The 1,153,433-nt window shown below is 39.2% G+C and overlaps 1 protein-coding gene, 2 non-coding genes and 3 pseudogenes across 6 annotated transcripts; 1 reads left to right on the top strand and 5 right to left on the bottom strand.

Moving 5' to 3' along the window:
• Positions 1-484,519: 484,519 nt before the first annotated feature.
• UNC5D (unc-5 netrin receptor D) lies at positions 484,520-1,093,095 on the bottom strand. Of its 4 annotated transcripts, XM_059909243.1 has the most exons (17): positions 1,092,705-1,093,095; positions 741,709-741,927; positions 729,786-729,929; positions 697,077-697,180; positions 600,399-600,579; positions 599,393-599,560; positions 597,456-597,620; positions 579,723-579,755; positions 562,855-563,040; positions 558,637-559,014; positions 553,339-553,423; positions 530,872-531,040; positions 528,906-529,133; positions 519,227-519,376; positions 512,221-512,385; positions 498,949-499,127; positions 484,520-486,925 (listed from the first exon to the last, which is right to left on the bottom strand). In XM_059909243.1, exons 1-17 carry the CDS (start codon positions 1,092,805-1,092,807, stop codon positions 486,721-486,723), a joined length of 2,862 nt encoding a protein of 953 aa, XP_059765226.1. In that variant the 5' UTR covers positions 1,092,808-1,093,095; the 3' UTR covers positions 484,520-486,720. The 4 variants fall into 4 exon arrangements, with proteins under 4 accessions (XP_059765226.1, XP_059765227.1, XP_059765228.1 ...); XM_059909244.1 differs by lacking the exon at positions 579,723-579,755; XM_059909245.1 differs by lacking the exons at positions 597,456-597,620; positions 599,393-599,560.
• Positions 680,881-682,114, bottom strand: LOC132356721 (C-Jun-amino-terminal kinase-interacting protein 3-like; annotated as a pseudogene).
• Positions 687,395-687,467, top strand: TRNAE-CUC (transfer RNA glutamic acid (anticodon CUC)). The gene has a single exon. It is a non-coding gene; the product is annotated as a tRNA-Glu (tRNA).
• Positions 780,464-781,166, bottom strand: LOC132356720 (transcription factor BTF3-like; annotated as a pseudogene).
• LOC132356776 (small nucleolar RNA SNORA18) lies at positions 859,879-860,008 on the bottom strand. Its single transcript, XR_009500052.1, has one exon. It is a non-coding gene; the product is annotated as a small nucleolar RNA SNORA18 (small nucleolar RNA).
• On the bottom strand, positions 871,564-871,658 carry LOC132356768 (U6 spliceosomal RNA; annotated as a pseudogene).
• Positions 1,093,096-1,153,433: the final 60,338 nt, after the last annotated feature.

Genomic DNA, 1,153,433 nt, shown 5'->3' with positions numbered 1-1,153,433 from the left:
TGTCCTGTGCAGCATGATGACTATAGTTAGCCCTGCTCTGTGTTATGTATGCACGTTGATATGAGAGTAAATCCTAAGAGCTCTCATCACTGGGAAAAATTTTGTCTCTTTCTATGTCTTTAATTTTGTATTTATAGGAAATGATGGATGTTAACTTGGGGTAATCAGAAAACAAAAAAGAAACAAACAAAAAACAAAATGAAAAAGAAGCCCTGCCTACCTGTTTCTCCAGATTCCTCCACTAAAAGCTAACTTTAAGAAAATTTTCTTCTTTGCTGCCTCCTTAAAATACACACATTGACTTTTACTGAAAATTTTATCTCTAATCTTTAAGACTAAATGGAGGAAAGAAGACAGTAACAAATAAACAGTCTATACCTAGGATTTGAGATGTGTTTTATCTCACAAATGTCATGAGTCGTTTGTTCATAATCTACTGTTTCTGATTTTCCAGCTTAGATTCATCTGGAAGCCAGATGAATTTCTGTACTTCTGGAGCCAGGAGCTCATCAAATCTTTCCCTCCCTAGCCTCTGTCTCACACATCTTCAGAAGCCTTTAGTCCTCTAGGTTTTCAAACAGCTTCCTACACAAAGACCCCTTTTCCTGGTGGATAAGTATAAATATTGTGTCCCTTCAAAATTCTCCTTGTCTGTAGTGGGTTGTTAGTGCGTTTGAGAATGTCCTGATAAGTAGATCCTGACTTCAGTTAAGGTCCTCGCCCATAGAGAAATGATTGCTTTATTGTGCATGGCTCCTATGTACACATAACACTCAGCCCTTGACCTACACCTCCCAACCAAGGATTCATTTCCTCTCTGGGTCGTGTGGTACATTACTTTAATCACACTTTTTGTCTGCATGATCAAATTCATGTTTTCGTAACCTTTTATTGCATTTGCCCTGCCAGCCCCGATTTTGGACCAACCTATCCATCTACTTTCTCAGCTCCTACATATATGGGCAATGATATAGGAAGAAAGAAATAACACCACTGCACAGACTACAGTCCCTATATTTTATGGTGTAACCTTCTGGCTCCACCCTCAGCGAGGCTCTCGGTCATATTTGAAAACCCTATTATGTATCCTTGAAGAGATCTCTCTCCCATTTCTTACAGTGGTTACTCAAAACCTTTTTAAAATTTCACTTAGTTTATCTCCTTTTCCTTCAATCCTACCTTTCTTACAGTTTCAATGTTTTTGTAAGGAATCAAGAAATTGTATACAAAGAACTTAGCATGGTGCCTAACACAGAACAAAAATTTAATAAAAGTTAACTATTGCTATTATTAAATAATAAGAACATTCAGCAAGGAGGAAATAAAATTACACAGAAGCCTACCATCTAGAGATATTTACTATTCAGCAGTTTTTATTTTAACAGACACAATACTTTAGATTAATGTTATTTCCTCAAAAACATAAATATTAATTTCTCAATTATTTATCTAAAGTTAAACAGAGGAGGCACTTCAAGATGGCAGAGGAGTAAGACGTGGAAATCACCTTCCTCCCCACAAATACATCAAAAATACATCTACATGTGGAACAACTCCTACAGAACAACTACTGAACACTGGCAGAAGACCTCAGACTTCCCCAAAGGCAAGAAAATCCCCACGTACCTGGGTAGGGCAAAAGAAAAAAGGAAAAACAGAGACAAAAGAATAGGGACAGAACCTGCACCTCTGGAGGGAGCTGTGAAGGAGGAAAAGTTTCCACACACTAGGAAGCCCCTTTACTGGCAGGGACAGGGAGTGGCAGGGGGGAAGCTTTCGAGCCACGGAGGAAAGTGCAGCAACAGGGGTGAGGAGGGCAAAGCGGAGAGATTCCCACACAGAGGATCGGTGCCAACCAGCACTCACCAGCCCGAGAGGCTTGTCTGCTCTCCCGCCGGGGCAGGCGGGGGCTGGGAGCTGAGGCTCGGGCTTCTGAGGTCAGATCCCAGGGAGAGGACTGGGGTGGCTGCGTGAACACAGCCTGAAGGGAGCTAGTGCGCCACAGCTAGCTGGGAGGGAGTCCAGGAGAAAGTCTGGACCTACCTAAGAGGCAAGAGACCACTGTTTCAGGGTGCGCGAGGAGAGGGGATTCAGAGCGCCACCTAAACTAGCTCCAGAGACGGGCACGAACCACGGCTATCAGCTCGGACACCAGAGACGGGCATGAGACGCTAAGGCTGCTGCTGCAGCCACCAAGAAGCCTGTGTGCAAGCACAAGTCACTCTCCACACCGCCCCTCCCGGGAGCCTGTGCAGCCCGCCACTGCCAGGGTCTCGTGATCCAGGGACAACTTCCCCGGGAGAACACACAGCACACCTCAGGGTGTTGCAACGTCACGCTGGCCTCTGCGGCGCAGGCTCGCCCCGCATCCCGTACCCCTCCCTCCCCGCGGGCTGAGTGAGCCAGAGCCCCCAAATCAGCTGCTACTTTAACCCCGTCCTGACTGAGAAAAGAACAGATGCCCTCAGGTGACCTACACGCAGAGGCGGGTCCAAATTCAAAGCTGAACCCCAGGAGCTGTGCGAACAAAGAAGAGAAAGGGAAATCTCTCCATGCAGCCTCAGGAGCAGCAGATTAAATCTCCACAATCAATCTGATGTACCCTGCATCTCTGGAATACCTGAATAGAAAACGAATCATCCCAAAATTGAGGCACTGAACTTTGGGAGCAAATGTAGACTTGGGGTTTGCTTTCTGTGACTAATTTGTTTCTAGTTTTGTGTTTAACTTAGTTTAGTATTTAGAGCTTATTATCATTGGTAGATTTGTTTATTGATTTGGTTGGTCTCTTCCTTTTTTCATATACATATATATATATATTTTCCTATTTCTCTGTTTCTGAGTGTGTATGTGTATGCTTCTTTGTGTGATTTTGTCTGTATAGCTTTGTTTTTACCATTTGTCCTAGGGTGCTGTCTGTCCGGATTTTTTTTGTTTTTTTGTTTTTTTTAAATAGTTTTTAGCGCTTGTGGATTGGTGAATTTGTTTTTTGGTTTGGTTGCTCTCTTCTTTCTTTCTTTTTTTTAATTACTTTAAATTTTTTTATTTTTAATAATATTTTTAAATTTTTTTATTTTAATAACTTATTTTATTTTTTAAATTTATTTATTTTTCTTTCTTTCTTTCTTTTTCTCCCTTTTCTTCTGGGTCTTGTGACTGACAGGGTCTTGGTGCTCCGGCCGGGTGTCAGGCCTGAGCCTATGATGTGGGAGAGCCGAGTTCAGGACACTGGACCACCAGAGACCTCCTGGCTCAAGGTAATATCAAAGAGCAAAAGCTCTCCCAGAGATCTCCATCTCAACACTAAGACTCAGCTCCACTCAATGACCAGCAAGCTATAGTGCTGTACACCATATGCCAAACAACTAGTAAGACAGGAACACAAACCCACCCATTAGCAGAGAGGCTGCCTAAAATCATAATAAGGTCACAGACACCCCAAAACACACTACCAGATGCGGTCCTGCCCACCAGAAAGACAAGATCCAGCCTCACCCACCAGAACACAGGCACCAGTCCCCTCCACCAGGAAGCCTACACAACTCACTGTACCAACCTTACTCACTGGGGGCAGACACCAAAAACAACGGAAACTACGAACCTGCAGCCTGCAAAAAGGAGACCACAAACACAGTAAGTTAAGCAAAATGAGAAGACTAAACAAATGAAGAGGAAATAGGCAGTCTACTTGAAAAAGAATTCAGAGAAATAATAGTAAAGATGATCCAAAATCTTGGAAATAGAAGGAAGAAAATACAAGAAATGTTTAACAATGACCTAGAAGAACTAAAGAGCAAACAATGATGAATACCAAAATAAATTAAATTAAAAATTCTCTAGAAGGAATCAACAGCAGAATAACTGAGGCAGAAGAACGGATAAGTAACCTGGAAGAAAAAATAGTGGAAGTAACTACTGCAGAGCAGAATATAGAAAAAAGAATGAAAAGAATTGAAGACAGTCTCAGAGATCTTGGGGACAACATTAAACACACCAACATTCTAATTATGGGGGTCCCAGAAGAAGAAGAGAAAGAAAAAGGGACTGAGAAAGTACTTGAAAAGATTATAGTTGAAAACTTCCCTAATATGGGAAAGGAGGAAATGCAGAGTCCCATACAGAATAAAACCAAGGAGAAACACGCCAAGACACATATTAATCAAACTATCAAAAACTAAATACAAAGAAAAAATATTAAAAGCAGCAAGGGAAAAGCAACAAAAAACATACAAGGGAATCCCTATAAGGTTAACAGCTGATCATTCAGCAGAAACTCTGCAAGCCAAAAGGCAGTGGCAGGACATATTTAAAGTGATGAAAGGGAAAAACCTACAACCAAGATTACTCTACATAGCAAGGATCTCATTCAGATTCGACAGAGAAATTAAAACTTTTACAGACAAGCAAAAGCTAAGAAAATTCAGCACCACCAAAGCAGCTTTTAAAACAAATGCTAAAGGAACTTCTCTAGGCAGGAAACAGACAGAAGGAAAAGACACATGATAACAAACCCAAAATAATTAAGAAAATGGTAATAGGAACATACATATTGATAATTACCTTAAATGTAAATGGATTAAATGCTCCAACCAAAAGACATAGACTGGATGAATGGATACAAAAACAAGACCCATATATATGCTGTCTACAAGAGACCCACTTCAGACTTCGGGACACATACAGACTGAAAGTGAGGGGAAGGAAAAAGATATTCCATGCAAATGGAAATCAAAACAAAGCTGGAGTAGCAGTACTCATATCAGACAAAATAGATTTTAAAATAAAGATTATTCCAAGAGGGCTTCCCTGGTGGCACAGTGGTTGAGAATCTGCCTGCCAATGCAGAGGACACAAGTTCCAGCCCTGGTCCGGGAAGATCCCACATACAACGGAGCAACTAAGTCCATGAGCCACAACTACTGAAGCCAGTGCACCTAGAGTCGCAGGCTCCGCAACAAGAGAAGCCACCGCAATGAAAAGCCAGAGCAGTGCAATGAAGAGTAGCCTGCGCTTGACACAACTAGAGGAAAGCCCGCGCACAGCAATGAAGACCCAACGCAGCCAAAAATTAATAAAGAATTTTATTAAAAAAAAAAAAAGACTATTCCAAGAGACAAAGAAGGACACTACATAATGATCAAGTGATCAATCCAAGAAGAAGATAATTGTAAATATTTATGCACCCAACAAGGAGCACCTCAATATATAAGGCAAATGCTAACAGCCATAAAAGGGAAAATCAACAGTAACACAATAACAGTAGGGGATTTTAACATCCCACTTTCACCAATGGACAGATCAACCAAAATGAAAATAAAAAAGGAAACACAAGCCTTAAATGATACATTAAACAAGATGAACTTACTTGATATTTATAGGACATTCCATCCAGAAAAAACAGAATACACTTTCTTCTCAAGTGCTCATGGAACACTCTCCAGGATAAATCATATCTTGGGTCACAAATCAACCCTTGGTAAATTTAAGAAAATTGAAATCATATCAAGTATCTTTTGCGACCACAACGCTATGAGACTATATATCAATTACAGGAAAAAATCTGTAAAAAATACAAACACATGGAGGCTAAATAATACACTCCTAAATAACCAAGAGATCACTGAAGATATTAAAGAGGAAATGAAAAAATACCTAGAAACAAATGACAATGAAAAGATGATGAACCAAAACCTATGGGATGCAGCAAAAACAGTTCTAAGAGGGAAGTTTATAGCAATACAATCCTACCTCAAGAAACAAGAAACATCTCAAATAAACAACCTAATCTTACACCTAAAGCAATTAGAGAAAGAAGAACAAAAACCCCCCAAATTAGCAGAAGGAAAGAAACATAAACATCAGATCAGAAATAAATGAAAAAGAAATGAAGAAAATGATAGCAAAGATCAATAAAACTAAAAGCTGTTTTTTTAAGAAGATAAAACTGATAAGCCATTAGCCAGACTCATCAAGAAAAAAAGGGAGAAGACTCAGATCAATAGGATTAGAAATGAAAAAGGAGAAGTAACAACTGACACTGCAGAAATACAAAGGATCATGAGAGATTACTACAAGAAACTATATGCCAGTAAAATGGACACCTGTAAGAAATGGACAAATTCTTAGAAAAGCGCAACCTTCCGAGACTGAACCAGGAAGAAATAGAAAATATAAACAGACCAATCACAAGCACTGAAATTCAAACTGTGATTAAAAATCTTCCAACAAACAAAAGTCCAGGACCAGATGGCTTCACAGGCAAATTCTCTCAAACATTTAGAGAAGAGCTAACACCTATCCCTCTCAAACTCTTCCAAAATATAGCAGAGAGAGGAACACTCCCAAACTCATTCTACGAGGCCACCATCACCCTAATACAAAAACCAGACAAAGATTTCACAAAGAAATAAGACTACAGATCAATATCACTGATGAACGTAGATGCAAAAATCCTCAACAAAATACTAGCAAACAGAATCCAACAGCACATTAAAAGGATCATACGCCAAGATCAAGGGGGGTTTATCCCAGGAATGCAACGATTCTTCAGTATACGCAAATCAATGTGAGACACCATATTAACAAAGTTAAGGAGAAAAACCATATGATCATCTCAATTGATGCAGAAAAAGCTTTTGACAAAATTCAACACCCATTTATGATAAAAACTCTCCACAGTGTGGGCATAGAGGGAACCTACCTCAACATAATAAAGGCCATATATGACAAACCCACAGCCAACATCATTCTAAACAGTGAAAAACTGAAACCATTTCTACTAAGATCAGGAACAAGACAAGGTTGCCCATTCTCACCACTATTAATCAACATAGTTTTGGAAGGTTTAGTCACAGCAATCAGAGAATAAAAAGAAATAAAAGGAATCCAAATCGGAATAGAAATAAAACTGTCACTGTTTGCAGATGACATGATACTATACATAGAGAATCCTAAAGATGCTACCAGAAAACTACTAGAGGTAATCAACTAATTTGTAAAGTTTCAGGATACAAAATTAATGCACAAAAATCTCTTGCATTCCTATACACTAACAACGTAAGATCAGAAAGAGAAATTAAGGAAACACTCCCATTCACCACTGCCACAAAAAGAATAAAATACCTAGGAATAAACCTACCTAAGGAGACAAAAGACCTGTATGCAGAAAACTATAAGACACTGATGAAAGAAATTAAAGATGATAGAAACAGATGGAAAGCTATACCATGTTCTTGGATTGGAAGAATCAACATTGTGAAAATGACTATACTACCCAAAGCAATCTACAGATTCAGTGCAATCCCTCTCAAACTACCAATGGCATTTTTCACAGAACCAGAACAAAAAATTTCACAATTTGTATGGAAACAAAAAAGACCCTGAATAGCCAAAGCAATCCTTTTTTTAAAATTTAATTTATTTATTATTTTATTTATTTGGTTGCATTGGGTCTTTGTTGTTCTGTGTGGGCTTTCTCTAGTTGCGGCGAGCGGGGACAACTCTTTGTTGCGGTGTGCAGGCTTCTCATTGTGGTGGCTTCTCTTGTTGCAGAGCATGGGCTCTAGGTGTGTGGGCTTCAGTAATTGTAGTATGTGGGCTCAGTAGTTGTGGCTCGCGGGCTCTAGAGTGCAGGCTCAGTAGTTGTGGTGCACGGGCTTTGTTGCTCCATGGCATGTGGGATCTTCCTGGACCAGGGCTCAAGCCCATGTCCCCTGCATTGGCAGGCGAATTCTTAACCACTGTGCCACCAGGGAAGCCCCCAAAGCAATCTTGAGAAAGAAAAACGGAGCTGGAGGAATCAGGCTCCCAGTCTTCAGACTATACTACAAAGCTACAGTAATCAAGACAGTATGGTACTGGCACAAAAAGAGATATATAGATCATTGGAACAGGATAGAAAGCTGAGAGATAAACCCACGCACATATGGTCACCTTATTTTTGATAAACGAGGCAAGAATATACAGTGGAGAAAAGACAGCCTCTTCAATAAATGGTGCTGGGAAAACTGGACAGCTATATGTAAAAGAATGAAATTAGAACATTCCCTAACAACATACACAAAAATAAACTCAAAATGGATTAAAGACCTAAATGTAAGGCCAGACACTATAAAACTCTTAGAGGAAAACACAGGCAGAACATTCTATGACATAAATCAAAGCAAGATCCTTTTTGACCCATCTCCTAGAGAAATGGAAATAGAAACAAAAATAAACAAATGGGACCTAATGAAACTTAAAAGCTTTTGCACAGCAAAGGAAACCATAAACAGGATGAAAAGACAACCCTCAGAACGGGAGAAAATATTTGCAAATGATGCAACTGACAAAGGATTAATCTCCAAAATTTACAAGTAGCACATGCAGCTCAATACCAAAAAAACAAACAACCCAATCCAAAAATGGGCAGAAGGCCTAAATAGACATTTCTCCAAAGAAGATATACAGATTGCCAACAAACACATGAAAGGATACTCAACATCACTAATCATTAGAGAAATGCAAATCAAAACTACAGCGAGGTATCACCTCACACCAGTCAGAATGGCCATCATCAAAAAATCTACAAACAATAAATGCTGGAGAGGGTGTGGAGAAAAGGGAACCCTCTTGCACTGTTGGTGGGAAAGTAAATTGGTACAGCCACTATGGAGAACAGTATGAAGGTTCCTTAAAAATCTAAAAATAGAACTACCATACGAGCCAGCAATCTCAATACTGGGCATATATCCTGAGAAAACCATCATTCAAAAACAGTCTTATATCACAGTGTTCACTGCAGCTCTGTTTACAATAGCCAGGACATGGACACAACCTAAGTGTCCATCGACAGATGAATGGATAAAGAAAATGTGGCACATATATACAATGGAATATTAACCATAAAAAGAAATGAAATTGAGTTATCTGTAGTGAGGTGGATGGACCTAGAGACTGTCATACAGAGTAAGTCAGAAAGAGAAAAACACCACATGCTAGCACATATATATGGAATCTAAAAAAAAAAAAAAAAAGGTTCTGAAGAACCTAGGGGGAGGACAAGAAAGACGCAGACATAGAGAATGGACTTGAGGACACAGGGAGGGGGAATGGTAAGCTGGGACGAAGTGAGAGAGTGGCATGGACATATACACACTACCAAATATAAAATAGATAGTGGGAGGGCTTCCCTGGTGGCGCAGTGGTTGAGAATCTGCCTGCTAATGCAGGGGACACGGGTTCGAGCCCTGGTCTGGGAAGATCCCACATGCCGCGGAGCGGCTGGGCCCGTGAGCCACAACTGCTGAGCCTGCGCGTCTGGAGCCTGTGCCCCGCAACGGGAGGGGCCGCGATAGTGAAAGGCCCGCGCACCGCGATGAGGAGCGGTCCCCGCACCGCGATGAAGAGTGGCCCCCACTTGCCGTAACTAGAGAAAGCCCTCGCACGAACCGAAGACCCAACACAGCGAAGAATAAATAAATAAATAAATAAAGTAGCTATAAAAAAAAACTGTAAAAAAAAAAAAAAAAAAAAAAAATAGATAGTGGGAAGCAGCCGCATACCACAGGGAGATCAGCTCGGTGCTGTGTATTCACCTAGAGGGGTGGGATAGAGAGGGTGGTAGGGAGACGCAAGAGGGAGGAGATATGGGGATATATGTATACGTATAGCTGATTCACTTTGTTATAAAGCAGAAACTAACACACCACTGTAAAGCAATTATACTCCAATTCAGATGTTAAAAAAAAATAACCTCAATTAAAAAAAAAATAAAGTTAAACAGAAAGTTTACCAGAAACATTAAGCAGCAGCATTTAATGCATTTTAATTTCATGTTTCTTAATGAGGTTAAGTTCTATACCTGTTGGTAAAACTGAATAAAGTGTCATAAAAATCAAAGCCTGAAAAAGATGCTATTTTTCCACTTTTTTTATTATAAAAGAATGTAATCATGGACAAAAGTTGAAAGAATGGTCCTATAAACACCCACATACCCACAACATAGACTCAACAAATATTAATATTTTATCATTGCTTAGTTCTCTCTTTGTGTTTGTGCGTTTGGTGAAGGTTTGAAGTGATTTGCAGATATGACACTTCCGAATATTTCAGCACGAAACTCCTAAAAATAAGTATATTTTCTCACATAATCATTATTTCATTATCACACCAAAGAAAACTAACAATTCCATGATGTCAACTAATATATAGTCCTTATTCAGTTTTCCCCAAACCTGTCTTCTACAGCTGTTTTTGTTTCTTTGTTTGAACAAGATCCAGTCAATGTCTCTGTTAAAGTCCCCTACTATGATTGTGTCACTGTCGATTTCCCCTTTTATGGCTGTTAGTATTTGCCTTATGTATTGAGGTGCTCTATGTTGGGTGCATAAATATTTACAATTGTTATACCTTCTTCTTGGATCGATCCCTTGATCATTATATAGTGTCCTTCTTTGTCTCTTGTAATAGTCTTTATTTTAAAGTCTATTTTGTCTGATATGAGAATTGCTACTCCAGCTTTCTTTTGATTTCCATTTGCATGGAATATCTTTTTCCATCTCCTCACTTTCAGTCTGTATGTGTCCCTAGGTCTGAAGTGGGTCTCTTGTAGACAGCATATATACGGGTCTTGTTTTTGTATCCATTCAGCCAGTCTATGTCTTTTGGTTGGAGCATTTAATCCATTTACATTTAAGGTAATTATTGATATGTATGTTCCTATTACCATTTTCTTAATTATTTTGGGTTTGTTATCATGTGTCTTTTCCTTCTGTCTGTTTCCTGCCTAGAGAAGTTCCTTTAGCATTTGTTGTAAAGCTGGTTTGGTGGTGCTGAATTCTCTTAGCTTTTGCTTGTCTGTAAAGGTTTTAATTTCTCCGTCAAATCTGAATGAGATCCTTGCTTGGTAGAGTAATCTTGGTTGTAGTTTTTTCTCCTTCATCACTTTAAATATGTCCTGCCACTCCCTTCTGGCTTGCAGAGTTTCTGCTGAAAGATCAGCTTTTAACCTTATGGGGATTCCCTTGTGTGTTATTTGTTGTTTTTCCCTTGCTGCTTTTAATATGTTTTCTTTATATTTAATTTTTGATAGTTTGATTAATATGTGTCTTTGAGTGCTTCTCCTTGGATTTATCCTGTATGGGACACTCTGTGCTTCCTGGACTTGATTAACTATTTCCTTTCCCATATTAGGGAAGTTTTCAAGTATAATCTCTTCAAATATTTTCTCAGTCCCTTGTTTTTTCTCTTCTTCTTCTGGGACCCCTATAATTCGAATGTTGGTGCGTTTAATGTTGTCCTAGAGGTCTCTGAGACTGTCCTCAGTTCTTTTCATTCTTTCTTCTTTATTCTACTCTTCAGTAGTTATTTCCACTATTTTATCTTCCAGGTCACTTATCTGTTCTTCTGCCTCAGTTATTCTGCTATTGATCCCTTCTAGAGTATTTTTAATTTCATTTATTGTGTTGTTCATCGTTGCTTGTTTTCTCTTTAGTTCTTCTAGGTCCTTGTTAAATGTTTCTTGCATTTTGTCTATTCTATTTCCAAGATTTTGGATCATCTTTACTCTCATTATTTTGAATTCTTTTTCAGGTAGACTGCCTATTTCCTCTTCATTTGTTAGGTCTGGTGTGTTTTTACCTTGCTCCTTCATCTGCTGTGTGTTTTTCTGTCTTCCCATTTTGCTTATCTTACTGTGTTTGGGGTTGCATTTTGTTCCTGTATCTCTTCAGTTGGTTTTATTCTATAATAGTCCTCCCATTTTTTCCCCTCTCCTGACATTGACTTTTTGAAGAGAACAGGTCAGTTGACTTACAAACTACATCCCATTCTTTTTGGGTTTAATTGTTTACTTTTGATGGTACTTAACCTGTTTATCCAGCCCTTGAATCTATTATATGTTGAAAGTTAGATCTGAAAGCTTAGATTCAGGTCATTTTTTTTTTTTTTTGGCAAGAATCATTCATAGGTGATGCTGTGAACCTCATAAAGCATTACATTAGAAGGCACACAGTACCATGTTGCCTCACTATTTATAATGCTCAGCTTTGGTGATCAAAGCCAGATCTCTTCATTGTGGGGTCAATTTTTATTCATTTTAGTTTAGGAAATAATCTGTGGGGTAATTAATACACTTGCATCCAGGGTGCTATCCAACAATCTTTGAATAAAAAGTTTTGGCATTCTTGCTTGAATCAATTATTTCAATGGAGGTTGCAAAATAGTGATCTTTTAAAAAATATTTAAATCTTTCTACATTTGTGGTCTAACAATCTTCTGTAGAAAAGAGCTTTCCCCTATCAACTGGATATTTCCTAAATAGGCAGGCTAGATGCTTAATTCTTTTTCTTTTAGTCCTAAATTTAAAAGTAAGTTGATAATGTGATAATTATATCTGCTGGGAGCATATAAGTTTGTTTTATTTTTCTTCTCTCGCTCTCTCTTCTAATTCATTTGTTTCTTTTATAATTATAAAATTATTTATTATTACGTTAGTTTTATAATTAGTTATAGACTTGTTAAAACTGTCCCAGAACTGGCCAATGGCAGTTTGTCCAAGCCAGATCCTATGTTTTTTGAACATGCTCCTCTTAGTCTTTGAGAACTTACTTGCTTTCTTGGCCATAAGGTGTTCTTTGTAGTTTCTCTGCCCCAGACCTGAAATCAACCATCAGCTGATAAAATAGGAGAAAATATTTGAAAACTATATATCTGATAGGGGACTGGTATCCACAATATATAAAGAACACTTAAAACTCAATAATAAAAGAAAAAAATCACTCACTTAAAACTTGAAAAAGGATTTAAATAGTTATATTTACAAAGAAGATATACCAATTGAGGGAAAACATGCAATCCTTAAATAAGAAGTTCACTGGGTTATTTTGTTTTGTTTTATGCTTTTCGTTTTTGTTTTTAGTATATGACCTTTATCAGTAGAGGAACTTCACTTCTATACTTATTTGCTTGAGTATTTTTTTCATGCATGAGTGGTGGATTTTTGTCAAGTGCTTTTTATATTTCTATTGAGTTGACTATGTGGTTTTTGTCCTTTATTAATTTGGTGTATTATCTTGTTTGATTTTCAGAGCTTAAACCAAGCTTGCATTCCTGGGATAAATCCTATTTATTGTTGGTGAACCTTTTTCGTATGTTGCTAGGTTTGATTGGCCTTCTATAGCCAGTCTTAGCAGACCTCCATCACATTGAAATCCATCAGTGTTTCAAGTTCATGGGTAGCCTTCTTACCTAGTTTTCATAACTGATACAGAAATTTGCCTATATTAGTCATTTCAATGAGAGATTTCAAGGAAAAGCCTTAGTGCAATTTATTTGGAGGCCCAGCACATTTTTTGTATAGGTCTCTCCCATATAGAAAATATTAATCCCTTGAGCAACGACACTATGCTATATTCACCTCTGTTTCCCATATTTTATAGTGTGAATAGCTTGTACTAGATGCTAACAAAAAACAAACAAACAAACAAAAATAAAAAGAGCACAGAGAGAGAAGGAATAAAGGACAGAAAAAAAGAAGGAAGAAAAGGAGAGAAAGAAGGAAAGATGGAAAGATATTTTAAAAGGGGAATTGAAGTTGTAGCTCTTAAATTGAGGTTACCTATATTAAAGAAATTGGGTTTGAAATGAAACTCAAAGTTTTGGCAACCTATACCTATATCTATACCTAGAATTGATTAGACAGGAGAAAATTTTAAGAAGTGGGAGGTAAAAGGGAAATATAGTATTACATACCACTGCTAAAAGAATGAAAAACAGCAGTACTTGAAGAAAGTTGGTAGTTTGTGGTTATTACATCATGCCTAAAGACAGGTCAAAGCCAGAGAATGAGTCAGAACTAGAAATATATGTTGAGGGTTTCAAATGGATGGTCTTAATTAGACTCCAAAGCAAAAATTTTGATTGTTCTTATACAGCTATACCATGTCTATTTCCAAGTAAATATTATTTCCTCACAGAAAAAAAAAATCAACTCATAATCTGAGAGGAAAGAGAGGATAAGTATCATAACCTGATGAAGTAAAACAGAATGGATATAGTTTAAAGGAAAAATATCATCACTTTGCTGTGCATCTGAAACTATCATAACAATGTTAATCGGCTATACTCCAATATAAAATTAAAAGCTCAAAAAAAAGGAAAGAAAATTATCCAGGGTGTGGCTTGAATTGTTTCTCTCTATCTAGTATAAGTTTTACATGCTTTGGGGGCACTTGGATAATAGTTATAGAGCCAAATATAGGGGTTTCGTATTCTAGCACAAGCCACTTCCTTTTCTTCCCTTCCACTTCAGAAGGTTGAATACCACAGTGAAATGTAGGGACATTGGAAAAAGAGTCATCAAAAAAGATCAAGAGTATGGCCCGAAGCCATCCTGCAGACCCTGTAGCTGTATCTGTCCACTATAGACAGCAAAACCAAAGTGGATTAAATACTATCTGAACCCATGCCATGGGACAAAAGAAACACTTCAGTAACTTTAACATGGGAGTCACAAATCTAAAGTAGGCACAATCTAAAAAACAAATACCAGGTAGGGTATGGGCTGTTCATTAAAGCTTGGCTTAGGTAAACTAATAATAAAGGCAAGGAAAAGCCATCCTTCTATATCCAATCAATGAGAGGAAAACAGCCTGGAGGGAGTGAGCAAAAAAACTAATCAGAAGTCCAAGAGACCTGTGGTGTGATGCAATGGGTTGTTGGTATTGGTCCTAAAAAAATATGATATCATGATCTGCATCTGCAGACACTGCCCAGAGTCCAGGAAGTCAAATGTTTGCAAAAGAAGCCTGAGTGTGGACTTCTTGTGAACTCTGTCTCTTATCAGCTGAGCAACTGTAAACAAATTACTCAACTTCTCTATGCTGTAGGGCTAATGAAAGAGCCTATTTCATGGAAGTGTTAACAAGCTAAACTGAAATAATATATTCAGAGAATCTAGCACAATACTTAGCTTATTAAAAGTGTTTAATGAGTAAAAATATTATCAACACTATTACTGTTACAGTATTATTATAGTGCTATGTTCAGATTATTCAACAAAAATGCTACTCTGTTAGCACTGTTCTAAATGCTGGGGAATACTGTAGTAAATAAAACATACAAAAACATATGAACTTCCTGTCCTCAAGGGACTTACAATCTAGTGAGAGAAGGAAAAAAACAGTTAAGAATGATAATAAGTGTTATTGAGGAAACAAGGGCTGGAAAGATGACAAGGAAGATCTGAGTGGGGTCAGTAAGTGGGGGGATCCCTTCTTTCCCATATTTTAGCATCAAGAGATGAGAGATGATGTCAAAAGGGATAAAGGACATAATGATAATCATCCTGATGGTCTCAAGATAAGCAGTGGTGGTGAGAGTCGGGGTACTGGGAGACCAGGGACTTGTTAGCAGTACCCAGGATGCAGGGGTCCCCTCTTCACTGTTGTCGGTGGTACTGTGGAGGGCCAGGGAGGTTCTTGTTACAAGCCTTGATGCTGTTCACTCTTTGAACCATTTTTTGTTTTTGTCATTAATTTCTTTTCAGGCATTCATCCTAGCAAAATGGAGTATCAAATACAAGAAAGCAATTTTATTCCAGATCCAGGAAAAACATGGGGGTACAGATTACACTGAAAAAGTCTACCTGTTTTTTTCTACATAAAGCCATATAGGCCTATGAAAATTCATAATGTGTTTCAAATTGTGGCAAATTTTGGTCCCTCAAGTAACTGATGATGCTGCTGAGGCCACAGAACTGTGACTGGGGAGACAGTGTCTTATCAGAAGCAAAGGAGAAGGAAGGAAGAAGGTGGTGTCTCTGAGAACTAGTGCCGAGAGACCTGAAGTTCTGGGCTTAACAGGGGCCTACACCACCACGTAGCCATCCCAACCCACATGCCCATGTTCTATTTTAGCTCTTCCAGAATGTCACTCAGACTTCCATCTGGTGACTTATTTTCAGTGTCAACTTTCCACTGATATTCAATATAATCTTGATTTTCCTAGATACCAATATGGGCCACAAATCTGGTTTGGGTAAGAAATTTTTAAGGAGCTCCTCTCCTTACTGGAGTCTAGAATCTCCTTAGATGGAAGAAATGGTCTTAAGAAAAGTTAAGTCAGAGGTGAGTGGGAGAGATGAGGGTCTGACATATGAATATGCTGACCCGTGTAGGGTAAGCATAAATGGATCGAGGTTTAACATACTGGGAGGAAACATGTGTAGACACACAATTGCTCTCTTCAGAAGATCTGGTGATAGTTATGAGGTTCAGACGCTGGGCAGATATTGGCAATCCAGCAGATGAAGCTGTTCCTTAATCACGGAGGATCCCTTAAGAAGTCTTAGGCAAGAATATGCAGGTTCATTGAAAGGATCACCCCCAGCAGGGATCGGGGCCAGTCATGGAATCAAATGTGAGGTTGACTTTAGAATCGTGAAAACTGATTAAAGCAAGACTTTTTAAAGAGTCCTGGGTTTGTGGGACCTTGGTGACTGTGCCAGCAAAAAAGGCAAACATGGAAGCCAAGTGTACTTCAAAACTGAGATCTGGTCCCAAGGCAACACGCCAGTTACAAAAAAAGAGTGTACTACAGAAAAGTATTCCCAGACAGGAAGAGTTGGTGTTGAGTCACTTGACTTACTAGTGTTCCCCAAAGTCCTGCTAACTGTGGGCATTCTGAGTTTGGGGTGGAGCTGAACCCAAGTTTGGGGGTTGAGTCTAAGCAGAGGAGGGAGAGGATGCGTGGAACCAGAAAGCAAACAAATCATTCACACGGGACTCACCAAGGCCTACCAATCGTAACTAGTAGTCAAGAGTCTTTGTACTCCAGCATTATTCAAAACACCCAAGATATGGAAATAACCAAAGTATCTGTCTATGGATGAATGGATAAAGAAATTGCGGTGCATATGTAAAATGGAATATTACTCGGCTTGGAAAAAAGAGATCCTGCCGCTTTCAACAACATGAATGAACCTGCAGGACATTATGCTATGTGAAATAAGTCCATTGTTTGTTTTTATAATTATTATTATTTTCCATTCTCCAACTTTATTCACAAACATGGTGTCTGTGAGAAGCTGAGAGATAGGCCTAAGGGTCATCATGTCACCAAGATGCATCAGCCCCCGGGGAATCTCGCTTTCCCCGCAAAATTACAGAAATAAAACTGTATGATCTCACTTATATATGTAATCTAAAAATATCAAATATGTAGAAACAGAGAGTAGACCACTAGTTACCAGGGGTGGGGAGATGGAGGACATTGGAAGGTGTTGGTCAAAGGGTACAAAATGTCAGTCATGTAAGGTGAGTAAGTTCTAGAGATCTAATGTACAGCACGGTGAGTGTACTTAACAATATTGTACTGTACACTGAAAATTTGCTGAAAGAGTAGATCTCAGGTCCTCTCACCACAAAGATAAAGTGGTAACTGCGTGAGAAGATGGATATGGTAATTAGCTTGACTGTAGTAATCATTTCACTATGTATATTTGTATTAAAACACAATGTTGTACATCTTAAATATATGCACTTTTTATTTTTAAAAAGTCCTAAAAGAGTCTTTGCATTCCAAAATAAAAGGGCTCAGTGTCATTACAATAACAATCATAGTAATAATAAGGGTAACAAAAACAACAGCTATAATACATGATGTTCTCACCATGTGCCAATCTCATTGAACACTTGGTAATATTACTCTCTTATTCTTGATGAGGAACCTCAATACCAAAGAAAAATTTTTTAATTAACCAATGTCTTTGAGCTACTAAGAACCATATCAAGATGATAGCTTCAAATCCACTTCAACTTCATTCTAAACTCTGTTTTCTTTCCATAAAACCTCAGCGATCCACACATGTGTATGTTTGCCCTATTTACCATCTCTGAGGTGTGTCATCAACATATTTGCAGGAGTTCAAAGCCTCTGACTTTGTACTCTGACAGAGTACATCTCAATAAAATCTGTATCATTGAATCTGCATATTTGAGCATGAAGAAGATTGATGCAAAGATTACAAGGCTTTGGCTAACTTATTGGCAATGTTGCTAATTCAGAATGTGTCCTTGAACAAGTCTTTTTTACATTCCGCACCTCTGTTTCATTTCTTATGAGATGAATAATGACTATTCTTATCTCCCTGGAATACTATAAGAATAAACGAAGTGCTACGGCTTTGGAATGGCCACTGGCATCTGTAGCCAGAGACTATGGGGAAAATGCCAATTTAAATCATTTTATTTTTCCTTTTTCTCCATAGGGAGGTGTTGTGTGGATAAGTGTGTGGGCTTATATTTTAAGCATATTTAAAAATGACTACAGTAATATAAGTAAAGCAACTTAAGCATCTGGAAAGAAAAGTGCTATGTCCACCTGGGGGTGATAATGATGCTGGTAGTGATGAGGAAGAATTTTAATAACAGTAAATCTGAGTGAATCTCAATAACTTGCTCATGGAAAATAGCAGCTCAAGGACATAAAGTTCTCCCAAAGGTTAGTTTTAGTACCTAATTTTGCAAGTAGATTGTTCATGGCTTTCTTGATCCCGTATTCTAGACAAAACATAGATGTACCAATACCGTGTCTTGCTTCCTGACCTGGAAAAATATTCATGCCACTTGTGAAGATTAAGATGACTTTAACTAGTTCTCATGAAACATGTTCAGTTTCAGAAGAACTCTATCTTCCCATGCATATATGTGCACTTTCTTTTTCTGAGAAGAATGTGAATAGTGTAGCTTGAATACATAAAAAGAAAGTCACACAGTGTTGTTGTTTTTTTTATAGTCATGCTTGATGGCATTCTACCTAAGTAAGTGCAATCCAGGCAGATGCTATAAAACTGAAATCCTGCAGTGTAGTAGATTTTTATTCATGAACATACAAGTAGCTGTCAGAACTAGTCTTTGAGTATTTTGTAGTAGAGACATGTAGCAAAACTAAGGATGGTCCAGAGCAGGGTTATGGAAGCCTGACGTATGGAAACCTCAGGAAACGGCAATCAGTGCACTGACCCAAAGCTGTGGGCAGCAGAACAGAAAGAATGAGGCCTCACCTTCTGTAGTCTTGTCTTGGAGAATCATAGGAATTATTTGCTAATGAAACTTATCTGCTGATATGAAGTTTGCTAGCCTATCCAAGGGTACTGGCCCTCCTCAATGTCTATTAGTAGAAAACCCCATCATCACAAAGTTAACCATGAGTTGTGGAATGCACAGTGCACCAAAAAGCAAAGCGACCTCCTTCTTGAGAAGGACTTTCCTTATCTCTGAAGGAAGGAAGCCGTGAGTGGCATTCTCTCTCCTTGAATGGAGATTTGGTCTGATCTACTAATGAGGGGGTGTGACACACGTGGAGCTTTCTGCTTGTTTTTTGCTGGGGCCAGGGTGGGAAATGTGATGGAGGTAACGGATGTGAAAACATTTTTAGACCTTACCTAGGATATTTGTAATCCTAGGTATATTTGTAATATAGCCCTTATTGACCCAGATGAAATGTGCTAATCTTTGAAAAATTCAGATGCTCAAGTATGATCCCAAAACAACTCTGGGAAGAGCTTCACCTCCCCCTGAGCTCTTTTCTCCTCTTGCTTATCCAAATATGCATGACCCACAGCACATGGCACCAGTTTGTGTGCATGCAGAAGGCATGTGGTTTGCCCCAGTGATGACTAGCAAGGCCTTTCCTTGGCTCAAAACACAATGTTTTTCTTTCTCTGGTCAGAGAGAAGCGAATATCTCACCAGTGGTCTCTACACTGTTTTGATGATGTGCTCTACCAATAAATGTTTGACTGTTTGGATGATGTGCTCTACCAATAAATGTTTGAACATATAGCTCTAACAGTTGTATGATTTTTGTATGATGTATATTATATACATGTACTACTGTACTATTATGATGCACACTGTAAAATCTACTGAAAATAAAACATTTAAAAGGATAAAGTAAAATGAAATTTTAAATTTTTTAAATTTGTCTAATAATTAGTAGGACAAAATCCATAGTGTTCTCATGAATATATTATTGATGACTTTTTAAACTAGCAAAAATCTGATTGAATGCAGCAGACATGATTAAATCATTTTTGTCTTTAATTTTTAATATGGATGATAAAAAGCTCATTCTAAGTTTAAAAGTGCTAACTCCTCTATTTTCTTGACATTTTCTTGGGTTGCATTTTTGTTTCATATTTTCTCCTTCTACAATTTGCAGAAATTTTACTAAACCACCTGTGATGATTGGCTTAGTTAAATCTGGGTAAAGCAATCAATAAATTAAGATATCCACACATATATACACTGTGATAACACAACAGCTAAAAAACAAGTGCACTAGAAAGATTGCCACTTTCAATCCCACCACATTTCTCTCACTTGTCCCTCCAGACATCTGGTCTCCCTATTGGAAACACGATAGGAGGGCACAGATATCAACTCATAAATTAAATAGTCTGAAGATTAACTTTGTTCTTATATTTAGGTGAAAATAAATATAAATATAAGTTTTCCTATTTTATTTCAGCATCCCAAATGATCATCTTATGCACCTAGTCTTCCCATTCCCCACTTGGGAGATCTGTATATAGACTTATTCAACAGAGGACATCAGGTCAATTTGATTTCTCAATTTTTTGACTCTGCTGATAAAAACAGGTAAGATCAAGGAGTTTGGGTGAGAGCGGCTGAGGCAAAGTGAAGAAAACGAGGAAGCCTCAGCAACCACCTAGGGGAATAACAGACAGGGTATCATCTTGTGACCACCCTTGGCATAGTGACCTCTTCCCTCTCAGCCCCTGTGCTTAAAAGGAAACAACTAAGCCGTTTAATGTCTTTTATGTTTCCTCCTTTAAAAAAAAAAAAAAGAAACAAACTTTGAGTGACCTAGTCAGTAAAGACAGGTCAAGTGAAATGGTTATGGTACATTTTGCTCTGGGGAGTCTTTTTTTCCCCTCCACACTGAGCAGGATAAAGGACCCAGTTGAGACTGCCACACAGTGGTTTCTTAATTGAGTCTTCCATCTTCACAGAACCAGATGAGAGACTCACTTAAAAGAGAATAAATTCAAAACCACGTGCAGTTTCAGAACAAATTGTCCAAGCCACCTGAAAGCGAAGTTCTTTGAAATCCTGCTGCTGCTTCTGCCACATCAGGTCCTTTCTAATTCTAGCCAAAGAACTGTGTTTAAAGTGGAGATCCTGTAATGAAGTGACATTTGACTGTTCACAGTGAATTATAGAGCCTGTCACACGAGAGTAGTATTCGCAACTGCATTTTCTCCACACTGTTCAAGTGAGAAAATACCACATGAAGGGTCAGGAAGCCTTACTTCTATTTCTGGGAGTCACACGGTGAGACACAGCTGAGGCTGGTCCATTATAGGAGGTCAATGGAGGCCTGATCATGGAAGACAATTAGGGGCAAAGGTTAAAGTAGTGCCAGGTAACAAAGGAAGCGTGTTGAGAATTAGACCTGTTGTTAAGTTGGAAGGTGAATGAACAAGGGGCTTTACTGAGATAACCGAAGATCAGGGAGGCCTGGAGTTGCCAAGGTACCCACAATAAAGAGAGATGGTAATGCGATATTTGTGGAAAGGAGCTGAAAATTCAGAATAGAATGACCTATTACACTGTAAGGCTCTTTCTTTTAAAATAAAGTCATATTAAACTTATACCTGAAAACAGAAAATAATCAAGCTGAGGAACAATGAAACCTAAACATAATAACTTTACTAAGTTCTTCGTGTAACATACTCTAAGTGGTTATCATGTGACTCAAATAACCACAGTAGAAACTTACGTTAAGTAGTGAAATGGAAAGTTAAGATCTATATAGCCAATCACCATGTGAGGCAGAATGACTATTTGACAAGCATAAAAGATCACACATACAGCAGTTATAAAACTTGTACTTCTGGCTTTATCCGGAAATAACTGAGTAACCCCAGGTGAGTTTGGCCCTTGATTTACTCATCAGTAAAATGAGAGCATCTGTAAAGTTGATCTTTCTTTACTATTATAAAAGTAATACAGAAGTATGGCAAAATAAGCAAACAGTATAGAAAGATTTTAAAAGGCATTCCTACTCTTACTTTCCTCTGTCACCATGAACCCTCAGTCCCGTTTCTCAGAGAAACTGCTATTAACACTTTCTTTGAAGTCTTACACATTTATGCAAATACATATATGCAAATACCTTAAAAGCAAGTGAAATCTTATTACTTGTAATAAATTACTTATTACATATACTATTCATACCTTGCTTTATTTTCTTTATAATATATGGGATGGGCTGAATTGTGTTTTCTCAAAATTCGTATGATGGAGTCCTAACCCCCAGTACCTCAGAATGTGACTATATCTGGAGATGGATCTTTAAAGAGGTAATTACGGTAAAAAGAGGTCATATGGATGGGAGACCGTGGAATAGGATAGACATCTACAAGCCAAGGAGAAAAGCCCTCAGAAGAAACCAATATTACTGATACCTTGATCTTGAATTTATAGCCTTCAGAATGTGAGAAAATAAATTTTTGTAGTTTAGGCCACCCAGTCTGTGGTTCTTCATTATGGCAGCCCTAACAAACTAATACATTATGGATATCTTTACATATCAGCACATACAGATCTACTTTTTATTATAAAAGTTCTATAATATTCTATTTTATAGATATGATACAATTGATTTTGTCATAAGTGAAAATATAGTTTATAATTTGCCTCTACTTTAGTGACTGAGACATCAAGTAAATCCTCTCTACAGGAAGAAAACACCACAGAGCCTCAATTTTCTTAAGCACAATAACCAGTACTGAATAAAATGTTAGCAGGAATGGCAGGAGAGAGGACCAAATGCATGAAAACCAAGATGAAAAAATGTAGACAAAAGATTTCTATTTCTGCTCATGAAGGGGTAACTGCTATAGCACAGTTCTTCCTGTCTTAAACGACTTGAAAATTGGAGAAAAATGAGAAACAACTTTTCAGGCACTGAATAACAGCAGCAAAGGCCTACGATTTGAAAAATAATGGAAACAAATGAAACATGCCTTACAATTGCCCTGTCTTTTTTCCTGAAATCAGTCTTTGGTCTGTGATGAATGGAGGGGAACTCAGAGTTCAGAGATGTCATTGAATAGAAGAGACAGATAACGAATTCAGGGAGGCTGAAGAAGCTAGAATTTGCTGTTCGGAGTTTCACAGAGGAGGGAGCTAAGCAGAGAAAGAGCTCCAGAAGTCTATAAAGAGACACCTTGAGTCTTTTGTTGAATGCAATCTCTGTTTTTCTAGGGGAAAACTCCATGAATCCAGGCAAATAACAATATTAGGGAAAGCAAATTACTGGGAACTATATGCCAAACAATTTCCAGGGTCTACGGAGACCTGAGAATCTTCTGAGTTACCACCAGCCAGAGTGGAGAACCCCCTTTGGGAACATGAGACTTTCAGTAAAGACTTCAGAAAAGTAAAACATAGCTAACAGAACTAAAGTAACTCTCAAGGAAACATTACTCTAAAAGTTCTCTTTTAGAAATAAATAAAATTAAAAATATGCCAGATTCTTTCACATAAAACTAAAATTATCTATCTATCTATCTATATGATTGAAATAAACTTTAAGACTTAAATAAATGGAGGGGCACACCATGATTATGGATAAGATCTGAATTCTTTCCATTTTGACCTAAAGATTCAGTATGATTGCATCAACATCCTTAATGTGGTTTTTAGTAAAAATTAATAAGCTAATTCTAAAATGTATATGAAAATACAATGGTCCAAAAATATCCAAGAGAATTTTAAAGAAGACAGAAAGTTTGAAGACTTTCTTAATCTGATAAAAATATAAATTAAAAATGCATTTAATTATGAAATATTGAAACCTTTCTTTAGAGGTTAGGAATGAAACGAGAAGTCTTGCCATCACCATTTCTCTTCAATATTATACTGGAATTCCTAGCCAGAGCAATAAAACAAGAAAATTATAATGTGGTGTTGCTACAATTCTAATCAAACAAACTAAGGGAACAGAATGAAAGCCTAGAACAGACCTGCATATACATTGTCACTTAATTTGTGGCAATGTGACATGGCAGTGTGATGAACAAAGAATAAACTTAACCAATAAGAGATATTAGATCAACTGGATAATCTAATGTAAAAGGTAAAATGATAAAGATTCTACAAAATAATAAAGAATGTTACCCTCATAGCCTTACAGTAGGCGAAATTTTTTGAGTAGGATATAAAAGAACTGGATATAAAGCACAAATTTGAGAATTTAACTTGTTAAAATTAGGAACTCTTGTACATAAAAAAAAAAAAAGACCACAAAGAAAGTAAAAAGACAAGCCTTACATTATGGGAATATAACACACACACACACCAGAAATTTTATGCCATCAAGTGTATTAATTTTACTCTTCATAGTGCTTAAGTCCTAATTAAGAAGACCTTACTCCCTTGAACATTATCAAACACATGACCTACGTTTATGGAACTATCTTTTGTATAAAGAAGGAATTACATATGTAGCTTTATTTTCCCTTATAACTAAATTCTTGTTCCAACACTATTTTTTTCAACAATCTCACCTTTTTTTCTTTTTTTTTTTACTATTTTGAAATATCATTGTTATCATATACTCTCTTCCCATATGTATTAGAAGCCCTTTGTGGACTTAAAAAAAATAATTACATGTCTTTTTATTTACTACTCCATACCTTTATAAACCCAAGTGATACTGAAGTAATCCAGTTACATTTCAGGACTTATTTTTACATTCTAAAGTAGGATATGCCTCTATATTTGCTTTTAAATAGATTCTGTGATTCATGTAGAAAAATTTTTGTAAGTATGAAAATATTTAGGGGTTTTGTTCAAAACTTAGCTACCCTAAAAATGATGTTTAAGACTTTTCCAAACATATACCCTAATCTCTCCATTAATAATCTGATTTCAAGTACCCCTGGAAAGGTCATTTTGAGTTAGGTACATATATATAGATTGTAAATACGTTTTAGTCATAAAAATATGCAGCATCCACTCAATAAATGCTTAGCTCTTAACAGTGGAAATGCGAAGTGAGGTCAGGGGTACAGGATGCTTTTCACTGCACTCAGTAGAAAAATACATGACAAAATATTTCAGTAAAGCTCACCTGAACTTCCTATTGAATCACAGAATGAACAAACATAAATCAAGGCTGACAAGGTTGAGTATCTCTCCTCAGAGCTTTGAAAATAATAATATATCATTCCATAACAATATAACATCCATCCTCCCCCACACTGTTTCTCATTTTGTTGGCAAAAAGTCTCTCTCTTCAAAAACAAACCTTCATTATACCAGATGAATGTAAGTTTTATGCCAGAAAAAGAGTATCAGATTCCTATTAAAGGGAAGATTGTTTTATACAAGGACTTGCCAGAAAAAGAGTTAGAGATGAATTATGTTGAAGCTCCCTGTGCTCCTTTAATAAAAATTCTAGTATGTAGGCAGATGTTTTATTGGGGAAGGGAATCAAGAGAAACATAGATTGTCCTGCCACTCAACTGAATGCTGAAGCTGAAATTAGAATGATTCACAAATGCACATAATTGCCTGGAATATTTATCTTTTTCCAAAAAAATGAAAAAAAAAAAAGAGACATTTTCCTCCTCTCTCTGTAAAATAAAAATCAGACCTGTGTTGTGAGAATTTAGGAGATCTTGTCCCTGTGGCAGCAGCAACTAATGCTACTAGTTCTCCCAATATATGTTCTCCTCCTTTTCCTTGCTAAAAGAAATTTAATCTTATTTAGGATGGCAACGTGTCAGCTTAAAGGCAAAGAGCTAGTCTCCCTTGAAACAGGAAATGCTCATGTGACACAACCATGGTTCGTGAAGTGTAGGTAGAAGTCACTGGGAGGTACTTTTAGAAAAGCTCTTTACGGGGACAAACAGATGGCATGAACCTCTTCCTTCCTTCCTCCCTGACCCTCTCCCTCCCTCCTCCCTCTGTCATCCCTCTCTTCTTTCCTATTTATCTATCTATCTATCTATCTATCTATCTATCTATCTATCTATCTATCTCTCTCCTTCTACTTTCTTTCTTCTTCCCAGGAAGAGTGGACATGACATGATGCTGGAAGTATCTGTGATTCTACTCTCCTGATTTTTAGGCATCTTTCTTGAAAGTGAGTTATCCTGGTAAGAGTCCTGGGAAATCCTTCTCTATTTCTGGCATGAACTTCTATTGCCTTTGTATTCTTTAGGCTGTTTTGACAAGTAGTTGTTCTCAGAGAAGGCTGACATACACTGAGTCTCCAGCTGCTATCAAAGTGATAACAATTTGTTCTGAAGCTTCTGATTTCTTGGGTTTGCAGATTATGAAGCTCCTAGTTGGAGCATGTGACAAGTGGAAAGGGAAGCATTCATATGAAAGCATCTCTAAATATATTCAAGTTGCTGCAATTTCTATAGTTCAGAATTGTACATGAAAAGTCTACAAGGAAAGGGTAATGGGTATAGTGGCCATGCTCTTTTAACTTGCTATTTGGAGATGGACAAGCCACTTAGCCTCCATTTCTCCTTCTGTCAAATGGAAACCTGTAGTAGTGGGTACACCTCATCATTTTCCAAGTAGTGGAAGTATATACTAGACAAAACTTAGCTACATCATGAGCAGTGCGAGATATATAATGAGTCTCTGGGCTGTGTTAACTTCTAGCCTAGCCCTTGGACTTTCAAAAGTTCCACCAATGTAAATTCTTCCAAGAAGAGTTTACATGAATCATTCAAAACTTATCACTGACATTTGTGTTCTCTTTCCTTTCCTGAAGTAAGCATGGGATAAATTAGATTCATGTGAAATGTTTATAATGCTTTTTGTCATGGGATAATATCCTAAATGTAAGTTTCAGAATGGGAACAACGATATCTATGCCACGATACTCAGTTCCCTCTGTCTCCAGCTGTGTCTTGCACGTCTCCCTGGTAGATTAAACTAGCCAAATGTGAAGTAGATGCTGGAGGTTTAGACATGCATATGTGCAATGCAAGTTGCTCATACACGCACACATGCACACACATACACACACACACACTCGCCCTTTTTTATCAAGAAGTATTAAAATAATCAAACTATCCGTAGATGCTCCTTTGAGAATGCCAAACATGGTTGGGTAGAGTTATGGATCTGATACTATGCATCAGGTTATTATTCTAAGCTCTGGAGATATAGCAGTAATCAAATCATAGTCCCTGCTGTTATACAGCTTACATTCTAGGTGATAGAGATAGAAGATAAGCAAATAAATCTTAATGTAAGGTGGTGATAACATCCCTAAAACAGAATAAGAAGGTCAAGAATGAGATGCTATTTTAGGTAGCATGGTCATGGAAACCTTTCCCATGAAGTGACATTTGAGCAGAGACCTCAGTGAAGTAAGGAAGTGAGTCGTGTGAATTTGGATAGCTGGGGACACAATGTCCCAGGAAAAGGGGACAGAAAGTGAAAAAGCAGGCATATTCAAAAATTTATAATAAGGCTTACAGGACAGAGTGAATGATGAAGAGTGGCAGGAAACAAAGGCAAAGAATAACAAGAGGCATATCTTAGAGGGCCATGTTGACCATGGTAAAAGCTGCATATGCTATGCTGAGTGAAATTGGAGCCATCAGAGAACATAAGACACCCATTTCTGTGCAATAAAATAATACATATTCTGAATTAGAAGTAAACAACATGTATTATATTCAATTATTTTTCTGATATTTAATCTATAGCACCTCTGCTAAGAGTCATAAAATGTCAAGGAAATCACCCCCTCCAAGGTATTCCATTCAATTCTTGTATGTTATTTTTTTGTCAAAATACTATTTCCCATTTGTAAACAAAATCTGTTTCCCTCAACTCTTCACCATTATGTTTTCATTGTATTCATAGCACAAGTTTTTTTCCCCCCTAATGAAAACCATTCATGTATTTTCCCCCTGGTAAATCTCTAAAATATCCACCAGGTCTTGACCTGACATAGGATTGAATCTTCTGATTATTCTCCTCAGGTCCATTTTTATCCTTGTATAAGTTTGGTGACCAGAACTAAATGCAATATTCATTTCTATCCATCTTAATTTATTGCTATTATTCACATTAGTTCAAGGCAGTTTATTTTCCAACTTCTGAAATAAAGTCATGCTTTCTCCTTGAGTAAACCTATTTTCCTTACATCATTTGGCTTCCACTTGATGGCTCATGAGAAGCTTGGCATGTTAGCAGTTGGTTCCTCTGCTCCAAGTCAGCAGCGTGCAATCTTTGAGCTGGAGTCAAACAGCACCTGCAGCAATTCGAGAGAAGGTCCTACTATTTTCCAACATATGACACTCTTTATTACTTTTCCTTTCTCCCTCCTCATTGTTTTCTTTTCCTTTTCTTTTTTTCTTATTATATCCTTCACTTTCATTTTATTCCTCTCTTTACTTTCTTCCATTTTCTTCTCGTATTAGAACTCTGAGTAATACTCAATAACACCCACAAATATTTCTTGGCCTTATTATAGACCAGAACTACATTCCAAGTATGCAGAAAAGATGACAGTCAATTGGATTACACACTTGCCATGGTTCTAAGAAGGAAACTTAATATCTGAAATTCCATTTGTAGAGATTCTTTCTTTGGCTTAAATATCCATGATAACACAATTGTCACATTGTTGAACTGAAAAGAATCAGAGGTCTTACCTAATGTCAAACTTTACTAATAATTCCAAGGATATATATAATCAAGAGATACAGGTAAAGCGAAGATAGGTCTGTGATCCTCAACACAGTTCCCCAGTCCTTCCACATTTGGACACACCCAATTTTTGTCAAGATCTAAGAGGTCTCTGGCCCAAATGTAACTCCTAAGGTCTTTAAGAAATGTGTGTGTATGTGTGTGTGTGTGTGTGTGTGTGTGTGTGTGTGTGGTTTATCATTACACAAAGGTAGCTGTTTCAAGCATGCAACCTTTCCATTTTTGTCTCATGTAACTGCAAAGTTGATAATGTTTTCCAGAGGGCATGCCTCCAAAATCCATAGATTTTTTAAATCATATTTTTGTTGTTTTTTCCCACATTTATTTAGAAATAATTGACAATTCTTTTTTACTCATCTGATTGTTGGGTTTGGAAAAAGAAACTATACAAACCTGCACATTTAATTTTATGAGAAAACCGAAGTACCATACATAGCGTAAAATAAACTTTTAAAAAGTTAATTTAAAACAAAAGAACCCTGTCGATTTAATGGTGTGTTTTTCACCAATTTGGATCACAGCAATAGCAAATTCAAGTTACTGCTCAATGCATTTTGTTAAGAAACACTTTTTTATTGAAGTATCATTGACCTACAACACTATGTTAGTTACAGGTACACAACATAGTTATCTGATATTCCTATACAGAGCAAAATGATCACATCAGTAAGTCTAGTTACAATCTGTCAACATAAAAAATTATTACATTATTGTTGACTATATTCCCCATGCTGTACACTTCATCCCTTTGACTCATTTATTTTGTAACTTGAAGTTAATTCCCCTCACCTATTTCACTCACTACCACCCCCCAACCTACCCATCTTCCCCTCTGGCGATCACCTGTTTGTTCTCTGTATCTATGACTCTATTTCTGTTGTTATGTTTGTACATTTGTTTTGTTTTTTAGATTCTATTATACATATAAGTGAAATCATACAGTATTTGTCTTTGTCTGATTTATTTCACTTAGCATAATACCCTCTAGGTCTATCCATGTTGTCACAAATGGCAAGATTTCATTAATTTTATGACTGAGTAATATCCCATTGTATATTTATAACACATCTTCTTTATTCTTTCATTTACTGATGGGCACTTAGGTTGCTTCTGTATCTTGGCTACTGTAAATATGCTGTTACAAACATAGGAGTGCCTGTATCTTTTCAAATTAGTGTCTTTGTTTTCTTCAGAAAAATACCCGGAAGTGGAATTGCTAGATCATATGGCGTTCCTATTTTTAATTGTTTGAGGAACCTTCATAGTGACTGCACCAATTTACAGTCCCAACTCCAGTGCATGAAGGTTCCCTCTTTTGTACATCCTCTCCAACACTTGTTCTTTGTTTTCTTTTTGATAATAGCCATTCTGAAAAGTGTGAGGTGACATCTCCTTGTGGTTTGGATTTGTATTTCCCTGATGATTAGTGATGTTGAGCATCTTTTCATGTGTCTGTTGGCCATCTGTATGTTTTCCTTGGGAAAATGTCTATTCAGGTTCTCTGCCCATTTTTTAACTGGGTTGTTTATTTACTTAATGTTGAGTTGTTTGAATTATTCGGATATTTTGGATATTAACCCTATGTCAGATATATCATTTGCAAATATCTGCTTCCATTCAGTAGGCAACGTTTTTAATTTTTTTGTACTTTTCTTCACTGTGCAAAAGCTTTTTAGTTTGACATAGTCCCACTTGTTTATATTTGCTTTTGTTTCCCTTGCCTGAGGAGACACACCCAAAACAATATCGCTAAGACCTACATCAAAGACTGTAGTGCCTATATTTTCTTCTTGAAGTTTTAGGGTTTCAGGTCCTACATTTAAGATTTTAATCCATTTTGAGTTTATTTTTGTATCTGGTATGAGAAAGTAGTCCAGTTTGATTCTTTTGCATGTAGCTGTCCAGTTTTCCCAACACCATTTATTGAAAAGGCCATCTTTCCACCATTGTATATTCTTGCCTCCTTTGCCATAGATTAATTGGCCATAAAGGCATGGGTTTATTTCTGGGCCCTCTATTCTGTTCCATCGAGCTATGTGTCTGTTTTTGCGCCAGTACCATACTGTTTTGATTACTGTAGCTTTGTAGTATAGTTTGAAATGAGGGAGTGTGATACCTCCAGCTTTGTTCTGCTTTCTCAAGAATGTTTTGGCTATTCAGGGTCTATTGTGTTTTTATACCTATTTTAGAATTATTTGTTCTAGTTCTGTGAAAAACGTCATTGATACTTTAATAGGGATTGCATTGAATCTGTGGATTGCCTTGGGTAGTATGGTCATTTTAATATTAATTCTTCCAATTCATGATCATGGTATAACTTTCCATTTTTTATGTCATCTTCAATTTCTTTCATCAATGTCTTTTAGTATTTTCAATACATATATTTTACCTCCTTGGTTAGGTTTATTCCTAGATATCTTATTCTTATTGATGTGGTTATAAATGGGTTTGTTTTCTTAATTTCTCTTTCTGCTACTTTATTATTAATGTACAGAGATATGGCAGATTTCTATGTATTAATTTTATATCCTACAACTTTACTGAATTCATTTATTAGTTCTAATAGTTTTTTCATGACATCTTTAGGATGCTCTATATATAGCATCATGCCATCTGCAGTGACAGTCTTACTTCTTCCTTTCTAATTTGGATGTCTTTTATTTCTTTTTTCGTATCTAAATTCTCTTGTTAAAACAGCCAATGCTATGTTGAATAAAAGTGGAAGGTGTGGGCAACCTTGTCTTTTTCCTGAACTTAGAGGAAATGCTTTCAGCTTTTCACCATTGAGAATAATGTTAGTTGTAGGTTTGTCTTATATGTCCTTTATTATTTTGCAGTATGTTCCCTCTAAACCCACTTTACTGAGACTTTTTATCATACATGAATGTTGAATTTTGTCAAAAGCTTTTTCTGCATCTATTGAGATGTTCCTCTGATTTTTATTCTACAATTTGTTAATGTGGTGTATCACATTGATTGATTTGCAGATATTGAACCATCCTTGCATCCCTAGGATAAATCCCACTTGATCATGGTTATGATCCTTTTAATGTATTGTTGAATTAAGTCTGCTAATATGTTGATTTTTGCATCTGTGCTCCTCAGGGATACTGGCTTGTAATTTTCTCTTTTGCTGTCCTTTTCTATTTTTGGTATTTGGGTGATGCTGGCCTCATAGAATGCATTTGGAAGCGTTTGTTCCTCTTCAGGTTTTTGGAATAGTTTGAGAAGGATAGCTGTTAACTCTTCTTTAAATTTTTGGTAGAATTCACCTGTGAATCCATCTGGCCCAGGACTTTTGTTCATTAGAAGTTTTTGATTACCAATTCCATTTCATTACTAGTAACTGATCTGTTCATATTTCCTGTATCTTCCTGACTCAGTCATGGGACATTGTACATTTCTAGGAATTTGTCCATTTCCCCTAGGTTGCCCATTTTACTGACGTATAATTGTCTGTAGTAAACTCTTTTGATCCATTATTTCTTCAAATAAGTTCTCTGCTCCTTTCTCTCTCTCTCTCTCTCTCTCTCTCTCTTCTTCTAGGACCCTATCATGTGAATGTTAGTATGCCTGATATTGTCCTAGAGGTCTTTTAAAGTGTCCTCATTTTTCTAAATTCTTTATTTTTCTCTTTTCTGTTCAGTTTGAGTGATTTTCACTAGTCTTTCAGTTGCTGACTCATTCTTATCATCTAATGTATTATTGATCCCTTCTAGTGTATTTTTTATTTGTCGTTGTATTCTTCAATACAATTGTATTTTCTAACACTTTGTTAAACTTCTCACTGTGTTCATCCATTCTTCTCCCAAGTTCATGAGCTTCTTAGGATCATTACTTTGAAATGTTTATCAGGTAGATTGCTTACTTGATAAACATGATTGCTTAATTGTGTTCTTCATTTGGAACATTTTCTTTTGTCACCTCATTTTGCCTAAATTTCTGTTTTTATTTCTATGTATTACGCAGGTTGTTTACATTTCACAGTCTTGGAGAAGTGGCCTCATATAGGAGTTTTCCTATGGGCCCAGCAGCACATTCCCCTCTGTTCACCAGAGCTATATGCTCTAGGGCTTCCCTCATGTGGGCCGCATGGATCTTTCTGTTGTGGCAGCACTGACTACTATGGGCACACTGGTATGTGGGGCTGGTCCTCAGCCTGGTTGGCTGCCAGGCCCTGCCTTGTGCAGAAGCTGCTTGCCACTGGTGAGTGGGCTGGGTCATAGTTGACTCTTTGGCCTGGGAAATCCCAGGACTGGTACTTTCCATGGGTGGGCGAGGTGGTGTTGGGGTGGCTGGCAGCAGGGCTTATGGCATCCCAGGGTTGGTGCCAGTCCATTAGTGGGCAGAGCCTGGTTCTGGCAGCACAGGTTGCATAGCCTGGGGTGTCCCAGGGCAGCTGGCTTTGGAGCCCAGGGGGTCCTGCAGCTGGTGTAGGCCCAGTTGTGGGCAGGGCCTAGTCCTAGGCCAGCTGGTTACAGGGACCAGAGGGTCTTGTGACTGGTGTCGGCCTGCTGGTGAGCAGAGCCAGGTCCTGGGCCCACTGGGGGGCAGTGCTGGGTCCCAGTGAAGCTGGCTGACAGGTTTAGGAGGGGCTGCAGCTAAAGCTGGCCCACTGGTGGGCATGGCTGGATCCCCATGTGGCTGGATGCTTGGCCTGTGGGTTCCCAGGACTGGTGTCCATTGACTAGATGATGAGTAAGCCCCCAGCACTAACAGGCTAGAGGGAGGACTCCAAAATGATGCTTATCAGCCATCATGTTGTGGTCCAATCAGCTCCCAACATCTCAATTCAAACACCATCAGTATTAGCAAAACAACATAAAAGGTATTATTTTATTGCAAAAGAGACATAACCTCCATTTCAAAGATGACTGCCACTTGGTAAACCTTCCAGTTCTTAGAAAAATGAATTGTACACTCACTCTGCAATTAATACCTCTAGCTTTCTAACACTCTCATCTGTTTCATTCAGTGTAAATTGACTTTATCATTTATCTGTTCCAAACAGACTTATCAGATTTAAGTTCTCAGAATTTGGTAATTTCTCAGCCAAGTGTCTTTATACATATTTCTCATTTAAAGTGTAGCTAATTTTGTTAGGTGTAAATTGGAATTTATTGCTTCAAGTAATATTTGGGGAAAACATTGAATCCTTCAGTCTACTGGAAGCGTCCTCTTCCACTTCCTCTTCCTTCTGGATTGACTTTAGTTGAAACAGTATTAGTGGGGTTATAATTGCAAGACACTTAACTTTGAATAAAGACAGTAATAAACAATGGTCACAAGCTGAAAAAAACTGACTTCAGAAAGAATTTGCATATATAAGATAAGGTGATAAACATATGTTGTTCTGTCACCTCAGTCTTTTCGATGAAACATGTTTTCTATTTTCTAAGGTCTACTGATTAACTAATTAGGACAAATGAACTAGAAGCCAAATCCTAAACAGCAAATATGGATTGACTATTCCACAGCATGGATACTATTTGATAGAGATATGGTGAGCACAGTAATCCCAGATGGTGAGAGACCTTTAATACTAGTTAATTTTATTCAACTGCATAGCTTGTCAGACACTTGAAAGTTATTTTGTAATCATTTTACTTTCAATCTTTTGAAGTTTTGAAAACCTTGATTTAGAGGGTTTTTCCCTCCCCAGTGGCAGCTACTGCCTCCTCTTCCTCCTCAACACTCATGAGGACAGAATGTAGAGTCATTCAAATATCTGACTTTCAAAGAGTCTATAATTCAGAATTGTGGGTTTAAAATTTTTCTTGAAAGTAGGATCAATTAAGAGGATGCCAATAATGTTTTTTCATAAATAATTGTTTTCAGCAAATGGCTAAGAACAACTGTGAACTAAAATCTCACAGTACTTAATTACCTGTGAATACAAAATTGGGTAGAAAAACGTTATCCAAATTGGTGTGTGTAGTGTGTCTTATAGGAAAAAAATGTGGGGAACAAAAGAGCTGTATTTTCTTAAGAATATAACTTGCCACAAAAGGAATATTAGTAATGTAACTGGGAAAAGCTCAAAGTTCATATTCTACCCAACACAATTCGATCTAAAGTCAATGTGTACAGTGTGGCAAATTAAGCAAATGGCAAAGAGTAATTTTCTCTGCAAAAGGGGACTATTAACAAACAGAATATGCCATCAGCATTAAGGTTCCAGAAACACTACTGAAAGTAATTTACAGGTTGGCCAATGATTACATTTTTCATCCTCATTTGTACTCAAGAGAATTATTTTTAATTAAAATAATTCACAGATCCCAATGCAGTTTGACATATAGTGGATGAAAATAAAAGTTGGCTAGGTTGTTTATATTTGTTTAGCTTGTTTGGGTTGTTTGCCCCTTCTTTCTCACTTTTTTATGAAATCTCAGCTACAGAAGATTTACTGCGTTAACAGTGTGAAGTGTAAAGGAGAAAAATGGAAAAGTGTTGTTTCTGTTTATCTGGGTTTTCATACCTCTGAGGAATTTTATTATATTCACATAAATTGACATAAGAGTTCCAGACCTACTGCCTGTGCCTAACACCAGCTTGGCTATTTTATTTATCTGGAAAACAAAGCCAAATGCTCCCTGGTCTCACATTCTGTGAAGTTCTGTTCCTATAAGATGGTGTTTTACTCATCAAATGTTGAATCCTGCCAAATATCAGCCAATCTTCTAGGCACTGGGGATAAATTAATGGAAAAATAGACAAAGATACCTGCCCTTGTGTAGCTTACTTTCCAGTTGGGGAAAATAAACAATAAACAAATTGAATTAGTGAAATTGTATATGTTAGAAAGTGGTGAGCATGTGGAAAAAACTAAAAAGGAAGGGGAAAAAAACTAAAATGCAATTTTACATAACAGGTTAATAGCAGGTTGATAACTTCTCAGAAGATAAAATCACATCTTCTGGCTCCTCTTGTTGCTGTTTAAAAGATTCTTTCAGTCTAACTGTTGTCATAATTGATCCAAATTTGTTTACAGCTGCTGTAGAGGGTATGAGTTATACTCCACAACAACATGCAGGGCTGTAAAAAGCTACAATAATTTTCAAAAACAAAATTTCCACATGGCCAGGAATCTACTATTCAGTTTCTGTGGTTGGGATTTTCTTGACTCCCAAGGACTGTACACAAACTCATAATCTTATTTTGGGTTCCCCTGGCCTCTTTTTCTCATTGGTCACCACAAATACACTCAGTCTCTAACCCAAACGTTGCTTGAAGATATTCAGCATAAGGACTATTGTCAGCTCTTACCCCTACACCATCTATACAGCTTTTCACTCTGAAGGGTTTTTTAGTGCTATGAGGATGAGCAGTACCAATCTTTTTATTCTTTGGACCTGCCTCAAACCCTGTCCATTTCCCCATGGACAGCTTTTCTTAGCCTCTAATTTTCTGCCACTTCTCCAAAATCCCTCACTTCCCAGTGATTCCTACCCAACATACACTCATGGAAGCTCAAGATTGCCTCTTCTAGAAGAAATGGCATGGAAGGAGTCATTGACACCAGCCAGCTATATTCCTTCTCCCCTCCCCCAGCTTTCTCTTTTACACTTTTATGTAAAAGGGCATGGGTGTTTCCTGTTGAATTAGCCCTGTGTGGATTAATTCAAATTAAGAATGCTGGATAGCCCTGGGGTGGGGCAATGTGATTATCATATGCCTCTTTTGATTATCACAGAACCTGAGAGGTGGACTGGGCAGGGAAGTATCAGCTTCTGTTATGGATGTGGAAATGAGGCAGGTAGACAGAGGGTAAAGTGAGAGACGGAGCCAGGACGGAAAACCAGGTCTTCTAGATCCACAGTCTAAGCTGTTAATCACTGCAGAAAGACAGAAGGAAATACTTGACCATGCAAAACAAGTTCATCAGTCTGAATTTCTTTGACAATTCTTTTCTTCATTTGCATGTTTGCCTTTCTTCCCCTCTGGACTTACGCTATTTCTTAACTTTTCAATGTGAGCCCCTAGGTCCTCATAGCAGCACCTATAAACAGCTCTACATTTTTAGACAGTACACCACGGTTTTGCCTTGCTCCACAGAACTTCTGCACATACCTTAGCACGTCTTCTCCCATGACCTTTATTTTCCCACACATGATATGCCCCTTCATGTGAAGAAACTATATTTTGTTTCCTCAAAGAAGAGACGGATTAATGATTATATTCCCTTTCACCAGTATTTCCCAAACTATGTTCTATGGATACCAGTGCTCTTCAGCAAAAAAATAGGTTCTTTGATAAAATGTGGTTGAAAATATTTGTTTTAACAAATTTCATTGGGATAGGATCCTTAGAATGTTCCTGGTGTTAACATGCATAAGTCTCTCCAAGAGGGGGAAAAATGCATAAAGCTGGGAGAGCAAAGAGCTCTTTGCTCAACTTAAGCATAAAAAATAAATAAACCCCTCATGCAGAAAGAGACAGAAAAGTAAGTTGCCTATTTGGACTCTCTGGTGCTGGATAGAGAGATTAAAAATAAGCCCTGAGAAGTCATATTTATATGCTAGGCCTCATGCAGGATTGCAGTCTGGATTTATCATTACCATTATGGTTTGAAAAACTTCAACTACAAAAGTTAGGTTAAAGTGGTCTCAGGTTGGTAGTGATCATAGATATTTGGCAGAAACAAATGCAAATTCTCTTTGGAGGAACTCAAAGTTAATTCAGGCTTCAAAGAATTCCACAAATGGAGTTCCAAGTAAAAGGGCATTTTACAGTCAAAAATAATAAAATAGGTCAGGATAAAAGACATCATGAATAGAATCCAGCAGAAATAAGGGGTGCAGTATGTACAGAACGACAAATGCTTCAGATGGTAGATTTGGACACAGAATTCAAAATCACTGTATTTAATATCTTTAAACATAATAAAGGAGCATGAAATTATGATTAGAGAACAAACATACATGAAAAAATAGAACTGCTGTAATGAAAAATATAACTGAATTTTAAACCTTAGTGTATAGTTTAAACAGCAGAGTTCATGTAGCTGAAGACAAATGTCCTGGAAAAGAGATCTGAAAAAATCCAGAGCACAGCCAATAGATTGAAAATACAAAGGGAGGGTAAGAGACAAGAAGAAAAGCAACGCGAGATCTGAAATACTTTTAATCATAGTTTACAGGAAGATAAAATGGAGAAGGAATATCTAAAGATAAAATGGCTGAAAATTTCCAGACTGTTTGAAAAACACCAGAATTCAGATCTAAATGCTGCTGTCTTTTAAAAAGTCTGGCATATTCCAAGCCAGATGAATAAAAAGAAATTTAAACCTTGACACATTAAAGTGAAACTGAAAAGTACCAAAGAAAACCAGAAAATCCTAAAAAACTTCTTAAAAAACAAAAGACCAATTATCTAACAACTTGAAGATATGCTTCAACTGTCTTCCAGCTTCATTTTAGCCTTCAGACAATTTGAAAGAAAGTCAATCGATAATCTTATACCAAGTAAAACATCTTTCAAGGGGAAATATGAAATAACAATTAGGAAAAAAAATACCAAAGAAAAGCTAAAGGATGTGCTTTAAAAAGATGAACCCAAATGGAAGGTCTGTATTTAATAAATAAATGGTGAGCAAAGGTAATGATAAATATTTAGATACAACTAAACAAATATGAACTGTACCATAATAATAATGCCTACTTTGTGTGTAGGGAGGAAGAGGCTCTAAACAAAAGACCATAAAATAATGTCTTATATATTAAATATGAACATAAAAATAGGGTAAACACTAAAGAATTGACATAGAGTGCCTAAAAGTAGAGGAAAATTGAATGAGATGAAGAAAAGAAATCCAAAAGGTAAGAAAAAAGGGAAATAAACATTAAAAGAAAAAAAAAAAAAAAGAAACTGCTTTTAATAAGATCAGTGGAAAGAAATCCAAATATATCAGTGGCTTGTAGTGTTGATGCCCATCTGTTAAAGACCATCAGAGATATACCTATAGTCAAAGATGGTTGGGTTTATTGCCTCACTGTCACAAGGAAGAGAGCCTACCATGGGGCACCACAGGACATCTCAAGAGGTTTTAGAAGGAATTTATAATAAGATTTGGTCACGTTGAGTGATTGGGAGGAGGATTTAAGGATTTGACTTGTTCAGGACTGAATATTATTAGGAAGCAGGAAAAAGTCTATGAATAGGTATCTCAATGAATTTTATCTAAGAGGTAGGAGAAATGAAGAGGGGCTAAATATGTAATTAGTACAGAAGCAGTAGTTACTAGTGTTAATCAGACAAGGGAATTATTTAGTTATTTTTTGGTTTGGATAATGCTTTTGTTTGTGCTGCAACATGATTAATGGAGAGCTCTTGTTTGCGCCTTTCTCCATCACGGTCACAGTGAGACCTTATCTGATGTTCATGTTCTCTGGAATTGTTTGTGTTTCACAGGAGAACACCATAACTCGGCCATGAGTGCCAGCCCAGCTCCTAGAAACACCAAGACCTAACTCTTATCTCCAGGTCTGCTTGTGGATATAAGGGAATGCTTTTCTCTACTTTTCAACAATAACTGTAAATTGACTAAATTTACCAGAGAAAAGACAAAGATTATTAAACTTACCTCAAATTTTATGTTGTTTATAAGAGAACTAAAGCAGATAATTAAAAGTCAAATGATGGAAAATAAATACTAAGTAAATACTAGCCAGAAAGAAAAAATGTGAAATTATATTAATATTTGACAAAATAGACTTCAAGTCCAAAACCATTATTAGAGAAAAGCAATTCATAATATAATAATAAAAAGTTCAATTTATCATAAGGGCATCACAGTTCTAAATATTTATTTATTTAATTCCATAGCATCAAATATGTAAAACAAAAATTGACAGATAAAGGAAAAAATGTAAAAATCCACAATCATGGTGGGAAATTTTTAAATAGTATTGTTGGAAATGTTCAAATATTTACCAAACTGAACAAAATAGTATTATAAACTACTATGTGCCCATCACCCAGCTTTCTGTTGAAGTATACTGCCTATTTGTATCTCTTTTGGGGGAATTACCTGTTTATATGCTTTGTAAATTATCCAATGTGTTTTTATGGTCTCCATAATACTCATTTCACTCTTCCCCCACTGCATAACAGTAAAGCAGTTTAGATAGAATAAACTATCCAAGGGGATTGGCAGAAGCCAGTTAAAGCAATTCCATCCCTCTTGTGACAATAATTGATTCAGGTGACACAGATTTAAACCAATCAGTACTTGGCAGTCTCCTGTGTAGAGCTGATTGAGTCATAGATATTTTAGTCAGTACAAAGCTCAGGACTTTTGTGTAATGACAGGTGAATAAGGAGTCAGGTAGCCCCAGATACTCCTGGCAATCATTTGAACCCATGATGAAAGCCAACCCAAGGGTTGGGATCATGAAAAATGAGAAGGAAAGTAGCCAGAGCCTAGTAAAATTGTATTAGAGGAGAATTTATGTTGAACTTCTCATTGTTTAAACCAGTTTGGGTCAGTTCTTTGGCTTGCAATGTCAAAAATGATAAAAGAGTTATTATTTTTCTTCCTGTTATGAAAATTTTTTTAAATTTGTTTTGTCTTTGTAAATTAGTCTGGATACCTTGATGCTAATCCTGTTATATATGTGATAATGTGTTTTTAAAGTTTGTCATTTATCTTTTAACTTAGTTTATGGAATTTTTCTTTTCACACATGAGAGTTAGTTCCAGGATTTTGGGGGCAAAAAGTTATACAATTTCCAAAGTCCTCATTAAAAAGAAGTACAATTATAAAAACAAGTTAAATTATGAAAGTAAATATTTTAGATGAGAAAAAAATTACAACGAACTACAAATATAAAAGAGATGGTAAATACTATAAGTATCACAAACTTTTGATGATTTTTTCATGTATCAAAGATTGGATAACATTTCTATAGAGAGGATAAAAGTTAATTTAGTTTTTTCTACAGTTTGATTAACATTTATGTTTTATTGTTAAAATTGAGACACATAAAACCTGAGACTTTACCCACAAATATACTCAACTATTTGGAGTACTGTTAAAAATTTGGGCTCTACAAGCACAGGAATTCTGATAAATTTTACTTCACTGAATTCCCAAGGGAAAATTTTTTTTTAATGTGTGTTGTATTTATAATTGTAATGCTGCATTAATCAGTACATTTCCAACAGGAAAGAACTTCCATTTTTAACTAGTCATTGGAAAAAAGTAAATCCTCTGTAAATTTTATGTATCTGCTATGTGGAAGAATTTTCCACAGGCCAGATGCTTACTCCTTAATTTCAATCATGTTTTGTTTCCATGCACAAAAGTTATTGTAAATCACCTAAATATATGCAACTAAATCTAAATTGGATATATTCCTCACTCAACACTTCTTCCAAAAATTATCCCTGGACAATCCACTGCCTCCTGACATGGAAGCAAATGTAACAGAGGGAAAGTTTGAGCAGAGGGAGATGGTGATATAAATGAAGATTAGCAAACTTTTTCTGTAAAGGGTCAGATAGTAAGTGTTTTAGGGTTTGAGGACCATAAGGTCTCTGTCACAGCTATTCAACTCTGTCATTGTAGCACCAAAACATCCATAAATAATAGGAAAAGGAATGAATACGGTGGTTTTCTATTAAACTTTATTTATAAAGACAGATGGTGGGCTGGATTTGCCTACCTCTGATCTAAACCAGTTGAAGTGAAAATATCATTCCAGTGTACATTTCACATAAATATATGACCATTTGAGCATATTTAAGACCCCCTGTGACCCTTGAAGGAGTGCAAGTTAGCATAGTATTAAAGTTTAATAATCATTAGTGTCAAAAGAAATCTGCCTCTAATCACAAATATTTACATTTCATATCCTAAGTAATTTTTACTTCCTATGACTTGTTTTAGGTATTCCCTATACAGAGGCATAAAAATAGTTTTCTATCTTCCAAAACTTTAGAATTGTTTCCTTTTTGTGTTTATGTCCTTAATCTCTATGAAATTTACTGTTTTGAATGGTGTAATTTAGGGATCTATTTTTTTATAACACTTTAAATTTTCCCAGGAACATTTATTGAAAAATTTTTCTCCCCACTGATCTGAAGTGTCACTTCTATCATAATATTAAACACTGAACTATGATTCTTTTTCTTCTTTTTATTAAGATCTCTTAATTCCTTCAGTAAATTTAATATTTTCTCCATAAGGAATAAAGACATAATACATTTCTGTTAAGTTAATTTCAACATACTGTGCCATTTTTGTAGCTTCAGTGAGTATAATTTTTTTTCTTTTTTCTACAGTTTTGAATTAGTTTTTGCAGGGATATACAAAGCTATTGGCTTTTGTGTGTTCATTATGTATCAGGTCACTTCTTATCTAATATTTGTCAGTTCTTTTGAAGTTTCAAGGTAAATGATTATGTTGTCTGTAATAAAATTTAACCCACTGGGGCCTACATTTAATTTTCTTTTTTTGTTTTAGTATCAGGGTTATGCTAGCTTATAAAATGAGTTGGGTAGTAATCCATCCTTTTGTATTTTCTGGAACAATTGTAAAACTTGGAATTATCTGTTCCTGTGTTCTTTGAAGTTATTATAGAGAATTCGTCTGTAAATTATGAATGTTTGGTGCCTTTTGAAGGGTAGATCTTTCATTACCACTTAAATTTATTTTAAAGACATGATCCAAGAAGAATAAAAAGATTATACCAATTAGTAATAGTAGAGTCTCATATTCTTATATATTTGCCACCTCTGCATGTGGCCGTGTTTCTATTCTTGCTGTTGTTTTCTTTTGTGAAAACTTGTGAATACTTGTGAATACTTGTCAAGAATTTATTATCTTTTTTAAAAAAATAGCTGTTTCATTGATATACTCTCATCTCTATTTGCTTAACTTTTGCTTTTAAACTTACAATTTTCTTCTTTCTTTGAGTTTATTTCAGTATGCTTTTTCAAACTAAAGGTTATTACATATTTACTCTCCCCTTTCGTTAAAAAATTATTTAATTGTATGCATTTTCTTTAGAGTACTGCTTGCTTATTCTACAATTTTATATTCCTTGTCCATTTCAAAGTGTTTGTTAATTTCCATTTTCTATTCACTGTTCAACACTTGAATTACGTAAAATAGTGTTTTAAATATTTTAAATAATGAAATTTTAAGATATCTTTTGTGGGTGATTTTTAATCATATTTCATTAGACATCTCTGATGTGTGGTCTATGTGATACCAATATTTTCAAATTTGTTGAGACTCTCTTTCTACCTAATAGGAGCTCAAGTTTTTCTGGTATTCCATATGTGTTTGAAACTATGTGTTCTGCACTTGTTGAGTTTGGTAGACAACGTATCAGTATTGGTACTATACCCACCAATATTTCTAAGTCTCCACTCCTCCTCGGGAAATAAAACCTGCTCCTCAGGCAGGTTTTATTTCCCTGCCCCCTTAGACTCAGCTATGGCCATGTTACTTGTTTGAGAGAATAATATGAGTGGAAGTGACATGTGTTACTCTTAATGGAAGCAAGAAAGAGCTAGTGGCACAATTTCCTGTGCAATCCTCCCTTGTAGCTGTAATTTCTGGAGCTTCATTTTGAGATGGTAGCATGAGAAGATGGTGGAGCCTCTCCCAGCCTGATCCCTGAATATTGACTCTGTAGAACAGGGCCCCCCTGCTGAGTCACTAGTGCACGTAGCATGAGTGAAAAATAGCCTTTCTTCTTTAAGCCCTGAGATCTGAGGATTATTTGTTAGTATAATGTTCCATCAGTCAACTTAAGCCAATTTATGCTGTCAAAACAACCCCAAAACTGTGATGGCTTATAGCAACAATGACTTTTTGCTCATGTGATATAGCCCAAGGGGGGGCTCTGGATTTTGCTCTAGGACCTAGGATGAAGGAGCAGTGCCTCTCACACACTCTTGATGCTATGGCAGAGCGAACAACAGAGATGGTGGTACACATGATGCCTCTTAAAGCTTGTGCCTAGAAGTGGATCATGTCACTTGCACTCACATGGCGCTAGCCAAAGGTGCATCGTATAGCCAAGCTTGGTATCAATGGTGGAGAAAGAATTACGCTTTCATTAGGGTGGTCCTAATAGGGAAGAGCTAGAAGGGAAGGCAGTGCATATTTTGACAATAATAAACTCTAACATATAAAGCATAACTTAGTCCAATATACATCACTTTCTGTTTGTTTGATATGTCCGTTTTTGAGAGAAGTGTATTAAAGTCTTTCAGTTTGATTGTGGGACTATATCTTTTTGTCACTGCATTAGTTTCCCTTTGTACATTTCAAAGAAATGCTGCAAAATGCATACTGTTTCATAACCATTACATCCTCTTGGTGAGTTATTATGTTATAATTGGGAAATATCTTAATTTGTCCTTTTTTTAAGGTTTTCACCTTAAATTTGTTTTCTCTGATAACATTACCGCACATGATTAATTTTTATTATTTTCACCAGTACACATTGTAAAGAAATTGAGGGCAAGATTCTGAAGCCAGAATTTGTCTTTGTCTTGGTTCAAAACCTGGCTCTGCTACTTACTACCTATGTGAGCTTGAGTAAGGTGACTAACTGAAACTGAGCAAGACCCTGGTCTTTGCCCCCAATGTCCTCAGCCTGCCTTTTGTCTGTAGAAAAACTTTAGCCAAAGAATAAGTTTAATCAGAGAAGTGAGAAAATGAAGAAGCAAAGAAAAGCAGTCAAACAGGACAAAATAATAATAGTTTATACAGTAACCAAAGTCAAGGATCTTTAGTTCCTTCTCAAGGGCTATAGAAAATATTCTGAACCATAGCCTGTGAGCTGTCTTATAGATATTGAAACCCCACCAGGTGGAAGAAGTTAACTACATGATGACCAGACTGTAGCCATGACATAAGCTGCCACAACTCCGAGAACTGGCCTCAAAGAAATGGGATCAAACTGACCCTGGAACTGAAGACTAACTGTACTTAAAACAATCAAGATGACACTGATCATACCACCAAGGACCAATTTCAAGATGACTATCAGAGTTGACTGTGCTGTTTCTACATAGCCCCTCCCTCTGTCTATAAAAGCTCTTGCCCACTGGTTGTCAGCTGGTGGGGGGAGTCGGCCTTTGGACCACCCCGCCATTGCCAGCATCCAAAATAAAGTATACTTTCCTTTCCACCAACCTTGCCTCTTTATTGGCTTTTGAGCGGCGAGCAGCCAGACCCCACTTTCAGTTACATAACCTCTCTGTGCCTCAATTTCCTTGTCTGTAAAATAAAACTAATAATAGGTCTACCTCCTAGCATTGTTGTGAGGATTGGAATTATGTCTGGCACGAGTCTAAATGAGTATTTACATGTTTTTAAAAAATTATTTATCTAGTGTCTTTTGTAAAGTAAATAACGGCAGGATTTGGATTGCTTCGTTTTTATTACATACTGAGAATTTTAGTAGATTAGCTTAAACTAGTCACAGCTATTGTGATTACTAATATTTTTGGACTAATTATTTTTTCTTTTCTTAAGACTTTACTTATCATGCTTTCTCTTTATTTTTCTCTTCTTTTGTTGGGTATGTTAGATTTCTTTTATTCCATTATTTTTCTAAACTGGTTTAAAACTTATTTTATTTCTATTCTTCTAAAAACTTTTAATATAGCACAACTACTTACACTGACATTTTCCTAGTAAAATGTGTTTTAATTAACGTCTCTATACTTCCACCTCTAGTCTCTACCTCGCTTCCAGTGTTGATCCAGTTTATAATCTTTGCCCTAGATTGTAAAAGTAATCATTTCTTTAAACAAGGAATACAATTAAGACTGTAAAGTTTATGTATCTATTTTCTTGCCATCACTTTTGCATGCCATCCTATTCACTTGGAATTATTTTTCTTGTTATTAGAGCATACTACTCTCAACTTTATGAATGAAGCTCTCCTAAAGACACCCCCATGCTGCAGAGGGATAAATTGGAATATTGGGATTGACGTACACACACTACTATATATAAAATAGGTAACTAATAAGGACCTACAGGGAACTCTACTCAATACTCTGTAATGGCCTATATGGGGAAAGAATCTAAAAAAGAGTGGATATATGTATATGTATAACTGATTCACTTTGCTGTACACCTGAAACTAACACAGCATTGTAAACCAGCTATACTCCAATAAAAATTTTTTTTAAAAAGACACCCCCGGGGCTTCCCTGGTGGTGCAGTGGTTGGGAGTCTGCCTGCCAATGCAGGGGACACGGGTCCGAGCCCTGGTCTGGGAAGATCCCCCATGCGGCGGAGCAACTAAGCCCGTGAGCCACAACTACTGAGCCTGCGCGTCTGGAGCCTGTGCTCCGCAACGGGAGAGGCCGTGACAGTGAGAGGCCCGCGCACCGCGATGAAGAGTGGCCCCCGCTTGCCGCAACTAGAGAAAGCCCTCGCACAGAAACGAAGACCCAACACAGCCAAAAATAAATAAATAAATAAATTTAAAAGACACCCCCATGCTTATAAGCTGTCAGTGCTTCTTCAATACAATTCCATCTCTAGTCAATCTCAGGGCTTCCTCACAATTTCTTTTGCTCTGAAATTTCCCCTTCTATTTCTGACCATGAATATGTATTCACTTAAAACTTTTTACCATCATTTTAAGAGTTTGATAAGAGGAGAAAACTCCCTTGTGTTTTCCCTACTCCATTTTGAAATCACAATTATATCGAAGACTATTTTAAGAGTATATGGTGACAGATGATGGATGGATTTAAAGGCTACTGATCACTGACTGAGAAACATTAATTATAAATATATTTACTTTAATTCATGAGCTACCAAATCTATTTCAAAATTTTCACAATTGTGCTTTCTGAATGTTAATAGTACTATCAGATTAGGTCCGTGAAACACCTAGATTTTATGAATCTTTAACAATTAACCAAGTCATAGAAATGTCCACAGTTAAGTTTAATTTCTTTGTAACAAATACCTTAATATTCATTTATTTTCCTTATCACGAGCAATCTTAGAAGATGTGGAGCCATTTAGAAACAAAAGAAACATTAGCTATGATAAATTCAAGTGCCAGTGGAGTGGTATGTGAACAAAACACTTCTCATCTAATTTCCTTGCCTTTTCCTAATCGAAAAGAAATTTACCCTGGCCAGAATCATCTTTCTTGGGTGCAGATCCTGTTGCATTCTGAAGTTACATCACATGACCTACTACGAAAATCTATATAATGGTCCCAACTTATCTTTACAGTTGATGTTCAAACTAATTAGTATGTACACTCCCCTGACTTTGTCCACACATCCCTGTGTTCACATCTTAGCTAATGCTATTAAGAATTCCAGGTATGGGATCTTCTAACATTTCTGATAGCTTAAATCCTACAAATTGTTTAAAATCCCATTACTATCCAAATGAAGCCATTTGGATTTCCTCAACAGTTTATACATTCTCTGGTTTTTCAATTCCAAGAGGACCTTGTTTCTTTGATGATCTTTATTCATCTTCATTTAATGATATAATTTTGTGCGATTATATTTTCTATGCTTTACACACACACATACCACCTGCACATTTGTACACTTCTGAGGAGCCTAAAGAATGTTTAACTCAACTTCAGTAGCCCCTGTAGGGATTAGTACAGCATCTTGCTTTTTTTTTTTTTTTAATAAAACTCTCAGTACATTTACAAATAGAATTGAATTGGATCACATTTCTTACTGGTACACCATTGAATAAGTGTACAAATTTGACTACTGAATTGGATATGACTGGCAGGCCATTGTTTCTTTGGATTTTAAATGAAAACCTGGATTTTATCAGTTCTAGCCTGTCCTAGTCTACCATTAGCCCAATTTCCTACAGATGCTTCTGCTGTGATTGGAGTCACCATCTTATAAATAACGACCTCAACATCAACCTCCTGAAATTAACCCTACATAACAAAGCATAATAAATGTAAAGCATCAGAGGAGTCTCATAGCAAGAATTTATCTTTGGCGAAAGGAGAAAAGATGCTAGGAGGAAGGTCCCACAGAAATGCTTTAATTTGTTGATGAGTGCTACTTACAGTTTGCAATCTCTGAACATTTGGTAAAACCCATTTATTTTGCTGATTAGCCATTCCAATGAGTGTTTAGGGAAAAGAAAGTCTCTGATCAATTCTAAAGTTCTATTCAAATACAAGCTTGATTTGTCAAGATGATCCTAAGCTAAACTGTCAAGTCTTGGTCTCTTCCTGTTTATGATGTCTTAGTCCCCCTGGGAGTGGCCCCAGTGAGAGGATAACTCATTTATACCTGGGCAGAACTGCATAGATAGAGAATGTTACATCCAGAAGAAATTTAGAGACAGACAAATCCAATCCTCTGAGCTTTGTTTTTGTCATTTCTAAAATGGGGAATTTAATCATGAAAAGCATGTATTAAGAAACTTCTGAGTTACAGAAAGATAGAGAAGATGAAAAGGCAGAGGGCTATGTACCAGATGAAGGAACAAGAAAAAACCCCAGAAAAACAACTAAATGAAGTGGAGATAGGCAACCTTCCAGAAAAAGAATTCAGAATAATGATAGTGAAGATGATCCAGGACCTTGGAATAAGAATGGAGGCAAAGATTGAGAAGATGCAAGAAATGATTAACAAAGACCTAGAAGAATTAAAGAACAAACAAACAGAGATGACCAATACAATAACTGAAATGAAAACTACACTAGAAGGAATCAATAGCAGAATAACTGAGGCAGAAGAACGGATAAGTGACCTGGAAGACAGAATGATGGAATTCACTGCTGCGGAACAGACTAAAGAAAAAAGAATGAAAAGAAATGAAGACAGCCTAAGAGACCTCTGGGACAACATTAAACGCAACAACATTCGCATTATAGGGGTCCCAGAAGGAGAAGAGAGAGAGAAAGGACCAGAGAAAATATTTGAAGAGATTATAGTCGAAAACTTCCCTAACATGGGAAAGGAAATAGCCACCCAAGTCCAGGAAGCGCAGAGAGTCCCATACAGGATAAACCCAAGGAGAAACACGCCGAGACACATAGTAATCAAAGTGGCAAAAATTAAAGACAAAGAAAAATTATTGAAAGCAGCAAGGGAAAAACGACAAATAACATACAAGGGAACTCCCATAAGGTTAACAGCTGATTTCTCAGCAGAAACTCTGCAAGCCAGAAGGGAGTGGCATGATATACTTAAAGTGATGAAAGGGAAGAACCTACAACCAAGATTACTCTACCCGGCAAGGATCTCATTTAGATTTGATGGAGAAATCAAAAGCTTTACAGACAAGCAAAAGCTAAGAGAATTCAGCACCACCAAACCAGCTCTACAACAAATGCTAAAGGAACTTCTCTAAGTGGGAAACACAAGAGAAGAAAAGGACCTACAAAAACAAACCCAAAACAATTAAGAAAATGGTCATAGGAACATACATATCGATAATTACCTTAAACGTGAATGGATTAAATGCCCCCAACCAAAAGACATAGACTGGCTGAATGGATACAAAAACAAGACCCATATATATGCTGTCTACAAGAGACCCACTTTAGACCTAGGGACACATACAGACTGAAAGTGATGGGATGGAAAAAGATATTCCATGCAAATGGAAATCAAAAGAAAGCTGGAGTAGCTATACTCATATCAGATAAAATAGACTTTAAATTAAAGAATGTTACAAGAGACAAGGAAGGACACTACATAATGATCCAGGGATCAATCCAAGAAGAAGATATAACAATTATAAATATATATGCACCCAACATAGGAGCACCTCAATACATAAGGCAACTGCTAACAGCTATAAAAGAGGAAATCGACAGTAACACAATAATAGTGGGGGACTTTAACACCTCACTTACACCAATGGACAGATCATCCAAAATGAAAATAAATAAGGAAACAGAAGCTTTAAATGACACAATAGACCAGATAGATTTAATTGATATATATCGGACATTCCATCCAAAAACAGCAGATTACACGTTCTTCTCAAGTGCGCACGGAACATTCTCCAAGATAGATCACATCTTGGGTCACAAATCAAGCCTCAGTAAATTTAAGAAAATTGAAATCATATCAAGCATCTTTTCTGACCACAACGCTATGAGATTAGAAATGAATTACAGGGAAAAAAACGTAAAAAGGACAAACACATGGAGGCTAAACAATACGTTACTAAATAACCAAGAGATCACTGAAGAAATCAAAGAGGAAATCAAAAAATACCTAGAGACAAATGACAATGAAAACACGACGACCCAAAACCTATGGGATGCAGCAAAAGCAGTTCTAAGAGGGAAGTTTATAGCTATACAAGCCTACCTAAAGAAACAAGAAAAAGCTCAAGTAAACAATCTAACCTTACACTTAAAGAAACTAGAGAAAGAAGAACAAACAAAACCCAAAGTTAGCAGAAGGAAAGAAATCATAAAGATCAGAGCAGAAATAAATGAAATAGAAACAAAGAAAACAATAGCAAAGATCAATAAAACTAAAAGTTGGTTCTTTGAGAAGATAAACAAAATTGATAAGCCATTAGCCAGACTCATCAAGAAAAAGAGGGAGAGGACTCAAATCAATAAAATCAGAAATGAAAAAGGAGAAGTTACAACAGACACTGCAGAAATACAAAGCATCCTAAGAGACTACTACAAGCAACTTTATGCCAATAAAATGGACAACCTGGAAGAAATGGACAAATTCTTAGAAAGGTATAACCTTCCAAGACTGAACCAGGAAGAAATAGAAAATATGAACAGACCAATCACAAGTAATGAAATTGAAACTGTGATTAAAAATCTTCCAACAAACAAAAGTCCAGGACCAGATGGCTTCACAGGTGAATTCTATCAAACACTTAGAGAAGAGCTAACACCCATCCTTCTCAAACTCTTCCAAAAAATTGCAGAGGAAGGAACACTCCCAAACTCATTCTATGAGGCCACCATCACCCTGATACCAAAACCAGACAAAGACACTACAAAAAAAGAAAATTACAGACCAATATCACTGATGAATATAGATGCAAAAATCCTCAACAAAATACTAGCAAACAGAATCCAACAACACATTAAAAGGATCATACACCACGATCAAGTGGGATTTATCCCAGGGATGCAAGGATTCTTCAATATACGCAAATCAATCAATGTGATACACCATATTAACAAATTGAAGAATAAAAACCATATGATCATCTCAATAGATGCAGAAAAAGCTTTTGACAAAATTCAACACCCATTTCTGATAAAAACTCTCCAGAAAGTGGGCATAGAGGGAACCTACCTCAACATAATAAAGGCCATATATGACAAACCCACAGCAAACATCATTCTCAATGGTGAAAAACGGAAAGCATTTCCTCTAAGATCAGGAACGAGACAAGGATGTCCACTCTCACCACTATTATTCAACATAGTTTTGGAAGTCCTAGCCACGGCAATCAGAGAAGAAAAAGAAATAAAAGGAATACAAATTGGAAAAGAAGAAGTAAAACTGTCACTGTTTGCGGATGACATGATACTATACATAGAGAATCCTAAAACTGCCACCAGAAAACTGCTAGAGCTAATTAATGAATATGGTAACGTTGCAGGATACAAAATTAATGCACAGAAATCTCTTGCATTCCTATACACTAATGATGAAAAATCTGAAAGAGAAATTATGGAAACACTCCCATTTACCATTGCAACAAAAAGAATAAAATACCTAGGAATAAACCTACCTAGGGAGACAAAAGACCTGTATGCAGAAAACTATAAGACACTGATGAAAGAAATTAAAGATGATACCAACAGATGGAGAGATATACCATGTTCTTGGATTGGAAGAATCAACATTGTGAAAATGAGTATACTACCCAAAGCAATCTACAGATTCAATGCAATCCCTATCAAATTACCAATGGCATTTTTTACAGAGCTAGAACAAATCATCTTAAAATTTGTATGGAGACACAAAAGACCCCGAATAGCCAAAGCAGTCTTGAGGCAAAAAAATGGAGCTGGAGGAATCAGACTCCCTGACTTCAGACTATACTACAAAGCTACAGTAATCAAGACAATATGGTACTGGCACAAAAACAGAAACATAGATCAATGGAACAAGATAGAAAGCCCAGAGATTAACCCACGCACCTATGGTCAACTAATCTACGACAAAGGAGGCAAAGATATACAATGGAGAAAAGACAGTCTCTTCAATAAGTGGTGCTGGGAAAACTGGACAGCTACATGTAAAAGAATGAAATTAGAATACTCCCTAACACCATACACAAAAATAAACTCAAAATGGATTAGAGACCTAAATATAAGACTGGACACTATAAAACTCTTAGAGGAAAACATAGGAAGAACACTCTTTGACATAAATCACAGCAAGATCTTTTTTGATCCACCTCCTAGAGTAATGGAAATAAAAACAAAAATAAACAAATGGGACCTAATGAAACTTCAAAGCTTTTGCACAGCAAAGGAAACCATAAACAAGACGAAAAGACAACCCTCAGAATGGGAGAAAATATTTGCAAATGAATCAACGGACAAAGGATTAATCTCCAAAATATATAAACAGCTCATTCAGCTCAATATCAAAGAAACAAACACCCCAATCCAAAAATGGGCAGAAGACCTAAATAGACATTTCTCCAAAGAAGACATACAGATGGCCACGAAGCACATGAAAAGATGCTCAACATCACTAATTATTAGAGAAATGCAAATCAAAACTACAATGAGGTATCACCTCACTCCTGTTAGAATGGGCATCATCAGAAAATCTACAAACAACAAATGCTGGAGAGGGTGTGGTGAAAAGGGAACCCTCTTGCACTGTTGGTGGGAATGTAAATTGATACAGCCACTATGGAGAACAATATGGAGGTTCCTTAAAAAACTAAAAATAGAATTACCATATGACCCAGCAATCCCACTACTGGGCATATACCCAGAGAAAACCGTAATTCAAAAAGACACATGCACCCGAATGTTCAGTGCAGCACTATTTACAATAGCCAGGTCATGGAAGCAACCTAAATGCCCATCAACAGACGAATGGATAAAGAAGTTGTGGTACATATATACAATGGAATATTACTCAGCCATAAAAAGGAACGAAATTGAGTCATTTGTTGAGACGTGGATGGATCTAGAGACTGTCATACAGAGTGAAGTAAGTCAGAAAGAGAAAAACAAATATCGTATATTAATGTATGTATGCGGAACCTAGAAAAATGGTACAGATGAGCCAGTTTGCAGGGCAGAAGTTGAGACACAGATGTAGAGAATGGACATATGGACACCAAGGGGGGAAAACTGTGGTGGGGTGGGGATGGTGGTGTGCTGAATTGGGCGATTGGGATTGACATGTATACACTGATGTGTATAAAACTGATGCCTAATAAGAACCTGCAGTATAAAAAAACAAACAACTAATAAAAAAAAAAAAAAAAAAAAAAAAAAAAAGAAACTTCTAAGGTCAAAGCAAAATTTCCAAATGACCTATCTTACATTTGGTTAATTCCAAAACAAGTAAATCACCAAAAAAATTGTACAACCTGGATTTCCCTAGGTCTTACAAGACAAGCCACATATTTCAATGGCTGTAGCTTTTGCTTGCCAATGCAGGACATCCAGCTCTCTTCTAAATTTCATTCAGTTATTTCTGGAAGTCCGTCAGAATATGCCACAGGAGTTCTTAAACTGCCCTTTCTGTAGTGCTGGTCCTGCCCTGCCCTGGGATCCCTTGTTGATGTCTCGTCCATTGAACTTCTTAAGGGCACCTCACACTCCCACCGCATGCACTGTCCACCAGAACTGAGCTACATCGGCCCTAAGTGTGCTGCCTCCCAAGATCATAAATCCAAAATCTTTCTAAGTGACACTCTATTCCAAAAGAAGTATGAAGCATCCTTCTTCTCCACTCTCTGTCAACACGTTTCATTAAGAACAAGGCAGTGCTGTTTATCAGCTGAAATAGCAGAATAATCAAAAAATAATAAATTGATAAATTCCTTAGGGGATGTCTTGCTCATTCCATCTTATAGCTCTTCTTCAGCCAGTAGGCAGTGTCTCCTCTTTCGGTCACAACATGGCTGCAGGAGGACCAAGCTTCACATTATCACATGATGTCGATCAGGAATAATCATGCATAACTTTAAAGTAAGCAAAAAGAGTACTGCATGCCCTGCCTAGTGCGCCCATCTTAATTATACCTTAATGTATCTCAAGAAGAAAGAAAGGTATACAGGGCTAGTCATTCCTCAGATACATTTCTTTTTTTATAAAAGAAATTTTGGCTAGAATTGGCTCAAAATGCTATCCCTAACTTTAAGAGTGCAAACATATCTGGCATCTTTAAATTCTATATTAGGAAGCTAGTAAGAAAGATGGCAGATGAGCATGGCTTGTGCTTGCCCAGCTCACTGAGTTCTTTAGAAGACTCATTGAACTTCTGCCTGGGACCCTTCTCTCCAGAAGTAGCAGACAATACCTTTGGAGCTCAATGCTGTACGGAAAATGTCTTAGACAGAACTTGTTCTATTCTCTAAAAACTGTTCCCTCTTAGATATGTGTGTATTCCCTGCTCTTGTTCCTGAATCCACACCCCCTGTAAACAAACTCCTGGTAAGTTGGCCAACTTAGTTTACCATAAGTGTCTCATCTTGCCTGAGAAGTGGTAGTGAATACAGCTTGAGCTCAAGGCTGAGGTCCTGATACCCCAGTAAGAAGGAGAGCAACATCTACCTAGAGGCAGCTCAATCATTTGCCAAGAACAGTAGCTAAGAGGAAGTGAATAACCTGGAATTTGCTCCTAACCCTAATATTGTAGACTAGTAAGGACTAGCATGAAAAGAAAACTCCTGAAAAATGATCGAAAACATCTGGTTTCTAGTGCCAAATTTGCCCAACTAGAATTTAGCCTTTGAGTCTCATTTTCCTCATCTGAAAAATAAGTGTCAAGTTACATAAAAATTGTGACATTACAGTTCAACATGGCATGATTCTATAAAATTTAATTCATCCCTGGACCATACATCCTTCAAAAGAGAGTGGAAATAAGTTGACCGTTAAGCTAAACAAGAAGTGTGGAGAAACTGCCAAATGTAAGGCTATTATATTTTTCTTGGCAAATGTTCCACAATCTACCCAAACTAAAACTGTGATATATCAAGGCATAATACAGAGAATACTGGGCAAGGCCTTTGCCAATAACTAGCTATATGACATGACATCAGTAAGTTATTTACTTGTCTGAGCCTCAAGTCCAGAGAGGTTAGACTTAATGCCTAAGTTCTCTTCTGGCTCTAAAATATTATGATATAGGATGTAGTTCTTTATTACTCTCATGTCTCCACTCAACTCTCAACAAGGACTTAAATGCTAAAAATAACTCTTCTCTCCACTGTAATTTAAAAAGATAAACAGAGTTTGTGACAATAAAACCAAAGCAAAGAAGACCAAAAACCACAAAGTTCAGTGTATTACATTTGCCTTTATCAGGGAAGGGCATCTTTGAAGAGCTAGATAATTGATCACTAATCTCTAAATTAACAGCTCACTGTTTCTTATGGATCAGCTCAAGCAATTCCAAAATTATTTTTAAAAAAATAAATGAGTTTAAAACATTAATAATATTGGAACTAAAGTTATGTATAATATCTTTATACACAAAAAATACATATAGAAGAAAGCAATGGACATCTTATAACTATAATGCTGATGGAATAAAGCCAGACTCCAAAGAAGACACATGTATGATTTCATTTATATAATGTCCCAAAACAAACAAAAGTAATTTCTGATATTAGAAGTCAGAATAGTGGGAGAGGGTAGTGACTGGAGAAGGATAAGAGCTGAGGTATCTGTATGCTGGGGGTCTTCTAGTTCTTGATCAGGATATACAATTATGCTCATTTCATGGAAATACATAAAGCTGTACACCTATGATTATTGCTTTTTTCTGGGTGTTTATTATACTTCAATAAAAATATTTTATGTGGGTAAGTACTTATATTGATCTCTTTAAGATTCATAGAATGAACGAGTGTTCATTTTTATCATTTTAATCATTTAATCATAAATGAATTAATCATAAATGATGTTATCATCATTTATCATTAATCCAGAGGGCATAGATAATTAATATTTCCCAATAATTTTTTTTCTTAAAAAATACTGGGGTATATTACATAAAAGTTTTTAAATTGGTTGTATGAGTGATGGGATTATGGGTAGTGTTCATTTTCTTGTTTATAATTTTCAAAATTTTCTACCTCAAATATGTATTAAATCTACATTCATAAAAAATAATTTGATGCAAAAGAAAATAAGTTAAAGAATAATTGTGAGAGGAGAGATTTTCTTTTATTAGAAAGTCTCCACATATGGTAGACAGATGGTAGGGAGCTATTGAGACCAATTTATTTTTCAAGGTGAAAATTACATATTGTTGACGCTGTTTTTTCTTTCTGTAGCTATGAAACATTAACAAAAAATGTGAAGATGTAAGTAAGACCATGGCATTTTTCGATACTATTTTTGTCCAACCTCAGAGGATCACACAAGGAACTTTTGCAGATTCATGGCAACTAATTACCACTCTGATGCACTGGTGAGGAATTCACACTCTTGGTCTAGTTGGTACAACTCATGCACTGTGATGGCACCTAATATGTGCAGTACTTCTTAACAGAGAAGTAGTGATACCTTATTCTCCTATCAGTTTAGAGGAGTACAAGATGTTAACAACACTCAAAATTACATTGGGCCACCCGTGGTTGATGCTAAACATTTGACTATTCAGACATCTAAATGTAGATGGAGAAGGTAAGTTATTTCTGAAAAACTCCTATGAATTATCAGTATTAGCCTTTTGGCATTCCTTCTCACTTCCCTCCAACTTTTCTCCTCTTTCTTCTATTCTTCTTCCCTTCCTTCCTCCATACCTCCTTTCCTCCTTCCCTCTTCTATTCTTTTTTTCTTTCCTTCAAGCTCTCCATGTAGCTTGTAGATCACAAGTCTGTGATAAATCAGCCCCTTGGTCAAGATGAACAAAAGTCAAGGGTAGTAACTAATGTTATCCCATGGAAAGTTTGCGCTAGAAACAAATCACAAATAAAAGTACTAATTAGAATAATTATGGCCATTATGATTATAATGACACAGCACGGTCTTGCATTGTGCTAAGTATCCAGAACTGTCACATTTGCAAACAGCATAATTGCACATATTAAGATTTAGAATTCTTTTACTCACTATGGAAAATAGGCCATTTCTTTATATTATGCAAATAAGCACATCCATACATATCCAGAATATTATGGTGTCTAAGAAGCCTAATACACAAAGTGAAAAAATGTGGGCAAGGAAAGAGAGTGAAATTTTTTTTATTTTTTAAATTTTTTAAATTGAGATACCATTGACATATAACACTATGTTAGTTACAGGTGTGCAACATATAGATTCAATATTTGTATATAGTGTAAAAAGCCACAGGTCTTTGCTAGAGCAGACTCCTAATAGATTTTAGCATCTCCTTGAAACTCTTTGGGCAATCCTACTCGTATTACAAAGTGTGGCTGAGATTTTAGAGTGAGGCAGAGGTGAAGTCCAGGTTCAAAGTCAAGTCAGAAGACAGGTGAAGGGGAGAGAGTGATCCATTTCTATATATTGAAAATTGCAAAGGGAACGAGGCACCAGGTGGTGCTGATGAAGTTCGTATTTTATTGGAATGTGTGTGTGTGTGTGTGTGTATGCACAGGAATTTCAGAGCTTTCTAGAAATCATACTATACATTAATCTATGTGAGGTGTGCAACCCTAAATTCCGTCTTGATAGCAGCTTTAATTCTCTGGCCTTTTGACTTCCTCTGTATAATCATATCAAATAGAAACCAAACAATTATACAGATGTGTTATGCCTGGAAGCTGATAACTCTGATTTGACATTTAGAGGATATTCTCATAAAAACTTAGACACTAAAATTATGACTGTAGCAGGAGAGATGGATGGATTTAGGAAAAGGAGCTCTTCCTCTTAGAAGAGTTTCTGACACGCAGAGTATATTCAATAAATGCCTGCTGATGTTATTGTACCACTGCCCCCTCACACACCTTCTCTTAATCCTGACCCTGTGGGTGCACACTGAATTCTGCCTGAACTTTGAGAAACTGCATTTTTAATGACATTAATGGCCATTTATTGGTCTTAGAGAATCCCTAACTACTGGTTTGAATCCTGACTGTTGGGAGTGTTGTCAGCTCTGAGCGGGAATGCAAACAGGACCTTGGAGGCTGGACCCTGACTTTAGCTACTTAGTGAGTCTTCAGTGAGTGTGTAACAACTGCTCCCTCTTGCCTCAAATTCTCATTAAAGTGGATGCATCAGAATACTAGTGGAAAGTGTAGCTGAATCCCCCTGTCTAATTGGCTTGGGTGATCTGTGACTCGATAATATCACTGCATTCAAGAAAAGTAAGGATGCTTCAGTAGTCCCTTTTGTGGAGAAATAGAACCTTGTTCAGGAAAAGTGCCCAGTGTGAAATTCATTAGTGAGCATGTGTGTCTGGGGAGCAGAGATGAGGAAATGTGTTCAGGATGAAGGGCTCACTAGTTCCCATGGAAACAAACAGAACAACCTGCCCAGCTTATTTGGTTCTATAATTCTAAGGAATTTCTTTCTTAACTGGGCTCCACAATTTCCTGGGAGGGAGGTCTAGAGCGGATTTATGTACATTATGGGCTTTTCTATTTCTCTAAAGAACAAAGCTAGCTGAGCAGAGCAGAAGTAAAGATTAAGTGTTTGGTGAAGCATTGGGGGTAAAGTATAAATCTATTATTCCATTGGGAGCAATAATTTCTTAGGTTCAAGAGGGAGGGGATACGCATGCATAGGCTGATTCACTTTGTTGTGCAACAGAAACTAACACAGTATTGTGAAGCAATTATACTCCAATAAAGATCTATTTAAAAAAAAAAAAAAAGCCAGAGTGAAGAGTGGAATGAGATACTGAACTTTAAAAATCCTATATCTGCCTACTTTTTCACTTTCCCTCTGGTCACCCTCACTCCACTTCTCTTCCAATCTGACAGTTAACTAGCATCACAGCCCTTGATAGCATATGACAGAGCTGAAAACTGACACTGGTTACTATCTCCCATCATTTTCCTCCAATTGAGAAAATCTTTTGCCATCCTTCTTCTACTATTTCAAAATTTTACCTTATTATCATCGTATTTTTAATACATGAACCTTGTAAAAATATCCAAATACCACAGAAGTATAATAAGTATATGTATCAATTCCCCCTGTTTTTGTCAGAATCCCTCTCCTTAGAGTTGGCCATTTGCAGCAGCTTACTGTGTATCCTTCCAACACCTTTTACCTATTTAACCACATGCACATATGCATACAGATATTTACACTTGTGTGCTCAAGCACACACACTCACACACACATATGTATATTGGCATACTTTTAAAAACACAATTGGGACCCTCTGCAGTTTACTTATTTCAGTCAACAATGAATTGGGGATATATTCCCAGGCCCACACAAACAGATCTACCGCATTCTTTTCCAGTATTGCCAGCATCCCACATTGTACTTTAAATTTAGTTTTCTTTTAAATTTTATAAAGATTGCATGCACATTGTAAAATAACTGAAAAAAGTTATTAAAGGCATAAAATGAAAAGTAAATGTATCCATTCATACCTCCTACACTTAATTCCAATTCCACTCTCCAAAAGTTACTAATATTAATCATTATATATTAGAAATACACACTATATACATATACATACTACATATACACTCTCTCTATATACACTATATGTATGTGTTTACAGTGTATAATATATAGAGTACACTCTACATATACACTATATATACTATAGTGTATATATATAGTGTGTACACTATATATTCACTGTATGTATGTATACTATACATACTCTTGCTATCTGGTCTACCAATTTCTGCTAGTTTTATGGTTTGTTCATTTTTAAGTTTTTTAAAATTTACGATCTGTTTTGTGAGTATAATTACAAGTATAAAATATATACCATTAACCAAGTAGTGTGATTGGACTAACAGAAAATTATGGGTAATTTTTTGTCATTAAACTTTACCATTCAAAAATAACCTTTCAGATGTTGAAGACCAAATGGATCCTCTTTAAATTTCACCTGAAGTCCATTCATTTACACTGGAAGAGGCAGGACAGAAGAGTGGTTAAGAGAATAGCTCTGGAACTGGACAGCCCCTGGCTCTGGCACTTACAAGCTCTGAGAACCTGATGGAGTTTCTTAAGCTCTCTGGGCCTTAAATGGCAATAATATCAGTGCCCATCTTGCTGATTTACTTTGAGATTAAATAAATTTATATATTCAAAGCACTGAGCATCTATCGGGGCTTGCTATCATGACTAATCGCTGCTTCTGGGTTACAGTTACTTGCCACTGCTTCCTATAGCCTATGTTATATTCTTTCTTGAATTCCTTGGACTTTAGTTTGTTTTGAATATTTTTGCTGTTATATATAAAGCATTTTTGAGAAGGTTTTGGGAAAAAGCAATTTTGCTTTCAGAGTAGATTAATATTTTGGTTGAGTAGAAAATTCTAGAATCAAATTTTTTTTCCTAAAAACTTTAAGCGTTTATTCTTTTTTTTCTGATACTAGGTGCTTTGATGAAAAGTGTAATGCAGTCTAATTCTCTTTCCTTTATAAGTAATTTCTTTTTAAAGAAATGTTTCCCCTGGAGAATCAATATTTTCAAATAGCTTTAATTCAAATGTTTATGTTTTTAATCAGTTTTGTGATGTAAATTCACAAGTAAATCAGGGGAGTCTTTCTTTTCCATTTTGGAAAATTTTATATTGGATGGTGAAAATTGAGGGAATATTTTATGAGTTCAATATTCAGAAAATTTCATAGTTTCGTATTAATAACGCGGTTATAATTTTTCTGAAACAATTTCATGATTATAAAAATTGTCACAAATATAGTATTATAAAAATGCTTCCCTTTAACTTTCTTTTTTTTTTTTTTTTTTTTTTTTTTAAAGCACTTTTCTTTTTTTATAGCTACTTTATTTATTTATTTTTATTTTATTTTTGGCTGTGTTGGGTCTTCGGTTCATGCGAGGGCTTTCTCTAGTTGAGGCAAGTGGGGGCCACTCTTCATCGCGGTGCGGGGACCGCTTCTTCATCGCGGTGCGCGGGCCTTTCACTATCGCGGCCCCTCCTGTCGCGGGGCACAGGCTCCAGACGCGCAGGCTCAGTAGTTGTGGCTCACGGGCCCAGCTGCTCCGTGGCATGTGGGATCTTCCCAGACCAGGGCTCGAACCCGTGTCCCCTGCACTGGCAGGCAGATTCTCAACCACTGCGCCACCAGGGAAGCCCCCCTTTAACTTTCTTAATCAATTTCATTTATTCCTATATAATTCATTGCTGTTTGACCAGATCTTAGATCAAAGTTCTCATTCTGTGAAGTCATCTGCTTCATGAAACCCTGGAACCCTAGCTCAGTTTCCTGGTACAGTCTGAGAAGTGTTTGCTCATAGTGATGACACCAGCTTATACTGGGGAGCCTGAACCCATAAGTCTTTTTCATGCAATGTCATTGGTCAGGATATTCTGCTCTTTATAAAACTTCCAATTTTTTCCTTTTAAAAAAATTATGAATTCATTGTTTTCTATTTTAATCAGTGTGTTACCTATGACAATCATCATTTATTTTGATGCTTAAACTGTCCTCATTTGACCAGTGAGAGCCTCTTCAGGCTGATTCCTATGTCCTATTGACATGCCCCAATTATTTTTTGAGTACTGCTGTACTTTCTGGCACAAGAGGGTGTTCCAAGCTCATTTTGCACATTGCCTGTTCAAGCCCTGGAATCAGCCAACTATCCAAGGAGCAATAATTCTATTTTTATTGGAAAAATGCTATTTAAATAATACCAAATTTAGGTGCTAGGTGCGTTCATTGCTATGTACAGATGTATGTATGTGCATATATATACATGTGCATGTATTTTGTATATACACACATTTTCATCAATATATATTTCTACACCTATATATGCATTGAATACCACAATTTCATACCAATACTGCTAATTCCTACCTAATATCATAGGTCCTTTCTAACTTTCTTCCTTTCCAGATTTGTAACTCCCTTCTTCCAATCTAAGAAACTTAGCTCTCACTATCCTTAACGCATTTGATATACCTCCCTATATGGAAACAATTTCCAGGGACTACAGCAACCTTCCCTATTTCCCAAGACACCCTCTTCACATCTTCTGAGCTCTGACACTTCCTTCAGGGCCACTGTCATGGCCCCCTCATCCATGGATCCTTCTCATCCTGTTTGAGCTCCAACACCCTCCTAGTTTGGTACCTCCCTCTCCCTGTGTGAACTTCCCCCTCCTTCTCTCAGGCTGATATGCTGCCCCTCCAGGTCACCCCCACCCAATTCCCCTTCACTCCATTCAGGCTGCCATCCCTCTTGCTGGCCCACCCTCCCCCTTGGCAGTCACCCTCCTCACCTCTTCATGATTCTTGGGCTCCAGACATCCCATACTCTGCCCTTTCCGTGACAGTATTCCTACCCTGCTCAGGTTCCTACACCTTGTGCTGGGCTATCTTTTAAAACAGATGCTCTCCTCACTCCATGCAGGCTCTGATACCTGCTGTGGTCCATCACGGCTGCCCTCGTGGTGATAACCTCCCTGACTGAGAGTAAATGGCTTTGAGACTGAATTGTTCACCTTCATGGTAGGAGGAATAATGGCCTCACAAAGATGTCCACATTCTAATCCCTGAAATCTGTGAGCATGTTTCCATATAAGGCAAAAGAGACTTTGCAGATGTGATTAAGATTACAGATCTTGACGTGGGGAGAGTAGCCTGGATAATTCTGTGGGTCCAACCTAATCATATGAGTCCTCAAAAGCAGAAAACTTTTCTCAGCTGAGATCAGAGCCAGCATGAGATGTAACTACAGAATGGGTAGAGAGAGATGCAACATTGCTAGTTTAGAAGATGGAGGAAGGGATCACAAGCCAAGGAATGTGGATGGCCTCTAGGAGCTGGAAAAGCTAAGGAAAGGGATTCTTTAGAGTCTTCGGAATGGAAGGGTGACAAGACTTTGATTTTAGCCCTGTGACACCTGTGTTGGTACAATTCATGGCATTAAGTATATTCACATTGTTGTGCAACCATCACTACCATCTATCTCCAGAATTTTCTCATCATCCCAAGCTGAAACTCTGTACCCATTAAACAACAACTCCTTATTCTCCCCACTTTGAGATGAAGTTTCAGCATTATCTTACCATCTCTGTCAGTTACCACTTCTCTCTGCTTCTAGTACTTTTTCTTTGGCCTCTTCTCCCTGTGTTTTTAACTCTTTACTATCATTTTAGAGGGATTTAAGAAGAAAGTGGAAATAAGAACAAACCTTCAATTAACCACTTTTAACTTGAAGACAGAAACCACAGTACCTTGAAATTTTATTCGACTCTCTATCCATCTTACGGTTGTAACATTTCACCTATATGTGTCTACTCATAAGTTTCATTACACTTTGGGGGAGGTGGGCAGGAAGGGACTTTTAATCTGAATTTCTTTCCTTTCTTCAGTTTAAGAGAAAAGTTCCTGCATTTTCATAATTTTTTGTTCTTTCAATTATGTCTATCCTCTCCTGTAGCTCTCATTAGATGTATGTTTAACATCTTGGTTATATTTTGCATATTTGTTTACATTTCTCTCATATTTTCTATCTTTTCCCCCCAACACTGAAATATTTCTTCAAATTTATCTTTCATATCAATAATTATAATTGATTGATCTTTAATTATGTCCATTTTATAATGGGTAGATATTTGTACTTCCCATTAAACTTTGGACTTACTAAATTTTCTGATAATAAAAGAAATATATTATTCTCATTGTGAAGAAATTGGAGAACATACTAAAAAGACTAAACAAAATGTGATCTTTAACTCACATTTTAGAGTTAACTTTTTGATAAGAATTTTTATTAATGTAAGCACTCATGCATTTTATTGATTTTATTTTTTTACAAAATAGAATTGTGCAAGCTAGTTTTTTTAATCTTATTTTTCACTTAGCTATGTAACATTGTCATTCTTTTTCATAAATAAACAAATTGTTATTTACATTGTAATATTTAATAGCTACATATCAAATTTTTGCTTAGATGCAATAATTTTTTATTTCCTATTAACAGACATTGTTTTCATTTTTCCTTATCATACACACATGATGATTAATTTACTCATAAACAATTTTTCAGGGCTTATTAAATGTTCTCCTTAAAACATTTTGACATATATTTCCAGATAGCCTTCCAGAAAGGTTAGACCAATTTACATTCTTATCTGCTGTGTCTTTTTTTCCATGCCCTTTTTTGATTTCTCCAATCAGTTGGGGGTGAGGGGATGCAATTCATTCTTATTTCAATGTGAATTTTTACAACTATGAGGATTAACATTCTTTTCCAATATTCATGTCATCTACATTGCTTCTACTGTGAATTACTTCTTCAAGTTACTTGCTCATTTTTCAAATTGTTGTCTTCATTAAATTCTTTAATTACTAAACCTAGGCATTTTCTTTGCAACTAGTGAAACAATGTATATGCAACTATATATGAATTATGAAATTTTTTCTTTCTCCTCTCATCTATACTCTTCTCTCCTAACCCAGGGTGTTAATGATGGGATGTGTGCCCTTCCACAGCCTCCTATGCACTACACATACATAAGGTTTGTGTAAAGGATGTTTATTCACCAACATGGGCTTCTGTTATACATGTGGCTCTTCAACTTGTTTCACTTTTAATTAGGAAGCTTTCAAGCACAGAGAGCAATATGAATTAGTAAAATAAACACTATCTAAACACTTCCTCCCATAATTTAAAAATATTAACTTTTGGCAGATTTATTTTCATGTTTCAAATAAACCATATGAAAGATATAGTTGGTATCTGAGCTACTCCTATTAGACACATGTACTATGAACTTCTTTAAATGCTTCAACATTTAACAAATACTCTACTTGCTTTCCTATTTTATTTTAAAAAAAAGACCGATTCTCAAAGGCATAAAAATACTTTGCACAGTTTTTATTAATACTGTGCCATGCTTTATGCCTTAGAGATTGTTAGTCCATTTAGCTGTCCATGTAAAATTAATTTATGATGATGTAGCGAAAAAAATGCTGATGCCGAAGGTAATAGTATATTTTCGACCATTTTACCAGTGCTGAGTTATAAAAGATATTTACTGTAATGCTGCAACATACTAAGTATATCTAAACATTGACCAATTAAAAATTACTAAGGTGAGACATGGGAGAAACCTATAAATTTCCTGATGATTGCACGGGAGGCAAAAAAGGTCATGTGGTATAATTTTCAGGAAACCAAAAAGGCATAAGATCCTCAAAATCAGGTCTTAGAAGATTTACCAAGTTTAGCCCTCAGAAATATCATCCAAAATATAGATTTGCAAACAAAGAAAGAATTGGGTGTTTATCATACTGACTTCCAAGGAATCTATCTTATGGTACTAACACCATCTTTTCTATAAGGATGATCACCTACCAGAGTTTGTCTGGAAGACTGCAAATGTTTTACATTAAAAGCATTAAATCTTTGGCGGTGTTGAGTGTTAGGAGACAGACATGGTTTCTGATGGCAAAGCCATCCTACAGGTAGGAAGAGTAGAAGTCTGTGAGAGGGATGAGTTTTAACACCATGAGCTTACTCAGTGCCTAAAATTCCCACCCCTGACATTGTCCACTTGGGGTTACATTAAGCCTTAGCAGATAAATAATGTCTCTTATTAAAATACAAATGTGTGATTTTGGAATTTCAACACATAGACATTTTAAGCCCCCAAAGAAGAATGCAACCCACAGCAGAAAACACTTTGATGGGAGCAGGGAAGAGGGAAAATCAAGAGGCTAAAGAACCAAGACAGTACTTTGAAGTTCATGTCTCCAGACAGAAATGGATATCGTGAAGGTGCTTAGTGGTTCAACACCCCACGTGGAACGTGGGCATCGGAGAGCAAAGGTGAACAATGCTCAATATCGTTTAGACATGAGGGCTATAGATCTCAGAAGCAGTTAGTGTGGGCTTACAACCTACCTATTTTACCTACCCAATTAATTATATCTCCATAAGCCTCAATACTTTGATCCTAACATGAGTGTATTTTCCTCAAGATATTTGCAAAACTTAAGTAAGATAATATACAAAATGCATCTCATAGTGTCATATTGCAAGCACTTACTATGCCATAATGAATAATTGACAGTTTTGTCTGAGAATGGTCCTCATCTACCCCTCCATGAACTTCCACTGGTTTTTCCTGCCAATGGTAATGGCTTTTTCACCCACGGAGGCAGACTCACCTCCATGTTCTAGGTTTCAGCTGAGCTCTCCAGGCTGGGCTGGAGAAGGAAATATGTCATATGTAAGTGATATAATGTCTGTCTGGACAGACCTGGGGATTAGGAATGGAAATTGCAAAAGACAATTTAAATATGAATTTCTTTCATCATAGGGAGAGTGGGGAAGACAAGATTACTTTTACGACATCTCACTATGGGCTCGGCATTACAGTAAGCACTTTACAGATGTGACTTCATTTGCTATGCATCACTACCTTGTACCATAGGTTCTGTTACCTTGATCTTACAGGTCAAAAATTAAGGTTCAGAGGTTATAAATTTTGTAAGTGGAGGTTCCAGAAAAACAACTACAAAACTGTACAAATGTACCAATGAAACAAATGTAGATATAAAGCCGACTTTTTAAAATAAAGCATTCAGAGATGCCCAGCAAATGTTCCTGAGACTTTCTTAGTATAAGCAATTCTTAGCCCTTCGGGGTTTTCAGAAGTAACATGGGGTTGTTGTCAGATTCCAGAGTTGCTAGAGTTCGAACACGGCAAGGTGATAAGTTCTCTACTGGAACAAATGGAGATCTGCGCTTGCCCAGAAAGTTGCAAATGTCACCCTTCCCCCTGGGGATTCTGATATGAGCAACTTCTTGAGGGGCATGCTTACCACGGATACCCTACTGAGCATCAGGGCTGGAGCTAGCAACTGCCAAGGACAACAGCAAGTTACATTTCTCATGACAGATAGGGGAAAAAAAGCTGAGCATCCGTAATCTAGGAAGTAGGATAAATTACCCTGGGGTAACAGCCTTGTCTTGGGCCAAAGCAAGAGAAACCATCGGGAAGGAACTCATTCTATATATTGAGGCTTGTTCCTTTAATCTTATCTTCAGAGTTATTGAATAAATTTCCCGAGAAAACTACACAGCACTCAAAGGTCTTATGAGCTCTGCTGTGAAAAAAGTCCTGTGGAAATGACATGGAGAGAATAAAACTGAACTTCCCAGCTGCTGAGGGGCCTGAGGATTTTGTCCTAGATATAAGGAGGCTGATACCTGAAAAATGAGGTGACCCCAGAGAACAGCCTATTGGAGTTTGGCAATGTTGGATGTCATGGCTTTGGGGAGAACTGTCACTACCGCTGACAGAAAAGGCTGATGCTTCTGCTGCCACTGGGATTTCTGTCCATCAGAAAACTCTCTGAGCAACCCACTCAAGAACACATGAAACATATTTCAAATTCATTTATTTATTCAATTAAAATGCATCCAACATTTGTTACATCACAGGCACTGTGCTACCTAAGAGCTGAAACTACCATGAAGAGAACAGTGATATTGCTCCTACCTTCAAAGAACTTATAGTTAAAAGAAGGTGAGATGACAAAGGTAAACTGTTATATAAACTGTTATAAATCTTATAATAAGGTAAGCAGGTGCTAGGAGAGTATATAGTAACAAATTGTTAAGACAAATTTTTTTAAAACTTGGAAATAAAACAAAAAGGTGAGTGGCATGTCTTTTCAATGTCCCACTGGGATGTTGTTTAACAAGGATTATATGATTAGCTCAGGGAACGTACCTATGTTTGACTTTGCTGTTTACTATTGAGGGCTCAGACTTCATGAAGTTACATGTTAACTTGTAGATTTCTGTCTGGAAGAGATGTTATCCATCAGATTTTATTGTTCCATAGGACTTTAACCAATTTACCTTAACCAATTTTATCTCTAGCTCAGCAAATTTATTTAAAAATGCCTTACCTAGTAGACCATGAGTACCCTGTTTCTCAAAATGTTCTTTGAACTAGCTTTACCAGCTTATCACTTTCTTCATTGATAAAGGAATTGGATAAAATCTTTGACGCATGTTCAGTCTACATTGGTATGAGAATTATGTTTCTAACTTTTTGAAAACTAATTATCTGACAACAATGGGAACCATTTCTGGGAGAATGGGTGTATTCCTCAGCTTCAGCTACTTTAAGAAAATACCACAGACTGGGGCATAAACAACAGACATTGGTTTATCACAGTTCCTGGAGGCTAGGAAGTCCAAGATCAAGGTGCTGGCATATTTGGTCCCTAGTGACTGCTCTCTCCCCGGCTTGCAAATGACCATCTTCTCACTGTATCCTTATGTGGTGAGAGAGTGAGAGCTCTGATCTCTCTTCCTCTTCTTATAAGGATGTTGATCCCATCACAGGGGCCCCACCTTCATGACCTCAAGAAAACTTAACTACCTCCCAAAAGCTGTACCTCCAAATACCATCACATTCAGGGTTGGGGCTTCAACATATGAATTTGGGGGTCCATAACATTCAGTCCCTAACAGTGGGGTTTAGGATTCATCAGACAAGGTTTGTAGGATACACCTATGGAGGATGCAGCAGCTGATGGAAAATGACCTGGTACGGAGATGGAGTAATGCAGTTGAAAGAGCTTTGGAGTCAGGCAGATTTAAATTCAAATCCTGCATTCAGGACTTACTAGCTGTCAATAGAACTGCTCAGACCCTCAATTTCCACATCAGTTAAATGGAGTTGATATAGTGACAATATCAGAGGGATGGTGTGATGATTACAACACCTAACACAGTACATGGTACACAATGCTTAATGTGTAGTTCCCTTCCTAGCTTTCCAGTGCCGTTACTTTGGGAATTTCCAAAGAAATCAAACTGGAAGCTTGGTTCCACACTCTCAGATTCTGGCTCTCTCATTGTTGGCCTTCTAGATGGTAAAAATTAATAATCTCTTCCATACAAATTATATAAAATTTTCTACCAAAACATGTAGATATGGCAGCCCAGAAACTTGAAGCTTAAGGCAGGTATAGAGACCCTGAATTTCATCTCAGGTTTCAAATGTTCAGGACATGGTAGAAGCTAAGAAAAATTACAAATAGATTTCATCCCATTAACTCAAGCTTGATTCAGTATTTGTGACAATTCTGCTAAAGATCAGCATTGTGTTTGCCTTTGCTCAGCAAAACCTACTTCAAAGATTAACAATGCAGTGGAAATTTGGGGAAGGATTTTTAATATGCTTAAGAAATTAAACACTGTTTATGCACCTACCTTAATTGCAGTTAAAACATACGCCAAATTATGTTAAAAATAAAATGTTCTTATCTAGTTGTTAAAGCTGGTCCCCAAGGGCTATTTACTAAGCTATACTTGATCACTTTCAAATATGTGAAGTCAGTTAAATAAACTTAATGTAAATGAATGTTGCTAAAAGTAGTCTATAGTTTAGATTTTTCGCTAATTTAAATCAACCTCCCCTATTAGTCTAAATTGGCTTTCAGAGTAAACACAGTTTTATGTCATCTTACAACACACAGAAACACCCACTCCATGGCACATTTCGACAATAAATAAGTAATGACATTTTAAGACTCTTTAAAGGAATGTGGTTGGGATGCAAGATTATCACAGGTGGTTTTTAATAAATTTGCTTTTAAAAACTTGGATCTCTTATGCTCCTTGTAGTGTCTCCCTCCTCTTCACATGTTTATATCTCCTTGTTGTCACCCTTATTGCCTAGCCTTATTCCCTCCTAAAATATGCTGCTAGATGTCAACAACATTTGTGTTTCTGGTTAAAAGGAAAAAATGTCTTCTTCCCTAGCTTTGGGCATAAATAATAGAAATAACTAAGATTGGGCTTCCCTGGTGGCGCAGTGGTTAAGAATCCGCCTACCTATGCAGAGGACACGGGTTCAAGCCCTGGTCCGGGAAGATCCCACATGCCGCGGAGCAACTAAGCCCGTGTGCCACAACTACTGAGCCCACACACCACAAGTACTGAAGCCCAAGTGCCTAGAGCCCGTGCTCTGCAACAAGAGAAGCCACTGCAATGAGAAGCCCACGCACCACAACGAAGAGTAGCTCCCTCTCACTGCAACTAGAGAAAGCCCACATGCAGCAATGAAGACCCAATACTGCCAAAAATAAATAAATAAAATAAATAAATTTATAAAAGAAAGAACTAAGATTTGTCAAGCATTTAGAACGTGGCAGGCACTATTTCAAGACTTTGATAAAAATTAACTAATTTAATTCATACAACCCCATGAAGCCATCCTTATTATTACATCAGCTTCACAGATAAAGCAACAGAGCATTTAGATAAGTCATTCAAGGTCACACGGATAGTAAAGATGGAGCCAGGCTTTAACCCAGGAAGTCTAGCTTAAGAATCTGCACAGTTGGACTTCCCTGGTGGCGCAGTGGTTGAGAATCTGCCTGCCAATGCAGGGGACGCGGGTTCGAGCCCTGGTCTGGGAGGATCTCACATGCCACGGAAAAACTAGGCCCGTGAGCCACAACTACTGAGCCTGCACGTCTGGAGCCTGTGCTCCGCAACAAGAGAGGCCACGATAGTGAGAGGCCTGCGCACCGCGATGAAGAGTGGCCCCCCGCTTGCCACAACTGGAGAAAGCCCTCGCACAGAAACGAAGACCCAACACAGCCAAAGATAAATAAATAAATAAATAAATAATTTTTTAAAAAAAAGAAAAGAATCTGCACAGTTATCTACTACCTTCACTTTTCTTCCACACATTAAACATCTGTGCTACCCAAGCTATGACACTTTTCTTTATAAAAAGGACTGTAATGGTTAATTTTATGTGTCAACTTGACTGGACCACGAGGTACCCAGATATTTGGTTAAACATTATTCTGGGTGTGTCTGTGAGGGTGATTCTGGATGAGATTGAAAATTGGATCAATAGGCTGAGTAAAGCAGATTGTCTTCCCCAGTGTGGGTGGGCCTCATCCTATCCATTGAAGGCCTGAATAGTACAAAAGGCTGAGCAAGAGAGAATTTGTTCTATTCGCGTGATAGTCTTTGAACTGGGACATCAGTGTTTTTCTGCCTTCAGACTCAAACTTGAACTTACACCTTAGCTCTACTGATTCTCAAGCATTTGAACTGTGGATATTGGGACAGTTCAGTCTCTGTAATCACAGGAGCCAGTTCCTTATCTATCTATCTACCTATCTATCATCTATCTCCTACCTTTATATCTATACCTTTACATATCTATATTGATCCTATTGGTTCTGCTTCTTGGAGAACCCTGTGCAATATAGGGACACAGGACACATGAGATTGCCCCTAATCAGTTTTACATTTCCTCCAATATTCTGTATTAAGATATGGAGTATCTTACCAAGATATTAGGCATATTCATACATATGAACAACTTGTGAGTTACACTTATTCATTTTCAAATAAATGAATACGGGATATGGTAAATCTCTTTATATAAGTGTCTATATACTGTACCAATTTTATACATTTAATCATTTTATTAAAGACATATTAGCAAAGAGAAAAAAACTGAGATTTCAGGAGAAACTTGTTTCTGTGAGAGACCTATCAGCTAGGAAAACAGACCAACTTAGTTAGGGGATATAAATACAGAATAAATATCCAGTATTTGTGACCCAACTATTAATGGCCACATTTCAGTTCCCCCAACTGCTGTGAGATAATTCTTCAAGTTTTGATATAAATTTATATCTATATAAAATCAACTTTTATATTTTTGTCTCCTGTCCCTAACTTCATGCATGCATATACATGTATGTATATGAATGAATGAGTGTATTGAATGTTTCTTATTCAATGCTTAATATCCTTTAAAAATATTTTTAGGCTTAATAATGTATTGTTATATACTGTATATCATCAAGATGAATAATAAATAATATAGTAAAGTAGAAAAAACATAAACATTAGAGCCAGCCAGACATGGATTTGAATCTCAGCTCTGCTACTTGTCAGCTAAAGGATCTTAGGATGGCTACTTAAACTTTGTTAGTAATCAGATAAATAAAAAATAAAATGTAACAACAAAAAATTTTTTTATTTACAAGACTGACAAGAATTTTTAAATTTGACAACATCAATTCTTGGCAAAGTTGTAAAACAAAAAATAAAAACTCCTGTACAGTGTTTGTAGGAAAACAATGTGAATACGCACATATTCCATGAGCCAAAAATTTAACTGCTAGCTGTACATCTGGGATAATATCTTGCAATTGTGCACCAGAAGACAGAGGCAAAAAGGTAGAAACAAACCAGATGTCCAAAAACAAGAAGATGAACAAATAAATTGTTAAATATCCATATAATAAGATATTATTTAGCACACACACATAAGGAGACAGAGACACACACATAAGCATGTATGAATCTCAACAGTTAAATCCTAAGAATATAAAGATGAAAGAAAAAAGCAAGTCCCAAAAGAATACATGCATCAAATATTATTTATATAAAGTTATAAAACTTGCAAAACTTTTATATTAACCATAATATAACTATTATATTAACTATATTATTTAAGGATGTGTTCATATACAGCTTATATATTTATATATGTAATAGATTTGATATATTTCTATATATTTATAGTAATTGTATATATTTTATGTATAATATCTATTTTCTCTATATAAATATATATGATATATGATAAAAAAATTTAGGATAGTAGTTACAGAGTGGGAAGTGAAGGTCTTCAATGTTGTTGGCAAGTTTCATTTTTTATCTGGGTGTTAGATTTGTTATATTATTCATTTCTTTTTTTATATTGAAGTACAGTTGCTATACAATATTATACAAGTCACCAGTGTACAATATAGTGATTCACAATTTTTAAAGATCATCCTCCATTTATAGTTATTATAAAATATTTGCTATATTCCCCGTGTTATACAATAGATCCTTGTAGCTTATTTTATACATAATAGTTTGTACCTCTTACTCCACTCCCTCATTATTCATTTCTTAAGATGTTTAAGTTCTTTTATGTACATGACAATTGTTATTTTTAGTAAAAAAAAAAAAAGGGGTATTAATAAAATACAAATTCTACTTTTAAGTCAATCAATTTATTTTTATAAGGTAGATATATCAGAAAATTCCATGAGCTCATGTTACAGAAAAAATCCTGGATCAAAGAAGTCAAGAGTTCTGAGTTCAGGCTCCAACAATGGCGCTAACTAGTACAGTGATATTTGACAAATGACATCCTGGTCTCTCTGGATGTAATCTCAAACGTAAGATTGGAGGAGGGCTGTGCCTCATTGAAAGGCGCTGCAGACTAGATGAGCTTTAAACTTACTTCCACCTCTAGGACCGCATAGTGCCATGAGTTCAGTCTTGAAGACTTTTTGGCGAATCTCCCACTTTGTTCTCAGTTCTCCACAATATACTTTTTGGGGAAAGAGTTTCAAATGTTGCAGTAGTTTATGAAAACAAATACCATCCAATACAGTAGGACAACCCAGCAACAAAACTTCTTTATGTTTCTTTCTGTTCTGTAATCTATGAAACGATAGGCTCAGTGATGATGAAAGATATTTTCTTAGCAAGGATAGAATTCTAGATGAATTCTCGTACATCACAGAGGTAGGAAACTATTTTATGTAGGGTCACTGACAAAGAATAAAAAGCAGTATGAGCTAACCACTGAATTTCTACCATTTTAATTGACATACATATTATGAAGTATTAGCAGATGTTTTAAAAATGGCTAAGTAAAGGTTTATTAAATAATGCTTTAAAATATAATTCTATTCTATACTGTGGCTGGTAAAGTATAAGAGACAAAAACAGAAAAAGAAAGGGTAATTGGGAAAACATGAATTGAGGAAAAGAAGCAAACAGTTTGCACAGGAAGATGTTAAATGTCAAAATAGTGTGGAAAAGACAAAGGGAAGAGAGGGGATGTGTATGTAGGACACATTCACAAACAAACAAATTTAAATATGTAATCACAAAATAATTAATCTGTCTCTTGGCTATTCAGGTCTATTTTGAATATTCTGAAAACCTGCTATAGTGCAACCTAAACAATGACTTGAAAACATCAAATCCACCCCAGCCAGCTCCTCTGGTCCCTTCACTCCTACCACAGTTGTGCAACTGACCTTCATTTTTTTTCTAAGCTTCAAGTCTGCTTATTCCCTTCTTTTGGTTCCCTTCAAAGATGATAGAAATAAACTTGGTTCACGTTCTTAAGCGTATTTACTCATGCCTGTGGAATGTTAATAAAAGTTTGTCTTTTTTCTCCGATATTAATAAATAAAAAGAGATTTTTCTCCCACTCCCACCCATGATCTGTAGGGTTTCCTGTATAATAATCTAAGATAGGGATTTGTTGTTGTATTAAGCCTTTTATAGACTTGTATAAAGAAAGAAAAATATAATTAATCTCTTTGTCAATCTCAAAATTTGAAACTGAGCAAGTAAAGGTTCTCTTTAAGGAGACTGCAAACTGTTTGGAAGAAAGCTTGGGATAGAGACTGGCTTCTGCTCTTCAGAACGCTTAGCGGGTGACAAATATGATAACTGTCTTTGAGTCCATCTGGAAATGGATCTGCAAATGAGTAAAATTGCAAAAGTCATAAAGATAGTCTATTTTTCAATAGAATCTGCAGCAGGTTAGTTAACAGTGTCAGACTCTTATTATTCCAGAGGCAGGGGAGAATGAGAGATTCTAGTGCACGGCTGTAGAGTACTATCAGGATATTCTCATCAAGCCCAGCATGAGGTATATCGTTTGGAGAAAGCACAGTGCTACACCATGCAACCTAATAAACCCAAGGGTCCAATTCAATGACTTTTATTCCCAGTGGCTCTTTGTTTAGCATAAAAACTCAGTCACTAGAATTTGGTTTTGCAGTTTGAGACTTTCTGGGCCTTTAAATTAAACACAGTTTGAAAACTACACACATGTAGCAAAGAATGTACATACAGACTGTCCACTCCTCTCCCCAGAAGGGAGCAGCAGTGGGTCTGGCAAGGTGGAGGGATAGTTCCTGGCTGGATTTATGGCAGAGCTGAAAGCAGACCCAGGTCAACTGGTTCAAAGGTCCACCCCAGCCCCACTAACCCCCATATAATATGATACTGTTGGAGGTCAGGGTGGGCTGCCCGAAATATGCCACAATGGCATATTGGTTATTTTGAATTAAAGTTATTTAAGAAATGGCCAACAAAAGAGGGACACTCTGGCCCTCCCTTCTGTCTCCCTGAAGACAGGAAAGATATCTCTCATGCACTCTGTATCTAGAGGTAGAAGGACACTCTGATCACCAAAGATATGGAATTCAGGCCAAGAAGCCTGTTTAGATAAAGCTAATTGAGCACCCAAAACCTAAATTTCTTTGTCCTATCAATTCCTCTCAAATGTATTTGGGGTCTTTTTGTTTACTTTTGGTTTGTTTTGGTCTAAAAAGTATATATAAAAGCTGCCTGCGTTGGCTACTTCTTAAGTCTTACTTCTATGAGACCACCATGTGAAAAAATTAAAATTTGGGGGTTGTTTTTCCTCCTGTTAATCTGTTTTGTGGCAGTTTTATTATTAATCTAGCCACAAGAATTCAAGAGGAGTCAAGGGGAAAATCCCCCCCTCCCTGACAATACCTTGGGAAATATTTCCTCCTGTTTGGTCTGTAAAGTGCCCTTCCTTCAAATTCAATAGCAGAAAAAGGCACAGTGGATTCAAACTGTGGCTGAGAGGGGAAAGCAGGGAAGCTGCGGTTTCAGCTCCATTAGAATAGATTCTGGACAGTGTCTCCAGCCTTCTCTAAAGGCAGAGACATTCAGCTGGAGCCCAGGGGCGCATCTTTACTAATTAGCATGCTGCTTCCCACTCAAAGTAAATGTTAAACGGTTGAACTTCATATATCACTTCTAAGCCAAACTCCATTATACTGCACTTCAGGGAAAGATGAGGTACACCCTCTGATTCAATAGGTGGAAAGTAAACAAACCATTTGACATTCAAAAATAAGTTAACGAGAGAACAATGTAAGGGGCCTTTCAGGGGGGCAGTCACCAGAATTTGGGACCTGTTGAACTGAATTTTACCCACACAGATAAACATGTATTGAGCCCACGTCCTATTCCAGGTCCTGTGCTACCTGTTGGGGACACAAAGGAAAAACAAAAGATACTACCTCTGCTTTGAAGGGACTTACAGTCTAATGGGAATAAAAATTGCATCGCTATAGAATAAGTTAAGTAAAATAACAGAGATGTGAAGAGTGTGTACAAGAGATGCACTTAGTGGCTTAGGATTTAGGAAAGTCCTCCTGAAGGAGATGTTGTCAGGCGAGTCTTGAAAGACCGTTGGGAGGTATCCAGGTAATGAAAGGCAGGAAGGACAGTTTATAAAGAAGGGAGAGCATAAGCAAAGGCAGGGGGAGTGAAATGATGGAGGGTAAGAATTTTGAGGAATTATGCAACTAAAAATTGCTGCAGGCCAACTAAAAATTGTTGCTTGCCATCTGGTTCTACAAGAATGAAGTCACTGGCCACTGAAGTTGCTGACCTTCAACACACCCTGAAAGCAGTTCAGGGCGGAGATCAGGAATGAGGCACTCTGTGCTCTGGGAAATACCGGCAGAACAGACCTTCAGATAGTTAGATATTTTCAGGAGAAGATTTTATGAGCCTAATTTCTTGCATCTTCTCGTATCTAGAAAGCACTAAAATCATGAATGGAGACATCTGCTCCTTGTGACTAGCAGCAACCTTCTGCCAAAATGTGGGCTTGATTGCATGAACCCCCTTCCCATAAATCACGTATATACTGACCTTCCCCCCAATCTCTTGAGCAGTTAGTTCCTCAGAGCTATCTGATGGGCTGTCTCCCGGGCTATAGTTCTCACTTTGCTTCAAATAAAACTTAACTCACAACTCTCATGGTGTGCATTTTTTTTTCAGTTGACACACATGTCAAGTGTGAAGCCTGAGGTCATTAAAATGAGGCTGAGAAATCTCCCTGGGACCATCTACTAATCGAAGGTCTTGCAGGCCAAGCAACAGGTCTAGATTTTATTTTGAAGGATACAGGACGGCATCACTGGGGGTCTAAATAGAAAAAGGACCAGCTTTATTTACAGTGCATGTAGATTATTCTGCAACCTAGTACAGAGATCTTATTAAAAAAAGGACAAAAATGTCGGGAGGAGCATTTGAAGACGATAGCAGTAGGCCATAGCACAGCTGATGCACACCTGCGTGCAGTAGTGGTCCAGATGGGGAAGAGAGGAGAGGGCACAAAAAGGGCGATTTGGGGATGAGTTGGAACCGAGGGGTAAAAGATTAAGTGGAAATTAAGATGGTTTTAATTAGTTCAGAGACAGAATTTCTGTTTCTTATTTTTGGAAAGAAGGTGAACAATTCCTCATTTTACAAAGAGTAGCGGCACCCCATTAGGCAAAAACAAAAACACACGATAGCTAGCGTATGGAAGCTCGTACCCTCACATCTCCAGGATAAACCTCCCAGCTTCTTCCTTCTGTTTTGTAATTAGACATGGTTTAAAATTCCTGTCTTGGGCCTTCCCTGGTGGTCTAGTGGCTAAGGCTCCGCACTCCCAATGCAGGGGGCCCGGGTTCGATCCCTGGTCAGGGAACTAGATCCTACATGCCCCAGCTAAGAGTTCGCATGCCGCAACTAAAGATCCCACATGCCACAACGAAGATCTCACGTGCTGCAACTAAGACCTGGCACAGCCAAATAAATAAATAAATACATATTTTAAAAAATAAAAAATAAATAAAATTCCCATCTTAGTCTCCAGATGACAGCCAAAGGGAGGAGCTCCTATGTACTGTTTGTCAGTCTTTTTCTTACAAGGCTCTCTTTGCTATCAATGCTGTGAGCATAGGAGTGGTCAGTAAAATCTTGCAAATAGTGCTGCTTGCAAGTGCCGTTCTGCTCCCCTAGAGAGAAAAGGGGGACAGTGCTAAGGGAGAAAGAAGGAGCCCCTTCTATATTTCATTTTCTTAGTGAACAGTCTCATTAAGAATGTCTATGTATATCAATTCATGGTTTACTTATTTTAAGCCATATTATCTTTTGAGAGGCAGTGTTAGTAGTGGCTACAGGTAGACTCTGGAGCCAGATTGCTGAAGTTCAAATTCCAGTTCTGCTCCTGACTTGACTTTGCCATAAGTCAGAATCTACATCTGGGAGAAGGAACCTTAATAGTATCACTTTTGTACAGTTACTCTGAAGATGAAACGTAATTTCCATGTAAATTCCTATGTAAAGATATAGAAGTGCTGCACCTCTGTCTTAACAAACTGTCAGAAAGGCAGAATAGTAGTTACTCCGTAAGTGTGTTCTATTTTTATTCCTACTTACTGGAAGAATTTTATACTTTATCTATGTCCATGTTCTATGTTGTTCTGAGAATCTTGATAGACTCTCAGATTCATTTTCTAAATTTAAGAATAAAAACTGTTTCTTTCTTCCTTGGCTGGTTTTCCCCTTTCCTTCTCAATAAAGTCCTACTAATACGTTAAGACTCAACTTAAGCATCACATATTTCTTGTTGAATGTCTCCTCCACTGACACAGCAAGCTCCCCAAGGGCAAGGACCACATTCTATTCATTAGACTCTAATATAATATCTCACACTCTATAAGTTATTACTACATGTTTGTTGAATGATAATGAATTATTGACATGAAAGTAATCGTTGTTAGCAAAATAGTTATTTTATATCTCCCCTGTCTTTGCTTTTTCAAGGACAAGACTTTATTTTTTTGAGCCTGTATATTTAATGTCAGACAGGTTAACTCTTTTTTCAAATTAACTCACATTTTTTTCCTATCATTTACTATGTACAAGACTCTGTCCCAAGTATTCTACTCATATTATTTCATTTAATATTCACAAACATGCCATAAAGGAGATACCATTAGCCTCATTGACAAAGGATGAAACTAAGGCTTTGGAAAATTTCAGTAACTTCTCTAAGTTTACATGACTCATATGTGGTGGTCTGAGTATTCAAACTCAGTTCTTTAATCTCATATTTGTACTTTAAAATCAGGATGCTATACAAGTGCTTTTTGAAATGCAATATGAATTAGACAAGTAACCTGGGGATTCTTCTTAAATGCAGGTTCTGATTCAGTGTTGCTGAGATGGGCTTGGAGATTCTGCACTTTGAACACCCTCTCAAGCAACTCTGATGCTGTACAGAGACCATGTGTTGAGTAGCATTGTTCTGCTGCTCTACTTTACAAGTTCTGCTTGGCTTAGTCAGTCTTTGGATTGACTTCTAGCTCAGCAGGAGGCACAGGAGAGATTTCCTTTTCTAAGTAGTAGTTCTCTTAGTTACAGTTTGTGTCACTCAATTCACATCTGATTCCTATCTCATCTCCTCCATCACCCTCTTTCTTTAATCTGCCTTATCTGTGTGATTCCTGACCCTTGACCCCACTGTCCAGTTTCTCACTCATCATCCTGACTTGACATCCAAGGCTTACCTTGCCTGTGATTCACAGCTTGCATTTGAACATTAGCTGACAGACCTTCTTTAGCTCTTGGCTTTTTGAATTTAGAGTGTCTAAGAAATATCCTCAGCAATTTGGAAGATTTAAACTAACATGGACCTCCCTTCTAGGTCCAAATGCATAGCTATCCTGGATTTTTTAAAAATCAGAAACATATATAGTCCGGTTTGAAAGATGATAAAAATCACTTTCTCAGAAGTAAAGAGAGAATTCATAACCAAGGCAGTTATTCTATAGGTTGACTCAGTGGTCGTCCAGAAGGTGATAGACCTAGATGTAGGCCTGAGCACTTTAGGGAGTTCTTATTTAACAACCATCTAGGAACAGTAGCTCTTTCCTTGGATAGTGCATGAGACAGAAAGCCAGACCTGAGAACAATGCACCAACTGAAGTCTCTTAAAGACTCATCTCCTCCAAGAAAAGGGGGTAGAAAAACTCCACTCACTGCCACAGACACAAGAAAACATATCATCTTCCAGGATCTTTCAGAAGGAAGAAAAATTTCTTGTGAAAATCAAAACCCCAAGACTTTACCATGAACAGATGTGAAAACTTAATTAATACCACTCATGCCACAGGTATCCCAACTTGACAAATTAAGATATAAACTGAATTCAGAATAGCAAATTGCTGCTCTGCAGTAGGAGCTCATGGCACAGCATTCCATTTGGAAATCTAAAAGTTACAGTGCACAGATCTCCCACAAAAAATCAACCTCCATTGAATATGAGCTCATAAAAAGACATTATAAATGACCTACCTTGTGTGTGACTTGACCCACTAAAATCACAAGGTATACTAGAACAACCTAGAAGAGACTATAAGTTTATTTAAAAATATTACAAGAGCAAGGAGAAAAAATTAAAAATTACAATGAAAAAAAAGGCACTATGAAAAAAAGTTAGGAAGACATTCAAAAGAAGAAAATAAAATAATGAAAAGTAAATCATTGAAAGTAATGACTTAAAAAAAAAAAGTAATGACTCAATGGATGGATTAAAAAGAAGATTTAACAGAGAATTAGTTAGCCAGAAGGAAAAAGAACTGAGGAAATTAGTGATAACTCAACCTAGAGGAAAAAATAAATTAAAAATATAAAGTCAGATTAAGGGACATAAAGATAGTATAAGGAGTTTAGCATATGCATCTTTAAGGTTTCAGAAATTTTAAAAAGATGATATGAGGGAAATGCAATATGTAAAGAGATAAAAACTGCAAATATTCAAGAATGGAAGATACACATGGATTCGCAGATTGAAGAAGCACACCAATTTCTGAGACAAAAATCCTGTAGAAGAGCAAAGTAAACAAAAAGGGCATAAAAGCAACCAAAAGGGAAAGCTGGTTACCGACAAAAGAAAAGCACATTTGACTGGCAGCAGATCTCTTTGCAGCATGGTAAAGATGAGAAGATAATGAAATGATATCCTCAATGTGTTAGAAGAAATAATTGTCTATGTAAAATTCTATATCCAGCTCAACTATCATTTAATAAAGGCAAATTTCAAACTGCTTTTTTTTCAATAAAACAAAGAGTAAGAGAATTTTCCTCTATAGATTTTCACTGAATTATCTTCTAAAGAATGCACTTGGTAAGAAGAAAATTCAACCCAAAAGCTTAGCTAGAACCAATAATAAGCAAATAAGTTGGTAAAATTGGTAAATGTGATGATGTAGGTAAATAACTATTAATTGTAAAGAAGAAATAAAATAATAATACTGTAATGCTAAGAATAAATTTGGAGAATAGACACAGTGGATAATAGTAGCATGGAATTTGAAATGGCATGTTTGAAATTAAAGTGTTCTTCTTTCCCTTTATGATTCCAATAGGAAATAGAGATGTTGGTTAAATTTATACACTGGTAGGTCAAATATGCATTTTAAAGGTAAGGGCTAAGTGAACAGAAAGAGGATAATTTCCAATCCAGAGAAAGGAAATTATTACTTTTCTATGGATGCTGTAATAAATTACCACAAATTGGATAGCTTAAAACAATGGAAGTTTATTCTCTCACAGTCCTGGAGGGCAGATCTTACTTAACATGTTTCCCTGGACTGAATCAGTTTCGCAGGGCTGCACTTTCTCTGGAGGATCAGGGAAATCTGTTCCTTGCCTCTTATAGTTCCCGGCATTCTGGGGCTTGGGGCCACATCACTCCAACTTCTGCCTCCATCTTCACATCACCATCTCTGATGTGCATATGTCTAATATCCCTCTGCTTCTCTTTTTTAAGGCTGCTTGTGATGAAACTTAGGGCCTATGCAGGTCTTCCAGGATGATATTCCCATCTCAGTATCCCAAACTTAATCACATCTGCAAAGGCCCTTTTTCCAAACAAGATAATTTGTATAGGTTCCACGGATTAGGAGGTGGACAGATCTTTGGGACTACTATTCATCCCACTACACAGGAATAATGAAAACGCGGTCTAGCTAAAAAACAAAACAAAACAAACAAATAAAAAACAGGAAAAGAAAGGTAATAAGAGCAATACAGCCAATAATTATGTTGTGTCCACTTCGAATACTTATTGCTCATTTCATTTCCTCAACTTAACCTTTTACTCTGAACATAGATTGGAGTAATGGAAAGCATTAGAAAAATAGTCAGTAAACAATGACCACTGGATCAAAGCCAGCCCCCTACCTGTTTTTGCAAGTAAAGTTTTATTGAAACAGTCACATCTATTCATTACATATTTTCTATGGTTGCTTTTATGCTACAACAGCAGAGTTGAGTAGTTGCAACAGAGACCATATGGCCTGCAAAGCCAAAAACATTTACTCTGTAGTCCTTTCTGGAAAAGTTTGCCACACCATGATTTAAATGATCTTTTTCAAGTGGAAATAGGAAAGAGGATTAATTGATTGAGTGCATGCGTGTGTGTGTGTGTGTGTGTGTGTGTGTGTGTGTGTGTGTGTATGCTATGCATATTTTGAATCGAGGTCATCATCAACAGTCTGATGTTGTCAATGGCACCAAAGTTCTGTGAGAATTGACAAATGAAGGAAAAAAGTTTTGCTTCCTTGGATTTGGAAATTTGGATTCAGGATTTCCTTCAACTCTGCAGAATGTGCTTAGAATAAAGATTCGCAATTAGATGCTGCACACATTGGACTGAAGGGATAAGGGGCAGTAAATAATGCCAACAATTTAATGAAAAGTGTATGCAGCCTGTATTTTACTCTGAATGGGATACACAGTTGGCCTGATTTTATTTTTTACTTCTATTATAAGCTGCCTCAAATCATGTTGGTAGAAGTAGAGGTGGTATAGATAAACAACCATCCATGGACAGCACAAAAGAGAAAGAAAATGTGGAGCAGAAAAAATAAATTTCATAAGTAGCTGTATTTTAAGGGGAAGGTCAGGCTTTGCATTAGGTAGTATTTATAAGATATTTGTGGAGTGCCTTTAAATGCCATGGAAATGTCAATGACAGTCACGGCGCTTGAAAACCATAGTGTCAGAATGAGCTAACTTAGTTATTTCAGTGCTTGGCTTTCACTTCTTTGTCAGAACAGGAATGCCTGTTGCTCAAGCCTGTGTCAGGCTCAGAGATCACAGTGCTCCCTGGGCCCAGGGTAGCACTGACAGCTTCCACTGACATGCTAGCCCAACAGGAAGGATGCACTTGGGTTCTCGGAATTTACAATAAGTATGGCTAAATATTTAGGAATCTAATGTTTTGGGTTTCTTTTGCTTTTTCTGCCAATTATTGAAAAAGGAAGATAGAAATTTCTATTTTATGTAATGTCACCATATTATTTATTTATTTATTTATTTTAATAGATCTTTATTGGAGTATAATTGCTTCATGATACTGTGTTAGTTTCTGTTGTACAACAAAGTGAATCAGCCATATGCATACACATGTCCCCATATCCCCTCCTGCTTGAGCCTCCCTTCCACCCTCCCTATCCCACCCCTCTAGGTCATCGCAAAGCACTGAGCTGATCTCCCTGTGCTGTGCTGCTGCTTCTCACTAGCTAACTATTTTACATTCGGTAGTGTACACATGTCAATGTTACTCTCACTTCGCCCCAGCTTCCCCCTCACACCCCGTGTCCTCAAGTCCATCCTCTATGTCTACACCTTTATTCCTGCCCTGTACCATTTTTTCATCAGTACCATTTTTTTTTTTTAGATTCCATATACATGTGTTAGCATACGGTATTTGTTTTTCTCTTTCTGACTCACTTCACTCTGTGTGACAGACTCTAGGTCCATCCACCTCACTACAAATAACTCAATTTCGTTTTTTGTTATGGCTGAGTAATATTCCATTGTATATATGTGCCACATCTTCTTTATCCATTCATCTGTCAATGGACATTTAGGTTGGTTCCATGTCCTGGCTACTGTAAATAGTGCTGCAATGAACATTGTGGTACATGTCTCTCTTTGAATTACGGTTTTCTCAGGGTATATGTCCAGTAGTGGGATTGCTGGGTCATATGGTAGTTTTTTGTTGTTGTTGTTTTTTGTTTTATTTTTTTGGCTGCATTGGGTCTTCGTTGCTGCATGCGGGCTTTCTCTAGTTGCAGGGAGTGGGGGCTACTCTTCATTGGGGTGCACGGGCTTCTCATTGAGGTGGCTTCTTTTGTTGAGGAACACATGCTCTAGGCGCACGCGGGCTTCAGTTGTTGTGGCTCCTGGGCTCTAGAGTGCAGGATCAATAGTTGTGGCACACGGGCTTTGTTGCTCCATGGCATGTGGGATCTTCCTGGACCAGGGATGGAACCTGTGTCCCCTGTATTGGCAGGGGAGTCTTAACCACTTTGCCACCAGGGAAGTCCCTATTTTTAGTTTTTTAAGGAAACTCCATACTGTTTTCCATAGTGTTTGTATCAGTTCACATTCCCACCAACAGTGCAGGAGGGTTCCCTTTTCACCATACTCTTTCCAGCATTTATTGTTTCTAGATTTTTTGATAATGGTCATTCTGACCTGTGTGAGGTGATACCTCATTGTAGTTTTGATTTACGTTTCTCTAATGATTAGTGATGTTGACCATCTTTTCATGTGCCTCTTGGCCATCTGTATGTCTTCCTTGGTGAAATGTCTATTTAGGTCTGCTGCCCACTTTTTAACTGGATTGTTTGTGTTTTTGATATTGAGTTCCATGAGCTGTTTGTATATTTTGGAGATTAATCCTTTTCCTGTTGTTTCATTTGTAAATTTTTTCTCCCATCCTGAGGGTTGTCGTTTTGTCTTGTTTATGGTTTCCTTTGCTGTGCAAAAAGCTTTTAAGTTCCATTTGTTTATTTTTGTTTTTATTTCCGTGACTCTAGGAGGTGGGTCAAAAAAGATCTTGCTGTGGATTATGCCATAGAGTGTTTTTCCTATGTTTTCCTCTAAGAGTTTTATAGTATCTGGTCTTACATAGAAGTCTTTAATCCATTTGGAGTTTGTTTTTGTGTATGGTGTTAGGTAGTGTTCTAATTTCATTCTTTTACATGTAGCTGTCCAGTTTTCCCAGCACCACTTATTGAAGAGGGTGTCTTTTCTTCATTATATATTCTTGCCTCCTTTGTCATAAATTAGGTGGCCATATGTGCATGGGTTTATCTCTGGGTATTCTATCCTGTACCATTGATCTATATTTCTGTTTTTGTACCACTACCATACTGTCTTCATTACTGTAGCTTTGTGGTATAGTTTGAAGTCAGGGAGCCTGATCCCTCCAACTCTGTTTTTCTTTCTCAAGATTGCTCTGGCTATTCGGGGTCTTCTGTGTTTCCATGCGAATTGTAAAATTTTTTGTTCTCACTCTGTGAAGAATGCCATTGGTAGTTTGATAGGGATTGCACTGAATCTGTAGATGGCTTTGGGTAGTATAGTCATTTTCACAATATTGATTCCTCCAATCCAAGAACATGGTATATTTCTCCGTCTGTTTATGTCATCCTTGATTTCTTTCATCAGTGTCTTGTAGTTTTCTGAGTACCAGTCTTTTGCCTCCTTAGGCAGGTTTATTCCTAGGTATTTTATTATTTTTGTTGCAGTGGTAAATGGGAGTGTTTCCTTAATTTCTCCTTCTGATTTTTCATTGTAGGTGTATAGGAATGCCAGAGATTTCTGTGCATTAATTTTGTATCCTGCAACCTTACCAAATTCACTGATTAGTTCTAGTAGTTTTCTGGTGTCATCTTTAGGATTTTGTAAGTATAGTATCATGTCATCTGCAAACAGTGACAGTTTTACAGCTTCTTTTCCCATTTGTATCCCTTTTATGTCTTTTTCTTCTCTGATTGCTGTGGCTAGGACTTCCAAAACTATGTTGAATAAAAGTGGTGAGAGTGGACATCCTTGTCTTGTTCCTGATCTTAGTGGAAATGCTCTCAGTTTTTCACTGTTGAGAATGATGTTGGCTGTGGGTTTGTCGTATATGGCCTTTATTATGTTGAGGTAGGTTCCCTCTATGCCCACATTCTGGGGAGTTATCATAAATGGGTGTTGAATTTTGTCAAAAGCTTTTTCTGCATCTGTTGAGATGATCATATGGCTTTTATTCCTTAATTTGTTAATGTAGTGTATCACATTGATTGATTTGCATATATTGAAGAATCCTTGCATCCCTGGGATAAATCCCACTTGATCATGGTGTATGATCCTTTTTATGTGCTGTTGGATTCTGTTTGCTAGTATTTTGTTGAAGACTTTTGCATCTATGTTCATCAGTGATATTGACCTGTAGTTTTCTTTTTCTGTGATATCTTTTTCTGGTTTTGGTATCAGGGTGATGGTGGCTTCGTAGAATGTATTTGGGAGTGTTTCTCCCTCTGCAATTTTTTGGAAGAGTTTGAAAAGGATCAGTGTTAGCTCTTCTCTAAACGTTTGATAGAATTCGCATGTAAAGCCATCTGGTCCTGGACTTTTGTTTGTTGGAAGATTTTAAATTATGGTTTCAATTTCATTACTTGTGATAGGTCTGTTTATATTTTCTAATTCTTCCTGGTTCAGTCTTGGAAAATTGTACCTTTCTGAGAATTTGTCCATTTCTTCATGGTTGCCCATTTTATTGGCATATAGTTGTTTTTAGTAGTCTCTTATCATCCTTTGCATTTCTGCAGTGTCACTCCTTTTTCATTTCGAATTTTATTGATTTGCGTCCTCTCCCTTTTTTTCTTGATGAGTCTGGCAAAGGGTTTATCAATTTTGTTTATCTTCTCAAAGAACCAGCTTTTAGTTTTATTGATCTTTGCTATTTTCTTCATTTCTATTTCATTTATTTTTGCTCTGATCTTTATGATTTCTTTCCTTCTACTGACTTTGGGTTTTTTTTGTTCTTCTTTCTCTAGTTGTTTTAAGTGTGGGTTAGATTGTTTATTTGAGATTTTTCTTGTTTCTTGAGGTGAGACTGAATTGCTAGAAACTTCCCTCTCAGAACTGCTTTTGTTGCGTCCCATAGGTTTTGGGTCATGATGTTTTTGTTGTCATTTGTTTCTATATATTTTTTAATTTCTTCTTTGATTTCTTCAGTGATCTTCGTTATTTAGTAGCACACTGTTTAGCCTCCATATATTTGTGTTTTTTACAGTTTTTTTCCTGTAATTGATTTCCGATCTCATAGTGTGATCAGAAAAGATGCTTGATACGATTTCAATATTCTTAAATTTTCTGAGGCTTCATTTGTGACCCTAGATGTGATCTATCCTGGAGAATGTTCCATGTGCACTTCAGAAGCAAGTGTATTCTGCCTTGTGTTTCCTTATTTATTTTTTGTTTGGATGATCTGTCCAATGGGGTAAGTGGAGTGTTAAAGCCCCCTACTATTATTGTGTTACTGTCGATTTCTCCTTTCATGGTTGTTAGCATTTGCCTTATGCATTGAGGTGCTCCTATGTTGAGTGCATAAACATTTATAATTGCTATATCTTCTTCCTGGATTTATCCTTTGATCATTATGAAATGTCCCTCCTTATTTCTTGTAACAGTCTTTATTTTAAAGTCTATTTTATCTGATACGAGTATTGCTGCTCCAGCTTTCTTTTGATTTCCATTTGTGTGGAATATCTTTTTCCATACTTTCACTTTCAGTCTGTATGTGTCCCTAGGTTTGAAGTGGGTCTCTTGTACACAGCATATATATGGGTCTTGTTTTAGTATCCATTCAGCCAGTCTGTGTCTTTTGGTTGGGGCATGTAATCCATTTACATGCAAGGTTGCTATTGATATGTATGTTCCTATTACCATTTTCTTAATTGTTTTAGGTTTGTTTTTGTGGGTCTTTTTCTTCTCTTGTGTTTCCCACTTAAAGAAGTTTCTTTAGCATTTGTTGTAAAGCTGGTTTGGTGATGCTGAATTCTCTTAGCTTTTGTTTGTCTGAAAATCTTTTGATTTCTCTGTCAAATCTGAATGAGATCCTTGCTAGGTAGAGTAATCGTCGTTGTAGGTTTTCCTCTTTCATCACTTTCAGTATATCCTGCCACTCCCTTCTAGCCTGCAGAGTTTCTGCTGAAAAATCAACTGATAACCTCATGGGGATTCCTTTGTATGTTATTTTTATTTCCCTTGCTGCTTTTAATATTTTTTCTTTGAATTTAATTTTTGTTAGTTTGATTAATATGTGTCTTGGTGTATTTTTCTTAGGGTTTATCCCGTATGGGACTCTCTGTGCTTCCTGGACTTGGGTGACTATTTCCTTTCCCATGTTAGGGAAGTTTTTGACTATAATCTCTTCAAATATTTTCTCAGACCCTTCTTTTTCTCTTCTTCTTCTGGAACCCCTGTAATTCGAATGTTGGTGTGTTTAGCATTGTCCCAGAGGTCTCTAAGATTGTCTTCAATTCTTTTCATTCTTTTTTCTTTATTCTGCTCCTCAGCAGTTATTTCCACTATTTTGTCTTCCAGCTCACTTATTCGTTTTTCTGCCTCCATTATTCTGTTATTGATTCCTTCTAGTGTATTTTTCATTTCAGTTATTGTGTTGTTCATCTCTGTTTTTTGTTCTTTACTTCCTCTAGATCTTTGTTAAACATTTCTTGTATTTTCTCAATCCGTGCCTCCATTCCATTTCCGAGATTCTGGATCATCCTTACTATCATTAGTCTGAATTCTTTTTCAGGTAGATTGCCTATTCCCTCTTCATTTATTTGGTATTGCAGGTTTTCACCTCACTCCTTCATCTGTGACATATTTTTTTGCTGTCTCATTTTTCTTTTTTTTCTTATGAGTGGGATTGTGTCCCTGTCTTACTGGTTGTTTGGCCTGAGGCTTCCAACACTGGAGTTTGTAGGCTGCTGGGTAGAGCTGGGTCTTGGTGCTGAGATGAGGATCTCCGTGAGACCTCACTCCAATGAATATTCCTTGGGGTCTGCGGTTCTCTGTTGATCCAGTGGTTCAGATTCAGAGCTCCCACAGCAGGAGCTTTGGCCCAACCCCTGGCTCATGAACCAAGATCCCGCAAGCCACGTGGGGTGGCCCCAAAAAACCCAAAAAAACAATAACAAAGTAAAAAAATAAAATTGGACAAGGAAACTAACAGATATGTTAGAAAGAATATAAAAATAAAAATATAGATGACTCAACGACCAGAAGGTACATCAGTACCACAACCGTAAAACAGAGGAGGAGGGAAAGAGAAAAGGTCTTGGCTGTGGAGGGCAGGGCCCAAGCAAGGACGAGGTTCGGGTGGTGTGTGGGGCCTATGCTCAGGACCCACAGGGCTAGAAAAGGCCCTGGGGGCTGTGGGGGGTGGGGCTTAGGCTCAAGGAACAGAAGGGGCCTAAGAGGGCAGGGCCCCCTGGTCTCAGAGGGCGGGGGAACTCACGAGGGAGCCCAGCAGGCTTCCTGGGCTCAAGTGGCATCTCCTGATCTCCCCGGCCTCCCTCCTATGCCCCAAAGGACCCACGTGGCTGGGAGGGGGCTTTGGAGTGGGGGTACTAGCCTGGGAGCTCAGCAGGCTCCCTGGCCCAAGTAGGCCAGGCGATCACCCTCTGCTCCTCTCCCACTCTTCCTGGAGGGTCCTGCTTGCCTATCCTGATCTCCCTGGCCTCAGTGGCGCCGATCCTGTCTGGCCGCCACTTCTCCTCTCCCCCTCAGTCCCCCTATGACCTACCAGTTCACTTGGGGGTTCCTCCCGTCTCCTTGGGTGTCAGGGTCCCCCACCAGCGGCCGGAACACCCTAGTTGTGGGGAAACGCTAACTCGGCATCTTCCCACACCACCATCTTCACTCCTCCCTCTCCATATTATTTAAATGGATTACTTGTCTGATTTGCCTTGCAAATAAATTGCAGGAATGATCACTCTCTCTGCTTTGAGACAGATTTCTTCATAAAGAGTGCTGACAAGAATAACAGGATCACGTCACCCCCCAGTCCATCCTCAGTTCATTATACTTGGTCTTTTATCTCTTCTACCTGTCTTGGAGATTCTCAGCAGAGGAGAGAAGTCTCCTAAGATGGTGTCAGTAAGCATCACATGGAGGAACAGGGGGTGAGTCAGCTCTGGACTCCCCAAAGAACACCAAAAAATATACTGATGAAGCAAAACTTAGTTGATTTGACCCACTGCAGTAAGGGAGGATACAGCCCTGACAGCACCTTAGCAGTGTCTTAGAAGAGGGAGTTCAGGGGAAGATATTTGAAGGGTGTTGTCATTTAAGGCAGATCTTTCAAGGCAAGGAGCTGATTGGATTCACATAAGTGTTTTTTCGCTTTTTTTTTTTCTTTATATGATGCTTCAAGATTGGTGAACAGACTCCTTGAGGCATTGGTCTTAAAGCCAATCTTGATAAGGAAATTCTTTGTTTGATAAGTGAGCTGTTTGCCCAAGGGAATAATTTATTTATCCTGATAGAAGAGCTATTTACCCAGATGAGCAAACTGTTTGTTCCCATAAATTGATCTGTGGAAATTCCCTGAAGCAAACAGTGAAATTTTTTAATGCTTTATAGCCTAATCTTTCTGAGCAAGAGTTAAGTCAGGTTGACATAGGTGGCCTCCGTTTAGTTCTATAGTTATGTGGATTCAGGAGAATCTCTATTCTTAAAGGTTTTATCCTAAAACATGATACAGATTTACAGGCTAAGGTCATTCCTGTTTCCCCACTCTTGGGAGTTCAAACTTATTCATTCCATCTCCAAATATCTTCTGAATGACAGTGTCTAAAGCTTACCATTGTTTGGGGAACTTTGTTGGCCCCTGCTCTTGTCTGGTCACATTCAAGTATATGCCTAAGTTTGTTTTATTGTCTGTACTTGCCCAACTTTCAATCATACTGAAAGTCTCTTAAAGAACTGAAAATTGAAGGAAAAATATTTTGTCTCCTTGGAATTGGAAATATGGACCCAGGATACTCTACATTCTGCTTTCCTAGATGAAAGGCTTTCAGTGAGATGCTAAACACAATTGATTAGAACAAGAAGGGGCAGTAAAAGTTGACAAAGACATGTCTACTGCACTGAATCCTTTACCTAATCCCTATACCAGGTGCCCAGTTTCAAGAAATCAGAGAACAAATCGGAAACTTGGATGTTTCTGTTTTTGGAACCTGATTCTGCTCATGGATACCTGATGATTTGTGTAGCTTTGTTTTGGCTCTCCCATAGGGGCTGGTCATCTCTGTAATGCAATTTAAGTGTTGACCCTTGAATAGTATCAAATCCATCTAGAAACAAAACCCTTTACTAGACCAGAATTTTCATGCCACCACTGTGCAGAGATTTCTGGTCTTAAGATTAGATTCCTTAATACCAATAACAGTCAAAATTAGGCCTGAGTTTGCCACGAGGATTTGTTCTGTGATTAGAAATGATGGTGTCCTCACCTGTTCTCCTGGAGACCACTGACATCTTTGTTCTCTACATGTTGCTATGGATTCTGAATTACTTTCCTTACTTCATCAGCCTACAATAACGTCCTAACGTGGCTCTTGAGCCTGGGTCCATACTATCCTTTGGCAGCCAGGTCATTGGAAAGACTACCATGTTCTGTGTGTATATGCTACTGAGACTGTCTTAATGTTCAAGACCAAATCATACCATTTGAACTGGATACAAAGTTGATCAGGGAGCTGCCCTTCTGCTTCCATTCCCCCAGTCTACTTTGAATATTATTTTCTATTTAATTAAGCTTCTTATCTTGACTCCCATTTTTGCTGAGTCCATCTTGGTTTTTTCTTCTTTTTTCTTTTTAGCTTTTTGTTTTTTTCAATTTCAGAATGCCAAACCAGGTTCTGACCCAGCCCATATACACAGGCCACTTGTAGCAGCTGTCACCAAGATCTGTGTCCTACAATCATGCAGAGAAGACTGCCTGTCTCTACACCATGGCAAAGTAACCAAGCCACCACCCTAAATGCTTAAAGCACCCAGCTTCTGCTTCTACATGGAGAGAAATCAGATACTACCATAGGGTCTAGACCAAGTCAACATGGGAGTCTTAAGGAAAGAAATTACAATCTGAATTTCTTTACTGGACTTTCCCCCTTTAATGGCATTTTGTTTATTTGTTTGTTTTGTTTTGTTGGTCACCAGCACCTCCTAATGACTCCTGGAGTGTTAAATCTGGTGCTTGCCCTTCCGCTATAGAAGTGAAGGTGGTTCTTCAAGATTTCTTGCCCAAATGCTCCCTCTCAAGGCTCCTTCACTCAAGATGTGGCTCATCAGACTTTCATTTGCGACTGATTTCTCAGGGGAAGGATGGAAGTCTCAGAGCTTATTCAAGCTACTGGGGAAATTATGTTCCTGCTAGTAGCACCACCTGAAGCCACCTTGTTCCTGTCTCTTTCAAGCTTGATTCTGGGGCCCCCTTTCAACCTCATGTACCCCGTCTATGGATTCCCCTTTTTTAGAAAATTAGCTAGAGTCTCTTTCTCTCACCTGCAAGTAAATCACCTTCTCAACTTCTGTTGCTTTCAAGAGGCTGTGTATTACAAAGTTATATTTTGGTGCAATCCAGTTGATCACAGCCAGGCTGGCCCATGTTCTGCCCTGGTTAATTGCAACAGAACACACAGTCACAGTTTCCTACACAAAGCTCTATAGGAAGGAGCACACTTAAAGAAAAATATTTTCTCTTAAACTGTATACTATCTCTGGCTTCCTTCTGAGCACAGGGACAAATGACTTCCTCTTCTCATATGATGAGCCAAGTTTGCAATGAGACCATTTCAAAAAGCAGTGACTCACTATCAATTTTGGCTTGAAGATAGCTGTTCAGAGACCAGGTCCTTTTTGAAGTTTATGTTCCTGACTCTGTGTGTGTGTGTTTGTGTGTGTGTGTGTGTGTGTGTGTGTGTGTGTGTGAGAGAGAGAGAGAGAGAGAGAGGACCTCGCCACATGGAAGCACAGACTACATCCTTCTCCCAAGGGAGTGCTGCTTTGTTGCACTTTCATTTACTTCCAAACTGGTTTTAAAATCTTCTGGCTTTCTTATCTAGTCATTCCTTTGCAGTAACAATCAAATGGCAATCTGAACAGTACTGAGGTGAAGATTTCCAAAGAGCCTTGCATTTGAGATTCCCCATGCGAAGGGCAATGGCCTTTGTGGCCAGGGCAAGTCTATTTGTGTCCACCGGCTCCTATTTACCACTCCCTTTCCTCCTGGATGTTTTAATCAGGTGGTATCCTATTAATGTGAATAGCAGAGGCTGTTTTACAGAGAAAAAGAAATCATAAAAGCTTAGCAGTGGGAAGGGTTCCCATTTATTCTTTGTCAAAATAATGGCAGTGATAAAGAATACATGTGGACTGGTGTTGAATCAATAATATACTTACATGAAGCATCACAATGTATGATCTATACACATACATACATATGTAAACTAAACATGTGGGCCTTACAACATCCTTATGAGATAATTATGCATGTTATTGATATTATTAACCCCAGTTGAGAAATAAATAAACTTGATGTCCCCAGAGTTTAAGTTACTTACCTCAGTCACAAGTGAGTAAATGATGGAGGGAGGTCTCTAGACCCTTGCTAACTAAAGGATGCCTGTGAACCGCAGACTCTCGGACCCCCACCCAACAGCTGCTGAATCAGTCTGTATTTTTACAAGACCCCCAGGTGATTCTCTTGCACAACAAAGTGTAAGGAGCACTGCTTCAGATCAAGTCTCTGTTACATGTCACGGAAGGTTTAGTGATTTTTACCAGAAGCCACCTCCTTCTTTCTTAATGCTTCTCAACAAGATCATTTTGTAAGAGGCTGGCCAACAGAGTGAAGAATCGCAAAGTTTGGGGCCTCGGTTTATCCCCAGCTTTATCCTCAGCTTATTCTCCAGTCCGAGAGATCATTTCTTCCCTTTTCCATCATTACCACTACTGGAAAACAAAAGTAAGCATAGCTGCAAAGGGGCAGAAAACAGGAAAGGAAAAGAAAGGATGCTCAGTCAATTGTTCCCTGTTCCTTCTAATTTGAAGAGCTGCTCCAAAAGCACAAACCATTAGGACTGAATTTTGAGGAGACCAAGGAGAGCTACAGATGGAGTTATTTTGCTGTCTGTTGCTAATGTCATCTACCAGGTACATAGACATGATTTTCCTTCATGTGTCTCAGGGCCCTAGTACATTCTGTTGTCAAATTTCCACAATGAAAAATAACATGGTTTAAGAATACAAAACTTATATCTCTCCCTGGGAGATCCAGGCTAGCAGTACCATATATTCACTCCAGGCCTCTACAAAGATATACTGGGCCAGGAGCCCGGAAGCTGAATTCTGTCCTGCCCAGCCCTTGCCCAGCCCACCTGCCTGCTCGCGTTGAGCTTCAGAAGGTTTACCTATCACCCCAAAACCAAAGAAAAGTAAACTGGGATGATGTGTCAGTTGCTCTTGTTCTGGTCACACTTACGGCTTGCTTGAAATTAACCAATGTCTGACCCATAATCTGATTGCTGAAGCTCAGAGTGCTGCAATGGTTTTAAAGTTTGGCAAACTACACATGCCCACCCACACCAAGCAACATCTACTTACTAAGTCTTCTGGCTTTCCCAAATTTTACCCTATTTCTAGATATTTCATTCTTCCAATAGATCTTCTTTGCCTGATACGTATTTTTCATTTTAAATCAAAATACTGTTGTTGTTGTTTTCTTTGTTTCTATTATATTCCAGGAAGTTAAAAGGCATAGTGCTCAAATTTTGTAGGATACAAAAGAGCTGAACGGCTGGAAATTGGGTCAAGGGAACATGTTTCTTTAGTATATATCTCAAAACCTTTTTCCCAAAAGGAAATAACGTCTAGGTAAAAAACACAGACATTTTCAAAATTCTTCCTGTAGCTTTTTCTATAAGCTCATGTCACCTTACTGAACATATGAAAATCAGTTTGGGAGGACACATATGATTCTGAGAATTATCTCCAGTGAAAATATGGATCTAACAGGCTAGAGACCAGAAGAAAAAGACTTTATCGTGGATGGGAGAATTTTAAAAAGTTAAACACTTTCAAATTGGAGGAAAGATCCTCTTTGCAGACTTGCACTCCTATTTATAGAGTGTCACATTGTTTACTATGGGGTACGCTTTCAGCCAACTGGTATTTACAAAGCACCACTAATGGGCCAGAGACTCTGCTGGCCACTAGGAAAAGAGAAAGCAAGGAAAGCAAGGTTCCTGCTCTCTTGGCTCTTACTTTCTAGTGGTCACTGGTTATTATGATGGCAGAGGAGGGGAGTGACCTGGGAGAAAAATAAGAATGATGTTTGCAAATGGAAAGGGATATGGGTGATACTAATTTTTGTAAATACATTCATGGGAGCTTGTTGAGCAGTCAGTTTCCCTGTTCTCAAGATGCCAGCACGCACCATGATGTCAAAAATCTTTAAGAGATGCTGCAAGCCAGAATTTCCGTCTTCCCTTTCCTGCTAGTGATCACACGGATGTCACAACTACTGAAAGAGTGCCAGTCCCAGAAAACAATTTCATCTAATTACTAAAACCTAGGTTCTTCAAAGCAAAATATCAGGGAGCACTGAACAACAAGCTTCTAGAGTTCATGTTTTGCCCACCAAATTCATTCTCCCCAGGTATCCTCTTTAAGTGGAATGGGTTCTCGCATTTATTCTGCCTTCCATGGAGTAAGCTGTACTAGCAGGCAACCACAATGGCTGTCATCTGTCAGCATTTATTACCTACCATTAAAGCTAAAGGGAATGTTAATGAAAAATATTACAGCACGTTTTGTAAAATTTAAAAGCTGTTTTAATATCACCTCCTGCCAAGCTGAATATAGAGATTTGCCTAATCATAAAATGTTACGTCTCACTTCTTCTCCCCAGCCTCGTTTCCAGATACTCAGCATCCATACAACTTGCAGTAAGAAAGCCTACATTCAGTTACTCAATACAGAAGTCAGTCACATTTTACCAGAGGTTATTCTGCAAGAGTCTTTTGTGTTTTGTCTTTCCATGTTCTAAAAAGAGCGTGGATTGAAGGTTGCAGATCATTCTCCTCGAGTCGATTGCTTTACGTGGACTCAGAGCCTCATTGCCCTGTCTGACGTGGCTTTAGAGAAGCTGAAACAATGCTCTTCAATAAATAGGCTTTGTCTGCCCAGGCTGGCAGCAACTGCTTCCGAAAGAGTACACAGGCAATATGCTACTGCGTATTCCCCATGGGCACTTAACACTCTTGCACACAGCTTCCAAATCTGTCATCTTTCTAATCTGCTCTTGCCAAATTCCTATTCTCCCTGGCCTGGGACATAGGACATACGCTTCTCCTCCAGTCTCTGGGGACCATGATCACTCAAGCCTTATGAATGTTCACTTTCAAGAGGGAGAATGCTGTGAGACTAATTCCCCATGGTTTAAAAAGTGAATCACATCTCAGCGCCCACAAAGGCATGTGGTTCCAGGGCAAAAAAAAAAAAAAGACGAAGTATCCTGGGTGAACTTATAATCAATAAATTGTAGATTCTGCAATCTTTCTGAGCTTTTGGACATCTTAGTATCTCTCCACTGTGACTGTCTTTGGAATGATCTGAACCATCATGATACTGAGGACAGAGACCCAGTGAGATTAGGTGGCCTGCCTGGGTACACACAGCTAGTGTCCACGCTGGGATCAGAGTGCGTGCTTCCTGCTCTCCACTGGACCAACTTGATCTGAGTTGTTAAGAAAAGATTTCAGAGAGGAGGAGACCTTTGAGCTAGGTCTTGAGGGTAAATATCTATGTATTATGACAAGGAAAATCTGAGGAAAAGTAAAACCACATACGTGAAAGCAGATGTGCTAAAAGGTGGCTTTCCAAGAACCTCAAGAAGCTCAGAAATGTAAAACATGTAGTGCATGAAAGAGGATGGCCATGAAAGGGACTGCAGAAGTCTTTGGGGTTAGAGATGGAAGGACAGCCAAGTGCCACTAAGGAGTTTCTATTTATTTCATGGGTTATAAGGACTTACTGACATCTGTATATGTCCCAAGATCCAGTCCCTCAGCACTCTTAAAGTGAAAGGTATAAACATTTACCAAAAATAATGAGCAAATACAGTGACTGTTTCTCACTGTTTTTAATTTGATGCCTTTACCAGATACCATAATGACTTAACTCAATAATTTGTTTGTGTCTTTGGAAGCTCCCTACATACACACAACACGTGTGCATGCATGCACAGGTTCTAATGAAGAAAATTTTTATCTGGAAATATTTTATCAATGACATTTTTTCAGGATAGGTTTCTGTCATATGCCTTGAGGCAACTACTCAATAATTAAGAAGAAACTGAACATTTTAAACTCTGCTCTTAAATATCACTCTGTTGCCAAGAGTGGCATTTTGGGTGAACTGAGAACATTTGGGTTGGCTCGGACCAAGTTTTGCTAGAGGGTAGAGTTAATCCCAGATCCACCCCATTACCTGAGCATAGCTTCAATTGCCTTATGTAGTAAACACCTGCTGTCTCCTCACTGGGGGCCGTGGTAGGTGTCCAGGAATGTAGGCATGTCAGGAATGACCCTCCTTATAAAGACTTTCATCCTACCCCTTTTTCAGGAGACAGTGGGTAAGCTCCCTGGCTAGGTTGAGCAAGGCCCTATGACTTCCAGCAGATTGAGGGCTAAATGGGTGAGGCCAGTTCTTGAACTAGACCCTGGCACCCTACAAGGGGCAGAAACAGGTAAATGCCCCCAATAGGTGAGCCTGATTTGAAAAACATACATTTAAGTTAAGTTCAGACAGCCATTCCAAAGGAAGGAATGTCTTTCAGATGAATCCAGAGACTGGAGGAAAAATAGTCTAAGGGGCAGGTGATTCTTACAGATAGGATTACTGTCAGCAAAGTCTGTGAACAGGCAGCAGGTACCAAGTCACTAGGCTGGGGTCTGGACTGGGCTCTAGTTGTACAGGGGTAACTGGGAAGAAGATGGCAGGTCCTCAGTCTGAAGGCAACTGAGGCAAGAGGACAATCAGAAGTGTGGACCATGGACAGAAATCTCTTGCATTCCTATATGCTAATGATGAAAAATCTGAAAGAGAAATCAAGGAAACACTCCCATTTACCATTGCAACAAAAAGAATAAAATACCTAGGAATAAACCTACCTAAGGAGACAAAAGACCTGTATGCAGAAAACTATAAGACACTGATGAAAGAAATTAAAGATGATACAAATAGATAGAGAGATATACCACGTTCTTGGATTGGAAGAATCAACATTGTGAAAATGACTCTACTACTCAAAGCAATCTACAGATTCAATGCAATCCCTATCAAACTACCACTGGCATTTTCCACAGAACTAGAACAAAAAATTTCACAATTTGTATGGAAACACAAAAGACCTCGAATAGCCAAAGCAATCTTGAGAAAGAAAAACGGAGCTGGAGGAATCAGGCTCCCTGACTTCAGACTATACTACAAAGCTACAGTAATCAAGGCAGTATGCTACTGGCATAGAAACAGAAATATAGATCAATGGAACACGATAGAAAGCCGAGATAAACCCACGCACATATGGTCACCTTATTTTTGATAAAGGAGGCAAGAATATACAATGGAGAAAAAAGACAGCCTCTTCAATAAGTGATGCTGGGAAAAGTGGACAGCAACATGTAAAAGAATGAAATCAGAACATTCCCTAACACAGAAATAAACTCAAAATGGATTAAAGACCTAAATGTAAGGCCAGACACTATAACACTCTTAGAGGAAAACACAGGCAGAACACTCTATGACATAAATTACAGCAAGATCCTTTTTGACCCACCTCCTAGAGAAATGGAAATAAAAACAAAAATAAACAAATGGGACCTAATGAAACTTAAAAGCTTTTGCACAGCAAAGGAAACCATAAACAAGATGAAAAGACAACACTCAGAATGGGAGAAAATATTTGTAAACGAAGCAACTGACAAAGGATTAATCTCCAAAATTTACAAGCAGCTCATGCAGCTCGATACCAAAAAAAAACAAACAACGCAATCCAAAAATGGGCAGAAGACCTAAATAGACATTTCTCCAAAGAAGATATACAGATTGCCAACAGACACATGAAAGGGTGCTCAAAATCACTAATCATTAGAAAAATGCAAATCAAAACTACAATGAGGTATCATCTCACACCAGTCAGAATGGCCATCATCAAAAAATCTACAAACAATAAATGCTGGAGAGGCTGTGGAGAAAGGGAACCCTCCTGCACTGTTGGTGGGAAGTAAATTGATACAGCCACTATGGAGAACAGTATGGAGGTTCCTTAAAAAAATGAAAATAGAACTACCATATGACCCAACAATCCCACTATTGGGCATATTATCCTGAGAAAACCATAATTCAAAAAGAGTCATGTACCCCAATGTTCATTGCAGCTCTATTTACAATAGCCAGGACATGGAAGCAACCTAAGTGTCCATAAACAAATGAATGGATAAAGAAGATGTGGCACAGATATACAATGGAATATTACTGCGCCATAAAAAGAAACGAAATTGAGTTATTTGTAGTGAGGTGAATGGACCTAGAGTCTGTCATACAGAGTGAAGTAAGTCAGAAAGAGCAAAACAAATACCGTATGCTAACACATATATATGGAATCTAAAAAAAAAAAAAAAATGTTTCCAAAGAACCTAGGGTCAGGACAGGAATAAAGACACAGACATAGAGAATGGACTTGAGGACACAGGGAGGGGGAAGGGTAAGCTGGGATGAAGTGAGAGAGTGGCATGGACATATATACACTACCAAATGTAAAATAGATAGCTAGTGGGAAGCAGCCACATAGCATAGGGAGATCAGCTCGGTGCTTTGTGACCATGTAGAGGGGTGGGATAGGGAAGGTGCGAGGGAGACACAAGAGGGAGGAGATATGGGGATATATGTATATGTATAGCTGATACACTTTGTTATACAGCAGAAACTAACACGCCACTGTAAAACAATTATACTCCAATAACGATGTTAAAAAATTTAAAAAAAAGAAGAAGAAGAAGTGTGTGCCATGGAGAAGAAATCTACTGTACAGAAATGTCCAAAATGCTCCATACAATTAAAGCCAAATAAATCAGAAAATATTTACTAAGCCTATAAAGTAAGAGAAATAGATAGACTACAGATAAAAGCAGCATCATATGGAGTCTTTTATCCCTTACATGATATTAGCCGATTTGGAAAGGCAAGATATAAATAGCAAAAAAATTAAATAACAACACAAAAATCTCATTTTATTAAGGCAAAGTGCTTAAGATATGCTACAAGTTAGGACAGGATTAAATGGTTTTGTTTTGAGTCAAAATGGAATTTTCAGGTTGAACCAGTAATCCATTTGTTAAAAATATTGCTTATATTAACTAGGAGAAATAATCGGATTCTGAAAGTGATTTTGGTTTATGTTACTGGGTAACTTGCCATCTATTTTGTAACTTTTTTTTATTTTTATTTTATTTTATTTTTTTTTAATGTCTGAAACATTTATATTAACATATTTCCATACATATTTCCATACAAGTACAAATATAAGATTTTTAGTAATTTCATGTAATGTCTGAAACATTTATATTAACATATTTCCATATATATTTCCATACAAATACAAATATAAGATTTTTAGAAATTTCATGTAATGTCTAAAACATTTATATTAACATATTTCCATACAAATAACCCAATGAAAGTTTAGTATTAGTTGTTTTGTTTGTTTTTTTATACTGCAGGTTCTTATTAGGCATCAGTTTTATACACATCAGTGTATACATGTCAATCCCAATCGCCCAATTCAGCACACCACCATCCCCACCCCACCGCAGTTTTCCCCCCTTGGTGTCCATATGTCCATTCTCTACATCTGTGTCTCAACTTCTGCCCTGCAAACTGGCTCATCTGTACCATTTTTCTAGGTTCCGCATACATGCATTAATATACGATATTTGTTTTTCTCTTTCTGACTTACTTCACTCTGTATGACAGTCTCTAGATCCATCCACGTCTCAACAAATGACTCAATTTCGTTCCTTTTTATGGCTGAGTAATATTCCATTGTATATATGTACCACAACTTCTTTATCCATTCGTCTGTTGATGGGCATTTAGGTTGCTTCCATGACCTGGCTATTGTAAATAGTGCTGCAATGAACATTCGGGTGCATGTGTCTTTTTGAATTACGGTTTTCTCTGGGTATATGCCCAGTAGTGGGATTGCTGGGTCATGTGGTAATTCTATTTTTAGTTTTTTAAAGAACCTCCATATTGTTCTCCATAGTGGCTGTATCAATTTACATTCCCACCAACAGTGCAAGAGGGTTCCCTTTTCACCACACCCTCTCCAGCATTTGTTGTTTGTAGATTTTCTGATGATGCCCATTCTAACAGGAGTGAGGTGATACCTCATTGTAGTTTTGATTTGCATTTCTCTAATAATTAGTGATGTTGAGCATCTTTTCATGTGCTTCGTGGCCATCTGTATGTCTTCTTTGGAGAAATGTCTATTTAGGTCTTCTGCCCATTTTTGGATTGGGGTGTTTGTTTCTTTGATATTGAGCTGAATGAGCTGTTTATATATTTTGGAGATTAATCCTTTGTCCGTTGATTCATTTGCAAATATTTTCTCCCATTCTGAGGGTTGTCTTTTCGTCTTGTTTATGGTTTCCTTTGCTGTGCAAAAGCTTTGAAGTTTCATTAGGTCCCACTTGTTTATTTTTGTTTTTATTTCCATTACTCTAGGAGGTGGATCAAAAAAGATCTTGCTGTGATTTATGTCAAAGAGTGTTCTTCCTATGTTTTCCTCTAAGAGTTTTATAGTGTCCAGTCTTATATTTAGGTCTCTAATCCATTTTGAGTTTATTTTTGTGTATGGTGTTAGGGAGTATTCTAATTTCATTCTTTTACATGTAGCTGTCCAGTTTTCCCAGCACCACTTATTGAAGAGACTGTCTTTTCTCCATTGTATATCTTTGCCTCCTTTGTCATAGATTAGTTGACCATAGGTGCGTGGGTTAATGTCTGGGCTTTCTATCTTGTTCCATTGATCTATGTTTCTGTTTTTGTGCCAGTACCATATTGTCTTGATTACTGTAGCTTTGTAGTATAGTCTGAAGTCAGGGAGTCTGATTCCTCCAGCTCCATTTTTTTGCCTCAAGACTGCTTTGCCTATTCGGGGTCTTTTGTGTCTCCATACAAATTTTAAGATGATTTGTTCTAGCTCAGTAAAAAATGCCATTGGTAATTTGATAGGGATTGCATTGAATCTGTAGATTGCTTTGGGTAGTATACTCATTTTCACAATGTTGATTCTTCCAATCCAAGAACATGGTATATCTCTCCATCTGTTGGTATCATCTTTAATTTCTTTCATCAGTGTCTTATAGTTTTCTGCATACAGGTCTTTTGTCTCCCTAGGTAGGTTTATTCCTAGGTATTTTATTCTTTTTGTTGCAATGGTAAATGGGAGTGTTTCCATAATTTCTCTTTCAGATTTTTCATCATTAGTGTATAGGAATGCAAGAGATTTCTGTGCATTAATTTTGTATCCTGCAACTTTACCATATTCATTAATTAGCTCTAGCAGTTTTCTGGTGGCAGTTTTAGGATTCTCTATGTATAGTATCATGTCATCCGCAAACAGTGACAGTTTTACTTCTTCTTTTCCAATTTGGATTCCTTTTATTTCTTTTTCTTCTCTGATTGCCGTGGCTAGGACTTCCAAAACTATGTTGAATAATAGTGGTGAGAGTGGACATCCTTGTCTCGTTCCTGATCTTAGAGGAAATGCTTTCAGTTTTTCACCATTGAGAATGATGTTTGCTGTGGGTTTGTCATATATGGCCTTTATTATGTTGAGGTAGGTTCCCTCTATGCCCACTTTCTGGAGAGTGTTTATCAGAAATGGGTGTTGAATTTTGTCAAAAGCTTTTTCTGCATCTATTGAGATGATCATATGGTTTTTATTCTTCAATTTGTTAATATGGTGTATCACATTGATTGATTTGCGTATATTGAAGAATCCTTGCATCCCTGGGATAAATCCCACTTGATCGTGGTGTATGATCCTTTTAATGTGTTGTTGGATTCTGTTTGCTAGTATTTTGTTGAGGATTTTTGCATCTATATTCATCAGTGATATTGGTCTGTAATTTTCTTTTTTTGTAGTGTCTTTGTCTGGTTTTGGTATCAGGGTGATGGTGGCCTCATAGAATGAGTTTGGGAGTGTTCCTTCCTCTGCAATTTTTTGGAAGAGTTTGAGAAGGATGGGTGTTAGCTCTTCTCTAAGTGTTTGATAGAATTCACCTGTGAAGCCATCTGGTCCTGGACTTTTGTTTGTTGGAAGATTTTTAATCACAGTTTCAATTTCATTACTTGTGATTGGTCTGTTCATATTTTCTATTTCTTCCTGGTTCAGTCTTGGAAGGTTATACCTTTCTAAGAATTTGTCCATTTCTTCCAGGTTGTCCATTTTATTGGCATAAAGTTGCTTGTAGTAGTCTCTTAGGATGCTTTGTATTTCTGCAGTGTCTGTTGTAACTTCTCCTTTTTCATTTCTGATTTTATTGATTTGAGTCCTCTCCCTCTTTTTCTTGATGAGTCTGGCTAATGGCTTATCAATTTTGTTTATCTTCTCAAAGAACCAACTTTTAGTTTTATTGATCTTTGCTATTGTTTTCTTTGTTTCTATTTCATTTATTTCTGCTCTGATCTTTATGATTTCTTTCCTTCTGCTAACTTTGGGTTTTGTTTGTTCTTCTTTCTCTAGTTTCTTTAAGTGTAAGGTTAGATTGTTTACTTGAGCTTTTTCTTGTTTCTTTAGGTAGGCTTGTATAGCTATAAACTTCCCTCTTAGAACTGCTTTTGCTGCATCCCATAGGTTTTGGGTCGTCGTGTTTTCATTGTCATTTGTCTCTAGGTATTTTTTGATTTCCTCTTTGATTTCTTCAGTGATCTCTTGGTTATTTAGTAACGTATTGTTTAGCCTCCATGTGTTTGTCCTTTTTACGTTTTTTTCCCTGTAATTCATTTCTAATCTCATAGCGTTGTGGTCAGAAAAGATGCTTGATATGATTTCAATTTTCTTAAATTTACTGAGGCTTGATTTGTGACCCAAGATGTGATCTATCTTGGAGAATGTTCCGTGCGCACTTGAGAAGAACGTGTAATCTGCTGTTTTTGGATGGAATGTCCGATATATATCAATTAAATCTATCTGGTCTATTGTGTCATTTAAAGCTTCTGTTTCCTTATTTATTTTCATTTTGGATGATCTGTCCATTGGTGTAAGTGAGGTGTTAAAGTCCCCCACTATTATTGTGTTACTGTCGATTTCCTCTTTTATAGCTGTTAGCAGTTGCCTTATGTATTGAGGTGCTCCTATGTTGGGTGCATATATATTTATAATTGTTATATCTTCTTCTTGGATTGATCCCTGGATCATTATGTAGTGTCCTTCCTTGTCTCTTGTAACATTCTTTATTTTAAAGTCTATTTTATCTGATATGAGTATAGCTACTCCAGCTTTCTTTTGATTTCCATTTGCATGGAATATCTTTTTCCATCCCCTCATTTTCAGTCTGTATGTGTCCCTAGGTCTGAAGTGGGTCTCTTGTAGACAGCATATATATGGGTCTTGTTTTTGTATCCATTCAGCCAGTCTATGTCTTTTGGTTGGGGCATTTAATCCATTCACGTTTAAGGTAATAATCGATATGTATGTTCCTATGACCATTTTCTTAATTGTTTTGGGTTTGTTTTTGTAGGTCCTTTTCTTCTCTTGTGTTTCCCACTTAGAGAAGTTCCTTTAGCATTTGTTGTAGAGCTGGTTTGGTGGTGCTGAATTCTCTTAGCTTTTGCTTGTCTGTAAAGCTTTTGATTTCTCCATCAAATCTAAATGAGATCCTTGCCGGGTAGAGTAATCTTGGTTGTAGGTTCTTCCCTTTCATCACTTTAAGTATATCATGCCACTCCCTTCTGGCTTGCAGAGTTTCTGCTGAGAAATCAGCTGTTAACCTTATGGGAGTTCCCTTGTATGTTATTTGTCGTTTTTCCCTTGCTGCTTTCAATAATTTTTCTTTGTCTTTAATTTTTGCCACTTTGATTACTATGTGTCTCGGCGTGTTTCTCCTTGGGTTTATCCTGTATGGGACTCGCTGCGCTTCCTGGACTTGGGTGGCTATTTCCTTTCCCATGTTAGGGAAGTTTTCGACTATAATCTCTTCAAATATTTTCTCTGGTCCTTTCTCTCTCTCTTCTCCTTCTGGGACCCCTATAATGCGAATGTTGTTGCGTTTAATGTTGTCCCAGAGGTCTCTTAGGCTGTCTTCATTTCTTTTCATTCTTTTTTCTTTAGTCTGTTCCGCAGCAGTGAATTCCATCATTCTGTCTTCCAGGTCACTTATCCGTTCTTCTGCCTCAGTTATTCTGCTATTGATTCCTTCTAGTGTAGTTTTCATTTCAGTTATTGTATTGGTCATCTCTGTTTGTTTGTTCTTTAATTCTTCTAGGTCTTTGTTAATCATTTCTTGCATCTTCTCAATCTTTGCCTCCATTCTTATTCCAAGGTCCTGGATCATCTTCACTATCATTATTCTGAATTCTTTTTCTGGAAGGTTTCCTATCTCCACTTCATTTAGTTGTTTTTCTGGGGTTTTATCTTGTTCCTTCATCTGGGACATAGCCCTCTGCCTTTTCATCTTCTCTATCTTTCTGTAACTGTGGTTTTTGGTCCACAGGCTGCAGGATTATAGTTTTTCTTGCTTCTGTTGTCTGCCCTCTGGTGGTTGAGGCTATCTCTGTAACTTTTTTTTAAAATCAGATATTTTGGAATGCCTGTAACAACTCTAATTCCTCCTTCCTCTCACAATTACCTTTGTCCAAAGTTTTTCTGAAATAGGTCACAAGTGAGAACTTCTTACCTGTCTGACCATCCCCCAGGGCTGGCTACAGACAGGTGGCACTTGGGCTCTGGCAGCCTGGCTTAGCAAGGGCTGTTTCCCACCAGGCTTACCACAAGGCTCACTTTGGTTGTGTATCCATGACAACACCACAGTCTGGGGGATGGTCCATTAATTACCCAGTTGCTATATTATTCCAGTTGCTATATTTCCATAGTGCCCAGTGAGTTATGTGAATGACTCCCCGACTTGTTTGATTACAATGACCTCTTCTAAGCTTAGATATCACCCTTCTTTCTGAGATAAATAGGTTTGTACCATATCATGCCAATGGACTAGTTTCGTTCACCAGTGAACTAGCTGTATTTGCCATGAACATACCACTTTCACGAGAATGAAACGGCTGCTGTTCTAGTGGACAGCTTAGCAAGTAGGAGTTTTCTTCCTTCTTACTTTCATTCTTCCCTCCTTTTCTCAAGCCTCTAAAGAGAGATTGAGCTAATAGCCCTACCTGTTAATAGCCCAACTTGTAACTACTTGTTAATGTGTCAAGTTCTCAGTTACACAATTAAACTGTAGTAAACACATGGGCAATGGATACGGAGGAAGCACCATTTTCCTTCCTATTTTCCTCTCCATATATAGTTATGATAAAATATCCTGTTTTGTGAATATTGCATTTTAATGAATTTTATTATGCAGAACCCCTTTTTGAGAGTTTTAAATCATTCTTTTAATTACAGAGATCAGCTTGAGGCAAAGGACTTGAAAAGCTTTGCTAAAGAGGAAAAAAAGATAGTATTCTAGAAAAAGCCGAAGTAAAGTGTTTTGACTTTATTTTCCTTCCATTAAACTCATGGCAGTATTATGCTAGCATTACTTGAAAGATGGTAATCTTTCAAGTCAAAATATCACTAAATATCAGCTAATCAACAGTATTGTGCAATTGACTAAGAAAGACTTAAAAGTCCCAAGTGAAGGGGAGAAAAAATTCAAGTGATTCTGATAAGCTCCCAAAGATCAGTCCTTATCTAAAAAATGTGATGGAATCAGCACAGAATGAAATGCCATAATTAACCAGGGCCATTACTTCATCCAAACTATTTTTCCAGAATTGAACTTGAATAAAACTAATTCAGTTTGGAGAGGTCACTTTCTGATCTCTCCATTAAGATATTTTACAGGTTTGCAGGGGACTATCTTTCCTAGAATAAAAAGTAGGAGAGTTTGAACTCCCAAATACTAAATTCGGGGTCAGAAAACATTTTTTTAACAACATCTGTCATCTAGTTAAAATGGTCAGGCCATGAGGCTCTCACTTCATTGACATTCATTTCTTTATGTAAGAACATTTCACTGGGACCCGCTAACTCACTGGGAAATTTTTGTCAACCACTCCTAATAGAGAACATTTCCCTGAAGATGTACTATTCACTTTGTCCTTGAAGCAAGAAAACAAATGAGAATCCAGAGATGCATAATTGATTGTTTTATTATTAAGTTTAAGGGAAAATACTTTGAGTCACATTCTCATAATGTTTATGTAGTTTTCTGACTTTATGACAATTTCCCTGAAAGGCAAATGCTCAAGATAATAGATCATCAACCTCTCTTGTTTTGTATCATTGTGACTAATATCTACCCCTCTCCTGCATGGTGCCAAGTTGTGAATCTGAAAGTTATTTTGAGTATTGCTTGAATCAAAGTAATCAGTATGTGCTGGATTTTAAGTGATTACTGTAATTTAATAATTGTCCTTTTATTTTGTATGAACAATTAGCATTAAGAGACAGACTCTGCCACTTGCTAGTCATGTGACCTTAGAAAATCACTTAATCTCCCTGGACTTCACCGTTCTCATTTATACAATAAGGTGGGTGACCATGATGATAATTTAAGATGTACGTGCCTCAAAGAAGTGACTCACTCCCCAAAAGATGATTTGGAACCACAAATGGTGGTACACTAGGGCAAAGTTGTGGGGAATTTGGGGATTAGGAGGAAAAAAATAAACACCTGAGTAAGTGAAAATTGAGATGCTTTTGGAATGGACCAAAGAGTGAGGACCTAACTGCCAATGCCTTTTGATGTGATTTCAAACCCTGTGTGTTCCAGGTAGGGAGCTCCATCCAAGTGCACAGCAGCTCCCTGAACAAAATCCTAAAGAAGCGATGAGGCAGGGTCCAAGCAGTTGTGAAAAGTCCAAGAAAAACCAGAGACTAAGAGGATTCAGGCAGCAAAGACTTCATTGCTTTTGATGTTGCTCTCTGGCCTTTGCTTACAGGCTGGAAAGGAGGGAGAATTTGGAAGGAGAATGGGAAGCAGCTGTGGCATCCTGACCAACCCGAGGTAGAGAACTCAGTTCTACGATTCATAGCACACAAAACACCACAGGAAAGGGGCAGTGGGTGAAAGCAGCAATGGGTACACTGTGCAGCCCAAAGAAGCACACAGCTGAGTCCTTGGGAGCCATGGTTACTGACTGAGTGGTTCCTGGGCTGAACAAAAAGTGTGATTCGGATGTCAATCCGACCCATCCTAGTTGTTTGCAATAAGCATCCAGCCCAATAGCTCTCTGTAACCAGTGAAGACTGTCCTCTCAGGGTACCAGGACTCTCACTTCTGAAACTCACTGGTGAAAGAAGTAGTTTGTTTCTTTGTTTTTGATAGCCTGTTCTGGAAAACTGAAATTTAAGGAAAATATCAGAAATCTTGACATTTCTGTGGTCACATTCTATCACAGTTTCTTCCATCTTTTGGCCCAAGTTTCCACCTCAAAATCCAATCTGCCCATTTTTCCTCCTTCAGATTGTTTCCTGTGGTTTATCCTCCACTGTGTATGGTCTCTGGTCCCTGGGGAGCCCAGTGTCTGGACCTGTTTTCTCAGTGGAACATGCAAGATCTGTGTCCCAACTAATCCCTTGCACTTGGTCAACCTTGCTTTTATTGAATTAACCCACCAATTTAATAACCCCATCTATTTCATTGAGCAAATATTTCAATGCTTTTCTAGAAGCCATCCCTAACACTGAGGATGGAATTTATTTTATTGTTTTATTTTTGGGGGATGTTTTTCATGTTTTATTTTACTTAATTTTGTTCATTTCCATGATAATTTTTTTTTAATATCTATATTGGAGTATAATTGCTTTACAATGGTGTGTTAGTTTCTGCTTTATAACAAAGTGAATCAGCTATACATATACATACATCTCCATATCTCTTCCCTCTTGCGTCTCCCTCCCTCCCACCCTCCCTATCCCACTCCTCTAGGTGGTCACACAAAGCACCGAGCTGATCTCCCTCTGCTATGCTGCTGCTTCCCACTAGCTATCTATTTTACGTTTGGTAGTGTATATATGTCCATGCCACTCTCTCATTTTGTCCCAGCTTACCCTTCCCCCTCCCCGTGTCCTCAAGTCCATTCTCTAGTAGGTCTGCGTCTTTATTCCTGTCCTGCCCCTAGGTTCTTCATGACCTTTTTTTTTTTTTTTAGATTCCATATATATGTGTTGGCATACGGTATTTGTTTTGCTCTTTCTAACTTACTTCACTCTGTATAACACACTCTAGGTCCATCCACCTCACTACAAATGACTCAATTTCATTTCTTTTTATGGCTGAGTAATATTCCATTGTATATATGTGCCACATCTTCTTTTTTTTATTTATTTTTATTTATTTATGGCTGTGTTGGGTCTTCGTTTCTGTGCGAGGGCTTTCTCTAGTTGTGGCAAGCGGGGGCCACTCTTCATCGCGGTGCACGGGCCTCTCACTATCGCGGCCTCTCTTGTTGCGGAGCACAGGTTCCAGATGCGCAGGCTCAGTAATTGTGGCTCACGGGCCCAGTTGCTCCGCGGCATGTGGGATCTTCCCAGACCAGGGCTCAAACCCGTGTCCCCTGCATTGGCAGGCAGATTCTCAACCACTGCGCCACCAGGGAAGTCCCACATCTTCTTTAAGAGGATGGAATTTAGAAGTTAGGTGAGAGAAATGTCCAGACCTAGACCATACAAGTTTTTATTTTATTTTATTATTATTATTTTTTTTTGGTCAGTGATTTCCAACTATAAGTCAAAAGATTCTTAATAAAACAAACATTTCTTCTTTCCCCAATCCTTCTTCAGAAATACATTTTCTCCACCCTCTGCATCACTTTCACTCCTAGATGAGCAGTCATATATAATGTTCATTGAGTAGCCCTGATATAGACAGCACTGGGGTTGGTGACAGTGGATGGAATCAGAATTAGGGAGACCAGGAAGCAGGAACCCGGCTCTCATGTGAGATTTGATAAATAGGAGAGTCTTGGCACAGAGTGACTCGGCAGAGCTTTAGTCATCCAGATGAGGATGATCTAGGAAACAGGAGAATTCAATGCAAACGTCAAAATCTGTGTGTCTAGCACAGCCAGGCAGTCATCTCCGTTTCGCAAACATTTGTTGAATGAAGGTCTATTTGGTGCCAAGCACTGTGAACACAGAGATGAAGACGGGGATAGTATTTCTAGACTCAAAATCCAGTCCATTGAGAATTAGCCAAAATGTACAGAGCTGATTTAGGGGTCAGAATCACTGGCTATGTTGCCTCTTTACCTTCTCCTACACCCAGTGTGGGAATAATATGCCATCTAATCCCAGACTCAGGGCAAACAGGGGAAAAAAGTATACAGTAGATGTTTTGATGGTCACCAACCCTTGCATGCCTGTAATTTAACTAGTTTATAAATTAACTGTACTAGGACAGGCAATTTCTTGCTGCTTCCTTGGCATCCATCCCCCTCCCAACTTCCCCAAAGCTCCTCCTTTTTTGTTGGTCCACATGGTCACAAGGAATCCAGTTCTCCCACCAGTTCATGGGTATGAGAAAAACACACAACCTAGGCTAAGCCATTCAAAGCCTCCACCCACTTGGTCCAGTGATTGGTTCAGAGGTGGGCATGTGATCTAAGCTGGTCTCGTTGGTATGAACCTTGAGGACTTTGCTGAGAATACTGAGATGAAAAGGCTCTCTTTTTCTCCCGAATGTAAGTGAGGAGGCATGTTAAGTCCAAAGTTGCTGGTAGCCATGGTGGGAGCACAAAAAGAAAGCCTGTGTGAAAAAGGAACTGATTCCAGAAGAGTCAAGGAAGATGTAATGGAACAAAAAGTCTCCAGATACACATCACCAGCTCTATTTAGACTTTTAGCCAATTTATGATCCCGGGGTGTGTCTTAGTACTCTGCTTGGGAAACCCTTCACAAGTGGAAAATATATCCACAGTGATGTAGAACTGATGATTTAAAGATATGAGCATAACAACCATTGAGATAATCTGACTGAAATATAAAACAAAGAGGAATTCTCTGGTGTAAGAATTAAAGCAAATTTGGAAATTAAGGGCATCAAAATAAAGCCAGTCCTCTTCAAAACCTAGTGTGGTTTCTTCTCCTTATCCATGCTGCCCCATGAAACTAATGCAGCATTTGTGTCAATTCATGTAACATCAGTTCCATGGGAATTACTCACAGAGAACATTGCAATTACTTTCTTACCTCCTTTTCCAAACCACCTCGTCCAGCAGCATTCCTGGAAATATCTAAAATCCAGGACTGATAATCTAATGGTATTGTAATAACAATGGCAATTTGTAATATGATAAAATAACATGTAAGTAAAATCACATTTGCATTTTACGTAATGCCAAAACGTGTCATTGTCTGAAATCAAATCTTTGGATGGTACCTCACCCACATGAGTAATGTTTTCATACCTGTTCTCGGGTCACGATCTCCCATAACCTGAATGGACACCAGTAACTGCAGCCCTTGCCAGAACTACAGGTAAGTGCAGCTGTGCCACCATCTCACCTGTCCCCAGAGTTATCTTTGTCTTCCATGTTTTCCTCATAGCCCTCCATTAAGGACACCAGGGAAACCATAATTGCTTCTTTCTTTGCACTGTCACCTCTCCTTTCCTCTGCCCATAGCCATCATGGTTTGCTCTTCTTACAGCTCTTCCTGGATTTGCCAGAGAATTACTCCTAATTTCCATTAGAGATCTTTTCCTCAGGGGTCCCCTAATCTCCACCAGACCTTGAACATTCTCCTATACATAGCTGTATGTAACCATAACCCTGGTATGGTTAAAATGAGACATTGTTATTCTTTGATGTCCATCAGAAGACACTTGTTATATAACCAGGAGAATTTTACCCCAAGAATTGACAATCTCAAAGTGTCTATCGGAGGCTATGTTTGGTTTAAAGTATTAATATGCTACGGTGGTAACTAAAATCGTAGTCATAAGTTGCTTTGTATTTAATTTTTATGTCAGATAAATTTGATTTAACTCATCATTGCCTTCGTTCCTTAATCTATTTTTGGAATACAAATTACTTGATAATATGGCAAGTATTTAGAAGCACAGCTTTATGAACTGTAATGCAAGCTTGCATCCAATTCCATTACGATGATGATTAAACTTCAACCATCATATAGCACTCATCATTCAGTTCTCTTGGGCACATATTTATTGAGCACCTGCTATGTGCTCAGCACAGGGCTGAATACTGTGAGAGCAACAATGATAATAAGCTCTGGTCCTTGTCTTCCAGAAGTTTACAGAACAGATCTGACAGTCTTCCAGCAGCTTACAAATATGAAAAAAATGAACAAGATTCTGGCTGAATAGAATAAAGACCATGACAGAGTTATAAGCAGTGCTCTTTGTGTACATGGAGAAAGGGGTGGTTAATTCTTTGAGAAGAAATTGGTACAGGCTTCCCAAGGGCATTAGAGAGTAATTAGTAAGGAAGAAAGGACAGAGCAGTCCAAGGAACCAAATGAACAAAAGCTGTCCACTAGAAATCCTTACTTCCCATTGTTTTTGCCTATACTAATGACAGTAACAACCTATCAGAGCAATAAACTATAAGTACACACAATTTTATTTCACCTTAGAACTTACCCCATTGCTGAGATGGCACAGATCATGGCAGGAGAGTGAAACTGCACATAAAAATTTATAGCATCTCATCAGTTTTAAAGTTTCAACATGCCAAGGAAATTGTTTTTGATGCTTATGAACGGGAATTCTTGGAGCCATGAACTGTACTGCACCCCCGGCCACCACCCTTAAGTAGAGCTGATAAAGTGCCTTAATAGAGCTTAGCGTGGTACACAGCCTGCCTATCTCAGCTATCCCACCTGCAGCCGCCTCCCCATACAGATCCTGCTGTCCAAAGTTACACGTCTCCATGCTCTTCACCTTCCTGCTGTGGTTTCTCATGGTGCTGTCTCGTCTGTGTTGGTTCTTCTTGTAAGGGATATATGCTTCTTTTCCTTCACCAGCCACATGACTAACTGCTCTTTGTCATTTCTCAAGAATCATCCCTTTAAGGAACTTTCAGTAACACCTTCTGGAATAACACTCTAAAAGCCATCTACCCAGATTATGAGGGCACTAGAGAGGAGAGTAGCTTTTCTAACACTTAGTTCATTGGTATTTATCTCCCACTAGGCTGTGTGATTCTTGAAGATGGGACATATATGTTGTCTTTATTTGTGTATTGGTGCTCACCCAGAAATAGTAAGTGCATGGCGTATTTGCCCCCATTCTCTCTTTCCTCACTCACAACAGACTACAAAAATCCATCACAACATAATATTTTATGAGTCCTTTCTCAAAATCATTCTCATCCCAATTCTTCAGTCAGATACTGCCAATCATTGAGTCGGCACACAAAGCCACGTGGCACTCTTGCCTTTAGTAGGCTCTAAATCCTCATGTGAATAATTAACAAAGCAAATTGCCTCTTGTTTTCCTCATATCATGCCTGGTGCTGGCATAATAAGTGCCTATTCTGTTCAAGCCATCTTGCTAGGTTATTTATATATATATTACCTCATGTAATTCTCACAAGAATATGTTCGTGCTATTTATTTCCCATATGTGAGAAGACAGACACAGAGTAGTTCAGACACTAGTCTAAGGCTGAGCTAGTAAGCCTGGATTATAAATCACAGCTACAAAGTTTCAAATATGCAAGGTGAACTAATCCTAGAGACTTACTACACAGCAAAGAGCCTACAGTTAATAGTACTATATTAAACACTTAGAGTTTGCTAAGAGGGTAGATCTTATAGTGTGTTCTTATCACACATGCACAAATAAGAAGAAGAAGAAGAAATAAAGAGGGTGGGAGGATACTTTTGAAGGTGATAGATATGATTATGGCATAGACCGTAATCATGATTTCACTGATGCAGACTTATCTCCAAACTCAACAAGTTGTATACATCAAATACATACAGCTTTTTGTATATCAAGTGTATCCCAAGAAAGTGATTAAAAAAAAATAAGCCACAGCTACTTGACTTCCAAGTCTAGGCTTTTTCCATTTCCTGCAAGAAACATAAATTTTAAAAAAAATTATTTTTTGCTGTTTGCAATAAAACCATAGCTTCCAGCCACTCATACTGGAAGAATTCCATGGCAGGCATCTTCTGTCATTACCTCCTCTCTCTTAGCTGGCTGATCCTCTGTCCCCACGCTACAGTAAAGAGTCAAGGAGATCTGCTCAGTGCCTAGGAGATGAGGAAGACAGCAGAGCTGGCCACAAAGAGCGAGTGGAAGCAAGTCAGCTGAAGACAAGCTCCAGGGTCTTTGTAACTCTAGGTGATACTGGCATTTGCCTAACCTTTTTCCAATCATGTTTTCTGCACTGATCCTTATAATTGCCCCTAGGAAGTCTGAAATGGTAGTTCCTTTTCTCACCACATACACTATCCTCTTCTGCCACACACACAGACTGATTTGTTATTTCTGGGTTGTTCTTGAGTGCTAGACTGTTGTTGATCATTGATTTTTTTTTTTTTCTATCTTGGAAAAAGGAGCTGCAAGGCACTGCTTTCAAAGAAAAAAAAAAAAAAAGGAACTTGGGAGAGAGAAAAACCACGCACACCTGAAGGATTCCGTGGACTTTGTAAATAGATTTGTTTCCAAAAGTTTGCATTCTAATCCAATCAAAACATTTGAGCAGCCTGAATAGTGTCTCTGCCTTTAAAGGAATTCAGCTCAATTTTACAGCAGACAAACACCATTTTGAAGCTTAACTTAATGTGGAAATGCCTTTAGATTTAGTCACTAGGAGTGGAAAAGAATCACGGAAAGTGACAAAATGTGTCTCTTTCTAGTTGCTGTTTCCTCTTTCATTCTCAGTGCCTGAACTTCTCCACATGGCTTGGGCTTTGAACAGACTTCAAATCTGAATAAGCTTGGTCACTTCTTTCATCTTTTAAATCTCAGATTATATTAATATCCATGGCTCCCCCGGTTTAAATCTCTGCCACAAAATCTCTCTGGAGAATTAGCTGTGAAGTTAGGAACTGGAGTTCATAGCACAGATATGTGAAACTCTGTTCCCTTCACCATTGTCCCCATTGGAATAGCCGATTATTATCTGGAAGAGTCCAACTTCCTTTTAAAGCCAACCTTGATTAAACTGAGCCATTTATGAACATATGCCTTGCTGCAGAAAATTAGGAGAACTCATTCTCTCCTCTTGTATTAATCCAGATGACTAAAAACCACTGACATCTCCTAACTTGCTTTCCTAAGAAGGATCTTTCATGCCCTGGAGTTGAAGCTGCTCAAATGTGAAAGTAACATATTATCTTATACCCTAAATAATGCTGAGTTCTCTACTCTTTGCCCTCAGGAGTCAATAAGTTTTGAATGAATTAATAACTCTGAACATGTACATGAATAACTCTGAACAACATTCTGAACATGTATGGGGGTTTAATTCACTTTAAACTAGAGCTTAATGCTAAAAAGAGGAACATTCAACATCAGTCCTAGTTAGTTTCTTTCCATTTGTCTACACCTGGAACCCAAGCCAGCTGTCCTACCCATTACTGCTTTGGGCATAAAGGAGAAGTAAACAAGGGTGTGTGGAGTGGGCAGTGTAAGAACACTGTCACTCCAGGGAGAGACGGGTTCAAGAGGACTTTTCTGATGTATAGCATATCTCCTGCATTGTCTGAACATTTAGGAAGAAAGCATCAGCAACTTACAAGAGTTTTGTTTTTTTCCAGTTATTCTTCTGGATACATCCAAGGTCACTGTAGAAACCTGCATCCTACATGTCTTCAGGAAGCACTTATTGGGAAGACATTCTATACAGAGCTCATGCTAGAGTAAGAGGATGGCATCGGAGGCTTGGTGGAAGGTGGACTTTAAAAGGATTTTATATTTTTGCTAAAGGGACAGAATAGAAGCACATGCAAAATAATTGTCCTTTACTTTTCATCATGCTTTACTGCTGAGTAAAAACTTATGCATACATGAATTATTATATTTATCCTCATAATTCTTGAGGTGAAGGGACAGACGTTGTTACTCTGCTTTAGAGATGAGGACGATATGGTGGGAATTTAAGGGAATTGCACTCCTCATCCTTCCCTGTATCAGTCCCCTTTGCCACATGACTTTAAGTTCCTCTAACAAAAGGAGTGAAGATTATTTTCATCCCTTGAGTCTGACTTTGTCTTTATCACTTGTATTGGCCAACTGAACAAGAGTGAAGCAATGGTACGCCAATGCTAAGTCTCAGCCTCAAAAGGTCTTGACTCCAAAACCACTGATATTCCGTTATGCCAGATTGCCTAGTGCACACAGCATCTGAGGCTAGACAGCTTTTCAGTTATGAGGCTAAGAAACGTTCTTCTCGTAAACTGTACCTTACCGAGCCAGTCCAACTTATCTCCCGTTATTCCCTAACACAGTCTCTGTTACAGACAGGCTGGGGTCCTTCCCACCCACCATTCATACATATTATCTTTCGAGAAACATACCCTCAGTCCTAATGGCCGCTTCTCCCTCTCTGCTCAACCAAATCTTCTAATTTTTAAAATTTTATTGAAGAATAGTTGATTTACAGTGTGTTAATTTCTGCTATACAGCAAAGCGATTCAGTTATATATATATATAATATATATATACACATATATATATTATATATATATATTCTTTTCCATTATGGTTTGTCACAGGATATTGAGTATAGTTTCTTGTGCTATATAGTAGGAACTTGTTGTCAAATCTTCTAATTATTTAACACCCCACTTCTACTCCATCCATTTATGAGTTCTCCCCTAGTCACCTATTCTCCGCTCACCTGACACTTAGCATTTATATGTGGTCTCAGTCCCATGCGACTACACTGCTCTCGATGACTATATGGCCTGCCGCCATAGCTCAGTATAAGAGCTTCTCACAGGGACCAAGACCTCTGCTTCCCTGATGCACCTATGAATAAGGAGATGAGTGAATAAATAAATAATAATTAAACTCATACCATCTAAGCTATACTATAAGGAGGTTAAATTAGCGCAGCATCTTTTTTACTGCTTGTATAATTGCTTCACAACTCTAGACTGCAAAGAAGCAAATACAAAGATTCGGTGACATTACCTTGAGCTCTTATCATCTGGAATATTATTGGAAAAGAAGAAATAAGTATACGATATGAGAGAAGAATGCTTCCCTTCTCCACCAGGTGTCCCCTCAGGTTCAGCCATTTTCCGCAGCATCCTTGCAAGAGATGAGGATGTAGCTAAGGCTAAGTGGGAACGATGCAGAGGAAGCCCGCCTACTGGAAAGGACTGCAGGACTTGCACAGCAGAGATACAACTTCAAAAGCTTGCTTCCCTCTGTGTGTACAACATGGGCACAACTACTTCAAAGAACATACCTTTTGAAAACATAGCTCATGGATCAATACTCATAAAGGATTACCAGTTCTTCTTTTAAAATGTAATTTCCACCTCAGGAAAAACTTAATTTCCATGCATATTACACTCATTACCTTTGGTACATAGGCGGCTTATTAGTACATATTTGGTATCCTTAAAGATTCCTCTAGTGGAACTTTTGCATTTGAAAGAAAACCAAATCAGCAATAATAACAGCATTTGCTCCACTGTTCTTCCCACCTTCCTAATCACTGCACTCAGAGCTGTAGGCATTTATAATCCTTGCCCCAAACTGTCAACCTGAAGAAGTGCTGTCATAACCATAAGTAATTACCTTGTGGGTCCAACAAACTGAAGGTTTTCCTAAGATGCTCCCTGGGCTAGATCATTAGGGCTGGACAGTCCGTGAAGGAGAAGGAGGTGAATCTACCAGCTTGTGTACAAAAAGACACAGGCTTTCAGCTATAAGCAGACCTTGGAGGTATCATGGGTTTGGTTCCAAGCCACTGCAATAAAGTGAGTATCGCAATAAATCAAGTCACACAAATGTTTTGGTTTCCCAGTGTATACAACAGTTATGTTTACACTGTACTGTAGTCTACTAAGTGTGCAATGACATTACATCTAAAAAACATTGTGCATACCTTAATTTAAAAATAATTTATTACTAAACTGTGCTAACCATCATTTGAGCCTTCAGGGAGTTGTCATAATAAATCAAAGATCACTGATCACAGGTCCCCATGACAAATATAATAATAATGAAAAAGTTGGAAATATTGCGAGAATTACCAAAATGTGACACACAGACACTAAATGAGCAAATGCTTTTGGAAAAATGGGGCCGATAGACTTCCTTGATGCAGGGTTGCCACAAACCTTGAATTTGTAAAAAAAACCCCAATATCTGTGAAGTGCAATAAAATGCAGTCTGCCTGTATACATAGAACTTGTATAATAACTAGGCTCTCCTGGCAAGGAATTTTGTCTTTTCATACAGTAGTCCTCACTTATCCATGATTTCCCTTTCCACTGTTTTAGTTAACCCCATCAACTGTGATCCAAAGATATTAAATGGAGAGTTCCAGAAATAAAAAATCCATAAGCTTTAAATCACATGCCATTCTGAGTAGCGTAAGGAAATCTCATTCCATCTTGCTTTGTCCCACCCAGGACTTGACTCATCCCTTTGTCCAGCCCATTCGTCACTTAGTAGCCATCTTGGTTATCAGATCGACTGCCACAGTATCACAGTGCTGTTTTCAACGAACCCTTATTTTACTTCATAATGGCCCCAAAATGCAAGAATAGTGATTTGGCTGGCAATTCAGATCTGCCAAAGAGAAGTCGTAAAGTTCCTGACCTGATAAGGAAAGAAAAAGATCATACGCTGAAGTTACCAAGCTCTAAGCTAAGAACAAATTGTTCATCCATGAAATTGTGAGGAGGGAAAAAGAAAGTCCTGCTAGTTTTGCTATTGCATCTCAGACTGCAAAAGTTACGGCCACGGTGCTTGATAAGTGCTTACTTAAGATGGAAAACACATTAAATTTGTACCATAAGATATTCTGAGAGAGAGAGAGAGACCACGTTCACATAACTTTTATTACAGTATATTGTTATAATTGCTCTATGTTATTCTTAGTTATTGTTGTTAATCTCCTACTGTGCTTGATTTATAAATTAAACTTTATCACAGGTATGCATGTATAGGAGTAAACATAGAATTTATAGGGTTTAGTACTGTGCACAGTTTCAGAAACCCACTAGGGGTCTTGGAACGTATACCCTGTTGATAAGGGGGACTACTGTATAGTATGTGTGGCGTGTCACTGTTTCTTGCTATTTCTTTTTAGGGTTTGCCCTCGATATTTATTTTTACACAGATTCCTTAGATGTGTGTGTGTGTGTGTGTGTGTGTGTAGGGAGTTGTACATGTCCATATGTACAAGCATGATCTCTGAATGAGATCAAGTACTGCTTTGTCCCGGGCACCACATCTTCTAGGGATGGTCTAACCTGATGAGAGGGAAGGAGAAAGCATTGTTTACCCACCAATTAGCTAATCCCTGTTCCCCCAGAAACCCATGGGATCTAATGATTTACATTAATATTCTGCCTATGACCTAACATCAGGTAGGTCAGATCAGAGACTAAGTATGCTTGGATAGATGGTGTTATGAGTTGAATTTTGTTCCAACCAGTAAGATGTGTTTAAGTCCTAAGCCCAGTATCTCAGAATGTGACCTTATTAAGAAATAGGGCTTTTACAGATATAATAAAGTTGAAATTAGGCCATTAGTGTGGTCCTAACCCAATATGACTGGCACCCTTAATAAAAAGGATCAATGTGGGCACAGAGACAGACACAGGGAGAAGCCCATGTGAACATAAGGCAGAGGAGGTCAGGGTAACGAATCTGCAAGGTAAGGAACTCCTAAGATTGCTAGTAAGCCACCGGAAGCTGTGAGGGAGGCGTGGAACAGATTCCTGTCATGGCCCTCAGAAGAAAACAACCCTACTGATAACTTGATCTCAGACTTCTGGCCTCCAGAACTGAGGGAGAATAAATTTCTGTTGTTTAAGCACCCAGTTTGTGGCATTTTGTTACAACAACCCTAGAAAACTAAAACAGATGGGGAGGAAACAAGAGATTTGGTGCTTCTGAGCTGCTTGATAAAAAGTAGTTTAAACCTTGCTAAGAACTGTTATTTAACTTCTGATGGAGCAGAATGGTAAAAAGAAGTGAGGCAGTAAAGGCATTCCTGGTTAAGAGCTGTATTGCCCTATTAATATGGATTAATTAATTAGGTATTCCGACTCCACCAAAATCAGGATAGCCCCCATCCTGCTCGAGTTTTCAGTAACGTACTAGCTAATGTGTTGAATCAGCTTGCTGTGAGACATATAGTTCTGAACATAAAGGCTTGATATTTCCTAATTTTATAGGATAATATTTAATCCACCACGATCCTGGTGTATTTGTCACAAGCTGGTCTACCCATCCTCAACTGACCCCATCTAGTCATTAAATCCCAAGGAAATGCTTTGGTTTAGAGTTATCATTGTTATGTTAAGCACAAAAAACTTCCAAAAAAATTGAAGGTAAAATAAAACCTCTAGGGTTATTTTTTCCTGCCTTTTACTGTACAATGTTCAGAATTGAGGGCATTATTACGTAGCTGTGGAAAATTAGAATCAAACAGACACCACTGCAAAGTCTATTTCACTCATCACATTTCCCGCAGCTCTGAGGACAGCCTGGTGTGTGATCTTGGGTTATAATAAGAGCCTGGACACCAGCATTCCTATATTTTATTACGAATTTCTAGCTCTACTGCCAAGATCTACCTTGGACGCATCCACATTCCGGTAAGACACAGAGTGAAATATTGGTATGAACATACAGTAATGATACTGACCACTCATGGGTCTGGTATTACAACTATGTAATCTGGCTAGAGAGATTTAAGTGTTGAGTGTGAGTAAACAGCTCAATATGATCAATAACATCTAGAAGGAAATACTTAATTATCAAATAATTAATTATCAATTAATCAGCTCTACTTACTAGGCAGGAGCCCTTCACAGTGCACACAGCACCCCTCAGATGTTTATCTCAACATCTATTACATACCCACCATACACAGCATTAGGGTTTATACAATGTTTCTCATATTTTCTTTATTTTCTTTGCTTGCTTTCAAGAAAAAGAGTACTGCCAAATTGCCTTCCTAGTCAGATTTCTTTCTTGTTAAAAAAAAATGGCTTTGAAAGTAATAGAGGAAACCCAATTTCCCTTGCATGAATGCATTGGTAAGTGTCTTTTTTTCTGGGACCTAGGACCCAGGAATTTGGAGCTAGTAACCATGTTTAACATATGGGACTTTTAGGTTCCAGGGAGCTGCACCAGGGCCAAGTGATAGATACCCTTAATAATGATACTCTCCAAAGAAGAGAGTTTTACATGACCACCCCAGAAGGCACACCGCTGCAAAGTGAGCTCTGATCAAAGTAGAGTGTGGACCCCTGAAGGAGACTCCCTGGGTGCAGGGAGAGCATTGTGGTCACCTTTAATTCCCAGCAACTGGCCCAAAATGAAACGTCATCAACATTTCCTGGATGAATAACAGTGGGCGTGCTCGTGACTGGACTTTTAAACATCGGGCTGCACAGCCACATCTGGATACTGAGGTTCTCCATCTTCAGCATCTATTGTCTGTGCTGCTGTTTCTCACTCAGAGTCAGAGTGAAATTGTTACATCAACAAATCTCAAGTCCTGAACTGCCTAAGACTTGATTCTGTTGGGTTTGTTGTGTGCTGGGGTGGAGGAGCATGGCTGGTGGGATTATATTTGACAGTGCTATACTGTGGACAGGAGGAGCGCCTTTCTGAAAAAATCCAACAGACTGGCAGCTTCCAATCCTCTCCCCATCCCTGGCCCACACATCTCCCACAGTGATGTGAGAAGTAAAAAGTTTCTCACACCACTGTAGTCCAGCCCAGGGCAGGATGGAATGGGGTGACTGATGGACCCAGCCCTGAGACATATAGCACACTCTGGGGAGAAAGAAGTCATCCCCAGGACAACAGACTGTAAACAACTATCAGCATTGCCTGGGTCTGTGTAAAAGCCATTAGAAACAGCAGTAGCTGTAGATTCGGAAATAGTTGATGTTGTGTGAATTAGGAGTAACTGCAGAGAAAGAACTCCCTGAAAATGGTCCAGAAGCCTCCATACAAGAAAACAATTATTTCAGGGCAGGCAAGTTTAGGGAACAGAGAAGAATCGGCAGAGAGGCCAAGAAGATAAGAATGATTTAAAACAAATAGTTTTAATCGGGAACTATATTCAATATCCTGAGACAAACCATAATGGAAAAGAATATAAAAAAGAATGTATATATGTATGTATAACTGAATCACGCTGCTGTACAGCAGAAATTAACACAACACTGTAAACCAACTATATTTCAATTTTTAAAAATTAGAAAAAAAAATTAAAGGAGGGTCCAAATAGTCCCAGAGCATAAATTCCATTTCTCTCCCTCAAACTGAGGCAGGATTGGATACTAACACTGAAAACGCAAGCATACCATTTGCAGCTGTAAATATGTATTTATTCTTCAGTTTACTTTATAGTTAACTTCATAGTTCACTCCACAGGATGGCCCTGGTCATTCTTAAGCAATCCTTGTGTGCCTATTATGATATCCTCAATAAAAGATCCTCCTTAATCAGCAGAAAATTTTCTCTCTTCTTGGTGGCCTCCAATTGACAATGGCAGCCAGAACTCCAGTTTCTAGGTAAGCAAAACAAGTTAAAAACACCTCTTGGAGAAAGCTGGCTTACTAAAGGAACGATTCTCACTATCTTGCTTCACAAATCCTGAAGCTGGATGGGCCTTAATTGCTGTTTGGATGGCCAGCAATGCAAAATGCTGAGAAAAACAGCATCTGCTTATAAAAACAAACTCTGGTTTTGAAGCTCTAGGTAACAGAACTAGCGTAGTCAGTGGTGAAAGCTAGTTATTTTCTTTGAAGTTGTGACCAATACTAAATGTATACTTTTTAGCCACTTTTCCCGCAGGAAAATGACTGCCACAGGCTCCCTGCTGACAAAGCTTTTCACTAATTCATTTGCCTCCTTTAACAGTAAAAACATATTTTCCATAGACAGAAGTGAATTTGTGACATTATAACTCAATCACCAACGAGAATTTGCCTTCTGCATCAGTTGAAACACATTTAAAATTTTCTCCGTTCTTTACAGTGTAAAATCTGTGTGCTTTTATATTCCCATTTTTAACCTTGAAAATGTAGTCCTTTCATTCTTGAAGTCCAGTTTGTTCTAGACACTTCATTTAATCAAATAAATCTCCCCTTATCTTTATAAAGTTGGCATAGGTAACATGCAGCTGGAAAGGCACTAACTCTGAAGTTATTAAGTTTGTATAAGTGAATAAATCAGAGACATAACCGAGAACCAACTGGAAATCCAGCTAACCCTCAGGCTTTCTTGAATTCTTCCCTTTCTTTTCTTTAGTTTTTCTTATTTGTAAGGACTCACAACCTAGATTGGGTGCAGTTGGGCTTAGGATATATTAGAAAAGAATATCCTTTGTTGGTAAGTAGCCAGGACACTAATGGGGCAACATTTTAAAAAATGTGCTGCTTTCATAATGATCATTTAATTTTAAGGACAAAAATCAGTTGTTATGTAATTAAATATCAGTTGATTGTCAGAAGATTATTTTGGAGGTTATGTGTAGCTAACTCTAGCTATCATACTACTTCTTTCAAATGGCAAAAGTATCCAATGTATAATGAGGTTGGAAAATTGTGGGTCTTTGTGCTGCAGTGATATAAAATGGTGACATTGTGACTCTAGTAGCAAAGAAAGCCCCACACAAAAGAACAAAAACAAAACGCATCACATAGCAAAACATCTTGTGGTGCTCTAACAGGAGTGGCATCTACGCAGTACAATTTAACTCAAGTGTCATGAAGCATCTTAGGATGTCCAGGCTCAGCTCCACTGACATTCACGTCCCCAGAAATAACTGCACTAGGTTAGAACAGTAGTTGCCAAGCTTCCCTCTGCACTAGAATCACCTGAGCAGTCTTTAATGCTGACACCCAGGTCATACCCCACCTTAAATCAGAATGTCTGGGGGTAGGAGACAGACTTCAGTAGTTTTTAAAGATCTCCAGGTGATTCCAACGTGCACTAAAGTTTGCAAATCACTGAGTTATAGAAAATAAAGGTGAAAAGATCATCAAAATGTCACTAAATGTGCAGGCAAATAGCAGTCACATTTTGACAAGATAGACTTAAGTACAGCCTCGCAACTCCTGATCTGAAATCCTAGGGGATAAAAGTGTTTTACTATACAGAATTTTTCAGATTTCATAAGTTATATATAATAGTACATATAATATGGAACTTCCTGATCAGGGTATGGGGATAGAGCACCCTGTAACCACAAAACTAATATTTCTGCAGGAAAACACTCACATTAAGTGAGAAAATCGAAACTTGATAAAATCACATCTACTGAAGTCAAGTTTTGCCACCAAATGAATTTGCCCATATTTATAAAACCACTTTTGATTTTCAGAGCACTTGGGATTTCATAACCGTTAATAATGGCATGTGAATCTATACCGAGTCAAACTTTCAGCAAACCAACTCAGGACCTAGAGCAACATAGTCCATTCATGGTCATCAACAGCAGTGGCCCCTGTGAGGCTGACAGTGATGACACTGGTTAGACCACCCTCTCATCTCAGCTTAAATCTGGTTCCCTTTCCTCTGAGAGCAATTTGCATACATGAGCTAGTAAGTTTTCCAAAATCTGAATTATTTATTGTATGTATTTATACACACATACACACATGCATGTTTATGTGCGGGTCTGTGTGGGTGTATAATTAAAATGTCAAGCCATTGGGACCTATACCTTAAAGAATCAACCAGCCATATTCCATAAGAGTAACAAGTCATCATAGATTCCCTGGTGTGCACTTCTCAAGTCTGTCAAACACAAACCTTATAGTCACTGGTACTACCCTGCCATTTGGGATCTGTAAACCCCAGCTGTGGTGCGACAGCTTATGGAGTCAAGCAGGCTATCTCATCACATCCGAAACAGATCATGCTGAGTCAGTTATTAGAAATAGCCTACTGGCTTTCTGCCCTGGGGTAGAATTGCTCACTGTTGTAATATTAATCAGTTTAGGAGGAAACTCATGGATTTTTACTGGGGAAAGATGTGTGTGGTCAATGAGAACAAGACCAACCTGAAGACTGAAGCTTTTAGTCTTGAGGCACCTAGAAAAAATATAGCTTCATAGAATGAGGTAGAAAGTCCAAGCTGGTTATACAGATTTGATGCTATTTACCCCATGGAGAACACCTCCTAATTAGGCTCTACAGGAATCTGGTAGGATAATTAGATGGGCTCTAAGAATTATGTAAAGCTGGAAGAACCATCATCATGGACTAAGTTCCCAAGACTTGCTTCAGGGATTCATTGAGAAATAATCACCTGATGCCCTGGGTAGCATTCCTCCCCCATCCCTGTAGAAGCAACAAACCCAAGAACCAGGAGGTAAAGCAGACTTCTCTTTCTAGCATTGTTCCAAACAGCCAGGTACAGGTTTTTATCATACTAAGAGAACTGCCAAGGAAGAACTTCATTTGAACAACACAGTTCAGTTTCAGAAATTCTCAAATCATCTTTTACTTGTTGCTAGTCACTTGCCCTAATTTACTATAACATTCAGCACAAGTATCATTATTCTTCTGAAGTCCTCTACACCATCTCTGCCTCACGAAATGAACCTAGTTGACCAAATAAAATGAATCTATGAATTTGAATTCCCTCAGTTTCCCCCCCAACACCTACAAATGAATCTGTATCCACACCTACTTTACTGTTTCCTTCTTCTGTCAACTGAAAAAGAAATGTACAACCTAAAAGTTGAGAATTGTGTTTTATTCAGTGGGCTTGATGAGAACTTAAGCCCAGGAGGCTACCTCTCAGACAACCCCGAGGGACTGCTCCGAAGAAGCAAGGGAGGAATCAGGATATACAGAAGTTTTGCAACAAAAACCAGGTAGTCAGAACATCAAAAAATTACTGTTAATTAAAGAAAAACCAGACATGTCAAGTTAATGAATTTAGCACTTTTCTATATATGGGAAGATGCAAGAGTCTGGGCTCATTGAAATCATTCCTTTGATATGCATGTTAACTATCTAGGGCCAGCATCCTTTTTTTCTCCCTCCTGAATCTTCCCAGGGTACAGAGTAGAGGGCAGGTGGCTATAGTGACTGATGGCTTGATGGCCACAACATCCTTTGTTTACTGATATGACAGGCAACATTTTTCATCCACATTCCCGTTTCCAAGATTTTCTCACTCCTCTCGGAGTTCAGGCACCTTCCTCCTTCTATGTCCCCCCTCCCACATATGTCTCTCCTTTATAAACATGCTCAAACCTCTTCTACCTCAAAAACACTGCAAAAAGGGGATATGACCTTAAGTTTGCTGTGGCTTCACTTTCCATGCTTTTATAGCTCAGCTTCTTGAAAAGGGTGAATGGGAGGTGAGGAAATAAAAACACTTAACGCGGCTTCCCCTCCGACTTGTACACTGAAACTGTTCTTTCCAACATCAATCATCCTAGCAGCTAAATTCAATGGACAACTTTTAGCCATCCCCTACCTCTCCTCTCTGCAAGGTGTTTTTTTATTCTTCCTGAACTGGACTTGGCCTTTGGGGACACCACTGTCTCTCTGTTTTTCTTAGGCCTCTAGATACGACCCTCATTCTCAGTTTTCTTAATGAGCTCTTCTTCTTCCACCTGCCAATGAAATGATTGTGCTTCCATGGTTCTGTCAATGATTTCAATTACATCCTTATTGTCACCCAAATCCATCCTCGTCTCTCCAGCACTACTGACATGAACTTAATTTAGAACCTCTTCATTTCCATTTTGGATTTCAGCAACAGACTCCTAACTGCTTCTCCCATTGTTCTCCTGGTCATGCTTCACTTGCCAGCTCTTTGATGGCAAATATAGGGCATATTATCTGCATTTCTCCTCTACTGTGCCCTTGACAGCCACAGTCATTTTTAACAATGGAGAAAAATCTTATTTCTCTTGGAAGCTGAACCTTCCCTGAGTTCTATTTCCATTAAATCCTCCATACACCTCATATTTCGTAGATATTGAATGGAGAAGTCAGATATATATTTTTGGAAGTGACACAGTGACAGGAGACATGTTTTTTGGAAGTTGTCCCTGGAATAACAGCCATACCTGGGTACATAATTATGGCCTTTTTCCACCTTAGCCTGAACGTAGCCTCAGAATCCTCCTCAACACAGTGCCAATTAACAGCTAGTCGAAAACTATTTGTTTTCAAATAGTTGAAAATTATTTGTCATTCTTGCTTTGAATATTCTCCACTATGCTACAGTATGGTCCTTCTAAAACAAACAAACAAACAAATGTAATGCTATCATCACCCCGTTGAAAAGTTTTAATTGTCCTCCTTTGCCTACAGGATACAGTCTATGCTTTTACTCTGACCGAAGTTCTCCCAGGGTCTGGTCTTGCCTATTTTATCAATTTTCCCTTTCACACTCAATCTTTCACAAACTACTTAACTATTGCCAAGAGTTCTGAGTGCTCCTTTGTTTCTGTAAGATGTTTAACAGTTGAATCTGGTGACTATAGTTAACAATACTGTATTGTATACCTGGAAGATGCTAAGAGATTAGGTCTTAAATGTTCTCACTACAAAAACAGCAACCAAAACATGGTAATTATGTGCACTGATAGATTTGTTAACTAACCTTCTTGTAGTAATAATTTTACAACATATTCATGTATCAAATCATCACATTATACACCTTAAACTTACACGTTATATGACAATTATATCTTAATAGAGCTGGGGGTAAAAAAAAAAGAGTTCACCTGTAAGGGTAGATGAAGTCAACAAAGAAATGACCACTTAAAAGGGGACAAGAGGACTCAGGGAAAAAAAATCTAGCAGTAACCTATACTAAAAGTATTAAAGATAGGAGGAAGGTCAGAGAAAGAATGGGAAAGGAAAATTGTCAGAAAAACTAGTAAAGTGCCACAGAGATCAATGGGAGAGCAAAAGAAAAGAAATAAGTGTGTATTTGTTTTGTGTCTGTTTTTACTTAAAATGCTGGAAGAAGGGTGATGAGTCCAGGAGGAAGATCTGAGGCCAGGAAGGTGATCAGTAATTTCAAATACCACAGATTAGAGGGAAGTCAATGAGAATCCAGTAGAAACTACTCAATGCGGTGACTATATTGACATAACTGAAAATAGGTGTTTCAGCTAAAGAGTGGGGACAAAAATCAGATTGCAAAGGATTACGGACTGATAAAGTAGTGAGGAAGTAAAATAAAGTGAAGGAGATGAAGGAGAGATGGTCTCTTTCCCCGTTGGTCAATGAGTTTCTTGGAGGCGGAGACTCTCATCTAGTACAAGACTTGTGCATAGAGTTCTTGGATAAATATGATTTATAAAATATCCAGCTCTGTAAAGCCTGCAGGCCAACACTGATCACTGCTGTGAGGCTGAAAACACAAGTGCCTTTGATTGACCTTTTTCAAAGCTTGCCCTGGGGACCAGGTGGACATCTCTTGCTCCAGTGGATGGTCAGTTTTCATATTGAAGCAATCAGACTTCGGAGTCAATGGCCTTTCACTTGAAAGCAATTTAATACATTTGAATGATCTAAGAACAGACCTCTATTGGAAGATTATGTGAACGAGAGAGCATTTAAACTAATTTTCCTCGACATTTTTCTGTTTTTCCTCTGTGCCACTCTGGAAACAATATGAAGCTTGTCTCGTTTTTGAACCTCATCCTTCTGAAAGCTGGTCTACGTCATCTTTACAATTTTAATTATACCCTGTCTTAATTTGTTCCTTCCTTTTTGTTTCTACTGTGCTATCGCATTCAGAACCTCTTTACTTTTCACCTCAATTGACTTAATAGCCTTTTTGAGGCTAAGAGAGTCTTGATTTTTTTGATCCCAATATACATTATTTTCTTGCTAAAAAGCAAATAAAACAAATAATTTCAAAAATTCTTTTAAATTGTTCTCTATTACCATCTAAAGAACACTTAACCTGATTTTTAAGACTCATTAATCTAGTGCTCATTTTTTATTTTATCACCAATCACTTCTCTCTATACTGTTCCCCAACCAAACCAGTGGGCCCCATTTGTACCAGAGTCTTCTGCTCTCTGACTTACTCACATAGTCTTCTCTCCTTTTCCTTCCTTTTGGGTATGCCTGAATTTTTTTTTCTTTATATTATGAACAAGGCAATCCATTCCATGGAGTCATTCTTGGTCAACTAGGATTTCCTTTTATCATATATGGATGTTCACAGTCCTCTATGCCTTTCTGGTGAGATGGCTCATATTCTGTCTGTGTTATAGTTGTTTGCATATGTCTCAATCTAGTGGGAACACTAGATCTTCACAAAATTCTTAACCTAGTGCCATCCACATTGCAATTACTCAGTAAATAATGAATGAATGAATAGGTGAGTATAAAGACGCAAGAGTAAACTGGAATTAAAACCCAATCTTTGGAAATTTGTTAAGCAGTCAATTTCTTTCTTTTCTTTTCTTTTCTTTTTGCCACACCACGTGGCTTGTGGGATTTGAGTTCCCCGACCAGGGATCAAACCCAAGGTGTTGGCAGTGAGAGCGTGAAGTCCTAACCACTGGATCTCCAGGGAATTCCCAATTTCTTTTTTCTCAATTGAGGTATAGGTGACTTACAATATTATATAAGTTTCAGGTGTACAACACAGTGATTCTCAATTTTTAAAGGTTATACTCCATTTACAGTTATAAAATTTTGGCTATAGTCCCTGTGCTGTATAGTACATTCTTGCAGCTTATTTTATACATAGTATTTGTACCTCTTAATCCCCTACCCCTATCTTGTCCCTCTCCTCTTCTTTCTCCCCACTGGTAATCACTAGTTTGTTCTTTAGATCTGTGAGTCTGTTTCTTTTTTTTGTTATATTCACCAGTCTGTTTTATTTTTTAGATTCCACATATAAGTGATATTATACAGTATTTGTCTTTGTCTGACTTTTTTTTTTTTTTGCTAAGCAGTGAAATTCTTTAAAATATACTTACTTCTAAAGTTAGTTAAATTAGGCAAACAAAATAACACAGCACGTCTTAAATTTTGCATTTAGTATTAGATCCATCTAGATAGCCGAAGTCCCCACCTCATATTTGATGGAATTGATACAGCAAGCAACTGTACCAACTAACAAGGATAAAGGGTTGGAAAGTCTGAGGTCAAGCTAATCTTTACCACACAGATTTACGTTTTAAATGTTTGCTTCTATGTTCAGATTAAAAAATGAGCAACCTTAGGTTAGCAGTGTTTCAACAAGCATTCTTTTTTAAAAATTTATTTATTTTATTTATTTATTTTTTGGCTCCGTTGGATCTTTGTTGTTGCACACAGGCTTTCTCTAGTTGCGGCGAGCAGGGGCTACTCTTCGTTGTGGTGCACGGGCTTCTCATTGCGGTGGCTTCTCTTGTTGTGGAGCACAGGCTCTAGGTGCGCGGGCCTCAGTAGTTGTGGCACACGGGCTCAGTAGTTGTGGCTCATGAGCTTAGTTGCTCTGCAGCATGTGGGATCTTCCCGGACCAGGGCTCAAACCTGTGTCCCCTGCATTGGCAGGTGGATTCTTAGCCACTGCGCCGCCAGGGAAGCCCTTGACAAGCATTCCTAAAGCACATCTTTATAAGTCCACAGTGGGAAGCAGCCGCATAGCACAGGGAGATCAGCTCGGTGCTTTGTGACCACCTAGAGGGGTGGGATAGGGAGGGTGGGAGGGAGACTCAAGAGGGAGGAGATATGGGGATATATGTATATGTAGAGCTGATTCACTTTGTTATAAAGCAGAAACTAACACACCACTGTAAAGCAAAAAAAAGTTTCAACAAATACCTGCATTTCTTCTTAATATATTTTTTCTGTAAAATACCTAAATATATTCACCCACTAAGCCCTTAAAAATATGTTAGAAACGGGACTTGGAGTAGAATGCAGAATGGAGCCAGCCTGGATTAGGACCAGGTCAATCAATTAGTTGAAACATGATGTTAATGAGGTCAGGGTTATATATTCAATCCCCACATTGACCGGTTAGCTGGACTGCATTTAAGTTCCAAAGTCTAAACTTCAGTCCCCAATCAAAGGAGAGGATGAAGCTGCATCAGCACAAATGTATCCTCTTTCTTGGAAAATAAAGCAAAATACTTCTCTTATATAAAGAGATTCAGAATAGCCATCCAGTTATAAAAACACAGTTCATTAAACTTGGAGCAGGTTTGAAGATGGAAGATTGGAGGAATCTTGGAGAGAAAAAAAAAAAGAATTTTCTACAGGGGAACAGTGAGCAAGATAGCTGTGTCCCAAAAGGAAGCTTGGAAGTTGACGAATTGGGTTGGGATGGCTCAAAGTAGTTTAAAAGAAATAGAAAAATATTTTAAGGGAGATGTAGTATGACAAGCTAGAGGAGAATTTTGTAAATCTTGTTCTGACCCCTTTCTCAATTTAAGGTATCATTGCATGCTTGTCATAGTAACTTACTGCATTTTTTGAGGGGGTAACAAGAATGGGAACATTATCAAAGGGTTTACTCTCAAGATAGTTATGCTACTGAAAAACAATTGAGTGCAAAACACCATTACTTGCAGGATGCATTGAAGCACACATTTCATTTTTTTCCCCTTTTTTAATTTACCAAGGGTTTTCTCCCCAAGGCAAATGACGTGGGTTGCAGTTAAAAGTAAACAATTAGAGGTTGGGAGCTAGACAAGCAGTCAGAAAATGTTACTGGAATTTGAACTTTTCCCAAGCAAGTAACCACACCTGTCTATAAAACTGCTATAAGTGAGGGGGGAAAAAAGGACATTGATTGAGGCAAAGAAATCCACTGTGAAATGTTCAAGTCTCCTTGGTGTGCAGCACATTTCAAAGTAACTAATGCTTCCAAATAATGTTATCCTGGGTGTGTATCCACTTCCTGTCTCTCCCTGCACCGTACACATTTCTCATGACACACTGCTTTCTAGTCCAGCGTGAATGGAATAGAAGGCGCCCTGCCACTGAAGAGGGGCACATGCTCCCGGGTCAGCTCACCCCGTGCACATTCTCAATGCGCCACCTGTCCCCTGCGTGACTGGTCCTTGGACCACATGGAGGAATGAGGTTGAGGAAGAGGGGCTGGGGGTGGGACCAGAAAGAAGGAGGACCTTTCTCATTTCAGAGGTGAATTGAATTCCAGGCCTGGGTTAGTAGTTGTCTATCAAATTCTGTCCAAATCCTTTCCAAAGTCACACACTTAAAATCTAACAGCCTTAACAACTCAGGATACACATTTCAAACCACAGAGCTCAGCTCAGCGGTCTGTCTCTGCATTGCCAGCCACTGCCAGAATGATTATCCTGTCGGTATTCAAGCAGTAGCTCAAGAATAAGATACTGCCCAAACAGAAGACCTCAGAGAGTTTCCATTCTAATTTCAGAAAACCTCCTCAATTCTGAAGAATTGGTGGTGAGTAAATTACACAGTAAAATATGGTAGCAACAAATCACATGAAATTTCACAGAAAATATTAGGCATACAGAGGTCAAAATAAAATGCATACAAAAAGCCAAAATTATGGATATTTTAAAAGCAAATACAGTTTTATTACTTTCAGCTGCATACAGTAACTTTGCTACGAGAGTGTTTTCAATTAGAAGGATGACTGGGTCTGCTATAATAAACAGATGAGATGAATTTGTTCTAATAACCTTCAGTTTTCACAGAAATAAAATGACATGTCTTTAAAAATGCATTTTGATATGAAGTAAAGTAAGGAGCTAAGATTCATGTAGTTATTGCTAAATGTTGTGACCTGTATTTGATGTTTTACATATATTACCTCCTTTAATTTAACTTAATTCCAAAGAGTATTTAATATCTCCTTTTTACAGATGAGAAAAATGAGATTTGGGAAGGGTAAGTAAGATGTCCAAGTTTCTGCAACTAGTAAGTGATAGAAATCAAATCTGAATTCAGTTTTGAGCTGCTAAGTCCCAAGAAGCAGATTAAATGTGCCAAAGAATGTATTTGTTTCTGTTATTAAAATACATCAAAGAAGATGTGACCAAAAATAAAGACTGGCTTAGCAGATAAGTGAAATTACACAGTTCATTTTACATGTACAGATAATGTACATAAATGTTTTATAGAAGTAATTTGGAAAGTCTTAAACTTATTCCACTAATGCCACCAATCCTTAAAAATCTTAAAAATATACTTAGAATTCCTCTTTGGAATTTCCTTTAGAGCCAGTATGAAATTAATATATGACATATATACTGAGCATCTTCTAAGTCTCAGTCACTAAGTTGGGGGGAAACAAAAATATATGAAAAATACCATAATGCAATTCATGCTCCCTAGTAATTTCAAATCTAATTGGGTCAACGGAATATTTATCCGGTTTTATCTACTGCATCCTGGCTAAAACAATGGATCTTATTACCTCACGGTAAGCCCGGGCCAAAAGTGGATTGAACTCCTACCTTAGTTATCAAATTTAGATTTCATCCTTTGAGGATAACTTTATTTAGAAACGAGCAAAATCATTCAGAACTATCATACCTGAGAATTTTCAAAACACCTTGTCATAAGCTCTGCTGAAAATTTAAAAATAGGAGTCAGAAATATGTGTCTATCCAATAACATATTTTGAATAAATGACCAGAGTTCCTAGGTGACATCTGGGAAAGAGATGCAGGCCTTGGCCAGACCTCACAGGAGGTATAGCCCTTACTCTGAAATATAAAATCTTCCAATCACTGGAGAGTAAACTAGTGCGAGTTTATTGTTGATAATTTATTAAGTAAAATTATTTTTCCTCAGGGCCAGCCTCACTTTTCTTATAAGCATAGGGAGAGGAAATTTCTTTAGTCCAGAGACCTTTCACATCGGCCTTTAGGCACGGTATTATCCACAGTGCCTTTTAAGCAATTGTCTGCTAAATATTTCCTCTTGCTTTAGTTAATCCAATTCAGTAAATGCATGTATGCTTATGGGTTAAAAAAAAAAAAAAAAAAGGAACATTTAGTAATTATCTGGTTGCTTGTTGAGGCAGAAATCCATGGCGAATAATTCAATAATTCAGGCACACGGGTGGAGTTTGGGGCCTGACTATTCAATTGGCCTATCAGAAGCTATGTATAAGCACAAGATTATCTCTTTGTTGAGTGCTGTAAATCAGTGGCAAAATGAAAAGAGTTCCTAGGTATAGTGTAGATAAAAAGAAGGACACAAAAAGCAATTTTGCTTCTGCGTTTTTCCTCTCAAGGCTTTAAAATTTCTGATTGTTAATCTGTTGTGGGACGTTTCTATCTGTGCTTCTTGCCAGTTATCTTGTGAGCAGGTATTTTGGGAGAATTGCTCTTTCTAAATCTAACCTTTCAGTAGATAAATAAATATTCTAGAGTCTGAGAAATCAACAAAAACAAAAAAACACTTTGTTTCCCACTAGTCACCAGAAAACAAATATCAATAGTATATTATAGGATGGAAATGGTTCAGGCAGCCACTGTGTGACTTCCAACCACCCACAAACACTAAGCCCAGGGCAAGGAGAGAAAGTAACATTTTACTGCTGATTTCAACGGTGCATTGCTGTAAAGATTTGCAGATAAGAGTTCAAAAGAGCCAAGCTCATTCCTGGGCCTAGAGTTGAAGGAAAAAAAGTCTGAGGTGGGGCAGGAAGAAGAGTTGGAAAAATAATGTAGTAAATGCTTCTACCTGTCAGGTGGATTAACTCAGACAAGAACTAAACCAAACATAAATGAAATCGTACTGGTGTCTTTCCTCATCTTCTACACCCATCCCTCCTTCATTATTGAGTTCTAAGCAGCAGGCTCCCCCCGCTTCTTCCTTCTCTCCTTTACCCAAATCCTTCACCCTCACAGCCTCCTTACGGATTTAGAAGCCACAGCTGTGGGCACTAAGCAGGCTGCGTAAGGGCTCACCGTTGCTCTCTCTCGGCAGCCTGCTGGCAGGGAGAAGGGATGCTGTTCTCAGAGGCCTGACTGGTGAGGAGCAGGAGCATCCCCGGAGGAGAGGACGGACAATGAGAGATGTGATGTGCGCTTTACTGTGCCCCAAATTAAGACACCTCCTTGTTTTTGCAGAGCCATGGATTTGTAGTAATTTGACCATTTTTATAAGACCGCTATAGTAATTCTAATAATTTTTTTAAAAATTAATCATGATTCCAAACTGGTTAATTACCCCTGATGAGTTTAATTCACTCACACACACACACACACACGCCAGAATAAGGCATAGAATCAGTCTCTTCATGATTGTTAATGAATCTGAATATCGTTCAAGTAGCACCTGCTATTCAGGTGAATCAAAAATAGTAGGGCATTTTTTGAGGGTAAAGTCTTCTTGAAAGTTTGAAATTTGTACTTGTGATATTGTGTGATGTTCGTGTTATCTTCCAACGTCATATAACCATCATCTGAACAACCATGCAGCCAATGCACTTATTTTCCTTTACAGTATCTTCCAGCTTCTGGTTGAAGTATCCAAAGGGATTGGTAACTTATTGCCTCCGATTGCATCTTGAGTGTCTCCAAACATCAGAATCTTCTTCCTTCTACTGACATGAAATCTCTCTCCTGTAAGTCCCATCCTTTGGTCCCATATTACCCTTTGTCACCACGTAGTTTAATTCCTTCCCTGGGGAAAATTCTGGTAAATGTTACAAATTTTAAAAAATTACCACTTATTTATATCATTCAGAAGGAGAAGATAGGAAAAAGCTGCCCACTTGCTGCTTGATGTGTACTTTTTGTGCTTTTATGTTCTGAAGTAAGTTTCTGTTAAGGACACAGAGTGAGGCCACATGCATGGATAGAGTGTAGGGTTTCCCCAGAAGGGAGTGCATATTCAGACTGTCAACTTTCCTGAAATGAATCAGAGCCTGGGAAAAAAGATTTATGACACAAAAGCTAGGGAGAAAACTATTTTCTCTGGCCTTACCCCACTGAGACTAGTCTGCCAGAAATAGAGAAAAGCTTAAATATACTTCTGGGTGGTGAGGAGCCCCATGCAAAAACAATCTTCAAGTTGGGCAAGGAGGTTGCACTATGGCCACCTAGAGAGGCTTGCTTTAGAGACTCAAAGGGGTGGCCTTCTGGGTCCTGAGAACAGATCCATCTAGTAGTCAGCTGAATTTTTTCTGCATTAGAAACTTCTTTCTTCTTCAAATGTCCTTTACTGTCTTGGTAAGTATACAATCCAGGCTGAGAGCTGAATTCCCAAGGCCAGTGTATTAAAGGTAGACACCTTTAAAGCTGAGGTTCTCAGACAAGGTAAGCCATTCTTGTCCCTCCAGGGCACATGGGGAAATGTGGGAAGACATTTTTATTGTCATAATTGGAGATGCTACTGGGATTTAGTGGGTAGAGGCCAGTGAGGATGGTAGACAATGCACAGGACAGCCCCCGTTCAAAACAAAGAATTATCGGGCCCCAAATGTCAATAGTGCTGAGACTAAGAAAGCCTCCTCTAAGGTTATGACTGCCACCTCAGACCTGTAGGCGGTGCAGACTGTGGCCATGGGTGAAGGCCAGACTGGCTACCTGGAGCCAAGTACAGTGAGTGGCAGAGATGGGGCTGGAGCCATAGCAGAAGCACACGTGTGGCCTTCCCTGTGGACGCAGTGGAGCCTCCTGGAGTGCAGAGGAAAACCTGAAAGGGAGCTCCAGGTCCTTCTATCATTCTAGTGACCCTGAGAGATATTAGGTTCCACCACTTAAGCCTCTCCAGGGAGAAAAAACTATTCCCAGATCCCACTGAGTCCCACATTACTCCAAAGCAGGCAGCCTTGACTTGAACGTCACTGCCTTAGGCCTTGATCTGCTGCAGTTTTTTTTTTTTAATTTATTTGTTTATTCTTCTTTTTAAAACTTCTTTATTGGAGTATAATTGCTTTACAATGGTGTTTTACATTCTGCTTTATAACAAAGTGAATCAGCTATACATACACATATATCCCCATATCTCTTCCCTCTTGTGTCTCCCTCCCACCCTCCCTATCCCACCCCTCTAGGTGGTCACAAAGCACTGAGCTGATCTCCCTGTGCTATGTGGCTGCTTCCCACTAGCTTTCTATTTTACATTTGGTAGTGTATATATGTCCATGCCACTCTCTCACTTCGTCCCAGCTTACCCTTCCCCCTCCCCGTGTCCTCAAGTCCATTCTCTACGGCTGCGTCTTTATTCCTGTCCTGCCCCTAGGTTCTTCAAAACCATTGTTTTTTTTTAGATTCCATATATATGTGTTAGCATATGGTATTTGTTTTTCTCTTTCTGACTCACTTCACTCTGTATGACAGTCTCTAGGCCCATCCACTTCACTACAAATAGCTCAATTTCATTTCTTTTTATGGCTGAGTAATATTCCATTGTATATATGTGCCACATCTTCTTTATCCATTCATCTGTCGATGCACATTTAGGTTGCTTCCATGTCCTGGCTATTAAATAAATAGATAATAGTAAATAGACCTGCAATGAACATTGTGGTACATGACTCTTCTTGAATTATGGTTTTCTCAGGGTATATGCCCACTAGTGGGATTGCTGGGTTGTATGGTAGTTCTATTTTTAATTTTGTAAGGAACCTCCATACTGTTCTCCATAGTGGCTGTATCAATTTACATTCCCACCAACAGTGCAAGAGGGTTCCCTTTTCTCCACACCCTCTCCAGCATTTATTGTTTGTAGATTTTTTGATGATGGCCATTCTGACTGGTGTGAGATAATACTTCATTGTAGTTTTGATTTGCATTTCTCTAATGATTAGTGATGTTGAGCATCCTTTCATGTGTTTGTTGGCAATCTGTATACCTTCTCTGGAGAAATGTCTATTTAGATCTTCTGCCCATTTTTGGATTGGCTTTTTGGTTTTTTTGATATTAAGCTGCCTGTATATCTTGGAGATTAATCCTTTCTCAGTTGATTTGTTTGCAAATATTTTCTCCAATTCTGAGGGTTGTCTTTTTGTCTTGTTTATGGTTTCCTTTGCTGTGTAAAAGCTTTGAAGTTTCATTAGGTCCCATTTGTTTATTTTTGCTTTTATTTCCATTTCTCTAGGAGGTGGGTCAAAAAGGATCTTGCTGTGATGTATGTCATAGAGTGTTCTGCCTGTGTTTTCTTCTAAGAGTTTTATAGTGTCTGACCTTACATTTAGGTCTTTAATCCATTTGGAGTTTATTTTTGTGTATGGTGTTAGGGAGTGTACTAATTTCATTCTTTTACATATAGCTGTCCAGTTTTCCCAGCTCCACTTATTGAAGAGGCTGTCTTTTTTCTCCATTGTATATTCTTGCCTCCTTTATCAAAGATAAGGTGACCATGTATGTGTGGGTTTATCTCTGGGCTTTCTATCCTGTTCCATTGATCTAGATTTCTGTTTTTGTGCCAGTACCATACTGTCTTGATTACTGTAGCTTTGTAGTATAGTCTGAAGTCAGGGAGCCTGATTCCTCCAGCTCCGTTTTTCTTTCTCAAGATCGCTTTGGCTATTCGGGGTCTTTTGTGTTTCCATACAAATTGTGAAATTTTTTGTTCTAGGTCTGTGAAAAATGCCATTGGTAGTTTGATAGGGATTGCACTGAATCTGTAGATTGCTTTGGGTAGGACAGTCATTTTCACAATGTTGATTCTTCCAGTCCAAGAACATGGTATAGGGCTTCCCTGGTGGTGCAGTGGTTGAGAATCTGCCTGCCAATGCAGGGGACACGGGTTCGAGCCCTGGTCTGGGAAGATCCCACATGCCACGGAGCAGCTGGGCCCATGAGCCACAATTACTGAGCCTGCGCGTCTGGAGCCTGTGCTCCGCAACAAGAGAGGCCGCGATAGTGAGAGGCCCGCGCACGGGGATGAAGAGTGGCCCCCGCTCGCCGCAATTAAAGGAAGCCCTCGCACAGAAACGAAGACCCAACACAGCCAAAAATAAATAAATTTATAAAAAAAAAAAAAAAAAAGAACATAGTATATCTCTCCATCTGTTTGTATCATCTTTAATTTTTTCCATCACTGTCTTATAGTTTTCTGCATACATGTCTTTTATCTCCTTAGGTAGGTTTATTCCTAGGTATTTTATTATTTTCGTTGCAATGGTAAATGGGAGTGTTTCCTTAATTTCTCTTTCATATTTTTCACGATAAGTGTATAGGAATACAAGAGAATTCCGGGCATTAATTTATATCCTGCTACTTTACCAAATTCACTGACTACCTCTAGTAGTTTTCTGGTAGCATCTTTGGGATTCTCTATGTATAGTATAATGTCATCTGCAAACAGTGACAGTTTTACTTCTTCTTTTCCGATTTGGATTCCTTTTATTTCTTTTTCTTCTCTGATTGCTGTGGCTAAAACTTCCAAAACTATGTTGAATAACAGTGGTGAGAGTGGGCAACCTTGTCTTGTTCCTGATCTTAGTGGAAATGGTTTCAGTTTTTCACCATTGAGAACAATGTTGGCTGTGGGTTTGTCATATATGGCCTTTATTATGTTGAGGTAATTTCCCTCTATGCCTACTTTCTGGAGAGTTTTTATCATAAATGGGTGTTGAATTTTGTCAAAAGCTTTTTCTGCATCTATTGAGATGATCATATGGTTTTTCTCCTTCAATTTGTCAATATGGTTTATAACATTGATTGATTTGCATATATTGAAGAATCCTTGCATTCCTGGGATAAACCCCACTTGATCATGGTGTATGGTCCTTTTAAGGTGCTGTTGGATTCTGTTTGCTAGTATTTTGTTGAGGATTTTTGCATCTATATTCATCAGTGATATTGGTCTATAGTTTTCCTTCTTTGTGACATCTTTGTCTGGTTTTGGTATCAGGTTGATGGTGGCCTCGTAGAATGAGTTTGGGAGTGTTCCTCCCTCAGCTACATTTTGAAGAGTTTGAGAAGGATAGGTGTTTGCTCTTCTCTAAATGTTTGATAGAATTCGCCTGTGAAGCCATCTGGTCCTGGGCTTTTGTTTGTTGGAAGATTTTTAATCACAGTTTCAATTTCAGTGCTTGTGATTGGTCTGTTTATATTTCCTATTTCTTCCTGGTTCAGTCTCGGAAGGTTGTGCTTTTCTAAGAATCTGTCCATTTCTTTCAGGTTGTCCATTTTATTGGCATTTAGTTGCTTGTAGTAATCTCTCATGATCGTTTGTATTTCTGCAGTGTCAGTTGCTACGTCTCCTGTTTTCATTTCTAATTCTATTGATATGAGTCTTCTCCCTTTTTTTCTTGATGAGTCTGACTAAAGGTTTATCAATTTTGTTTATCTTCTCAAAGAACCAGCTTTTAGTTTTACTGATCTTTGCTATCATTTCCTTCATTTTTCTTTTCATTTATTTCTGATCTGATCTTTATGATTTCTTTCCTTCTGCTAACTTTGGGGTTTTTGTGTTCTTCTTTCTCTAATTGGTTTAGGTGTAAGGTTAGGTTATTTATTTGAGATGTTTCTTGTTTCTTGAGGTAGGATTGTATTGCTATAAACTTCCCTCATAGAACTGCCTTTGCTGCATCCCATAGGTTTTGGGTCATCATGTTTTCATTGTCATTTGTTTCTAGGTATTTTTTGATTTCCTCTTTGATTTCTTCAGTGATCTCTTAGTTATTTAGTATTGTGCTGTTTAGCCTCCATGTGTTTGTATTTTTTACAGATTTTTTCCTGTAATTGATATCTAGTCTCATAGCACTGTGGTCGGAAAAGATACTTGATACAATTTCAATTTTCTTAAATTTACCAAGTCTTGATTTGTGACCCAAGATATCATCCATCCTGGAGAATGTTCCATGAGCACTTGAGAAGAAAGTGTATTCTGTTGTTTTTGGATAGAATGTCCTATAAATATCAATTAAGTCCACCTTGTTTAATGTATCATTTAAAGCTTGTGTTTCCTTTTTTATTTTCATTTTGGATGATCTGTCCATTGGTGAAAGTGGGATGTTAAAGTCCCCTACTATGATTGTGTTACTGTCGATTTCCCCTTTTATGGCTGTTAGCGCTTGCCTTATGTATTGAGGTGCTCCTATGTTGCGTGCATAAATATTTACAATTGTTATATCTTCTTCTTGGATTGATCTCTTGATCATTATGTAGTATCCTTCTTTGTCTCTTGTAATAGTCTTTATTTTAAAGTCTATTTTATCTGACATGAGAATTGCTACTCCACCTTTCTTTTGATTTCCATTTGCATGGAATATCTTTTTCTATCCCCTCACTTTCCGTTTGTATGTGTCCCTAGGTCTGAAGTGGGTCTCTTGGAGACAGCATATATACGGCTCTTGTTTTTGTATCCATTCAGAAAGTCTATGTCTTTTGGTTGGAGCATTTAATCCATTTATATTTAAGGTAGTTATCGATATGTATGTTCCTAATACCATTTTCTTAATTGTTTTGGGTTTGTTATTATAGGTCTTTTTCTTCTCTTGTATTTCCTGCCTAGGGAAGTTCCTTTAGCATTTGTTGTAAAGCTGGTTTGGTGGTGCTGAATTCTCTTAGCTTTTCAAGCTTTTTTTTGCTTGTCTGTAAAGGTTTTAATTTCTCCGTTGAATCTGAATGAGATCCTTGCTGGGTACAGTAATCTTGGTTGTAGGTTTTTTCCTTTCATCACTTTAAATATGTCCTGCCACTCCCTTCTGGCTTGCAGAGTTTCTGCTGAAAGATCTGCTGTTAACCTTATGGGTATTCCCTTATATGTTATTTCTTGCTCTTCCCTTGCTGCTTTTAACATTTTTTCTTTGTTTTAATTTTTGATAGTTTGATTAATATGTGTCTTGGTGTTTCTCCTTGGATTTATTTTGGAGTCCCTGTACGGGACTCTCTGCACTTCCTGGTCTTGAATGACTATTTCCTTTCCCATATTAGGGAAGTTTTCAACTATAATCTCTTCAAATATTTTCTCAGTCCCTTTTTTTTTTCTCTTATTCTTCTGGGACCTCTATAATTTGAATGTTGGTGCATTTAATACTGTCCCAGAGGTCTCTGAGACCGTCCTCAATGCTTTTCATTCTTTTTTTTTTATTCTGCTCTGCGGTAGTTATTTCCACTATTTTATCTTCCAGGTCACTTATCCGTTCTTCTGCCTCAGTTATTCTGCTATTGATTCCTTCTAGAGAATTTTTAATTTCATTTATTGTGTTGTTCATCATTGTTTGTTTGCTCTTTAGTTCTTCTAGGTCCTTGTTAAAAGTTTCTTGTATTTTCTCCATTCTATTTCCAAGATTTTGGATCATCTTTACTATCATTACTCTGAATTCTTTTTCAGGTAGGCTGCCTATTTCTTCTTCATTTGTTTGGTCTGGTGGGTTTTTACCTTGCTCCTTCATCTGCTGTGTTTCTCTGTCTCCTCATTTTGCTTAACTTACTATGTTTGGGGTTCCTTTTTGCAGGCTACAAGTTCGTAGTTTGCATTGTTTCTGGTGTCTGCCCCCAGTGGGTGAGGTTGTTTCAGTGGGTTGTGTAGGCTTCCTGGTGGAGGGGACTGGTGCCTGTGTTCTGGTGGATGAGGCTGGATCTTGTCTTTCTGGTGGGCAGGACCATTTCTGGTGGTGTGCTTTGGGTGTCTGTGAACTTTCAATAACTTTAGGCAGCCTCTCTGTTAATGGGTGGGGTTGTGTTCCTGTCTTTCTAGTTGTTTGGCATAGGGTGTCCAGCAATGTAGCTTGCTGGTCGTTGAGTGGAGCTGGGTCTTAGCATTGAGATGGAGATCTCTGGGAGAGCTTTCACCATTTGACATTATGTGGGGCCAGTAGGTCTCTTGTGGACCAATGTCCTGAACTCAGCTCTCCCACCTAAGAGGCTCAGGCCTGACACCCGGCCAGAGTACCAAGACCCTGTCAGCCACATGGCTCAGAAGAAAAGGGAGAAATAAATAAATAAATAAATAAATAAATAATAAAATAGAAGAGAATAGAATAGAATAAAATGTTTTTAAAATAAAAAATTTTTTAAATTATTAAAAATAAAAAATAAAAAAAAGAAAGAAAGAAGAGAGCAATGAAACCAAAAAACAGAATGCTCTAATTTTTATGCATCCCTTGTACTATTACACTCTTATTTTGCCTTCACTTTTGTGAAATATAACACAGATATATTACGCCACACAAATCTTAATTGTGCCACACAATGAATTTTTACGTATAATATATATTTTGTCATAACTACCACCTAGATTAAAATTTAGAACATTTTTGATTCTTTTCTTTTTGGAAGGCCCTTGATTCCTGGTTGATTATTTATTGGTATTTTCAAATTTTAGATAGAAGGCAATGCTGTCACTCTATGAAAAAACTATAGAAGAAGAACAAAATTGGCATTGTTACTTATAGTAACTGTTCAGGATGATCAATTTTGACTGTCAGCTTCATCATGAAGATAGCTAATTTAGGTAATATTTGTAAAGCACTCCCAGAGTGAAGCATGTCTTTTTAAGAGAGGTAAATATCAATATTCTGTCCTTGGGAAAGGTATTGGAATTTTACAATTATTTCACTGCAGGTAGAATATTATAATTTTCAGTGGGAGCCCTGAATAGGATGGGTGCCTAATAGTGAGTCTTCTCTGTGCTTTTGTGTAAGAAAAAATACCTTTATGAACTGACCTTACATTGCACTTTAATCTATGGCAATAATCCATGATTATCCACTTGAAATAATAATGAATACTAATGAAATTGATAATTAGGAGCCGTTCTCATTTTTAATTAGACATACAAGTATTCTAATTAACCACTTTTGGACTCTGTCTTGAAGTTGAAGGTCTTTTCTTCCTTGAGAGAGGATGAGGACGGCTCAGGAAAAGAACAACTGCATCCTTTCTGAATTAGACTCCAAATCTCATTGTCCTATTATTGTTTTCTGTCTGTGTGGTAGTTATATAGAAAAGTCCCTCCCAAGAAAAATGGGATCCATTTTTGGAAAGAGGGATACAGGGCTCTAGGCTCATCCACACCGTTTCATTTGGCATCACTTCTCTTATCAGTTCCAACATTCCACCTTCAGACTTTTTGCAGGAATTTTCTGCTTCTAGATCTTACCTGGAACTATTTCTATCCTCAATCCCAAGCTCACAGTGGATGAGAGCTGGGTATGTCCTAAGGTGTGAGGGAGTGAAGAAGTAGGACACGAGAAAGATAGATGAGGAATGAGTCATAAATGCCCTTAGCTTCAGGTTTTTCCCTTTCCTAATCCCCCCTGCATGCAAAGTGGTTTGAGATTCTCAGTCTTTTCTTCATCTTGCTCTATTAATGGGACATTGACAGTTTGTTGACATATTATTTCATTGAAGCATTTTTTTTTAAGTGTTATTGATTGACTGATTGATTGATTGATTGCTATGTTGGGTCTTCGTTTCTGTGCTAGGGCTTTCTCTAGTTGCGGTAAGCGGGGGCCACTCTTCATCGCGGTGCGCGGGCCTCTCACTATCATGGTCTCTCTTGTTGCGGAGCACAGGCTCCAGACGCGCAGGCTCAGTAGTTGTGGCTCACGGGTCTAGTTGCTCCACGGCATGTGGGGTCTTCCCAGACCAGGGCGCGAACCCGTGTCCTCTGCATTAGCAGACAGATTCTCAACCACTGCGCCACGAGGAAAGCCCTGAAGCAGCATTTTAAAAGATGCTTTCTAGAATCTACCCTAACTAAAAGAAGAGTAACAAGAATTGCAAGCCCTTTTCAGTTTTAGAGGACAGTGTTTCTGGACCACCTGGCCCTTTGCCTTCCCCCAGATCACCTTGTGTGGGTAATCTTCCGTTCTGTCTCCAGACAGTGCAGGACTTGCTCTGGAGACTGAACTGTCTCAGAATCTGGATGGCAGGCAGATCCAGGTATACCCTCACCCCAGTTCAGTGTCCTCTGATGTTCTCTTCTTACATCCCTGTGGTACATTTGCCAAAACTGAGCACCAGGGGAGGGATGGATTTGGAGTTTGGGATTAGCAGATGCAAGCTATTATACATAGAATGGATAAACAACAAAGTCCTACTGCAGAACCCAGAGGACTATACTCAGTATCCTGTGATAAACTATAATGGAAAAGAATATGAAAAAGAGTGTGTGTGTGTGTGTGTGTGTGTGTATAAATATATATATAACCGAATCACTTTGCTATACAGCAGAAATTAACACAACATTGTAAATCAACTATACTTCAATAAAATAAATTTTTAAAAAACTGAGGACCTAACATTGATCCATTAAATAAACCCCTGGTTTCATTTTAATTTCGCTGGTTTTTCCACTAATGTTATTTTTTTTCTGTTCCAGGATCTAATTCTGAAAGCTTTTTAAATCAGTCCTCTTCCCAACTAATGTGAGGTCCGATCTAGAATTTATCTTCAGATATCAGTCATTCTTCTGGTGTGCCTTGGATCTTAATAGGAACAGTAATTACGCCCTATGTTCCATGTTGCTTGTTGCTTTGTTCCTCTTAGCACCTAACACACCTCTTAACACTTACTGCTCTGAATTAAACCAAAAGAGCATAGAAGGGTGATAGAGTTTTAAAACGTTCTTCGTTCAGTTTTACCAAGGACACAATGGACATTAAGCCATTGTTCTTGCCTTCTGTCTTCCTTTCTCTATTCCTTCTGAGTGAAACTATTTAGGTCAAATTTATCCAAACTAAAAAGCAGCTGAATTTCCCCTAGAATCGATAGAATGTTTCTACAGTATCCACATTGAGACAGAAAAAAATCCTTGATGATCAACGCCCTTGAAAAGCCAATGAGTCTCTCCTTTCTGTACCTGAAGGGTCACCCTTAGGCTTCAGCCTAATAACAAAGTCCTTCAGACATCAAAGAATAACAGTCAGGGGCCTATGTCCTCAGTCTGGGAAGTTACAGTGCATCATAATAGATTCAGTTTGCAAAGCCATACTTGCTAAGACTAGCTCACCAATTATGCAGCTCAGGTGATGTCTCCTTAAAACTTATATGAGCAGCGACATTTCATTGCGCTTTTTTTTTTAAACCTCTGAAACTGAAGTTTTCCTCCTCTCTCACCCATGTCACTTAACAGAAGCTCAGTTTATTGGTGCATGTAAAAAGAAGGAAGGCAATTATTTCTGCGAGTAGCCAAACCTGTGTTCATGCGGCAGGGAGGGAATTGTGATGAGGATTTTTGTATACTTAATTCACTTATTCATTGAGCAAAGGAAAGGGTGAGAGGCAAGAGGAAATTAAATTACAGAGGGTTTTTTTTTTTCCTTTATTATGTCCACTGTCTAGAGAATTATTACAGGTCTATACAAAGTTACATGGACAAAACACCCAGTTGAAACTATCACTTAGAATTTGGTATTGAACTATTTTATTCTGGTTTGAGTTTGGGTTTTGTGTGGCTTCCCAGGAAACCTTCATAATTTCAGGTCCCACTAACAGGAATCTAAAATTTGAAGTATGATTTGGGTTGAAGCTTAATGGACAGTCCTGTGAAAGCATGCTTTTTCTTAGTAAATTAACACGGAACAAAGACTCACGGGCAAAGGTTTAAGCCTGTGCGTAAGAACAGCTACTTTCAAACAGGGAGGGGGGCTGAACTCATCATAAAGACATGAAAATGTGTTGTTTTTCCACTAACTGCTCCCTATTCTGCTCAGCTGACCTCTCACCCCTCTTTCTTGAAGAATAAAAGGTCTTCTTCATGAAAATAAAGTCTGATTTCATAATCTCCAATTATGTTTGGTTATAAAAACCGTAGTTCTGGGCTTCCCTGGTGGTGCAGTGGTTGAGAGTCTGCCTGCCAGTGCAGGTGAGACGGGTTCGAGCCCTGGTCTGGGAAGATCCCACGTGCCGCGGAGCAACTGGGCCCGTGAGCCACAACTGCTGGGCCTGCGCGTCTGGAGCCTGTGCTCCGCAACAAGAGAGGCCGCGATAGTGAGAGGCCCGCGCACCGCGATGAAGAGTGGCCCCCACTTGCCGCAACTAGAGAAAGCCCTCTCACAGAAACGAAGACCCAACACAGCCAAAAATAAATTAAAAAAAAAAAAAAAATCAAAAAAAGAAAACCGTAGTTCTCTTCATTTAAAAAACCATTATTGTCATAACTGATTCAAAAAAGTACCCCTCCCCACCCCTGTAGCAGGAGGGTGAACTGATGGGGCTAGTGACCCGCTGGAGGAGACCTGTGCTCTCCTACCCTCTCCCACTTGTGAGTGCCTGCCCCCCACACACCCAGCAGAGCCCCCATGTCTCCCCAAGCCCCCCTCAGCTCCTGGCTCTTCCCTCTCCGGTGAAGGAGAGTGCCAAGCTAGCCAGTGGATGAGCAGGATTCAAAGCCGAAACAAAATGTCAGCCTCCCTTTGGGCAGAGCCTCAGGCTCTAAAGAGATTTCCCTGTGGATTCCCGCCTTTGGCTGCTCTCCATAAGAGGTATATTCATTTAAAAGTACTTATATGTATACTTAGCTTTCAATTCCTATGTTCGTTAGAACTTTGAAAAATGGCAAGCACTTCACAAATGCTTCAATAAAAAAAAACAAAAAACAAAAGATCATATCATCAAGTTAAAAATTTCAGTTGTGTTATTTATTTATTTGCCGTATCTCCTTCATTTGTAAAATACATAAATAGTTTCTGAGAAGGAAAGTGGAATATATATTTTTAAACTGTCCATGAAATAAACCTAAAGAGTCATTGTTAATATTCAAATGAGGCGTTAGCCTAAAACCATTAGCTATTTTTTTTCTTTATCTTATTAATTGTATCAATAGGAAGGTAGCACGATTGAAATGAATGCACTTAAATTCACATAAATATATGAATGTAAATAAATGATGATGATAAAGTTTTCTTTATCCTATATGATTGATTTAATCCTGCTCTCTCTTCCCACATACACTGAGAAGAGAGAAGGACAATCATCCACTGGGACTCTCTCAGGGACAATCTAGATGTTTCTATTCCCTTTATTCCAAAGGAATTTTGATCTCAAAGGGAAATCAGAGAACTCGTCTGACCTCTTGCTGCTTGTGCTGTCTTTCCGCATTTCCCCCTCACCAAAAAGTTCTCTTTTCAGCTTCCTGTGCCCAGACCTCTAGTTCTATCATATTTTCATTTTCCCTAATTGTAGCCCTTTAAAAAATACTGTTATTTATTTCCCCGGGACCACAGTTTTCATGATATAACTTTAATGGTGGGGAAATACAACAGAAGAAAGAAAAACATGAATTGCTAACCAATAAAATATTTCCAAAATATTATCCTCACTACAGGAATATTTGGGCATAAATTTATATTCATAGTGATGTTCCAGATTTAATTTTTCTTTAATCCTGTGCTATTACCATCAACGTCTGCAACAATGCTTTTACTAAGTTGGAGAAAGGGGCTGACGTTCATGGCCTATAAGCTCAATATTCATACCAGTGATGGGTGTATTTTGCTGCTTTATATGGGAGCCACCCTGCTATGTAAATCAATGTTTTCTAATCTTTATTTCACTTAAAAGGTAATAAAGATGCCCATTCAGTAAGTACATAGGACCACAGGGTACACTCTCAGAATTACTATAAAACACTGTATTGCTAAACAGTTGGGAATGTAGTTGGTAGCCTGGGCATACACTTGCATGATGTTTGAGGAGAATTTACTTGGCAGTATTACAATAACCCCAAGCAATGCTGCCTGTGGGAAAGAAAAACAAAAGTGATAGGTAGTTTAAAGTATGCTGTTACAAAATTAGAGAGTGTATGTTTCTAATAGAATTATCTTCCATTGCTTCTCAAAGTTTATAGGTTTACCACATATAAACAAGAATTGAATATATTACTATAGATCTCAAAAGTTCTCAGCTATAATTTGCTTCCTAAGAACTTCAATAAATGGCATTTTGCTGCTGATGGGCAGGCTTTAGAAGGGAATTGAAACTGCATTTATATTCCTAACTACATATAGTTCTCCTCCATAAAGAAAACCCCATGATCTTTGATCAAGCTCTCTGCTATGGCAGGGCAACACATGGAGAATGAGTGGAGAAGACAGAGGTTCTCTGGGTGATTTGAGCAAATACTACATCTGGGGACACAGCCATAATAGAATACTCTACCCCTGAATCCACAGAGTCTTTATTTTTAAAACCCAGATTTTAATGATCAGTGTAGTCTAAATTAGAGCAGTTTGACGATATCCTTTAAAAATACGTTTCTCTAAGGAACCAATATTTCTCATAATCTAATCTCAGAGATTCAAAGTTCATCTTTTTAAAGTGAGGTAAAGAGATACTTTCCTGACAACCGCAGAGATGTATAAAAGTGACCTAAACTCTCTGGACCTTAGTCTCCTTAGAGTTAAAATGGTGCAAAGAGAGAAGTCTCAATCTTTAGCGTGTCTCATAAAGTAGCAGAGACGGATTTTAGACTCCATATTTTCTGACCTGTTTCTTTCAACAGGCAAAGTGAGGATAGGGTTTAATTGAAAACAACAGTCTGATATGCTAATCTGATAAGATTAGTAATAGGAGTTTCAAAAGCATGTGCTTTGATGATTTCTCTCTCATTTCTGCTCCTCCCTTGAGGATGAAAGGGTTTTGGCAAAGGTTGGAGCAGCCCCAGGAAAGCAGCTCCATACAAATGCCCAGGGGCAGAAATAACAGCATGACTGTGCATGTGTTCAGTCCAGGTGGGAGATCAACTTAAATTTCAATGAATTTGAGTTTCCTCATATTAAACAACAGAACTTCTCACTCTATTAAAAGACTCCAGAGAAAGGGGAGGGACCTTCTAAACAGTGACACCATGTGACTGGCCTGAATGGTAAGGAAGAACTTGGGGATGACCCCACAAACAGGGTTCCCGAGAAGCACCAACAGCACACGGGGTGTGTTTTGGGGAAACCTGGGTTCAGACTGACCTGACTGCTTCCTGTAGGCTTGGAGAAATCCTTTTTTTTTGCTTTTTGAGCCTCACTTTTCTCATCAGTAAAATGAAGAGACAGGTGACCACTAAGACCCACCTCTATTGTTACAAGCCCATAGGGACTCATCATTAGAGACCCAATTGTTGCTTTAACCCTTTCTTTGAATAACAAAAACAATTCCATGGAAATCAAGGGAGCACATCACGAAGATTGGATTCTCAAGCAGGAAAAGGGATGAGAATTCCATCCATAAAGTCTCAGTTGAAGTAAAACTTTTTGGCTACTATCAGCCCTATCATTACAGCACAAAACTCTTAAGAATTCAAACGGGGCAAAACATACCCGTGAGTCCAACACCCTAGAATTTAACACGCACGCGCGCGCACGCACACACACAAGCAAGCAAATACAAATACTTTGGGACAAGGTGAATTTGAAGTATTAAAAGGGCTGAATTTTAGGGTATTTTCAAATTGATACAATTTTATTATGCGTTAGAATGTATAACAATTTGGATTAGAGGGGCAAAGTGAAAATCTTTGAGGTTTAAACAATTCACAGTAACAAGCCAAATTAAGATTAGTAATAGGAGTTTCAAAAGCATGTTATGCTTCTTAACAAAAGTTTATTCTCTTAAACAGTTGGGAGCTTTTGATACCATTTAATAAAGATATATAGATTTTTTAAAGCAAATAAAAAAGATTGATAATATGAAGTAAATTAGAGCTAGGCTTATTCCATTTGTCAGCAATTCTGAGTCAGCATAGTATGATTTAACAAATTTGCCAAAGAAAATTATTAACTCAAAACAAAACAAAAAAACTTGATTACAAGAGATCTCAGGAAGAGTAATCAAATAATCAGATATGTACCTTAAACATCCTTTTTATCTTTCCAACATAATATAGTATTGTTTTCAAAATCATTTGGGAAATGCTTCCTTTTTTCCTACTTCTTTTATTGCTCTCATCTCTTAGTTAAATCAAGTGTCCTGCTTCACTGGGCATGATATTTCAATTTCTCTGACCGGTCTGCCAAATATGGCTGCTGCTCTGAGATTTTGCCTTTTGCCAACCCGGTGGTGACAAATTCAATAATATCCTCACATTTAAATAGATAGTATCTCCCAAGTCCCCTGAGGGTTCCTCACTTACTCATCCTTGCAACACTTCAGAGGAGAAGATGGAGTTTGGCTAATCATGCCCTGGAGTAGACAGATTAGAGATCCATGTGGATAAAGATGGCAGGGAAAGACAGCACAATGGAACGCCACAAAGCAAAGCCACCATAAAGGTAAAAATGCTGAAATATTTCCAAGGTCATAATTATACATCTAGGGAAATCCCTGGTGGTCCAGTGGTTAGGACTCAGCGCTTTCACTGCCAGGGCCGGGTTCGATCCCTAGTCTGGGAACTAAGATCCCACAAGCCATATGGAGCAGCCAAAAAAAGAAAAAAGGAAAAGAAAAGAAAAAAGAAAAATGTGAAAAAAAAAGTTATTCTTCTAAACATATTGCCTCTACAATCCTCTTTCCATTCATAATCATTTAGGAATGGAAAGGGAGATTCACATTATATGGTTTTTAATTTGGTGGATGGGTTTGCTTGAAGGTATCTGAGAAGCCCTATGCCCTTCTTGAATTCCCGCCTCTAAGGAAACAGGCTGACCCCTTTCTGCAACCACAGACCTAGCCTGGTTTAACTCTTGAAGTAACCCCGGCACCAGGACTTGCAAAAATTTACATCTTACAAACTACTGTTTGCTGGGCTGAGCTACTCAAGTGCCAAATTATGGGCAATGACTATGAATGAATTTGCTTACTTTTTGACACTGTAAGTTAGTTATTGAAAGTCTTGATAAGCAAGTACTGTCATGAAAAGATTTTAATAGACACATATGTGGGTTTATGCAATATCCATTCAAAATTTTTGCACTTTGATTTTCGGATTTATTAAGAATCAAAAGACTGTACTTAAAAAAAGAAAAAAGAAAAAACCAAGACTGGATTTCATTCCTGAACGAGGATTTGTTTCTACTTATTTATCAGGGAAGAGGTAGTCATGATCTTTTTTTCATGTAATCAACATGTACTGAGAATTCTGTGTTGGGAGCTAGGAAGGCTGGTGTTGGTGGAAAGGGACACAAGGATGGCTCAGTATCCTCTATAATGAACTAGGCTATAACAAGCAGATTTCTTCTGGTCCAAATTCACAAAAGGAATAATACTTCAACCCGCAGGTATTAAAGTCATGGAACATAAAAAACTGTTACATAGCATCTAATACAACCATGTCATTTTTCTCTATTTAAATAAGCGTTTTATTTTAGATAGAGTTACATTTACAGAAAAAAATTCAATAATAGTATATGGAGTTCCCATATACCCCACACTTAACTTCCCCTATTGTTAACATCTTACTACAGTCCATTTTCACAAATAATGAACCAATACTCATATATCATTATTCACTAACTTTCATTTTTTATTTGAATTGCATTAATGTTTCTCTAACCTCCTTTTTCTGTTCCAAGATCCAATCTAATATATCACATTATATTTAGTTATGTTGCCTTATGCTCCTCTTGATTACGACAGTTTCTCAGACTTTCCTTGTTTTTTAAAGACCCTGACAGTTTTGAGGAATACTGGCTAAGGTATTTTGTAGTATGTCTCTCAATTTGGGTTTATCTGATGTTTTTCTCAACATCAAGCTGAGGTTGAGTTTTTGGAAGATGACAAGGTAAAGTACTCTCTCATTGCATCATTTCAAGGGTACATGCTATCAACATGACTCATCAATGATGATCTTAACCTTGATCATAATTAGTAGTGTCTGCCAGGTTTCTCCACTCTAAAGTTACTTTCATGTTCCACTTTCCATGCTATAATCTTCTTTGACATATCATATTTTCTTTTGAGCTCTTTCTGACTTTCCAGCACTATTCCCTGCCTCAGCCCTGATATCTGACAGGTTTTCTAAGATGCCCTGATTAACATTTTATTGGAGATTGGTATTAGAAACCAAGATCTGAGCACTAGCAACCATTTCATTTTCCAGATTACACAACTGAAGCTACGAGAAATTAAGGGATTTTCTCAAGGTCCAAAGGTGACTAGTTGCAAAACTAACACTGGAACACCAGTATCTTGATGCCTGGGTCACTAATCTTGCCATTGACACAACTCTGCCTTTCCTCTCACATTCCAGGACATGCAGCCTTCATAGGGATATAAATGAAAAACTGTGACCTTGTTTCCTGCAGTCTAGACTTTCCAAGTGTCCTGCAGTTACATGCATTTTTATTTATGTGGGCCTTTGAATCCTTCCATGAAAGAGAAAATGAAAGCAAGGGAAATAGTTACCTTAATAATGACAATGGGAAAAATGAAGGACCATTTCCCCAAGAAGAGTAAGGTTTAGGTTACACAAAGAATATCAGCTGTGTCTTTTATACTCAGAAAATCTGCTGTGTGATATATCTGTGTACATGGCTTATCACTTCCAAGACCTTCATCAGTTTGTCACACCCCTTTTAGAAACATGCCCTTGCCATGCAGACCCAGAGCATGTATACTTGCGTACACATCTATGAAAAAACAAAATGACTCTTTCAGCTGGAAATTTGAAATCTTTATACAATTATAAACAGTAATGCATATTGCTCCTTTCGGGGGAGGCATGTAGCACATTTTCCTATGGTCTTTGAGATGAACAGGATTTAGTGATCAGTTAGTACATAAAACATTACCAAAAACTTTGACAATGTTCTTTGGTGCCAGAGGGCAAGCATAGTACACATCTCGTATCATCTTATTATATACATTATATAGCCCAGCTCTATATTTTAGAGGTCAGTAGATCATTTTAATATTAGTGCCTTAGGTTTATTTCTTTTTTATCCATAATGATGTGTTCCCAGTAGATTCCATGCATTTAATAAATAGTGAGTAATGCTGATGACTACTGCTAGTCATTACTAAGACTGATCCAGCCATTATGGGTGATGCAAAAATGAATAAGCCCCAGATCCTTTTGATAAAATAGTACCCTATCATATATTTTACTGCTGACCTCTAGAGCTCCCAGTACTATACAGCATACACAATATGCATTAAGCAAACAATCATTGTTTAGCAAATCAATAGTCAATCCCTAAACTAGTGGGCTTTTGCAATTTTCACTGGTAATAATTTAAATTAAAGTGTTTACATTGAAATGGGTCAACAATGCAAATTCTATGTTAGAAAAGCTTTTTAATAATTATTAGATATTTGTAATAAACCCTGTAAACTAACAACTCAGCCCATGACTCCATGAAGACTTCCTTTCTTATTTAGCTCATAAGTGAAGAAGTAGTGAGATAGCTCTGAGGTACCATTTTCTTGAATTTTACGCTTGTCGATCATCTTGATTGTTCCCAATAGTGAAGAAGGCCTAAACCACTCGTTAATTGTTTTTCCTAAAATGAAGACTATATTTTAAATACACAATTTTAGGGCTTCCCTGATGGCACAGTGGTTAAGAATCCACCTGCCAATGCAGGGGACACAGGTTCAAGCCCTGGTCTGGGAAGATCCCACATACCGTGAAGCAACTAAGCCCGAGCGCCACAACTACTGAGCCTGTGCTCTAGAGCCTGCGAGCCAAAACTACTGAGCCCACGTGCCACAACTACTGAAGCCCACATACCTAGAGCCCATGCTCCGCAACAAGAGAAGCCACCGCAATGAGAAGCCCGCGCAACGCAATGAAGAGTAGCCCCCACTCGCCGCAACTAGAGAAAGCCCGCACGCAGCAACAAAGACCCAACGCAGACAAAATTAAATAAATAAATAAATAAATAAGAGGAAAATTTTAAAAAATAAAAAATAAATACACAATTTTAAAAGCAGTTTCTATTAATTATCCTAATTTATTATATGAAAGAAAGTATTTGATACACTTTTGAAATTCACATTCATTGTTCACATTCCAAAATGTCAGGGTTTTACACCATTTTATTATTTTTAATATTATTATAAACTGATAGTTTTATATGTGATTGCAACTGATACAAATGTATGATGTTTATGTCAATTATCGGTCCTGTAGCAATCAACCAATTGCTTGTACCAAATGCTGAATGCCAGAAAAGCCTCTCACTCAGCAGTAAAAATACACATGTTTTTACTTATATTTATATTAACTCATCAATATCTATGTATGTAATTTATTAGAATACTATCTGAAAGAAAATAGAGGTATAGCTAAGACTTTTTAATAATGAGTCATTTTATATAAGTTTGTACTAAATAAAGCTAATTGATATTAAAAGGCAATATCTTCAAAGAGCCTATTAAGATATTTTTAGACTCCAAAATACACATATTTCTTCTTTTTTCCTGATTCATATAAATTGAATAAATGTATATCCTATCTAAAGCAATTTATCTCCAATTCCAAATGGACAAGGATTGTTGTTACTTTTATAACCCTGTTTAGTCTCTCCACAACCTTTATAATGAGTTTTGAAAGTAGCTGAGTTTGGGAAGTAGCAGATGTACATTATCATATGAAAAGAGCTCTTCCAGCTTGCATAAACCTTCAACTATATACCTGAAAAATCTGGTTGGAGTTGATGTACATACTGGCTGGTGTTCATGTAATGGACATTGCATCTTACCAAAAGTCTTTCAAGTTCCCTGCTTTCTGCCTTCAGAGGAAGAGAAAGTTTCTCAGAACTAATTTCCCACTGGGGAAAAAAAAAAAACCCCACATACTAAAAGTGAACCATACTTAACTTTATTCTTGAATTTTAGCAAATTTTAACACTTTTCTTAATTCTTTCCCATACTTTTAAAAATTCATGTAAACATCTTTGGTTTTAGTTTAATTTCCTTATGAAAGTTCCAGTTGGTCCTGTTTTCCTATTTTAGGAACTTCTTTGGTAGAACAAACACAGAAGAAGAGAATAAGATGCCCTAAACTTATCAACTAGAAATGAACTTATTAACAAGAAAAGGTAAAGGCATTTGTGAAACAGACCTCAAGTTCGATCCCCCACATTTTAAATCCTGGTGAGGGCTCAACACACTGAAGCTAAGCGCTGGTCTTTGGTTCAACACATTACCATTCTCTAAACTGATGTTTGGAATAACATCACCGATCTGTAAAGATTTCATTTTCCTTTTTGAGGATTAGGTAAAATTCTTCCCATCTAACAAAGGAGGATATTAACACAGCCTGCGATTGCTTGTTTTCCTTTTGGTAAATGATGAGATTTGAAAATAGTAGCAATCCATGGTTAATTCTGAGATTGCCATGACGTTCTTAATAACTGAATGCTCAGCTCTAGAGAATTCTAACATCACCCAATTTTATACCTTCAGGGCATATCAAACAAAATTGGATAATCCTAAAGAAAGGTTGGTCTGCCTTGGAAGATATAAGCTTTAGGAAAGGGAGTGGGGCACCCCACTGCCTAGAGAACCATGCATTTTGGTATAGGACTCTTTCCTCTTCTTTCTCACTCTCCTCTCCTTTCTCACTCTCCTCTCCCATCTCAAACCTCTACTCCATGACCTATTTATCCAGGGGCAAGCTTTTAGTGAAATGCCAATGAAAGCAGTAGGTGGCAAACTACGGCCCATGAGCCAAATCTGGCCCACATCCTGTTTTTGTAAATAAAGTTTTATTGGAACACAGCCATGCTCATTCATTTGCACATTGCCCGTGGCTGCTTTGGAGTTACGGGATGAGTTTAGGAGATACAACAGAGATCACGTGACACACAAAGCCTAAAACGTTTCCCATCTGATGCTTTCCTGAAGAAGTTTGCTAACTCTGAACTGAAGGATCAACTGAAGACTTTGGATTTACAAACATTAAGGTATTTGCAGGCTCAAAAAGCCAGCAATGATCATATACATCACATATTTCTTCACTGGGTCATACAGCAGTTCATTTTCACTCTGCAAAGAAAATTATATGCAGCATGTTAGGGAAGAAAATCAATAGCCCAGCAGGAAGGACCCTGAATACTTCATCTGACTCCATTACTTTTCTCCACTTCAGTGTCTTGAAAGCCCTGAGACTACCCTGGACAACAGCATCCCAGGTTTCCTTACAGCTCATCATTATTGGTGTTGCAAGGAGGCACAGACTTCTCAAAACTTCACAGTAGGGTTGGGTTCTTTTGTATACACACACACACACACACACACACACAGCTAGCCTGCAAGGACACCCAGCTCCCTCCTTCATTTATCTTATGGGTTTAACACACTTTTATTACCAGTAGTCAGTGAAAAAAACTCTCTCCCCCCTAGCTCTCCCCTTTTGTAACCATAGGTTTGTTTTCTACATCCGTGAATCAATTTCTGTTTTGTAAATAAGTTCATTTGTATCATTTTTTTAGATTCCACATATAAGTGATATCGTATGATATTTGTCATTTTCTGTCTGACTTACTTCACTTAGTATGATAATCTCTAGGTCCATCCATGTTGCTTCAAATGGCATTATTTCACCCTTTTTTATGGCTGAGTAGTAGTCCATTGTATATAGGTACCACATCTTCTTTATCCATTCCTCTGTCAATGGACACTTAGGTTGCTTCCCTGTCTTGGCTATTGTAAGTAGTGCTGCTATGAACATTGGGGTGCATATATCTTTTCAAATTAGAGTTCTCTTCGGATATACACCCAGGAGTGGACTGCAGGATCATAGGGTAACTTATTTTTGTTTTTTTAAGGAACCTCCATTCTGTTCTTCATAGTGGCTGCACCAATTTCCTTCCCTCATTTTTTACGTCCACTCAGGTGCTGACCACCAGCTGGCATAGATGACAGATGATGCTAACTTCCAACAGATGTCTTTCTGACCCCAAAGATAATGGAAATGACAAATAATAACTTTGTAATTACCTTAGCTTCAACCAAAAGCATAAGCTGAAAAATCACCAGATGAGAACTACAGGGAACATGTGAGACCGACTTCCCCATTAAGCATGTTTAAGGGTCGCCCCTGCTGTGAAGCTCAGGAGCTGTGCCAAGACAGCAGGGAAGGCAGCCCAACAGGCACCCAACCATAAATCCTCTCGGCCCCATGATACACAAACACGATTTCAGCATCTGCACACGCAGCAGACGGGAAACGGAGAAATGAAGATTAAATAGGAACTAGGGCACTGTCAGTGCTTGGAGTTTTACAGTGCTTTGGATCAGATAAAAGTCTTCTAATTAAAAACACATTTTAAGTGCTCTCATTCTCTTTTCTGGTTGCTGGGTCTGGTCCTTGAGAAGAAACAATAGGGAAGACAAGAAAGGCAATGAGAGTTTTGAACTGATGAGAGAAAGGTTTGCCTTTTGCTGATGTTCTTGCTTTGGGAAGTGAGTTAGACAATGACTATGAAATGCAGTGAGCCATTGCTAACCTTGACCCATGGCATGGCTGTCTCAGCTTTGTGCTTTGAGGAGAACAGAGGGACTTCTGAGCATGGTGAAATTTTTCTTTATTTTCAAGAATCTGGAGCTTGTTTGAACTAAGTCTTTGATTAAACACCCAGAAGTGAACTTGTTTAGTTGGACTAAAAATCCTGACCATGTTGTTTGTTCCTAGATGGAGGTTAGTCAATCCCCAGGTAGAAACAATTCTCACTTATGATGGTTAATTTTACACATCAACTTGCCTGGGCCACAAAGTGCCCAGTTATTTGGTCTACAACTATTCTGGGTATTTCTGTTACGTTTGTTGGATGGGACCAACATTTAAATAGGTAGACTGAGTAAAGTAGATGGCCCCTCCTATTATAGGTAGACTGCATCCAATCAATTGAAGTCCTGAATAGAACAAAAAGGCTGATCCTCCCCTAAGTAAGAGAAAATCCTTTCTGTCTGATGGCCTTCAGACTAGGACATCAGCATTTTTCCTGCCTCTGGACTTAAACTGAAAGATCAGCTCTTCCTGGGTTTTGAGCCTGCTGGCCTCCAGACTGCAGCTACACTATCAGTTCTTCTGGGTCTCCAGCTTGCTGACTCACCCTGAAGATCTTGGGATTTGCCAGCTCATAATTGCATAAGCCATGTTTATAAAAACAAATATCTTTTTATGTATGTATGTACACATACACACACATATCCTATTTGTTCTGTTTCTCTGGACAACCCTACCTAATACATCACTGAATCTGAAGCTAAGTATCTAAGGACATGCATGAGATGGCAAAAATCTTATTATTGATTTTCTCCCTAGAACTCCCTCCCACTGAAACTATTTATCCCCATTGGAGCTCTAACAGAATTAACTGTATGAAGACAATTGTTATGATCACCTTCTCCAGGCTAACCATCTCCAATTGATATAACCATTCGTCATTAGACATCATTTGAGTTTTTTCACCCTCACCGTCACTCTTCTCTAAATGCCCTACAGTCTGTCTATATCCCACATGAAGTGTGGGATAGCCTTCTTTAGGTGCAGAGTTACATTATCACCTCCTGTATTCTAATGCATTATATCCATTCATGCAGCATATTTTGGCATTAGCTTTTTTGATGATTATATCTCTGATCTACATTGGCCTAAATTCTTCGGCTGAACTATATCTTTTTCTTTATGCACTAAGACTATTTTAAAGTATAGAAACTTATTAAGTGATAGCTTCAACTCTTACCTATAAGCTGCTTTCCCTTGGATCAACATTTCTAGACCAAATCTTTCATCTAAGCTCCAGCACCAATTCAACCACCTCCTGGGATGTTCATAGTTACCCTACTTGATGTAAGCTCCACGAGGGCAGGATTTTATGTTTGTTTTATTCACTGCTGTATGCCCAGTGCCTAGAGTAGCCTCTGGCACCTAGGAGGTAGGTTGTCTGCAAACACTGTTAAACATATAAATAATTGAATCTTAAAGTGCACATGTTCAAATATAGTCTTACCCCCTTACCTCACTTCCTATAGAACCTCTCAGGAGAGTGGTACCACCATCCACACAGGTACCAAAGCCAAAAATCTGAGTCATCCTGTATCCATATTCTACCTCACTTCACATATCCAGTTAGATCTCAAGGAACACTGATTTCTCCCTGAGTGTCTTTCGAATTGATCTCTTTTCTCTTTCTCACCACCACTGATTTAGTGTAGGCCTTCATCTTCTCCTTATTTACGATTTTCAATAGTCCTCTAAATAAATGAATGACTCCATTCTTGCCCCCACTTTTTAAAATTCATCCATTCTTCATACTTCCTTCAATGCTCTCTTTCAGAAATGCAAACCTGATTAAAGTATTATACTACTTAAAGGCCTTTATTGGCTCCCCATGATGGTCACAGTAAAATCCAAGTCCTTAGCAAGGCACTCATCATTCCAAGCTCCTTCTTGGTCTGAGCCTTATCTACCTTCCCAGCTTCACTTCTCTTCACTCTACCACCAAGCGCCCTATTCTTCAGTCATAAGGAGCACACCTCTGACCTGTGCACGCGTTTCTTGCTTTTGTTTCTTCTCTGTATCTACAGAGTTGACTACAACTCACTAAACGATTCAGGAGGTAGCTGCTGATCATCCCCAGACTGGGTAAGATACCTTGTCTGCACTCACAGAACACCTGTGCCGATCTTGACTGTAGACAAACATAACAAAGTGTGATAAGGGCCCTCTCTCACGCTTGATTCTAAAATTGTGTGAATTTGTATCCTCGGTGCTCATCCTAGTGTTCAGGACATAATCAGTTCTCAGTTGAATGAATTTCACCCTACGAAGCAGGCGGCAAAAGACGAGAAAGGAAAAGGACCAAGTGGGTGGGAGATATTCCAGAACAAGTGACCCACATGAACAAAGGCACAGGGCAAGAGAATAATGCTTGTGTTCAGGGTGCAGAGAGGCACACAGAGTTCAGGAAGGGAAGTGGGGAGCAGAGGGCTAGAAAAGAAAGCTGTTCTTTACAAAGAGAATTTCTCAGGTCAGTGAGTTGCCATCTGGCCATCCTGCAGACCCAGTGTTCCATTTCCAGCCTTCCAGCAAGCAACAAATTATATGCATGATATAGACTTTCCTCTGAGGGTCCCACATCTCACATTTTGCACTGTATCCCCTTCATCAGCAATAACAGACAAACCTGCTGAGTTCAGCACATATTATCTTGTTAGCAAGGCTTTCCCTTCACCGCTGCCTCTTTGCAACTCAATCTCTCTAATGCTGACTGCTAAAATGACTTGAGGTCCAGGTGTAGATTCAACATCTGAGTCAGAAGCTCTAAAATCTGTGCCAGCATTGTGGAAATGTGTTGGGAGATGTGATAATGATTTATCTCTAGCACATTTATTGGAACACGCCAAAGCCCCGAATAAAAATAACTCACATTTATAGAGTACTTTCCTTGTACCAGGTATTGACCTAAATATTCTGCACGTATTAACTCTCAAAATTCCTATGAGATATATGCCCTTATTATCCCATTTTACAGATGAAGTCACTGAGGCACAGAGAAGTTGAGAACACTCTACAGGGTCACACAGCAGACAAAGGTTGCAGTTAGAATTTTTTAAATGAAGCTCCAAATTCTATGAACTTAATGATTATCCTATGGTGCCTCTTTAAAACAGGCAAGAAATGCAGGACCAAAAAAGAGAGTACAGCTTTTAATATTGACTTTGCTGTAAAGTATATGATTTTGGTTAAGTCAGAACTCCATGAAACTTATTTTCTGTACCATGACAGAATTTGTGTAGAAGAGCAGGCTTCAAACACTTTTACTTCCACAGCCCCTAACATAATTTTTTAAAAATATATTGTGTCCCCTTGCACATTTTAAAAGGACATCTAGATTTTCAATAATATGTTTAAATGTTTGCAAAAATAAATACTTTCTAGCATTTTATAAATATAGATTTTAAAATAAAATGTTTCTATTGTTCTTTAAATATAGGCACTTCAGCTCTCTTCTGGTTACTGTTTGCATGGTACATCTTTTTCCTTCCTTGAAAGTTCAACCTGTCTGTGTCTTTGAATCTAAACTACGTCTTTTGTATAGAGCATATCATTAAATCTTTTTTTATTGAAGTATAGTTGATTTACAATGTTGTCAGTTTCAGGTATACAGCAAGTATCATTAAATCTTGCTTTTTTTTAGCTAGACTGATCATTTGTATGTTTGAAGTCTTTAGTGCATTCATAGTTAATATAATTATTGATATTGTTGGATTTACATCTGTCATTTTGCTATTTGTTTTCTGCTTGTCTCATGTATTTTTTCCTCCTTTACCACTTCTTTTTGTGCTAAACCAATGTTTTTTTAAGTAAACCATTTTAATTACTCTCTTGAGATTTTACTCTGATTTTTTAAATTTAACTTTCAAAATGGCTTACACTAGACATTACAACATGCAGCTTTAAAAATAAAAATTGTATACATTTAAGGTGTATACTATGATGTTTTGCTATATATGTGTGTGTGTGTGTGTGTGTATATATATATATATATATATATATATATATTGCAATGATTACTGTAGTCAAGCTAATAAGTAATATATCCACCTCCTTACACAGTTATCATTTGTGTGTGTGTGGTGAGAGCACCTGAGATCTACTCACTTAGCAAATTTCCAGTATGCAATACAATATTATACTCTTTTGAACATTCCTGTATGTTAGATCTCTAGACTTATCCTACATAACTGCAAATTTGCATCCTTTGACCAACATCTCCCCATTTCCCCCACCTCCTCATCACAATCTGTTTCAGATTTTAGTGACCTAATTCTAGTAAAATATACCTCCATCCCCCCTTTGTGCTGTTGATGTCATATGTATTGTATCTACATATGCTCTGAACACCATAATAGTGTTATAATCATTGCTTTAGACAATCGTATGTGTATTTTTAAGAAATTAAGAGTAAACAAAAATATATAGTGAGAGTAATTTTTATTTACCCACATATTACATTTCCCTATTCTTCACTCCTTCTTGTGTATTTGATTTCACATCTGGTGTCATTTCCTTTCAGCCTAAAGGACATTTTTATAGGAGAGATGTGCTAGCAAAGACTTCTCTTGGTTGTTTATCTAGGAATGTCTTTAATTTTCATTCATTTTTGAAGAATAGTTTTGGTAGATAAAGTATCGCTGATTGACAATTTATGAACTTACTACCACTAAGTGTGAGGCAATTATAACTTGGAGCAGCATTTCCCAAAGAAGTATACCCTCTGGAAGTTCAGTTGGTATGAAATATCCATGGTCTATTATAGTTGGAAAAAAATGCTTTCTTTAGAATAGGGATTCTCAGAGTTTTTCAAGCGCTAATATGGGTCTTGACTCTTGATGAAGAAGAGAGAGTCTGAAATGCTTCCAGAAGTTTTTTTACTACAGGGGACTTTTTCTACTGAGCATCTCACTAGTGTTCTACAAACAATACATTGAAAAATGTAAACCCAGTTTGGATAAGTAAACTGAGGCACAGAAAGGGATTGAGTGTGGCCCAATGGATGAAGTAATGGCGCAGTAAAAACAACTGTAGGATGATACATTTCCATCCTATGTACTCCCAGCAGCCTCACAAGGAGGATCATTTTACTGGAGAAGCAAGGGTTATGACATTTATTGACAGTCAAGGAAATACACTGTGATTTGTTTATTATTGGATTTTTTTTGTTGTTGACTATTGCTCTATGTTTGTCCACACAGCTTGATAAGTGATCTGGAACTTAATTTGTTATCTTCACCTTAATGCAACTACATGCTTGACTGTTACAGTTCACACTGAATAGAAAAAAAAAAATTCTGCAGTTGAAACATCCTTATTTTATAATTACATTTTGATTGCTGAGGCATTATCTGGGCATCCTGCAAAGCTCAACTAATGCAAACCTAATTCTCCTTTAATACCAATCCCAGGAGGAGTTTAACTTGAAAACAGTAAGATTTATTTTTGAGTCTGTAGATTGTTTTTAAAGACTTAGTTGCTAAATTTTATGTACTGTATAAGGAAGAAAACAGATAATCAGAAAGTTCTGTTATTTCTTCTCTTCTGAAGGAGGCAGGAAAGGCACAAAGCTCACAGTTGTCAGCTATATAGTCTGGACGATGATTACAGCGCAAATAGGTGTACCATTACACAATCATACAACAACTCCTCAGGTAAAATATATGAGGATAGGACTATATCTCTTCTAGAATTATAATCATTAACATGACTATGTTAATGATTGGTTAACATTTATTGAACTCTCGCTATATATCATTTCATCCACACAACAATCCAATGAGGTAGCTACTATTAATTATCTTCAATATAAAAATCAGGAAACCAAGCTAGAAAGATTAGGTAACATATTTAAGATTCAAAGCTGTGTCTTGTCTATGACTCGACATCTATGCTTTTAACCTTCTGTGTGTGGATAACCATACAGCAGTGATTCTCAAAGTGTGATCCACTTAAAAGCACCATCAACATGACCTGGGAACTTGATCGAAACACCTACTGAATCAGAAACTCTGGGGATGGGACCCAGCATTGGGTTTTTACCAGCCCTCCAGGTGATGCTGAGGTTCTCTAAAATTTGAGAACCACTGCCATGTAGCATGATACTTAGTCAATGTGTTTTTGGTTGAGAGACAATATAAAGGATTTTTTTTACTACACATTACAAACCCATCTCTCAAATATTCAAAGTCAATCTGCAGAGCACATTATAGCATACATCTTAAATCTTATTTATAAAATCACAGTCCAATATTTTGTTTTGCTCCTCCTTGTCTTCTTTCCTACCTCAGCAAGTGTTCCCAGGGCCACTGCATTGTATGAGCACCTGATTCTGCTGCTTTTGGAGAAGCCAATCCTACTTCCAATCAAGCCTTCTGAGCTTCAATGTCCTCACATGTCTACCCCACCCATCCAGAAGTCATCAGTATCTGGCACAGTCTCTGGCGCATAGCAGATAGTTAATAATCATTAATAAATAATTTGTTAAACTGCTATAAGCAGTTTAACAAATGATGCAGATTTTCAATGATTATTCTAGGTACTCTTCTGAAAGTGGATTTATAATACTTGTTGACTGGTCTGATTACTTTGGGTATAACAAGAGTCTACCAAAGTCAGGCATCATCATATTTCAATAAGGTATACATGACCAATGTGGTCATTTATCTTCAAAGACAGATTTCCCAGTGAACCACACTTCCCAGTAATCATGTCCTGTGTATGGTGATTTTGTGTTAATTTTGAAACTACATCATTAAAAATGCAGTTTCCACCTTGGTCTCTTGAAATATGTGTTCAAGGGAAAACCAGCCACCATGTTAAGGAGTCTATACTGAGACCTCCATGCTATAAGGGAATCCAAATGTAGCTAGCCAAGTGGAGAGGCTCTATGGATAGAGAGACATGCCCAGTCAACCCCCAACTGCACTGGGCTTCCCAGGTGAGGCAAAAGATTTGTGAGTTAAAAGCTATCATGGACATCCAGCCCAATGGGCCTTCAGTTGGGTTCCATCTGCCGTCGGACTACAGCTATATGAAAGACCTCAGACAAGAATAGCCCACGTGAGCTCAGTCACTCACAAAACAGTAAGCAACAATAATACATTGTTATTTTAAGTCACTGTATTTTGGGGTAGTTTGTTATATAACAATAGCTAATTATAGCGATAGGTCAGGGTTTAAAAGTATCGCATATGTTGAACATATATCATGGTGCCTAAATGTAACACAATCAGCTAAGGGAGAAGGGTGAGGTCTATGTATAATTCATTTCCTTTTCCTAGCTTTAGTAACACATTAGCGTTGCTTCAATGTGGACTCTAAGCATTCTTATTGTGAGTATAAAAACTAAATTTGCATAGCAGGCAGTGTTGCATATTGCATAGTTCAGTGGAGTTAGAAATTTCATTAACAGCACAGGGAATATTTTTTATGAGTGCCCATGAAAGAAAAAAGGATAAAATTTGTATCCTGTTTAAAATGTTATAACTTGAGTTACACTGTACATTAAGTAGATCAGCTCCTACTACAACCTAAGAAAAGTGACTAAATGTTGAAAGCTTCCAGAAAGCTGTGAAGACTTGTATCATGTAAAGCAGCCTGTTCAAGGAGCCAGATACACACACATTACACTTTCCACACTGGGGCTTTCCCCGTGGTACTTTGTAAGCCCATCTAGTTAGCATTATCAAGCTTAATATTTATCAAATTCCTGACCCTGAACAATTTTTATATTAAAATTATTTTTTTCTTCTCCACCTCCATCCAATATAGAGTGGACTAAATGCATACCATTTATCACATAGTATACATGCTAGCTTTATTCTATATACAAGTAAATCATAATGTATTTATAGGCAAAGATCATCTCTTATTTTAAAGCATTACAGAGATATCATTAACATGTAACATTGTGTAAGGTTAAGGCATACAATGTGTTGATATGATACACTTATATATAGAAAAATGATTACCACCATAGCATTAGCTAATGCCTCTATCATGTCATATAATTACTGTGTGTGTCTGTGTCTGTGTGTGTATGTGTGTGTGTGTGTGTGTGTGTGGTGAGAGCATTAAGATCTACTCTCTTAGCAACTTTTTTTTTTTTTTAATAAATTTATTTTTTTTTTATTTTTGGCTACGTTGGGTCTTCGTTGCTGCACACAGGCTTTTCTCTAGTTGCGGTGAGTGGGGGCTACTCTTCCTTGCGGTGCACGGGCTTCAACTGCGGTGGCTTCTCTTGTTGCGGAGCACGGGCTCTAGGCGTGCGGGCTCAGTAGTTGTGGCTCGCGGGCTCTAGAGCGCAGGCTCAGTAGTCATGGCGCACGGGCTTAGCTGCTCCGTGGCATGTGGGATCTTCCCAGACCAGGGATTGATCCCGTGTCCCCTGCATTGGCAGGCAGATTCTTAACCACTGTGCCACCAGGGAAGTCCCCAGCAACTTCTAAGTATATAATAAAGTATTATAAGATATAATCATCATGCTGTACATTAGATTCCCAGAACTTATTCATTTTATAATTGGAACTTTGTACCCTTTGATTAACATCTTCCTATTTCTCCCGACACCCAGCCCTTGGTAATCACCACTCTACTCCCTGTTTCTATGACTTCAGCTATTTCAGATTCCAATACAGCATAGATGATACAGCATATGTCTTCCTCTGTCTGACTTATTTCACTTAGCATAATGCTCTCGAGGTCCCCTGGTGTTATTGTAAATGGCAGGATTTCCTTCTTTTCTCATGGATGAATAATATTCCATGAAAGATAGACAGACAGACAGATAGGTTTATACATCTATAGCTATATCTCTGTATCTCTATCTCAATATAACATTTTCTTTATCCATTCATCAGTTGATAAGACACTTAGGAGGTTTTCCGATCTTGGCTATTGTGAATAATGCTTTAATGAACATGGGAGTGCAGATATCTCATCAAGATCCTGATTTCAATTGCTTTGAATATATACCTAGAAGTGGAATTGCTGGATCATATGGTGGATCTATTTTTAATACTTTGAGGAACCTCCACACTCTTTTCCATACTGGCTGCAAAAATTTGCATTCCCACCAACAGTGCACCAATTGCACAGGTTCTGACTGCACAGGTTCCCTTTTCTCCAGTTTTGCTAACACTTGATAGCTCTTGCCTTGTTGATAATAGCCATTATTACAGATAGGAGGTGATATCTTGTGTTTCTGACTTGCACTTCCTGATGATTAGTGATTTCCAGCACTTTTTCGTGTACCTGTTGGCTATTTGTATGTCTTCTTTAGACAAATGTCTATTCAGTGCCTCTGACCATTTTTCAGATTGTTTATTTTTTTTGCTGTTGAATTGTATTAATCCTTTATATATTTTGAATATTAAACTCTTATCAGATAAACGATTTGAAAATATTTTCTCTCATTCCATAGGTTGCCTTTTTATTTTGTGGATATTTTTTTTCCTGTGCAGAAGTTTTTTAGTTTGATATAGTCCCAGTTATTAATTTTAACTTTTGTTGCCTGTACTTTTGGTGTAGTATCCAAAAAAAATTGTTGCCAAGACTAATATTAAGGAGATTTATCCCTATGTTTTCATCTTGAAATTTTACAGTTTCAGTTCTTATGTTTAATTCTTTAATCCATTTTGAGTTAATTTTTGTGAGTGGTGAGATGGGTCAAATTTCATTGCTCTTTGAGTCCTTATTCAGTTTTCTCAACACTATTTATGGAAAGGACCATCCTTTCCTCATTGAGTATTCTAGGCTTCACTGTCAAATATTAGTTAACTGTATATATTAGGGTTTATTTCTGAACTCTCAAGTGTTTTCCATTGGTCTATGTGTTTGTTTTTATGCCAGGACCATACTATTTTGATTACTATAGCTTTTACTATTTTCCGTTATGCTTTCATTTCCTTTCTATATCATTTGTGAATCTGTTGTAAGGTTTTTTGCTTTATGGTTACCGTGAGGCTTACATAAAACACTAAATATGGCACTCTATTTACACTGATAGCAATTTAACTTTGCATGCAAAAAGTACCCTTTTACTCCTTTTATGTTTTTGATGTCACAATTTACGTATTTTTATACTGTGTATACATTAACAAATTATTGTAGTAGAGCTGTTTTTAGTATTTTTGTCTTTAACCTATATACTAGAGTTAAGTAGTTAACACACCACCATATTTCAGTATTATGTATACAGAATACAGAGTATTCTGAATCTGACTATATGATTAACTTTACTAGTGTGTTGTATATTTTCATATGTTTTCCTGTTACTAATTGCATCTTTTTATTTCAGCTTAAAGAACTATTTTCAGCATTTCTTGTAAGGCAGATTTAGTGGTGATGAATCCCTCAGCTTTCGTTTATTAGGAAAAGTCTTTATTTTACCTTTATTTCTGAAAGACAGCCTTGCTGGGTAGAGTATTCTTGGTTGGCATTTTCTTCCTTTCAACACTTTGAACTTATCATCCCATTCTTTGCTGGTCTGCAAGGTCTCTGCTGAAAAGTCCACTGATAGCCTTATGGGGGTTCCCTTGTACAAGAAATTTTCTTTTGCTCTTGCTGCTTTTAAAATTCTCTCTTTGTCTTTGTTTTAGAAAGTTTCATTTAGTGAATCCTGGAGAAGTTAGTTTTGAATTGAAATTTTTTGGTACCTATTAATAGGGTTTTATGAACATGGATATTCAAATATATCCCATGTTTGGGAAGTTCTCAGCCGTTGTTTCTATAAATAAGCTTTCTATCTCCTTTTCCCTTTATACTCTTTCTGGGACTCCAGTGATGCACACATTGTTTCTCTTGATGTCGGCCCATAAGTCCCGTGGGCTTTCTTCATTCCTTTTCATTCTTTTTCCTCCTCTGATTAATTTCAATTGATCTGTCTTCCCGCTTACTACTCTTCTGTTTAGACAAATCTGCTATTAAAACTCTCTATTGAATTTTTTAGTCCAGTTGCTGTATTCTTCAGCTCCAAAATTCATTTTGGTTCCTTTTTATGTTTTCTATATCTTTGTTAAACTTCTCATTTTGTCTTGTATGTTTTTCCTATTACTGTTTAAATGTTTATCTGTGTTCTCTTGTAGCTCTCTTGAGCATCTTTAGAACAATTTTTTTGAATTCTCTGTCAAGAAATTCTTGGATCTCCATTTCCTTGGGGCCAGTTACTGGAGGTTTACTATATTCCTTTGATGGAGTCATGTTTCTCTGATTCTTCATGATTCCTTTAGCCTTGAATAGGTATTTGTGCATTTGAAGAAGCAGTCACCTCGTCCAGATTTTATGGATTAACTTCAGTAAGGGAAGACTTTCACCCGAGCTTGGGGCACACTGGAGCTTACTGTGACCCTGAGTCTAGTGGTGTGGGCACTTAGTGTAGGGTCATGTAGTGGCTCTGGGCTGGGGCAGGGGGGCATGATATCTCTTCTGCTCAGCCTGTTGAGGTTCATAGCATCAACAACTGTGTGGTCCTTGGTTAGTACTGAGAGGGGGAGGGAGGGTAGCAGTGGCTGCAAGGGCTGCTGGGATCCTCAGTGGCACCCTCAGGTAAAGCTGCTAGGCTCCAGGGCAGGAAGCAGTGGTAGCTGGAGCCAATGTTGCAAGCACATTCAGCTGCAGTGGCCAGTTGCAGGTGCCTATGTAGTGGCAGGGGCTGGCTGCAGACATGTACGTAGTGGCAAGGGCTGCAACCAACTATGGGCTCATTAGCAGCTCTGGGGGCCCTGGCTGTCAGCATGCTCTCCTGTAGCTGCACCATCTCCCCTTTGTCATGCACACTGCAGTGTGAGAGCTGGTGACAGGGGTCAGACTGGTGGCACGCACAAGTACAGCTGGAGAGGCTAGCTGCAGGTAAGCACGGTGGTGCAGGCCAGTGACAGAACACAGGGTCTGATCCAGGCTGCAAGCAGCTGCAGCGGCTCTGGCTGTGGGTTTGCTCTCCCATGGCTACATGGTCTCCCCCTGGCATGTGTGCTGCAGTAGAGGCTGGTCCCATGCCTGTGCAGTTAGAGGCCAGCCCCGAGCATGTGTATGGCAGCGGGGGCAGCTGTAGGGGGTCTAGGATAGTATCTCATATTCATGGAGCCATGGAGGCCTGAAATGGCTGTGGTTCCTGGGTTCTGGCAGGGGTGGGGAGTGACTGGGGAGAGGCTCAGGCAGCTGGCATTAGTGACCATGAATACTTGTGGAGTGAAAGCTGGTGAAATCTGCAGAAGTGGCTGTACCAGCCTTTTAGTTCCTTTGGTGGCAAAATCTGCTGGGTCTGTCTGCAGAACAGATCACTGTGGATGCAATCACTCTCGCTGCATGGCTGCTATTGGTAGCCCAGGCTTTTTCTTCCTTGTTCCTGCATCTCTGTACATCTCAGCTTTGCCAGCCTGGTTGAGGTGAAACCAAAGCAGGACCTTAGCTTGGTGCCTCGAAAAGCTGGGAAAGCTGGCAGCTTGTCTCAAGTTTCCTTTCCTGGAAAGAGGAACTCTTCGTAGCTGAGAAGTTCCGTCTTTGTGCTGAGCAATGCTGGCTTGGGGGATGGGCTGATGCAGGAGAAATGAAGCTGCCATCCTTCTCTCCTTGTATGGTTATTCTCAGGTTTTTATTACTCTGTGTTGGCAAAAATTCTTAGGGGGACTCTAGAGGGCTCCCAGAGCTGTTTTCGTTCATAGCCAGCTGTCTAATTGTTGATCTTTGTTGGAGGTGGGAGAAAGTTGGGATCTCCTATATTGCTATTTTGGTGACCTCCAGCAAAGGTTATTTCTTAACTTCCTTTTGTATCCCCCATAGCGCCTGGCTTTATATATTAGAAATGATTTACTAAATATTTATCAAAATGAGGGAATGGGATGAATGCATGGCATACTTGAAAGATACAGCATTTTGTTTTCCAGAATGAGATACATAAAAGATTGTTGATACATTTTAGCCACTTTATCCTCAATCTCTGATTTGTCCTCTGAGTCCCACACTCTATTCTCAAATTCTATTCAATCTATACAATGGGCTGACCTCTTTGCAGACAAGCTCTGATTTTAATCCCGTGATAAAACTATGATCACCACCAGACTCACTACTCTCAGCTAACCTTTTGGCTTGACTTAAGTAACAAATACTCAACACCCCAGTGTTTTATCTGTGGTGAAGTCCTCCCTTAGAGGAAAATATTGGGGAAATAATTAACAAAGTCATATGCAAGTATCAAACCTTCATAAAATATTGAATCGGCATAATAGGTGACCAGTGAGTCAAGCAATTGACATTTATTTACATACTTTAAAAGAATCTTAGCATAATATTTAACCTTGAGCTAATGGGGAAGGTGTTTTGCAACATCTTCTCAATTATTCCCAGAACTTTGTTTCTCAGTTTATAACACCAGAATGTTTATCTGTCCATAATTTGGAGAGTTTGGTGCATATGGTGAGAGCAAGCCCATCAGCTAAAAAGGATACAGCACATATTCGTGCTCTGCAACACCTCAGGCATCAGACACCCACACCCTGAGATTCACCACAACTAAATACTTTAACACTTAAAGCTGTGAAACAGGAAATCTCTCAGGAGGTCTCCAACTATTTGAGAAAGTTCTACTAGTAGAGCTCATATTATATGTGAATAACACACAAAACACACACACACACACACACACACACACACTGCTTTCCACAGTGTGCTGGAAGATACAGTGAAGAAGAGAGTCCAGCTCACAGTGAAGCCTCCTTCCTCGCTCTCTTCAAATACTTTAAGCTTCTTCCACTCCCTTTTGCTTAAGCACCTCATTACTAATCCCTCTTTCCTCTCCTGTAGCCTTATTCTCACTAACATTCTCAAGAACTCAGAAAAAAAGAAATTAAGAACAAAAGCCCTCTTCATTATAAGGTAGGAGACCCCCAATATATTGATAATTGTGGACCATTTTCCATTGAGCCTACAGATGGGAAAAGAGAGGGAGACACCAGGGATGCAATGAAATGTAGCATATTTGAGGAGGAACTGAAGCTTCAGGGGTTGGTGGCTGCCTTAGTCTGCTTGAACTGCTATAGCAAAATACCATAGACTGAGTGGCTTAAACAAAGACATTTATTTCTCACAGTCTTGGACACTGAGAAGTCCCAGAGCAAGGTGCCAGTAGATTTGGTGTAGGGTGAGAACCCTCTTCCTGATTTGCTGTCATCACCTTCTTATTCTATCCACACATGACACAGAGATATCATCTCTCTCATGTCTCTTCCTACAAGGGCACTAATCCCATTTATGAGGACTCCACCCTCATGACCCAACTACCTCTCAAAGACCCCACTTCCAAATACCTTCACACTGAATCTTAGAGCTTCAATATATGAAAGGGGGTGGGGGGCATAAATATTCAGTCCGTAGCAGTGGCTTTAGAGGAGATGGACACCAAGGAAATCTGTGAAATAGGTTAGCAGAGCAAGGGATGTATTTTGCTGTGAGAAATGGGATCCCAGTTAAAAAATCCTCAAAAACATGGAATTCTACTATATTCATTCTATTCAACTTATTTCCTCTCACCACTCCACCCTCCTCCCCAGAACTGATTTTTTAACGTATATGTACAAAATTCTCACAGTAAATATTGACAGCTCTGCCTAATACTATCAAAGTTATGTCATAATGGTAACAATGCTACTGAAAAAATTAAGTCAGCATTTTCTCATTTCCATATGAGTCCCAGGAAAGCAGCACATCTGTGCAGCAGTTTGAAATATCTTTTTATGATTTTTTCAAACCAGTAAGCCTTAATTCTTTCCCAGAAAATCAATAGTGAGGCTGTTGGAGATGTGAAATGGCAAAGAAATACTAACCTTTAGCATCCTTGCATTTCACATTTGTTAGCCCATGGACGTTACTTCCATTTGGTAAATGAACACGTGTAGCTCAGACATCCAGATACAAGAGGCACTTGAATTCCAGTGATGATGAGGCAGCTAATACAGTGACCTGAGTCCTTCTCCACAGTTTAGTCACCCCTCTTGTTTCATCTCAGCCAGCCCAGGAGCCTACCTCTCCCATCTCAGGTGCCACTGATTCATGAATGTCTTTCTTCCTCTTCAAATCAGATACGCTCTCTCCCTCCTACACTTACATCACTTGTGGTATTTATTGCATTCCACCTTAGATTCTACTTATGAGTCTGCATCCTAGCTCTCTTTGGAAACGCTCTATTCTCTGAGGGCAGGAATTACAGCTTGTTAATCTGTGTACAATCCTTAGATTTGAATATATAATGGGTTTTGTGATAGACACTGCATTATGCCCTTTAGTGCATTATCTCAATCCTTCAGACACCACAATGTAATAGCTGTTGGTGCCCCATCCATGGGTCCTTGGGTCTAGAAATTGTAATGTTCCCGGGACTTCCAGCTGCCGGGGCCAACATCTCTTTGCCAAGAGTTTACTCTGGAATCCATTCCGCCCAAGGGCAACACAAGAGAAAGTGCTGGAGAATTATGGTTTATTTCCATCACCCTCTCCCCAGAAGCCCTTAATAATGACTGATGGGAGTTGGTGTATCAATATCCCAGCTACCTTCCATCCCCGCCATGGAATAACTCCGAGACAGGTGTTCTGCACATGCTCCCTAATTCATCAGTTTTCAAACTTGAGTGAGTAACAAAATTCCCTATTAGACCAGGTTGCTGGACCCTCATGCACAGTTTCTAATTCAGTAGGTCTGGAGTGGGACCTGAGAATTTGCATTTCTAACTAGTGTCCAAGTGATGCTGATGCTGGTCAACCTTGAACCATACTTTGAGACTCAGTCCTTGCTCCAGGTATCACAGTGATAACTTGTTTTATAGCCTATCCTTCATTGGTTGCCTTCTTTCTCTTCCCTCCCTTGTTCCCTTACCAGTGTTTCTGGGATCATTTTGCAAGTAAACTATTTGTTCTCAGTCCATATTTGGGGGCCTGCTTCCAGGGAAACACAAAACAAAACAAGCAATATCTAGATAGTTATTCTTGCCATGATACACATGAGAACCTTCTTACCTAGAGAAATTAGGCTACTTGTCCCAGGTTACACAAATGGAAAAGTCTAGCTGTTGACCACCACATGATACTGTCTCCTTGGCATAAGGCTTTTCCCATAATAAAGTGCTCTATAAATGTTACTAGAATTAAATTTTGTTGATCAACTATCTCACAAATATTAGAATCAGAACCCGCTTACTGTTTGGGAGTCTCAAAGGTATCACTACAAGTATTTCAAGTTTTATAGCAGAGCCACACATCTGGAAAGCTGACCAGATTTGTTTAAGCAAGTCCTCCGGCATCTGAAGAGTTAGGATTGCCTTGGCTCTGCGCTGACCCTGTCGTCTCTTGGTGCACCTGAGGTCTGCTGCTTTACTGTGAAAACTCAAACACTAGCCTGGAGAAGTTTACAGCTGCTGGACAGCTGGAGTCTGAAAATCCTAATGCCCCCCTCTGGAGATAATTAGACACTGTCTGCTGTCACTGCTGCACTTTGATTCTTCTTTTTATTTTAGCCAAGAGCCCAGATCTATCTGGGCCCTCCAATATGTATCATCTTTGGCTCGACTCACCACTCTTAAAGAATTTGTTATATTTTTTCCCTTCTTCTCTTTATGAATGATGGGAATTTTCTCCCACACAGAACAAAGCGTATGTTGTAGTTTTTGAGTGGTCTTATGATTCAATCACATCTGTCTTTAAACAGCCTTGTCAAAAATTTAGAGGTGGTTGAATACTCAAAGCTCAAAATCAGACAGGACTCTGGCTTCATAGATTAGTCAAAAACTGAGCATCGGGCACCCGAGAGACTTGGACATAACAGGAAAATAATATGTAATTGTGTGAACAATTCACTTTATTAGTTTCCCTGGGATTAAGCTTTTACCATCTATAGTAGCTCTGACAGCAAAAGAAGAAAAAAAAAGGCAAAATGGTGTGAAGTTTTCATAACTTATTCTGTTATTCTATAACAGAATGGAATTTGAATTGAATTGTGTGATAAGCTAAAAAAGAAAAAAGAAAAAAAGGAAATGCTTAAAGTGAATGTTCAAGTTGATTTATTTTTAATTAATTTCAGTGATGGTAAAACAAGCCAGATTTCCAGCTTTGGCATTAAGGCAATACCCAGAACAACAGAAAAAGTTTAAAAAAAAAGAAGGGAGTTGTGCATATTCCCTGTAAAATGTCAATATCACCTCTGTCATGAGAAGAAATACTTTAAGTCAATGGTTTGGAACCCTTATAGACAGCCCTTTGGAACAGCCTCATTGAAAACAAGATGCCTCTGTATCAGGCCTGATTTCTTAAGTCCATTTGTACAAACTAAGAATAAGACAGGTATTTTGAAGCAACTGAGCACTTTGTCTACTAAGTGTCTAATGTCCACAAAATAACTATCAGTAAAAACATAAGAGCAAACACTAATATAGTGTCTGTTTCCAGGGCCAGCTTCACAAGTATGTGATCAGCCCAGTCTCACAGGCTCTTACACTCAGAAGAGAGGTCCCCAAATGAGGTTTAATATTCTCCAGTCGCCATCTTAAATTCTTCATAATCTCATCCTTGAATCTGTGTTTTGTAAGTGAAGTCCGATGGGACAATGGAGCATGTTCTGGAGGCTTGGAGTCCCAGCCCATGTTTAATGTCCCCTCCCACTGCCCCCCCGTGTCTCCAGGATATTTACTCAGCCACCTGCTCTCCCATCTCCTGGCTCTTGGTCACCCTGATGCCCTCCCTCTCCTGCTCCTGCCCAGTGACACTACTACCCTCTGCCCCCAGCAGGGGCCTAGGTTGTGGATGAAGGGAGGGTTGAGCCCTAATCCCTAAAACTATAAATATGGTGAGATACGGTGCCTGGAATTATATTACGCTATGTGACAAAAGGGATTCTGAGAGATAATCAAGGTTACTAATCAGTTCGCTCTGAGTTAATCTGAAGAGGGCTTATTCAAGTGGGCCCATCTAATCACATGGGACTTGTAAAAGCAACGAGACTTCTCCAGCTGGGAGCAGAAGGAGAAGTCAAAGACATTCAAAGCCTAAGAAGGACTTGTTGTATCATTTCTGCATTGAAGATAAAGGGGGGGCGTGCATGAATGAATGTGGGGGGCCTTTGGGAACAGAGAGCAGCCCTCACCTAACAGCCAAGAAGGGAATTAGGAACCCAGACCTATAACCACAAGCAACTGGATTATGAAAACAACCTAGATGGTCTTAGAAAAGGATTCCTTCCCACAGTCTCCAAACAAAAGCTCAGGCTGACCTTGATTTTGACCTCCTGAGAGCCCAGCCAAGTCCTACCCTGACCTGTAGAACTATGAGCTAATAAATGGATATTGTTTTAAGATGCTTTGTGGTAATTTGTTACACAGCAATAGAAAACAAATACACCTCTATTCTTCCTAAGTGGTCCTTTGGCATTATTTTTTTAAGAGGAAGCCAGTTATTACATGAAATTAATGGTTGGTCAAAGTAGCCTCTTAAAAGACAGCTTTTCTGTATTTACATCCATCTAAAAACAGTATTGCTCTATGAAATAATTTATGACAAGGCTGAACAGCTTTATGAGCGATAACATTTATAGTCATGTTAAATATAGATAATCAAATATGCATTAAAAGATAAGAACCCTGAAGTGTTCTAAAAAAATTTCCTGACCTCATTCATGCCAAACCCATATTTTGTGTAAGATGTTATAAAACTTAAGAGGAATATTACAATTTTCTACCTCTCTGAGGGTCATACTTATTCAATAAAAGTGTCAGAGAAAGAAAGCAAAACTGGTGGAGAGGGTATATCATATTCCTTTGTCTCTGCTTCTTATCTTATTCTGTACATTTGACTTAATCTGCCTTTTTGATGAAAATTATTTTACTCTGAAGTCAAACGGGGGGTCCTTAACTTTTAACTCCTATGAGATACATGTTGGTGAATAAATGGGGCAGGGAAGAGGAAAGGGGAATTGTGCTGGACCCATTTGATGTGCAGCCAGGACTCAGGCTTGGACCAATCAGAGTTAGCCCGCCACCAGCTCATCTTTGTGCCCCTTATAACTCAGCTTCCCAGCCCTCTTTGCACATCAGCCATCCCTCCCTGGACCTCCTTAATGTGAGACCCTCCAAAGACTGACTTTTGAAATGTTCAAGGAAAACCTTTCAACTATTCCTCTGTACCCTCTCTTAGCCACTCACCATCCCAAGAGCAGATGTTCATCTCTGTGTGGTAGAGTATAACCATCACACCATTAGAATTAAACTTTCAAACTCCTCTCCTGAAGCATCTGAGTCATCCAGAAAGAATAATTACATCAACAATCCACTCTGAATAAATGAAATTTAAATCAAGACCCATATTATTATTTTACAATCAATCTTCAATGGAGGAACATTGCTTTTACTTTTTTTTTTTTTTTTTTTGGTGTCGCTCAGCCAGGAGACTTTTAAACACAGCTTGCTACCAACCATTATTTATGCTCCTCTTCTGAGCAGCACCTAATAACTGCTAATTAAGTCTTTTGTAGCCTGACTCTGAACTAATTAGGGTTAATTGAGCCTGCTTGTGCATTAGGTATTCTAGCTCTTTTCCTGATAATCAGGATTTTGGAGCACATTGAATATTTAGTTAATTTGTGAGCTTAGATTTCCTTCCACTGGACATTCTGCTGCAGGCCTTTGTCCTCTCTTAACGGGCACAGTGAGCCACTCTTTGCTTGATTTGCACCTTGCTTTATGTCGTGTGTGTGTGTGTGTGTGTGTGTGTGTGTGTGTGTGTGTGTATAAACAGCCAAGGGGTGTGATAGAGGAATGACGAGCAACGAGGTTGGTGTCATGTTATTTCAGCTTTGATTTTTAATCATTAAACAGAATCACTAAGGGATATATCTTCTCAGAGAAGAAGAATGGAGTTTTTGAGGTTCTGTGTTTGTGGTCCATAAGTATGACTTTTTTTTAGTTTTCCTTCCTAGTCCTATTCATTGGTTAGATGGCTATGTCTTTGAACTGATTCTGGAGTGTCATGTACCTGTCATTGAGGGACCAGGTTACATACTATTATTGTTATCATCACTATTATTATTTTAAGCATGAATATTTGATTTGTATTAATAGCCTCTATGAGAGTCATTTCACATTCTTTCAGGCCATTGAAAATCCAATCTGTTTTTGAAACTTCAATAAAAGATTTGATCATTTAGCTTGGAATCCCATCCAATTGTTCAGCCATCTTTATCATAAAAACAATTCTACAGAAAAACAAGTTTTAAATCATGTTTACTCTTTAGTTTTTCATAGCTGTTCTTCCAAAGAAATTAAGTTGAACAACAAGAACTGAAAGATAATTTTAACATCAATTAACAACTTTTCTAATATCACCAAGGTGACTGGTTATTCGACAATTTCTTTATATACGTTAGCTGATAAGCCGGAATTTAAAGCAAATAATCTGGCCACAACAAAGACTAAACTAGTATTTCTTTGATGAACCTCAGACGGTAAGGTAAAGAGAGGTCATTCTTGAAGCAAGGAACCCATCTTATGTGTCTTTCACATCTAATATATACTAAGAAGTGTCTGTTGAATAATGGGTAACTGAATGAATGAGTTAGTGAATGAATGTGTCTGAATAAGGCAGTAAATGATAGTTACCTTCTCTATTTATGTGCACAATCGAGATGTTTATGTTATGCAATTCCTTAATTCCATACTTTTGTTAGGTTAGCAGTTGAAAAGACCTTAGCGATTATTCATTTTAACCTCTGCCTTTACAGATGATAAAGCTAAGGATGATAGAGGTCAAGTAATGGACCCAAGTTTGCTCACAATTAAATAATGGTAAAGCTGAAATCTGAACTCAGGGGCAAGGTCAGCCTCCTGCAGGTGGGTTTCATTGTGAACGGAAATTCTGAGAACTGATATTGTCTGTGTCTGGTCATCAGCTGGGAGCTCCTTTACCTTCAGAAATATGACCAAGCCAGTTACAAAGGCCTGAATTCCAACCTTCCATCTCTGCAGTGAAGTCCACAGAGCATCATGTAGCAGCAGCCCATTTAACAGCAGGGCTGTTTTAATTTATGAAATTTGCATAAATGTAAATTTACATAAATTAAAATGTATACATTTACATAAATGTCCAAAGAAAAGTGTTTATTACAAACCTTTTAATTTACAATTGAAAGCTCCCTTTAAAAACATACCCAAATAAAATAACTAATTATCTATATACAGATGTGCCCATACACGTAAAAGCTCAAAGAATTCTTATATATAAATGGGAATATATAACTCTACAAGCAAAGACTACGCATAATTTTGGTTCCATTTTAATTAGATCCAAAATTAATCAATAAAAGTAATACTTAATATACATTTCCATTAAGCTCTCAAAAACCTTGTTTCAATGATTTCAAACCAATGATTATTTTACATGCATTAAAAAAGTACTGCCAACAACTAGCTGTGCATTGAAATAATATCTAATTACTGCAGTAGGTAGGGGAAATAACAGAATCTGTAATTGTGGCCTAAAAATCTGCAGTTTAAAGCATGCATGCTGCTGTTAAGATTTATGATCATACTAATCAAGTTCATGTCAGGGTTTATTTCATAATGGGAATTTTATGATTCAGGAAAACAACTCTGATGGCTGAAAACAAGTTAAATGGATTGTCCAAAGTGTTGTTCCAGAGAACGATGTGATAGTGTATTGCAGTGTTTCCTAGGGAATTCCTCCATTTCTTTTCCTCATAGTTCCTTGTGTTCTAATGTGATTAATATTGCAGGCAATTCTTGATTTTTCTGGTATGATTACTATAACAGGCAATTCTTAGAGGAAAGGGGAATGCAGAGTACTGATAATTAGAATTAATCAAACTATAAAAGGATTCATTATTTGTTTCATCTACATCGAACCATTGTCTCCATTGTGCCCAGAATTTAATTTACAGAGACTGACTTTAATTTCTAGAGGTGATGGCACAGAGAGGTCAATGCCATTTAAAGAACCGTTATTACTCACAGTTCCCAAGGAACGGGGGCATGCCACACCATGCAAGTCTACATGGGGAAGCCCCCGGGTTGGTCAGGAGGCAGAAGGAATGAAGGACAAAGTGTGGCCTGAGCCTTACTGTGGTTTCCTTGGGAAGGAATGGACGAGATAGGCAAATTTGAGCAAGTTCAGGATTGAACAGTTTAAATAATTTCAGCAGGTTCTGGGCTACAGGGGTGGTCTCTAGTTATCCAGTACCCGATCCTAGGGTGATTTAGGGGAGGGGAAATATTGACTTGGTACATGAGAGTTAGATAAAGGAGGTGGTACGGCTGCATGGGCTTTGGATCTGTTGGTTTGCATTTGAAAGCTGTGCTCACCGGAGAATCATTTTCTCTCTTGGAATTAGGTATCCCTGGGAGGGACAATCTCTCCCTAGCTAGCAAGGTACCAAGATATCAAAGCATTATAAAATACATAAAACAAAAAACATGATTAAAACAACCATCTCTTAAGTTTTCTCTCTATTCTTCTTGGTCTGTACAATTTCAAGAGGAAAGATTGGTCAAGGGAGGAACTTTTAAACTGAAATGAATGAAAAAATTAGGGGTTTTATCGGGTGTCATACATAAAAAGATTATGTTCACATTTGACTATGTTGTGAATGTGTTTCCAACCATTTACAAAAACATTAGGGAATTGGTTATATGTATAATGAACATCACGCAGATGTGTTACCATTTGCTAGTATTTAAAGCTGCTGTGGGTTTATATGCAAACCACTACTTAATATATCTTCTGTACAACCTTCTTTCCCTTCAAGAACAAAGTCTCACACAAACACACACACACACACACATGCACACCCCTCAGAAGGAAGAATAATTTGGAAATCCTATATGTAAATAAGTCCTAGATTTAATAACTGAGAATAGGCATGAATTAACTCTTAGATTATTTTGCTGAGTCCTTGGACTCTGCATTTGAGGGACTGAAATCATATCTTCACGTTTCATGATCTAAATATCTATTTTGTTTTCCTTCTTCCTCTCTTCTTACCTACCTCTTCCCTCTTTCCTGTTTTGTTTTCTGTTATCTTCTTTTAACAAACCCAGTTACTGAGTTCAAATTACAGTAAGCTAAGTGCTGGTGATACAAAGATGAAAAGACATGTCAGTATCCTCAAAGAACTCAAGTATTGGTAGAAAAACACTGCTAAAATATGAATGTACACTGGACATTCTAGGAGCTATTTTAACAAGAGTGTTTGAAAGAGAAAGCATGCAGCAGGGAGATCTACATGTGTTGGGGAGTCAGGGGGATACTCAGAGGAAGAAACTCAAGTTGAGAAGGAACTGTCAACTGAAAAAAAAATGCACAACCTAAAAGCTGAGAATTATGTTTTACTCAGTGGACATTCTGAGAACTTCAAACCCGGGAGACAGCCTCTCAGCTCTGGGGGCTGCTCCGAAGAGGTAAGAAAGGAATCAGGATATACAGGAGTTTTTGCAACAAACACCAGCTAGTCAGGACATCAAGAGATTACTGTTAATTAAACAAAGCCAGACATCTCAAGCTACGGAATTTAGTGCTTTTCTAAGTACAAGAAGATGCAAGAGTCTGGGCTCATTGAAATCATTCCTTTGATATGCACCTTAGCTATCTAGGGCCAGTATCCTGTGCTTTCTCATCCTGAGTCTTTTCAGGGTGCACCATCTGGGTGGCTGTAATGTGATGGCTTGATGGCTGCAACATCTTTTGTTAACTGATATGGCAGGCAACATTTTTCATTCACAGGACAAACATCTGAAAGGTAGACAAAGGAAGCAGACATTCCAAGAACATTGAGAATATGTACTCAGTGATGAAAGGAAAACTGGTTTCTTTAGGAAACTGGAAGTAGTTGAAACTGGCTGAAGTTTAGGGCTTATGGGAAGTGGAAAATATAAGTGAAAAATAAAGCAAAGGCCAGATCATGAAAGACCTTTTATGTCAAGCTACAGAGTTTAGATTTCATCCCCTTCCATTCACAAATATTAATTAAGAACCTATTCTCAGACAACATTTAAAATATTGGGAATATGGCAGTAAACAAGACATCCGAAGTCCTTACATTCCAGTGCAAACAGACAAATGTATAAAATTGTGTCAGATGGTGATACCTGTAAGGGAAAGGATGGAGATGTGAGTGCCATTTTAATAGGGTGATCAAGAGATCTCCCCAAAGCACAAATCTTTTAGCAAGGGTTTAATGAGCTCTGAGGAAGTGGCCTTTGAACAGACCTGAAGTGAGGGGAAAGCTATGGGAATGCTCTAGGCAAAGGCAGGGATAAGGCTGGGATACTTGGGACAACTAGGAAAGATCACAAGGCATGAGCTGTGTGAGGGAAGGGGTGGGTGGTAGGAGGAAAGGTTGGAGAAGTGGGCAGGGTCCCACCTATGTAATCACATAGTTGAGAGGTGAAATTCAATTTCATTCTGTGCTGGGAAGTTTTTGAGAGTTATGACAATAAGTAGCATAATAAGATTTATGTTTTAAAAAGATACGCTAGATGTTTTATATCTTGGATGGTGGTTTCACAAATACATATATTTATCAAAACTCATCAAAACAGACACAATATCTGTGTGTTTGATCATATGTAAATTATGTCTCAAAAATATTTTAAAAGATAACTTGTCCTGCTGTATGGAGATTCATGTAGAGCCAGGTAGTGGAGGCAGAAGCTGGATGGCCAGACTTTTTTCTTAGCATCAACTGAGAGTCATTGAAAACTGGCGAGAGGCAGCATCAGATTTATACCTTTGAAACATAACTTGGACACTTGTCTGCAGAATGGATTGGAGAACCTGAGAACAGGAAACGTGATTAGGAACACACTAACGCAGTAGTCCAGGTAGGACATGATGAGGGCCAGCATTAGCACAGACAACAAAAAGAGAAATCATTGATTTCGCAAAAATGTTCCTATAAAAGGGTTTCTTTCATCTTCAAGGAATTCATGGAAAAGACTGACAAGTACAGGTTTCTGGTAACTGACTATACTGCTGAACTGAATGAATAAGCATTTTCAGAACTCTAATGGAAAACTGATGAACTCATAAAAGTGCTAACAAACGATCAAGATGAAAAAAAAAATTAATTACATGGGACTGAGTGAACTGATAAGGATGATTATAATTTTTGTGACTTTCTGTTTGAATAAAAAAAAAAAATCCCACAAGGACTCAGAGGCAAAAAATATACAAATCAATTTTCACTGCAAAGTAAAGGAGCTGCTACAGTGGAGGATTACTGGACTGAATGTCAATATTATGACATAGTATGAGTGTGTTTCCTGTTTGGTAATGCAATCACTGTTGCTTTTGTTGTGGTCATCCATTTACAATGCTTGGTGTCAGTTTATTTATCTGTTTTAAAAATAAAATACAGTGTGTGTGTGTGAGTTGTGGAAAAAAAAAAACAACTACATAGCTAAGTTGCTCTGAAAATGCAGAAGCCCGTGGAATCCAACAGTAGACATGGTGGCGGGCAGGAGCCTTCCCATGGGCCAAGCACGTCAGAAGGAAGGAGAAACAGCAGAAGCAGCAGGTGAGAAAGAGGAAAGAAAGAAGGGGGCTTGTTTGTTTTTACTGAAGAGCTCAAAGTTTAGCTCAGGAATCCTCCATGGAGGCCGACACGAGGTAAAGTGAGGGAGAGAGCGGTGACATCCCAGCCCAAGTCACCCCTGACCCACTCATATTTTCATACTCTTCCTCTTTCTGCACACTCCCCCAGAAGCTTTCTTTTATACAGCAAAGTAGCGAATGCATTTTAGGCATTCAGTAAATATTTGTTTAATGTATTTTTTGACTAAGGCGAACCATTTTGGGGGAAGGAAAATATGTTCTATCTTTCAGGTGTGTTGGAGAGGGAAAATAGTTGAGACTCGTTCGGTCCATCACACAGGATTTAACAGTCCTATACCAGTCACTCAATAAATATTTGAATACCTAATTAGAATTCAGAATTAATTCCTTTATCATCATATGAAATGTGGGTTGATTTTTCTCATACAAATGTGCAGTTGAGTTGTGCCCATCTGTAAACAAGTACCAATTCCAAACTTATCCAACTACATTGCTAGTGATATTATGTAATACCTGTATCTATTAATAACTGAGTATTATTATTAACATTATACAAGTTGGAATGCCAATGATAATTACTGCAACTACTGGAATAACTTTATTCAATGTAGAAGGAAATGACATTTGATAACTGTTTAAGACTTTTCCTTAATTAAGTAAAAATTCCACTTTTTTATTTCCACAAACAAAATCCAAGATCTTGGCCATTAGACTGTCAGTCCAACTCTCACTTTCTACATACACACTCTGTCACATACGTTGGTTCTATTTGTGCCTCTATCCCATGTGTGTGTGTGTGTGTACATAATATGCAAAAATTTGCATTAAGGGTAACATATCATGCACAAGTAACAAAATAAATCTTGCATTCAGGAACTCCTTAGAAAATGCAGATAAATACTCATTAATTAATAAAACTATTTAACAAGAGCTTTTAGGTTAAATAATAAGAATAAAAAAAATAACTTGATTGAGATGCTTCCTTCTTGAATTAGCGATCACAAATGGTACAACTTTAAACTTAAGACTTTCACCAACTCTGCTTTTGACAGCACTCATTTTCAACGCAAGGTTTAATTATAGTATTGTTACGAAATCTCAAATAAAGCTCTTCTACACTGGTTGTGCCAAAAAAAAAAAAAAAGAGAGAGAAATCATTAAGTTTATCACTAATGATTAATCATTAATCAGGGGATAGAATCACCATGATTTGGCCAGTTGGATGAAGGAGGTAAGAGGGAACAGACTCCAAGATGAATGATTTTCAGGTTTCTGGCTTTGAAGTTTGAGGAGAATATGATACATTCATTGAGATAGAAATTATGAAAGAAGGAAATTATTTTGGCCCGGGTGGGGGGTGCCATTCGATTGGAACGTGTTTAATTTGAGATATTTAGGTAACACACAAGTTGAAATGACCAGTATGCAGTTGTAAATAGAGGTCCAAGAGCTGACAGTGGTCTGGTTTATAAATAAAAATGTGTGAGTTGTTAATGAATGGTTAAAACTCTGAGGATGAATATGAGTGCCCTGAGAGAATCCTGAATCACAGACTATAGTCTCCAAAATGTCAAGGTGATTTCTTAGTGTGAAAGGATGATCTACTTCTCCATAGCCCGTATCATTTACACAAGTCTTTACCAAACACTTATTATGTGCTTGGTGGTAAGCTAGGCCATATGGTTGATAAAAAGAACTGGAATTTAAATTGATTTTTCTCTTAATGGGAGACAAATGCATAAAAGTTACTGGAATTGTCATATCCTTTAAAATCTATCAAATCTTTACCCCATTTTATAAAGGAATTACCATTTACTGTATGCCAAGTATTTGCCTAGAGCTAGGTGAATTTCAGTTATCCAAGTGGGCGTGACCTAAGCACAAGGACCAATTTAAGAGCAGAGACTTTTCTCTGGCTAGTGGCAGAGGAGGAAAGCAGAGAGATGTGCTCTATCTGGCCCGGAAACATACAAACATCCCTCTTGTGAACTGCCCACGGGGACCACATGGCAAAGAACTGCAGACTGCTTCTAGTTGCTGAGAACAGTTCCTGGCCAAAAGCTAGCAGGAAAATGAGGACCTCAGTGCTACAACTGTAAGGAAATGAATTCTTCCCATAGCCTGTGAGCTTGGAAGAAGATCCTGAGTGCCAGATGAAAACTGCAGTCCTGGCCAACACAGTCCTGTGAAACCCTGAGCAGAGAAACCAACCACTCAGTGCCTGGATTTCTGATCTGCAGAAACTGTAGGATGATAAATGGGTGTTAAATTGGTGGCAATGTGTTATACAGCAGTAGAACATTAGTACAAGCTTATACCAAATAATTCTCCATGCTAAGGCCCGGAGAGTTGAAGCAACACACCCAGCCTCTTAATGCTGGTCAGTGGAGCAGCAAGAATTGCAACCCAAGTGTGCCTGACTCCACCCCCGCCCTTCCCACAGTGCAGGCAGGGAAACCCTGTGTCAGCGGTAAGTTAAGGTAAGGTGGTACCCGGGGCCGAACTGAGGCTCAGCATCCTCATCATAAGCCTTTGTTTTCACCTGAGCTGTGCTACCTCTACTCCAAGCTACAACACAGAGCCAGCATCCTCTTCAGCATCCATCTGATTCCAGGGAGAGGGGTGAACACTCTTCTCTTGTACTAATTAATCTTTGACCACAAAGACTGCCTAACAAAGGTAGGAAGGGTGAAACTGACTCTTGTTTTTTAGGAACTGAGCTGAGACCCCTGATTAATTTCTCCTTGTTTGTGAAACAGCAGCTAATGACTTTGGTTCACTACCCCCCTGGACTAGACTCAGGGGAAGTTGCGTGGGTGGAATCACAGGAGAACACAGTTAGGGCCTGAGCCAACACACTTCTGTCTTGGCTGTAATTCATCTTCCCTCAGGTTCAAAAGGCTTGGGGAGCCAGAGAAACATTTACTGTGGTCTTATTAAAAGGCGTCAATATCTTAATGACTGTGCAAGAACAGGTATATATTTCAGTACTTCCTATTCTCCAGATAAACCCAATAAATATTCCCTTTGTGTCAATAACAATACAGTACTAAAAATCTCTGGTCCTTAGATTCCTTATCTTTAGAATGAATATAGAAATGGAAATACTGTAAAGATCAAATGTGATAATGGACATGAAAGTGCATTAAAAACTAGGATGAGATTAGGCTCAAGGCAGTTGTCTATAAAAAGCAAGAAATTTTAAGTGTTTGAAACTTTAAGGCGGTAGAAACTGCTAAAGATGAATGGTCAGAAGCTGATTCTATTTTCTACGTGTTAAGTCTCTTTCTCTCTTTTTTCCACTGAAATAGGATGTTCCATTTTAACATCTTAAATCCATTCTTACATCACCTTGAGAAACCCTAGGTTATATGTTAAGTATTCTCAGTTACACCCAACCCCATGCTCCCAATCTCTTAGAGACAAAGGTGGTATTAATTACAGCTGAGTCTATACCTTTCTTACTGTTGAATTGTCCTGCCTGGTATAAAAGGGGTTGTACTGGTACCAGCTCTATCAGAACCATATACTAGGCTACAGAAAACTGCCAAATAAGATGCTGATATCGGTAGGGAAAAGAAATGGAATTTTTCAGCTCCTGAAAGGGAATTACCCTCAATGGTTAGTGAGAAAGAAAGAAGAAAAATTACAGAGGGAGTGTTAGAGTTACTTACAACACATTTTTATGCATTGGACAACAGCAAGAAATTTGTCAGTATTGAGCAGCATTATGGTTTGCCAGAGCTATAAAAAGGTTATGCAAACAGTAACCCAAAAGGAACAGAAACATATTAGAATTTATAGGCCTAAATTGCTTACTATGTAAATGAAGCTTTCAAATATATATGGTTTATGGAAATTAATGTCTTATATTTATTACTCAGCTCCAATATTAAAATTGGAACCACACTGATTAGGTAACATTACAAATCAATTCCCATAGAGAGAAATAATAATAATACATCAAAGTACAAATGCTCTGATTAAACAAGTTGATATATAAGAAGAAAAAAGATGTGTTTTTCTTGACTGCTGTTTCTGAATGCTAGTCAGTTTTCTCCTCATTCTTCCCAGAACAATGGGTTGAAAGTAAACAGACAAGTTGGTTATGACACTTCCTATTTCAGTAAACACACAGGGAGGAAAGGTGGAAGAGAAAGAGCTGGGCTCCTTTCCTGAAAGTTAAATATCAAATCATGTGAAGCTTGTATTGCTAAATATGGTGACCCTTCAAGTGCTACAATCAATGTAGCATTTAGCCAAAGACAAGACTGGAAAACAATATTACTGGGCCATCCTTTAATTCAAGTCTCTCAGTTTCCTTTAGTTCTTCCAGACAGGGCAGGAGAGTTATAAAGCAGAAGGATAATATAAAAGGATTGACACATTCAATATTTAATTCAGTCAGATGTGCTAACAACCTATGAAAACTGTTAGAATCCTGGGTGTCCAAAAGCATTTGAACAGTTTATTCCTCTGTGGGGAGAAAAGATTTTTACTAAAAAATGATAGAATGAAAGTAAATTTAAATCTCAGTGCATTTCAATGTGCCATGGGAGGAAGGAGAAATTTCTAGAAATGTGTCTTCCAGGCTTTCCATAAGAGGATCCTAGAGCATAAACAATGCTTGTAGAAATACTATTTGCCTAAATGATTTGGGACTAGGTTTCCTTTTATGAATAGGTAAAGTGTCCCTGTTAGAGAAAGGACCAATAGATAAAACACATTTTAAAACAGACAAATATTTCAATTGACAAAAGTGATTTCCTTTATCATTTTCCTTCCAGATCTACCCCAAGTATCTCATTTATAAAGCAAATCATAGTTGCTCACAGGCTAGCTGATGGGGAAGTTTTTTCCACTTCATTAAAGAAGGATGTGGAGACTTCATTAAAAGAGACTCTTAAAGTAGCTTCAGTATTTCATAGCAAAGTTACTTTTTTTTCATCATATTATTTTTTTACTGAGGTCAGTATAATGACCGTATTCATCCCTAGTGTTGGGATGAATTAGTTTTCATGGAGAAATCTGGTCTCGTGGCAATTACAACTCCAAACATTGGTTGATATGTCAAGGGTTGGACCCCTCAGATTTCACTTAAACACTGCAGTGTTAAGGTACAGTCAGACCTGTAAAAAGAAATACTGGAAACTGCTGTCTAATTAGCATGTGCTGTACTGATAAATAAGATCTGATAGCTTCAGAACATCACCATTTCATCTAGAGATGGCCAAGTAAGGCAAGCATGTGTATGGCACCAGTCTCATCAGTCTTTGAATTTACTGTGGTGTCAGTGTGTTAATGGCTCTGACATCATCCTGTATATCAATGACTCGAGGTCTCCATTTTTAGAATGGGCAGTCTGGGAATTACGTGCAGGGTCTTGTGCCAGATGCTTCAGAGGACACCAAGGTGAAGGAGACGTGAGGCCTGCCTTTGAGGAGGCATGTAGTGAAGATAGGACAGATAAATAATGACCTTGTTATATTCTCATTAATTTTAGTGTCATAAAAGAGATACAGTGAGAGTTCAGATAAGTCACCAAGAGACATTGCCACTGGGTTGAACAGCATTGCCTAAGGTTGGAGTTAGAAAGAGCCCTGATGCTTGCCAGCACCAGAGAATGGACTGTGCCTGGACCCACTGCTGAGTATCCCCACTCCAGGCCCAAAAGGCTCAGTCACCACTCAGTCTTGGGTAACCTCTCACTCAGGTCCCTGATATCTGTTATGAGAATATGACTTAACCTCACATGTTTGCCTTTATTCCCAGACGAACTTTCCATTCTGCTCTTTGGTACCAGCCATAAACTCATTTCACTTTTTGGTGTTATTATTCCTTTCCCCACAGCTAGTGTTTTCTGAGTAAGGGGAAGGCTTCAGGATGAAACCAGCATGGCATCTCACCCTTGAAGGACAGATAGATTTTGGTCATGTAGAAATCAGTATGAAGGGATGCACCACGATGTTCATAGCAGCACTATTCACAACAGCCAAGACATGGAAGCAACCCAAGTGTCCATCAACAGATGAATGGATAAAGATGATGTGGCATATGTATACAACGAAATATTACTCAGCCATAAAAAAGAATAAAATATTACCATTTGCATCAGCATGGATGGACCTAGAGATTATCATACTACAGTGAAGTAAATCAGAGAGAGAAAGACAAATATTGTATCACTTATTTGTGAAATCTAAAAAATAACACAAATGAAATCATTTACAAAACAGAAACAGACTCATAGACATAGAAAATAAACTTATGGTTACCAAAGGTGAAAAGAGGGGGAGGGATAAATTAGGAGTATGGGATTAACAGATACAAACTATTATATATAACATAGGTAAGCAACAAGGATTTACTGTATAGCACAGGGAACAATATTCAATATCTTGTAATAGCTTATAATGGAAAAGAATCTGAAAAAAAAAAAAAATATATATATATATATATCTGACTCACTTTGCTATACACCTGAAACTAACACAATATTGTAAACCAACTATAGTTCAATTTTTTTAAATTAATTTTAAAAAAAAGGAAATCAGTATGAAGGGAAGAGGGCCTTTCTTGCAGAAGGAACATCAAGAACCAAGACAGAAAAGGGGAAGGCATATATGTTAAGTTGTTTTCCAGTTTGGCTGGAGCACAAGGGACATAAAGGAGACAGGTGGGAGGGAACATTTTAATTTTAACTGTCATGTAAGGGTTAACATGGGAGATTTCAAACATCTGAGGTGTAAGGACTTAATTTTATTGTTAATGGGAAAATAGGAAAGATATCTGAACCAGCTGCTCTTTGGGAAGAGTTATCTGGTAGCTACGTATGAAATGCCTTAAAGGACAAGGAGAGAGAAAAACAAATAGAATTGAAGAGCAAGTGATTACAGCAGTTCCTGAAATACTATGCTGATCTAAACCAGGACCACAGGTGGATGAAGAAGGGACTCATTATCATTGCCTCAAGGGAGGTGAGGCTGGGCACAGGCGGCAGAGGCAGCCTACATCTTGGCTTTTGTTTCCAATAGCCTAACCCTATAGACTACCTGATAATTTGTAGGAAGTAAATGGGATGGGAAAGCAGGGTAAGAAGAAGCAAAAGGGAGAGAGATACTTCTCCAGACTGTGAAAGGTATTCCCCTGGAAGAGAGACAGAGGCCTGTGGTCATGGAGTTGTGGGACCAGGGCCCCAGAGAGGGCTGGCAGCAAAGTCCAAGACGAATGAGCATTCAGGTACCGGCGTCTCCAGCCTCATAAGACTCTTTCCTCCCATGCATGGTGGAAAGGACCTAAAGGCACCATGCAAACAGGGAAGAGATATATTTCATCACCACAGATATCTAATAAGTGAAGGCTCCCTCCAGCATCCCTTCATCATGGATGCCTTGGAATTACGTATGGCATGACCACCGGAGCAGGATAGGGGGAAATCCCAGGCATACTAACCTGAATTTCTTGTCAACACATGAGGAACAGGACTCAAGACAGAAATTAAATGGATTCAAAGGAAATAAAAAGTGCTCTATTTCTTATCCACCTAGATTTGTACACTGAAATTCATATGCTCTAAACATCTATATATTGATATTTAGTATTCTGGGCATATAGCACAGCACATGCTAAGCAGGCTATACCCAATAAACAGGGGTACATAAATGTAAGTGGATGAGATTTAAATCAAATTTACAAATATATTTGCCCTATAGTACATAATAATACAACTTTTTGTATGTATTTTTACTACTGATAATTGCCTCCATTTTTCTCCAAATACTTGATTTCTTTGTCTTGAAAATCAAATTACCAGACCACATACAAATAAAATCCTCTTTGCTCATCTGAAAGTTCCAGAATTTCTTGTTTGTTTTTCTTTTCTTTTTTTAACTCAAGGTAAGCCTAATACTGTTTATAGATTTTAAATCCCAAGAGATAACAATTGGTTGTATTTACTTATGACATTAACTGTGATAAAAATGGAACGATTCTGCAAAAATGAAATTTAATTATGGCTTTAACAGCAATAAATAGCTAGTTTTAAAAATCACGTAATCACTTGCTTTCCTTGCCATACTTTACATTTTTTATTAGTGGTTTGCATCAGTTTACATCAGAATTGAGTACATCTGCTGGCAGAACCTGACCCCAGATTTGTGTGTTTTTTTTTTTAATTTTACTATATTTACTTTTTATACAGCAGGTTCTTATTAGTCATCCACTTTATACAAATTAGTGTATACATGTCAATCCCAATCTCCCAGTTCATCCCACCACCACCACACCCCCCCCACCACTTTCACCCCTTGGTGTCCATACGTTTGCTCTCTACATCTGTATCTCTATTTCTGCCCTGCAAACCGGTTCATCTGTACCATTTTTCTAAGTTCCACATATATGCGTTAATATACGGTATTTGTTTTTCTCTATCTGACCTACTTCACTATGTATGACAGTCTCTAGATCCATCCACGTCTCAACAAATGACCCAATTTCGTTCCTTTTTATGGCTGAGTAATACTCCATTCAGATTTGTATTTATTTATTGACCCATCAACGTCATACAAAGCCAACCTATATATTAATTCCTATGCACTGGAAAGGTACGGAAACAACCCAAGTGTCTATTGATAAATGAATGTATAAAGAAGATGTGAGATATGTATATAAGTGGAATATTATTCAGTCATGAGAAAGAAGGAAATGGTGCCATTTGTGACAACATAGTTGAACCTGGAAGACATTATGCTAAGTGAAATAAGCCAGACAGAGAAAGACAAATACTGTATTATTATCTGACTTATATGTGGAATCTAACTGTATAATAATACTGGAAATATGCTAGGAGAGCAGATTTCAGCTATCCTAATCACCAAAATATGGTAATTATGTGAGGAGATGAAATATTAATTAACTATATAATATTCACGTATATGTATGTCAAATTATCATGTGGTACACCTTAAATATATATATATATTTAAGAAACAGAATTACTCAAAAGTTTCCATTCCTATACAACAATGGTAACAAGTGGGAGGGGGAGAGAATGGAGGGAGAGAGGGGAAAGAAAGTTAAAAAAATTAAAATAATAATAATAAAGCACACACACAAAACAGCCAGTTCACAAAAAAGGGGCTTCTAAATGGTTCATAAAGACATGAAATGAGCTTTAGCATTATCAGTAAGCAGGAGAATTAAAAATAAAACAACAATGAGATATCACTTTTCTCCCAGCAAATAAGCAGGATAGTGTAATGCTACATGCAGAGACATCAGAGTGATTCTGCCTGAGTCTGAGTCCCAGATTCATAGTTGATTAGCTACCAAATCCTGTGCAAATTACTTAGCCTCTCCTGGTCTATTTTCTTATTTGTATAATGGAGATGGTAACTACCTTACAGGGTTGTCATGACCATTAAATTAGTTAATATGTGTAAACTGCTTGAAACAGTACCTAGTCAATAGTAAATGTTCTTAACATGTTTAGAAAGAAATAAAATGAGTGTTAGGAAGGGGATGGAGAAACTAGTCATCCGTTAGCTATTTTCCGAGCACCTCTTATCTGCCAGCCGCTATTCTAGCTGCTGAGGATACAGGGCAGAATCCTTCTCTCAGGAAGTATGTCTTCTAATGAAGAGAAAGAGAGGGAAAAACATATGCATAAAAATAGGTAACCTAATTAGATCATTTCAAGTATTAATATTGCTGTGGAGAAAGCAAGGCATGTTAAACTGAGGTAGCGTTGGTGAGGAGAAGTAGGAGTCAGGGATGCCCCTTAAGGAGGTCACATTTTAGCTGAGATCCACAGGTTAAGAAGGAAACAGTTTAACAACATATGGTGTGCCACAAGTGATGGTACAGCAAGTGCTCTCCAGATTCTTCTAAGAGTTTCTTTGGCAGCAGTACTGCTACAGCCTTTTAGGAAGACCATTTAGCAGTATCTGTCAAACTATTCATACCTTATGACCCAAAGTTTAATCTCCAGGTGTGTATCCTACTGAAACAGTGCACAAAAATACATGTATAAAGAGATTCATAATAGAATAAAATCAGAAACAACATATTATCAATGGAAAGACAAATAAGTTATGATATGTCTATAATATGCAATACTAATACAGCAGTAGAAAAAGTGCAAGAACACTAATTTAAATTAGAAACCACGCAGCTTCAGAAAGAAAAAAGATTAGGAGAAGCTAATCCTGTAGGAAGCAGGCTGGCAGAATTCCAGGACTCTAGTTGCCTGCAGTTTGGGGAACTGAAATGCTAGTCGTTGTATCATTTCAACAATCATGGCAGAAATTAAGAGAAAACATACTGAACGAGCACTTAAGTGCTCAGAATCTATCACAATAACATGAACTCCAAATCTCACCTGTCCACATTAGTCACTTTCAACAAATTGTCACAGATAGCCCACTTGGGAGGTTAGTTCAGGGTCTGAGGTCAGTTTGGGGTTCCACGAGTAAAAGCTGGCACGAGATACTCATGAGAGATACCTGAGGCACCAAGGCTAGAAGAATAACCAAGTCCCTTTCAATGGGAAAAGCCAAGATTCAAATACTAACAAGCCCAATTCAAATACCACAATGAGGGTAAGGCCAAAATTGTGGTAAGTGTGATAAAGCCAGCCGATTAGAGCTGCAATGACCAACTAGTGCACGAAGGTGGCCCAGGCCAGTTTGAAACGCCATGAACTGAACAAATCCCACCAGACAGCAAACTTAAGCCTAATGAGGTTGCCTTGAAAACAAATGGGGTGGTTGAGCCTACAGTTGAAGTTTCCCTTCATTAGGAGAGAAACCAAGGAAGGGAAGGCCTCCCAAGAATGGTGGAATTCACTTCCCTTATTCTGTCTTCAGTCCAGCATGTGACTATATTACTACAGCCCCTCCCAGGTGAACTGAAGGTCATGAGGTACTCGAGTAAAACTTCCTCTTCCCTGCCAAAGCCCCTACTCCATCTTCCCCTGACAGCACAAAGCTCAAGCAGTGATCACACAGGGTGTCTTATAGGAGGCACCCTGGCTAAAACTCCAAGCACAGCTTTCTACTATAACCCAATCAAGAAGTCGTAGTCAGGGCCTGACTTGCCAAAAAGGAAGTCTTCAATGAGTATGGACATGTGTCCAGGTCTCCCGTGGGTGAAGGTTAGGAGACAAGTGCTTCAACAACTTTATTAAGCAGGCACACGCCAGCGACAGAGCTCTGGGAGGTGGAAGAGGGAAAAGTGCATCCATCAAGTCCTTGACAGCATGATGGAAAGAAGTCAAGGTCTTGTCAGCCAAATTCCACACTGACTTTGTTGGCCGAAGACCAACGTGCTTTTGGAAGCATCAGCTAAGAATGTCCCTTCAGAGCCTTATAGGAGGGGCATATGTGTGCTTTGTACTGTGTGGAGAACCACAAGGGGGAAATTGTCTACCCACTGCCAAAACTTGAGCAGAGTTTCCTGCTAGCTTTTTGTCACAAAGTTAAGTTGACTGACTACTGCAGTCTTTATTTCCTGTGACTTATGTTGTGTAGGGTCTTAGAAGCCCACACTCTCCTCCCCCAATGGTGTGGATTTATAAGTCTTAAACCAGCTCTCCGAAACATCTTCCAGCCAATCAATATGCTGAGAGGCTCAGTAAAACAGGCAATCGCCATCACAGCATGTCCAATTTCTCTCTGTTTTCACTTGTACATCTGTTAAAGGTCAGAGACTATATTTATCACAACCAAATATACTTGGATATTGAAAAGATATCTTCACCAGCATATTGTTTTGAAATGGGATGCGGTGTGGAAAGGCTTCCTTCTGGTTTCTGAAAAGTTCACATTAAATGAAAGCACATTACACTTTTATATGCTTACTTCTGTCAAAAGATTCCAAAGTACTTAAACAGCTTTAATTAAGTTGCTCCAGCATCTCTCAGGAGCAAATCAATATTTTTCATACCCCTTGTTACAGGCTAGGGAAATAAAACCCAGCACCACCATCACCTTCCTCAAGCCCAGATTTAACATTTTCCTTGAAATATGGAAAATTCCTCTGGAATATATTTAATGACAAGGGAGTAAAATTTTCCTCCTAATGTGCCTTACTGTGTTTCCTCTGTTGGGGATGAGAAGAAAATAAAAGCAAGCCCCAAATAAGAATCTGAGAATATATGATTTTTTTGGAGGCCTGGATATTAAAAGCAAAAACAAAATATATGTTTCATCTCTCAGGCAATATGGAAGGATATCTGATTTTTTTTCAGCCTGTAAACAAAAGAAATACAGCCATATTTTCAGAGCCCTAAAAAGTAAAAATATTCTAGATTTGCAAAAGCAGCCAAACCAACTCTTCACCGCAGAAGTGTCACCAGCATGAATCATAAATTGTTCTCTAAACAGACTTGTGGTTGCCAAGGGGAAGGGGGAGTGGGGGAGGGATGGATTGGGAGTTTGGGGTTAGCAGATGCAAAGTATTAAATATAGAATGGATAAACAACAAGGTCCTACTGTATAGCACAGGGAACTCTATTCAATGTCCTGTGATAAACCATAATGGAAAAGAATTTGAAAAAGAACATGTGTGTGTGTGTATGTGTGTGTGTGTGTATATATATTTATATATATATATATTTATATATTTATATATATAACTGAATCACTTTGCTGTTCAGCAGAAATTAACACAACATTGTAAATCAACTATACTTGAATAAAATAAATTTTAAAAAAATTTGTTCTCTATAAACCTGTGGAAGAGTAGGGTGGGTGCCGACTTTTTCTTCTGTTCTCTTTGTAGGATAATTAAGTATCTCTGTGTCTTTTGATTAAAGATTGACATTCTCTGCTATCAAATTGTCTAACTGTCCATTGGGGAGAGACTGGGCTCTGCAGTAACCAACAGATGTTGGGCTGTACTCAATATGACAGGAGGACAGGAAAAGGCTGCTCTGCCCTTCCCCAGCCAGCACCAAGGGGACTCAGGAAAAAAATAATCTAGGAGAAAAAAAGGCAAGTTAACTACTCACATTTCTCCACCTGGGGGCTGCTGTTTGGAGGGGACAAATTGCTATAATAATAGCTACACTTCTGCCACCTTCCTAGGTTCACCTTGGAGACAAATTTAAGCTCTTGAGATGGAGGCTTTTCGCTGTTAAAGTGAAAGCTTTGAGTGCCTGCAACTCTCTCCCAATGGCTTTTGGAAATAGAGGCCTTCTGCATTTCCTGCCTCGGGAAGTTCACAATCAGAGAGCATCTCAGCTGAGCTGCATCTAGACTTGTACTTCCACAACAGCTTCACTGCCCAATGCAAGGAGCTCTAGTTCTCTATCCATAGCATAAAGCAAAGGGAAGTGGCAGCCACTAGGCATGATAAACTGGCATTTCAGGTTTATAGCCATTTGCTCCTTGGTAATCTGTTCTCAGACCCTTTATCCCAATATCCTCTAAAGTCATTTTGGTGGATCTTGGTGATCAAGAGAGTGTTGCCATTCTCCCTCTCCATTCACACATGCACTGCCAGGGAGAATAACCTTCCTGGAAAGAGGATTAGTTTTTGATCCAGGGTACACATATGTAATAGGATGAGTTGATGGGAAAGGTGAACCAATGGCAGCATCTTCTTTCCCTATTGTCACCTCTAGGGAAAAGAAATCCACATTGTGTTTCTAAAGACTCATTTAGGAAGGCCTCACATAGGACAATCATACACCCTGGTTTATGCCTCTTTTCCTGGTATACTTTATTTTTTAAATTTATTTATTTATGTATTTATTCTTGGCTGTGTTGGGTCTTCGTTTCTGTGCGAGGGCTTTCTCTAGTTGCGGCAAGCGGGGGCCACTCTTCATCGCGGTGCACAGGCCTCTCACTATCGCGGCCTCTCCTGTTGCAGAGCATAGGCTCCAGACGCAAAGGCTCAGTAGTTGTGGCTCACGGGCCCAGTTGCTCTGCGGCATGTGGGATCTTCCCAGACCAGGGCTCGAACCCGTGTCCCCTGCATTGGCAGGCGGATTCTCAACCACTGCACCACCAGGGAAGTCCCCTGGCATACTTTTTATTAATGCTCCCTTTTACCCTTAGAAGTGTCCTGATTTAGATGATATATGCTCACACTACCTGTCAAGAACTTCCCCAAAAGGAAGGAATAGAGAGAAGTACTTGGAGAGTTTAAGACGGAACAGCTGGTCCTAGAGAAAGACGAGATTTATAAAGACTGGAAAGGAAACAGAGTTTGGGCCAATTCACTCACAGCACCCTGGACCTGCCTGGTGTGTCTTCTCAGGTTGGACACCAGGTGTTAAAGACCTAAACTACATCAAGACCCCTGCACCCAAGCTGGGGTCATAACAGGTCTGCATATGGTGCATGGATCATGTGGCCTTGAGACATGTACATATCAGAGCCGACCTCAGTAGACTGAAGGTAGTGAGCATTTCTTCAGTTTCCGGACATTCACATAAGCCACCTGGCTACAAAACTATTACTGAGTTTGAATTTCTCCCAAGCATGACTAGTGTGGGCACAAACTCAGAACCAATTTGATTTAGAAAAATTAAACAATGTGGTATTTCTTACAGCCAGGTGCAGAGAGAGAAATTTAGGTGTACAATGCAAGCAGCAAAGAACTTCTGTTTACATCGCTAAAGTAATTGGTAGACAGGTGGCAGTTGAGTCTAGGACCAGGTGATTGAATCAGGAGGTTTTATCCCCTTCAGGAAGCACGTGAGGTCAGAGTTCTCAGTGGCCTGGGACTCTCTCAGGACCCAGTGTGCCAAATGGGAAGGAGTGGAGGGAATTGCTCACAGAGGCGCTGCTAGATCATTCATTTATTCAATGGATTCCATGTGTATTTATTAAGCACCGTTGACTCCTCCATGGCTGTGATATTATACTTCCTCCCTCCCATGGACTCCATCGGCTATGCCCAGGTCCGTTCTACAAGTACACATTGTCTCAGACTACAGAGTCACCTGTGGGAGAAATACTTAAGCAGGAGAGGTTTTTCAGTTCAGGTAAAACCCAGGATATCACTACAGACATGGGTCCAGGGATTCATATCTGAGACAAAAAGGTTGAAACACAGGAACTGAAGTCATAATAATTAAAAGAAAACATGTATTCAGGATTAAAAGATTAAAAGAAAGCCATGATGGAAAAGCGTTCAGGAGATTACAGATTTAAATATTAAGCAAATTAGCTAATTAATTAATGTTCCACCTGTTTCTTTTTTTTTTTTTTTTTTTTTTTTTTATAGCTACTTTATTTATTTATTTATTTATTTTTCGCTGTGTTGGGTCTTCGGTTCGTGCGAGGGCTTTCTCTAGTTACAGCAAGCGGGGGCCACTCTTCATCGCGGTGCGGGGACCGCTCCTCATCGCGGTGCGCGGGCCTTTCACTATCGCGGCCCCTCCCGTTGGGGGGCACAGGCTCCAGACGCGCAGGCTCAGTAGTTGTGGCTCACGGGCCCAGCTGCTCCGCGGCATGTGGGATCTTCCCAGACCAGGGCTCGAACCCGTGTCCCCTGCACTAGCAGGCAGACTCTCAACCACTGCGCCACCAGGGAAGCCCTCCACCTGTTTCTTAAAGAATCATAAGAATTCTAAGGTGTAAGCAGAGTAAAATAATTAAGGAGGCAGACTGAGAGAATGCATGCCCACCTCGTATATGGTGTTTCAGATATACTAAGAGTAAGGATGCAGGTGGGGTGTGGTTGCTGTATGTGACTTAGAGACTTGGTACATTAAAAAGGGTTTCGGGGAAGGACTCCTTAGAGGAAACCACAGTGATTCAAATTAGGACACTGGAAGACTTATATTAAGCCAAGGTTCATGAGTCAGCGAACCTACGAAAGATTTTAATGTCCTGCTATTTTCCACTTGAGCATCCAAAATGAGAGTGCATAATAATGCGAAGTCATGAATGATAATGAGCTGTAAGATATCCACAGGCAGCAGAGACAACTGGAATTCATGGGGCATCATGGGCTGCTGGTCCTGAACAGCTTTGTGATGGGATGGGGCCTGAGATGGACTTTTGAAGTGTGGTTAGGAGATGGGTGGATAGGAGTAATGAACCTCTTACTTGTTCCTGTGCTCACCTCCAGCCATCACGACCAACAGGAACTGAAGCTAACGTGCTTGTTTTCTCCAAATTGGTATTCTGCTGGTGCCTCTGAGTGAATACATAATAATAACAATAATAATAGCCATCAGGATTAGCCATGGCCTAGACCTTGAAAGGACACAATGATAAGCGTCTAAGCCAGGACTGGTCCTCCCATTTGGAGTAAGAGCCTTCAGAATTAGTCCTGGGTGGCTGCCCAGGAGGAAATTGGGTAAGTCCACTATCTCATCTACAGAGGCCACCAAGGAGCAGTCAAGTGAAGGTGACCTTCAGCCTTGACCAACTTTGACTAGACTCAAACCAATGACCTTGCAGTAGGAGGCACAGCTACAGACTATCTCCCCTCAGACAGGCACAGGGTGATTTAAGCCCTGCAGCTGTTGCCTTAAAAAACTGTTAGTGCTGCCACTGAAATCCTCTTGCTGCCCCCTTCCCAAAATAATGATCAGTTACAGCACAGATATTAAAATGGTGCTTTAAAAAATTAAAATACAGTTCTAAAGAAAAGACCATATAAATGTAGAATTAATTGCCGTATATGCTTTGAATTACCGAGGGACTTTATTTTATTTCTGTCACAGCAGGAAGTGCTTCATCAGGAGGAATTCATGTGGAAAGCCAACCATGTCCTAGTTATTTTGTATTTAATATGCTTGAGATGTTTAATTATTTTTGATTAATTCATTTATCATTAAACTGCCCAAAGACTTGGATGTGTTCTGCACTGAGGCTTGTCAGCGTGTGAGCTATACAGACCCAGCCCTTAAAGGAGTCAACGGAAAAGCCCAGCATTGGCGGTCAAAACAGATGCAGATTCAAATCCTGGCTCTCTTGAGTTGCCAGTTGTGTGAATTTTAGCAGCAAACATTCCTGAACTATGGTTTCGCCATTTGTAAAATGCATCTGACTTCACAGGGTATCATGAGAACCAAATGAGAAAATGAATGTAAAGCATTTTGGACGTACGACTAATTTGGTGTAAAACAATTAATAAACAGAAACCTCAGTTAAACCAAGTTGGAGGACCAGAAGGGGGAGCTAGCACGCCCTGCAATGTTAGCCTAGCCCGACAGGAAGACGAAAGACACCTCTTCTTTCCAAGCAAGGACTCAGCCACTGACAAGCCATGGACTCAGTGTCCACTGTGGCCTCCCCACCACAACTTCCTTTTCCGCTCTACTGAAACGTTTTCCTTCCCTTGCTGTGCAGGGGTTTGCATATGGCTCCTAATGGTTGCAGACATCGAACTGGAATTCTCTACTGATCCCAAATAAAACCATTTTTACAGGCAGTCTATTTATTTTAGGTCAACACTAGGCTAGCACTCAATAAATGGTCATTATTACCATCCTGTAGAAATGTTAACCATCTACTATGCACAAAAGTTAAACACACATCATCATTGCTTGCTTTGCCCGACAGTGGTAGGCAGAATTCTTAGGGTGAGCCCCAGTCCCAACTCAGTCAGATAAATCTGAAAGAAACAAAGATGAGGAGAGGTTTCACCATTGCACCTCAGCCCACATTTTGTCTCGTCTCTTCCTAGTACCCCAAAGAACACCCAATTTCAGTCAAACAGGTGTCCTTAGTACCCACTGAGCACTCCTGCGTCCCACGTTTCCCATGCAGTCTGAGAAGCCTCCTGGGACCGCTACTACCGTCACTGTAATTCCTTCTGACACTTATTGAGGGACCCCTAACAGAATGAGAGAATTTAAGAAGGTGGAGGAACTCACAGAATGTCAGAGAGAGAAGGGTGCTTGTGAATCATGTAGCCCTCTTTTACAAACGGGAAAACTGAGTCCTGAAAGATTAAATAACTTGCTTGAGCCCATACAATTAGGTAGTGACAGAAGCAGAATAAAGACTCAAGACTCCCAACTCCCCTTTACTGTTCTTACCAGCCTTCCTCAGTTGCGTGGCTGCTGATGTGTTTCAATTTGGCAACTTCTTAAACAAGAGGAACTACTTAAAATTTCTTGAAGGGAGGTCTTGGGGGGTAGCTCAAGCAGTAGAACAGGAATTAGAGGAGCAAGTCTTTGCCTCTGTCTCTGCTACCAGTGTATAAGTGTGTGTCTCCAGGAAGAAGAGAAGAGAGAGCAGTTCTTGAGTCCTTCTACGCAGCCAGCACCAGGCTGCCATCTCCTTCCATGGCCTCACATTCTCCAGGCTTCGCCAACCTAGATCTAAAAACTGGGGAAAATAAGTGCCCTTCTGCGCCATAATGGTAAACCCAGATGCCCTCAAAATCCCTCACCCTAAATCAATTCTGGACATCCTGTGGGGATATCTCACTCTACTATGAACATCTTCCCAGCTGCTGGGTGATGCCCACCATTTTCCTCTTCTCTTCCTTAGGTATTGAAAATGATCTTTCATGACCACTAACTTAGCTGATACGATGCAGACTGTGAAGCCAGCACAGTATGACATCTTTTTGGTGTTTCCATATAAGGATTGGTGTGCCTTACGAATCAAGTGACTATGTTTTTCTATATCACGTCATGCTCCAGTAGAAATCCAGAAGGAGGAAATACTGTTCATTGGCACAAGGACAACATTTAGTTACAACAAAGCAGGTCTTTTCCTCTCAGAATTTATCTACTGAAACTCGGCTTTTCTGTGTTCATTGCAGTCCATCTCCTAAGGCTCAGAAACAGGCCCACATGAGCTCTGATTGGCAATAGATGGTCCTGAAATCACATCTATACTCCAACACTTCCATCATGTCCTTAAACAAAATTAGTCATCTAAGCATCTCCCTTGCCTTAGAATGTGTTATCATTCTTGCCCACACCCCCCCGTCCTGCCTCCGAGGTTCCACCTTCAACCAAAAAGTCCTGCAGCAGGACTGCCCCACCAGCCACATCTGAACACTAATCTGAATTTTTAGGCCTGTGTTTACACAAACTTTAACTCATGTGATTTTTTTTTTTAAACTGTGCTTCTACCATTTCTTAAAATTGAAGTATAGTTGATTTACCATGTTGTGTTAGCTTCAGGCGTACAAAGTGATTCAGTTATACATATACATATATATCTATTTTTTTCAGATTCTTTTCCCTTATTGGTTATTACAAAATATTGAGTATAGTTCCCTAATTCATTTGTTTTTTTACAAAACTGTTAAAAGTAGGAAGTATTGTTTCTCTGTGCCAGATGCCAGCCCAAGGTACCAGAACCAGTAACTCAGAAATTAGAGCCAGGAATTGACCCTCTGTCTGAGCTCATGCTCTTGGCACTGTGTCTCCCACAAGACTTGGAAAAGACGCCATTTTCCACCTCCCAACCAGTCCTCTACTCTGTACCAGTCGGTTCTGCCCAGCCTACATTCCCAGCTTTCTTGTTCAAGAACTCCTTGTGATTGTTTCATGTTCCTTCTGTTAATGAACTCACTGCAGTGTTTTATCCTACCCCCATTACCTTTGTGACCTACTTGGGTCACTCTAGAATATCTAATGTGCCCTTACAATCCATTAACTGATGTCTATAGGCTGGCTTATTATATGTTAAAGATAAATAACTTTTCAAAGGAAAACATGAGCACACCAAATTTCTGATTAAAACTGATGGTGGACTAGGTACAAGCAAGCAAAGCTGTTAGATATCCTGACAGTGACTAATAGAAGTTTGTGTGTTTATGTATCTTTCAGTGAATTATATATGCTGCACTGTAGATACAGACGGCAAACAATGCAATTTATCTCCTATTTTCTTTAATGGTCTGGCCCATAAAAATAGGTCAGTGGTGAAAAGGTCTTCTTAGAATGATAACCTGGAAATAAAACTTCCATACAGACACTCAAATGTAATTCAGCATCCAAAGGGAAAAACAAACCCCTTGACTCTGATTTCACCTGAAGTTACTACAGACACATACATAGTACTGGGGAGACCTCTGTACATCTTCCACATGCACAGGTCATCAATTATCATGAGAATTGCACACAAGAAAGGGTCCCTGACATGCTGGTCTCTCAATACTTGAGCTTCAGGAATAGGGCTTCCAAGAATTGATGCTATTATGGATGATCACCCTGGTAAACAGACACTTGTGGAAGGCAAGATCAATGGTAGCTACCCCTTGTCTTCTATGCTCCATATTGGGAAAATGCCAGGTTTCTCAACAACCTGGAAGAGGTGCTAGCTTTGACCAATTTAACTATTACCTCCTTATAAAACTTAGGACACAGTGCAAGCGTTATAAACTGTCCTCTTTGGGATTAGAAATCCCTAGGAGTGCTAAATGGCAGGGAAAGCTGTAATTGAGAGAGATGTCCCTACTCATGTGTGATACCTGTTATACAATTGCTCACCTTGACCTCAGATCACTAGGGAAATAATATTAGCAGCAATGACTAGTGCACTAGTCCAAAGAATTTTTTGAAACAGTTAATTTAACCGTCACTGTATTGTGTCATTACGTCTTCTCTGATTTTCCTGTCTTCTTCTTCAGCACAAGCCTTAAGCACACATTACCCAGCTCTGTTTGACCTAAAAAGATAAACATCCATCCCTTGTCTTCAGTCTAGCTTTGTTCTCCTTTACTGACATTCTTTCTGTTCCAGTCTTGCTAACATTTTTCTAAAGGTTCTAGATATGAGCTGTCCAATAAAGTAGCCACTAGCCACATGTTACCATTACATTTTCTTTTTTTTTAAATTTATTTATTTTATTTATTTATTTTTGACTGCATTGGGTCTTCGGTGCTGCGCCTAGGCTTTCTCCAGTTGCAGCAAGCGGCGGCTACTCTTCGTTGCAGTGCGTGGCTTCTCATTGCAGTGGCTTCTCTTGTTGCAGAGCACGGGCTGTAGGCACGTGGGCTTCAGTAGTTGTGGAAGGCAGGCTCAGTAGTTGTGGCTCGCGGGCTCTAGAGCGCAGGCTCAGTAGCTGTAGCGCACGGGCTTAGGTGCTCCGCGGCATGTGGGATCTTCCCGGACCAGGGCTCGAACCCGTGTCCCCTGCATTGGCAGGCGGATTCTTAACCACTGTGCCACCAGGGAAGTCCCACTATTACATTTTCTAAAATTAGATATAATTAAAAATTCTGTTCCTCTGACACACTAGCCACATTCAAGTACTCAGTCTTGAAATAGCCACATGTCTACTGATGGCTATTGTAGAGAAAAGTGCAGATACAGAACACTTCCATCAACTCAGAAAGTTCTATTGAACAATGTTGCTCTATGGTGAAGGCCCAGTTATTGCTGATGTGGTTGCTGTGTTATTTTTCCAATCTATCACAGATTCTTTTTGATCTATACTCTATTCAGAAATTTCTCTCCAGGCTACCATGGGGCGACAAGAAAGATATTTATTCTTTGGTCTTAAACAACTAGAAAACTGGAAAAAATACATGAATATATATTTTGAGTTTTTAGGCATTGGAAAAGAGACAGGACAGAACTTGACCTCTGGAAAAAGTGAAACAAAGAGAAGTGAGTTTTATGATTGACCCAACTTATGCCCAGTGACAGTTTCCAAGCCTACACTAAAAGGAATGATACAGAAATTTCTTCAGGTGAAAGGAAAATAATATCAGATATAAATTTGGATCTACTCAAAGAAATAGAGTTCCAGAAAAGTGGGTAAATATAAAAATAAAAGTCTCAAAACTTTAAATCTGTATGAAAGGTAACTGACAGCTTAAATGAAAATAAGAATATATCATGAGATTTATACATATGTATATTAAAACATAGCGCATATGGAAGCTCACCATTTTAAGGTTTTTGATTATATATGAAATGGCATAATTTTCCTTGAAAGTAGACTGTGATAAGTTCAAGATATATATTGTAAACACTAGAGCAACCACTAAAAAATATATATATAGGTACAGCAAGTAAGACAGCAGAGAAAGGAAATAATAAAGATAATAGCAGAAATCAGTGAAATAGGAAGCACAGAGACAATAATGAATATCAATTAAACCATATGTTGGCTTTTGAAAAAATTAGCAAAATTGAAAACACTAGCCAGACTAACCAAGAAAATAGGGATAACGCAAATAATCAAAATTAAGTATGTAAGAGAGGCCATCACTACAGATCCTAAAAATATTCACAATATAATAAGGGACTCTTATGATAACTTTCTGACATCACTGATGATGTGTAAAATTCTGTAAAAACACAAACTGCCAAAACTCAGTTTGAAGAGATAAATGAATAGTCTTATATTTAGTTTTAAAAATTGAAATCATAGGCTGAAAAATTCCACAAAAAAAACTCCAGGGTCTGAATTTTATTTAACATTTAATGAAAAAAATAATACCAAGTACACACAAGCTCTTCAAGAAAACAGAAGAAAATAAACACTCCCCAGCTGATTTTATGAGGCTAGAATTACCCTGATTCCAAAACCAGGCAAAGATACTACAATAAGAGAAACTACAAACCAATATCCCTCATGAACATAGATGCAAAAATCCCTGACATACTTTTAGAAAATCAAATCCAGCAATATATCACCATTCAGGTGATCATCATCACCATTCAGGGCTCATCCCATGAATGCAAAGTTGTTTCAACATTTGAAAATAAGTCAGGCAATTCACTATGTTGACAGTCAGAAAAGAACAACCATATGACTTCAAGGAAAAGTACTGGACAAAATTCAATACCCATTCACAATAATATTTCTCAGGAAACTTGGGATGGAGGGAAATTTCCTCAATCTGATAAAGGACACCTATGATAAAATCTACAGTTAACATCATAATTACTGGTGAAAGGTTGAATGCTTTCTCTCTGGATGGAGAATGAGGCAAGAATATCCCATCTTATCAGCTCTATTCAACATTATCCTGGAGGTCTTAATGAAAAGAGAAAGAAATACAAATAAAAGGCACACAGATTAGAAAGGAAGAAATAAAACTTTCTTTGCCAATGACGTGACTTCGTTGAATCCCAATGAATCTACCAAAAAGAAACTAGAGAAGATAAGTGATTTTAGCAACTTTGTAGGATAAAAGCTCAATATACAAAATATATTATGTGCCCTATTCAGTGAAATAAGTGTATTGATCACATATTTTGATGGTGCAGCAATGTCAAATTGTTACAACAGGTTGTATCACTTATTCTCAATTTGTGTACTTCTCTCATCATAGACTGGTAACAAAAAGTTCACGGACTAGGATCACAGACCACTATCCACATGACACTCAGACTTTTATTAATTAAGGGAATCTTCCATGTATTCAGTAAGTAACTCATATATGTTAGGCACAGTGCTGAACACAGGGTCCCCCAAAAAGAGCAAGGCTCAATTCCTAGGATAGGATCCCCAGTATAATAAGGGGCATAAGACCAGTACACATATAATGAATATTTTCAAGAATATGTTTACAGCCATAAGTGATGAGAAATGGTTTGCATCTGAAGAATGGGAGAAAGGAAATAGAAGAGTTGTCCTGATCACAAAAATCTTAATGGTTGAGGATGTATTTGAATTTGCCATAGAGAAGCAACAACAGAGCAAACCAAACCCACTCACATAACAATGAGCTTATGGTGACAACTTGAGGTCTCCTATTGTTTGTTTATTTGTCTGTTTCTGGGAAATGGACTTCTACAAAAGCTTCTGGGATTTGGAGGGGTAAAGAACGGTTGTTAAATCTCCCCTTCTAACATCTTCCTAATACTCCAAATCCACTTCCAATTCCCAAATAACTATGATATTCATGGCTGAAAGCCCAAGAATAATATTTCTCTACAGATTGTGACCTGTGTACCTAGAATCACAGGGAAGGGAAGAAAGGGAAGATCCTCAGAAATAAGATGATAACAAAGTTTTGCAAATATGGCAATGAGAGATGGATATTTTTTTCCTAGGCCATGTGGATTTGCTGGAATTGGGAGACATCAGTTGCAGCTCTGACACTAAATCCAGCGCTCTTTGCCTTATGCCATCTTGCCTCCCCAGACACAAGAGGAATGAACAACATCAACTGTAGCTGCTGTAACTGCACGCAATCAACAAACCCAAATGAGTGATCCGTGTAACAGAGTGGCAGCTTTAACCTAAACACAGAGGCATATCTGGACATGAATGAAGGACTGAGGACAAGTCCCCCAGATGTCTATTTACACGAACATAGAAGAAGACTTCTGGGGAAAAAAAACGTTACCAAAAGGAAGAGAACAGTGGAGGTATAGGGAAATCAATTCATCATATTAAGCCACCACTGAAAGGAGTAAAATACTAGGTTATCACTAAGACAATCCAGTGCTTATTAATTAACCCTCACATCCCCAGAAAAGTAAAAGCTACAAGATGAATGTCAACAAAATATCAGGGTGACACTGAGAGCAGTATTGGCCGTGACCATATTAGCAAAACTAACAGTGATGGGACAACTTTCGCAGCTGATCCCTTGGTTCCGTCAACATCAGGGTTGCCTACAGTTTTAACATAAACACCGTAAAATAAGGATCTTAATTCCCATCTCCAACCAGAAAATGAGTTCCAAAGCACATAAAATGAACTAAAAAATAATCCCAGAAATCTTCAATAAGACACACAGCACACGTCTTTGTTTTTAAAAAATTAAGTCTGAGGATAGGACAGATTTTTTTTTTAATGGATTTCTGGAATTTCCATTATCTCCAAGCTCTTTTTCTGCATCTCCTCTCCCCTTTTTGCAGACCCAGAATATGACACAGCTTTATTTTCCGGTTCACAGAAACTGACCTTTTTTTAATTAAAGCTTTTTTTCTTTTTTAGAACAGTGGTTCTCACACGTTAGTGTGCACTGAAATCACCTGAAGGGCTGTTTAAACCAGGCTGCTGGGTTCAACCCCACAATTTCGGATTCAGGGCCTGAGTACTGGCATTTCTAACAAATTTCCGGGGGTAGCTGATGCTCCCTGGTCAGGATACCAGACTTGGAGGAGAACCACTCTTCAAGGCTACCCCCATCCTCCAATCTCTTGACACAGCTCTTCACATTATAAAACAGAATAACAAGAAGTACACAGCTATGATGTCTGCCTCCTTCCCTGTAGTTTAGGCAGGGCATTGAGGAGAGGGTTAATAAATATTTGTTGTAGAAGTAAATTAACAGACAAATGAATGATTGAGTTGCGAATAAAAATAAAAACATTTGCTTTTTGTTTGCTTCAAAACCGTTTAGAACAACCCTAAACACAACAAAATGAAACACTAGATGAACGAGAACCACAACCAAAATGATTCTATCCCAGAACAAAGAAAGAGACTATTCTAAAGATAAATTTCCATTATGCCTTTCAAACCATAGAAAGCACATTCCCAGTACATTTCAGATGATCATATTTTCCCTGCCTACAGGCTTTAAAAGTTTAAACACTGAATGCCAGTTTCATAGTATCTTTCAAATAATCAACAAATTATTTTATGATTTTAAATCCAAATATTTATACATCTTTAGGACAGTCACACCCTTCTACTTTAGAAAGGTAAACTGCACAAGTGCATGTATGTCTTCTCCCTCCTGGAATCCACAAAGCCAGAAACCCACAAAGGGAAAACAGTGACTGAGGGGTACCTGCCTTCACACAGCAGGGAAAGCTGGACCCTGGGTGACTGTGGGAAATAAAGCAACAAAGAGCACGCACCGCGACACAGGGAGCAGAGGGACGGCTCAGGAACTGGAAGACACTGCTGACGGCCATGGTGCGGAGTGAGGTTAAAACGGGAGGATTAATTGGTAATTGAATAATGTGAAGTTTGACGTGCTGACATCCTTTCCGACACCCTGCTGTCAATTCATTTTTAAGATCTCACCATTATCACGAAAGATAGAGACCAAGTCAAACAGGAAAAGGAACCAAGTGGAAAGCAGGATCATTTTTTAAGGTATATACGATCTTTAGAGAGATGACAGAAAATTTTGCATGAAACAAACCAGAGAAGTGTAATAATAATAGTTTAAAAGTTCTTTTAGAACTGACTTACTTTTGGATTAAATGACAAGGGAATCTGTTCCACTGCAGAGATGATGGTTTTGAAGAATCGAGTCAGGAGCAGCTGTTGCTCGTCCCTCTGGGGCCTGAGCGCATGTCTGCTCCCAGGCAGAGGCCCTGTGGAAACATCCACACATTCAGTCATGGGATGTACCGCTGGCCCACCTACATTGATCTCCAGCGTGCAAGACTCCTAGACATGTCAAACCATGTGCTTGATTTTGAGTTTAAGAGATACTGCCATCAAATCTATATCCAGGGCTAGGCAAGATGTCAAAAAGACATGCTCACTGTAACATATAAAAGCATCAAAGACCCTACAGGCAAATACGGACCATCTTTATATGACATGAGCACATGGATCATCCCTATTGCCAAAAAGAACAAAAAAGTACCTACAGATAGAAGACCATGTGATTGTAAACAATTTAAAGAAGGTAATATACTGGGACTTAGGCAAAACTACAATGAGATATCATCTCACACCGGTCAGAATGGCCATCATCAAAAAATCTAGAAACAATAAATGCTGGAGAGGGTGTGGAGAAAAGGGAACACTCTTGCACTGTTGGTAGGAATGTAAATTGATACAGCCACTATGGAGAATAGTATGGAGGTTCCTTAAAAAACTAAAAATAAACTACCATACGACCCAGCAATCCCACTACTGGGCATATACCCTGAGAAAACCATAATTCAAAAAGAGTCTTGTACCAATATGCCAGCCACACTCTTAGTTGCTCTAACCTTAAACCCCTTCTGGAATCATCAGTTAAGACAATGGCTGCCTAAGACTGCTCCAAGAGAAAGCACCTGGCAGCTGATTGGGTCCTGTAAGTGTTGAGCTCACTTCTACCTCTGAGCTCTGTATTCCTGCTTCTCTCCTTCCTCCGTCCCAGGCCTTTGTCTCTACCAGTCTAAATCCTACCCATGAATCAATGTTTAGTTCAAGCACCTTTTCCTTCGAGAAATGTTCCTACAATTACTATCCAACGATTTCTCATTGTCTTCAGTATAAAAATCCATTCTTCTTACTAAGACATCCTAGGCCATCATGGTCAAGCCTCAGCTTTCCTGTTCAACTTAATTCTTCACCACTAACTTTCCCCACCCCTGGCACTCTACCCTCCAGGCCTAGGAGAACATCCTGCTTCCTCAGACTTCTGTGCTTTTGCACACACTACTTCTCCTCTCCTTAATTCCTCTCCTGCTTCAAGTGCACCTCAGGTCATCTGTACCCCTCGTCTGGCTTGATTGCCCTACCTACATACTACCATCACTTGCCTTTAAAAAATCCCCAGTTATATCCATAAATAACCACTATTTACTGAGCATCTATGATATAGCAGACACTGCAATAGGTGTTGTATTTATATTCCTTCTGTTAATCACTAAAAAATTTATGTGCTACATACTATTATCCCTATTTTCCAGAAGATGAAAGCAAGGCTTAGAGGGGTTTAGAAACCCCTAGATTTATCAGTAGTACATTGAAAAACTAAGATTTGAACACAGTTGATTTTACTCCAAAGCCCATCTACAGTTTTGTACTTAGCACTGTGAACCGTTCTTACAAATAAGTGTATGATTACAAACTCCATAAAGGCAAGATCCATAACGAGTGTCTTAGCCTTACATCTCCATCATATAGCATAGGGCCTTATAATAAGTACTTAGTAAACATTAGTAAAAAAAAATGAATGATTTGTTGGTTCAATGTTTTCTCCATTGTCTGTGTGCTCCTTGAGGACAGTATATTACTCATCGTTACATTCTGAGATTCCAGTATAGTGGGTTTTTTTGTTTGTTTGTGGTGGGTTTCTTTTGTATTGAAATATAGTTGATTTACAATGTTGTGTTAGTTTCAGGTGTACAGCAAAGTGATTCAGTTATACCTACATATATATATCTCCATTCTTTTTCAGATTCTTTTCCCTTATAGGTTATTACAAAATATTGCATAGAGTTCCCTGTACTATACAGTAGATCCTTGTTGGTTATCTATTTTATATATAGTAGTGTGTATAGGTGAGTCCCAAACTCCTAATTTATCCTTCTCCCCTTTCCCCTTTGATACCAGCATAGTGTTTGTTGAAATAATAAATGAATACACTATATATTCTCTATCTATCTATCTATATATATCTCATACACACACACTATTTTGATAGCTCATGTAGGACCTTGGAATCATATTCTGCTGGTTTCGAACATGTATTATTACCCAAACAGGTCTCAGACCTTTAAAAGTCAAGAATTGTGCCTCCCACTTCGAGACCTTTCCTCATTGGTTAGCATAACACTTGGCGCAGACTTGATGCTTAAAAATACTGCTTTTGTTGCTCCTCAAGAAGAAAAAGAGATGAATCTTTTCCATGAATTGTACAGAAAGATTAGGTATCATTTGCTTGAGTAACTCTGGTTTAGCCCTTCAAGTGAAACACGAGTTTGGCTGTGGAAATTTGAAAGCCATCCGACAGGGACTGGCCTAAGTGATACACTGGTACCAAGGGAAATTCTGCCAGATTGTAAGCTTTGTGGTTTCCCGTGATGAGAGCGATCCAGAAAAAGTCATACCTCCTCCTCAAAGCCAGTGGGGACCGGGATATGGGTGAGCGAAGGGCATTAACATTTTAAGTATGGAAATTAGAGGTTCTGGCATCCCTGGGAAAAAAAAACGACATGGCCTTTTAGAGCCTGCAGGATCTGCTGCCAACGTCTTTCCCCTTGAGACAAAAACTATGTTCAACTCTCGATAATTACCCCTGAGCTGTGCCAACCCCAGAAATCCTTTCCAGCCAAGGAGCCCCACAGGGAGTTGAAATTTACATTTATAATCATTTACCTTCCAAAAAAGGATAGTTTTCAGGACCAAGCTTCACACACATAACCTTGGGGTGAGATCTGCTTTAGACCTGAGTCTGGACCTACCCATGTCAACCAAGGAAACCCATATATAGAGAGAAAGACAGCTTTTTTTTTCCCCCTTTTAAGGGGATATTCGAAAGGGAAATATTGAAAGAATTGAACACCTGAAATATCAGAAGCAAGACTGCCTTTATAGTACCATGTCATCTGTTTTTCTGGAACTCTGCAATCCCAGAAATGAGCAGACTGCTTTTCATCTGCTCTCCAGAGGCCTCTCCAGACTCAAGAGAGACAGACAGGGTTCTCAAACCCATCTGATCCCCTTTGCTTATCTGAGCAGAATCAAAATGCACAGAGGCCCAAATATTTGGCCAAACAACAGAAGTAGCCAGGCAACATATGCTTAAAAGAAAAAAAAAAAACTTAAAAACACAGATTAAATCACATGCCTTTTCTTCTGATAAAGACACAGTCCTTATTGTCACTGAAAATATTCATCAATATTATTCATGTCTGATTAAATCAGAATAAGTCCCAGTTTCCTGTTTTCGATCCCCTTGGTTTATGAATTCAGCATCATTAACAAATTGTACATCAGGGCCTTATGCTTTTATTTCCCTTTGTCCCTGGAAAAATTAATGTTAGTCCCCATTGATTCCTCCATCTTTCCCCCAGAAAAGATACCAAAAAAGCAGTAAGATTCACAGTGGAGATATTTGATTGTAGTGTGAATAGTGGCAGGGGCAGGCAGTGGAAGGTGATCGGAGGTTATTCAGCTCTCAGCCCTCTCTTCCTATTGGGATTCACGACACTGGCAAAAGAATTTAATTGGCCCTCCCTCCTTCTTCAAGTGTGACAAGGGTAATATATTACTGCCAAACCTTGTGAGAATGTTAAGAAACATCATTCCAGCTGTTCAAGCCAATGAGAAAAGCCATGAGTCTTGTCAAGTCCTCTTGCTACCTCACAGCATAAAGCAGTCACTTCATTAATTAGATGAGAGTGTTGCCAGGCGACTCCAGTAGGCTCTCTCTCCATCACTGATCTTTGTCAATTTGGGTAATAAAACAGCAATTGAATCATCCCCCCCTCACACATTAGTAACTGTTTTATGATGGAATTTCAGTTTCCTGGTGCACTTGATTAATCAGTCTGGGGAGGTCTTACACAGATATAGTAGGAGTTTAATTAAAAGGCAGACTGCAAAGAAACCAACAGAAAGGAAGGCACAGTTCAAAGAAAACAAGTTCCAGTGACTATGTGATAAAACTAAATATTCTAGGTAATCAGGTTCTTAGCTGAGTCTAGGGCTAAAGGTGGAGGAATAGACTCATGGTGGGGAGGTGGTGACACTAGAGGTGGAGGAGTGCTTGGGAGGAGGTAGCACAGTGTTAGTTAACAGCTGTGGATTCTTGGGGGAGTGGCTTCCTGACTGTGACCAGGAACCCACAGTGGGGTGAGAACAGGAACCCACAACGGGGTAGAACAGGAACCCACGGGTGGGGTAGAACAGGAACCCACAAGGGGGGTAGAACAAGAACCCACGGGGGGTAGAACAGGAACCCACGGGGGGTAGAACAGGAACCCACGGGGGGTGAGAACAAGAACCCACGGGGGGGTGAGAACAGGAACCCATGGGGGGGGGTAGAACAGGAACCCACGGGGGGGGCGGGGAGAGAACAGGAACCCACGGGGGGGTAGAACAGGAACCCACGGGGGGGTGAGAACAGGAACCCACGGGGGGTAGAACAGGAACCCATGGGGGGTAGAACAGGAACCCACGGGGGGTAGAACAGGAACCCACGGGGGGTAGAACAGGAACCCACGGGGGGTAGAACAGGAACCCACGGGGCGGTGAGAACAGGAACCCACGGGGGGTAGAACAGGAACCCATGGGGGGTAGAACAGGAACCCACGGGGGGTAGAACAGGAACCCACGGGGGGTAGAACAGGAACCCATGGGGGGATGAGAACAGGAACCCACAGCGGGTAGAACAGGAACCCATGGCGGGGTGAGAACAGGAACCCACGGGGGGTAGAACAGGAACCCACGGGGGGTGAGAACAGGAACCCACGGGGGGTAGAACAGGAACCCACGGGGGGGGGGTGAGAACAAGAACCCACGGGGGGGTAGAACAGGAACCCATGGCGGGGTGAGAACAGGAACCCACGGGGGGATGAGAACAGGAACCCACGGGGGGTAGAACAGGAACCCACGGGGGGGTGAGAACAGGAACCCACGGGGGGTAGAACAGGAACCCACGGGGGGGGGTGAGAACAAGAACCCACGGGGGGGTAGAACAGGAACCCATGGCGGGGTGAGAACAGGAACCCACGAGGGGGGTAGAACAGGAACCCACGGGGGGTGAGAACAGGAACCCACGGGGGGGTGAGAACAGGAACCCACGGGGGGTGAGAACAGGAACCCACGGGGGGTGTGACCAGGAACCCACAGGAGGCTGTGACCAGGAACCCACGGGGGTGGGTGGGCAGCCTGGGAAGAGGAAGAGCCATCACCATCAACTCATGGTGGGAGGGGAGGGGACTCTTGTGCCCAGAGCCCTCTCCTGACTTTACCTGGTGCTGTTAGCAGAGGCTCTTTTCTGCTCAGCCTTTGGGCTCTTTCAGTCTTCTGGAATTTTCTTAAAGCGCTGTATTTATTTTTCTGGCTACATTATATCCGATAAACTGTATACACTTCAGAAAATATTGCTGGTGGCAGGAATTCTGGACCTCACTGTTTTCTCCTGGCATCCGTCCTAGAGAATGATTTTGTCACAAATGTGGGGCACTGGGGTTTGCTGTGGACAAAATTGCTTTTTCGGAACAATAAAAAGCCTTGGGGAGGGTAAAAAGATAACTGTGTTCTGTCTACACAATTCCACAACACGTGGAACGGTGGTCCCCGCCCCCTCCCCTTCCTGTGTATAAAAGGAGCCTGAATTCCGACTGGGGGAAGGTGGCTCTTTGAGACACTAGTCTCCCATCTCGGTCTGCTGGCTTTCAGATTAAAGTCACTATGCCTCGTCCCAACAGCTTGTCTCCTGATGTACTGGCCTGTCATGAGGTGAGCAGAGCAAGTCTGGACTCAGTGTCAACTCCAGAAGAGATTTAGAAGTGACCTCTCACCTCTCCCGTGGAGTGGAATCTCAGGTATAGAGAAGGTATATACGTTTGAAGCTTCTAGGTATAAATAAAACAGGAAAAAAAATTGGCTCCCTCTCTGGGCACAAGTGGCTGGTGAAGAGCAGCAGGATGAAATAAGAAGTGCATTAGTCCAAAGCCGAGAGAAATGGGCTCGGGTTCTAGCTCTGCCAGCAGCCACAACAAATATCCCTTTGAATTAATTAATCAACGGAGTGATTTTAGGCACCTGTTTCTCTCTCTCTCTCTCTGCTTCTCTTTTCTCATTTATATCCTTTCCACTTCAAACACCCCTTGATGCTTTATGTAATGCCGTATCCCCCTCCCCTGCCCCTCCCCTCATCCCTCCCCCCACGAATGTGGTTTTTTAAAAATATTGATTGGTTGATTGATTGATTTGGCTGCACTGGGTCTTAGTTGAAGCATGTGGGATCTAGTTCTCTGACCAGGGATCACACCCGGGCCCCCTGCGTTGGGAGCATGGAGTCTTAGCCACTGGACCCCCAGGGAAGTCCCACCAATGTGGTTTTGACAAATGCTTTAGGGCCCTGACAGATGCTTCAGAGGAAAAGGGGACGGGGCTTATACTTTACCTAGGAAAATATACACAGTACAGCCTTACTAATAAAATTAATCACGGAAGCCATAAGGTAGTACCATCATATTCCTAAGTGGAAATATAAATTATATATCACCACAAGATGAAAGCTCTGAAAAAAAAAAGAGAGAAAATGAATTTAAGAAAAAAGTATTATAATAGGTAGGCTAAAAGAAAAGGTCACATAATTCAGGCAGCTATAAAAAAAAATCAGAGAATCTTTTTAATCATTGGAATAGGATGAAGTCTAGGGTCCATATTAATATCAAATTCTGTGAGCCCCTGAATAAGAAATAGGTAAGTTTGGCTAATCTTAGCCTAACAATGACCAAGAAAGAAATTACCCACAGCTTGCTTGGGAGGAAGTGTATTTATCCAGGCCTCAGTGCATTTCCATGGTACCTGTCACTAAAGTACATGTCTTTTTGTCCTTACACTCTACTCCCTGAGAGGTTGTGCATAGTAATTAATTCCAGCTCGTAAGTGTTCTTGTTATATATGATTTTAAAGAACCTCATGTGTACAGAATTGGATTAATTATAATCCTCAGGTCATGGTAATCTTCAGTGATCCACACATGACATTAATTTATTTCATTTATGAATTTTAATAATAAAATCAACACTCAAGAATGCACCATGCAACCCAATAATTAAAACTCTGACAATAACTTTTATCTATCTATATGCTCCCACCAATCCTGCTCTCCTGCCTCCCCTTCCACCTCAAAATAAATACAATCCCAAATTTTGTACTAATTATTCCCTCTAATAGTTTTAGAAATATATATATATGTATGCTTAAACAATATATTATTTAGTTTTACTTGTTTTTGAGTCTTGAAAAGAATATTATGCTGTTTATAATCTTCTGGGATTTGATTTTTTTCATTTCCATTAAATTAGTAAGATTCATTCATATCTTAGTGAATACATGGGGTTGATTTAGTTCACTGCTATGTAATTCATTGCTTGAATATGATATAATTTAATTACTATAGCTCTTAAGGCTGCTTTCAGATTTTTACTATTATGAACTGTGATGATGTGAAAGTTTTTGTTTATGTCTTCTGCTGTTCCTGTGCAACTATTTCTCTTAGGTATACAACAAAAGGTTAAATTACTGGTTTGTAAGACATGTAACTGTTCAACTTTCCAAGACAATACCTTATTTTCCAAATATGTTATACCAATTTACACTCCTATCAGCAACTTATAGGCAATCCTATTGATCTACATACTCTTTAATACTTGGTATCATTAGACATTTAAAATTTTAATTAATTAAATGAGTAAAAGGTGTTATGTCTTGGGTTTATTTTGCATTTCCCTCATCACTAATGAAGTTGGTTATCTCTAAATATGGTTAGTGGTCTTTTCTACTGTGAAATGATAGTTTTCCCATTTTAATATTGTACTGTAGAAGCTCTTTATCCACTAAGGAGATAGTGACTATCTTTTGTCAATTGTATGTGTGACACATATACTCTTTACTATTTATAGCTATTTTTTCACTTTCATTAAGCTATCTTTTGATTATCAGAGATTCTCATTTTAAAATACACAAATTTATCTGTCTTTTCCTTTATGGTTAATAGTTTTGATATCCTGTGGAATAAAATGTTTCCTACCCCTGTATCACCACTATTATCTAAGAAAATTTTACACTTAATATTTGAGTCTTCAGTGCATCTGAAGTTGTTTGTTTTGTATGGTGAGAAATAGATATTCAATTTCCTAGCCAGTGGAATAAGATAAAAAAAAGAAGTAAGGTATAAGACTTGGAAAGGAAGGAAAAAACTGTCCTTTTTTGCAGATGATATGATTGTTCACATAGAAAACCCTTGAGAATCAGCAGAGAATTATTATAAAAATATATTATAAAATATATAAAATAGAATTATTATAAATAATTAGAGAATTGAACAGTTTTAAGAGGGCAAAATATAAAATTCTATTGTATTTCTATACATCAGAAGCAAATAATAAGAAAATGTAAGTTTTTAAATAAACATATTAACATAGCAAGTAACACTGTAAAATATTTGGGAATAAATCTAACCAAAGATGTATAAGGCCTAAGAGCAAAAAAATCATAAAATTCCACTGAGAAACATTCAAGAAGACTTAAATAATTGGAGACATGTTTGTGATAGAAACATATCATAGAGAGGTCAGTTCACCCCAGATTGCTTATAGACTCAATGTAACATCAGTCAAAGATTTAACCAGACTTGGAATGAGGCTGATTCTTAAATTGCTATGGAAGTATAAAAAGTCAACAATAACCAGGACATGTCTAAAGACAGATAAGAGAGAAGATATCTCATCATATATCAGGATTTATGATGAAACTTCAGCAATTAAGACACATATATATTAATGCAAAAACAGACAAACTCACAAATGTTATAGAGTAGAATAGAAAACCCATAAAAAGGCCAACACACATATGGAGTTTTGAAATATAATACAAGTAGCATAGCAGATCACTGTGAAAAGGGGGCTTATTATAAAAATGGAACTGGAAAAAATGTTATAATGCCTGTAGGTAGAAAGTGGTTTAATTTACATAAACAACTGGTGTTTATTAAAGTGGTATTTCAAAGCTCTCAGGCTTGTCTTCATCAATAACAAACTCCTAGAAGTCTTTCTTTTTGAGAAGAGTCTGAATGTCATAAGGGGGCTGGATTAAGATCTCTAAGGGACACGCCCAGATAACAACAGAGAGTCCTTAATTCCCTTTCAAGAAGGCTGGGGCTGGTTAACTGGAAGCTTTTGGATTGGTGAGTGGGAGATGCAATTTGAGACCAAAGTTGAACTTCATGAGGCAAAAAGAAGAAGCTGAGTACTAACTCCCGCCGTCATTGTTCTAGGCCCCTCCCCCTCATAGCATTCACCTTTTCTTCAAAAAAAAAAAAAAGCCAAATAACTTTTAAAGGATTCAAAGCTATTAGCTCACTCAATTTATTCATATGTTTTGGTCTGCTTTTGCTTCACAGTGTTTAAATAAAGTCATGACTCATTTGCTTGATTCCACATTTCAGTGCATTTCCAAAAAAAAACCACTTATCACTGACACATGTGTTCCCCTCTTTACTCCTGAACCTTAACCCTCTGTAGTCTCAGTGTCTGGGAGCCTGAGCATATTAATTCATTTCAGCCCAAAAATGTTCTCTTGTAGAAATTTACGTGTTGTCTATGGAAGCATTCACTTAACCATTCCTTCACCTACTCCACTGATAATTTATTAAAGGGTCACTTCAAGGCCTCCTGGACAGTACTCAGTAATAATAAGTACTCAAAAGCGTTTCTTTTCTCACAATATACTACCTGAATTCTTTTGATTAATGCCACCCTCTACTTTCCAGTATATTACTGATCTTCTCTGCTGTTGGCTAAATGCTGGGTCTCTTGTCTGTTGACTCAAATCCTCCTCTTAAATATAAGGCTTATATCACTGCTCAGCTACCTGACTCTGTATCAGCTGTAATTGTAATTTCTCTTTGTTCCCATCCAACTTTTCAGGATAATTTTGATCTCATTCCCTAGAAGTAGGGCCAAAACATCTTACCCTAGCACTAATTCAAGTGGCTGGCTTTCCCAATAGGTTTATTCATTATCTGATGGAAGAAATAAGTCACACAGTGCTATTGTAAGTCTTTTCAGAAAATGTATAGGTGTGGAGAAACAAAGCATGTATATTAAATAATTAAAGAACAATCCTAGTTTAGCATATGACTTCATGCCACATCTCTGCCTATTCAAATACACTTCATGTTTCAACTGTGTGGCTGAATTCCACCTCTTATGGGAAATTTTATTTCTTAGTTCACATTCTGGATTAGAGCTTTGTTTGCTTAGGAAATATGGAAAAGTATTCCAAACTCAGACAGGAACTTAGAATGGATCTGTTATTTAGAATTCTTTTTCCCATGATGGAATGCCTATAGCCATTAATATCTGTTTCACTCCTTTGACACTTATGGATCCATTAAAGACAATTCACAATAGATTGTAAACTATATGGCTTTTTTCTCCTATTAGCTCCTTGAGAACAGCTCTTCTACCCTTGAAAATATTCTCTGTTGTCAGTCCAGGTCCTGGAGGAATAGATGGCACATTCAAACTGGGATAATTTGAGTAAATTTAGTCAAGGGGCTATATACAACCCCTAAGACAGTGGTCCCCAAATTTTTGGCACCAGGGACTGGTTTCGTGGAAGACAATTTTTCCACGGAGTGGGGTGGGAGGGGGGGATGTTTCAGGCAGTAATGTGAGCAATGGTTCAGGCAGTAATGCGACCGATAGGGAGCGGCAGATGAAGCTTTGCTTGGTCACCTGCCACTCACCACCTGCTGTGTGGCCCGGTTCCTAACAGGCCACAGACCGGTACCAGTCCGTGGCCCAGGGGTTGGGGACCTGTGCCCTAAGGGACAGTGCAGTATTCAGAGACTAGTAACTATAGGGTTTATTCTTTGACTAATCCTAAAAGGTAAGAATGGAGAGCAGTCACTGTAAGTCAGAAGCAGAGAAAGCTGTGTGGTACGTTCTGGCTGATCTTTGTTTAAGGGGAGCATCGGAATCAGGGTCCCTGTAAGGGGAGCAGTAGGGGAGTCAGCACCCTGGCCACATATGCCTCACCTCCTTCCCTCCGGATTCCTGACACAGCTTCCCATGGTAAAACCAGAAGTAAAGCAAAGGCAAAGGCAAAAGACAGCCCGTACAGATGGGGCTCCTAAGAAAAAAATCGAAGTGGTGAGTAGAGAACAGATCTGCAAGGACAAAAGGAAGACACAGAGCACATTCTCAGGGACTTGGGTTACTTACAAAGTGGACCAAACTGAAATGGAATTAAATTAGAAATAAATAACAGAAAGATATCTAAAAACTCTGCAAATATCTGGAAAATGCATAGTCAAAGAAGGAATCAATAGGGAAATGAGAAGTCATTTGTCCCTGATTGAAAATGAAAGCGCAACATACCAAAATCTGTGGGATGCATACAAAACAGTACTTACGGGGAAACTGATAGCTTTACAGCTATTTTAGAAAGGAAGAGAGGCTTCAACCTAAGGTCTCAGCTTCCACAATTAAAAAAAAAAAAAAACCTTTGAAAAAGAGCAACTTAAACCAACAGGAAGCAGCAGAAAGGAAATAATAAAGGTCTGAGCAAAAACCAATGTAATAGAAAACAGCGAAACATTAGAGAAAATGTATGAAACTAAAAGTTGGTTATTTGAGAAGATCAATAAAAATGATTAACCTCAAGCCAAACTGATCAGGAAAAAGAGAAAAGATACAAGTTAATATTGGTAATGAGAAAGGTGATATTACTACAGATTCTTCAGATATTTAGAACAGCGGTCCCCAACCTTTTTGGCACCAGGGACCAGTTTCATGGAAGACAATTTTTCCATGGACTGAGGGGGGGGGGATGGTTTCAGATGATTCAAGCACATTACATTTATTGTGCACTTTATTTCTATTATTATTACATTGTAATATATAATGAAATAATTATACAACTCACCATAATGCAGAATCAGTGGGAGCCCTGAGCTTGTTTTCCTGCAACTAGATGGTCCCATCTGGGGCTGATGGGAGACAGTGACACCCGAAGTGTGTTACTTAGGTACAGTCTACTCCGTAAGATGCAGCTTAATTGTCACTTGTCACTCACTGATAGGGTTTTGATATGAGTCTGCAAGCAATTGATTTATCATGGTCTCTGTGCAGTCAAACCTCTCTGCTAATGATAATCTGTATTTGCAGCCACTCCCCAGCACTAGCATCACCGCCTCAGCTCCACCTCAGATCATCAGGCATCAGATTCTCATAAGGAGCACGCAACCTAGATCCCTTGCATGCGCAGTTCACAGTAGGGTTCGCGCTCCTATGAGAATCTAATGCCGCCACTGATCTGACAGTTGGTGGAGCTCAGGCAGTAACGCGAGTGATGGGGAGCGGCTGTAAATACAGATGGAGCTTCGCTCACTCGCCTGCCACTCACCTCCTGCTGTGCGGCCCAGTTCCTAACAGGCCACAGACTGGTACTGGTCCATGGGCCAGGGGTTGGGCACCCCTGATTTAGAGGATACTAAGAGAATATGATGAAAAAACAATATGCCAATAAATTTGGCAGTTTAGGTGAAATAGCAAATGCCTAGAAAGATACAAACTAGAAAAGTTGGCCGAAGAAGAAATGAATAACTTGAATAGCTCTATAGCTGTCAAACGAATTTATAGTTAAAAATTTTCTCACAAAGAAAACTCCAGACACAGATAACTTCACTGGGGAATTCTATCAAATATTTTAAGAATAAATAATACCAATGCTACATAACATCTTCGAGAACAAATTTGAAAGGAAAAATAATTTCTAATTTAATCTATGAAGCCATCCCCCTCAATCAAAAGTAATACATGGAAAAAAAAACACAAAACTGACTACCAATAACTTTTATAAATGTAAGTGAAAAAAAATACTTAACAAAATTTAAGCAAATCAAATTCAACAAGACATAAAAAAGATAACACATTATGTCCCAATGGGGTTTATCTCAGGAATACAAGGTTGCTTTAACAATTGAAAAATCAACCTATGTATTCACCATGTTAAAATTTAAAGAGTAGAATTAAACAACATACAATTATCACAATAGGCAAATGAAAAGCATTTAACAAAATCCAACACATTTTCAAGATAAAAATCTATGAGCAAGCTAGTTATAGAACCTGAAAGAGGCCATCTACAAAAAATCTACAGGTAACATCATGCTTAGTGGTGAAGGGCTGGATCCTCTCCCTCTAAATTCAGCAACAAGGAAGGACTTAGCGAAACCTCAGATAACTGTGGTTCTCATGCAGACCCCTTGACCATGGAGGAAGCACTCAAATGTTCCATTTGGGTTTAAAGTAGGATAGATCACCTTTGCTTGTAAACATAGATTCAAAAGCCCTTTTAGTTTCGTGAAAATGTGACTCGTGCTCTGAAATTTCTGTCACAATTCTTGCTCATCAATTTCATCATATCCTTGATTTAGTCTCCTGTCTTAGCTCCCTTACTCACTCTCTGTATTCACATAAATAGAAACTAACCACGGACCCCACTTAACCTCTCGAGGACTGCCTATTTCTCTGCTTGTATTAAAAAAACAAAACAAAAACTGCCGACAAGAGTGTAGAGTCACTGTCACCATCTTTCTCCCCACCTATTCTCTCTCTGTCCTACTCTAATCAGGACTTTGCCCAGCACTTAATGAAAACCCCCCTTTGAAGGGCTCTAACCACCTCCACTTTGCCAAAGTACTGTTAATTCTCTGGATTTATCTTACTTCACCTGTGAGAAGCATTAGATGCATTTGATTGCTCCTTACTTTTCTTTTTGCTTCTAAGGCAGCCTACTTTTTAAAAAAAGTTTCACCTACCACCCGGCTGCTCCTCTCCTGTCTCCTTTACTGGGTGTTCTGCCTCTCCCTGACCACTTCATGTTGCAGTGCTCAAGGGTTTTTGTCTCTTTTCTCTACTCTGAGAACATTCCCTATATAATTCCTTCCAGTCCTGTCACTTTAAATGTCATCTACATCACCAGCCCCAGCTTTACTCCTCAGCTCCAGATACAAGCATCCAGCTTCCTACTTGATACCGCCCCACCTGGATGATTCCTAGGAATCTCACATTTAATACGCCACATGTCTGAAACAGACCTTTGTATTTTCCTCCCTCATCTCCATCCTACCTGCTTTTTCTCTAATCATTGCCGTCTCATTAAATGGCAATAATGAGTAAGTCAGGCTCAAATCTGGAAATCATCCAGGAAATTTCTCCTTTCTTCACACTCACACATAACCCACCAGCAAGTCCTCTTGGTCCCCTCTTCACTTTATGCTCTGAATCTCACCATCTCACTCTGCCTCCACTGCTGTAGCTCTAGTTATACCCAGCATCACATCCCTCCTAGACTACGTTCCCTTCTTCCACTCCTGTCCCCTTAAAATCAATTCTCCTTCACTTAGCAGCTAAAGTGATCTCACTCCAGTTCAAACCTAATACTGTTTAGAACAAAATCTACACATGTGACCGTTACCCATACTGGGATCCATAGGGCTCTGCATGATCCACCCTTCCCAATTCATACTTTATCTCCTACCTACTTCTCTTCACTCACTTTGTTCTAGTAACAGTGGTATTTCTTCTGTTCGTTTACTATACCAGGGTTATTCCTGCCTTCAGTGATTTGAATTTGTCACTTCCTTTGCCTGGAATACTTGCCCCCCTGACAACCACAGGGCTCATCCTGCAGTTCAGTCACATCTCTGTTCAATTATCACTTGCTCTGAGAGGCTTTCCCTGACCATGCTATTTAAAAGAACTCCTAGGGACTTCCCTGGTGGCACAGTGGTTAAGAATCCGCCTGCCAATGCAGGGGACACAGGTTCGAGCCCTGGTCCAGGAAGATCCCACATGCCACGGAGCAACTAAGCCCGTGCACCACAACTACTGAGCCTGCGCTCTAGAGCCCATGAGCCACAACTACTGAGCCCCGTGAACCACAACTACTAAGCCTGCATGCAACAACAACTGAAGCCCACACGCCTAGAGCCCATGCTCCGCAACAAGAGAAGCCACTGCATGAGAAGCCTGCGCACCGCAACGAAGAGTAGCCCCCCTCTCGCCACAACTAGAGAAAGCCCGCGTGCAGCAACAAAGACCCAATGCAGCCAAAAATAAAAAATAAATAAATTTTTAAAAAATAAAAGAACTCCTCTTTCTCCCATTGTCACTTTCTATTTCCATATCCTGCTTTATCTTACCCTAAAGCACTTAAACCACATTAAACTATGTATTTATTTACTTAAGTGCTCATAATCTGTCTCCCTAATTAGAAATTGAAGTTCCAAAGGGCAGGTCCTTTCTTGTATTGTTCATCCTTATACACCCAGTGCCTAGAACAATGTGTGGCCTATGGCAGGCACTCAATAAATAGCTGTTCTAAGAATGAAATATTGAGGACAGTATTGTATCAGATAAATATATTCCACTAAAACCAGACCTTGCTTTGAGCTAAGTTATTCCCTTTTTGTAGAGCCTTGTGTTAATGCCATTCCATAAGATAAAAAAGAAAAATAAGCAATTTCAATAAAACAAAAGATATGCAAGGCAAGTTTAGATTTAAATATTAAAAGCGTCAACCATAATAAGGCCCTATGTTTCAATAAACTTAATGGTTTTCTTGGTACTTTCTTATAAACTATCCTGTTTAATCCTATAACACTCCTTTATTAGTATCTCCATTTTGCATATGAGAAAATGAAAACTTGACAGAGCTGTGGGACTTGAGTAAGTTCACACTGCTAAGAAATGACAGACAGGATTAGAAGTATGTTTATCAGACTGTTCGTCAAGATTCGCTCACTAAATCATGGAACTCACAAAACTAACCTGAATTCTTCCTACTCTGACGGTGCCAGGTCCGACGTTAAAGAAACAAATCTGAAAATGACTTTACATGGCTCACATTATGAAAATGTATATACTCTTTGAAAGTCAAACTTTAATTTGAAAAAAGACTCTTCCTTAAAAAAAACAAAAAACAAAAAAACTCTGAGAATGAGCCAGAAAGGGAGCTTGGCTCTGAGAAGACAATTCATGGTAATGGGCAGGGGGGCGGGGCAAGCATTATAACATGGGTGTCAGACAGAGAAGGCCTTCTGGGAAGGGGCATGCTTGGATCCCATCTGGTACAAAGAAGAGTGCGTGGGTCAACAGTCAAATGATTTAATCCAGAGGAACAGCTGTAAATGTGTAGCTTATAGGCCATATACAGTCTAAGTATTTTAGCTTGTGGCTTCATTTTATTTTGGTCTTGTTTTATACTAGCATGGTGTAAATTGTTTTTTTATTTTAAATTAGTTTTAAATATCTCACATTCAAAAGACTTCACATAAAAGTCTGAGTTTCTCAGCTTCCTTTTAAAAACTGCAAGATAGGAAGACAGCTAGTTTACCATGTAAAATCGTAACAAAGTCTAACGAGGGGCAGCAGCTGCATGTTTACATGGGGCTAGTACCTTCTATTTGCCACACTACCCATTATTTTCTCATAAATTACACCTTTCTGCTCTGCTCATTTACATTGTTTACTTGGTCTCTGTAGATATTTGAGTGTGTGACCTCTGATTTAGGGATTTCGAGCTATATGAAGCAAGTATGAGGAAACAGGCAATCATCGATGAGATGAGGTTGTATGAATGGGCTGTAGGAACCCCAATTCCCAAACGAGATATCTTTTGTTTGGGGAGAAAAAAGCCTCTTTGAAAAAAAGTATGTTCATAATAAATGCATCACAGCTAAGCTAGACCAGTGGCTAAAAGAGCAACTCGCCTGGTAAGGTTGATTCCTCAGTGTACACATCATTGCCTTGATGTGTGAGCTGAGGGCACTTATTATGAATCGCTTCCCCCTAAGTGTCTCACCCAACAGTCTTTTGTAAAGTCTTGGAAGAAGATCTTCAGAGGTACAATACAATACCTTATTTAGGAAGGATGAAACACACTACCCAAAATACAGATCAACCATTTCTGTTGGTGGCATGTAGAGCAGAGCCATGAGGAAACGGGGAACAAGAGAGGGAAAAGGGAAAATCATCAGGAAGTTTTTGGCAAAGACGGTGTTCTTGTGAACGCCCCTGTGTTACTTAGGACAATATTGGACATTGGGTGTTGTGAAGGGAGAGAATGGTACTTGCAGACGGAGGAGATTTCTACTCTACTCCCCACAAGAGAAAATATGGCAAAAAGCTTTTCGTGCCTTCTTCCCCAAAGAGGAAGAGTCACTTATGTAACAGGTGTATTTAGAAGAAGACCTAGGACATGCTCAGCTTCAGCCTTCCTGGAGAGAAATGCATCTTGGTGTGCTCCCCACCATGGGATGAGTTTACAAGTTCAGACTCTGCCTTCAACAGGCAAAGCCTGGAGGAAGAAGTTCAATTCAGGGGTGAGTAACAGGATGTCCATTATCACCACACATCTAAAACTGTTCTCCCCAGTGAGCAATATTACCATTTTTATCTCCATTTGTTTATTGCTTATGTTTCAATGCCTTACAAACATAGGAGGGGATAAAAAGGGTTATTTGTGAGAACCATAGATAATACTGAAAAAGAAGTAAGAGAATTAAAAAGTCATTTTCTTTCTTTGTCTTGTGTCTAGATTTTCTCTTGGATAACCAGAAGGTTTTCAAACAGATGGGTTCTTGGATGAGTTGATATTTAATTTCCCTTTGAACTCTGAGGTTCTATAATTGTGTAATAAGATGTACTATTGGTAATTGATATGTTTTCCAGCTCTGTCATGTACAGTGAAAAGAGATGGGATCCATGCCATATTAACACATGAAGAGAAACAAACAACTAGTTGTTACCGACTCATAGAATCTATAAGCTTGGAAGGAGCATATAGAACCATTTAATTCTCAACCTGTTGTCAGTGTGCCCTTTCCATCCCCAACTAATAAGCCCTCCACTTATGCATAAAAATATTCCATGATTGGAAATGTAAGACCATTCTTTTTGAATGGCTGACTCTCAGGTTGCTAGCTACAGGTATATAGATTTTTAGCATCATGTCAGGAAAAAAAACACAACATTCATATAAGAGAACGTATTGAGCTACTATAATGTACCAAATACTGTGCAATATAAAAATGAAGTCTTTGAAGTCAAGGATTTCACAATCTGTTTAAGAGATAAATAAATATATTTCACTTATGATATGTACAAAAATGCAGTTGCTAGGGAAGCATGGAAGTGAGTGACTAAGGCTGACTAAGGGTATAAATGAAATTTCTGAAGTGGAATTTTCACATCTTCTTTGTTATGCACCTAGGGTTTTCTTTTAGAAACACTTTCTCAGCTTTATTTTATTTATTTATTTTTTTAAATCAGTCATCAATTTTCTACACATCAGTGTATACATGTCAATCCCAATCGCCCAATTCAGCACACCACCATCCCCACCCCACCGCGGTTTTCCCCCCTTGGTGTCCATACGTTTGTTCTCTACATCTGTGTCTCAACTTCTGCCCTGCAAACCAGTTCATCTGTACCATTTTTCTAGGTTCCACATACATGCGTTAATATACGATATTTGTTTTTTTCTTTCTGACTTACTTCACTCTGTATGACAGTCTCTAGATCCATCCACGTCTCAAAAAATGACTCAGTTTCGTTCCTTTTTATGGCTGAGTAATATTCCATTGTATATAAGTACCACAACTTTATTCATTCGTCTGTCGATGGGCATTTAGGTTGCTTCCATGACCTGGCTATTGTAAATAGTGCTGCAATGAACATTCGGGTGCATGTGTCTTTTTGAATTATGGTTTTCTCTGGGTATATGCCCAGTAGTGGGATTGCTGCGTCATAGGGTAATTCTATTTTTAGTTTTTTAAGGAACCTCCATATTGTTCTCCATAGTGGCTATATCAATTTACATTCCCACCAACAGTGCAAGAGGGTTCCCTTTTCTCCACACCCTCTCCAGCATTTGTTGTTTGTAGATTTTCTGATGGTGCCCATTCTAACTGGTGTGAGGTGATACCTCATTGTAGTTTTGATTTGCATTTCTCTAATAATTAGTGATGTTGAGCATCTTTTCATGTGCTTCTTGGCCATCTGTATGTCTTCTTTGAAGAAATGTCTATTTAGGTCTTCTGCCCATTTTTGGATTGGGGTGTTTGTTTCTTTAATATTGAGCTGAATGAGCTGTTTATATAGTTTGGAGATTAATCCTTTGTCCGTTGATTCGTTTGCAAATATTTTCTCCCATTCTGAGGGTTGTCTTTTCGTCTTGTTTATGGTTTCCTTTGCTGTGCAAAAGCTTTGAAGTTTCATTAGGTCCCATTTGTTTATTTTTGTTTTTATTTCCATTACCCTAGGAGGTGGATCAAAAAATATCTTGCTGTGATTTATGTCAAAGAGTGTTCTTCCTATGTTTTCCTCTAAGAGTTTTATAGTATCCGGTCTTACATTTAGGTCTCGAATCCATTTTGAGTTTATTTTTGTGTATGGTGTTAGGGAGTTTTCTAATTTCATTCTTTTACATGTAGCTGTCCAGTTTTCCCAGCACCACTTATTGAAGAGACTGTCTTTTCTCCATTGTATATCTTTGCCTCCTTTGTCATAGATTAGTTGACCATAGGTGCGTGGGTTTATCTCTGGGCTTTCTATCTTGTTCCATTGATCTATGTTTCTGTTTTTGTGCCAGTATCATATTGTCTTGATTACTGTAGCTTTGTAGTATAGTCTGAAGACAAGGAGTCTGATTCCTCCAGCTCCGTTTTTTTCCCTCAAGACTGCTTTGGCTATTCGGGGTCTTTTGTGTCTTCATACAAATTCTAAGATGATTTGTTCTAGTTCCGTAAAAAATGCCATTGGTAATTTGATAGGGATTGCATTGAATCTGTAGGTTGCTTTGGGTAGTACAGTCATTTTCACAATATGGATTTTTCCAATCCAAGAACATGGTATATCTCTCCATCTGTTGGTATCATCTTTAATTTCTTTCATCAGTGTCTTGTAGTTTTCTGCATACAGGTCTTTTGTCTCCCTAGGTAGGTTTATTCCTAGGTATTTTATTCTTTTTGTTGCAATGGTGAATGGGATTGTTTCCTTAATTTCTCTTTCACATTTTTCGTCATTAGTGTATAGGAATGCAAGAGATTTCTGTGCATTAATTTTGTGTCCTGCAACTTTACCAAATTCATTGATTAGCTCTAGTAGTTTTCTGGTGGCATTTTTAGGATTCTCTATGTATAGTATCATGTCATCTGCAAACAGTGACAGTTTTACTTCTTCTTTTCCAATTTGTATTCCTTTTATTTCTTCTCTGATTGCCGTGGCTAGGACTTCCAGAACTATGTTGAATAATAGTGGTGAGAGTGGACATCCTTGTCTCGTTCCTGATCTTAGAGGAAATGCTTTCAGTTTTTCGCCATTGAGAATGATGTTTGCTGTGGGTTTGTCATATATGGCCTTTATTATGTTGAGGTAGGTTCCCTCTACGCCCACTTTCTGGAGAGTTTTTATCATAAATGGGTGTTGAATTTTGTCAAAAGCTTTTTCTGCATCTATTGAGATGATCATATGGTTTTTATTCTTCAGTTTGTTAATATGGTGTATCACATTGATTGATTTGCGTATATTGAAGAATCCTTGCATCCCTGGGATAAATCCCACTTGATCGTGGTGTATGATCCTTTTAATGTGTTGTTGGATTCTGTTTGCTAGTATTTTGTTGAGGATTTTTGCATCTATATTCATCAGTGATATTGGTCTGTAATTTTCTTTTTTTGTAGTATCTTTGTCTGGTTTTGGTATCAGGGTGATGGTGGCCTCATAGAATGAGTTTGGGAGTGTTCCTTCGTCTGCAATTTTTTGGAAGAGTTTGAGAAGGATGGGTGTTAGCTCTTCTCTAAATGTTTGATAGAATTCACCTGTGAAGCCATCTGGTCCTGGACTTTTGTTTGTTGGAAGATTTTTAATCACAGTTTCAATTTCATTACTTGTGATTGGTCTGTTCATATTTTCTCTCAGCTTTATTTTTTAAAGACTTTTCATAATTGCAGGTTCTCTTTCCATTCCAATCAATAATTTAATTTGAAGAAATTAAATCAATTTAAATTTAATATAAAGAATTAAACGTACAATTTTTTTTTTATAATTACACCTTAAAGAAATGGTAAGCCTCACTGAAACATTATGACTAACTATTGAGTTAATGAACTTCACAGATCTCCACTGACCTGAACACAGCACTCCACTGCAGTAGCCCAGTCCAAGGTCACAACTGCAAAGTGTAATCACCAGAACTTGTACACCTTTAAAATCTTAAATTTGAATACCTACTCTCTTATCATGACAACCCTTTCAGCTCTTGCTTTCTTCACCCACATTATAGCTGACCTTGGCCTCAGAGGGGCTAGAGTCCCGAAGAAGTCAATCAGTCTACCTGCTTCCCTTCCCTCTTTTCCTGATAAATCCCAAAGGTCCATCCTTTCATTCACAACTTCCTCATCCCTCTCCCCTTCCACCACCCCCTTCCTGAAAAGCCATGGGCCTCGGCATTCCAGCCTCTCGATTTCTCTGTTCCTACACCAGGGTTGCAGAATGATACTTGAGGTAATGCTACCATATGTAGGTTGGTGGCAGTAAACATTCATGCCTCAATTGTCAGTCTCAGCCCCAGAAAATCTTTATTTTTTATTAGAAATCTTTATTATTTCTTAATTAGAAAATCTTTATTTTTGGTCTTTGTCAATGTTCTCTCTCCCAATGCCTTCAATGGCTATTCCATTTTAAATAAAAATAATTGTGTCAAATAAAGTCTGGTATAAAATACTACAAAGAAAATAAACACCATAAATAGTCCCTTTCTTCATAAACCACCATTTTTTAATTAATTAATTAATTAATTAATTAATTAATTATGGCTGTGTTGGGTCTTTGTTTCTGCGCGAGGGCTTTCTCTAGTTGTGGCAAGCGGGGGCCACTCTTCATCGCGGTGCGCAGGCCTCTCACTATCGCGGCCTCTCTTGTTGCGGAGCACAGGCTCCAGACGCGCAGGCTCAGTAGTTGTGGCTCACGGGTCTAGTTGCTCCGCGGCATGTGGGATCCTCCCAGACCAGGGCTCGAACCCGTGTCCCCTGCATTGGCAGGCAGATTCTCAACCACTGCGCCACCAGGGAAGCCCAAACCACCATTTTTAATGGGTTGATGTATTCTTTTAGGTCTCCCTCCCACACACCAGTGAATAGGGTAATTTCATGTTGTTGTATTCATGTAATATATGCCATTTTGTATCCTGCTTTTCCAAAAATGCTTTATCATAAGCAATTTTCCTTGTTATTTTACTACTTAAGCATGATTTTAAATGACTTCACAATGTAAAGAAGCCATACCATGGTTTTACCATCGAGTTTCTTGAAAGAGTAGATGTCACTTACTACATTACTTACTCATATACCACTCACTGCATAATACAGAGTGATAGGGCTAATGCCTGTTATTTCATGAAGTGTACTCCAACAAAATCCACCAATGATCTCACATCAGTAAGGATTAGGTTCAACAAGTAGCATCAAAACATAAAAAGGCATAAATGATATAGAAATGTATTTCTTACGCAAGATATAGTCTTAACATGGGAAGTCCAGGGACAGTATGGCAGAGCTGCTCCATGAAGTCTTTGGGGACACAGGCTCCCTGGATCTAGGCTCTGCTAGCAGGGCCCCCATTCATAGGACCGACCTGTAGTTCAGGATGGTGGCTCCATCTCCCGTAATCAGGTACCCATTTCAAATATCTCAAACTTCCCAAGTCTATATCTAAGTTTATTTTTTTCCTACAAATCTGTTTCTCCTCAAGTAGCTTCTATCTTTGTTATTTCCACCATAATGCTAATGAAGTCTGAACACAGGGCCAGTCTCAGCTGTTCACTTCCACACTATTCCTCAGCAAATCAGTGACCAAGTTTTATAAATTATGTCTTCACTATGTCTCTACAAATCCATCACCTCCTCTACACACTCAGAATTGTGGTCTTGGAAAGTAATTGTGATTATTACTCTGATTTAAGGATCTCGCCTTCCTAAACCATATCGCCCACGGCCTGAATGATCTGAAAACAGAGTTGTTCCTGCCACTTTTTTGTTTAAAATCTTTCAGTGACTGTAATTCATCCTCAGAATAAAGTCCAAAATTATTAGCCTTGTTTAAACTGTCACTTGAAGTCAAATATCTCTTGAACTCTCCAACCTCATTCCCCATCTGTACTTTAATACCCAATATGTCCAGTGGCCATCAAGCTTCTTCAGAGCACATGCCATTGTTATACGGGACCATTTTCTACTCCATGTTTATCTCCTGTGCCAAAGCCCCTTAGGCACATTTACCCGCCTATGTTACTCATGCTTAACCTTGAAAATACATTAAAGATCATCTTCCTGCTGGAGCTTCCTTGGCTCAACTTCCTCCAACCAACAAAATGGGGCACTCACTCTTCTGTACTCAGTATCTTAGGTATACATTCACAGTCACACTTGTGACATTGTATCAAGTATGCTTGTTGTCATCCTGAGCCCTTTGAATGAGTGACTGCATATCTGATGTGTGACCTAATGTATGGAACATATAGATAGGCTTCATTTAGAGAGCATTTGGTCAAGACTGCCTTGGCTTACTTCTTTTTCCATTTCTCAGTGCCAAATTCTTGATTTCAGTAGGTAGGGTGCATCACCAAGTAAAAGTGTGCTTTTTATAATAAAACTTTTAAAAGATTTGCCACTATAAAGACAATACAATGATTTATTGAAAATAACCAAACCTATGAAGATCTCATACAAACAGATTTCTATTATATAATTACTTATAAAAAACAGTTAAGGTTTTAACATCAAATTCTAGTTCCTTTTCACTAAAATACTGGTTATAATCATATCCAATAGTGGGACTACAAGAGCAGTTTTGGTCCGGGGTGAGCACTTCTGTGTGATGTGCATTGTTCTTGTGTCACATAATCTGGTCTGCTCAGAATTGGTTGCTTCTTATTTCAGGATCCTTATTAACTAATCACCCAGAGTTCTTGGTCTTTTCTAAATAATCCTAGAAATAGCTTTTCAGCCTCCAGGACAACTTACTGCAGCCTCAGGTGAGAGACACTGCTCTACCCACAGGATCAGAATTTTTAGTTTTGGCCTTTGCAGTCTTTCATCATCTCTACTTTCTTTTATGTACTGTGATGTTGGGAAGTGGTTTTACTCTTCTTCTAGAGATCTATATTTCCATACCTACTAGGAGTGGGAACTGAAAATTGATCTCCCCCCTATTTACAGTCCATGCAATTTCCTACATTCCATCATAAAAATAGTGACTCAGAACATTACTTTTTAATCACTTCCTGCCCAGTTCAGTGATTTCCAAATGGCTTTGTGTGGATTAACTGCATCAGAATTGCCTGGGAAGTATATTAAAATTACAGATTCCTAGGCTCCGACCCAATCGTTCAAGAGAATTTCCAGGGCTGAGGCCCTTTAATATGTGTTTTAAACAGGAACAAAGGCAATTCTTATTCCAGCCCAGTTTGGGAATTTGTAAGACCACAATGACTATCATATACCTAAAGTCAGCAGGTACTATTTTCTGAATAAAAACAAACAAACAGACAAACCATGAATGGGTGACATTCATAAACATTAAAAAGACATAAAGAACTCTTTGAGCTTTCCAGAACCTTTTCTCCAGACAAGTGAAAAACTACCATCTGTCTGAGCAAGGAAGGCAGCCTACACTTCTGCATGTAGGTTGACTGCTGTACATCCTGGCAGGCCAGCGCTTCTGCAGTGATAACCAGAAAAAGTCATACACATTACCAAACTTCACATTTTAAGGCATAAGAGAGCTATGAAAGCAGTGAGGATCTAAAACTCCGAGGGATGGACTATTTCCAAGGTGACCTGATCATATCTCTTCATCTAGGAGCATTTACCAATTCTGGGCATGGGCTGGCAATAGCACTTGCTGAGACCCTCTTTTGGGGAATGAAAAATCAGTACAATTTTGGAGAGATTATGTGGTGGGCTAAATTTGGAAATTTGAAGGAACAAAAATGCCTGACCAGTTTTCCCTATGAGACGCTTGCTGAATCCTGGTGTTGTGAGGATGGCTTCCCTGGTGAATTCTTCTGAATATTTAAGGAATAAATTATACCAATCTTGTACAAACTCTTCCAGAAAAATTTTAAAAAGAGTGAATACTCTGCCTCTATTTATAAGGCTAACATAATGTTGATTCTAAAATTTTTAAAAGAACATTACAAGAAAGGAAAATTACAAATCAGTATCTCACATAATTATGGATGCAAAAATCTTTAACAAATACTAGCAAATTAAACCCAATGATATATAAATATATTTTTAAAAGATAATACACCATTACCAACTTGTGTATTCTAAGAGTGCAAGGTTGTCTTAAAGTTCAAAAATTAATCGGTTTAATTTACTGCATTAACAGAACAAATGAGATAATTATAGGATCATCCAGATAAATGAAGGAAGAAAAACTAACAAAATTCAAAATCTACCATAATTAAAAAAAAACAACTGAATACACATAATGTGGGCTCTTCTCTGCATGTATATTTCAATAAAAAGTTAAATAAGTAAAACAATCTAAGGCAGCCTAAAAGACTCAAGAACTCTAAGCTAAAAGTCATGCCAAAGCTCCATGTATGAATATGAGTGTTGAGAGCATTGGTAAATGTTTAAGTACCTATGAAATGAATGAACAATTTTGTAGTCAATTAGACAGTCAAACAAAAATTTATGGAAAACATACTGTACAAATGCTATGATGGATGTCAAAATGAATTGACTAAAACCCCTTTACTCCAGTGGTTTGCAATGTACAAAATAATAGAATTATAAAAGGTCCAATATAATAAATGTCATACGATATATACAAATAAATTGCTAAAGAATAATATCCAGTTGAGGGTGGGAAGAAAGAAAGCCCATAGGAGAATGGTATTGAAACAAACCCTGAAAGTTAAGTAAAATTTCATCTGCTGAAGATGAAGCCAAGGTAAAGCAGTATTCCAAGGCTATTTGTTTAAATTCTCATTTTCACTTTATATTCAAAGAGATGATAGTTCATAAAATAACACATCGTTTTTGCTTCAATTCCCTTCTAGGTTAGGTGAATGCAACTCCCCTCCCCCATCACAATAACACTTTTTGCTGTTGTTAGAATGCTTCTCATTCTGGCCTCATATTTTTGTGCACATTTCAGCATTGTATTTTTTGCCATTGACCTCCATCCTAGTATTTTCAAGGTTATTTTGAATTTTTTTTCTTATCTTTCATATTGTTAGCACTAGTAGCAATTTATACCCAGGCAGTATGATGGTATAAACTGACTATACAAGATCAATTTCATATTTTTAACCCTCTTAGTGATTGGCCATGTAGGAATTGATTGAGTTGAAAGCGTAAGGATTCAGCAATATTGATCACTGTAAGAGTCAAAATGGATCATGTATAAAGGCTTATATATTTTGAGTATTTAGCTTTGTTGTTAAATATAATCACAAACATACTTTGCTCTATTTGAGACAAAGTCCATTCTCTATGAATTTCCCACATGCTGGGATGTTTCTTTATCGATAATGAATGAGAAATATTTATGCCTAACCCAGAGCTATTTGCCCTCAAATCCATTGTTTGTGCCTCCTCTGCTTTACTCTGTATTGCAAAAAAAAAAAAAAAAAAAATGCAGAAAGCCTATTTCCAGCTATTCTTAGTCAGTGGGAGGCCCTGGTAAAAGATTGAAATGCGGTAAGTAGAGAATACCAGGTCCCCCCCCCCAACCCCTGCAATGCTTTCTCCTTCAAGCAGCATCTTTAGAAGCAGCTGCAAGTGACATCAGCAAGACGACTGAATAAGACGTCCTTCACTGTAGTCCCCTCTCAACAACTGTCCTCCATCCATGGACAAAAGTGCCTTTGTGGGAGCTGTGAGACCCAACACCTTATGCCAAGGGACCCAGGAGGAGTCTCACCCACTCATGGGTCAGATAATAGGCATATAGACCTCAGTTCCAGCTGAGGACCCTGAAGTGGCCCATGAATTGGCTCTAGCCCCTCACAGCCACAGTGTGGGAGCCCCTCAAGAACACTGATTTAAATAGTCACCCATGGATAAGAACCTTAAATGGAAGTCCAGGAGTCTAGGGGAAATATTCCAGCATGCCCTTGGAGCAAAAATAAAATCCAAACTTGGACTCAATGAAGAGGGTAGAAGGAACAGTTAACTGTATAACTGCTCCCTCAAGGTAGCACACTTCAGTAGCAAGACAGCCCTTCTAGGACAGTGATTTCTCCTAGAAAAGTGAGAGCATATAGTGAGAGCATATAGTGAGTGTCTAGCTTCCCCAGCTGTGTGTGGCTCTGCCAAAGAATCCCATTTATCTCTGACCCTATCCAGAGTCACTGAGTCAAAAGCTGCATGACTAGGGGGTGGTGATTCAGATGGGAGGACAGCAGCCAGGGCCCAGAACATATCAATGGGATGCACACCCCACTAATGGCATGACAGACTCCATTGGGAAGCCTGCTCACAAGCTGCCGAGGTACCTCATGCTAGATTCCCTTAACTGGCTCACAGGCATCCCCAGCACTCTGTGAGCCTCACCCACACACCTCTCTACCTCATGGCTGGCCCCCTTTGCATGCTCCCAATAATGGCAAAGGAAAGCTTTGGCAGAAGACTAGTAAGTGCATGTAGAAAGATGGCCCAAATCAGCATGACAGGGAGACATCTCAAATTTCAGTATTTAGCACCACTTTGGGGAGAGCATGAGAGAGGCTATCAGCACCTGGCCTGATGCACTGTAGAGCGTACAAGCTTAAGAAATCTTCCACAGAGGGAGCAAGAAGTGGGGAGCAGGCATAACCAAAGAAGGTCTGAGAAAGCCTAAGAATCCCCAGCAGGGCTGAAAGTATTCTCTCCCAAAATCACTCAGTAATGACTGGAGGAGGTGACTGTTACTTCAAATGTGAAGACAGCAATGCAAGACTTTGAAAAAAATCAAGGAAAAAGGACACCACCAAAAGATCACAATAACGTTTCAGTAACCAATCTCAAAAACATGGATATCTGATTTACCCAATAAAGAATTCAAAATAGCCATTTTTTAAAAAGATGAATGACCTACAAAATAACACAAAAAGGCAATTCAATAAAATCAAGAAAACAATGCATAAACAAAATGAGAAATTTAACAAAGAGATCATAGTCATAAATAAGACCCAAACAAAAATTCTAGAGCTGAAGAATACAATGGATAAAATAAAAAATGCAAAAAAGAGCATCAATAATAGAATGAATCAAGGAGAATAAAGAATCTATGAATTAGAAGACAGGATCTTTGAAATAACCCAGTCAGAGGAAAACAAAACAAGCAGACAAAAAAAAAAAAGAGTGAAGAAAGCCTACATGAACTATGGGATAGTATCAAGAGAAGCAATCAGCAAATTACTGGAATCTCAGAAGGAGAGGAGAGAGAGAAAGGAAAAAAAAGTTTATTTAAAGAACTAATGGCTGAAAATTTCCTAAATTTGGGGAGATTGGGCCATCCACATTCATGAAGCTTATAGGTTCTCCCCACCGAATTCAATTTAAAAAGATCTCCAAAAACATTACAATGAAACTGCCAAAAATCAAAGACAAAGAGAGAATATTAAGGGCAACAAGAGAAAAGAAGCTTATCACTTACAAGAAAGCCTCCAAAGGTTGTCAGCACATTTTCTCAGCAGAAAATTTACCAGCCAGAAGAGAGTAGGATGATATATTCAAATCACTGAAAGAAAAAAAAAAAAACTGCTGACCAAGAAAACTTTTTCAGGCAAAGTTCTCCTTCAGATATTAAGGAGATATAAAGACATTCCCAGACAAACACAAGCTGAGGGAGTTCATCACAACTGTACCTAGCTTACAAGAAATGCTGCAATTATTAATATAAAAGTATATAAAAACATACAGTATACTGAAAGGTAAGTAGGTAGTCAAGTTCGGAATACTCTAATACTGTCACATGGTAGAGTGTTAACCATGTAACTCTAGCAGAAAGATCAGAGGACCAAAATATTAAAAATATAGCTACAGTAATTTGTTAATGGATACACAATATAAAAAGAAGTAAATTGTGATATCAAAAACATAACAGGGTGGAATAGAAGGGCAGAGATTTTGTATTTGATTGAAGTTAAGTTGTTGGCATAAAATAGACTCATATCTATAAAATGTTTTATGTAAGCCTCATGGTAACAACAAAGCAAGAAACTACAGTAGATACACAAAAGATAAAAAAAAAGGAATCAAAGCATGCCACTCTGGAAAATCATGAAGTCAGAAAGGAAGGCAGCAAGAGAGGAAAAATGAAGTGAGGGAACCACAAAACAGCCAGAAAATAATAAGATGGCATTAGTAAGTCCTTACCTATCAATAATTACAATAATTATGTAAATAGATTAAATTCTCCAATCAAAAGGTATACTGTGGGCAAATGAATAAAAAGAACAAGACTCAACTATGTACTGCCTACAAGAGATTCATCTCAGGTTTAGGGATACACACAGGCTCACACAGGCTCAGAGTGAAGGGATGGAAAAGATATTCCATGCAAGTAGAAACCAAAGGAATGAGGGGTAACTATACTTATATCACACAAAATAGTCTTTAACTGAAAATCTGTAAAAGAGACAAAGAGGCTCATTATACAGTAATAAAGGGGTCAATTCATCAAGGGGATAAAGCAGTCATAAATATGTTTGTACCCAACATTGGACCACCTAAATATATCAAACAAATACTAACAGATATGAAGGAAGAAACACACAAAAATATAACAAGGGAATTCAATACCCCACTTTCAACAATGGACAGATCATCCAGATAGAAAATCAATAAGAAAACCTTGGACTTCAACTATACTTTAGATCAAATGGATCTAACAGACATCTGTAGAACAGTCCATCCAATAGCAGCAGAATACACATTCTTTTCAAGTGTACATGGAACATTCTCCCAGTTAAATCATGTTAGGCAAGTCACAGCAAATTTAGGAAGACTGAAATCATACAAAGCATTTTTTCCAACCAAAATGGAGTGAACTAGTAATTGATAAAGGAGGAAAAGTGGAAAATTCACAAATATGTAAAATTAAACAACACACTTTTTTTTTAAAGTATTTTATCTGGTTTCTTTTTTTTAGTTAATTTATTTTTATAGTTTTTTATTATTTTTGGCTGTGTTGGGTCTTCATTTCTGTGCAAGGGCTTTCTCTAGTTGCGGCAAGCGGGGGCCACTCTTCATGGCAGTGCATGGGCCTCTCACTGTCGCAGCCTTTCTTGTAACGGAGCACAGGCTCCAGATGCACAGGCTCAGTAGTTGTGGCTCACGGTCCCAGTTGCTCCGCGGCATGTGGGATCTTCCCAGACCAGGGCCCAAACCCATGTCCCCTGCATTGGCAGGCAGATTCTCAACCACTGCGCCACCAGGGGAGCCCCAACAACACACTTTTGAACAACTAATGGGTCACAGAAGAAATCAAAAAGTAAATAAAATATTCTGAAACAAATGAAAATGGAAACACAACATTCCAAATTTCTACAATGCAGCAAAATCAGTTCTAAGAAGGAAGTTCATAATAATAAACATCTTCATTAAGAAAAAAGAAAGATCTCAAGTAAACAACCTAACTTTATACCTCAAAGAACTAGAAAAAGAAGACAAACTAAGCCCAAAATTAGTAGAAGGAAGGGAACAACAAAGACATGAGTGGAAATAAACAAAATAGATACTAGAAAGACAATAGAATCAATGAAACTGAATTATGTTTTTTGAAAACATAAAATAGGCAAAACTTTTCCCAGACTTAACACAAGAAAAGAGATAGAACTCAAATAAATAATAAAACTAGAAATGAAAGAGGAGACATTACAACTGATACCATATAAATACAAAGGATCATAAGAGACTACTATGAACATTTATATGCCAACAAATTGTACAACCTAGAAAAATTGGATAAATTTCTAAGACTGAATCATGAAGAATTAGAAATTCTGAACAGCCCAATTAGTAGGAAGAAGATTTAATCAGTAATCAAAAATCTCCCAACAAATAAGTGTCCAGAACCAGATGGCCTTATTGGTAAATTCTACCAGACATTTACAAAATAATTAATGCCTATCCTTATCAAACTCTTCCATAAAAGAGAAGATTAGGCAACACTCCCAAACTCACTTTACAAGGCCAGCATTACCATGAAATGAAAACCAGACGAGGACACCACAGGAAAAGAAAATTACAGGCCAATATCCCTAAAGAACATAGGTGAAAAAAAATCCTCAAGAAAAAAACTAACAAACCAATACAGCAATACCTTAGAAGGATCATATATCATGATTAAGAGGAATTTCTTCCAGGGATGAAATGGTTCAACATCCACAAATCAATTAATGTGATATACCATACTAACAAAATAAAGAATAAAAATCATATGATAATCTCAATAGATGCAGAAAAAGCATTTGACAAAATTCAACATATTTCATGATAAAAACTCTCAACAAGCTGGTTATAGAGGATAGGTATGTCAACATAATAAGGCCATATATGATGAGCCCAGAAATAACATCATACTCAACAGTGAAAAGCAGAAAGCTTTTTCTCTAAGATCAGGAGCAAGACAAGGATGCCCACTCTTGCCACTTTTTTTTTTTTAACACAGTACTGGAATTCTTAGCTAATGAAATTAGGCAGGAAAAAGAAATAAAAGGCATCCAAATTGGAAATAAAGAATTAAATCTGTCTTTATTTGCAGATGATATATATATATATATATATATATATATATATATATATATATCCCTAAAGACTCCTCCAAAAAACTATTTAATAACATTTTTCAGTAAATAAAACAATTCAGTAAAGTTTCAGGATACAAAATCAATATACAAAACTCAGCTGCATTTCTATACACTAATAATAAGCTATCAGAAAGATAAATTAAGATAACAGTATCAAAAAGAATAAAATACCTAGGAATAAATTGAACCAAGCAGGTGAAAAATCTGTACACTGAAAACTATAAGACTTGATAAAAGAAACTGAAGAAAACACAAATATGTGGAAATATACTCTGTGATCATGGACTGGAAGAATTAAATTGTTAAAGTGCCCACACTAACAAAAGCCATATATAGATTCAACGCAATCCTTACCAAAATTCCTATGTCATTTTTTACAGAAATAGAAAAAAAATCCTAAAATTTGTATGGAACCACAGAAGACCCTGAATAGCCAAAACAATCCTGAGGCAGAAGAACAAAGCTGTGGAACAAATCACACTTCCTGATTTCAAGCTATATTACAAAGCTACAGTAATCAAAACAGTATGGTACTGGCACAAAAACAGACACATAGACCAATGGAACAGAATCCAGAGTCCAGAAATAAACCCTCACATATATGGTCATGTAATATATGACAAGGAAGCCAAGAATACCAAATGTGGAAAAGACAGTCTCTTTAATAAATGGTGTTGGGAAAATTGGATAATCATATGCAGAAGAATTAAAATGGACTCTTCTCTTATACCACTCACAAAAACTAACTAGAAATGTATTGAAAACTTAAACATAAGATCTGAAACCATAAAACTCCTAGAAGAAAACATAGAGAAAATCCTTTTCCTCACCAAAAAAAAAAGAGAGAGAGAAAAAGAGATAAGAGGTGTTGGTGAGGATGTGGAGAAAAGACAACCCTGTGCACTGTTGGTGGGAATGTAAACTGGTGCAGCCACTGTGGAAAAAAGTATGGAGGTTCCTCAAAAAATTAAAATAGAGCTACCACATGATCTAGCAATCCCACTTCTGGGTATTTATCCAAAGGAAATGAAATCAGAATCTCAAAAAGATTTCTACACTCCCAGGTCCACTGCAGCATTATTCACTGTAGCCAACATATGGAAATAACCTAAGTGTCCATCAACAGAAGAATGGATAAAGAAGATGTGATATATATCTATATCTTTATCTATATCTATATTTATATAGATATATAGAGAGATACTATATACAATGGAATATTATTCAGCCATAAGAAATAAGGAAATTTTGCCATTTGTGAAAATATTGATGGAATTTGAGGGCATTATGCTAACTGAAAGAAGTCAGACACTGAAAAACAAATACCGTATAATCTCACTTATATGTGGAATCTATAAAAGCTGAACTCATAGAAACATAGAGTAGAATGGTGGCTTCCAGGGGCTGGAGGTTGGGAGATATGAGGAGATATCTGTCAAAGGGTACAAACTTCCAGTTATAAGATGAATAAGTTTTACAGATCTAATGTACAGCATGGTGCCTATAGTTAACAACACTGTATTATATACTTGAAAGTTTCTAAGAGAGTAGATCTTAAATGTTCTTACCATTTTAAAAAATGGTAATTATGTGAAGCGATGGAGGTGTTAACTAACCCTATTGTGGTAATCATTTCACAATATGTAAGTATCAAATCGTCACATTGTACGCCTATCCTTACACAATGTTATATGTAAATTATATCTCAGTAGAATTGGGAAAATAAAAGGAACTTCATCTCCTTCGTTGTTCTAACTCTACCTAGCATAATCATCATGGTCGTGGCTTCTGCTGGGACCTCCTGATGCTTAGCTCCAATAATGATGCCTCCTACCTCTGTTCCCCTTGACTTCCTTCTGAGTGGCCTTCCTAACAGTTTCTGTCTTTTCAGTTCTTCTATCCTATCATCTACATAACCAATTCCCTGCATTTAAGTTTTTCTCTTCTAAATACTTGAATTACTGTTTGATAAATAGATCCTGACTAGTGTAACTCTCCATGTTTCAAATTACAAATTTACAAGCTTCTTTTACTCACACAAGCCTAAGTTGATTATTTCATTAATATCACAAGGAGTAGGAGGCCAATACTCTTATTTGACACAATCAACAGATCGTGACTCTGGAAATTACTCTGTTAGTTAAATTAGCCAGAGAAACTCAAAATCACTTAGCATGCACTAGTGTGTCATCACATACATCTACCAAACTCATAACGACATAGAGAAAAACATGTGGTATTACTTCCCTTTAATAGATACAAAAACTAAGTCACAACAAGGCATCATATTCATAGGCTCTTATGGTCTAGGGAAGCTCAAAGTGATAATCTTGAACAAGGTTCTCAACTCAGGGTAATGTATGGATGCTGTTTTGGCACTTAATCTAAAACACGCTGAGAATTCTCATCCTAATATTTTATAAATGCATAAACTGAGACTCAAAAAGGTGAGAAGGCTTGTCTATGGCCAAAAGGTTGGCTCAAAACACTTGTGACTCTTGACTTGCAAAATCATACTCCCATCAAAGCAAGGCTTCAAAACTACTTTTACTTACCTCCAATATCCTTATTCTTATCCTAAAACCAAAGAGAATTAAGTTATTGTTGTGATCATTCACATTAGATTTTAATTTTATAATGGCAAGATCCATGTTTTATATGATTCATAATCCTTGCAGGTCCTAGAACAAGGCTTTCAATTTCAGCCAATGCATAGTTATTAATTTTCTACCACATTCAAGACAACATTCTACGTACTTCTATAGCCAACCAAGATTTAAATCAGATTCCATACTATATACTGCATTCAGCTATGTGAATAGACAAGTTGGGCTAATAGATTAAATAGATATAAGCATTTATCTAATCATGTGTTCATTTAACAAATATATTTTGAGCACCAACAATAAAATCGGCACTGTTTTGTGTACTGATGATATAGCAGTGAGTAAGATAGGCATGGTCCCTGCCTTCCCAGAGCTTTTAAATTAGTGGAGGAATAAGACATAAATAAACAACAAATAATTTCAGGGTGTAATATGTACTGTGAATTACACAAATGTAATTGATGTTGTTATAAAGGATAGAGGGTTGTGGGAATGTTGTGTACAGTTTTACACAACACAACCCTAGGAGGCACCATTCATGTCATGGCAGAGTAGATTTGTATATTTATTGCAAAAATGTTCTGGCAGAGAGCAGTAAAATGTCTTGTTCAAGTAAATTGGTATATTAAGATCATTTTCTCACAATGTAAGTAAAAAGTCTTAAGGAAGGACTGCTTTTTGCCAGTTTGCCCAAAGACACCGTGTGGATGAGCAGAGGCCCTTGAAAGGGGAGGTGACTGTGAAAAGAAAGTCAGATAAGACCACTTTGATGAAGTGACATTTAAGTTGAGGATAAATAAGAGCCAGTCATTTGGAGAATAAGAACACTCCGGGAAGGAGGAAAAGCCTATGCTTGACATTATCCATTCTTATTTTTGGCTTGTTTGTTTTGACACTTCACGCTTGCAATTAAAACTCATGAAGCTATGTGGCTGGAAAAAAAAAACAACTCATGAAGCTCTTTGTAGGTGAACATCATTTTCATTGGCAGGGTCTGTGTTTTGCATGGTTTGTTTTTCCACTGGTGATGACCTTGCCTCCTTGCTTTCTCCCTTAAGCATGCTTTTCCAGAGCTTTTGGCTGAGGTTAGGAATGTAATCTTTGGTCACATAACCTAGCTGGCTGACCTCATATGAACCAAGGACATAGGAAAATAACAGTAGCCAAAAATTAAGTCATTTTCATGACAATTACTACCATTCGTTGAGCATTTACTAAAAACAAGGCAATATATTAAACTGAGCAATTAATCTGATGTAATCAGTCACCACCAAGGAAACTACCACTGCTCTGTATTCATTCCTTCCATCCTCCTTCCTTCTATGTACCAGGTACTTTGCCTTTTAACTCTAAAACAGAGTTAAAATACCTACAATTTAACATTATGGTAATAATAACTGCTAACCTTTGTAGAGTGTTTATTAAATGGCAAGTACTATGCTTAGAGCTTTACTAACTTTAGCTCATTTAAACCTCAAAACACAGACTAGACATTATTTTACCCAATTTACAGAGGAATCTGAGGCTTAGCCTGTCTCAGATCTGTTGAGTTGGAATTTTCCCCAAGTAGCCTGACTCCAGAATTCATGCTGTAAATTCTTAATATGGCGCATGGTCTATAGAAAGACTTTAATAAGGTTTGGTATGACTGGAGGCAGAAGAGCAAGTGTAAAGAGGACACACTCCGTAGGTGGAGGAGATTCCTACCTCCCATGCGGCTCTAATAAGTAACCCTGTCTGAGAGAAGCTATTCCAAGTCAACAAGTTCTCCTTAGAGAAAAAGGCCATCCTACATCAGCCATCATGGGAATTTATTTTGCTGCATGCTTCATAGGTTTTCTGACCTCCATTGTTTCAAAAAGAAGTCATCACCTTCCTCAGTGTACTTCTCAGGCACAATTCATTCTCCCAAAAATATGCGATTTCAAGGAGAAGGAGTTACAGATCTTGCCTAAAATTGTCTTCATTCATCCAGGTCCTCCCTCCCAAGAGGCTCCTACTGGCATCCCCTAGCTTACGGAGCAAACGGCAAAGAACACCAACTAACAAGAAAATACTTTCTCCCCCTCTCTTGTATATTGCAACAATACTGTCAGAGTATTTGAAGCGTCATGTGGCATACTTTTGCAGAAGTGTGCAATTCTGAAGTCCAAAGAAAACCCACATCATGATACTAATTTGATAAAAAGACAATCAAAAGCCAAGAGACTATTTAGACTTGTCATCTTATTAAACATCAGAAACTCTGCTGTGTTATAGGCACAGTGGAACCAATAAACCATTCATACAGCATCATGCAAAAGCCAAGAGCAGGATAGGAACCAGCTTTGATCAAAAGCAGGTGTGAGCACAAAGCAGAAAGTAAATTGTCCAGTCAATGAACAGGAACAGAGTTAAACAGTCTTGTCTGTCAGTAGGTTATAAATCATTGCACCCCAGTGGGAAAGGTTATAATAATTCCATAACAAAGCTCAGTGATTCTAAACACTCTGCAGTAAATCTTTTATCAGACTCAGCCTGGCGTCTCTGTCCCAAGAGTCAATTTTGACTTTGTGTATTCAGCCCAAATCAGTGCCCAGAAAACAAGATCTCAGTGAAAGGGACTTGTGAGCAAACCTCCACATGTTCACGTACCAGATCTGGATAAATACCCACAAGTTCAGTGGCTTATGTTAACTGTTGAAACATGAAAAGCCAAGCTGGAATATGTGAGACTAAGCATTTGGGGTAGAACTAAGTAAGCACTTCAGAGAAGCCAGGGAAAATTAAGAGTCACTCAAGGAAATAGGCATCCAGGTATTTTCTATTTTTAAAAGTAATACTGAAAGATATTTTTCCTTTTTTTTCCTAGACAAACGTGCCCTCCAGTCTTCGAAGATAGCTCCCTAAAGCTGAAAATTCCCTTCCTTCCCTGTAGCAGCTAAACTCCAAAACAAGCGCTCTGAAAAGGTAAAGCTCACACTTGGAAATTTGGAAATTAAAAAATCACAAACCAAACCACAACCTACTTAGATCACCTGAGAAGGGGCTCCTCTTTTTTCTCTGGACTTTGTGATTTCCATCCAGCCCTCTGCTTCTACAATAATAACCTCAGTGTGCTACCTGAAATCCTGCCAAGACAGCCATCTTCTACCCAGACTCTGGACTAATCTTCACCCCAAATGAAGGACATACATGAATTGCTTACGTGTGGCGGTAACTCACTAGCTCAACCTCAAGGTCAGTTTTACTATTGAGTCTTTCTGACCTTGGTAATAAGGTTCCCAATAACTGAATTCTTGCCATGTTCGTTAATGATTAAGTTGGTGCCTTGGACTCCTGAATATCAGTGACTGGATTTTGTCCCTGAACCTTAATTTCCGCAATCTTTGTTCTAAATCTCTACATATGCCACCAGCTTATTTCCTTATATCTGTTTATTGCTCTGCATTATCTTGACTTGCATAGATTTTCCTTTCTCACACTAACAAATCTCTCAGCTTTAGAGTTAAGTCCCTATTCCTTCTTTCCTTCCAAATATTAATTGAGTGTCTGTTTGGGCTAAAAAGAGAAAATACCCAAGTCCCTGACCATAAGAGTAACTGTGGATATCCACATCAAAATTCTGAATTTGAATAAAGCCAAGAGTCAGTCCTCCCTAACCCTTGGATTTGCCTGATCTCTGGGTCCTATTCCACCCCATAGAATCTAAGGAACTAAGGATAAGACCCTAAAAGAACACTAAATATATTACTTAAAGTTGGTAAGCCTATAGGCTTAAGTGATAGCCTCTCCCAATGATGTCCATATTGCTAACTGACTGTCTTGCACTGGCTTCCTTTTTAGCCTGTTTTGGCTAGTCAGGTTGGACAATACCAGAATTAGAGTTTATATACAAGTTAAAGTCTGCATTAAAGAAATGTACTTAGTAATCTTGAGAACAGATATATAAACCTGATTCCTAACAAGACAGTTCTTTATTTCAACTAGAAAAGTTTGCCTTAGATTGTGTTGTGTTGTGTCCTTTGTTAAATGAGGTTTTCCACACAGGTATCTGAAAGGTAGAGACTTGCCCAGTAACCCAACCAACACCTTCTAGCTCTGGTTTTGATTAACAACCCAAAATTTACATTTAAAATCAGAAATTATATTCCTTCATAACTGAAGTATTAACATAACCTGGTTTTTTTCAGATTTTCTTTCTTGCTGTGAACTTGCTTGTCAGTGTTTCTCAAACTACATGCGATATAAAGCTTATGTTTTTGTAAGGAAACTCTCAAATCAAAACTGATCCAATTACTCACTCTTCCTCTTTTTTTCTTTCCTTCTCTCTCTCCACACCCACCCACCCACACCCACACACACACAAACGTATATATTTATCAAATCCCATCCACTGTTTTAAGCAGAAAATAACGTTGAAATGCAGCAAAAAACAACAAGAAATTCCTCTATGTTTCTATACTTTTGGCAGTGATGGATGAGACATCCAGAATTGCAGATCTCAACCCTGAGAACAAACTCTCAAGATCATACCAGAAAACTAACAACACAGTTTAATGAGAACCAAATACTATGCACCAGATCATTAATAGTTACCTTGGAGAATTATGGATTTTACCAGTTAGGAAGTTCTTGACAAACACATTATTTATTCATAGAAATGGATTTGATTTCCTTCGCCAAACCATCAGTTGCCTTATTCAGTGACCTTAGAAATGATAAACCTGGGATTAGTCTGGACCCTGGAGTGGGTTTGTAAAATGTTCTGTATTTCTAGAAAAGAAACTAGATTTTTGACCATAAGACTTGGGAGTTGAAGCTGAGTTCCTATATTCATTAACTGTATAAAATTGTCCAAGATATTTAACCTCTCTGTGTCTTGGCATTTCCATATATTTAGAAGTTATTAACAATATTAACTGCTCTATAAATCTGACTAGACTTTTGTGATTTTTTTAAGTATATTGTATTGTAAAAAATAACAAAATTTACCATTTTGCCTTTTTTAATTGTACAGATCTGAGGCATTAAGTACATTCACATTGTTGTGAAACCATCAGCACCGTCTGTCTCCAGAGCTTTTTCACCTTCCCAAACTGAAACTCTGTCCCCATTAAACAGTAACTCCCCATTGTCTCCCAGCCCAGCCCCTAGAAACCACCATTCTACTCTCTATTTCTATAAATTGGACTACTTTAGGGACCTCATATAAGAGGCACCATATAATATTTTTCTTTTGTGACTGGCTTGTTTCACTTAGCTAGTGTCTTCAAGGTTCAGCCATGTTGTAGCATGTGTCAAAATTTCCTTCCTTTTAAAAACTGAATAATATTCCATTGTATATTATATACTATGTTTTATTTATCCATTCATCTGTTCATGAACACTTGGATTGATTACACCTTTTGGCTATTGTGAATTATGTTGCTGAGAACATGGGTGTACAAATATCTATTTGAGTCCCTGCTTTCACTTTCTGGATATATATCCAGAAGTGGAGTAGTTGGATTATATGGTAATTCTATCCTTAATTTTTTGAGACATTACCATACCATTTTCTTTTTTGTGTGAGTTTTAAGTAGGATAATACTTGGAAAAGAGCTCTGAAACTTCTATTCTTTATAAACAAAATTAAGTTAGGTAACAGCATAGACAGTATTTTTAGATAATGTTTGAGAATTCCTTCTTTGGAACTTTCCTCTTATCTCAAACTCAACTTCTCTGAGCCTCAGTTTTGTCACTATATGGTAAGGATCATAATACAGACTTTGAAAATTTGTTGTGAAGTTTAAAATAATAGTAGGTTAAACCATATAAATTGTTGTTATAGGTTAAACATGGTGAAATGTTGGCAATTTCGTATACTTCAACCTAATATATTTGTTGATATTCATTTGCCCTTCCAGACCCACTCTACAAATTTTGACATAGACCCATTCTGTGTCCTAAAAGACAGAGCTACATGAACAGCTCTTTTGCTATCCAGCCTCCAATTAATTCAGATGGGACAGGCAGTAGGTCGCAGGGCAGGAGAAGGGTGTGGTCGGGATATTTATTCCCGAGCATCCTCACTGCCAGATGACAGTTTGGCCAGCAGCTGCATCCCTACAATGAATTCCTTAGCTCTTCTCAAGTAGCCTTCTCCTACAGAAACAGCTATAGTTTCAGCTCCACCCACACTTTAAGCCCCTTCAAGTCTAGGTGTGCTAACAGCTCTCCGAGATTGATAGTCCCAGGGTACTCCACCATTTTTCATTGGTTTCTCTTAAATATGTCCTCACCTAAATCATTCCTTTATTAAACTCCCCTGAGTTACGCTGTTTGAGTGTGCCATGTCTTTCCTACAGGGACTTAAACTGATATAATACATAGCTTTGTTAATATATTGCCTTTCTTTTAATAAATGCTTAACAAATGGTAGTAATTGTCATGAAAATCATTTCTATTATTTTCTGCTCTGAATTCTCTCTGTCTTTGGTTAATCATACTTCTTATCTGAAGTCAAAATTGCTCATATGCTAGTGGCATGATCAGTGAATCATCTTTGTCAAGACCATATGTAAGGTAAGATCTTCCTTCAAGGATGCCTGTTGGGTTCTCCAAGTAACCACAAGCTAGAAAACAAAAGAAAGGTAGTTTAATCTAGCTCTTTACATTCTTAATCCTATCTTTGTTCCAAGTTGAATATGTTGAAGTAGCTTGAAAAGAATTGATTTGAGAAGCTAAACAGGCCAAAGGTTACTTTGGGTTTCTATTCAAGAAAAACATTTGACCTCTTGTTGAAGATGAACTGTCCCTTACCCAACAGGTGTCAAGATGTAGAGGACCCTTACCACAATGCTAGTTCAGACAGAAGAAAGGTGGCAAAGATGGATTTACTATGAACTCATGAATCTCAAACTTCAGGGAACCTCACTTGTATAAGCTCCTTTCAAGGCCCTGGCAGGAACCCAAGAAATGTGTGCACAAGGTCATATGTGTTTGTAAATTTGCAAAAGTAAGACAAATGTCTCTTTCCACTGTGACTTCCCCTCTATCATATTTTCTCTTATGGTAGGTAGAAATGAAGTGACTGCGGGCATTTTGTGAGATATGACAAAGAATCAGCTGAATTGGGCCATCATTGGGTTTCGTGGGATTTATTTAGGCTGTTTATAAGTATTTCTCAGTAAAGTTAATTTACTGTTATTTACTCCATAGGAAGTGGCTTTGGGGATTCTATTTCTGGCCAGTGTGCTGACTCAACCATCACTGTGGCATTAAGATGCAAAAATAGAGACTGTATCACAATATGAAAGTGTCCTACAACACCTGGCACAGAAATCTGTGAGCAGTGAAGGAAAAACAAGATTTGCAAATATGTAGCTAGAAGCTTAGCTATATAAAAATTCTTTCAATCATCTGACATGCAAAATTATAAGCAGAGAATTTAGTTCCCATCAATTTCTAGTCAAAACAGGAATATAATCAATAATGCAACATATAAAAGTATAAAAGCTCCATACATTTTAAGTTTTGCATGGTAATCATGCAACATAAAATTTACCTGAATTCCTTTTACTGTAGAACACAAAACTATTTTATTTGGAATACCAAATAAAAATGAGTATGTCTCTAATAGCTCATAAATGAAAGAAATTTGATAGAGGTTTTTAAATTTTGGCTACACTACTAGAAATTTTATATGACATTACTATAGTGAATTGTGAAGCAAAAAAAGAAATTTTCTAAACGCTTATTCATAGAAAACTGATATTGACCAATCATAGTAGATGAGAAACTGAATTATTGACAAAAACCAATAATTATTACTGTGATTAAACGTGTTGTGATATCTTTCCTAAATCTAAATAAATATTAACTCTCATACCTATTTTTATATTTGTTTCCTGACAAAGGTTTCCTCAAATTGTATGGGCTTCAATTTCCTTAATAATAGAAAAGAAGTTATATAAAGTCTATATGTCTAACTATCAGAGACCCTCAAGATAGTATCAGGCATTTGCTCACAAATTTGGAAGGTTACATAGCTGTTTCTTCACCTTTGTCAAAGTAGAGTTTTAAATATTTGGAGAAAATGAGATATTTCTACTCAGAAGCACAGAGAATGCAAAAATTCAAAAAATAATTGAAAGTTTATATTCCTGGCTTAAAGATCTATGAGGGCCTCTACATTGGAGGTTCCAGACACACAGGTTCTCTGGTCTACTGAACTGGAGAGAGAGAGAGAGAGAGAGAGAGAGAGATTTTCAGGCATCCTCTGCAATTTTTTTTCCCCAGTCAGAATTATAGTATCTCAGAAAACAATCTGGCATTCGTGAGAAACCCTGTGAAGGCACCAATATTTTCAACATTATCAAGGAAATGTGAAATGTTTGGGGGGGAAGAGAGAAGGGAGAGAGAGAAAAAGAAGATGCTAGTGTGCTTTTAATAAACGCTCTACACGTGGTAGTCCTTGTTTTCCAGCTTGTTGGCATATTTTCAGAAAAGTCTGTCACAATTCTATGTTCCTTCATTTTTTTTCCTTTCCCACTACCTTTTTGTAAAATTATAATTTTTTTATTGAAGTATAATTGATTTACAATGTTTCAGGTATACAGCAAAGTGATTCAGTTATATGTTCATATATAAATATCTATTCTTTTTCATATTCTTTTTCATTATAGGTTATTACAAGATATCGAATATAGTTCCCTGTGCTATATAGTAGGTCCTTGTTGTTTATCTATTTTATATATAGTAGTTTGTATCTGTTAATCCCAAATTCCGAATTTATCCCTCCCCCACCTTTCCTCTTTGGTAACCATGAGTTTGTTTTCTATGTCTGTGAGTCTATTTCTGCTTTTTAAATAAGTTCATTTGTATCATTTTTTTAGATTCCACATATAAGTGATATCATATGATATTTGTCTTTCTTTGTCTGACTTACTTCACTTACTATGATAATCTCTAGGTCCATCCATGTTGCCGCAAATGGCATATAGTCTTTATCAGTTTGAGAAAGTTCCCCTCTATTATTAATTTTCTGAGAGCTTTAATCATTAATAGGTGTTGGATTTTGTCAAATGCCTTTTCTGAATCTATTGATATGGTCATGTAATTTTTCTTTTTTAGTCCATTGATATGATGGATAACATTATTTGATTTTTGAATGTTGAACCAGCCTTGCATACCAAGGATAAGTCCCACTTCATCATGGCATATAACTCTTTTTATACCATTTTGGATTTGACTTGCTAATATTTTATTGAGGATATCTGCACCTCTGTTCATGAGAGATATAGTTCTGCATCTTTCTTTTCTTGTAATGTCTTTGTCTGATTTTGGTATTAGGGTAATGCTGGCCTCATACAATGAGTTAGGAAGTATTCCCTCTGTTTCTGTCCTCTGAAAGAGATTGTAGAAAATTGGTATAATTTCCTCTTAAATGTTTGGTAGAATTTACCAGTGAACCCAGCATGGCCTGGTGCTTTCTGTTTTGGAAGATTATTGATTATTGATTCATTTCTTTAATATATATGGGCCATTCAGATGGTCTATTTCTTGTGTGAGTGTTGGCAGATTGTGTCTTTCAAGAAATTAGTCCATTTTATCTAGATTGTCAGATTTGTGGGCATAGAGTAGGTCAAGTTGGTTTATAGTGTTGATCGTTGGTTCACTGAAGCTCTGCTTCTATTTTTTCAGCCTTTTTTCTTATCGATGTTTCATTTTGGATCATTTACATTACTCTGCCTTCAAGGTCCCTAATTGTTTCTTCTGCAATGTCTAATCTGCTATTAATCTCATCTAGTGTATTTAAATTTTTTTTTTTTTTTTTTTTTTTTTTTAGTTTTCAGAGTAGTGTTAAGTTAGGTTCACAGCAAAATTGAGTAGAAAGTATAGAGGGTTCCTACATGCCCTCTCCCATCCCCACCATCACTCTTACCAGAGTGGTACATTGGTTACAATCAATGAACCAACACTGACACATTATTACCACCCAAAGTCCATAGCTTATATTATGGTTCATTCTTTGCGTTGTACCTTCTATGGTTTTTGGCAAATGTATAAAGACATGTATCCAACTTAGAGTATCATACATACTAGTTTCACTTCTCTAGAAATCCCCTATTCTTTCTATTTACCCCCCTCCTCAAGTCCTTGGCAACCAATGATCTTTTTTCCTTCTCCATAGTTTGTTTTTGTTTGTTTGTTTGTTATTTGCCTTTTTTTGCCTTTTCCACAATGTCATATAGTTGGAATCAGATAATATTTAGTCATTGCAGATTGGCTGATTTCACTGAGTAATACATACATTTAAGTTTCCTCCATATCATTCATGGCTTGATAACTCATTTCCTTTTTTTTTTTAATTGGGGTATAATTGCTTTACAATGTTGTGTTAGTTTCTGCTGTACAATGAAGTAAATCAGCTATATGTATACATGTATCCCCTCCCTCTTGGACCTCCCTCCCCGCCATCTGCTGAATAATATTCCATTGTATGGATGCACCAGAATTTATCTATTCACCTATTGAAGGATATCTTTGTTGCTTTCAAGTTTGAGCTATTATGAAAAAGAGCTTCCATAAATATACATGTGCAGGTTTTTGTGTAAACGTAAGTTTTCAAACTCCTTTGGGTAAATACCGAGGAGCATTATTGCTGGTAAGAGTACGTTGAGTTTTGTAAGAAACTGTCAAACTGTCTTCCAAAGTGGCTGTGCTATTTTGCATTCCCAGAAACACTGAATGAGAGTTTCTATTGTTCCACAACCTCACCAGCATATTGTGTTGTCAGTGTTTTGGATTTTGACTCTTCTAATAGGTGTGTAATATTATCTCATTGCTGTTTAAATTGGCAATTCACTAATGATGCATAATGTATATCTTCTTTGGTGAGGTATCTGCTAAGATCTTTGGTCCATTTTTTAATCAGGTTATTTGTTTTCTTATTGTGGAGTTTTAAGAGGTTTTTGTACATTTTGGATAACAATCCTTTATCAGATATGCCTTTAGCAAACATTTTCTCCCAGTGTGTGGCTTGTCTTCTGATTCTCTTCATTGAGTATATTTTTAATCTCATATATTACCATTTTCACCTCTAGAAGTGTGATTTGGTTTTTGTATTTTTTAAACATATTTCAATCAGTGACTTGAAAGTAGAGCTTCTTAAACATACAGAAGATAATTACAATAATTGGTTTGATGTCCCCTTGTATTAATTCTATCATCAATGTGATTTCTGGATCTGTTTTGATGGAACAATTTTTACTCTAATTATGTGTCATATTTTTCTATTTGTTTTCATGCCCAGTAATTTCTTATTTAATACCAAACTATAAGTCTTGCCTTATTGAGCGCTAGATATATTTATATTCCTATAAATATTTTAAGCTTTATTTTGAGATGTATTTAAATTAAAACAGTTTGATTTGGGGCATTCTAGAACTAAATTTGCACCACTGCTTAGGAAAGACCCTCTGAGTACTCTACCTATTACCCATGAATTATGAAGTTTTCCACTTTGGTGCAAATGAAACTATTCCTGACCCTGACTGAGTTGTGGGGAATGTTTCCTCTAAATTTGGGGGTATTTGTTTTGCTGGTCTTAAACAACTTCCTCACATGCATGAGTTGATCAGATCTCAGCTGAAGACTAGAAGGGTCTAGATCCTCTACAGACCTCCAAAGCTTGTTCTCTCTGAGTCACCTCTTCTCTGGTCCTTTGCCCTGTGAACTCTGCCTCCTTGTGCTCTCTGGGGTCCCAGTTCTGTCTTATTTAGTCAGAGAAACTGACAGCTTCCTTCTGGGCTTTCCCCACCTGCAGCATGGCCTGTAAGATCTCCAGGCAGTAGGCAGGGACAATTAAAAGGCTCACTTCATTTGTTTCCTCAACTCTCAGGAATCGTTGTCCTTTATTACATGATATTTCATGCTTTAAAAACTATTATTTTATTTATTTTGTCTGTTTTTTGTTGCTTCAGGGGAGAAGGTATATTGAGGCACTGTACTTCATCTTGGCCAGGAACTGTTTGGGACCAGCAGCAAGTCATTAGACCTTCACTTAACTATGACAAGGTAAAAGAAAGGAGAAAATGTTGACTTGCAGAGTAAAGTACAGATTCTTTCAATGGGTTCCCCAATTGGCTTACAGGTACTACACACCCTTGCCCCCTGCTGTCAGTGAAAGTTCAGCTTACTTTCCTTGTAGCCTCTCTCTTCTCTCTGTGCAGTAAGTTTTTACCCTCCTGTTACTAATTTTTAAACTGTCATAGGTGTGAGCCATTATTCTTGAATCCCTCAAATTCCAGGGGACAGATGTTGATTTCTCTGAGAGCTTTTCATGAACTCCCCTCCCCCCACCTTAAGAACTCTGACAACTCTCTAAGGATATATTCTTTGCCTCTCTCCAATCTTCCAATGAATTAATAGCCTTATTTTATAAAAGCTGGAGATAATTAATAAGCTAGGATTCACAAAACGGTCTTCCAAACTTTCAGCATATCTTGCATAGGTTATCTGACAACTATAGTTCTCAGCTTTTTGAGGCCATACAACTAGAAAGCAGGAAAAGTCTCTTTGGCTAACCCGTTTTATATACAGTATTTTATGCATAAGGCATTTGTTAGTGTGTAACCAAAGTGCATAGCAATACTGCCTGGCAAGTAATGGGCTTTCAGTAAATATGTGTTGAACAAATAAATAAGCAGTTGGAGGGTCACCCAGGTTTGCTAGCATATTATAAAATCTGCAGGGTTTACAGATGTTAGAACACTCATAGAAAGGAAAAAGAAATTATCAAAGATAAAAAAAATTCTTAAAAGCAACCAAATGACATGATTTTTCTGCACAGCAGACTTTACATCAGCACTAATAGATTCTCAAAAACAATAGAACACTATCTCCAAGAAATATTTTTGCTGAGAAAATAAAGCTGCTTTCAACCTGAAATTCTATACCCAGCTAAGTTATCATACAAGAGTGGAGAGCAAAGTAAAAGTATTTTCTGACAAACAAACCAAAAAAAGAAAACTGAGATAATCTATACATCACAAACTACAGTAAAAGAACTTCTTTAAAAACCTATTTCATTTAATAGGAAAGAAAATGGAATCAGAAGAAAGCAGAGGGATACAAAAAGTAAATGTGAAAAAGAATTTTTTTTAATACATTGGTAGAATTTAAATGAGGATTGCCTACTCACAATATTACTGACGATGCAATTTGTTGTGTTTTAAAATGAGATGAAACTAAAATGGAAGCAACAACATAGGAAATGTAAGTAAGTCAGAGTTAAAAAATTCCAAAGCTCATGTTCCATTCTACCAAAGGATAGAGATACTGGCTAACTAGATTTTTAGGGAAAAGATGTTTAAAGTGTTAAGGGTAACCACAAAGAGTGGAAGCAAGTTATATAACTTCAAATAGAAGTCCTAAAAAAGAGAAAAGAAAAACAAGACATTCTTTAAAAATAGTATAAAAAAAATAGGAAAAATAAGATGTTTGACTTAAGTCCAAATAAGATAGTGAGAAAGGAAAAAAGCAGCCTCTGAGATCCAGGAACTGGCCTATTACAAGGAGACCTGAGAGTTATTAGAAATAGTCCAGTCACTCAAAGCTGGGCTGTGCTGTTCTCCTGTTGGACATAAATAATCTTACAGAACACCAACTTCAGATGAAGTCGCTGTGAGACCATGATAAAGTGAGACGAAACAAGACCACTTTATAATATGGTCTAAACAGAGTCACTGTCATTGTTCCATCCACGAAATACCAAGCATCCCCCTCTCCTGGCTAATATGAGTGAATGCTGCTTTTGTCTCTTAACAATCACAGCTTTTGTGTCTCACTAGCCTGCCCTACTTATAGCTAAGATTTGTTAAGATACTCAGTTATAAAATTATCCCCATTTTCTGACAGCATTCAATCCACAATAAACCTCCTTTTTTCTTAGACCCTCCCACAAATCACCCAGTCGAAGCCCCAATCTGATAACAGGTCCTTTATGACACCTTCTTTCTGAGCCCCTCCCTTGTCCCCCATGGTGTTCAGTCTCCTGTGATTCGATGAATTATGAACCCATTGTTGACTGATGTGTGCATTGCTGGGGTCTTTGGCTGGAGAACACTGACACCTACAACCACAGTAAAATTAAAGTGGTATTTTAGTTCACTCTTCTCACCAGTTTGTTCCTAGATAAATTTTAAAATAACTGCCAATAGTTCCTGAACACCCCCCACCGCAGCCAAAAAACAAAATTCATGTTGGAACTTTTCATTTTCTTAAAAGTACAGAATAATGTGGTAAGAGCTGCTATATTTCCAGTTTCGACTTTCCCTTTCAGAAACATGATATATATATCTCCATTTATATACATCAGGGTTTATGGCTTCTTTGTAGTTTTAGTCATATAGATATTGTATATGACTTGTCAAATTTATTTCTAAGTAATATATAAAAAGCTATTCCTTGACATTTGTGTAACAATATTTTACGTAGATATTTATGTATATTTCTTTATATAGTTTTGGCACATACCTTAAGTTTATTCCTGTATGTTTATATATTTTGTGCTATTATATATCACTATTATACTTTCTGTTTTCTAATCCACTAATATCTTTTGGAGGGGGCAAAGACAGCCTTTCCTGTATTTAATTTTTTTAAATTTTTACTGGAGTATAGTAGTTGACTTACAATGTTGTGTTAATTTCAGGTGTACAGCAAAGTGAATCAGTTATATATACATATATATGTATATATATCCATTCTTTTTCAGATTCTTTTCCCATATAGGTTATTACAGAATACTGAGCAGAGTTCCTTGTGCTATACAGTAGGTCCTTATTAGTAATATTTTATATATATTAGTGTGTATATGTTAATCCCAATCTCCTAATATATCACTTCCCCCAGTGTTTCCCCTTTGGTAACCATAAATTTGATTTCGAGATCTGTGAGTCGGTTTTTGTTTTGTAAATAAGTTGATTTGTATTTTTTTTTATTAGATTCCAAATAGAAGTGATATCATATGATATCTGTCTTTCTCTGTCTGACTTACTTCTCTTAGTATGATTATCTCTAGGTCCATCCATGTTGCGGTAAATGGCATTATTTTGCTCTATTTTATAGCTGAGTCATATTCCATTGTATATATGTACCACATCTTCTCCCTAACACCATATGCAAAAATAAACTCAAAATGCATTAAAGACCTAAATGTAAGACTGGATACTATAAAACTCTTGGAGGAAAACATAGACAGAACACTATCTGACATAAATCGCAGCAATATTTTTTTGGATATACCTCCTAGAGTAATGAAAATACAAACAAAAATAAACATATGGGACCCAGTTAAATTTAAAAGCTTTTGCACAGCAAAGGAAACCATAACGAAACAAAAAGACAGCACACAGAATGGAAGAAAATATTTGCAAACAGTGCGACCAATAAGGGATTAATCTCCAAAATATATAAACAGCTCATGCAGCTCAATATCAAAAAACAAACAACGCAATCAAAAAATGGGCAGAAGGGACCCTGGTTGTGCAGTGGTTAAGAACCTACCTGCCAATGCAGGGGACATGGGTTAGACCCCTGGTCCAGCAACTAAGCAACATGCCACGGAGCAACTAAGCCCATGCACCACAATTACTGAGCCCATGCTCTAAAGCCCACGAGCCACAACTACTGAAGCCTGTGCACGCCTAGAGCATGAGCCCCACAACAAGAGAAGCCACAGCAATGAGAAGCCCGTGCACCGCAATGAAGAGTAGCCCCCACTCACCCCAACTAGAGAAAGCCCCCATGCAGCAATGAAGACCCAACACAGCCAAAAATAAATAAATAAATAAATAAATGTATGAAAAAAATGGACAGAAGATCTAAATAGACATTTCTCCAAAGAAGACATACAGATGGCCAAAAAGCACATGAAAAGATGCTCAACAGTGCTAATTATCAGAGAAATGCAAATCAAAACTACAATGAGGTATCACCTCACACAGTCAGAATGGCCATCAAAAAATCTACAAACAAGAAATGCTGGAGAGGGTGTGGAGAAAAGTGAATGCTCCTACACTGTTGGTGGGAACATAAATTGGTACAACCATTATGGAGAACAGTATGGAGGTTCCTTTAAAAACTAAATAGGGAACTACCATATGATCCAGCAATCCCACTCCTGGGCATATATCCAGAGAAAACCAAAATTTGAAAAGATACATGCACCCCAATGTTCAATGCAGCACTAGTTACAATAGCCAAGACAGAAGCAACCTAAAAATCCATCAACAGATGAATGGATAAAGAAGATGTGGTACACTAATATATATTTTTAACTTTAAATTCTCCAGTATATTTTCTTGATCTCTTTCTATATTGATAATACAATGACTAATTCATTTTTAATAAATGTTTCAGAATATGGATTTTTCTCTGAATGTAGATTTGACCACATATTCTACATGATCATACAAATATAGAGCTCTTCTTGACCTTAATTCCTAAATAATCTGAGGTTGCAACTAGCACATTTCAGTTATTTAGGAGATTTGATATTTTTCCAGTTAATAAAGCTTTGTCTCCTCAATTTTTTGCAATCAATTTCTTCTTAGAACATGATAGTGATAGAATGTTACTATATAATAAAGGAAAAGTTGTTATTTTTCTCATTTATCTTCATTTTAAATAATTTTCCATGAATATTTATAAGGTAATATATTCTCCAGAGGATACAAATATATGCATGTATATTCTTAATACACATTCTCAATATATATGCATGTTTATGAGTAAGCTTTTCCGTATACACTAAGCTCCAAAGTACAAGGACTGTATTTGTCCTTTTCACTATTGCATCATTAAAGCCTGGCAGAATGCCAAGCATATTTAAGAAATATTTGTAATTCTATGAATTAATAATTATTCTCATTTATTCTTTTTCCCTAAATGATCTCTCAAAAACTAAAAGATATGTTAAAAAGCCCTCTCTACCATAGTTATGTCAACTGTTCCATGAATATTTAAAGGCATTCATTGGATATATTTACGTTCTACATTATTTGCTGTATCAAGGTTCATAACTGTTATATCTTCATTGTGGAATTTTCCATCAAAATAAAATCAGCATCTTTGTCCACTTATTGCTTTTGGAATTGACTTCTTTCAGCAGCTTTGGTGTTCTTTTCCTTGATATTGCCTGATATATCTTTATCCCAATTTTTAACTGATTGAAATTCTTAGAATTGTACTTGTAAAAACTATATAAACGCTGTGTTTTGGTTGTTTTAATTAATGTGAGCCTTTGGCCTCTAAAAGGCAATGTGTCATAAATATTTCTTATGCTTTTAGTTTTTATGCTTCCTTTTGTTTACTATATTGTGTTTAATAAATATCTTTTGAATGAAACTGGGTCATTTGCAGAGACATGGATGAACCTAAAGAGTGTCATACAGAGTGAAGTAAGTCAGAAAGAGAAAAACAAATATCGTATATTAACGCATATATGTGGAATCTAGAAAAATGGTATAGATGACCTTATTTGCAAAGCAGAAATAGAGACACAGACATAGAGAACAAATGTATGGATACCAAGGGGGAAAGGGGTGGGATGGGAGGAACTGGGAGATTGGAACTGACACATATACACTATTAATCCTATGTATAAAATAGACAACTGATGGGAACATACTGTATAGCATGGAGAACTCTACTTAATGCACTGTGGTGTCCTAAATGAGAGGGAAGTCCAAAAGGGAGGGGATATATATATATATGTATGGCTGATTCATTTTGCTGTGCAAAAGAAGCTAACACAACATTGTAAAGCAACTATACTCCAATAAAAATTAATTAAAAAATAAAATAAAATAGAACATCAAAAAATAAATATCTTTTATTTGCTTTTTTCTATTTTCCTAATAAGTTAGAAAATATATATCGTATTTTAATAGTATGTACTCTCAAATATCAAGAATCATATACTTTCAATTCATCAGTGTAACAAAGGACATAATTTACTGCTTCTTGTCTATAAATATTAGGAAAATAGCACGTTTTACTACTCCTCCTGCACCCTCTCCACCAATTCTCTGCCTCTCAATCAACATCTTTTAAATTTCAGTGTTCAGTTATTATTTTTTGTTAACTCTCTTCTCTTATTTTGCAATCTTTTTTATGAATATCCTTGAGCATATAAACCACATACTTAATTAAATGTATTTCTATATCCAATTATGAATAATTTTTGGAAGTACTTTTTTCTTCTGCACCTTAAATTCTCATTTATATCGCAAATGATTTTCATGGACTTCATCTTGATTGCTTTTCCTTCTTTCATTTCTTCATTGCTTCCTTCCTTCTTGAGGAAAGGCAGATCCATTCACCTGAGCAAGGGGTACATTTTGGTTGGTTCTCATTATTGATGGCTTTCTGACTCCTCTCAAACCGCAAGCAGGAAAGCTAAATAAGACCCAAATTCCAATGTGTTATTTAGCCTCTTATTGAGAGTGGCTGGCCTGAATGGTCTTTTCTATTTGGCTTCATTACCTTTCTACTATAAACAGAGTTTAGTCTGTATAGTCTGAAGCAATCTGTGGTTCTTCACTTATCAAAAATGATAAGTGAAAAAACATAGCTCTCTAAATGTAATTCTGCAACTTTCAGTCTTGAAACCTTGAGATCTAACATGTAAAGCATCATGCCCTTCCCATCACAGACATCAGTTATGTCTCATGTTGGAAGAATTGGTGTTTGGTAGAATCATGCCAAAAGAGGGGGAGCAGCCCTGCTCTACAGAAGTTGGCTTTCTTCTCTCTGAAAATGAAAGACCACTCCTCCCTGAGGATTTGATGGATTGAATTCTCTATCAACTTTTTTCCATGTGGTTTGTCATTCTGCCTTAGGACTTCATCTGAGCTATGGTACACAGAAATCCCCCATTAAATATGGCATATCCTACAGTCCAGGACCTAGACCTTGATTCCATACTGTTGAAAATGTGCACTTTTTCTCAAAGATAAGATGAGAGGCAAATACTTAACTTTGCCACACATGGTGGTCTAAGAGGCTTTGTCAAGGAAATGCATATATTTGTACAGACTCTCTTCTCTTCTTCAAAGAGAAAGGAACCTGTGTCCACAATCATAAGTGATCACTGCCTCAGCAGAGGATATCTAAGAGAGGCTCACTATTCAACTAAAATTCTTCTTCCCAGGCTGATTCATGTCGTTTCATGTCCCTTTCACCTCCCTAGTGTTTCCCATGTCTGTCTGTAACAGCAATCCTTCATCCATTCATTTGTTCAACAAACGTTATTTCCCAGGCTCTGAGTTAAGCACTAGAGATACGGCGGTGAATAATACAAGCATAGTCCTTGCTCTCACAGAACATATAGTCTAATGAGAAGAAAGCCAATACACAAGTAAATTAACAGATAAAGGAATATTTATTAAAAAGTTATGTTACTCACTATGAAGAGGGTAAAGTGAGCTGCGGCAGAGAATGCAGAAGGGGGTACTCTATATAAGGTGGCTACAGACTCCTTTTCTGAGTTGAGAACAGTGAGAAGAAGCCAGTTTTGTGAAGTGGCATGAGGATGACGATCTGTGTTCTGGGCAGAATTGCAAGTTCGAAGCAGAAATCAGGAGAGTGACTGGAGGATGATATGAATGGATTCATAACATGCGATTTGGAGAGATTTTGGCATAAACCGAAACATACAGATTTTGAAGGTAAAGAATATAGGATAAATTCTAAATACTGTGGGAGCCATTGAAGGATTTTAAATAGAGAGTTACCTGACATGTTAAATGGGGAATAATGTGATACATTTTAAAAACATGATTCTGGAATGCAGAATGGAAAGGATGTAGAATAAGAGTAGAAGCAATAAGACCAGTTACTTGATTACATCTCCACCCAGAAGGGAACACATTTGGAATATATTTCAGAGGTACAATCAATAGGACTTGCCACTAGCTTGGATGGAGGATATAAAGTACAGACACAATAAGGGATGTCTTTAAGGATCTTGCATCAGCAACGGAGCAGATGACAATTCCTTTTATTAATGTACGGATGGTTGAGAAAGGAACAAATTCAGAGGTGGAGGAGAAATCAGGAGTTCACATTTGGTTGTGATACTTGGGGGAAGTCTTTGAGTCATAAGCATATACGTAGAATCCAAAGTCAAATGAATGAAACACATCACCCGAGAAGAGAGTGCAGATAAGTAAAGTCCTTGGCAACTCCAACATTTACATGTTGAATAGAAGAGGAGTCAGCAAAAAAACTAGTGTAGTGTGGTTATGTGAAAGCCAGCAGAAGACAGTTTTCAGGAAGGGGGGGCAGTCACTTGTGTTGGAGAGGCTGAGGAAGATGATGTGTCTCCAAGTTCTGTAATCACGAAGGTCACTGGCCATCTTGACAAGTGCAGTTTCCTTTGAATGGTGGGATTTGGAGGAGGAGAAAAGGGAGTTGGAAAAAAGTGTGGAGTTAAAAAATAATTTAAAATGAAGGGGAATAAACAGTGAATTGCAATTGGGCAAGCAGGGATAGCAAGTGTAGATGGTTGTTCCAAGATCTCTGTCTCTGAAGGAGGCAAAGGAAGGTGACAATATCTCAAGGAGGACAGGAGATCAAGGAAGGGTTTTAAAAGATGGGAGATTCTAAAGCATGTTTATCTACTGCCCAATAAAGGTGAAATTGACTAACGATGCAGTCCAAAGCGAGACTGTCTGTAAGAGTAATCACCCTGGGAAGTTCGGAAGGAATGGGATCTAGAACACAGACAAGGGATTGGATTTTGATTAACAGGAGGGAGCCTTTAGCTAGTTGTAGCAGGAAGACTGAGGAAGGAGAATGGGGGCAGGTAAGTTTCTAGTTTTATAAGACAATTCCAGACTTCACCTACCTCTCCTTGGTCAGAAGAGCAACCAAGTCCTAATTCTCCACTGCAAAACTGATATAACAAAGTCAAAGACTAAACTGATCAGATTTTCTCCTTGCTACCTGATCGGCAGAGTCTGAGATTCTAACTTTTCTAGCCACTCTCTGGAGATCAGATATCCGTTTCAGGTAACGATGGAGCAGTGGTCGTAAAAGGTGAATTTTGTTCAGCGTCTGGAATAGCTTTGCCTGCATTTACTCACTTATTTTATGTACCTGTTGCTATGAATCCTTTCTTATCAGTGTTATAAAAACTCACATTGTTTTAGTGATAAGGATTTTTTAAAAATATTTATTTATCTTTTGGATGCGTCGGGTCTTAGTTGCAGTGCACGGGATCTTTTGGGCGCGCGGGCTTCCCTCTAGTTGTGGCGCACGGGCTCCGGAGCACCCGGGCTCATTAGTTGCAGTGCGGGTTGCCCTGTGGCACGTGGGGATCTTAGTTCCCGGACCAGGGATCTAACCAGCATCCCCCGCATTGCAAGACGGATTCTCAACCACTGGACCACCAGGGAAGTCCCAGCGATAAGGATTTTAAGTTGTCACTTTTGCTTAAAAACTCTAAAAACCAAGAAGTACACACACAGACTGAGAGAGAAATGCATTATATCTTGACTACAGAGTCTCTGAACCAAAATGCTGAGGAACAGGACAAGAGCATGGCTTGGAAGCCATTTTTGGTATGCTTTTTTAAAAAACATTTTTTACGTTGAACTACATTACATTATCATTAATGCAATGCCCTGGGATTTTGAGCCACCACTGGTCTAGCTAGCTGACGCTGACATATCTTCTTATAACTACACGTGACAACCCACAGCCCACTAGTCAGCCAGCTTGCAGTAATATTTATGCACACCTTTGAACTCAATCACACAACAAGTAAGATATACAGAAGAAGGAAAAGCTATGGCACTTCTTAAATAACACTTATTTTTCCGTTTTCTTAGGCATGAAGTTAAGGGTTAAATGCACATTAAAAGGGAAAAAATGTGTGCTATTAGGGAAGAGTGAACTGGGTGGTACGGCTAAAGAAAAATCTCAAGAAACATCACACAGTAGAGAATTTTCTCTCCCCACAATGAAGCATCATTTCAGGCTTCCACCTACATATGTCAATTTAATTATAAAACAGGTTTTATAAATAAGAAGCAATAATGGGGTGCTGGGTGAGTGGGTAGGTGTGTGTGTGCATGCGTGTGTAATTTTTAAATATTCAGTGTGCAGATTTTGCACTCCAGAGAATTAATCAAACTGTCAGGCCCAAGACCAAAAACTGAAAAGCACACACAGTGGTATGCCATGGTAACTTAGCAACCAGAGCTGAAGAGGTTAAGACAGAAATTGCTGTCATTTTCTTATATTTAAGAATTTCTACCTGATGCTCTCCCTGCTCGCGCCCACCTCCCAAACACACATTCTGATTCCTCCAGGTGGTTGTTCACTGAATCAGATCTTTTGTATATTTTAATGATTTTGTGTTTGACAATTTCTATTTGTAGAGGAGATGAGGAATCACTTACCGAGTACAGAATTTCAGAGCACCTGTGGATACTTCAGTGATCAAAAGTATGTCTTTTGTGCATAACACAGGTGTTACCAACCATCATTTCCCATGAGATCACGAAACACACATACATTATGGGCAATTCCTATATATAAGTAAAGCACTCGAGGGACATAGCCAGTTCCATGCCAGGTCTGTTCTGGTTCTAAACAGTAATCACCTCTGCCAGGATGACAGTTTTGCAGCAGCCCCTGAATGGACACCATTATAGAGCATTCATATAGTAGGGCCTCTATGTCAAGGAAATTCTGTCTTAAAATATATAAAGGAGTTCTTTATCTTGAGGCTTGAGCAAAGAGCAAAAATTAAATATTTGTAAACAAAAGAGGGAAAAAAAGCATTACTAGGGTACTTCAAATGCTGATCTATTTAACAGTTTACGTCATGCCCCAATGGCCTTGAATTAGTGAGAAGACAGAGGGAATGACTTATTTCATCCCTCCAACCTCATCAACATTGGCCTGTCTACTGAGTAGATAGTTCTCACATGAAGGAAAGGGGGCTTATTTGAGGGTGGCGATGGCAAAGGTGAAGTACCACCAACTGCATGATTCTCCTTTTCTAGTACTGCCCTAGGACAAGCTGTTGATGAAATCATACGGTTTTTTTTACGACAGATGTGGCTGGTGACAGAGTGAAGATTAGTAATCCCTCTTGACTGTAGCAAGATTGTGCTGGATTTTTGGTGAGCCTTCTAAAAAAAAAGGTCAGAATCTCAAAGTACTGTGTAAATAAGAAGAATGCCAATAATAGCAGTTCCATTTTACGACTTGATAAATACTCAGTTCTCTTGGTTTTTCTGGCCCTGCCCCTGTCCACCCAAAAAAGTGCGCCTGCTGCACTGGCCCATCTTTCCCAAGAGCGTTAAACTCAGACGCAGGATTTGAATGTTCATTGGTTTATTTACTCTTAAGATGAACAAGAACTTAATTATTGGTTCATTGTTATATCTTAATTAAGAAGACAGTTAAATATTTTAACTGTTTAAATATTTTATTTCGTTCTAGAAATAAAAATATCCTGGGGCCAGGATTTACTCGAAATAACAAGGTTATTTAACATATAATTTTTTGTTTGCTGTTATTGTGTTATATCATAGTTCTCTCAGTTCATAAAGACATTAATAATATTGACACTTTTTAGATTTTTTTCCCCATTTCCTATGTGAGATGGTCTGTTAGATTTATGGAAGCCATATATATGGGCAGAGATAGGTAGTTGTAAATATAACAAAGCAAAAGAAAAGCTATGGGGCTTCTTCTTTGTCTCTTCCTACAGTGATCCGTACTTTTCTTTTTTTGGGGGGGGGGAAGTATGTACTTCCTGAGCCTCAAAAGTCACTGGCTACAGATAACTGTGCTTGTGTATGACACCCAGTGATCATCATACTAGGTTTTACTACCCTCATGTGAGATAGTTTTCTTTTCCTCTCATTGGTGAGGCTATTTCACAACGCATTTTCTCTCTGTGTAGTCATTTATGTTTTCATTCATATAAGGAGTATTAATTGAGCTCCTTTGGAACCAGTTTCCAGTCTCAGAAAGAAATAGATCACCTTCCTCACCCAGGGCTGAAAGTAGATGGGATAAGGCATTCCACATGAACCCAGGGCTGTGCTCTCTCTGGGGTCTGCTCCACACTTGGTCAAAGGACACAGTGGTCATCTTTCTTGTCCTCTAAGTAAATGACACCCAAAGAGAGGCATGTACGCCTCGTCCATTGTGTAAGATGATCCCCTGGAATACGGGAAAAAATATTAGAACTTTCCTTAATATTTTTTTATTCAGGGAAAGGAAAGAAATTATGTATAGAATCACATTAGCTCATTCTCACTTTTTTCCTGCTTCCGTGGGATCACATGGTGTATGAAGTGCCCGGGAGAAAAAGGAGCCTGCCACGCAGATGGTTCGGCAGCGGCGTCCCCTTTGTTTTTAGAGTGTCGCAATACTGTGCAGTTTACATTTGCCCACTTAATTTATGCACAGGGCTTTATGCGATGTATTGTGTAGTTTTAACTAAACTAACCCTTAAAAATATACAACTGGCTTAATATACTCCCAAATAAAAACACTGCTGACTAAAGACCATAATGCAAGTACAAGGGAACAACAAAAATTGGTGGAGTTGACGATCTACCTTTCCTGCATATTTTCTTTGTAAATTTTACAAGGGGAAAAAAATGGCAATGTAATGAGGCCTCCCGATAAGTTACCAGAATTTTTAGAAATTATTAAGAAAAGCCTTTAAAATATGGATTTATATCCACTATCAATGGATGTCATTAGCTGTGCTTCCTAATGAATTCTAGCCTAAGTGAATTAGGTTCCTTATGATGTACGCTAACGCCAGTATTATATGCATATGCATATAATTTATTAATAAATATGTATACGTTTACCAGGGTGCATATTCCCCAAACAATGCTACAACTGCAAGCAATCACGCTGTAGTTCCTTTCTTGGCTTTAGTGATCACTCCAGGTACTCTGGTGCCAGGGGCTGAGCCACCTTGACTAATTTATCCCTTGAACCAGCATTGATCTGCTTTTTTGTTCATAGGTCTTCTCCTGACCCAGAACAGATTACGTATCAAATCCTGAAGAAACCTCTTGATTTTACTGAGAAGAATCGTTTCACTAATGCCGCATACAATACTGTCTCCCGCTAAATTTACAATGTATCTTTTCTCTATGGCCTTTTCCTATTTTTGCCTAGAAAGGCTGTCAGCCATTGTACTTAAATGTGGCTGGGTTATATTTTCCTGCATCAAATACTTATTAACCACCTGCCATGTCCCCCTCTGTGTCACAGTGCACTACGCACCGTTCCTCAACCAAGCGCATCCAAGCAGCCGACATTCTCAGGGCGTCCCTGAAGTCACATGTTGGACCACAAACATCTCACAAACGGGCCACCCCTGCCCACACAGAGGTCACGGCCAACCCGGGATTTCCCGCCATGGATGCTTCTTTCCCAAAGCCCATTTCTTCGGTCTCCTGGCTGGCTCGCAAACTGTTGCTCCCCAACCTCCTACGGAGCTTCCCCAGTGAAATCTGAAATTGGTTCCCGTAACCAGAGGGCAGGGAGAGACCGAAGAAAGAGGCAGCCACTCACACTGGTGGGCAGCAGGTTTAATAAGCAAGGGAACTTACATACGAGGCTTGTCTTGGTACCGCCAGACAGCAGATCTCAGCACCCTCCGGCCAGAATCTTAAGTTTTTGTAGAGGCTTTAACAGGGTTCAGTCATGTACACCATCCACATGGGCTCTACAGCACGCTGCTCTCTCAGGGCTGCCTCCTTAAAAATGGCTCTCACTGTGGAAACAGTGGGCAGATGGTACATTTCAAGGATGGGGAGGGGCCGAGGAACCTCCGATTGCCCGGATCCAGCTCGCAGGTCAACCCGCGGTCACGTCCTGTCAATGACCTCCTCCACAGCCAGGGTTTCTCATCACTGGCGCTCCTGATACTGATGTTGATGCTTTGCTGCGGGGCTTTTCTGTGCATCGCAGGATGTTTAGCGGCATCCCTGGCCTCTCTGCACTAGATGCCGGTAGCAAGCCCTCCCCTCCCAACCACAAATGTCTCCAGGTAAGTGTGTTCTGGAGGGCAAGATCACTCCCACTGGAGAACCAACTGTCTTAGGGCTAAATGGTAGAATAACAGATTGCTATGGTAGAAATACTAGGCAGGGAAGATTTAGATTGGGCTGTCTGAGAAAGCCACTCTGAGGAGGAGATTTACAAGCCGACACCTGAAGAATGAGAAGAAGCCAGTCTCCTAACACAGGTGGGGAAGAGCTTTCTAGGTTGCAGGAATGGCAAGTGCAAAGGCCTTGAGTCTTGAGCTTGCTGGACCCCAGAAACTGAAATAAGACCGGAGGTGCTGAGTTCCTGGCGTAGAGTAAGGCTGGAGATGCTGGCAAAGACAAGATCACACAGTATCTTGCAGACCACTGGGAGGATCAGTTCTGGAAAAAATCCTAATCAGCAGCCATTCTGTGCTCATTCTGTGGGCTTAGAAGAAAACCGTCATGCCTAGCTTTGTGTAGCTTTGAAGGAAATGATAATGTTGGAAGTCATAGATGAGTTAATCTCTCTAATAACTGAAGAATTTCGATTTTGGAGCCTGAGGGCAGTGACTACTGAGACACACGTACACACACAGGTAGAATTTACTTTATGCGTTGAAGGGTTGGTTTCTGCAGTAACTAGATCATCAGTTAATTTAGAATTAGATATTGAATATTCAGAATATTCAGGTGTTGTTGCTAGAAATGAAAAGTTGGTGAGGGCAGAAAATTGAGATGCTGTTTCTACAACTCAGAAATTGCATTTGCCAATTTCTCTAAGAAAATACTTGAGAAACTAATATGCCGTGTTCCAGTTTACACGATTAACTTTGTACAACCCCAGATCTCTAAACTGACCTGCTTTTCTGGGGAAAGTACTTGCTAGGCAGCTTCAAGTATTTGAACCTCAGTTTCTTAATCTGTAAAATGCTGGGCTCTTTAAGGCATACTGAATATCTAAGATGCTTTAATTCTCTGATCTTTTATATTTTGCCCCCTCAAAGTAAATATAATTTAATTTTTTCGTGAAATCTTCATGACTATGTAGAATAGTTGGGCGGAAACTGTTCTCTTTGATCTCCCTATGTGGATTACTTGGATTTGCGTTTGAGATGATCTGCAATCCCAAACTCTCTTTCGTAACTCAATTTTTTAATCAAAACCTCAGGTGAAACTGGTAGGTGCCTTTGGTCCAGGATTCAGCCGAAGTTATATCCAAGAAGAATTTGCTGAAAAGAAATAAGAAACTTTCTCGTCTGCCAAACTTTCTCATGCCTGCTGCTCTTGAAAGCTATTTCTACAGGGAAAAAAATCTATAAACACAGATTTAAAAAAGCAACAGTTACTTCTGTTCAAGTTCTCATCACATGTGACCTGATTTTTCAATCCTCTGTGATGTCTGGACTCTGGTTTCCCAGCAAGAGCCAAAGCAAACTGCTTTCAAGAGTCTCCATCTCTGTTTGCAAACCAGACCCCGTTTGCCCATTAGGCAGACATCTGGCATGGGGGCCCAGCACAGCTTGCTTCTAGAGCCTCAGTCTGAGGCAGGGGCCAAGCTGTACTCTGTCAGATCTCATCTGAAGATGCAGAGGTCAATGTCAGGTAGGATAAATGGACTTGTTTCTGACACTAGGACTAAACAGAAAACATTTGGGGACAATGGGTGGCCTGAGGTTGATACTGTTTTCTGGAGAAGCGTAAAGAGGATTGTAATCTACCAACTGCCCTTGGAAAAGCTGTGACAGGGGGAGTGATTCTGTGTGTGGGGTGTGGGTGGTGTGTGTTTTCAGTGTGTGTGGGGGGTGTGGGTGGGGTGTGTTTTCAGTGGGTGGGGGGGGTGTGTGTGTTAGAGTGAATATGAGTAATTAATATCTGCAAAGTATCATCAAATCATTCTCCAGTGATTCCTCTGCTCTTTCAAATCCTTGTTAACATTTTTTTAAAAGACTTTGCAAGAAATAGCCATGTATTACCAATCTATTTTGCTATCATTTATACCTGCTCTCTGCTGTAGTTGTTTATTGGTGCTACCTCCTGACATTTTGGACAAAAATAATACTTTCAGAAACAAATTGAAATTTTGTGTAAGGATGCTTCTATACTCTGAAAAAGAAAATTCTGCTGATCTCCTTTTTGTGCATGAGAAAATTACAATATCTGGAGTTGTTTTAACTTAAGGTAATGTCTGTCCTTGATCATTTAAACACTCTAATAAAAATACTACTTTGTATTAGTTCATTATTGCTGCCTGATAGATCATCCCAAAACACAGTGGATTAAAACAGCACGCATTTATTTGGTTCGCAATCCTGTGGGTTGAAAATGTAAGCCGTTTCATCTCCTGTTTTTTCTGGCCTTGGCTGGCCTCCCTCTGCCGTCAAATGCATGTTAGCTAAGCTGTGCTGCTGCTAGGGGTGTCTGGCTTTTGACAGCACCACAGCAAAGTTACCTCCCAAATGCTGTGGATACAAAGAGGGGCATTTTTTCAATCTACCTCACTGCTCAGTACTACATACGACACGCAAGGTAACTTACATACATTTTCACCAATTATTACGAGAACTCAGTAAGTTAAATATCATTTTTGCATTTTAGAGTTGAAAAAAACAAGATTTAGAGAGACTAAGTAGCTTGTCCAAGATCATAAATAATAAGCAGACCAGCTCAGTCTTGGACCAGGATTTGGGTAACCTCAAATCTTTAATTTTTGTATTCCTATGTGATCTATTTTTCTATTTTCACAGTTAACAAATTCTGTTACCAAATTCTAGCATCTTTGTTCCTTCATCTCTTTTCAAAAGTTCATTTAACTGTATTACTGCAACTATACAATTTATTCCAGTGTTCTCTTATTAAAAGAAAATTTGAGAGTTGCTGGATTTGGTAAAGACTGAAACGAAACATTTTAGTCTTCTTAAGTAAAACCTAGATAGTCATCTATACCAGGGGTCCCCAACCTGTGGGCTGCTTAGATGGTTTGCCCACCCCTCTGGTGGTGGTGTGTGCAGGGGCCATGTGTATTACCTACTTTTGCTCCTGACACCCTGTTTTTGTTCCCAGCTCTTCAGAAGTGGCAGTTGAGGTTTTTATGGTCGTTTTTTATCTTGTTGTCCAGAATTTGCCCCAACTGTGCGTGCACGCAATTATTTTTAGTCCTCCTAGTTTCTTTGTATTTTGTTGCTCGTGGAGACGTTTGTCCAGGTTCAAGCACTGCAGCAAAGGGTCTGAATGGCACCAGGACACCTGGAGGAGGGGACTTCTAGGACTGAAATTCAGCCAGCCTGCCATATTGGGCTCTGCCTGTCAGAATCAAATGCAATCTTTTCCAAACTTTTCAGAGGCAGGTTTTTTATAAGAATATGAGTGTTCCACATGCCTACCAAAAGGGATGCCTTTTTAAATTCTCGTATATTGCCGTACTGTTAGCCTTTGTACTGCCCTAAATGATCTCTACTCACTGTCTCTAGTAAAATGGAAGTGAGACTGGTCCATGTTTTATGTTCTCCTCTTGAACTGTGCATTCACATAATTACCACTTCCTTCTAATTGAGTACAAGCACATGGTGACAGCAGCCATGCTTCATCCTCATAAAAACATCACCTAATGTTCACTAATTGTTAGTGACATCCTCCCCCCTTCTGCCTGATGTCTGAGATCAACTTCCCTTTGGAAGGAACAAGTCAAGAGAAGGCCTGAAGGGCATGTTTAGGGAAACATGGGTTGGGCAACTTCTGCTCTAGTCTTCAGGAGAAACACTCTAGCCTCCGTTCCTTTTCTGGCTTTTTATCATCAGAGCAGTAAGAACTTAGCATTCCAAATGAAGGTGTGAGCTGGGGGACAAGATCATGAAGAGCATAGCAAGGCACCAAGAATACTCATGCCCAGCAGATGCCCAGATTTGGATCAGGATTGGGGTTCCACATAGCGCTTGGGACCAGAAAATCAGCTTTTCATGAGAATATTCATTTGCTGGCTCTGTGCCCTGTGCAGAACTCACTCAGGAGTCTGTGACAGCAGCAGACACCTATGAGGTTCATGGCATCAGATCCTGGTCAGTTTGGGCTCAAAAAATATAAATAAAAGTACTCAAAGAGCATTATCTGTGTAAACTCTGTTTGGGTAAAGTCTTACTGCTGTGATTCCTGCTAATACTGCACTTTGCCACATCTGTAAGCTAAGCATTTCCATTTTTTAATTTGCTTTAACCATCTCAAGTTACTGTTTTTCTAAAGGAGCTACAAGCTATTAAAATAGCAATACAGAGTTGGTAGTCTAGTTCTGAGTTTTGTGGTAATTTTTTTCCAAATCAAATGCTTACTTTTTAATAATAAGGATAATAATAGCTGTTACTGTATTAGCCTGCTAGGGCTACCATAACAAAATATCACAGATCGTGTGGCTTAAACAACAGAAATTTATTTTTCCACAGTTCTGGAGGCTAGAAGTCCAAGATCAAGGTGTCAGCAGGTTTGGTTCTTCTGAGGCCCCTCTCCACGGCTTGCAGATGGTCACCTTCTCACTGTGTCTTCACGTGATCTTTGTGAGCAAGTGCCCCTGGTGTCTGTCTGTGTCCTAATCTCCAGTCGTATTGTATTAAGGTTCACTCTAAAGACCTCCTTTTAACTTAATCACCACTTTAAACACCTTCTCTCCAAATACAGTTATATCTGAGATACTGGGGCCTCGGGCTTCAACATACACATTTGAGGGGACAAATTCAGGCTATTACAGTTACCAGTCTTCATTTCTGCTGGGTATGATTCTAGTTGCTTTACATAAATTAAGTCCACAGTTTCTCCAACTCAGCACTAGTGACATTTTGGTCTAGATAATTCTTTGCGGGTGTTGGATGGGAGGCTCCCCTGAGCATTGTTGGATGTTTAGTATCATCCCTGGCTGATGCCAGTGTCAACCCGTTAGATGCCAGTAGCATCTACCTACCTCATCCCCCGTAGTGACCGCAAAAAACGTGTCCAAACATCATCAAATCCTCCCTGAGGGACAAAACGGTCCCCACTGAGAACCATGCATTAAACCTATTCTTTACACAACAGTCCAAGTTAATGTTTAACACCCCCACTTCATAAAGAAAGATGCTGAGATCAAAATAGGAATCATTGGCCAAAGACACACGGAGACTAAGTGGCAAAGCCAGGATTTGAAAGCTAGTTATTTTTTCCATGACATGAATCTACTCACTAATGGCTACCCTACTCCTCTTTAGCCTTCAACTTTCAACCATTTCTAATCCAGTTAACTCAAGCTGTGAAACACTGGGCTCAAAATAACCAGTAATTAACCATGTGATGAGACCTTTTTATGTCTTTGTGAAAATCCAAACTATAAATTGCTTGTGCCTTCCCCAAATACTGAATTATCAGTGTGGCTAATTGTCAACATGACATGGTACCAACACTACCCTCTAAAATGGTCATGAATCATTGAGCACTGGATTGGAGGATATACTTCAAGAACAACAGATTATAAACCTTAGCCTAATCCAACCGCCCATCCACCCCTAAAATGTATGACACCTCATTTTTAAAGAAGAAAAAAAGGAGCGAGAGAATTTGAGATATTGGCCGTTGACTATGCAAAGATGTAGGTACAGAATTAAAGTTTAAGTTCTGCCTTGAGAGAAATTGTTTAAAGATGAAAAATGCTTGGACAATGCACCCCAGAAAATGTGACAGCTTCAGAGTGACGCTCACCTTTTCTTTAAAGCCCATAGGTTCATCGAATACTCTCTGAACTTCTAATAACTCCCAGTGAGGAGTGAAAACTAAGTGGCTGTGCAAGTGTGTATGCTGAGGGGTTCTGGGAAAGACGCCTCCCGAACTCTCAAGAGGTAATCTTTGCTTCCCCACCATGAAGCGCAGACTTGATTAACTTTACCTTAGCATACCAATAAATGTTGTACTGGCCATAAAAACAGTCAGCTCTAATATAAATCCAACTCCAGTATTTAATTCCTTGACCTTCCGTGTCAGCGATTCCTACAAGCAAGATACATGCCCTGTGAAGTGTCTCCTTTTTATTGGCTCTAAATTTACTGTCTGATCACTTTGTAGCTCCTACACTCATCACGCCATGAGACAACATAAAAAGGCCTGTTCCAGAGACCTTCATATTTTGGAACATCTTTATCTATCCTACTCTGACTATTCCCTCTGCCCCAACGCAGAATCTGCCCCAATGGTAATGAATCACCTGCGGAAGGCGTGATTTTTTTCAATACAGAGTTGAAGCAAATAAGAGAAAATCTTCATTTCAGTTGAGACTGAATCCTCTGGAAATTAGGAAATAATAACTTACCTTAAAATATTTCTAATTCCCATTTTTTATGCTACAATTTTTAAGGGTGCTCTCCCTTAAAAAGTGTTGTTGTTTCTAATAATAATAAAAAAGAAGAATGTTATCATTTAAGTCAGTCAAAACTGAAACAGCCTGACAGACCCCATAAAAAGCAGAGTCTGAGGAGCTTATGGAGACCCCCCTTGCTTCGCACCGTATGACGGGGGCGGGAACGTTCTCTCCTCCTTTACCTTTATAACAGGCTATTAATGCCAGAGCAGGACTCAGGGCTCTGCAGCCAATAAAAGAAAAGGCCAAATTCCTTAAATCTTTTTTTTTTTTTTAACAGCTTTATTGGAGTATAATTGCTTTACAATCGTGTGTTAGTATCTGCTTTATAACAAAATGAATCAGTTATACATATACATATGTTCCCATATCTCTTCCCTCTTGCATCTCCCTCCCTCCCACCCTCCCCATCCCACCCCTCTAGGTGGTCACAAAGCACCGAGCTGATCTCCCTGTGCTATGCGGCTGCTTCCCACTAGCTATCTATTTTACATTTGGTAGTGTATATATGTCCATGCCACTCTCTCACCCTGTCACATCTTACCCCTCCCCCTCCCCATATCCTCAAGTCCATTCTCTAGTAGGTCTGTGTCTTTATTCCCGTCTTGCCACTAGGTTCTTCATGACCTTTTTTTTTTTTTTCCTTAGATTCCATATATATGTGTTAGCATACTGTATTTGTTTTTCTCTTTCTGACTTACTTCACTCTGTATGACAGACTCTAACTCCATCCACCTCACTACAAATACCTCCATTTCGTTTCCTTTTATGGCTGAGTAATATTCCATTGTATATATGTGCCACATCTTCTTTATCCATTCATCCGATGATGGACACTTAGGTTGCTTCCATGTCCTGGCTATTGTAAATAGAGCTGCAATGAACATTTTGGTACATGACTCTTTTTGAATTATGGTTTTCTCAGGATATATGCCCAGTAGTGGGATTGCTGGGTCATATGATAGTTCTATTTTTAGTTTTTTAAGGAACCTCCATACTGTTCTCCATAGTGGCTGTATCAATTTATATTCCCACCAACAGAGCAAGAGTGTTCCCTTTTCTCCACACCCTCTCCAGCATTTATTGTTTCTAGATTTTTTGATGATGGCCATTCTGACTGGTGTGAGATGATATCTCATTGTACTTTTGATTTGCATTTCTCTAATGATTAATGATGTTGAGCATTCTTTCATATGTCTGTTGGCAATCTGTATATCTTCCTTGGAGAAATGTCTATTTAGGTCTTCTGCCCATTTTTGGATTGGGTTGTTTGGTTTTTTGTTATTGAACTGCATGGGCTCTTTGTAAATCTTGGAGATTAATCCTTTGTCAGTTGCTTCATTTGCAAATATTTTCTCCCATTCTGAGGGATGTCTTTTGGTCTTGTTTATGGTTTCCTTTGCTGTGCAAAAGCTTTTAAGTTTCATTAGGTCCCATTTGTTTATTTGTGTTTTTATTTCCATTTCTCTAGGAGTTGAGTCAAAAAGGATCTTGCTGTGATTTATGACATAGAGTGTTCTGCCTATGTTTTCCTCTAAGAGTTTGATAGTGTCTGGCCTTACATTTAGGTCTTTAATCCATTTTGAGTTTATTTTTGTGTATGGTGTTAGGGAGTGTTCTAATTTCATAATTTTACATGTACCTGTCCAGTTTTCCCAGCACCACTTATTGAAGAGGCTGTCTTTTCTCCACTGTATATGCTTGCCTCCTTTATCAAAGATAAGGTGACCATATGTGCGTGGGTTTATCTCTGGGCTTTCTATCCTGTTCCATTGATCTATGTTTCTGTTTTTGTGCCAGTACCAAACTGTCTTGATTACTGTAGCTTTGTAATATAGTCTGAAGTCAGGGAGCCTGATTCCTCCAGCTCCATTTTTCGTTCTCAAGATTGCTTTGGCCATTTGGGGTCTTTTGTGTTTCCATACAAATTGTGAAATTTTTTGTTCTAGTTCTGTGAAAAATGCCAGTGGTAGTTTGATACGGATTGCATTGAATCTGTAGATTGCTTTGGGTAGTAGAGTCATTTTCACAATGTTGATCCTTCCAATCCAAGAACATGGTATATCTCTCCATCTATTTGTATCATCTTTAATTTCTTTCATCAGTGTCTTATAATTTTCTGCACACAGGTCTTTTGTCTCCTTAGGTAGGTTTATTCCTAGATATTTTATTCTTTTTGTTGCAATGGTAAACGGGAGTGTTTTCTTAATTTCACTTTCAGATTTTTCATCATTAGTGTATAGGAATGCAAGAGATTTCTGTGCATTAATTTTGTATCCTGCTACTTTACCAAATTCATTGATTAGTTCTAGTAGTTTTCTGGTAGCATTTTTAGGATTCTCTATGTATAGTATCATATCATCTGCAAACAGTGACAGCTTTACTTCTTCTTTTCCAATTTGGATTCCTTTTATTTCTTTTTCTTCTCTGATTGCTGTGGCTAACACTTCCAAAATTATGTTGAATAATAGTGGTGAGAGTGGGCAACCTTGTCTTGTTCCTGATCTTAGTGGAAATGGTTTCAGTTTTTCACCATTGAGGACAATGTTGGCTGTGGGTTTGTCATATATGGCCTTTATTATGTTGTGGAAAGTTCCCTCTATGCCTACTTTCTGCAGGGCCTTTATCATAAAAGGGTGTTGAATTTTGTCGAAAGCTTTCTCTGCGTCTATTGAGATGATCATATGGTTTTTCTCCTTCAATTTGTTAATATGATGTATCATGCTGATTGATTTGCGTATATTGAAGAATCCTTGCATTCCTGGAATAAACCCCACTTGATCATGGTGTATGATCCTTTTAATATGCTGTTGGATTCTGTTAGCTAGTATTTTGTTGAGGATTTTTGCATCTATGTTCATCAGCGATATTGGCCTGTAGTTTTCTTTCTTTGTGACATCTTTGTCTGATTTTGGTATCAGGGTGATGGTGGCCTCGTAGAATGAGTTTGGGAGTGTTCCTCCCTCTGCAATATTTTGAAAGAGTTTGAGAAGGATAGGTGTTTGCTCTTCTCTAAATGTTTGATAGAATTCGCCTGTGAATCCATCTGGTCCTGGGCTTTTGTTTGTTGGAAGATTTTTAATCACAGTTTCAATTTCAGTGCTTGTGATTGGTCTGCTCATATTTTCTATTTCTTCCTGGTTCAGTCTCGGCAGGTTGTGCATTTCTAAGAATTTGTCCATTTCTTCCAGGTTGTCCATTTTATTGGCATAGAGTTGCTTGTAGTAATCTCTCATGATCGTTTGTATTTCTGCAGTGTCAGTGATTACTTCTCCTTTTTCATTTCTAATTCTATTGATTTGAGTCTTCTCCCTTTTCCTCTTGATGAGTCTGGCTAATGGTTTATCAATTTTGTTTATCTTCCAAAGAACCAGCTTTTAGTTTTATTGATCTTTGCTATTGTCTCCTTCATTTCTTTTTCATTTATTTCTGATCTGATCTTTATGATTTCTTTCCTTCTGCTAGCTTTGGGGATTTTTTGTTCTTCTTTCTCTAATTGCTTTAGGTGCAAGGTTAGGTTGTTTATTCGAAATGTTTCCTGTTTCTTGAAGTAGGCTTGTATTGCTATAAACTTCCCTCTTAGAACTGCTTTTGCTGCATCCCATAGGTTTTGGGTCGTTGTGTCTCCATTGTCATTTGTTTCTAGGTATTTTTTGATTTCCCCTTTGATTTCTTCAGTGATCACTTCGTTATTAAGTAGTGTATTGTGTAGCCTCCATGTGTTTGTATTTTTTACAGATCTTTTCCTGTAATTGATATCTAGTCTCATAGCATTGTGGTCGCAAAAGATACTTGATACGATTTCAATTTTCTTAAATTTACCAAGGCTTGATTTGTGACCCAAGATATGATCTATCCTGGAGAATGTTCCATGAGCACTTGAGAAAAATGTGTATTCTGTTGTTTTTGAGTGGAATGTCCTATAAATATCAATTAAATCCATCTTGTTTAATGTATCATTTAAAGCTTGTGTTTCCTTATTTATTTTCATTTGGATGATCTGTCCTTTGGTGAAAGTGGGGTGTTAAAGTCCCATACTATGATTGTGTTACTGTCAATTTCCCCTTTTATGGCTGTTAGCATTTGCCTTATGTACTGAGGTGCTCCTACGTTGGGTGCATAAATATTTACAATTGTTATACCTTCCTCTTGGATCGATCCCTTGATCATTATATAGTGTCCTTCTTTGTCTCTTGTAATAGTCTTTATTTTAAAGTCTATTTTGTCTGATATGAGAATTGCTACTCCAGCTTTCTTTTGATTTCCCTTTGCATGGAATATCTTTTTCCATCCCCTCACTTTCAGTCTGTATGTGTCCCAAGGTCTGAAGTGGGTCTCTTGTAGACAGCATATATATGGGTCTTGTTTTTGTATCCATTCAGCCAGTCTGTGTCTTTTGGTGGGAGCATTTAATCCATTTACATTTAAGGTAATTATCGATATGTATGTTCCTATTCCCATTTTCTTAAATGTTTTGGGTTTGTTATTGTAGTTGTTTTCCTTCTCTTGTGTTTCTTGTCTAAAGAAGTTCCTTTAGCATTTTTTGTAAAGCTGGATTGGTGGCGCTGAACTCTCTCAGCTTTTGCTTGTCTGTAAAGGTTTTAATTTCTCCATCACATCTGAATGAGATCCTTGCTGGGTAGAGTAATCTTGGTTGTAAGTTTTTCTCCTTCATCACTTTAAGTATATCCTGCCACTCCCTTCTGGCTTGCAGGGTTTCCGCTGAGAGATCAGCTGTTAACCTTATGGAGATTCCCTTATGTGTTATTTGTTGTTTTTCCCTTGCTGCCTTTAATATGTTTTCTTTATATTTAATTTTTGATAATTTGATTAATATGTGTCTTGGTGTGTTTCTCCTTGGATTTATCCTGTATGGGACTCTCTGTGCTTCCAGGACTTGATTAACTATTTCCTTTCCCATATTAGGGAAGTTTTCAACTATAATCTCTTCAAATATTTTCTCAGTCCCTTTCTTTTTCTCTTCTTCTTCTGGGACCCCTATAATTCGAATGTTGGTGCGTTTAATGTTGTCCCAGAGGTCTCTGAGACTGTCCTCAGTTCTTTTCATTCTTTTTTCTTTATTCTGCTCTGCAGTAGTTATTTCCACTATTTTATCTTCCAGGCCACTTACCCGTTCTTCTGCCTCAGTTATTCTGCTATTGATCCCTTCTAGAGAATTTTTAATTTCATTTATTGTGTTTTTCATTGTTGCTTGGTTCCTCTTTAGTTCTTCTAGGTCCTTGTTAAATGTTTCTTGCATTTCGTCTATTCTATTTCCAAGATTTTGGATCATCTTTACTGTCATTATTCTGAATTCTTTTTCAGGTAGACTGCCTATTTCCTCTTCATTTGTTAGGTCTGGTGTGTTTTGACCCTGCTCCTTCATCTGCTGTGTGTTTTTCTGTCTTCTCATTTTGTTTATCTTACTGTGTTTGGGGTCTCCTTTTCACAGGCTGCAGGTTCGTAGTTCCCATTGTTTTTGGTATCTGTCCCCAGTGGCTAAAGTTGGTTCAGTGGGTTGTGTAGGCTTCCTGGTGGAGGGGACTAGTGCCTGTGTTCTGGTGGATGAGGCTGGATCTTGTCTTTCTGGTGGGCACGTCCACGTCTGGTGGTGTATTTTGGGGTGTCTGTGGCCTTATTATGATTTTAGGCAGCCTCTCTGCTAATGGATGGGGCTTTGTTAGTGTCTTGCTAGTTGTTTGGCATAGGGTGTCCAGCACTGTAACTTGCTGGTCGTTGAGTGAAGCTGGGTCTTGATGTTGAGATGGAGATCTCTGAGAGATTTTCACTGTTTGGTATTACGTGGAGCTGGGAGGTCTCTTGTGGACAAGTGTCCTGAAGTTGGCTCTCCCACCTCAGAGGCACAGCCCTGATGCCTGGCTGGAGCACCAAGAGCCTTTCATCCACACGGCTCAGAATAAAAGGGAGAAAAAATAGAAAGAGAGAAAGAAAGAGGATAAAATAAAATAAAATAAAATAAAGCTAATAAAATTTAAAAAATTATTGAGAAAAAATTTATTAAGAAAAATTTTTTAAATTTTTTAAAATAAATTTGTTAATTTTTTATAATAAAAAATAAGAAAAAATTAAGAAAAAATTTATTAAGAAAAAATTTTTTTAATCTTTTAAAATAAAAATTAAGAAAAAAATTATTAAGAAAATAATTTTTAATTTTTTAAAATAAAAAATAAGGAAAAAATTATAAAGAAAAAATTTATTAAGAAAAAAAATTTTTTAAGTAAAAAAAAAAAAACGGACAGACCGAACCCTAGGACAAATGGTGAAAGCAAAGCTATACAGACAAAATCTCACCCAGAAGCATACACATATACACTCACAAAAAAAGGAAAAGGGGAAAAAGTAATATATCCTGCTCCCAAAGTCCACCTCCTGAATTTGGGATGATTCATTGTCTATTCAGGTATTCAACAGATGCAGGTACATCAAGTTGTTTGTGGAGCTTTAATCCGCTGCTTCTGAGGCTGCTGGGAGAGATTTCCCCTCCTCGTCTCTGTTCGCACAGCTCCTGGGGATCAGCTTTGGATTTGGACCCGCCTCTGCGTGTAGGTCGCCTGAGGGCGTCTGTTCCCCGCCCAGACAGGACGGGGTTAAAGGAGCAGCTGCTTCGGGGGCTCTGGCTCACTCAGGCCGGGGGGGAGGGAGCGGTACGGAGGAGGCGGGGCGAGCCTGCGGAGGCAGAGGCCAGTGTGACGTTGCAGCAGCCTGAGGCGCGCCGTGCATTCTCCTGGGGAAGTTGTCCCTGGATCGCGGGACCCTGGCAGTGGCGGGCTGCACAGGATCCCAGGAGGTGAGGTGTGGAGAGTGACCTGTGCTCGCACACAGGATTTTTTGAGGCGGCAGCAGCAGCCTTAGCGTCTCATGCCCGTCTCTGGGGTCCGCGCTGATCGCCGCGGCTCGCGCCCATCTCTGGGGCTCGTTTAGGCGGCGCTCTGAATCCCCTCTCCTCACGCACCGCGCAACAAAGAGGCAAGAAAAAGTCTCTTGCCTCTTCGGCAGTTCCAGACTTTTTCCCGGACTCCCTCCTGGCTAGCTGTGGTGCACCAACCCCTTCAGGCTGTGTTCACGCCGCCAACCCCAGTCCTCTCCCTGCGATCCGACCGAAGCCCAAGCCTCAGCTCCCAGCCCCCGCCCGCCCCAGCGGCTGAGCAGACAAGCCTCTCGGGCTGGTGAGTGCTGCTCGGCGCCGAGCCTCCGTGCGGGAATCTCACCGCTTTGCCCTCTGCACCCCTGTGGCTGCGCTCTCCTCCGTGGCTCCGAAGCTTCCCCCCTCTGCCACCTGCAGTCTGTGCCCACGAAGGGGCTTCCTAGTGTGTGGAAACCTTTCCTCCTTCACAGCTCCCTCCCACTGGTGCAGGTCCCGTCCCTATTCTTTTGTCTCTGTTATTTCTTTTTTCTTTTGCCCTACCCAAGTACGTAGGGAGTTTGCCTTTTGGGAGGTCTGACGTCTTCTGCCAGCATTCAGTGGGTGTTCTGTAGGAGCAGTTCCACGTGTAGATGTATTTCTAATGTATCTGTGGGAAGGAAGGTGATCTCCACGTCTTACTCTTCCGCCATCTTGCCCAGACCCCCCCCCCCCCGCCCTTAAATCTTATCTGACTTTGCAGATAATCACTTGCCCAGCTGCCCAAGGTGAGTGAAAGTTGAAAGGGTCCTCACCTATGGTAAAGACAAGTTGGTTCCTCCTGAAAAATGCCTACAATATATATGTGAACTTTACCCCTGTGTCTTGCTACCCTGCTTCTCATCTGAATACCCTACTTTCATTCTTTGAGTCCCAGTGCTCTTAAAAGTCAGTGAAAAGGAAAGACAAAGTTGGCCAAGTCACAAATTAGGAGAAAGTTCTGTTTAGAGAAAGGCTTGGGTAAAATTAGACACACCTGCATGAGACCTGAAATTGGAAAGCAGATGAGCGACCATAGGGAGCAAACACTCCAGTTTGGGAGGAGCTCAGGGAACACAGAAACCCAGGGAAAGTGAGAAATGCAGTGACCCAGCTGCTCTGGGGCTCCCTTTGTGGGTTCCCTGCACTTTCCTGGCAGCAAGTGGGTACTGGGACTAAAATGGCAAAGAGGGGGAGCACTTTTTTCCCTTTCACCTACTAGAGCTCCTATCTACAAAATCACAGAACTGGGCAAAGCACCTTGCTAGAATGTGTATTAAATTATGATCACAAAACTTAATAGAGCAATGACAACTTATGGCATTGAGGTGTCCCCATCGGAACTCAAATTCCCAGATATTGTCAAAGCTAATTTTGCTTCTCTGTTATCTGGCTGCTTCTGAAATCCTCTTGAGAGAAGCTGTGACTTTTAGAATGACTTGGTGGATGGTGAAATAAATGGAATTTATGAATATGCCCTCTCTTCTAGGGTTGTTCCCTATGCTGAGGAATTGAACAAACTAAATCTAAAATTGGGGCAAGGAGTGACTGCTGTCAAGAGTGACTAGTCCAACGTAAAGAGCACCCTGTGGTGGCACATACTGTGTTCTGTTACTGATTGTGGCAGTGACTGCCATGTGCTTGCCAAAACTGGTCTCATTTCCCTCCTGGCCACAAGCTAGGCTACATTTGCCAGCCTCCTTTGCTGTTAAAAGTGGCCATACTACTGAGTGCTGGCCCATGGAATCATGGAATGTGAGTGGAAGTGGTATTTGCCATTTGTATGCTTGGCTCATACAAATGAACTTTCTCTTTCCCTATCTACAGAATGAAGAAGACACTGTGAAGGTCATCTGGAGAAGGGTCAGATGGAAGGATGCTGGGTCCCTGAATGGCCACGTGGAATGCCTCTCCCTGATTGCAAACATATACTTTGAACTCTGTGTGAATGTGAAAGTTTTATATATTAAGCTACTTGGATTTAAGGGTCTATTAGCACAGATTTCCTCATATACCCTAATGAAATTGAGTACTCATAGGTTGAACTTCATGGCTTCAGTTTCTTCATCTCCGAAAGAGGGCTACTATCCTTCCCTTTAGCACAGTTTTGGGGGCTATTAAGTGAAAGAATATAAATATCAAAGTTTTGAAACATACAAAGTATGACATAAGGCATTATTGTTTTGTAAATTGAGGCAACATAGTACGGTCTCCTAAAATAAATTTTTACTATCCCATTTGCCATCCCAGTGTGCCTCAGCCGCAGCCCAGACCTAGTCTCTGCAATGGGGGCAGTTGACTTCCAAATGCAACCAGGAGGTAGTCATGGCTTTTTTGGTTCTTATCCCTGCTTAGTTTTGTTTGTTTGTTTGGTGACCGCAGTGACACTTAGTGGTGAATGCATTCATCAAATTCCTTCCTGAAAACAGGATTTGGTTTTGTTTGTTTGACTTTGGGTTTTGAGAAGAAGTAAGCAAGGAGATTACTGCAGACAGGTAACAAGGGCACTATTGTGGACCAAGAAACATCTCTGAGACAGTTTTCCGGGATGAGAGTAGGCAGAGTCAACTCCTCAGGAAAGTCTCTGGCTGCTGCCAGGACCTGGCTGCTTGCCAGGACGACCACTTCGTCTTGACCAAGAACAAGCATCCAAGAGAAACATAAGGCCAACCAGTCACAGCAGTAAGTGAATTAAGGGCAAACTTCTGTGATTTAATCCAAGGAAAGCAAAAAAGGATACCTAGTTTCTAAAGTGTTTCCTATGTTGGCAACAAAATTGTCCAATGCTTTCTCCAACATACATGGTGGTTTTGAGCCCCATGAGTCCCTTATTGAAATGCATAGGTTACCTTTAGGAGTAGTCAAACTCTAGCCTATTCTCATACTCTTCAGACTGAAGAATCTTAGAAGTCATCTAGCTCTTTTTTTTTTTCCTCCACTTTTGCACATGTGGCCCAATGAGAAATACTTTGTGCAATATCAGACAGGCAGCACCAGAATCCAGATCTCTAGACATCTTGTCCAGGATGCTTTTCACTTCAGCACACTCTCTGCCTGCAGAGAGCAGTAATATTCTGAAAAGCAAAAATTAAAATAGCATTATTTATCCTTAACCTTGCTGATGTTGTTTCTGTGCCTGCAACTACCAAAGCATCATCTATGTCCTTGAATGTAGCATATGTCATCTAATATAGTTGCTCACTTTTTGTGTATGTGGGGGGTGGAGATTTGGGGTAGATGTAGCAACAAAAGCTACCATGCATTGCCTTCTATGTGCAGTACATATGAACATTATAGAGAACAAAATTACCTTATGCATAGGGGAAAAGTAAGCATGTTGTAGGTTCTTACTTAATAAGAAACACATTCTAAAAACATATCAGATCTGCTTGACAACAGTTAGCCTTTCCATCAGCCATGGAGAAGCAGTTGGAATAGAGTGAACTTTAAGTTATTCCACTGATGGGTAGATGCCTGGGTCCTTTGATGACGTAAGACACAGGGAATGACATTGTCTCTTGGCTTTTGGCTGCTACCAGCTGGCTAAAGTTCCAAGTACAGACGCATCCATAACAGAGGGCTGAGTGTATGCTCAAACTTAAATTGCACTAAACTGTACACCTTATCTGCCTTCCTTCCCAAATTTGCTCCTTCTAGATCGTCCCCATTTTGGTTAGTGCCAAACAGCAAAACTGCTCAAATAAAATTAGACTTGCCCTTACTCCACTCCTTTTCTTACACTCCACATCCAGTCTATTAGTAAATCTCATCAGCTGTAGCCTTAATATATGTCCCAAATCTGACTAGTTCCTATATCACCTGTACCACAATCCAAACCACCATCATCTCTTTCTTGGATTATTTTAATAGCTTCTTCATTGGTCTCTCTGCTACTAATTTGGTCCCCATCCGTCTATTATCTATTATCCACAATCAGAATCATCCTGTTAAAACATAGGTCAGATCTCTTCATCTCTTTCGGCTCAAAACCCTTCATCAGCTTCCTGATTCTCTTTGCTCACAAGCCAAGGTACTTGCAATAATCCAGGAAGCCACACCTGAGCTGGTGCCCCCCACCTCTCTAACTTTATCTCCTAGCCCTCCTTCCCTCACTCACTCAGCTTTCATCACACTGGCCTTCTTCCTGCTGCTCAGACATGCCCCTCACTCTTCCATCTTCAAACGCTGTACCCTTGCCGTTTCTTCAGCCGCATACCCTTTCTCCTGCAGACTCTCATAGCTTGCCCCCTCGCCTCTGGCCTTTTCTCTCTGTCACCTTCTCAGTGAGGTCTTCTCCAGAAATTCTATTTAAGATGGAAACCTCTTCCTGTCTTACCTCCCCTGCAATCCCCGTCTATCTTTCTGTGCTGTATTTTCCTCCATTCTTCTTATCTAATGTTCATTATCATCCATCATCTTCTCATCTCATATTATTTATTTTGTTAATTGTCTGTCTCACCTCTCTAGAATGTAACCTCTGTGAAGGCACCAATTTTCGTCTGTTCTGTGTGGTGGTATCTCCGGCACTTAGAATAATACAAGGTAGACATTCAAAAAATAGCTATTGAATGAATAAATGAGCGAATGAATGAGAAATTAATGAGTAGAGGAAAAGCTTAGGATACCTTGGGATTTCAGCAAGTCTTTATTTTTCTGCTGATCTTAGAGATTAACTTTTAGGGTAATGAGTTCTACAATGGCAGCCTCCAGACTGAAAAGGTAAGCAGAATGGTCTTCTGTTCACATAGTATTGTTTCTGGTGTTGTTTTCATTGAATTTAAATGCCTTTTAGGCAGGTGATAGATGCTACTGTTCACCACTCTACCTGCGTTCCCATGTCTTATACTTGGCTGACTTACACATACCTTACCTGCCTGCCTGGTTCTTGAAGACATTGGAGTTTGTGACCCTGTTAATTTCACTTTAAAGACCACTCTGTGGAGAAATATTACAGAGGCCAAAGCCATCCTCAGTATTACAGAGGCCAAAGTCATAATTCATTGCTTCTTCTCTTGTGAATTGAGCATTTGTCATGAACTGGGCTCACGCCAGGGAACCAAAGATGAAGAAGTCCCTTCCTCGGAAGCTGGACATTTAATGGAACTGTCACAGAAAGTCTGAGTCCCATATCCAGAGGACCCTTGGGCTTAACACAAACAGCTTTCTTTTCTCCCCCAGAAGGGTACATTTCAGAGATGCCATCATACAAACTTATCATTAAATATTTCCTTCCTTGTTTCTTGCTCTCATATCTCAGATTTGTTTTTCCATCTTAACTGAAAAATACATTTCTCTCTGAGGAGTGAGGCTCCAGGCCGAAATCTTTTGTGTGATCTTTTAGGCCCAATGAGGCTTTGTCTGTCAGGCCTCACAGGGAGAAACTGCCCTCCCCAATCCAGACTTGGTGCACAGTCAATGCACTGTAGTTTCCTGGAGAGATTTGCAGTCAAGGACTCAAATATCTGGCCCTGGCCCAGCCCTGCCCGTATGCATATCTGCCTGCCTAACCCAGGTACCTCCACTCAGAGGCCAACTTCCCAGGGGCCTGGGCTGAGGCACTTTTTTCCACTTTGACTCTGTACCTTTCTACTCCTGGCCTCCCCCCGGCTCATGGGTCCATACAGAGACAAGAGCCTTCTGTTTGGGGCTTCTCAACAATGAGATGATTTCCCTTATCTTCCACCTCACCCTTGCCCCTTGCTGTTCTGGGGAGAAAAATGGAAAACAAGAGGGCCAACACCTCTTTTTGGCTCTTGCTTGCACTTTGAGGTACATGAATAAAGGCTTGATTGTTGCTGATTTTTTGACACTCTACATCCAAGAAGGTTATGGGAAACAGATACTGAGTCCTAATTTTCCCGTGTCTCCCCACTTCTCTCCCTTTACCCTCCCTCAATATCTTGTGACCAGTAGAAGGTGCAGCATTTTCTTGGCTATTACCTATCATTTTGAGAATATGACTTTTCACTTCTATTTAATAATCTCTCCTACTTTGGAATCAATCCCATCCACTGAAAGCCATTAATGACTTCCAGTTGAATCTAGAATGACATTTAAATTATTTATTATGGATAATCATGCCCCCAAACGTCTGACCCTTGCTTCTTCTTGAGCCTTACGTACTATCAGTTTCTGCCTCATTCATTACATTTCAGCCATGCTGGCTGTCTTTGTTCTTAAACACAACGAATTCTTTCCTGTCTCGGGGATTTTATACACATTTTTACCTCCTCCAAAAATACTTTTCCCCAGCTTTTAGCATGGCTGTCTTCTCGTGTCTCAGCTCACATGCCACCTCCTTAGGGAGACGTTCCTTTTCTGGTGTGTCCCTCATTCAGTCCTTCTAAATTCCGTTACCTTGCTTCATTTTGATAACAGTTGTCACTACCTTAAAGTATGTTATTTATTTGTTGACTTGTTTACTACTAGAATGTAGCTTTCATGCACCTCATATTCTAGGGCCCAGGACAGCGCCTAGTGCATCAATAAATGCACTTCCTTCCCATCCTCATAGTCAACATCCACCAACTTCCAGATCACTCACTGTGATCTTAATGTTCTGAGTGCATGTCCAGGTCACATTAATGGCCTATCCAGTGCCCTGTTGTACGGTTCTGTAAATTCCTCTCCTTAAATGTATTTCACCATTACTCTATCTCAATGAGCCATTCTCAGAACCATAATTTTCCATCATCTCAAACTTCTAAAACCTTCCTCTCTTAGACAACAGTTATCTATCTTTCTACCACACCCCTTTCTCAATTCCTAATGTTTTTTTTCCTTGAAGCTTTTACTGAGTTTAGATCTTGAATCCTGTTTCTTCTACTTCCTATGAAATCCCTTAAATTCCATTTCCTCTCACACTTGCTTGGAACTCATGACTAAACATTTCAGCGCATTCTCTCAGGCTTTTAAAAGATTCCTTTGTTACCTGACTATACATTGGGCTTACTTTGGCAATGTACTTGGACTTATGCTATCAATGTACTAGACCTTACAAAGACAATATTCTTTTCCTCTTCTCCTGTTCCAGGGTAGAGAGCACAGCTAGAATCTCAGCTCTGCTTAGTAATCTTTTAATTCTCCCCTAATGTGTTCTTTCTTACCTTCCAAAACAGATTCTCCTCTTTCCTCAAGCCTCCAATTATATCCTAGTGTTTAGCATAAGGCTACATATTTTCTATTGAAAATTTTAAAAAATATATAGATTCCATCAGACATGGATTATTTCAATTCCTTATCCACTTAACTACAAACTTATCAAAAGCATTTCTTGCCCTATTTATTTATTTATTTTCAGTACCTAGTACACTTTCTGGTAGACATTTGTTATATATTGATTGAATAATGAACAACAGCAAATGGGCAGTTCAAACTTTATTAGCAGAAACGGGAAAGACTAATGTAAATGTACTCAACAGATCTGTGGTCTAAAATAGAACAAAGCTTGAGAAAGAAGAACAGAGCTGGGGGTATCATGCTTCCCGATTTCAGACTATACTACAAAGCTACAGTAATCAAAACAGTACAGCACTGGCACAAAAACAGACACACAGATCAATGGAACTAATAGACCAGAAATGAACTCACACTTACATGGGCAATTAATCTACAAAAAAGGAGGAAAGAATGAGGAAAAGGCAACTTCTTCAATAAATGGTTTTGGGAAAACTGGTTAGCTACATGCAAAAAAGAATCAAACTGGACTATTTTCTCACACTATAGAGAGAAATAAATTTAAAATTGATTAAAGGTTTAAAGGTAAGACCTGAAACCATAAACCTTTTAGAAGAAAACTTAGGCAATGCACTCTTAGACATTGGTCTTAGCAATAATTCATTGGACCTGTCTCCTCAGACAAGGTAAACAGAATCAAAGATAAACAAATGGGACTACATCAAACTAAAAAGTTTTTCACAGGGAAGGAAACTATCAACAAAACGAAAAGGCTGTCTACTGAATGGGAGAAGATATTTGCAAATGATATATTCACTAAGGGGTTGATATCCAAAATATACAAGAACTCATGCAACTTAACATCAAAAAACAAACAAACAACCCAACTGAAAAATGGGCAGAGGATCTGAATAGACATTTATCCAAAGAAGACATACAGATGGCCAGCAGGCACATGAGAAGATGCTCAACGTCACTCAACTCACATCACCAGGAAAATGCAAATCAAAACCACAATGAGATGTCATCTCACACCTGTCAGAATGGCTATTATCCAAAAAACAACAAATAAGTGTTGGTGAGGTTGTGGAGAAAAGAGAATTATTGGTAGGAGTGTAAATTTGTGCAGCCACTATGAAAAACAGTATGAAGGCTCCTCAAAAAATTAAAAATAGAACGACCGTATGATCCAGCAATTCCATACCTGAGCATTTACCCAAAGAAAACAAAAATACTAAATAGAAAAGATACATGCTATGTTAATGTAATTGTTGCATTATTCACAATAACCAAGATATGGAAGCAACCTAAATGCCCATTGAAAGATGAATGGATAAAGAAGATGTACTTAGAATAAAAATAAAATAAAATCTTGTGATTTCTGACAACATGGATGGACTTAGATGGATGATGCTACGTGAAATAAATCAGAGAAAGACAAATACTGTATGATTTCACTTATATGTGGAATCTAAAAAACAAAACAAATGAACAAACATAACTAGGCAAAAACAGAGTTATTGATACAGAGAACAAGAGGGTGGTTGCCAGGGGGGAGTGTGAGAGAAGGAAAGAAATAGGTGAGGGAGATTAAGAGGTAGAAATTTTCAGCTACAAAATAAGTGAGTCACAGGTATAAAATATACTGTGTGGAGAATATAGTCAGTAATTATGTAATATCTTTGTATGGTGACAAATGGTAATGAATTACGGTGGTGATCATTTTGAAATGTATAGAAATATTGAATCACTATGTGGTATAAGAGGAACCAATATAGTGTTGTAGGTCAGCTATACTTCAAAAACAAACAACAGTCTAATAGATAAGGAGATCAAACTTGTGGTTATGAGAAGTAGAGGGGGGGGGAGTTGGATGAAGGCAGCCAAAAGGTACAAACTTCCAGTTATAAGATAAGTACGTACTAGGGGTGTAATATACATGGTAAATAAAGTTAACATGGCTGTATGTTACAATATATATGAAAGTTGTTAAGAGACTAAATCCTAAAAGTTCTCATCACAAGGAAAAATATTTTTTCTAAAAAATAATAATAATATAAAATAAAATAGAACAAAGCTAAATACAAAATCTTTTTGACTTAGTAAAATTAGTAAGAGCACATAACCCCATTGTTGCGCTGGGTCATACGTGACTGCATCATTTAACAGATGCCACATTTGTCCTGGAGTTGGGACACATAAGTTCTAATCTTGACTCTGGTACTAGCTGTCATTAGCTCTCTAGACTTTGACAGCCTCATCAGAAAATGAGGGGCCTGATAGTCTCTAATTCTTCTTCTGGCTCTAAAAGTCTATGACTCTTTTACTCCATTGCCACTGTATCAAACTGACAGCTGAAAGTGGGGACTTCATTATGGAATGGGTGAACCTAGGTGATAGGGAAATATCTCAAGTAAGATTCTGGAAGGAAAGAAAACACCAAGGACAGACTGAGTTTATCTTGTTTCATCTGGGCCTGCACATAGAGGAGACATGAAAACTCGAGGCCTGAACCTCAGTCTCTGTACTTATTTTATAAAGCAGCAAAGTCAACAAGAGGTGGATTCGGGGAGGAACATATATTAGAAAGACTTTGTACACCATGCAAGTGATCTTGTACTTTTAGTTTTGATAAAAAAGGAAAACATTGAAGGCTTTTACACAATGACATAGATTTTCATTATAGATATCATAGATATAGTCTGCCTATGGTGAATACAGGGAAACCAATTAATTTTCCAATGATTTCAAATGGACTATATAACAGAGCTAATTGTTCATTTCGAGTGTGAAAGCTCTTAATTTGCTATTTACTCACTCTTTAGTATGGCTAAGAAACATGAAGGAAAGGAATAAGGATGGGTGAAGTCATTGTCCCCTATTTTTCTAAGAGTATTAATTAATGTTCTCACCCATCACAGACTCAAAAAAACTTGATTTTAATTATTACTTGTAAAACTTGTTACATTTGACATTCTTTTCTGTCACTTAATTCTAACCTAATGCTTCATACCAAGACCGAGAGAAATCTATTTACAGCTCCACATACTATTACTGATAAGCTCTGTTAGGACCAAGAAGATACAAATAAGCAGAATTGTATTTCACCCTTCTCAAGCATGTTGTTTCTGTGTAGTTCTGAAGGCTGAGAGTAAACTCAATAACAAAGCTAGTGAGAAAGCAACTTTTTCTAAGTTATTATTTCCGTGTGTGTATGTGTGTGTTTATTCAGGGATACAAGTTAATAGATTTTTTTGTATAATCAGATACAAAATGTTAGGCACCTTGGTTGGGAAAGGAAAGGAATATGTGAGGATTCTAACTGGATTTGTTCGTGCAAATGGTCAAATTTGGACAGATAAGCAGCCAGGTAGTTTCATATACCTGTGAAATACACTTAACTAAATACTACCTGGATTGAGCACAACTCAGGTCAACTCTAGATGAATAAAAGTGGTAAAAAGCAAACCAGACTTTGGTTTAAAAAAGGCGATTCAATCACCCTTTAATTTTCTCCTTAAGAGCACTAAAAATGTTGTAACATGGATTTACTCATTGTTCACGTGAAAGAACATTTGCATCATTATCCCAAGGTATTCCTCTCAAATATCCAGGAGCCACGTATTTTAAAACACCTGTAAAATGACCCAATCCAGCGCCCTCCGGCCCACAGTACCTGAAATGCCAAATAAAAACAAAAACAATTTAAAGTTTCTTCCTTTCCCTAACAAGCAGGGAAGCTATTCTAATAACTAGTTCTAATTCAGTTGTAATGTGTGTAATTTTGTAGTCCTGCCGTAAAGAATATTTTTCCTCCTTGTACAAAGACATAACAGACGCAATTAGAGGATATTATATTGTCATATGCATCAGAGGAATAGAGTTGGTATTAAATCTTCCACATGGCACTCAGGTAAGAAGGCATCAGAAAAGGAAATGGCATTACTCAGAACCCCTTTCACCTTTCAACCCCAGGGGGCCTCATTATATCTGGGGGAAGGTATTTGCAAAAGTCAAATGCAGAATGGGCTGTAAGTTGTCATGGGGAGTGGTGGGGAAGGGAAGAATGCTCACTTCGGAAGTAGCATCCTCTCAAGGACTGAGTGAAGTGCTGATTTTACATGCTTTGTTGATCTCAGATACTGTGAGGATAGGACGGAAGGTTTGATAGATGAGACAGCCCATTTAAGATCTCAGACAATGGCAGGTGATGGCATTGAATAACAATGACCAGAGAACAGTTCACACACCATCACTCGCAAATCCTGATTGCAGACAAGACACCTACAAATGACTCTGAGATTGGAAGGTACCACATTCCATGTTTCATCAGCAACTTGGAGCAGCCTCTGTAGGGTCATCAACTGCCAATCTTCATTGTATGAATAGTCTAGGTTTCATATTCATTCACATGAAAAAGTAATGAAACTTCAAAACAATGTAATCATATTATGGTATGTCTAAACCTACCTTCTGAGACACCCCCTGTGCTTTGGATAATGCTTTGTGTCTTTCAACGAGATGTTTTTTCATGCGGCATTAGATTTTGTAAAAAGCCAGAGAAATAGCAATGTCTGTGCAACTTTTCTGATGGATGTTTCTCAAGTCCTGAAATATATTCTTCTTGCATAGAACTTTCTTCTCTATAAAAGGGAAGAAAAGCTGCTTTGAAAGGAAACTGACTAAATTTTCTCTCACTTTGAACTTGCCTGTATCCCAAAATATATATATATATATATTTAAAGAATTTCACTTTTATTTATTTATTTATTTATTTTTGGCTGTGTTGGGTCTTCGTTTCTGTGCGAGGGCTTTCTCTAGTTGCGGCAAGCGGGAGCCACTCTTCATCGCGGTGCGCGGGCCTCTCACTATCGCGGCCTCTCTTGTTGCGGAGCACAGGCTCCAGACGCGCAGGCTCAGTAGTTGTGGCGCACGGGCTTAGTTGCTCCGCGCCATGTGGGATCTTCCCAGACCAGGGCTCGAACCCGTGTCCCCTGCATGGGCAGGCAGATTCTCAACCACTGCGCCACCAGGGAAGCCCCCAAAATATATTTTTTAATTTAATGAGCACCTACTAAATGCCAGATATTTTTACATATGCTATTTATTCATTTAACAAATATCTGTTAAGTGCCAGACACTGTTGAAAGAACTAATGGTATACCTATAAACAAGGCAGACAAGCTTCCTTCCTTCATGGAGCTTGCCTTTTATTTGTGGGAGGCAACAAATGAACAAGTAAGCAAATAAAGACAAACAGAGACTGTGAAATATACTACACTGGAAATAAACTGAGTATGCCAAACATTTATTGAATATCTATCAATAAATCATGTGCAAAAAAATGTACTGGGTGCTTTCAGAACACAGTAATGAATAACAAAATCACATTCCTGCCCTCAAGAAGCATACAGAAGTGTAGGAAAATACAAATCACCAATCCCTTTGTTCATGTTAAAGTATTTTGCATATGATCATTTATGTGGTTTTATCTCTAAGCTCAGTTCCGTAAAATCTCTTCCACAAAAAGTTCATATATGATAATGTCATAATAAACAATAGCTAAATTTTAAAGGAGTTGCATGCAAATCTGAATTTAAATCCAAGAGAGGAATTAACTGAATTTAAATCTAAGAATCCAATCAGTTATCTGAATTTCAGTCCAGGAGAGGTGATTCATAGAAAATTTCATAAAGAATAATTTTGCAATGTCAATGTGTGTTGGGGGACAGTACTGTAAATTTCTCACTTGTTTCAAATTTTGATATGTTGCCTATCTAACAATCAAAAGTGGTGATTTGTCTGATTTTGTAAGAAAGGATAGAAGTTAAGTTGGTTGTGGCAGGGGTGGAGATGCATTATAGGTGGTTGAAATAGCTGGCATGTATAATGGCCCTGGGTTGATTGGTTTGGGGAGAGTGAAACTTTCAAAGAACTGAAAAAAAGGGGAAAGTCAAACAAAATAGAGCTGCAGATGGAAAGTTGCATAAGAGCAGCACACATACGACTTTGTTATATGTGTTAAGGATTTTGATCTCTCTTTTAAGACCAATAGGAAGGCATTATAGTGTTTTAAGTGGGATGTCAGTATGATCATAGATGTGTTTAGAAAACATCACTATATTACAAAATAGAGAACTAATTGATGACTAGCACAATATGTACAAATAGAAGAATTAGGTGGCTCTTGAGGTCATCCATTCAAGGAATAACAGTAGCTTAGGCCAAGCTATTGGTAGTATACATGGAGAATGGTGAATATTTGAGTGATAATTAAGAGGTAGGGTTGATAGGATTTAGCGATGGATTGCACATGGAGGATAGAGGAAAAGGAGATGCCAAAAAAGACATCTTTTTTTTTTCTTTCATTTTATTGCAATGAAGTTTAACAGTACAGAAAAGTCACATGACCTTGGTGGGTCAACATCTGGTTTTTAAGTTGTATAATAGGATAAATGGTATTGCCATTCACTGAGATGACTAAGTTTGGGTGAACAATAAAAATTTCCAGGCCATGATGAGTTTGAATTGCCTTTTAAACATTCAAGTAAAATTAACAAATTAGCTCTGTTCCAGGAGCTCTATCACTCAGGGTTTAACCAGAAAATCAGAATCAGTAGAAGATATATCTAGATATCTAGATAACGTCTGTGTGTGTTAGAAAAATCTGGCTAATGAAATTTAGGGAGCTGGTTAAGCAGTCAAGTGTGTATAAGAATGTTGTCTCTGTATCTGATGCTGGAACTTGAAATTCAGAGGACAGTCAGGAAGGGAAGATCACAGGTAGACTGGAATCCACAAGCATGAAGAGCTGGAACCCCATAAGAACAGACTGATTCCCGTGTCTGTCTTATTCCTCTGTCCTTGTTTATAAGAAGATCTTATAGAAGTCAGTACCCTTCATCACAGAGCTACACACACACACACACTGTCACACTCACACCTGGCCCAGGAGTCTACTGAGCAGCTGTAGGAGGATCCAGGGGAAGGTAGAGCAATCACAGGCCCAGCTGCTGCTTCCTGCCAACAAGGTGGGTCAGCAGGTCGACAATGTGTGTAAGCTGCAAAATGGGTGCTGCTGCTCTTCTGCCTTCCGAACGTCCCAAGAATCTCCCCCGTGACCCACCCTAATGGGAAATACACTAGAAAGAAAATTCTGGAAAATGTAGTTCAGCCTAGCCATGTTGACACATCACAAAGCCATCAGAGGCATGGGGCTATTTGGGGGGAGTACTATGAAGATTAAGACCATCTTTCCTATCTTGGCATAACTGATGATTTTTATATCACGTGGTGGGTTTAACAGTAAAGGTATACACTTGTCTCTACGAGGCCTATAAAGGCTTTTCTCTCAGCCTGGGAGTCCAAAGAAAACTTTCTAGACTAAGTTAGGTCTTAAATAATATGTATGAAATAAGAACACAAAGAATGACAAGAATGGAGTCTCAGACAAAGAAAGCATCAAACACACAGGGGGTATATATGTCAGGTTTCATTAGCTGATGCTATGACAAATTGCAAAATCTCAATGTAGGTTGTGTTTTGCTCACATTAATGTTCAATGCATTTGGCTGCCATCTCTCTTAGTCTTCTTCATTCCAAACCCCAGGCTGAAAAAGCAGCCCTCACATAAAACATACCTGTCTTAAGGGAGAAGAAAAAGAACGAATAGCCAAATGACACAATGGCTCTTAAAGCTACTTGTGAAAATTACAGAATTCATTTTCTCTCATATTTCCTTGGCCAAAGAAAGTCACATGGGCAAGCTTGACTTCAATGAAGGAATATATAATCATCTAAAGGAGGGGTAGCAAATATTTCAAACAAGTAAAACATCAGTGTCTTGATCACAAATATTTACTTTTTTCACTTTTGTACACTAATTTCACTCACTCTCCCTCTTTCCAAGGGAGACAACCCAAAAGTCTCAATTAGACTCAAAATCTAGGATTTTTTTGGTAGCCTTTTTGTTAAATCTAGATGTGCCTCTTCTTCATTCAATGACCTGTAAACTACAAAGATAAGTGATGTTTCCTCATATATCCAATGTGTAATAGTGGAACAGGAAGATGTAACTAAAATAGACCCTCCCATTTGGAAAGAGGCAGAAAGGAGACATCCATTGGCTGCTGTTCAATAGCAATCCAAAAATTCCATGGAGTAGATGTTGTAAGGGGTCCCTACCCTGGAGTTCTGAAACTTTTCTTGATTTTGCCCAAGTTCTATAACCTAAGAATAGCTCTTCAGTTTATCATCCTCTATAACCTTTGGATCCACTCTTCAGAAGATCCTTTTTCTTCCTTTTATCGTCATTGGCTACATCTGAAGATCACACTGGAGAATGCGCCCATCTTAAAGGCTCAAGAGCATTTTAAGCCTGCTTCCTACCTGTAAAATCTTTGGGGCCTAAAATTAACTATGTTCTCCCTATCAATTCAGAAATGTTAAGAGAAAGTTTGTTGGCAGTACCCTAAATTTGGACTGTGCCATTAGTCTGTATTTACTGGTCCTTGGTGTTCACAGACTTAGATTTTATATTTTACTAGTTGGAAATGACAGTTACGTCTTCAAATTCTGCAAGTCTCGTAAGTTCTGAATTTTTTATATTTTTTTAAAATTCTGTGTAAATCAATTGGTTCTTTTCTGAGCTCATTTTTTCCCTACTGTACTTTGTCAGATACAGCCAATAGCAAACATGTTACCAACATTCTTTTTTTCTCTTTATTTCCCTAAAGCCACAAATTCATTAGGTATATTATTTGCCTCTGGAGTTCATACAGGCGATGGTTTTACAAAATGGAGGCTGGAAGAATAATGACAAAACACTTTTCCTTCATTTCACCAAACGCCACTATGTAGCCCAGAAGCCAAAGCTATATATTTTAGTGCTCTTTTTATTTATTTTATTTATTTTTTTTGAAGCATGGTTGATTTACAATGTTGTGTTAGTTTCAGGTATACAAAAAAGTGATTCAGATTCTTTTCCCTTACAGGTTATTACAAAACATTGTATATAGTTCCCTGTGCTATACATTAGGTCCTTGTTGTTTATCTATTTTATATATAGTAGTGTGTATCTGTTAATCCCAAACTCCTAATTTATCCCTCCCCACCCCCACTTTCCCCTTTAGTAACCGTAAGTTTGTTTTCTAAGTCTGTGCGTCAACTTCTGTTTGTATATAAGTTCATTTGTATCATTTTTTTTTTTTTTAGATTCCACGTATAAGTGATGTCATACACTATTTCTCTGGCTTAGTTTTTCTTTCTCTTTTTTTTTTTTAGTTTTTCTTCTTTAAATGGAGGCACCAATTTTCATATTAGTCTGATTTCTGTAGATTATGCTACATAACAAACAACACCTGCACTTTAATAGCTTACAACAATAAAGGTTTCTTACTCACACTAATACTCATTGTTAATTAGCTAGGGCTGTGCTCCACATCCTCTTTATTTTGGCACAAAAGCTGTAGGAGCAGCCCCCATGTGGGACATGCCAACCTAATGGCAGAGGGTAAAAGAGTGAATGGTCACACGAATCAGTGACTCAAAGATTCTAGCTTGAAGTGGCAATTGTCACTTTCACCCACATTCTACTGGCTAAAGAAAATCATACGATTAAGCCCAACATAATGAAGTAGGGGAGTACTAGCCTCTCACAAGGAAGGGCGACAAACATTTTAAACAAATACTGCCATCTCCCATGAAATTTAAGTGGAAGAGTGATATTCAGCAGCAGTAAATCATAAAAAGAGAGGACAGGAATGGTGAAGATAATACATTAGATGACATTAGATGAGACGTATTTGGAAGGTGCTATACGCAATGCTAGAGATGGATTTTTGTGTTGGAAGCAAAGGGGAATTATTGAAGGTCTTTAAGCAGTGACATAGTGATATGTTTTAGTTTATATGCAGTATTCTAGCAATGGTAAATACAGTGAGACAAGTTGGGACATTATTCCACAGACTCAGTGAATGATGATAAGAGCATGATCTAGAGCTAGGGAAAGATGGGGTTATGTTGTAATAAGAAAAGATGGGGAGGTGTTGTATTCTCATTCGGTAGATAAAAGATTCGTATACAGAAGGTAAGGATAAGGAAGGGAAGAACGTTGACTATATTGAAAAGAGGATAATTGATCATCTTAGAGGACATGGCAGGCAGTAAGTGCAGTTAAGGATACATTTCATAGGTGGTAGAAGGATCAGGCTGTTTGCTCCTGAAGGCTTCAACTTTCTATGTGAAATGTGGGATGTTCACGTCAATGAAAGGGTATAGGAGCTGGGTAGGGGGCTTGAATAGAATGCCAAAGACACAGAGTCTCTGAGAGAAGTGGGAGAGAGAATAAATATGTTAAAACTGTGAGTAATTAAGAGCCTTGCTCACTATGAGTTTGTAATGACTTGAAAAGCACATGTGGCGCCAATGCTAAGCAGCAAGGGGGTTGGGAGGGAATATAACGTCGGGATTATGAAGGAGGGGCACAGTGGAAGTACTGGGTTTCAAGGTAATTGAGGATGTTAGTGAGAAAGTGATTGAATAAGGTAAGTAGTTTAGACTAGTTACTTAGAGAAATGAGTGAGCCAGGAGGCTGCTGGTAATCTGGAAGGCAAGGAGCAGTCCCGGGGCCCTTACCTATCTGCAGTGGAAGAGTAGACATGGAGTGAGGACACAAGTATGATTGATCAGAGTCTGAGGTTAGAGCATGGAATATTTGCATTAACGTTTTCTGATTTGGTCCAGTTATGCTTTCTGGCTGGTAATGAAGATTAGGTCAAGCAAAGCATATGGCTTAAATGGTGCTTAGGAAAAAATTTTTAGAATTGGGTAAATGAAAGATATGTGAGGATAGTTTGTTGCCTCCAATGACCCACACTCTGGTAGAAACTCCCCTCTCTTGAGTGTGGATGAGACCTATTTCTTCCGACCAAAAAACATGCAAAGGTATTGGGATATCATTCCCATGATTCTGTTAAATTATATGGCATAGATGAGGGATTTTACAGATGTAATTAATATATCTAATCAGTTGACTTTAAGTTAATTAAGAAGGAGATAATCCCGAGTGAGCCTGACTTTTCAGGTGAGCAATTAAAAGAGGCTCTAAAGGTCAGGCATGGAGAAGTCAGGGAAACAGTTTCTTGCTGGCCATTGAGAAGCCAAGAGCCTCCTGATGACTTTCCAATGAACCAATGAGCGGGGCAAGGGTGGGGCAATAGCCTAATTTAGGAGATAAGGACTGCCTTCCTACAAACACAAGGAAATAAATTCTGCCAACCACCATATAAGCTTAGAAGAATACTCAAGCTGCAGGTAAAACGCCAGCTCTGGCTCATGCCTTGTTTGTAGCCTTGCAAGATTCTGAGTAGAGGCCTCAGCTAAGCAAGGCCCAGACTCCTCACCCATGGAAACAGATAAATGTAAGTTGTTACACAACAATAGAAAATATTGTTGTTGTGAATAGTGCTACAATGAACATTGGGTTGCATGTATCTTTTTGAATTAACGGTTTTCTCTGGGTATATGCCGAGGAGTGGGATTGCTGGGTCATATGGTAGTTCTGTTTTTAGTTTTTTAAGGAACTTAGAGATTGTCATACTGAGTGAAATAAGTCAGACACAGAAAGACAAATATCATATGGTGTTGCTTATATGTGGAATCTAAAAAGAAATGGTACAAATGAACTTATTTACAAAACAGAAGTAGAGTTACGGCTGTAGAAAACAAACTTATAGTTACCAGGGGGTAAGGCGGGGAGGGATAAATTGGGAGAGTGGAACTGATATATACACACTACTATATATAAAATAGATAACTAGTAAGAATGTGCTGTATAGCACAGGGAACTCAATACTCTGTAATGGTGTATATGGGAAAAGAATCTAAGAAAAAAGAGTGGATATATGTATATGTATAACTGATTCACTTTGCTGTACACCTGAAACTAACATTAACATTGTAAATCAACTATACACCAATTTAAAAAAGAAAATATTGCTAATATACCATGTTCAATATAATATGTTAAGAGACTAAAGTGTTTTCCTAAACCTTGTGTAAGTTTCTATTTTTAAAAGTTTTCAAATATTTCTTTTCACCTTAAACTTGTACTCACAGAGACAAACGAGATGGTTTCTAAATTAAGACTATAGATGAGAGCAAGGGAAGCAAGCCGTGCAGTATATGGCTGTAGAACAATGGGACAGATCTCAGTCGTAATTCTCATCACTCCTACTCCTCTTTAGCCAGCTTGTCTGCATGGAGCAGAAACAAAAGAAACAGGTGTGTCCAGTCAGAGGGGCTGGATCTGCTGACAATCAACGCCTCAGGAAAGGAAGCTGGGTGAGGAGGCGGGTAAAAGACTAAGTGAATTTGGTTGGGGACACTGAGGCTGAGAATGAGAAGAAAGAGGCAGAAAGGGAAACAGAGACAAAGGAAGGAGAGGAGAGCATCAGCTCCGTGGCTACTCGATAGACACATGAGTTCATGATGGCTTTGCCGTCTACTCTCTTCCAACCAGCCTGGGAGACCTTGCCTCGCCAGCAAGTGGTGACCATGCAATTTCCTTCACATGCTGAGTTCTGCCCCTGCAAGGTTATTCAGCCATTTCAGGACACCAAATAGGTCTGTCTAAAACCTTCTTCTATTTTCTTTTATCCTATCATGTCTTATGGGCTCCATTATAAGTGAGCAGGAAGGGGCTTAATATCTGTTGGTTACAACAAAAATTAATGGCCCTGCAGGAAGAAAGCATTAAAGGTTAAATGGAAAGAAGTATAAAAACGTTTAGTAATGTATGAATTCACATCACTTCTACTTACATAAAACACATTTAACGTTTCAGTTCTGTTCTAAAGGCTCGCTGTAGAGCCAGAATGCAAAACTTTATGAAATTGCTAAATGTTTCAGACTAAATTATGAGTAATACTTTGGGACATGGTGAAAGATTTGTTAAACACACCAGAGAGCAGTTTAAAGTGTGTGATGATTCAATAAGGTACGGGAGATACGGTGGGAGTCTTGGATTTATTATTTATAGAAATCACTCTTGAGCTATGGCTATAGAGTGATTTTTCAATGGTAGGTATATATTCTTGACTGCTATGGCTCATTGTTATGGATAGAGGGAAGGTGGAGTTAATTACCAATTCAACATGGAAAAAAATGTCTTCATTGAACTCAAAATAATCTGGTGACCTACTGAGAAAAGGTAGAAATCAGGACATTAGCCGGTATGAACTTTTCACCAGTAGGTGATTTGAGAATAATTTGCATATTTAAGATACTACCTTTAAAACAGTCTATTCATTCATTCAACAAATGTTTTATAAATATATATATATCCTTTATTCAGAGTGATCTTGACACACCTTTCATTCAGTCAAAGAGATACATTAATCTCTTCTCCGTTTATAAAGCTATTTGACTAATTACATTATATAATGGTTTTGTCAAAAGACCTATACCTAGGTGAGAATTCAATTAGGTGAAATAGGCAGAATTAATCACTAATACTTTTTTACAGTCTGTAGCTATCTCCTTGGCAAGAATAGTGAGGGAATGCAGTTGGCCAGTAAATTAAAGATACTTTTGTTGCTTGTCTGCAGTATATAATATAAAATGAAGGACATTGGTGTTTATAAGTGTATGGTTTGGACTGAGCAAGAATTCAGAGTCCCATACTTTATAAAGCTCCATCAGATGTTTTAAATCTAATTTGTTAAGTAGATGTAAAATTAGTAAAAAAAAAAAAAAAAAAAAAAAGTCCCTCACGCAGGACTAGAAAAAAATTTTAATCAGTAAGAGTCTGGTAGAGACCATGAATAAGTATCTGGAGGAAATTACACCAAGACTGACAAAAGGCCAAAAGTTAATTGTTGAGATGACCCAGAGTGCCAGTCCTGCCTCTGAGACCAGTGATTTTCAAACACTAGGGGAAAAATGGCATCCTTATCACCCTCAGTGATAAGGCGTTTGAAAAACTTTCACACCAGAGAACACATTTTCCTTACCCTATATCTAAACTCAGATATTATATACTGTCTCCATGTACAACTTCTCAATCTACCTTTATAATATTTTGTCATAAAAAGGAAGATGATTTTTAAAAAAAAAATTTCCAGCTCCCCTCTCCCTCAGAATAAAAAAAAAAAAAATCCCAATCTTTTTAGGCTTTTCTAAGAACTAGTATTTTCCCTACCATCTAATCATCGCTCTTGTTTTCGCCTCTGGACTCTATCCAATCTCCAGACATCTTTTTAACATACTGAAATTAAAATTGGTGCAGTGTTCTGTTAAGGTCTTGGCCAACTTTGAATAGCATCTCTGTTCTGTGTCTTATTAAAACTTCAGAGTCATTGACAATGAGTCCTTTTCACGCTCAAGGTCAGTATAGCCTGGCCGAGCCCTCTTCAGACATGAATAGTGGAAGTGAGAACTCTGTATCTATGTTCACTGACCAAGGAAGTTGCTGTGGGTTCTTAGAGAAACTCTGGCTCTCTCCAGATATCACTGACATTGTTAGCACATTGGCAAAGGACCTTAAGCAGTGTTTATTTATAGGCTCTTCTTCAATGGAGTGACATGAGGCTCCCAAATGCTGCTCAAATCGCTGCATGATGAACTGTACATTAGATGATCTTATGGCACTTTTGATATTAACTCCCAAGGATCACTTTAGACATGTGTATCTTCTTTCGATAGACTGTGGATAAATCAAATTAAAGGTTGTTTGACTTCACAGGATTTAGAGCTGATCCACAGTATGATTTCGTGCCTTGTCGATATACTCATCAGCTGGAATTTTCTCTGGCAAAATAAGCTGCACGGGAATATGCATTCACAGCCTAAAGGGGAAAAGAGATCCCAATTATAGGGCCTTTTACATTTGTTTTTACTTCTCTCTAATGGTCATCTGCATGCATTGCATATTGCTGTATTTTTTTTTTTTTAATCACAAGATGTTTACATTCCTTTTAAGATGTTCTGACAATGGATTTGGAAAGAATCCTTGACTCAAATATTGCACAAGTATTAAATGTTTTAAAGGGGTGATTACAGATGGGATTTGCATTCAAGCCATTATCCTCCAAACAAGTTCTCAGCTGCAGAGGCCACTTAAGTGCAGTTAATTCATTAGAACAAGAACTTGAGTTAAATACATTAGCGATGAACTGTTCATCTGTGATAAGACTGACTCACGCTGGTAATTTCTTGCATAGTTATTATTCAACATGTGCTCTAGACTCCAGGCAGAAGGAGAGGGAAACAATGAGAAATACAGCTTGTCTTTTAGTATCTGGGTTTGAGAATAGCCTCTCCATGACGCTAACCTAATTTGAGCATGGCGGTGTTACACCTCATAGGCAGGCCACAGTTAGAACAGGCTAAGCACATTTCCATAATACCAGGCCACTCAGGGAAGGCTGGAGACCCAGGAAATTTAAAGAACAATATTAGAGGATGGGTGAAGTCATTTTTAAAGGCTCATGCCTTCAACTCTGGGTTTTGGAATTATCTCTTTACAACAAAGTGAGCCCTTCGTAGGGCTGGTGACTCACCAGCAGTCCCTCGTTCCCTGAGCAAATGAATTAATTGGGCAGTTGCTATTCCTCTCTCCAGACCAGACATGCGCTCTAATTGCCTATTTCCTCCTTCCCGGTTTGGAATGAAATATCTCCCCATCACTTCCCATATGAAATCGAAGCATGCGTCAGCATCTGCTGGCCTGTAACAAATGTTCCCACTTGTCCTACTCCTGCCCCTCCCCCTCCCACATGCCTTCCACACTAGTCAATGGATTCAAGCCCCTCTCTCCTCATTTCATGCCCTTTCTAGAGGCTTGGAATTTCCAGGGTCAGGTCTCCCAATCTCGTTATTTCTTCTTTAGGTACTGTGCCTACAAAACTCAAACTTCTAAAGTAGTCATCAATAGAGATACTTTTGTTTAAAAAAACAACAACAAAAAAAACATGATTGCAACTTTAAAATCAGTGCTTTCCTTGCTAGGGGGTTAATAAGGCTCTCTAAATCTCTCTCCAGTCCTAATCAGATATTTAGACATGTGTGCATTACAGGAGCCCTATTATCAATAGGCAAACCTTGCACTACCCAGGGTTAATCTCAAATTTGGGGAGAAATAAGATTTTCTTAAAATTAAACTTTAAGAAAACACTATGTAAGAAGTATTCAAGAATACTTCTTAATATTCTTGAATATTAAGGACTTAAACAGCATAACCAAGCAGGACTTAAACAGCATAACCAAAATGAATTAAAACATGTTTAGAAGGAGTCAGCATTCTCTAGTACAGTGGAGTCAAGTCAACACCAAGTACCAAAATGCTATCTGGGATCCTTGTTTAAAAATATAGATACCGAAGCTCCACCCCATAACCTACAAAAGCATGATCTTTGGGGCTAATATCTGGGAATCGTTGCTTTTACGCCCTTCGGTTAACCATTTTGTCTGTCTCCATCTTTTAGGATATAGACTTTTTGTCTGTTTTGTTCACTGCTAAATCTGCAGTGTCCAGACCAGTGACTGACACATATTGGTTGTTCAATATTTACTCGTCAAATGAATGAACTCTTTTCTGGAGCCAGGTTTGGAAACTATCGGATCGGTGGATGAAACTTTGAAGTCAGATAGTCCTTGGTTTGAATCCCAACTCTGACAATGATTACCTGTGTGACCTTGGGCTAGTCTTTAATCTTTTGAGGTTCAATTTCCTCACTTTAAAATGGTGATCATAAATCCTAAAATAAATATTTTTTGACTCAGTGAATGGAGCTCTCAGGTCAGTGTAGGGTTGGGAATGGTATGTGTTACAAACAATGCCACGCTCAGTAAAGGGCAACCATTGCTGTTATTTGGATATGAAGGTGGAGAGGATTGGACAGTCAGAGGTCATTTTTATAAAGACATGAGTAAGCTCGTGGGAAGGCAAACTGGACATAATGAGGTAAATAGCTGGCCCTAAAAACTGAGACTGCCGTGTCTGGTAAAAGTCATCTAAAGAACCAAATAATCTGGTTCTCTCTAGTGGTAGGAGTGTAGTGTAAAGCCACATAGGAAGTAGGAAAGGAGGGTAATCAGTCTCATTGGTAGTGCAATAGAGTCTCATAGAGACCCGGGACTTTCAGACACCCCTGCGGCCCCAGGATCCCCACAGAGTTTAACAGTCCATCTTTGCCCAACTCCGTACTCTCTGCTCTGCTTTCACTCTGCAGTGGCCACGTGCTGGTCTACAGAGTCCAATATTCCCCTTGCCATTCCCTTTCCCTTCCTGAATCTGGGCCTTTCTTTAAGCATGTTATCATCTCTCTTTGTGTCTCAGGTGTAACTGATAAAATTAGATCCTCTCTTAGAAAGTTCAGTCACTGTCTAGATAGACCTTCCCTACTGAGTAGACTTTTCAGGTCCGACTGCTTCAGACTGCTGGGCGGCCGCAAGAGGTGATGGCTTGTGACAGAATTTCAACCCATGGCATAATCTTCGGTGGGCAGCGTGGCAGAGTCAAGCGGCTCAAAGTTTGATAACATGTGTGGAAGGAGTTAACTTTGGTCATTTTGCCAAGGAGACCTGAGGTTGTCAATTTGCTCTCACGGCTTGGAGATGGTATTTAACATGTATCTATGCCATTCTGAGTGCTTATCAGCTTACTGGTCCCTTCAGGACAGTTTCTACTGAGGAAAGACATTTTATATCCTTATAAATAACCATTTATGGCAATCCTAAACTTTATGTACCTTTCAAAGAAGTCATCTGGTAAGATATTTTAGATCATATCACACTGTGCATTTATTAAGTTCTTAAATGTAAAAAATCTCTTTCCCCTCGTAGTCATATTGTTGTACATGTGTTAAGCTTGTAGATAACACACACTTAATTGGATTATTCAGAGAGAGGTGATATACAGGCACCTGACCCAGTCAGTGGTTGTAAGCAGAGGGTAGAGCGGATGTGAATGCCTTAGGCTGTGTTGTCTCTCGGACTGTCTTCCAGCCTCACCCTTCAGGAACAAACTGTTAGCTTCCTAGTAAAGAAGGGGCTGAAACCAAAAACAGGTAAGTAAGAGTGACATTCTTAGAGGCCAGGATATAAATTAAATACATTTTAAAAAGTGTCTTTCATGGCTTTAGGGATAGACTGTAACACAGGTGAGAAGGAAGAAACTTTCTCCAGCTCAACGTGACGAGTATTGACACAAATAAAAGAATATCACTATGACAGCAGCATATGGGGCGTGGCAGAGGACACGGCCTCCCGCAATCATAAGAGGAAAGCCAGATGGAAAAATGAGAAATAGCACCATTCATGAGCCGTGGAATTCTGCCCTATCCCCGTCCCGCACATGCACATACCCCTAAAGGAGAATTTAGAGGCCAAGTTTCCAGGGATCCTGCTAGAGGGTGATGAGTCTTCTTTTAGTTATCTATGACTGTATATTTGCTCTAAAGCTTTGTGACATAAAACAGCAAACATTTATTATCCCACAGTTTCTGTGGATCATGAATTTGAGTGGTTCTGGCTCAGGGTCTCTCATGAGGTGGAAATAGAAATGTCAGTTGTCTTCAGCCATCTGAAGTCTTGACTAGAGCTGGGTGACCTGCTTCCAAGCTCACTCAGTGGTATTTGCCTGGAGGCCTCAGTTCTCACTTCATAAAGCTGCTTGAGTGTCCTTATGATATGGCAGTTGCCTTTCCCCAGGCAAGCAATCCAAGAGAGAGAAAAAGGAGAAAGCTACAATGCCTTTTATATCCTCATCACAGAGTCACACTGTCACTTTCACCTAGCTCAATTCATTAGAAACAAATCACTAAAGTCCAGCCACACTCAAGGGGAAGAGTATTAAGCTCTACGTGTTAGAGAGAGACATATTAAGAATCCATAGACATGTTTTAAAACCACCACAATTTATACTCTGGCTATAATTTATTTACATTTGTCCCACATTTACTGCCCCCTCCCAAGAACCCCAATGCAATGTTAGCTTGAAATCCAAGATGATGTCATATAAATGAGATCGAGGCACAAATGCAGGTTCGCAGATATCGTCCTGTAAGATCCTTGAGTACAGTTCCTCTTGACTGAAGACCTGAAAACTAAAGAGACAAATTGTAGCTCTCTCCCCTTGCCCTACACTCAGTGGTGGGATAGACACGTGATAACCGCTATAGACATGGAAGATACCCAGGAGTCACTGGTCCCTACCAATTCTGAAATCCAATCTAACAGAGGTTGGCAATTTCTTGATTGGGACTCAAAGCCTGGGAATAATTCTCCATGGCTCTTGGTCCTATTCTTGTTTTTGCCTTCTTAGCCATCTTTCCTTTTTCATGAAAGGCAACATGTGTTTGTAGCTGAGTAGTTTTCTGAGCCTGATTCCTGTCAGAATTTGGGGGTGGGGAGGGGCTCAAAGACCTCTTTTTATTTAGCGCTATCTCTGTCTGTTTCAGTCCAAGCTGACAGTGTTTCTGCTGACATAATTCTTTAAACTTTGTGGGTCTCCTGTGAATGTTATTGGACTCCAAATCATTAGATAAATCTACACTTATAAATCAAAATAAGCTCCTCTCTATCTAGGGCTTCTGCTGAGGGACAAAGTCCTTAAGCTTCTTAGAAGCCATATTGTTTGAGGAGAGTTATGAGACATACAGGTCTTCAGGGACCCTTTTTTCTGAGGTAGCACCATTGATCCTTCTGAAATCTTAAGAGGTTTTATAGCCACATCCTCAGCTTCAACATCAGACCCGGCAGAGCCCTTGGTTTCATATTTATACAGAAGCTATTTCTTCATTTTAACATCTTTCACCATCTGGAGAGGCTGGGAATTTTTAAAGCCAGAACGCTAGCTTCCTTTGGTTTGGCAGACCTTGCATAAATGTATGTCTCTCCTCTCACATTGTACTCTAAGTAGAAATAAAGCAAGAAGCACCTTCAACATTCCCTCTAGAAATTACTTTAGCTTATTCACTCAGTTCATTAAGTCATTTTCTACTTCCATGTTATTGTAGGTGACAGTGTCTCTAACCTCCCTGACAATACTTAACAAGGATCCCTTCCTTTCAGTTTCCAATAAGATAGTTCTCACTTTCCTTTGAGCCTCTTTGACAGCCCCAACTTCTACAACAGTCTGTTTAAGGTATGTAAGCATTCACGAACACTCTCTTCAAGGTCTTTCTAGCTTCTGGACTTAGTTGCAAAGTCACTTCACATTTTTGGGCATTTATGACAGCAGCTCACTCCCAGGTCCTAAAATCTGTATTTGTTATCTATTGCCACATAACATGTTATCCCAAATCTTAATAAACACTTATTATCTCACAGTTTCTGTGAGTGATAAATTCAGGAATGGCATTAGCTGAGTGGTTCTCACTGATAGTATCTCATGAGGTTGCAGTCAAGTCCAGGAAGAAGCCACAATATTTAATGTCCTAACTGACATCACTTGCTTTCATTTCTGTCACATACACAGGAAACAAGTCATTAAGTCCAGCCCCCTACTCAAGAGGAAGGGTATTAAGCCCCATTTTTTTTAAGTCCCATATTTTGAAGGAGAGTATATCAAAGAATTGCTAGTCATATATTTAAACCACCAGAAGCTGGGAACTATTTTATAATTGATATTGAAACCATATTGTACCCCTAGGGAGACATGGCATAGGAAAATGATGACTACATTAACATAATCAGAATTTGCCAAGGATTTCAGCTACCAATACACTCTACATAGCTAAATCTAATGAACAAATCTCAGTCCTCATCTTACTGAACCTTTCAGTGACCTTGGGCATAGTGGATCCCTCTCCTTACTCCTTGAAACAATTTCTTCTTTTGGCTTCCAAGACATCATTCCCTCCTGGTTTTTTTCCTGCCTGTATCTAGCTCCTTGCTTTCAGTCTCATGTACCACTTCTTCTTCATCTCTCCAACCTCATAACATTGGAGCCCTACAGTTCATGCCTTGCACCTCTTTTTTTATCTACTCAGTCCTCTGGAGACATCATGCAACTCCAAGTCTTTAAATACCATGTGCACTTACAACAGTGCAGATCCCTCATGTAATTCCTCCTCAACTCTAGACTCATACCCAACCCATCTGCATTCAGTGTCTAACAGGAATCATCCACTTAACTCGCCCTAAACTGAGCATTGGACCTTTACCTTCAACACACTCTTCTAACAACCGTCGCCATTTCCAGTCATGGCAACACCATCCTTCTGGCTGCTCAGAACTCATTCATATTCTCTCTCCCTCTCCCTCCCTCATTTCCTTCCTCCTTCTTCCCACATTCTTAATCTATTGGCAAAATGTTTGTTCCACCTACAAAATGTGACCACTTTTCACAAGCTCCACAACTATTACTGTGGTCCAAGCCACCCCTTGTCTCCTGGGTCCTTGCAGCAGCAGCTCACTTCCCAGCTGTGGTTTCCTTCCACTCCTGCCCCCTGGAGTCTATTCTCAGCACATCGTCCAGAGTAATCCTGTCAAACATAAACCAGTTCATACCATTCTTCTATTTTAACCCTCCAATGACTCCTCCTTATCTCACTCAGGGTAAAAGCCAAACTCCTTAAAATGACCCCCATGAGCCTACACTCACCTGATCTCATCTCTACAGAGATCTCATCTCATCTCCGGCCACATTCCCCTGCCCAATCTTGCTCCAGCATACCACGTGTGTGATTGCACCTCAGGGCCTGACGCTCCTGCCTCAATACTCTGTTCTTAGATTTCCATACGATTTGCTCCCTCACCTCCTTCAGATCTTACTGAAATATCATTCTAGGTGAGACCTACCCTAACTACCTTATTTAAAGTTGCCTTCACGATAGTCCCAAATCATCTTTTCTGCTTTATTTCATCCATAGCACTTATCATCTAACAAACCATTCATTTTACTTCTTTTTATGGAATGTAAACTATAAGGGAAGTGATTTTTTTTTTATTGCTTTATTCACTGTATTGTTAGCACCTAGGACTACTTTTGCCATGTAGGCATCATTCAGCGTTTTGTTGAACGAATAAATGAACTGTCAGTTGGTTAGTTTCTTCATTCTTACCTGCATGGACTTCTTTCTTGCCTCAGGCCATCTAAATCCTGAATTAACTCCACACTTAGCCAATCAAGACTAGTTCCCCCCAGGAGCCTTTCCTCACTAATTGAGACTCACACTGACCTTCTTCATTTTGACTTTCCTCGGCACTCCTGGTCACAGCCCACATCACAGTATTGTATAGTTGTTTGTGTGCTCCATTTTTCTCCATCTTGCTCATATATTTGTGTCATATTTGTCTAATTAGATCCTTGAGAAGACATATTCCCTCTTTTTGAACCATTCTTTTGCCCCTTTGTAATTATGCAACATGCACTTTATAAATCCCTGCTTCGTAAACAACTGCTAACGCATATGACTTTCCTATCCCCACACATCTGATGGAAGATGCTACTTCAGGACAACACAATGTTTTTGTAAAATGCATACAATCGTTTTCAATTTATACAGTAATAAGTTCCAGGTAAAACCAGCTGAGCTACACAAGCAACTCTGTTCTAATACTCACATACTTATTATATTCTCTTTAGGAAATAGAATCCACTTTTCTACATGGACTGGAAATCCTTAGATGTTAAAAAAAAAAAATTTAAAAAACTCCACTGAGATTTAAATTCTTGCCATAATGCTCTAAATCATTTCAGCATTGTGTAAGGCATTATAAAACACTGTATCTTATATGCTCCTGAGCATGTGCCTCTTAAAAATGTTCACCAATTAGTTCATTTCAGAACCTGCTTCTGATATCCCCGAAGGTAAGTGAGAAAAATCCCTTCATATGCAACCTGAGTATAAGACAATATCAAAATTAGTTGTATCAGCTAAATATTGTCTTCAGAGCAGCTCTGAATTTTCTGATATTTTGAAACGTTAGGTCCATTAAATGATTATATGAAGAATTATGCACATAGATTTTTCCCTCTGTAAATTTTACATAATCCTGTGTTTTTTTTCTTATAATAGCATGACTCAGATTTTGCTTAGGAGTGAGATAGATTGAAACTGTCTTAATCAGCTCATCTTCATCTCTCTCACCTTACCTTTGATACCATGTATGTCTGTTTTGGTTGCAATCAGTCTTCTTAGATTAATATACTCATGCACACAATACGTCTGAATCAGGAATCTTATAACTTGTAACTAACTCTTTAAAGAAAAAATGTATTTTAAAAGGAAAAAAGTATTTTAAAAGGAAAACAAAAAGTTTCTCTACTATATTCACATATTGAATTAGGACTGTCATTTAATAGCATCTGACTCTAACTCAGAGTTCATTAAACTCTTTTATTGAGTTTATTTATAAATAAACTCAACTAGGTATTTCTTTTTTCCCATAAAGAAAACTCATTAATCTATTCCTTTATGTTGAAACATTTGCTAATTTAGTGTTTTAAATAATTTGGTGGAATATATGAAGCAACATGAAAAATATTGAACCTATATATCACTTTAATTTTACTGTAAGTTCCTGGCATTGTCTCATACATAGAATTGGAATCTGTTACTCCTGTTTTTATCAAAGTCATTTCTAAAGCATCATCTTAGAGGCTGTTTTGGGGGGGGGGGGTTTGGTTTGTTTCTTACTGACGTATAGTTGATTTACAATGCTGTGTTAATTTCTGCTGTACAGAAAAGTCATTCAGTTATACATATATATACATTCTCTTTTTTTATATTCTTTTCCATTCTGGTTTATCATAGGATATTGAATATAGTTCAATATATTCTCTGTGCTATACAGTAGGACCTTGTTGTTTATCCATTCTATATATATATAAAATAACTTACATCTGCTAACCCCAACCTCCCACACCATTCCTCCCCCACCCCCTCCCCCTTGGCAACCACAAGTCTGTTCTCTATGTCCATGAGTCTGTTTCGTAGATAGGTTCATTTGTGTCATATTTTAGATTCCACATATAAGTGATATCATATGGTATTTGTCTTTATCTTTCTGACCTACTTCACTTAGTATGATAATCTCTAGCTGCATCCATGTTGCTGCAAATGGCATTATTTTGTTCTTTTTTATGGCTGAGTAGTATTCCATTGTGTATATATACCACATCTTCTTTATCCATTCATTTGTCGATGGACATTTAGGTCGTTTCCATGTCTTGGCTATTGTGAATAGTGCTGCTATGAACATAGGAGTGCATGTATCTTTTTGAATTATAGTTTTGTCTGGATATATGCCCAGGAGTGGGATTGCTGGATCATATGGTAACTCTAATTTTAGTTTTCTGAGGAAGCTCCATACTTTTTTCCACAGTGGCTGCACCAACTTACATTCCCACCAACAGTGTAGGAGTGTTCCCTTTTCTCCACACCTTCTCCACCATTTGTTATTTGTAGACTTTTTAATGATCGTCATTCTGACCAGTGTGAGGTGGTACCTCATTGTAGTTTTGATCTGCATTTCTCTAATAATTAGCAGTGTTGAGCATCTTTTCATGTGACTGTTGGCCATCTGTATTTCTTCTTCGGAGAAATGTCTATTTAGGTCTTCTGCCCATTTTTTGATTGGGTTTTTTTTGTTGTTGTTGAGTTGTATGAGCTGTTTGTATATTTTGGAAAGTAAGCCCTTGTCAGTCGCATCATTTGCAAATATTTTCTCCCATTATGTAGTTTTTTTCATTTTGTTTATGGTTCCCTTTAATGTGCAAAAGCTTGTAAGTCTGATTAGGTCCCATTTGTTTATTTTTGTTTTTATTTCTATTGCATTGGGAGAATGACCTAAGAAAACATTGGTACAATTTATGTCAGAGAATGTTTTGCCCATGCTCTCTTCTAGGAGTTTTATGTTGTTATGTCTTATGTTTAAGTCTTTAAGCCATTTTTAGTTTATTTTTATATATGATGTGAGGGTGTGTTCTAACTTCATTGATTTACATGTGGCTGTCTAACTTTCCCAATACCACTTACTGAAGAGACTGCCTTTTTCCCATTGTACATTCTTGTAAGGCTATCTGTTAAGATGGGGATTTACCACATGTTGCTACAAAATACATATCATACCTATGTATATGATCATAGAGCTAAGCAGACCTTAGAGATTGTCTAATCCATGGGTTTATGATGTTTATTTCACTCAGCATACCTGAGAAACACACTGACCATCAACAGAAACTCACCATGGTAGTGTATTAGTTTCCTATTGCTGCTATAACAAATTACCACAAATTTAGTGTCTTAAAATAGCACAAACCTATTATTTTACAGTTCATATGTCAGAGTCTGAAATGAGTCTCATGGAGCTAAAAATCAACGTGTTGACAGTGCTGCATTCCTCCTGGAGACTCCAGGGGGACAATCTGTTCCTTGCTTTTGCCGGCTTCTAGAGGCTGCCCAGACAGCATTCCTGGGCTCCTAGTAATGACATCCCTTGGACCTCCCCTTCTCTGACTTTGACACTCTTGCCTCCCTCTTATAAGGACCCTGTGTTTACATTGGCTCACCCAGATAATCCAGGATAATCTACCCATTTAAAAATCCTTACCTTAATCATATCTGTAAAGTCCCTTTTTCAACATTTTCACTAGTTTCAGGGATTAGGATTTAGACACCTTTTAAGGGAGGAAGAGCGTTATTCTGCCCACTACAGATAATGTTCTCAAGAGAGGGGAGAGCATAGTAGCACATGTTATTTGAAAAGCAAGCAGTATTGCATCATGGTTAAGACCATGGAATATGGTGCCAGATGCCTGACTTCAGATCCCAGCCTTGCCACTCAGTAGCTGTCAAATCTTAAGCAAGTTATTGAAACTCTCTGTTTTGTACTCTATAAAACCAGAATTGACAATATTAACTACCTCATACTGTTGTTTTTAAAAACTAGATGAATTTACACATGTAAATGCACTTAGAAAAATTCCTGACACATAGTTAATGTCCAATAAACATTTGCTTTTATTATGTGCCCTCGTGGGTCTGAAAGGATTCATCCAATCCAAGCTCCTTTTACAGATGAAAAAATTAAGTCCCAAAGAACTTAACTGATTAACACAATATAGTGGCATTAGATTTTAAATCTTGTCACATTAAGATTATTTTGTATTGTTGAACCAGCATCTGATATATCTACGTTTTCAGTCGTGTCAGAATTTTAAAAGTACCTATTTTCTTATCACTAATAATTCTTAATTAACCTGGTGATGTTATCAATAACACACTACACTTTGCTTTAATAATGGGAATCCTATGAACATACTTCTTTCTCAATTTTCTGTAGCTTAATAGGATTATATAACATCCTGTAATGGATAAGATATTTTGACAAACTCTCAAGGATTTGAGAGACCCCAAGGCCTAGCAATTCACATGATGAACTTGTCTTTGACTTTTTGTATCTAAATAATAGTACATATTGCCATTAAAATGTTTAGATGATTTTAAACCTCTACTTGAAATGTTTGTGAAATGTTCTTATAGATTTGATGTTATCAATCTATTAATTCTGCAACACAATCAATTAGCTGTTCCACACATCAAACTGACCATTAGAGTATCCGATTAAACAACCATGCAAGATGATGAATTTTGATTATTTTCATTATGTAGAAATTCTCATTGTTTCTTAATTTTAAAATATCTTTGAGAATCCTTCCAATCTACGATTAAAATTCTGAGAGTAGATGTTTTATCTTATATACTTATGATCCTTCCACCTCTATCAGGCTTGAAATGAATTTTTTTTAAATCTCTTTTTACTGATGTGTCAAGGATAAAGTACAAAAAGAAAACTATTTTATATGAAGAATTACTAAGTCAAGGGCATGTTGTTTTATCTTTCGGATGAAATAGAATTTTCCTACTAAAAGTTAAAGTCTCTCTTTTTCCCCCTTAACTAACAAATTGAATAGAGTCATGAAATTTAAGAGCTGGAAAGAAACATAGAGATTATTTCGTCAAAAGCCCTCATTTTGTAGATGACGAAGGGTACAGGGGGCGGAAAGAAAATTGAGCAAGTTAGTTTTAGGCATCTGAAAAAAATTCAATGATAGAATTTTTTTTTTGGCTCTAAGCCCAAAACATTTGATTTGATTGTGAACAAAATATATTTTCATTCACTCTAAGCTCTCTCCTCTCATTGCTCTATTCTTCCAAAGGAGGCAAATAAGTGTTAAATGTCAGACAGGCCTTGATGGTACTGTACCCTTTTTCTAAATGATTTTTGCTGTGGTTTTGCTGCCAGCTAAAGATAGCCTTGTACTCTTGAGATATTTTCAATGACTGTTCTACAAGAAATGTTTATATATGCCTAAACTACTGTGCTTGTTCAGTTGTCAGGCATCAACTTTGCATTTTTCTCCTTTCAATATCATTCTTTTTTAAAAATCAGCTCTGAAAGAAAAAGTGTAAGCCCTTCCTAGATTCTATAACCAGCTCTTTTTTTTCTCCCCTGAGTGACCTTGACTGGTTACTTAAACACTATGTTCGACTTTCCTCCTCTGTAAGATGAGGGCAATACCACAAACAAAATGGGGTAATTGTAAGATGAAAGTCGGCTGCATATGTAACTGTGAGTAGTCATTCCTATTAGTTCTAATTGCCAATTCGATATATTTACTGTGGGATGGTCTCTCCCCTAAAACCCACTGCCCAGTCCCCCATCCAGTTTTCCTCCCTTACTGAGTACCTGTGCTGTGTGCTCTACTGACCCTCCAGGAAGTGACTGGCTGTGGAATTACAGAATTAAATATTCCCTTAACTCTTTCTGTTCCTCTCTTTTTAATTTTTTTTAATTTTACTTTTTATTGAATTATAGTTGATTGTTATGTCCCTCTCTGTTAGATCTTTGCACCCTTGTCAACTTCAGGGAGGCCTTCCTGGACATCCTTTATAAATGTGTAATTCCCATCCCCAGAAAATGTGTCCACCTCCCTGATTTATTTTTCTCCATAGTACTTATCGCCATCTAGTATGTCATGTATGCTTACTAATTCTGCACATTGAGGTATCCCCCATGAGAATATGTAAGCTCCAATGGGGATGGGGATTTTTGTTGTTGGTTTGTTCACTCTTATGTTCCAGAAATTAACACAGTGCTTGGCATATAATTGCTAATCAATTATACTGTTGAAAGGTGATTATGGGACATCTTTTTTTTTAACCATGATCTGCCAGAAACTATAAATTTTACATATCCTGTTCTGTTTCTTCCTGAACCATGATTTTATTCATTTAGCATTCATTCAACACATGCTTTTACGTGCCTTCTATGTGCTATGAATACTCTCTGACAGATAACCCCACACAAATTACTGTATAATTATGAATTGAGCTAAGTGTTTTGTAGGAAAGACGATAGATTTAGAGGACATTTAACAAAGAAACCTGACATAACTTGAGGTAGAGAAAACTTAATTAAAGACATGTCATTTGAGCTGAGATCAGAAGGGTGAGTAGGGAGAAGGATTTTCAGATGCAGGAAACAGTAAGTGCAAAGGTCCTATGATGGGAAGAGCACAGAATTAAAAGGAGACCTGGGTAGCTCAAATGTAACACAGATGCTGAGAGGGAGAATAGTGTAAGAAGAGCCCAGAGAGGTTTGTAGGCACCCTAAGGACCATTTTAAGGATTTGGGTTTTATCCCAAGAGCAATGGGGAAGCCATTAAAGACATTTCAACATGGGAAAGCCCACACCAGGTTTGTGTTTTTAGAAAATAATTCTGAATATGATAAAGGATGAAAGGAGAGCTGGAAAGATACATGGAGACTATTGTAAGAGTTAGGATCTCCACATGGGAATTTCTCAGGACATTTGTTTTTTCTGAATCCCAAGAATAATCAGTCAAGAGTTCAGCAAAACAGGAAAAAGTCACAAAACCCTACTGATAGAATTAAAGCTCCACGATCCACATAGAGACCGCTGGGTTGAAAGAATCCATTGACATCAAGTGACAAAGCTGGAGCAGGAAACGCTGACAGGGACACACAGAGTGGAAGGCAAAGGGCAACATTTCTAGGAACTGAGACAGGAGCCCATGGGAGAGAAGTGGTCACAGTCTGATCAGTCAGTCTTGCTTGTAGCTCTTGTCACATTGCAAGGGTGTATCTGTTGCCCTGTATGCTGATAAGGGGGGAGTTGTTCTTACAAATAAAAACAATTAATAAATTTATTCACATAGTATCCTTTATACAAATCCTATGTTTGATGTTCCAAAAAATAACAAGTTTTTGATGCAAAGTCCTTAACTTGGCAATTTTGACACATGATTCTGAGTAGTATTATTAAGCTTGCTAGGAGATCTGTAGTCATGTTATTTTAATACTCTGCAATAAATTATTCACTAGTGTTTTCTAGTGTTTGAATATTTACTATGGGTTACATTTCAATGTAAATACTTTAACAGAGGCTGTGTAAAGAGAAGAGGATGTTGAAGACACTTCAACACAAAATTAGAAACTGATCTAAAAGTCTGAACTAGCAAAAGCAATATGAATTTCATGGCAAAACCAGAATTGGGGCAAGCAACAGAATACTTTTATTGATAAAAAAGGAAATGAGTTTATAGGAAGCAACATGTACCTTAATGCCCACCTTAAAATTCTTCTGGGCAAACTCTTAAAAATTTGACTGCCAGTGAACAATGTAAGAAAATTTTCTACATCTGTAATATTTGTCATGAGTCAAAGATCTAGGCTAACAGCAATTAATGCTTTGTTTATTTTTAAATTTCACTTGAAGAATAACTTATTTAATATTTAAGATTTCATATTTCAATTTTTAAATGATTTTTATTTGGCATTTAATTTGTAATAATCATCCCTTTATTTAATGTTTTCTGTTACTAAATGTCTTTATCAGGCAGAGATCAATTTTATATATTATTGAAATGTAGAATCCTGTTACAATATGTTGGCTCATAAAAATGATAAAGCATTCATTTATTATTATATTTTTATAGAAAATCTCTGAAACTTTTAGTATAATCCTATCACAGAAAAATGATGCATGCTTTATTATTATTACCATTCATTATTTTTAAGTACATGCCAATGTTGTTAAAAAGTATTATTACAACTCCCTTACCAAAAAACACATAAATTGTTATGAAAAATAAAGAATAATTTATGATTTCAGGATTTCCAAAGAATTCCAGAATTCTGATTTCTTATTCCTAAATCCTGATGTTTAATATCTGTCAGGAATTTAAAGCACTAGCAAAAGTGCAAGAAAGAGATGGTAGTATCTTGAACTATAGTGGTAGCAATGGAGAGGGATAAAAATAGACAAATTCAAGAAATATCCAGGAAGTAAATTTAATAGGAGCTATAGATTAGCTGGATGTGGGGAATGAGGTAGAGTAGTGTCACGAATAACTTCTACATTTCTGATTTTTGTCATGGTGGGTGTTATTTATAAAGATAAATAGCACTAGAAGACCAGTGAATGCATCAGCTCAGTTATGCTTCAAAAACAAGCATCCAATTATTACTTATGTAGATAATGGAGGTTCTGAGATAGAAAGCAGATTAGTGATCCCCTGGAACTGGGGGTGGGGATTGGGGTAAGTGGGGACAGAAAATAACGGCTGATGAATATGGAGTTTGTTTGGAGGTATTGAAAATGTCCTAAAATTACATTGTGCTGATGGCTGCACAACCCTGAATATGCTAAAAACCACTGAATTAATTTTATGGTACGTGAAATGTACCTCAAAAAAGTTGTTAAAAAACTGGTTCATTTCTCATTCACACCACATGGCCATTTCAGGTTAGACAGGAGTTCTGTTCCATGACATACTCATGTAGGAAACTAAGTTGGTGACATCTCCACCATCTGAAATAGTGATTTCTTTGGCAGGATGGAAGGGAATATGACAAATTTTATAGCAGCTCTTAAAAGACTTGTACTTGGAAGTGATTCATGTCACTTCTGCTCTTATCCCATTGAACAAAGCAATGTCATATGACCACACCAAACTTCAAGGGCACAAAGAAGTACAATCTATGCTTATCTGGACCAGGGATCAGAGGACTATGGCCCATGGGCTAAATCCAGCCCACCTCCTATTTTTGTAAATACAGTTTTATTGAACACAGATACACTCTTTTGTTTATGTACTCTTCACATACTGTCTTTGGCTGTTTTCATGTCACATACATGCATCCTCTACAAGTGGTTGTGCTTTTGTATACTTTACAGTACTGTATAGAGTACAGTAGTACAGTATCTTTATTTCAAGCCCAGGATGTCCGGAAGCAAGTGTAAAAGGAGCAGTATATAGCCGATTGTGTTAGTTGAGTACCTAGGATAACTTTGTTGGACTCACAAACAAATTGGACGTACGAACACACTTTCGGAACGGAATTCATTCATATGTAGGGGACTTATTGTATTTAAATTTCACAGACACGGAAGAGATTGCAAAAGTAGATGTCATCTGTCAGTATCCTGTAAGGTCCCATTTCTCCATGTCACACACACACACACACACACACACACACACACATACACACACACACACAAGTATATCACATTCTATCATGACTTCTCTCCTGAGCCATCTGGAATTATAACTATTCAGAGAGATAGAGAGGCTGTCAAAAATCTCCTAGGTGTCTTAGAAACATTGAAGGTAACTAGAAAGCAATTGGTATTTTATGTCTGTCAAACTTTATTTGAAAGGCTACCTGCTCAATGAAACCATTATTACATATGCACACTTTGGTTTTCAAATTCCATAACACTTTATTTAGACCTTTTTTATAATAAATTTCATACTCCATCACTAAATGTGTTTATACGCTTGCTTTATCCCTTCTACTAGACCATAAGCCTCTTGAGTTAAGGTCAGTGGGGGTTTTTTTGGGTTTTTTTTCTCAACAAATGTTCATTTTTATTATTCACTTGTCCTCTTGATCAAACAGAAGTCTGTCTCAAAACAGTTCAAAAGTTCATCCTGCATTAGATTTATTGAAAAGTGATATGATACAGCAATTTATGGGAAATTTTATTTGATAGTAGACATTAAATAAACATTTATTGAATAAATGGTATCCTCCAAGGGAAAAAGTTACCTTTCCTTTGGACAACATTTTCAGAAAATACCTCTTTATTTTAAACTTGAGTAATTCAGCCTATATATTCCATAATTTCTATTCCTATTCACGTCCAAAATAATCAGAATTCTTATCAATGAGGTCCTGTGTTCCTAAGACTTCTGTCCTTCAGGCTAAACACCTACTGTCCTTTCAAATATTCTTTACACTACACAGGATTTAGCTTCAACCTGATTATTACCCTTCTGAATGGCCTCAGCTTATCTATCCACCAACAGGTTCCATATGCCATGGGCATAAGGTCTGTGTTTTAATCTTTTTTATAGCCATCAAAACATTCTACATGGTAGTGCAAAACAAAACAAAACAAAAAAGTACATTGCATGAACTTTTTTCCTCACATGAGCTCTTAACTCTGTAAGGACAGATAATGTGCTGTTTATTTTGTGTGTTTTCCTTTCTGCTTACCATAATGAATTCTACATAGTTGGTATTGATAAATGTATTGATGGATGAATTAATTCAGAGAAAAATCAAAAGCCTTTAGTACATTTTTTGAGATTATTTGTGTTGCTCCCAGGTGAAAATATATGTACAGAAACACCTATACTTTCCTCTCACTTTTCAACAATTCAAACTTAAAGGGTCAAAGCTATTAGCTACTATCAGCACAGAATCAAAAATGAATTAGCCTTCTCTATCTCTGAAGTCTCAGGCAAATAAGTTATCGTTTTGTCAGATACTTTACTTTTTGGAAGGTATTCCATGTCCCTGAAATCCCATATTCAAAATTTTATAACAATGCTCATGTCATTAGTTCTCATAGATTAAATTTTTTAAAGTAAGTATCGAATATATTTATGTATTACATACACTTGTGCAAATATATGATGTATAATATTATTTAAGGCATCACGAGTGACTTAATTTGTAACTGCTTTAAAATATAACAAAATACTAGAGTCACGTAGACTCAACATAATTATAGTGTAATGTAATTTTTTTATTGGGGTATAATTGCTTTACAATGTTGTGTTAGTTTCTGCTGTACAATGAAGTGAATCAGCTGTATGTATACATATATCCCGTCCCTCTTGAGCTGCCCTTCCACCCCCCGCATCCCACCCCTCTAGGTCATCACAGAGCACCGAGCTGAGCTCCCTGTGCTATACAACAAGTGTAATTTAATTATATAGCACATAATAATTATAATTGATAGTAACAATCAGTTCAAGAATATAAAAATATGAGAAGATAAATGCTCAAGTAAAACAACTCACCTTGTAAAAATTATTGTTGAAAAGTATCAATTTAACTGTGATACCAAAATGTTACGAAAAATGGCATAAAATATAAGAATAAAAAAGTAAGCAAAGTAATAGATAAGGTATACAAAATCTAAACCATATAGTTAAGGCTAGAAGACTAAATTTTATTTGTATGTTTCATAGAATTTTGAAATAAAGCCAAAGTCTAGAGACCCAGTGGTATGGTCTTAAAGATTTAAAACTAATCAGCTAACTTGTAATTGTTGCATAATCTGCCAAGCTTCTTGAGAAATTGGAAATTATTTCCTCTATAACATCCTCCTAAGACAGGCTTCCTTTTTGATTTGCACTGCTTCACTCATTGATTTATAAATGCAATATTCAAATAGCTGATTCACTTTGCTGTGCAGCAGAAACTAACTCAACATTGTAAAGCAACTATACTCCAATAAAAATTTTTTTTAATAAATGCAATATAAATAAATATTTATGAATTAATAATAAATTTACATTTATATAAATAAAATATTTTCAATATACAGATATGTAAAATATATAAATAAAATATAATACAAATAAATGTATATAAGTAAAGATAGCCACCCAGAACAAGCTTTCCATTGTAAATTCATCCCTGTGGGTATTGAAGCACAGGGAGGTGGGATTGAATTGGACAGTACTGAAACAAGTTCATGGAACAAAATTCTTACAACTCTGAATTGTGATTTGGCTTTCTTTTCGAAATCATGCTTCAGTAAAATACCGCAAATCTTTACTGAGTACCTACTATGTACCAGTTACTCTTCTGTGATACAAAAATGTAAAAAAGAATACAGTTCTTGCCCTCAAGGAATTTGGACCCTAATTCCATTGTAAAGGACAATTACTTTGAGAGTTGATTTCCTTTCACTAAAGACTTTGACATTCTAGTTCTCACTTCCTTACAAAATACCAGCCCCTCACCTCCCTTGGATGGTGGGTTGATTGTAGATCTGTGCACTGCATTCTATTAAGCAAGATAGGTAAATGCTGACTCTTCCATTTGGGAAGAAGGCAGTCTGAGGTGAGGCTGTCATCCTTAAATATGCAGAAATAACCAACTGTCATACTGATCCCAACAACAGATTAGCTCTGTCAAGTTTAATTACTTTAGCTTTAGCCCAATGGAAAAAAAATTGCCTCACTCCTCCCTTTTTACATATAAGCCATCCGGGCTGATATATCCTGAATGCCTTAGCAGGGCCCTCCAGGCCCCCCGAGACATCCAGTCACATATAATGAACTGTAATGGAGCTAGCTGCTAAACTAAGCCTGATAATCCCAGCCCTTGAGATTTATCCAGCTGTGAAGCATGGACTAACTCTCAGTCAGATCCCAGCTCAGCATTTGATCCTGAAGTCAAATCATTTCCAGTTACCAACCATGTCTAAAGAGAATCACCAGCAGTCACCTAGTCATCTCCATTTGCATACAGGGGACAGATGGAGCGCACACGTGCACACACGTTATTCTCGAGTCAAAACCTAGACCTGCAGAGTTTGAACAAGTCAACAAATGCCATGAAGCTGAATCTTGGCGATGGATGCTTTTGCTATCAGAAAGGCAGGGTTTAGGCTGACAATTTAAGGCTTAAATGCCTTTATTGCATTAGGCAGGTGCCTTGTAAGAAATGTTTCCTCTCTGTTCCACCTCCATTACCCAATCATCAGCCCCCAGGGCCTTCTCCCAGCACCTACAGAGAGCCTGCGGGTATCACAAAGTTAAATCTCTGGACGGTGACCACATTTTATTAGCAGGAAGCAACAAAGGGAGTTTGCACTCAAGGTCAGAAGTCCTGAGTATGATTTTAAGCTTCTTCCTTTACCAGTTGGGTGAACTTGAGGAAGAAACATAACATCACAGAGCCTCAGTTTTTTCATCTATGAAATGCCTATAACAATACCTAATTGGAGAAATTCTAAAATGGGAATATAGCCAAAGAAAGTTTTCATAGAAAATATTTAGACTGCTGCAGCCAGGTCCCCATGAAGTTGCATTGTTATGATGAGAGTTACAAAGTCTCATTCTCCATCTCCATCTTGCAGGCTCAGAGACAAAGAGAAAGACAGTTTTCCCAGTGAAGCTTCACATTAGCCATTCACACAGTGATGAAGGTGTAACTCCTGAAAGCCTGTGTTTCATTTAAATTGAAACTATAACAGCCAAGGGGCCCTGGGGTTCTCTGACCAGCGCACTATCTCCCTGAAGGCAGGGTCTATCAGAAGCTGGATTATTATTAGAAGGGTGCTTTCTGAAGATGCAGAACTTTTAATTATCTGAGTCTAGATACTTTAGTGCAATACACTCAGATCCATGAACCCAACCTCATAACAAGGATATAGTTGCCACAAAAATTGGAGGGGTCAAGTTCTTGGGGTCTCTCTCTCCTGGATAGCACTTAGTGGTCACTGACAAAGAAGGCCTCAGAAATGCTCCTTTGCCTAGGCTTCTATCGTTGGTGGCAAATCCCTTCACAATTGGCAGATTCTGTCCTTAAGAAATTCAGTAAAGTTGATATTTAAAGTGCAATCAAGTGTTTCTACCTGGAAACATTCTTGACGCTGAGTGGGGATTTTGCATACCTTTGCTTTGATTATATGCTGATTTTAAAGACATGCCTCAGAGGAATCTCTTATTTCCAAGTTTTATATACATTTGTGAGATTTAAGATGGGGGAGGATGTTAGAAACTAGATATACAGAATCTCATTGATCTATTTTGAAGATTTAATGAAATATATGAAACAGTTGTGAGCTTCTATATGCTTTCTATATTGAAAGCTGTAGAAATACAACTTGATAATGCTGTTGTAGTGTTTAGGCATTTATTCTTTGGGATAAAGAAGCATGTGTGTTTAGTGGGTTGTTTTTGGTTTTGTTTTTTGAATTGACAATTACCTGCATACACTTAAAGTATAAAACTTGATAGATTTGAACTATGTATATATCAGTGAAATAATTACCACATCAAGATAATGAACATATACCCACAGTCACCCAAAGTTTCCTTCCCCTTTTACCCCTTCTTGTCTTGCCCTCCCCCAGGCAAACACTGATCTTTCAATCACTATAGATTGGTTTGCATTTTCTCAAATTTTATATAAATAGAATCATACTGTATATGTTCTTTTATTTTCTGGCTTCTTTCAGCACAATTATTTTGAGATTCACCCATGTTTTTGTGGTTATCAGTAGTTCATTTCTTTTTATTGTTGAGAAGCATCCGTTGTAGGCAGATACATTGTATGCATCGTATGCAGATACAGTTTATCTAGTTACAAGTTGATGAGCATCTGAGTGGTTTCCGATTTTTGTCTATTAGGAAAAAAGCTGCTATGGACATATGCTTTCATTGCTCTTAGAGAAATACGTAGGAGTGAAATGGCTGGATTAATGATAGTTATATGCCTACCTTTGTAAGGAAAATACCTAACTTTTCCAAAGTGGTTATCCCGTTTTACATTACCACCAGCAGTGTTTAGGAATTCTAATCCTTCCACATTATTGCCAACATTTGATATGATCAATCTATAATTTTAGCCATTCTAACAAACATGTAGTGAAATATCATTGGGTTTTAATTCGCAATTCCCAAAACACTAATGATGTTTCATGTGATTATTTGCCAGCTCTATGTCTTCTTTGATGAAGTATTTGTTCCTATCTTTTGCCTATTCTATAATGGGGTTTTTGTTATTAAGTTTTGACAGTTCTTTATGTATTTTGGATACAGGTCATTCATCAAATATGATTTGCAAATGTTTTTCCCAGTTTGTGTCTTGTCTTTTCATTCCCTTAACAATGTCTTTCACAGAGCAGAAGTTTTTAATTTTGATGCAATTCACTATATAAACTTACTCTTTTATGGATCAGGCTTTGGTATCATATCTGAAAAATATTTGCCTAGCTCTAGGCCATAAAAATTTTCCTCTATGCTTTCTTCTAAAAGTTTTGTCATTTTAAGTCTTGTATCTAGATTTATGATTCATTTTTAGTTACTTTTTTGTATATGGTGTGAAGTGTGTTTCAATGTTTTTTGTTCGTTCCTTGTTCCTTTCCTCATTTCTTTCATATAGATATTCAGTAGTTTCAGCATTATGTGTTGAAAAGACTTTAGTTTCTCTACTGAATTATTTTTGTGACTTTGTTGAAAATTAGTTATCCATATATGTGTGAGTCTGCTTTTCAAATTTCTATTCTGTTCTGTTCATATGTGTCTATATTTTCACCAATATCACTCTTTTATGATTATTGTAGGTTTATAATAATTCCTAAAATCAGGGAGGATTAGTTTTCCACCTTTGTTCTTTCTCAAAGTTGTTTTGGCAATTCTAAATCTTTTGCAGTTCCATATGTTTTTTAGAATCTAGAAATTACTTCTGTGACTGACTTGTGATTTAATTCCATTTTGGTCAGAGGGCAGATCTGTATGATTTGAATTATTTAAAATTTTTGAGGTTTGTTTTATGGCCCAGATTGTGGCCTACTTTGATAAATGTTTTCTGGCCACTGGAAAAATATGTGTATTCTCCTGAGTGGAGTGTTCTATACACTTTCATGAGATGAAGTTGTGGATGAAGTTGTTCAAATCTATATCTCTAGTGATTTTTCTGGTCTAATTGGTTGATAAATTATCAAGAGAGGGATTAAAATCTCTCTTGATAATTGACACTTTTATTATGAAATTCTGGAGTTTTCTTGGCTTGATATAAATGTGGCCACTCCAGGTTTTTTTTATTAGTGTTAAGACAGTAGATATTTTTCTATCCTTTACTCTTAAGCTCTTTGTGTCTTCATATTTGAAATGCATTTCTTCTAGACAGCATATAATTGGATCTTACATTTTTTTTAATCCTACATGATAATCTCTGCATTTTAATTTGACCATTTATGTCTAATCTGATTAACTATATGCATGAGTTTAAAACTAATATCTTGCTATTTGTTTTCTATTTATTTTTTTTTGAATTTTTGAATTTTATTTTATTTTATTTTTATACAGCAGGTTCTTATTAGTTATCTATTTTATACATATTAGTCTCTACATGTCAATCCCAATCTCCCACTTCATCCCACCACCACTTCCCCCCACCCCCGCCACTTTCCTCCCTTGGTGTCCATACGTTTTTTCTCTATATCTGTGTCCCTATTTCTGTCCTGCAAACCAGTTCATCTGTACCATTTTTCTAGGTTCCACATATATGCATTAATACACGATATTTGTTTTTCTCTTTCTGACTTACTTCACTCTGTATGACATCTCTAGATCCATCCACGTCTCTACAAATGACCCAATTTCATTCCTTTATATGGCTGAGTAATATTCCATTGTATATATGTACCACATCTTCTTTATCCATTCGTCTGTTGATGGGCATTTATGTTGCTTCCTTGTCCTGGCTATTGTAAATAGTGCTGCAATGAACATTGGGGTGCAAGTGTCCTTTTGAATTATGGTTTTCTCTGGGTATATGCCCAGTAGTGGGATTGCTGGGTCATATGGTAATTCTATTTTTAGTTTTTTAAGGAACCTCCATACTGTTCTCCATAGTGGCTGTATCAATTTACATTCCCACCAACAGTGCAAGAGGGTTCCCTTTTCTCCACACCCTCTCCAGCATTTGCTGTTTGTAGATTTTCTGATGATGCCCATTCTAACTGGTATGAGGTGATACCTCATTGTAGTTTTGATTTGCATTTCTCTAATAATTAGTGATGTTGAGCAACTTTTCATGTGCTTGTTGGCCACCTGTATGTCTTCTTTGGAGAAATGTCTGTTTAGGTATTCTGCCCATTTTTGGATTGAGTTGTTTGTTTTTTTAATACTGAGCTGCATGAGCTGTTTATATATTTTGGAGATTAATCCTTTGTCTGTTGATTCGTTTGCAAATATTTTCTCCCATTCTGAGGGTTGTCTTTTCATCTTGTTTGTAGTTTCCTTTGCTGTGCAAAAGCTTTGAAGTTTCATTAGGTCCCATTTGTTTATTTTTGTTTTTATTTCCATACTCTAGGAGGTGGATCAAAAAAGATCTTGCTGTGATTTATGTCAAAGAGTGTTCTTCCTATGTTTTCCTCTAAGAGTTTTATAGTGTCCGGTATTACCTTTAGGTCTCTAATCCATTTTGAGTTTATTTTTGTGTATGGTGTTAGGGAGTGTTCTAATTTCATTCTTTGACATGTAGCTGTCCAGTTTTCCCAGCACCACTTATTGAAGAGACTGTCTTCATTGTATATCCTTGCCTCCTTTGTCATAGATTAGTTGACCATAGGTGCGTAGGTTTATCTCTGGGCTTTCTATCCTGTTCCATTGATCTATATTTCTGTTTTTGTGCCAGTACCATATTGTCTTGATTACTGTAGCTTTGTAGTATAGTCTGAAGTCAGGGAGTCTGATTCCTCCAGCTCCATTTTTTTCCCTCAAGACCGCTTTGGCTATTCGGGGTCTTTTGTGTCTCCATACAAATTTTAAAAGATTTTTTGTTCTAGTTCTGTAAAAAACACCACTGGTAACTTGATAGGGATTGCACTGAATCTGTAGATTGCTTTGGGTAGTATAGTAATTTTCACAGTATTGATTCTTCCAATCTAAGAGCATGGTATATCTCTCCATCTGTTTGTTATCCCGCTGTTTTTATTCCCTTTTTTCCTTTCATTCCCATCTCCTTCTGGACTTTTTTTTTTTTTCATTTTATCTCCATTTTTGGCTTGTTAGTTAAATATCATTTTTAGTTTTTTTTTAGGGTTTATAGTATATATATTTTTATTTCAGCTTTACTGAAGTTTAACTGACATATAAAATTGTAAGATATTTAAAATGTACATCGTGGTGACTTGACATACATATACATTGACATACTTGACATACATTCCTCCCATCTGATTAATTAGCACGTCCAGCACCTCACATATTTATCTTTTTTTTTTTTTTGATGAAAACATTTAAATTCTACTCTCTTAGCAATTTCATTTATACAATACAGTGTTATCATTTATAGTCACCATGTTTTGCGCTAGATCCTCAGACCTTATTCATGTTACAGCTTAACATTTGCACCCTTTTACCAACTTCTCCTAATCCCCCAACCCCCGGTCCCTGGCAACTACTTGTCTACTCTGTTTCCATGAGTTTGACTCTTTTTTAACTTTTAAATTCCATATATAAATGATACCATACAGTATTTATCATCCTCTGTCTGGATTATTTCACTTAGCATACTGCCCTTGAGATCCATCCATGTTGCTGAATATAGCAGAATTTCCTTATTTCTCATGGCTGAATAATAGTCCATTGTATGTATATACCACATTCCTTTGTCCATTCATCTGTTGACAGTTACATTGCTTTCATATCTTGGCTGTTGTGAATAATGCTGTGATGAACATGGGAGTGCAGACATCTCTTCAATATACTGTTTTCATTTCCTTTGGATATATACCCGGAAGTGGGAATCCTAGATCATGTAGTAGCTCTATTTTTAATTTTTTTAGGAACTTCCATATTGTTTTTCATAGTTGCTGCACCAATTTACGTTCCCACTAAAAGTGCACAACAGTTGCCTTTCTTCCACATCCTCACCAACACTTATTATCTCTTGTCTTTTCAATGATAGTCATCTGTCTTTCTATGTGAGGTGATATCTCCTTGTGGCTTTGGTTTGCATTTCCCTGATGATTAGTGATGTTGAGCACCTTTTCATGTGCCTGTTGGCCATTTTTATGTCTTCTTTGGAAAAATGTTTATTCAGGTCCTTGCCCATTTTTAAAATCTGATTGTTTGGGGTTTTTTGCTATTGAGTTGTATGAATTCTTTATATATTGTGGATTTTAACCCCTTACCAGATATATGATTTGCAAATATTTTCTCCCATTCATTAGGTTGCCTTTTAGCATAAAACTTGAATGCATCATAGTCTACCTACAAGTGATACTATAACACTTCACCTGTATTATAAGAACCTTACAAATGCAGACTTTCATTTCTCCCGTCCTGACTTTTGCACTATTGTAGTCATATATTTTAATTTTATGTAAATTATAAAGCACACACTATATTGTTATTTTGTTTAAACAGTTTAAAATTATCTTTTAAAGATATTTAAATAATAATAAAATATGTTATATTTATCCATGTAGTCACCATTTTAAGTGTATTTTCATTCCTTTGTGTGAATATCATAGTTCCATTCTATCCTTTTCTTTCAGCCTAAAGGACTTCCTTTAAAATATCTATAGTAGTAGTCTGCTGGTGGTGAATTCTTTTAACTACTGTACGTCTAAACTTTTTGGTTTTGCCATTGTTTTTGAAAGAAAGTTGTGCTGGGTATAGAAGTCTTTCCTTTAAAAATGTTGGTTCACTGTTGTCTCACTTGCATTGTTTGCAAATAAATATCTTTGTTAATCCATATATAACATCTTTTTTTGCTGATTTGTTTTACAATTTTCTCTTTATCACTGGTTTCTGCTACTTGATTATAATCTGTCTTGGTATAGTTTTATTCATGTTTTTTTTTTAATTTTTATTTATTTATTTATTTTATGGCTGTGTTGGGTCTTCGTTTCTGTGTGAGGGCTTTCTCTAGTTGCGGCAAGTGGGGGCCACTCTTCATTGAGGTGCGCGGGCCTGTCACTATCGCGGCCTCTCTTGTTGCAGAGCACAGGCTCCAGATGCACAGGCTCAGTAATTGTGGCTCACGGGACTAGTTGCTCCACGGCATGTGGGATCTTCCCAGACCAGGGCTTGAACCCATGTCCCCTGCATTGGCAGGCAGATTCTCAACCACTGCGCCCCCAGGGAAGCCCCTATTCATGTTTCTTGTCTTGGCATTCATTAAGCTTCTTGGATCTGTACTATAGCTTTTATAAAATTTTGAAAATTTTGTTCATATTTCTTCAATTATTTCTTTTTTTGCTTACCCACCCATCCACCTGTCTCTCTTTGGGGGATTTTAATTACATGTATATTAGGCTGCTTGAAGTTGTCTCACAGCTCACTGATGCTCTGTTATTATTTTTTCTTAATATTCTCTTTTCTTTCTGTGTTTCAATGTTAATATATTCTATCACTGTGTCTTTACTAATACTTTCTTTTGTATTGTCTAATTGGCCATTAATCCTATCCTGTGTATTTTTTAATCTTACACATTGAAGTTTTCAGTCTTTACAAATTCATTATGGGACTTGGATGTATCTTCCATGACTCTGCTGAACTGTTGAACATATGGAATAAAATTATGATGATTGTTTTAATGTTCTTTTCTGTAATTCTAACATTTGTGCTTGCATGGAGTTAATTTTGATTTTTATCTCTTTATATTTTCCTGCTTCTTTGCATGCCTTGAATTTTTATTAGAAGCCAGACATTGCATATTTTACATGCTGGTTGTTTTTGTATTCCTACAAATATTTTAAAGCTTTGTTCTAAAATGCATTTAATTTCCTTGGAATCAGTGTGATTCTTTCAGTCTTCGTTTTAAGACGTAAGACTGGATAAGAGCAATGCTTAGTATGGGGCAATTTATGCTCCATGACTGAGGCTAGACTCTTTTGTGTATTTTCCTCAGTGCCTCATGGATTATGAAGTTTTCCAATCTGGCTATTGAAAACAGGCGCTATTTCTGGTTCTGTTTGAAGTTCTATTATTTCTAATCATTTCGGGTGGTCTTTCTCCAAACTTGAGTAGTTTTTTCAAACACATTTTTATTAGTACTCCACTGAATACTGGAACCCTCTACAGCTCTCTGAAATTATTATCCTATGCAGTTTTTACCTTTCTGGAACTCTGTCGAGTTGCTTTGGTCTTTCCAGACTTGCAGCTCTCTCTCCTCAACTCAGGGATTCTCCTAGGCTCTGCCTGGATTCCTCCTCTAGCACCGTGGCCTGAAAACATTTTCTAGGCAATGATTTGGGACAATTGTAGAGTTCAACTCATCCCTGGACTTTGTTACCTGTTGTTTCATATATTTTGTTCATTTTTGGTTGATTCAGGCAGGAGGGTAAATCTGGTTCTTGTCACTATATCTTGACCAGAAACAGAAATCGTTGGCATGTGGCCTTTTTAGTAATATTCTTCATAATGAAAAAAAAAAATAGGTCAGATAAGGAAGATGAGGATTTCCTCTACTGTGTATAGTGACTATAATTTTTGTCCATGGCTTGAACTTTCCTAGAGTCCTGACTCTCTTCACCAGCATAGATGGCTCTAGGGCCAATGTCTATCTTCTTATATACTAAGCCAACACTTAGGGAATTCAGATATTCTCTCTCGGTGCATTTTCAAATTACTTAAGTAACTCCATCATAAGCAGTTAGTGAATACATTGGTTGAGTTAGGTGTCACTGTGAAAACGTCATTAATTCTTAAGATGCTTTCTTTTCTACTTTCTGAAATGTAAAATATATTTTCAGTCAGCCTAGTTTCATGGAAAGAGAACTAAGTTTTGGAAAGCACTAGCTACTTCTTTCCCTGCCTTTTCTCAGTCATAGAAGCTTGTTCTGTCAGTATGCCTATGTGTGACATAAGATGGACATGTACAAAAAATAAGTAGGTTGCAACTAAAACAACTCGTTCTTTGAACTTTTGAATGGACAACAAAAAACCACTGTTTTGCTGAACAAATTACTTCTTGGGCCTGATGAATATAATAAGACATTCATGGAACCTGCATAGAATCTTATCAGAATCTGTTTCCTGGAAGTTGGTCATAGTCAATATGAATCTATCAAGTCTCTCTGGGGAAACGTTGAGTGAATTCTTCATGCATAGTATTTTTTGTATATTCTTTTAACTTTAAATATAACCCTGGTATTATTATTCTCAGTTAGCAGATGAAGAAAGTGAATCTTGGAAAAGTCAAGCAACTATTCCAATGTCATATAGCTGGAAAGTGGCAGCATGCAGGTTGGATTCCTGAAGTCCAATCTGGCTTCGAATTTCTTAGTCTTTCTACTGGATCGTGCTGCCTTCAAGATAAACATAACTTTGGCTCAAAGCAGATGTTTCACTGTTTCACTTCTATTATATCATTTGGAAGAGGCATGGAAATTTCATCCAGCATATGTGTTTTGTACTGTATAATTACAACTTTTCTTATTATGATTGATTAAAGCTCAGATGTCATTTTTTAAAATTAATTAATTTATTTTTTGGCTACATTAGGTCTTCATTGCTGCACGCAGGCTTTCTCTAGTTGCGGCCAGTGGGGGCTACCCTTTGTTGCGGTGCGCGGGCTTCTCATTGCGGTGGCTTCTCTTGTTGAAGAGCAAGGGCTCTAGGCACGCGGGCTTCAGTAGTTGTGGCACGAGGGCTCAGTAGTTGTGGCTCACAGGCTCTAGAGTGCAGGCTCAGTCGTTGTGGCACACGGGCTTAGTTCCTCCACAGCATGTGGGACCTTCCCGGACCAGGGCTCGAACCTGTGTCCCCTGCATTGGCGGGCAGATTCATAACCACTGTGTCATCAGGGAGGCCCTAGATATCATCTTGACAGTGATTTTTTTAAAGTTGTTTGACTGTTTATTCTGTCTGTGAACCTTACGAAAAAAAAGACTGTCGTGGCTTTAGTTACAACCTGTGATTCCAAAACATGCCATTCAAGAAACCACTACAATTTTGGTACTGATAGAAGCCCCAGCAGTAGAAGAAACAAAGTCTTTTCCATGTGAGTGATTTCCTTTGTATAATATAAATTTTCATGCTGAGGATGAGGAAATTTTCAGTAATTTCAAAAGTTGATCAAATGTCAAATCTAAGGAAAGTAGGAAAATATAGATATCTCAATATGGCATTGTAAGAGATTTCATAAACTAAACAGAGCATTATATGCCTCCTTTTAAGGTCTGTTCTCTTTTCTAAAAGCAAACCAAATAATGTAGATGGAAAAATATTTATATAAAAATGCAGATTTAACTCTGACAGTGCTTTTAAGGAGGTATATGACCTTGAAAAGTCACTTACCTAGTTGAATTCCTTCATTTTAATCAGGAAAATGAGGATAAGTGAGGTTAAATGGTGTCTTCCAACATTATTATTCTGCTCTTTTAAGGTAAAATAAAAATCTCTCAACACATAAATCCAGGAAGTCAAGCTTGATGACATTACGTTCTTCAATAGATACCAAAGCAAGCCCTTTATATAGAAAACTTATTTGGTTCCAACATGAGGGCAATTTTCAACTGATTGTCAGAAATACGTAGAATTTTCTTTCCTCCACATTTTGTGGTCAGGTTATCCAAGAGCATCTAAGCATAATAATCAGATGTTTGGGTCAGTAATAACAAAATAGAGAAAGCAAGCAGGGCATCAACTATGTATGACTCCATTACTGAAAAAATTTTACTCTGGACTTCCCCGATTCTAAGTCACTGTAGCATTCTGATACATTCCTGTAGCATTTCTTACTTTCCTATATGCCTTCAAATACCCTGATATTCACAATTTCCATGGCCAAGAAGGATTCACAGCAAGGACATAATCTTAATTCTTACATAGAATATCCACTATATAAACACCAGACATGCATATGACAAACACATGGTGAAATTCTCTATCTTCAAAATAGCTCTGCCAAATACTGGCTAGTTTCTTTTCTCTCCCCATCAATTTAGCAAGAGGCTGGGGGCACAAGCTAACAAACAAGAAACAAAACAAAACAAAAAACTCTAATAGAAAGCCATCTAAAAAACCACCAAAGAAATTCCAAAAGGAGTGTATTGTCACTAAAATCAAAATAAAAACAGTACAGCATCAGTGACCTCTTCCAAGAACAGGCAAATCGCTTCCAGTATTTGTTTGTAAACATCATTCTTTAATTCTATTTAAGCCTCTATTGAGTAGCTACTGCATGGAAGGTACTGTACTCTTTGTAACGGGGAACAAACTATGGTCTGAGATCCTAAGTAATTTACCATGTAAGAAGAGAGGCAGAGATTTACATACATTATAAATAAAAACAAAATGTGATGGAGGAAAAATCACAAAAAGTATACTTAACATATGATAACTTTATAGACATGTTAAAAGAATTTGAGTCATAGTCACACAATAATTATTCGATAAATCAGTGGTTTGGAACTATAAGAATACATTATAACTACCTGAGGACCTTTTTAAAATTATCAGTACCTGGGCCTAACACTTAAAAGAATCTGATTCAGTTGGACTAGGGTGAGGCACAGGTATTTTTTAAAGGCTACACAGGCTGTGTTAATAGACTGGCAGGGTGGAAGACCAGTGCATTAAACATTCTGTTGGTTCCTACTGAGAACCAGATGCTCTGCTTTCCCAACATCTGGCAAAGATGAATACGTTCTGGTCCCTGCTTTAAAGGTAATCACAGTCTAAAAGGGATATTTGGGCAGCTATTTACATTTGTAACCAATTGGATAATCAAGCCGTTATGGACTTGAAGGGGACTTCTCATGGCATCGGACAAGGCTCTGTCTTCTACAATGACTTGATTTAAAAAAAAAAAGTTAACATTCATCACATCTGTGGATTATCTGAGACTGGCTTCTCTGATGGTGCAGTGGTTGAGAATCTGCCTGCCATTGCGGGGGACACGGATTCGAACCCTGGTCCAAGAAGATCCCACATGCCGCGGAGCAACTAAGCCTGTGTGCCACAACTACTGAGCCTGTGCCCTAGAGCCCACAAGCCACAACTACTGAAGCCCGCACACCAAGAGCCGGTGCTCTGCAATGGGAGAGGCCACCACAGTGAGAGGCCCGCGCACCGCAGCAAAGAGTGGCCCCCACGTGCTGCAACTGGAGAGGGCCTGCGCAGCAATAAAGACCCAATGCAGCCAAAAAATTAATTAATTAATTAATTAATTTTTAAAAATTTTGTATATTTGGAATAATTTAAATCAAAATTCAAGAATATTAGAACACAATTAAAAATAAGATAAATCTTCAAAAGATCCAATAGGCCTAAAATCAACAGGACTAACATCATATACCTGGGTCCCAAAAACCAACTGCATAATTACATCACAGATGAGACATAGCTTAGCAAATGCTAGAGAATCAATGGTGAACTCATTTGGAGTCAACAAAAGACTGTGGCTACTGAAAAAATTGTGAAATCATAATCTGAATTAATAGAACTATAAAATCTAACGTTACTGATAACATAATCTCACCATCTGTCTCGTCAGACTAAACCTGGACCAAGGCCTCTACTCATGCCCTCACTCTTAAAAAGAGATATAGATCAATGTAAGAAAAACAAGTGGACATTAACCAAGGCTGTGAAAAGTTTTGCACCCAATTTAAATAGAGAATATTGAAGGAACTGGAGTAGAAGTGTAAGAGTTAGGATTCCTTTGGCTGAAAGTAACAGAATGCTCAACTAAAAGTGGCTTCAAGAATTGTTGGGCTTCCCTGGTGGCGCAGTGGTTGAGAATCTGCCTGCCAGTGCAGGGGACACGGGTTCGAGCCCTGGTCTGGGAAGATCCCACATGCCGCGGAGCAACTGGGCCCGTGAGCCACAATTACTGAGCCTGCGCGTCTGGAGCCTGTGCTCCGCAACAAGAGAGGCCGCGATAGTGAGAGGCCCGCGCACCGCGATGAAGAGTGGCCCCCGCTTGCCGCAACTAGAGAAAGCCCTCGCACAGAAACAAAGACCCAACACAGCCATAAAAATAAATAAAAAATAAATAAATTTTAAAAAAAGAATTGTCATGACTGAATGTTTGTATCCCCCAAATTTATATGTTGAAGCCCTATCCCCTTTTCCCCAGTGTGATGGTACTTGGGGTTGGGCCTTTGGGAAGTAATTAGGTTTGGATGAGGTCATGAGGATGGAGCCTCCATGATGGGATTAGTGTCCTTATAAGAAAAGAGAACAGACCTCACTCTCTCTTCACCATGTAAGGACACAGCAAGAGGGTGGCCGTCTGCAAACCAGGAAGAGGACCCACACCAGAGCCTGACCATGCTGGCTCCCTGATTTCATACTTCCAGCCTCCAGAACTATGTGACAATAAGTTCCTATTGTTAAGCCATACTGTCTGTGGTATAATGTCATAGCAGTCCAGGCTGACTACAAAAATGGTATTTTATTATCTCCAAAAACAAGAAGTCTAGAAGTTGGTACTTCATGCATTGGTTCAGTTCTTAAATGATGTTATCAGGGATCTAAATTCATTCTATAATTCTGCTCCATTATCCTCAACTTTTTGCCTTTTATCCTGTGGTTTGGCCCCTCATGGTTACAAGGTGGCTGCGACTTTATCTCTTCACATACTCACGTCCAAATCAGAAAAATGACTTTCTCTTCGTATGCCTTTTTTGTTTTTTAATTGGGAAAAAATAGCAGAATACCCTGTATGTGCCACTGTTGGAACATGTGTAGATACCCACCCTAGAATCCAGAGCATAAAGCAACCATGACGAGCTTGGAACAATCATGATTTGTTTCCAGAGACCAGGAAATTCTTGAATATGATGAAATCCAGTATCTAAATAAAACGGGGGAAAATGAGGAATGATTGTTGAGCCAGAATATCAAGTATTTTTTGTGATGTTACAGAGAGGAAGGGCCCAATAGCTGTCTTCAAACATTTTAGTGAAATATACATTGGCCTTATTCTCAAAGGTAGAACTAAGATCAATGGGAGAAACCCACAGGGGGAAAGATTTTCTTCATACATCTGTGCAAATTTCCCTAAGTATTTTGGATTTGCTATCATCAGCGATGTATAAGGATGAAGAAATTCAAGCATTGAAAGGTTTGTTGATTCAAAAGGCCTCTGAGATAACTTTAAACTTATACTTCCAGAAATGAGCTTAACAAAAATATAAATAGATTTTTCAGCATGTGTATATGCCACTGAGCTCATGAGCACTAAATAGGTAAAGGAAATTGGTAATAGAAATTCTTCCTTTTTAAAAATACTTTGCATTAGTTTCCTCTTACTGCTGTAAAAAATTACCACATATTTAGTGGTTTAAAACTGCACAAATTTATTTTCTTACAGTTTTGGAGGCCAGAAATCTAAAATGGGTCAGCAGGAATGTGTTCCTTCTGGAGGCTCTAGAAGAGAATCTATTTCCGTGCCTTGTCCAGCTTCTAGAGACTCTTCTTAGTCCTGGGCCTCACAGCTCCACACCATTCTGACCACTGCTTTCCTCATCACATCTACTTTCTCCCTCTGCTTCCATCCACAAAATCATCTCTGACTCTGACCCTCCCACTTCCCTCTTCTTATAAAAGCCCTTGTGATTACCCTGGATCCACCCAGATAATCCAGATAACTTCCCCATCTCAAGATCCTTAATCACATCTGCAGATTCCGTCTTGCCACATAAGGTAACGTGTTCACAGGTTCTGGAAATTAAGACCTTTAGAAACCCATTATTCAATTTATCATGCACTTCAAATAATTTTAATTTGATCTGTTTAGAATAGCCTAAAAATCCCTAATTTCACCCTAGAAAGCAGTCATATTATAACCACCCTTAATGTTTTACATTGATATTAAGGAACTGAATCAACATATTTTGAGATTTTCTATAATACGGATGCACTAGATATTACTGGTTACAAAATAAATACTGACACCAGAGAAACTGTATTTCTGAAATAATAATCTATTACCTTGTAAACATGTTTTCCTTCTTTGGGCCACACTAACTAAAATATTAAATATCAGGAAAAATGTGTTCCATGAGTGGTCACAGGAAGAAGCTATTTCAAATGTCTGTGTTATTACCTTGAACCATAGGAAATAGCTATTTTTCATGGGACAAACACAATTGAAGACAATGAATTCCATATAATTCAACTTTAATATTATGATTCTTTCCATAAGCATCTTCTATAATATTTTATTATGAAATATTACAAAGATACAAAAAAGGGAAGATTATAATGAAAATCCATGTAGCTACCACTAATCTTATCAAATATATCAATAATGTAATATATTTCCTTTTGATAGTTTTTAAATAACCAGAACAATACAGTTGTACACTTTTCCCAATCCCAGCCTCTCCTGGAGAGCTACAGAAAATATTCTTTAGGATTTTAGAGCTTCCTAACTGGACACAAGTTTATCTTTCTTCCATGAAAGCAAGACCAATATGTAGTTTCTTTTTGTCCATTGTGCATCAGTTTTTTCATGAAAAATATATTTTATATGCTGGTTTAATTAGATTCGACTCAAAAAATGGAATAGCCTTAGAACAACCTATCATATGTGGTGGAGGGAAGGGGCAAAGGTAATACTGAAGGCTGCTGTAAAGTTATCTGATTGAATATTCACACTGATCCAAACCACTCAACCATCTTTTGTCAGGTAGTCTCAAAAACTTGTGAAACAAGGATTAAGATTAGAATGAAAAAAAAAAAAGAGTAGAATGAGAACAGCGTCTTCAGATAAGTAGGTGATAAAATAGATCTAATACCATTAATTTGTTCTATTTTCTTCTCATTATTGGCTTTGTGTTTATATAAAGTTTTTCTCTTTTTATCCCTCTTGTCTACTTGGTATTTAACACACATTTGTGAGATTATCTGCTTTTCCTGGTCATGCCATTTGGGACTCTGGTTTTGAGATACACAATACTTCCTCAAAACAAATGGAAAAATCAGTCATGAATATTAAGGGAAAGCATTCACAGGGCTCTGAAAAAAGTCAAACAGTTGGGGTTTACCTGATTTTATCCAGAATACAGTTGTTCATATACAAATGTATGTCTGCATCTATAAGTACAGCTACAGAATTAGAGGTAGAATATTTTTTTAATAAAAGTTTATTGGACTGTAGGAAATATCTACCCCTTGGGCAGAAATAGTTCAAATATCCTTTTCAATCTCTAATTTTGATTAAAGTTCACATCTTTGCCTTAGGTCTGTGTGCAAGTAGCCATTTCATCCTGAATTATTCTGGCAGCCTTCAAAATTTAGTGAAGGATAGTGAGTTTCTGCTGGAAATGAATGAAAAATTGAAGTTCCTAATGAAGCATATTCTCATTGGAGTTTAAAAGTCTGCAAACTTTTCTTTGGTATTTGAAGTCTACAAACTTCTGTTTCTTTTTCAAAGCTTTCCTTGCCATAAACCTAGAGACTATCATACTAAGTAAAGTAAGCCAGAAAGAGAAAGACAAAATATCATATGATATTACCTATATGTGGAATCTAAAAATAAAAAATGATACAAATGAACTTATATACAAAACAGAAATAAACCCACAGACATAGAAAACAAGCTTATGGTTACCAAAGAAAAAAGGGGAGGAGGATAAATTAGGAGTTTGGGATTAACATATACACACTACTATATATAAAAAAGATAACATATACACATTACTATATATAAAAAAGATAACCAACCAAAAAAGATAACCAACAAGGACCTACTGTATAGCACAGGGAACTATATTCAATGTTTTGTAATAACCTAAAAGGGAAAAGAATCTGAAAAATTGTAATATACATACATACATACATACATAAATATATATATCTGAATCACTTTGCTGTACACCTGAAACTAACACAACATTGTAAATCAACTCTACTTCAATTTTTTTTTTTTTAATAAAGCTTTCCTTGCCAAGGAACCCCTGTATTTCAATTGTGATAAAAAGACTTTCAGAGGTTGGGAAGTAAGAGAATTGGCTTTTGTAGCATAAGACAGACAAAGAAGAATATTTGGTTACTCATGTTTTAATATCTATTTTTTAACTAGATTTGAGGGGAAAATGGTGATAGCTGCTTCTGATGCAAAAACACCATTTATTTCCTCTGAGATAATTTGAAAACTGCTGAACTAGTTATCACCAAACTTTTCAATGTAATTTGTCACCAGCACTGGAGCAAAAATGACTGTAGCCTTCACGCTCTTAAGACTGTATATGTGGGTGTGTTTAAATGCATACAATTTTCATAGAATTGTACACTGATATATGTAGAAAAGCTTTCATTTGGCAAGTAATTTGATATATGATGAGACTTTCTGATTGAGTGATTGAATCTTTAGAATAAATGGACATGTAAGGATCTGAGGATGAAGCTTTTCAAAATCTCAATTACAAACATCCCACACTTCAAATGCCATCTTCTGTTATTCTAGTTTGCTACCTCTGATTTTCTGACTCCAACAATCCATGGACCTCCTTAGGACCTACGATCCACTGAACTACCACCTCTTCACCTCTTATGTCCTCTTTTTCTCATTACCTGTCTAAATTCCATGGTCTCTCTGAGCTACCTCACCCTCTCTAGCCTCACCTTTTCTTGCTGTAGAGCCACGTCCAGATCCCTGCTTCAGGACACATGCATCCAGTCACCCAACTGCTAAGACTGCTGGCTGTTCTTGGTCCAGAGTTGAGTTGCTTCCCGCAGGAATCGCCCTCTACGAAAGGGAGCTGACTTGCCCAAGATTACACCTTGTCCCCAGGGTCTTATGTCCAATGACTGATGGATGTAGGGGTACAAAGACCCAGATGTCTCTTTTGCCTCAGAGACATCTCTGAATGGCCATCCCAACTCTGTTGTCCCAGTGAGATCAGCTAAGGACTCTGCTCTGTTGCAAACACTTTGCATTTCAACTTCACCCTCTGCCTAATCCTACTCCCTTTACCCCCATGCAGTTTTATTCCCCAGATCGCTGCCCCAGAAAACACCTGCACACACATCTTCATCTCAGAGTCTGTTTAGCAGGGAAGGAGACTTAAACAGTTAGTGTGAAGAGTGGTGCTAGAGGGCAGATTCTAAAGTCAGATCTTGGAATTGGAGCGTCGGTCTCCAAGTTGGCACGAAGGACAGCATCACAGGTAGAAAGTGCAGTTATTATGGGTCCTGATCATGTTGCCATGGTGCAATTGTTAAACTACCTTTGATAGGGTATACCCATGGAAGAGAATACCATGAAAGACACAATGTCTCAAGCACTTGAGAGCTATAGGAAATACTAATTATAAGAATATAGAATTGGAGAGCTGCTACTTGGGGTTGTTACAGCATTGTAGAAAGATAATGTAAGGCCGAGGGTAATAAACCACCAATTTAAGGGAAACAGTGAAAGCTTCCTTGGCAACATGCAAAGAATCTCTCATCTGCTGCAGCTGGAGTAAAAAGAAAGCAAAAGATCAAGTCCAGGACTTAACTGGTAGTGGAGTATCATATAAGGTTTAATTCTGAAACCTGGCAAGTCTGCTACACCAAGGTTAAGGCCTTGATTGGGAAATAATGTGACTCTGAGATGAGATGGGAACATATGGGCATTTGAAATTTTTGAATGTCCAGATTTCCCTGAACATTCTGGGATTGCAAACATGACCCATTCCTTTCTTTTAAAGGCTAGCACTCTCCCCTGGCTTGACCAGAGAAGAATCAGCTTCCAGACTGCACTGAGGTTGTTGGCAGGATTTATTTCCTTGAAACTGTAGGACTGAGAGCTTCAGCTTTGTTCTGTTATCAGCCAGAGGCTGCCCTCAGCTACTGGAGACCATCCATAGTTCCCTGCCACAGTCTTGGATTGCCAAGATGAGCAGAAAAGCAAGAGTCTCTACTGGAAATACAGAGTTTCATATATTGTAATGAGTCTTTTTTTTTTTTAAATTGGGGTATAGTTGCTTTACATTGTTGTGTTAGTTTCTGCTGTACAACGAAGTGAATCAGCTATATGTATACATATATCCCCTCCTTCTTGGCCTCCCTCCTCCCCCCCACCCCCATCCCATCCATCTAGGTCACCAGAGCACCGAGCTGAGCTCCCTGCGCTATACAGCAGGTTCCCACTAGCTAGCGGTTTTATACACGGCAGTGCACGTATGTCCATCCCAAACTCCCAATTCATCCCACCCTCACCCCCAGTGTCCACACGTCCATTCCCTAGGTCTGCATCTTTATTCCCGCCCTGCAAATAGGTTCATCTGTACCATTTTTCTAGATTCCACATACATGCGTTAATATACGATATTTGTTTTTCTCTTTCTGACTTAACTTCGCTCTGTATGACAGACTCTAGGTCCATCCACATTTAGTCTTGAGCCCGTTCCAGTAAGGCTTTACCTTCTCCACTCCTGAGAAACTACTCTTTTCAAGGTCACCAAGGGCTACCATGTTACTAAATCCGGTAGACAATTCTCATTCTTCATCTTGTAATACAAGAAAAGTGGATGGACCTAGAGTCTGTCATACAGAGTGAAGTAAGTCAGAAAGAGAAAAGCAAACACCGTATGCTAACGCATATATATGGAATCTAAAAAAAAAAAAAAAAAATGGTACTGATGAACCTAGTTGCAGGGCAGGAATAAAGAGGTAGACATAGAGAATGGACATGAGGACACGGGGTAGGAGGGCGAAGCTGGGGCGAAGTGAGAGTAGCATCGACATATACACACTACCGAATGTAAAATAGTTGGCTGCTGGGAAGCAGCAGCATAGCACAAGGAGATCGGCTCGGTGCTTTGCCATGACCTAGAGGGGTGGGATAAGGAGGGTGGGAGGGAGGCTCAAGAGGGAGGGGATATGGGGACTGGGGACATATGTATGCATATGGCTGATTCACTTTGTTGTGCAACAGAAACTAACACGGTATTGGGAAGCAATTATACTCCAAAAAAGATCTATTTTAAAATTTTAAAAATTAAAAATTAAAAAAAAAGAAACATTTGACACAGTTAATCACTCTTTCTTGAAACACTGAATTCACTTCGCTTCTAAGACTCCATAGGAGCCCGGATTTCCTTCTACTTCATTGAACACTTTCTCAGTCTCTTCTACCAGTTCCCCCTCATCTTGATAATGCCTTATTGTTGGAGTACCCAATGATTCATTCTTTTGACTTCTTCTCTTTTATCGAGCCTTCCTCCTTTGATAAATTCACTTGTATGGCCCCCAAAACAATATAAAAGCTAATGACAACCATATCTATACTTTTTACCCAGCACTTTCCTCTGGATTCCACACTCATATATCTAATAACCTTTGTAAATTTACACATGAATGTCTAACAGACATCTCAAACTTATTATATCTAAACCTAAAATCCAGCTCTTCATTCTCCAATCTTCTCCTTCTACAGTCTCTCCCATCTCAGTTAATGACTATTCTCTCTTTCCATTTTCTTAGTCTAAAACCCCTGGAGTTATTCTGGAATGCACTCATTCAGGCACTGTCTTAGTCCATTTGGGCTGCTATAGCAAACTACCATAGATTGAATGGCTTATAAAAAACAGAATTTTATTTCTTACAGTTCTGGTAGCTGAGAATTCCGAGGTCATGATAGATTTGGTGTCTGGTGAGAGCATGCTTCCTGGTTCACAGACGACCATCTTCTAGCTATGTCCTCATATAGTGGAAGGGGCCAGGGAGCTCTCAGGGGTATCTTCGGTAAGGGCACTAATCCCATTCATGAAGCCTCCACCCTCCACACTTAATCACCTACCAAAGGCCCCACCTCCTAACACCATTACATTGGGGGCTGGTATTTCAAAATATGAATTTTGGGGAGACACAAATGTTTGGTCTATATAACACACTATATCCAATCTATCAGTAAATCTATCAATTGCTTTCTTTCAGAGTATTCAGAGGATGACCACTTCTCTCCTCTGCCACCTCCCTGCTCCAAGCCACAAAATCTCTGCACTTGATTATGGCAACAACGATCTCCTAATTGGTCTCCCTGATCCCACACTCACTCCTTTATAGCCTATTCTCAATACAACTTCTGGAGTAATCCTCTTAAAACAGAAGTTTCATATATTATTCTTCTGCTCAGTACTTTCCAAAGGCTCCCTGACTTACTCCAGTGAAGGTCAGTCCTTCTAAGGGTTTATCTGCCCTGTGTATTCTGGCGAACCCCTTAGCTCTCTGAAATCATCTCCCAGAACTCTCCCCCTCTCTCATTTTATTCTAGCCACACCGTCCTCAAACATCCATGCATTCTCTGCCTTTAGGCCTTTGCAGCTTCTATTTAATCAGCCTAGAATGCTCCCCCCACGTATCTACCTTGGTTTTTTTCTCTTCTCCTAAATCTTTACCCAAATGCCACCTTCTCAGGGAGACCTTCCCTAAGCACATTATCTAAAATCACATCATGTCCCTTCCTACACACATGCTTCCTACCCTTTTCCCTCCTTTATCTTCATAACACTTTCCACTTTCTAACATTTCATAATTCAGCTACTTCTTTTTGGTATTGTCTGTCTCTCCTGACTAGACCTAAGCTCCGTAAGGGCAGAGATTTCTTGCTGGGGTTTTTTGCACAGTGTTTATATTCCTAAGGCACAGAATAACATAGAACACATAGCACATAGTAGACATTCAATACGTGTTGAATAAATAAATCAGTAAAGGATTAGATTAATGAGTAAATGAATGAATGAATATAACTAAACTCTCTGTATCAGTCAGGGCACCAGCAGGAAGAATATGGAAAATTCAAATGGGGAAATTTAGGTAAGTTTAAAGAAGGGAGTATTTACAACATGGAAGGGACTAATAAGGATGGTGAAATACCCAAGAGCCAGGAACCGTGGGGTGGTGTTGTTATCTCTGTACCTAAAGGAGCAAGGGCAGGAATCACATGCTAGAATAAGAAGAGAGTAGCTGTAAGAAAAGTCTGCCCAGCAGGAGTTGTGGACTTCAGTTGAGGGATGCAGCCGATCAGAGGTGACCCATTAGAAATGGAGCCTGGAAGATAGACACCCAGACCTCTGCTTCCTCTTGCCTCATGTATCCTGCTGATGCCGTCCATTGGCCAAACCCAACTGCAGGTCATGGCCAGGAAGGCTGTTGATATAGCACCAAACAGTCAGTGCCCAAGCACAGAGCAGGGTAGGCAAGGTTGGAAAATGAACTGGAAAGGAAAATGGAAACTGTCCTGGACATCTGCTTTTACCCTCTGTCACAATATTTTATAGGATGGATAGAACAAAAGTATTCTTTTGAAATTAGCATACATTTACTCTACAAGGTAAATTTCATTTATGCGAGAAACTTCATCTCAGACTTTCATTTCCCATTGCCTGTTGGTCATTTGTTTCCTTTTGAAATAAAAATACTCAGTCCTTGGGTGATTTGAATTATTTTACTTTAAATCACTACTGTTGAGACTGTTTTCCCCAAATCAAATACTAACCTTTAAGAGAATGTCTAGAGGCTACATTCTTTGGCCTATTCTATTTAGGTGACTAGGAAAAAATAGCATTGAAATTTGCTGAAAGCTTCTTTGGAAATTTTTTGAAATAAGTCTTTAAAAAAAAATGGAAGCAAAGTAAAATAAAAGCAACTGAAGCAACAGCCCTGCTTGGAAAGATAAAACTCAGCCCTGGTTAAAAATAGAATCCATAACTGCTGATGAGCAAGAGAAACATCTGGTAGAAAGAATGTGTTTATCAGGTGACACTTTTGAGAAAGTGCTTAAAACATTTAGGACATCATAACCACACCAGTATACAATGCCCCTAAGAAGGTGGAACAGAAAAAGAACAAAGGTTTGGCATCACTCATGATATTGAGGGTATGATGTAAATGGTCTTAGCTTTCTATCCTGTTGTATTGGGACTTTCTACCTGTGAAAGGCTTCCTCTGTCTTCATTGTGCCTTTAATTTAAGGAACTTAAAGGAGAGAGAGGCGAGAAACATACAGAAACACATACAAAGAAAGGGTAATTACTGACTCAACAAGGAGGTTAGGAGGTGAGGTAAGAGTAATAGTCCCTGGAATGACTGTGACCCAGTTCTGGAGGCTGCAGTGTGAGTTCTCTAGACCTGAAGGGCACTGGCGTAACACAGAATTGAGTAATAAGTCTAGAGATCTCTAGGGATTTTCTTTAGGGCTATTGAATGTGGTGGTGCTACCTGGGGGTGCAGATAAGCATGCATTTGCCATGGAAATGCTCAAGAGGACTCTTTTGTTTTCCTTCTGAATTTCGTTACTCTGCAGTGTAGCTCACTCTTCTTTATGTCCTGAGCTCTGGGGATGTGTGATCTATTTCTCCTTTCTCTCATTTCTTTCTCACAACTCGAGCATGCTACTTTTTGCCCCCTCTTTTTGGATCTGTGATTTTCTCTCTACCATCTTTTATCAGCAAAGAACGTGTGCTCAGTGTGATGGCTACTACCCATTAATAAATGTTGGCTAATTTCCAGTAAACCCACTGCCAAACCACCAGGTCACTTTCTACCCTTTCAGTGAATTCTTGGCCTCTCTGAATCAGTGACCCTACTGTACTGTCCTTCCCCATCCAAGTAAATCTTAACTGTAAATGACAAAGAAATTGATCTTTCTTACTTCTCTTTATCCTTTCTCACTTTTTTGAGCCTCAGAACTCCCTTTTCTCCCTGCAGCCCAGACCCCTGCTTCTAGCTATCCAGGTCTTTAATCGGTTTGTATCTAACTTACTTCAAACCCTGTTCCATCTGTTCTCTTTAGATCTTAGCCAGATTATTTTCTCCATTGTTATCTACAAAATTGGGTAATAATAGAAGACTAATTTAGGACAACTTTGTTTGGGGAGCTATTGAATTGGATGCCACTGCTTGTGTGCCCATGTAGACATGCATTTGCCTATGGAAACAGCAAGTTTTTTATGTCTAGGACCTGTTCCATTAAGGATCATGTCTGAGCTTTATCACTCTGCAAAGTAAAGTATTGTTCTCCCCATACCAGAGATAAAAATCCCGAGATTCAAATTAAGATCATAGTGGTGGTAAGTGGAAGAAACATATAATGAAACTACTTATCTAATTTAGTACTTCTCTACCCTCATTGCTCATTGGAAACATCCATATCAGTCTTTTCCAATATTTACTGCACACACATCACCTGGGGATCTTAGTAAAATGCAGATTATGGTTTAGTAGAACTAGCGTAAGTCCCAAGTTTCCAAATTTCTAATAAGGTTTCAGGTGATGCCAATGCTGCTGGTAGTCAGGGGACATATCTTGAGTAACTTAGAGTGCTTGTAAGAAACTATTTTTGCCAGACCCCAACAAACTAATTAAATCTTTGAAGACAGGGGGCCAAGCAACTCAATTAGAAGTGCATCAGAAATACGATAGATTAGCAACTGTACTCCAATAAAAAAAAAATAAGACAGACTGATAGATGGCTACATAAATATGTGATAAAGCAAGACTATAGCAAAATATAAATTTTAAGAGCTAGGTGGATATATGGCTATTCACTCTAAAGTTCTATACGTTTAAATTTTTTACAATAAAATATTGGAAAAATGGGTTAGGAAGAAAACCTTTTGGGGAATCTGAAACACTTTCTCCCCTATGGTATATATTAATTATCCCTCCCTCCCCTCAAAAATAATCCTACCTGTTACACCTTTAAACAATTTTTATTTTATTCATTTTTGCTGTAAAGTTATTTATTCCTGTTTCACTGATAGAGACAGTTCCAGTCTTTGAGATGGTTTACTATATTGCAGAGCATGAAATTTGGGGCCGGCAAAACATACCAATGTTTAAAATTTAAATCTACTCTGCCCTTTACTTATTAGTGTGCAATTTTAGCCAAATTAACTTACTGTTCTTAGTTTTATAATCTGAAGTTTGATATACTGATAATAGTAATAATAATACTTTCTTCATAAAACCGATGTGGCAAATTGACATATTTTAAGGCATCTCTTCTTCCTATCTACTTTTTAAGACACAGAACCCAACCACATAGTCTTTGCTGTGCCAAACAACTATGTTTTGTAGCACATGGCTTGTTACTGAACTACCACCACCCTCCCCAGCACACTCACACAGAGACACGACTGAGGGACAAGTTTTAGACTAAGAGCCAGTAACCCTGACCAGCCAGTGACATCTGGCTTGTAACCTGGTTCAAAAAGATTCACTAAAATCATAAATATCTCTCTCAGTAATATAAACCAAGAGACTCAGAGAGAGGTGGCAGTTGGTAGTGGGTTCCAAGCTAGAAGATCATATGGACACAAAGGCTTGAGATCATCTTCATTTGGGTCAAATTTATGATTGCAACGTATATAAAGTCTATTGAGGGAGGAAGAAAGAAGTAGCATGTAAGCACTGAGAAGCAGAAATGTGAGGCAGCTTCTAAGATGTGAATAAAATAGCACCAGTCTCTGACATTTTAGTTTCTTGTTCCAGTGAAACCTAAGTGGTCTTGGTTCTAATCTAGGTTGTGCCTAAGATTCCATGTTGAATCCTTTCACTGAACTCCCCTTTGTGTGAACTAGGCTGAATGGATCTCCAGCAATCAGGATAGACTACAGTATGCTCATCTCAGTGGTTTAAAATAACAAACATTTCTATTCCTCACTCTGTTCAAGTTAGCTGGGGCTTGTTCCACGGTATCTAAGGTTTCAGTTAAAAGAAACTTCTTTTTGAAACATATCAATGATCAATTACACAATGGCAAGCCACTGTGCATTGCTTTGTAGCTACTGCATCAAAGTCATACTTGTCATTTCTGTTCTCATTTCACATGACCATACGTGAATTCACTAGGGCAATACCCTCAAAGGGGGCACTGAATATTAGCCAATAAAACAATCTATCTATCACAAGATAATTGTTTTTTTTAATTTTTTTCCATAAAAAGATCATTAAATGAGAGATAATGTACAGAAAATGGTTGTACATAATGGATAATAAATCAGTGTGATATTTGTCCTTGTGCAAGTCTTTGCCCACCGAAGGCCTTTCTCAAAGTGTCAGAATGATTTTTATTCATTCATTCTTCAGATATATGGAGTGTCTGCTATATAATAGGCAGGATGCTAAATGCCAGAAATAAAATGAAGAGCAAGACAGACATGGATCCTACACACACGGTGCATAGAGAATAATGGATAATAAAGAATAACAAATAGGCAATTCCAATGCCTATTATGATGCCTTAGATAAGACAAATACTGGGTGCTTGAAAATATAGGAGGTGAATCTCATTTAGATCTGGGACACACAAAATGTTTCTTAGAGGAAGTGGCAACTGCTTCAAACCAGAAGAATGGAAGGAATTAGTCAGGCAAAGGGCAGGAGACAAGGAGAGTTTTCTAGATAAAGGGGCCAGCAAATTTGCAAACCCAGATGTGAAGAGAGCATGACCAATCAAGGAACTGCAGGAAGGGAGAAGAGAGGGGACAGGCAGGTGTAAGCTGTGCTGTGGAAATTGGACTCTATCCTAGACAATGAGGAGCCATTCAAGGGCTTTAATGGCTTAAAGGTATTTAAGGTTTAAGGAAAGGAACTGCAAATTTGTGTTTTTCAACACTGAGAACATAGTAAGTTTCTAGGGCCTAAGGCCCACTGTGAAAGCCATGCATTTTTAGCCAATGCTTATCTCCAACACACACACACCTGTGCTTATTAAAGGAAAAAGAATGGACTCATGTTTCAACAGAACTATGTGTTCTCTCCGTTTCTCATTGTAACTATTTTGTAGGTGGGATACAGTGGGTGGAAGTGGGAGCAAAAGCAGTGAAATGGAAATCAGACAGACAGGTTCCAGCCCCAATTACTTCCTCAAAATGTGCTTTGGAGCAAGTCACTTAACTGCTCTGGAAAATGGTGATAGAAAGCTAGCTTAAGGTCTTTGAAAAATATAAATCTATTTAATATGGGTGCTATTATTGGGATGTTTTGAATACCATTAGGTTTTTTTTTAAAAATCTGTGTAATAATCTAGTTGTGAAACAAACTATATTAGCGTGGCATAATATTGACTTGTATCATATGGATACATTTTGCTACTAATCTTTGTGAAATAAGATACTCAGGTGGTACTCTTCAGGTATTATTATTAATACCTGCAGTAATAGAGTAAAACAAGAACCCTGGGGAGACTTGACTAGCCTAACCCAGGAGCCATTTCAGAATCCTGAACTTAGTCCATTTACATGCATTGTCCTTTCCTAGTTTGGGTTGGATTTTCCAATTTGCATTTGAAATTCAAAATGTCAGGCCTAATACTCCCGCTTCATCTCTGAGGGCATGACATGGCCTTTATAACTAAATGTTAAAACATAACTCGATGCCTGATAGTTGCAATTCCATTTTCCAGTCCTTGGTGCTGTCAGAGGCACTGTGTGATGTGCTGTCAAGCCAGATTGGTCAAGCTGCACAGAATAAAATCTCTCTGGATACTATTCTTGAAATAAGGAGCATCTCATAGGGACTCCACTTGTCTCACAGCATACCAGCAATGTCTAGGATTCATTTTTATCTCTCTTCCTTTAGAATAATTCACCAGAGAAACCCTTCTGGAGGATGCAGAAAATCGAGCTCCACAGAGGTTGCTAAAACTCATTTTTAAAAAAATTTTCCCTATTGAGCAAATAATTTGTTTTTCAGGTGAAGAATCTGCACAATAGAAAACTGTCCTGCAACTAGGTAGATTCATGCATTTGTCAAGAATGGCCTTCCATAGTCTGCAGTGATTTGCTTGGGTGGGAGCAGAAATATAGTTAACATGTTCCAGTATAAAGGCAGCTAAAAGATTCAAGAGAAACATAAATAATTATCAAATGACTTGAATAAGAGATGTTCATGTAAAAGCTAGAATCAAAATTATTTTTCAGTTCAATGACCTAGTTCACTATGGAGATTATCAAAAAGCTACCTTAGTAGGTGCTGAATAAAGACAAAAATATTTTTTTAACTTTTATTTTTCTTATTCTTTTTTTAAAAATAAATTTAGGGGCTTCCCTGGTGGCGCAGTGGTTGAGAATCTGCCTGCCAATGCAGGGGACACAGGTTCGAGCCCTGGTCTGGGAAGATCCCACATGCCACGGAGCAACTAGGCCCGTGAGCCACAACTACTGAGCCTGCGCGTCTGGAGCCTGTGCTCCGCAACAAGAGAGGCCGCGATAGTGAGAGGCCCGCGCACCGCGATGAAGAGTGGCCCCCACTTGCCACAACTAGAGAAAGCCCTCGCACAGAAACGAAGACCCAACACAGCCATAAATAAATAAATAAAATTTAAAAATAAATAAATAAATAAATTTATTTATTTATTTTTGGCTGTGTTGGGTCTTCATTGCTGCTCACGGGCTTTCTCTAGTTGTGGCGAGCAGGGGCTACTCTTCGTTGCGGTGCACGGGCTTCTCATTGCGGTGGCTTCTCTTGTTGCGGAGCACGGGCTCTAGGCGCGCGGGCTTCAGCAGTTGTGGCTCACGGGCTCAGTAGCTGTGGCTCACGGGCTCTAGAGTGCAGACTCAGCAGTTGTGGCACACACGCTTAGTTGCTCCGCAGCATGTGGGATCTTTCCGGACCAGGGATAGAGCCCGTGTACCCTGCATTGGCAGGTGGATTCTTAACCACTGCACCACCAGGCAAGTCCATATTTTTCTTATTCTTTTTTTTTTTTTTTTTAATAAGGATGAATTAGAAATGCAACAGGAGGAAGAGAATTTGCCATATGAAGAAGAGATTTACAAAGATTCTACTACTTTTTTTAAGGGAACACAGAGTTTTATTTATTTATTTATTTATTTTTGGCTGTGTTGGGTCTTCGTTTCTGTGCGAGGGCTTTCTCTAGTTGTGGCAAGCGGGGGCCACTCTTCATCGCGGTGCGCGGGCCTCTCACTATCGTGGCCTCTCTTGTTGCGGAGCACAGGCTCCAGACGCGCAGGCTCAGTAGGTGTGGCTCACGGGCCTAGTTGCTCCGTGGCATGTGGGATCTTCCCAGACCAGGGCTCGAACCCGTGTCCCCTGCATTAGTAGGCAGATTCTCAACCACTGCACCACCAGGGAAGCCCTTCTTATTCTAAATAAGATTCTTCCTCTTCTTTTTTTTTAATATGAGTGATCTATGATGATCTTTTATTTATTTATTTATTTATTTTTTGCCACGTGGCCTGTGGGATCTTAGTTGCCCAACCAGGGATTGAACCCACGCCCCTTGCCTTGGAAGCATGGTGTCTTAGCTACTGGACCACCAGGGAGGTCCCATAAGACAAAAATATTTTTGCCAACATATTAATGAATGATGAATCTTGAGGAAACCAAAAACATAGTAGAAGTTATGGCTTCTCTTGAAGTAAAGAACACAAAGTGGGGACGGGGGAAGTTAGAAAAAAAAATGCATATGGTCCTGACCTGTCAGTGAAACTTAAATAAATGTGGAAAATTAGGAAAATGGAAATAATGTAATGAAGAATTTTCCCTTCTGGTAGTAGTGGAGTTTGTTGCAGACCAAATGTCTGTCTAATAAAAACTAGAAAAACCGGGCAATTTTTAAAAATTGTGTTTGAAGGCCTTATGGCATTACCATGACAGCCAGGACCTGAAGGCATGGGCTTCCAGAGAAAAGGCATTTTCTTTTCATTTCTTTCTTCTCCCTTCAGGCATTTATCAGGGATCCAGGACAAAAAGACAAAGAGGCTAAGGAAATATCAGTGGATAAGAGGTTAGGAAACTTAGCAGAACTTTTGGAAGTCTCATGGAAACAGAGTAACAGAGATATATTTCAGAGCCTACCAATTAGTGGAAGGGCTGGTAAATATCACAGACTGCTAGCTAAGACCCAGAAGGACCACATCCTAGGAGTAAGAACACCTGAACAGACCAAGGATCACAAATTCTAAAACATTAACTTGAAAAAGCACAGTCCTAAACTCAAACTGCCTGTCCCAAAACAAAAGTAAGTCTTCTCTGGAGAAGGACAACCTGAGCCACAGTCTCAAGACATCCACACAATTTTTCATAATGATGTCTGGCATTCAGTCAAAAATTATTAGATACGCCAGGATTAAGTGCCAAATGACTGAAAGCAGGGTAAAAAAATATTCAATACAAGCAGGTTCTTAGGTGATCCAGATATTATAGTTACCAGGTGTGAGATGTAAAATAGCTGTTATTAATATGTTCAAGATAATAGAAAACAAGTTGGAGAATTTCACCAGAAAACTAGAATCTATAAGAGGAGTCACATAGAAATTCTAGATCTGAAAAACAAATAACATTTAGAACTTAATAAATGTGTTTAAAATAGATTAGACCCAGCAGAAGAAGAGTGAACTCAAGATAGAACAAGAAAAGGACCTAGAAAAAAAAAGAATGTAAAAGATACTTGTGACACAATGAAAAGCTGTGGTATATGTGTAATCAGAGAGGAAAGCAGGGAGAAAGCAATTTATCAACCAAGATTTTTTCAAAAGTGATTTTTAAAAAATCACGCCACTAAAGCAGAAAGCTCTTTACTCTCCCCAAGTGGGTTAATTTTAAAAAGCCACACCTAGCCATAGTGTAGTAAAACTCCTGAAGGGCAAAGACAAAGGGGGAAATTTTTTAAGCAGCCACGGAAAAAAGATATATATCCTTTGCAGAAGCAAAGCAATGGAAAGGAGTATTTTTATAAGGATGGAGGAAAAAATAACTATCAACATAGACTTCTATATCCAGTAAAAGTATAAAAATATACTTAAAGAATGAATACCCAAAAAAATGTTTTCAAATAACCAGAAATCAAAACCAGGTGATGTTTTTCACCAGTAGACTTGCATGAAAAGAACCTATTACAGTGACTACTTCAGGCCAGAGGAAAACAGTCCCAAATGAAAATGTGAAATTGCAGGAACAATGAAGAGCAGCTGGAAGAGTAAATACGTGAATAAATATACATAAATACTGATTTTATGAGATCAGTCTTTGGGGGTAGACTATAGGTGAAATACAAAACATGACAAAATTGCACAAAAGTTAAGAAGAGCAAAGAATTGAGGGTTCCTAGGTTCCTGCCTCTTCTGGAAAATGGTAAATATTGCAACTTATACCAGATTTAATAAGCCATGCATTCATTCTGTCATCTCTAAAATAACACAAAATGAAGAATTAAAAATATAACTTGCAAACTAATAGAGTGGGAAAATTGAATAATAAAAAGAATACTAATTGATCCAAAAAAAAAGATGAAAAGGAGAGGAAAGGAATAGGATGGGTGAGATAAAAGAAAACAGATAAAATGGTAGATTTAAAACCAAATTCATCAGTAATTAAATTTAAGTAGAATGAGTATTCCAATTTAAAAACTACGATTACCAAGCTAGATTCTAAAATACATTCAAGCATATGTTACCTATCAGAGACACACCTTAAATTAAAAAAAAAAAATGTATATATACACACACACAGAGAAAGATTATAACAGTAACCAAAAGATAACTAGAGCAGATCAATAGTATAAAAAAGTAGACTTTAAAGCAAGGGGTGTTACTAGAGATAATGAATGAAATTAATGATGAAAGTGGCAATTCACCCAGAGGCTGGATTTTTTAATGAAGATAGAATAGTTGATTGAGCTTTGAGTTCCTGTCAAGGTTTTTCAAGAGTTCACAAAGTTATAATTTATTAAACATTTGTTTCTGTAATTATCAGTTCATAATTTGTCTCACTAAGGATAGAAATTCTATTCATTATTGTATACTGAAGATCTAGCATAGAGCTGAGCACAGAGTAGGAACTCGATAAGTAATTTTTAATTGAATAAATGGATGGATGGGATTGATGGGTGGATGGTCAGGTTGGGCCTCGGAAAAGCATTATATATTGTCTACATGATAAGAGTATACTGTTCCTGGACAATGAATACATAATTGCAGATTTTTAAACTCTAATTATAGATTTTAATAATGTAGTGAGGAAATACCAGGGGCATCTGAGTTATAAAAATAAAACAATAGATTTAAGTAATTTTAACAACTTGACTTAATGAGTACAGCATGTTAGAAACTTTCTCAAACCTGATTAAACTTCCCCCCTCACCTTCTATTTATTTCATTTGCCACTAGTTCTTTGTATACATCTTTTCAGCATCTTCATGGGAAAACAGGTTGTTAGTAGGAAAAATGCAGGAAATCCTGGGTCCTCTAGCCAAGTGCCATCAATTTCCCACAATTTCCTCTAACAGTTACTTAGTTAAATTTATTGGTTCTATGGGATATTTAAAATTATTTTCTCATTGCCAGCTGCTTCCTTCTTATTTCTTACATTGTTTAGACCTCGGTTATTTAACTAATGAGGTAGTCAAACACAAATGGTATATAGAATTAAGATTCTCTTTCAGTAGGAATCACAGCTTCCTATTTCAATCATTACCTAGGTTTTACTGTTGATTGTGTTCCTAATTCTTCTTGATCCATCTTGGTCCATGTCACCAAATCAAGTTGTTATAAAGAAAGAAAATGAAGACATTCTTTAAGGAAATCCATCCTGATAATGCTGTGTTCTCTAGAACATTTGAAATCTTTAAGCATCTGCTCAGTTTTAGTTTTTGCACAGAAAAGTACCTGCTTCATAGTCATAAATACACTGCACATTCCTGCAGACCTATAATTGAGTTAGTTTGGTTTCCCTGGCAACCACCACGATTAATTAGAATACTTGAGCATGGTAAGTTTATAGATGCAGAAAATATTTCATGTATAAATAGTGCAATCTGTTTATGCTCAAAGGAATTTTCCCCTTCAGTTGAGAAATGGGTTCTTTAAATTCTTTTTGTGTGGATTAATCACATTTTCTTCCTCATAAACTCTGTAAGTAATATTCAGAGATTAATGTTGATTGAACTTCTTCAGCCAGTGCTGGCACTTGTTGGGTGTTTTTTGGCCTGCGTCCTGGGCCCCTGCTGAGTGAGGCACGATTGTGTCCACAGTGCATTTAGTGACAAAGCTGATGAAAGCATCCTCTGGGTCCCATCGACATTCCTGTTCTTTTCATAAATTAGTTTGTGGTACAAACAGTTGTGTGTAAGAATGCATGTGTTAAAATTGGTTTCTCCCTATGGTAAACCTTGCACAAAACCAAAAGAAGTTCATCAATCTGTTAAAAAAAAAATCCTCCAGGCAATTAATATTTGTTTCCCATTAGAAAGTAAGATACAGAAGCTTTCATTTATTAAATATTTCCCTAATGAGTCATTCATTTATCCCAGTGTACCATACAGGCTATTTTATTTAATCTTTGCAGTAATCCTATGAGACTGAGACTGTGAACTTCATTTAGAGATATGCAAGCAGAGGCCTTAGTAAGTTAAGCAAATCACTCAGAGTCACTTACACATTAACAATAAGTTTGGAGTTTGAACCTACGGAGGTTCATCTAAATCAAAAGCCTAGGCATTCGTACCTCTGTGCTGACTATCACCACTTTTCCTCTGGAGTGGCCATGGAAGAAGGAATAAGAGAGATTCTGACTTTACATCAAAATAGGACACCCTGGCTCTTGGTTTACACAGAATCCATCTCCACCCTTCTTCTGAAAGGATGTGGAGTACATGTGTGATGTGTCAACATTTCGTTTTCCTGAGACATACCTGACCCCAAACTGACTTTTCTTAACCAGCTAACTTAAAATCCAGTTTAACTGGATTTTAAGTTGGCTCTCAAGAAATATTTTTCAGCATGTGTGAGTAAATCTTGTCCATCCGCATGGCAGTGAGTAGAGTGGAAAACGCACTGAGCTGGTGGTAAGGAGTTCTTTCCCCAGCCAGCTGTTTATTTTAGGAAAGTACATTTTTTCAATGTTAAAAAAAAAAAAAGATAACATCAGCTATTACCGCTTGGAATTTTAGAGCTGGTAGAGGCTCTAGGAATTTCTCTTAGAGGTAACAGTATAAACTCCCCTCCATTCAGTCTGCCTAGAAAATACTCCCTAGGGTTCTCCGATTTCCTTCCAAGCTTATAGGCACAGTGCTACCTGCGGAAATTCTCCCTTTTCCTGCCTTGGCTAAGTTCAGTGCAACCCTAAGAAACAATGGGGATTCTGAGCTATTGTTTCAATAATTTACATATTGGAACTAGCACAAAGACACTAGGAATGGTTAATCAACAGTCCTGTCTCTGATCACTTTTCCATTTCACCATTTTCCTCTTGTGTTAATAATAATTTTACTATTTATCGTATAATATCTAGTTTAAAAATCTAGTTCATTTTATTAAATTCCAATATATGTTATTCTGAGACCTCCTGGATATTTTTTTAAATTAATTTTTATTGGAGTATAGTTGATTTACAATGTTGTGTTAGTTTCTGCTGTACAGCAAAGTGAATCAGCTATACATATACACATATCCCCTCTTTTTTGGATTTCCTTCCCATTTAGGCCACCTCAGTTCCCTGTGCTATAGAGTAGGTTCTCATTAGTTATCTATTTTATACGTAGTAGTGTATATGTGTCAATCCCAATCTCCCAATTCATCCCACCCCTCCTTCCCCCCTTGGTAGCTATGTGTTTGTTCTCTGTGTCTGTACTGAGACCTCCTTAATCTTAAATGGGATTCAGGATAACTAGTTTTTACCAGAAACTTGACAGAACTTCCTTTTATGTAAGCTAGTCTCGGTTGTAAATATACATTTCCTACTATCGTATTTTAAACTAGGAAATGCATTCACAACATTTTATTTTATTTTTTATTGACACTAAGTTTATGTTTTTAATTGAGGCATAATTGACTTACAACATTATGTTAGTTTCAGGTGTACAACATAATAATTTGATATTTGTATACAGTGTGAAATGACCACCATAAGTCTAGTTAACATTTGTCACCATACATAGTTTGAAAAAAATGTTTTTCTTGTGATGAGATCTTTTAAAATCTATTCTTAGTAACTTTCAAATATTCAATAATACCGTATTATTAACTATAGCCAAATATGCTGTACTATATGTCCACATGACTTTTTATTTTATAATTGGAAGTTTGTACCTTTTGACCCCCTTCATCCATTTTGCCCACCCGAAACCCCCTGTCCCTGGCAACCACCAATCTGTTCTCTGTATCTATGAGCTTGGTTTTGGGTTTTTTGTTTTTAGAGATTCCATATGTAAATGAGATCATACAGTATTTATTACAACATTTTAGACACTAACTTAACTGCTCCAACATTGTTGGTATTTCTTGTCTTGACATTAGATTATGTTTCTAGTATAGACAGATGCTCACTTTTAAGGTTATCATCTAAATTGAGTTTTGCTAAAAACATAGAAATTTCTGAAGGTTGTTCTCATTAAATATTGCCAGCACCCAGAATCTGTACAGTGCGCAGAATACCTAGTTTGTTTGTCCCCTCCCTTCCTCCCTTCTTTCCTTCTTTCCTTCCCTCCTTCCTTCCTTCCTTCAACAGACATTTGTTGGATTGAAATACCAACATTTAAAAAAATACACTAAAAGTGTTTATTTCTAGGAAATTTAGAAGCATGTTTGAGGAATTAACCAGATGAATTAATGTAACCAATGTGGTTTTGCTCAGCAAGATGGGGCTTTAGTTTGTTTCAACAAATTATATTCATAAAAAATTTAATCCTTTGGACATTTGAAAGATTATGGGTTATTAAGAAAAAAAAGTTTGAAAAATTGTAAAGACCAACCCTGATTCTTTCTGTGATTCATCCAACTAAGATTACGTCTATGACAATTGCATCAGGCACAATGGAGAGAGAAAATGGTCATCTTCCATGGAATCAACCTTAGCCATTAAGGACATCCTCAGATCATAAACATCTACACTCACTCATTACCTAAAAAAATTTTAACTATATTTTCAAAAATGACAAAAAATAATACTGGCTAAAAGCTCTATAAAGACTTTGGCATATTATTTATCACTTCTTATGTCAAATGCTAATGAAACAAATGATTATGTATAAAATAAATAAGCCACAAGGATATATTGTACAGCACAGGGAAAATAACCAATATTTCATAACCTTAAATAGAGTATAATCTTTAAAAATATTGAATCACTATGTTGTACACCTGAAACTAATATAATATTGTGAATCAACTATACTTCAATAAAAATAGAAACATTGATTGACTATTCTCTCTTATTTGTCTTTTTGTAACTTTTAAATGATACCCCTTAATTCTTTTAGCCTATGCTTTGGTAGACATATGTCCATTTCATCCATGCACTTTGCTTTTATATAGATATGTTATTATATCACCTTGTGCCCTGTCTTTCTATACCTAAGACTCTTCACCATCTATCTCCCTTCACATGGCAACCCCCAAACCTACGAACTCTTGTCAAATTTCATCAAATTTCTTCATATCATGAATCTATAGTTTTTGACCCCAGAAAAAGGACTAATTTCGCTCATGGTTCAAGGAATTAATCCCGTAGAAGTGCTTATCAGCAGGTCCAAGGCAGGCTCCAGGTAGATAAAAACCGGTCCTGACAATCTAGAAGTGCTACTTAATGAGAAGCAGGATTTAGCAAAGAGTAGCAATCCTTCTTCATTAAGTAGGTGGCAGAACTGTGGCTCTAGGGCAACACAAGTTCTCTTGGGCTCAATAGCCTCCAAATATATAACAGAATGACACTTGTCCCCTCTGGTGTCATTAGTTTTGTTTTGTTTTGTTTTCCGATAGTTTCCAAAACAGTACCTCGAATGTACCCAAAGATCATTCATTTGGTTATAAGCATCACACGACATATGCCCTTATGTACCCTGGCTCCCCGCTGTCACATCCATGAAGTGTCCCTGCCACAAGTGCTCAGACTGACTGTGATGAGAACCCCGATACACGAGACAGGCGTACAGCCTCCAGTGGTCCCAAAGCTGCCATTTCTCAGGGAGCCAAAACAGAGCTGGGTTCTGTGCAGAAAGCAGAGGGAGCATCTTCCTTTCTAGCTCTGAGCTACATTTTGTCACCTGGTACCTAAAGCAGCTTTGCTTAAGAATAGAGACCCAACATGTTCTCATAAATAGTGTTACAATTAACAGACCTTGTCTCTTAATCATGGAGCTCCCAACCCAGTCCAATGGACCAGAAAGAGAACTGGAGTTAAGTGTAAGTTTTTCTCCTTATCCTTCAGCTTACATTAATAAGTGTCTCCCCAAAAGCATGATCTCCCCCAGATACCAATTTTCTGTCTCTCCTTTTGGATCAGAATTCTTAGACATCACTATTGTAGCATATCTTTTTTTAAAATTGAAGTATAGTTGATTAACAATGTTGTGTTAATTACTGCGGTACAGGAAAGTGATTCAGTTATATATATATATATATATATATATATATATATATATATATATATATATATATATATATACACGTTCTTTTTTAAATATTCTTTTCCATTATGGTTTATCATAGGATATCGAATATAGTTCCCTGTGCTATACAGTAGGACCTTGTTGTTTATCCATCCTATATATAAAAGCTTATATCTGCTAACCCCAGCCTCCCACTCCATCCCTCCCCCAATCCCCAACCCCTCCCCCTTGGCAACCACCAGTCTGTTCTCTATGTCCATGATTCTGTTTCTGTTTCATAGATAGGTTCATTTGCATCATATTTTAAATTCCACATATAAGTGATATTATGTGACATTTGTCTTTCTCTTTCTGACTTACTTCACTTAGTATGAGAATCTCTAGTTGCATCCATGTTGCTGCAAATGGCATTATTTTGTTCTTTTTTATGGCTGAGTTATATTCCGTTGTACATATGTACCACATCTTCCTTATCCATTCTGTCAATGGACTTTTAGGTTGTTTCCATGTCTTGGCTATTGTAAATAGTGCTGCTATGAACATAGGGGTGCATGTATTTTTTTTAATTCTAGTTTTGTCTGGATATATGCCCAAGAGTGAGATTGCTGGATTCCATTTTTTGTTTTCTGAGGAAACTCCATACTGTTTTCCACAGTGGCTGCACCAACTTACATTCCCACCAGCAGTGTAAGGGGTTCCCTTTTCTCCACACCCTCTCCAGCATTTATTTGTAGACTTTTTAATGATGGCCATTCTGACCAGTGTGAGGTGGTATCCCATTGTAGTTTTGATTTGCATTTCTCTAATAATTAGCTATTAAATACCACTATTTTAGCAGAGTCTTTGCGGGAAATCTGTAATAACTGAGCCTCTTAGTTATACAGAAAAGAAAACTAAACTTCCATATTTGAAAAAGCAGGACATTTTCATGGAGCTTTTTTTTTTTTTTTTTTAAGAATTTACAAGGACAAGTTTTCTTTTTTTTTTTTTTTTTAATTTATAGATTGATTGCTATGTTGGGTCTTCGTTTCTGTGCAAGGGCTTTCTCTAGTTGCGGCGAGCGGGGGCCACTCTTCATCGCGGTGCGCGGGCCTCTCACTATCGCGGCCTCTCTTGTTGCGGAGCACAGGCTCCAGACGCGCAGGCTCAGTAGTTGTGGCTCACGGGCCTAGTTGCTCCGCGGCACGTGGGATCTTCCCAGACCAGGGCTCGAACCCGTGTCCCCTGCATTGGCAGGCAGATTCTCAACCACTGCGCCACCAGGGAAGCCCTCATGGAGCTTTTAAGCAACACATTTTTCAGTGTCTACTAATCTAGAATTCAAGAAAAAAATCAGCATCCAGAACAGGGTCACCCTGCAGAACAGGATCACCATGGAGAATTCTTTGAATCCTGAAGGTTCCATTTTTTGAACTGAGCTTAAGATACTATGAGCAGGATCTACTCCCTGGAGAGAGGAGGAGAGAGGGGAGCCAAGTCACAAAACTGGGCTGGGCTCCAGCCACTGAGGGGAGCCAGCATACAAGCCAGGAGCCAGGAGAGAAACCCAGGCACAGAGACTGGACTCCTCCCCTGGGGAAGAGTGGGAGGGGCCATCCCTGGAAAGGGTCTACCCAGGCTCAGCGTTCATTGACTCACACTTAAGACTGCAGATTTCTGATCCTCCTCTGTGACCATCGGTCCTTAAGCAAGGACTGACCCTCCAGCTGTGTCACACCCTCTTTGACGTGTAGCAATCAGAATTGAACTTGTTATCACAGGTGAGGAAAAGCCCTCGCCAATACCCAGATGGTATTGTATAAAGACAGCAGTATTTGCGTTTTGGTTTTCAGCATCCTTCATGGTTGGATTGTGCCTCTACTAGCCTGTAAATTAATACTTTCATTCCAAAGTCATTGGTTCTGTAACACCTCAGAGCGACCCTCAGCTGGAGGTCTGATACTGCTTTTGACGGGTTCCAAGGTATTTACTGGATATTAAGTATTAAAATAGTAATAAAATAATACTAATATAATCTTAAAATTAGTAATAATAAAATAACGGTAAAGTTAAAATAGTAATAGATGTTACCTTTTATTGGGTCCCTGCTTTGTGCAGGTGCTTTGGAGAGTAGGGAGAGCACTGGGCAAAGGGCGTCAAGACCAAGTAGCTCCCAAGCCATGCTCACAGGAAGGAGATTGTCCTCTTTAGTACACTCTCTGTGAGCAGCACTTACACCTGAGTCAACCTCCCACCTGTCATTTGAGTTGGCATTGCTCATGCCTAACGATTCATGACTAACTTGGGAAGCATACAGTTTACAAAGCCCTTGCACGCACAGCATCTTCCTTAATACAGCAACACTGAGAAGTACACAGTATAACCATCTCTTATCCTTTCCCACTCCAGCTCTCAACACACACACACACACCCTTTTTTTTCCAGAAGAGGGACCTAAGACTTAATGAGTAAGGTCACACAACACGATGAGTGTGGCAGCTGTGTGATGACTGGAATCTGTGTCCTTCCTCACATACATCCTCTCCTTAACGTTGCTTCCTCCTTCCCCAGTATCTGCCTTTTCTTTTAATTTAAGGGTAGTTGATTTACAACATAGTGATTCAATACTTTTATAGGTTATAGTTCATTTAAAGTCATTACAAAATAAAGGCTATATATCCCTGTGCTGCACAATATATCCTGTTGCTTATTTATTTTATAAATAGTAGTTTGTATCTTTTAATCTTGTATCCATATTTAGCCCCTCCCCCTCCCCACTGGTAACCACTAGTTGGGTCTCTATATTTGTGAGTCTGTTTCTGTTTCGTTATATACATTTGTTTGTCTTATTTCTTAGATTCCACATACAAGTGATAACAGAGAATTTTTCTTTCTCCATCTGACTTATTTCACTAAGCAAAACACCCTCTAGGTCCATGCATGTTGTTGCTAAGGGCTGAATTTCATTCTTTTTTATGGCTGAGTAATATTCCATTGTATATACATACCACAGTCTTTATCTATTCACCTGTTGATGGACACTGGGGTTGCCTCTATATCTTGGTTACGGTAAATAATGCTGCCGTGAACATTGAGATGCATGTATTTTTTCAAATTAGTGTTTTCCTTTTCTTTGGATATATACCCAGCAGTGCAATTGCTCAATTATATGGTAGGTCTATTTTTAGTTTTTTTTAGGAACCTCCATACTGTTTTCCACAGTGGATGCACCAATTTATCTACATTCCCACCAATGGTGTGCAAAGGTTCCCTTTTCTTTACATCCTTGCCAACATTTGTTGCCTGTGGTATTTTTTTATGATAGCCTTTCTGACAGGTTTGAGGTAATACCTCACTGTGGTCCTTATTTGCATTTCTCTAATGATTAGCAATGTTGAGCATTTTTTCATGTGCCAATTGGCCATCTGCGTCTCTTCTTTGGAAAAATGTCTATTCATGTGTTCTGCCCTTTTTTTCCCTTTATCTTTTTCTTAATTGAAATAGAGTTGAAGTACAATATTATATAAGTTACAGGTGTACAATGTAGTGGCTCATGATTTTTACAGATTATACTCCATTTATAGTTATTATAGAATATTGGCTATATTCTCTGTGTTGTACAATATATCCTTGTAGCTCATTTTTTACATAATAGTTTGTACCTCTTAGTCCTCTACCCTTATATTGCCCCTCCACCCTTCCCTTTCCCAACTGGTAACCACTAATTTGTTCTCTATATCTGTGAGTCACTTTCTTTTTTTGTTATATTCACTAGTTTGTTGTATTTTTAGATTCCACATAGAAGTGGTATTGTATAGTATTTGTCTTTCTCTGTCTGACTTATTTCACTTAGCATAATACCCTCCAAATCCATCCATGTTGTTGCAAGTGGCAAAATTCTCCCATTTTTTATGGCTGTGTAGTATTCCATTGTATATATATGCCACATCTTTATCCATTCTTCTGCTGATGGACATTTAGTTTGCTTCTGTATCTTGGCTATTGTAAATAACGCTGCTATGAACATTGGGGGGCATATATCTTTTCAATTAGTGGTTTTGTTTCTTTCAGATATATACCCAGGAGTGGAATTGATGGGTGATATGGTAGTTCTATTTTAGTTTTTTGAGAACACTCCATACTGTTTTCCAAAGTGGCTGTACTGACTTACATTCCCACCAACAGTGTAGGAGGGTTCCATTTTCTCTGTATCCTTGCCATCATTGTTATGTGTTCTTTTCGATGATAGCCATTCTGACATGTGGGTGAGAAATCTCATTGTGGTTTTGATTTGCATTTCCCTGATGATTAACTGTGTTGAACATCTTTTCATGTGCCTGTTGGCCATCTGCATGTCCTCTTTGCAAAAAATGTCTATTTAGTTCTGCCTGTTTTTTAATTGTTTTTTTTTTATGTTGCATTACATGAGTTGTTTATATATGTTGGATATTAACCACTTATAGGTCACATCATTTGGAAATATTTTCTCCCATTCAGTAGGTTTTCTTTTCATTTTGTTGATGGTTTCCTTTGCTGTGCAAAAGCTTTTAAGTTTAATCAGGTCCCATTTGTTTATTTTTGCTTTCATTTCCTTTACTTTAGGAGATGGATCCAAAAAAATATTGTTGCAATTTATGTCAAAGAGTGTTCTTCCTGTGTTTTCCTTGAGGAGTTTTATTGTATCCGGCTTTACGTTTAGGTATTTAAGCCATTTTGAGTTTATTTTTGTATGTGGCATTAGAGAATGATATTAGGAGTGAGTTTGTAATAAATGGCCTTTATTATGTTGAGATATGTTCCCTCTATATCCACTATGATTAACATTTTTATCATGTGTAGATTTGAATTTTATCAAACGCTTTTTCTGTGTCTATTAAAATGATCATGTGATTTTAATCCTTCCTTTCATCAATGTACTATATCATATTGATTGGTTTGCAAATATTGAACCATCCTTGCATCCCTGGAATAAATCCCACTTGATCATAGTGTATGATTCTTTTTTATATATTGTTAAATTTATTTTACTAATATTTTGTTGAGGATTTCTGCATTTATATTTATCAGAGCTGTCAGCCTATGATTTTCTTTTTCTGTAGTGACTTTGTCTGGTTTTTGGTATCAGGGTAACGGTGGACTCAGAAGAATTTGGGAGTGTTCCATCCTCTTCAGTTTTTCTGAATAGTTTGAGAAAGATAGGTATTAGCTATACTTTATATGTTTGGTAGAATTCCCCTGTGAAGCTGTCTGGTCCTGCACTTTTGTTTGGTGGGAGTTTTTTAATTATAAATTCAATTTCACTACTAGTGATCAGTCTGTTCAGATTGTCTATTTATCCATGATTCCGTCTTGGAAAATTTTATTTCTAGAAATTTGTCCACTTCTTCTAGGTTGTCCAATTTGTTGGCATATAACTGTTCATAGTATTTCATCTGCCCTTTTAAGAAGGCATTCTTTGTTGAGTTGTAATGGGAATGGGAGGGATGCTTCTGACCATCTCAACACTAACAGACCATTCCTTTGCTTTCCTTTTTAAAATCACATCTTTGAAGTCAAAAATAAACTCTTTGGCAGGTTTTTGTGTTTTATGATTTGTGTTTTTGATCCTCTATCCTGGGTAGGACAAGAAGTAGGCACTCTATGTGCATTTGCTTAATATACGATTGACCAGCTGCAGAGATGCAGAAAGTTTGTGCAATGGATCAGATTTAAAGGGCATATCATTCAGCCATAAAAAGAAACAAAACTGAGTTACTTATAGTGAGGTGGGATGGACCTAGAGTCTGTCATACAGAGTGAATTAAGTCAGAAAGAGAAAAACAAATACCGTATGCTAACATATATATATGGAATCTAAAAAAATAAAATAAAATGGTTTTGAAGAACCTAGGGACAGGACAGGAATAAAGATGCAGACGTAGAGAATGGACTTGAGGACACAGAGAGGGGGAAGGGTAAGTTGGGACGAAGTGAGGGAGTGGCACGGACATATATACACTACCAAATGTAAAATAGATAGCTAGTGGGAAGCAGCCACATAGCACAAGGAGATCAGCTCGGTGCTTTGTGACCACCTAGAGGGGTGGGATAGGGAGGGTGGGAGGGAGACTCAAGAGGGAGGAGATATGGGGATATATGTGTATGTATAGCTGATTCACTTTGTTATAGAGCAGAAACTAGCACACCATTGTGAAGCAATTATACTCCAATAAAGATGTTTAAAAAAATAAAATAAAGGGCATATCTGTGGAGGAGCTGTCTGCTTCCTGTTTGCTAGCTTTCTGTGTTATCTGATTGTATTATTTAATTTAAATTACCCAAGTACCCCTGCATCAGGTCCCATTTCCAGTAACTGTTGCTATGTGTTTATGTGCCATAGTTGTTATCAAAGCACAGAGCACAAACAAATTGCTTAGTAAATACTTTCTGAAACTAACACAATAAATTGTTCAGCGGTGTGGAATCAGATGCTCATTTACTCCCTGAGAGCTTCTGAACACAAGGTTTAGTGCCCCATGATAGAAGGATGAGGAGAGGAGTAGCTATTTGGTAGAGGGATGGGAAGTGGAGTTACAAGTCTAATTGTCCCAAGTGTCCATCAACAGGGAATCAGGTCATGCCCACCACCTGGCCACAGGGCAGGTGATGCTGAGTTCATCTTCTCACTGCAAATGCTGGGATGATGCAGGACTGAATTACCACACTCACCCATGACACAGCCAGAAGTGGCTCAGTAGCACCGCAGAGGGAAGAAGCAGCTTGAGAGCTTCCAGCACCCTGGAGAACACACATTTCCTCCAGGCCACTCTGGGTCACCTGCACAGGGACAAACACAGCCCCGGTGCCACATGTCTGTCTGGGTGATCACACACACACAGAGAGGCATAAACCTACTCTTGACAGATATCAGCCAATGTGTGGCTAAGGCAGTCCTAAAACAACAGATTAGAGAGATATATTTCATGCCTGAAATGGGACAGATCTTCCTCCAGCTTACACCTTGAAACGATACCTTTAAGAGATTTTATAGGCCACACAGTGATGATTGGTGCAGAACAGGTTGTAGAAACACATTGTGCCCAATGTCCCCTGTCCACCAACGACACTCCACAAGCATCAGGCCTTTGAGCATCTGTCAGGAGGGAAAAAAATTGAAACAGCAACCATCAAGACTCTCCAGCCCAAACCAGCAAAAAAAAAAAAAAAAAAAAAAAAAAAATAGTCCTCTTCCTGTAGCCACTTATGAAGGGAAAATCTTTTATTACCGTTCTTTCGTGATGCTTAATGCTATTGTGTGTGAGATGTTCTACAATTTGCTTTCACTATTTAATACCACCTCAGTATAAAATTGAGCTGAATTCTTGACATTCGTTAGCACACACAGGTCAATTTATCTCTGTCCCCTTTTTTGCTTGAGGAACCAACCTTGCATTGCAAAAAAAAAAAAAAAATGTACATAGATCCCATAAAGACCCACTGATAGAGTGATAGATCTTTTTTAAACAGTGAGGCATTACAGGATTTTATGAAGCAGTAAAACTTTCTCCAGGCATGAGAAGTACAGGCTGACAAAGACTATTTTATCTATAAGGCATTAAAGTGTAAGTGCCACATCGGACAAGCACAATAGAAGAGAAGAAAATAATAATTTCAGGAAAGGTGGCCAAGTCCTCAAGCAAAAAGAATCAGACCAGGAGGTACCTAATGATCTTCAAGAAACCCGAGAAAGAGCTAGTCTGTACAGTGCCTGAGTTTTCAATCAGAGGAACATTCGTTGCCACTCTGCCCTCCAAATCATTGCAAAAAGCAGCAGAAAACTGAAGTAATTCCAGAAAGCCTTTTCTGAAGTGAATAGTTTAGACACTAAGAGAGAGGATACTATTTTCTCATCCCATCCTGCCTCATTCTCCCCATCACTTTAGCAACTATATATGTAGTTCTATTTTTCCACAAATATCTATTGAGCACCTACTATATACAAAACAAGGCATTATATGCTGGGTAGGTAATAGCCAGGTCTTTGCCCTCACAGATTGTACATTCTTATGGGGCAAGAGGCACAATACTAACTAAACAAAATAAACTAGATGATTTCAGATTAGCCTAAGGACTGTGAAAGAAATGAAGGGGGATATTACGGGTTATTGAGGAATGGTGGGGGAGAAAACTTTAGATAGTGTGATTGGAAAAGAAATGTAGGAAGTAACTATATCATGGGCTTACCTGGATGCCTTCATTCCTTTGTCTCATAAGAATCTCATTTCTGGAAGGAATCTCCAGTGTTTAATTCATTCTAATTCTCTCTCTTCAGATAGCTTGGCTCATAAGTCTTTTCTATTACAGGGATGTCTGTCCTATTTTAAAGGAAACAGATTCCAAATACTATTTTTTTCTATCCTAGGTTCTAAGTGTCTTTAGTCGTGACCTTGAGTTTACCTTGAGTTTCCTCATTGCTTAATTTAAGCATCTATCTGGGTTTTTCAGTTTTAGTAGGGGACCTAAAAACTGTTATTATCTCCGTAGCAGGACTTCTGTTCTTCAAGTGTTTACTTTCTTTATTTAAACTTTAGATATCATTACTATTTTCCAAGCTTTGGTTTTGCTGAAGTGACCTCTTCTGAGACATCTCAAGTACTCCCTCTTGCCGTACGAGTGCTCCATTTGGACAAAACAGTAGAGTTCTTGATCTAAACTCAACATGTAAAGCTCAGCCACTTGGAGATGGCCTCAAATCACTGCTTCAGCCAAGGATACAGATCATATCCAGGACCGCCTACAACAAAACTGTTCCCTATGCTTCATTTAATCTGTGTTTCCCTTGATATGACACTAACAGATGGAAGTTTGAGTTGGGGAAGTGATTCCTTAAGACTTGCTTCGTCATTTCACTTCACTGTTCAAAATGTCCAATGACCTCTTCTTGCCTGAGATATTATGTCCCCCTGACCTCCAAACAGCCATGAGGCTATTCTTAATTACAGAGTTTTCTTCACATACAGAGCTGTGTCTCCACATAGCCTACTCATTCCTCTCACCCTCTTTAATCCTGTATCCCTCTACCTGTCCTCTACCATGAAGCCACGTTTATTTGTTTCGCCATATTTTTCTCCATTTTTCTGAAATCCTACTGTGATTATTATCTGAATTTCTCTTTCAGAGTACTTCATATGTAGCAACATAGATTCTGTTATATAACTGGGGATTGAAGATCCAGACAACATACAAACACCATGCATATAACTATATAGGAACATAAGTAACTATATATGAAATGCACCGAAGTAGCTATATATGAAATGCACCAAAATACAAGTTTAGATAATAATACATAACTATATTGTATATACTATATTATGCATTATATATTAGATGTTGCACATTATATATAACTCTTATTCTCCTGAATACATTCTGTGGCATACGGTAAGTATTCACCGAATACTTACTGAATAATAAAGATTTTCAATGTTATTTTTTAAAAAAACGACTTATAAATACAGAGAACAAACAGGTGGCTGGCAGAGCAGAGGAAGGTGGGGAGGGGGGAATAATAGATGAAGGAAATTAAGCGGTGCAAACTCCCAGTTATAAAATAAATAAGCCATGGGGATAAAATGCAGCGTGAGGAATATGGTCAATAATATTGTAAGAACTTAGTACGGGGACAGCTGGTTACTAGACTTGTGGTGATCATTTCATAATGCATGTAAATGTCAAATCACTATGTAGTACACCTCAAGCTAACATAATATTGTATGTCAGCTATATTTCAATAAAACAATGTTTCCACTGTTACGCCTTATTTTGAAACTCTTGTTGGTTTGGCTTTAAACAAATGGGTACAAATCTTTTCACAGAAGACTTTTTCCCGCTTGGAAATTGTTTTCACATAAATTCATTTGTAAAGGTTATACAAGAAAAAAAGCCTATTTTAATGCATGTTGATTGGAAAAATATATTACATAATATCTGTATCTTACACAATATCTTCTGAAAAATATTCAGGAAATATGGTACCAGAAGCACAGCCTAGTCTGACTATAAAACTTGTTTGATAAATGTCGCAGAAGGAAACCAGAGGTCACCAAATTAATTACGTAACTACATGACGCTCACCTGTCCTGGATTCTGGCTAGACACAAAAAAGTGACTTGTCCGCTGCAGAGACCCGGGTATTAGCCACAGTGTTGGTGGTGGTTTGAGTGGGACCTCCACTCCTAGACTAGCCGTCTCCGTCCCAGCAGGGCGCTTTAGTTCCACCAGTGCCAGTTGGTGGGGAACAAGGTGGCCAGCCTCTGGCATAAACTTTTGTTTTCCTAACACTCCTGTCGGTCCTCATATCATTTAGCCATTGCGGTCATCATCCTGTAGTCAAACACACCAGAGAATTCTAAATGGTGTGTAAAGAGAGCATCTGTCCACCGCAGGATGGGCACATCTGCACCCATTAATTTTTCATCATTTCCTCAAATCAGAGGTCAGATGTTCACAATGTGCTAATGTCCTGGCATCTCTTCATGTCTCTGAAGCAGATCTTGCAATTATAAGAAAATGATGTAGCTCCAGCAGGGAACAGGGAGAGTTGTAGAGAAACTACCTCCCACTTTCAATGGGGAAAAAAACAAAAACAAAAAACATTTTAAAAGATTATATCTTCAAGGAGGATGGAAACAAGGAATCAGCTCGCTGCTTATTAAACATGGGATAATCATCTTTGTTATTTCCTATATGCTTGTTTAGAATAAAATAGGCACGATTTTCTTGCTTGAGAGCTCCTTCTTTGGTATTGTTCTTAGATGTAATGGCCCATAACATTATCTTATTTTTCTTTTACCTGCTAATAGAACTGTCTTACCAACTATTATCTTTTTTCCTCTAGGTGTTTCTTAGTTTTTTACATTTACATCATCTTTCATTTTATTCCAAAAGAGGAAGGCAATGATTAGGTGCCTTTGGACACCTAACCTTAGCCACTCTATTTGCTGAAGATTTCTGATTCCTTCCCTTTCATTCTGCCACTTGGGGTCGGGTACAAGGAAGGGAAACAATTTACAGAAAGACAGATAATCATGACCTTTGTACGTGGCTGGCAGGGATTAAAGTCTTCAGTGAGCTAACAAACATTTGCTGTAGGGGAGAAAAACCCTTATGCAAATATTACCTTCATATATAGAAACAAACTATTCTCAGAAACATCACCTTGGTTAATTACCAATCTCACGGGCGTGTTAAATATCTAAAAGTAACTGTTGATTGTCCTTCTTTGCAGAGAGTTGAAATCACAGCAGGAGGACCACGAAGAGGAAAGATGCTTTTAAAACTTGGATGACTTCCCAGGACTTTTCTTTTCTTTTTTTTTTTTTTTGGCTTCTCACTTTCCAAAAATACAAGGTAACTTCAGAGATTTCCCAAGCTGTCAAAAGGTTTGGAGAGCGTGTGTCGGCTTGCTCATCGCCCCTCAGGAAACAGGCTCTCTGGTTTTCTTCCCAGCCTTGCAGTCCGTGTAAGCATTTTGCTAACAGTAGGTCAGCTGTTCCAACTTCGCAGTGGCTATCAACACAGACCTCGTTATCAAGGGTAAGAAAATGCTTTATTTCAAGCCTGGTTTTCTTGAAGTCTCCCCTTTGTTAGAAACCCTAGCCATCACTGCTCTTGTGAATATATGTCATCCAACAACCTTCCTTCCTTAAATAAAATTGCCTGGCTCTATTCCAGAATTTTCACAGCGACTCTAAACCACTGCCAACAGCCGGCCCTGGCACCCTCAAGGTAATTATCCAGTGGACATAGTTGGTACAGCACTTTTCTTTGTTATTAAAAAAAAAAAAAAAAAAGTAGTTTGGCATCCTGGCATCCATTGAACTGTTTGAGTACTTGCTCTCTTTGCTCTTTATCGATCAATGACTACAGACTTTCTGTTTGTTTCTGGGGAGCTAATGTTGAACCAGGTGTTACAGGATGCAAAAGGACACATAAGGATGGCATTTTAGATACGCACAGCACTCTAGTTTGTGAAGCATTTTTATAGATGTCGTGTTTTCCTTCCAGCCACAGATTAGAGAGTATTAGAGACAGTAACAGTCTATTTTGGGTGATAGGACTTATACACATTCACATTTTTTTAATAGGGAAGGAAGCTAATATTTACCTAACATTGTCCTAGATATTGTGGTAAATTTATATATACATATATATTATATATATATTAATACATATAAAATTAGATATACATATATAAATATATAGTATAGTAATTATATATTTATATATACATATCTGTTTATTATATATACATATAATCTGTATTATATGTATATATGCACATATATTTATTACATGTATAAATTTATATATATATATATTCTAATTTCTCCTCCCAACAGCCTTTCAAGATAAATTTTACTGCCCAAATCAGCCTCAGAGAAATGAAGTAACTTGTCCCTAGTCCAAGCCAACTCCAACATCTGTGTTCCCTCTACTAAATCATACAATTTATAACAAATATTTTCTGTAGGAATTTTTTAAAAAGGACTACTGCCACAGGGTAGTGGTATTTCAGTGTTCCTCGTATGTAGTGATGTCTCTAAGGTCAGCTATGGGGAGGGACAGATGGGGTTTCACCGAACATGGGGATCTGCTGGGTCCTTAGCCCAGGTTCTGATTCTCCCCTTCACTATATGACCAAGTGCAAATGAAATTCCTGTCCCGATTTCCATGCCAGCTTCCTGCGTTAGTGGATGGGTTCAAGTTCCTGACCTACCCATGAGACTAGGCAATTTGTGTTAAGTACCAATTTAGATAACTCAAAGAAGATTCTAATTGGTAGGTTTTGACCAATGATGAATAATATAGATAGTCCTGCATATGAATCCTTTCTTTTATCTTCAGTCCCATAAGCACTAATTCCCAGAATCAGACACTGTCCAATTTGGGAATTAATTGGTTCTGCTCTATCTACTAATTTACCCAGAAAAGAATTGTACAGGTAAAGTGAGTTTAACTCATACTGGTATAAAAGGATGTCCAGATGAAAGTAGCTTCCCAGTTGTCAGAAAACAAGCATACATGTATACTGCTAGTGGGACTCTAAATAGCAAGGGCAGTTATACAATATGTGCTCAACTCCCTAAAAAGTTCATACCATTTTCCCCCCAAGAAAATAGCCTCTAGGAATATGTTAAAGGAAACAGAGTTTTGCAAAAATCAATTTATGAATACAGTTGGTCATCCTGTATTAACACATATTCATACCTAATTGTGGAGTTTTAAAATTACTGTGGTATTATATATGTACACTAAACAATACATAATTAAAGTGTACAACTCAATGAATTTTAGTTTATGTTTCCACCCATGAAACAGTGAGAAAAATCAAGATACTGAATATTTCTATCACCTCCCACTGTAGGGTACTTTGTAGTCTGTAGAATTTAACGTAAATGAAATCATACAGCACATGTTATTTGGTATCTGGATTCTTTCAGTCTGCACAATGATTTTGAGATTCTCCCATGTTGTTTTATGTTTCAGTAGTTCTTTCCTTTTTATTGCTAAGTAGTATCGCAGTATATGTATATATACCACATTTTGTTTATTCATTCTCCTGTTGATGGGCATTTGGGTTATGTTCAGTTAGGGATATTACATATAAAGCTGCTATGAATATTTGTATACATATAAGTCTTTGTATGGACAGATGCTTCATTTATCTTGGGTAAATATCTAAGGAGTAGAATGGCTGTATTATATAAGTGTATGTTTAACTCATTAAGAGAAAATTTTCACACTACCTAAACAAAAAACAATTAAGTAAATTAATGCTATCTCCAAATGGATCACTATGTGATAATTTATAATTAAAAATGATTCTGAGGAATATTATGAACATGATATAATGTTTACAATATATTGTTAAGTGAAAAAAAATTTAGACTCTCAAACAATATATATGATTTTTAGAAAAAGGATTTGAAATATGTACAGTAATGTCAACAATGATTATCTGTAAGGATAATTTTCAGTTTTTTCCGATTGCCTTTCTTTTCTAAATATTCTAAGACAGAAATGGATTATCAGAGACATACATAAATATATTTATAAATGTGTCTACCATTTTACTGTTTACCAAGCATTTTTCACATATATTAACTCTGGTTAATCCTTACAACCGCCCTGTAAGTGGTCCCAAAGGAGTTTATTGCTGGAGTAAAACTATAAATTGTGAGTTTAAAATTTGCTAGCAGGTAAAGCTCCCTCTTCAAGTGTTTTATTCAAAAGTATAAAATTTAAAAAAACTCACTCTATCCTAGGCTTACTTGGCACAATCTATGTGTAGAGGTGCTTGAGGAGAAAAAACATCACGGTGTGTGCCAGTGAAAGAATTGTTCTGAGATGCCTTTGTGTTGCTATGAGTAATCGTAGAGATGGAAGCAGGGATGTAGGTTTTAGTCTCTCCACGTCTATAAATAGGCACAGGACATCTGTACATAGAAGATGAAGGATGCTTCTTCTTTGTATACCTCCTCTTTTCCTTCATCCACCATCTCCTGCTCTCTCCCCATCTCTTATAGTGTTTTTCTCAATGAACGATGAGTGATCCCAACTCTAAGACCTAAGTTAGGTCAATCCAGGCCGGTGCCACGAAGGCCTGGTGGTGTTTAGATACTGTAATGAATGCTCTCTCAAGGTCCCTGCTCTGGCCTTCCTTCAGAGAGAGGCTTCTTCATGAACTTTTCGTTGGAAACATGCAGACTAACCAGAGATGTGGAACTCACACAGATGGAGCCACGGTAAAACGCTGCACACACCTAACTTCCTTCCTCCAAAATGTCTAATCCCTCTTTATTTTTACAGCATTTATACAATTTATTTAACTTACTGTATCCAAACTTGCAATATGATTTGATACAAAATGTTTCCCACCCAAAGTATAAGCTGCCTCTTATTTCTCTTCTTAGTCATCTCTGCGTCATTTGTAGAGCTCAGCCTAGTGGCTTTGCGCCTAGTAGTTGTTCAATATATTTGTCGAACTGAATTTGTTTCACTGATTCACAGTCCATTTTACAAAATGCTAACGGATGAATGTACCTTAACAAACTGTTTTCATCATACTTTTTCTGGCATTATGATCTTCACAAGCACACCCGCCCCCGCACTGTCACCTAACGTCAGTCTTCTTAGTGCCAGCCCAACGCGGACAGTGGACTTCCTGTTTGCTCTGTAGGTTCACTCTATGTTGACCCCCAAAACTCCTGTTCCACCCCAGCAAGAGAAATACCTGCCAAGGCCTCAGCATCTTTAGTATCATAAGTCTTGGGTGTGATCTAGTTCTGGCATGGAACTCCTCCGAACAGTATCAAGAACTGAGAAATCGTACTCTACTTGCAAGCTAACAAGTTAGCCTGCCACATTTTCGTGGATTTGCTGATAGAAAACATAAGTGTCTTGTGTCAGAGACAAAGGACATTTATTACCCACAGCAACAGCAAGTGCCAGAATATTAGCATTTTAGCATTTGTGCTGGTTCTCTGACATGGGGACAGGAAGAAGGCCAGATGAACCCATCACATGCAGTAGGTTCCATTCCAAAAGAGGAACCCTGAGCTTAGGACACTGGAGTCTTTTATAATGATCAGAAAGCATGCATACATACCCTTTGCTTTGAAGACTATCACTGTCTTCCAAGACTGTAAGTCAATCTGTCCTTTGCTGTGGAGGGGAATACAACCTCTCCCTTCCAAGAATGTTTGTTGTGCAGATCTAGAATTAAGGGCTTGCTTCCTAAGTTGTGCAGAAATGCAAGAGACCCATGGAGAATTGTCTCCCAACAATATCCACCCCTCATTTCTATGCCATCCCTGCTTCTCATTTCTTTGCCATGAGTATCTCATGCCAATGCTACTCTGATTACTCTGACCAACAGAGTCTGGAGCAAAGTCCATTCAATTTGTATCATATAGCATTTAATAACAGCTACTATGAACAGGACTCCAGGCAGCAGGATAAGGCCAACCTGCAATAGTAACCTCAACTATTCCTCCCAGGATCCCAGATCCAGCCAGCTGAACCCACCATATAAGCCACCAGGGTCTACTTTAGAAAGTCAAGTAGCTTTCTCTCTACGTTTCTATATTGACTTTTCCACTTGACCTGAGACATCCAGGCACAGCAGGATGTATGAACCTTTGCCCAGACTCTGTGCCTTGGCCCATAAGGAGGAAGACTAGAGCAACTGCAGCATCCATAACAACTCTGGCCAGTGAACTGGGGCTAAAATGTATACTTTCTAGGCTAAAGTTTTCATCGTTGATGACATCAGCCCATGTCAGAGACAAATTTCTTACCAACTTTTCTAATTGCATGGTGCTTATCATATGAATAACTCTACATCATATGCATAAATGTCTACAGAGTGAGCATAAATAATGAATTGGTTATGCCTCCAAGAAGTCTCCCCCACCAATATCTAAGGGTAGCTTTATTTTAGAGACATCTTGCTGTCATCTGGGGCTACATGATTTATTGTTGGTGTTTCCTTAAATACTTGAAGGTCTGTTATGAACACCTGTAAAGTACAAGTCACTATGTTTTTAGAGAGAAACAAGTCAATGAATGTCAGGCTTTCTCACAATACAGTCCTGAGGTCACCCATGGTACCACTTGGAAGAATTTATAATTGCTAGGGCCTGCCAAGTGGAACCCACATCAGTCTGATGACAGAGGTTGACAGTCCCTTCAGCATGACCTCCTAGTCAGATGGCAGGTCTTAGGTTTTCCAGCTCAGTTGGAATAATTGTCTTGGAGGGCTTCCAAAGAGCAATCCATCCAATCTGTCATGTTTATCCACACCACACACTGGGTAGCATTTGCCTGCCCCATGGAATGATGGAGAACAGGGTAGGGAAGACATCAGAAGGTGATGACAGGTGGACCCTGGGACCATCCCCTGTTGTTTCTAGTAGACTTGGCAGCAAGGTTAAGAGGAAATGTGATCAAATCATGGTCAGGACTCTCTGGTTGGGAATGGCAGACCCAACACTGTGTTAAATATATGGTACTTGCAATAGCGTGGGAGAGATGCAACAGGGTGGTGTTGTGTTTTTTTGTTTTTTTTTTTTTTTTGAGAAAGTCTCCAATGGTAACTCTGGAAGACAGAGATCATAATATCTGCCCGCCGTCACATCTCCCAGGGTCTAATGTTTTCCCTCCCCACCTCTACCCCCGAGATTGTTGTTCTCATTCCACTGCCACAAATGTGGCCTGGTCCCCACCTGCACTCAGAACTTTTGTCTAAGAGAGTCAGGTGCAAGAGGGAAAAGTGAATTTTTATAAATCTCACAGAGACTCGTTATGCCCCCAGTTTTGGCCCATGTGGGCCTCCATCAGGGATTCTGTGAGCAGTACACACAACCAAGAAGTAATTTTTTATCTTTAAAGATCTTAGACCCTCTCAGTCAAACGAGTCTCCAAAACCTGAATCAGAATTAAGTTTCAATCTCCTAGGTCCCCTTCAGGCTGGCCTGTCATTCAGCGTATGGGCCAACCGGGCTGACCTGGGGCTGTCATTAGGGAAAAGGAAAAACGTCATGCCCAAGAATAGTCAGGGAGATTTACAAAATAGGTCTATGTTATTTTCTAGTCCTTTTATCCTAATCATAGGAAGCAGCTAAGAGAAGATGAACTCCCTCTGGGGAGAAGTCATTCGGGGAACAAATGCCTTACTAAGGTGCAAAGCAGGTAAGGGAGTGGAGTCAGAACTCTTTTTCTGGCAAGTTTTGAGGAGCCATTCCAAGCTTGGTAATAGCAGGTGCGTGTGTATAACAAGCAATGTGGGAAGCCCATCAAATATCCTTACTATACCGCTGTTGAATGGTTGTTGCAATGCAATGTGTAACAATGCACCTCATTTTCAGTCTAAAAATGATCTGGAAAGCTGAAAAGATGGCACAATTAGTTTCAGAGTCCACATAGTATGGCCAGAGTCAGCTGATTGGACTGGTACACAACGTGGTTACCTGCATCAGCAATGTAAAGTCCTTTGTGCCCAGTCTACGGAGACTGGTGCGTCACTGCATATGGTATGATGACGGACCCAGGCAGATGTGTGGATTTGTGTAGTTCAGGCTCCATGAGCAGCTAGATTACAGTTGGTCTCATCAGAGAATAGCCCTTACCATGGGCATCTTTGTGAGTGACATAGATGGTTTAATCAGAAGTCCCCAAAGTACCTTTAATCTGCTCCAAAGGGTGCCTTTAATTTGCCCAAAGTTTGTCTTTAATCTGCCTGCCTTTGGTTTTCTAAGTGACAGACCAAACAGCCAGACTATTGGCTGTAGCTCAAGAATGAGTAAAAATATAACACAGTTTATGAAGGCAGGTTTTGGCCAGAGGTATGAGAACAAGGCTGTGTTCTGTCCACTGACTGGCACAACTGCATCCATTTTCACGGCTGTGTAGCTGAGTGGACACCATCAAATATCAGCTTGGCCAAACCATCTGATAACCACTTCCCAGTATCCAGGAGACGCTCTGGAAATCGACGGTTCCACTGAGCCAGTGACTCTGCTACAGGTTGAAGTTGGGAATGAAATTCCCGCCAAATGAAATAGCTGTCACTTTTTCGCAGACACTGCTGGAGACAGGTTCTCTTCATTGTTGAATATGCCATTTTCCATTGAAAAGAGTCTTGTTGGGCCCTCCTACCTTGTCACTGGTAAGTAGGAAATGATCCACCCCAAAATAGAAATATCAGGCAACAGAGTATCAAATCCTCCATGAGTTCAGGGTTCAGTGTTGACAAAAGCCCAACAGCAAGCCAATAGCTGCTTTTCAAAAGGGAGACAAGGAAAAAATCCCAAGGAGGGACTTCCCTGGTGGTCCAGTGGGTAAGACTCCCTGCTCCCAATGCAGGGGGCCCAGGTTCAATCACTGGTCAGGGAACTAGATCCCGCATGTATGCCGCAACTAAGAATCCTCATGCAGCAACTAAAAAAAAAAGATTCCCGCGTGCCACAACGAAGATCCTGCGTGCCACAACTTAAGACCTGGCACAGCCAAAAATATATAATAGATAGATAGATATGTAAATAGATAGATAATAAAATCCCAAGGAACATTTCCAGGTAGAGGCTGGCTCCCTTTGCCAAAGGCTCCAACTGGTAAAATCCTAAATCATAGAGAATTGTAGTTCAAAGTGGTCTTCAGAATTAAGGACCCCAAAGGCATGATTACCTCTTGACATGCAACAATTTCTGATCAGAATAATCCTGTCTGGCATTTATGGGACAGAGAATTAAAAGCATATGACACATTAATTCTTCCTTTACATCAGATGTAGAAACAACATCAGTACATTGAATGTGCCCAAGGCCCTACCCACAAGGTCATGCTGGCTTTTCTTTCCCACTGAGACCCGTGGTTGGAGTTCAGGTGCCCCCTCCCTTCGCAAGATTGAGTAGGATGGAGACCTGGATGCCTGTATCCAACAGAACCGTAGGAGTTTAAGTCCATTCCCTCCCAGAAGTTCCCTAGCATGTTTATTCTGGTATATATGGCTTTTGGTAGTCTTTGGGGACAGGGAGACCTCAGCCCTACCTCTGGTCATCTTCTTAAAGCAGCTGAGGTTGGGGTAGAAGAGGAGGAAGGAATCAGGTGGCACCAATCACAAGGTATGTTTACTTTCAGTTTTGAGCAATATGGCGTCTTCTTGTGGCTCAACTAAATAAAATTGGTTTTGGGAACCCATTGACTCAGCAACCGTAGGCACATTATTGTCTGCCTAGGACCACAGGGTTTACATTTTTTCTGGACTTGGGCTTGACTTTCATAATAGCACCTTTTTTTTTTTTTTCTTTTTTACTAGATAATAGGTATAAAGATTTATCAAACACTTTTATGATTTATGGGTACTGCATAACTTTCTACTTCTTAAATAGGTAAAATTGTTGTCCTTTTCGTAGTACTTTTATTGAGATATAATTCACATGCCATAAAATTTACCTTTTTAAAGTATACAATTCAGTGGTTTTTCTTATTTTCATACAGTTGTGCAACCATTGCCACAATCAATTTTAAACCATTTTCTTCACCCCCAGAAGGATCCTCATAACCATTAGCAGTAACTACCCATTTACCACCACCAACACCACAACTCCCAGCACTGCCAACCACTCACCTACTTTTTGTCTTTACAGATTTGACAGTTCTGGACATTTCATATAAACAGAGTTATGCAATATGTGGCCTTTTGTGTCTGGCTTCTTTCACTTAGCATAATGATTTCAAGGTTCAGCCATGTATTTTTTTTTGCAGTTTTTTATTATTGAGATATAATTCACACAACATAAAATTCACCGTTATAAAGTGTATGATTCAGTGTTTTTTAGGATAATTGCAGTGTTGTACATCCATCACTACTATCTAATTCCAGATCATTTCCATCACCCCAAAGAGAAACTGTACACTTGTTAGCAGGACTCCCAATTCCTCACTCCCTCCATGCCTTGACAGGATTCATCTATGTTATACCTTGTTTCAGTACTTCATTCCTTTTTATGGACAAAGGTTCCATTATATGAATACCATAATTTGTTTATCCATTCATTAGCTAGTGGACATTTCAGTTCTTTTTACTTTGTAGCTATCATAAACAAGGCTGCTATTAACATTCATGTACTAGTTTTTGTGTGGACATATGTTTTCAATATTCTTGGGTAATATTGGGTAGCGAGGTGTGGAATTGTTGAGTCATATGGTAGCTTAATGTTTAACTCTTAAAGGAGCTACCAAATAGTTTTCCAAATCAGCTGCACCATTCTACCATTCCATCAACAACGTATGAGGGTCCTCATTTCTCTATATCTTTACCAAATCCTTGTTGTTATCTGCCTTTTTGATTATAGCCATCCTAGTGTGTATGAAATCATATCTCATTGTGGTTCTAATTTGCATTTTTCAAATGACCTATGATATTGAGCATTATTTCATGTGCTTATTTATGTGCTTATGTATCTTCTCTGGAGAAATGTCCATTTACATCCTTTGCCCATTTTTTAATTGGAGTGTTTATGCTTTTATTATTGAGGTTCAGACATTCTTTATATATTCGATGTGCAAATCCTTTATCAAGCATATGATTTACAAATATTTTACCTCGTCCTGTGGGTTGTCTTTTCATTTTCTGGATGGAGTCCATTGAGGTACAAAAGATTTTAATTTTGACAAAGTCCAATTAATCCTTTTTTCTTCCTTGTTCTTGTGATGTTATATCAAAGAAGTCTTTGCCTAACCTAAAGTCATGAAGATTTACTACTTTGATTCCTTCTAAAAGTTTCAAAATTCTAGTACTTACATTTAGTTCTGTGATCTATTTTGAATTAAGTTTTGTTTGTGTATAAGGAAAGGATCCAACTCTATTCTTTTACACGTGGATATCAGTTGTCCCAGCACTTTTTAAAAAGACTATACTTCCCTTCATTGAACTGTCTCGATATCCCTGTTGAAAAGCAGTTGACCATAAATGAAAGGTTTATTTCTGGCATTTTGATTCTATTCCATTGATCCGTTCTTACACCACAGTAGCACATTTTGTTAAGGAGTTCACCTTAATCCAGAGCATTTTCTGCCCCACTGTCATGGTGACACCTCGTAAATTCTTAACTGATTTCAACACAAGGATTAAAGGAGTTTTCTAGGACAATGAGCCTAATTACAGTAATGTATCTGAATTTTGGGGGGACAGTTGCTCATTCTCCAATGGGTCACTTTCATCACCATTGAAACTCAATCTGGGGCAGCAAGAGCCTGCTGCCTTATCTATGGTTTTCCACGTGATTTTGTCCTTCTCAGGGAAATCTTCCCAAGGAGGCTAAACACCCTTATGCCTGCCAAGTCCTCCTGTTAAAAAAAACTCCAAGACCTTTTACTGTCATCTTCAAGTTGATCTAAGGTTTGCATAACAGGCTGCAAGAAGGGATGAGCCCTAAGTTGGGCCTGCTGTTACCTTTCTTCCTTCACAAGTGTTACATGCCTGGCCCTCCTTCTCCCAAGTGAATCAGCCTATATGGTAACAGATTGCCTAGATTCTGACCACGGTGGCTCTAAGTTTCATGATTTTATAAATGTACCTGTCTGTAAGTATGAAGAGTCTGAAATTTTACTTTACTTACGAGCTAAAAAGTTAGCCTGTTGCCTTTTCATGGTTGTCGGCAGAAGAAAAGAGCTCACTAAATCAGAGACAAAGGACAGTTTGTCACTCCAGGTAATAGCACTAGGCAGAGTAACAGAATTTGTTCTAGTTACCCAAGGCTTTATTCCCACGAGGTGCTACTAAGAGGAACATGGGGTATCATCACATGCCGTGAATTGCAGAGCTCTGGGAAGCCAGTCTTCTATAATGGGCATAATTATGTTCACCCTTTGTTCTGGAGGGAAACCCTCTCTTTACCATCCAAGGCTTTAATCAAATCTGCCTTTACTCCAGAGGGAGATACTCTATCTTCTAAGACTGTTTGCTATATACAGTCTTAAACATCAGTAAGAAGATAATTTGTTCCTTTTAATTTTATTGAAGTATAGTTGATTTACAATGTTGTGTTAATTTCTGCTGTGCAGCAAAGTGATTCAGTTATACATATATATACATTCTTTTTTTAAATATTATTTCCCAGTATGGTTTATTATAGGATATTGAATATAGTTCTCTGTGCTATACAGTAGGACCTTGTTATTTATCCATTCTATATACAAAAGCTGACATCTGCTCACCCCAGCTTCCCACCCCATCCCTCCCCCAACCCCAAACCCCCAGCCCCTCCCCCTTGGCAACCACCAGTCTGTTCTCTATGTCCATGATTCTGTTTCTGTTTCATAGATAGGCTCATTTGTGTCATATTTTAGATTCCACATATAGGTGATATCATATGGTATTTGTCTTTCTCTTTCTGACTTCACTTAGTATGATAATCTCTAGGTCCATCCATGTTGCTGCAAGTGGCATTATTTCATTCTTTTTTATGGCTAAGTAATATTCCATTGTATATATAAACCACATCTTCTTTATCCAGTCATCTGTTGATGGACTTTTAGGTTGTTTCCATGTCTTGGCTATTGTAAATAGTACTGCTATGAATGTAGGGGTGCATGCATCTTTTAAAAGATAATTTGAACAAAGTCAAATGTGTCACTGGTCAATGTGTCACTTTGCAAGATGTACAGAAATATGAGGGACCTATAAAGAATTGTCTTTCAATGAACAGTGAGTACCAAAGTTCAGAATGTTTTTCTCCTGCTTGTGGGATTTTTCTTAAGCTCTTACTGTAAAAACATCAAAAACATGCATTCTCAGAAGGGCAATAAACTATGGGGCCATAGATCCTATTTAGTTGATTTTTTCTTTTAAGTTTCTCTAATAGAGCCTATTTAGTGCCTAAACCAAGAGATTTTTTTATAGTATTGGACATTTTGTAAGTGTCCTGGTTTAACTACCCCTCTCCTGTTAGATATTTTAGTGGATTTTTGTTTGTTTGGTGATAAAGGAGGGATTGTGAAAGGTGTGTGTATGTGTGTGTGTGTGTGTGTGTGTGTGTGTGTGTGTGTTTACTGTTCTTTGACTTTATTTTTTAGAGTAGTTTTAGGTTTACAATGAAATGGAGAGAAAATTACAGAGAATTCTCATATACACTTCACCCCCAAACATACATAGCCTCCTCCATTATCAACCTCACTCAACACAATCGTACATTTTTAAAAGGATGAACCTACATTGACATATTATAACCACCCAAAGTTCACAGTTCATCTTAGGGTTTATTCTTGGTGTTGTACATTCTATGGGTTTGGAAAAATGTATAATGACGTGCATCTATCATTATCATATCATATAAGTATTTTCACTACCTTAAAAATCCTCTGTGCTCCACTGCTTTTTATTGTCTCCATAGTTTGTTTTGTTTTGTTTTGTTTTGGCTGCGTTGGGTCTTCGTTCTGTGCACAGGCTTTCTCTGGTTGTGGCAAGCAGGGGCTACTCTTCATTGCGGTGCGTGGGCTTCTCATTGCACTGGTTTCTCTTGTTGTGGAGCATGGGCTTCAGTAGTTGTAGCATGCAGGCTCAGTAGTTCTGGCGCACGGGCTTTGTTGCTCCGCAGCATGTGGGATCCTCCTGGACCAGGACTCGAACCCGTGTCCCCTGCATTGGCAGGCAGATTCTTAACCACTGCACCACCAGGGAAGCCCTGTCTCCATAGTTTTGCCTTCTCCAGAATGTCACATAGTTTGTATTATACAGTGTGTAGTCTTTTCAGACTGGCTTCTTTCACTGAGTAATATGCATTTAAAGTTCCCCCATGTCTTTTCATGCCTTAGTATTTCATTTCTATTTAGCACTGAATAATATCCCATTGTCTGGACGTGCCACAGTTTATTTATCCATTTGCCTACTGAAGGACATCTTGGTGGCTTCCAAGTTTAGGCAATTATGAATAAAGTTTCTGTAAACATCTGTATGCAGGTTTTTATGTGGACATAAGTTCTGCATCTATTTTCAAACTTAATCAGATCTGTTTGCATTCCTCATGATTTTGCAATCTTTGAGCTAAAATTGCAGCTATCTTTAATACTGTCCACTTACAAGGTATGGAAAAAGTAGGACCATGACATTAAAAACTGCAGTATAGAAAAGTGGAACATGGGAAATAATATCTAGTCCCATATCCTGCCTTCTAGGAAAAGCACAAACTTCTTGTTGAAATAACCTGGTGACCCTGAGTTTTATTCTTTGGAAGAATTTCTCTTGGCCACTATCTTTCGTGGCTTAGAAGGGCACTGAGCAGGGCTTTCTGTTAGGGGCCATTCCCCTTAGCAGACTCTTTACTGTTGGCACAAAAGTTGCCTGAAAGAAAGGGAACGTTATAAACCTTAAAATGTGGTGCTAAGTGAGCCAGTGGTAAACATAAGAAGTGAGAGACAGTGTCAGGTATATTTCATTTACTTCTTTTTAAAAAAATAATAAATTTATTTATTTTATTTATTTACTTCTGGCTGAGTTGGGTCTTCGTTGCTGCATGGGGGCTACTCTTCGTTGCGGTGCGTGGGCTTCTCATTGCAGTGGCTTCTCTTGTTGTGGAGCAAGGGCTCTAGGCACACGGGCTTCAGTAGTTGTAACACGTGGGCTCAGTAGTTGTGGCTCGCGTGCTCTAGAGCGCAGGCTCAGTAGTTGTGGCGCACAGGCTTAGTTGCTCCACGGTATGTGGGATCTTTCCGGACCAGGGCTCGAACGCGTGTCCCCTGAATTGGCAGGCAGATTCTTAACCACTGCGCCACCAGGGAAGTCCCTATTTCATTTAAATCTGACATGGGACTCAGTCCTATTAAAACACACCTTGGTTCATCCAGGCAATGGCTAGTTCTCTTCATAGTCTGTGGGAGATCATAGCCATTGAAATCTGTGATACAATAAATAAGAGAGCAGAAACATTTCTTAAATATTCATAAATTTGCCATGATGGATTAACTGTTCATGAACATATTCCTACTTTCAGTCCTTGGATATAGATTACACATGGTGAAGAAAAGAAACTTTGTAAAGGGATCATTTTCTAAGTTCAATGGATCCTTTATTTATAGGCCACTCTAGGGAGGAAAAAATTATCACCAACTCAGGATCCTATAAAAAGGAAAAGAGAAAATGATCTGCAGAATTTGATTCTAATAGAAAGCCTGGATAATTTTGTAAAATCCATGGTGCACACACACACACACACACACCCATACAGACACATACACAAACATACACATACATTTATGGTAAAGTTCATCTAATAATCCATCCAAATAAATTAGTGGATGTCCTTATGCCTCAACACCTAAAAAAAATTTTCTTTCCAAGTGGCTATTTATTTAGATGGTGGCCAGTAGCTCTGATACTTCTTAAGCCCCCCTATTTATCTTTTTCTAGTCCAGTGATTCTCAAAATTTGTAGACATATAATCATATCTTGTAATAAAATACACAAAAACTCCCAATAAATAAATAAAAGCGTATTTATTAGTACATTTTACACTTGCAAGTATTAAATTCAAATTTATAATATATACTTGTAAAGCTTATCAATAGGTAGTCAAGTTAATGCATGGTTTATCTGCAATGAGTTAATGTTCACATAACACATTTGAATGCGCATTTTTTTCTTTTTAATTCAAGTTTTTAAATAGTTTGAAATAAGGAAGAAAAGGAGATTTGAAGCATTTGTGGAACCTAAAAACACCTCTGAGGAATAAGCATAGTTTGAATGGCACAGTCTATCTCACTTAAAGTTTCTGCGAAGCAGTGTCTGTAATGGTTTAACTTGATTGCAGTTACAACGTCTTCCTATAACTCCCTTTAGAGCAAAGTAACTTCAGAGCTATTAATTCACTTTAAAAAAATTATCCTGAAAAAAAAAAAAAAAATTATCCTAGCTAATTAAGTGACTCCAAAAGTCATCAGTGAGTTGTGTCTAGTAGATGCTAAGGACCCACTGATCATAGGTCTGTCATATTTCCCTTTGAGACACACTTCTTTGAAATTTGTCAACATGGGGATTGCTATTTTCAATTTTCCATTGTTATAATCCTATTAAATGTTAGCTTATAAGGGAGTGTATTTGATGTCCTAAATGAACAAGCCAGCATACCCATGTTTATATAGGAAACTGGAACGCTGGGTGGTGTGTGTGTGTAAGAAGATATATGGATAACCATTGATAAAATGAAAAACAAAATATCAATAACCTCCTAATATAGAAAAATTTGGACATTCTTTGGGCAAACATATTAGACAGTTAAATATTTGGAATATTTTTGCTCTGTTGCACTCCCAAAGAGAAGTGATTGTAAAACCTAATTAATAAAATACAAAAAAATAAACATGATTTAGGACTGGCTTAAGAAGAGGGTTGGAGTTCAAATTAGCTCTGTGACCTTGGGAAGCAATTTAATTTCTCAGGGCGGCCCCTTTTTCAGTTGCATAATAAAATGGTTTAGCACCCTGTGGGTCTCAGTAGGAATCACCTGGGGTTTCTTAAAGATCCTGATTCCTGGGGCTCATCCCACATCAAACAAATCAGAATTTCTGGAGCTGAAGCCTAATTTTGGTATTTGATATTTTTTTCCTCAGTAGTTCTGATGTACAGACTGGGTTGAGAACCATTGCTCTAGCATGGTTCTAGAATCTAGTTGGCCACTAAGATCCTCTTCCATGCTAAGTCTCTTCTATTATTTTAGCTCAGTGTCCCTCAAACTTTAATTTGCCTCAGAATCCAATTACCAAAATCAAGAAACTAGAAAAAAATATACAATAAAATAAAAGAAATAACAAGAGAAGAAACAAAGATAAAAGCAGAAATTAGTGAGGTAGAGAAAACTAAAACCATAGACCTAATTAACAAATCAAAATCCTTTTTAAAAAAATAATAGTCAAACTACCAGCCAACTTGGAAGGAAAAAAAAGGGGAGAAATCACAGTATGCAAAATACAAAATGAACTGGAGATAGAATCACAGAAATTTTAAAACAAACTCAAGATACATACCAAATGAACTGGAGATAGAATCACAGAAATTTTAAAACAAACTCATAAGATACATACAAAATGAACTGGAGATACAATCACAGAAATTTTAAAACAAACTCATAAGATACTTACTACTCATAAGGTGCAGACACCTATGCAAGTAAATTTGAAAACCTAGATGAAATAGATCATTTCTTAGGAAAATACAGATTACCAAATTTGAACCCATTGGAATTAGAAAGATTAGCCAGACTAATTTCCATGGAAAAAATAGAGAAAGATATTAAGGAACTATGCTACCAAAAAAACACCATATTCAGATGAATTCATATAGAAATTTACCAAATCTTTAAAGAACAGATAGTTCCAGTGTTCCATATACAGTTCAAGTGTATTCAAAGTGAAGAAAAACTCCCTAGTTATTCTTATGAAGCAACTATAATATTGATACCTAAACCTGACAAAAACAGTATAAAAGAAAAAAGAAAAGAAAAAGAAAGACCAATATCATTTATGAATATTAATGCAAAACTGCTAGGTAAAATATTAACAAACAGAATTCAATACCACAATAAGAATTAATAGACTATTACCAAGTGGAATGTATTCCAGGAATGCAATTTAGGTTTAATATTAGGAAATCCATTGATATCATATATTAGTATATCTAAGGAAACAATTATATGATATTTCCACATACGCTAAAACCTTCTTTTACAGAATTTGACACCCATCCATGGTAAAAACATTCAAGAAAATAGGGATTGAAGGCTACTTTCAAAAAATCATGAAATATGTGTACCTCATCCTAAAGCCAGTATCTTACTTAATGGGCAAACATTAGAGGCATTTCCACTAGAGTCAGAAACAAGTCAAGGAGGCTACCCTTGCTGTTATTCAACGTTGTATTTGAGATATTAGCCAATTCAACTGGACAAGGGAAACCAGTCAGAGGCATAAAGGAAGGGGGTTAACAAGTAAAGCTATCTGTATTTGCAGAGTGAAGGACATTCTACAAAATATCTGAACCGTATCCATCAAAAGTGTCAAGGTTATAAAAATTAGGGAAAGAATGAAGAACTCTCACAGAGTTGGGGGTACTAAGGAGAATATCAACTAAATCCAATGTGAGACATTGAATTATATCCTGGGAATGGAAAATAAAAAGGACTATAATTGGGGAAATTGGTGAGATTTGAATAAGGTCTGTATATTAGCAATATTACTATGTCAGTGTTAGTTTCTGGGTGTTGATCATTGTGCTATGATCAGGGATAACTCGGAGAGTATATGGGAACTATTTTTTCAACTTTTCTCTATGGGAACTATTTTTTCAACTTTTCTCTAAGTCTAAAATTATTTCAAAATAAAAATAAATAGCGGTAGCAGCCCCTCCAGTTGATTCTAATGCACGCTAAAATTTGAAAATCAGTGCACTAGAGTTACAGCCCTGTTCTCTTCCCTCTTGTTATTTTTCCCCATGGAGGTGATGTTCAATTGTTTCTATTTCTCAAGTGGGACTTTAAGAACCAGATGACTCTCCCTTTTGCTTCTCTCTCCACCATGGATCTGTGAGATGTCTTGCTCTATAGAACCAATCTTTCCCTCAGGTTGGCTTCCCCAAAGTCTAGACTTTGGACAAGGGTGAGAGGGAATGTTACAAAACTATTTTGACCAATGTTCTAGAGTCACATTTTCTAATCACCTTATCAATAATAAAGCTAACATCTGCCTTTGCCTGCTTCTGTCTTTCCAGTGATTCTGAACTTGTGGAGAGGAGACCTCCCTATAAACCCAACACCTCAGTCAATCAGATGTGATCAAGGGATATGAAGTCACATGGTCAGGATAGAACATCTGGTTCAGTGCAGGCAGTAGGAAGGGCCATTTCCTAAATTCATTCCTAAGCGCAGGTAGGAAGATACATTTACCAAGGGATAATAACTTGTCATTTAAAATAGATTAGGGAATATATCTAAAGCAATAGAGACATGTCCTGAAAAATTCCACATATATAAATGCATGGTAGAAAATTATATACAAGTCAATGGGGAAAAGAACAGTTTTTTAATGTGTGCTGGGCCAACTGGATATCCACATACAAAAGAATGAAGTTGGACCCTTTTCTTACATTATAAGCAAAAACTAACTCAAAATGGATCATAGACCAAAATGTAAGAGCTAAAACCTTGAAACTTTTAGAAGAACACACAAGAGTCAGTTTTCATGATCTTAGGTTAGGCAAAGACTTCTTAGATGTGACACCAAAAGCACAAGTGAATAAAGAAGAAAATAAATTATTTGAACGTCATCAAAATAAAAAAACATTTGTGCTTTAAAGAAAGTGGAGACAATGTTCAAGAAAGTAAAAAGTTAGCCCATAAAATGGGAGAACATATTTGCAAATCATTTATCTGATATGGGAATTGTCTCTAGAATATATAAAGAACTTCTACAATTTATTCACAAAATGATACACGAACAAATTTTAAAAGAGGCAAAGGATCTGAATGGGCATTTCTGCAAAGAAGCTATATAAATAATCAAGTATATGAATTGATGCTTAACATCATTAATTATTAGGGAAATAGAAATCAAAACCACCATGAGATACCACTTCACATCCACTAGGATGTCTACAATCAAAAAGTTGGATAACAAGCGTTGACAAGGATGTGGAGAAATTAAAACCCTCATACCTGGCTTGTAGGGATGTAAAGTGGTACAGCTTTTGGAAAGTTGTTTGACAGCTCCCTGGAAAGTTAAAAATAGAGTAACTATATGCTACAGGAATGCTACTTCTAGGTATATATATATATATATATATCTCCAAGAGAATAGAAAACACATCCACACAAAAACTTGTACACAAGTGTTGAAGGCATTATTCACAGTATTCAAGAGGTGAAAACCACCCAAATGTTCTGCTGATGGATGGGTAGATAAACATGGTATATCCATACAATGGAATATTATTCAACAGTGAGAAGTAGTGAAGTACTAATATATGCTACAACATGGACAAACCTTGAAAAAATATAGGTTAAGTAAAAGAAGGCAGTCACAAAAGAACATGTATCGTATGATTCCATTTCTATAAAACATCCAGAGTAGGCAAATCTGTGGAGACAGAAATTATATTAGTAGTTTTCCATGGCTGGAGGATTGGGTGGGAGAGGGGAGGGGACGGGAGTGACTGCTAAAGAGAAGCTTCTTTTGGGGTGAAGAAAATGTTCCCAAATTGATTGTGGTGATGTTTCCACAGCTCTGTGAATACATGAAAAGCCATTGAATTGTACACTTTAAATGGGTGAATTAAATGGTATGTGAATTATATACTCATATGAATATATGAATCAATAAAACTGCTTTTAAAAAGAGACTTGAGGAAAGAAAAAAAATTTACACAACTCTATTAAACAAAAACTTAACCTCAAAATCTTTAAAATATTGACCATGATTATTTCTGGGTGATAAAACTAAAAGTTGTTATTTTCTTCTTTACATGGCTACTATTTTTTCAACATGCACAAATACTAGTTTTAAAATGTAAAAAATTAAACCTTTATTTTAAATGATTAAAATGTAAGAAAAAACTGGCTAATATAACAAGTTTCTCACCACGCCAAAGAGAGCCATTTGTGGTGAAAAACATCAATATGAAAGATCTATTCATCAGATCCCGGGATGATGATGTCTCTGGACTGGAATACATTTGACCCAAGTTCTGGTTAGCTGTAAATGATTGACAGGCCTACTAGGGCCAATCTTGAGAAAGATCTCCTTTCTAAACACCACTTTGATTTGCATCATGTAGCCTGGAACTGGAATCACAGCTCCTGGAGCTGCTTATTGTACAGAGGCTTCTGTTTCCTCATCTATAAAAAGTGGAGAGAAAATAAATACATACAGTGTAATGCTGCACTTGGATTAGATCAGCCTGCAGAATCAGCATACCCTGTGAACTTGATGGAAATGTAAACTCCCGGCTTCACCTCAGGCCTCCTGAATCAGAAGCTCCGGGAACCTGGGGAAAAGTCCAGCGACCTGTGTTTAAGCAAGCCCGCCCCACGATTCTGATGGCTGCTGGGTTTGAGAACTGCTGATCATTACAGATCTTCCTCGGTTTACGATGGCGTTATGATCCGATAAACTCATCGCAAGTTGAAAATATTGTTACGTCCAAAATGCGTTTGATACACATTAACTTACCGGACATCATAGCTTGGCCTCACCTACCTTCAATGTGGACCATCTGCATTGCTAAGGGGTTGAGAAGGAAAATCATCAATTGGTACCCAGGGAATATTTTCACATCATGCATCTCCAAACCGCAGGCATTCTGCAATGTCCTTTTAAGCCCTTTTATTCTCTCTCTCTCTCTCTGTCACACCCACACACTTGAATTGCTGTCATAACGCGTCACCATTACTTATGAGCTTGTCTCTCCCTCAGATGTCCAGAGATATAGTCAAAACAGTTCAGAACCTTCATACAGATTTCCTCTAATTTCTTTCTGGCAAAAGCCAGTAGGCATCTTTTCAGTTGGGAAGGCACTTGAGTGCCCCTGAATTCATACCCCTTTCTTTTTGGATACGCCCCTGTTGGAAATACCTACTCCTACCTTTTATTTTGGCTATTTCTTTTCGCACAACATTTTTCATTTCTTACACTTAACTCTAGATTTTTTTTCAAAAACTTCCTGCTGGCAGATTAAAATGTTCCTACCTCCTGCCTTCTTTCCCATCCAGCTCTCCTTTCCTTCATGTCTGTTGTAGGGTTTGGGGGCCTGAAGCTAGCTGTGATTTTGAGGGAAGTGGTATGTCATTTCAAATTGACTGCAAGTCTGAGCAGGGGGTCAGGGAGGAGTTAAGTTTTTTATTGTAACATTTGATTAAATACACACACACACATAGCCTCTCTCTCTCTCTCTCTCTCTCTCTCTCTCTCTCTCTCTCTCTCTCTCTCACGCACACACACACGCCCCATGTGCACACACACACTTAAAGGGAAAGGTGATATAAAGAAAGAAATTCCAAAACAAATTGCTTTGCCCATCTGAAGGAATCTAAGTTCATATTTTGTTTGCTTGTGTGTTTGTTTTCCACCAATTCTCTCTTCTGAGAGACCTGATTTCTCTGCCCAGCACATTTGGTGATGTTCAAGACCTTCTATGAGTACCTTGATCTGAGAACTACAGAAAAGGTTTGCAGGCTGAGCAAAAAAGTGAGAATGGATCTCAAGTGAAATCTTTTCTCCCACCTTTAGAAAACAACAAAAATAAGCAGATGCACTTTGTTACACTCACCATGTTGACAAGATTACTATGAGTGCTACAGGCAAAGACGGCAGCAAAGAGCTTCCTTCATTTGCCAGCTGTTCTGTGTCTTAAGGGAATGGGTTGACTCTGAATGGCTGAACTAAGTCATTTTGCAGAATATATAAATCTTGCCTCTGATCCTAGCGCTTAATGGCTGCATTCCAGGACCGCGTTCTCCACGCGAGACATGATCTGTAACATGATAGCAGTACTATCTCCTTTGCTCTCCTTATTTTCCTAAGGCTAACAAGAAAGATTCTGTCACCTACCACTAAATTTGGATCTTTCACCAAGTTTTCTCAATTCAGCCTAGAAGAGGTTGATGGACCTTACCGTTTTGTAGGTTTTGGCAATAATTTCTCATGCTCAGAGAATTTTATCATCATAATAAAATGGTGTTTGTTTATTTGTTCACTCCTGCCAGACCAGAGATCTGAAAAAGTATGCCCATAACATGTACGAAATCAACTGGGAAAGGCAATCACATTCAAACACATTAATTTTGTTCTCTAAAATAATCTGGTAGCCCATTTTAACAAGGAACACTATGTGATATTGGTTTGTATCTGAAATCCCTTTACTTCCACTTCCTTAGATCTTTCTGGTCTGTCCACTGTCCCCAGTGGAAATACTCAGGGGCCTCAACTCTATCCAAGTTCCTTGCTTTCTTCTGAACACATTTAACATACTCCAGGGCTATTTTTTTAAATTTCTTTCTGACCCAGAGCCTTCTAGAACCAAAGGACTAAAACAGCCATTTGGGGGAAGTGGAACCACATTGGGAGGGTTTGATGTCCTATCCTGTGCCCACAACTGAACTCAACAGCAATCTGTTGACCTGGAAGACTGGCCTAATCATCCACCTGGTTATTTAACCATCTGCTTGTCTGTCTTGGAGAATCCTGGATAGAAGTCCTGTATCTTTAATAGTTTCACAGGTTGCCAAGGAATGTCTGCCTTCTGGATCTGTTCTCTCTTTCCCCGCATTTGCTATAGAGCATATCCTCATTTTTTCCCTGTCAGCACAATCACAAGAGCAATGAAGCTATGCAGATGGATCTCCCCTCAGGGACCCTGGATGGTCAGGTAGCTCTCTCCCTGCAGTGAAATGGAATGACATCAGGGCTTCACATCTTAGCTCCGCCACATAGAAGCTTTCTGAGCCTTTCTGAGCCTTAGTTTCTCCCTATCTGTAAGATCCTGATGGTAATACCAATTCTAAGGTATTGCTGTTAGAATTCATTTGTTATTTTTAAAGTTCCAGGCAGCACATTCAGTAAATATTATCTCCCTTTCTGTTCCCCCCAAAATATACCATTAATAAATATATTTATGGCATGGTATTAAACATCATAACAGAATTCCAGACCTCAAGGAAACTAACAATGGCATAAAATGAAACTTCTTTTAGTGGTAGAATAATTTTTAACAATATAGCTCTTAGGAAAATAATTCATTTCCCCTTTCTTGCCTCTCTAAGCTTCCCAGAAAAAACAGCTAGCTGCAGGAGATGTGATCTGTACTCATAAACAATCCCTGTTACCTGGTTCAAGCTTTTCATTATAGCTAAACTTGTGTTTCTTCTATCTAAGAAATTACTGACTCTCCAGGATATCTTTATAAACCTTATTTTGCCTTTTCCACCATTAGTGTGGAAATTAAATACTTGTGCTACAGGTGTGAGTGCTATTAAAACTGCAGGTAATTTTTTAAGCCTCATAATCCGAAGATTGAACTCTCCATCAGCATATATATTCTCTGACTTTTGACCAATTATGGGCTGAAATGTGCTTCATTATTGAATCTCAAGGCCAGAACTTTTCTCTGAGTATCTGCAAGGCTGCATTTATATACTGTGTCCAGCTCATCAGGGTAAATGTAATCATCAGGACATGGTTTGCAATTCTCAGAGCTAATGTTCCTCAACATTACCGACTAACACACTTTTGACAATTATTTAGTTGGAGTAAGTATAATACTGAAGAGCAAGAATCTACTTCTCTGGGTCCAAGAACAGCAACTATGCACTAAGATTTAAAAAAAGAAAAAGAGAAAGAAACTGAAGCTCTCAGATGTTATAAAACCTACTGACTTAGTTTTTCAGAAATTAGTCTCATATTCTACTATATTTTGCCCTATATTTAAATTAGTGAGATCATTCATATGAAACTTAAAACTCTGGCAATTCTGTGGGAAGCGCCTGATTGGAGAAACTTCCACTTCTGAATTACCAGCTTCTGTAAAATGGCAGAGAATAGTGTGAAAAGGAGCCCGGGGTTATCATGTCTAGCTTGCACTAATTGGCCCTCTCTGCAACCAAAGCCACCACAGGCAGAACTTGCTGATTTTCAGGGATGCTGAAATACACACAAAGCAATAAACACGGTTTGCCTGATTCAACTCTCATTAGTCAAACTTGGGGAATATCACCTCCTGTCCTAAGAGTCAAGGTTTATTTTTTTTCCAGTCAAATCTGCGGGCCCAGCAGATAGATTTTTCTCTGTGAATTTTTTTTTCTGGAACGAGATTTTTTTTAAAAGATAACATTAAAACTATGTCAAGTTAGGTACAATACTTACATATGTGACTGAATTCAAAAGAGAATAGTCAGTTCTTCTAAGCAGTCATTTCTGACTATCACGCAAGTCCTCTGTCCGCCATCTTCCTTCAGAAAGAAGTCGTATGTATGAGGAAGCAGAAAACATCATTTAACTGAAAGGAAAGTTTGTCATAAAAATGTACAACTTGTCATTGAAAGGAAGGGAGGGAGGGAGGAAGAGAAGAAGAGAGGAAGGAAAGATGGAAGGAAGGAAGGGAAGAGAGAAGAGAGGGAGGGAAGGAGGGGGGGGTGGGAGGAAGGGAGAAAAAGGAAGCAAGAAGACAGAGAGACAGAGTAGAAAAGAAAGGGAGAGTCACCCCTTCTGTTTGTATTCCATTAGGTCGTCAAGTGTCAGAAGTGACAAGCCCTGTGCGACATTTAATTCAACCTTCTTTTTAAACTATTGGGCTTATATTGATGCAATGAATGCTCTGCCATCAGTCCTTTGAATGTAGATGGTGGATTTCCAGCGCTGAGTTCAACAGAACTATTAAGAAGAAAGTTAGGATGTTACAGGGTACACCTGTCACCTTTTCTTTATTGGGTGGCTGAAAGAGGACAAATTTTCTTTTATTTCCCGAATTGACAGGATTATTCAAATTCTAAAGGCAGAAATATAACTTTAATTTGGACTAAATGCTAATGTTTTGTCTACAAGGTAATTCCAAAGTGGTAATGTTAATGGGCATCCTATTTCCTAATCTGATCAAGAAATGGCTCTTTGAATTTCTCCAGAGACCCTGTAACATTTTATACCTGCTTCATCATTCTTCATCAATATTCGTAGACCTGTTTATAATTTTCAAGACACCGAACAGAGCCCTGCTGGCGATGCAGAATCGTCCCTGTAAAGGTAGTATCATGCAGGAAGTAAAGTGTGCCCTTAGGGACCTTCTCCTCCTGCCCACCCCTACCTCATCAACCAGGTGAAAGGCAACCTCCCCCTCACTGCCCACTACTACTCAGAGCTGGCTATAACGTGCCATGCCTTCTGCTTCCCTTCCTCTCTCTTCCCCAAACATCTTGCTGCAATGCTCACATGATTGTAATAATCTCATTTGCATGCACTGCACATGTTAACAGTTCATCAGAGTTTCATGGGTTCCCCTCCCAGGCAACATGCTTACATACTTGGATGTTTGCTTGAGCTTCCAGGGCTTTCATGTCAAGGAGAAACCGAACATCCTCTAGATGCTATTTGCTGATTTTAATAGAGTTCAGGGCTGACTCACAGAAACCATTTTATATCCAACCACTTGCAGGAAGAGCAACTTCATTCTACCTCCTTTTTCCTGAAATATGAAAAAATCAATAAGCAGCTCTTCAAAATTATTCTGCAATGGTGAGTCCAACTGGAGAAGCAGAAGCGTACTGTTCAGGCGACAGCCTCTGGACAAACACAGCATCCAGGATAGCACATCTGGCGGAAGTCTGCATGTATGTGAGCTCTGACAGCTCTGCCAAGTGAGTGCCCCTCAGTCACTATGTCTGATGAAAGGTGCAGGTGTCCCAACCCAAAAGAGGAGAAGCACCTTTAGTAGGTATTAATTCCAAGGCAGGAGGATTCAGAAGAGCGTGCACTCTCTGAGTGCCCTAAACCAAAATTTGCTAGGGCTGAGAACAGAAATATCTCCAGGGGTTCATTTGCCATTACTCTGACCCTCCCCCACTTTGCAAACTCCCTGGCACCACCCCTTTACCCCTCATTCTCCAGGATCTTAACAGCGGCGGCATGATAATAGGACCCGCAGTTTTAAAGGTGTCCAAGAAATCTATCCTTCTTTGTTATGCAGAGCTTTGGGGGCTAAAGAATAAGGTATTTGCAGCCCTGATTATTTTTCAAAGAAAGAAAGAATCTGCAACTACTTAAGAAGCTTGTCTTTTCTCCAAGTCCCCCAGCTTCAGATGCCCATTATATAGAACTATTTGGTGGCGTCATTTTGTACCAAAGACTCTGTTTTGTCGATATCCGTCCATCCCCAAGTAACTGGGGCCATCTGGCACGCAGCAAACAGGCTTGTGCATTAACTGACTGTGCTCAGGAAACCTAGCAGTTAGCAGTTAACTTTATCCCTGAATAATGCAGTGGAAATGATAATCAGTGGGACAAAAATGGACAGCATTGGAAAACAGCTCGGAAAACACTGAGTGTGTCCAGATATAGAGGTTCCTATGCATTCACTCAGATGAGAAATCAGATCCACGTCAGATTATCTTGTAGTTTATGGATCCTAGTTCGTTGCATAAATGGCAGCTGACTGATCATAAATTCCACACCGTCTTCCCTTAATGACCTTAGCGGGTTGCCATTATTTTACTGTGTTATCATTCAAAAAAAGCCCATCTGGTATTCATAAATACATGCAGAGGAGGGTGGACTTTGACATTTATAAATGCAACTGAAAATATCTTCAGGTGGAATCAGGAGCTTCTCTGATAAAACAATTTTTTTTTCCCTCAGTGTGTTTCCATGATTCCTTCAATAGATGCGTGAACCCAAATGCCCAACATGAGGGACTAGTTAAGTAAATTGTCATTCTTTTACATCATGGACTATTATTTTACAATATGTTTACTTAAATTCAAGTGTTATGAAAATAGGAAAGCATGATACAAACTGCATTTGTACCATAATCTCTACTGTCTAACAAAACTTCATAGACCTACAGGCAAGTGACTTTTACTCTCTTGGTCTCAGTTTCCTCTTTTTTTTTTTAGTTTTAATATTTTTTATTGAAGTATAGTTGATTTACAATGTGTTAATTTCTGCTATACAGCAAACTGATTCAGTTATACATATATGTATATATATACATTCTTTTTTAATATTCTTTTCCATTATGGTTTATCATAGGATATTGAACATAGTTCCCTGTGCTGTACAGTAGGGCCTTGTTGTTTATCCATTCTATATATAAAAGCTGACATCTGCTAACCCTAACCTCCCACTCCATCCCTCTCCCAACCTGCTCCCCCTTGGCAACCACAAGTCTGTTCTCTATGTCTGTGAGTCTGTATCTGTTTTATAGATAAGTTCATTTGTGCCATATTTTAGATTCCACATATAAGTGCTATCATATGGCATTTGTCTTTCTCTTTCCAACTTACTCCACTTAGTATGATAATCTCTAGTTGCAACCATGTTGCTGCGAATGGCATTATTTCCTTCTTTTTTATGGCTGAGTAGTATTCCATTGTATATATGTACCACATCTTCTTTATCCACTCATCTGTCCATGGACATTTAGGTCATTTCCATGTCTTGGTCATTGTGAATAGTGCTGCTGCGAACATAGGGGTGCATGTATCCTTTTGAATTAGTGTTTTGTCTGGATATATGCCCAGGCGTAGGATTGCTGGATCATATGGCAACTCTATTTTTAGATTTTTGAGGAAACTCCATACTGTTTTCCATAGTGGCTGCACCAACTTACATTCCTACCCACCGTGCGGTAGGGTTCCCTTTTCTCCACACCCTCTCCAGCATTTGTTATTTGTAGGCTTTTAATAATGGCCATTCTGACTGGTGTGAGGTGGTACCTCACTGTAGTTTTGATTTGCATTTCTCTGATAATTGGTGATGTTGAGCATCTTTTCATGTGCCTGTTGGCCATCTGTATGTCTTCTTTGGAGAGACGTCTATTTAGGTCTTCTGCCCATTTTTCAATGGGATTGTTTGTCGTTGTTGTTGAGTTGTATGATCAGTTTCCTCTTTTCTATAATGAGAGGTGGCCAGGTTTGAGTGCCTCCAGAGCACACCCCGATCAAGGACTTAAATACAAGTAGCTTATTAGTGCTGTGGCTCCAGGAAGCACAGTGAAGGGTGAAAAAGTGAGATTCAGAAAAGAAAAAGGGTGTTAACCAATGAGTTGTAATTAACTCTGTGGAAAACTGGAGACAAGTCCTGCTGGAGACCCTCTGAGATGATCACTTCTCAGAATTATTCACCAGGGTATTTATTCATCAACACCCATCCCTTATTGCTTGCCAGTTACTCCTGGGACACTTCATCTTATTCCATATGGACCAAGCATACTTCCACCACCAGAGAGTAGCAAGAAATCATCTGAGCATAAGAGAACTGCCTCTAGGGCGGACCAAGGAGATGCAGGCAGGGTACCAATGGCATCTGCTCGAAGGTAATTGGATTCAGTGACCTCTAACATGCTTTCAATCCCTGAAGGCTTACTTAACAGACAGGGATATTACTGAATGATCTTGCACTGCATCTTTAGAATTTTCTACAGTAAGCTTTAGAAGGCAAAAAAAAGAGTAGTTGGTAGGAAGTTGGTAAAATTATTGTCTTTGTTTGGGTTCCCCAGAGCAGACCCGTAGTCAGAGACTCAAGTAGAATTTGTTCAGCTGGGAGGTTATTCCAGGAAAAATTATAAAGTTACAAGGAGATGAGAGAGGAGAAAGACACATCCAATAAACAGGGTGCTATTAATTAGTGTTTAGTTATCACCGTTATAAACTAACCCTCAGAAGTCAGCCAGCCTGTATGGAAATGTTGAGGTCAAGCGGATGAATGGGAACACCGAGAGCATCTGCTGTAGAGGAAGTCATTTCTCTTATGGTAGCACTTGAGGGCCTTGTGATGTGTTATGTACACATCCTGCAGCTTGCTGCATTAACCTAGGGAGCCACTGGGTGGAAGGGGACCTACCGCTTCCATCAGGGGTCTCCTCACCACCACAGCCAAGCATCTTCATCTTCTTCAAACTCTTCCCATGACAGTACTGTCTCTACCTCCCATTCAGAATTTATGGCACCCTTTTTGCTTCTATAAGGCAATGAATGACTTGTCTTCTTAACTATACTGTAAGTTTCTGTGGAACAGAGCCTCTGTCTTACTAGCATATTTTATTCTCAGGGCATAGCACACAGTAATGTTCCTCAAATACTTGTTGTCTTGCATATACTGTAAAAATTAAGTACAGAAAAAACTAAAAGGAAATATGCTCTTTAAAATGGAAACTATGGCTGGTGGAATTGTTTTGTGTTTTTGCTTTTGCTTTCTTTTATTTTTAACTTTTTCATAAAAGTAGTATGTGCTTTTTTAGAGAATTTGAAAAGTCTAAAAAGAGTCATGTTTTTAATCTACTTGTCTTACAATGATGAAAGCAAGAAAACAGGCTCCTTCTTAAAATCTAATTTAACCCTATATCCATGACTGGATCTGTCTAATACCAGAATGTTTCAACTCTCAGGGCACATAGTGTTTGGTTATTTAAGTGATAATTACTTTGTATGCCCACCTAAAATAATAATGCCATATTTCAACAAAGAAAAGAAATGGTAAGATTGAACAGATGACACAAATAACCCACCCATGTTAATTTCCAGCCTCTAAAGTGTATCTTTACCTTGTTGCTTCTGGATCCCTCCAGATAATATAGAATACTTCCAGGTGCAAAGTTTGCCTGATTTAATTTAGAAATCAGAGTACACTATAGCTCAGCTTGAGAACGAGCTTTGAACTGTAATGACCTTCCTTAATTTCAATACATCATTATAACTACCTATTTAATTTCTCGAACCTAGAGAAACCTAGGTTTCAGTCAGCCCATTATTAACACTTAATGGTCAGATTTAGGATAGGTTATTCTAATATTCATAAAAGGCTTCATAGGAAAGGTCAGTGAACTCTACAGAATCAATCATTTATGAGCAGTCTTTGGTTTTCACTGAAATATTTATGAATGATAAAATTATTTTGACAAGGCAAAGTTCGATAGGGAGGCCATTTCTGACAACATGACATGGTTTCATAGAAATTCCTGGGTACAATTAAAATAAGGCACAAGCTAAGCCAGAGGAAATGGATAATTCCATTTTTACCTCTGCAAGGGACAGAAGGACTGAATGTGAACATTCACATGCTCCTATGTGCCACATGTTGTCAGGATCAGACCAAAAGAGGCAGCCAAAAATAAAGCTTAAAATAAATATATGAGAAAATAAAGCTATTCTCCAATGTGTTAGCAAGCAGGTGTTTGGATATTTCTACCATATAAGAATGACATTTGTTATTACTCAGCCATAAAAGGAAACGAAATTGAGTTATTTATAGTGAGGTGGATGGACCTAGAGTCTGTCATACAGAGTAAAGTAAGTCAGAAAGAGAAAAACAAATATCGTATGCTAACACATATATATGGAATCTAAAAAAAAAATTAAAAAAAAAGGTTCTGAAGAACCTAGGGGCAGGACAGGAATAAAGATACAGACATAGAGAATGGACTTGAGGACACAGGGAGGGGGAAGGGTAAGCTGGGATGAAGTAAGAGAGTGGCATGGACACATATACACTACCAAATGTAAAATAGATAGCTAGTGGGAAGCAACCGCATAACACAGGGAGATCAGCTCGGTGCTTTGTGACCACCTAGAGGGGTGGGATAGGGAGGGTGGGAGGGAGACGCAAGAGGGAGGAGATATGGGGATATATGTATATGTATAGCTGATTCACTTTGTTATAAAGCAGAAACTAACACACCATTGTAAAGCAATTACACTCCAATAAAGATGTTAAAAAAAAATGACATTCCATCAAAAAGCTGGTTATGCACGTGAAGAATCAAGTGACTTGATTATTTTTTAACATAGAATGGCCCACCCCTCCCGCGACCAAATTGCTATAACAGAAACCAACTGCATTGTGTATTCAATACAACAGTAGCAGAGATCACGGACGGTTCAATTAAGAATGTGTCCGTGATAGGCATAGTGAATTAGGGCCACCCCATCGGGGATCCAAGCTCCTTTCTATAACATATGTATAAAATTAGTCCCTATACCCTGGAAGCATCGCCAAACAAAAAGGTGGTTGACGTTTGTTTCAATCTAATTTCACAAGTGTACAAACAGAAATCCAGGAGAAAGTCATTCATAAATGAGTGAGTTCATGACCCTCCCCCCAACCCCAGGTCCCATGGTAGATCAAATCACAAGGCCTTAGAGTTCAACAAGAGCTGCCTTTTATTTGGGGAGCAGAATTAGCTATGCTTAAGTGAATTCAACAACCTTGAAAATCAACGGCTTGCTTTACTTTCTTTCTGTATCATCCCATAATAGAAAACATATCCAGACAAATTGAAATCAGTGAAAACTTTCCACAGTTAGTCTGAACTTGTTTAAACTTGTTTAACTTTGCTTAAACACAAGACTGCTTGAGTACGTGGAATGTTAGGAAAAATAAAAATATTTTATGGATTTGATCTATAGATTTGCAGGGTCAGTAAACTCTAAACATTATGAACATTAATTTAGAATAATTAGGCAGACGTGAAATATCCAGACTACAGAAATGTTCACGTTATTCAAGCACATATATCTAATGTATTATATAATTAAACTATTTCCAACGGGAGGCTGTGAAATACTCTAGTTGTAATATTAATGAAACTTCTGTATTTTTTAATATTAACCATATGCCAGTGACTGTTGTTCTAGTGGCTTCAGAATACATGAAAACAATTTCCTTGAGATATTTTTTAAGGACAATGCTGGCCTGCCTTTATTAGTAATCTGCCTAAGGAGTAATTATTTTCTACAGATGGTACAGAAATTCCTAACTAATAGAGATGGTACAGAAATTCCTAACTAATAGAGATGGTACAGAAATTCCTAACTAATAGACCCTCTTCAAGTGATCACAGATTTCAAATTAGTAAAAATAGAGTTTATCAGAGTATTTATTCCGTTGCCAGGATGATTTGTTTCTGGAGGAATAGAGTTCAGATTCCATCATGACAATTACTCATGTAAGATTTAATTTTCTGAACTTACGGAAAATGAGTTTGAAAAAATGGAGGTGCCTCTAAAATTAAACAACCTGTTTCTGCCAACCTAGAGGGAGCTCCCCCTACGTTTCCCAGTGCCAAGCCCTCCCTCATCCCAAGCAGGTTCTTCTCCAGCGCATCTGCGCTTTCTCATTTGAAGTCAAAATCAACCATCCTTTTCTCTTCATGCAAAATCCCACTAGTTCAGCCTCCTGCCCTCCCAGGGACCACCCCCATCTCCTCCATTAGATCCACTGGGGATATTTCCCTAAGCCCAAATTCTCACCTTGCTATTTCGCTACTCAGAAACCTTCAGCGGTCACATTGCCTGAGGCGTAAACTTCAAATTCATGAACATTAAGTGAACACAGGTTGAGTAAGACAGTTACCCATTTGTGTTAGTAAAGTGGACAAAAATTGCCCTTGTTTTGGTGATTTTGCTGTGTGTTAGTATTCTCTTCTTTTAAAATGGGATACCAGCATCACCTGCTTTTCAAAATAATTGGGAACATTAATTTAAAATATGGAAGTGAAAGTACTCTGAAAAGTGTAACACTCTGAACACATTAGGTGGTCACTGTAAGTATTTCCGTAAAGCCTGTTGACTTCTTTCCTCACTGGTAGTAGCAGGTTTCTTGGGTTATCAAATACAACCTGAGGTGACATGCTTCCTTCGCTGGTCCTTAATTTCCGTTCTGCCTCAGAGGTAAATAAGCTAAAGTCAGACACACTTAGCCCCTTGCTGTGAAAACCATTACTACTTTTTGCATAATTATTGTGCTTACAGATTTTATAGTTCTTCCTTTGCGTTTGACATTTTACTTGGTACTCTGTATCCAATTGTCGTGTAAATCAATTCAATTTAATCTCACCATCAGCCTCTTGAAACAATGGTTTCCAAACACCAGGCTTCAAAGTCTCTCTCATTTTCTCCTTTCTCTGATTCTTTACTTGGTATTTCCAACATTCGTATGATCTCTTTGGAGATCACCGCATAAAAAGAAGGATGCAAAAAGGCCAACAGGAAACATTCCAAGATGCTTATAAACCTAATTTTCTGGGTCCTTACTAAGAGTCACATTTATAAAATGTGCACTAACAAAATCTCAGTTACCTGTTATAGTGCATTAAACTTAATCCTCTGTGGACTTTTCTATTAGACCGAACTCCAATTTGATTAGGCAGAGGAGATCCCGAGACATTAAAGCTGTCTAAAATGGATCCACACACACACACACACACACACACACACACACAAAATCGAGCTGTTTGAAAACCTTGCAAAGCATTCTCAAGGTTTGAACTTGGCAGTTTTGACCTTCTGCATTTATGCGGATTCTCATGTGGCAGATAATTTTGTTGTATTTTATTTTTCCCCACCCAAGAAGAAAAGATGCAAGGAAGAAAGGAGGGAGGGAGAGAGGAAGGAAGACAAGGCAAGAGAAGAAATAAGGAAGAAAAGAAAATGGCCAATGAGTAAATGATAGAATTTTTTAAAATTCAAGAATGAGATAAGAGCAAAGGAAATATCTCTTTGAAGGGTCGACTTTAATGCATCCCGTTAAAAAGGACAACTTAAGCAGTCATTCATTTTCTGAGTTCAATTCAATTCTGATTTTCATTTCTATTAATGAGAAAGAGGTTCTCTCTCTCTGCAGCTGAGAAATATAAGAAAATAATAAGAAAATAGTGCTGTTAACATGCATATTTGTGAATTAGCACAAGCCAACCCTGCTTTTGCATTAAGGCTCAGAGTAGTTCCCCAGGTTTAAAATTTATTGAAACGCAAACACTTAACCTTTGCTCCCTTCCGTTCCTCAAGTAGAGTTATTTGGTAATTAGGCTAGAAGCATCAATATAATATATGTCTCTATTCCCTGATGTTCACCTTCTCTGGTTGCTGCTGGCACTTTCCATTGCATTACAGCGTAACGACAAAATATGAGTTGTGTTCAAAGTCTTGCCAGAGAACATGAAATAAAAATTTCAAAGGAAGGGAAGGGTTAGGACCATCTGTACTACTTCAAAAGGACCTTAGTAGGTGCATTTTAAAATACCTATTATTAATTTGTTTGGTCTTTGCATTTGGATGATATATTAAAAGGGAGATGCAGTGATAAACAATTATCATTAAGATAAAGTATGTTTCTTCCCTAAAAAGAGTATTGAAAGTTATTCTAGTTTATTATGCACCTGAATGACACCATGAACAAAGAAACTGAAATCAACAAACAAAGGGAGGAAAGTGAAAACCTACTGAGTTGCATTATAAAATATAATCTACATTACAGCAGGAGTACATTCATTTAGGAGAAAATTAGCAAGGTTCTGTTATCAGAATAATGAAGAGTTTCAAAGGTGTACCATATCAAAAAAAGCCCTAATTGTGTTCATTAATTCCCAGCCCAACGTTACTGTGGGAAAACTAAATGTGAACAAAGCAATAAGATGCCTCATATTCTCAGAAACCTGCACAAATGCTTGCCATCCATTAAATTTACTTTGGAATGTCCCATCTTAATTATTATAGCAGTATAATGAAAGCAACAGTCTCTAAAGATGAAGACAGGCATTGATTTGAAATATGACTTTCAAGAGTTGTATGGGGAGCGGTAGGAGGGATATATGTGACCTTAGAGGTCAAGATAGAGTCACTGAGGAAAAAAAACAGGTAGTATAAATGAAGAATTTATACCAAATAGTATATATAGATTTCAATACACTATTGAAATACCTAAAAATGCTATTGTACCCTAAATAGTAACAAGAATCTAGGCTCTCAGAGAAGAACTGAATTTATACAATTAAGTAGGAAAATAAAATCAGTCAAATTGGTAATTTAAAGACGTGGATGAAACGTCCAGATGAGTGACTGGCTTTTTCCCTTCTCAAACTGGTTGTCTGGGCAATAGTAGATGCAATATTTATGTCTGTGTTCTGGGGGAAATCAGTTTCTCTGTTGCAATTTTTCATTTTTAATAATATTAGTCTGAATTTCTCCAGTGCCTTTCATTCCATTAGCTCAAAGCACTTTTCAAACCACTAATGAATTACACTTCCTGAGATTCCAGCAAGGCAGAAAGCATCCCATCCATTTTCGAAGCAAAATGCTTCACTTCCAGCAGCATCAGCCATTAGAGAATAGCCACAATTTAAAAAAAAATATTTTTATCACTTTCTCACTTCCCATTTTATCTCATGCTTAATAGGCAAATCTGAGGCATTAAGAAATTTAACGAGATCACCCAAAAAGGGAGAGGTCAAGCCCTTGATTCTCACTAATGTTGTCTGTCCTACACCTGAAAGTATCCACAGGAAATGGATCCACTCAAGTTTCCAGAACTCTCCACAGGAGGACAAAGAGCAAAGAGGGATGCCCTCAAATCCAGTGTCTTATAACTAGGCATCTCCATTATCTTTTCAGTATTCATCAGCCTGAACCAGAAAGCACTGAGAAGAACAGGTTAGGTGACAAAAGTTTTTTCCCAAAACTGAGTGACTCATTGACAACATCGTTCATTACACCCCCGAGAGAGAAGGAAATTGCTAAAGAGAACGTTAATTTCAGGTCCATTTAAATTCCAAGTCACTTCTTTTTAGGAATCTATCCTGAGTGAGTCCTTTTGGGTGTCTAAGCAAACAAATGAGATGATGAGAGAAACTGAATGAGTCCATTTGTTCCCACTTTAAAAAATAAATTATGATAAGTTCTACCATTACCATTTCTGAATTTTTTTATTTTTAAAACTTTTCATCAAGGGTAAAGGGTGACTTTTATCTGTTCTGTGCCTACCATATTGACCATATTAAAATATGAAAAATAACCATGATATTGGTGCCTGCGACTTACCTCCCACAATTACTGCATTAGAATACTTAATTGTATGTTTCCATCACTCGAAAAGCAGACACCTTGTTCTTTGTAAAACACATAGGCCTTACATTTTTCCAAAAGGAGTTGGGAGAGGTCAAGATATTCCTGATCTGCACAAAGGAGCAGAAGAGAAGAGCAGAGCAAGAAGACTCAGTGGGAAAATGGAACGACCTGCTAGAGCCTTCTGAGGCAGAACCTTATGTAACGTGGTCGAAATATACGATAAGATCTCAAATTATCAGTTATATCCATAGCGAAATGGTCCTTCAAACATATTCTGAAGTCAAATCTAAATCCTATGAAAATTATACCATAACATAATGAAAGCAACACCAGAAAGGTACTATAACTGCCCCCAGTTTGCAGGGATAAGAAAAGGCAGGCTGTACAGACTTGTCTGGATGTGCAGAGCCCTTTTCAAAAAAACACACACCCGAAAGCAGAATGAGGTAGGAAACACATTTCCTAAGCTTCCACATAAGCCCATAGTTACTCCCTATCGACACCAGATGGCCTTCCATAGCCAAGTGTTCACTTAGTTTATCCCCACCGTTAAAAAAAAAAAAAAAAAAAAAAAAAGGACAGATAGGATGCTGCAATAAATACTAAATATAAATGTGTTGTAAGCATTCTTAGATAAGCACATCAGCCAAATTTAAAACTGTAGTAAAGCAAAGACTGTATAAAGTTGTTTCCTTTTTCATAAAGATCTCAGCGTATTAGTTTATTGATTTAATTCTAGTCCATCATTGATAGTTATAATTCCTTTGGAAATAAAAAAATGGCTATAACTCTTTCTATATGACTAACATAGATCACTGAGATACATAGAAATCAAATTTAGAGCTAGAAGTCAGTAAAAGGAAAAAGAAAGAATTCGGGGGAATAAAAATTACTGGAACCTTGGAGATCTTAAAAAATGGATTAAAATAAAATAATAAAGTCACCAATATGTCATTTTCTATCTTCTTTGTGAAATCACCATTCAAAGAAAGATCAGTCTCAGGCCTCAAGAAAAATAGGTTAAGATCCCAAAACAAAGCAGACTTTTTTTTTTTTTAATACAGCAGGTTCTTATTAGTTATCCATTTTATACATATCAGTGTATATATGCCAATCCCAATCTCCCAATTAATCCCACCACCACCTGCCGCCCCCCCATCCCCACTTTCCCGCCTTGGTGTCCATACGTTTATTCTCTACATCTGTGTCTCTATTTCTGCCTGGCAAACCAGTTCCTCTGTACCATTTTTCTAGATTCCACACATATACGTTAATATACAATATTTGTTTCTCTTTCTGACTTACTTCACTCTGTATGACAGCCTCTAGGTCCATCCACGTCTCTACAGATGACCCAATTTCGTTCCTTTTTATGGCTGAGTAATATTCCATTGTATATATGTACCACATCTTCTTTATCCATTCATCTGTCAATGGACACTTAGGTTGCTTCCATGACCTGGCTATTGTAAATAGTGCTGCGATGAACATTGGGGTGCATGTGTCTTTTTGAATTATGATTTTCTCTGGGTATATGACCAGTAGTGGGATTGCTGGGTCATATGGTAATTCTCTTTTTAGTTTTTTAAGGAACCTCCATACTGTTCTCCATAGTGGCTGTATCAATTTACATTCCCACCAACAGTGCAAGTGGGTTCCATTTTCTCCACACCCTCTCCAGCATTTGTTGTTTATAGATTTTTCTGATGATGCCCATTCTAACTGGTGTGAGGTGATACCTCATTGTGGTTTTGATTTGCATTTCTCTAATAATTAGTGATGTTGAGCAGCTTTTCATGTGCTTGTTGGCCATCTGTATGTCTTCTTTGGAGAAACGTCTATTTAGGTCTTCCGCCAATTTTGGATTGAGTTGTTTGTTTTCTTAATATTGAGCTGCATGAGCTGATTATATATTTTGGAGATTAATCCTTTGTCCACTGATTCATTTGCAAATATTTTCTCCCATTCTGAGGGTGGTCTTTTTATCTTGTTTATAGTTTCCTTTGCTGTACAAAAGCTTTTAAGTTTCATTAGGTCCCATTTGATTATTTTTGTTTTTATTTCCATTACTCTAGAAGGTGGATCAAAAAAGTTCTTGCTGTGATTTATGTCAAAGAGTGTTCTTCCTATGTTTTCCTCTAAGAGTTTTATAGTGTCCAGTCTTACATTCAGGTCTTTAATCCATTTTGATATTATGTTTGTCTATGCTGTTAGGGAGTGTTCTAACTTCTTTCTTTTATATGTAGCTGTCCAGTTTTCCCAGCACCACTTATTGAAGAGACTGTCTTTTCTCCATTGCATATCCTTACCTCCTTTGTCATAGATTAGTTGACCATAAGTGCATGGGTTTATCTCTTGGCTTTCTATCCTGTTCCATTGAGCTATGTTTCTGTTTTTGTGCCAGTACCATATTGTCTTAATTACTGTAGCTTTGTAGTATAATCTGAAGTCAGGGAGTCTGATTCCTCCTGCTCTGTTTTTTTCCCTCAAGGTTTCTTTGGCTATTTGGGGTCTTTTGTGTCTCCAGACAAATTTTAAGATTTTTTGTTCTAGTTCTGTAAAAAATGCCATTGGTAATTTGATAGGGATTGCATTGAATCTGTGGATTGCTTTTGGTACTATACTCATTTTCACAATGTTGATTCTTCCAGTCCTGGAACATGGTATATCTCTCCATCTGTTTGTGTCATCTTTGATTTCTTTCATCAGTGTCTTACAGTTTTCTGAGTACAGGTCTTTTGTCTCCTTAGGTAGGTTTATTCCTAGGTATTTTATTGTTTTTGTTGCAATGGTCAATGGGATTGTTTCCTTAATTTCTCTTTCAGATTTTTCGTCATTAGTGTATAGGAATGCAAGAGATTTCTGTGCATTAATTTTGTGTCCTGCAACTTTACCAAATTCATTGATTAGCTCTAGTAGTTTTCTGGTAGCATCTTCAGGTTTCTCTCTCTATAGTATCATGTCATCTGCAAACAGTGACAGTTTTACTTCTTTTCCAAATTTGTATTCCTTTTATTTCTTTCTTGTCTGATTGCTGTGTCTAGGACTTCCAAAACTACGTTGGAACTCACCAGAGAAGATGCACCACATCCAAGAACAGGGGAGAAGCCACAATGAGATGGTAGGAGGGGCGCAATCACAATAATATCAAATCCCCTTCCAAAACAGTGGCAAGAGTGGACATCCTTGCCTTGTTCCTGATCTTAGAGGAAATGCTTTCACTTTTTCACCATTGAGAATGATGTTTGCTGTGGGTTTGTTGTATATGGCCTTTATTATGTTGAGGTAGGTTCCCTCTATGAACACATTCTGGAGAGTTTTTATCATAAATCAGTGCTGAATTTTGTCAAAAGCTTTTTCTGCATCTATTGAGATGATCATATGGTTTTTATTCTTCAGTTTGTTAATATGGTGTATCACATTGATTGATTTGCATATATTGAAGAACCCTTGTGTCCCTGGGGTAAATCCCACTTGATCATGGTGTATGATCCTTAATGTGTTGTTGGATTCTGTTTGCTAGTATTTTGTTGAGGATTTTTGCATCTATATTCATCAGTGATATTGGTCTGTAATTTTCTTTTTTAGTAATTTTCTTATCTTTGTCTGGTTTTGGCATCAGGGTGATGGTGGTCTTGTAGAATGAGTTTGGGAGTGTTCCTTCCTCTGCAACTTTTTGGAACAGTTTAAGAAGGATGTGTGTTAGCTTTTCTCTAAATATTTGATAGAATTCACCTGTGAAGCCATCTGGTCCTGGACTTTTGTTTGTTGGAAGATTTTTAATCACAGTTTCAGTTTCATTACTTATGATTGGTCTGTTCGTATTTTCTATTTCTTCCTGGTTCAGTCTTGGAAGGTTATACCTTTCCAAGAATTTGTCCATTTCTTCCAGGTTGTCCATTTTATTGGCATAGAATTGCTTGTAGTAGTCTCTTAGGATGCTTTGTATTTCTGTGGTGTCCATTGTAACTTCTCCTTTTTCATTTCTAGTTTTATTGATTTGAGTCCTCTCCCTCTTTTTTATGTTGAGTCTGGCTAAAGGTTTATCAATTTTGTTTATTTTCTCAAAGAACTAGGCTTTAGTTTTATTGATCTTTGCTATTGCCTTCTTTGTTGCTATTTCATTTATTTCTGCTCTGCTCTTTGTGATTTCTTTCCTTCTACTAACTTTGGGTTTTGTTTCTCCTTCTTTCTCTAGTTCCTTTAGGTGTAAGGTTAGATTGTTTATTTGAGATTTTTCTTGTTTCTTGAGGTAAGATTGTATTGCTATAAACTTCCCTCTTAGAACTGCTTTTGCTGCATCCAATAGGTTTTGGATCGTCGTGTTTTCATTGTCATTTGTCTCCAGGTATTTTTTTATTTCCTCTTTTATTTCTTCAGTGATCTCTTGGTTATTTAGTAACGTATTGTTTAGCCTCCATGTGCTTGTGTGTTTTACGTTTTTTTCCCTGTAATTGATTTCTAATCTCATAGCGCTGTGGTCAGAAAAGATGTTTGTTATATTTCAATTTTCTTAAATTTACTGAGGCTTGATTTCTGACCCAAGATGTGGTCTATCCTGGAGAATGTTCCATGTGCACTTCAGAAGAAAGTGTAATCTGCTGTTTTTGGATGGAATGTCCTATAAATATCAATTAAATCTATCTGGTCTATTGTGTCATTTAAAGCTTGTGTTTCCTTATTAATTTTCTGTTTGAATGATCTGTCCATTGATGTAAGTGAGGTCTTAATGTCCCCCACTATTACTATGTTACTGTCGATTTCCTCTTTTATAGCTGTTAGCAGCTGCCTTATGTATTGATGTGCTCCTATGTTGGGTGCATATATATTTATAATTGTTATATCTTCTTCTTGGATTGATCCCTTGATCATTATGTAGTGTCCTTCCTTGTCTCTTGTAACATTCTTTATTTTAAAGTCTATTTTATCTGAAACAAGTATTGGTACCCCAGCTTTCTTTTGATTTCCATTTGCATGGAATAGCTTTTTCCATCCCTTCACTTTCGGTCTGTATGTGTCCCTAGGTCTGAAGTGGATCTTTTGTAGACAGCATATAAATTGTTTTTGTATTCATTCAGCGAGTCTGTGTCTTTTGTTTGGAGCATTTAGTCCTTTCACATTTAAGATAATTATTGATACGTATGTTCCTATTACCATTTTCTTAATTGTTTTGGGTTTGTTTTTGTAGATCTTTTCCTCCTCTTGTGTTTCCTGCCTAGAGAAGTTCCTTGAGCATTTGTTGTAGAGCTGGTTTGGTGGTGCTGAGTTCTCTTAGCTTTTGCTTGTCTGTAAAGCTTTTGATTTCTCTGTTGATACTGCATGAGATCCTTGCTGGGTAGAGTAATCTTGGTTGTAGGTTTTTCCCTTTCATCACCTTAAATTTATTGTGCCACTCCCTTCTGACTTGTAGAGTTTCTGCTGAGAAATCAGCTGTTAACCTTATGGGAGTTCCCTTGTATGTTATTTGTCATTTTTCCCTTGTTGCTTTCAATAATTTTTCTTTGTCTTTAATTTTTGCCAATTTGATTACTATGTGTCTCGGCGTGTTTCTCCTTGGGTTTATCCTGTATGGGACTCTCTGCGCTTCCTGAATTTGGATGACTATTTCCTTTCCCATGTTAGGGAAGTATTTGACTATAATATCTTCAAATATTTTCTCAGGTCCTTCCTCTCTCTCTTCTCCTTCTGGGACCCCTATAATGTGAATGTTGGTGTGTTTAATGTTGTCCTAGAGGTCTCTTAGGCTGTCTTCATTTCTTTTCATTCTTTTTTCTTTATTCTGTTCCATGGCAGTGAATTCCACCATTCTGTCTTCCAGGTCACTTATCCATTCTTCTGTCTCAGTTATTCTGCTATTTATTCCTTCTACTGTATTTTTCATTTCAGTATTGTATTGTTCATCTCTGTTTGTTTGTTATTTAATTCTTCTAGGTCTTTGTTAAACATTTCTTCCATCTTCTCGATCTTTGCCTCCCTTCTTTTTCCAAGGCCCTGGATCATCTTCACTATAATTATTCTGAATTCTTTTTCTGGAAGGTTGCCTATCTCCACTTCACTTAATTGTTTCTCTGGAGTTTTATCTTGTTCCTTCATCTGGTACATAGTCCTCTGCCTTTTCATTTTGTCTATCTTTCTGTGAATGTGGTTTTTGTTCCACTGGCTGCAGGATTGTAGTTCTTCTTGCTTCTGCTGTCTGCCCTCTGGTGGATGAGGCTATCTAAGAGGCTATCACCAGAGCCTCCAGATTGGAGGGACTGGTGGTGGGTAGAGCTGGGTGTTGCTCTAGTGGGCAGAGCTCAGTAAAACTTTAATCTACTTGTCTGCTGATGGGTGGGGTTGAGTTTCCTCCCTGTTGGTTGTTTGGGCTGAGGCAACCCAGTACTGGAGACTGCCCAGCTCTTTGGTGGAGCTAATGGTGGACTCTGGGAGGGCTCAAGCCAAGGAGTACTTCCCAGAACTTCTGCTGCCAGTGTCCTTGTCTTCACGGTAAGACACAGCCACCGCCCCCCCATCCCCACCGCAGGAGACCCTCCAACACTAGCAGGTAGGTCTGGTTCAGTCTCCTATGGGGTCACTGCTCCTTCCCCTGGGTCCCAATGTGCACATTACTTTGTGTGTGTCCTCCAAGAGTGGAGTCTCCGCTTCCTCCAGTCCTGTCGAAGTCCTGCAGTCAAATCCCACAGCCTTCAAAGTCTTATTCTCTAGGAATTCCTCCTCCCATTGCCATATTCCCAGTTGGGAAGCCTGACGTGGGGCTCAGAACCTTCACTCCAGTGTGTGGACCTTTGTGGTATAAGTGTTCTCCAGTTTGTGAGTCACCCACCCCGTGGCCAGGGGATTTGATATTATTGTGATTGCGCCCCTCCTACCATCTCATTGTGGCTGTTCCTCTGTTCTTGGATGTGGTGCATCTTCTCTAGTGAGTTCCAGTGTCCAGTGTCCTGTTGATGAGTGTTCAGCAGTTAGTTGTGATTCTGGTGCTCTCGCAAGATGGAGTGAGCACATGTCCTTCTACTCTGCCATCTTGAACTAATCTCACAAAGCAGACTTTATCCTCTTTATTCTTATACTCCTATGCTCTTCTTTGCCTTTTGTTCTGTATATGTTACTGACTCTGGGCTACATGCACTTGTGATACTTTGCCCACGATTGGTGAGTGCAAGTAACTGAGATATTTCTCCTGCTGAGTAGGAGGAAAATTGGAGCTTTTTAAGACAGAGGGGCTAGATGAATTATCCTCAAAAGTTTCCATTCATGCTACCGAGGAAGTAAGATGCATCTTCAAATAACCCATGCTGCAGACATTCCTTTATAAAGGGTATGCATTAGCTTTCCCTCGTACGTTTTCCATGGTTGTATCAGGCACTTAAAATGATGTTGCTGACAACTTTCTGTCACTGACAACAGTTACGGCCTTTAGTTTGAGTGACATGTGTTACTTTAAAGATAGATGAACTGCCCAAAAGAAAAAGAAGAAGAAGAAAAAAACTTGGAGGCAATTAAATTGGTGCTCAATGTGTAAATTTTGCATCTTCACCAAAGGTGGCTTTCAGCGTTCAAAGATCTTCACTTCCTGTGTTCATCTGCTTAATATAGTGTCAAAACTGCCTTAGTTGCTTTCTTGTTTGATCACTTCCAAAGGACAGAGACTATATCTTTCCTGTATCTCTATCTTGGTAAGACCTAGCTCAGGGTTTTGACCAGTTTGGGATCAGAGAATGTGAGTAAATGAGCAAATTTTGTGTGTCCAATGAACTTGTTGACTTTTCACATTAAAGCAAGAAAAAAATCATTTTTCTTCTGGATGTTTGGTACAGGTGAGGATAAGATTACATCAACTGATAGAGACAGAAGTCATCCCCACCAGGGGCTATGGGTTCCAGCCTGGCATCACAGAACCATGGCCAAATATAGGGTTTGCTGTGGCAACACAGCACCTAAAGCACATGTAGGACCAAGAAGAAACTAACAAAATAATAAAAGCCAACCCAGAAGACACAGGCATAAGTGAAGAAGATTCTGGAGCTCCAACAGATATATAGATACATATATACAAACAAAAATATGTATATGATAAGGATATATCTGTCTAACTAGGATATATATATATATCTTTATATACATTTAGGAGATGTAGATATATCTTTATATATATCTAGGAGGTATAGATATACATATAGATCTTTATATACACTCATCTTTAAAAGCTCAGGAACTTTATATTTTTTTAATATCTTTATTGGAGTATAATTGCTTTACATTTTTGTGTTAGTTTCTGCTGGATAACAAAGTGGATCAGCTGTACATATACTTATATCCGAATATACCTTACCTCTTTCATCTCCCTCCCACCCTCCCTATCCCACCCCTCTAGGTGGTCACAAAGCACCGAACTGATCTCCCTGTGCTATGTGGCTACTTCCCACTAGCTATGTATTTTACATTTGGTAGTGTATATATGTTCATGCCAATCTGTCACTTCGTCCCAGCTTACCCTTTCCCCTCTCTGTGTCCTTAAGTCCACTCTTTATGTCTGCATCTTTATTCCTGTCCTGTCCCTAGGTTCTTCAGACTATATATATATATATATATATATATATATATATATATTTTTTTTTTTTTTTTTTTAGTTTCCATATATATGTGTTAGCATATGTTATTTGTTTTTCTCTTTCTGACTTACTTCACTCTGTATGACAGACTGTAAGTCCATCCACCTCACTACAAATAACTCAGTTTCGTTTCTTTTTATGGCTGAGTAATATTCCATTGTATATATGTGCCACATCTTCTTTATCCATTCATCTCTCGATGGACACTTTGGTTTCTTCCATTTCCTGGCTATTGTAAATAGTGCTGCAATGAACATTGTGGTACATGACTCTTTTTGAGTCATGGTTTACTCAGGGTATATGCCCAGTAGTGGGATTGCTGGGTCACATGGTAGTTCTATTCTTAGTTTTTTAAGGAACCTCCATACTGTTCTCCATAGTGGCTGTATCAATTTACATTCCCACCAACAGTGTAGGAGGGTACCCTTTTCTCCACACCCTCTCCAGCATTTATTGTTTGTAGATTTTTTGATGACGGCCATTCCGACTTGTGTGAGGTGATACCTCATTGCAGTTTTGATTTGCATTTCTCTATTGATTAGTGATGTTGAGCACCTTTTCATGTGTTTGTTGGCAATCTGTATATCTTCTTTGGAGAAATCTCTATTTAGGTCTTCTGCCCATTTTTGGATTGGGCTGTTTGCTTTCTTGATATTGAGCTGCATGAGCTGCTTGTATATTTTGGAGATTAAGCCATTGTCTGTTGCTTCGTTTGCAAATATTTTCTCCCATTCTGAGAGTTGTCTTTTCATCTTGTTTATGGTTTCCTTTGCTGTGCAAAAGCTTTTAAGTGTCATTAGATCCCATTTGTTTATTTTTGGTTTTATTTCCATTTCTCTAGGAGGTGGGTCAAAAAGGATCTTGCTGTGATTTATGTCATAGAGTGTTCTGCCTATGTTTTCCTCTAAGAGTTTGATAGTGTCTGGCCTTACATTTAGGTCTTTATTCCATTTTGAGTTTATTTTTGTGTATGGTGTTAGGAAGTGTTCTAATTTCATTCTTTTACATGTAGCTGTCCATTTTTCCCAGCATCACTTATTGAAGAGGCTGTCTTCTCTCCGTTGTATATTCTTGCCTCCTTTATCAAAGAGAAGGTGACCATATGTGCGTAAGCTTATCTCTGGGCTTTCTATCCTGTTCCATTGATCCGTATTTCTGTTTTTGTGCCAGTACCATGCTGTCTTCATTACTGTAGCTTTGTAGTATAATCTGAAGTCACAGAGCCTGATTCCTCCAGCTCCATTTTTGTTTCTCAAGATTGCTTTGGCTATTCGGGGTCTTTTGTGTTTCCATACAAATTGTGACATTTTTTTATTCTAGTTCTGTGAAAATTGTCATTGGTAGTTTGCTAGGGATTGCACTGAATCTGTAGATTGCTTTGGGTAGTATAGTCATTTTCACAATGTTGATTCTTCCAATCCAAGAACATGGTATATCTCTCCATCTGTTTGAACCATCTTTAATTTCTTTCATCAGTGTCTTATAGATTTCTACTTACAGGTCTTTTGTCTCCTTAGGTAGGTTTATCCCTCAGTATTTTATTCTTTTTGTTGCCATGGTAAATGGGAGTGTTTGCTTAATTTCCCTTTCAGATTTTTCATGATTAGTGTATAGGTATACAAGAGATTTCTGTGCATTAATTTTGTATCCTGCTACTTTACCAAATTCATTGTTTAGCTCTAGTAGTTTCTGGTAGCATCTTTGGGATTCTCTATGTATAGTATCATGTCATCTGCAAACAGTGACAGTTTTACTTCTTCTTTACTAATTTGGATTCCTTTTATTTCTTTTTTGTCTCTGATTGTGGTGGTTAAAACTACTAAAACTGTGTTGAATAATTTCAGTGAGAGTGAACATCCTTGTCTTGTTCCTGATCTTAAAGGAAATGCTTTCAGTTTTTCACTATTGAGAATGATGTTTGCTGTGGGTTTGTCGTATATGGCCCCTATTATGTTGAGGTAGGTTCCCTCTATGACCACTTTCTAGAGAGTTTTTATCATAAATCGGTGCTGAATTTTGTCAAAAGCTGTTTCTGCATCTATTGAGATGATCATATGGTTTTTATTCTTCAGTTTGTTAATATGGTGTATCACATTGATTGATTTGCGCATATTGAAGAATCTTTGCATTCCTGGGAGAAACCCCACTTGATCTTGTTTTATGATCCTTTTTATGTGCTGTTGGATTCTGTTTGCCAGTAGTTTGTTGAGGATTTTTGCATCTATGTTCATCAGTGATATTGACCTGTAGTTTTCTTTTTCTGTGACAGCTTTGTCTGCTTTTGGTATCAGGGTGATGGTGGCCTCATAGAATGAGTTTGGGAGTGTTCCTTCCTCTGCTATATTTTGGAAGAGTTTGAGAAGGATAGGTGTTAGCTCTTCTCTAAATGTTTGATAGAATTCGCCTGTGAATCCATCTGGTCTAGGGCTTTTGTTTGTTGGAAGATTTTTAATCACAGTTTCAATTTCAGTGTTTGTGATTGGTCTGTTTATATTTTCTATTTCTTCCTGGTTCAGTCTCAGAAGGTTGTGCTTTTCTAAGAATTTGTCCATTTCTTCCAGGTTGTCCATTTTATTGGCATATAGTTGCTTGTAGAAATCTCTCAGGATCCTTTGTATTTCTGCAGTGTCAGTTGTTACCTCTCCTTTTTCATTTCTAATTCTATTGATTTGAGTCTTCTCCCTTTTTTTCTTGATGAGTCTGGCTAATGGTTTATCAATTTTGTTTATCTTCCAAAGAACCAGCTTTTAGTTTTATTGATCTTTGCTATTGTTTCCTTCATTTCCTTTTTAATTTATTTCTGATCTGATCTTTATGATTTCTTTCCTTCTGCAAATTTTGGGGGGTTTTTGTTCTTCTTTCTCTAATTGGTTTAGGTGTAAGGTTAGGTTGTTTATTTGAGATTTTTTTTTGGTTTTTGAGTTAGGATTGTGTTGCTATAAACTTCCCACTTACAACTGCTTTTGCTGCAACCCATAGGTTTTGGGTCATCATGTTTTCATTGTTGTTTTTTTCTAGGTATTCTTTAATTTCCTCTTTGATTTCTTCAGTGATCTGTTGGTTATTTAGTAGCGTATTGTTTAGCCTCCATATATTTGTATTTTTTACTTTTTTTCCCCTGTAATTGATATCTAGTCTCATAGCATTGTGGTCAGAAAAGATACTTGATACAGTTTCAGTTTTCTTAAATTTACCAAGGCTTGATTTGTGACCCAAGATATGATCTATCCTAGAGAATGTTCCATGAGCACTTGAGAAGAAAATGTACTCTGTTGTTTTTGGATGGAATGTCCTATAAATATCAATTAAGTCCATCTTGTTTAATGTATCATTTAAAGCTTGTGTTTCCTTATTTATTTTCATCCTGGTTGATCTGTCCATTGGTGAAAGTGGGATGTTAAAGTCCCCTACTATGATTGTGTTACTGTTGATTTCCCCTTTGATGGCTGTTAGCAATTGCCTTATATATTGAGGTGCTCCTATGTTTGGTGCATAAATATTTACAAATGTTATATCTTCTTCTTAGATTGATCCCTTGATCATTATGCAGTGTCCTTCTTTGTGTCTTGGAATAGTCTTTATTTTAAAGTCTATTGTGTCTGATATGAGAATTGCTACTCCAGCTTTCTTTTGATTTCCATTTTGATGGAATACCTTTTTCCATCACCTAACTGTCAGTGTGTATGTGTCCCTAGGTCTGAAGTGGGTCTCTTGTAGACAGCATATATATGGGTCTTGTTTTTGTATCTATTCATCCAGTGTATGTCTTTTGGTTGGAGCATTTAATCCATTTACATTTAAGGTAATTATCGATATGTATGTTCCTATTACCAGTTTCTTAATTGTTATGGGTTTGTTTTTATATGTCTTTTACTTCTCTTGTGTTTCCTGCCTAGGGAAGTTCCTTTAGTATTTGTTGTAAAGCTGGTTTGGTGGTGCTGAATTCTCTTAGGTTTTGCTTGTCTATAAAGGTTTTAATTTCTCTGTTGAATCTGAATGAGATCCTTGCTGGGTAGAATAATTTTCGTTGTAGGTTTTCACCTTTCATCACTTTAAATATGTCCTGCCACTCCCTTCTGGCTTGCAGAGTTTCTGCTGACAGATCTGCTGTTAACCTTATGGGGATTCCCTTGTATGTTATTTGTTGTTTTTCCCTTGCTGCTTTTAATATTTTTCTTTTTATTTAATTTTTGATAGTTTGATTAGTTTGTGTCTTGGCGTGTTTCTCCTTGGATTTATCCTGTATGGGACTCTCTGTGCTTCTTGGACTTGACTGACTATTTCCTTTCCCATATTAGGAAAGTTTTCAACTAAAATCTCTTCAAATATTTTCTCAGTCCCTTTCTTTTTCTCTTCTTCTTCTGGGACCCCTATAATTCAAATGTTGGTGCGTTTAATATTTTCCCAGAGGTCTCTGAGACTGTACTCAATTCTTTTCATTCTTTTTTCTTTATTCTTCTCTTTGATAGTTATTTCCAATATTTTATCTTCCAGATCACTTATCTGTTCCTCTATCTCAGTTATTCTGCTATTGATTTCTTTTAGAGAATTTTTAATTTCATTTATTGTGTTGTTTATCATTGTTTGTTTGCTCTTTAGTTCTTCTAGGTCCTTGTTAAACGTTTCTTGTATTTTCTCCATTCTATTTCTGAGATTTTGGATCATCTTTACTATCATTACTCTGAATTCTTTTTCAGGTAGACTGCCTATTTCCTCTTCATTTGTTTGGTCTGGTGGGTTTTTTGCCTTGCTCCTTCATCTGCTGCGTATTTCTCTGTCTCTCTGTCCCTGGAGCTGCTGCCTTCTTGCTGCCTCTGGAGGTGTGGGGACCTCCCCTAGGATTCCAATCGTCATTCAGCAGCTTTGCTTCAGGAGCTTTCAGACTCTGAGCATTTTTTTTTCAAACTGGGTTCCGAAACTAGCTGGAGTTGGCCTAGGTCCAACTTAGAAACCGGACTGTCAGAACTTGTATATTGACCTGCCTTGTACCCTTCAGTAAGTAATCCAGTTCTCGAAGGTAATCTTCTCACCTTGACAATGATGAATTCCTCCTGTGTTTCTGCCCCACCTGGAGAACCACCTGGAGAGGTGACAGAATGAAAGCAAGACTCATAGAGAAGAGATGTGGCCAAGCCAGGTGCTCCTTCATTTTCCTTATTCTGCATGGCAAAAAGACTGCATTTCCCTTAAAGTCACTAAACAGAAGAGAGGGTAGGAGAGGTAATGCCTAACAGATATAACTTTTGCAAGAAACAAACAAACAAAAAAGACATTTTTCTGACTTTTTTTTTTTTGGTGGTGGGCATGGTGCTGGGTTTTAAAGTGTTCCAGCTAAGTTTCTATGGTTTTGGCCTCTAGTTCAAAGGCAGAAAGGCTGTGCACACCTGTATGTTTTATTTAGGAGACATAAACTTGGATTTGAATTCCAGCTCTACCTCCTACAAGTTTTGTAATCGTGGACAACTTTCTTTCGTAAGTGTCTGTTTGTGTAAAATAAGGATACTTTACAGAGTTTCGGTTTAGAGATAAATTTTGAGTTGTGTTGAGAATTTATACAATATGGTGATTAAATGAGATTTTTACATGCAGAGGGTTTTGTACCATTGAGAGAACCTAGGTGTTAAATAAATATTGGATTTTCTTTTGTTATAATCCAAGATGGATGAGGGCTCCATCTATTCTTTCCCAGATTTGGGGACAACATCAGCCTATATTGCCACAGCATCTTATATGCGGAATCTAAAAAAGTGGTACTTATTCACAAAACAGAAATAGACTCACAGACATAAAAAACAATGTTATGGTTACCAAAGGGAAAAGGGTGGGGGGGAGGGATAAACTGGGAACCTGGGATTAAAGGATATACACTACTGTATATAAAGTAGATAAACAAGGTCCTACTGTATAATAGCACAGGGAATTATATTCAATGTCTTGTAATAACCTATAATGGAAAAGAATCTAAAAAATGATAGATATATACATGTATAACTGAATCATTTTCCTGCATACCTGAAACATTGTAAATCAACTATACTTTAATATTTTTTAAAAAGACACACCATCTAATTCAAGAAATAGTTTCTTTCCAGTTAGTATCTCATAAAAATGAAAGAAAATCATGTGGTTTGCAGAGCATCAAAATCAAAAACTTTTTCAGTTTCTTCGGGGAGAGTTCGTTTTGCAAAGCATGTCACCAACGTCTTCCCTTCCTCCCTCCCCCCCTTCTCTCCTGCCTCCTTCCCTCCATCCTTCCTCCCTTTGTTCTTTCCATCTTTCTTTTCTTCTTCCCTTCTCCCTCTCCTTCCTTCTTCCTTCCTTCCTTTCTTTCTATCTTTTTGTGCAAAACTCCCTTTATTCCCTCCCTAATTCTCCACGACCCTACATTTGCTCCAGATTCTCTCACATCCAAACAAAACAAAACACAACTCTCTTCCGGACTTTTTAAGTGAAACAACATGTGAGCAAATATATGTGCATGGCTTTCTCACTTTGTAGTGGAAATCCTGAGTCACAGGCTACACGTATCTTCAGCTTTTCTAGGTGATGCCAAATTGTTTTTCAACGTGGTTTTAACAGTTTTAGTCCTACCAGCAGGATGTGAGAGTTCCTGTTTCTCTTGATTCAGGCCAAACATGATGGCATTGTTTAATCTCTTAATTTCTGCAAAACTGGTAGGCATATAATGACGTCTAATTGTTTAATTTGCATCACCTTGATGGCTAAGGGATTTGAGCTCTTATTCAAATATTTTTTGACCACTGGATTTTTCTCTTTCCCAAAATGCTTATTCAAGCCTTTGGCCATTTTTCTACAAGATTGTAGGAGTTCTGTTCTTATTCTTGACACAAGATCTTTGGTAGTCGTGTGTGGAGCCAATATTCTTTTTATCCCCATTGTGGGGTTTGTCTTTTTGCTCTATTTCTGATATGTTTTATGTGACTAGGAGTTCATAATTTTAATGTAGTCATTTTATTAATCATTTCCATTATGGTTAGTGATTTTTACCTCTTTTAAAAGAAATTCTATCCCATCCTGATATTATCAGTTCAATCCTCCTTCCCCTCAGTTTTCTAAGAAGATTGAGTTTATCAGGGGATTGAAAGCTGCTGATTCAGCCTTGGTTCGACAGTGCTAAACCACACTTAGAACAATACTTTCCCATTAAATGGAAACTGCTTCAGTGGCAGAAATAATATTTTCTCCTTTTATTGGTATGATGGCATTGTCAAATGTTCTCATTGATTATAGACCTGAAGATTTGCTGGTTTAAGGCAAAACCCTTCATACAAAAATCATCAGTAAAAGACACATTCCTACTGATAGCTTGATCTTAGAGAAAATGCTACAGAAATATTGGCTCTTTGATAGACAGTGGTAAAAGACAGAAGAAATGGCAGGGTCATTATAGTATCATTCAGTGTGCTTCAGTTTTATTCAGGAAGTGAGATTTTCCTTTATTCTAATGAATTAAAAAACAATTGGTACCATCCCAGCTCTATAGAGGTTAAAAATTTTTTCTTAAGATAGAGTAGCAAAATCTCTAGGACATGTTTAAAATTTCATACTATCATTCAGCATTTGTCTACCTGTTCTTTATCACCAGAGAAGTACAGTGGATTCAACCAAACCTGGGATCAAAAACATTTGCAGGGGAAAAAAAGTAACTCCAGAAATTTCCAAAAAGCAACACTTGAATTTGCCACATGCTGACAACTATTTACATAGCATTTACATTGTATTAGGTATTATAAATAATCGACAGATGATTTAAAGTATAAGAGAGAATGTGCATGTTATATGCAAATACTATGCCATTTTATAATATATAAGAGACGAGCATCCATGGATTTTGGTATCCACAGGGGTCCAGGAACCAATCCCCTGAGGATACCCAGAGAGTATTCTTTATTCTATGGCTTTCTATTTTAATAAACACAGTCAAAACCTTCCTGTTAAAAGACAGCCTCCACTCACTTACTGAAGTGAATGTTCTATGCTCTGCTTGAAAATACACCATCCTTGTACCATGATTAATGTTTACCCCTGGGCTCAGAGCGCTCATGCAGACTGCCAGGGCTTATAGACACAAATCAGGAAAATACAGCCACAAATCATTCTCCCTAAATAAAAAGGTCAACTGGTATTAAATTAGTTCATTTACAGAACTCATTGAAATTAGCAGCATGTTCTTAAATTGCTTCTTGTTTGAGGACATTTGCCTCATTAATTCTAAACAACCTGAGAAGACTATTAAAGTCTCATAGAAAAAGCTGACCAAAGGACAAGATTCACAGTATACTTTACCTAGGGGACAAATGGTAAATCCCAGAAAATGTATACACAGAGGGAGAAATGCAAGGTGAGGGAGTTTAACTTCCACATTCTACATGGAAATCCTCATTTTTTTTTTTTTTTCATTTATTTGTGCTTTCATTTTTCCAGCCAGGGAGAACTTTCTTTTTTTTTTTAATGGTCTCATTGACTTTACTTTTTTTTTACGTGTCTATTCTTTTTCAAGTTCTTGTTACAGAATAATGATCAGCGTTCCCTGTGCTATACAGTAGGTCCTTGTTGGTTATATATTTTAAATATAGTAGTGTGTACATGTCAGTCCCAAACTCCCAGTTTATCCCTCCCCCCACCTTTCCCCTTTGGTAACCCTTAAGTTTTTTTTCTAAGTCTGTGAGTCTATTCCTGTTTGCAGCAACATGGATGGACCTGGAGATTATCATACTAAGTGAAGTAAGTCAGACAGGAGAAATAAATATTACATGATATCACTTACATCTGGAATCTAAAAAAAAAAATGGTGCAAATGAACTTATTTACAAAACAGAGAGAACTTTCTAAAATACAAACCCAGTTATGTAATTCTCCAATTCAGTGGTTCCTTTTTGCCTTTAAATTGAAGATCTATCTCTGGTTTCCCCTCCAGCTGCCCACTTACTCTTCACCACACCAGACCCTTTCTGTTCCTTGAGTTTGCTATTCTCTGGCTCAACTTTGAGCATTTTTACAAGCTTTTCCTTCTGCTTCCTTAGCCTAGGCTAATTTCTACTCATCTTTTAGGACTCAGCTTAAGTACCCCTTTCTCTAAGAAGCCCTCCCTGAATCCATAAGCCTGCCGTAGGTGCCCCTTTGCTGCACCTTACTGTAACCTGTCACCCTAACACGATTGCCGGCTAATTCTTCTGTGTCACTTACTATAGGTTTTGTAAAGAGAGAGACTGTGTCTTATACACCATTTTATTCCCAGAAGAGTTGCCTGGGCCTTATTGGGAGCTCAATAAATAGTTAAGTGAATGAACAAATGAATGATTTGATTAGCTTGGCACTTCTTGAGCCCTTTCCCTGTACAAAGCTATGTTCTTGTGGAGGACTCGTGTATCACTCTCCTGGAACATACCCTCAATAAGCACTCAGCATTTTCCTGGAGAAGAGTCATGCACTCAAGTTACTAGAGTGTAAGACACCAAAAGTTTCTAATAATGAGAGTTCTGAGGAGGAAGCAGTTATTTTCACTTGGAGACACCAAGGAATCCTCTGGTGTGGGAGAAGGTGGGCAGTTTGATACAGTTCATTTGAATATCAACTGATGCTATGTAAGATTTGGATAAGAAAAGGAGGGGGCTGGGAAGGGCATTCTGATTACAGAGAAGGAACAATAAGAGCAAAGACTCAAAGGAAGAGCATTATTCATACATTCCTTCATTCATTCATAATATGCAAATATTATTCATTCTTAATAATCAATCATCAACAAATTATTAAAGGTTCTTGTTTTTTAATCCAGTCTGCCAATCTATGTCTTTTGAGAGGAGCATTTAATCCATTGACATTTAAGGTTATTATGGATAGATATGTACTTATTTCCAGTTTTTTAAACCTTGTTTTCCAGTTAATATATACAATGGAATACTACTCAGCCATAAAAAGGAATGAGATAATGTCATTTGCAGCAACATGGATGAGCCTAGAGATTATCATACTAAGTGAAGTAAGTCAGAAGGAGAAAGACAAATATCATATGATATCACTGATATGTGGAATCTAAAATATGACACAAATGAAATTATCTATAAAACAGAAACAGACTCACAGACATAGAGCACAGACTTATGGTTGCCAAGGGTTGGGGAGGGGGGTGGGGAAGAGGGAGTGGGAGTCTGGGGTTAGCAGATGCAAACTATTATATGTAGAATGGATAAACAACAAGGTCCTACTGTACAGCACAGGGAACTATGTTCAACATCCTGTGATTAAACCATCATGGAAAAGAATATGAAAAAGAATGTATATACATGTGTAACTGAATCACTTCGCTATACAGCAGAAATTGACAGCATTATAAATCAACTGTACTTCAATTAAAAAATTATTGAATACCTCCTTGCAATGGGTAAGACACTGTGCTAGGCACTGGATATTCAGTATTGAGTTAAACAAACTCAGTCCTTGGTCCATAAGACTTTTACTACGAGAAAAGAAAAACATTATATGACTAATTTTATAATTATTATCTACCTATAATCATAAAGATACTCTATACTATAGGTAAGAGGAATGTCAGGCTTATCAGGAGAGTGAGATTGAGGGAGGGGATTTTTTATAATGGATGAAATCTAAGTGTGTTCTAATCCTGATAGCAGGGATCTAGAAGATAAAGTTAAGATACAAATGAAAGAGTAAGTAACCATAGGTTACTATCACATAAAATGCAGAAGAGAATGGTGTCTGGAGCATGTGGATGACTTTAGATTAAAAAGCCAAAAAACCAAAAAAAAAAAAAACCAGAAAAGCTAAAGAAGATGAACCTGAGCATAGCGTTGGAGGTTTCACCAGCGGGAGGTGACACCTGTGGGTTTTTTCTCTGTGAAATTGGAGACCAGATTGTTTCCTGATGGTAAAAAAAGAAAGTTAGAGAAAGGGAATGCCGTAAGAGGTTTGAAGAGCATGACACTGGGCATTTGTGGCAAGAAAAATGCAGTTCATTTTGGTTCAGGGTTTGAGCTGTGGGAAATTAAATTGGGAGGAGAAATCAGGGCAAAACTGTACGGGCATTGGCTATAAGGCTCAGCATCCCTGCCCTTCAGCTTCTGACTGCCTTACTGGAGAAGAAGTAGGAAAGGAAATGTAACCAAAAGCTACTTTTTTTTAACTTAAATAAAGGAGATCCTTTTTTTTTTTTTTAACGCCTTTATGCGTCTTGGTTGTGCTAAGGGAGAGGAAAAGCTCTTGTCTTTCACTGTGCTATTTCTGGACTTGAGCGAAATCCTTGGAAGAAAGGAAATCACAGAGCACCTCTTGTTGCAAAAGTACATAGACCACCTCACATCTCTGCATCATCAGTGGATGGAGATGGTCCTTATCAATGTCCGTCACAGATGATCAGATGGTACCATCACAACAGCTGGAACAGAACTTAGAGACCATTTCATTCATTGACTGCATATCCCAGCTCCCAAGGCACTGCTGGGAAGTGAAAACCCACTGCAGCCTGCATCACCGGATCAGGGTTCTGGAGCACTTTCTGTAGGGTGTGAAAAAAGATCACTTAAATCCTGTCTTCCTCATTTGTACAAAGGAATCTTTTGATTCGTCCAATTTTGAGTACTTTAAATTGCAAATGTTGTTAAATCGCTGCTTTTATTCCCAGTGCAGCCTCCAGTCAGTCATGTTTTAGCCATGACTTTCTACAATATACAGTTCAAAGAATTTTCGTTGGCCATCTTATAGCAACCTCTTAATTCTTCCAATCAATTTAGTGCCCTTCTCTTCATCCTATTAAGAGGTTATATCTATTTTGAAACATAATCAACCACATCATCCAATCCAGGAAAGGCAAACATGGTTTGGGAGAAATGTAGGATTCTGTTTTCTATTTTCAGGCTAACCTATCTCCATGTCTTTCAGTCTACAGAACAGCTGTAAGCTAGTGTCTTCAAGGGGACTATCTATTATGTCTCCAAGGTATCATTTTTACTGTCGTTCTTTGACATTCCCCCCACCCCCCGGGAGCCTTCCTTTAACATATGTACACTGAAAAATACAGGTAAATAGTCAACCATATCTTTAACCTGACTTTGGGAAATTATCTCAATATTCCTGGTCCTGAAATGCAAAGAAATAAAGTAAAAGAAAACACAATCATAAGTCCAATTAGTATCTTGCTCTGCTCCTGAGCTTTACCTAGCTGACACTGACTTTGCAGGGAATCATGAAGAGAGTAACTATAGAACAGATGCCTGTTTGTTTGCACGTATAAATATGTGCAAGATCATTATTAATTTTTTAAGACAACACACGGGCACACACATTCTATGGACTGAAATATGCAAGTACATTCTGGGCAAAATTTGAATAGTGGTTGTCTCACCAACCCCTTATTTTTTGCCCCCCAACAAAAGGTGATACTTGCAATGGAATAGTCTCAAACATTTTTTTCTGTCATATCTAGAGATCCTTTTATGTGAAACTACATAGTTTCAACCCTAGAGGAGACAGACTTACTGTAAAACGGCATATGCTCAGTTTGAGTTATTAATTTAGCCCCAAATTTCAATTTCAGGCAGCCTGAGGCTAGCCTCCCTAGTTTCCAATGCTCTAATCATCCAAAAGCCCTTTGCGCCCCCTATAACCTTTGGCTACCTCATTACCCTCTTTTGCATAAATATGAGCATCAAGTAAATGAGTTGGAGAGAAAATGGAGCAAAGCAATGCACGAGACAGCCTGGAAGGGGTTCTCTACACCACCCGCAACTTGGTGACAAACCGGTCAGCATAACGTGAGTGCCAAGATAATAAGTGGGAACGCTCTTTGTGGCTGCATAATTTCTAGCACATCTTAAAAAAAAAAATCTCCACCTGACACTGTGTTCCAAGGTTACTTTTTTTAATGAGCTGGTATGTGTGAAATATTAATCCTGACACATAAAAATGGAACCACCGCTGACAAGGAAGCCCAGTGTGGTTTTTCAAATCTTTATTATTTTTAATTCTTAGTTTTTATATGCGTATCATGTGATCTGGAGACATAAAAGATGCCAAAATCCAAAACTACAAATTCAAAATGTTCAGACCAATTGAGTGAGTTACATTTCATGGTTTAATCACAGCAGGATTTTATGCATGCACTGACTGAGAGTCTGAAAATCCCTTCCTTTTGGAGAACAACATACTTTTGCTGCCCCATAATTTCCACATTTATTCTTGCAAATAAGTAGAAATACATAAAGATACGAGTCCCATCTACAGCTGATATTTTTTCTTCTTCACATGACCCAAGCATGATATTTAGTCAAACTACTAATCACAAAAGACAGTTGAAAGAAAACACTGAAAAAAAGAAACTCTAAAATAGTCTTTGGATTCATTGATCTAATTCCACCTTATGGAGATGTGTCACTTGGGAATGCTTCTGGTTGTATGTCTAAGAGTGGAACAAACAGTACATATACTATATGATCTCCTTTAAGTGATCTAGTGGTAGACACTCCTGGGCTGATTGTTACTTCACTAGGGGCAATGGGATTGTTTTCACCATTCTAGCTACTCAGCCTCATGTGTGTGGTCTCTTGACTGCATGACAGCTACCAAACTCCTTCTACAGTAAAGTCAAGGCAGGACATAGGAACTGGGAAAGGCATATTCCAAGAAAGGGTCTGTCTTTTTATCCTGGAAGTGAAGTTCCCGCATCTTCCACACCACACTCTATGTCTCGTTGGCCAGAATTGGACCTTGAGCCCATACCTAGGATGATCACTGGACCGGGGGATGGGATCGCCACGCCTGAGTTAGACCAAGCATGGTTCATCCCCAGAACTAGGAACAGGGCTGACTTCCACTGGGATAGAGGGCCTCTTTCTATCTTAAAAATCAGGAGTCTGTTGACAGAAAATAAGAGAAGGTGGCTCTTGGGTAAACAATTGTGTCAGCCACACAGGGTAGGTATTGTGTCTCCAATCACTTGGATTGTTAGGCAGTTCTTTCCTCCGTTGCATACTGGGTGTATGCCTTCACCCAGTAACTTGAGCTTGCAGTTCGCTCCTGGCGGACCTTGGAGCTTCACAACCAGGACCCTCATTCTCAAGACTTCCATTACTTAGATTATAACATCAAACGCCTTTTCACAACGTGTAGCAATCCTCTCCCAAACAGCACTCACCGATAAGAGCATCCAGGGGATGACGCTTGAGGTTTCTATCAACTTATCCTCTGTAAAGTTTTTCATAAGCGTTATTTCATCTTACAATTAAAAGAAAGAAATTGCAATTTAGGCAAGACCTAAACTCAGGGGAGGAAATTGGCTTGCTTGTCCAAGGTTAAAGAGCTGTTTTGTTACAGAGGTAAAGCTGTGGTTATTGGAGAGTTCACAGCAAATAGAATGACCTTATAACTTATTATCCTGATTAGGACATTTTAAAATTTATTTTATTCAAGTACAATTGATTTACAATGTCATGTTAATTTTGATTGGAATATTTTTTTATATTTTATTAAAGTATAGTTGACTTACGATGTTGTGTTAATTTCTGCTGTACAGCAGTGATTCATTTATACATATATATATATATATACATATATTCTTTTTCATATTCTTTTCTATTGTGGTTTATCACAGGATATTGAATATAGTTCCCTGTGCTATACAATAGGACCTTGTTGTTTATCCACCCTATATATACTAGTTTGCGTCTGCTAATCCCAAACTCCTGATCTAACCCTCCCCCTCACGGCCCCTTGGCAACCACAAGTCTGTTCTCTACGTCTGTGAGTCTGTTTCTGTTTTGTAGATAGGTTCATTTGTGCCATATTTTAGATTCCACATATAAGTGCTATCATATGGCATTTGTCTTTCTCTTTCTGACTTACTTCACTTAGTATGATCTGATTGGAATACGTTTGAAAATAGAAGAAAGTGCTTTACTGAATTATATCAGGATAACACGTGTAAACAAGAATTGTCCTAGGAAAATAAGGACATATGGTTGCCTGAACTACAAACTATAAAAAATAAAAGCTTACAGAAAACAAAACCTAAGAGGGACAAAATCAAGAAATAGCCAATTGAAGATTCTGGCATCGATGTTCACTTTCTGTGCTCCAATTCTAACTCTAAGAAACTATTTCCACTACTGCTGCATGTACAAAGTGCATCTGAATTGCTTTTACAGAGTGTAACTCTCCATGTAAGATTTAAGTCAGGGATGTTCTGGCTTTTTTGTTCTAGCAAATCTTGTTTATCTGCCTCTCCCATCTCCCCAGCCTCATTCTGCAGGACAAGCTTTTAGGGAGGGGAGGTTTCAACCATAGGTTGAAAAGAGCTTTAACCACTGAAACTGTGGGAAGCTTGCACCATGAATCTGAAAGAGATTTTAAGAGTTGTGTTTGTGCTGGTTCAGTGCGCTCTGGGGAAAACTCTCTGAGCAAAAAATTGGCACTTGAGCCTGACAGGATAGTGGGAAGATCTTTGTTCAACTTTATAGAGTGTGTTGAACTATTTGGGGGTCTTTAAGGAAATCCAACTGGAAGGGAGCTAGCGAAGAGCCCCTATCAGGTGTGATTCAAGAAAGATCTAAAACTTGGGGGGTTTTTTGTTTGTTCGTTTTTTGTTTTTCATTTCTCACTGACTGTGTAAGTGAAGTGAAAGCTTTTGGTCTTCTGGTTGCTGGGAAAATGGGGAGGGGATGAAAACATCTAGTAGTCTGACTTCCTGGAAATGCTGGAGAAAATCAAAGGTACCGGTGCCAAAGGCAGCTCTGAATCAGACTGTCCAGGATGGAAGTTGCTGGCTGAGGAGAGGCACGTGCTCCAAAGACAGAGGGATGATTGAGCTCTCTGGTCACGTTCACTCTTCTTACGACTGTGGTGGCATCTCATATTCACGCCAGCCCTGACGGCAGAAACGGGATGCATTGATTGGAATGGTCCAAGCCCTCCGTGGTCCTGCAGGGATGGACAAACACACTTAGGGCTCTGAACAAGCCTGCCGGATGCTTCACATGCTGCTTCCCTGCTCCTCAGCCCCTGATTGATGACAGAAGGTGGTCGGAGGGGAGAGGGAGGTGGTGGGGAGGGCCTCCGGTGCTCCAAAATGGGCCTAATTCAGCATATTAGCCTAATGAAGTCAAAAAGTTAATTTGTAGCTGCCAGCTGTTGAAAAGAAGGTTATAAAGCTCCACAGTCCTGCACAGCCCAGTGGGGGGAACACTGAGGGAGAGCGAGACACACAGACTTTGAATAAACACAATCGACACAGTCAGCTGAGAAAAGCCAGCAGTGGCCAGGTGGCTTCATGGAAGAAGAGATAATGGAAATAATGACAGTGGGTGGCCAGAGCTCCAATGGGGAGAGAAAGGAATATTTCTCTGCCCTGGCGCTGGATCTAATCCCTGGCTTACAGCACGCTGTTGGCAGTTGGTGCCAGGCTTAGAGGCCCTGTTACTACACACGGATAACAGTCAGTGTCAGTTCTTGGTTTCCAGCCTCCTCTGGCAATTTATATTCAGCTCTCTTATTCTCCTTTTTTTTTTTTTTTTTTTAAATCCACCAACTCGACGCTTTTTTAAAGCTGGCTCATTCCCTGCACTGACTCAGGAAATATGCATTCTAAGACAAAAGCAAATTTGCAGGTGTCTTGTAGGAAAAGAGAGCGGGTGCTTTCCTAGCTCCTTGTTATGTCCAAGGCACTATGGCTCTTGGACTTATCATTCCCTGTCTCCATGGAAATCCTACTGGGCATCTAGGTGGAGTCCTACACAAAGCAATTATCCACCTTATTTTTGACCCTAGAGAAAACACAAGTGGTCTAGGAAGGTAGTAAGTGCACTGTGCTTCACAAAGTCTACAGGGGAAGAAATTAAAAGAAAGCCTGCTTCATCTGTAAGGATGTATTTTAAGTCTCAACCCCTTCACAGCATTTGGTAAATATCAGTAAGAAAGCACATCTCCTATTGTATTGAGTTTATGTGTCTATGCATGTTTCCCTCTAGTATATTACCATTTCCTCCAGGGAGTTCCAAGTGCCTGGAATTAAAAAAGAGGTCTGAATAAATATCTACTGAATGATTTAAAAGAATCTCTTTAGATGTCTCTGTGTGTATAAGCCATCCCAATCAACCCTAGTCCTTACTTTTTACTACCTTCGGATATGGAAAGCTGTTCACAGCATATGTTTGAACACGTAATCATCCACAGAAGTTGTTTAATTGCCTTGTATCCTCCTCTGCCCTGAATACTGCTCCTTAAGAGAGTTGCAACACATTTGAATGCCTATTTAACTGTCCTGCTGTCTCTGGACTGAGCTTGGGTCTTAACCTTAGATAAGGAAAATGCTTTTCTTAAATCAGGGACTGGTCCTATGCAAAAAGATTACCCCCTTGCTTGTTGGAAAGTTATGTAATGTTGTGGTTGTAAAAGTGGGTCTTAATATCTGGCTGGTGATTAAGTCTATAATTGCCCACTCAGTGCAGTGATTTAGGAACTTGGTGTTGAGGCTTTTTCGCTGGGGTGAGAGGCTCCACCAGCTGCACTGCTTGTAATGGCAACTGAGAGTTTCATAATGCTTAGATCTGGCCGGGACTTGGTCTGTTTCAATTCATTAAGTCCTTACCACACTCCACAGTGTTGATGTTCTCATGTGAACAGTGAGAACGGTCATCATTTTACAAGAAAGAAAAATGGGGTTCAGAAAGGTTGAGTAAATTAGCCATGTGTGCATAGCCTGTAAGTTGTTTAAGCTATCGTTTAAGCCCAGAACTATGTAGGTTCTAAAACCCCATTATATCTATGTTTTCTAATCTGGGGCACAGGACTCCTATTCCCTCAGGCCAGTGAGATCTTTAATAAAATTTGTTAAGTTGGGGTTTAGTTATAGTGATCGTCTACATGAAAAAACATAGGCCCTTTTATCATCACTTTGTCCATCTACATAACCATGTGACTTCAAAGTCCGAGTTTCTGAGCATATTCCTGCCAAGTGATAATCAAATAATGTCAGGAAACACCTTACAAATGAGTATTTTACTTTGATTTAAATAGGGAAAAGGAGTAAACAAAGGGAGCCATCCCAAGCCTTGCAACTTCATACACCTGAAGCTGTACCAAAGCTGTCAGGACCACAGGCAGATGGCTGGCCAACATCCTGCAAAGATGCCCATCTCTGTGTATCAGCACAGTAACGTAAGGTAGTAGTAAAAATGAAATGGTGATTATTTCTGCCTAGCAAAAATTGATTATTTGAAAGTAGATTTCAATAATGCAGCAATGCTACGATTACCGGGATCTGTAATTGAATAAGACAACTCTACAAAATGAAATTTCATTAAAATTTGCAATCCTGAATTGATTGGTGGCAGTTTTAAGTATGTGGTCTGATTAACTTGAGCTAGCCAACAATACCTTAAAGGTATTAATACTCATTTGTAAAACACAATTACAAATTAACATTTTTTGTACTACTGAAGTAAAAATGCTGAGAGAAATTAAATTTAGGCTGAAATTTGAGGCTATATCATTCAATCATTAAACCAAATGTTAGTAATTTAGTTTCATCAAAATAGCACCATGCATCATATTAAATTAATGTTATTAATTTGAATTTTATTGATTTTACAGTGTTGCTTCTATATTTAATTTATAAACTTGCTTTGGTTTTACATGGGGGTGATAAACATAAGAAACCTATTAAGTTATACATTAGTATATATCAAGTTACATTTTAACAAAATCACTAAAGTCAGTACTCAGGTTTTACAGTAATTGTATTTTTACTTTAAAATAGATTCATAATACTCGAGTTTGAGAGAGATTGCACTGCTTCCCTTAGGAAAAAAACAAATAAGCACTGGAATCTCAACTTGAAAATGAAGCAAACTGAAGAATGTTATGGATAAACTATTATATTATATACCAGATTAATACCCTGGTTAGAGAAGTCACGTTTTAATTTATTGTTAAAGAGATCCAATGATAAAGATAGCATTTATCATGCTATCCTCTTTCTGTAAAAAAATTATAATATATGTATATACACACATATGCATACACACACACATATACAAATGCATAAAGAGATACATATAAGGCTGATCACCAAAATGCTGATATGGTACCTTAGGTGGTGAGATTTTAATATCTCTTATTTTTCTTTCTTTTTTTTTTTTTAAAGTAGAGGGAAGGATTATTTATTTATTTATTTATTTTTGGCTGTGTTGGGTCTTCGTTTCGTGTGAGGGCTTTCTCTAGCTGCGGCAAGCGGGGGCCACTCTTCATCGCGGCGCGCAGGCCTTTCACTATCGCGGCCTCTCTTGTTGCGGAGCACAGGCTCCAGACGTGCAGGCTCAGTAGTTGTGGCTCACGGGCCCAGTTGCTCCGCGGCATGTGGGATCTTCCCAGACCAGGGCTCGAACCCGTGTCCCCTGCATTGGCAGGCAGATTCTCAACCACTGCGCCACCAGGGAAACCCTTATTTTTCTTTTCATATTATATATGCCGTTCATTTATTTTTCAAGAAGCATAATGGTTGGGGTGGGGGAGAGGGGAGCCAGTTTCATTGTGGAAAAACTAAGCCAAAAAGTGAAACATAAACATCATATCTATGTTATGTTCATGATTTTAAGATCGTATCTGCATATGAATAATGGTTGGGAAGGAACCTCGGATGTTGAAATCAATATGGAAAGGTTGAGCAGGTGAGAATAGTGTTTGTTTTGTTACATGTAGATTTCTATTAATTTTTCTGTGCCATTATAAAAACAAACACTTATTTCAAGGGCTATCGCATAGAGAAAGGAAGTAAGGGCGGGAGGGAGGAAAGGAATGATTAAAAAAATGAAGCAGAAATTGGATTCCAGAACAGGTTCCCCAACTGTAAGTCCAGAGTACTTTTCATAAATAACTGTTATTTGTTCAATAAGCGTGTATTGAATGTCTGTGCTGTTGTAGGTATCCAGAGACCAAAATCCCTGCCCTCATGGGGCTTAATTGTAGTGGGGAGAGGGATGATAGGCAATAGTAAGTTATATAGTACATTAGAATCCAGTGTTCTACAGATGTAGAGAGCAAACCTATGGGCACAGTGGGGGAAGTGGCGGGGGGCGGGTGGTGGTGGGATGAACTGGGAGATTGGGATTGACATGTATACACTAATATGTATAAAATGGATAACTAATAAGAACCTGCTGTATAAAAAAATAAATAAAATTCAAAAAATAGATTCTTCTGCTAAAAAAAAAGAAAAGGAAACCAGTGTTCTATGAAATAAAATAGCTGGGAAAGCAGGCTTGGGAATGAAGGAGGAAGGGGGATATAAAGTCTTAAGCGGGGAGCTCATCGGTTTTTGTGTAAAGGTGAGACAGTAAGCCAAGTGGCAAGGGAGGGAGCCCTGTAGATATTTGGGAGAGCGTCTGGCAGGAGGCATCGCCAGAGCAAGGGCCCTATGACAGGAGAAAGCCTGATGGGTGGCAGTGCCCATGCGGAAGCTCAGGGGCCTGGGGTGGAGTGAGGGGAGGACGGCAGGAGGTGAGGTGAGACCGATGGTAGCAGAGGGCAGGTGTCACAGACCACTGCAGGGCCTTTGGTGTTCACTCTGAGGGACACGGGAGCCACTGGAGGTTGGAGCAGATGAGTGACATGAGCGGATGCCGCCTATCTTAGCAGGATCATTGTAGCTGCTGTGCTAAAATTAGACTGGGTGACAGAGGCAGGGTGGGCACAGGGCTACTGCGATAATCTACACGTAGCAGTCAGGATCCCAGAGGACGCTGTGGCACACTGAAGTGGGTTATTTGAAGAACAGTTTAGTAAAGGGACCATTACGGAACAATGGACTGCATGTTGGGAAACCGCAAGGAATAGAATATTTGCTGTTACCACCCTCAGCTTGAAGGGATGAGGGAGAAAGTTGTCACAAGGACTCAGAGATGGAGAGCCATGCCTAGAGTGAGACGCTTGATGTCAGCTGAACCTTTGCTTGAGGGATAGAGCCAGGCTGCACGGACCCTGCAGGTGCCTGCGGAATACAGATGCCAACCTTCTCTCCACTCTCCCTCTCATTCCTTGCCAATGTTTCCCCATTGACCAAACCCAATGGAATCCATTAGGCAAGCGGAATCCTTGATACAGTCCAACCATTGGCCCAATCTGGTCCACCACTGGTTTTCATCAAGAAAGTTTTATTGAAACATAGCCATGCTCATTCATTTTCTTATTATCTACAGCTGCTTTCAGAGCACAATAGCAGCACTGAGTAGTTGCAACAGAGACCATTCGGCCTGCAAAGCCTTAAACATTTACCATCCAGGCCTTTACAGAAAAGGTTTGTCGACCCCTGATCACCCCCACCAATTTGCCTCCAGGGTAACAAGACAGAAAGGGTGGTAGATAGTGGACCATGAGTGAAGGGAAGCTAGCTAGTGCCTCAGGCACAAGGTAATGATGGCTGAGATGTGTTCTATGTTCCAGTATATGGTCTATTTTGGTAAATGCTTCAGGAGCAATGGAAAAGCATCTTCTATAGTTTGGGGAAGTATCCTATAAATGTCAACTATGACAAATTGATGGTTAGCAGAGGAGATAGTGAGAAATAACGGGATTCTGGAATTATTTTGAAGTTGGACCCCACGTGATTACCAATGAGTTGGATCTGGAGTTTGACGGAAAGTGAGGAGGCCAGGACGCCTCCAAGGATGTTGGCCTGAGGTACGGGAAGGCAGGCTTGCCCCAGATGAGGCTGACCACAAGAGGAAAGCGGTTGATGAAGGGGTAAAGACAAAGAACTCAGTTTGGGATATGTTAAATTTTACGTGCCTGCTAAACATCCAAGAGGCAGTGTCTATTGTTCAATATACAGGTCTGAAGTTCAGAGGCAAGCCCTGTATTAAAGAGGGAAATTGGGAGTCATCAGCATACAGATGATATTTGAAGCCCTGAGCCTACCCAAGACCACTATGAGACTTAGTGTAGACAGAGGAGACAAGAGGTCTAAATCCCGCTCCCGGCCATTTTAAGAGCTTTATACATAATTCATGCTCACAATAATCCCATGATGTCACTAAGTTATTATCCCTACTTTATAGATAAGTCAACTATTGTTCAGAGGTCAGGCTAGTCAAGAGTCACGCTACTATGAGTATTCCAATTAGAATTTGAACTTGACTCCGAACTCCAGAGCCCATTTGTTGCCCTGTAAGGCTTTCCATTTCACAACCCCAGGCAGGACCCTCAGGGTCTGCTACTCCCCAGCCTCATTTCTTAGGTTCTCCCTGAGTCTCTTGGTGTTTTTTCTGCTCCAATACACACCTTCTGTGAGTTCTTTAGGCTGTCGACTGAAGAACTGAGTGTGAAAGGAAGCAGAATTAATGAAAAGAAACAAGGAAAGGAGGAGAAAGATAGAAAACAAATATTTGGTTACAATAGCATGCTCTCTAACTTACAGTAATAATGCTAATTTTTATAACATGACTATTAAAACATCTGTGAAGAGTGGTTCCAAAATGTGTTTGCATGGTCACTGGATGAGTGGGTAGTTTCTCAATTAAGCTATACTACAGGTGAAATCAATTTGCATGTAAATGCAATACACACATATACACAAATATATATATACTGATACCTCACCCCAAAAGGCACTGAAGGATGATAATAATACCCCATTATACATCAATACGTAGAGTCTCTATAGTTGAATTGGTAAGTTTTTAAAGTTATGACATCAGAATCGATTTCAGCACTGAACACTTTGGAGATTTTTTACTATTTAAGCTAGAAGTATGAGATCCTTCCATGACACCAGAGTGTGAGGCCAAGTATCTAACATAAATGAGATGATAAAGTCAGAAAACCAAAGGGCATTCTGTTCAAAAGCAGTAGAATCAACACAATGTCCAATACCTAGTTTTACTGCAGGATTCAGTAAAGTACGAAGACAGTAAGGTTTCAAAACAGAACTTTGTCAGGCAGTTACTCATAAAGACATGATGTGGCTCTGAATATAATGTCAAACTTCCTCAAAAACACCTGTGGAAATATCTAAGGAAGCCATTCTCCATTCATCAGTTCCGATAAACTTCTTCATTCACCTTCTTATTAACAAACAGTTTAAATTGAAAATAATTTTTGGGGGACTTCCCTGGCGATCCAGTGGATAAGACTACGTGCCTGCACTGCAGGGGGCATGGGTTCGATCCCTGGTCGGAGAATTAAGATCCCACATGCCATGCTGCTCAGCCAAAAAAAAAAAATATATTTAATAGACTATCAACTAAAAAGAAAGCACAAACAAACAATAAGAATTGTATAGTGGTTCAGATGACCCTGTGTCTCACTGAATATAAAATTCTACAATTGCTTATGATACTGTCTTTTCTCACCAATTTATATACAATGTAACCCATACAATATAATATAAATTATATATATTATATTTTTATATTATAATTGTAATATAAATGTGGTTTGATGACAGTTCTGGAAAAGTTGCTCCTTGGCCCCTTAGCCAGAGTAATTAAATTAAAGGCTAGTCTCACACTTTATTAGAGTTTCTACAGGAAAAGCATATTGATAGAGAGCATGCTATGTGTTAGGGACTCCTCTCTCTTTGCACATAGGGCTCCCTCAATCAGCATCGGCCTGTTGCAATAAAGGAAAGTCAGCCAGCCAAACTGCCACCTCCACTACAAAGATATATGAAGACTTCTTCCTCCCGATCACCAATTTATACTCACCAGGCACATAAGACTCCCTGCTAGGCTCTCACACCCGGGGTCTGGGTGGGACAAAATGATGGCTGTGCATTCACCTGTGCCCCGCCAGCCAGATTGCGTGAGGAGAAGTCAGCGGAACTGCTCCAGGTCCAGCTGCTTGGGGTGGTGTTGAAAAATGTTGAATAATCAAATTGCCCATTTCTGCTCAATTGCTCTAATTTATTATCCCAGGCATTCTGAATGCTAATGAAATCTGCCTATCCTGCCAGCCCATGTCACTCTACTTTATGATCTTATTAAAATCTCAGCGTTCCTTAGCCCAGTGGCATCAGGTAGAGAGTGGGACAGTTGCCCTCCTGACTCTGGTGTGGTTCAGACACCCGCCCAGATACCACTAACGGCTGAATGATTTAGACCCAATGAGCAGCCTTCGAGTGATATTTTTATACCCTGTGACAGGATTATATAACTTAGAGAAAGGCCATTAGTGAACACAAAGGAATAAGCAGGAGGGGGGAAGCAGGTGAAAAATGGGCAAGTAAATCTTTGGATTTGCCTCTTCATAATAAAATGCCCTTCACATGTAGATTTAATGAGCTGGTTATCTCACCAAAAGGGAAGGGGGAAGCTCTCGCCTGGGCTTTCCAGCTTTCCTCAAGATATACCCAATTACAAAGGGGAGATGCAGTAGACAACGGATGCCTAGCTCTTCCTAGTTCTGGGTGGCATTGTAGCCAGAACACAGCCCCGTGGGAACGATTAGCAGTCCTTGGATCTCAAGACGGTGACTGGGAGGGGAGCCCGGAGTTCATGTGTGTGACCCAAATATGATATAAAACTAATGAACTGTAGGCCGTTTAGGCTTTCACTGTGGTTGCCAGTTCTTTGTATCGCTTCATTGAAATGGAAATAACACCATTTCCCTAGCAGCATATGGTGGGAGCTATTTGACAGAGAGGCCTAAAGCCATCTGACCCCAGGGGTGTTGCAAGGGTTCGGGGCCCCCCCCCCGACAAACCAAGATTCTCCGTTTCAGTATTAGCTATGAAAACCATATGATATGAAAGCTTCCAGAGAAAAAGTATCACTGCCATTCAAGTGTCACTTGAATGGAAAGTATCACTTTCCATTCAGCAAGTACATGCATTTTGTTTCCTCCTGGACGTGATTTGTTTGTCAAAGAAAGATAATATATTTGACATTTATGTGCACATATTACCATTTCTCAAATTTCTATGTTTTTTAGTTTTAGAGCAAACATTCGCCTTTGTTTTAGATGAGGCTCAAATATAAAGCTGTGTAGTTTTTATTGTAAATGATATCTAAGTAATATATTTATTTGTGTGTGTGTATGTATAAGTAATAGATAAAACTCTTTAATGCCCCCTAAGCTCACCGGCTTATGGATCCTAAGTCAGATTCCTGTAGTCATCAGACCCTACGTCCATAATATCAATAATCTCCTCTTGCTGAATAGCTGTTCATTGTATTTCTCCAGGTGTTCAAAGACAGTTGTAAATAGGACATGGAATTTGTTTGACCTTTATTTGGGCCCTGGACTATACCTTGGCTCTTCTTGCCAGCCCACTATGCTTTCGTGCTTGCCCCAGGTGATACCACCTACACCTGCTCAAAACGGGCAGTGCCGGTCTTCTGGCTTTCCATCCCCCCAGCCCTCCTCACACTCCCTATTCACAGACCTCTGGCCTTCTGTGCTCACCTCTCTACTGTTTGGAATTTTTATCTCTTTTCTCCACATGTCTGATGTTCATCTCCTTCTGGCTTACAGGCAACTTCCTTCTTTTCTAGCATCGTCATTTTTATTGAGGACGTGGGTGATGGTTAAGCAGTAGGGCATCTCCCAGCACAGGTGCTTGCCACCGCCTGCAAAGGATACAGTCAGAAGTTTAACACAGAGACCTCTCCTCCCAAGGGAGCTGAGTCACCTTCAAGGCGCTGAATTGAGATGCTTTCCAACGTAGTGTACTCAGAAATACTCTTCCGTCTAAGTTGTGCCCCTATTATTGGGCCAGGCTACTTCCTTCTTTATGCTGATGGTTTTTTCCTCAAAGGCGTGTAGTACCTCCCTGCAATCTGGTTTCTATCAGGCTCTATTTAATTTCTCATAAATATCTGTACTACACTGAATCCCAGTTGTGGTCAGGGTTTACATCCTTACCCATTGGCTCCTTGATCCCAGGCAAATCATGGGTTGTGGCTATTCTTAGGGGTGTGGCTTAAGAGAATGTTTCGTTAACTCCACACTCTTGCACATCCTAGATTGAGCTGTATCCAGCTGGAAGCATTACTAGATAGAGAGAGGGCATAGAGGAAAAGCAAATAGAGCGAGTGAGTCTAGAAGTAGCTAGCCCTGAAATTAAATGTTTTATCTGGACAGTCACTAAGTGATATATTAAGATCCAAGATAAACGAGGGGAAATGTGATCACGTTAGCTGTGTGATGTTAAACCTTAACCTAGTGATCATGTCAATATTGACTTTGGGGATGTCGCATTCTCAAATTTGTCAAATTTAACCAAAAAAAAAGTGACCAAGGGAAAAACAGGTTGTTTGTTTTCACCTGAAGATCCAACTTTGTTTAATATGTCTGAAGGTACCTAGGTGGATGCCAGGAAAGCGAAACTATTTTAATGTTAGACTTTCAGCTTTTTCATTCTACTAACTCACTACTGGAAACAACACTGCCGTAGAAGGAGAAAGACAGGATACAGCATGAGTTCTTATTCAGTGGGCCACAATCAAGGCCCCATGTCCATTTCACCTCTTCTTGAGTGGCTCTCTGTGTGTAGAGGTATGTTTGTGTGTGCATGCATGAGTGTATTTGTGTGTATGTGTGTGCACGTGTGCATGAATCATCATTGACATTCACCCATGAAGACAAATCTTCAGAGAGATGAGACTAATAATTGTGGCCTTTAAAGTCAAAATCCATTTTATTGTGCCTTCCAGAGGATGAGGTGCCATAAATGTTACTGTCTTAAACCTGACTAATACTCACTCCTTTGCTTGGTGCTTCAACAACCATATAGAATCTTATGGTAGAGCTGGGCAGGATGAGTCTGGAATAGGAGGAGCTACCTTCTTTTTTTTTCTTTAACATCTTTATTGGAGTATAGTTGCTTTACAATGGTGTGTTAGTTTCTGCTGTATAACAAAGTGAATCAGCTATACATAAACATATATTCCCATATTTCCTCCCTCTTGCATCTCCCTCCTACTCTCACTATCCCACCCCTCTAGGTGGACACGAAACACCGAGCTGATCTCCCTGTGCTATGTGGCTGCTTCCCACTAGCTATCTATCTTACATTTGGTAGTGTATATATGTCCATGTCACTCTCTCATTTCGTCCCAGCTTACCCTTCCCCCTCCTACTGTCCTCAAGTCCATTCTCTATGTCTGCATCTTTATTCCTGTCCTGCCCCTAGGTTCTTCAGAACTACTTTTTTTTTTTTTTTTTTTTTTTTTTTAGATTCCATATATATGTGTTAGCATACGGTATTTGTTTTTCTCTTTCTGACTTACTTCACTCTGTATGAGAGACTCTAGGTCCATCCACCTCACTACAAATAACTCAATTTCGTTTCTTTTTATGGCTGAGTAATATTCCATTGTATATATGTGCCACATCTTCTTTATCCATTCATCTGTCGATGGACACTTATGTTGCTTCCATGTCCTGGCTATTGTAAATAGAGCTGCAATGAACATGGTGGTACATGACTCTTTGAATTATGGTTTTCTCAGGGTATATGCCCAGTAGTGAGATTGCTGCATCGTATGGTAGTTCTATTTTTAGTTTTTTAAGGAACCTCCATACTGTTCTCCATAATGGCTGTGTCAATTTACATTCCCACCAACAGTGCAAGAGGGTTCCCTTTTCTCCACACCCTCTCCAGCATTTGTTTGTAGATTTTTTGATGATGGCCATTCTGAACAGTGTGAGGTGATACTTCATTGTAGTTTTGATTTACATTTCTCTAATGATTAGTGATGTTGAGCATCCTTTCATGTGTTTGTTGGCAATCTGTATATCTTCTTTGGAGAAATGTCTATTTAGGTCTTCTGCCATTTTTGGATTGGGTTGTTTGTTTTTTTTTGATATTGAGCTGCATGAGCTGCCTGTATATTTTGGAGATTAATCCTTTGTCAGTTGCTTCATTTGCAAATCTTTTCTCCAATTCTGAGGGTTGTCTTTTTGTCTTATTTATGGTTTCCTTTGCTGTGCAAAAGCTTTTAAGCTTCCTTAGGTCCCATTTGTTTATTTTTCTTTTTATTTCCATTTCTCTAGGAGGTGAGTCAAAAAGGATCTTGCTGTGATGTATGTCATAGAATGTTCTGCCTGTGTTTTCCTCTAAGAGTTTTATAGTGCCTGACCTTACATTTAGGTCTTTAATCCATTTTGAGTTTATTTTTGTGTATGGTGTTAGGGAGTGTTCTAACTTCATTCTTTTACATGTAGCTGTCCAGTTCTCCCAGCACCACTTATTGAAGAGGCTATCTTTTCTCCATTGTATATTCTTGTCTCCTTTATCAAAGACAAGGTAACCATATAGGTATGGCTTTATCTCTGGGCCTTCTATCCTGTTCCATTGATCTATATTTTTGTTTTTATGCCAATACCATACTGTCTTGATTACTGTAGCTTTGTAGTATAGTCTGAAGTCAGGGAGCCTGATTCTTCCAGCTCCGTTTTTTTTCTCAAGATTGCTTTGGCTATTTGGAGTCTTTTTTGTTTCCATACAAATCATGAAATTTTCTGTTCTAGTTCTGTGAAAATGCCATTGGTAGTTTGATAGGGATTGCATTGAATCTGTAGATTGCTTTGGGTAGTATAGTCATTTTCACAATGTTGATTCTTCCAATCCAAGAACATGGTATATCTCTCCATCTGTTTGTATCATCTTTAATTTCTTTCATCAGTGTCTTATAGTTTTCTGCATACAGGTCTTTTGTCTCCTTAGGTAGGTTTATTCCTAGGTATTTTATTCTTTTTGTTGCAATGGTAAAGGAGAGTGTTTCCTTAATTTCACTTTCAGATTTTTCATCATTAGTGTATAGGAATGCAAGAGATTTCTGTGCCTTAATTTTATATCCTGCTACTTTACCAAATTCATTGATTAGCTCTAGTAGTTTCTGGTAGCATCTTTGGGATTCTCTATGTATAGTATAATGTCATCTGCAAAGAGGACAGTTTTACTTCTTTTCCAATTTGTATTCCTTCTATTTCTTTGTCTTCTCTGATTGCTGTAGCTAAAACTTCCAAAACTATGTTGAATAATAGTGGTGAGAGTGGGCAACCTTGTCTTGTTCCTGATCTTAGTGGAAATGGTTTCAGTTTTTCACTACTGAGAACAGTGTTGGCTGTGGGTTTGTCATATATGGCCTTTATTATGTTAAATTCCCTCTGTGCCTACTTTCTGGAGAGTTTTTATCATAAATGGGTGTTGAATTTTGTCAAAAGCTTTTTCTGCATCTATTGAGATGACCATATGGTTTTTCTCCTTCAATTTGTTAATATGGTTTATCACATTCATTGATTTGCATATATTGAAGAATCCTTGCATTCCTGGAATAAACCCCACTTGATCATGGTGTATGATCCTTTTAATGTGCTGTTGGATTCTGTTTGTTACTATTTTGTTGAGGATTTCTGCATCTATGTTCATCCGTGATATTGGCCTGTAGTTTTCTTTCTTTGTGACATCTTTGTCTGGTTTTGCTATCAGGGTGATGGTGGCCTCATAGAATGAGTTTGGCAGTGTTCCTTCCTCTGCTATATTTTGGAAGAATTTGAGAAGGATAGGTGTTAGCTCTTCTCTAAACGTTTGATAGAATTCACCTGTGAATCCATCTGTTCCTGGGCTTTTGTTTGTTGGAAGATTTTTAATCACAGTTCAATTTCAGTGCTTGTGATTGGTCTGTTTATATTTTCTCTTTCTTCCTGGTTCAGTCACGGGAGGTTGTGCTTTTCCAAGAATTTGTCCATTTTTTCCAGGCTGTCTATTTTATTGGCATATAGTTGCTTGTAGTAATCTCACATGATCCTTTGTATTTCTGCAGTGTTAGTTGTTACCTCTTCTTTTTCATTTCTAATTCTATTGATTTGAGTCTTCTCCCTTTTTTTCTTGATGAGTCTGGCTGATGGTTTATCAATTTTGTTTATCTTCTCAAAGAACCAGCTTTTAGTTTTATTGATCTTAGCCATTGTTTCCTTCATTTCTTTTTCATTTATTTGTGATCTGATCTTTATGATTTCTTTCCTTCTGCTAACTTTGGGATTTGTTTGTTCTTCTTTCTCTAATTGCTTTAGGTGTAAGGTTAGGTTGTTTATTTGAGATGTTTCTTGTTTCTTGAGGTAGGATTGTATTGCTATAAACTTCCCTCTTAGAACTGCTTTTGTATTTTTTGATTTCCTCTTTGATTTCTTCAGTGATCTCTTGGTTATTTAGTAGTGTGTTGTTTAGCCTCCATGTGTTTTTATTTTTTACAGATTTTTTCTTGTAATTGATATCTAGTCTCATAGCGTTATGGTCAGAAAAATATACTTGATATGATTTCAATTTTCTTAAATTTTCCAAGGCTTGATTTGTGACCCAAGATATGATCTATCCTGGAGAATGTTCCATGACCACTTGAGAAGAAAGAGTATTCTGTTGTTTTTGGATCGAATGTTCTATAAATATCAATTAAGTCCATCTCGTTTAATGTATCATTTAAAGCTTGTGTTTCCTTATTTATTTTCATTTTGGATGATCTGTCCATTGGTGAAAGTGGGACGTTAAAGTCCCCTACTATGATTGTGTTACTGTCGATTTCCCCTTTGATGGCTGTTAGCATTTGCCTTAAGTATTGAAGTGAGGAGCTACCTTCTTTACCATTGCTGCTGGCCCCTTTCTTAGCCTATCCATTCCTCCCTGCTTCCTCTGCCATAGAGGAAAATGTATGCATAATCCAGTCATGCTACAATGTGGGTTATTCAAATTGTTCCTTCTATTAAACGTGCACATATTTTCAAAGAAGGTCATCAGGAGAACTTAACAGCTAATAGGAGGAAAGGAAGTGTTGAAAGTAAAATCCAAAATATCAATAAAGATAGTAAGGTAGGCATTTAAAGGGGTGCAAAGAGGGACATGCTGCCATTCCTCCAAATTCCACTATGGAGGCTATCAGTTCCTTTGCCAACATTGATATGCTGGATGGAAAAAAAAAAATGGAGTTGATAGATTGTGAGTCTGACTCTATTGAGAGGTTTTCCAGTTTTGGCAGAGAGCTTAGAGATAAAGCAGTGACATATATCTTAAAACAAAACTACACAAAGGAAAAAACTAAGGTGATTGTCAACTCCAGGTAAAACAAGTGGTATAAAAAGACAATGCAATATATTGTCTTACTCAGCTCAGCTGTAAACACCAAATACTTATTTAATTAATAAATATATTGGGAAGATAGAGGTGGTGGTAAAAGTTGTGTGGAAGTTTGGTGTAAGAGTTAAATCCTCATCTTTCATCAATGGAATTTTAAAATGTCTAAAACTGAAAATTGAAGAAATAGCAATAATATTTAGAAACATGGAAGTAAAGAAAAGAAAATTAAATGAGTTTAAAGAAGCTGCCTCCACTGAATGAATGATTGGGAATGAGTGTGTAGGGAGCTTCTGTTTATCATTAGAATAATTGTTGCAGATCTTTTTCAGGTACCTGCATGTATTTTGATAAAAACTAGGTTAAAATGTTTTCGAAAGGCGTCAAGGCAGGGAAGGCAAGGGTTTCCATTTACAAAATATGCTATAGTTCCAGAAATCCAGACCAATGGAAGAAAAAGGATTGTGTTTCCCTTGTGTCTCTTTTTAGGAGTGAGGAACGAGAAAGCCCCTTGCAGTTCTCTTCTCATATCATAGTGTCTAGAACTGGTCAGCTACCCATCTTTAAACCAGTTGCTGGCAGAGAAATGAGATACCATGATTAACTTGGACTAATCAGATATTAGCCTTGGGTTATACGGGGGAAGGAGGAGGAGCACCCAGATGCAACAGATGCCCTGCAGGTAAGGAAGAACAGAGCAGAGTCAGTTGGGTTGTCAACTAAAACCATCTGTTGTCAATCAAAAAAGTTTTTATAAGACCCATCCTTCATTGCCTTTTCCTTTTTGTTTTTGTTTTAAATCAATGGAGAAATGCTGGAAGGAGTAGGATATATTTGGAATCTTACAATTGTGAGCATATAAGTATCTGATGTTATGGGCCTTGGACCTATACTCATAATGAAGGAAAAGTGTCACATACCTAATGCCAATAGGCCTACATCTGGAACTGTGTGTTATTCAGTTTTCTCTAGTTTGACAAAGGGCATCTGCGTTTTTTTTTTTTTTTTTTCCTGGTTATATATTGGTTCTCAGTGTTTATAGAGTTAAACAGTCCTATGATTTTCACAACTAATACTAGTTCACCAACTGCTTGAGGTGTTTAAAGGATGTGTGAACCACTCAACTGTGATATGTAACTCGAGAGGATCTTGACTTTTAAAACCACATGCTTCCAGGTAATGCTTTGCCAGAAATGATGCTGAAAACTGGGCCTCTGTGCATTGGTGCCGAATCGAATCTCAGAGGCAGAGTTTTGGGTGAAGTAGAAAAGAATAGCTTTATTGCTTTGCCAGGCAAATGGGAACACAGCAGGCTCCTGCCCTTGAAAACTGTGTGTCCCAACCCGGGAGGATTTGGTGAGGAGTTTTATAGCAATGGTTCCAGGGCAGAATTGCTGATAAGATTAGGGTGTGTGCAGGGCCTGCACTCCTTTAATTTGGTCTCAGGTAATCTCTTGATGAGCCTCTCTCTTTCCTTTAATCTGGCCTCAGGTGGGCTTCTCTGGAATGAAGAATGCTGACATCTTCCACTTGTTGGGTTTTCATTCTATAAAGAGCTCAAAGATGTTGTTATGTGTATCCCTTGAGGTGGAACCAGGACCCTGTCCCAAGGCTGCACTATTCTTTCTTGGCTACTCCTCCCTTTTCTCTGCATTCCCTCCCTTCCCTGATTAGCAACTGTTCAAATCTGCCCTTTAGAACTCAGGGAAGGTCATGGAGGCTTGAGCCTGTTCCCTACAAACAAGGAATGGGGGACACAGAAGGGCTTCCATGCCCTGGAGCCCCACAGGGTCCTGCTCGGTTTCAGAAACCGCACTTCCTAAAAGACCAGGCCTGCCCAGGATAGTTGTGTATGCAGTTGCATGGCTTTGGGGCATCGTTCACTGCCTAGGCTACACAGCACACAACCTGTGTAGCTATGCTCAGTGGCCCATGTGAAGGCCATCTTTTAGAGACTCATTGTAACCAGTGAGTGCTAACTTGAAGGCATGCTTGACAGTTACTTGATGCAACATAGAATTTTGATAACAGGCTCAAGGTTGGGTAATAATGCACATTTATTGTAAATATTTTGGAAAATATTGAAGAATATCAGAAAGTATATAAAAATCAGTAGGATCCCACCACCCAGAGATGACACCATTAATGGTATTAGCATGTTGAGGAATTTCCCTCCTGGTCTTTTAACTGTGTGTGTACTGCAACACTGGAATTTGTAACCTGCTTTTGTTTTTTCCAGAACTACATGAATAGTTTTCAAGTCGTTAAAATCTCTGACAACATAGCTTTAAAAAAATAGAGCAGAGAGGAAGACAGCCTGATAGACTGAAATTATCCAAATATAAAATAAAACTTGAAATTGAGGACACCCAAGAAATTCACCTCGTAAATCAACTCATTACGTATCAGTATTAATTGTAAAAATAATGGGGTAATGCCTCACTTAGGAAATCAGATTTCAGGCGTCATCGACCATCTGGAACAGAAGAATGACATTTTTCTGAAGAGAGAGAAATCCAAACACAATATACTGACTGTGTAAATGATTCTGTTTCATGAGGTCTGTAGAGATGCTTTTTTTTTTTATTATCATGTGCTATATGTATACTGCATTTCTTTTAGTAAACAGAAATTAACTTCTGTGTATATTATATGGTTGTCTCAGATCCTCTTGGTGTTCTCTTACACAGATGATGGTGGGGATATCAATGATGTCTCTAAGTGTTTTTCATAGTATCTGATATATGCTAGGCATTCCATAAAGAGTATTTATTTATTTTTGTATATACCATCCCAGTACTCGCAGCTGTGCTCAGTCGCCCACGTGTTTTCAGGTGTTTTAAAAAATATATTATTAATACCAAGTCCTTACAACAGTCCAATAAGCAAGGTGGATCTCCTGACACTTCCATTTTGCTGATGGAGAAGTTGAGGTGCTAGGAGGCTAAGTAGAATTTATAAGATTATGTTGTTGGCAGGGCACATGGGTGTGACAGTATTCCAGGTTCCGCGACCTCTAGCTGCAAGACGTGCTTGCAACTATAATGATCTCTACACGCAATACAAGACTTAGGACAAAAATTGTCCTTAGCCCTAATTTCACCCCAATATGATGCTCAACTTTATGTTATTAAAAATATAACTGTGTTAGAAAGCTCCGCCTCTACGTCATAGAGGTAATAATATCTTTAAATTATACCTTGGAGCCACCAAACAGGAGAAAGACAACCATGGTGAAATTCCTGGGTATTCTGTGGGCCTCATGATAATAATAACAACTAACATTTATTGAGTACTTGCTGGATGCCTATCACTATGCGGGGCACGCTACACAAGGCGAGATACATCCTCTTAGCAGGTCCTTAAATAAAACAAAACCTCATGGAGGCATGCACTATTATTTCCCCCAAATTGTAGAAGAGAAATAGGACTTTTAGAAAGGTTAAATAGCTTCCCCCAGGTGAGACATTTAGTAAGTGGAAGGGGATGGGAACTCAGATGGAGGTTTTTTCAATTACAAAACCCAGGGTCTTGAAACAACTAATTTCTACTTCTTCCTGCCTACTCTATTTCTGTAAGCAACATCCCCACTAAAAATGCTATTTAGGTTCAAATTTCTCTGCTAGATTTCCTGAACCTTGTCTTCATTTTCCACTTTTTTTGAGACACAGTCATCTAATCTTCATGGATTTGCTCTACAAAAGCTAACGAAAACACAGTTCAGGTGTTTTTAGGTGACCATCCACCTCCAAACCCACTCTCTAAAAACTCAATACTTCTTCATTTACACTGACTTTACCCTGCTCTGATCTAGTCCTGTTAAGCTGTTACCAAGGTGAACTGAGGATCTGCTTACTGTATTCCTTGTGATATTGTGATTTATAACAAAAATAGTATATATCAATATTCGGTCTTCGTCCTGGTTTCTGGCACAGAGCTGCTAAAACCTTTGAAATTTCCTATGATGAATGTGATAAGGTGCCTTTTGTTACGTTAACGAGGCTACCTCTGGAAAGCACCTAAGGCTGGGGGCTGGTTATCAGTCGAACCTACCAGGTGATTAGAGCATTGGAATTATCAGCGCCATCCCTGACCTCCTGGGGGCAGGGATGAGGGGCGGGGAGGGGTGGGAGGGACTGGAGGTGGAGTTCAATCACTATTGGCCAATGACTTCATGAATCGTGACTACGTAATGAAGCGTCCATAAAAACCCAAAAGGAGCATCTGTGTTGATGAAGACTTGGAGGCTGGGGGAGAGTGGCTTGCTCAGAGAGAATACAGAAGTTCTGCGCCCTTTCCCCAGACCTTGCCCTGTGCATCGCTTTCATTGGGCTGTTCCTCTTCGTAACAGAAATAAGGTACGAAAAATGTTTCTCTAAGTTCTGTGAGATGCTCTGGCAACTTAATAAACCTCAAGGAGGGGGTCATGGGAACCTCTAACCTATGGCCAGTTGGTCAGAAGCCCAGGTGACAATTTGGGCTTGCGATTGGCATCTGAAGTGTGTATCCGGTTGCAAGGGTGGAGGTGGGGCGTCTTGTAAGACTGAGCCCTTAACCTGTGGGTTCGGCCTTGAGGTAAACTGTTGGACACCCAGCTGGTGTCAGAGGATTCCATGGTGGTGTGAAGAAAAACCCACCTACTGGAATTGGTGTCAGAATTGAATATCCCTCCGTGTTGGATATTCCTTGTTGGGCGTTGCAGCATTTTGTGTATTGTGTATTTTGTGTATTATCGTCCTTGGCTTAATATTGGGCTTCTTCTCTGACGGTCACTCTTGCTCAGATAGCTTGTACTGCTGGATTTTGTCTACCATGCAGCAGACAGTGTTAAATTCTTTGGAAAATCTACTGTTCCCCTGCTACCCCAGGTTTTCTTTACCACTACTAAATTTAGTAATTAAAACAATCATCATTATCCTATCATAAGAATTTCCAGGTTCGCATTGAAAGAAACCCTATGTATACAACTTCCCCTTTTAGGTAGGAGTTCTTGCCTGAAACTTTTAAATTTTATTGAAGTATAGTTGATTTACGATGTTGTATTAATTCCTTCTGTACAGCAAAGTGATTCAGTTATACATATATATATGTTCTTTTTCATATTCTTTTCCATTATGGTTTGTCACAGAATACTGAATATAGTTCCCTGTACTATACAGTAGGACCTCGTTGTTTATCCGTCCTATATATAATAGTTTGCATCTGCTAATCCCAAACTCCCATTCCTTTCCTCCCTTACCCCCTCCCCCTTCTTGCCTGAAACTTATTAACACTTAACGTCTCTGGCTGTACCTTAAGCAGATCTGAGAACCTAAATAGGCCCCTAAGGCTCATACCTAAATTAGATTATCAACCTTACCTGGGCAAAGACAGGAATGAAAGTACCTGAGATACCCTGAGAGGCAGTTTGAGGGACTCTGTAGTTGAGAGAAGTCAAAAGAAAAGTTACAATGACCACAAACTCCAGGCAAGTGTTTCATAGGGTCAAGATATACTCACCCAGTTAATAAGAAAGGGATAGTGTGGGACGCCTCTCTCCAGAGCCCCTTATTTCCAGCCATCAGGATAGTTCCATGAAGCCATTTTATTTTTATCACTTGACTAATCTTTGCAAATATCTTAAAATCTCTTTTTTCAAATATCATAAAATTGGGTGTGACAGAGGACAGAACTCTGAATCTGCGTTATTTATAGACTAGCAGCAAATCAGTAGAAGTGTATCATTTTTTTTCCTATTTAGCTGCCACCCATTCTTAACTAATATATAGATGGTTTAAATAACAGCACATAGAATCAAAGAACAAGTGGATTGAAATGGTTCAGAGAAAGCTCTATCTTTCCTCTCTTTACTCAGCTTGTCTGATTAATCTGAAAATAGAACTACCCATGATTTACTTCTATAGGACTCCATGATTTCTTCCAGTTGTCTGCAAATGTGAGAAGTGATTGGATTCTGGGAGATGTCATGATGGCCCATTCTCACCTACTAGGGTCTCAAAGTTCTAACTTCTACAGAATAATCCCGCAAAAGCCCCAGGGGAGGTAGTACCCATGTTGCTAATGGAAATAGCTGGACCTTGGAGAAGTGACATTCCCAAATTGTGGTTAGTTTCCATCTATTTTGTTTAAAATTAATGGCTGAACACTCTCAATGCATTCTTGACTTTCTGACCCCCAACTTTCTCCTAGATGAACCATTCAGTGGTGTGTTTAAGCCTGTACAGTTGACCCTTGAACCACACAGGTTTTAACTGTGTGGTTCCACTCATACTTGGATTTTTTTTCAATAAATATACAGTTGGCCCTCTATATTTGCGGGCTTTGAATTCATGGATTCAACCGACCGTGGATGGAAATTTTCATCCGCGGTCGGTTGAATTCACAGGTGCAGAATTCGTGGATACAGCAGGCCAACTATGGGACTTGAGCGTTCGTGGACTTTGGTATACCTGGGGGCTCCTGTAACCAATCCCTTGTGGATACAGAGAAACAAACATATTTGCAATGAGCAATGATTTTTACTGGGGAGATGATTTTAATAATAAAAAGTCACTGTTGCACTAAAGGAAAGTTAAAACTAAAACAACACTGACAAATGCAATGTCAAACTTGTGGCAGCTGGTGGGTATTAGGTAATTAACGTGGTCATTGTCTCCCAAATTAAAAGTTAGAGAAAGGGAAGGGAAATACATCCAAAATCTAGAGTAAACTGATAGAAGTAAACATGATACACTTGATTCTGACCACATCACTGTTTTCCCCACTCTCTCCCCCGCCTCCCCCCACAAACAATGTGGTTGCTTCTAATTTCTGAACTACAAATTCCAGTTTCTAAACTACAAATAATTCACACCTCTTCCAGTTACCAGCCCAAATCCCTACCCCCTCCTCAAAGTCTCACCCAAAGCCACTTTTTCTATGAATCTTCTTGCTCCGAATTTCCTTTCTCTGAGTCCTGTGTCATACACATTTGCCTTTGAATTTGGTTACCTCTTATTCATTAGAATTTCCAAATCCTTTCCTTACATTTCACACATTCTAGTCATATCTCCCCCGATAGACTGCATGCTTCTTGAGGGCAAGCACCGTATCTTATATTTCCTCTGTATTTCACAAAGAACCTAGCACAGGTGGAAAGAATATAGGTGATTTTTGGTGCATGATCCAATTTCTTGCATAGCTGATGTCTCTTGATTAAGACTACCCAGACTACCTTCTGGGGCTTGAAATACCTTTTTCAAATAATTCAGAACAGAGAGATGTTTGATGTATGATGGGATACTCGCTTGTTTTTGTTTCTGGTTTATAGCTCCATGTGATTTTAGGCAATTTATTTTCCTTGCTGCTATTCCAGCTCTTACCTGTCTCTGCTCCTACAGCCAGAAGTAATGTTACATCATTGATCTGACTTGGATTGAATCTTCTGTGTGTCAGAAAAAGCTATCTACCCCTAGAATATTTTTAATCAGGTTTAATACATGTAACAAATCCTAAGAACATCATGTAGATTGGGGATAATTATAATTTTAATTGCATCTGTAAAAGTGGGCTTGGCATTGAGTGTGGTGGGAGAAGCATGTAAAATCTCAGCGTAAAGATGATCACACAGTTAATCTTTGGTCTCTTGCTGGTTTCTGCTTCGCTCAATCAAGATTAAGTGTATTGACATGATTGGAAAGCTCCTTTTCCCCGCATTTTTTAAAGAGAACAAACACACATTGCGGGCATTCTACTTCAATTAGGCACTCAGTCTTTCCTGCTACCATGAATTGCCTTTGCCATGGAAATCTTTTTCTTTCTATGAAAATGTCTCATGGTCTAGTCGCGTATTAGTTGTTTTTCTTTTTTTTTCCCTCTTTCTTTACACAGTAAAAATATAAATATAAATTTAAAAATGTTAAATAGTACTTCCAAACGTATACTGAAAAATAAGTTTTCTTTTCCATTCTATTCACTCCTATTTCTCGCTACCCTGAGGAAACCCCTTTCAACTTTTTTTTTTTTTTTTTTTTTTTTTATGGCCGTGTTGGGTCTTCGTTTCTATGCGAGGGCTTTCTCTAGTTGCAGCAAGCAGGGGCCACTCTTCATCGCGGTGCGCAGGCCTCTCACTATTGCGGCCTCTCTTGTTGCGGAGCACAGGCTCCAGACGCGCAGGCTCAGTAGTTGTGGCTCACGGGCCCAGTTGCTCCGTGGCATGTGGGATCTTCCCAGACCAGGGCTGGAACCCGTGTCCCCTGCATTGGCAGGCAGATTCTCAACCACTGCGCCACCAGGGAAGCCCCTCAACTTTTTAAGCTATTCTTTTTTTTAAATTTTTAAAATAAATTTATTTATTTTTATTTTAGGCTGCATTGGGTCTTTGTTGCTACGTGTGGGCTTTCCCTAGTTGAGGCGAGCAGGGGTTACTCTTCCTTGCGGTGTGTGGGCTCCTCATTGCGGTGGCTTCTCTTGTTGAGGGGCACAGGCTCTAGGCTCGTGGGCTCAGTAGTTGTGGCTCACGGGCTCTAGAGCGCAGGCTCAGTACTTATGGTGCACAGGCTTAGTTGCTCTGCGGCATATGGGATCTTCCCAGACCAGGGCTCGAACCCGTGTCCTCTGCATTAGCAGGCGGATTCTTAACCACTGCACCACCAGGGAAGCTGCCTATTCTTTTATATTTGCTTCTGTATTTGCAAATACTGTTTCTATACTATTCTTTCTTGAATTTTTTAAAGCTGTATATATTCTCCGTTGAATGCCTAGTAGGAAGCATGAGAAACTAGCTCTCTTAAATATTTAACACAACCACTCACACACATACAGAATGACATGCACATACAATGCAATCACATTCACTCATAAACTATTCTCTCTATATAGTTATTCTCTTCTTCCAATGTACGTACATCACATTTTTCTTGTGAGATCAGTATTATGTTTATATTACTAAGACTATGAAACATTCACAGCTGAACAGTGTCGTACATCCCAGTCACATTTTCTTTCTTGGAGAGTAAGTCCTTCTTGAGATCCCCTCATTATCACAATTTAATTTTGCTTAGTTCTCTCTGTATCAATTACAAATTTATCTCTACAGTCTCTAACAGATTTGACGATGTCCCCTGAATATATTCAAATCTGTAAGGTATTTTATCTGTTTTGTTTTCTTACTGGAGTTATTGCTTCTGGAACCCACAGATATTCTGCTCCATTTTTTAAAAAATTGAGATATAGTTGATTTACAATATGATACTAGTTTTAGGTGTACAACATAGTGATTCAAAAGAGATGATACTCCATTTAAAGTTATGTATAAAATAGTGACTATATTCCCTGTATTGAACAATAGATCCTTATAATTTATTTTATACCTGCTAGTTTGTACCTCTTAATCCTGTACCCCTACCTTGCCCCTCCCCTCTTCCCTCTCCCCACTGCTAACCACAGGTTTGTTCTCTGTATCTCTAAGTCCGTTTCTATTTTGCTATATTCATTCATTTTACTTTTTAGATTCCACGTGTAAGTGATAATATACAGTATTTCTCTCTCTCTGTCTGACTTACTTCACTTAGCATAATACCCTCCAGGTCCATTCATGTTGTTGCAAATGGCAAAATTTCATTAGTTTTTATGGCTGAGTCACATTCTATTGTGTGTGTGTGTGTGTATAAATGCACACATATATATTACATCTTCTTTATCCATTCATCTGCAGATGGACACTTAGGTTGCTTCCGTGTCTTGGCTATTGTAAATAATGTTGCTGTGAACATTGGGGTGCATATATCTTTTCCAGTTAGTGTTTTTGTTTTATTTGGATATATACGCAGTGGTGGAATTGCTCAATCATATGGTAGTTCTATTTTTAGTTTCTTGAGGAACCTCCATACTGGTTCCCATAGTGGTTTCACCAATTTACATTCCCACCAATGGAGTACAAAGGTTCCCTTTTCTCCACATTCTCACCAACATTCGTTATTTGTGTTCTTTTTGATGATAATCATTCTGACAGGTATGAGGTGATATCTCACTGTGGTCTTGATTTGCATTTCTCTGATGATTAGCAGTGTTGAGCATCTTTTCATGTATCTTCTATGGAAGAATGTCCATTCAGGTCTTCTGCCCATGTTTTAATCAGGTTGTTGTTGTTGTTGTTTTTAATTGAATTGTAGGAGTTGTTTATATATTTTGATATTAACCCCTTGTCAATCATAACATTTGTAAATATTTTCTCTCATTCAGTGGGAGGTCTTTTTGTTTTGTTGATGATTTCCTTTGCTGTGCAAAAGCTCTTAAGTTTAATTAGGTCCCATTTGCTTGTTTTTGCTTTTGTTTCCTTTGCCTTAGAGACAGATCCTAAAAAATATTGCTAATGGTTTATGTCAAAGAGTGTTCTGCCTATTTTTCTTCTAGGAGTTTTATGGTTTCCTTGTCTTGCATTTAGGGCTTTAATCCACTTTGAATTTATTTTTGTATATGGTGTTAGAGAATGTTTAATTTCACTTTTTTCCATGTAGCTGTCCAGTTTTCCCAGTACCACTTACTGAAGAGACTCTTTTCTCCATTGTATATTCATGCCTCTGTTGTTGTAGATTAATTGACCATAAGTACATGGGTTTATTTCTGGGCTCTCTAGTCTGTTCCATTGATCTATGTGTCTGTTTTTGTGCCACTACCATACTGTTTTGATTACTGTAGATTTTTAGTATAGTCTGAAGTCAGGGAGCATGATACCTCCAGCTCTGTTCTTCTTTGTCAAGATTGCTTTGGCAATTCAGGGTCTTTTGTGCTTCCATTACAAATTTTAGAATTATTTGTTCTAGTTCTGTGGAAAATGCCATTGGTATTTTGATAGAGGTTGCAGTGAATCTGTAGACTGCCTTGGGTAGTATGGTCATTTTAACAATATTGATTCTTCCAATCCAAGAACACAGTGTATCTTTCCATCTGTTTGTATCATCTTCAATTTCTTTCATCAGTGTCTTATAGTTTTCTGAGTTCAGGTCTTTGCCTCCTTAGGTAGGTTTATTCCTAGGTATTTTATTCTTTGTGATGTGTCTGAAGCACAGCAGTCATCCTAGAAGTTTCATCATCCTGGGAATCTCTTTCACTTCTCTTGTTTTCTAGATTCCAGATTTTTCTCTTTCTAGTTTTCTCTCTTGTTTTCAATGTGCATATCTCCCTGGATTTCCCTAAGAATGGAAAATTTTGAGACATTTTCTGTCTGAAAATGTCTTTTTCTATCCTCTAATTTATTTAAAATTTTTTATTGAATATCCTCTAATTTGTTGATAGCTTGGCTAGGTATAAAATGCCAGGTTAGAAATCATTTCCCTTATGATAGAGAAGTCCAGTGAATTCCTTTCTGATGTCCTTTTGTCTTTTTTTACTCTGGGAACATCTAAGAACTTCTGTTTCAGGTGTTGTGAAATTTCAAAGTAATATGTCTAATTGTGGATCTTTTCTTTTATACAGTATTTCACAAGTCTTCTCAATTTATTTCACGGTCTGCAATTTGAGTTGTGTTTTTTCTCTTTTGTTCCGTTGGCAGTTCTTTTTAATGTTTTATCTGCTTTCTCTGTAATTGCTATTCTTTGAATACTAATTTCCAAGTTTAATTCCTTAATGTATCTCTAATTTCTTGTCTAATTTCATATGTTTTGTTTGAGATTTGATGTTTTCTTAACCATTAGGTTGAAACTACAATTATTTCTATGGGATTATTTTAATTTTGGTGTCATATTTTTCATTCTCAGAACTCTTTTGTTCTCTGATTTTTTTAATAGAATCTTTCATGTTTCATAGTTTCATTTCTTATTCCTCTATAAAGATTAATCATAATTTTTAAAGTTTTCTTTTTCTTTTTAGTCTTGATTTTCTTCTCCATAGATTGTCTTTTCTTATTGTTATTCTATACTCTCTTTCACTTTTGGTGTTCCTCTTTTGGTATCTTGAGGCTTTCATCAAATGTCTGGTCATCAATGATTTTCTGTTCATATTTTTAAATGAGGCAGGTGCGTGGGCGCGCACACACACACACACACACACACACACACACACAGAAAACCCTACTCAAAAGCTCTCTGAATGGGCAGGGCTTGTCAACTGATAAGCTTCATGATTGGGTAATCAGGTTGCCCCTGCCTGTCTTGTTTGAGGGCCTCCAAATGTCAGTATCCAGTGTTCCTTTCTCTCAGCCTTGTCCAGTTCCCCATCGAGGAATCCACCAATTTCCTCCCTGGGTGATATAAGTATTGTAGGAGGGGAGTGGGAGGGGTATATGGCCGTCCCACTATTCAATATAGTCACTGTCACTCTCACTGTTCTAAGCATGGTGCACACTCCTTTCAGTAGCTGTACATGAACTCTTTTCTTTAATGCTTGTTTGTTTCAGCTTCTTCAAAGTAAAAGCAACCTCTGTGTGGTGGGCACAAGGCAGCCAACTGGTGTGATGGGGAAGGTATCCAGGAGTCAACCTGCAACTGTTAAATCCTGTTTTAGGGGTTGTTTAAAGCCAATCCTGCTTGCTGATTACTCTGCATCCCCACTTTTACTCTTCGTTCACTGTGTATCACTACTCTTAGAACAGTACTCGACACATATTAAGCACTCACTAAATATTTGTTGAATTAATGAAATAAATGACTTTAAAAATGCTCAGCAATCAGAGGCAACAGTTATAATGTATTATTGTAGACTCCTACTTGATAGGTCCAGAGTTCAGCTTCTCAGATAGACTACTTCAATTACCACTCCTCTACCCAGAGTAATTTCTCCTTACTGCTCTTTGATCTTTTCTTGTTCTTCCTGTCTTTGGGGATTTATAGCCTATTTATTCCTTTGCTGTCATTTTTGTAGGCACTGGAGATAGGAGAGATGGAGAGTAATATGTATTTAATCTGCCACATAGATACATAGATTTTCTGCTTTAATTTTGTCATAATTATGTATATATTTAAATATTTCAAGCATCGATAAAATATAGAAAATAACATACGTATCCACATCTTTGAAAAGTCTTATCATAGTCATCTTTGCTTTGGATTTCTCTCTCTTTCTCTCCCTCTTTTATTTATAAAGAACCAAAAATCACACAGATGTATAGTTAAAGTCTCTTAACATTCTTCAATTTCAGTCTTTTCCATCACTCCTCAGAGGCAGATACTCTAAACTCACTTGGTATAACTTATTCCCATCCATGTTTATATCTTAATGTCCATGTATATACCCCTAAGTAATTTGTGATTTTATCTTGCTTGTTTGAAAGTCTGTGTAAGTAGTGTCATGCTATATTTATTGTTCCATAAAATTTTTTTCACTGAACATATTTTAGTGATGTATACATGTTGATGCACTCATTTTAACAGCTGTAAGGCATTCTGTGGGTATATTCTATATCCTTTATTTTTTAGATTTTTTTTGATGTGGACCATTTTTTTTTTGTTGGAGTATAATTGTTTTACAATGTTGCGCTAGTTTCTGCTGTACAATGAAGCGAATCAGCTATACGTATACATACATACCCTCCCTCTTGAACCTCCCTCCCATGCTCCCCATCCCACCCATCTAGGTCATCACAGAGCACCGAGCTGAGCTCCCTGTGCTATACCACAGGTTCCCATTAGATATCTGTTTTACATATTGTAGTGTATTTATGTCAAACCTAATTCATACCACCCTCCCCTTCCTGCCCTGTGTCCACATGTCTGTTCTCTACATCTGTGTCTCTATTCCTGCCCTGGAAATAGGTTCATCTGTATTATTTTCCTAGATTCGACATATATGTGTTAATACACGATATTTGTTTTCCTGACTTACTTCACTCTGTATGACAGACTCTACATGCATCCACATCTCTACAAATGACCCAATTTCTTTTTTATGGCTGAGTAATATTTCAGTGTATATATGTACCACATCTTCTTTATCCATTCATCTGTTGATGATCATTTAGGTTGTTTCCATGAATTGGTTATTGTAAATAGTGCTGCAATGAACATTGGGGTAATGTGTCTTTTTGCATTATGGTTTTCTCTGGGTATATGCCCAGTAGTGGTATTGCTGGGTCATATGGTAGTTCTATTTTTAGTTTTTTAAGGAACGTCCATACTGTTCTCCATAGTGGCTGCATCAATTTACATTCCTACCAACAGTGCAAGAGGGTTCCCTTTTCTCCACACCCTCTCCAGCATTTATTTTTTGTAGATTTTTTGATGATGGCTATTCTGACCAGTGTGAGGTGATAGCTCATTGTAGTTTTGATTTGCATTTCTCTAATGATTAGTGATGTTGAGCATCTTTTCATGTGCTGTTGGCCATCTGTATATCTTCTTTGGAGAAATGTCTATTTAGGTCTTCCACCCATTTTTTGATTGGGTTGTTTGTTTTTTTGATATTGAGCTTCATGAGCTGTTTGTATATTTTGGAGATTAATCCTTTGTCCATTGCTTTGTTTGCAAATATTTTCTCCCATTCAGAAAGTTGTCTTTTTGTTTTGTTTATGGTTTCCTTTGCTGTGCAAAAGCCTTTAAGTTTAATTAGGTCTCATTTGTTTTTCTGGTCTTTTAATTTATTAATTTATTTATTTTTGGTTGCATTGGTTCTTCATTGCAGTGCGCAGGCTTCTCAATGTGGTGGCCTCTCTTTGTTGTGGAGCATGGGCTCTAGACGTTTGGGCTTCAGTAGTTGTGGCACACAGGCTCAGTAGTTGTCGTTTGTGGGCTCTAGAGCGCAGGCTCAGTAGTTGTGGCTCAGGGGCTTATTTGCTCCATGGCATGTGGGATCTTCCCAGACCAGGGCTCAAACCTATGTCCCCTGCATTGGCAGGCAGATTCTTAACCACTGAGGCACCAGGCAAGTCTCAGGTCTCATTTGTTTATTTTTGTTTTTATTTTCATTTCTCTAGGAGCTGGGTCAAAAAAGATCTTGCTGTGATTTATGTCAAAGAGTATTCTTGCTATGTCTTATAGTGTCCGGTCTTACATTTAGGTCCTCAATCCATTTTGAGTTTATTTTTGTGTATGGTGTTAGGTGTTCTAATTTCATTCTTCTATATGTAGCTGTCCAGTTTTCCCAGCACCACTTATTGAAGGGGCTGTCTTTTTTCCATTGTACATTCTTGCCTCCTTTGTCATAGATTAGGTGACCATAGGTGTGTGGGTTTATCTCTGAGCTTTCTATCCTTTCCATTGATCTATATTTCTGTTTTTGTGCCAGTACCATATTGTCTTGATTACTGTAGCTTTGTAGTGTAATCTGAAGTCAGGGAGTCTGATTCCTCCAGGTCCGTTTTCTTTCCCTGAAGACTGCTTTGGCTATTCAGGGTCTTTTGTGTCTCCATACAAATTTTAAGATTTTTTGTTCTAGTTCTGTAAAAAAAAAAAAAAAAGAAAGAAAAAAGAAAATGCCACTGGTAATCTGATAGGGATTGCATTGAATCTGTAGCTTGCTTTGGGTAGTATAGTCATTTTCACAGTATTGATTCTTCCAATCCAAGAACATGGTATATTTCTCCATCTGTTTGTGTCATCTTTGATTTCCTTCATCACTGTTTTATAGTTTTCTGTGTACAGTTCTTTTGCCTCTTTAGGTAGGTTTATTCCTAGGTATTTTATTTTTGTTTCAATGGTGAATGGGATTGTTTCCTTAATATCTCTTTCTGATCTTAGTTATTAGTGTATAGTAATGCAAGTGATTTCTCTGTATTCATTTTGAATCCTGCAACTTTACCAAATTCATTGATTAGCTCTAGTAGCTTTCTGGTGGCATCTTTAGGATTTTCTATGTATAGTATCATGTCATCTGCAAACAGTGACAGTTTTACTTTTTCTTTTCCAATTTGTGTTCCTTTTATTTCTTTCTTGTCTGATTACCATGGCTAGGACTTGCAAAACTATTTTGAATAATAGTGGTGGGAGTGGACATCCTTGTCTAGTTCCTGATCTTAGAGGAAATGCTTTCAGTTTTTCACCATTGAGGATGATGCTTGCTGTGGGTTTGTCATATATGGCCTTTATTATGTTGAGGTAGGTACCCTCTATGCCCACTTTCTGGAGAGTTTTTTATCATAAATGGGTGTTGAATTTTGTCAAAAGCTTTTTCTGCATCTATTGAGATGATCGTGGTTTTTATTCTTCAATTTGTTAATATAGTGTTTCACATTGTTTTGATTTGCATATATTGAAGAATCCTTGCATCCCTGGGATAAATCCCACTTGATGATGGTGTATCATGCTTTTAATGTGTTGTTGTATTCTGTTTGCTAGTATTTTGTTGAGGATTTTTGCATCTGTATTCATCAGTGTTATTGATCTGTAATTTTCCTTTTTTATGATATGTCTTGTCTGGTTTTGGTATCAGGGTGATGGTGGGTGGCCTCATAGAATGAGTTTGGGAGTGTTCCTCCCTCTGCTATATTTTGGAAGAGTTTGAGGAGGATGGATGTTAGCTCGTCTCTAAATGTTTGATAGAATTCACCTGTGAAGCCATTTGGTCCTGGGCTTTTGTTTGTTGGCAGATTTTTAAGCACAGTTTCAGTTTCATTACTTATGATTGGTCTGTTCATATTTTCTATTTCTTCCTGATTCAGTCTGGAATGTTTTACCTTTCCACGAATTTGTTCATTTATTCCAGGTTGTCCATTTTGTTGGCATAGAGTTGCTTGTAGTAGTCTCTTATGATCCTTTGTATTTCTGAGGTGTCAGTTGTAATTTCTCCTTTTTCATTTCTGATTTTATTGATTTGAGTCCTCTCCTTTTTCTTGATGAATCTGGTAAAAGGTTTATCAATTTTGTTTAACTTCTCAAGAACCAACTTCTAGTTTTATTGCTCTTTGCTGTTGTTTTCTTTGTTTCTATTTCATTTATTTCTGCTCTGATCTTTATGATTTCTTTTCTTCTACTAACTTTGGTTTTTCTTTGTTCTTCTCTCTCTAGTTGCTTTAGGTGTAATGTTAGGTTGTTTGTTTGAGGTTTTTCTTGTTTCTTGAGGTGAGATTGAATTGCTATAAACTTTCCTCTTAGAACTGCTTTTGCTGTGTCCCACAGGTTTTGGGTCATCGTGCCTTTGGTGTCATCTGTTTCTATGTTTTTTTTAATTTCCTCTTTGATATATTCAGTGATCTCTTGGTTATTTAGTAATGTATTGTTTAGCCTCCGTGTGTTTGTGTTTTTTAGTTTTTTTCCTGTAATCGATTTCTAATCTCATAGTGTTGTGGTGGGAAAAGATGCTTGATATGATTTCAATTTTCTTAAATTTACCAAGGATTGCTTTGTGACCCAAGATGTGATCTATCTTGATGAATGTTCCATGTGTGCTTGAGAAAGTGTATTCTGCTGCTTTTGGGTAGAATGTCTTATAAATATCAATTAAATCTATCTTGTCTATAGTGTCATTTAAAGCTTGTGCTTCCTTATTTTCTGTCTGGATGATCTGCCCATTGGTGTAAGTGGGGTGTTAATGTCCCCCACTCTTATGTTACTGTTGATTTCCCCTTTTATGGCTGTTAGCATTTGCCTTATGTATTGACATGCTCCTATGTTGGGTACATAAGTATTTATAGTTATTATATCTTCTTGGATTGATCCCTTGATCATTATGTAGTGTCCTTCCTTATCTCTTGTAACAGTCTTGATTTTAAAGTCTATTTTATCTGATATGGGTATTGCTACTCCTGCTTTCTTTTGATTTACATTTGCATGGAATATCTTTTTTGATTTCCATTTGCATGGAATATCTTTTTCCATCCCCTCACTTTCAGTCTGTATGTGTCCCTAGGTCTGAAGTGGGTCTCTTGTAGACAGCATATATATGGGTCTTATTTTTGTATCCATTCAGCCAGTTTGTGTCTTTTGGTTGGAGCATTTAATCCATTCACGTTTAAGGTAATTATTGATATGTGTATTCCTATGACCATTTTCTTAATTGTTTTGGGTTTGTTTTTGTGGGTCTTTTTCTTCTCTTGTGTTTCCTGCCTAGAGCAGTTTCTTTAGCATTTGTTGTAAAGCTGGTTTGGTGGTGCTGAATTCTCTTAGCTTTTGCTTGTCTGTAAAGCTTTTGATTTCTCTGTTGATACTGAATGAAATCCTTGCTGGGTAGAGTAATCTTTGTTGTAGGTTCTTCCCTTTCATCACTTTAAATATATCCTGCCATTCCCTTCTGGCCTGCAGAGTTTTTGCTGAAAAAGTAGCTGATAGCCTTATGGGGATTCCCTTGTATGTTATTTGTTTCTTTTTCCTTGCTGCTTTTAATATTTTTTCTTTGAATTTAATTTTTGTTAGTTTGATTAATATGTGTCTTGGTGTGTTTCTCCTAGGGTTTATCCTGTTTGGGACTCTCTGTGCTTCTTGCACTTGGGTAGCTATGTCCTTTCCCATGTTAGGGAAGTTTTCGACTATAATCTCTTCAAATATTTTTTTCAGTTCCTTTCTCTTTCTTCTCTTCTTCTGGGACCCATATAATTCGAATGTTGGTGCATTTAGTTGTTGTCCCTGAGGTCTCTGAGACTGACCTCACTTCTTTTCATTCTTTTTTCTTTATTCTGCTCCTTGGCTATTATTGCCACCATTCTATCTTCCAGGTCACTTATTCGTTCTTCTGCCTCAGTTATTCTGCTATTGATTCCTTCTAGAGTATTTTTCATTTCAGTTATTGTGTTGTTCATCACTGTTTCTTTGTTCTTTAGTTCTTCTACATCTTTGTTAAACATTCCTTGTATTTTCTCGATACATACCTCCATTCTATTTCCGAGATTTTGGATCATCTTTACTATCATTACTCTGAATTCTTTTTCAGGTGAGTTTCCTATTTTGTCTTCATTTGTTTGGTCTTGTAGGTTTTTGCCTTGCTCCATTATCTGTAACATAATTTTCTGTTGTCTTTTTTTTTTTTGATCAGTGGGGCTGTGTTCCTATCTTACTGGTTGTTTAGGCTGAAGCATCGAATCCTGGAGTTTGCAGGCAGTTGGGTTGAGCTGGGTTTTGCTGCCACGATGAGGACCTCCAGGGGACCTCACTCCAATTAATATTCCCTGGGGTCTGAGGTTCTCTGTTAGTCCAGCGGTTTGGACTCGGCACTCCCACCACAGGCGCTCAGGCCCAACCCCTGGCCTAGTCGCTTGGGGGTTCCTCTCATCCCCTTAGGTGTCCAAGGTCCCCCACCAGCACTTGGTAGGTGCCCTAGTTGTCTGATGTGGACTATTTCTAAAGTCTTTTATGAATTTGTTACAATATATATATATATATTTTTTAATGTTTTGGTTTTTTGGCCATGAGGCATGTGGGAACTTATCTCCCCAACCAGGGATCGAACCCACACCCCCTGCATTGGAAAGCAAAGTCTTAACCACTGGACCACCAGGGAAGTCGCCTGTATCCTTTATTTTTGTCTTAGATTAAAAGCTATCATGCAGCACAAATCAAGTCCTTAAAGCTCATTGCATTCCACCACTACAAAGAAGCAGCATAGTTTTAAGAGCCTGGACCTTGGTGTCAAGTAGATCTGGATTCAAATCTAGAATCTTTTGTTTACTAGCTCTGTAATTTAGGGCAAGTTACTTAACCTCTTGGGTTTTGGTATCATCATTTATAAAGTTCAAATACTAAGTAGTGCAGATCCTGTCATTGTGAGTATTAACTAAATATGTAGATTTCAGTACAGTATTTTACAATATTATGTAGTCAAATAATGGAGCTGCTATTATTATCATATTATATGGCCAACAATTCATTGACTCAAAATCTTAGAATTATTTTAGTTGAGTTCTCTTTACAAAATCCCCTCCAAGTAGTAGTCTGGCCTCTGTATGAACACCTTCAGTGACTTGAAATTCTGAGAGTTCATCCTAGTTCTAAACAGCTCTGTAAAAATTATGCTCACTATAGGGAATTAAAAAACAAAACAAACAAACAAACAAAACCTCTCCCTGGAGTTTCTGCAGAATTGGTCCTATTTCTACCACTTGGGACCAAGCAGAACAAATCTAATCCCTATTCCATATGACAGACTTTGAAATATTTGAAGACAAATATCAAGTCCCCTTGAGTCTAATTATATTGAAAATGGAAAAAAAAAAAAGAATAGAAAGAAAAGGAGGAGAATTTGTTCATGTCAGTGATAGATGAAGCCTCACACATTGAAACAGGTAGAAGAAGAGATAAGTACCTTAGAACTTCCCCTCTACTAGTTGCTCCAAAATGAAAAGCTGTCTCCAGAACCTCCCTTTGAGGAAATCTTGTAAGCATTATTGAAATGCTTTGTTACTACCTTTTGGAGACTTACCTTGACGGTAATAACACAAGTGCTACCAAATGGACTGGGAAATAATCTTTAAACATATCTTATTACCGGAATGTTTATTGTCATCTATTATACTTTAAGCCTGAAATGGATAATAATAGGAGATGCTCTGTTTTTACAAGGCAATAATGTGGTGTCTGAGCAGTCAAACTTTATTGTGAGGGAGATAGCAGAGTAGGTTAGCCCAAAGCCTGCCTCTCTGACAAATGTAGACATGCTAACCCTCTAGAGGTGTGATCAGTCTCAGAAAGTTTTGTTAACAGATTTAGTTCTTCTTCCTACTTCCCTACTTGAGTTTCTGACTTTTATTCCAGGTATTGTGTTCGAAACATGCACACCTATCGTCATATATTCAACTGAAACCACTTTTAAAACTACCCACTTAGATAAAAATGTGGAGATATGAAGACTTCTGACTGAACCCTAGGACTGCTCCTGTCCCCCAGCTCTCAGCAGATTCTCAGCCTGTAGTTTCTCCTTTCAGATTTCAATGCATCTGATTGTGTCTTTTCGACAGGTTGTCCCTCCTTAGGGTCTATAATGAGAAGCTAAGGCGGGAGGTGTAAACTATAGCCCTTGGGCCAAATCCAGCTGGTTACCTGCTTATGCACAACTTGAGCTAAGAATAGTTTCTTTACTTTTTATTTATTTTTTTAAGGTTTAAACATTTTACTTACATATTTATTTATTTATTGAAGTATAGTTGGCTTACAATGGTGTGTTAATTTCTGCTGTACAGCAAAGTGATTCAGTTATATATATATGTACATATATATATACATTGTTTTTCATGTTCTTTTCCATTATGTTTTATCACAGGTATTGAATATAGTTCCCTGTTCTGTATAGTAGGACCTTGTTATTTATCCATCCTATATATAATAGTTTATATCTGCTAATCCCAAACTCCCAGTCCATTCCTCCCCTACTTCCCCTCCCCTTTGGCAACTAGAAGTCTCTTCTCTATGTCTGTGAGTCTGTTTCCGTTTTGTAAATAAATTCATTTGTATCATATTTTAGATTCCACATATAAGTGATATCATATGGTATTTGTCTTTCTCTGTTTGACTTAGTTCACTTAGTATGATAATCTCTAGGTCCATCCATGTTGCTGCAAATGGCATTATTTCATTCTTTTTTAACTTTAAAACATTTTATTTATCTGTTTTTATTTTCAGCTGCATCGGGTCTTCGTTGCAGCATGCGGGATATTTTGCTGCAGCGTGTGGGCTCTTCATTGTGGCACGCGGGCTTCTCTCTAGTTGTGGCGTGTGGGTTTTCTCTCTCTAGTTGTGGTGCATGGGCTCCAGAGCACATGGGCTCTGTAGTTTGGGGTGTGCAGGCTCAGTAGTTGTGGCACATGGGCTTAGTTACCCCGCAGCATGTGGGATCTTAGTTCCCCCACCAGGGATAGAACCTGAATTGGAAGGTGGATTCTTTACCACTGGACCACCAGGGAAGTCCCAATTTGTTCTTTTTTATGGCTGAGTAGTACTCCATTGTATATATATGTACCACATCTTCTTTATCCATTCATCTGTCATCGGACATTTAGGTTGTTTCCATGTCTCAGCTATTGTGAATAGTGCTGGACATAAGTGGTATGGACATAAGGGTGCATGTATCATTTTGAATGAGTGTTTTGTCCAGATAATATGCCCAGGAGTGGGACTGCTGGCTCATGTGGAAACTCTATTTTTAGATCTTTGAGGAACCTCCATACTGTTTTCCACAGTGGCTACACCAACTTATATTCCCACCAACCGTGTGGGAGGGTTCCCTTTTCTCCACACCCTCTCCAGCATTTGTTATTTGTAGACTTTGTAATGATGGCCATTCTGACTGGTGTGAGGTGGTACCTCACTGTAGTTCTGATTTGCACTTTTCTAATAATTAGTGATGTTGAGCATAAGAATAGTTTTTAAATTTTTAAATGGTTGCAAAATTTTTTTAAATCATTCTTATGTGATTCATAAAAATTATATGGAAATCAAGTTTCAGTGTCCATAAATAAAGTTTTATTGCAACACAGCCACACTCACTTGTTTAAACATGGTCTGTGACTGCTTTCTTGTTACATGGCAGAGTTGAGTAGTTTTAGCAGAGAACTTGTAGCCTACAAAACCTGATGTTTACCCTCTGATTTACCAAAATGGTTTGCTCATCCCTGGACTAGGGAATGAAGATCTGGTTAGTGAGAGGAGTCAAAAATCTCGATCTAAAGGAAAAGAGAAAAAAAAATCTGAGTGGTGCCTTGGGAGGGAGGGACTTACCCAAAACAAAAAAAGTGTCAACAAAGAGAGCATGACACTATTTGCATGTTTCAATGAAAGTCATGAATAAACAATGACCAGAATCTTTAAAGATTCCTTAAAAGCTTATCCCAAGCTTAAGCAGCTCTATGAAAATTATGGTCCCTAAAAGGAATAATAATTTTAAAAAGTCTCCCTGTATTTTCTGCAGAATTTATCCTATTTCTACCTCTTGGGACCAAGTAGAACAAGTCTAATCCCTCTTCCATATAACAGAGTTTCAAATATTTGAAGACAAATCTCAAGTCCCCCTGAGTCTAATTATATTGAAAATGGGGGGAAAACAGGAAAGAAAGAAAAGGAGGGGAATTGTACATGTCAGTGATGGATGAAGCCTCACACATTGAAACAGACCCCCTCCCCCGCCACGGCTCACCACTTTATATTAACTATGAAAAACAATCCTCAAATTCAGGATTGGCAACTGCTTAGATTTAGACAAGGATGGAGATAGGAGACTTCTATTTTTCCCTAGTGGCTTCAGATGTTGAGTTATTGATGTTGGTGACAAAGAAGGGATACAGGCCTGCCAATCATCTTCTGTCCTTCAGTGCAGAAATAGCTGATCCTTTCTTCACGGTGAAATGTGGAGTAAGTCTTTCCAGGAGCACACATACTATTTGTTTTAATGCAGTGGCTCTTAGATTTTATTGCTCCTAAAGATCTCAGGGTAAGGTTGTGGAAATGCAAGATCAGTATGATTATTAATCTCTAGTATTCATTCTAAAGTGATTGTGAGATTCAATCTGAGGTGTAAGACCCAGAAACCTACATTTTTAATAAACACTCTAAGTGATTCTACTTCAGAGGCCTCATACTTTGAAAACTACTGCTAAATTGCCTAGATGAAGAAAACAAATTTAAGTTGCACCCTGCTTCCAAACTCACTGTCTATAAACTTTTGTATTAAAATGTCCCTAGGTACATTTTAACATGGTTACTCAGACCAAAACCTTGGGGTCATCACTGATTTCTTCCTTTTCTTTCCCAACATCCATCCATTGTATAAGCATGTTCTGCCAGCTGTACCTTCAGAATATATCCATAATTCAAACTCTTCTCATCACACGTAAGCAACCACTTTGAACCAACCCACAATCATCTCCACTCCCCATCCTGCAACTAAGTGGTAATTGTCTTGCATCTACCTTTTTGTCCCTACAACATATTCTCAAGCCACGCCAACACTGCTCAGATCCCTCAAGTGTCTTCTCACTTCACATGATTACAAGCCCAAACCTTGTGAGATCATATCTGATCCATCCCCTGACTTCTCTGAGCTCATCTCCTCCTACTCCCTTACTCAGACTGCTCCAAGCCACACGGACTTCCTTGCTGTTCTTTGAATAGGCCAGCATACTTCCACCTCAAGACTTTGGAACTGACGTTTCCCCTGTCTTCAGTCCTCTTCTCTCAGGGATGATCTTGATTCACTTGTCACCTCCTTCAGCTCTTTAGTCAAAAGTTGCCTTCTCAGTGAGACCCTGCCTGACAACCATATTTAAAAATACAACTCGAATCTCACCCCCAGAAATCCCATTCCTCTTTCCTGTGTGTAACTTACTCTATATTTAGTTTGTATTCTTTGTCTCCCCCTCCAGAAGAATGAAACCTCTGTGAGAGTGGGGTACTTAGCTTTTATTTATCATTGTAGTCCACTGCCTAATATAGTGTTTCCCTGATAGTAGGCAATAATAAATATCTTAAATGTTTTTAAAATATATCTTTTTAAATAAATAAACCCAACATTTGGGTAAAGCAGTGAGCCAGTAAAAGGCACAATTAAATGGTAAGTTGTGTTTCCTTTTTTTGCCAAGATTGTAAAGGATGATAAAAAGAAATGATAGTTTGAGCCCATAAAAGACAGAAGAGAAGTATTAACCTCTTTCAGGGATGATAGTAAATGTAGAGTTGACCTTCACATTTTATATAATTTTTCACTTATGATGTTGTCAAAATACATTCATGTTGATAATCCTTCCCAAAGTATTTGGATTTTGAGAGCAGTGATGCTAGGAGAAGAGATCATCTCTGTTTTTCTGGGCATTTTAACCAAATTATTTAACCCTAGGTATCAGCAAAGGTGAAGGAACAAGTATGGGTCACTTAGAATTTTTTACCTGCATGTCTAACAATAATTTGGTCTAAAAATATTCATTTCAGATCTTTTATCATTGACAGTAAGTGTGCAGTTCTCATTCTGTTAAAATACCTGCATAGCATTTACTAGAATATAAAGTTATTTTTCACATGCAATATTTCTTTTGATCCCTGCTGTAGACATATATGGGAAGTGGGACAGGATATTCATGATGCTGATTTTACAGATGTGAAAATTGAGACTCAAAACGTAAAATGAATTGTCTGATACTCCACTGGTAGGCCTGAGAGCTAGGAGTAGAATTTTCTTCAGATAGTGCCTTTTTTTTAATTGAAGTATAGTTGATTTACAATGTTGTGTAGTTAGTGCCTTCTTAATCTACTCTGGGCTCTGTCCATTTAACTTCACAGCATCTCATCCATGGCTGGACACCAAACACTCACCTTTTTTGAAAGAAAACATAGATTGAATTTTTCTCTGAGCTTAAAGAAACCAAGGTTATTTGATACAAATCATTTAATTGTTTGTAAAGGTGCCTCCAGGTTTTAAAAGTGGTCTTTATAAGATTGAACAAAATAGAACTCATCCCCATCAGTTTTAAGGATGCATTTTTAATTAGTTATAGAGGAACTTAGTTAAATCAAGCATTCAGAGGCAAGAATGAAAATGTTAAAAAGGTTGCCATGGGTTTATCATATGTTTGGAGATAAGAAGTTTTGCAAAATGCAAAGAAATGGTTTGATAGATGAGAAAAAATAAAAGATAATCTGGACTAAATTAATTTAAGATGGAGGACCCAATTTATTTCTTATATTTCTTTAGAAAAGTGAATCCCAAAATGTGAACTGTGAGATGTTACTACATGCTCATTAAATGGGAGTTAGTAGTGATATATATTTGGAAAATGTTGTAGACAATAGCCTTGGCTGAGTGATTAAAAATGCACATTAACATAACTTCTTTCTTCAAGTTCCCTACTTACAAAATGTGAACAAAACTTCATTGGTTGCTAGGGGATTAAATGCGTGAATCCATGTAAAGTGCCTAGCACATTGAAAGTATTCAGAAAGTGTTGATTACTATTATTATGCAAAAACCTTTGAGAGGTCTCACAATAAAGAAACGTCTAAATGTGATGAACTCAGCTTTTCCCAAACATGGCTAACCATAGGGTCAGTACCTAATAACAGCATAGAAGTTTGGAAAGTGCTATTGTAGAAAATCCAGTGGGTCCTAAGGACTAGAGGCATGAAAAACAGTATGACAGCCTCTCCTGAATAACATGCTTATTATATATTTATCAATGCTAATCTTCCTGTTTGAAAGCTCTCCCTCCTTTATGTTTTTAATTATTTTTTTATTGAAGTATGGTTGATTTACAATATCATGTTAGTTTCAGATGTACAACACAGTGATTCAGATATACAGTTTTTTTCAGATTCTTTTACCTTATAGGTTATTACAAAATATTGAGTATAGTTTCCTGTGCTATACAGTAGGTCCTTGTTGATTATCTATTTTATATGTAGTAATGTGTATATGTTAGTCCCCACCTCCTAATTTACCCCCCACCCCCCATGCCTTCCCCATTTGGTAACCATAAGTTTGGTTTCTATGTCTGTGAGTCTCTTTCTGTTTTGTGTATAAGTTCATTTGTATTTTTTTATTCCACATATTGATATAAGTGCTATCATATGATATTTGTCTTTCTCTGTCTGGCTTACTTCACTTAGTATGATAATCTCTAGGTCTATCCATGTTGCTGCAAATGGCATTATTTCATTCTTTTTAACGACTAACATTCCATTGTGTATATGTACCACATCTTCTTTATCCAATCATCTGTCAGTGGACATCTAGGTTGCTTCCATGTCTCCCCTCCTTTATTATTTTTTTTCCTCTTTTATTTTTTGTCTCACAAATTCTTACTCATCTCTGATGGAGAAATTGAAACCATGACCCAAATTCTCCACCCCTTTCTGTATCCACACTCTTTGCACTGTGATTTTGCAGCAATTCTCATCAAGAGGTGGATTCTATTTCCCTGTCTCTTGAATGGGCTGGTCTTGTGAGTTACATTGGCCATGAGAATATTGTAGAAATGGTGGTGTTTCAAGACTGGGTCTCCAAAGACTTGACATGCTTCTCTTCCTCTGCCTTTACTGTGAGACATAGCCAGCCTCACCTATTGGATCATGAGACACATGGAGCAGAGTTTAGTTGGTTCTATTCTAGCCAAGGCCCAGACATGTCAGGAGTCCAGTCTGGAAGAGCCAGCCCAGGTAACCTCCCTGCTAACTGCACATACATGAATGAGTCCAGCTGAGATCAGCCAAGCCAGGGTCAGGTCAGTAGGACCCCCCAGCTGACCCATAAACTTGGAAGAATAAGAAATGTTTATTTTAAGCCACAAATTGTAGGGATTTTACCAAGTATTATTGAAAGAGCTATATTAATACACCATCTTTAAATCTTAGGCCAGTGGCAACTTGACCATGTAATGTTCCCTCACACAACATACCCTGGTCTCCTCCCCCCCATTCTCCCTTAACAATCTACACTCACCTCTTTCATTTGATGGTATGATAATCTTCTGGATTATCAGAGTGTGAGCTTCTTGAAGGTCGAGTCAATGTCTTTCATGTATGAATGCCCAACTTGTAGAAGAGGGGTTGGCACATACAGGTGATAGTGCCCAGGTAACTCTTTGATGTTGAAATTGTGAACACTGTCATGTTTTTAAGGCCCTTGTGTTGTTTGAAAACCAGAAAATGGGTCATCTCACTGATGGAGCATCTATTCTATGCCATATTACTATCATTTTAAACAAAATGTTATTTGTCTTCATGATAGCTATCCTTTTAATATGGATTTGCCTCATTCTTTCTCTCCTCAAACCATTCTATATGGGTGGAAAATGGGACCTTAGTAGAGTGTTTTTTTTTAAGCTCATTGTATTAAGCCTTAACGTTTATATGTGAAAACAAATTTCATTTCACTTATTTCAGGGATAGTTTAAGACATGGTTTTTTTTTTCCTTAAATAGCTTTCAGGTATCAGAACGACACTAAAGTTGAGTACATCTTTGGCCCTTGTTGTTACTTTACTATGTTTATGCAGTTGGTCCTCTGTATCTGTGGGTTCCCCAACTGTGGATTCACTCAATCAAGGATTGAAAAAGCTCCAAAAACCAAAACTTGAATTTGCTGCACACCAGCAACTATTTACATAGTATTTACATTGTGCAGTTGACCCTTGCATAACGAGAGGCTCAGGGGCTCAGTTGAAAATGTTTAATTTATAGCCGGCCCTCTGCATCCATGGTTCTTCTGCATTCACGGGTTCAACCAATCATGGATCATCTAGTACTGTAGCATTTACTACTGAACAAAAACCATGAATTAAGTGGGAGCCGCACAGTACAAACCATATTGTCCAAGGGTCAACTGTATAGATATTATAAGTAAGCTAGAGATGATTTAAAGAATACAGGAGAGTGCTCGTAGGTTATATGCAAGTACTACGCCATCTTATATATGGGACTTGAGCATCCACAAATTTTGGTATCTCCGGAGGTCCTAGAACCAAGCCCCGTGGATACCGAGGGACAACTTTAAAATGAACACTCTAGGACATCTCTGTTCAGAACCTGAACTCGCCAGTGACAGATGGAGATGCTTTTATCACTACACTATTTCTTGAACATTTACTTTGTGTCCAATGAGCTTGATATGATCATCTCCTTTTAATGATAGTTTCTTGGCCAAGGTCGTGTATCCAGAGAATGGCAGAATCCGGATTATTCCCCCAGACTGTGCTGATCTCAAACACATCTTGTTAACTACTATGCATACTGCCTCTCTAAAATAAGACAAAACCTAACACTCATTGGTTGCTTACCAAGTATTATGTAGTGCGCTAAGGGCTTTACATGTATTTTTTTTTCCCCGTTTAATCTTCAGACTTTGGAAAGAATCTAAACTTCTATTATCATCGCTGTATTATAGATAAAGTAGAAATGCCAAGTGTCTTGCTTGATATCAAATGCTAACTGGTAGAGTGAGAATTTGATCACGGACTCTGTTATCTATAGAAAATGCTAAATAAATATTTTTTAAATGAATGAGTAACCCCTATCAGAGTAAGTTTGATCAAATTCTAACAAATGAATGTTGGCTACATCAAACAAACCTAGATTAGCCCAAAGTAGCTTTAATCCACTCAGAATTAGTTCTTAACTAGATAAAACATTTTTATAATTTTTAAAAATTATTTGGAACAGTTTATTACAGGTTGAAGCTGATCTGTTAAATTTTCATCAGGATGAGCTAGTTATATCTGGATCTTTATGCCAGTCCACAGCCTTCACCTAGTTAAAACTTGTTCTGACCAACTCAGATTGGATTTATTTGCTCTAATGATACAAGTAATTCTGAAATTTTTGGTGTGGTTCTGCCTAATCATCCTAATTTACCTAGGTTAAGTTAATTAGAATCACTTATCATTCTATCAGTAACTTAAATACATTTTAATCAGCTTGAAAGTGCTGCCTACCTTAAAATGTCAGAAAGAACAGTTGAAACCACTCAGAGCCACTTTGTGATATTCATACCCATTCCTGCTAAGTCCCATCAGATGATCCCCCAAAAGTTGAGGAAATGTTGCCTGTACTCCTCCCCTCTTAGAGCTCCATCATATACACTAGCTCCATCATACACATAAAGGTTTTCAGAAATCTAGAGTAGAGAATGATATTTCATTTTATTCTGTAGATTTCCAACTTGGGGGAAAAAAACCTGTTACCTTTCTGTGAAAATGGTTTAAAAAACCAAATTTGGAAAACACTTGGTTTAAGCCAACTTTTGACCTTTTCATTGATAACCAACTAGTTGAAGCAGATCAGAAACCATCTTCTAGTAAATCATACTGTTTAAAATGGCTCCAACGAGTTGTAAGTAGTTATGATCGAATGCTTGGGAACTTTTGGCATTTTAAAAACCATTCAAAACAGATTCAGTCTGTGAAGATGTATTTGAAATGTGCAGCAATGTACTTATTTTCTTAACGTTTTCCCATGGAGAGGCAGAACACTTTCTAGAGTGTCTGTAAAAATAATGCAGGCATTTTGAGGAAAAAGATGAATGGTATCCCACTCATGGTATGGCGGGTATCTCAGAGTATACTAAACTATATCCCAAGGATAGTGGTATGTGTGTGTGTCGGAGTGGAGTAGGAATATTTAGAAGATCATCTCAAAAAAAAAAAAAAATCATCTCATCTTTGCTTCCATTTGCCTCATTTTAAACTCCTTCTTGAGGACAGAAGGAGAAATTAGGTTCAATATGTAGCAGGTATTAGGAAATTGACCTTGATGTGAAGGGCATTCCAGCCCCTGGCTGACTGTGGCAGGAGGTGTGTAGAGGGGATCCTCATTGGCAGTTCAAAGTTCCACTCGTGGAGTATCCTAAAATGTCAATAAAAGACTCTTTATTCATAAATAACTGATATGCAGTAATTTATGTCTGTACATTTATCTTGAAAAGTCTGTAATCATCCAGTTTTTTTGCAAACTCTACATAAAACATCCAAACCGTCCATTTTTGTTCAATACAATATAACACAGCTGTTTGGCATTACCAAATATATATGTATATATATTTATAGATATGTACATGTGCTGAAAAAGAAGCCAGTGCAGCCTTTTCTAAGAAGTCCATCCAAGTATTTACTGTACAACATTCAGAATTTACATTGATAATACAAGGCACAAAAAGTGTGGTATGAAGCCAAGGCCATGCTTTATTCAAACTCTCTCCTCTGGCTTGTTCACTCCTTCAGCTTCATGTCAAATTAAGTATTCAGTTCTGCTTTTTTTTTCGGCTTTGAACACATCAAATGAAAGTTGAGGGTGGAATGGGTTTGAGATATGAGTCACTTGAAAGAACCACCCTCCCCATCCCCGACACACACACACACACACACACACACACACACACACACACACACACCTTTCCCAAAATAAACAGGACAAAATGAAGTCTGTTTTTAAAATTCTTCCATACAGAAATGGAGGTAAACCATTACTCATATATATATATATGTATATTTTTTGGAGTTTGGGTCAGGAGAATCAGCCAGTTTTCCTCTAACTGCTTATATTTGCAATATTTCTAGGTCGAGACTTACTGGATTGCATGCACCAATTAGATACAATTCTGAAGAATGGGAAATGTTAAGTCAGTCTTTATTCCAATTTAGAAAGGGAGAATACTGTTTTCCTTACTGGAAAATTCCCACAGATGGAATGTTTCCCACCTTCTTATAGAGAAGTTTTGAATGGGAGCGGCCAGCATCATCTAGGGAAGGCCTTGGAAGGTGTTTCTGATTGAAATATTTTAGTCACCCTCTGTTAAGGCTTAAATGGAAGCCTCCTGCTAAGGGGTGAATCTCCCTTCAGTATCATCAGAGCTGCTAATGGAGGGGTATTAGAATTATTAGATCTATTTCTGATTGCAATATCTGTTCCAGTAATGGGACAGCAGGCATGATATTCTGCTTACAAACTCCCCTCAAATATCATGATTCAATAGAATCACAGTCAAGTTTCTATCCTATATATCCAATTTTAATGGAATTGTATAATTTGTCCATTTTGGATGTAAGTAATGCTTGAGATAGGGAAATACTTTTGGGGTGAGTACAATTTGAAGCAAAAGGACATTTTCACTGTAATCATGCCTTTTGTAAAATTATTTGTCACGCATTTCCATTCATGCAAAGAACTACATTACCAAATTTAGTTATATATTTTCTAATTCAACTTTTTTTTGGGGAAAAAAAAGTACCCCTTGCCGAACTCAATAATAGGGATGGGGGGAGGAAATTTTTAAGCTTAGGCCTAAACATGAAGCTTACTGCCTTTTTCATCTTTGGATTCAGATGGAGGGTGGGTTCTAAGACTTAGAGTTTAGTGTTACTGTCTTAAATCCACCTCGTGAAGACATTCCAAATCCATGATCTTCACAGAAAAAGGAAAAATCAAAGTAGCTGCTTCAAAAACCACAATTATTCTATGTGAGTTAAATTTCCTACTTCAGATCACAGTACTACACACTAGTGACTAACGGCCAGGTCTGATTTCCATCCCCTTTTCTCTTTTGAAAAAATCACAGCATACAAATTGCCATCTCGATTTTGTTGATGAGACCGGAGCTGGGGATGTGAGGAGTCCATGATAGACACTGGCTCTCCTAGAATTACTTTTGCAAAAAACACCACATGCTGTCAACACAGCCAAACAGCTTTATAACTGCAGCTTTTGAAAGAGTTTGGAAAGTAAAAACACAAAATATGCAACACATCTAAGATTAGTAACATTTTCACTTTGTGACATTTGACAAAATACATTTTTGCTTGTAGTTCAGGAAAATTCTATGCAGACGAAACAGTGGAAACGGCGGAAACGGTGGCCATTCAGCGTTTGGCTAAAGCATCGATTTTGCAAATACAGTGCTATGGTAGCTAACACCAGAGGGATAAGAAAATCTGTCACTACCTGTAGGACAGTATATTTTGTTCTCCCATTTGCTGTGGATGTCACCCCTAGTCCAGTCAATGGGAGTTACCAAGGATTCAGAACTCTGCAATGTTTCATGAGGAAACTTAATGAAAATGAGCCACACAATGGGCCAGAAAAGCACGTTTCTCAGCTCCTTCACGGTTCCTGTGACCTTCAGGTTCTGGAACAAAGACCCTCGAGAGAACTTCACCTTCAACACATCTGACTCAACACCTTTACAGAGGAATTAAGAAATTGAAGAGAAAATGGCAAAAAAGGAAAACCAAAAGCACATCAAAAGATTCTGTAATGTTTTGAAATTCACAGGTAGATTGGCCAGACGTTTGACAAGTGGAGAATACCATCTTCAACCAACTATCTTTTTAATAGTCTACCTTTGCTTATCAATTCTGATGTTGAGAATGTCTATCAAGGGAAACAGCTGCAATAAATCCAGAACTTTTAATCCAAAGAGAACCCTGTTTTAGTGATTGGATTTCATATCCTCTCTCAAAGTCAACTGAAAGGAAAATGACAAGGGGTGTGGCAAAGGAGAACACCTGCAGCTGAAGATAAAAATAACAAACAAAAGAGAGAAGTTCCCCCTCGTTAAGGAGAACTGTGTCAATTCCTATTCATCTCTTACAAAAAGGCCTGGTAAAATTTTTGTGGGAGTACATCTGAATTTTATGAGACTTCCTGCACCAGTAAGGGAAGTTTGCCTTTAAATCCAGAGAGAGAGCTTCCTTTTGGCTTAAAGGATTTTTAATGTAAACTAGGAGGACTGCACAAGCGACATTGTAAAAACTGTAAATTAACTTTATGAGACTGCAGTCTGGTTAAGCTGGGAAGGACACCATTTTGGTGGCATCCTTTTAAGTCATGTTTAAAGCAGGACTATTAGACTTAAATGCTTCTGAGGACTGAAAGATTTGGCATTAAGTGGGCTATTCTGTAAAAATTTTAAGTAACCTACCAAGTATGAAAGACCACCTTTAATTTCTTTTTTCATTTTGCACTAGGACAATAAGACTTCGAAAGTAAGCACTTAGGCTGATGAGTAAATCTCTTTCAAGAGAGGCATTTGTGTTGTGATATGAAAATATTAAAATTGAACCAGGGTTTAGGTTACAGTGAGTAGCACAAGTTCAAATGCCAGCTAAGTCTATCTGATCTGCAGTTTCATACTCCCTGCCACACACACACACACACACACACACACACACACACACACACACATCTTGGTCTGTAAATCTCAAAAACATGGGTTCTCTTTGGAATTCTTTTGTAAAATACTGCACGATCCTGACATGCAATAGCCATAGAATCTCAAGCTGTAGAAAACCTGTAGAAATCCTACGTGGAGTCCTAGCAGAAATAAGTAGGAGAAATGTAAAGAGGAAACAAAATGGACTGAAAGATGGATTTGAACCTTGGGCTGAAATCCGAGATGAATCATGTTCCTTTGCTTCCTTTATCACTCCAAGTGATATGGTGATCAAGTGCATTTATTTATAAAACCCAGGCCAAAGAAAAAAAAAAAAGAATAAACACACGGGAGGAAATTCTAGACAGTCAGGGATTGATAATAAATTCTTATCTTAAAATAATCTAGATAGATTCTAGGGGAAACATTAACATTTTTCATCTGTTTTAAAATATAAAAAATATATCAAAAATCTAAAAAAGATCTGTGTGGATTCACAGAATAGATAAAAACAATTATAAGGCCAATTAGAAGGGAAGAGGAAAAAAGGATAGGATGTTTAAAACAAAAATCCTCCAAGATGGATAACAACATATGCTCTCCACTGTACTTTCTGTAAGTTCCTATTCAACAGTTTAATGCAGATTCTTTCTGCATACCACTCATGCCAATCAACCCTCTGGTTTATTCTGGGTGGACGACCATCTACTTCCACTTCTATCTCAGAAATTATATCCCATCATTATGTTAAATGATTAACACTTTGATGCTTTCTGTCTTTTGCTCCCTAGAAGGAATAAACAAGTAGAGTATACTAGCGAAAAGGGTATTTTCCTGATCTAGTTATGGTATTTTGAAAATACGCTCAACAGTTCTAAGAGGACTTGTTTGTTCTGTATAATATGCCTTTGGTTCCTGAGAAAAGCAAGATGCTTTTTGAATTTCATGTAGCAAAGCCTTCCATCAATTACAGGTGACCTTATATACCACACATTCATTAGAGAGAATGGCCAACACATTCAAGAGTTACTTCTTCAATGCCTTACCCAGGATATAAATTCAACCTATTTTAAGTATTTTTCACTTAGGTGGAGATTCACATTTTTTTAAACATGGGATCTACAAAAACGTTGTTTAAAAAGTTGATCACATACCTACTGCCAAGTACTCCCTACCTCCCCCATTCCCTGACTATTTTTATTCTAATGGAGCCAACCTCTAAGTAGCTAATCAACTTTGTGGTTAATCTAGGTCCTTGACTTTGGTTGTCCTGATTCTGGACAGCTAATTAAAACATCCACCAAAAGATAATCAGGAGCAAATCTGTTCATCTGTAATCTACCAGGACATCTTGTCAAAAATGATTAAATAGGATAAAAGATGGAGTGAAGTGTTAAGATGGGGGTCATGTACTATCCGTGGATTTCAATTCTCCACAGTATCACTGCCTCTCATTTAAAATGTAAAATAATATATTAATGGTCCTGGAAAGAAAGCATACTTGGTGAGGTTGAATTATCGGAGCTTGAAGGCTCCTTGAACAATGCATATGGTTTCTGAGACATTGTGGTAGAGATATTCCTCAGGTCTATGTATTCGGATATCATTTAGAGCAAAGACCATCTGCTAATTTCCCAAGAGGCAAAACGAGGATGACCTATAGCCCCATGGAGAGATTCTGTGATAACATAGTACCAAAAGGCTAGAAAATTCAAGAACTGGATTGTGAAGGACAGTAAACCCCCTCATCCCTTCATAACAACTGTACTGGGGAACTAAATCAACACCTGCATCCTAGAATAACAGCTTATTTGAGGCCTATGGCATCTGCAGTTCATGTTTCCTTGGACCTGATTTGACCTCCCTGGTCTCTAAATCTGTATGATAAGCTGTGTTCTGATAGCTTTTGCAATTTGCGTGGCTTAGCTGGGAATAGAGATGGTCCTGCTTTGAGTTAGAAAAAAATAAATTTCCATATTGAAAAGTCTATGCTCCTTGAAACCTTCCCCCTAGTGTAATGGGTAAGGAAGGGGAAGAAAGAATGTGGATAGATTTGGTCCTTGGAGAAAATGAAGGAGGGGTAGGTACGCTGCTAGAGCTAGCTTGTGATCTCTCTACCTCTTGATCTTGTTTCCATTAAGTGGCTAGGATAGATAGGGAATTGGTGCTGGTGTGGTGTACTCAGATTCGAAATTCTAAATGCCCTCCTTGATGCTGTTGAAGTCCTACAGATGGGTTGGCAACCGTGTTTCACTTCTAAAAGCCAGTTGACAATGATTGCCGGCAGCCCAGATGCCAGTTGGTAGAAAACTCAGGCAATCTGGTGCCAGAATCAGCTGGTCCTTTGGGGCACATCATTAAAAATCTGTTGCAAAACATGCACTTATTCAACCTCTGCCTTCCCAGCTTTGCTGTAGCTCATCTTGTCCCACAGTTACTTCTATCTAGATACGCCCTCGCTTTTATCCTTGCCACTCCAAATCTGAGAAGTTCCTCTACTGTGAACCGGAGTGTGGCTTCAGAGGAGACACATATATTTAAGAGAGCTTGTACTTTTCCCTATTAACATATTTTACCTATATAAAATGCAGTTTCTTCAATCAGGGATGCTCACTGATTGTATTTGAAGGCTGAATTCCCCAAATGCCACTGGGCAGAAAGCCGCCTCTTTCTTTCCCCTGTAAAGCAAATGTCCCGAAGTTGGCCATCACTCTCTCATGAGAGGAAATGGACTAGAGTCCATTTTGCCTGCTGTAGCTGAAGTCGGCTTCATCGAGCTGGGATTCCTTAATGTTCGAGAGTTTCGTGTGTGTCCTCCCAATCTCTTCAAGGGCACAGGCCAGGGAGTCAAGGTCACCATCATGCTGATGACGAGCTTCCCACAGGTTCAAAATGACAGCAGATGGGCTACTTTGTGTAGCAAAATAAGATAAATTCCTAGACAGAGAGTTAAATAAACAAAATGACAAAATAAAAATAGAAATAAAGGAACAAATACAAATCACTATAAGGGAATTAAAAATGAATTGGAACACATATTATTAAAATAGGAATAAAGAGCTCCACTAAGGCAGGTCTGGGGACAGTCCAGTTTGTATCCCAAAACTAAACTGAAACTGTACTTTGGAGGGTTACCAATGACCTTCTTAATCCTCCATGTCTTTTTTTAGTCCTCACTTTCCTTGAGTTGTGTGTGTATACATGTACGTGTGTTTCTCTCTTGAACACCCTCTTGAAAAGCTCTACTGCATTAGCTTATGTGATGATATAACTCATTCCTATTTTTTTTTGTCCCCAAAATATCTGACCCCTCTTTATGTCTCTCATGGTAAACCTAAGGGCTGTCAAGATTTTATCTGTGTCTTCTTGGGCTCATATACTAAATGGAGTAGTTATCAACTCCAAGTGGACAGTGTCTAAGTCGGCATCTCCTGTCTTATAGGTTAATAATGAGCTAGTCACAGATCTTTAAATGACCTTGGGACTACTCCAGTTAGATATAGCTTTCCACTTCCTCAGACTCGGTGCATCAGGAATCAATATACTCTCCAGGCCTCCATTGGCCCCCATTCTAACTATAACAAATATCCCAGTAATTACAACCATCCTTCTAATCTCTCACACTAGGACATTTATTTCTGAGTCTTCTCTTTGTTTCTTTCTTTTTGACAAACTCATCAGCTTCACTCTTCCTCTCCATTCATACTATTTGTATTTAATTTATGCTCTATCATTTTACGACTAAATTCCAGCAGAAGCCTTATAGCTCTTTATTTCTCCAAACTCTCTAATATACCTTGCGTTCTATTTCATAAATCATCATGTATCTACTCCAATTGTTTTCAGTGCCTGCCTTGGTCTGGCCTCAAACCAGCTCTGGTAATATATACATATTTTTTTCCCTCAATATTCTTTTCTCCTTTGAGACATCAACACTGACTTAGGTTAATACTTTGTTCTTGCTTTCATCCAGGGTATTCTGTTCACTAGGAAATGCCCTCTTTCCCCTCTGTTTATCAAGATCCTATACTCCTACAATGCCTGGATTGTAGATAATTCTCATGTCCTCTTCTCTCAAAGTAATTTATTTCTTTTCTCAACTCTTTTTATGCTTCTGCTTAAATTTTCACGTGAGTAAAACGGTTAAATATTCCATGTGTGTGACCTCGGCCTTCTCAGTGTGATTGCAGACACCTGAAAGAGAAGGGTCATAGCTAATCATTTTCTGATTCTACAACAACACTTAATACTGTGACAGATATTTATTCCATATCCATCAACTGAGTAGTTGATTGCTAGGAGCTTGTTCCAGATGGTATAGGATCTTCAGGGAAAACAAATGATAACCTTTTGGACAATGACTTTGCTCTGATGAAGACTGAGACAACACAGAGGATTGAAAGGTCACAGTTTTTCACAGGTACTTTTGCAGCAGGGATAGAAATGTCACCTCTGATAAAATTCTGATGAGTTGAAAAGATTTTCCAGAGTCAACCAAGAATTGCCTATTTTGAGGATGGTACAACTTTCCATCACCAGACTCAGCATATAATCACAAAGCAGACTCATGTAGCCAAGAGCAAGTGGAAGAGAAGACAAGCTTTTAAGGGCATGTTATCATTTACAAACAACATACACACATAGTAATTCTGAGTGAATAAAGTGCTATTTTATTCAAAGGTCTTATGACACTACTTAAAGCTAGTTGGTTGCCAAATAGCACAAATATCAGGGTACGATATACGCTTTCCACTACATCTGAATCTTTCATTGAGAGAGGGAGAAGGCCAGCTTAAAAATATTCTCTCCAGTTTCTTTTCCTTTTATTTTTCCTTCCTTCTCCCCATCGCCGCCCCCTCCATAGCTGGCCTTGGAATCAAATATAGTTATTTCTTTCTACACTAATAGAAATGGCAAAGCAAATGTTGCTTCTGTAGTTGAAGGGATCCTAGTTCCTTTTATTCAAAACGTTGTTTTGAATACTGCCACTTTCTTTTAGTTGTAGGGAGCTGTTTGTGGGGAAAGTTGCTGTATCTCCAGGTCTATAAATAGATTGGTACACCCCAACCAATGTGCAGGCAGAATACAAACTGGAGGAATAGCTGAGAAAAGAGGCAAAAACTGAGAGACTGTGTGAGTGGATTCTGGGTGGGCTGTGTGATAATCTCTTTCCATGTAATTTATGAGAATAATGACCATTGACACACATTGTTTCCTGGAGTGGGGAAATAATTCTTTATGCTCTCCATTGTTATTTCAAAAGAAAAATAATGCTGGCAAGCACAACAAAAAGAAGCACAGATTTCTCATATTATTGAAGGTTTATATTTTGTATTTCCTACTGAACCACAATGGACTAGTGTCTTTTGGAGTGACTGGATCCTTGTGATCCTATTAACCCCAAAGCTACCCTTTATTCTATACCAGGGGTTGACAAACTATTTCTTTAAAGGCCCAGACAGCAAGTATTTTTGACCGTAGGGGCCACATCTGGTCTCTGTAGCAGCTACTCAACTTCGCCATGGTAGTGGGAAATGGCCATAGACAATACATAAGTGAATGTGCATGTCTGTGTTCCAGTAAAACTTTATTTAGAGACACTGAAATTTGAATGTCATACACTTTTCACATGTCACACCATATCTATCACTCTTGTTTTGTTTATCCTCCTGAAACCATTCTAGCTCTGGGGCTATAGAAAAGCAGGTGTTGGGCCGGATTTAGCCCCTAGGTCATGGTACTGACCACGTTCCATGTTGTCTTACAACCCAAACTAGATTTCCAGACATAGTAGCCATTTCAGAGAAGATGAGATTGAACTTTCATTTTGTGCTGCATCTGAAAATAAGCACCTAGAGGGTGAAAGTTGCTGGGTCCTCAAGCTACATGTCCTGCCCCAAGCACTCTGAGACCTTTATCCTTGGTAACGTTTGGGGAGCTTTGACATTTCAGGACATGAGAAGAAGATCTGGGCATGAAAACGCAAAAACAAAACTTTAGGAGAGGCATACAGACTATGTTTTGGAGGTTGTGATGAATCTTTGTCCCAACATGCTATTCAAAATATTCATGAATCCAGTTGCAGTGTGAAGGTGTTTTAAGTGCACCTGCCTAGAGGAAGAAGAGCAGAGTGGAGATGACTCTTGCCAGCCACTTGGTTCTGAGAAGTCCTGCAAATGCCCTGATTTGTTGTAGACTAGGCACCCAGGGCTACAGGAAGCTAAATGATCAAAGAGGCAGAAGTAGAACTCTCCCTTGGCATGGATCTCTGAACATACTGTAGCAAGTGAAATGTGCTCCCCAAAGCATGTTCCAGATTGATGCTCTGAATTTATACAAGTACACTCGGCAACACACACAAATCTCAAATTCCACTTAATTTTAGTAAATACATGTAGGAGCATATCAGCCTTATTAAAAATGATTCAGTCAGCTTTGTCATAAACAGACATCCTATTAAACTACACTTACTTGTCTACACCAGAAGAATTAATAGACAAAAGACACTAAAGTGCTAATGCTATAGGCTATTTCTCAAACTTAGTTGGATTGTTTTACTGCTTACATGTGTGCAAATGCATTATGATTTTTTTGAAAATTGGTATACCCTATACCCATTTGGTTATCTCCATACCTCCCTTTTGAAATTATTTTGATCCCAATCTGTGTGACCCATTTCTCTTCATAATAACGCTGGTGCATTTGGACACCAGCAGGTAAATGCACACACAATTCAGGGAACATTGTTAATACTAGAAAACAGAATTCATAGCAATAGTTGATTTCCTGAGTCTTTGATTTTTTTTTTTTTTTTGAAATGAATAAAGAACATTTGGCAAAAACAGTCATCTTGAAATTCAGGTGGATGGCTCAAAACAAAACAATGTTCTCCTTTCTCTTTGAAAAATGTTTAAAGAAGTAAATGTTTATTATGCTTGCCTTAGATGCTTCATATTGTTACTTCTTTATGCACTGAATCTTTTGTCATAGCCTTTTCAAATTCTGATCGACTGAGGTAATTCTGAAAAATAAGATTTATTTTTTTGTGGTTCATAAAGATGCTGCATACTGTGTACATAAGATTATTTACTCTCTAAATTTTAAGAATTTACTTTAGAATCATCCTATGTCTTCAATTTATTTGTCCTAAGTCCTGTAGACTCAGTGACCCCATCTTTTTCTTTGGAACTCTCACTGAAAGAGTCCAGATAAACTAAAAAACCACATGCTAAGACAGCTGAATAGATTTATCCATGTAAATTCATTGAGTAGTAATAGTTTATTAAGTTTAATTTTGCTTTGTTGAGCCTACATGCTTTCTATTCACCTGAGCCCCTGAGTTGTTTTATTACTATGATTAATTTCTTCTTTCTGAGACTTCCTCATCTGTGCTGTTCCCCAGCCCAATTAAAATTCCATTCTTTATGTGGGAGCCAGGGCAGAATTGGGAACATGAATCTTTAGCAATTTCACTAGCTATCAGAGGCCAACTTATAATGGTGTATATGGGTCAACCACCAAATTTTTATATAGAATCTCAGTTTTCAAAATACATCTTCAAATGAATGACCGCGTTAAACTAATAACGAAAATTAGGTTATTTCGAGAATTTCTGGAAATAGTTATTGTGCCATCTGTTTTCTTTTTTGGGTACAAAGAGGAAGAGAGAATTGAGGACCATGATAAAATTCTGCCATATAAGTCTTTATATACTGTTGCAATGCAGGGCTCATTTTATGAAAATGAAAAGTGTCTAGGTGTCCAGTGTGAATTGAAAGATACCACCCTTTCTTTAGTACTTGAAAGTAGTATTCAAATACAAATGTCTTAGGGAATAGTAACATCTAAATCCTCAATCAGTTAACAAAAAGATTAGATAACAGTAATGGGGCACAGGTCTGAGACTCTACCTGAGCCCTGGGGACATGCACGCAGGAAGAGCTACCAAGGGCACGTGCACGTGCACTTAAAGCTGGAGTCTGCCTGCTTAGGGTCTTAGTTCTATCTGACTATGTGTGGCCTATAAGGGACTCCCTTTCGTTCTGAATTCCAGATAACAAAGCTTTTATCTTAGTTACTCAGGGCCATGCTACCAGGGGGCTGACATGCCTATTTGAAAGCTGTAAGCTCTTTGTAACTAATGGTGAGAATGAATTTCCTCTGTAATAAAACCTAGCAGGGGACCACATCTGCATTGCAGCCTAACATCCTTAGCACAAGAAGACGCCTCATCCCAGGTACATGCCATACTTTCATTCAGAATTTAGGATGTCACCCAGCACTTCCAAGTACAAGGGAGCACTTGCACCTGTAACATTAAGGCAGCAAGTATGTTTATATTCTATAAGCTGTTGCCATTTATATCTAAGTCAACTTTTTTTTTTTTAAAAAAAAGCATATTTGAGAAATATCTTCCTGGTAGGTTGGCAGCAGAGAAAGTGAAAACTAAGTTAAGCTGCCTATAATAAATTGGGAGACATCATTATAAGAACGGTGCATAGTCCTACTGTATAGTACCAAATAGGGAATTGAAACATAGTCATAATGAAAAAAAATATTAATATCCCCGCTATCATCGTAATTGTCTCATGTAATGAAAGCCTCTTATGTGACCAAAACCAACCCTCCTTATGGTTCTTTAAATGCAAATAGAAGAGAAAAGCCACTTATACTGGATAGCGGTGACTGGACCACAGCATAAGCATTTGGTCCATTCCTCAAGCTTTCCTCCCCAAACTTCATCCTCACTGGGTACTCAACAAACAGCAGAGCAGCTTTCAGGATAAAGCAAGTCTGTTTCATTTCCTAAAGAATAAGCAAAAGATGCTTGCCATTATGTCACCTCTGCCTATTGCCTCCCTGTGCCTTCAAATGAAAGGAAGCTGGTATGGGGAACCCAAAAGGAAAAGATACAGGCAGTTGAAAACATGCTGAGTTCCACTCTGCCGTGCCCTAAAGGTGGTACATTAATTCTTTTGGACCAATTAATTTGGCAGTAAAATTCCCCTCATAGTTCTTCCTTTTGCCTATTTCATTATCTGGCTCCTGAAAGCGACTAGCAAGGATTCTTCCTTCTTTGGAAAATGTATGTTAGCCCTGGAGCCTTCAGGACCCTCTGTGAGTTGCCAAACAGGAATAAAACCAGTTGTAGACTCTTGTTTTCAATTCTCCAGTTTCATTCCTGATAAGGCTCTGACAATTTCTCATATTTGGCAATGAAAGGCAATGAAAACTGCAAAATCAGATCTCAACTTTTCTTTGAATTGGGATATAGCATAGAAAAATACGTCTCATTTAATGTTCCTCTTCAATAATGTTGAGACATTTTCAAGAATCCTGAGGGTAAAGGAGAATGGCCACTATTTGTTCCAAGAGAAAAGACCACAGTGCTAATCCTGAAGGGGGAAAGGGAGAAATATTGATACCTTTCCTTTTGCAAAATACTCAGTGTGTTTCAATAAAACCTCACAAATAATCGCAAAGAAATAGTTAAGCACTTTATTAAAGGACTCTCTAATGAATTGGGCAAAATCCTTTCCATAATTTCATTTTCTCAAATTATGAAAACATCACATCCAGGGATTGTGACTTTGTCAGCTTTTCCAGGTCTCTTTGAGACAGACCCGTGAAGGGGATTATTTCGGCTATAAAGGGGCTTGGGCATGTCCATCTTTTCTGAAAACTACATTAGCTTAAAGGAGGGAAACCTAGTCCTTCAAAGACCAATGCAAACTCGCCCCTTGTCATCACCCCTGCAGCTTAGAGTGGGAGTGCGACTTTGGTTCTCTTGGAGGGATAGAAACAGCTTCTCTCCCTTATTGCCTTTAGGAGAAACACCTGCCACTTATAAACCATATACAGTTTGTTTATGGCTAAACTGGCCCTAGGCTGTTTTCAGATTCGTATTAGTAGGCAGTTTCATGAGTCCCGAACTTAAGCGGAATGAAGCCTAACACCCACCACTTGGCTGTGCTGGGTCCCTCTGGCTTCACACTGAGGGCTCTTCAAATCCAGACTCTGCACAAGTCCATCGGGCCAGAACCAGAAAATCTGATTGGAGCTGTATCATATTTTGCCTCCAAGGATCTGTGTAATGAATGCTATCTTCCTGTGCATTAATTCTCCTTAGAAGAGTCATGGATATTGTTTTTTGGAAATGGCAGCCTCACATCCATTTTTATTATTTAAAGGTTAGGATGTGTTTTCTAGCCTCTAGTCTGCAGAGCCCAGACAGCTTCATTTGGTGTAATCCTAGCAAATCCCAAAACACAAGAGTGAAAATATCTAGTCTCACAGGTCCCTGAGTGACCACCCTTGGTGGTCTGCCTGTGAAGCAGGCATTCTGTATATATTTTGTAATCACTTTCTCTCTCTTTTTTCCTCCTCCTTCCTTCACCCCAAAAGAAAGCTGGCCCCGGGACTTCCACTTTTAGTGAATTCTCAAGAGTTACTCAGAGACAGATTAATAAACTGTCCTGCGACCTTCCTCTGTCCTTTCCCACTGCCCTCTGGCCATTTCACTGTTCCTGTGTATCCAATTAAGAGGGGGGACAGAGGGAATAAAAGGATTTGACCTCAACGTGAGAAGATTCTGCTTCTCATTAGAGGTCCTGTTAAAAGATTTGGTGGAAAAACAAGTTACTGTAGCACCGCTGATCAGCCATGAAGTTTGAGAAGTTTCATTTGCTCATGATTTCTATACCATCACCCAAAAACATTAACATCCAAAATACATTTGAACTATTTTACCCAGCTGACCAATAATAAATATGTTTCTCTGGCAGTGCTGACGCAGTTTCAAACAAGTGTACTATTATAAGAAACTGTTAATAAGGTGTGGTTTATCTACTCCTTTCCATCTTGGAATCCTTTCTTCCATTTTGGTGACTTCCCTTCTCCTCATCCTCTTGTATCTCATGCACTTTATCCAGCATCTGTTCCCACGGCAACTTGGTCAAGCTGGCTATGTTTTCACAAGGGCTTCTGGAATATGAAAATCATGAGGTCTTAAAGAAGAATGATCCAATAGTAGAATTTCAGGTACTGAAAGACAGGAATCCTCCACAGTGTCAGCCATGTAACCTGCTCTCTTTTGAGACCAACTTTCAAAATCCTTTGACACTTATTCATTTCCATTCTATTAGGAGGCAAGTTTTTAAGGTCAAGTATACTATCCAGAGAAAAAGTTCATGTCATTCATTCAAGACAAATTTCTTGAATTTCCCCGAACTAGATAGTACTATCTAGGTACGTCTAACTGTAATTAAAAAATAAAGAAGTATCATAAAAATACAAAGTGCTATGGAAGTTTAGATATGGAAGATTACTTCCAGCTGAAGCAGTTAGTTGCTGATATCATTTAATTTGTTTAGTTCTCAGCAAAGCTCCCCACCATCTACTCCTATGCGATCAACTCTTTATTAGTCCCACCTACCTACCAATCACCTTGTGACCAAGACCATTGAAGAGGAGAGTTATTGCAGCTGGATTTATAGAATAAATGTGCAATCTCAGCTCTAAAATGCAGCAAGTATGGGCTCTGAGTAATCGTCAGTTTGCCCAAAGAATCTGTAATTGCAACCGTTAACTATGACATTCTTTGCTAGGCCATGTGGTTTATTTATCATAATCCATATGCCAAGCAAGTTACAAGGCCACCTGCGTTGCTGCCTTAAGCGCACCCACTGACATGTCTCACATTCTAAGCCTTTAACTTCCTATTTCATGTATCTTCTCTCCTATTCAGATCTAAGTAGAAACTTGTTAGGCAAAAAGGCAAATTATCATCAGTGACATTTGCATTTACCGAAAGGAGGAGAACATTTTCACTGGCAACACGGTAACAGTGAATGTCTCCTTCCACTCCCTTTGAAAATGCTTCCTTCATGGTTGGAGGGCTGTTGCTTTACTAGCTTTTCACTTTCGGAAATTGAAAGGAAGGGGAGAGTCAGGTAAAGGTGCTGTCACAAGATCAAGGTAGGTGAATTCCCTAATAGAAGACTGACTCTGTGCTTTGTGATCATCTTTCTCTCGTGATCCCAGGGTTGATGAAATCTCAAGCTATCCAACAGCTTTCTTACCCAATAATACCGGCATATTGACAACGTCAGATTTCTGTGTTTTAACACACATTAATGATCACATTAGCGATTGATGATTATGTAGTATAATAAGTACTATATTATTTGTAGCCCTAAGAGAGCAAGACCAGTGATTTGGGATCACACAATAAGAAGTTGTGACAAATTACATCTGAAAATCTCCTTCATCTCTGTCATGTAGGTTTCTTCCCATGTAGGAGAAGATACATTTTTGCTACAGTAGTGAAAACGTATAATGAACTTGACAATTTCTGCAAAATGAGAATAAGGATTAGCTAACATGGTGCGAGGTGATTTTCCATCATCTTTCTCTTTTGGCTTCTCTGAATATCTTCGTGGCCATCTCTGCCGGAACAGCACCAGCTTGCAGAAAGGGACCTTATCCTGTGCCTTAGCTTAGCTTCAGGTGTAACTCTGACTGCAGCAACCGGTCCTATGAAAGTTTTACTAAATGAGAGCAGACTCATTTAAATGAGGGGTCAGCAGACCACGTACTGTAGGCCAAATACATTGCCTCCTTTCGTAAATAATGTTTATTGGGACACAGCCCCGCCTGTTTGTTTAGATATTTCCTGTGGCTGTTCTCACACCGCAGAAGCAGAGTTGAATAATTGCTGAGTAGTTGCAATAGATCATACATGGCCTAACCTATTTACTGTCTCTGGGTCTTTAACAGAAAAAAGCCTGCTAACCCCTAGTTTGAATCGTTCTTACTCCATAATGAGACTACTGTTGGAGAGTTAAGCTAGAGAATAAAGAGGAAGGAAATGCCATTCACTGAAGTTGAATATGGTAGCTAAATAAGGTTTAAAGATCAAACCTTATTTAAATACAAAGATTCCGTGCATTCTAACTTGCTATTAATTGTGAACACTTCAAAGGGACTAACATTTATTTAAAATGGACATTTTCTTAGAACCATGTTAGAAACTTTCCATAAAGTAGGTTGTTTGAATTTTGTATACTAAGGACGTTTAGGCTTTCCTGGAGAGAGGGGTCTTAGGGAGAAACAAAAGCAAGCAAAAACAAGCAGGCACATCAAATGGTTGCCTTTTTTGACCCCGACATTGGAGGGGACAAGCGTGCTCCTGTGTAGCTATTTACTGCTCATTAGAGCCCAGACACAAAAGGATGCTAGCCTTAGTCTCCCAGTTTGAAATGCATTTTCCCTACTGTGCAAGGTCAGAAACTGATGGCTTTGGAGGCGGCCTGTGTAGTTCTCGTATGTTCACTGTAAGTGCAGAATAAAGTGAACAAGGCAGGAACATGCACGTGCTTCTTTAGCAAATTAATGCCAGCATCCATGGGTAGGTAGATATTTTGTGGCAATTATTTTCTTGTGAATTAAAAATCATCAACTCTTATTGCCAGAATGGATTAGAGAGTTAATGTAGTTTGAATTCTATGAATTGCATCTGCAGAGAAAGTAACATAGGGATGGTAAGTGATGTGTTTGGGCAGACTTGTATTAGCTGTAGAACCAGGGCTGCTGTACAGAGCTTCTGAGTCCCTGCCCAATGTTCATTTTTCTTTCTTTAGACCAAATTCTGTCCTCTGGCTGAGTTTTTCATTCTTGTCCCCAGGTTGATCAGAAAGTGAACCTGACATAGTCATGGTGTTCATAGGTTATACGCGACACGTCTCATCCTTTATCAAAGTTGCTGGGAAAAATTCAACCTAATTTTTTTTCCCCTATACACTCAGACATTTTTGTATTCTCTCATTTTCACTATCTGCCTTTTTCAAGAATGTGTTCTTTTTGGGCCTGCCTGTCTGTAAATGCCATTTTCTCTTACAGCCATGCCTTCTCTCTTGATTTTCCTCTCTGAGTCTGACTGCTTTCTAGTTGGGCCCTTCGTTCTTGGATTCTGGATCCCTTTTGAAACGGGGAGCAGCCCTCTATCCTTTCTTGGCAGACATCTACCTTCCTTTCAGAGAAGAAAGAGTCAGGTAGGATGTCTGTGAAAACAAAGAACAAAAAAAATGGAAATGACAGAGTAAGCCAAACAGTAAGAAAAATAAGGCTTTGTCTCAAAAGAAAAAAAAAAAAGTACCAAAGGAAAGGGAAGGAAAAGGGTGCTGGGAAAACTTGTTCTCTTTTCATTCTGGGGTTTGCAGCGTGGGTTAGGGAGAGAGGAGATCCTGTTTGTCAATGCCTTTTCCCCACCAGTCATCCCTCAAGCTGAGCCCTAACTGGCCTCCCCATCACTGCTGCTCTGAATAGCATTAGCCCTGCTTTTTCTCATCAAAGTACAAGCGCCCACTATGAATCTCTCTATTCCCCTTTCAACTCAACCACAACAGTAGCCCAGTAATGAATAGTGTCGGTTTAAGCAGCAGACCTTTGCTTTTGCTTGTTTAATGCCCTCTGCCTTCAGACCTGAGAGGTATCTCAAACTTCCTTTTTTATATTCACACACCCACTTCTTCAGGCTGAGCATATCCTTATTAGGGGTTAAATAACACTTAAGTTTACCCGATGGGAGGGATGAGGTGTGAGAAACTTGCTTCTTTGTTTCTCCATCACTGTCTCAAGACTCTGGGATCCCTCACCAGCACCAAGATGACAAAGTCTAAACCTCCATTATGGGGGCCCAATTAGCAAACCTGGAGATGGGACCAGGACTAAAGTAGGACTTTTCCGTAACGTCCCCAAAGGCAGAGGGGGGTGGCAGGAAGGGCCACACACTGTGTCATATTTTTGTTCTTTTCCCACTTCCTTGTCCAGATTTCACATGAAATACAGCCAGAGAAATCCATACAGATATCAGGGCCTGGAAACCACGTGGATACACCCGCCCCATTTTCTTTTTCAAGCTCTTTTAGTAAAACCCTCTTTTTGAAGTTGCCCCCAATTACCTGTTGATGCTGTTTTTCTGTGCTAACATCTGCCAGTCTTTGCCTTTGGCATTGGGTGTGTCAAATGTAGCACAAATCCGCTGTCTGATGGAGTAGGGAATTTTGAAGGCTTTGGGGCCAGTCTGTGCAGGGAAAGTGCTGTCCTCTTGTGCGAAGAAAGTGATAGTCTCTCTTTCATTCTGTAAACAAAATAAGGAAAGCAGGATCAGATCTAAGTAGAAGCCTTTCTGATCAACACTTTTATTTTTTTAAGAAAAGTTGTGTTAACACACATGCAAAAAATGCTTGCCTGTTGTGGTGGAGTCTATAAAATACACTGACAAGTTCCCCTCTCTTCCAAAATAGTAAATAATGTCTCTAGTAGCCTAGGAAACCGTGTACTGGAGCTTTACAAAAGCCTCTTCCACTCAGGGGAGTCACAATCTTCAGCTTCCTACATCCAAGGAGGTGTCAGGTGAGAGCAGAATTAGATTTTTTTTTACTTCTCAAAAAAAAAAAAAAAAAAAAAATCTAGAATCAGTAGGAAGAAGCTACCAGATGACAGATTTCAGTTCACTGTAAGGAGACCTTCTGAGAGTCAGAGTTGATCAGAGAAGAACGTGCTGATCAAAGGAGCTGGCTGGGAAGCCACGTGTCAGGAAAGCTACAAAGGGGACCTGATTGTATGTTGATCATTTTCAAGTGTGTGTTTCTCCCAGGCCTCAAGTGTGATTCTCTAGTAAATATTTTGGCTTTGTTTCAGAATTAAATTGCTTTTGTAAAATGGGAGGCAGCCACGAGTCAGCGATGAGACCTGGACTAGCCAGCGGAGTGCTGCAGGCTGGAGAGCTTCTGCCTGCTGTCTGCCCACTCTTCTGACTTAAGAGCCGTCCAGTGAGGATTAGTTATACATCATAACAATTAGATCATCATATCCAATGTGAAATCACACATCCCTCCATCATATCAGAATAGTTGCTGAAAGTTTATATGGACTAACAGAATTTTAAGGCTTGAAAGGTAGTTGAATCACTCCTGTGATTATGATGGGATACAAGGCAAAAGGGATTCTGCAAGTCCCTCATCAGTTGACTATGTATTGACGAAGAGAGATTTTTCCGGGGTGGACCTGACCTAATCAAGTGGCTCTTAAAAGAGAGAAGATGCAGCTCCTAACTGGAGGTATCTCTCCTGCTGGCCTGGAAGGAAGCAAATAGCCACGCTGTGAACTGCTTATGGTTGGGGGCGGGAGGGGGTGAAGCTAGGAACTGAGGGTGTCCCCTAGGAGCTGAGAGTGAGCCCTGTCCAACAGCCAGCAAGAAATTGGGGGCTTCAGTCCTACAGCCACAAGGACCTGAATTTGTCAACAACCCTAATAAATTTGGGGACAAACCTCTGAGCTCCAGATGAGAATGTACTACTGCCACCACCACCTTGACCTCAGCCTTGTGAGATCCTGATCAGAGAACCCAGTTAGGCCATGCTTAGACTTCTGCCCTCAAAAAATGTGGGACAATAAGCGGGTGTTGTTTTTTTCTGATAGATTTGTGGTAATTTGTTATGCAAGAGAAGAAAACTAATGCAAAGGGAAATTAAAACACAAATCTGAGGTCGGGTTAAGGGACTAGTTAGCACTGTTTAGACCCCAAGAAACTATCCTTTGCATTAGGAACTTGTCGACTTGGGCTGTCCTTTAAGTCAACACATGCCCTTCCTGAACTGCCCCTGTGAGCTTCCCCTGATGTTTTCCTGACATTTACACATCTCCTTCTGTGGACACCACAGCCATGGAAGCCCTTCTTGGCTAGTGTCCAGGCTCACGGAGCTATAAGCCTTCAGACTTGGTATGTCTTACATCTCCAAAAATCTGTTAATTGAGGAAACTAGTTCATGCAAAGATCTTATTAATTAATGATAATGTGTTTTGTCTTTCTGTAACCATTTAACACAGTTACATATGGGGGGATGTTTTGGAAACATAATGCCTTAACCCAGTATTCCCACAGGGTATCTCAGAAGATGTTCCAAGAAAAAGCAGTCACATGGTCAAATACTTTTTGAGAAATGCTGCATGTTATATCTTACTCTTGGAACTTCAAAGTACATGTTATCAGATTAAACAGATTCTACTTACTGGTTTTAGTTCTATTCCCTTGACTATTATAGAACAACGCTCATCAAAATTCTTCCAGTTTTGGAGGTTAGGATGGACTAACAGAAAAAGTGTGGCTTTCAGAGTCAGAAAGATCTTGCTTTGAAGTTCACATTTCGTAGCTCAGTGACCTTGGATGCTACAGGACTTCCCTCAGCCTCAATTTCCTAATCAGTCTTTGACATTTTTTATAGACTCCACAGGGATTATAAACTTTGGTAGAAGTCACCCAGGTAATTGGTGCTATAGCTAAAACTAGAATTCCGATACCCTAATACCTTTACCAGGACTCACTTCACTACATCACCCTGCATCAAGACAAGTACCAAAATTCCACAGAGCAGGGTGGTCCAGAAAAATGCTCTCTGAGTGATATTAGCATTGTGTTTCAAGAATTAAGAGTAGTAGAGCTTCATGGAGGAGGCATTTGAGTTGACTTTGGAGGATGGGTAGCTATTGAGTGAACAGAAATTGATTAGATAAGCGGTCATTTTTGGCAGAGTAGTCAATTCTTTTCTTTTTTTTGCCTTTATATATTATTTTATACAGCAAGTTCTTATTATCTATTTTATACATATTAGCGTATATATGTCAATCCCAGTCTCCCAATTCATCCCCCCCACTTTCCCCCCTTGGTGTCCATACGTTCTCTACATCTTTGTCTCTATTTATACCTTGCAAGCCAGTTCATCTGTACCATTTTTCTAGATTCCACATATATGTGTTAGCATATGGTATTTGTTTTTCTCTTTCTGACTTACTTCACTCTGTATGACAGTCTCTAGGTCCATCCACCTCACTACAAATAACTCAATTTTGTTCCTTTTTATGGCTGAGTAATATTCCATTGTATATTTGTACCACATCTTCTTTATCCATTCGTCTGTCGATGGGCATTTAGGTTGCTCCCATGACCTGGCTATTGTAAATAGTGCTGCAATGAACACTGGGGTGCATGTGTCTTTTTGAATTATGGTTTTCACTGAGTATATGCCCAGTAGTGGGATTGCTGAGTCATATGGTAATTCTCTTTTTAGTTTTTTAAGGAACCTCCATACTGTTCTCCATAGTGGCTGTCTCAATTTACATTCCCACCAACAGTGCAAGAAGGTTCCCTTTTCTCCACACCCTCTCCAGCATTTGTTGTTTGTAGATTTTCTGATGATGCCCATTCTAACTGGTGTGAGATGATACCTCATTGTAGTTTTGATATGCATTTCTCTAATGATTAGTGATGTTGAGCAGCTTTTCATGTGCCTCTTGGTCATCTCTATGTCTTCTTTGGAGAAATGTCTATTTAGGTCTTCTGCCCATTTTTAGATTGGGTTGTTTGTTTTTTTAATATTGAGCTGCATGAGCTGTTTATATATTTTGGAGATTAATCCTTTGATTCATTTGCAAATATTTTCTCCCATTCTGAGGGTTGTCTTCTCATTTTGTTTATAGTTTCCTTGGCTGTGCAAAAGCTTTTAAGTTTCATTAGGTCCCATTTGGTTATTTTTGTTTTTATTTCCATTACTCTAGGAGGTGGGTCAAAAAAGATCTTGCTGTGATTTATGTCAAAGAGTTTTCTTCCTATGTTTTCCTCTAAGGGTTTTATAGTGTCTGGTCTTACATATAGGTCTTTAATCCATTTTGAGTTTACTTTTGTGTATGGTGTTAGAGAGTGTTCTAATTTCTTTCTCTTACATGTAGCTGTCCAGTTTTCCCAGCACCACTTATTGAAGAGACTGTCTTTTCTCCACTGTATATCCTTGCCTCCTTTGTCATAAATTAGTTAACCATAGGTGCGTGGGTTTATCTCTGGACTTTCTATCCTGTTCCATTGATCTATGTCTCTGTTTTTGTGCCAGTACCATATTGTCTTGATTACTGTAGCTTTGTCATATAATCTGAAGTCAGGGAGTCTGATTCCTCCAGCTCCATTTATTTCCCTCAAGACTGCTTTGGCTATTCAGGGTCTTTTGTGTCTCCATACAAATTTTAAGATTTTTTGTTCTAGTTCTGTAAAAAATGCCACTGGTAATTTGATAGGGATTGCATTGAATCTGTAGATTGCTTTTGGGAGTATAGTCATTTCACAATATTGATTCTTCCAATCCAAGAACATGGTATATCTCTCCATCTATTTGTGCCATCTTTGATTTCTTTCATCAGTGTCTTATAGTTTTCTGAGTACAGTCTTTTACCTCCTTAGGTAGGTTTATTCCTAGGTATTTTACTTTTTTGTTGCAGTGGTGAATGGGATCGTTTCCTTAATTTCTCTTTCTGATCTTTCGTTGTTAGTGTATAGAAATGCAAGAGATATCTGTGCATTAATTTTGTATCCTGCAACTTTATCAAATTCATTGATTAGCTATAGTAGTTTTCTGATGGCATCTTTAGGATTCTCTATGTATAGTATCATGTCATCTGCAAACAGTGACAGTTTTACTTCTTCTTTTCCGATTTGTATTCCTTTTATTTCTTTTTCTCCTCTGATTGCCACGGCTAGGACTTCAAAAGCTACGTTGAATAATAGTGGTGAGAGTGGACATCCTTGTCTTGTTCCTGATCTTAAAGGAAATGCTTTCAGTTTTTCACCATTGAGAATGATGTTTGCTGTGGGTTTGTTGTATATGGCCTCTATTATGTTGAGGTAGGTTCCCTCTATGCTCACTTTCTGGAGCGTTTTTATCATAAATGGGTGCTGAATTTTGTCAAAAGCTTTTTCTGCATCTATTGAGATGATCATATGGTTTTTATTCTTCAGTTTGTTAATATGGTGTATCACATTGATTGATTTGCATATATTGAAGAATCTTTGCATCCCTGGGGTAAATCCCACTTGATCGTGATGTATGATCCTTTTAATGTGTGATTGGATTCTGTTTGCTAGTATTTTCTCGAGGATTTTTGAATCTATACGCATCAGTGATATTGGCCTGTAATTTTCTTTTATTGTAGTATCTCTGTCTGGCTTTGGTATCTGGGTTATGGTGGCATCATAGAATGAGTTTGGGAGTGTTCCTTCCTCTGCAATTTTTTGGAAGAGTTTGAGAAGGATGGGTGTTAGCGCTTCTCTAAACGTTTGATAGAATTCACCTGTGAAGCCATCTGGTCTTGGACTTTTGTTTGTTGGAAGATTTTTAATCACAGTTTCAATTTCATTACTTGTGATTGGTCTGTTCATATTTTCTATTTCTTCCTGGTTCAGTCTTGGAAGGTTATACCTTTCTAAGAATTTGTCCATTTCTTCCAGGTTGTCCATTTTATTGGCATAGAGTTGCTTATAGTAGTGTCTTATGATTCTTTGTATTTCTGAGGTGTCTGTTGTAACTTCTCCTTTTTCATTTTTAATATTATTGATTTGAGTCCTCTCCCTCTTTTTCTTGATGAGTCTGGCTAATCGTTTGCCAATTTTGTTTATCTTCTCAAGGAACAAGGCTCTAGTTTTATTGACCTTTGCTATTGCTTTCTTTGTTTCTATTTCATTTATTTCTGCTCTGATCTTTATGATTTCTTTCCTCCTACTAACTTTGGGTTTTGCTTGTTCTTCTTTCTCTAGTTCCTTTAGGTGTAAGGTTAGATTGTTTGAGATTTTTCTTGTTTCTTGAGGTAGGATTGTAGTGCTATAAAGTTCCCTGTTAGAACTGCTTTTGCTGCATCCCAATGAAAACGTGTTTTCATTGTCATTTGTCTCTAGGTGTTTTTTTATTTCCTCTTTGATTTCTTCAGTGATCTCTTGGTTATTTAGTAACGTATTGTTTAACCTCCATGTGTTTGTGTTTTTTATAGTTTTTTGCTGTAATTGATTTCTAATCTCATAGCATTGTGGTCAGAAAAATGCCTGATATGATTTCAATTTTCTTAAATTTACTGAGGCTTGCTTTGTGAGCCAAGATGTGATCTACCCTGGAGAATGTTCTGTGTTCACTAGAGAAGAAAGTGTAATCTGCTGTTTTTGGATGGAATGTCCTATAAATATCAATTAAATCTATCTGATTTATTGTGTCATTTAAAGCTTGTGGTTCCTTATGAATTTTCTGTCTGCATGATCTGTCCATTGGTGTAAGTGAGGTCTTAATGTCCCCCACTATTACTGTGTTACTGTCAATTTCCTCTTTTATAGCTGTTAGCAGCTGCCTTATGTATTGATGTGCTCCTATGTTGGGTGCATATATATTTATAATTGTTATATCTTCTTCTTGGATTGACCTCTTGATCATTATGTAGTGTCCTTCCTTGTCTCTTGTAACATTCTTTATTTTAAAGTCTATTTTATCTGAGTATTGCTACTCCAGCTTTCTTTTGATTTCCATTTGCATGGAATATCTTTTTTCCATCCCCTCACTTTCAGTCTGTATGTGTCCCTAGGTCTGAAGTGGGTCTCTTGTAGACAGCATATATATGGGTCTTGTTCTTGTATCCATTCAGTGAGCCTGTGTGCTTTGGTTGGAGCATTTAATCCATTTACATTTAAGGTAATTATCGATATGTATGTTCCTATTACCATATTCTGAATTGTTTTGCGTTTGTTTTTGTAGGTGCTTTTCTTCTCTTGTGTTTCCCACTTAGAGAAGTTCCTTTAGCATTTGTTGTAGAGCTGGTTTGGTGGTGCTGAATTCTCTTAGCTTTTGGTTGTCTGTAAAGCTTTTGATTTCTCCATCGAATCTGAATGAGATCCTTTCTGGGTAGAGTAATCTTGGTTGTAGGTTCTTCCCTTTCATCACTTTAAATATATCATGCCACTCCCTTCTGGCTTGTAGAGTTTCTGCTGAGAAATCAGCTGTTAATCTTACTGGAGTTCCCTTGTATGTTGTCATTTTTCCCTTGTTTCAATAATTTTTCTTTGTCTTTAATTTTTGCCACTTTGATTACTGTGTGTCTCGGCGTGTTTCTCCTTGGGTTTATCCTGCCTGGGACTCTCTGCGCTTCCTGGACTTGGGTGGCTATTTCCTTTCCCATGTTAGGGAAATTTTTGACTATAATCTCTTTAAGTATTTTCTCGGGTCCTTTCTCTCTCTCTCCTCATTCTGGGACCCCTATAATGCGAATGTTGGCAGGTTTAATGTTGTCTCAGAGGTCTCTTAGGCTGTCTTCATTTCTTTTCATTCTTTTTTCTTTATTTTGTTCCATGGCAGTGAATTCCACCATTCTGTCTTCTAGGTCATTTATCCATTCTTCTGCCTCAGTTATTCTCCTATTGATTCCTTCTAGTGTATTTTCCATTTCAGTTATTGTATTGTTCATCTGTTTGTTTGTTCTTTAATTCTTCTAGATCTTTGTTAAACATTTCTTGCATCTTCTTGATCTTTGCCTCCTTTCTTTTTCCGAGGTCCTGGATCATCTTCACTATCATTATTCTGAATTCTTTTTCTGGAAGGTTGCCTAGTCTTTTTCTGGAAGGTTGCCTATCTCCACTTCATTTAATTGTTTTTCTGGGGTTTTACTTTGTTCCTTCATCTGGTACATAGTCCTCTGTTTTCATTTTGTCTGTCTTTCTGTGAATGTGGTTTTTGTTCCATAGGCTGCAGGATTGTAGTTCTTCTTGCTTCTGCTGTCTGCCCTCTGGTGGATGAGGCTATCTAAGAGGCTTGTGCAAGCTTCCTGATGGGAGGGACTGGTGGTGGGTAGAGCTGGGTGTTGTTCTGGTGGCCAGAGCTCAGTAAAAGTTTAATCCGTTTGTCTGCTGTTGGGTGGGGCTGGGTTCCCTCCCTGTTGGTTGTTTGGCCTGAGGCAACCCAGCACTGGAGACTACAGGCTCTTTGGTGGGGCTAATGGCAGGCTCTGGGAGGGCTCATGCTAAGGAGTACTTCCCACAACTTGTGCTGCCAGTGTCCTTGTCCCCGTGGTGAGCCACAGCCACCCCCCACCTCTGCAGGAGACCCTCCAACACTAGCAGGTAGGTCTGGTTCAGTGTCCTATGGGGTCACTGCTCCTTCCCCTGGGTCCTGATGTGCACACTACTTTGTGTGTGCCCTCCAAGAGTGCAGTCTGTGTTTCCCCCAGTCCTGTCGAAGTCCTACAATCAAATCCCTCTAGACTTCCAAGTCTGATTCTCTAGGAATTCCTCCTTCTGTTACCAGACCCCCAGGTTGGGAAGCCTGACATGGGGCTCAGAACCTTCACTCCAGTGGGTGGACCTCTGTGGTATAAGTGTTCTCCAGTTTGTGAGTCACCCACCCAGTGGTTATGGGATTTGATTTTATTGTGATTACGCCCCTCCTACCATCTCATTGCAGCTTCTCCTTTGTCTTTGGATGTGAGGTATTTTTTTTGGTGAGTTCCAGTGTCTTCCTGTTGATGATTGTTCAGCAGTTAGTTGTGAATCCAGTGCTCTCACAAGAGGGAGTGAGCGCCTGTCTGTCTACCCCGCCATCTTGAACCAATGAGCCCAGTGCTTTTCTGATATATAAGATGTTCATAAAATAAACCACCTCAGGCTTCTCACTGCATAAAATAGGTTACAAGATACATCATTTTTTATCATGGTATGTAAAATTTCTTCTAGCCTTTAAAAATACAAATCAAGTAGGAATCATTTCTTTAAAAATTTCCTGATTTAAGGCATGGTAATGTCCTTAAAAAGAATAGTAAAAAACCATTGAGAGAGAGAATAAAAGGAATTCTGTACAGGATAACATGGTAATGGTCATTGTAAAATGGCACTAAAGGGTGTTAACATGTGAAAAGGTGGCTTGCCAGTGAAACTGAAAACACAGTGTATCCACGTGAAAAGACGGCAATAGACACAGACAGATGCCCTCATGGCATCTATGATTTGACCAACTCGACCAAGCTCTGTCTTTCCTGTTAAATGGACAGAGTGGTACGATTTAAAGGTGAATAAAGTATTACATGAGACTGACTTGTAAAAATATGTATTTTTTCTACTTACTACACTTTAATAAATGGGCTCCCATGTCCCTTGTAAAGTTTCCAAATTTAAATATTTCCCCATGTGTAAGGATGACACTTCATATAAAATTTATGATACGTTCTAAAAGACATCTGGGCCGAGTAATAAGAATCCAGCGGATGCATCACATCTTCTGTTTAAATTAAATATGCAGAGGAACAGTAGATTTTCATGCTCTGAACATAGGAGATAAGGTGCTGCTACCTGGTTAATGTGGGAGCTGTAAATCAGTGAGGAATTCCAAGTATTCTGTCTACTTTGTAACAGACACATCATCCCCCAACTTCTACCACTTTTAGAAGAAAGATAAGAGAATTTCTTGAATGGAAAATTTTAACATGCAAGATTCCCATTATAAGTTGTTTCTACCAAAAGATAGATTCTTTAATAATATTACATTAATAAGGAAGGAGGAAATAAATGACTTGGGGATTCTTCCCTTCTGCTCAATATTAGCAAACTTACTTTGCTTTAGTCCACAATACTGTTGCTTTATAGAGTATCAATTGGCTATCATCATTAGGAGACCAACCTGCTTCCAAAGATTGACACAATAATGGCTACTCTAAAGAACAGAAAAGATATATTACCTTGACCACTGAAATAATTTTTAAATTTGAGAATGATATGAATGGTTATTTGGAAAACCATTTAGATATGAGGCATGAAGGAATATGATGGATGTGGAGCTGAACATAAAGAACCAAATGCCTTCAATGAGGATGCTCACTGCATTAATTAATTTAAAATCAATGTTTTGTATTTTATATATATATATATATATATATATATACACACACACATACACACACACACACACACACACACACACACACACATATATTTTACCTCTCATGGTTCCATTGCTAAAATCTCGAAATATAGTGAGACTAAGGCAATCCATTTTAAAGTAAGGTAGGAAGGGGGAGCTGTGAGCCCAGATATGTGAGGATTTTTTTTTTTTGGTGGGTGAGATATTAAAATACATATTTCAAAGATATCTATTGAAAGTTTCAAAAATTTTAGTTCTTATTATTAAACAATGACACTTTATTACTAACTTATTAAAACCACCTAAAGCAGAATCTTTCAGCGTAGTGGCCATGAAGTATGATGATCTTTAATAACTGATCTGTTATTCTTGACTCAGTGATTGATATAGACCCATGTCTTGAATATATCCTGCCTCCTCTCTCCAGGTATTCCCACTTTCTCAGAGCTTTATGTATCTTCAGTTTTCTCGAACTGTCCACCATAAAAACCAAGTCAGTTTTAGGGAGAAGAAGATGGTTTTTATCACCAGATATAGGCTTTTCCCAGGAATGAAACAATCCCAGGGTTGGAAGGGCCTTGAGTGATCATTCAATCAAGACATCCTTTTGCAGGCAGATCTACATGTAGGAAATAGATTCTATTTGTGAAGATGTATAGAATGAACACTTATTCTAGCCCAACACACAAAAGGTACATCTCATCCTTCTGCAGTCTTGAGGAAAGAACTTCCCAATTTTCATCTACTTTTAGACTCAAAGGCAAAATTGCTGATGCTGTGATGTTTGTCACTTGTGCCTAAGCCCCCAAAGAGAGGGCTTATATTATGGACAAGGCCCATGGTTAGGACGAATAAATTAAACCTCCTCGGTTGAGTTCCTGGAGTGGTACTGAATATTAATCCAGACTTTGGTCTTAAAGTTTAGTATCTCAGCTGGGAACTCTGGCTACCCATCTTATTAGCTGTATGATCTTGGATAAGACGGTTGACTTCCTGGAGACTGTTACATCATGTAAAATTGTGATGATATAATACTAATCCACAGAGCTGTGATGGTTATATGTGAAAGCACATGAAGTGGTACCTGAAACATAGTGGCTTTCGAAAGTTATTAATTTTCCTCTGACGTAGAAAATGATGGCCAATGAGATTTGCCTAAGAAATAGAGTTTGGTACAAAGAAATGGGGATGCACTGGGCCAAATTTCAGCAGGGACACTTAAAACAATTAATTAAATGATCCTTACAGGATCAAACAAGTTAATAAAGCTTCCAAAATGCAGCAGCCTACAACTTAGATTACTGTAGTCCACCACTGAATGTCTAAATATTATTCTGCCTCCATCTACCAAGAGGTACTGTGATGTCATGTTCTTTAAGGCTTTCCAAAGTGATCGTAAACTTTGTTAAGCATTAGAAAAGGAACTGGAGAGTAAAGAAGGTTATGTTTATTAGCCCATTTTCTTTTCTTTTAATTAATTAATTAATTTATTTTTGGCTGTGTTGGGTCTTCATTGCTGCGCGCAGGCTTTCTCTAGTTGTGGTGAGCAGACTTCTCGTTTTGGTGGCTTCTTGTTGCGGAGCACGGGCTCTAGGTGCGCGGGCTTCAGTAGTTGTGGCTTGTGGGCTCTAGAGCACAGGCTTAGTAGTTGTGGCGCACGGGCTTAGTTGCTCCGCAGCATGTGGGATCTTCCCAGACCAGGGCTCGAACCCATGTCCCCTGCATTGGCAGGCAGATTCTTAACCACTGTGCCACCAGGGCAGCCCCTATTAGCTCATTTTCTTTCCATGCACTTCAAGGGTTTATTAAGCAAGGAGCAAAGGTGCCAGGATGTGTCAACCTTATCACATTCCTTTCACACAAATATCCTGTAATAGCTGAAATTGATCCTCAATATCTGGGTGCCTTAGAAAGTAAAAACCTTTTAAACCTGGAATTCTTTTGTCGACCTGTTGACAGGTATTTAGGGCAATTTTCAACAGAGGCATCTTATGTCCTGCCTTTTCACTCTTTCTTCTGAAGTGCAGCTCTTCTTAGATTTTCTTTTTTGTTTTAATTTTAAAACTCCCATACGATTTGTATTTTACTTTGAAATAAATTGTCTTAAATATGCCATGACTGTTCAAGAAAGAGACTCTAAAAATATCTTGCCTGAGGTTTCTGGATCTACCTTTCCTATCAGAACTATGTTAGCACATAATGCTAATTGGCAATAACAAATGCAAATATGCTAGAAACATGTCAGTTAAGACAGCTATCAATTTTGAGGCACACTTCTTTGGAAAGCCATCCGCACTTTAGAGAAAACTATTTGGGGAATTAGCCGCACTCATTTTGCATAAACAGTGAACCGCAATGAGAAAGGAGGGAAGTGATAATGCTTGTAGGCTACAAGTTTTGAGAAAAAACCGCACCTGAAATTGAGTTGTACAGATACAAAATGCATTAAACCTTCTGCTGAGCTTATATATTACTTATATATGTATACGTGAATATGTATGTGTGCGTATGTATGTATATGTATATATACACATACATGTTCTAAGGTGAACAATCCAGTATGTGTGTTTTTCTAAACTAGCCAGGGATTACATTGGAATTGCTAAACAACGCGTTACCAGCTCCCCTGATTCTCGCCTCCCCTACTCTCTCCCTCTACCCTCAAATAACCATTCAGGAGGGAATGCCATTGTCTACTTGATAAGCTCAAGTCCAGAGCCATGGAGTCATTCAGTGGTTTAGGGCCAATCCAAAGCCATGGCATTTCAGGTGTCTTTTTGCAAAAGTTCCCAAGTGAATTCTCCTCTGACTCCCATTCTAACTCTGCCCTTCAGTTATATGACCTTGGAGGAAGTCCTATCTCTTTTTGCTCTGCTATGTCCTTACTGTGTAGAACGAGATTATTATCTACTCTATCTTATATTATTGTATTGATGAAATCTAGGCTTAATGGAAATAAGGATGTGTAGAAACCCTGATCCTGGGGGGTAAGAGAAATTGTAAGACAATCAGGAACCAAGGCCTTGAAAATGAAATAACACAGATTGGGCAACTGACTTCTGAACAACTAGTCAGAACCGGCAGAAAAGCAGCCCACTGGTGACCTTGTGTCTTCTTAGGGTATGTGTCTCAGTTCAATAATGAATCTCAGCTGATATTCCATGTCTGCCATGAACTGTTAGATTGATTGTGGTTTTGTGTGTAAAAAGCCCTGGACAAATTCCTTCCCCAAAGGTCCCTCCACAGAGCCTATGCTCTGACGGGTTGCGTTTCCCTGCCCCAGTGGGCAGCTCAGTTCCATCCTCAGCCTGAGGGGAAGTTAATTTTCCCTTATCAGTAATGAGGATTCAAAGAGTGAGTGCCTTTCGAAGCTCTTTCATGCTATATGTGTAGCACAACTGAGACAGGTATACAGTCCTTAACGTCCTTTAGAAACGGGGTCAGATGACCTGTAGACCAAGGACTCACCTCGAGGATTGACGTCTGCACTTGGAGGATCTGTTCATGGCCTTTGAGCTGCCGGATGCAGATTTTGCAGGACAGCTGGGTGGTGGTGGGCGTGTAGCGTTCCAGGGAGAAGGCACAGTGCAGGGGCTGCCGGTTACCGCACCACACGCGGGAGAATGGGACTTCCTGTGGGGGAGACGGGGGGGCGGGGGGAGAAGAGGGCTATGGTGTGCAGAGCCCGGCTGAGGTGAGCAGAGAGCAGGAGGGACCTAATCACAATAATTAGGGTGATGATGATGACGGTGATGGCAGGAGAGGTAATTGCCTAAGCGACTCTGGCGGAACTGTTGTAGAAATAATGTTCCAGCATATGCCAAGCAGCACAAAAGTAATTAACGTCAATTCCAATTGATAACATTTGAATTCCAAAACCACACTGCAAGAGCTCAGCTTTCACTTGGTGACTCACACAGTTAGAAAGAATACCATCAAAAGTTAATCGTCGTGTCTTTCCATGACAGAAATATTCTAAAAGACTCCTATGGGTAGACTCCTAGGATTAGATGCCTACTCCATCCTTCTACCTAAGCCCGGGGTAGGATGATATCTTCTCACTTAAATGAAAATTATGCTGAAGAACTGACTGGCCAGAACTTATGCCCATACCACAAACTCATGCCAAATTGTATAAACATAATGTTGCTAAATGTATCCAGCATAAAAATTATACCTACTGCAGAATCATACACACACGCCCCAGAGAGAGACACACAAACACAACAGGCTACCCCAGAACAGTCTAGTTTGCCAACTCCTCATTCATTCAATTCATCCATTCTCAGTTACGTGTACAATGCCTACTAATAACCAGACACTGTACTAGATAAACAAGAAAAGAACAGTAAGAATTGAGGTCTGGTCCCCACTTTCAAGGGCCTTATAGACAATTGAGTGGCAAAAGCAATTTTCACTAAATGAGGGGGGAAATTATAAAATCTATACACATTCCCCTTTCCCCCATGACCAGCTGGTGCTTGCCACCAATTGGCTCAGGCACGTGGCTTTACACTAATGTGAAGTAGAGGTCAGTCACTGGTAATCTTCCATCTACTAAAATGTCTTTCATTCCTACTCAGATCAGGCTGTGGTCCTTGGCAATGACCTCCTATTTCCAGCCTATAGTAATCTTCATTCTCCCTTCTTTCTCTTTTCTGCATCCCATTCATTTGCTCTTTCACCTGTTGCTACAAATACAATTTCCCCCAATACTGATGCTGAAAGGCAGCAAAAGACGTATCAAGTCTGGAAGTCTGAGTCTCTGAAGTGTGACTGGTGATGGACTCAGCAGGTGTTTTAAGACCAAAGGCCATGATGAGAATTCAATCTACCTACTTTGAGGAACTATGAGTTACCTCGTTCTCCCTGAGCTCCAATCTGTACACTTGTTGGTTTCCTCATTTTCTCTATAGGAAGTCTCACAGACCCTGATTTTGGATACTTGCTGGGGTGGGGGGGACCAGCAGGGAGGGATGGAGTTTAGATTGTTGCAGACTTGAGTACAAGAGAGCCAGCTTTAGGGATTACGAAGGAACGAACTCACGCGTTAACCCCTACCACACATCCCAGCAAGGGATGTAAGGGTGTCGTGTTTTTGTTTTGCTTGTTCTGAAACCTGAACCAAGGGAAAGGCAGTGGATCTTTGTCTCAAGAAGTAGAGACAAGGACTCAGAGAAGGTCTGTATGTTGACACTGCAGACTTTCATTGACTTTATCCCTGTGCAGAATGTGGGCTGTTCGGAGGCAACTCTCTCTCCACCATCCTCAGTTCTCCCCTACGTGGCAGGGGCTGGAAGCCTGAAAACTACATTTCACAGCTCTCTCCAGCAGGGAGTTCACATGTCCATTCTGCCAGTGAGAAGTACTTGTTTTAAACTTGGAAGGAAGAGAAGGAGCGGAAGCCTCGTCCTCGCTGCTCCTCTGACAGCAGCGAGCAAACCCAGAGGCTTCAGCTGACAGCACGTGTGAGGTTTGCAGGGGCTTCTGAGAACCATCTGCTTCAGGGCTGTTGTGTTTTCCTGAACTCACCAAACTTGCCGGTTTCCTTATATCGCTAGTGGCTTTCTCTGACTTTGGCTCTCCTAGGCTTTCCAAAGGCGTTATAAACACATAAATCCTTTGATTACATTTCCCCTGGATTGAAATATCTTTTCTTGACCCAAACCATTCTCTAATGAAACATCAGTGACTTAGAAGAAGTTCTCTTAGAAACTAAGATGAGCTGGGCGGCGCTGGAAGGTTCACTATAGTGGGTTCCACAGAGAGGCTCTCATCCAGGGGAAACTCAGGGAGAAGCATGAAGCTAATGGTCACTAAGGAAGCATGTGGCTGCAGCACCGCTTGCTTATGTCACCAGCAGGACAGCACAGGTCCAACCCACGTTCTTCCTAAACTGAGAGTTTTTCTTATGAGCTCTTCCCTTTCCCTCCTAGCAGCAGAAGGCACTTCAGATCGGTGTGGCCTCCCAGCAACCTTTAGAGGAAGTCATTCCCTAAAACACTCAAAAATGACTTTTCACCTGCACCAAATCCTATACCAGATAAAACAGTAATAATACGTATTTACAAGGTCTGCCGTTTCTCCTTATTGTGTAACCCGACTCTTTTCACGCTGCTCCGTGGTTTAGTAAACCACGGGTAACTCTCACTTCATATCTCAGCCTCCAGCTCTTGTGTCTCTGTCTCCTGAACTCTTCAAAACCCCATCTGCTCACATACGCCCAATTGTCATTTCTCTGTGGAGAACCCCAACAGCTGCATCTCTGGGTTTTATTTCATTACCATCCATCACTGACATTATACCCCTAATCAGTAGAAACAATTTTAGTTGGCCTTTCCTTTCTCAGACAGGTCTACCTTTTGAAAACGGATTATCACCATCTCTCTCTCATCGTCATTCTCCTCCAATTTTTCTATCTCCACACATAATCTTCTCTGACGTCATCACAGCTAACTGGGAGTAAACTGCTCGGCAACCTTCCTATCTTCAGTCTCTACTACACGAGTTATTGAGGGGGTTGAGGCTTGACTGGGGAGGAAACAGAAAGCAGTTGATTGGTATTCTTTAGGGAAGAGCTTATGGTCTCTCTTTTACCTGTAATCATGAGTTGGGGGGGGCACTGATGTGACCACATCACCTGGGAACTCTGCTTTCATTACATGATTCCTCTGCTTGGGGGACCAGAATGGCCCCAGGATGCCTGCGTGATAAACACAGCCCCCTGGGACTTCCCTGGTGGTCCAGTGGTTAGCGCTCCGCGGTTCTGCTGCAGGGGGGACTAAGATTCCACATGCTGTGTGGCCAACAAAACAAAACAAAACAAACACAGTCCCCTGCCTGGCCTTCAAGGGCTTCTTCCATCCTCTGTCACCTCATCCTCACTCTCTCCAGTCTCAACGTACAAGCCCTCAAACTCACTTTCTTCCCCAAGCCAGTACGTTCTGATAGAGTTACTCTGCACCATCCCCTTCAACAAAAGTAACTATAACAGAGGGCTCCACAGTTCATGGGTGTTTTTGCCTAAATAAGCTAACTAAGGAGGTTTTCGTTTGAAATTTGAGTCATTACAGGGTAATATAAATGTTTGGACTTCAGGGCTCTAGACAGAGCTGAATTCAAGGTCCAGATCTTAAACAAACCTACATTTTTTCTGCAGTAGCTTTGAATCCTTGGTAATGCTTACCTTCCTTAAATTAAAAAAAAAAAAAAGGCACTGACCACTTATTGAAAAGTATCTTCTGTGGTGTCACTTGCTAAATTTTGTATATTTTCTCCTGAGAACACTGGAAAAACCCGCCACAGAGATAATGTTTTCTTGCAGAAAGACGCGAGAATCGGCACACAAAAAAATTCTTCTCTTTTCTCTTTCCATTCTACTGCACACAGTCAAAACATTTAAAAAATCTGATATTAAGACAGTGTCAAAAGAATATTTTTTAATTGTTGACTTGAGTAGCAGCTGCCGGTAGTGCTCAACAAAACATTTAAAAATAATAGAATTAGAAGCACTGTGATTAGTGTGTTTTCAGGGCAATCATTTTTGCTTTCATTTATTCAAAAAAAAAAAAAAAGGCAAAACAAAACACCAAGATGCTCACTGAGCGGAGAGGAATTATGTGGGAAGTAATACAGGAGGACGAAGTGTAGCAAAGTTATGGGGGTTTCAAGAATTCCGGAAATGTTTCCATTTTGAGTCCCATTATAATTAGTTTCCTAGCAGATGGGGACCATGTAAATCATATCCTAGCAGGAGACAGACACTGGGTTCTCCAAGATACATAGCATGCTGTAAGACAGCTGCTTTTATCCTACAGAGGTGACAGCCTGGCTTGGTGTTTTGTAGGATTTAGAAAATAAATTAATATTTTATCGCATACTGTTTATTGCAGCTTCTTCACCCCACAGGCAGCAAGGAATAAAGGCAACGATGATTAAGTAGCTCTCAGGTCCCAGTAACCTACTGAGAGCAGAGTTATTTCCCTCTAAAGGAGGGTTGCTAAGTCTTCCAAGGGGACAATAGCATATCACTAATTGTGGTAGAGTCTTAAGAAAAGGGGGCATAATTAATTGTTTATTTTGGAAGGACTAGTGTTGTGGGCTTCATTTTTTTCTTTGAATCAAGGTTAGTGGGGGCTATGGTAACCAGATCTCCTGAGAACCCACATACCCTCACATACCCTTCCCTTTCACCCATCATACCTGGTTTCATAAGCAATAACGGTTGTAGCCTAGCGTTTTATAAATTGTCATCCTCCACAATCGAAACCAACAAGATTTAAAATCTAGTTGGTCCTAATATGTAGGCTCTCATCACATAGCTCTGGACCCAATCTTGAACTCACATCATTCTAAAAACATCTCTTGGTTGGTGTCTGATAGGGCAACTATTCTATGCACTGGATACCTCCCTGAGAAATTCCACCTTTCCCAGAAGAAAAAAGAAAGGTTTTTTAGGAGAGTAAGCTTTGGGTACCAACTGGAATATATCACTTCCCAGATTCCTGATTTGAAGTTAGAGAAAGGGAGAGAGGAATAAGAAGACGAGAATACCAGAGGTCTTCTACCCACTGACTTGGAAGATGACAGAAGATGACAGGAACATTTACCAGCTGAAGGAGAGACCTATAAATGATGTCAGGAGGAGTGAGGTTTTCTGTCTCCACAATAGTGCTCTGTGAGTTCTCATCCACTAAGCCTTAACAAAAAGCCATTCTCTATTATCCACACCGAGTTTGTCAGCGCACATGATGTTCTCCATGAAGTTCAAGCAGGCTGAACACAAACCCTCCCCAGAGTGTGAGAATCTGATGCCTGGAGCAAACACAGCATGGCCATTAAGACAAGCACAACATGTAGGCATATTGCTAGGGGTTCAGTGATCACAGGAGCAAAGAAATTGGTTCTAAGGGTGGTGAAGAGAAAGGAAGAATAGAGCAGAAAGCCATTTGTGGGGAAGAAAAATGAAGTGGAAATGAAAACTCAGTGGCAAGCCTCCTGGTGCAGAGAAAATTAAATTGTTTCTCAGCCTTCCAAGACTCTTTCAAATTATGCTCAATTACAGAAGGCAAATGCTTATACATGTTCACAACCTCTACGTAATCCAACCCACCCTGGCAGTAAAGCTGGTTGGGTTTTCTTGCTAGCCAGTGCCCTTTGCCTTTGGCTGGCCCTGTTGCATCCTTTGGGGTGGGCAGGCATTAACCCCCACCAAGCCTTTTGTACCTGAGGCTCTCTTTGGAATCCCTGGTGTTGGAATTGTTGTTTAAGTGCCACTGAGAGGTTATGGTTCTTTCATCTGATTTTTTTTTTTTAATCTCCAAGCATTAAACTTAATAGTTACTTTGGACTGAGTCACTTGTACCAGATCCAGTGAAATGATGCCCTTAAATCAATAAAGATTAATACACAGAGGAATTTGCATGACTATCAGGATTTGTTTTAATAATACCCTGAAGTTCAATTTGGACTAGAAACTTTGGATACTGCTTTCTGGGAAACAGAGACACCTAGGTCTAGAACATCATAAATAACACATTTATTCATAGAAAACCTCTCTCCATAAAAAAAAAAAAAAATGGTAAAGTTTTCACAAAAAAAAAAATTGTACAGGGCCCTGAGAGAGATTCTTGTTGCTTTGAATGCGCTAAAATTATACATAGAGGGGGCAATTCCCAAGGTAATGAGAAATCTGAAAAGTAAATATAAAAATATGGCCTTAACCAATTTGAAAATTCTGAATTTTAGAAGTGTAAGGTGTTGGTGGTACAACTTTTTTCTAACTCTCATGGCATGGGCAAGGTTTTTCTCTTTGAGATTTGGCTTATTTCCATTCTGACAAGCCGGTATATCTTGTGCATGGTTTTTAAAAAATGAATGCTGTAAAGATGGAAAGGTTAAAAAACCCAAAGAGGCATTGACATTTCTTTGTTTTTCAATTTGTGATTTCTTCTTCCCATCTTGCTCAATTCATCTGGCAGCAAGCACTTTATATATTCAGGACAAACTCTCTTGTTCCCATCTGGTTGGCCAGAGCGCTCTACAACTCAAAATTATCACCCTTAAAAGGTTTCTCCCTGACATCCAGTTCATTCGTACTTGAACAGGATTAAAACTGTGTCTCATAATGAACTGATCTGAATCAAAACAAACCCACAAACACATCCTGCTCTAAGTTGTTAAATGACCACCTTCAACCTATCCCGAGTGGCGATTTAAGCAGGAGAGAGGAGAAATGTCACATTACCTGACACACAAGCCCCTTTTTCCCCCACGTGTTAGAAACCCATGGATTTATGACAATAGGTTTCATTCCCTGGGTGTAGTGCAAACTGTTACATGTCTGTGACAGTTTTGAAATTAAATCCACAGTTTCAAAGGAGGAGGAAAGTCAAGAGTACCCTCACCAGGGCTTGTGATATGCGTGCTTGGTTAAAGCAAAGCTATTTCTGTCAGAAACCCATTGGGCCAGTACCTGGCATGCAGTGAATGGTTTAATTCTCCAGAGGAATGGGGGGATATCAAGGACAGAGATCTGCAGACTAAAGGTATTCCCTTTGAAATGCAGCAACTTTGGTTCTTCAAGGAGTTGTCCGCCTTGATGCCTTTCATCTGAAACCACTTCCTATAGGGCAAGAAAAAGAAAGAAGCACAACAATGAAGTACCCAATTTCCTCCACGTTTTCCTTCCATAGATACGTATACTCCCTCTCATGTGTCTCCCAGGAATAGCCGAACAGCATGATAAGCGCACTCTACTTTTACTCCCCGCCCCCATCCTTGCAAGGTCAGGGCTAAGGGGCTACAGGCTGCTGAGAACTAAGGATCTGGACACAAAGAAACAATTGTTCTTCATTACTGTATTGTTGAGGCTTTTACACACACTGTGCCTGTCTTTAAAACTGGAAGACCTCCTTTGCCCCAAGCAAACTGTAATACTGTTGAGTTTCCAGAACTGTGTGAATTTCATCCTGGTATCGCCATAATCAAGGGATGTATTTGTACTTAACCTAACACATCATCATATTTCATGAGAAGGGGAGACACAGCCCCTCCTCCACTCCACTCCTCGTCTGGTTCCCTTGTTTGTCACTAACACAGGCATCATCCAATATTTATCCTTTAGCTCAAAATAAATCTTGCAAAGTGCATGTATCATGTTTATTTGTAGTAATGTTCACAGAAGTTATGCCAAAAGGCCAAGAAAAAATAAGTTGTCAAGTCAGTTTCAGCTCAGAAAAAAAATCAGATTCCTGAGATAAATACTCCTTTATCTTTCACTGACAAATCTTTGTAATTATATCTCATACAAACACAATTCACATACATTCTACTAAGCAAACCATTTAACTGGTTCCAAATTTGTGGCGTTTAGAATCATCTCCATAAGACAAGTGAAATAACAGAACAGATATGAACGCTATAAAATGTCAAACTACTGTAGGGGGTGAGGTTTTCAGTGTTAGTGGAGATGAAAGATTTCCCTAAATCCCCATTTAAAAAAATCACCGTTAATTGACTTATAATTTCCTTGCAGAGCTAGGATAAATAGGAAAACTGAAATCCTTTAATGATGTCCTATAATCTTCCCAGAGTCTAAAAAAGGTTGTTAAGAAGCCAGGCAAATAGGTTTATAAATACAATAAAACTTACATTTCAATTATCAGGGAGTGAAAGCAGCTTCAGAAGTTATCTTTCCCATCTCTTGTTTATGTATAGATTAACATTAATGAAAGTGTTTCTAAGAAGCAGCTTTCCAGCTTTTATCCTTCATGTACACACAAACTGTTAAAGGTTGCTAATGTCTCTTCTCAGGACTAAACGATTCCATTCCAGTGTCATTTTCTCCAGCTCTTGGGGTGTGGAAGGGGTGTGTCTTGGGGCTCTGAGTCAGCACTGAACTTGCTGTGATGATGGAAGTGGTCCATACCTGTGCTTTCCAATATGGTATCCACTAGCCAAAGTGGTTAGAGTGAGTAAGGAACTAAGATTTTCATTTTAGTTAATTCAAATGTAGATACGCACACATGGTTGGCAATTACTGTACTGGACAGGGCAGTGCTAGATAATTCATTACCTTGTGGGTCTAAGCGTTGGACATAATAACACAGTGGCCAGTGTCTAGTGAGGGCTGCAAGCAGTGGAAGGAAAGAGGCAGGGTGGGAGGAAAGGGAGTTAATGCCAGACGCTGACTTTAGGTCTTTACAGATGCTGGTCTGTTCCCTCTTTTGAGATTTAATGAATGTCCAGTGGAGCAATGCTTGAGCTGGGCACTGGGTAGACAGAAATGAAACACCAAGGAGCTCACAGTCTAGACAGAGGGTCAGAACAGCAAGCATATGAGTATAATATAGCATCTAACTATTACAAATATGTATATTCCCAAAGGTTAAGGCAAGACAGAGGGTGCCTAACCCAGATGGGCAGAGAGGCCAGGAAATGAATTGGGAAATTAATAGAGGAAGTGATATTTGAACTGAGCCTGGAAGTAAATATAGGGGCTACTCATGGGAAAGGGGAGGGAGAGTGCATTCCAGACACCGAATGGGCTCTGCACAAAGGCACGGAGGCCAGACAGAGCTGGGATAGAAGGTTAGGGTGGAAAGTGTATGGCTGGAGGTGATGAATATTATAGGGCAGGGGCCAATCACGAATTCTGCCTTACCATGCTAGGCACTTGTATTTTTGTTTAGAGTAATGTTGTTCGGGTTTAAAGGGGTATGAGAATTTTCTGAGGGTTATATATACTCAAGAGGGCACTCATCTTGTAAACCAAAAATGGAAGCACAGCCTTCTAATCACATTTCTGCATGGTCTTGGGCAAGTCACTTAATCTTTAGGCTTCAGTTCTTTACTTGGGTTTATTCACAGCCAAGCAAAATCATTAGCATGGTAATATACTAACTTCTTTTTGCCATTCAAGGTTAGAAACAGGGACAAATAAGAAATTTGCTTATTCAAACCATATTAAAGCCATGGAATAACAACAGTTGACTTGTCAAAGTATATTTGACTGTGGGCTTCCCTGGTGGCGCAGTGGTTGGGAGTCTGCCTGCCAAGGCAGGGGACATGGGTTCGAGCCCTGGTCCGGGAAGATCCCACATGCCGCGGAGCAATTAAGCCCGTGAGCCACAACTACCGAGCCTGCGCTCTAGAGCCCGCGAGCCACAACTACTGAAGCTTGCGTGCCTAGAGCCCGTGCTCGGCAACAAGAGAGGCCACCGCAATGAGAGGCCCATGCACTGCAACGCAGAGTAGCCCCCGCTCACTGCAACTAGAGAAAGCCCGTGTGCAGCGACGAAGACCCAATGCAGCCAAAAATAAATAAATAAAATAAATAAATTTATATTTAAAAAAAAAAAAAGTATATTTGACTGGGTAGGCTCTCTAAAGTGTATCCCTGTTCTTTAAATCTGACTTGCCTGAAAGTACAGCGAAATAAACCGAGGTCAGGCGATGAAGTGACTTGTTCAAGGCCATGAATTACTTGGCGTAGAGCTAGTCTATTTTAATATTTAGAAACTACATAGCATCATCACACTTGAAGGGAACTTAAGGTACTTAGTGATTTAAAACTTGATTATTTACAGAGGAAAACATGGAGACCCTCCCCCTTACCCCCAAGAAAGTGATTTGCCTGAAGTCACATGGCTAGTGACAGAGCTACTATATCAGTACTTGTTCATGGTCTAGTATTTTTTCTACTAGATTTCCCTGCATTTTCCTATACTATGCTTGATTTTTTTTTTTTAATTTTATTTATTTATTTATTTATTTATTTAATTTTTTTGGCTGTGCTGGGTCTTCGTTTCTGTGCGTGGGCTTTCTCCAGTTGTGGCAAGTGGGGGCCACTCTTCATTGCGGTGCGCGGGCCTCTCACTGTCGCGGCCTCTCTTGTTGTGGAGCACAGGCTCCAGACGCGCAGGCTCAGTAGTTGTGGCTCACGGGCCCAGTTGCTCCGTGGCATGTGGGATCTTCCCAGACCAGGGCTCGAACCCGTGTCCCCTGCATTGGCAGGCAGACTCTCAACCACTGCGCCACCAGGGAAGCCCCTATGCTTGATGTTTTTAAGAGTCATGTGAAGGTCAGACTGCTATTAACATTGTCCCATAAGTAATTTTTCATTGGTGCAAGATATATGTAAAGATGACATAAGTCAGTCTGTTTTTCAATAAATGCTGGAGAGGGTGTGGAGAGAAGGGAACCCTCTTACACTGTTGGTGGGAATGTAAATTGGTGCAGCCACTATGGAGGACAGTATGGGAGGTTCCTTAAAAAACTAAAAACTGAGCTACCATATGACCCAGCAATCCCAGTCCTGGGCATATATCTGGAGAAAAACATGGTCCGGAAGGATACATGCACCCCAGTGTTCATTGCAGCACTGTTTACAATAGCCAGGACATGGAAGCACCCTAAATGTCCATTGACAGAGGAATGGATAAAGATGTGGTACATATATACAATGGAATATTACTCAGCCATAAAAAAGAATGAAATAATGCCATTTGCAGCAACATGGGTGGACTCAGAGATTGTCATACTGAGTGAAGTAAGTCAGACAGAGAAAGAGAAATATCGTACGATATCACTTATATGCGGAATCTAAAAACAAATGATACAAATGAATGTATTTACAAAACAGCAACGGACTCACAGACTTCGAGAATGAACTTACGGTTACTGGGGGTGCGGGGGGAAGGGTGGAGGGAAGGGATAGTTAGGGAGTTTGGGACTGACATGTACACACCACTATATTTAACAAAGGATAACCAACAAGGACCTACTGTATAGTACAGGGAACTCTGCTCAATGTTATGTGGCAGCCTGGATGGGAGGGGAGTCTGGGGGAGAATGGATACGTGTATAGTATGGCTGAGTCGCTTTGCTGTGCACCTGAAACTATCACAGCATTGTTAATCGGCTCTACTCCAATATAAAATAAAAAGTTAACAAAAAAAAGTCAGTTTTTGCCCTGTGGTTATATATACTATCTAAGCCATCCCTGAGATACAGAATGGAGGATATTAGGAATTTTTAAAATGGATATCCACTTACAATTATCACCGAGGAAAACTGGCACCTCTTAAAGATTTCTGCTTTAGGGCCCCCAATTTAAATACAACCATAATTTATTTTTACTGTTTTTTTCTTATTTTGCTTACTTTAATCTCCATATACTGAACCAACTACATACAATTAACAGTGTCTTGTAACCTTGTACAAAATATTAAGCAATTATAGCTATTTTGTAACAAAACAATTACTTATTAAAATGAAGAAGCCCAATAATGAACTAATCACTGTATTTATATATTTGTAAAGGCACAACTGGTTTCAGGGTGCAAGCTTAAAACCCTCTCCAAATAGGATAAATTGTACTTAACACAGAATTCCCAGTTACGCCCCTTCAACCTATTGTATTCCGCTCAGGGGCTGGGCCTAGACACTGTGTTTTTAAATACTTCTCAGATGATGCTGATGTCCAGCCGGGTTTGGGAATCAGTGGTACAAGCAACTCTGCTGAGCTCCTTCGGAGTCATTCACACGGATGCATCACCCCGAGAGTGGAATCTGACATCCATCTGATTTTTTCCTATCTGCCTCCTATGTGATAAGGGCCCTTGGCTAAACCTCTGAGTCTACTGTTAAATTGATATCTGTGTTAATTAAAGTAGAAGGTAGGGTCTGGCTGGTTTCTCGTATATAAGATGTACCTAAAGGCTATGGTTGGTGGTTTTTCTGTCTCTCCTATTTCATCATTTCACATTGGCAGTTGCTAGTCATCCAGGGCTGGGAGTTGTAGCCAGGAGAAACTTGTGCTTTGTGCCTCACTGAGCCATTTATGTTGATTTAATGAGACAGGCAGCGATATTCAGGTGTGCTTCAGGGATACTAAAACAAGCAGGCTGAATTTACATATTTATGAGCCAAAACTGTTGAACTTAAGTGTGCACGCACACACACACACACAGAAGTTATGTCGCTGTGGTGTTTTCCTTTAAATGTTTTGCGTGAACGATACTTTCCAAGGTTGTATTATTGATAAACACAAGAGCTACATCTGGAGGAAATCCTCTGAAATTAGATTCTAAATCTCCATTAATGCCAAGTAAGTAATGAGGACCCAGAGGTACTGAATAGGAGTGCTGGGAGCAATGGAGAAAAAAATTAGTTGTGTTTTTTTTTCCCTCTAAGATAGGGCAAGTGCTTAAGTCCTTCCTTTCCCTATGTTAAGGTTTGTTTGAACTATGTGTGTGTGTGTGTGTGTGTGTGTGTGTGTGTGTGTGTGAGAGAGAGAGAGAGAGAGAGAGAGAGAGAGAGAACGAGAGAGAGAATGTAATAAAATACAATAACAAAAACCTAGGTCTTAACATGTTACAACTTTGAAAATATATCACCATTCCTCAACCTTTGGTTTGAATTCATCAAAAGCGCCAATGTCAAACACAAACATAAAATTGCAGCTCTAATTACTACAGAAATACAGGAGCAGGAAGGACAAGTCATTGGTCCCTTTCTCACCTTCAGGCAGATGGCATTTGTATTTTTTTCAAAAAGCCTATCTGAGCGGATTTAATTTTCCATAGAGATGGTTTTAGATGTATTTATTAGAACATAGCTTCAAAAATCTGAAACCAAATTAATTATGTCTTACCAAGGCGCATGAGGCATTTTGTTTTTGTCATTCAAAGAAATTGCTACTAGGATTCAGATGAAATATCCCCAGAGCGAATGGGAAGCAGCCCTGCAGGAGGCAAAGGAGGGCACAGCAAAAAATGAAGGAATGTTTGTTCGATTACTAAAATCCTATAAAGGAATATTTTTTGGTGAGGCTACTATCTTGCCAGTTCCCCACCTAGTTCTAAGAGGACAGGAGAGTTGGGTCTAGAAGCTGCCCTTCTTCCAAGGATTTCCAGTGAGAGGGAGGGTGGGCTTTTAAATAGTTGCGGGGACATAGTTTCCCAGGGAGATGGAAACGGGGTGAAAATGCAACCATGTCCTTTAACCAGGCTTCCTTCTTGGTTACAAGCCCCGTTCTAGCTGGGCTCATATGTATCATTACTTTGAGCTATGAAAGATGTACTACAATAAATACAGCGACTGTCACAGCCACGCTTGGTCTCTATTTCCAAATCACAACAAACATTTTCATTACAGTGATAACAGAGGCAAATTCCAGGGTAGGCAATTTCTGCAGAAATGCTTCACGAAAAAAAAAAAAAACTACCTATGAATTTTGATTAAGAAGTTAGGGTTCTATTCGAGTTATAGAAGGTGAGTCATCACTGCATACGAGATGTTTGGCTCACACCACACAAGTTGGGGGGAGCGAATATTAATGTGTGAAGTCTTTTAGAGGTTCCGAAAGTGTCCTGTTGCTACGGCTTTCTTCAAGTGGAACTGTTTTAGTGGGTTAGTAACTATATATTTCCCTCTAATTAAATACCATATATGAAGCCATGAAAAATATGACATAGATGATTTGGGATATGAAGGACATTTAAATGAACCTGGGGACAAGGTCCTGAACACATTCACTTAGCAAGGTAAAAATCCAGAAAGCAAGATTCCTTTCTTGCACAAAACTCAGAGACTAAGACCGCGGAGTAAGCGGTTGTGTTCAGAAAAGCTACAAGTTATGTTCTAATCTTTCTGTGGGCCAGAAAAGTTATTCAACCAAGGCTGATGGTCTCTCGGAAGCCCAGGGGAGAAGCATGCCCTTTGCTGTTCACGACAGCTGTCACATACATCCTGTCAATAACAAGTACAACCCAACTCAACTTTAAAATCAGCTTTATTTGACATAATAGGAGAGGGAAAGAATCACTGGAGGTAATCAGATTCCGACCAATGGGGCCAAAGGTATCTCCACTGGAAAAACATTTCTCTACAGCAAAATTAAAGAATTTTAAGAAATCTCTCTCAGTGATGAAATAAAGATATTTATATTCAATTCGAGGGAGAATATCAGTTTCTCCAGCATGGATTAAGAAGGGTCTACTACCCAGAGGGATGGATAGTGGTTTGAAAAGCTGTGGTTTGAGCCTCACTTTCATGATTCCCACTGCAATTCAGCTGTTAACAGTTGAGCTCTTCTAGAATCTGAGAGCAATGAATGGGAATGAAAATACATTATCTGCAAGTCCCTTAGAAGAAACTCCTTGGGCAAATGTCTAACTCACTGGTATATACATCAGCAGTGAGACTGTTATTCAAAGAAAATTCCAAACTGGTTATGATCGCTGACTTCCAAGGCAGTTGTGATGAACAGATCGTCAACAGTAACCCTAGTTAGCAGTGGGTTACTCATATGAGCCCAGGAGATTGGAAATCCTCCCCGCCCTCCATGTTTACTCAGCTTTCAAAATCTGTCTGAGTTACTAAACATCCAACTTGTGTGATGGTGCATTTTACAACTATTCAGTGGTGGCAGTAACCTCAATTTTCTTTTTGAAGTACAGTTGATTTACAATGTTGTGTTAATTTCTGCTGTACCGCAAACTTTTTTTTCTTATTAGTTATCTATTTTATACCTATTAGTGTCTACATGTCAATCCCCATCTCCCACTTCATCCCACCACCACCACCACCACCCCCTGCTCTCCCCGCCTGGTGTCCGTACATTTGTTCTCTACATCTGCGTCTCTATTTCTGCTGCCTTGCAAACCGTGTACTGAAAAGTGATTGTTTATACATACATATATATATATATATATATATATATATATATATACACACACACATTGTTGTTTATATTCTTTTCCATTATGGTTTATCACAGGATATTGAATATAGTTCCCTGTGCTATACAGTAGGACCTTGTTGTTTATCTATTCTATGTATAATAGTTTGCATCTGCTAATTCCAAACTCCCAATCCCTCCCTCCCCCCATCCTCTTGGCAACCACAAGTCTGTGAGTCTGTTTCTGTTTCATAGATAGGTTCATTTGTGTCATATTTTTAGATTCCACATACAAGTGATATCATATGTCAATTTATTATTTTTGATTACTGAATGTCAGGTATTTTATCTTGGAGAAATCCTCTTATTAGGGTGTCTCAGAAGCAGATGAAGAGTTTAAAATGCCATTCCTAGGATGAGGCTTAACTGCTTACACTGAAGTTCTTTACAGAATGGCACCCCTTATGAAAAAGGTCCCTTTTGTGAACAGCCAAATATGAAGCGTGCCCTTTATAATGACCTGTGCTACTGAAGAGGTAGTCAGGGAAGATCTGGGCACATAGGTTGGCACTGTGTCACCTTTATTGGTTTATATTCAGGATTCAGGTCACTGTATCTCTTCTGTTGGTAAATATGAGTTTTCCAGCTCAGTGTCTTAAAAGCTAGTTCCTGAGAAAAAGCTCTGCATCATGGACTTAATGATCCAGAACTGGAATAGCTGGCATCTGGGATGTCTCAGGAGAGCTATGTATATAGGGGCAGAGCTTACACAGGCACTTCTGTATTATCTTTGCTGCTATTAATAAACTTGCACTCTTTGTGAGTAGCTAATTTAAAAGGAATCATGCATGATTAAAAGGACCAAAAATGGAAAGCAACCATCTCTGCCCTAGTAACCCTAAAAATTAATAGACTGTGTGTCCAGGATGTCACATGACAGCCTGCTGAGAGGTATGCTTTATAATTGTTGTTCCCCAACTACAACCTTCAGGTGATCAAGCACTTTTCTTACTGATTGCTGTACATCAAATAATTCTTGTTCCTGTGGTTCACGCCATTCTCTTTTTCTGGACATGGTATCCCTTCCTCTTTCGCTCTTAAATCTCATTCATGCAAGAAAGTACCCTGAGGGTCCTCCAAAACTCTTCTCCAATTCCTCTCTTGCCATTGGGTCTCTGTTTTCTGAATCTCAACTATACTTCGAGTCAGTTTTCTCGTTTAGCACACAGTGTTCCTTATGTGTTCATTTAACTCTTCTCTCCTCTTGACTGCCAAGTACCTTGTACCCTCAGCACATTGTTGGACACATAGTAACACAGCTCTTGTTTCGAGAGAGGTTTCCCCATCGAGCCAGTGATGTGGGTTCATTTTCCAGACCCTCTGCAATCAGATTCTCTATTGATACCGATCTTCAGGAAACCCCATGCTTTCATGACACCCCAAGAAGAATTACAGAGAAAAGGCTGACCTGAAATGCACAAGGGGTATTGTCCACACAGTAGACCCTCAAGTTGTAGTCCAGAGAGTTACAGGACATGCAGCCAAAAACCGCAACCTTGAGCTGCTTCACGGCACAGTCTGTGATTGGTTCTCCAGTGAGGGCGTATGTCCCGAAGCTGTCTAAGAGCACGTGGCACGCAAAGGGGTCCAAAAGGCAGTAACAGGATGTGGATTCATCCTCTACCGACATCACTTCCTGTTGGGAAAAGGTCTGTTGAATTCTCTCAGCTTGGGAAATCAAATGTGATTTAACAGTCACTTTGCAAGGACCTGACATTTTTTTCAGAATATTTTTATTGAACTCATTTTCTCAAAATAACTGCCGACATCAGGAACCGAAGGAATGGCTATATTCAGGGTGTTGGGATTCGATTTAGTAGATTATAACAAACGTCACTTTCAAAGTTCTCCAATTTTCAGTTAATTTGTTCAAGGCCAAATTAAAAACAACAACAACAACAAAACAGCCTTGAACATTAATATCAATGAGCAAACTTTTATGTTTTTATAAAGGTCTATTTCTGAAAACCTCTTTCCCTATCCTTAAGGTAATATTTATTTTCTTTCAAATTATTTTTTCCTCTTTCATTCCATCAAAATCATTCACGAGGGACCATTCAATAAATGGTTTGGATAAGACGTATCAGAATATTTCACCCTCCCTGATAAGGTATGTGTGACATGTGATAGAGCATGAATCTAACACCATCTGGATGTAAATGACCGTGAGGAAGTGCTGGGAAGAAAAACGAAGATGGTAAAAATCAAGGCAAAGCAAGACGTAATGGAAAAGAGAACAAAACCCGGACCCCTTTATGAAACCCATGGAACTTGACACCCCAGGAAATTTGCCTGTGGTTGTACCACAACTGAATAAATAGCAGAATGCATTTTCAATAAAGAATAGCGGCGAGTTTCAAGACATAGCTGGGCAGGGTAAATGTCATCCACTGAAGCAACTGGGAATTTTCTTCTCCTCAAGAAACATCATTTTCCTTTTACTTCTTTTGCCTGAAGCACCGACTGGGGAGGTAAGATCCCAGGGCTGGAACAGGTCATTGTGTTCCAGCAAGATAGTTCACCTGCTTTCATGCAAACTGACCTCAGACACCAAAGGAATCCCTATCAGACAGATAAATCAGAGGTTTCACTAAGAATAGTCATTCCACTGCCATCTTTCTTTGCTGTGGCGGTCTCCCTTGTCTTTACTCTCCTCTTGTGGATTCTCATTTTGTCCCTTTTATCCTCTCCTTGTACTGTTTCTTACATGTACTCATACACACAGGGCAAGATAGAGTGATTTTCAATGCATTCATTAATTCATGAACATCTATTTAGCAGCTACTCTGTTTCTGAATACTTCAACCTGGATTTGTTACAATCCCTATGATGGCAAAAACAGATAGAGTGATTCCTTTTATGAATCCAGCTTGCTTGCCTTGGGCCTCTTCTCTAACCCCACAGAAGCCACAGAGGAAAGTCAGTTCAGACAGGGACATGGCCTGGGAACAAAGGCGGGAGTCACAGTCTTATGTACCAACGGCAGATACACAGGGTACATGTCTATGAGGGTAATTACAACTGTATTCTAAAACCCAAAGAAAAAGCTCTGTATCCTCTCTGGCCTCTCTTTTCCATATTCTCTCTCTCCCTCTCTCTCTCTCTCTCTCTCTCTCTCTCTCTCTCTCTCTCTCTCTCTCTCTCTCTCTCACACACACACACACACACACACACACACACACACACACACTCACACACCCTGCCCCCAAAACACTAGCCAATACCTCGAGGATGCTGTGAACACTTGCCACCAAAAACAAGTAAATGCTCACAAATTTCACAGCTGACTTGTGTGAAGAGAGGGTAAAAGTTAAATCCATTCCACGGGTGGAACCCAAACCCCGTTTTTTAAAAAAGAAAGACTCAGGTCTCACCTCCCACTTGCCCTGCTGGGTCCTCTTCTTTAAATGGATATTCCAGTGCTCAGAACTGACGTCTGCACAGTGGGGTATGGTCAGGGCAAAGGGAGTGGTGACAGTCATGTCGGGGGGACCACAGGTGACTTCCGGACTCAGGAGTACCTCAGATCCATCTGACTGGAGGCTGTACGGTTGGGAAAGGATAAAAGAGAGCAGCAGGTAAAGGAGCGGGGCATATGTGAATGAGAATTTAGTTGCAGGTTTAGCAAAATCCTTCCCTGGGACTCCCTCCTGAGTGACACCACCTCCTGGAGGATGCCTCTTCTGGACCACAGCCATCTATCCTGAACTGCTCAAGCACACAGACTGAGGTTGAGCCTAGATTTCAAATCTAGCTTTTGAAAAACAAAATGACAAATGCTTCTTCAGAAATACAGGGCAGAGCAGGAGAAAGCAAAGACCTGGCTGGCGGGTCACACACCAGCTGCTGAATCCTTATTCTCATTGATAACGTTATCAATGACCAAGGCCAAGGACCTCACAGAAATGACCGATCTGGTAATCTTACCATCATCACACTCCTTTCTCCCAACAACACATTCTATATATATGTTTAATGCTAGTCAGCAACAAAACAAATTATTTTTGTGAACAAAGCAACACTTCAAACGTACCAGGATTGAGTATGTCTCTTCTGGTTTTGAAAACATTTATTTTCTGCCAATGCACAGATACACAAGTTATATAGCAATAGCACAGTAGACAGTTATAAACGGCATAATCAAATACATAAATATATATGTTTCATCTCTTTCCTATTTTAGCTCTAAATTTAAAATCATTCTACCTAAACCTGGTGTTCAGATTTTTCTGTATTGTGAATAATTTACAATAGGAAGGCAGAGCCACGAAACAGATCAAAGAAATTTAACTAAAAGGAAATAAATACCACCTTACTGAATGCCTCCCTCTTCCATTTTTGTGTCTTTTGTTTTTAATCTCTGCCCCAAAGAGTAAATGGGGTAGTTCACAGGACAGCAATCAATGAGAACCCAGAAGTCTCCTCATTTACCCCAACTGCTTATATGTTTTTGAACAAGCCGGTTGATTTTTTTCCCCTTTATTTTCACTTGTAAGAAATATACTGATACAAAAAAAAAAAAAAAAAAAAGAAATATACTGATACAGAATATAGTCCATAAAGCAGTTTAGGACTCTCAGACGAACAATGCAACATGAGAGCTAGGACTGGTATTATTACCTAAGCTTTCTCTCATCTCGCCTAGGAAGGACATTTAAGAAATGTCATCCCTGGTCAAAAAAGCAACCCTTTGAGCAGGATGGAATCAGTACTGAAAGATACTACCTTGTCTGTGATCTTGTGTAAACAAACAGGTTTTCTGTGAGTACCCCTAACATGTCATTAATTTCTGAATTGCTTTTGTTGACACTGCTTGTTCCCTCTCCAGTTGGTCATGGCCGCACTTTACCTCATTATCTATAATTCACTGTTGCGATAAAAGGCACGGGGGCCTATAAGCTAGAAGGAGCATCTTGTATCTACTGTATCTAAAATAGACCTGAACACCATCACAGGGTCTTCTTCCCTCCCCAAGAAGCACTGGAGCTGCCTTCCGAAAATTCAGCCTTCCACGTAGGCAAACCAAAGTTATCAATTCTTCCCATACAGGCAAAGCACAGACTAAACTGAAAATGTCTTTTATGCATTTATATGTCGAAGCAGGGCAGGCAAGTCGGGGAGGTGGGGTGGGTTTGGAAAGTCCTGTATTAGCAATGACAAATGCTCTGTGAACAGCCTAGAACGCTATACTTGAGGTTTGAAAAAAATGTAAAATTGCAGCGTGAGCTGTACCCAGCACGAGGTGGCAGCTTGTGTGTGGTTGCCTGCCTGCCGCCACTGGAGAGGGTTAAGTGCTTTCTGTGTAATTGCCGCCAGCGTCCTTCACAGACAGGGATAGCAGGGGTGCTTCTGAGTGACCAACGACAAGCTCTCCTAAAAGAACTGTTTAATCGCTTTCAGAGAATGATCCCCCCTTGTTGAACATATTATTCAAACATATGGGAACTGGGGGAATTATTTAATGCCAAGTGAATGGAAAGCAGCTAATGAGGTGAACTCTCACACTCATTGTGAACAGCAGGGCTCCTTTCGGTAATAACGTTAAGCAGCATGAGGAGTCAGAGATGGTGCCCGGAGAAACTTAGGTGGGGACTGGGGTGGGCCCTTGCATTAGGCAGCCATTGGGCATTTCCGGAAGTGCAAAGGAAGTAAATTAAGACACATCTAATCCTCCTACTGTGAAAAGGGTGTCCGTGCATGTAGGTCTGTCTTTGGTGAAGGAACAAAACTTGATCTCTCCGTTTTTTTTCCCCGACAATTAATAATAATTTGCCCTTTTCTGCCACCTTCTATCTGTGGCAATCAGGGAGATTTACAGATATTAATTAAAGCTCTCCACACGCCTGTGTGGGCACAGGTGGTAACAACATAAGGTCACAGAGAAGTCAATCACAGAGATGGCAGCCAAATCACCACACATTTCTGACTTGCAGGCTCCTGATCCCTGTGAACAGAGGCACTTTGTTTCTCTGTTAGCACTAGGAGACTGCTGGTCAAACTGCTGGCTCTCGTGACATCCCAAGTACAGATGGAGGAAAAGATGTAGTGCAAGTGTAGCCATGAATACAGACCTAGGACATCTAGGGACAAGACAGCAGAGGAGAGAAGGCTTTAATTGGGCAAAACCAAAGATTTGTGAGGAAAGCACGGATGGCATTTAAGTTTGCCCACATTATACAGTATATGCCAAGGAAGTATTCGTGCTCTTGCTAGGTGTTAAAAAAAGAAAAAAGGCAACACATTTTTCTAAAATAGCTGTGAGCTAATAATAACTGGGAACTAATAAGAGCAGCGATTTCAGGACCGTGATATGAACGATGTCAGTGCATCACACACCCTCCCGTATGAAAAGTCTGGTGGCGTAAGACTTTTGCTATTTAATTTTTTCATTGTGTCCCCCACCCCCCTGCCTTTTTCTCCATATATATGCGGTGCATGTTTACGAATGCTTACGGATACAAAAAGATCAATAATTTAAGAGCCAGGTCTGTGTAAGCAGGTGGCTTGTTGAGTAACTCTATGGAAACATGGTTGTGAATTCAAATTTCTGCTCTCGCAGTGCAGCTGAGAATTCTGGAGAAAATTCTGCCAGCTTTGCAGCTTTGATGCCCCCAACCGCAAAATAAATATACATGGCAGGAAAAGGGTGCTGGTAAAGGGCCTGGGAGCATCTTGCTTGGGAATCTGGCAAGACAGAAAGCCCCACGTGACTAACCCTGTTTAGTTACCAGCAGGGGAAACTAAGAGGAGCCGCAGAGAACATAGAATGTGGATGAAAAGAACATTCTTGTGTCCTCACTTTGTGGCATCATCCCTGATATTACACCCCTCGTCTGACCTTTCCTGTGGCATGAAAACCAGACATGGTGGCAGAAGGGAAAGCCTTTCAGAGCCTCACTTGCCTCCCATGCAACATAATACCTACTCTAAGATTGTTCTAGAGTTAAAAGAAGTAAAGCCTAAAAAGCGTCTAGTATGTGCTCCATGCATAAAAGTTCTGCTTCTCAACTCTGAACTCCCACCTCTCCTACCTTTTTATGAGTCTTATTTCTATAGCAACTGTGTTTTTGAGATGGCTACTTTATTCGGTAGATGGTTCTTATCTCAGTACGTGCTTTAAGAGAGTCCCCAATGCCTTAGGGATGTGCACTCTAAGAAATGAAGGCACCTTGGCAGTGCTTTCAGGCTTCCCTTCCATGGTCTGTCCTCAACTCATGATACTGAGTTGAGGAATCCCACTAAAAATGCCAGCTTGTTCCCCCTCGAGGAACTGCATTTGTTTCTGCTGCTCTGGAATTTTCCTCCAGACATCCCCATGATTATCTCCCTCGTGCCCTTCAGACCTTTGCTGCAATGACACCTACTAACAAGGCGTTCCCCAGTTATGCCTGAGCCGTGGAACTGCAACATTCCTATATCAAAAGCTGATCTTTGTTTTTCTTTGACTTCACACTCATTGCCCTCCAATGCACTATACCATTTGTTTATTTTTCTCTTCCACAGACTGAAATGTAAGCTCTATAAGGCCAGGGATTTTTTTTTTTTTTTTCTGTTTTGGTCATTGTTGTACCCATTTCCCGCACCCCAGTGCCTCATATAGGCTGCAAGCACTCACAAATATTTGTTGAAGCAAGCTTAGGAGCCAGTGGTTTCCACTGATCAAATCTGGAACATCTTGAGCATCAAAGTGAATAATGGTAGTAAATGATGATAAGCCACTGAATAACATAAGAACCCACGAAAGATACAGATATAAATGAATGGATGAGTGGGATGGGAAAACTCTTCCATACAATAGGAAGCCAACTAATAAATGTAGGAAGTCATCATCTGACAACCAATCATATTAATAACTGACTCAGTTAAGAATTATGAACGGGATGCTAATATAATTGGTGAAATTTTTAAGAACAAAAAGGAACTATTTACTTGGTTTCAAAGTATCTTCCCACAAGGTACTTAATAATTACAAAGGGGAAACATGACTTTATACAGACACCACCTAACCCAACTTATCAAAGTTAATCTTGCCAGTAATGGGATGAATTTTCAGAACATACTTCCCGATAAGAAAAAGTGAAAAGAACTCAGCATCGCTTCTGTAACATTCCTGCCAATAATACATAACCTGAATCTAATCATGAGAATTATCAGACAACTAGCAGCCCAAATTGAGGGACATTTCTGCAAAATAGCTGATGTGCACTCTTAAAAGTAGTCAATATCATGAACCAGAGACAGACTCAGGAACTACCCCAGATCAAAGGAGACCAAAGGCATGTGACAACAAAACGAAGTGAATGGAACTGGATTTTCATTTGCCATAAAGGACATTATTCAGATAAGAGGTGATATAGGAACCAAGTCTGCAGAGTAGATAATAGTATTGTATCAATGTTAATTTCCTGATTTTGATAATTGTGCTGTGGTTATGTAAGACTTTGTGTTTAGAATATACACACTGAAGCATCTAGGGGGAAGAGGGACGTCTTGTTCACAATGGTTAAAAAAATATATGTGGATGTGTATTTATTAATTCCTCTCTCCATATGTGCATGTCTCTCTCCATGCACATGCGGAGAAAGAGTAGAACACAGTAAATGTAGTAAAACGTTAACATTTGTGAATCTGGGTGTGGGAGAACTGGGAACTCTTTATACAGTTGACCCTTGAACCACACGGGAGTTTAGGGGCGCCAATGCTCTGTGCAGTCAAAAACCGTATCCGTGGTTCCACATGCATGGATCCAACCAAGCACAGATAGCAGTGTTTACTATTAAAAAGTGAACCCACCCAGTTCGAACCTGTGTTGTTCAAGAGTCACCTGTACTATTCTTGACACTTTTCCTTAAGTTTGAAATTCCGTCAAAACAAACAAAAAAATATGAATGAATGAATGAAGAGAGGCCCAGGGAGAACCTGTCCGGAACTCTTACAATGAAGTCAGCAGGGTCGCTGACAGCTGCACACAATGTGTGGGGGAGGTGATGAACGTTCTGCACTTGGTGGTGGTGAGGTCATGGTCCAAACCTTGGCACACCGTGACTCACGTTCTGCAGCGCCCATCTGCACACCAAGGTCACAACAGAAGGTCACGGTGAAGGTCAGCTCCAAGGTGGCAAGTGCTAACCACGGCAGGTCTGGAGGTGCGTCCGGGCACATTTTGCTTTTGCTCTCAATATCTCTTGACCTGACCCTAGGCTTGTAGCACGTCACTCTCTTCAAGCAAAACAATCAGCTCCATACTTAAAGACGAGATTTTCACTGTTGTTGTCGTCTGCCATGCTGTGCTTGGTAATTATCGTTCCCTCCTTTCCTCCTTGTGGTCCGTATTATAGATGAATGTAGGTTTGATCACCTTTACCCAGAGCATCACTCAGGAACGCGGGCAGGAGAGTAATGATAGTTTTACTATGCCAGACCCTGGGTCGATCCATAATTAAAGCATATTTTAATGGAATAGACATAAAAGGCCGATGGATGGAAGCTGTACTTAGTTTTAAAATTAGAGCTCTGAAAGCAAGCTGGCTCCAGCCTCCTACAGTTTTGGACCTGAGATGACACATAGTTTCACTATTATTATTCTCTTTTCATTGAAACCCTCGTACACCGACCTAGAGTGCTAACATTGCTGTGGATAAAAATCCGTTTGCGGTTTATGATTTCTCGTTTTACTCGAGTCAGATACCTATCTCACTCTGCAGCTCGGACCAGATCTTTGAGATCAGTCCCAGGAAACGATAATCACAGAATCTCTCGGAGATATGGGCCCTTTAGAAAGCCAGCGTGGCTCATCCGTCCATCCCAATAGCATGGCTAGGTTTCCTGGGGGATTTAACTCTAGTAACTGCTATGTATGATTTAAGAAAATAGACTTCTGGAAAAGGAGAATAGGGCATCAGGAGCAGAACAGAGGAGAAAAGAGAGAAGTTGAGCAAAATCTCTTTATCACAATTGATTCCTCTTTCAGTCTTTTAAGTGGCCCTAAAACTGTAACGTGGTTTCAAACTCCTTGGGTAGCTTGTTTAAAATTATATTCCTGGATACCACCCATGACGATTCGGATTCAGTATTTCTGAGGTAGGAGCTGGGAACTCATGCTTTTCACTTGCGTTCCTTGCTTGCAAGTTAGCCCTGCGCTAACGTTTGAGAAAAGCTGTGTGGTTCTTGAGCAAATATCCGAAGCAAAGCCTCACGCAGCGGGGGCTCGGTGGTCTGTCAGATATACATCGGGTAGGCTTCTGAAATGGAATTCAGATGCCGGTCAAGTTGAAATGCTCACGATTATGGCTTTGGATGATGCTACTATAGTAGAAAATGCAAATGCACAGGGACTGTCCCTACATCCTCTTTCTCTAAGTAGCACGTGTGTTAATATGGAAGGCTCTCAGGTTGGGGGGTTGATTAGCAGTAACTGGAAATAACGTTACAGCTCTTCAAGCCATTCTATGCCATTAGTTGGGGCGGGAGAGGAGCCAGTTAGAAGAGTGGATTACAATAAGCAACAAGCCCAGTTAACTGAGGATGGAAGCATACATCTCTGCTATTAAAGGGTTTAAAGATCTGTGTCACCCACTTGGTATTATCTGCAGTAGGATCACGGGAAGGGAGTTGGCACAAGGGGCTTGGGGTGGGAGGGCAATTACATACGGGCTGGAATGAGGATTTGACTTTGCTGAAGTTTGAGAGACACCACACTGAGAGATTAAACTGTTTGCCTATGTTCAACGGCTTTAGTTTACACACACATTCATAGGGTGTTTACCAATTAATATACTAAAGGAATCGCAAATCCTGTGTAAATCACCAGTTCCTAGACACAACTTAAACCTCATCTTTCATGCAGTGTTGGCGTTTTAGCTTTGTTTACTATGAGAAGTGGAATAATGATGGCTCAGGGAGAGTGCTTTAAAGTGAAAGAAGGGGAGGGGAGAAGAGAGGATCTAGGCGGCATGCTGCTCTGACAGTTTTTATTATCTGTTAAGTGGTTTACTCATTGGCATTTTGAATGAGCCAAACAGCCTTCCCTGGAGGAACCCGAGTCCTATGTCATAGAATCATTTCATTTCGGGGCTGGGAAAGGACCTAAGAGTAATCAGGCCAACACCATCACCATTCAGATGAGGAAACAGAAGGGCGTGCTACGGGGTGGAGGAACATGGCCGAAGTTACACCCACTTGTGACAGAGCTGGGATTAGAATCTCCTGTCCTCTGGTGGTCCTGGGTTGTGTGTGTCTGTGTGGGGCGGGGGGGACAGGCAGTCGGAGAGACGGATGTTCCCTGGGACATGGTCTCCAAACCTGGAACTTCGAAGGTGTGTAACGTTGGCATGAGAGTTGCTAACATTGTTTTCATATACCCTGGAGAAAGCCTTAGGAAAACAGGGCTTTGACATGCGTAGAGTGGTCACAGAGGCCTGTGTTGGTTTTCTATTATTGCTGTTCCATAGACTTACTGGATGAAAACAACCCAAATTCATAATGTTACAGTACTGTAGGTGGAAGTCCCATAGAGCTAAAATGAAGGTGTCAGCGGGGCTGTGTTCTTTCTGGAGGTTCTAGGAAAGGATCCATTACCCTGCCTCTTCCAGCTTCTAGAGGCTGCCTGCATTCCTTGGTTGGAAACCCCTTCTTCCATCTGTGAGCGGTATGACATCAGTCTCCTTATCTGAGTCTGGTGTTCCCGCCTTCCTCTTATAAGGATCCTTCTGTGGGCTCACCTGCATAATCCAGGATAATCTCTCCTTCTCAAGGTCCTTAACCTTCATCACATCTGCAAAGTCCCTACTGCCATGTAAGGTTCCGGGGATTAGGATGTGGACATCCTTGGGGCGCCATTCTTCTGTCTACCACTCTTCTACCACCGGGACTTTCATGGCTTGTTCACTTTAAAGTTAGGACCTAAAGACCCCTCTGTCGCTGCCTCCTGACCCACAGCCATCTCCCAGACACCACACAATCTTGGGGGTGTCGGTTGACTTTTGGGTTATCTTCACACTTCAGCTGCACAAGTTTCTATGCAGAGTGAAGCTCCACATCTGCATATAACTTTATGGGGTCCTGGGAAGTTGTTAAAGACTGTAACCAAGGGAGTGAGGCGGTTGATTATCCAGGTTTTCAAAGGGCGTGTTTTAGTAAGCAAGGAGGGCAGCCTCAGTGTGGGCTGGCATCTTCTCTCGGCATTTTTATTAGGCTACAACTAAGTGAAGTGGAAAGGATGATATATTTTAAATATCTTAATAGGACAGGTTATTTCTACTTCCAGCATGGGCAATAAAAGAGATGGCACATACAAAATAAAAATAATTATAGTATGTGCTATTCCTTTACAATGTGCAATCAAACTCACGAACCAATGACTTTCCTCTTATTGAATTAAGGTGCCCCTTCCATTCAGACCTATTAGCCATGTTCACAAACCATTGTTATCTTGTCAATGGCATCTTTAATTAAAGACTCCTCTGGACCACTCTAATCACTTCGCATTGTGAGCTCACATGGGCTTCAGAAGCACTTTTATTAGAATGACGGCAATTTCTATTTATGCGTGTTTGTTTGTGGACCAAGGGGGTGTGCGGTAGAAGGATGGGTAAAGGCCTTGATATGAGGAAATTCTCCTTTCCAAAAAGAGCAGATCATAAAATGACAATGTGAGACTCTCCCCCCCGCCCCCCGCTTTTCTTTTCCCTCTTTCACTATTTTTCTCTTCCCCTCCTCATTCTGGGGGCTAATGGCATTACATTCTAACCTAAATGACTTTGTGAAGAAACCATTGTGATTTTACTGCAGAAAAGAGCACAATCTTCAGCTGAAGTTGCATTAACCCTTCTAGGCCATTAAGGTACCATTTGATAAATTGCCCTTTTTATTACACTGCATGACACTGGCAGTCTGAAAGAATTAATGTGTTTCCCAAATGGCAGCAATGTACTCCCCCTCACTAGCACAAGTAGTACCTTTGTTTGTTACTTCAGAGCCTCTCTCCTCCTCAGTGGTCCCCTATGCCTGTTACAGAGTTAATTAATGCCAAATCTCCTCAAAGGGATAGCTAGACACCATTAATTTGATTCTTCCAATAAAGGTTGCTAAAACTCAAAGCAACAAACCAAATTCAAATCCATGACTGACCACTAAACAGAAACAGTGACAGGGATAATTCGTTCATTTATATCCATCACTATCTAGCACGGAAAGCCTGGCAAAGTGGAGAGGGACAAAGCTTGTTTAAGGTGGCATAAGCACCCACCCCAGCTTGACTGGTCATTGATCTCTTAATCTAAATACCAGCCCGCCCAGAGGCCATTGTTCGGACCCATAGGATATACCTCTAAAGTACCAATCATAAGCCAGAATGTTACGAGAAACAGAGGTAGACAAAGGAATTGATGCAGGATGTCCTTTGTATCATCACAAGGCTCTTGATTTTACTCTTAATTTAGTTTTTTATTGAAGTATAGTTGATTTACAATGTTGTGCTAATTTCTGCTGTACAGCAAAGTGACTCACTTATACACATATGTACATTCATTTTTTTAATATTCTTTTCCATTATGGTTTATCCCAGGAGATTGGATATAGTTCCCTGGGCTATAGTAGGACCTTGTTGTTTATCCATTCTAAATATAATAGTTTGCATCTACTAACCCCAGACTCACAGTCCGTCCCTCTCCCTCCCCCTCTCCCCCTTGACAACCACAAGTCTGTTTTCTATGTCTGTGAGTCTGTTTGTTTTGTAGATAGGTTCATTTGTGCCATATTTTAGATTCCACATATAAGTGATATCATACGGTATTTGTCTTTCTCTTTCTGACTTACTTCACTTAGTATGATCATCTCTAGTTGCATCCATGTTGCTGCAAATGGCATTATTTCGTTCTTTTTTATGGCTGAGTAGTATTCCATTGTATATATGTACCACATCTTTATATCTGTCAATAGACATTTAGGTTGTTTCTATGTCTTGGCTATTGTAAATAGTGCTGCTATGGACATTAGAGTGCATGTATCTTTTCGAATTATAGTTTTGTCTAGGTATATGCCTAGGAGTGGGATTGCTGGGTCATATGGTAACTCTATTTTTAGTTTTCTGAGGAACCTCCATACTGTTTTCCATAGTGACTGCACCAACTTACACTCCCACCAACAGTGTAGGAGGGTTCCCTTTTCTCCACACCCTCTCTAGCATTTGTTATATGTAGACTTTTTAATGACAGCCATTCTGACCGGTGTGAGATGGTACCTCACTGTAGTTTTGATTTGCATTTCTTGAATAATTGTGATGTTGAGCATCTTTTCATGTGCCTACTGGCCATCTGTATGTTGTCTTTGGAGAAATGTCTATTAAGGTCATTTTTCAATTGGGTTTTTTTTGTTGTTGAGTTGTATGAGCTATTTGTATATTTTGGAGATTAAGCCCTTGTCAGTCGCATCATTTGCAAATATTTTCTCACATTCTGCAGGTTGTCTTTTCGTTTTTGTTTTTTTTTTTTAATTAAAAAAAATTTTTATGCTTTCCTTTGCTGTGCAAAAGCTTGTAAGTTTGATTAGGTACCATTTGTTTATTTTTGTTTTCATTTCTATTGCTTTGGGAGACTGACCTAAGAAAACATTGGTATGATTTATGTCAGAGAATGTTTTCCTACACTCTCTTCTAGGAGTTTTATGGTGTCATGTCTTATGTTTAAGTCTTCAAGACAAAGCTCTTGATTTTAGAGCGAACACTTATTATGTTTGCTATCACTGAATTAAACTTTCTGCTGAGTCTAGGCATGTGTTAGTAGTTAAATGGGAATGACTCAGTATCATTGAGTCAGAGCTCAAACAAATTCCATGGATTTTGTATCTTTGTAATTAAAAAAAGATAGACAAAATAATATCAAAATGTAGCATGTAGTTTGCACAGGACTTCTCATATTTAAAGTCACTTTACTGTCCTCACTCAAATCCTGGAATGCAGTTAATAATACACAAAATTTATAGATGATAAAATTGAGGCTTGGAGAAAGAAAATGACTAGCTCAAAGCCACCCAGGCTGGAGGTGGCAAAGGGGATTGGAACTCAAGCCTTCTGGATCCCTGTGTTGTCCTTACTCTGCTATACCATCTCGTTTCTGATAATTCTTTATTTCTCATGCAGTGTCAATGACTAAGTCTGTACTACTTTCCTGACAAGTTATGTATGCCATTAGTTTACTTCAGGATTGGCAGAGTCTTACCTAGCTAGGAAGGCAAAGAAAAGAAAAGGAAGGCAGAAGATCCCACTGTGCATGAGGCATACAAACATGGTCCATGCCCAATACTGGGACATTTTGCTGTAAGTAGCATTGTTGTCACATGCTCCGGCCAAATGTGGGATTTCAATTCAGCAGTTGTCTGTTTTCTTGAATATATTGCATATTATTTTCGTCTTTTATTTATTTATTCTTTAATCAATTTTCTTCCTATCCCTTTTCTTGTTAAGTCAAAGAGCTGTGTTTATTCCCTGGAAAGAAATCCAGAGCTGCTCCCAGAGCAGCTGTTATCACAAACTCTCAGGTGACTTCAGCTGGCAAGTCTCTCTCTACTAATTAATCATCAGTTCCCAAGCCAGAATTCTGGGAATTATCTCCAAGTCCTTCATGTCTCTCACCCCACATTAACACACACATGCGCACACCAGCGGACCTGGCCGAGTTTCTCCCCAAGTCTATCTCTCAAAGCTCCCCATTGGGCGAGAGCTCCGTGACCCCCAACTAGGTAGGGTCACAAGCCTCCTGGCAACCTGAAGAAGCTACAGAAGACAGACCTTTATCCTTCCTCCTCCCAATAAAGATTTCTTGGGGTTCGTGTTTCTCAGGGGGGATTTGAGGCAGGAGATAGATGGACCTCAGGCTGAATAGTTTCTCCCTTGTGGACAGAAACTCCATAATAGCAGAAACTCCATAAAAGCAGGATGATGGGGGAGGCTGGGCCCTGCCCAGATAGAAGATAAAAGACCACATATTCCTTATTCTTGAAGTCAAGGAGACCTCCCCAACTACACATGCGCAGAAAGGTTCCCTGGAGGTCAAAAAAGGGAAGGGGTGCCACCTCATAGTAAGTGATGAAAACTACCCATAGGCCTCTTCACTAGAATCCATCTTGGCTAAGAGATGCGGATGCACACAGGGGAGGACCCTGAGATAAACCGAATATGGACTCACAACGCGGCAAAGCAAGATGATTGGCCAAAGGAAATCCAGAAGAAATGCCCCAGAAAAGTGATTCAACTGACACGAGGGTGCGACTCTCTCTCTGAGTCTGCCCATGTGTCTATCCACACGTACTGTCCTTTTTCCTCCTAATAAACACTTTACTTGCTTCACTTAAAAAAAAAAAAATCCCCATTGACAGCAACGTGGGGATTAGAGAAAGGATTTAAAACGTTCGCAACTAGAGACAAGGACACTCAGAAGTAGAGTGAATATAATTTACTGTCCAAATTGAGATACTTTTGAGTGTGAAAAGGAGGGCTATTAATATCTGTGCTAGGCAAAATGAGGCATCTTTTCACTGTGCTCAGAAGGATACTAGTATGATGAAGACTTGAACGTGGCCAGTGGCAGTGGAGATGAAGCAGAAGATAATACATCTCAAGTGTAAATATGACTGGGTCTCCCGAATCTTCAGCCTCAGCAATCCCTACCCATCAAGTACATTTCCGTTTCCCCTAGGCAGCAAACAACACTCTACATGGTCAAATCTTTATTTTTTCAGCTGCATTCCTCATCACTCTTCCTTTCATATTTTGTTCTGGTTTGCTTAGTTACAAAATATGTGATGCTATTTATTTATTTTTTTATTAATTTATTTCTGGCTGCCTTGGGTGTTAGTTGCTGCACGCGGGATCTTCTGTTGCGGTGCGCGGGCGTCTCTCTCTAGTCGTTGTGTGCAGGCTCCAGAGTGCGTGGGGTCTGTAGTTGTGGCGCACGGGCTTAGTTGCCCTGCGGCACGTGGGATCTTAGTTCCCTGGCCAGGGGATTGAGCCCGCATACCCTGCATTGGAAGGCGGATTCTTATGGACCACCAGGGAAGTCCCTATGTGATGCTATTTATACCTCTGTGCCTTTGCACATTCTGTTCCCTTTGATTGGAATGCCCTTTACTCTCTGTCTTTCAGGTTTTAAGTCAATTGTCACTTCCTCTCTGAAACCTTCCCTGAGCCTTTACCCAGGGTTCATCCCTTCACTCCTGGTTAATATTTGGGTATCTTTGTCACCACATGTAGCACTCTGCAATATCATCATTCATTTAACTGGGTTTGCTTTTGGGGTTTCATCTATTATGGTATGAAGTGGTTCTAGTTTTCCTAGTAGTCACTCTAATAGTTGTGCTTCATGGAATTGTCCATGGTAGCAGGGTACCCTGAAGATATTTAATTTTGATTCCATAACTTTTCAGTAACATTGAATTATTAAAATAGTTTGTTTTTTGGACTGATTTTTGTTCATGTAAAAACTTTAATCTCACATCTGATTCAAAATTCCACTCCCACTCCCAGTAGCGATGCACACGGACACACCTGTGCCCACACACTCATGCATATTTGCATGAACACACACAAGGTTCTAGCTACTGGGTCTGAAGCAGACAACTTGTTCCCTCATGCATTCCCTCTTCCACGAGCTTATTTCTGTAGAGAAAAGGAAAATATACACCATCTCCTACTTAACTGTGGCGTATTTTTCTTGGATGGCTTAAGTTTCTTAAGATAATCCTTAATGAATTCAGTATAAATAGGTGATGACTCCAAAAGGCCTCACCAACAGAGGGTGCAGGTGACTGGATTGCAAACAGTTACCCCTAAGCATCTGTTGTTCCTTGTGTGTTTCAGGTACACCTGCCAACCAGCCCCCAGCTGGCAGCATCTTTACCTACTCTCTCTGAGCCCCTCTTCCTGGCACTGAAGTGGCCTCTGGCAAACCTGTTTTCCATCTCACTTAACCTCTCTGGCTCCCACTTCCTGGCCTAGGTTCGTCTTCTCTACCTCTTGGGAATATGGGGAACTGGAGATTACAGAAGAGCTCTTTGCCGCTCTCTCCTGGGCTTTGGCAGCATGCCCTCTCTTCTCAAAGCTTTTTATTTTTTCCCTCTTCCCTGGAAGCATTGAACAAGTCAACAAACTGATAAACAATGAGAAAATCAGGTATCGATATCCATTTCCTGCAGATGACCTGAATTTTATGAGTAGTTCTCCTGGGGTTACTCTCTTTGGCTTTGGCGAGCAGAGGGACAGCCATCTTGGATCCCCATACTTCTCCAAAATGTGACTTCTCTTTTTCTCACTTCACGTGCAATTCTTACATCAATAGGGAGGGATAAGGCATGATGTGTAGGTGGGCGGGGGAGTGGTGGTGCCCATTCTGATGAAATGATGTTTCTCTGCAGCTTCCGCAGGGAGGTGGGAAAATTAGACTTGACATTACCCTGGCGAAATCTCTGAAATTAGAGAGATCTTCCAGACATGATCTTCCTACATATACACAATCTGTCCTCCAACCAACGCCTCCACCAGAGTAACCTCCTTACATATAAGGGGTCCTGTTTTTCTTGGTTCACAGTACTGAGTACATTTGGCCCTTGTCACTGACTGAACTGAGCTCGTAACTCTTGCAGTGAGAAGGTGTAGAATTCTTTTGTTGTTGTTTTTTGCCTGAGCTGCTGTAGGATGGCTTGAGACATAACCTAGTGGGTAAGTCCTCCAAGCTGGAGAAGGCAAACAGAGATGCAAATCATCCCAGAGGTTTTGGCCAGGTTTCCTCCCTGCAGTAATGTCCTGATCTGTCACCTGGTGTCAGGGTAGAGCCAAAGGCAGGTGCTCTTATTTTATGCTCAAGAGGTAAGGTTTTGACTGGGACCACTACACTAATTGCAGTAGCCTGATGGCAGGGGTTTCTTAGCTTCTGTGAAATCAGAGCCCTTGGAGGCTCTGATTCATAAAATATGAACTCAGTTCATAAAATATGAACTCAGTTTCATATTTTACTGGGATGGGTGCTTTTAGAATGGCCTCAAATGTCTGCTTTGACATAAAGAGTAGTTTACTAGAAACAGATTCATTTCATTAAAACCATTTTTACAAGTAGAATGGCCATACATATCTGTTTTCTTTTTAGCCTTCTAGAAATGAGGTCCTCCCAAAAAGCCTAAGGACATTTCTGAGTGCTTGTATCCTCTATCAGGCATGGTAGGTGAGCAAGTGTGTGTTTATAATTTTGTGTGTCGTTCTTGCAGCCATGGAGGAAAGGCCACATGAAGCCATTCCCTAGAAGTAGCTACAGTGTGGTGCTGAATGGTGAACGTGTTACTAGAGAAGAAATTGTCTACTCTCTTCCATCTCAGGCCTACTTTTTCTGTCTTCCTAGTCTTGTATTTGGTCTTATTTCATGCTTTGCTATCAAAGCTATTGCACTATCAAGGCACCACTCCCCCCAAAAGTTAATGTTTCCTAACACCACCATGTCTGCCTTCCCAATCCTCCCCCCAAGAAATCCTCACCCCAAGATGTACCCAGTGGGAAGACCATACCATTTGAGAGAAAATAAAAGCACAGTAGAAAAACAGTGGTTGAAATACTCCATCTGGGTTGAGCCCAAATTCCAAATATATGTCCTTTTGTAAATTCTTCAGTAAGATTACATTTCCAGCTCTAGTCTAAGCATTTGGTCAGGAATATCCACATGACAGTGTAACTGGAAAAAGAAATGAATGGTTGCCTTTGGTTTCATTTTATTGCTTCTCAGAAGAAAGCTCCATATAGTAATGTGTTGGTCCATTTCTCTACTCACCAACCATGGGTGGGAAGGGGGTTACAAAACGAGAGCTGGGAGTGGGAAGTGGGATGATTGTGCTACATCCGTATCATTTTCTTATTGGGGTGTATGTGGGGGAAATCTCTGAAAGGAGACAATTGATTTTTTAATCCTCTTGTTTAATTAAAAAAAATTTTTTTTATTGGAGTATAGTTGATTTACAGTGTTGTTTCAGGTGTACAGTAAAGTGAAATCAGTTATACATATACATCTATCCACTCTTTTTAAGACTCTTTTCCCATATAGGTCATTACAGAGTACTGAGAAGAGTTCCCTGTGCTATACAGTAGTTTCTTATTAGTTAATCTATTTTATATATAGTAGTGTGTATATGTCAATCCCAGTCTCCCAATTTATTCCCCCCTTTCCCCTCTGGGTGACCTTAAGTTCATTTGTACTTTTTTTTTTTTAGATTCCACATATAAGTGATATCATAAGGTATTTGTCTTTCTCTGTCTGACTTAGTTCACTTGGTGTGATAATCTCTAGGTCCATCCATGTTGCTGCAAATGGCATTATTTCACTCTTTTTTATGGCTGAGTAATATTCCATTGTGTATGTATGACATCTTTATCCATTCCTCTGACACTTCGGTTGTTTCCATGTCTTGGATGTTGTAAATAGTGCTGCAATGAACACTGGGGTGCATGTATCTTTTCAAATTATGGTTTTCTCTGGATATATGCCCAGGAGTGGGATTGCTGGATCATAGGGCAGTTCTATTAAAAACCCTTGTTTAATAAAAGTTACCAAAACCTGTTTAGAGAGGATGAAAAAATCCACATCCCCCCAAAGCTCCTGAAGAAATGTTAGAAAGAAAAGACCCAAATTCTTTCAAATTAAAGTTTGGGAAAAGAGGCAGCCTTGTTGAGAGTGATCACTATGCTGGTTTCCTGCCCTCCAAAGCCATCTTCGATAAGGGTGGCCACATTTGGCATTGACTTAGCTTCTTAAATACACTTGATCCAGGAGAATCCTAAGGGCCTCTCACCAGCAAATACTTCTGGCAGCTCCAAGTTTATGCCATTGCCTGTCGGTGAGGCTACTCTAGCTTCTGTGACATCACGAAGCATCCTCTATTTTGTGAGTGGAGCAGTGCCTGAAACTTTACCCCAGGCCCAGCCACAGACAGACGGAAGGGTTGAGTTGGAAGGAAGCTGCTTGAGGCAATATTCGGGCATCAGAGTGACTTCAAAGCAGAGAATAAATGCTTGGATTTGATACCTACACCCCAATGTTCATAGCAGCACTATTTACAACATCCAAGACATGGAAGCAACCTAGTGTCTGTCAATAGACAGATGGATAAAGAGGGATGTGGTACATATGCACAATGGAATATTCCTCAGCTATAAAAAAGAATGAAATATTACCATTTGTAGCAATATGGATGCAACTAGAGATGATCATACTGAGTGAAGTCAAAGACAAATATTATATCACTTATATGTGGAATCTAAAATAATGGATTTATTTATGAAACAGACTCACAGACATAGAAAACAAACTTACGGTTACCAAAGGGGAAAGCTAGGGGTAGGGATTAATAGATAAACGACAAGGATTTACTGTATAGCAAAGGGAGCTGCATTCAGTATCCTGTAATAACCTATAATGGAAAAGAATCTGAAAAAATATATGTGTAACTGAATCACTTTGCTGTACACCTGAACCTAACATTTTAAGTCAAGTATACCTCACTTAAAAATAAAAAAGCCTGGATTTACCTACTGTTCTATACCCCCTTCCTACCTTACAAATACTGGAAAATGTATCCTGGAGCTGGAAATCACTGAGTTAATAACCCTTATACCTTTCTTTGTCTGGTGAATTTCTACTGATCTTTTAGCCACCTTCCTTCCCTACTATGCCTCTTTGAATCTATCCTTAGAATAGATTAAGGGCCTCCTCTATTTTTCCCATTGTTTTCTGCGAAATCCTCTATTGCAGTGTAATTCCACATTGAAGTATAAAGTTATTGTCTTTGCCAAATCTGGGCCCCATTCTGTATGTTTCACGGTGTATTTCCATTATTAGGCATAAGCCCCATCTCTCATCAAACATGTCTTACTGGACTCAAGAATAATACACTTAATTATTCCTTAAAGTGGGGAGTGTGACATAGTCTAAAAATACATTATTAGTCAGAAACTTTTGTTTTGGTACCCAGTCCTGCTACCACGTAGGCAAACCTACTAACTTTTTTTTTGGTCTTAATTTTCAAATCTACAAAATTAGGGTAATTATTATTACTTACCACAGCAGGAATGGATGAGAAGATTAAAGGAAATATTGGAGGTAGAATACTTTATCAAATATAAATGTATCAATTAGGTGTTCTTATTTTATCTTTCAAATTGTAGTATCACTGTAGATCATGCAATCCTACAACATCCCTAGGAGGTAGGTACCTACTATTGTTTTTCAGATGAGGACACAGGGTCAAGGAGCTTCATTAACTTACCTAAGGTCACATGAATAAAACCAGTGAGTCTTAAGTCTGAACCCAGAGCTCAGATGCCTGAGTGCACACTCTTAGCCCCTGAACTCAAATGTCTCCTAACATCAGGTCCACTAAGTTTCAGCACTGAGGTGACACCTGTTTCCAGACCTTTTTCTCTCAACTATGATGACGTAACGACAGCCAGTTACCTCTGTAAATGTCTAAGAAATGCTTGGCTTCATCCTGCCTCCTGGTCCTGCCTAATTCTCAGTGCTCTTACAGAGCGATTCCAGGGGATGCCTCTTTACAGGGGCCAAACCTTGGAATGCAATGTCAGAAAGCTGTTTCCCTAAAGTCTCCGACGTCAAGGAGAGGTGGCATCCTTTAGTCCGTGAGCACCGGAATTGGAGTCAGATATCCTGAAGTCAAACCCCAGCTCACCGGTAAGTAACAGGCCCTCGCAAAGCAGCCTCACTTCTTGGAACCTTCCCTTTTTACATCTTTTTCTCTCATCTCAAAAATTGGTACAAAACCCCCTTCTTTGGAACATAACTGGGGAGATTAAACGAGTTAAGCATGTGAGAGCACCTTTGCAAGTTATACTGAAACAGAGGTAAGTAATTACTTTCCCAAGGATGTGAAGTCCCCTTCTAGCGAAGCATTTAAGGTGTATATATGTACAAAAAGTCAACAGAGTTAATTCCCTCAGCATTATAACCAACCAAAAGTCCAGACTGCTGGAGGAGGTTAGAAAAGATTCATTAGGATGGTTGTTCAAGTCTGAGAGTGTAGACAAAGCAGGGACATTGAGGAAGGAAAGTGACATCATTCCACTTAATGGAAAGTACAGTGTCCTCTTACAGACTTCCCACGTATGCAAGTAGGACGTCCCAAGAGAGACAGGGCACATTCAATTCAAACAATGAACAACCTCCCTTGAAACTTACCAGAATATTAAATATATCCATCTGAGACTATTTGAATACAGGGGCTTGTTTTGAGTCTAACTCCACACACCCATACCCCTGGAAATCTGGTACAGAGCTTGGATCCTTGATATCCATTACGGTTCCACTAAATCATCACCCTGCTACACCAGGGGTGTAACTCAGAAAGGAGCAACAGAAATAAATCATCAACAGCAAAATGGAACAGCCTTTCAACACAGCATAAAGATGGTGTTCAGAGAATCCCGCTGTAATTCTCTGGGTGTGGAGATGATGGAGACTCAGAAAAGTCAGTTCTCACACCTGTGACCCAAGAGGGGGGGAACTGAGATGGCTCTAGAGGCAAAGGTGAAAGAGCCAGAGCAGTGCCGTTGCAGCTCCACGAACTTTGAGGAAATGGGCCTTAATCTGGACACAAGTTCAGAATGACAGACAGCATGAGATGAAAATGGGTTTACAAGTGACCTTACAAAGAAAAGATGACACTGAAGAGCTATATCAGTTGTCTTCCCCTGATTCATCACAGGACTAAAAGCAGGACTCAGATGCAAGCAGCCTCCTGGCAAGGATGGAAAAAAAAATGTACCTGAGCTTTTAGAAAAAGTAACTAAAAGGCATTTACTATTTTTAGTGTTTTTGGAAGTATGTAGTTTGGAGCTCGTCAAAAAGGAGTGAGACTAGCCAAGGAAGCTAAGTGGGCTGTAGTCTAGTGGTGTGAAGTAGGAACATCTGGGAAGGTTTCAGCAACGTGGAAAAAAATGTGTGCATTCTACAATTTTATTTCATCCTCTGTTAAACGGAGAAGAACACGCTTACTTCATAGATGTGAAGTCTTAGAGGAACTCTTCTTGTTTCCACCCACCTTCCTGAACAGCAGCAATGAACCTGTACCTCAGATACAGATGGATAAACCAAACTGATTAACGTGGAACTTACAAAGCTTAGCAGGGGGTGATCCCAGGAGGCCAAAGCCGTCTTTCAAAGTCTTTGAGCTCTGGTGACTTTTTATGTATTTCTCTTTCTTATTTTTCAACTGCAGGATGTCCCAAGTAATATTTCCCTCATTTTTGAGCCATTTTATTTAAGTCCCTGTATGTTTGATGCCTTTGGACACATTCTAGCTCTGACCTCCTAGAAAGAAAGTTCTAGTAAGAGATGGGGATTGAGGTGAGCTGTGCATTAGATGCCTTTGAAAATGTGGATGAGCCTTAGGCTGGTTCTTGCATAATGATGTGAAAGACCCTGGGGGTGGGTTTGAGAGGAAGGAGCTGAACACAGGCTCCGTGGACTCATTACCACTAAACCACTAAGGCAGCAGGATGCAGTGGGGAGGAGGGTTTGCAGGAGGCCATGATTTTCAGGCAAGGTTGACTGGATTCTGCCTCAAACTTGATTTTTGAAGGGTGATGCATTTAGAAGCATATGTATAATTGACCATGACCTCAATTTTGAACAGGTACAGTTGCTTAAATAAATCCACCAAAGAGAGAAAAACGAGGTGACTCTCATCCAGAGAACTCCATTTTTAGGGCTGCTTAGTTGAGATTTTGAATAAAACCTCTTGCCCTTTTTGCCAAGTGGAGATATTTAAACACTGGCATGTTTTCAGGTGCACAGGTAAAGGACCTAGGTCTACAGAACTGAAGAACTGAGGAAATAACATAAGAGCCCGACATAGCACAGCTTATGTGCAAATCCTCTGAAAGTCTCCCCAGCAACCAACTAGCAGAGCCTTTTCTTCTATTTTTTCTCAACTGCCGTAGAGCAGAAAGTTAAAACCACTGGTTACCAACAAATCCTCTTATGGAGATAGCTATCAAAGTCTGTTCAAACCATCTGTTTCTCTGACTGTTTTTCCTTCCACTGTTTTTCCTTCGTGTGTGTATTTTTTTTTTTTGCTAACAAACAATGACAAAATCTATTCTAAAATAACCAAGATGTTATGACTGAAAATGCCAGAGGTATACAGACCCAGTTTATAAGAGAAATTGCTTTCTCAAGAGGAGTTTGGTTTATCTTGTGTGGAGGCAGGCAACATTTCTACAAATATTATAGTTGCACTAGGAAAATAACCAACTACTTTCATTAAGGGTATGCGGCAAGATTTGTTCATGTAATTGAATTTAATGCTGCTGAAATTTGTCAGACCTGAAAGCTATTGAAGTATAGACTATTTTTTTCTTTAAGGAAAATTGCCTAAGAAATTGTCTCTCGGCTTTAGGGCAGGTCTTCTGTTGATATTAAAAGGTCACAGGTCAGTTATTCTCTGCATTTTCATAATGTGTAGCACCAAAGGGTACCTCCAGGGATGATATTTTCTTCTTTTGAGAGGAAGGCTCTGGGACGCAGTCACTGTTTGTGGAGAGACCCTGATTATTATGCCTTGCCTATTGATTTACTGTTTCAGTGTCTGCTGTCTAGATGTTGGTGACTTGGGTTAGCTGCCTACAAAATGGACAGCCAACAGTTTTGCAACTAGTTTTTCCCTCTATATAGTCAAGTAGCTCACTGTCTCACCCACACACCACCATGTCACATTATCTTAATAACTTCAGATTTTCTGCAGAAGTTCCATTTCATACTTAAGATCTCATTAATATACCATCCTTCTCTGTCTCTTACCTGGGTTCACCTTGGTTGATGGACATGTAAATCTCCCAAGAATTCTCCTCCGGGATGGCACCATGTGGTATCAGTAAACTCACCCCTGAAACAGAAAAAGCCAAGAAATCATTTGTAGCTTCTCCAATTATCCTGAAGCACCTCAGTTGAACAGCTTACAGCTGCCCTCAAAGAGGGACCACCTCACAGCACTTTATGAATATTCCAATCCTGGAAAAGTTTATAAAGTCCAAAATGATAATGAAGAAGACACTGTTTCCTAAAGTGACATAAAGAACTGCATATTAGTCAACTGTGTACTCAAATTAGATTTTTATTTAAAGTCTTCCTAATGTAAATTGGTGGAGCTATTGTGGAAAACAATATGGAGGTTCCTCAGAAAACTAAAAATAGAGTTGCCATATGATCCATATGATCCAGCAATCCCATTCCTGGGCAGATACAAAACTCTAATTTGAAAAGATATATGCACCCCAGTGTTCACAGCAGCACTATTTACAATAGCCAAGACATAGAAACAACCTAGATGTCCATCGACAGAGGAATGGATAAAGAAGATGTGGTACATATATACAGTGGAATATTACTCAGCCATATAAAAGGAAATAATGCCATTTGCAGCAACATGGATGGACCTAGAGATTATCATACTAAGGGAAGTAAGTCTGACAAACACAAATATATGCTATAACTTATATATGGAATCTAACACAAATGAACGTAGGAAAGAGATTCACAGACATAGAGAACAGACTTGGGGTTGGGAAGGATGGATTGGGAGTTTGGGGTTAGCAGATGTAAATTATTACATATGGAATGGATAAACAACAAGGTCCTACTGTATAGCACAGGGAACTATATTCAGTATCCTGTGATATACACATTTATATTCTTTTCCATTATGGTTTAACTGAATCACTTTGCTGTACAGCAGAAGTTAACACAACATTGTAAGTCAACTATACTTCAATAAAATAAGTTAAAAAAAACAGTCTTCCTAGCATTTAAAAAATTCTCTTAGAAGATTTGGTGTCCTGAGACCTGGCACTATCAAACATATCTGAGAATATATGAGTTTATCAGTTAATTGACTCTAAAATTTCAAAAGGTACTTCTCTGTCTCTATCCATTCATTTCCTAAAAAGGTATCTGGGATGATGGGTGAGCCATCTAACATTTTGCTAGAGCCTGGTGTGTAATTGTCTTCTAAATGGTGCATCTTGAAGTCAGTTTAGGGAGGTGACCCATGGAGTAGTGCATTTTGTCAAGAAAACTGGAGAAGGAAAAAGCATGGATAAGCTTAGGAACTTATAGGTTGTTGTGTAGCCACTTATTTGGCCCCATATTTGCAAACAGAAGCTAGAAAAGGTGACTTAACCATATTCATTCAAGGTCAAATTGAAAAAAAAACTCAGTAGCCTTACTTCAGTAAAATCATATAATGAAGGGAAGGGGGGCACATCACACTGCATTTGAAAATTCCCCTCTTTCCTCCTGAATGCTGTGAACTAAATATTTCACTTTGGCCAAGAGGGAAGAGTCTAGAGCAGGCAGGGATTCTCTTTAATGTACCTTCTTGTTTATAAAAAGAAATGGAGACACAGTAAGATCTTTACAAAATAAAATCTCAGGGTACTCTCCTATTCTTTGAATAATGCAGCACTCACCTTTTCTCCTTTTATTAGAGCTAATGTGATCACACAGGAAGCTTTCAGGTTGCTGATGATAATTTAAACCTAGAGATGGCAGGCTTTACCGATATCCTTCTATGTGCCTGTTAGCTGCTATAGAATCAAGAATGCAAGACTCAGGGCAAAACAAGTTACTTGTGATTCACATTTATGAACATTATTCAGTAAGACGTTAGTTACCGTCAGTATCCTTCACTAATACTAAGAATGAGGCCCATTTAAATCTTGCTTACAGCTTTTCAGCGAGGGTGTTCATTCATATTCTGGACCCTCATGTCAACATAGGAGAACTGTAACTGCCATACTTAGTGGCCTCCGATCTGGCTCCTCCCTTAATTGCCCATTCTTCCTTACATGTAGGTGCCGAATGAAGGGGTCTCCATTATGTCCTTCCCTGCTGGGGAGCAGAAGTTGTAATACAAGGTATTCAGTGTGTGTGGATGTCAACTTGAATACACACACCAGACATTGTGTATTCTTAGTTTGGCACCGCAGTTTCTCTCTGTTGCCTCTCTTTTAGACTATGATGACAGCAGAGACATTTGGACCCTATTCTTTAGACACAGAAAAGCATAGGAGGTTATCATCAAGAAATAATGCCATCTTAGGCAATTAACCCAAAATAGGAGTTTTGTTGTGCTCCCGTTTCCTATTTTTCTTTTCCTTTTTTCCCCTTGATTGAGGTATAATTCACATGGACCCATGTTAGGTATATGAATTGATGAGTTTTGGGGCAAATGTATACTCTCATGTAACCACCATCACGATCAAGATACAGAACATTTCCACTGCCTCAGAAAGTTCCCTCACGCCCTTTAGAAGTCAGTTTGATCGCCAGCCCAAATCATCATTTATTTGCCTTCTGACATGTTGATTAGCTGTCTTTTCTAAACTCTCAAATAAATGAAATAATACGGGGTTAAAAAAAAAAAAAAGCACTATGGCTTATTACCTCAGTAACATGTAGCACAATGCCTGGCAGAGAGTAGGCGCTCAAAAAATAAATCATGACTATATGAACAGGATTCAATATTTTGAGGGGAAAAAAAAAAGCCAGGCTTTGAGACATGCTGTCTTCTGCAGACCATCAGGGCCTGACAATCAACTCCCAGATCGAGTCAGAATAAATATGCGTGTGGACTTTTGAGAAAGGGCTGTTTTGTAGAGCAGATCCTATCACATTCCTTTGAAGTCGGCTTAATTCTTGTGTTTACAGTGAAACATTATTCATAATACTCCTAAATTCAACCTGAATGTATGGGATCATTGGAACTTTAAACAATTTTGCACGATTATCCTTTAAACATACTTCCCTCCCCCCACCCAAACATGTAAATTGTATGTGGCAACTGCAGATAGTCTAACTAACACAGAGGCAAAGGTCATGGGAGGTGGTACTGCTTGTGGCAAGTTACCCCTTACGAAGAACGAACGGCTCTGTGAATCTTTATGCCTGTGGTCCCCTAAAGACGTATCTACTTTCAACATGTCATTCACGAGTTATCTCTGATTAAAGAAAAATATACTCTCCCCCGAACTCCACCTGCTACCCTGACAGCCTTTTATTTGATAGGACAACAGAACCACCTGAGTTTTTTAGTTCATGTTTTGCATAACAAATGATTCTGAGAGTGTGGGGACCACTGCCAGGCACCCCACAATAATTTGGGATGGATGATGACATTACAACAATTTAATTTCTGTGCCTTGCTTCTTTATACTTTAGCTCCCCAGGGCATATTTTACATTTATGTTCTGCAAATAACAGAGCATATGTTTCAGTTCCCCACACTAATTTTTCCTCAAACTCATTCCCAGTGAACAGCTTCAGTCTTGTCTAGGGCTTCTTGTTCAGAGCTCTGAAAATGCGCCTTCACAGAGGAACCGTTTGGGAATCATAGAAGACGCTATCAGAACTTTGAGTTTTCAACCCAAGTGCCTCTCAAGTCAGAAGGGAAACAAGAAAAAAATCTGTTTCATCGTGATTTCATCTCACTTTCTTTGATGAACGTTAAACAGCCAATAAATGGGTGGATCTTGGCACTTCCTCCACGTGTGTGTAAATGTACACACACACAGAGACACAAGGATGGGAAGAGAGAAGAGTGGGCCAATCTATTCAACCAGTAACTACTGAGAGGCACCTAAGTGCCAAGCACTAGGTAAGAAAGTGGAAATCAAAGTATTCAAACTCAACATGCAACTTCATATAGTTCTGATGTGTATATATATATATATATATATATATATATATATATATATATACTCTTCTTTTTGAAAGGGCAGGGTTTGTATCTTTTCCAGATCCCACACTTCCAATTTACAGATTCTTACAAGAACAGTACCTGTTAATATGGCCGCCTGCTCATGTCCCATCAATCTCCTATCTGCCAAATCTCACCAGGCGGAAGGCATCACACATTGACACTCAGACATACTTAAACAAATTTTCTTACCACATCCGAGAACACTGACCGAGGAAGATTTAGAGAATTGGAAGTTTAGAAAACAAAATCATCATTGGGGCTGTACTGGAGGGCTATTTGCCTGAAATGAAGTTTTTAAGGAAGCGACTGATATAGGAAAACCAAACAATCATCAGCTTGAAACAAACTGCAGGCGCAAGTCACTAAGCTACTTAGATGGTCAGTTAGTGGAATAGTAGCATCAGACTAGTTCTACTACAGAATTCATTGTATTAGAGAAAATGTTTGATATTTTAGGTGGGTTAGTTCTACCCTACAGAGAAATCTGCCAAGGCCCTGCTGGTCCTGACTCAACGCTAGCCAGTTCTTTAACAACACTTGCAGATCTGATATATTCCCTTTCCTCTCAACCAACAGTGATGATTCAGAGCACTCCCTAAATCTCGTTGCTCAGAAATTGGAGGAGAGATGGCTCTCTTCCTCCATCCAGTTAGGTCTTAGATGGCAACTCTGAAGACTAATCTATAGGTAGGGTGTCATTTTCAAAGTGACCTGGGCTGTACACCTTGTCAAAACATCAAGAAAATCTTCCAACCCAAAGGAAGAAAACACTCTTGAGAACTATATGGCCACGGATCTGAAGTTTGAATTCAAAAGAGCAACCCCATAAGGAACCCTCATCACTGCGCATCATACAGCAACATTACAGTAAGGTTGACAGACACCGATGGTGTTTATTAGGTCAGTTACTGAGGACGTTTGAGTGTCACTGCAGTAAATTATCGACTAGTGCATAAACCATGCTTCGCTATAAAAATGGTATTTTTCAGTCACGTCAAAGAATGTTTTCAGTGCTTCCTGATCATGTTCTAGGAAATATATTTCAAGGGGGCTTAAACTCTGGGGACCACCCGAAGCTTTTGAGCCAATATGGCTGTCAACCCTAACAGAGCATCTGATGGAGTGTACGGTCCATGCTGAGATGAAGATGGCAAAATCTAATCTCAGTGCTGGTTCTGGTTTGCCACGTAAATCAAGCCAACTTATGGAGCCACGGTGTTTGTCACTCTGACATGGGAACAGTCAACATCTTATAAATGAATCTTACGGGACATCATTATGTAAATATAACACGTTCAAACAAACGTGAGAAAATACACAAACGCACACTTACCACCCACCTGTATTTGGCATGACTAAGCGTCCTCCTAAATGGCCAAAGACACCAGTGGTCCTCAGTTCTGTCCTTGTAGGAAGTGATGACAGATTTTGGATGTAGGATGTTTTATTTCTGGGATGCACTGTAGTGAAGCTGCGGTTGTTTCCATGGGGAAAAGTCCCGGAATGATTCTTGCCGTGGTACTCAGCTCTCTCAGACACTCCCAGGGAAACCATGAATGAGCTCTGCACTTTGACTTTGATGTCCGACAAAGGGTTAAAGAGTGAGGACTCCGTCATGAGTTCCTTGTCCAGGGGGTCCTGTAGACAGATGGGCCCACTGTATGTTCGGCTTACTGTTAGGTCTGGTTGCATGGAGGAATTCAAGAGCAGGGAGTTACCTGGTCAAAGAAGATTGATCTGTCACTCAGAAACCGGAAAGCATCACAGTCAGGCCTTTACATCTGCTTCTCCTAACTGCGCAACAAAGGCTCGCCAGCTGCTCCGGTCAAGGCTAGCCCTTCAGACCCACCCTGGGCATCTAAAGCACCTCTAATAGGCCGATCGTGAGTGCCCAGAGCCTTGGAATCAGGAGCTCTGGCTTTCACAGTCAGTTCCCTGAATGCCACTGACCAAATGCATCACTTTCCAGAGTTCTTTACATGCTATCATCTTTTCAAAACAAGTATTTCTGGCACTCCACCAGGCAACTCACTCAGGTATGATGGTTTATGGGATTATTTTAACTGGCAAAGAGAAGCTTCCAAAAAATAAAAAGGAGAGAAAGCTGTTTAGCAAGCCAGTTTGGAGCAAAAGTAACATCTGTTCATTTTAAATGGAAAGAGATGACACAGCATGGTGACGAGGGGGTGCTGTTTATAACCGAGGTGGCGTGGGTGCCGGCACGTCTCACGTGGGATTCTGGGCAGTTTCTGGGGCTGGGGGAGGACATGATGTGTCCTCAGAGCAAAAGTGTCAGGGGACTTCACGAATCGCTCCATGGCTGAGTAGCCAGTTGGCTCTAATAGCATGTATGTCACTCTGAGAGGCAAAGAGGGTACCACACAGGGATAGGGAGACTCAGATTCCACACGGGGAGCATCTTAGAATGGCTTCCTTTCTGACTGACTCAAAACAAATGGAGAAAAATAATCCTTACAAAAACATGAGAAATTGGACTTTCTCAGCTGTTGGGACTTACCAATATATATATATATATATTTTTTTTTTTTTTTGGCCAAGTATAAAAAAAAATGCTGTGACATTTTCTTGTGATGAAGTAATCTGATTTATTAGTAAATAACAAAATAACCCTCAGTTCCAAACTTCCCACCCATATCAGTCCGTCAATGTGACATCTCAAATTGAAACCCAAACCATATTAAACCATTTTCCTTTGGGGCTTGACAAAACTGTTTCAAGTATGATATTTTTGAAAATGTTGCAATTGCAGGCCATAGCATATTAGCCTCTATTGTTTTTCCATTTTCATAATTTATAACAATGCCAGCAGGAAATCTATAACCCTGACTTTTCCCACCTCTTTGTTCTGATGCTCTAAGAATCCAAAATCATAGCAGAAGAGGTTCAAAATGAGATGAAATGACCTTATAGATCTAAAGGCACCTTGATGAGGCATTTTTTTTCATGTTTGAGCCTCTTGTGCTAAGACACAGGCATAATAAGGAGCTGAGCTTTGTAACAGAACTGCATTGAACTCTATAGGTACCAGCCTTACCCTGGGTTATGGTTTTCCCAGGCAAGAAGCGGGACTGAAGAACCATCTCACATCTGAAAAGAGTTTGGAGCCAGATACCCGATACCTGAAAAAGCATATCTCTGAGTCTCATGGCTGTTTTGTCTTACCTTCTGGAGTTTAATTTCTGGCTACTCTTAAAAGACCCTCCTATCTTATGTAAAGCCAAGAAGCAAAAAACATTTCCTAGAGTTAGACTCAAGTCTAAAGTGCTTGATTATCATAATATATACATATGACAGAGTCCACAGTTGAAGAAAGTTGGCAGCCAACTTGATTCAAGTTTGATCGGGGACAATCCCCCAGTGACCCCAAGTTCTTCTTTAGATGTCCTTCGAGGTCCCTGATCTACTCTACGTATGACATTCGATTGAAGCCTCACCGTTCACCTTGCTGGGGCTCCAGCCATATTTGTTCAAGAAGGAATGTCACTAAGACAACAGAGCATCAGTGTACGGTGTAGCCTCACCATGAACATGGGGGAGAGTAGAATTTTAATAAAGGGTTTCTGCTTGTATCACTAGTTTTGTGAATTCTTGGTCAAAGAAAATGGTAAAGTAAGTTTGGAAAGGCTACATCCTCTCCTAGAAATTCACAGTGCAAGTACATCCTGAGAAGCGTCACGGTAACGAGGTGTGTTTCAGCTTATCCAAGTCAGCCTTCCCCAAGTGTTCAGGTCAGGGAACCACTCCTCTCACATGGTACCTGGTGCTCTATGGAACTCAGCGGTGTCCTGTACCAAGGTAAGAGGAAACAACTGGCTTCTAGAATGATACTCACTGCATTTACTGAGGCCCTTCCATAAGCCAAGGGTTTATGACCCATGTTATTCCAGGTGGTTTCATCCTTACAAGAACCCCCTGAGATAGATGTTAGTATCTCCACTTTATAGCTGTAAGAATTGAGGCTGAGAGAGAATAATTGATTCACTAGGTCCTACAGCAATTCTGGATTCAAGTCTATCTATCTGATTTCAAAGTCTCTGAGGTTGTGCACAAAGCTGCCTCTCACACTATTGTATAGTGTCTATTTTTCAAGTGTTAGGGTCAAAGACATTGCTATCTTATGATTTGATGGAAATACAGTTCTAGTTTCTTACACACTAAAAAGACCAGTTCTTGGGCTTCCCCGATGGCACAGTGGTTAAGAATCTGCCTGCCAATGCAGGGGACATGGGTTTGAGCCCTGGTCCGGGAAGATCCCACATGCCGCGGAGCAACTAAGCCCGTGAGCCACAACTACTGAGCCCACGTGCCACAACTACTGAAGCCCGCGCGCCTAGAGCCCGTGCTCCGCAATAAGAGAAGCCACTGCAATGAGAAGCCTGCGCACCGCAACGAAGAGTATCTCCCGCTTGCCGCAACTAGAGAAATCCCGCGCGTGGCAACAAAGACCCAACGCAGCCAAAAATAAAAATAAATAAAATAAATTTAAAAAAAAAGATCAGTTCTTCATTGGATGTATTTCTAATTAAATCATATATACTAAGCTCTATACCCACATTGAGAGGATGTGTTCTCATCTGAGGTCAACCAGACTCAGACCCGGACCTGAAGCCGAGGGGCCAGAAGTGAGTGGTAAGCAGTCATGCATCCTGTCTCTCCCGGCCATCTCCCAATTTCTAGTCTGCTTGGGCTCCTGCTTTGCTTTCCCGTCCCTACTCCATCACTGCCAAGCACTGAGACTTCTTGTCATGTGCTGCAGGTGCTACTGACAAGCAGTAAACAGAGATAAAAGTGACAATATTGACCACGAGGGTCAAGGTAGAAAACTTCATCTACGGAAGCGAGACAATTTCATTTTGTAAAATAAAAGCCATCCGTCTCACCCCCATCTCCCAATCAGGAATAGAGTGGTTCGGATAAGAGAATTAAATGACTCTGTGTTTTAAAAATGAATATTGCTGTAGTTTGACATGATACATTGTCTTTCCCCACAACAAAAGACTGCCTTAACTTGGCAACAGCAGAGTCATTTAGGCTGGGAATTTCATTCTTTCCCTGGCTAACTGGCCCATCAGAGATCCTTGAAAATCCTTTTACTTATTTAAAATAGAAGCCACAAAAATAACTCCACCTAATAAGTGGTGTAATAAATATGCCTGGTATAGTCGTTGGCCCTTAGCCTTGAATAATCAGTACTTTAGTTAACTAAATATACATCCCCAAAGCAGGCTGGTTAAAATACAAAGTTAGGTGATCTTAGATGAAATAACTTGTTAGGCTCACTACATATCAAAGATTTCAATGAGATGCCTCATATAAAATGTCGGTAGGAGTAAATCGAGACCCGTTGATCCTCACAGCAGCCAAGGACTCAGGCAGACTCCTCCATCGAACCTGGTGTCCTAAGGAGTGAAGACAATTTGGTAGTGGCTCCCAGTACCAAGAGCTACCCTCACACAGGACCAAAGAGCGCCAGGGTCTTGCGTGAATGTAGTCTATGGTCCTGGGGACGCAGTGTTGGGGGGCCCTATGCCGCTGACCTTGACGGACTGTTTTGAAGTTGAAGGTCTGGAAGCCACCTGTCAATGCAGAAGAGTCGATGACGTCCACGCCGTAGTCACTCTGGCTCCGTCTGTAAAGCGTGATGCCGACGACCAGGACCGTGACGGCCACGACCGCAGCGCCCAAGCCTGAGTACAAAGCGATGTCGCTGGCATTCTCAATGCCTGAAAGACACAAGAGAAATCCTAAATGGCCAACATGGGCACAGGGCCAAAGACCCACCCTGGGACACAGAATGAAATGCTATCGGAATTTTGGGAGATACTGATCAGACGAAATGATAAATGTAGCTAGCTGTGAGTTGGACTCTCTTTCACACAATAATCATGTTTCTAGAAGACCTTGTATAAATCAAAGGGATGCTAGTCAAATAATGTAACTGCATTAAGGTAGCTCACCACATAATGGAATCTGGAACAGAATCAATTTTGCAAAGAATATAATATTTTTCAAGGAAAAACAGGCAACTCCTTAATTTGCTTGTTTTAGGAAGTCCTATTGCCCTGCCAAGTATTTTTTATATTTTATTTATGTTGGAAGACACGAGACCCACGTACAATGACAAGATACAGGTGAATTGCTCTGCTTGTCTATGACCTGGGGCGCATGCATTCACAGAGAGCGGTCTAGGGTGAGAGGGTAACGCATGGTTTATGAGTCGAGAGAGGAGACCAGAGCTCACAAGTATGAACTTGAGCTTTGGCACGTCACTCAGTTCATCAGAATAGTGACAGACATCAGGGTATTTACAATCATTATGAGCGACTTTCTGTTGTGAGATATGAAAAGGGTTTGATCCCAGGCGCTCTTATGTCCACGGTAAATGTTTTCTGGCACCAATTAAATGCTCGACTCTAATACATTTTTTGTGGAAGAGGACTGGTCTCTAAGAGGGCACATGCTGTTTCTCCCATACCTCTCCTACTCCATCCTATTGAATGCATGGGCAAAGCAAAAATAAAAGCGTTAGTTTGAATTTAGATTGTGGGTGTCTCCCCATACCCCAAGGTAAGCTGTAGCTGCTTCCCAACCCTTTTGCTAGATGTACACTGGGTGTGGTTCATTCCGGAAGAGATTCATAATGGCTACTGCAACTCAGCATGACATTTACCCAAGACCACATCATCTTAAAAACGTGTGTAAAAATGGAAGGTGACAAGTACTAACTACATAATTGATTTCCCTACAGATTATGCAGTAGGTATACTTAATAGATCCAAAAGTAATTACTATGTCACCCCTTTTGGGCTTAGCAGATAAAATAAACCCATCATATATTTACCTTGTAATTGCACGGCACTTACTCTGCATTCACTGTACCCTAATATGGTACTTACGTTACCAACTGAGTAATACTAACCATACAAGTCCATTTATTTTCAACAAAGTTAGTGGACTATAAAATAAGATGCCACCAAATTAAAGAGGGAACAAGGAAATCAAGCAGAACCGGTTCAGTAATAGGGCGGTCAACACATACAAATAATTCGCGAGGAGAAGAACAGTCATCCCAAAGAACAGTAACTGAAAGGTCAGAGGATTATCAGACACTTTTCATAACCACAACAGCCTGGGAGGTATGGAGAAACAGGGTGTGATTTAGGCTTTAGTTCAACTTCATGATGGACCAAATGGGAGAGGGAGAGGGATGGGGCATTGGTGGTGGTCTTCCCTAGACACCCAGAACCATGGGGATGATGATTGTTACCAACCCCAAATGTCTACCTATGTCATGTGGGGAGAAAGGACGGCAGTTATCACCCCACTTACAGTCTCACCCTCCCTCTACTCAATTAAGTTCCTTGGAGGGAGTCGTTAGAGCAGAGAGAGGACACAGAACACAACAGGTGCAGCAAGCCAGGGTACCAGGAGCAGTGAGAGAACTTTGGATTGGAACCAATTAGCCTTCCCCCACCCCTCCCCTCCAGGTCCTTGGGCGCTGCTGACTGATGACACCACCATCTTAAAAGGTGTATCTGGGGAGAAGACACCTGCTCGGCAACTGAGCACACAGAGCAAGAGCCTGACAGTGTCCTGAATGCAGTTGCTCTCTTGCTGAGTTGGCGAAGTAGACACAAAGGCATCCTTAGCTTCCCAGGTACTAAAATAGGACCAGGAGCCAGAAGATGACCAGGGTGAAAGTACTTCTGCTGAAAATGGACATCACTGGACACGAAATCCTGAAACAAAACTAAGTAGCAGGAACAAGCTGTCTTTGTTCCCCTGGATTCCTATCTTGTTCTTTATGTGTCCACCCTCTTGCTACCTAGGTAACCAGAATTCTCTGCCCTCCAGATACAAGTCCTGTTTTAGGGAAGGACCCTACTTATGCCTTCAGACGGAGGTATGGATGTTGGATATAGCTCATTGTGTTTCCTCTCCCAGGAATAGGTGCAGAATGTATTTGACTTAAGAGAATGAAATACTGAATTACAGAATTTAAAAAAATGAATGCGGGGACTTTGGGGATAGGGTAGGGAAAGAAGGGAGAGAGGTTTGTTCGGAGAGCACTGCTTCCTTATGAGGCTCACTCTGGCACTTGGTGGGACAGTCTGATCTAAAAGCAGAAGTCCATGGACTCCTACAGAAAGAGAAGCAAAGTGGGATTTATTTTACAAGAACAATCTGTGCGGGGAATTCAAAGGTTCAGGATCTAATAATTTCATTCATTCAACACACACTTGTGGAGGCTCAACCATGCAGCAGAAATGAGGATACGGGGTGAATTAACATGTGGTCCATATTCTCGGTTGTTTCTTGTTTAAAACTGGTAAAAGACAAGGTGGTGATGGGATCCTGGTATCCAGGTGCAGCTACAGAGGTAGACACAAGTCCTCAAAGCCACGTGTGTGCGTCTCAAGAGATGTAATCAGTCATCCTTACAGCTCACATTCTTCTAAAGTTGGGTCACCCTGCTTCTTTTTCCTCTTTTTTTTTTTTCTTCTCTATCTATCTGCTTTTACTTCACCTCATTCTTTCTTCTTTTCTTTTCCTCCTCTGCCCCACCATTTTCTAATCTATTTCTCCAGGACAGTAGAGTGGGTTTCCCTATAAGGGTTCCTGTGTGCTCACAAACGTAATTGATTCCCTTTTCATGTGTGTTCAGGACAGGCCCCAGGAGAACCTGAGGTCTAGTTCCACGTTTTTCAGCACAGTTTCATGGGAGAAGGGGAAGGCTGGGTGTAGGTGTCTGTGAGCACACGGGCACTGGGAGGGGTGCAACTGCAGAATCATCCCAAGAGTGAGTGCGTGTGCTCCCCTTCCCAGGGGAGCTGCTCCGGTCACACGCCCACAGGGTGCAGGCTCTTCCCAGGACTGGAAAGCTTTCTCTACGTCCAGCCCTGCGCTCCTGCGCTCCACACTGTCTACACCCCAGATTCAACAGTCATTAACTTACCGGCTAGGTGGACCTCTGCTAGCGAACAGCCCCGTTCACCTTTCAGATTATAATGACGGGTCATTGCCCTATACCCACCCCATACCACTAGGCATCTAGGCCCTACCCATCTCTATCTACCCATCTGCCAGGTGCCAGCGCAGGGCCTCATCCTCCAAGAAAGTGACTCTGTCCTGGCCAATCCAGCCAACCCTGCCAACCCATGGTCTTCTAAACTCTTCTATCACTTACGGTTCCTAGAACTCTTTTTGGATCTTCTGATGGTTAATGATCTGAGTGCATTCTGTATAACTGCTTTAAGTTCTTCACAAGCAGTTCTATCTCTATCATTTCCCACAGAAATTTGCGTTGAATCATTGTGCGACTGCGTGTTGATCGCTTGCCTGGTCTCAGACTGCGGGAAGAGAAGTAGGAAGGAAATCCCGGTCTGAGGTTGATTGTAGAACCCCTGCCCCAGAGACTCTCTTCTTCCTTTACATCCACACACATACATGTTTATACCTGTCTGCTCACTCTCACACTCATGTGGTGCTGGTTTGTTTCCTCCAAGTGATTTTGAACAAAAGCCTTGATACCCCCTGACAGATCAGGCTATTCTGCCTTTTGTGGGCATAGGGTACTTTTCTTTGAATTTCTGTTTACGTATCGACGTGTGATTGATGTCTTTCCTGTGTCTTCATCCCTATTTTCCTCTCTCCAAGAGTTGCGAAAGTTTTAGGCCAAGCTCAGGAGGAGCCAACATGTGGTAGAAAAACTTGTGTGTAATCTATAGGCTAAAGAAAACAAAAAGAAAAAAACAAGGACTGGGAAATCTCTTATATTCCAAATTAGTCCGAAACTACAGAGGAATCTTTTCATTGCCGGAAGGATTGTGAAGCATCTACAGAGAAAGGCTACAAAGATTAATAGTTGGAAACTAGGACCCTGGAAAGGGGATGTTTATGGGTTCATTTGGCCTGGAGAAAGGAGAACTAGAAAGTGGCCTGTGGGGGGCTCTTTCACGCATAAAGCGTTGCTCTAAGAAGAGGCCACAGTAGGTGCCCAATGAACCTTCATTTACAAAGAAGCTAGTAACCAGCTCTCCACCATCTCTAACAAGGGCTGAAAAGGAGGACACATGGCCTTTTGTTATAGCAGTTGGGACTCTGCTTAGATATCAGAATGACCTTTTCTACAAGGAGGGTTGTTAAAAAAAAGCCTCCTTTCTGAGGGAGCTTATGAAATCTCCTTTCAGAGGCTCTCAAAACCGGCGTGACTTGACAGTCGTCTGCGGTTATTTCATTTTTGGGCAAAGTTGGCGAGAAAGGCTAAGTGACCTTTCAAAGCCCCTTCGAACTTCAGAGTTCAAGGACTGGGTATTAGCAAGTTCCTGTCTTCATGAATTATAATCACACCGAGTCATTCATAGTAACTTATGTCCCCAAAGGAATAAAGCGAAGGGCTGTTTACTTAGTTTGCCTTCCACTCTCCACAGGACTCTCACTGGCAAAACATATTAATGCCGCTTATTCATGGAAATTCAGCTCAATTCCCATGGTATGAGGTTAACTACATATCAGATAAGAATCCATTTTACAGGATTAGATAGGTACATCAAATGAACAAAGGAGGACAACAAAATGCCTTTCAAAACATATAGCTAGGGAGTTTGGGACTGACGTGTACACTCTGCTATATTTAAAATGGATAACCAACAAGGACCTACTGTACAGCACAGGGAACTCTGCTCAATGTTCTGTAACAACCTAAATGGGAAAAGAATTTGAAAAAGAATAGATCCATGTGTTTGTATAACTGAATCACCTTGCTGTACACCTGAAACTATCACAACATTGTTAATCAACTCTACTCCAATGTAAAATAAAAAGTTAAAAAAAAAGATGCTATTCTGTTTTATCTCATTAGATATCATAAAATGACCACTGCTCCCGTTTCAGGGAAGAAAAAAAAAAAAAAACTCAGCAACTTGAATTGGTATATATGTGAGGCAGTGAATTACTAAGGAATTCACACATAAATACTCACAAAGAGAGGGCTGAGAGAGGCAAAATAAATAGGAGGCTAAAGATCCAGCTGCTGTGCTGGGCTCCCAGGAAACAGCCGTCTCTGGACCAGTCCCTCCTTATCCAGCACAGGCAGTGCTATGTAGGTACAGAGTCATGTGCCCAAGTATTTAATTGCACGCGGAAGCATAACAGAAGTTATTGTTCGAGTTGTTTATACTTGCTGTCATTGAGAAGCAACATTTTTTTCTTCAACACATCAGAAAATAGCTTTTAAATGGTCAGCTATGGTCAACCACGGTAAGCAATTCCGATTATATCTGCATTGCTTGGACTCTCAAAATCCCGTCACCAATCAGCATCTCGCTTTTCCAACTTGCCATCCTCCAAAACCTCCTTATTGTTGTCATTAATAACAACAGCAGCACATCCTTAAATAGCACTTACTACGTGCAAGGCACTGTTCTACTACTTTACACTTATTAACTCATTTTAATCCTTCCAACAACCTTGTAAAAATGTACCCAGTTAAATGTGTAAACTGAGGCCAGAAAATCACTTGCCTTGCCCAAAGCCTCACGATTGGTAAGTAGCAGAGCTGGGATTCAATCCAAGGCAGTTGGCTCCAGAATCGATTCTCTGGCTCATTCTCTATCCAGCTGTTAACCTCTGTCCTGGTCACACTGCCTGATACTGAAACCGTGTACCAGCCCCTGTGTCCTTGTCTTCTGAAGTAAAAGTTGGACTCAAAAGTTAATGATTGGGAAATGTTAAGATGTAGAAATAAAGAATAGCTGTTGGGCTGGGGAACTGGTAACAATTAAGACGATAATTCTGCCACATAGCAGAACTCCCAGTTCCCTGAAAGATACAGATAAAGGCCTGACACACATTCCTAAATTGCTTTTATAGGAAGTAGACCCCCACCAGATGAAGACTGCTGCCCACAAGAACACAGACCCTAGACCGGTTGGAACCAGAAGGTTGATGATGCCGACTCCCAATTACCTCACCACCAGCCAATCAGAAGAACGTCCACGAGCTAATCCCTCCCTGCTCCATGAACCATTACTATAAAACTCCTCACTGCCCCCTCCAGGGCGGGACACACAGGCTTGAGGGCGTTAGCCCGTTGTGGTCCCCTTTGCCTGGCAAAGCAAAAAAGCTCGCTCTTTCTATTTCATCCCAAACTCTGTCTCTGAGATTTCATCCGGCACCAGTGTACAGAGGCCGAATTTCGGCAACAATACCTCTTGCTGGCAAGGGTAACCCAGTAAAGAAGCACTAAGCTTGTGCTTGCTTCTCTGAGAGCTACAGGTGTGATCACATTCTCATCCTCACAACCAAATCTATTTGAGGTAGGTATTATATTTCCTATTTCACAATGATGACTTAAGGTGCAGATAAGATAGAGACTTGCTCAAGGCTTTGTCATGAGAAAATGGCACAGGCAGCATCTGGACACCCATCTGTCTTCACTCCCAAATAGCTTAACCATTAGAGGGTCGCTCCCTGCACTGAGGTCAACTTGCCCCGCTGGAGAAACTCACCAACTAGACTGGTGGGTATCATCAAAAATCCGATGCTTTGCAAACTCACCGGGGCCCTCCTTGCAGCCGAGTAATTATTGGATTCATGTCCTATGACCAAATAACACTTTTCATCAAAACAGTTACTCTGAACTTTGTTTCCTTTCTTCAACACCCCTGCTTCTCACTGGCCCCTTTTCTAGTTGAAAAAACACAGGCCCTCCTATGTGAGTTCCCTCCTCCACAGCTCAGAATTCCTGTGCTCCTTCCTGCGTTTTTCCTTTCCTTTTCCCTGTTCCCTGAACAGCTGCTTCTCCTCTGTCCGGCCAGCTCCGATCCACCCTCTCCTGCGTCCGCGGGGACCTGGCTTCATTCATTATTCCCTTTTGGCCTTGCATCTTTCAACTCTGCCTCCACACCTGAGCCTTGCCTTCTGCCTGCAAACACAGCCTCGTCTCCCTAATCACCTCCCCCCCCAAATCCTTCTCCCGACTCTCTGATAAACCTCGCAAAGAGGCAGTATCTTTTCACATCCACGAAATCCTTAGCTCTTCGTCGAAAAGAACTTAAAGCATTTGTTTTTAACATCAAACCTTTCATGATCCATGTTCCATAATTTCCCTAACCAGTTAACCTCTGTCCTGCTGAAACAAAAGAATAAATAGAATACATGCATATGATGAGAAAATGTTTTAGCAACTATAAAAAGTTACACTACACCAAGAGAAAATTTATCCTCCAACTAAGCCAGACAGAGAAAGACATATAATACCATATGATATCGCTTGTATGTGGAATCTAAAAAGAAAAAGGATACAAATGAACTTATATACCAAAGAGAAATAAACCCACAGACATAGAAAACAAATTTATGGTTACCAAAGGGGGAAGGGGGGGAGGGATAAATTAGCAGTTTGGGATTAACATATACACACTACTACATATAAAACAGATAACCAACAAGGACCTACTGTATAGCACAGGGAACTCTACTCAATATTGTGTAATAACCTATAAGGGAAAAGAATATGAAAACAACCCGATATATATGTATATATAACTGAATCACTTTGCTGTGCACCCGAAATTAACACAACATTGTAAATGAACTATACTCCAATAAAAAAATAAATAAAATTGAAAAAAATAAAAGTAACCACTCTTGATAGTATCTTTGAGATCTTTCAGGGAAAAAAAAATGTAAATTTCCATTTTTTTTTTTTTACCATTTTTACTCTAAAAACTCTATTATCCTTATATTTCTATATTATATTTCCTTTCCTGTATGTTGCTCTTTTTCCCCACCATGTACCGTATCTTGTAGATCTTTCCTCTATCAGAACCTACAGACCTGCTTCACTTCTTTTTACACGTGCCTAAGCCCATTGCCAGGCTGTATAATGATGTAACTCGTTCACTGTTTCTGTCTTATTTGGTTGTTCTCTTACCCTTTTAAAGTCTGGCTCTTGCACAAACCACTGTTCCCCTCTTGAAGATTGGTCTCAACCACTCCATTAATAGTAATGTTCTTTGTCTTATTCTTTTCTACTGCTCTGCAGTAGAAACACAAGAATAGCCAACCCTCCCTCTAGGGGAAAAAAAAAAGTTCCTTAAATTTGATTCTTCTAACTTCTCTTTCCTTATTGTTTGGGAACTACCCTTCCTTCTCAAAGTTCTATAAAAGATCTTTAAAGCTCAGTTCTTGGCCCCTTTTGCTCATCTAATCGGATCATCACTCACACGCAGACAGCGCTAACTATTCCTCCGATGACAAACAGTCTCAAACCAAGATCTTCTGCCTTACCGCCTATGTGAAGACCTCATCCAACATTCCCTCCTGCTCGATGGATAAAACCATCATGCAACTGTGTGTTGCGCTAACATCTCAAATTTGTCATCTGATTGATGAATTCACCATTCTTATCTCTTCAAATACTTTCTTTTCTTGAATTCCCTTTTTCTAGTAATGACATCACCAGAGACCAGGCTTGAGACTGAGAGTCATCTTTCCTCTTCTTTCCATCGACCCCTTCCCCAGACCACTGACACGCCTTACTGATCAGATCCCCAGTGCCTCTCACATCTCCGTTTCAACAGGAGGCACCCACATTGCACAGTCACATATTACCTGGTACCCAGGCCCCAGTCTTTGTTCACTCTGAACCACTTTACACATGGATTACTCTCTCCAAACACGGTTCTGGCACTGCTACTCCAATACCTTTCAATAACTCTAGTAGGTGCTGAGTTCACTCCAACAGGGACTTTCTTTACAGCTCAAGACACTTTCTGCTCTGCCCCATCCTATTTCTCAACTGCTTTCGCCCATTTCTCATCCATAGGGACCCTACTCTTTGGCTAAATCTGACTATAGGCGTAACTCAAAGATATTATGGGTTCAGTTCCAGACCACTACAATAAAGCAAATATCGTAATAAAGTGAGTCACACAAATTGTTTGGTTTTCCAGTTAAAAGTTATGTTTACACTATACTGTAGTCTGTTAAGCATGCAATGGTACTATGTCTAAACAAAACAATGGATATACCTTAACTAGAAAATACTTTATTGCTAAAACATGGTAGCCATCATCTGACAACACAAGATGGCCACAAACCTTCAATTTGTATATATAAAAAAAAAAAAGCAGTATCTGCAAAGCTCAAGAAAGCAAAACACAATAAAATGAGGTCTGCCCATATCCATTTTTTTCAAGTAGAACTTGTACTTCAGTAGACTTTTCTTTCTTTTTGTTCAGACTTTTTGCTTTTACTGAAAGGCTCTCTCCTCTAATATTTGTTTTAATTCTAACCATTCTTTCAAGATTGACAGTAAAGATAATCTATTCTATAAAAAATATTTCTTTTAATTAATTAATTTATTTATTTATTTTTGGCTGTGTTGGGTCTTCGTTGCGGCGCGCAGGCTTCTCATTGCAGTGGCTTCTCTTGCTGAGGAGCACGGGCTCTAGGCACGCGGGCTTCAGTAGTTGTGGCACACGGGCTTCAGTAGTTGTGGCTCACGGGCTCTAAAGTGCAGGCCCAGTAGTTGTGGCGTACGGGCTTAGTTGCTCTGTGGCATGTGGGACCTTCCCGGACAAGAGCTCGAACCCGTGTCCCCTGCACTGGCAGGCGGATTCTTAACCACTGTACCACCAGGGAAGCCCCAAAAATATTTCTTGATAATGCACATTCACACGTTTTATTCTTCCTTCTGAGTAAAGTTGCCATATCAAGCAAATACAAATATGACATAGTTAAATTTGAATTTTAGATCAAGAATGAATAACTTTAGTAGAAGTATTTCTCATGCCATATTTGGGACATGCTTATGCTAAAATGTATTCACTGTTGATCTGAGATTCAAATATAACTAAGGGTTCTGTATTTTATCTGGTAAGTCTACCTTCAGACCGCAAAAAGAACTGTGTTTTTTCCCAACAGATACGAAGACCAAGGTAAAATGAGAAATAGAGTCAAAAAGCAGGATTTTAACTCCAGTCCTTGAGAAAATGACTTCACTTTCATTTTCTATTCTGGAAATTAAAGATATAAACTCTAACTTTGAATATACTAACACGTGGAAAGATGGGGCCTGTGAATTCACATTTTTAGCAAGTACCCTGGGTTACTCTGATGCTGATGAAAATATTGGTCCATCACTTATTCACTGCGCCTGTGCTTAGTTCCGAAGTATTTAATGAACGAAATCCCATCATGTCCAGTAAGGTCAATGATATTCTTGAAAATGGTGGTAAGAAAAGGTATACACTTACAATGGAATAAAAATTAGGTAATAAAAAGATTGAAAGTAGTAAGAAAATTATAAATGTTGCACATATGCATGGGTTGAATTGATTCAGAGTTGGAATGATTCTGAAGGACAAAGCAAGTCATGCAATTTGTGGGAAGTGCTATGTTTATGTAATGGAAAATAATCAGCAGGAGATGAAGAAAAATGCTGGGTAAAATAGAAAAAAAATGTGCTTTACATCATGGCTAGAAGATTAGCATTGATGCCAGTTGCCTCATGTTAATTTAGAAGAATCTAGAAGCCTATTGAGAACTTAAAGATATTATGGTTCAAAGTTGCCGATCGTTCTATGGGTTCAAGGTACCATTCAGGTCTACACAGCCTGAAAGAGAATGGTCCAAATTGCCAGTGTAGACTGCGCATCTTCTGAGGAGTTCCCTAACCCTATGAAGATCATAAAGAATGTGTATTCCCAGAATCCACATTATTCCACTACGGATGAAAGCAGTGTACTTGGGGAAAAGATGTAGAATGGAGTGTTAGTAAGGAGACGAGAAATACCTAATTTTCAGACTGTAAGGACACACTTGGATCATTCTTTGATAGAAATGATTCTGGGAAGCATCCAGCTTGGACTTTAACCTAGCACCTGGCACAGAACAGATGATTATTAAAAACTATCTCCTTACTTCCCCTCTTCTCAAATCCTTTATTATCTTCTACCTTGTATTGAAGTTGTGGGGAAGAAGCCTTTCTTACTGTTTCCTTCACACTTCACTGGGCCAGGACTATTTATATAGAATAATTGTGCAATAAATATCTACTACATGAATGAGTTAAAATAAATATAAAGAAACAAAGTCTTTATTTTCACCTTAACAATAAAAGGCTCTGTGCAGAGTTAGCAGGAAGATGTATGACCATAATAACAAGTATGAATTGAACATCTAATACATACTAGGCACAGTGGTAAACGCCACAAGCATAACGGTGAACAAGATCCTATACCATCTACCAGATGGCAGGAGTTATGTCTAGCAGAGAGGGAATCCAGCCTGGGATAAAGGCAATGAACATATGGTGTAGAAATAGGGAAACTGCTTGATACTGAGCCAATTACAGGAGTAACTAACTCAGACTTGGGGGGCTGGGGGGAAGATGGTGAATGCTTTGCAGAAGTGAGACCCAAGCCAAAACCTGGAGGAAGGATAAATTCAACAGGTTAAGATTAGGGGGAGAGAAAGTTTTCTGGCAGAAGTAACAGAATGTATAAGGAACTTTATGCCAAAATGGGCCCAGGGTATTCAGACAACTAAGAAGCTTTGTTTGGCTGAAGAATATGAGAAACTGTGAGAGGGTAGGAAGGAAAATACCTAATGATTCAGCTGCTTGAGAGAAGCTGATACGCTTAAGAAAAGCCATCTGAGACCAGATCATAAACATTAAGTACTTTGGACTTTATCTTAAAAATAATGGTCAGCTAATGAAAAGGTTTAAACACAGAGGTCATGTGACCAGAACTGATGTTTTCAAAAGGTCAGATAAATTGATGTCAGCCAAGATTGGATACAGGAAGCAATGGTAGAAATCCTGGTTAGGAAGAAAGATGGCCTGAACTTTAAAACATTTTTGTCTGGGACACCCTTTTCTTTTCACTTGGTTTTTCTCTTACTACAACTGGCTGTTACTTTTCTGTCTCCTCTGCAGTGACTTCTGACCTTCTCTACATCTAAATGTTGATGTCCTCCAGTGCTGAGTCCTCAGATACCTTCTCTATTCACACTCATTATCCAGTGATCTCATTCAACCTAATGGCTTTAAATATCATCTGGACAGTGACAAACCCCAGATTTATGTCACCAGCCAGGACTCTCCTCTGACCTCCAGACTCATATATTCAGCTGCCTGTTTAACCTCTCCATTTAGATGTTTAAGAAGTATCTCAAATCTAGCATTTATAACACTGAACTCTTGAGTCTCCCTCCAGATGTGCTAAACCAAGTTTTCCCCAGATCGGTAATGGGAAGTCCATCCTTCTAGTTGCATAGCCCAAATTCTGGAATCATCCCTAATGCTTTTCCTTCTCTCAAACTCTATATCCAATCCATCAGCAAATCCTTTTGACTCTGCCTTCAAAAGATATCCATAACGGATTATGGCCCATTTCTACAATTTCTAATGCATTCTGTCTGGCCCAAGCCACAGTCATCTTGAATCTAGGTTATTATAATAGCCTGGGTATTGTAACAGCCTAGATTATTTTAATAGATTATTGTTACAATAGATCATTGTGACAGATTTTCTTGCTTCTGCTCTGGTTCCCTGTATGTTTACACTCAACACAGCAGGTAGAGTTTATCCTTGAAAATATTAGGTCATATCACTATGAATAAACACCCTCAACGGCTTTCCATCTCGCTCACATGAAAGGTCAAAGTCGTTACAATGGCCTATGATACACTTGGCAGTTTTTCCCTGTGCCCCACTTCTTTGACCTGAGCTATTACGACTCTTCCCTTTGCTGCTCTGCTCCAGATACCTGCCCTAATTGTTCCTCGGACACAACAAGCTCCCACCACACAGCCTTGGCATCCTGCTGTTCCCTTGGCCTGGAATGTTCTCCTCTCAGATACCTAGAATGTTTGTCCTTGTTTTTCTTTCAGGTCTCTTCTTAAATGTGATTTTATTACAGAGACCTTCTCTGAACACCTTATACAAAAAAGCAACACTCCCTCCATCCCCGCCTGAGCCCCTCATCCTGCTTTATTCCTCTTCACAACACGTCACCACCTCCACAGCACTGAGCACTCTTATTTTCTGGTTTGTTTTTTCCATCTCCCCTCACTGTAAGCTTTGTGGGAGCGGAAACTGTATCTGTCTGGCTCAAGTGTTAATTCTCCACCACCTAGAACATGTCCTAGCCCATGGGAAGCACTTGATGAATAGCTGCTGAATGAATGGAGGGATGGATACGCAAGAGGGAAAAATGGAGAGAGTCAGTGAACTTGATCTATGTAGGTGGTAGAATGGTTAGATGGTAGTGATTCATTGGGTACTGAGCTGGAGAAGGGAGAGGAAAAAGACAGGGGTCTAGGAGGCTGTCCAAGTGTGGGACCCAGCTGAGTTAAAGGCATAGTATTCACTGAACTAGAGAAGATGGGAAGAGGCCTGGGTTAAAAACAGGGACAGAAAAGGACATATTCAATTTTGAAAAAGCTGAGATTCAGGTTATTGGGAGACATTCAACTGGCGAAGTCCTGGAGGCAACTGACTCTAGAACGATTAATGGGATTCGTGCGTAGCGTGCGTTTCTACTAGTCACAAAACAACTACGTGGAAAGGAGATGGAGAAAGAATATGTTCTGAGTTATTTTCTAGGGAGAAGCTGAATCCTTTTCATCCCTAAGGAGAACTTACTGAAGCAGTCGCTCCTTGGGGGCTCACAGCCCCTCAGAAAGCCTCATCCCCAAGACTCCTCCAGGAGTCTGTCTGCACGTGACCATCCATCTTTCAGCCTGACTCTGGGGGTACGTGTTTGCCATTCAGAACCTCCTATATTTTACTGCACTTCCTGACATTGTTACACAACATTTATTGAAAGCACATTTGATGGTAATGAAGTTTCTATTAACTATGATTAAATCTCCTAAAACACCTGAAGATAATTTAAGATGCGCAGAAGCAGAAAATGAATCATTCGGTTTAGTACATTAGGAAACGTAATTGATTAAATTATCTCATTTACAATAAGTGCTTTCAGGAGCGATGCTGTGCACATATTTCCCCCCGTTTGTCATTAAGATTTGCCAACAGGCATCTTAAGACTTCACTTTCTTTTCACACCTCCCCGCACCTCAAAGCCGGATCCTCAGCCCGTCTCACACGGATCTGCCCGGGAGGCTCCGAGGGGTGCTTTCCCTCCAACCAGCCTGGCAGAGGATCACGTGCACGGCTATATATAGGAACAGGTTGTTTCTCAATTATCTTCATAATTGACTTTGATTTTGCATCAGTGATGATTCATGGAATCTTCAGCGAAGCCCCTCTCTTTCAACGAACAACCGCAGCCCGCCTTCATATAATGCACTCCTAACCGTGCAGCCTCCAGAACCCGGATCCGATGCCTCTGGGAGCCTTTCGCAATCACATTGATTCCGTTAAGGTTTTATTTTTAGGAAATCACAAATTAAAACAGTTTAAGCGGTTCCGTGGCAGTATCCAGCAATTAAGCATGGTGTAGAGGAGTGAGAACCCCAAGCAAAACCTCCTTCAGGAGTCCCCGAGGACCAGAACTAGCTACTGTGGGGCTTATGGCTGGAATGTACCCAAATTTGTACCCAAATTAGAATGGCACGGGACTCACAAACTAAGCGTGAAATTAAATTTTCAAAAAACACACATGCATTTCTGAGGAACTCTCCCATTGGCCGCCACATGGATACCCCTAATCTTGCTTGGGCTGCACACAGGGGCCAGTGGATGGTGAGGGCTCTGTGACCAGGAAGCCCTGGGGGACCACTTACTCCAGCAGTCCCTCTGAGGCCTTGGCCCAGACACAAGCCGAACACTCAGTGCCCCCTTTTCTCCTCCACCCTAACACGCGTGCGCGCGCGCACACCCCCCAATCAGGCTTCCCCACCTTCAGTCTTCCCATGAGTTCCAAATCCAGCATGCACGGCTCCAGAGGGCCGCTGCCTAAGTCCCAATAACGACTTTATGGGCAGCAGACAGCAGGGAAAACAAGAAGGTTTGTTTTTGTTGTTCTGTAAAGTTATCAGGCTCCAGAAGTCATGGCATCTTTCTATCTCAAGCCTGCCTGAAGCAACATCTGAAGTATGAACATCACAGCTTTACTGCATCTTTCTCTCATGTCACCTGACCCCCATCCCAAGGCACCAATTTCTGTCTATCTTCACAGGGTCTTAATTCTTTCAAAGAAGGTGGCTAATCGAAGCTGTTAACTCTCCCATGCTATTTGAATTTTAATACCCTAGGATTTAAAAGATCAAAAGCCATTCATTTTCGACCAAAATAGGAGATACTGGTCAAGAACGTCTTTCACAAGCTTTACAAACCGAACTGGCTAGGGAGCTGTCTCTTTCTACCATTGCTAAGAGCTGCAATGCTGATGCCCTTCTATATGGACTCTGACGTCTATATGATGCCCTAGTATACTTTACATATTTCTGAGAATCATTGGGGGAACATATTAAAATGTAGATTCTCAGGAGCTGCCCCTGCGCTGGGTGTTCAAATTAATTTGTTCTATTCTGGGGTGGGGGGGCATATTTAACAAGCTCCCACCATAACCCAAGATTCTGATGCATGTGGTCGCTTATCTAAGTTTCGAGAACTATTTTTCTAAGAAAAATAGTTCTCAATCCAAGCTGCACATTGAAATCACCTGAGGAGCTTTTAATACTAAGGATTCCTGTGTTCTAAATCCCCTCTTCCCATTTTGATTTCACTGGGGTACAGCCTGGGAATTGGGATTTATAAACGGCCTCCAGGTGGCCCTCAACTTCAGCCGGGGCTGAGCACCCTGGGGTTGAATGCTGAGCTGCCAATCATTCAAGCTGTGCTCTGTCCCCCAAATCTACTGGATGCATAAGATGGAGAGAATGCAATGGCCTCTCCAGGAAGCAAGCCAGTGGACAGAGACCTCGAGCCAGCACCCACACCCACCAGGTTCAATTCCTGGCCTTTTCACTGTGGAATACTGGTTCTTAGTCTACCCAGTTGCCATGGATTTCAGGGTTCTTCTCTTAGGCCCCCCTGCCCCCTCCTAGGTGGAGAGTCTTGTAATCAGGCTATTGCCCAAGGCTGCTCTCATGAAAGCCTGTACTGACAAATAGTTATTAATTTTAATGAGATAAATCTCCTCAGAAATAAGTCCTAGATGACATCTGCAGATAAATGGACTGCTCTTGGCCGGCGGAATCAAGAGGAGAGATTTACTTTTATTCTGAATGGGGGGAGGGGGTGTGCATATTTCTGTTCCATTTAAACCTCTGATATAGTGACTCCAAACCCAATGAGAAGAAGCCCCCCAAAAGCCCTGGATCTTTCGAAGGAACTTCAATTCTGTTTGGCTCCTAAACAAATACCACAGTAAAGCAGCAAATATGAGAATAAATGATATTCACAAGAGGAAAAATAACTTACTTTGGGGTTTTATTTCATGAAGAGGTTTTTTATCTAAAAGAAAGAAAGAGAAAAAAAGAAAGTTGCATTTAATAATTTACACGGAGCAGATATATTTCGTATATCCCTTTACGTCTACCTCTATAAAGGAAACATTTTCTCTCTTTCTGTAGACAATACGTATTATGTTATTCATATTTATCCTTTTCATTCTAATTTTTAAAATTTTTCTCTTTTGCAGTATTTTTCTAGGATGACTGCTTCATTCCTTCAAAAAAAAACACAAAAAATCCCTCAGGCTTACTAGAGTTTCTTTCTCTTGCATTTGTTAGATTCTTATCGGCACGATGAGAGCAGTGAGCTTGCCGCCTGTCCCTTTTTTATATACAGCCAGAAGACTGCTCAGGTAAGGGATGCTATTTCACTATATATGATGATAGAAAAACGAACCATGAATAAATATTTAAAGGGATCCTGCATTGGTTTGCAGTTATCATGGTCTGGATAAAATGTTCCAAACTCTGCTTTTTTTTCCGTTCTCATTGGGTATAGGTGCTACGGTATTGTGAGCGTGTTGAAGGTTTATTTTTAAGGAATCACACGTTTTTGTTTCAGATCTTGATCATCTGTTAAAATGTGGATGATCTCTTTTAATGGAAAGGTGTCCTTTTTAATCATGCTATTGAGCAGGGCAGCGGTCAGATGAGATGGATACAGACAAAAGACACTCGGTCTTTTCTAAAGCAAGTTAGACATTCTTATCCATTCTCTTCATGGCTGGCCGTTCATCCACCACCCCCTGCCATCTTCCATCACCAAATATTTTGCAAGCATCTTGCAAATCTCTTGGAGACGTGGTGCCTATGGCTTGCTTTGTCTTACACTACAGTCCCTCCACTAACCATTCCTCCTGCCGCTGGTCCCATCCCAGGCCAACACAACTCCACCACCATGCAGAAACCTGGGAAGACCAGGTCTGACACCCTGTCAAATTCCAGAGGATTTGCAGGGTGCGTCACCCCTCTCATTCGCGGCTTCTTAGGGTGTAGATGGAACACAGTCAGACTACAAGAACCGGGGCTGTTGCTAAGCATTCACAGACTCCCATAAGGCAGGGGACCTTGAAAAGTCACCTTGTGTAGCCTCCTTCCTCTCTTTGCCCGAAGGCGAGCCAAGCAGGGTGAGACACTGTCATTTTGGATTATGTTTTTAACTGAATCAAATCTCGCACAGTACACATTTGAGAACTTCATAAATATTATCTGGCTGACTGCACCGTAACCCCTCCCAGGCAGACAGACACAGCTAGGTTCTGAATCCTTCACGGAATATCTCTTACCCTAACCCACTCCTGCACTTAATACTGATTTTGACAGAAAACCCTTGCCATGTGCTTTAGATATAACTCTTGTGTGTTTTGCCATCTGATTTGTGATGGAAGTAGCTTATAAAAGTTGTGTGTAAATCACACTTTTGCAAAGGGGCCACCATTGTTTTCTTACAATAAGGGGAAGTTAACAGGCAAAGGGTAATATCTGACAAATCTTTCTTTAAAAAAGAAATCCTCGTAAAATATAATAATTTGTTCAAGTTGATATGATCGTATTCAGATTCTTACACTGTCAGGTTTCTTAAAACCAAAACCTTGCATTTCCCTTACTGCACAGATTCAATGCCATACTAGTTTCCTTAAAGCAGGTGGTACTGCCCAAAGTCCAGATGCTAATGCACTCAAGAACTAGAACAAAACGACTTTGGTGGTTTTAACCTGACTTCAGTTTTTGCTTATTGCATGCTATAAGCATTTGGCATGGGCAGAGCCATGCTGGCAGACCAAGGCTAAGACATCTGAAAGTGATGCATTGCTAGGACAACACAAAGAGACATGCAGAACATCTGTTTAGAACTCTGGCTGAGCTTAACAGTATTTTCTTCCTTCTAAACCACAGAAACAAAGATTATGCCAGGTAGCAAAATGAAACTCCATTAAAAACAGGTGAGATGTATAACTACTCCTCAGAAAAATAAACTGAATATAGCCAAGATGTGAAAAAACTGGGGTAGTAGAGTTCTACCCGGTACAGCTCTGAAAAAAAGAAAGAGGGAATGGGGCTGAAAATCCCAGGGCTAAGGTCCCCAGATAGAGGGCGGGGGCCACATGGACGCACAGAGCAGCAGAGGAGGACATCCTCTGCTCTGACCTGATGACACCCAGCTCTAGTGTCATTACTGACAGCAGAATAGTGCAGACTCTCAGGATCAGAAATGGATTTAAATCTTGGATTGTCTTAATCTATCTCTGTGACCTCAGTGTTCCCCACAGTAGAATGGGAATAAAAATGTCCTTGAAGCTTGGTCCCAGGGGTTAAACATGATAACCATGAAGTCATGCAGCATCGGGCAAGCACATGTTCAGCCATCAATAAATAGCAGCTGATGAATCAAAACTTGAACATGTTATGAATATGATCATCATACTTGTTCAGAGGACAAAAATGACTCATGTCCCACTGCGTGGAGACAAGGCACAGCTCCAAATCAGAAATTCTAGTGAATTTCAGGGGTCCTTGAACGGGAGTTAAGAAACATGTGCCTAGTCTTGTCCTCTGCTTGCTGACACCAAGGGCAAGTCGAAACTTCCCTTTCCTGCCATGTAAAAAGAAGGGCAGGGACCAGAAGACCCCTGGGCTCCCCTGCTTTCACTCCTATAAATCTTTAGAATAACTACCAAAGACATTCCACAGAGATCCACCTGAAATGAATTCTGAAAGCAGAGTCAAAATTATTCAGAGGGCCGCTCCTCTACTATCATGTGTGTGATGCTGAGATCCAGCACGTGTGTTAGCCTGCGTCTTCTCACGGAAAAGGCTGGAAGTCTCTGGTGCCCAAAAGGGCTTTAGTCCCCTGGCATCGGCATCAACATTGGGTTCTGCTGTATTTTGTGAAATACCAGTATCTTGTCAGCAAGCTGCTCTCATAGACCATTTTTCCCAACTTGAAATGTCTGATTAGAGATTGTTCTACCGTGAGCTCAGGAGAGGGCTACCACCAACCTCGCTGTGTTTTGCAGGAATGGCCCACCCACAGTTCATGTTCTTTTGTTCTGTTTGCATAATCATCTTCTCACAAGGCTCAGGGCCATGCGGTCACGGGCCTTGGTCAGCCAAATCCTGTTTTAATTTCACCTCTCTCCAAGGCCATGTTCAAATGGCCCCTTAGTAAATTAATCCATTAGGGCCATGGTTCTTCACATGGGCTGCATATTAAAATTACCTGGGGAGCTTTTTTTTAAAAAAAAAATACCCATGCTTAGGCCCCTCTCCAAGAACTCCTAATCGGGGTTTGTGTTTTTGTGATTACTGAGGGCACCACCACTTCCCGGCAACAAACCTGGGGCTCTGTGTACTCAACTCCAGTTCCTCTCTGCCTCCCAAGAGGCTTTGAGGTAGCTGGAGTGTACAGAAGGGCCCAGAAGGGTTTTGCAGGCAGAGAAATGTAATTCTGAGCCAGTGGCAGCTGAGCTGTAGTCTGGGAGAATCACAACAGTTTTCCCAGGGTCTAACTTATACACCAAGAGGTACCTTCTGGGTAAATGGAGATTGACGGTAATTATAACTCAGTCCTATAGCGATTTTGTGTATTTACAGGCTAAAGGTGTGCAAGTGTTTTTTCAATTTTATTTTTAATAGTGTTTTAAACTGTGTTTTCTTTTAAAAATCATTTTTATTATTTACACTTATCATATCAAAAAAATACAGATAAGTGCAAAAAAAAAACCCCCATAATTCCACCACCAAGAGATAACCACTATTATGTTAAGTTATATATACAAGTCTAGGCTTTTTTCCCCTGTGATTTTATATATATATACGATTACGTGCACACATATATGCTTATACATATATTAGCAGGAAACTACTACATGAAATTGACAGTAATTAATCATTTTCACCTACAAAAACATGGAATTGTCTTTTATATATTGTTCGGCAATCTGCTTTTGTCTCTTAGCACTGTATTGCAAATATTGCTTTGTGTCTGCCGTGCGCGTGGTGAGTGTGTCCACAGAGGTATATATATTTATATATGAGGCAAGGGAAGAGAAGAGGGAGAGAGAGAGAGAGACAGAGGCAGAGAGAGAGAGAGAGAGAGAGGGAGGGAGGGAGGGGGGGAGGGAGGGAGAGAGAGAGAGGACAATCTACCTTTTTATTTTTGGTGGTGATTCATTTCTTTTCCACCTTTCTTTAAATTCTGGCTTCCTTTTTATATGGGATGCTCCCAAAGCATTTCCATTGTTCTTAGAAACTATTTATGGCTGCATTCTTACCTTCCCACCCACCCACCCACAACCAGCCTTATCCTTTCTCTGCCAGGGAACAAATGTGGCCAGCTTCACGCAGCCCACATCCCGCAGATCTGAGCGAGCCGGACTAAGGAGAGATGACACATGTGTAAGGCGAACATGCTGACCACTACACTACAGAAACTCTGCAAGATGACACACGTGGATGGATGGATTCCATCTCCAACCCACAGACCGGGCAAGGGGCTGCCCTCAAAACCTGTGCCTTGTGATTATTTGAAATCGGCTTCTATGGGTTTTGGATACCACACATATACGTTTCTTGAGACACAGGCATCAAGCCACTCCGTGTGGACTAAATATCCACCAGGACAGTAGCCGGGACAGCTCTCTCCTTCCGGGCAACAGTTGACACATGTCATTAGAGTTCATGATCGCCATTCTTTTCACTAAACCAGACACGTCCCATGTTTTCATCTCCAAAGACCATTTTCATTATTTCCTTCTTCATAGATCATATGCTTTGGAACCTTTTTCACCACCACCCCCCGCCAAAGATATGTCTTGAATTCAGTTTTATTTTAATTTACCCTCCACAGTCTTTGTAATCACAAATTATTTAGGAGCTGATTCTGAAGTGTGTGGCAGACTCAGTCTTCTCTGCCCATTCTCTCTGGCTAGTTCCTTGTTTGCTGGAAGAATTCTCTAGCATCATTACGTAGGAATCTACCATGATTCCACAGCCTCCACGTCATGGCCAATTTCTCTGTCTACCTTTATGGTCTTCTATTAACTGGTCCCACCACACCAAATGTGACTCAGTTTCCGCTGCACCTCAGTAAAAATCCATATTCTAGTCTGATCAATCCATGAACTCTCAGTGCTTCTGCCCAAGCTGTTGCCTCTCCAAGGACACCCTCCCTGCTCCAAGCCTCCTATAGAAAAATGTCCTCTCTCCAATGCCTAGATCAACTTCTGATTCCTTCATGAAATCTTTGGTGATTCCTACTCTGTTCGAACAAACCTCTCCCTTCTCTAGACAGCTTATCTTACTTATACTCACTAAAATACTATGCAATTTTTTTCAAAATATATTACTTTGTGTTCATTTGATTGATTTTATACTTTTGTCATCACCACTAGTTATGGGTTCCTAACATGAAAATCATATTTAAATGATGAGCTCACAAATAATTGGCACTGCAACAGAGGACCATGGCAAGAAAAACAGTGGCAGGAGAAGTGAAATTAAAAGCTATTTGCTTGATTATTTACTGATTGGGAGAAAAAAAGCTGAAGTTATTGATTATCAGTGTGTTTCATTTACTCATGCTTTCCCTCTTCCCCCATAACCAGAAATAATTAAGAAGCAGTGTTACGCCCTCTGAATGCTCTCCAAAGCTGCAGGAAATCCCAGGATCTGGTGGATCTGCTTTGTATTAGCATTGGCAGATAATTAGATAAACACGAGGTCTGCTTTCATTGGCAACACCACCGTGATTGAACGTGTCAGGCAGACACTGAAGATGACAAGCAGGGATTCTATTCTGTTCTCCTGTGGATGGTGAGAGCTCACTAAGGCTGTAGGACATGCAGGAACACAACCACCAGCTCTTGTAAAAACCATGAAATTCTTCCGGCGATGGAAAACACAGCAAAATCACAAGAGCGTAAAACACAGCGCATCTCTTTTACTCTTTTCAGTTGTTAATTTCTGCATTGAGTTTTTCTTTCGGGTTCTTTTTTTTTTTTTTTTTTAAAAGGATCCTGCTCAGAAATGACTCTTCAGAGACCGTATTTACCCCCACGTTACCGAGTTAATTCAATTCTTGCTTCCTCTCCCCGCTTCCCAGCCTGTATAGACCATCATAAGTTCTACTGCCCCTTTTAAAATTCACTCTGAGCAGAGTTCCCTGTGCTATACAGTAGGTTCTCGTTGGCTACCCATTTTAAATATAGTGGTGTGTATATGTCAATCCCAAACTCCCAATTTATCCATCCCCATGGGAAAAGAATTTGAAAAAGAATAGATACATGTATATGTATAACTGAATCCCTTTGCTGTACACCTGAAACTATCACAACATTGTTAATCAACTCGACTCCAATATAAAATAAAAATTTTTTAAATGCACTCTGAGGACATCCATCCACGCAGGACAAGTACAGAGAATAGGAGGTTTTGAGAGATTCCTCCCAGGGTTTTCCAGTTGGCTACGTCTGTTAGAGGAATCACTGGTTTCCTCAGAGATATCTGGGTAATTAGAGAAATTCCAAGACTGAATGGCAAAACCCCCCACATGAATAAAAACCCGTAAGATCTGAGATGTACATCAGTAACTGAAGATCAGCTCTATTAATATTTTCTACCAAAGAATTGTTCAAGATCCCATCATATTAATTAGGGGAAATCAGATGGGTACTACAAGAGACAGCTCATGGATATGACTTCTGATGACAAAGACCTTCCACAATTGCCCCTCAGCCAAATCACACAATTTGTGTGCACGAGATAATGTCGTCCTCCCTCTTCCTTCTTTCAAATTTGACGTCTCTTATAGGAATGTCTTTTGTATTTCCAAAACTCAGACGAGTAAGTATCCATAATGACCATACTCCCAAGGAGCATTTGCATATTTCATTTTTGAACTAAATCATTTCAATGTCTAGATTTCTTACCACCTTTGTCCATTCCCACTGATTCACTGTGGGTTAGTTTGTTTTTATGATGGATATACAGGGTACAGTATGCTTTGGGGTTACAGCAAAGATGTTTAAGCATCTGTCTGCAAAGACTTTCTTGTCGGCAATTGGCCTCAAAGTGATAAAATGCACTGTTTCCAATTCTGCTCCGAGGTAAGGTACATATTAAAATCCTTCTATCCTGTAAATTGTTTTGCTTTGATTCCCTCCCTTCCATCCACAACAGAAAAATATATGTATGTGTATACAGACATACACACTCACTCAAAACTAACCATAAATGTTCAGAGTCTATAATTCAAGCTTAAGGGAATAATCTATTGATAAACGTCATCATGATCACTTCCCTTACCTTAAGGGAGGAGTGATATTCAAATTATTTAAAAATAGTTTAGAAGCATCCTGTCAGTGTAAGGACCAGCCCTGACATAGGGTCATGGTAAGTTTCTGCCGTGTCCAGGGCGGTCCCTTTAGTTGCTGGGTCACAGGGATGTCTGGGTAGGGAATGGATTGGGGGTGGTGGTGGTGAGGCTGGGGAGGGTGTTTGTTATGATGACTATTCACTGACTGCTACAGAAATACTTAGCAACTGATATACACAGGCCATCAGTCCTGTCTTACCAAAAAAAAAATGCTGCAAAAGAAACTGTGAATTGTGAATCTTTGACTTGTAGATTTATTCTAAGCTTCCTCAGGCCTCAGGCAAGTAGAGTCTATATCTGTGTTTTTCATCTACTCTCAGTGCCTGGAACAGTAAGTGGGATATGGTAGGTACTCAATAAATATTAGCTGAACAGATGAGCGCTACTCAGCCTCGTATGTACTTTCAATCACAAGCATTACAAAGTCAGGGTCCCTAAATTGCCTAATTTCTGTATGAATTCCTAGGACATTGTAGCTTCTCAATGAAGGGAATGGAGCAGATGCTAGAGGCCCTGCTTTGATGACTCAGTTCTTAGGGCTGGTTGGCAACCGGCTTTGCTGGGTAGGGGATGGGGTTACCTTTGTTTCAGATCTAAAAGATGTCCCCCTATCACCCTGCATATTCATCATCCAAACGGTTAATTTTAGGTGTGACTGAACTAGAATATCTCCTCAAAGGTGCCTAAAAAACAAATATCTGACAGCACTGACATGCCAGAGGTATCACTAAATCTTATATGTATAGATGTATAAAATATGAAATTTATATACATACAGATATATATGCACCTGTATATGAAAGCTACATTTAAGATTTAAAATCATAGTGATTTCAAGTTTTTATACTGAGATGAAGCTTAGAGATCACCCAGCACCCCGTCTCCCACCCGCCCCCCCCCCCCGTTTGATAGTTATGGACAGAAGGCAAAGGGATGGTGAGAGATCTGTCAAGGTCACACGCTAGTAACAAAACAACTGAACTAAGACCTAGGACTCCTTACTCCCGGTTCAGAGCCCTTTTCCCTACCCCGTGATCTCTTTCTAAATGATCACGGCAATTTTCTATTCCACTGCACACTAACTTTGTCTTCTCCCAAACACATGTATGCAAGGCCAGGGCTCTTAGGAGGATTCTGATACTTCTCTGGAAAAAGGACAAGGCCAGGGTGAAGGATAATGCACGTTGGTGATGTTCACATCATCTTCATTTCCTGGATCACATGTCTCAATGCTCTTGAAGACACACACGTATTTAATTTGTAACGTTAAGGAGAAAAGATAGAATCAAAACAAAGACGTCTCCGCCATCTCTATTAATTCACTTTGTTCAGCACACCCCAGAGGGTACTGAATTCTTTACAGGAGTAGATTACTCTGTTTTAAATCACTTCCCTGATTGGGTTCTTGCCATTTCTTTTATGGCTGGTCCACTCTATGATCTCAGACATTAAATCTTTCTCTAGTCCAGACTAATATTTCTTACCCAGGGTTTTGTTGAGTCCTGATTAAATATACTGCAGAGGTAGGATCTGGAAGACACAGAACTGCTGAAATGGGGAGAGTTTGTTTTATATGACAGGAAGCCTAAATTTTGGAAACTTCCTGACTCTGGATATCATTAGTTACTGACCAAATCTATGAGATATCTTTTAAAAATACAAAAAATATGGCAAAATCGCTAATTTGGGGATGTGGGAATGTCGAATGACAGAAGTGTTGACATGTAACAAATATCATTGATCCAGAAAAGCTGGCACCAGGAAGATAACCCTGGGATCTGGAGATTGTGTATGATCTAGTAGTGCGTATGGTGGATTTTTCCCCCACCAGTGAGAAAGGATTTTTAAATGTGTGTCGACAAATTAGAACTTGCTTTATGAAAATTTATTTTCTAACACAATTGTTAGAACATGTGTATTTCATAACACGAGGGAAACTCTCAGTATAATGAAGAATGATTTTCTCACTTGGGGATCATCCAGGCTTCTCTCCTGGGCCTTCCCCTTGAGTTATTTTTAATTAGTTGTTACAATCATAGAATTTTAGGACTTGTTGGGACCTCAAAGATCACCTGGTCTGTCTCCTCCTCCTAACTAAATCCCCCCTTCAAAGGAAGACTGGAAAATCAAGAGCTGTTCTCTCAGCTACTTATCAGACATTTTTGGGAAAGGATATTGACACTCTGGTCTGACACCAAGTTGAAGAATCCTCATGAGTTGTTAGGGTCCTTGTAAACCGTGTTCCTCCAACTAACGGTATGTCTCAAATTACCCCTCAGAACTGGTTCATACAAAGAACACAATTTGTGTCCCATAGATTTTAATGTGAAGCACATTTTATTTCATTAGATACTATATTAGTCAGACATATTAGGAAATGTTTTAACAAAATATCTAAAGTGTCACTTGTCAATTCTTCCACAGAACATGGAAAACACACTTTTTCTGCCACAGGAATCCCTTTACTAGAACACACACACACATTATTATTATTTACACAAATGGAGTGCTTACTATGGATGTCAAATGCTTTGCATGGTTTACGTCATTTCCTCCTCAAAACGAACCCTTTGTAATAGGCACTATTATAACTTTTATGTTATAGAGGAATAAACTTAGGCTTAGAGAAATGAAGAAATTTGCTCAGAGCATTGCAACCGAAATTCAAACTCAAGCAATCTGACCCCAGAGCCCAGATTCTTCAACCTGTTATCTATAGGATAAATGTTCAAATCCTATAGGCTCAGCTCAGTCATTTCTCTCAATTCTAGGTTCATGTCCATTTCTAATTTTTCAGAAAAAGTATAACATCTCAACTCAGAATCACAGAGGACCCTGGAAGGCCATTCAGCCTTTGCTCTCAATGCCAGCTCAACCCAGGCCCATCCTGGACCAGCCCTCATGGAAACTCAACCTCTGTACCGTCTCGCAATCCCCAGTTCAGAGCCAGTGCCTTCCCTGTGCTTCTTGGGGATGCCATCTGCAAAATATTTCTCTTTTCTTTGTAATGAATTTGTATTCCCATCAACTATCTGGCCCTGTGGCTAAAATTTCCCGTCCTTAAGAAATGTTTTTAAGCTTTCTACTGGGTTTTCTGTCTCCAGTTTACACTGTCATGGGGATCTGTTCTTAGTTGTCTATCTGGTTTTTCTTGGGTTTTGTTTGTTTTGTTTTAGTCTTCTTCCTCTCTCTCTAATGTGATGTGTGTACCCTCTCTAAGTAATGTGATCTGGAGGTTATGTATCCTGTTCTCCAGCTGCCCAAATTTAATTTTAAAGTCCTTCCTATTTACAGGAGAGATGTTTTATTTCAATTCCTCTCATAAAATGAACAAAGTTAACAAGATGCGTCAGAGATAAACAATCTTCCAGACATGTTTCTGGAGTATGACAGCACTTCCTGTCCAATTCCACCAAAAGAATGTAAGCACAGTGCAAACGTTCATATGGAAATATGGTGGTGGTGGGTCAGGGGGAATTGATAGGAATAGGAAAAAGAAGAAGAAACAAACAGAATAATTGCATTGATTTCTATTAGCTGAGAAGGAAATTCTTATGTAGGTGACTCTGTCATGACTACGTACATGTGGCACACATCTGGGAAGAAATAAAGAGAAGATGATGACAGAGGGAAAATTTCCTGCATCACAAAAGGCATCTTAAGTCCTTGTTTCAGAGCTGGTTGAAAAGAAAGGCCACAGATTTTTTTTAAATTGAAGTATAGTTGGTTTACAATGTTGTGTTAGTTTCAGGTGTACAGCAAACTGATTCAGATATATATATATATATATATATATATATATATATATATATATATATTCTTTTTCAGATTCTTTTCCCTTATAGGTTATTACAAAATACTGAGTATAGTTCTCTGTGCTATTCAGTAAGTCCTTGTTATTTACCTATTTTATATACAGTAGTGTGTGTATGTTAATCCCAAACTCCTCATTTATCCCTCCACCCTCCCCACCCCCCACCGCTTTCCTCTTTGGTAACCATAAGTTTATTTTCTATGCCTGAGGCCATAGATTTTTAATGGTTTACTAAATACATTATCAATCATCATGGGCCAATGGATGAAGGTCAGTCCTTACTTGGGAGGGGGATTATGCTCAAAAAGACAATCAGATGTCTTTATCTTCTTGTTAACAAGGCATAAATGTAGAAAAGTCCATAGAGGGTGGATAACAAAGCAGAGACATTGTATGGTCATTTGCTGTATATGGCTCATTCTTTTTCCTTTTTATGCTCAATTCCACTCAAGATGTGGCACTAGAGTTCAAACCCTCTTATCACAAGGCACAAAAGTGAAAGTTTTAGCCTTGTAGAATTTTTTAAAAATGCTTTCACTAAGACACATGAGTATTGAGCTATCTCTATTTTCTTTTTTAACTAAGCACAACGGAAACTTCTGTTATGAGCCACTTCACTCTGTCTCGTTAAAGCTTGTTATTCACTGGTCTTCTTATTGGGTCTCATAACGGGAAAGTATTACTGGGGCATGGGAGAGAGATTGTGGCTAAGTTGCTAATGACACCACATATGTCCAAATCTACATTCTTATCACTCCTGTGGGCCTGCAATATTATATCCACATTTTCTATGCAGTATACATAAAGGCAACTCTGAATTAATCAATTGTTTGTTATGCAGAAAGGCAGCTGTTGGGTATTTCTAGGGAAAATCTTTATGGAAAAAGGAATACCTACTGTGTACTACAAATGGAATGGAAATGGGTTTTTAACATTAAAAGTACTTGGGAGAATTAACAAGCAGTAGGAAACTTCATGACAACTTAATGCATTGTGCTAGCATGTTATCTTGCTGATGCCATTTTTATTTCTTTGCTATATAGAATTTTACTGTGCTATAATTAACCAATTATGTAGTGCAGCGGGCCCTGAAATATGACCTTATCCAACAAAAAGTTTTTAGCAGAGTTCAATATGATTCCTGACTCTTTGCCCAAAGAAAGGACATGACGGTTTTCGTTTTGGTAAAGGGACATCCCTCTGTTATAATCTTATATATGAAACAGACATTCTGTAAACCACTAGCAAAAAGTAAGAGTTGTTTCAGATGCACTTAGCTAACTCTGGAGTGAAAATTCTCTTATTCAGTGCCCTGAGAAGTACAGGGAAGGGACCCAGGTAATTACTGTAATGGATAACAATGAGGCTTAGAATGATTCAAGAGAAAATGCTTACCAAGGCAACCTGTACTCTGATGTGATTACAGGCTCACCTTTTCAGGTGCTTCCTTTAGGTCACTTAAGTAGATAGTTCAACAGACAATGCGGTTAGATTATGAGATGTAGCTTGGGGATGTTTATTTGAACCTGCTATTGTACAGACATCTTTATCCTTGATGAGGTTTCCAAACTGTCACCTCCAACTTTTCTTATCAGTGTACTCAGGAGAAATGAAAACAAAGCACCACGTAACTGATCTTTCCATTTTTGAACTGTCAATGTTGAAATGACCTATCTCACATCCTGACAAGAGGGACGGATTAGCTATCAGGTAGCTCAGCCTTGAAGATTTCCTCTCTCTTTCGGGTCCCTGTGGCATTTCTCTGGCTTCATTCTCACTGCACATCTGGGCACTAATCCCCTCTGAAGCAGATTCACTCAATCCTCTGAAGCCAAAGCCCTTAGTTTTCCATCTGCTGGAATAAAAAGGAGAGGGAACAGGCTCCCCTAACTTCTCAGGCTCAAACTAAACACCCCACTATTTTCACCCTTCTGTTCCTGCCAATGAGGAATGTACATGTCATTTACATGGACATTTCTGTGATCCTCCGGCACAGAAGCAGCTAAGTTCAGCAAGTAGAAAGGACGGTGGTCAGAAAACTACCTGATTTTGATGTTAAAGCTTAGAAAACATGGATCTACAAGTTCTTGTCTCTCGATGGTCATCCCATGTAATTATCTTCCTCGAAAAGAACTGTTCTGGCATAAAGGCACTGGATGTTTAGTTTATGCTTGTAATTTGGAACCTTGGACTCACTGCTATTGGTACCAACTGCCTGATCTTACACTCCCCGGTCTTGGGGCATTTATTTCCTTGTTGAGGGCATTTAGGTGTGGCCATCTGTGATAGCATAACACTAAGGTCCTGTGCTCCAGTCACAACTGACCTAGCAACAATCATACCCCAATATTAAAGTGATCACTCAGAGCTGGCAGCTCCATCTCTAGGAGAAATGCAGCCTTCAGGGACAACAAAAGGAATCCAGATGCTTTGTTGAGAGCTAAATAAAATCAAAGAACTGTAGGTCATCCAACAGCCAAGCAATGTCATTGTGTAACTGCCAAGAGAAGTTGGGAATTGAGGACTTGCTTTAGGGTCGTATCTGGCATAAAGGGAAAAAAAATTTAAAAGAAGGAAATCCCCAAATTGGAACATGACCTAGATCTTTCACAAAGCGACTGCTCTGTAAAGCTGTTGCCAAATGCTATTTTAATCAAACCAAGCCTTCACTGGATCTCTATCCTGAGAGCACAGCTAAGTTTCACCAAGAGCACTCTGGCGAAGTACCAGCTAGAAGCATAGAGTGATGTTGGCATCATCTAACCAGACTGCTGTCCATTGATTCCTGCAGAGATAGTAAAATGCTATTCATTTTTGTTGACATAGGTAGCCACTCTCTGTCTAAAAGGGCAGAATATATCCCGGTGTTGGGCTCTTAGAAACATACCCCTTTCCCACTGATGCATAAATACATCTCATTCACCTCTATGATTTCACAGGCTTCACTCTTTTTCCATCACAAAGCTTAGTCACTGTAGCCATCAAGAGTCTCTGATCATGTCTGACAGACATCTTAATATGCATATTACAGAGGCAAAGAATGCTGGAAAAACCCATGCTTAAGTAGAAAAGGGAATAGGGGAATGAATAGATTGAACAGAAAGGAAAGGCTTACACAGCATTTTAAACTCATGAGGGGATTTAACAGAGCTCTCAACCTTCAGTGCTGAACATATTCTAAACCTCACTGTTTCCCGATCCGTTTTGTTTCCACTATTGGAAAATGTAAACAGAATATCCACTAAACTGCACATGTGAGACCAAAACCACACATGGCCAATGTCCATAGGAGGGTTTCATTCAGTAATTAAAGCAATTGCCTGAACCTCGGCTTGACTGGCTCCAAGGAAAGAACTATGCTTTGGAACTTCACAAGTACATATGCATTTATGATGGTTAATTTTATGTGCCAACCCAACTGGGCCATGAGGTGCCCAAATATTTGGTCAGACATTAGTCTGTGAGGGTGTTTTCAGATGAGACTAACGTTGAAACTGACAGGCTGAGAAAAGCAGACTGCCCTCCAAAATGTGGGTGGGTCACATCTAATCAGCTGAAGTCCTGATCCTCCCCAAGTAAGAGAGACTTCTCCTGCCTGAAAGCCTCTGAACTGGGCCATTGGCTCTTCCTGGTTCTATAGCAGCCTGCCAGCCTTTGGACTTGAACTGGAACATTGGTTCTGCAGATTCTGGACTTGCCAGCCTCTATAATAACATGAACCAATTTCTCATAATAAATCTCTTTACATATGTATGTATATATGTACGTACGTATGTTTATGGCCTGTATCTTACGTATCCTATTGGTTCTGTTTCTCTGGAGAACCCTGATGAATACAATATCTCAGATTTTAAAATTGGGATCTAGACTGGTCACTATCCTCTTCGTGCTGGTAATTCCTTTCAGCCCTAAACATAACTCTTACTCAACTAAAAAATAACTATATATTGCAATACAAGTGCGAATGAATAATATTCACATATTTGATAACAATTCTTTCCCACATTAGGAGCTAACCATTGTCTGTCTTCAATCAGTAACTCTAAGACTAAGTGTCAGTCAACCAAGGTAGAAGCTTGACATTCATAGAATTTTCCCCAAGCCCAAGTTCAATTGGTGGTTGTTAGGAAAGGTTATTACTATGGTTATCTAAAATCCAACCAGTACTTTCTTATTTCTAATATTTCAAAAGTGTCTAATGATCATCTAAACTATAATCAGTAGCCACACAGTTATACTGTCAACAGCTTTTTAGAAGATATATGAGATTAGAGTCCTAACTACAGTCCTAATCAATGGAAAATATGTTAAAAAACGTTAAAAATAGTCATACCTTACAGGTATATTTCAGATAAATCTGGTGGTAGTCAAGGGTGGCCAGAGACACATTTCCTTAAACTTCTTGCTAATGAGTTTGTGTTGCTTCCTTACATTTGAAAAGACACTTCATCAAACAACATAGATGAATGACCAATAAACAAATGAAAATTTGCTCAATATCGTTAGCCATTACGGAAATGCAAATTAAAATCACAAATCTACTTACTCATTAGAATGACTTACTTTAAAAAGACCAATACCAAGTGCTGGCAAAGATGTGGAACAATTAGCACAGTTACATCTTAGTGGTAAAAATTTAAATGATTACAGCTACTGTGGAAAGTTTCTTATAAAGTTAAATATCTAATTATGATATGACCCACCAATCCCACTTCTACGTATTTACCCAAAAGAAACGAAAATACATGTCCACACAAAGATCTGTACACAAGGGTTCATAGCAGCTTTGTTCATGGTAGCCCCCAAATGGTAACAACCCTATGTCCGTCAGCTCATGAAAGGATAAACAAATTGTGGTAGATCCATCAAATGGAGTACTACTTAAGAATAAGAAAGAACTAATTACTGATAGAGGTAACAGCATGGAGGAACGTCAAAAGCATTATGTCAAGTGAAAGAAAGTAGAAGGTGGTTAGGGGTAGGAGGAAAGGACTGACTGCAAAAGAGCATGAGGTGACTTTTGGGATTAATGGAAATGTTCTCTGTCTTATTTGTGATGGTGTATACAATCGTACATGTTTGTCAAAATTCATCCAACTGCACAATTAAAATGGGTGGACTGTATCATATGTAAATTAGACATCAATAAAGCTGATTTTAAAAAAATGTTTCCTTACACTTAGGAAGGGGACGGAATGTATTTATTCGAGAGCAGGCCCTTTCATCACTGAGACTGGTGGGTAAGTTCCCTTTAATTACAGACCCTTGCATTGTATCTGACACACGCAGGCTACTCAGTACTAGTACCAGCAAATAAAGGAACTATGAGCTATGAGAAAGTGCTTCTTCCAATGTTTCAATGTATTAACCATTTAGACTTATTTTGAAAATACAACTGTTCGTAGAGGCTTGCTTTCAAGCATAGCTAGTCATATTGATACAGAAAAATAAATGCAACTTAGATGTTTCCTTCATACCATAATCTTCCCAAATAAAAAGTGACATATATTCCTGAAAAGATGACAAACTATTGAACTACACTGTTTTTTTTTTTTGCTGGATATTTTCCAAGAAGGCAACCTGGTTCTAGAGAATAGGTATGCCCTGAATCTCCTGTTTTTGAAGGATCTAAGAAAAATCAATACACCTTTGCACATATGAGTGGGCAAGTAGAGAAGGAATTGATATTTACTGAGCACCTATTCTGTTCCATGAAACATTCAAATACATTCTTTTATCACTGAGCCTTGACAATAACCAAGAATAGGTACTTTTTTGGTACTTACAGTCAGAGAAGTTAAGCAGCTAAATGACTTGCCCAAGATCACAAAGCTAGTAAAGGACAGCACCAAATTAAAACCGATCACTATGTGTCTCTATCTGACCCTCCCATACTTTCATACCCAGGCAGACAGTCACTTGAAGATGGTTGTAATGTAATCTCAGGAATAAAGCAAAGGCTTGGGAGTTCTGAAATGAGCATTCTATTTCCTGCCTTGCCAGACCAATTTGATACAAAACCCACCCACCTCCTCAGTGCCATATTTTCCCCCCATTTGTAAGGTGACAGTCACAACATGTCCCTTTGTCCCAGAACCACGGTCTCTGAGGATCATGAAACACTTTATAGTGCTGTAAAATTCCTGGAAGAAATACAAGCATATGGTGATCCGTATCAGAATTCCACCAAACCTAAAAATGCTGGCCCCTAAAAGAAAAGACTTGCTAAGCTCAAGAGTCTAACTCATTTTCTTTCATCATGTCTCTTCAAATCATATCCGGTTACGTCCATCATAAATATATGCATTTGTGGAACTGACAGTGATAACGATGTTTAAAATTACCCCATCTCTACTAAACATCTCTTTGTCTACTTTTCGACACTTTTCACCCATTTTCTCTTTGCTCCGGGAGATTTTGTTTTCTGTGAACTTATTTCACCGAATGAACGGTCATGGCATTTCTTTTCCTATGCTGGACAGACACAGAAGATGTGCAACAGAAGGTGTTACCTAGAATGCAGAGACCATCTGTGCAGTTCTCGGATTCCTGGCTTAGGCCTTCGCAGAATTTGCCCCCGTTTCTTGGGGCCGGGGCTGTGCACTCTCGGATCCGCAGATGCTCGCACTCTGGGCTGCAGACTGACCACTCACCCCACACCTCCCAGCTCCCGTCCACTTCAAAGGGAAACAGAGGGAACCATCGTTAGAATGAATCTGGCAGCCATCGGGAGACTCACCCCAGGGCCGCTGTTGTTCTTAGAGCTGGATTTTAAACCATCACCACCACCACAAAAACAAAATAATATATGTGTTTATCTTCTCTCCGTGGTTTCTTTCCTAAAGAGACAAGCTAACAAAAGCAGTGGCGTAATTCTCTTGCTATTTCAGGATGAGACCAATTTACTGAATTCGGGCAAATATTTGAATTACCCGTGCCCTTGGGTTAGCTAATAATGTTATTATCCATTCTTTCCCCATCTTTCATGCCCAAATGCCTCTTAGACGGACAGATACACTATGTGCAGGAACCACTGGTAATCACCGCTTCCTTGTGGGTTGATAGTTTAGAACAGAGAGTAGAATAAATGCTCTTCAAGTCCTAAAAGCCCCTCAATAATAAAAAGTTAAACCCATATATACTGACAGTATTAAACTAAAACAGGTCAGCCAAACCCCAAGATGCCAAGACTTACACAAATACAATTTCTTGGGTCGTGCATTGCTGCTGTATGTAGAAACGAACAAACTGAATCTAATTCCTCTAAAAAACCACCCTAGAGATTATGGCAGCTGTTGGAGACAAGTGTCCCACTATCTCCCAGGAATAGGCCAACCATGATTATGTGGGTTACTGAAGACATTGCCATTTTTAATCTAGAGCAGCTAGTCAAGAGTAGGGTAAAATACAAATACTGAACTTGAAGCAAAATGTCTGAGTCCTTATCTTGGTTCTGTCAACTTCTTGGTGGAGCAACCCTAAGCAAGCACTTAGCCTGACTTCACTATTTCTGTCAACTGGGGGTCATAAAAATCACAACACAGAACTAAACGACGTTACATGTATACATGTATCTTGCACAGTACCTGACACATAGTAAGCACTCAATAAATGTATATTGAATACAAATTCAAAACAAAGCTCCAAGCATATGCTGCTGGTGAGAGCCTGGCCTTAGCTTTGAGTGGAACTAGACTCGCAATTTTAAAGACACGAGTCTCTGGTCCAGTGTCCTTGGAGGTAATGTTTGATCATGCATGTGAGACCCAGGATCAATTCATTTCTCAGTGGGAGGATATGCTTTCCATTCAGAAAGTCATCTTCCATCTCAGCTACTCCTCATTGTATAAATTGGGTGAGAGCCAGTAAGATGAGCAAAAGAACTCATAAAAGCCATATTTGGTAAATGAAGCCTCCCTCTATTCAGAAAGGAAGGCAAGCAGAGCCCAAATTCGAAATGGAAACTGCTGTGATACAATCTCTGCCAATTATATTCTCAATAAATACAAAGGTAAAACTGATGAGGTTAGTTGATTGGTGACTGATGATAAAAGGTCAAGGATTTGGTACCTGTTTTGTGCTCATAGACAACTCACTTAATCCCTATTATACAGGTGAATTCTACAAAATGGGAGAACCCAAGGAGAGAAGGGGATGGCTTAGCCCAATCAAACACTGGTAGTATAAAAATATGTCAAAACATTTGGCTTATTGATGGTGAGCGTCTAGGGTCATCTGAGTATTAAGAAAAAATTATGCCCCCAAACAGAGGTATTTCACCCATGTTCTTGCTATTACAATGAGTTCCACGTTAGCACTTTGGACAAAGGCTCCACTCGAAGAACTTGGAAAATGGTAACTTTGGAAAGGAAAGTTCTACTGAAAGCTTCACACCAGCTCAATAATGTTGGTGGATCCGAAGGGCAAAGGGAATCTACATATATCTCACCAGGACAAAGAGAAGTGCAGGTTATTTTCTGCACTGACATTCCCTCACAAAAGGCTCCACCATTGAGAGGAGCTGGGTTGGTGCAGGTCCGGGACCGTTTCTGCCATCCTCTACCACAGCGAACATTGCAGGCTGACCACGCTGTCCAGGAAGACCAGCCTCCATTCACTGAGAGAGAAAAACGGGGAGGGGAGAAAAAAAAGGAAAGAGGCATGTACTGATTGCCTACTATGTGCAAGCCACTTGCCAGGTGTTGTGAGTTGAGTACCAAGAGACTGGCGGGAACCCTCACCGGCTGCCCCATCGTGAGGCAACAGTGGGGCTGATCTAGTCTCCACCCCTCAGTCTACTCTTCTGATACAGGAGGGATGCAGAGAATTTGCATTGCAAGGAAATGATGAACCATTGGAAGAACTCATCAACCTATCTCTAAAGCACTTGAAAATCCAGAGTATAAGAAGAAAATCTCAGCATTTGAATTTCTATTAACTTTAAGTGCTTCAAAAATAAATCCCAGGGCTCTTCTATTGAGGAAGGGAGTGCCTTTACTTCAGTAGCTGGGAATTTCATTTATACAATACCTGAGATATTCAGCAAATAGTCATGTTTGTTTTTGGTGGATTTCATATGCCAGGAGAGGAGGTGCCGACAGCAGGTCTGGGGAAGATGGGGGGTGGATGTTGGGTTTGGCAAGAGTGGGAAGAAGTTGCCCACCTCATTTCATTTCAAATATAAACACAATGGAAGAAAACAAACCACTTTTTAGATTATTTTGAAAAGAGATCGAAAATGCCACTGACGATCGCCAGAAATCCAATTCTGGAGGAAAGAGAAACAGGCATCTGCCTTCACCTGTCAAAGGGACGAGGCAGGAGAGAACGCCATAATGGATAACCCCCAAAGTCCTTTCCGTTCTAAACACTGAAAGCTTTAATGAAATGCACCTCCCTCTGCCTCTCTGCCTTCCGTCCTCTCTCTCCATTCCTGGCCTTTGGGCTGGTCTTACCATAAACCACCACTGTGGCTGACAGGCTCCTCCTCTTGGCTACGATGTTGGCCGCCATGCACGTATAATTTCCGGAGTCCGAGAGCCGCGCCTGCCGGATGATGAGGTTGTGGTCTGCCCTGGTGTCAATGTTCTCATCTTGTTCAGAGTCAATGGGCTCCTCGTTTTTCAGCCATTCCACCTATCAGAAGACAGTAACGTTTATAAGTCATTAAAAAAAAAAAAAAAAAAAAAGAACTTTCCTGGAGTTGGAAGATGAGAAGTTAGGGCATATGGGAGAGCGCTGTACCTAACATACAGAGTAACAACAATGATTTTTAAAAATCTTTATTCCATATCCCATACTTTTTGGTATATTCAGGACATGAACACTCAAGCTCATAAACTGGAGGCCGGAAAAGGACGTAAATATCCTATTGACTTTGACCTATTTTCTAAAAATGCAGTGGGAGAGAGGAAAGACTGTAATTAGGTCATTTCATTATACTTCATCGTGTTACAGCTCTGACGATGATGATGATATTTTAATAACTGGCCCAAGATGGAGCTCAGAAAAATCAACACGTATATGTGGAATTTGTAATTTGTGCAGAGAGGATATTATGTTGTCAGACAGGGTTTGAAGTCAATATATTTCCATTTAAACACATTTTAATAAAGGTGCGATGATGTCTACAGGCCAATGTAACACAGATTTGGGTAATCATAGGCACATCAATGAAACTCAGATCTCTATCTTCCCTGGTTTTGGGGATATGTTTCTTTGGTGATCATTTATGTTACTACTTCAGTGATTCAGCAGACATTTAGGTCGGATCAGGCACCCTAGACATCTAAGCCTCAGTCTCCCTTCCAAAGGAGCTCACTTTTCACATCCTCTGAGCGTAGGCTAGTCCCATCTTTGGTTTGTTTTGTCTAGCTTGCTCCTAGAGAACCTATTTCCCTCTTTCCATCTCCACCCTAATCCTATCCTTGGTCCAAAGTTCTCTTTCCTTGGACGCCTGAGGAAGACCCAGATGAGATCTTCTGCTCCCTGGGTCCTGATCCTCCCCACAGCTGGGGTGCACCATCCCTACATCTCTTATTTCATCAAGCAGACCAGTCTTCCCAGACCTAACTGCCTTCCTTCCCCATTTTGTCCTTTGCTTCCACATCTAAACGACGTCTCCACTCTCTCATGCCATCTTGGTAGCACCAGATGCAGCTCTTGTTTGACAATAACCATTTAGCTCTAGTTATCAGTATGTGTTACACACAGGAATTTAACAGACACATCAAAATGGTAATTCAACACAAAAAAGCAACGGCAATGACTACAACAAAAAGACACCACATGGAAGCACATGCATCTGGGTTCTTTTCACCATACCCTCCCTGCCCACCACTAGCATAGAAAATTGAAAATTGGTTTTAGTTGGCTCATTTCATGTTTATACCTAAAGAATTCTAATTTATTGCCAATAATCAAGTGACGTCTGTTAGACAGCAATTTGGTCTAATAAATATTTTTGGCTTCTATAAAAAGGGATTTATTGGGGACTTCCCTGGTGGTGTAGTGGTTAAGAATCTGCCTGCGAATGCAGGAGACACAGGTTTGAGCCCTGGTCCGGGAAGATCCCACGTGCTGTGGAGCAGCTAAGCCCGTGCACCACAACTCCTGAGCCTGCGCTCTAGAGCCTGTGAGCCACAACTACGGAGCCTGCGTGCCGCAACTACTGAAGCCCACGCGCCTAGAGCCCATGCTCTACAACAAGAGAAGCCACTGCAATGAGAAGCCCACACACCGCAACGAAGAGTAGCCCCTGCTTGCCACAGCTAGAGAAAGCCTGCGCGCAGTAATGAAGACCCAACACAGCCAAAAATAAATAAATAAAAAATTTTTTTTAAAAAAAGAGATTTATTTATCAGAAGAAAACCTATAATGATCCTTCAATATTTATCCCAAGTACCATCCCATTAATGAGAGTACAGAATACCAAAAGTCATCAGCCATCCAAAATCTAACCTAGATGAGGTCGATTTTTAGAAGAGAAAATGATGCCAAAATAGCCAAAAGAGATCTGAGAATTGCTTTAAAACATGAAGAAGAGCTGAGAAAGCAACATGGTACAGGACGACGAAGTAAGGAAGCAAGCCTGACTACCAACCCCAGGAGTTCCTCAAGGCATCACCACGTGCCAGCCCGGTGGTATGAGAACTAATGATGACCCAGAGCCCAAAAGCACTGCTCTGTTTAACAAAGCAGGACAGTGGAGCCAATTTTAAAACACATCTGACCACCAGCCCATGACAAAATATCCTTCACTCCCCACTAACACTGCCAGCCATTCATTCATTCATCTGACAAATATTCCAACCTTTACTGAACATTGAAGGTCGTCCTGAGAGTTGAATAAAGTGAGATAAACAAAACCAGCATAGTCTCTTCTTCCATGGATCTAACTTTTAATGGACAAGATGGAAACAAAGAAGTTAAATCCACATCACCACTAGAAAATAAGAGCTGTCACCAATATTTGGGATGAAACACTGTAAAGCCAATAGGATTGGATTTTTTAAGCCACCATCACTGTTGTGTCACTGGAAAGAACAAATTGGTCAGCTTAAAGTAAGTCTGAGGAGCTTTGGTTCCACTCCACTCTCCTCGTGGTCCAGAAATTCTGAGTGAAAAATTGCCTGACTTTCTGATTGTTAATTTCCTATCCTTGTTACTTCTAGCACCTACAAAGCCGTTCTCTCCTGTCTCCACCTCAAGTCATCTTCTTTTTCCATACTTTCCCCCAAAAAAGCTGGTCAGGAAGTCGGGAAAGTCTGGCCGTGGTCCATAAGTAAATAATTCCTAGTGAGGAAATAACCAGAAAGAGCCCTGGGGGCAGTGACCCTGGAAACAGAAAAGGAGTCCCAGCACCTGGAAATCAAAGAAAACTTTCCTAAAACAAATCTTGGCCCAGAGAAAATTAAAGCCACAATCATCAAGTAGAGGTCTGGTTTCAAATTGAAAACTTATATAAAAATACATCATACACAAAATTAAGTGGGCAACAACCTAGGAAGATATTTGCCAGAAATTTGATATATAAAACAATAATAATATGATGATCTGAGGGATACTGATCTGAATCACTCAAGCTCTCGTATCAGTTGATGATAAAATGCCATCCAAGATAAGACAGAAAAAACACATGCTAATTAAACAACTGAATAAATATTCTATACCACTAATAAAAAAGTTGAACAACAATGACATTTTTCCTACCCAAAGAGCAAACATTAAAATTACACAAGCATACACACACATACGTATAGTATTTTTTATTTTTGCTGAACTTACAGAGCACGGGGCATTTCTGTTATTGCTGCTCTGCGATTATCTCCTTTCTGGGACGACACTAATAGCCTCTTAACTACCTGGTCTGTCTGGTGCTTCCATTCCTGCCTCTACAGTTGATTCTCCACAAAGGGATCAGGTAATATCACTTCCTGGGTCCAAATCCTTCAACAGCCTTGAAGCCCACTAAGAACAAAATTGCAAATCCTTACCATGGCTAACAAAGCCCATCTTGGTCTGGCCAAGAGTTAATTCCCCACCTTAGATTCCCTAAGTAACCTCTGCATAGTCTACTCCAGCCCTACTGGACTCCTTCCTGTTCGAGAAAACTCAAAGCCAGTTCCAACCTCAGGACCTTAACACCTGCTGTTGCCTCTACCTGGAAGGCCTTTCCTGCAATTATCCCTACGGCTCAACCCTACTTTTCATTCGGGTCTCTAATCAAATATTTCCTCCTTAGAGAGGTCTTGCCTAACAATCCTTTCTAGTATAGCAAGGCCCCTTCACTCCCGGTGTCCTGCTTTAATTTTCTTCCTAATATTATCTCCATCTAACAGGCTTAAAGATAGTAAAAGCCTTCTGTTCTCGTAATTGTGATCCCAGGAATTTACCAAAGGAAATTATCAGGGCTACAAACAAGGATTTAAACAAAATAAACTATTTTTCATAGCAAAAAAGAATGAAAGAAAACAAAAAAAAGTATGCCAAAGCTACAGGCCAAATAACAGACCTTTGTTTAAATAAATGACTCAGTAATAAAATATAATATTATATAGCACTAAAAGTCATGATTTCAACTAGTGAAAACACTGAAAATGCTCATAATATATGGAAGAGTCAAAATGCAAAACTATGTTCATTGTTATCATAAATTTGTAAAAGCAACAAAAAAACGAAATCACAAACATACATACACTTAAAAAATGGTTGGAAGAAAATGCAATATGTTTGCAGAGGTTTTTAAGAGAAGACTTGGGGTAACTGTTGTTTTTCTTCTTGGTGGTTAATTGTGGAACATTCAAGGAAAAAGTATTTAGTAATCTGAAAAAAATCACTTTAGCTTAAAAAACTCCTTTACTTATGTAGCACAGTGGTATTCAAATTTATATTTAACCATAGACTGTTTCCTCAATTTAAAGCTTATGTGATCATATGATATATACAATCATATGTATCATATGATATCACTTATATATGGAATGTAAAAAAATGATACAAATGAACTTATATACAAAGCAGAAATAGACCTACAGACATAGAAAACAGACTTATGTTTACCAAAGGGGAAAGGGTGGGAGAGCAATAAATTAGGAGTTTGGGATTAACAGATACACATTACTATATATAAAATAGATAACTAACAAGGACCTACTGTATAGCACAGAGAACTCTACTCAATATTTTGTAATAACCTATAAGGGAAAAGAATCTAAAAAAGAATATGTATGTATCTGAATCACTTTGCTGTATACCTGAAACTAACACAACATTATAAATCAACTATACTTCAATGAATAAATTAAATAAATAAAAATAAAGCTTTTCAGAAAGCCCCAAGTGAAAAACAGATAAATATGGAAAGCTCTTATAACAGGTGCAGAAGTGAGGGTATTTGAGTTACAGAAATGAGGGGCCCTAAGCTGCAATGGCCCAACACCCAAGGCCACTGTTTGTAAAATTCCAGGAGAGATAATTCACATCCTTCCCTGTCTATGTCAATCATGCCCAATGGAGATGTTCAGCGCACCTGTACCATCATATAAGTTGACCCTGCCATACAATCTACCGCCACCCACCTACGTGTGTACTATGAACACGTACAATGGTCTGCTACTTGGTCTCCCCAGATCATAGCTTGAAAACCATCAATACAGGATGAATGAGGTATCCCAGGTACATACACATCCTGGTCTACTTGGTGTTTACGCTGTCATGACTCAGGTCCATCAACCCAATTATGTCTATAAACAATCGGCACATTAGGAGACACCTAACTGCGGGGCTGTTTTTTATTTGTAAACTAATAGTTAATCCATTTAACTGATGGCAGGATCTTTATGAGAAAATCAGTTTGGTGTTTTCTGGGCTTATAAAAGTGACAAATTGCTCTTTGATTTATGCTTTTGTCACTTAGAGAAATGTTAAAACATTTTTGATGAGCTAAGTGCTCCTAATGTAGAATAGTTTAATAAATAATAGAAAAAAAGCATTTCCTACAGCAGCAGTTGCAAACTCGAATGTTCCTGGGGGCCAGGGAGGTAACGTAAACTACTGAAGTGGAACTGGGGGCAAACATCCACATGCGTTGCTTGCATACTAAAGACAAGGGGCTATTCTTCATGCTCACGAAGGAATGAGCTCACGCTCATTTTTCTTAAAAAATGTTATTTTCTTTCTCCTTTTGTTTCCCCACTTTAGATAGAGACATGAGTATTTTTCAAAATTAACACTAGTGTAATGAAAAATGACCGTGAACTCATTTTTGCTTTAAAATTTCTGTTGCTTTTAATGTATCACAGTGGTCTTCACATTTACAGAGTATGTAGCTTCAGTATCAGCATGTACGGGGACCTGGTGCTGATAACGACAAAAATGTAGATTCCATGGTTTGTGCAAATAAATATGCAGCCACCAGTTGGGTTCACACTACTGTGACCAGTGTAACCAGATCCTTCCGTCTTTCTTGAGAAGCCACAGCTGTGTATTTTCATGTACTATTTCTTGATTCCAACATGATGGCTCATATATTACAAAATAGATTGTGAGGGTCAAACAAAACATATCCATGAACTCCCTCTTCTCCAGATACTACAACACACCAGCTCTCGGGCCCTTTGTGAGCGTTATCACAAAGAGGAGCTCAATGCCCTTCACTGAAGTTAATTCCTTTTGGTAAGTCTGCTTCCCCCATCATCCTAGAATGTTCCGGTTCATAGGTATCAGGGCCCATTCTCAATGTTTTCTCATGTCAAGCACCTAAGAATTTTTGAACTTACATACAGTATCCTACAAGTATCATAAGGGCATGAATACTGAGTTCAGAAATGATTTTATAAGAGGTTGTCAACACTGGAAAGCCCCCATTAAGCTCTTAACAAAAGCAATTCACATTTTCAAATTAGCATTATGGGATCCATACAGTGATCACCTGAGGCTAATGGACATTTTTTTTAATCACTGATCCAAATGACCTCATACTAACAGGTCATCTCTTTGACAGAGAGGCTTAACTTTCTGGAATGTCATGGGAGGCATTCACGCCCTGAGAGGAAAAGAATTTTTCATCTGGTTTCTACTTATTTACCTTAGATGGATAATCCCAGTTAGGAGTGTGGGAAGAAACCAGCTACTTAGAGGTAATGAGCTAATGGATTTTCAGGATGCATGAGTTCATTAGCATAGTGTTATGTGCAGATGGTCTGCAATTTGTAGCTTTTTCCAGTTTATAAACAAATCTGGAAAAGCAGACCATCAAAGACAATTAGATTTCATGCCCAACAGCAGGTTCCTGTTCAGTCATTCTGGTTAGCTGGGGACAGAAGGTATGTAATTGACGACCCTATAGATTTCCTCAACAATAGGCAGCATGGTGTAATTGGATGGGAGGCAGCCTCCTTTGGAAGAGTGATGCTTCATGGGAGATTATCTTATCTGAGACATGGGTTACATTTGAAAATCTCTGCATGAGTCCTGACATTTCGCTTCTTCTGACCTTTTGTCAAAGATGTCCTATGCAGGTATACACATAAACTCTACACCTAAAGGTTTATTTCCATCAGACAGCATGTCAGGTTCTAATGCTCCTGTTCTTGTTCTTAATATTCCATAAGAGCATGAGAAGGTGAGTGCTGTTATTAATCATTTAGAAATGTAAAAGCTAGACTAGAAAGAGAAAGCCACTTTAATAGGCCAGGTCTCTTCCCACGAAGGATGCCAAGCCTGTTGTCTTTTGAATTCTAGATAGTATCAAGCTGGAACTCTCTCTCCCCTCGTATCCCACAGAAAATGCCAATGGGGGCCATTTGTTGGCATCATCTACCAAGTGTTCTTATCCCCCCCACCCCCAATTCCAGTCCTCTTGGGATTTGCTAGATGAAATATAAAATTGCGTTGCTCATATATATTAAAGAGGTAACCTCAGATTTCTGACTTTAGAAGCTTCTCAATTCATCTACTCATTGCTTGGGGTCACTTTCTTCTTGCACAACTTAGTGGCAAGCTTCTTAAGAACAAAAACAGTATTTTAAAACGTTCCTATATCTTGCACAGAACCTTCTTCTGAGGATATTCAATGGCACCTGTTGAATAAATTTTTTAGCCCAAATTGATATACCTGCGAGTTTAGAGACTGGTGTGATATACATACACACATACAATACAACTTCAAACTGCATTTTAGGGGTTGGACCAAGGGAGGGGATATTATTCTTTGCTTTAAATTCCAGGATTAAGCATCGATATGATCTAGAAGAGAGACATCATTAGCGTAGTTGTTCTTAACAATAATCTGGGAACCACTAATATTTCATAATGGCTAAAAAGGGTCTCATGTTGAATTTCATGTATTTGCTCAAGATACGAGCTATGTAAGAGTAATAAATGCTTTTTCTCCTCACTACAACTAAGAATGGCTTGGGAAGGCAACCTTGTCTGATAGGACAGGATGGAGAGACAGGGCTACACTAGGGTGTACGAGAGAGGTCGAGCCAGGGAAACACTGGAAAGTCACAACCATTCACAACGTGGTCATTCCCTACATAACCTCTCAAACTTTTCTGTAAAGTTACCACCTTACCAAATAACAAGTGTGATTGAATTTCTGTGGGAAAACAAGAGAAGGCTGTGGCATGCATTCTAGCTGTTGGGGGCTAACCAGAGATGGTACACAAGGACACAGGGGTGGGGAGGAGGGGACCAGGCAGAAGTAAAGATGGGGTTCCATAGGACCCTGGGGAAGCCCCTGACTTCCACACCCTAGGACATTAGTCTAACCAATGTTTCTTATTTACTTAAAGTCACATCATGAATTTTGATTAAATGAGTATTTCCCAGCCTAAAAAATGAGACCTAGCATTTCTTGTGTACTATGTGCCAAGTACTCTTTTAAACACTGTACATCTGTTAATTAATTTCACTCTTTAAAAGTCTCTATGAGGTCGACACCATTATCATTACCCCCATTTTGCAAATAAAAAAACAAGGATGTTAAGTACTTTGCCCAAAGTCATATATATAGTTAACGGTAGAGCCAGAATTTGAATCCAAGTTTCAACTCCAAGTCTTGCTTTTTTTTTTTTTTGGCCAAACTGCACGGCACGTGGGATCTTAGTTCCCTGACCAGCGATGGAACCCGCACCCCCTGCATTGGAAGCGCAGAGTCTTAACCACTGGACAGCCAGGGAAGTCCCTCCAAGTCTTGCTTTTAACCACTGTGTTTAGTCACCCATATCATTCGCCAGATTTGGGTGGAATGACCCTGTGCCATTTGCAAAATTACATTAAACATAATTTTGAAAACGTATTTGGGGATTTTACAATCATTCCTAAGGACGGGGTGCAAAAAATATCTTGACAAAAGCAACATTGTTGAATAAGTATATTGTCTCCCAGAGGGTTGATTTAAAGGCCAGCTCTCATTTGAATGCACACATTTTGGTTATATTATATTAGCATGTCAGGATGTTCAGAATGTGACCAGAACTATTTTAACATCAAAAAATTACTCAAACTTATTATTTGTCCCTGTAGAGCTCATTAGAAGTTATGGTAGCCCTCACCAAGTTATCTGGTATTTGATTTTGCTTTTGAGCAATGGGCAGAAATGAATGGAACAAGTAGTCCATGAAATCTTTGTGATGACAGCCTGTAGTCTTAAAATACTCAAGAAGGCCAATTGTATCTAAGTCTATTGGGTGACTTACAGGAAGTCATTTGCCTTCCTGAGAAAAGGGATAGGTATTTCTGGCCTTTTACCTGGTTGGGCATGGATGTGATTGTGAAGCTAGGGCAGGCATCTTGTGACCACGAAGAAAAGGCAAAGGACCCCACAGAGATATTGATCACTGTCTTTACACTCTCAAATGAACACATTGCTATACAATACTTTATCTCATTTGATCCTCACAACAACCCCAAGGCAGGCAAAGAAAATCTTATCCTTCCCATTTTACAGATTACATGATTCACCTAAGGCAACATACTTGGAAAATGGTAGAACTAGAAATGGTAGCGTTCAAACCATTTTCCTGCCACAAAACATCAGCCATTTTCTTGTCTCTTCTTGACCACATGAAGGGCCGCTCCTTAATATTTCCCATGATTTGGCGCGGCATTCTAAAGTAAGTCTTAACTGGGACTTAACTATTGCAATAGAGTGACATGCCTCTACTCAGAACGGAGCAAATTATCTTCTCATGTTAGTTGAGGCCATCACTTGTTTTGCTACTTTCAGATTAGATGTCATCTGTCCTCTCTGCTCTCCTTGATAATATATCCTTCAAGTTATTTATAACAGTACTCTCATGTTTCCCCTTTTGTCTTCCTTTTCTTTCCAGACTGGATAGATTGACTTTAAAGCCACCTATACTGCAGTTGCTGCCATTTAGCTCCACTTATCTGATTATGCATCACAAAAGGAAGCAGAAATTCAGCTTAATTGTGAAGCCACAGCTGCAGAACCGGGCAAACGAGAGAAACCTAATGATCACAGACAGAATCACATTCACTGATGCCGCATGAAATGACAGACAGGAGTTCCTTTGTAGAAGCCTGAATTCCGATTATGGAACTTTATGTTCTGACATTGTATGCCTCTTGTCAGATCAGTGTTGTCCTTTAACTTCCCCGTTTCAGTTATGAAAGTCAGGTGCAGCCTCATGTTTTTGTTTTTTTTTTTAAATTCATTTTGACCGGTAAATGGTCTCGGAAAGTAAACGCCCTGATCAACTGTTTACTGAAACTGTAACATTGTCATGAGTGAAAAATGAGACACGTTTACATTAATGTAAAGCGTTTACAAGAATGATGATGAGGGCTTCCCTGGTGGCGCAGTGGTTGAGAATCTGCCTGCCAATGCAGGGGACACGGGTTCGAGCCCTGGTCTGGGAAGATCCCACATGCCGTGGAGCAACTAGGCCCGTGAGCCACAACTACTGAGCCTGCGCGTCTGGAGCTTGTGCTCCGCAACAAGAGAGGCCACGACAGTGAGAGGCCCGTGCACCGCGATGAAGAGTGGCCCCTGCTCGCCCCAACTAGAGAAAGCCCTCACACAGAAACGAAGACCCAACACAGGCAAAAATAAAATAAATAAACAAATTAAAAAAAAAAAAAAAAAAAAAAAAAAGAATGATGATGAGAGGGAAAAGACAACACTGAACAGATGAAGCATAAATATAAAAATGGGGAGAGATGTGCAATCAAAAGATGAGGGTGTCTGCCACCATTAATTTTTCAGCTGTGCTTTCCCTAGTGCAATGGATCTTGCTGTTCGCTAATTCTACCTTTGCTCATTCCCATCTGCTACGGGAAAAGGGAAAAGGAATGCTGGTTTTTGAATCTTTGATAAAGCAACCCCTAGGAGATGCTTCCAAAACTTCTCAAGCTTTGAATTGGATTGGATATCCCAAGGAGTGACCTAAAACATAGTATCATGTGCCTCTTCATTTAAAGGGATTATTTTAGAATGGGAAGAACTCTTTAACAACATTACAAAGAGTTGGCTTTCAGAGAGACTCAAAACAGTTTCTGCATTCACATTTCCTCCCATAATTTCTGGTATGTAAATCAGGTTTTAAAGTGGTGGTGAGGGGATATTAATTAACAGTTCCCTTTTTCTGTTCCTTACAACCAGGTAATATATACTCAAGTGTTGAGAAAACAGCCATCTTAGTAAGGATTAAAGACTCAAAATGTTCATATCGTAACTGGTTTTAAAAGCTGGCATCTGAGTTACATACGATTAGATAAAGAAATGCAAACACATATCACTGACACGTGCATACACACAAACCACTGGAGAAACCAGATCTGTTCAGAATAAAAATGTTTCTATCAGCTACATTGAAAGGCTAATCATGTAATGATCTACAAAGGAAATGCAGGGACAGATATGGATGAGCTCAGTTTCCATATATTGGGTGGCTGAGAATGAATTAGCATAATCATAAATTTGTTCCAATTACAGAAGGCAATTATCAGAGCCCAGCTTACAGCATTTTCAAAATGAAATCAGCAAAGTGCATCTACAGCCCAGGTATATGCCACTGAGTTAATGGTGCTTAAAAAAAAAAGGCTCTATGTTCATTCATCCTTCATCCCTTTGATGACCATACTCCATACAAGTCTCCTTTTAGCTGACAGACACAAAGTCACCACGAAAGAAGAAAAAATACATGCTGTACAAAAAAAAAAAAAAAAAAAAGTCGTGCTTAGTATAATAACTCAAGTGCAAAATAGCCAAATTCAAACTCTGAAGTCTTGTATGGATGATTTCTCTAGATCAGTGGTTCAGGCAGTGCTTTTACATCTTAGACAGTAATTCACATCACCTCTTGTGTTCTCTCCAAAATGTTGATTAGGAATAAAACTGTGAGTAAGCCTGTCATTACCTGCTCCAAACAAAAGTTCTTTGTGCAAAAATGTAATGCTGCTGTTTTGCAAAGGTAACTCCACCACTATTCCTGTTGTTTTCATGTTGCTTTCCTGTTAAAAATAGAACCTGCTGCCTTGTTAATCGTTGCCAACCTGTAAAAAGTACAGGAGAGTCAAACATTTTGTACAGAAGGCAACAGATTTAGTCTCCTAATTTTAAAGCTGAAAAGGCAATTCAATTTAATCAGTTAAGATTATACTTATATATACTAGAATGTGCCCAGCACTTAGGAAGACACACACTAAAGAGGAATATTACTCAGCCATAAAAAAGAATGAAATAATGCCATTTGCAGCAACATGGATGGACCTAGAGATTATCATACTAAGTGAAGTCAGTCAGATAAAGAAAAATATCATGATATAACTTATTTGTGGAATCTTAAAAAATGATAAAAATGAACTTATTTACAAAACAGAAATAGACTCACAGACATAGAAAACAAAGTTACAGTTACCAAAAGGGAAATGGGTGGCGGGAGGGATAAATTAGAAGTTTGGGATTAACAGATACACACGACTATATATAAAATAGATAACCAACAAGGACCTACTGTATAGCACAGGGAACTATATTCAATATCTTGTAATAACATATAATGGAAAAGAATCTGAAAAAGAATATACACACACACGTATCCCTGAATCACTTTGTAGTATACCTGAAACTAACATACCCTTGTAAATCAACTATACTTCAATAAAAAAATTAAAGAAAAAGAGATACTCAAGAGATTGCAGATTAGTAAGAAAGACAAAAAAGAATTTCTACTGTAACTAAATGCAGTGGGTTTTACTATTACATAGAATGATAGGCCCAGTGGAGCTGAAGCAGGGGAAGCGGAGGAGAAGGGAAGAGAGACTGCTACATGTCAGAGGCTATTCTAGGCTCTTTCACATCTTAAACCACTTGGTGAGGTGGCCATTGTTAACTACGTCTTTACAGTTAGGAAAATAACTAGCATGAAAGAGCTGAAATATTTGAACTTGCTCAAAATTCTGCCACCTTAAACAAGTAAGCAAACACAAAACCCTTCCTTTCCTTGCTTTTCAGGCATCTCTCCTGAATTCTTTAGCAATTACTCCTCATCATTACATTTCAATTGGGCTTCCACCCGATCAACACACTGAAATTGCTCTTGCTGACGTCACCGATGTTCCCCAGGTTGCTACATTCAGTGCAAACTGTTTTGTCTTCTTCTTTGACTCTCAGGGGTAATGAGAACCATTCTTGAATTGTGTCTTCCACTGGTTTTTATGATGCCACGTGTTTTCTCTTTGTAGCCTCAGGCCACCCCTGCTCTGTCTCTGTGTTGGCATCTTCTCTATCCAAACATGAAGTATTTTTGGGGGGCCCAAAAACATTCCCAAATTATCTTTAGTTCACTGACCTTCTTGAGTTACAGCCTTTTGTATTTAGACATCTACTCAGAATTTATTTTTGTAAGCTTCATAGATGCTTCAAGTTCAACAGGTGGAATTGGCTTTGGAATTTTTTCTTGCAGAATTCAGAAAGTGATAGATGATTTCCTTACCTATTTGACATTAAAATATATGAATCTCATCATCTGAAAATAGGGATTCACTGAAAAAGATTGGACGGTTGGTGACATAATAATTTCACATTAAAAAGACGACTCTGGATATGATGTATAGAATATATGGGATGGGGTGGGGTGGGGTGGCGTGGGGCAGGCAAAGTGAGGAGCCGAAAGATCACTAGGAGGCTGTGACCATAACCCTGGGGAGTGATTGTGGTGGGATGAACTGGAAATTATGATGGGTATACAGGCATACCTTGGATATATTGAGGGTTTGGTTCCAGACTACCACAATAAAGCAAATTTCACAATAAAGCAAGTCACACAAATTTTTTGGTTTCCCAGTGCATATCAAAGTTATGTTAACATTATACTGTAGTCTATTAAGTGTGCAACAGCATTATGTCTAAGAAAACAATGTACACACCTTAGTTAAAAAAATATTTTATTGTTAAAAAGTGCTAACCGTCATCTGATGACACAGGATTGCCACAAACATGCAATTTGCAAAAAGAAAAATGAAACAAAACAAAAAAGAAAACACACATTATCTGCAATAAGGTGAAGCTCAATAACATCAGGTATGTCTGTACAATAAAGAGTCTTAACAATAAGTTAAGGGGTAAAATAGAATGAATAGAAATTTGTGGTTGACTTGATAAAATATTTCAAGAGAGGGCAATCAAAATTTGGCACCCATATATCTGACTTGGGTAAGTGATATAGAGAACACCAGGTAAAAAGGTCATTTTTGGATGGTGTACTTATATTTGCTGACTGAATATCCCCTTGGTCCCTAATGTAAAAAGAACATTCTGAAATCAAAAGAAAGAGAGAAAGAAAAACCAAATAAACATGGCAACCACAAAATAGGCTAAGTACTCGAATAATTAACTCAGTGATGCTTTTAGTTAAACTTAAGATGTATATAGTAACTGAAATAAACAACTTCAACCCAGATCTCTCTTCAGCTCCAGACTTACAAAGTCAACAACTTTTTGGGCATATTTACTCCAGTCTTCAGGATAATATGTATCCAATGCTATAAGCATATATGAAATCATGCAGAAAGATGAAAAAAAAGTTTAAGATACAACACTGAAGAAAAGCAGCAGAAAAGGGAAAAAGAGGCTGCAGAAAATACACTGATGACATTGAGGTAAGAGAGAAAGCAGAAATGTATGTGTCATGGAAGTTGAGAGAGAAAAATATTTTAAGGACTTAAAATTACCACTGAAGTAAAAGGTGAGTGTATGTCAAGTCCCAGTTTCCCTTTCAACATGAAGCTCCTTCTACAGCATGTTAATTAAAGGACTCCACTTGTCTTTGTTACTTTTAATGTAAATAATAATAATAATAAACCTACACTGTCCCCCTCTGTTCAGTTTCCTTGATATTCACTGAAACTTCCCCAAAGTTAATTGGCCACTTGAAAAATAAAGTGGTATCTCTAGCTCACTCCTTACAGCAAAACAAACCTCAGGCATATAAAATATTAAAAATACAGTACGTGAAGCCACAAAAGTACCATGTAAAAGCATGGGTGAATATTTTTGTAATTTTACAGTGGAGAAGGATTTCTTGCATGATATAAAAGCCAAAGCCATAAAGACTGACTCTTAAAGTATAAAAGTTCAATATACCAAAAAGATGCCATACACACGGATAAACATGAAAAAATGTTTGCAACATATGACAAAGTATTGACAAAGTATTATTATACTAAAATCAAGGGAGATAGTAAATACATTTTGCAACTTATGCAGCATGATGCCCATACAATAGAAACGGATGTTGGTTATTATGTTCTACCAGAATGTACTGAATGAATACCAGCCTGGTTTCTAATATATAAAGATCATGCTAAAATCAATAGAAAACCAGCATTGCGATAGAAAATGAGCTGAGTACTCAAGCAGATTATTTAGAGGAGAAAAATACAAATGGAGGACTAACATATGAAAAGTTTTTCAACTGCTCTAATAATGAATATGAAAATGAGATATTACTGTTAGCCTATTACTTTGGCAAATAGTGAAACTATATAGGTTTGGCAAAAGTGTAAAGAAATAGATGTTTTCAGTGACTTTAGGTTACAGTAAAAATTAGTACAATTAGTACATCCTTTTGTGGGACAATGTTGCAATCTTTACCCAAGCTGAAAATACTGATATCATCTAATGTAAATTTCCACTGGTTGCAGTTGAATAATCATCAGTAAAAATCCAGAGATACGCACTAAGATGTTAATTACAGCCTTGTTTATAATAATGAAGAAACTGTAAACAACCTAAACATTCATTAACAGATTAAGTCAATTATGCACATTCACTCAGCGGAATACTATGCAACCATCAAAAGAATGATGCAGTTCCATGAGACATAATTGAGTGTTAAAAGCATATTATAAAACTATATTTTTATTACCTCTACATTCAAAGACATTCATAACTATCTTGAAGGCAGTTCACCAACTGTTATTTGGGTACTGGAATTTTCAGTGATTAAAATTTTCTTCTTTATAGATTCCTAGATTGATTTAATTTTCAGTATGAGCCATTCACCAAATATATCTGGCCATCTCCTTTACAAGTATGGCTGTACTTCCAGATTCCTTTTTGGTTTGGTGGGGTCATGTGACTAGTTCTGGGCCAATGAGTTGTCAGTAGAAGTGACTTTGTCAGTTCCAGGCCTGAGTATTTAATTTCCTGCATTGAGATGCTCTCGTCTTTTCTCCTTTTCCCTCTGCCACAACAGCTCATAGGTTTTTGAAGAATGGCTACTCCATTAACCTTGGAACTGTAGTAGGAGTGTCCATGAGCACCCAGCTGAGGCGTGATGGACATGTAACGTGACAGAGAAAAGAAATTGTTGTTTTAAAGCCACTGAGATTTCCAGGTTGTTTGTTAACTTTACCATAATGTACATTACCCTATTTACTACCATCTATATTATGTTTTTAAGCAGGAAAAAAAAGCTATTTTCATTAAACAAACAAATATCTGTCCTCAAAAGGTTTCTAATACTCCTGGTCTCTGAGAGATGAAACAAATTGTCTTAAATTGCATCTTTCTTTTCCTAAACTAATACATTAACTAGAAAAACAATCCATTTCTAGATGGCTAGCAGACTAAGTGACTGTCCCATATCGTATTCTATCTTCACATCTGTCTTTACCCAGCTATTTTAGACAACTTCTTGACTTTTGCATAATCTCACACTGTGCAGATCACGGATAATAAGTCACTGTGTTAAAACTCTAACCTCCAAATCCATGGAGGGAAATTTAAATGAAACTGTTACTTTCAAATGTCATACTTAACTTAGTTGACTATACAATTTCATTAACAAAACTGGGTTTTTATTTTTTAAATAACATAAGTAGTTTCATAGATTACAAACATTCCAAGGGGAATCTAAAAAGAAGTGACTTTGTACATCCAACATTTTCTCATTTGGGGAGGGTGTTTACGGTTCTTGTTTTAATCAGCCTGGTCAATTCAATTGGACAGTTTCCTATTTTGTTTTCTATACAGTTTATCCTCCTTGTCTCTGCATGCTGTTTTTTATGAACTAGCTCAAAGCTGCTGTTTGGTCTTCACAACACTACAGGGAATGTTTAAAAAATAACCTAAATTGCCTTAGTGACTTTTTTTTCAAACTTGCTGAAAATGAGATTTTTCAAAAGGTTTTACTCCATAACTCCCTCCTCCCTTTTTAATTTAAATTTTGGTACTAAAATGAGCTTACAATATTCCATTAATATCACTAGGGGAGACACTTGTTTCCTACGCAATGTAGAGATTAGCCTGCAATTCTCTCCACTCCTATCTTTCTTTGTTCTATCACTTTACAATGCCTGTATATAACATATTTAGCAGTTTATTTGCCTTAAAAAATCCACCTGTCCATCTTACTTATTGCTTCATGGACATATGTTTACCAAAAACCAAAATTACTCTGCAAGCCCTGGTATACCATAAACTGTGTTGGGAAAGAGGTGGTGATTCTAGATTTACTTCAGAACACTTGGAGAGTTGATCCTATTAACACATTCAACAAAGGAAAACCATGATCGAAACTGCCAAAAAAGAAAGTACAACCTACTTGGGAACTAAATATTTGATTATTTATTTTGGGAAAAATAAATGTACATATGTGTATCTTAAATGGGTATACAGTTCATTAAAAAATCAGCTGTAAATTGATACAGCCACTATGGAGAACAGTATGGAGGTTCCTTAAAAAACTAAAAATAGAACGACCATACGACCCAGCAATCCCACTACAGGGCATATACCCTAAGAAAACCATAATTCAAAAAGAGTCATGTACCACAATGTTCACAGCAGCACTATTTACAATAGCCAGGACATGGAAACAACCTAAATGTCCATCAACAGATGAATGGATAAAGAAGATGTGGTACATATATACAATGGAATACTACTCAGCCATAAAAAGAAAATAATGCCATTTGCAGCAACATTGGATGGACCTCGAGATTATCATGCTAAGTGCAGTAAGTCAGACAAAGACAAATATCATGATATCACTTATATGTGGAATCTAAAATATGGCACAAATGAACTGATCTACGAAGCAGAAACAGACTCACAGACTTAGAGAACAGACTTGTGGTTGCAAACGGGAAGGGGGCTGGGGGAGGGATAGAATGGGAGTTTGGGGTAAGCAGATGCAAACTATTATATATAAAATGCATAAACAACAAGATCCTATTGTATAGCACAGGGAACACTGTTCAACATCCTGTGATAAACCGTAATGGAGCGAGTTCCCTGTTGGTCCAGTGGTTAAGAATCCACCTTCCAATGCAGGGGACGTGGGTTCGATCCCTGGTTGGGGCAATAAGATCTCACATGCCGTGGGGCAACTAAACCTGTGCGCCGCAACTACTGAGCTTGTGCACTCCAGAGCCTGTGAGTCACAACTAGAGAGCCCGCACACTGCAACTACTGAGCCTGCATGCTCTAGAGCCCACATGCCACAATGAAGAGCCTGCGTGCCACAACGAAAGATCCCGCATGCCGCAACTAAGGCCCAATGCAGCCAAATAAATAAATAAATATTTTTTAAAAACCATAATGGAAAGAATATGAAAAAATGTATATATATGTATAACTGAATAACTTTGCTGTACAGCAGAAACGAATACAACATTGTAAATCAACTATACTTCAGTAAAATAAATTTTTAAAAAATCAGCTGAATGTAAGCTGCAGAAGACCAGTAGTCTGCTAGATGGTAAAAGCATACCTCACACTTTCTCCACCAATAATTCAAAAATTCTATAATCTACATAAGTATTATCAAGTGCTGGTTCTGTGTAGTATTTATTATTATGTCAGCGTGGAGTTAATGCTGTATTCTTACTCTGTAAAATGAGAAGGAAAGGTACCTTCTTTCCTTTGCCTCATGGGGATCTTGGGAGTTTGAAAATGAACCTGAACAAAAGGATTTTTGTGGAAGGGTGAAGCAGTAAATTAATGTAATGTGGTCGCAGATTCCAGGAACACATCATCTCACGTGGTTTCACTCAGGATGCAGAGTCAACAGTTCAAAAACATGAGACCAGAACAATTGCAGGTTGAACATGGGCCCTGCATGCCACTCACAGAGGCTGAATTTAACCCTTCAGGCACTGAGCAGCCACTGATGGATTCTTTTTTCCAATTGTTGCTTTTTAAATTTTAATTTTATTAGAGTATAGTTGATTTACAATGTTGTGTTAGTTTCCGGTGTACAGCAAAGTGATTCAGTTATACATATACATATATTCATTCTTTTTAAGATTCCTTTCTCTTATAGGTTATCAAAGAATATTGAGTAGAGTTCCCTGTGCTATACAGTAGGTCCTTGTTGGTTATCTACCTTATATATAGTAGTGTGTGTATGTTCATCCCAAGCTCCTGATTTATTCCCCCCTCCCTACCAGCCACGTGTCCCCTTTGGTAACCATAAGTTTGTTTTCAATATCTGTAAGTCTTTTTCTGTTTTGTAAATAAGTTCATTTGTATCATTTTTTTAAAATTAGATTCCACATATGAGTGATATCATATGATATTGTCTTTGTCTGACTTACTTCACTTAGTATGATCATCTCTAGGTCCATCCATGTTGCTGCGAATGGCATTATTTCCTTCTTTTTTATGGCTAAGTGATAGATTTTAATTAAAGGCGTTTTGCTGAAGAAAAATCATTCTGGCATCCATGTGGAAGGTGCCATGTGACACTGGGGATTGGAAAGTCATTACTCCACTAAGAAAGATGGAAAGTCATTACTCCACTAAGGGGGAGAAATGATGAATAAGGCAGTGAAGTAAAGATAGAGAAGACATAAAGAAGAATGCATAGAATTAATAAGTAGCCATAACTGAAAATGAGAGGAAGGGTGAATCAAGGAACTGAGGAAACGTGCATAACTCACAAGTTCCCAGCTTGGGCAACTGGTACCCTTAACTAAGACAAGGGGTCCCAGAGTTTCAAGGTCAAGTATCTGTTTTGTACATGTTATCCTTAAGGTGCTGTGGGATGCTTTCAAGAACTGATCATTGATTTAAGCAACTGGACCCATCCAGTGAAACAGACGTCCCCAAAACATGCAACCACCGGTGTCTCTGATTTGAGGATAAAGTACATTTTATACCAGGCACTGTCGAGTCCTCATCAATGAAAACAAGGTTTGTTTGTGGGCTTCAGGTTGGTGGTGACCATTTCATAGGTCAAACTATAAAATAACGTTACAATTCTTGAGTGAAGATGTATCGCCTCCAGATCCAGAATATCGGCACTCCTTGCAAACAGCAGTCCATCAATCTCTGGATACAAGATAAAACTGGAACCAGTTTAATATAAAAAAGGTCAACAGCTAGCTGGTGGTCACAGGTCATTTTCTTAGAGCCTGTTCTTTTCAGTTTATAAATCATCCTCTTGTTAAAAAACTAAAAAGTAGAAGGTTCTTTACCCTTTATTTTTCAACCAACCACTTCTCATCTGTATTTTCTAATGTAAGTAGGACACAGCCAAATAAACAACCACTCTATACTTCTTTTAATCATTTTACAAAGTACATAGTACCTAGGATCAAAATGAGGGCATTCGACTGGACAATTATCATCATCAAATTCTCTTCCCCATTTTGAAAAACATCCTCTCTCCCCCATCTCTGTCTCTCTCCCACATCTACACATATTCACCCTCATCCTTCCATACCACCCTCTTCACCGCCACTGCCACCATCACTGGCACCCGAGTGGTCTAGGCAGACTTACAGATGTGATTCCTGAAAGGGGTGCCTTCCTCATTTTCCTGTGGATTTTTAGCTTGTCATGAATACCCATTTTACCTTTAGGCCAAAAGGCTCAAACCACCAAATACACTACAGCTACCACTGCAATTAATAGTACCAATCTGTCTAGTGCTTAAGACCAGCAAGAGTGCAAGCTGACTAGATCTGTCTTTAGACTACAATGAACTGGAATAAGGACAGGATGGCTGTTTGGCCAGGAGGTGCTAAAAAGATCAATCATTTTCTACCAGGCTCCGGCCGTCTAAAGACAAGGAATGTGTCAGCTGTTTTTCCTCCGCCCTGACTCTGTACCGGTACACGTCAATTAGCTCAAGCCCATCTATTCATTGATGTATCTGTACACACTGGTTGGTAATAAGTAAATCCCCTTAAGGACACCCTAAAGGAGATGCGTGGTAACTGCTTCTCCTCTTCCAGCAAACTTGTGGCTGCAGATTGACCGTTTATGACTTCTTTTCCTTTTTAGGGCTGTTCTTTTTTAGTCTGGATTTGCTTGTGTGAAAATGTGAGCAGGGGTGTGATAGATATATGAAGGGAGGGCTTGGGGTCACCTGCTCTGGGTTCCTCCTATCCCCACCGCAGGACCCTGGAGCTATATGACCCTTTCCCTTACTCTGTATTTATGTTGCTTTAAAGCAAGACTCATCTCTTAAAGGCTCATGATTTTTTACACAAATCACAGACCGAGCGCAGCTGTTCATTTTCTCATCCTCACATCTGCAATCCCTATCAACCTTGGCGGTAATGCACTATCAACAGAGGGCATCACGTGCTTTAGGAACTACTGCAGGTTCAATAAAGCACAGGGACTGCCTTCACTCCACCAGGCTAGTCTGTAACTCTAACTGCTGGACCACATCTTATTATAGAACCAGATTTCACTTACATCAGTCTAAACTACAGTGCACAAGTTTTTTTTTTTAAGCTTTTGTTTTGTTCCCTTTTGACTCTGCTAAAAGCAAGAGATACGAGCAGGCACGCCTCCTAGAAAGTTCATACAGAGAAAGTGCTGGAATTGATACAGGTCTATGAGGATCCTCAGGCCTGGCAGCAGAAAATGTGTTCTGCAACCCACTGTCGTCTTTCCTAGGAGAAGATAATGCTGGCAGAATGATGCTAGCTCCTCAGCCACGGAATGTGGAGAAGCGGAAAGAAAGCACGTGAAGCTGGAAATGAGTGACTGGCCCTCTCCCTCAGTCAGAATAGCCTCAGGTTTCATTGCTGGGGGGCGCTCAGGAGTCCCAGACTAGAAGCTTCTAGCGTGAGAAAATCATTAACAAAATACAGATACTGGTTTGAATGTTTGCTTATTAAATTACATGTACCTCACTTGGGACTGAGGGTGGTTACAGGCTAGTAGTCACTGTGGTAAGACAGGAACAGAGTGGAGATAAGCTCTACTCTGGGCTGGTGGGAAGGCTGATGTGCCCTGTGCGTCTCGTGGATTGGCCAGGGCTCCTCAGAGTTCCCCAACCTGGCAGAGGATTGCTTCTGTTTTTTTTTTTTTTTTTTTTCTTTTTCTTTTTCTTTTCCAGTATGGTTTATCATAGGCTATGGAATACAGTTCCCTGTGCTATACAGTAGGACCTTGTTGTTTATCCATCCTATATATAATAGTTGGCATCTGCTAATCCCAAACTCCGAATCCATCCCTCCCCTGCCCCTTCCCCCTTGGCAACCACACATCTGTTCTCTATGTCTGTGAGTCTGTTTCTGTTTCGTAGATAAGTTCATTTGTGTCATATTTTAGATTCCACATAAGTGATATCATATGGTATTTGTCTTTCTCTTTCTGACTTACTTTGCTTAGTAAGATAATCTCTAGGTCCATCCATGTAGCTGCAAATGGCATTATTTCATTCTTTTTCATAACTGAGTAATATTCCATTGTGTGTGTATACACACACACATATACCACATCTTCTTTATCCGTTCATCTGTCAGTGGACATTTAGGTTGTTTCCATGTCTTGGCTATTGTAAATAGTGCTGCTGTGAACATAGGGGTGGCATGTATCTTTTTGAATTACAGTTTTGTCTGGATATATGCCCAGGAGTGGGATTGCTGAATCATATGGCAACTCTATTTTTAGTTTTCTGAGGAACCTCCCTACTGTTTTCCACAGTGACTGCACCAATTTACATTCCCACCAACAGTGTAAGAGGGCTCCCTTTTCTCTACACTCTCTGGCATTTATTATTTGTAGACTTTTTGACGATGGCCATTCTGACCGGTGTGAGAGAACAATGAGAACTACTCATTGCAGTTTTGATTTGCATTTCTCTAATAATTAGTAATGTTGAGCATCCTTTCATGTGCCTGTTGGCTATCTGTGAGGACTGGTTCTAGAACCTGACATAAAGATCAACCTACAAGTCGGGGTAGGGTCCTGAGCATTAAGTCAAAAGCCGTATACGGGCAGGAAGGAAAGCTAGTCATTGCAGATACAAATGTTACACTAGGAGAATCTCTCTTTCGGTGGTTTCTTTCCTTCATACGTGGCCAATCAGGGCCCATTCCCAAGCCTTTCCGTCCTAGCCACAAATACCTCCTTGGGGATTTAAACCAGAAACAAGGAAATTAAAAATTAAACTAGAACAGTGATAAATTAGGAGTTTGGGATTAACAGATACACACTACTATCTATGAATAAATGACCCACAATGATGTATTGTATAGCATAGGGAACTATACCCAATATTTTGTAATAACCCACAAGGGAAAGAATCTGAAAAAAAATAGATATATATGTAGGTATAACTGAGTCACTTTGCTGTATACCTGAAACCAACACAACACTGTAAATCAACTATACTTCAATAAAAAATTAAACTATATATAAAAGCTTACATCTGCTAACCCCAAGCTCCCACTCCATCCCTCCCCCACCCCACTCTTTCCTTGGCAACTACCAGTCTGTTCTTTATGTCTGTGATTCTGTTTCTGTTTCATAGATAGGTTCAGTTGCGTCATATTTTAGATTCCACATATAAGTGATATCATATGGTATCTGTCTTTTTGACTTACTTCACTTAGTATGATAATCTCTAGTTGCAGAAATTAACATAACATTGTAAATCAACTATATTCAATAAAAAATTAAACTCAAACAATATTTTAAAAATTAAATTAAAAAGTGTTTTAAACTAAAAATTAAACCAGAAACAAAGAAGACATTAGAACCTAATGAACCTAACCTAAGACATCTAGAACCTAGAACCTAAGCCTAACCCAAAATTTAGATTTAAGATCCTGAGTTTTCTCTATTCTCACCAAAAGACGTCTCGGTATTTCAACCATTAGAAATAAGCAACAGGATCGTTCAAATAAGCTCCTCTCTACACCAATAATTCTCATAAACATTTCTTGTCTGAGGCAACTCTATGTGTATAATGCCATGCCTTGCAGTATTTAACCTGAGAGGAGTGTCAGAGGATTTACAAGTCATCCTCAGTCACCAAGTGATCAGAACTCCTAAATACACACCTTAGGCCTAGAACTGTATGGGGGAGGGGAATGGTGGCTTGATCTAAACTCAATTCATGGAAAAAGAGAAATTAGAACCAGCAGAGTTGGGCGGTAGGCAGTAGGTTATTGTTAGCCAGAATTTGCTGTAAATAGACAGCCCTGGGGAGAGAGAATCCATCTATTCCCACCCCTTCTCTCTAATTGTGTAGGCCCATGGTGTTATTTTATCTCAATAGATTACTATATATACGCAACTCTGCTTCCCTTCTTTCCCATTTCCCCTGTTTTACAACATAAACCAACTCGCAACAGAAGCAGAGTGATGAAGGGTGTCTTTGGCTCTACATACATTACAGGGATCAAAACTAAATGCTGGGTGAAAACCACAACCACAGAGCACAGAATGCTCCGGGAGAAAATGATCTTTAATGGAGTTGCTCTTAAAAGTATCCGTATGTGGCAATGCTAAGTACCATGACGTCTCGGTTAGAGATCACAGACCTCCAATGCATGAATATTAAAGAAGAAAACAGCAGCGGAGCAACTAGAAGTGAGTGCAGGAAGCTACCAAGAGAAAACCACATTCATCAGGCTAACTGCCTTTCACACAGCCAGCTCTAGGCAAAACTATAATATAGATAAAACCTTTTGTTCTAGATTCACTGTTTTACCCTTTCTCTCTTTTTATGCTCCTTAATTGTTCCATTTCTATCATGTTCTGCCCACAGAGATAGGATCTGAAAATAATTATTTTCTAAAAATTTTTATTGAAGTATAATTAATTTACAATGTTGTGTTAATTTCAGGTGTACAGCAAAGTGATTCAGTTTTATATATATATATATAAAGATCTTTTTTATATTCTTTTCCATTATGTTATTACAAGATATTGTGTACAGTTCCCCATGTTACACAGTAGGTCCTTGTTAGTCATCTATTTTATATACAGTAGTGTGTATATTTTAATCCCAAACTGAAATTATTTGGAAAGTACATAAATGACATAGCCCCTGAATATCTGCATTTTAATTGGAACAAAAAGATTAATCTAAGAAATGACTCTCTAATAGTGAAATTTCAGGCAAGAATGGGAAAATGAAGGCGAGGTGGAAATGGATGGACATTTTGGGAAATGAAATCTCCTTTAACTCATTCCCCCATAATGGTTTTCTTCATTCATGACATTTTCCATAGGGTTGACTTCTTCTCTAACTCTATTTTTATCCTTTTCAAGAATGGGTGGTGTGGTGGGATTTACCAAAGTTTTATTAGAGCTGGGATTTACCAAAGTTTTCAAGTATTGACCCTTTAGAAGTCCAGTTACTACTAAGACCTTTCACAAAACTCCCTCCATTGCTCCAGCAACACGGAGGTACCATGCAGAAGCTATTCTTGTTGAACTTGTAGTTGTGGTGAGGCCAATACCCATTTAAATTGCCATCACCTTCAAGATAAAGCATGAGCTCAAGTTTCTGTGTATGTATATGTGGGTGTGCAGGCACCTGTGCACGCACATGCTTGCAAAGATGTACCTTGAACTCCAAACTCATGAATAAACAGAGGCGCACGACCAAACTGCTCTGAGGAAGTCAGCAGTCACCATAAAACAGAACATAGGTGATTAATCTATACAAACCTCCACAATACCCACAGAACATCACTCGGTTTACTACTTCCATCTTGTTCCTGTTTGCTTCTATGATCATATTGCTATGTCATTGGAATAATAACGGACATACATCTTCATTTCACAGAACTGACCACAAACCTAGGAGAAGGGAAGGTCACTTTACCTGCTGTATTCTCTAAACAAATCCATCGCGGGATTTGAGTCGTTTAATCACAGTGCTGTTATTTGGTTTGGGTAAGCATATTTTCCCTTCATTACACTTAATATATAATCTTATTATAGAAATCTGACACTCTGTACTGACTCTCAACTCATAAATCAGCTTCTACTTCTGTTACTAAGGCCCAAGGAAGAAAAAAAAGAAAGCAACAAAGTGTGATAAAAATGCATAGCATAATTTTAGCCATTTAGATAATGCCATGGTGCCATTCCACTTCTTATTCTCTTGTTGATGCACCCTAGTTCTACTGCCACATGGGCTATCACACGGACTTCCATTTTTCCGTGCAATCAGACATTTAAAAAATATTTCACTCATGAATCTTTCCAAAAGGTCACTTCCTAATTTTCCCCCCATCTAATCACATCAGCTATTCCTTTTTTATAACATCATGCAACATCTGGGTACTCTCAGACCACCAACATATCTATTTATAGAGCATCTACAAGTGTGTCCTATACTTGGTCCAGTATTAAATGGGATGGGAAAGAGTAAACGATATGTTCTCTAGTTCCAAAGATGATGTAATACATTTGGAGGAAAAAAAGACCCTAGTTTTAATCCCAGTTAAAGTGATTTTCTAAATGTTGGTATGCATACGCCGATACATCTATAATGAATAGACATCACTTATAAAATATCTCTATAAGGATGGATGTAATATACTTCTAATTAACATTTTTAAAAGTTTTAAAACTAATAATTTCCTAGACAGACAAAATGAAGTTGTGTCTCCTTTTTGTAATATTTTAACCCTTAAAAAATCATTAGTCTATTGAGGCCATGTCATGTTTCAGCTCCAAAGAGAAATAAAGTCAACCTAAGAAGATGTGAATTCTATTAAGGATTAGAAGGATGTTAAAAAAAAAAAAAAACACATTTGCCAACTCACACAAAATGTTAAGATGCCTTCTGATGTCACACGTATGTAGTCATTATGTCTTCGATGGTAACAAATTACAGAGCATTTTATTTCAAACCGTTCTCGGCTTGCTGCCTGACTTTCCCAAGTTCATTTAAATTTCCATTTTACTTATGAAGTCATAATAGTCTGCCTGGTTGATTGAATAATTCTTTAAAGATGAAAAATTCCCCTCTCTTGATGTCAAATTTGTAGAAATTCTGCTAATTTTAAAGTACTGTAAAAAGTAATCACAATCTCAGGCAAAATGCTGGAAATGTTCAAGAATTATAATGTGTAACTATTACTTAGCCCTTCAGGTTTCTTGGATAAGAACCATAAACCTTTGTATTGCCCCTCTTTTGCATATGGAGATTACTGTAAGTACCTACTGTACCTGAGAATCTAATCCAGCCTGAGATGCATGCAAACAACACAAAATTCCCAGCAATTTCAAACTTTCAGCCAGATCTTTGTGTGGACAGAGAATGGGCATCAAAGAGCAACTGATTCTATTATTTTTTAAAAATACAGTATCATCTGTGGTGTGTGTGTATACACACACACACACACACACACACACATATATATGGCATTATTTCATTCTTTTTTATGGCTGAGTAATATTCCATTGTGTGTATATACATACACACATACACAATGGAATATTACTCAACCATAAAAAAGAATGAAATAATGCCATTTGCAGCAACGTGGATGGACCGAGAGATGATCATACAGAGTGAAGTAAGTCAGACGGAGAAAGACAAATATTACATGATATCACTTATATGTGGAATCTAAAAAATAGTACAAATGAACTTATTTACAAAAGAGAAATAAACATAAACATAGAAAGCAAACTTACGGTTATCAAAAGGGAAAGGGGGGAGGGATAAATCGGGAGTATGGGATCAACAGATGCACACTACCATATATAAAACAGAAGAACAACAAGGACCTACTGTATAGCACAGGGAACTATATTCAAAATCTTGTAATAACCTACAATGGAAAAGAATCAGAAACAAAATAATATAGATATATACATATATACGTATAACCAAATCACTTTGCTGTATACCTGAAATGAACACAATATTGTAAATCAACTGTGCTTCAATTAAAAAAATATATATATAATATGATAAAGGGCTGAATGTGGTTCTAGACTAACCTATCTTAAAAGTAATACTTGTTTTGGGAGGAGCATGTGTGTGTGTGTGTGTGTGTGTGTCTGTGTGTGTGTGTGTGTGTGTGTGCGAATGTGTGTCTGCCTGTTTGTTCTATTATTAAAAAGCTGCTGTAAGCTAGAAAGAATGAGGAGGCATATGTGCACTTTACTCTTTACAGAAATGGACAAACCATGGCACCCATTCCACTCTGACCTGCACTGCTAAAGCTTCCCTGAGTGCAGTCCACAGTGAAGAACCCAGACTTCAGGGAATGTACTGTTCTTGGTACCTGCACTGCCGCGATTGAAAACTAACGGGAGGGAGGCGGACTCTGGACTAGGGCTCAAGGCTACAGTGGTGGAGCTTTGGGGTGCAGCTGCCCAAAGATGGTTAAGGCTTGCATGACAGAAGTTCAAAGAAACTGACTCTCTAGGGTCTGACTTGATGGTCTCTCTATGGAGAGGGAGGGAGGGAGGAGAACTAGGAAAGACAGGAAGCGGGGTATATTCCAGAGGGGAAACCTGTGATGGGGTTAACTCAATCCTCTTCTCTTGCAAGGTGAGGAAAGCCCTATTTCATCTACTGTATTTGATGTTTTGCTTCTATGCTACAATTCCCTTTGCGTTAACCTTCGACGTCTCAGGAAAACCTGATACACCTTTTAGCTCTGGCTGGTGCTACTGGGAGGAGGAAAGGCTGGAGATGATGAAATCAAGGGTGTCCTGCTAAACACACATCCCTTGGCCTGAAGTTGACCGTACTGGGACAGGTTCAGGAGGCCAAGAGCAAAGCAAGCAGCGATCTGTACTGAGAGGGAAGTGGGCAGCAGGAACACACTGCACCCTCACATCAGCTGAGAGGCAGTTGGCTCAGGAGTGGCTACGAGACAGATCCTGGCTCTAACAGGTAAAGAAGAAGGTGATTCAGTGAGGAGGCCGACACTTGGGTCACCTAAATATAACTTAAAACAGTACCTGTTCTTCCTGCTGAACAAAGAAAGGGTTAATATCAACAGTGCCTAAGCCGAGTATTATTCGCACGCAAACTCAGATAGCATTTCGAATAAATATATGACTAAAGTTGGGCCCAGCTTTAAATATTCAAACTTAGAATATAAAGTTACACCTAGCAAAATCTGTGAATTCTAGACAAAAGCCTACACGTTATAGCTGTTTATTATAATTTGGCTGTTGGCACGTTTTCTTCTCTTGTTTGTACAACACTGGCGAGAGGGACTATTTTTCCTCATGATGATTTATTCATCTGTATCAGACTATTTTATCTTCCTCCTCAAAATTTCTAGAGCACTTCCTGTCCTACACCCCAAACTGGGCCTTAGCATCTTCTGTCTTCTATTGTTAATACTGTTTCATAAATTCTGTCTCCTCGACTAAATTAGAAACTTCTTAAAGGAATAAAATCGATCTCTGGGGATCCCTAATACCTAACTATGTTTATTATGAAGTAGTTATTATTAAAATGATGACCACGAGGCTTCTTTTTAAGGATAAGTACAGAAATGATCAATGTCATTCTAACAGAGCAGCTGGAATACACAAGGAGTGAGAGAGTTATAAAGTCTATCATTTCTAGGCATGACTCCGTAGATACCAATTAAATACCTTAAAGAAATGGGCACTCACCCAATATCACCAACTGAGAAAACAATGTGTGTGAAGACTTGGTTACATAACCAGGAGACTTTCATCTCAATAAGAGAAGACGACAAGATTTTTGGCTAATATCCATGTGATAATTGGCTAAAACCGCATGAATATGAAAAACTTAATTATGGAGAGAATGGTAGCTTGAACATTTTTAGGATCCATGTGAAACAACTGATGATCCAATGAACTCCTAAAAAATGGCTATAGGAAGCAGGCTGGAAGAAACTTTTGTAGCATTATTACTATTTTTCTTTTTAGAAAAAAAAACTGAAGAGGTTAATTTTATGAGCAAGCATATTCTATATGGCCACTAGTTTCTGTTGAATGTCATGGGACATTACGAAGTAGATTTTCTGCATCATTTTCACCACTGTCAAATCATAGAATTTTAGAGATGGAAGAGACTTAGAGTTGATGTAGCTCAATTCCCTTGCTTTTGATCTGAGAAACCCAGGGGCAAAGGAGTGACGCAAGTTACTTGAAATCACACAATCAATCTGTAATTTTTGGCCTCGTATATTAACTTAAGTTAGCTACTCACACCATGGAAAGATATGCCAAGCTCTGTCCCCCACACTTGCCCCCCCAAAAAAAAGGTTGGAAATACTGTTTCTGTAAATTAGACAGAGCAGATGTGCAAAGACATTCTTACTAGCACAGAATAACATGCTTGGTAGCATGTGGAAAAAAAAAAAAACTCTTTAAAAGCATGGCTAGACTGGTGATAAAGTAAGGTAAAAATTAGAGGCCAGACATCTCAAGATGTTTTCTGGGCAAGTGAGCCTAGGAGTAGGCATTTTGCATCGGTATGCCTTCCAATCCCTGGGGTAGTGAGACACACACACAGGAGAGGGACAAAGCCTGACATCTAAGTAGAAGAGGAGGTCATCAGAGACCCTGCGCAAAGAAGGTAGCAACAGAGGGCAACAACTCAGAGAAGATGCACTAGAAAAAAATGCAATCCACAGAAAACTTGGCTTTTCTTGGAATTGACATTGAGTGGAACAGGGAAAATAAAAGTCTCTCTTGAGAGTTCCTCACCCAAGGACGATTTTCCAAAGAGTGAGGCCGGGGTCCATATAAAAAAAAATCTCAAGAAAAAATTTAAGTATCAAATAAGCAGTGTCTTGAAGTACCTAGCAAAAACAATCTCCAAATCCTATCTAGAGAAACATATTCCAATCATAGGTCACAAAGAATTCCTTTTGATGAAATCCCACAAACACAAGCTCATCATAAAAAATACCTCTAGAGCACATGAGCAAACAAGTCCTATGAATCAATCTGCAGAAACAACAAAAAAAGAAGTATCAGATTCACAAGACTGATGATATGTAATTAACAAGTACAGAGTGTAAAATAGTCCCAATCTATTCAAATAAAAATTATATGAATGTATAACACATGAAAATGAGTCTATTAGAATTGATCAGAAAACACTGAAATAGAAACAAATGGAATTTATAGAAGTGAAAATTATTCAAATTTAAAACAAATGAATAAAACTCAAAATATAAAATTGACATAGTTGAAGAAAAACTTTGTAAACTGACACATGCATATCCAGAAATGACATGCAAAGTAGTAGCACTGAGAGAGAAAAAATGTCATATATGATAAAGTGGTTAAGAGGCATTGGGAAAGAGAGAGAGGTTCTAACAGTTTGTTCCAACTGTGGTCCAAAGACTGATAGCATCCTTACCAGCACATTCTCAAGACACAACGCAAATCTACCATGTGGTAGGAATTTGTTCCATAACCAGTCATCCAGGTGACTTTTTTTGTAGGCTAAATATGAGAAGCACTGGCTTAATGTAGCACTAATTTAATTTCTAACTGGGAACATATAAAATATTGGAGTGGTAACATTGAAAAAAATAATAGTTAAACTTCATTAAATTAATGAATGACACCAACCCTCGTACTCAAGAAATTCAATGGATTCCAAACAGGATAAATAAAAAGAAATCCTCACTTACAGTGAAAATGAATACCAAAGACAATAAGAAGATCTTAAAAACAGTCAGTGATGAAACTCAATCTAGAGTCATAGGAGACCATAAGAATAAAGTCTAGCCCAGAAAGAGATCACTCCGGTTAAAAGCAGATAAGGCTAGAGGAAAGATTTCTTCAAGATAGTAACATTCACTAAACATTCAACACTTAATATTCTTGAATATATAAAGAGAAGATTTTCATACCTGGCAAAAATTGGGGTGTGTGTGAATAGCTGATAACCACATACAAAATTAAGAAAATGAAAAAAAAATCTAATAATTACTCTCCAGGGAAAACAGAATATTGTGTAATAAAAGTAATCATGCTATAACTTGCACATTTGTGAATAGATTTTATACACTCCTACTCATATACATTATCATAAGATGATCTAACAAAAAGTATACTGTAACTAGACTGGGAAGAAAGGGGCTGGAAAGTACTTAATGAGGGTCAAAAGGAAAGAGAAAGGTAGATCCTCCTTTTCTATGAGTAATACAGTAAGCAGTATCTCCACATGAGAATCAAGACAGCAATTGAAACATGGATGGAAATAGCAAAAAAAAAAAATCTAAAATGGTTATAAGGAGTCAATGCTGAGGAGCAATGGATATGGTTTCTTTATAGCAAGCTTTCTTAAACTAGTTGACTCTTTAAATAAATGCAAGCATGTTTAACTTTTATAAAAGACCAGTTTACCTTCCCACTTGCTGGCAAAACATGGAAGGCTTGAAAATAAGAGGTGTCTGCCGAGTATGAGGAGCCATAAAGACCAGGTAGAGCTGCTGAGAGTTTACTTTTATATAACCACTCTTAAAAATAATTTGGTGGGGGCTTCCCTGGTGGCGCAGTGGTTGAGAATCTGCCTGCCAATGCAGGGGACACGGGTTCGAGCCCTGGTCTGGGAGGATCCCACATGCCGCGGAGCACCTAGGCCCGTGAGCCACAACTACTGAGCCTGCGCGTCTGGAGCCTGTGCTCCGCAACGAGAGAGGCCGCGATAGTGAGAGGCTCATGCACCGCGATGAAGAGTGGCCCCCGCTTGCCACAACTAGAGAAAGCCCTCGCACAGAAACGAAGACCCAACACAGCCAAAAATAAATAAATAAATAAGTAAAAAGTTGGAGCCTTCCCGCCCCCCCCACCAGTCCCTTTAAAAATAATAATAATAATAATAATAATAATAATAATAATAATAATAATTTGGTATTGCCTGGCAAAGGTGGATATGCACAAACTGTATTATCCAGCCTAATCTTACCTCTGTACCTTAGAGAAACTCCAGCACATCTGTACAGGAAGTCTGTCAAGAGTGGGAATAAAAGCATTGTTTGCATGTATCTAAAACCTGTATACAATCCAAAGGTCCTTAAGTAGGAGAATGACTAAATAAACTGTGACATATTCACATAGGAAAACCGTACACAGCAGTGAGCATGAATGAACCAGAATTATACACATCAACTTGGGTGCATCTCAATCATTTAAAATTACATTAGATAAGACATAGAAGAGTACTATTTCACTTATGTAAAATTCAAAACTAGACAAAACTAAATAACACATCATTTAGGGATGTATCTTCTAGGTAAAACAGAAAAAAAAAAAAAGACAGAAAAGTAAAGGAATGAGTAGCCCAAATTTCAAAATCGAAATGATCTTTAGCAGGGAGAGACAGGGACTAAGGTGGGTAGGTGGGGTCCACCCAGCAGTGTTCATTTTTTAAACTGTTTTGGTGAATTTTCTTATTCTTATTTAAGCTAAAACTGTAAGTTATATACACTCTTTTATATTTCTCAAGTAAAGCATATCCTGATTCAAGCCACATAACTAGAATTTGATTTCCCAAACGGTCTGGTTTCATCCTCTCCAAACCTAGCTTCCACTTCTGTTCTTGACCTTGTTCTCTTCCCTTTTTTTCCCATTTCCTGCTTCCATCATTCTCATCCTTTGTGCATCTTGTATGGTGACTCTTAGCTTCTAACCTTGGGTCTCTCCAGCCATGCTTTTCTTCTTCTTTGGTCCCCTATATTTATACACAACCTTCCTGCTCTGGCCTGGCAACTGGGAAGCCCTATTCACATATACTGTTTCCATGGAAAATTCTACCTGGATTGGCCCACCTTATATGTAGGTACCAGAAACATAAAGATTGTGTATCTTTATTCCCCACCCAGGGCCATCCTTTAAACCACACTGGGACTTCCCTGGTGGCGCAGTGGTTAAGAATCTGCCTGCCAATGCAGGGGACACGGGTTCTAGCCCTGGTCCGGGAAGACCCCACATGCCGCGGAGCAACTAAGCCCGTGCGCCACAACTACTGAGCCCACGAGCCACAGCTACTGAAGCCCACGCACCTAGAGCCCGTGCTCCACAACAAGAGAAGCCACCACAATGAGAAGCCCACACACCGCAACAAAGAGTAGCCCCTGCTTGCCGCAACTAGAGAAAGCCCGCGCACAGCAACAAAGACGGAAGGAAGGGAGGGAGGGAGGAAGGAAGGGAGGGAAGGAGGGAAGGAAGGTAGGAGGGAAGGAAGGAATTAAAAAAAACAAAAAACCACACTGACTCCGTTGTGTGGAACAATAAATACAACAGGGGCCAGACCACAGGGACACCCCACTATCCCTGATAGATAAGGAAGGTTCTATGAGCAGACCTGTCACTTGACCACAGAGCCAAAAACCTGACAGGATGAGAATATAAGATCTTGAAGGGATTTAAAGGAACAGATTTTTTTAAAAGCCTATTTCTTGACAAGGTATCTCATTCTCATTAAAAATCATGATTTGCAAAGATGCTCATGAGTACTAAGCAATGCAAATTCAAGTTCTCTGGCTTCTTTGCTGCAACTGCCAGCCCAGTACTGCACCAAAACAGAACAATTTTTTTCTACAGTGCCTCCTCTTTGTAATCCAGGGTCGTGATGATTAAGGAGGAATAAAAATACTCCTCCTCTCAACAATCGATCATATTAGAAACTGCTTCATCTAAGGTAACGGAGGCTCCGGACACCCACTGTAAGTTAACATTCCCTCAGAGAGAAAAACAATAAGATGGGCTAAGTGACCACAAGATTCACATCAAGTCAGTAATGGAGCAGAAGCCAGAGTCTTAATCATCAACTAGTCTCTATTCTAAATTCCTGGTGCTATGGAATTAATTTTTAGATATGGGTTCAATGGTTGGTTTTTTAAATCTCAGTCTTCATGGTCTGAGTTGCAGGTTTGCAACTTCTTTTCCCTGTTAACTACAATAGTTCTATATTATTTTGAGAACTTGTCCCCATTCCAGAAATAGTCTCATCCAACAATTCTCATCCAACAAAATCTGATGTCTAAATGTGATTATGAAAATATGACAAGCTCCCTTTCCTTTGTTCTTTCTCTAAGAACATAATCTCAAAGATAAGCTAAAACTTATGTGACGAAAATGCAAAATCATCCCTTTCTGATAATTCTTGTTCTTGACATTGCATTGCCTTACTAGATCCCAGAGAGTTGCTTGGACTTTCTATGCATGCTGAAATCTGCGTTCGGTATTTAGATTATAATCTATTAGCTAGAGAGGAATCATTCGCCTTGTTCAGTATTCAGTAGACTTCCTTAGCACCACATCATGCCAAAATATAATGAACTCAATCTGTCAGTGACATAACTTTACATTATTAGATCCTGACTTGAATATTGCCACAAGTTATCTTGACTCTTGTTCTCTGAAGCTTCTCTCACTATTGACTTTAGAAGGAGCTGGGGATCTTTAATTTCCCTTAAGAATTCAGACCTATGAGGATATTGTGGGAACAGGCACCCGTGTCCCACCTGTTAATGATGGTTAACAATCCTAAAATGTTATTTCAGGGTAAAGGGTTCAAGTTCTAGATTTAGGCCACATGACTAAATAATAATTTTGTACTTTAAAGATGAGATCAAACAGCTAATGGAAGACCACAGTCTATAAAGAAGAGCTATTTGACTTTTTTTTCTTTTTTAATTGGAACACTCACTCATTCTTTCCTTTCTGTAGATGCTGTCCTAGGATTCACTGTTGGCAGAAGGGACTCCAGATGGTTCAGTAGGTGTATGTGATACACTCTGAAGTGATGTACAACATACGAATCAGGTGACTTCAATTATTTCCTAGTAAGAAATAAATGACCCAACCATGGCGGAAACTCTGGATCCCTTGACTATATAGTTCATGGGAATAAGAACAGCAAATTATCCGAGTTGTCTCCGGGATACTACTTTATCTTGTTAACTTGGGAAGTAAATATGTAAAGAAACACAAAGCCTTCCTTTCCACAATGCTTAGGTAAGCAGATTTCTTGAATCTAGAGCAAAAGATAAAAGAATTCCAAACCCATTGTCTATACTTATTTCTAGTTCACTTTCATTTCTAATTAACCAGGAAGTGCCTGCATGTTGCCAATAGATAAACCAGGCCAAAAGACAACTGTAGATAAAAATGTGGCAATTGTATTTTTGTATAATCTACAAAGAGGGCATCTGTCTCTACAGCACTCATTTCAAAGATTAGGATCCAGACAATAATCATAGAAAACTAATGCTATAAACCAGTAAACTTCTCCTTGCAGATCTCCTTTCCCCTAACATGAAGATTAAGTATTAAAAAGACTGAATAAAATTTAGAAAAAAAATGTAATACTTGTATAATGTTGGAGGTTCCTAAAGACACATCATTGAATGTACACAAACACAAGCTCTTGCATGCGTTCTCTCTCTCTCTCTCTCTCTCTCACACACACACACACAACACACACACACACACACACACACACACACCCCACACACAGGAGCTCAAAACCAGGATTTTTAATGATAATGAAGCATCTTGATAAATGTACCATGGTCTCAAGAAATAAATTATTTTTTACTGCTGGCTTGTGCGGTCCTTATTTTTGATTACAGCAGCAACTTGAATATTTCTTCACTGTGTATAAAAGCAATAGAGTCTACGTGTGATTATGTTTAGAGTTATAGCTAACCAGGAAGGCACAGATATCAGACATTTTCTCTTGATAAACAGTTACTTTCAAAGGGTACATTTGTTGCTTGTTTATAAGATGCAGGTGAAGTCAGACAGATAGAAACATCATTAAGATCTGCTAATGAATCATCTTCCTGTTTGCACTGGTAATAAGTGTTTGAACTCAATGCTATATCCATGTTTGAAGAAATACAATTACTGGTTAACAAATGTGTTACATTTAGATGGTAGGGCTGGATGAATACTAACGAGAAGCAAGCATTGGCTCTCTGTGCTAGAAAAAATACAGTACATCAATGGTAGTATTCCATTTTCACCTGAGCCAATACACATTTATATTGCTATGTTAAGTATATGTATCAAGTCAGAGTTATTACTTTAAGATTCATACTACTCTTTTTCACTGGCAACACGTTTACTGTAAAAGAAAATGTAGAAAATAAAGGACAAATAATCATCATCAATGATCCCATCATTCAATGATAACCACAGTTATAATTTTGGTGTCTATGCTATCTATCTTTTATGACAGATACACAAACTCATTTATATGTACATGTGTACCCCTACTTGCAGCAGCAGAGGAGGTATATGTACATATAGTAGTATTAGTCTTAAAGTACTAAATACCATCATTTAATTCCCCCCTCTCAGTGCATTACTGACAAATACCAATCATGAGACAGGTGACCATAGTTTTACAATCCTGATCATTTCAATGACTGGGTTGAAGCAGTGTATTAGTAATACTGTCCAAACTAAAGATGACATCAGGAAAAAACAGACGACAATGGTGAGCTGATTTTAATTGGCTCCTGGCCACTTTCCAATGTTCTCTTGGTGCTTCATTCCAGAGTCTTTCTTGATTCAAACTATTTCTCAACTTCACTTATCCCCTAATTATCTGAGTTTAAAGCATAGATTGTTTCATCTACCTTTTCCAAACCTAGCATGATACCTGACAGGTAGTAAGTGCTCAGAAAGTGTTAAATTTGCTAAATTGTAAGCCAATGCCCTGCCGTAAATAAAAACTTCACTTAATATTACTCTAATCTTTTTTTTCCCCACATGTTCTCATGTCATTTACGTTGCATGGGTCAACAGTCTTTACTGAACTCAACAGAGAGAAAATACTATTGGTTTAATTTGGGAATCCTTCAGTCAAGGAAATAGACACACACACATATACAGATATTCTTAAAATAAAACTCTAAAAAGTAAAATGATTTTAAGGAATTCAAGCCCTGAAAGAACACAGTCTTCACTCTTATCAAGGACCAGTGGGCTAAAGACAAAAGGGAGTTGGGTCTAAGTCTTTATCAATGTCTCATCTGTCTTGACCTTGACCGGCAAGAGTCTCGGAGGGCAGAAAAGAAAACAAAAGTCTCAAGAGAATAATGTCATTCCTCTGCCTTGTCATTATGAATTTTCCGAAGAACACCCATATGTATTTGGAGGTGTCCTAGTTCAGAGACCCTCACATAATGCTTCCGCAAGGAATTAAGACTCCAGGATTTCTGCCCAGGAAAAATATTCCCCCTTAGGTGACATATGCTAACAGAAGGCTGGGAATACTAAAACAAGCAAGAGTTCACCCTTTTTTTTTTTTTTTTTTTTGGAAGGAGAAATGTTGCACATGGGTTCAAGGAATCTAACGATTTACATGTGTTTCTTTCTCCGGTTTCTTTCATTGTTCTGTTAAAGGGTCACCTGGAGGCTACAGCTGTAAGCAGGCAGCATGCATGCATCTTTTTCACAGAACTCTGTGCACGCCCAATGGCTTCAATAATTGATTAATTAGGGAGACCAAGTGCTGCTTCAGCTTCCTCCAAAACAGTAAATTAAGCCCAAATAAGGGCTCTGTCACCCACCAAGAGGAAATTCCTCTATGTAGCTAGCTCAGGTAAGCTTGTCCAAGGATTCCAAAGTGCCAGCAAGAGACATTTATATTAAGAAAGCAAAATCAGATTTGTGTAGAACGAAGAGTTGGGGCGGTGAGTAGGTTGCAGTGTGTGTGTGTGAGCGAGAGAAAAAGAGAACTCTCAAGAAACTAGACGTGGGAGGCATTAAACACAGCTAGGGGATATTGGAACTACCCTGCCCAAAAGTCACTCTCTGATTGTCTGATTGCTTGGATTCTTAAATTGCTCAAACAGATCCATGGAATGGACCTTTTTTAGCTCCAAAGACCTCTGTTTAGAGTCCCAAGATATTATTATATTTATATCAGCCATTCCAAAAAGAAACCATGTCCAGAATTCCACCAGTTACTGTTCCAAGTCTCTCTGCTAGACATCTGTCTGTGTCAAGGGAAGTTCCCAGTGTAGAACATCTGACTGAGTGATTTCACCTCCCTTAGATTACACAAACTGAAAAGAGGAACAGTACTAGAAGCGAGTGAGAAGTCACTTAAATATATTTGTTTTGATGGAGAAATGTTACAAGTGGGTTCAAGGAATCTTGCGGTTTGCATGCATTTCTGCTAGCTAGGCATACATGTGATTAACCATAACCCTTCAGGATGATCCAAGAAGAACTTTCACAGGAAGGGAGAAAATGCTATGCTTTCTTGAACTAGAATCTCAGATGGTCTTCATTAATGAGGGCAGAAATAGGCTGGTAACAGGTGGACCACCTGAGTAAGGGTGACAGCATGCACCCACTGACTGCTCACTGAGTCATTCTCAGTATGAGAAATTAGCCCAGGGAGCTTTAAAAATGCTCAAAATGATTCTAGGTTGTGGACCCAGGAGCTGAGGGTGATTGAGAAGCTTTCCATTCTGAAGCCCATAATCAACTTTAATTCTCAAGGTCATATAAATAACTAGGGGGATGGAAGGAGGGAGAAAGAAGATGGTGAATCAGCATAAATCAACACAGCTACAGTGAAGACAAAATTTTTGGTCCCCTGTGGATGGGTTACTGACATCAAAGGTGCTGATGAGAAATAAGGGTTTTCTTTAAATGCTCAGAGGATGGCCATAGATCTGTGTGCAATAGACCCAAGGGAAACCCCATCGCCCCTTTCTCTGTTAACCATTTGCATCTCAACCTTTTCTTCCTATTCTTACAGAGAAGCATCAGGAGATCAAAACCCCTGACGCTATACAAACCTCAGTTTCAAACCAGCAGAGCTTGGATGTGTGACGATTTGTTAGCGACTACAAATGCCAGTGATGCACTGCAGTTTCTAATTTGAAATGTGCATCGTGAAGCTGTGGGCAGGAGTGGATCTTTCAACTGGTGACAAGCCTAGCAGATGGCCCAACACCTGGGACAGCTTCATTGGTCTCCCTTGTTTCCTGTAGGTACCATGAGGAAAATGACGGGCTGCGTTTGAGGTTGGGGAATGATGAAGGTCTTAGGATATTATTAGCCTGATAAAGACCAGGGGTTTATTCCTTATCATATTTCAGTTTTGCTGATGCAGCTAAATTAAAATGGTAAAACAGCCTCTCCAGACTTCGTTCTCGTTCCCATTCTCCTTCCTTACCCATCAGCATTCCACAACATTTTTAGACAAGTAGGAGCCATTCAATGATTCTGAAGCTATGCAAGGACGAATCTGCTTCAAAAAACTCAGCTGTAGAGCTTTTAAAACAGTTATGGGCTCCATGAAAGAGAGTCAGGAGAAAAGGACAGAATTAGGGCACTGTTTCTCAACTGACGGGTAATTGTTTCCCCAGCCCCGCCATGGGACTTGGTAATGTCTGGAGACATTGTTAGTTGTCTCAGCCGGCGGGAGGTACTAGTGCCATCTACTGGACAGAAGCCAGGGATGCTATTAAACATTCTACTGTGCACAGGGAAAGCCCCCGACGAACAGACTGATGTGACCCCAAATGTCAATGGCGCTGAGCTTGAGAAACCCTGAATTAGGGAGACTAAAAACTCGCACTTTCCCATAGCCAAGAATTAGCAGAATGACCAGAAGCACTCTGTCTCTTCCATTACGGATGCCTTTGTAGCGTCTTTCTCAACCTGAGATATTGAACCACTCAGTGGGTGTTACACTAATTCAACAAAGGACACGTATTTTACCAGATTTGGGGCGGGAGAAGAGGAAAAAAAAAAACCAATTCCTTGTAACTAACGATAGGGGGAAAAGTCATTTGTAATTATGCAAAGATGTATCTTCTGTGAGCTTAGTTCATCATTAAGATGTCTTATAGGTGCTTAACGCCTCATTAAAATTAAATCTGTACCTGCCAAAAACCAGTACTTTCCAGTAATCTGCAGAGTATGTACTATTTAAATTTAGCAAATGCTTTGAGATTAGCCAGGAGCCCAGCTAGGAAAGCAATCTGTTGATATGCCTCCTTTTCTGATCGATTTGATGGGTAGACTGAACTGACTGGGACTTGGTGGGGTCCAAAGGAACACTGCTAGCCAGGGCCCTTGGCTTATCAGGGAAAGTATAAGCCTACTGGTTAAAGTCTGAGTGTCAATCTAGGTGGATAACTATGATTTGTCCACTGAAAGACCTGGAGTAAGTGAGAAGGCAGAAAAATCTCTAAAAAAAATGCTGTTATCATGTTGTTTCTATTGCTTTTGTGTAATAAGAGAACTGTGAAAACTCAAGAATATGATCTATACCATTAGCAAAATATGGGCAAAGAGAAAAGATACAGTAAAATAAAAATCTCTTGATCCCAGGACCTGGGTTCTAAAGCTGCTTTTACTAAAACTAAAACTGCGTTTAGTAACACACAGATCACGTGCTTAATTTAACAGCCATAAAACAAGGCAAGGCCTCAGCGCTCATGTTAATTCTTGCCATATTAATGTGAGCATATCATGCTTAGATCTGCCGTTTCTGTAGCTCTGCAAGAGTAAAATCAGCTCCAGGAGTAGCAGGGTCAGAATCTCGGCCAGAGAAGTCATTCTGAAGCCGGTGAGTCAGGGGAAAGGTAAAAGTCTCAGAGAGCAAATATAAACTAATGGGAGTGGGCTTTATAGAGATGCCCCAGCTCCTTGCTGACCACATGCCTTGGAGTGTTTGAGAGGATTCTCAGGGTATTAAAATGTGAGATGATGCCACCATATGTACCTGAGAAAGGACCTGCAGAAATAAGCTCCCTATGAGACTGTGCCAGCCCTCTATGTTTAGATTATGAAAATCTTAGACAGCACTTGGAGCTGAGATCTGTTAGACCAGAGTTTCAGATAAATAATACCGTTTTCAAGGTCTATCTCCTTAGAGGTCCCATTCCAATTTTCCCAAGTAGCCTTGAAAATAGCGCTGTTTTTGCACAGGCTCTGCGAATGGCACACAAGAATTTGAGTCCTAGCTTCTCCTTTCCTTTCTATGAAATAATACAGAATGTGTTATACTGTCATAAGATATTACAAATGATAATGTACGACACACTCTAATGAAGGCTAGCATTTCTTTTAAAATGAAAGCTATATGTGTTCTCACCAAGGGAGACATAATTACACTCCTGCGAGCCACTGACTTAAAAAGTTGGCAAGGGGCTTCCCTGGTGTCACAGTGGTTAAGAATCTGCCTGCCAATGCAGGGGACACGGGTTTGAGCACTGGTCCAGGGAGACAGCACATGCCGCAGAACAACTAAGCCCGTGCGCCACAACTACTGAGCCTGCGCTCCAGAGCCCGCGAGCCACAACTACTGAGCCCACGTGCCACAAATACTGAAGCCCACGCACCTAGAGCCCAAGCTATGCAACAAGAGAAGCCACCGCAATGAGAAGCCTGTGCACCGCAACGAAGAGTAGCCCCTGCTTGACGCAACTAGAGAAAGCCCGCACGCAGCAACGAAGACCCAACACAGCCATAAATAAATAAATAAACAAACAAATAAATAAATAACTTTATTAAAAAAATAAAATAAAAATTAAAAGTTGGCAAAGATCTGATGAGGCCCACCATCCCATTTACATTTACTCCATTTACATTTAAGGTTGTTATTGATATGTATGTTCCTATTATCCTTTTCTTAATTATTTTGGGTTTGTTATTATAGGTCTTTTCCTTCTCTTGTGTTTCCTGCCTAGAGAAGTTCCTTTAGCATTTGTTGTAAAGCTGGTTTGGAGGTGCTGAATTCTCTTAGCTTTTGTTTGTCTGTAAAGGTTTTAATTTCTCTGTCGAATCTGAATGAGTTCCTTGCTGGGTGGAGTAATTTGGTTATAGGTTTTTCCGTTTCAACTCTAAATATGTCCTGCCACTTCCTTCTGGCTTGCAGTTTCTGCTGAAAGATCCGCTGTTAACTTCATGGGGATTCCCTTGTATGTTATTTCTTGCTTTTCCCTTGCTGCTTTTAATATTTTTTCTTTGTATGTAATTTTTGATAGTTTAATATGTTTCTTGGTGTGTTTCTCCTTGGATTTATCCTGTATGGGACTCTCTGCACTTCCTGGACTTGACTGACTATTTGCTTCCCCATATTAGGGAACTTTTCAACTATAATCTCTTTAAATATTTTCTCAGACCCTTTCTTATTCTCTTCTTCTTCTGGGACCCCTATAATTCGAATGTTGGTGTGTTTAATATTGTCCCAGAGGTCTCTGAGACTGTCCTCAGTTCTTTTCATTCTTTTTTCTTTATTCTGCTCTGCAGTAGTTATTTCCATTATTTTATCTTCCAGGTCACTTATCTGTTGTTTTGCCTCAGGTATACTGCTATTGATTCCTTCTAGAGAATTTTTAATTTCATTTATTGTGTTGTTGATCACTGTTTCCTTGCTCTTTAGTTCTTCTAGGTCCTTGTTAAACATTCTTTTTGTATTTTCTCCATACTATTTCCAAGATTTTGGATCATCTTTATTATCATTACTCTGAATTCTTTTTCAGGTAGAATGCCTGTTTCCTCTTCATTTGTTTGGTCTGGTGGGTTCTCACCTTGCTCCTTCATGTGCTGCATATTTCTCTGTCTTCTCACTTTGCTTAACTTACTGTGTTTGGGGTCTCCTTTTCTCAGGCTGCAGGTTTGTAGTTCCCGTTGTTTTTGGTGTCTACCCCCAGTGGGTGAGGTTGATTCAGTGGCTTGTGCAGGCTTCCTAGTGGAGGGGACTGGTGCCTGTGTACTGGTGGGTGGGGCTGGATCTTGTCTTTCTGGTGGGCAGGTCTGCATCCGGTGGTGTGTTTTGGGGTGTCTGTGAACTTAGTATGATGTTAGGCAGCCTCTCTGCTAATGGGTGGGGTTGTGTTCCTGTCTTGCTAGTTGTTTGGCATGGGGCGTCCAGCACTGGAGCTTGCTGGCCGTTGGGTGGAGCTGGGTCTTAGCTTTGAGGCAGAGTTCTCTGGGAGAGCTCTCGCCGATTGATATTACGTGGGGCTTGGAGGTCTCTGGTGGACCAGTGTCCTGAACTCGGCTCTGCCACCTCAGAGGCTCAGGCCTGACACCTGGCCGGAGCACCAAGACCCTGTCAGCCACACAGCTCAGAAGAAAAGGAAGAAAAAAAGAAAGAAAAATAATAATTAAAAGTAAATAGATAAATATATAAATAAAATAAAATAATTAATATAAAAAAATTTTAAATTAATAAAAAAATAAGATAGTAGTTAAAAAGAAAGAAGAGAACAACCAAACCAAGGAACAAATCCATTGATGATAACAAGTGCTAAAAACTATACTAAGATAAACATAAAAATCAGAAACAAGTCAGTCGCAGGGAGGAAACCCCAAGTCTACAGTTGCTCCCAAAGTCCATCACCTCAATTTTGGGATGATTCATTGTCTATTCAGGTATTCCACGATGCAGGGTACCTCAAATTGATTGTGGGGATTTAATCTCCTGCTCCTGAGGCTGCACAAAAAATGTCCCTTTCTCTTCTTTGTTCACACAGCTCCTGGGGTTCAGCTTTGGTTTTGGCCCCACCTCTGCGTGGAGATCACCCTCAGGCATCTGTTCCTGCCCAAACAGGACAGGTTGAAAGCAGTGACTGATTAGGGGGCTCTTGCTCACTTAGGCTGAGGGGAGGGAGGGGTATGGTAGTTATACTTGGAATGCGGGGCAAGCCTGCAGTGGCAGAGGCCAGGGTGATGTTACACCAGCCTGAGGCGCGCCGTGCGTTCCCCCGGGGAAGTTGTCCCTGGATCACGGGACCCTGGCAGTGGCGGGCTGCGCTGGCTCCCGGGAGGGGCGGTGTGGAGAGTGACCTGGGCTCGCACACAGGCTTCTTGGTGGCGGCAGCAGCAGCCTTAGCGTCTCCTGCCCGTCTCTGGGGTCCGAGCTGATAGCCATGGCTCGCACCCGCTTCTGGAGCTTGTTTAGGTGGTGCTCTGATTCCCCTTTCCTCATGCACCCTGAAACAGTGGTCTCTTGCCTCTTAGGCAGGTCCAGACCTTTTCCCGGACTCCCTCCCAGCTAGCTGTGGCGCACTAGCCCCTTCAGGCTGTGTTCATGCAGCCAACCCCAGTCCTCTCCCTGGGATCTGACTTCTGAAGCCCAAGCCTCAGCTCCCAGCCCCCGCCCACCCCGGCGGGTGAGCAGACAAGCCTCTCGGGCTGGTGAGTGCTGGTCGGCACCGATCCTCTGTGCGGGAATCTCTCCACTTTGCCCTCCGCACCCCTGTTGCTGCGCTCTCCTCCGTGGCTCCGAAGCTTCCCCCCCGCCCACCCCCCGTCTCTGCCAGTGAAGCGGCTTCCTAGTGTGTGGAAACTTTTCCTCCTTCACAGCTCCCTCTCAGAAGTGCAGGTCCTGTCCCTATTCTTCTATCTCTGTTTTTATTTTCTTTTGCCCTACCCAGGTACGTGGGGAGTTTCTTGCCTTTTGGAAAGTCTGAGGTCTTTTGCCAGCGTTCAGTGGGTGTTCTGTAGGAGTTGTTCCATGTGTAGCTGTATTTGTGATGTATTTGTGGGGAGGAAGGTGATCTCCACATCTACATCTTACTCCTCCGCCTTCTTGAAGGTCCCTATCTTTACGTTTTTTTTTTTTTTACAGTTTGTTCTTTGTCCTCTAATAAGGAAAGGATGAAAACTTAATGTAATGTATCCTGAGACTAGCCTCAGTCACAGTATCAGGAGGAGGTAAAGAGTTCTGAAATGAACACTCTTTTTTTTAAAAAAAATTATTTTATTGAAGTATAGTTGATTTACAATGTTTTCTTAATCTCTGCTGTACAGCAAAGTGATTCAGTTGCACATATATACATATTCTCTTTCATATTCTTTTCCATTATGATTCATCCCAGGGTACTGAATATAGTTCCCTGTGCTATACAGTAGGACCTTGTTGTTTATCCATTCTATATATTATAGTTTGCATCTATTAATCCCAATCCATCCCTTCCCCACCACCCTCCTTTTGGCAGCCACAAGTCTGTTCTCTATGTCTGTGAGTTTGTGAAATGAGCACTCTTAATATGGAAATGTATTTTAGTTAAGACAAGGTAAAAGCAATAGAGGATATACGAGTTATACCTACTCTGGTTTATTCCATTTTTCCTACTAACATTTGTTAAGTCTTCTATAGGTCAGATTCAGGAAAGATGCTGTAGGTATCATGATAAATATACCCTTCCCATGTTGAATTGTGTACCCAAAGCAAACTTCAAGTATAAGGGGAAATAAAAAATTTTCAAACACATACTGGATCCAGTATAAGAGAGAGGTAAATTGACTTCTGAGAATTATGGTGAATGAAATCCAAAGACCATGACTAAGGAAATGGTCTGTGTAGCAGGCCCTGAGGCAAGTATAGCCTGAGTGGAACTTAGGGATAGGGAGATCCAGAAAGAATGCCTCAAAGAAGAAAATGGAACTGTAGGTTACTGTCAAGGAAGGAAGAAAACTTCCGTCCATCCTTCTAGATTCTTCTGGCTGGTCAAAGAATGAAATTGACATGAGACAGATTAACAGGAGAAAAAAAATTTCATTGTGTAAGTCTGAGAATCCCACATACATGAGAGGTTCAAAGACAGAAGGGTAAAATGAAGTCTGTATGCCATCCTTAGCTAAGGAATGGACGAGGGGCCTCGGGCTTCCAAGGACAGAAGGGTCATTCACAGGACAGTAAGAAGAAGAGCAGATGTTTGGTAATTAGATATCTGCCCTGCCACAGAGATGGAGCCACTTAGATAAAATCTCTCTCTGGTAATAAGTCTTTCTTGGAAAAAATCCCGAGTTTAAATTTTTCTAGGTTGTTAAGGGACAGGCTGTAGTTTCTCTTGAACCCACAGTGTCTTCATTGCCTTTAGCCCAAAATAATCCTCATACAAAAGTGCCACATTTAGGGTAGGCTTGTTCTGAATCCTTACATAATCTAATTCATTTGTATATATTGAGAGGTTTACAGTTCTTCTGGAACTGAATTTGGAAGAAAAATTGCCTGCATCAAAAATTAATGGAATTATTAACTCCAGGGGGAAGAAAGCGTCAGGAAAGAAAAGTAATCACAGCAAATTAAGTAACTTAAGTGCAAACAGTGCTAAATATTTCCAATACTGTAAACCTTGAATATTAATTTAATCAAATGTGTAATATATTTATTACACTGGTAGGCTAGTGACTGAGAAATGTATTGCTGAGGGATAGTATGATACTGAATCCTCCTCCTCGGTAGCGAGAAACAAATAGATAAGTACTATAATCTAAAATCCAACGAATACCCAGAAAAGCACATTATTTTTACCTATTGATATAAATCCTAGAAGTTAAACTCAAAAGTAGGGAGGAGTTGGGGAGGGAAATTAGTCTTTTTCATTTAAGTCATATAAAATCTTTTGACTTTTAAAATTATGTACATGGTGCACTTTCTTCTTTTGAAAAATATTTAAGATATCGCATAGAATTCATAAAATTCAAAAAAAATTAAAGAAATTGAAAATAGTCCTATAGCAATTATACAAGCCCAGTTCTCACTTATACTTTAATTCCTATTTTATATATAATGAGGTTAAACCCAAGCTAGGCCAAATATTTTCCAGCTCTCAAAGTTCCTCAGTTACACAAAATTGAGGATTCATTCACTCCCTGGCTTTTAATTTTTATATTCTGATCTAATTATGATGTCTGCCCTCAGGGTTGTGGAGTAAAAGCATATAACCCTTTAAGAGTTCATGTGCCCAAAACAAAGTAACTGGAAATTCATATGAGGTCAAACTGCTTTTGCTCTATGGACTGAGTAGCTTAAATTCAGATTCTGGACTTTGATCTTTAGAGGATTACATAAAGCTGTCATGAGTCACTCTACAAGAGTAAGAAGGCCTGGTGTTAAAAATCTTAGGCATCTTCCATTATCACAGACCGACCTGGAGAAAGATGTCCTAGAAGGATACAGCAGTCAAAGTTGAAACTAAAAATTCTGCTCATTCCAAATAACTGTGTTTTCCAAAATCTAAAATCTCTGGAAGCTCAGATGTTTTCACACTTGTCAACTTAACTGGCATGTTTCCTAAATTCTGATCTATTGCACATTTTCTGTTTAGTAGATTACAGATTTAAAAATATGCCTGACCTGTGCAGCCTGCCACTGTCAAGGTCCTGTGATCCAGGGACAACTTCCCCGGGAGAACACACGGCGCGCCTCAGGCTGATGCAACGTCACACCAGCCTCTGCCAACGCAGGCTCACCCCGCATTCCATACCCCTCCCTTCCCCGGGCCTGAGTGAGCTGGAGCCCCCTAATCAGCTGCTACTTTAACCCCGGCCTGTCTGGGCGGGGAACAGGCGCCCTCAGGCGACCTACATGCAGAGGTGGGTCCAAATCCAAAGCTGAACCCCAGGAGCTGTGCGAACAAAGAAGAGAAAGGGACATTTCTGTGTGCAGCCTCAGGAGCAGGAGATTAAATGTCCACAATCAACGTGATGTACCCTGCGTCTCTGGAATACCTGAATAGACAACAAATCATCTCAAAATTGAGGCAGTGGACTTTGGGAGCACCTGTAGACTTGGGGTTTGCTTTCTGCATCTAATTTGTTTCTGGTTTTATGTCTATCTTACTTTAGTATTTAGAGCTTATTATCATTGGTGGATTTGTTTACTCATTTGGTTGCTCTCTTCCGTTTGTTTTATATATATATATATATATATATATATATATATATATATATATATAAAATATATATATATATACACACACATATTTTTTTTTACCTTTTTCTCTTTTTGTGAGTGGGAATGTGTATGCTTCTTTGTGCGATCTTCTCTGTATAGGTTTGTTTTTACCATTTGTCTGAGGTTTCTGTCTGTCGGTGTTTTGGGGTTTTTTTTTTTAGTATAGTTTTTAGCACTTGCTATCATTGGTGGATGTGTTTACTGCTTTGGGTGCTCTCTTCTTTCTTTTATTACTTTTTAATTTTTTTTGTTAATAATTTTTTTTACTTTAATAACTTTATTTGGTTTTATGTTATTTTATTTTTCTTTCTTTTTTTCCCCTCCCTTTTCTTTTGAGCCGTGTGGCTGACAGGGTCTTGGTGCTAGGGCCAAGGGTCAGGCCTGAGCTGCTGAGGTGTGAGAGCCAAGTTCAGGATATTGGTCCACCAGAGACTTCCGGCCCCATATAAAATCAATTGGCGAGAGCTCTTCCAGAGATCTCCGTCTCAACATGATGACCGAGTTCCACCCAATGGCCAACAAGCTCCAATACTGGACACTCCATGCCAAACAACTAACAAGACAGGAATACAACCCCACCCATCAGCAGAGAGGCTGCCTAAAATCATACTAAGTTCACAGACACCCCAAAACACACCACAGCACGTGGACCTGCCCACCAGAAAGACAAGATCCAGCCACACCCACCAGAACATAGGCACCAGTCCCCTCCACCAGGAAGCCTACACAAGCCACTAAACCAACCTCACCCACTGGGGGCAGAAGCCAAAAACAACAGGAACTACAAACCTGCAGCCTGCGCAAAGGAGACCCCAAACACAGTAAGTTAAGCAAATGAGAAGACTGAGAAACAGGCAGCACATGAAGGAACAAGGTAAAAACCCAGGAGACCAAACAAATGAACAGGAAATAGGCAGTCTACCTGAAAAAGAATTCAGAGTAATGATAGTAAACATGGTCCAAAATCTTGGAAATACAATGGAGAAAATACAAGAAACGTTTAACAAGGACCTAGAAGAACTAAAAAGCAAACACAAAATGATGAACAACACACTAAATGAAATTAAAAATTCTCTAGAAGGAATCAACAGCAAAATAACTGAGGCAGAAGAACGGATAAGTGACTTGGAAAATAAAATAAAGGAAATAACTATTGCAGAGCAGAATAAAGAAAAAAGAATGAAAACTGAGGACAGTCTCAGAGACCTCTGGGACAACATTAAACGAACCAACAGTTGAATTATAGGGTTCCCAGAAGAAGAAGAGAAAAAGAAAGGATCAGAGAAAATATTTGAAGAGATTATAGTTGAAAACTTCCCTAATATGGGGAAGCAAAGAGTCAATCAAGTCCAGGAAGTTCAGAGAGTCCCATAAAGGATAAATCCAAGGAGAAACATGCCAAAACACATATTAATCAAACTATCAAAAATTAAATGCAAAGAAAAAATATTAAAAGCAGCAAGGAAAAAGTAACAAATAACATAGAAGGGAATCCCCATGAGGTTAACAGCAGAACTTTCAGCAGAAACTCTGCAAGCCAGAAGGGAGTGAGAGGACATATTTAAAGTGATAAAAGGCAAAAACCTACAACCAAGATTACTCTACCCAGTGGGGATCTCATTCAGATTCAACAGAGAAATTAAAACCTTTACAGACAAACAAAGGCTAAGAGAATTCAGCACCACCAAACAGGCTTTACAACAAATGCTAAAGGAAATTCTCTAGGCAGAAAACACAAGAGAAGGAAAAGACACACAATAACAAACCCAAAACAATTAAGAAAATGATAATAGGAACATACATATCAATAACAACCTTAAATGTAAATGGAGTAAACCCTCCAAACAAAAGATATACATTGGCTGAACGGATACAAAAACAAGACCCAAATATATGCTGTCTACAAAAGACCCACTTCAGACTTTGGGACAAATACAGACTGAAAGTGAGGGGATGGAAAAAGATATTCTATGCAAATGGAAATCAAATGGATCCTGGAATAGCAATTCTCATATCAGACAAAATAGACATTAAACTAAAGACTATTACAAGAGACATAGAAGGACACTACATAACGATCAAGGGATCAATCCATGAAGAAGATATAACAATTGTAAATATTTATGCACCCAACAAAGGAGCACCTCAATACATAAGGCAAATGCTAACAGCCATAAAAGGGGAAATCGACAGTAACACAATAAAAGTAGGGGCCTTTAACACCCCACTTTCACCAGTGGACACATCATCCAAAATGAAAATAAATAAGGAAACACAAGCCTTAAATGACACATCAAACAAGATGGACTTAATTGATATTTATAGGACATTCCATCCAAGAACAACAGAATACACTTTGTTCTCAAGTGCTCATGGAACATTCTCCGGGATAGATCATATCTTGGGTCACAAATCAAGTCTTGGTAAATTTAAGAAAACTGAAATCATATCAAGTATCTTTTCTGACCACAGCGCTATGACACTAGATATCAATTACAGGACAAAACTGTAAAAAAAAAAATACAAAACACGTGGATGCTAAACAATATGCTACTAAATAACCAAGAGATCCTTGAAGAAATCAAAGAGGAAATCAAAAAATACCTAGAAAAAAATGACTATGAAAACACGATGACCGAAAACCTATGGGATGCAGCAAAAGCAATTCTAAGAGGGAAGTTTATAGTAACACAATCCTACCTCAATAAACAAGAAAAGTCTCAAATAAACAACCTAACCTTACACCTAAAGCAATTAGAGCAAGAAGAACAAAAAAACGCCGAAGTCTGCAGAAGGAACAAAATCATAAAGATTGGATCAGAACTAAATGAAAAACACATGAAGCAAATAACAGCAAAGATTAATAAAAATAAAAGATGGTTCTTTGAGAAGATAAACAAAATTGATAAACTATTAACCAGACTCATCAAGAAAAAAAGGGAGAAGACTCAAATCAAAAGAATTAGAAATGATAAAAGAAGAAGTAACAAGTGACAATGCAGAAATACAAAGGATCACGAGAGATTACTACAAGCAACTATATGCCAATAAAATGGACAACCTGGAAGAAATGGACAAATTCTTAGAAAAGCGCAACTTTCCGAGACTGAACCAGGAAAACGGAAAATATAAACAGACCAATCACAAGCACTGAAATTGAAACTGTGATTAAAAATCTTTCAACAAACAAAAGCCCAGGACCAGATGGCTTCACAGGCGAATTCTATCAAACATTTAGAGAAGAGCTAACACTTATCCTTCTCAAACTCTTCCAAAATATAGCAGAGGGAGGAACACTCCCCAACTCATTCTACGAGGCCACCATCACCCTGATACCAAAACCAAACAAAGATGGCACAAAAAAAGAAAACTACAGTCCAATATCACTGATGAACAAGATGCAAAAATCCTCGACAAACTACTAGCAAACAGAATCCAACAGCACATTAAATTGATCATACACCATGATCAATTGGGGTTTATCCCAGGAATGCAAGAATCCTTCAATATACACAAATGAATCAATGTGATACACTACACTAACAAATTGAAGGAGGAAAACCATATGATCATCTCAATAGATGCAGAAAAAGCTTTTGACAAAATTCAACACCCACTTAAGATAAAAACTCTCCAGAAAAGAGGCACAGTGGGAACTTACCTCAACATAATAAGGGCCATATATGACAAACACACAGCCAACATCATTCTCAATGGTGAAAAACTGAAACCATTTCCACTAAGATCAGGAACAAGACAAGGTTGCCCACTCTCACCACTATTATTCAACATAGTTTTGGAAGTTTTAGCCACAGCAATCAGAGAAGACAAAGAAATAAAAGGAATCCACATCAGAAAAGAAGTAAAACTGTCACTGCTTGCAGACGACATGATACTATACATAGAGAATCCTAAAGATGCTACCAGAAAACTACCAGGACTAATCAATCAATTTCGTAAAGTAGCAGGATACAAAAATAATGCACAGAAATCTCTTGCATTCCTATACACTAATGACGAAAAATCTGAAAGAGAAATTAAGGAAACACTCCTTTTTACCATTGACAGAAAAAGAATAACAAACCTAGGAATAAACCTACCTAAGGAGACAAAAGACCTGTATGCAGAAAACTATAAGACAGTGATGAAAGACATTAAAGATTATGCAAACAGATGGAGAGACATACCATGTTCTTGGATTGGAAGAATCAATATTGTGAAAATGACTATACTACCCAAAGCAATCTACAGGTTCAATGCAATCTTTATCAAATTACCAATGGCATTTTTCACAGAACTAGAACAGAAAATTTCACAATTTGTATGGAAACACAAAAGACCTTGAATAGCCAAAGAAATCTTGAGAAAGATACAGGGAGCTGGAGGAATCAGGCTCCCTGACTTCAGACTATATTACAAAGCTACAGTAATCAAGAGAGTATGCTACTGGCACAAAAACAGAAATATAGATCAATGGAACAGGATAGAAAGCCCAGACATAAACCCATGCACATATGGTCACCTTATCTTTGATAAAGGAGGCAGGAATATACAATGGAGAAAAGACAGCCTCTTCGATAAGTGGTGCCGGGGAAACTGGACAGCTACATGTAAAGGAATGAAATTAGAACACTCCCTAACACCATACACAAAAATAAACTCCAAATGAATTAAAGACCTAAATGTAAGGCCAGACACTATAAATCTCTTAGAGGAAAACATAGGCCGAACACTGTATAACATAAATCACAGCAAGATCCTTTTTGACGCATCTCCTAGAGAATTGGAAATAAAAACAAAAATAAACAAATGAGACCTAATGAAACTTAAAAGCTTTTGCACAGCAAAGGAAACCATAAACAAGATGAAAAGACAGCCCTCAGAATGGGAGAAAATATTTGCAAACGAAGCAACTGACAAAGGATTAATCTCCAAAATATACAAGCAGCTCATGTAGCTCAATATCAAAAAACAAAGAACCCAATCTAAATAAGGGCAGAAGACCTAAATAGACATTTCTCCAAAGAAGATATACAGATTGCCAAGAAACATATAAAAGGATGCTCAACATCATTAATCATTAGAGAAATGCAAATCAAAACTACAATGAGGTATCATCAATGGCCATCATCAAAAAAATGGCCATCATTAAAAAAATCTACACACAATAAATGCTGGAGAGGGTGTGGAGAAAAGGGAACCCTCTTGCACTGTTGGTGGGAATGTAAATTGATACAGCCACTATGGAGAACAGTATGGAGGTTCCTTAAAAAACTAAAAATAGAACTACCGTATGACCCAGCAATCCCAGTATGAGGTATATACCCTGAGAAAACCATAATTCAAAAAGAGAAATGTACCACAATGTTCACTGCAGCTCTATTTACAATAGCCAGGACATGGAAGCAACCTAAGTGTCCTTCAACAGATGAATGGATAAAGAAGATGTGGCACATATATACAATGGAATATTACTCAGCCATAAAAAGAAATGAAATTGAGTTATTTGTAGTGAAGTGGATGGACCTAGAGTCTGTCATACAGAGTGAAGTCAGAAAGAGAAAAACAAATACCGTATACTAACACATATATATGGAAACTAAAAAAAAAAAAAAAGGTTCTGATGAACCTAGGGGCAGGACAGGAATAAAGTTGCAGATGTAGAGAATGGACTTGGGGACAAGGGGAGGGGCAAGGGTAAGCTGGGGCAAAGTGAGAGAGTAGCACTGACATATATACACTACCAAATGTAAAATAGATAGCTACTGGGAAGCAGCTGCATCACATGGGGAGATCAGCTCGGTGCTTTGTGTCCACCTAGAGGGGCAGAATAGGGAGGGTGGGAGGGAGATGCAAGAGCAGGGGATATGCGGATATATGTATACGTATAGCTGATTCACTTTGTTATACAGAAGAAACTAAGACAACATTGTAAAGCAATTATACTCCAATAAAGATGTTAAAAAAAATACAGAAGATATAGGCCATCTTTGTAGTTGTCATTCATTTAGTCAAATTGAGTATTTATTATGTGCTGGATACCATTTGCCGGCATTGAATCCTTTCTGAGGGAACTCTTTCTGTACCTAAACTGGTGTTCTCATGCACACACTGTAGCTATATTAGCTGATTCCCATTAGCATCTTTCTCAAAGCCTACCATTTAAGCTACTCTGCTTTATGGTTTAATTGCTATAGAACAAGCATTTGGTCTTACAACAAAAATATGTGCAGGAAATGTAGGTGAAATATCTTCTTTCACTGTTATGGATTAAAAAGCAAATAACTGCCTTTTCTTAAAGATAAAAAAAGTTTGCAAAACCTCACATTGGTACACATGTAGTTCTTGGAATAAAAATATATGAAGGAAAGATTCTGTGCAAGGATGTATCACAGGCTTTTTCATTTTTTCCTTCCCATCCATCTCAAGACCTAGAGAACACTGTCTCAGAGCCACACTAGAGGGCAAAGGCCATGAGTGACAGCTGGTCCCGAATCAGAAACATAATGAAGGGCTGAATTGGGCGATTGGGATTGACATGTATACAGTGATGTGTATAAAATTGATGACTGATTAAAAAAATATATATATTTTTTTTAAAAAAATTGAGGAAAGATCATATGTATATATACACATATATCAGAAAAAAATATATATATGGAGAAAAAGAATGATAAAGTAAATATGGGAAATAATGATATTTGGGGAATCTGGGTGAAGCATATATATGAATTCTTTGCACTATTTTTGTAACTTTTCTTTGAGTCTGAAATTATTTCAAAATAAAAAATTATTTTAAAAGTCAAAAAAAAAAAAGAAACATAATGAAGGGACTTCATCCACCATTTTGTACATTGGTTGGTTGGTGCATGAGGAATAAAGAGCAGGGCCAGTAAAACCCAGTTCAAAAAGCAGCTCTTGAATAATATCAGAGGGTGAGTGTCTCTCAAAAGCATCCTCATTACCAGGCAAGAGTGAAGAAGCTCTCTCCAGGGAAATAGAGTACACCATTTCCCCCCACCCTTTTGATTTAAACCTGTGAAAAATTCCAATTAGCATCAAGAGACACCAGTGCCAACAGAGTAGGCTGAATTCTCCTGTTAAGATAGGATCTGTGTGTGTTTATTTCATCAAGAGGGTTTAATATACTGGTACTGCCCAATCCTAGACTGCCCCAGACCAATTAGAGAGGACTATGAAAGTGGGAACCCTAATCCCATCGGTCACATTCATCTCTAAAATGGGCTCAGTATCACCGGCTCCCTCTCAATTTTACAGATGTATTATAAAGATAAAAGGGCTACTCCACAAAGTGCTTTGGGGATTTTAGATGAAAGGTGAGGCAGGACTACATACAAACTCATTTATTCTATGCACCTGGGAAACTTGACCTCCACATGACATCTAAATAAAACAATGTTTGTTGTGACGATTGAGCCTGAGTTGAGCTAGAATACATTTGCAACTCAATCATATAGAAAATGTGTGATTATAACAAATAAGACGAAACAGGTAAACTCCTTCAGAGTACAATTCTGTTTATGGACTTCACATAAAAACAAAGAGTGCTACAAATTAGGAACCATGTTAGGAAACTAGTTATTGGACCTTTACTTAGAAAACTAAGCAATTCATTATACGATATGCTTGGGTATGATACTATTATAATCTAACCTTCTATGTTTCAAACATTTCTTCCTTAACAGTTGAATGGAAGAAGATTATTAGAGTTTTCCCCATAGGAAATCAGAATGACTACAGGAACAGACCTCAGGCAGACATGTAGAACTGTTCCCACTAGGGAACAGAGTCTGTGAAAATGACTTGTGATTTATTGACTGTCAAGAGTAAACACACAGGATGGTGGCCAGGGTTATTTTCAATGGTACTGGGGTTTCTTGCTGAGTTAGTAGGAGTGCAGCAGGGGTCTCCCAAAATGTTTGGATGGGCAAGATAAACAAAGACCTCTTGAGAACAGGAGGAAAGGATATCCTACTAGGGGGCCCGATGGGAATCTCCACACCTGCAGGCACTTTGCTTGGCAGTGTAATTCCCTCACTGGGAATGCGAGAGCCAAGGAAGGATTCTGTGGTGTCACATGCTCTATGGGGCAGTCTCCGTATAGGTCTTTACCTAAATCGATGGTTATTCTGGGGGCAATTTTGCCCACCAATCAAGGGGAGACATTTGTCAACGTCTGGAATCATTTCTGATTGGCTCAACTGAGGTGGGAGGGGGTTCTACTGACATTGAATGGGTGGAGCCCAGGGACGCTACTAACCTTCCTACAATTCCCCCCACTGACAAACAGCACTGGGCCCCAAATATCAATAGTGCTGAGGTTCGGTAAAACCAACCTAAGTAAAAAGAATGTATCCTTGATACAAATGAACTTATTTACAAAACAGAAACAGACCCACAGCTTAAAAAACAAACTTATGGTTACCAAAGGGGAAAGGTGAGGGGAAGGGATAAATTAGGAGTTTGGGATTAACATATACACACTACTATATATAAAATAAACAACAAGGAACTACTGTATCGCACAGGAAGCTCTACTCAATATTCTGTAATAATTTATAAGGGAAAAGAATCTGAAAAAGAATGGATGTATGTATAACTGAATCACTTTGCTGTACACCTGAAACTATCACAACTTTGTAAATCAACTATACTCCAATATAAAATAAAAAATTAAATTAAAAAAGAAATAAAAGGTGACATCAAATCACACACAGAAAAAACACTGTACCCTTTATTTGTTTAATTTTAGGTCATTCACCATCTCCTTTGTGACAGATGCTCAGTTACTAAAAACTATTATTGTAGGTATAAAACCTATTGTTACACCCTGCTTTCCATGCCCCCCACCACCAAAATCAATTTACACAAATGAGTGTAGATCAATAGCTCCTGCATAAAGCCAGGCAAGCATAATATAGAATTGGGCAGTAGGTAATCAGAACTCTAAATGACTAGGAAAAATCTAATCACTACATAATTTTGCTTATTCTGTGGCCTTCCTGCAACACCTCTTCTCAGTCAAAAATAAGATCATCCAAGATTTCTACTCTCTTCAAGGAGAAGCAAGAAGAACTACAATCCTGCAGCCTGTGGAACAAAAACCACATTCACAGAAAGATAGACAAGATGAAAAGGCAGAGGGTTATGTACCAGACGAAGGAACAAGAGAAAACATCAGAAAAACGACTAAATGAAGTGGATATAGGCAACATTCCAGAAAAAGAATTCAGAATAATGATAGTGAAGATGATCCAGGACCTCAGAAAAAGAATGGAGGCAAAGCTCGAGAAGATACAAGAAATGTTTAACAAAGACCTAAAAGAATTAAAGAACAAACAAACAGAGATGAAGAGTAGAATAACTGAAATGAAAAATACACTAGAAGTAATCAATAGCAGAATAACTGAGGCAGAGGAATGGATAAGTGACCTGGAAGACAGAATGGTGGAATTCACTGCTGTGGAACAGAATAAAAAAAAAAGAATGAAAAGAAATGAAGACAACCTAAGAGACCTCTGGGACAACGTTAAAGGCAACAACATTCAGATTATAGGGGGTCCCAGAAGGAGGAGAGAGAGAGAAAGGACCCGAGAAAATGTCTGAGGAGATTATAGTCGAAAACTTCCCTAACATGGGAAAGGAAATAGCCACCCAAGTCCAGGAAGTGCAGCGAGTCCATACAGGATAAACCCAAGGAGAAACACGCCGAGACACATAGTAATCAAAGTGGCAAAAATTACAGACAAAGACAAAGTATTCAAAGCAGCAAGGGGAAAACGACAAATACCATATAAGGGAACTCCCATAAGGTTAACAGCTGATTTCTCAGCAGAAACTCTACAAGCCAGAAGGGAGTGGCATGATATACTTAAAGTGATGAAAGCAAAAAACCTACAACCAAATTACTCCACCCAGCAAGGATCTCATTCAGATTTGATGGAGAAATCAAAACATTTACAGACAAGCAAAAGCTAAGAGAATTCAGCACCACCAAACCAGCTCTACAACAAATGCTAAAGGAACTTCTCTAAGTGGGAAACACAAGAGAAGAAGAGGACTTACAAAAAGAAACTCAAAACAATTAAGAAAATGGTCATAGGAACATACATATCACTAATTACCTTAAACGTGAATGGATTAAATGCTCCAACCAAAAGACACAGGCTCACTGAATGCATACAAAAACAACACCCATATATTTGCTGTCTACAAGAGACCCACTTCAGACCTAGGGACACATACAGACTGAAAGTGAGGGGATGGAAAAAGATGTTCCATGCAAACGGAAATCAAAAGAAAGCTGGAGTAGCAATACTCATATCAGATAAAAGACTTTAAAATAAAGAAGGTTACAAGAGACAAGGAAGGACACTACATAATGATCAAGGGATCAATCCAAGAAGAAGATATAAGATATATAAATATATATGCACCCAATATAGGAGCACCTCAATACATAAGGCAAATGCTAACAGCTATAAAAGAGGAAATTGACAGTAACACAATAATAGTGGGGGACTTTAGCACCTCACTTACACCAATGGACAGATCATCCAAACAGAAAATTAATAAGGAAACACAAGCTTTAAATGACACAATAGACCAGGTAGATTTAATTGATATATTTATAGGACATTCCATCCAAAAACAGCAGATTACACTTTCTTCTCAAGTGCACACAGAATATTCTCCAGGATAGATCACATCTTGAGTTACAAATCAAGCCTCAGTAAATTTAAGAAAATTGAAATCATATCAAGCATCTTTTCTGACCACAATGCTATGAGATTAGAAATCAATTACAGGGAAAAAAATGTAAAAAACACAAACATATGGAGGCTAAACAATATGTTACTAAATAACCAAGAGATCACTGAGGAAATCAAAAAATACCTAGAGACAAATGACAATGAAAACACGATGATCCAAAACCTATGGGATGCAGCAAAAGCAGTTCTAAGAGGGAAGTTTAGAGCAATACAATCCTACCTCAAGAAACAACAAACATCTCAAATAAACAACCTAACCTTACACCGAAAGGAATTAGAGAAAGAAGAACAAACAAAACCCAAAGTTAGGAGAAAGAAAGAAATCATAAAGCGCAGAGCAGAAATAAATGAAATAGAAACAAAGAAAACAATAGCAAAGATCAATAAAACTAAAAGCTGGTTCTTTGAGAAGATAAACAAAATTGATAAACCATTAGCCAGACTCATCAAGAAAAAGAGGGAGAGGCCTCAAATCAATAAAATTAGATATGAAAAAGGAGAAGTTACAACAGACACCACAGAAATACAAAGCATCCTAAGAGATCACTACAAGCAACTATGCCAATAAAATGGACAAGCTGGAAGAAATGGACAAATTCTTAGAAAGGTATAACTTTCCAAGACTGAACCACGAAGAAATAGAAAATATGAACACACCAATCAAAAGTAATGAAGTGGAAACTGTGATTAAAAATCTTCCAACAAACAAAAGTCCAGGACCAGATGGCTTCACAGGTGAATTTTATCAAACATTTAGAGAAGAGCTAACACCCATGCTTCTCAAACGCTTCCAAAAAATTGCAGAGGCAGGAACACTCCCAAACTCATTCTATGAGGCCACCATCACCCTGGTACCAAAACCAGACAAAGATACTGCAAAAAAAGAAAATTACAGACCAGTATCACTGATGAATATAGATGCAAAAATCCTCGACAAAATACTAGCAAACAGAATCCAACAACACAGTAAAAGGATCATACACCACGATCAAGTGGGATTTATCCCAGGGATGCAAGGATTCTTCAATACACGCAAATCAATCAGTGATACACCATATTAACAAACTGAAGAATAAAAACCATGTGATCATCTACATAGATGCAGAAAAAGCTTTTGACAAAATTCAACACCCATTTATGATAAAATCTCTCCAGAAAGTGGGCATAGAGGGAACCTACCTCAACATAATAAAGGCCATATACGACAAGCCCACAACAAACATCATTCTCAATGGTGAAAAACTGAAAGCATTTCCTCTAAGATCAGGAACAAGACAAGGATGTCCACTCTCACCACTATTATTCAACATAGTTTTGGAAGTCCTAGCCATGGCAATCAGAGAAGAAAAAGAAATAAAAGGAATACAAATTGGAAAAGAAGAAGTAAAACTGTCACTGTTTGCAGATGACATGATACTATACATAGAGAATCCTAAAGATGCCACCAGAAAACCACTAGAGCTAATCAATGCATTTGGTAAAGTTGCAGGATACAAAATTAATGCACAGAAATCTCTTGCATTCCTATACACTAACAACGAAAGATCAGAAAGAGAAATTAAGGAAACACTCCCATTTACCATTAGCAAAAAGAATAAAATACCTAGGAATAAACCTACCTAGGGAGACAAAAGACCTGTATGCAGAAAACTATAAGACACTGATGAAAGAAATTAAAGATGATACAAACAGATGGAGAGATACACCATGTTCTTGGATTGGAAGAATCAATATTGTGAAAATGACTGTACTTCCCAAAGCAACCTACAGATTCAATGTAATCCCTATCAAATTACCAATGGCATTTTTTACAGAACTAGAAAAAAAATCTTAAAACTTGTATGGAGACACAGAAGACCCCAAATAGCCAAAGCGGGTTGAGGGAAAAAAACGGCGCTGGAGGAATCAGACTCCCTGACTTCAGACTATACTACAAAGCTACAGTAATCAAGACAATATGGTACTGGCACAAAGACAGAAATATAGATCAGTGGAACAGGATAGAAAGCTCAGAGATAAACCCACGCATCTATGGTCAACTAATCTATGACAAAGGAGGCAAGGATATACAATGGAGAAAAGACAGTCTCTTCAATAAGTGGTGCTGGGAAAACTGGACAGCTACATGTGAAAGAATGAAATTAGAACATTCCCTAACACCATACACAAAAATAAACTCAAAATGGATTAGAGACCTAAAGGTAATACCGGACACTAGAAAACTCTTAGAGGAAAACATAGGAAGAACACCCTTTGACATAAGTCACAGCAAGATCTTTTTTGATCCACCTCCTAGAGTAATGGAAATAAAAAATAAATAAACAAATGGGACCTAATGAAACTTAAAAGCTTTTGCAAAGGAAAGGAAAGTACAAACAAGATGAAAAGACAACCCTCAGAATGGGAGAAAATATTTGCAAACAAATCAACGGACAAAGGATTGATTTCCAAAATATAGAAACAGCTCATGCAGCTCAATACTAAAAAAACAAACAACCCAATCCAAATATGGGCAGAAGACCTAAATAGACATTTCTCCAAAGAAGACATAGAGATGGCCAAGAAGCACTTGAAAACTGCTCAACATCACTAATTATTAGAGAAATGCAAATCAAACCTAGAGTGAGGTGTCACCTCACACCAGTTAGAATGGGCATCATCAGAAAATCTACAAACAACAAATGCTGGAGAGGATGTGGAGAAAAGGGAACCCTCTTGCACTGCTGGTGGCAATGTAAATTGATACAGCCACTATGGAGAACAGTATAGAGGTTCCTTAAAAGACTAAAAACAGAACTACCATATGACCCAGCAATCCCACTACTGGCCATATACCCAGAGAAAACCATAATTCAAAAAGACACATGCACCCCAGTGTTCATTGCAGCACTATTTACAGTTGCCAGGTCATGGAAGCAACCTAAATGCTCATCGACAGACTAATGGATAAAGATGTGGTACATATATACAATGGAATATTACTCAGCCATAAAAAGGAACGAAATTGGGCCATTTGTAGAGACGTGGATGGATCTAGAGACTGTCATACAGAGTGAAGTAAGTCAGAATGAGAGATACAAATACCTTATGCTAACACATATATGTGGAACCTAGAAAAATGGTACAGATGAACTGGTTTGCAGGGCAGAAATTGAGACACAGATGTAGAGAACAAATGTATGGACACCAAGGGGGGAAAGTGGCGGGGGAGGGGTGGTCTGATGAATTGGGACATATATACACTACTATGTATAAAATGGATGACTAACAAGAACCTGCTGTTTAAAAATTAAAAATAAAAAAAATGAAAAAATGAAAAAATAAATCTGGTTGTTCACCCCACACTAAGTAATCATTCATGCTTATAATGAAGGGACCCTGGAAAAATCCTGTCACTCATTAGTTCTTATAACTGCCTGGATGTTTTTGACTTCTGAGGCTACATGACACTTTATGCTAATACATTCGAAGGAAAACACATTTCATCTAATCAGGCATTGTTTAGACACCTGCCACCTAACTGATTCCTATATGTCCTTCATCACCCTGTCTCAGATGAAGCATTGGTTCTCAAATTAATTCATTAGTTGTGTAGAATAGCACTGGTTCGGGGAGGAAGGAAATGGATGATTTCTTATGCCGTGGTAAATAAATAAAATGTCATGGATTTATAATTAGCTTCAATCGAACTCCTTAAATCTGTATGAGAGGTTTCTTAGTCTGAGAAATTTAATCCACATTTTCTTTCTGACACTGCCACTAAGCCGGCTTTGAGAAAGCTCATGATCCCTTCCCATCAAAAGACCAATAATACAATATAAATGACAAAAAAAAGAGAGAGAGATTTCTACTCTCTGCTTTCTAAATATAATTTCCTCCCCTGCGTCCACCATATAAGTTTACTGGGTTTATTTCCGTGAGGGATGAATTGCATGTCTCCTCTTCAGGGCACCTCAGTGAGTCTGAGAGAGGGAAACTAAAGACGATAACCTACGTCTATCGCCTTGATAACGAGGAAAACACTACAAGCCTAACTCTCTTCCTCTCTCCTTTCCATATGATTCTTGATCTCCCATTTTTACATACGTAACAATCTTATTGTATATGCGTCTTTTATTGTCAGCCAGCTCAAATCCTTTTGTGAACGTAGGCAGGGTATAAATTACAAATAGATAAATGCCACACAGACGAACCCTTTACTACATGCATCATGTGCTATTTATAGCAGGTTTCACACAGCCTTCATCAATAAACTGCCAGCAGTCGGTGTTGTTAAAATGATTTCTTACAACCAAGGAGCATTATCATGTTTTCCAAGCAGGCAAGGCAATGAGTTATTATAACTTCTGCTTGACTTCTTATTAAGAGCTGAACCACCTCAGAGCTAGAGCTAGTTTCCTGGGTAGGTGAGTAGACCCTAGATGAGTGACAGGTGAAGTGGAAGCCACACACTTAATGCATTAGGATAAAATGTGCATCCCTTTCAAAGTCAAAATATTTTTTGCGTGTATGGATGTGGTGGGTGTTAGCAATGGAGGTATCACTCTATAGCTACATCACTGGAACCCAAAGGACACACCTGGGTGCAAATACACCCTGGGACTCAGGTCGGGAGGGAGAGTCAGGAGGAAGAAGAGCATGAGGGGGTAAATACTCCCCACAATGGGATGTAGATTATGGTGCCAAAGGACAGTAGGGAAAAAAAATAAAACGCTAGTGGACTCTTCTAAGAAGTGTGTACCTGTTTTGTGTAACTTTGTAGAAAAATCCAGAGAGGGGAAAAAAATAACCCGTAAGAATTGTTCCTTCATTTACCTTATAATTGCACAAAAGGCACTTTAAAATCAATATATGCCGTCACGTCATCTGGTTTTTTCCCTGCATCACAATGTGTAACCTTTCAAAATGAAATAACTTGTCTCTCTGTACCCTGGAACTCAGTATACTTCTTCTAATGCTCTTAATTCTATCAAATAGATCCATTTAGGTCACCCAAGGCCCAGGAAATGAATTCACACAGCTCTACCAGGAGCTCTCTAGTCAGTGCCAGAGGACCTTGGGATGGAAATCGTTCTCATTTTATCAATCCCATTAGTAAGGATGTGTTTTGCAGTGCCTCTGTTCTGTAACCTTTGCTACTCCTTTGTGTGTTGCCTAGTTTAGTTTACAGTTTAACACTGAAGTAAAAATATGCAGGCTTCTTGCTTCTTGGCGAAAATGAGCACCTTGTACACAGGCCTTGATTGAATGGAAATTCTCTGTGATTCTGGAAAAATGCTTAAGAACACAACACAAATAAAGTGGTGAATGTTTTTTAGTTTTTTGTTTTAGTCTCACTTATGAGTTTATAAACCATTTTCCAAACAATCCTGATTTAAAATGTTAACAACAACATAGGGCGATAGATGTTATCTGGACTGAGATTCAGAAATCTTAAGATCACATAGGTCAATGAGTGGTAGAGTTAAAATGAAGTGCCAGGGTTTTGTTTGTTTGAACTACAAAGCCTGTGTTCTTCTCTGTACATTCCAATGGATGACTGGTTTGGACCAACCACCGGGCTTTGATCTGGCTTCTTGTCAAGATTCTACCTTCCACACGACCGTTCTTGTGGATTCCTACCCGTGGGTAAGTGACCCTGCCTCGTGCCTAACCCAGGCTCTGTGACACTACACTGCTGCCTGGACTTACTGCTCTGGGCCTCCGTGTGCCTGGAAGTGTGTACTGGACACCAGAAAATGTAGGTCTAGCCATTCTGACCAGATATTTTAAATGCTATACCTGGGATCGAAACAGAAAATAATTCTTCGTCTCAGGGAACAAAAAGAGCATAAAATAAATTGCTTAGTTTTGGACTAGAAGGGGTATGTACACCTATAATTACTGACTGTGGTTTAGAAAAAGTCTTTGTAAATCAGAAAAAAGGTGGGACACAGGGGACCACCAACAAGGGAGTATTTAGATTTTGAACCTGGCAGCAAGTTAACAAGCATGTAAAGATAGACAACTGGTCTACCTAAACACTGAGGAGTTGGGATCCCAGCGTTTTGCACACTGAGTCATATCCCCAGGGGAGCAGAGAATGCCAAGGAATACGGCAGGCTCTACTGTCAACGGTACTATTGGAGGGAGGTGGAGAACCCTGAAGAGGAGACCCCAGGCACACTGACTCCGTGGGAATTAACTGGGACCCAGACTATCCGAACTGCAAGCTGGCACCTGAGAACCAACTTCTCTTCTGTAAGGAGGGAGCCGATTACTAAAGCTAGAGTCTACTGGTGCAGCCACTGTGGAAAGCAGTACAGAGGTTTCTTACAAAACTAAAAATAGTTTCTCGCTTGGAAACTACCATATGACCCAGCAATTCCACCCCTGGGTATAGATCCAAAAAAAACAATACAAAAACAAAAACACTAATTCGAGAAGATACATGCTCGCCTGTGTTCACAGCAGCATCATTTACAATAGCCAAGATATGGAAGTAACCTAAGCACCTAACAACAGATGAATGGATAAAGAGGATGTGAGATATACACACACACACACACACACACACACACACACACACCACGGAAAACCACTCGGCCATAAAACAGAATGAAATTTTGCCATTTGCAGCAACATGGATGGACTTGGTGGGCATTACGCTAAGTGAAATAAGTCAGACAGAGAAAGACAAATACTGTATGATATCACTTATATGTGGTATCTAAAAAATACAACAAACTAGTGAATATAACAAGCAGCAGACTCGCAGAGAACAAACTAGTGGTTACCAGCGGCGGGGGAGCAGCACAGGGGTGGCGGAGTGGGAGGTACAAACTATTGGGGGTAAGACAGGCTCAAGGATGTATTGTACAACACGGGGAATAGAGCCAATATTCTGTAATAACTGTAAATGGAAAGTAACCTTTAAAACTTGTATAAAAATAAAAAAAATTGTTTTAAAAGCTCGAGTCCAAACAAAGGAGGTGAGAATCCATCGCCAGGCAGTTTGTAGAGATGTGGGACGTCAAGGGCTAGTTTTGGACTAGGAAAGGGGCTCTAAAGGAACCACAATCAGTAGGTGAGAACTAGGAGGGCTACTGGAGGAGGCGAGACCTCACACACGTGGCGCGAGAAGATGAGTCAGTCTAGACCCATCTGAGCCTTTCTGGCCTGAAGATGGCTAACAGCTGGGAGGGGCAGAATGCCCACAGTGAGTCTGAGGACACCGGCATAAAGGCGAGCTGTGACCTTGGACTGACCTCCTTGTGCACCGTCCTGCAGTGGACGAGATTGCAGTGAAAGGGGAGCAGGGATGTGATCTTCAGAGAAGAATTCCATGTCCCCTCCTACCTCTGAATGTGGCAGACATAGCAGCACAAGGAGGAGGCCGTGGCTGGTGGCAGGTTCTCGTATTTCCTCGGATAAAGGTGACCCGGACAGAATGAGGACCACCAGGTGGATTTGAAGTCAAATGACACTCAGCCTTCAGGGATCGAAGGCCCCCCTCCTCAGCCTTCATAACCACTGAGGTCACAAAGAACCCATTTCTATGTCTATGTCATTCCATATAACAAACAAAATAAAAGTCGCTGGTCTTTCAGCTCCAAGTTTTGGAGGGAGTCAATGCCATGTTAAAGAGGTTCGTTTCCCAAATAATGTAGGCTTTCCTCACTCACATACTGAGAAGAAAGCATGAGTGGAAAAGAGACTGAAGCTCACCCCAAACAGGAGAAAAACAGAAAACTTTTCTGTCCACTAGGACCACAGATCCAGGACAGGTTTATAGATTTGCCACTGGTTGCATCTCACATATGCAGATATCAGTCAGTCGTCTAGTTTCAGCTGGATCTTGGTTTTAAGTGCAAGGAGGCCCTGATTGCTCTGTGGCAACGCAGCTGATTTCTGTGCTCGAGTCCGGGAAGCAAGGCTTTGATGATGAGCCTGATGGAATAGTGGGTGATGCCAGACACGTGTAGACTGCAGATGCCTACACGGACCCCAGTTAGGAATTCACCTTGTCCTTAGAGTATTGGATAAATGATGCAGAGGAATTCTTTTTCTGGCTAATATAAAACCATATTAAATAGGAAAATAAGTTAGTCATGTTAAAACACCCTCTGAAGAAAGTACAAGAGTGAGGGACCATGGATCCCAAAGCTCTATCGCAACTATACATAATCCCTGTACATAATCATATAAGGTCAGGTCTAAGGGTGACCGTCATCAATATCCTCATAGTACAGGTGAAGACACTGAGTCCCAGGGAGGTAAAGTATATTGAATAAGAGCTCTAGGCAAAATCAGAGGAAGTTCCTCTTCATCTGCCCTGTTCAGACTACTGGGCACGGAAGTGAACATCTTGAGCACTTTTCTGCTTCCATAAACTTGAATTCCCCTGGTCCGTACATGTGCTGGGGTGACCAAGTCGAATGAGGCTGAACACCTAATGATCTGCGGGCGCTGGGTCAACAACTTTCCAACAGTGGAGAGTGGAGCCATCCAGCAGCGAGTGGTGCAGGTGAACGAGGACTCGACTGAGAGCCAGAAGCGGTGTGTGGAGTACCTGCCGTAACACCGACTCGCTGTGTGACTTTGAGTAAAGCATCAGGCGTCTCTGGATCTCATTTCACCGTCCCTAAAGTGAGGCAGTCAGGTCAAATGGTTTCCGAGGCTCCTTCCTTCCAGATCAAACAGTCTGCGTTTTCACAAAGCAGAGATCAGAGACCCACCACCCAGAGAAACTGCTGTCGTTCACAAATGAGGGTCGCTGAGCAGAGATATCCAGGTGCTGTCTTGAATCCTTGAGACCCAAAATTATGCCCTTGGGAGAAGCCTGGCTTACAGTAGGGATGAAGTTGGCAACATTCTGGCAGATTTTTTTCTCCCTTGGAAACTATTCTGGCTCTGATTTAATCGTATCTTTGGTAGCACTTTAAACCAGTTAACAGAATTAGATGGGGAAGATGTAACTGGCCTTTTTTTTTTTTCTCTCTCTCTCTCTAAGAATCACTAGATGAAAGTGAAATTGGATCAGATGGTACAGTCCTAAAATTCTAGAGAAAATCCTGGGAAATTCTACAAGACAAGAGTTTGCAAGGCAGTCCCTAGGGAGAGCCAGACCATTCTCAACACTCTTAACTGCCACAATATTTCTGGCTTGATGACACAGGAACAGAGGACTCTGCTGCTTCTTGGGGGCTAATAACACTTAGCTTTGGCTTTTTCTCTGCTCCTGGTATAACCAAGCTGGACGACTCAGCCAGTGTCAGAGGAATAGTAAACTATCCCTAATGCTAGCCTTATTTTCTGAGATCAGGACTGCTCAGAATTCAAATGAGGGCCTATTAATCCCTGATCATATACTGATCGTACAAAGTAATTGCAAGCAGGGGGGGAAAAAAGTACAGATCAGTGAATGCAAGAGTGTTTGTAGATGCTCCAAGTTGCTGAAATAGCTTTACCACGAATTCCAATCATAACAACCTTTCCTATAAGTAGATAAAGTCCAGTATAAAAGGTCCAGAGTTCTGTTGTCAGGGAAGCGACTCATTACATTTACTTCATTGGATTCATTAACTTAAATCCAGAAAATAAAAGACAAAATTAAAGTCTTTTCCACATGTAACTATATTACATATTTCTTATTTTCAAGGTAAAAAAAAAAAAGGTTGCCAGGTAAGAAAGGGTTCAAATAATTCAATAAGAAAGGGAAATCAAAAAAGCTGGGAAAACCAAAATCTTATGGTTACCCCCAAATGAAAAGAATTCTGGGTCTAGGCATCATACAGATGACCTCATTTATAATGATCTCAACACTTTTATGACTCGGAGGGGAACTTAAGACTGATAAACAGACAACACATTACAGCACAGAAGTTACAGCTGTGTGCTAAAATTTGTATGCACTTTTGTGAAACTAAAACATACCCCTTCCTAATTATGAGATGACCGAGTGATTTAAAAAGTGCCCATATTTAGGTAGCTTTTCACTCTTTGATTTAAAACAACAGAAAACATTGTCACCATTATTTAGGGGAAAATATAGGTTTGCTATTGAAACAGCACTGGGAGTTTGGGAGAAAAATGGCAGATACAAAAGGCAAGAGGATAGAAGCTCTGGATGTAAACTGTACCCTGGGTCTGCTCCCCATTTCTGCACCAAAGAAATCCACAAGAATATCCACAGCAATGATGGAGCACCAGACTGGAATTTGACTGTGTTTGCATTCTGAGGTTGATTTCCTCATCTGTACAAACCAGGGGTTGGACAAGTCTGGATAATCATTATGATCCTATCCAGATTTAACAATCGCTAATTCTATGATGTATACAGATATTTTCTAGAAGGGGCCACCCTGTGGGAAATCTCTAATTAGTATATCATCAAGAGTGAGTCTCATACTGTGATACAGCATTAAGCCAGCTCTTCATAGTGCTTATGATAACAAGCTTGTTCTTTATCCCCTTCGTAAACCTAACTTCTGTTTGAACCTATAAAACCTATCATTCTAGGGTTATGTAGGACATAGTCATTTAATACGTAATCCATTTCTGAAAACATTAAGTTCAGAGTATCTTTTTAAAAGACAATTGTTTGTGCGTTGGAAAGTTTCTAAAATATAATACCAAGGAAAAGCAAAGAAAGAAGAACAGAAATATTTCTCGGATTCTAAAATATACAAGCGCACTTTGCACACTGACATCTTGGAAATCTGGTTGTGTTTATACTTGATAACATCTTAAAATTAAAAACTGGCTTTTAGTGGTATACAAAGTAATTGCTCTTCTCACAGCTAATGGCATCTTAAAGTCTATAAAATGCAGTATTGCCTGTCACCTAGACACCAGACTCACACCTTTCTTCCAACCACAACAAAAAAAGACAGTGCAGTAAGTACAAAAAGAGAGACTTTTTTTTTTTTTTTTTTTTAATAAAGTGCTATCAACTGGAGAATGGCAATGGCATTTGGAATTTTCTGCCATGATGACTATTTGAAAATCCTGGGTTACTTCCCACAGAAACAGGAGGGCTAGATTTCTCTAAGTAAAGATGGCTGCATTCTCAGACAGAAGACCCACAGACTATAAATTATTCACCAGGGAAAAAGACTGCGTGCTTTGCTATGAAGGAAATGGTGACAAATCAATATAATAAAGGTGCCCTGAATATACTAAGCGTCTCCCCCCAACGCCCACCCCCAGCTCCTCTGTCTTCACAAGATGATGAATCAAACAAATTAGGGCAGAAATTACTAGATTAATTAAACCAGGTGATTATGTCTGAACGCTATTGTTTAGAACTCTAACTCTATCTTAAAGGTCACTGGGTTTTATTCCAGGGGATGTGTACAAAACTGATAAGAAAAATTGGGGAAGAGGCTAATATGATGGACTCTATGAAAACCTTTTTTTCACTTGTTTCTGTTTTATATTTTAAAATCCCTGGGGAATTCCCTAGTGGTCCAGCCATTAGGACTCGGCACTTTCACTGCCGTGGGCCCGGGTTCAACCCCTGGTTGGAACTAAGATCCCACAAGCCGCTCAGCGGGGCCAAAAAAAAAAAAAAAAAATCCCTGAATAAGGGGAAGGATAAATTAGGAGTTTGGGATTAACATATATGCACTACTATATATAAAACAGATAATCAACAAGGACCTACCATATAGCACAGGGAACTCTACTGAATATTTTGTAATAACCTATAAGGGAAAATAATCTGAAAAATAATGGGTATATGTATAACTGAATCACTCTGCTGTACACCTGAAACTAACACAACATTGTAAATCAACTATACTTCAATAGAGAAAGAAAAAAGAAAAATCCCTGAATACATTTTTTTGACATCTGTGTGTAATTTAGAAAGATGAACGAAATTGTCGACTCTTTAACCATTTCTTAGTAGATGGGTGCTGAGGGGTCGGTGGGAGAGAGGCGTCGGTTTCTACAGACAAGCAGAGTGAGCGCATACTAGGTTATGAGTACTAAGTGTTCTGCAATGTGGTCAGAGCCAGTCTAGAGTTTTACTAAGTGAAATAACCTCCAATACCAACAAATGCAATGTCTGGCAGAAAACATAAGCAATTGCATACTAGCAAAGCAGTTTCATAAGCAGATTTGGTCCCTACATGGATACACAGGTTTGCCTGATTGCACCAGTTCAAACATATTTTGGATAATACTGAGAAGTAATGAAACATCCCTTTTGCTAGAGCACTGAGGCTGCCTGATGATACACATTCCCAGGCTGTGCTCTAGGGAAAGGAATAGCAACACAGCAAGTGGAAATCGTACCTTGCGAGCTCTGCTTTAATCATTTTCAAGCACTCGTATCTTTCGGATGGCTTTGAACCCAAATGTGCTGAAGGCTACGTGTGCCCTGCTATCAACGCAATACCTTACAGAATCTAATTAATCATTTTCATTCATTTCTAGCCTAGGAGCATGGTTTACCAAGCACCATAATCACGTCTATGCATATAGCTAATCAGAGTTCAATTCCAAGGGGAGGCTATATTTTAATCTTTTGGTTATAATTACAATCTGAAACAAAGTCCTATACAAAACACATATGGATCTTTTATGAGTTTCTAAGATATTATGATTATTATTTTAGCATTTATAAGATACTCTGAGAGTACTGCATAGAATTTATAACTTGAGATTCTCTTATACATTGAGATTTGATTCTTTTTTTTGCATTTAAAAAAAATCTGAGTAGCCCAAGGCGGAAAAATCCATGTGGTATTTTACAGACACCGTGGAACATGGGGTCAGCCTCCCGTTTATTGCATACAGTTTCCATTAGTATAGATGAGAAGGCCAGACATACAACAAAAGGAAAAAGAGACCCCACGGGTTCTAAACCAAGGCTGAGAAATAGTCCCACTATCTGCCAAGGAGCAATTTAATTAAACTCTTATTTACTGCTCCTCACCCCACTTTCATGCATCTCAGTGAGCAGCGGCATCCGTGTTTGCTTATCACAAAACCAGTCTTGCTTACTTTCAACCGAGTTTCTAGATCAATAATCATCGGCATCGATTGCACACTCCGCCTTGAAAACTGAAGCCAGTATGTCCTCAATGAAAAATGAAACACGCTTATTGTATTTGTAACTAATGTTCCCTGAAAGTAAAGCAAATATTGATATTCCAGGCACACATGAAAACCTAGACGTATCACGAAGTGTGTAAAATGCACACTGCACACATTTAATAATCATACTACATTTTCAATAACGGGAAACAAGGTACAATGACTGCTGTAATTCACCAACCCCTTTTCTTCCTTCCAGGAGCACCACATTGTTTTATTACAATATAGCAATCCTGCCACATTACATTTTACAGTATGTGTACAAGAACCGTCAATAGACTAGCCCATCTACAGTAGGCAGCAACGACTCTCCCAGCTTCGGCGATCCTTGCAACTTGGCTTTTATGTGAATTTCACATTTTGTTGATGCGTTTGCAATGAAATTCGGTACTGCCCAGAAGAGAAATTATTTTACATTTCCATTAAAAGCTATAGTAGTAAATAAACCATAACAGCTTATGTAGATATCCAGTGGAACATCAAGGGGAGACCATCTAAGTGCCAGACCCTGTGTTAAACATTTGATAAAAGAGCACCTATAAGGCACATTTCTAACATTTTTTTCATGGGATAGAGTTTTAAAGATATTTTATAATACGGTACCAACCTCTACAGAACACTCAAAAATCAAGGGAAGTTTATGTTTGTCAGAAAGCGGCTGTATAGCTCATCACCGTGGAATGCCCTGTGAGGGCTGGAAATGAAACAGTGTTATTAGAAAGCAGATAAAAAGCTACCGGAGGCTGCTGAAGTTCACAGACTACTGGGTTAAAACACACACACACACACACACACACACACACACGCATGCACACTCAAAATAAGACTGTAGCAGATTACAATAATTAAGGGTGATAAATAATAATTAATATCCTTGTAATTGAAAAAGGCCCTATTTTAAAGAATAAATTAACAAGGAGGTGTATGTAGGCAAATACGTATATAGAACACGACTCAAAACAGGTGGTTGATAGAGGAGAGGGGAAAACCATAGCAATTAGTTAATTTAGAGAGAGACCGTGAACGGCTCTGAGATGCCCTATTTAGGTTTTCCCTTTTAAACGGGATTGCAATGAAAAAGAATAAGGGAACACCTCTGTATCCCCAAAGGCTTTGTGCCAAGCACCGTACCAGTCATTCTGACTACGTCCTTTCATTTAAATCTTAGGACTACCTGGAGGTGGGCATTATTAGCATCTCTTTTGTTTTTATAAGTGAGAAAATCAGCTGAGGAGGAAGTCGTCCAAGATCACACAGCCTGTGATTGACAGAAGCAGGGTTTGAATTCCTGGCTGTTGATTCCAGAACCCAGGGCTTTTGTGCAGGAAGGTACAAATCAAATACAAAACTAAAACCATCATCATCGGTGCATGCATGCTGTGAATGGATGATACACGACAGCAATTTTCAAGGGCCATCATGTTCACTCACGGAGCACTAGTGGGCAACACAAGGTCTGGCTCTTTCTCCGTGTTCTAGCAAATATCTACACGCACTCTGATGCTTTACTCACGACTGTAGCTTCTAATGGAAATGTAAGCTCATTTCTCTTTGGGGCAGTACTGATTTCATGGCAAACACGTGGACAAAATGTGAAGAAAGGTATTCCTGAAAATAAGAATAACGCAGAGGAACTGATTAAAGAACTAAAGAGATCTTTGATTGCTCCTTCTATTATAGATAGCCTTGAGCACTATTCTTAACTCTAATCCACCAGGGCTGTCCGAGGGAAGGTGACAGGTGCCTTGTATCACTCATTCACAAGACGCATGGACTACAATGACATTTCTTTTAATCTTGTAGAGGAAAAACGAAAACAGGAAAATTCATTATAAAGCTAATTTAAAATGTATAATTCTGAATGAAATAATGCCATTTGCAGCAACATGGATGGACCTAGAAATGATCCTACTAAGTGAAGTAAGTCAGAGAAAGACAAATCTCATAGGATATCACTTATAGGAGGAATCTAAAAGAATGATACAAAGGAACTTATTTACAGAACAGAAACAGACTCACAGACATAGAAAACCAACTTAAGGTTACCAAAGGGGAAAGGGGGTGGGGGAGGGATAAATTAGGAGTTTGGGATTAGCAGATACACACTACTATATATAAAATGGAAAAACAAGGACCTACTTGCATAGCACAGGGAAGTATATTCAATATCCTGTAATAAACCATAATGGAAAAGAATATGTATATCTAAACCACTTTGCTGTACACCAGAAACTAACACAACATTGTAAATCAACTATACCTCAATTAAAAAAATAAATGTATAATTCTGTGATTGTATGTTGTTGTTAAATGCTCTTTTCTGAATGAAATAATAGTTATGGAAAATGGCTCTTATGTCTTAATGTCCTTCCTTGAAAAAAACAAAAAAGTTGGCAACACTCGGCTACTCCATCCTCTTACAGGGAGGGGAGGGGATTAATTTGATTGGTCTGTGAAATCCAGAAGTCTGGGAGCCACTGACAGCTCTGAAGGAGGAAAGCCAAGCCATGGCACCAGCTCACTACCATGCAGCTGGACTAAATAAACAGCGAAGCCAAAAGAAGAGGGCACTGAAGAAAGAAAAAGGGAGAAAAACAATTTGGGGAAAAACTCACACATAAGGGAATAATGAAGTCATCACAAAAAAGAATAAAAATAAAATAGAATGTGCGCCTCGGGTGTTCACAGCACATTCTCTGTTCCTGAGCCCAAAGTAATAGAGATTTTACTCAGCCAGAGAAAGTAATAAGGGGAACAAACAAACATAAAAATGACTCAGAGTTTGATGCACGGGATGTATTGACCAAATGCTTCCCAGGCTTGGTTTGTGATTGGTCTGACAGCTGCTGTGGCAAACACAGCGTTGGCCATCACAGATGAGACAGTGAGAAGAGATTACCATCCGAGAGGCAGGGTGATACTTTATCCTTTTTGCTGACTCTACCGCTTGGAGCTCAGATCCATTCCTCATATTGATCCTGATTCTCCCACCTTGACTGCTACAGAGCACTTCCAATGACAAAATCAAGTTGTTCACATGCCTCACTGTTTTACTTTGAAAATAAGTGAATTTGTCACTGAGAACACATGACTCCCACTGTCTCTACATCCCTAAAACCGAGGGAGATCACGGTCGCCTGGAAAGAAGGCATTAGCCCGGACGGAAATAGGGTGAGAACAGGTTAAGCCGGGTGGGGATGAAGTGGGACGACATGGTTTAGGAAGAGAGAAGAGTGGATGTAAACCTCAACATGACCTCACATCAACAACATATTAACAATGTGAGAACATCACAGAGGCAGATCTGGTTCCCCAATCGTACACTATGGAAAAACGGTAAAAATAAAGCAATAAAGTGTTCATGGATTTTATTATCTATCTAACACAACTACTATTAACAATGACCATTTACTGTGCTACGTGGTAGGAACTCAGGTAAATGTTATAACCACATGATATCATTTGAATCAATTTTTACGGCATCCCTATGAGACATTAGTATCCCATTTTGTCCATGAGGACACTGAAGTTCAGAAATGTTACAGAATTAGCCCAAGATCAGACAGCTAATAAAAGGAGGGGCTTGGATTGAACTCTACCTGACTCATGATTCCAAGGTCCATGTTCTTAAATAATGTGATGTAGTAAATAATGCCTCCCTTGGATTTTAAGGGGGCCCCCCCAAAGATTGCTTTTTTTCCAGCCCCCTGTCTTTTCAAGTAGAAAAGGTAACGGTGTCATTAAAACAAAACAAAACAAGGGATTTAGCTTTTCTAATTATGAGGTGGAGAAAGGGGTCTAGAACCCAGGTCTACCACCTTCAACATGTAACAGTCCCTTGACAGTCCCGTCGAGTGATGCTGTGGAATAAGCATGCCCATCTTGGGTTTGCCCTGGTGGAGAATGAGGTACAAGCTCCAAGAATAGGTTGTCCCCCCACACACACCCCCACTGTGTCTCCGTCAGGGTTCTGATACAGTTCAGCAGGCTTCCTACTTGGAGGCGACTTCCTCAGCAGGGTGGTGGTCTCATGTGATTCATCCATGGCGTGCATTTTTGACCCACTGGTTCAAGGCCACAAATGCGGTCTGCAGCTGTGCAATGTGGCTTTTTATTTTTTCATGTGAAGCAATTTGGGCCACTTGAGAAGTAGAGGCAGAGTGTAGACTAGGACCACCTCTTTTGGGAACAGAACTTCTGTCTGCCTGACTCACCCTGTTGCTCATACTGGTTTTCTCTTTATCCAGCTCTTCTTACATGGATTCATCACATCCTCCAGAGCCCAGGTCATGTCCACCCAACACATGTAACTCCTTGATGAATCAGTCTATCATTTTTTAAAAATTTATTTATTTATTTTTGGCTGCGTTGGGTCTTTGTTGCTGTGTGCAGGCTTTCTCTAGTTGCAACGAGCAGGGGCTACTCTTGGTTGTGGTACGTGGGCTTCTCATGGCAGTGGCTTCTCTTTGTTGCAGTGCACGGGCTTCAGTAGTTGTGGCGCATGGGCTCACTAGTTGTGGCTCGCAGGCTTAGTTGCTCTGTGACACGTGGGATCTTCCCAGACCAGGGCTCAAACCCATGTCCCCTGCATTGGCAGGTGGATTCTTAACCACTGCGCCACCACGGAAGTCCCTAACAATCATTTTTGTTGGAGCCTTTTGCTTCCTCTTTTCATTTAAGCATTGCCTCCACATGTGTTTTCTGAGTGCCTATTCCATGCCAGGTACTCTGCTCAGGGTTGGCTATAAGGAGATGGATACGGAATGATTTCCACTGCCTACAGCGTGATCCCAGGCCAGCAGGCATACATTAACAACTATCTGTTGATGTTGGGCTCAAGTCAACAAAAAATTTTGAGCACCTGCTTTGTAGTAGCCACTGTATTAGACACCATGTAAAGCATCTTTGTGAGATTCTAAGATACAACAAAGACACTGATCAGGGATTCTCAACCAGGGGTGACATTTAGCAATGTCTGAAGACATTTTTGGTTGTCACAAAATGAGGTGTGAGATGCTAATATCATCTGATAGGTAGAGACCGAGGATGCTATAAACTTCCTACACTGGGCAGGACAGCCCCCGAAACAAAGGCGGATCCAGCCCCAGAGGTCAACTGTGTTGAAGTTGAGAACCCCAGCTCTGTGTTATGTTCCTTGGAGTCTGAATCCGAGTCAAGTATTGACTGCCCAGTACCGCAAAAGGGAAGGGGATTAGCTTTGATAGAAGCTGTCCTCAGTTTCTTTAGAGATCCAGAGTTGCTACTGGGAGGCAGGGAGGCAAGAGAAACCAGGAAGCTCAGGGATGAAAACCCCGTAATGAGAGCATGATCACGCCCAGGTACAGAAGTGAACGTGAGCAAAACTTCAGACTTGAAAGCAGGCAAATGAAAGGAATAATGGCCCCAGCACTTTGAACGCAGGAGATCAGGGAAGCCAGAAGAGCGTGAGGGAGGCTTGATTGACTAAGCCCCACTGAACAAGTGCCTACGAGGTAAAAGCAGATACAAAGGGTAACTGAGACAATGGGACAGTTGCGGGGGAGGATGAGAGGAGAGACTCACTTCACACGCTGAGTCGGTCGCAGAGGTGAGAGAGAGAAAACAAAAGCTCTTCCCCTGGCTGTGGTACCGAAGAGCCTTTGAGAGGATATCTACATTACCTGGATGAAAAGCTCCTGCCTCGTGGAAACAAGAATGACAACACTCCACTGTCCTTTGTCCAAAGCCCAGGCTTTCGTGAAATACCCTCACAACTGGGGGAGCCTGCAAAGCCAGTGCTTCATGCGTGCTTCTAATGGACTCAGAGTCACTGGGAAATAGCAGGATCTCAGCACGTTTCCAGGAAAGTGAGGAGCAGATACAAAGGAGGCAACAGAAACCTTCAAAGGTCCTGTCAGATTGTTTGGGAAGTCCACGCTGAACACAGAGGTGAAGGGCTGGTGCGGGGCATCGAATGACATTAGGATGCTTGACCCCTCTCTTCAGCTCCTACTTTTGTTCTGATCAGAGAAGGGCGCCCATGAGGTGAGCTGGGCAGAGTGAACGGAGTGAGTCAAGGCCATCCTGCTCTGAGGCACGGCGTCAAGGCTGGTGAACACAGACGTCCACATCAGGTCCACTTCTTCCCATCAGGTCCAAGTGACCCCCACAGCAGAAATGACAAGGCTTGGAGAGACAGGCCTACTCTTGCTCAGACAATGCAGGCAGGGACGGTGGTCCCAGCACTTGGCAGGGCACTGTTGAAAGGAGGCTCCTCTATGGACCTCTTGGTCTCATTCTTTTTGTTTGTTTTGTTTTAATTTATTCATTTTTGGCTGCGTTGGGTCTTTGTTGCTGCACACGGGCTTTCTCTAGTTGCGACGAGCGGGGGCTACTCTTCATTGCGGCGCACGGGCCTCTCGTTGCGGTGGCTTCTCTTGTTGCGGAGCACGGGCTCTAGGCGTGCGGGCTTCAGTAGTTGTGGCTCGTGGGCTCTAGAGCGCAGGCTCAGTAGTTGTGGCGCACGGGCTTAGTTGCTCCGCAGCATGTGGGATCTTCCCGGACCAGGGCTTGAACCCGTGTCCCCTGCGTTGGCAGGCGGATTCTTAACCACTGCGTCACCAGGGAAGCCCTCACCACCAGTTTTATTCTAAAGACACACAGATTCACGAAACCAAGCCAGGACTGAAGGAAAACTCTGCCTGTCTGGGCTCAGCGGCTCCCAGCACTAAGGACGAGCCTCCTCGGGGAGCTGGAGAGTCTGAGCTAAGGAGATGGGCAGACACACGTCTATGCCCAAAGGATCCGGAGTGCTGGCAGGGCAGGGGCGGCTGCAGGGCCTGCAGAAGCCCAGAGTCTCATACGCTGTGGCAGCAACCGCAGGGCAAGCGATTCTGGGCGCCAGTGTGAGGTTCAATGTCGCCAGCCAGCTGGCAGAGCGATGGAGGCAGCCCAGACGCGGCCCTGCCTCTCTGCTTCCCAAACAAGCGCTGCGCCGGCCACATTCCCTGCAACACACGCACACAGGAAGGCGCCTCTTCACTGCCAAGGCGCAGCTGACAGCCCCAGGCTCCTCCTTCCTGCGGGCAGGCATCTCTACCCCCCCTGGGGTCAGAAGGTGTCTCAGCAGAGCGCGCCCAGGGCCTGGAGAGGATGGACACACAGCCACGCGCACCTCGGCCTCGGGGATGCCCTGAGGAGGATCACGTGGGGACACAAGGCTGGGCGGGAATCTGGGCCGGAGCCCCAAATCTAGGTAATGCCCAAACAGCCAGCCTCTGCAGCCCCAAAAGAACACGAGGAGCTCCCGATTCCATGCTGGCATTCGGTGCAGTTCCTTGGAAATTCCCTCGGTGACTTCTGAGGGCCAGGAGTGAGGCTGTCGTACTGTGTTGGGAAACCGTGGCTTGAAGACGGGTATTTCCTACCTTCAGATAAAACCGGCCCAGAAACAATAGCTGCAAAGGGTTTTGTAGTTTAACACCCTCTTTGATCCACATTCCCTCACTTAATTCTCACAGAGCCGGGGGGGGGGGGGGGTGGTCAGCTAAGGACCCCCTGATACCCTTTCCTGGGGCGCACGCATTTACAGAAAGCAAGCAGCCACAACGGCTGTATCCTCTACTCCCCACTGGAAGCAGCGAGACTGTCTAAAAACATGCCAGTGGTCCCCTGGCTGACCGCCCTTCCTAGGCCCTGCTAGGCCTCCGCTGACATACTACACTTTCCGTTTCCGAATCGGAAGCCTCCACAGCTCCGCCCACCATGGCCCAGTGAGTAGCAGACGACGCCCAGCATGGAAGGGCCTGAATCTCCTTGTTTACAGACATCACCCACCAAGGAGACATGTGCAGAGAAAACAGAGCCTTTTCGTGACCAGACCCGGGGCTTCGGGTGTTCGCTGCAGGAACAAGGGGCCGCAGCTGCAGAGGTACGAACGGCGAGCTCCATCCGTTGGACCTGGGGTTCCGGCCTCCGGTGTCTCCTCCCTCCTCCAGCCTGATGGAGGCATGGCCTCCCACGGCGACGCCCTGGAGAATATCTCCGCCAGTCTGCTCCCGGGGTACAGAGGTGCGGTTTTATCCTGACTGAAGATAGAGCAGGAACTTGGCCTCTGCAGGCTTCTCTCTGCTCCCGGAATAAAGCCAGCATGGCGGGGCGCATCTCCTGGTCACCGAGGTGTGCGGGCCTCCCCACCACCTAGAGTCGATCCTCGCGAGTCCAGCTGGTTGTATTCTACAAAGTCACCGCAAACACGGCGTTTGCTCGTCGTAGAAGAAACATGTACACAGGTACGTACGCATCTCACGCAGATTAGAATCTTCATTCCTCACTCATCCTGGTACATTCTGTTTCCTTTATTTTACAAAACAGAAAACGAGGTGCCGCAAGTATTTAACATGTCTTAGAGGACAGGGGCCAGAGCTGGTGCAGGGCGTGTACTCCGCCTTCATCCCCGACTCCCACTCCTCCAGCCGGGAAATCTGATCTGCAGAGTTTCTGGCCTTCAATTCCAGCTGGCGGGGTCTGAAACTCGCAGTGTTCCACCTGGATTTGTAGCTCTCCCTTCTCTTGTTCCAAGGCATCTTCAAACTCGATAAATTTCTCCTCGGCCTGCTTGCGCAGCGCCTTCTCCGGCTCCTGCTGGGTGAGCAGCTGCTCGTCGTCCTCGCGCAGCGGCTCCAGCTCCGCCTCGTGCGCCTGGTTCTCGAGCACGTTGACCACGAGTGGCATCAGCTCCTTGACCACCTCCTCGTCGCAGCAGTGGATGAGGCGCTCGGACTCGCGGTAGATGGAGCCCGCCAGGCGCGACACCCGCTCCGACATCACCGAGCCAGAGCAGCAGTCGTCCTGCTACACGACCACGCCGCCGCCCTCGTCCACCTGGATCTCCAGCATCGCGATCACCGCCGCCGCCAGCTGATACTGATCTTGGTCTCATTCTTGAGACTTTTCTGCAAGTTTGAAGTGACTTATTTACAAATAAAGAATTTTCAGAAAGTCACTTCCCATGATGACACAGAGACACACACATTTACAACTTCCTACACGCTTCCTTGTTGCCACCTAACTATTGGGTCCTTGAACTAAAATATATACGGACATTGAAAAATACAGACGGACACATAAATCTGGCATCTCACTTCTCTGATTCGAATCCTTCACTGGCTCCCTATCACCTGTGAGCAAAAAGGCAAAGTTTTTCTAAACAAGGATTTACTGTATAGCACAGGGAACTATATTCAATACCTTGCAATAAACTATAATGGAAAAGAAGTGAAAAAAATGAATATAGATATATACACATATATACGTGTAACTAAATCATTTTGCATTTTGGAAACTAATACAATATTGTAAATCAACTATACTTCAATAGAATGTTTTAAAAATTTAAAAAAGAAAATAAAATCAAAGTTTTTTAGATGGCCAACAAGTCTTTCCATCAGTCTTCACTTCAGTGATTCTCCCCCATGTCCTTTAGGCTCTCTCAAAACGAAACTAACTGTACTTCCTGGCCAACCATGCTGTTTGATACATGCCTGCTTTTAATCAAGCTGATCTGGCACCTTGAGCTTTCTGTGTAACTTTCTACCATGGTGACCTCTTATTCATCCTTCAAAACCTCTATGGGAATTACATTCAGCAAGGTCTTGGTTGACCACTCTGGCCAAGAGAAATAATCATGTTCCTCCTACTTTATTAATGTTCTATTATTAGAGGTAGCACACTCTGTTTTAGATAGTTATTTACATACTCATTTCATTTATTGGATGCTTGGGTTTGTCAGGAATAGAGACTGTGCCTCCCTCCTGGGTACGCCTTGAGGCAAAGAAGCCATCTATTGAAGTAGTGACAGCTTAAAGCTCTATTAGACCAAGCCAGAGACTTGTCCATGAGCTGTCTTTAAATCACGCTCTGGGGTCAGTTACAACAAAGCTGACCCAGCACCAATGGGAGGGTCGTGTGATGTAACAGAAAGGATCCAACATGGGAATCGGATACACCTCTGCTGGAATCACTGCTTCCTCGCTTACCAAGCACAGGGCACGTGGTTAAACAGCAAGACACTGTAGGGCTGTCTAAAGATGTGGGCTTTGAAATCAAAGAGAACTAAAGGCCCCTCACTCTCAGAGGAACTTTGGGGAAGTTACTTAATTTAAGCCTCAATCTCCACATCTGTAAAATGAGAATGATAACGGTACCTAACTCAGCTGTGAGAATGAAATAGGATGACATATGGCAAGTGCCTAGCAGAGGGCCTGGCACACGGTCCTCAGTGTATGGCAGCTAACAACCACGCCCATTCGTGAGGATTCGAGCATCGTGGCTCTGAGTGAAACGACCTATACACACACTCCAGCGTTTGTCAGCTCCCATCTGCTTTGAGGTCTTTTCTCCCCATTAGCTTTATTATCTTTTTTCTCTACCTGTCATTACCATCACCCCTCTACAGCGCCAATTCCTATCAATGATTATTTGAATGAGTTAATTAAAAATGAGAATGTATGTTCCCTGCCTATCAAGGAGGCACATTTTTCCGGGCAAATGCATGACGTTCATTACCACGTAATACTCTACTCCTTCCAAACATACACGGATATGGTAGCTAAGGTATTTCAAGCAGTACACAGATGACAAGGAAAGGTCCAACTGACCACCTAGCCTCATACAGAACTTATGGACCAGTGACTGCTCCCGTCCAGTTGGGGTGGTATTAGGCAGATCTGCTCTTCTGTTTCCCCTGCTGTGGCACAGCTGCCTCCCAAAGGTGATCTCCAAATGATACTACGGAGCTGGCACGTGAATCATCCATCTGACACTTCCTGCACACAGAAATCGATGCTTACACCATCACTTGTAACTAGCAAGGGCCAGTGCTGGTAGTGCACAGAGGATGACAACTTTCACACATGATGAATGAACACATCTAGAGAGAGAATCTGTTGGGATGATCGACAGCCAGGTCTGTAAGGCAAGACTGAATCAACATTTAAAAGAACAGTTCCAATTCAGTTAAGCCCTAGCCAAGACAGACTCAGTTATATTTAAATCAAAATTCACCACAGCAGGGGATGATCAGCTGTTCGGCTCTGAATGCTGGATGGTTTTTTTTTGGAAGCTTAACTGACAGAGCCAAGTGAATTGGAGTTATATGCAGATGTGAGCTATGCTACTAAGCTAGAGTGGCAGGCCTGTCATTTATGGTGTGGAAGCCACTGTGACTCGCACCAGCTAAAGCTCTGGGAGTTTCATGAAGTTGCTCTTGCACTCAATGTACTCACTGCGCTGAATCTAAGGTGGCTCCGTGGGAAGATCGCAGCTTCTTAAGATTTTACAGAGTGAAGAAGCGTGAGAGCTGTACAGGGCGATGAAAGAGGCCATCTAGGGTTCTTGAAACAGACACAAATTCTGGATCTGAAGCTAACTTGTCATAAGATGAGCTGGGCATATCTCCACAGTACCTGGAGGCAGGTGCTTATTCTGTGGGTCTCTAACTACCCCATGAAGGAGAAACGGGCACGCTATTTGACTAGCAGTTACGTGAAAAATCACGCAGGGTGCTGGTGTACCTTTCAGTTGCCCAAAGTTAACTAAAAACAAAAGGCATTAGAGAAGGCGGCATTTCTTCCCCAAGAGACCAGACAGATAGCCATCAGAATTTGGGAATCACAGCAAAGGATTACCAGGAGAAGCTGTGATGGCACTGGTTGGTGGTTTCTATTTGAATAAGTTCTGCCTAAAAAACAAAGGCAGTCTACATTTGCTAAGTGTATCAGGATGGCGTGTGGTGTGCTTCAGAGAAGCATTAAAATCCATGCTCCCTCAGCAGGATCAGGACGGAGTTCTTGATTCATGCCCACGAAGCATTACTGCTGAATTACAGGACCGCAGCTCTTTATTGGAAGCCTCCCAGACTGCTTTTACGTCTGCATAATTCAAGATATAAACACTGTTTATGGCTGCTAAACTGTGTAAGGTGGCACAGGACAGAGAAATCGCTCTACACCTTCGTTATGTGAACTCAGAAATTACGCATTTCCTTTTCTTATGTGTTTTTCTTTCACTGTTTACTGCTGATTGATTGACTGCTGACCTTCACATATTTTCCTCCACACTGCCTTCCCTCTTGATCTGTTTGTTTGTGCTCCCAATTTGAGAAACCTTAAGCACAATACAAAAATTTTATATTTTGAAAGGATAAAGCATGTAATTTTCTGCCGGGGGGGAAAAAAAGAGGAGGGGAAGAGAGGGAGGAGGATAAAGAGATATTTTGTCAACTGCTTCTGAATCCCATCAAAGTTTGTTCAAAGTGGTCACCGGCACTAAGCAAATCTGCCAGTGCCTCTCTGGGACTTGAAAACAAGGCAGATTTCAAGGCCATCGAATGATGGGGTTTCATTGCAACTGGGGAACAGTAAGGCTCAGCCCTGGAATCACAGCCAAGAGTAAAGAAAGGGAGGAAACCGTATGATATCACTTAGATGTGGAATCTAAAATATGACACAGATGAACTTATCTACGAAACAGAAACAGACTCACAGACATAGAGAACAGACTTGCGGCTGCCAAGGGGGGAGAGGGGCAGGGGACAGATGGATTGGGAGTCTGGGGTTAGCAGATGCAAACTATTATATATAGGATGGATAAACAACAAGGTCCTACTGTATAGCACAGTAAACACTGTTCAATAACCTGTGATAAACCATAATGGAAAGGAATATGAAAAAGAACGTGTGTGTGTATATATATATATGTAAAACGGAATCATTGTGCTGTACGGCAGAAAGTAACACTACATTATAAATCAACTATACTTCAATGAAATAAGTTAAAAAAAAAGAAATTGAGGAAAAGCAGTAGGCTCGCATGTGTGTGCACATACATATGTGCATTCACTTATGCCATTATCTTGTCTCCATACTCTTAGCTGCATATGCATGAAATAAGATGGTGGGCGAGTAAAGGACAGGCTTCTTATCTTGCTCAGCTTGTGCTCAGCGTACAACGTCCAACACATAAAGAAGCTTCATCAGGTCGAGTTTAAGAGAACAGGCTCGGAAGCCAGGCTGTCTGGATTCAACGATTGGCTTAATCATTCAGTAACTGTGCCCTTGAGTAAGCTGCTTAATTATTCTGTGCCTCAGTTTCCCTATTTATAAAACTGGCATGTCATTGTCACCTACCTCAGAAAGTTGCTGGGAGAATTCAGTGAACAGTGCCTGGCATGGAGTGCAAATGCAATGAAATGTTAGCAATAGAGTAGTTTCTCCATGAAGTTATAGATGGAATCAATGATTCTGTAAAACAGAGATACTGCTATATTTGGCTACCCACAGATGGTAGCTTTAAGGATCAAATGAGTCAATATATATGAAAATCTTTGTAAATTTGAAAGTGATCATTTGAATTTAACAGTTTATTATTATGTATACCAAAGAGCGGTTGTGTAAATATTCATCCACTGAGACACAGAGGCTTCCAGACTATTCCCAGAAGCCTAGGTGTTATCTGCTAAGGTGGGAGGTGGGAGGGATGGGGTGGAAAAGGATACTGAAAAGTATCATTAGCATTTCCTATCCTGAAGGGAATTAGCTTGAGGAAATATGACATACGGTCATAGAATTTAAATACAAGAGGTAGGGGGAAGAAAAAAGAAAATAAACAAAATGTGTTCATAGCATTACGCTATAAAAGTGTTTTGGAAGGCGTTTCCCTGGTGGCGCAGTGGTTAAGAATCCGCCTGCCAATGCAGGGGACATGGGTTTGAGCCCTGGTCCGGGAAGATCCCACATGCTGCAGAGCAACTAAGCCCGTGCGCCACAACTACTGAGCCTAAGCTCTAGAGCCCATGAGCCACAACTACTGAGCCCGTGCACCTACAGCCCATGCTCTGCAGCAAAGAGAAGCCACTGTAATGAGAAGCCCGCGCACCACAATGAAGAGCAGCTCCCGCTCGCTGCAACTAGAGAAAGCCCGCACACAGCAACAAAGACCCAACGCAGGAAAGAATGAAGGAGAGAAGGAAGGAAGGAAAGAAAGGAGGGAGGAAAGAAAGGAGGGAGGGAGGGAGAGGGAGAGAAGGGGAGAGGGAGAGAAGGAGAGAGGGAGAGGGAGGGAGAGAGAGAGAGAGGGAGGGAGGAGTAGAGGGAGAGAGAGAGAGAAAGAGAAAAAGAGAAAGAAAGAAAGAGTTTAGGGAATTCCCTGGTGGTCCAGTGGTTAGGACTCTGCACTCTCACTGCCGAGGGCCCAGGTTTAATCCCTGGTCGGGGAATTAAAATCCCACAAATTGTGTGGCATGGCCAAAAAAATAAAATAATATTAGAAATAGAGTTACAGATATAGAAGACAAACTTATGGTTATCAGGGGATAAGGTGGGTGAGGGATAAATTGGGAGACTGGGATTGACATACCTACACTACTATTTATATATAAAATAGATAACTAATAAGGACCTGCTGTATAGCACAGGGAATGCTACTCAATACTCTGTAATGACCTATATGGGAAAAGAATCTAAAAAAGGGTGGATACATGTATATGTATAACTGATTCACTTTGCTGTACACCTGAAACTAACACAACATTGTAAATCAACTATACTCCAATAAAAATTAAAAAATAAGTGTTTAGAGAAAGGGAGAAACTGCTGTCCTTACTTGAGCAGGCCGCACCAATTAAATTAGGTATTTCTAAGAAAGAAAAATGAGTGTCACCTGGGATGGCCAGGGATGAAGTCAGAGATTGGCTGGGTTAGTACAGATCCTCCCAGACTGTGAAAATGACAGACAGATGGAGGTTGTCAAGGACCTTCCAAAGAGAAATTGTTACGGGTACACAGAGATAGGACTGTAAATAATACAGCCAGAGAGCAGTGCTTGGAAAGAAAGAAAGCTGAGCGTGTGAAGCTGACCTAGAAGAATGTCGAAGAAGAAAGTAAAGAGGAGGCAAGACCAGTAACTACACTACCTTTGTCATCTCATTGTGTGTCTCTACCCTTGGCTTTGAAAAATGTAATTCTATCTTCCATGTTTCACAACCCCCCCCCCCAACTCCAGGAATACAGAACAAGAAGAAAAAAGAAAATAAATATGAATCAGGAGCTTTAGATGGCTTCTTTTCTTCCTCGGTAAGGAACCAGGAGCTTCTCAGATCAGGGTGTGGTAAAAGTCAGTCCATTAATAAGATTTACTTAAGGACCAGTATTAATGATGGGGGTATTTGGGCTGTAGACATTCACTTTTTAAATAACTTATATTAACCTCATTTTCCCATCTCTCTTACGATAGCAAATTTCTTTTTGCAGGAATGTTTTTAGAGACGTAATTTACGGGCACTTAATTACTAGCATTTAACCAATTCAACATTCCCTTTTCTAAGACTCCATTAGGTTTCTGTTACAATATTATACATTCCAATCAAATGTCGCTTTCTGCAAAGGTCTTCACTGTCAGTCTCCTCAAAGCAAAGTTTATCTGGACTATTAGACATTCTCTCTCTGCTTTGGCTGCACCAAATTAGATTAATTATTTATACCTGAGGTCTACCGCTTCAGAACTTGGGCATCTCCACATTTCTCCAGTGGATTATTAAGAGTCTCATTTTTTAAATAAAATCCTCACTTCATAGTCTGTTTGCTGGAGGTTAAACATAATAGCCTAATGATTCTTGTATGAAACAGTTCAATGTCATAAGATTCTCTCCTGGGTTTTATGGTGATGAACACATTTGAAACAAACGAACCTTTAAGAATACCCTCGCAGGGAAGAAGGGGAAAGGGCTTCTGACTTGAAAACTGTCTGGCACCAGTCTCGCAGAATTATTAAAACAAGTCAGAGATATTTTATGCAGATCCTACTGTTTATACATCAGGAATAATGAGCGATACGAAAGGGACCTTAGGGGGATTCTAGCCCTTCTCCTTTATTTTATAGATTAAAAAAAAAAAAAAAAGATCACAGCCCACAAACAGCCTTTAGCTTACAGTAACTTGCTTGGTTCCAATGGCCACTTTCAGGTATTCGTCAAAGGCATCCTTGAAAGAGTAAGACAGGGCATAAGCACTGTCTTGCTCAGGAGTCTTGATTGCTAGCAACTAACTCTGCTCTGGCTTTTTCAGTCAGGAAAAGACTTTATTAAAGAATATTAGCAGTGCCCAGAACCTCCAGGAGGGCCAGAGCCCGACCGGGCTTCCAAGTAGCCAGCAACAACGACCAGCCGCATCGCAGGGAAAGGGACGGTCACTTGGCAACACCCTCACGGTTCAAAAACCATGACGCTGGCACGGCCCGCAACCATGAGACCTGGGAGAGATGCCAGTTCTTCTGGCTGCCCCTAAGCGCTGGGCATCTCCGCCACCACCATCCTCCTCTCCAGAGAAGGATTTCTGTACAAGTACCACCTCACATTGCTCCTTTCTCCATCCCATCTTGGGTGAGAACGCCTGATGAGTGGGCCTCACCACAAAGAAGACCAGAAAATTAGTTTTTCAGCTTTTACCTTAGGGAGGTAAGAGTTAAAAAGAAATTGCCTAAACATTAGAAAAGAGGACAAACGTCCACCAAGTCTACCAAGATGAACAGAGCTTCTTTAAAAAACTTTTATTTCCACATGGGCATCCGGAAGGAAAATGATCTTCTTCCCTTAAACTTCCCCCATCCGCAGTAATTTGGCTTCTAACACTTGTGTGATTCTGACACACTTTATAAAACAGAAAATACATTTTTTCATTCTGCTCCTGGGACCTCCCCTTTTTACACAAGAATGCCAAAGCCCACTTGGTGGCCAGCAGAGAGAAGGGAAGCTTCTCCAAGCTCCCACTACATTGACTAAGGCTCTTGACCTTTTTTTTAAATTACTTTTTAAAATTGAAGTATAGTTGATTTACAATGTTGTTAATTGCTGCTGTACAGCAAAGTGATTCAGTTATACATATATACATATTCTTTTTTCATATTCTTTTCCATTATGGTTTATCACAGGATATTGAATATAGTTCCCTGTGCTATACAGTAGGACCTTGTTGTTTATCCATTCTACATATAATAGTTTGCATTTGCTAATCCCAAACTCCCAATCCATTCCTCCCCCACCTCCCCTCCCCCCGGCAACCACAAGTCTGTTCTCCATGTCTGTGAGTCTGTTTCTGTTTCATAGATAACTTCACTTGTGTCATATTTTAGATTCCACATATAAGTGATATCATATGGAATTTGTCTTTCTCCGTCTGACTTACTTCACTTAGTATGATAATCTCCTGTTGCTGCAAATGGCATTATTTCATTCTTTTTTATGGCCGAGTAGTATTCCACTGTATATATGTACCACAATTTCTTTATCCATTCACTATGGAAAATAGTATGGAGGTTCCTCAAAAAACTAAAAATAGAGTTGCCATATGATCCAGCAATCTCACTCCTGGGCATATATCTGGACAAAACTATAATGCAAAAAAATAACATGCACCCATATATTCATAGCAACACTATTCACAATAGCCAAGACATGGCCCTTGACCTTCTTGACCTAATTCCAGCACCACCTTGACTCCTTGACGAGATAAAAACAAGAAGATTGCCCGGCATGCAGGGGCTCAAGGCTAGAATCTGTCAGTTGCTTGGCTTTGGGCTTTAATTCTCAGACATTGAACTATTTTGAGGAAGCCGTTTACCTTGATGTTCGCAGAATTAGCCTTAGACACTAAGCCTTTAGGGCAAGTTTTATTGTCCAAGGCAAATATAACCTGTTAAGATTTACAGACTTTATTAACAGCAATAACCATTTTACAACCAACATCAGTAAATCAGGGTTTATTGAGAACTCTACAATTTTAATCTGTGGAAAAGCATTAAAATGTCGGATTTTCATTGGACATAATTTCTAACTTTTATGAAAGATAGATTTTTTCATTTAACTGGGGAGTATAAAAAAGTGCAGTGTGGGATAATGAATTGTTTTGAAAAGAGCAAATTGGTTTTAGCTAAACAACGGTGTCAAACTCTAAAAAGTGGCTATCTTTAGTTAGAACTGCCCCAAGGTTAAGGTTAAAAGCAACTGCAGTAACAAATACGTTCTAATACATCTAGTGATAGGATGAGCTCATAGCATTTAGAAAAGTTTGAATTATCATCTGTTCACATTTCAGGTATTTTAGGAAAAGTGTATGACCAATTATTTCATCGAACCTGTGTCTATATGAGTCTGGTGAGAACCTCCGAGTTCCTATACCGTTTTTCAAAAAGTGTTTTTAGTAACAATAATGCCATTCATAAGACTCTTTCACGGGGTAAGCAAGGTGAAAAACATTGATAGTCACCAGCTTCTATAAATAACCTTTTATTTCCTCCACGCACAAGATTACAAGAGAGGAAAGCAGGAAACTTTATGGTGTCTTCATTCTCTGATGAGCTTCAAAGGCAAGAACAAAGGGCACAAGCTGGGGAGCCCACGGTGACAAGGGATGGTCTTAGCAGCAACCTTCTTCATGGGGCTCAGAATGTGTTAGAAATTGCAAGAGTTTTCAGCTTTAATCTGGATCCCCAACCATAACGGAGCCCTACATCTTCCTCTGAGAATCAAAGGCTCATGATGCTTTAGAAAAGGAGGAAGAAAAGAAGTCACAATAATCTCTACTATTTATTTAGTATTAGAAACTGTGTTAGATGCTTTGCAAATTCTTGGGTTTCCTTCTTCTTTGGTTTGAGCAATCGTACAGGAAAAGTACTGTTCCTATTTTCAGATGAGGACTCTTGAGGTTCAGGGTGGCTAGAACTGCTGTAGGTCCTAGAAGTTAGGAAGTGCTAGTCAGTGTCGAACCCCAGTCCGTTCGACTCTGAAGTTCATACTTTCCCCCCACGATGCCAAACTAACGATCCTCAGTTCCCTTTCGACCATTTCCAGACGCCATGGCTGTATCCCAGGAGAGAGACCCCTGTGATCCAGATTACCTATTTCAAACTAAGAAACACAGCATTTATAGCAGATTTAGGATTAGCAAATTAGCTAGAAGAGATTTTAAACAAAAAACTCTATTTCTAAGGGTGGGTGGAATGTCAGGCAGCAGAACACGCAGATATGCTATCACTGGCCTAGGGGCTCCCAAGTTTCATAAAGGTTTTGGGGGAAATTAACGAAACCCACCATCTCACTAGAAAGAAACACAAACTATCAAAAGAAAAGAAAGATCTGAGCTTTAAGGTTCAATTGGCTTCTCGGTGATCTGAGAGCTTGGACAAGTTCTGTAAGATGGACGAAGTACCAATAGCCTTCTAGCATCTCCCAGCAGTCTTCTGCAAATTAAATGAAATAACATAGAGAAACTACTAAACACAGTGCCTGGCACACGGAGATAACTCCATACATGGTGGCTCTTTCTATTCTTATACAAACTACCTTCTCTGGTCATATAGATGGAGATAGTTAATTGCCAAGTAAGTTCTACCTTGCAGAGAGAAGACAATCGTGTATGTCTTGGGAAAATAAGACTTGCCCCCAAAGTTCCTTTCAATGTGCCAAGAAGGAGACCTCCACCTCCTATGCCACTGCAGGACAAAACCAGCTGGTACATCAGTAGCCCTGCCAGCCACAACTCCTTCTGGTGATGACCCCTTGGGTCCCTCAGGAGGTGGGCAAGAAGGGAACCAGTGGTGCAGTGGAGAGAGTGGAACACCGCCTGCTCAGAGAAGATAACTCTGACGGATGCTATTTCACAGTGACAATTTCACAACTAATCAATTTCCAAGCACAGTTCCCAGTTACCGCCATTCGGAAGAGTCATGACTGTAGGTTCCTCGCATGACTATGAGGTCAGTAAGCACCAAAATACTCTTTGAGACCTGAAGACCCCCCGACAGGCACTGGTAGACATTCTCCACCATGCGAGACCCCGACTGTGGAAGGTATGAACATTTTCACCTTCCTTCCCTCTCTGTGTCCGTCTCTCTCACAGCTTTCTTCTCTGGGTCTGCCTTCCCTTCAACAAAAACACAGATGTTGGTGGTAATAACTAGTGTGTAAGCTATTGCTGAAGCTAAAACAGCTGTAAATATTGGTGAACAGATACAGGTAGTATCCAACTCACAAATAAGTGAAATTTCAAAGTAACTCAAGTTGTTTGGAACCCAGATGCTTTCCCGCCTTAAGATGACGCTATAAAAGCTTGTTAGGGCCTCACAACAGCCATTAACCCACAGTGTAGCTGAAACACTCTCTATTTTCATCTATAATACAAAATGTAGAAAACAAAGCTTTCTCCTCCACCTCCCACCTCAGCTCAGAATTTCTGTTTTAAACCATCTTACAGCCACAGCTGCTCCTTGAAATGGCCCTCTATCTACTTTCAGCCAGCCTGGCTCTGAAATTTATTTCTAATGACATCTACATGCCTAAAAATAAGAGTGATATGATGTCAAAAGGGGAATGGGGAGTGGACTGATTTCAAGGGTGGCCCCCTTCCAAATTTCATGTCCACACGTAAACTGTGCACGTGACCTTATTTGGAAAAGGGTGTACTGTGACCCAGAACATTAACACGAGGCCTTACTGGGTTGAGGTCGGCCCTAATCCAGTAATTCATGTCCTTATAAGAGGAGGAAAATTCAGACACATGGAGATACAGAGACAAGAATACCATGTGGACTGACTGTAGTAATGTGTCTACTAACCAAGGACACCAAGGATTGCCAGAAACCACCAGAAGCTAAGAGAGAAGCTCATTTTCTAGAGCCCCCAGGAAAACTAACCCTGCCTGCACCCTGATTTCAGACTTCTAGACTCCAGAACTGTGAGAGAAGCCACTTTTATTGTTTTAAGCTACCCAGTAAGTAGTAATTTGACACAGCAATCCTAGGAAACTAATACAGGAAGTAAATACCTACAGTGTGGAAATCTGGCAGGAGGGTAGGTACCAGAAAAGAAAATATACTTTCTTACTGACATGTCTGTATTTACTGTGTTCCCTCCTCCACCATTCAACAACTCTTCCAAATGTTTTCACTGACATCAGTGTGTGTGGCTATTGGAAGTTTTTCACATCCTGTTCTGCTCCCGTGGTTACAGCTGAAAAGCACATCAGAAGCAAACAAAGATGGAAAATGAATTGAGCCAATAGGCACGACTCATTTGCCTTCAAGAACAGCGTGCTGGGGCAAGAAACCTTCAGAGGGATGTCCAAAGAGCTGCTTCAACTTCAACCCAAGTTCAGCTCTTCCCAAGTAGGTGAACAGCTAGGAAGGCTGCTTACTTCCTAGAGGCTAACCCCTTTCCCCACAGGACTCCTCCCTCCCAACCATGGCCCCAAACAGCCTCAGAGTCCTTATAATTCCTAAATCCTTGCAGTCTCTGGGAAGATGCTTCAATGCGTGTGTGTGGGTGTGCATGCATGTGTACACACTCATGCACGTATTTACACACCAAGGTGTATTTTCCCCTTTGGCTATTATTCTATATACTTTTCCAGACTGCACATTCTTTACCCTTCTCTCCTTTGTTCTTTGTTTCTACTTATGTCTTCAAAGACCGAGTGAAGAAGGTCTTACCCATTTTCTAGTACCCAGAATAGGAGAAAAAAAAAAAAAAAACAAGAGCCTAGTGGATTTCACAGTTTTGTCTGGGGCTAGTCCTGGTACAAGCTCAAATATTCAGGAATAAAGGCAGGAAACAATTTTTCATTCATATTCAACAGATATTTATTGAACACCTGGATATGAAAAGCACTGTTTTATGTTCTGGGGATACAGCGATAAAAAATGAACAAAATTCCCCTCGTGGAGCATAAGTTCTAATAGACAGAAAATAAGCCAAATAAATATAGTATGTTTGTGCTAAGAGCTGAGTTAATATAAAGCAGAGAAAGGGGCTTGAAAGTATACATATAGGGTAGGGAAGTGACATTTTCATCAGAGTGCCCCGAGCAAGCCTCACTGAGCAGGTGATACCTAAGCAAGCCCTGAAGGAAGGGATGAATCGATGTAATAACCGGGGAAGAGTGTTCTAGCAGAGGGGCCAGCATGTGCAAAGGCCCTGGGGCAATTGCATGGCTGGTGCAGCTGAGGAAGAGTGAGGAGGCCAGTGTGGCTATAGCAGGGTCAGAAGCTAAGGAGGAGAAGATGAGGTCAGAGGCAAAAGCAGGCTAGGTTATGCTGGACCACATAAGGTGCCAAAATAAAATAGACTTTTACTCTGAGTGCTCTGGGGACCTTTTGGAAGACCGAACAGTTATCGCTTAAATAGGTGCAAGACCTTTGTTGGGTCATTGGTCTGAGCATCAGTTTTCTTGCCTCTAAAATGCAAAAAGCCTGTGCCAGGGAAATATCTAAGTTCTCCTCCAGTTGTAAAAATTAATTTCTAGATGTCCAGAGAATGTTCGGTTCCCACAGGACAGCTAATAAAACCATGACCTTCCTTCCATCTTCAGTCCTCTCCGATGTTGGCAAAAGTGACAGAGTGACCCAGCCCAGGCCGGGAAGGAAGCCTGGTTATGAGAGCCGGTGGTGGCTATAGCCAACTGCTGATACCCAAGTCAGACTCCCAGGAGCGCGTGGGGCATCCTCAACGAGACTGACATTCACCTGGGCACTAACGCCCCGCTGCCTGTCCTCCTGCCCGGGAATCCAGGGCACACTCTACAGAACAAGGCAGGGGCCAAAGTAGATCAAATATCTGTTTGTTTCACACTAAATATTGGGTTGGCCAAAAACTTCATTTGGGATTTTCATAAGATGTTACGGAAAAACCCAAACGAACTTTTTGGCCAACCCAATACAAATCTAAAAATAAGCATTTTCCTTTCTCATCATTTCACATCATGCATGGAATGTTCACTTTAATTTTCAAGTCCGTTTACTTCATTTCGGGGAAGCATTTGAGCTTTGAATAGTGTCCACCCTGCAGGCTTCCCGTCTAGATTGGCAAGTGTGTATGTTTTTTCATTCCCCTTGATACTTTCCACTCTTTTGTCCTTCCAAATGCAAAATCCCATAGCAGTGTTTGCTAAAAGGCGAGGCAAAGGATCCTTTTTTTTTGTTTTTTGTTTTTTAAATATCTCTACTTCTCAGTGACTAAACCACCACGGCTCTTAGGCCAGTTTCCTAGCTTCCCAGAGAGAAGCCATAGCTGGCCTACCTACTGCTTGACTCAGGCCTACATTTATAAACACAGGATTCTACCAAGCATTCTTTATACTTCTGAGTACCCCCGCACAATACTGCCTTAATAACCATATTACTAGTCCAACAGAACGTCTTTTAATAGTGACTGAAAGGACACCATCTCTACTACCACAATGTGTTATTACTGATAATTATATTCTAACCATATGATAGAAGTTTCTAGAAAACAAGCAAGGAGCAAAAACCACAGTGACTCTGGATTCCTGCTGCCTCACTGTGAACAATGGATAACTGATCAGAGACCTGTGACTTCAACACTTCTTGTATCCCTCATGCCAGCGCAGCACCTAAAACACAACAAATACTCCTGGAATGTTTGTCCCGTAAGCAAATAAAGGATGAGTAACTGCAGACATCCATGAAACTTGGCACTAGGGCCTGACCTCCTTCTCTCTGCACTTTTTCACGTGAATTTGCCTGTTAGATTGATCCAGAAGCCAAGGTCAGATGGAGGACACAGAAGATGTTGCCTGTACCACTGAGGTCCCGAAAAGCAAAGGCACAGAACAAATCCTACCCGGGCTGCCTATCAAGAGCTTGGGTCAACAAGAACTTAGAAGAGAGACAATTTCCTCTTCCAACTTACTTCCATCAGTCTCTTCACCATCTTTAGCAGATGGGGCCAGGCAGCAACAAGGCCATACCCAGGCTGGCTTTCATCACCTGTAGCACACAGGACTCGGGCCCTCCCTCTTGGGAACAGGCCTCATCTTACCTCGGCAGTAGGAACTCCCTCAGGCGGGCGGCAGTGTAGCACGATCATGCCTTCGATGGGAACCTCCCTTCCCTGCGGGTCTTGCTCGAAGTTTTTCCGTAAATCTGCAAAGAACGTGAAAGATATGACACTTTGCTCTGGGGCAAGTAGGATCCACATTTGCTCCAAAGATTATAAAATAGTGAGCTGAACGTCACAACCTAGATACACACACAAGTCACTGGTTTCAGGAGTTCCTAAATATTCACAAGCATTTTTGTTAAGAAAGAAATCTTAACAAAACTGTCCCTAATGTTCTATATTGAGGTGAAGGATAAAAGATTTCCTGGAGGGAGCAGGAAAAAAAAAACAAACCTCATTATTTCATGAGTCTGTGCCAGCATTACCTACTGAGTATCTGATAAAGCGCTTGGGTTAATAAATTGCCATCCACAGCTATTATGCAGTTGAGATGCATGTGATTTTTTATTTTATTAACTAAAGAATGCATTATTAACCTGTAACCTCTGCCATTCCCTTAACCCTCTAGGGAGCTCTAGAAGATGGTAACAGAGTGAGATTACCTATTAGTCTTTTATTTGTAACCAGGGAGAAGAGGCAACATTCAACCACAACAAAATCTATAACCTATCCAACCAAACATATAATTAAAAGATACAACGCTCTCCAGTCCAACGGCAATGTTGGGTATCCATGTAGTGCGTTTCATGGAAGGTTCCAGGCTCTCTGCAAACAAGCTGCACTATTAACCTATAACACGTGGAAGGGTGACACTTGGAGAGGTTAATTGGCTTGCCAGTGGTCACGGAGAGTATTAGTGCCAGTGATGAGGAAAAATTCACCAAGTGTCTAGACATCAGTATCTGACTGCTCGCCAGCAAAGCTTTCTCAGGGAAAAGGATACAGGGACAGTTCGAAAGAGAGAAAGAGCATCATTTGCACAGCTTTCCACTTAAGCATATGCTTCATTAACAAGAGTGGGAGTTGGCCTTTGCTTCTTTTTGAGGTGTCATAACAACACTTCGATAATTTTACAGCACAAGCTTAATTCCCACTGGCACTTGAAGGCCTGGGATTGGTGGAGCGAAGACAGTTTTACAAGTCTTTCGAAGGTTTCCCCCTCCCTCCCGGACAATGTATTTTTCTTCAATCGAGAATCTCAAATTACAGGCTGTGGATTTATTGATTTAATTTTCTTTAGTGCTTACAATAACATGAAATATGTTCTCTGTAAAGAGCAGAGCTTCAGAATCAGTTACATCTTTATAAATTGTATAAATACATTAAACTTGCTTTTAGCAAGTCAGAAACACGCCATGAATAAAAAGAACAGCAATCCATGTATTCACTTTCTTCGGAATTTTACTATTAATGTTTTCCCTCCCAGAGGCAACTGACGTCTTCTGTCGGTAGTGCTGTCTATTCGGAGATCTTCGGGAGTGTATTTGAAGCAAAGGATCTTACAAGGACCCACACTGTAGGCAGGTGGCAGGATCCATTTTCCCATTTCTCTGCTGTCCCCCAAATTGTAAAGCCAAGCTTCCTTCTACTGGAGATCTGTAAATTGCCACAGCCTTTACGATTCAGAATTTCTGACTCCAAGTGTGAGGAAGTTCACATAACTGATGACAAAACTACAAGTGATGAAAATGTGAATAACCCCCAGAATGAAAAATCTCACATTTCCTGCAAAATGTGACCACAGATTCTCCTTTGCTCTCCCCCAAGGGATCCTTGAGTCAGAAATCCCCTTTCTGTATGACTAATATACTCATCAGGACTATAGTAACCCCCCCTTTATCCATGGAGGATACATTCCAAAAACCCCAGTGGATGCCTGAAACCACAGATAGTACCAAATCCTATATATACTGTTTATTCCTATGCATACATACCTATGATAAAGTTCAATTTATAAATTAGGCACAGTAAGAGATCAACAGTACTAATAATAAAATAGAACAATTAAAACAATATACTGTAATAAAAGTTATGTGAATGTAATCTCTCTCTCAGAATATCTTATTGTACAAATTTAATGCTTTTCCACCTTAACTCAGTACTCATCATGTATTCTGGCCATTATGGGGTATGACGGCAAAAGTAGCATGAATTTCTTTTTCCTTCTCACAATTTCACGGATAGAAGATTTGTGCTTACTATAGATCTTAGCAACCTCAGCATACAATTTTTTCTTTCCTTATTAAGTCAAGAACTTTCACTTTTTCCCTTAAAGAAAGCACTTTCCAGCACCTGTTTGACATATACGAATTTCCAGCATCACCACCCTTGCACTTTGGGGCCATTATCAATTAAAAGAAGGGTTACTTAAACTCAAGTACTGTGATACCAGGACAGTTGATGTGATAACCGAGATGGTTACTAAGAGATTAATGGGCGGTTTACTTCGGACAAAGGGATGATTCACGTCCTGGGCAGGATGTAGTTGGATGGCATGAGATTTCATCATGCTTCTCAGAATGGCATGTGACTTAAAACTTATGAATTATTTCTGGAATTTTACGTTTAATATTTTCAGAGTAAGGTTGACCATGGGTAACTGAAACCACAGATAAGGGGGATGACTCTATATTGAAATGAATACTATTGTAGAGTGTGAGTGACTCTTACATGACACATCAGTTTGTTAATGGAAAGAAAGGGTTGTGTTTTTGTGGTTAATTTTGTTTGGTTTGTTTGCCACGTTTTTCTTTTCTTTGATTGCTTTGTTTTCTAAAGGAAGTCTTACCCAGGGCTGCTACATGATGATTGCAGTTTTGACAACACCAAATAATCTGCATTCAACCAAATGAAGCACAGAAAATGAAGAGCATGGATTTCTATTTTGCCTTATACTATTTCTATTTTATCTTCTGTTTCCTTTCTTTGCTCACTAGAAATGGAAAAAGTAACAAAATGTATAGTTTTCGGGTACTTACACACTCCCCTACAGTAACTACATTGGCTGATGAAAAACTAGAGTGAAGTCGTTTTTCCTCCCCATTCCCACCTGCTCAATGAACTAGCTAAGCAAATATGTATATAAAGAAGGAAAACCCTGTACTGACACTGGGATGTAGGAAAGGGTATAGTCTATAAACAAGAAGCTTTGAGAAATTTCTAGTAGATCTCATACAGCCAGGATCAGATTGAAGAAAGGACCCACACAACTTCTTGATCTTCCCAACTGACATTTGCAATCACCACTGAAGGGTTCCAACAAGAAGTATATGGACACTTCTAAATGTGGAGATACAAAGATTAAAGATTAAAGGCAGTAGAGTAGGGGGTAAGGCAACAACTGGGGTGTCATATATATGGATCCAACTCATCATAGCAGCCCACCACACACTAGATATCCCACCAAATGAGAAACCCAAGTGACACTGAGTCCTGGCCTGTGCCTAATACTAGTGGCAGGAACACTGGCATTTTTGATTCCCAAGGAGGGCAAACACACCAGACAAATTCCAGAAAGCTACTGAAAATAGTAAAAATTATGGAAATAAATTCTTAGACATAGAAGGAAATGCTTTCCACTCTACCTATGATTCTCACGATAGGTTACCCAACCTAATTAGTTTCTCTTTTCTTTTTTTTGGCCATGCCGCACAACTTGCAGGATCTTAGTTCCCTGACCAGGGATTGAACCCGGGCCCCTGGCACTGGAAGTGCAGAGTCCTAACCATCAGACCACCAGGGAATTCCCAACCTAATTAGTTTCTGAACTGGCAAACTAGATACTTTTATAACCTATGTTAGTTCCAAGGCTTGAAAGATTCAGATAGGAACCTGTGTAACTTCTAATAGTAGGAAAAACATCCCCAGCCATATAAAAAGAATTATGTTACAAATGAAGGAGACAAACCATAGAACTGAAATTAAATGGCTTCCTCTAAGACTGGAAACAAGAGGCATTTTTAGATAACTTCTAATTTAAGTTCTTTAAAATCAAAAGGAAATAGTAACTGAGAATCTAGAGTAGGGATTTATAAATAGGATAACATCTGAGATCAAGAAAACTGCCACTATGCAGGAAGAAAAAAACAACATAACTGCTGAATTAGAAATATATATATATATATATATATATATATATATATATATATATATATATATATATATATATATATATATATCATGGAGATGGTAGACAGCATACTGAAGACTGCTGAAAACTGAACTAGTGAAACAGAAGACAGATTTATCAGTCAGGATCCAGGCAGGAAAACAGAAAGCACACCAGATGTTTTAACAGAAAATATTAATGTAAAAATTGAAGGACTAAAAAGGCAAAAGGGGGAACTGCTAGGAACTGGTCCCACCCTAAGGATGGGGAATGGGGGAATGAAGGGAAGAGGCTGGGGTTATAGAACTTTGAAGCTTAGAGATGGCTCAGTTCTCCAAGGAGAGGGCACTGGGTTTTGGTGCTGGTATCTCAGGAACTTGGAAGACGGACCCAAGGCATCAAGACCTAGACCTCTGAAGAAAGACTTTCCACCAGACTGGCGCTGGCATCTCTTGGGGGAAGGGGATGGAGGGAGAGCATAATAAAGCTGGATCTGGAAGTACTTAAAAAACATAAGTGCGAAACAAGAAGAAGCTGCCACTTCTAAGATAAAGAAACTCTGCTGGGATGATGGTGACAAAGACAGAAAATGAACAGAAAGAAGTACCCTTCTTCCCTATTTCACTGTCCAGTCTCCTGTGGCACCCCCTATTGGTGGAACCTTACAGGGAGCCGGGATCTGGCAAGGAAGTCCCAGCCTTAGCTTCACAAATTTACAAACCAGTGGTTTTAGAGATAGAAGGCAATGGCTTAGCATCCAGCAAAACCCAGTTTAAGAAATGTCCTCTAGTAGGGCTCTAATAATTGCTTACTCCGTATCTGTTTTCCTCACTAGATCATCAGTTCAGTGAATGTGGGCTTTATGTCTGAGATGTTCACCCTTATAGTCCCAGTGCCTACTAACCAGCTGATACAGGGAAGGTTCTTAATAAATACAAGTTGAATAAGTGAGCTAAGAGGAAAATGATAAAATGATAATGAATTTACCAGAAAAAAAGATGAAATAAATAACAAAAGATAATGTTGAGATAGAGAAATATGATTTAAGTATCATTGGAAATTTAGAAGGAGACAACAAGCTCAAAGAAAATAAATGATAATTAATTTAATAATGCTAACAATGTCTTCTCCAAACTGGAAAACAAACCAACTTCAGTATACAAAAGAGCTCATTGCATACAAGCAAAATAATTCTGAAAAGAAAAAAAAGTTCCTGGACATATCATAGTTGAAAGTTTGAATTAACAAAATTTTTAAAAATTGTAAAAATAATTTTACAAGTATTTTACAGTAAATAAACAGAAGTAACTAAAAATTTCACAGATTGAAAGAATTAATATTGTTAAAATGTCCATATTATCCAAAGCCAATTCAATGAAATCCCTATCAGAATCCCAATGTCATTTTCACAGAAACAGAACAAAAATCCTAAACTTAGCATGGAACCACAAAAGACCCTGAAGAGCCAAAACAATCCTGAAAAAGAACAAAGCAGGAAGCACTGCATTTCCTGATTTCACACTGTACTACAAAGCAGTAGTAATCAAAACAGTACGGTATAGGTATAAAAACAGACAAATAGATCAATGAAACAGAATCGAGAACCCAGAAATAAAACCTCATATGTATGGTTCAATATTTGACAAGGGATACAAGTATACCAAACGGGGAAAGGATGGTCTCTTCAATAGTGGTGCTGGACAAACTGGATATATGCACATGTGAAAGAATGAAATGTGAAAGAGAAAAACTCTTCCCTTACACCACACAGAAAAGTTAACTTGAAATGGATCAAAGACTTAAATATAAAGTCTGAAACTGTGAAACTCCTAGAGGAAAACAAAGGGAAAAAAAGAAGCTTCTTGACGATAATTTTTTTGGATATAACACCAAAAGCACAAGCAACAAAAGAAAAAAATAAACAAGTAAGACTATAACAAATTAAAAAGTTTCTGTGCAGCAAAAGAAATGATCAACAAAGTGAATGCCAACCTAAGGAATGGGAGAAAATATTTTGAAACCATTTATATGATAAGGTGTTACTATACAAAATATATAAGGAACTCATTCAACACAGTAGCAAAAAAAATCAAATAATCTAATTTAAAAAATGGGCAAAGGACTTGAATAGACATTTTTCCAAAGAAGATATACAAATGGCCAATAAGTACATGAGAAGGTGTTCAACATCACTAATCATCAGAGAAATGCAAAAATCAAATCCACAGTGAGATATCACCTCACTCCTGTTAGAATGGCCAATATCAAAAGGATAAGAGTTAAGTTTTCATGAGGATGTAGAGAAAAGGGAACTCTTGTGCACTGTTGGTGGGAATGTAAATTGGTGCAGCCACTGTGGAAAGCAGTATGGAAGTTCCTAAAATTAAAAGAAAAAAATAACAACCATATGATCCAGCAATCCCATTCCTGCATACATATCCAAAGGAAACAAAATCACTATCTAGAAGAGATATCTACACCCCCATGTTCATTGCAGCATTACTTACAATGATATGGAAACGACCTAAGTGTCCACAGATGGATGAACAGATGAATAAAATATGATACACACATGCACACACACACGGTAAGTGAAATAAATCAGATAAAGACAAATACTGCATGATCTCACACAGATGAAGCGTATAATGTATGATTCCACATATGTGAAATCTAAAAAAGCTCAACTCAAAGAAACAAGGAGTAGATTGTTGGTTGCCAGGGGTTGAGGGGTGAGGGAAATGGAAGATGGTGGTTAAAGGATAAAACTTCAAGTCATAAGATGAGTAAGTTCTGGGGACCTAACATACAGCACAGTGGATATAGTTAACAGTACTGTATTGTATATGTGAAATTTATTGAGAGTAAATTTTAAATGTTCTCACTACTATACATATAAAACTGTGTGAGGTGATGGATACTGTTAATTAACATTAGTGTGGTCCTCATTCCTCAATATAAATATATATCAAATCATCACATTGTGCTCCTTGAAGTTACACAATGGTATTTGTCAAATATATCTTCTCCGTAAAGCTCGATGAATAAATAAAATTTGAAATAAAGAAAGAACTGACAATGAAACAAAAAGCAGGCTACAACTGAAACTTTTCCCTGTATTAGCAAATACCAGAGTCTCTAATTATGTAACCAAATCTATGTTTTTGTTTTTAGCAAAAAAGCACGGGAACTAATTTTCCATTCCCAAATAAGTTATTATTCATGAGCAAACTAATAACAATATAGTCTCAGACATGATAATTTCAAGAGATTGTAGGTAGCCATATATCCTTTCTGAAAACATTACCTTTTTATATAAACTAACTAATGAGAGGACAAAGTAATGAATTAAGTATTTGAGTTATGATTTAAAAAGAAAATCTGGCGGTGGACAATAAAAACCACTTAAAATTTTCAAATCCACTAGAAGGCTGTTTCATCTACACTGAAAATCTGTTGTTTAGCACAGCCTCCCTCATTATCTCAGCTAGATCTTCTGGATAACCTGCTGCAGCTTCTACCTCAGCACTTGCTGCTTCACCTATGTTATGAAAATGCCCTTCTTTCCTTATACCTCATGAATGAACCTCTGCTACTTCAAACTTTTCTTCTGCAGCTTCCTTGCCTCTCTCAGCCTTCACAGAATTGAAAAGACGTAGGGTCTTGCTCTGGATTAGGCTTAGACTTAAGAGAATGTTACATCTGGTCGCACCATTCAAACTTTCTCCACGTCAGTCATAAGGCTGTTTTGCTTCTTATCATTTGTGTTTTCATTGAAGTAGCAGTTTTAATTTCCTTCCAGAACTTTTCCTTTGCATTCACGACTTGGCTAACTGTTTAATGCAAAAGGCCTAGCTTTTGGCTTATCTCAGCTTTCAGCATGCCTTCCTCACTAAGCTTAATCATTTCTAGCTTTTGATTTAAAGCGAGATATGTGTAACTCTTCCTTTCACATGAACACTTAGAGGCCATTGTCGGGTTTTTAATTGGCCTAATTTCAATATCATTGTGTCTCAGGGAATAGGGAGACTCAAGGAGAGGAGGAGAGATGGGGGAACAGCTGGTTGGTGGACCAAAATTCACGGATTAAGTTCACCATTTTACATGGGCATGCTTCATGGCACCCCAAAACAATTACAATAGTGACATCAAAGATCACTACACAGATTACCATAACGAATATAATGAAAAAGTTTGAAATACTGTGAGAATTTCCAAAATGTGACACAGAGACACAAAGTGAAAAAATGCTGCTGGAAAAATGACACTGATAGACTTGCTCAACACAGGGTTGCCAGAGACCTTCAATTTGTAAAAAACGCGGTATTCGCAATAAAGCGAACCACAATAAAACGAGGTATGCCTGTATTTGTTTGAATTCTTGGTCTGCCACTTATTAGCACCTTGACTTAATAAGAATCTTTATCTCTCTGTACCTCATTTACTGTTTCAATAGGGCTTTTACTGGCTTAAAAAAAAATTTTTTTTTTGCATATAGAGGCTCTCTTGTTTCTTGTAAGTCTCTGCAAAATGCTTGCCTAGCTACCTCTCTTTCCATAAGTTATCACATCATATAAGGACACTCTTTTATTACACTTGGTCTTCTATTCATATATATTGAGAGGGTGGAACATAAATAGATTTCCACCTTCCGATCTCACTTATGCTCACATGGTCTATGGAAAGAAGAAAAATAATAATTTCACATTATTTTGCATAAGGGAACTGAACCAAACTGCATACATACACATCAAGATTGAAGATTTAAAATTTTTTAAATAGCAACTGGTATGGGATTACTATACATATGTCATAGGAAAAGCCCTAAAGAGAAATCACTCAACATTTCAAAGATTTGCTACTGTATGAATACGGGTATATTCAGTATCTTCTGCATCTGTTTCTGCATTTTCTAAAATTTTCTGTGATGAATGTGGATTACTTTTATAGCCAGAAAAAATAATGTCCAAAAAAAACCCACTTTTCCTACAAGTTGTCAAGATTCTCTAAACTAGACCAAACTGAATCAGAAGCCAGGGAAGAAGTACATTTTGTTTCATTTTATTCTATCAAGTTTCACTCCTACGATGTCTATTAAAGGAAGCAAGAAGAACTATATTTTTCAATCTTTAGTAAGTGCTAAGATAGTCTTCTTTGATTTTACGTATGGGAAATCTCTGTGCACGAGAAAAAAATCTTTCATCTGTTTTGTTCATTGCCTTTCCTCTAGTACCCGGAAGGGTATACAGTTGTCACTTAATAAATATTCGTTGAAGGAATGAATAAGTCAGTGAGTTTCCATTTCAGCTCATCTGAACGATTATTATAAACTAATATACAACTAAGTCTCCAGTAGTTAAAATGACCAGGAGAAGCAAAAACACCAATAGATAAATGTACTACAGTGACGTTAAAGTAACACTTATTCATTCTCATCTTCATTGCTAGTATGAATGATACTAACAATCATCAACACTGACCGATTTGGAGCATGACCCTGTTTGCTTCTGCACCCACTTCACCGTCCCCCTGCTCAGTTCCACAGCAGAATGCCAACGAGGCACATGATGACTAGAAACAAAGCAGACGGGAAGAGGAGGGGAAGGTGATGAAGCCAGGTATTTGGCTAACCTGTAAATCATTTAATCAGCAACAGGATCAACCAGAAGCAGCAGTACCTGCCAATAAGTAGTTCATCTGGGGCCGGGCCATGGGAAGCGGCAGCCTCCCTTTCCTCACCCTATTCCCTATTTGGCCTTTTTCTCATTTTCCTTTCATGCTACTATGTTAGAAAAGTCATTGTAGCACAAGAAAATCAATAAAAATTCAATTCCAAATAATAGTTCTTTGCAGCTCAGAAACACCAGGGAGTTATCGGCTCAATGTTCTGGCAGTTAATGCAATGAAATAAAAATAATTTACTCATTCAAACCAAATCAGCCAGTGAAAAGTCATAGTCTTTTTTTTTTTTTTTTTTAATAGTCATAGTCATTTGTTAAGATTGCAGGAGGATGGTACAACGTACCACTAGTGCTCACATACACTGGTATTCAAATCAGGGTCAAATCTTTCCCAGCCATATATGACTAAAGGAACAACAGACCCCATTTGTCATACATAAAAGGAATTTGTAACTCAGCCAAATACAGATCATTTGTTGTAATAAAAGGGCTGGTTCAAATGCAGAACAGCTGGATGCCAACGAAATGAAAGTCAAGGCTTGGTGCCCCCATTTGGTTCTGCCTAAATCCTCCAGCCCCGGATGGTTACAACCTGAGGTCTCAGCTCCTAACTTTAGTTCCCAAAGGAAGCATATAAAAGGCTTTCTGTCAGGTCAGTGCTTTCCTTGGTGATAATCTCATCTTTGGTGCATTTACCAATGCTTCTCTTGCCAGCCTGGCTTAAACCCTCTGCCTCGCTTACGTCTATGAATTCTGCCCATTGCTTGACCCACTAATCCCTGTTGATGCCAGGCTGCCCCTAGCTGTCACTTCATGGGTTTGCTGTGGATCGTCTGGTGCTGATGTTGTTGTCTCTTTGAAGGAATAAAGGACAATTCCACATGTAGATTTTTTTCCTTCTGGATTAGGAGAATCCCAGGTTTTTTTTTAATTTTATTTTATACAGCAAATTCTTATAAGTTAACTATTTTATACATATTAGTGTATACATGTCAATCCCAATCTCCCAATTCATCCCACCACCACCTGCTTCCCGCCGTATTCCCCTCTTGGTGTCCATACGTTTGTTCTCTACATCTGTGTCTCCATTTCTCCCTTGTAAACTGGTTCATCTGTACCATTTTTCTAAATTCCACATATATGCGTTAATATACAATACTTGTTTTTCTTTCTGACTTACTTCATTCTGTATGACACTCTCTAGGCCATCCACATCCCTACAAAGGACCCAATTCTGTTCCTTTTAATAGCTGAGTAATATTCCATTGTATACATGTACCACATCTTCTTTATCTATTAGTCTATCGATGGGCATTTAGGTTGTTTCCATGACCTGGCTACTGTAAATAGTGCTGCAATGAACACTGGGGTGCATGTGTCTTTTTGAATTATGGTTTTCTCAGGGTATATGCCCAGTAGTGGTATTGCTGGGTCATAGGGTAATTCTAATTTTAGTTTTTTAAGGAACCTCCATAGTGGCTGTATCAATTTACATTCCCACCTACAGGGCAAGAGGGTTCCCTTTTCTCTACACCCTCTCCAGCATTTGTTGTTTGTAGATTTTCTGATGATGCCCATTCTAACTGGTGTGAGGTGATACTTCACTGTAGTTTTGATTTGCATTTCTCTAATGATTAGTGATGTTGAGCAACCTTTCATGTGTTCGTTGTCAATCTGTATATCTTCTTTGGAGAAATGTCTATTTAGGTCTTCTGCCCACTTTTGGATTGGGTTGTATGCTTTTTTGATATTGAGCTGCATGAGCTGCTTGTATATTTTCTAGATTAATCCTTTGTCAGTTGCTTTGTTTGCAAATATTTTCTCCCATTCTGAGGGTTATCATTTCATCTTGTTTATGGTTTCCTTTGCTGTGTAAAACTTTTTTAAGTTTGATTAGGTCCCATTTGTTTATTTTTGTTTTTATTCTCATTTCTCTAGTAGATGGGTCAAAAAGGATCTTGCTGTGATTTATGTCATAGAGTGTTCTGCCTATGTTTTCCTCTAAGAGTTTTATACTCTTTCTCCTTATATTTAGGTCTTTAATCCATTTTGAGTTTATTTTTGTGTATGGTGTTAGGGAGTGTTCTAATTTCATTTTTTACATGTAGCTGTCCAGTTTTCCCAGCACCACTTATTGAAGAGACTGTCTTTTCTCCATTATATATCCTTGCCTCCTTTGTCATAGATTAGCTGACCATAGGTGCATGGGTTTATCTCTGGGCTTTCTATCCTGTTCCATTGATCTATATTTCTGTTTTTGTGCCAGTACCATACTGCCTTGATTACTGTAGCTTTGTCATATAATTTGAAGTCAGGGAGTCTGATTCCTCCAGCTCCGTTTTTTCCCCTCAAGAATGCTTTGGCTATTCTGGGTCTTTTGTGTCTCCATACAAATTTTAAGATTTTTTGTTCCAGTTCTGTAAAAAATGCCAGTGGTAATTTGATAGGGACTGCATTGAATCTGTAGATTGCTTTGAGTAGTATAGTCATTTTCACAATATTGATTCTTCCAATCCAAGAACATGGTATATCTCTCCACCTGTTTGTATCATCTTTGATTTCTTTCATCAGTGTCTTATAGTTTTCTGAGTACAGGGCTTTTTACCTCCTTAGATAGGTTTATTCCTAGGTATTGTATTCTTTTTGTTGCAACGGTGAATGGGATTGTTTCCTTAATTTCTCTTTCTGATCTTTCGTTGTTAGTGTATAGGAATGCAAGAGATTTCTGTGCATTAATTTTGTATCCTGCAACTTTACCAAATTCATTGATTAGCTCTACTAGTTTTCTGGTGACATCTTTAGGATTATCTATGCATAGTATCATGTCATCTTCAGTGACAGTTTTACTTCTTTTCCAATTTGTATTCCTTCTTCTTTGATTGCTGTGGCTAGGACTTCCAAAATTATGTTGAATAATAGTGGCAAGAGTGGAAATCCTTGTCTTGTTCCGATCTTAGAGGAAATGCTTTCAGTTTTTCACCATTGAGAATGATGTTTGCTGTGGGTTTGTCGTAAATGGCCTTTATTATGTTGAGGTAGGTTCCCTCTATGCCCACTTTCTATAGAGTTTTTATCATAAATGGGTGTTGAATTTTGTCAAAAGCTTTTTCTGCATCTATTGAGGTGATCATATGGTTTTTATTCTTCAATTTGTTAATATTGTGTATCACATTGATTGATTTATATATATTGAAGAATATTTGCAGCCCTGGGATAAACCCCACTTGATCACAGTGTATGATCCTTTTGATCTGTTGTTGGATTCTGTTTGCTAGTATTTTGTTGAGGATTCTTGCGTGTATATTTATCAGTGATATTGGTCTGTAATTTTCTTTTTTTGTAGTATCTTTGTCTGGTTTTGGTATCAGGGTGATGGTGGCCTCATAGAATGAGTTTGGGAGTGTTTCCTGCTCTGCAATTTTCTGGAAGAGTTTGAGAAGGATGGGTGTTAGCTCTTCTCTATAATTTCGATAGAATTCACCTCTGAAGCCAACTGGTCCTGGACTTTTGTTTTTTGGAAGATTTTTAATCACAGTTTCAATTTCATTCCTTGTGATTGGTCTGTTCATATTTTCTATTTCTTCCTGCTTCAGTCTTGGAAGGTTATACCTTTCTAAGAATTTGTCCATTTCTTCCAGGTTGTCCATTTTATTGGCATAGAGTTGCTTATAGTAGTCTCTAACAATGCTTTGTACTTCTGCAGTGTCCATTGTAACTTCTCCTTTTTCATTTCTATTGATTTGAGGCCTCTCCCTCTTTTTCTTCATGAGTCTGGCTAAACGTTTATCAATTTTGTTTATCTTCTCAAAGAACCAGCATTTAGTTTTATTGATCTTTGCTATTGTTTTCTTTGTTTCTATTTCATTTATTTCTGCTCTGATCTTTATGATTTCTTTCCTTCTACTAACTTCGGGTTTTGTTTGTTCTTCTTTCTCTAGTTCCTTTAGGTGTAAGGTTAGATTGTTTGAGATTTTTCTTGTTTCTTGAGGTAGGATTGTATTGCTATAAACTTCCCTTTTAGAACTGCTTTTGCTGCATCCCATAGGTTTTGGATCGTCATGTTTTCTTTGTCATTTGTCTCTAGGGATTTCTTTATTTCCCCTTTGATTTATTCAGTGATCTCTTGGTTATTTAGTAACATATTGTTTAGCCTCCATGTGTTTGTGTTTCTTACATTATTTTCCCTGTAATTGATTTCTAATCTCATAGCATTGTGATCAGAAAAGATGCTTGATATGATTTCAATTTTCTTAAATTTACTGAGGCTTGATTTGTGACCCAAGGTATGGTCTATCCTGGAGAATGTTCCATGTGCACTTGAGAAGAAAGTGTAATCTGATGTTTTTGGATGAAATGTCCTATAAATATCAATTAAATCTACCTGGTCTATTGTGTCATTTAAAGCTTGTGCTTCCTTATGAATTTTCTGTCTGGATGATCTGTGCATTGGTATAAGTGAGGTGTTAAATTCTACCACTATTATTGTGTTACTGTCGATTTCCTCTTTTATAGCTATTAGCATTTGCCTTATGTATTGGGGTGCTCCTATGTTGGGTGCATATATATTTATAATTGTTATATCTTCTTCTTGGGTTGATCCCTTGATCATTATATGGTGTCGTTCCTTGTCTCTTGTAACGTTCTTTATTTTAAAGTCTATTTTATCTGAGTATTGCTACTCCAGCTTTCTTTTGATTTCCATTTGCAAGGAACATCTTTTTCCATCCCCTCACCTTCAGTCTGTATGTGTCCCTAGGTCTGAAGTGGGTCTCTTATAGACAGCATATATATGGGTCTTGTTTTTGTATCCATTCAGCGAGCCTGTGTCTTTTGGTTGGAGAATTTAGTCCATTCACATTTAAAGTAATCATCAATATGTATGTTCCTATTACCATTTTCTTAATTGTTTTGGGTTTGTTTTGTAAGTCCTTTTCTTCTCTTGTATTTCCCACTTAGAAAAGTTCCTTTAGCATTTGGTGTGGTTTGGTGGTGCTGAATTCTCTTAGCTTTTGCTTGTCTGTAAAGGTTTTGATTTCTCCATTGAATCTGAATGAGATCCTTGCTGGGTAGAGTAATCTTGGTTGTAGGTTCTTCCCTTTCATCACTGTAAACATATCGTGCCACTCCCTTCTAGCTTGTAGAGTTTCTGCTGAGAAATCAGCTGTTAACCTTATGGGAGTTCTCTTGTATGTTACTTGTTGTTTGCCCCTTGTTGCTTTCAATCATTTTTCTTTGTCTTTAATTTTTGCCAATTTGATTACTATGTGTCTCGGCGTGTTTCTCCTTGGGTTTGTCCTGCCTGGGACTCTCTGCACTTCCTGGACTTGGGTGGCTATTTCCTTTCCAATGTTAGGGAAGTTTTCGACTATAATCTCTTCAAATATTTTCTCTGGTCCTTTCTCTCTTCTACTTCTGAGACCCCTATAATGCGAATGTTGTTGTGTTTAGTGTTGTCCCACAGGTCTCTTAGGCTATCTTCATTTCTTTTCATTCTTTTTTCTTTATTCTGTTCCGTGGCAGTGAGTTCCACCATTCTGTCTTCCAGGTCACTTATCCTCTCTTCTGCCTCAGGTATTCTGCTACTGCTTCCTTCTAGTGTATTTTTCACTTCATCTCTCTTTGTGTTCTTTAATTCTTCCAGGCCTTTGTTGAACATTTCTTGCATCTTCTCGATCTTTGCCTCCATTCTTTTTCTGAGTTCCTGGATCATCTTCCCTATCATTATTCTGAATTTTTTTTCTGGAAGGTTGCCTATCTCCACTTCATTTAGCTGTTTTTCTGGGGTTTTAATCTTGTTCTTTCATCTGGTACATAGCCCTCTGCCTTTTCATCTTGTCTATCTTTCTGTGAACACGGTTTTTGTTCCACACGCTGCAGGACTGTAGTTCTTCTTGCTTCTGCTGTCTGCCCTCTGGTGGACCAGGCTATCTAAGAGGCTTGTGCAAGCTTCCTGATGGGAGGGACTGGTGGTGAGCAGAGCTCAGGAAAACTTTAATCTACTTGTCTGCTGATGGGTAGGGCTGGGTTCCCTCCCTGTTGGTTGTTTGGCTTGAGGTGACCCAGCACTGGAGCCTACACAGGCTCTTTGGTGGGGCTAATGGCAGACTCTGGGAGGGCTCAAGCCAAGGAGTACTTCCCAGAACTTCTGCTGCCAGTGTCCTTGTCCTCACAGTGAGACACAGCCACCCCCCCACCCCTGCAGGAGACCCTCCAACACTAGCAGGTAGGTCTGGTTCAGTCTCCTACGGGGTCACTGCTCCTTCCCCTGGGTCACAATGCACACACTCCTTTGTGTGTGCCCTCCAAGAGTGGAGTCTCTGTTTCCCACAGTCCTGTCAAAGTCCTGCAATCAAATCCCACTAGCCTTCAAAGTCTGATTCTCTGGGAATTCCTCCTTCTGTTGCCGGACCTCAGGTTAGGAAGCTTGATGTGGGGCTCAGAACCTTCATTCCAGTGGGTGGACCTCTGGGGTATTATTGTTCTCCAGTTTGTGAGTCACCCACTTAGTGGTTATGAGACTTGATTTTACCGTGATTGTGCCCCTCCTACCGTTTCCTTGAGGCTTCTCCTTTGTCTTTGGATGTGGGGTATATTTTTTGGTGAGTTCCAGTGTCTTCCTGTAGATGACTGTTCAGCAGTTAGTTGTGATACTGGTGCTCTCGCAAGAGGGAGTGAGTGCGTGTCCTTCTACCCCACCATCTTGAACCAATCCCTCTGTAGATTTCTCTTAAGATTTCTGAATACTGTAGCCTTAACTCCTGCTGAGTAAATCTGGCAGCAACAGTGAAGGAGGGGCACCTTTGATCATAGCTGGATTGTGTGAGCCTTTCCATGTTCCCTCTGACTCCACCTTGGTGCCAGGCAACACGCAGGTTTTGTTTATTGGGACATCAAGGAGTTTGGATGATGCCAGGCAGGTCCTGTTGTGCAGAGTCTCCTCAAGGCTGTCTCTCTGAGCCACAGAATAATGCTGGGGCTTTGCTAGATCCCCTGTGCTCGGCCATTCCTCTGCTGTTAAATTGCTGTTGTCAATAAATCATTTCATAACTAGCACGGTGTATCATTATCCCTTTCACAACAAGTAGCATAGTTTGTCAGGCAACAGTGGTTGGGAAGACAGCATCCAGCAGCAGGGACACACATGACAGTGGGAAGAAATAGCTGCAGTTTCACAAAATGCTTTGAGTACTAACTTAACCTGCTCTGTATCGAGTCATTCCCAACTGAATACATTCCATTGTATTTGTTTCTTCTTTTGTTTACAAGGACACGCAAAAATTCATTCAGATTCTATCAAAATTTGAGGATTAACTGAACATTCAGAAGACAATCCTAATTCTGAGGCCAGGATTGATTAGAAACCAAGAAAGACCGCACACCAGGCTTGGAGGAAACAATAAGGATCACAAAGTAAGTAGGTCTTAAGGAGACTGTAACATGGCCAAGCAAGGGGGTCAAGAGAGCCAATGTAATTCTCTGAAGTGGGTTATTTCATCGTCCTTTTAGCACACATGTTGCTTCTGTCACTTGTGTCCCTCCTAACCAATTGCCTCTCGCTCTGTTCTGTCTTAATGGCCTCTGCTTATCCGTTACTTGCATTTACTCATGTCTTCTGATATCTCACGGTCACTACTGCCTGCTTCTTTGTGTCTTTACTTTTCTGGTGCCTCTATCAACTGCTGATTCTCTTTTAGGATCAAGCCATACTCAGAAGAGCAAGAATCCACAAGTACACAATCACCTCACCCTTCCTGGGCAAGTCTCACTCTGAGTCTACTCATGAGCAGCTAACCCACCTAGGTGTGCATTCTTGGTCCAGTTGACATGCCAGTGGACATATGTGGTACACAGCATGGCCACCTATGCTTAAGAAGGCACTCAGCACCACTCCCCTCAGCAGGGACTAGGGGTGGGGATTCCATAACGAAACCATGCCTGTAGAAAGATTTCGAAGGTTGCTTTATCTCCAAGTTCCATAAAAGGCTCTTTCTGTGTATTGATGATATTGATTTGGCTATGTCAGTACATAAAGAATAGGTGAAGCATGACCTAAATAGCACATCTTGACAAAAATTAGGTGAAAATATAGGAGTTCTCTGCTACCTTGTTTTCACGGTATTAAATCATATTAAAATAAAGTTAATAACTCACATTCTGTATCTTTACATCACATTCCACGGAAAGCTATGGAAATAAAATACTCAGAAGTTCCATATTCTGTATGTTTGAGAATACTATTGTTCTACTTGTGATTCTAACAGGAAAACCGAGTTTTAGGTGAATGCAGAAATAGCCACTGAACCAAAGTACTTTTTTTGTTTTGTTTGTGTTTTTGTTTTCTTTGGCCTCACCGCGTGGCATGTGGGACCTTAGTTCCCAGACCACGGATAAAACCCGTGCCCCCTGCAGGGGAAGCACAGAGTCTTAACCACTGGACCACCAGGGAAGTCCCCCAAAGTGCTTTTTAATTGAAGTATAGCTGATTTACAATGTTGTGTTAATTTCTGCTGTACAGCATAGTGATTCAGTTATATATGCATATACATATTCTTTTAAAAACTCTTTTCCATTATGGTTTACCACAGGATATTGAATATACTTTCCTGTGCGATACAGTAGGACCTGGTTGACCCCAAACTCCCAATCCATCTCTCCCCTCCCCCCTCCCCCTTGGCAACCACAAGTCTTGAACCAAAGTGCTTTTGATGGAGAGAAAAAAAAGAAGTGCAGTCCCAGGAGCCATTGACGAGACTAGTCAACTCAGTTCTCAAGAAGTATATAGAAAAGTTACACTCCTTATGTTTCTACTGTCAGGATTCTCCATCTATGGTGTTGCCTAAACCCCACATCCCTACAAGCAGCCCTGGAGATTATCTTTGGCTTAGCATCCTGAAGAACACTTGAATACCAACAAACTACATGGTCAGTAGAACAATTTCAAGAACAGAGACACGAAGAATCATTCTGGACTTTCCCTGGTGCCCTCCCAGCCCTGCCCAGGAAATTAGAGGGATGTGAACTAGCAATAAGTTTAAAAAGAAATGACCCAAAAATAACCTTAAGCTTTCAATAGCCACCATCTCATTGTAATTCAGTACTAGTACTACAGAGAGATGGGAGGCAAAAAGAAGAGGGGAGAAAGAGTAAAAAAGAAAAAGCCAACCTAGCAGCAGGAAGAAATATTTTTTATCCTGCATTATTAGTTTTTTGATTCTCCCCTCACTCCAGGTCTCCTTGAGGCCAGGAAGGTCGATCAGGACAAGACATGGCCACGTGTCTTGAGCATGTAAAGGCTGGAATATGCCACTAACCAGCTAACACTCAGCCTACTGCTTGGCCCACATGGCAAGTGGCTGGAAGAAAGGTGAACGGCATTTTGCCTGGCCTTTTAAATCAATCTTGCCAGAAGAGGACGAATCTAAGAGATCACTCCAGCCAGAAGTTGTTCACCTTTTTGGCAGCAAGCTCCATATTTCACATGAAATCTTACAAAGAGATCTAACCAACAATGCAGATGAAACTAAAGCTTACATGTAAAAACCAACCACTCAGAGGTCTGGAGGACGCTTTCCAGGAAAAGAGAATGGCAAAGGCTCTGAAGTAGTGACAACCTGGGGTACTTGAGTAATAAAAGAAGTCACCAGGGCTGACACAGTGAAGGGGAGCATTCTGGTGCAAGGGAAGGTAAGAGGGGGCTGGTTATTCCTATGGGGCCAATATCATCGAGTTTGGAAATCCAATGGGAGAAGTTCAGCCAAGAGAATAGCATGATCTGATTTGTCTTTTTTTTTTTTTTTTTTTTTTTAAGTAATCTTTCTGGCTGCTGTGTGGAGAATGGATTTTAAGATAGCAAGAGTGGAAGCAGTGAGGAGATTATCACAGCAGAGAAAAAAACAGATGGAGGGAAGTGGGCAAATTCAGGATGTGTTTTGGAGATAGATGGGGCAGGACTTGTTGCTGGATGGGATGTGACTGAAAGAAACAGAGGAGTCAAGGATGACACCTATGTCTTGTCATGAGCCCTGAGGCGCCATTACTGAATTGGGAAAGGCGGGAATAAACACAGGTTTGCAGCAGTGCTGCTGGGGTGAAAACCAAGAGAGTTCTCTTTGGGACATATTATGTTTGAGATGCCTACTAGATATCCAAGTGGATATATCAGGTAGGCAGTGAATAAAGTCATCCGGAGATGAGGTGCAAGGTCAAGGTTGAGAATAATCAGTATATAGCCAGTATTGGAGCTACGGAGTAAGAGATTTCACCTGGGGAGAACCTGTGCGTGAAGGAGAGACCTAGAGTATTATGATATTTAGAAATGGGAAGAGAAGGAGGAATCTGCAGAGAAAACTGAATTGTGGACAGTGGGAAGGAGAAGAAACAGAAGACAGCAAAATCACCCCTGGACCCCACTCCCAGAGATTATGATTCCACAGGTCTTGAGCAAAGCCCAGTAAACCTTAATTTTTAAAGAGCTCCCGGTGTGCTTCACCTGTGCTGCAAGTTTTAGGAAACGCTATTACAAGAGCACAAAGCTGATTATGAGACAGGCTTTGCTGCAGTGCTGGCACCTGGACAAATACCTCCTCCACCAACAAAATACAAACAAACTATAAGGGACTAAAAATAACCATGTGCACGTGCAGTTGAGGCAAATTATAGACAACAAGATACAAAAAGACCAAAAAAACCCAACTGCCACTTCTGAAGAGCTGGGAGCAAAAGCAGGGTACTACGCATGCCCCCTGCACTCAACATCGCCAAAGGGGTGGGCAAACCAACTAAGCCACCCCTACCCTCAGCCCATATAAGGAACCAGCTCGCCCCCGGCTCGGTGAGAGCAAGCAAGGGAGCCTGTCGCTTACCTTTGCTCCCCACTGCTGCAGCAGGGGCCCCAGTAAAGCCTTGCCTGAATTTCTTGTCTGGCCTCTGATCAATTTCTACTGGTTGAGGAGGTCAAGAACCCTGGTCAGTAACAGTCAGTGGAGCCCAGAACTCAAACCCAGCTCTTCTGACCTTTACTTGTTCACTCTTTCTGCTGTTCCTATTCCTTCTCATTTTAAAGAATGAGCCCATCTTAATTGTCATGCTTGTATTAAAATACCATCCATTCCTCAAATGGTTAACTCCAGCTAGTGCTCTAGACTTTTTGTCTTCTGTCAAATTTTTGGAAACGGGTGTCCATACCATCTCTGTTTTCTCACCTTCCACTGATTCCTAGACCTACCATTACCTCCTATCACCCTCTCATTACACTGCTTTGCTCCGGTCAGTGGAAGCAAATCAATCCACTCTTCCCACTTCTTATTTTAACCTGGTGATCACACTGACACCATGGACCATTCATTCCTTCAAACAAATCTCCACTCTCTTCAATCTCCTAGTCCCTCTTCAATTTTTTTCTCCTTAATTTTCTGAATGGCTCCCCTCTGCCCACCCCTTAACCACATGCAGAATTCTACTCATGGTCTGTTGCTCTTTCTCTTCCCCAGCAGTTTGGGTGCTGGGGGGTAGGATAGAAAATGTGTAGTGTGGAAAACCACTGAGAAATAAAATATTGCCTGCCATATCAGTAAACAAAGGATGTTGCAGCCATCAAGCCATCACATTACAGCTGCCCAGACAGTGAGCCCTGAGGGAACTCAGGATGGAGACAAACGGGCTGCCCACTGCCAAGCACATCCGGCAGTCAGCCGCTGTAGCCACCCCCAGTGGTGCACCTGAGGAAACTCAGGATAAGGAAACTCAGGATGAGAAAACAGAGGATACTGGCCCCAGAGGGCCGAGGTGCATATCAAAGGAATGATTTCAGTAAGCCTAGACTCTTGCATCTTCCCATACACAGAAAAGCGCTAAATTCCTTAACTTGAAATATCTGGTTTCCTTTTATTAACAGTAATCCTCTGATGTTCCGACTACCTGGTCTTTTGTTGCAAAAACTTCTACATACCCCTGGCTTCCCCCTTGGCTCTTCGGAACACTTTTCTCAGCATTTATCTAAAGTCCTCAGAAAGTCTGCTGAATAAAACGTAACTCTCAACTTTTAGGTTGTGTATTTTTTTCAGTTGACACCATCTTAAGTATTTCAGATAAAATCCTCCTATCTTGCTGATGGAGATCTATTATCCTAATGACTACCTACTTGCCAATGACCTTCAATTCTAATGTTTGATGCTGATCCCTGGGCTTTAGGCTCATAAACACAACTGCATGATGAAAAGAGTTCGTTGAATGTTCCATGGGTAGTTCCCACATAACATGATCAAAAACCAAACTCAGTATCTTGTTTTGCACACTAGTTTCTTCTACTCTAATCATAACCTCATTTAATGAAATCACCATTAATTCAGTCACTTTAGCCCAAAATCAACAAAGCCCCAAACGTGGGGTAATTCCTCAATCCCTACCTCACTTCTCCTCACCTCTGCATGCAAGAAGCCACACAGCCTTGGTAATTTCACCTTCCTGGAATCTCCAATTTGCCCTTTCCCCTTTAACATGTACCATCCCAGCAAAAGTTCAAGTCCCGTCAGCAGTTTCACAGGTTGGCATGAAGCTTCCTTGCCTTGAGTTTTACTTGCCTTTAAATCTCTGTGGCTGAATGGGAAAGTGGGGTGAGGGTTTGAAGATATGACCACATCACCACCCTGCTATGACACTTCAGTGGCCCTAGACCACATCCTGAATAAATCTAAATCTTAGCAGAGAATTCAAACACCCTCTATAATCTGACCTACTTCTTCTCCCTGGTAGCTCCATCTCCTTGTTTTCCCACATAGTTCCATGTAGTTTTTCCATACTGTTCCCATCTTTCTGTGCTTGCAACTCAAACTCTCTCCTTAACCTGAACATGGGGTCTTTAAGTTAACCCTCTTTCTTCCTAAGGAATTAGCTCAGGAAGCATATCACAGACCTTGAGGATCCGTAAGTTGAACCTCTGGTGAGCTCCTGAAACAGACTGTGCTTATCTAACCGTGCTCCCTCAAAAAAACTTGTTTGATAAGTCTATCCTCTCACCAGAGTATAAACTCTTCAAAGGAAAGGATGGGATTTTATTTATTGCTATGCTATCTAGAACATGTAGACAATTATTCATGGCTGTCCAGCACTTCCACACCTTAGTTAGCATTTCTTTGACACTTAACAAGTTTCTAGAATGCATACCCTTGTCCTTACTTATCCTGGTAGAGGGATATTAAACTAATTTAAGAATAATATCACTAGGCTCAAAACGTCCTCAAAGATGAACAAAGATACGTTGTATTCCTGTTTTGGGTTTTTTCATTTTGTTTTGTTTGCTTACCGTCTGCTCATATTATCTGTCAGAAGGTTTCTTCGGTGGAGAAAATGAGAGCTGAATTGAAGTAAAATCTATATCCTCTTCCTGTTAAACTTCCACTGAGGTTTTTAGAGAAATGGCCATTTTCCAGGAAGTTTAAGGTTTATTTCACAAGAATGGCAGATTGAATAAACTGAGATTTCCTAAAAAGGTGGTGGCCATATTTCTACAAATTCTTCTCAGTAACTAATAGTTGGCAATCAATAACATGAAGGAATATTATTTGGAGAATTTTTTCATCATCCACTGTAGGATATGTTGTAAAGTAATGCACTACTACCCAGCAGTCCTCATCTTTAAGGCTGATGTACTCAACTGTGTGCACGTTAAGCAAAGTAGCACAATTTATACCAATTCCATAGAAATAACCCTACTCTGTTCATAGAATCACAATCTCTTATAGTTCAGTGTTACTCATACTTTCTACTGAAGTGCCCCCACTGGCAGAGGAGGATAAATTCATATCCCCAAGGCATTTATAGATGGAGCTTAAAAAGATGTGGCATGCACAAAATGGCTTTGACGTTTCAAGTTGCATCTTCACAATTCAAGAAAATTTTTTTCCGTAATTGTGTTCATGTTTATATGTTACTGACCTCAAAGGGAATACCACTGATTTTCAAAAAGAGGTAGCTTGTCTAGCTTATGGATTCTTATATCCACAGAACACCCCAGCAGTGTGCCTACACCAGGCTGGCATTTTGAAAGACGTGTGTAGTTTAAAAATGACCAATTATGTAAAATGGTCCTCATTTTAGGCTTGTCCAATGTTTTCCTATGGTTAAATACAGATGAACTATATTTGGAAGGAATATCATTGAAGTGATGCTATCTTCTCATTCTATCCCATCAGGAGTAATTTGTGGATTTGTCCCATTGCTGGTGATGTCAACTGTGACCAGTTGATTAAGGTGGTATATGGCAGGATTCTCTACTGCTAAATTACTAACTCCCCCTTTGTAATTCGTCAGTATCTTGTGAAGAGATACTCTGCGATCCTGTAAACATCTTGTTACTCCTAAAACTTTCAGCCACTGGTTTTAGCATCCAATGACACTTGTCTTAATTAACTTTACGATAGATGCTAAATAATTTTCCATTTCCATCATTCCTTCTACATTTATTCATTTATTGTAAGGAAGAGCTTTCTCTTTCGAAACCTCCATTTATTTTAATATTCATTTAAAAAATATACCAGTGTAGATTCATGGATTCTTATTTAATGAGTTACAACCATTACGATGATCTCTTTGACCAGTGGCAGCCCCTTCTAGGTGACTGCTATTTCCTTTTTACATGTTCAACTTGAGGAACATTATATAAAATAACTGACTTTACACTTGAAAAATTCAATGTAATGAACAATAAGGGAAGACCAAGCAATTATTTGGATTAAAGAAGGCTAAAGAGATCTCTCAACTGAATGTAAGCCATGATCTAGGATTTGTTACTGTTATAAAGGACTTTACTGAACAATTGATGAAAGATGAATAAGGTCTTTAGATTGGATAACAGAATTGTATCAATGTTAATTTCTTGATAAATATACTACAGTAATGTCAGAAGATATGTCTTTAAAAAACATACACCATAAAGTATTTAGGGGAAAGGAAGCATCATGTCTGCAACTTAATCTTAAACAAGTCAAAAAATAAACCGTAATTGTCTACAAATACATATACTGATAAACACAGAAAGAGACGATGCCGAAGCGAATACGGTCAAACGTTAACATTTGAAGATTGTCAGTAAAGGGCTTAAGGGAATTTTTTGGTACTATATTGCAACTTTTTTGCAAGTCTGAATTATGTCAAAATAACTTTTTAAAGAAAACCCTATTAGTCACCTACTCACCCAATGCAGTAATTCCTTCTTCAGTATCACCACCACCAGACATATATCCCTTGCTTGCCTCTGTACAGATTGCAGGAGAATGTGGCCATAGAAATAATGTTCCATAATGGGCATTTCTAGTTGCCAGCTTGACCCCAAATATGCCATCTTAAAACTTAGCTCCCGTGATACTGCCTCTGGCTTTGGAGGAAAAACAGAATAATCTTGTCTCTAATTCCGTGTGGAATCAATTTGAATATGTCTCTAGCCTTTCTAGGCCGATTATTTCCTTTTTATAGTAGCACTACACATATAAAGTGATTTCTTGAATCACCATTACTGCCATTATGGCCACCTTCATGGGTGTGGGACCAGTATGGTCACACGGGGCCCCATGCTTGATTTAATGGTCTAATACTGATGTCTTGAAATGCTTAATTTTTGAACAAGGGGACCCACATTTTCTTTTCTTTTTTTTTTCTATTGGAGTATAATTGCTTTACAGTGTTGCGTTAGTTTCTGCCGTACAATGAAGTGAATCAGCTATATGCATACATATATCCCCTCCCTCTTGGACCTCCCTCCTATTCCCCCACACCCCACACATCTAGGTCATCACAGAGCACAGAGCTGAGCTCCCTGTGCTATCCCGCAGGTTCCCACTAGCTATCTATTTTACACATACTAGTGTATTTATACCAAACCTAATCTCCCAATTCATCCTACCCGCCCCTTCCCCTCCTATGTCCACACGTCCGTTCTCTACATCTGAATCTCTCTTCCTGCCCTGGAAATAGGTTCATCTGTACTATTTTTCTAGATTCCGCATATATATGTGTTAATATACGGAATTTGTTTTTCTCTTTCTGACTTACTTCACTCTGTATGACAGACTCTAGGTCCACCCACATCTCTACAAATGACCCAATTTCATTCCTTTTTATGGCTGAGTAATATTCCATTGTATATATGTACTACATCTTTATCCATTCATCTGTTGATGGACATTTAGGTTGTTTCCATGACCTGGCTATTGTAGATAGTGCTGCAATAAACACTGGGGTTCATGTGTCTTCGAATTACGGTTTTCATTTTGCACTCAGTACCACAAATTCTGTACCCTGTTCTGCTGCCACCAACCTATGTGGCACCTCTGTGTAAACCGGACGCCTGTGAGAACACAGGTCTTGGCTATAAAACAGCAGCAAGAAAAACCAGCCCCTACCTCTCATGTGGTTGTAGCCATGTTCTGGGGGGCATTCCTGCCTAGTGGAATGCGGGCTGCATTTCAACACCAATCCCCTTCCTTGGCTAGATGCTCCTGTGTAGTGTGCAATTCCATCAGGAGGCCTGGACTCTCAGATCTCTCAGTAATATTCACAGAAGTTAATTTCAGTCCAAAGGGAAGAAAGATCAACCTTTGGCCAAGTAGACAGTATTTTATTTTCTCTTCACTCTGGCCACATTCTTCCAAGAGAAGAGGAAGAAGGATTTTAAACTTTTGTGCAATTGCTACCAGGTGCTGAGAATTGGTCATAACATATTTTCCATAACCTCTGAACAAATTCCATGTTCTGAAAAGGAAGGAAGGGAAAAGTGCAGATACAGCTGGAGGCCTTGGGGGCTTTCAGGGCCACATGCTGCACTTGGCAGGGCTGTGATGACTCACCTAGTCCCGATTCCCTTCAGACCTCTTCTTTATTGCAGTAAACATTAGGAGTACCACGCAAGCCAGGGAGGACAAAGACGGTCCTTGTAATAACAGCATCCTTGTGAGCTATGGATTGGCCAAAAAGCCAGTTGCCATGTTAGTCCCATGGCACAATCATGACACACAGCTCACAAATGCCCTTTCACAGAACCATATCCAGCACTGATAGGGTTGCCTTTCAAACCAAACAAACATCTATAATACAAAGGTGATAGATAAGGCTTCCTACTAGGCTCAGAGGTCGAGACAATGAGAGTAATGCAACGGAATCTTAAAGCAGGTTACCATCTAACAAGGGAAAATCAATCCACAAATAACTTCAAGATAACCATGATTCTGGGAAAATGATAAGTACCATGGGAGAAGCGCTAAAGAAATGCTAGGAGAGCTCAAAGGTGGATATTTAGGTTTTATCAATTTGGAAGCTGGAGATGCTGGAGGGGACCTTTTTCTAAGGGCTCAGTTGGTACGTCAGGCTGCTGAGGTCAATTAGTATTAAGGGATTTGCTAAACTAGGTTTCATAAAGGAAACAGTATCCACAACAGACCCTGGATGTAGGAATTAGGTGGGGAAAGGCGGGAGTGCGAGATGCGGCTGGGAATACACTCCAGGAAGAAGAAAGTATATGAACACATCAAGGAAGAAGAAAAGTCCATGTCCCAGAATCTAAGCTGTCCTAACTCAGCTTGAGCCCAGCACGCTTGTACAGATATAATGGGTAATAAGACGGAAAACGGAGGTTAAGGCTGACTGAACACCAGACAGACGTGCCGATGTTTGTTTTTACATTTAACTTTGCCATCAACAGGGGGCTATGGAGAGTTTTTAACAGGTGAAACTATTTATCAAAGCCATGAAGCCAAGATCCATAACTGAGGTCTAGGTGGATATCTCCTCTAAGTTCTCAAAAAAGATACTGCCCTCCCCAACCAAAGCAAATTAAAATAATACTGTTTTCGCTATGGGCCTGTAATTAGGTAGGGAGTTTCATAGCTTTTAAATGAGATTCTCTAAGTTCTTCACTCATTCTTGGCACGACTGTATGATATTTTAGGAGTGTCTCAAATAAGCCATCTATTTAAATTATATTCAGGATGCATCATGTTTTATAGATTCCTTTTCTTAAAAAATCAGCAGAACAATGGGTTCCTGCTGCGTTTTATCCCAAGTGGCCAACTTGCTATGTGACTATAACAGTCCAAGGTTTCCCTCATCCCCCCAACCCCAACTCCCGTATTGAAGAAAAGGCTCAGGTGTTAAGAAGAGTTTGCCGGGGACTTCCCTGGTGGCGCAGCGGTTAAGAATCTGCCTGCCAACGCAGGGGACACGTGTTCGAGCCCTGGTCCGGGAAGATCCCACATGCCGCGGAGCAACTTAGCCCGTGCGCCACAACTACTGAGTCTGCCCTCTAGAGCCCGCGAGCCACAACTACTGAGCCCTCGTGCCACAACTACTGAAGCCCGTGCGCCTAGAGCCCGTGCTCCACAACAAGAGAAGCCACGACAATGAGAAGCCCGTGCACAGCAACGAAGACCTAACATAGCCATAAATAAATGAACAAATAAATAAATAAATTTATTAAAAAAAAAAAAAAGAGTTTGCCCGACCAAGGGGTGATGATAGAGGCCAAACATTTTGTACTCAGATGAAGAAGAGGGAAAAACGGCAACAGCTAAGCAGCCAAATGTTCACCCATGAGAATAAACAACTACGAATAACTGAATATTCCTCCTTTTGTCCAGCGGCAGAAATAACAGATGCCAGAGCAGCCCGACTTCCTCCAGTGTGACTGAATCAGACAAACGAGAGGAGGCCTGTGGGAGCCACTCCCTGCACATGGACTTCTGCCAGCTTGTTGGGGGTGAATGTGGGTTGCTTTATTTATTTATTTTACCTCCAGAAAATCACTTTGAAATGGAGCCTCAGCTATTTCCAGCCCAGGCGATTGGATGGGCAGCCAGCATCTCTCCGACACAGGGTGGAATTATTAAGGAAAAGAAAATGGTTTAAGATGACAGGCACTTTGGCTACCACAACAAAATCTGTACTGATTTTTTTGTGGCCACTAAGGCAGCAATGAGTCATGACTTATATATAAAAATATATATTATATATATATATAATATATAATAACATAGATATAAAGTATATATATTATACATATGTATTATATATATGTGTATGTATATGTGTATATATATATAATAACTTGACCACGTGGAGGAACTCAATTTCTTCAGAAACAGAATAGGAAAGCCATCACTGCTTTCCTCAAGGAAACGCTCAAAGGCACATGAACTTATCTTTCTATGATGGTTCTCAAACTCCCATTTAATAGAAAGCAATCAACACGGCTTGGTAGCAAGAGCACCCAGGGAGGGTGAATGGATGAATATAAGATCTGGTTCCATGTCTGCTGGGGGACCTCTGGTCAAGCCACCTACCCTTTCTGAGTATCACTTTCTCAGCTATTAATGATGACACTGGAGCTAGGGGTTAAATCCGTATTTCCCAAATAGTGCCTCCTAAAGGTGTTCTAAGGGTCTTGCTACTCAAAGTAGGGCCCACAACTGGCAGCATCCGCATCATCCGGGAACCCTTAGACATGACAGAACCTCGGACCTTGGACTGGACACACCAAATCATTTTAACTGAATCATCTACATTTCAATCGGAACCCAGTTGATTTGCATACATGTTAAAATTTGAGAAACACTGCTCCTGGCCAAGCTGTCCCAAAGATACCTGATCATAGACTCACCTGGATAACTTCATACAAACACAGCTTCCCTGGTCCTTCCTCAGGTCTGGGGTAGAAGCCAGGAATCTGCATAGTTAACTGATACTCCAGGTGGGTCCATTTCAATAAAAATGAGTGACATAAATAAAATAACTGTGTCTATACTGTTTCCCTTTAAAATCGAATGATCTCTGAGCGATACCATGCCAGCGAGCTTCCTGGTGTTTTTATAGAGATGAGCTAACATGATCATGACAAGACATCCCTCAGCTGATGGCCCAGATGCCATGAAGGTTTTGCCCGCTGCAGTTCTGAAATTGTTAAATTGTTAATGGATCACTGGTTAAATGCAGTAAGCATAAGGAGCTCTGATGTTGAACTACAGTAATTTAATGAATCATATAAAAATGATACTAATTTTGCAAAGTCCCCTCACGATAACTGTCAGATTCGTAAGCTACATTCATATATCAAAATCCTTATTTAGCACATGAAGATGTCTTTAGCACTTCAAACACCAATCTTAAAAAGCAGAAATATCGTGACAATTATGTCCAATTTGGCTTTTCATTTATTGGGAATAAAAGCTATCCTCATGTGCAATGTGTTATTTGCTGGGAAGTGCTTGCAAATAGCAGCGAAAAATCTCTTATTTCAAGAAAACATGAAAGTTATACAAAAATAAGAAGTGGTGTTTTTTTTTCCCTCCTGCAAGCAAATCAAAAGAATTCCAAGCAAGGTCCTAAAGGCAGTTTTTCCTCTCCACTTTCGATGCCAATAAACATAGTTAAATTTCAGTGTACGTTTTAATGTATACTGGTCCTCAAGTCAAATGCAATATTTAATGACAAATTATGTCTTGACTTGCATAAATAATTTTAAATAGACTCTGTCACTTGCTACATAGAAAGAGATTAAAAATATATTGTAAATATTAGAGATTATATTAAGCTAACTGCATAATACAGGCTTTAAGGATATTCTTTTTTTTTAATTTAAAAATCACATCTTTATCATATTCAGATGTGCATATCATACATAAGAATGACAAAACGATTTTTTTAATCCCTGAAGAGATCTGCAAGATTAGTACCACAAAAGTATCAGCTGACTCTAAAAAAGTAGGAAGTGATAGAAAAGTGTTTTCCACTTTTTTTTAAAACATTCTGTGATCCTATCATACTTGGGAGAGTTGGATACGTAGGGCTGGCCTAGAATGGACTTTTAGAGTCTATATATCCATGAGCCACAGAAAAATCACTAAGGCACTCGAAATGTAATTCAGTTCAATTAGTTTAAGTATTAACACACTTACTGGTGAATGTTGCTTGGGCTACAGAGGATCAAGTATGTCATAAAATAATAGCCAATGATTGATAAGAGTTAACACCGTGTTAGGTGTGGTTTTAAACACTTTATAGTTATCAATACTTCTGACTCTTCCAATAATTATGAAGTCAGCACTCTTTTATCATAATATGAAGACACAGAGATGAATCGATTGTCCACCATCACAACACTAAGTAGTGGATTTAGGAACTGGAAACCAACAGGACTTCAGTATCTGGGTTCTCAGCCCCCAGGGTACACATTTATCAAACTGGAAACTCTAGGAGCAAAAGCGCATGGCAGAGAAGTGAGGGTGAAACACAGAACATTCAAGTGTTTAGAAGGATGAAATAGAGTGTACACGATCAAAGCCTATGGGAAGTTAACAAAATGGGTCTGAGCCATTCTTTGCCAAACTTTATAAGCAGGGGGAAAACCTCTGGAGGTTTCTAGCAGGCACGTGACAGTCAGGAATGAAGTGAGCAAGTATGGAGATGACAGAGACTGGAGACGGACAGATTAATGAGGTGCTATTTGTAGGAATTCATAGAATAGGTCATGTGGGGCTCAAAGAAGTAGAGGAAAAAGAGGAAGGGGAAAGTGACACTGAGGAGAAGGAAATCAAGGGAACTTGTGTTGAAATTCCCTACGCGGTTTTGCCTCTCCTTTCTTCAGGATCCAGAGGATAATCTGCCTCACCCTGACCAGGATCAAATACTGGGTTGGCCAAAAAGTTTGTTGAGGTTTATCCATAAGATGTTACAATACAATACCTCGGCTAGCCTGGGCGAGGCCATGCCAGGAGCACAAAGCTGGACTTGTTAAGGAAGAATAAAATCAAACACATTCCCTTTCTCAACTGACCTGTCAGAAAGTATCTGTGGGCTAAAATTAACTAAATAACAATAGGAAAAATATTTCCCATGGCTCTTAACATCAAGAGCACAGCTTGCAAGGTCCTCCTTGGTCTCCTAGGACCCAGTCAACAGCCAGGAAAGAGCCTCCCAGATCACCAGGATAAGGAAGGTGAAATGCATATGCTGACAAGGAGATTTCATTTCCCAAGAAACATAAACGTCTCTGCAAAGAGCAATTCACTCCTATTCTTAATCCCTAAACCATCAACATCTGCTACAAAGAATTCCTTGAGTCCTAAATAAATCCCCCTTGTCCTGTATTCTTCACGGCCTTCTCAAAAGCAGCATTAAAAAAAAAAGAAAACAATAACCATCTCTGCCCTCCATCTCTTTGTTGGGGGAGGGGTAACACTCCTGGGCTCACAAAGGAGATTTTATGGGGACCCATGGGGTGGGTAAGATACATTTAAGGAGGAGAAAGGAAGTTGGTGTATTTCTAAACATGTTTGAGATGATAAAAACGCTGATGCTGAAACATGATAAAGAAATCTTAGACTCTCCTGAAAGGCAATCTTCTTTCTTTTTTTTTTTTTTCCCCTCAAGCATCTTTTTTTTTTTCAGTCCTACTTGGGTCAAAAAAATGCAGTTTTAAAGCCCATTTCCATGTTTTAAGATTCAGAGGAAGGAGGTTTAACAGGAGGCTATAAAACTCCCTTAATCTTTAATGTCTTATTTCCACAGATTTGCTGGCAAAGTACAGTAAACAGTCACTGCTCAACTTTTCTCATCAACGCCCCTTGAACTGTGTCATTCATGATGAACAGCAGAATCCATTTGCGTGGGTTTTTTTTTTTTTCTTTTTCGGAAACCATTTTTCCTGGTATTGTGGAGGCACCTGCGTTCTGGCAACCTAGGCAGAATCTCTTAGCCCAACTGATTTGCTGATTGTCTTTTCTAGGGGAAATTATCAAACGTTTAAAATACAATTTTAAAAGAGTGCATTGAGTAGAGGTGGAGACATTTCTACTGGTGTCTTGCTAGCCTCTCATCCCTGTTCTGCAGAAGCACCTGGCCTGTCCAAGTGCTCTTCGGCTCTATGCAAGGCTAGTCTGTGCTCCTACAGTACAAGAAGGTCACCCAGAATATACTCACAGGCTATGCGCACGGAGGCCTTCCTGCTCTTGGAGGTCCCCAGGTGGCTCCAGGCGACGCACTGGCACCAATAGTCCTCGGGCCCGTGGAAGTCTTCTACCTGCTGCCTGGTGACGTTGATAAACACCTCCCGGACCTTCAAGCCTGCAGAGGAGATAGAACCAATCCACTGAGGCTGGTGTATTTCTCAAACGGAAAGTTAAGGCCAGCCCAACCTCTTCCTGTTAATGAAACCATTCTGGTTTTAATCAAGGTGAAGTTTTAATTACTTTGACAATAATATATTACGGCTAATTAAATTCCAACAGCTGAGTAGGCTGGAAAGAACAAGTGTAAAGTATCATCGGCCAATGTGGTTCCCATACAATAGAATCGTTTTCACAGTACCTTGACACCATGCTTTCTCTGTCTTCTTTTTTAGCTCTTATATTTTTTGTTCTGTTTGTTTTTTCTTGAATTTTTATTGGAGTATAGTTGATTTACAATGTTGTGTTAGTTTCTGCTGTACAGCAAAGTGAATCAGGTATACATATACATACATCCACTCTTTTTAAAATTCGTTTCCCATATAGGTCATTACAGAGTACGGAGAAGAGTTCCCTGTGCTCTACAGCAGGTCCTCATTAGTTATCTATTTATATATAGTAGCGTGTATATGTCAATCCCCATCTCCCAATTTATCTCTCCCCACCGCTTCCCCCCTCTTTGTCTTTCTTGGTGTAAAATCTACCATGAAGAAAGTAGCACCAAATTAATTTCTGGGATTCTAGAGGCTAAACAGTCCTCAACAAACCAACCCCAGGGACATAGTTCCAAGTGCTTCGAAGTGCTCCCACCCCTGGGTATGGCAGCAGGAGAGGGTTACTATAGACGAGTGGCTTAGAATAACGAGGGGACAGCAAACATGCATGGGACGGGTGAACAGCTGGGAATCCAAGGAAAAGCCAAAAACTCCCGACAACAAATGGGATGCAGGCAAGTTGAACTAAGTTGGTCTTGAAGCCTTGAAAACCCAGGAAGGTCCCTGGAGCAAGAGAATGAGGGGGTGAAGAAAAGAGAGGCTTTCACAGAAAGAGGGGTTAAGGCTACATCTGGGAAGTGAGGTAAGAAATGACAAGGTCAAGGTCTTCGTTTAATTACTACATCTTTGCATTCCCATCTAATAGTTAAAAAATTTGCCTGGTGTTTCTTACTGAGGAGTTTGAGTTTCTTCCAAACCTCCAGCCATGGACTATCAGCCTTTCTTTCTTTGGGAAGGATAGCCACCTCACATAAAGTGCCAAGGAGGAAAGGACGCCCTCCTCACCAGGATCAGTTAAATCACCACAAACAGGGGAGCAGCCTTTGTAATCAGCATGCTCTCTCCAGCTAATGGGCACCTGCCGAGGCTGTGCCCTGCCCTGAGACAGGCAGCATGGGAGAAGGAGGCGATGCTTACTGAACTCCACTAAGTGCCGAGCATCATGATAAGCCTTTAGCCTATTCCCTCTTTACATTTCCGCAGTGCCCTGACGTAGCAGAGGCTACTGTATCCCCACTTTACAGAAAAGAGAACTGACTTAGAGAGTCATTTGTCAATAATCACACAGCCTGTAAATGCAAGATCCAGGGTTTGAAGCTAGATCTGTTTTACACCCAAACCAGCACTTTGCACAGGTCCCTCATAAAAATTCGACTCTGTCCTGGTACTTTAAGTACTTATACATAATTATGGAAATAAGACTAATGCATGGAACATTTAAGGAAAAATTAGGTGCATAACTATGATTTTTCCTTTACGTTCAAAAGGAATTCAGGGGACAGAACCATCAGTATAGTCAAAAGGAGGCAGGGACTCTTGGTGGAGGAGGTGGAATGTGATTATATCCCGGGTGCTGGTAGGATTTAAAGAACAAGAACGGAGGTGGATTAGTCAGGCTGGGGAAACATTCCCCTCTACCCAATCAATAACATGTTATTTATAGTGTGTGATGAGAGTTTTATGGCCACATCAATCACCACGTACACAATCTGAGTTAGACTTCCTAAATTTGTAGGAGGTACCGCATATAGAAAATCATCTTGATGACAGTTGATAATTCACATTTCTTCTGTTTCTGCAGAATGCAGAAGCATGCCTTTTACCTGTCAGAGACGTAACAGTCCTGAAAGTCATCTCCTGCGTCGAATAGGAAAGAAGCCTTAGAGGGGTTTTTATTGTTATTGTTGTGGCTGCTTTTTTAAATTTGCACTTAAATAAAAGAGGGAATGAGAGGACCAGGAGAAGGGGGAGCTGGCAGGTGAAGGGAAAGGGAAAAGGAAGTAAGATTACAAAAAAGTTTGTGAGGACAGAAAGCAGACTGGAGGGTGACACCCATATTGGACATTTTAAAGTTAGGCTGCATAAACAAAAATAAGGAACTAGGCTGTAGACAAGAGGACTTGGTTTATATTTCACAGCTTTGATTTGAGACAAATGGTGGATGATCTACTTTGAATAGTGCAAGAGAGGAGAGAAAACCCTAAATCAGCACATTCAGGTTCCAGGTGGAGTAACTTTGATATGTCTGAGCTCCCCTGTCATGTGATGGAGAGACCTATGAAGCAAAATACGCCAATCATGTGGGAATCAGGTCTCACTGAAGAAGCATGATAAGCTTAGAAGGTCAGAAATGTGTTCACGGTAATGTGGAATTTATATATATATATATATATATACATACACACACAACTTATACATGTGTGTATATATATATTATTTTTTTACTTTCTCCATCTTATAATATCTAAACCCATCAGCTTTCTCTAGGCTGCAAATGAAGATAAATACCATCTCAAAATGGTTCAAGATCATCATATTTATAAAGCAGAGAGTTCCCCATCCAAACCTTAAAATGTGCTATGATTTAATCCAGGCATCACGGTGTTTTAAGGGTACCTGGGGTCTGTTTTAATGAGCTAAGGTAAGACACTCAAACAGAAATGCGCATCATGAAAGAATAAGTTTACACTCACAGATCCCTAGAAACAAGAGGCAAAGGCACCCAGGGCCACAGGGGGAAGCACCAGGGTCAGGAGGCAGAGGGGGCAAGGGGAAATGTGGGCAAGAGCCTTTATTGTGGTTTCCACGGGAAGGAATCAGAGAGGCAGGGTAAAAAGATTTAGAGTTGGCAAGTTTGCATCGTTTCAGTGGGCTCCGGGACAGAAAAGCTGTCCCTACTTGTCTGGTACTGGGTTAGGGCAGGGGGATGTGGGTCAGCAGTATAAGAGCTTGATGAAAGAAGTGGTTGGGGATAAAGCTCTGGATCGGTTGGTTTGCATATGAAAGGCATGCTCTTGGGCCAGCTGTTTGCTATCTCTAGGAATTAATCAGCCCTGGGCAGGGCAGTCCCTCCAGGGTCAGCAAGACCCTAAGATGTCAGAGCATCAAATACAAACACTTGAAAACACGGTTATTACACATGGACAACCACACAATTGTTTTGGAAAGCGTAACAGTAGGCCACAGACCCCCACCACGAAGGTCAAAATTGATCTCACCCCATTCATCTCAGGAAGTCTGGCAACCTCTCATTCAGACTAAACACAGCTGAAAGGAAACTGTTGAAGTCACGGTTTCAGCATGACGATGGCTCAGTCTCAAGTCCCTCACAGAGGTTCCCCATGGGTTTGGAGAAGCAGAATGAATATCAACCAAGTATTATCCAAACACAGTGTATTTTGCTTCAGGTAGCATCAGCGTATCAGGTTTCTTTAAAAGGCCACAAGTGACTTCACTACCCCCCGCCACCGCCATTCCCACCCCCCCCCCCCAAAAAAGTATAGTGTCTCTCTGGATTAGGCCTTTTTCTTCTAATGTGAGGTGTTTAGCCTTGTCAAACCATCCCCTCTAGGAAAACGTTTGGGAAATCATAAATATTTTGTCTCTATTATACTTTTCTCCACTATAACAAATAACTTGATTAAAATAAAAATTTTAAATAGTATATTCTCTTGCAAATCTTCACTATTGCTCTCTCTAGTGATGTATTATATATATGCATAAATATATATATATACATGTAAAAATGTATGTGTGTGTATATATATATATACACACACACACACACACACACGAGAAACCACACTTGAGAAGCATCCATTTAAAACGGCTCTATTTCAGGACACCTCCACCCACCCTCCTGCAACGAAGTTCATCCAACAGTGTTACAGAGATAACCATCTATATCTCCATCTCAAGAGATGGCAGCTAACTTATTCACAGGAAATGCTACAGGGGAACAAAAATCCCAGGCAAATAGAAGATAGCATCTCATAAATAAGACTAGCATTGTACCTGATAACTTGTGTAACTAATAGGCACGGAAAAGTCCAACCCTTTAAATTATTGTGCGATTATAACTATCAGCCTTTGTTATGGAGGAGAGTCCTACAGAAGATAAAAATATGACTATGGAACTGAAATGCTAATAAGCTTTCTACGCTGTGGATGGTTGAGTTGTAGAGAGACGAATGTTGGCAACGGATGAATAATTGCTCTGCATGTACTAAACATAACAGAGCAGCACAGAACTTCATCATTTGTCAGCTTTATTTGTTTAAATGAGAAAAATGCTGACAGCACTTATTGCTATAATCCCCTTATTTATCAGATAGGAAACACTAGTTACTCTTAGCAGGTCTAATCCTGTTGGGAGAATAAAAGGGAATTTTCAAACTAATTGAAGGTATATGTTTCACTGTTCAAAGAAGAGAAATACGGAAGGAAGGAGGAAAGAAATGGAGAGAGAAAGAGGATGAAAATTATTTATTTCTGGTCAACTTCTAATAAAAGGGCTCTAGTCCTAGTCCTAACTTATTCTGTAGAAAAGAAAAGAGTTCCGGAAGAGAACTTAATATTCGGCACCATGCCAACTGCAGAAGAGTGCCCACTAACAGCTGTCCCCGTGCCTTTGATCTACTGCTTATTATCACACTTCTACGAAGCCCATCAGGAGCACCCCGCCGTGGTTACTGCTGCCAACCAGTTCTCAGATGCACACTCGTCACAACTTGATGTCCAATCTTTGGAAGTTCTCTGTAGTAGGATACTCGGCTTACTAAAGTAAATAACTAGATTCAAGAAAATAACTAGATTCAAGAAAAAGGATGAGTATCCCTCTTCCTCCTGTCGTATTCCCAAACCACACCAAAGCAGTAAGAGGCTAGCAGACTAGGCTTTGGTGAATTGTTTTCTCACCCTAATCGCTGCGCCTGTCTCCCTGGACCATTTTAGCCCAGTGTTATACCTACTCCGTGCCTGGTTTTTTTTTGCACTGTGATGTTTCATGATTGGGGATTAACCCAGAGAATGCGTCTATGTAATTAGCTTCCACAGACGAAGCCCCAAAGAACTATTCTAATACAACTTCATTGAGTAGCATGGGGCCTTGCTCAATTTGGGGAGAGAGAAAAAAAAAATCAAACAGCCCGTGAAAAGTAACCATCTCCTATTCAAGAGCCTTCTCTAATAGACCGTCATCTCCTTAGGTATGTCAGTACCTCTGATGCCTGGATTTGGCTCTGAGATAGCCCCACCTTACTCCACTGTTTCCTAAGAAGACAGAAAACAGTCCACTCAGCTGGAAGAAGTGAGTCCACCACTTACATAAGGAGATGTTTTTCATTTGTCTCTTACTGGCCCAGGTTTAGAGCCTAGAAAATAGGCTTGAACAATAAGTTCCCCCATATTTTGAATAACATATTATCATTACTGATTAATTATTATACCATTTGTATGGCCCTTTACTTTTATTAATGTCATCACATACATTATCTTATTTCATCTTAAAACCATGCTATTATTATTCTTATGATTATAATTATTATTTTGCTGCAGGTTCCATATCATAGGAAATAGATCAAAGATGTCATACAGTTTACAACGTATATTATTTTCGAAAAGTTGTATTGAGTGCCTCATATGTGCTTGCCATTTTGCCAGGTGTTGAAGATACTGTGACAAAGTCAATGATCAAGATTCCTGTCCTCAAGGAGCTTGCAGGCTAGATGAGGAGACACTTCAACCTGTCCCAATGTGATGTGACAGTTGCTATGACAGAAGCACAGACTGCTACAAGATCACACAAGAGGGGCTTCTAACCTCTCCAAAGCATCACCAAAAGCTTCTGGGAATGGCTGCCATCCTACCTATGACTCGAAGGCTCCGTCCTCACCCAATATTTAGCTCAGTGTCTAGGGCGAGGCTCTGGTAAAGACACATGAATCTGATCCATATTTGGAGTTTTAAAAACTTTGAGATACAAGAAACCTTTTCAGGGAACTGTGCCTCCATTTCTTGGGGGAGCTTAGATGTCTTCAAGCCAACATGCCACTGAAAGTAGCAAATTAAATGTAGATAATTAAAAGGCAGAACCATATTTCATTTTACTGGCAGATGCTTAATTAGGGCTAAACGTCTTTTGCCACTTCATCCTAGCAACAAGATTAAAATGTATTTTGATAAAAAAAAAATAGTCCTCCTTTGAAAGTGCACAATGCCTAATGAATACTCTTTTGTTTCCCCTGGATAATAACCGCTCCACATATTCCTCAGAAGCACTGCAAGTTCAGTCTTAAGTACAGAAACTAAGAACACACCCAAGCTCTCCAGTTTCGTCCTCACCGGAGATTAAAATTAATCAGCACAGAGATGTCTGGCAGAGGAAAGCAAATTAACTCGGTAGTGTCGTCTGATAACAGAGAGCAGGGCAGCTCAAAAGGCAGAAGTGGAGAGGGGAGGGTTAGTTAGAAGACAGCATCCCCTGAATGACTCACTCAGACCTCATACTCACAACTTGTGGGAACCACACTCATGATTTCCAGCCTTGCTGCCCCAATCAATGGCTTTCCATTCCTGCAGTCACTAAAACTACTTCCTGTTAGTAGATCATCCCCTGAGATCAGGGCATACATCCTACCAATTCTATCTCCCATGGCGACACCAGGGGCTCTGAGAATAACAAAGACGAAATGTAAACTGAGGGAGTGAACCACAGGCAAATAAAATGTCATTCTACGAAAGACAATGATGTACCTGTTAATAGTACTAGCCGCTTTATCTTTTTGGAACTGTAAAAGTTCATAATTTTCTATTTGTTTTTGGAAGCATAATCACCAGCCACTTAACCCATTTAAAAAAAAAATGCAGTTTTATATTTATCATTTTGAAGGCTAACCTTGATAGCGTAACTTGCTATACACCAGACCCTGAGCAAGGTATGTCATGTATATTAGGTTCTACGACCCCCTGCTATAGGTCCATGGGGTAGATATACTTGCAACTGCCATTTCATACATGGGAAAACCGAGGTGAAAGGATGCCAAGGAACGTATCTACCTTAACACGTCTGTAAATGGAGAGCCAGATCTCAAAAATGGAGGTATCATCTTGCACTAATATCCATGCTCTTAACCACCAGATCATCTTTTTCTTAATATCCTTATAATTCCCACTTCAAATTAGAAAAAAAAAAACAAAAAAACATTTAAAATGTTGTATGAACAAAAGAGACTATAAAAAAGTCCAAAGACACTCTTCAAGAGTTTAGGGTTTAGAACAAATCTCTGGCCAATATCAGAAAGTTACTAAATTGCATAAAGTGGTTAGCTGCCTTCTATCTCTGCTATGAATGAAATGATAGTAAACGGTCTCTACCTTTTTGTAGGAAAGGCTTAAATTAGACACAAGGTCTTCATGCTCTGTCACAAATTTTTGGAAGGAATTCATAATATTTTCCTGAAAACCTTTTTAGAATATGTCAGTCCTCTCTGAGCAGCAGTGACGAACAGGATGAAATCTGGGGTGGGGTCGGAGAATGTTTCTACATTTGTGGGTTTTAAACCCACAAACTGTCAATGGAACACTTCAGAGATGGATTACTGCTGTGTTCTGCGGTCTCAAATATATGCTTCCCAAATGCACCTTGGTGATTTGTGAATCTTTGAAGGTAACTTCAAATTAATGGTTTTCTGGAGGATACTATATTCACATCCCCATCACCAGCAAAGTTCTTAGATACAAACTTTAAAGATTTAATACATTTTTTATTCTACCCTTCTCCCTTTTCTCAACACAATCCATTAACCTTTTCTTCCCAGAGAGTGACTCCAGTTGTTTAAGGAAATCACACACAATGAAATCCCTGAAATGGTATTCTTTAAGAAGAAAAATTAGTTTACTGGAGTTGAGACTTTTCCTGTAACACATTGAAATACGCATTATTTCACTCATTAGACTTCGGTATCTCCAAGGTAGAATAAAAACCATGGAGCCTTGGAGCCTTGTTAAGGGAACTCCATTTTTACTGAACAGTAAAGAAGTGGTTTAGCTTATTGATAACTCAAGCTTCCCACAGGCTACATTATCCTGATTGTCAAGGATGGGTTTTGCTGGTTGTTGCTGTTTTTCTGTGTGTGTGTGTGTGTGTGTGTGTGTGTGTGTGTGTGTGCGTGCACGCGTTTGTGCATTACTGAATAATTCACCCCTTTCTCAGGGGCATGATTCTTGAATTGGGATTGCTTCTCAACTCCAGATGTTAACAGAGGAAAAATACAAGGAAGAAGACTTCCCATATTTCCAAATGAAATGAGGCAGAACAAATGAAAGAGGATCGCTCGGCTTGTGCAGAGAACTAAAAGTGTGCATTACTAAGAGGTATAGCCATGTCTGTGCAAACACAGTAACTCACGTCAAATAAATTGTGCTTTCTGCAGGAAAGAACTCTAGGCTCTGGGTTTTCCAAGCTAAATTGCATGAAAACATACAATCCTTTTTCTTCTTATTTGAACTGTTAGATGACGGGGCCAAATTGCCAGAAAGACCAAAGGCAGTTTGCAGCCTTTAACAACTGAAAGGACTTATTGTTCCAATTTGGAAATACAAAAGATTCTGTGTCGACTCCCAACACTCCCAGGTCCTATGTATTTCCCATTAGTTCTGTGAAGAAAGAAAACCTGTAAGTAAAAAGAATCAAAGCTCCCTAGGATTTTAGAAATAGAGACCATGTTGGCCAAAGATATTGAAGCAGTTACTTTCAACTTCTTAAAAGAGCATGGAACATTCTCTACCTCTGGTCAAACGTGGTCCCATTATCCTTGGTCTCTCGGTATCATTCACTCCCCACTGGAATGGCAGGAATTATTTTTCAGACTCCATCAAAAGCCATTAAGGCTGTAAAGGTAGTCAATCCCTGTGCTCCAGCGCCACGCTGAAGAACCCAGGGGAAGTAATGCATCTATTTTTCAATACCTGAGGCCATTTCGTTTCCAACCTTAATTACACTTATGCATTAGTTTTGGGTCTAATATCTCCACTCATCTTGCTCCAGTTTCCACTTTTCCACTATTACTACAGAGCTTAGGAAACATAATTGCAGTGTGTGGTAGACAGTGATTTTCATTAACCACACAGAAGAAAAACAGTTTTAGGGAGAGACATTTCTTTCCTATTGATTCAGTCAAAATGACTTGGAAGAAACGGTTGTGCTTATTAAGTTCTTTTCCAAAAGGTAGCTGTTAAAATTCTTTCTCAACAGCTTATTTTTTAAATCGGTGTATAATCTCTTCAGATTTTGTCGTTTATGATTTTTTTTGTTCTTCCCAGTTCCTTTGAAATTTGTGACTTTTATTGGTCTTATTTTATTTTTTTACAGGAAGCAAAAAGGGGAGTGTCTTTTACATGGAGGCAGAGAATGTAATCAACGCTGCTATCTGCAAGACATGGAGTTGCCCAGCAATGCTAAGGGAATTAAAAGGGAGAAGCAATAACAAAACAGAATGTTGTGAAATTACAAGAGGGTAGAGTGTTAAATTGGCCTGCAATACTTATCAAGAGGTCTTTAAATGAGAACGGATATAGGATTTTCTAGCAGTGGTATAAAAAAATAGTTGATCATTTTTCAATGTTCTTCCTATCTTTTATTTGGAGCAGTTTACCCTAAGGGGTTCTGCTATTTTAAGTTCATTACTGGGCAAAATCTAGGGCAGCAATGTCTGAGGATAAAACACACAGCCCCAAACAATGATCTTAGACTTTTCTCCTTGCTAATGTGATTACTAATATTAACTGCATTACCCTTTTGCTTCTGTTAAAAGATTAGTTTTTATTTCTCCATTCACTCATTTATTCATTCACCTATTAAGTCTGATTTGTTGAAGTTTCTCACATCAGATATCTAGTTCTTATTTCTGTGGCCATTGCTCGAGAAGCAGACCTTACTTTCTCAACTGAATTATCCCAGTCTCCTAACTTCCCCATTCCTACTTCTCCTTACCATTCCAAAGGCTTCTGCTAGATTCACCTTCTGAAGCATAGCTTCAAAGCCACTGCATTCCCATGTGTCGATATAATCAATCCCCACCATTAGCAAAATATCCATAAAATTAATTAAAAGACTCCTTGTTCTGATATTTGAGGTCTTTTATGCCACTGATTGAGCTGTTTTCCAGCTATCGGCTGCTGTCTCCTACATCTATTTCATATTTCAACCAAACCAAGCTGAGGGGAACATACACTCAGCTTTCTTTCATTTGCTAATGTTGACCTTTCAATTGCTAATGTTGGCCACTGAGACTCTTCACTCCCCCATAGGGTTTAGCATCAATTATTCCTAATTGAATTACATATTCATCAATGTCCCTTTCAAATACTATAGCTTCCACACCTTTCCTGAGAGTCCTAGTTGGACGTGATTTTTTGTAAAATCCTCCCTAGCGCCATCTACCTCTCTTCAGACATTTATCATAACTTCATTTGTACTGCACTTACAGGTGTGTTGGTCTTATACCTATTAGTTGCTATGAAGGTCTAGAGATCAGTGTTTGCCTCCTACCCTTCTTGGAATACTCTGAAAGGCCTAGCCTAGTGTATTAAACAGCATTGGTATACAGTTAATAAATTAAGCCATCTTGAAACTTCTTAATTATACTCAGGCTTTTTGACTTATTCAAAATCTGACATCTAGTGAATAAGTTCAGAACTAATAAAATCAATAATCTAGGGTGACACCAGATTGGACTTAGGATGAGGCTAAATTTTCAGTTAGTCTGAGGAGACAAAGTTCAAAAGCATATACTCTTTCTGTTATATGTTAAAATATAAAAGTTATAAATCTTTAAAGTTGAGTCAAATGACCTTACTTTCAGATCCAGCACAAGCCCATAGTTTACTTAATTTCTTTGAGCCTCAGTTTCCTTATCTATAAGAAGGCAGTGACAGCATTATTTACCCCCGAGAGCTATTGAAAAGACAGTAAGATAATGTCTATCAAATGCTTAGATAAGGCCTGGTATATAGTAAGTGCTCAACAAACATTAGCTAGTATGATCACTATTCTCATCATAACTCCTCATCAGCCAAATTAGCCAAGCCAATAAAGATAGTCCTGAAATTCTTTTATACTGGAGATCCTATCCAAATTTGGTCTTCTAATTTGGGCTCTATCATTACACACTTATCAAAAGAACTTAAAGACGACACAGAAACCACCAACTGTGGAGAATGAAGCACACAAAAATAATATCCAGGAGGAAAGATTAGAGAAACTGAATTTATGCTGCTTCAAAAGGTGTTTGGTGAAAGATTTATGTCTTGAAAAAGTATTTAGAATTCAGAAAAATGAAAACAGTGAATGCTGGTTTTATTTCCAGTGAGAATATTAACTTCCATACAAAATTAGGTCTTAAAGTTATATAGAGCAGGAAAATAAAAAACTCTACCATATTGGAGTACACTAGGCAAGGGAGCTGTGGAGTCATTTAAAGATATGACTGTACGTGATATTCCAAAGATGATGTTACTGTGACCTCATTCAAATGAGGTAATGGGGGTGGCTTAAGCAGTCATATAACCATGTGAGAATCTGAGAAGCTACCGTAGGTGGTTCTGATTGCTTCCCATTCTTACCTGAACTCTCGTCCAGACTCTCCTCAGAGACATGCTCATTTTGATGGACCCATTCGCCATTGCATTTGAAGAATATCTGCATGGCTGGCCTTGCTTTGCACCTCAGTGAAATGGGGTTGCTCTTGATGATATAAGCATCGTCCGGCTCCTCTACGAAATGAGGCAGTGTCCCAGGAGCTGATGGGATGGATTCAGGGAGGACTTCGCCATTGTCAGTTCCTGTGAAATTGAAGAAGATATTAGAACACAGTCTACAATGGCAGCACATACATCAGGCCAAAAAGAACAACCTGCTTTAATAATCTGTGCTGGAAAAGTTTGCATCCTAACACGTCATGCTTGTAAGGCCTGTGCAGATGAATTATCTTCTAGAGATTGAATCAGCATGATATGGTACCTTTAGACAGACACACATTCAGTATTACTGGACGAGTGAAAACAATGAATAGGAGACCCCCTCAAACTACAGTTTTGAATCTGCCTTTGCTGAAAGACCTGAGATAAACATCTGTGGGGTGACAGGCTAAATCTTAAGATTCAGTCTGGTGAAGTGTTCAATGAGGGGCCCAAGCTGCCTCAAAACTTTGAAATAATGGAGGGAATAGATTTGGTTTTCCCATAAATGAGTGTAAATAATGGTGACGTTGGTGGAGGATGGTCGATCATAAGACACGTCCAAAAGATTCCAAACTGTCCACTTTCTTTACCTATGAAACTGTGGAGATTGTCTGGTATTCTACCTTGGATAGCGTTTCTTCCCAAAATTTACTAAACCTTCTAAAAGGAATACACATTTCTTCTGCTTGTCTTTGACCATCATTCTTTACGCCCAGCACTCCTGACCCCAAAAGCTACCTCACTTTTAAGGCTAAGAACTAAAACAAATCACTACAAGCTGTAAGTTTTTAGTTTAATATCTATAGTTACATCTGTTCAAAGGGAAGAAACAGATGTGTCTCCCCAAGTATAGGGAACTGATGAGTGGAGAGAAACAATATGAAAAGGAAAAAGCATAAGCCAAGACTTTGCTTCATTGTCTCTTCACTCCATTTAGCAAGGACTTAAGTCCCAGGAAACTAGCACAGAGTCAAGGGAAGAAAGATGTAACTGCTGAGCAATGTGGAGCATAGCCAAGAGAAACCCTATCTTGTGCCTTCCCATGGCCATTCCAGAGAAAGAACAAAGCAAGCAAAGATTTCAATAACCAGATCAACTATGCCCCAAAGAGGATTACTCCCATTCAAAGCAAATCAGTCTTTAGGGCTAAGCTGGAGAAAGGGACCGAATGAAACTACTGGAACAACAATCTAGTTCAACAGGAGAGAGCCTGGAGACCAGGTGCATTCTGTGTCCTAACCCGGCTTTCTGGGTGCCATCAGTGCAATTCTGAACAAACAGAGCCTCTTATTATTCCCACTCAAGTCAATAACCTAAATGAGTAAGCACTGTCAAGGATAAACATAATTCACAATATTAGGGGGAATGTCCTGTTTTAAGAACCTGTAGAGAGAATTAGTAAATGTAAAAGAGGGGGGACTAGGACACAGGAGGAATGACTGCCTATAATTATATGTTTGCGTAAGGAAGAAAATAAAAGACACTGAGTTATGAAAAAGACTGCTTGCCAACTGTAATACATAAGCACTATGTCATGCCACTGAAATGAATTAAACACAATAGTTTGATTCTCCGAACTTTTTTTTTCATTAAATGTATCACCTTAAGGGGGGGGAAAGGCCTCATATATTAAAGAGTTTGAGATTTATAAGCTTTCAAGTGCATTTGTAATAGAAAAGTTAACTCACGTTAATAGAAAAGCTAACTCACAGAAGGTCCAAAAGAGCATCATAAAGCAAATATTCCAAATAATAAGAGAGCAAACAGTTTAAGTTATAAAAGTTAGATAAACTCCCTCAGAAAATAAAATGTGTACACATCACATGGAATAAGAAGGGTTTCAGGATAGAATCTGAGAGGTGTTTTTTGTTTTTTTTTTTAAATAACTTTATTTATTTATTTATTTATTTTTGGCTGTGTTGGGTCTTGGTTTCTGTGCAAGGGCTCTCTCTAGTTGTGGCAAGCGGGGGCCACTCTTCATCGCGGTGTGCGGGCCTCTCACTGTCGCGGCCTCTCCTGTTGCGGAGCACAGGCTCCAGACGCACCGCAGGCTCAGTAGTTGTGGCTCACGGGCCTAGTTGCTCCGCGGCATGTGGGATCTTCCCAGACCAGGGCTCGAACCCGTGTCCCCTGCATTGGCAGGCAGATTCTCAACCACTGCGCCACCAGGGAAGCCCCGAGGTGTTTTTTTTTAATGTTTTAAATTATATTTACAATGGACTTCATAAAATATATCATATATTAACTCATTTTGTTACTGACTGCTCACAGCAATTTCCATCTTCAATAAATACCAAGTCCCCTCAGGCTTCTATAAATCCATGCATTAGAGGAAATGACAAAGGTATTAGAAGATTTTATGTGGGCATCAAACAGCTCACACTCCCATCAGGGGCTTGAGTTCTGTCCAAAGTAATTCACTGTTGCAGAAAAGGGTCACCTGATAAAGAATATATGCAGAGCCCCATGGTGGTAGCCTGAGTGAACACGGGTGTAAGTGCTAAATGCTGAATGAGGTATTTTTGCTTAATTAGTAACAATGCATAAATGTCAGAAGTAACTACTGACATGGGGTGGCAGTCACAAAAAACCAATCTGTAAGTAAATAGTGAGACCACATTTGACCAGCTTAAGTAAAATGACATACAAAGGTATTGGATGATAAGATAAATCGAGTTTTAACCATCTGAGTCACAAAACAGAGAGATCTGAAAGCAATTAGGTTACCTTCCTTCGATTTTAGTAAATCCCCATTAGATAAAATAACAAGTTCAGTCTTCATCTAAAACAGAGAGCAGGAGAGTGGCATGGGAAAACTGGCTGTAAGTGTCCTGGCTATCTCAAGGACCTCCATTAAGCATCAATCAATCTTACTAAACAGAAATAGACTCACAGACATAGGAAACAAAGTTATGGTTACTAAAGGGAATATGGGGTGAGGGGAGATAAATTAGGAGTTTGGGATTAACATATATACACTACTGTATATAAAATAGGTAAGCAACAAGGACCTACAGTATAGCACAGAGAACTATACTCAATGACTTGTAATAGCCTATAATGGAAAGGAATCTAGGTACAGAGCAAAACAAAACAAAACAAAAAATATATATGTATAACTTTGCTACACACTTGAAACTAACACACCATTGTAAATTAACTATACTTCAATTTTAAAAAAAGGAAAAACAATTTACAAAAGAACCAATCAATGTTCAGAGGAGGAAACAAAGAGGCAGAATGTAACATTCTATCTAAACTATTACTGAAGCCACGTTAATATCATGTACGTATAGGAAACAGGCCAGGGTCCAGGAAAGCAAAAAATAACAAACAAAATCAATTTATGAGGGTAAGAGTGGAAAGGTGAGACACTGTGGGTATACATTTCTATATGTATTACCATTTACTTGCATCCTAAGAAATGAAATACTAATACTTGCATCCTAAGTAAGTGAAAATAGAGAAGTTACATATTTTCCTTTTTTTTTTTTTTGTTTCCTTCATATGTATATTGAAGGGTTACGAGTGCTGTTTGCCTTATACTGATCCCTCTCTCCCCTTCCCCTCCCCAGGATCCTCACCACGCTCAGACTTGAACTGCTGGTATAGCAGTGCCCTGCCCTTCACATGCCTCCCTTGCAACAAGAAGGCTGCTACCCCAGGAAAGCAGCCCCTTCTTAACCCACCAGGCTGGGAAGTTGCCAACAGAAGTTCCAAGCTGGGGTGTAGAAGTTGCTGACAACCAGATTGATTGGTTCAAGATGGAGGAGGAGAAGGATGTGCTCTCATTCCCTCATGCGAGAGCACCGGAATCACAACTAACTGCTGAACAATCATCGACAGGAAGACACTGGAACTCACCAAAAAAGATACCCCACGTCCAAAGACAAAGGAGAAGCCACAATGAGACAGTAGGAGGGGTGCAATCACAATAAAATCAAATCCCATAACTGCTGGGTGGGTGACTTACAAACTGGAGAACACTTATACTACAGAAGTCCACCCACTGGAGTGAAGGTTCTGAGCCCCACGTCAGGCTTCTAAACCTGGGGGTCCGGCAACGGGAGGAGGAATTCCTAGAGAATCAGACTTTGAAGCCTAGTGGGATTTGATTGCAACAGTTTGACAGGACTGTGGGAAACAGACACTCCACTCTTGGAGGGCACACACAAAGTAGCGTGCACATCGTGACCCAGGGGAAGGAGCAGTGATCCCATAGGAAACTGAACCAGACCTACCTGCTAGTGTTGGATGGTCTCCTGCAGTGGTGGGGGAGAGAGGGGGTGGCTGTGTCTCACTGTGAGGACAAGGACACTGGCAGCAGAACTTCTGGGAAGTACTCCTTGGCGTGAGCCCTCCCAGAGTCCGCCATTAGCCCCACCAAAGACCCTGGGTAGGCTGGTAGTGCTGGGTCGCCTCAGGCCAAACAACCAACAGGGAGGGAACCCAGCCCCACCCATCAGCAGACAAGCACATTAAAGTTTTACTGAGCTCTGCCCACCAGAGCAACAGCCAGCTCTACCCACCACCAGTCCCTCCCATCAGGAAACTTGCACAAGCCTCTTAGACAGCCTCATCCACCAGAGAGCAGACAGCAGAAGTAAGAAGAACTACAATCCTGCAGCCTGTGGAATAAAAACCGCATTCACAGAAAGACAAGATGAAAAGGCAGAGGGCTATGTACCAGATGAAGGAACAATATAAAACCCCAGTAAAACTAAATGAAGTGGAAATAGGCAACCTTCCAGAAGAAGAATTCAGAATAATGATAGTGAAGATGATCCAGGACCTCGGAAAAAGAATGGAGGCAAAGATCGAGAAGATGCAAGAAATGTATAACAAAGACCTAGAAGAATTAAAGAACAAACAAACAGATGAACAATACAATAACTGAAATGAAAAATACATTAGAAGGAATCAACAGCAGAATAACTGAGGCAGAAGAACGGATAAGTGACCTGGAAGACAGAATAGTGGAATTCACTGCCACAGAACAGACTAAAGAAAAAAGAATGAAAAGAAATGAAGACAGCCTAAGAGACCTCTAGGACAACATTAAACGCAACAACATTTGCATTATAGGGGTCCCAAAAGGAGAAGAGAGAGAGAAAGGACCTGAAAAAATATTTGAAGTGATTATAGTCGAAAACTTCCCTAACATGGGAAAGGAAGTAGCCCCCCAAGTCCAGGAAGCACAGAGAGTCCCATACAGGATAAACCCAAGGACAAACAAGTCGAGACACACAGTAATCAAATTGGCAAAAACTAAAGATAAAGAAAAATTATTGAAAGCAACAAGGGAAAAACACCAAATAATATACAAAAGATCTCCCATAAGGTTAACAGCTGATTTCTCAGCAGAAACTATGAGCCAGAAGGGAGTGGCATGACATATTTAAAATGATGAAAGTGAAGAACCTACAAACAAGACTACTCTACCCAGCAAGGATCTCATTCAGATTCAATGGGGAAATCAAAAGCTTTACAGACAAGCAAAAGCTAAGGGAATTCAGCACCACCAAACCAGCTCCACAACAAATGCTAAAGGAACTTCTCTACATGGGAAACACAAGAGAAGAAAAGGACCTACAAAAACAAACCCAAGACAGTTAAGAAATTAAAGATGATACAAACAGATGGAGAGATATACCATGTTCTTGGACTGGAAGAAACATTGCGAAAATGACTATACTACCCAAAGAAATCTATAGATTCAATGCAATCCCTATCAAGCTACCAATAGCATTTTTCACAGATCTAGAAAAAGAAATTTCACAATTTGTATGGAAACGCCAAAGACCCCGAAGAGCCAAAGCAATCTTGAGAAAGAAAAACGGAGCTGGAGGAATCAGACTGGAGGACTTCAGAGTATACTAAAAAGCTACAGTGATCAAGACAATATGGTACTGGCACAAAAACAGAAATACAGATCAATGGAACAGGATAGAAACCCCAGAGATAAACCCACGCACCTATGGTCAACTAATCTATGACAAAGGAGGCAAGGATATACAATGGAGAAAAGACAGCCTCTTCAATATGTAGTGCTGGGAAAACTGGACAGCTACATGTAAAAGAATGAAATTAGAACACTCCCTAACACCATACACAAAAATAAACTCAAAATGGATTTGAGACCTAAATGTAAGACCGGACACTATAAAACTCTTAGAGGAAAACATAGGAAGAACACTCTTTGACATAAATCACAGCAAGATCTTTTTTGATCCACCTCCTAGAGTAATGGAAATAAAAACAAAATTAAACAAATGAGACCTAATGAAACTTTAAAGCTTTTGCAAAGCAAATGAAACTACAAAAAAGATGAAAAGACAACCCTCAGAATGGGAGAAAATATCTGCAAACGAATCAACGGACAAAGGATTGATCTCCAAAATATATAAACAACTCATGCAGCTCAATACTAAAAGAACAAACAACCCAATCCGAATATGGGCAGAAGACCTAAATAGACATTTCTCCAAAGAAGACATACAGATGGCCAAGAAGCACATGAAAACTGCTCAACATCACTAATTATTAGAGAAATGCAAATCAAAACTACAATGAGATATCACCTCACACCAGTTAGAAAGGGCATCATCAGAAAATCTACAAACAACAAATGCTGGAGAGGATGTGGAGAAAAGGGAACCCTCTTGCACTGTTGGTGGGAATGTAAATTGAAACAGCCACTATGGAGAACAGTATGGAGGTTCCTTAAAAAACTAAAAACATAACTACCATATGACCCAGCAATCCCACCACTGGGCAGATACCCAGAGAAAACCATAACTCAAAAGGACACATGCACCCCAATGTTCACTGCAGCACCATTTACAATAGCCAGGTCATGGAAGCAACCTAAATACCCACTGACGTATGAATGGATAAAGAAGATGTGGCACATATATACAATGGAATATTACTCAGCCATGAAAAGGAACGAAATTGGGTCATTTGCAGAGACGTGGATCTATCTAGAGACTGTCATACAGAGTGAAGTAAGTCAGAAAGAGAAAAACAATTATCATATATTAACGCATATATGTGGAACCTAGGAAAATGGTACAGATGAACCAGTTTGCAGGGCAGAAAGAGAGACACAGATGTAGAGGACAAACGTATGGACACCAGGGGGGAAAGTGGTGGGGGGGCGGGGATGGTGGGATGAATTGGGAGATTGGGATTGACATATACACACCAATATGTATAAAATGGATAACTAATAAGAACGTGCTGTATAAAAAAATAAATAAAATTAAAAAAAATTTGATGACACCCATAATTGAAAAGAATATGAAAAAATATATATATGTGTGTGTAACAATCACTTTTCTGTACAGTAGAAATTAACATAACATTATAAATCAACTATACTTCAATAAAATTTTTTTTAAAAAGTTGCTGACAGGGCTTCCCTGGTGGTGCAGTGGTAGAGAATCTGCCTGCCAATGCAGGGGACACGGGTTCGAGCCCTGGTCTGGGAAGATCCCACATGCCGCGGAGCAACTGGGCCCGTGAGCCACAAGTACTGAGCCTGCGCATCAGGAGCCTGTGCTCCGCAACAAGAGAGGCCGCGATAGTGAGAGGCCCGCGCACCGGGATGAAGAGTGGCCCCCGCTTGCCGCAACTAGAGAAAGCCCTCGCACAGAAACGAAGACCCAACACAGCCAAAAATAAATAAATTAATTAATTAATTTAAAAAAAAAGTTGCTGACAAATCCCATCCTTTGGAGGGGATTGGGGTGTGGGGTAGTGGTGATGACTTACTTTAATAAATGGTTTTAATGGAAGACTGCATGGGTATTTTGGGCTTCAAGGTAAATTTACTTGTAATCTCAATACATTGGCCACTGCTCTATAATTCAGATTATAGTTTTAAACCTGGTGTGAGAAATGCTGATGACTGACCTGTCAACTGCCTTCTCCCACCTGGTAGAGGCATGAAAAGTCACGGACTGAGTTTACTTCTTCTCAGGTGGGAATGGCCACATGACACCCCTCGATGGCAAATGAATCATAAACAGAACTTTCTGAGATAGCTTTTATTTTCCTGATAAAAGGAATAAATGTGGTGGGTATCGACCTTTCTATTTTTTGTTCCTGTCTTAACTGGGGAAGATCACAAGGAAAAGTTGAAGAGGGACACAGATACCAGCTCTGACAACAAAGAGAGGCTGAACACACACCAGGAAGCATCTATCTCCAGATAATTTGTTATTTTTTTAAATCAGGTTTTCTGTTTTTGCAGAAAATACTCCTCACTGATACACCCAGATCTCCCTTCTTAAAGCCAGAGTGCCAAGCTTCACTATTAAATCCCAATGCACTCAGTGTTAAGTAGTTTTGGGGAAGCTAAAACGACACGGAAACTATGTTAGCAGAGAGAAAAATAAGAGCTGCCATTTATTGAATGGTTACAGGTTATGGTAATGAGGCTTCCACATGGATTAAATCATTTAAGTTTGACACCATCACTCCAAGGTGGGGACCGCAAGGACCCCCTTTTGCATTTGAGAAAACACTTCGATTACGTGTCTTGTCTAACGTTATGCAGCTTAGTAAGAATCTGAACGCAGATCTGACTGAAACACCTCACAATTCCATTTCAGTTCAAGTGAATGGACCCTTAGAAGTGGAATAGGGTCATTTAGTGAGTGCCTGCCTTATGGCAATTATGCGCAGTGCATAAAACCAAAAGAAAATGAGAAAATGAGACATAATGTAAGTGGTGAGGAACCACAAGATAAAGTCTAATATTCATCTTAAAGATCGCTCAGTGATCCCTTTGGTTGGACTGTAATTCCAGGTCAGCATGGGTGTGTTATGGACACACCTAGAGAAGGTCTTGAGAAAATATTTTGGAGAGAATTGCACAGCAAGTACTCAACTAATTATATTCAACTGACTAGGCACCCTTGCTAAAGTCAGGAACAGAAAAAGAAGTCAAAGAATAAGCCTGTTTGAGAATAAAATAATGAGAAGGATTTTTCAACGTTGCATTTAGAAATAGTTTCATCTCTTTTAAGCAGGAATATTTAACCACTAAAACTCCAATTAAAATACAAGGAATATAGCAGGACACAGTGAACTTCACCAAAAACAAAGGAACTGGAATTGGGGCTTTTTTCATTCCATCATGTTTTTAACCATATAAAACTGCCAACGTTGGACTGTTTGAAATGTGAAATTTGTAATGGGACTGGGTACCCTGGAGCCCAAAGTCATTCCAAATTGGGAGTCATAAACCCTTGGACCGTCAGTGAAGGGTGCTGGCACTCCGTGGGGTTAGAGTATAAATGATGTTGAGCTTCAACAGATTTTGAGGAATTCTAAATTATTTTCATACTTTTTTGCCAAGAGTACTTTGAAATACATTTCATTTCTTTTTTTCTCTTCTACCTCCAAAGTACTTTTATCTTCTCACTGGTACAAAACATGCAGATTTGTTCCCAAGTCCAACCAATGACCTGGCCATAAAGCAAAGTCTAAATCTGGTAAAACCAGAGAACTTTAGGATCAAGTAACCTGATTTAAAGTCTGGTTCAACTCTATTACCTTGGGTAACTTAATACTGAGGTTCCATTTTTCTCATCCATAACATGGGTGATAAAAATGCATTAGTATTTTGTGATGGTAAAGTGAGATAATATATGTAAAAAAATACAATGATAAAATGTTACATAAATTTAATTTGCCACCACTACCAACGCCATCAGCATCACTGCCTGGATAAAGAACAGCAAACAAAGGAGAGAGAATTATAATTATGATCTAGATTTCCATTCTACAACTTATTACCCTAAAATTTATATTTCAATTTTTGTGATGGTTATTATTTTCATCCCAGTGCCCTCATGATATGAACTGTTTATAAACTATCTTTACGCTTTGCTACCCATATGTATGTTAGAGCAATCATGTTAGGTCAAAAACTCGGAAAACATGCTGTGAGGCATTTATCTATTCAATAAATACGTAGCGAATGGTTAAACCATACACCAGGCACATGGTTATCCTGCAAAGCAGTGTAATAATACACAATGGATTTCCTGTTGGCCAGATCCCAAAACTACTGGCTTTAACAGGCAAGCAGTTATTAAACGTAGGAAACTGCACAGTATTCCAGGGCCCCCCTCACTGCAATATTTAAATGAAGCAAGTCACCTTAGAAATAGCTCTTTAAATTCCATTCAATGTCTGGGAGCATATTTGGTCCACGGCAATATCCAAGTCAGAGCAGAAAGCCATACCAGGGAAACCAAGTTACATAATCGAAGACAACACAATAGAGCTGTGTTCTCTGCTTTTGTTTATGTAAGTATGACTTGTCTCCACATGGTTACTTAATTAGATGGGGGATGCACTGTATCCATTTAATGCAGAACAGCCGGAATTTTACATACCAAATATTTAATGCAATTTATGAAACAGACTCTTCCCCTAGGCCCCAATAAAACCTTTTTTTTAAACTCAGAAATTATCTGCCTTCTTCCCAACCTCTAATAAAACTGGAAATGTTTTTTATCACTGGATGTGCATAGTTCATGTCACCTGTGTCATTCTCATACATGGTCTAAGATATTGTTCCATTGAGCAGATCTTAAATTCTGCAGAGTAGATGGTAAACAATACTTCAATGCATTCAAAGGAATCTGAAGAGCCCTTCTTAGTTCCTCACACAAGAAACTTCAGAGTTCAGTAGAGCTTATAAAAGCACATTCATCATTCCCCAGCTTATCACAATTTACCTTAATATATTCAATCTTTTTATATGGGTACATGAGTACTCAGGTTAGACCATGTTCTAGGTACTGGACATTGAGTCGAAAGATAACTAAGGGGACTTCCCTGGTGGTCTAGTGGTTAAGACTCCACACTTCCACTGCAGGGGGCACGGGTTCGATCCCTGGGTCAGGGAACTAAGATCCCGCATGCGCAGCGCAGCCAAAAAACAACAACAAACACTAAGACATAGTTAATTTCCTCAAGGAGCTCTCAGATTAAATTAGAGACAAACAATTAGGGAACAATGACAAGCATGTTACCAGTATACTGGAAGTATAAACAAAATGTCACAGGGCACAGAGGAGAGAAAGCCTAACTTTCCTTGGGATGGTCTGCGGCAGGCATCGCGGGGAGGGTTACATTTCAGCATAGTTCGGGTGTAGGAGTTGAAAAGGAGAACACATGGGGAAGGCATTCCAACTGAGGTCATGGGACGTGCACACGTGTGCCATGAGGGCATGGAATGGCAGTTGAAGAGTTACGCAGAGTTAAATATCGTTTTCCTTAGAACTCACAGTTGGAAGAGTTGACTTTGACATTTGTAGGAAACTATTGGAGCTACTTGGCTCTAACATCTTTTATTTCTATGCACCTTCCTTTAAGTTTTCTGAGATGCAGACACAGAGTAATCAGCATATCAAAGAAAGACAGCTGTCTTGGTTTATAGCATGAGCCCTAAGGCCAGTTTAAAGTAATTCCATGTGCATGCTTTCAATGAGGAAGAAACGATGTTTGTTCTAACATGGAAGAAGGAGTTATTTTTTTTTAGCCACACTAACACAATTGACATTTCTCCCAAGACCACAGGGGAAGTTGTTTTGTTTTGGTTTTTTAAATCATCCACTATTTCAGCCTTGCTTGAGTCATCTGCAAAACTGACTTCTGAAATTGGGTCAAAGCCAGAGATTTTATACTGGTTCTGATGGTGCCTTGTCCCTTAGTGGAAACAAGCAACGTGCAGTCAGATTCAGCAAGAGACGCTTGTTCCCGTAACAACAGTTTGTCCAAAGGGATTCTAAAGTAAGAGGCCAAATTTAGCCCAAAGGTTTTCTATGTGTGGTGGGATTATTGATGATTTAAATTTTTATTGTTTTGCATTTTCAACATTTTTAAATGTGTTCTTAAGTAAACACTTAGAATCAGAACACACACACACACACACACTTTTCTATTCCAGTGAAGGAATATAAAAGGCTCTGTAAACTAAACTATGGCAACATCTAGATTTTACTTCATGGTGTCTAAGTTCTAGTATATTGAAATTAATCAATCAGGACAAAAACAAACAACAAATATGTCCCTGGGGGGGGGGAACAGAAAAAATTAGACTGTAAGGTTGATAAAAATTATTCATTTTAAAATGTAAAAAAAAAGGGTAATATTTTACTGAAAACAGTGTTCAAGATGGAGCTTAAAAATTAAGTTTTCCCCCCATAATGGATACATTTAAGTATGAGTGTGGGCCATTGATTAGGTTTCAAATTCATCTGAAAACCTAGTGGGATTTGGGAAAGGCTTTTCTTTCAGAGTGTTATCACTTTTCATTTGTAACTGACAGTTTTCAAGAGTGAGGCCATTCACAGTTATGGAAGAATGGTTGTTTTTAATGCAACACTGAATGACAGAAAACCAAACAATCCAACACCATTCTTGTATTTTTCATTCTTGGAAAATTACCTTTCAGGAAGAGCTTGGTGTTTTATGTTCTACACGTTAACACAGTAGGGACTTTCAATCTTTTTATGACAAAAACAAGCAACAAAAGAGGGGAAACAAAAACATAAGGAACAGACACTAAATTCTCTTCGAAATAAATACACTTCCATTAGATGTCAGGTCACATTTAAAAAAAAAACTCAGACTGTGACCATTTAGTCATATATCTGAATAAATATGGGCCGATTTAACTGGAACATGGTTTGATACAACTTTTTCTATGTGACCTTGACTCAGGCAAAATAGAGTGGGAGTTCATCTTCGATAAAATCTGGGCCAACTCTCTTATCCTAGAAGTAATCGAGGCCCTCAGAGGTTCAACAACTTGCTAAAGAGCGCTAAGGAGCAGACTTGGTTGAAATCTCTCTACTGACATCTACTAGAGTATTTTCCCCATTATATATGCTGCTTTTGTCTGGGTGGGACACAAAAGATTAAATTTACAACTACATTTTGTATCACTGTCTATTGAGAAATTCTACCAAGCAAACAATCTTGTAAAATCTCTTTTATGATGACACTGTAACTTGCAAATATTCTTGTAAAATCAAATACAATGTAAAAAAATCTAACATTTTATGATGTATTTTCTACTGAAAATCATGGCTTATTATACAATGCTAAATTATAGAAAAGTACAAATAATATATGTATTTTTAAAAAAACATTGTTATCCATAGTCACCAAGTTCCCAAAGACTAATACTATTAATAATTAGGTGTATTTCATTCTCTCATCTTTCTTTTTTCAGATGTATATTTAATATTTTGGCTTTCTGTGAATAGGATATATATATATATATATATGTGTATGTATACTTCAAGATAGTATCTCATTTTGTCATGGTATTATTAACTTTTCATTAAACCAATCCTTAATGACTGAGAGTAGATATGTCAGTTCTGTTCTTGGTAGTTCCTTACTTTTTAACATTTCGTTGTTTCTAAGTGTTAGGTTTATAGCATTGATATTTTAATTCTCCATTTATCATCTATATCCTGATTACACATGAATATATATCTTTAGCAGTTCTCTCTGCAGCTTCAAACCCGTACATTAAATTGCCTCTAGATGTATTCACTTAAATGTCCCCATAGATCTCACAGACTTCTTATGCCTAAAACAGAACTTATGGCTTAGCCCCTCATATCTACTATTTGGCCCAGATGCCCTAAGTCAAAGAATAGTCCTAATATTCACTAAGTCCCCCAAGCTAGAACCTGGAGGTCACCTACTTTTCCTTTGCTCACTCTCCCACATCCAATTTATCACTAAGCTCTATTGGTTCTGTCTCCTAAATTCACGACCAGCTCTTCATCCCTACTGCCACTACGCTGGCCACCACCATTATTCTCCCCTCGGTCACTACAACTGGTCCTGTCTTCATCATCATTCTTGATTGCCCTCCTTCAATCCATCCTACAAGCAGAATGAACTTTGCCAAATGCAAATTCAAACATTTCATTTTGTCTTAAACACCCTCCAATCCTTTGGATAAGATTCCTATTTTCTGACATGGCTTTCAAGCAAGACTTTTCATGATCTGGTCTGTGCTTACATCTCTAGCTTCATGCCAAATCACTTCACCACAAGGAGGCTAGAGGGACTATTGCTCAGTTCTTTCAGGGGTCAAATGTTCTTCATCTGGGACTGGCAACCAAGTTTTCCCTTCTGCCCAAAGTACTATTTTGGCCCTCTTTTGCTTAATAGCCCGTTCTTATCCTCAGGGTTTAGCTTAGTTGGCACATCATATATGAAGCCCTTCTGGAACAACAAAAATTCTGGGTTGGGGGGGAGGAGAGAAGATGGCGGAAGAGTAAGACGCGGAGATCACCTTCCTTCCCACAGATACAGTAGAAATACATCTACACGTGGAACTGCTCCTACAGAACACCCACTGAACGCTGGCAGAAAACGTCCGACCTCCAAAAAGGCAAGAAACTCCCCCCGTACTTGGGTAGGGCAAAAGAAAAAAGAAATAACAGAGACAAAAGAATAGGGAGGGCACCTGCACCAGTGGGAGGGAGCTGTGAAGGAGGAAAGATTTCCACGCACTAGGAAGCCCCTTCGCGGGCAGAGACTGCGGGTGGCAGAGGGGGGAAGCTTCGGAGCCACGGAGGAGAGCGCAGCAACAGGGGTGCGGAGGGCAAAGCGGAGAGGTTCCCGCACGGAGGAGCGGTGCCGACCAGCACTCACCAGCCCGAGAGGCTTGTCTGCTCCCCCGCCGGGGTGGGCGGGGCTGGGAGCTGAGGCTCAGGCTTCGGTTGGATCGCAGGGAGAGGACTGGGGTTGGCGGCGTGAACACAGCCTGAAGGGGTTAGCGCACCACAGCTAGCCGGGAGGGAGTCCGGGAAAAAGTCTGCAGCTGCCAAAGAGGCAAGAGACTTTTTCTTCCCTCTTTGTTTCCTGGTGCGCGAGGAGAGGGGATTCAGAGCGCCGCCTAAACGAACTTCAGAGACGGGCGCGAGCCGCAGCTATCAGCGCGGACCCCACAGCAACAGGGGCGCAGAGGGAAAAACGGAGAGATTCCCGCACAGAGGCTCGGCGCCGAGCAGCGCTCACCAGCCCGAGAGGCTTGTCTGCTCACCCGCCGGGGCGGGCGGGGCTGGGAGCTGAGGCTCAGCTTCCGTCGGATCGCAGGGAGAGGACTGGGGCTGGCGGCGTGAACACAGCCTGAAGGGGCTAGTGCGCCACAGCTGGCTGCGAGGGAGACCGGGAAAAGATCTTTTTCTTGCCTCTTTGTTTCGCGGTGCGCAAGGAGAGGGGATTCAGAGCGCCGCCTAAACGAACTCCAGAGAAGGGCGCGAGCCGCGGCGATCAGCGTGGACCCCAGAGACGGGTGTGAGACGCTGGGGCTGCTGCTGCTGCCTCCAAAAAGCCTGTGTGCGAGCACAGGTCACTCTCCACACTGCCCCTCCCGGTAGCCTGTGCAGCCCGCCACCGCCAGGGTCCCGTGATCCGGGGACAACTTCCCCGGGAGAACGCACTGCGCGCCTCAGGCTGGTGCAACGTCACGCCGGCCTCTGACGCCGCAGGCTCGCCCCGCCTCCTCCGTACCCCTCCCTCCCCGCGGCCTGGGTGAGCCAGAGCCCCCGAAGCAGCTGCTCCTTTAACCCCGTCCTGTCTGGGCGGGGAATAGACGCCCTCAGGCGACCTACACGCAGAGGCGGGTCCAAATCCAAAGCTGAACCCCAGGAGCTGTGCGAACAGGGAAGAGAAGGGGAAATCTCTCCCAGCAGCCTCAGAAGCAGCAGATTAAAACTCCACAAACAACTTGATGTGCCTGCATCTGTTGAATACCTGAATAGACAACGAATCATCCCAAATTCAGGAGGTGGACTTTGGGAGCAGGATATATTAATTTTTCCCCTTTTCTTTTTTTTTGTGAGTGTATATGTATATGCTTCTGGGTGAGATTTTGTCTGTATAGCTTTGCTTTACAATAGCTTTATTTTACTTCACTATATTATAGCCTCTTTCTTTCTTTCTTTCTATTTTTTCTCCCTTTTACTCTGAGCCATGTGGATGAAAGGCTCTCGGTGCTACAGCCAGGCATCAGGGCCGTGCCTCTGAGGTGGGAGAGCCAACTTCAGGACACTGGTCCACAAGAGACCTCCCAGCTCCACGTAATACCAAACGGCAAAAATCTCTCAGAGATCTCCATCTCAACATCAAGACCCAGCTTCACTCAACGACCAGCAAGCTACAGTGCTGGACACCCTATGCCAAACAACTAGCAAGACAGGAACACAGCCCCATCCATTAGCAGAGAGGCTGCCTAAAATCATAATAAGGCCACAGACACCCCAAAATACACCACCAGACGTGGACGTGCCCACCAGAAAGACAAGATCCAGCCTCATCCACCACAGCTAAGGCACTAGTTCCCTCCACCAGGAAGCCTACACAACCCACTGAACCAACCTTAGCCACTGGGGACAGATACCAAAAACAACGGGAACTACAAACCTGCAACCTGTGATAAGGAGACCCCAAACACAGTAAGATAAGCAAAATGAGACGACAGAAAAACACACAGCAGATGAAGGAGCAGGGTCAAAACACACTAGACTTAACAAATGAAGAGGAAATAGGTAGTCTACCTGAAAAAGAATTCAGAATAATGATAGTAAGGATGATCTAAAATCTTGGAAATAGAATAGACAAAATGCAAGAAACATTTAACAAGGATGTAGAAGAACTAAAGAGGAACCAAGCAATGATGAAAAACACAATAAATGAAATTAAAAATACTCTAGATGGGATCAATAGCAGAATAACTGAGGCAGAAGAAAGGATAAGTGACCTGGAAGATAAAATGGTGGAAATAACTAATGCAGAGCAGGATAAAGAAAAAAGAATGAAAAGAACTGAGGACAGTCTCAGAGACCTCTGGGACAACATTAAACGCACCAACATTCGAATTATAGGGGTCCCAGAAGAAGAAGAGAAAAAGAAAGGGACTGAGAAAATATTTGAAGAGATTATAGTTGAAAACTTCCCTAATATGGGAAAGGAAATAGTTAATCAAGTCCTGGAAGCACAGAGAGTCCCATTCAGGATAAACCCAAGGAGAAACACGCCAAGACACATATTAATCAAACTATCAAGAATTAAATATAAGGAAAACATATTAAAGGCAGCAAGGGAAAAAAAACAAATAACACACAAGGGAATCCCCATAAGGTCAACATCTGATCTTTCAGCAGAAACTCTGCAAGCCAGAAGGGAGTGGCAGGATATACTTAAAGTGATGAAGGAGAAAAACCTACAACCAAGATTACTCTACCCAGCAAGGATCTCATTCAGATGTGATGGAGAAATTAAAACCTTTACAGACAAGCAAAAGCTGAGAGAGTTCAGCACCACCAAACCAGCTTTACAACAAATGCTAAAGGAACTTCTCTAGGCAAGAAACACAAGAGAAGGAAAACACCTACAATAACAAACCCAAAACATTTAAGAAAATGGGAATAGGAACATACATATCGATAATTACCTTGAATGTAAATGGATTAAATGCTCCCACCAAAAGACACAGGCTGGCTGAATGGATACAAAAACAAGACCCATATATATGCTGTCTACAAGAGACCCACTTCAGACCTAGAGACACATACAGACTGAAAGTGAGGGGATGGAAAAAGATATTCCATGCAAATGGAAATCAAAAGAAAGCTGGAGTAGCAATTCTCATATCAGACAAAATAGACTTTAAAATAAAGACTATTACAAGAGACAAAGAAGGACACTATATAATGATCAAGGGATCGATCCAAGAGGAAGGTATAACAATTGTAAATATTTATGCACCCAACATAGGAGTACCTCAATACATAATGCAAATACTAATAGCCATAAAAGGGGAAATCGACAGCAACACAATCATAGTAGGGGACTTTAAAACCCCACTTTCACCAATGGACAGATCATCCAAAATGAAAATAAATAAGGAAACACAAGCTTTAAATGATACATTAAACAAGATGGACTTAATTGATATTTATAGGACATTCCACCCAAAAACAACAGAATACACATTTTTCTCAAGTGCTCATGGAACATTCTCCAGGATAGATCATATCTTGGGTCACAAATCAAGCCTTGGTAAATTTAAGAAAATTGAAATCGTATCAAGTATCTTTTCCGACCACAACGCTATGAGACTAGATATCAATTACAGGAAAAGATCTGTAAAAAATACAAACACATGGAGGCTACACAATACATTACTTAATAACGAAGTGATTACTGAAGAAATCAAAGGGGAAATCAAAAAATACCTAGAAACAAATGACAATGGAGATACGACGACCCAAAACCTATGGGACGCAGCAAAAGCAGTGCTAAGAGGGAAGTTTATAGCAATACAAGCCTACCTCAAGAAACAGGAAACATCTCGAATAAACAACCTAACCTTGCACCTAAAGCAATTAGAGAAAGAAGAACAAAAAAACCCCAAAGCCAGCAGAAGGAAAGAAATTATAAAGATCAGGTCAGAAATAAATGAAAAAGAAATGAAGGAAACAATAGCAAAAATCAATGAAACTAAAAGCTGGTTCTTTGAGAAGATAAACAAAATTGATAAACCATTAGCCAGACTCATCAAGAGAAAAAGGGAGAAGACTCAGATCAATAGAATTAGAAATGAAAAAGGAGAAGTAACCACTGACACTGCAGAAATACAAAAGATCATGAGAGATTACTACAAGCAACTCTATGCCAATAAAATGGACAACCTGGAAGAAATGGACAGATTCTTAGAAATGCACAAACTGCCGAGACTGAACCAGGAAGAAATAGAAAATATGAACAGACCAATCACAAGCACTGAAATTGAAACTGTGATTAAAAACCTTCCAACAAACAAAAGCCCAGGACCAGATGGCTTCACAGGTGAATTCTATCAAACATTTAGAGAAGAGCTAACACCTATCCTTCTCAAACTCTTCCAAAATATTGCAGAGGGAGGAACACTCCCAAACTCATTCTACGAGGCCACCATCACCCTGATACCAAAACCAGACAAAAATGTCACAAAGAAAGAAAACTACAGGCCAATATCACTGATGAACATAGATGCAAAAATCCTCAACAAAATACTAGCAAACAGAATCCAACAGCACATTAAAAGGATCATACACCATGATCAAGTGGGGTTTATCCCAGGATGCAAGGATTCTTCAATATACGCAAATCAATCAACGTGATACACCATATTAACAAATTGAAGGAGAAAAACCATATGATCATCTCAATAGATGCAGAGAAAGCTTTCGACAAAACTCAACACCCATTTATGATAAAAGCCCTGCAGAAAGTAGGCATAGAGGGAACTTTCCTCAACATAATAAAGGCCATATATGACAAACCCACAGCCAACATTGTCCTCAATAGTGAAAAACTGAAACCATTTCCACTAAGATCAGGAACAAGACAAGGTTGCCCACTCTCACCACTATTATTCAACATAGTTTTGGAAGTGTTAGCCACAGCAATCGGAGAAGAAAAAGAAATAAAAGGAATCCAAATCGGAAAAGAAGAAGTAAAGCTGTCACTATTTGCAGATGACATGATACTATACATAGAGAATCCTAAAGATGCTACCAGAAAACTACTAGAGCTAATCAATGAATTTGGTAAAGTAGCAGGATACAAAATTAATGCACAGAAATCTCTTGCATTTCTATACACTAATGACGAAAAATCTGAAAGTGAAATTAAGAAAACACTCCCATTTACCATTGCAACAAAAAGAATAAAATATCTAGGAATAAACCTACCTAAGGAGACAAAAGACCTGTATGCAGAAAATTATAGGACACTGACGAAAGAAATTAAAGATGATACAAATAGATGGAGAGATATACCATGTTCCTGGATTGGAAATATCAACATTGTGAAAATGACTCTACTACCCAAAGCAATCTACAGATTCAATGCAATCCCTATCAAACTACCACTGGCATTTTTCACAGAACTAGAACAAAAAATTTCAAAATTTGTATGGAAACACAAAAGACCCCGAATAGCCAAAGCAATCTTGAGAACGAAAAATGGAGCTGGGGGAATCAGGCTCCCTGACTTCAGACTATACTACAAAGCTACAGTAATCAAGACAGTTTGGTACTGGCACAAAACCAGAAATATAGATCAATGGAACAGGATAGAAAGCCCAGAGATAAACCCACACACATATGGTCACCTTATCTTTGATAAAGGAGGCAAGCATATACAGTGGAGAAAAGACAGCCTCTTCAATAAGTGGTGCTGGGAAAATTGGACAGGTACATGTAAAAGTATGAAATTAGAACACTCCCTGACACCATGCACAAAAATAAACTCAAAATGGATTAAAGACCTAAGTGTAAGGGCAGACACTATCAAACTCTTAGAGGAAAACATAGGCAGAACACTCTATGACATACATCACAGCAAGATTCTTTTTGACCCAGCTCCCAGAGAAATGGAAATAAGAACACAAATAAACAAATGGGACCTAATGAAACTTAAAAGCTTTTGCACAGCAAAGGAAACCATAAACAAGACCAAAAGACAACCATCAGAATGGGAGAAAATATTTGCAAATGAAGCAACTGACAAAGGATTAATCTCCAAGATTTACAAGCAGCTCATGCAGCTCAATAACAAAAAAACGAACAACCCAATCCAAAAATGGGCAGAAGACCTAAATAGACATTTCGCCAAAGAAGATATACAGATGGCCTACAGACACATGAAAGAATGCTCAACATCATTAATCATTAGAGAAATGCAAATCAAAACTACAATGAGATATCATCTCACACCGGTCAGAATGGCCATCATCAAAAAATCTAGAAACAATAAATGCTGGAGAGGGTGTGGAGGAAAGGGAACCCTCTTGCACTGTTGGTGGGAATGTAAATTGATACAGCCACTATGGAGAACAGTATGGAGCTTCCTTAAAAAACTACAAATAGAACTACCATACGACCCAGCAATCCCACTACTGGGCATATACCCTGAGAAAACCATAGGTCAAAAAGAGTCATGTACCAAAATGTTCATTGCAGCTCTATTTACAATAGCCAGGACATGGAAGCAACCTAAATGTCCATCGACAGATGAATGGATAAAGAAGATGTGGCACATATATACAATGGAATATTACTCAGCGATAAAAAGAAATGAAATGGAGGTATTTGTAATGAGGTGGAAGGAGTTAGAGTCTGTCATACAGAGTGAAGTAAGTCAGAAAGAGAAAAATACAGTATGCTAACACATATATACGGAATCTAAGGGAAAAAAAAAAAAAAAAGGCCATGAAGTACCTAGTGGCAAGATGGGAATAAAGACACAGACCTACTAGAGAATGGACTTGAGGATATGGGGAGGGGGTGGGGTGAGATGTGACAGGGTAAGAGAGTGTCATGGACATATATACACTACCAAATGTAAAACAGATAACTAAGTGGGAAGCAGCCGCATAGCACAGGGAGATCAGCTCTGTGCTTTGTGACCACCTAGAGGGGTGGGATGGGGAGGGTGGGAGGGAGGGAGATGCAAGAGGGAGGAGAAATGGGAACATATTGTATATGTATAACTGATTCACTTTGTTATAAAGCAGAAGCTAACACACCATTGTAAGGCAATTATACTTCAATAAAGATGTTTAAAAAAAAAATTCTGGGTTACCTTCCTTTTCTTTGTCTTCCCATAATGCTTTGTACTAATACATAGTTTTTCATATATATCAGTGCACCTTACTCTAGATTTTAAGTTCCATGAAGGCAAAGAGTGTGATATTCTAAATAAATAATTACATAGATAAATGAAACTGTGATGAAACTTTTGACCATTATCTTTGCAATAAATATGTACTAAGTGCATATCACGTGTGACTAAATTTATTTTCAAAAGGACAATGCAAACTGACATTACCACCAGCATTATAGGAGTTTACCAATTTTCTTCATCCTCACCACCAAAATGTGTTTGGGGGATATTTGTTAATTGATGGGTAAAACAAATATTGTTTAAAATATACTTTTTGATTACTAGCAAACTTGACTATTAAAGAATATTCAACTATTTTCATTTACTTTTTATGAATTGCATATTCATTTTTTTTACCATTTTGATTTTATGTTTTATAGATTTTTAGGAAGTTTAACTGTATAATCTCTAAAAGTAAAACAACTTGAATCTCAAAAATGTATAGCTTCTATTGTTTTAGTATCAAGTGCTAAGCAATACCAATAACACCTTACTTTTTATGTTATTTCCTCCAATCCATTAATTCCTTTATTCATCTCCAATTTGGAGTTACAGCAATCAAGAGATCAGTTTCACTACTCCAAAATCAACAACATTGACAAGAATGGCTAGCTCTAGACTAAAAAAAATGGTCTTATGCAGGAAAAAAACTGACTCCTTTTAAAAAAAAAATCAGTATTTTATGCGCGAGATTCATAAAGAATAGCAAAAGGAACAGGATTTGTCTTCCATTTCTTAATGAGACGACCTTCTTTGCACAACAAAGTCCTCCTTCTGGAAATCACCTAAGACGCTGATAGGAGGATGAAATTTTGATGCTCATGTAAAAGGCTTTAATGCCTTTGTTATTTTTCCTAATACACAGATTTAGTTGAGCCTGCTGGGATGTGGGATTCAGCAAAGACTGACAATACACCACATGGCACTAGTGACCAACAATAGAAGCTGTGTCCTGATTTGATGTGACAGTTATCTGATTGGGAGGTGGAACTTGTACAATAGAGGGGGCTTACTTTTTTCATCCTCCTTAGACAAGCTGCTAGACACCGTCGGAAACAGATTTATACCAAGTTGTATTGGAAGCACAAAATATTGTTCCTCCTGGTAACTTTTATCAAAGGGCAGCCTGATGCATGGAAACTGATGTGGGCTTTGGAGTTAGATATCTGGCCTAAGATCATATAATTCATTAGTAAGAAAACCTGGATTTGAATCTAACTGTAAGCTACTTTATCCTTCATATTATTTCATGTAGAAAGAGAATAATATAGTATTATAAGCCTATTAGGATATTATATGGCATATTAGGCAATCAATAAATAAATTATTGTTAGCACATTACTATAATTATTAAACATAAACTAAGGGATGGATGGGTAGGCAGAGGATGAAAAAGAAGTAGGTTTTCATCCTGTCGATTATTTTGTTTGCGAAGAAGAAACTGTCAGAGCAAGAGCCCAGTCTATTCAGCAGCACTTCAAGAAATGCCTGAAAATTTTACGTACCTTTTCCTTACAACGCTATATCTAAGATCGAAACCCAGTGGCCAATACTGGGGACCTGGATGTCCTTGGAAGATTAAGGTCACTCGTCTTTGCTGGAATGTGTTTGGACAAGAGCTTTACGTACATCGTTTGAAGACCTGAAGTTGTACCTTGAGAATCTGGCATTTGACTTAAGGAATTTCAGGGGGGAAAAAAAGCAACAACAAAAAAGCCTACTACATACTTGAGCAGCTTAGTATTACCTAATCAGCTTAATTGCACTAGGGTGAAGCCCGGTATGCATACTGTCAGCAAGAAGAATGGGAGAAAAAGAACACTTAACAGAGAAGTTTAATTACTTTATGTGATTTAATTTAGCTGTCTCAGCATCCTCTTCCACGTATAAATGAACATGAGTCAATCATGTGAATATTGTTAGGCTCTTCCTGTTTGCTGTTTGTCATCAGTAGGTGGATAGCTTGCAGGTACCTATAGCCTATAGCAAGCACTTAGCTTTCTTGGTACCTAGGGTCTGGGTGAGGAGAGCAGAAATTACCTGTGCTACTATGGAACAAGTTTTAAAACTAAAAGAAACAACCAACACTAGAGTTGGTACTTTGGCAGCAGATATTAAACCATCAGTTAAATGCGGCCATGTGCTCTAGAAGGAATGAGACATTCCCCAACATTTAGAGGTGACTTCCAGAGCAGCAGTGGGCAGTCCAGAGCGGAACACAATGTTCTTGTTAGGTAAGTTGGGATAGGAAGGGAAAGGAAAGAATGGGTATTGATATGTTGAGACAGGCTGGGACCCAGGACCCTTTGCTGCAGTGCTTGCACCTGGACAAATATCTCTGCTAGCGTCAAAATACAAAGAAACTCTAAGGGACTAAAAATAACTGTGTGCATGCACAGTTGGGGCAAACTATAGACAACAAGATACAAAAAGACCAAAAACCCAACTACAACTTCTGAAGAGCCAGGAGCAAAAACAGGGTGTCTGTAGCAAAATCAGTGTACTGCGCATGCCTCCTACACTCAACACCCCCAAAGGGGTGGGCAAGCCACTTAAGCCACTCCTCCGGCCTGACCCATGGATACATCCCTACCCTCACCCCATATAAGGAACCAGCTCGCCCCCTCTCAGGGAGGGAGCAAGGGAACCTGTTGCTTGTTTTCACTCCCCCCCTGCTACAGCAGAAGCCTCAATAAAGCCTTGCCTGAATTTCTTGTCTGGCCTCAGATCAGTTTCTATTGATTAAAGAGTGCCAAGAACCCGGGTCAATAATATCACTGCACTATCATTTTTTTCCTCCTACCTCTATCTTTTTTGTAGCCCTAATGTACATTAAAACAAGCTCACAGACATAGAGAACAGACTTACGGTTGCCAAAGGGAAGGGGAAATGGCAGAGGGATGGAGTGGGAGTTTGGGGTTAGCAGATGCAAACTATTATATATAGGATGGATAAACAATAAGGTCCTACTGTATAGCACAGAGAACTATATTCAATATCCTGTGACAAACCATAATGGAAAAAAACATGAAAAAGAATGTATATGTATGTATAACTGAATCACTTTGCTGTACAGCAGAAATTAACACAACACTGTAAATCAACTATACTTCAATAAAAAAAAAATTCTAGCACCATCAACCCAAAGGCTCTCAAACAGGAGGCCAAAGGTGTTTACAGTCGATTAGGGTTAGGATTCAACAACACAACTGCAAAACAGAAATAAAGCACACTTAGTACCTCTATCTGAAGACAACAATGTCAAGACATTAAAAATCAGTGTTAAGACGGTGCTTAAAGTTGACAGGAAGCTAACAAGAACATTACAAGTTGCTCATTGGAAAAAACCCTAGGTAAGCGCTATGGTACCATTTCATCACTAATATATAATCCCTAGGATGCAAAACTGAAAAAGCAAATCTGATCGAGTCTCAGAGCGAAATATTTTTAAATGGTAATTTTTAGAATTAGAAGTATATAAGGTTATTTGGATTAGTGGGGGGTTGTGTACAACGTTTTAGGGGTGGGGAACGTGGCATCATGAAACCTACATGGAAATGATTCTTTCCACTGAACGGATGACAATGTCAACTTTAAAAATGACTAGTTGATTCCAGAAATCCAGTAAACCTCGCTGGATGTTGTCCATCTTTTGGGAAGGAGCCATTGCAGTACAGTGATTATCACCACATAGGAGAGATTCAAATCAAAACACCACCTCCTTGGTCATCTGCTCTATGCAACGCCACTGGCAAGACAACAGAATAGCTCTGGAGGTCCTTAAAGGGAAAAGAGAAGATCCTAAAAGTCTCAATTTGGAACAAAGAGAAAAAAAAGTAACCAAGGAGCCTACAACTGTTTACTACTCAAGGTCGCAGAGTGCAAATTACAAGGTGTTTCTTATTTCTTTAAGTTTTTCTCCAAGTGACTTCCCATGACAAAGAGAAACCCAGAATAAACTGTGATGAAAGTGAAGGCACACCAAGTTTTGACAGTTGATGAATAAAAGTAATGAATTACTCTTCAGACTGAAGACCGAGCCAGGGAGAAAGCCAGTGTGCCTGGCCACATGGTTATAGGACGGAGGCAGACATGGAGCGTATTGAAAGATGAGATATATCACAACGTGCAAACACTTAACTGGAGCAAACTGGGCATTCACAGGTCATTAAAGAAAATGGGGGAGGGACATTTGAGTACTCAGTAAAATACCAACATATTTAAGGTAAGCATTTATCTTTCCTGGTTAATTCCCACTTCCTGCATGGCAGAAAGTAGAAATATCTTCTTCATATGAGAAGACAAAATAAATTCTTCATCTCTCAACATTTAAAATTCTTAGAAATAATTCTGCAGAGATTAAGATGTTAACATTCCAAAAAACCAAAATAACTCACTCATCTCGCATTCCACCCCGAGGTCCCCATTCTACCCCACACAAATCCCAGATGAAACAACTGTGACAAGCTCAACAAGTCAGGTGGTGTGTTCCTCTGCCTAGGAGTCCACTTGGCTTCCAAAGTAATAAATGCTTCTAAGGCCGTGTCTTGCGTTACAGAACATGGCGAGATGGATGAGACAAGTTCCCGCTCTTACTATAACTCTGGTGTCCACGGACTCAAGGAGCCGCTTTCTGAAGAATGTACTACTCTCCCTATGACTGCAGAGAACGACACGAACCTTCAAGGTCAATGTGGACCCCAGGTTTGGTTGAAGGTCTGGGCTTGCCACAAATGCAGATTATGGGTTTTCTATTAGTTAGTGGAAGACACTAGATTTCAGTGAGATTAATTATACATCAAAGCAATGTTCTCAAATGACAACAATATGCTTAAAGGTAAAACTACTAGAACAGAATTGTGCTTTTTCCCTTTGTCTCACAGGCAACTATTTCATGGCTGGGGCATTGTCACGCTGCAGTGATTCACAGAAGAATGTAATGTTTAATGAGCCAAATATGGAGATCATTATGCCACTTATATTTGGGACACACACAAAATAAGACCATATTTGTAGACTCTATGAACATTCTAGGGCAGGAGAGAAAAGATTTTCTTTTTTAATAGCTGAACTGGATTTTACTATGACTAAAAACTTTGGAAGTAACACATTGCCTTTCTGCCCAATTAAAACAAGTTAAAGAGCTGAAAGAGTACATTCTTAATTTTAGAAGTTCCAAAAGGAATTTTAAGTTGCTCTGAAACTCCAACTTGATTTTATCCATGGGACCCTCCAATAATCAGATCTGTCAGTTCTTAAAAATCATCTATTGATACATAATTATCTATTGACACAGATGTGATATATTTTTTCATAGTTGCTTTTCTTGATTGTGAATTAATGTTCTAGATAAGCCAAAACAACGATGCCATTGTAATTATGAGTAAAAACAGGTCTTGAATCACAAAAGTAGATAAAGAAGGAACTCCTTCTAGATCTGTTTAATATACTTTACTATGATAAGCTGGTAGACAGCAAAGAATCATTACTTGGTAAATGCTCTTAACCAGGTTTCTGTAAGTATTTAGAGCAAAGGTAAAAGTCAACATCATGCTGTGTTTTTGAAAACACATGTCCTTAAGAAAAAAACTTTAGATGGATAGTTGGGGTGTCTTTGTTATAGAAAAAGCAGAAAGGGGCAGAGTGGTCTAAATCTATCTTTGTGAACACTGCATGTTAATGCTAGAAGGCATTCTAGAAATCATCCATTTTAACTCATATTTTACAGACAAGAAAAGTGCCAATCGTGGAATCTAAGCAACTTGTCCAAGTTTACTAATCTAGTTAATGGCAGAGTCAAGATTAGGGGACTGGAAACACCTCTCTTAAGAAACAGAGTTCTTTCTACCATGGAATACTGAGATTCAAGTGAAAAAATCTGACATTTAAACCCAAAGATGCCTTAAACTATTTCATTCCTTCTAGATGAAACTTCCTCTCTTTGCATAAACAGCTTGCAGGGTAAAAATATCCCAAGGCATTTTAGGAATTGGTTGCAATCGCGGTGCTCGTTGTAATCATCTTCGAAAACTCTTGGAGCTCTGTGAGGGCTCCACTGATCAGAAAAAGGGCAAGTGAAACATCTCTCTTTGAGGGAATTTAGAGTTGGCTCCTCATGATAGCTCATCAAAGACTAGGAGAATTGAGTTTGGATCAGATTATTGCCAAGTGGGTGCAAAACTGATTAGAATAGTGATTCCTTGAATCTGATTTTAGGCATCCAAGTACCATGCCACTTAGCTAGAGCACTGTCACAGAATTTATTCCAAAAATAGCCACAGAACAAAATAAACATTTTAAAATGTTAATTATCAGAATTAGCAGATATTATATGAGGATATTAGGGTTAGTGGGGGTGTTGGGTACAGTGTCTTGGGGGATGGGGAACATGGAGAATGGATTTAAGACTTTGGATACTCCGACAATCATGTGAATTGTTCCTCAGGGGATCTGAAGTTCTAACATCTGAGCTAAGCACACAGAGCCTGATGGTTGATCACTTCTCTAATTTTTAAAAACATTTTGATTAAGGCTGGGTTAATAAAGAGTTTGTTCATTAAGATGCTGATGAGATGCAATTTAGATAAGTGTGTCACAACCTTAGAGCAGCCACTAAAAATGTCACGTAACTTTTACAATTTTGAAAAGGGGGCATATAAAAACAGAAAGACGTATAAAAGAGGTCAATAGGGATGTTTCAGACGGAAGAATAATCATGTAACCCAGGGATATACTACTATTTTTTTAAGATTCAAAAGGGATTTCAAACGAGGTTCTCACCTACCAAACTGAGTGCACTCGTGGGGTTGGAAACACAAATTAAGATCAACTGTTGCTAATATCTGTAAGGAACCTATGGGAGAAGTCGGGGAGACTGAGCATTTTCTTAGCTCTTTTTCCCCCCTCCCTAAATTAGTTTATCAGCTGAATCTTTATGTCATTGATGCCATTCCTCTTGACATAATCAGTCCTAAAACATAGCTCTTTTCCATGATTTCTTAAAAAAGAAAAAAAAAAATCTCCACAGCAAAAGATACCATCAGCAAAATGAAAAAGCAACCTACCAAATGAGAAAGTACTTGCAAATCATATATCTGATAAAGGGCTAATATTCAAGATATACAAAGAACTCATACAACTCAATAGCAAAAAAAAAAAAAAAAAAAAAATTCCTATTTAAAATGGGCAGAGGACCTGAATAGACATTTTTACAAAGAAGACATAGAGATGACCAACAGGAACATGACAAGGTGGTCAACATCACTAATCATCAGGGAAATGCAAATCACAACCACAATGAGATATCACCTCATGCCTGTTAGAATGGCTATCATCAAAAAGATAGCAAATAACAAGTGTTGAGGGTGTGGAGAAAAGGGAACTCTTGTGCACTGTTAGTGGGAATGTAAATTGGTGCAGCCACTATGGAAAACAGTATGGAGTTTTCTCAAAAATTTAAAATAGATCCAGCAATATCTGGGTATTTATCGGAAGAGAACAAAAACACTAACTCAAAAAAATACGTTTTTCATTAAAGCATTATCTAAAATAGCCAATATATGAAAACAACCTAAGTGTCCATTGATAGCCAGATAGACAAAGAAAATGTGGCATATACATATACAATGGAATATTATTCAGCCAAAATGGAGAAGAATATCTTGCCATTTATGACAACGTGGATGAAATTTAAGGGTATTATGCTAAGTGAAAGTAAGTCAGACAGAGAAAGACAAATACACTAGGATCTCCCTTGTATGTTGAATCTAAAAACCAAAGCAAACAAACGAAAAACTGAGCTCACAGATACAGAGAATAGATTGGGGTTTGCCAGAGGCAGGAGGTAGAAGATGGGTGAAATGGATGAAGGGGGTCAAAGGTACAAACTTCTACTTACACAATAAACACTGGGGATGTAATGTACCATATGGTGACTACAGTTAATGACACTGCATTGCACATTTCCAAGTTGCTAAGAGAGCAAACCTTAAAAGTTCTCATCACAAGAAAAAATATTTGTACCTATGATGGTGATGGATGTTAACTAGATTTATGGTGATCATTTTGCAATAGATACAAATATAAAGTTATTAAGTTGTACCACTGAAATATAATGTTATATGTAAACTATATCAATAAAAAACCACCAAAACATTAAAAATAAATGCTCAATGAAGTTTACTTACACAGTCTTTGTTAGACAGCAGGATTATATTAATGTCCCCAGAGCTGGATGGCATTTAAATTTCAGGAAAACATAATTTAAATTGGATATCAGATTGCCATTTTCATGAAAATAACTTGTCTACTCCCCCATGTAATTTTGTCATTTTTCTCTCACTTCTTACCCTCACCTATTCCTCCTCTGCCTACTCCTTCTTAAAGGGCAAAACAACAACAAAACTGACTTTTAGGGAAAAAAACTTGCATTCCCTCCATTTTCTAATACATAACAATTCAAAACAACCAAAAGCTCATTAATGTGCCAGCTAAGCAATGGGCCACCTCAACTGGATGCCCACCCACAGGCCCTCCCTACTAGTCTCTTTGAGGGAATGGAAACAGTATAAACAGAGCACACGTTACATTAGTGGAACAATATACGTCCTTCATAAGGCAGAGAAGGATGCATTCAGAATTTTACTATAAAGTACTTGATGCATATAAAATTTTTAGTAATACACACTGATTAAAACAATATATGTAAACATCAGAAATGAAGCATGACAGTAAAAGGAACACACTATTCAACCTAAGAAAACAGAATATTCTCAACACCATGGCTCTGTAATTTTCTGCAGTGATACCATCTGAAACTCAGTGCTGACAACCACCATTCTGTGCTGTTGGTTTTTTTCCTTTCTTTTTTCAGATAATTTCCCCCTTTCTGTTTATGTTTTTACCATATGGGTATACAACCCTAGACAACATATTGTTTAGTTGATTGGTTTCGAACTTTATAAAAACTGGAAGAATACACTCATTCTTCTGATTAAAAAAAAAATCTTTGAGATAGAATTCCCCTTCCACAAAATCCACCACTTGAAGTATACAATTCAGTGGTCTCAGTGAATTCAGAGATTTGTGTAACTATCACTACAATCTAAGTTTGGACTATTTTTATCACCCCCCCCAAAAGAAATCTTGTACCAATTAACAGCTACTCCTCCTCTTCCCCTGATCCCAGCGCCCGGCAATCATTAATCCATTTTTTCTCTCTCTAAATTTGCCTATTCTGGACATTTTACATAAATTGAATTATACAGTATGTGATTGTTTGTGTTGTGTTGAAGGTTCATCCATGTAGCGTATCTCTAGACTTCCTTCCTTATTATCAAGGAATATTCCATTTCCATTGCATGGATAAACCATAGTTTATCCATTCATCAGTTGATGGATATCTGGGACATTTTCATACTGTAAATAATGTTGCTATGGACATTTCTAAACAAGATTTTGCATGGACATATGTTTTCATTTCTTTCGGGTATACCTAGGAGTAAAATTGGTGGGTTGTATGGTTACCCTATGCTTAACTCTGAACAACCAACTCTTTTTCACAATGGCTATATAATTTTACATTTCTACCAACAATGTATAAAGATTCAAATTTCTCCATATTCTCTCATTCTTATTATCTTTGTTATTGAATACAGCTTTGTTATTATCTTTCTTTTTGAATACAGGCATCCTAGTGTTAATATGAAGTAGTTTCTCATGGTTGTGATGTGTAGTTCCCTAACGGCTAATGCTGCTGGCCACTTTTCATATGTTTATTGGCCATTCTTATTCTTCTGATTGCTTTTTACTCTCAACATTGTTTTTAAAAATTCATCATTGCCAACGTATGTGGTTGAGGTTCATACATTTCATTGAAGTATTCCATTGTGTGACTACATCATGATTTACTTATCCATTCTCCTGTTAATGGCCATTTTACTTTATTTCGTTTTGCTATTGAAAACAATACTGCTATGAATTTTCTTTACACATTTTCTGGCATGCTCTAGTCACCCCTCTCTTTTTTTTTTTTTTTTTAAATCAACTAAAATGCCTAAATAGTAAAAACTGTAACAACTGTCTTTGTGCAACATATCAAAAGGCATACATAACTGGCCAACCTAATAGGCCACATGCTAAGTATAATCTAGCCAGGCAGTACTATGAGTGTGTGTGTGTGTGTGTGTGTGTGTGAGAGTATATGTGTGTTGTAAATGTGTAAGGCTTGCTAAGCAGAAGGAACACAATATATCATTTCCTGAATAAGGAGACAAATACATATGCATGTATACATAAGTATAAACACAGAAAGTCACATGTAAAAGCTATGAGGTGATCCTAGCAGTCTTGTTCAAGGCCATCATAAGATCTCTTTCTTTTTTAGCTTTAAGCACTATAAAGCTAAAGATATAAATAAATCTAAAAAAGGCCTGCATTAGAACTACCCAAATGATCTAGGGGAAGAAATCCTAGGAGAAGGATTTAAAGAGACCGCATTCCTGCAGGCTAAGGGAAAAAAGAATTTCAAATCAGCATATCGGGATAGAAAGGGTTATTTTTAAGACTGGCGTTAAGTACCTGGTCTTCAGTACTTGTGGAGAAAGCAAGAGGCAATGGGGCTTCAATGACAGAAGTAGGAATTTAGGTCAAATGCTACGAAAAACTTCTGAACTCTAGTGTCCGGAGAAACTAAAATATGTAACCAAAGGGATTTGTGGACCCATACTCTGGTATTTTTTCAAAGGGTAGAGAGAAAATTTGTAAGAGGACTTAAATTGAGCCCTGTTCATGGGCAGAGAGGTGCATTACATCAATGGCAACCAATTCCTTTGACTAGTTCTTCCTTTAGAGTCCACGATTTAAAGGATTCTGCCTAGCAAACGACATTTGTTAAATAATTTCCCCCACTGCTTTTTAGTAATTAAAGAAATATAGAAATTTCCATCAGGACATGAGCCCAGGTAAGCACACATTAAGTATGTTTTAGATGCTTTCTAGAGAAAAAATAAAATATATCTAATGAGAGTAGAACAAATCAAATAAGGTGTATTCATGGAATAAACTACTATACTGTAGTCAGCAGGGACCATCAATCAATCTACCAACATGGATAAATCTCAATTTATGTTACATGAGAGGAAAAAAGAATGAGACATGTTACAGAAGGATATATTCTGTAGGATTCCATTTCTGTAAATTTTTATAAATTATAGTCATAAAGCAATGCAATGAAAATTATGTACTCCCTAGTATATAAATGTATGCTAAAATATGAAAATAAAATAGAAGGCTATTAAATTACTAAGAGAAGCTGCTCTTGGGAAGATGGTGAAGGGAAAGAAGACGGAAAGTGGTTTGGAAGAAAAAGCACTTTAATTTTATCCGTACTACTTATTTCTCTTGTTAAAAATCTATCAAGCGGATATGGAAAATACTACTTATGATTAATAAATAATTAAGAAACAGCAAGGGTGAAAGATGGGTATACAAGTGTTTTTTCTGTATTTTTAAAAATTCTCAGAGACAACAACAGAATCTCTGATTAATCCATCATTACCAATATAATTCTACCGAATTTCAAAAGTTCCAGCCAAAAGCAGAAAAATGCATTGTGAGTAAAGGCACACTTTTCATTATGCTTTGTGAACTGTTGAAAGTAGTGCACGCCCCCAATTGCTCTACAAATCTACAGCATCCTAGGACCCTAGGTTAAAATTCAGTGGATGGTAGCCCCTCTCTTAATCTCTCCCAGCTGTAGAGAAGCACAGATCCACACACAAACAAGTAAGTGTACCTTCCCAATCTTACTTCCCTCTCTTTAAAAGAGAATGGAAACAAAAATATCGCCTATTGTCCCCCATGTTAAGATCTGCTTTATTACAGATCTGCCATGACACCAGCAAGAACTAGGTCCTACCCTTTCCACTCTTTTCCATCCATAAATCTGGGTCCCAAATTCTTTGATCCAAACTGCATGACAATCTAGACACTCTATTAGCCTTCTGGCTGCCTCAAACAGAGAAGTTAAAGGTAGGCACATTTATGAAGTTGGGGCAGAACCGTTGGTTTGGAGAAGTAAAGAAAAAATCTTAGAAAATAAGGCAAAGGGACTTCCCTGGCGGCACAGTGGTTAAGAATCCACCTGCCAACGCAGTTCGATCCCTGGTCCGGGAAGATCCCACGTGCCGTGGAGCAGCTAAGCCCACGAGCCACAACGACTGAAGCCCACACACCTAGAGCCCGTGCTCCGCAACAAGAGAAGCCACCGCACCGCAACAAAGAGAATCCTAGCTCGCCCGCTGCAAATAGAGAAAGCCCGCGCTCATCAACAAAGACCCAACACAGCCAAAAATAAATAAATAAAATAAATTTTTTTAAAAAAGAAAATAAGGCAAAGAGAGGGGACAAAAATCAATCAACTAAAGAGGCTTGATGACATCAAAGTTTTCAATTATTGTATTGAAATCATCCTGCTGGCAGAGAAGAATGAATGTAGATCTCTAAAGAGCGTCGGCGAAGAGAACAGCAGGACCACGAAGAAGACACCTCTCCGGTATCTACTGCATAGTAAAATTCAGCCAGATTTTGAGTTTTGCTTTATAATACATCTCGTGAATAAAACCAAAGCAAAAAAATAATGACCTCATATTTTCAAGTAAAATTAACACTCGAAAAAGACGTGGCATGTCCAACCTGGGACTCCTTATACACTTGCACACCACCACTTACACAGGATGGCACAGCTCTTCTTGGGATGCACAAAGTAAAGGTATCCTCAAGGACTTGTGCCCAGAGAGAGGGAGGAGGAAGCAGCCCCTGCAGGGGCTGAGCCTGAAGGGGAAGGTCTGGGTAGGTGCATCTGGGGCGTGGGTGGGGGGGTGGGGGGTGGGCAGCAGAGACAGAGCGAGGAAGAGAGCTGAAGGGTTGATTTACGATCAGCTTTTCGGTTCTGTCTCAGGTGTTCCTGGTGTGAATGCTGTTGTTCCCATCAGTTGAAAACATCATATGGGAAAGATTATGATCAACACAGTGGCTTTCTGCAGATTGGTGAAGCTCTGTTGGGGTGGCAAAATGCCAAACGACCAGCCAGCTGACACTAATGAGCTGTGAGAGATAACAGCTGAACCCTGAACAACATGGGGGCTAGGGGCGCCCACTCTCTGTGAAATCAAAAATCCAGGTATAATTTGCATCTGCCCCCCACTGAAGCACTGCCTCTGTATCTGCAGTTTCTGCATCTGCCAACTCAGACAACCACAGATCACGTGGCACTGCAGCATTTAATATCGAAAAAAATTTTGCGAATAAGTGGACACACGCAGTTCAAACCTGTGTGATTCAAGTGTCAACTGTACCAACATCCAGTACAAACCGGAGCAGACTTTCAGAAGAGAAACACGCAATTCCCTTTGGAGCAAGGCTATTATGTTCATGTTAACAACACAACAAAATGCTTTTAACGATGGAATCTATCTTATTCGAGATTTGTATGCAACTGATGGGAATAAAAAACAAACGGAAAGATTTCATAAACCATGTCTGTGAAGTGGTCTGAGTTCAGAAAGTAATATATTATCTCCAGCTGCATAGTTTTTGGAAGGCTTTTTGGGGAGAGTAGAATTTGAGTTAGGTCATGAGGGGTAGGTAAAATTTGAATTTGATAAAGAAAGATGAGAAACAGCACAAACAAAAGTATGGGGATGGGCTTCCCTGATGGCGCAGTGGTTAAGAATCTGCCTGCCAATGCAGCAGACACAGGTTCGAGCCCTGGTCCGGGAAGATCCCACATGCCACAGAGCAGCTAAGCCCGTGCACCACAACTACTGAGCCTGAACTCTAGAGCCTGTGAGCCACAACTACTGAAGCCCGCATGCCACAACTACTGAAGCCTGCGAGCCTAGAGCCCATGCTCCGCAACAAGAGAAGCCATCGCAATGAGAAGCTCTCGCATCGCAATGAAGAGTAGCCCCCGCTCACCGCAACTAGAGAAAGCCTGCGCGCAGCAGGCCCAATGCAGCCATAAATAAATAAATAAAATAAAATACAAAAAAAGCTTGCCAACTTAAAAAAAAAAAAAACATCTTCAGTCTTTAAAAAAAAAACAACTATGGGGATTAGGAAATCTACAAAGAATGTGTAGGAAATAGTAGTTCAGTTTCACTCACTTGTAAGGTACATGGGAGAATGAAAAATAAGTTAAAATAGCTAAGTCAGAGCCTCATTAGCCAGGGACAGGAATGCCAGCCCAAGAATTTTAGCCTTCCCTCTGTGGCAACTGTGGAGTCCTGACATGGCACAGTAAAATCTATGCTCCAGAAAAATTCCTCTGACAGCAGCAATATTATTACTTACGAAGTCCATAAAGTGTTTGAAGAAACAAGGGAAGAACAGTCTTATATTTACTCTGACAGCTTAAAAGGTTGCTGCCATTACACATGGAATTTTGAAATCTGTTTCTGCTGATTGTACTATGCTGAACATACCTAACCAACAACACAGGAGTGTAAAACTCAACGGAGACAATACATTACTCGAACCTGAAATCAAATGACAATTTCATCTACACCCATGGACCGGTGCTTCTTTTTGGTTCCATTTACCAGGAAGATGAACAACAATAATTTCAGGCAATTAATTCAGATCTTTGGAAAGGCCACACAAGAGTTTTGCTGAATACAAGAATATCGTTACAGCAAAAAAAAAAAAAAAAAAAATGAAAAACATCATTTGCCATGCAGCGAGTGTGTGTGTGTGTGTGTGTGTGTGTGTGCATCATTGAAGCTAGTCTTTCAGAAATCGCCCTAACCATCAGAAATCCATCCACAACTTCACAGACGCTTTAGCAAGCTGGACTCTCATATCAGGGTAGTAGTTTCATTAGACCTTCTCACTTCCGAAGGATCCACAGTATAAACTTTCAGAGCCGGCAACATAACCCTTCTCATCAAATATTTGGGCGACGGGTGGAAAATTGTCCTGCCAGCTGAAGAAGACAAAATCCATTCCTTCTGGCAATTTTCTGCAATGAAAACTCCAGGAATGAATGTGCAATAACTTGTGGAAATTTCAGATATTCTCACACAAAAGCAGTGTCCTCCAAATCTCGAACTGTAAACGAACTCCCTGCTTATCTGAATGTTAAAATGTTGATTTCGCTTTGTGTTTGAATGGCCACTAAAGAAGAAGAAAATATTTTCAGACTTTTAAAGCCAAAGGAATGCTACATTCAAACAAAGTAAAGGCACGTTGAAAGCTGTACTCGGTTAGTAGCATCTCCCAGGTCGGGATGCAAGGACCAAAAGACCATTTTCTACCACTACCTTGTTCCCAGCGACGGGAGCTTATCTGCTCAGATTAGGATGCTGTGAACAAGCCAGGCCGGAAATGGGTTTGACTCTTCTTGGGTGGTTGCAACAAGTTCCATCTGCTCTGTGATGCAGAGCTGGATCACTCTGGTGTTCTGATAGTGTCTCTTCAAGGCTTCTCTCGAAAGCCCTCGTTTGCTCACTCCCTAATTGTGTAAGAGCTTGGCAGGTGGGTAGGTGATGGCAGGGGAAGCTAAAAGGGTCTGCAGCATGTTAATGATGGAGAGAGGATTGCACACCAGCACTCCAGGTCCTCAGTTTTGCACATGAACTGTTTAACCATTCTTTCCTGTGTGGGGCTTACGCTTCTTAGGTCACCTGGCTGCTGAGATGCATGATGGATCCAGTTGAAGGATAGGTGGGGAATGAGGGTTCCATTGAAACACCATACTGAACAAATTAATACTGAACAAATTAATTCAATCTACTTTCTTTAATTTGGAGGCTCTTCCTACCTCCACACCCTTTTCACCAACAGATTTCTTATTTCTGTGGCTTGTGTTTGTAATGATAAGCAATTGACTCCAATTTCCTCAAATGGAATTTTACGCAATCCGTCGGTGAAGTGTATTTCTGCAATGCTTGAAAATGTTAAGTGAATGATGTAAACAAAATGACCAGTTGCATGCATTATTTCGTTTTAAAAAGCAAACTCTTTTCAGAGGTTTTAAAAGAACCTATTTAACAGGTAAGTAACCATTATACACAACACCATTCAGTGGCTCAAGGACAATTTCTTTGATGCCTTCTCTGCTTCATGCACCATGCTAGGAGTGAAATACTGAGTGAGTATCAGGAGACAAAATCCCTCCCTTTCAAGTAGTTGACGTTTTTAGGGCAGGGAGAGACAGACAATATACACATTTTCAACACATATAAAAATATATAGAATGTTAGATGACGACAAAGTTCTGTAGAAAAAAATAGAGCAGGGAAGAGATTGTTGGGTAAAGAGGGAATTACAATTGATGACAGTGCGGCTAGAAGGGCTTAGGATGGCAAAGGAGGTAAGAAGGCAATGCATATTTAGGAAAGAACATTTCAAGCACAGGGAATAGTAAATGCAAAGGTCCTGAGGCGTGTGTCTTTAACACTAGAGAAACCATAGGAAGCAAATGTGGAGAGAGGTGTGTATGGGGGAGAGTGGGGAGGTGGCAAAGGGTAGAGAGGAGGAGGAGATGAGAATAAGGCAGGAATGGGGACAGCACACATGCAGGTCCTTTTAGGCCCCTGGACTTTTGAGTTTGAGTCTGAGCGAGATGACGAACCTTTGGCATTTCCAGACAGAGGAGTCATGATCTCACTTTCCCTTTTTTTTTTTTTTCTTAAAACTAGGCAAAGAAACTTTAACCTTTGTTTCAAACTTTATTCCCAGGGTTCTTCACCTTAGTTAGTGGCAAAGAATGAATTGTATATAAGTAAAAACTGAAAAGAGCTGCAGTGTCCAGGGGTTTGGGTTTAAAAATATTAGAGACCTAGATTTTATCAGATCCGTAAACAAAATTTTAAAAAGCAGTCACAATATAAAATAGCAGCTCCCAGGAACTTCGAGCTTTATCCTCGTCAGAAGCTGACTCAATTCCGTTTCCTTCATCCTTGGAAGCCTCATCAAAATTCTCCACAGGATCTGGAACTTCATCAACCTCCAACTCTCCAGTAGCAAGTGGTGCCTTTCCATCCACAGACTGTTTGGGCAGAGCTTCAGCCAGTCTCCTTAAACTGGTCAGACTGTCTGCGCCAAGCTGGTTTAAGATGCTGGGTAGCATTTCTGTCAGCTGCTTTGTCTCAGCATGGCCTGTGAGGGTGAAAGTGTCCGCTGCCAGAGATGCCTGAACTTCAGGGTTGTGAAAGTGGATCACTGTTCCTTGGCTTGTGAACATATGCACCCCTTCAATACCAGAGATATCGTTTGCCCGTAACTTCTTTAAAGGGAACTGAAGTTTTCTGTCCTCTTCTGTGGCTGTTCTATGAACCACCTTCTTCTTTCTGCGAGCAGTTGCTTTCCCACCCATGCGCACTTGTGCCTGCAGTTTGGCGAGTTTCTCCTGGTGCATGATCGCTTCTTTCCTCCGAGGCTGCTGTCCTCGGGTTCCGCCGCGAGGTGGAAGAAGAGACAAGAGACGGCATCGCCTGGCCCCCAGGGCGGCCACCCGTGGCCCGACCTCGACCCCGAGGATCAGACTGAGTGGGTGCACCTGTCCGTGGCATCGCCTTCCTCTCCTGCCCTGTCCCTCCCTGTCTCACTCCTTCCAGCCTCTTCCCACCCCCGTTCCCATCCTCCTCCCATGCCGGTGTCCAGAGCCTTTTTGTACCTTGTTGGAGCGGAAATGGGGCCACGCGGGGGACTAGGGTTGGCGCTCAGGGGGTCTCGGGCAGATCAGCTGAGATAAGGGGCACACACGCGGGGACGCAAGATGGCAGCTAGGGCTCACTTTCTTTACATCGGCTCAGATGTTACCTTTTCTCTGAGGCCACCCCTGACGGCCCTGTTTAATCCTGAAACCCATGCCCCTCTTCACTCCCTCATGCCCTGACTTTTTCTTTTTCCGTAGTATTTTCACCTTCTCAGTTTCTAGATCACTTTTCTTATTTATAAAGCATAGTCTATTCCCTGCTTCTCTACTAGGATGTCAGGTACACAAAGGCAGGGATCTGTCTCTAGGTCACTGGCAAATCCCAAGTACCTGGACGAGACTCTGGCTCAGTAAGGCTGCAAACCTTATACGTTCTTCTTATTGAGTCATGAAAGCTGATATAAGGATCTGCTAAGGATGCTAAGGATGATTTCCAAACAGCTCTAGAAAGCTATTCTATCCTGAATGATAAGGGGAAATATGGGGAAAAGCAGGTACTAAGAAAAAATCAGTAGTTCTTAATCATCCAGGTTTGTGAAGTGGAAGAAGACAAAGGGTAGAAAAAGGTCAACAGTCCTCACCTTAAATGGGTCACTGTAAGAAAGAAACTAAAATAATTTTCGCCAGTGTTTCTCAAGATTGTAATACCTAAATGCCCATCGACAAATGGATAAAGAAGATGTGGTACATATATACAATGGAATATTACTCAGCCATAAAAAGGAACAAAATTGGGTCATTTGTAGAGACGTGGATGGACCTAGAGACTGTCATACAGAGTGAAGCAAGTCAGAAAGAGAAAAACAAATATTGTATATTAATGTATATATGTGGAATCTAGAAAAATGGTACAGATGTACCGGTTTGCAAGGCAGAAATAGAGACCCAGATGTAGAGAACAAACATATGGACACCAAGGGGGGAAGTGGCAGGGGGAGTTGGTGGTGGGATGAAGTGGGAGATTGGGATTGACATGTATACACTAATATGTATAAAATAGGTAACTAGTAAGAACCTGCTGTATAAAAAATAAATAAAATTAAATTTTAAAAAAGATTGTAATACCCTCCAAAGTTCAAGAAATTGCTCTTGGTCAGATTATAAGAATCCTATCACATAAATTACATTTCTTCCCTTGCAATTTAAGTTCTTAGTAAATTCAATTAGTTTTTTAAAAATAGATAATGGTAAAACTTTCTAAGAACCAAGGTTAATGCAGCCAGGTAACTAATGAAGTGACCTCAGGCCTGATTACTCTTTTAATATTTTAATATGTGGAGAGACAGACTTCCTTCCCTTATTCATTTTATCTGTGTGTCTTTGAGTAACTAGTCCTCACAATACATGGTGAACTGAGATACAGTGCAAACACATCTGCAATCTGCTCTCACATTCAATAACTTAGTAGACATACACATTCTGTAGTAGAGTATCCCTAATTTATACCCTAATTAGAAACGATACTTTATACAGATACACCTCTAAATTTTCTATAACAGGAGAGTTTGCCAAGTAAATTTTAAAAATGTAAATAAGACTGGAGGAAGAAACTGTTGAAACTAGTTTAAAAACTCCTATCTTTCAAAGACTTCAGAAGCCTCCATTCTACATGAGGGCTAAGTAAATTCACTTAGTAATCTACTCAGAGAATTCAACTCTATTTGCATGACTATGAATTGAGAAAGTTATCAAACGTCTTTTTAATTTATGCTTTATGTTTTTAACTTGCCTTACCGCAGTACATAGATAATAGTTGAGATTGTATGGGGTTGAGGTGTTCTGGTTGGGTGTGTTTTCCGGTTAGAATTGTAGCATCTCAGAGTTGGAATAAAATTTAAATATAACCTTATCTCAACACCCTTCAGATGCTTGAACTTCTATCAACATATTGTCCATCTTCTGCCAAAGCACATCAGGTGAGGAGGCAATCATTGCCTCTCAGTGTCCTTTTCCTTCTAAGAGTCAGAGGCCCAGAAGATTCTGGCAGTGGTTAAGCTTAATCAGCTCTGGAGTCAGAGAGCCTGGATTCAGATAACCCCATATCACTGTGAGATCTTCAGTAATTTATTTAACACCTAAACCTCCATTTTCCTATATGCAAAATAAGAACTTCCTCCCTACGGTGGTTGTGAAAATCAGAATTTAAACCATATAAAATGCTTATTATTGTGTTCAGGATATTGAAATCAGTGTTGTTTTTGCTATTGTTATGATCATTATTCTGCACACTGGGACAATGAGAATTAGCCGGAAATCATGTCAATTAGAATTATACAAGACTCATCTATTTCTTGGCATCTCAGGGTTTTACAGCACCTCATGAAGCCTGGTTACCGAGAAAGACCAGAGTTCAGTGAAAGAGGCGCTGCTCATATACTGACCCTAAGGAGTAATCTAGAAATCACTTCTGAGAGGAAAAGTCCCTGAAAGCTTGATTTTCCTAAGAGCTGTGAATTCTTACACATGAAGACTCAACAATTGATGAATTGGGGTCTTGCTAGTTGGATTCCAGTGAATAGAGACTTCACTATATAATTGGCCTATCAATTAGTCCCAATTGGTAAATTTTACTGTACATTTGTCCCTGTCAAGAATGAATTAATAATTTAAGTGTGACATTATATAAATACCAGACATTGATGTATGTGTATCATCTTCAGTAAACATCAATATTCCCATTAAGTCCTTGAGAGTGGCAAGAGCAGGCCAGGTGATCAGGAGGAAGTTTTGCAGGACCTCTGTGAACCACACAGACCCAAAAAGAGTGCAAAAATCACCTCCTGAAAAAAACAAGGAACTGGGTTCCAATAAGTAGACTGCAAAACTGACTTGTCTTGCCAAGCCAAGACGTTGGGCAAGCTGTCTGTGTTTGAGTTCACTGGTGAAGCTATGGTGGTGTTTCTTGGGCTCCGGGCAACCACACGGGGCAGAGGTTGTAAGAGGCTATTTGTCACAGCCTCAATAATGAGGCTTTATTTTCCCTGAAGGAGTCAGAGCCAGGAGCTGGTAACTGGTCACAGGTGTGCACACATGCAAGCACCCAACCAATGATGCCTATTTCAACTTAGGAGCTGATGAGAAAGTATCCAGAGCGGGGGAAGAATACAAGGAAAGAAATTCAGCATGTGCTATGTCCCAGGGTCTCCAAGAGCCACATTTGCCTCAATTATATACAATGGAATATTACTCAGCCATAAAAAAGAACGAAATAATGCCATTTGCAGCAACATGGATGGACCTAGAGATTTTCATACTAAGTGAATTAGGTCAGATAGAGAAAGACAAATATCATATGATATCACTCATACATGGAATCTAATTTTTAAAAATGACACAAATGAACTTATTTACAAATCAGAAATAGACTTACAAACTTGTGGTTGCCAAAGGGGAAACATGGGGCAGGGGTTACATCAGGAGCTGGGGATTAACTTATACACACTACTATATATAAGATAGATAACCAACATGGACCTGCTATATTATAGCACAGGGAACTCTACTGACTGAATACTCTGTTGTGATAGCCTATATGAGAAAAGAATCTCAAAAACAATGAATATATGTATAACTGAATCACTTTGCTGTACACCTGAAACTAACACAACATTGTAAATCAACCGTACTCTTATAAAATAAAAAAAATAAAAATAAGTTAAATAAAAAATTCTTAATTCCCCTGGCAAGCTAGCCAAGCTACAGATCTTTACACAGGCTCTATATTTGGCACTGTGTTCCCTTTCTAACAGCAGGGCCCTACTCATCTGTACCCTTTCCTGGACCTCCCTTCCCACTTCTTGGCCCTGGTGCATCACCCTGTTTCCCATGAAGGCCACCTGCCCTTATTCCTACTACTTTGACGCAATAAGAGATATATTTTCCTTGATCAATCCACAAGAAATGAAGCTGTGCTCCTCCTGGGATATTGATTACTCCCTCCTGCCCCCACACTCCACCCTACACAACTTCCCTGTGTCTACGTAATTTCTGCGTATAGACCTTTATCCTACGACACAGTATTAAATAGGAGGAAAGAGCATGTGTCATCAACCAGACACCACCTGAACTTGCACAATTTTAGTCCCTTAGCCTCCCTGGGGCATCATATCCTCCTCCTGTTAAGGTGGAGTTGGTGATATCCACCTTAAGGAACGGTGGCAAGAATCTAAGTAACTAATTCTGTATTTCAGACATTAGCTATTATTAATTCAAACTATTTAAGAGTTAAAAATATGCTTACAAAAAAAATCAAATCTGAGGCATGCATACTGCTATATTTCATTTTCAGAAGGTGGCAGAATTCTGCCATATATACCTCCGATTCACTTCTAGACTACAGACAAAGCCCTACATCTTTCTTTTCCAACGCTCTCCCTCTCTGCTCAGCCTAAGCTTATCACCAGTGTGTGTAATTAAGGGGCTTAGTGCTTGGCTGCCATTCTAAGAGGCACAGCCCCTGCCACGGTGCCACCTGGCAATCTATCAGAATTTGTTTTCTGCCATTTCCTGCTCTGAAAGCCTCTTTTTGAGAGGAAGTTGGAAAAGACATAGAACCAGTTTCTACTTCCCAGCGGGAAGTGTGCCATTTGTCTTTTTGGAGGGCTCACTCTTGACTTGCCTGTTTAGTAATTACAAGAGAAGACTCAAAGGCAGTGGCTCGGTAGAAACTCTCCCTGTCTTTGTATTTCTTTTCAGAGTCCAGTGAGTGACAATCTTTCTCATTAGAAAACTCCTGGTGCTCCCTGATCAAGTCAGAATGTCAGGCCCTAAACAGATGAAGATAATTTAAAAAACTGAAACGGGGGCTTCCCTGGTGGCGCAGTGGTTAAGAATCTGCCTGCCAATACAGGGCACACGGGTTCGATCCCTGGTCCGGGAAGATCCCACATGCTGCGGAGCAACTAAGCCCGTGCGCCACAACTACTGAAGCCCGTGCGCCTAGAGCCCGTGCTCCGTAACAAAAGAAGCCACCGCAATGAGAAGCCCGCGCACCGCAACAAAGATTAGCCCCCGCTCGCCGCAACTAGAGAAAGCCCGCACGCAGCAACGAAAACCCAACGCAGCCAAAAATAAATAAATAAACAAACAAATAAATAAATAGTTTAAAAAAAATAAAATAAATAAAAAACTGAAACGATCTAGACCTAGGTCAGAGTTTCAACTTCTCTTCCCAGCTGCATCTGAAAATAACCATTAACTTCAAACAGAACAAACTAAAGACCCTCCAAGGTCACTGCCTTACAAATGCACTGGAGTCCACACAGTGAGAAAACAGCATCAGGGTGTCAAGAAATTTCCAGACGGAAGTTTCAAGTTTTTAAAGCATTCCCCCCTGTGTTAACCCACTGGTTTCTTATAACAGCCCTGGGAGATGTCATTATCAAGTTCATTTTACTAAGAAAATTTTAGTGCCCAATTTGCCATCTCAGGACCAGTGAGTGCCAAGAACAAGGGCTTCTGACTTCAACATTTTTCCATCAAACCAGAGCCCTTGCAACCTACTCAGTTCCAAAAGAAAGGTTCCTATGTATTTTTCTTCTCGATTTGTGTTTTATCAGTAACTGAGACCCATGACAATTTCTCCATCTGCCAGACTGTGTTGTCACGGTCCTCCAGAACCCTGTTCACAAAGCCATTCTTAATCACACAGACAAGGACGGACTGCGTCTAACGGCACCGATAACCGCGGCATTTCACCCACACTGCGGGTCTGTCAACAGGGGCTGATGAGAAGGGAGATCCTGATGGAGAGGTGCCCGAAAGGCTCAGCCCTACAAAAACACCTTCAAAAGGGATGGATTAACCTGACCAACATGATTCTGAAAACTCAGGACAATATTAAATTAATCAGTTAAAGCAATATGGCCCCTCGTCTACTTCTGGAGGTTGACAGCCCTCTTCCAACAGTGCTGATCTACAAAATCATGCCTGTCCCACTCGGGATCCACAGGTCCCTTCCATCCCACAGTCCTTGAATGCCTACAGAGTCATTAGCCTGTGCTGGACCACAGCTGCCCTGTTCCAAATCCCCCTGATAACATCCCCTGCAACGACTTCACTGGCGCTCTCAGACTCCTCAACAGATGGGAGTCCTACCCAAAGCAAACAGGTCTCTGAATTAGGCTTAAGTTATAATCCTTACTTTGTGAGCTCTAGAATCAACAACTGGCCCATCATTTTCTAACCGTGTGGCCTTAGGCAAGGTATTTTTTTTTTTTTTTTAGCTGCAAGGCATGCGGGATCTTAGTTCCTCCACCAGGATGAACCCGTGCCCCCTGAAGTGGAAGCTCAGAGTCTTAACCACTGGACTGCCAAGGAAGTCCCTTAGGCAAACTATTTAAATCTTCTTAACCACTGGACTGCCAAGAAAGTCCCTTAGGCAAACTATTTAAATCTTCAAACTTCAGACTCTTTGTCTCCGATGCTGAATAGTTCTACCTACATCTCTAGTGGATGCCACTGCTCACGAGCTTCTTCCTCTTTTTGAAGAGGAACCCCATCTACTACTCTCCTTTGCAAGGCTCTGCAACGTTTTATGCCAATCTGGATAATTCCAATTCCATTTGCCTTACCAGTAATAGGCATGGGAAACAATTTCGACCATTAAGATGTGAATGACAGTAATGCTAGGGGACTTTGAGGCTTAAAAAGATACACTCACGTAGAAAGGACCTTTCTTCTGCTAGACAATGTTGTGTCTGGATGTGATGGCTGGAACGGCTACAGCTATCTTGTTACCATGAGTGGAGTCAGCCTGAGTATACATTCAGCTAACTTGCTGAGGATTATAATGTTCCAAAGTACCTGGTTTTCTGACATCCTCAATGAATGGTTGAATTAATCACTTAAGTTGCATCGAATAATAAATATTCTTATAACTTAGAGCATCTGAGTCAGGGCTTTTTCCTACCATTTCAAGTTGACAGAAAGCATATTAAACGATAATTATGACAATATCTAACAACAAATGTCTCAATGTCAATTATTATTTGAAACATGTCAGTATATTAGCTTATTTGATTATCACAACAATCCTTTCAGGCTGTTAGGAAATAGCACAGAGAGGTTAAGTTACCTGCTCAATTCACCTAGTAGGGAGCAGAAAAGGAGGCATTTGAGCCCAGGCGATCTGGGTCAGAGCCAACCACTGTGCAAAATCTCTTTCCTTACTTACATACATTATCTCATATGGGGATAATAGGCTTATTAGCTTTAAAAATAAAGTCATCTAGACAACCTCTAATGCAAAGTTGGAGGAACTTAAATATGCTGGTAATTTTGTACTAATGATGATGTGTTTCATATGCTTCCGACAGTATCAGCAATCTCTTCACCCACTGTAATTGCTTCATCTCATCCCCCAGTATCTGAGTTTATTTTTTGCACTGACCTTCACCACAAACCTCCCAGTGGTTTCTTGATGGTCTACACCCCCATCATCAAACTGGTCACAAATGAGCCCCGACTTACGCCTGATTCTCAATGCTGGCTTTTCTTCTCTCTGGAGCTTCCAACATTACATGCCACTTGGACTCCCAATTTTTTCATTGATTTTTTAAAATTATTTTTTGAACAATTGATTTAGTCTCTTCAAGCCAGCTTAGCAGAGTAGCTTCTGGACATTCAGTGGTACTAGGACCCATTTTCCTTTTTGTCTTCTAAATATTCCCTTAATTTTCTGACATCCTTATCCATCATTCCCAAGTAATTGGATCCTGAATACGTTCATATAATCCCATCCTTACCCAGTCTAGAATAATGACTCTTTTATCTCTTAGTGGCCTCTGTGAGTCTGGCTTAGTTGTTCCTCTATTTGCAGAGGACACTTGAGGATGGAAACAGGTTGCTGAATGGTGGGGGGAAGGTGGATTCTGCTTTCCTGTGAGGAAGGAAGAGCCATCACAAAACCACCATGACCAGAGTCCTTAGCTATATAGTTTTAGAGCAACAATATGTAATACTTCTTGGTATTCCCAAGATGGCTTGAAAACTAACAGCTAGCATTGATAGATCATCTATGATAAGCAATGCCCAAGCAATGATGTATATCAGCTCTTTTAATCACCCATACAGTACTACCTTCCTGTTAGTTCTCCATATGACAAAGGTCGAAACAGAAAGGTTATGTAAGTTGCCCAAGGCCGCACAGCTGGTCATGGCTAACCCAGGCTTTGACCCAGGTGTCTGGGTCCACAGTCAGTGCCCTTTAACAACAGTGTCGTAACACCAGAACTAAGTGAGAATTTATCAATAACCATTGCTTCCTTCCAGCCAGAAAGTCCTGTGAACATGTGACCCAACCTCCCTCTAAACTTGACCTCATACCCTCCCCAGCCTAGGAGACCCTCATATCTTTGTTATCTTTCTGCCTCTTATCCATCCTTCGAGAACTAAGGCTAATTAAGATCAGCCGAACATGGCAACGGTCCCATGTGTTAAAAATCACAGGAGATAAAACTGTAAAGTAGGAAATATTGTTTCTTGAATGTAAGTCATATGTGTTCAGTGTTAATGAACACTCTGCCGGGCACACAGGTAGCATGCATGTGACAGGTAGCTATATTTAATGTTCTTTTCACTGTCCCACTCTCTTTCTTTAGATATTAAGATAGCACCAAACAAGGAGGCATTTTTAATATACACTCTTCTGTAATGATGATTCAGAGGGAGGGACACTAGGGGTGGGAGTGGCAATTAAAATTCTAACTCCCTTTCTATTGAGAAAACTTCCAGCACAGCCTTTAAGCATTCTAATTAACAAAAACTTATGGAGAAGTTAAGAGTAATGAGTAGCGTAAGAGAACACAACTCTAACAGAGAGAGTGAAATACACAAATTCTTGAGCTGAGGTCAAATTCTATCTCTGACATTTGCCAGCTCTGATCTTGGGCAAGTCATTTCACCCAAGGGCAGATTCTGATGCCAGCTATACCTTTGAGTCCTGGCTTTGCCATGTTATTAAGCTGTGTGAATTTGGGCACTGCTGCAAATCACCCGGGGATGCTGTTAAAATGCACGTTCTGATGAAGCCATTCTGGGGAAAGCCATGACATTTTGTCTATCTACCAAACTCCGAAGTAATATGTGAATGGCCTACAGATCCACTTTGAGAAGGAGTTTAAGCGGTTTCCTCATCTGTTAATAAAAAAAGAAAAATGAAAAAAGAGGTATCTACCTCATAGAGTTTTTGATACTACAGCTGACCCTTGAACAACACGGGTATGAACTGCGAAGGTCCACTTACAGGCAGATTTTTTTCAATTGTAAATACTACAAATCTACACAAGTCGCGGTCAGTTGAATCTGCAGATGCCCAGGGCTGACTATATGTTATGTGGAGATTTTTGACTATGTGGAGGGGGGACACCCCTAACCCTCACATTGTTCAAGGGTCAACCGTATATGTGAAAGAAGGCTAGTTACTAAATGTTAGGAGCACTGAAGCTCAGGGAGCTTCCACTTTGATCCAGGCTGGTAAGGGCAGTCCTGAAATTTGTTCCTGCTCACACGCATATGTGACAATTCTGCTTAGATCTGAACAGTACCTAATCTTTATATTAAAAAGGACTTCGGGGATTTCCCCGGCAGTCCAGTGGTTAGGACTCCGAGCTCCCACTGCAGGGGGCACGGGTTCAATCCCTGGTTGGGGAACTAAGATCCCACATGCCCTGAGGCACGGCCAAAAATAAAAATAAATAAAAGCAAAGATGACTTTGGCTTGTAGGAAGGATAACTTTATGGGCTGCCCTTATCTCCAAGTTCAACCCACCCTGGGACTCTTTATTTATCTAGTTCTCTCTGTGCTTTAGGTAAGCTAATGCCATGATGTCCTTACCTCAGCGAGGCTCTGCAGAAATGAAGAGGGGGAACGTCCCATAAAACATGTTTATAATTGGCTATGTGAGACCAACACATTTATATCTACCAATGAGGATTAATATGCTCATAAAACACCAGTAGCAGCTGTCTCTCTCTCACCAGCTGAGAAGAAAGCATTATTCCACTGCAGTCTCTATTGTATTTAAATCCATATTTTACCTACATATATATTTACAAAAGTCAATTTTTAAATATTAAGTAGAAAGCAAGTTATAACAAAAAATCATGTCTCCCACACTTATTCAATGCCGAGGTTAAGAAAGGAAATCGCATCAATAACATGAGTCAGTCCCTCAAACACAAGGTTTTATTTGTTAAGACATCAAGTAAAGCACAAGATGGTGTTTGCTCATAGGTAAAATACCAAAGCAGGAAGTCCATAAGCTCAGGGGAATTCTACATTCATTCAAATAGATTCTAATGATGGTAAGAATGGGGGTAATTTAATCCAAATTGTTTAATTCTGAATGAGAAAAGAGGTGACTAAACGTTTCTCTTTCCCTTCCGTTTTGTCTTCTGTCTGTCCTTGCACAGAGACTTCAAAAACCAAGACAGACGCAGTGAAGCTTTGGTTCTGGGTAACTTGAGAGGTTCCCCCCAAAGGGAGTTCATTTCTCTCTCCCTCACAACACTCAGCCACTGCTACCTGGGGCACAGCCCATTGTGATCTGCTTTTGAGAGCTCTCCTCTCCTTAGTTTAAGATCTCTTGTACAGACACCTAAATGCAAGCAGCCATCAGCACAAAAGCAACATCTAGGGGACAAGCAGGCTGCAGGCTAGCCAATGAGGGCACTTTTGCTTTTAGCCTTTGTCAGGCAGCGCCCAGAAGTGATGGAGTTCTTCGAATTTATTTCTGACACTAAGCCCCTCTATACAGACGGACTTATTCTGTCTGCCTTGGTAATCACATTTTGTGAACCCTGTAAACTTTTCCACAGAGCACTTTCATGCCTGACTGTCTGCCTGCTTCCGGTCATCAGACATCACATTTACTGAGCCCCTACCATATACCAGCTAATGTGCTAGGCACCGGTGCACAAATCAGACATGTTCCCTGATGTCACCGAGCTTATGGTAAAGCACCCACAGAGGCACCAAGAATCGTGGTCCTCTAAATGCCTAAAGGGATCTTTCTCACTACTCCCCCGGCCCCACCACTTTTTATAACAGTTTTATGAACCCCTATTATAGGGTTTTTGGTTTTATTTTTAACTAACCCATTTTTTAAAGGTCGTATTTAGCCACCTCCACTCCCCAACGTAGACAATATCTGGTCAATTTCACAATGATATTGCCCAATCGTTTGCTTCAATTTCATTCATATGCATGCATTCAATCAATCACCAATCCTTTAACTGAGCATCTGTGGTATGTGGGCTTTGTACTAAGCATGAAGATAACCACCAGCCCTCAAGAGGCTCCTAGCCTAGTAGGCAAGGTGGAGACACTCAGTGAGTACGATTTGATGAGTAGTATAATGGGAAGTTCAGTGGCACACATATACAATGGAATATTACTCAGCCATAAAAAGAAATGAAATTGAGTTATCTGTAGCGAGGTGGATGGACCCGGCGACTATCATACAGAGTGAAGTAAGTCAGAAAGAGAAAAATAAATACCGTATGCTAACGCATATATATGGAATCTAAAAAATAAAATGGTTCTGAAGAACCTAGGGGCAGGACAAGAATAAAGACGCAGACGTAGAGAATGGACTTGAGGACATGGGGATAGGGAAGGGTAAGCTGGGACGAAGTGAGAGAGTGGCATGGGCATATATACACTACCAAATGTAAAATAGATAGCTAGTGGGAAGCAGCCGCATAGCACGGGGAGATCAGCTCGGTGCTTTGTGACCAGCTAGAGGGGTGGGATAGGGAGGGTGGGAGGGAGACGCAAGAGGGAGGAAATATGGGGATACACGTATATGTATAGCTGATTCACTCTGTATAAAGCAGAAACTAACACACCACTGTAAAGCAATTATACTCCAATAAAGATGTTAAAAAGAGAAGATGCCAGAGACTACTTCACAGTGGAGTAGTTAAGTCATTGGTTCATGCATACACAGCTTGACTAGAAACATAATAGAAGCATTTCACATCTTACAAGCCTAACATCAGTCAATAGAAGAGATAAAGACAAATATCCTTGAAAACTAAGTAATATTATTAGAATACATCACTTAATGCCATCAAAACATGAAATCAATTATAGTCAACCCTCGGGATCTGCGGGGGATTGATTCCAGGACCTACTATGGATACAAAAATCCACAGATGCTCGAGCCCCAGTGTCAGCCCTCTGTATTCACAGGATCCACATCCACGGATTCAACCAACCACGGATACAGAGGGCCAACTGGTTTTAAAATGAAAGGTGATGTACTCATCTGTCTGCTGTTTAATGCTGTCTTGGGTTTGAGTGGTGCGAGATAACGTTCATGCCTTCCCAATTTGATATTTTCACTTGCACAAAAATTCAGTTAGAATATCAGATGTTTTGCATTTGCAGCATGGACATTAATGAAACATGCAGGGGAGGGGGATGAGAAAATGACATGTTTGAGTTGCCATCATTCACATTTTTTTTTTCAGTATCATGCAATGTTCCCACTAATGAGTAACAGCTGAGAAGCAATATAGGGTATTCACTGTTACATATTAATAATGCCCTGCTGCTTGAGAGCGAAAACAGGCCTTTTACATGCTGCTTATAAACAGCTTATATGCTCCTGCAGCTTCTGCTTTGCTCCGTTCCTCCCTCCAAGCTACTCTTCTTAAAAGCTTTTCAACATTAAAACCAAAACTTTCAAGGGAGATGAAATAGGCTCCTGAAAAATTGCTTCCTCTGGCTAGATGGTGCCAGAACAGATATAATTAAAATATATTTACAACAGTTATTTTAAAGTCTTCACCCCAGAGAACAAAGTTTTGCCAACCACTAAACTCAGTGTAGTCACTGAATCACATGTGGTTTCTTTAGTGGCAAAACTCATCACTTTGGTCAGTTAAGTTATGATAAATCGAAGAAAGAAACTTCCATGGGGGAGAATTAACCAACAGCAAGGCTAATACCCAACTTTCACAAAGGATAACTGAAACCAAGATTCCTCCCAAATGCAACTACAGACTTAAGGTAGGTGCTTATCAAGCCTCCGGTCTGAATTGTCTGCTAATATATGGACTTGCAAACTGGCAGCAGGACAGTATTGAATGAAAGTGAATCCTGCCATGATCATAATTGCACCTGTGGTGTGTGCTGTTGATTCTTTGCTAGAGAAACACTTCATTTACCGAAGCTGTTGGTCTGAACCAATCCCCAAGCTCTTCCCTCAACTTGATTTGTAGATCAATTGTTGTGATTAAAGTAAAGGGATTTGAAGGAGCCAAATGCTGATTCAAACATTCCAGGTGCTTACAGCAGTGTTATTCACATCCTGCCTTAGACTAAGCTGGTGGAGTTCTTATTTCCAAGCAAGGAAGTCTCAGAAAATTGCTGAATGCTTGGAAGCTAGTGTGGGGGGAACAGGATCTACCCAGGGAAAGAAGAGTATGTGGATGAAAGTAATGAGAATATAGAGGGTAAGTTCGTAAAAACTAAATTTTTGCCAACGATGGTGTGATTCAGACACTTCCTTACGTGGTTGTGAGTTTCAAGCTAATGAAACTGGGTTTGCGGAGCATCTATGTGCACTCAACTACGACTCTGTGGTCATGCCTGATGACTAAATCCAGCCAACCACCTTAAGAGGAACCAAACACATCAATACGATATGTGCCAACATGGCTGAAACACAAGTCCTAAAACCAAACATATATCTGCACACATCTCACCCCATTTTCTTCCCGGGATACTGGAGGGGATCCATCTTCTTCTTCCTCCAAGGGTGCATTCGATCCTATTCCTCCTGCTTTTCCAGGATGCTCGCTTAATCACATTTTCCTTTCTTTCCTATAGTATACAGCTTTCCCATTTCCCTGTACTGATCCTTCTGGTCAAGATTTAGCTGTGATTAAATCTCTATCATGTTAATCAAAAACAGTATAAGATCTACACTCCACTATCTTTCTTCTCCTTCACAAAAGTGACCTACATTCATGGTTCCTTGATGCTCAATCTGTAACCTACTCAGTCTAGAAACAGTCAACCAACACAGATCCCACCAACATCACCAACGGTTTCCATGACGATAGCTCCAATGGACATTTTCAGCCTCCAACTTAATTTATAACATCTGACACATTTAACAACTCCCTTGTTCTTGAGATGTTATTTTGCTCTTGTTTGTCCTTAATCTCAAAGGATGTTTCTTCATGGTTTCCTTCAAATCCATCCCTGACACGATTATTAAAATGTTGGAACACCCCAAGGTCCAGTCCTAGGTCATGTTTTTTTCTTGTGTTCTTTCTATCCATGTTCTGAGCTTCAATTTACAAAAAAGGCACCTGACACTTGACATGTCCAAAACCTCCCTCATCTCTCCCTTCCTCATTGCCAACCCTGCCTCACCTCTGGTGCTGCCCCTCTAAAGGAAAGGTCCCACCAGGTTTCAAATTGGGTAGGTCAGCTACAATATGGATGCACCTCAGATAGTCTGGTGAGTGAAAAAAGCCAGACAAAAAAGAACACAGATTCTATGATTCCATTTATACGAAATGCCGGTAAAAGGCAAATCTATAGAGATCAAAAAGTAGATTAGCTGTTGCCTAGGGCCAGAGATGGGAGAGGGGAGTGACTAAAAATGGGCATAAAGTTTCTTTTTAGGGTGACGGAAATGTTGTAGAATTAGACTGATGTTAGCAGTGCAACTCTAAAAACACACTAAATTTTATTGAGTTGTACACTTAAAAATGGATCAACTTTGTGACATGTAAATTGTACCTCCATAAAACAGTTTTTAAAAGTTACCTAAGTAGGAATTATGTTTGACTTTCCCCCCTTTTCTCTCTCACCTCCATTTTCAACCTATTCCTAGGTCCCACCCATTAGACTACTAAAATATTACTCAATTCATTCATTTCTCTCTATCACGCTCTAATCTAAATGAGCATCATCTTTTCCCTAACTATTGCAATGGACTTTTCACCAGAGTCTCCCTTCAGTTCTGGCACCCATAACAAAGTGTTCTCCACACTTCAGCCAGAAAGATCTTTCTGCTTAGAAATCCTTTATTGACTCCCATAAGTCCTTAGATAAAGACCACATGCCTTAAATGACCTGAAAGACCCAGTGTGACTGGCCAGCTGACCCCTCTCCAGCCTTTCACCCCAGTCTCTCCTCCCCACATCCTGCTGGGTCAGCTACATGTCTTTATCTGCAGTGTTCTTCCACCCCTCCTTCACCTGCTCAATTCCAACTCCCCCTCTGGGTAGCAGCCCAAGAATTAGCCTGAGGGAAATTAACCATTGGTTACTGCCCTCATAGAACCATGATTCTTGTCTTCAGAAAACTAATCCCATATTACTCAGCCATAAAAAAAAGAATGAAATAAGGCCATTTGCAGCAACATGGATGAACCTAGAGATTATCATATTAAGTGAAGTCAGAGAAAGACAAATATATCACTTATATGTGGAATATAAAAAATGATACAAATGAACTTATTTACAAAACAGAAATAGACCCACAGACATAGAAAACAAATTTACGGTTACCAAAGGGGAAAAGGGGGGAGGGATAAATTAGGAGTTTGGTATTAACATATATACGCTACTATATATAAAATAGATAACCAACAAGGACCTACTATATAGCGCAGGGAACTAGACTCAATATTTTGTAATAACCCATAAGGGAAAAGAATCTGAAAAAAAGAGATATGTATGTAAGTATAACTGAATCACTTTGCTATATGCCTGAAACACGAGACTGTAAATCAACTATACTTCAATAAAAAATTAAAAAACAAAAAGAAAACCAATTCCAGTTTGTAATTAAACATTCACCACTATGACAATTTGGGTTACTATCTGCCCCTTTTCCCACCCATGGAATTTGCATGAGAGCATGGAGTACATATGTATTTGCCCTTGTGGTCACCATTGTATCTTTAGCACCTAGACTAATACTTGGATGTAAACAATTAGTTCAAAGAATAGCTTCTCTGATAGTAATAGTTAATATCAACAACTTTTATTAATATATAATTCCTTTCTTAAGACAGTCAAAGGGTACAACATGGCTATTACTTTTAGTATTTCAATGATATTTTCATACACACACAATCCTTAATACACCTGTGAAATAATCTAGTTTCCTGATCTTCACTGAACCCAGGTAAACTGAGGACTGAAATGAACAAGCTAGCTGGTCCCAGAGGCCCAGAGAGGAGCAGCTAAATGGAGATACGACCAAGCACATAAATATCCGGCAGAAATTACTTTTAAAGCTTGTCTCTAAATCATGACTTTTCTTCTATTTAATAGAATGAGCCTCTGCCAGCCAAATAGAAATTTCACACTCCTCAAATTCTGCTAGGAAAAAAATGTTTTGACATCCTTTCCTTATCTCTACATACACCGACTGCTCCTGGGGCTTCTGTATGACAGCACCTCCGGCAAGGCCAGATTCCTCAGCCTCTCTTTTCCCTGTGATTAAAAATAAGCTCCCAACCATCACTTGGCAATAAGGCTAGTTGTCAGGCGTCTGGTCCCAACTCAGACACTCTTCTTATGCCCTGGGCAGAGCTCTGAGCCTCACTGGGCCCATTCCTGGAGCACCACCCCCTAATCCAAAACCAGGAGCCCTTAAGAGACCAGACAGAGAAAGAAACCTGAAATTCTGGGTAGGAACAGTGCCAAAACTATGTTTCTAAGATTCTTCTATCAGAGACTTTTTAAAATAAAATCGTTGAAAAGTACAATGAAAACAGGACAAAGGAAAGTTCCTTTAAAAAAAAAAAATACATGTGAAAGATGAAGAACTAAAATCACAAAAATTTAACTGACAAATTTTGATGTTGTAGATGGGGACAAAATTCTGATTTGTCAGCATCATCCTGGACAATGACATCTAAATAAATATTCCAAGCATTTGACTCAACTTATGCAAGGCTCACACTTTAGAAATTAGAATTCTGCCAGTGTGTACAAACGGTTTGAATAGCAAATAGTGAATGGAGAATACCGCTTTTGACCACGGTCACTATCTACCTGTAATTCGTAGGAAATCAATTCTTTCCAGAGATTATAGATATTCTCTCTAAAATAAACATAACACTTGGCGCTCTCATAGGATTTTCCGAACAGTACCCAAAATATTGTAGTGTAAGTTTCTAGGAGTTTAGGAAAAATATATTGTCAATATCATTTACCCAATTAGGGTAAACACACCTAGCATGTCAAAGAAGTTCACAGTAATGCAAGATATTGTTAGAGCATAACAGCATGTTTAATATACATTATTTCATTTTCTTTAGAAACATACTGAACTCAACTCTTAGGAGCTGTTCTGAAGAGAAACATTTAATTAGATTCTGTAATTACTGGAAAACGCATAATTTTATATTTAACTTTATAATACTAAGCACCGATAATCTCACAGAGAAGGCAGTTTGCATATTTGTTGAGCGTTCAGGAGAGGGAAAACCAACTACAGGGACACTTCAAACATTTAGAACAGACAGGAAATATAGAGAAGGTGAGAAAGGTCACTTTGAGAATTTGACTCTTTACTTGGCATCCATTTTACTAAAGGGATCCATCTACTAGTAAAAGGTGACTTAAATCATCTTTCAAAGTATTCAAATGTCAGTTATTTAAAAACAAAATTATCAAAAATCAAGTTAATTTTCTAAATATTTTCATGGATATTCCTTTTGCTTAAGAAAAAATTCACGTATCGTTTTCAGTAACTTTTTTCCCGGTATAAACTAGAAAAACCTAGAAATGCAGGGTCTCCTATTCACAGAAATATGGTAGAAAGTTTATCAATTAAAGAAAGAAAATAAGTCTCCATTAAAACCCCTTCTAAATAATTCTACAAACTTAATATAACTTAATATTCTGTTGAATTAAAAAATACCAAAATCTCAGTATTAATAAGAAAGAAAAAATTTAATAACACCCACAACTCTTTTTGTTTTAATGCCATTTGTGGGTTTGGAATTTGTTGGTTTGTCTAATTCTTGTTTCGTGATTCAAACAACCTAAAGATACCTTGAAATTATTTGCCAACTGGAAAAGCAAATTCAGTAAATGTAAACATAGGACCAACAACGTAAGGAAATTCTAGTGAGTTTTAAAGCATTTGGCTCCCAGACCCACTGTGACACAACATTTCATACAACACACAACCTAGACACTCCCTCTCAGAGAGACGGATAACAAGATTCCTATTTTCAAGACTAGGAACAGACACTTAACTACAAAGTGAACTGCCTTTTTTTTTTTTTGTCACAGGACTCCTTGAAGCGTATCTTAATTGTTAATGAAATTCGAGTATAGATACGAGCAAATTTTCAGTCACGCATATGACAGCTTCTGGGACCCCAAGTTCTCAACCACTGATGGCCAACTCTAGTTTTTCCTAGATTAAGGATGAAAATGCTGGTAGTCCCTTTATATTTCCCTCCTTTGCACCCTGACGAGTTCATTTCTTTTACCTTACATCTTGTCAGTTAAAAAAGATGAAAGATCAGAAAAAGAAGTCTAAGCTCTGAAGCAGAGTAATAACATAGCAATCTGTTTCTTTTGACCTAAACTTGAAGCTCTTTCTTTACCAATGACAAGAAAGTGTAAACTTATATTCAGACTCTAGAAAGAAAGCCAAAAAAGAAAAGTGCAGCATTCAGGAAACAATGGAAATTAAAGAAAATTAGCTATCAAAATATTTGAGAAGATTTAATTCTTATTTATCTAGTACGTGCTTCATGCAAAGCCATCTACCAAAAGGAAGTGGATGGGCACTCTTGTCCCCTTACAGCATTACAAGAGTGATGAGAAGGAATCGGGTTTTTAAAAAAGCTAAGGAACAAGGGACTTGATTAATAAGTATTCCCACATAAGCTAATGAGAGTAATGTACATAGTCAGTGTCTGGCAAATAAAAGTCTGAGTGTAGAATAAATAAGAAAAAGGAGTTTAAATACTAGAAGCATATGACAGGCTGGGGCTGGGGGGTGGGGGGTGATCAGACCAAAGGATACATATGTCACAAAGTAACATTTGGAAGCTCTTTTTTCCCTTTCCTGTTTGTCTATTTCTGTTACCCTTAAACCTTAATCATGAAAATGAGAACACTAAGTAACATTTAACCTAACTCCTGATGTTTGCTTTACTGAATGTACACAATGCCTTGCCCAACTTGTTGATCCATTTCCTGGATTAGAAGGAGTAAGAATGAAGAATAAGTAGTTAAAGAATGACTGCTTCTCTACCCCCAACTTCCCCCTTAGCAAATTTGCAGGTGGACCACTCCGGCAAGACAGCATCCAAAGAAAGATCAGGAGAAGCCAGGAGTCTGCATGCAATGGAAAAATGATGAAGAATCTGACCTCCTACCTTAATGATGAACTGAGGTCATGTCCCCTTTTTCCCTTTAAAAACTGTCATGGCTGAGCAGAATCTTCAGAGTTGGTCTCTGGACAAGAGTCCACCTTCTCCCCAGGTTGCTGGCTTCTCTGAATAAAGCATCTGTCCTTTCTACCAACACTTGCCCCTCAATTATTGGCTTGTGAGTGGCAAGCAGCCAAACCTGATTTCTGTAACAATTTTGTCAATCTCCAAATACCACTCCTAGAGGCTTCAAAACAGAAATAACTGAGTTGTGGATCCCCTCCCACAAGGAAATAATTTCTAAAGTGTTGCCTTCTTGGAGTACATTTTGAGTATGTTATGTTACTAGCCACCAAGGATGATAATGCTGGGAGGTTCCTTATTTTATGGAAATAAACATATAAAACATCTAGTTTTTAAAAATTAATTAAAATGGAAGGACATGGTGATGGAATGATCTAGAGTTGAGGTATCTTTAAATGATGACATCTCCTGTTTAAGTCAAGTGAAACAATTTATCAAGCCTAAGCCGATTGTTTAAAGCCAAGTCTGTCATAATAATGGTCATTAATAGTCAGTATCTCCCTAAGTCAGTTAATGTTTATTTTGAAAAATTACACATGGTAAATAAATGATCATACCTTCTCTAAAAGAGAGCATCTCTACTTCACTTTCACAAAGGGTTCAAACATCATAAAGAGATACTTTCCAGAAAGGTGTCCTTGCTTGATGATACTTATTATAAAGATACTTTCTTTACCTAAAGTTCACTCAGTAGCCTCAACTATCTGAATGTAAACAAGCAAATGGAAAGCACTGATAACCTCTTAAAAACTACTAATGCTGCAAAATTCATGCACTAAGAATTAGGCTATCACCACAGCCTACATGTGCTTACTTTGCAAGCAACTATAGCTAATTCAATTATTTAAGCACCCAGTGACTAAAAAAAAAATCAAGTAAGGAATGGGGAAAAGGAATGCTACAGGTGAGTGAACGGAAAGGAAAAGAAACAGCCAAAAAGAGTTAACAAAATTTTTGTTAAAAAAATAATAAAAGTGACAAAACTGTTCCTAAGAACTCCAGGTACAGAGAGCCACGTGAAGCCTTTTAATGAAATGACAAGCAGGGCTAAACCTTTTAATGTCTCCTGAGCGCCCCCCTCTCTTCCAGAGGCCAGCAGAATAATGTTCATAATGAAACCCTAAATCACCCAAAACGTCTAATGCAGGGCCACTCTCTGATATACCAAGCTAAGGATTCATATAATGTGCTTTAAAGACATCTCTATCCAAGATTATCTGGTGTTTCAGTTTTGGTACAAAGGAAACTTCGGTCATCTAGATATTTCTCTTCCATGAGCCTCCAAAATCCTTAATAAAGCAAACAAATGAGGGATTTCTATGCTCATGTTTCTGGTGGCTGCCAAAAGGGAGAACATAGAATTGCTAAATAAGGAAACCTCTGGTTACAATAACAACCAACTCACAATTTTAAGAAAACATACTATAACATCCTTATAATGGATCCTTTCCCCTGAGGTTATATTTAAGTCAAGTCGAAGTTTGTATGAATAGTGATCATTTAAATGGGTAATATTTACTAATTGTGGAAACTCAAAAATGATCTTCAACAAAAACAAAAAAAACATAAAAACAATCAAAGCTGCATGTAATTTTAACTGAGCATACATCTTTCATGCACACACCTCAGGTGATATCTCATGATTCCAGAGTAGATGGAATACCCTGGATTGCAATGTTTAACTTTTGCAGTAACTCAAAGCATCATGTTTGTGGAAGCAGACATCATAGATACAACTGACTCTTTAATAAGTGAACAGTTCAGAATTATATAATTGGAAAAGTTCCCAAGTGTATTAGATTCCTAGGGCTGCCATAACAAAATTCCAGACCAAGATCATGGTATCAACGGGTTTGCTTTCTCCTGAGGCCTCTCTCCTTGGCTTGCAGATGGCCACCTTCTCACTGTATCATTACATGGTCTTCCCTCAGTACTGCACACCCCTGGTGTCTACTGTCCAAACTTCCTGTTCTTATAAGGTCACCATTCCGATAGGATTGGGGCCCACTCTAATGGCCTCATTTTAACTTAACCTCTCTAAAGGTCCTATCTTCAAATACAGTTACATTCTGAGGTACTGGGGACCAGGACTTTAATACATGAATTTTGGAGGGACACAATTCAGCTCATAACACTTTGCCCTCTGGCCCGCCAAAATGCATGTTTTCGTGTGCAAAATAAATTCATGCCCACCTCAACAACTCCTAAAGTTTTAAACCATCCGATATGGGATGGGCATCATATGTAATACTCTAATCTCATCTGAATCAAATGTGGGTACAACTTGATGTATAATTCCTCCTAAGGCAAAATTCCCCTACAGCTATGAACCTCTGAAACCAGACACATTATCTGCTTCCAAAACACAATGGTGAGACAGGCATAAGATAGACATTTCCTTTTCAAAAGGGAGAAAAAGGAAAAGAGGGAAAAAAAAAAAAATCATGGGTCCCAAGCAAGTCTGAAACATACCAGGGCAAATTCCATTAGATTTTGAAGGCTTGAGAATAATCCTCTTTGGTTTGATGCTTTTTGGTCTAGGTCCACCAAGATGGCGGCCCCACCTCCCAGGTTCACTGGGTTGACAGGGTTGACCCTGTCCCACTAAACACAGGCGGTAGCCCTGCCTTCTGAAACCAAGGAGGGGACAGACTCACTCCCTGGGCCTGTGTCATCTGAGCCCACAGTGGCGGTGGCACCTCTGCCACTCTGAATCACCTTGGAGTCATCCATCCTTCCCTTTCCTTGAAGGACAAGACATGGTCACTGCCAGATAGCTCTTGTTCATCCAGTAGAGGCTCAGAAATCTGACAAGTCTTCCTTCATTTTTATCCCATGTCTGTCCCCTGTAGCCCAAGCTGGCTGTATTTCTGCTGGTCCAACCCCATCTCTATTCCTAACTTCTGCTGACATGGCCAACTGGATCTATGAGTCGCACATGTAATCTCTTTATCAAATGACTGCCCAGCCACCCCCTTGGTGTTCTCTTCAGAAAATGCTTTCTCATTTTTTTCCCAACACGGATAGGCTGAGGATTTTATGAGTATCCAAGTCCTGGTTTCTTCTTGCTTCCCAATTCTTTTTTTTTTTTAATCTATTTATTTATTTTTGGCTGCATTAGGTCTTCATTGTTGGGTCTTAGTTGCTGCATGCAGGCTTTCTCTAGTTGAGGTGAGCAGGGGCTACTCTTTGTTGCGGTGCATGGGCTTCTCTTGTTGCAGAGTATGGGCTCTAGGCACGCGGGCTTCAGTAGTTGTTGCACGCGGGCTCAGCAGCTGTGGCTCGTGGGCTCTAGAGCGCAGGCTCAGTAGTTGTGGCGCACGGGCTTAGTTGCTCCGTGGCATGTGGGATCTTCTCGGACCAGGGCTCGAACCCGTGTCCCCTGCATTGGCAGGCGGATTCTTAACCACTGCGCCACCAGGGAAGTCCCACCAATTCTTTCTTTCATTTCTCTACTCTGGCATTTTACCCTAAGTAGCAGGGAGAAACCAAGTCATGCCTTCAACGCTTTACTTAGAAATGTCAACTAATCCCCAACAACATGTACAAATCCTGCCTTCCACAAAACACGAGAACACGATTCAGCCAAGTTCTGTGCAATTTTATAACCAAGACTTCCTTTCCTTCAACAGCATGTACCTCATTTCTGAGTCCTCACTGATTAAAGTGAGGAATCACCACTGGAGTCATCCTTCCCTTGGATGTCCCCCTTTCTACCAAGAGTCTCTCCAAGACAGTCTAGGCTTCTTCTAACACGTACCTCAAAAACTCTTCCAGCCTCGACCCACTGCTCAGTTCCAAAGACACTTCCACATTTTTAGGCATTCGGTACAGCAGAACCCTACCTTCCCAGTATCAAAATCTCTATTAATCAGGGTTCTGTAGAGGAACAGGATCAACAGGATGTATATGTGGTCTCTGCTAGTTTTCCCAGATCTGCAAGGATAGAGAGTAGACTGAAGATGCAGGGACAAATTGCAGTTTGGGTCCAAAGGCAGTTGGCTGGCAGAATTCTTTCTTGCTCAGGGGAGGTTAGTGTTTATTCTATTAAAGCCTTCAACTGATTGAATGAAGCCCACCTACATTATGAGGGTAATATCCTTTATTCAAAGTCTATCAATTTAAATGTTAATTTCATTAAACAAGTAAACAAACAAAAACAGATTCACAGAAACATCCAGAATAATGATTGACCAAATATCTGGGCACCACGGTCCAGCTATGTTAACACATAAAATTACCCATGACACCAAGTATCATTTCAATTTTATAAGGCATATGTGTCAGGTGCAGTGCTATGATCCATCATGAGATCTGCAATGATGGTGAGCTTCCAAAGACTCTGATAATCTTCACCTTCTAAGAAGAGTAACTAGACTATAACTGCTTAGTCATCGAGCATAATAACAACCATCTGCTGAATCTTAGCTCTAACGTTGTGACCTGGGGTTGGATAGTATGGCCTGGGATTCTGTCACTGTTCTCTGCAAGAGTCCTGGGCTAGCAATATTAAGACAAAGTATCCAACCTCAAAAGCACCTAGTTCTACGACCCAGAGACAGTCCCTTCACATCATTCAGCCTGGATTTCCTTAACTGCTCAAAGGGTGCATTAGAAGATAAGGTTTCATCCATCTTTACGAGGCTAATACTGAGGGTAGCCTCTTCAGACATCTTGGGGAATCTCCATGAGTTAGAAACTGGACACACGTGACACTTTCATATGGACAATAATGATACTAAATTCACTGAAGTAGGTACTCATTTTGCATTTTTTTTTCTAGTTTTAAAGACAGACATTATTCAATCACATATCCTTAACCTGATTCCTTGGTGACAAAGCATAGGCATTCTGACTACCGCTGGCTTTGATCTCATGCAACAAACCAGTCAATGACGACGATTAAAACAAAAGCAAGTTAATAATCATTCTGTTGTTGTACCTCAACTCTAAGTTTGAATTTTTCTTTTCAGATACAGATCCTCTTAAGTTTCCCATGGAGTAGGAAAGGTCAAAGACCATTCTCATATTTATCACGAGGAGAAGCTCAGAGCGAGAGCTCTGATGTCTCCACATCTCCTTGGGTCCCACTCTGAATCAGCATCGATACAGAGATTGAACCTCTTCTGGCTCCCTGCCCCCCACTCCGTGCACTTGAGTTTGTGTTTAGGGGATGGATCCTGTGAAACAGCACGCACTGGATGAATCACTACAGCAGAAGGAATTCGTTCTTACGTATGCATAACAGGAATTAGAACGTGCCCCTCACAGAGCTCAGCAAATGGTTTTTCTATCTGCTCATGCTAATTAGGAAACTACTGAAAATATTTCCCATATTTAAAACGGCACCTCTCCTCATTGAATATGGCAACCCTGCTATGAATCAAAGCTGAATAATAATCCATCACTGTCAAAGGTAAATTACTGCCTCAAAAAAATTTAAAAAGCAGTATGACATTTAAAGCATTGAGAAATAGCTAGTTCCCCGTGTGATCTCCAAGGTACACACAGTCCTGGGTGAAATGAGCACCATGGTGGCACCACAGCTGGGGCAGGTCATGTGCAGCTCATACCTGAGACCTCAATGCCAACAACGGGGCCCATGGTGAGCAACCATCGTTTGATCATCTCCCCTGTGTCTACTATGGTTTTTACATATACTATTTCATCTGATTCTTGGAACAACTCAGATTCTGATCATGTCCACTTTACAGATCAGAAAACCAGACCACAGCAAAACCAAAACTGTACTCAGGTTCTCATTACTAGGAAAAGGGGGAATCAAGATTGACAAGCAAAGTCTGTCTGAATTCAAAGACTTCGTTATTTTCACTGCTCATACTGCCCATGCTACTTGGGAGATTAGAGCTATTTGGGTGGGTGGTACCACAAAGCAGCAAGGGAAGTGGGTCAACATACTGGACATTAATGCAGGATCTAAAATATAAAATTACCTAAAGCTTTCTATGCAGAGTACCTTACCATATAATGGAGTAATTATTTGCCTTATGTTATAGAAATTAAATGATACTCTTCACATCAAGTCAGTGTGTAACCCACAGTAAGAATATGATAAACCACAAGATTTCTTTCTAACTCTAAATTCTGAGATTAGAATATATTTCTCTTAAATATATCAATAATCAATTTGTCCATCTCTCAGTAAGGTTGTCCTGAAGGTATTCTAGAAACAGATACTGGCTCAGTCCTAGGGCTGTAGGAGAGATTACTATTGTTTATGACCATCAGCACCAGGATGAACTTTAAGGCAAATAGCAAAATACATGGTATCAGTCTTTACTTACTACGTCACTAACTATCCTCCTGCCTCCTCTGTTTTCTGTGCATTTAGCGTCTCAGGGTTTTTCTCTCATGAATTTATGGGTTTTTCCTGTCGTATCAGAAAGTAATCCAATGAAATTACATGCAAGTATTATGTTGGTGACTTAGAGTGCTACAATCATAACATCCTTGCTTCAGTAAAAACAAAACAATTTCAAAGAGGAGTCTCTTTAAGGCACACACATTAATGAGTGCTGTTAAGATATTGAGAATTGGAATCAGACCACCTGGTTTTAATCCAGGCTTTGCTAGCTCTATTAACATTGAGCAAGCTGTCCAAGGAATTCAAAGGGTTGTTATAAGTGTTAAGCAAGGGATTGAAAGTGCTTAGCATGGTGTCAGGCACATAGTATGTACCTGATACGTGTTAGCTCTCCTTCTCGTAACACTAAACTCCATGTCAATTAAGTCAAGGAGAGCCTTTAAGATCTCTAGGATGATCCTTGCCCAAATCATGCCTTACTGCAGGGGTCCCCAACCCCCGGGCTGCAGACCCGTCTGGCCTGTTAGGAACCTGGAGGAGGTGAGCAGCAAGCAAGTGAGCAAAGCTTCACCTGCTGTTCCCCATCACTTGCATCACTGCCTGAACCGTCGTCCCCCACACCCCATCCGTGGAAAAATTATCTTCCATGAAACCGGTCCCTGGTGCCAAAAAGGTTGGGGACCGCTGCCTTATTGGCACCGTGTACCCATAAAACAGGCTGGGATCAAACACGCAACATGTGGCATCTGCTTAAGAAGCTGTACTAGGATTCTGCCATAGATTCTGAGGCAGGAAACAGAACTGCCCTGCCTTCTCATGGGAGGTACCATTAAATTCATTCTTCTCTCTGGCTCTACCTGTAGGTAAGAGCATAGAAAATCTCTACCACTGAAAAGTCTATCCATAAACATTTATTTTATTGGGAAAGTGATGATTAAGACTGACTTGGTCCCTGATCTCACGAAATACATATATATATTCTATTCGGGGGGGAAAGACTGAAACAAAAGTAGATTAAGAAACAATAATTAGTTTGCAATGAATGGTGTGAAGGAAACAAGGTAGAGAGATGCAAACAAGGTAAAGAATGTTGGGAGGACCTATTTTAAATAGGAAGGTCAAGGCTGCCTCTCTGAATAGGTGGTCTTTCAAGTGAGACCTGAAAGACAGGGAAGAGGGAGATTGTTATACACAGTCGAGGGAAAAATATTCAAAGCAGAGGAAAGGGCACTGGTCCTGAGGCTGGAGAGGGGTAAGTGTGTTCAAAGCAATGAAAAACTAGAGTGGATCAACAGGGAAGAAGAGCGACTCAAGAAGGGGCCATATTAGTATCCTAGAAGCCAAATCATGCAGCCCTTGAGGGACAGGGTATGCCTTTCACTGGAAGGTCAGGAGAAGCCATCACAGGGTCTAAGCAGGGAGTGATACAACCCCATTTACCTTCTAAGAAGATCACTTTTCTACTGGGTGAAGAATGGCCCTCGATGGTGCCCAGGTGAGAAGAGGGAGACCAGTTAGGAAGCTGCTTCAACGACAGGAAAGGAGAGATGGTGCCCAGCACAGGAAATCAGTAGTAAAGATGAAGAAATAAAAAAGGTAATAGAAATATGTTTTGGAGCATAAGTGATAAAACTTACTGATAGATTGGGGTAGAGTGAAGAAAAGAGAAAACGAGGGTAACTAGAGATTCTGGCTTGACGAGCTGGTCAGCCAGCCCCAGTGGAAGCCCAGGCAGTGAGTAGAAGCAACACCAAGTTTTGGCTCAGTGGGAATGTTTTGACAAGAGCAGAGCACCTCTGTGGGGTTGCAGGGTTTTTCCTTTATTTTTCTTTCCTTTTCCCTTCTTAGCAGGCTTTTGACAAGGAGCTTGACACTGATGTCCTGGTGATTGAATATAAATATGCTTAATTCATTACAGGCAGAGATAAAGGAACTCGGCTTCCCCTTAAGGGTCATTATCTAGATAAGATTATAGTGTAAATTGAAGCTGGGTCTCTGGAGGTAGCATCGATTGGCTAGTTCGCAAGCCCTGCCCCACCTCCCCTCATCTGGATGCAGTGCAAATTTCCTGCCTAGAATCTCTACTCCAGCTGCCCTGTCTTAACCACATTCTGAGCCTCTGATGTCAGAAAACCAGTGTAAGTGACTGCCTAAAGACAAAATTAATTAAAACGTTTTTATCTGTTCTTGAGACGCATCCTAGGCTAATATATTGATTTAACCACTGCTCCTGTGAATGGTGTTTATGAATCAATATCTCCTGGGACCATGGAGGTTGGAGGTAGGTTAAACAAAACAAACAAACAAACAAAAAAAAACAAAACCAAAAACCTTAATTTTTCTTTGTGCCAACTGACCTATTACAATGAATGGAGGGATAAATGTTCATTGGGTCACTGTGTCGGTAGGGAGTTAAACATTGGCGGAAGAGCCATACGCTATATATTGCTATTAGGAGGTAAGCAAAATGCACTAGTTCTTAGATAAGTTTCCACCTTTCAAGCCAAACTCCCTCAACATAAGCCCACCTTAGGAGTGACCCAATCCAATCTATGCTTCAGGAAGACCAGCCTGGTGTGTGACATAAGACTAGGACCTACGTCTAACACACACACACACACACACACACCCACTAATGACTGAGGATTATGAAGATTGACTATCTTGATCCCTTTATGGCAGGTAAACTTAGCAGGTAAACAAATGCTTCTAATTTGGCCACCCTCAGTAAACAGCACTAGTAGTTGGCAGTTGAGATGTCTTTCTGAACTTGGGAAGGGTCTTTTGGAACCTAATTAGTTCACAAACCTTCAAGGAGATCTGTATCACCTTGGACTGTCAACTCATGAATCTGAGACTTACAGGCCTGTCCACCAAGATCCAAAACTCCAGATGAGCAGCGTCTCTTTCCTAATTCTTGTAGGATTGGACGGCAGCCCCCCAAAACTGGAATTCTTCATTTACCAATGTAGTCACTTTGCAAATTGCATTCATTTTTAGATTTAATGTTTGCATCTGTGGTCTCTCCTAACTTTCATAAGGTTAGTTTCTCTATTTCATTATCTAGCACATAGCATTGAATCTGCACCAAGTAAGTTCTTAAAAAAAAAAAAATACTGCTGAATTAATGAATTTTTTCTTAGGCCTCATTTAGACAACTGTTTTCAAGTCTAAGGTCCATACTTTAAGAGGATTTTTAGTGTGCCCAGAACTGGCAAACTAGAAAGCTCGTTACACCAGCAACAAAAGTCAGCAGTTCCATCTAGGAATGGGATGGCGATGTAGCAGAGTTCTTTATGGATCTGAAAGCTATATCTTAGAGAAATTCGACTTATTCTGGAACTTCAAAAGGCACAATTCAGAAAAAACGTGGGGAAAGCAATGAAAGGCATTAACTCAAGGTTAGGAAGAAGATGCTCATAATCTGAATTATTTAAAAAGTTAAACCTCTCCCTTGGGAAGAAGTGCAGATTCCTCTAATAGGTGTAGGTGTATCAAAACCGCAGCTCAAAGACCACGGCCACCTGAGATGCTAGAAAGATGATGCCTTGAAAGAATGTCGCTTCCTCCTAAAACGTCAGGATTCAGTGACTTTTAATCTGTAGATTAAAAAATGCATTTTGGCTTGTTTTAGGTACAAAGCGACATATATACAGCATGTTCTAACTGCTTAATTTGGTAGACGGTAGGATATATTTGATGGGGTAAAGACAAAAGCACGGAATTAGGTTTTGAAGTCATACATATTTTAACGAGGATGTTAGAAGTGAGGATAAATAGGGAAAAAAGGATTTGAGGGACATGGAAGGAATCTAATCCACATATTCTTGTGATTAACTGGATGTGGAGGTGAAGGGGTCAAAAGGTACAGGATGCTAATCAAGTTCTGGGCATAAATGAGGAGAGGTATATTGCAAAGATTGATGGAATCTTACAATGCTGGGGAGAACTAGTTTTGGAGGAAAAGCTCAAGTTTGATCTTGAAATCATAAGTTTAGTGTGAATACTGTGCATATGGAAATATCCACCATAAGGTAAGATGTTGCTCTCCAATCCAAGGGCGAGTTTGGAACTCAGTAAATGCTACAGCTGTTACAAAACAAGGAGGGAAGGAGAGAGAGGGAGCAGGAGAGGTGTAGTAACAATGTTAGACCATAGGCTTCGAAGATGGAAACCCTTCTGACTGTGGCTCCAGCACTTACTGTGTCAACTTGGCTAACGATCCCAGCTAACATTTACTGCGTGCTTACTTTGTGTCAGACGCTGCATAAAGTGCTTTATGAACACTATAGTCAGTACCAAAAAAAAAAATCTGTCCATCCATAGACTGTCCATCCATAGAGGAACAATTAAAACAGTAAATAATATGGAATATTGGGTATTAAAAACAGTGACTACATCTATATCTATAGGCCTGGAGAGAAATTCGCTACTCAGCCTAGCTACAGAGAAATTTAGATAGTATGACCCTAAAAGGACCACAGGTTTTATATATACTCTACCTACCTACCTACATGTTTAAATCCAATTTTTCAGGATATTCTTTGGCTTACTCTTTCACATATACCCAACACTATACATACAAGGTGTGATGGGCTAAACATCAGATTGTTAACACTGGTTATCTTGGAAACTGGAGGGTGCTGGAATGGGATATTTAAAACCAAACCAAACCCCAACCGAACAAAAAGACTCTAGTATACTCTAAAGTTAAATTAAAAAAAAAAAAACCCACAAACAAAATTCTATCCATATTAACATAAAGCCCAATTATTACGTATGCATATGGAGGATTATTAGAAGGTAGCATTTTTTAATGAACCCCTTTTTTTGTTTTGTTTTTAAGAAGGTGGTGAAAATCCATTGTTTTAACACTTTTTCAATATTACACTTCTCAAAAAGCTATTCCTTATTTTATACCTGAATTCAGAGATCGACAAGGATATATGGGCAGTGAAGAGTTGAGTATTTATTCTAGAATTTAGTATCACATTATGCAGAAAACCAAATATGTCATCAAGTGTTAAGTATGTAGGGGTTGAAGGGCTAGTACAAATCTACCGTATAAGATGGGGATTTTGTTTTAATGTTTGTTTTCATGGTAGTTTTTCATTACGCTGATTGTGGCGTTAAGAGCACACACACAATGCCTCAGCGCTGATACCAGGAACGATATTACTCCGTGCCTTCAGCTTCCTAATCCTCTGCCCGTCAGATGGGCTGTGAGCACTTTATTCAATGTTAAAGGTCAATCCCCTTTTCTGGTAGGATATGTTTGCCCGACAAAATGTGCGCACAGCTTTTCGACAAAGATTATTTAATCCACACCGTCAGCTAAGAAACTTCGTCACAGATCTTATTAACTTCTCGGGCTCTCCGTTCACCAAAATTACAGATATTCTGACATAACTCCATATCCCCACATGGCATCTCTCCATCTGGAAGTCTAGTTGTCACCTTAAACATATCCACAACTGAAATCCCTAACCCCCCAACCCAAGATGATACAGCAAGATCCCCCATCCAACTTGATACAAATGAACTTACTTACAAAGCAGAAACAGACTTACAGGCTTCAAAAACAAATTTATGGTTACCAAAGGGGAAAATGGGGGGGGGGGGGTGGGAGGGATAAATTAGTTTGGGATTAACACATACACACTACTACATATAAAATAGATAATCAACAAGGACCTACTGTATAGCACAGGAAACTCTACTCAATATTCTGTAATGACCTATATGGGAATAGAATCTAAAAAAGAGTGGATGTATGTATCTGTATGACTGAATCACTTTGCTGTACACCTGAAACTAACACAACACTGTTAATCAGCTATACTCCAACATAAAACAAAAATTAAATTTAAAAAAGCTGTCTGGAGTCACTGTTGGTAGATTTTTTTCTCACATCTCAAATCCAATTATCAGGAAATCCTGTGGGCTTTCCCTTCAAGGTACATCCAAATTGGATCTGTTTCTTACCGCGCATCCACTGCTCCTGCTCTGATCAAAGCACTCATAATTTCTTGCTTGGACAAATCATTGTAATAGCCTCATAACTAGTCCCACTGCTTTCTCCCTTGGGCTCCAACAGTCTGACAGAAGCCAGAGTGATGGTTTGAAAAGGTAAAGCACATCATTTCATACTTTGTTCAAAACCCTCAACTCCTCATTCCCATATATTCCCCCTACTTGAACTCTCCTATAACCCCACTTACTTCTCCTACTGTAGAGGCTCTGCTTGAACTTTTCCTTGAGGGTTATTTGATATCTACACTGCTGACTTCCCCTTTCAGGTTCAAAGATTATCTTCTCAATAAGGGCCACCCTATCTACTCCAAGTAAGTGGCGCCTCTCCTGATCTCCTTCACCTTGCCTTCTTTTTTTCTTTTTTTTTTTAATAGCACTTACCACCTCTGGGGTTCTCTATAATTCACTTAGTTATAAGGTTTATTATATGTTTTCTGCCCTGCCTCTGCTTGAATGTAAGCCCTAGAGGAACGGACATCTCTGTGTCTCTAATCAGCAATGTATCCTAGCATTCTAGAACAGACCCCCAGATCTACTAGGCTGACAAAAAATAGTTTAATAATGATCTGTTTTGTTTTACTATACCACCCCGAATTGAAAGAACCGAACAATGTGAAGATTTTGTCTTTCTTTCTCGCTACCAAGAAACCTCTTCAAGTTTCCTCAGGAGCTCCAAAGAACAAGGATCAGATCCCTGTAATGCCTAAACAAAATAATTCGCAAAATCTAGCTTGAGTTCTTCGCCTCACTAACAACTTTAACAAAACAAAGGCTTTCTTCTTCTAGAGATTCCAAAGTGCCTCAGGGTTGCTTTCTTTAGTTTCGATTTTTCCCTAACTTAGTAGAATTTATTTTTTAAGTGACAAAATGTGTATTGCTATTTATAACTCTGGTTTCCCTATTCTTCGGAAGAACATTGTTTTGATAGTGCAATCACATACCTTGAAGAGCAAATATAAAGAAATCTCTTGTCTATGAAGACCATGGGTTCAACAGTCTACATTTAAATCATTAATTTATTATTGAAATAAAACACAATACAACACTGGAAGCTGAAATGATCTTGAATAGACTTTTAGCATTTAACTGATAACTCAGAAGACACAGTAATAGTTTGTCAGGGATCACCTTTAAGAAACTACATGGTACAAGTGAGTCAGTGACTAGTGCCTTCCAGAGGACAGAGGGATGGATTCGCTGCATTTTAATGCATATATTGTTAATGGAGGCTTCCACAGCCGTGAAATTGACACGTTGGCCCCAGTAATCAGCTGATTTCAATTCCTTTGTATTCCTTCTCTAACAAAAGAAAATACCTTAAGAATCAAAGCCTCTCAAAGACTAGCAACTAATTTATTAGAAATCCCCGGTGACTTTCTGCCCCAGGTTTGAGGCTAAGCAGGCTTACTGGTTTGTGTGTTTGTATCCTCATCATCAGAAGGCACAAGTAAAGCTTTTCGAAGCCTCTGAGAGCAAACAGTCTGGGTTTGATAGAAAATGCAGCAGCCCAGTACTGAAGACGTTTCTATCAACAACATTCCTCTTTCTGAGCTACAAACACAAATACCATTTCTCCAAGTCTCTCATTCTAAAAAGACATTATGCTCTTCAAAGCCTTGCCCTTTATTTCACTCCGAACATTCTCCAAAACCGTCTTCTACAATGACTAGTTTGAGACGTAATTTAAATAAACTCAATAGCTAAGAGTGAAGACTGCAGTATAATTCAACCAATAGAGCCTTAACTCCCTAATGATCTCATTAAAAGCAGGTTAAAAAAAAAAAATAGTTGTACTTGACTTTTTGCTTCCTCAGATACCTCACTCACACTTGATCAAAAATGTTTAATGTTATTAACACATCGCAATACCAGTACAGCTTCAGAGCTGATATTCAAAAACACTGAAAATAAAGCCAAACTAAGGATCAGAACTCGGTCTATCCTTTCAGAGACAGATATATGCCTATTAAGTCAAGCACGGTCTTTTAAGTGTGATTCCCTTATGGACAAATAACCTTAGCAGCAAGCAGTGAGGGATGGGGACCACAGGCCTTTGTAATAAGAATCTCACTAAGAACCGATGTTCAAGGCTAAGTTTGCTTATATATTTCTATCAGAACATTAAAGTACAATGTTGCAACAATTTTATGCTAACAAGTCACTTTTTGTAGAAGCTGCTAAAGGAAAGGGGGCTTTCATATTTGTGCTTCTAACCTATGGACTATTATCTGGATACAGATTGTACTTTTAGGTTGTCGACTAAACAAAGTCTGTATATCAGCATGTAAAGTAAGGCCCCTGTGTTGGCTTTCTCATGGCGGCTCACTCAGTTTCTATCACACTGTGCAATAAGCTAAATAAAAATTCAAAAACTTTAAGTGGTGAACCCGTCTGTGTTGATTATTATAAAATAAGAAAAAATCCAAACTAGAGATTCTCAATATTGCTCTAAGATGTGTCAATATCTAAGGGCCATAGCGAGGAAGAGCATTGCTAAGTGCATGAATTATGAAGTCTGCGTCCAGGTCCTTCTTAAAATGGAATTATCTGTTGACTAAATAAGGCCCTTTATCCATTTTCATTAGTGATGTCAGCTCTGTGGCATGGAATTCAAAATTCCTTATGAATATTTACATTTATCAATGATCATGTTCAAAGATTATCTTCCTACTTAAACCACTAGTTTGGGGAATAGAAATATAAATAGAAACAATGAAAGTGGTTAATCACTTCCGTCTGTGTGGTCACCAGCAAACATTCAGGACATAGTCGAGTAATGATTTTTATAAGCTGCACTGTGTATCCAGATGTTACCACTGAGTGTTGATAAACGGATGTTTGGTAAAAAGTACAGAGGAACAATAAGATATTAAGTTTCTGGTCCACTGTGAATATAGCTACTTTTTAGTTTTTACTATTCTTTTTCTTTCCCTGTTGCATAACAGCCACCCATGATTATCTTTGATTGGGCATCAGAATACCCTGTTTATAGCTCCATTCAAATTTTCCCCCTCCAAACACAAATTCAAGAATAATTCTTTCTGAGCAAAAAGCGACATCATTAGCAGCGGCATCTTTAAACAATGAGCATCATAAAAATCATCTGTGAAGAAAGAGAAAAGCAGCTGATTTTCAATGATGTGATACAGACTTTGAAATTAGGCAGGTAAATACCCAAATGCTATGGAATGGATGAGAAAGAGGAAAAAAGACAAAAAAGATAAAAACACGATGAGTCTCAGTTTACGGAAGCAATATATACAGTAGGAATAATTATTACGGAAAGTGAAAAGGAAACTCTTAAACCTACCAAAGAGAAAAAGTAAAAGGCTACATTCTAAGATTTAACAAAATTAGGCCCCCAAATAACTTCAAAATTAAGTGAAATCAATCACAAACACAGACAAATATCTTTTAAAGTACAAAGAAAATTATCTTAGAAGACCAAGAGGGTCTTGCAGCACTTCAGGTAAACCAGAAGGACCCACAAGGGGGCTGCCTGGTCAACAAAATGGATGTTCATAACCATTCAAATGAATGCCCTCCTAGAACGATCACAGAAGGAATGAGATGCAGACTTCGGAGAGATGGGCCTAATTCTAGCAGTAAGGGAGGAAAAATAATAACAAAAAAGGGGAGCAGAATGGAAGTCAATAATAATGCCAGAATGGGTGATCAAAGCATCCAGACCCTGGGCTGTGAACCTTGAAAGAAATGAAAAGATACATACGTATAATCCTTCATTTATTTTTCCAGCCTGAGGCTGGAGAAAAATAAACAGGAAAGAACTTCTATCAATGGAGGCTGTCTTAATTTTCAGGAGAAGGCATGAATTTCACGTGAGACTCAGCTAGAACAAGAGGTCTTGAAGAAGGCAGGGCGGGAGAAAACAGAAGGGAAACTTGGCTTGGAAACAAACTAAGGGAAGACAGACACTTGTCAGTGGTGGTGCTGAGGACAGACGTGGCTCTGAGCCTTTGTCACGAGGTTCCAAGTTAAGACCAGAGCGTGTTCAAGTTCTGTCACAGGAAATACCCTCTCTCCCATCTGCCTTCATATACACTCCCCAAGTTACATTCCTGGGAAAATACTGATATACATGAAAGATCAGATAGTCATCCAATTTTCAAGTTGGAAGAAAATTTTGTAAGCATTTCGTAAGACACTTTAATAGCTAAATGAATAAACTAATACCCAGAGAGGTGAGGTGTCTAGTTGATGTCATGGCAGAGCCAAGACTAGAGCTCAGGAATCGCTTCCTCAAGGATGGGATTTGTGGATTCCAGTATGCCTGCCAAGGCCCACGCCCCAACTCACTGGTTCTCAAAATTTGTGTTTGCAGCAGAGTCATTTGGACGCTTGTCTAAAGGGGACTGCAGCAACATTGGTCCTGAGGCAACAGCAAGAGACAGCATGCAGGCCTGAGCCAGGAAGAACAACTCCAGCTCTCACAGCATTGAGACAGGCTGGGACGTGGGACCCTCAGCTGCCGTGCTGCAATGCTTGCACCTGGACAAACATCTCCTCATGCAGCAAAATACAAAGAAACGGTAAGGGACTGAAAATAACTGTGTGCATGTACAGTTGGGGCAAATTCTGGAAAAGATACAAAGAAACCAAAAAGCCCAACTGCCACTTCTGAAGAACAAAAGGAGCAAAAGCAGGGTACCGCGCATGCCACCTGCACTCAACACCACCAAAGGGGTGGGCAAAACACCTAAGCCACCCCTCCAGCCCAGCCCCTGGACGCATCCTTACCCTCACCCCATTTAAGTAATCAGCTCACCCCCCTTGGGGAGGAAGCAAGCAAGGGAACCTGTTACAGGTTCTCACTCCCCCTACTGCACCAGGGGCCCCAATGAAGCCTTGGCTGAATTTCTTGTCTGGCCTCTGACCAATTTCTATTGATTAAGGAGGCCAAGAAACCTGGTTGGTAACGGCATCACTACTTGAAATCCAACAGGAGAGACGTTAATTGAGGTCTGTGTGTGTAAGATGCTGCCTGATGATGGAGTCACCGATGAAAAAACACTGCCTTCAAACAGCTTCCAATCCAGTAACACACTTATTTCAGGCCAAGCATCCAGTGGGTGCTCTACAAACTGAAGTTGAAAATGGTGTTGCTAGAACCTGCCAACTGGTGCTCAGCACACGCTCCACAGTCGCAACAAAGGCTACCTCTCCAAGCATTAATATGGGTTGCAAACCCCCTACATACGCTCACCACAGAAAGGAGGATGGGTCTGGTCGTAAGCAAAGTGTCAACAGCATGAATCTACGCCACAGTTTTTAAAAACTTGAAGAACAAGAAATTAGGACCTAGACCAATTCGTCCCCACCTCCCTGCTAAAACAAAATGCAAAACAGAAGGTTCTGTAATTCCGGAAGAAGGTGCCAAATGTGCCTCCCCCCACCCCCTTCTCCCACACACCTGTTCAGAGGGGCCAGGCCTGGGCTATGGTTGGGTCCTTTGGGAAGGGCTGTTCAAAGCTAGTCAAGAGAAGCCTGCAGCTCTTTAAAAGGCTCAAGGCCCTACACACCAAGTACAGAAGCACAGGCAAGCACGACGTTCGAGTCCTGGGACAAAGGCAGCACAGGGAAGGAGGCGGCCAGGCTCTGGGTGGCTGTGGTCACTGCTCTTATGTCACCTTTTGGGCCTGCGTGTGACTGTGTGTGTGTGCCTAGCAAAAAGGAACAGGCCATGGAGAAAACTAGGCGTGCAACCATCCCAGACTTACCCTGTTACGTCTCATCATCTCATTGGGGTGCTATTTTTATTTTGGCCATGCCCTGCGGCATGGGGGATCTTAGTTCCCCAACCAGGGATCGAACTCGCGCCCCCAGCAATGGAAGTGCTGAGTCTTCACCACTGGACCGCCAGGGAAGTCCCGGGGTGCTCTCATTTTGATGGTCACTGTTAGCATCAAGGGGAGACTCCTGAGTTAAACTCCTCTATTTAACATTTTTATTAATGCTTAGGAAAAATAAAACAAAAGCAAATCCAACCACACACACACTCTACTCCTTACTCCTGGATATTCTTTCTTATTCCTCCAAATGTTGAAAGTCCAGATTCAGCCTCCCAAACTCCACTGGGGGCTGGGGGGGGGGGGAGACACTGACCTCAGTCTGTTTCTTCCCTACAATTTAATCCCCCATGATTTAAGGAATTCACATAATGAATGACGTCACCCACCGGGGCTCAGATTATCAACTCCAACCACCTATGGAGATTTTTATGATTCATCCTTCTGGTGGGCTTCCTTTCCACCACTGTAAAGCAGTTTAGTTCACTAAAGCCTTATATAAAACTCTATTGGGCTTCCCTGGTGGTGCACTGGTTGCGAGTCCGCCTGCCAATGCAGGGGACACGGGTTCGAGCCCTGGTCCGGGAAGATCCCACATGCCGCGGAGCAAGTAAGCCCGTGCGCCACAACTACTGAGCCTGCGCTCTAGAGCCCGTGAGCCTAGAGCCCGTGCTCTGCGGCGGGAGAGGCCACTGCGGTGAGAGGCCGGCGTGCTGCAATGGGGGGGTGGCCCCGGCTCGCTGCAACTGGAGGGGGCCCGCGTGCAGCAACAAGGACCCAACACAGCCAAAAATAAAATAATTAATTAAAAACAAACTTTATTAGTCAGGATAGTTTGTCTTAGCTACTGCAACAAGCCATGAAATCTCAGGGGCCTCCTACAATGAAGGGCTATTCCTTGCTCACATAAACTCCAAAGCAGGTCAGTGGGGGAGAGCCTCCATCCAGGACTCGGGGACCCATAATCCTACCATCTTGTGAGGCCACCATCTCAACAGGTGGCCTTCAAGGTTGCTGAGGCAGGGAAAGTGAGAAGGCATCCCACTGGCTTTTAACTACCTTCACCCAGAAGTAGGGTATCATATTTATGTTCAGGGGCCAGAATTAGTCCCATGGCTTTACCCTAATTGCAAGAGAGACCAGTAAAAATAAGGAAGCACATGGACTATTGAATGTGCACAGACCCTAAGAGAGCAGTAATTATTTGCATATAATAGTAGCATATGCATCATACCTGGAAGGATCTTTTATCCATATTCCCATAACCCACATCTCAACAGTTGTCATCTCTCTTTTGGGAGCTAGGAGACATTCTCTTCTGGTGCTCTAATGAGGTGTGGGTAAGTTGAAAATCGTTTAAAAAATCCAAACCAACCAAAACAATGCCAAACAGAAATTCTTGTTTATGCATGTACTAAGGACCAGAAAGTAGAAAAGAACTGTGGTAAACAATCAGGAAAGGGGTGAGTAAAACATAAAAGGAAAAGTCCCAAGTGGTATTATCTCTGATGAACAGATCACATGGATTTGCATCTGAAAGTAAATCTCCTAGGGTCCAAGTACACACACACACACACACACACGCCCCCAAAACACCACTGTTACATTGTCAGTTGTTTGCTCATATGGCAGGCTCTTAATACTCCAAAGCGAATGGAATCTAATTGTTATCCTGGTGGTTTCTAATCTCCACCAATCGGGGTCCTTAGTTGAGAATGCTGACTTAAAAAGCTTAGATGTCCTTCACATCATTCTTAGAGCTGTAGGGGGCTCTTGAGCTTGTGAAGGGAACTCTTTCAACTTCTGGATGAGTGTCCATTATTGTGCAATGGTTGGGAAACAGTAAGAATCTAAGGAATAGGCTCAGATCACCCACCCATCTTCTCATCATCCATCCAACCATCCATCTAAACATTCAACAAATATTGAATGCTTGCCCTAGGCCAGGTACTAGTCTAAAGTTTGCTGATACAGCAGTGACTAAAGCTTACAAAAATCCCCGTTTTCATGGAATTCACCTTCTAGAATAAATCTGGATTCCATAGTTTATAAAACACCTTTCTAGTTGGGCATTTCCTTTCATCTTCCTTTTCCTCCCGACCCCCCACAGGTGAACCAGATAGGCCTATTTCCAGTTCCTACACCCTCTTATTCTTCCCATGTTGTCAGTTGAGATTGACGTTTTCCCTGTAATCGAGGTCATCAGCACATTCGTTTCTTGGAGGTTCTGTCACCAACTGTCAGGGCAATCACACTGAACGAAACACTACATGCTACAATGGACAACTTGAATATTATTTCCACATCCTGTTTTGCTTGGCTCATTGCTCTGTCAGCCTGACAGGACAACAACTCAGGTTCGCCTCTAATTTCTGTTTGCTACTCACACACCTGCACCATTGAACCTGCGTGGAAAAGTTGGCTTCCAACACTCCACCTTTTTGCAATGCCTTCCATCCTGGTGTCATTATTTACTATCTTTCATTCTTTCTCAAATCTCTACTCACAGAGTTTCACGTCAGGGTAGGTAACTTATCATGGAAAGATCCAGGGTGAGAGGAAACTTGGGATCTATACTTATCTTGGCAACTAAATACTTGCTACTTTAAGCAAGTCACTTTTCCTATTTTTTTTTTCTTCAAGAGGAATCTTGGTGCAGAATTTGAGCCAAGAACATTTTCTCCCTCTTTTGTTTACCAAGGGGCTTTATGGTGATGGAGAACACATGCTCTATTTTAATTTCCCCAGAATGGTCTCTATTTCCCACATCCCTTCCCATAAGCATGCTTATCACTCCTGTCGGACTATGTCTTAGTTTCCATTAAAAACACAAGTTATAGTTCATAAGGTGCTTACCAAGGCATTCTATATTCAGATCAAAAGCTTCACACTTTGCTCAGAGTTGTTTTTTTTTTTTTTTTCTAAATAGTTTTTTTCTAGCTTCTTCCCACTCCATTCATCTCAACTTAAGACCACGTGTCAACTTACTGCCAATCCTGCCATCCTACTCGTGTCTCCAGGAATTATTCATATTCCCTCATTTGTGGACTGATCTCCTGGTCCGATGCTCACCAAATGCGCTCTCTCTCTCTCTCTCTTATTAGTGCAGGTTCGAAACTACTGCTGCTCAGCTATTATATGTAGAATGGATAAACAACAAGGTCCTGCTGTACAGCACAGGGAACTATATTCACTATCCTGTAATAAACCATAATGGAAAAGAATATGAAAAATATATAGATGTATACCTGAATCACTTTGCTGTACAGAAGAAAATTAACATAACACTGTAAGTCAACTATATGTCAATAAATTTTAAAAAAACTACTGCTGCCCAACTGTTGTATATAGAATGGATAAGCAAGGTCCTACTGTATAGCACAGTGAACTATATTCCATATCCTGTGATAAATCCTAATGGAAAAGAATATGAAAAAGAATGTATGTATATGTGTAACTGAATCACTTTGCTGTACAGCAGAAAATAACACAATATTGTAAGTCAGCTATACTTCAATAAAATAAATGTTTAAAAAATAAACTACTGCTTACTCCTGCACTGGCACCACCCCATCCCCGACTACGCCCCCAAGGCCTACACATCACCGACATCCCCTCTCCTTCACTGTGAAGCTTCTCCCGACCTGTGGGAATAGTGAAGTGTTCCTTGAGGTGATCCTCTTGTCTAACTACACAAATCTCAAGACTCGTTTTGCTTCCTTATAGTAGATTCGATCCCTAGTTTCTGCTTCAGTGGAAAACTTCATTTAAACACTATATACTTGAGGTCTGTCTTACGGTCTCTTTACACTTTGTTCTTATTGCCTTCACTCCTTAAGGACAGAGACTATGAAAATTCGACAGCTTTCCTTGTCCAGCACTGAATCACAGAGCAAACACTGAAGTGTTTGCTTGTTTTGTTTTAGTTTATATAGCCATTAAATGGTTGGCAGTGATCTACCATAAGGTGTCAATATATTTCACTGTAATGGCAGCTTCCTCTTTTGATAACTCAGTGGATCCTTAAATACTCAACCAAACACTCCAGGGTACCATAGCCATCAGGCAAAAATGTGTCCACCAGTAAATGTCTGTTTAATTTATTAAGTAAAACAAAAAAGTGGTTGTCTACTGCATCTCCAATAACATCCCTAGATCCCAGAATATTAGATGGAGGAAACAGGGATACACACTAGCAACAGAAAGATGTAATATGACACTATATGATAAAAGCATCAGTAGGATGTTTTTACTATGCTTCTTTTGGTATGAATTGTTTTAAGGTCCACTAGGGAACTTGAATTAATACAGTAAAAAACTATGTAGTGTTTTCCCCAATGTTTTTTATGTTGGGTTGTAAGGTTGGGTTGCAACTCATTTTAATTATAAGAGCTTTCATTGAATGCTTTCTTAACTAAAGTATGATGAATTTTATGCAATGCCTTCCAGTTGCAGGGATGGGGATGGCGAGGTGCTTTGCCTACTTCCTGAATTCTCTATTCCTGGTGAAGCATTTTAATCAAATCTACTACAGCATAAAACAAATCAAGAAAGATCTGTTAACTTCAGGAATCTCTTGGAATAGTCATTCCTTGGATATTGAGTGTTTGAAATAACTGTGAGGTGATGAGGGTATTAGTGTCTAAACACTATCTATCACTTTTACATGCAGAGGAAGGTCACCAAATAGTCCTTCTCAAGCAAGAACTCCGAAGGAGGGGCGTGAGTTGGGTAGACAGCTGTGATCAAGGAATGGGCTCCATGCTACTAGAAACGGGAAATCCAGGTTCAAGTGCTGGGACCTCTATTAGCTTGCAGTGTGAACTTAAGCGTGTTCTTGAAACCTTTGAGTCAGTTTTTGTAGTTGTGAAATGAGAACTCAAAGAGTTGTTGCAAACTTAAATGAGAATCTCTATGGAAGCACATTTTAATGACACACAGAAGATAGAAGTCCTTGAGGGGGTAGGGTGGGGGAATTGTTCTCAAAGCTGCCAAGTTGTGCTTCAGTCAATGCCATACCACCCCCCCACCCCCGCTAAGTCTTTACACTAAATATACGTCTGTCTGTCTTCCTTACCCAGCTAAACCATAACCTCCTGAATGAGAGTCCACAGTCGATTTCCCCCAGGCCAGAGTGCCATAACCAGAAGAAAAGATGCTTAAAAAATGTCCGCTGTATTTATGAAAAGAATTACATAGACATGTTTTGGTCACAAAAGCATATTTAAAAGAGTAGAGTCTTTCCCTAAGATCCTGCACACCACCTTGTGGTGTCTCCAAACCATTTTGTGTAGGCCTACATTAATACACGTCTCAGTTATAATTATTACAAGTTTGTCTTCTCGATTACTAGCTACATGTATTTACTTTTTTGTCCTTAGCTCCTGGCTGATTATTTGTTCCTGATGTTACTTAATATTCCGCTGGAAAGTCATTGTAAAATCAAATCCAAAACGTAGTTACTGAGACCAGTGATTTGCTCAACAGTGTTCACAACATCCTTCATCAGTGGTACCCAGAAGACAGGGAAGGGGTGGGTGAGCGGTTATGTAGCCGTCACGCATTCAAGAAGGGCAAGAAGTTCCAACATTCTTTCCTTCATTCCCATTCCCCAAGAAAATGCCTCTGCCATATCCCTAAATCTCTCCCATCATATTTTGAGATTTCTTCTTAAGGTGCAAAAACTGATGTATGTCAGGCATTAAGTGTAATAATGGGGTTGGGAGATCTGATTTTGAGCTGAAAACCTTATATTGATCATTCAGGTCTTCTTGGGAGAAAGCATTATAGTTTCCTTTAAATGTCCTTCTTCGGCTGAATGGAACTATTATGCAGATTCATGACATCTACATTTCTGGCTTCTCTGCCAGATAAGGGAGTAGTGAATGCTATCGAGCTCCTGGAATGGTAGGCAAATTAAGGTATAGAAATGATAAACAGGGAATCTGAAGTTGAGTTACTCTGAGTTATTAAATCAAGGCTGCATAGTTCCCCCCACCCCCAAATATATTTATGCGGTCAATATGGGCTGTTCCAGTAAAAGGTGACACTGTTTTTGGTAACTTACAGGCTCCTTAGCTTAGGTCCGAAAACAGCCTTTAATCACATTCTTTGAATACCACCTATGAATAGATAGCCCAACTGCTTTCTATGCATGACTTCAGACTCTACTTGCAAAATAATACAATTAGGTAAGTATTATTCCCACTTCAAAGATGAAGAAGATGAGCTTCCTGGAGCCTAAATGAATCGCCTAAGTTGAAGTCGAATCTGGTTGGCTCCAAACTTTAACCAAGTATATGTTATCCTGATAATTAGAAGTTTTTACGTACGCCAGTCTGAAAATGAATGTTCATAAAACCTGTTTTCTCTTTGATCAGAATAGGTTAATAGCTGCCATCACATCATTAGAGCATTTTTAACTTGCTGAGAAAGGTGTAATAGATAATATGAGATAATCAGCTACCACCCTCTACAACTCCCACCTTGCACACGGCATGCATGTTTTCTTTTTCTCTCTGCAGAGGCTCCTTTGACCACTTTTCGCCCATTTCTAACTCCAATTAACAAGGGCTCTCCCATTTCCCAAGCACTCCTACCCCCTCACTTTTCTTCTAGCCCACCTGTGAATACAGCGTGCTGAAGAGAAGAATCCTAATTAAAAAGTCCTCAGCACTATCCCGTGGAGATTACACCTACTTTGCCAGGAGGTGTTCAGAAACGCTGTGTTGTTCCTTGGGAATGACAGCAAAATGGGACTCTAGTCACTTTGCTAGATTAGAAGGCCCAGAGCAATTTGCTGCCACTGGCCAGATGAGAAGCCAATTAGTGCTGGAAACCATTCTGGGTGGTGGCATAACTTGAAGGAATGAAGAATCTTGACCTCCATCAATACAATCCCTCTAGGAAGGAGAAGCCACAGACAATAGCACTACCAACATGGGGAATCACGGCTGTGCAAAAGAGCTCAGCACTTAATATCCAACTTAAACAACTCATTTTTCTTCTTAAGAAAAAAGAGCGTTGAAATACAACGTTTACCACAATGAGTTATTTTACCCAATATGAAGGATTATGGCTTCCTAAAGAGTGCAGGCAAAATAAACAGAAGTATTGACTGGTAAAGGGAGCTGGTGATCTTTTTCTTTACGATGGTCAGAAGCACCTTCCTGTTTCCATTTACCTGAGGGTTCGTTCTCAGGTGTTCTCAATGATTATTCACCACTCTAGCTGGCAAACTCTGTGCCTCCAGGTTAAGTTAGTTTAATCAACTATTGAGTTAAGAGTGCCATCTTGGTTTTGATACTAAGGAATTTCTGATTAAAATCAACAGTAGGTAAGGTCTACTCTAATACTAATTTAAATTAGGGTTATTATCCTTAAGGAATAAGTAGGCACATTTCTGGATTTCTTTTAAAGAAGCGTACAAATTCATGAAGTCTCTGTATGAGTGTGTGTCCTTTTGAATACATCACAGAATTTTAGATTTGGTAGAAAAAGAACAAAGGTCATCCGATACCACTTCCCACCCAACGTTTTGCTAAAAAGGAACCACCCAGCCTTTGGGGGAAAGGCTTTGGTTATCAGCAGCTTATTCTATCATTACACAGCTCTTGTTGTAAGATAATGCTTTGTGATAGTGAATGAATTCTACCTCCTAACAACACCTGCCCATAAGTTCTACCTTTACCCTAAAATGCCACACTGAAGGAGATGAATTTTCTGTTATCTATATGAAGTTCTTTAAATATTTTGATACGGTTATTGATAGGTTACTCAAACAAGCCTGATTTTTTTTTTGACCTGTCAGTGTCAATATGACTGGATGCTTTCAGATATAAAATGGCCCTAGATGACTCTGAACATTAATGCTACTTACCTAAGGGGATGGATCTAGCAATCTCATGTGTTTCAGCTGAATTAAGTTATCTTCTACCCTGCCTTCATAGCTTAACCTGTTCTTTCAAACTGTCAATCCACCCAGTTTGAAACCAACTAACTCCCTGTATCCACATCCCTCCCCCACTTAATCTTCCCAGACCACATTTCCCTGACCAAGTTGGTACTGGAAAGAACAGGTAGTTTCAGCTGGGTTCTCAGGTATTAGAGACCAGCCATCCATTACCTAATGGAAAGACAACTAGCACTTGAGTTAGAGGCAATTTTTAAGGACGGTATCTGAAGAACTGATGAAAGCATATAAATGTCTGAACTTAACATATTCAAAAGCTGCTTGTCAGAAGAAGCTTCGGAAGACACCCTAAGTGGCTTCACATGCTAATTTTATTCCAGTCCTACATGTTTACACAACCTGGAATTTCACCCCTTGTCCAAGAATCTCTAGGAGAGAGCATCCTTGACTTTAATTTGTATTCCAATTGAAAAGGTGAAATTAGATGGCAGCAAGCAAGACAATTTCCACATTTCCTCCTGACCTCTCGCTAAAGGAGACACAGAAAACTACTATAATACAACTATGCTCCACAAGACACAATAACCCACACTGCACCTGTGAACATGCAGTTATGCTGTTTACAGAAGTCCCGTTAGGCAAAGATTTTTCTTAGTTTTAATATATGTCCATACCAACCCTCATTTTAAAACGGTCAAGGACATTTTTGGTATATAAACTTTTAAAAAATCCTAAATTATGACTGTCAATACAGGATTGAAATTCCAACTAAAAAGGATTGAATTTCTGGTTTTGAAAGGGGTCAAAGAGAAATGATCTCATGGGATAATGAAAATTTTTGTTAAGGGAATATCTCCATCTTGTGGGCATTTAGGACTCATATTTAGCACCATTTCCAATGTGTTGCATTTTTACAGTTTGATTCAAAAAGTACTGACTTGAATGTAAAGCTTTTATGGGGGGACAAAAAGAAATATATGGGTCTTTTTCTGAACACTCACAATCCAAGTTCAAAGAGGGAGACACACATATCTAATAAAAGAGAGAATGCTGATATAGGACATAAGGTTTTAAATAAGCAGGGTTAGAGAGATGAATTTTGACTGCAAGAATCTGGGCAGTTTTAGAGCAGGTGAGATTTATACTAGAACTTGAAGTCTTTATTAGACTTCAGTAAGTCGGTGTGAAGCAGCAGCTTATTCCCAACATTATGATCAGCTTGAGTAAAAGCATGAAGGTGGGTGTAATAGTTTCCTACTGCTGCTGTTAACAAATTACTTACTATAAACTTAGTGACTTAAAACACACACTCATTATCTTATAGTTCTCTAATTAAGAAGTCTGACATGGGTCTCACTAGGCTAAAGCCAAGTGCCAGCAAGGCTTGCCTTCCTTTCTAGAGGCTCTAGGGGAGAGTCTGTTTCCTTGCCATTTCCAGATTCAAAAGGCTACTCACACGTCTTGTCTTAAGGCCCCTTCCTCCGTCTTCCAAACCGGTAACAGCAGGTCGGGTTCATCTCACATCTCCTCACCGGAATCTCCTCCTATAGCCACACCCACCCCAACCCTCCTCTTCCGCCTCCCTCTTCCATTTTTAAAGACACTTGAGATTACATTGGGCCCACCTGAGCCCTCTGGGATCCTCGCCCTAATTTAAGGTCAGCTGATCAGGGTCTTCGATTTTACCTGCAACCTTAACTCCCCTTTTCCATATACCTTAACATATTCACAGGTTCCAGCGATTAGGACCTGGTGGGAGGAGGGGGAAGGGTATTATTCTACCTAATCACAGTGGGAGAAGAATTTAATAAGACAATGGTGGGGAAGGGTAGATGGGAAACAAAAAGAAGGATGAAACATAAGAAACAAAGGAAGGATGAAAGGGAAGATACAACAGGAAATGTGAGAACTGCGGTTCCTCAGAGGCTTTTGAGCATGGAGAAATATGATTTGAGCTTGTTCTGAAGAATATAACCCTGGCAGCAGTATGGACGAGGGGTCAAAGGCGGTATCTACCGGCGCTGGGGAGGCCAGCTAGATGAGATCAAAGAGCCCAGGTGGTTCCTGATACGGATCTCAGCTGACACTGATTGTGTGAAGGAAACATGTGCAAAACCCTCCGAAGGAAGAACAGACAAGATTTTGACTATAATCTGGGTTCTGGAGGTGAGAATGGAGGAGTCTAATAACATCACTCAAATTTCAAATGTGAGGGAAATATTATTCTGTTGTCAGAGTTTGAACATAGTAGGTATTTCTTAGGTGGAGGGTCTGTGACTTAGGAGACGGTCAGAGGTAGGGATAAAGGGAGGTTTACTTAAAGCTATAGATGTCAGGGAGATCGGCCAGGAAGGCTAGATGAACTATGAACCGAAATAGACAAAAACGGATCTTCAAAGACTACCTCCACTTAGGGCTTCCCTGGTGGCGCAGTGGTTGAGAATCTGCCTGCCAATGCAGGGGACATGGGTTCGAGCCCTGGTCTGGGAAGATCCCACATGCCGCAGAGCAACTAGGCCCGTGAGCCACAATTACTGAGCCTGCGCGTCTGGAGCCTGTGCTCCGCAACAAGAGAGACCACGATAGTGAGAGGCCCGCGCACCGCGATGAAGAGTGGTCCCCACTTGCCACAACTAGAGAAAGCCCTCGCACAGAAACGAAGACCCAACACAGCCATAAATAAATTTAAAAAAAAAAAAAAAAAAAAAGACTACCTCCACTTAAAGGGTGCACAAAGAAAAAACACAGGAAAAAGGCTAAGAAAGAGTCAAGGAAGACCCAAGGACGAGATCACTTAAAGAAAACAACAAATGGGAAAACTGAGAGGTGCGCATATGCTGAGCAAGATAAGAAAGAAGACCTCCAAACCCAGAAAACTACAAATAAGCTGGGCACCCAAGCGCTGGAGTCATTCAGCTTTTCCAAGGCTTTTCTTGGGATGAAAGTAACATCACAAATAAATACAGGTATGAAACTACTGGCATGGGAATCATTAGTCAACAATTTCCAAATAAATCAGTGTAAAATTAAGAATCTGTAAGTGACTATGGGCAAGTTGTCACCAAAGCATAATGGCAGCCAACGTTTATTGGACATTTTCTACATTGCAGTCACTGTTTGAAGCACTGTGTATTTAGTGCAACAAATTTTTTTGAGCATACGTATTATCCAGGCACCTTTCTAGGTGCTGAGAATATATCAATAACCAAACAGACAAAATTGCTAACTTTGTTAAAGCTCTCATTCTAATGGATTTAATTCGCCCAACAGTCCTCTAAGGCAGGTCTTGTTTCTATTGTTTTCTAGATGAGTGACTGGAAGCAGGTATTATTGATGCAGCCATGGGAAGTAGAGCGGTAGGCGAAGCCAGGCGGTCTGGTTTCAGAATCACCATGGCAGGTACTGCCTTGTTATATAATCAGTGACCAGTGTGAAAAAGTGATTCCTATCAGACTTTTAAAAACAGTTATATTTCCATATTAGCTTTAGCGACTTTCCAGATTTGCGTAAATACTATTTGCCTTTGTACTTCCTTGTAACTATTTTTCTTTTTAATGCTCATAGCTATGCCAATTTAAAAAAAATCCCAGGGGCTTCCCTGGTGGCGCAGTGGTTGAGAGTCTGCCTGCCGGTGCGGGGGACACGGGTTCGGGCCCTGGTCTGGGAAGATCCCACATGCCGCAGAGCGGCTGGGCCCGTGAGCCACAACTACTGAGCCTGCGCATCTGGAGCCTGTGCTCTGCAACAGGAGGGGCCGCGATAGCGAGGGGCCCGCGCACCGCGATGAAGAGTGGCCCCCGCTTGCCGCAACTGGAGAAAGCCCTCGCACAGAAACGAAGACCCAACACAGCCGAAAATAAATTAATTAATTAAAAAAAAGAAAAAAAAAGTTAAAAAAAAAAAAAAATCCCAGGACTCCTCAACCAGCATCATAGAGGCTGGGGCAGGCTTTGTGCTAGAAATGGGACTTCATTTTAGTTTGTGGGAACACATTCAGGCAATGAATGCCATGACATATGCAAATCCAGTCAGAAATACTTTTACTATCTATATAAGTTGTAGTCCTGCCAGGAAGGAAACAGTCGTCAAGAATCCAGGTCCAACATCTATCCAATCCCAAGAGGTATCGGAAGCATTACGTAAGGGTGTGGTATTTCAGAGGGGGAGACATCCCCTGTCTTAAGAAAGTACCTACAATGAAAAAGCCACCTGTGTTAGCGACACACCTAGAGGTGGTTACAACATTGAGAGAGGAGACCAAAAAATTATCGGAGGTTGGAACTCTGAGATCAAATCTCTTTTTAAGTTCTGGAATCTCTACTTTATTGCACCCATCATTAGGGCAGCGTCTTTAACAAGAATCAAGTTGTTTGTTTTATCTTATTCTTTTGGGTCCATAAGTCACCTCTGGTAGGATAGGGACCCCATTTCCCTAGGTATGATATTTTCTTTCTCTGAGTGAAAGTGTCATTTGATCCTAGGGAAATACAAAATAAAGTACACAAATAACGAAATAATCATTTCCAGCATATTATTATTTTTTGTTAAATTTAAGAATATTCTGTGTGTAATTGGTACTTTAAATACACCATTTGTATCGTTTGAGAATTCAACATTGTAGAATATACACGACACCATCTTTATGATCTTTAAGTTTTAAATGGTACATAACTGAGTAACTTTTAAAACTAAATTTAAGCTGGTAGCACTACGAAAGTTTTTCTAAAGCTGCAAGTAATATTGTAACACACAGAAGAATTAAGAACTACCATATTTAAAACTTTAATTTATGAGATTTACAAGTGTTATTTAAGCACGTGGGGAAGTTTATTTGTTAGACAATTTAAGTACTTAAAAAGAAAATCGAATATATTAAATTTATAAGTGCAGTTTAAAATAATTTGATTTAAGTAACTAGGTTGTAAAAAAAGAAACCCTTTCAAAGCAATTGCTAAAGTTGCTGGATTTAGTAAAGGAATAATGAGATTTGTAAATTGAATTTAAAGACTTAAGAAAGAACTCAGTTTTTAAATTTGTAATTTTAATAAATTGAATATTACTATTCAAAATGAAAGTAGCTCTTAAATAATCTTTCTAAGCATTAAAGCCATGTTTAAGGACACCGAAAAGCTCACCCAGACACCATGAACCACCCAGAGTGTCTGTTTCCTCATCTATTATGAAAGGTCTGGATTAAAGAACCTTTGAAATCCCTTCCAGCTCCTTCGAAGCATCTGAAGGTTTGTGTCTGGCCTGCTGGGCAATTTGTTAGCTTATCCATAGCAGGTAATATTTATAGTCTTCTACAAAGGGCAACCAGGTCTAATTTCAATTCTTATCACAGAACCATAGTTATGACCTTAAGCAAGATATTTCTCCTACTCCCGCGAGAAGCAGACTTCCCAGCACCTGCTTACTGGGGTTGTCGTGAGGACCAATGAGGCAAGATTTGTTCGTTTATGTAGTGACTGTATCTCTCCAAGATGTGCTCATAACAACTTTCTGTTCTCTTGTTTGCTCCTACAATACTGAACAACATGTGTAAACAACGTCCAAAGGGCGGGATGTATGCGGGCCTTCTCCAGCAGGAATGGAATTGCTATTACTATGTGTTACGATCTATTAATGGTCCCGTAGTATTGGAGTTTTTCACCTCCTCCAGGTGATGGATGGGCTTGCCATCATCACCTCACACAGCTCTGCTTTGCTTCAGCTCACGGAATCTTTCCAGACGCAACCCTGAGCATTCATTCCTCTTCATCGGGGTGTAGCACAGAAGTAAGAGATGCAGAACGTAAAGCAACGTGGAAGCGTGAGATATAAACCCAGAGATCGAGAACTCTGGAATTAAAAGGCCTCTTCTTATCTACAGAAACAGTGGACTATGAATTTGCCAACAAATCTCCTGCATTAAACGTCCACTCTCAACCCAACTCGCCCATCACCACTCCTGTCCAAGAGTGTAATGCACCGTGACTTTGTGCTAACTACCCAGGTAACTAACTCATCACATCAACCAAGTCAACAATACAGTAGCCTCTGCTGGGGGGGGGGGGTCTTGTTCTCAGAACCACCACAGCTCACACTCAAAACCACAGTGTCACATCCGGCAACTCCCAAGCACAGAGAGCCCATCTGCTTGCTTTACTGGCACCTAAATGCAAAAGTGGAATAATAATAAGGCAAAGATCTGCTCAGGAACCAATAATGAAACTCATCCTGACCACACTTTCTGTTTTGCTTTCCAAATAAATAGACCACTGGGTGGACAAAGTCTGGAAAATATAAATAGTATGACTCGCTGTTGCTGATGGCGAGTGAGGACAAATGAGCCTTCTAAATGTGTTGAAGTAAAGGGAAGGGTGATCCAAATTAGCCTGAAGGGCATAGACACGGACGGAGCAGAGCAAGAAAGGGGGGAAAACAGGCGGAAAGAGACCGATAAGGAAAAAAATGGTCTCCAGTATGGGATCAAAGGCTTTGAGCAGCTTGCAGACCTTGAAAGGTTTCTGTATCACAGGCTAAACAAAGAGGGGGGAGGATGCAGGTGTGATAAATAAAACATAGCCTCAAAGATCAATGAATAAAAATTAATTGGCATTGTGGTGCTGCACTGTAGCCATTGTATTTCCTTGGTTAAACCTTATCTACCCAGGGGATTTGGAGTAATATGATGAAGCCATGTGTGTTTCAGAGGTTTTGTGGTCCTGGTGTAATTTCAAGTTAGCAAATCCAGGCTTTGCATTTCATCGCAGCATCTGGACTATTTCCTGATGGGGAGTTTGTTTTAACCGACATTTCCACGAGGAATCTTGAATCTGGTATCTCTCAAGCTGTCAAGACAGTCTCCCTGGGGAGATTATAACCTCCTTTAGGGAAAGGAAGCCTCAGGAATATTTTGAAAAAGCGAATGCTTACCCCTCTTTTGCTCAGAAAGCGGCAGAGCCAGCATTTACCATCTCACTGCCCAATTCAGAATTTTTTAACTTTTCTGGGAGTAAAAACAGTTTGATAATCCAAGTTGTGTAAATTTGCAGTTTGTATATGTAAAAATGAGCTTATTTTTCCTTTTCCTTCACTCCGAACTTTCAAACTGTTCAGAAACCAGCTCTCCTGCTCAGATAAGCTGGGTGGTATTGCTAGCTACTCTCACCATTGCCAATGTTAATGAGCTACTGAGCTGAACCCTACAGGAAAGAGCCTTCCCATTTAGTTACACTTGTCCAAAGGCCATGGCAGATCTAAAAATACCTAGTGACGCCTATGTTCATGCAAATGTTTGTCAGTTACAGAAAGACTGTCCAGTGGCATAAAGTCGAGCTAAAAATATCTGCAACAGTGTGTTAGAAATCAAAACAGAAGGCTCATTAGTGCAACAGGAAGGGTCTAGGTTTGAAATAAGATGCTTTCCCATTTGACAGTATATGTGGACACCACGCTTCCCTATTAATAAGCCCTGTTTAAAAAAAAAAAAGAAAAGATAACATTTCCTTCACCTAATCTGATAAATAATGCATTGGTGATGGTGACAGGTTTGGAAAGACTCTGGTAGAGATTGTGGGGACCACGCGTCTTCTTAATTCCTCCCTGTCTAATACATGCCACGACCTTCAGCTTTGTGATTTGAACATTTGGCCTCAAATGTCAAAAGGCTTGTGCAGCGAGCCCGGCAAATTCAGCTACGTGTGATTGGATTCACCACAAATTCCGGAATTAATGTGTGTTCAACAAGCAGTTATACTTCGATAACATTTCAGCATGAAAGAATAATGGGGCCAAGAATTTAAAAATTGAAATGTTATTACCCTGCTTCTCCTCGTTATTGGCAACACTACCGTCTCTGGTTCGAGGCTCAGCGTCGCTGCTTGAAACCCTCCAGCCTCAACTAACCGAGGAAGATGCCCCAAAGGAATGAATGGAACAGTGTCTCGTGCGCACAAAGAACCAAAGGGTGTCATTCAGAGGGAACCAGATGAATTAGCCTCAGTGAAATCAGATGAATTAGCCTCTCCAATGGTACCCTCCCCCCTCCTCATACCACCCTGCAAAAGAGCTAGAAAAAATGAATTATTAATACACCAAGCAATGACTTCAACTGAGATACTCTACCAGCTCATGGACCTTCTGAAATGTTTTCCCCACACATGCATGGGAGAGGAGGCCAAAAGAGGGGGGAAAAAAAAAAGAAGTACAGAAAACAGAAGGGAGAAAAGTTTTTGTACTTAGATGATGAAACTGCTACTTATTTGCATAAGAGTAAGACATAACGGGAAAACCCAATAGAGCCTGAAGCTTGCATTAGGTACCTTGGCTTTAAAAAGGCTGCTCGTACTGTTTCATCCCACTGCTTTCCTCTTGGAGCACACACCTCTGACCCCGGATGAGTACCGACCGTCCCCAACATCCCCGGGCTCTGCTCTTGGCGTACCTGTTTTCATACATCTGGAAGTGTCTTGTCATTTAAAATGGGCATCATAGTTTTCCCTAGTGGCATAAAGCAAGGGCTTTCCATGCCAGCCTTGTTCTCTTGTTTTCCTTTAAACTCTACTAATCAAAGATTCCGTGTTGGAGTGAAGAGGGACCGAATCCCATGGCCAACGAGTCAGCGCTGGTGGCCTCAGGAAATGGCAGCGCTGTACAACTACCACTCGCGGTGCGCCCTCTCCAGCAAGCAACTAGCTGACAGCATGGATAACCACCGTCAGCAGTGCTTCTTGCCGAACGTATCCCGACGATCACTTGTGCTCAATGACAGAACTCATTTCTGGGTTCATTACAAGGTAGGGAAAGATACCGGTGGGCATTCCTATGCCAGAAAATGGTCTCGCCATGCGGGCAGTGAGCTTCCTCTTCCATAGAATGAAGGGGTTGCACTAGGCACTCTCCAAGGCCCTGCTCTCACATTCTGTTCTGTACGAGTGGGGACGCTCCTGCAGCCACATTGTGAAGGCACAGAGCAGGCAGCAATGCTCTTTAGCAATCCCCGTAAGGCTCAATGCCCGGTTCACCACAGAGCTCATCAACTGGTAAGGCTTCACAAGGTCTTTACAGGATGCTCCGTGCTTTACTGCCAATTTGAATAGGTCTTTGGAAAAATCGCTTGCCATTTTTCTTTCATGAGATTCTTGGATGTCTTGGGATTGTGTAAGAATTCCAAGAACATTGATATTTTAATAAGCTCCTTCATTCAAAAGTAATGACTGAGCCCGTACTGTGCAGACACTTAAGCACTGAGAGTAAGAAAGTAAATAAGACCCAGTCTGTGTTCTCACACCGATTCACTTTTCCACTGGGCTCCTAAGGGACTCGAAAGATAAGTACCCAGGAAACTTATTAAAATGGCAGACGTATCCCTGCCCCATGGATTTGGGACGCTAGACACCATTCCATCTCCAATTTACCCACTGAGAATCAGGCCCCATTTCCTGCCTGCAGGTAGCACCCAAACCAAAAGGATGGATATATTCAAACAGCTTGAAAGACTCATTTAAATGGGGAATGCTAGGTTCTGTTCCAATAGAACCTGATAAGCTATCTGTGCCTATCAGAACTGTGAAGGTATATTCAAACTTGTTACCTTGGGGACGATAATGGTATGATAAGAATCAACAGTTAGACCCTGGCCACTGCCATTCTGTTAGGCCAGAAAAGGAAAAACAAAGGAGGAAGAAGAGGTCAAAAGTCAGAATTGGAAGTTTACCAATTCTTAAACTGGAACGGCCTCCAGTCTCAGGCTGGAAGAAAACTGAGACACCATGAGACTCAAGCATCTTTCCAATTATGACTAGAATCAGAAAACATCAATTCATTTAAAAAAATTTATTAGGCAAATGATGAAAAGAGAAAAGGGAAGAATTAAGTTTTTATTACTTGCCAGTCATTTTACAAGCTATACCATTCAATCTTCAGAGCAACCCTAATTAAGGGTAGGCATCATTATCCCCTTAAGAGAGGCGGAAAATGAGGCGCAGTCAGAGAAAATAAGAAAAAACTTGCTCAAGAACATACATTAATAAATCTGAGCCATAACCCAAAACCTTGTCTAAATGCCCTACAAGTAAAACAGGTAGAGGCGTTTCATGCATTACACAAATTATAGCTCCTAAGGACGTTGACAATGAGATATATGTTTAGTGGGTGTGATCTTGCAATACCCCCGGTGAGCGTTCGCCCAATAAGTGATGTTTCCCATTGTCCTTTCCTAAGAAGCCAGAGAACATTACTAAGGAGTGCAGCATTAAGGTCCAGATTCCTATGGAATGAAGCGAGGCGCTACTGAATTTAACAACTCATAACAAACATTCTGAGAGCTAAGGTCAATTACAGCAATAACTCTTTTTCTGGTAGCCCACTGTGGTTAGGCAGGTTCTGGCACATTGGTGTCGGTACTTTTTAGCAAAGTGATGCTGTCACAAGTCACACTGAAAGTTTTCTGAAAGAGCATTACCCCTCCGTTCTTAGAGTGCTTTAAGGACACGATGCTAAGTGTTAGGTAAAAGTGAAGATCTGCAAGTAAATACTAAACCCCATAGGGATCCACAAACAGGAGCTAATTTCACCCAAACTTATCTAATTGTTGTGACTTCCTGTGTCCTTGAGTAGTGAACCTCCAAGTGTGCGCCCTTCATCAGCAGCCTCAGCATCACCCAGAGATGCAAATACTTGGCTCCATCCTAGACCTAAACAATCAGAAAGGCCGGGAGGGGACCCAGCAATCTGTGTTGAACAAACCCTCCAGGTGTTTTTGATACACAGTCAAGTTTGAAAACCGCCAACCGAAAGAGAACAACAGTCTAGTAACCCAGGTTCTAAATAAGAGGGAAAAAAAATAAGAAGATCCATTGAATTATAATACTAGGTAATTTTCTAATGAAATTCCTTCCAGAACGTGGAGTTCTGATTGCCTATTTTGATAAATGGATTCTCTTTCTTAAAATAAAACAACATCTAAACTAGGCAGGCCATTGGGGATTTACCTTAACTGCTAGGAAATTCAGTCTCTAAATACCTGGCTGTTTTGTGTATATCTTTCACAAAAGCCATCTTGTATTTTGTACATGATATTAGAATGTCCATCTCTAGTGTAAAAGCTTTATTTTAGGGAATAAAATTATAGTTAGGAAGGTCACGCATTTATTACTACTTTATAAAATATAGTTACTTTATATCTGAAAGCAGGACGAGATGCATACTGATAGATACATCGATAGATAGGTAGGTAGATGGTAAGTTGATGGACAGCACTGTACCTTCTGTCTATATAGTAATTTTCACTGGAGCAAATCTAAAGTCTCTATACACCCTAAAATTTTGCCTCTGCTACCTTGTCAACTACATGAGAGTAAGAAGTAAGCCTTATTTATAAAGGTGCTCAATAAATGTTGAATGAAAGAATGAAATCCATGATGTGGGGTATTTTTCACTTGAGACTCAGACTTATCAATGAGCTCGAGAAGGTTTCCTGGGTCAGAAAAGAGAAGCTGCCAAAGGACAGACGATTCTTTCCCAGGGTAGGAGACATAGAACTTTCCCTATACACTTTTTTTTTTTAAATTATTTAATTATTTATTTATTTATTTTTGGCTGTGTTGGGTCTTTGTTTCTGCGCGAGGGCTTTCTCCAGTTGTGGCAAGTGGGGGCCACTCTTCATCGCGGTGCGCGGGCCTCTCACTGTCGCGGCCTCCCTTGTTGCGGAGCACAGGCTCCAGACGTGCAGGCTCAGTAGTTGTGGCTCACGGGCCCAGTTGCTCTGCAGCATGTGGGATCTTCCCAGACCAGGGCTCGAACCCGTGTCCCCTGCATCGGCAGGCAGATTCTCAACCACTGCACCACCAGGGAAGCCCCTCCCTATACACGTTTAAATTCTAAACTGGGATCAGTGGATTAAACTGACAAAAAGCCAGATTAACAGGAGAGAAGGCCAACAAATCTTAATGATGTTTTAAAATTTTATGTGCATGGGAGTTTCACAGAAAAGAAATGAAAACTCAAAGAAGCTGTTAGACTTGAGAGCTTATATACCATTTTAACAAAGGGTGATAAATTGCGTCAAAGTGACTAGACAAGGGAAAAGGGGTTTGAGTGAGCATCTAGATGCAGTAAACTGTGAAAAGGTAAGTATATAAGGAAGCTACTGCAAGATAATAATTATTCAAATAATGTCTGTGCAGACTTCTCTCAGGGCTGACTTTCCATCTCTGGTTGATAATGGTGACTGTCCTCCTGGTTTGGGAGAGGGGAGGAGGACACCTTCACACAGGGAAATCGATGCTCTGCTTTTAGATAGACAGGGGGAGGGCACAAAGCTCTTCTTGGGTTTTCTTCTTCTCAGCTGCCTTCAGCTCAGCGGCATATTTGCGGGTGGTCTATTCTGATCCCCTTCACCTGAATCTTTGAGCTGGGGGAAGAGAATGCCTCTACTTGCTGATTCTCTTGTGTGTTCCTGTGTGCAACCTCTTTTAAAATCTAGAACCCTGCCTGTCCAGGCTGGGAAGTTTCAAGAACAACTATGGCTACTCCTTCCCACCCCTGTTCTATATAACATGAAAAATGGAGACAAAAGAGGGAGGGTTTGTCGGGTTGGTGGATCACATAGTAGGTCATAAACCCAAGACTCCAAGATCCAAGTATATCATGTGCAGTTAAATGTGCTGTGCAATTATAGGGAAACAGTTTCAGTAGTCACAATTTTCTTTTATGCTTTCATCTATTTCTCTGATTCTGTATTTTTCTGCTATAAGGAGAAATGGTGGGGGGCACGAGAGGAGAAAAAGATGGCTTACAAAAATCAAAGCCAGCCCTTTGTACTGAGTGTGGGCAGGAGGTTAATTTTACGCTCCAGCTAAAGGAGGATGAGGAATGTCCTGGTAGGCAGGCGAGTGGGCGGGTGGCAGATGTCTCACTCTGCCTTTTAGAAACACATGTTGGAAAGCAGAGTCCTGAATGTGCTACCCCCTCGGGATGCAAAGCAGCAGAGGCCTGCAAGGAGGGAACACAGACAAAAAAAGAACTAGGCCAAACCACAATTAGGAGTAGAAATTAACTGAGAAAATGCCAGAGGACTTTATCCTCTTTTTCCTCCGTTCCCCCAATAGAATTTTACAACTAAATACTAAAGAAACAATTATTCTCTTATTTGATTTGTTCCTCTCTTAACTGTTCCTAGGACTCTTTATTCAAGATGGTCCCCATACGTCTCTCAAATTATAATGATCAGATTATATCAGACTAAATCAGATGGCTATGACTAGGGGTTGCCAGAAATTGGAACTTTCACGGGCAATGCCACACACTTCCAAGTTAACTTTGCCTCTGTAATGCTCCCATTTTTCAAGACCCTCAAGATACGGTACATTTGCTTTATAAATCTCAAATCTCCATTTTGATGGAGACAGGATGTAGAATGCACGCCACTGGTGATGACTCAAAAAGACCTCTGGAATTCTGGGATGATAATTCACTGTTCCCAGTACCAGCAAATGCTACTGGACACAAGAACAGAAATTCAAGTAGAAAACTGCAACTTCATCCTCATGCCCTTCATTTGAGGTCAGTAATTAAATAGATTTCCTCACTTTCCAATGAAGACATCCAGCATTCAAAAAAGTGGCTGTGGGTTTTCTGATTCTGCATAAGTGTGAGAGCCAGAAGCGTGCAGGACAAATGCATTATTTAATTTTCCACTATCACACACTAAACAGCTTTTTTGGACTCTAGACATCAATTTGTTCCAATACTAAAGGCCCCAGTGGTAAAAAGATATGAAAATATTCAAAGTAAACTAACGCCTCTGAAACTCTTGGATCGGAATACTAATGCCTCCATCTGAAGAGGCCATAAGTCATAAGTTATCTTTCCATTAGAAACCTTTCACATAAGTCCATCTCGACAATAAATACCTGTGGCTCACGGAATGGTAGTCAGTAATATCCATTAATTTTTCTATGTAATGCCCTTCGTTGTCTGCATGTTTTATGCAAATTCATCAGCAACACTTTTTTTGTGCCTTAAATCCTAAAGAATTCAAAGAAAGCTACTACTGTGTGTCTTTTCAGCTAACTTTGGGTGGTAACTAGGATAGCAGCATGTGGATTAGGTACTTGAAAACGTGGGTTAATGAAGGAAACTAGAATTGTCTTCTCTACACACACACACACACTCACACACACCGAAACTCGAAGCAATTAACAAATTCGTATGATGCACTAGTGACTCAGAGCATCGATTCACACACTAATTCATTAAATATTTAGTGGTTGCTATGTGCCAGGCACTGAACACTGCACTTTCAATTGGGTAGGTACCGCCTTGTCAATAAACAGCTTACAATATAGGGAGAAGTAACGTATAAAATCTTGAATTAAACAAATGTGTTAAACTAGTGCTCACTGCCTGGGAGTGGGGAGGAAGGAGAGAAGGGTTCACAGGAAGTGTGAGGGGCTTCACAAAAGAAATCTCTAGTTTCGATTTGCCTCCAAGCAGGAAATGGCTGTCCCTTATTTAAAGGAACTTCAGATTTCTTCTCTCAATATCAGTGTGTAGAGCAATGTGAATTTGCAGAGAGAACTCAGCTACCAGAAAGACCAAAGGCACAGAACACTCAGTGATGGACCTAGAGAGTTCCAGCAACAAGTGCAGACTTACAGTGACCTATATTCAGTAATAACAGGAAAGAAGCATCATAGCAGGGCCCAGATCCTTTGGGACACCCAGACAAGAACAGGGGAGGACCAAAGTTACGAAGCAGCGTACTGTTTAAGGGTGTGAGGATGGATAAACAACCAGGTCCTACTCTATAGCACAGGGAACTATATTCAATATCCTGTAAGAAACCATATGAAAGAATATGAAAAAGAATATGTATATACATATAACTGAGTCACTTTGCTGTACAGAAGAAATTAACACAACATTGTAAATCAACAACACCTCAATAAAATTTTAAAAAATAAAATAACACCCCAGCCCATCTTAAAAAAAAAAAGTGTTAAGAGATGAAAACTCCAGAAGGTTTCTCTTGGGGTTGGAATCTTAGCTCAACCGCCTATGTGACCTTGGCATAGCATCTTGCCTTTCTGTACCCTGTAACTTCATTTATAAAATTGAGATAATAATGCCTACGCCTACTGCTTTGGACCATGGTAAAGACTAATGTCTTAATGCATCTAAAGAACTTACAATCATGCCTAGTGCCTAGACAGTGTTTAGTAAGGATCTGCTAATAAATGAACTATTTACTTAGTCACCTAGGTTATACAGATTATTACTAGAGTCTTACTGAGGAAAAGCAGATTGCTTTCAGAAACGACTATAGTTAATCTTCATTTGTTTGTAAGGATATTTGATATCATTATATAGCTCTCACTAGAGAATGTATAGTACCTGTGTCATAAGCCATCCTAAGAATCATTACTTTATCATTAGACATGCTCAAAAGCATTTTTGCCTTCCTAAATTCTAAGCTAAAGAACCAACTGAGATATTATTATAGATGTTGATATTATAAACAGGTAAGAGTAAGCCCAGAATAGGAAAACCCAGGTAAGTATATGGTCGGCTATCTTATGGAAGATTATTTTCTTTATTTATAGAGGATAGTACTAACCTGTTTTGGGCAAGGCACAGGACATGTAAACTAATGGTCACCAGAAATAACAAGGATTAAATTTTTAGCGATCCATCAAAGTGCATTAGTGTGCGTTTCATCAATCCAGATTCATTCAGCACTAATCAACAAAACGCCTTACTAAGTGCTAAACATTGGCATTTTCTGCCCTCAAGGAGCTTAAATTTTAGCTGAGGTACCGTGTCTAGTATAACAGAAACTTAACAAAAATGTGTCACTAAACAGTTCTAGAAAAACACAGAGTAATATCCAGACTAGAGCATTTCATAAGAAAGAAATCAGTATGAGTCAAAATGGTCTAAAAAAGCTTTGTGGAGAAGAAAGATAAAAGATTCCAGGACCAATGTCGATCCCTATGGATTTCTCCCCACACCACCAAGCAATTCTCCAACACCAGCTGGGTGTCCTACAGTCCTGACAACTATCTACCCCGAGACAGCATCAAATCCCACAGGGTAAGGGCTCAGTCCCACAAGAATGCCTCCAATTCAGAGGGCAATCACAAGTCCACGTTTTTCCCTGTGCTCCTGATGAAATGATGATAAATCAGAGGTTCCCCCCAACACATTCCCTGGGTTCAATTAATTTGCTAAATTGATGACAAAAAGCGTTGCTGCTATAGCTGAAAAATTCTGAAACAAGCAAACGGGGAGGTGGCAGGAGGGGGAGATTTTGGAGAATGTTGGCCAAGACCTTCAAATACAAGAGGACGTTTAAAGGGAAAAGTTCAGAAACTTTCAGACAGAGGAGTATTATTTCCTGGTGTAATATTGTTGAATTTCCCTATCTTCTGAAGTTCTCCTGTGACTAGTTTAAGACTGTAATTATAGCATCAGAGAAAACACTTGGAGCTAGATTTTCTGAAAATCTCAACACTAGATGGAGCGGAGGGAGTGAATAATAAATCCTCTAGGATAATTTTCTCTCTCCCTGCTATGTCAGCATCCACAGTTTAGCTCACCCAAACCACCTACTGTTTTAATTGCAAATGCCCATTTACTCGGTATTATTGCCTACAAGACACATTTGTAGCCACTTTAAATGTCATTTAAGCCTTACAATATCTCCAGAAAAAAAATTAGTATTTTCTCCATTTTACAGATGAGGTAACAAGCTTAGAAAGACTTGAAGAAATGACTTGAAGATCAAAAAGGAATACATGTTAGTAGAAGGACTCAAAGAACAGTTCCAAAGCCTGGACTCTCACACCTGTGCTCTCCTAGACCCATACCTTCATGCAGCTGACAAGAATTCTATAATCTGAACTTCTTGGTTGGACTTGAAGCTCTCAACCAACAGCCAGTGATTTGTCCTTGGGCAAAGCACATAACTCCTCTGAATGCCACATTCTTCACATATAAAAGTTCATCAATTCAACAAGCATTTAGTAGGCATTTAGTACGTTTTGCGATAAGCATTTACTAGATACTTATATCTACTAAACACTTAGCATCTCCACTTGTTTGTCATGTGACCTTAGGCAATTTTTCTCCACCTCTTTGCTATTGTGAAAAATAAGAGTATTTACTTCATAGAGTTTTTATATATATATATATAAATTCAATGAGCTATTATATAGAGAGCACTTAGAATGACCTGGCTGGCACAAAGTAATCACACCATAATGTTCATTCTTAGCTCTGAGGATACCGGTAATAATAATGAAAGTGCAGGGCTTCCCTGGTGGCGCAGTGGTTGAGAATCTGCCTGCCAATGCAGGGGACACGGGTTCGAGCCCTGGTCTGGGAAGATCCCACATGCCGCGGAGCAGCTGGGCCCGTGAGCCACAACTACTGAGCCTGCGCGTCTGGAGCCTGTGCTCTGCAACAGGAGAGGCCGCGATAGTGAGAGGCCCACGCACCGCGATGAAGAGTGGCCCCCGCTTGCCGCAACTAGAGAAAGCCCTCGCACAGAAACGAAGACCCAACACAGCCATAAATAAATAAATAAATAAATTTAAAAATAATAATAATAATAATAATGACAGTGCAGGTGACGGTGACGATGCTAAGTGTTATCAATCCAGCCCCAATGTCTCTGTGTAAAGATAAAAGAGACTCATGCTTGTGAAAGCATGAACTGTAGAACAGTACACAGATAGTAATTCCCATTTACCCTCAAGGTAAAGCTTATAGGCAATGGCAGTTCTGTCAGGCAAGAAGTGATCTAGCCAAAATGGACCATCCGTTCACTGTCTTGGGCAAGAAGGCATTAGATATGAAGAACTAATTGGGCTTCCTGTGTAAGTTGAACCATTTTCAGTCATCAACTAATATCCTACCTCAGACTTTACAAAGATAGGAAATGAGGTAAGAAATAGAGATCTTCATTAAAAAAGATAAGAAATTCTTGAAATTCAGAGAGGTCGAATGAGACTCATTCATTTATTCAAGAATTCCACAAATATTTACTGAGCCAATCCAGTTATTTTGCCAGGGACCTTTAAAGAATTTAAAGAAAAAAAGAATTAGTCAACTGATGACATCGGGTTAATGTAATTACTGTTTTTTTGTTTTGCTTTTTACTTTTTCAAAATTTGATCTTCTGTATCTAATATCAAAATGAAAAATTCTATGGGAGTTAAAGAACTAAATGTTAACATCAAATTCATGAAGCAGCTACTCGAAAATCTAAGTGAATGCTTATCTGATTTTGAGTTGTAGACTCTTTTTAGTGTAAAGACAATGTAATATGATATGTGAATTACATGCCAATAAAAAAATTCTCAAAAATGTAAGAACCCCAAAAAAAAACCACATACAAGTAAAATTTCTGCATATTGAAAATGCAAGGAATCACTTATAAGGGTATTTTAGAATTATCAATGACTGAAAAAAATGTTCGCAGTATTCCACATGAGTACAAGCAAATTATAAAGCTGTAGACACAATAATTATTACTGCTTAGATTTCAATGTTTTTACACTTTTATGTATTTTCCAAATTTTCTAAATTAACTCTCGATTACAGAATTGTTAAGACTTTTTGTTATTGTTGTTAAAAAGCAAAGTAAAAATAATTGAGAGATCAGAGAGATCAATCAATGAAAGACTCTAAAAGAAGGCAAACATTAGGGGGTATCTGAATAACCAGTAGGGTTTGCCACTGGGCCGCATCCAAAGAGTTTCTGATTTAGCAGCTTCTCAAGTGACACTGATGTTCCTGGACCACGCTTTAAATTACTGCGTAACAGACAAGATCATGGACTTCTGAGCCAGACTGTTTAGGGTTAAATCCCAGCCTTGATGCTTCCTAAGTGTGTAAAGTACTTAATCCCTGAACTTCAGTTTCTTCATCTGTAAAATGAAAATAGAGAGGGTACATAACAGTACCTACCCCTTAGAACTGTTATAAGATTTCTAAGATTTATAGCATTCATTTATAAGTTGAATGAATTAACAGATGTAAGGGAACTCAGAATAGCATTTATTACAGAGTAAATGTTATATGCATTGTTTTAGAAGGAATGCAAATCTATCACTTCCTATTTCACTAACAATGTCAAGTAACAGTTTTAAAATTTCTATCACATTTTGGAACTTACTCATATTTATTAATAACTCCTTTTTTTTTCAATTCTTTTGTAAGTACTTGCCATAAAGTCATTCAGAATCTTCAAAAGAATTATGTTTACTGAAGGGCAGGTAGTGAATAAGGTCGGAGGGAAGGCCAGTTGAGTACTGGACCTATGAAGTACTGGATGGTGGCACAAGGGAGAGGAAGTTGGGGAGCTGTGCTCTGAAGTCAACGGGAGAAACGTTCAAGGACTGATATACAAGTCACTGGGTCAGGAGAAACGTAAATAATTTAAAGGATACAGTGTTACCCCAGGATGAAAACATCACCCATACCTAGGATGACTTCATAATTTCTCATACCAATTGCGACACTTAAAAAGTGAGCAGAGGCAGGTAATATGAGTTGTTACAATGGGTCAAAAGGCATAAATGAGAGTTCTAGCTAGAGTACCCTCCAAAATCACCAAATAAAAATTCCTTCTCCTTTTTCCTATAGTCAAAAAGGATAGTTTTTATGAGGTTTGTATGACTGTGGGGACTTGGGATTCTGATATAGTCTTAGGAGAAAGCATGCTGTATTCAAAGTGATGGGGTTCAGGGCAGGCCATCCTAAAATATGCCACTTTGGCATACTGATTATTTCAAAACAGAGTTACTGCTTAAGAAACAGCTGATGCAAGAAGGTCACTCTGACCCTCCTCTACCCCCTGAAGGCAGGTGCCATTCACACAGAACGCTGTATAAACAAACCTTGTTACTTCTTTACTAATTTTTAAAAAAATTTTTATGTATTTATTTATTTTATTTTGGCTGCGTTGTGTCTTCGTTTCTGCGTGCGGGCTTTTCTCTAGTTGCGGCGAGCGGGGGCTACTCTTCGTTGTGGTGCGCGGGCTTCTCATTGTGGTGGCTTCTCTTGTTGCAGAGCATGGGCTCTAGGCGTGTGAGCTTCAGTAGTTGTGTCACGCGGGCTCAGTAGTTGTGGCTCGTGGGCTCTAGAGCACAGGCTCAGTACTTGTGGCACACGGGCTTAGTTGCTCCGCGGCATGTGGGATCTTCCCGGACGCCACCAGGGAAGTCCACTTCTTTACTAATTTACTACCCCAAATCCGCACTTTTTTGTCTTGTCAGTTCTTCAGAAATGTATTGCTTATTTGTCTAAAACAGGTATAAAAGCTTCCTGCTTTGGTCACTTCTTTGAGTCTCATATTTCTATGAGCTCCCACACATACAAATTAAATTTTTCTCCTATTAATCTGCCTTAAATCAGTTTCATCACTGGACCAGCCAAAGAACCTACGAGAGAAAAAAGGAAAAGATTTTCTCCCCTACAAAAGAATAGAAACTTGAGAGACCTAGGTTCAGGGTGGACCAGGTCAGAAATTTATATTTTATATACATATAATTCTAAATTTCTGTTGTCATTGATCTTCCAAAGGCTGGGATTATTTAAGGCAAGAGTTTCACCTCCACTTATTTGAGTTTAGAAGATGAATAAATTGGGAAAAATACGCATTCTATGTGTTACTTGAAAGGGGAAAAGAAAATCAGGCACTTCCACAAAGACTGAGAGGAAATCTACTACAATAGACTGATTACTTTCCAGGAGGTAAGCATTCTTTAAATGTTTCAAGTAATCTCAGATTGAATGTGCTTCCAAACTAAAATTAGCTAAGTCCCCCAAAGAGGTTATCACTTGGTTCAGTAGGAAGAACTAGCAGAATATGCAAAGGGTATGAAACTAAGCATACCAGCAAGCACTGGAACACATCTGCACTTAAGTAGGGCAGAAAGGAGAATGGGGAAGTTAATGTTTCTTCCAGTAATGCCTCCAAACTCAGTCACCTTCTGTCAAGAGGATGCACATTCAGAGACGGGTTAAGGAAAGGTCCCCTCAAATGCCTTTGAACACTGGATAAGAGATAATAACAAATCAAATTATTTTATTAGGCTATATCAAATAATTGAATTCTTTTCAACAAAATATGTGTGTTTAAAAAAATGAGTGAGGAAAAATACAACACTAAATATCATCAATTTCCACATTAGAAGCAGTGAAGAAAGTGATCCTTTTTCTCTGGTATTACAACTTTTTAAAAATTTTATTAAAGTATAGTTGATTTAAAATGTGTTTAATTTCTGCTGTACCCTTTCTTATATCTCTATTCTAAGAGAATCTACAAATAGCATACAACTCCACTTTCTCTCCCCATGATGAAAGACGATCAGCTTCTAATATATCCCCCTTCAGATACATTTACATAGAGACTTTTATATGCAAATCGAATTCTGTATTACATTCCAGGTCTTAACTTTATGACAACAATCAAACCTCAAGGTAATACTTCAGAAAGCACCAATTCATTAAAAAAGTGTTTTTAACCAAAATTTGTTAGAAATGAGAATTATTTCTAGTGTGAAGCTATTACCATCGGCAGGCAAAGATCGGGAGCAGAATTAATGCATTGCTTGCTTTCTTGATTAGAACTAGATATTTACCACGCTCTCACTAGAGTCCATAATCTATATTTTGAGAATCACCAAAGCACTAAATTCACCATCATTTATACAAACCTGCATCGTGATGGAGTCAGAACATGTCTGGCCGTGAGCTTTTATGCTCCCATCTCATCTTACTTTTTCCCATTGATTCCAGTCTGAGCATGCCAGCTTCTGTGGCTTGCTTCCCCTGCCAGCAGTAATTTAGTGATCTGTTGAGACTGTACCCCCTGCTGAATCTTCTCCATGTTCTTCCCCTAGATAACGTACCTCATTGTCATACACAGAGAATTGACTCACTAATACAGAAGTCTCTACGTGCCCCAAGAAAGCAGATGCAGTAGGGACATATTTTACAAGTGTTCTTAGAATTTCCTTCTTGGTAACAAGCAGTAGGTCGTTCTGAGTCAAATAAACAGAGATTTTGGTTTTTAGCACCCAGAGAAAGAATAAGCCCAGGATGTACAGTATGGTATGAAGAATATGTATGGATATGGAGTCCAAAGCCATGGGGTCATTTCTCTCCTTTCCCAATTAATAGTTGTAAATCCAGAGGCAAATTGCTTAACCTCTCTGAGCTTAATGGTTTCTGTTATAAAATGGTGTTGTGATGTCTATAATACACTCTAAAATACTTAAGCATAGTGTGGGGGGTGTGAGTGTGTGTGTGAATGTGTAATAAAGTTTTAATTTACAATCAAAGATAGTTACTTGCCTAAATTGTGTTGGCTCTCATATAATCTAAAGGTTACAGTAGCTACTGCAAACACTTTTTATCTCTGATCAGCAAAATAGGTTTTATTAAACATCATAAACTATTTTTGAAGTGGGTATTCAAATGTTGTGGTCCTCAAATAGTGTGGATAGGCTAGAATTTTATATATATTCTTGCATGAATAAGTTGTACAAAGACTTCCTTTGAAATGGGACCTGAACTTTGGTTTTTAAAAAGTCTTGAATCTAGTCACTATTTCATAAGATTCTGGTAACCAAGGCCAATTATAAAATTAAAGAACTCTTGTCTCTAGAATAACTGTTGTGTTTGTTACAACCATTTTTTTATGCAAGCTGTGGATAGAACTCATAAAAGAACAGAGCACTGGATATTATTATTTATGTAACATGATTATGATTAATTTCATACTTTCCTTCTAAAAAATATGTGCGTTTGTAACAAGATTTGGTCCAAAATATAACTTTGTATGTGGCAGTAAGGTTATGCAGAAAGATATATATAACCCTCACCTACCTATAATGACTGCAGGTTCCTGATATTTAAAAACAATAATAACCAGTACCAGAAAAAACCTAATGATTATGAACAGCCAAATTTGGTTAAGTCAATTTACAAAAAATAGGAAGAAAAATAATTAATGACAAAAATAACTTTATATTTTACTGGGATATACAGGACCTACAGGATATATAGGACTGTAAGGACGAGAGGTGATATTATGTACCTGGTAATAGACAATACTAAAAAATTAGTTTGTTATCATTCTGTAAATCAAACAGGTCCTAGAATCAGAAGTTTACTGGCACATGGCAGGGTCCTTGACCAAAGCCCTTGAAGAATTTCTCCTTCTTGCTGGTTGCTCCCTTCTTTATTTTTTCTGGTTTTCTTCATCCATTTTTTTATTGAAGTAGAGTTGATTTACAATGTTATGTTAGTTTCAGGTGTACAGCAAAGTGATTCAGTGATACATGTACATATTCTTTTCCAGATTATTTTCCATTATAGGTTATTACAAGATATTGAATATACCTCCCTGTACTATAGAGTAGGTCTTTGTTGTTTACCTATTTTATACATATTAGTGTGTATTTGTTAATCCCAAACTCCTAATTTATCCCTCTCCTCCTCTTTCCCCTTTGGTAACCGCAAGTTTGTATTCTATGTCTGTGACTCTATCTCTGTTTTGTAAATAAGTTCATTTGTATCAGTTTTTAAAGATTCCACATATAAGTGATATCATGGGATATTTGTCTTTGTTTTACTTCACATAGTATTGTAATCTCTAGGTCCATCCATGTTGCTGCAAATGGCATTATTTCATTCTTTTTTATGGCTGAGTAATATTCCATTATATATATACCACTGCTTCTTCACCCATTCATCTGTCGATGGACATTTAGGTTTCTTCCATGTCTTGGCTATTGTAAACAGTGCTGCTATGAACACTGGGGTGCATGTATCTTTTCAAATTAAAGTTTTTGTCTTTTCTGGATACATGCCCAGGAGTAGGATTGCTGGATCATGTGCTAGCTCTGTTTTTAGTTTTTTAAGGATCCTCCATACTGTCCTCCATAGTGGCTGCACCAGTTTACATTCCCACCAACAGTGTAGGAGGGTTCCCTTTTCTCCACACCCTCTCTGGCATTTATTATTTGTAGACTTTTTGATGATGGCCATTCTGACCAGTGTGAGGTGATACCTCATTGTAGTTTTGATTTGCATTTCTCTAATAATTAGCGGTGTTGAGCATCTTTTCATGTGCCTGTAGCCATCTGTATGTCTTCTTGGGAGAAATGTCTATTTAGCTTTTCTGCCCATTTTTTTAAACTGGGTTTTTGTTTTTTTGATATCTTGTGTTTCTGGATTGGAAGAATTAATATTCTTAAAATGTCCACATTGCCCAAATGTTCCACAGATTCAATGCAATTTCTATCAAAATTTCGATGGCGTTTTTCACAGAAAGAGAAAAACAATCCTAAAACTCCTATGGAACTACAAAAGACCCCAAACAGCCAACACAATCTTGAGCAAGAATAAAAGAGCTGGAGGCATCACATTTCCTGATTTGAAATTACATTACAAAGTTACAGTAATCCAAACATTATGGTACTGGAATAAAAATAGACCCAATGACCAATGGAACACAACAGAGAGCCCAGAAATAAACCCATGCTTCTATGGTCAATTAAATTTCATCAAAGGCACCAAAATATACAATGGGGAAAGGACAGTCTCTTCAACAAATGTTATTGCTTAAACTGTATATCCACGTGCAAAAGAATAAAATTGGACCCCTACCTTATTCCATACAGAAAAAGATCAACTCAAAGTGGATTAAAGACTTAAATGTAACATTTGAAAATGTAAAACCCCTAGAAGAAAACATAAGGAAAAAGCTCCTTGACATTGGTCTTGGCAATAACTTTTTGGATACAGCACCAAAAGTACATGCAACAGAAACAAAAATAAAAGTGTGGGACTACATCAAATTAAAAAGCTATTGCATAGCAAAGGAAATAATCAACTAAATTAAAAGTCAACCTATGTAATGGAAGAAAATATGTGCAAACCATATATGTGATAAGGGGCTAGCACCCAAAATATATAAAGAATTCATACAACTCAACTGCACAAAAACAAAACAAAAATAACCCAATTAACAAATGGACAGAGGATCTGAATAGACATTTCTCCAAAGAAGACATACAAATGGAAAACAGGTATGTGAAAGGGTACTCAATGTCAATAATCATCAGAGAAAGGCAAATCAAAACCACAGTGAGATATCACTTCACACCTATGAGGATAGCTATTTTTAAAAAATAAAAACATAAAAAGTATGGGCAAGATGTGGAGAAAAGTGAACCCTTGTACACTGTTGGTAGGAATGTAAATTGGTACAGCTATTGTGGAAATTAGTGTGGTGGTTCCTCAAAAAATTAAAGCTGGCACTACCATACCATCCAGCAATCTCACTTTTGGGTATTTATCCAAAGGAATTGAAATTAGGATCTTAAAGAGATATCTACCCTCTCATGTTCATTGCTCTGTATTCACCATAGCCAAGATATGCAATAAGCCTATATGCCCACTGAAGGATGGATGGATATAGAAAATGTGGTGCACATATACAATATCCAGCCTTAAAAAAGAAGGAAATCCTGCCATTTGCAACATCATGGATGAACCTGGAGGACATTATGTTATGTGAGATGAGCCAGACATAGAAAGACAAATACTGCATGATCTCACTTATACGTGAAATCTAAAATGGTTAAACTCACAGGGGGAAATGGGAAGACGATGATCAAAGGGTACAAAGTTACAGTTATGCAAGATCAATAAATTAGGGATAGCTACTATACAGCATAGTGCCTATAGCTAACAATACTGTACTGTATACTTAACAATTTGCCAGGTGCGTAATCTTACATTAAGATCCACACACAAACTCACACACACACACTCACACACAAAAAACAATCATAATAAACGGATGCAAAGAAACATTTACTAGCAACGGATATGTCTATGGCCTTGATGTCAGTGATGGTTTCACAGGTATATACTTATCCCCAAACACATCAACCTGTACATATTAAATATATACAACTTTTTATATGTCAATCATACCTCAATAAAGTGATTAAGAAGACAAAGATATTCTTGTACAAGAAACCCCAATGCTCATGGCAGAGAGTGGAAGTTAGTTACACCAACAGGAAATTGCATGTCCTGAAGACCCGCCATCTTTCCCCAGCCAACATTTTAGAAAACATCTAAACAGCAGACCCTTATTTAAACATTAGTTAAGGGAGCAGATAAAATCTGGTCCTTGGCCTCATTTGAGAACATTTATAGTCTAGCCATGGAGATAAGATCACCATGTATGAATCACTGAACAACATATTAGAAAACACACAGATCAGGAACAATATTAGGAAGACAAAAATAGCACCCATTAATCAAGGAATATATACAAATTAATTTGTGATGCATGTTTTATGTGGTGGAGCTGTTTAGGGAAGATAAAAATTGGCAACAGCAAGTAACATTTGCATACTACCTCCACAAGCATTAATATTCCTTGTCTTTAATCAGGACAAGAGTAGCCAAGGAAGGCTGTGTGGAGGAGGTGAGATTCAAAGGGCTTCTAAGTTCAGTGTGGTTCAAATTTAACAAAAGGCTTGAATGCATCATGAAGGCACCAACAGAAGCAGTCACTAGACTATTTGTTTGCCTGGATGGCAGCTAAAAATTCCAAAAAAAACCCAACAGAGAGTACAAAAATCTTTAAATTCCTCTTTTATTATTATTATTAATTTTCATAAAGCAGCCTTCATAAAAAGCTGCCAAAAGTGAATGTATTTTCTGAGAGACATAGGCTGACAGAGTTTGGAAGAATGTACTTTCTAAGGGTGATTTATGTACCTGTGATGTGCTCCAATGATGCACCAGGGACTTTAAAATGAGGTCAGCAACACACATTCAGAGGGCTTTTAGGATCTCAGATAAGCCCAGATGGCGATGCTTAGTTTCTTACCTATCAAGAAACATTTCTCCAAGATGAAAGGATGGAGTTAGTTAGAGGCCTCTGGGGTCTATTGCTACTGCTTAGCAATACGGGTCACCGGAGTGACAGAGGTGAACTTGGGGACAACTGTGGTAAGAAAACAGTGAGAACAAGTGAGCAGTTTGGGGAAAAAGAGTACTCGATCTGCAAATACCTGCTTTGTGACCTTTACAGCCCTGTGTCATACAATTGGATCTATCTTCTTCCAACTGAAAATAATTGCTCTATCTCCTTTTGTTTACCTTTAAAAGGCGAATTATGACAGCCTGAGAGATTTCTGACACTTTGACTTAGTGAGGAGTTCAGTACAGTTATAGATTTCTTTTTTCAGCATAGCCAAGTGTCCTAGGAAAAGATACTTGCCAGAGCTAGCAAATGACACCCTTCCTGGGAATGACAGGGATCTCAGATATACTTCTGTCCAACCACTCCTCGTGCAGCTAGCAAAAAACGAACCTGAGAATTTAGGAAGATGCCTTCCCATGGCCCCAAGAGACTTCTGCTAAAACAAGCAGCATTACGTCATGGATACAGGGTTCTAAACCAGGCATTGGTTCTTAAACTTACCCAATCAGTGAAACACTTGGAATGTGTTGATTTGGGAAGAAAAGCAAGAAATATTGATACTGTTCATTCATTTGTTTTGTCATCTATTGCCGCCCACTGGCAGGCAGGCAGCAGTAAACACCAAAGGGTGAAAACATCGATCTCAGGGAAGCTGCCAATTGAGAATATCCCAACCAAATTGGGTTCCCTGCAAATTAAGAAAAGGCTACCCTTGTGCTATTTTATTCACAGTGGCACACAGTGGATCAGCTTGCAGAATGCAGCCACTGCACTGGGACACGATGACAATCACTATTTATTGAAAGCCTACTGGAGAGCAGACACTATTTTAAGTACTTTTCATGTCTTTAAAGCAATCTGTGAGGTAGGTATTATTATCTGCATTACCCAAACTAGAAAGAGGTCTCAGATGGTTTAATTCACTTGCCCATGGTCACTCAGTATGGCAAAATCAGTCCTTGCACCTGGGCTGACTCATTTACCTCTTCAGATTTCCAGCCTCTGTCTCCTTTTCTCTGTAAATGGAGCTCTCTTTACCCCCAAATACAAGCTTAGCCCCGCCTCTCTAAAGCCAGACCTGACCTCAGAATTTCCCGATATCTGATTATAACTTCATGCCCTAATTCTGGTAAATGTGCTTCTGTTAAATGTTCCCTACACTTGGATAAACTGGTATCCCAAATTCTCTATCTCTGATTCTCTACCTTGTACGTTCTTGATCATTAACTTACTAGACTTTTAACCTGAACTTCAACCCTGTACTTTAAATCTTGCTACTTGCTGAAGACTTTGCCAAAGGCAAATTATGCGAAAGCCAGGGTCAAAGCAAATCTCCCAGTAAAGGTGGTTTGTCTGTCTTATGTTAAATAGTCTCAGCAAAAAAATTTTTTAAAAAGAAAAAAAAAAATTATATATATATATATATATATACCCACACACACATACATATAGATACTTGATAGCATATGTGAGTGAAAAGGCATTTATAGTTTCCTATATATAAGGTCACCGTACATCTTTGCCTAGATAGCACAGGGAACTATAATTAGTATTTCGTAATAACCTATAAGGGAAAAGAATCTGAAAAAGAATAACTGAATCACTTTGCTGTACACAGGAAACTAGCACAACACTGTAAATCAACTATACTTCAATTAAAAAAATAAAACAAAATATACCAAGATAACATAAATCTGAAGAAATGAGAAAAAAAGTACTGAAAAATAAAGTAAGGACTTAAAAGGAGCCAGATATAACTATAATATCAAGTAAGTTAACATATGATTCAGTATTCTGGCTTCCCGTGAAAGAAAGCTAGTCAGTTTACAAACCAAGGATCCATAAGAAGATAAAAAAATCAACTGCTCAGAAGAAACCCAACTGTTCCTGATACTAAAGTTCAGAAAGCAGCAAACCATTTCTCCTTAAGGGAAATCATAAAAGGGGTACTGCAATCCCACGAACAAAGATCATAACAACATCTTTACAGTAGACTTGAAATTTTTCTACAGGTCTCTTTCTTATAGCATCGGCACCACTCCAAAGCATAATTCAGAAGAGAGGAAAGTGTGAGTGATTTTACAGGAAGCTAATAACATACCATTCAGGTATGTGAATGTTGGTTCAGTCTAATCCTGAGACAGATATTAGCACACTTAATGGTCTAGAGCATTTAATGGGTATTCATCAGGCAATCATCTATAAATGTTGTTTTATTTCCCTTAACACTGATAGATATTGGGAAGAATATCTGTTTGTCTATCTATTGCCAGAAAAGAACTTTGTTGATCATTCTACCCAGATCAAAAGGATTACTTTTTTTTTCATTGCAGCTATATCTTACAGATGTATCATCTATTTCTTCAATGCTGAAGAGGGAATGTAATACATTAACACATCAAGAAGCCACTGATAGTAGCAAAATGTGACAGTTTTCAAGGAAACACCTAACAGTCATGCCATATGTTTAGATTTTTATAATGAAAATGATATATCCAATATCCATCCTAAGACCATGAGGGCATGCTTTGTCACTAAGAATAACCAAGCATGAAAAGGAAATATTCTTAATGAAGTTCTGTTATAGTAACTGACAGTAGTAAATAGAACAACATTCAAGTATTGCTATTAAACACGTATTTTAAAATAGTTTCACTTGCAGCCACTATGGAAAACAGTATGGAGGTTCCTCAAAAAACTGAAAATAGAGCTACCATATGATCCAGCAATTCCACTCCTGTGCATATATCTGGAGAAAACTCTAATTTGAAAAGATACATGCACCCCTATGTTCATAGCAGCACTGTTTACAATAGCCAAGACATGGAAATAACCTAAGTGAAGTGTCCATCGACAGATGAATGGATAAAGAAGATGTGTGTGTGTGTGTGTGTGTGTGTGTGTGTGTGTGTGTGTATGTATTATTCAACCATAAAAAAAGAATAAAATAATGCCATTTGCAGCAACATGCATGGACCTAGAGATGATCATACTAAGTGAAATAAATCAGACAAAGCCAAATATCATATGATATTACTTATATGTGGAATCTAAAATATGACACAAATCAACTTAATTACAAAACAGACACAGACTCAAAGACATAGAAAACAAACTTGTGGTTACCTAAGGGGAAAGGACGGGGGGGGATAAATTCAGAGTTTGGGATTAGTAGATACAAACTACTATATATAAAATAGATAAACAACAAGGTCCTACTGTATAGCACAGGGAACTACATTCAATATCTTGTAAACTAAATGGAAAAGAATATGAAAAAGAATATATATTTAAATGAATAGCTTTGCTGTATATCAGAAACTAACACAACAGTGTAAATCAACTGTATTTCAAAAAAAAAAAGTTTCACCAAAAAACTGTTAGTACTAATAAATGAATTCATTCAAATTGAAGGATACAAAAATTAATACACAAAGATCTGTTGCATTTCTACACACTAACAACAAACTACCAGAAAGAGAAATTAAGGAAACAATCCCATTTACAATTTCACCAAAAAGAATAAAATACCTAGGAATAAATTTAACCAAGGAGGTAAAAGGCCTGCACACTGAAAACTTACACTGATGAAGGAAACTAAAGAAGACACAAATAAATAAAAATGTAGTCTGTGCTCATGGACTGGAAGAATTAATTGTGTTAAAATGTCCATATCACCCAAAGCAATCCACAGATTTAATGCAATCCCTACCAAAATTCCAATAGCATCTTTCATAGAAATATAATGAACAATCCTAAAGTTTGTATGGAACCACAAAATATCCCAATAGCCAAAGGAATCTTGAGAAAGAAGAACAAAGCTGGTGGCATCATGCACCCTAATTTCAAACTACATTACAAAGGTACAGTAATCAAAACAGTATGGTATTAGCACAAAAATCAGACATATAGATCAATGAAACAGAAAAGAGATTCCCCAAATAAAACAAACCCACACATCTGTGGCCAATTAATTTATGACAAAGGAGGCAAGGATATACAATGAGGAAGGGATAGTCTCTTCAATAAAAGGTGCTGGGAAAACTGGACAGCCACATGCAAAATTATGAAAGTAGACTACTATCTTATACCATGCACAAAAATTATGGATTGAAGCCTTGAATGTAGGATCCATGACATTAGTCTTGGCAATGAGTTTTTGAATCTGACTCCAAAACCAAAGACAACAAAAGCAAAAAATAAACAAGTGGGACTACATCAGTCCAAAAAGCTTCTACACAGCAAAGGAAATAATAAAATGAAAAGGCAATCTCCTGAGTTGGAAAAAATATTTATTTGCAAAATCATATATCTGATAAGGGGTTAATACCCAAAAACTTATAAAGAACTCAATACAATGCAATAGCAAAAACAAACAAATGAACAAAAAATCCAATTTTTTAAAAATGGGCAAAATATCTGAAGAGACATTTTACCAAAGAAGACATATAGATGGGAAACAGGTACATGAAAAGATGCTCAACATCACTAGTCATCAGGGAAATGCAAATCAAAATCACAATTAGATATCACCTCACACTTGTTAGAATGGTTACCATCGAAAAGACAAGAAATAACAACTGTCGGCAAAGAAGTAAAAAAAAAAAAAGGGAACCTTTATGTACTGTTGGTGCGAATGTAAATTGGTGCAGCCACTATGGAAAACAGTATGAAGGTTCCTCAAGAAATTAAAAATATAACTACCATATGATCCAGTAATTCCATTTCCAGGTGCATTTTTCAATAGCCAAGATATGGAAACAATCTAAGTGTCTGATGATGGATGAATGGATGTGAGATATACATATATATACCTTGAAGGCATTATACTAAGTGAAATAAGTCTGAAAGAGAGAGACAAATGCTGTATGTTCTCAACTATATGTGGAATTAAACAACAGCAACAAAAACAACAAAAGGAACCCATAGATACAGAGAACAGATTGGTGGTTGCCAGTGGTAGGAGACAGGATGGGAGAAATGGGTGAAAGGGGCCAAAAGGTACAAATTTCCAGTTATAAAATAATTAAGTCATGGGTATGTAATGTGCAGGATGGTGACTATAGTTAATAATACTATAGTGCATATCTGAAAGTTGCTAAGAGGGTAGATCTTAAAAGTACTCATTAGAAGAAAAAATATTTGTAACTATGTATGTTAACAAATGTTATCAAGACTTATTGTGATGATCACTTCACAGTATATACAAATATTGAATCATTATGTTGTACACCTGGAAATAATACAATGTTATATGTCAATTATACCTCAATAAAAAAAGGTTTGAAAATATGAGTACAGAACTCTATTTTTTAATACAGATTTATCAAAGAACCAGAAAGAAGTTCCAGGAAAAATATACATAATAATTGAAATGGAAAATCCAGTGGATGAATTTATAATGTATTAGATGCAGCTGAAGAGAAAATTAATGAACTAAAAATTCTTTTTTTTTTAACTGATAAATGGTATTATTCCTTCCACAGAAAACATTAGAGAAACTTCGAGCCAAAAATATATGCTGACTTTCTGCACAAAGTGTAAAGGGTTTTTTTTTTAAATTATGTGTAACATAGACAAAATTATTTAAGTCAATAAATTTTTAAGGAATTTCACATGTTCTGATTCTTTCCACTGCCAATCACCTTAGTTACTCCAAACTCATAACCTTCAAGATAAAATAGCCCTTTCAAAAAGAAGTTGTCATGTGAGTCAGCCCACAATTCTTTTAGTTAGGTTTCTTTGATCTCCAATGGAATATGGACATACTTCAAAATTCCCCACCTGTAACCTTCGGGATCCGATTTCCTCAAGCGATTTACTTTAGGACCATGTTTAGGGTCAGGAGATGGATCTGCCTGGTTCTGAATTTGACATCCTCTAAAAATGTATAAGGTTCAAATCATATTCACTCCTAAGCCATCACACCCTAGAACAGTACAGATCATTGGGATATGCCAATACCTAAGATTAAAAAAAGGTTTGACTGTTAGGTTTTTCATAGTTTACTTGGCAGCTCTGTCTTGTAGTTCTTTCCCACAGATCTAACAGGTAGTTCTATTGAGTAAAGGAAAGTACACAGTTACTCTGAGGCATTTCCAACAATGTAGGTTTACAGAAAAAGCCCCATCAGGATAGACCTCAACAAGATAATTCTTAAGAAACAATCCAATAGGAAGTCCTGACAAAGATATGGAAAACAAGCTAAGTTAAAAGACATGAAAGATAGTGTGTGAAGGTCTAACATATATAACTTGGAGTTCCAGAAGGAGATGATTGTAGAAATAAAGGGGCAGAGGGATGCTTCAAACAAATAATGGCTGGCATTTTCCAAGAATTGCTAAAAGACACCAAAACTCAGTTCTAAGAAGCACAATAAATTTCAAATAAGACAGAGAAATTCACAACCATACAAATTTTGTTGTAACAGCAGAACATCAAAGATCTATTACTTTTAGGTATATATACATTTTACTACTATTCCTTTTGTTACATTCTTACATTAATATACTCTTTTGTACATATATTTCATAATAAAATATTTTAATGGCAAAATATAAAATACAAATAAATAGTTTCTAGATACTTTCCTTTTTTTCCCCAATGTAAAATCACATACCAATTAGCATATAATGTTTCTTTCACAAAAAAAGCTCTAGGCCTTTTTTTTTTTTTTCTTTTTATCTGAAAACACAGTAGAGGTTTGAACTCTAAGTACTCATTACTTTCAGGTAATAGTCCCTAAACAGTTTGAGTTACCAGAAACTTCTGTCTCCCCAACACCTGGACACATTGGGATTCTTTTCTACTGTGACCCATACGTGAAGTTCTTGATTAATGATAATGATTGGCGATATCCAACATTAGTTCCAAAGACTTCTGGATGAATTCATTAGTCAACAACACTGAATGCCAACTGTTGAAAACACCAGGAACGTTCTCAGCTAAATACATGTTTTTGGTGTTCTCAAGAATAGTTTTTGAGTACAGAAAAGGCTATTCAGTGCTCTATATAGTTTCATCTTTTTTTTTTTTTTTGGCTGCACTGCATGGAATGTAGGATCTTAGTTCCGACTAGGGATTGAACCCGGGACCCCTGAAGTAGAAGCGTGGAGTCCTAACCACTGGACTGCCAGGGAATTCCCTCTATTTAGTTTCTATAATAAAATTCAATTTACAAAATTATAAGCTCCAAACCTAAGTCTTTCTTAAATTCTTAAACAACTAAACGAATCTTAATTTCCTATTTAGAAATCTAAAAAACATATTACCTTTAATGGTGCTCTGGATAATGTTTATATTCACCATAGATTTAAACATCTTCAAACATTTGAAACTTTATTTATATATTTAATATTTTGAATACTTTAATAGTGTTACAGATAGACCTTAGTGAGCACTTAAATTCCTGTTAAAATCAAATATATTTAAATTATAATGTGAAGAAATAAAACATTTATATATTAAGCACTCTGATAATGTTTACAAGCTTACTAAGACTCAATTTAAAATCATGGTTCTCAAATGTAAAATAGCTAGCTAGTGGGAAGCAGCTGCACAGCACACGGAGATCAGCTCAGAGCTTTGTGACCACCTATAGGGGTGGGATGGGGAGGGTGGGAGGGAGACACAAGAGGGAAGAGATATGGGGATGTGTGTATATGTATAGCTGATTCACTTTGTTATATAGCAGAAACTAACACACCATTGTAGAGCAATTATACTCCAATAAATAAATTATTAGTCATAAAAAAAATCATGGTTCTAAATTAATTATTAAATTTTTGAATAATTAAGTTAGAATTAAAGCCACAGGCTAATCTATTTTTTTATAATAATCCAAATATTAAATATTGTAGGTATGATATTTTACAAATCCTGTTTTATATAAATATTAATACAAAGAGATAAATACCTCTTTTACTTCATGATAAAACTTTCTAAGTGTTTGACAAATGCTTACTCCCAAGGAAATAATTATTTCAGTCCCCACAATGTAACCTTGGAGTTGACTTCCCAGTGTTCTACAGCTCTCAAAATGACCAGAAATTCAAGCTAAGAGGCTGACTGCACCGTTGACACTTACCCTCAGAGGAACTCTGAACACTTTATACTTTCCACGTCTATGACTTTATAACCCAAAAGAGGCAAGTTCCAACACCTGAAATTCAAGTTTTACAGTATCTTCCCACTCACAGCTGACTTAGATATATCATTTGATTGGATTTTAAATTTATTTGGCCCTTATGACGTATTTTCACTTTATCTTCAAAAAAGTTTGTTTCCCCTTGTACAGATTTTTTTTTTTTACTGTTTCAGATGCTTAGAAACATTATAATGATACATCCAGTTGTATTATGGTCATCACGCATGGATATCACACAACACACAACTGTGTTGTCACAATTTCCAAGGCCATTCTTCCTAAGACATTTTAAGGCAATTTATTTTTCCAGTTTTCCCCAGAAATGCATGAAAGAAATGACTAAAACTTAAGAGTAAAGTCAGAAAATATGTTTTTACTACTGCAAAGTTATACCATTGCCACTCCTCTTATTCCTGAAGTGAAATGTAATCCTTACTGTCTGTATTAGTATTTGGATCATATTTAATTGTTAATGAGTTTCTTTTTAAATTTATCTGTTTATCATGTTTAAGATATCCAAAACAAAATTAAGGATCTGCCAAATGGTTGATCATATGTAAAATAAAGATAAAATGATTTGGAGATGCCCCCATAAAATCAAGTAAAAAGCATTTTTTGACCCAAATTACTGAACCCCCTTCAAAAAATAATACTCCACAGTCTTTCCAGTTTTAAAGGTCATTGACATTTTTTAAAATAAGTTTAGCACTAGCTAATGTAAAAGAATAATGAAGGGTACTGAAAGACCGAACAAAAATCACACACACACGTGAACACACACATGTGCATGATACACACACACACAACTTGAAGAGACCAAGGGCTGATTCCCATCCTTTCATTAATAACTGACAGCATCATTGCTCTTGGTCTATCATTTGCCAGAGAAAATATTTTAACTCTGTAACATAAATTATAGGCTTTTTTATTTAATGGAAATTGATCTAGTAAAGAACTTTTATGACAGTTCTCAGGTACCTAACTTGCTTTTGAATTTTGGTATATCATTAAAAATACATGGTTCCTAATGAATGGGTATATGAGCCACTTCTAACTTAAATGTGGCACTGAAGTAGATAATTACTACAATGAGGTACCACCTCACACTGGTTAGAATGGCCATCATCAAAAAATCTACAAACAATAAATGCTGGAGAGGGTGTGGAGAAAAGAGAACCCTCCTACAATGTTGGTGGGAATGTAAATTGGTACAGCCATCATGGAGAACAGTATGGAGGTTCCTTAAAAAACTAAAAACAGAAAAAAAAACTAAAACCACATGATCCAGCAATCTTACTCCTGGGCATATATCTGGAGAAAACCATAATTCAAAAAAAATACATGTACCCCAATGTTCAATGCAGCACTATTTACAATAGCCAGGACATGGAAGCAACCTAAATGTCCATCAATGGAAGAATGGATGAACAAGATGGGGTAGATATATACAATGGAGTATATATGGCTATATACGTAGCCATAAAAAATAATGAAATAATGCCATTTGCAGCAACATGGATGGACCTAGAGACAGTCATACTGAGTGAAGTTAAGTCAGACAGAGAAAGACAAATATCATATGATATGGCTTATATGTGGGATTTTAAAAAATGGTACAAATGAACCTATTTACAAAATAGAAATAGAGTCACAGGTGTAGAAAACAAACTTACAGTTACCAAGGGGGTAAGGGGGGGAGAGATAAATTGGGAGATTGGGATTGACATACACACACTACTATATATAAAATAGATAACTAATAAGAACCTACAGTATAGCACAGGGAAGTCTACTCGATACTCTGTAGTGACCTACATGGGAATAGAATCTAAAAAAGAGTGGATATATGTGTACGTATAACTGATTCACTTTGCTGTACGCCTGAAACTAATACAACGTTGTAAATCAACTATACTCCAATAAAAATTAATTTTAAAAAATACATGGTTCCTAATAAATGGTATATGAGTCACTTCTAAGTTAGATAACCACCCAAGATTTACAGCAAGAGAATCACAATTATGCAAGGAGGTGGGGGGCGGGGGGAATTGAAGAGGAGGAAGGAAAATGATAATTTTATTTCTGGGAAACACTTCCTTCTCAAAAAAACCAAAATTATCTAAAAAAGCTAAAAGCAACTGTTCTATATTTTCATTTACGAAGAAGAGATGATTTCTATTGTTACACAGCTATTACTTAAAATTAAAATAATTTTAAAACCGTTCCCTTTAATTTTCCACATTTCCCCTGCCCCCAGTAAAGATATTTTCATTTTGGAACAATTCTAAGGCAACAATTGATGGCTTTTAAAATCAAAATTGAACCACTGATTCTTATTAGTAGAACTTGCTATATTTTCACTAAAATGTTATTAAATTCATTTCTATAATTCAGTATTATGAGTCAGCTAATATACAAAAATCCATATGAAATTGTTTAGATTTAACTTACTATGAAATCCTAAAATTTCATAACAGTCATTAGGTTTTTCAATAAAAGTTAAAATTCTTCCTTTCTCAAGTCAGGTAGTAGATTTTAGTGTTTTATCCAAAGACGTATTTTAAATCCTTAATGAAAAAAAATGCTAGTTTAAAAAGTAAATTATCTTCTAAATAAAGTGAGAATAATAGAATATATTGCAAACAAAACAGACTAGAAGTCAGAAAAAGATAACCTGTTAAATAAAATTTAACTGATAAAATTTCACTGATATAAATTAGAATATAGGGTGATTGTCAGTGAAAATGGTTCTCTTCATTAACATGAACCCAAGAATGATTTTATATTACAATATAAACAGTTTCAGGATTTTCTTTATACTTATGGCATCTGAATACTGATGGATTATAAACCAATTAAATTTCTGTTCATATCCTATGCTAATAAAATACACAACTATTATTTTTCTTTTGGAATTATTTTGTTTTTAGTACAATAAGTAGAAATCTGGAGGGAAACAAAATCAGAATATACAAAATTCTCCTAATAGGAATAGGCATCTTTGGAGGAGCCTCATATTAAATCTGGCACCACTGCCTTTAGGACACTTGAAATAATAAACTCAGCATATGTGCCCCCTGGAGACAACGCGATTACACAACTATTTTTAATACTAGTCTTTCACAACAGAGTTGAGTAAACTTTTATGATTATATTTTTGTTGAGACGGATTGATAGAATTTACACATTTAAACATGTATAAACTACTATTTCCTTCTTTAGGAATTAATTGGTGAGTTTTTCTTCTTGTATATCATTCACATCATAAACCAAGAAAGAAATTTTAGAAAATCCATATGGAAAATATATATAATTTAAGGTTCTATGTTATATCCTTAACAAATGGACTAAGAATTTATACATTTTGAGATGAAAGAGGAGATTCCAAGCTACCTGTGAATATTACTGACCAAGTGGAACAATTTCATCTCTAGCCCTCATCACTACATTAGATTATCCATCCTACAATTTGCTTATTGCTATTTTTAGAGAAATTTGACGTACCAGTAGAAATTCATCATCCAAATCTTCACGTGAAAAAGATAGTCAATGAAGATAAGTTTCAGCTTTCAGACTTAGCCTTGGAAATCAAGTAAGTCAATTCAATTACTCAAGAGTTTATGTGCCTAATACGTGCCAACACTATTGATTGCCAAGGATATAATAATGTATGAGACATGGACACTGACCTCCAGAAATCTCACAAGTAATTTGTGAATATCCTTTCTGTTTGTTTGTGTGTTTGTTTATTCGACTACAAACTCACTATTTACCTGTGCAACCAAGTGAAACATTCTTTATTAGAGTCATGAGAAATTAATTGTTCCTGGCACTAGACAAAGCTGCCTTGGCCTTGAAAGTGACTGCAGATCAAAAGTACTTAGGCAGGACAGCCAACTATTTGGCAAATTAAATTAAGAAATTGGGAACCTTTACTCTCATGTAAATATGAAAAATACACAAAATGTGGTTTCAATGCAAGTGAGATAAGAGATGGCTTGTTATTTAACTAAGTGACCCATTTTCCCACGTCTTTCCATCATCAAACATTTTTTCCTTGCTTTTCTACTACCAAGCAGACAACATTAATTTCATAGAATTATGCACCAGCCTCAGGATGCTGTAACCCAAGGGATTCTAGTTAGAATTAAAGTATTCAGTATAAAGGGTAGTATAGCAAAAAGGGCCTGGGACTTTTCAGCACCTGGGACAGTACCATAGGGCCAGAAAGAGAGGAAATATTTCATAAGAGAATGAAAATGAGAAATCTTCCAGTGGAGTGTTTCCCAAATTTTTCTGAAATGTTGAACTGTGACATAATAATATATTATTTTTTCAAAACTGGGAGAATTAACTGTTTTGGGGAGGGATAATAATAATAGACGTCTTCCTGTGTGTCTGATCCTATTTTAAACATTTTACATGGCTAAACTTGTTTACTCCTCCCAACAACACTATGATGTAGGTTGGCATTACTTTCCCTATTTTATAGATAAGTGTACTGAAATTAAATAACTTGCCCAAGATCACACACCTGGTACACTGCAGATCCAGGATTCCAAGCCAGATATCCTAACTCCAGAACCTATGCTCTTAATCATTCCTCTGTGACATAGTAAGGAAGACAGTTTAAGTTACAATCAATATGTTTTTAAATATTTTATCAAAAACTTCCTTTTAATACTCTATGTATTTAAAGTTAATAATAACTTGCACAGAAAATTATTTACTTTCTTCTATTTAACAAGTGGTCCGTGCCACTTTATTTTAAGCATAATTTATTATGACTATTATTATTTGAGATAAAGCACAATTTATAAATGACTTTTAAATTAAATATTACATTGTATTAAGTTTGGAAACCAAACAAACATTATAAAAATGTAGAGTGAAACTTAACTATGTACTACAGTCTCAAAATAGTACAAACCTGTTTTCAATATCTGATGTTTAGGAGTCTTGTACTTTATTCATAAAAAATCCTTTGGTATAAATTTGTAATGTTTGTGTGCTATTTCTAGATGATGACATAATAGAGGTTTTAGGGTGTTATCTTCAAGCACTTCTTCACAAATAATCCATTATATTTACAGAGTCTTTATACCGCCCAAATGAAAAGCCAAACAATATAATTTTTACTATAGTTTTCTTTCTACCATTGTTTGCCAACAGCAAAAAAACTAGGTCTTGACATTTTAAAAAGTAGTTTTAAGGCAAATTCAAACAAAATATTAGGTTCTATAGTGACAAAAAATAAGATCAGTAGTTGTCATAGGCTGGGGCTGGGATTGGAATAGACCAAAAAGTGATACCAAGAAACTTTCGGAGGTGATGGAAAATGTTCTTTACTTGATTGTGGTGGTATCAGAACTCATCAAAGAGTACTCTTTAAATAGATATAGTTTATTGTACATAAATTATACTGTGATAACATTGACAAAATGGGGGGAAATTTTTATTTTATAACATGTAGAATAAGCTTATGAAACTCACTTCTCCAAGGAATATTTTCAACCTAAAAGGTTAAATAATAAAAAATCACAATGTCATAATAAATTCAGGAAAGGTTAAAATTCAACACATTAGAGATACTGTGGCAAAAGTATCTAAAATTTTGACATTGACATTGTAAATAACAAATGGGCTTGAATAAATTCACCTTGGTCATCACTACAGAGGCAAAACATTAAGTTAGTAATACTCTATCCACTAAAGTATTTATACAGGAAGAACAGGTTACATGGAGAAAAATCTAATTAATTGCTCAATTTATAACCTCAGTTTATTGCCATCTCTATGAAAAATCTATAGTTAAAAATCTCTGGTACAACACTTATTGACCTCTTAATGCCACTAACCCCCACTACACCCTGTTCTGCATCACCAAAGAAGAAAGGGGGATACGTAGCTTTTGAAAAACACAGTCCATACTCATGCTGACAATCATCTATGATGTGTGTTTTATACAATGTAAATGAAGCATAAAATAGCCAACAGATTTCACTTTCATTGCTACCATATTTTCCATTTAACTAGCAAACTGGGGCAAAGAGATGGATTCACTACAGGTTAGCAACATCTCCCATTCTCTCAGTGACTAATCAATTACCATATTAGATTCCTTTCCTACTTTTCCAGTGATTATTTACTGTTTATTTGAAGGCACTAAAGCCTTTAACAAAAAGTTAAAATGGTCAGGAGAGTAGCCACTATCTCCCCAGTGAGGGTTGGTTTCTGCAGCTGTTGTTGTTTTTCATGAGTGAGCTACTTCCTCACTACTACAGATTTTTCTTTTGTTTTGTGTTGCACAAGTTAAGCCATGTTAGAAAACTGATAGCTGAGTCCTTGATGATCAAGGTTTCAACAGTAACTTGTTAACTGACCTCAGGCATCCAATGAGATACATGGATATCCAACAAAAATTTACTGTGTGTGTGTGTGGTCTATACGTGTGTGTATGTCATAGTTTCTGAACACCAGCATGGTTTCCTTATATTGAACAACAGAAAATGTGTCCTAAGTGGGGCGCAAATGTGCCAGGAAGAAGCACCATCCATTATTCTGCAAGAAGTAGGATTAAAAATATGATGTGACATACCTTTGAGTCCCTCAGTCTTGTGTCAGTGAATGAGGAGGAAACCATATAAGCAAGTTTCTCAGCATATCATGCCATGGGATTCTGGACCATCCATCCTCAGTTCCACCTGAGAACTACACTTCATTTATCTATATCCAATACTGAGCTTCCAGAAAAGATTTAGTTTGAAAAACAAGTTTGCTGTTGAAAGTGTTTGTAAAGTACAATTCCATGATACACTCACCAGACCCAGGGTACCCGTGAGTTTTAGATGCGTAGGCTTTAAGTGGCCCTGGCATACAGTGCCTTGCAATTTTATTAGCAGGAAAGGGCAAACGTATCCCAGAAGCCTGTGACTTATGAATGAGCATTCCAGAGAAAACATTGGTTTGATCAATTTGACTTCATACTGGAGATTATCAGTGAGGGCAAAGTTGTCAAAGAGAACCAAGAATAAATTAATCCAGCCTGGTCAGTATACAAGAAAGGGCAGGGGTTAGGAAAGCATAGTGCAGAAAGATCCTAACTGAAATAAAGACATAAACAATTTCTCCCTTGTCTACCCACATTTCATCACTATTATAGCTAATATCCTACTCTTCAAAGAGCAGCATATGCCAAGGGGGAGGGGCGTGGGGGAGGGATGGAGTGGGAGTTTGGGATTAGCAGATGCAAACTATTATACATAGAATAGATAAATAACAAGGTCCTACTGTATAGCACAGGGAACTATATTCAATATCCTGTGATAAACCATAATGGACTGAATCACTGTGCTGTACAGCAGAAATTAACACAATATTGTAAATCAACTATACTTGAATAAAATAAATTTTTTTAAAAAAAGAGCAGCATAAATCCCTTTGTCTCTCAGGGTGGATGGTGGACAAAGATATCCAGCTCTGTTTGTCATCCATCCTGCTAAAAAAGATGAGAGGTTCTTTGATGATAAAAGCATTTCAGCAAGTAGAATTTAACACACAATACAGTGGCAGTCTGAAAAATCCCTGAACTTCTCATTCTGTTTACTGACTGGGTGGATGCTACCCGAGGTAGCCACAGGTGGGTTTTCAGAGATCCATGTTCACCCATGCGTGTACATGTATGTGTGTACTCACCCATGTATATACGAACATCCACTAGAAGAGAAAGAAGGGACTTAGGTAAGCAGACGTGAGAACCGGGCACTGAATCCCAGGCATGCCAGCATCTCTTTGTATGTAGTTGCATCTAGCGGACTTGACAGAATAATTCAAAAATGAAAAAACAAGAACAAAAACAAACCTTGAAATCTACATACTCTCTCCAGCTGGAGCTGGATAACCGCCAATTCTACCATAAGCTGCTTTGTCAATGCAAGAGGAATAAAGCAGGGAAGATGTATTTCATCTTTAGTGGAGCCAAGTGACTGTAAGAATCAACTCGTCCATCATGTTCCATCGCTGAGAAATTTAGTAAACAGTAGCAGAATAGGAGTCGATAAATGGGCTTGGATAATACCTTGGCTTTTACTTGCTGTGCTTTTAATTTGGTAAATAAATGCCTTCCACTGGGTGCGCACCCTAGAGGCCAGGCAACGATGTGGATTAAGTAGTCCGTTGGCTCCGCACAGCGGAATGCATCTCAGAGGTCTAGCTCACTATAATGGTCCTGGACCATTCAGCCAAAATCTCCCTGCTGTTTAATTTCAAACACTAAAAAGGGGCATGCAGGGGCAACAAGACTCAGAAGTTAAAAATACCACTTTTTAATAGTTTTAACTCTGCTCCCTGTACAAGAAAGACATAGATGCCTTCAAGGTAAGAATACAAGCATGTGGATGCTTATAGAAGACCTTCAGAGGATGGTTTACTTATTATATTAATATATTAAGTTAACCTGAAAACAAGTGTGCTAGTGTAATACCAGAAAGCAATATTTAGCAAAGGAAAGATCCCACTGTTCTCCTACTTGGTTTCACAAAAGTAATGCAAGAAGTTTTCTGCACAATTATTTTCCACATTGTGAATTCTATGATCACTCAGAGAAGAAAAGAAAACCTTCACAGAGGTTTCCGTTGCTCCTTTATTTTCCTTATTTCATCCATATTTTGTAAATCTGTGCTGGTCAGATTATATTTAAAGTATCACATTTTTTTTTTTAAACCTTCCCCCTCCCAGTGTCCTCAAGTCCATTCTCTACGTCTGCGTCTTTATTCCTGTCCTGCCCCTAGGTTCTTCAGAACCATTTTTTTTAGATTCCATATATATGTGTTAGCATACAGTATTTGTTTTTCTGACTTACTTCACTCTGTCTTACAGTCTCTGGGTCCATCCACCTCACTACAAATAACTCAATTTCATTTCTTTTTATGGCCGAGTAATATTCCATTTTATATATGTGCCACATCTTCTTTATCCATTCATCTGTCGATGGACACTTAGGTTGCTTCCATGTCCTGGCTATTATAAATAGAGCTGCAATGAACATTGTGGTACATGACTCTTTTTGAATTATGGTTTTCTCTGGGTATATGCCCAGTAGTGGGATGGCTGGGTCATATGGAAGTTCTATTTTTAGTTTTTTAAGGAACCTCCATACAGTTCTCCATAGTGGCTGTATCAATTTACATTCCCACCAACAGTGCAAGAGGGTTCCCTTTTCTCCACACCCTCTCCAGAATTTACTGTTTGTAGATTTTTTGATGATGGCCATTCTGAATGGTGTGAGGTGATACCTCACTGCAGTTTTGATTTGCATTTCTCTAATGATTAGTGATGTTGAGCATCCTTTCATGTGTTTGTTGGCAATCTGTATATCTTCTTTGGAGAAATGTCTATTTAGGTCTTGTGTCCATTTTGGGATTGGGTTGTTTGTTTTTATGATATTGATCTGCATGAGCTGCTTGTAAATTTTGGAGATTAATCCTTTGTCAGTTGCTTCATTTACAAATATTTTCTCCCATTCTGAGGGTTGTCTTTTCGTCTTGTTTATGTTTAAAAAATATGGAACGCTTCACAAATTTGCGTGTCATACTTGCACAGGGGCCATGCTAATTAAAGTATCACATTTAATATATAGTCCTTGAAGTCCATTCAGAGGAAAGTAAAGAAACTTAGAACCATGTTATCTGAGGAACACTTGGAAAAACTCAGAATCACTCAATCTAAAAAGAAAAGGCAGGTGGAATATATTGATGGAGGTGGGGGTGTCATGGCCAAAATCCTTATTTTCAAATACTTGAAGGGTTGTCATGTTTAGATGTCCTACACAGCTTCAAAGGGTAGAAGTTACAGAAATAAACATTTCAGTTAAATTAAAGGGGAAAATGAGCCATTTAGACATGAAATGGACTGCCTTAGGAGGTGGTGAAATTCCTATCATTGGTATTGCTAAAAAATAAACTAGAGGATTAAACGTCAGGATATTCAAAAGGATGTGCAAAAATCATATTAGAGGTTAACTAAATGGTTTTGAGGTCTCTTCCAACCCGGAGAGGGTTAGAAAACAGGTCATGGTAATGTCACCAGAAAGCAAATCTTCACAAACACACAGCCTGCCCATCTAATCTCTCTGAAGTGGGGAGCAGGGGCAGGGGTAGAAGAAAAGGAAGCCGATGACTAGAAAAGTAGTCAATAGGAGGAAGTCAACTGGTTCTGAGGCAGAAGAATCAGAGCCCTAGAGAAACGCACTGTCCTTGAGCAAGTCAATCTGACCTTCTCAAGCACAACCTTGGTCAAATTTCTATAAACACTTACTTAACTCACGGGCATGCTGGTTAGCTTACCATAATCCTGAGGTGACACGGTATACAGAGCACAGCAGTGTTTGAACCTGGGGGTCTCCGAGTGTATATACATCAGCATTTACCAAATTTTGTGGCTGCATAAACAGAAGCACCAAGAAGCTTAAAAGGGTAGCTAAAAGAATAATGCATTTAGCCAGGGGCTGAAACAGAACCTTCCCAGATTTCTGCCTTTTTACTGACTCTGTTGCGACACAGAGAGTTAAACAAGCAATGGGCATCCAAGGGGGCAGAAGACAGAGTGAAGACAACTTCCCCAGCACTCACCTCTGCTAGAAGAGGGGCAGTTTCAACTCTGTACTTGACCACCCACACTCTAAACAAATAGCCCCTCGGGACTTCCCTGGCAGTCCAGTGGTTAAGACTCCGCACTTCCATTGCAGGGGGCGCGGGTTCGATCCCTGGTCGGGGAACTAAGATCCCACATGCCTCAGGATGCACCCCACCCCCCAAAAAATAGCCTCACTAACCTCTATCCCACAACCAAGGGTTAAACGGAGAGAAAAAGTTAGCACTCCTATAAAATTCACTGTTTAAGTTACAGCAGCTAATATGTCAATCCCTTCTTAATATAAAAACAAATTTGTTATCTGCTGAGTTAAAAAAAAGAGCAGTTAGAGTAGGGGAGAGGCGTGAGGCCTAAGCCCCCCCTCAGGAGGCTCATGTGCGAAGCTGAACCTGAAAGTCACTACCAAAATCACGTACAGAGCTTCATAAACAGATGCTGAGACCTCATCCCAGGCTTACCAAGTCAAAGCCTCTACGAATGGGGTCTAGGAAAGCTTATTTTGTAAAAGCTTTATAGATGATTTTGCAGCTCACACAAGAATCCCGGGGTTTGTATCTCATTCCTAGACAGATACCCTAGGTCTGACAGGTCCAATATGATAGCCGCATGAGTTACTGAGCCTTTGAAACATGGTTAATCCAAACTGAAATGTGTTGTGCATGTGGAAGACACACCAGAGTCCCCAAACTTAGTACTAAGGAGATTGTAAAAGACTGATTACATGTTGAAGTGATAATAATATTTTGGATATATCCTGTCAAATAAAATATATCATTAAAATTACTTCCTCTTGTTCCTTTTTATTTTTTAATGGGGTAAATAAAAAATTAAAAATTACATATACGACACTGGTACTATATTAATTACCTAATTATATAGGTGCTGTATTAATTATTTCTTACATTCCTATAGACTTTTGCATTTTCAAAGTGTGTGCTTTGCCATCCACTGTCTCACTTGCCACATCATCCATACAAAAGCTCAACCAAAGGAAATCACTCAAGCTCACTCAGTACTATCCTCTTTATTAACTTCTTTCAGTTTATAAACACCTTGCTGCTACTTTACGTCTTAACTGACTCCAGCTTGAGCTCTTTAGTTTCAATTAAAGCCAACAGCAGTCACCCTTCATACTTCCGTAGAAAAGATACTACCTAGTTTTCCATCCTTCAGGAGATATTTTTCAATGGCTGTATCTTCAAAATATGGCACCTATTAAAAATTAGTCATAATTACAAATCTGGCGATCAACCGCTACTTGCCTAAAGTGGTGTTAGCTCAAGTATTTGTCGCCTTCCTATGTATTGTACCCAATCATTGACAATTTGAGTCAATTTCTATGCCCATGGGTCTACTAATCAACAGAAGGAAAGAAATGTTATATGGTTTCTAACCTGAATGAAGAAGACCTCTGCTCATATGTGTAAGAGATGATCTCTATCATCTAGAATAGGAGCAGCTGACAAGACAGGGGGAGAGAGGACATTTCAGAGAGAAGAAATGATAAGAGGGAAGGTCAGAGGCTGCTGTGATAATGGCATCTGTGGGGCACGACATGGCTCAGCCTGGGTCCTGTGAATGTACTTAAAGACACACGAGCAGTGACAGTGGTTCGTGTGTGTGTGTGTGTATCAGTACAATCTGAGGTGGTGCCCTGCTCAGTACAATCACCTTATATGTTCTTGCATCACCAACTGAACTATAAGCCCAGGTCTCCATGCAGGTGGAATTACCTCCTGCCATAAAAGTGACTAAACCACCAAACCACTGGCTAAAGTCACACTGCGACTGCTTCTCAGAAGCAAAAGTGTCATTCATTTTCACTTGATGGAGGTCAGTTTTTTGTTTTTTTTTTTTTGGGCCGTGTCACAGTGTGCGGGATCTTAGGTCCCCAACCAGGGATCCAACCCGTGCCCCCTGCAGTGGAAGTGCGGAGTCTTAACCACTAGACCGTCAGGGAAGTCCTGGAGGTCAGTACTGAAGGAAGAGTGACAAGACCTGGATTGCAGCACCAGCCATTCAAATAGTAACCGTATAATCCAAAGCAAGCCACTAAAACATGGAAGCTTTGTGTCCACGTCGAGGGATATTTGTTTGAGAGCCTCAAATAAGACATCTGCACTCTTCACCACTTTAATTTCCTAGGATCACAGCACAGCAGACATGAAGGAGCATGGACATTGGAGGTAAACAAGTAAATCACTGCTTCTCAGTCTCGGTTCCCAAACTTCAAAAGAGAGAAAACGCCATGTAACTCATGTAGTTGTTATGCAAATTAAATGCGATCATTTGTATAAAGCACCTGGCACATAGTATGCACTCAGTAAATAACAGGGCTCTTCTCCCTATTGTTATTATTCCAAGTGATGTCAAGTCGCATTCAAATTTATATGCACACAAAATTAGCATTGGTTTTAGTCAAATATGAACAAATAATTATCTGTGTGCCTATATATTGAAACTTATAGGGAAGCAGAATGGCAACATTCATGGGAGCATGTCACTGTATATTATGGAGGCGATTCTTCCATTTGTGAGTGCTTGAGTCCAATGAGTGGTCTCCCACTAGGTATGGCAACTAAGTTTCTAGACCATCACTGACAATGGAAGATTGGTTCTTTAGAGAACGGTCAAGCCCCGGCTCACATCAGGACCACTTTGAACACCCTCTGTTCAGCAAAACAAAGAGTAACTGAGAGAATGGTCTCCCGATGAAACTCAGTCAGCTCCAAGTTCTTTCTAAGCATGACACGTGTTTATGAGACATTCTTCTGTTCTGCCATTTCCACGGAGTTCTAATAACAGCAGCCCAACTGTAGCCATCATTGTGTGTCACACACTCATGGGAAAGGGGCCATACTGAGATCTGTTATAACTGGCGGTAACTTGGAGAGTGTAAGGGCATGGGTCGCTATACTTGAAACGGCTCCGACAATCCTGGTGCATATACACTCAACCACACACAAATAACCACTGCAGAGGTAAAACAGCCAGAAAGTCAATGTTGAAAAAGTGTTCTTTTAATGGACATGAAGAAGGCAGAAGGTACATTACCCTGTTCAAAGTTTGATTTTTATCTTGTATCTTCCACGGGTCTTCAATGAAAATTTCTTTATTCAGAAAGGCCCACTACAGATAGATAGATAGGTAGAGAGAGCTATATATATGCCGAGTTTAAATCTTCTTTTTCACCATTTTAAAAGCTAAATGATGGTATTAAGCAAGGTTTAGTCAAAAGTGATCTAAAACTGAAAGGCGGGGTTATATACGTATATATGTATATCTGATAAATAAATCTTCTCGGCTGTAAAAATACATGCTTATAAGAAACGAATAACTCAATCAATATTGAAGCGTACAAATTACAACACTAGTTTGTATACAAAACTGCTGCCAAGTAACAAATGAATAAATGACAAAAAATTCCCACTCTGAAAGCATAATTTAAAAGTCTCTAAAAACAGGAGATGTACTCATTCTGTGAATCGCTTCAGTAGGGATCTGATGTATATTTGTCAACAGAGTGCCTTCCTTCCTAAACCCTATTTATTCCCCAATACTAGGAATTCTCTTCTCCCCTTTCCAGTACAGTTATTAGGTGAGGTCTTGAGGCCAATGTCACAGCTGACTCTCCAGGCAAGGCTGGCAGATCGGGGGCAAGTCTCCCCTCCCAGTACAGAGGGGCGGAGGATACTGCATTTCAGCCTGTGCCATTTCAGATGTACCTAGAAGCCATGCTTGGTCCCCAAAGGCCACGGCTCTCTCAGCTACTCCCACCGTGCTTTTGAGAGAAGAAAACACCGATGCATACTCAGATTAATGTCATAACCTTTCCGGAGAGCAAACTTTGCGGGGGTGGCAGGGCCGGGGGGCGGGTGAAGTAGCGCTTTGCGGCAAATAGTCCCTAGATGGGGGGTGAAGAGGGACACAACATAGGTGGGAAAAGGGGACACTTTATACCTTCACAATGTAGCCTAGACCCAGCCTTGCAAAGAAAGATAGCAGCGACCAAGTTATAACTTAAGTCAGTCTCGGGTAACTCCAGAACAAAGGAGTCACACATCATTTCTGACCTGTATCTTACTTGACTTGTCAGACACTTTATATAATGGTGATTTTTATAGCTCTCCCGGGTCTACCCTTTCTATACTAAGGGCGTGAGAGAAATGACACACGCTCCCTTCCAATGCACTGAAATAGCAGCCTCTCCGGAAAAACCCACGGTATTAATGGATCTAATTAATATGGCATCAGTATGATTTTTCCACTCACTTACACCCTGAACTGTAGGCTATTACAGGAGGAAGGGGAGGGCAGGAAGCACATTCTGCTCCCTAAGGGGGGAACTGCTGTCTTCACAAATACATCTGCTAGTCTATTCTTGAGTTGTGGCTTCTACCGACTCCGGACTAATTGTACTCAAATTGATGGAGCCAACAGACACTTCATCCTGGGTTCCATTTTCACATCTTACTTTAAGATATACCATGAGGCAGCTGGTACAGTACCATATTGGCAACTAGCTTTATGAACAGCCAGAAGGGCCTAAGTACAGGCGAAAGAAATAGGAAGAGAAGATACTGTGTCAGTTGATTCTAATGAGAAGTTTCCTAGGAGGTCAGATCTTGTTCTTCAATCTCAAGAGGATATGTGTGAGTTTGTGAATGCTAGTAAATTATATACATATTAATAAAAACTGCACAGCTTCTACAAGGGGGTTCTTTAATTTCAAATTCTTTTCTTATAGAAAAAAAAAAAAAGAGGAAAAGGAAAAAAATAGTTGCTCAAAGGATCCTTCATTAGCTGGCCACAAAGATGCAAAAGATTCCTCCCCGAAGGAAGTCCGGTCAGCTGTTTAATTGGCATGACTTGTGGAGCTGGAGCTCCCGGCTACACAGAAATCCACAGGTGATTTGTATCATCCTCACTGCAAGGCAGTGATGCCACTTAAGTGCAGGGGTTTAAAAGTAGGTGCTAATGAGCCAGTTTGTTGTTTTACTCGAGGCTATATTTTGGGAACCATGCAGAGCTGTGAATTCTTCTACTAACAAGTGATTCTTGGAAGATTTCTGGCTGCTTCTGCCACTGCACCCAAACAGGGGATTCAGATTTTCAAAGTCCCAATGTCTAGCAGAAGTCAGGAACCATCCCATGGGTTTTCAGACTGTGTCCACACAAAAAGTATTTGCAAAGCACAAACAGAGTCACAGATGCAGAAAACTAACTTATGGTTACACCAAGGGGGGAAGGAAAGGAAGGGTGGGATGAATTGGGAGATTGGGATTGACATATATACACTACTATATACAAAATAGATAACTTACGAGAACCTACTGTATAGCACAGGGAGCTCTACTCAGTGCTCTGTGGTGACCTAAATAGGAAGGAAATCTACAAAAGAGTGGATATAGGTATATCCACCATATATAGTGGATATATGATTCACTTTGCTGTACAGCAGAAACTAACTCAACATCATAAAGCAACTATACTCCAATAAAAATTAAATACAGCAAAAGAAAAAAATATGAAAATATTAACACCTGTGCACCTTCATCCTTCCAACCTTCCAAATACTTCCTTGACTCAACCATGAAAGTTCTAGAAATGTGTGTTCAACAGTTTTGAACACCACTTTTAAGACACCGTAGAGACAGAGGGAAGAGTTGAATATTCCAGAGTCTGCTGGTGAGACTAAGCCTATTTACCATGTTAGCTTTATGTAGAACCTGATACTATTAATGAGATATGGAATGACATTGGGGCGAGGCTTTCCTTCCAATCAGTTTCCACTTTTTCTTGATTTTTTTGGTTTGTTTGTCGGCCTCACAATCAGGAATCCTGACCAGACTGTGAATGGCATTCTGACAGATATTTTGAAGACAGGAGACAATATGCTTTTAGTGTTTGTCCAATTCAACACAGGTACTTCTGTGTTCAATCAGCCTGTAATGGGGGTCTACAGCATGTGGAAAAGCCGGACTGCAATACAGGCTTTAAAATCATTATTAATGTATATTGAAATGAACAATATGCCCCCAATGCCTTTACATGTCAAGTATGAAACCAGCTTCTAGCCCCTGCAGATGGAATAAAAATGAAATGAAACGCTGGCAGAGACTCTCCAGCCCTGGGAGGGAACAGGTTGAATCTCTGATAACAACTGCTCCCCAGAGGCTGCGAGACTGCAGTTAGCAAACCAAGGGAGGCCGAGGTGACTACAATAAACCTCTGAGATTAGTTCTGAACACCACTGATGTGGGCCCTGGGCAGGGAGAGGCAAAAGGAACAGGACAGATTTTTTTTTTTAATTAAATGAAAATAATATGTAACAGCAATTAGCTTTAAAGCGGTTTGATCCCCAACTCTGTTTTCAAAACTCAGCACTCAACTCTGCAGCAGGCTCGGCACCTGGAAAGAGGAAAGCTCAGGGCTTTCAAAAAGAAATGAATGCACTCACCTGATTGACACTAGCTCACCTAAGCAGTGTTCAGTGGAGTTGGAAATGCGCATAGTTAAAATCCAGAAATCAGAGTCAAAAGTCCCATACAGCGTGACACAAATACGCTGCCTTGGACATTCTCACGTCTGTGACTCTGGGATAATGATTCTTTTGTTGGTTGGCTTAGAAATATGGAAGCAGAAACATGCCCGGGATGTCTCTTTGGCAATCACTTTTAAAATGAAGAGACAGTTTCCATTTCAACAGGGAAATTCAATAACCAAGAGGTGAACATATGTCATAATAAATAAGCAAATGAAAAGGCATTAGCATGTTTAAAAGAGAAAATTTATTTGTGTAACACTTAGACTCATGTCATTTAAAAAAAGAAACTCTATGTTTGACCTGTTACTTCAAGCAAAATAAGAAGGGTTGATTCATTCCATGTTATATTGCTTTTCTGCACACCTTTTTTTTTTCAAATGGTTCTGTTGGAGAAAATAAATCATTTGGACAGCCCACTCCTCAGCCACATCAATCCTACTTAAAATGTATATCCAAACCTAATACAAGTCCCCAAACTCATTTTGCCCCACTGAATCTGATGTCAAAATCAGCTGGCACATCTGCCGAGTTCTGGATATTAACTCCCAGTAGCAGATCTTACATTCAAACAGTTCATTTTAAAGAACGCTCAAATGGTCCAGTTCCATCTCGATAATCGTGGACTTTAAAAACTATACAATTAGATACCACATCTTCTGTTGATGGGCACTTGGGCTGCTTCCATATCTTGTCTATTGTAAATAGTGCTGCTATGAACATGGGGGTGTGTCTATCTTTTCAAATTAGTATTTTTATTTTTTCCAGACATATACCCAGGAGTGGAATTGCTGGGTCATATGGTAGTTCCATTTTTAGTTTTTACAGGAGCCTCCATACTGTTTTCCATGATGGCTGCACCAATTTGACTCACAGACATAGAATACAAACTGGTTACCAATGGGGAGAAAGAAGTCAGAGGGAGAAATTAGGGGTATGGGATGAACAGATACAAACTACTATATATAAAATAGATAAGCAATAAGGATGTACTGTATCACATAGGGAATTATACCCATTATCTTGTAATAACCTATAATGGAATGTAATCAGCAAAAATACTGAATCGCTATGTTGTACACCTGAAATTAACACAATATTGTAAAGCAACTATACTTTAACAATTTTTTAAAAACTCACTCTAAAAAACCTATACAATTATTGTTATATATTCATCTGCTGCCTTTCAGATGAAGTTTGCCTACAACTGAGACAAACCTGTATATGGTAGGTCATCATTTGTAAATCAAGGTCATGCACATTTTCTTCTCTCCCAGTTGGAAAATCACAAGAGTTACTTCGGACTTGATTCTTATTATGAGAAACGAAATGTCATAAACTCAAATACTTGCTAAAACACAAAGCTAAACACAGTGAGGCCACCTGTATTTTCTTCAGGCATTTATCCTAATTAGAAATTCTGAGGGCCATCATCAACTTTCCCTCTTACGGCTAACTACTAATTTTTTGTATTTACATTGTCCAGGCCTTTATAGATCAACTTGCTTATGAAACACTGATTAAAGCAAATGCCAGATTCAAATGTGCTCTCAATTAGTCATTTTTAAGTGCAAACAAAAAAGTCAGTAGAGTACAATACAAAAATAATTTTTTTTTGGCTGGGCTGTCTGCTTTTTTATCTTACTCTCTGCATTTCCTTTCTGTCCTAAAATCCGGTTCTCCTTTTCTGATTTAGCGATTAATTTAACAATGTAGCCAGCAGGTGCAACCCCTAGACCAAATCAATCTTCCTATGGTTATGCCTGAGCCTTCTTGGTACCCTGGAATCTCACATCATATAAGGGTGATGGCAAAAGCAGTGGCGGTAACAAAACTCCACTTTGTTAAGTACTTTACAGTTTGCAAGATGCATTCCCAGAGGAAATCAAACCCAAATCTTTTAACATAAGCTCAGTTGTCTTCCTATTCCATTGCTGTTCACATTTTTGATCCATAAAACAATTCCAAATTTGATATAGCTTACACAGTTGATTTGGTTTTTTTTTCTTCTTTATAAATATGGGTGGAATAGTTGAAGCTTTCTTAAACCTGGGGATCGCTGGCTTTTTTTTTGTTTTTGGCCGCTCCATGTGGCATGCAGGAGCTTAGTTCCTTGACCAGGGATCGAACCCGCACCCCCTGCAGTGGAAGCGTGGAATCTTAACCACTGGACCACCAAGGAAGTCCTTGCTTACACAGTTGAGATTAAGAAAGTAGGGGGCATAGAGGGAGAGCTATCATGGCCTTCGTGACTAGTGGTGTATCTTCTGAAATACTTAATGCTGAAATGGTATAACTAAAAGCGGACACAAAAATCAGGGGAGTAGCAGAAACAGCTGATGATTGGAAATTCAAAATAACGACCTAGATAATTCTCCAGTAGCAAGTGAGAGGGTGCTGCATGCATTCTCCATGATCAACGGGTAAGAAAAGTATATAGCTGCCTAGCTGAAAAAGGAGTCAGATGGAGAATATTCAAGAAACCTAAGAGTGATTGCTTTGGAAGGTTAGGGAAAACTAAGTGGCCAGGGAACAGGAGAGAGGGAGACTTTCTCCTCTCTGCTAACCTTGAATAGATTTTAAATAATTCATGATGTACATTTGTTGCTTATTTAATACATAAATAAATAAAATTAAAAGGAAAAAATAAATAAGTCAGATGGATTGCATGGTCAAAGAGGGTTTGGGAATTTACTTTTCAACCCTGACTTCACATCAGAATCACCTAGTAATATTGAGTTACTTGACTATCCATTTGGAAGAAAAATAAAGCAAGATCCTGAAGTTTGTCAGACCATAAACCTATAAAATTATGTCAAGATCAATTACAGACTTAGAAACAAAAACAAACTATAAAACTATCAGCAGAAAATCTAAAATAATTTTTGTAATGATATTGGGAGAAGCAAAATTTTTCTAAGCAGAATATCTCAGATAATTTTTTTGTTTTAATACACTCATCTGAATCCCAGACCTTCCCTTCCCCAAGCAAAATTTTGATTTAGTTGGTCTGAGATGAGGTCTAGCCATATGTTCCTTGAAGAAATTCCTGGCATAAATTGGATTCACAGTCCTAGTTGAGTTCCATAAACTGCACTGTGGCGGTTTATTAGAGGGCATTTTCTAATAAGTGACAAGAGATAGAGAAAAATAATGAGTCTTCCTGTTCAGGGCCCAGTGCATGTTTCCATGTTAACTACTGAGATTGAAAAAGAGATCAAGTTTATTATGATTTGGAAAACTGACCCTTAAGGAGTTGGAGGAAAACTAGGAATAAATGAAACAACCAGTGTGATGGACAAGAGAATTTCTTCAAAAGTAAGAGTTTGCACGTCTCCATCCAGGTCAGAGCTTGCATGTCTTTGGTAAGATGGGACAAAAAAACAATGTATTATTTTTCAAGAAGTTCAACTTCCTCTGCAATTATGGTCATTTTAAAGTTTTGGTTCTTAAATCCCTTTTTAAAAAAGAAATCTGAATGATGGTAACTCAGTGTTTGCTTTCATTCTAGAGTTTTAGGTTGGTAAATAAGGAGTTGGAAGACCTCCATCAGATTCACAGCTAGGCTAGAAGATTTTTTAAATATGACAAATGAAGACTGTAGGAAGGATATATAATATATCAAAGGTAGAAAAAGAAGGCTACGCTTTGAGAATATATGCAGATATCATGTGTTATAGCTACATGACAACAAAGTCATCACCATAAATTCTAAACTTTAATGACAACTAAACTCCTGTACTAAGAAATGGAAGGGGTTCAGAATAAGCTTCCCCCAAAAGTGCCACTTTGGCATGTGGATTATTTTGACTTGAAGACAATTAAGGCTCAGAAGACTCAGGAAGAGCTTTTTGCCTCCCCTTAACTGCCTAAAAGAGTTTAGACAGGGGAACTGGTCCAGGAAGAGAGTTATCACCAGTTATAACTACAAAGAGTGTGAGCTAGGTGTGGTGCATCAGTAGAGCTCACGGGGCCTGTCTGTTCAAATTTCTCCGAGTCTCATGGTCTCTACAGGGCATGGCAAACATTTGCATCTCCATGTGAACTGCCTTACTCCCGCTCTGAAGCCCCAAACCCCTGCCCCCCTTCTCCTTAGCTCAGGATGGCATATAAGCCTCAACTGCCAAGACTGCCTGTGGGTCTCAGATTCTTATGGAGTTCCCATACGTATGTAATTAAATTTGTCTTTCTCCTGCTAATCTGTCTTAAATCAATTTAATTATTACACCTGCCAAAAGAAGCTAGACGGATAGGGGAAAAATGTTTCCTCCCCTATAACATACAACACAAATATTCAAGAGGACACGAAGAAGACATAAGACACAGTTCCTGCCATTGAGTAACTCAGAATCACAATTTCATCAAAGGTTCTTGGATTTCTTTTGGATTTCCATTGGAATCTTTACTGCAGACCTTCCAGTGAGATTAATATAATAGAGCTAAAGGGAAACTGAGCTGGTAGGATCAATTAATGCCACAACAGGTGATTCTCAACCTTAACAGTGCTTTAAAACAACCTGAGGAGCTTTACAAACAAACAACACACTGCAATCAGGAATCTGAGGATGGCTATAGGACTCAGGTAATTTTTAAAGCTCTCCAGATAAGTCTAATGGGCAGCCAGCATTAAGACCCACTGATGTAAAGTTTATACTCTATGAAATTCTATACTTCAAAAAATGTGTAGACCTTTTCTACTAGGAAGAAAAAGAAAAGAACTCTCTGCTCCCAATTTAAGAGATGGATTAAAGTAGTTCCACTTTTTGTGATTTCTTAGGCCAGCCTCACTACTTTCATATAGTATTTGAAAAGATCTTAGCCATTCTTTAAGTTGAATGGATGATTTGAAGAACTTGAAATAAGTATTTTGGGCTTTGCACACAATTACAAGTTCCCTGGGTAGGGAGACCCTTTCATCAAGATCAGATTGTCTACCGTTACATTTTGTCATGTGACTTAGATGATGGCGGAAAGTCAAAGGGTAATCATCATCATCATCATCACCATCACCAGCCCATTTAATGCCTGTTATCAGTACCGTGATAGCTGCTATTTTTACACTTAGAATGGTGCAGTCAAAGGCTCTTGGTAGCATCAGGCTTCTGGCTACATTCTTAATGAGTTTAAGAGGGAAAGGAACAAACAGCTGAATGGCTTGAGTTTTTTTTTTTCTTGGCAACGTCTGTTAAAATCTTAGTCTCCAGACGTCCATCTTCAATTCGCCTAAGACTGCAAAGAAGAGGGGGAAAAAAATCACAGCCCCTAATTAGGAAACCTAAGAGGAATATCTTCAGAAATCTAGGAGGCAGGGATATGGAACGCGACTAATGTAGATTTGTTTTGCATTGACTGCACAGACTAATTCATGGTGGCTCCTCAAAATACACAAACCAGTACTGGCAAACTCTGTATGCAGCTCCTGGCACTAATCCACTACCCAGTGACTTTGCAGCTGCTCAGTGTAAACAAGAAACTACCTTGACAGTGAAATTCAATAGAACCAGGTCATTTTCTATGCTGAAAAGGAATCCAGCGAGACCCATATGTGAGTTAAAAAGCTCTCTCTCTGTAGACTGCATACCTGCCTTCCTCTTAAAAGAGTTTTCTGCAGCTCTCAGTGGAGTCAGGGTTTGGATCTATTTCTAGATTACTAGTCATGGGAGTTGGAACAAACATCTAACTAGTTGTGCATGATAAACAGGAAGGGATACACCAGGACAGTTTCCCAAACCTGATAACAAGCAGTCTATGCAGTAGGAAAGGCTCATCAGAACTGAATGGCATTCTACCAATGTCTTGTCTTACTGTGAGAATGTCCTTTCTAAAAGGCTCAGAGTGCTTTATTTGCATGGATTGATTCATTATTTTAGGACTCCCATTCTGGAAAAAAAAAAGATGCCTTTTTGTCATATTAAAGATGATAAAACCATGGCAGGGAGAGGTTAAGTATCCTGCCTGGGGTCATAAAGAACCCTCGGTATTTGGGATTAGACGTCAGATCTTTCTGATTTGTGGTTCATGTTTTTTCTGATATTGCACACAAAAAGCAGAGGATGTAGTCACTGAAAACAGGGAGCATCCTTAGCCCAAGGGAACATCTCTGATGTTTCTGCCAAATCATTTGTTTTCACTTAATGCAATAGTGCTTACAATTTTAGCATAAGATCCGATCAGAAGAGGCAGTACCACCCATCTGAGCCAAACACTTAGTCCCTATTACTGTCAGTGTGGGCAATTTAAGGATATTCCTCACTGGTGCCCACTGGAGAGTTCTAAAAATAGGACACAGCAGGAGCTCAGGGAACCCTAAAAGCCAATATTGCATTGAATATTGAAGCATTTATACTGAAGTAGATATAAAATAGAACACTGACATTTATCAGAGGCTGTTTAGACACCAATAAAGTAACAGAGGTATAAAAACCATCAGGAAAAACAAGGAGGTAAACTACAGCACATAACAAAGTTTTTTCAATAAAAGATGTTCTGCGATTGTGAAAGACCACCCCCTTCCCTCTCTTTAATACTTTCCTAGTGTCACAGGGATAGGACAGGACATAAGGTGACCTGTGATCTATTCTTTCATTTTGAGTAGAATCATTCCAAGCAGGTAAGAATCATTAGATTCATTCAGTCAAGGAACACCTATGGCACACTTTTTAACACACCATGCCAAAGACTGTTCTAGGTACTATGGATACACATTGGTAAACAAAACAAACACAGCTCTTGCCCTCTACATTCTAGAGGAGGAAGAGAGACAATAAATAAATATAGATGTACTACAGTGCCAGTGCTATTTCTAAGATGAGATTTAAAGAAAGTAAAGTTGGTTAATGGAATAGTGACAGGGGCTGTGTTTACAGGTAAGGTGGCCAGGGGGAACTTCTCTAAATAGGTAGCATTTGACCTGAGATCTAAATGAGAACTATTTCATTCACTCAAGTCATTCAATTCATCAAAAACTTGATCACTGTCTACGATGTGCCCAGTACTGTGCATTAGAAAATGGCATTCACAAAGCCTCTGCTCCATAAGATATATTTAGTGGTAGGAAAAGAAAGAGATAATACTGCTTCTCTGAAATCAGGAATGGTATTTGCAGTTTTCTGTAAGACTTATCCAATGTATGTCTGTAGTTCTTTTGTTTCTTCACAAAATATCAAGAAAATCCAATTTACATTGTGGCAAGGAATGCCACCTGCCATATCAGCCAAGGATGTTGCGGCCATCAAGCCATTGGCCACTACAGCTGCCCCTGATGGTGAGCCCTGAGGGAACTCAGGAGGGAGACAAACAGGCTGCCCGCCCACTAAGCTGTCAGCCTCTGCAGCTGCTCCCAACGCTGCACCCTGAGGGGATTCAGGATGGAGAAAAGCAGGATACTGGCCCTACAGAGCTAAAGTGCATATCAAAGCAATGATTTCAATGAGCCCAGACTCTTGCATCTTCCCATACATAGAAAAGAGCTAAATTCGTTAACTTGACATGTCTGGTTTTCTTTAATTAACAATAATCTTTGATGTTCCAACTACCTGGTTTTTGTTGCAAAAACTCCTATATATCCTGGGCCCTCTATATCCTCTACATCCCTTTCCCCTTGGGAGCAGTCCCTCAGAGCGACAGGAGAGGCTGCCTTCTGGGCTTAAGCCCTCAGAAAGTCTGCCGACTAAAACACAATTCTCAACTTTTAGGTTGTGCATTTTTTTTCAGTTGTGATTAAAGACTCACAAATGCAAGCAGTTTAAATAGCTTAACTGGTAAATCTTAAAATGACCTTTCTTCCATTCAGAGATAGCAGGAGACCTTTTACTCCAAAGTAAAAACAAACTTCGGAAGCCCTGAGGCACCAGCACTGTTGCCCAGGGTGCCAGGGGTCCCAGCTGGAAAAGCGCTGTCTTATACCAGGAAGGGTCGTTAGACTATTCTGACACCTAGTTTTCAGTAATCTCTCTCCCAAGTCTGTCAGTATTTTCCACCCGGATCACAGAAATAACATAAAATAATAAAATACTAATCATGGAGACTTAGCCATCAATGAGGGCTTCTTCACTATGGGGGAGGGGCCTCAACCATCCTCCTCTCGAATCAAATACTGAAGCTAAGATCAAGTCCAGTCACATGTCTCACTATAGCGGACAAAGGAAGTAAAAAACAGTTTCCATAGAAACATATAATCCAGTCTGAGTAAAATCTAAAAAGGCAGTCATTTGGAGCTTTGTCCTAAGAATCAGGAGATGGCAACTCTATTTACGCTTCTAAAACAATCTGTTGTGTGACCTTGGGCAAGTTACATAATCTCTTTGAGGCTCAGTTTTCTCCTCACTGCAGTCATTATATGAGGCTTTCAAATATCTCTGCAGAGTCTAGTTCAGCCTGAGCAGCTCTGCTTTTACCTGTTTTGACTGCATGTCTGGGTAAGATTTCATTGGGAAAACAGGTGCCCTGATGAAATAAAACCACCTCTTTCTACTCCAGGATACCACTGACAGCCATGTAAATGAACAGCCAAACACTGTCAGAAAGAAGTATCGTTGGGGCTAACTCCCAGTGTAACTGTAGATTAACACAACGTGACAAATGACACAGATACACGCACACACACACACACACATACATATACATATACACATACACAAAGGTTGTTGGTTACTGTAATGAACTTTTACACTCTGTCCTTTTCGCCTGATGAGGTAAGACTCTATCATTATTAAAATAAGAATGCTTATTCCTGAATTGTCATTTAAACATTATATATTTTAAAAAATACATGAAGGAATTTTCCGGAACACAAGCAATTACAAAGAAGGAAGGAGAACAAAATAGCTCTTTAATGTTTAAAGGCTGAGTGAACTAGAAAAAGAAAAACACTGAAAACAAATCATTACAGGACTTCCCTGGTGGCACAGTGGTTAAGAATCCACCTGCCAATGCAGGGGACATGGGTTCGATCCCAGGCCCAGGAAGATCCCACATGCCACGGAGCAACTAAGCCCGTGCGCCACAACTACTGAGCCTGCGCTCTAGAGCCCGTGAGCCACAACTACTGAGCCCGTGTGCCACAACTACTGAAGCCCACGCACTCTAGGGCCCGTGTTGTGCAACAAGAGAAGCCACCACAACTAGAAGCCCACGCACCGCAACGAAGAGTAGCCCCTGCTCACTGCAACTAGAGAAAGCCCGCGGGCAGCAACAAAGACCCAACACAGGCAAAAATAAATAAATAAATAAATTTATTTTAAAAAAACCAAATCATTACATGTGAACATGCTTAAAATAGATCCTGTTGGTTTCTTTCCAAATAACAATTTTTTTAATATTTTCATTAAAAGTTTGTTAAAATGATATGAATGATTGCAAACTTTCCTAGCCAGAGAGTTGATGCCAAATGACCTAAAAGTAGAGGCATAATTATAGTTTAGTCTTCCATTTTAAAACCCGTATTTCTACCATGTGGCCTTGGGATTTTTCTCAGAAAGTGATCAATTCAGCGTAATGGTTTTTGTGTGTGTGTGTGTGTGTCTGTCTGTCTGTCTGAAAGTATCCCACTGGACAATCAAAACTAGTTAATGTCAAAGATATTACTAGGAAATGTTTTTAACTTATATATATGCTTTTTACATATATATACACATACATCCATATATACATGTTAATTCATACACATACACAAACAGTACATAAAATATACCGTATGTTCCATGTAATGGTGGATGTGTAATTTTGCAGTGCTGTGAAAATAATACTGGAACACAAGACTAATACACTAGAAGACTAGGATCCTAACTGCCACCGACCAGCTGTGGGACCTTGGACAAGAAATTTGTTTTCCTTACCATTCAGTTTCCTAAATCTAGAAGGTCATCTCGAGTTCTGAAATCCTATCAAAGTCCTGACAAAGCCCTTCAAGGGAACCGAAGCACTTCCTGTTATTTCTCCTGCCAGCCACTCTCTCTCCTCACCCAGCACCAAATGCTCTCTGGGAAACACACTCTCGGAAGCCGAGGCTAGGAGCGTCCTTCACTCTTAAAACTAAGATAGCTAAGTCTTGGAAAATTAAGATAGCTAAGTTTTATCACAGTAAAGATATCCTTGAAAATAAGTATTTCTCATAATTCTTAAGAACATATATAACTTATCAATACCCCAGTATGCAATGTAAAAATAATTAAGGTTTACCAACTATTGTCATCTTCTGTATAGCGTTCAACTTACACTGTTGAAGATTCAGTGGTTTTTTTTTGGTTGTTGTTTATTTTTTAAATTGAGATACGGTTGATTTACAATGTGTTACTTTCTGGGGTCAGCAAAGTAATTCAGTTACATATATATAGGTATATATATATACCTATATATATATATATATATATATATAGGTATATATATATATATATACACACACACACACATACACACACACACACATACACACACATACATACGCATACATATATATTTTTTCAGATTATTTTCCCATATAGGTTAATGCAAAATATTGAGTATAGCTCCCTGTGCTATATTCAGTGGGTCCTTGTTGTTTATCTATTTTATATATAGTAGTGTGTATCTATTAATCCCAAACTCCTAATTGAGACTCCCCCTTTTTCCCCTTTGGTCACCATATATTTGTTCTCTACGTCTGTGTGTCTATTTTTGTTTTGTAAAAAAGTTCATTTGTATCATTTTTTTAGATTCCACATACAAGCGATATCATATGATATTTGTCTGTCTGGCTTACTTCACTTATATGATGATCGCTTTTTTTAAAGAAATGAAAGGTAATTATAATCTGGAGGATCAAAGTTTGTTATCCCTAGTCTTATTGGAGGCACTATTTTACTAACAAGCCTAAAATATAATAAAATGGAAGAAGAGGTAAACCCTCACTGAATTAATTTGTACTCCATAATTAAACTAAATGAATGCTCTATTAATAAATATAGAATGCTCAGAAACATTTAATTTTGCATTTGTCTTTTTAATCCATTTAAATCTGCAAACCTAGAATATAGCTACATCTCTGAGTTACGTATGTCAGAATTCTAAATTCAGCAAATTATATTCATATGGATATTATTTTTATATACTCCAGTTCAGTACACCAAAAGGAAAGATACAGTCACACGTAATATTTTCCTACAGGAAAGAAGTGCTAAAAGCTGGTCAGAGTTGTAACTAGAAATGAAGCTGAAAATTAGAAAATGAATCAACTGTGATAATGTGATTTCAGAACCTATAAAAGAAGTTGTGAACAGAGAATGTCAACTCCTGAAAACAGTTTAACATTAGGGGAACCTTCATTACCAAAATGAGCATGCATCTTTATAGAAGTAAAGAACGTGGGGTGAATCTTTTTTAAACTTTTTGCACATCTAACATTGGTTATTTCCAATTATCATAAAATATATACTGTCATCGCCAGGTCAGCTTTCTATGCAATTTAAAGTCAGTGGCTCAAACTCCACACTCAGCGTGAATACACAAGCATCTCTGAGGTTTGGGCCATTGGATCGCTAGAATTTCAGAACAATGCAACATATGAATTAGGGTCTAGGGTATATTTTCGTTGGGAGCCCATATACTCTTACCATATACTGCCTGATTTCTATTATGTACACCACCCGCTCACTCCCAACCTTGACTTCTAACGACTCCTCTTTTCTCCATCATCTGGGTGAAAGCAGCTACCATCTCTTGGGTTGGAATTGCTGCCGGGGTTGAAAATGAGATTCCTTGTAGGAAGTCTCTGAACTCTTGACAGCTTGCTGTTCAAATACTGTTTTTAAAAATGCTTCTGGGGGCTTCCCTGGTGGCGCAGTGGTTGAGAGTCTGCCTGCTAATGCAGGGGACACGGGTTCGAGACGTGGTCTGGGAGGATCTCACGTGCCGCGGAGCGGCTGGGCCCGTGAGCCACAATTACTGAGCCTGCGCGTCTGGAGCCTGTGCTCCGCAACAAGAGAGGCCGTGATAGTGAGAGGCCCCCACTTGCCACAACTAGAGAAAGCCCTCGCACAGAAACGAAGACCCAACACAGCCATAAATAAATAAATGATAATTAAAGGTGCTAATAATTAAAATTTTAAAAAAACTTTAAAAAAATGCTTCTGGTTGTGTAAGTTCTTTATCTTAAAAATATTTACAACAGTGGTAAAGCAGCTACTACAATTCCCATTTTGTAGGTAAGAATATGAGGCACAAGAGTCTAACATATAAAGTCACTTGAGCCACTATTAGTAAAGACCAGTGTGTATCAAATTTGCAAGTGTCTAAGAGTCATCTGGGAAATCTTGCTAAAATGCAGATTCTAAATTAAAAAAAAAAAAAAGGATACAAATACATGCATAACTGATTCACTTTGCTGTATACCTGAAACTAACACAACATTGTAAATCAACTATACTCCAATAAAATATTTTTAAATTCACATTCTAATTTGATACAGTTTTGGGATAGAGCCTAAGAATCTGCATTTCTAAGAATGATGATGACAGCAATGACAACGGCTCTTCTCAGGTCATAGTTTGAGGAGCAAAAGCACAGACAACCTTGAACCCCAGTTTTCTCCCAAGTCCAAGCACCCCAGAACCCTGTTCCCCTTATAACTAGCATCTATTTCTCCTCTTCCTTCTCAAACCCACTGCAGGGCATCAGGATGGTAGAGCGTACCTCCCACAGGGGACTCAATCTTGAACGGCTCTCCTGGCCTCTTCCCCAACCATGAAGAGGCCGATTCCTCCAGAAATTTCTAACCCTGCTAGACAAACCCTCTCTTCCACGCCCCCCTCCACAAACCCTTGTGTTTTCTAATAGACCTACCAAAAGTTACCATTTATTTGAATGACTGTCTTTCTGTTTTCAATAGGAGAGAGGCTACAGGGGCTTCACCACCTCCCCCAGGCTGTCTCAGGCCCCAGGGAGCCACGCCTGGAGAAGGGAACACCATCTGCAGGACCTCATCCTAGCAGAACGAGTGCACGCAGCACATGGCAACACCCACACGGCAATCTCCACGCAAGCAAACCAGAGAGCTGGCATGAGATAAGATCCGGTGGGAGGAACGGAGAAAAGCCAGAGGAGGGAACAAAGGGTGAGATGGTCCGGGAAGCACTGTCCCGGAACAGGGTATGCTGGCCCCACCAGAAGTGCCCATCTGGATTGAGCTTGGTCTAGTCATTCTGAGGATGGTTGAAGAAGATGGTGACGACTGTCCTTTCTTAGATCACCTTCCACATGAGCAGCAGAATGTTCTTATCGTAGCTGAACTCAAGGCACTGAAGTATTTATACTTTTTTCTGCTTCCAGTACCTCTCAAGACTGTTTCCACTATTTAGTTTATTGGCATCCACAGTAGATGCAACGGGACAGCTCTTGGAGTGGCAAGAAGGAAGAAGCTACAGGCTGATGCAGAAGCTCCCTCCTCCAGCCGTCCTCGCTGCCCAGAACAGGCAGCAGCCCAAAGGTGTTAACACACGGCGTCTTTGCTGAGGAGGTGACCTGAATGCAGCTTTTACAAATGTGACACGGTGACAACGGGTGCCTGACCAACAGGTCTCGGCAACAGGCGAGAGCATTACAAACGGCTTACGCTTTCACTTCCTTGATTTACACAGTGCAATGTGACGGCCCGGCCTGATTAATAAATACAGGTGACAGGGAGCAGCAAAAGCAAAAACTTTACAAATGTTAACTCATGTATTCCCTGCCTCGTAGGATCTGATAATGCCAGTGTTCAACGACCTTGCAGGATCTGACGATGACACTGGAAGAACAGGTCTATGAGGCAAAATAAATGCCCACAAGGCTGTGGCTTTCCAAGATTGGGGTGGCAGTAGAATTGAGCACTGGACCCTTAAAATCCAAGGGGGATACACACATGGAGAATCCCTAAGTGAACAGAGAACAGGGTGGAATAATTTGAAGGGCATCAAACTGCCCCCAATGCCTTATGGGTCATAGTTCTCAACCTCTCACTATTCTTTGGGGGCAAAGAAGGGGTAAGGATAACCAAGATAGAATCGTAAGTAGTAGGGAGAAAGGAAGGGTAATCATACAGGCTCCTGATGGAGAATCCTAATGCATCCTCCATTTGGAGAGTTGAAGATGGCAGCCATTACCAGGCAAACGCAAAGGTCAAGTTGGTGGATGGCCCACGAAAACCAATCTCTTAGGGTCTCATGAGAACAGAGAGTTTGCATAAATTTCAAATTCCAAATTAGAAGGATAGGAGATAATGACAGACCCATCAGATAAAGATTCAGTTTTCTCTAAGCCACTCAACGTGACATTACCAGACCAAACTTCTTGCAGGTTATATTTTAACATTCAGAAATGCAGGGGCCTTTCAATGACCCACCTGGAAGGACAATAATGGGGCAGAAATGCAATCATACAAAGACCAATCAGAGAGTGCACAGGTATGCAACTGAGCAAAAATTGTCCAGATCAAATCCATAATTGACAAGGCAAAATTAAGATCAATATTTCTCGCATTTTACTAAGGGGACAGTCCAGCAATTGAAAGTAAACATAAAGGATGGCAGTATTTGTACAGGATAATGCCAACTTTGCTGGTTTCTTTCGAAGGCTTCTAAGAGGGTCTTTGTCAGCTATTTTCATTCAAGGCAGTATGCTAGAAGGCTCATAAACATCAGACATGTTTTCTCTTTAATTTCTTCCAGAATATGAACTCAGGTGATGATCTTAGCCTGCACAGGGATTTAGTATGATATCTCTCCCTTCTCGTCCAATGTCTGCTGTACCACCTTTCAGGGTAGGAAAAGAGAAAAATGAAGTTGGAACAAGCAATGCCTCTGTCCCTCTTGCAACTTTTTTTAAAGAAAATCTTTGATGGTAGAAAGGCTTAATGGGAGATATGCAAACAGAAATGAGGTGCTCCTGGCTGCTGGGACTTCAAAAGAAGTAAGTATTGCACCTTCCAGCCCTAGAGTTGAGAAGAGCTCTGCTGGCAAAGAGGAACCCTAGTGGGTAGGCAATCAACTGTGTCTACACCCAGCTTTGATGATTAAAATTTAAATCGTTATATTGAATTAAGATCAATGAAAAGCCTTTATTCTGTAATTAAAGCAGTCTCAGTTCCAATTCTCATTCATTTCCTATCTTTTAATGAGACACAGATGTTAAGTATACTAACTTTTGACATCCGTATGCATGTAAATTTGTGATGCCCAGATGTGGAAATCAGTGTCTAAACAAATTTCCAAAGATAGTGGAAAATACGTGGCTTGAAAACTGATGGGCAAACCCTTCAGTTTGGGTTGAATCTGAAACAAAATAGAAGCTCTCACTCTCTAGAGAATATGGCATCATAACAGCAGGATGATAGCAGTTGAGCCAAATTTTTAGTTTAACCCACAACTTGTAAGACCTATTTGACTATTAAGGGCTTTAAAGAAAAAGAAGGCGGCATTGTCTGGACCGCCCCCCCCCACCCCCACCGAAGGGCTGGAAATGCCAGAGGGTCTTCCTACCATCTGGAGTATATTGCTTTGTTCAGAAACCTATTTTGTGCTTGACCACTTCCAGGAGATCAGAGCAAATTCATTCCTATAGGGTGAATGAATTAATTGATATAAAGAGAAATGGGTTTTTTAAATTAAATAGTACTCCTGTTTTTTTAAAAAATGAATGAAATGAAATTCGCAGCATGCCCATTTAATTTAAAAAACACACAAATCACTAGCAAACCAATACGCCTGAGAGTTTTTGCACAAGTGAAACATTCCAACACATAACCAGATTAATTCTTTATACATTCAGTAAGACAGCAGCTGAAAGATAAACCCAAGAATTTAACGAAGAGCTTCCCAAATACAACAACAGTGGCGGGAAAAAAATAAAGCAAGTAGAATGAAGAAGAGACAGATCAAAAAATACCTGATTGGAAGCACTGCTATTATCTAATTATGAATTTAGGGACTATTTATAAAATGTCTACTGGCCCTGCCGAATGCTGGCTATATTGTCCATGAACTTGTGAAACTTCATAGCATTATGGGGTAAAAGATATTAAACAAATAATCACATAAATTAGTATAAAATTAGTGATTATGAGATGAGCAGTAGGAAAGAAAATGGCAGGTTGTTATAGAGACGGTGATCCAATTTAAAAGGGTGTGGTCGAGAAAGGACCCTCCGGGGAGGGACTGATTAGCAGGATGGTTACATCGCCAAGGTTACACCTGTGGACCACGAATAATTATAAATAACACCCCTTTTCACACTAAAAAGTCTCCTGGTTTGGATGATAAATTATGTGGCTGTCCTCTTTTGAAAGTAAGCTCCGAATAATTAATAGGTGTTAGCCTAAGAGTAAGAAAGAAACACTAGTGTTCCTGGGGTCTGAATGAGCTTGTTCAGAGCCTGAGGGTGGAGAGAGCTCAGTGAATTTGATAAAGTCAGAAAGGACCCACGTAGCTGCAAAATAACAGACGGAACGGTTCCAGATGGAGCTGGATGAGTTGGGGCTAGCTGATGTCATATTCCAGACACAGGAGTTCATCTTAAGAACAATGTGAAGTCAAGGAAGAATTTTAAATAAAGAAGTAGCATTCTCCAGTTGTAAGAAACAGTCTCAGGCTGCCTTGTGGCGTGTGGATTAGCAGAGGGCACACGCTGAACAGAGAAGGCAGTTTGGAGGTTACCGTGGCAGTGTCATCTAGAGATGAGAGTGGCATGAACTAGGACAGTGCAGGGAGAGAACAAAGCTGGGTGAACCCCGGTTATCTTTTAGATGATTGTGTGTTGGGGACAAGGGAGCAGGCAAGGAAAGCAACTGTTAGTTTCAGCAAGATGTTAGGTATCACCTGAGTCTTCAAGAAGTGCCTGCTGTATATCAAGTGGCAACGTCTCTGGTACACAAGTTGAAAAGATTGTATATTAACACATAGATTGTGTAGAAAAGGGTTCACCTCGCAGGCCAGATTACTTATCCTTTAAAAGGCGTGTTTACAAAGTCGGCCTTTCACTGGCCTCTGGGAACCTGGATTTCAAGAGGGTTTCCCACACTGCCAGAACTGATACCATGGCTCACTTGGGCTAGACTGTTAACATAAACAACATGGTTTATGTTGAACATCTACTTTCCTTATGGGAGTCTGGAATCTTGGTTCATGCCAGCCAGAAGGTGCCCACCTTACCAGCCTCCAGTGAAAACCCTGGGCACTGAGTCTCCAGTGAGCCCCCCTGAGCAGCAATACCTCACACGTGTTGTCACAATTTGTTTCTGGAGGGATTAAGTGCCTCCTCTGTGACCCCACTGGGAGAGGACTCTTGAATGCTGGTGTCTGGTGGCCCTGGACTCCACCACGCCCCTTTCCCTTTGCCAGTTTCACTCTGTACATTTCACTGTAATACATCACAGCCATGAGTACCACCATACGCTCAGTCCTGTACATCCTTCTAGGGAATCCTGAAACCTAGGGTGGACCCCTGGCACAGTGATCAAATGCCAAAATGTAGACTAAAATACAGTAAGTCCCCTACATACAAGAGCGTGTTCATAAGTCCAATTTGTTTGTAAGTCTAACAAAGTTAGCCTAGGTACCCAAGTAACACAATCGGCTATCTACCGCTGCTTTTACACTTGCTTCTGGACATCCTGGGCTTGAAGTAAAGGTTCTGTACTACTGTACTCTATATAGTACTGTACAGTAAAGTACACAAAAGCACAACCACTTGCAGAGGATGCATGCATGTGACAATGTACAACTGACACATGAACTAACTTAGGTGACTGGACATGTGAAAGCATATTTGCATCTTTGAAAGTTCACAACTTGAAGGTTCATATGTAGGGGACTTACTGTAAAACAGGAGATCAAAGAAGGGAGAGTGGATGATACAGGATGAATACTTCAGGGATATGACTGCAGGGACCACTTCATCTAATGACTGTCAAAGCTACATGCTCTCCAAACAGGCATTCACATGGTTTATGAACTGGGGCTTCTCTTTCCCTTCCTCAGGGAGATAAAGTCATCATACCAAGGAAAGAAATAACCGGTAACAATACATTCTTGACATTCAGAGTAAATTTCCCAGTGTTTCCATGCCTTGGCCGCTCCACGGAGCTGAAGAATCAAGTTTAAATCTTCAGCTGTGGGCCACACAGAAGTGACAGAAGGGAGAGACTGGGTACTTGCTGACGTCAGAGGAAAATAATGTCAGAGGCTGAGGAAGTGTTTGTGGATTTTTTTTTTTTCTGACTAAAAGGTGCTTTCTTACCTTGTGAAAATACAGAATTAGCCATCACCTACTTATTCTGGAAGGAAGCACTGAACACAGAGTATGAAATAACAATTCCAGCAACAAAGGCAAACGAGAATCCAAAAAAACTTTAAGGTAATTATCTTGAGACACCGGGAGGGCTCATGCCAAGGAGCACTTCCAGAACCTCTGCTGCCAATGTCCCCGTCCCCACGGTGAGCCACAGCCACTCCCTGCCTCCTCAGGAGACCTTCCACCACTAGCAGCGGTGTGGCTGACAGGGTCTTCGTGCTCTGGCCGGGTGTCAGGCCTGAGCCTCTGAGATGGGAGAGCCGAGTTCAGTACATGGGTCCACCAGAGACCTCCCAGCCCCTCATAATATCAAACAGAGAAAGCTTTCCCAGAGATCTCCATCTCAACGCTAAGACCAGCTGACTCAACGACCAGCAAGCTACAGGGCTGGACACCCCATGCCAAATAACTAGAAAGACATGAACACAACCCCACCCATTAGCAGAGAGGCTACCGAAAATCATACTAAGTTCACAAACACCCCAAAACACACCACCAGACGTGGTCCTGCCCACCAGAAAGACAAGATCCAGCCTCATCAACCAGAACACAGGCACCAGTCCCTTCCACCAGGAAGCCTACACAACCCACCGAACCAAGTTTACCCATTGGGGGCAGACACCAAAAACAACGGGAACTACGAACCTGCAGCCTGCAAAAAGGAGACCCCAAACACAATAAGTTAAGCAAAATGAGAAGACAGAAAAATACACAGCAGATGAAGGAGCAAAGTAAAAACCCACCAGACCAAACAAATGAAGAGGAAATAGGCAGTCTACGTGAAAAAGAAATCAGAGTAATGATAGTAAAGATGATCCCAAATCTTGGAAATAGAATGCAGAAAATACAAGAAACATTTAATAAGGGCCTAGAAGAACTAAAGAGCAAACAAACAATGATGAACAACATAATAAATGAAATTAAAAATTCTCTAGATGGAATCAATAGCAGAATAACTGAACCATAAAAACGGAGAAGTGACCTGGAAGATACAATAGTGGAAATAACTACCGCAGAGCAGACTAAAGAAAAAAGAATGAAAAGAATTGAGGACAGACTCAGAGAAATCTGGGACAACATTAAATGCACCAACATTCGAATTATAGGGGTCCCAGAAAAAGAAAGATCTGACAAAATATTTGAAGAGATTACGCTTGAAAACTTCTCAAATATAGGAAAGTTAATAGTCCATTAAGTCCAGGACGCACAGAGAGTCTCATACAGGATAAATCCAAGGAGATCCAAGGAGAAACATGCCAAGACACATATTAATCAAGCTATCAAAAATTAACTACAAAGAAAATATATTAAAAGCAGCAAGGGAAAAGCAACAAATAACATACAAGGGAATCCCCATAAGGTTAACAGCTGATCTTTCAGCAGAAACTCTGCAAGCCAGAAGGTAGTGGAAGGACATATTTAAAGTGATAAAAGGGAAAAACCTACAACCAAGATTACTGTACCCAGCAAGGATCTCATACAGATTCGATGGAGAAATGAAAATCTTTACAGACAAGCAAAAGCTAAGAGAATTCAGCACCACCAAAGCAGCTTTACAACAGATGCTAAAGGAACCTCTCTAGGCAGGAAACACAAGAGAAGGAACATACCTACAATAACAAACCCAAAACAATGGTAATAGGAACATACATATCAATAATTACCTTAAATGTAAATGGATTAAACGTTCCAACCAAAAGACATAGACTGGCTGAATGGATACAAAAACAAAACCCATATATATGCTGTCTACAAGAGACCCACTTAAGACCCAGGGACACAGACTGAAAGTGAGGGGATGGAAAAAGATATTCCATGCAAATGGAAATCAAAACAAAGCTGGAGTAGCAATACTCATATCAGACAAAATAAACTTTAAAATAAAGATTATTCCAAGAGGGCTTCCCTGGTGGCGCAGTGGTTGAGAATCTGCCTGCCAAGGCAGGGGACACAAGTTCCCGCCCTGGTCCAGGAAGATCCCACATACCACGGAGCAACTAAGCCCGCGAGCCACAACTACTGAAGCCTGCGCACCTAGAGTCGCAGGCTCCGCAACAAGAGAAGCCACCGCAATGAGAAGCCAGAGCAGCGTAACAAAGAGTAGCCTGAGCTCGACACAACTAGAGAAAAGCCCGCGCACAGCAATGAAGACCCAACGCAGTCAAAATAAATAAATAAATTTATTTAAAAAAAAAAAGACTATTCCAAGAGACAAAGAAGGACACTACATAATGATCAAGTGATCAATCCAAGAAGAAGATATAACAATTGTAAATATTTATGCACCCAACATAGGAGCACCTCAATATATAAGGCAAATGCTAACAGCCATAAAAGGGAAAATCGACAGTAACACAATAACAGTAGGGGATTTTAACATCCCACTTTCACCAATGGACAGATCAACCAAAATGAAAATAAATAAGGAAACACAAGCCTTAAATGATACATTAAACAAGATGAACTTAATTGATATTTATAGGACATTCCATCCAAAAACAACAGAATACACTTTCTTCTCAAGTGCTCATGGAACATTCTCCAGGATAGATCATATCTTGGGTCACAAATCAAGCCTTGGTAAATTTAAGAAAATTGAAATCGTATCAAGCATCTTTTCCGACCACAACACTATGAGACTACATATCAATTACAGGAAAAAATCTGTAAAAAATACAAACACATGGAGGCTAAACAATACACTACCTAATAACCAAGAGATCACTGAAGAAATCAAAGAGGAAATCAAAAAATACCTAGAAACAAATGACAATGAAAAGACGATGACCCAAAACCTATGGGATGCAGCAAAAGCAGTTTTAAGAGGGAAGTTTAGAGCAATACAATCCTACTTCGAGAAACAAAAAGCATCTCAAATAAACAACCTAAACTAACACCTAAGGCAATTAGAGAAAGAAGAACAAAAAAATCCCAAAGTTAGCAGAAGGAAAGAAATCATAAATATCAGATCAGAAATAAATGAAAAAGAAAAGAAGGAAACAATAGCAAAGATCAATAAAACTAAAAGCTGGTTCTTTGAGAAGATAAACAAAATTGATAAACCATTAGCCAGACTCATCAAGAAAAAGAGGGAGACAATTAGAAATGAAAAAGGAGATGTAAGAACTGACACTGCAGAAATACAAAGGATCATGAGAGATTACTACAAGCAACTATCTGCCAATAAAATAGACAACCTGGAAGAAATGGACAAATTCTTAGAAAAGCACAACCTTCTGAAACTGAACCAGGAAGAAATAGAAAATATAAACAGACCAATCACAAGCACTGAAATTGAAACTGTGATTAAAAATCTTCCAACAAACAAAAGCCCAGGACCAGATGGCTTCACAGGCTAATTCTCTCAAACATTTACAGAAGAGCTAACACCTATCCTTCTCAATCTCTTCCAAAATTTAGCAGAGGGAGGAACACTCCCAAACTCATTCTACGAGGCCACCATCACCCTGATACCAAAACCAGACAAAGATGTCACAGACAAAGAAAACTACAGGGCAATATCACTGATGAACATAGATGCAAAAATCCTCAACAAAATAATAGCAAACAGAAATCAACAGCACATTAAAAGGATCATACACCATATCAAGTGAGATTTATCCCAGGGATGCAAGGATTCTTCAATATGTGCAAATCAATCAATGTGATACACCATATTAACAAACTGAAGGATAAAAACCATATGATAATCTCAATAGATGCAGAAAAAGCTTTTGACAAAATTCAACACCCATTTATGATAAAAACTCTCCAGAAAGTAGGCATAGTGGAAACTTACCTCAACATAATAAAGGCCATATATGATAAACCCAAAGCCAACATTGTTCTCAATGGTGAAAAACTGAAACCATTTCCTCTAAGATCAGGAACAAGACAAGGTTCCCCACTCTCACCAGTATTATTCAACATAGTTTTGGAAGTTTTAGCCACAGCAATCAGAGAAGACAACAAAATAAAAGGAATACAAATTGGAAAAGAAGAAGTAAAACTGTCACTCTTTGCAGATGACATGATACTATACATAGAGAATCCCAAAGATTCTACCAGAAAACTACTAGAGCTAATCAATGAATTTGGTAAAGTAGCAGGATATAAAATTAATGCACAGAAATCTCTTGCATTCCTATACACAAATGATGAAAAATCTGAAAAATCTTTTTTTCTTTTTTTTTTACATGATCTTGAAAAGGCTGGTCAAATGAATGCTGTCTTTTGCTCTATCAGATACGCCAATACTTTATTGGGTTAAATCCTCTATTACTGATAGCCATATCTTTAGGGAAAAACAATATTTACTTCATTTTCATAATTAAGTAGTATTATGAACTGTCCAAGTATTCAAGTGAGAGCGCTAGATATTAGCAGAAAGCAGTAAAAATAGAAATAGTCCCTGTTCTGTAAGATTTTCACATTGGACCACCACTGCTTTGAATAAAAGGTCTCCCTTCTGATCTGAGGTTCCCAAAGTGCTCAAAAATATTATCCATGTAATTTCCCAGTAGTTCTATGAAGAGAGAAGAATAGCCCTATATTTTGGGGATTTTGTTTTTGTTTATAAATATGAATACCTAAAGCACTTTAAAGGGAACACAAATGAATATTTTGCCAAAGAAAGCTGAGGGTAGGCTGAGGTACTCCCATTTCTCCATCCACCTATTCATCCAACTAATGCATTAGAGGCAAGTGCCAGGTTCTCACCTAGATTCTGGAGATAGAAAAAGAATACTTACCCCACTTACATTATCCTTGATCTAAATAAAGATTGGCCCCTGTGCTTTTCTCATTACTACAGTGACCTGACAATTATAATGACAAGATTTCTTGCAATGGGAGAAATAAGACCTCTTCATACTCACATAGAAATTCTTCTATTTCCTTAATGTTCGTACTCTATGGATGACACAGAAGCTGGCATTAGTTTGTCTCTTTTTTTTTGGTGTAGGAGCTCATCATACTTTTCGCTTTTATGTTTGCTTTAAACAGCTTTATTGAAGTGTACTTTATAAACCATAAATTCACCAGTCTCCTTAATTTTCATTTCCTTCTTCAGACAGTAAAAATAAATGTTGTTCATAAATTTCAAGTTATCCAGATGTATAAAAAGTAGGAAATAAAACCCCCAAAACTACTTCAATACTATTCTTAATTTTTAATATATCGTTCAATATTCTTCTTCGCAGCATAGAGATACATGGTTTTTTGAATATTATTTCAAATAATCTGTATATACACAAAAGTCACTTGTCATTAGTGGACAAACGGTTTGTGTTAGTGTACAAACTCTGTAAATAGTTCCCAGAAGAAGAAACATAAATCCACTGCAAATCCAATTCTGCTGTTCTATAACTTTCCATGTCAGCATATAGTGACTACATTGCACTGCTTTCATAAATTATTTAACTTAACTCTATTTGGTGAGCATTTAGGAATGTCCAATTTTTCATCACGTAAAGAATCATAAAACAAATATTCTTATACACAGAATTTTCTTCTGCATAGGGGGAACTAGTCCTGTGAAAACCTCATTAGTTCCATGACAGAATGGTCAAGGGGTTTCCTTAAAATATACCTACATCACTTAAACATCTAGGGCTAAGAAGAAAAAGAGAGAAAAAAATGAGAAAGAGAGAGAAGAAAGGAGAAATGGAGGAGGGAGAACAAGAAGAAAGAAAGGGAGGAGGAGAAGGAAAAAGAGGGAAGGAAAAGAAATTCCTAAACCAGATATATATTTATTCCTTTAGCCATGTGAAAGTCGAAAGCTGAGATCAACTTTGTTTAAGTTCTACAGTGGATTATTCCAATCTAATGCAAAACTTCTATAAAACTAGAAAAATGCCTCTTTGGACAGTTACAATTCGATTTCTTTCCCCTTCCCTTAAATACTTCCCATCAGAGCCACAAAATTGTCACGAGGTGGTTTGAGGTGAGAATAGCATCCATGTCTGAAAGACCCTATGATAATGAAAGGGGGGGGGGGCATGTCTCCCCTGAATCACAGGTGCTCTTCATTTTCAGTAATTAAAGTCAGGCATTCAAATCCATGCATTTCATTGGTGCTTTCCATATTATGCAAAGACTACACTGTAGAGGTCTTTAATTTGGTGAGTACTATTTGCGACGTGACAGAAAAGATTCCTAATTTACGTAAAGCATTGCTGAGAATGATCTATATGACAGTGTGATATAAAAAGCTAAATGCAAGTCATTCCTCACTAAAGATGATCTGAAATAGTATTGTGTCAAGGGAGTCATTAGATTAGAGAGGATAAAATGCAGGAATAGGTATTCGATATTTATTATATTTGTATAATCACCTTAAGTGTCCTGTTGGAGCTAACTAGCATACAAAGAATAGTAGTTTCCACCCCCCCCAAAAAAAAGAAAACTTTTTTTAAAGAACAAAAGATATAAATGTTATCAAATAGATCTCATTGACATCCATCTTATTACAAGGAGAAGCTGTACAATTCTTGCTTTTTATGAATGTAAATAAATGCTTCAAGAATTACTAAATAATTATCTGTACCATGAGGTAACTCTGGTAGCCAAAGGCTGCAAGAGGACACGGTTTACCCAATTGCTGTGGAATCTATCTCCCATGTGGTAGGCCAAATAACGCAGCCTCTCTACTCCTCAAGATGTCCTCATGCTAATCCTCAGAACCAGGGAATATGTTACCTTTCATGGCAAAAGGGACTTTGCAGATGTGACCTTGCAGTAGGAGGAAGATCTTGCATTATCTGAGTGGACGCAATGCAATCAAAACGGTCCTTAAAGAGGAAGATGGAGATATATCAATAACTTTGAGAAGAAGGGTCAGAAAGATGAAACTTTGCTGACTGAAGATGGAGGAAGGGGCCACTTGCGAAGGTGTGTGGGCAACCTCTAGAAGCTGGAAAGTTCAATGAAACAGATTCTCCCTGGAGAACCTCCAGAAAGAAAATATAGCCCTTCTGATTCCATGAATTGAGCCTAGTAAGACCCATGTTAGAATTCCCACCTTCAGAATGGTAAACTAATAAACCTGTATTTTTTTAAGCCACTAAGATTGTGGTAGTTTGTTACAGCAGCAGTAAGACACTAATACATACCATTTCTCCATCATTAAGTTTGAGAACTGAAACCATGACATACTCCAGTTCCTGTGGTAACGAACGAATACTGGAACCAGGCAAAAGGAAATCCTTTTTTTGTTTTTGTTTCTGGAAATAATATTGTAAACCATGTAAAATACGTGACTCAACATCAAGACTTGTTCACCAATACTCACACCCTGATCTCACTGTGCCCTCCACACCAGTTTATATACCCAGAACTGCCCAATCCTGACCAGTTCCTCACCTTGCAAGACCTACCTCAAACTCACCCACCTAACTAGGTCTTCTATCTTACAAATATTCTCCATCATCTTCCTCCTTTTGCAAGGCTACTCCCCAAGTAAGTATTCTTCTTTACTACAATAAGTCTACTAAACTTATTTTGCTTAATCAACAGATTTTCCTATTTTGGAGAAGGATACACACAGATCAGGTATTTCTTTCATGGGTATACCTGAAAATGTCTTTATATGGCTGTAAAGGCAAAGGCATGTGGATCTAGAGTACACTTTAGACTCCTACTGAGCTGAGAGGGGAAATTTAACAATGGAATTCCAGAGATGAAAATGTACATTGATTAAATATCACATTTATTCATTTGTGTGTTGTTGAATTTTTTAAATTATACACTCAAATTCTGGATGTATTTGTTTCTCATATTGGGACAAGACCATTTCCAAAGAATAATTTGGTTGGCTTGTGCTGGACAGAACAGATCTGGAGCTGAGGAATGATGAGAAGAAGACTCCTGTGAATCTACCTGGGGGAGCATATGAGATGGCTTTTTCCTCCCCTCCATAACCTTGTAGTTTACAACATTAAGGTTGAATGAACCTCAACAGAATGAGGTCCAGTTTCATCACAAACGTCTTTATCAAGACGGTTCCAACTATGCCTAAGGCATAAGACATGCTTAATGCCACTCTCCCAGCTTTAATTCCCTCCAGTCTGTGCCTGGTTGCCAGTGACAGATGAAAGGACAGAGACTGAATCCATATAAGCTCCAACTTCTCACAAAGCAAAAAGACTCATCAAATGCCTTAAAGCAGTTGGATATTGTGGCTAAAAGCCAACTGCGTTTCTGCATATGGAATTTAGTTTTTGTTCTTGTGCTGTTTTTTTTTTAAACTCTCTCATAACAATAATGAGAGGAGGTTAATGCACTAGTTTAACCAGTTCAGATGACAATGAAGAAGAGTTATCCATTACATCCAAGTTATATCTATCATTTGGAACCTGATTTTCCCTAGAAAACATGACCATTTAATCAATAAGGAGGAACTAATGAGATATTTGAAAATGGAATACATGCATCAGTACATTTAGAGAGACTTTGCTAAGATTAATAATGTGCCAGAGTGTTATCAATGAACAGGAAAAATATTTCTTTTGCGTGTTTACTTAACAAAAATAAGTTTAGTAGGCTTACTGTAGTAAAGAAGAATACTTACTTGGGGAGTAGCCTTGCAAAAGGAGGAAGATGATGGAGAATATTTGTAAGACAGAAGACCTAGTTAGGTGGGTGAGTTTGAGGTAGGTCTTGCTTTTTTTTTTAAAGGTTTTATATATTTCACTTTGATCCTATCCCTTAAAGATTCTGATTCTCAGAATTCTTCTCTTCGGAATTATTTTTTCCTTATATCGTATCCAACACCAAGAGAGTTCTCTTAAAAGAATCTTACGAAAAATGAGCACTACCATCATTGATGATAACGCTAGCCACAACAATAGTAATATTGGCAATAACTACTATTTATGGAGGATTTACTATGTATGGTGAGTTTTTCAAACCTACTTTAAGTTAATGCTCTTAACAGGTAGGTATAGCAACTAAGTACCTTCCTTTAACAGGCAGTGATGATTATAACCGTATCTAGACAGCCACATACATATTCTTTCTCGTTTCCTTTAACTTCTCATTTTTTCTATATATCGCCCTATAAGACTGATTTTTTCTTATCAGTCAGAACATTAACTTCTAGAATTACATTAAGGAGGCGAGCCGTGGTTGCAAAATCCTTTCTATGCCACAAAGTAGTTTTCAGGCTTGGTAATATGTATATTTCACCTTGTAAAGGAAGAAAGGGCAACTCATTTAGCAAGTCATAATATTCCTTTCTGTTTATTATAAAACAGGCAGGGGAAGAACATGGGGGTTTTTGCAGGTTAAACAGTGGGCATCAGATTCTCCTAATTACAGTCATGGTATGGTATCCACAGTGCAAATCCTGATCCAGTTCTTTTCTACTCAAAATGTGGGCCAAGAACCTACAGCATTTGCATCACCTCCAACTTCTTAGAAGTGCAGAGCTCTAGGCCTTACCCCATTCTAACAAGATGCCCAAGTGATTTGCATGCACATTAAAATTTGATAGCAAAGCCCTAGTTCTTTTCTCTTACATCTTGAAAAAGCCATAAGTAACAGGAATCAAACAAAAAAGGCAGGACTACTCAATCCTAGCTATTAGACACCATGGCAGAACATGACCTACAAAGTCAGAATCTCCATGATGGACCCCGAGTTTCTGTATTTGTAAAGAAAATTCCACACAGGTGATTCTGATGTGTCGTTACTGTTGAAAACCACGGGTAAAAGTTTAAAGAATCTTATTTCCACCCAGTTAAGAAATAATCACACACACACACACACACACACACACACACACACTCCGAATGTTCCTCTACTTGTCAGCTCTGAAGTTCCTGAAAAAAACATAAAAAGCAACCAAAATAAACTATGAATGGATTCAGTGAGAGGAACCACACTAGTCACCCCAAGAGATGCTGACATCTATTTTAAAAAGTGTGTTATTCCGTAGAGAATGGACTTGAGGACAAGGGGAGGGGGAAGGGGAAGCTGGGACGAAGTGAGAGAGTGGCATGGACATATATACACTACCAAACGTAAAATAGACGGCTAGTGGGAAGCAGCTGCATAGCACAGGGAGATCAGCTCGGTGCTTTGTGACCACTTAGAGGGATGGGATAGGGAGGGTGGGAGGGAGATGCAAGAGGGAGGGGATATGGGGATTTATGTATACATATAGCTGATTCACTTTGTTATACAGCAGCAACTAACACAACAATGTAAAGCAATTATACTCCAATAAAGATGTTAAAAAAGAAAAGCATCTTACTCATTTTTACTAAGCTCGGAAACCTTAGGTTTTCAACATAAGAGTGTGTTTTCACTTCTAAATGTTGACTCTCTTAGCAATGCCCAAATTTTACCACCAAAGATAATTTATTCAAACACATTCTGGAACAAATCAGTCACTCTCAATTCATAAAATCAGACAAACAAACAAAAGAGAACAGCCACTGCAGAAAATAACATTAGAATCTTGATAGCATGGGCTAATTTTCATGTATCTTTGTATCTACAGCACTGAGCGTGGGGATTACACATAGGAAGAATGTGTTTAACTGAATTCACTGAAAGCATGCATACAGATTGGTATGAGTACTAACTCCCATCAAAACACTAGAGTCACGCCATGCACTTGCCAGGGACCTATTTGATCTTACAACCCTTTTATTTGGGCTACTCTTCCAAGGCTGTAGGACACTGATTTAAACCTTTGAGGCTGTGCAAACGAGGAAACACATTGAACCTGGTCAAAGTATGGCGGACAGAAGATTCAGGGCTCAGCATCTTAGGGAAAAGGAGACAATTTAAAGAGCTGTGAATTAGCTTCCATTTCCAAATCTTCCTTCCCTCTTAAGAGAAAGCTGATTCCTGAACAGGACTGAAGAATTTCCTTGTCAGTATTATTCCTTACTCCCTCTTGGCCCTTTCCTCATACTTTTGTGTGCTACTCTTTTGGAAATCTGGTATTATTTCTCTTCCTAACTACTTATCCCTTCACAGCCTGCTTTCAGAAAAGAACGCAGATAGCATTCATTTACACACTATTATATTCCCAAATACATAGAACACCCCTTCAAAAATTATTTTTAGTGTTAGTCATAATGAAAATAATAGCTGACTTTTATTGCATACTGACTAGGTCCCAGTCGCCCTCTCTAAATATATGTACTCAGAAAATCTACTGAGACGGATAATCTAATGGTCACTGCATCACCCGCATCCTGCCCACGAACACACTAAAGATCAGAGATGCTGAGGAAGTTATCCAGACTTGCACAGCCACCATGTGGCCTAGCTAGAGAATCAGCTCCAGGGTCCTCACACTGCATCTCAATTCTGCTTTTCTCGCTACTGTTTTTTATTTACTGAAATTATTTACTTAATATTGAAGAACTTAGCTGCATTAGCAAATAGAAGCTCTTTTTTTTTTTTTTAATAAATTTATTTATTTATTTTTGGCTGCATTGGGTCTTCGTTGTTGGGTCTTAGTTGCTGCGCACCGGCTTTCTCTTGTTGCGGTGAGCGGGGGCTACTCTTCGTTGCTGCGCACAGGTTTCTCATTGCGGTGGCTTCTCTTGTTGCAGAGCACGGGCTCTAGGCGTGCGGGCTTCCGTAGTTGTGGCGTGCAGGCTCAGTAGTTGTGGCTCGTGGGCTCTAGAGCACAGGCTCAATTGTTGTGGCACACGGGCTTAGTTGCTCCACGGCATGTGGGATCTTCCCGGACCAGGGCTTAAACCCGTGTCTCCTGCAATGGCAGGCGGATTCTCAACCACTGTGCCACTACGGAAGTCCCAAATACAAGCATTTTGAGCAGGCAAAGGAGGTAATTAGGAGACTAGAGAAGGGATGTATCTCTGAAAACTGCTCAGGCCTGAGGTTCTCATACATCAGTGTGCATCAGACAGACCTGGAGGGCCTGAGAATCTGCATTCCTAACAGGTACCCAGGTGGTGCTGGTGCTGCCGCTATGGGGGAGGGGCGGGTTCTTTCTCGCTATCATTTTGCAAATTCCAATAATCACATTTTAGAAGTGACTTCTCATTGTCAGTCTGACTCCCCCTCATCATCTCCTTCAGAAGAGTCTCAGTTTTAAAGGGGGGGAAAAAAAAGTAAACCCTGCCCGTATCAGTTTCTACCAGAACTTTCAAAAATAAAAAAGGAAACTCAAATTGTCCCTTCTCCACAGTCACAGATTTAACCACTTCTTATGTTTAAATTTCATGTGGAAAGCCTCCCGCGAGTCACTTTTGATAACAAATAACCCAGGATACTCTTCAATGCCATTTCTTCAATTATATTTTCTTTACTGCTCAAACACGATAGATGGGGGGAATCCAAACAATTTTTCATAGGTCACAGATTCGATGCAGCCGGAGTTTGGTTAAAAATACAGCGAGAGCTCTTCGAAAATTATAACCTAGACGATTTTTTTCCCTCCTCAGGCTTTTCATCGATTTCCCTTTCACAGCACTGAATCTCCTTTTACAAAAAAAAATAATTAACAGAAGAAATCACTCAATCTTCCAGTTAAAATACAATGAGGTACTATGGTTAGAAAGGCAAGCAATTAATGTACAGGCTCTCAGAGCTGAGTGATGTCCCTATTTAAATCGTGTGTGTGTCTAAAGAAAGATATACCCTATTTCTGCTTTTAGCTAGCAATTTTAATAATTTCTATTAGAAAGTCCATCTTTAAATTTGAACACATGATGCTCTTAGAGAGTTTGGGTTAAATGGCTTGAAAATCAGTGATAGCTAACTTTCTTCTTCTTTTTCCACTTAGAAATTTTTGCTAAAAAAGAAAAACTAGGGAGAAAGAAGTTAAAAAAGTCATATTAGGCCTGAATGTTGACATTTCAAATATAGAATAATCCCTTTTATAACTCTGAGTACATACAACAATTGTTCTATGCTACCAGACATGCCTGAGAACTAAATGAATAAAATAAACCAATTATAGACATCATTGAATCATGGTTAGAAGAGGAAACTGAGGCCATCTACTACAACCAAATACAAAATTGTTGCTGGCATATGGTTAGAGATGTCAGAAATTCTTGTGAAACATGAGAAAAATTTTCATCTAGAAAGAAGACCATCCCTTTGTATTTGATTCAACAAAATCCCAATCCCAGCAACTTTTTTTGTCGATATTGACACACTGAATTTAAATTTGTATGGAAAGGCAAAGGCACTAAATAGTCAACAATTCTGAAAAAGAACAAAGCTGGAGGACACACCCGACCCAGTTTCAAGACTTACTATAAAAGGACAGTAATCAAGAGAATGCAGTATCGGTAAAAGGGTAAGATAAGACCAATGGAACACGAAAGCTGAAAAGGGTACCTACTGTTGTTGTCTTTGTTGAGAACAGGAAGACAAAAAGATGTGAGCACAAAGCAACTAGGGTGACCCTGTCTAATAGAGTAACCATCCCCGCCGGAAACTCGGTGGCATGTAGGTTTCAGGCGGTGCAAGAATCTTAACGAGGAGCTGCAAGAGTTTTGTGTGCAGAATGACAGCTTGAACAAATCAAAAGAAATTCAGCACCAGGGAAGATCAATACCTTATCACTTGCGTTGTTTAAAAGTGGACTGGACAAAGAACTAGGGGCTCAAACTGTAAAGAGCAATTCCCTAGGCTGGCAGGCAGGGAAGGTGTGGATGAGATTGCACAGACTTTTCCCATCTTAATTTCTGTGATTCCACAGCACTGGCAAACCCAGTTTCACTAGGGAAACTGTACTGAGCCATGGCTGCTCCCCAAGGTCTCCTCTGATCTTACACTGGCCTTCTCAGGAGACCACTTGGGGGGCGTCTTCAACACACGGCTTTCTTCACCACCTCAGCTTCAGTGCCTCTCCCAAAGGGCTCCCACGTAATTTACCGTTCTTTCCCACAGATTCCAAAGATAAGCCCCATGCCTTCTGGGGCGTCTAGACTGGTCTAGCTGCTGCCAGACTACCAACCCCACAGACCTAAAAAAAATGTAAACTCCAGTCAGACCGAACTCCGGGGCTCCATTTATGGTAGGTAGATAAAAACCTTCCTTTGGGGGCGCAAATATCTCCACGCACCTGTCGACTTAAAAACATCAGAAAGAAATAGTGTCACTTTTACCTGATAATTAATTGCACGATCTATAAATGTGGGTCAATGGCTCACCTCTTTCTTCCCTTTGTCCCAATTTGGGTTTGTGCAACTGCCACCATCTGTAACTTTGATGAAGAGCCCTGCATTTCATTAGGCAGTCCAAAGCACTCAAGGAACAAGCAGACTTGTTGGAAAGCAAAACTCCACCAAATAAATGGGCATTAACAACAGAAGGGGCTTCTAGAGAGTTGACTCTGCCAGCATGGACTTGAAAGATACAAAATGCTTCCAAGCTAAATGGCGAGGAAGGAGAGAGACTGGGACACAAGCAAGGCGTGTCTGAATGTACAGATGCAGATGACTCTACACTGACAGTACACCCATGTGTCAAATCTTCACTGAATTCCTATTCTACGTGCCCAGCCTATTCTAAACACTGTGGGAAATAGAGTTAATTTATAAACACACCCATAATTTTCTAAGACAACATTTTTCCTGTTGTTGGGTGTTTTTGCTGTCATGCACACACATATATTTGATGGACTTAGCTTTATTAAAAAATCAGGACATTTGGGATTGACATGTATACACTGCTATATTTAAAACAGATAACCAGGGGCTTCCCAGGTGGCGCAATGGCTGCGAGTCTGCCTGCTAATGCAGGGGACACGGGTTCGAGCCCTGGTCTGGGAGGATCCCACATGCCGCGGAGCAGCTAAGCCCGTGCGCCACAACTACTGAGCCTGCGCGTCTGGAGCCCGTTCTCCGCAACGGGAGAGGCCTGCGCACCGCGATGAAGAGTGGCCCCCGCTCGCCGCAACTGGAGAAAGCCCTCGCATAGAAACGAAGACCCAACACAGCCAAAAATTAATTAATTAATTAATTAATTTAAAAAAACAAAACAAAACAAAAAAAACAGATAACCAACAAGGAGCTACTGTAAAAAATAAAAATTTAAAATTAAAAAACAAAAACAATTAAGGACATTTCAACTGCAAAACAAGGTCATAACCCGGAAGCTAAGCTTTAGTCTATAATTTATTTTAAATCCCACCTGGTCAGCCTCAGTTTCTACTTCTCCCTACAGTCAGACACAGGCTACACTCTTCCATGCCGCCGTGTTTTTGCCCACACCATCCCCCTTCCTGAGATGTCCTTTACCTACTTATTTATCCTTTAGTTCCTATGGAAAGATCTTTTCTCCCGGAAACCTCTCAGGTAACATACGTCAGTTCTCCCTCTATGAACTCAAAGAAATGGGTATAAAATTATCTAATTCTAATAGCACTTCTCAACCTGTCCTATAATTTTCATCCCCTCTATATGACTGCGGGCTCTTCAAAGGCAATATGTAACTACTATAATATGTATACAGATTTTCCCCACCCTTAACTAGGACATTTAACTGGAACACTTGTTTGTGACAAGTGTTGCAGGAAATGGTGCAGATTAGTGAAAGCAACACTAGTCCTAAGTTAAAAGGCATGGGGGTCCCAGCCTGGGCTCTGGTTCTCCTGGGGGTGAAATGCTGGTCAGGTCACTGTGATGAAGGTCTTTGTCCAGAAAATCATTATGATAATAAACTGCCCTCTTACTGAATTTCTTAAATCTGATCATTGATATGAAAGTGTTCTTTAAATTATAACGGGCTATCAAACCATCACGAAATGCATGTTCTTCTCTGGTACTTCCCAATGGGGAATATTTTAAGCGAGGTTCCATCCAAATCTGAAGTTACTGGGCCTCTGCAGTCTTATGGCACAAAATTCCTGGCACTTTCAGTCAAAAGGAGATGATGTAAGTATTAACAAAATGTCTATAATATCTATAAACTAAGAGAGTGATTATGATCAAGGATATAAAAGTGAGACACAAACTTTCACAGAAGCTTCACAGTCACAGTCATAGCACAGGGGCACAGACAACCTCCCCAGTATACTGGGCTCTGTAAACAAGCAATGTTTAAGCTGGCAGGTGTGAATGTCCTTCTTGAGATGTGACAGTAGGAACCAAGTCCAGTCACCATCACTATAAATCTACAAAGCAAAAAACTCCTTTGCAATTCTCATTCATCTTTTAGAATTTATTACCAATAAAATATTAAAGCTCAGTCTCAAGACAACACAAAAGATAAAGTACTTTAGCCAGTAAACTCTAAGTTGAATAAAAAACTGTATATTTTTAAGTAAATAATAGATCCCGTAAAATCCCAAATCAACAAAAGGAAATGTTACTTTTTTAAAATCAAAAAATAAAAAGGGGCATCTCTGTTCATAATTGTGTAAGCTAAGGACCCCGAACAAGTTCTGTCTTCTCTTAGAAGAAGTGACTTGAGGCAATTCTGAAAGTCTCGCCAATGTTCTTTTCTTTTCTCTTTAAGGATATCACAGACATGTAAAGAAGAATAAGAAATACAGTTGCCTGGCCTGAGTTACATATCAAAAAACGCCATCAACTTCCTGTAGGGGAAAACACAGAACCTTAAATTCGAAGCTTCTAGATGCCTTTTAATTCACCTTGACAGATTTTATCTTAGCCTCTGCAGAGCTGTGAAGAACTCCTCAAGGTTATTTGAGATTGCTTTATGTTGGGCGTATGGTGTCAAGAGTTGCAGGAACTTGTTACTTAAAAATGTATTTGCGGGGAGGAGAGAAGATGGCGGAAGAGTAAGACGCGGAGATCACCTTCCTTCCCACAGATACAGTAGAAATACATCTACACGTGGAACTGTTCCTACAGAACACCCACTGACCGCTGGCAGAAGACGTCAGACCTCCCAAAAGGCAAGAAACTCCCCCCGTACTTGGGTAGGGCAAAAGAAATAACAGAGACAAAAGAACAGGGACGGCACCTGCACCAGTGGGAGGGAGCTGTGAAGGAGGAAAGGTTTCCACACACTAGGAGCCCCTTCGCAGGCGGAGACTGCGGGTGGCAGAGGGGGGAAGCTTCGGAGCCACGGAGGAGAGCGCAGCCACAGGGGTGCGGAGGGCAAAGCGGAGAGATTCCCGCACGGAGGCTCGGCGCCGAACAGCACTCACCAGCCCGAGAGGCTTGTCTGCTCAGCCGCCGGGGCGGGCGGGGCTGGGAGCTGAGGCTCGGGCTTCGGTCGCAGGGAGAGGACTGGGGTTGGCGGCGTGAACACAGCCTGAAGGGGTTAGCGCACCACAGCTAGCCGGGAGGGAGTCCGGGAAAAAGTCTGCAGCTGCCAAAGAGGCAAGAGACTTTTTCTTCCCTGTTTCCTGGTGCGCGAGGAGAGGGGATTCAGAGCGCCGCCTAAACGAACTTCAGAGACGGGCGCGAGCCGCAGCTAACAGCGCGGATCCCATAGCAACAGGGGCGCAGAGGGAAAAACGGAGAGATTCCCGCACAAAGGCTCGGCGCCGAGCAGCGCTCACCAGCCCGAGAGGCTTGTCTGCTCCCCCGCTGGGGCGGGCGGGGCTGGGAGCAGAGGCTCGGGCTTCGGTCGGATCGCAGGGAGAGGACTGGGGTTGGCGGCGTGAACACAGCCTGAAGGGGTTAGCGCACCACAGCTGGCTGGGAGGGAGACCGGGAAAAGGTCTGCAGCTGCCGAAGAGGCAAGAGACTTTTTCTTGCCTCTTTGTTTCGCGGCGCGCAAGGAGAGGGGATTCAGAGCGCCGCCTAAACGAACTCCAGAAACTGGCGCGAGCCGCGGCTATCAGCGCGGACCCCAGAGACGGGCGTGAGACGCTAAGGCTGCTGCTGCCGCCACCAAGAAGCCTGTGTGCGAGCACAGGTCACTCTCCACACCGCCCCTCCCGGGAGCCCGTGCAGCCCGCCACTGCCAGGGTCCCGTGATCCAGGGACAACATCCCCCGGGAGAACGCACTGCGCGCCTCAGGCTGCTGCAACGTCACGCCAGCCTCTGACGCCGCAGGCTCGCCCCGCCTCCTCTGTACCCCTCCCTCCCCGCGGCCTGGGTGAGCCAGAGCCCCCGAAGCAGCTGCTCCTTTAACCCCGTCCTGTCTGGGCGGGGAACAGACGCCCTCAGGCGACCTACACGCAGAGGTGGGTCCAAATCCAAAGCTGATCCCCAGGAGCTGTGCGAACAGAGAAGAGGAGGGGAAATCTGTCCCAGCAGCCTCAGAAGAAGCGGATTAAAACTCCACAAACAACTTGATGTGCCTGCATCTGTTAAATACCTGAATAGACAACGAATCATCCCAAATTCAGGAGGTGGACTTTGGGAGCAGGATATATTAATTTTTCCCCTTTTCCTTTTTTTTTTGTGAGTGTATATGTATATGCTTCTGGGGGAGATTTTGTCTGTATAGCTTTGCTTTACAATAGCTTTATTTTACTTCACTATATTATAGCTTCTTTCTTTCTTTCTTTTCTTTCTTTCCTTCCTTCCTTCCTTCCTTCCTTCCTCCTTCCTTCCTTCCTTCCTTCCTTTCTTTCTTTCTATTTTTTCTCCCTTTTACTCTGAGTTGTGTGGACGAAAGACTCTTGGTGCTCCAGCCAGGCATCAGGGCCGTACCTCAGAGGTGGGAGAGCCAACTTCAGGACACTGGTCCACAAGAGACCTCCCAGCTCCACGTAATACCAAACGGCAAAAATCTCTCAGAGATCTCCATCTCAACATCAAGACCCAGCTTCACTCAACGACCAGCAAGCTACAGTGCTGGACACCCTATGCCAAACAACTAGCAAGACAGGAACACAGCCTCATCCATTAGCAGAGAGGCTGCCTAAAATCATAATAAGGCCACAGACACCCCAAAATACACCACCAGACGTGGACGTGCCCACCAGAAAGACAAGATCCAGCCTCATCCACCAGAGCTCAGGCACTAGTTCCCTCCACCAGGAAGCCTACACAACCCACTGAACCAACCTTAGCCACTGGGGACAGATACCAAAAACAACGGGAACTACAAACCTGCAACCTGTGATAAGGAGACCCCAAACACAGTAAGATAAGCAAAATGAGACGACAGAAAAACACACAGCAGATGAAGGAGCAGGGTCAAAACACACTAGACTTAACAAATGAAGAGGAAATAGGTAGTCTACCTGAAAAAGAATTCAGAATAATGATAGTAAGGATGATCTAAAATCTTGGAAATAGAATAGACAAAATGCAAGAAACATTTCACAAGGATGTAGAAGAACTAAAGAGGAACCAAGCAATGATGAAAAACACAATAAATGAAATTAAAAATACTCTAGATGGGATCAATAGCAGAATAACTGAGGCAGAAGAAAGGATAAGTGACCTGGAAGATAAAATGGTGGAAATAACTACTGCAGAGCAGGATAAAGAAAAAAGAATGAAAAGAACTGAGGACAGTCTCAGAGACCTCTGGGACAACATTAAACGCACCAACATTCGAATTATAGGGGTCCCAGAAGAAGAAGAGAAAAAGAAAGGGACTGAGAAAATATTTGAAGAGATTATAGTTGAAAACTTCCCTAATATGGGAAAGGAAATAGTTAATCAAGTCCAGGAAGCACAGAGAGTCCCATACAGGATAAACCCAAGGAGAAACACGCCAAGACACATATTAATCAAACTGTCAAAAATTAAATATAAAGAAAACATATTAAAAGCAGCAAGGGAAAAACAAAAAATAACACACAAGGGAATCCCCATAAGGTCAACATCTGATCTTTCAGCAGAAACTCTGCAAGCCAGAAGGGAGTGGCAGGATATACTTAAAGTGATGAAGGAGAAGAACCTACAACCAAGATTACTCTACCCAGCAAGGATCTCATTCAAATGTGATGGAGAAATTAAAACCTTTACAGACAAGCAAAAGCTGAGAGAGTTCAGCACCACCAAACCAGCTTTACAACAAATGCTAAAGGAACTTCTCTAGGCAAGAAACACAAGAGAAGGAAAACACCTACAATAACAAACCCAAAACATTTAAGAAAATGGGAATAGGAACATACATATCGATAATTACCTTGAATGTAAATGGATTAAATGCTCCCACCAAAAGACACAGGCTGGCTGAATGGATACAAAAACAAGACCCATATATATGCTGTCTACAAGAGACCCACTTCAGACCTAGAGACACATACAGACTGAAAGTGAGGGGATGGAAAAAGATATTCCATGCAAATGGAAATCAAAAGAAAGCTGGAGTAGCAATTCTCATATCAGACAAAATAGACTTTAAAATAAAGACTATTACAAGAGACAAAGAAGGACACTATATAATGATCAAGGGATCGATCCAAGAGGAAGGTATAACAATTGTAAATATTTATGCACCCAACATAGGAGCACCTCAATACATAAGGCAAATACTAACAGCCATAAAAGGGGAAATCGACAGCAACACAATCATAGTAGGGGACTTTAAAACCCCACTTTCACCAATGGACAGATCATCCAAAATGAAAATAAATAAGGAAACACAAGCTTTAAATGATACATTAAACAAGATGGACTTAATTGATATTTATAGGACATTCCACCCAAAAACAACAGAATACACATTTTTCTCAAGTGCTCATGGAACATTCTCCAGGATAGATCATATCTTGGGTCACAAATCAAACCTTGGTAAATTTAAGAAAATTGAAATCGTATCAAGTATCTTTTCCGACCACAACGCTATGAGACTAGATATCAATTACAGGAAAAGATCTGTAAAAAATACAAACACATGGAGGCTACACAATACATTACTTAATAATGAAGTGATTACTGAAGAAATCAAAGGGGAAATCAAAAAATACCTAGAAACAAATGACAATGGAGATACGACGACCCAAAACCTATGGGACGCAGCAAAAGCAGTGCTAAGAGGGAAGTTTATAGCAATACAAGCCTACCTCAAGAAACAGGAAACATCTCGAATAAACAACCTAACCTTGCACCTAAAGCAATTAGAGAAAGAAGAACAAAAAAACCCCAAAGCCAGCAGAAGGAAAGAAATTATAAAGATCAGGTCAGAAATAAATGAAAAAGAAATGAAGGAAACAATAGCAAAAATCAATGAAACTAAAAGCTGGTTCTTTGAGAAGATAAACAAAATTGATAAACCATTAGCCAGACTCATCAAGAGAAAAAGGGAGAAGACTCAGATCAATAGAATTAGAAATGAAAAAGGAGAAATAACCACTGACACTGCAGAAATACAAAAGATCATGAGAGATTACTACAAGCAACTCTATGCCAATAAAATGGACAACCTGGAAGAAATGGACAGATTCTTAGAAATGCACAAACTGCCGAGACTGAACCAGGAAGAAATAGAAAATATGAACAGACCAATCACAAGCACTGAAATTGAAACTGTGATTAAAAACCTTCCAACAAACAAAAGCCCAGGACCAGATGGCTTCACAGGTGAATTCTATCAAACATTTAGAGAAGAGCTAACACCTATCCTTCTCAAACTCTTCCAAAATATTGCAGAGGGAGGAACACTCCCAAACTCATTCTACGAGGCCACCATCACCCTGATACCAAAACCAGACAAAGATGTCACAAAGAAAGAAAACTACAGGCCAATATCACTGATGAACATAGATGCAAAAATCCTCAACAAAATACTAGCAAACAGAATCCAACAGCACATTAAAAGGATCATACACCATGATCAAGTGGGGTTTATCCCAGGAATGCAAGGATTCTTCAATATACGCAAATCAATCAATGTGATACACCATATTAACAAATTGAAGGAGAAAAACCATATGATCATCTCAATAGATGCAGAGAAAGCTTTCGACAAAATTCAACACCCATTTATGATAAAAGCCCTGCAGAAAGTAGGCATAGAGGGAACTTTCCTCAACATAATAAAGGCCATATATGACAAACCCAAAGCCAACATTGTCCTCAATGGTGAAAAACTGAAACCATTTCCACTAAGATCAGGAACAAGACAAGGTTGCCCACTCTCACCACTATTATTCAACATAGTTTTGGAAGTGTTAGCCACAGCAATCAGAGAAGACAAAGAAATAAAAGGAATCCAAATCGGAAAAGAAGAAGTAAAGCTGTCACTGTTTGCAGATGACATGATACTATACATAGAGAATCCTAAAGATGCTACCAGAAAACTCCTTGAGCTAATCAATGAATTTGGTAAAGTAGCAGGATACAAAATTAATGCACAGAAATCGCTTGCATTTCTATACACTAATGACGAAAAATCTGAAAGTGAAATTAAGAAAACACTCCCGTTTACCATTGCAACAAAAAGAATAAAATATCTAGGAACAAACCTACCTAAGGAAACAAAAGACCTGTGTGCAGAAAATTATAAGACACTGATGAAAGAAATTAAAGATGATACAAATAGATGGAGAGATATACCATGTTCCTGGATTGGAAGAATCAACATTGTGAAAATGACTCTACTACCCAAAGCAATCTACAGATTCAATGCAATCCCTATCAAACTACCACTGGCATTTTTCACAGAACTAGAACAAAAAATTTCACAATTTGTATGGAAACACAAAAGACCCCGAATAGCCAAAGCAATCTTGAGAACGAAAAATGGAGCTGGGGGAATCAGGCTCCCTGACTTCAGACTATACTACAAAGCTTCAGTAATCAAGACAGTTTGGTACTGGCACAAAAACAGAAATATAGATCAATGGAACAGGATAGAAAGCCCAGAGATAAACCCACACACATATGGTCACCTTATCTTTGATAAAGGAGGCAAGCATATACAGTGGAGAAAAGACAGCCTCTTCAATAAGTGGTGCTGGGAAAATTGGACAGGTACATGTAAAAGTATGAAATTAGAACACTCCCTGACACCATGCACAAAAATAAACTCCAAATGGATTAAAGACCTAAGTGTAAGGCCAGACACTATCAAACTCTTAGAGGAAAACATAGGCAGAACACTCTATGACATACATCACAGCAAGATTCTTTTTGACCCAGCTCCCAGAGAAATGGAAATAAGAACACAAGTAAACAAATGGGACCTAATGAAACTTAAAAGCTTTTGCACAGCAAAGGAAACCATAAACAAGACCAAAATACAACCCTTAGAATGGGAGAAAATATTTGCAAATGAAGCAACTGACAAAGGATTAATCTCCAAGATTTACAAGCAGCTCATGCAGCTCAGTAACAAAAAAACGAACAACCCAATCCAAAAATGGGCAGAAGACCTAAATAGACATTTCTCCAAAGAAGATATACAGATGGCCTACAGACACATGAAAGAATGCTCAACATCATTAATCATTAGAGAAATGCAAATCAAAACTACAATGAGATATCATCTCACACCGGTCAGAATGGCCATCATCAAAAAATCTAGAAACAATAAATGCTGGAGAGGGTGTGGAGGAAAGGGAACACTCTTGCACTGTTGGTGGGAATGTAAATTGATACAGCCACTATGGAGAACAGTATGGAGGTTCCTTAAAAAACTACAAATAGAACTACCATACGACCCAGCAATCCCACTACTGGGCATATACCCTGAGAAAACCATAGGTCAAAAAGTGTCATGTACCATAATGTTCATTGCAGCTCTATTTACAATAGCCAGGACCTGGAAGCAACCTAAATGTCCATCGACAGACGAATGGATAAAGAAGATGTGGCACATATATACAATGGAATATTACTCAGCCATAAAAAGAAATGAAATGGAGGTATTTGTAATGAGGTGGATGGAGTTAGAGTCTGTCATACAGAGTGAAGTAAGTCAGAAAGAGAAAAACAAATACAGTATGCTAACACATATATACGGAATCTAAGGAAAAAAAAAAAAAAAAGGCCATGAAGAACCTAGTGGCAAGACGGGAATAAAGACACAGACCTACTAGAGAATGGACTTGAGGATATGGGGAGGGGGTGGGGTGAGATGTGACAGGGTAAGAGAGTGTCATGGACATATATACACTACCAAATGTAAAATAGATAGCTAGTGGGAAGCAGCCGCATAGCACAGGGAGATCAGCTCGGTGCTTTGTGACCACCTAGAGGGGTGGGATGGGGAGGGTGGGAGGGAGGGAGATGCAAGAGGGAAGAGAAATGGGAACATATTGTATATGTATAACTGATTCACTTTGTTATAAAGCAGAAGCTAACACACTATTGTAAGGCAATTATACTTCAATAAAGATGTTTAAAAAAAAAAAAATGTATTTGCACTGAAATAAGCCATAATTACAAAGTTCTATTAAAATCCCAAAGGCAAATATATCCCTTCAAAGCGTTACAACACTCATTTTTGATATCACATCCAACCTTCAAACAGGTGGTCCTGCCGGTGTGGCTGGACTACATCCACTTACCTTTTAAGTTAATAAAGATTTAATATGAAATGAAAACTCCGGCACAAAACAAAAGCAGCAGAAATCTGTGACAAGAAAGCATGAAGAGGAAGCAATGGTTCTGTTAAATCAAGCCCAGGCGAGTGTGCAAACACAGGGTGACTATATGCTTTGTGATAAGGCTTTAGGCTAAAATCAAAGGAGCAAAACTTCAATATTTCCTGTTATCGTAGTGGCTTGGCAGGGCTAAAAATTTAATAAGCGCTATCTAAACGCATGGCAGTGCTTCAGACTGGAGAAAAAAAAAAGATGCCTGAGATTAAGCATTCTAATGACTACTTACTGAAACTTAAAAGAATATAGATCATCATCTCTGGAATTAAATTACTCACTCTAAATAATAATAGTTAAAAAACATCCAAATGGCCCACAGCTGAGTCTGGTGGAAGATTGGGTAGCAGAGCTGGTGATTAGGTGAGGATCTCACTAAAGCTGAAGCACTGAGTGAGGGGCTTGTGGGGGGCAAATAGCTGGCAGGCATCTCTTAACAGAGCTGGCAGAGCTGGCCCGGCTCCTAGGTCTGCAGTTTTAAATCACCTAGGATTCAGGGCCCTGGAACAGGCAGAGGTAAAAAGAACAAGATAAATTATTTGGACTCGAAAGGCAAAATTTAAGTGTCATTTGCTCCATAAAATCTTTCATGATCACCCCAGTCAACCCACACAGATCTCATTCTAATTCCTAGAAGCTTTCTCTTCCACTCCTTTGGAATATTTAGGAAGCTGATTTTTAATGCTGATTATCATACTAATTTGAGTACCTATAAGGTACTCTATTTAACTAGATCAATAATTTCTCTGGCAGAATTTTTTTTCACGTACACACAGCTCTTTGTGTCTATCCACAGAGTTTAACACAATACCCTCCTTCTACTCATTATCCAGTGAACATCTTTTGGTTGATTAGAAGGTAATGTCTAGAGCAAGAGGATGGCAAACAATGTGAGACAAATCAATAATCTTCAGGACTTTTTAATTTCTCTTTAAAATGGTCATGAAAACTGCTATAGGTTTAAGATAAGAACTTTGACACAAATATATACGTACTATCAGTTTCCACACAACAAACACAGATGAACTGACATACTGCTGTAACTGTCAGTGTACATCACTCCTAATTGCCTAAGATCCCAAATCTTCCTTCCTCATCTAATTTGTAATTTTACAGAAAACTTTTTGCTTCCTCTGCTTTATGAGCTCAAGTTCAAATAAGCCTTCCTTTCAACTTTCTAATCTGGAAGCCAGATTCTTACAAGCATGAAATTATAATTAAAAAGTATAATCAACATTAATAAAAAATCATACCCAAGGAATCCTTCAGCGGTATTCCTCCTGAAAAGCTTTCAACATTCCCCTAAATAAAAGATCACGCCTTAGAAAGCAACATCATTCTTTCAGACAGGATGGAGTGTTCGTGTGCCCCATATTATAATATATTCAAATATATTCAGACATATTTATGTGTGCGTGTATATATAAATATAGACAAGTATATAATATAACATGTCAAAGTGTACATTCTTCAGGCTACTAGAAGAGGAAGCCTTAACCTTATGAAGCCCCGATATCCCCTGCGTCTCTCCTCACAGAGCCTTTGTGTAAAGGTGAGCTGCAGTGTTTGTTTTCTCCTCATTAAGTCGATGGCTTCCCTAACTTGGGATCTCAGATGGAGACTCTACGGCAACAGAGAGTCCAGGGACACTTAGATGACAGGGGATGCCGCAGATAGATAGGATTGCAGCCATGCATTTGGAGGTGGATCTGGCAGACAGATTTTCGGGCAGGATGCCCCCCAGGAAGTCAGGAAAACCCACTGGGAGCAATGGTGAGAAAGGGTCATGCAGACATAAGTGCCAAGTACAAAGAATACAAAGAGAAGGAAAGGAACAGAACAGATAACACCAGATCCAGAGATGGTGGAATCCACCAGGCTTAGTGATGGACGGCGTAAAGAGAAAGGGTGATGACGTCAAGATCCCCATCCTGGGGGCCTAAGGAATTGGTGTGACGCCATTTACACAAAGGGGAAAAGAGGAAGGTGGATTGTTTCATGGGGTTGGTGGGAAATTAGCTGAAATGGAGCTAAACAAACTGGGCAGTGTCACTCTCAATGGGAAGGACACTGGAGAAGGAGTCAGGCGCCCTCACCGAGCGGCTGTGTGACCTTGGCAGACACGTAAATCGCCACAGGCCTCGGTTATCTCCTGTCAAATGAGCAGGCTGAATTAGATGAGTTGTATTCTTTCCTCTGCTCAAGAGACTACAGCTCAAATGTTATCACTCCCATGTCCACAATCAGCAATATAGGAAGTCAAAAGAAACATCTATTCTCCTTGACACGGAAGGGAGCTCTAAAATAAGACTAGAGAAATGTCTTCTATCCTTTTTTCTAGGGCTCTCCCCCAAATCCAAAGAGCACCTCCACACCTGCAACCTGACACCAGCAGGGACTTGGCCCTTTGCTCTTTAGCGAAGCCAGTGAGGCAGAATGATGGGAAGGCGATTAGACTGGGACCACGGTCGGAAGCCCCCAGCCCAGCGCTACGATTCCAGGCTACACCTGAGCCATTCCTCAGCCTTCCTTCCACAGGGCTCTATCATCCTCAGCACCTTGAAAATCCAGGGGCGGAACAGAAATCCCCAGACTTCTCAGCGCTCTCTATCACTCCCACTAGCCAATGTAGCAGAATGAGTTCAAAAATTTAGGGACTGAGCAACAGACCTGTGGTTGCCAAGAGGCAGGGGAGATGGGGGAGGGATGGATTGGGAGTGTGGGATTAGCAGATGCAAACTATTATATAGAGAATGGATAAACAAGGAGGTCCTACTGTAGATCACAGGGAACTATATTCGATATCCTGTGATGAACCACAATGGGAAAGAATATGAAAAAGAATATGTGTGTGTGTGTGTGTGTGTGTGTGTGTGTGTGTATAACTGAATCACTTTGCTGTACAGCAGAAATGAACACAACACTGTAAATCAACGATACTTCAGTAAAATAAATTAAATAAGTAAATAAATAAAGTGAGAAAAACTTAGGGACTTACGGTATAAGCACCATGTCCTGGGTGGTCACAGGGCTTTCCAGGAGAACTGGCAACGGGAAACCAGGCCGGGATCAGGCAGGTGCAGCCAAAACAGGGGCTGGGCACCGAGGCTGGGGAAGTATGCTCCGCACTTTTAGCAGGAGACTTTGAATGTGCACCCTTACAGGGTAGGACAGGGTTTGGATATGGGGCAAACTGGAGGGGACGAACCTCTCGACAGTCTCTGGGGCTTGGAGTTCAAGTGTAGGAGCAGGAGTCAGCCTCAAACAGCCTGGGTCACGGGGTCGGCAGGCCAGAGAACCTGGGACAAACTGCACACCCGGGGCCTGGCTATTGATTCTGAAGTACGGGAGCCTCTGCTTCCAATGTGATGTTTCCCATCCTTTTCAGCCTGACCTGAAATGCAAAGCTTGCCCTGCTCTTCAGAACTGTGCCAAAAATAGAACTACCATACGACCCAGCAATCCCACTACTGGGCTTATACCCTGAGAAAACCAGAATTCAAAAAGAGTCATGCACCACAATGGTCATTGCAGCTCTATTTACAATAGCCAGGACATGGAAGCAACCGAAGTGTCCATCGACAGATGAATGGATAAAGAAGATGTGGCACATATATATGATGGAATATTACTCAGCCATAAAAAGAAACGAAATTGAGTTATTTGTAGTGAGGTGGATGGCCCTAGAGTCTGTCATACAGAGTGAAGTAAGTCAGAAAGAGAAAAACAAATACCGTATGCTAACACATATATATGGAATCTTAAAAAAAAAAAAGTGGTCATGAAGAACCTAGGGGCAATATGGGAATCAAGACGCAGACCTACTAGAGAATGGACTTGAGGACATGGGGGGGGAAGGGTAAGCTGGGACAAAGTGAGAGAGTGGCATGGACATATACACACTACCAAATGTAAAATAGATAGCTAGTGGGAAGCAGCCGCATAGCACAGGGAGATCAGCTGGGTGCTCTGTGACCACCTAGAGGGGTGGGATAGGGAGGGTGGGAGGAAGGGAGATGCAAGAGGGAAGAGATATGGGGATATACATATATGTATAACAGATTCACTTTGTTATAAAGCAGAAACTAACACACCATTGTAAAGCAATTATACTTCAATAAAGATGTTTAAAACAAAAACAGAACTGTGCCAGTTTCCTCAAATCCTTTTGCTCTGCCTGGAGCCCATGCAAGAGGCTGGATGCTTCAGGGAAATACTACAAGAGACCTGGACAGTTGAGACCAAGTGAAAAGTGAGTCACGAGGTAAAATTCCCTGTTTGGGCAGAAAACGGCATTCATACAGGTCATTCTATCTGTATTTAAGGAGATGTATTTAAGGACCACGTGTGCACGCCCTTGTAGAAAGGGCTGTCACAAGACATCACAGGCGAGGAGACAGGGGACAGGATTAGGAAGCCAGCCTGTTTATCCTCACAGTAAAGTTTTTAAAAAACACTAAAAGTTTGGCAGTAGAGATGAACAGGAGGTGAGTGAGGAGACGGCAGCTGCTGGAAGTGATTCGTAATCACCTCATCACTATGCACCAAGTATTACACAAGGAGTTCTGGGGAGGAAGACACAGAGGCAGCAAGAGCCCTGATGACACTGGAGTGTTTGTAATATGGTGAGAAAATAAAGGATGCACCGCATAAAAAGGAAAACACAAATAAAAGTATATATAATAGAAATGGACGACTTCTCTCACAGGAAAACTGTAAGCTCAGAGCAAATGGATAGGCTCAGAAGAAGAGCACATTTTTAAAAAGGCCAGATGTGACCCTTTTGCTAAAGCCTTCAGAAAAGTGACCCGCTGTGTCTCAGGGATCACAGATACGGAATGTCTTCCCCCGTGGCTCACCTGGAGACTCTGCTAGTAAATATCACCTCCTTTCTATGTAAACACAGATAAACCAGAGGAACAAGGGCAGATGAATCAAAGGCACTCCAGCTGTCCCTGTGGTCCCACAGAGGTTTATTAATGTATTTCGAGGCTGCCCAGCAGGAGGCTGGGGTCAGCAGCCAGGAAGGTGACGTGGGGAGCTTTCCCATCGTGCTGCAATTACAGCAACACTCTGCTTTAATAACCCCAAAGCCAGGAGCCCCAGAGGCGCACCACTCACTCTCTGCCCTGGTGGTCCCGCTGTGCTCTGCAGGAAGCTGTTCCCGGGAGATTTCAAATGCAAATAGGACACCAGTGCTCCCCAGCACAGGACAATAGTCACTCCACACCTGAGCCAGGGCAGGGTTCTACCAGAAAGCATCTCCGTTACAAACCTAAAAGGACTCCTGTGCCCCAGATAAGGACGGCAGTATTGTGATCAAGGTTTGCAGTGATCCGTGTGGCGAAACAAAAAATATGTGCTGGACAACAAAGTACCAGGCAGCATGTGATCTGAGAAGAAGACAAATGATACAGCGTGTGATGCTTTTACGGAAGAGCCTCACATTCTCGCCCGAGAAGATGACACGCACATAAAATAAGTATATAAGGAGAGGTAAGGACACCATGGATGGCAACCCCAGTTTACCAAAGGCCATGTAGAAAAGAGGACAAGCATTATGACGCAGCTGGGACATTTTTATAAGAAAAGTATGGTTTTCACTGCCCATAGAAGATGGTAAGTACGGGGATTGACGGTGGGTTGGGAGCGATTGTTCCTGGCTGATGGAATACTATGAACAGAGGTGGAGTAGGAGGGTGGCTGGTTATAGAGCACAGACACATTGGAGAGCAACTGGATCCTGTAGAAGCAGGTTGGGACCACAGTGTAGAAAAGGCTTTGAATAGACTCCATGACCTGGTTGGATCGTGACTTTCAAGAAGAACCAAGAGAGTCTTCTCATCTATTTCCATCAACAGTCTCTCTCTGTATCAATGGCATGAACTTGCAAAAAAGCATCTGCCTTCCCTCCTTCCCCTCCAAAGAGCCACGCTCCCTCACACACATCTCACTTGAGCTTCTTAGTCCCACATTCTTCCCAATGAAGCTCCCCAGCCACCATCCCTTGGGTCTTAGTCACTTACTACTGTGCCCTACATTTGTTCTGTCTCGCAAAGGACATCTCACAGGCCAGTGTCATTTCCTTCACCTAATACTTCATTCTGCAGAAACTCTCTCTGGCCTATTCTCAGAGGTTATGATAAGCGAAGCCTTTTCAGCAGAGGGCTTTCGGGAGAGGCTTAAAATTCACATGTGCCCGTCTTCACCTCAATCACTGGCATCTACATGCTTCCTAGTGCCAGGAGAAAGTACGGTACCATGGATCACACCAAATCAGAGTTCCCCAAGAAGGTGGTACTCAGTATGCTTTGCTTATGCCATTTCAGCTCCACTCAAGCACATTTTAATTCATTTTTGTAACCTCAACTTTACTGAAGACAGAAAGCGGTCAGATTTTTTGTGATTAAAAAATTACACAATCCAAGAACTTGTTCAGCATAATTGAGATACAGACGATAGTTGGCACAAACGAACTTCTGATAATGTCCCACATTTCTTCTGAGCTTCAGGAGGTGGGAGGGTATAAAGAGGTGGCTTCACCTGGAATTTTCATACTGTAAGAGAATCTAAAAGTAATCAGCATTTGGGATTTCAAATACCGCCCTGGGCTCCTACTCTCAAGGGATTAAAAATATAATTCCTCTTTTCAAAAATGCAATTTAACAAATGGGACAAATTCAATTACCCAGCCATTTCTCTATAGCTTTAGGAACTGCCGACTCCATGAAATTTAGCTGAATCAATAGTTTGGATTAGAGAAGAAAATTCTCAATGACCTTTCTTTATTCTATTGCTTTCACTCAAATGTTGGTGATTTCTAACAAATGGAATTCCCACAGTTAAAATTAAATATAGATTGTAAAGCCGCTACCATTAATCTTATTTGTTATTATTGTTATTGTATGAGGATTGGTTTGCCATCACTGCACGTGGTCTCAACTGTAACTTTTATGTTGTGTGTGCATGTTGTCTTTTTTCTTAGATAAGAGCTCAACTGTAGGAGGAGGGTTTCTTGACCATCTCTAATTTCTGTAGTGGAATTCATCACAAACACTTTCTTCTTCATCCCTCTCCTTCACCAGCACCCAGCAAGTGTGGCAATTATCAAGGTATGAAACATTAGTAAGGCGTACTTCAGTGACTCCTACTAATCATCGTGGTCCCTTTAACAAAGTGTCGGCAAGAGACACCATTCACTTTAAATACTTTGTGGTTCCTCCGTGGACAGTCTTACACTGAAAGTAAACTTGCAGAGCTTTGATTCACCTCACCTTTCCAGGTGGGAGGGATGGCATAGACTGATGTATAAATAAATATTATTTTTTTCATTCTAGATTGTAGTTAACCTATTTCCTCCATAAGGCAACCTCACTACTTTCGACTGTTCATGACAGTCTCTAATAATTTAGGTACAATCCTTAGCTGAATTCCATCTTTATAGTACACATGATAAAAAAAAAAAACTCAACTACAAAAATAAACAATAAAAAGGTTATAAAAAGAACAATTAGCTCCTTAGAGTAAAACACATTTTCTCATTTTTCTTAGGTTCATTTCTATGCGAAAATGTGATCTGCTAAGCTAAGTAAAACACGTCTTACCTCTGTATTAAAACAGAGCCTCAAAGAATCTCAGACAAAACAGGGAGCAATTAATTTGCAATGTATTACACAGCAATAAAAATGTGTTTTTAAATTCTACTATCCCAAATTATCACCAATTCCACTTCTTTCACAAAGGGTCTGAACCAATGAAGATCCCAGAGGTACGTCTGTAATCTCTGTTAGAAGGTAGAGGAAAATTAAGTACAGAGAATTCAGTGTGTCCTTTTGAGACAGTAACAAATAAGCACTTGGGAGTTTGCTGATGTTCAACAGGGATGTGAATGTGGGTGGAAGGAAGTGGAGAGGGACCAAGGTTGCTAATATTTTTTTTTTTGGCGGTGCCATGCGGCTTACAGAATCTTAGTTCCCCGACCAGGGAGGGACTGAACCCACACCCCCTGCAGTGGAAGCTTGGAGTCTTAACCACTGTACTGCCAGGGAATTTCCTAATTTTTAATAGCATCTTTTGGTTTGGTCTCTTTATGGGCTCAACCTAGCTCTACCATACTTAGTCCCTTCTTTATATATAAAAGCTTTGTGCCTTCTCTAAGCTGTATATTATCTTCTTGTAACCCCTCAGAAGACTGTTTTCAACTGGAAATGGGGGAATACCCTTCACAAAATCATTCTCACTTGTATGTCTTTCCTCCAACTTCTTTTGACCGGTGCAACTTTCAACCCCTAACATTAAATCATCCTCTTTGGACACCTGGCTCGGAACACCAGACAAACTCTATTTAAAACACACACTTCTGTCATCATTTAAGTGAATTACTTCTTCTATTAAACAGCAAAGGAACGGTTTATGTTAAAAGCCAAGTACAGGCATGGTGGTAATTTCTCCGAGTGAAATGCAATATCATCAGTACACATTGAAGATGTACATAAAACGATGAGCATGCCCCCCAAAAAAAACACGATTTCTCTGCAAAGTTCATAGTATTGTTTGAAGCTAATCCATCGTATAAAAAAAAAAAAATGGCTTTGTAAATCTATATCATTCACATACTTGCTTATCCCTTCCCTTAAGACAAAATAATTCCCAACCCATTTTGGAAAATAAAGCATGCCGGAGAAAGGAAAATCAGTTTGATTTCCAGAACCCTGGTGCTCAAATGAGATAAAGATGGGTCTGTACTGATGTATTCATCCATGTTATTTTTTTTCCCTATAATGATATCCAAAAAAATGAAGATGAGTTTAGACACGTGCATTCTGAGTTAATTCTGGGATTTAAACTTTCAAATAATATACAACTGCCGATAGTTAATTCTGGCCTCTTCTCTCTCAACTCAAAACCCCTCCTGGGATAAGCCAACCTCAATGTACTGCTGATACATTCTCAAGACAGGGTACGTTCAAAATAACTACATCTGCCTTATCAGTGGGCCCCTCGGCTGCATGAACTGTTGGCTTTCTTGCACTAGAGAGAGGAATTAAACCTTCACCAGCTCAGGTGTATAGCCCACTGCAAGCAGAACAAGTATGCAGCTTCATAGTATGGGATGCTTATCAACTAGAAAATAAAAGCCGTGTTATAAGAATATGCCTGGGACTTCCCTGGTGGCCCAGTGGTTAAGAATCTGCCTGCCAATGCAAGGGACACGGGTTCGATCCCTGGTCCGGGAAGATCCCACATGCCATGGAGCAACTAAGCCGGTGCACCACAACTACTGAGCCTGCACTCTAGAGCCTGTGCTCCGCAACAAGAGAAGCCACCGCAATGAGAAACCTGTGCACCACAACGAAGAGTAGCCCCCGCTGGCCACAACTAGAGAAAGCCCGTGCATAGCAACGAAGACCCAATAAAGCCAAAAATAAATAAATGAACTTATAAATAAAAAAAAAAGAATATGCCTGACAGGAAAAGGATAAATATGTCCAGGCTTTATTGCTACATGTATTTTTTAAAGAAATGCCTATTGTACTGTGGAGTAGGTAACATTTCCCAGTATGTTTGGAATCATTCAGTGCAGCACCATATGGTGCGGTAATGTCACTAAACAGCGGGGCACGAATAACACACAATTCATGACACTTTGTACTCTTATTTGTTTAAAAAGTAAAACTGTCCTGAGATGCAGCACTGCCATTTGATGTCCCTCGGAATCAGCACAGGCTGGGTACTAGTGAAATTATTCTTTGTTACATATGAAGCCACTGAAGAAATACAAAAGGAAAGGATATCCTTCTGGAAGGATATCTAAGTTAGCCAATGTGAGAGAAAGGGAGTGGACCAGGCAGAGAGAACTGAGATTCTGTTTACCTGGCACATGAAATAAAGCAAACCATGGGCTCTGGGACTAAACATCTTTTGGCACTCACTGGGGTGGTGAAAGAGACTATTCAACTAAAGGAAAGGTGAGTGGGATGGGGGAATTAAAACACTCAGCTTGTCTGACCCATTATGAACTCAGGGGCTTATTCCTTTTCATTTGGAAGTTTCAGCTTCAAATATCAAACAATGGCTATGGTAGAAAAGCCCATCTGCTTCCCTGTAAAAGTATATTAACCCCTAAAAATGTACAAGATTAACACGGTATCAAAGAGCCAAAAATTAGTGGTGCACCAAATTAAATAATACATGTTATCATGTCATTATCAAATGGTCTGGGAAGGGGGTAGAGTGAAAGAAACAGTAGACTCAGATCAGAGCCTAAGATCAAGGATCCAAAGAGTAGATGACATTATGACACCATGACTCCTCCTAACCCACCCAGTTAGGCAACAGTTCATTGTTCCTCCTTGTTTGTTCTGTTCGAAAAGACCATAAGCCCACAAGTCCTAGCTAAGAGGAAGGGTTATAAAACTGTCTTCAAATCTAAACATCTACTTCCTAATGGGACACTGTTCAGAAATACTCACCATAATACACAGTGAGGCAAAAAAAAACTATAAATAAAAAAACCTCAAGGACCTAGAATTAAAAAAGGATGTATAAGAAATGTCCAGAGATACAGACTTCAAGAATTATGACCTGCACCAATTTTTCTTTCCGGTATGAGTCTTCTGAAGTGACGACAGGGACTTCTCTGGTGGTGCAGTGGTTAAGAATCCACCTGCCAATGCAGGGGACATGTGTTTGAGTCCTGGTCCGGGAAGATCCCACATGCTGCAGAGCAACTAGCCAAATAAATAAGTAAATAAATAAAGAACTGCTTTGCCTGAAGTGACAACAGCTATCAAGACAGCACTCTGTAACTAGATTCAAGTTCCTCTCACCAAACCAGAAATGGATAGACCTTCAATCAGTGTTATTCCCTCTTATAACAGGTGTTTACCAAACAAAGTCTTGACTTTCAAATATAATCCTCAATAAACTCTGCATGTCTGTAACATCTCCTAAATTTTTTAAAAAAGATAATGTCAACCTAACACTTGCCCCTACAGAGAGTATCATCAAATGCAAGGGAAGAAACAGTTCAGTAATTACTGGCCTGGAACACAGCTTTACATTCCTCTCTTCCACATTAATGGGACCAAGGTGTTACAGTCATGATCAAGATGTAACAATCCAATGGAAAGTAATATGAGGTATAAATCAGAACACATCTTAATTGCTACCATTTTCATCTTTACTGTCTAATACACTTTTGGAAAAAAAATTAAAAATGAACCTTGTATGAAATGTTTTAACAACTACATTATAAGTAACTCCACAGACTTTTTCCTTGGGTTTCTTTAGATGTGATTGACTAGGCTGTTTTACCACTTACTTAGGGATTTATTTATTCAGATTATCTCCATGAGACAGCAACCATGATTATACTACCACCATAATTTCTAGTCCTGTTAGAAAACTATTGTGGTATTTGGCTCCATACCAACAAACAGAATGGATTGAATGGCCTCAGCATGGCTTTCGTGTATGTTTCATTTTCTTGGCTAAAAGTTACTTTCATTATTTGGTTCCATTTTTTTCAGCAAACAGAAAATAAAGAAGAGGCTGACAGACTGTTAAAAAATATATACAACATTCTAATCAGCACAAATAAAAGGGAACTATAAAAATCTCAGGAAAACTACCGGTTTTTTTTTTCCTTCGAAGACAGTTTTAATTTTAAACACTCCATATTCTTATGAAATTTTCTAGACACAATTACATTGAAAAGGCTTCATACATTTAAAAAGAATGTGACAGAACACTTAGCTAAATGTTATATTAAAGATTCATTGTAAATTAAATATTAAAAAGTATTCAACAGAACCAAGTGTGGTTCGAATCCATCTGTTACTACAAACTATATTTTTTCTTTATCTTAGCATTGCCATATGTCATGACAGAAATCCAAGCTTTTTTTGGGGGGGGGTGGTTTGTCTTTCTCTAATTGCTGTAGGTGTAAGGTTAGGTTGTTTATTTGAGATTTTTCTTGTTTCTTTTTTTTTTAATTAATTAATTAATTTTATTTATTTGTGGCTGTGTTGGGTCTTCGTTTCTGTGCGAGGGCTTTCCCTAGTTGTGGCAAGTGGGGGCCACTCTTCATCGCGGTGCACGGGGCTCTCACTGTTGCGGCCTCTCTTGTTGTGGAGCACAGGCTCCAGACGCGCAGGCTCAGTAGTTGTGGCTCACGGGCCCAGTTGCTCCGAGGCATGTGGGAACCTCCCAGACCAGGGCTCGAACCCATGCCCCCTGCACAGGCAGGCAGACCCTCAACCACTGCACCACCAGGGAAGCCCCCAAGCTTTTTTTTTTTTAATTTTCCATTTGAAAACCCACCTTGGACATGAATGGCCATGGTTAATACACACCATTTATACTGCACTATAGATTATCACAGAGTCATATTTCGCTAGGTCATTTTAGGAAGACCACAGATACAATTTAACTAGAAAAAGTTTTCTCCCTCTGAACGTGTGTTAGCTTCTTAGAAACTCTGGATTAAAAGTGTATCATTAAATTGGTCTCAAGTTATAAGAAAAATGAAGGAAGGGAAACATACCTGGAATACTCCTAAGAATGGGAAACAAAAAAGTAGGAGGGAGAGAGATTCCAAATGTAAAGCAAAAAGATAGAAAATTGCCACCCAGAAACTGTGTCCTTATGCCACTGACAATATAATTATTGAACATACAAGGAAAGCATGATAAGTAAGGTCCAATAAAATCTTTACTAAACAAAAGCTCCAGAGACATAGGTCTGCTCATTATAGTCTATTCTGAGGGAAAATAAAGAAGACAATTATACAGGGAAAAATTGGAATTGTCTATGTACCATCCCACAGCAACCATCATGCCTATTGCCAGGGGAGCTGTTTGCAAACAATGAAAACAAACCAGAAGGGAAAGAAAAGCTCTCCAGGACACACCTATGGATGGACACAGCCAACAGACAAACTCTCAGGACAACTTGACCAGGCCAAGAGGTGGAAACATTTGAGAAATTAAATTTACACCCTTAATGTGGATAAAACCTTCTCTGACAGAGGCAAGAAAAATCCGAGGGAACAAGAGTACCTGCCCAACCCCCTTCACAAATATCCCGTATTAGGGTTTTCCACTTAACTATAAAAGCGCTATCACCTGAAGTGTGTATACACTTGAATTCTATTTCAAAGGCCCTAAAGCCTTACTATTTAGGGAATATCATTCTACCCGTTAATTTAGATAAAACTAGCTGACCCTTGAACAATACAGGTTTGAAATGCATGGGTCCAATTATACATGGATTTCTTTTTTCAATAAGTATTGATACATACTATACTACTACACAATCCGTGGTTGGTTGAATCCAAGGATATGGAACAGAGGCAGATACGGAGGAAGCTTGGACACAGGGCTGACTGTGAAGTTATAGATGGATTTTTGATGGCATGGGGGTCGGGGGCCCTAACCCCAGCAATGTCCAAGGGTCAATGGTAATTCAAAGTATCGCTCAACTTACCACATCTTCTGCACCCACTCAGTGTTATTTAGCTGCTGAGAACACAAAGATAAAAAGCATGGGAATCCTGAATTACACGTGACTCTTGACGTTGAAGACCTCACCCTCTAGGGAAAGAGACAACGGGAGAGATGGGTCTTGTCATTACTACATGCTAATCGCCAACACTGCTTTTCTGAACTTTATATCCCTACACCATTACATAAAACACGTTTAAAGTAGGACTAAGATATATCTTAAACATATGATATTTTTATACTATAATATATTATACAGTATATTGTATAATACTGCCTCACTGAGCTCCAGCTGCTGTAACAAAATACCATGGGCCAGGTGGCTTAAACGACAGAAATTTATTTTCTCACAGATCTGGAGATGGGACGTCCGTGTCTATGACCAGGTTACCAGCACAATCAAGTGCTGGTGAGGGCCCTCTTCCTAGTTTGCAGAAGGCCGCCTTCTTGCTGCTTCCTCACATGGCCTTCCCTCAGTATGTGCACATGGAGGGAAGGCCATGTGCACATACTGAGGGAAATGACTGTAAATGACTCGTGAACCGCCAATCTTTTTGTTCTGTCCCACACCACACGTCACACAACAGAATGATTAACTGCTTTGGCTCATTTGGTCGGACAAGCCTGTGAGAGCAAACTTCAAGGCTTCTGCAGCCCAAAGTACCGCCAGTATAAATTCACACTTCTTGCCTATTTTGTTTTATGGATATCTCTGACTAATGTCATATTTTTTGCTTTCATTTTTGACTTCATTATTTTTCTATTTGCTCTTTTATACTGTTATAGAATCAGAACTGAAGTATTTTAGAGTTTATAGTTAAGATAGGCATATTTATTAGTTCTATTATGTTCCTAATAATTATGAATGTTTCTCCCCTCTGGGGAAGTGCAGGGGCATATTCCACACACATGGACCCCCGACATGATTTATTTATAATCAGGTTATCAGCTGGGGAGGGCGAGGTTCCTGCTGTAGTGAAAGTGGAGTGTATCTGAAATATTTCTTTTTTTATATATAAGGAAGAAATGAGAAGTTAGAAAAACAAACAAAAAAAGTATAATGGCAGAAAGGAATTGTGGAATGGCATAAAAGCAGGGGGAGAGAGAGGAAGAGGTAAGAATTCAATAATCATTCTCTCAATAGGTAGGTAGGTGGGTAGATGGATGATTAGTTGACAGACGATAGATATAGATAGATAGACAGATAGTAATAATCACTAATTCTTTTTTTTTTTTTTTTTTGTCTGTGTCATGCAGCATGTGGGATCTTAGTTCCCCAAACAGGGATCCAACCTGTACCCCCTGCATTGAGAGCGTGGTGTCTTAAGCACTGGACCGCCAGGGAAGTCCCAATAATCACTAATTCTAGAACATGTTCATTTATGGGGAGAAAGAAAAACTACTCCGTAATCATTTTGGAAATGCTGTATAATATATCCTCTACAAGATTCACAGTGAAGAGTAGTATATGACAGGCTCTAAGAAGTTCTACAATAAAAAAATTACTAGTACCATTAAGTCAATAGATCTGCACCCTGTTGTTACTTCTGCTAACTAAATTATAACCACTACAGGCATGTCAAATAGCTCCACATTTCACATTATTTTATTATATCCCACTTGGAGTTGTGCAAAAGAAGACTGCACCAGGCTGATGATCTCTATTATGACATTAGCTAAGAAAATAATTTCCATTAATCTTAGGTGATGAGGCTTTTTATGAAGCTGTCTATCAAGAGATAAAGTAAAATATGTACTATATCTTAAATGATGGTAATCATGCTTTAATAACCCTGTTGTCTTTTATTAACTGTTTTTCAATACATTTCCAATTATATTTATAGCCTCTAAATGACTCAGGGAGAGGAGAACCCAGGTTTTACATTACCTCACATCCTGGATTGCTGGACCACGGATGGATCCGTTCACTTAGTAAATATGTCATGGGTGGTAAATACTGCTCTAGGGGGATATAATCAGAGGTCGATGACAGACTAGCTTTACTATTCAAAGACCTTAGAGGAAGGGTAAATGAACACTTAAGTAAGCAAATCAGTAAGATTTCTAGATGCACAGACAAAATAATACATAAAAGAAAAACCTCACCAATTCTGGATGGTCAGGGAAAAATTACCTGAGAAATGACATCTAACTGAGAGCTGAAGACTGAGAAGAATTAGCCAAAATAAGGGTGATTGTATGTGTATTGGGGGGAGGGAAATAGGTAAAGTGCATGAGCATGAGCCTATAGGGAGGGGGAACATTAGGGAAAATTGGAAGAAGTTCATTAGCATCTCTATCAAAGAAGGGGCAAAGGTAAGAGGAATAAATAGTGAGAAAAGTATACAGCTGGCCATCTGTATCCACGGATGAGGAACCCATGGACATGGAGCCTGCAGATATGGAGGGTCTACTGTATACCAACATGCATATCCTTACACACTCCACGGTGTCTGCCTGCTTTAGGGGAAAAAAATGCAATTCGTTAATTAAAATGGGATTCAATTCCAAGCATGAGTACGTTTTGGTCAAGCGCCCCAGAGCCCATATAAGATTCCCCTCTTCTTTCCTCTCTCTCTTCCCCCCTCTACCCAAAATCATGACATTTTGGGGGTAGTCAATAAAGTGTGAAATGATACAATTTTTGTTTCAGCGGCTTATTATGGCTAGAGATTTAATTATATTTTGTTATGTTTATATTTTCTTCCCCAAACAACTGAGGATAGTTCTTTCATTGCCTAATTAATACAAACTAGTTTTAGGTTAGGGCATCTGCACAGTTACTTGTTCATTAAACTCTTATTTTTCCCAGTAGGGTACATGCAAAGCATTGCCTAAGCCTAAACCTAGCTGGCGTCTAGAAAGAAAAACTGTCAACACTTACTTCCGGGATTCTATTCCCCTCCAGGGATCCCATTCCCCATTTCTCCAGTGCCTGGTACCTGCAGGAGTTTTTCCTTCCATCTTTGACCAAGGCAGTTCTCAAACCCTCTATCTCCTCAACTGTGAGTGACTGGTAACTGTGTTACTGTGTCATCGCTTCATCCCTCACATTTGCTTTATTTTTTTTGTATGAAAACTACAAGCTAAAGAGAGAGTCCTCCAAGGGGAAAATTTGGGTACAAAAAATGGTAGGGAAAGAACTGTGTTGGAGACACAAGTGCTCTAGGGGGTTCCTGCTGGGACCCACTCTTAAGCTATTCCTTATGTATTTTTTTTTCAGTTAACAATGTATCTTAGAATTATCTCCAAATCAGTTCATAGAGATCATCATCATTTTTGTTACAGTTACACAGCGTTTCATTGTGTGCATGTACAACAATGTACAACAGTTAATTCTGTCTCTCTCCTCTGTGTACACATGGAGCTTGTTTCCATTATTTTGCAATTACAAACAATGCTGCACACACAAAAAACTATATATACATATATACATACATACACACATACATAAATGTGCCTATTGCTGGATATAGAAGAGTGTATAAAAATATCCATGTATCTGCTCAACTGTATACAATGAAACATAGGAAGGATATGAGGATATGCAAGGAACTAATGAGTTAAGTTACACCAAAGGAATAATAAGTGGGAACAGAATGGAAAGAAGTGAGTAAATGGGATTGAGGTGCAAGGGATGGGGGAAGGACATTTCTCTAAGCATAACTTTTCATATACTTCTGACTTTAGAACTATGACAATGTTTCATGTATTACGGAACAAATAACTAAAATACATATGGGAGAATGGTGGACAGACATTAACAAATGAAACTAACTTTATAATAAATGAACAGCATAACCACACTTAAGCATAACCTAAGCAACCTGGGAGTTAATATATTGACTATATAATCCAAGGCTCAAGACAAAAAGAATTGCACAAAAAGCTACTACGGAAAACAGTATGGAGATTCCTCAAACAACTAACAATAGAGTTGCCATATTATCCAGCAATCCTACTCCTGGGCATATACCCAGATGAAACTATAACTCAAAAAGATACATGCACTGCAATGTTCATAGCAGCACTATTTACAATTGCCTAGACATGGAAACAACCTAAACGTCCAACGACGGATGAATGGATAAAGAAGATGTTGTATATTATACAATGGAATATTACTCAGCCATTAAAAAAAATGACATAATGCCATTTGTAGCAACATGGATAGACCTAGAGATTATCATACTAAGTGAAGTAAGTCAGAAGGCGAAAGACAAATACCATATGATATCACTTATATGTGGAATCTAAAATACAATGCAAATGAACATACCTATGAAACAAAAACAGACCCACAGATATAGAGAACAGAGATGTGGTTACCAAGGGGGAGGAGGGGTGGGGAGGGGTGAATTGGGAGTTCGGGGATAGCAGATGCAAACTATTATATACAGAATGGATAAACAACAAGGTCCTACTGTACCGCACAGGGAACTATATTCAATATCCTGTGATAAACCGTAATGGAAAAAAATATGAAAGAGAATATATATGTATAACTGAGTCACTTTGCTGTACAGCAGAAAGTAAACACAACATTGTAAATCAACTGTACTTCACTAAGTTTTTATTTTTGGCCCCGTCGCGTGGCTTGTGGGACCTTAGTCCCCCAACCAGGGATTGAACCCACGCCCTTGGCAGTGAAAGCGCTGAGTCCTAACCACTGGACCACCAGGGAATTTCCAATAATTTTTTTTTTTAAAGCCAAAGAATTGCACAAAAATAATAGGTTTGTTTTCACAGGGGTATAGGTTAGCAATTTCAAAAGTACCTTGTGTTATTCTAGGATTGAACAAATAATTAAATATATCATGGATAATGACAGCCAGCTTTCTCACTGGAAAAGAAGATTGTTAAAAAATAAGGAATAGGGAAAGGTTGAATTCTGTTATGTTGGATTGATATTAGAGGCATTGGTATACTCTCGGATTTTAATATACATACTGATATAGACACACAGATACATAGATACAAATGTGTGTGTGTGTGTGTGTGTGTGTGTGTACACTTTGTGCATACATTGTCTTGCTCTGTTCACTGAGAGGGCTTGGAGTCAATGGCCCTCCAGGACAATACAATGCCTAACTCTTTTGATCACGGTTTCTGAACATTATTCTTTAATAAAAGGAACCAGAACTCCGTGATAAAATGTCCTGATTGCAGGACTGGGGCAAGCAAAGCACAAGATGAGCCAGGAATATCTTGGGGTGCCATAATATAAGAAAGCACTTAAAGAAATGACAGGGACGTTCAAAACGATACACAACTAACTTCAGGGGCCTCCCAGAAGCGAAACTTAGGATAGTTTTGAAAACCAACATAAATCATGACAGCAATGGAACTTAGCCCAAAGTATAAAATAAGAATCCATGAGCTCATATTAATATAAACAAATAAGGAATAAGGGAAAAGCAAATCTTTACTGTAAAATTTTAACCGATAAATGTAGATGGAATAATGGAACTAAAAAGTCACCATATGGCACACAACAGATTATTAACTGGTTAAAGAAAGAAACATTAATGAACACTAAAACTGATGGGCAGAAGTATGAGTATATAGTCTCAAAGTATGATAATTACAAAGGTAAAAATAGTAACATTTAAATTACAGATGGAAGAAGAATAACCTTAAAGGGGAAAAATGTGGCAGACAGCATGCTAATAACCAAATGACCCATGTTAGCATCACCAGTAATGGGAAAAATAGATATAACATGCCTCCTGATGTAACGCACAGAGAAGGTCACAATATCATCTCTGTGTTGCTCTTAAAAAAGGTACAGAGGAGGAACTTCAAGATGGTGGAAGAGTAAGACGTGGAGATCACCTTCCTTCCCACAAATACATCAGAAATACATCTACATGTGGAACAACTGCTACAGAACACCTACTGAACGCTGGCAGAAGACCTCAGACCTCCCAAAAGGCAAGGAACTCCCCACGTACCTGGGTAGGGCAAAAGAAAAAAGAAATAACAGACACAAAAGAATAGGGACAGGACCTGCACCAGTGGGAGGGAGCTGTGAAGGAGGAAAGGTTTCCACACACTAGGAGCCCCTTCGCGGGCGGAGACTGCGGGTGGCAGAGGTGGGAAGCCACGGAGGAGAGCGCAGCCACAGGGGTGCGGAGGGCAAAGCGGAGAGATTCCCGCACAGAGGCTCGGCGCCGAGCAGCACTCACCAGCCCGAGAGGCTTGTCTGCTCCCCCGCCGGGGCGGGCGGGGTTGGGCGCTGAGGCTCGGGCTTCAGTCGGATCGCAGGGAGAGGACGGGGGTTGGCGGCGTGAACACAGCCTGAAGGGGTTAGCGCACCACAGCTAGCCGGGAGGGAGTCCGGGAAAAAGTCTGGACCTGCCGAAGAAGCAAAAGACTTTTTCTTCCCTCTTTGTTTCCTGGTGCACGAGGAGAGGGGATTCAGAGTGCCGCCTAAACGAGCTCCAGAGACGGGCGCAAGCCGCGGCTATCAGCGCGGACCCCAGAGACGGGCATGAAACGTTAAGGCTGCTGCTGCCGCCACCAAGAAGCCTGTGTGCGAGCACAGGTCACTCTCCACACCGCCCCTCCCGGGAGTCTGTGCAGCCCGCCACTGCCAGGGTCCCGTGATCCAGGGACAACTTCCCCGGGAGAACGCACTGCGCGCCTCAGGCTGGTGCAATGTCACGCCGGCCTCTGCCGCCGCAGGCTCGCCCCGCATCTGTACCCTTCCCTCCCCCCGGCCTAAGTGAGCCAGAGCCCCCGAAGCAGCTGCTCCTTTAACCCCGTCCTGTGTGAGCGAAGAACAGACGCCCTCAGGCGACCTACACGCAGAGGCAGGTCCAAATCCAAAGCTGAACCCCGGGAGAAGCGAACAAAGAAGAGAGAGGGAAATCTCTCCCAGCAGCCTCAGAAGCAGCGGATTAAACCTTCACAGTCAACTTGATGTACCTGCATCTGTGGAATACCTGAATAGACAACGAATCATCCCAAATTGAGGAGGGGGACTTTGGGAGCAGGATATATGTATGTTTTTCCCTTTTTCTCTTTTTGTGAGTGTGTATGTGTATGCTTCTGTGTGTGATTTTGTCTGTATAGCTCTGCTTTTATCATTTGTCCTAGGGTTCTGTCTGTCCATTTCTTTTTTTATTTTTTTAGTATACTTTTTAGCGCTTGTTATCATTGGTGGATTTGTTTTTTGGTTTCGGTGCTCTCTTCTTCCTTTCTTTTTTATTTTTTAATTACTTAAAATTTTTTTTTAGTCGTTATTTTTTATTTTAATAACTTTCTTTTATTTTATTTTATCTTCTTTCTTCCTTTCTTCCTTTCTTTCTTTCTTTCTTTCTCTCCCTCTCTCTCTCCCTCCCTCCCTCCCTCTCTCCCTCTCTCTCTTTCTTTCTTTCTTTCTTTCCTCCTTTTTATTCTGAGCCGTGTGGAAGACAGGCTCTTGGTGCTCCAGCAAGGTGTCAGGGCTGTGCCTCTGAGGTGGGAGAGCCAAGTTCAGGACACTGGTCAACAAGAGACCTCCCAGCTCCACGTAGTATCAAATGGCGAAAATCACCCAGAGATCTCCATCACAATGCCAATTCCCAGCTCCACTCAATGACCAGCAAGCTACAGTGCAGGACACCCCATGCCAAACAACTAGCAAGACAGGAACACAATCCCATCCATTAGCAGAGAGGCTGCCTAAAATCATAATAAGGCCACCGACACCCCAAAACACACCACCAGACGTGGACCTTCCCACCAGAAAGGCAAGATCCAGCTTCATCCACCAGAACACAGGCACTAGTTCCCTCCACCAGGAAGCCTACACAACCCACTGAACCAACCTTAGCCACTGGGGGCAGACACCAAAAACAACGGGAACTACGAACCTGTAGCCTGCGAAAAAGAGACCCCAAACACAGTAAGTTAAGCAAACTGAGAAGACAGAGAAACAGCATATGAAGGAGCAAGGTAAAAACCCACCAAACCTAACAAATAAAGAGGAAATAGGCAGTCTACCTGAAAAAGAATTCAGAATAATGATAGTAAAGATGATCCAAAATCTTAGAAACAGAGTGGAGAAAACACAAGAAACGTTTAACAAGGACCTAGAAGAACTAAAGAGCACACAAACAGTGATGAACAACACAATAAATGAAATTAAAAATTCTGTAGAAGGGATCAACAGCAGAATAACTGAGGTAGAAGAACGGAGAAGTGACCTGGAAGATAAAATAGTGGAAATAACTACTGCAGAGCAGAATAAAGAAAAAAGAATGAAAAGAATTGAGGACAGTATCAGAGACCACTGGGACAACATTAAATGCACCAATATTCGAATTATAGGGGCCCCAGAAGAAGAAGAGAAAAAGAAAGGGACTGAGGAAATATTTGAAGAGATTATAGTTGAAAACTTCCCTAATATGGGAAACGAAATAGTTAATCAAGTCCTGGAAGCACAGAGAGTCCCATATAGGATAAATCCAAGGAGAAACACGCCAAGACACATATTAGTCAAACTATCAAAAATTAAATACAAAGAAAACATATTAAAAGCAGCAAGGGAAAAACAACAAATAACATACAAGGGAATCCCCATAAGGTTAACAGCAGATCTTTCAGCAGAAACTCTGCAAGCCAGAAGGGAGTGGCAGGACATATTTAAAGTGATGAAAGGGAAAAACCTACAACCAAGATTACTCTATCCAGCAAGAATCTCATACAGATTTGACGGAGAAATTAAAACCTTTACAGACAAGCAAAAGCTAAGAGAATTCAGCACCACCAAACCAGCTTTACAACAAATGCTAAAGGAACTTCTCTAGGCAGGAAACACAAGAGAAGGAAAAGACCTACAATAACAAACCCAAAACAATTAAGAAAATGGTAATAGGAACATACATATTGATAATTACCTTAAATGTAAATGGATTAAAGGCTCAAACCAAAAGATATACACTGCCTGAATGGATACAAAAACAAGATCCGTATATATGCTGTCTACAAGAGACCCACTTAAGACCTAGGGACACGTACAGATGGAAAGTGAGGGGATGGAAAAAGATATTCCATGCAAATGGAAATCAAAAGAAAGCTGGAGTAGCAATTCTCATATCAGACAAAATAAACTTTAAAACAAAGACTATTGCAAGAGACAAAGAAGGACACTACATAATGATCAAGGGATCAATCCAAGAAGAAGATATAACAATTGTAAATATTTATGCACCCAAATAGGAGCACCTCAATAGGTAAGGCAATACTAACAGCCATAAAAGGGGAAATCGACAGCAACACAATCATAGAAGGGGAGGTCAACACCCCACTTTCACCAATGGACAGATCATCCAAAATGAAAATAAATAAGGAAACACAAGCTTTAAATGATGCATTAAAAAAGAAGAACTTAATTGATATTTATAGGACATTCCATCCAAAAACAATAGAATACACTTTCTTCTCAAGTGCTCATGGAACATTCTCCAGGATAGATCATATCTTGGGTCACAAGTCAAGCCTTGGTAAATTTAAGAAAATTGAAATTGTATCAAGTATCTTTTCCAAGCACAACGCTATGAGACTAGATATCAATTACAGGAAAAAATCTGTAAAAAATACAAACACATGGAGGCTAAACAATACACTACCTAATAACCAAGAGATCACTGAAGAAATCAAAGAGGAAGCTAAAAAAAATACCTAGAAACAAATGACAATGAAAACACGATGACCCAAAACCTATGCAATGCAGCAAAAGCAGTTGTATGAGGGAAGTTTATAGCAACACAATGCTACTTCAAGAAACAAGACACATCTCAAGTAAACAACCTAACCTTACACCTAAAGCAATTAGAGAAAGAAGAACCAAAAAACCCCGAAGTTAGCAGAAGGAAAGAAATCATAAAGATCAGATCAGAAATAAATGAAAAAAAAAATGAAGAAAACAATAGCAAAATCAATAAAACTAAAAGCTGGTTCTTTGAGAAGATAAACAAAATTGATAAACCATTAGCCAGACTCATCAAGAAAAAAAGGGAGAAGACTCAAATCAATAGAATTAGAAATGAAAAAGGAGAAGTAACAACTGGCATCGCAGAAATACAAAGGATCATGAGAGATTACTACAAGCAACTATATGCCAATAAAATGGACAACCTGGAAGAAATGGACAAATTCTTAGAAATGCACAACCTTCCGAGACTAAACCAGGAAGAAATAGAAAATATGAACAGACCAATCACAAGCACTGAAATTGAAACTGTGATTAAAAATCTTCCAACAAACAAAAGCCCAGGACCAGACGGCTTCACAGGCGAATTCTATCAAACATTTAGAGAAGAGCCACCACCTATCCTTCTCAAATTCTTCCAAAATTTAGCAGAGGGAGGAACACTCCCAAACTCATTCTATGAGGCCACCATCACCCTGATACCAAAACCAGAGAAAGATGCCACAAAAAAAGAAAACTACAGGTCAATATCACTAATGAACATAGATGCAAAAATCCTCAACAAAATACTAGCAAACAGAAACCAACAGCACATTAAAAGGATCATACACCATGATCAAGTGGGGTTTATCTGAGGAATACAGGGATTCTCCAATATACGCAAATCAATCAATGTGATATACCATATTAACAAATTGAAGGAGAAAAACCATATGATCATCTCAAGAGATGCAGAGAAAGCTTCTGACAAAATTCAATACCCATTTATGATAAAAACCCTCCAGAAAGTAGGCATAGAGGGAACTTACCTCAACATAATAAAGGCCATATATGACAAACCCAAAGCCAACATTGTCCTCAATGGTGAAAAACTGAAACCATTTCCACTAAGATCAGGAACAAGACAAGGTTGCCCACTCTCACCACTATTATTCAACATAGTTTTGGAAGTTTTAGCCACAGCAATCCGAGAAGAAAAAGAAATAAAAGGAATCCAAATCGGAAAAGAAGAAGTAATGCTGTCACTGTTTGCAGATGACATTATACTATACACAGAGAATCCTAAAGATGTTACCAGAAAACTACTAGAGCTAATCAATGAATTTGGTAAAGTAGCAGGATTCAAAATTAATGCACAGAAATCTCTTGCATTCCTATACACTAATGATGAAAAATCTGAAAGTGAAATTAAGAAAACACTCCCATTTACCACTGCAACAAAAAGAATTAAATATCTAGGAATAAACCTACCTAAGGAGACACAATTATAACTTTCTGCATACAGGTCTTGTGTCTCCTTAGGTAGGTAGAAAGTTATAAGACACTGATGAAAGAAATTAAAGATGATACAAATAGATGGAGAGATATACCATGTTCTTGGATTGGAAGAATCAACATTGTGAAAATGACCTACTACCCAAAGCAATCTACAGATTCTATGCAATCCCTATCAAACTACCAGTGGCATTTTTCACAGAACTAGAACAAAAAATTTCACAATTTGTATGGAAACACAAAAGACCCCGAATAGCCAAAGCAATCTTGAGAAAGAAAAACGGAGCTGGAGGAATCAGGCTCCATGACTTCAGACTATACTACACAGCTACAGTAATCAAGACAGTATGGTACTGGCACAAAAACAGAAATATAGATCAATGGAACAGGATAGAAAGCCCAGAGATAAATCCACACATATATGGTCACTTTATCTTTAATAAAAGAGGCAAGAATATACAGTAGAGAAAAGACAGCCTCTTCAATAAGTGGTGCTGGGAAAACTGGACAGCTACATGGAAAAGAATGAAATTAGAACACTCCCTAACACCATACACAAAAATAAACTCAAAATGGATTAAAGACCTAAATGTAAGGACAAACACTATCAAACTCTTAGAGGAAAACATAGGCAGAACACTCTATGACATAAATCACAGCAAGATCCTTTTTGACCCACCTCCTAGAGAAATGGAAATAAAAACAAAAATAAACAAATGGGACCTAATGAAACTTAAAAACTTTTGCACAGCAAAGGAAACCATAAACAAGACGAAAAGACAACCCTCAGAATGGGAGAAAATATTTGCAAATGAAGCAACTGACAAAGGATTAATCTCCAAAATTTACAAGCAGCTCATGCAGCTCAATATCGAAAAAACAAACAACCCAATCCAAAAATGTGCAGGAGACCTAAACAGACATTTCTCCAAAGAAGATATACAGATTGCCAACAAACACATGAAAGAATGCTCAACATCATTAATCATTAGAGAAATGCAATCAAAACTACAATGAGATGTCATCTCACACTGGTCAGAATGGCCATCACCAAAAAATCTACAAACAATAAATGTTGGAAAGGGTGTGGAGAAAAGGGAATCCTGTTGCACTGTTGGTGGGAATGTAAATTGATACAGCCACTATGGAGAACAGTATGGAGGTTCCTTAAAAAACTAAAAATAGAACTACCATATGACCCAGCAATCCCACTAGTGGGCATATACCCTGAGAAAACCATAATTCAAAAAGAGCCATGTACCACAATGTTCATTGCAGCTCTATTTACAATAGCCAGGACATGGAAGCAACCTAAGTGTCCATCAAAAGATGAATGGATAAAGAAGATGTGGCACATATATACAGTGGAATATTACTCAGCCATAAAAAGAAACGAAATTGAGTTATTTGTAGTGAGGTGGATGGACCTAGAGTCTGTCATACAGAGTGAAGTAAGTCAGAAAGAGAAAAACAAATACCGAATGCTAACACATATATATGGAATCTTAAAAAAAAAATGGTCATGAAGAACCTAGGGGCAAGACAGGAATAAAGACGCAGACCTACTAGAGAATGGACTTGAGGATACGGGGAGGGGGAAGGGTAAGCTGGGACAAAGTGAGAGAGTGGCATGGACATATATACACTACCAAATGTAAAACAGATAGCTAGTGGGAAGCATCCACATAGCACAGGGAGATCAGCTCAGTGCTTTGTGACCACCTCGAGAGGTGAGATAGGGAGGGTGGAAGGGAGGGAGATGCAAGAGGGAAGAGATATGGGAATATATGTATATTTATAACTGATTCACTTTGTTATAAAGCAGAAACTAACACACCATTGTAAAGCAATTATACTCCAATAAAGATGTTAAAAAAAAAAATAGGTACAATCTGGAAATTCCCTGGTGGTTCAGTGGTTAGGACTCGGCTCTTCCACTGCAGGGGGCCCGGGTTTAGTCCCTGGTTGGGGAACTAAGATCCTTCAAGCCGAGAGGCACAGCAGAAAAAAAAAGCAAAGTACAATCCGAATATGACCATGAAGAAATACCACAAAAGCCCAAATTGACATCTAAACTACAAAATTACTGGCCAATATGCTAGTTTTGAGGTCACTAAATATAAAAACAGATTGAGAAACTATTCCAAATTAAGGAGACCAAGAGATATAATAATTAGATGTAACACCTGATCTGGGATTGGACTCTGGACCACAGAAAGGTCATTTGTCAAATTTTTGCAAAAGGTTAGGATTAAACCTTTTGAAACACGTTCATTAACATTCATTTAAGTATCGTCTACAGCTGCTCTTGCCCAGTGGCAGAGATGAGTAGTAGCTGCAGAGACCTTATAGCCAACAAAGCCAAAAATATTTATTCTTTGGCCCCTTATTGAAAAAATATGCTAAACTCTGGATTAGAAAATAATATTGGATCTATAAAATAAACAAGGACCTACTGTATAGCACAGGGAACCATATTCAACATCTTGTAATAATCTATAATGGAAAAGTATCTGAAAAAGACTAGATATTTATACATATATGTATAACCAAATCACTTTGCTGTACACCTGAAACTAGCACAACATTGTAAATTAACTATACTTCAATAAAAACATGTTTAAAGTAAATAAATAAATACATGAAGAAAATAATATTGGATCAAGGCTAATTTCATGATTTTGATAATTGCACTGTTTTTCTTAAAAATGTTAGTTTGAGGAATCTGAGAGAAGGATTTATAGGAAACCTGTTTTTGCCACTGTCTTGTGAGTCTGAAAATGTTTCAAAATGAAAAATTCAAAAATAAATGTATACCTTAGAGCTTAGTTATTTCCACTGTCAGAGTGGTCCAGTCATTTATAAGATGGATTCTTCCCTGGCTTCATCCATTGAAGTTTGGCCCTTCATTGCCTCTGGTGGCTACTCTCAGAGAGGACTAAATATGGAAATGCAAAATCCATGCACTTAGCCAGAAAATGCTCTTTTCCAGAAGGCACTTTATGGTTGCCATTTATTCTGTGTCAGTTTCTGGGCTAAGTGCTTAACACCTATTTTCTTGTAAAGAAGTGTATTTGCAAAAAGGAAAATCCATTTACTTGGAGATCTCTAATTCCATTTAAAAAAACCGTTTTAGTAGATAGTAAAGTAAGCAAACAAGGACTACAGAGGACCAACCTCAGATAGTGACTCAGCGCTCAACTGCAACTTGTAAAAGGGTTATTTTTAGTGAAATTCCTCCATGCCCAGCAACCCAAACATATTAATGGAGGTTTTCTGTCTCTACTTTATTATGAATATTGCTTGAATAAAGGGACTGATATCATGGCTGGTGATAAAGGTTAATACCATAATCCAGGGGTCCCCAACCCACCGGTCCGTGGCTTGTTAGGAACCGGGCCACACAGCGGGAGGGGAGCAGCGGGCAAGTGAGCGAAGCTTCATCTGCCGCTCCCCATCGCTCACATTACCGCCTGAACCACCCCCCTCCCCCACCCCCACCCCCACCCCCACCCCCCTGCCATCCACGTCCATCTGTCCATGGAAAAACTGTCTTCTACAAAACCAGTCCCTGATGCCAAAAAGGTTGGGGACTGCTGCCATAATCCATCAAATCTTAGATATCATTGATTGCAATATGCACCAGTATTTTATTTTCCCCTAAAAGAAAACGTTTTGCCCATTTTAATTGGAAAATGTCATCAATTATAAACACTTCAAATTCAAATTCAGAGAGATTAAAATGTATGCCTTTGAATGAAATACAATATATAACATGTACTCAGTATATGGTCAGCAACACTTTTTTTTTTGCTTCTGTTTTAATTGAAGTATAGTTAATTTACAATGTTGTGCTAGTTTCAAGTGTACAGCAAAGTGATTCAGTTATACATATATATTCTTTTTCAGATTTTTTCCATTATAGGTTATTACAAGATATTGAGTATAGTTCCCTGTGCTATATAGTAGGCCCCTGATGTTTACCTATTTTATATATAGTAGTAGTGTGCATATGTTAATCCCAAACTCCTAATTTATCCCCTGCCCCGACCTGCTATCCCCTTTGGTAACCATAAATTTGTGTAGTGTCTCTGAGTCTCCTTCTGTTTTGGAAATAAGTTCACTTGTATCATGTTTTTAGATTCCACATATAAGTGACATCATACAATATCTGTCCTTCTCTGTCTGACTTACTTCACTTCATATGATAATCTCATATATTTTTGGAAGTACCTTTTACTAATTTGGATTGTTCTATGTAGAATGATATCCCAGGTCTGACTTAACCAAGAAAAATAATGACTAAAATAGATGGCCAGTTAAAACTGTTACTAAGACTCATATTAATGGGAATGCTGGTCAAGATTGGAAAATTTCAGCTCTGTCAAAGGAAAGAAGCTTGCACAAGTGATTCTGACAACCCAAATGACCTCCAGCACAGGTGCTGTAAGGCTGCAAGCTACTGACCTTCTCCCATGTCTCTGCATTTCTATGCGTGCTCTGCTCCTGGTATCAATGACAGTCAATATCTCACCTGAAAGAAATCAGCCCATTAAGCTGATTTCTTAACATTCAGAGTTGGCATCTTGAAGACATTGGAATAAGTGGCTAATTCCTTGTGACTTCTGTCCTGAATGTTTGTTGTTCCCTAGAGGTTACACAGTCTGCTAACATAAGGTCCAATTGCCCTATTTATTGCCTTAATTGCTTACTGTCTATGTTAAAATCAAGGGTGGCCATGAGATTTCATATCTTCAAGTCTAGCTACTTTGGACCACAAAGGAGATAGAAGCAGTGAGAGGTGAGAACATGTGCATAAGAAAAGGAAGTGAGAAAAAGATACAAATGAACTTATTTACAAAACAGAAATTGACCCACAGACACAGAAAAGAAACTTATGGTTACCAAAGGGGAAGGGGGTAGGGATAAACTGGGAGATTGGGATTGAAATATACTCACTAGTATATATAAAACAGATAACCAACAAGGACCTACTGTAGAGCACAGGGAACTATATTCAATATCTTGTAATAACCTATCGTGGAAAAGAATCTGACAAAGAATATATATACACACACACGTAACCGAATCACTCTGCTGTACACCCTGAAACTAACACAAAACTGTAAATCAATTAAACTTCAATAAAACAATTAAAGACAATAAAAAAAGAAAAGGAAGTGAGGGAGACTCAAGCAGAGCCCAGACCAGAACCCAGGTCTTCTAACTCCTGGTCCAATACTCTTTCCATTTCATCATGTAGAGGACTGAAGCTTGTTTAATATTTGCAACTACCCTGAAACTCCTCCACTGTCCACATACCATTATCACAATCCTGGCAAACATGTTAGTCTTCAGATATTTGGGCATCCATTAAATTTATTTTCTTTTTGAAAAAAAAGAGTCCAAATGTGCTTCTGATGTTTGAGAGTGTATATATTTTAAAATATTTTTAAAGCAACTTGTATAAAAATAAAGCTGTCTGAAGCAACAGCAATTCGGCAACAGTATCCCAATCACAAGTCTCCCATCTGGGGAGACCAACCAGAACACAGTAGGAGTTTTAAACTACTGTCAGTACCTATAGTTGGAGTTTTTAAAAACTCTACTGTCAATTTTATATCAGTGCTTGGAATATATATTCATATGAACATAGCCACAGTTTATACCTACCACCATGCCCACAAAGTCTTCCTTACCCCTGAAATATGTACTCAGAGAGCAGGAATTAATAGATTGAATTCAGAAATGCACGTACTTGACTTCTAACAGACCTGCAGTTAAGATTCAGATACGTGGAACAGAGAGGACAATTTCCTTTCTGAGTAATGACCGGTAACCTATCGACAGTGCACTAAACAAGACAGATTACAGAATCCTCCAACACACTCAGCATTCCAGAGAAAACGCCAAGAAGCACATCAAGCCAATCAGCAGTTCAGCAACGCCCAAGATCAGAGACCACGTATTCCCTAACTCTGATTTAATGAAGTTCACAAAAGCTGCTTTAAAGGAAGATGCATTCGACAAAATTTAGGGTACAGAGATACTCTAATTAAAGCACTTCCTACAGAAGAGAAAGCTTCTGGTGTGAATTACAGGAATTCAACATGTTACTCCTGTTTGGAAGGGATATATATATACATTTACATGTCAGAGGAAACAGGAAACAACGCTGATGTAGGGACCTGACGAGATACGCTTAGCCACTGACCGGGCTTGAAAAACGGGCAGCAGATAGAACCTTCAAGGACAGGGCAAGAATCTGGGAATGGTGCAGGGACATGGAAACAAACAAAGAAAAAAACCACTAGAACAGATCGGATTTCCAGTGCAGTATTATTTGAGTTTGCATACGAACCAGAATAATTTCAACTAATACAGAAAAAAAAAAAAAAGGAAAGTGATCAGAGAGTCAGCTAATGTACAGAAACTCTCCATTAACCCTCACTTCCAAGCTTTTATGATATAATAATTGGTATTCATAATTTTAGAACCCATACTACTCTCTGAATCATCACAGAAGATCATCAGAAGCACATCCACTTAATGAATGTAATGTAGGGCATACTTTGAATAAGCTACTGAACTCAATGCTGAGGGACCAGAAAATATAAGGGTCATAATGTAGGAATTAAAAGAAAGGAGAGACCTAGTGATATTGTACTGTATTTTTTTAAACCTGATGATCCACGTATGGTATAAATGGTAACTTCATTAATCAGGATATTCAATTCACCAGAATAACTCATATCAAAGAACAGAGTTTACAGATGACTGCCACCTGACCTACAAGGACTTCAATAATGTTGTAAATGTCCACAAATAAAGATACATGCAATGGGATGTGTATTCTAAAGGAGTAATGAAGGATTCTCCTCATTCCATGAGTTGGCAAAAATATGGAAGTTGGTAGTTATGTAAAGAATTTCTGTTTTGTGAGCACTGATAGCCCAAGTGCATGAAGAAAAAAACAAACCCCCCCCCCAAAAGGGTCCCAGACGTGTTCAGACCGTGTAAAAGCAAGGATGTAAAAACCAAAGAAAAATATGTGCATTCAAAAAGAAATACAGTTTCTGCTTAAAGAGACTTATAATCCCTAAGTCCATTTTGCAACTGTATCTTACATATTCATAAGAAAGCATGATTTAATATAGGTTAGTTTTTGACTGATTCCTATAAAAATCCAGTTTCCACTTAACCCAATAAAGGCTTAAGGTATTACCAGCGCCACAGAAATACCAAAAGATAGATGTACTGCCAGCTCCTAAAATTTTATTCTATAAAAAGGAAAGCAAGAATGACTGTCACTGGACATAACTGTGTGTATCACAAACTTAAGAATGTTTCATAAGAAAATGATAGTCGAAATGGAATGATTCAAAGTTAAAACACTTCTTGAAGAAGAGATGGATATTGAATTCTGACTTAAATACATGACATAGCAGGTATAGAACAGAAAAAAAAATGTTCTAAAATATCTGGATGGTAAGCAAAGATCTGGGTCCAGAGAAAAATTTCCCAGTGCTTAAATCTGACATAAATATGAAAAGGTGTTGTTACAAATTACAGTAACATCCCATTCATCTGGAAGTCAGTCATATGAAAATTTCAATCATGTAGATTAAAACATGGATGGATGGATGGATGGAAGGAAGGAAGGAAAGAAGGGAGGGAGGGAGGGAAGAATAAAAGAGAGGGAGAGGGAGGGAAGGAGAGAGGGAAAAGGAAAGGAAAGGAAAGGAAAGGAAAGGAAAGGAAAGGAAGGGGGGGAGAGAGAGAGAGAGAGAGAAGAAAGAGAAGCAGAGGGGAGAGAGGAGGGGAGGGAAAAAACAGCTAGCTAGCTAGCTTCTGGTCTGCAAAAAATCATGTCAAGATAATGAGCTAAATTGCTTTCCTCAAAGATCCACAGCCTATCTGCCATCAGATGTACTTATTCGCACAACTGATCTTTATGTGGGGCTCCGGATGCACCAGGCACTGTTCTAGGCATCGGCAATAACTCTCAAAAAACTCAGTCTCTATCCCCCCAAGCTCCCAGACTAAGAGAAGATATAGATCAGCAAGTGAGCAAAGCGAATGTAGTAACATGGAATGGTATCTATTGTGGGGAAAATAAGGGGGCAGAAAAGGAGCACACAGAAGTGGAATTAACCCAGCTTTGGTGGGTCAGGTAAGGCCTTTGGAAGAACTGTCCTTAACTCTGGGACTCAGGAAATTGTAGAGGGGACAGAGAGAAAAAGGGAAGGGGAGAGGGATGCGAGCAGAACATCGTCATGGGGAAAGGCTTGCCGTTAAGGATAAGCAGAGCGTACTAGAGGGCCAAAAGGAGCCCCTGTAGTTGGAACGTCAGGTGAGAAGGGGAACTCGGCCACACTGAGGCCCGAGGAAAGCAGGGGACAATCACTCAGAGGCTTGTAAGTTATGTGACTTTGCTGTTGCGGCAACAGAGCCATTACAGAAATCCAAGCAGAGAGATCACCTCGTGAGACTTTCACATCCAGATGCTCACCTCGGCTGCAACGAGGAGGAAAGAATAGAAGGGAGGCAAGACCAGTATCGGGGAAATCAATTGGGAGACTTTGGATGAACTAGGTAAGATATAAAGGTAGCCAAAATACAGGTAGGGCAGAGTAAAAGGGAAAGGGACAAAAGGGTGGGTTAGGATCATAGGAGGTTAAAAAAAGAATAATTGTCTATCACCATTCATTTCCATAGCTAATACAGCCAGCACTGACCATGTTCTTAAGAGCTGCATGGTGCTGGGGAAACAGACACAAATAAGATACAAAGCATACCCATACATTGGTTAAATAACAAGATTTTTTTAAAAATAAATTTATTTATTTTATTATTTATTTTTATTTTGGGCTGCGTTGGGTCTTCGTTGCTGTGCGCGGGCTTTCTCTGGTTACGGCGAGCGGGGGCTACTCTTCGTTGAGGTGGGCAGGCTTCTCATTGCGGTGGCTTTTCTTGTTGGGAGCACGGGCTCTAGGCATGTGGGCTTCAGTAGTTGTGGCATGTGGGCTCACTAGTTGTGGCTTGCGGGCTCTAGAGCGCAGGCCCAGTAGTTGTGGCGCACGGGCTTAGTTACTCCGCAGCATGTGGGATCTTCCTGGGCCAGGGCTCGAACCTGTGTCCCCTGCACTGGCAGGCAGATTCTTAACCACTGCGCCACCAGGGAAGCCCCAACAAGATTGTTAAGGAATTGGAAACAAGCCTCCTGGTCCTGTTGATGGGGGCACTGCATTACAAGGTTCTCAGGGGCTACTTCAATCTGCTTACCATATCAAGATGGAAGGCGAAGAAAGCTGTTTTTAAAAGGCTTTTTATCAGGAAAGAAGAATCAGAGCTTTGGGACTGAGGGTCAGGTTACAGGCTGCTGGGATGAAGAAGAAGAACAGAGGCTGACTCAATGTTCAGAGTCCCCCCATCTGGGCAGGTATTTCCTAACAAGATAAAGAAAGTTAAATTGCTTTGACTTGGCCCAGAAGCTCAGGTTAAGGAGGAAGGAAGGCACACTTTGGGGTTTGAGCTGAATGATCTCATTCAATAAGTTTCCAACAGAGTCCTCAGGATCTTGTCCAGGTTTTTCAAAAATAAGGAATTGACCTCAAATTCTTTGACGCACCTCCTCTCTAGAGCTTGGGTCCATGTTCCCTCCCCTTGAATCTGAGTAGACTCCGTGACCTCATTGGCTAACAGAATTTAGCAGAAGTGACTCAATGCCTGTTTCCAGTCCAGCCCTAAAGAGACAGGCAGCTCTCAGTTCTGTCTCTTGGAAACCAGCTGCCATAGAAGAAGAGTGACTATCCTGATACCACCGTACTGTGGGAATCACGAGCCACAAAGAAAGGCCCTAGACAACATGCTGTGTGGGGAGAGAAGCCGCAAAGAATTGAGATGCCACACATTTGAGTGAGGAAACCGTCTTAGCAATGGATCTTCCAGCCCCAGCTCTGGACCCAAACCAAACTACACAGGCCAGCTCTCCCTAACATCCTTACCCAGAAAATCATGAGCTACATAAAATGATTTAGCTTCGAGGTAGTTTGTTATGCAGTAAAGGATAATTGGGAGGAAATTATAAGTGAACTAAGAAAACAAAACCACCATTTTAGGATCCTAAGTAAAAAACTGCCTCTATGGTCTCAAGAGAACCTCTCCTTCACCTTGGTGAAAGCATACTGGCAGGATAAAAAGTGACCAGGCCAGCGATGGGAGTTACTATATAGACTAGGCAAAATAAAATAAATTTTGCGTAACAGAAAGGAAATCCTCTGTTACCTTGAAAACACATGCATATGAAATAGCTCAAGTTGCACTGGAGTTCACTACATCCCTCTGTTAACATCTTGTAAGATGTTAATTTTAAGTGCTTATTAACAAAGATGTCATAAACTCATAAAAATTCCCACAATGAACTTTTCCAGTGACAAGCTGTCACTCATGTATTTGAGTATTGTTCCTGCTTTGCCTAATACATCAGGAGAAAAAATAAGAGGAGAAAAAAAAGAATAAATATATCGACACCGAAAGACATGACCCACTTATTTTATTCTATTTGCAGTGTAAAACACGATTCAGACTTTAAAAAAGGAAAGAAAAAATAATAGTGCTCTGTGATTCCAATAAATTTTCCTGTATTCAACACAACTTTGAAAATAATTACCAAACATACCCGGAACAAACTGTGCGGAGTCACATTAATATTTTATTTATATGGTATTTAAAATATATATTTCATTTATTTTCTGGCTAATATATTTACATTATCCAAACTCCAAACTTTGTAAATAGAATAGAGAGAAAAGTCACCCTCCCAACCCTACCTTCAGCCACTCAGTACTTCTCCCTGGAGATGACAAGTATATTCAGTTTCCTGTAACATTTCTAGAAATATTTTATTCAATGAAAGTACATATGTTTTTATATAACTGTACTTAAATACATGCCATATATATCTGTATATATATGTACACTTTATTTAAAAATTTTATGCACATGAGTAGGGATGTGCAGATGTATGTGATTTTTCCCCTATTCTACACAATCATTATGCACTGTCCTGCACCTTCCTATTCCCAATATATATTCTGGAGATTTTTCAGCGTTAATACATATAGAGGTATCATGTTCATTTTTAGAGTAACGTCTAGTATACTGCTCTATATTTAATCAGCACCCTATGGATGAACATTAGGATACCTGTAGTCTTTGCTCCTTACCAGCAACGCTGTGTTGACTAACCATCATTTGCTAGCACACGACATATAACATTTCCAGGATGTAAAAGTTCTGGGTAAGAGGGTGTATGTATTTATAATTTAGATAATTCCTCTCAATTCTGCCTACACAGAGACTGTATAAAGTTACAATACCAAAGGCAATGGTTGATTTTATCCACAGATATGACAACAGTATTATATATGTTGTCTACGTACTATACCATATACAGTACTATACTATTAATAGTATTATTAATACTATTTAGATTTTTGCTAATTTGATAGGTGAAAAATTGGGTTTTGGTGTATTTTATTTTATCATTCTTTTATGTACTGTCTATGTTTAAGAGCCATTTGTGCTTCCTATTCTGTGAATCATTGGCTCATATTTTTTGCCTACTTTTCTAATGAGTTATTGGTCCTTTTCCTATTGATTTCTAGGAATTCTTTATTTTAAAGAAATGATCACTTTAGCTCTGGTAGGAGTTCTGAAAATTATTTTCCCAAATCATCTTTTGAATTTTGCTCATCGAGGTTTTGCCATGAAAATTTTCTTAACGCAGTTGAATTTCTTAAACTTTTCCCCAATGGCTTATGCATTTAGGGGCATAGTTGCAAAGACTACTTTGTTGATCTATTTTGCTGTAATGGGTCCAATATCCTGCAAAAAGATATCAGTCAAGTGTCATTAGGAGCTATCATCATTGAGAAAATCTTTATAGGATAAAAATGTCTCCTAGGATCCTTATTAGTGAATTATTTTTTTCCAGCAACATTCGAATCAATGTAATTATAGTGCAATTTAAAAAAAAACAACAGGGACAATTTCTTGGCTTTCACTAGACAGTAAAATTTTACTTATAATTTTTGATGTTGCAAGTTTTTTACTTCTAAAATTATTCAGAAGGTGATGTCAGCAAGGTGGAGGGCTAGAGGATCCCAGTGCTCATCTCTCCTACAAAAACAATAAACAAACAACTACAAATCAATGAAAATAGCTCTAGGAAGGCTCTGGACTACAAAAGAAAGCAGTCAAAACCCTGCAGAGCTCAAAACCCAAGGATTGCTGCATAGAAAAATGTAGGAAGCGTTTTACATGCATCACCCCATCCCCGAACCCAGAGCAGCTTAGCACCAGGAGGGATCCACTCAGAGGGGTTTCACCCCACAGGGAAAAGGAGGTCATGAATATGTGCAGCCTTTGCTACCAAGGACCCCCCCAGTCTTAACTAGCACTGAACCCAGCTGACAGAGCCACCTGGAGTCCACACAAACGTGTCTCCTCGCGGGACCAGAGCTGCTGCTGCTCTGTACCTGCCCTCCGGGACTCAATCGGGCTTTGACTCCCAATAACCAGGCCTGCGCTGCTGACGCTTATGCATTTAGGGTCACAGTTGCAGACCCCAGGTCCTAAGTCACGGGCTGCTCTGACCCACCATCACTGGGACTGAGCTGCTGCAGCTCTATCCCCATCTCTGGGTCCTGACATGAGGCTTTCATGGGCCATCACCAGGGCCATGCTACTGTTCTGTGACTGCCCACTGTGCTTCCTAAATCACAGCTTTGACCTGCCATCCTGGGGCTGTGCTGCTGCAGTCCTGTGCCCCAGCCCAAGGGTTATAAGGTGTGGCTCTGACTCGTCATTACACAGGTAGGGGGTGGGGCACTAATGCTCCTCTGCAACCCACCCCTGGGTTCTAACTCCTGGCTTTGTCCTGCCATCCCTGGGCTGTGCTGCAGTAGCTCTGTGCCCGCCCCCAGGCTTCTAAGCCATGGCACTGACCCGCAATCATCAGAGCCAAGCTGCTGCTATCTCTAACTACCCTCTGGGGGGCCAGAATTGGGACTCTGACCCACCATTCCCAGAGCCTACTACTATACCCTGCCCCTGAACCAAAGCCGATGTTGTACCCTGTCATCCCAAGGCCTGTGCTACTGCTAGTCTCCCCAGCACACACACAGACACACACACACACACACAGACACACACACACACACACACACAGACACACAGACACACACACACACACACATACACGCACACACACACACACACGAGGCCCAAGTTACTGCCCTGAGCCCTGGAGATGCAGGTCCTGGTTCCACAGGAGATATGCACAGGCCTGCACCTTAGACACCAACACCACCACCATAAAAAGTGTATCTCTGTCCCAGGACCCAGGGGCTGTGGTAGCTCTAAAAGCACCTGATTCCAGGATCCCAGCTCTGCTGCTGCACTGACAGCCAGCCCACCAGACCTGGGGACAAGAGAGATAACCTCAAATAAAATATCCTCCCCAAAATAAAAAAGTAGACCAAAAAGAGCCCAGCAGCCTTCACCTCTGAGGATGACAATAGCTCTAGCTGCCACTGCCGCTCAGAGAACCTCTGCAGTCTTGACCACAGAAAACTCCTGTAGTTTTATCAGAAGATGATCTCAGCTGATGGAGACACTCAGAGACTATGCCTCTGTGGCCTCCCAGACACGAGAGACATTGAACCCCACCCAGCTAGTGCCTTTGTACCCAAATTCAAGGAAAAGTCTTTCTTTCCCCACCAAAGCCAATCCAAAAAAGGCTGGAAGAGGTAACTGTTCCCTTAAATGCACAGGCATGAATGCAAAGCCAAGAACTCAGAAAAAAATTGTGTGAACAAAGTGAGAAGTTCAACAAAGAGACATAAATGATTAAAAAAAAAAAAAAAACAGAAACTATAGAACTGAAGTATATAATGAATAAAATGAAAAATGCAACAGAGAGCTTCAAAAGCAGGCTTAATCAAGCAGAAGAAAAGAAAATCTGAGAACTTGAATACAGATCTCTCAAAATCATGCAGCAAAGAAAAAATAAATAAGAATTAGAGAGTTAGGAAAATTGACATGAATTATGGAATACCATCAAAGAAAACAATATTAGCATTACGGGAGTCCCAAAAAGAAGAAGGGGGAGAAAGGAAATGAAAACTTATTTAAAGGAATAAGAGCTGAAAGCTTACCAAAACTGTGGAAATATACAGCCATACAGATACACGAGGCTCAAAGATCTCCACATAGGTTCAACCCAAAGAGATCTTCACATAAACACATTATAATCAAACTCTCAAAAATCAAAGACAAAAACAGAATTCCAAGAACAAGCAAGAAAAAAATATTAATCACATACAAGGGAACCCTGATAAGGCTAGAAGCAAATTTAGCAGCAGTAAACTGTAATAAATGAAAAAGAAGGTCATTATACAATTATAAAGGGGTCAAGTTATTAAGAGGGCATAACAACTGTAAATATATACAAATCCAGTATCGGAGCACCTAAACGTATTAAACTATTATTAACAGATCTGAAGGTAGAAACAGACAGCAATGCAATAACAGGGGACTTCAATACCCCACTTTCAACAATGGATAAATCACGCAGACAGAAAATCAATAAAGAAATAATGGACTTGAACTACACTTTCAACCGAATATACCTAACAGATATATACAGAACATTCCATCCCATAGCAGCAGAACACACATTTTTCTCAAGAACACACAGAACATATTCCAAGATAGATCATAGGTTAGGTGACAATACATATCTTAATAAATTTTAAAATATTAGCAAAACCACAATGAGATATCACCTCACATCTTTTAGGATGGCTATTATCAACAAGACTTGAGGGACTTCCCTGGTGGTCCAGTGTTTAAGAATCCCCCTTCCAATGCAGATGATGCAGATTCAATCCCTGGTCGGGGAACTAAGATCCCACATGCCACGGGGAAACTAAGCCTGCACGCCTCAACTACTCAGCCTGCATGCCACAACTAGAGAGAAGCCTGCGCACCACAAGAAACAGCCCACACACCACAACTAAGACCCGATGCGGCCAAATATATAAGTAAAATAAAATAAAATAAAATAAGAACAAGACTTGAAACAGTAAGTGTTGGCAAGGATGCGGATTAAAGAGAAACACTGTTCACTGTTACAGGAAATGTAAATTGGTGCAGCCGCTGTGGAAGACAGTACAATGGTTCCCCAAAAAGTTAAAAATAGAACTACCATAGGATCCAGCAATTCCATTTCTGGGTATATATCCAAAGGGAATGAAATCAGTATCTCAAGAGATATCTGCAATCCCATGTACAATGCAGCATTACTCACAATAGCCAAGATATGGTAATAAACTAAATTTCCCTCGAGGGATGAATGGATAAAGAAAATGTGATATACACACACACATATCTACACACATACACACATGTGTAATGATTCAGCCATTAAAAATAAGGAAATCCTGTCATTTGCAACAACATGGAAGAATCTGCAGGGCATTATTCTAACTGAAATAAGCCAGAAAGAGAATGACATATAATATATGTTATCACTACATGAAGAATATTTTTTTAAAGTTGATTTCACAGAAACAGAAAACAGACTGGTGGTTGTAAGGGGCTGGGATGAGGGGAGATAGGGATATGTAAATTAAAGTATACAAACTTTTGGTTATAAGAAAGTTACATTTCAAGGATATAAGCACCAGGGACTTCCCTGGCAGCACAGTGCTTAACAACCTGCCTGCCAATGCAGGCAACACGGGTTTGAGCCCTGGTCCAAGAAGATCCCACATGCAGTGGAGCAACTAAGCCCATGCACCACAACTACTAAACCCGCACTCTAGAGGCTGCGAGCCACAACTACTGAAGCCCACGTGCCCGGAGCCTGTGCTCCGCAACAAGAGAAGCCACTGCAATGAGAAGACCGCGCACCACAACAAAGAGTAGCCCCCACTCACTGAAACTAGAGAAAGCCCACGTGCAGCAACGAAGACCCAACACAGCCAAACATAAATTAATTAATTAAAAAATAAATAAATAAAGGATATAAGCACCAGTTTTTTGTTTGTTTTAATTTATTTATTTATTTTTATTTATTTATTAGTTTTGGCTGTGCTGGGTCTTTGTTGCTGTGCACGGGCTTTCTCTAGTTGCTGCGAGCAGGGGCTACTCTTCGTGGTGGTGCGCGGGCTTCTCACTGTGGTGGCTTCTCTTGTTGCACAGCACGGGCTCTAGAGTGCGCGGGCTTCAGTAGATGTGGCGCGTGGGCTCAGTAGTTGTGGCTCATGGGCTCTAGAGCACAGGCTCAGTAGTTGTGGCGCACGGGCTTAGTTGCTCCGTGGCATGTGGGGTCTTCCCGGACCAGGGCTTCAAACCCGTGTCCCCTGCATTGGCAGGCGGATTCTCAACCACTGCGCCACCAGGGAAGCCCTAAGCACCAGTTTTTATCAAACTTTTAAGGCTCTCTAAATCTTAAAAGGGGAAAAATGGCACTTCCATGTTTCAACTTGAATTTTTTTTTATCAATACTATTAAAAATAAAATTAAAGTCTTACCATTTATACTTCCACTAACACAAACAACATCTCATATTAGGCAATAGCTGAATGAATGTTCCCTGGAAGCAATAAGATCACTAAATTTTCTCCTTTGAACATGATATTATGTAATGCCATATTTTCTAGGGGATAACGAGTCTCACTCTCCATGTGCAGAAGATCAGTTCTTTGCTTCTATAATCTTGAAAAACACCAAAGGTAGGATGGCCCTGACTATAATTTATCAAGGAAGATGCTACCCTGATGGTTCCATTTTCCATAATATATGAGACTGAAAAATACTTACACTGGCATATGTCAACTTGTCTACCTTTATAAAATGCAATCAAACCGTATAGATACATTTAATACTATGAGTTCAGGTGCTTTAAATATCACTATCAGGAATATTTTAGAAAATCTTCTATAAGATCATTTATCACTTTTAAAAGTTTATAATTGTTTAAAGGCTTCATGAGCCATGTGGGGACTTGGTGGGCAAGAAAAAGAAAAGGAAAAAAGGATTTTCAATAATCTTTTGGGAAAAAATGAGTCTCAAGGATTTGGAATTGGCGTCTCTGTTAAGACTACTTGCACACTTCCTATACACTAATGATGAAGAATCTGAAAGAGAAATTAAGGAAACACTCCAATTTACCATTGCAACAAAAAGAATAAAATACCTAGGAATAAACCTACCCAGGGAGACAAAAGACCAGTATGCAGAAAACTGTAAGACACTGATGAAAGAAATTTAAGATGATACAAACAGATGGAGAGATATACCATGTTCTTGGATTGGAAAAATCAATATTGTGAAAATGACTATACTACCCAAAGCAATCTACAGATTCAATGCAATCCCTATCAAACTACCAATGGCATTTTTTACAAAACTAGGACAAAAATCGTAAAACCTGTATGGAGACACAAAGGACCCCAAATAGCCAAAGCAGTCTTGAGGGAAAAAAACAGAGCTGGAAGAATCAGACTCCCTGATTTCAGACTATACTACAAAGCTACAGTAATCAAGACAATAACAAAGCTACAGTAATCAAGACAATATAGTACTGGCACAAAAACTGAAATATAGATCAATGGAACAGGACAGAAAGCCCAGAGATAAACCCACGCACATATGGTCACCTTATCTTTGATAAAGGAGACAGGAATATACAATGGAGAAAAGAAAGCCTCTTCAATAAGTGGTGCTGGGAAAACTGGACAGCTACATGTAAAAGAATGAAATTAGAACACTCTCTAACACCATACACAAAAATAAACTCAAAATGGATTAAAGACCTAAATGTAAGGAGAGACAGTGTAAAACTCTTAAAGGAAAACATAGGAAGAACACTCTTTGACATAAATCACAGCAAGATCCGCTTTGACTCAGCTCCTAGAGAAATGGAAATAAAAACAAAAATAAACAAATGGGACCTCATTAAACTTAAAAGCTTTTGCACAGCAAAGGAAACCATAAACAAGATGAAAAGACAACCCTAAGAATGGGAGAAAATGTTTGCAAACGAAGCAACTGACAATGGATTAATATCCAAAATATACAAGCAGCTCATGCAGCTCAATATCCAAAAAAAAAAAACAACCCCATCCAAAAATGGGCAGAAGACCTAAATAGACATTTCTCCAGAGAAGATACACAGATTGCCAGCAAACACATGAAAGGATGCTCAACATCACTAATCATTAGAGAAATGCAGATCAAAACTACAATGAGGTATCACCTCACACCAGTCAGAATGGCCATCATCAAAAAATCTACAAACAATAAATGCTGGAGAGGGTGTGGAGAAAAGGGAACCCTCTTGCACTGTTGGTGGGAATGTAAATTGATACAGGCACTATGGAGAACAGTATGGAAGTCCCGTACAAAACTAAAAATAGAACTACCATATGACCTAGCAATCCCACTAGTGGGCATATACCCTGAGAAAACTATGATTCAAAAAGAGTCATGTACCACAATGGTCATTGCAGCTCTATTTACAGTAGCCAGGACATGGAAGCTACCTAATTATCCATCGACAGACGAATGGATAAAGAAGATGTGGCACATATATACAATGGAATATTACTCAGCCATAAAAAGAAACTAAATTGAGTTATTTGTAGTGAGGTGGATGGACCTAGAGTCTGTCATACAGAGTGAAGCAAGTCGGAAAGAGAAAAACAAATACCGTATGCTAACACATATATATGGAATCTAAAAAAAAAAAAGGTTCTGCAGAACCTAGAGGCAGGACAGGAATAAAGACGCAGACATAGAGAATGGACAAGAGGACACGGGGAGGGGGAAGGGTAAGCTGGGATGAAGTGAGAGAGTGACATTGACATATATACACTACCAAATGCAAAACAGATAGCTAGTGGGAAGCAGCCGCATAGCACAGGGAGATCAGCTTGGTGCTTTGTGTCCACCCAGAGGGGTGGGATAGGGAGGGTGGGAGGGAGATGCAAGAGGGAGGGGATAGGGGGATATATGTATATGTACAGCTTATTCACTTTGTTATACAGCAGAAACTAACACACCATTGTAAAGCAATTATACTCCAATAAAGATGTTTAAAAAAGACAGACTTAGAATGAAGATGAAGGATAGGAAATTTGACTGTTTTTAAGTAATTATGTCAAAAATAGTTACTTGGAAAATGTAAGCTCACTTCTGGGGTCCATTTTAAAGCTAGAAATAAGTTTTGAAACCACAAGTGGTGAAGGAGTTTATTATTCCATTATTGTTCTCTAAACATTATATTGTTGAGTTTTGCATGGTCTTGGATTTTATTAGTAAAAATTTCTCATTTAAAAAAATACTTGGGCTTCCCTGGTGGCGCAGTGGTTGAGAATCTGCCTGCCAATGCAGGGGACACGGGTTCGAGCCCTGGTCTGGGAGGATCCCACATGCCGCGGAGCAACTAGGCCCGTGAGCCACAATTACTGAGCCTGCGCATCTGGAGCCTGTGCTCCGCAACAAGAGAGGCCGCGATAATGAGAGGCCCGCGCACTGCGATGAAGAGTGGCCCCCACTTGCCGCAACTAGAGAAAGCCCTCGCACAGAAACGAAGACCCAACACGGCCATAAATAAATAAATAAATAATTCCCATTAAAAAAAAACAAAACAAAAAAAACACATAGTTTCCTTTAAAAAAAAAAAAAACTTACTGAGTGCCTATTATTTGCTAGGAATTTGTATTTATTTATGATCCAAACGTGAATTAAATACATGAAGACACTCGATTTCACAGAGATCATATTTTAGTAGAGGCATGTTTAGTAGTGTGCCATAATTTTTTCATTTTTCTTTTTTCACCTAACATTATGATCTTGAGATAGAACCCCATTATATGACTACAGGAATACCTTGGAGGTATTGTAGGTTCAGTTCCAGATCACCATAGTAAAGCAAGTATGGCAATAAAGTGAGCCACACAAGTTTTCTGGTTTCCAAGTGCATATAAAAGTTATGTTCACAGTATACTGTACTCTATTAAGTGTGAAATAACATTACGTCTAAAAAATGTACATACCTTACTTTAAAATGCTTTACAGCTTAAAAAGGCTAACCATCATCTAAATCTTCAGCAAGTCATAATCCTTTCTTGGCTGGTGGAGGGTCCTGCCTCGATGTTGCTGGCTGCAGCATTTTGAAGAAACTGTGGCAATCTCTTAAAATGAGACAACAGTGACGTTTGCACACGGATGGACTCTTGGATGAAAAATTTCTCTGGAGCAGGCAATGCTGTTTGACAGCATTTTACCCACAGTAGAACATCTTTCAGAGTTGAAGTCAATCCTCTCAAACCCTACTGCTGCTTTATCAACTAAGCCTGTATAATATTCCCCATCCCTGGTGTTTTCCCAACAATCTTCACAACATCTTCAGCCTGAGTAGAGTCCCTTTCAAGAAACCACTTTCTTTGCTTATCCATAAGAAGCAATTCCTCATCCTTTGAGGCTTTATCGTGAGATTGCAGCAATTCAGTCCCATCTTCAGGCTCCACTAAGAATTCTCGTTGTCTTGCTGTTTCCCTCACATCTGCAGTTACCTCCTCCACTGAAGTCCTGAACCCCTCAAAGTTATTCATGAGGGTTCGAATCACCTTCTTCCAAACTCCTGTTAATGTTGATATTTTTACCTCTTCCCATGAATCACAAATGTTCTTTTTTTTTTTAAACATCTTTATTGGAGTATAATTGCTTTACAGTGGAGTGTTAGTTTCTGCTTTATAACAAAGTGAGTCAGCTCTACATATACATATATCCCCATATCTAATCACAAATGTTCTTAATGGCACCTAGAATGTTGAATACTTCCCAGATGATTTTTACTTTATTTTGCCCAGAACCATCAGAGGAATCACTATCTCTGGCAGCGATAGTTTTACAAAATGTGTTTCTTCAATGATAAGACTTGAAAGTCCAAATTTCTCCTGGATCCACTGGCTACAAAATGATGCTGTGTTAGCAGGCATGAAAGCAACATTAATCTTGTTGTACATTTCCATCAGAGCTCTTGGATGACCATATGCTTTGCCAATGAGCAGTAATATTCTGAAAGAAATCTTTTTTTCTGAGCAGTAGGTCTCCACAGTGGGTTTAAAATATTCAGTAACTCATGTTGTATAGAGGTGTGCTGTCATCCAGTCTTTGTTGTTCCATTTATAGAGCACAGGCAGAGAAGATTTAACATCTTTCTTAAAGGCCCTAGGATTTTAAGAATGGTAAATGAGCATTGGCTTCAACTTGAAGTCACCAAATACATTAGCCCCTAATAAGAGACTCAGCCTGTCCTTTGAAGCTTTGAAGCCAGGCATTGACTTTTCCTCTCTAGCAATGAAAGTCCTAGATGGCATCTTCTTCCAATAGAAGGCTGTTTGGTCTACATTGAAAATCTGTTGTTTAGTGTATCACCGTCATTAATGATCTTAGCTAGATTTTCTGGATGACTTGCTGCAGCTTCTACATCAGCACTTGCTGCTTCACCTTGCACTTTTATGTTATGAATATGGCTTCTTTCCTTAAACCTCCTTTCCTTAAACCTCACAAACCAACTGCTGCCAGCTTCAAACTTGTCTTCCACAGCTTCGTGTCTCTCTCACAGAATTGAGAATTCACAGAATTGAAGACAGTTAGGGTCTTGCTCTGGATTAGACTTTGGCTTAAGGCAATGTTGTAGCTGGTTTGATCTTCTAACCAGAACAATCAAACTTTCTCCATATCAGCAATAAGGCTGTTCTCCTTTCTTATCATTTGTGTGTTCACTGGAGTAGCACATTTAATTTCCTTCCAGAACTTTTCCTTTGCATTTACAACTTGGCTAACTGGTGCAAGAGGCTTAGCTTTCCGTCTATCTTGGCTTCCTTACTGAGCTTAATCATTTGTAGCTTTTAATTTAAAGTGAGAGACATGGGACTCTTCCTTTCATCTGAACACTTAGAGGTCATTGAAGGGTTATTAATTGGTCTAATTTTAATATTTTTCCACCTCCCAGAAAAAAGAGGCTGGAGGAGAAGGGGAGAGGGGAAAAGCCAGTCAATGGAGCCGTAAGAACACAAACAACATTCATCAATCAAGTTTGGCCTCTCATATGGGTGTGGTTTGTGGGTCCCCCAAACAATTACAATAGTAATATCAAAGATCACTGATCACAGATTACCATAACAAATATAATAATAATAAAAAAGTTTGAAATCTTATGAGAATCACCAAAAATGGGACACAGAGGCACAAAGTGAACAAATGCTGTTGGAAAAATGACGTCAACAGGCTCGCTTGATGCGAGGGTGCCACAAACCTTCAATTTAAAAAAAATGCATTATATATGAAGCACGATAAATTGGAGTGTGATAAAGTGAGGTATGCCTGTGCGCTACAATGTATTTCTCCATCCTCAAGTTAATAGGCACTGGAATTATTTCCAAGTATTTTTGTATTACACACAATTAAACTGAAAACATACTTGTACCTATAATGTGGTGAACACATGCAAGTTTTTCTAAGATAATTATTCTCAAAACGGGATCCACGGAACCTTGAGAATTCCCAACAACCACAGAACCAGGAAGAAAAATCTAGTCTACTAATAATACTAAAGTGTGATTTTCTTTTTTCACTGCATTGACATTCAACTGATGGTGGAAAACCAATGGTGAGTAAACTGCGGGCAAAACTGATATATCAGCACCATACTCTACTGCATCTTTTACCGCCACACACTTGCAACAGAAAAAAAAAAAGTGTCAGCCTCAGGACTTTGATGAAGCAGTAAAAATCGTTTATTTTATTAGGTCTCCATTCTTGAGTACATGCTTTTTAAATAACAAATATTATGCATAAAGCTCTCCTCTTGCATACTGAAGTAGAAAAGCCCTTGTGTAACTGAGTTATAAACTAAACTAGCTTTTTTTTCATGGAACACTGTTAAACTGGAAGACTGAAAAAAACTATTATTCAAATTTGAGTATTTAGCAGAAATTTTCTCAAAAATAAACAGATTATCATTTCAAACAAAACTAAACAACTGACAGTACTCATTGCCAATAACAAAATTTGTGCTTTCATTTGAAAATTAGAATTGTTGAACACTTTTATCTGCCACTGTGAATTTATAGCTTCCTAATACTCAAAGACCATTCAGATGAAATTAGTAGTAATATTAATGAAAGCGATTTTTCTTTTTTTTAATTTTTATGATTTGTATTGAAATTGGATGTAACATAGATTCATCTTCATTGTTAGAATATTTTTTTTCTTTTATTCCTTTGCTTCTCAATTTTTTTTTTTTCATTTTTACTGGAGTATAATTGCTTTACAATGTTGTGTTAGTTTCCACTGTATAGCAAAGTGAATCAGCTATATGTATACATATATCCCCATAACCCCTCCCCTCTTGAGCCTCATCTCCCACCCTCCCTATCCCACGATTTTTCTACTGCATTATGAATGCGTCCACATTTGGAAGATCTGCAGAACTCGGTGAATCAATATTTTCTAATTGACTGTTGCATGATATCACAAGATTATTGTGGATAAACACCCAACCAAAACGCAAGCTACCAGAATAGAAACAGAGTATAAACCTTCTTTGACATTGTTTTACATTGCCACTAAACTTTACAAAACTACCACATGTCAAGTTGCATGTAGGATCAAAAAGAATGCCCCAAAATATCTAAAAAGGCTATTAAAACACCCCTTCCTTTGTCAAATATACATCAGTGTGGAGCTAAGCTTTCCTCATATACTGGGACCAAAACAACATAGCACAACAGATTGAATCCAGAAGCAGATATGAGTTGTTTCCTATTTGGCCAAACATTAAAAAGATTTGCAAAAATGAAAAGCAACATCATGTTTTTTAGTAAATTTTTGTTTTGCAAAGCATAGCTATTTTTCATAAAAATATGCTGTTTATGTACTGGGTATATTTTTGTTATTCTAAATGTAATAATAAATACCTTAAAATGGTCTAAAATTTATATTGGTAAAGATGGGTAAATTGGTAAAGATTGGTAATACTGGTAAAGATCCATAGATAAAACCTACAGAAGCAAAAGCTCTTTGGGGTTCTCAATAAATGTTAAGACTGTAAAGGGGTCCTGAGACAAAACTATCTGAGAACGTTTGTTCTCAAGTACATTTCTAGAATGAATATGAGGGATTTGGATACACATAACCTTCAACTTTATTAGATAATGAAAAAAATATTTTCCTATTTTTACAGCTAGCAGCACATGTGTTACTCTTCTTTACATCCTATCTAATTTTTGGAATTATCAGAACTTCTCATGTTTGTCATTCTGATCACAGAGAAACAGCATTTCATTGCCATCTTAAAGTTCCTTTTCTCATGGATAGATGAGAACTTCTCAGTGTGGTAACTCCACACTGATTTTCCCAGGATAATCTAAAGCTCCAACTTGCATGTCTGTATCTATGATTGCTAGAAATAAAGAAACTAATCTTTACTGATTAATTAACATTTGGCGTATCTATCTTATCCTATAGCGTGCAATAGCCTTTGTAATCACTGAACTTGCTTCTCTCCCTACTGTGCGTAACAATATTCCAGACACTCCCAAACTTGCTCCCCTGACTGTATGCCTTGTACACACAATTTGTTCACTCCATGATATATTTCTTTAGTGTAAAAAGCAAATTAACGTATACAGAATGATTTTTATTTTGGTAAAACAACACCAATGATACGGGGATTACATCTGCTTTAATATACCTGTATAAGCAATTTTAAAAGGTGTAAAGACAGACACTGGGACTTCCCTAGCGGGCCAGTGATTAAGACTCCACACTTCCATTGCAGGGGTCATGGGTTCGATCCTTGGTCGGGGAACTAAGATCCTGCGTGAAGTGTGGGGCGGCCAAAAATAAAAAAGAAAATAAAAAAAAAAGATAGGGGTGGGGCCAGGGGACGCTCGGGAGGCGCTCGGCCAGTCCGGCCAGCGCACGTGCAAGCCGCCTGCCAGTAACCGTCGCAGGGGAGCTGGGCGGGAGGGGAAATAAGGGGGTTTAAATTATATTTTGAAAAACAGAGAGCGAGATCAAGAGGCATCGCGACCCAGGTGTCGCCGCTTCCTGCTACACAGGGCTTGGCACCCAGGTCCATCCCTCTGCACGCCCCCTCCCCTTGTGCCCTCCCCTCTGGAGCCATGTGGCACTTAAGAGGTGGCGATGGAGGACAGCACGGCTGCTGCAGCCCCAGCAGCCTTGGAGAAGGAGGGAGGGAAGCACAAAGCTGGCTTCGCACTGTGAGCCGTGTGCTGACAGAGTCTTGGTGCCCCGTCCTGGTGTCAGGCCTGAGCGTCTGAGGTGGGAGAGCTGAGTTCAGGACACTGGACCACCAGAGACCTCCTGGCCCCATGTAATATCAACTGGCAAAAGCTCTCCCAGATATCTCCGTCTCGATGCTAAGACCCAGCACCACTCAACAACCAGCAAGATCCAGTACTGGGCGCCCCATGCCAAACAACTAGCAAGACGGGATCACAGCCCAACCCATTAGCAGAGAGACTGCCTAAAATCATATTAAGTTCACAGACACCCCAAAACACACCACTGGACGAGGCCCTGCCAACCAGAAAGACAAGATCCAGCCCCACCGACCAGAACACAGGCACCAGTCCCCTCCACCAGGAAGCCTACACAACCCACTGAACCAAGCTTACCCCCTGGGGGCAGACACCAAAAACAACAGGAACTACAAACATGCAGCTTGTGAAAAGGAGACCCCGAACACAGTAAGTTAAACAAAATGAGAAGACAGAGAAACATGCAGCAGATGAAGGAGCAAGGTAAAAACCCACCAGACCAAACAAATGAAGAGGAAATAGGCAGTCTACCTGAAAAAGAATTCAATATAATGATAGTAAAGATGATCCAAAATCTTGGAAAAGGAATGCAGAAAATACATGAAATGTTTAGCAAGGACCTAGAAGAACTAAAGAGTAAACAAACAATGATGAACAACACAATAAATGAAATTACAAATTCTCTAGAAGGAATCAATAGCAGAATAACTGAGACAGAAGAACGGATAAGTGACCAAGATAAAACAGTGGAAATAACTACTGCAGAGCAGAATAAAGAAAAAAGAATGAAAAGAATTGAGGACAGTCTCAGAGACCTTGGGGACAACATTAAACGCACCAACATTCGATTATAGGGGTCTCAGAAGAAGAAGAGAAAAAGAAAGGGTCTGAGAAAATGCTTGAAAAGATTATAGTTGAAAAGTTCCCTAACATGGGAAAGGAATAGTCAATTAAGTCCAGGAAGCACAGAGAGTCCCATACAGGATAAATCCAAGGAGAAACACGCTAAGACACATACTAAATAAACTATCAAAAATTAAATACAAAGAAAAAATATTAAAAGCAGCACGGGAAGAGCAACAAATAATATACAAGGGAATTTGTATGGACAAATTCGTAGAAAGGTATAACCTTCCAAGACTGAACTAGGAAGAAATAGAAAATACGAACAGAACAATCACAAGAAATGAAATTGAAACTGTGATTAAAAATCTTCCAACAAACAAAAGTCCAGGACCAGATGGCTTCACAGGCGAATTCTATCAAACATTTAGGGAAGAGCTAACACCCATCCTTCTCAAACTCTTCCGAAAAAACTGCAGAGGAAGGAACACTCCCAAACTCATTCTATGAGGCCACCATCACCCTAATACCAAAACCAGACAAAGATACTACAAAAAAAGAGAATTACAGACCAATATCACTGATGAATATAGATGAAAAATCCTCAACAAAATACTAGCAAACAGAATCCAACAACACATTAAAAGGATCATACACCATGATCAAGTGGGATTCATCCCAGGGATGCAAGGATTCTTCAATATACACAAATCAATCAATGTGATACACCATATTAACAAACTGAAGGATAAAAACCATCTGATCATCTCTATACAGGCAGAAAAAGCTTTTGACACAATTCAACACCCATTTACGATAAAAACTCTTCAGAAAGTGGGCACAGAGGGAACCTACCTCAACATAATAAAGGCCATATATGACAAACCCACAGCAAACATCATTCTCAATGGTGAAAAACTGTAAGCATGTCCTCTAAGATCAGGAACAAGACAAGGATGTCCACTCTCACCACTATTATTCAACATAGTTTTGGAAGTCTTAGCCAGAGCAATCAGGGAAGAAAAAGAAATAAAAGAAATAAAAATGGGAAAAGAAGAACTAAAACTGCCACTGTTTGCAGATGACATGATACTATACATAGAGAATCCTAAAGATGCCACCAGAAAACTACTAGAGCTAATCAATGAATCTGGTAAAGTTGCAGGATACAAAATTAATGCACAGAAATCTCTTGCATTCCTATACACTAATGACGAAAAACCTGAAGGAGAAATTAAGGAAACACTCCCATTTACCATTGCAACAAGAAGAATAAAATACCTAGGAATAAACCTACCTAGGGAGACAAAAGACCTGTATGCAGAAAACTATAAGACACTGATGAAAGAAATTAAAGATGATACCAACAGATGGAGAGATATACCATGTTCTTGGATTGGAAGAATCCATATTGTGAAAATGACTATACTACCCAAAGCAATCTACAGATTCAATGCAATCCCTATCAAACTACCAATGGCATTTTTTTACAGAACTAGAATAAAAAATCTTAATATTTGTATGGAGACACAAAAGACCCCAAATAGCCAAAGCAGTCTTGAGGGAAAATAACAGAGCTGGAGGAATCAGACTCCCTGACTTCAGACTATACTACAAAGCTACAGTATTCAAGACAATATGGTACTGGCACAAAAACAGAAACACAGATCAATGGAACAAGATAGAAAGCCCAGAGATAAACCCACGCACATATGGTCACCTTATCTTTGATAAAGCAGGCAAGAACATACAATGGAGAAAAGACAGCCTCTTCAATAAGTGGTGCTGGGAAAACTGGACAGCTACATGTAAAAGAATGAAATTAGAACACTCCCTAACACCATACACAAAAATAAACTCAAAATGGATTAGAGACCTAAACATAAGACCGGACACTATAAAACTCTTAGAGGAAAACATAGGAAGAACACTCTTTGACATAAATCACAGCAAGATCTTTTTTGACCCAACTCCTAGAGTAAGGGAAATAAAAACAAAAATAAACAAATGGGACCTAATGAAACTTCAAAGCTTTTGCACAGCAAAGGAAACCATAAACAAGACGAAAAGACAACCCTCAGAATGGGAGAAAATATTTGCAAATGAAGCAACTGACAAAAGATTAATCTCCAAAGTTTACAAGCAGCTCATGCAGCTCAATATCAAAAAAACAAACAACCCAATCCAAAAATGGGCAGAAGACCTAAATAGACATTTCTCCAAAGAAGACATACAGATGGCCAAGAAGCACATGAAAAGCTGCTTAACATCATTATTAGAGAAATGCAAATCAAAACCACAATGAGGTATCACCTCACACCAGTTAGAATGGGCATCATCAGAAAATCTACAAACAACAAATGCTGGAGAGGGTGTGGAGAAAAAGGAACCCTCTTGCACTGTTGGTGGGAATGTAAATTGATACAGCCACTATGGAGAACAGTATGGAGGTTCCTTAAAAAACTGAAAATAGAATTACCATATGACCCAGCAATCCCACTACTGGGCATATACCCAGAGAAAACCATAATTCAAAAAGTCACATGCACCCCAATGTTCATTGCAGCACTATTTACAATAGCCAGGTCATGGAAACAACCTAAATGCCCATCAACAGACGAATGGATAAAGAAGATGTGGTACATATATACAATGGAATATTACTCAGCCATAAAAAGGAAAGAAACTGGGTCATTTGTAGAGACGTGGATGGATCTAGAGAGTGTCATACAGAGTGAAATAAGTCAGAAGGAGAAAAACAAATATCGTATATTAACGCATATATGTGGAACCTAGAAAAATGGTAGAGATGAACTGGTTTGCAGGGCAGAAATAGAGACACAGATGTAGAGAACGTATGGACACCAAGGGGGGAAAGTGGCGGGGGGTGGGTGGTGGTGGGATGAACTGGGAGATTGGGACTGACATGTATACACTAATATGTATAAAATGGATAACTAATAAAAATATGCTGTATAAAAAAATAAATGAAATAAAATTCAAAAATTAAAAATAAAAAAAGATGCAGATGTAGAGAATGAACTTGAGGACACAGGGAGGGGGAAGTTTTAGGTGGGCCAAAGTGAGAGAGTGGCATGGACATATATACACTACCGAATGTAAAATAGATAGCTAGTGGGAAGCAGCTGAATAGCACCGGGAAATCAGCTCGTTGCATTGTGACCACCTAGAGGGGTGGGATAAGGAAGGGAGTAGGGAGATTCAAGATGGAGGGGATATGGGGAGATATGTATATATATATATCTGATTCACTTTGTTATACAGCAGAAACTAACACAATATTGTAAAGCAATTATACTCCAACAAAGATGTTAAATAAAAAAAATAAAAGATAGACACTGAGCTGTCAATACTGCTTTTATCAGGTGGGGAAATTAGGATAAAGTCAGGAGGAAAGGAAGATAATCAGCTTTGCCTTTATTCATCTTTCAATTGTCTTGTTTCATTTGATCAGACAAGGAGGTATCACTTTTGTAATCTGAAGAATTCCAAATAAAGAAAGATAAACTATTAATATTTCTCCTTTGCATTTAGTTCCCAGGTTATCCTTAGCTCTGCTCATGTTAGACTTTCATTAGTCTTTAGTCAATATCCTTGGTCTCCCATCATGTGACCTCTTTGGCTATACATTATAAATTTAAATTGAATTCTAGAGAGTTCTACAGAGTGAAATTCACCATACACAAATCACAAATTAGGAAGGCAATCATAAAGTGCTGGGAGCACTGACCTTGAGGCCAGGTCGCCTTCTCTCTTTGCTACCTGTGACCATGCCAAGGCTCCTAGCAGTGAACTTAGCAAGGAGGAATGTGTTGGAGCATGAACAATGCATGATGGCACTCATATACCTTCCAACCAAATCCTAAACATCATGTCACAAGTTTAGGAGAAGGAGCTCTAAGCATACTTGGGGAAAAAATGATACCAATGATGATGACTCTAACAAAAACTTTTAACAATATTCTTAAGAGAACTCTCACTTCATCCCAGAGAACGCATGTCAGTTGCAATGAAAGTGACCACATGTTTTTTGGATTTAACTGAGAAGACTAAAGACGACTGGGTGCATGCCACATTTCCATCCCACAGTTTAAGCAATCTCCTTCTCAAAATATCTCAAAAATATATGGGTTACAAATCCTCTAAACGAGACTGGCTGAATATATGCCCTACAAAACCTACTCCATGGGTAGGAAGGTTACTGTCTCCTGAGTTACCACAGCTGCTGTCCAAGGGGTCAGCCTCTGTTTTGGCTCTTCGCACAAAGAACCTACTTCTGGTCCAATGAGTTAATTATTTTAAATTGTCAATTGGTGCGATCTGTTGACCACACTCATGTCACAAGCCTCAAAGGACATTTTCCAAAACATTAAGTTGTTCTTCACTCTCCTTTTAATATGGTGGTGAGCATCCCTCTCTTATATTTGCTTAATTTTAGTTCAACTTCTATCAAGCTTCAATTAACCTAAAGAAAAATGGCTATTGTGCTCTAATGCATAGATTCTCTGGTCTGCAGTGATGTGCTGTGTTACTCTGAAGAGGTCCAATGTGGTCTTACAGAAACAAACACAAAGACGAAATCATTGCTGTGAATGTCAACATGTGACACATGGAATCATTAGAAAATATAAAACTGGGCAAATGAAGGAGTAGTGAAATCTTTCTGCCCTCTCACGATACTTACACTCATAACGTTAATAAAGAAATAAATATTTAGAATAGTGACCCTCCATTATCTACTGTCCAAATGAGCCACTGATTCCATGGTACATTGAAGACCACTATACAAATTTTTATCTGACTTTTTATTATATCAAATGATGAATATTTATGCTTAAAAATTCTTGGTTATATGAAAATGTAATAAAATATTTATACATATAAAACTGTATACATATACAAATATCTATACAAATTTTACATATATTTGTAAATATATATGACTCTTTTCATTTCCTGGTTTTATATTTTCCCTGAAGTTAAGATGTTCTGTGAAAATTCCCCTATTCTATATTTTCCCTCCATTTTCTTTTTGACAATTAACCCTGCTCCAACTATAATCCATACATTGATCCTGAAACTATATACTAAAAAAAAAAGCAGTAAAACAGCACATATGATTAACGAGGAAAATACACCTTGAAATTCCATACATCACCAGTGTTTTAAATTGACTCCTCAAACGTATTTATGAAAAAAAATCTTTGCAGTCCTAATGAGTTTTCATTACTTTCTATATATATATTTAATTAGTCACTATGATTGAAAGTCTCTAATCTGATTTGCAACTTCTCACAAAGACAATGATTATTTCTACACAGTTCCTGTCATTTCCTATTAGTCTAAATAATGATAATATCATGGCTTCCACTGACAGTTTTTACCTCCCATACCCCAAGCTAGAGTTCATTTCCTCTTTTTCCCCAGGAGAATATGCAAAGTAGAAAGAGAGAATCAGGTAAAGCCAAAGAGTTTTTCAATTTAGAGAATTCTTTTTTCTTTTAAGAATTCCAACATGATAAAAATGACGTGGAAATCCTCCAGAGAAAATATACATCATGAAACAAAAGTTATACACAGTCAAGACCACCAGAAATTAAATGTGCAAACCTTCTTCGTCTTTCCACTGGTTAGTGACGCTCCCCACAAAGGGATTGTTCTGCTTTTTAACCTAATTTTTTCTGTCAGGTCTGTATCAGATTCATAAAATTCCTCTTCCTTCCTTTGGACTTTATACATTTTATTAGGCACTTCCATGCGTGAGTTTTTATTCAGTGTTTGAGGGTAAAAAAAATGTAGTGTGTGTTTCATATCCTCTAAATTTTTGTGAGCACACAGAAAAACATTTAAAATAAAAGTTTACTGCAAAGTCCCAGAGATATAAAGTTGGCATATTGTGTTTCTGAGCACAAACCTAGGTTTACTTTTCCTCTCATGCCTTACACCAACAGAGATTAAGTAAATTTCTCTGCCGAATAAAAGAAATCTCTTCCTGTAAATGAAAATGAAAAGTGGAATCAGAGAAAACTTACTAACATCGAGATGTGTGATTCAAATGTACTCAGAGCAGAATACAGCAGAATCTTTACTTCTAGAAATGTTCCGTATGACAAAAAGAAAACACAGTAGGAAACTTCTTTCTAGGTCCCTTTAGAAACATTCAAGTGTTTTCTCGCAGGTATTTTTCTCTCATACTTCTGTTCTTATTAACTTATTTTTTCATCTGATGCAAGCAAAGGGGGTTCACTGGAAATTCTAGAGGAAACTCATTAAATGAAGATACAGCAGGTCAGAAATAAACACAGACATTATGAAATGTAAACAGCACTGTCTACAATCAAATATAATTAGATTACAAGAATTCTTTTCAGGTCACACATGGAGAAAAATGTGCATATAAAGGTAAATGTCTATAATTTAGCAAATACAGAAGTTAATATACAGATTAAACTTTGCCATATTTGAAAAATTAAACAAAATTGAGTTGCACAGTGTAATCCTTCTGGCATTTAGCAACTGCACACCCATTACTCAATAGGCTAGAGACATGTGTACATTACCACTATATTATTTCTATGCAAGCACACAAACCCACTTATTAAGTATTAATATTTATCTAGGATATAAAACACTATAGAAGGAAATCATCTCACATGTTTAAAACTTGTGATCCTTAAATTTTGTATCTATTAACAATACCATATTTCAGCCAAAATGACATACCCTACCAACCCCCCATGAAACATTTCTAAGTTTTAAAAGATAAAATATAAACACTTTGAAGCACTGGAGTACTGGATAACCATTCAGAAAAGCAAAAGAGTTTGTGTACTAAACCTCTTTATGAGACTGTAGTAGTTAGAGATGAAATTGTAAATGGGGAAGTGTAGATTGCTTTGATTTAGAAAATTGTTGCCATTAAACAGTTTACAAAAAGCCTACTGTTTCTGCATCATTATCCCCTATGTGTCAAAGTCAGCATTTTCACAATATTTAAAGCACTCCCAACTTCCTCATAAATATCATTTATATTCCTGCATGGCTATTCAGCATATCGAGGAATATCATTTACAGTCTTCTATAGTTACACAGTGTGACTATTTGAGCCCATGCATGTGAACCTGAAATAAAGATACAGAACAGAACAAAATTCTCTACAAGCAGAAGCATGGAGATCATGTAATTTTACTGCCAAGTTTGATCAAAGACTCAAGGCCACTGTGTGCTTAGCATGTAGAGAGTAGCCCAGAAGGTCATCTGGGCTTACACATGCAGCAGAATCTTGCTACTGGGCAATTCAATTGTGGGTGAGCAGCTGGCCCAGGTACTGACATTGCCATTTATTTTTATTTACTTGCTCTGTGTTGGAAGAGGCTTTTCTTGCTTCTACAAGGATAGAGCAAGACCCACAATGTCTTTTTCTCTCTCTCTGCCTGTTGAAATCACAACAGAGCCATTTCAAGTCAGGGCCTCCCACAAGCAGCAACTGCTCAGGCTGACCCTGGTCACAGCCTTCTCTGAAATTCTCCAGCATTTGTCAGTAACACCACTTTGGATAGGCAATCTCATATAACCTTCAGATGGATCCTTCATGAAATTCTTGTGCAGCCTAGTAACTTTAAGCCATGAGAATGATAAATGCAATCCTTAAGTGGACTTTGCAAACACATTCATTTATATTCAACACAGCAATGCTACAGAATTATATAAAGTGGCTTCTTGTTTCTGAGGCTGTGAAAAAGGGCCACCACAGGTGAGATGGTACCACATGTGCTGTGACTTAAAGAAGTGAGGCCTGTAGCAGCCACAAGGTAAAAGGGAATCATTTAGCAAAGAACATTTTTAATTTGTTAATTAAGACTATAATTCTTCAAGTAGCCAATGTAACAGCTTAATGTTTTACAAAGAAAACACTACCCTGGGAAATATTTCCCAGACAAATGGCTAACTTATTTTATCTATCAAGCACTCCTGCAAAACATCGAGACTAAAACCTCAATGAAAAAAGTAAGCTACAGAATGAAAAGCAGTTTATGAAATGAAAAGAGGATTCTGTAACATACAAAAAAAAAAAAAACCCTAACAATATTAAGAGTGATTAAAGAAACCAGATTTTCCCACTCAGTGGTGAAAAACTGAAGGCTATCACTCTAAAATTAGGAACAAGACAAGGATGCCCACTCTCACCACTCTTATTCAACACAGTATTAGAAGTCCTAGCCAGAGCAATTAAGCAGGAAAAAGAAATAAAAGGCATTAAATTGGACAGGAAGAAGTAAAACTGTCACTATTTGCAGATGACATGATTTTATATACAGAAAACCCTAAAGACTCCATCAAAACACTAATAGAAGTAATAGACAAATACAGTAAAATTTCAGGGTATAAAATCAACATACAAAATTCTGTTGCATTTTTATATGCTAACAGTGAGATAGAAGAAAAAGAAACTAAGAAACAATACCATTTTCAACTCCAAAATAAAGGAATAAAATACCTATGAATAAATCTAATGAAGGAGGTGAAAGACTTGTACACTGAAAACTGTAAGACGTTGTGAGAAAAAACTGAATAAGACACAAATAAATGCAAAGATATTCTGTGCTCATGGACTGGAAGAATTAACATTGTTAAAATATCCACATTACCTAAAACAATCTACAGATTCAATGCAATCTCTATTAAAATCCAAAGGACATTTTTCACAGAAATAGAACAAAAAAATTCTAAAATTTATATGGAATCACAATATATTCCAAATAGCCAAAGCAATCTTGTGAAAAAAGAACAAAGCTGGAGGTATCACATTCCCTGATTTCAAACTATATTACAAAGCCATAGTAATCAAAACAGTGTGGTAATGGCAGAAAAATGGATACTTAGATCAAGTGAACAGAACTGAGAGTCCAGAAATAAACCCACACATGTACAGACAATTGATTTACAACAAAGAACATAAAATGGAGAAAGGATAGTCTCTTCAATAAGTGGTGCTGGGAAAACTGGACAGCTACGTGCAAAAGAATGAAACTACACCACTATCTCTAACCATACACAAAAAAATCAACTCAACATAAATACTTGAATGTACAACCTGAAACCATAAAATTCTTAGAAGAAAACACAGTCAGTATGCTCTTTGACACAGGTCTTAGCAATATGTTTCTAGATATGTCTCCTCGGGCCAAGGAAACAAAAACAAAATAAATAAATGGGACTACATCAAATTAAAAAGCTTCTGCACAGCAAAGGAAACCATCAACAAAACGAAGAAACCTACCAAATGAGAGAAGATATTTGCAAATCATATATCTGGGGTTAACATCCAAAGGGGTTAATAACCAAAATATATAATGAACTCATACGACTCAACAACAGCAGCAGCAAAACAAACAACCTGATTGAAAAGTGGGCAGAGGACCTGAGCACACATTTTTCCAAAGAAGACACACAGATGGCCAACAGGCACATGAAAAGATGACCAAGCTATCCTCCACTTCTGGGTATTTATCCAAAAAATATGAAAGCACATTCAAAAAATATATGCACTCCTGTGTTCACTGCACCATTATTTACAATAGCCAAGATATGGAAACAATCTACGTGCCCATCAATGGATGAATGGATAAAGATGATACACACACGCTCACACACACACACACACACAAATACTATTCAGCCATAAAAAAGATGAAATCTTGCTATCTGTGATAATAGCAAGAGATTATTATGCTAAAAGAAATAAGTCAGAGGGAGAAAGACAAATACTGTATGATTTCACTCATATGTAGAATATAAAAAACTAACTAAATAAACAAATGGAACAAAACAAAAACAGACATGTAGATACAGAGAACAGAGTAGCGGTTACCAAAGCGCTGGGGTTGGCAGGGAGGGAGAGCAAAATGGGTAAAGGGGATCAACCATATGATGACAGATAGAAACTAAATTTTCGGTGGTGAGCATGCTATAGTGAATACAGAAGTAGAAATACAAGGTTGTACACGTGAAACCCACATAGTGTGATAAACCAATGTTACCTCAATAAAATTTAATTAACAAAAAAAGAAACCAGATGTTTCACAAGATGCTATTGATGTATCTATTTGTTATTTGCCTATAAATTGACAAAGATTAAAATAGGATAACGACCTCTTGGGTTTTTGAAGTCCTGGCAAAATCACCATACCCATATATTGCTGGAAGATAAGACAGCAACATGTATCAGAAGATTTGAAAATTGCTATCTCCAACCTAGTAATTCCACTTCTGTGAACGATCCTAAGGAAAGTAGCAAGTTAGTACATAAATATATACACACAGCAGCTTATAACAGGAGAAAAAGTGGAAGTACCATATATATTCAGGAATAGCAGACTAGGCAAATAAATTATACTCTTTAACTGAATCTATGAAATCCAAAAGTAATGATGACTGTGCATACAGAATTATTAAAGAGCAAAGTATATAATGTGTTGCTAAGTGAAAAAAAAGCTGTCAAAGAAAAATAAGGCATGGTAAAAGTATCTGTGTAATAGGACACATTATTTATTAATTAATGTCTTCAGATCTGCCTTCCCCCAACCTGCTAAGGGAGACCGGGGCCCAGCTCCTGCATTCTTTCTCTCCTAAGCCTTCTAAAGAGGGGCCCAGAGAGTCAGGCATTTGCTTTTAGATTTCTAGTATCCTGTAATTTAGGAAGAAAAAGGAAGGAAGTGGAGGATAAGTGATACCCATCTGATATGGGTGGGGTTTTTTAGCGGGAGTTTTATTTGGGGAGAAGTTGTATTTTAAAAAAAAAAAAAGATGCAGGAGCTGCCCCAGTATTTGATGGGTGTGAACAGGAGACACCTATGATATGTTAGAGGTAAATGACCATGCTTCACACACTTAACCTTTAAATACTCCAAGAAATTAAAGAATCTGTGCTACTTTGAATTTCCTCTCCATAGATGGATGTGTTCTCTTCAATACAATGCTGCTCTGAACCTGGATGGACCCTGTGAGTCATGGCCAGGGATGCGTGTTGGTGCAAGATTTTACCCTACGTTTACCTCTAGATGCTAGATGACATTTAGGTTTGGGTGACCTGAATTTTCTAATTCTTCTGTAAGAACACTCATCGCGGCTGGGCCCGTGAGCCACAATTACTGAGCCTGCGCATCTGGAGACTGTGCTCTGCAACAAGAGAGGCCGCGATAGTGAGAGGCCCGCGCACTGCGATGAAGAGTGGCCCCCGCTTGCCGCAACTAGAGAAAGTCCTCGCACAGAAACGAAGACCCAACACAGCCATAAATAAATTAATAAAAAAATAAAATAAAATAAAATAAGTATACTTGACAAAAAGTTACTAAAAGCCCGAGTTGTTACATAAATGCTCCCTGGATGGATGTTCACTTGAGTTTCCCAGTGGTACTCAAGTTTCAGCTGCACTGGTTGTCTTTCCTCTCCCCATGCAAAGCAACCCATGTGACAGGGATTTAAGTGAAAGTTGGTTTCTCTGAGACATATTGCTAGGAAGCACTGGGCCGTGAATGGACGATGTCAACGCCTGCAGGTATAGCGTGAGCAAAGGGATACAGGGAAGGGAAGGAAGTCTATACACGGAACATACCTGAGCAGGTTACCCTGACCCTGGGGCCCAGTCCTGCCAGAGACCCATGGGAGAGGCTGTCAGGTGCTCTCAGAGCTCTCCCTGTCTCGGAATACTTATTCACCAACTCTGGCATTTCCATTTCCAGCATACCTGCCCCTCCGGTCCAGTAAGGTCATCAGAGAACGCCCCCATGAGGAGGTTGCAGGGCATAGTCTTCCCATTTCTTTGGAGATGATGATGTATCAGCTGCAGAGTGACAATGCCATACACTATCCTCGAAGTTCCCTCCTTTGCTACCCCATCCCCATAGTAGCACTCAAAGTGAAAAAGAAGTGTTCTAACACTATCTCACCCAACACATCTGGGTCCTACATCTCAGGTCCTTAGAACACAAGCCCTTGGAGAAGAACCAGAACATTACCCACTGTACTTGGTCTTAATTGGTGTTGTCATCCAGGATATCTGGCTCTCATCTGATGACCTCAGGAAGCAACAAGAGAAGGAACGCATTTGATGGGAATAAAAACTTATGGTGTAGCTGAAAGTGTGACCCCCCCCCTTTCTCATTCATTTAGAGAAACTTGAGGCAGGAAAGAAAAAGAGGAGAAACTTGATAGACTGGATAAGAAACAGGATTTTTGGACTCTTTAATAAAAACAACAATTTGTATCTCAACACACTACAACAAGCGATTCTCTTCTCCAAGGGTGGTCCCCAGACCAGCAACAGCAACATCAACATCACCTGGAGCTTGTTCAAACCAAACACTCATTGGCCTCACCCAGAGGTACTGGATCAGAAATTCCAGGGGTGGGGCCAGAGTCTGTGTTTTAACAAGACCTCCAGGCAACTCTCATGCATCTTACAAAGTGGGAACCACTGCCTGGAGGACTGGTTTCAAATGTATGCAATAAAATGTTGCTAGATGGTCCTGTACAATATACATACACTAATATGTATAGAATAGATAACTAATAAGAACCTGCTGTATAAAAACTAGAATAAAATTCAAAAAAAAAAAAAAAGATGGTCCTGTACAGAGGTGAAGTGTCATACTGTCTGCAGCTTACTTTGAAGCATCCCCTCTATATCAGACGTACACAGAGATATAAAGGAAACCTGGCAAATATTAACAATTATAGAATCTAAATGGAGAGTATATGACACACAGTCTCCCCAGAGATTGTGTTACAGTACTTGTTTTTGCCAAGTATCCTGTGTTTTCCTTAGGATGATGGTTTACATTACTTTAAAAAACACTGATAAAAAACACTGCTCTAGACATCTTCTGTATTTCTTAGTAAATGATGGATTTGGCAGAGCAGCCATCAATCCCCCAATTTCTTCTTCTATTTGACAAACCAAACCTGTGGATGGCTTTTGGGGGGTTGTTTCTCTTACCCACAACGCCCATTATCTGCAGGTAGTGGGTTACAATTTTCCTGACGGTTCCTATTTTCCTGCATATATCACAGAAGATCATATTCAACATCTTTTTTTCTTTTTTAAAATTTTATTCAAGTATAGTTGATTTACAGTGCTGTGGATTCAACATTTTTTGATTCAGAAGGCAACATGGCAAGCAATTTTATAAACCCAGTATGTGGTCACTCAATAGAGAATCAAGTCTCATACAATGAATGAGTATCGGGATACAAGAGCATCTTTCCTTCTTCCTGTCTGTCCACAAGACAAGATCGAATTTACTTGGGATTCTGAGGTCAGAGGGAAAGGTCAGAACTCATAGACCTGGATGGTTGAATTTTATATTATGTATAAGACTCCTATCTGTGAGCTCCACTGAGCCTTAAAACTTCCATGAACAGATTTGTTTAGATTGCAAATAACCTGGGACAGAAATCACTTCAATGCATCAATGGCAAGTTAAATTTTTCAGAATGAAGATTGATAGCCAAGAGTCTTGAAGATGGGGAAAAAAAGAAGAAAATAAAACCTATATTCTACAGTACTGATACTGTGAAATATTTAGGCTACTGTAAAACTGCAGTGTTCGACATTTTGCCCTATTCTCCCCAAATATAAACAACTGGAAAAAAACTGCATGCTATTGCATAAGTCATCAATACAACATCTTTTTAATATGCACTTGTCTCATAAAGCTGAGTTAACTATGATATTCTCATTTTTAGAATAAAAGCTGGCTGCTGCATGTTTCACTATTAATTCCATTTACACAAAGTATTTGTCACTTCACTGGCCACTTGTTAATGACAAGTTTTGCTATTAGCTAATTCTCCTATCAAAGATGTGTCTGTTCTGCCTAATTTGCATGATTATTAAGCATCTCAACTTTATTCTGAGTACTTGTGTAAAGGTTATATCAAGATGACAGGCCAAAAATGTTTTAAAATGGGTAAAAAGAAGAGGAAGAAATAAATACAATGGCTGTTAGTTCAATCAGCTTTAAATGTGTCTCCTCTAAAAATGAAGGCTTCTCCCTCATCACCCCCACTGCCCCATTTTGGGTTTGGCTGCTCTGTTTACTACCTTTCTACGTGGAAGGCTATCTGGGTAATAGATCAAGTAAGAATTAAAATCCATGTAACACGCAACTCTACTGAAAGAAAATAGGTGTGTAAGTAACCCTCACCTTAGGCATATATGAAAAGTGGGTGACGCCTATTTACAATAGCCAGGACATGGAAGCAACCTAAGTGTCCATCGACAGGTGAATGGATAAAGAAGATGTGGCACATATATACAATGGAATACTACTCAGCCATAAAAAGAAATGAAATTGAGTTATTTGTAGTGAGGTAGATGGACCTAGAGACTGTCATACAGAGTGAAGTAAGTCAGAAAGAGAAAAAACAAATACTGTATGCTAACACATATATATGGAATCTTAAAAAAAAAATGGTTCTGAAGAACCTAAGGGCAGGACAGGAATAAAAATGCAGCCGTAGAGAATGGACTTGAGGACAGGTAAGCTGGGACAAAGTGAGAGAGTGGCATGGACATATATACACTACCAAATGTAAAATAGATAGCTAGTGGGAAGCAGCCACATAGCACAAGGAGATCAGCTCGGTGCTTTGTGACCACCTAGAGGGGTGGGATAGGGAGGGTGGGAGGGAGACGCAAGAGGGAGGGGATATGAGGATATATATATATATGAGGATACGTATAGCTGATTCACTTTGTTATACAGCAGAGACTAACACAACATTGTAAAGCAATTATACTCCAATAAAGATGTTAAAGAAAAAAAAAGTGGGTGACACATGTCCAATATTTGGCATAATTAGCATTTAGTACTTATAAAATCATGACTAGATTATAATGGAAAAAATACGAATCATTCCAATATGATGTATACAGTAGAAAATTTTAAGGATTTTGCTCTGAGTGTTCCTGAAAATTCCTATCTTTGTGATTACTTTGTGTCAACATAGTTATAACAGGCGACTAATTACAGATAACCACTATTACAGTAGTCACAGGTCAGGGTATGTTCCTAGGTTCTGAAATCAACCATTTTTAAACTATAGACTATTAGATTCAGAAAGTCATTCTCTTCCCCTGAAACTATACTTTACTCTTAGGACAGTGAGTGTCAAAGAGCAAAGTTTTGACCAAAATACTTTTCACCCACCTAACATCTGACTGGAAATTTTTGGCCCCTGAGTTTCACGGCTGGTAATAAGTCAACAAATCTTTGTTTCCTCATGTGGCTATTATATACACCTCAACTCTGGGGTCACCAAATCAGAGTGCTACTTGTTATCCGCACACAGCACACAAAAATACAAATTCAGTTTTTTCTCCCAATTATACATCCCAAATGACCAAACACATTGTGAAGATGGGACCTGGGTACCAGAGACGAAGGAGAGATTAATTCTCTGTAAGCTGCAAATGGAAGATCCCAGATCATCCCAGTGACCACCCAGGGATCTTCACTTTCTCCAAGCCCATCGACTGCCTTAGCATTTCTACCCGCATATTATAATGCCCACGGAAACCCTCAAACGTACCAAACGAGTGACCACACTGCAAGTAAAGCAACTACTTATAAAGCAAGTAGTTACTAAATGAAAACCCACAGAGTGAAAATTACTTTGGTCCACACACAACAGTTTGCTCCTTGCTGTATCTGTCGTTCAACAGTTGGCTGTATTTGTCCGTGATCTTGCACAGGGTATCCAGCACCAAGGCATTCCCAAGAATATTTTTATTTAGAAACGTATCCCTGCTATCAGACAGAGAAGTATCTGTACTACCGTGATAAAGTGCTTTGTGTGTATCTTGTGGGAATGGAGGTTTGAAAATTCCCTCCCTATCATCTGTCCCTGTCTTCCGGTCTAGACGCATTCTTCCATCTGTCACCCACTCTCTGTTCCAGCAGCTCACAACTACCCCAGGTTTCCTACACCCTCCATGTACTTTTTAAAAATTGAACTATAGTTGATTTACAATGTTGTGTTAGTTTCAGGTGTACAGCAAAGTGATAGCTATATATACATATATATATATATGTATATATGTGTGTGTGTATATATATATACATATATATACACACATTCTTTTTTAGATTTTTTCCATTATAGGTTATTATAAGATATTGAATATAGTTCCCTGGGCTATACAGTAGATCCTTGTTGTTTATCTATTTTATATATAGTAGTATGTATCTGTTAATCCCTCACTCCCAATTCATCTCTCCCCCCCCCCCTTCCCTTTTGGTAACCATAAATTTGTTTTCCATGTCTGAGTCTATTTCCTTTTTGTAAATAAGTTCGTTTGTATCATTTTTTTAGACTCCACATATAAGTGATATCATATGGTATTTGTCTTTCTCTGTTTGACTTATTTCACTTAGTATGATAATCTCTAGGTCTATCCATGTCACTGCAGATGGCATTATTTCATTGTTTTTTATGGCTGAGTAATATTCTATTGTATATATACATACATCTTCTTTATCCATCTGTTGATGGACACTTAGGCTGCTTCCATGTCTTGGCTATTGTAAATAGTGCTGCAATGAATATTGGGGTGCACGTATCCTTTCGAATTATGGTTTTCTCTGGATATATGCCAGGAGTGAGATTGCAGGATCAAAAGGTAACTCTATTTTCAGTTTTTTAAGGAACCTCCATACTGTTCTCAACAGTGGCTGCACCAACAGTGTATAATTAAACCTTCCATGAACTTTTAGGCTTTCATTTCTATGCACGTTTTGTTCCTTCTTCCTGGAATTCTCTTTCACCTCTTGATGCCCTGGGGAATTCCTACCCATCCTTCAAATCCCAAATCAAACGTCATGTTCTCTGTGCAGACTTCACTGCAAGCATGGATAATAAACAGAAGGAGAGGAAACTGGGAGTCCCACCATCTTCTGTTACTCAAAGTACCGCTGTGTGCACAGCCTCATGATATGAAAACTGGTCGCACCTTACAGTAATGTTTTGCTTATATCTCTTTCTGTCACACTATTTTATTAACTCCTAGTAGCGGGTGGTATTGAGGAAATAAATGTTTTCTTGTCTTTTTACTCATTGATCTAGCACACTATTAAGGACACAGTTGACTCTCAATAACTACTGAAGGCAGGAAAGAAGAAGGGAGGGAGGGAGGAGAAGTAAGCAAATTCCTTTATACCACTGCACAGCACTCTGGAGTTCAAAGGGAGAGTTAGGGCCAAATGGCAAAATGCTTTTCACTCTATGACACTATTAGATGGATCTTGCCTCTTCCTATGTTCTCATTCTTTTCCCTTCCAACTAGTTTATCAGAAAGCCATTTTAGGCATGAAAGCATCCCTTACAAAATGATGTTCAGTAAAAAGCCCTAAAAGAGTGAAAACAGCATCCCCAAGGTACATACAGACTTCTATCAAGGGAACCTAGAATGGGATGCCTGTCTGGTGGCTTTCAAGGGCTTGATCCTGTGAAGGTGGGGAATGGGACTTGGGGCAGAAGTAGGTCACAGTGCATTTAACAAGGCAGGACAGGGCTGGGGCATGGAGACAAAGGACTGGAGCAGAGGCCAGAAGAGGGTGAATAGCAGGCATGAAAGCAGTGAGGAAACTGCAATGTCTTTTCTAAATGAGCCAGGAAGAAAATCGTATTGAAGTCAGAGATGGGAAGAGAACCTCTTCCCCTCCAGAACTTTTCCTCAGCCCCACTGGCCCAAAGCCAACACTGCAATGCGTCTCCAGTAAGCTGGTCTCTAACAGAAAAATCTCCAGGGTTGCTGGAAAATCTGAATACGAGTTATACACCCACTGCTCTTCAGCTCAGATGATCCGGTTCTTAAATCTATCCTAGGGAATCAAATGTTGTTCTTTGGGAGATCATCTCACTGGCTTCTCTTGTTTTACAAGCAAACAAAAAGCCAAACTGGATTAAAATGAATATTGCTGAAGGTATCACTACATTTTAAACACAAAGTCACTCCTGTGAATTGTTATTAGTTGCTAAGCATTAAAAAAAAAAAGAAAAAACCTAAAGAACAGTAAATATGAAAATGTGGGCAAATTTCCCCTTTGGAAGACTGGCCTTTGGCAGCCTATCTTGTGAGAATATATTCCAGAGAAATTTCTACATTCTAAAGGAGAATATATTACTTCTGTGTTAAATGATCATTTAACTCTCCAGAAATTAAGTGGAAAAATATAGAGATTCAAGAACAAAGGGATGAATGTTGGGAGGTTTCCTCTCAAGTTTCCTTTTTTTTTTTTAAATTTTATTTTATTTTATTTTTTATTTATTTATTTATTTATTTTTAATTTATGGCTATGTTGGGTCTTCGTTTCTGTGCGAGGGCTTTCTCTAGTTGTGGCAAGTGGGGGCCGCTCTTCATCGCTGTGCGCGGGCCTCTCACTATCGCGGCCTCTCTTGTTGCGGAGCACAGGCTCCAGACACGCAGGCTCAGTAATTGTGGCTCACGGGCCCAGCTGCTCCGCGGCATGTGGGATCTTCCCAGACCAGGGCTCGAACCCGTGTCCCCTGCATTAGCAGGCAGATTCTCAACGACTGCGCCACCAGGGAAGCCCTCAAGTTTCCTTTTAAAACACTGAACTAGAACTCCGATTATGAATACTGCACAATAATTTTAATATAATCATTTGCATTCTGCAAACATTTTAAAGCAATGAGACAGCAAAAGGCAAATTAAACTTTTACCGCATGCCAATCAATCTGGATAATGCAGGAGTGAAAAAAACATCACAAACACAAACCTTTAATAATTTATAACTTTGACAGTAATAACTAAAAATATGATTACCACTTGGGAAATGTTGAAATTAGACCAACAATTGACTTTCTTGGCTATCTGATTTGCTTTTTTTTTTCCCCTCGGAATATAGAAACATAATAGTTTTTCCATATTTGCATAGAATGAGCCTTTTACAGTTTTTCCAACAAAGACAACTGGAAGTTGAGTTTGTCTAAGAGAAACCATTCTAGCGGCTTACTGAAGGGAGTAAAATTCAATGTGTGCTGTGTACCATACCAGAATGCTAAGAGGAACTGCCTACAGATTGGGGCAGATTCTCTTAACTCAGTAGAAAAAGCTGACTGCTTCTTTGATGATTGAAAACTGAAGTAAATACACACGCTCCATCCCAGCAGACCCATTGAATAGGCTAAATGCCTAAATAAAATGTCAGTAGTGACCCAAAACATTACTGCCTTATGTCAGAATGAAAAGAAAGGACTTCCCTGGTGGCACAGCGGTTAAGAATCCACCTGCCGATGCAGGGGACACGGGTTCGAGCCCTGGTCTGGGAAGATCCCACACGCCGCGGAGTAACTAAGCCCGTGCACCACAACTACCAAGCCTGCGCTCTAGAGCCCGCGAGCCACAGCTACTGAGTCCGCGTGCCACAACTACTGAAGCCCGCAAGCCTCGAGCCCGTGCTCCTCAACAAGAGAAGCCACCGCAATGATAAGCCCGCGCACCACAACGAAGAGTGGCCCCCGCTCACCACAACTAGAGAAAGCCTGTGTGCAGCAACAAAGACCCAATGCAGCCAAAAATAAAAATAAATAAATTTATATATGAAGAAAAGAAGAATGGAAAGAAAGCATTCTGTTTAAAAGCAAGATCTAAATAAGGTACTGCCAAATAAGCTGTTCCTGCCTCTGAGGATTCCTCCAAGAAAATAACCAAATTTTAATTGAAGGGTTATTAGCATCAACCTTGGAAACTCCAATCAAAAATCCTCTCCTGCATACTATTAGGTGGTGATGTTGAGATGAGGGGGCAGGGAGATTGAAATTTATTAAAGACACTGATGTCTCCTCAAGTGTATGTCTAAAAAAGACAACATTAAGATCACTCAGCAGTTGAAGCCCATGATGTATTGTATCAGAATTTATAACCACTGCAGTATTTCTAAATCATTACTCTCCTATGATGGGGTCAGCATTTTGAATATTACTCACGGAAAAACAGCTAAACACATAAATAAATAAATATGAAAAATGCACGTGATCGTCCTGACAAAATAGTTTCAGGGGGGTTACTGAACGGCAATGGCTCACAGGCACCTGTTCATCCAGCTGTTAGCTGAAAAGACAGAAAGCAGGTGTCAATTTCAGTGCGGCACTGAAGTTAATTTCACATAAGGCAGTGCTGAAAAGAAAAGACTATCCAAAACAATAGTAAAACTAAAAATAAAGTCAAAGAAAAATCACCATGTCCTTGAATCTCTCTGGGCTTTGTGTCTGAAAAACCACATGCTCGGGAAAGAGTCCTTTCTTCAAGTACTCCTGGGAGGAAAGAAAGAGGTCTCTATACTACCCAGGTCCAGTCTACTTTCAAGCAGACGTGGCGGCAGCTACCCAGCTCTGACCCTCTCCATAACCTGAGAGCTCGGCTACATCACTTGTGATACTTGGCTGGTCCTCAGCATTCAGACCAAAAAGATAACAGCACTAAATCTGGAGACCAGTGAAGACCCCTGCATAAATGCATTAAAATACTACACATCTCCGTAGCAATCATAAACCTCTCCATGGGCATAATTAACAGCGATTCAACTCAATATTTAGATTTCAGGGAGTGCCAGAATGGTTAAGGAGGTATCTTGTCACATCATATGTCACGGAATCATAGATTTTTGAGCTGGAGGCTTATTCTTCTAAGTGGCAGAGAGGTTAAATGATGTCCCCAAAGCAACATAGCTGATAAGGAAAACGGTCTTAGCCCTCAATCTAGAGATCACTCCTCAATTTACTACACACTAAAGGAGAAGCTTCAGAATTGCATTTTCTTTATCTTAGTTCTTTTATCACTGACTCTCCATATATAATAGTCTTTTAGAAACTGAAATTTCTCATTTCAACCTGTCACTTCAAAGGTCGATTGCCTATCATTCTCTGTATGTTGTTAGCTGGTAACCATGCACATACTTCATGTTCTAAGCAAATATAGCTTTGAAATAGAGTTAGACCCACTACGATGCAGTATGATGGAATAATCACTTTTCACATGAACAAACTTTCCTGAGAAGAAAAACGTATTTCAGGACTGAAATCTTCTAAAGTTCTTAAATTGTTAAAGTTTAAAAAATAATTATTTAAGACTGTAAATGCTTACGACAGGCGAGGCACAGTGCCAAGTGCTTTGCATGCATCATATCATTTAATTATTCCAACAAATTTGTGCCTTAGTTACCATCTAACAGGTTAAGTGACTAACAGAATGTCATAAGGCAGTTGATGGTACAATAGAGATTTAAATCCAAGTAGTCACCATACATCAAGCATATAACCCAGCTTATACCACTCTGACATATTTACCCAAGAAACTGAAAGCATGTACACATGAAGACCCACACGGGTAAGTTCTTAACAGTTTTACTTGTAATAGCCAAAACATGGAAACAACCCATATGTCCATCAACGGGTGAATGGATAAACACTGTCACAAAGCCATACAATGAGATACTTACTCATTGATAAAAAGCAACCAACACTGATACACACAACATGGAAAAAACTCTCAAATCAATCAAGCTGAGTGAAAGAATTCTGACAAACAAAAAAACACATATGGTATGATTCCATGTATATACATTTCTAGAAAATGCAAACTAATCTATAGTAACACAAAGCAGATCAATGACTGTTTGGAAAGGGAATGCAGAAAAGGGAGAGATGGATTCATAAGTGGCATGAGGAAATGTCTGGGGGTGAAGGTTATGTTTATTATCTTTATGCTGTGGTGATGGTTTCACATGTGACCATGTAGGTCAAAATTCATCAAAGTGGACACTTCAAAGATGTGCACTTCACTGTACATTAATTATATACCTAAGCTTTAAAATCTAGGCAGTCCAACTCCAAAGTCTGTGCCCTTAACCACCAGAGTATATGGCCTCAGATATTACAAAATGTCCTACTTAGAAAAAGAATATTGACTTTAATTCAGTTTTACTTTAGTGCAACATCACTTATTTTAGTCTATAAGCTATAAAGGGCTAATTGACGCCTATTGTTCTAATTAGTGATTTTGTCACCTCCCTGCAAATTAAATCCTGAAGGACAAATTTTTTGGTTTTGATCCTTGTTGCCCTACACTGAATGGGCCCACCTTCCTGCTGTTTTCACTGAAGCAGCTTCTGTCTTTTCCCAGCTGTCTCTGATCTTTCCAGTTACTTTTTGCTTGTTTAGGTAAGACTCTTTTTTTTTTTTTTTACTTATTCTTTTCATCTATTTTCTTCACTGTCTGCTATTCTAATCCCTCGGGTTGTGAAGTTAAATAAGAGTGGCAAGCATACACTGCATATAAAATTAAGTAAAAAAATATCAAAAAGGTTCTGTGCTGAAGGAGGGCTTCTGTTACACCTTTTCTATGGAGGAAAATGCTCTGTTAGAGGAATTTTTACTGACACTGACGGTTAATTCACTTAGAGCACTTAGAGCTTGAGTCTGAGACACTCCCAAAGTTTCTGAGATCTGAACGCTGGGTAATTGGTAATTTAGTGATACAAGTGATAGTATTAACATTTTAAAACACTGCAGTAAAGCATGCCATGTTCTTTTTTTTTTTAACTTTCAAATACATATATAATTTTTCCAAGTCTCCAAATATTTTTTTTGTTAGTTTCTGCTTTATAACAAAGTGAATCAGCTATACGTATACATATATCCCCGTATCTCCTCCCTCTTGCGTCTCTCTCCCACCCTCCTTATCCCACCCCGCTAGGTGGTCACAAAGCTCAGAGCTGATCTCCCTGTGCTATGCGGCTGCTTCCCACTAGCTATCGGTTTTACATTTGGTAGTGTATATATGTCCATGCCACTCTCTCACTTTGTCCCCGCTTCCCCTTCCCCCTCCCCATGTCCTCAAGTCCATTCTCTACGTCTGCGTCTTTATTCCTGTTCTAATTTTAGTTTTGTAGGAAGAGATTTACCCTGAAGTCACGATTGAAACAAATACTAATTTTCCGGTTTCTGAGAGAGCTAAAAGTCAGACACAAATCAGAACTTGGAAGGGGGCGCATACAAGGAAGAGCTTTAAGGCTTACATGTCTTTAGCTACATGGAAAATCCACCTCTGATCTCAGAGCAGCTTATTCATAAGGGCATCAGAGACTTGGGACAGTTCCTCTGCCCGGCTGACTGGAAAATGATGCAGTCAGCACTTGATCAGAACTTTGTATTAACCCCACTCAGAAGCATAATCAAGGGTGGGAGCTCTGAGGGTGCCTGTGTCAGCTCAGTTAATGCTGAACTGAGGACCAGGGCTTTCTCTTCGTGGTCTCCACACTCCAACTGCCCAGACCTCAAACTAGACTCCCTCCTCCTTCTGACACCACTGCAGTTAACGTGTGAGGGTGGGCAGAGGGGAGCATTTAGCACTAATCACTCGTGGCCCCATCATCAAATGCCTTGGCCCAGAAATAAACTGTCTAGAACTTGTTTGGTCTTAACCATGACTAATCTGCCTCTATATAATTGATAGTTGATTGGGTATAATTGTATTGTCTAATTACCAATATTTTATGTTTTAAAAAAGAATGAAATAACGCCATTTGCAGCCATATAGATGGACCTAGGGATTATCATACTAAGTGAAGCCAGACAGAGAAAGACAAATAACAATATTTTATGTTTTAAAACCACAAGATCCTCTTTATAACAATGTTCTGACCACCAGAATTCAACATATTTAACTGTAGCAACAAAAACAAAAGAGCTGTCAAAATCCAACAAGAGCTCAGATGAAATCTTTGCATTTCGAACAATCCTTCGCAAGGTATTCCTAAGAAACAAAGGAAAGAGATAGCTTCTCATTGTGGCTGTTAAGGCCAATATCCTCACTTGAACCTGAAGATTTGCATTTGAGAATATCAGACCAAGAACTTTGAACTTGAGCTTTTAATAAACCTGCTGTGCTGCTTTAAAGTAGAATGGTAAAAGCCTCCAAAATGGATTCAGACTGAAAGCTAAACGTTGATCTAACATTATTATTTCAAAACACTGCTACGTTAGTATACTCCTAGCGTCCACCCTAATTTCAGCAAATTTTGGCCTGAATCAGAAAGCTTATGATTTTATCCTCCATAGAGGGCACTCGCCAAGTCATGCTGAAGCCTGCCCACGTATTAGATGGGTCAATGGACAGCATACTTACAGGAGAAGAAAAGTTTACTACCTTCATGCAAGCGAGAAAACAAGAGCAATCAAAATCATAATAATGACCATCAAATACTGAACACGTGCTTTATGCCAGGAACCATACCTTCTATACCTGTTGCCACCACCTTTCCTGAGATCTGGGCAAAGGAAATGTTGGTTTCCTATTTTCAGTTGAGGCACAGAGAGTAGAAGCATTTGGCAAATATCCTACAGGTCGTAGTGACAGAAGCAGGAGGTAAGGCTGAATCCGTAGCCCAACCTTATTTTATATCAAGCAGTTTGACTGTGTTCACTGCACTTTCACCATCCTTCTTGACAAGAGCTGGTTCACAATACAAAGGAAACATGAGAATTATGTATATGTTAAAGTTGGTCCACATTCAAAGGCTAGTGGACCCGACTGGTAATGCAAGCTCACGCTGCTTTCTCTCTGCTTAACTCCTGAACCAGCAGACAAGCAATGCAAACGACAGGAGAGATAAAGATAAGACAAGTGGACACAGCGTTCGCCTGCTGCATCAGTCCGAAGGTCCTGCATGGATGAAGCATTCTACCATAAGCAGGGAGCATAGGAATCTGTGCTGAATAGTCATGCCATTGGGGCTGGGGGAGCGACAATATCAGTGCTTGCGGGGGGAGGTCTGTAAACTGCTAAAGAAGGCAACTGCACTTTTGTTTTAATTTTTTTTGGATAATTGGACTCAAAGGCCTCCCCAATATAACTGCCCTGTGTCTTTAAACTGTTTCAAACATCTATATAGGCTTCTGAATTAATCTCTCTCATACATACACACACGCACACATTTTTCTTTGTCTCTGGTCCTTCTTTTTTCTGGCTCTTTCTCAGTTTCTCTTAAAAAATCCCTTTTGGGTCACAATTCCTCAGAAAAGAAAAAAAAATCAAGACGAAGATTATCTTAACTTGGCAAACAACAAACCAACCCACCCAACCATGGCAACCCTAAGCAACCCAGAAAGTCCTTAAAAGAAAGGAAATGAGGTTGCCTTACATTTTTGGGCTCCCTGGGGCAAAACGCTTTCCCATGCGACAGTGCACTTCACTTTATACAATCATTTTTAAACTCACTTATCACTTTATCCACATTTTGTATAATACAGTGCAAGGATCCACTTGCAAGCCAAAGCATCCTTGCATTAAGGAGGCCAGTCATGGTTCAGATCAAGTTCAATTTTATAGGTTTTTTTATTGCAGCCCCCAGCGATGCCACTCTATGGTAATCAAAGTCAGTCTCCTTCACATCATCTTATGTATATTTCAGATTTCCAAACTCAGGGTTAGAAGCCTAAATGTATTTTGTTTTTCAAACAGTCTGAAAAATGAAAGAGGCCCCGCAAAAACGTATCTAGATTGGATCTAAATGGAATTATACCACTACAGCTGAACTGAAGAGCAACTGGAATAATGCAATAGCTATTTGCCCAGTAACTGGTGCATCAGCGAGCGGCTCTGAATTATTTGCTAGTCGCCACTTGTGGTTTTATTCACCAGAGTTCAGAAGAGATCTTAGGGCTCATTTAACCCTTTCCCTCTCATTTTACAGATGAAGAAAAAACAGTCCAGACAGGTGATGTGAACTGCTGAGGTCACGAAGCTAAACGCAGTACCCATCTAACTCAATCCTTCATCCACTAATTATAAGTCTCATGTGTGTTTCAATAGCATCCAGCCTCTGTCTTACTTTTCAATACAAGAAGCATTTGTTGAGCAATCAGTATGTGACAAATACCGCATTCGATCATGGAAATTGAGTATGAACCAGGGTTAAGGACTTGGCCGATGGAGTCGGAAAAACTAAAGGTTTAAATCTGACTTCACTACTTGCTATCTCTGTGCCTTTGGACAAATGACTTAGCAGCTGTGGAAGCTCAGACAACTTACTACATTTCCAAATGGGATTTAGTTCTCTCCTTCGTAAGTGTGAACAATTTAATGAGATAATGTAACTAAAGTGCTCAGCCCCGTGCCTGGAACTTATTAAAGATTCATTACATGTTAGTTATTATTATTATTACGATGATGATAAGTTAAAGAAAGCATTGCTCATACCTGCTCAAGTGCTAGAAATCCAAATCTAGAGACATGCAGGGAAACAGTGAATAATGATGGACTGAGTTCAGTGCAATCCTGGAGGCCTGTATGAAGGGCACAGAGCCACCGGTTCTGTTGATGGAAATGCCATCCTTGGGCAAGCTGGGCTGGGCCTCAGGTGCAGACTTTTTGTTTTTATAACTTTTTAATTTTATTTAATTTTATTTAATTTTATTTTTTACTGATTCAGTTTTACAGCAAACCCGATCATGGCCTAATACAGGGGAAGGAGTCAGGGAGGAAGAAATATTGAAACACAACTAAAATAACGGGCAAGGGACTTCCCTGGCAGTCTGATGGGTTAGACCCCGTGCTTCCACTTCAGGGGGCACAGGTCTGACTCCTGGTCGGGGAACTAAGATCCCGCGTGCTGTGTGGCACAGCCAAAAAAAAATGCAGTAAACATTAAAAAACAATAATAATAACAGGCAAGACGTCAGCCATTATTAACAGAATTTAATATGATGTTCAGCATTTTCCTGGTGATTTATTCTCTGGTCTTATTAGAACCCCAATCTAATTTAATGTTTTTAGGATTGGCATCTCAGGTTTCTTTTCTTTTTTTTTCAGATATAAGTCACCCCAATAAAAACCAAGAAATTGGGAATATTCTCTACCTATACAACTTTTATATGCTGAAAGAGTCCTATCTTTTTTTTTTTGATCAGAAATATGCAGTCTTCCTATATGATGTAAAAGGGGCCAAAGCACTGGAGACTACAGCATGGAAAATAAAAAATAGGACTTGGGACATGAACAATTCCAAAATCAAATTTTGGCTCCGATTTTGAGCAAATTACTTAACCTCTCTGAGTGCACTTTCCTGTACAAGAGAGGAATCATATCTACTGTATGGGGGCCAGTGATGATTAGAGGATGTAATACACAAAAGAGATTAAAAAAAAAAAAGTCTATTACCCACAAAATTATAAAAGAAAACCTGGAGAAATAGATGACCTTATGAGTAAAGGGACGCTACCAAGTCACTCATCAGTATCTCAGAAAATACAGTTGAGATAAGAGGCCAGGGCAGGAGTGTGTGCTTTAAAGCAGGGATTTGGGACAAGGAGATGCAAAAAAAGACAGAGAAAGACAGTGTAAAAAGTATGTGGGTATGTGACTGGGGAAGAAACAGAAATAGAATCCTTCCAAAATGTATTATGAAAGAACCAATTCACTTCAAGGGTCATATGCGGAAGGATACCCCCGGGGCCTCCAAGAGTAAAAGGCAGCTCCTGATATAGACGGCCTGCCTCAGAAGAAGGAGTTTTCACATTGGGCCAATCTAACTTTTAAAAATTTATATGTGATGTGTGAGCTGGCACATTAAAATTTTCTCTGAAATCCGAGTCCTGTCTGCCTTGGGAATTACTATATTACATCAGGAGGCCCAATACCAGCTATAGGTTACAAGAAAAAGAGATCCGTTGACCTATTTTTGAAATGGAATTTGGATAATTATTTACAGTGGGAAGAAAAGAAAGCACTTGAACCTTTGTCTGGACTGAAGCTATTAGGTCACAAGAATCAGGTGAACCTGGGTCCCTGCCAGGAAGTGAATGAATGTCTTGCTGAATGCCAGTGTTTAGACTTGACAATACAAAAACAAACAGCATTGCAAACGATGATTTCCTTTTACTTCCCTGTGGAGGATAAACGTATTCGTTGTCTAAAGCACAAAACTGTCAGGGAGTTTACAGTCTGTGACTAAAAGAATTGGGCCCACTATTATCTGTGACTTTGTACAGGGATTATCTTCCCACTGCTAATAACAGCATTAGGTACATACACAAAAGTAAATCTCTGTTAAAAAAAAAAAAAATGATTTCCAGGGTATCCTTTCCAGGGTTTTAAATTTATTTACAAATACATACAACATACACTATATGAAGGTTCTATCAACGGAGATTTGAGGTCACCCAAATCTTTCCTGGCACTTGAACAGTAGAAATGTCCATGGAGACCTTTCCTTACCCTGATTTCCCAGTCACACAGACGAAAAATCAAAGACCTTCTTATCCTAATCTTCCATGAGTTATTTCTCTAAGTAGTGTGTCTAACAGCTGTCACCTCAAACATCCAAATCTCTGGGTTCACACTTCTGATAAATGACTCTTGCAACATTGTACTTGTGAAATCCACTGACCAGCTGGGAGCTTAGAACTTTAACTCGGGCTGTCACCTTCAATCTATCATTGTGGATTGGAAGAGAATCACAGCTCTCAAACCGAGGAGCTTGCCAAACTCAGAAAGAGCAGTGGCAGTCAATTAAGCAGGTAAGGAATCAACTTCCCAGGTTCCTCCTGCAAAAGATAAGCCTCTGTTTTAAAGGAGACACACGGAGAGTAAATGCAGACGACGGAGTTCGGACACTCGCCCTGGCAAAGGAGCCCTGCCAAGCCCCACTTGCCATCACAGAGGTCTGGATGAAGGGAAACCGTCTTCCTGCCAAATACAGCCTATGTGGCAATTTCCATAAGTTGGGAATTCTCTCTTCGATCTTGGGATGTTGGGATGAACTGATGCCAGTTGTATGCCCAGGTCACCAGCAGGAGATGGGTCAGCAAACATGCCCCATGTGGGAAGCACACGTGCAGAAAGTGCATTCCAGAGCCAAGATCATCCCTGTGATCATTTGCAAAGGCCATTTGGTCCATGTAAAACTTAACTGATATGACTTACATAGTTTCAAGTATGCTCATCACTGAAATATCCTTTGGGAAACATGCTTTGGAAAATATCATTACGGCTGTATGTTTCAGAACTCAGTGGGCGTCTAATTTTCACGGCCGTTCCTCCTGTTGATCTCTCTGCTGAGGTACTGCACCTTCGTGGCTTTGCCCTTCTTAGAAATACGTATCTGACCATTTCCACTCATTCAGAGAAATTTCCCCCTCCACAAGTCAATCCAACTGGGGGCAATGTTCATTACAATTCTACTGCAGCTGAACCTTAAAAACAAATTAAAATGATGCTACTTCTGGGAGCTGAACACATTTATAGACTGGCCACCATCCAGGGTCCTGTATCACACACGCCCCACTATTGTGCCTGTCACTGGGTTGGGGGGTGGGGTGGCTGATTCTGCAGAACTTCACCTCAGGATCAATGTTCTAAGGGTGCTGGTGGCTTCTATCTTACTTCTTTTCCACTTGAAACCCTGATCTTTGCGGTCCCACGGGCTCTCCTGCGTCTTAACTACCAGCTGAGCTCTCCCTGTCTTGCCTTTTAAAGGAGTCTTCTGGTTTCTCACCCCCTGCCTTGACTTTCCCTCTTTAGGGATATGAGGGATATGTCACTACACTCTGATGTTCTATCGGTTTATTCATAAAATCAAGACACACATGCTTTCAGGGTTGGAAAGAATCTTAAAGGACATCCACAATCACCCTACAACATTTCAGTCAAGGGGACACCCTGCTGAGACCTGAATACCTCCTTTCTCCTACAAAAACCTATTCTGCCGTAAAAGAATATAGTAGAAAAGTATTTATTATACTGAATATAAATCACTGTTAAAAGTCTGTACTCATTGGTCTCATTTCTAACCCTTCAGGACAGAACAAAGTGGGGGATAAGGAATATGGACTTTGATGACCAAAAGATCCAATTTGGGATCCTAGTAATACCATGGTATTGGGTTGGCCAAGAAAAGTCCGTTTGGTTAATGAATATGTTGTTCAATAAAGTACTCGGTGAAAATGAAAAATGTCTTTTATTTTTACTTGAAACCGAACAAACTTTTTGGCCAACCCAATACTTGCTGTGTGAGCTTGTGCATAACACCCAGACTCGACAAGCATCATTTTCTTTGACTACACACCGAACCACCAAGCTATGATTTGGGGGGGGGCGGGGGTGGTGAAGATTAACTGCAGTATTTTAGTATCTAGTCCAGGGACCAGAACACAGAGGACATTAGACAGATGCTCTTACTTTTCTGTTTCTGCTTCTTCCACATGCAAGTCAGTCTCTCAGAAGCGTGAAAGGCCACGATGCCTTCCTTAAACAGCTTCTTGCTTCCAAATTCCTTAATGCTAGTGGTGACTCTCCTTGAACATGCTGTTCTAGTTGATTCTGTTTGTAACATGGTACCCAGAATGAATGCATTGCCTCACGTGCCTTCCAGTGTGGGGCAGAACTGTGCTGACTTACACACCCCACCTGCTCACTTAACACAGACTCAGGTTCAATACTCTCTCTGCCACCACCCGCTTGCCAGGTGATTCTAAGTTTTTTCAATCTTACTTTTCTGCCTGTATTCCTTGTCCTGGTGCTTGTATCTGTCTCCCTTTGTTACAAAACCATGGATATTCCTGTTGAATTTTCACTGGTGGTCTCAGATTTTCAACCTAGATGCATTTGAGGAGCATTATCAAGGTAAGGTCCTTTTAAAACAATCACTAGAGGAAATTTTTATTCATCTCCAACCTCCAGCCTTTTAATGTATGTGCTTTAAACGTATGTGTTTGAAGAATTAGTTGCTTTACCATTAACCTCAAAGGCTGACAAGACTGCTTTGTCATTTCCCTCCTGGATTCTATGTACTTGCTTTAGGCCTGAATCCAAGGGTGTCCCATTTCTTGGTCTTTATCACTTTCAACTTTTCATTGGCTGGGAACAACCTACAGTCTTCCCGAGGTTTGCTTCTACTTCAAGAAACATGACTATATCAGATGCCCATAAAAGAGGTGATGGGTGGCGTCATTCAACACAGTGCCTGGGCACACGACACTGGTCCTCCCCTGCCGTTTTCTCATGTCAGTGCCAGAAAAAAGGGGCCAAGACCTTAAAGAAATGAGACTGCTTAACAAACACTGTCCTGGGACAAGTACAGGATGCCTTCTGCAGCACAGAGAACTAATTAGCATTCATTTTCTGTAACAAGCAAGTTGCTAATTTGATAGAAAGACCTAAGTAAATTTGAAGCTTCCCTTCATCATATCATATTCATTTTCATTTAGCAACTCGGCCATCTCATGCTGAATATTAGTTTTGAAATTTTAATTTGACTATGTGTCTTTTACTCAGTAACCACAAACACCAAGTTGAATTATTCGGCTGGAATATAAATGAAATTAACAAATGGCTGAAGTTACCTCTGAGGAGGGCACACATTATATGTTATATTGTTGTTCAATATAACAAGCAATGATAAAAATAAAAGTGAAAATTTGCATAGCAGTTTAGAACTTATTAAGTGCTTTTCTAATATCTACATTACCCATTTTAAATACTTGAAAACAGCAGGAAAACAAAAGATGAAAATGACGTAAGGGACAACTTAAATGGCACAGGAAATTGGGAAAAGGATTTTTATTATCCCTCTTTTTGTCTCCAAGTGTCTTGTACTGTACCTGGTACATAGTAAGTACTCAATAAACATCCATTAAATGAATAGATGATGGAATGACTCGTCATTATTCTCATGTTTACCCAGAACCTGTGTGCACATGACATGCTCTTGAGGGACTGAACAGGGACTTTGCCTAACAAAAATGGACAAGTTGACAATCTGCGAGCCTGAGGAAGCCCATGACTTTGCTATCAATCATCTTTGTACAAGTGGTTAAATGTATATTGAGTCTGAAAGAAGATTCTGAAGATATACTGCTTGAGTAAGATTCAGCTTCACCACTTAGGAGTACTTTGGACAAGTAACAAACTTTCTGGGCTTCAATTTATTCATCGCTAATATGGGAATAATAAGAGTACCTGCCCCATATGGATGTTCCAAAGAAAACTATATTAATATATGGAAAAATGCTTAGAGCTCCATACACTATAGGCACCACATATGTGTTTGGAGTTAACAGGAGTAATATTTCCAGTTCCGTTCCAGCACCTAACAGAATGCTTACCACAAAGAGCTGATAATGTAATATTTGTTGGACAAATGAATGAACCTTCAGACTTGTTTCTACTTGGAAGAAATGTCTATTTTTCAGAGTTTGTAGTCTCTGGAATCACTCAAAGATGATAAAGGACAGAGAGGAAGGGGAGCACACAGGTGATTTTGAAACTCATTAAAGGTGGTACACAGCATTTCCCTAGAAACCAAGTGACTTCGAGGAAAGGTGTGTCAAGTAGAGTCAACAAAAACATAAAGCCACCAATTAGGCAGCCCATTCCCTTTCAGAGACCACGTATAGTTTAGTACTGATTACATCCTCAAGATGGTCCCAGGTCTCATACCGACTGAAGAAAGGCTTTTCCAAAGTGTAATCCATGTAAAAAAGGAAAGCAGAAAGAGAAAACAGTAAAATGTCAAGTTGTTTTTTTTTAATGTCAGAAATGGAAATCATGTAATGAATTAATATCCACTTCCTCTGATGGAGAGTATTAGTTCAGCTTTCAGGTTAAATATTGTCTGATTCTGTTCTGATATATGTGAAGGTCATATTAGCCCTACTGTTAAATCTGGATTGCCAAAGCAGAAATGTCTGGGCTAAAATAAAAAAGCCTAAAGATAAATGATTTAGAAATACAGCTTGCTTAATGGAAGGACTTGCCGCTACAACTAGATACTATGTGGCAAAAAAAAAAGTACTATATGATTTCTCTCTTTAAACCTGTCAATCCAACCTCTTGGGAGAGTAGTAAACTCATCATATCATTACAGCGATTTAGAAAGATCATTTAAGAAGTCGTAGTACTGAGCCAAAACCTTGTGCCATGATTAGAAAAAATTAGAAGCATTAAGTTACCTATAAATAGGAAATCAACATATTAACCTTTACTTTAGTTAAAGAGGCAGACACAACATGCATTGCAAATGAGGGACGTTCGCATACACTTATTGCCTATTCCCATCATGATTAAATCCTCTTGAGAAGGCAGAATCGGAGAGGGGATTAAAGCATAATGTTTCACTTAGTCCCCTGGGGGAATCCAAAAATATTATGTGAAAGCAACGGATTGATGCAGGGAGTATCAGACCAGGAGGAAAGGGATGTATCCAAAGCAGATGCAAATCCCAAGAAACTAAGAAGGTGAGTTTGCAAAATGAAGATTTACACATGTTTGTGTCTTAGTCAATTTAAAGGGGTACTCTTGCAGAAGAACAGTTTTCTAATTTAAAGGAAAAGAAAGAAAGAGAGAGGGAGGGTGGCAGTGAGGCAGGAAGGGAAGACGGAAGGAAGGAAAGAAGGAAGGAAAAAAGAAAAAAGAAAACTCCTACCTTTTTTCAATTCTTTACATGAGGAATAAGAACCATTAATTTTTGCAATTTAGCATGTCTACGAAATGAGCAGGTAATAAATATTAATATGTGCCATCTTTAAAGAAAAAAGAAATCCTTGACCAAGTAGTAAATAAATAACCCCTTCAATATGCATAACTCTTAACACCAGAATCTGCTCATATAATGATATTACGCACTTCATTCATAGTTGTCATTAAAAATATTTGTCCTCCAACAACCGATTCTTGTTCATATACAGGATAATAAAGCTACATCTGCGATGTTTACGGCACTGGGCTGAGGGTTTCACATACACGTTCCTAATATATTTTTCATAATAAACTTGTGAAATAGGTACTGTGGGTTTTAGGTTTCTGCCTATAAAATGGGGATAAAAATATCCACTGAGCAGTTCAAAAGACTTTCTTAAACTGGACCACAATGTTTGTTAATCAGCATAAGGAATGGTGAAAGGAGAGGTGATCAAGACACAAAAAGCAGGGCTTCCCTGGTGGCGCAGTGGTTAAGAATCGCCTGCCAATGCAGGCGACACAGGTTCGAGCCCTGGTCCGGGAAGATCCCACATGCAGCGGAGCAACTAAGCCCAGTGTGCCACAACTACTGAGCCTGTGCTCTAGAGCCCGCGAGCCACAACTACTGAAGCCCGCGCGCCTAGAGCCCATGCTCCGCAACAAGAGAAGCCACCTCGGTGAGAGGCCCACGCACCGCAAGGAAGAGTAGCCCCCGCTCGCCACCACTAGGGAAAGCCCACACGCAGCAACAAAGACCCAACACAGCCAAAAATAAAATAAATAAAATAAATTTAAAAGACACAGAAAGCAGCAGCTTTCTAATAACTTCTAGGCAGCACTTGCAATCTGAAACCCTGGTCACCCAGGGACCCCCAGCTTCACGGGAGACTTTGGCCCCTGATCTGCCTTTGCAGTTGGCTGGTCCTAGGATCAGCATATTCTTTTTTTTAAAATTTATTTTATAGAAGTACAGTTGATTTACAGTGTTGTGTTAATTTCTACTGTACAACAAAGTGACTCAGTTATATGTACACATTTACATACTTTTTCATATTCTTTTCCATTATGGTTTATCACAGGATACTGAATATAGTTCCCTGTGCTATACAGTAGGACCTTGTTGTTTGTCCATTCTACATATAATAGTTTGCATCTGCTAATCCCAAACTCCCAATCCATTCCTCCCCCACCCCCTCCTCCCCCCTTGGCAACCACAAGTCTGTTCTCTATGTCTGTGAGTCTGTTTCTGTTTTGTAGATAAGTTCGTTTGTGCCATATTTTAGATTCCACATATCAGTGATATCATACGGTATTTGTCTTTCTCTTTCTGATTTACTTCACTTAGTATGATCATCTCTAGGTCCATCCATGTTGCTGCAAATGGTATTATTTCATTCTTTTTACGGCTGAGTAGTATTCCATTGTATTATACACCACATCTTCTTTATCCATTCATCTGTCGATGTAGATTTAGGCTGTTTCCTTGTCTTGGCTATTGTGAGTAGTGGATCAGCATATTCTTGAACCTGCTACAGAGTTCACCTTTCAAGTACAACGCCCGTTGCAGTCACGAGGACAGAATCAGGTTCTACATGAGCTTATGGAAAGGCAGTACGGCAATTTGGGGCTGCCTGCTAACAAATATTCATGTATTGAACACAGTTTGGTGTAAGACCTGCTATCACTATAGCCCACTTGCCAAAAGCAAATTGTGATGCCGAGAATATACAGTCCTCACCTCTCTTTGGTCTCCAGATGCTGCTGTATTTCCCGGGAGAACATGACAATTGTGATGGAACATTTTGTATGTGGTCACTTTACAAAGTTCTGATCACGTCAGAAACTTATAGCCAAAATAGCGTCTTGTTCTCTTCTGGCTTCCTCACTATGGAAAATCAATGTATTTCATTCTAGTGATTCTCTTAGCAAAACACTATTTTAAAAGAGAAAAAGGCAGAAGCTCGTGGAAAGTAAGTGATAGTGGAATGGTCTTCACCGAAGAACACATTTCAGAGAGACAAGAACCTATTATGTCATAGGGAAAGAGAAAATCCTATTAAGGAATACAGATTCATCTGACCTTTACCCAAATGCACACTGGATCAAGGATTCAGACAGCCTCACACACAGCAAAGGGAGATACACCCATGTTTCCATAAATGAGAAGTTAAGTTGGCCTGAAGGGTATATTTTAATAGGAAGCTAAAATGTGGTTGTACCCCTCATACGGGGAGAAAATCCAGACTTGGTCACCATACTAGTGCAGCCGAGCTCGAAGATGCTTTATCAGGTTAAAGCATGGCATGCAGACGAGTTATGATTATGAAATGCTACCACGGGAGAGCCCAGAATCCCTTTTTCTTTTTCCAAAGACCTGAAGGAAGAGTAGATGCCTGGCTTGGTGAATGCTGGTGAGATCCTTCTCTAAGATTCTATGTACTTGGGTAGATTTTCTGTTACATGAACCTCCTGAGGGAGTATTCATTTTTGTGCATTCTAAGGATCTGAGTGTGTACTCAGATACACTCTGAATGAATAGGTTACAGCTATTCCGTAAACCCACACATTTGCAGCTTTGGTATCCAAAGGTCACTGGTGAAATCTGTGTTCTTATTGAGAATATGCCACACTGGGGCCCAGCCTGATTTGTGTTCAGGCTATTATGACTTGCTTAGGATAATAAAGTGTAATCCAATGGGAAGTGACTTTCTCCATCTTTAAATATTGACAATCTCCAGTTCTCAGATGAAGAGAAAACACATAATTACTAAACACCTATGTGGTAGCCACATCAATAAAGCATTAAATGTACAAAACTGCTTTAAATCCTAAAACAACCCTAAAAGGCAGGTATCATTAAAATGTAACGGGTGATAAAGCAGAATCATTTGCAAAAATACCTGCCCTAGATCACACAGTTGGTAAGAAGTGAGGCTCACTTCAAACCCTGAATCTGATTTCCAAGCCTATCCTTTTTGATTCTACGTTAGGGATTCATGCATTTATCATGTGCTTACTTCTTCTACTGCTTACAAGTGACCTAATCTGTCTGCCTCGTTACTATTAATGGGTGAAAGACAACTAGTATTTCTGGTTCTTTACTGGGCACCAGGAAAAAAAACTGCTCTTTATAGATCAGTCCATCTGAACCCTGTCAAAGTATTTTGACACAGATGTAGAATTTGGACTCCAATCTACAGGCTGGACACAGAACATGGAAATGACAGTGAGGTGATGTGATATCTTCTAAGAACTGTGAAATAAAGGGAATTAGGCTGTCTTCTGAGAGTGAAATAGTAAAATTAGACCAGAGATATGTAAAATCCCCTTTCAGAGAGAGACTATCTCTTCTGCCCAACAAGACTTGAAAATGTATTAATATATATGGTGGTCGGGATGTGGAGAGAGTATCAACCAGAAGAGAGGATAGTCAGAAGGAAAGAGAGCCACCAAAACAAGCTTCGGCAGTGCCTGTCCTCCTATTGACCAGAAGTGGTGTCACACACGCCCCAAAGCTAAGCTGCCTTGTCCAAGCAAGAGGCGTTCCTACAGCGAACATGGACACGGTAGGCAATATTAGCTTGGAACCATGAAATATTTGTCAATTATCAACACCTACTCTCAGTCTAACTCCGAGCTCACCAAGTAACCTGGTTTTCCCAGCTCAGTGGAAGCAGAAGAGTACACAATAGGTTGAAGGGAACGTCTACTTTGACAGGTTGTTCGTTGTGCTTCTCTTCGTTGATTGACGGGCACTCCGCTTTCGATCTGTTAGTCTCTTTCAAGTACTTTAACGTGATTCAGCATCCTTAGTTGTGTTCATCCTGATATTGTTATCATTTAATTTTTGGCTGGTAAGCTATAAATTATACCTTTGACCATGATAAACTTACCAAGATATTGTTATAATGTCCTTTGTAGCCGGTGGAGTCAGCTGGTCATTAGCTGGTGACCAGAACAACCAAAAACCCCGTACTTGTAAACATCTTCGGACCCCATGGAGCAATTCAAGAGATGTTCTCTATCAGTGAATGGACAGTTTTGTTTTGTTTTTTAATTACAGTAGTAACAGGTACACCAATCCCCTTCTGACACATACTATTTGGGGGTGAATTACTCGTAACTATTAGACACCACTGAAATAGCAAATGATGATGGACGACGCATTAGACGGGAACTAGAAAGTTGGGTTATTTTCCCAACTCTGCTGTTAATTAGCTACATAAGCTTGGAAATGTGACTTAAGTCTTCTGAGCCTCATGTCTTTATCCATAAAATGGAGGAAGTGAAATATATGCTGTCTCAGGACTTTGCAAGCTCTAATATTCTCTCACTATAAGTTTAGATATGAGTTTGTCCTCTAAAAGTCCGAACAATTATTTTATGTTGTATGATTTGACTTTCTTTCAAAGATTAGCTTCTGGGCTGTCATGGCTGCTCTCACTGATGACATGAATGTCCTCTGGTGGCCCCTAACGTCGCCAACCCATCTGACAGTGTATTTCCTAAAAACGCAAAGTATTATAAGCAATGAGGAAAACTCATCTCCACAGTTTCTGCATTATCTGTGGCCTTACTTACTCATCACAGCGAACGGTAGCCTCGATAAAAACTTAACCTAAATAATTATACTCTCGATTAAATCTGTAATCATTTTCATTCAGGCTCACATGAACCATTCCAGAAACCGAGAGGCCAGAAATCGCTAAATCAAATAAGATAACAGAGTTATTTCATTCTCAAATGGTTAGGGCAACGTATCTGATTTTTCTAAGCTGCTGAGTCAGTCAGTATTCTGTAGAAATATTTGTTTCACACCTTGTGAGTTAGCTTGGCAGACGGACAATCACAGAGGAGTTCTGTGTTCACTGGATAAGTACCATCTATACATCTCACTTAAGGAGACGGAACGGGGACAGGCATCTTTACAATGCCAATTAGCAAATGTATTCATTAAAATCCCTTTCACACCTCTACTGTCAAGTCCAATCATTTATTTATATCAACTCAAATCATCTGCCTCTATTACTCATTACTAACAAATGATAAAGAAATTGTACCTCCCTAAATGTGTTACAAGCTCAAAATTCTAGTTTCCCCAAGCTACTGACACCCAGTCAATAGTGTCATATTTGTATGAAAAAGAATTAATGTTTCCTTAGTTTAGATAAAATTATATAGCTATTCAACTACCACTACCTTAGAGCAGTGTTCTATCAGCATGCTATTAAGCAGTTGATCAGTCAATTTCCAATACTGCCCTCCTATAATTTATTCTCCATCATGCAGCTCAAGTGAGCTTCCTAAGCAGTAAAGCTGATCATGTCAATCTTCTGATCATCATTCTTCAATGGCTCTCCAGTGTCTTCAGGATAAAATCCCAGCTTCCTGCAATGGCACACAGTGTTTCTCATGGTCTGTACCTATCTTACATCTGCCCCAAGGAACCAGCAGAGCAGAGTGGGTAAGAATCAGACTCCTGAATCAGATTGTCTAGTTGCAAAATCCCAGACCCATCTGCCATTCATACCCAGACCTTGACCAAGCTAAATCTCCCTGTACCTCACTGAGATTTTTTAAGTTGTACAGATGACAAACTTGGTCACACATATTTTCACTCAAGATGTGCAGTTACTTATATCTCACTTATATCTCTCTGGCCACGTGACTTGCGTTGGACCTTAGCAGAGGCTTGGAATGTGCTTGAACACTGAGATTTGTCCTCTTGCTAATTTTGAGTCCCTGTGACTGTCACGTCAACAAGCCTGGCTGACCTGCTGAATGACCAGACACAGGGCCACGTCATCTCCACTGCCCCAGCCAAAAGCAAAACAAATGCCAAACATGTGAGACCATTCTAGATCATCTAGACTAGATGAACCACCAGCTGAGCACAAATGAATGAGAAAATCCAGTCAAGATGGTCCAAGCCTGGCCCATTCCAACAGAATTACCTTTCTGACTCCTAGACTCATAAGGAACAGTAAATGATTGTTATTAACATAAACCACTAAGTTACCGGTTGTTAAATAAGCAAAAGCAAATGGATACAACAGTATTAAATGAGTTAATATAAGTAAATCACTTATAAAAGTTTCACTCAGGCATATATGAACATTAGCTATTATAACTCAGTGGTCTCTGCCTCACTTGCCATTGTCACTTGCATCACTGGTACAGACAATCCTGAAATATACATGTTCTCACATCCCCATCTACAGTTTATCAACCTGGAATACCACTGTCCCTACCCTCACATGGCAAACTCCTAACCCTCGTAGCTTAAACTATATCCTTTTTTGAGAATCATTTCCTGTCACCATTGTGTGGTGTTCAATATCCCTGATACAAATGAACTTGTTTACAAAATAGAAATATAGTCACAGACACAGAAAACAAACTTATGGTTACCAAAGGGGAAAGTGGAGGGGGAGAGGGACAAGTTAGGAGTTTGGGATTAACCTATACACACTACTATATATAAAACAGGTAAACAACAAGGACCTACTGTATAGCACAGGGAACTATACTCAGTATCTTCTAATAACCTACAATGGAAAAGAATCTGAAAAAGAACTATACTTCAATTTTTAAAAAGGCATTAAACAGGAAAAAAAATATGTCCCTTCTGTGAATTCTCAAGAACTCTGTGCTTAACCTGTTGTTACTATTTCCACAGTGTACAGCTCTCACTCATAGCTTTATTAACAACACTATTTTACAAGCTCCTTAAGGGTAGGGGCTATGTCACTACTGGGTGTTAACTACTGCTTTACTTTCAATTCCTAAGCATAGTGCTTAAGTCAACCTTATCTAACCCATCAGAGTTGACTCTCCAAAAGAAAATTGTGTTTCAAGGTTCAAAATGTGTTTAAATAAACTTTCATTAAACCTAATCCACTTTACTACAGTGAGTTTTTAAAAATATACTAATATGATTTTACATATACTGTATTCCTATTAAATGTTACCTCACTTGTTGCAACCATTGTTCTTACTATGTTTTTGAAACTTATATATATATTTTTAATTTAAGTACAGTTGATTGACAATGTTGTATTAGTTCCAGGTGTACAGCAAAGTGATTCAATTATACATACATACATATATCTATATATCTATATCTATATATATAGTTTTTCAGATTCTTTTCCATTATAGGTTATGACAAGATACTGAATATAGTTCTCTGAGCTATATAGTAGGTCTTTGATGTCTATCTATTTTACATATAATAGTGTATATCTGTTATGAAACTTACATTTGGCACCAACATTAACTACCTCTCCAAAATGTGTATCGTTCACATATCATGCATATTTTCCAAGTCTTCTCGGAAACCATGGATACAAATGTTGAATGGAAGCAGACAAAACAACTGTACTTTTTTTAAGTTCTGAGAGACCTCTCATGAGAATAAGTCACTCTTGTGGTATTCAACCGATGAAATAGTTAACTCCACTTGATCAAGCTTATGTTTCTTCATTTTGATCAAAGTACATAATGAAAGAATCCACATACCTTGCAGAGATCCAGATAAGGCATCTCTTATTCCAACAACCCAGTAACTCTTTCCAAAAAATGAGATCAGGCTAGTTTGGAATGACTTGCTTTTAATTAACACATCATGATGGTTAGTGACCACCACAGTTTCTTCTGAGTGCTCAAAAGCCATCTGTTTAGTAATTTTGACCAAAATTTTTCTAAGGAGAAACTGTAACAATCTATTATTTTCAGAATCCAAATGTTCCATCAATTTAGAAAATTAAAACATTTCCATTCTCATGACACCTTTCTCGTGCTCAAGAGAAACATTTTAACAGTACTTAACTTCCACACATCAATTCATATTAACAAAAGTTATAATAATAATAATGGCTAACATAGCACAGGGAGATGAGCTCGGTGCTTTGTGACCACCTAGAGGGGTGGGATAGGGAGGGTGGGAGGGAGACGCAAGAGGGAGGAGATATGGGGATATATGTATATGTATAGCTGATTCTCTTTGTTATAAAGCAGAAACTAACACACCATTGTAAAGCAATTATGCTCCAATAAAGATGTTAAAAAAAAAAAAAATAGCTAAAGTTTACTCAGCTCTTACTATGTGCCAGGCACTGCTCTGAGCTTATTAGGTACATAAACCCATTCAATCTTCAAAACAATCCTATGAGGGGTATACTATTATTATGTCTATGCAACAGATGAAGAAGGAAGTATAAAAAGGTTGTAACTTGCCAAAGTCACTGAGCTCCTAAGTGGTAGAGCCAGGACCTGGACCAGGGCAGCCCTATCCTGCATCCATCCTCTTAACTACCGTAGGGGGCAACAAAGAGAGACAACTCAAGTAAGTCTCTGGTGTTATCAATCAAGCCTCCCATCTGCATTCTTCCATTTAGAAGAAATGTCAGTGGAAGACCAATAAAAGAATCTGCCCATCTCTGGCTTGAAATGTTCTTAGGTTTCCTTTCCGCAAATAATCACAGAACTTCCATGTGGAACGGGATAATCGTAGTAATTTTCTATCACATGCGACACGGCTCCGAAGAAGAGAAAAGTTGATGAGTGGTCTACAGTCTGCTCGAATGTTTTCTGTATGGCAGTTCAGCACAGTCAAATGCAAGATCACAGGAACAAGGCACCATGATGTTAAAGAGCATTATACTCAACGTCAAACAAACGATTTCCATGAACTATATCCTTCCAGATAAATATCTGAATGGATGCATCATATTTGCAATTTACATGAGCTTGCACTCCTTGTAGTTTAAGAAAAGCACAGTTCATACTAATGACAGACATATCATGGGTGAGCTCTAATCAAATAAATGTGGACTAATATCTATTCCGGTGGTGACGGCTGTACTCCCTTTAAGTGGAAATTTCCATTGAATTTGAACTGATTGTTCCCTTCAAAGGACCTGCTGAATTATTTTAATGTGGTTACCCAGCTGTTTGACAGAACCCTCTTGTCATCTGATACACAGTTGCCAAGTGAGTGCATGTTGATATATCTAGGGATGCTGCTAGCGGGGGGAGGAAGTTGGCCGGGGTGCGCGGTACTAATTTGACAATTTAGGTTATAAAGCAAAAGAGTAAATGAAGGCTAAACAATGGTGACAATTTAGTGGGAGTTTATATCATGGAATACGGTCCTGAATTGAAACACTCAATGCTAAAACAGAGGAGAAAATTCAACACCAATTCAACACTTCCTCTGACATCCGTGAATCTGTGCTCTGATCTGATGTCCCTGCTAACACAGTGGGTCACCAGAGTCCATAAAGTAGTCTGAGATGCTAATCATGTGTTATGAAGCCTACTGAACATGTCAAAATTCATTCCGAAATATGACCCAGTATGACAAACCCATCCTTACTCCGTTCAAAAGATCCTTGTATCCAATTTCCACACCTAATAATTCTTCGTCGCACTGACAGCACTGGACTCCCCTGCGCTCTTCCCAAACTTGAAATGCCACGTGAACACACCGAAAGACACTGTATGATACTTAGGGCATTCAACTCTAAAGACACCAAGGAGTCATGATGCTTTTTAATCTCAGCAGAGGATTCGCTTCTGGACCTGTATCTAAACGTTCCACTTGCCTGCAGTAGTCATTCCTGACATTTTCCAGTAGTAGTGAATGCTGCAGGCAGTAAAAGCACAATTACAGATTTGACAATTATGTCATCCTGGTTAAACATTTGGGGAATGACTATAAACTGTGTCAGATCTTGCCACAAGAGGTGTTTTCAGAAGCAGGGTGCTAAAAGCAAAGCATCGCAGTGATTTATGGTGCTGGTGACAGCATTCAATTAAATTGTTCTTAACTGATTTTAATTAATTGAAAAACAATGTTAGCTTGGGAAACATGACTTTACCTCCGAGGAGGAAATACTGATTGAATGGAGTACAGGACTAGCACAAAAGCCCAGAATTTTAAAAAGAATGAGGGAATTTAAAAAAAAAAGAAAAAGAAAAAGCTCTAGGAAACAGATGGAAGTAAATGATGCTGACAGGGAGTCAGGAGTGCTGATACAAGGAGTGCAGCTACGACAGCTTAAAACATATCCCACGGGGACTTCCTGGTTGGCACAGTGGTTAAGAATCTGCCTGCCAATGCAGGGGACACAGGTTTGAGCCCTGGTCCGGGAAGATCCCACATGCTGCGGAGCAACTAAGCCCATGCGCCACAACTACTGAACCTGTGCTCTAGAGCCTGCGAGCCACAACTACTGAGCCCATGTGCCACAACTACTGAAGCCCATGTGCCTAGACCCTGGGCTCTGCAACAACGAGAAGCCACCGCAATGAGAAGCCCGCGCACCGCAACGAAGAGTAGCCCCAGCTTGCTGCAACTAGAGAAAGCCCGCACACAGCAACGAAGACCCACTGCAGCCAAAAACAAATAAATAAATAAATTTTTTAAAAAAAGAGAAAAAGAAAGAAAGAAAACATATCCCACTAATTCTGGAGGATCTAACAGAAGGTTCTCTTCTTTGTACTTTTCAAATAGCTTTGATCTGTTCTTTGTCTCCAGCACTCCCACTATTTTTTCCTCCCCCCAATTCCTCAAACTACTTGCCATGCAGGTTGGTGCTGATGGTATGACAATGTATTCTATTTTATTTTTTCAATTTTATTGAAGTATAATTGATTTACAATGTTGTGTTCATTTCTGCTATACAGCAAAGAATTTCAGTTATACATACATGTATATTCTTTTTCATATTCTTTTCCGTTATGGTTTATCACAGAATATTGAATATAATTCCCTGTGCTATACAACAGGACCTTGTTGTTTATTATTTTAAATTCTTTACAATTTTCCTCATTTTGATACTTTTAAACCCCAGCTCCAGCACCAAATCCATACTACACATCTGCTGAGTTATTTGAGGAATGAAACAAATACTGTCCGCTCTAGCACAGGTTGAAAGTCTGCAGTATAGCAAGCACTTCGTGTGCATTATCTTATTTAGTTCTCTCAACAGCCCAGTGAAGAAGGGGAGAGTGTTATCTCTATTTTAGAGATGAGGAAGCAAAAGTTTCCTGAGGTTCAGTAATCTGTCCAACCAAGATCATACAAAACCTTGGCCTGCCCAGCATCTGAGTTGGACCTTTTGACTATCATCACTGTAGGACCTACCATCCAATGCACAAAAAGAATACCCACATCCATGGTCCAAACTCCTGGGCAGAGAATTGACAACTTTTCTAATATTCTCTGAAATAACCTTTCCAGTCTCATGAGCCACTACTTCCCTCTACACACGCTTGCATGCTCACTTCTGTATGCCATGCATCCTGCCTCAGTCCCCACCCACCTCTCCCCTCCTTTCCCATAATTGGGTTCAGCTCCACAGATCTGTATCAAACATAATCTCCACCGTGAAGCATTTCTCCCCGGGTCCTATCATTCTTCCCCAGGCTTTCACAGGCTCTATTTTTCACATTATTTGTTAGAATGGACATTGCCTTTAGTCCAGTTAGCCCATTAAATTATGCATCCGTACCTCTGTCTTACTCTTACCTTTGTACCCTTTGTCACAGAATGAACTGTGTACCCTCAAAAACTCATGTTGAATTTCTAACCCCCAATATGACTGATTGAGAGATAGGGCCTTTCAAGAGGTAATTAAGGTTAAATGAGGTCATAAGGATGGCATCCTACTCCGACCTGTCTGGACCCTAGAAGAAGATTAGAATTCACAGAGACTTACCGAGGACTGGTGGGTGGGTCCCCAGAGGAAAGGTCATGTGATGACACAGTGAGAAAACATCCACCTGCAAGTCAAGAACAGAAGCCACAGGACAACCAACCCTGAAGGCATCCTGACCTTGAACTGCCGGCATCCAAAACTCTGAGAAAATAAAGTTCTATTGTTTAAGCCACCCAGCAGTGGTATATTGTTATGGCACCTCTAGCAAACTAATACATCCGTGGTAGTTTGTCCCATTCACGGTAGATACTTGTCAACGCTTAGTGAATTAAATCAGCAACATATTCATGACATACTCCATATATAGTGAGAGCCAAACTTCTATGCAAATATATTTGCAGTATATAATTATTTAATAGTTTTTTCCCTTCCTTTCCCTTTTTCTCCTTCCCCCTTAGTCTCTTATTCCCTCTTTTTCTAAATTATTATTAAAACTCTGTGAAGAGTGCTGTTCTAACTGCTACCTACATAATGCTCTTTTGCCATAGAGAGTTTGCAAATTAGCGGTAAATTCTTGAAGGCCTAATAATTTCATGTAATTTAAGTATAGCTCCCCCTCTATTCCTCACCTTTTGTTTATTTTATGTATTTACTGAGATTTCTTTAAAAAGATGTAAAACAGAATTTTACTTTCACAATGGATTATATACTAGAGCATGAACAAAATTTAAAAGTTCAGTATTAACTGCTAGAACATTGTGGTCTTTCTAAAAAAAAGACACTTGTAACTTTCAAGGAATATTCGAATAACGTGTCTAAGTATAAAAATCAAGTCATCAGGGGCTTTCCTGGTGGCGCAGTGGTTGGGAGTCTGCCTGCCAATGAAGGGGACACAGGTTCGAGCCCTGGTCTGGGAGGATCCCACGTGCCACGGAGCGGCTGGGCCCGTGAGCCACAATTGCTGAGCCTGCACGTCTGGAGCCTGTGCTCCGCAACAGGAGGGGCCGCGATGGTGGGAGGCCTGCGCACCGCGATGAGGAGTGGCCCCCACTTGCCGTGGCTGGAGGAAGCCCTCGCACAGAGGCGAAGACCCAACACAGCCATAAATAAATTAATTAATTAATTAATTTTAAAAAAAAATCAAGTCATCAAAATAGAGGCAGAGACATGACAAATCTTCAATAGCACCCATACTACAGAAACACCTATGTACAGTTCATTCAAAGACAATACCTTTAATATATAATTTCTCAAAAAACAATGACTAAATTAAAATTAATCAGAATTCAAAATCTGCACACTTCGTTGATGAGAACCAAAATGTCTTCTGATGATCTGTAACCGAACCACCTGGAATCTTTGAACATGCAACTTCTCGGGCCCCAGAACTGCTCAAAAGCCATCTCTGGGGACTATAAGCATAGAATCTGTATCTTCAATAAGGTCCATAGAAGAGGCCTATGTCTTTTAAAGTCAGAGAACATTCTAAATTATTAGGTAAAAACAGTATGTTCTATTGACAAAAATGTGAGAGAAATGACTCATAGGAATTCTGGTTATTTTGGTCCCGAACAAATAATTTTTTTAAAATATTTATTTTATTGATTTTGCTTTTTTTTTTTTTTTTTTGGCTGTGTTGGGTCTTAGTTGTGGCACATGGGATCTTTGTTGAGGCATGCGGGATCTTTTGCTACGGCGTGCGGTCTGCTCAGGTTTCTCTCTAGTTGGGGTGCGTGGCCTTCTCTCTAGTTGTGGGGTGCGGGTTTTCTCTCTCTAGTTGAGGTGAGTGAGCTCAGTAGCTGTGGCACGTGGGCTTAGTTGCCCTGAGGCATGTGGGATCTTAGTTCCCCTACCAGGGATCAAACCCGCATCCCCTGCATTGGAAGGCAAATTCTTTACCAGTGGACCACCAGGGAAGTCCCCCGAATAAATTTTTTTTTTAACATCTTTATTGGAGTGTAATTGCTTTACAATGGTGTGTTAGTTTCTGCTTTATAACAAAGTGAATCAGCTATACATATACATATATCCCCATATCTCCTCCCTCTTGCGTCTCCCTCCCACCCTCCTTAATCCCACCCCTCTAGGTTATCACTAAGCACCGAGCAGATCTCCCTGTGCTATGCAGCTGCTTCCCACTAGCTATCTATTCTACATTTGGTAATATATATAAGTCCATGCCACTCTCTCACTTCGTCCCAGCTTACCCTTCCCCCCTCCATGTTCTCAAGTCCATTCTCTACGTCTGCGTCTTTATTCCTGTCCTGCCTCTAGGTTCTTCAGAACCTTTTTTTTTTTATTTTTATTCCAATTATATGTTAGCATACGGTATTTATTTTTCTCTTTCTGACTTACTTCACTCTGTATGACAGTCTCTAGGTCCATCCACCTCACTACAAATAACTCAATTTCGTTTCTTTTTATGGCTGAGTAATATTCCATTGTATATATGTGCCACATCTTCTTTATCCATTCATCTGTTCATGGACACTTAGGTTGCTTCCATGTCCTGGCTATAGTAAATAGAGCTGCAATGAACATTGGGGTGCATGTGTCTTTTTGAATTACGGTTTTCTCAGTGTATAAGCCCAGTAGTAGGATTGCTCGGTCATACGGTAGTTCTACTTTTAGTTTTTCAAGGAACCTCCATACTGCCGAACAAATAATTTTTGAAAGCTACTATTAATAAGTATCCACAATCAACCTTTTGGATTAATATTTATGTTTTAGTGTTCTTGGTTTGTTTCAAAGGGGATTCACTCTTAAACAGTATTTATACTGACAAAGAAAAGTTATTTTCCCAGATGCATATTTCCCGTTTAATGTAGTCAAAGACCCACAAAGGTTAAGAAGAACCTGAACGAGCTATGGGGGAAAGATGCGACGTGCAGTGATTCTGGGCTTTGTCCCCACGCAAGTGAAGCTGTGACCACACCATCTAATGCTCAGCTTAACTCCTCTGCACCCAGTGTCTCATCTGCAACATGAGTGTGCAGGGCTTTTCACCGCGGTTCCTTCTAACCTGAAAATATGACTTTGGGTAGCAAGGTCATCAATTTGAGTCATGCCTCAAGTTTCTAAATCTATAGGTTGAAATAGAGCTCGGTTCACTGGCAACATTATTGCTTGCTAAGACCAAAAATTGTGGGGGAACTTTCCAAGCATTCGATTGTCCCAGAATTGTTCCCTGTTGAGGAAGGAGAGAGAGCCCAGCTGAGCAGGGACCAGCTCTCGGCCAGTGTCCTTGCGGAGAGCACTTGTTCCGGAAGCACCAAGCATAAAACAAATGATACACAGACATGGTTGTCTTGCCATCAGTACCCCTGTGTTGCTGGGGGCTGTCATCTATCCAGCCTGGCTCTCCCCCTCCTCTTTTTCCCCCTTCAAGCACTAAAAGCACAGTTTTCATGTCCTGTAAGTTTTACAGCATAATGGCTCTTTCCTGATAAAGATGAAACATCCATGGCATGGAATAATCATTATTGATTGGCAAATCATGGTTTCTGTGGGTAATTCTAGTATCAACTTTAACGACGCGTTCACTTAAGTTGAAACCATCCCTTCTCAGGAACTGTCATTTTGTATGTATAAATATTGCTGGAGTTTTGGTTCCTACGACCAGATGGCAGACCTGTGAAATGCAAATATAGCTGAGGAGATGCAAACAGATGATCATTCACTGACAGGCGCCAGAGACCCCAGTGAAGGCCAAAGTTTTTATTTCGAAAAGAAGTAATTAGACTTGACGGCAGAAGTGTAAATAGGGCCCAAAATGAAAAAAATTGCTAATTGGACTTCCCTATGGTAGTTGTTAAGCCAGGACTATTTGGCCATAAAACATGTCTATAGTTTCATTTTAAGAATGTCCTTGGATTCATGTCACAAAAGGTGGTCCCAAGGTGAGAATACAGCATTATATTAACCAATAAGAATTTGGTCCTGCCTGTCTACTCAATGTAAGGCTTTGTTAATTACTTGCTGACAAAATGTCCTTTTGATAGAGACCCATGAGACACAAAGATCATGTGCTGGAATAAAGCTGCCCTCTCTCTAAGCTGATATTTAGAGATGCATGTTCTCCATTGTTATGTAAAAAAGGCTTAAGGCAGGTAACTCTATTGCTTCCATCGCAAACAAGGCCTTCTTTCTGAGTAAGAAATATATAAGGCATAATCGAAGTGGTACGAAGAAGAAGCTGCCTCCATCGCAAATGAGAAGTGAGTGATCACAGGCCTCAGCAAATACCCTCGATATCTCCACCGAAGTCAATAATGCGGGCTTGCACTTCTACACATCCCAAATGAAAGCTTCAGGAGGTCCCCCGCCCCCCCTTCCCCCACTCTCCCCCCCACCAGGCTTCTCCATTGCAATCAATGTTGTGCTTCTGACACGGAATCAATATTAATTGTAAAGCCCCTGCCTGACATTTCCATATGCATGTGGAGGAAAGCAAGGTCAATTTTATCCCAGAGCATTCTCTCGGCGCCTCCCCCAAAAGACTGCACAAGTGGAAATGCAAGGTTAATTAAACCAGGTACACGGCAGATGATGGTGCATTGGCTTTTCCTTCTATTTCAAACTCTCTCATTTTAATCTAAGCCAATTTACATGATTTTACACTACTGGGGACTTCCCTTCCCCCTACTCATCCCTTCTTCTTACTCTCTTGAACCTCTCCTCTCTTAACCAAAGAACTTTTAGGTCTCCTGACTGTCCCATTAGTGACTAGTACCAGGCAAGTGGCAGGGTCACAACATCTCATGGAATACTGAAGACTCCCTACAGCTTAGATGAATGACGCCGCCTCACCCGAGTCCCCTGGGAAAGAGCAGAATCTACATCAAAGGACAGCAGGCAGATAAGGAATCTTGTCCAGATGATCTGTTATCACTTAGTAGTAATGAGTCAATGCAAAGGACATCATTCACCTCAAGATAAGTCCTGGGTTTGAATTCTATGCTATAGTGTTAACCATCATTTTTATTTTCCCGACTGTGAATACCTTTTGCTAACAAAATTTGAGATTTGCCAAATTGTCTTTCAACTGGAAATGTCAAATCACAAAAAACAACGAAAATGACAACAGCAGAATGAATGCGATCAATACTGTTTTCAAATTCCCAATTAAACAATTTGAAACCGTCCGAAACATAAATGGAACTTTAGCCTTGGAACAATGTCTACTGATCCCAGAAGCATACTCCAACTTAAGCAGATACGGTCTGTGGAAATACCTCAATGTCAAATTTCCGAGATAATTCATTATGGTGATGATGTATTACAGAAGGTCTTCTTCCTCCTATCGCCCTATATAAATCTAACTCCCTTCCAAAGGTAGTTCATAAAAGTTACCAGGCTGGTTAGTAACAAGAGTTACTAACATTTCAATAAGAATTTTAAAACCTAAATAATGAAGAAAGCTCACTAAAAATAATCGCTCAGAAGGAATAGTTCTCCCCCTGCCCTGTTCTGTGTGTGTGTGTGTTTTGTGTGAATAAATACTTTTCTTGGTATGTAGGTAAAACCTCACCACTTACAGTATCTCTCCCTTGAAGAAATAACTAAAATTATGCTTAAAAATTTTTATTTCAAATCTAACAATATAACTAGTAACCTTGAGAAACTGAGTAAAAATTCAGGGGTTATTTTTAAACAAGAAAGTCACAGGGTGATCCCTAGGTAAGAACATATGTAAGTCATCTCATAAATGGGAAAAAAAATGTAAAAAATCTGTCACCTGTTCCAAAGTTCATAATTTTATATATATTTTTTGCCTAACTTGCATCATGTATTCACTACTCCATGTAATTTAAATCAACTTACTATTATTCTTTATTTCCAGTAAAGAATGAAACAGTTAACTATATGTTGAAGCAGGGTTTACTTATTTAAGGTTCAGTAAATAGATCAATACATCTCACAGAAAGCCATATTAACCTAATCATATTTCTGCATGTAAAGGGGGTAAGTATCACCATCATCTCCATATATATAAATTCAGAAATCGTGGCAGGAGGAATTTTCCCAAATTTTCCCAAATCATGACACCTACGTGGCTCACTCACAATTCTACAATATTTTGCTACAAACCCAGGCTCCTTCTAGAGTTCTGATTTCATGGGTCTCTGGGTTGGAAGGAAAAGGACTTCAGATGATTTTTTTGTTTGCTTTTTTAAAAATCCACCAATCTGACTCTGGAGCATCTCCAGGAAGGGACCTACAAGTAGGATGTTAAGACTCTAGAAACTCACCATCTCTCAAGAAATTCTCTTCTCTTTTAGATAATTCTATCCAAGATCATTTCTTCCTTATGTTCAATTGAAATCTGTCTTGTCACTTCAGCCACTGATCCTATTTCTCCCCACCTGAAGTCATATAGACCAAATATAACCCCTTTTCCATACATCTTCAAATATTTGATGACAGCTATCATGATGTGCTTATATCTTAAGTAAAATAAAAAGGCTGAAATTATCACATTTCATGAAGAGGACCTTCAGAGGAAAGCCGGATGACCAGGGGGAAAAAAAAAAATCATCAATGGTCCTGCTTCAATTCTTCAGCCTAAAATAATACATTTCTGTGGCTTTCAAACTAATATAAATGAATATAATAACTTCCTTTTGTTCATAGCCGATTACATTATATTACAACAGCACGACTTCCAGGGTTAGCATGCAAAAGTAATTTATTTTTCTCCCACATCTGTAACTATTTGGGAGAGCAGCTAAGTCTTCATAATTATGCTGCAGACACAGTAAACAGAGCAAACCCAATAGGTCACACTGTGACTATAGTTAGGGAGAGAACAATTATTTTATCCCATATAATATGCATCCAACATTTCATATAGAAAGCGAAACAGAAAAATAAAACACTGGCTTACAAAATTACTATAGCCTTTTAATATTCACTTTTTTTTTCCTCTTTAACAGCTTTTCTCTCTGAAACAGGCACAGACACATACACACACAGTGTAAATGACATGCCTGAACAATTTTCATTAAAAAGTCATTTCCTTTTACGTTGTGACTCATGTTACTTTGTCTGACATAGATTAAGTTATTATGAAATTAACTAAAATTGCCGGCATGTCAATTTCTCTCCTTTTACTCTTTTCCTTCCCTGTGTTCAAAAACAATGAACCACCATCTAAAGAATGGTCAAAGTCAAGAAACAGGGTTTTCTGCTTTCATCGACAGATACTGCCCAGCATATTTTTTTTTTTCTAAGTAGAGGAAAACGGGCTCTGAAACATGCAAATCACTAACAAGCAAGTGTCTTACCTGGGAACCATGTCTGGAACAGGCCAGCATTAAGAAACGAAACCAGTGTGTTTACGGTTTTCTTAATATATTATTAGTGAAAAATATGAAAACATCAAAATGATTCTCTAGTAATGCTGAAGGAGAAAAAAAAAAATTAAGCCATGGCAATGTTCCCTGCCAATCAAAGGATTCTGTCTAGATTTCTCTTGTTTTAGAAGCCAAAACTCCTCTTTGGGGAGATCACTGTGAGTCCCTTGAGAAGAGAAGTCTAATGGTTTTTGTTTTTTTAACATGAAAGAGCCCCAAAATGTACAAAACAAAATTAAAAGCACTATGACAAGGACAAACAATTCAGGCTGTTAATGAAGTACAACTAGGGAACGCTGGTAAGACAGAAACAGCCTCAGAGTTAAATGGCTTCAGCTGACCATTCGCATTCCCATCCCCATTTCACTGTGGCAATGACTGAGAATAACTAAGAAATACATTAGCATTTTGGCCTGTAAAGTGTATACACTGCTCTGGAGGCCAGCTTTTCCTCAGGCTTATAAGCAAGCTGCCTCACAGGAGACAACTGATTGTAGGCACTCAGGCCCATCAGCTTAAGTACAATTATCAAAAAGCAGAGGAGACATGCATTCAACTAATTCATTCGAAGCAACAACATTTTCATACTGGAAGTCAGAGTTAAGATCATGGAATTCTGAGTCATGTTAACTCAGATTGAAATGTCATTTCCAGCACTTAGGGGCTCCCAGGCCGGGGGTAATTAATTTTAATTCTCTAAACTTGCACCATACCCTATGATAGCCACTGGTCAGTCACAGGTTATTCCTGAGCTCTTGAAAAGTGACAAGCGTGACTCAGGGGCTGAACTGTAAGTTTTATTTCATTTTAATTAATTAAAATTTAAATTTAAAAGCAGATACTCAATTCAATTATTGAAACAACTTTTAAGCACGTTGGAACAACTTGGGTATGTAAATTTGTACATTTCATGAAATCTAAATACAGACCAAGTATTTCCAATGAAAATCCAGCATCCAAATTGAGATGTGTTCTCTGTAAAAATAGTTTCCAATTTAAACACTTAGTATACAAAATGTAAAACATATCTCATTAATTATGTATTTATATTGATTACCTATTGAAATAATATTTTGGATGAATTGAGTTAAATAATACATATTACTAAAATTAATTTTCACCTGTTTCTTTTTATCTGTTTTAACATGGCTAATAAAAATTAAAAGTTACATATGTGGCTTACATGGGTGGCTTGCATTATGTTCCTATTGGGCAATGCTGCTTCAAACCTTGGATTCCTTATCCGTCAAATAGTAAAGAACTACACCGTAGCGTTTTGTAAAAGTAAAATGCACATAAATCATATCCCTTAGCATCTGGCATACCACTCAGCAAACGTTAATTTTTATTAATTCTACTACCCAGTATAGAAGAAGGCTTACTTACTTTGAACTTCTTTAAAAAATATTTATTTATATATTTATTTATGGCTGCGTCGGGTCTTAGCTGTGGCGCGCGGGCTTCTCTCTAGTTGTGGAGCGTGGGCTCTACAGCGCACGGGCTTAGTTGCTCCGTGGCATGTAGGATCTTAGTTCTTCAACCAGGGACCAAACCCGTGTCCCTGCATTGGAAGGCAGATTCTTAACCACTGGACCACCAGGGAAGTCCCCTGAACAACATTTATACCTTAAAATCTTAATGAACTATCAGATTTTCTGAATTCCGTAGACCATTATTTTTTTCTCTTTAATACTTGGCAATATAAGATCTTCATGAATGCCTAATGTGTGTTCTCCAAAGAAGTAAAAGAATTTTAAAAAATTATCTCATCTTCCAGCCTGCCTTCACATAGCATCCCTTCAAAATTTCCACTCTCTGTTCTACCACGTGTATTCTGTCTCTGTCTCTCTCTCTCACACATACTCATATACGTAGAGCTACCACTATTATATCTGGTCATGAAAAGAAGGTTCTTTATGCATTTCTCTAATGATTAATGATGTTGAGCATCCTTTCATGTGTTTGTTGGCAATCTGTATATCTTCTGTGGAGAAATGTCTGTTTAGGTCTTCTGCCCATTTTTGGATTGTTTGTTTTTTTGATATTGAGCTCCATGAGCTGCTTGTAAATTTTGGAGATTAATCCTTCGTCAGTTGCTTCATTTGCAAACATTTTCTCCCATTCTGAGGGTTGTCTTTTCGTCTTGTTTATGGTTTCCTTTGCTGTGCAAAAGCTTTTAAGTTTCATTAGGTCCCATTTGTTTATTTTTGTTTTTATTTCCATTTCTCTAGGAGGTGGGTCAAAAACGATCTTGCTGTGATTTATGTCATAGAGTGTTCTGCCTGTTTTCAGAGTGAAGTCAGAAAGAGAAAAACAAATACCGTATGCTAACACATATATATGGAATCTTAAAAAAAAAAAAAATGGTCATGAAGAACCTAGGGGCAGGATGGGAATAAAGACACAGACCTACTAGAGAATGGACTTGAGGACACGGGAAGGGAGAAGGGTAAGCTGGGACAAAGTGAGAGAGTGGCATGGACATATATACACTACCAAATGTAAAATAGATAGCTAGTGGGAAGCAGCCGCATAGCACAGGGAGATCAGCTCGGTGCTTTGTGACCACCTAGAGGGGTGGGATAGGGAGGGTGGGAGGGAGGGAGATGCAAGAGGGAAGAGATATGGGAACATATGTATATGTATAGCTGATTCACTTTGTTATAAAGCAGAAACTAACACACCATTGTAAAGCAATTATACTCCAATAAAGATGTTAAAAAAAAAAGAAGGTTCTTTAAAGCAGCTTCTGAAAATCCTCTACAAGTCCGGGTGGCACACAGCACCCAAGGAAAAGAAAATATGTAGAAGGAGAGCCCTGCCGTTTTTCCATCTGGTAATAAGGTCATTTGGTTGCGCCACATTTCAGTTGCATTTGGGTAAACTTTCCCCTTTTATAACACAGGAAACATCCAGAATCCTAAGAAAAGGAAATAGTGGAGATATTGAATTTCTCCCAAGACAGGATTTTCCAGATCTGGCTCTCGGCCCATCTCCACTGCAGAGTCAGGGCTTCTCTCATTCTTTGAAACCCAATGGCACCGCTGAGCCGCTCAATGGCAAATAAGTATTTCACACAGAAGGGTGAGCTGCTGAATTTATCCAAACTGGGTTAACTAGAGTCAAATTTTACCCTTTTCTCTGCCCCCAGCCCCGACTATCTCTCACCCTATTAACTTAATCAGGCACATTTTATGTCTCTCAAACTCATGGGTTTCTCACCATTGCTGAATTTCTCAACTTACCTCTCAGGCTCCATCTCTCTCCCTCCCCCGCCTCCCTCTCTAATAATTTAAGCTTACATTGCACCGAGGGTTCCTCTACACTCCTCACTCATCTTTCCCTAGTGTTAATATCTTACAAAATCATTACACAGTTATGAAAGCCAAGACATTAACACTGGCACAACACTAGTCACTCAACTACAGGTCTTATTAGAATTGCACCCGTTTCCCCATGGACATCCTCTTTCTGTCTAGAAGCCAGTTCAGGATCCCCCATTGCACTGAGTTGTCATGACTCCTTAGTCTCTTACAGTCTAAGACAGTTCTCAGGCTTCCCTTACATTTCATCACCTTGACACTTTTGCAAAAACAAAAACAAAAAATCCGAAAAACAAAATTGGTCAGTAATTTTGTGAATGTTATGATTAGATTTGAGGTTATACATTTTGGGTAAGAATAGCACAAAAATGATGTTGGGCCCTTTTCAATGCAAGGGATATCAAGGTATACATGATGCTAATGTCTTATTACTGCTGATATTAACTTTAATCACTTCATGAAAGTGGTACCTTCAGGATTTCTCCACCGTAAGTTTTCTATTTTTCCATCTGTAACACAATGAATACCCTGAAGGAGGTACTCTGATATGTTGCAAATATCCTGTTTTGACTCAAATTTTCACCCACAAATCTTGGATCCAACCTGCATCAATTATTACTGTGTTGTGTGCCCAGTGACAATTTTCTATTTCCCTCATTCTTTCTATATTTATTAAATGGAATTCTCTGAAAAAGTCCCTTCTCCCCCATTTATCTTTTTAAAAATATTTATTACATTTGTATCAGTATGGACTTGGGGATATTTATTTATCCTATTATTGCTCATTTATTTGCTCAAGTTGTTATGGCTTTGGCCATTGGGAGTTCTTTTGGGTTGGCACCTGTGTATTTTACATATGCCTTTCTTTTGAAAATTCCTTACTTTCTGGCACTATAAGATATTCCAGGGTCATTTTATATTTTCTCTTCTCCAGTTCTGGAATATAGTTTCTTTTATTGAAAAATGGTATTTAGCAACCAAGATCTAGGTGCTGAGTGTTCATTGTTACCCAGGTGGCACTGCTTCTGTCTGTCCCTCTCAACAAACAGAGCTAGTAAATATACATATGCACATACACACATACATACACACACACACACACACACACATCTATGTTTCGGTGTGTATCTATCTGCACATATATTAAATACCACTAATTTTTCCTTGATTTTAATTGATATGGATGACATTAAAATTTATCATCTATTTTACCCTCCCATCCCCCAAAATGTGCTCATACTGATACCTCCAATTCCAGTCCAATACCACAGCATTTATTCTACACTTTGTCCTTTTCTTATTTGTAACTTTTTTGCAATAGTGAAAAATCCAGCTCTCCAGTATCTACAAAATAGTTACCTGTTTTTTCAGTCCTAGAATACTCAAAGCAGTTTCACAATCGCTAACCGTACCTCTATGGGAAACAAATTCACTAAATGGAGCACTACCTTTGTGTACACTTCTTTTGACTTTAGTCTTACAGTATCCAGTCAAAATTCTGTTCTCCAAAGTTACTTAGGTTAGTTGTTTTTCCTTCAGGTGGTTGTTTAAGTCATTTATGATGGTTAGGTTCATTTATTATTGCTTGTATCCCCTTTGGGTTCCACCCACATCCTGGTTAATTTTAATTATTTTTTTAATATATGAAACATTACTCTGGTTCTAAAAGGCAGAGCCAAACTAAAAATATAATCAGAGAAGTGTCATTTCCTCATTTCTACTACCTCATTCCTGTTCCCTTCTTTCTACTCTTCCCTCACCCCCTCCTATAGATAATTAATCTCATTAGTTTCTGATTTACCCTTCCTGTATTTCTTTGGCACAAATTAGCAGATATATGCATCGTTTTAAGTATTCTTTTCATCTTGAATGAAAGGTTGCACATAGATAACCTTTGCATTTTGCCTTTCTATTTAACAGTATATCCTGGGAATTACTCAATAGCAATCAGTTCACAGAAATCATCCTCATTCTTTTTCACAGCTGCACTGCACTCCATTGTGTGGATGTAATATAGTTTATTCAATCATGCTCCTCTGTGGAAATTTAGGTTGTTCCCAGTATCTTGCGCTTACAAACAATACTGCAATAAATAATCTTATTCCTATGTGTCTTCACATTGTTGGAGGTGGACCTTTTGCATAAATTCCTAGAAGTGGGATCCTGAATTACCAACTTCATCTCCAGAAGGGCCATACCAGTTTGCATTCCCAGCAGCAATGTGTGACAGTGCCAGGCTCCACATATTTTTTATTTTTCTTCTATCACATACTCCACAAAGCACACAAATCATCTAGAAGGAAGAAAGGGAGGGAGGAAAGAAAGAAGTACTGATACAGAGGTCTTTCCAGCTTAAAAATAGTAGATAATTTCCTACTGTCTGTGAAATGAAGCTCCCACGCTTTTGCAAGTGCCTACAAGGCTCCCTCCAGAGAGCTCTGAGACTAGCCTCATCTTCAGCAACTTTCTCCTGATGCTCATTCCATCAAGGGACTTGCCATTCCTCAAATATGCCACGATCAGTTCACAATTTCATAGCTTTGCCCATACTCTTTTTTTCACTTGCAATTCCACGCTTTCACCCATACCACTTACCTGATATGCCTTAGTTCCATTCACCCTTCAAGCTGAAATGTTAATCCTGCTTCCTCAAACAGGTTTGCATTTAACATACCCCGTAGTGTTCTAGAAATTCTTTATTCCCACCATCTCTTTTAAATTTTTAATTTATTTTATTGAAGTATAGTTGATTTACGATGTGTTAATTTCTGCTGTACAGCAAAGTGATACAGTTATACATACATTCTTTTTCATATTCTTTTTTTTCATAAATTTATTTTTGGCTGCGTTGGGTCTTCGTTGCTGTGCGAGGGGTTTCTCTAGTTGCAGCGAGCAGGGGCTTCTCGTTGCGGTGGTTTCTCTTGTTGCGGAGCACGGGCTCTAGGCGTGCGGGCTTCAGTAGTTCTGGCACGTGGGCTCAGTAGTTGTGCCTCATGGTCTCTAGAGCACAGGCTCAGTAGTTGTGGCACATGGGCTTAGTTGCTCCGCGACATGTGGGATCTTCCCAGACGAGGGCTCGAACCCGTGTCCCCTGCATTGGCAGGTGGATTCTTAACCATTGTGTCACCAGGGAAGCCCCTATATTCTTTTCCACTACGGTTTATAACTGGATATTGAATATAGTTCCCTGTGCTATACAGTAGGACCTTGTTGTTTATCCATCCCAGATATACTAGTTTGCAACTGCTAACCCCAAACTCCCATTCCATCCCTGCCCCACCCCCACCTTGGCAACAAGTCTGTTCTCTATGTCAGTGAGTTTGTTTCTGTTTCGTAGATAAGTTCATTTGTGTTGTATTTTAGATTCCACATGTAAGTGATATCATATGGTATTTGTCTTTCTCCTTCTGACTTACTTTGCTCAGTATGATAATCTCTAGGTCCATCCATGTTGCTGCAAATGGCATTATTTCATTCTTTTTTATGGCTGAGTAGTATTCCATTGTATACATATACCACATCTTCTTTAACCATTCATCTGTCCGTGGACATTTAGGTTGTTTCCATGTCTTGGCTATAGTAAATAGTGCTGCTGTGAACATAGGGGTGCATGTACCTTTTCGAATTACAGTTTTGTCTGGGTTTATGCCCAGTAGTGGGATTGCTGGATCATACAGCAACTCTATTTTTAGTTTTTTGAGGAACCTCCCTACTCTTCTCCACAGTGGCTGCACCAATTTACATTCCCATCAACAGTGTAGGAGGGTTCCCTTTTCTCCACTCCTTCCCCAACATTTATTATTTGCAGACTTTTTAATGATGGCCATTCTGTACCAGTCTAAGCAATTAATATTCACTCTGACAAAGAGTTCAGGAACAGCATCATCTACTGAGATATTAATGTGTGTTCTGTTGTGGTGCCATAGGATCCCTCCTGATCCCCTTGTCTCCAACACACACTCTCAAGAGAATACCCAAGTCTTTGGATCTAAGAGAAATGGACCTTCTCTGTTCCCAAGTGAGAACTAACAGTTGTGGTTTTTTGTTTTTTGGGTTTTTTTTTAATACACAAAGAGGCCATGGAGCCAAGTTTAGGGGTGAGTTGGGTAGGGAATGTCCAAGGGTGGGAGATGACCAGAGGAGCTCAACCTGGAAGAAAAGGTTGGCTTTCCTGAGATTAGGAAGGAGCCAGGGGATGTGCGGGTGTTTCTGTTACAGAGCCTGGACCCTGCTTATATGCAGAGCCCCCATCAAAGAGAAAAGGCTCTAGACAGTGGCGTATCTGCTCCCTAGAACTGCACTTTCCAGAACAGCAGAGGAGGGCCCTGTGGCTGAGCCTATGGATTGTAGAGAAGAACCATGTGAAAGGCAGCCCACGTGAAAGGCTGAAGACCCACGTGAAAGGCAGCCCTGCAGGCAACATCTCTGAGACTGACTGGAAAGAACACCAGTTACCAGAGCTGACTGTACAGCTAAAGGGGAACTTCACCAACTAAAGACCAGGCTCATATACCCTCTGCTCCAGACACCAAGGAAGCTCCCCAGTTTTTGAACTCTCCCAACGGAAGGCATGGGACCCTCCAAACTTGAATAAATCCAGGGTCTTAGTACTCAGCATCTGCTGATGCAGAATTAGAAAAAATAAAGACATCTTACAGCAGAATACTAGGGAACACAATTCACACCTGTCACAGTTATTAACCGCTAAAGCAACAAGGATTGGGACTTCTCTATGTCCCTCATCAGTAAGTCCTCTAAAGTAGTCATGAAGGGAGTTGAGATTAGGCCTTGGGGAGGACAGTCTGGGACTATGTCCTTAGTGGGAGGACAGGAGACTTGCTGGAGTGAATTCTAGGTTCCTCTGGCTCTTCAATTACCCAAGGTGGCCTCAGCCAACCTATTAAGGGGAACCATCTCCTAGAGAGATGTGATTCCATCATTTAGCTCCTTCTATCCTCCGCTACGCAATCACTGAAAAGGAAGGTCCCAGTAACTGGACACAACATCATTTCAGAGGCACCTCCACCCTCCTACTCAAATTATTTTCTGCTATCTAGATGCCTACAATTTATTGAAAAATGGAAAGGCTGGTTAAACCACAATTGAGAATAAATTTTCTTAAAAATTAATCCAACAGCCAAAAATTATCTGTATGATTAGTTATGAGAATATTTTCTAAGTAAAAAAGGAAAGTGAGAGATATAAAACATTAATTTTTGTCGGAGGCATAAAAGAAGTGGTCAGATAGAAGCAGTTACTGATATACTTCACAACTCCGTCTGGGGTCAACCCTGTTGATTCAACTGAATGGAGACAAACATAAGCTTCCCAGGGATGGTCATCACCTAGACATCTGTTTTTCCCATGACTTATAAAATATTTTTGTGTTTTTAACTGAACTAATTTCACTATAGGAGTTTCAACTCTAAGGAATCTACTAATACCATTATTATTATGTGGTTGACTTTGAATATCACAAATTGGTATGACATTATTTGCCAAATTCCCATAGACTTAAAAATATGGGTATTACAGTATACTGTGTGGGGTATGAGGGAGTGGTGTGTCATACTTATTTTTGACTCTAGAATATAATCATCTAATTCATTTTAAAATAAATTCAAGTTGTTCATAACCATCTCTGAAAGCTTTGACCAATGTCCAACATTGCAATGCTACCATAATTAGAACAAAATTTTTCCACTAGAACTGAATTAATAACTAAAGTTCTGAATATGCAGCATGCACTAATCCTGGTTTTTAAAATCCCTAATGGGCTTTGTAGCAATGCAATTTGGCAAAGTGAGTAAAATCCTAACATAATAGATAAAGGTAATTAGAGATGCAGAACAAATTCTTTTTAAATGCCCTGCATGCAATTCGGACACTTTATTTCCTTCTTCAGAAATGGAAAATTAGCGAAGGGAGGAAATAAGACAAATCAGGAAAAGAATAAGAGAAAAATCGAATTGTAACAATCATAAAGGGATTTGGGGCTTGAGAGTTGTTAAAATTCTTCCAACTATTTTGACTTTCCAAAATCTCCCAAGAAACTGGGCAACCTACAATTTAATGAATCTCACTGCTTAGAAATAGCCTAACTTCAATTAGGTAGCCAAAATGCGGAAGACAACTGATGGTCTCAGGAACTAAAAGAAAACCGGTGGATAAATGTTTTAGGGAAAATGTATCCTTTTTGACATGGCTGCACAAATCTTTCCATAACTAACAGCCATCATTTCAAGTAAGTACATATTTCTCCTTGGTACATGAAGAATAAATTTGGTTTTATGACATATTTTATATACATATATATCTATATAAATATAGATATTTGATTTATTTACATATTATGTATATTTAATTAAATACTTATATTTATTATATATACTATATATTATAAATATTTACCATATTATATAACATAATTATATAATTAAATAGGTTACATAATAAATATTTGTAGTATTATAATGTTTTATATATATACTTCTTGTGTTGTTAAACTTCAGCTAACCAAATATAAAAGTGATACATTTGCTATAAAGATGAGGTTTAATTTAAAGTCTGAGTACTGATTTTATATTTTATATACGTGTACCTATGTATATATTAAAAATATTTATATTATAAATAAATATAATGTATCATAAATAATGTAGTGTTATACGTGTTTATTATTTACTATATTAAATTCTGAATATCTGTATTACAATATGTTAATATGGCAATATTTAATACATTAAGTATAAAATAAGTACCCAGTTAGACTTCAAATTGAACCCCATCATTACAACAAATGTGAGCTACACCTCTAACTGATTAGCTGAAGTTCAGCAACACAAAAGGTAGAGATGGAAGAATGGAATGGAAGAAACGGAATTTAGAATCAAGGCCTATCAGAGGTCGAATGGCCTTAAAGGGCACAGGATCCACCGCCCACCTCATTCAAGCATAAAAAAGAAAACAGCCCGGAAGTCACCCAAGTATCTAAGAGCCAACCATAGGGACAAGTGAAGTTGGGTCCAGAGCCAACTCTTCAGTTTCCCAGCTCAATGATTTTTCTGCTGCAAAAGCCGGTGTTTTCCCACCAGCAGCTCCAAGGCCGCCGGATATGCCTGATTTGGGCTACAAATGAGCCTCAGGCCACCAAGGAGGCCACGTGAACTTGTAGAGATGTTTCTTCTATGGTACTTATTTTTAGAATAGTTGGTAGGTTGACGTGTACAACAGTAAAGAAGTGGCTTCCAATTCCTTCACTCTCTTTGCTCTCAGCTTATGAATGATCATTCTGAACAGCTTAGTTTCCACTTAGGGTCCTCGGCACTGGTTTGGGGGGCGTTATTCTAAAACCTCTCCCCAAGAGTAGCCAGAAGTAGCTGATCTTTGGTGATTTCTTCCAATTGCTTTGACACACCTTCTTGTCACACTTTCTTAAAGTCCTCTATGTGGGTTATATTTGACAGACAGTGAAATGCAGCCCTTTTTCTGATTATAATGACTTTGAACAATTGTCAAGACAGATTTAACAGAAGGCTACAGGAATTCATAACTCCCAAACAGCTTTTTCATCTTTATATAAAACTTTGGGGCCCCATGAATAGTTATCACTTTGAATTTTTTCCTAAAAAAAATGACATGCTCACTAAATTGTGACTTATGTTTCTAATGTTATTTTTTAAGCATTGGGTTGGCCAAGAAGTTCGTTCAGGGTTTTCCACATTACAGAAAACCTGAACGAACTTTTCGGCCACCCCAATATATAGTGTCATATAAAAGTCCCTAACTGTATAATCACAAGACTTTTACCTCTGTGGTCTACAAACTCCAAACTGTAGGTAGGCAGATGTGAAACTTCTGGACAATGCCGGAAGCCTCATTGCCAAGTTCATGGATGAAGGATAGATCTGTGATTCAGCCAGCCCTCAGTGCGGTAACTTCTGCTGGGATTTTCCCAGGAAGGTTTCCTCAATAAGAAGCTTACCTTGATGTGGAACAGTGATTTTCTTTACCATTCTGTCATTGGGAGCAAAAGAACAAATTGCTTACTCCAGATTCCTAAATAAATATAATTGATCAACTAGCTTGATAGTTTTTTTTTTTTTTCTCCTTCATTTCATATAATAGCAAAGTGAATGCTACCCAGAGGCTCACTCAGATTCATCTATCATCTCCTATGGAGAAATTTTAATATTATTTACAGAGCCATAGAACACTATGAACACATAACTTACTCAAAGCTTCATGTGAAACCAGTAACTACTTCTAGAGCCAAACGATAATGGTTACCTTCCCTATGCTACAGAATGTCCTAGCATGAGTGCTATAATCCCCCTAGGGAGGCCCAGGGAAAGGTATTTGCCTGAAGATAAATTGGTCTTTTCCTGCAGAGAAGGAGCTGGGAAACCCACAGGCGTTTTCCTCATCCGTGAACCTGACAATGAGGCTATCAACACTGCCGAACAGTTTCATGTCTGTCTGGGTACAGTTTGGGGTTTGTAGACACAGAGGTGAAAGTCTTATGATTATATAATTAGTGCTATTATATGAGAGCAAAAATGTAAAAAAAAAAAAAAAAATCAGAAACGTGAAGGTCACTGTTTAGTGAGTGTATCACTCAGCTGTTAATAACTATCTCAAAGTCAACCAGAATGGGTCTATTTTAAACTCACTGGTCAGGAAGGTATCAAAAAGGAAAAATGCGATCTGGGTCAGGGGAGGCAAACTGATTAAAATAACTGTGGGGTATCTAACTCAGAGCTAGAAATGTTTTACACATTATATTCTTAAATAATTTTCCCAGACATTTTCTACTGCTACATGGAAAATAAATAAACTGTTTGTTTACCAGAGGTAACTGGTACAGATAACTGAAACTGCCAGAAGGTCATCTATCTCCAACTCACTGCATTAACCCTAGAGTTTAGACGGACGATGCTGGTGGTGGCAAAGAAAGGTGGTATTTTTGCCATTTTTGTGCAAAGAGAATCTCTATCACCAAAGCAGTGAATTTTTAAAAATTAGTTAAAAGGTTTTGTAAACTATATTTTAAAGAGATAAATATTTGCTATTAGTTTAATAAAAGCTGCTTATACCTTCTGTAAGTCTGTCATTGTTTTGTACGTATAATTTCTAAACTCAGTATGATTATTTCAGCAAAAATTACACACAAGCATAATATAGTTTGATGTAGTTTCCTGTGGTCTTTGTCTTTTTCTATTTATTCGTAGAATTGGCCAATACCAAGTTTCTATTGGTACTGTCACTAAATCCTTTCTCAATTTAAAATGAATTCGTCCCCAGTTAAGACTTCCTTTCTACACCTACAGAAATTACTTCCGTTAAAAGGTTTCAAGTTTTTTTTTAAGAGGCTTGGTACTTGAATGATTCTTAATATAAGTAGTTCTCAACCTTGGTTCTGCTAGAATTATCTGGGGAACTCTTAAGAAATATTTATTCTGGGCCCCATTTTAGCATAACTAAATAAAAACCTCTGAAGCTAGGGCCTGGGAATCAGTAATCAAACCTCCCCAAATGATTTCAACCCGCATCTGAAACCTTGGCCCCAGGCTCATTTGTGATGTGACATGGCACATCTCAGGAACAGAGTTCTTTAATGTTTCATCTTATATCCCAGACCGTATTACAGAGAAACAGACTACTAAATGCTGATGGGCAGACACTGACTTATTATGAATAGTTAGAAATCAAACCTTATATTTGTATATTGGGGACAAACGGGGTCCAAGGGACCCCTGAACAGATAATGCTCTATTAAAAAAATAAAGATTACACAAGCATATTTTCTCATGTAAAAGTTATTCTCCCTTGCACATGATGAGATAGTTTCACGTTAATGTGTTAAATTAAAACTATCTTCAGAAACATTTTTACTGAACTATTTTGAACTTTTATTTAGAAATTCAATTTTGTTTGTAAATAGATTTTGTAGTTAAAAGAAACACAAATTAGTTTTACCTACTCTACCTTAATCTTTTCTTAACTGCAGACTATTCCATAGCTTTGTGAAATACATTTTCTTACTCTCTGCCATTAACAACCTCAAGAGAAAAACCTTCCCCAAATAACCTCCCAAGAACATTAAATCATCAAATGAGTAATGTTTGTGTAGGCCACATGGAAAGTGACAGTATTAGTTTTAGTCAACCTAAGAATTCGTAAAACATCGAAAGCATGTATCAAGACTGAAAGTCTACTAAGATTAACATACTAATGTTTCCATATAGTAAGATTTGCCCAAAAAGAAGGGAATCCTTTATAAAGTGCTTCACTCTAAATTTCAAAAATAAAAGTCCATAATCAATATATTTAAACTTCCATTAGGATTATTTCAAGTAGTTGATTTTATGTTAGCTGATGAAAACTATTACTCCAGGATGAGACGCCACAGAGGAAATATGTTGTTGTTGTGACCCGTTAAGAGTAGCAAAATAAAGTTCAGTACAGAAATAACACATTTTAAAGAACATGGGGAGCATCTTTCCCTCAGAAATTACGATGCTGAGTCAAGTTTTGTAAACTTTCTCGTATATCAACTTCAGTAACATAGAGGTGTTTACGCAAAATCATATACATGGGACAAAAATAGAGAAATCCTACCCTCTTCCCAACAACCCCTCCTCCTTGCTGAAGAAACCTCATATGTAACCAAAACGTCTGATAATCCATTTAATGAAAGTCATTAGAATCGGTATCAAGGAGGGTCATGGAGTTATATAGTCAAGTTTGAGCTGTTGGCTCCTGTAAGAGGCGGCTACTTACTACATTTACATAATTTGCAACTAAATTTTAGCAGTAAACAGGTATAAAGGAAAGAAAATTGGACTTCCCTGGTGGCACAGTGGTTAAGAATCCTCCTGTCAATGCAGGGGACACGGGTTTGATCCCTGGTCCAGGAAGATCCCACATGCCACGGAGCAACTAAGCTTATGCACAACTACTGAGCCCGCGCTCTAGAGCCCGCGAGCCACAACTACTGAGCCCACGAGCCACAACTACTGAGCCCGCGTGCCACAGCTACTGAGCCCACGTGCCTAGAGCCCGTGCTCCGCAACAAGAGAAGCCACCACAATGAGAAGCCCACGCACCACAATGAAGAGTAGCCCCTGCTCACCTCGACTTGAGAAAGCCCACACGCAGAAATGAAGACCCAACACAGCCAAAAATAAATAAATTAATTAATTTTTAAAAAAAGAAGAGAAAATTATACACCAAGGTTATTCAAAAGGGCTGGTAACCAGCAAGCCCAGAGCACACTGTCCTGGGATTTGGGTGCTGCAGTAACACTGACAGCAGCAATATTCAGAGACTGGCCACAATTTCAAGAGATATTTTAAAAAGAGACCAACTATGCCTAGGTTTGTGTTTCCTACTTACTTTAAGAAAAGCAAAAGAAAATTGAGACCAAATTCCTACCTCTGCAAATTGCTCTGAGCCTTTGGACATTTAGAACTGTTTTTTTAACAATGGAATCCTGCTTAGATGCATATTAATAGAAAATAATGTAATATTTTAGTACCTAAAAGAATAACGGAGCACATGTGAGGGGACAGGTCATTAAATGCGGATATTCAAGAAGTGATATAAGAGCAATTCATAAATCAGAGAATATGAAAGTGAGAAGGATACCTAAATTTAAGATACTATCATGACACCATTCACCAAACGAAATGAAGCAAGTAGGCGAGAAATGGAAAAATAATATCCACTGAGAAGCATCAAGGCACAGCAGGATTTATTTCCTGTGATAATTTAGATGCAGGTCACAGGGGGCAGTGGAATGGGGTTATCCTAGACCTCAGCTATAAGGCATGCCCATAGGGGAACACTCTAAAGAATCCTGTACATGACTCGGAAGAGTGTCTTCTAGCTAGATGGTATAGCAACGTGAGAGTTTCAAAAATAAGAGAACTTTGGCCAAGAAAAATGTTCAAAGGAAAGAGTTGTAATTACTCACTTAGCACAAGAAACATTCACACACAGTGACAGAGGGATGGGTCTTTGATAAACGGCGCCCCTCCCGTACCCCAGAGGAGCTGTGGAGCTGGCCATGGAAGGATCTCTCCTCCCTTCAATCAGGGCACTGACAGCCACGAGAAAACGAGGAGATGCAGCAGTGTCAGGAAAGGGGTAAATTTTCATGAAGGCAAAGAGTCGGAAGAAGATTTGAAACAAGGGCTTCAGTATAGAGAGGAGTTCGCCCACAGGGAGATACACAGAAATATGATCACAGAACAGAGATCTGAGGCAAAGCAAAGAGCTGCTGAAGAACTGAGCGAGCTCTGGCTGGGGAAGCAGAGGCAGGAGGCTTTGTGCCTGGAGCGACAGGTAAAAAGAATCCAGCTAAGAGAGATAATGAGTGCGGAGAAAGACACACATATGCTGTAAATAAATATCATTTGGGAACTTTAATTGTTAGGCAACAGAGAAATGGAGAGGGAATTTAAGAAGGGAGAGACATTATTCGGGTTGAACATTAGGAAGATTAACCTGGCAACCCAGGACAGAATGAATTGATGGGGGAAAGCACCAAGGAGAGACGTCCACTTAAATGCAGTCTTTTGGGCAAGAGAAAACTAGATGGCAATGGGAAAGAAAAGAAAGGGCAGTGCTAAATTAGAATATGCAGATTTCTAAAGATATAATTTGTATAAGAAGCACAGGCGTGTTTTCAAGTACTGCCTAGCCAGTAGGAACTCTGTTCTGGGTGACAGCGCGTAAAGAGAGTCACCAACTAGAGAGATGCATTCCTTGTTACTCTGCCCACACCCTCACATTAACAATCCCTCCACCCACACATGCGAACATGCAATTTCACAGGCTGATGCAGATGCAGGAAAAAAATATTATTAGGAAGGTCAACTCTGGATCTAACACATAACACGGGACATGCACTCTCACTGAACACTAAATGATTAAATATCAAGACTTCACTATAGTCTTTCCCAAAAGATCCTCTAGCACAGGTATTCTGCAGAGTAGATAAAGTACAGCTCAACCTCTATAAAGAAAAGGTAGCATTTCTTCATACACAGTACTTTCGGCCCTCTACACTTGCGGCTTCCGCGTCCGCATATTCAACCAACCGCGGATACAGAACCCCCAGCTACAAAGGGCCGCAGCACGATGCCATTTTATAGTATAAAGGACTTGGGCATCTGCAGATATTGGTCTCCATGGAGGTCCTGGAACCAATCCCCCCGCGGACACTGAGGGAGGACTGTAGTATGTTTGAGTCTTTAACTGCTGTATTGAAAAGATAATGTTCCATTTCCATTATAACAGTACCCAGAATCCTGCATTTTTCTTGATTCTACAAGGCAGAGTGTATAGAGTCTGTCTTCTGTTTCTGTTTTGACTCCAATTTGCTGCAGCTAATGGGAAGCTGAGGATCTTTTGCCTATGGGAGAGCCCACTACACCTACCACCTGGGCTTGTCTCTATGCCAATGTCTTTCAGAAGCAAAGCATGGTCATTTCAGGAGTGTTTAATATCGGAGCATTTATATATATATGTGTGTGGAGGTAGTTGGAATAAAGGTGAGAAGGAAGTGTCACCACCATCCCTTGAGGTTTACTGTGGCAGGAGACCTGGTTATTTACTGGCCATGGAGGACTGATTTCTCCATATTTTACATTTGGGAACCATGTTCATTAATCACCAGTGTGACCTACAATGAAAATAAAATGCTGACAAATATTCTCTTCACTGCAAAGGGTCATTCGGCTTGGGAGCAATTTGCCACCCACATAAAATTTATATTATGTTTATGTTCTCTGAATAGTTTACAAGTTCATCATTAAATCTCACAAACAGCTGGCCCTCATTCCCAACACCATCTCTCCCCACGGTAAATACGAACACACCAAGTTGTCAGTGGAAGGACAATTGAGTGAAGTCCCAAATATTCCTCTTGAGTTTATTTACCTTCCTCTTGCGGAAATAATGCCTTAAGTCTGTAAGCGTGAGTTGCTATTTACAAAATGACTGAGCACACAGGCGTTGAATCCACACAGCATCATTAGAATTCAGGAGATACTCGTCTTCCGCATCATTAGAATTCAGGAGATACTCATCTTCCTCAGTGTATCTCGGCAGGGTATGAGGGATTCTGCTAGGCTCTGCAGAGTCTCCCAGGCTCATAGCAGGGAGCCCAGGAGAGAGCAGAAATTGGATTTCTTCAAGGCTGTAAATCCTGTATCTTTCTTAGGGCAGATAATCACTCACTACTGGTACTAATAACTGGACCCTATCACATTGCACAAAACTTAACATTTACTGAGTTCCCTGTGCTATACAGTAGGTCCGTGTTGGTTATTTATTTTATATATAGCAGTGTGTGTATGTTAACCCCAAGCTCCTAATTTATCCCTCTCCCTCCCCAAGTTTCCCCTTTGGTAACCATGTTTGTTATCGAAATCTGTGAGTCTGTTTCTGTTTTATAAATAAATTCATTTGTATCATATTACAATATTCTGTAACAACCTATATGAGTAAAGAATCTGAAAAATGAATATATGTGTATGTATAACTGAACCACTTTGCTGTAATCACAATACTGTAAATCAACTGTACTCCAATAAAATAAAAATTAATAGTAACAACAAAAAACCTTAAAATTTAGTGGATTTTTTTCAAAGACATTTGATTCTCCAGGTAATATACAGCCTTGAACCCATGAAACTCCATCCCCTAATTCAGACACCCACTGAAATGACCATCAACTGGAGTTTTTAAAAATAAAGAATAATCTGCTTATATTTTTCACACCAGAAACTTCAAGGACTTCATAGCCATAATGCAGATGGATCCAAATTAAGGAAAGCAAGACCTGATGAAGACATCTTAAATGTGAAGGAAGGAATATACCTGGGAAGGTTGTAAAAATGATCCCGGAAAATTAATTTTGCTAATGCCCATTAGGTAACAGTGGCAGGGCGGATAATGAGTGTGGGTGTGGTATGAGGCACAAGTGACTTTCCCAGTGTATCTGGGGGACACAAGGAGCTGCAGGGCTCTCTGAGATCAGAAGTCACTGCTACACTAAACCTGGCTTTCACTGGGCATGAAGAATGGAGTACAGTCCTGGCTGGCCGCTAAGTGGAAGAACTAGACCAGGCCAAGGAAGAAGGCAGTAGTCCAACGAATTCCTGCAGACCACTCCAAATACAGAAACCGGCAAATAGGTCAAGCTGCCTGGGGTACTTCCTTTGGTTTGGGTCATCCCAGCCTCTGATGCTGAATATCTGAAAACTTCCCTTCTTCTTTCATTAGAGACTGAGAAATTGAAAAGTATTCAATACCATCTCTAAAAGAACACATTGCAATTGCCCAATCTTTGAAAAGAATAGATGTTTCCACTTGTACATAGCAAAATTTTGAAGAAACAAAGTGTCTGTCTTCCTCAGAAACAGTTACAAAAAGACATGGGAGAACTTCTTTTAAATGTATTCTCTTAGTAGAACTCAAAAGGACACCACATTGCTGAAATGAGAGGAGAGGGTCATGAAAAGAAGCAGTCAAGAACAGGGGAAAAATAGAAAGCCCAGCCTACATAATTAGAGACAACAATAAAGGCAGTGAGTAGCAGTCAGGATTGTGGAAAAAATCAAATCAGTTAAGTAAAAGCTCAAGGAAAGTCTCTCAAGACTCAAGGGGAAGGGTAAAGAGATGAAGATCAAAAAAGAAAAGCTAAATGACAAAGAAAACAGGTACAGGGCGGCCAATATGCGTTACAGTAATACCAGACAGAGACCACAGCAGACACGGAAAAAGAATTAACAAAGCAGAAAGTAATTGAAAACTCTTCTTCACTGAGAAAAATCTCTGAAAATACACAGTCTGTTTACCAGTCTTTAAAATACTGTCCTAAGGATATATTCCTGCCGATGGACAAACCAATAGCTCCAGCGCTTATGTATTAATTAATAATGATAGATAACTGTCCCAAGCACTACCTCATGCAAAATTCACCCGGCATCTCCTTGCATACAGATCGACAGGGGAAATTATATCAGAACTCAGAAAATTACTTAGTGAGTAGGGATCAAAACAAGTGGGAAAAGCTGGATAAATCAAAACTTTAATGGCATCTGCTTAAAGTGGCTGGATATGGCCATCTCAAAATATGCATAGCTACACTAATGGCTCAAAAATGTTTGAATCCACTGGCCAAAGCTCACCCTAGCTTGGAGAGTGATTGCACTGCCAGGGATCACGTGGGTCTTCTTGACCTCACTTGCCTATGCATTGGAGTCTGACTGACACTCTGATGTGTTATTTATTAGCTGTGCTAATTTAATCAATCAGCTTCCGGTCAAATCTTGCTGGCCCAGAAGCAATTCCGAACTACCGCCCCCCAACCTCGAAGCAACCTTCCGCATACCTAACCTTTGATCTACTATATATCAATATTTAGAGACAGCCTCATCCACCAGAGGGTAGACAGCAGAAGCAAGAAGAACTACAATACTGCAGCCTATGGAACAAAAACCACATTCACAGAAAGACAGACAACATGAAAAGGCAGAGGGCTATGTACCAGATGAAGGAACAAGATAAAACCCCAGAAAAACAACTAAATGAAGTGGAGATAGGCAACTTTCCAGTAAAAGAATTCAGAATAATGATAGTGAAGATGATCCAGGACCTCAGAATAAGAATGGAGGCAAAGATTGAGAAGATGCAAGAAATGTTTAACAAATACCTAGAAGAATTAAAGAACAAACAAACAGAGATGAACAATACAATCACTGAAATGAAAACTACACTAGAAGGAATCAATAGCAGAATAACTGAGGCAGAAGAACGGATAAGTGACCTGGAAGACAGAATGGTGGAATTCACTGCTGCGGAACAGAATAAAGAAAAAAGAATGAAAAGAAATGAAGACAGCCTGAGAGACCTCTGGGACAACATTAAACGAAACAACATTCACATTATAGGGGTCCCAGAAGGAGAAGAGAGAGAGAGGACCAGAGAAAATATTTGAAGAGATTATAGTCAAAAACTTCCCTAACATGGGAAAGGAAATAGCCACCCAAGTCCAGGAAGTGCAGTGAATCCCATACAGGATAAACCTAAGGAGAAACACGCCAAGACACATAGTAATCAAATTGGCAAAAATTAAAGACAAAGAAAAATTATTGAAAGCAGCAACGGAAAAATGACAAATAACATACAAGGGAACTCCCATAAGGCTAACAGCTGATTTCTCAGCAGAAACTCTACAAGCCAGAAGAGAGGGGCATGATATGCTTAAAGTGATGAAAGGGAAGAACCTACAACCAAGATTACTCTACCTGGCAAGGATCTCATTCAGATTCGATGGAGAAATCAAATGCTTTACAGACAAGCAAAAGCTAAGAGAATTCAGCACCACCAAACCAGCTCTACAACAAATGCTAAAGGAACTTCTCTAAGTGGGAAACACAAGAGAAGAAAAGGACCTACAAAAACAAACCCAAAACAATTAAGAAAATGGTCATAGGAACATACATATTGATAATTACCTTAAACGTGAATGGATTAAATGCTCCAACCAAAAGACACAGGCTTGCTGAATGGATACAAAAACAAGACCCATATATATGCTGTCTACAAGAGACCCACTTCAGACCTAGGGACACATACAGACTGAAAATGAGGGGATGGAAAAAGATATTCCATGCAAAATGAAATCAAAAGAAAGCTGGAGTAGCAATACTCATATCAGATAAAATAGACTTTAAAATAAAGAATGTTACAAGAGACAAGGAAGGACACTACATAATGATCCAGGGATCAATCCAAGAAGAAAATATAACAATTAGAAATATATATGCACCCAACATAGGAGCACCTCAATACATAAGGCAACTAGTAACAGCTATAAAAGAGGAAATCGACAGTAACACGATAATAGTGGGGGACTTTAACACCTCACTTACACCAATGGACAGATCATCCAAAATGAAAATAAATAAGGAAAGAGAAGATTTAAATAACACAATAGACCAGATAGATTTAATTGATATTTATAGGACATTCCATCCAAAAACAGCAGATTACACTTTCTTCTCAAGTGCGCACGGAACATTCTCCAGGATAGATCACATCTTGGGTCACAAATCAAGCCTCAGTAAATTTAAGAAAATTGAAATCATATCAAGCATCTTTTCTGACCACAATGCTATGAGATTAGAAATGAATTACAGGGAAAAAAACGTAAAAAAGACAAACACATGGAGGCTAAACAATACGTTACTAAATAACCAAGAGATCACTGGAGAAATCAAAGAGGAAATCAAAAAATACCTAGAGACAAATGACAATGAAAACACGACGACCCAAAACCTATGGGATGCAGCAAAAGAGTTTTAAGAGGGAAGTTTATAGCAATACAAGCCTACCTCAAGAAACAAGAAAAACCTCAAATAAACAATCTAACCTTAACACTTAAAGGAACTAGAGAAAGAAGAACAAACAAAACCCAAAGTTAGCAGAAGGAAAGAAATCATAAAGATCAGAGCGGAAATAAATGAAATAGAAACAAAGAAAACAATAGCAAAGATCAATAAAACTAAAAGCTGGTTCTTTGAGAAGATAAACAAAATTGATAAACCATTAGCCAGATTCATCAAGAAAAAGAGGGACAGGACTCAAATCAATAAAATTAAAAATGAAAAAGAAGTTACAACAGACACTGCAGAAATACAAAGCATCTACTAAGAGACTAAGAGACTAAGAGACTACTACAAGCAACTCTATGCCAACAAAATGGACAACCTGGAAGAAATGGACAAATTCTTAGAAAGGTATAACCTTCCAAGACTGAACAAAGAAGAAATAGAAAATATGAACAGACCAATCACAAGTAATGAAATTGAAACTGTGATTAAAAATCTTCCAACAAACAAAAAAGTCCAGGACCAGATGGCTTCACAGGTGAATTCTATCAAACATTTAGAGAAGAGCTAACACCCATGCTTCTCAAACTCTTCCAAAAAATTGCAGAGGAAGGAACACTCCCAAACTCATTCCATGAGGCCACCATCACCCTGATACCAAAACCAGACAAAGATACAACAAAAAAAGAAAATTACAGACCAATATCACTGATGAATATAGATGCAAAAATCCTCAACAAAATACTAGCAAACAGACTCCAACAACACATTAAAAGGATCATACACCATGATCAAGTGGGATTTACCCCAGGGATGCAAGGATTCTTCAATATACGCAAATCAATTAATGTGATACACCACATTAACAAACTGAAGAAGAAAAGCCAAATGATCTTCTCAATAGATGCAGAAAAAGTTTTTGACAAAATTCAACACCCATTTATGATAAAAACTCTCCAGAAAGTGGGCACAGAGGGAACCTACCTCAACATAATAAAGGCCATATACGACAAATCCACAGCAAACATCATTCTCAATGGTGAAAAACTGACAGCATTTCCTCTAAGATCAGGAACAAGACAAGGATGTCCACTCTCACCACTATTATTCAACATAGTTTTGGAAGTCCTAGCCACGGCAATCAGAGAAGAAAAAGAAATAAAAAGAATCCAAATTGGAAAAGAAGAAATAAAACTGTCACTGTTTGCAGATGACATGATACTATACATAGAGAATCCTAAAACTGCCACCAGAAAACTACTAGAGCTAATCAATGAATTTGGTAAAGTTGCAGGATACAAAATTAATGCACAGAAATCTCTTGCATTCCTATACACTAATGATGAAAAATCTGAAAGAGAAATTAAGGAAACACTCCCATTTACCATTGCAACAAAAAGAATAAAATACCTAGGAATAAAACTACCTAGGGAGACAAAAGACCTGTATGCAGAAAACTGTAAGACACTGATGAAAGAAATTAAAGATGATACCAACAGATGGAGAGATATACCATGTTCTTGGATTGGAAGAATCAATATTGTGAAAATGACTATACTACCCAAAGCACTATACAGATTCAATGCAATCCCTATCAAATTACCAATGGCATTTTTATGGAACTGGAACAAAAAAATCTTAAAATTTGTATGGAGTCACAAAAGACCCCGAATAGCCAAAGCAGTCTTGAGGGAAAAAAACGGAGCTGGAGGAATCAGACTCCCTGACTTCAGACTATACTACAAAGCTACAGTAATCAAGACAATATGGTACTGGCACAAAAACAGAAACATAGATCAATGCAACAAGATAGAAAGCCCAGAGATAAACCCACGCACCTATGGTCAACTAATCTATGACAAAGGAGGCAAAGATATACAATGGAGAAAAGACAGTCTCTTCAGTAAGTGGTGCTGGGACAACTGGACAGCTACATGTAAAAGAATGAGATTAGAACACTCCCTAACACCATACACAAAAATAAACTCAAAATGGATTCGAGACCTAAACGTAAGACCGGACACTATAAAACTCTCAGAGGAAAACATAGGAAGAACACTCTTTGACATAAATCACAGCAAGATCTTTTTTGATCCACCTCCTAGAGTAATGGAAATAAAAACAAAAATAAACAAATGGGACCTAATGAAACTTCAAAGCTTTTGCACAGCAAAGGAAACCATAAACAAGACGAAAAGACAACCCTCAGAATGGGAGAAAATATTTGCCAACGAATCAATGGACAAAGGATTAATCTCCAAAATATATAAACAGCTCATGCAGCTCAATATTAAAGAAACAAACAACCCAATCCAAAAATGGGCAGAAGACCTAAACAGACATTTCTCCAAAGAAGACACAGATGGCGAAGAAGCTCATGAAAAGATGCTCAACATCACTAATCATTAGAGAAATGCAAATCAAAACTACAATGAGGTATCACCTCACACCAGTTAGAATGGGCATCATCAGAAAATCTACAAACAACAAATGCTGGAGAGGGTGTGGAGAAAAGGGAACCCTCTTGCACTGTTGGTGGGAATGTAAATTGATACAGCCACTATGGAGAACAGTATGGAGGTTCCTTAAAAAACTAAAAACAGAACTACCATATGATCCAGCAATCCCACTACTGGGCATATACCCAGAGAAAACCGTAGTTCAAAAAGACGCATGCACTCCAATGTTCATTGCAGCACTATTTACAATAGCCAGGTCATGGAAGCAACCTAAATGCCCATCGACAGACAGATGGATAAAGAAGATGTGGTACATATATATACAATGGAATATTACTGAGCCATAAAAAGGAACGAAATTGAGTCATTTGTTGAGACATGGATGGATCTAGAGACTGTCATACAGAGCGAAGTAAGTCAGAAAGAGAAAAACAAATACTGTATATTACCGCATGTATGTGGAACCTAGAAAAATGGTGCAGATGAACTGGTTTGCAGGGCAGAAGTTGAGACACAGATGTAGAGAACAAACATATGGACACCAAGGGGGAGAAGCCGTGGGGGGGTGGGGATGGTGGTGTGCTGAATTGGGCGATTGGGATTGACATGTATACACTGATGTGTATAAAATTGATGACTAATAAGGACCTGCTGTATAAAAAAATTAAATTAAATTAAATTCAAATACTCAAAAAAACAAACAAAAAAAGTTACCCATCAGCCATAACTCTCATGCAAATTGCACATTTCGTTTGCTTGAGTGATATTTGATTATTGTCTACCTCTCCCTCCAGATTTAAAGTTTCATGAGGGCAGGGGCTGCATGTATCCCCGGAGGAAAAAAATTTTTAAAAATTTAATATTCAGGGAGCAAGCTCACTGCCATTATAACCATGTTGTCAGGGGGCAAATCAGTATAACCCCTTGTTCTGACAACTTATCCAGAGAACTTGAAAAATTTATTAAGAGGTGTGATTCGATGGATATACACGGAAACCTTCATAAATTGCCAATAACAAATACGCACAGTATTTTTTATTTCCATGAAACCATCAACAAAGAATTGATCATCTATTAAACCACAAAGGAAATCTTATTATATCTCTATCTATCCCATCTTCCAAAAATACAATCAGACCTTGAACAGATCCCATTTCTCTGGCCATACTGTCCCTTATCCCTTAGAAATTCTGCACTGTTTGGCTTACAAAAGGGCTGGGTACTGTGACAAAAATCTTAAACTACAAATGAAAACTATTTGGAATACAGATTGATTGATAGATACAGATGTGTGAAAGGTAGGACATGCAAACAAAATTGCAGTTAGAGGCAAATCAATGGTACTTTATATACTACCTCAAGCCCTAGGAAATAAGTATCATGATACTCATTTTACAGATGAGAAAACCATGGCACAGTGATTTCCTCCAAGTCACACAGTGAGTAAATGTTGAAGATGAGATTAGATCTCAAAAGCTCACACTTCTTGTCACCTCTGACTCCAAACATAAAGAAAACAAGTGAAATAAGCATAATTTCATGGAGCTGAAGTACGAACAAAGAAAATTAAAATATACTAAGAGAAGGAATACCAATTTTCAATTATATTGCCCCAGAGATAAGATATGTAGATCACATTCTTCCATATGAAAGACATGTTTTGCCACATTGATTTGTCACAATAATATTGATTTGTATTTATGAAACTATTTTTCCAAAACACTTTGCCTGAAATTAGGACACACTAATTTACTTATAACAGATGGGGACATATGTTATGAACTTTCGATCCAAAATATTAGATTTCTTCTACCCTAGGTCTTTGGGAGGAGTCATGGCATGAAAAACAGAAACCAGAGGATGAGAATGAAGAGAAATTTGGTAAAAATTTGAAAGGCAAAATGAGAGAGAAAAGTGAAAGAGGAGGCATGCCGATTTATTCTCCTATTTCATTATAATCAAGAAGAGGTTTTTAGAATTGATAAATATAAATTACTTTTAACACGATATTAAGTTGTTTTTCCTACTAAAATGTCCTCTGGCAGTGGTTACCTATGGTTCATATACATATTCAATGTTTCAGACACAAACAAACAAACTCTGAAGTGGCAAAGCTGCTGCTCGGCCCACTTGTTTTAGGGGACATATAATGAATTTAAGTTGATATCAAACTCTGCCACCAAAGGACAAAATGGGGGTGTCTCACAAAGCAATGAGATTTGGAGGTTCTCTTCTAGGCCGATCAAAACACCTGTCATGCATCCACCTTTCACTGTCATCTAAGCTGGACATGTGCACCCCTGTACACACATGCACACACACACGCTGTACCCCAGAGGTGCTGGACCTCTTCCAATATTTGCTGGGTAAACAGGTTACAAATTCAATTTGGCTAGAGAATCATTTTCTCTCCCTTGTGAGACAATTTAGTTTCTTAGGACATGATTGCTGCTATGCTCAACTTAGGCAATGGATTCTTAGGACAAATCCTGCTCTAGAGATCTGCTAAATCATCTGAAGAAACCACTTTGCTCTTAGCTTTTCACTCTGGTAGTCCTTTTGCATCATGGTGTCTTTATTTTCTTTTTATTTTTTACAGTGTCTTTAAAAAATTCACATTCACACCGTCATCGGAGGAAACCTATATATTATGATGACTAAGAAAAGATTTTACTCTTTAAATGCCACCTGGGAATGAGCAAGGTCTTTTGAACTTTAAGAGACAAGATTTGGGGTTCTCAGTGGTAAAAATGAGCTCCATTCAAACCATAATTACGCACAGTCAACTGAAGTAGACAAATGCATACTCCTTCATGAGTACGTTAACAAAAAACGACAATAAGTTGATTAAAGTCCATAATAGGCATAAAAATGGTACTAGGAAACCTATGAAAACATGAAATGCTGTGGGTTGTTAAGGCCTGTGTTTTTCCCAGAGTTATAAATAAAATTTATGTGGAAGATGTTAAATTTACATTTAGCAAACTTTTTCAGGCTCTGTGGTGACTTGGTAAGAGTTTTCTGACCCGAGATTACAATGGAAAATCAACTGGATTTACATAAACCAATAAGTACCCAACAGTCACATGGAAAATTCTCAAATATTACCCACCTGGAGGGGTTATGATGTGGAAGTAAAACATCAAAATTAAGTTGTTGTATGTTTTTGCTGAGTCTTCACTACTTTGTTTTCTTCTAACTTCCCTGGGGAAAAATATTTCTGAAATCAACATTTTGGGGAACTTTCCAACATAGAGGAAACTCTTTAACACCGTGTTTCACAGCAGAATTCAGATAGACCCCAGTCAAGGGAAGTTGGATTCCGTAAGTCCAAAAGAAGCCTGGCTATAAGCTTTTTCATCCTAACAAGATCCAACGCACAAAGCTGCAGCCAGGAACGTCAGCACTTAATCACACCTCCTGATTCCATCTTGAAACGCCTACATGTTTCCTCACTGTTAAGTGTGTGTTAACATGATAGACAGCAACCAAAGGATCACAGAATACACGAATCTCCACACTTTCATGATTGTTTTAAATGGCTCCAGTAGATTAATTTAAGAAGTGGTGTTTTGTTTGATGTGGTGTCTACAGACTTTTAAGACTTGTATCTGGCAGGAAGGTTACTCAATATTTATTCCCTGTAATGAATGCTACGGGTTGCATCCAGATTCCAACTTTAGGACAAAACACTTTTTCTCCCAGCTGGGAGCACAGGTGGCTGACGGCTTTCAGCTGAGCCCTTTTCGCCCAACAAGTGCTCTAGGCCCAAGTCCCGCAAGCATGATTCCTTCTGAGAGCCCTTCATGGCAGTCAGAGTAAAGAGAAACCCGACCTTCCGTTTATAACTAGGTCAAACAACTTACTAAGTATTCAAGTCCACTTAGCACCCATTGGGCACTACAATTTCAAGCCCTGGACGATTAGACACCACCACCCTCCTTTTCTGTTTTGCACTGATTTTTACATGGTACTTGCTTTTTCTCCTACTGATTGCTGAAAACCTGGACTTGAAAGGAAAATAGCAATGCAGTGTGGACACTGTGAATTATCTTGAGCTTGTAGTTCAGGCAGAGTCCCTGTGAATCCACCGGGGAGCCAAGGGCACTTAGATGCACGGTTTGGAAACCAGCCCTGAGCTGACTTCTCACTCAAGTCTTACTCATTCAAAGTAACCCCCCCATCCCCATAGGCAGGCCAGATCTGGTGACTGTCGGGGGCGGAAGAGGGACAGAAGGGTATATTTAAAGTGGCAGGCACTGGTCTCAATTTGGGACAATTCTGAGGGCCCATTCCAGTCTCAGAGCTCCGTGGAATCTGTGAGGTCTCTGTCACAGCTACATTGCCCTTCAATTTCTCCCTCCACCACTCCCGCTCCCCTCACCCACCCCACAGCTGGTCCCCAGCACCTTCATCCGAGGACATCCAACCTATGATGGTCACTTAAAAGGAAAAATGTTTAAATGGAAGAAAAGATCACATTCCCCAGCTAGACAACTGAAATTACACTTTAAGTAACATTTATTTTTTTAAACATCATTTTCAGTTTTGTTTGGGGCTGCACAAATACTCAGCAATTCAACCTCACTTCTTTCCTGAAAATCCAACGATTCCAAAAACAGCAGAGCACTAACTCCTTTCCACAGCTGCTGTGTGTTCTGGACTTTTATTTCAGTGGTAGGTAGACTGACCATACGACACACCTAACCACAGCTACACTGCACACGCAGCTAGAAAGAACTTCCATTCTTATTGTGTTCACTACAATATTCTTATCTACAGCAATGACACGAAAGCATGTAAAAAGCAATCCATACAGTTATAACTCGTTTTAAACATATCCATGCAAAGGGAAACCCCATGAGGGGAGAAACCTGTCCAGCTTACCCCAGTGCCTACAGCAGCACCTAGCAAATTACAGGCACTCAATACATATCTTTGTTGAATGAGAGAATCCGAAATTCAGCTTCACACTCTCTTTAAGAACAGTGACTTTCCTACAATATAAGTACAGGACAGAAGTCATTCATCTCTCTTAAAAGCTCAGTGGTGTTTCTTCTATACATCAAATAGATAATCAACAAGAACCTGCTGTATAGCACAGGGAACTCTACTCAATACTCTGTAATAACCTATATGGGAAAAGAATCTGAAGAAGAATATATATATGCATAACTGAATCACTTTGCTGTGCACCTGAAACTAACACAACATTGTAAATCAACTATACTCCAATATAAAATAAAATAAAAAATTTAAAAAAAGATCAGTGGTGTTTATTGTGACATTTGTATATTTCAAAAACAAAGCTCACGCAAACAGATGTGCTCTGATGAGAAATGGCGAGAGGCCATCCCCAGTAGTACAGTAGTAGCTCCATAATGTACCTTAGGGGTACGTTTTGATGTTAAAAGTTAAGGAGACAGTGATTTTTTTTTTATTGCAGTCACAAGTACAGTACCAAAAGTTGGCAACTGCAAGAAATGACTGCCTATAAATTTACTGTATGTTACGAGCCACTGTTTTAAATGGCCATGAAGCAAATGTCTGCTGGAGACTTGTACAAAGCTAAGAGGTTCATAAAAATATAAATGAACAGTGCAGCTCTTAGATCTTACCGTTTAAGATCTGACAAGACACAAGGTTTTACTTTTAATTTGAAGAATATACTAAACCACACCAACCACTCCTCTAAAGATAATTACATACGGTCTATCCATGTGTCATAATAACTAATTAAGTACGACAGCCTGTTATTATTATTGTTGTTATTATTAAGGCTATTTATAAGAAAAAGGCAAAAAGGAACTCAATATAGCCAGAACCAAAATCAGCAAATTCATAAAGTTCGTCTCCTGAGAAAAGGAGGAAAGAATGAGTCCCTTTCAAGATGGATGGCCACTGGCTGAATTAAATCAGTGTTTTGGATGGAGCAGGTACGGTGGCATCTAGCACCAAATTCTACAAACCGCTACAACCACAGGCGATCTTGTATCCGAAGCCTGAGAAATGGACTGTCGATCACATAATGAGTTTACCTGGCCACACTCAAGCATCCAGGAGGCGACTGATTAAAATGAGAGATGAAAATCACAGGAGGAAAATAAGGAGAATTTCTTACCAAAGGACACTGAGCTAAATCCCAGGGCTGGTGGAAACAAAAGCATCGTATCTTGGATTGCCTCTGTTTCATTTCTTGCTCCCCACCCTTAAGTTTCTTATTTTATCCAGAAGAGAAAACATTCAATGTCAAATGGGAGAATAGAGTATCTCTTTCCATCCAACTCCCAAGTCTTAATAAGTGTCCTCTTCTGCACCTCTGAAGATTTCTCAAACTTTGGTGGTTGGAAGGTGCTATGAAAACTGACCTGCACAGGGAATTTTACCTAGCACAGGGGATAAGAACCTGCACATCAGTCGCTGACCCATGTTTGAATCTCCCCACCTACCTGTCTGGGTGACTCCGTCTCCCACAAGATCTGCCTCACTGGATTGTTGTTCAAATTAAATGAAATAATCTACTCAAGAGCTTAACACAGTGCCTGATGCATAAACTGGCAGCGGGCGTCAAAGCAGCAGCACAGCAGCGGTAAAAACAGTAATAGAATGTGCCTGGTATTGTGCCAACCAGTGAGGATTAGAAAGATGAATTAGACATGGTTCTTGGCCTTTATAAGCTCACACTCTTAAAAATTTTTAAACTGAATAATACAGGAATACACTGACACTACATAAAAGAAGTGGGGACAAATTGCAACCTGTACGGAACAGGAGGATAAAGGTGCTGATTCTCCAAGGAGGGAGATTGCTAGTAAAGTGGCTGGAATGGCGAACCGGAGCACAAGGAGATGAGAAATGAGGATTAACCAAGATGGCGGAGTAGAAGGACGTGCTCTCACTCCCTCTTGCGAGAGCACCAGAATCACAACTGGCTGCTGGACAATCATTGACAGGAAGCCCCTGGACTTCACCAAGGAGGATACCCCACGTCCAAGGACAGAGGAGAAGCCACAGTGAGACGGTAGGAGGGGCGCAATCAGAGTAAAATCAAATCCCATAACTGCTGGGTGGGTGGCTCACAGACTGGCGAACACTTATACCACAGAAGTCCACCCACTGGAGTGAAGGTTCTGAGCCCCACGTCAGGCTTCCCAACCTGGGGGTCCGGCTACGGGAGGAGGAATTCCTAGAGAATCAGACTTTGAAGCCTAGTGGGAATTGATTGCAGGACTTTGACAGGACTGGGGGAAACAGAGACCCCACTCTTGGAGGGCACACACAAAGTAATGTGTGCATCGGGACCCAGGGGAAGGAGCAGTGACCCTGGGGGAGACTGAACCAGACCTACCTGCTGGTGTTGGGGGGTCTCCTGCAGAAGCGAGTGGTGGCTCTGTTTCACCGTGGGGATAAGGACACTGGCAGCAGAGGTTCTGGGAAGTTCTCCTTGGCGTGAGCCCTCCCAGAGACTGCCATTAACCCCACCAAAGAGCACGGGTAGGCTCCAGTGTTGGATTGCCTCAGGCAAAACAACCAACAGGGAGGGAACCCAGCCCCACCCATCAACAGTCAAGTGGATTAAGGTTTTACTGAGCTCTGACCGCTACAGCAACAGTCAGCTCTACCCACCACCAGAGCCTCCCAACAAGCCTCTTAGATAGCCTCAACCAACAGAGGGCAGACAGCAGAAGCAAGAAAAACTACAATCCTGCAGCCTGTGGACCAAAAACCACAGTTACAGAAAGATAGAGAAGATGAAAAGGCATCTGGCTATGTACCAGATGAAGGAACAAGAAAAAACCCCAGAAAAACAACTAAATGAAGTGGAGATAGGCAACCTTCCAGAAAAAGAATTCAGAATAATGATAGTGAAGATGATCCAGGACCTCGGAATAAGAATGGAGGCAAAGATTGAGAAGATGCAAGAAATGATTAACAAAGACCTAGAAGAATTAAAGAACAAACAAACAGAGATGACCAATACAATAACTGAAATGAAAACTACACTAGAAGGAATCAATAGCAGAATAACTGAGGCAGAAGAACGGATAAGTGACCTGGAAGACAGAATGGTGGAATTCACTGCTGCGGAACAGAATAAAGAAAAAAGAATGAAAAGAAATGAAGACAGCCTAAGAGACCTCTGGGACAACATTAAACGCAACAACATTCGCATTATAGGGGTCCCAGAAGGTGAAGAGAGAGAGAAAGGACCCGAGAAAATATTTGAAGAGATTATAGTCGAAAACTTCCCTAACATGGGAAAGGAAATAGCCACCCAAGTCCAGGAAGCGCAGAAAGTCCCATACAGAATAAACCCAAGGAGAAACACGCCGAGACACATAGTAATCAAAGTGGCAAAAATTAAAGACAAAGAAAAATTATTGAAAGCAGCAAGGGAAAAACGACAAATAACATACAAGGGAACTCCCAAAAGGTTAACAGCTGATTTCTCAGCAGAAACTCTGCAAGCCAGAAGGGAGTGGCATGATATACTTAAAGTGATGAAAGGGAAGAACCTACAACCAAGATTACTCTACCCGGCAAGGATCTCATTTAGATTTGATGGAGAAATCAAAAGCTTTACAGACAAGCAAAAGCTAAGAGAATTCAGCACCACCAAACCAGCTCTACAACAAATGCTAAAGGAACTTCTCTAAGTGGGAAACACAAGAGAAGAAAAGGACCTACAAAAACAAACCCAAAACAATTAAGAAAATGGTCATAGGAACATACATATCGATAATTACCTTAAACGTGAATGGATTAAATGCCCCAACCAAAAGACATAGACTGGCTGAATGGATACAAAAACAAGACCCATATATATGCTGTCTACAAGAGACCCACTTTAGACCTAGGGACACATACAGACTGAAAGTGAGGGGATGGAAAAAGATATTCCATGCAAATGGAAATCAAAAGAAAGCTGGAGTAGCTATACTCATATCAGATAAAATAGACTTTAAAATAAAGAATGTTACAAGAGACAAGGAAGGACACTACATAATGATCCAGGGATCAATTCATGAAGAAGATATAACAATTATAAATATATATGCACCCAACATAGGAGCACCTCAATACATAAGGCAACTGCTAACAGCTATAAAAGAGGAAATCGACAGTAACACAATAACAGTGGGGGACTTTAACACTCCACTTACACCAATGGACAGATCATCCAAAATGAAAATAAATAAGGAAACAGAAGCTTTAAATGACACAATAGACCAGATAGATTTAATTGATATCTATAGGACATTCCATCCAAAAACAGCAGATTACACGTTCTTCTCAAGTGCGCACGGAACATTCTCCAGGATAGATCACATCTTGGGTCACAAATCAAGCCTCAGTAAATTTAAGAAAATTGAAATCATATCAAGCATCTTTTCTGACCACAACGCTATGAGATTAGAAATGAATTACAGGGAAAAAAACGTAAAAAAGACAAACACATGGAGGCTAAACAATACGTTACTAAATAACCAAGAGATCACTGAAGAAATCAAAGAGGAAATCAAAAAATACCTAGAGACAAATGACAATGAAAATACAACGACCCAAAACCTATGGGATGCAGCAAAAGCAGTTCTAAGAGGGAAGTTTATAGCTATACAAGCCTACCTAAAGAAACAAGAAAAATCTCAAGTAAACAATCTAACCTTACACCTAAAGAAACTAGAGAAAGAAGAACAAACAAAACCCAAAGTTAGCAGAAGGAAAGAAATCATAAAGATCAGAGCAGAAATAAATGAAATAGAAACAAAGAAAACAATAGCAAAGATCAATAAAACTAAAAGTTGGTTCTTTGAGAAGATAAACAAAATTGATAAGCCATTAGCCAGACTCATCAAGAAAAAGAGGGAGAGGACTCAAATCAATAAAATCAGAAATGAAAAAGGAGAAGTTACAACAGACACTGCAGAAATACAAAGCATCCTAAGAGACTACTACAAGCAACTTTATGCCAATAAAATGGACAACCTGGAAGAAATGGACAAATTCTTAGAAAGTTATAACCTTCCAAGACTGAATCAGGAAGAAACAGAAAATATGAACAGACCAATCACAAGTAATGAAATTGAAACTGTGATTAAAAATCTTCCAACAAACAAAAGTCCAGGACCAGATGGCTTCACAGGTGAATTCTATCAAACATTTAGAGAAGAGCTAACACCCATCCTTCTCAAACTCTTCCAAAAAATTGCAGACGAAGGAACACTCCCAAACTCATTCTATGAGGCCACCATCACCCTGATACCAAAACCAGACAAAGACACTACAAAAAAAGAAAATTACAGACCAATATCACTGATGAATATAGATGCAAAAATCCTCAACAAAATACTAGCAAACAGAATCCAACAACACATTAAAAGGATCATACACCACGATCAAGTGGGATTTATCCCAGGGATGCAAGGATTCTTCAATATACGCAAATCAATCAATGTGATACACCATATTAACAAATTGAAGAAGAAAAACCATATGATCATCTCAATAGATGCAGAAAAAGCTTTTGACAAAATTCAACACCCATTTCTGATAAAAACTCTCCAGAAAGTGGGCATAGAGGGAACCTACCGAAACATAATAAAGGCCATATATGACAAACCCACAGCAAACATCATTCTCAATGGTGAAAAACTGAAAGCATTTCCTCTAAGATCAGGAACGAGACAAGGATGTCCACTCTCACCACTATTATTCAACATAGTTCTGGAAGTCCTAGCCACGGCAATCAGAGAAGAAAAAGAAATAAAAGGAATACAAATTGGAAAGGAAGAAGTAAAACTGTCACTGTTTGCGGATGACATGATACTATACATAGAGAATCCTAAAACTGCCACCAGTAAAACTGTCACTGTTTGCGGATGACATGATACTATACATAGAGAATCCTAAAACTGCCACCAGAAAACTGCTAGAGCTAATTAATGAATATGGTAAAGTTGCAGGATACAAAATTAATGCACAGAAATCTCTTGCATTCCTATACACTAATGATGAAAAATCTGAAAGATAAATTAAGGAAACACTCCCATTTACCATTGCAACAAAAAGAATAAAATACCTAGGAATAAACCTACCTAAGGAGACAAAAGACCTGTATGCAGAAAACTATAAGACACTGATGAAAGAAATTAAAGATGATACCAACAGATGGAGAGATATACCATGTTCTTGGATTGGAAGAATCAACATTGTGAAAATGAGTATACTACCCAAAGCAACCTACAGATTCAATGCAATCCCTATCAAATTACCAATGGCATTTTTTACGGAGCTAGAACAAATCATCTTAAAATTTGTATGGAGACACAAAAGACCCCGAATAGCCAAAGCAGTCTTGAGGCAAAAAAATGGAGCTGGAGGAATCAGACTCCCTGACTTCAGACTGTACTACAAAGCTACAGTAATCAAGACAATATGGTACTGGCACAAAAACAGAAACATAGATCAATGGAACAACATAGAAAGCCCAGAGATTAACCCACGCACCTATGGTCAACTAATCTATGACAAAGGAGGCAAAGATATACAATGGAGAAAAGACAGTCTCTTCAATAAGTGGTGCTGGGAAAACTGGACAGCTACATGTAAAAGAATGAAATTAGAATACTCCCTAACACCATACACAAAAATAAACTCAAAATGGATTAGAGACCTAAATATAAGACTGGACATTATAAAACTCTTAGAGGAAAACATAGGAAGAACACTCTTTGACATAAATCACAGCAAGATCTTTTTGGATCCACCTCCTAGAGTAATGGAAATAAAAACAAAAATAAACAAGTGGGACCTAATGAAACTTCAAAGCTTTTGCACAGCAAAGGAAACCATAAACAAGACGGAAAGACAACCCTCAGAATGGGAGAAAATATTTGCAAATGAATCAACGGACAAAGGATTAATCTCCAAAATATATAAACAGCTAATTCAGCTCAATATCAAAGAAACAAACACCCCAATCCAAAAATGGGCAGAAGACCTAAATAGACATTTCTCCAAAGAAGACATACAGACGGCCACGAAGCACATGAAAAGATGCTCAACATCACTAATTATTAGAGAAATGCAAATCAAAACTACAATGAGGTATCACCTCACTCCTGTTAGAATGGGCATCATCAGAAAATCTACAAACAACAAATGCTGGAGAGGGTGTGGAGAAAAGGGAACCCTCTTGCACTGTTGGTGGGAATGTAAATTGATACAGCCACTATGGAGAACAATATGGAGGTTCCTTAAAAAACTAAAAATAGAATTACCATATGACCCAGCAATCCCACTACTGGGCATATACCCAGAGAAAACCGTAATTCAAAAAGACACATGCACCCGAATGTTCATTGCAGCACTATTTACAATAGCCAGGTCATGGAAACAACCTAAATGCCCATCAACAGACGAATGGATAAAGAGGTTGTGGTACATATATAGAATGGAATATTACTCAGCCATAAAAAGGAACGAAATTGAGTCATTTGTTGAGACGTGGATGGATCTAGAGACTGTCATACAGAGTGAAGTAAGTCAGAAAGAGAAAAACAAATATCGTATATTAATGCGTGTGTGTGGAACCTAGAAAAATGGTACAGATGAGCCAGTTTGCAGGGCAGAAGTTGAGACACAGATGTAGAGAATGGACATATGGACACCAAGGGGGGAAAACTGCGGTGAGGTGGGGATGGTGGTGTGCTGAATTGGGCGATTGGGATTGACATGTATACACTGATGTGTATAAAATTGATGCCTAATAAGAACCTGCAGTATAAAAAAACAAACAAAACAACTAATACTAAACTTTCATTGGGTTATTTGTATGGAAATATGTTAATATAAATGTTTCAGACATTACATGAAATTTCTAAAAATCTTATATTTGTATTTGTATGGAAATATGTTAATATAAATGTTTCAGACATTACATGAAATTTCTAAAAATCTTGTATTTGTATTTGTATGGAAATATGTATGGAAATATGTTAATATAAATGTTTCAGACATTGCATGAAATTTCTAAAAATCTTATATGTTCTGGTATAATGTTATAAGTCATAATCCTAGTTATTACTTTAAAATGTATATCTCAGAAATAACTAATTTTCTTGTCAACTGCATTATTATGAACTTTCATCAAATCTTTAACCGTGGTCTTTTTTAAGTCTTTTGTCATTTACAGACAGTTCTGGGTGTACTCTGATGATTTTGCAAATATGTTCCTATAAAAGGGTTTCATCTTCAAGAAATTCATGGAAAAGACTCTGACAAGTACAGGTTTCTGGTAACTGACTGTACTGCTGAACTGAATGAATAAGCATTTTCAGAACTCTAATGAAAAACTGATGAACTCATAAAAGTACTAACAAAAGATGAAGATGAAAAAAAAAATTAATTACATGGGACTGAGTGAACTGATGAGGATGAGTATAATTTGTGTGACTTTCTGTCTGAATTAAAAAAAAAAAATCCCACAAGGACTCAGAGGCAAAGAATATACAAATCAATTTTCACTGCAAAGTAAAGGAGCTGTTACAGTGAAGGATTACTGGACTGAATGTCAATATTATGACATAGTATGAGTGTGTTTCATGTTTGGTAATTGCAATCAGTGTTGCTTTTGTTGTGGTCATCCATGTACAATGCTTGGTGTCAGTCTATCTCTTGTAAAAATAAAATACAGTGTGTGTGTGTGAAAAAAAAAAAAAAAAAAGAAGTGGGAACAGTCAACAGTAAGAGCTGTGAATTTTGCAGAGGTAGTCAAGAAGGACATCCTGGAGAAGGGGCATTTGAGCTGGATCTCAAGGGATGAGTGAGCACAAGTAAGACTGGAAAGGCCAGTATAGGAAAGGAGAGAGTACCTCCCCGGTAAGGAGGCATGAAAGAAGATGGGTATTCAGGGCCACTTAGGGCTTGACTAGACCAGAGGATAGTGTCACTGTAGACTGGAACCAGGCTGCAGAGGCCCAAGGTTGTACATCACCCTCTAGGTCAGTGGTAGCCAAACTTTATCTCTGCATACCTATTCTCAACAACAATTTTTAATGCAGCCCTAATAAATATACATTTATTTATTTATGAAATATTTACAGTGATACGTCATAGCTTAGCTGTGGGACCTTGCATAAGATACTTCTCTATGCCTATTCTCCTCTTCCATAAAATAGAGATAACAGTATCTTTTTCAAGCAGGTGTTATGAGGATTAAATGTGTTCATATAAGCAGTACATTTAAAACAGTGCCCAGACCCTAGGAAATTCTAAATAAAAGTTAGCTATTAGGATTATATTATAAAATACATCCCAAAACAGAAAATTTTAAATAATTAGAAAACAGGAATATTTAAAGACATAGGTGATTTTATTAAGAGCACAAAAATGTTTGATCTCACAAAATATTAATTACTAATAATTTTAGAGAAATGTGATTGAATATGCTTTTAATAATTTGGTTACCTCGGTTTACTTGGTGATGAAGGAATTCATGGCTCTGGGTTTAAATTCTGTTTATCCCTATGCTAGATTATGGCCACTGGAGTTCCAACAGATCTCCCAGGAAAACAGGAGACCAAAAAGAAGAGTTACATTTCTGCATACACTTACCAGGTTGTTTAATCACTGTTCAGTCCTATTCATGTTTTTCAGTCATTTCTTTGTTAGTTTCATCCAGTAAATTTTCATTTTCACTGACGTCATTCAATTGTTCTTAAAATGAATTGAAAGACACTAAAATTTTATACTTTTAACAGAAGTTTGAAATCCACTGAACATGTTATCATTTGGAAAACTTTAAAGCAGGTTTATAAAATTCTGCTTTTAAGTTTTTTAAATGAATAGATATAGGAATTTATAGGAAACACAAATTGTATTTGACAACAAAATCATAAATTAATACAGTCACTTCCAAAATCTTATTTTTCAATGTTCTGTGTGTTGTAGAAGTTTATTTTAAAAATCACCTCTGCCTGAAAAAGAATGTGTGTGCTTGTATAACTGAATCACTCTGCTATACACCTGAAACTAACACAACATTGTACATCAACTATATGTCAATATAAAAGAGTTTTAATTAAAAAATCACCTCTGTTTTCACTCATTTTTATAATGATGAAAAATAACAAATGTAATTTTTCAAAAACTTGGCTGGAAATCTGGTGACACTCATTTGTCACCACAGAAAAGGTCAGCAAACTTGGAACAATCTTCTTTTTGGAAAAAATATGTGGTATTTATCTTCAAGTTTGACAACTCTTTAGATTACTTTGCTTAAATAACCAGAGAATCTCTATATGGTTCAAAAAATACACCATCATTTCCCAACTCAGCACAAAATACTGTCAAGATTCTACAATTTAACAGTCTTGCTCTTTTGCCAATAAGCCGTATCAAGGCAAGATGCCACTCTTAGTGGCTGTCTAGTTTAAGGTTCTTCATTTGTAGAGAGCTCAGTCATGAATGATGGGGAAATACACTTCACATGAGGTGCCTTCTCATTAACCTTACCCTAGAGAAGTTTTTAGCCCCATCAAAGTGGCTACTCCACCACCAGTGATTATACTCACATAGGTTTATTTTTTACAGTTGCTAATTTATCTTTTCTCCTACAACTTTCCCTTAATGGGCCATCAAAAGAAAAATTCAGTCCTTGTGGCAGTTTTATACATGGCCCCTAATACCCTGACACTCTTCCCATCTAGAGGTGAGGTTCTGCCCCCTCCTTTTTAATTTAGGTGGGATTTCGATGGCTTCCATCCACACAGTCTGGCAGGAGTGACTTCTGAGGTTAGGTCACGACTTCTGTCTATTCTTTTGGAACACTCACTCCCCAGAGGCCCCATTTGGGATGCCGTCTCTCCGAACCTAGCTGTCATGCTGCGAGAAGCTCAACTACTCAGAGGCTATGTGTAGGTGCTGGCGTGTGAATGAAGAAACTTCCGGATGATTCCAGCCCCACCCATTCCCTCACTCCAGGTATCCAAGCCTTCCCCGATGAAGCCCCCGTCATCACGGAGCAGAGGACAAGCCACCCCCATTACGTCTACAGAACTCCCGACCCACAGAATCCAAGAGCATAATAAAACGGTGGTTGTCCTATGCCACTAAATTTGGGGAGGTTCATTATACAACAACAGTAATTGGCATAGATCTCTATATATTTCACTACTGGGATACAGTCTAACAAATGTTAGCTCTGAGATGTTGAAACTTCTGTACTTTTATCTAACACTGGCCGACTTCCCATGTGGTCTACTTTCTTCTAATACTTGTTCCTTCAAGTCTTCATCAGTATTTACGATCTGTTTTACAACAATACTTGCCAACAAAGGAATGCATTTCAATTGAATGCCATAATGTTTCAGGCACATAATTTTGGCCATTTTTACCAAGGAAAAGAGAAACTTTTCTTCCAATGGTATACAGCAAACTATCTTTTGTCTGAAAAATCCTCAAATAAGCTTCTAAGCATTTATCATCAAAAACAGTGAAATTTTATAAGCTACTACACTGAAGCCTGATTTTAAACATTCTGAGAAAAAAAAAGAGAGGTCTATCATAATGTTCTGGGAGTTTACTTTATTATGGAAAATTTAAACACATACAGTCAGAAATATATTTAACCCTCATACATCCATCACCCAACTCCCACAGTTATCAACACGTGGCCCATCTTTCCTCATCCATACCTCTATACATTTTCCCCACACTTCCGGGGTGCTTAAATGCTAATCCCAGACATCATATCATTTCCAGAAGCATTTCTATATGTATCTTTAACACAAGGGTCAGCAAACTACACTCTGCAGCTCAAATCTAGCCTGCTGTGGCCTAAAGCCTATGGCAAAGCCTAAAATTATTTTACTATCTGGCCCTTTTTCAGAAAATGCATGCCACTCCTGCTCTAAAAGATATACCATCTTTAACAAAAAAGAAAAGAAAAAGAAAGAAAAAGACGTAACATAACATGTCTTGCTAGTCATTACGGCTCCATACATAGATTGGGTGATACGATTAGGTAACAGCTTCATACTATGATGAGGTAGTAGTCTTACTACAAACTAGGGGCGGAATTTATTATGAATTGGAGTCAAAATAAGGTCACTGTAAAATGATTTGGCCGACTTTTTGTCAAACCTGACACGACTGTTATTGTTTTTCCTCCCAATATGGATGACGGGGGGGTATGCACTCAGACCTGGAGAAGCACATCTCTGCCATTTTCTTCGAGTTTCCTCTGTGGTTGCCTTATTAGGACTGTTTCTACTATTTGTGCACAGGAACGTTTACAAACGATCTTCGCGTTTTGTGCAGATCAGTTAAGACCGGCACATCACTTAGCCATCCAGGGCAAGCCCTTTGGACCTTGTCACCCCACTTCTCCCAGGCTATCTCCTGACCCCAGGATGGTCCTGCCTATAGGCTGAGTGGGCAAAAGGGTCAATTTATGCTTTATAAATTTAAAAAAACTTAATTTTTAAAATTAATTTCTAGATGCAAAGGTAGATATTTGATGAAGCTTGGAACAGACATATATGGATTAGTATTCTCTATGTCATTCTGTATACTTGCAACAGTTCACAGAAAAAGATATTTTGCTCCTGCAGCCCAAGAGATCACATTGCAAAACCCACTTCAAAGGCTTGTGGAGGAATTTTATCACTCTATTTATTTGCACTTACAACATCTGCAGTGCTGAGCAAATACGTCAATGAATTGATAAGCTACAGCGTGTGCTGTAAATCTGGTCTGTATATTCTGTGGCTGGATATAAATGAGCCCATGCTTTCACTCTCCAAAATGCCACCAGATCTTAGAGATCATATAACCTAGTTTGATTATGTTTGTTCCTGGACCAAATAAAGGATGACCCAGGTAAGCTTAGTCTCAAAAAATAAAACGTGGCTTTCTTCTGGGAAATGTATTAAAATGAATACTGGTATTAATTATAGCCAAAAAAACCCACATGTGAACATCATTCAGTTAAATTTCTGTCAATTTTCTATCATTGGAATTTGCATCTGGTACAGTAGGAAAGGATAATATTATTTACTCTCATTTGTCAAATGAGAGTTACAGGCTAGGAAATTTGCTGACAGCCACAAGGCGAGTGGGCAAAGGACGATCATCCAGAAGAATGTGAAGAACTGAAAAAATAAACCACCTAATTCTCACTCCTAACGTCACTTCACTTGCTCGGTTTGTATTCTTAAATTTACTCTCCCGTGATCAAGGCTTAATACTCAAATGCTCTTTTAAAGCCTGAAGGCGTAATGTTCAGATACAAAGCTACGGACATGGAGTTTCATCACCACTAGGTTGAATGAAAAGGTCCATTATTCAACACAAAGAAAAATAACAATTTATTAAGTATCTATGATGTGCCACCCACAGAAGAATAAAACTCAATCCCTTGAAGTTTAGAAAAAACTTACAGAAACAGGCAATCTATTCAGTGCCACTGAATACCATCAATGCCCTATTTTAAGGACTGGCTTCAGAGAGGAATGATGCATTCCACGCAGTGGAATTATTAGAATCGCCAGTGGTGCTCACCTTTGAAATGGGTTTAAAGACTAAGTAGGAGTTCATCAACCTGACAGAGAGGTCAGGCAAACGTGTCCTGGAAAAAATCACATGCAAAGGTGCAGAGCTGTGACAAGTTCATGATGTGTTTTTGTGGCTGGAATGCCAAGTACCCTGTGCACAGCGGTGGGCAATGAAGCTGGAAGAGGAGACTGAGGCCAAACTACCACATCAAGGAGTTTGTACTTTATCATAAAGGCAACAGAACTGCTGTCGATTTAGGGGGAATAATAAAAATGAGGGTTTTAGAAACAGATTTCTGGGACTGAAGATTAATTAGACTATGGGACATGGGAGGGTAGCCAAATCTTGCTCCAGTACCTAATATTCAGGATTCCATCTTCAGTTTATGAAATGATGGTTCTGCTACGTCTACAAATCACTTTGGCGAACAAGCGTTATTTTAAACATCGTGCTGAGAAATGAAATTTCCAGAAGAAGAAACTTCAGTGTGAGGGGGACATTTGGGTGCGGGGCTGGGACGCAAAGCAACCGTCATTCCCAATCCCAGAAACTAGCTCACACTGGCTTTCCAATGAAGCCCTTCTTAAATTCTTTCAACACAGTCTTAGCTGCTCTGATTTGTGTGAAAATCTGTTTCCTGCTGAATACAATGCTTTGCATTTAACTGTGCTTGGAAAGGCTTTTTTTTGTTTGTTTTAAGCTGGTAGGGCTCTGTTCAATAGTTGAGTAAGCTTTTAAATCATTTCAAATTGAACCTAATATGAAAGGCCAAATATTTAAGAAGGTAGGGCTGTCTGTTGGGCAAATACTTACACAATCTTTAAAACATTCAATATTTATTCAGCCGACTATAATCGTCATTTCTGAGACATGAGTCAACGTAAATACATGCTACCTGGAAACAGGAAGGAGAAATGACTCCAGAAGAGAAGAAGCTCTTCTTGTGGTCTGGTCTGGTTTTTGGTTCCCTGAAGTTTAATAGACTACAACCGAACAATTTATTAAGTTAAAAAAGCTTCATTATAATCTCTTGTTTGTTGCATCAAAACCAAAGAACCCTTCTGATGCTTCTTAAAATTCGGTGCCCAGCAATGCAACTTTAATACCGTCCACTGGCTATAAACATCCCCTTACATCATGAAAGAATTCTGGAGTTTTCAGTGCTGTACCTTGGAGGGATTATTCGTACAGGTCAATAAAAAGAGATCAAGAAACCCAGGCAGCTACAATAAACCCACCTTTATGTTTGCTAGCACTGGCTTTATTTAGTCACATCAGATATACTCTTGCTAGGGATATATTGGGCTTCAAACAGTGAAATAAAAGCAGCTGAATAGCTTCATTAAAAACAACCTCCTTTCCAAACCTACCAGCACATGAACTTCTAAATGAAACTTCTACACATTCCCTATTATCAGCCTCTAGAAAACAGCAGAACACTTAAGATTTTCCTCATCAGTTAAGAAAATATGTCTGAAAACCATTTTGCCCTCCACGGTGAGAGCAACGGTCCAGATTCTAAACCAGTAATGAGCCTCCGTTACACACACACACACACACACACACACACACACACACGCATGCATCATTGTTAAGCCAGGTTGTATCTCCCTTAAAAGGAAGAGCGTGAAGACGAGTGGCGGGTCCTCCACTGAGGAACAGCTCTGGCTGGCTCTAGCATAATAAACTGCTGTTTACCTTTTGGATTCTATTTATGCCACACGCACATTGTTCATCATTATTAAATGATCTTTTTTTATCTTTCTGTGACAGTTACATATTTTAACAGGTGACAGTTTGCCTTTGTAAGCAGCAAAACACTGGTCTATCAGTATTCTTGTGTGGCATAAGATAGAGTTCATTTTTTATTGAAATAACTGGAAGAAAGAAACATCAATTGTGCAGAGTTCTGAAGAGCTCAATGGGTAGAGAAGGTCCTGGCCGTAAATTTAGGTAGGTTTGCTTTATTTATGAGTCTTAGGTATTCCTTCACAGTTGCTACTGTGCATGAATTTTAAGTGGCACTTTGATGGGCAAGTCTATCTGAGGCAGCATCATGAACTCTCACATAGTTTCACAAATCGCTTCTCTGCAGTAAAGCCAAGGAAGGGTGGGACTCTACCACTCAGAAGAGTTTCCCTGTCTCCGGACCGCAGCAGTGCAGGCTGACTTAAAAAAAGAAAAAGAGGGCTTCCCTGGTGGCGCAGTGGTTGAGAATCTGCCTGCCAATGCAGGGGACACGGGTTCGAGCCCTGGTCTGGGAAGATCCCACATGCCGCAGAGCAACTAGGCCCGTGAGCCACAACTACTGAGCCTGCGCGTCTGGAGCCTGTGCTCCGCAACAAGAGAGGCCGCGATCGTGAGAGGCCCGCGCACCGCGATGAAGAGTGGCCCCCGCTTGCCACAACTAGAGAAAGCCCTCGCACAGAAACAAAGACCCAACACAGCCATAAATAAATAAATAAATACATAAATACATAAATACATAAATACATAAATACATAAATAAAAACATCTGATTGTCTAAAAAAAAAGAAAAAAAAGAAAAAGAGCAGCATCACGATGCCCCTGAGTCACTGAAACGGCAAAGTATATTCTTTATTGGCTTTAAACTCCAGCAAACCCCCAACCCAGCTCATTCTGGAAACAGCCAGCAGTGTCCTGAGTGTCTTCTTAGAACAAGAGTCCAGGGCAATTCCTCAGCCTGCTGGTTAATGCTGTAACCCCCGAGGTCCCCAGCAGAAGACACCATCTCTGGCAAATGGCATTTGAGAATCACAACTGCCACGAACGCCATAGGCCATTGTTCGTGTTTATATTTAATAATAAAACATAAATAAGTAAAATCCTGCCTGCAGATAACACTTTGTTTATCTGTGCTTTGGGGAGGCAAAGAGGCCCATCTAGCACAGAATGCCATCACCCAGGACTGCCAGTGAAGCCTGAGTTAGTAGATCATTTCTATGGCTGCTCATAGTAAGCACCTCATTGGATAAAATATGGCCCTTTTGAATGCTGGACCTCTCCAGAGCTGTCTGCTGTGCGCAGGTGTGGTGCAGGGCTAAGACAATGGGCCTGGCTGGTAGCGTGGTTGTTTGTTTCTTACCTGACAGGCGAACTATTCTCCCTGCCTCTTCGAGGTGACATAACTATACCTGTCACTCCGAAGGCAAAACTCACTCAGGAATAACACAGCCAAGTTCCTGATGGTCATGAGTTCATCCTCAGGGGTCAGAGATTTGGCAAATCAATGTCAAAGAAGGAAGCCATCGTTTTCTCAATTAAAATATTGAGGCGTATCTTAGCACGCACTTGGGGGAAAATGAAAAGGACTGTTCCTTCTCCAGTAAGTTAAAAAGGAAAAGAATAAAATCCCAGCAACAGAGAAAGCCGTATCACTTTCCAAATACGCGTCCTTCTCTGCCTTCTCCCCCTCCTTACCTTGGCCACCTTTTAAACCAGTGTCCATACGTACAGGCCCGGAGGATATGTCTTATACATGTTTTCATTATAGCACTTAAAAAAAAAAAAAAGATCAGTCAGCTTTCTGCACTCTTCTCTCTCGCTGAAGTTGCTTCTGCCCTTTGGAAATATGAAAGCCCTTGAGTGATTTTATATTTTCAAAGGGTAAAAGTACTAAAGAGCACTTCTCTATTTCAGAGAGGACAAAGAAAAGTAAATCAGTCTGCCTGAAGTGTTCACTTGGAAAAGGTAAAAATGAACTACCCATGTGACGGGGAGTAGTTACAGCATCTGGAGCTACATATATAGCACCCTGGAGTCCGTGGCTGGAAAACAAAACACGAGGCATCGGCTGCCACTCGAATCTTCATGGTGTCTGTTTCCAAAGGAACCAACTCTTTTCCAAACTATGATGAGGATGATGAACATCTAGCCTGTGTTAATTTCCACCCTGGACAATAAACCAAGGTCCACTCCCGACCCCTCCCATCCTGACCGCCAGCCGGCCGCCACCAAACACCAGCTCCCCCTTCCCTGATGCCTCATCCTTGGTGTGAGCCTTCTCCTTCCTTTCAGAAGTCTTGCCTTCAATGCACAGCTGCTTCTTCTCTCTGCCCTCCCCACCCTACTATTAGAAACTACTTTATAGAAAGGATTGGATTTCAGAACTTAACATCTCAGAACAAGCCAACAGAACCCTCTTCCAAGGACGTTTGTATGTTTCCTTTCTCCATGGAATACAAAGTTTTATCTTCTGTTAGATGCCTAGCCAGCCACGGGGAAGGGCATTTCTTAGTGGAAGGGGTCTTGCCCTGATTTGTGCTGCCTTGATTGAATGCCCTCTGTCTCCCAACCCTTCCTACTCAAAATTCATCACTCAGCTAGCCTGGTTATCGCTTCCTCTGGGTAAACTCCCCCTTCCAAGATCTGGGGGCTCTTGGCTGTGCTGCCAGAGCCACCTGTGATGTTTCACTCCCTGCATTTCCCACAATGCCTTGTAGAGTTTATTCCGGCATCTCCCTCACTCGACTGTAAGGTCCCTGCTGGCAATCACAAGAGCTTTCATTTCTAGATCCCAGTTTCTTGCACAGTGACTCAACACGGAAGTAGTAGTAATAAATATAGATAAAATATTACAGATCAGAATTATTATAAGTACTTTGCATATATGGATTTACCCCTATTTACTCACAATACCCCTAGATAATAGGTACTATTACTGATCCCCATTTTACAGATGAGGAGATGGCACACAGAAAGGTTAAGCAATTTTCTTAGGGTCACACAGCTGATTAGTGCTAAAAACTGAATTCTAACTCAGACAGTCATTCTAGCGACTGTGCTTTACCACTATATTCTTCATTGCCTCTTTCAAAAATAATATGTGTACACCTTAAATATACTCAATAAATGTTTTTTGGAAGAAGTTTTTTAAAATATTCAGATGCATCACTTAGAATCTGTAATGACCCAAGAAAAGCTAGTTAATGCCTTCCAACTTTATTTCCTTCTCTATAACCTCAACTTGTTCCCTTTGAGGACTAAATTTAAAAGGTCCTATAATCTGGCTAGCACGATACATGGCTGTGCTAAACACGTTAGTCCCCTTGCCCAAGTACCCACCAATGGGGTCAATTCTATTAGTGCATCTCAGCAATGAAAGCCCCGTTAGAAACGCAGGTTACTAATTTTACCTGAGGTGATCATTTGGCCTATAATTAATATTGCCAACTATTATTAGTTTGTACATCAACGCATGCATACTCTTTGCCCAAAGCAAGGTCAGTCATACATAATACCGTATCCACGGTAGGGGGCTTACTGCTGCACTGCTGCAATTTTCCTTTCGATGTACAGGAAGCAACAGATAGGCCCTGAGGACAGCAAGGACCATATGAGCTAGGGTCCAGTCCCCACCAGTACAAGACCAGCAGAGTGGGTCTGTCATCCAGACAGGCCCCAGAGAGCCAGATGCTGTCACTTCCAGGCTCACCGTTTTAAACTATCAAAGGTGAAAGCAAGACTGATATTCAAGGACGTTCACACATTAGGAAAAAGCGTAATCTATAAACTGCTGATACCAGAGACGGCAGCCAAAAACAGAACCAAGAAGATGGATTTCAACACACATTTGCTTAGGAAACCCCTATCATATATGGTGACGAAGAAGTGGCTGGGAAAGCTACTTTGTTGTTGTTGTTTATGGAAGTATAGTTGATTTACAATATCATGTTAGTTTCAGGTGTACATCACAGTGATTCGGGAAAATTACTTTGGAAAACCAACCGTGGCTGGCTCTAAAAGAAGTATTATATCCAAAGAATCCTGGATATTCATATACATCTTCTTTGTTATCAAGTTGGAGGGCATCATTTTTTTAATTTAAAATTTATTTTAATACATTATAATGACAAAAATCTACTTTGGGGGATACAGTATTTCTTGTACTACTCATGTAATACTTTTTTATTGAAGTATAGTTGATTTACAGTATTGTGTTAAGTTTCAGGTGTACAGCAAAGTGATTCAGATACATATATTTTTTCAGATTATTTTCCATTATAGGTTATTACAAAATACTGAATATAGTTCCCTGTGCTCTACAGTAAGTCCCTGTTGCTTATCTATTTCATGTATAGTAGTTTGTATCTGTTAATCCCATACTCCTAATTTATCCCTCCCTCCCTCTCTCCATTGGTAATCATAAATTTGTTTTGCATGTCTGTGACTGTTTCTGTTTTGTATACAGATTCATTTGTATTACTTTTTAGATTCCACATAAGTGATATCATATGATATTTGTCTTTCTCTGTCTGACTTACTTCACTTAGTATAATCATCTCTAGGTCCATTCATGTTGCTGCAAATGGCATATTTCATTCTTTTTTATGGCTGAGTAATATTCCAGTGTGTGTGTGTGTGTGTGTGTACACACTATACACACACACACACACACACCTTAAAAGTTAGAAGGTACACTGATATGATAGTAGGAAAGAATCCACACGCTAGAATGAAAACTGACCTGGGCCCAAATTGCTACTCTCCCACTTATTGGAAGTATGGACTTGGATACATATATTTGACTTTTAATTTCCTTATTTCTAAAGCAGGTAATAACGCCTACTTTAGAGGACTGTTGTAGAAATTAAAGCACATGTTATGTTAAGCCTCTAGCATGATGGATGGCACACAGCAAACATTACCATTATCATATATAATTATCAAGCCAGAGCTCAGCCAACACACAAATACCCATTGTAGTTGGTAACGATTCATCCATTCATCTATTCATGTATTCCCTGAATTACTAAAATGGGCCAAACAACAAGTATTCAAAGATTCAGAAAACTAGCAGCCCCTGTCATCAGAGTATTTTATGAGGAAACACAAACAGACATTCAACTCACTACAAAAACAACTACCAGCTACAGAACTCTGATACCATTACATATATACACACCTAGGGGGAAACACTTTTGAAAGTTAGGAACTGTAGACGTTTTCACTTTGGAGGTAAGTACTTTGACTAGGAGATAGGGTAGGGATGGAGGGATGGATGAACTGAGAACACGTTAAGTCACGGCATGCCATAAAACACGGTCTTCTGACTCATTTTCTACATTTTAATTATATCAGATGCATTTTATTAACAAATTAGAGTAAGAAGAAGGTAGAAGGGGACCTGGCAGTGACTAATTGCTCTAATCTTAATTAATTTTGCCTAGGAAAATTCCATACAATTGTTTGTTTCTATCCAACTCCAAGAAAAAAAAAAAACAAAAAAAAACAATGCAGAATATAATTTGAGTATATGTAATGCTATTGTTGCCCTTGGCTCCCTAGAGACAAGGCTTCAGCACAACTGAGACAGCCTCCATACACATAAGAACAATAAATATTCTAAATAAATGTATCCCTATTTATTCAAGTCTACAATAGTCAGAAGAACACATATTGGCCAAGGTTTGATTCATTCTGACACGGCGATAAAACCAGTATGTGGTAACATACAGGGAAAAGGAAAAACATCCTTCAAAGCTATCTTGGGAGAGTTAAAAACAACAAAAAAAACAAAACCAAGAAATGTTAAAACTCTGTTCTGAATGTCAAAGTAGTACTTCAATCACTGCCCTTCTCATACTGAGAGATAAAAAATAATTGCGCATCTTATTTAGTTGGCTCAGTTAACACAAAGCTCTACTATGTAACTCTTCTAAAGAGCCTGCTACCCACGATCTTGGGCACTACAAAGGGTGTGTCCACTAGCTTTGGTTAGTGGTTGAAAAATAACAAATATGTGATAATTTCACATTATCCAAAGCACTGAAGATATGTCACAGAGGTACTCAGAGTCTGCTACCAAGAAGTGAACATTCCGAAAAGACAGGAAGAGCAGAATTAAAGTATTTGGTTTAGTACTTGGGTAACTGGTTGTCCCTCTTTCCAAAAGATGAAGGATAGGAGGGACAGCAGACACCTGCTGACAACCAGAGGCACCATGAGAACTCCCCTGAGGTGGAGGCACCTTTCTGGATGACCTGTTGGGGATTTCTGTTCTCTTTAAAACTTTCCCAGAAGGTGGTTTTTTGGGACACTAGTCCGCCATCTTCTCGGTCTGCCGGCTTCCTGAATAAAGTCACTATTCCTTGCCTCAGCAACAAAAAAGACCTTCCTGTATTTTCAAACTTCTTACAATGAGCATATAATATTTTTATGTCAGAAAGAAAACTTTCATCCAAAAAAGCTATTTGGAGTAGATGCAAATAAAGCTCCCCTGGGCTTGTTAGTTGTGTTCATCTAACCATGCGGCCCACATGTGAGTAAAAGAGTAGAGAAGAAAGCATCTGCTCCAAGAAGTTCTGTTGTCAGCCCTGCTGGCCCCCTGACTTAGCTTCTGGACGTTCTCCTGCCCAGAAGCTCCCAGCAGTAAACAGTCAGGTGAAATAAACATTGAGAGTCCCCCATACCATTCCTCCTTTGGAACGCTCACTTCAAAACTGAGATTATCCCAGGATGTGCTTTCCAGGACCAGCCACTGGGCCAAAGGGCTATCTGTAGTTGGTGCCCTCTTCTCTTCATTTTTTTTTTCCTATAATTATCCCTGTTTTGGACCCTCAGTCCAAATACCTAGGGCCCTGAAGTTCTCTTCTGATTATACAAATTCCCAACTGTACAGCCTCATTCAATCACAAACGTATCATGCTCTTTTTCCCCAGCAAAATCTCCCTGACAAGGAATCTTTGAAGATGTGTACCAAGTTCTTTAGCTAATTTGGACTACTGTGATAACAGCTAATATTGTGGAAGTGGGTTATCCTTCCTATAGTTTTTATATGTTATTAGGCGGGGGAAGCACAATGATTTCATCCAGATTACACATCTCAGTAGTGGAATGACAGGACTTATTTATAAGCTCACTTGAAGGTTTTGGTTTTTTGCTTGTTTGATTTTTACATATAGAACATCTTAAAAACCTAACTTAGAGCAGACATAGCCCTGTGCTAGGTGCTGAGGAGACACAGTAGAATAGAAAATTGTCTCTGACCTCAGGTGATAAAAATCAAGAGTGAAAGACATAAAAAAAGAATTAAAAGATGGTCTGACTGGTGCAGGAACCGAAGTGATGTCAAAGTATGGAAACAGAGCATTCAACAAGAAGAGATTAATCTCTAGGAGTACAGAGACTCATGGACAGTGGTCCATATGAACAGTTCTGTTGAACAAGGAGCATGAAGAAAGGCCCAGAGATGTGAGTCAGCAGAGCATGCTTAGGTGATGCTCAATATTTCGATGTGACGTGAACATCATTGTCTGTGCATGTCCGAACATCACTGTCTGACTCAACCAGCCAAGGGGCCATGGACCTGCCACATGTGTGTCTTCACCTGTTTTCCAGTATCTTCATGTTAGTTCCTACTTCTGGACAGCATCCGATATTATCAGTTCTATGGGCAAAGAACTGAAGTGAAAGGTGTTCTGGAATAAGCACAAGAAAAAAAGTCAGGGACCCACCAGGGTATATGACCTTGGGCATTGCATTTAAACTCTGCAAATCCCAATGATCATAGGTGGGCAAATACAGTGAGACTGGCTGGATAATTTCTAAGATCCTTTCAATTCCAAACCCCAATTTAGGTCAATGATTTATCAAATAGCTATTCAGTAAAAGACACCAGTTTCTGCTCAAAAGTATCAAAGATGAACAAAACATAAAGCCTGCTTTCAAAAACTGATATATAATGTGAAGCAAAAGAGAAATAAATATACCTGAAACAATAGCATAAGGCAGGATATGAGAGGTATAAGAAATGTACAAAATGCACAAGACAAAGGAAATCGTGGGACAATTTTGAGGCACAGCATTGAGTCCAGATGAGTAAAGGGTACATGAAAAAGCAGTAAAAAATAAAACCAGAAAGGTTTGCTGGAACTATTGGAAGAACACTTAACACCAGACTAAAAAATCCCCGTGCATCTATGAAACCTTCGCACGTTACAAAGGTGGCACTGCAGATCATTAGAAAAAGGAGGGGGACCCCTCAATGGTTCTGTGACAATTGGTTATTCACATGAAAGAATGAAATTAAATCCCTAACTCAAACTCTACACAGAAAAAAAAAAAATCTATTCTAGGTAGATTAAAGGCATAAATACGAAAGACCAAAACTATAAAATTTTAGAAGAAATGTAGAATATAGTTCATGAGATTTAGGCAGGATTTCCTAAGCATGACACAAAAGAGCATAAAATCATTGATAACATTGATTACATCAAAATTAAAACTTGAGTTCATGAGAACTTAACATTAAAAATTCAAGTCATCAGAAAATACCATTAAGTTAAAAAAAAAACTGGAGGAAGAAATTCCAATCACACATTAACACATTAAAGCTTACTAAAAAAAATATATATATATACATACATACACATATATACACATACACATATGTGTATTTAAAGCTCCCTATAATTCAACAAATTAATTTAATAATTAAATTATTATAGAAAAAATGAGCAAAAGACTTGAGTAGGTGTTTTATAGAAGAAATATAAATGGCAATGAAATAAATGAAACAATGTTTAACTTCATTAGTAATCAGGGATATGGAAATTAAGTCCATGCGGAGATAATCATATTATACCCACTAAATAAGCAAAAATCTCTAGGCCTGGAAATATCAAATGTTGGCTGATGTGAAGTGATGGGAACTCATACTGTTGAAAAATGCTTTGGCATTATCTGGAAAATTTAACATGGTCATGCTCTGGGTCTTAGTAAGCTACTCTCAGATGTATGAGAAACACTTGAAAAGTGGGTGCCATTGACATGTACGTGAATGTTCCTAGTAGCACTTTTCATAAGAGAAAAAAACAACCTGAAAACAAGCCTAATGTTACTGAGAGTAAAATAAATAAGTCAATTATGGTTTAGTCACAGCATCAAATATTGTACAGGAGGGAAGTGATTCAACAATAGTACATCCAATAACATAGCTGAAACCTAATACTGGGTGAAAAAAACAATCGCTGAAGACTATAATATAATTTAAGTATATGTCAAAAAGAAGCAAAAGTAAACACTGTTTAGGAATACATACATATGTGTTTAAGATAGTTTTAAAGGCCAGGAAATGATAAGCACAAAATTCAAGCAATATTACTTTTGAAGGAGAACCAGAGGGATGGAAGTTAAAGAGAGACATACAGATGAGTTGTGTTGATAATGGTTTATTAATATGGTGCTAAGTGCACAGATATCCATTTTAAATTGATTTTTTTAAACTAAACTCATCTGCAACAACTGGTCACAAAATGTCTTGCATTTGATTTCACAAATAGGGAACCGTTGGCAGTTGTGAACAGACATATTAGAAACATTTGCTTTATTTGGAATTCCTATGCCACATTTCCTAAAACAGCAAAGAGGCACCAGCTGTCCCGGCCCAACTCCTTAGTCAACAACAATGGTGCTGACTGGGGCCCTGCCCTACTCTGTAAGGAACTATACTGCCTTCATCCTTCCGACACCAAGACCAGTACAAAGTTATTAACCCATTCATAAATGTGATCACGTATCATTTACATCCTGGACCTAAGACATATTAGATGAGAATTAATAGGAATGTCCATTAGTGGGCCCCTGTGCTTTTGTTCAGAAGGGAAACATATGGTCCAACCTCCAACCCTGGGTTCTTAAAACTCTTCTCCATGATTATATAATGTTTCTTATTTAATCACATCTCTTTCATGAATATCTAAGTTCTTCCATCCTAGCAGGAAAAGTCTAGCTCCTAAAGACTGAAATGTTGAGTGCCATTATCCAGTTTCACTCATCCAAGTCATTTGAGATCCAACGTGGAAATATAACGCCTAATGTGGAGGGGTGTGCGAGGGAGAAACATGGGTGGTCACCTTTATCCCTTACACTTTGCTGTCTCTAAATCTCAAAAAAAAGATCAGTTTCTACATTTGCTCACAATCAATCCACCCATTACACCAGCGGCTCTCAGGCTTTGATTCCCAAACTAAGAATAACATGAGGAACTTAAAAAAATATATATCAGTGGATCCTCTCCCCTGAGATTTGGGATCAACTATTCTGAGATGGCTTAACTGTTCTGCTCTTGGCATCAGCTTCTCTTCAAAATTTAAATTACAAACACACGTATTTCTCTAAACGGGGGTTACATTAAACTTTTGGTGCTCATTTTTCAATCTACTATGCTTCAATAAAACTGTTTAAATATTAATCATCAATTTTAAACTTAAAAAGCTGATGGCCACACATATTCAAAGCACCTGTCTGTGTGATCGTCTCACCTAACCCCGGGTGACAACACTAAAGATGTCAGCCTTTCTGTGAGTTTGAAAAAAAAATAATGGCTTTGGGTGATGACCGGGAATTTGTAGCTTTAAAACCTAATCACCATTTCCAGCAGCAAGATCTTTCACTGATAACTGCTAAAAATAACCAAACCCTGAATATTTTGACAACTAATCTCCAAGAATCTGAAGTTTTCGACACCCTCCACATCTAACACTTTCCCAGTAAGGTGACTTCAACGTGAATAATCATCATTACAGAGTCACCAGGGTTTATATAAGCTTCAGCTCAACTGCAGGGATTGCATTTTACAAGTTATCATGACCATCAGAAATGCAGAACTCAGCTTTAAAATAAAGAACAATAGAGAATGCATGAGAAGAAGCAACTGAGGCTTTTAAAATTATTATCTTCACTCTCTTTGGATGCAGATGCATGGCCTTTTGAGGGTATCATTGGCAAGCTGCTGCCAACATCAAAAGTTTTCTGCGAAGAAGCGTAAGTCAATTGCTTGTGCACCTTTAAAATCTGCACCACCTAGTGGTCCTCTAAGTGGCCAACTACTGAATCCATTTGAATAAAACCACCGCAGCACAACAGACCTAGCATTCCAGCTGGAAAGTGTTACCTTCTCATCACACATGAAAACTCAGATTTAAACAGGGAAAAATGGAAATTGGAAGTAATTTACTTATCCAGATAAGAATCAGGAGTTGTGTGGCAAATACCATTCTAAAGTTATTTCCTTGGGTGAAGCATAAGGTTTCCTATTCTAATTCATGGCACTAACATCCCATAGTATGAGAAGAGAAGTGACTATCTTCATCCTATGTATAGATTTTTTAAAATAATTATATTTAGAAAGTATTTAGGGTCTGCTAGTAGATTCATACTGAACAAAATTGTTACCAAGGATGCAGAAGGTAAGTAATTAGAACAAAAGCTTGACTCACTGTAAATTCCATAAAAACACAAAATAAACCTATAATGTAGATATAGATAATGTAATATAGATAATAATATAATACAATATCCATTAGCTCTGCTACAATGAACCAACTTGAGCCCCTCAAATCACAGCCCCAACACTGTACGATTCAGAACAGTGCCAAAGATGAAAAATCTATCCTACTTCAAAGGTATCTAGAAAAATATAAACATTTTAAATAAAAGGAAAGCATCCTCTAACAGAAGTGTAAAATGATCAATAGGCTTTAGTCTTCTGGTATCATTCTTTTGATTACCTTGGTGCCTCTATCAATTGCTTTCGTTATTATGGGCCTGAAAAGGAGAAGGGGCAAGAACAACATTGAGAAATGAAGATCTGGGTTCGTGGGCAAACACTGACAGAAATGACCTCCTACAAGTCCAGCAAGCTATGCTGCTTCTCAAGACTTTGGTTGCCCATGTAGAGATTTGAGCTTCCGCTTAGAAATTTTAGGGCCCTTTCCAGCAATATAATTGTATGATTCTTCTTTACAAATGGCATAGAGAGGCACATAGAAACTCAGTGATCAAATTAGTGTTTTTCATAGGTTAAATAAAAGGCCACTCAAATGCTTTTGATCTTCCACTTTTAGACAATGCTCCTCAAATGCTAAAGGAACTTCTCTAGGCGGGAAAGAGACCAGCAACTTAAAACAAACTTGTACATATATAGACTACTATATCAAAACCTCATGGGAACAGCAAACCCAAAAACTACGATACACACACAAAAAGAAAAAGCAACCCAAACACAACACTATAGAGATGGTCATCAAATCACAAGAGAACAAAAGAGGAAGGGAAGACAACAGACAGTGCTCCTCCACAAACCTAGAAAAAGCTTTATAGGCAGAGCTCAAAGACAATTATTGAAAATGAGGGCCAACTGCCTCCCTGGATCCTTTCAATCTCTTAACAAAAGGTGGAAAAAGTCACTGACTTGAGACAAACTGGAAGGTGGAGTGCTGTATCTTGTGACTCTTGCTTAAACTAAAGGTGTTTTATTAAAATGATGTGAGAAGAGTTCAAATCTGGAAATTTAACCATGAGATAGCATATAGATGGTTTCTGCTAAAAAAGAAAAAGTCAGTCTAGCAACCATGGGCCCACGCACCCAATTGGGCAACACTGGGCTGCCGTGGAGGATTCTGGCCCCCGCAGCCCTTTCCCACTCATCTCGCTTCTGCTGCTGGAGCAGCATATGTATGCGTTAGTGTACAACCGCTGATTTAAGAGAAACCGATACATAAAATTACACTTCTTTTATTGATGATGCATTCTTGAAAACGCTTAAGCCAAGGCTCACCAGCCTCATTCCTGAAGTCCTACAAACTTGTCCTGAAAATTCTACTTTCAGAGTATTTGTTATCGAAGGTTTTGATGCCTATTTAAAATGCCAAGAAATGCTTCCTGAAATGATAAAAAAAATACCATGAATAAAAGGGTACTGAAAACAATACACAGCATCATAAAATGTTAGAGCAGGAAGGAGCTTTCACGATCATTTCGTTACTTCTTCTCATTTTAGAAATAAAAAGAACCAGAAAAAAAGTGACACATTGGAGGACACGTGGCCTTGAACTTTGCAGCCCACCACACTGCTGGAACGGGAAGGCAGTTTTGACTTGAGGAGGAGACAGGGAGCAAGAGGAGACTGAGAGTTGGGGGTTAGATGGGAGAGACCAGGGAGAAAGAAACGGGAGCACTCAAATTAAGAAGCTAACTTTCAAGTCAAAACTGTGTCTCCATCTCAAGTTTAAGTGTTATTAATGGCATTTAAATTAACAGCATAGAAGTTTAATGATGTAAGTTTTCAATAATGATGATATATGACATTCTACTAATACATAATACATACACACAGATATCCATGCATTAAGCACTTATCCCCTTGACAATTATTAATAATTGGCTGCACAAGTAATGGTGTTGTCTGATGCAGGATATGATACGGGAGAGCTGTCTTTTCACATTGCTATCCGAGACGGATGTACATTTCAAGCTGTCTGCTAAACTTGAGAAAATAGCCAATGGGTTTTAGTTTTCATTTTTGTATTTGGGGTGGGTGGGTTTGTTTTTTTTGCTTTTTTGTTTTTGTTTGCTCCAAGGTGAAAAAAAAATGACATTTTAAAAACCTTTCTTTAAAGCAAACCCCCAAACACTTACATCCCACCCACACACCTCACACTGACAAAACCTGTGAACCTCTTTCCTGCTTTTTTTTTTTTTTTTTTTTTAAAGGAGACAACTTTGGAAATTTCCTGATGCAAGCTGCTGGCAATCACTGTAGCTTCTGGTCCCTAGGCTGAGAGGGATACAAGGGTCACCTATTCGGATGAAGGACAGTTACAATTTCCTCAGCTCCTTTCAAAAGGCCTACAACACACATATTTCTCTGGCAAAGAACTTTATTTTGAGGTCTGTATTTTTTTCTATTTCTTTCTAAAAATAGATTAGATAATTCTTAAAGACACGTTGATGAAAATTATTATTGCAAGTCCAAATGCACTGTGCCACCACACACCTTCCAAATACCAATTAAAATACTTTAACCTTGTTCCGCGACTATATACAGAAAGAAAAAAATAAAGCACAAAGTTAATAATAAAGACAAGGTATTTAGAAAGCGATGCAGATTATGAAGCCAGTACTATATTTCTAAAGAGTGTTTGGTGTCTGTAATGACAACTTTAAAATAAAACTGCAGAACTAATTGTGATTTTTATTTAATGAACTAAATTTTAAATCCTTTGTTGTTTTTAAGAAAACATGGGGCTTCCCAGGTGGCGCAGTGGTTAAGAATCCGCCTGCCAATTCAGGGGACACGGGTTCGAGCCCTGGACCGGGAAGATCCCACATGCCGCGGAGCAACTAAGCCCGTGCACCACAACTACTGAGCCTGTGCTCTAGAGCCCACGAGCCACAACTACTGAGCCTGCGCGCCACAACTATGGAAGCCCACACGCCTAGAGCCCGTGCTCTGCAACAAGAGAGCCACTGCAATGAGAAGCCCGCACACCACAACGAAGAGTTGCCCCCGCTCGCCGCAACTAGAGAAAGCCCGTGCAGTAACAAAGACCCAACGCATCCAAAAATAAACTAAATTTAATGAATTAAAAAAAAAAGAATAGAAAATATTATTGCTCAGCAAGTTCCTCAGAACTTTTTCCATACCCCTTAGGCCATACCGCAGTATACCATTTTTCATATATTCACAATTTTACTTGCCTCAAACCACTGCTGCCACATTTCCTACCATCCCCTCTTCCAGATGAGACCACTTCTGTTCATAACCGTGAGAAACCTAACACCACATAAACCCAGAAGCCAACACGGTACCACTGATATTTTTTACTCATTTCTTTCTCTGTCACACGTGTTCATGTACCCATGCCCTGTCTCAAATATAATGTGAGCAGAATGGAATGTTGTATGGTCCAACTTAAGTGCAACCGATCTATTTGGTAATAAAATAGTATGACCTCATAGTCAAAAAGGCCCAGAAACCATTTGGACACTCAGCTTCTGGCCCTAGTGCTAGATATGGCTCTCTGTCTAGCCTTGGTTGAAAAAACCTCTAAACCTTAATTTCATCATCTGTTCAACAACAGGGTGAATGTAAAAATCCAAAACAATCCAAACTGTGAATGCACCTGAAAAATGTCGAATTCCATGCAAATGAATTATTATGCAAGAGAGCCATCCGTGATAGTGTCACATCTTGCACTTAATCATCTTTGTAGAATAATCTATCTAGGGACGTAGGCTTTTCAATCTGTTGGGGGGCGGGAATGTAAAATCCTCTTACAGTTATTTAATTTTTTCTGGCAACTAATTTTCCTGAATGTTTTAGCACCATATTGAGTACATTTTAGAAATGTTATCCTCAATATTATTTATACCTTAACGCAATAAGCTTAGAGTAAAAATGATTGTTGAGCATGTGCTATGGGACCAGCACTGCCAAGTGCTGGGTAAGTAACAGTAAGCATGACGGGCATTGCCAAGGAGACATAAGTGTCCAGCAGCAAAGAAGGACCCAAAACCTAGTCCCACACCATGTTGTGACAAGAATCCAGCTCCTTGGCGAGCGAGCACCCCTATCCCATATGAACATTCCTCTGTTTTTGTTTCTAACCAACTGTTTTTGTTCTACCTCTTCCTTAGGTGTAGCCTCACTCTCTCAATATCCTGAACTCGGGATCGTTTTTAAGTGCAGTGCCAGTCAAGAGATACAGTAAGATAAAAGGGGGTAGAATCTTAGCAAAAATCTGACTTTGGGCAAACTGTTCAACTTCTGGGGGACTCAGTTTCCTCTTTCTTACGGAAATGAAGTAGATGCAGACAGAAGTCCTCAATTACTTCAAAATAAAATCCAAGCCTTTGAAAATACCGCATCCATCTTTACAAATACTGGAAGCAAGACGCTATATTACATCAGAATGGTACTCCCAGAATGTCTATTTGTTTTGTGAGTAGCTCTAGGTTTTTGTGTGTTAAAACTGACATTTGTCTTTGCCTATTCTTCTACTGGCACGTTTACAATATTCTTACATAGAATTCCACTTCGTACTGGCTTCCAAGTGAAAATCAATATTGAAAATCAATAACAAACCCCCCAAAACTTGAATTATTGTCATCCATAACCCTGCTACTCAAAGTGTGGTCAGATGGTGTCATCTAGAAGTTTGTTAGAAATGCAGGCTCTCAGGCCCCTCTCCAGATTTACCAAATCAGAATGTGCATTTTAACAAGATCTACAGTGATTCAAAGGCACATTAACATTTGAAAAGCCCTGATTTGTGTGTTTCAAATATTACCAGCTTAGCTTTCATAACCCAAGATCATTGGCTTTCCCTTCCTCTTCCAGTAGGTTTTATTAAATTAAATTCAAATAAAGACGCTAACTACTAAAGTACTGTGATGAGGCAGAAACCACCAATCACGTGCAAACAACTCTAAAAGGTGTGCCACAAACTTCTTTAGAGGCAAATCTTCTAGTCCAATATTTTGTAAATACATTTGCTTTTATAGTAAGTGAGTAAAATCTATGAATGATATTAAACATAGTTATTCCAGTGTTGGTTGGACCCTTGAAATAGTCAGGATGACTTCTTCGCTTTAGCCTCTAGTACCTCCTTTGCGTGTCTGCCAATCACTTACCTTCTGGGATGTCTGCAATGTCATTTTCCCTTGGACTTACCTGACGGAGAAATTACACCATTCAATCAGCAAAACAATGCATCTTGTAAAGTCCATTCTGAGTCAAGTTCCACAGTGTTGTGGTGAAATTACCCCATATTATTCCTCCCATCCTTACAAGGCCAGGTTCAAGTGGAAACATACATTCAAGTGCCAAGGTCTCTCTTTCTGGGGAGGAAGGCTCTTCTGCATTTTATGAACCAGAAATTTAGGGGCAGAAAGTCAGTATCTGCATTAAGTGAGGCTGTTACTGACTTCCCTTGGAAGACAGCTTTTGGCTTCCAGCTTCCTTAATTAGGAAGGAAGCTGTCAGAAGAAACTGATCATATAGGAAAAATACAGGCCTCCCTGTACTCTTGTCTTCTTGGAAACAATATTAGGAAATAGTTTACACCCTGTTGTGGTCCGACATAAGCCGAGAAGAGTACTACGTGTTTTGGTTTCTACTTTAGCCCCATCAACACAACCCGAATACTTCTGCCCCTAATTTCTTAGTCCAGTGAAGTCCAGAGGGGGAAGGGGTGTTGAGAAAAACATATGCGGTCCACACTGTCCTACACACAAACCCACTTTCCAAAGAAATCCTCCAAAATCACAAGAGAGTGTGCAGTGGATTTCTCACGCGGTCCAAAGTGAATTCATTAACATCCGCCTAATTCTGAAAACTATCTACGCACAGCATGTGTACGCTCACAGTAAGAGCATACAACGCAATGTGGTACAAACAATTAAAAGTTCTTTTCAAAGTGGAAATGCAAAATAGAATGAATATCTATTTTCTGGAAATGAATCTAGCCATCTGCCTTGCAAGAGCCGCAGGAGGAGTACCCAAAACAGCAGAAACAGCAGCCTCTGGTGTTAACAATCTATTCTCAAATCTCACGCTTCACATTTCCCCGGCAAACAAGGCTAAAAATACAAGACAGGCAACAAATAGTCTCTTGGGATCTGCCATTCCACGGATGGCGTATTCAGAGTAATATTTTGTGTTGAAATTCAAAACTGGGGGGGAAAAGAAAGCAAGCGATCATATTAGAAGCTGGCACTCGGAATTTTAAGTGTGAATCTGATCCCAAAGTATATTAAGCTGAATGGTGAGAGGGTGGCTCTTTGCGTACAACATAAATCTCTGCGATGTATCTGAATACATTTATAGATTTATTTAAGCTCCTCTAAATTCTTCTCCGAGTCTCATAGTTATAGAGAGATAATTTTAGTACTTATGTCACCAAAATATCAGAGTCATTTTGTTTTCAGTGCAGTTTAGAAAAGCGTCTTTACTGTGGGCTCTGGAGTCAGACTGCATAGGTTCAAATCCAGGCGCCACCACATACTAACTCCGCGGCCTTGAGCGAGGTACTTACCTTCTCTGTGCAGCTCTTCTGCTATCTTCAAATCTTCAAAAGGAGGATAGTAAGAGTACTCACCTCAAAGAGTTATTTTAAGTTATGTTAAGTTACTTTAAGGATTATGTAAGTTAACGTGTGTAAAACTCTTTAGAGTAATGAATGGCACCTGCTAAAGACAGTCATTTCTATTATTATCTAATATTCAAGCAAGACTGCAAAAAGGCCGTCTCTTGGGGCTTCCCTGGTGGCGCAGTGGTTGAGAGTCTGCCTGCCAGTGCAGGGGACACGGGTTCGAGCCCTGGTCTGGGAAGCTCCCACATGCCGCGGAGCAACTAGGCCCGTGAGCCACAATTACTGAGCCTGCGCGTCTGGAGCCTGTGCTCCGCAACAAGAGAGGCCGCGATAGTAAGAGGCCCGCGCACCGCGATGAAGAATGGCCCCCGCTTGCCGCAACTAGAGAAAGCCCTAGCACAGAAACGAAGACCCGACATAGCAATCAATCAGTCAATCAATTAAAAAAAAAAATGCGGTCTCTTAAGGAAGAGGCATAATACAAAGAGTGGCAGCAACACGATGATAGGTCTCATGCCAGCGGTGGCCATGAAGCAAATGACTGGGTGAGCAAGTGTCTTTACCTAGAGTACGTGGCCAAGAATGACAGAGGTTAAGTCCCCCTTGGTTATTCGGTCATGCTGTTAGTTCATGAAGGCGGCAGAATAAGGAGGACAGAAGACAATGACACAGCTGGTCAGGTGGCACTGCCCAGTGTACGGGACAATCAGAATTAATGGCAAAGGTATAATCAAGGAGGGGAACACATCCGGGCTCTCTGTGAACATCTGTGCCTGCCGGTTAATCTTCCTTAAAGATTTATGGAATAAATCTTTCTTCATACACTTGGTCTTTGGGATTAGACTGTAACACCTATGGTCTGGGTCCCCAGCCTCCGTATTTTAAAAAGAAAGAAAGACCCGAGGGAGTGATATCAAATATTCATTATCTCCTGAACAACCAATTTCTTGTTAAACCTTGAAAGTTGGCAATATTTCAAGTTGGGTCCTTATTTGGTAGAAAGAAGGAGGATGATAAAAAGTTTACAAGTCATTGAGACAACAGACAGAAAAGTGCTTCTTCCCTAACTACTAAGACAGCAGGGTCTAGAACTACGAGACCCACTCAGTCATAGTTTTGATGGAACTCACGGAGGATTCCTGGGGTTCCATAGGTTTTCCCAACCTATGGGGTACCACTTAAGGAACCAGAGACCCACAGATGGGTCATTCAAAGAGTGAGGAAGAATGGAAGGCTGACATTACTATTTTTCGTAGTAAGATTATGAAAAAGGGTGACAGATGCTGCCACTATAGGGTCAGGTGAGAACAATGAATCTCTTCTCATCAGCTGAGATACTTAAGAGATTTCTTGAGCGGAACCCTTTGTCGGACAGGAAAAAAAGATACCACTGGACTGCTCAAATTGAGAGCACAACCCAAGAGTCACAAAAAGAAAAACCCACCAAGAAATTGCAAGAAAAGGCTCTTTTCTCATAGCCCTTTGGAGGGGAAGATTTTGGAGGAAAAAGAAACAGAATGTGGGGTGGCGGAGGCAGTAATTATGTTCGTTAAGGAGAAAGTGAACACAGATACAAAACTGCAGGAACGAGGTAGGTAAATGGATTTAAGTACGTGTAAACCATGCGACCCTATTGTGCCTGTTAAAACAAATGTGTATTTCTCTTGCCCTTAATGCATCACTATGGTTACCATAAGGAAGATTTCATTGTCCACGAAAATTTTTAAAAGAAGGAATTGTGTGAAAGCTCAGCCCAGCTAAGATCATCTTCCTCCCTGCCTTCAGACTGGGATATCTATGTACAGTATCTAACAGAGGAATCACAACCAGATCAACAGCAGTGCTCCTTTTTTTCAAAGAACAAAAACAAATCAGTGTGACAACATGATGTGGATTCAATTAGCACTTGGCAGGTCATGAATAACTTTTAAACCCCCTTCTTTTAACTTGGAAGGTGTTAAAATGTACGGTAATCATGGTACCCAAGTGCTTTCCTTACAGTAAGTATGCTATCCATCAAGAACATAAATCTCAAGAATTAAGTCTAGCTTACAAAGGAGGGAACCAGAACATGGGGCTCCTTGAGCCACTACTAGTTTCTGCAGGCAGGCCCTTGCCCCATGTATTTTCCTCGTTGAGGACATTCAAAGCCAATCATCTGAAATCTCGTTGCAATTTTCAGGAGGTTTTACATTAGGCATGGAGGGAAAGAAAACGGGGAAAAAAGGAGTTGGTACAATCATCTTGGAAACAAATAAATGATAACTAATTGTAAAGAAATGGCTACCGAATTGTTCAATCTTCTTATACAATCAAAGCAAATGGCATAATTCTGTCTATCCTGTTGTTTCGGGAAGGCGGAGCACCTTGGTTCAAACCAACGTGAAAAGGCTTGTGGAACAAAAAAACTATTTACTTGGATAAGTAAGAACACTGTAGGGCCAGCCGCAGAGAATGCGGTGAAACTTCTCAGCAAACATGTCCCCTGGGTGCATCTCATCGTGCTTTTAATGAGGGGGCACCTTCCTGGTCTGGGAGAACTTAAATAACTTTGAAACACACCCTTTGTTCTGAAAACCCTAATTGTGCCCACCTGTCCCAAGCCAGGTTATGTGGCTTCACAGATTTTATAGCCTGTTTACTGCTCATTTCTTGGGGAATCTCTGACAGGTGCTAAAGATAATAGGCTTCCTGCCCCAGAAAGTAAAATATTACAAGGGAAATATTAATCAGATGTACTACTCCAGTCCATGTGTCTTGAACATTACTATGATCTGTGCAAGACATTTGTTGTAAATAAGCCTGCGGAGTGTACAGTGTGTTTTCCAGGAGTCCTTTGAAGAACAGCTTGCAGACAAGAGGTGCTAGCCTTAGTTTCACAGCCAGCAAAACTCCATCCAAGAGGCTTTTGGCAGGTCCGCACCTCTTGTTTCAAGCTGGCTTCAAGACAGCCCCACCAACCAAATTCCAAAGGTCAGTATGTGGAGTCAGTCACTCTTAGGTATTCAGCATAGAAGAGCAAGTGGAAACTGAGACATTTAAATCAACACTCAGAAAAGGCCCGCTTTTCCCCCTAATAGTGTATTAAAAACAACTCAGAGCTGACTTTGTAAGGAGGCATTCTCTGTAGTAAATTAAATGGCTGAAGCTTGTGCTTCTCCCAGCGAGGAAAAGAACTATGCTTCACCATCACCCAGTGTGTGCAATCACTTGAGGCTCATTTTTAAACCCTTCCTGCTTTTTAAAAAGCCTGCTCCATTAAAAAAAAAAAAAAAAAAAACTTTTCAGGAAATGAAATGCAAATAGTCACTGAACAGGATCATAAAAGGGAAAAACCTCTATCCACTTTTCTTTTTTTAATTCTTCATTCCAGGCAGCACGACGGCTTTTAACACACCGTTAGCTTTTCTAAAAATGAGATTACACTGGTTTTTCTGTGATAGTCCTCAACCCTTTCCACCCTTTCCTGTCTCCCGGCTACTCACAATACGTTCAAGGTAGAGGTGAGGTGGGCAGATCAGTTTCACCCCTCGCCAGTCAAGCGTTAGGTAAATCATTTAAGGCAATTACAAATTCTAAGCCTAATGGATGGCACCTAGGCATAAAGAAAGGCAAACAAGAGCGGCAAGGAACAGCTTCCAGATATTTCCAGGGTAAAGCCACACTCCTCAAGCTACGTGTAAAACTGCCTCTGATCATCTTCAAAGCAAGTCCGCGGTTTTAACTTGACGCTCCCAGTCCTCGCTCAAGGTGGAGCTGAAACCAGGTGCAGAATGTCACTCTGCCGGAGTCCACAGGATCCAGGAAAAATGGGGTCTACGTTTCTAAGTCGGAAAGAAGCAGCGGTTTCCCAGCCGCTGAGGGGGCCCCGCGCTCACGAGCTCCCGGGCTGGAGCCGGCACCGGGCAGGGAGAGGAGGCGCCGGGTGAGCGGCCTCGGGCCAACCGCTAACCTGGCTGGGCACTGCCGGCGCAGTTAAACGCGGATGGCGCACGCAGCTCTCCCGAGCTCCCGCACACCGCGGCCTCCTCGAAAGAAAGCCCACTGCTGCCCAGGACCTCGGGCTGCTGTCGCCCGAGAGGTGTCGAGCTTCGCGGACTTGAGCCTGGGTGCTGCTCCCCCAGAGAAAAGGCGCCCTCTCCATTCAAGCGCACCCTACAGAGACTCTCATCACCCGGCGCCCCTCCCCAGGAACTCTCGGACACCCCTACGGGCGCCCACCCGTGAACGATCTCGCCACGGAAGGAAGTGAAGAGGACTGGGGGGAGCGAGACTGGAGTGGAGAGGTGGGGACTCCGGTCTGCAGGAACTGGGGAGGGCTCGGAAAATGCAGCAAAAGCGACGAGAGAAAAAGAAGAGTAGGGGCCTCGGTCCCAGCAACCTGTAGGACTGCGGCTGATCGCGAACTTGGGGTGGGAGACAGTGGTCCCCTCAGAGGTCCTCCGCCCGAGTCCCACCCCGCTGCGCTCGGCGCGCGGAGAGGTGCAGGGCGCAACTTGGGAAACCAACGCCATAGGTGCGGGTCCCGCTCGGTCGCCTCGCCCCCGGCTCCGCCGCCCGCTCGACCCCGCGCTTACCTCGGGCAGTCGCAGCCCCCGCCGCCCAGAAGCAGAGCCCCAGCCAAGGGAGCCACCGGCGCGCCCCTCCAGCGCCTCCTCTTGCGGCGGCCGCTCTCCCCATGCTGCTTGCCCCGCTCGGGAGTACGGATTCTCTTCCGCGCCCCGGGAGCCCGGGAGAGGCACGGCGAGCCAGGGGCCGAAGCAAGTGGGTCCCGGGGGTCTTCGGCGAGTGACTGCTCCACGGCCGCTCCCTACAGCAGCAGGGCAGGGCGCTCCGAGCCGCCGCGCGCTGGGCACCCAGAGGATGCGCGCGTCCCCATAGCCTCCCACGGCGGGGCGACCGCTGCCGCCACGGTCACTGCCCGAGTCGCCCGCCGTCCCTGCTGCACCGCTCGCTCGCGGCGCTCCAGCCGCCGCCGGGTTTCGGACTAGGCAGCGGAGGAAGGAGCCCGCAACGCTAATGAGACCCCCCCAGAGGCCGCCCCTTCCCCTCCCCTCCGAGCGGCAACCAATGAGCCGGGCCGGGGCGGGGCGGCGGCGGCGGGCGGCGGGCGGCGGGCGAAGGGCGGGCGGCGCGGGGCGGCGCGGGGCGGGGCTGGCGGCGGGGCGGGGCTGCCGGCAGGGAGACGCAGGTGAGCCCCGCGGCGGCTGCGCGCGCCCCCAGGTGCCTCCGCGAGCTCGGGAGCAGGACCGCCGCTGGACTTGCGGAGGTCACGCTCGCTCCAAGATGTGAGCAAAGCCTGCGGGCCTCTTGGAGGCGAACCCAGCGCAGAAAGATGTGGGCATCTCGGCAGACTGAGTCTGCTGCTTCCTGGAAACCACTGTTTCGTTCAACTTTGAGCCCTTTCACAGCCCTGCCCCTTTTGCTTCCATTTTTAAAAATCAGATCAGACACCACTCCAGAAAAATTCAAAAGAAAAAAAAAAAAAGACAAATGCCAAGTGGGAAAAAAATAGCACTGGAATAAACCCATTATTGCAACTAAGCTAAATGTGCATGCATGTACATAAAAAGGTGGGGAACTCATGGGTGCATGAGGGGTATGTGATCGATTTTTATTTTTTCTTTTTTTCCCCAATTCCCTTGTCTGCGGTCCTAATCATCCCGGAAGCCCCCAAATTTTCAGAAAGCTCTTTCGTTTCTGATGGCTCCTGTTTCGTTTAAATCTGGGCCCTGGCAATTGCCTTCCTCCTAAGTATCAGGGAAAGGAAGTCGTGCTGGGCCTTTGTAAGGAGAAGGAAAGACTTTTCTTAAAAGTGTGGTTTGTTTTGAAGAGGTTGTCAAATCTTCATTTCCCTGCTTGTGAAAGTACCTCCCGGTTGCCTCTTATTCTCCCATTTGCATTTAAGAGAGATTGCCTTGGGCCACACAGTTTCAGAGCAAACACACTTGGGGGGTTGGCCCTGAGTTCAAGGTTCCATAGTCAGAGCACCGTATTCGAGCCCCCAGAATGATGCCAGAACTCAGCTGGTCAGAATATGTGTCCCCTTTTGCCTGGTGGACCCCAATAGAAAATGAAATCTTGGTTTGAAAGAAAGACAACGTTCCCAACACCTCCCCACTGCCCACAGTCAATATCAATATAGTACTTGCAAAAAATCCATCTCTCTGGTCAAAGTGCCACCTGACCCGAAACACCTTTCTCTGGAGAATAAACAGTTTAAAGTGCGGTAATAGTTCTGGATGAGGTAATTGCGCTAAGTCGCTTTCTTCCTAGGAAAAAGAGGATGATAGGCAGAAAGATTGATTCCCTGATAAGCACATATGCCATCCCTCTCCTGAGTGCCACCAGACACGTGACTGTCAGCAATTGCTTCCTCCAGGCTTCTTACCCTCAATAAAAGGTTTGGGACCTGGTCAAGAAAACCAAGCTCTGGGGAATGAAGGCTTCAAAGCAAAGACTGATGTGGGGCGGGCTAGGGACTCGCCTGAAAATCTCTTTAGAATCTTGGTAAATGAGGGTTTTGTCCTTTTCCTCTGAGAAGGTGAATTGGGAATTAATCTACCAAATATGCTTTACCTGTCTTCTGGAAAATAGTCATTCATCCTCTGACTTTCTTTATTCTTCAAGACTATGTGGCAGTTATATCACAAATGAGTATTTTCTTAAAGAAAAAAAAAGAAAAAAGAAAGAAAAGGGAATGACTGTGTTTCTCCAAAATAGTATTTAAGTATTACGACTGTCTCCAAAGGGGAGCAAAAGTAAAAACAATTTTATTTTGAAAAAATATCTAGGAAATAGATGAGCTAATAAGGTTAATAGGTGAGATTAATAAGTCAAGTAAAATTGCGATGACAGTTGAGAGAGAAGGAAGGAAACTAAGAACCTTTGAATGCGTACCCTGCTCAAGGAATGGGATATATATATATATATATATATATATATAGACACACACACACACACATATACATATACAAATATATATTTTGTTATGCATATAAATATTTATTATATGTAATTGTTGTTGTTTTTTAGAGCAGAAGTGAACCCTGGAAGTCAGGTACTATTATCCCTGTTGGGCAGATAAGGAGAGTCAGGCTGAGTAGAGAAGTGATTCGCCCAAGGTCACATAACCAAGGGGCTGAACGTTAAGAATGAGGCACCAGGGACTTCTGTGGTGGTCCAGCAGTTAAGACTCCGTGCCTCCAGTGCAGGGGGCCCGGTTCGATCCCTGGTCAGGGAACTAGAGCCCGCACGACACAACTAAGAGCCTGCATGCCGAAACTAAAGATCTCGCACGCCGCAAGGAAGATCCCCTGTGCTGCAACTAAGACCCAGCACAGCCAAATAAATAAATAAATATTAAAAAAAAAAAAAGAATGAGGCACCAGTTTGCACAATTCTAAACCCAAGATGAAGTTTGAAGTCCTGTCCGTTCCATTGGGTTTTCCAGAGACAGACATTCTGCCTCACCCTCCTCAGTACTGTTTAGCAATTGGGTTGGGTCTTCAGTATTACCACACCTATTACAGACCACATATTCATTGTACATCTTGTACTAACTATGTTTCACATATCAATACACCCTGTATTAATCTAATTCTGGCTATTTTAAAAGATGCATGAATTGTACTCCATTGCATTTGGAAAAATATCCATATCCATTTGGAGAAATACATTGAGTAGTCACTACCTGGGATCATTGTCTCTGGCCAAGGAGGAGCCTGGAAGAACTGACCTAAGAATCAGGAAACCAGGTGCTGGGCCCTGACACTGCCAGGGACTGTGTGGCTTGGGGCAAGTCAACAGCTCCTATTCTCAGTTTCTTCATCTGTAAAATGGGAGTGTTTCACTAGATGAGCTTAAGATCAACCCTATATAAGATCCATCATTTTCAACTCTAGCACATTATAATTTTGAATGCTCAATACAACCAAGTTGGAAATTAAGCCACTTCTTCTGAAATTGGGACAATTATGTGACAAATGCATTGTGTTCTAGAGAAATAATTTTGGATTATAGCCAACCTATAAGTATTAGCTATAACCAAGTAATATTAATTTAATGAATACGCTTGGTAAAATGTTTTTCTCCATTCTTTGCTGCTTGAGTTGACTATGACTGTTTTCTAACAATTGATACTTAAAGATCAAAGAGGTAGAACATTTCTACTTCCATTGCCTTTTTTTACTGCATAAATAATTGACATACAACATTATATGTTTCAGGTGTACAACATAATGATTTGATATTTGTGTGTATTGTGAAATGATCACCACAATAAGTCTAGTTTACATCTGTCACCTTACATAGTTACGATTTTTTTCTTGTGATGAGAACTTTTAAGATCTACTCTTTCAGCAACTTCACATATACAATATAGTATATTAACTATAGTCACCATGCCATACCTACAACCCTAAGACTCATGTATTTCATAACTGGAAGTTTGTACCTTTTGACCCCCTCCACCTATTTCACCCACCCCTCCCTCTGGCAACCACCAATCTGTTCTCTGTATATATGACTTTGGTTAGTTTTGTTGTTTTTCGTTTCTGTTTCTGTTTCAGATTGCACATATAAGTGAGAACATATGGTACTTTTTCTTGTCTGACTTACCTCATTTAGCATAATGCCCTTAAGGTCCATTCATATTGTTGCAAATGGTAGGATTTCCTTCTTTTTTCATAGCCTTTTGATCATCTCTAACCAGTCTCAAAAGACAGAAAATGTTTGAGTCTAATTTGGAGGAGGAGAGATACAGACTTTGCATGGTGAGATACGCCCTTCCAAATACAATGAATTATTTTTAAGTGGTTTACTATAACTCCTTACGAAAACCTGTGTATTTGCCTGGAAAACATATTTTAAATGCTTTGGCCCACCTGTTTGGTGTAAGTCTTAAAACTCCAAGGGACATTAAAGGAGGTACAAATGTTCTACAAGAGTAAGAGGAAAGAATTTGTCGTTCAAGGTGATGGGGAAGGACAGGAGCCAAGGAGTGGGTGGAAAGCCACACCTGCCAACACGTGGCCTTTCTCCCGGGAGATCCAAATCATCATTAAGGTTATGGAGGCAAGTGAATTCTTTATGAAAAAAGAGCAAAGGAATTATAGTTTGAATCTAGATAACTAAAGACAGACACTCAGAACAGAGAGAAAGGACCTTAGACAAGGAAGCTTTCAGAAAGTACGGAGACACTGCAGGGCTCCCCTAACAACAGAACTGAGTTCTTTTTAGGAGCAGGAGGTGCCTATTTAAAAATCTGAAGCCAGGTGTCAGAAGTCAGTGAGATCAAGACCCTGGGGAATAGAACACAGCTGTAGCTGCAAAGGAGAGGCAGTAGGCTTAGAAACATTGGGTGAAGACTTAGGGGGAAAGAGCGGGAAAGAACTCCACCATACAATTTTACATCTTACTTTTACCTAACCTTCTGGACTGAATAGGTAGTTTTAGTTAAAACCACTGTCAGAATCTTTCTTTTAATGTTTCTAGGGCCTTTGTAGGCTGCACACAGCTCCTTTCCTAAGCATGCACCATAGAGGAGCAATCTTCCCACGTTTGTAGCTTTCCTCCTCCGGGAACCTGACTGCTATTCTGAAGACACAACTATTTCTAGCTCTGCCACTACCGGATGTTTCTGATAAAAGCCCCTGTCTCTATTAATCATACAATTATGATAATTAATAGGTGAAGACCAAAAATCAACCGACGAAAGAGCAACAGCTGGCAACTTCAATTGGTGAACTTGGCAATACAATTAAATGAGATCGTCTACAAGCGATATTGCCATTGGGAATACTCTGTGTCAATCATTACCCCAGAAAGGTCTCGTTCAATCAGAGCAGCACATTTCAGAAATACATGCAACTTACAGAGAGCAGGCAGAATTTAATTCACCACTATGTGCTCACAGCCTCACTCATAATTCAGGAAACTGCTGGAACAGGGGGAGAAAATGATGTTGAGAGCGGGGAAGCCTTGAGTGCTTCCCGTGCAATGTTCTATCCAGGTACAATAATCCAGGTTAACAACCGTCCCTGTTAAAGGCAATATGGGATCATTTGTTAAGGAAACTCACACACACAAAATTAGAGAAGTGTATTTTGGATATTGGGCTATGAAGCAGCAATAAAGTACAGAAATCCAATACATTTGTTTAAAAAGGATAGCGGGCACCAAAATAAGACTTTAACTAAACACATTTTTCCTGACACCGCAAGCGTGCCTTCCTCATTTTCTACCCTGGTAATTACTTCCCGGAATCAGGTGTCTAGGAGTTTCAGCTGTAGCTGCTGACACAGACAAAGGAAAGAACTTAAAAATAATAACAAGGACTTCCCTGGTGGTGCAGTGGTTGAGAATCTGCCTACCGGTGCGGGGGACAAGGGTTCGATCCCTGGTCCAGGAAGATCCCCCATGCCGCGGAGCGACTCGGCCCGTGCGCCACAACTACTGAGCCTGCACTCTGGAGCCCGTGAGCCACAACTGCTGAAGCCCGGGCAACTGGAGCCGGTGCTCCGCAACAGGAGAGGCCACAGCAATGAGGGGTCCACGCGCTGCAACGAAGAGTGGCCCCCGCCTTGACGCAACTAGAGAAAGCCCACATGCAGCAACGAAGACCCAACACAACCAAAAATAAATTAATTAATTACAAATTTTTTTTTAAAAGTTAGGTTTTAAATAAATAAATAAAAATAAAAATAATGACAAGAAACACAATTCTTTGGCAGTAAAATTAATGTGTTAGCGCTTTAAAAAATAATAAACTGGGATGAGAAAAGACAGGATGTGTAAACTCACAAAAGATGCAGCCTCTGATGACAGTGTAACATGCAACCCCTGAGTTACCTGACCTTGGCACTGAGCATCAGAAACGTGACAATTTACTCATCCCAGCACTTTATGGTAGCTCAGGGACAGCCTGGTATCTTTCCATGTTGGGAGAAAATGCTGTGATTCTTAACCGTCAAGTGGAAGATACTGCCAAACCTTCTGTGGGGTATGTGTTTTCACTTGTTCCTCTTGACCTACTCTGGTGGGTACTATGCCTGCTGGTGAATAGAGAAAACAAGGCAAGAGATTTCCCGAGATAATTAAATTTCTAGTTCAGAGTCACAGGACTGCCATGTCACCTTCACTACACCACACAGATAAACCACACAGCTATCTCCTGTCAACGGACAAGAATGCACAATCTAGAAGCTGAGAATGATGTTTTATTCAACGGTCTTCTTGAGGACTTAAGCCCGGGAGGCAGCCTCTCGGATAGCTCTGAGGGGCTGCTCCAAAGAGGTAAGGGAAGAACCAGGATATACAGGAGTTTTTGCAACAAAAACCAGGTAGCTGGAACATCGAAAGATTACTGTTAATTAAAGAAAAACCAGAGGTCTCAAGTCAATGAATTTAGCGCTTTTCTATGTATGGGAAGATGCAAGAGTCTGGGCTCATTGAAATCATTCCTTTGATATGCACCTAACTATCTAGGGCCAGTATCCTGCTTTTCTCCATCCTGAATCCCCTCAGGGTGCACAGTCAGTGGCTGATGGCTTGATGGCTGCAACGTCCTTCATTTATGGACCTGGCAGGTGACATTCTTCCTTCACACTCCAAATAGAAGAAGGCTGAAGGCGTGAGGAGATAACTGCCCTGTAGGTTCTGGTCAAGAATAGACTCAAGGATCAAAAATACAACAAGTGGAACAAACTTGTATTCCAACCTCTCCATCTCCTCATTAGTATTACAAGATTCAGAGCTGTTTCATTTTCCTGGAACTGGAACATCTACCCAGAGCCAATTGCTGGGGAAACGTAGGGTTAGATGCACAGTTTCCAGTATATAGACATAAATAGAGCCAGTGGCTTTCTTTTTACTGAAGCTGCCTGTTTTCCTGCAGAACAAGGGCTAAGGAATAGATGGATGCAGTCAGTATGTCAAAGTTGCAGATTAGAAGGGCCTGTATTGCCTGTTTGGAGTAGCAGTACCAAGAGAAGAAACAGGCGTCTGGCCTCTGGAAAAAAGTATGACAAACAGAATGGTAGTGTACACATTTAGGGGGTGGATTATGCTATCGAAGGAGTTTATCAAAGAGCCTTTAACCGTAAGAAGCCACTCGTGCAAATGCCAATCACTAAGAAAAGAATGGCTTCTGTGAGAAGTAAAATAAAAGAAATAAGCAGCGTAAGTTTTCTTTCTTTTTATTTTTTAATTTTCTTCTCTCATTTCCATTTTTCCTTCAGCTCCCTTGATCTCTCTTCTGGAATAAGATATCATAAATGACTCCCTGTCACTAAGAGGAGGACGACAACTCCCGTGGATTCTTCAAAGCAGGACTTAAGTAACTGTTGCATGATTCCAATCAAAGTTGTACAAAGAGAAAATGCTAGCTTAATAAACAGGGTCGTTTCCAATTTTCAAATAAAGCTTTGACTTTCCCGACCCAAATCCTACCATATACCTGCTTCCTTTTATCCATCTTTACAGGGAAAAAAAAACTATGAATTTATAATTTGTTATATCTTAAGGCTCAGGCAGTAGATTTAAAAGCATTCATTAGTAAATGGCTGTCACACATTTTGAAGAAGAAAGATCTGCTTTACATGTTAAGTAGTATTTTACCAAAAATAAAATTTAAGAGAGTACCATTTGCAGTTTAATTCAACCACATATTCCACTCAACTTGTCAGGTATAAGGATGACTTCAACCCCGTTCAAGTACCAGCTTCCCTAGAGACAGACAATCTAGTTCAAGAGTAGATTTGGGGGATCACTAGAAGGCCATGATCATTATTAGTGCTTATGTAAGAAACTAATCCAAACAAAATAAATGTAGAATTCCTTTGACTCCTTTACACTCAGCCACTGACAATATACTCCTCTGCTGAGAAGAGAAAGCAAATTACACATGTACGCGCACATACGCACACACACACGCACACACATTCACACACATACACACACACTGGGCATCTGGCTGGTTGTGCCAGTTCATTTATTTATATAGATTGTCCCCAATTTACAACGGTTTGACTTAGGATTTTCTGACTTTATGAGAGTGTGAAAGTGAAATGCATTCAGTAGAAACTGTACTTCAAATTTTGAATTCTGATCTTTTCCGGGGCCACTGGAATGCAATATAATGCTCTCTGGTGAAGCTGGGCAGTGGCAGCAGCCGCAGGTTCTGTCAGCCACGTGGTCACGAGGGTGAACAACCAACACACTTACAACCGTTCTGGACCCATGCCCCCAGCTTTCTGTATCTAAGACCCCACAGGGGAGGGGCCGGGGTCTACTGCTTGCAGAAAGAGAGGGGTGCTTGCCGACCAACACCCTGTGTCAGACTGGACGGGGGCCTTACGCCCACTGTTGAAGCTGGTTTTGCTCCGTTTGTTCTCCGTGGGAGTAAGCCTTGTTTCACTGTAACATCTGTGTGACTCACGTCTTTCTTGCAGCCCCAAACCACAGATGAGTTGGCATCCTGGGGCCGCTGCTCCTGGTAGATGAAGATTCCTGCTCTGGAGGTGGTGCCAGCTGTCACGTGCTAGACAAAAACGTTACAGTATTTGAATACTTGAAACCTTGCAGTCACTTCAGGAGGCGCTAACAAGACATTTGAGACATTTTGCATATATATTCAGGCTACAAATGATCAAACTATAAAGAGTAAGACACTCTTCTGATTGACTATTCCAAACCCAGAGCCAAAGTTATAAAGCAACGTGCACGTCGTTCTCATTAAAACTGTGAATGAACTAGAATGCTATCACTCTAATTATTTAACAATGTTCAGGATGATTTAGCCATTGCAATACATTATTTTAAAATTATACTTACGTGAAAGGAGAGTAGTGAACAAACATTATTTATATGTGTATGATATCCTACTTAGAAAATCCCAGAACTAAACTCTAAATATTACCAAAACCCCTACAGAGATTTCTGCTTGTGGCATCTGAAAAACAAACAAAAAAAAACCTAGAAATGTTGTATAAAATAACATATACTTCTCTATAGTACATAGTTCCCTTCAGATTACGGAGAAAATGCACAGGCCAGAAATAGACCTGGAAAAGACAAGCTTACTGTGAGGCTGGGGTTGTCCTGGGGAATTTAACAAAGTTTACAGCCTATAGGATTGCATTTTAATGCTAACTCTAGAGACATGAGGCTAATTCTTGGGTCCTCAGAAGGGGAGGAAGTAGACTTGAGATCTGGACACAAACCAGGGACCCATAAAGTACTTCAACAAAACTGAAAATGTGAACCAGAAATACATCCACTTAACAAAGAGAGGCCTCATGAAGACTCATTTGTCTTGGCCTAAGATCTAGGTTAGAAAAGTTTTTAAGAATTTTAAATGAGGCTTTTCCAAATACAGGTTTCAGGGTCGAAAATATATTACCTATGTGGTTACAGAAAATCAAAACTATGAAATTAATTTGTACAAGATGGGTAGTGTCCTGGGCTATATAGCAAAGGAAAAGAATGTCCTCTTTGGAGAACAAACCCTTGAACACAGGGATTTTCCTCCATAAAACCCAGACAAATATGAGCTTACAATCTTTATGACAAATACCTGGAAATGAGCCTCAATAAGAGTGCATTACCAGAATCAACAAGCTAAAGAATCATATTACTAAGGAATTCAGATATTGCAATTTTTAAAATAAAATTTAAACAAGGCTTTCTGTAGTATTAATGAAGCAAAATAACTGAAAACACGGGCAATAAACAAGATGTATACCAAAAAAACTAAATAAACAAGATGTATACCAAAAAAACTAAATTAAAAAAGGACTAAATATATCATTTCCTTCAGGAGGGTCACAAGATATTCTCTTTCAAGGAGTGTGTCATATTTTTCTCCATATGACTATAATCCAGCATAAAATTAGTAGACAGGAATTGTTCCATAAGTGTCTGTGGTTGATATAGCTGCTCCAAAAGAAGCTGAAGACAGAAGTTTGCAGGGGAGAATTTATGAAAAAATAAATAAATAATATTAAGAAGCAAAACAGAAGAAAATCCACAGAGATACAGTTTTATCTAACTTACTTTGGTGGGCTGTAGAATACAATAACTATTTCACACTATTCCAAAATTGATAAAGAAGACAAACTTCAGCCTGTGGAGGCATTGAGGGTCAGTGAATCCTACCTAAAAAAAACAAAACAAAAAAACAAGTTTAAAACTGGATAAAAAGAGCCATTTCAGGGCTCTGAAATGGGGGAAAGTGAGACAAATCAAGGAGACAAAAATGAGAAGAGTTTGAGGGCAAGATCACTAGGAGTCTGGAGCCTCTGGCCTCAGGATGCGCCTATCTTTTCTCCCCAGCTTGATTGGTGAGAACTGTAGCTTTACCAGCATAAAACTGGCCAAAAATCCTAGCAGATTTGCTGCGAGTGGGAGACTCAATTTGGGCAGAGGTGACATCTTGTAGCTTTGTCAGCTTTAATTAGCAAACTCAATAGGAAATGAATGGGAAACACCTGCAACCATGCTACCCCAAGATTGAGGTCTCAGTGTGGCAAGCAGGCAATCAGGAAGAAATTAATGTGAGATTCTGGAAAGGTGAGAACCACAGAAGTGCTGAGTTAAGTTCTCTGTATTTACCTGGCTGAATGGGAAACTACATACAGGAGCAAAGTAGACCTGAGAGAAATCAGCAAGAAGTAAAAGTCAAAGGAGATGTGGGAACTGGCTCTAAATATGAATGTGTTCCCCAAACCACAAAGACATCTAACTGCCTAGGATGGCAGCCTTATGGGCTTCAGGTGTTTGAATATAAGCTCTTCTGAAATTATTGGCTAACCACTAAGCTATGTAAACACCAGAGCAAACCCTAGAGAGCCAGGCTAAAAAATAAAATGGAAAAATCAAAAAACTAAGCAGAAACATCGCTTGCACTGAGTAGGAGACAGATTCCACAGCTTAAGTCTAGGCAAGATATTAAAAACAAAACAAAATAAAGAAAAAACAGAACAGAACCCAGGATGTTGCTATATTATGTTAAATGTCACATTTTTATTTAAAAAAAAATTATGAGCCATGCCAAAAAAACCAGGAAAGTTTGACTTGTACTCAAGGAAAAAAACAGTCAATGGAAACTGACTGAGTGGGCTAAGAGGTTGGATTTAGCAGAAAAAGCTTTTAAAGCAGTTTATAAAATTATTAAAAGGACACAAGGTAACTGTGTTTTAAATATTAAATTGAAATAGAATAAATTGACTCAGTAAAGAGGCAACTGAATGCCAAAGGAGAAATAGAAACTATATTGAAAACAAACATTGGAAATATAGTTGGGATAATAAAGCTACAAGACATACAAAGAATAAATAACAAAATGTCAAAAATAAGTCCTCATTAGTAATTGCTTTTTTTTTTTTTTTTTTAAATTTATTTATTATTTATCTATGTCTGTGCTGGTCTTCGTTTCTGTGCGAGGGCCTTCTCTAGCTGCGGCAAGTGGGGGCCACTCTTCATCACGGTGCATGGGCCTCTCATCATCGCGGCCTCTCTTGTTGCGGAGCACAGGCTCCAGACGCGCAGGCTCAGTAGTTGTGGCTCACGGGCCCAGTTGCTCTGCGGTATGTGGGATCTTCCCAGACCAGGGCTCGAACCCGTGTCCCCTGCATTGGCAGGCAGACTCCCAACCACTGCGCCACCAGGGAAGCCCAGTAATTGCTTTAAATGTAAATAAATTAAATTATCCAGTCAAAACACATAGAATGGATATAAAGACAGAATCCAACTATGTATTGTCTACAAGAGACTCATTTTATATCTAAACAACACACATAAGTTGAAAGTGCAAGGATGCAAAAAGAAACTTCATGCAAATAGTAACCAAAAGAGAATAGAGGTGGCTAACTAATATCAGAAAAGATAGGCTTTAAGTCAAAATCTGTTACAAGACACAAAGAAGGACATTATATATTGATAAAAGTATCAGTTAAGTAAGAAGATATAACAATTACTAACATATATGTACCAAACAGCAGAGCTCCAAAATATGCAAAGCAAACATCAATAGAATTTAATGGAGAAATATGCATCTCTACAATAATAGTAGGAGACTTCAAACACCCCATTTACAATAACAGATAGAACAACCAGACAGAAAATAAATAAGGAAATAGAGGAGATGAACACAATAAACCACATGGACCTGACAAACATAGTACAGAATACTCCAACCAACAACAGCAGAATGTACATTTTTCTCTGTGCATATAGAACACTCTTCGGGATAGACCATATGTTAGGCCACAAAACAATTTTATAATTTAAAAAGATTAAAATAATACAAAGTATAATTTCTAATTATAATAGAACTAGAAATCAATAGCAGAGGAAAAGCTCAAAAATTACAAATATGTGTAAATTAAACAACTCAAACAAACAATGGATCAAAGAAATCATAAGTGAAATTAGAAAATATCTTGAAACAAAGGAAAATGAAAACACAATATACAAAAACTTATGGGAGATGAGCATAAATGAAACAGACAAATTCCTAGAAAAACACAATCTACCAAGACTGAATCATGAAGAAATAGAAAACCTGGATAGATTTATATTTAGTAAAAAGATTGAATCAATAATTTAAAGGAGTAATTTGGGAAAATAAATTTTGCAGATGGATATGGTGATGGTTGAATAACAATATGAATGTACTTAATGCCACTGAAATGTACATCTAAAAATGGCTAAAGGGTAAATTTTATGTTTTGTATATTTTACTACAATTAAAAAAAAAGAAACAAAAAAAAAATCCAACATTCATTCATGATCAAACATCTCAAAACTCTAGGAATGAAAGGGTACTGAAACTGTTATAGAAGAGCTAGAAAAAAACCCTACAGCTACCATCATACTTAACAGTAAAGGACTGAACTCTTTCCCTTTAAGATAAAGAACAATGTAAGGATATTTACTTCTACCATTTCTATTCATCATTGTAATTAAGGTTACAATTAGTGAAATAAAAAGAAAAAAAAGAAAGCATACTGATTGGGAAGGATGAATCATTCAGATGGCATGATCTTGCAAGCAAAAATCTAAGGATTTTACAAAAAAAAAAATCTGCTAGAACTAATGAGTGAGTATAGAAAGTTTGCAGGATACAAGACCAATATACAAAAAGGGAATTGTATTTTTATATATAGTTGACCCTGAAAAACATGGGTTTGAACTGTGCAGGTCCACTTATATGCTGATTTTTTAATAAATATATTGGAAAATTTTTCTGAGATTTGCAATAATTTAAAAAATCTTGCAGATGAACCACATGGCCTAGAAATATCAGAAAAATTAAGAGAAAGGTATGTCATGAATGCATAAAATTTATGTAGATCCTACTATCCTGTCTATCCTAACTTAGTCATAAGGTGAGTGATATTTAATATAAAATTAATAACGTGTTAGTGTCTTTAATAACTTTGCTTTCAAAGAATTACATTATTGTACAGTGTGCCTTCCTTTCATTAACATGTAACTATCATTACAGGTAAGTATTTCTTTAAAAATATAACAGTGTTTCCAATACTGTATTACAATTATGACTGTAATACTGTATGCCATAAAAATTTTATAACGATTCATTCATTAGTGTATATATTAGGCTACTGTGAAGCAGTTTTATCGATTACTCTAGACTACCATAAAGTAATCATAGTGCTGATTCTTCAGTATCAGTGCATAAGTTGTTATACTTATAAATAAAGATGAATTTTTCACATTATCTTTTCATTTTTGATGTCTTTGTATTAGTATTACATGTAACCTCTACAGTGTTTTGTATCATATAAGACAATATTCATGTAGGCACTGACAGACAGATGATTCATCTTATAAACAGAGGAAGTAAACTTACAGTATCAATAAGTACAGTACAGAGATTAACCAAGATGGTGAAGTAGAAGGACATGCTCTCACTCCCTCTTGCGAGAGCACCAGAGTCACGGCTGACTGCTGGACAATCATCGACAGGAAGACACTGGACTTCACCAAAGAGGATACCCCACGTCCAAGGACAGAGGAGAAGCCACAGTGGGACGGTGGGAGGGGCGCAATCAGAGTAAAATCGAATCCCATGACTGCTGGGTGGGTGACTCACAGACTGGCGAACACTTATACCACAGAAGTCCACCCACTGGAGTGAAGGTTCTGAGCTTCACGTCAGGTTTCCCAACCTGGGGGTCCGGCAACGGGAGGAGGAATTCATAGATAATCAGACTTTGAGGCCTAGTGGGAATTGATTGCAGGACTTTGACAGGACTGGGGGAAACAGACCCCACTCTTGGAGGGCGTACACAGAATAGTGTGTGCATTGGGACCCGGGGGAAGGAGCAGTGATCTTGGGGGAGACTGAACCAGACCTACCTGCTAGTGTTGGAGGGTCTCCTGCAGAGCCGGGGGCTGGCTCTGTTTCACCGAGGGGACAGGGACACTGGCAGCGGAGGTTCTGGGGAGTATTCCTTGGCGTGAGCCCTCCCAGAGTCTGCCATTAGCCCCACCAAAGAGCCCAGGTAGGCTCCAGTGTTGGGTTGCCTCAGGAAAAACAACCAACAGGGAGGGAACCCTGCCCCACCCATCAACAGTCAAGTGGATTAAAGTTTTATGGAGCTCTGACCGCCTCAGCAAAAGTCAGCTCTACCCACCACCAGAGCCTCCCATCAAGCCTCTTAGATAGCCTCAACCAACAGAGGGCAGACAGCAGAAGCAAGAAAAACTACAATCCTGCAGCCTGTGGAACAAAAACCACATTTACAGAAAGATAGACAAGATGAAAAGGCAGAGGGCTATATACCAGATGAAGGAAAAGAAAAAACCCCAGAAAAACAACTAAATGAAGTGGAGATAGGAAACCTTCCAGAAAAAGAATTCAGAATAATGATAGTGAAGATGATCCAGGACCTCGGAATAAGAATGGAGGCAAAGATCAAGAAGATGCAAGAAATGATTAACAAAGACCTAGAAGAATTAAAGAACAAATAAACAGAGATGAAGAGTAGAATAACTGAAATGAAAACTACACTAGAAGGAATCAATAGCAGAATAACTGAGGCAGAAGAACAGATAAGTGACCTGGAAGACAGAATGGTGGAATTCACTGCTGCGGAACAGACTAAAGAAAAAAGAATGAAAAGAAATGAAGACAGCCTAAGAGACCTCTGGGACAACATTAAACGCAACAACATTCGCATTATAGGGGTCCCAGAAGGTGAAGAGAGAGAGAAAGGACCCGAGAAAATATTTGAAGAGATTATAGTCGAAAACTTCCCTAACATGGGAAAGGAAATAGCCACCCAAGTCCAGGAAGCGCAGTGAATCCCATACAGGATAAACCCAAGGAGAAACTCGCCGAGACACATAGTAATCAAAGTGGCAAAAATTAAAGACAAAGAAAAATTATTGAAAGCAACAAGGGAAAAACACCAAATAACATACAAGGGAACTCCCATAAGGTTAACAGCTGATTTCTCAGCAGAAACTCTACAAGCCAGAAGGGAGGGGCATGATATACTTAAAGTGATGAAAGGGAAGAACCTACAACCAAGATTACTCTACCTGGCAAGGATCTCATTCATATTCGATGGAGAAATCAAAAGCTTTACAGACAAGCAAAAGCTAAGAGAATTCAGCACCACCAAACCAGCTCTACAACAAATGCTAAAGGAACTTCTCTAACTGGGAAACACAAGAGAAGAAAAGGACCTACCAAAACAAACCCAAAACAATTAAGAAAATGGTAATAGAAACATACATATCACTAATTACCTTAAATGTGAATGGATTAAATGCTCCAACCAAAAGACACAGGCTTGCTGAATGGATACAAAAACAAGACCCATATATATGCTGTCTACAAGAGACCCACTTTAGACCTAGGGACACATACAGACTGAAAGTGAGGGGATGGAAAAAGATATTCCATGCAAATGGAAATCAAAAGAAAGTTGGAGTAGCTATACTCATATCAGATAAAATAGACTTTAAAATAAAAAATGTTACAAGAGACAAGGAAGGACACTGCATAATGATCAAGGGATCAATCCAAGAAGAAGATATAACAATTATAAATATATATGCACCCAACATAGGGGCACCTCAATACATAAGGCAACTGCTAACAGCTCTAAAAGAGGAAATTGACAGTAACACAATAATAGTGGGGGACTTTAACACCTCACTTACACCAATGGACAGATCATCCAAAATGAAAATAAATAAGGAAATAGAAGCTTTAAATGACACAATAGACCAGATAGATTTAATTGATATTTACAGGACATTCCTTCCAAAAAGAGCAGATTACACATTCTTCTCAAGTGCGCACGGAACATTCTCCAGGATAGATCACATCTTGGGTCACAAATCAAGCCTCAGTACATTTAAGAAAATTGAAATCATATGAAGCATCTTTTCTGACCACAACGCTATGAGATTAGAAATGAATTACAGGGAGAAAAATGTAAAAAACACAAACACATGGAGGCTAAACAACACGTTACTAAATAACCAAGAGATCACTGAAGAAATCAAAGAGGAAATCAAAAAATACCTAGAGACAAATGACAATGAAAACACGACGACCCAAAACCTATGGGATGCAGCAAAAGCAGTTCTAAGAGGGAAGTTTATAGCTATACAAGCCTACCTAAAGAAACAAGAAAAATCTCAAGTAAACAATCTAACCTTACACCTAAAGAAACTAGAGAAAGAAGAACAAACAAAACCCAAAGTTAGCAGAAGGAAAGAAATCATAAAGATCAGAGCAGAAATAAATGAAATAGAAACAAAGAAAACAATAGCAAAGATCAATAAAACTAAAAGCTGGTTCTTTGAGAAGATAAACAAAATTGGTAAGCCGTTAGCCAGACTCATCAAGAAAAAGAGGGAGAGGACTCAAATCAATAAAATCAGAAATGAAAAAGGAGAAGTTACAACAGACACCGCAGAAATACAAAGCATCCTAAGAAACTACTACAAGCAACTTTATGCCAATAAAATGGACAACCTGGAAGAAATGGACAAATTCTTAGAAAGGTATAACCTTCCAAGACTGAAGCAGGAAGAAACAAAAATATGAACAGACCAATCACAAGTAATGAAATTGAAACTGTGATTAAAAATCTTCCAACAAACAAAAGTCCAGGAACAGATGGCTTCACAGGTGAATTCTATCAAACATTTAGAGAAGAGCTAATACCTATCCTTCTCAAACTCTTCCAAAAAATTGCAGAGGAAGGAACACTCCCAAACTCATTCTATGAGGCCACCATTACCCTGATACCAAAGCCAGACAAAGACACTACAAAAAAAGAAACCTACAGACCAATATCACTGATGAATATAGATGCAAAAATCCTCAACAAAATACTAGCAAACAGAATCCAACAACACATTAAAAGGATCATACACCACGATCAAGTGGGATTTATCCCAGGGATGCAAGGATTCTTCAATATACGCAAATCAATCAATGTGATACACTACATTAACAAATTAAGGAATAAAACCCATATGATCATCTCAATAGATGCAGAAAAAGCTTTTGACAGAATTCAACACCCATTTATGATAAAATCTCTCCAGAAAGTGGGCATAGAGGGAACCTACCTCAACATGATGAAGGCCATGTATGACAAACCCAAAGCAAACATCATTCTCAATGGTGAAAAACTGAAAGCATTTCCTCTAAAATCAGGAACGAGACAAGGATGTCCACTCTCACCACTATTATTCAAAATAGTTCTGGAAGTCCTAGCCACGGCAATCAGAGAAGAAAAAGAAATAAAAGGAATACAAATTGGAAAAGAAGAAGTAAAACTGTCACTGTTTGCAGATGACATGATACTATTCATAGAGAATCCTAAAACTGCCACCAGAAAACTGCTTGAGCTAATTAATGAATATGGTAAAGTTGCAGGATACAAAATTAATGCACAGAAATCTCTTGCATTCCTATACACTAATGATGAAAAATCTGAAAGAGAAATTATGGAAACACTCCCATTTACCATTGCAACAAAAAGAATAAAATACCTAGGAATAAACCTACCTAGGGAGACAAAAGACCTGTATGCAGAAAACTATAAGACACTGATGAAAGAAATTAAAGATGATACCAACAGATGGAGAGATATACCATGTTCTTGTATTAGAAGAATCAACATTGTGAAAATGACTATACTACCCAAAGCAATCTACAGATTCAATGCAATCCCTATCAAATTACCAATGGCATTTTTTACGGAGCTAGAACAAATCATCTTAAAATTTGTATGGAGACACAAAAGACCCCGAATAGCCAAAGCCGTCCTGAGGGAAAAAAACGGAGCGGGAGGAATCAGACTCCCTGACTTCAGACTATACTACAAAGCTACAGTAATCAAGACAATATGGTACTGGCACAAAAACAGAAACATAGATCAATGGAACAACATAGAAAGCCCAGAGATAAACCCACACACCTATGGTCAACTAATCTATGACAAAGGAGGCAAGGATATACAATGGAGAAAAGACAGTCTCTTCAATAAGTGGTGCTGGGAAAACTGGACAGCTACATGTAAAAGAATGAAATTAGAACACTCCCTAACACCATGCACAAAATTAAACTCAAAATGGATTCGAGACCTAAATGTAAGACTGGATACTATAAAACTCTTAGAGGAAAACATAGGAAGTACACTCTTTGACATAAATCACAGCAAGATCTTTTTGGATCCACCTCCTAGAGTAATGGAAATAAAAACAAAAATAAACAAATGGGACCTAATGAAACTTCAAAGCTTTTGCACAGCAAAGGAAACCATAAACAAGACGAAAAGACAACTCTCAGAATGGGAGAAAATATTTGCAAACGAATCAACGGACAAAGGATTAATCTCCAAAATATATAAATAGCTCATTCAGCTCAATATTAAAGAAACAAACACCGCAATCCAAAAATGGGCAGAAGACCTAAATAGACATTTCTCCAAAGAAGACATACAGATGGCCACGAAGCACATGAAAAGATGCTCAACATCACTAATTATTAGAGAAATGCAAATCAAAACTACAATGAGGTATCACCTCACACCAGTTAGAATGGGCATCATCAGAAAATCTACAAACAACAAATGCTGGAGAGGGTGTGGAGAAAAGGGAACCCTCTTGCACTGTTGGTGGGAATATAAATTGATACAGCCACTATGGAGAACAGTATGGAGGTTCCTTAAAAAACTAATAATAGAACTACCATATGACCCAGCAATCCCACTACTGGGCATATACCCAGAGAAAACCGTAATTCAAAAAGACAGATGCACCCGAATGTTCATTGCAGCACTATTTACAATAGCCAGGTCATGGAAGCAACCTAAATGCCCATCAACAGATGAATGGATAAAGAAGATGTGGTACAGATATACAATGGAATATTACTCAGCCATTAAAAGGAACGAAATTGAGTCATTTGTTGAGACGTGGATGGATCTAGAGACTGTCATACAGAGTGAAGTAAGTCAGAAAGAGAAAAACAAATATCGTATATTAATGCATGTATGTGGAACCTAGAAAAATGGTAGAGATGAGCCGGTTTGCAGGGCAGAAGTTGAGACACAGTTGTAGAGAACAGACATATGGACACCAAGGGGGGAAAACTGCTGTGGGGTGGGGATGGTGGTGTGCTGAATTGGGCGATTGGGATTGACATGTATACACTTATGTGTATAAAATTGATGACTAATAAAAACCTGCAGTATAAAAAAACAAACAAAACAACTAATACTAAACTTTCTTTGGGTTATTTGTATGGAAATATGTTAAGATGAATGTTTCAGACATTACATGAAATTTCTAAAAATCTTATATGTTCTGGTATAATGTTATAAGTCATAATCCTAGTTATTACTTTAAAATGTATATCTCAGAAATAACTAATTTTCTTGTCAACTGCATTATTATGAACTTTCATCAAATCTTTAACCGTGGTCATTTTTAAGCCTTTTGTCATTTACAGACAGTTCTGGGTGTACTCTGATGCTTTTGCAAATATGTTCCTATAAAAGGGTTTCATCTTCAAGAAATTCATGGAAAAGACTCTGACAAGTACAGGTTTCTGGTAACTGACTGTACTGCTGAACCGAATGAATAAGCATTTTCAGAACTCTAATGAAAAACTGATGAACTCATAAAAGTGCTAACAAAAGATCAAGATGAAAAAAAAAATTAATTACATGGGATTGAGTGAATTGATGAGGATGAGTATAATTTTTGTGACTTTCTGTTTGAATTAAAAAAAAAAAATCCCACAAGGACTCAGAGGCAAAGAATATACAAATCGATTTTCACTGCAAAGTAAAGGAGCTGTTACAGTGGAGGATTACTGGACTGAATGTCAATATTATGACATAGTATGAGTGTGTTTCATGTTTGGTAATTGCAATCAGTGTTGCTTTTGTTGTGGTCATCCATGTACAATGTTTGGTGTCAGTCTATTTATCTCTTGTAAAAATAAAATACAGTGTGTGTGTGTGTGTGTGTGTGTGTGAAGAAATAAATAAATAAATAAATAAATACAGTACAGTACTGTAAATGTATTTTCTCTTCTTTATGATTTTCTTAATAACACTTTCTTTTTTCTACTTTACTGTAAAAATACACTATACTATATATATAATATACAAAGTATGTTATAATCTACTGTTTATGTTATAAATAAGGCTTCCAGTAAGCAGTAGGCTATTAATAGAGTTAAGTTTTGTGGGAGTCAAAGCTTTATTCATCGATTTTTGACTGCACAGGGGCTGGTGGCCCTAAGCCCTGTGTTATTCAAGGGTCAGCTGTACAATCAGTGAACAACCTAAAAATAGAATCCTCCCCAAGTTAATCTACATATTGAACACAATCTCTACAAAAATTCCAGCAGGTTTATTTGTAGAAATTAGCAAGCTAATCGTAAAATGTATATGGGAAGGAAAAGAACTCATAAAAATGAAACAATTTTTTTAAAGAAGAACAAATTGAGAGAACTTAAACTTCTAGATTTCAAAAGTTAATATAACACTACTTATCAAGACAATGATACGGGCATAAATGTAGACATACATACAGAACAGAATAGAGAGTCCAGAAGTATATACCACATATTTTGATCAATTGATATTTGACAAAGGTGCCAAGAATATCACATAGGAAAAGATAATAATTTCAACGAATGGTGCTTTAACGATAGGATATACACATGTAACAAACAAACAAAACTTAGTCTATCACCTCACACCATACATAAAAGTGGACTCAAAATGGATTATAGAAATAACTGTAAGTGTTGAAACTCTAAAATTTCTAAAAGAAAATAGAGAAAAACTTTGTGACCTTGAGTTAGGTAAAGATATCTATGCTATAACACGAAAAGCATCATCCACAAATAAAAATTGCCAAAGTTGGATTTCATCAAAATTTAAAACTTATGTTTTTCAAAAGACACCATTAGAAAATGAAATAAGTTACAGACTGGGAGTAAGTTATTTGCACATTATGTATTTGATTATAGACATATCCAGAATAATTAAAGAACACTTATAACTTAATAATAAGAGGACAAAAAGTCTCCAAGAACGCACAAAAATTTAGTCACTTCACCAATTCAAAAGTTAATGAAGGGACTTCCCTGGTGGTGCAGTGGTTAAGAATCTGCCTGCCAATGCAGGGGACATGGGTTCGAGCCCTGGTCCGGGAAGATCCCACATGCTGGGGAGCAACTAAGCCCGTGCGCCACAACTACTGAAGCCCGCACGCCTAGAGCCTGTGTTCCGCAGCAAGAGAAGCCACTGCAATAAGATGCCCGTGCACCGCAACGAAGAGTAGCCCCCGCTCTCCTCAGCTAGAGAAAGCCCGCACACAGCAACGGAGACCCAATGCAGCCAAAAATAAATAAAATAAAATAAATTAATTTTAAAAAAAGTTAATGAAGACAGCCCAAAATAGAACAGAGTCTATCTTCAGAGCTTGCCATAGCAAGAGTGTCAGCCACCATCCCCTGAGTCTGGAAGAGACTCAAATGCAGGCAAAGCAGTGGGAAATTTTTAGAGTAAAAAAAGGAAAAAGTTTCAGGTATGCTTTAGTGAGAGAGTATTGGCACAGAAAAGCTGGAGGTGGGCTAACTGAAATGGGGCAGCCAACGTGATTGATTTGGGAGAATATCTGGCTTTCTCTGATCCTGATTTGAAAGCAGAGGCAAAAATAAGGAAAGCTGACCATTATTGGTCAATTCCTGACTTTTCTGAGTCAATTGCTGCAGAGGTTTTTCTTTGCCGTTCCTGGACTTGTTGCTGCAGAAGTTGTGGGTCAGGGTGTCATATGTGGTCAGGCCATGGTCCATTTTCATGTTCAGTCTTTCACCAAAGAAAATATCTGAATGAACAATAAGCATATGGAAATGTATTGAACATTATTAGTCATTAGGGAAATGCAAGTTAAAGTTACAATGAGATACCACTACCTAATGACTAGAATGGCTAAAATAAAAAAGATGGCCGATACCAAATTTTGGTGAGAATATGGAGCAACTGGAACCCTCACACACTGCTGGTGGATACAGTGACTTTGGAAAACCGTTTGGCAGTTTTCTCAAGAGTTTAGAATACACTTACCATCTAATCTAGCAATTTCACTCAAAGGTAGCAGGTAGCTTTCTCAGTGTTTTCTTGGATCTGGAGGTGGGGAGGGCACGGTGGGAGCAAGAATTGCTTGTAAACCTGTGTGTGGTAACACTTTGAGGTGATAAGAATTGTCCTACAACTGAACTGTGATGATAATTACACCACCTCATGCATTTTCTCAAAAGCACTGTTTATTTAAAATAAGTGGATATTGTCTTACGTAAATTATAAATTTAAAAGGACTAAGTTGGGACTTCCCTGGTGGCGCAGTGGTTAAGAATCCTCCTGCCAATGCAGGGTACACAGGTTCGAGCCCTGGTCCGGGAAGATTCCACGTGCGGAGCAACTAAGCCCATGTGCCACAGCTACTGAGCCTGTGCTCTAGAGCCCGTGAACCACAACTACTGAGCCCGAGTGCCACAACCACTGAGCCCATGCACCACAACTACTGAGCCTGTGCTCTAGAGCCCGCGAACCACAGCTACTGAAGCCCACGTGCCTAGAGCCCGTGCTCCTCAACAAGAGAAGCCACCACAACAAGAAGCCCGTGCACTGCAATGAAGAGTAGCCCCCGCTCGCCGCAACTAGAGAAAGCTCGTGTGCAGCAATGAAGACCCAACGCAGCCAAAAATAAATAATAAATAAATTTAAAAATAAAAAAAATAAAAGGACTAAGTTGAATTTCCAGAAATTTACATTTAGTAATGAAAATTTAAAACTCAATAAATAGCTTAAACCATACAGTAAGTGATTTTCTTGACTTCAGAGCCCATATCCTTAACCATTGTCCTATATCCTATATCCTGAATGTGTTTTAATTTTACACATTTCTGAATTGTCCATAGTTTAATGTCTTGAATAAAGACCCCCCCTTTTTTTTTCACACACACACACTGTATTTTATTTTTACAAGAGATAAATAGACTGACACCAAGCATTGTACATGGATGACCACAACAAAAGCAACAATGATTGCAATTACCAAACATGAAACACACTCATACTATGAAAGACCCCCTTTTTAATTTTCAATAAAAGATGCACAAATAAGTATCGGGGTCTTTTTTCATTCTTGTTTTTTATTTTTGCTTTCCTGGACAACCCAGCTAGTCTGAGCTCTCATGTCTTTACTGCATGATTTTGCCCATGTCTCTCTGCCCTCCTGTATCCTACAAACTGGCAAGTAAATCGAAGTCTCAATTACAATCTTCCTTTCTGGCCTCAAAATATACAATGGTTTCTTGCTTCTTATCCAGTGAAAGTAATTCAAGTTGGTATTTTAATAATATGTGCAATGCTGCAGGTTCTGGAGGATTAGTAATAGGATATTATATAAAATAATATAAAAACATATATTAGGCTCCAGTTCCCAAAAATCCATGAATTCATAAATTTGAATAATAGGCATATTCCATTTTTGGGGGTAAATAATCACCTTCTCTGAATTTCTTTCCTATGGGTTAATAGACGGAGGTGAAACTTTAAAGTAATTGTTATGTCTTTAATACAACAACTAGTGTACTCCTCACAAGCCCTAAGAACCAACTACATCTTTCCTGACAGGGCAAAGAGGTGCTTCATGCTTTGATAGAGCCAATTTATCTAGTTATTTAAAAAGTATGAATATTCACAGCACACCTCCCATGACATCAGTCCACTGGTAAATTCCAGTGCAAGAATCTTGAACTCTGGAGGTCAATTATTAAACAAAATAATAAAGACTATGTCTAATATGTAGTTAACATTTTTATTAAAACTCATTTGAAAAATTATATTTTATTTCTTTTTATGTAAAAAACATCATTCTATTGCCAAACAAATTTTTAAATATTTGAGGCTGTATCATTGTGTAAATTACCAGTCCTTGGACTTATGGTCATTCTATTAGAGATAAAAAATAACGCCTTGATTCCACTGCTGTAAAGGGAAGTACTTCTTTGCAAGTATTTTTTCTCTTTGCCTGTGTCTTCCTGAGTGGGCCCTCTTGTCTGTATAACTGTGATGATGACAACTTTGATAATGATCATGATCATAAAGAAATATAGGGTATTAGAGGAATTTCTGAATAGTTTTTAAATTTTTATTTTATTTTGGAGCATAGTTGATTAACAATGTTGTGTTAGCTTCAGGTGTACAGGAAAGTGATTCAGTTATACATATACATGTATCTTTTCTTTTTCCAGTTCTTTTCCCACTTAGGTTATTACAGAATATTGAGCAGAGTTCCCTATGTTATACAATAGGTCCTTGTTGGGAAATTTCTGAATATTGACATAATTTTTGAACAAATGAATTGAGGACACAGAAACTAAAATCTGGCTTGGCTCTGTAAAAACCATGTTATGTGTAAGTAGTTCCATTAACTGCTTACTAACTAGCATGTGACAAAAATAATAATTTTGCTACATTGGACAGAAAGAACTTAGCGTTCAATTCAAATCATGGCTACAAGGATGACCTGCACTTTATTTTTGTCACTGCTAATCAAATCTTGTCACGCTTGGATGGGTTCAAGAACATATTCTCAATGGTTTGACCTGAAACGATTTGGCTGTTCTGTAATTCCAAGCCCATAGGAAACTGATTGACAAGAATCCTCAATTATTACAATGTATAGGAATATCTAAATAAATAATCCTACCCGTTACTGTGGGATTGTGGTGTGTGGCGTGTATGTTGGAGAATTCTGAATAGTAAACCCCATGCTGTAGGCAGTGGTTGTTTTGAAGGCATAGAACTGAAGATGAGGGAGCCCCTTGAGAGATATCTCTGACACGTTATCATTACATCATAAACTGCCATTCTTCATTTTAGGGTCTTTCCACTATATAATCAGGGCTGGTCAATAGACTCATCCTCTACACCGGGTATTTTGGAAAATATATAAACACAATGGCAAATCATTTAATTCATGGATTTCCTTTCTTTGCTGTTGTTTGAGCCATCAAAGTATTCTGGTGTTATGACATTACCAAATAATGTATATATATATATTTTGAAGGCATCCCAAATGTCATCAGTCCCAGTTGAACTGTTTTCTTTTTAAAAATTTCTTTTAATGCTTAATCTAAAATATCTGTTGACATAATTCAAAAAGAGTCATGTACCGCAATGTTCATTGCAGCACTATTTACAATAGCCAGGACATGGAAGCAACCTAAGTGTCCATCGACAGACGAATGGATAAAGAAGATGTGGCACACATATACAATGGAATAGTACTCAGCCATAAAAAAAAACGAAGTTGAGTTATTTGTAGTGAGGTGGATGGACCTAGAGTCTGTCATACAGAGTGAAGTAAGTCAGAAACAGAAAAAATAAATACCGTATGCTAACACATATATATGGAATCTTAAAAAAAAATGGTTCTGAAGAACCTAGGGGCAGGACAGGAATAAAGACGCAGACATAGAGAATGGACTTGACGACACGGGGAGGAGGAAGGGTAAGATGGGACAAAGTGAGAGAGTGGCATGGACATATATACACTACCAGCTGTAAAATAGATAGCTAGTGGGAAGCAGCCGCATAGCACAGGGAGATCAGCTCGGTGCTTTGTGACCACCTAGAGGGGTGGGATAGAGAGGGTAGGAGGGAGACACAAGAGGGAGGGGATATGGGGATATATGTATACGTATAGCTGATTTACTTTGTTATACAGCAGAAACTAACACCATTGTAAAGTAATTGTACTCCAATAAAGATGTTAAAAATAAATAAATAAATAAATATATATATATATATATATATATATATATACATATATACATGTATATGTATAACTGAATCACTGTGCTGTACACCTGAAACTAACACAACATTGTAAATCAACTTTTAAATATTCTAAATAAAATTTAATTTAAATTTAAAAAATCAATATTTTAAAGAAAAAATATTTAAAATTTAAAAGAAGGAATAAGGAGTACAGACATGTCCCATGAGCTAAACCCTCACTTAGCACTGACTTTCTGCCTTGGTACCAACTGATATTTTGAGTGTATTCTCCTTCACGATCCCATTATTATGATCCAAATACGACCTGAGAGCAAAGCTCTAACAAAATAATTCAAGAGTATGCATGGGGGGCTTCCTTGGTGGTGCAGTGGTTGAGAATCTGCCTGCCAATGCAGGGGACACGGGTTCGAGCCCTGGTCTGGGAAGATTCCACATGCCGCGGAGCAACTAGGCCCATGCGCCACAACTACTGAGCCTGCGCGTCTGGAGCCTGTGCTCTGCAACAAGAGAGGCCGCGATGATGAGAGGCCTGCGCACCGCAATGAAGAGTGGCCCCCACTTGCCACAACTAGAGAAAGCCCTCGCACAGAAACGAAGACCCAACACAGCCATAAATAATTAATTAATTAATTAATTAATTAATTTAAAAAAAAAGAGTATGCATGACTCTTTGGTGAACAATCACAATTGCTTGAGCAAAACTTGTCAAAATGATAAACGATCATGTGTGGTGGGGAGTTGAACTGAGTTGAATGGTAGTGTTGTTGCTAAAAAGATCTGTCTTTTGGCTATGCTGAGGTTTTCTCCAGCCTGTGTTCTAGGGATGTGGGAGTAACTGGGCCTGTCTGAATTTAGTTCATGTCTCCTTGTTAATGATGGTTTCAGGTTGTTCTCATAGAAAAATCTCTCCCATATGTCAGGGTGGTGTCCTGTTGAAGAACCTCAAATACAATGACAGCTATGCTTATTCCATGGTATAATAGAGGTGGATGGAATTCCATGACAATGGACCCTGCACAACTGGTAATTTTTGAAGACCAATCTCACACTATTCATGCTTCGTGAACAATCAAATAAAAGGCAAGGAGTTAAACCAGACATAATTTGATACCTTAACATCCAAGAAAACATGGTTTAATCTTAGCAGGATCTTGAGGAATTGAGAATTTGCTGACTTGAAGGTTGTTTAATTTTAAGAAGCTATTTTAAGCATAAGATCAAAATCCTTACTTGAATAAGTAAGCAAAAATAGATTTCAACCAGAGTCAAAATATTAGTGACACCATAAGCACAGAGTCTGGGTTAGGTACTCCAAATAAACATCCTAAGATGAACAAGAACTTCTTACAGTGATTATAGATTATCTCAAAGTGTAATTCAGCTTGATGAATCAACTGATTTTGTAGCTGAGTCAGATGTACGGGTTAACACCATACAAAAAGGAGAAAGAATGATTCTGTGAGTCATTGTAACTAGTTGAAAGGGGAATCACCACATTCAATCTCTTTAGAAATTTTTTTTTAATTAACCTAAAATACAGCTTAGTATATGAGGATAAATTTGCACCTGCTATGCTGGTTTAAAAAAAATCAGATTAAGTGCCTATTAAAAGAAAATAGCTTTCGTGAGCATATATTATACCTTGTAGCATCAAGAACTTGCCACAAAGATTTTGCACCAAAATTAAATGACCTTGTTTTCACTGACTTTTGACAGTACAAACAGTGTCCGAGGCAATGCTCAAAATAGTCATGCTTCTTCTGTGACTTTTGTGATAGTTTTTCTTCTGTAAAGAGTTAACATTTTTGCTGAAACTCCTGTGTGAGCAAGAACTGTCCCTTTTCAACACCAACAGAGTGAAGAATGTCCAGGTACTAGGGCAAAGCACCCATGACCTTGCTGATCTGAAACAGCAGGTCCCGATACCATCAGCTACTTCCAATTGATGATGAAATATTCACCTCTTTCACACATCACGTGCTTGCTTCCGTGTTCCTGCTTTCACCTGATCAGTCTGTAACATATAAAACTTCTAACTATCTGAAGGTAGGACAGACCCTCCTGCTGGCAGCAAATCAATGGTTTCTTTTTATTGGTCCACTATGTGACCTACATTTCAAAATCTTCCTTCATTTCTGAGCACACTGTCCCCCTTTTCCACATAGAAATGAAGGGGTAGTTCATGGCCATATAAATATACATATTTTTAAATTGAGATATTGGGTTTTATAAGCCTGAGAAAAACTAGAGATTTTTATGTTAGCCCTTTAACTGAATCCACAGGTAGGAAAGCCTGAGAAGAGTCTGCTTATTTAAATATATTTTTCGGTCAATTTACTTTTATCAGTTGATTGCTCTTGCAGGCAGTCCCACTTTTGGTTTTGTGTGCTTACATGTCCCTGCTAACTCAGAGTGAATTTGAACAGATACGTTAGTGCTGCTTTACATGATGCAAGAGATAAGATGATTTGAAAATAAAATTGGGGCTTCCTCTAGGTAGTCTGGAGAATGAACTAGTACAGACTAACTTAGATTTTAAAATCCTTGATATGTACGAAGCACTTTGACATATACTATTACTTATTGACACTGATAATCATATTGTAAAGAACTTTTAACATTCCCATATTATGGCGGAGGAGACAGAGTTCCCTCCGCAATGCCTGCTGTATTAAAGTTTAAAAGAGACAGTGAGTGATATTTACTGTGATACATGGGGGTGGAGTGGCCTCAGTGTAGAGGTATCTGCTACAATTAGAGTATTCTCCTTCTCCTTATTCATAGCATACAACCAAAGCTTTCATTGGGGTTCAGAAACAGTGAAATACAAAGATCAGCCACATGTTAATTCAAATCTTTGGGCAACAAAACTGATGGCTGGAATTCAAAAGATTCTGCTCATGGTTGCATCCATTCATTTACTTATTTTTTCTTCAATTCACCCATCCACCCATCGATCCATCCATCCATTCATCATTCTCTGCCCCATAAATATTGAGTGAGTGCCCACCATGTGCTGGAATTTCCAAAGGGACCATGACAGAGCATCTGTTCTCATTAAGATGAAGTTCTAACAGGGGAGAAAGAGACGTTAAAGAAAGGTATAGGGCTTCCCTGGTGGCGCAGTGGTTGAGAATCTGCCTGCCAATGCAGGGGACACGGGTTCGAGCCCTGGTCTGGGAAGATCCCACGTGCCGCGGAGCAACTAGGCCCGTGAGCCACAATTACTGAGCCTGCACGTCTGGAGCCTGTGCTCCGCAGCAAGAGAGGCGGTGATAGTGAGAGGCCCGCGCACCGCGATGAAGAGTGGCCCCCGCTTGCCGCAGCTAGAGAAAGTCCTCGCACAGAAACGAAGACCCAACACGGCCATAAATAAATATAAATAAATAAATAATTAATTTTAAAAAAAAAGGTATGTTTCTTACACAGCTGGATTCGTGGACTAAAATCATAGCTGCTGTACATATTATTATATATCATAAAAATAATGAAATCACAATTGTGACAATGGTGGCATAGGGTACTGTATATGTATATGAAATGAGGACTTACTCTGGGATTAGAAAATGCTTCCCTAAGGAAGAGGAAATTGCTTGTGCAAAGGTTTTGAGGAGGGAAAGAGATTGACAAAAATGAAAAAACGAAATGTTTGGGGCATGTTGATCAAGTTATAAAGAGCTAAAACTTGAGAGATGGACACGGACGAGATCCTGTAGGGACTTTTAGGATGTGTTAAAAGATTTTGGTCCTTATGTTTAGGTCAATGGGTTACATTTGAAAGATTTTATGCAGAAAACTGCTGTGATCAATCATACTGCTTTTTGCTTTCTCTTCTAAATGCTGCAGCTTTATTATTATATATAACATGTTTTCTATTTTTTGAAAATGTAATACTTTCTCTTAGTCCAGCTTTAAAGGATTAAAAAAATTATACATTGAAAAACCTTCCTCCCACCATATTTTCCTACCTCCTTATTGCTCCTTACCAGAGGCAAACAATTTTACTACTTTCTTTGAATCCCTCCAAAGATACCTTTAGTGTGGACGTAATTTCATAAAGCTTTTTATTATGTAAAATATTAAACGCCTATAAAAAGTAGTGATAACAGTGTAATAAACCTCCACGTACCCATCACATAACTCCACCAATTATCAAATCAGAGGTGATCTTGCATGTGTATAACTCCACCTACTTTCCCAGCAACCCTCTCATAAATTATTTTGAAACAAATCCCAGGCATCATATACTTTTATCTGTAAATGTCCTAAAGAGCATCTCTCAAAGGACCCCTTTAAAAAGCGTAGCATCAACCCTATAATCACCCTCCAGACAAATAAAAAACAACTTATTATTATAAAATTCCCAGGGTGTTAGCCGGCAGTCCCTAAAATAACAGACCCTGAGACAAAGACCTGGATGTCACTTTGGAGGGTGACAACAGTGGGAGGAAGTGGGCAAGTGGACAGGACAGAAGTCAAGGAAGAGTGTGTCAATGGAGAGACACTATTGTGTGAAGGAAGGATTCAACCCCCGCTGGAGACCCTTGGAGACGTGTGGGGCAAATGTCAGAACAGTTCCACAGAAGGTCAAGGAAACAAGGCATTTATCCTCTGTCACATCTCACAGGTTGACAGTTACCTCCTGGGACTTCTGGTCTACTCAGGAAGACCCAGGTAAGAACTACTGCCTCTGGCCTCCTGGATAGACTGAGGAAGGTTCCTGGGGCTGAGTCAGCAGCCCATACATCACACAGATTTCACGAATTCTATATTATTTTCACTCTTTGCCTATTGAATTGGGATCCAAGCAAGGGCCATGCATTGTGATTGGTTAACATCTTTCCTTTTTTTTTTTTTGAAGTGTCCCAAACTTAAAAAATTTTATTTATAAATGTTCTTGAGTTTATTATATATGCACATGTAATTTCACGTAAATGTTTTTATGGATTTCTTTGATAATTTTGATATCCTATGAGGATTCTTAATAGACTAAATTTATTTTCTTCCTAAATATCTCCAGTCATATTTCAATTGATACCACATTTTTATCTTAAAAAAGTATTTATTTATTTATTTGACTGCATCGGGTCTTAACTTGCGGCACTCGGGATCTTCGTTGCGGGTCATGGGCTTCTCGCTAGCTGTGGCGTGCATGCTCAGTAGTTGTGGTGTGAGGGCTCTAGAGCATGTGGGCTTAGTTGCCCTGCGGCATGTGGGATCTTAGTTCCCCAACCCGGGATTGAACCCACGTCCTCTGCATTGGAAGGTGGACTCTTAACCACTGGTCCACCAGGGAAGTCCCAATACCATGTTTTTAATACAAAATACATTCCTTGGATTGTGTAGAGATTTTTTTTTCTGTTTTTTATTTTATTTATTTTTAAAACTTTTATTGGAGTATAGATGCTTTACAATGTTGTGTTAGTTTCTGCTGTGCAGCAAAGTGAATCAGCTGTAAGTATACATATATCCCCCTCTGTTTTAGATTTCCTTACCATTTAGGTCACCACAGAGCATCGAGTAGGGTTCCCTGTGCTCTACAGTAGATTCTCATTAGTTACGTATTTTATACATAGTAATATATATATATATGTCAATCCCAATCTCCCAGTTCATCCCAGCCTCCTTCCTCCCTTGGTATCCATAAGTTTGTTCTGTGTAAAGATATTTTTTTTAAATTTTATTGGAGTATAGTTGATTTACAATGTTGTGTTATTGCAATAACTTGTTTCTTAAATGTCTTCTAATTTACAGTTTCATCCTACATTTCTCTTTGTTTTTTTGTTTTTTTTCTCTTTGTTTTTATATATTTTTTGTTATTGCTATAGAATCGTCATTTTTCCAGTAGAATTTCTTGCAGACTGTGCTGTGGAGTTCATCTCCATAACACTCACATGCTCTGTTGTTCTCTGCATTTCATGTACATTGGTAATTATCATATTCAAGTTTGATTTTTTTCCAGGCCAATTCATACATAGGTGGTGATGTATTCCTCCGACAGAAGGTACATAGTTTCCAGTTTTCCTTCCCGTTATGATAGTAGTCGCAACTGAAAATCATTAATTAGATGCATTAATTCATTAGAGGTTATAGAAGGGTAATAGTCTAATTCTATCATTCTTTCTTCAGTCATTACTGTGAATACGTCTATAAAGAGAAACTTGTCTTCATCAACTACTTGGTTGCCCTAAGGTATAGCTCTTAAGGGTTAAATGCTTGGTTATTTTCTTTTATCTCTGAGTTTTCAAAGTAATGAGTTAGTCTTAATATTTTCCAAAGGTGATGACTTTTTTTGCATCATTATAAACTCATGGATTTAAATAGTTTAATATTTTTCAAGCCACTGCAATTATTATCTTTACTGATGCTCAAATTGGCTCATCTTTGACCCATGAGTACCTGTTTAAGTTGGCTCCTAAGTCTTTTTGACCCAGTGTGGTCCTATTTGATAGCTTCCTTGCTTTCTGGTGTAGAAGTGTTCATCTTGTTTCCTTTTATCCTCACTTTTCCAGGTACCCTCTCCTTGGTTATTTTGAAAAGTATCTAAGATATATTTTCCTGCCTGGTAACAGCTATTGCTTTGAGAAGTCCTGGGTTTTTTTCAATTGGTTTTGGTATGTCAAGGCCACAGTTAGGCACTAGGGGTTTTAATCCACTATTCGGTCATTCATTGTTTTTAGTTTCTGCCCCTTTCCAGTGGGCAGAACTAGAAAATACACATTAAAAAGTATAAGATGTGGGACTTTCCTGGTGGTCCAGTGGTTAAGACTCTGCTCTTCCACTGCAGGGGGGGCACGGGTTCGATCCCTGGTCGGGGAACTAGGGTCCCTCATGCCTCGTGGCATGGCCAAAAATAAATTTAAAAAAAAATTTAAATAAAATAAAGTAAAAATAAATAAATAAATAAATAAGATGCATTTTGAATTTATACTGATTTTCCAATTAAAAATCAAGACTATAGAGATTTTACTTAATATCATTGACCTTACATCAGTATCTCATTTATCCCATGCCTCAAATCTTAGTTCTCAGTAATGCCTTAGTTCTCAGTAATGCCTTAATTACTCATTTGCTTTATCTCACATTATACACACAAAGGTCTCATAAGAATAATATAACATTACCACCAATGATATGGTTACTGAAAACAACCACATTTTTTATTTTGCAATTTGTTTCCTTTGGGATCTATTCCACTATGGATGTGTGGCTAAATTATGAAGTCCCTTGAAATATTTCCTCTCTGACTGGCTATGCCAAACTTTGAATCACACAGTTATTTTTTATTTCACTTTAGTGTTTATTTCTAAGGTCGTTTTTAAATTTTTAATTTTGTTTTATAATTATATAATACATGTACATGATTTCAAAGTCTAATTTCTAAAACAAGGGATAGTCAAAAAAGTTTAGCTTGAATTGTTGTTCCCTTTACCTTAGTCTCACTTACCCACCGCAGGCATCCTTAACAATGTAAGCAAAGATATATATGTGTGTGAGTATATATATATATATTATATACATATGTATATAGTGTATACCTACACATACACAGATATATACATTCACACACACACAAGTATTTGTATTCCCTTCCTCCTTAGATAAATGATAAACTGTACATACTCTTCTGTACCTTTGAGAATGATTCTTTAATTGGCATTGAGTCTGTACCTAAGAAGCTGATGTGCAGAGGAGCGCAGGAAATGTATGGATGCGAGGTATCTGGTAAACACAAAGCTGAAGTTCATTACATAGTACAGTGAACAATTTGTATTGCTTTATGGCTTTTCCTAATGAAATTCCTAATTGCTATTTACTTGCTTTTCTTTGTTTGTGCCTGGTTTTGCCAGATAAAAATGCTTCTTTGATTTGCCTGAGATAAAGATTACTCTTTTGAATTTTGATGGAATTTCCTACAGGTTTTTATAAGAACAGCCTGCAAAATTCCCATTTGCACACACATCCCCTATTGCTACATGCACACCCTAGCAAAAAGACCTAGGCTTTCCGATGTACTAGCAATTTCAGTTTAGAAACACTGTGTACACTTTTGTTATTTTCAATTCAATGTACTACTTTTTGCATTTAACAGAGTTGGTAATAAGTGAAACTGGATTAGTCAATTTCACTATGGATTACTGTTCAATTTAAGTCAGTTTTCTGTTGCTGGCCCTCCGGAATTAACATAATGAAGTAAGCTCTGGCACCCGAAAGGAAAACAAAGGCCATTTTTCAGGTTATATGTTCTTTTTTTACTTTTAAAACCCATTTTCTTTCAATTGTGTCATGAAAATGAGTGTTCCTCTATTACCTTAGACAAAATACAATTTCAGATTCTTTTACAGCACACTAAGTCTGGAAAATGGAGTTGACATTAACCAGAGGAAGCAAGTACATACCAATGAGCTTGTGGATTTGATAACAAACATTTTCAAAACAGGTGGATGTATGGGTGGGGAGGTCTAAGAAGAGACCCTGGGACGGAAGATGAAGGAGCTTCCATGAATGGACACTGTGTGGTGTGTAATTGAGGTGGCTGAATTGTAATGCATGAATTGCCGCCCTTGAACACTTTGTGAAGCCTTGTGTAAATACACACCTACTTATAGTCACAGATATTTTTAAAATAATGTAATCAAAAACTCATATTCTTCCTGAAATTTCATTTCAAAAATCAAAATCATTCCACCTAACATTATTTTAACAACATTGAAACTACCAAAAATTGCAACATGAGAAAAATTAATTAGGAGTTAAATATCATGTACTAAGAAAAAGATTCAAGAAAAAGATTCATTTCTGATTTCCTTTAAATAGCAAGCTTCCCTAACATTCTCAATTCACCAACATTTGCTGTAGCTACAGCATTTACACAGCTGTTAAGTAAAAGTAGGTTTATTAATGATAGTAATTTTTATAGCTTCATCCACATAAGATCATGGGTGACATTGGGAAGTCAATTGCAAATATTAACGTGGTAAGCAGAAGATGGTGAGGAAGTAGAAAAAAGCTGATATAATTTACTCACACTTTTATTGAAATATTTATTACTCTGTTAACAAGTCTGTGTGTATGTGAAAAAGAAGTAGGATGGTAGTATGAAGGCACAACAGGATCAAAGGACAGTTTCCTTTTTTTTGTTTTTTGGGCCACTTGGCCGCACCGATCAGCTTGCGGGATCCTAGTTCCCCCACCAGGGACCGAACCCGCGCCCCCTGCAGTGGAAGTGTGCAGTCCTAATCACTGGACCACCAGGGAATTCCCAAAAGAACAGTTTTCTGATGACATTTTTGCATTTGGAATGCAATTTATTTTATATCTAAATATTTAACATCTGTTTTAAACTTTTATTTTAAATAATAAAAATACATTTTTTTGCAGGTAAGACATTCATTTTGGTTAAAAAAAAAAAAATCAAACCAATATAAAAGGGTCCTGTCTCCCTTTAAGGCAAAGCCTCATTCATTCTGATTTTTGCCTGTTGGCCTCCAACAGGTAACCACATGTATCATTTTCTTGAATATATTTACTGATTTTTCTTTATGCAAATATAAGCAACTATGAATATATGTGTTCACTGCTGTAAATAGGCTCTCAGTCACATGGTGTGAGGTATGGTGGAAGGAGAAGTATTCTGTGGTCCTTGATCAGATTTCAGGCTTTTCCTGACCCTATCTAGCCCTCCGGACTGTGAAATTTACAAGTGTTTCTCAGTTTTTTCTCTCCGCATGGGTGGAGGAGGAGGCGGAGAGTTGGCTGGACTTCGGTATTTCCTTTCCCCCAGGTCAATTAGGCTCTGATCTGATAACTACCCCAGATTAGGCTCTGGTTAACGGGTTTCTCCTGAGGGCCGACTCTACTGTGTTGACTTTTATTTTTAAAAATCGTACATCCTTCAATATTTAAAAAGTTCACATTTTCAGATGATCACCACTACGATCATACCTGGTATCTATTATTTTAGTTTCTTTGTATGTGCGTTAGAAAATATATATCGTCTTATGTTCTTCATCCATCCTCCTCTCCCTCCTTTCTGCTCCCTGTTCTGCCAATGACTTAACAGTATTTTCCATCTATGCTCACCAACGCACCCTTAAATATGCTTACCAACGCACCCTTAAATATGCTTATATTTCACTATTTGATTTGCCAGCTCTAAAGGCTATCTTTTGCCTCCCAGCTACTAACATGAGGCATCTGCAAGTTTTTACTTGCACCTCTCACTTTCTTCTTTTTGTTAGCTGTTTTCTATGTTACCAAGCCATCTTGTATTTCCAATGATTCTGTTACCATTATTCTCACATTGGTTTTAATTTTAATTGTAGCAAAACAGAGTCTTTGTTCACCACCAGTCTGCTGCTAATTCTTCCCCAGTCATTTCTAGACTGAGTAAAATTCCTATAATTTTTTTCTTAAAGTAGAATTTATGGAAAAAGTATTCTCTGAATTTTTCCATTTTAAACTGTTAGGTTGTAGTTATTGTATATGGCTTTTCATCTTTTATATGCTTAAAGGATAGCTTCATAGATAGAAAATCTTTGACTTATACTCTTTTTGCCTTTAGTATTTTTCAGGGGCTACTTCATTGTTTTCCGGCACTGAGTATCATGGTAGAGAGAGAAGTCTGATGTTAGTTTAATTATATAAAGGACTTTTTTTCCTTAGAATTTTTTTTTTTTTTTTTTTTTTTTGGTGTCCTGTATCTGGAAAATTCTTTCATTATCATTAACATTCAAAAACTTTACTAGTATGCATCACAGAATTGACTATTCTGGTCCATTTTTTTTCTGGGACCAAAAGGTAGGTTCAAAGTTTCTCTACTTTCAGAAAAGTTTTTTTTTAATTACATATTAAAACATTTGTTTCATTCCATTGCTTTTTTGTTTTTAAGAATTCCAACATATATGTATAACTGAATCACTATGCTGTACACCTGAAACTAACACAACATTGTAAATCAACTATACTTCAATTTGAAAAAAAGAATTCCAAATATAACTATGTTGCCTGCCCTTTGCCTCTCTTCTCTGTATCCCTTCTAACTCTCCATCCATTTTATTTCTTTTATTTTCTCATTTTTACTCTGTCCCTTCAGTGGCTACTGACAGCCACAGTCACTCTTCTCCTTGTACTCTTTCCAGTAATCTTCGTTTCCATGATCCTCTCGTCATTCTTCTCTTTTTTCTGTGGGTTCCATCAGCTCAGGCTCACCTCTCCCTGTCATGTGGCCATTTGCCCCTGAGTTCTTAGTTTTCTGCCTTCTGGTCTTCCTTCTTGCAGTGATGGCTTCATAACTCATTTTAATGGTGGGATCTTTGGCTAAATCTTCAGCTGCAACTTGGCAATATCTTTCTGGTGACTGTTCTCTTGTTGGAAAGCTTAACTGCTTTTTTACACCTTTGTAATGGTATTTTTGTATGGATTCTGTGCCGCTGTTCTTTTACGACTCAAGGATAAATGGATTAGATGTTTCCGGACCTGCTGTTTGCAGTTTTCCATGGTGGGTGGGACGGAGGATGTGTGGGGCAAGGAAAAAACCTTACAGATCAAGGGTTTATCTTCTGCTGCTAGATATGCAGACTGTTGACTCCAGTATGACATTTCCTTGTGTTTCTCTATGTGACTTCTCAAGAGGCCTCCACCCTTTTCCAAAATTAATTTGGTCCAGGCAGGTTTCTGCTACCAGCTCTGGGCTCACAGGTGGCTCTTTCCATGGGATTTATTTCAGGGATATTTCATAAAATACTCTCTCACATCAGCCATGGCTTGTCCCAGCCTCCCCTGTCACTTTTCTTGCCATCTCTGAAGCTTCTGGATAATCCCCAGCTCTGTTCTCAGCTGTTGTACCTTAGCGTATGCTGCCCTTTATCTTCAGGAAGTAGATTGTTACCAGTGTTTTCTGGGGGATCCCACACTCAGATTCCTTACCATTTCCTTCACAGCTCACTGCTACTCTTGATGTCAAATACCATGCCAGCTCCCTTACAACCCTGCCCCATCAGCTTTCCATATTTGTTTCACTTTAGAGTATGTGAGCCTTTTTGCTGGCACTTTTTCTTTCATTATTTCTTTCTATAGTTTCCAAGAGGAAAGGAGGAGATTCTAATTTAAATTCTTACCAGTATATACTAGTGTGGTTTTCATTTGTTAGTTTTTAGTTATTTTTATGTGATGAGACTTGAACACAGTAAAAAGGAAAAGGGAAAAAAAGCCAACAGAAAGCTAGAAACTAAAATTGTTTTTAAAAGAACTAGAAAGAAGTTCTTGAGAGATGCAAAAGACTATAGTGTCAATAATACACACAAAGATGTCTTGTCCTCCAAGAGAGGACGGAAGAGAGATTCGGGCAACATCCATGGGGATACTGAGATGGTGGGAAGCCTCTGTTGTTAGGTGAAGTGGAAATGAGATTAGGAATTGATGTTAGATGCAGTGGAATTTCTCACCAAGGTAAAGAAGAAGACAAACAAACAAAAAGGTCACCTCTTGAGAGTCATACATATAGAGATGACTCTGGGCATCCAAAGGCTACAGAAAGGATTTAGAATCACCGTCTGTGAGATACTAAAGGTGTTAACAAATGATAAATAAAAGTTTTTCTACAAATAGAACTACCATACGACCCAGCAATCCCACTACTGGGCATATACCCTGAGAAAACCATAGGTCAAAAAGTGTCATGTACCACAATGTTCATTGCAGCTCTATTTACAATAGCCAGGACCTGGAAGCAACCTAAATGTCCATCGACAGACGAATGGATAAAGAAGATGTGGCACATATATACAATGGAATATTACTCAGCCATAAAAAGAAATGAAATGGAGGTATTTGTAATGAGGTGGATGGAGTTAGAGTCTGTCATACAGAGTGAAGTAAGTCAGAAAGAGAAAAACAAATACAGTATGCTAACACATATATACGGAATCTAAGGAAAAAAAAAAAAAAAAAAGGCCATGAAGAACCTAGTGGCAAGACGGGAATAAAGACACAGACCTACTAGAGAATGGACTTGAGGATATGGGGAGGGGGTGGGGTGAGATGTGACAGGGTAAGAGAGTGTCATGGACATATATACACTACCAAATGTAAAATAGATAGCTAGTGGGAAGCAGCCGCATAGCACAGGGAGATCAGCTCGGTGCTTTGTGACCACCTAGAGGGGTGGGATGGGGAGGGTGGGTGGGAGGGAGATGCAAGAGGGAAGAGAAATGGGAACATATTGTATATGTATAACTGATTCACTTTGTTATAAAGCAGAAGCTAACACACTATTGTAAGGCAATTATACTTCAATAAAGATGTTTAAAAAAATAAATAAATAAAATAAAAGTTTTTCTGGGCAGTCCACGCATCTAAGTGAACTTGGATAGATGAGTGAGGAGATGACAGAAAAGGAAATTTCACGACTTTCCATGTTTAGCATCTGGGAGTAAAAGATTGGGAGAAAAAAGAAAAATGAAAGGCTCAGGGATAAGAATTAGTACAGGAATGGCAGAAGTTCATGGGTGGGTGTTGGTGGTGAGAGGTTCTATAGTACTCAAAAAGGCTGTAACTACAAGGTCTGCCACTGTCTGGCACTTTAGCCTTCACCTAAAGCTCTCTCCATCAATCACAGGTCATTCACAGCTCTGTTCAGCCTATATAGTAATAAAGAAGAAAGGCTTGATATAATGTAAAGACAAATGAACTTCTCTGGCTATTTTTCATAGTTATGAGTATCCACATAAATATTACCCAAAGTCTAAAATTCTACATAAGAGATTATGGCCAATAATGTTCAACTCATTCTTTAGTTAAGTGCTCTGATTTATCTCAATATGAAGATCGTTTCAGGTAGGCGAAAACCAGGGAAAACATTTTGGTTGGAAAGAATCACTTTATTTGAAGAATATATTCTAGTCCTTTCTAATTTAATCTGAACAAACCCAAATTTTGTGTGTGTGTATGTGAGAGAGTGAAATTTGTTCGTATTTCAAGTTTAGGTCGTGTATGTAATATAAATGCATGTGTGTTTATATTGGAAATTTCTAAGTATATTACCAAGTCCAAGCTGGTACTGCTCCCCACACAACAGTACAACAAATCGAGAGACTGGGTGTTGGGGCAAGGAATAGTGACTTTATTCCGAAAGCCAGCAGACCAAGAAGATAGCAGACTAGTGTCCCAAAGAACCGTCTTACCTGAGATAGAATTCAGGCTTCTTTTATACTAAAAGGGGAGGGGGTGTGGCTGGTTGTTATAAACTCCTTGGTGCCAGAATCCTTTTGCAGATGTCCAGGCAGGTCTGATCACAGTGTTCCTATAAACCTCCAATAAAACACTTGTTGTTTTCTGTTCTGCAACTTTTTATCTCTGTGTGAATGGAAAAGTGTTAACACCTTTCAAGGTCAAGCCGGTGAGGCAGAGCCTTGAGAATGGGCTACCCTGTATATTTTGGGCTACAGGCAACATTCTATTACAAAAGGTGCAGAGCCAGTATGACTCAGCACAGGCAAGGGGCACAGGGTTAGAACTAAAGGAATAGATCCTATATGAGACAGGTTTGTTCTTCTCTGTTACAAACTAATCTTTGTTTTTATTCACAGAAGTGCACATGTTCTGTTTTTTTTGTTTGTTTGTTTGTTTTTAATTTATTTATTATTTATTTTTGCTGTGTTGGGTCTTCACTTCTGCGCAAGGGCCCTCTCCAGTTGCGGAGAGTGGGGGCCACTCCCCATCGCGGTGCGCGGGCCCCTCACCACCGCGGCCCCTGTTGTCGCGGAGCACAAGCTCCAGACACGCAGGCCCAGCAGCTGTGGCTCACGGGCCCAGCCGCTCCGCGGCACGTGGGATCCTCCCAGACCGGGGCACGAACCCGTGTCCCCTGCATTGGCAGGCAGACTGCCAACCGCTGCGCCACCAGGGAAGCCCCCTGTTTTTTTTTAAACATCTTTATTGGAGTATAATTGCTTTACATTGTTGTGTTAGTTGCTGCTCTATAACAAAGTGAATCAGCTATACTGTATACATATATCCCCATATCTGCTCCCTCTTGCGTCTCCCTCCCACCCTCCCTATTCCACCCCACTAGGTGGCCACAGAGCACCAAGCTGATCTCCCTGTGCTATGCGGCTGCTTCCCACTAGCTATCTATTTTACATTTGGTAGTGTATATATGTCCATGCCACTCTCTCACTTCGTCCCAGCTTACACTTCCCCCTCCCCGTGTCCTCAAGTCCATTCACTACCTCTGTGTCTTTATTCCTGTCCTGCCCATAGGGTCTTCAGAACGATTTTTTTTTTTTAGATTCCATACATATGTGTTAGCATACGGTATTTGTTTTTCTCTTTCTGACTTACTTCACTCTGTATGACAAACTCTAGGTCCATCCACCTCACTACAAATAACTCAATTTCGTTTCTTTTTATGGCTGAGTAATATTCCATCGTATATATGTGCCACATCTTCTTTATCCATTCATGTGTTGATGGACACTTACGTTGCTTCCAAGTCCTGGCTATTGTAAATAGTGCTGCAATGAACTTTGTGGTACATGACTCTTTTTGAATTATGGTTTCTCAGGGTATAAGCCCAGTAGTGGGATTGCTGGGTCATATGGTAGTTCTATTTTTAGTTTTTTAAGGAACCTCCATAATGGCTGTATCAATTTACATTCCCACCCACAGTGCAAGAGGGTTCCCTTTTCTCCACCCCTCTCCAGCATTTATTGTCTGTAGATTTTTTGATGATGGCTGACTGGTGTGAGGTGAAACCTCATTGTAGTTCTGATTTGCATTTCTCTAATGATTAGTGATGTTGAGCATCCTTTCATGTGTTTGTTGGCACTCTGTATATCTTCTTTGGAGAAACGTCTATTTAGGTCTTCTGCCCATTTTTGGATTGGGCTGTTTGTGTTTTTGATATTGAGCTGCATGGGCTGTTTGTATATGTTGGAGATTAATCCTTTGTCAGTTGCTTCATTTGCAAATATTTTCTCCCATTCTGAGGGATGTCTTTAATTATTATTTATTTATTTATTTTTGGCTGTGTTGGGTCTTCGTTTCTGTGCGAGGGCTTTCTCAAGCTGGGGCAAGCGGGGGCCACTCCTCATCGCGGTGCGTGGGCCTCTCACTGTCGCGGCCTCTCCTGTTGCGGAGCACAGGCTCCAGATGCGCAGGCTCAGTAGTTGTGGCTCACGGGCCCAGCTGCTCTGCAGCATGTGGGATCTTCCCAGACCAGCGCTCGAACCCGTGTCCCCTGCATTAGCAGGCAGATTCTCAACCACTGTGCCACCAGGGAAGCCCTGAGGGATGTCTTTTCATCTTGTTTATAGTTTCCTTTGCTGTGATAAAACATTTAAGTTTCATTAGGTCCCATTTGTTTATTTTTGTTTTTATTTCCATTTCTCTAGGAGGTGGGTCAAAAAGGATCTTGCTGTGATTTATGTCATAGAGTGTTCTGCCTATATTTTCCTCTAAGAGTTTTATACTCTCCTTAGATTTAGGTCTTTAATCCATTTTGAGTTTATTTTTATTTTTGTGTATGGTGTTAGGGAGTGTTCTAATTTCATTCTTTTACATGTAGCTGTCCAGTTTTCCCAGCACCACTATTGAACAGGCTGTCTTTTCTCCATTGTATGTTCTTGCCTCCTTTATCAAAGATAAGGTGACCATATGTGCGTGGGTTTATCTCTGGGCTTTCTATCCTGTTCCATTGATCTATATTTCTGTTTTTCTGCCAATACCATACTGTCATCATTACTGGAGCTTTGTAGTATAGTCTGAAGTCAGGGAGCCCAATTCCTTTAGCTCTGTTATACTTTCTCAAGATTGCTTTGGCTATGCGGGGTCTTTTGTGTTTCCATACAAATTGTGAAATCTTTTGTTCTAGTTCTGTGAAAAATGCCACTGGTAGATTCATAGGGATGGCTGTGAATCTCTAGATTGCTTTGGGTAGTATAGTCATTTTCAAAATGTTGATTCTTCCAATCCAAGAACATGGTATATCGCTCCAACTGTTTGTATCATCTTTAATTTCTTTCATCAGTGTCTTCCAGTTTTCTGAATACAGGTCTTTTGTCTCCTTAGGTAGGTTTATCCCTAGGTATTTTATTCTTTTTCTTGCAATGGTAAATGGGAGTGTTTCCTTAATTTATCCTTCAGATTTTTCATCAATAGTGTATAGGAATGCAAGAGATTTTTGTGCATTAATTTTGTATCCTGCAACTTTACCAAACTCATTGATTAGCTCTAGTAGTTTTCTGGTAGCATCTTTAGGATTCTCTATGTATAGTATCATGTCAGTTGCAAACAGTGACAGTTTTACTTCTTCTTTTCCAATTTGGATTTCTTTTATTTCTTTTTCTTCTCTGACTGCTGTGGCTAAAACTTCCGAAACTTTGTTGAATAATAGTGGTGAGAGTGGGCAACCTTGTCTTCTTCCTGATCTTAGTGGAAATGGTTTCTCACCATTGAGAACGATGTTGGCTGTGGGTTTGTCATATATGGTTTTTATTATGTTGATGTAAGTTCCCTCTATGCCTACTTTCTGGAGGGCTTTTATCATAAATTGGTGTTGAATTTTGTCAAAAGCTTTTTCTGCATCTATTGAGATTATCATATGGTTTTTCTCCTTCAATTTGTTAATATGGTGTATCACATTGATTGATTTGCACATATTGAAGAATCCTTGCATTCCTGGGATAAACCCCACTTGATCATGGTGTATGATCCCTTTAATGAGCTGCTGGATTTTGTTTGCTAGTATTTTGTTGAGGATTTTTGCATCTATGTTCATCAGTGATATTGGCCTATAGTTTTCTTTTTTGTGACATCTTTGTCTGGTTTTGGTATCAGGGTTATGGTGGCCTCATAGAATGAATTTGGGAGTATTCCCCCCCCCCCTGCTATATTTTGGAAGAGTTTGAGAAGGATAGGTGTTAGCTCTTCTCTAAATGTTTGATAGAATTTGCCTGTGAATCCATCTGGTCCTGGGCTTTTGTTTGTTGGAAGATTTTTAAGCACAGTTTCAATTTCAGTGCTTGTGATTGGTCTGTGTATATTTTCTATTTCTTCCTGGTTCATCTCGGAAGGTTGTGCTTTTCTAAGAATTTGTCCATTTCTTCCAGGTTGTCCATTTTATTGGCATATAGTTGCTTGTAGTCATTTCTCATGATCCTTTGTATTTCTGCAGTGTCAGTTGTTACTTCTTTTTCATTTCTAATTCTATTGATTTGAGTCTTCTCCCTGTTTTTCTTGATGAGTCTGGCTAGTGGTTTATCAATTTTGTTTATCTTCTCAAAGAACCAGCTTTTAGTTTTTTTGATCTTTGCTATCGTTTCCTTCATTTCTTTTTCATTTATTTCTGATCTGATCTTTATGATTTCTTTTCTTCTGCTAACTTTGGGGGTTTTTTGTTCTTCTTTCTCTAATTGCTTTAAGTGTAAGGTTAAGTTGTTTATTTGAGATGTTTCTTGTTTCTTGAGGTAGGATTCTATTGCTATAAACTTCCCTCTTAGAACTGCTTTTGCTGCATCCCATAGGTTTTGGGCCATCCTGTTTCCATTGTCATTTGTTTCTAGGTATTTTTTGATTTCCTCTTTGATTTCTTCAGTGATCTTGGTTATTTAGTAGCGTATTGTTTAGCCTCCATGTGTTTGTATTTTTTACAGTTTTTTTCCTGTAATTGAAATCTAGTCTCATAGCATTGTGGTTGGAAAAGATACTTGATATGATTTCAATTTTCTTAAATTTACCATGGCTTGATTTGTGACCCAAGATATGATCTATCCTGGAGAATGTTCCATGAGCACTTGAGAAGAAAGTGTATTCTGTTGTTTTCGGATGGAACGTCCTATAAATATCAATTAAGTCCATCTTGTTTTGGATGATCTGTCCATTGGTAAAAGTGGGGTGTTAAAATCCCCTACTGTTATTGTGTTACTGTCGATTTCCCCTTTTAGGGCTGTTAACATTTGCCTTACGTATTGAGGTGCTCCTATGTTGGGTGCATAAATATTTACAATTGTTATATCTTCTTCTTGGATTGATCCCTTGATCATTATGTAGTGTCCTTCTTTGTCTCTTGTAATAGTCTTGTTTTAGAGTCTATTTTGTCTGATATGAGAATTGCTAGTCCAGCTTTCTTTTGATTTCCATTTGCATGGAATATCTTTTTCCATCCCCTCACTTTCCGTTTTGTACGTGTCCCTAGGTCTGAAGTGGGTCTCTTGTAGACAGCATATGTACGGGTCTTGTTTTTGTATCCATTCAGCCAGTCTGTGTCTTTTGGTTGGAGCATTTAATCCATTTACATTTAAGGTAATTATTGATATGTATGTTCCTATTACCAATTTAATTGTTTTTGGTTTGTTATTGTAGGTGTTTTACTTCTCTTATGTTTCCTGCCTAGAGAAGTTCATTTAGCATTTGTTGTAAAGCTGGTTTGGTGCTGCTGAATGCTCTTAGTTTTTGCTTGTCTGTAAAGGTTTTAATTTCTCTGTCAAATCTGAATGAGTTCCTTGCTGGGTAGAGTAATCTTGGTTGTAGATTTTTCCCTTTCATCACTTTCAATATGTCCTTCTACTCCCTTTTGGCTTGCAGAGTTTCTGCTGAAAGATCAGCTCTTAACCTTACGGGGATTCCCTTGTATGTTATTTGTTGCTTTTCCCTTGCTGCTTTCAATATTTTTTCTTTGTATTTAATTTTTGATAGTTTGATTAATATGTGTCCTGGCATGTTTCTCCTTGGATTTATCCTGTATGGGACTCTCTGCATTTCCTGGACTTGATTGACTATTTCCTTTCCCATAATTGGGAAGTTTTCAACTATAATCTCTTCAAATACTTTCTCAGTCCCTGTCTTTTTCTCTTCTTCTTCTGGGTCCCCTATAATTCGAATGTTGGTGTGTTTAATGTTGTCCCAGAAGTCTTTGAGACTGGCCTCAATTCTTTTCATTCTTTTTTCTTTATTCTGCTATGTGGTAGTTATTTCCACTATTTTATCTTCCAGGTCACTTATCCGTTCTTCTGCCTCAGTCATTCTGCTATTGATTCCTTCTAGAGAATTTTTAATTCCATTTATTGTGCTGTTCATCATTGTTTGTTTGCTCTTTAGTTCTTCTAGGTCCTTGGTAAACGTTTCTTGTACTTTCTGCATTTATATCCAGGATTTTAGATCATCTTTACTATCATTACTCTAAATTCTTTTTCAGGTAGACTGCCTATTTCCTCTTCATTTGTTTGGTCTGGTGGGTTTTTACCTTGCTCCTTCATCTGCTGCATATTTCTCTGTCTTCTCAGTTTGCTTAACTTACTGTGTTTGGGGTCTCCTTTTCACAGGCTCGTAGTTCCTGTTGTTTTTGGTGTCTGTCCCCAGTGGGTAAGGTTTGTTCAGTGGGTTGTGTAGACTTCCTGGTGGAGGGGACTGGTGCCTGTGTTCTGGTGGATGAGGCTGGTTCTTGTCTTTCTGGTGGGTAGGACCACGTCCCGTGGCGTGTTTTGGGGTGTCTGTGAACTTATTATGATTTTAGGCAGCCTCTCTGCTAATGGGTGGGGTTGTGTTCCTGTCTTGCTAGTTGTTTGGCATGGGGTGTCCTTCACTGGAGCTTGCTGGTCGTTGAGTGGACCTGGGTCTTAGCATTGAGATGGAGATCTCTGGGAGAGCTCTCACTGATTGATATTATGTGTGGCTGGGAGGTCTCTGGTGGCACAATGTCCTGAACTCAGCTCTCCCACCTCAGAGGCTCAGGCTTTACACCCGGCCAGAGCACCAAGACCCTGTTAGCCACATGGCCAGTATGTGGGGATTTTCTTGCTTTTTGGGAAATCTGAGGTCCTCTACCAGCGTTCAGTAGGTGTTCTATAGGAGTTGTTCCACATGTAGATGTATTTTTGATGTATTTGTGGGGAGGAAGGTGATGTCCATGTCTTACTCCTCCACCATCTTGAAGGTCCTCCAGTGCACATGTTTTTAATCACTAATATATATCTCATGTAAACTGATGAAATACTTACTTTTGAGGTTCTGAAACAGCCCAAATCAGGCTGCACAGAACAACGCCAACATATGCTTCAATCATAAACCAACCCAGAGAGTGAACAAGCAGAATATTCTAAAATGAAGGTGAACTGACATTCAAAATCTGACCAAATTCCATAGAGAAACTTCTGATCAAAGCAGAACATAATAGGAGGTGCTGCATAGTCAGCAGAGTATGTACAGAGCTGGGATTCTAGTCACGAGCACATAATCAAATTCAAGCTCTTGAATCATTGGATTCAGTTATTTAAAGAAGTGGCATAAATCCTTATAATACTTTACTTGTTCTGTAACTGAGAGAAATTATCCCTACGTGATATTCTCTTGACTTAATTGTGTCAGGATCCGGGTTCAGGGAAGGAACTGGTCATTAACTACTTGCTTGCTTCTAATTTTGAGTAAGTCTGATCTACAGAAAGCAAGAGTTCAAATGCATCTTTTCCAGAAGGAGTGCCATATCTATGATAAATTTTCAAAACACAAAGGTCTATATTTTCTCATATTGACTCATTACCACATACAGAAGTTAAAAAAAGAAAAAAAACCAAAAACACCTGTCTCTGGTTCTTAAGGGATATCTTTAAGGCAGCCTTATAATAGCTGCTTGACGAACAGTAGACACAGAAGCATAGAAGGAAGACAAGGATGCCAACTCCTGGCTGTTGTGATTGTTTGTTTGTTGCTGCTCTTTTGATTTTAACCTGGGCTAGAAAGTTCTTAAAGAGGCTTAAGGATGCTGATTAAATTATTAGAACACATAACTTTTCCCCATTTGTTAAAAGTTAAAATTTCTGCCAAGTACTTAATGTTGAAAATTGTCTAGAGTTTTAGAAGGGAGGAGGGAGACATAGCAATAGTGGTGGGATTAAAAAGAAATTGGTAATATCTTACACTTGCTTAAGAAAACAAAGGAAATCAAATCAACAGAGTAATTTCTTTCTCTCAGAGAGGCAATTTAGCAGCTTGGCTGTATGGAAAATTGAGGGTTTAGGGGAAAATATTTCAGATTCAACATTACAGGAAATTTACCTGAGGTGGTCTTTAAAATATCTTATATGCTGTTTTGCACAGCACTGCATAGGGTAAAATAGGAGTTGTTAAGTACAAAAAGCTGCAGAGTCTCTATAGGAGAAAGCAGGATAGAGAAATTGTACTTAACATGTAAGATGTGGAGAAAGAAATTATCTGGGAGAATTTAGAAAATAATGCTTCATGTATCCACTTTATTTCCTCTCTACTGGCTGAAATCACCTTTACACACTCATGGGCCATAATAAATATTTGTTCAATACATGAATGCCTTATGCCACAATGAATCACAACCACCACAGTCCTTCTCTACAATGTAGAGAAGGGAAATTAAGTAATGGAAAAAGATAAGTGTGACTAGAAAGATGTGAGGTCAGTGTATCATCTGAATATAGTGGTTACATATAGAGACTGGAATTTGGACCCACCAAGGTTCAAATCCTGACTTTACCATCTCTTCTTGTCTGTCACTTGGCAAGTCATTCAACCCTCTTAACCTCATTCTTTTTTCATCTACATAATGAGGATAACAATAGCATCTACTTCATTGTGCTATTATGAAGATTGAATGTTATAAGGCATGTTAAGCAATTAGCATATTATTACCATATAGTAAGAACAAATAAACATTAGCTATCATCATTATTTTATTAATAAAACAATAGTCCAACTTCTTCATTTTTTGCTCTTGTTTCAAGTGTTTTAGGTTTCATATATAAGAAGCATCATTGCCAAGACCAATGTCAAGGTTTTTCCCTGTGTTTTCTCATGGGAGTTTCATAGTTTCAGGTCTTACATTTAAATGTTTATTCTATTTTGAGTTAATTTTCTGTGAGTTGTGTAAGATAGGAGCCTAGTTTCACTCTTTTTCATGTGAAAATCCAACTTTCCCAGCATCATCTATTGAGGAGACTGTCTTTTCTCCATTGACTATTCTTGGCTCCCTTGTCATATATTAGTTTGCCATATATGAATGGATTTACAGTTAACACTGTATTGTATATTTGAAATTTGCAAAGATTGTAGATCTTAAAAGTTTTCATTACACAAGAAAAAAGTTGTAACTATATGAGGTGATAGACGTTAACTAAATTATTGTGGTGATCATTTCTTAATATATACATGGATCAAATCACTATGTTGCACACCTTAAACTTATGCAATGTTATATATCCACGGTATCTTAATAGAACTGAGAAAACAAACAAATGAAGAAAAACGCTTGATGGTGGTATAAGCTGTCCTGCATAGAGGGAATAACCTGAGACCTCATTATTTCAAAATCACTTAAACCCTGGATTATCTATCAACTTGTACCTCAGACAAGGAATGTTGACTGAGCAAAATAACTAGGAAAAAAAAAATTACTAAGTGCATTTACATGTTCAATATAAAAAACTGTGCACAGAAATCTCTTGCATTCCTATACACTAATGATGAAAAATCTGAAAGAGAAATTAAGGAAACACTCCCACTTACCATTGCAACAAAAAGAATAAAATACCTAGGAATAAACCTACCTAGGGAGACAAAAGACCTGTATGCAGAAAACTATAAGACACTGATGAAAGAAATTAAAGATAATACCAACAGATGGAGAGATATACCATGTTCTTGGATTGGAAGAATCAATATTGTGAAAATGACTATACTACCCAAAGCACTATACAGATTCAATGCAATCCCTATCAAATTACCTATGGCATTTTTATGGAACTAGAACAAAAAAATCTTAAAATTTGTATGGAGACACAAAAGACCCCGAATAGCCAAAGCAGTCTTGAGGGAAAAAAACGGAGCTGGAGGAATCAGACTCCCTGACTTCAGACTATACTACAAAGCTACAGTAATCAAGACAATATGGTACTGGCACAAAAACAGAAACATAGATCAATGCAACAAGATAGAAAGCCCAGAGATTAACCCACGCACCTATGGTCAACTAATCTATGACAAAGGAGGCAAGGATATACAATGGAGAAAAGACAGTCTCTTCAATAAGTGGTGCTGGGAAAACTGGACAGCTACATGGAAAAGAATGAAATTAGAACACTCCCTAACACCATACACAAAAATAAACTCAAAATGGATTCGAGACCTAAATGTAAGACCGGACATGATAAAACTCTTAGAGGAAAACATAGGAAGAACACTCTTTGACATAAATCACAGCAAGATCTTTTTTGATCCACCTCCTAAAGTAATGGAAATAAAAACAAAAATAAACAAATGGGACCTAATGAAACTTCAAAGCTTTTGCACAGCAAAGGAAACCATAAACAAGACGAAAAGACAACTCTCAGAATGGGAGAAAATATTTGCAAACGAATCAACGGACAAAGGATTAATCTCCAAAATATATAAACAGCTCATGCAGCTCAATATTAAAGAAACAAACAACCCAATCCAAAAATGGGCAGAAGACCTAAATAGACATTTCTCCAAAGAAGACATACAGATGGCCAAGAAGCACATGAAAAGCTGCTCAACATCACTAATTATTAGAGAAATGCAAATCAAAACTACAATGAGGAATCACCTCACACCAGTTAGAATGGGCATCATCAGAAAATCTACAAACAACAAATGCTGGAGAGGGTGTGGAGAAAAGGGAACCCTCTTGCACTGTTAGTGGGAATGTAAATTGATACAGCCACTATGGAGAACAATATGGAGGTTCCTTAAAAAACTAAAAATAGAATTACCATATGATCCAGCAATCCCACTACTGGGCATATACCCAGAGAAAACCATAATTCAAAAAGACACATGCACCCCAATGTTCATTGCAGCACTATTTACAATAGCCAGGTCATGAAAGCAACCTAAATGCCCATCGACAGACGAATGGATAAAGAAGATGTGGTACATATATACGATGGAATATTACTCAGCCATAAAAAGGAACGAAATTGGGTCATTTGTTGAGACGTGGATGGATCTAGAGACTGTCATACAGAGTGAAGTAAGTCAGAAAGAGAAAAACAAATATCGTATATTAATGCATGTATGTGGAACCTAGAAAAATGGTACAGATGAACCGGTTTGCAGGGCAGAAGTTGAGACACAGATGTAGAGAACAAACGTATGGACACCAAGGGGGCAAAGCTGCGGGGGGGTGGGGATGGTGATGTGATGAATTGGGAGATTGGGATTGCCATATATACACTGATGTGTATAAAATTGATGACTAATAAGAACCTGCTGTATAAAAAAATAAATTAAATTAAATCAAAAAAATTAAAAAAAAACAACTAATACTAAACTTTCTTTGGGTTATTTGTATGGAAATATGTTAATATAAATGTTTCAGACATTACATGAAATTCCTAAAAATCTTATGTGTTCTGGTATAATGTTATAAGTCATAATTCTAGTTATTATTTTAAAATGTATATCTCAGAAATAACTAAATTTCCTTGTCAATTGCATTATTATGAACTTTCATCAAATCTTTAACCATGGTCATTTTGAAGTCTTTTGTCATTTACAGACAGTTCTGGGTGTACTCTGATGCTTTTTCAAAAATGTTCCTATAAAAGGGTTTCATCTTCAAGGAATTCATGGAAAAGACTGAAAAGTACAGGTTTCTGGTAACTGACTATACAGCTGAACTGAATGAATAAGCATTTTCAGAACTCTAATGGAAAACTGATGAATTCATAACAGTGCTAACAAAAGATCAAGATGAAAAAAAATTAATTACATGGGACTGAGTGAACTGATGAGGATGATTATAATTTTTGTGGCTTTCTGTTTGAATAAAAAAAGAAGAAAAAGTAATGCCAAAAAACAAAAAAACAAAAAACTGTGAAAGTAGAGGTGACTTGGGGGCGCCCTGCCTACTTAGAGTAAAACAACCCTGGGAAGGAGAATCAGGCTGAAGAGCACCTCTGGGGATGGATGGAAGGAGACCCAACAGTTCTCACAGAAGTGGCTCATTGAACTGCGGAAGAGGATCTCTTCAAGTGTTAATGATTACGGAGACTGCATGTCAGGAGATGTTAAGTGAAGAGAGAAAAGGAAAAATGTCTTCCTTTGTCAACTGAAGTCTTGTTGGGTGGATAAAGTTGGAGCGGTGGGTATACAATGCAAGGTTTGAGTCCAGCTGCTTTCATCCACTATGTCTGAATCAGCTTGTTTCTACTACAATGAAATGTTTCATTGAAGTCCCATGAGCACAGACTCTCAACCACCATCCTGTGAAAGCTATAGTCAGTCCAGTGGGAATAGAAATGCAAGACCTCACTTGCCCCATCAGTCCAAGATATTGAAACTTACAGTATATTGATGGTGTCATAAGACGAGCAGTACATAAGGAGCCCTATCCTGTAGGAACCACATGCTGACTGGTTGCAAGGAAACCACTCTTGCAGGTCCAGAGCACACCACTAACCTAGCCTGGTGTTTCTTTTGATGGGAAATCAACCACTTAAGCTTGCAAAAATGACCCAGACAAATGGAAATGTGTAGTAAAATGCAAAGTGAAATAGAAATCATCACCATTGTCAAGGGTAACGCTCACTAAGGGCTGACTATGTTGTGGGCACATGGGTAAGTGCCATTTGTGGATTAGCTCATTTAATCATTATGACAACCCTAGGAGATAGGAATATTATTATTCTCATTTGAAGATGAGAAAGGAGGCTTCGAGGGGTTGGGTCATTTGAGGGGTGGATGGCAGGACACACCTGAATAATAGGCAGAGTATGGAACCTCAGTCTCTTACTAGTCAACAATAACTACCTACTCACCTAAGGCTCAGCTATTATTTTCAGGCCTTTAGAACATATGTAAAGTATAATATGTTATCTATGCATCAGGCAGTTCTTTATGGAATTGGGTTCATGTAGGCTAACAATTTGAAGTGACAAGCCAAAAGACCTAACTCAGAACTTTTTTAGCTGGTTTTGTGATTCAGAACATTTTACCACTAACCCAGTCTTTTATGCAGAATGATGAGGCTATCAGGAAAATGTGTGAGTGTCAAACTGGAGACACTACCAAGTACAACCCAAAGACATTAGTGTCAAAGCAACAGGAGATGTGGTTTATCACGCATCACGTACATTGTGGAACATGTCGGTCCTGCTTGAAGACGTTTTAGTGGACTTGGACTTGCTCATTGCTTTGGAGTAATCAGGCATGAACATTTTTATTTCATCCTAGCTAACCAGAATATTGACACTTGCTAAGAAATCATGAGAAAGAAAAAGCTACATTTTGGGCTGACCTTTGTCAAATTCTCAAGAGTTTGGAAACCTGCCTCCTCCCATCATTAACCTGCTTCCTTCTGCAAAGAAATAGCACATCCTTAAACCTATGAGGAAACTGAAAGCAATTTTATATTTCTTACAAACCACTGATCCAGAGACCCTGTCGACCCTGGTCACTAAGAAGCTGACTTGGGCTTCCCTGGTGGTGCAGTGGTTAAGAATCCGTCTGCCAGTGCAGGGGACACAGGTTCGAGCCCTGGTCCGGGAAGATCCCACGTGCTGTGGAGCAACTAAGCCCGTGCGCCACAACTACTGAGCCTGAGCTCTAGAGCCCGCGAGCCACAGCTACTAAGCCCGCGTGCCACAACTACTGAAGCCCACGCACCTAGAGCCCGTGCTCCGCAACAAGAGAAGCCACCGCAGTGAGAAGCCCGCGCACCACAATGAAGAGTAGCCCCCGCTTGCCACAACTAGAGAGAAGCCCGCCTGCAGCAACGAAGACCCAACACAGCTAAAAATAAATAAAATAAAATTAACTAATTAAAAAAAAAAAAAAAAGAAGCTGACTTATTCAAGGCTCATGTGACATGTATAACAGGAGGGGCTTTTCACAGCCAGAGAGCAGGGAGGGACCAGTCATGGTTCTCCTAGATGGAAATTCCTCCCAAAGTTTGCAGAGAACTTGTTGATAGGAGGAGACACATCCATCACCCAGCCGAGTGGAAAAATAAGGGTACCACTGAATCTGGATTATACTAAGGTACAGGGAAGATTCTAGCTAGAGAAGAAGAATTAAGCACAAGCAAAATAACTTGAAGTGGATGTATCAGTTTTTTCTCTGTATTAGCAACACACCTACAGAGAGCTGGGGCGGTGTGCTTGTCACCATCAGTGGACATCCTTCATGTTCACTGCTAAGGCCAGATAGCCTCCCATTAGCTACACAATGAGTTTCCTCACGTTTTCTGCAGGACAAAGTAATATCAGAATTTGTGTCAGTGGTGACAATGGTGACAAGATGTCCCTAACGGGGTCCTGTTTGTGGGTGAAGAAGGGTTATTCCTGTCATTATTTCTTTCTCGTCAAGTGATTACTACAAGCTAGATACCATATGGGATGGTGAGTTCCTCCCCATCCTGCCAGGGCCAAGCGTGACCCTGCACAAATGACACTGGATAGGGATACTCCCGGGGGGGGGGGCTCAAGCCAGCGACGGCTTTGATGCATTTCGGGCTGACAATGTGATTTTCAGCTGTTCTCCGTGATGCCTCAGAGACATTTCAAATGTTTGTCAGATGCCAACCCAGTGTGGACAAGCTGACTTTGGTCTCTTTATTTGTTCCTTTGGGAAGCTCAAAATTCAACCCCCCTGGAATATTTCCTGAGAATTCAGATCAACACTGGCTTGAGGGGAAGGGCAAGAGATAAGGAACAGGCATTCCCCGGCTCCTTGAATTAAATGGAGCTTCTGGCCCTACAATGTTGCAGACTTAAAAACATTGGGCGTAAGATAATACTAAATAACATTGATCAGATACTTGTGTTACAGGCGTTTTTGAGGCACGTTACAGATGTTATCTCATTTAATCCACAATCGTGTATTCCGTATAGGAGGGATGATTGTCGCCTTCATTAGACCTGGGACATAAGGACAGGGTCTAAGTAACCTCCCTGTGGTCACACAGCTGGTAAGCTGTAGAGGCAAGCTGTGAATCCAAGCCTTCTGGCTGTTTCTAGAATCCACCAGATAATCTGTGGTTTCTGTAAGGCTTTGAACATTTTGGAGGCTATATTTTTGTGACTGAATTAATGGGACCTCAATTTCATAAATAGTTTTCAATTAAATAATGACTTTTCATCACACTCTCTGCAATAAATTTCTTGTCATGATGTAAGAAAATTCAGGGACCCTCCTGTTGAAATACTGGATCTGACCTTATTACAGAGCCATGGCTCATAATTTTTTTAAAAGCAGTTCTATTTCTCCAGACATCACAATCTGTATTTGAGAGGCTGTCTGAAAGAGCCTTATTATGGCAGCTTGTTGCTGACAAGTAAGGCACTATTGCCATCTATTGTAATGGAGAGTAAGTTGATTTACTGCAAAGGATAGTGAGCTAATAGGAAACATTCAGTATGCAGCTAGGAACTGCAATTCATCACTTCTGTTCACAAGAATCTCTAAATAGCTCAGGGCAACCTCCATGCCTTGCTCTCATGGACAGTATTTGACCTGAAGAAACTCAAACCTCACTCACTCCAGGGTCATGAATACTATTCGCTGATGATGACGCTATGGAAGATGAAACAATTCTTTGATTCTTTCTTCTTTAAACTCAAGGGGAAACATTAGTGGCATCTTTTGCAAAAGCAGCCTTATGCAGAAGATCTAATTCCAATAGCAGCATTGGAGCAAGGAAGGCTGGGACTAAGCTCCTAGGGGCTTTCCAGTGTGACAGTGAAGGAAATGACCTCCTGTCCTTCCATGTCGGCACCATCTCCTATTTCCTAAGGAGATGCAAATAAAGGTTCACTGATTTTGGAAGACTGTCTACTGTATCTCATTGCCTTCTTGTCTTCCAAGCTGATTAGAAAGCCTTAGGGGGCCATGACACCCACTTCATTTCCTGCTCGTCTTAAATAAATTTGTGATCTGCTGGTCGGCGCTGGGATCATTCACAGCTAACATCGCAGGGTTCCTCATTTCCGATCTGCCATAGAGCCAGCCAGCGTATGCTGCCCATCTCTGGAAAGCACAGCAAGGCAGTCAGCATTACTATCCATTCAGCCTGTGGCTATTGAAAATCTGGCACGTCCAAGCAAGTCTCAAATAGTGTCAGTTCTTCTAGGAAATTAACTTGAATTCCTTTCCATTTATGCTTGACCCCTTTGGCTTGCTGTCTTTTCTCCTGTGCCAGGAGAGCATACCACTTTACTTTGGTATCATTCCATTCTGTCTGCTTTCTTGGATTTAGTGCCTCTCTGGGGAGAATCAGAAACTCCCACTCTAGCTCTGAGACCATTTGAACCCCTCTGGTTACATGAGTTTCTACCTCTTTCCTCTTGGCTCTTCCCATGACTCCTAAGGGAAGCAGGATAGAGTCAATTTTTAGAACCTTCCAACTGTGTTTTCCATAGCAATTTTGAACTTTAGAAAGTTAAAAATTGGAGTTATGCCTCTGTGAGGCAACATGGAGTTAATTTGAACAAAATTCCTGTACAAGCGACCCTTTCTAAGGGATGCAGAGGATACTGCTGGTGCCTGGGACATCCAGCTCCCTGGTTTGCCTCGTTGAGTTCCTGTCTCATCCATTCTTTACTTCAACAAATACTACTGAGGTCCAAGTACAAGTCAAGCATGGAGCTGGGCACAGAGGTGCAAAGATGAATAAGAAATGATCTTTATTCTCCATAAGTTTATGGAGACAGACATGATATACAGATGCCTCCAGCGGACTATTTCTGGGACATGACAGAAATGTTCATGACATGGAATGGGGCTCTGGAAATTTTCCTGGAGGAGAAGATATTTGAGCTAGAACTTGAAGCTAAGCAGTAGTAAGAGAAGTGAAGGACGATAGAGCAAAGAACTGAACCAAGTTCCAGAGCCCAACTTTGGTATGAAGCCAACTGCAAGAGTTTGGTATCACTTGAGTGTAAAGTGTGCTGCAGGCAAACATTCAGAAGGTAATTGTTTCTAAAGGAAATACAATGTGTACAGGCACTACCTTAGATGCCTAGAAGAATCTGGTTGTCTTGTCTACATCCCTGCCTCCAGTGTCTTAGTCTAGATGCCTGATAGTTTCATTGGATTCCGCTTTTTACCAAACCAAAAGACTCTGGATGGTGGCACAGAAGTCTTAAAACACTTATAAGCCTAGGATTAGAAAGAATAATGAGAGAAAAAAAAAATGATTGGGACAACTTGTATGTAGACTTTATCCAGGCAACTTGATTCCCCCAGCTCTAGCAAATGATGTCAGCTCTTACAAACTCAACAAAGGGTTCCACTGCCTAATTTGCCATGGATCCACTTGACTTGATTTGGGCAATTTAATCAGCATGAAGATGAATCTCCTGCATGTCCCATCTGGGTATGTGTCATTTCTCTCCCTCTCTGGAACCTGTATTTGCTTGAATAGTCTCTCAGTGGGGCTCTCACTTGGGATGGGGGTACAGTAGGAAATAAGAGCCAACATAGACACGAAGCTCTAAACTTGGTGGTAACATATCTAGTGGGCATAAGGCAAAGTTTGAAGTGCATTTTAGGATTTCACAAGGCCAGTCTCTCTCTGTCTGCAACCAGCAGAGAAAATATTCCATCAATTTAGTATCGTGATCATCATTCTTCCCATAAAGAAAAGTACAAATGCCTCTTCTAATGAAATAGACCTTTCTTCCTGCTTTAATTAGTGGCTTGGACTCCCTTTTAGGCTTAAATAATAATGGTCTTATAGTGTAATACAGTAAAAAGGAAATCAGCAAAAATATCTAGATGACCAAGAGTTATTATCCAAGCTACTTAAAGAAAACTGTATCTGCTCTGCCTTTTACAGATCTGGAATTTTAATATTTACATAAGGGAAATACAGAATTTTTGAGGTAAGCAAAAATATCTGATGAAAATAAAATGTAAACCTTGTCAAATTATCTTCAGTTTGTGGACAAAACTTTGTAGCACTTAGATCACTTAACCCCTTCAAGGAAAGCTCCTCAGAAATCCTACTTCATAGGGAATCTTGCCTCTGTTGAAGTCCTAGAGAACTTGCGGACTGTACTTTAATTTGGCTACTAATCCCATACGATTCATGACATTCCGTGTACTGAACTGATACTTGTCTCTTGTATTGCCATTTAACTTTTCACGGTTTGATAAGAGGTGGCTAGCCGAGGAGGAAAGTTGCGAGTTTTAGAGAGAGAGCAAATCTGGATTCGAATGGGATAAAGCAACCTGGATTGCCCATTTTACAGCTATGTGGAGTGGTGCAATTAGGTACCAATTTGGACCCTCAGTTCCCTCATCTTTACTTTATTTTTAATTTTTTTAAATGATTTTATTATTTAGGTTGGCTGCATCAGGTCTTAGTTGAGGCACGCGGGCTCTTTTGTCCGCGCTCGGGCTCTCCCTGCTGCGTGTGGGCTTCTCTCTAGTGGTGGTGTGCGAGTTTTCTCTTCTCTAGTTGTGACGCGCAGGCTCCAGGGCGTGTGGGCTCTGTAGTTGTGGCACGCGGGCCTTAGTTGCCCCACAGCATGCAGGATCTTAGTCTCCTGACCAGGGATCAAACCCGCGTGCCCTGCCTTGTAAGGCGGAGTCTTTACCACTGGACCACCAGGGAAGTCCCTCATCTTTAATATAGGAATAGTGATACTCACTTTCCTGGGTTGTTATCAGAATGAAATAAAATATATTCATACTATCTGGCATGGGGAACAGTGTTCATTAAACTATTATTTTATTTTATTTTATCCATTGAAAATGATTTTAAGCTCTTGGTCCACTTGCTTGGGGGAAGCCAGTTGCCATGTGAGAAGTTCAGCTGTGCTGAGACTGCCATGTAATGAAGGAAGCCACGTGGAAAGGCTGCATGGGGAGGGCGTGAGAATGAGAAGAAATGCCCAGCCAGCCCCCAGCTACTCCAGCCGACCCAGTCCAGACACCACATGTGAGGGAAAGAGCCTCCAGATGACTCCAGCCTCATTGCCATCTGACTGCAACAGCATGGGAGACCAAAAGCAAAACCATCCAGGTGGGCCCGGTCAATTCCCACAACCAAGAGGGATGATAATAAATGTTTGTTTTAAGCCACAAAAAAGGATGGTGATTCCCTTTAAGTAAGTGTTACTTATTACATGTTTTGCATTTCCCAAGATCTAGCCCCCTACCTTATGCAAAAATCACTATTTACAGGTGGACTATTATTTCCCTTTTATATTTTTATTAAACTAAAATACCAATATACCATATCAATGGATCTCTACAACAATATACAGATTTTGAAACGCTTGATTTTTTCTCCATGCATTTTCACCAAGGGGTTCTTTTTTCTCAACATGTATAGAGGCATAATCACATACATTTTAAAGTAGTGATTACTTATTGAGAATGTATGGTATGTTAATACTATGACCAATTCATCTATGAAACATAAGAATAAAAAAATCAGAAAAATCTCATGATAAAAAATATGTATCAGTCTTGGTGATGATTTTTTGAGTCTGACTCCAAAAGCAAAGGCAACAAAAGTGAAAATAAACAAATGAAACTACATCAAAGGAAATGATCAACAAAATGAAAAGGCAACCTATGGAATGGGAAAAAATATTTGCAAATCATATATCTGATAAAGGGCTAATATCCAAAATATATAAAGAGCTCATACAACTCAATAGCAAAAAAACCAAACAATCTGATTAAAAAATGGACAAAGGATCTGAATAGACATTTTTGCAGAGAGCACTTACAGATGGCCAACAGGTACATGAAAAGATGCTCAACATCACTAATTATCAGGGAAATGCAAATCAAAACCACAATGAGATATCACCTCATGCCTGTTAGAATGGCTATCATCAAAAAGACAAGAAATAACAAGTGTTGGTGAGGATATGGAGAGAAGGGAATGTAAATTGGTGCAGCCGCTATGGAAAA

The sequence above is a fragment of the Balaenoptera ricei genome, chromosome 21 (assembly GCF_028023285.1).
Source record: "Balaenoptera ricei isolate mBalRic1 chromosome 21, mBalRic1.hap2, whole genome shotgun sequence".
NCBI classification, from domain to species: Eukaryota; Metazoa; Chordata; class Mammalia; order Artiodactyla; family Balaenopteridae; genus Balaenoptera; species Balaenoptera ricei.
This window is presented reverse-complemented; position numbering and strand designations above follow the sequence as displayed.

Excerpts from the sequence above, each read along its gene's own strand:
- UNC5D (XM_059909243.1), bottom strand. The coding sequence starts at position 1,092,807 with ATGGGGAGAGCGGCCGCCGCAAGAGGAGGCGCTGGAGGGGCGCGCCGG. Across the intron at positions 600,580-697,076 it reads AGGGAGTTCCTACTGCCGAG|GTGGAATGGCTGAAAAACGA; the intron begins GTAAGATGAGGC and ends GTCTTCTGATAG. Across the intron at positions 486,926-498,948 it reads CAGAAAAACAGCATCAACAG|GAATTTATCTTATTTTGCTA; the intron begins GTAATTGGGGGC and ends CTCTCTGTCTAG.